The sequence below is a fragment of the Aotus nancymaae genome, unplaced genomic scaffold (assembly GCF_030222135.1).
Source record: "Aotus nancymaae isolate 86718 unplaced genomic scaffold, 86718_ANA_hifiasm-v0.15.2.pri h1tg000057l, whole genome shotgun sequence".
Lineage (NCBI taxonomy): Eukaryota > Metazoa > Chordata > Mammalia > Primates > Aotidae > Aotus > Aotus nancymaae.
In genome coordinates, this window is record NW_026988471.1 from 61,792,825 (window position 1) to 62,911,325 (window position 1,118,501).

Below are 1,118,501 nucleotides of genomic sequence, written 5' to 3' on the forward strand. Positions count from 1 at the left end.
GTTTAATTCTAATGTATAGAAATACAGCTGATTTGTGTGTGTGTTGATCTTGTGCCCTGTAACTTTGCAGAATTTGTTTATTAGTTCTAACAGGTTAAAAACATTTTTTTTTTTTTTTGTAGAGATGGGGGTCTCACTATGTTACCCAAGCTGATCTTGAACTCCTGGTTTCAAGTGATCCTCTCACCTTGGCCATCCAAATTGTTGGGATTACAGGCATGAGCCACCATGCCTGGGTTTTATGTGGATCCTTTAGGGTTTTTTTTTTATTTCTCTTTTTTTTTTTTTTTTTTTAAAGAGAGAGAGAGAATAGGAAGGAGAAAAAAGGAAGAGAAAGAGAGAGAGAGAATGGGGAGGAGGGAGAAGGAAAAGAAAGAGGGAGAGAGAATGGGAGTATTGCTTTCTTGCCCAGGCTAGAATGCAATTTAGTAATGGGTATTGAAAACCTCTTTTATACTGATAATTATACTTAATGATGTAATCAGGAAGGAGTAAGGGAAGAAGATAACAAACAAACAGCCAACCAATATTTAATTTAAACCTATGGAATGCTATGCGATTACTGAGGAGTGATTTACTTCCAATTATATAGTCACCTTTGGAATAGGTGTGAGGTGGTAATGTATGTTTTGTGTATTTGAAGTGGAGAGTACTATAAATATTTATTAAGTTTACTTGTTCCGGGTCTGAGTTCAAGTTCTGAATATCCTTGTTAATTTTCTATCTCGTTGATCTATAGAATCGTTAGCTCTTCTTGTTGCATTGATCCTTTTGCCATTATGTAATGTCATTCCTTGCCTCTTTTGATCTTTGTTGCTTTAAAGTCTACTTTATCAGAGGTGAGAATTGCATCTGCTGCTTTTTGTTTATTAGTTTATTTTTACTCTCTGTTCAATTGGTAAATCTTCCTCCTTCTCTCTGAGTCTTTATGTATTGTTTCATGTAAGATGGGCCCGGATGCAGCATACCGATGGGTTTTGGCTTTTTATCCAATTAAAATATATGTAAGTTTAATACCAGCATTTGATGCTAGCTGGCTGTTTTGCCCATTAGTTGATGTGAATTTTTTATTGTGTTAAAGTTCTTTGCTTTTTGATATATTTTTGGAAAGGCTGATATTGGTTGTTCCTTTATATGTATAGTGCTTCTTTCAGAAGCTCTTGTAAAGCAGGCCTAGTGGTGGTGAACTCTCTAAGTACTTGTTTGTTCGCAAAAGATTTAATTTTTCCTTCGCACATAAAGCTTAGTTTGGCTGGATAGGAAATTCTGGGTTGAAAGTTCTTTTCTTTAAGGATGTTAAATATTGGTCCCCACTCTTTTCTGGCTTGTAGGGTTTCTGCTGAGAGATCTGCTGTAAGTCTGATAGGTTTCCCTTTATGGGTAACCTGACCTTTCTCTCTGGCTGCCCTTAGTATTTTCTCCTTCATTTCAACCCTAATAAATCTGGCAATTATGTGCCTTGGGGTTGGTCTTCTTGAAGAATATCTTTGTGGTGTTCTCTGTATTACCTGGAGTTGAATATTACCCTGCCTTGCCAGGTTGGGAAAATTTTCCTGAATGATATCCTGAAGAGTATTTTCCAACTTGGATTCATTCTCTTCATCACATTCAGGTACACCTATCAAACGTAAATTAGGTCTTTTCACATAGTCCCATATTTCCTGGAGACTTTGCTCATTCCTTTTCATCCTTTTTTCTGCATTCTTGTCTTCTCGTTTCATTTCACTGAGCTGGTCCTCGACTTCTGATATCCTTCCTTCCGCTTGATCAATTCGACTGTTTAAACTTGTGCATGCTTCGCGAAGTTCTCGTGTTGTGTTTTTCAGCTCCATCAATTCACTTATATTCTTCTCTAAATTGTCCATTCTCATTAACATTTCGTTAAACCTTTTTTCAAGGTTCTTAGTTTCTTTGCATTGGGTTAGAATAAGTTCTTTTAATTCACAGAAGTTTCTTATCACCCACGTTTGGAAACCTGCTTCTGTTATTGGAATACCGGTGTAATCTATTAAGCCTTGTTCCGTTACTGATGAGGAATTGCAATCCCCTGTAGAGGGAGAGGCATTCTGATTTTGAGTATTCTCTACCTTTTTACGCTGGTTTCTTCCCTTCATTATATATTTGTCCGTCTGTCGTCTTTATAATTACCGACTTTCTAACTGGGTCTCTGACGTCCAACTTGTTGATTCCCTGCGCCGAAATCTGAGCAATCCACTGAGCCGGCCAAAACAGCGGTGTTAAGATTGATGGTGCTTTTCTGCCCGGGAATATCCGGACTCTGCACCAAGAACTGGCGTGCTAAGGCACCAGCAAAACCGCCACGCCGGCCACAAGAGTCGCCCTGGCGACCCGTGGAGCTCCTCCACTGGGAATCTCGTGGTCCGTGAGCAACTAATATTCGTCTGAAAGTGTGGCGTCCTCTCGTTCTTTGCGCTTTCACTGGGAGGTACGTGCCCGAGCTGCTAATCATCAGCCATCTTGGATCTCTCTATCGGGTTTTTTTCTACATAGAAGATGATATGGTTAGGCTTTATGTCTCCACCCAAATCTCATCTTGAATTGTAATCCTGTAATCTACACAATCCCCATGTGTCAAGGGAGAAACCAGGTGAAGGTAATTGAATCACAGGGGCAGTTTCCCCCATGCTGTTCCTAAGCTAGCCGGTGAGTTGTGACAAGATCTGATGATTTTATAAGGGGCTCTTTCCACTTCGCTAGGCACTTCTCCTTCCTGCCACCTTGTGAAGAAGGTGCCTTGATTCCCCTTTGCCTTCTGCCATGATTGTAAGTTTTCTAACACTTCCCAAGTCATGCTGAACTATGAGTCAATTAAACCTCTTTCCTCTACAGATTACTCAGTCTCAGGCAGTTCTTTGTAACAGTATGAAAACAGACTAATACAGAAGATCATTTCATCTGCAAACAGAAATAGTTTTACTTCCTCCTTTCCAATTTGAATAACTCTAATTTTCTTTTTCCTTCCTAATTGCTCTGGCTAGAAATTCCAGTACTTTTTAAAATAGAAGTGGCAAAAGTAGGCACCCCTAATTTGCTCCTGATCTTAAGGGAAATCAAGCCTATTTTTTTCTATAAAGTAAAAATATCCATCTGTGAAGAACAGTCTTTCATATTTGGGATACACTTCTCGTTAGCTTGGTTTGAATGAGGGAACACAGAGCTTATTAAGCACAAGAGGAAAAAGTATGGAATGGAAAGAGTGGTTTGAAGCTGATTGGTAGGTATGGGAGAACCTCACTAGGCCTGACAAAATGTTGAAACAGAGGTGGGGTCAGGGACATCCAAGACTCACCCCACCACTAGGAGGCAGTCCCTAGCTGTTTCAGGGCTAGTTTCTGAAAGTATGAACAGCACCCTATGAGTTATTAGCTCTTGTGTTTCCTCGTTCAAACCAAGCTTAATGAGAAGTGTATCCCAAATATGAAAGACTATTCTCCACAGATGGAAATTTTTACTTTATGAAAAAATAGGCTTGATTTCCCTTAAGATTAGGAACGAGTCAGAGGTGCCTGCTTTTGCCACTTCTATTCAAAAAGTCCTGGAATTTCTAGCCAGAGCAATTAGGGAGGAAAAAGAAAATTACAGTCATTCAAACTGAAAAGGAGGAAGTAAAACTATAATGAATGTTCATAGGGTATGACAGGTATTTCTGTAAATTAGGAATAAACATGGAGTAGAAAATAAGCATAGTTCATAATAATTTCCTTCATTGATATGGGGTCCATGTAATTTACATCCATATTTTAAGACTGAAAGAGGGTAATACTAATGATCCCTCCTGAAAAGCAGGTATAAACTGACTAATATTAATGATCCCTCCTGAAAAGCAGGTATAAACCGACTGTCACAGGCAGACTGGGACACAGGATATCCTATTTGTAAAGTTCGTCACATTCTTAGATGGCAACTGTAGTTACCATTTAATCTTGGGAATGTTTAGTCATGATGCCACATTAATTTCTGTTAAGAATTAACTACTAAAACAATCTAGAGGTGGGTTCATAAGGTTGAGACATTTAATATAAATAGCTTCAGTTCACACATGAACATAGAAAATAAAGGATAATTTGTGAAGAATGTACTGATCTCTGTTGCAGTTGCCTCTGCTATTGCATACAACTAAATTTATGCTCAAAGTTGTACTGCCCTTTAGGCAATTTCTTTGCCTGTTAGATTGAGTCAGAGTAATCCTATGGTAATGCAACTTTCAGTGATGATAGATGATGAATTTATAGCTCACTTTTGCTTACTGTTATTTTCTGAGAGTTTATAATAGTATCTATGAGCCATTTGACTCATATAACTGGATTTGTTTTCTGTAAGTAGTATGTCTTCCTTTTAGAATAGCCTCCTTCATGGATGTATGTGTTATATATATAAAGGGCTATAATCTTTTATATCAACCTAAAAGTTTAAGAATTTCTGTCATAACATATTGGTAAACAATCATAATTCTGTGGTCCATAACCTTTTTTAAATCTTAAAAAAAATTAATCTATTATGTTTTTAGCTTCCACAACCCACCTGGCAAGAGTGAAGCTTTTCGTTGTTTTATCATTTGAATGGAAAGTAATATTCATCTTCTTTGGATGCTTTGCTGGCTTTTCTTTTGGTTCCCTAACCTATGGGTGTTGCCCAAGGCCCTGTTTTCTACCTCTTTCCTTCCTGTGTTCATTCTCTTCGTGAGCTCGTTCATTCTGTTGAAAGATTCAGCTATGACTTCTATGTTGACTTTTAAAGCTGTCTGTTCAAACTGATCACCTCAATTTCATCAAATCTAAAGCTTAATTCATTTTCGAGTGTCAGATTCCTTTTCCCGACTACCTAAGTTCGTTTATAGCTGTCTTACTCTCCATAAGTGTGTCTGTCATATATATTACTATCAGTTTAATCCTAAGTAATTCATCTTTACTACTTTCTCTAGGAGTTTATAGGGGCTTCATTTTGTCCATTGCTTTAAGTTCAAGCTCCTATGTTTTCAAGGCTTTATCATCTAGTTCAGTCATTTCTCTCTCACTGGTCCCTCCCAGGATTTAATCTCACCCTTCCCCCAACCCCTTGGTTTTAGGCTGGTCTCCTCTTTGTAATGGTGAACACACCTTGCTGATGCTGTCCATTTAATTCTGGAATGCACAACTGAAGGTTTACCTTATCCTGAGCCTTACCTGACTACCCCAGGATCTCAAGACAATTGCATAATTATGAACATTTATTTCACAAATGTTTAGAAAGTGACTGACATTTAGTTCTTGCTTTTTCCTATTGCTTTGTTTCACCACTCTGTAAGTTCCATGAAGGCAGGCAGCCTATGTTATACCTCTCTGTGCTCCAATGTAATCAAATGATAGGCACATAAAAAAGGCTTGCTGATAAGTGATTTTATTTTAAACATATTGTATCTTCCAATACAGACCTTAACCATACCATTTTTATAGGTCAGTTTAATTTAATCATGTTTTTGGTCATTCATAAGTTGTTCTAATTCAAATCCTCACCTTTAGGGAACCAAAGCTTACAGAATAGTGGTTCTCAGTCTCGATGGAATGAACAACCCCCTTTTTAAAATTAATTACTTTGTAACAATCACTTTATTATCCTGAAAAAAATGTATGGACAATACGACCTATTTATATACCTAATATAAAACAAGAATGCCTGAAATCACACTAAGAAGCAATAAAGGAAAATTTTATAATAAAATATTAGATATTTCAATATATAAATGCTTAGGCATGACTGCACTGGAAGTCCCAATGAAGTAGTCAGATGCTGGTACACAGAATCACTGTGACATAAGTGATTGAGGTAAGTTGTATTGATGTTTAAAATATAATGAGTAGTGTTTCTTTCAGTAGTGTGATTTTCTGAAATGGTGAATAACACTTTAAATAAAGTTCCAAACTTTTCATTCCTGAAAAATTCAGCACATATCAATACTGTAAGAATATATTGTGTTTGTATGTAACATCGACAGTCTAGGTTCACATAATTATAAACATGTTTTTCCTTTCAATGATCGTCTATCAGGAGTTAAAAGTGATGAGACATTTCTTTTTTCTGTGTAACTATCCCACATCCTGCCCACTTACTTCCTGCTCACTAAATATAGTAGCAACTGATTATTGTGATTATAATAACCAAAAATCCCCCTGCCAGATTTCTTTTTCTTTCTTTCTTTTTTTTTTTTTTTTTTTTTTTTGAGACAGAGTCTCACTCTCTTGTCCAGGCTGGAGTGCAGTGGTGTGATCATGGCTCACTACAGCCTTGATCTCCCAGACCCAAGCGATCCTCCCACCTCAGCCTCCTAAATAGCTGGGACTACAGGTGCATGACACCATACCTGGCTAATTTTTGTATTTTTCACAGAGACAGGGTTTTGTCATGTTGCCCAGGCTGATCTCAAACTCCTGGGCTCAAGCGATTTGCCTGCCTCAGCCTCTCAAAGTGCTGGGATTACAGGTGTGAACAACCATGCCTGGCTCCCCACCAAATTTCTTTCTTTCTTTTTTTTTTTTGAAATTTTATTTGATAGAGATGGGGTTTCACCATGTTGTCCAGGCTGGTCTCGAACTCCTAGACTCATGTGATACACCCATCTTGACTTCCAAAAGTGCTGGGATTACAGGCATGAGCCACTGTGCCCAGCCATTGCCACCAAATTTTTAAGACAAAAAATACTATTTTCCATACAAAAAAAGTCCCTTTTCTTAGGGAATGCTGCCCCATTGAGAATACTATTTAAATGATTTTGATTTTCAAATGAAATGAGCACTTCTCAGACTGTGTTTTGTGATGAACTAGTTTTCGACATGTTGATGGATACCCATGGGGGAGGGATATTCTAAGGTCAAATTAAAATAGTTTTCTTTTTCTCTCAACTGCATGATTTTTCATAGCCTTTAATGTGTCAATGAATATTTTTCAGTTTACTAGAGGAAAATGCATTATTTTCCAAAATGATTTCATTGTGGAGTCCTTTGGAAATTGCTGAACTCAGTTGTTTAAAATATAACCCTTTTAGGCACATTAGATTCTGTGGTTTACACTTTGAAGATAAAGACAAAAATGTCTGTAATATATCCCATTTATAGCAGGATCTAGGCAGCCTTTGGTCACCTAGTGAACTTTTAGTTGCATGTGTCTTGCTATTTGTAAGTATGTCTATTCTTTTTTTTTTTTGAGATGAAGTCTCGCTCTGTCGCCAGGCTGGAGTACTGTGGTGAGATCTCAGCTCACTGCCACCTCCACCTCCCAGGTTTAAGTGATTCCCCTGCCTCAGCCCCCCGAATAGCTGCTACTAGAGGTGTGTGCCACCATGCCTGGCTAATTTTTTGTATTTTAGTAGAGACAGGGTTTCACCATGTTGGCCAGGATGGTCTGGATCTCCTGATCTCCTGACCTCATGATCTGCCCCCCTCAGCCTCCCAAGTGCTGGGGGATTACAGGCATGACCCACTGCACCCAGCCTAAGCATGTCTATTCTACCAGAACGTTATGGAATAATTCAATCCTGAGCTGTGAAATTTAGTAAACCTAGGAAAAGTTGTAAACAAATTATGGAAATTTATTACTGCACAATTACATTGTATATCAACCTAAAAGTGGCAGGAAGGTGGAGTGGCCAAAATAAGTAAACTCCAGGTCTTCTATGTTGATAATCCTGGTAAAATTTTTCTTCTGTTAATACTTCAAATAATTTTCATAATGGGATCATATGCAAATTAGAGGAAATATTTTTCATTTCAATGAAAAATATATGAATGCATCTCTAAAAAATACTAAAATGGATGTAGAAATAATTTAGATTCTTTGGAGAAATCTGAAGGAAAATTGTCAATCAAATAAAAACATCAATGAAACACACAAAAGAACACAAAATAAATCAATTAAATATGTGGAAACCATTATTTAAAAAAATTTTAGATTCAGGGGGTACATGTGCCAGTTTGTTATGTGGATATATTGAGTGCCGCTGAGGTTTGGGCTTCTAATGATTCCATTGCCCAAGTATTGAGCATAGTACCTGATAGGTAGTTTTTCAGCCCTTGTTCCCTTCCCTGCCTCCCGACTTTTGGAGTCCACCATGTCTATTGTTCCTGTCTTTGTGACCACATGTACCCAGTGTTTAGCTCAAGTAAGAACATGCTTTTTTGGCTTTTTTTCTGTGTTAATCCACTTAACATAATGGCTTCCAGGTGCATCCATGTTGCTGCAAAGGATGTGATTTCATTATTTTTAATGACTGCATAGTATTCCTTGGTATATGTGTAACACATTTTCTTTATCCAGTCCACCATTGATGGGCACCTGGGTTGATTCCGCATCTTTGCTATTTTGAATAGTGCTGCGATAAACACGTGAGTGCGGGTGTCCTCTTGGTAGAACGATCTGTTTTCCTTTGGGTATATGCCCACTAATAGTAATGGAATTGTTGGGTTGAATGGTAATTCTATTTTTAGATCTTTGATAAATCTCCAAACTGTTTTCCACAGGGGCTGAACTATCATTTGCATTCCTGTTGCAGTGTATAAGGATTACCTTTTCTTCTCAAACTCACCAGTATCTGTTTTGTTTTGTTTTTTTGGCATGGAGTCTTACTCTGTCACCAAGGCTGGAGTGCAGTGGTGAGATCTTGGCTCACTGCAACCTTCACTCATGATTTGGCTCTCTGTTTATTATTGGTGCATAGGAATGCTTGTGATTTTTGCAGATTGATTTCATATCCTGAGACTTTGCTGAAGTTGCTTATCAGCTTAAGGAGATTTTGGGTTGAGATGATGGGGTTTTTTAAATATACAATCATGTCATCTGCAAACAGAGACAATTTGACTTCCCTTTTCCTAATTGAGTAGGCTTTATTTCTTTCTCTTGCCTGATTGCTCCAGCCAGAACTTCTAATACTATGATGAATAGGAGTGTTGAGAGAGGGCATCCTTGTCTTGTGTTGGTTTTCAAAGGGTTCAAGCAATTCTTCTGCCTCAGCCTCCTGAGTAGGCGGGACTACAGGCACATGCCACCATGCCCGGATAAGTTTTGTATTTTTAGTAGAGAGGGTTTTCACCATGTTGGCCAGGATGGTCTTGATCTCCTGACCTTGTGATCCACCTGTCTCGGCCTCCCAAAGTGCTGGGATTATAGGTGTGAACCACCGCACCCAGCCTATCTGTTATTTTTTAATTTTTTAATAATAGCCATAATGACCAGTGTGAGGTGGTATCTCACTGTGGTTATGATTTGCATCTCTGTGATGATTACTGCTGTTGAACATTTTTCATGTTTGTTAGCTGCTTGTATGTTTTCTGTTGAGAAGTGTCTATGTCCTTTGTCCATTATTTTAGTTATAATTTTTATTCAATGTAAGCATAAATGGTTTCCAATTTTATTTTAACATTAAGAGAGCAAATCAGGTATCTTATAAAACTCAATCTTCTACTTTTTTTTTTATTATACTTTAAGTTCTGGGGTACATGTGCAGAGCATGCAGGTTTGTTACATAGGTATACATGTGCCATGGTGGTTTGCTGCAGCCATCAACCCGTCATCTATATTAGGTATTTCTCATAATGCTATCCTCCCCTAACCCCTGATCCCCATATAGGCCCTGGTGTATGATGTTCCCCTCCCTGGGTTCATGTGTTCTCAATTGTTCAACCCCCACTTATGAGTGAGAAAATGTGGTGTTTGGTTTTCTGTTCTTGTGTTAGTTTGCTGAGAATGATGGTTTTCAGCTTCATCCATGTCCCTGCAAAAGATATGAACTCATCATTTTCTATGACTGCATAGTATTCCATGGTGCATATGTGCCATATTTTCTTTATCCAGTCTATCACTGATGGGCATTTCGGTTGGTTCCAAGTCTTTTCTATTGTGAACAGTGCACAATGAACATACATGTGCATGTGTATTTATAATAGAATGATTTATAATCCTTTGGGTATATACCCAGTAATGGTATCACTGGATCAAATGCTATTTCTGTTTCTAGACCCTTGAGGAATCGCCACACTGTCTTCCACAATGGTTGAACTAATTTACACTCCCACCAACAGTGTAAAAGCATTCCTATTTCTCCACATCCTCTCCAGCATCATTGTTTCCTGACTTTTTAATGATCGCCATTCTAACTGACATGAGATGGTATCTCATTGTGGTTTTGATTTGCATTTCTCTAATGACCAGTGATGATGACCTTTTTTTCATGTTTGTTAGCTGCATAAATGTCTTCTTTTGAGAAGTGTCTGTTCATATCCTTTGCCCACTTTTTGATAGGGTTGTTTTTTTCTTGTACATTTGTTTAAGTTCTTTGTAGATTCTGGAAAATAGCTTTTTGTAAGATGGATAGAGTGCCAAAATGTTCTCCCATTCTGTGTTACCTGTTCACTCTGATGCTAGTTTCTTTTGCTGTGCAGAAGCTCTTTAGTTTAATTAGATCCCATTTGTCTATTTAGGCTTTTGTTGCCTGACTTTTGGACTTTCGGTGTCTTAGTCATGAAGTCTTTGCCCATGCCTATGTCCTGAATGGTATTGCCTAGGTTTTCTTCTAGGGTTTTTATGGTTTTAGGTCTTACATTTAAGTCTTTAATCCATCTTGAGTTAATTTTTTTTTTTTTTTTTTTTTTTTTTTTTGAGACAGAGTTTCGCTCTTGTTACCCAGGCTGGAGTGCAATGGCGCGATCTCGGCTCACCGCAACCTCCGTCTCCTGAGTTCAAGCAATTCTCCTGCCTCAGCCTCCCTAGTAGCTGGGACTACAGGCGTGCGCCACCATGCCCAGCTAATTTTTGTATTTTTTTTTAGTAGAGACGGGGTTTCACCATGTTGACCAGGATGGTCTTGATCTCTTTACCTCATGATCCACCCATCTCGGCCTCCCAAAGTGCTGGGATTATAGGTGTGAGCCACCGCGCCCGGCCTTGAGTTAATTTTTATATAAGGTGTAAGGAAGGGGTTCAGTTTCAGCTTTCTGTATATGACTAGCTAGTTTTCCCAATGCCATTTATTAAACAGGGAATCCTTTCCCCATTGCTTGTTTTCATCAGGTTTGTCAAAGATCAGATGGTTGTAGATGTGTGGTGTTTTTTTATAAGGCCTCTGTTCTGTTCCATTCTATATATCTATTTTGGTACCAGTACCATGCTGTTGTGGTTACTGCAGCCTTGTAGTATAGTTTGAAGTGAGGTAGCATGATGCCTCCAGCTTTGTTCTTTTTGCTTAGGATTGTGTTGGCTATATGGGCTCTTTTTTGGTTCTGTATGAAATTTAAAGTAGTTTTTTCTAATTCTATGAAGAAAGTCAGTGGTAGCTTGATGGGAGTAGCATTGAATCTATGAATTACTTTGGGCAGTATGGCCATTTTCATGATATAGATTCTTCCTATCCATGAGCATGGAATGTTTTTCCATTTGTTTGTGTCCTCTCTTATTTCCTTGAGCAGTGCTTTGTAGTTCTCCTTGAAGAGGTCCTTCCCATCCTTTCTAAGTTGTATTCCTAGGTATTTTATTCTCTTTGTAGCAATTGTGAATGGGAATTTGCTCATCATTTGGCTCTCTGTTTGTCTATTATTGGTGCATAGGAATGCTTGTGATTTTTCCACATTGATTTTGTATCTTGAGACTTTGCTGAAGTTGTTTATCAGCTTAAGGAGATTTTGGGTTGAGACGATGGAGTTTTCTAAATATACAATCATGTCATCTGCAAATAGAATTTGCATTCCTCTTTTCCTAATTGAATACCCTTTATTTCTTTCTCTAGTCTGATTGCCCTGGCCAGAACTTCCAAATCTATGTTGAATAGGAGTGGTGAGAGAGGGCATCCTTGTCTTGTGCTGGTTTTAAAAGGAAATGCTTCCAGTTTTTGCCTATGCAGTATTACATTGGCTGTGTGTTTGTTATAAATAGCTCTTATTATTTTGAGATATGTTCCAATACCTAGTTTATTGAGAGTTTTTAGCATGAGCCAATAAATAACTTAAAAAAGAGGAGAGAGATCCAAGATGGCTGGTCACTAGCAGCTCAGAATTGTAGCTCCCAGAGAAAGTGCACAGAACAAGAAGACGCCACACTTTTAGACGAATTTTTGTTACCCACAGACCGGAGGATTTCCAGCGGAAGAGCCCCACAGGTTGCCAGGGTGACTCTTGTGGCCGGTGTGGCGGTTTTGCCGGCGCCCCAGCGCAGCGGTTCTTGGTGCAGAGTAAATGGAACTGGGTCCCCTTTTTGTCGACGTTTGGAGCTCTGGGAAGGCAGAGTCGCCCATTTACCTGATTGAAGAAGGGACTCAGGAGGGAGGCCAGACCGGAGATTCCCGGGCAGAAAAGCACCATGAATCTTAATGCCGCTGTTTTGGCCGGCGCAGTGGGTTGCTCGGATTTCGGCACTGGGAATCAACAAGTTGGACGTCCACTCAGAGACCTAATTTGAAAGTAGGCAATTACAAAGATGACAGGTGGATGAACTCACAATGATGGGAAGAAACCAGCATAAAAAGGCTGAGAATACCCAAGATCAGAATGCCTCTCCTTCTACAGGGAATCACAGTTCCTCATCAACAAGAGAACAAGGCCTGATGGAGAATGAGTGTGTTCCATTAACAGATCTAGGCTTCAGAAAGTGGATAATAAGGAACTTTAGTGAGCTAAAAGTACATGTTCTAGCCCAATGTAAAGAAACTAAGAACCTTGAAAAAAGGTTTGACGAAATGCTAACGAGAATAGACAACTTGAGGAATATAAGTGAATTAATGAAACTGAAGAACACAATACGAGAACTTCCTGAAGTATGCACAGGTTTTAACAGTCGAATTGATCAAGCAGAAGAAAGGATATCAGAGGTCGAAGACCAACTGAATGAAATGAAACAAGAAGACAAGATTAGAGAGGAAAGAGTAAAAAGGAATGAGCAAAGTCTCCAAGAAATATGGAACTATGTGAAAAGACCTAATTTACGATTGATAGGTATACCTGAATGTCATGAAGAGAATGAATCCAAGTTGGAAAATATTCTTCAGGATATTACTCAGAAAAACTTTCCTAATCTAGTAAGGCAGGACAACACTCAACTCCAGCTAATCCAGAGAACTCCACAAAGTTATTCCTCAAGTAGAGCAACTCCAAGACACATAATTGCTGGATTCACTAGGGTTGAAATAAAGGAGAAAATTCTAAGGGCAGCTAGAGAGAAAGGTCACATTACCCATAAAGGGAAGCCTATCAGACTCACAGCAGACCTCTCACCGAAACCCTACAAACTAGAAGAGAGTGGGGGTCAATATTCAATATCCTCAAAGAAATGAATTTTCAACCCAGAATCTCATTTCCCACCAAACTAAGCTTCATAAGCGAAGGAAAAATAAAATTTTTTGCGAATAAGCAAGCACTGAGATTTCATCACCACCAGGCCTGCTTTACAAGAGCTTCTGAAAGAAGCACTACAAACAGAAAGGAACAACCAGTGTCAGTCATCCCAAAAACTTACCAAAACGTAGAGTATCTCTATAATGAAGAATCTACATCAACTAATAGGCAAAATAGCCAGCTAGCATTAAATGACAATATTGAATTCACAAATATTAATATTAATTCTAAATTCAAATGGATTAAATGCCTCAGTCAAAGACACAGACATGTAAATTGAATAAAAAGTTAAACCCACCAGTACACTATATCCAGATCTATTTCACAAGCAACGACATACAAAGACTCAAAACAAAGGGATGGAGGAAGATTCACCAATTAAATGGAGAGCAAAAAAAAAAAGCACAGCAGTTGTAACTTTCGTCTCTCACAAAATAGACTTTAATAGTAACAAAGACTAAAAGAAGCAAAGAAGGACATTACATAATGGTAAAAGGATCAATACAACAACATGAATTAATGATTATGGGCAATATTTAATTTTTAAAAATTGAACTATTTTTATTATTACTATTAAAAGTAAAAAGCATTTTGTAATTGAGGGTTCTCTACTTCTCTGTGCAATAGGAGATGACCAAATCAGTGATGCATGAGAAGGGTCAATTTTGTTGTACAAATGGCTGAAGAAGAGCTGGATATAACACTTTGTTCAGATCCAATGAACTGTGATTTTTATCTGAAAGGTTATAGCTTATTTTTCAAGCCTAAATTCTCTCTGTGCTATGGGGTTACTTCAGGCAGTCTCAATGTATGATCAAAGTCTAAGTGTTTAATCTGCTGTTATTATAGGCCCCTATAATTCATAAGTATGTTTTTAGATTGGGGAGGGGAGGAGGAAGCAAACATTTTGTATAACTATCATAGTTTGTACATTATTAAAATAAATTACAGTTAATTAAAATGTTCTAAATTAGAGAAATATCTTGTGTGTGAATTTTAATATATTATAAAACTATTAAATTTAATCTTCATTATTTTCTTAGCTTACCAGTTGTGAAAGTGAATAACAAATTGGCTGTTTTCTGTTAACTGAATTATAGTCCATGTTAAGGAACCTCTTCTGCTTAGAAACATTTGAAAGTTTTAAGTGCTGACTAGGAAATTTTAAAATGTTATATTATCTTAAAAAGATTTTCTTGACAGACAAATCAGCATCTCTGCCAGTTTTTGTATCATTATTTTTGGCAAGATAATTAGCTGTAATGCCAGAATTCAGATACATGGTAGCTGGAGTTATAGATGATCCAAAAATTTATTCTCAAACTGTGATTTATCGCTCAACCATAGGAAGTAGGGTGTGGATTACAAATAACTAGGTGTATACATGGTTTTAAAGCTACCCAAATAAAAATAAGTAGCCTAATAAAAGGATGAGAGCTTTTGAACTATAATCACTTTGATTATTTTAAGTTAGCAGAACATTCCAAGCCTTAGCACTCTGTCAAGATTTTGGCAGTACATAATGGTATATATACAGTACAGTAATGCTCAGCTTTTCTTGAGGGAAAAGGTATAACTTTGGACAGTTTCTGACATATGTATCTTTTACCCATGAGGGAGTAGTTGAAGTTACAGCCAAAAGGAGTTAATTGATAGAATAAGGTTTCTGAGGAGCTGGTTGGTAAGGCCAACTTAAATCGTTGTGCATAAGGATGCTGGTGAAGTGGGTGAGGAGGGACTAAAATTGTGTGCTTAGTCTGCTAAGCTTGTACCCTTGTGTAGAGATTGTGTACCTAGAGAAGGAGCCTTTCTCTTACAAAGTGTAACAGCATGAGCTCTGAGAGGCTCTGGTGGACAGAGATGACTTCCAGAGGCCAGAAGTGATTGATTCCTGTTCCATAATGACAGTAGGAGTGTAGAAAGATCTAAAGAGTCTACTTCAAATATTTGTTTAATATTTTATTCAGGGTAGGAAGATATTTGCTTTCTAGTAAAAAAATTGCATACCTCTATATGTTCATAATAAAAGATTTATTAACATGCACAGAACATAGCTTAATATTTTAATTTATATTTAAAAAAACTCGATTTCCTACCACTGAAAATTAGGTAGCATTATTTATTCATACTCATTAAGGAATGGGGTAAGGGCCTATACTTGATCTGACTCCTCTCTTCCCTTTTTGAAGTCATCACCAATAATTTATTTCCTTGTTCATTTCAGCCACAGAGAGGTCCTTGTTTCTGTTTTTGGTACTAGCCATTTCCTCTGTTTAGAATGTTCTGTTCTCTACTGCATCTTTGCATGGTTGTTTCCTTTTTATCCTTTAGGTCTGTTGTACCTCAATGTGGCTTTTCCTTACTTTTATTTTTTTAAGCAAAACAAAAGCACAGATTTATTGAAACAAAAGTACACTCTACAGGTTGGGAGTGGGCTCCAGCAAGCAACTCAAGAGCCCTGGTTACAGAATTTTCTGGGGTTTAAATATCCTCTAGCAGTTTCCCATTGGTTACTTGGTTATACCCTAAGTAAATGAAAATCTGGCCCACAGCCAGAATGATTGGTTGTAGGAGGGGACCAGTCAGAGATACTTTTCATTTTTCATCTGTGAGGCAGTGGAAAGGGTGGATTGCAAAGGGAATAGCTTCCTCTTCTTTTTTTTTTTTTCTTTGTAAACAATGAGGAACTATTGAAAGTGGATGCTTACTTTTAATCTCTATAGGCAACCTCTTCATCCCTAGTCTTTTCTATATGTCCTCCTATGTTTTTCTAAAAATAGTGTTTATTACTATATATCATCTTCATTTATATATTTAGTATCTGTTCCTCCTACAATGTAAATCCCCCAAGAGCAGGGACCTTGTTTGTCTTGTTTACCATTATATCCTTGGTTTCTCACAACTGTACCTGATATATAATTGGTACTCAATAATATTGTTGAATAAATTATTAAAGTTGAAAAGTCTTGTTCAAATTATATTTTCAGGTTACTTTTTAATGGTTTTTTGTTGACAACATGCTTCTCACTTTTATTTTGTTCTTTCATCAGTTTTCTTGTGCTGTTTTCTGAACCAGACAGCTTCCTGTGAGGCATATTAAAGATTTCAAATTTAAATTAAAAAAACAAATTACTTGCTCCTGGTAAATAGCACCATACAATGCATGGTTTAAGTTTTCTGCAGATTGTGACTATCAGTTTTTTTTTTTTTCTGAATGTGAACCAAAGATTTATTTCTTCATTTCTTGCATGTGAAGTACTCTTTGATGACATCCTTGGTCTGAGACTCCTTGCCAGAGTCCTTAACTACTACACAACTGCAACCAATCACTTTACCGGGCTTGCCCTCTTTGTCAGTTTTACAGAGGCCTACCCACTCCCCTAGTTTCTTGTTGTCATCAACCTTAATTAGGTTGATTTGGTGTTCAGCACAAAGGGCCTCCACCAACCTAACATACATAGGCTTATCACAGTTGGATGCAAGCACACAAAGATGGGCTTGGTGCTTGTCTAAGGCTTTGGCAGCTTCGTGAATTCCACGTGCTAGGCCATCGTGGATGAGGGCGCTCTTCAGCACCTCTTTTAAATCAGTATTAACATCCATTACACCTCTAGCAGCAATGCCTTCCTCGGCCATGGCTGTGGGTTACGGGTAAAGCCGAATCTTGAATGCACCCAAGCCTCCGCCTCCGCCTCCGCCTCCGCATGACTTGGTGGCAGGGAAAGAGCGACTATCACTTTTAAGTCCCTGTTAACCATCTGGATCAGGATTGGTGGCACTACCTTCAGCAGCACTATATAATCTATTAAGTAGATTCAGTCTGCAAAGATACTTGATGGAGATAGCTTGATGTTGGCAAAGGCATTAAAAAATTTTTTTTTGGCTGGGCGCAGTGGCTCATGCCTGTAATCCCATTGCTTTGGGAGACCAAGGAGGGTGGATCATGAGGCCAGGAGTTTGAGACCAGCCTGGCCAACATGGTGAAAACCGTCTCTACTAAAAATTAAAAAATCAGCTGGGCATGGTCGCGGGTGCCTATAATCCCAGCTACTCAGGAAGGTGAGGCAGGAGAATCACTTGAAACTGGGAGGTAGAGGTTGCAGTGAGCCAAGATCATGCCACTGCACTGCAGCCTGGGCTACAGAACGAGACTCTGTCTCAAAAAAAAAAATTTTTTTTTCCAAATGCTTTCAACTTTGAGGACTTAGGGACTGTTACACATGTGCCTGGTTATGAAGCAGTTGCATTAAATAGTCCTTTATTATCATTTTATTCCAATGGTGTTATAGTGCCTCTTGAAGACTGGTCTCAGGCTTCTGTTTGGTCAGTGAACCTTTTAATCCAGCTCTGAGAAATGGATGGGTATGGGTATATGTCACTTTAAGTGTGATAGCAAGAATTGGAGGAGTTCTTGACTGATGTCTTTTATTATCAGTGAATTAGGAGGCAAGGTCATTTGCTGAGACCAAGTAGAGAAATATCAGGATGGGAGGTGTGAGGAAAGTAAAGAAGAATGGGAGGAAACTGACTAGGGAAGTGAAGAAGGATTATTTGGTAGAGCTGAGAACCAAACTGAGATAGGTAACTATGCATTTTTAGTGGTACCAATCTTATGTTCATTTGTGTGAACAACTGGAATGGTAAATAACATAAACACTTCCTTGAATTCTTTAGTATATGTTTGGCGGTTGAAATAAAAAATAACACTGTCTAATGGGGTTTTCAATGTGTGTAGATATATAGTGAGATAACTAACACAAAGGAGAGGGCAAAATGACCTAACTGATGGCAATGTTTCTATACGCTCTAATTGTTAAAATTGTGATTCTAAGAAGACTGAGTAGTTTTTATTGTAATCCCTAAAGCTACCAGTAAAAAAGATATATAGTAATAACATAATAGATGAATTTAAATCAAATACTAAACAATATTCATTGTCAAAAAGGCAGGAAATGGGAAACAGGAAAATAGAGGAGACAAACATAAAACAATAAAATGGTAGCTCTAAATTCAAACATATCTATATCTACATATATACATAAGTGTTCTAAATATAAGAACTGAAAGACATTAATTGTTAGATTCTATAATAATAACAAAAAGACCTAACTATATTCTTTTTATACAAGAAGCCCACTTTAAATACAGTGATACAGACAGATTAAAAGAAAAGGATGGAAAAAGATATGCCGTGTAAATACTAATCAAAATATACTTGGATGATACCTCACTAAATAGATTTCAGAGCAAGGAAAATGAGTAGGGGCATTACATGCTGATTAAGGGGTCTATTTGCCAAGAAGACTTTATCAATTTAAAATATATGTGTGCCTAACAACAGAGCTTCGAAATACATGGAGCAAAAACTGGTAGAAAAGGAGAAATGGGAATATCCACTTGTAGGTAGAGACTTCAACATTCTTTCCCTATCCACTCCAATCACTATCCTAAGTGATAAGAGAGAGTCGGGTGCAGTGGCTCACACCTGTCATCCTAGCACTTTGGGAGGCCGAGGTGGGCAGATCACTTGAAGTCAGGAGTTCGAGACCAGCCTGGCCAACATGGTTAAACCCTGTTTCCACTAAAAATAAAAAATTAGCGAGGCATGGTGGCACTCACTGTAGTCCCAGCTACTCAGGTGGCTGAGGCAGAGGAATTGCTTGAACCCAGGAGGCAGAGGTTACAGTAAGCCAAGATCATGCCAGTGCACTCCAGCGTGGATGACACAGTGAGACTCTGCCTCAAAAAAGGAGAGAAAATCAATTAGAATAACACCATCAGTCAACTAGGTCTAATTGAATTTAAAGAACATATCACCCAACAGACCCAAATATATGCTCTTTTCAAATGCTCATGGAACATATACCATGATCAGGGGTCAGCAAATATTTTGTGTAAAGTGCCAGATAGTAAATATTTTACGCATTGTGAGCCATGTGGTCTCTGTCACAACTACTCAATTCTGTCATTGTAGTGCAAACTCAGCCTTAGGTAATTCATACATAAATGAGTGTGACTATGTTCTAATACACGTTTATGCATGGATGCTGAAATTTGAATTTCATGTAATTTTCACGTTACGAAATATTGTTTGATATTTTCAGCCATTTAAAATGTAAATATAATCTCTAGTTCATGGGCCATACAAAAATTGTTGGGGGCTGGATTTAGTACATAGTTTGTGCTCCCCTGACCAAGATAAATGATATTCTGGTTCATAAAACCTTAACACATTAAAAAAAAATTAAAATCATACAAAATCTATTCTCTGACAGTAATAGATTTAAGCTAGTAAAAATATCAAAAAAGATGTCTGAAAAGTCTGCAAATATTTAGAAAGTAAACAACCAAGTTCTAAATAACTTATGGGTCAAAGACGTCTTATGAGAAATTGATGTAGTCTGAATTAAATGAAAATACAACGTAACAGAATTAGTGGGATACAGAATACAGAGAAATTTATAGCACTAAAAATAGAGGGAAATTTAATATTTTTATTTCCATTTTTATTTTCGAGACAGAGTCTCACTCTATCTCCCAGGCTGGAGTGCAGTGGCACCATCTTGGCTCACTGCAACTTTCGCCTCCCATGTTCAAGCGATTCTTGTGCCTCAGCCTCCCGAGTACCTGGGACTACAGGCACATACCACCACAATGCCTGGCTAATTTTTGTATTTTAAGCAGAGATGAGGTTTCATCCTGTTGGCCAGGCTGGTCTTGAAACTCCTGACCTCAGGTGATCCACTCACCTTGATGTCCCAAAGTTCTGGGATTACAGTCATGAGCCCACTGTAAAAGGGAAATTTATAGCATTAAATGCTTATGTCAGAGGCATTTGAACCAGAGAAACTCCAACTTTAATAAGAGCTGGGTAGAATGAGGCTGAGATCTACTTGATTGCATTCCCAGGTGGTTAAGGCATTCTAACTTATAGGATAACATAGGAGGTTGGCACAAGATACAGGTCATAAAGACCTTGCTGATAAAACAAGTTTCAGTAAAGAAGTCGGCCAAAACCCACCAAAACCAAGATGGTTATGAGAATAACTTCTGGTCATCCTCACTGCTATACTTGCTCCAGCACCGTGACAGTTTACAGATGCCAGGGCAACGTCAGGAAGTTACCCTATATAAGTCTACAAAGAGAGGCATGAATAATCCACCCCTTGTTTAGCATATAATCAAGAAATAATCATAAAAATTGGCAACCAGCAACCCTCGGGCTGCTCTGTCTATGGAATAGCCATTCTGTTATTCCTTTACTTTCTTAATAAACTTGCTTTCACTTTGCTGTATGAATTCGCTCTGAATTCTTTCTTGCACCAGATCCAAGAACCCTCTCTTGGAGTCTGGTTCCAGATGCCTTTCCTGTAACACTTAGATTAGAAAACAACTCAACTCAATAAGCTTCTGTCTTTGGGTTTTCCATATAGACAGTTTTTTCATTTCATTATGCTATTGTATGATTTTCTAGCTGATTTGCTATTTCTTTTATCTTGCTCATTCTTTTTTTTTTTTTTTTTTATTGCATTTTAGGTTTTGGGGTACATATGAAAAACATGCAAAGTTGTTGCATAGGTGCATTCATGGCAGTGTGATTTGCTGCCTCCCTCCCCCTCACCCATATCTGGCATTTCTCCCCATGCTATCCCTCCCCAACTCCCCCCCCCCCGCTGTCCCCCCCACTCCCCCACAACAGACCCCCGTGTATAGTGCTCCCCTCCCTGTGTCCATGTGTTCTCCTTGTTCAACACCCTCCTATGAGTGAGAACATGTGGTGTTTGGTTTTGTGTTCTTGTGTCAGTTTGCTGAGAATGATGGTTTCCAGGTTCATCCATGTCCCTACAAAGGACGCGAACTCCTCATTTTTAATGGCTGCATAATATTCCATGGTGTATATGTGCCACATTTTTCCTGTCCAGTCTATCATCGATGGGCATTTGAGTTGGTTCCAGGTCTTTGCTATTGTAAACTGTGCTGCAATGAACATTCGTGTGCATGTGTCCTTATAGTAGAACGATTTATAATCCTTTGGATATATGCCCAGTAATGGGATTGCTGGGTCAAATGGAATTTCTATTTCTAGGTCCTTGAGGAATCGCCACACTGTTTTCCACAGTGGTTGAACTAATTTACACTCCCACCAACAGTGTAAAAGTGTTCCTATTTCTCCACATCCTCTCCAGCATCTATTTTCTCCAGATTTTTTAATGATCGCCATTCTAACTGGCGTGAGATGGTATCTCAATGTAGTTTTGATTTGCATTTCTCTAATGACCAGTGATGAGCATTTTTTCATATGTTTGTTGGCCTCTTGTATGTCTTCTTTTGTAAAGTATCTGTTCATATTCTTCGCCCATTTTTGAATGGGCTTGTTTGTTTTTTTCTTGTAAATCTTTTTTAGCTCGTTGTAAATTCTGGATATCAGCCCTTTGTCAGATGGGTAGGCTGCAAAAATTTTTTCCCATTCTGTTGGTTGCCGATTCACTCTATTGACTGTTTCTTTTGCCGTGCAGAAGCTGTGGAGTTTGATTAGGTCCCATTTGTCTATTTTGGCTTTTGTTGCCAATGCTTTTGGTGTTTTGGTCATAAAGTCCTTGCCTACGCCTATGTCCTGAATGGTTTTGCCTAGGTTTCCTTCTAGTGTTTTTATGGTATTAGGCCTTATGTTTAAGTCTTTAATCCATCTGGAGTCAATTTTAGAGAGCCCGCATAGCCAAGTCAATTCTAAGCAAAAAGAACAAAGCAGGAGGCATCACACTACCGGACTTCAAACTCTACTACAAGGCTACGGTAATCAAAACAGCATGGTACTGGTACCAAAACAGAGATATAGACCAATGCGTCGGAGGCGACACAACATATCTACAACCATCTGATCTTTGACAAACCTGATAAAAACAAGCAATGGGGAAAGGATTCCCTGTTCAATAAGTGGTGTTGGGAAAACTGGCTAACCATATGCAGAAAGCAGAAACTCGACCCCTTCCTGACACCTTACACTAAAATTATCTTGCTCATTCTTAAGGTCTGGGTCCCTACCCCAACTTTCTCTTTGCTCTACTGCAATATGGGTGAATTTTCCTAGAGTTCTCTGTGACTAGTTTTTCTTTTCTGAGCTACTGTTTGGTGTACTGTTTCTGTACTCCTAGAGTTGGGAGTGTGCGAGGAGTAGGGAGGGTAATTCAGCTGGGGTTTTGCAAGCTTTTCTAAAGGACATGGGTTTTGTTTCCTCTTTCAGGTTTTATTAAGTGTCCTTGAACAAGGTTCATTCTTCCTAACCAGGGGGTATCCTTTTCCTGTGCGGGATGTGCTCAGAGTTGACATGTTTTCCTCCAATATGTCATGTAACTCTAGTGCCTTTTCTTCCACTAGGGAAAAACATCCTACCCCATTTTACTTACTCATTTTCATCTCAATACTTACAGTTCATAACAATTCACATTCCTTTAATGTTCAGTTTTGCTAAATGCCTGTTTATTGTTGGGGATAGTTAGCTCTGCCTGTATTTTAAGTGATGTGCCTGAGAGTACCTCATCTCGTCACTAGAATCTAGCTTTTTTATTTAGAGTTTGTCTACTCTAAAAATATTTTCAGCTGTGCGTGGTGGGTCATGCCTGTAATCCCAACACTTTGGGAAGCCAAGATGGGTGGATCACTTGAGGTCAAGAGTTCGAGACCAGCCTGGACAACATGGTGAAACCCTATCTCTACTAAAAATACAAAAATTAGCTGGGCATGGTGGTGCATGCCTGTAGTCCCAGCTACTCCGGAGACTGAGGCAGGAGAATCACTTGAACCTGGGAGGTGGAGGTTGCAGTGAGCAGAGGTTGCACCGCTGAACTCCAGCCTGGGCTAGAGCAAGACTCTATCTCAAAAAAAAATAATAATAATTTTTTTTTTTCAGTTTCTTTTCCATGAGCTGCTTATTCATTTCCTCAGTCTGCTTTTTTCCAAATTGGGGTACCACTGAAAAACCTCATGATTTTTCTTTTTGATCCCAAAATAAGTAAATTTATTTGTAATGTGCAACAATAAAATATTTTACATATTTATGGGATCATATGAGTATTTTTACATATAATGATCAAGTCAGGGTATTTGAGGTATCCATCACCTTAGGTATTTATCATTTCTATGTGTTGGGAACATTTCACCTCCTCTCTTCTAGCTGCTTTGAAATATATAATATATTGTTGCTAATTGTAGTCACCCTACTCTGCTATTAAATACTGGAGCTTATTTTTTCTATCTAACTGTATCTTTGTACCCACTAACCAACCTCTATTTATGCCACTTTCCTACCCAATTCACACCACTCTCTGGTATCTATCATTCTATTCACTATCTCTGTGGGACCAATATTTTTAGCTCCTACATATGAGTGAGAACATGTGTTATCTGTCTTTGTGTGTCTGGTTTATTTCACTTTACATAATGGCTTCCAGTTCCATCTATGTTGTTGCAAATGACAGGAATTCATTCTTAGGGCTGACTAGTATTCCATTGTGTATATATACCACATTTTCTTTATTCATTTGTCTGTTGATAGACACTTAGGTTGGTTCCATATAATGGTGCTATAATAAATATGGCAGTGCAGGTATCCTTTTGATACACAACTTTATTTTCCTTGGATAAATATACATTAGTGGGATTGCTGGATCATAGGGTAGTTCTGTTTTTAGTTTTTTAAGAAATGTCCATGCTGTTTTTCATAGTGGTTTTACGAATTTACATTCCCACCAACAGTGTATAAGAATTCTCTTTTCTCAGCACTTTCACCAGCATCTGTTATTTTTTGTCTTTTTAATAACAACCATTCTAACTGGGGTAAGATGATATCTCACTGAAGTTCTCATTTGTATTTCCCTGATAATTAGTGATGTTAACCTTTTTTTTTTATAAATATGTTGGCCATTTATATGTCTTCTTCTGAGAAATGTCTATTCAGATCCTTTGCCCACTGTTTCAGGGGATATTTTTTTTCTGTTGAGTTGTTTGAATTTCTTGTATATTCTGGATATTAGTTTATTAAGTGAATAATTTGCAGATATTTTCTCCCATTCAACAGGTTGCCTCATTCTGTTGATTGTTTCCTTTACTGTGCAGGAAGGAGCTTTTTGGTTTAATATAGTCCCATTTGCCTATTTTCATTTTTATTATCTATGCTTTTGAGGCCTTAGGCATAAAATCTACCTACCAGTGTTCTTAAGTGTTTCCTCTATGTTTTCTTCCAGTAGTTTTATGGCTTGGGGTCTTATATTTAAGTCTGTAATTAATCCTGAGTTGATTTTTGTATATGTCGAGAGGGGTCCAATTTCATTCCTCTGTGTATAGATATCCAATTTTCCCAGCACCATTTATTCGTGATAGTATCTTTTCCTCAATATATGTTCTTGGTGCCTTCATTGAAAATTAGTTGGCTGTAAACATGCAGATTTATTTCTTGGTTCCCTATTTTGTTTCATTGGTCTGTATGTCTGATTTTATACTAATACCATGCTGTTTTGGTTACTATAGCCTTTTAATATGTTTTGAAGTCAGGCAGTATGATGCCTCTCACTTTGGTTGCTCAGGATTGCTTTGGCTATTCAGGCTCCTTTCTTGTTCCACATGAATTTTAGAATTTTTTTTTTTTAATTCTGTAAAAAAGACATTGATCCTATACTCCCAGCACTTTGGGAGGCTGAGGCAGGTGGATCACAAGGTCAAGAGATCGAGACCATCCTGGTCAACATGGTGAAACCCCGTCTCTACTAAAAATACAAAAAATTAGCTGGGCATGGTGGTGCGTGCCTGTAATCCCAGTTACTCAGGAGGCTGAGGCAGGAGAATTGCCTGAACCCAGGAGGGGAAGGTTGCAGTGAGCCAAGATTGTGCCATTGCACTCCAGCCTGGGTAACAAGAGCGAAAAGAGCGAAACTCCGTCTCCAAAAAAAAAAAGACATTGGTATTTTTATCTAGGAATTGCACTGAATCTGTAGATTGCTTTGGGCAGTTTAGTCATTTTAATGATATTAATTCTTCCAGTCCATGAGCATGAGATGTCTTTCCATTTGTTTGTGTGTGTACTCCTCAACTTATTTTAGTAATGTTTTGGTTTTTTTTCCTGGTATAGATATTTCATCTCCTTGGTTAGATGTATTACTAAGTTTTTTTTTTTTATAACTATTTTAAATAGGACTGCTTTCTTGATTTCTTTCTCAGCTAGCTGATTATTGGTATATAGACACTACTGATTTTTTGTATGCTAATTTTGCATACAATGAATTACTAAATTTATTAATCTAATCTAGGAAGTTATTGGTGGAATCTTTAGGTTTTTCTTTTTTCTTTCTTTCTCTCTTTTTTTTTTTTTTTTTTTTTTTGAGATGGAGTCTTGCTCTGTCGCCAGGTACCAGGCTGGAGTGCAGTGGTACAATCTCGGCTCACTGCAATCTCCACCTCCTAGGTTCAAGCAGTTTTCCTGCCTTAGTCTCTTGAGTAGCTGGGACTACAGGTGCGCACCACCATGCCCAGCTAATTTTTGTATTTTTTAGTAGAGAGGGAGTTTCACCATGTTGGCCAGGATGGTCTCGATCTCTTGACCTCATGATCCACCTGCCTCGGCTTCCCAAAGTGCTGGGATTACAGGCGTGAGCCAACATGCCTGGCGGCTTCTTTGGGTTTTTCTAAATATGGGTTCATATCAGCAAAGGGGGACAATTGGACTTCCTCTTTTCGAGTTTGGATGCCTTTTATTTCTTTCTCTTGCCTGATTGCCCTGGCTAGTACCTCCAGTACAACATTGAATAGAAGTGGTAGAAGTGGGCATCCTTGTCTTGTTCTAGATCTGAGAGAAAAGGCTTTTAGCTTTTTTCCCATTCAGTATGTTAGCTATGGGTTTGCTGTATTTGGCCTTTATTATTTTGAGGTATATTTCTTCTAGTCCTAGTTTGTTGAGAGTTTTTATCATGAAAACTCTCAACTTTTATCAAATGCTTTTTTTTTCTGTTGACTTTTATCAAATGCTTTTTTTTTCTGTCTATTGAGATTATCATATTTTTTTCTTCATTCTGTTCATGTCACATGTCACACTTATTGACATTTGCATATCTTGAACCATCTTTGCATCATTGGCATACATCCCACTTGGTCATGGTCTATTGCCTTTTTGCTGGGCTGCTGGATTCAGTTTGCTAGAATGTTGTTGAGGACTTTTATGTCTATGTACATCGGGAGATATTTGTCTGTCATTCCTTTTTTTATTGTGTCATTGTCTGGTTTTGGTATCAGGGAAATATTGACCTCATAGAATGAGTTAGGGAGAGCTTCCTCTTCATCAATTTTCTGGGATAGTTTCAGAAAGATAGGTATTAATTTTTCTTTCTATGTTATTTGAATTTGACTGTGAATGCATTCAGTCCTGGGCTTTTCTTTGGAGACTTTTTTAACTGTTTCAATCTTGCTACTCATTACTGGTCTACTCGAGTTTTTGTTTTTTATTGTTTGTTTTTTTGAGATGGAGTCTCACTCTGTTAACCAGGCTGGAGTATAGTGGCATAATCTCGGTTCACTATAACCTCTACCTCCCAGGTTCAAGCAATTCTCCTGCCTCAGCCTCCTGAGTTTCTGGGATTACAGGTATGCACCAACATGCATGCTAATTTTTTCATTTTTAGTAGAGATGAGGTTTTGCCATGTTAGCCAGGCTGGTCTTGAACCCCTGGCCTCAAATGATCTGCCCCTGTTGGCCTCCCAAAGTGTTGGGATTACAGGCATGAGCCACCACATCCAGACTACTCAGGTTTTCTATTTCTTCCTGATTCAGCCTTGGTAGCATGTATATTTCCAGCAGTCTATTCATTTCCTCTAGGTCTTTTAGTTTGTCAGTGTATAGTTGAATATAATAGTTTGTGATCTTTTGTATTTCTGTGGTATCAGTTGCACTGTTTGATTTTTCTGATTTTGTTTGAGTCTTCTCTTTTTTTTTCTTGGTTAGTCTAACTAGTAGTTTAGCAATTTTGTTCATCTTTTTGAAGAACCAACTTTTCATTTTGTTGATCCTTTGTATTGTTTTCTTAGTCTCTGTTTTGTTCGGTTCTACTCTGATATTTATTCCTTCTTTCTGCCAATTTGGGAATTGGTTTGTTCTTGATTTTCTAGTTCCTTTAGTTTTATTGTTAGGTTGTTGTTGTTGTTTTTTTTTTTTTTTTTTTTGAAATATTTCTACCTTTGATTTAGGTATTATAATAAAATTGCCTCTTTGCTGTAACCCAGTGGTTGTTTAGGAGCATGTTGTTTAATTTTCCACATATTTGTGTAGTTTCCAAAGTTCCTCTTGATATTGGTTTCTGGTTTTATTTTATTGTGGTCTGAGAAGGTACTTGATATGATTTAGCTTTTTTAAAAATGTTGACTTGTTTTGTGGCCTATGTGTCTTAGAGACTATTCCATGTGCTGATAAGGAGAATGTATATTCAGCAGTTGTTTGATAAAATGTTCTGTAAATGTCTTTAGGAACATTTGGTCTGATGTCCAATTTAAATTGAATGCTTCTTTGTTGATTTTCTGTCTACATGATCTGACTAATGCTGAAAATATGGTATTGAAGTTCCTTACTATTATTAGATTGGAGTCTGTCTCTTTAGATCTAGTAATATTGCTTTATGAATCTGTGCTGCAGTGTTGGGTGCACATATATCTAGAATTATTGTATCGTCTTGTGAGATTGATACATTTATTATTATATAATGACATTCTGTGTCTTCCAAAATTTTTTTGACTCAAAGTCTGTTTTCTTTGATATATGTATAGCTACTTCTACTTGCTTCTAGTTTCTGTGTATGTGGAATTTTTTTTTTTTCCATTCCTTTGCTTTGAGTCTTTATTTGGCTTTACAGGGGAAGTGCATTTCCTGTAGACAGCATATAGGTGGTTCCTGTTTCTTTATCCATTCAGCCAGTCTCTATCTTTTAAGTGGAGAATTTAATCTATTTACATTGAAGGGTATTACTGATATGTGAAGTTTTGTTATTTGTTCTTGTTAATCATTTTCTGGTGTTTTTTTTAATTCTTTGTTTTTTGTTTTATTTTTCTGTTATTACTTGTTGTTGTGGTTTGGTAGTTTTCTATAGTGATACATTTTGAGTTCTTTCTCTTTCTTGTTTGTATTTGGTTTACCAGTGAGTTTTATACCTTCACGTGTTTTCTTGATGGTAAATGTCATCCTTTCATTTCCTGGTTTAGGACTTCCTTGAGCATTTCTTATAGATCTGGTCCAGGGATGATGAATTCCCTTAATATTTGCTTGTCTGGGAAAGACCTTATTTCTTCATTTATGAAGGCTAATTTTGCTGGGTATAGTATCTTTGGTTGGCAGTTTTCTTTCATCTGGTTGAATACATCATTTCATTTTCCTCTGCGGTGTAAGGTTTCTGCTGAGAAATCCACTGTTAGTCTGATGAAGTTTCCTTTATAGGTATATAGACACTTGCCTCTTTCTGTTTTTAGAATCCTGTCTTTGTCTTTGATTTTAGACATTTTGATTATAGTGTGCTGTGGAGTAAAGCTTTTTGCATTTTATGTGTTGGGGGAGTCTCTGAACTTTCTGGATCTGCATGTCAGTCTCTTGCCAGACTTGGGAAGTTTTTATCTATTATTTTGTCAAATAGGTTTTCTAGGCCTTTCATTCTCTCTTTGCCCTTGGGGACACCAGTAACTCAAATATGGTTGCTTTATGTTTTTCCAGATGTCACAAAGACTTTGCTTATTCTTTTAAATCATTTTTTCTTTATTTTTTTCTCATTGGATTATTTCAAATGACCTATCTTCAAGTTCTGAGATTCTTTCTTCTTCTTGAACTAGTCTATTGTTGAAGCTTTTGAATGTATTTTGTATTTCAATTCTCCATTCCAGAATTTGTTTCATCCTTTTAAAAAATATCTATCTGGTAGATTTCTCATTTGTATCCTGAATTATTTTTCTAATTTCTTTGTATTGTTTTTCAGAATTTTCTTGTATCTCATTGAATCTCTCTAAATCAGCATTTTGAATTCATTGTCTAGGGTTTAATGAATGTGTTCTTATTTGGGATCTTTTGCAAGAAAATTATCATATTTCTTTGGGGTGTCATATTTCCTTGCTTTTTTGGTGATTCCTACGTCCTTTTATTGATATCTGTGCATCTGGTGTAACTGTTGATTCTTCCACTTTTTTGAATTTGCCTTTGTAGTGGAGGACTTTTTTCTGAAGATGTATCTATGATGTTGGTTGGGTAGGGCACTTTGGTGTTGATTTGGGTACATGCAGTAGTGTAGTTCCTGTATGATTTCTTTGGCTATAAACAGTGTTAGTGATATTTGTGACTTCCTTGTAGCTAGGTGCAGTTATTAGTGGAGGCTGTGCTGAAGTTGTGCTGGGCACTGGGATGCCAGGTAGGCCTGTCTTTGGGCTCCAGTGGTGGCAGTGGTAGGCTGAAGTTACTATCCTTGGGCCCAGGAGTGGTGTATACGGATTCTAGTGTTACTGATTCTAGGTACCTTGGTTCTTGGGCCTCCAGGTGATTTGCTTGGATGCTGGTACTGACAGTGGTAGGCCAGGCATGTGGGGATGTTCTTGGGCTCTTGGGCAGCAGGTGTGATGTTGGTGGTGGAAGTGGTGGGGCAAACCATTGGAACCCAGTTGGTTCAAGCTGCTGCTGGTGCTGGCTTCAATGGGTTGGGAAGACCAGTCCTCTGATCCACAGGTGGCACATGTGTTTGGGTGCTGGCTGTGGTGGTATTGACAGGCTGGGTCAGCCTGATCTCAGACCTCAGGAGGAGTGCTCAGATATCAACAGTGATGGACTGGGTTGGGCAATTTTCAGGCACCTGGACAACATGCTCATGTATTAGGGGGACACACTGGTCCAGCAGACTTGTTATCAGGCCCCTGGTAGTGTGTTTAGGCATTAGCTGTGATAGTAGGGGTGGAGTTGTCTCCAGGCCACTGGAAAAATGCTCAGGTAGGGACAGTGGGAGCTGTGCTGCAGTCCTGCCACTGGAGATGGTGGGGCCACTCTCGGTGGGAGCAGCAAAGGTAGCCAGTTCTGGAGTGTATGGTTTTCTTGCACTTCAGTCCTGCAATAGCCTGCAGCATCAGCAGTCATCAGATTTATCTTTGGGGCACATGAAAGTGCTCAGCCTCCCCTCTCCCTCCTTGACTTGGCAGTAGCAGCAGTAGCATCAGCTCCAGGGTAGGACACAATCTTTTGGGGACTAGGCTCTCAGAATGGTGCCTTGTGGTAGCTACTCAAGGCTTAGAGGCCTGTGGGTTACAATGTCAGCTCCCTCTCTGCAGCAATGCCTCTGCACATTCTTTAGGCAGCTCCCTGTGTGAGTCTCTAGGTCCATGAGTGTCAAGGGCTCTCCTTCAGCTAGGATAGTAAGAGTTTGGCAGGGATGTGGACCCTTGGGGTCTCTTACTTACCCTTTCTCTGTGTCACAGAGCTTCTTCTGGCTTCCAGTGCATCTTGGCCAAGGAGACTCCCTCATTTCTGTCTCTTTCCTTGCTTTTGGTGCTTCCTAGAACTTCTCTGTTGAATTCCAGTGTTTTCTCCTAGAGGATCTATTCTAAGTGTACATATCTATTTGATATGTTGGTTCCTTTCTACAGATGAGGTACATACTAGTAGGATCTAGTCAGTCATCTTGAATCACCTTGCCTCATGATTTTTCTGAAGCTGCTGCTTTTCTTAGAACCTCTTCTTTGGGGTAGAGATTATAGCCATCCCACACATTTCTTTAATTATTATTTTTTGAAGATTCATAGCATTTCGTTGTTTATCCTTTACTGTTTGGTTTCTTTGCCATTTAAAGTATTCTTAAATTGCTTTTGTTAGGCTTTGACAAAGAGAATCTGATCTGGTTTTACTCTGCCTTCCACCCAGCTCTCAGAAGACCTATAATTTGTATAGTTATAAAAATTAATAAAGATATTTCCTGTTTAGAAGGTAGAAGATATATCAAGAAACAGTTTACAAAAAAGAAATGAAATGATGAGGCATTATTTGAAAAATTGTTGAAAATATAAGAAGTGCAATGAAAATAACTTGTAAAATTCACAAAGGAAAATGAAACCAATATATTGAGGATTCAGTTTTAAAAATACCACATACAAACAGGTTTCCTGAGAATTTATAAAACTTTATGGAAAACAGTGTGGTCATGTATTTCACAATTCTTAAAAATACTTGTTTTCTTTCATGCAACATTCAGTGTTTCCCAAGAAAATAACCAGAAATATGTATATATAAACAACAAAAAGACATTAGTATTAATATAAACCTTAAACTGTAAACTGATTAAAATGTTGATCAACAGATAAATGTTTAAGTGTAATTAGAAAATGCTCATTACAAAAAGCAGGATAGTAAACTATACATTTTATGTGGCCCTAGTTTTATAAGAAAAATATATTTATAATAAAGGACAATGAAAGGAAGCACACATTTTAAATTTTATTATTTTAATAACTTTTATGCATTTTTTTCAAATACTCCATCATGAATACATATTCTTAAATTTAGAGGAAAAATAAAAATAATAAGATGAAGAGATATCTATTCTGTGATGGTCCCAGAGCTGGGAAGAGGGGCAGATGAAGAAAGGTTGGTTAATGGGTATAAAATAGTTAGATGGAAGGAGAAAGTGCCAGGGTTGTATAGCACAGTAGCATGATTATAGTTAACAATAATCCCATTGGGCCTTGTGTTTATGAGCGGGGTCTCTGAAGATATCCTTGTTGAAGATAGTTTTGTCCAAGGGGATATCACAGAGTAGTCTGTGGGCATGGGGTGATTGTAGTTATAAATTTGCACAAAGACTTGATCTTTGACCTCTTGGCAGTCTTCTTACCTATGGCAACTGCTTTGTGGCAGTTCCAGCCACCAGAGCATGGTTGTAGGGGTGACCTGAAGTGCCATCATCAGTTTTCTACACGGTGATGGCTTTGAGTCCAGAGGCATCAGGCCAGGACCAGCACCACTCTCCTAGATTTCACAAACTTGCCCATTTCGACATCAACCAAATAGGCCTATGGCAGAAAGGAAAAAAGGGCACTTTTGCTAACTGTATATTTCAAAAAAGTTAGAAAAGAAGATTTGAGATGTTCCCAACACAAATTATGTTTGAGGTGATATCCTGATTACCCTGATTTGATCATTGCACATTGTATGCATGTATAAAACTATCACATGTACTCCATAAATATGTATAATTATTTATCAATAAAGTTAAAGATATCTATTCAATATGAAAGAAATATAAAAAAATACAAATTTAAGAAATATTCATAAGAGGATAAAAAGAGTTTGAGGCCGGGCACGGTGGCTCACGCCTGTAATCCCAGCACTTTGGGAGGCCGAGGCGGGTGGATCACGAGGTCAAGAGATCGAGACCATCCCGGTCAATATGGTGAAACCCCGTTTCTACTAAAAAATACAAAAAATTAGCTGGGCACGGTGACGCGTGCCTGTAATCCCAGCTACTCAGGAGGCTGAGGCAGGAGAATTGCCTGAACCCAGGAGGCGGAGGTTGCGGTGAGCCGAGATCGCGCCATTGGACTCCAGCCTGGGTAACGAGCGAAACTCCGTCTCAAAAAAAAGAAAAAAAATAAGAGTTTGAAGTGATAAGATAGCAAAAATAGTAATATAATAATGTATGCTAAGAATAATCAGTATAAACCAATTAAAACCAGAAGGTAAAAGATTGAATAATAAAGTAACAAAATATTTAATACAAAAATAAAATGAATATTAATGAATGAATTTTAAAAATAAAACCACACTAAGCTGGAAGAAGCAGATAAGGTAGATACCCAGATTAAATCTACACATTAACATCCTGTAAGAATGAGAATAAAAAGAGTTTTTTGAGCTGAGGAAGTTTCATAGCTTTAGTGACTTTCTGCAGATTGCTGAGAGATATAAGACAATATCTATTTGATGGTGCCATTTTTCCCTGACTTCTCACACTTGAAAAAGCAGCAGTTCTTAGATATTTTTAAAGGAATTTAACGGATTTTGGGATTGGTTGTTTTTTCATTGTGATGTTTTTGGAAGTTCTAATTTGGTAAAACTCTGTGTATGAAATGTTTTGTGAGTCATTGTCATAATCAAGAAGTATTTGGTTGTAAAAGCAGAAAGCCATTCAAAAAGTCTCATGTAAAGTGTTAGAAGAGTTGACATCTTAAAAGGGCATTTCATGCCATTCAGTTGCCAGAAGCCTCATGGAAATAGTTCCCTGGAACCAGCTGATTTGTTGACATTCCTCTGCATTTTTGCTTCTCTTTTCTCATTTACTATAAACTGACTTCCCTGCTCATCTATTCACTTGTACATGGTCTCTCATCATGACCATCTCAGAATGATAGCCTCAGATCTAGAGTCTACATGACTTCTGACTCTCCTACCCATACTTAAGTGTTCATGTTCTAATTCCAAATCCCCAGGAGAGAGTATCTAGTTGCTTCAGTCATTTATTTTCTGGTAATAGGCTTGGGAGTGAAGGAACAGGGTCAGATAGCACAAAGGATCTGTTCCTTCCAGGGTTATGAACAGAGCAGATTCTCAAAGAAGACATTACTGGCATCTCTGATACATGTGGTGAATAATTCTAATTTTTATAAATAATGTGAATAATCACAGATAAAAGCAAAAGATTTTTTAAGTCTCAGTGTCTCCACTCTACTTGTGAATTGTGTAAGCACATCTTTCTTCTTTTGATAGTGGTAGCTTCATAGAGTGGTCACAAAATGAGAACATATTGATGTCTAGATAGAACTCTCCTAAGTAAATCTCTGGATTGAAGATTTCAGCATATTCTTACTTATTTGTGGAACCTAAAAATCAAATCAATTGAACTTATGGACACAGAGAGTAGTAGGATGGTTACCAGATGCTGGGAAGGCTAGTAGGAGGTTAGGGAGGAGGTGGGGATGGTTAATAGGTACCAAAAAAAAAAAAGAAAAAAGAAAGAATGAGTAAGACCTACTATTTGATAGCACAATCAGGTGACTATAGTCAATGATAACTTAAATGTATTTTTCAAATGACCTAAAGAATGTAATTTGATTATTTGTAACGCAAAGAATAAATGCTTGAGGGGATACATACCCCATTTCTATGAGGTGCTTATTTCACATTGCATGCCTGTATCAAAACATCTCATGTACCCTGTAAATATATACAGCTACTCTGTACTGTCAAAAATTTTAAAAGTTTAAAAAAATTAAAAAAATTTAATTCTATATAAAATGTTATCAAATGATGATTTTAATTCTGCCCCATAAAATTGAATTAAGTATTGTATTTCACCTTACAAAATAAGTCCATTCATGCTATGTAGACATTAAAACTAAATATTTTTATGAAAATTGCTCTTGTTCTATGTACATGTTTAATGTTACTTCCTGTATAATTTTAAAATCTGAAATTATTTTAGCATACAGAGTAATTAGATTATGATATACTGAAGGATTAAGCTTCACTGTCTTGTGTCAGATTAATCTCTCATACATAGATTGTCACTTGACCTGACAGAAATATGACTGCAATTCACCAAAAAAACTCAATGGATAAGTAACACATTTCATTATTTTATGTAGAAGAATGCATGCTTCTTGACTGGTTGTACAGTTACCAAATTAAGTAAACCTCATAATCGCACATTTTTCTCAGAGTTTCATAAGGATTCATGGAAAAGGTATCTTTGATAGCTTATGTGGTGAAATAGAACAATTAAATATAAATATTCTGTGATTCTTCCCACTTTATTGTGATTAAAGTGTGTTAAACTTGAGGATAATTTTGTATTTTTATATGAAATTTTTTGCATTATTTTAAATGTAAATTTTCTCATCAAACAAGTACAGATAAACTTTTGCATTTAAACAAAATAGTTAATACTATGAGAACATTTTTCCATTTGCTTATGTGTTTTTGAATGAAATAGGTAAAATTTTATGCATATAAATGAATGTTAAAAGGGAGTGTGAAAAATAAAGATAGCAGTAAGGATTATAGTTTGAAATTAATGTATATTTAATAATTAAATTAAATTAAAATAAACTAAGTCACTGTGTTTTTGTCCTAACAGGAGGTTGTATGAAATAATTTAAATGTATTATATTTAGGTAAATAGTTCAGTGATAGAGCAGATGTATTAACTTAAAAATATTAATTAAAAAGTTGAAAATAAATAGGTGGGCATAGTGGCTCATGCCTATAATCCCAGCACTTTGGGAGGCTGAGGCAGGAGGACAGTTTGAGTTTAGGAGTTTCTGGGGTAACATAGTGAGACCCTGTCTCTATAAAAAAATTAAAAATTAGCCAGGTATGGTGGCCACTTGGGAGAACTGTGTGAGCCTGGGAGGTGAGGCTGCAGTGAGCTGTGGTTGTCCCACTGCACTCCAGCCTGAGTGACAAAGCGAGACTCTGCCTCAAAAAAAAAAAAAAAGGTTGAGCACTTTGGGAGGCCGAGGTGGGCGGATCACCAGGTCAAGAGATCGAGACCACAAGATGGCCGGTTAGGAGGAGCTCAGGATTGCAGGTCCGAGTGAAAGTGCAGAGGGTGAGTGGACGCCACATTTCCAGACAGACTTTTACTGCCCACAGACCAGGAGATTCACAGGTGGAGGAGCCCCACAGGTAGTCAGCGCGGCTGTTTGGCCTGGTGCAGCGGTTCCCAGTGCAGAGTAAACGAGACTGTGTCCCCTCTTAGCCAGCAAGGGGAGATGAAAAGGGGAGCCAGGCCAGGAGATTCCCAGGCAAAAAAGCGCCACGAATCTCAGAGCTGCAGTTTCAGCCGGTGCCACGGCTCCTGGTGCAGAGTAAATGAGACTGTGTCCCCTCTTCGCCAGCAAGGGGAGCTGAAACAGGGAGCCAGGCTAGGAGATTCCTGGGCAAAAAAGCACCATGAATCTGAGAGCCGCAGTTTCACCCGGTGCAGTGGCTCCCAGTGCAGAGTAAACGAGACTGTGTCCCCTCTTAGCCAGCAAGGGGAGCTGAAGCAGGGAGCCAGGCCAGGAGATTCCCAGGCAAAAAAGCGCCACGAATCTCAGAGCTGCGGTTTCAGCCGGCGCAGTGGGTCACCACACGGGAAATCACACAGATCCCGGCGCCTATTCAACAGGCGACCAGGTCACCTGGTAGAGAGTCGACCGTTCAACTAAAAAACAAAAGGCTCTGAGGCAGGGATCACCCCACAAAAACAAAAACAAAAACAAAAAAACAGCAATTGGAAACGCTCTGGGTTGAGACTTTCATGGCAAGCACAACTGAACCCGGGATGGTACAGCTCTGTGGAGGAGGGGCGTCCACCATTACGGAGGCAGCCTGCAGTTGCCGAGGCAACCTGCCATCACCAAGGCAACCCGCCATTACAGAGAGAGTCCATCACTACAGAGGCGGGCCAACATAGCAGAAGCAGTTCTAACTACACCCATATAAACAGGACTGCAGGGAAGTTCACAAGGCAGCTGGGCGGAGCCCACAGCAGCTCAGCGAAGCCTCTGCAGGCTGAGAGTGACTAGGCTGCCTACTTGTGGGCAGGGAAAATGGCAGCAGCACAGCAGAAACTCATAAAGCCCTAACTCCCTGGGACAGAACACCTGGGGGAAAAAAAAGGGGGTGTATGAGTTCTGCTGCTGCAGACGTAAACTTACCAAAATCAGAAAGTAAACAAATACAAAGTCGACAGGTGGATAAATCCACAAAGATGAGAAGAAACCAGCACAAAAAGGATGAAAACACCCAAAACCAGAACACCTCTCCTCCTACAAGGGATCACAACTCCTCACCAGCAAGGGAACAAGACTGGATGGAGAATGAGTGTGATGAAATGACAGAATCAGCCTTCAGAAAGTGGATAATAAGAAACTTCCGTGAGCTAAAAGAACATGTTCTAACTCAATGCAATGAAACTAAGAACCTTGAAAAAAGACTTGATGAAATGCTAACGAGAATGGACAACTTAGAGAGGAATATGAGTGAATCGATGGAGCTGAAAAACACAACACGAGAACTTCGTGAAGCATGCACAAGTTTCAACAGCCGAATTGACCAAGCAGAAGAAAGGATATCAGAAGTCGAAGATCAACTCAATGAAATAAAATGAGAAGGCAAGATTAGAGAAAACAGGGTAAAAAGGAATGAACAGAGTCAACAAGAAATATGGGACTATGTGAAAAGACCTAATCTATGTTTGATAGGTGTACCTGACTATGACAAAGAGAATGCATCCAAGCTGGAAAATACTCTTCAGGATATTATCCAGGAAAACATCCCCAACCTAGTAAGGCAGGCCAATATTCAAGTCCAGGAAATACAGAGAACACCACAAAGATATTCCTCTAGAAGAGCAACCCCAAGACACATAATCGTCAGATTCACCAGGGTTGAAATGAAGGAGAAAATGCTACGGGCAGCCAGAGAGAAAGGTTGGGTTACCCACAAAGTGAAGCCCATCAGACTCACAGCAGATCTCTCAGCAGAAACCCTACAAGCCAGAAGAGAGTGGGGGCCGATATTCAACATCCTTAAAGACAAGAACTTTCAACCCAGAATTTCATATCCAGCCAAACTAAGCTTCATAAGTGAAGGAAAAATAAAATCCTTTGTGAACAAGCAAGTACTCAGAGATTTCATCACCACCAGGCATGCTTTACAAAAGAGCTCCTGAAAGAGGCACTACACATAGAAAAGAACAACCAGTACCAGCCACTCCAAAAACACACGAAATGGTAAAGAGCATCAACCCAATGAAGACTCTGCATCAACCAACGGGCAAAACAGCCAGCTAGCATCAAATTGGCAGTATCAAATTCACACATAACAATATTAACCCTAAACGTAAATGGACTAAATGCCCCAATCAAAAGACACAGACTGGCAAATTGGATAAAAAGCCAAAACCCATCGGTGTGCTGTATCCAGGAAACCCATCTCACATGCAAGGATACACAAAGGCTCAAAATAAAGGGATGGAGGAAGATTTACCAAGCAAATGGAGAGCAAAAAAAAGCAGGAGTTGCAATTCTCATCTCTGATAAAATAGGCTTTAAAGCAACAAAGATCAAAAGAGACAAAGAAGGACATTACATAATGGTAAAAGAATCAATGCAACAAGAAGAGCTAATGATCCTAAATATATAACCACCTAATACAGGAGCACCCAGATACATAAGGCAAGTTCTTAATGACTTACAAAGAGACTTAGACTCCCACACAATAATAGTGGGAGACTTCAACACACCATTGTCAATATTAGACAGATCAATGAGACAGAAAATTAACAAAGATATCCAGGACTTGAACTCAGACCTGGACCAAGCAAACCTAATAGACATTTACAGAACTCTCCACCCCAAATCCACAGAATATACATTCTTCTCAGCACCACATCACACCTACTCTAAAATTGACCACATAATTGGAAGTAAATCACTCCTCAGCAAATGCAAAAGAACGGAAAGCATTACAAACAGTCTCTCAGACCACAGTGCAATCAAGTTAGAACTCAGAATTCAGAAACCAACCCAGAACCACACAGCCTCATGGAAATTGAACAACTTTCTCCTGAATGTTGACTGGATAAACAATGAAATGAAGGCAGAAATAAAGATGCTCTTCGAAACCAACGAGAATGAAGACACCACATACCAGAATCTCTGGGACACATTTAAAGCAGTCTCTAGAGGAAAATAGATAGCAATAAGTGCCCACATGAGAAGAAAGGAGAGATCTAAAATTGACACCCTATCATCAAAATTGAAAGAGCTACAGGAGCAAGATCAAAAAAACTCAAAACCTAGCAGAAGACAAAAAATAACTAAGATCAAAGCAGAATTGAAGGAGATAGAGACACAAAAAAACCTTCAAAAAATCAATAAATCCAGGAGCTGGTTTTTTTAAAAGATCAACAAAATAGACAGACCACTAGCCAGATTAATAAAAAAGAAGCGAGAATAACCAAATAGATGCAATAAAAAATGATAAAGAGGATATCACCACAGATTCCACAGAAATTCAAACCATCATCAGAGATTATTACAAACAGCTCTATGCACATAAACTAGAAAACCGGGAAGAAATGGATAAATTCCTGGACAGTTGCCTCCTCCCAAGCCTAAACCAGGAAGAAGTCGAAGCCCTGAATAGACCAATAACAAGGTCTGAAGTCGAGGCAGCAATTAAGAGCCTACCACCCAAAAAAAGCCCAGGTCCAGATGGGTTCACAGCCGAATTCTACCAGACATACAAAGAGGAACTGGTACCACTCCTTCTGAAACTATTCCAAAAAATCCAAAGAGAGGGAATCCTTCCCAAATCATTTTATGAGACCAACATCATCCTGATACCAAAACCCGGCAGAGACTCAACAAGAAAAGAAAACTTCAGGCCAATATCCATGATGAACATAGATGCAAAAATCTTCAATAAAATATGGGCAAGCCGATTACAACAGCACATCAAAAAGCTTATCCACCATATCAAGTAGGATTCATCCTGGGGATGCAAGGCTGGTTCAATATCCACAAGTCTATAAATGTAATTCACCACATAAACAGAACCAAAGACAAAAACCACATGATTATCTCAATTGATGCAGAGAAGGCCTTCAACAAAATTCAATGGCCCTTTATGCTAAAAACCCTCAATAAACTAGGTATTGATGGAATGTATCTCAAAATAATTAAAGCTATTTATGACAAACCAACAGCCAATATCATACTGAATGGGCAAAAACTGGAAGCATTCCCTTTGAAATCTGGCACTAGACAAGGATGCCCTCTCTCACCATTCCTATTCAATATAGTACTGGAAGTTCTAGCCAGAGCAATCAGGCAAGAAAAAGAAATAAAGGGTATTCAATTAGGAAAGGAGGAAGTCAAATTGTCTCTATTTGCAGACGACATGATTGTATATCTAGAAGACCCCATTGTCTCAGCCCAAAATCTCCTGAAACTGATAAGCAACTTCAGCAAAGTCTCAGGATACAAAATCAATGTGCAAAAATCACAAGCATTCCTGTACACCAATAACAGACTTAAAGAGCCAAATCAAGAACGAACTGCCATTCACAATTGCTACAAAGAGAATCAAATACCTGGGAATACAACTAACAACGTAAAGGACCTCTTCAAGGAGAACTACAAACCACTGCTCAAGGAAATAAGAGAGGACACAAACAGATGGAGAAACATTCCATGTTCGTGGTTAGGAAGAATCAATATCGTGAAAATGGCCATGGTGCCCAAAGTAATTTACAGATTCAATGCTATCCCCATCAAGTTACCAATGACCTTCCTCACAGAACTGGAAAAAACCACCTTAAACTTCATATGGAACCAAAAGAGAGCCCGCATAGCCAAGTCAATCCTAAGCAAAAAGAACAAAGCGGGAGGCATCACACTACCGGACATCAAACTCTACTACAAGGCTACAGTAATCAAAACAGCATGGTACTGGTACCAAAACAGAGATATAGACCAATGGAACAGAACAGAGGCATCGGAGGCGACACAACATATCTACAACCACCTGATCTTTGACAAACCTGAAAAAAACAAGCAATGGGGAAAGGATTCCCTGTTCAATAAGTGGTGTTGGGCAAACTGGCTAGCCATATGCAGAAAGCAGAAACTGGACCCCTTCCTGACACCTTACACTAAAATTGACTCCAGATGGATTAAAGACTTAAACATAAGACGTAACACCATAAAAACACTAGAAGGAAACCTAAGCAAAACCATTCAGGACATAGGCGTAGGCAAGGACTTTATGACCAAAACACCAAAAGCATTGGCAACAAAAGCCAAAATAGACAAATGGGACCTGATCAAACTCCACAGCTTTTGCACGGCAAAAGAAACAGTCAATAGAGTGAATCGGCAACCAACACAATGGGAAAAAATCTTTGCAGCCTACCCGTCTGACAAAGGGCTGATATCCAGAATTTACAATGAACTAAAAAAGATTTACAAGAAAAAAACAAACAAGCCCATTCAAAAATGGGCAAAGGATATGAATAGATACTTTACAAAAGAAGACATACATGAGGCCAACAAGCATATGAAAAAATGCTCATCATCACTGGTCATTAGAGAAATGCAAATCAAAACTACATTGAGATACCATCTCACGCCAGTTAGAACCGCGATCATTAAAAAATCTGGAGACAACAGATGCTGGAGAGGATGTGGAGAAATAGGAACACTTTTACACTGTTGGTGGGAGTGTAAATTAGTTCAACCATTGTGGAAAACAGTGTGGCGATTCCTCAAGGACCTAGAAATAGAAATTCCATTTGACCCAGCAATCCCATTACTGGGTATATATCCAAAGGATTATAAATCGTTCTACTATAAGGACACATGCAAACGAATGTTCATTGCAGCACAGTTTACAATAGCAAAGACCTGGAACCAACCCAAATGCCCATCGATGATAGACTGGACAGGAAAAATGTGGCACATATACACCATGGAATATTATGCAGCCATCAAAAACGATGAGTTCACGTCATTTGTAGGGACATGGATGAACCTGGAAACCATCATTCTCAGCCACCTGACACAAGAACACAAAATCAAACATCGCATGTTCTCACTCATAGGTGGGTGTTGAACAATGAGAACACATGAACACAGGGAGGGGAGCAGTATACACTGGGGTCTGTTGAGGGGGAGTGGTGGGGACAGCAGGGGGTGGGGAGTTGGGGAGAGATAGCATGGGGAGAAATGCCACATATAGGTGAAGAGGAGGAATGCTGCAAATCACACTGCCACGTATGCACCTATGCAACAGTCTTGAATGTTTTTCACATGTACCCCAAAACCTAAAATGCAAAAAAAGTTAAAAATAAAAGTGTTAGTAAACTTTTACATAACACATGAACAATATTTGTATTATATAATTTATGTTAGAATAATTGTGAGAGAATGAAGCACTACTGCTTTTTTCGAAAAGTTTAGAATAAAAGTAGATTACTGAGCTAGATTGTTAAAATCTGGGTTTTTAAAATGAATTGTATCTTAAACCTCTTGACTTATTTTTTATAAGACCTATTTTTTATTGAATTATTATTTTTAAATTATACTTTAAGTTCTGGGGTACATGTGCAGATTGTGCAGGTTTGTTTCATAGATATACACATACCATAGTGGTTTGCTGCATCCATCCCTCCATCATTTACATTAGGTATTTCTCCTAATGTTATCCCTCCCCAGTTCCCCCCACCTGCTGCTATCTCTCCCCTATTTCCCCATCCCCTCAACAGGCCCCGGTGTGTGATGTTCCGCTCCCTGTGTCCATGTGTTTTCATTGTTCAGTACCCACTTATGAGTGAGAACATGTGGTGTTTGGTTTTCTGTTCTTGTGTCAGTGTGCTGAGAATGATGGTTTCCAGCTTTATCCATGTCCCTACAAAGGACATGAACTCATCCTTTTTTATGGCTGCATAGTATTCCATGGTGTATATGTGCCACATTTTCTTTATCCAGCCTATCATTGATGGGCATTTGTGTTGGTTCCAAGTCTTTGATATTGTAAACAGTGCCGCAGTGAACATACATGTGCATGTGTTTTTATAACAGAACAATTTGTAATTCTTTGGGTATATACCCAGTAATGGGATTGCTGGGTCAAATGATATTTCTATATTTAGATCCTTGAGGAATCACCACACTGTCTTCCACAATGGTTGAACTAATTTACACTCCCACCAACAGTGTAAAAGTGTTCCTATTTCTTCACATCCTCTCTGGCATCTGTTGTCTCTTGATTTTTTTCTTGAGATAGAGTTTCACTCTTGTTGCCCAGGCTGGAGTACAATGGTGTGATCTTGGCTCACTGCAATCTCTGATTCCCAGGTTCAAGTGATTCTGCTGCCTCAGCCTCCCAAGTAGCTGGGATTACAGGCATGCACCACCAGGCCTGGCTAACTTTGCATTTTTCACTAGAGACAGGGTTTCTCCCTGTTGGTCAGGCTGGTCTCGAACTCCCTACCTCAGGTGATCCACCCCCCTCAGTCTCCTAAAGTGGTGGGATTATAGTTGTGAGCCACTGCGCCCAGCCTTGTCTCCTGATGTTTTAATGATTGTCATTCTAACTGGTGTGAGATGGTGTCTCAGTGTGGTTTTGATTTGCATTTCTCTAATGACCAGTGATGAAGAGCTTTTTTCGTGTTTGTTGGCTGCATAAATGTCTTCTTTTGAGAAGTGTCTGTTCATATCCTTTGCCCACTTTTTGATGGGGTTGTTTTTTTCTTGCAAATTTGTTTAAATTCTTTGTAGATTCTGGTTATTTGCCCTTTGTCAGATAGATAGATTGCAATTTTTTTTCCCATTCTGTTGGTTGCTGGTTCACTCTAATGTATAAGACCTAATTTTTTTTTAGAGCAGTTTTAAGTTCACAACAAAGAGGAAGGTACGAGATTTCCCATCTATGTACTGTCACCACACATCCAATAACCTGCTGTCTGTCAACATTCCCCACCAGAATGGTATATTTGTTACAGATGATGACTCTCCATTGATACAACATCACCCGAAGTCCATAGCTTATATTAGGGTTCACTGTTGGTGTTGTACATTCTCTTGGTTTTGACACATGTATGATGACTTGTATCTACTTTATAGTATCATATAAAATAGTTTCACTGCCCTAAGGATCCTCTATGCTCCTCCTATTTATCCCTCCTTTTCCTTTAACCCCTGGACCTCGCTGGTCTTTTTACTGTCTTTATAGTTTTCCAGAATCCCCTTTTCCAGAATGTCATACTGATGGAATCGTACGTTATGTAACCATTTCAGATTGACTTCTTTCACTTGGTATTATGCATTTAAGGTTTCTTCATATCTTTACAAGACTTGATAGCTAATTTATTTTAGTGTTGAATAAAATTCCATTATTTGGATGTACCACAGTTTTTTCATTCACCTACTGAAGGGCATCTTGATTGCTTCGAAGTTTTGTTACTTATGAATTAAACTTTGATAAACATCCATGTGCAGATTTTTGTGTGGACATAAACTTTCCACTCTTTTGGATCAATACCAAGGAGCTCAATTGCTAAATCATATATATGGTAAAAGTATGTTTCATTTTGTTAAGAAACTACCAAACTTTTTTCCAAACTGGCTGTACCATTTTGTGTTCCCATGTGCAATGAATGATAGTTCTTGTTCCACCTCCTTGCCAGCATTTGGTGCTATCAGTGTTCTGGATTTTGGCCATTGTAATACGTGTGCATTGGTTATCTTTTTAATTTGCATTTCCCTCGTGACAGATGATGTGGAACATCTTTTCATGTACTTTTTTTTTTTTTTTTTTGCAGCTATATGTCTTCTTTGGTGAGGTGTCTGTTAAGGTCTTTGGTCCATTTTTTAATTGGGTTGTCTTCTTATTTTTGAGTTTTGGGAATTTTTTGTATGTTTTGGATAACAGCCCTTTATATGTCTTTCACAAATATTTTCTCCTAGTCTATGACTGTGTTTTCATTCTCTTGGCAGTGTCTTTTGTAGAGCAGAAATGTTTAATTTTAATGAAATCCAGTATATTGACTTTTTTCTTTTATAACTCATATCTTCAGTGTCACATCTAAAAAGTCATGACCAAATCTAAGGTCATCTAGATTTTCTCTTTATATTCTAGGAGTTTTATAGTTTTGTGTTTTACATTAAGGCTTGTGATACATTTTGAGTTAATTTTTGTGAAGGGTATAAAGTCTTCCTCTAGATTCATCTTTTGCATGTGGATGTCTATTGTTCTAACATCATTTATTAAAAAGGCTATTTTTTTTAAACAGTATATTGCCTTTGCTCCTTTGTCAAAGATTAGGTGATTATATTTAGTGGGTCTGTTTCTGTGCTCTCTATTCTATTCCATTGACCTATTTGTCCTTTACCAGTACCATACTGTCTTGATTATTATAGTGTTACAGTAAGTCTTTAAGGTGAGTAGTGTCAGTTCTCTAACTTTATGCTCCATAAATATTGTACTGGCTATTCTGAGTCTTTGGCCTCTCCCTATAAACATTAGAATCAGTTTGTTCTTATTTATGAAATAACTTGCTGGAATTTTGATTGCGACGGCATTGAATCTATAGATCAAGTTGGAAAGAAATTATATCTTGATAATATTAAATCATCTTGTCTATGAATATGGAATCTCTTGCAACTTATTTATAGTTTTTCTCATATAGATCTTGTAAATATTTTTTATAGATTGATACCTAAGTATTTCAATTTTTTAGGTGCTTATGTAAATGGTATTGTGTTTTTTATATCAAATTCCACTTACTTGTTCATTGCTGGTGTATAGAAAGTAATTGACCTTTGTATATTAGCTTTATATCCTGCAATCTTGCTGTAATTGCTTATTCCAGTTTTCTTGTGAATTCTTTTGGATTTTCTTCCATGATTTTTTTAAAAAAGCAAATTGGTAGTTATTTAACTAGGGTTACTAGCTAGTTGTAGATTATTAAATAAAGAACTATTCTTAACAAAATCTTGCTACTTCTGAAAGTCAACTTTCTTTGAGTTATTTTAGGAGATAGCAGATCTCAGTGAATTTCAGAGCCTTCAAAGTCATATTAAGGTAAAACTACATGTTACATACATATTTCTAAAAATTGTGGTAAATACACATATTATTTACCATCTTACCCATTTTAAGTGTACAGCTTAGTGGGCTATGTGTATTCACACTGCTGTGCAACCAACCTCCAGAACATTTTTTATCTTGCAAAACTGGAACTCTCTACCCATTAAGTAACAACTCACAATTTTCCTCTGCCCTCCCTGGCAACTACCATTCTACTTTTTGTTTTTATGAATTTGACTACTTTGGGTACCTCATATAGGTGAATCATATAATATTTGTCTTTTTGTGACTAATTTCACTTAGCATAATGTATTCAAAGTTCATGTATGTGTATCATGTGTCATAATTTACTTCCTTTTTTAGGCTCAATGTTCTATCGCGTGTGTGTACACACATATACACCACATTTTGTTTATGTACTGTCAGTGGACATTTAGGTTCTTTTTGCCTTTTGGCTATTGTGAATAACAATACTGTTATTAACATGGGTATACAAATATCTGTTTGAGTCACTGCTTTAAATTCTTTTGGGTATATACTAGAAGTGGAATTATTGGATCATATGATCATTGTATTTTCAATTTTTTTAGGAATCAACATACTGTTTTCGGTAGTAGCTGTGCCATTTTACCTTTCTACCAACAGTGTATAAGTGTCCTATGTCCTTGCTAACACTTGTTATTTTCTTTCATTCTTTTATAATGTAATAGTCATCCTAAGCCATGTAAAGTAGTATGTGGCTGTGGTTTTGATTTTCATTTCCACTAATGACTGCATTAGCAATGTTGAGCATTATTTCATGTGCTCATTGGTCATTTGTATATCTTCTTAGGAGAAATGTCTGTTCAAGTTCTTCACCCATTTAAAAATATTTTGCTATTTTTTGAGTGTTAGGAGTTATTTTTATAGTCTAGATAATAAGCCCTTGTCAGATATGATTTGCAAATGTTTTCTTCCATTTCATAGATTGCCTTTTCAATCTGCTAATAGTGTCCTTTGGTGCACAGAAGTTTTTGATTTGGAGTCCAGTTTATCTATTTTTACTTTTGTTGCTGGGCTTTGTGTCATATCCAGGAAATCATCACCAAATCAAATGTAATGAAGCTCTCCTTCTGTGTTCTTCTAAGAGTTTTATTTTTTTAGGTCTTATGTTTGCATCTTTGATCAATTTTGAGTTATTTTTGTATATGGCATAAGGTAGGGGTCCAACTTCATTCTTTTGCATGTGGGTATCCAGTTTTCCCAGCAGCATTTGTTGAAAAGACTGCCCTTTCCCTGACCATTGAATAGTCTTGGCACCCTTGCCAAAAATAATTTGACCATACACGCTAAAGTTTATTTCTTGGCTCTGTATTTATTCCATTGGTCTATATGTCTGTATTTATATACATATTTTTAAAGAATATAATTAGTTCTTTTCTTTTTTTCTTTTCTTTTCTTTTTGAGACAGAGTCTTGCTCTGTTGCCCAGGCTGGAGTGCAGTGGTGTGATTTTGGCTCACTGCAACCTCTGCCTCCCAGGTTCAAGCGATTCTCCTGCCTCAGTCTCCCGAATAGCTGGAACTACAGGTGTGCACCACCACACCTTACCACTTTTTGTATTTTTAGTAGAGATGGGGTTTCACCATGTTGGCCAGGCTGGTCTTGAACTCCTGACCTCAGGTGATCCGCCTGCCTCGGCCTCCCAAAGTACTGGGATTACAGGCGTGAGCCACCATGCCTCGTCAATCAGTATGTTTTAAAATAAAGTCTTGGGCCAGGTGCAGTGGCTCATGCCTGTAATCCCAGCACTTTGGAAGGCCAATGCAGGTGGATCATGAGGTCAGGAGATCGAGACCATCCTGGCTAACATGGTGAAACTCCATCTCTACTAAATACACAAAAAATTAGCTGGACTTGGTGGCACACACCTATAGTCCAGCTACTCGGGAGGGTGAGTCAGGAGAATCACTTGAACCCGAGAGGCAGAGGTTGCAGTGAACTGAGATCGCACCACTGCACTCCAGCCTGGGCTACAGAGCGAGACTCTGTCCCAATCAATCAATCAATCATCAATCAATCAATCTTAGTTGTAAATTTGATAGTCTTTACTAATGTAGAGATGGCAAAACTTTACCTCCATTTTCTTAGAGTCTTGACTGGGCCCAAGAATTAAACTGATATAAGATAAACAGGAGAAAAGCATACACATTTCTTGAATACAAGTTTTATGTGGCATGGGAGTCTTCATAAAGAAATGCAGAACTGAAAACGCTGTTAGAGTCAATTACTTGAATAGTGAATTGGACAAAGAATAGTAAGTTGGGAAAATGTGATAAACCAAAGGGGATTAGGCTAGGATAGTTAATTGTGTAGATAAGTAGCCAGGAAGATAAAGGTTAGTATAACTAGGTTTGTTTGTACGAATTCCTTTGGTCTCAACTTTTTGTCCTCTGTGGTGAGAATGTTGCATCTTTTATATAGGAATTTCATTTCTTGTCTTAAGAACTAGCATGAATGTCATAGTGATCTTTTTTTCACCTGCTGTTTTTCAAGTGCTGAATTAACTTAAATAGTTAATATGCCAGAATGGTATAATTTTTTCCATTAGTGAGTCCTGAGATTTTATTTTCCTTTCACAGTATACATAGAAAAATTTCTCTCCTACCCCATCCCCATCAGTCCTATTTCTCTGGCATCCTATAGGCAACCACTTCATAAGCAAATACAAATATATAAATTCTATTGTCTCTCCTTTTTTAAACTTTATCTTATGGTTACTTTCTACTGTCCTAATAAAGGCATATTTTTACTTTTTAGGTTCTATGCTTTAAAGAGTGGTATGGCTATATATACAACTTCTAAGTTGTTACCATATGTTGGAGCAAAATGTATTATTATTTTTACTAGTAATTTATATTTAACATGCATCATGATCCTAAAAACATCAAACTGTCTTTATAACATCCTCCAAACAAGAGAGAACAGCACTGCTGTTCTACACTGTGGCTCTTGCCCAGTCTAGAGTTATAAGAAATAGTTCTTTAGTTGCTGTGATGCCCTGGGTAGGTTTCATTCTTAAGTAATATACTTCGTCTATAGTAACTCCCTACAAATATGTGAACAGAAGATCTTGAAAACACATAGTGATGTTTGTTTGCCTTTGTTCTCTGAAGTTTTTACAGTTGTTGCTTGTTACTACTCCCATCAAGAACTGGAGCTGACTTGATGTCATTATCTAAGAAAAAAAAAATATATATATATGTATGTATTTTTGAGATGGAGTTTTGCTCTTGTTGCCCAGGCTGGAGTGCAATGGCATGATCTTGGCTCACCACAACCTCTGTCTCCTGGGTTCAAGTGATTCTCCTGCCTCAGCCTCCCGAGTAGCTGGGACTACAGGTGCATGCCACCATGCCCAGCTAATTTTTTTGTATTTTTAGTAGAAACAGGGTTTCACTATGTTGGCCAGGGTGGTCTCGATCTCTCAACCTCGTGATCTGCCCACCTGAGCCTCCCAAAATGCTGGGATTACAGGCGTGAGTCACTGCACCCAGCAGAAAAATAATTTTTAATTAAAGAGAAGTACCAGGAAATCTCATGTCACTGTAGACCTCCTTCTTTGAATACCATTTAGCACTCCATACTCTAGTCATCAGGCATAACGGTTGTGCATTGACGCCTCCATGTTAATGGACAGTAAGGATCAGAAGTTGGGCTCAAACACTCTGGCACTTAGCTTAAAGGTGTGTGTTGTGTTCTTGCAACAAATCCCACATATAAATACATATGCATATTGTCCCACAAACATCCCCAAGCAGAAACCAGGGTTGGGTATAGAATAATCCCAAGAAAATTTTGGTTGCTAGGTCTTCAATGAGTCTTTCTGAGGCTGGTATTTTGACACTACGTGCACCATTGTTTCTCAGCTGTTGTGTTGTGCTGTGTCAGTTGTTTCACCACATTATCACTAAAAACTTGGTCTCCCTAAAAACATTAACTTCTTAGGGCCTGTGTCTCAGTGGAAGCTTTTGGTCTTGACTTTAGCTTTTTGGAGGAGAGTCCCTTTCCCCTCTGTAGTGTTATTAGTGAATCAATCCTGAAGAGATAAAGCGTTATGGCCTCAGCCTCCCAAGAGGCTGTCACTGGAGAATGGTTTCACTGACCTCAGCCCTTGGACATTTCCACAGCACATTCTCCCCCTAACCACTCTGCTCCTGCCAAATGCCTACCTATCTCTTGTAATAGGAAGGCTGGGAACTCCACTCAAAAACCATACAAAAAACCAGTTTGTATATTTGGTTACCTCCCTAGCACTCACAGTCACTGTGTTTCTCTTTTCCAACAGCAGACAGTCACTCTCATGCAGTTTAAGTGATTTATTGATGTCTCAGCTAACCTTGCTATTGTTTCAGAACATTTCAGCCATCAAGGTTTTTTAAGAAGAGCATTCTGTACCAGAGGAGCCATGCTGCTTCCTTGTGTCTGCCAATGTGTCCTTAGCCAGCCTCATTCTTCTTCAGCTTTTCCACTTTGGCAACATAGATCCTCATGATGTCCATCTTAGACATTCCTTTGTTCACATTACATGCCTCCCACTTGGCCTTGGCTTTCACATCTGAGGCTGGAGGGCAGCAATGTTGCAATTGATTTGTGTGGGCTGTTTATAGAAGCTGTACACCAGCAGTTTTCTCCTGAGTGTACACAGGACCCTTCAGCTGCTTGAGGGCAGTGCAGGCCAGCTCAAAAACTCCACTTGGCACACTGTGGTGGGGGAGGCCAGTCTCCTCTGTCCTTTCTAGGTGAAATTGGTGCTAGAAGTGTCATTAGATTTCCTCATCGACAAGAGTGGGATGTTGATGATGTATCTTCCTCACTGAGTTTTGGGGAACTTTTCATTGAGAATACCTATGTACAGTGTCTAGTACAGGGCCATGCATGTTGTAGCTCTGATCAAACTCGCAGTAGAGAGTGGTATAATTTTAACTCTTCATAAACATTTCAAGATAGAAAGAAGAAAGTATAATACCAATTTTTGGATACATGGCCTTTTTAAAAAAATTACAAATTGAAAATCCAAATTTATTATGTTTTCAAGTTCATATCGGCCTAAACATTAATATTTATACTATGTTAAAATCCTTTTATTTCTCCTATAAATTACTTTTTATTTATCTTATTATACCTTAAGTAGTGGGGTAAATGTGCAGAATGTGAAGGTTACATAGGTTATGTATGTGCTTACATGGCCTTTTAATGAAGCAAAAACTTTTAGACATTAGCATTCCAAACAAAATTTGTTCTAGCAATAAGACACATGTGATAGCTAATATAAATTACTGTGAAAATTACTTCAGATCTGAGAAATCTGGAAAATAGTTGAAAAAGCTCATGGGTCTGTTCCTGAAAGGACACTGTGAACCTGTCAGTGCTAGGACAGATACTACCTAGCTGTTCCTCTACCACTCTTCTTTAGAGCTATGGTAGCTTCATAATCCTTTCAGGTTCTAGCAAAGCAGGAATATCAATTTACTGGAATGTTTAATAAACATTCTCAGATTGACAACATCTGGGAAATAACAGCATTTATAAATCATGGACATTATCAAAGATCATAATATATTCTTACTACTGTCTAAAGTTGGTTTTCTGTAGATATGAGTTAATTTTTCTAGAGATATGTGAAGTGGGGAAAATGGGCACTTTAAGAACTATGATTTGTTTAATTTTCACCCAGATAACCTGCAAACATTATTATTATTATACAGAACATAGCTGTATCAATATCTATATTTTATATTTAATATCACAGGAAAGGTATTTTGGGTTAATGACTATAAGAAAATCTGGAGAAAATTTTGCAATCTTGACAAAATCCTATTTTTTTATAACAATTTTTCTCTAAAAATTAGTTAAGTTTTGATTATCTGTGTGATAAAGAAGAATGGGAATAGTAAAATGAAAATTTGCTGGTAACTCTATATCTCTTTTTAGTTTGTCTTAAATGTTATACATTATTAAAATTTTTTCAGAACAATAACAAAATGAAAAACATGTAATTTGAGTTTCATCTTTTTTGGTCATATCCTCTGGTAGAGGTACAGATAAATGGGAAGTAGAAAAATCTGAAATATAAAAGCCTCCAATCTTATTAACTTTTAACTCTAAGGTTTAATTATATAATGTAATTGTATAGCAGTAAACAATGTTGATTATTATAGATGTCTATAATTGTGAAATATTGGTTATCTGCTAAAGAATGGGTGTCAGAACTGTGAAGGGTATGAGATTTTATCCTCTTTATTAGCAAACAAGTTACCACACTATAGTTTCATGGTTGCTGGTAGAAGACATGAGACTGCTGAGTCAGAGACAAATGATAGTAGCCAGGGTATTCGCATTTTTTCTTTTCTTTTTTTTTAATGGATTCTCTGAGCTCTATTCCTACAGAACAATGTTAAGAGGGCTAGATGTCACCTGCACACAGAGTGAGCAGTGTAAAGGAGAGGCATTATGAACTTAAAGAACTAAAATCTCATATGCCTGCCCCTTGCTCCAGAGGGAAACAGTATCTGTGTTCCCAGGGGCATTCAGGGCACACTACTCATAGCAGTAATTTGAGAGAACCATGGAGAACTATCTTCTAATAATGGGTCTGGACTGAAACATTTGCATAATAAATACTGTATTTATAATGTAAATTAATAATGTAAACAAGAGCAGAAGAGGATTTTTTTTTTTCTTTTCTTGAGACGGTCATTCTCTGTTGTCCAGGTTAGATGGTGTGATCATGGCTTACTGTAGCCTTGAACTCCTGGGCTCAAGTAGTTCTCCTGCCTCAGCTTCACAAGCATGTACCACCATGCCTGGCTAATTTTTCTAGAGACAGCGTTTCACTATGTTGCATAGGCTAGTCTTGAATTCCTGGGCTCAAGTGATCCTTCAGCCTTCGCCTCCTAAAGCACTGAGACTACAGGAATGAGCCACTATGCTTGCCTCCTACTGCCCCCTTTTTAAAGTACTTGGGAGAACAAAGTTAAAATATGCTATTTTTGTAGCACCTAATTAAAGTACAATTTAAGACACTTTCAAAATGTTTTCATTATTGAAAATAAGTAGACTAAAGACTTAGGATCATTTGCTGTTATGCTATATGTTTTTGAAATAATAAAACTTTATTTTGAAAACACTCAACTTAGAACTCTCTTAACTAATTCATATGATTCATACTGTCTCCTTGTTAAGAATCCACACAGGGAGATTTTAAGTCTGTATCAGGCCATGAAAAAAATGAAAAAGGCAGGTTTCTTTTGTTCTTATTCTTTACACCAGACCAAAGTGAATCATTCTGAGAGAACTACCATCTCTGATTTCCTGCAAATAAACAAATAAAAATAATTAAAATAATGTTTAAGCAGAGTGAAAAGTAACATTTGTATCTTTACTATTTTTAAGTATTTAAAAATAGTGAAACAAAATAAAATAGTTTAAAATGCACTGCCCATAGATACATAAGAGAACTGTATACTTATCTGACTTGATCATCAAAATTTTGATATGATATTCATAAAAATTAGTCAAGAAATAATAAGCATTAAAAGGCAAAGAAAGGACAGGATGTTAATTGAAATTTGTAAGCATCTGAAAGCTTTTCCAGTGAAAAATTGCAAACTGTGTGTCATTTGGATTCTACAGTGTGATTTTAAAGTACTGTGTGTTCTGAAAGGTATTATATGGCATATATTTCTTAACTTTGGTGTTTTACTGAGTATTTGATAGTGGCTTGAGGTAATGGTTTATAAAATAGAGAAGATTGTGGTTTTATAAGACTTTCATAACATTTTATGAAGCTGAAAAGAAGTATTAGCAAGAACTTCATCTATTTCCCATTTGTTGTTCTTTCTTTTGCACTCCCCCATCCGCCCCCATCCCTATCAGTTACAGAAAAACAGAAGATTTTATGGGCTTTTGAAGTTGGATGATGTGTGAAGATAAGACTAAAGATGAGTGATATTATGTGAAAAATAATACAGTGGGGACATTTTAAAAAATTTGAAGATAAACTTCTTACAGTTGAAATGGAAAAGTGAAAGGTAAAGAGTAGGGATAATAGCACTTAAACTATCATGTCATAATTGGAGACATTTTTCTCAAAGTATAGGTGAAAATAATTAAAAAAATGAATTTATTCTGTAAGTTATATCTTAAAAATTATTACTAAGAGAAGCCTTTCAGAAGTCTGTATTTATACTATTTTAAGTACTCACATCTCAAAGGAAACAGGTATGGGGCTAAAAATAAGGGCAACACATGTATGTATATATGTGCCTGTAGATCTTGATGTATACAAAATTGAAAAAAAAAAACCTGGAAAAACAGGTAGCAAGAAGAATGTGTAATTTAATAGTGCCTGGGGCTTGAGTGTGTGTGCTGGCAAGTTCCGGGGTTTTAGGTAGCTTTGAATTTAAAAAGAAAACTAAGCACTGTCATTTTTAAAACATAAGCTTCAACTCTTGGCTTATAAACTACCATACCAAAGTCTAGTTTGTATACCATGGGAATGGTCACTGAGAAAATGAGTTCGGTTTTGGCCTTGTTCATCAACTGGCAGAGATCCTAGGTAAATTATTTTATTTTCCTAATATCTAGATATACTTGTTGCTAGAAGGCTGATGGCATACCTAAGAAGAAGTATCATGTGGTTCAGCCTTATTGTTGATGTTATGCAGTGTCTGCTATCCATGATTTAATCCTCTTTGACTTTAGGAATTATATTTTAAAAAGTAAGAATCATAGAATTAACTTCTCAAGGATCTTCCAGGATTTAAAAAAACAAAACGAAAAATTTTCCTTTGGAGGATTTCCTTTAAAATCCATTGCATTTTAAAAAGACTTGAGGGTGGCCGGGCATGGTGGCTCACGTCTGTAATTCCAGCACTTTGGGAGGCTGAGGCAGATAGATCACCCGAGCTCGAGAGTTCGAGACCAGCCTGACCAAATGGAGAAACCCTATCTCTACTAAAAATACAAAAAAATTAGCCAGGTGTGGTGGCACATGCTTGAAATCCCAGCTACTTGGTAGGCTGAGGCAGGAAAATCACTTGAACCCGGGAGGCAGAGGTTGCAGTGAGCCGAGATAGTGCTATTGCACTCCAGCATGGGCAAGAAGACTAAAACTCTGTCTCAAAAAAAAAACAACAAAAGATTTCAGGGCATTTCCAAGGTTTCCATGCTAAATAACCTTGACTTATACTCTGTGTACCTTAGAGGGATATTTTGAAGATTTGTAAAATAATTTATATTCAATTTTTTAAACATTATTTGAAATAAAACATCATTAAATAAAATTTGGAAAACAGGAAAGTATGAAAATTTACCCATAGTCCTACCAAGCATATAAAACTATGGTTAACATGAATTAGTTTTCAGTCTTTTTCTCCACATATATATTTTATTTGTTTACTTTAAACGCAGCTTGAATTCTATTGTATATATAATTCTATATCTTTCCTTTTTCTTTCTTTTTTTGGCCTCACAACACTTCATAACTTTTCACTTTCTACGTAGTCTGTTTTTAATGGCTGAATTTTATTCCATTAAATACTATAGCTTTATTTAACCATTCCTTTTTTGGTTATACTTATATTGTTTCCAATTTCTTCTTTTTCATAAATAACCCTATGATAGCTATTCTTAGGCATGATTTTTTTTTTTTTCTGTTTGTAGGATTATTTCCTTGGTATAGAACTGTAGAAATAGAATTATTGGACGAAAAGCTTATGAAATTTTAAGCTTCTGGATAAACACTGTAGAATTGGTGGTTTTGCTTTGTTTGTTTCTTAGTATGGGAGGAGGTGATTTTGTTCAATAATAGGAAGTTATGGTTCCAAGGAAGACTGATCTTCATTTTTTTAAAATGTGTTGAAATTGTGCTGAGCCTTGACTCAATGAAGCTACATGTTAATTCTTGTAGTAATTTTACAACAACAAAAGGGTTTTCCCCAGTCCCTCACTGATTTCTACATATGGTTAAGTGTATTTTCGGAGCCACACCCTTTTGCTGTTACCTAATGTTGGGTGATATCAGGTTACTTTCCTTTAAATGTACACAGACTTTTGTAAGTAAATTCAGTAGACAAGTTAAGCTTTGCTTTGCTATAAACTGGATTTTGATCTGTTGCTCACTTAATACAGATTTTTGAATTTTAATAAGTGATCATCTCACAGTTTATTACGTTAGGTTTCGTCTGTGTTACTGATGGTCTCTTGTGAAGTTTCTGATTTGGTTTAATAATAATTACATGCCAGAAGTATAATATTTTAGGGATGGAAGAAACCTTAAAACTCCCTAATCTGAAATTCTTTTATTTTACATATTAACAAGCTGAGGCTCACATGGGTTGAGTGTTTTGTCCAAAGTCACTTAGTAGCAGAGTTGGGATTATAATTTAGTTCTTATTTCTCTATGAAGTGTTTTTTTTTCACTAGAGTTTTTTAATGTACTAACAAAACTAGTTCCACAGGATGCTTTATGATTAACTCCTCTCTCTCTCTCTCTTTTCCTATTATTTAAGGCTTTTGCTTATAAGCATGCTATAAGCAAGCACCGTATGTGGCAGGAAACACTTTGCTGAGTAAGTTGACCAGCTATTCAAGTTTCACTACTGAACACTGTGAAATTGAACTCTGCTTCTTGCATATTTGATATGATGTATAGGTTTCCTTTTCATCAACACTGCAGAGTTTGGTCCTTGACATTTTTTGTAGAAAATGCAGTCTCAAACTGACTATAGTCTAGTACTTGCCAAAGGTTAGCTTGAGGCTTTTGGTTCATATGAGAGACAAGTTGATAGATAAGCTAACTTTTTGACTTCTGTGTTAAGCAAACCATCAGAAAGGAATGTACTTAGAACTTGTCATTTCACCTTTCCACAGAAATGCCTTTAGTGAATTATGATTTAATATAATTCTTTCAGCTTACAAAGAAGAGTTATAAGAAACATCTATGTGACTAGAATCAATACTCTAAGACATGTTTAGTTTGTTTTTCAGTTAAAAAACATTTTTTTTTTTTGGTAGAGATTGGGTCTTGCTAGGTTGCCCACACTGGCCTAAAACTCCTGGGCTCAAGCAGTTTCCCCACCTCAGCCTCTAGAGGAGCTGAGACTATAGGCATGCACTACCGCACCCAGCTTGCTTTTCAGTTTTTTTTTTTTTTTTTTAAACAGTGTTTGCTCTGTTGCCCAGGCTGGAGTGCAGAGTGCAGTGGCACGATCTCAGCTCACTGCAGCCTCTGCCTCCCGGGTTCAAGCAGTTCTCCCTGCCTCAGCCTCCTGAGTAGCTGGGACTACAGGCACGTGCCACCACGCTTGGCTAATTTTTTTTGTATTTTTAGTAGAGATGGGGTTTCACCATGTTGCCCAGGCTGGTCTTGAGTTCTTGACTTCAGGTGATCCGCCTGCCTTGGCCTCCCAAAGTGCTGGTATTATAGGCATGAGCCACCACGCTGGGCCACTTTTCAGTTTTTTTTTTTTTACATAAATTTTTTGTTGTTGTTGAGACAAGATCTCACTCTGTCATCCAGGCTGGAGTGTAGTGGTACAATCAAGGCTCAGTGCAGCCTCGACCTCCCAGACTCAGGTGATACTCCCACCACAGCCTCCTGAGTAGCTGGGACTACAGGCATGCACCACCACGCCAGGCTAATTTTTGTATTTTTTTATAGAGACAGGATTTCACCATTTTGGCCAGGATGGTCTTGAACTCCTGGCCTCAAGTGATCCGCTTGCCTCTACCTCCCAAAGTGCTGGGATTATAGTTGTGAGCCACTGTACGTGGCCTGCACAAACATTCTTGAGTGTGAATACAAAGTGCTGAAAAAAGTTTCCATCCAGATAAATTTACTATTTGCATATGTTAAAAAATTAAGTCAATAATTATAATAACCATGTTTTAGAACAGAAGGGTTTCCCATTACCGAATTGGACAAAATAATCATATAGTATTACTAGATTAAACATAACTATTCTCATTTTACAGATGAGGAAACAGTTTTAGAGGTGTATAGCAGTGGGGAGGTAGTGGAACAAAACTCGACTGAGACAGTTGGTCTATAATACTGCATTCTTTCTATTATATCATGATGCTTCTCAAAGTAAACCTATTTCACTTTTTTGCCTTTGCCTTCCCAAATTCAGAGCTAAACTCAGTTTTAACTTGTATATAACAGCCTGATATTCAACCTTACTTACTCTGCACCTTTTTCTTTCTTGAAATAGGGTTGTGCTCTGTCGCCTAGGCTGGAGAACAGTGGCACAGTTACAGCTCATAGCATAATTATAGCTTGAATTCCTAGGCTTGAGTGATCTTGCTTCAGCTTCCCAAGTAGCTGGGACTACAGGCATGCACCACCACACCTGGACAATTTTTAAATTTTTTATTTTTGTAAAGACAGGATCTTGTTATGTTGCTCAACTACTGGGCTCAAGTGATCTTTTTGCCTTAGCCTCCCAAATCACTAGGATTACAGACATAAGTCACCATGCCTGGCCTGCAACTTTTTAATTGACTTTTGCTGTATATATAATTTATTTTAGATATGATATATAAAATACTATTATGAAATGCCCCAAGTCTTTCAGAAAGTAAGTAGATCATAAATACTGAGATAAGGTATGTTGATATATTTAAAATATTTTTAAAAAATCATTTTTTTAGAGGAAAGAATATGAGAACAATTTATCAACTATTCCATCTCAACCAATACTTGAAGATACTGTCATCCATCAAGTAAATTGATAAACTGATGATAGAAGTATTAGTGAACTCAAAAATTACTACTTTATCATTTTCAGAGGTTACACACTAGCGCTCTACTAATGTAATTGTCAACATGTAAATACTATGCATACACTCCCTATTCTATGTATATCACTCCTCTCTTTGGGTAATAGTAAAAACAGGAAGTGCAGCAGGTTACTATATGTACCATAATTCCATATTAAAAGAATCAGTTTCTGCCATTTCTAAATATAAGATTTCTGTGGCTGGGCTTGGTGGCTTACGACTGTAATCCCAGCAGTTTGGGAGGTCAAGGCGGGCAGATCACTTCAGGTCAGGAGTTCAAGACCAGCTTGGGCAACATGGTGAAACCCTGTCTCTATTAAAAATACAAAAATTAGCTAGGTGTGGTGGTGTGTAATCCCAGCTACTCTGGAGGCTAAGGCAGGAGAATCACTTGAATCTGGGAGGCAGAGGTTGTAGTGAGCTGAGATCGCACCTCTGCACTCTTGCCTGGGTGACAGAGTGAGACTTCATCTCAAAAAAAGAAAAATTAATAAATAAATATAAGTTTTTTTCAGACAGTATGCCAATGAGTAGTACAAACAAGACAATGTAGATATATAACTACATGATTTATTACCCTTGACTATGAGCAAAGTCAGTGGGAAGAAATAAGAGGTATGCCACATACCTAGAAACTCATTCAAACATGTAGCCCCAAGATAACCTCTAAATTTACCTATTAAAGCTTAAAGGAGAATTCAGTTCTTTCCTTCAGTTTTTATCATTAGCACAATTTTTTTCTAGAATGTTTCCAAGAGGTACCTAGACCACTAGTGGTTTCATTCCTTTCTTTTCTCTTTCCTTTATTTTTTATTTATTTATTTTTTTAAATTGCATTTTAGGTTTTGGGGTACATGTGAAGAACATGCAAGATTGTTGCATAGGTACACACATGGCAGTGTGATGTGCTGCCTTCCTCCCCATCACCTATATCTGGCATTTCTCCTCATGCTATCTCTCTCCAACTCCACACCCCCTGCTGTCCCTCCCCTATTTCCCCCCTACAGACCCCAGTGTGTGATGCTCCGCTCCCTGTGTCCATGTGTTCTCATTGTTCAACACCCGCCTATGAGTGAGAACATGCGGTGTTTGATTTTCTGTTGTTGTGTAAGTTTGCTGAGAATGATGGTTTCCAGGTTCATCCATGTCCCTACAAAGGACCCGAACTCATCGTTTTTGATGGCTGCATAATACTCCATGGTGTATATGTACCACATTTTCCCTGTCCAGTCTATCATCGATGGGCATTTCGGTTGGTTCCAGGTCTTTGCTATTGTAAACTGTGCTGCAATGAACATTCATGTGCATGTGTCCTTATAGTGGAAGGATTTATAATCCTTTGGATATATACCCAGTAATGGGATTGCTGGGTCAAATGGAATTTCTATTTCTAGGTCCTTGAGGAATCGCCACACTGTCTTCCACAATGGTTGAACTAATTTACACTCCCACCAACAGTGTAAAAGTGTTCCTATTTCTCCACATCCTCTCCAGCATCTGTTATCTGCAGATTTTTTAATGATCGCGGTTCTAACTGGCGTGAGATGGTATCTCAATGTAGTTTTGATTTGCATTTCTCTAATGACCAGTGATGATGAGCATTTTTTTTTTTTATCAAGGAAGGAAGGAGGGAGAGAGGGAGGGAAAGAGGAAGTGAGGGAGGAAGAGAAAAAGAGAAGAAAGAAAGAGAAAGGAGGAGAGAGAACAAGAGTCTTGCACTATTGCCCAGGCTGGAATGCAATCTAAAAATAGGTATTAAAAACCTCTTTTATGCTGATAATTGTGCTTAACAGCAAAGACAGGAAGGAGTAAGGGAAGAAAATAACAAACAGCCAACCAATATTTCATTTAAGTCTGTGAAATGCTATGCAAATGCTGAATAGTGATTTACTTCCAATTATGTGGTCACTTTCAAAATAGGTGTAATGTGATACTGAGAAAAATGTATGTTCTATGGACCTGGGGTGAAGAATTCTATAAATATTCACTGAGTTTACTTGTTCCAGGTCTGAGTTCAAATCATAGATGTCCCTGTTAATTTTCTATCTCACTGATCCGTCGAATATTAACAATGTGGTGTCAAAGTCTCCCGCTATTATTCTGCGGGAGTCTAAGTCTCTTTATAAGTCATTAAGAACTTGTCTTACGTATCTGGGTGTTCCTATATTGGGTGCATATATATTTGTGATCATTGACTCCTGTTGTTGCATTGATCCTTTTACCATTATGTAATGTCCTTTTTTGTTTCTTTTAGTCTTTGTCACTATTAAAGTCTATTTTGTCAGAGACGAAAGTTACAACTCCTGTTTTTTTTTTTTGTTCTCCATTTGATTGGTACGTCTTCCACCAACCCTTTGTTTTAAGTCTTAGTATGTCCTTGCTTATGAGATGGATCTGGATACAGCGTACCGATGGGTTTTGACTTTTTATTCAATTTGCCTGTCTGTGTCTTTGATTGGGGCATTTAATCCATTTAAATTTAGAATATTGATATTTGTGAGTTTAATATTGTCGTTTAATGCTAGCTGGCTATTTTTCCCATTAGTTAATATAGATTCTTCATTATGGAGATACTCTTTACCTTTTGGTAAGTTTTTGGGATGACTGATACTGGTAGTTCCTTTCTGTGTATAGTGCTTCTTTCAGAAGCTCCTGTAAAGCAGGCCTGGTGGTGATGAAATCTCTGAGTGCTTGCTTGTTCACGAAAATTTTATTTTTCCTTCATTTATGAAGCTTAGTTTGGCTGGATATGAGATTCTGGGTTGAAATTCTTCTCTTTGAGGATATTGAATATTGACCCCCACTCTCTTCTAGTTTGTAAAGTTTCTGCTGAGAGATCTGCTGTGAGTCTGATAGGCTTCCTTTTATGGGTAACTTGACCTTTCTCTCTAGCTGCCCTTAGAATTTTCTCCTTTATTTCAGCTCTGGTGAATCTAACGAGTATGTGTCTTGGGGTTGCTCTACTTGAGCAATATCTTTGTGGTATTCTCTGTATTACCTGGAGTTGAGTATTGTCCTGCCTTACTAGGTTAGGAAAGTTTTCCTGAATAATATCCTGAAGAATATTTTCCAGCTTGGATTCATTCTCTTCATGACATTCAGGTACACCTATCAAACGTAAATTAGGTCTTTTCACATAGTCTCATATTTCTTGGAGACTTTGCTCATTCCTTTTTACTCTTTCTTCTCTAATCTTGTCTTCTCATTTCATTTCATTAAGTTGGTCTTCGACCTCTGATATCCTTTCTTCTGCTTGATGAATTCGACTGTTAAAACCTGTGCATACTTTGCGGAGTTCACGTATTGTATTCTTCAGTTCCATTAATTCACTTATATTCCTCTCTAAATTGTCTATTCTCGTTAGGATTTTGTCAAAAAGATGATGAGCATTTTTCATATGTTTGTTGGCCTCATGTATGTCTTCTTTTGTAAAGTGTCATATCCTTCGCCCACTTTTGAATGGGCTTGTTTTTTTCTTGTAAATCTGTTTTAGTTCTTTGTAGATTCTGGATATCAGCCCTTTGTCAGATGGGTAGACTGCAAAAATTTTTTTCCATTCTGTTGGTTGTCGATTCACTCTAATGACTGTTTCTTTTGCTGTGCAGAAGCTGTGGAGTTTGATTAGGTCCCATTTGTCTATTTTGGCTTTTGTTGCCAATGCTTTTGGTGTTTTGGTCATGAAGTCCTTGCCTATACCAATGTCCTGAATGGTTTTGCCTAGATATTCTTCTAGGGCTTTTATGGTGTTAGGTCTTCTGTTTAAGTCTCCTTGATTTTTTATTGTGGTAAAATGTAAGGATTGGTGAAGTTTTTGGCCATTATATTTCAAATAAGTTCCCTACATTTTTCTTACTGTCTTCTCCTTCTGGGATCTTCATAATGCATATATTGTCCTGCTTGATAGTGTCTCGTAAGTCTCTTAAGCGCTGTTCACTTTTTTATTCTTTTTGCTCCTCAGACTTGATAATTTCAAACAAGTTATCTTTAAGCTTGTTTATTCTTTCTTCTGTCCAAGTCTGCTGTTGAATCCCTTTAGTGAATTTTTAAGTTTGACTATCCCAACGTGCCCATTGTATTTTTCATTTCCAGAATTTGTTTAGTTCTTTTAATAATTTCTATCTCTGTTGATATTCTCCTTTGTTCATACAGTTTACCTGATTTCCTTTAGGTCTCTGTCCATGTTGTTCTTTACTGTTTGAACATATTTAAAACAACCGTTTGAAAATCTTTTTCTAGTAAGTGTGATACCTGTATTTTTTCAGGGATAGTTTCTGCTAATTTGTTATCATTATTGAATGTTCCATGTTTCCCTGTTTCTTTTTATACATTGTGATTTTGGGGTTTTAAATTTACAATGAGTATGTTGGGGATTTGAAAAAAAAAAAGATCCAGCTACTTCTCCCATTCTCTGTAGACTGGCTCCTTGCTATGGAAGTCCTTTCCTAATTATCTTGGCCTTGCTTCTGAATTTTGAGATCACATCAAAGAGAAAGCTAAAGATCTTTAGGTCTTTACTGAGCATGCATCTTGCCTGGGCCTGTTTGTGGTTTTTTTGAATCTCTGTATAGATGATTGCTTTTAATTGTCTTAAATTTCCCAAGAGATCTTTGTGGGGTCTTAATGGTCTGTCATATGTCTCCACCTTATAATCTTTTGCCCCAGGCATCTGTAGGGTCAGTCTCTCTGTGGCTTTCCTGAGCCATGACTACTGCTTCTCCTCATCTGAGATTAAAGCCATGCTTGTCTCCCAGCTGAGATCTGAGTTAGGTGAATAAGGGATCAATTATTCAGGCAGCCTCCATACAAGTTAGAATGTTGCAAATAAGGTCAGCCTTGTTCTTTCTGGTTCAGGGGATGGTGATATGATTTGGCTCTGTGTCCCCACCCAAATCTCACCTTGAATTGTAATCCCCATGTGTCAAGGGTGGGACCAAGAGGTGATAATTGAATAATTGGGGCAGTATTCCCTATGCTGTTCTCATGATAGTGAGTTCTCACGAGATTTGAAGGTTTTATAAGCATCTGGCATTTCCCCTGCTGCCACTCACTCTGTCCTGCTGCCCTGTAAAGAAGGTGTCTGCTTCTCCTTTGCCTTTTGCCATGACTATAAGGTTCCTGAGGTCTCCCCAGCTATGCAGAACTGTGAGTTAACTAAGCTTCTTTCCTTTATAATAATTACCCAGTCTTGGATTGAATGTAGCCATTTCTTGATTGTTTACTTGGTTTCTGTAAACCTTTGACTGTTTGTTTTCCAGAGTTCCTGTAAAGTTATTTAGCCAGTGTACAGTTGTTTCTTTAATGTTTATTAAGGAGTATGAGGGCCTGAAGCTTCGTTTTTTTTTTTTTTTTTTTTTTTTTTTTTTTTTGAGATGGAGTCTTGCCCAGTTGCCAGGCTGGAGTGCAGTGGTGCAATCTCAGCTCACTGCAACCTCCACCTCCTGGGTTCAAGTGATTCTCCTGCCTCAGCCTCCTGAGTAGCTGGGACTATAGAAGCATACCACCACATCCAGCTAATTTTTCTTTTTTTGTATTTTTAGTAGAAATTGGGCTTTGCCATGTTGGCCAGGATGGTCTCGATCTCTTGACTTTGTAATCCACCTGCCTTGGCCTCCCAAAGTGTTGGAATTACAGGCGTGAGCCACCACGCCTGGCCATTCTTAGTCACCATTTTGCTGATATCATTCTTCCTAGGGGTTCTTTTCCTAATCATTGTTTACTTTGGTTGTATATGGTTTCCTTATTGCTTGGGAAGGGAACTTCATTGTCAATGCAACCCTGAATAATATATGCAGTGTGAGGACTTTAGTGAAATTCTAATCCCACCTGGTCTAATCCTTGTTATTTTGCTCATTTCACTTCTGTGGTCATAGAATGTAACTTCTCTGTAGTACCTCTCTTCCCCAGTTTTATTTTGTTTTTCTCCAAAATTCATATTTTATTTCTATGATTTAACTCTTAAATCCTTTCCTGCTACAATATAATGGATCACAATTATGATCAATAATACCTACTCAGCATGTTGAGAAATAAAAATTAAATTCTGGCTAAGTTTCACAGAATGCCAGAAAAGTACTTAGTAAATTTATATATATGCACACACGCGCATGCACACACACACGTATGTACATGTACACATATTGTTTTCATAGTATGCTGGGTTTTCAAAGGTTTTAGATACTTTACATATACTATGAGCACTGTGAACACTGGTAGTCTTAATGTGCAATTCTGAGAACGTTTTGTTCTTGGTATCAAATATGAAACTTGTGAAATTCACATATGCAGATTGCTTCATTCATTAGTGACCTCTGATAGCTTCTGATTATCAGTATTATGTCCATCTCTGAAGTATAGATTTAAAAAATTGTGAATTTCCTAATTTTTTCTTCATTGTGGCTGACTGTAGAGAAACTACTGTGTATCTCAGTGAAGGTCCATTTAAATGTGTTTTTCAAAGCTCAAGATTGGGAGGTGCTGTGGCTCACATCTGTAACCCCAGCTCTTTGGGAGGCCAAGACAGGTGGACTGCTTGAGCTCAGGAGTTTGAGACTAGCTTGGGCAACAAGGTGAAACCCCATCTCTATAAAAAATAAAAAATTTAGCCAGGCATGGTGGCACCAGCCTGTAGTATCAGCTACCTGGGAGGTTCAGGTGGGAGGATCACTTAAAGCCACAAGGTAGAAGTTGCAGTGATCTGAGATTATACCACTGCACTCCAGCCTAGGTGGCAGAGCCAGACCCTGTCTTGAATAAAACAAAAAGCTCTGGATAAAGTGTACAGAAATCTTAAAATGGACCACATCCATCAGAGAATAGTCTACAAAATTGCAGGGCATGTGATGCTTTTAAGATCTCTGTGAATGTGGTCTATGAACTTTAAGGAGGAATTAGCCAAGCACTGTCAGAACATTTTTTGTTTTCACAAAGGCTAATATAATTCTTCCTTAAATATTATTATTTCTTTTTAAATTTTGAGATGAAGTCTTGTTCTGTTGCCCAGACTGGAGTGCAGTGGCATGATCTTGGCTCACTGCCACCTCAATTCAAGTGATTCTTCTGAATCAGCCTCCTGAGTAGCTGGGATTACAGGCATGCACCACCATGCTCAGCTAATTTTTGTATTTTTAGTAGAGATGGGATTTCACCATGTTGGCCAGGCTGGTCTTGAGCTCCTGACCTCAGGTGATCTGCCCACCTTGGCCTCCCAAAGTGCTAGGATTAAGGGTGTGAGCCACTGTGCCTGGCCAAATGTTGTTATTTCAAGTTGATAAAATTCTCATAATTATGGCAACATAATTCTCTTTTTATGTTTTTCCACAAAATAAAATGTGAACAAGGAAATTAAGTTTTGTTTTGTTTTGGTTTTGAGACAGGGTCTCACTCTGTCACCCAGGTGGGAGTGCAGATGCGTGATCACTGTTCACTGCAGCCTCTAACTCCTTGGCTCAGGCAATCCTCCTGCCTCAGCCTTCTGGGTAGCTGGGACTATAAGCATGTGTACCATGTCTGGTTAATTTAAAAAAGTGTTTTTTTAGAGATGGGGTCCTGCTCTGTTGCCCAGGCTGGTTCAAACTCCTGTCCTTAAGTCATCCTTCCACCTTAGCCTCCCAAAGTGGTAGGAAAGTGCTACAGGCGTGAGCCACTGCACTGAACAAGGAAATTTGAGGGACATACTTTTTCTTGAAAAGTAAACAGGCAGTAATGTATACTATTAAAAATGTAGCCATTGTAATACCAAAGATTTAGTAAACTAATTCGAAGTGTCAGAGAACTTTATACTGGAATTACTATATGTATTTCTCAGAGGACTTTTACCCAAACAATTTTCTTAAAGTTTATAATCTGATGAAGCCTAAAGCTAGGTCATGGTTAAAATAAGTAGTGATTTAAAAATAATTTACTGTTTACTTTAACCATAAAATAACTATGGGTGTGAGCAGAATGTGAAATTTAAAGAAAATTGTTTGGGAAAAAAGTCCTGCAGGGATTGATAGGGGTGGGAGGGAGGAAGAGAAGGAGAGAATCTATTATAATATGGGTATAATAAAATAATATATATTACGTATTATATACAGGCACTTAATGGAACACTTAAGATTTGTGCATTTTATTTATGTGCATTTTACAGGGGAAGGGGAAGGAGTATAAACAAATATTCTTTAACTTTTCAGTTCAGGAATACATGTGTAGATTTGTTACATAGGTAAATTTGTGTTATGGGGACTTGGGGTTTGTTGTACATATTATTTCATCATCCAGGTATTAAGCGTAGTACCCATGAGTTATTTTTCCTGATCCCCTTCCTTCTCCCACCTCCCACCCTCCAGTAGGCTTCATGTTGTATTGTTTCCCTCTATGTGTTCATGCGTTCTCAACATTTAGCTACCACTTGTAAGTGAGAACATGCAGTATTTGGTTTTATGTTCCTGCATTAATTTGCTTAGGATAATGGCTTCCAGCTCCATCCATGTCCCTGCATGGGACATGATCTCGTTCTTTTTCATGACTGCATAGTATTACATGGTACCACATTTTCTTTATCCACTCTATCATTGATGGGCATTTAGGTTGTTGACTCCATGTCTTTGCTATTGTAAATAGTGCTGCAGTGAACATAAGCATATATGTGTCTTTATAATAGAATGATCTATATTCCTTTCAGTATATACTTAGTAATGGGATTGCTGGGTCAAATAGCATTTTTGTCTTTAGGACTTTGAGGAATCACCACAGTGTCTTCCACAATGGTTGAACCAATTTACACACCCACTAACAGTTTATAAGCATTTCTTTTTCTCCACAAACTTGCCAACATCTGTTACTTTTTGCCTTTTTAATAATAAGCATTCTGACTGGTGTGAAGTGTTACCTCATTGTGGTTTTGATTTGCATTTCTCTGATAATCAGTGATATTGAGCTTTTCATAATTGTTGGCTGCATGTATGATTCTCTTGAAAAGTGTCTGTCATGTCTGCTGCCCACTTTTAATGGTTATTTTTTTCTTCTTGTATATTTCTTTAAGTTCTTTATAGATGCTGGATATATGTCAGCTTCATAGTTTGCAAAATTTTTCTCCCATTCTGTAGGTTATCTGTATACTCTGTTGATAGTTTCTTTTGGTGTGCAGAAGCTTTTTAGTTTAATTAGATCCCATTTGTCAATTCTGCTTTTGTTGCAATTACTTTTGGTGTCTTCCTCATGAAGTCTGTGCCCATGCCTATGTCCTGAATGGTATTACCTAGGTTTTCTTCCAGGCTTTTTATAGTTTTGGGTTTTACATTTAAGTCTTTAATCCACCTTGAGTTAATTTTTGTGTATGATCTAAAGAAGGGGTCCAGTTTCAGTTTTCTGTATATAGCTATCTAGTTATCCCAGAACTATTTATTGAATAGAAAATCCTTTCTCCACTGCTTGTTGTTCTCAGGTTTTCTGAAGATCAGATAGTTGTAGGTGTTCAGTCTTATTTCTGCGTTCTCTATTCTGTCCTATTGGTCTGTGTGTCTGTTTTTGTACAGGTACCGTGCTGTTGTGGTTACTGCAGCCCTGTAGTCATGATGCCTCCAGCCTCCAGTTTTTTTTTTTTTTTCCTTAGGATTGCCTTGGCCATTTGGGCTCTTTTATGGGTCTGTATGAATTTATTTTTTTGGTTTACATAGTTTATTTAACACTCCTCTGTTTGGTGATTTAGATTACTTCCAACTTTTATTTGTAATAAAAATTGTACTGCAGTGAGCATCCTTATGATTAAATTTTTGTACCCATCTTTAATTATCTTTTTAGAATGAATTTCCAGAGGGTGAATTACAGTTCACATTTAACTCTTTCAATGCACAGTGTCAAGCTGTCCCGTAGAGAGGTTGTGCTGATGTCTGCATGCTCAGCAGTGTATACCAGTACCCATTTCCTTGCACCCTTGACAACACCAGATATTGCTATTTTATTTTTTATTTTAATGAATAATGAATGAATTTTTCCATAAGTTATTGGGGTACAGATGGTATTTGGTTACATGAGTAAGTTCTTTAGTGATGACTTGGGAGATTTTGGTGCATCCATCAAATGAGTATACACTGCACCGTATTTGTACTCTTTTATTCCTCACCTCCTCCATCTCTTCCCCTGCAAGTCACCAAAGTCCATTGTATCACTCTATGCCACTGTATCCTCATAGCTTAGCTCCCACATATTAGTGAGAACATACAATGTTTGGCTTTCCATTACCGAGTTACTTCACTTAGAATAATAATCTCTAATCTCATCTAGGTCACTGCAAAGGCAATTAATTCATTCCTTTTTATGGCTGCATTGTATTCCATTGTATATACATACCACAGTTTCTTTATCCACTTGTTGACTGATGGGCATTTGGGTTGGTTCCATGATTTTTCAATTGTGAATTGTGCATGTGCAAGTATCTTTTTTCAGTAAAGACTTCTTTTCCTCTGTGTAGACACCCAATAGTGGGACTGCAATAGTACCATTGCATCAAATGGTAGTTCTACTTTGAGTTCTTTAAGGACTCCCCACACTGTTTTCTATAATGGCTGTACTACTTTACATCCCCACCAGCAGTGTAGAAGTGTTCCCTTTCACCATATCCATGCTAGCATTTATGTTTTTTTGAATTTTTTACTGTGACCATTCGTGCAGGAGTAAGGTGGTATTGCACTGTGGTTTTGATTTGCATTTCCCTGATCATTAGTGATGCTGAGCATTTTTTCATATGTTTGTTGGCCATCTGTATATCTTCCTTTGAGAACTGTCCATTCATGTCCTTAGCTCACTTTTTGATGGGCTTGTTTTTTACTTACTGATTTGAGTTTGTTGTAGATTCTGGATATTAGTCCTTTGCTAGATGTACAGATTGTGAAGATTTTCTCCCACTCCGTGGGTTGTTTGTTTACTCTGCTGACTGTTGCTTTTGCCATGCAGAAGCTCTTTAGTTTAATTAGGTCCCAGCTATTTATCTTTGTTTTTATTGCATTTGCTTTTGGGTTCTTGGTCATGAAATCTTTGCCTAAGCCAAAGTCTGAAAGGGTTTTTCCAATGTTATTATCTTCTGGAATATTTGTAGTTTCAGGTCTTAGGTTTAAGTCCTTAATCCATCTTGAGTTAATTTTTATATAAGGTAAGAGATGAGGATCCAGTTTCATTCTCCTACATGTGGCTAGCCAATCATCCCAGCACCATTTGTGGAAGAGTGTCCTTTCCCCACTTCATGTTTTTGTTTGTTTTGTTGAAGATCAGTTGGCTGTAAATATTTGCATTTATTTCTGGGTTCTCTATACTGTTCCACTGGTCTGTGTGCCTATTTTTATATCAGTACCCACACTGTTTTGGTGACTATGGCCTTATAGTATAGTTTGAAATCAGGTAGTGTGATGCCGCCATATTTTTCTTTTTGCTTAGCCTTGCTTTGGCTATCTGGCTCTTTTTTGGTTCCATATGAATTTTAGAATTGTTTTTTCTAATTTTGTGAAGAATGATGGTGGTATTTTGATGATGATTGCATTGAATTTGTAGACTGCTTTTGGCAGTATGGTCATTTTCACAGTATTGATTCTACCCATTCATGAGCATCGAATGTGTTTCCATTTGTTTTTGTCAGCTGTGATTTCTTTCAGCAGTGTTTTATAGTTTTCCTTGTAGAGGTCTTTTGACTCCTTGGTTAGGTATATTCCTAAGTATTTTATTTTATTTTTTGCAGCTATTATAAAAAGTGTTGAGTTCTTGATCTGATTCTCTGCTTGGTTGCTGTTGGTGTATAGAAGAGCTACTGATTTGTATACATTAATCTTGTATCCAGAAACTTTGCCGAATTCTTAAATCAGTTCTAGGGGCTTTCTGGAGGAGTTCTTAGGGTTTTCAAGGTAAATGATCATATCATCAGCAAACAATGACAGTCTGAATTCCTCTTTACCAATCTGGATGGCCTTTCTTTCTTTCTTTCTTTGGATTGCTCTGGCTAGGACTTCTAGTACCGTGTTAAAGAGGAGTGGTGAGAGCAGGCATCCTTGTCTTGTGTTAGTTCTCAGAGGGAATGCTTTCTACTTTTTCCCATTCAGTATTATCTTGGCTGTGGGTTTGTCATAGACGGAGTTTCTTACATTAAGGTATGTCATTTGTATGCCGATTTTGCTGAGAATTTTAATCATAAAGGGAAGCTGGATTTTGTCAAATGCTTTTTTTGCATCTATTGAGATGATCATGTGGTTTTCACTTTTAATTCTGTTTATATGGTGTATCACATTTATTGACTTGCATATGTTAAACCATCCCTTTATCCCTCGTCTAAAATCCACCTCACCATGGTGGATTATCTTTTTTTATATGTTGTTGGATTCGGTTAGCTAGTATTTGGTTAAGGATTTTAACATCAATGTTCATTAAGGATATCAGTCTGTAGTTTTCTATTTTGGTTATGTCCTTTCCTGATTTTGGTATTAGGGTGATGCTGGCTTTATAAAATGTATTAGGGAGGGTTTCTTCTTTCTCTATCTTGTGGAATAATATCAAAAGTATCAGTACCAATTCATTTTTGAATGTCTGGTAGAATTCTGCTGTGAATCCATCTGGCCCTGGACTCTTTTTTTTTTTGTTGGTAATTTTTTAATTATCATTTCAATATCACTGCTTGTTATTGGTTTGTTCAGGGTATCTAATTTTCCTGATTTAAGCTAGGAGGGCTCTATCTTTCCAGGAATTTTTCCATCTCTTCTAGGTTTTCCAGTTTATGTGCGTAAAGGTGTTCATAGTAACCTTGAATGATCTTTTGTATTTCAGTGGTGTCAGTTGTAGTATCTCTTGTTTTGTTTCTTAGTGAGGTTATTTGGATTTTCTCTCTCCTGTTGGTTAATCTTGCTAATGGTCTATCAATTCTATTTATCTTTTCAAAGAACCAGCTTGTCAGTTTGTCTCATTTACCTTTTGTATTTTTTGTTTGTTTGTTTCAATTTCATTTAGTTGTGCTCTGATCTTGGCAATTTTGTTACTTCTGCTGAGTTTGGGTTTGGTTTGTTCTTGTTTCTGTAGTTCCTTGAGGTATGACCTTTGAATGTCAGATTGTGCCTTTTCAGTCTTTTTGATGTAGGCACATAAGGCTATGAACTTTCAACTTAGCACCACCTTTTCTGTATCTCAGAGGTTTTGACAGGTTGGTCATTATTGTCATTCAGTTTCAATAATTTTTTAATTTCCATCTCGATTTCATTTTTGACCCAGTGCTCATTCAGGAGCAGAGATATTTAATTTCCATGTATTTGCATGGTTCTGAAGGTTCGCTTTGGAGTTGATTTCTAGTTTTATTCCACTGTGGTCTGACAGAATGCTTGATATAACTTCAATTTTCTTAAATTTATTGAGGCTCGTTTATGGCCTATCATATGGTCTATCTTGGAGAAAGTTCCATGCACTGTTGAATAGAATGTGTATTCTGTGGTTGTTGGATGAAATGTTCTGTATTTATCTGTTAAGTCCATTTGTTCCAAGGTATAGTTTTAAGTCCATTGTTATTTTTGTTGATTTTCTGTCTTGATGACCTGTCTAGTGCTTTCAGTGGAGTAGTGTAGTCCCCTACTATTATGGTGTCACTGTCTACCTCATTTCTTAGGTCTATTAGTAATTGTTTTATAAATTTGGGAGCTGCAGTGTTTTATAAAACAATTACTAATTGTTTTACAAATTTGGGAGCTGCAGTGTTCTGTTTTGAGACAGAGTTTTGCTGTCACCCAGGCTGGAGTATAGTGGCACAATCTTGGCTCACTACAACCTCTGCCTCCTGGGTTCAAGCAAATCTCTTGCCTCAGCATCCCTGGGCAGCTAGAACTACAAGCTAATGCCATGACAGGTGTCTGTTTTTAGAATTGTGATTTTCCTGTTGGACAAAGTCTTTTACTGTTATATAATGTCCCTCTTTGTCTCTTTTAACTGCTGTTGCTTTAATATTTGTTTTGTCTGATACAAGAATAGCTACTCCTGGCCGGGCATGGTGGCTCACGCCTGTAATCCCAGCACTTTGGGAGGCCAAGGCAGGCAGATCACGAGGTCAAGAGATCGAGACCATCCTGGCCAACATGGTGAAATCCTGTCTCTACTTAAAAATACAAAAATTAGCTGGGTGTGGTGGTGCACGCCTGTAGTCCCAGCTACTTGGGAGGCTAAGGTAGGAGCATTGCTTGAACCCAAGAGGCAGAGGTTTCAGTGAGCCGAGATCGCACCACTGAACTCCAGCCTGGCACCTGGTGACAGAGGAGGACTCTGTCTCCAAAAAAAAAAAAAAAAGGAATAGCTACTCCTGCTAGCTTTTGGTGTTCATTTGCATGAAATGGCTTATTCTGCCCCTTTACTTTATGTGAGTCCTTATATGGTAGTTGAGTTTTCCAAAGGCAGCAGAGAGTTGGTTGGTGAGTACTTATGCATTCTGCATTCTGTATCTTCTTCTTCTTCTTTTTTTTTGTTAGACAGAGTTTTGCTCTTATTGCCCAGGCTGGAGTGCAGTGGCGTGATCTCAGCTTACTGCAACCTCCGCCTCCCAGGTTCAAGCGATTCTCCTGCCTCAGCCTCCTGCCTAGCTGGGATTAGAGGTGCCTGCTACCATATCCAGCTACTTTTTATATTTTGGTAGAGACCGTGTTTCACCATGTTGGTCAGGCTGGTCTTGAACTCCTAACCTCAGGTGATCCACCTGCCTCAGCCTCCCAAAGTGCTGGGATTATAGGCATGAGCCACTGCTCCCAGCTGGTTCTGTATCTTTTAAGTAGAGCATTTAGGCCATTTACATTCAATGTTAGTATTGAAATGTGAGGTACTATTGCATTCATTGTGCTTTTTGTTGCCTGTGTTCTTTGTTTTCTTTTTTTGATTCTGCTTTTTAATGTGTATTTTGGTTTTATAGGTCTTGTGTGATTTATGCTTTAAAGAGGTTCTGTTTTGATGTGTTTCCAGGATTTGTTTCAAGATTCAGAGCTCCTGTTAGCAGTTCTTGTAGTGGCGCCTTGGTAATAGCAAATTCTCTCAGCATTTGTATGTCTGAAAATGACTGAATCTTTCCTTCATATATGATGCTCAGTTTTGCTGGATACTAAATTCTTGGCTGATTATTGTTTTGTTTGAGGAGGCTGAAGATAAGGCCCCAATCTCTTCTGGCTTTTAGGGTTTCTGCTCAGAAATCTGCTGTTAATATAAAAGGTTTTCCTTTATAGGCTACCTGTTGCTTCTGTCTTTCAGGTCTTAAGCTTCTTTCTTTTCTCTTAACTTTGGATAACCTGATGACAGTGTGCCTAGGTGAAGATCTTTTTGCAGTGAATTTTTAAGGTGTTCTTTGTGCTTCTCGTATTTGGATGTCTAGGTCTTTAGCAAGGCTGGGGAAGTTTTCTTTGATTATTCCCCCAAATATGTTTTCCAAGCTTTTAGAATTCTCTTATTCCTCAGGAACACCAATTAGTCTTATGTTTGGTCATTTAACATAATCCCAGACTTTTTGAAGACTGTGTTCATATTTTCTTATTCTTTATTCTTTGTGCTTGTTGGATTGGGTTAGTTCAAAGACCTTGTCTTTGAGCCCTGAATCTCTTTCTTCTACTTTTTCGTTTCTATTGGTGAGACTTTCTAGAGCATTTCACATTCCGCCCCCCTTTTTTTTTTGTGAGATGGAGTCTTGACTTGTCGCCCTGGCTGGAGTGCAGTGGCATGATCTTAGCAAACTGCAACCTCTGCCTCCTGGGTTTCAGCGATTCTCCTGCCTCAGCCTCTGGAGTATGTGGGATTACAGCTGCGTCCCACCAAGCCTGGCTAATTTTTGTATTTTTAGTAGAGATGGGGCTTTGCCATGTTGGCCAGGCTGGTCTTGAACTCCTGACCTTGTGATCCAGCCACCTCAGCCTCTCAAAATGCTGTGATTACAGGCACGAGCCACCATGCCTAGCCAGCATTTCAAGTTTCCTGAATTTTTGGTTGCTTTTTAAGCTATCTATTTCTTTGAATATTTTTCCCTTCATTTCTTACATCATTTTTTGGATTTCCTTGCATCAAAATTGGGCTTTGCCTTTCTCTGATCCATCCCTGGTTAGCTTAATAACTAATCTCCTAAATTCTTTTTCAGGTAAATCAGGGATTTCTTCTCGGTTTGGATCCATTGCTGGGACTAGTATGCTGTTTTGGAGGTACTGAAGAGCCTTGTTTTGTCATATTTCCAGGGTTAGTTTTCTGGTTCCTTCTCATTTGTGTAGGTTCTGTCAAAGGGAAGGTCTAGGGCTGAAGGCTGCTGTTCAGATTATTTTGCCCCATAATATACTACTCTTCCCCCTTTTCCTATGGATGTGGCTTCTTGTGAACTGAACTGCAGTGATCATTGTTTCTTTTTTGGGTCTAGCCACCCAGCAAGTTTACCCAGCTCCAGGCTGGTACTGGGGGTTGTCTGCCCAGAGTCCTGTGATATGAACCATCTGTGGGTCTCTCAGCCATGGATACTAGTGCCTATTCCAATGGAGGTGGCAGGGGAGTGGGATGGACTCCATGAGGGTTCTTAACTTTAGTGGTTTAATGCTCTATTTTTGTGCTGGTTGGCCTTCTGCCAGGAGGTGCGCTTTCCAGAGAGCATCAGTTGTAGTAATATAGAGAGGGACTGATGGTGGGCAGGGCCCTGGCACTCCCAAGACTATATCCTGTTTGTCTTCTGCTACCGGAATAGATAGGGAAGAACCATCAGGTGGCGGTGGGGCTAGGCATGTCTGAGCTCAGACTCTCCTTGAGCAGGTCTTGCTGTGGCTGCTGTGGGGATGGGAGTAAGATACCCAGGTCACTGGAGTTGTGTACGTAGGAGGATTATGGCTGCCCTGCTGAGTCATGCAGGTTGTCAGGGAAGTGGGGGAAAGCTGGCAGTCACCGGCCTCAGCCAGCTCCCATGCAAACCGAAGGGCCGGTTTCACTCCCACCATGCCCCCACCCCCACAACAGCCCTGAGTCTGTCTCCAGGCAGAGGAAGTGATGGGCTTGAAAACTTGCCTCTCACATGCAAAAAAAAAGGGCCTGAATTTTAAAATAGTTTTTTTTTTCTAGTTCTGTGAAGAATCTCAGTGGTAGTTTAATAGGAATAGCATTGAATCTGTACATTGCTTTGGGTACTATGGCCATTTTAACAACATTGATTCTTCTTATTCATGAGCATCGAACGTTTTTCCATTTGTTTGTGTCATCTCTTCTCATTGTAGAGATCTTTCACTTCTTGGGTTAGCTGCATTCCTAGGTATTTTATTCTTTTTGTGACAATTGTTAATGGGATTGCATTCCTGATTTGGCTCTTGGCTTGGCTACTGTTGGTGTATAGGAGTGCTGGTGATTTTTATACATTGATTTTGTATCCTGAAACTTTGCTGAAGTTATCAGGTGAAGGAACTTCTTGGATGCGACTATGGGGTTCTCTAGATATAGGACCATGTTGTCTGCAAACAGGGATAGTTTGATTTCCTCTCTTCCTATTTGGATGCCCTTTCTTTCTTTCCCTTGCCTGATTGCTATGGCCATAACTTCCAATATCATGTTGAATAGGAATGGTGAGAGAGGGTATTCTTGTCTTGTGCTGGTTTTCTAGGGGAATGGTTCCAGCTTTTGCCTATTCAGTATGATGCTGGCTATGGGTTTGTCATATATGGCTCATATTATTTTGAGGTATGTTCCTTCAATACCTAGTTTGTTGAGAGTTTTTAACATGTTAATGATATGTATCCTAAAGTGGCTAAAGAGGTTGAAGTGTATTGGTAACTGCAACTTACTTTGAAATATATCAAAAATAAGATGTTTGATTACAATAAAAGTTGAAAAAAGAATAAGATGGATTTATAAAGGGACAGGTTAATGGACAGATACGGGATAATGCAATTAAGACAGTAATTGTCAAATCCAAATAGTGGGTAAATGGATGTTTACTGTACATTCTTAGAACTTTTCTGTATGTTTAAAACTTTTCACAATAAAATATTGAAAAAACTAGTGTTACTGAGAAGGTACCTAAGTCTACATAGGTCTAGTTTGGTTTAGTCAACATTTATTGGCACCTGTAGTGTTTGAAGTGATATAATAGGTATTAGGGATATAAAACAATGAAGCAACTCAGACTCTATGAGGTAGAGAGTGGCAGGAAGCAAAACTGGAAAGCACGGGTTAATGCAGAGGAGTCTTATATAACATGATAAGGAGCTTGGACTTTATCCTATGGGATTTTACTTAGGTAGATTACTTTAGCAGCATTGTGGAGGCTAGATCTGTGGAGGTAGTGGTGGTGGTAGTGAGTACAGACTAAAGACAAAGATAATGATTAGTACTCCAAATGAAGATGATTGATTAACCTAAATTACAATAGTTATAGGGCTAGATTCTAGAAATATTTAGGAGCAATAATCAATTGCATTTGATTGGTTGGATTAATTGAAAGTGAGTTATAGAGAATCAAGAATGACAAAGACCACTTATGAAGCAGCAAGTTTGGAGTCTGAGGGGAAAATGATGAGTTTGGTTTTAGACATCATCTGATGTTTTGGATATTATCTAGTCAAAGAGTTCTTTATTGATGCACTTGTGCCTATGGTATTTTATAAACATTCACTATAGAATTCCATGTCTGTTGTTAACAGTAAGATGCTGAGCAAAATGGATACAGATACTGCCTTTTAGAAAGTTACAGTCTAGTAGGCTGGGTGTGGTGGCTCATACCTGTAATCCCAGCACTTTGCAGGGCCAAGGTGGGCGGATCACTGAGCTCAGTAGTTTGAGACTAACCTGGGAAACATGGTGTAAACCTCACCTCTACTAAAAATGTGAAAATTAGCTGGGAGTAATGGCATGCACCTATACTCTCAGCTACTTGGGAGGCTGAGGCAGGAGAATTGCTTGAACCCAGAGGCAGCCTGGTGACACAGTGACACTGTCTCAAAAAAAAGTTATGGTTACAGCCTAGTCAAGGAGATAATTAAACCAGAGTTATAATAAAAAGTGATATTCATACCCATAGGAAAAGTACAATATGGTATAGAACTTCATGGAAGGGACAGTTATCTTAATCTGACAATGGCTTGTAGGTATTATCAGTTTGAAGCTTGGGAGGAAGCCTGTACTGGGATACCAATTAATGTCTTTCTACAGCTGATTCCTCAGAGTTGATAAAAATGTCCTAGCAACTCAGGAGGCTGAAGTGGGAGGACTGCTTGACCTTGGGAGGTCAAGGCTGGAATGAACTGTGATCATGCCACTGCACTCCAGTTTGGGTGAGTGAGACACTGTATCAAGAAAAAAAGTTGTTGTTATTACTTTATTTTTTTTGAGACAGAGTCTCCCTCTGTTGCCCAGGCTGGAATGCAGTGGCATAACCTTGGCCCACTGCAACCTCTCTGCCTCCCGGGTTCCAGCGATTCTTGTGTCTCAGTCTCCCGAGTAGCTGGGATTACAGGCATGTACCACCATGCTAGCATATATACACACACACACACACACACACACACACACACATATGCACATATATATACACACACATATATATGTGTATATATATGTATATATCTTAGTGTATATATACATGTATATGCTAGCATGGTGGTACATACACATATATATACACACACATATATATGTATATACATGTATATATATATGCTAGCATGTATTATACATATATAGATACATATATATGTATATATATGCTAGCATGGTGGTACACATACAAAGATAACTGTGTGTGTGTGTGTATATATATATATATATATATTTAATAGAGACAGGGTTTCACCATGTTGGCCAGGCAGCTCTTGAATTTCTGGCCTCAAGTCATCTGCCTGCCTCCCAAAGTGCTGGGATTACAGGTTTGAACTACCACTCCTGGTTGAGAAAAAAAAGTATTTTCTTTTCTAGCATATATAGATATACATGTATATATACATGTATATGCTAGCATGGTGGTACATATACATATATATATACACATGTATATACACACACTTATATATGTATGTATATACGTGTGTGTATATATATATGCTAGCATGGTGGTACATATACATAGTTATCTTAATATATATATATTTATTTATGTATATGTACCACCATGCTAGCATATATATATATACACACACACACATATATATACATATGTATGTGTATATATGTATATGCTAACATGGTGGTACATATACTAAGATAACTATGTGTATATATATTTAATATATATACATATATATTACACAGATACATATACACATATATATGCACCTATATGTATTATACACATACATGTATATATGCTAGCATGGTGGTACATATACAAAGATGACTATATATATATATATATATATATTTTTTTTTTTTAATAGAGACAGGGTTTTACCATGTTGGCCAGGCTGGTCTTGAATTTCTGGCCTCAAGTCATCTGCCTGCCTCCCAAAGTGCTGGGATTACAGGTGTGAACTACCACTCCTGGTTGAGAAAAAAAAGCATTTTCTTTTCTGTCCACTAAAGAAGTCTAAAAGCCAAGATTGTAAAACTCCAGAGAGAACAGAAGAAATGGAGAAATAGTAGATTCTTGGAATAAGACAGGGAATTTACAAGATGACTCTGGGACATCTCATGCCATAAAAATGAAGCTGCTGCCAAAGACAGTGTTAAATAGGGTTAAAAGGACACAAGACCTAACACACACACCCCCTCAATGAATTAAAAAGACATGTGAAAGGTAACTTTAATAAAAGGAGATTATTTGTATGAGATTGGAAGGAAGGACATCTTAAGCTATAAAAGCATATCATAAAGGAAAACTGGTTCATTCTTATCTTTAGTATACTCAAAAATTTCTTTCATTAACTGTAAAGACAGGAAAGAGATAAGCAACAACTTGGGAGTTATTTGTAACACTGATTGATAAAGGATTAGTTTATAAAATATGTAAAGACTACTACAAATCAGAAAAAGGCAAAGAACTCAATGGAAAAAATGAGTAAAACATAGGAATAGTCATTTCAAGGAAGAAGAAACAAGATGACAATAAACATATGAAAAGATGTTCAACCTCATTATTAATCAGGCAAATACAAATTAAAACCTCAGTGAGAAACCACTACACAGCTACTAGGGATGGCAAACAAACATTAAAAAATCTGAGTGTTTAAGTATTAGCAAGATGTAGAGAAATGGAAACTCATACTTGTTTAGTGGGAATATAAATTGGCAAAACTACTCTGGGAAATATTTGGAACTATTTATTAAAATTAAAGAGGTGTATTGCCTGTGACCAGAAATTTCACTCCTGAGTATATACCCCAGGAATATGTTGGAAGAATGTTCATAGTTGCCCTGTTTGTAATAGAAAAAGCTAGAATCAACATAGATGTCCATTAACAAAAGAATACATTGAGTAGTGGATGAATAAATTGTATTTGGTCAGTGAAATAATGTAGGTAGTGAAAATGAATATACCTACATCTACATGTCAGCATGGCTATATTCAAAAATAATAACATTTAGTGAAAACAAGTAACAAGAAGAATGCACTATGTTTCCATTTATATAAAATTCAGAAAGAAGTAAAACTAAACAAGTTGTTAAATGAGTTTGAGACCAACAATATAGCAAGACCTTTTCTCTACAAAAAGCCCCAAATTAGCTGGGCATGGTGGCATGCACCTATAGTTCTAGCTACTCAGAGGGCTGAGGTGGGATGATTGCTTATGTCCAGGAGTTTGAGGTTACAATGAGCTGTGTTCATGCCACTGCACTCCAGCCTGCATGACAGACTGAGACTTTCTCTTTAAAAAAAAAGATTTTTTTTTTTTTTTTTTTTTTTTGTTTCTGTCTCCTTCAGTTCTGCTTTGGTCTTAGTTATTTCTTGCCTTCTGCTAGTTTTTGAATTTGTTTGATCTTGCTCATCTAGTTCTTTTAATCATGATGTTAGGGTGTCGATTTTATATCTTTCCTCATTTCTCTGGTGGGCATTTAATGCTATAAATTCAAAAAATGAATAAATCTAGGAGCTGGTTTTTTAGGAAGATCAACAAAATAGACCGCTAGCCAGACTAAAAGAAGATTAAAATAGATGCAATAAAAAATGATAAAGGGGATATCACCACTGATCCTACAGACAGACAAACTACCATCAGTGATTACTACAAACACCTCTATGCAAATAAACCAGTAAATCTAAAAGAAATTCATAAATTCCTGGACACTTACACCCTTCCAAGACTAAACCAGGAAGAAGCTGAATTCCTGAATAGACCAATAACAAGGTCTGATATTGAGGTAGCAATTAATAGCCTATCAACCAAAAAAAGTCCAGGTCCACAGGGGTTCATAGCTGAATTCTAGCAGAGGTACAAGGAGGAACTGGTACCATTCCATCTGAAACTATTCCAAACAATACAAAAGAGGGAATCCTCCTTAACTCATTTTATGAGACCAACATCATCCTGATACAAACCTGCAGAGACACAACTAAAAAAATTTCAGGCCAATATCCATGATGAACATTGATGCAAACATCTTCAATAAAATACTGGCAAACAGAATCCAATAGCATATCAAAAAGCTTATTCATCATGACCAAGTCAGCTTCATCAATGGGATGCAAGCCTGGTTCAACATACAAAAATCTATAAAAATAATCCATCACATAAACAGAACCAAAGATAAAAATCACATGATTATCTCAATAGATGCAGAGAAGGTCTTTGACAAAATTTAACAGCCCTTTATGGTTAAAAACTCTCAATAAACTAGGTATTGATGGATCATATCTCAAAATAATAAGAGCTATTTATGACAGATCCATAGCCAGTATCATACTGAATGGGCAAAAACTGGAAGCATTCCCTTAGAAAACTCGTACAAGACAAGGATGCCCTCTCTCACCACTCCTATTCAACATAGTATTGGAAGTTCTGGCTGGGGTCATCAGGCAAAAGAAAGAAAGAAGGGGGGTATTTGAATAGGAAGAGAGGACGTCAAATTGTCCGTTTGCAGATGATATGATTGTATATTTAGAAAACGCCATTGTCTCAGCCAAAATCTCCTTAAGCTGATAAGCAACTTCAGCAAACTCTCAGGATACAAAATCAATGTGCAAAAATTGCAAGCATTCCTATACACGAATAATAGCCAAATCATAAGTGAACTCCCATTCACAATTGCTACAAAGAGAATAAAAGGTATACAACAAGGGATGTGAAGGACCTCTTGAAGAACTACAAACCACTGCTGTAGGAAGTAAGAGAGGACATAAACAGATGGAAAAACATTCCATGATCATGGTTAGGAAGAATCAATATTGTGAAAATGGCCATACTGCCCAAAGTAATTTATACATTCAATGCTGTCCCCATCAAGCTACCAATGACTTTCTTTACAGAATTGGAAAAAAAAAAAAAAAACCACCTTAAACTTCATATGGAACCAAAAAAGAGCTGCATGGCCAAGACAATCCTAAGCAAAAAAACAAAAAAAGCTGGAGGCATCAATCTGCCTGACTTCAAACTATATTACAAGGTTACTGTACTCAAAACAGCATGGTACTAGTATCAAAACATGGAACAGAACAGAGGCCTCAGAAAGAATGCCACACAACTATAACCATCTGATCTTTGACAAACCTGACAAAAACAAGCAATGGGGAAAGGATTCCTTGTTTAATAAATGGTGGTGGGAAAACTGGCTAGCCATATGCAGAATGCTGAAACTGGATCCCTTCCTTACACATTATACAAAAATTAACTCTAGACGGATTAAAGACTTAAACATAAGGTCTAACACCATAAACACTCTAGGAGAAAACCTAGGCAATACCATTTAGGACATAGGCATGCCAAAAGCAATGGCAACAAAAGCCAAAATATACAAATGGGATTGAGGGAATGTATTTTCTTCCCGGGTCCACAAGGTGGCACAGTTTCAAAGGCAAGAACTTCCCAGCACCATACCTCCATCCATGTCTCCATCTAGAGACTTAGAGGTCTTTAACTTCCGTGCACGCGGGAAAAAAATCAAAGATCAGTCACTCCAGGAGAAGTTTAAAGGAACTCCTTTCATAGACCAGCAAACTTAAATGGGGTGGGAATTTCTCCCAGGTTAAAAGTCCCCGTTCCCCACATTTGGATGGACTCCATATCTGGATCCCCTTCCACGACCTCGTGGAAGCCCTTTTTCATTCTCCTTTTTCTCTTTCTGCCTGAATAAATCACTTTCTATAAAACTCTTTGGGGTCTGATATTTACTTACGAGTGTACTGTGCCCGGCAGGGTCCTCTCTCACATTCTTGGGCAAGTGAGGGACCAAGAGCCTGGAAGAACACGTTGCAGTGGGGAGCTGAGCCTCCCCTGCACCCCAGAACCTGGTCAGAGCATTGGCAAGCCAGCCAGGAGGCAAGAAAGCAAGTCAGAGTGGTAAGTGAATAGTACCCCTCTCACTTGCAAACTGTCCTGTTGCCTTAAGGAAACACCAGGAGCAGCTGCGCCAAGCTGCAGGGGCAGGGCCCAGCAGGGCTTGGTCGCTGATCCAGGCCCCAGCCTGTCTTTAAGGGGTGCGGGCCAGCCAGAATTAAAGGTGCAGTTTTTTTATTCTTTCCAAACCGGCTTTCTCCCCTCTCTCTCTCTCACTCTCTCTGCTTGCTCTTTGCTCTGTCCCTCCGCTGTTTTCTCTGGGCCAAGTACCTGTAGGAGGTGGGGCAGGCAGACGCCATCTGCAGAAACCAGGTGGGATCAGTCGAGTGTCCAGGCTGTAAACTAAGCCTGCAGGGGGTGGAGCTGGTGAGCACTCTCCCCAGGCCATTTCCTCGCCAGCCTCACATCCCGGTCATAAACTGGGATCACGGGAACAGCAGCTTGGCCCAGGGGTGGGCCTAGGCTTTTAAAAGACACATTCGCTGGTGGTGCAGGCGGGAGCAAAACAGCGGGGAGGGAACAAGGTATGGCCCGGGCCTTTGTGGGACCAGGGAGTGCAGCAGCCTGGCACACAGCCTGGCAAGCCTCTCTGGCATCCCCGGTCACAGGCCAGCAGTGTAAAGAGGCTCCCAAACAGGGACGCACCTGGCTTTCAAACTCACAGGGTCAAGCAGTTATTTTTCTTTCAGGGTGTTGTAATGAGCCAGCGGCTGAAGCAAATATCAGCTGCTGGCTGGAAGGCCCACCCGGCTTTTGGGCCCACACCTGGGTTCAGATTTCAGGAAGGCTGGGCTTCCCCCTGGCTGCACTGCCGCAGGGTGCATTTTCATTCAGGGCTTAAGGAAGCTCTCCAGCCTTCTTTTGGAAAGAATGGCCTCTTAGCACAGTGGGTGTAGGGCTGGGAGCCACAGGGTTGCTGATTCAAATCTCTGGTGGAAACAGTCTTGAGTGGGGAAACCTTTTGGGGAATTCAGAAGCTGAAGGCTATAGGACTGTGTGTTTTGTGTATAATTTGTCTTGCTTAGGATTGGCTGTCTCTAAGGCAGAACGTCTCTATCTAGACCATAGTCAAAACGGTTCCTAGCATTTTTCCTATAATGGAAAATGGTGTCGGGGAGGAGGCCGAGGTCCTGAGGACATTGTTTCAGCCTCAGCCACATGGCCCTGCCTTCTTTGAATTGTGTGCTCTGTGGCCCCTCCCTAGAAGTTTAGCCTCCTAGGGCAGTTTTATAATCTGTCCTGTGTAAGTTGGACTTTTGCCAAGGAATATTAGTACCCATCTCCCTAGCCTCACTGGCCTTGTTCAGGGGCATGCTGGTATGAACCACCCATCCCAGCAATCCACATGTCTTTACGGTGGTCACTAAAGGCATGCTGACAATGAGTGTGAGTACCCATGGCAGTGGTATCGTGATTAAGCCTAGCACATGGGAGGCCCAAAGATGATCACACATCTTGGGCATACGGAATGTGAGGTACTGACTGGGGGACTCCCCAGATCCAGTGCCCTACCTGAGGGACACCTCAGACTGCACGACTGCAATTAATAACCAGGGATGTGGGCATCCCTTGTGTTCGATTTCAGATGGGTGCTACCCTTCCCAAAATAAAGTCCCCATTAAAATGTATCCTGGAGAACTGAGACTAACTTTTGACACAAGATTTTTGAAGCAGCAGCAGCTCATTTTTCTCTGACAAACAGCATGGCCAAAATACCCCTTGCCGAATGGAAAAACCTGGCCTCCTAAGGGAAGTATAGATTATGACACTATTCTACAATTAGACCTCTTTTGTAAAAGTGAGGATAAATGGTTTGAGGTCCACTATGTGCAACTTTTCTTTTCTCTAAGGAATAAGCCTCAGCTCTGTCAGGCCTGTTCCCCATACCCTACTCAGCCCTCCTCAGGACTGCCTCCACATTTGGGACTCCCTATAGCTACTACCTCCAGTGCCAACCAGGGCTCCCCAGCTCCTGCACCCTGACAGGAGCCAGGGAGGGCCGAGATGGCCAAGGCATTTCAGGCTACTAGGATGCCCAGACTCTGCCCTCTACAGGCAGTAGAAGAAGGATTTGGCCCGACCAAGGTGCATACCCCCTTCTCACCTTCTGACTTAAAGCAAATTAAGGTGGACTTATGAAAGTTTTCAAAATAACCCAAACAAGCACATAAATATTCTGCAGGGCCTGGGTCAGTCCTTTGAATTAGACTAGAAAGATACCATGCTATTGCTTAATCAAACTCTAGCAATGAGAGAGTCTTCTCTAGCAGAGGCTCAAGAGTTTGGGGACAGCTGGTACCTTAGTCAAGTACGTGACCTAATGATACCGGAGGAAAAGGGTAGATTTCCTACAGGTAAACAAGCAGTCCCTGGCACAGACCTTCATTGGGATCCCGATTCAGAACAGGGGGACTGGAGCCATGGGCATTTCTTGACCTGCATACACTTGGGGGATTAAGGTGAACTAGGAAGAAGTCCATGAACTATGCAGTGTTATCCAACACAACTCAGGGAAAGGAAGAAAACACAACAGCTTTCCTTGAGTGATTGTGGGAGGCCTTAGCAAAGTATACTGCCTTGTCACCAGACTCCATCGAGGGTCAGTTAATACTAAAGGAGAAGTTTATTACACAGTCAGCAGCAGATATTGGGAGGAAGCTCCAGAAGCTGGGCTTGGGACTAGAACAGGGTCTAGCATCATTACTGAACCTGGCAACCTTGGTGTTTTATAATAGAGACCAGGAAGAACAGGCTGAAAGGAACAGGAGAGACCAGAGGAAAGCTGCTGCCTTAGTCATGGCCCTCAGGCAAGCAGACCCAAGGGGCTCAAATGAGGGATAGCCATGGGTTAGCCACCAGTCTGGCAGAGCTTGTTACCAGTGTGGTTTGAAGGGACATTTTATAAGAAATTGTCCCCAGAGGAATGGACCACCTCCTCGTCCTTGCCCACTGTGCCAAGGAGATCACTGGAAAGCACACTGTCCCAGGAGACAAAGGTTCCCAGGGCCTAAGGTGTGTGATCAGATGACCCAACTGCAGGACTGAGGGTGCCTGGGGTAAGCGTCAGCTTATATCATCACTCTCAATGAGCCCCGGGTAAAGCTGACCATAGAGGGCCAGGAAATTAATCTCTTGGACACTGGCATGGCCTTCTCAGTATTACTCTTCTGTCCTGAACAGTCTGTAACTGTCTGAGGGGTCCTAGGACAAGCAGTCTCCTTTCTCTAAGCCCCTAGGAGATGCATTAGGGATAGCCCTTTCTTACTAATGATTTTGTATTAGATAAGGAAACAGATCTAATAAAAGATACAACCTCTTTGGCAAACAACCAACAGGCTCTTAAAACTTTACCTGAAGGACACCCTAGGGAAAAATGGAAAGAGTTGTTCTGCCCTGGAGACTTGGTGCTTGTTAAATCTCTCCCCACAGACTCTCCCTCTCTAGGCCTATCTTGGGAAGGACGATTTTCGGTTATTCTGTCTACCCCAACGGCAGTTCAGATGGTGAGAACTGACTCACAGATTCATCACACTCAGCTGAAGCCTTGGGCACCGCCTGAAGAAAGTCATAAACCCTCCACTCTGCAGCCTGAAGTTCCAGGAGACAACCCTTTGTACGCCTCTGAGTCATTAGAGGTTCTACATCTGCTCTTCTGACAAGATCCCCAGGAAAGTAACTACTCATGAGTCTAATTTGTATCCTGGCATTAACAGGACTTTAACTCTTAACTTTGATATCTCTCAAACTCCAATTATTCCTTTCATAAAGTGGGGGTGGGGTGGTCAAAATAATGGTTCTGGCATTAGAAAAGTTACTACCTTTATTCAGTTACTATAAGCTTCTCAGGAGTTAATTAATAACATAAAAAGGTTGCTAATTCTCTCTGTAAAGGCAGCTCACTCTGCAAAACAGCTTAACTCTTTGGCTATCATAGTTCTTCAAAGTAAGGGCTATAAATATGCTAACACAGAAAGGGAACCTGTCTCTTTCTAGGAAGAAATACTGCTACTTTGTAAACCAATTAAGTGTTGTTTTAGGCAAAATTAAAGAACTCAGGAATCAATCAAACACAGGGCTAAAAACCTTCAAGAAATAGTATCATGGAGCTTGTTTAACAACTGGCTGTCCTGGCTATATGGTCTCCTAGGCCTGTTTATAACCATTCCATAATTGTTCACCTCTGGGCTTTTCATCTTTAACCTTCTTGTCACATTCGTTTTTTCTAGAACCATAAGGTCATAAATAATCCTACAATTGGAACACCAGATGTCCTTCGCTCATGAGCTCTATCGTGGACCTCAGGATTGACCTGTACCCGTGAAAGACTCCTTTCTGGAGGAAACCTCAACTGCAGGGCCCCTTCTATGCCCCATTTCAGCAGGAAGTAGCTAAAGAGCAATCAATGGCCCCCGTGTCCCAACAGCAGTTGGGCTTTCCTGTTTAGAGTGGGGACCGAGGGAATGTATTCTCTTCTGGGTCCACAAGGGGCACAGTTTCATAAGGCAAGAACTTCCCAGTGCCATACCTCCACCCACGTCTCCATCCGGGGACTTAGAGGTCTTTAACTTTCACGTGTGTGGGGAAAAAAAAATCAAAGATCAGTCATTCCAGCGGAAGTTTAAAGGAACTCCTTTCATAGGCCAGGAAACTTAAATGGGGTGGGAATTTCTCCCAGGTTATAAGTCCCTATCCCCCACATCTGGGTGGACTTCATATCTGGATCCCCTTCCACAACCTCGTGGAAGCTCTTTTTCCTTCTCCTTTTTCTCTCTCTCTGCTTAAATAAATCACTTTCTGCAAAACTCTTTAGGGTCCGATATTTACTTACTAGTGCACTGTGCCCGGCGGGGTCCTTTCTCCCATTCTTTGGTGAGTGAGGGACCAAAAGCCTGGAAGAACACATCGTAGTGGGGAGCTGAGCCTCCCCCATGCCCTGGAACCCAGTCACAGGATCTAATTAAACTTAAAAGCTTCTGCACAGCAAAAGAAACTATCAATAGATTGAACTGGCAACCAACAGAATGGGAAAAAATTTTTGCAACCTACCCATCTGACAAAGGGCTAATATCCAGAATCTGTGGAGAACTTAAATTTACAAGAAAAAAAAAACCATCAAAAAGTGGGCAAAGAATAAGGACAGACACTTTATGCAGCCAACAAACACGAAATAAAGCTCATCATCACTGGTCATTAGAGAAATGCAAATCAAAACCACTTTGAGATACCACATCACACCAGGTAGAATGGTGATCATTAAAAACTCAGGAGACAACAGATGCTGAAGAGGATATGGAGAAATAGGAATGCTTTTACACTGTTGGTGGGAGTGTAAATTAGTTCAACCATTGTGGAAGACAGTGTGGCAATTCCTTAAGAATCCAGAAATAGAAATACCATTTGATCCAGCAATCCCATTGCTGGCTATATACCCAAAGGATTATAAATCATTCTCTTATAAAGACAAATGCACACGTATGTTTACTGCAGCACTGTTCACAATAGCAGAGACTTGGAACCAACCCAAATGTCCATTAATGATAGACTGGATAAAAAAATGTGGCACATGTGCACCATGGAATATGATGCAGCCATAAAATGGGATGAGTTCATGTCCTTTGTAGGGACATGGATGAAACTAGAAACCATCATTCTCAGCAAACTGACACAAGAGCAGAAAACCAAACACTGCATGTTCTCATAAGTGGATGTTGAACGATGAGAGCACAGGAACACAGGGAGGGGAACATCACAAACTGGGTCCTGGGGGTTGGGAGGCTAGGGGAGTTGTAGCAGGGGATGGGGGGGGATTGGGGAGGGATAGCATTAGGAGAATTAACCTAATGTAGATGATGGGGCAATGGATGCAGTAATCTACCACCATGGTATGTGTATACCTATGTAACAAACCTGTACAATCTGCACATGTACCCCAGAACTTAAAGTATAATAAATACATTTTAAAAAAATGGTATGGAACTAGCTTTATATGAGAAAACCATAAAGACAAGCAAGGGAATAGTTAAGACAAAATTCAAGACTAAGAGTAAATAGAAGAAGAATGTAATTGAGGAGGGGGACCCCGGGGACTTCAAAGGTACTGCTAATGTTAATGGTTTTCTCTCAATGGTGGGTTGAAGGTGATTTTCGTTTTTTTGGCTTTCCATATTGTCAGAAATGTAGAGAAACCCCTACACGACATCACCTTTTTGAAAGCCACACATCCATGTATGTGTGGCTTTCAGAGAGGTGATGTTGTGTAGGGGTTTCTCTAGAGTTGTGGTTATTAACTAGGAATGACTTTTTACTATCCTCCTCCCTGCAGGAGACATTTGGCAATGTCTGGAGAATTTTTTGGTTGTCATGACTGGGTGAGGAAACTACCAGCATTCAGTAGACAGAGGCCAGGGATTGCTGCTAAACATTCTACAACACACAGGATGGCCCAACAGCAAAGAATTATATGGCCGAAAATGTCAATAGCACCAAGGTTCAGAAACCCTGGTCTAAGAGCCAGACTGTTTGGGTTTGAATTCCAGTTTTATATGTTACAAGCTGTGAGACTATGGAAAATTACTTAATCTCTGTGTCTCAGTTTCATAGTTTATATGAGGCTAATAGTAGCATCTATTTCATGGGTTTGTTGTGAGAATTAACTGAATTAAAACATAAGGTACTGAGTCCAGAACCAGATAAATGAGTACTTGATAAATGCTAACAATATTTTACTATTATTTTTGTTGAATATATTCAATTGGTTGAGAAAAAAAGTTGAGAAAGAGCTGATCAAGAGAAATATGTTGAAAAATAGTTATTACAGCAATAGAAAATTATGCAAAGACATGCATATGCACAAACACTAAAATGTAGCATGTGGAAATTTCAAATGAGAAGAGCTTTGCAAGCAATAATTACAGCCTGTTATAATCCGTATTTTATCTGTACTTAATGGCAATTTCTAAACAAGAAGCCAGAGAACTGAACATAAAGTGTGTATTAGTTAGTGCTGATCTGAATTTAAGCTATATTAGTAACTGAACTCAAAGTCTTGTGACAGATTACATTACAAAAATCATTCTATACTTTAGTACACAAACTAGTCTTTCCCTTTTTCTCTATAAAAACCCTTCCAGAAAGATCCTTGGGAAGTCAGTTTCTTGATTAAATTTCATGTACACTTGTGTGTTCAAGTGGATGTGTCTGTAAAGTTTTGACAGGATGCTGTTATTTTTGTTTGTATGGTTATTTTGAGACAGAGTCTCACTCTGTTGCTTAGGGTGGGGTGCAGTGGTGTGATCTCAGCTCACTACAATCTCCAGCTTCTGGGCTCAAGTGATCTTTCTGTCTTAGTCTCCTGAGTAGCTGTGACTACAGGTGCACCTTTTTGTATTTTTAGTAGAGATGGGGTTTTGCCATGTTGCCCAGGCTGGTCTTGAACTCCTGGGCTTAATGCAATCCACCTGTCTTGGCTTCACAAACTGTTGGGTGTGAGCCACTGCACCTGGCCAGGATGTTATTTTTTTTAAACAACTATTCTAAAAATATAAGCTAGTTAAAATATGTACAATTTATGGTAAAGTTTCTTGAAGCTTTAGCGAATTTTTAAATTAAATTTTTAGGCATGTATAGTCAACTGTATTTTCAAGCAAATAAAGATTTTTATTTTTAATGCAGGTATGTCCAGAAAGAAGTAGATTGAATCAATGATATTGATCATTACTATCATTAGTATAGTTCCATATAGTTAGCAAAGTCCTACCACATTCATATTCACAAAAGAGCTTCATAAAAGTCCCATGGAGTGTGTGGAATTATCTCTATTTTAGAGATGAAGAAGTTGAGGCTCAGAGAGATGAAATGATTTGCCCAAAGTTACAAAGCTAGTAACTGTGGGACTACCATTCAGACTGAAGTCTCAAAATAAATCCTAGCCTTTCTGAAATTGGTATAATAGGGTATTGCTATTTCTTCTCAAAATGAACTGCGATGCGATGTCAGGGTCAGACACAGACAGAGGTTCAGAACTACTTGTCAGATGTGATATTTTATATGCATTAAGTATAAAAATTATATGTAAGTAATGAAATATATTGGATAATTTCATCATTATTATACAGCTTTTATTTTTAAATTTTTTATTTTGAATAATTTCAAACATATACCAAAGGGAGAATGACATGTAAACTGCTATATTACGCACTACCCAGCTTCATCAATTATCAACTCCTGGCTACTTTTGTTTTTCTTCTCTGACAGTCTTGCTCTGTTGCCCAGGCTGGAGTGCATAGCACAACCTTGGCTCACTGAAACTTCTGCCTCTGGGGTTCAAGCAATTCTCAGGCCTCAGTCTCCTGATTGCTGGGATTACAGACACAAACACCACATCTGGCTAATTTTTGTATTTTTAGCAGAGATGGGGTTTTGTCATGTTGGCCAGGCTGGTCTCAAACTCCTGACCTCAAGTGATCTGCCTGCCTCAGCCTCTCAAAGGGCTGGGATTACAGGTGTAAGTCTGGCCAACTCCTTGTTACTCTTAATTCACCTATATCCCTTCTACTTCCCCCTACTGAATCATTTTGAGTCAACTTCAGGATATGTAATTTCATTTGTACATATTATGCACAATTTTATTTTTAAATAATAATTACAACTTGGGAATACTGAAAAGCTGAATGGTTTTTTAGAAGCTATTAGTGTAGTTAATGTAGACCAATTAATGTAATGTAGTCCAGTTAATGTAGACCAACAGATAGCATTTCTTGAGTTCAAAATAATCACAAACATTATGCTTTTCTCTTAGAATTTAAATGTCTATTAATAAACAGAAAGTGTTTTACCTGTTCTCTGCAGTCTTCACCCAGTTCTCCTTCTAAAGTAAAAGATTACAACAGCTATCTTTAAAATCTAATAAAGGACTTTAATAAAAATTGTTTACAAAACTAAAAACAGAAATACTTAAAATACTAACAAATAAATTAAAATGCTGAAAACTCTAGAGAAATCAAAAACCAAACCTTAACATAGTATGAAAATACCCATTATTTTCATACATACATGTATGGCTAATACATGTACTGAAATCAAATTAGTAGCTATGCCTATATTGTTCCTTCTGTTCTTGAAGTGATGCCTTAAACTAGCAAGGCAAGTAAGTTTCATCTAAATGCCAATTCTGGTTGATTATTGGTGGTTACCCAGGGAACTGTGTTGAAGTTTTATGAGGCCATTTTCTTTTTTTTATTTTTTTATTTTTTGTCTCAACAGGAAAGAAAGCTGTAATTGATTAAGCGTTATACCTACTGACCTTTGCTCAGTGCATCAAAATGATGCTTTAAAAGGAGGCATCCTTATATAACTTTATATGCTGAGGAGAAAGAACTGTCATTACTGACACAATCTAATTTCTCATTATTGATGAATATTAACAAGCAGGCATTCATTCTCAAATATGAGAATTTACATATTCTCATTTTGAAACAAGGAATTTGGTATAATTTGTAGTGTTTATAAATTCCAAATATGTTTTTCATCCCTTATAGCACTTAGTGTGTACATACACCACACATTTGGTACTAGGCTTATATCATTTATTTCATTTATTTAGATTATCTTCCTAAGTAGATTATATGTTTACTGAAGTCTTTTGGTGGTATCTTATTCTTCCTTGTCCTAGCACCAGCTAATGCCTTGATGATGATTGTATTTCTGTAAATACACATGTTACTTGCCTGTCATTATCTCTAAGTTACTTGCTATTTGGGAGTATTTCTGTACAGTCTGGGATGTTTTCCTACTGAGAATTAGGTATTTTAAAACAATTAATGGCAAAAGAATTGCTTTAATTGTTCATTCACCTGCCTGTCCTGTATAAGAATCATTCTATTTATTTTTATTTCCTAGGTGAGGACAAGTGAAAAGGTGAAGTGACAGTATTTTAGATTAGAGTTACAACTATATAGGCTTTTGACTTCAGTTTAAGAAAACAAAAATAGTATTCACTGTATGCTTGGCACTATGTGATACTTCTGAAAAACTCATTTTCTTTCCTATCCACCTTTCTCAGATGCTGAAGTTGCTCTCATGTATTTCCTTCCCTAGACACTCCAGAAGAAAAATTCCATATAAAGACTGTTAACTCTACTTGCCTCTATTGTCTTTCTTTCTCTGTATTTCTGTTTCTTCAAAATTTTGCATTTCAGAGTCTCAAAGACAATATAGCTGAGTTAACCCATTCTCAGAGGGAAAGGTAAAAAAATGAGTTGCCCGAGTTAGATTCATTTTTAGGGGACAGTGAGAAGGGAACATAGAATACTCAAACGTTTGAGTATTCTATGTTGTCCCCTCACAGTTATCTATATATTATTTGTGTTTTCTATCTTTGCAATTTCTTCTGCATATTGAAAATTCACTTATCTTTGAAGGCCACCTGTTCAGCTGGACATCTTGGCTGGGAGTGACTGCTCTGTTACTTTGTCTTGCTTTCTTTTTTGGTATCACTTTTAGGGAGTATGTTACATGGATACTTTGTGTTACAGTATTTACTATACATAGTATATACTATAGTAAATACTAGCAGGATTGAGAGCTAATCAGAAATGCAGAGCCATAGGCTCCAGCCCAGATCTACTGAATCAGAACAAACTTTTTAACAAGATCCCCAAATTTATATTTACTTGTATGAACACTGAAATTGAGCCTTTTTAATAATCAGGCGACTTGGTATTTTATGTCAACCACAATCTGTTTTATAACATACCCACTAGAAATTCTCAGGAGTCTCTTATTTTTATTAATTAACTGAAAGTTCGTGCAAGCTGTAACATAGTTTTTCTGTTATACTTTGAATATTCGGGTGTCTTGAATGCCATTACCTTCTGCATTACAGGTATTAGTCATCAAAGATCCAGAACAGATGTCTTTTTCAAGTTCATTTCTTCTGTCCATTATTTGTCTGCAGTATATGGGATTTTTTAATTGGAAAAAGGATTAAAAAAGAAAATTTTAATGTTAGGTATAAGTTATAGATTTTTAAAGTATTAAAATATTTTCAATTTTCTGAGTTTTTAAAAAATGTAATTAAAAAATTTCTCTGGAAACTTTCAACAGTATGGTAACCATTTAAATACTATTATATTTAAAAATACAGAATGCCACTTTTAATTTTTCCACTATTAAATATTTTACAAGACATTTCAAAGAACAATTAAATTAAACTTTAACATACAAATAATGTATTTTACATATGAAGTTTTAAGAGAAACAATCATGGAAACCAAATGTGATGCTCTGAACTCATGATTATTACAAAATTAAAATGAATGATAAAGTTTTATAAACTTGTAAAAGTAATTCACTTTTGGTGTAGAAAATCCCCCCAAACATAGAAATGGAATAATATAAATATCCAGAGCTGTTCTCTGGATATTTAGCTCCTCTACTTATTATTATGCATCTTTTAAAAAATCAAACTGAGGTACTACTGTCTTGTGAAATTTTATATCATCATCTTTCACTTATATATTTTTTATTTTAAAATTTGTAGTTTAAATTATATGTTAAAATTGACTTTGTTAAGGTATAGCGTTTTATGAATTTTAACAGATGTTTAGATTCTTGTTATTACCATTATAAACAGAATATAGAACAGTTTCATCATGCCAAAAAAACCTCCCTTACATACTTTATAGTCACACCCCCTCAACCTATAAAACCTGACAACCACAGAAATTTTCTTCATAACTATAGATTTGACTTTAAGAATGTCATATAATTGGAATTATACCATATAAACTTTTGTTACTGGCTTCTGTGATTCAGTATAATGCCCTGATACTCATCCAAGTTGTTAAACATGTATCAATGGTTCACTGCTTTTTATTGCTGAGCAGTATTCCACTACAGATGTGTGTACCAGTTTATTCACCTGTTGAAGGGTATTTTTCTCAGTTTTTGAAAATTATGAATAAAACGGCTACAAGCATTCATGTACAGGTTTTTGTGTAGACATGTTTTCACTTCTCTAGTGTAAATACTTAAAGAGATTATTGAATGATATGGTAAATACATGTTTAACTTTATAAGAAACTGTGAAACTGTTTCCCAGAAGAGCTGTACCATTTTGTACTGCATCTCATGCAACAATGAATGAGAGTTGAGTTACTTTGCATCATCCTCACCAGCACTTGGAATTGTCAGTAAGTTATTTTAATTATAGACATTATAATAGGTATACAGAGGTATCTCATCATGGTTTTAATTTACCAAATAGCTAATGATATGAAATTTGTTTGTTTGCTATTCATATATCTCCTTATTGAAATGTGTGTCCAAGTCTTTTGACTACTGTAATTGGGCTATTTGTTTTTACACTGTTGAGCTTTGAGAGTTCTTTATATATTCTGGATACAACTCCTTTGTTGGATATGTGACTTGAAAATATTTGCTCCCATGTAGCTTGTCTTTTCAGGCTTCTAACAGTGCCTTTTGAGGAATAATAGTTGATGAAGTTATCAATTTTTAAAAAATGGATAGTACTTTTGGTGTCTAGTTGGAGAATTCTTTGTTAATCCCAGGTCACAAATATTTCCTCCTATGCTTTCTTCTAAAAGTTTGATAGTTTTACATTTTATAATTAGATCTATGATTTGTTTTTAGTTAACTTTTGAGAGTAATGTATGTGGTTTAGTTTGAGATTCTTTGTGTGTCTGTGTGTGCATAGATGTCCATTGTTCCAATACCATTTGTTGAAAAACTATCCTTTCTCCATTGAATTGCCTTTGTACTTTTGTCAAAATTCAGCTGGGCATATTTATATGGGTCTATTTCTGGGTTATATGTTCTGTTTCATTAATCTGTGTGTCATCCTTTTACTAATACCATAATTTCTTGAATAGTTATAGCTTTAGAGTTGGGGATGGCAAACCACAGTCCATAGGCCAAATCCAGTTTATACATATACAAATCCAGTAATAAAGATTTATTGGAACACATTCATTTTATATTATCTGTGGCTGCTTCCTTGCTATGATGACAGAGTAAAATAGTTGTGACAGAGACTATGTGGCCTGCAAAACCAAAAAGTATTTACTAAACGGCCCTTCACAGAAAATGTTTGTCAACCCCTGCTAAGATCATGTATGATTCTTCCAACATTATTTCCCTTTTTCAAAATGTTTTTTGTTATTCTAGTTTGTCTTTTTGTATAAATTTTAAATCAGCTTATTGATATCTTTTACAAAATCCTTCGGAGACTTTGATCAGAATTGTATTAAATCTTTAATCAGAAATCTTTAGATCAGTCAGGAGACAGCTGACATCTTTACTATATTGTGTCTTTAAACCATAAACATGTTACATCTCTATTCATTTTTTAAGGCAGAGTCTCACTCTGTTGCTCAGACTGGGGTGCAGTGTTAGGATCTTGGCTCACTGCAACCTCTACCCCCGCATTCAAGTGATTCTCCTACCTCAGCCTCCCAAGTAGCTGGGATTACAGGTGCCTGCCACGACGCTCAGCTAATTTTTTTATTGGTAGTAGAGACAGGGTTTTGCTATGTTTGCCAGGCTGGTCTCGAACTACTGACCTCAGGTGTTCACCTTGGCTTCCCAAAGTGCTAAGTTTCAGGTGTGAGCCACTGTGCCTGGCCTATTTATTTTAATCTTCTTTGATTTCTTTAAACAGTGTTTTATAGTTTTTAGCATACAGATGGAGTGTTTGGTTAGACTTATAACAGTATTTCATTTATTTTGGAGCTACTATAATTGAAAAAGCTTTTTTTTGGTTTTCAATTGTACATTACTAGTACGTAGAAATACAATTGATTTTTGTGTGTTGACCATATATCTTTTGACTTTGGTAAATGCACTTATTAGATGTAGGAACCATTTTATATGCAAAAAGGGATGGTTTCATTTCTTCTTTTCCAAGCTGTATTTTTTTCTTGCCTTATTACACTGTCTAAGACTTTTAGTAGAGTGTTCCATAAGAGTGGTATAAGTGGGCATCTTTACCATGTTTCCAATCTTAGGAGAAAAACATTCAGTTTTCCTCTATCAAGTAGGGTGATACCTGTAGTATTTCTTTTTTTCCTTCTTGGTAGAAACTCTCTATAGTTTGAGGAAGTTCCCTTCTACTTCTACTTTACTGAGTTTTTTTTTTTAATCATAAATGGGTATGGAATTTTGTCAGACATTTTTCTTCTAGTTGATCTGATGAGTTGACTTTTCTTACTTATACCGTTAAAATCATGGATTACATTAATTTTTGAATACTGAATAAGCTGTGCATTCCCAAGATAAATCCCACTTAATTCTGGCATATTATTATTTTTATACATTACTGAATTCTTAATCCCTGTTGAGGATTTTTGCTTCTATATTTATGAGAGATACTGGTCTATAGTTTTTTGTACTTTTTTTTTTTTTTCCTTTTTAAAAAAATTCCATGGGACTGCTTGTTATCTTTTATTGTACTGTCTTTGGGTAGTAGCCTCAGAAAATGAGCTGGGGTGTGCTGCATCATCTTACATTTTCTGAAAGAGATGTGCACAAATTACAGTATATTTTTCTCTCAATGAATTCACCAGTGAAACCATCAGGACCTGGAGATATCTTTCATAGAGTTTTAAATCTTTGTTTTAAACTACAAGTTTAATTCTTTTAATAGCCATAAGATTCAGGTGATCTCTTTCATTTTCAGTCAGTTTGGTACTTTGTGGTTTTCAAGGAATTATTCCATTCAAACTATGTTAAACTCATTTACATACAGTAGTTCATGACAATATTTATTATCTACTTAATGTCTGTAAGGTTTAAGATGATATGCTCTCTTTGATTCCTGATATCAATAACGTATGTCTTCTTTTTGTCTTTGTCTTTGAGTAGTTTTATCAATTTCGTTGATCGTTTCAAACAGACTTTTGACTTTTTATTATTTTTCTGCTTTCAACTTCAATGATACATGCTTTTTATTATTTCCTTTTTTCTGCTTCCTTTGAGTTTACTTTTCTTTTCTTTCTCTAGTCTCTTTAGATGGAAGCTTAGATTGTTGACTGAGGCATTTTTTTTTTTAATATAAGCATTTAATGGAATACAATTCTTATTTTAATCTGTGATTTTTTTCAGTTTATAATATTTTCTGATTTCCTTGAGACCACCTCTTTGACCTAGGGATTATTTAGAAGTGTGTTAATTTCTAAGTGTTTGGAGAATTTTCTGTATTTCTTTCTGTTATTTATTTCTAATCTATTCCTGTTATGGTCAGAGGACATACTTTGTGTATTCTTTTAGGTTTGTTTTATGACCAGGATCTGATCTGTCTTGGTGAATATTCATGTGTACTGCAAAAGGATGTGTGTTTTACTGTTGTTGGGTGGAATGATTTTCTGTCTACTAGTTTTTCTGTTGTTGAGAAAGGACTGATGCAGTCTCCAGCTGCAAATTTGGATTTGTCTGTTCACATTTTGATCTCTATCATTTTTTGCATAATTAGGTATAATGACATTCTCTTGTCAGATGTAAACACATTAGTATTGCTATACTTTCTTGATAAACTGACTCTTTCATCATCTTTTCCTTCATTCCTGGTGTCTTAAAGTTTCCCTCTGGTATCATTTCCCTTATGTCTCAAGAACTTCATTTGGTAACAAATCTTCTTTAATAACAAATCTACTGGAAACATTCACTTGGTTATCCTTCACCAAATTTGAAGTTTTCAGCTATTCTCTGTATATATGTTTTCAGCATTGCATTCTTTATCCTCTCCTTCTAGGACTCTGATGTTATGAATGTTAGACCTTTTCACATTGCCTCACAGGTCCCTTGGTTGATTTTTTTAAAAAAATATGTTTTCTTTGTTCATTGGATATTTTCAGTTGATCTGTCTTCAAGTTCACTGACTTTCCTTTGTTATCTCTATCCTGCTATTATCAAACTTAACGATGAGTTAAAACATTTTGGTGGGGAGAGGTGGTGCAGGGGAGGGCCAGGCACAGCGGCTGACACCTATAATCCCAGCACTTTGGCAGGCTGAGGTGGTTGAATCATCAGAGCCCAAGAGTCCAAGACCAGCCTGGGTAACATGGTAAAACCTTGTATCTACCAAAAAAAAAAAAAAAAAAGGCAAAAATTAGCAGGGCATCATGGCATACACCTGTAGTCCCAGCTGTTTGGGTGGCTGAGGCAGGAGAATCGATTGAGTTCAGGATGTCAAGGCTGTAGTGCGCTGTGATTGTGCCACTGCAATCTAGCCTGGGAGACAGAGTGAGATCTTGTCTCAAAAAAAATTTTTTTTGGTTAATTTACTTTTGAATTCTTTGTTTCTTCTTTATACTTTCTATTTCTTTTTGATACTGTGTTTGTTTGTTTGTTTTTTAAAGAGGAGGTCTCACTAGTTGCCTAGGCTATTGTCCACTCCTGGGCTTGAGTGATCTTCCTGCCTCAGTCTCCCAAATAGCTGGGACTACAGGTGCATGCTACCATGCCTGGCTTGTTTCAGGAATTTTAATGATTGTGGGAGCTCCTTAAAGTCTGTCAGATAATTCCAGCATTTGTCATCTCAGTGTTGTTGTCTTTTGATAATCTTTTCTCATATGAGTTGAGATTTTCCTGCTGCTTTATATATCAAGTAATTTTTGGTATCCTGGACATTTTGAATATTTTAAGACTTGATCTTGTTAAAATTCTGTGATGAATGTTGATTTTCTTTTAGTAAGCAATTATTATGTTTAGGTTTCAAGTTACAGTGTTCTACTGTGAGCTATGTTATGTATTAGTTTACTTTTCGAAGTCTCTGCAGGGCTCTTTGTCATGCTGTTTTGTGATATTTACAGTGATGTCACTGTGTGTACCATCCAGCAGCTAATATATAACCTGGGTGATGGTATATCTATCAGTTTAGATCTCAAAGTCTTTTTTATGCTGGTTAGAATCAGATCCACACATGCATACCTTGGGGTAAGTCCTGGAGTTTGTAAACAGTTCAATGGGGTTATTTTTACAAGCTATCATGTCTGTAATTTCCTTTGGTACTTTCTGAATCCAGTAAGCTGCATCTTTTTAGTTACTTTATGCTTCTGTGTACCTCCATGGTTGCACTTGACTCTAGCCCATAGTAGTGGAGAACTGAAGAAAAAGACACTAGTAAATGTGCCACAGGTTCAGAGGCACCGCAAGTTCTTGTCTTCTTCCTCATTTCTTCTGTACTATTTACTTTTCAGAGTCCCCAAACAGCTGCTCCAATGTATTCTACCTAGGATTTTTAGCTGCATTCAATGGGTAAGACAAGGAGGAATTTGCTTACTCCATCTTACCTGGAACCAGAGCCTGATAATCATGATTTTAAGTGGGTATATAGTATCTGTTATTTAGATATACTGTAATTTAGTCATTAATTCCCCATGTAGATTTTTAGGTCATTCACTTTTATAATAACAATGTGATTAACATTTTTATGTTTATATTACAAAAATGAAATTTAAAGTTATGGCATTTTTAGGCTTCTGTTATATGCTGCTAAAATTAGTTTCTGAAAGATTGATACTGATTTACAAATTTGACCATCACAAAGAATACTGACCACAAATGATTAAAACACATCAAATGATATTTAAAAATCCATATGAGCCTCCCCTCACCTACTATCCAAAATAGTGGTCACTGCTGGGGGTTACTGAGTTAATTTACTATTCTGAAAACTGATAGATCTAGGGAAGTTATCAACCATTTATTCTACCTTTTGGGGTAACTGAATAGTTGATAAGGAAACTTTTCTGTATAGAAGTACACAAACTTATAAATGCAGAAAGAATTACAAAATTATAAAATCATCATTTCACAACCCCTAATAAAATAATGTAGGCAGTGTTCATCAATGATTTCAAAAACAGGTGAAAGGTTGATGGGAACTTTATAAAGGAAAATTCCATTATTCAGTCTTTGTTTCACTAAAAGACATATACCTCATGTTGTGATGTAATAGGAAGCCCACAGCACCATCTACTATGCATTATTTGGGACACAAAGCAACAGTTTCCCCAAATTTGCTTATAGAACATAAGTAAGAAAGCAAAATAATAAAAATTTATAAATATAGGGGATGTGCAGATGACACATGTTTCCCTTGTTCCAGATGTGCAGTGTATCTCTGGGAAGAAGCATACAAAACTTGATATGCCTTGAACCATAGTTAATAGACATGATCTGTAAGGAATGTATTACATGATGGCATGAAAGTGTGTCAGGCCATACTTAAGGAATTTTCTGGGGCTCTGTCATATCTGCAGAAGGCAGTCCAGCACCCTTGTCTAGCACTGTTTTCAGCTGTGCATAAAACAGCAAAGATGGAATCATCCATTATTTATAATTGTTGCATGTATATATAAATGGCACCATATTCCTTATATTGCTTTTCACTTTCCATAATTGCCTCTCTGAAAGTTTTAATTTCTTAAGATTTTTGTCACTCGTTTTTGACACACCAAGGTACATGAACCTAGATTCAAATAATATGGCACAGAGATAATAAAGAGACCCAAAGAAATAGTGAAAAACAGTAAAAGCAGAGGAGAGATCTGAGATGGCCAAATGGGAAGAGCTCTGGAGTGCAGTTCCCAGACACAACGCAGAGAGTGACTGATCACCACATTTCCATATGAGTTTTTACTGCACATAGATGAGGATATTCCCGGGCCAAAAGCACCACAAGTTTCCAGCATGGCTATTTCAGCTGGTGCAACAGGTCTCCACACAAAAACTCACACAAATCTGGGCAGCCGTTTCAATTGGCGCCTGGAATGCCTGCGAGACAGAGCCAACCATTCAACTGAAAAAGAGGGAGCTGAAGCAGGGAGCCAGATGATCTGGCTCGACGGGTCCCATCCCCACAAAGACAAGCAATCTGAAACACTCTGGATTGAGACTTATGCAGCAAGTACAGCTGGACCCAGAACAGTCCAGTACGGTGAGGGGAAGGGCATCCGCCATTACCAAGGCAGTTCACCACTACAGAGGCAGGCCATCATTACCAAGACAGTCCACCACTACTGAGGCAGTACACCACTAGCGAGGCAGTTGGCCGTTACTGAGGAAATCGACCATTACTGAGGCAGTCTGCCACTACCAGGGCAGTCCGCCATTACTGAGGCAGATCGCCATTACCGAGGCATTTCTGACTATACCTCTGTAAACAAAACCTCAAGGAAGTTTATTCAGCAACTGAGCAGAGCCCACGACAGCTCAGCAATGGCTCTGCTAGCACACTCTGACTAGACTACCTCCTTACTGGGCAGGGCATCTCTGAAAAAAGGTAGCAGCATGTCAGGAACTTATAAATAAGCCCCACCTTCCCAGGACAGCGCACCTAGGAAAAGAGGTGGTTATGAGTTCCACTGCAGCATACTTAAATGTACCTGCCTAGCAGCTCTGAACTGAACAACGGAGCTCCCAGCAGAGCACCTGAGCTTCTATAAGGGACAGACTGTCTGCTCAAGCAGATCCTTGACCCCCATATATCCAAAGAGACCTCATAAAGGAGAGTTCAGGCTGACATCTGGCGGGTATCCTTCCGGGATGAAGATAACAGAAAAAGAAACCAGCAGCAACCCTTACTGTTCTGCAGCCTCTGTGGGTGAACCCCAGGCAAGCAGGGTCTGGAGTGAACCTCCAGCAGTACTGCAGCAGAGGGGCCTGTTAGAAGAAAAACTAAAAAACAGAAATAGCTTCAACATCAACAAAAAGGACATCCACTCAAAGACCCAATCAGAAATTTACCAACCAGAAAGACCAGAGGTAGATAAATCCATGAAGATGGGAAGAAACCAACGCAAAAAATATGAAAACACCAAAAACCCGAATGCCTCTCCTCCTCCAAGGGATCACAACTCCTCACCAGCAAGGGAACAAAGCTGGATGGAGAATGAGTCTGATGAATTGACAGAAACAGGCTTCAGAAAGTAAGTAATAACAAACTTCTCTGAGCTAAAAGAACATGTCCTAACCCAATGCAAAGAAACTAAGAACCTTGAAAAAAGGTATAAAAAATGCTAACGATGATAGACAGCTTAGACAGCAATATAAATGAACTGATGGAGCGCAAAAACACAACACAAGAACTTCGCAAAGCATACACAAGTTTCAATAGCCAAATCAACCAAGCAGAAGAAAGGATATCAAAGACTGAAGAGCAACTCAAGGAAATAAAATGAGAAGGCAAGATTAGAGAAAAAAGAGTGAAAAGAAATGAACAAAGCCTCCAAGAAATATGGGATTATGTAAAAAGACCTAATCTATGTTTGATAAGTGTACCTGAATGTGACGGAGAGAATGAATCCAAGCTGGAAAACATTCTTCAGGATATTATCCAGGAAAACTTCCTCAACCTAGCAAGGCAGGCCAATATTCAAGTCCAGGAAATACAGAGAGCACCACAAAGATACTCCTCAAGAAGAGCAACCCCAAGACACATAATCATCAGATTCATCAGGGTTGAAATGAAGGAAAAAAAGCTACAGGAAACCAGAGAGAAAGGTCAGCTTCCCACAAAGGGAAGACCATCACAGCAGATCTCTTGGCAGAAACCCTACATGCCAGAAGAGAGTGGGGGCCAATATTCAACATCCTTAAAGAAAAGAACTTTTAACCTAGAATTTCATATCCAGCCAAACTAAGCTTCATAAGTGAAGGATAAATAAAATCCTTTACAAACAAGCAATTGCTCAGACATTTCATCACCACTTGGCTTGCCTGTCAAGAGCTCCTGAAAGAAGCACTAAACATGGAAAGGAACAACCAGTACCAGCTGCTCCAAAAATGTACTAAATTACAGTAAAGAGCATCGACACAATGAAGAAACTGTGTCAACTAATGCGTAAAACAACCAGCTAGCATCAAAATGGCAGGATCAAATTCACACATAACAATATTAACCTTAAATGTGAATGGGCTAAATGCCCCAATCAAAAGACACAGACTGGCAAATTGGATAAAAAGTCGAGACCCATAGTTGTGCTGTATTCAAGAAACCCATCTCACATGCAAGGACACACATAGGCTCAAAATAAAGGGATGGAGGAAGATTTACCAAGCAGGAGTTGCAATCATAGTCTCTGATAAAATGTACTTTAAACCAACAAAGATCAAAAGAGACAAAGGCATTACGTAATGGTAAAAGGATCAATACAACAAGAAGAGCTAATGAACCAAAATATACATGCACCCAATACAGGAGCATCCAGATACATAAAGCAAGTTCTTAATGACCTACAAAGATACTTAGACTCTGACACAATACTAGTGGGAGACTGTAACACTCCACTGTCAATATTACATCAATGAGACAGAAAATTAACAAGGATATCCAGGACTTGAATGCAGATCTGGACCAAGCAGACCTAATAGACATCTACAGAACTCTCCACCCTAAATCCATAAAATATACATTCTACTCAGTACCACATCGCACCTACTCTAAAATTGAGCGCATAATTGGAGGTAAATCACTCCTCAGCAAATACAAAAGAATGGAAATCATAACAAACAGTCTCTCAGACCACAGTACAATCAAATTAGAACTCAGGATTAAGAAACTAACTCAGAACCGTACAACTTCATGGAAACTGAACACCTGGCTCCTGAAGGTCTACTGGATACACAATGAAATGAAGGCATCTTCATTTCTTCATTTCATCATTTAGAAGAAATGAAGATGTTCTTCAAAACCAATGAGAATGAAGACATAACATACCAGAATCTCTGGGACACATTTAAAGCAGTGTCTAGATGGAAATTTATAGCAATAAATGCCCACAAGAGAAGTGAGGAAAGATCTAACATCAATACCCTATCATCAAAATTGAAAGAGCTAGAGGAGTAAAAATCAAAAAAACTCAAAAGCTAGCAGAAGACAAGAAATAACTAAGATCAGAGCAGAACTGAAGGAGACTAAGACACAAAAAAACCCTTCAAAAAAAATCAATAAATCAAGGAGCTAGTTTTTTGAAAAGATCAACAAAATAGACTGCTAGCCAGATTAATAAAAAAGAAAAGAGAGAATTGAATAGATGCAACAAAAAATGATAATGGGGATATGAACACGAATTCCACAGAAATACAAACTACCATCAGAGATTACTACAGACAATTCTATGCACATAAGCCAGTAAACCTGGAAGAAATAAATAAATTCCTGGACACTTGCACCCTCCCAAGCTTAAACCAAGAGGTTGAAATCCTGAATAGACCAATAACAAGGGCTGATGTTGAGGCAGCAATAGCCTACCAACCAAAAAGCACCCAGGTCCAGATGGGTTCACAGCCGAATTCTATCAGACGTCCAAAGAGGAGGTGGTACCACTCTTTTTATATTGTTTGGTAAAAGAGGGAATCTTTCCCAAATCATTTTATGAGACCAACATTATCCTCATACCAAAACCCAGCAGAGACTCAACAAAAAAAAGAAAACATCAGGCCAATATCCATGATGAACATAGACACAAAAATCTTCAGTGAAATACTGGCAAACTGATTGCAACAGCACATCAAAAAGCTTATTCATCATGATCAAGTACGCTTCATCCTGGGATGCAAGGCTGGTTCAAAATATGCAAGTCTATAAATGTAATTCACCACATAAACAGAACCAAAGACAAAAACCACATGATCATCTCAATAGATGCAGAGAAGGCCTTCGAAAAAATTCAACAGCGCTTTATGCTAAAAGCTCTCAATAAACTAGGTATCAATGGAATGTATCTCAAAATAATAAAAGCTATTTATGACAACCCCACAGCCAATATCATACAGAACGTGCAAAAACTGGAAGCATTCCCTTTGAAATCTGGCACTAGACAAGGATGCCCTCTCACCATTCCTATTCAATATAGTATTGGAAGTTCTAGCCAGAGGATTCAGGCAAGAAAAAGAAATAAAGGGTATTCAATTAGGAAAGGAGAAAGTCAAATTATCTCTATATGCAGATAACCTGATTGTATATTTAGAAGACCCCATCGTCTCAGCCCAAAATCTCCTGAAACTGATAAGCAACTTCAGCAAAGTCTCAGGATACAAAATCAATGTGCAGAAATCACAAGCATTCCTATACACCAATAACAGACTTAAAGAGAGCCAAATCAATAATGAACTGCCATTCACAATTGCTACAAAGAGAATAAAATACCTAGGAATACAACTAACAAAGCATGTAAAGGACCTCTTCAAGGAGAACTACAAACCACTTCTCAAGGAAATAAGAGAGGACATAAACAGATGGAAAAACATTTCATGCTCATGGTTAGGAAGAATCAATATTGTGAAAATGGCCATACTGCCCAAAGTAATTTATAGATTCAATGCTATCCCCATCAAGCTACCAACAACCTTCTTCACAGATCTGGAAAAAACCACCTTAAACTTCATATGGAACGAAATGAGAGTCTGCATAGCCAAGTCAATTCTAAGCAAAAAGAACAAAGTGGGAGGCATCACACTACCTTACTTCAAAGTATACTATAAGGCTACAGTAATCAAAACAGCATGGTACTGGTACCAAAAGAGAGATATAGACCAATGGAACAGACCAGAGGTCTTGGAGGCAATGCTACACATCTACAAGCATCTGATCTTTGACAAACCTCACAAAAACAAGCAATGGGGAAAGGATTCCCTGTATAATAAATGGTGTTGGGAAAACTGGATAGCCATGTGCAGAAAGCAGAAACTAGACCCCTTCCCGACACCTTACACTAAAATTAACTCCAGGTGGATAAAAGACTTAAACATAAGACCTAACATCATAAAAACTCTAGAAGAAAACCTAGGCAAAACCATTCAGGACATAGGCATAGGCAAAGACTTCATGATTAAAGCACCAAAAGCTTGGCAATAAACAAATGGGATCTAATTAAATTCCAGAGCTTCTGCACAGCAAAAGAAACAATCATTAGAGTTAGCTGGCAACCAACAGAATGGGAAAAAATTTTTGCAATCTACCCATCTGACAAAGGGATAATGTCCAAATCTACAAAGAACTTAAACAGATTTACAACAACAAAACAAACCCATTCAAAAGTGGGTGAAGGATATGAACAGATACTTTTCAAAAGAAGATATACATGAGGCCAACAAATGTATGAAAAACTGCTCATCATCACTGGTCATTAGAGAAATGCAAATCAAAACCACATTGAGATATTATCTTACACCTGTTAGAATGGCGATCAGTAAGAAATCAGGAGACAACAGATGCTCGAGAGGATGTGGAGAAATAGGAACACTTTTACATTGTTGGTGGGAGTGTAAATTAGTTCAACCATTGTGGAAGACAGTGTGGTGATTCCTCAATGACCAAGACATAGAAATTCCATTTGACCCAGCAATCCCATTACTGGGTATATATCCAAAGGATTATAAATAATTCTATTATAAAGACACATGCACATGTATGTTCATCATGGCACTGTTTACAATAACAAAGACCTGGAACCTACCCAAATGCTCATCATTGATAGACTGGACAAGGAAAATGTGGCACATACACACCATGGAATACTAGGCAGCCATAAAAACCGATGAGTTCATGTCCTTTGTAGGGACATGGATGAATGTGGAAACCATCATTCTCAGCAAACTGACACAACAACAGAAAATCAAACACTGCATGCTCTCACTCATAGGCGGGTGTTGAACAATGAGAACACATGGACACAGGGAGGGGAGCATCACATACTGGGGTCAGTTGTGGGGGTAAGGGAGGGACAGCAGGGGTTGGTGAGGTGGGGGTGGGACAACATGAGGAGAAATGCCAGATATAAGTGATGGGGAGATGGAGGCAGCAAACCACGTTGCCATGTATGTACCTGTGCAACAATCCTACATGATCTGCACATGTAACCCAGAACCTAAAGTACAATTTAAAAAAAAAAAGAAAAACAGTAAAAACAGATAGATATTTCTGTCTGTTCTGCAATGGCAGTATTTCATGATCTTGAAACACACATTTCAGTATTTCACTGTTGAATAACAAAGTTACAGGAGCTCCATATCTGAGAATAAGTGCTTTCAGAAAGCAAAACAAAAAAAGCCCCTTACACGGAATCAATTAAAAATGGGGCTGAAAATCACAGTAAATGGTCACAGTATTATTTTATGAAAAAGTAAGAGGTAAAAACATATAGATAAGCTTATTTTATTTTGTATTAAAATATGTTGTAATTTCAACTGTGCATGAAATCTTTATTTTATTTTTAAATTTTTGATATGGAATCTTGCTCTGTTTCCCAGGCTGGACCGCAGTGGCATGATCTCAACTTACTGCGATCTCTACCTCCTGTGTTCAAGCAATTTTCCTGCCTCAGCCTCCTGAGTAGCTGGGACTACAGGTGTTTGCCACCAAACCCGGCTAATTTTTGCATTCTTTTTTTATTTATCTGTTTGAGACAGAGTCTCACTCTGTCACCCAGGCTGAAGTGCAGTGGCTCAATCTCTGCTCACTGCAACCTCCACCTCCCGGGTTCAAGTGATTCTCCTGCCACAGCCTCCCAAGTAGCTGGGATTATAGGCGCCTGCCACCATGCCCAGCTAATTCCTGTATTTTTAGTGGAGATGGGGTTTCACCATGTTGGCCAGGATGGCTTCGATCTCTTGACCTTGTAATCCACCCACCTTGGCCTCCCAAAGTGCTAGTATTACAGGTGTGGCCAATGTGTCTGGCATATTTTTATTCTTAGTAGAGACGGGGTTTTACCATTTTGGATAGACTGGTCTCGAACTCCTGATCTCAAGTGATCCACCTGCCTCAGCTCCCAAAATGCTGGGATTACTACTGTGCCAGTCATCTGTGCATATATTCTTAGAAGAACAAAGAGTCAGTCACTTTGATTTGCCAAGTGGTGAATGGTTTTACTTTTCCCGACCAAATTGTCTTACAGTATGATATGGCATCTTTATTTCACACCATACAAGATCAGAGAGAGGGCCATTTTGAGACGGAGTCTCACTCTCTCACCCAGGCTGAAGTGCAGTGGCTCAATCTCGGCTCACTGCAACCTCCGCCTCCCGGGTTCAAGCAATTCTCCTGCCACAGCCTCCCAAGTAGCTGGGATTACAGGTGCCTGAAAATAAAAAATATTCAAGGACTTAATCATTTTCCTGAGGGCTTCTATTAATACTCTGAGAAATTTATTTGCAGTTTTTAAAAATTATTCTTGTTGAATTTCTCTTTTTAGATTAACGAGTCTAAGTGCCTTTTCTTGATTTATCAATAATTCTTTTTTATTTGTATGTATTTTTTTTTTAAATTTTTTGTTGTACTTTAGATTCTGGGGTACATGTGAAGATCATGGAGGATTGTTGCATAGGTACATACATGGCAATGTGGTTTGCTGTCTCCATTCCCCTGTCACCTGTATCTGACATTTCTCCGTATGTTATCCCTCCCCAACCCCCGCTGTCCCTCCCCTATCTCCCCCTACAGACTCCAATGTGTGATGCTCCCCTCCCTGTGTCCATGTGTTCTCATTGTTCTACATCTGCCTATGAGTGAGAACGTCGTGCTTGACTTTCTGTTGTTTTGTCAGTTTGCTGAGAATGATGGTTTCCAGATTCATTCATGTCCCTACAAAGGACACGAACTCATCATTTTTTATGGCTGCCTAGTATTCCATGGTGTATATGTGCCACATTTTCCTTGTCCAGTCTATCATCGATGGGCATTTGGATAGGTTCCAGGTCTTTGTTATTGTAAACAGTGCTGTGATGAACATACATGTGCATGTGTCTTTATAATAGAATTATTTATAATCCTTTGGGTATATACCCAGTAATGGGATTGCTGGGTCAAATGGAATTTCTATTTCTGGGTCCTTCAGGAATTGTCACACTGTTTTCCACAATGTTTGAACTAGTTTACACTCCCATCAATGTGTAAAAGTGTTCCTATTTCTTCACATTCTCTCCAGCATCTGTTGTCTCCTGATTTTTTTAAATGATCGCCATTCTAACGGGTGTGAGATAGTAATCTCAATGTGGTTTTGATTTGCATTTCTCTAATGACCAGTGATGATGAGCAGTTTTTCATATGTTTGTTTGCTTCATATATGTCTTCTTTTGAAAAGTGTCTGTTCATATTCTTCACCCACTTTTGAATGGGTTCATTTTTATCCTTGTAAATCTGTTTTAGTTCTTTATCAATAGTTTTACATGAGCTCTGAACATTTCTCTAACATCTTTTTCATTTACTTCATGAAATTTTGTTTTTGCAAGATTTTCAGTTGTTTTGAAATGTGTTTGTATTGCTGTTTTGGGTGTTTAAATAGCTGACAATCAGTGAAAATACTGATAAACTAATATTTCATAGGTGGAGATAAATGCTAGTCTTCACTGGGGAGGGATATTTGAATGGGGAAAGGACTAAGTTTACAAGTACTTAACTTTTTATAAGGACTGTTTTTCTAAGTAAACTCATAACTAGAGGGTCTTAGATAATGAATATTTGGGTAATAAGGAACCCCTATTTTATCTTTGAATGCAACTTATGAAGTTTGAATGCTCTGAGCTTTGTGGGATGAAAGTACTGTGCAAATAGTAAATGTCACAAGAAGCCAACTAATAAAGGTTAAGTATTTCAAAATATGTAATACAGATAAGGCTTTATATATGAAATTATATCACATTTGACTTAGTTACTAAAAAGAAAATGAAGCATTATAAGTGAAAACACTTATTAAAGTACATAAATTTTGGTGCCTTCAATTTCCTAAGGTTTTGTTTGTCTAGTTCTGGTGCTGGAGAACTAACTAAAATTCCATAAAAGAGCTGTGAATCTATAAAGCAGCTCATTTCCTTCCAGCTTTTCTTGAGACATATTAAAGCCACAATAAGGGAGAAGATCCAAGATGGCTGGTTAGGAGCAACTCAGGATTGCAGCTCTCAGTGAAAGTGCAGAGGGTGAGTGGACGCCGCACTTCCAGATGGATTTTTACTGCCCACAGACCAGGAGATTCCCAGGCGGAGAAGTCCCACGGGTCACCAGCGCGGCTGTTTTGGCCGGCGCGGCTGTTTTGCCTGCGCCCCGGTGCAGCGGTTCCCAGTGCAGAATAAACGGGACTGTATCCCCACTTAGCCAGCAAGGGGAGCTGAAACAGGGAGCCAGGCCAGGAGATTCCTGGACAAAAAAGCGCCACAAATCTAAGAGCCGCAGTTTCAGCCGGCGAAGTGGGTCGCTGCACGGGAAATCACACAGATCCCGGCGCCTATTCAACAGGCGACCAGGACACCTGGGAGAGAGCCAACCTTTCAACTAAAAAACAAAAGGCTCTGAGGCAGGGAGCGAGGTGATCAGGCCTGGCTGGTCACACCCCCCCCCCCCCCCACAAAACAAAAACAAAAACAAAAAAACAGCAATTGGAAACGCTCTGGGTTGAGAGTTTCACAGCAAGCACAGCTGAACCCGGGATGGTCTAGCTCTGTGGGGGAGGGGCATCCGCCATTATCAAGGCACTCTACCACTACGGAGTCAGTCTGCCATTGCTAAGGCAGCCTGCTGTTGCTGAGGCAACCTGCCATTACAGAGAGTCTGTCATTACAGAGGTGGGACACTATTGCTGAGGCAGTTCTAACTACACCTATATAAATAGGACTGCAGGGAAGTTCACATGGCAGCTGGTCGGAGCCCACAGAAGATCAGCAAAGCATCTGCAGGCTGAGAGTGACTAGGCTGCCTCCTTGTGGGCAGGGCAGCCCTGAAGAAGAAGAAGAAGAAAAAAAAAAAGGCAGCAGCACAGCAGAAATTCATAAAGCCCTAACTCCATAGGACAGAACACCTGGGGAAAAAAAAAGGGGTTTATGAGTTCTGCTGCAGACTTAAACTTAACCTGCCCAGAAGCTCTGAATGAACAACAGAGCTCACAGCTCAGCACTTGAGCTACTATAATGGACAGACTGTTTCCTGAAGCAGCTCCCTGACCCCTGTATATCCAAAGAGTCATTTCATAAAGGAGAGCTCAGACTGACATTTGGCAGGTATCCTTCTGGGACAAAGCAGAAGAAGAAACTGGTAGCAACCTTTATTGTTCGGCAGCTGCTGCAAATGATCCCCAGGCAAGCAGGGCCTGGAGTGGACCTCCAGCAGTCCTACAGCAGAGGGGCCAGACAGTTAAAAGGAAAACTATCATCAACAAACAGGACTTCCACTCAGAGACCCAATCAGAAAGTCAACAACTACAAAGTCGACAGGTGGATAAATCCACAAAGATGGGAAGAAACGCAAAAAGGATGTAAACACCCGAAACCAGAACACCTCTCCTCCTACAAGGGATCACAACTCCTCACCAGCAAGGGAACAAGACTGGATGGAGAATGAGTGTGATGAAATGACAGAATCAGCCTTCAGAAAGTGGGTAATAAGAAACTTCTGTGAGCTAAAAGAACATGTTCTAACCCAATGCAAAGAAACTAAGAACCTTGAAAAAAGATTTGACGAAATGCTAACGAGAATGGACAACTTAGAGAGGAATATCAGTGAATTGATGGAGATGAAAAACACAACACGAGAACTTCACGAAGCATGCACAAGTTTCAACAGCCGAATTGACCAAGCAGAAGAAAGGATATCAGAGGTCGAAGATCAACACAATGAAATAAAATGAGAAGGCAAGATTAGAGAAAACAGGGTAAAAAGGAATGAACAAAGTCAACAAGAAATATGGGACTATGTGAAAAGACCTAATCTACGTTTGATAGGTATACCTGAATGTGACGAAGAGAAAGAATCCAAGCTGGAAAATACTCTTCAGGATATTATCCAGGAAAACTTCCCCAACCTAGTAAGGCAGGCCAATATTCAAGTCCAGGAAATACAGAGAACACCACAAAGATATTCCTCTAGAAGAGCAACCACAAGGCACATAATCGTCAGATTCACCAGGGTTGAAATGAAGGAGAAAATACTAAGGGCAGCCAGAGAGAAAGGTCGGGTTACCAACAAAGTGAAGCCCATCAGACTCACAGCAGATCTCTCAGCAGAAACCCTACAAGCCAGAAGAGAGTGGGGGCCGATATTCAACATCCTTAAAGAAAAGAACTTTCAACCTAGAATTTCATATCCAGCCAAACTAAGCTTCATAAGTGAAGGAAAAATAAAATCCTTTGTGAACAAGCAAGTACTCAGAGATTTCATCACCACCAGGCATGCTTTACAAGAGCTCCTGAAAGAGGCACTACACATAGAAAAGAACAACCAGTACTAGCCACTCCAAAAACACACCAAATGATAAAGAGCATCAACACAATGAAGAATCTGCATCAACCAATGGGCAAAACAGACAGCTAGCATCAAAATGGCAGGATCAAATTCACACATAACAATATTAACCCTAAACGTAAATGGACTAAATGCCCCAATCAAAAGACACAGACTGGCAAATTGGATAAAAAGTCAAAACCCATCAGTGTGCTGTATCCAGGAAACGCATCTCATATGCAAGGATACACAAAGGCTCAAAATAAAAGGATGGAGGAAGATTTACCAAGCAAATGGAGAGCAAAAAAAAAAAAAGGAGGAGTTGCAATTCTCATCTCTGATAAAATAGGCTTTAAAACAACAAAGATCAAAAGAGACAAAGAAGGACATTACATAATGGTAAAAGGATCAATGCAGCAAGAAGAGCTAACAATCCTAAATATATATGCACCTAATACAGGAGCACCCAGATACATAAGGCAAGTTCTTAATGACTTACAGAGACTTAGATTCCCACAGAATAATAGTGGGAGACTTTAACACACCATTGTCAATATTAGACAGATCAACGAGACAGAAAATGAACAAGGATATCCAGGACTTGAACTCAGACCTGGAACAAGCAAACCTAATAGACATTTACAGAACTCTCCACCCCAAATCCACAGAATATACATTCTTCTCAGCACCACATCACACCTACTCTAAAATTGACCACATAATTGGAAGTAAATCACTCCTTAGCAAATGCAAAAGAATGGAAACCATAGCAAACAGTCTCTCAGACCACAGTGCAATCAAGTTAGAACTCAGAATTCAGAAACCAACCCAGAACTGCACAGCTTCATGGATACTGAACAACTTTCCCTTGAATGTTGACTGGATAAACAATGAAAGAAAGGCAGAAATAAAGACGTTCTTCGAAACCAACGAGAATGAAGACACCACATACCAGAATCTCTGGGACGCATTTAAAGCAGTCTCTAGAGGAAAATATATAGCAATAAGTGCCCACATGAGAAGAAAGGAGAGATCTAAAATAGACACCCTATCATCAAAATTGAAAGAGCTAGAGGAGAAAGATCAAAAAAACTCAAAACCTTGCAGAAGACAAGAAACAATTAAGATCAGAGCAGAACTGAAAAAGATAGAGACATGAAAAACCCTTCAAAAAATCAATAAATCCAGGAGCTGGTTTTTTTAAAAGATCAACAAAATAGACCACTAGCCAGATTAATAAAAAAGAAAAGAGAGAATAACCAAATAGATGCAATAAAAAATGATGAAGGGGATATCACCACAGATGCCACAGAAATTCAAACCATCATCAGAGATTATTACAAACAACTCTATGCACAGAAACTAGAAAACCTGGAGGAAATGGATAAATTCCTGGAGAGATGCCTCCTCCCAAGCCTAAACCAGGACGAAGTCGAAACCCTGAATAGACCAATAACAAGGTCTGAAGTCGAGGTAGCAATTAAGAGCCTAGCGCCCAAAAAAAGCCCAGGTCCAGATGGGTTCACAGCCGAATTCTACCAGACATACAAAGAGGAACTGGTACCATTCCTTCTGAAACTATTCCAAATAATCCAAAGAGAGGGAATCCTTCCCAAATCATTTTATGAGACCAACATCATCCTGATACCAAAACCCGGCAGAGACTCAACAAGAAAAGAAAACTTCAGGCCAATATCCATGATGAACATAGATGCGAAAATCTTCAATAAAATACTGGCAAGCTGATTGCAACAGCACATCAAAAAGCTCATCCACCATGATCAAGTAGGATTCATCCCAGGGATGCAAGGATGGTTCAACATATGCAAACCTATAAATGTAATTCACCACATAAACAGAACCAAAGACAAAAACCACATGATTATCTCAATTGATGCAGAGAAGGCCTTCAACAAAATTCAACAGCCCTTTATGCTAAAAACTCTCAATAAACTAGGTATTCATGGAACGTATCTCAAAATAATAAAAGCTATTTATGACAAACCAACAGCCAATATCATACTGAATGGGCAAAAACTGGAAGCATTCCCTTTGAAATCTGGCACTAGAAAAGGATGCCCTCTCTCACCAGTCCTGTTCAATATAGTACTGGAAGTTCTAGCCAGAGAAATCAGGCAAGAAAAAGAAATAAAGGGTATTCAATTAGGAAAGGAGGAAGTCAAATTGTCTCTATTTGCAGATGACATGATTGTATATCTAGAAGACCCCATCATCTCAGCCCAAACTCTCCTGAAACTGATAAGCAACTTCAGCAAAGTCTCAGGATACAAAATCAATGTGCAGAAATCACAAGCATTCCTATACACCAATAACAGACTTAAAGGGAGCCAAATCAAGAACGAACTGCCATTCACAATTGCTACAAAGAGAATAAAATACCCAGGAATACAACTAACAAGGAACGTAAAGGACGTCCTTAAGGAGAACTACAAACCACTGCTCAACGAAATAAGAGAGGACACAAACAGATGGAGAAACATTCCATGTTCGTGGTTAGGAAGAATCAGTATCGTGAAAATGGCCATACTGCTGAAAGTAATTTACAGATTCAACGCTATCCCCATCAAGCTACCAATGACCTTCTTCACAGAACTGGAAAAAACCACCTTAAACTTCATATGGAACCAAAAGAGAGCCCACATAGCCAAGTCAATTCTAAGCAAAAAGAACAAAGCGGGAGGCATCACACTACCGGACATCAAACTATACTACAAGGCTACAGTAATCAAAACAACATGGTACTGGTACCAAAACAGAGATATAGACCAATGGAACAGAACAGAGGCCTCGGAGGCAACACAACATATATACAACCATCTGATCTTTGACAAATCTGACAAAAACGAGCAATGGGGAAAGGATTCCCTGTTTAATAAGTGGTGTTGGGAAAACTGGCTAGCCATATGCAGAAAGCAGAAACTGGACCCTTTCCTGACACCTTACACTAAAATTAACTCCAGATGGATTAAAGACTTAAACATAAGACCTAACACCATAAAAACCATAGAAGAAAACCTAGTCAAAACTATTCAGGACATAGGCGTAGGCAAGGACTTCATGACCAAAACACCAAAAGCATTGGCAACAAAAGCCAAAATAGACAAATGGGACCTAATCAAACTCCACAGCTTCTGCACGGCGAAAGAAACAGTCAGTAGAGTGAATCTGCAACCAACAGAATGGGAAAAAATCTTTGCAGCTTACCCATCTGACAAAGGGCTGATATCCAGAATTTACAACGAACTAAAACAGATTTACAAGAAAAAAACAAACAAGCCCATTCAAAAGTGGGCGAAGGATATGAACAGACACTTTACAAAAGAAGACATACATGAGGCCAACAAACATGAAAAAATGCTCATCATCACTGGTCATTAGAGAAATGCAAATCAAAACTACATTGAGATACCATCTCATGCCAGTTAGAATGGCAATCATTAAAAAATCTGGAGACAACAGATGCTGGAGAGGATGTGGAGAGATAGGAACACTTTTACACTGTTGGTGGGAGTGTAAATTAGTTCAACCATTGTGGAAGACAGTGTGGCGATTCCTCAAGGACCTAGAAATAGAAATTCCATTTGACCCAACAATCCCATTACTGGGTATATATCCAAAGGATCATAAATTGTTCTAGTATAACGACACATGCATACGAATGTTTATTGCAGCACAGTTTACAATAGCAAAGACCTGGAACCAACCCAAATGCCCATCGATGATAGACTGCACAGGAAAAATGTGGCACATATACACCATGGAATATTATGCAGCCATTAAAAACGATGAGTTCACGTCCTTTGTAGGGACATGGATGAACCTGGAAACCATCATTCTCAGCAAACTGACACAAGAACACAAAATCAAACATCGCATGTTCTCACTCATAGGCGGGTGTTGAACAATGAGAACACATGGACACAGGTAGGGGAGCACTATATACGGTGGGGAAATAGGGGAGGGACAGCAGGGGGTGGGGAGTTGGGGAGAGATAGCATGCGGAGAAATGCCACATATAGGTGAAGTGGAGTAAGGCAGCAAATCACACTGCCACGTATGCACCTATGCAACAATCTTGCATGTTCTTCACATGTACCCCAAAACCTAAAATGCAATAAAAAAAAAAGAAAAAAAAATAACTAAAAAAAAAAGCCACAATAAAATATACCTTTTCCTTCTCAATAAGCTTTAGTGGGGCAGAAAAAGAAACAAAGACAATAGGCCAGATTAGCTAGAGAAAAAGATGGAAATCTTTGTTCTTCAACTCCCATTGTCTTTCTCAAATTATCAGTTTTCTTAAACGTAGCTATAGAGTCAGTGAAAACTTGTAAACCTCTTTAGATTTCCAAATTGATGATACCCTTATTTTTATGTTTTATAAGAGCTTAAGATTGTTTATTTTCTCTAAAATTAGCCACATTTAATCATACCAAGGCTTAGAAAAGGATGGCTCTAGTGAGTTTCTAGATTCACAGGCAGCAAACATAAAACATCTGGTGGGCACAATTGAACTTACAGTTTTATCTAATGTACATTAAAGCTACCTTAAGAGCTCAACACACTGGAAATGCTTAGTATATTCTACATTTATTTCAGTTTAAGATACAGAAATGGACTTCCTAGACATATGGCATATGTTCTCCTCATATGCCAAGTTAACAAGAATTAAAAGACAGATGAATAAAGAAGGTCAACTTAGGCTGAGCCAAATTAGACAACAGAATAATTGTCAGATTTTCTGTTGGCAGGGATAGTTTGTTTTGAGCTAATCTTCATGAATTATAGGCTGTAAATTTTTTTTCCTCTGATAAGTCTACTGCCAGGCATTCTGTTGACATTTTTAAACACTGAAAATTTTCATCCATTATATTGTTTATAGGCATACACCAGGATTCTGAATAGATGAGTATTTTTGGTTTGTTCCACTAAACTGCTTAGATATGAATCAAATGAAATCATGTCAAAATTTAATAACTTTTAACAGTATCATATTTCTTTGGAGTTTCTTATGTATGAATTCAATACTGGTTTGTTATAATAGCAGGAAACCAACCAGTATTGTGGTTAATTTCTAGCTGTAACTATCAAAATAGATATACTTGCTGCAAATACAAGGTTTATTTGTTCTACAATAAATAACTTTAGACCTTGGAAAGAACAACCTAATATAAATGAGAAAATTGAGGCAACCAGAGAAGTTGACTTATTTGAAATATAAGAACTAGTTTAGGTCTGTACCTAATTAATTATTTTTAATTTAGTCCTAGGATCATTCACTTTGTTTATACACTGTATGACATGGTTTGGATCTGTGTCCCCATCCAATCAAATTTGACATGAGAATATGTCAAATTGTAATCTCTAGAGTTGGAGGTAGGACCTGGTGGGAGGTTACTGGACTGTGGGAGTGGTTTCTCATGAATGGCTTAGCACTGTCCCTTTGGTGCTGTTCTTATGATAGCAAGTGAGTTCTCATAAGAACTGGTGTTTGAAAGTGCATGACATCTCCCCCCAAGGCCCTCTATTCCTCCAGCTCTGACTATATGAAGTGCTGGCTCCCTGTTTGCCTTCTGCCATGACTATAAGTTTCCTGACGCCTCCTCAGAAGCCGGGCAGATGCTAGCATCATGCTTCCTGTACAGCCTGAAGAACAGTGAGCCAATTAAACCTCTTTTCTTTAGAAATTACCCAGTCTCAGGTATTTCTTTATAAGAATGTGAGGACAGACCAATACAATGTTTAAGTCTTAAATTTGTTACACACAAATGTGTATGTATAAAGATGTAATTTATAACAACACAAAGGAGCAAGAGGAGTGGAACAATACAGAAGCAAAGTTTTTATATACTACTGTTAAATTGATATTAAAACAAACAAAATTGATTTAAATTAAGAACCACAAAAGAAAAAGCCTCCAAAGAAATCACAAGGGTACTAAAATACCTACTTAACACAAGAGAAGGCAGTAAGTGTGGAATAGAGGTAATAAAAGGCTACAAGAAATGTAGAGAATGATAGCAAAATGACTGATGTAAATCCTGACTTACTGGTAATTACACTAATAATAAATGGATTAAACCCTTAAATTAAAAGGCAGAGATTGGAAGAATGAGTTTAAAAACAATCACTTTCGAATCCTTTTATATATGTGACAGTATATGAGACAAAGTGAGAAACTTTAAAAGAGAAATAAAAAAATACGTATTTTTTCTTATGTAAAGTAAGTATCCTTCAATTCCTGTTGTGTTTTCATCAGGAATGAGAGCTGAATTTTGTCACAGACTTTTTCAACATCTATATAAATAACTGTGTGATTTTTATCAGCCTTAGATCTATTAATGTGGTGTATGAAATTAATGGATTTGGTAACACTAAAAACAGCCTTGTATTTTCAGGGTGGATCCAGGTGTTGGATTTTGTTCACTAATATTTTACTTAATATTTTTACACTGATATCCATAAATGATATTGGCTTGTCATTTTTCTGTGGAAAAGTTATTTTCAATGCTTTGGAATAATTTATAGAGCATTGGGAATATCAGATCTTTGAAGGTTTGATAGAATTCTACTCAGTCATTTGGGCCTTTTGCTCTTTTACAGGGTAATTTCTTAATAACTTTGTCTATTCCTTTTATGAAAATTGGTATGCTTCAGATTTCTAAATTCAGTGGTGGACACTTTTGACAATCTGTATTTATCCAGTATATTATCTGTTGTTTTCTAGGTTTTCAAATTCATTTGCATAGAAATCTGTAAATTAGTCTCTTAAGATTAAAAAAAAAATCCTCTCCTGTTTAAATAGTTAAGTACTCCCTCCCTCCCTCTGCCATTTCTTATTTTGTATGTTTGTGTTTTCTTTCTCTTTTTTTGATCAAGTTGGTCTATTTTGTTCTTTCAAAAACATCTGGATTTGATTTATTAATTACATCTATAGTTTTTTTTTTTTTTGTCTTCTACCTGAGGTGTCAGTAATCTGTGGATTATTGACCAGTTGCCGGTTTTTGTGAGTTAAGTTTTTTGTTTGGTTTGTTTTTTGCTTTGGAAATTTCTTTTTTTTTTTAATTTTTAATTTTTGCCCAGGCTGGAGTGCAATGGTGCAGTCTAGGCTCAGTGCAACCTTCGCCTCTGGGTTCAAGCGATTCTCCTGCCTCAGCCTCCCGAGTAGCTAAGACTACAGGCATGTGCCACCACACTTGGCTAATTTTTGTGTTTTTAGTAGAGACGGGGTTTCACCATGCTGGCCAGGCTGGTCTCAAACCCCTGACCTTGTGATGTGCCTGCCTCGGCCTCCCAAAGTGCTGGGATTATAGGTGTGAGCCACTGCCACCCTGGCTAATTTTTAAGTTGTATGGATACATAGCAGGTGCATATATTTATGAGGTACATGAAATTTTTGAGACAGGGTCTTGCTTTGTAACCCAGGCTGGAGTGCAAGAGCTCAGTCAGCTCACTGCAACCTCTGCCTCCCAGATTTCAGTAATTCTCATGCCTCAGCCTACCTAAGTTGTGTGCCACCATGCCTGGCTGATTTTTTTGTATTTTTAGCAGAGAGAGGGTTTTGCCATATTTGCTGGGCTGGTCTTGAATTCCTGGCCTCAAGTGATCCACCTGCTTTAGCCTTCCTAAGTGCTGGGATTATAGGCCTGAGCCATGGTGCCTGGCTGTACATGAGGTATTTTGATATAGTTATACAATGTGTAATAAGCATATCCAGGTAAATGAGGTATCCATCACCTCAAGGATATATCATTTCCTTGTGTTACAAACATTCTAATTATACTCATTTTTATTAAAATATACAATAAATTACTGTCCACTGTAATCACCCCATTGTGCTATCAAATACTAGATCTCACTCATTCTATCTAACTGTATTTTTGTACCCATTAACCATCTCCCCCGCAACCATCAATTACCTTTCACAGCCTCTGGTAACCATTATTATACTTTCTATTTCTATGAGTTCAATTGTTTTAATTTTTAGCTCCCCACAAATGAGTGAGAACATGGGAAGTTTGTCATTCTATGCCTGGCTTATTTCACTTAACCTAATGTCCTCCAGTTCCATGTAAATAAAGTTTTATTGGACCATAGCCACATGCATTCATTTATGTACTGTCTATGACTGTTTTTGTGCTACAACAGAGTTGAATAGTTGCAGCAGAGAACATATGGTCCATAAGCCTAAAATATTTACTCTGAAACCATTTAGGAAAAAGTTTGCCAGTCCCTGATCTGCCTCATTAATTTCTGCTTTTATCTTTATTATTACTTTCCTCGTGCTTTATTTTGGTTTAGTTTCTTGGTTTTTGTTTTTGTTTTTGTTTTTTTAAAGCTTTTGAGTTAGAATTAGTTCCCTTATTTTTTTTTTCTGGTAAAACTGCTTAGTGGTATAAGTTTTCCTCTGATTATTATTTAAATACATCCCATAGGTTCTGATGTGTAGTGTTTTATTATAATTACTTCTTAGAGGTAATTAGAAGTAATTACAAGAAAGTATAATTACATTGATGTTGTATTTCTTCTTTCATCCAAAAGTTGTTTAATAAAAAGTTTTAAAATTTATATAAGGAAGGGCATGTAGGTTTTTGCTAAACATTGCTGGTTGTATTACATTGTGATTGAAGAGTATTTTTAATATTTAGTGAAATTTAATGATATCTTTTGGCAACTAATGTATGTTTTTTGTAAATATTCCACGAATTCTTAGGAAGAAAATGTATTATCTGTTATCAAGGAATAGAATTTGATGAATATTCATAATATCTACATTATTATGTTGTTTAGGTATTATTTCTTGTTACTTTTTGCTTACTTGATCTATCCTGTAGTAAGCATAGTGAGTTAGGCTGGGTGTGGTGTGGTTCACGCCTATAATCCCAGTACTTTGGGAGGCCAAGGCAGGTGGATCACTTGAGCCTAGAAATTCAAGACCAGCCTGGGCAACATGGCAAAACCCCATCTCTAGAAGAAAATATAAAAAATTAGCTGCGTGTGGTTGTCTCATACAAAAATTTGGCTGGGCACCGGTGGCTCATGCCTGTAATCCCAGCACTTTTGGAGGCAGAGGCAGGCGGATCACAAGGTCAGGAGATCAAGCCCATCCTGGCCAACATGGTGAAACCCTGTCTCTACTAAAAATACAAAAAAATTTAGCTGGGTGTGGTGGCGCATGCCTGTAATCCCAGCTACTCGGGAGGCTGAGGCAGGAAAATTGCTTGAACCAGGTAGTTGGAGACTACAGTGAGCCAAGATTGCACCACTACACTCCAGCCTGGGGACACAGTGAAACTCTGTCTCAAAAAAAAAAAAAAAAAAAAAAAATTAGCCCGGCATGGCAGCATGTGTCTGTAGTTGCAGTTGCTCGGGAGGCTGAGGTGGGAAAATCACCTGAGCCTGGGAGGTCCAGGCTGCAGTAAGCCATGACTGTACCCCTGCACTCCAGATTGGGTGACAGAGCGAGACCCTGCCCCCAAAATAAAAAAATAAAGAGGTAAGATTGCTAGGTAGCTGAAGATAATAGCAGTTGCCTATGTTCTATTTCCCAATACTTCTTTTATAAACAATATAGAACATTATAAAAGGAAAAATGAAACTATATGACAATCATGTTCTTAGCATGATTTGAAGACAGAAAATGTCCAAACTTCAAAATAATTGTAAATAAAATGGAAAAAATAAACACCAAATGCCAGTGCATGATCTCTCTAGCTCCTGATACTCTGGTACACTGGAGCATGGACTATAATAAGGAAGATGCTATAAAGTACCATGCAGTTTGAAGAGGCAGTTTTCAAGAAGAACAGCTTCTCAGGGGGGAAGTCAGAAAGAGAGGGGCACTTTTGGCATTTGGGTGTGAAGGAAGGAAGAAGCATAAGGAGGAAAATACCAGACAAGAGAAAGCCAAAAAATGAGAGGTCATAAAATCCCATCAAGAATTTGTGGGCTGGGCGAGGTGGCTCATACCTGTAATCCTGGCACTTTGGGAGGCCAAGGCAGGTGGATAACCTGAGGTCAGGAGTTCAAGACCAGCCTGGCCAACATGGTGAAACCCCATCTCTACTAAAAAAAAAAAAAAATATTTAGCCGGGCATGGTGGTGGGCACCTGTAATCCCAGCAGGAGAATTGCATGAACCCGGGAGCTGGAGGTTGTAGTGAGCTGAGGTCGAGCCATTGCCCTCCAGCCTGGGCAACAAGAGTGAAATTCTGTCTCAAAAAGGAAAAGAAAAAAAGATTGTGGAAAGCTTACTTAGCCCCTCTTTGTTTTTCTTATCTCCAGGATGTCTCTGTTGAATTTTTGGCTGGTTTGCCATTCTGTCACTTGCCCTAATCAAGTGAGCAGAACTTTGGCTTTCTCTGTTCATTTCTTATCAAGTTTGTCACTTTTACTGACAATTGTTTGCTACTTTTATTTGACAATGCTGCTAGGCAGAGTTTTTCCACCCTCAGCTCCAAATCAAGTCAGCTGTTGGTTTTCAAAGCCAGTCCTACCCTGGTAGAACTAGTTTGAGAATGGGCAGGATGGAAGCAGCTTCAGGCAAGAAAATAAGAGACTTCTACTTTATTACTAGAAGTTCAGCAATTTTGCATGAATAAATGCTTCTCAATTTGTTTGCCTTTGATTTCCAGAGCCCAGAAATGGTGGCTTTGTCTGGTTTTATATCTGTTTCTTGGGGAGAGGATTTGCTGACATCCAAATAAACACTTTCTTACTTGGAAATCATCCACCTCTTTATTTGCTGTTAGCCTGTATAGTTTGAGGAATTTTTCTTGAAGGTATTATAGGTGGGTATGTATAATTCATATATACGAATTTTTTAATATGGCCTCTTTACAATTACTGAAAATAGGATCCTCAAAAGCAGGAATGTTATCCATAAACCAGGGACCAAATCTGACCCACTGCCTATTTTTATAAATAAAGTTTTATTCTAACACAGACACTTTCATTCATTTATATATTGTCTGTGGCCACTTTTTCTTACTGTAACAGCAGGACTGAGTAGTTGCAAAAGAGTTTGTGTGGCCTGCAAAGCCTAAAATTTTTGCTGTCTGGCCCTTTACACAAAAAGCTTTCTGACCCTTGCTTGAGAGAATCATTATCATACTTAATATTATAATTATCACTGTAAATAACATTACTTTTGTCTAGTTTTTAAATTTCATATTTCTTCTTTATCTTCTCAGTAACCCCATGTAGCAAACTGGACAGATATTTAAACTATCATCTATCAGATTTCAAAAACCAGTGGTAAACTTATATTAAAGAAATATGATTATATAAATTATAATTCAAACTACATATTCTAAAAAATTAATATTTATTAAAGGTAATCTAACAATCCTACAATTAAACAACAGAATACAAACAGAATTCAATATGTCATAGTAATTTCATTTTGGCCTAAAATAACATTTATTGCAGCAATATTATTTTTATAGTCACTTTTGCCATTCATTATGCTTGCTCTGAATAACCAAACTACTGCAAAGTCTGATCCATGAGAAAATGCACACTTTTCTCCTTGACATTTTGAAATACTCTTGCTTTGCTATTAGTTCAAAATTGAACAGGTCTAAATACTTTATGAAGCGATTTCCTGAGTTCAACTTTTCTTACCTGTTAGAAGAGCCATTCAGTATTCTTTGTCGTATAGTATGTCTGTGGGATGAACCAGAGGGAGGGAGGTTATCTGGAAATGAGTCTTCCACTTGAGGTGCTAAAGACAGGCCAACAAAAGCTTCATTTAGCATATCCCCTCTGTCCAAGGGCTCCAGCAGTTCTGTTAAAAACAATTAATATATGAGTTAAATACTAAGTACAATTTCTGCTAACTCCCTCATTAGTAAGATTACAGAACAACTTTCACATATCCCAGTGGAACTTTTCTCTTTATTCTGTCAATTTGAAAATCTTGTTGTCCCAGTCTCCTATGACTTCCAACATTCTTATACTTACCTCAGCCAGAGGAGTTTGATAATAGAATCATGAATGTTTTCAAGCTCAGATTTAAAAAAATTCATTTATACCTTGCTTATATATAGTGTTTTTAACCAGCATATTATTAATTAAAAGTTTTTTTGTTTGTTTTTAGCCAATTACTGGAATATTTTATCTTGGATTGTTGCAAGAAGTGATTTTATTCTTTCACATATAGCAAACAATTTGAAAAGAAAAGAAAAATATTTTTCTCAATATTTGCTTTCAATTAGCATTTTAAATTTTATAGGAAGATATATACTCCCATATCTTAGAGCTATACAGAGGTGTATATAGAGAGACTGGCAATTTTGACAGGGCATTGTTCAAAAACATTGTTTGAAACATAATGAAGCTGTGAAAAATATATTTTTTGTAAGAAATATAAACCTTATTAAAAAACAAACAAACAAAAACCTCTTAGGACTACTGTGTTTGTGTATATAAAGATTTTTAACTTATGGAAAAACCATAATTTTTACCATCTTAAACATTTTAAAGCATACCATTCAACAGTGTTAAGTATATTCATATTGTTGTGAGGCAAAGCTCCAGAACTTTTTTGTCTTGCAAAACTGAAACTGCACCCATTGTACAATTCTGCATTTGCCCCTCTCCCACCTGATAACCAACATTTTATTTTCTGTTTATATGAATTTGATAACTTTAAATCTTGTATAAGTGCTATCATACAGTATTTGCGTTTTTGTTACTGGCTTATTTCACTTAGCATAAAGTCCTCAAGGTTTATCTGTGTTGTAGTATATGACAAGATTTCTTCCTTTTTAAGACTGAATAGTAAGCCATTTTATTTATATACCATGCTTTGTTTTTCCATTCTCTATCTATTGACATTTGGGTTGCTTCCACCTCCTGCCTATTGTGAATAATGCTGCTATGAACATGGATGTGCTAATATCTCTGAGACCCTGCTATCAGTGCTTTTGAACATATACTCAGAAGGGGGATTGCCATATCATACAGTAGATCTATTTTTAATTTTTGGAGGAAACATTATACTAATTCATTGTGGTTCACTGTCTTACAATCCTACCAACAATGCTCAAAGATTCTAATTTCTCCAAATCCTTGACAAAGCTTGTTATTTTCTGTTGTTTTTTTAAAACTAGTTTTCTTAATGGATGTGAAGTGCTACCTTATGGTTTTGATTTGCATTTCTCTAATAATAAGTGATACTGAGCTTATCATTTCATATGCTTGTTGGTCATTTGTATACCTTCATTGAAGAAATGTGGATTCAAGTCCCTTGTCCTTTTTTTCTTTGAGACAGAGTCTCATTCTGTTGCCCAGGCTGGAGTACAGTAGCACAATCATGGCTCAGTACAGCCTTGACCTGTTGGACTCAGGTGATCCTCCCACCTCAACCCTCTGAGTAGCTGGGACTACAGGTGTGTGCCATAATGAATGACTCATTTAGAAAAACATCATTGTATAGAGGTTGCCCAGGCTGGTCTTGAACTCCTGGGCTCAAGCAATCTTCCCATTTCCTGTGGTGGCTCTTGCCCGTAATACTGCTTCCCAAAGTGCTGGGATTACAGGCCTGAGCCATAGCACCCAGACCCCTTGCCCATTTTTAATTAGGTTGTTTTTGTTCTCAAGTTGTAGGAGCTCTGTATGTAGTCTAGATATTATCAGCTATATGATTTGCAAATATTTTCTCCGATTCCATAGCCTGTCTTTTCACTTTATTGGTACTTTAATATGTCCTTTAATGCAGAAAAGTTTTTAAGTTGGATTAAGCTCCATTTGTAGTCCCATTTGCCTATTTTGCTTTTGTTGCCTGTCCTTTTGGTGTCATACACAATAAATCATCATATCCAATTTCATGAAGCTTTTGTTTTCTTCTAGAAGTTTTATACATTTGTTTCTTATGTTTAGGTCTTTAATTCATTTTGAGTTAATTTTTGTTTATGGTGTAACATAAGGTCCAACTCGTTCTTTTGCATGGGGATATCCAGTTTCCCAGCAACGTTTGTTGCAGAGGTAGTTCTTTTTACATTGTGTAGTCTTGCCATCTGTCAAAAATTGTTTTACCATATAGTTAAGGGTTTATATCTGGGGTCTCAATTCTGTTCATTCCTGTTGGTCTTTATGTCTGCATTTGTGCTAGTACTAAATGTTTAGATTACTGTAGCCTTGTAATATGTTTGGAAATCAGAAAGTGTCACACCTATAACTTTTTCCTTTTTCAATATTGTTCTGGCCATTATTCAGCATCCCTTGAGATTTCATATGAACTTATAAATGGATTTTTCTATATTTCCAAAGATGCCATTGGGATTTTGATAGGGATTGCACCAAATTGGTAGATTACCTTGGGCAATATTGACATTTTAACAACATGAAGTCTTCCAATCCATGAACATGGGAGGTCTTACAATTTATTTGTGTCTCTAATATCTATCAGCAGTGTTTCTAGTTTTAAGTATGTTAGTCTTTTACCTCCTTGGTTAGGCTTATTCCAAATTATTTTATTCTTTTTGATGCTATTGTAAATGAAATTGTTTTCTTACCATCCTTTGCAGATTGCTCAATTAGTGTATAGAAATGCAATGGATTTTTGCATGTTAACTTGTATCTTGCAACTTTGCTGAATTCAATTATTCTGAAGTTTTAAAATGGGATCTTTAGGATTTTCTGCATAGGAGATTAAGTCAACTATAAGCAGAGACAATTTTACTTCCTTTCTGATTATGGTGCCTTTTATTTCACTTTCATAATTGATTTGACTAGGATATTCCAGTACTATGTTAAATAGAAGGGGTGAAAGCAGGCATCTTTGTCTTTTTCTTGATTTTAGAGGAAGGGCTTTCAGTTTTTCACCACTGAGATTGATGTTAGCTATGGTCTTTTCATGTACTGCCTTTATTATGTTGAGGTATTAATGGTATCCTTACATCCTAGTTTGAGCGTTTTTAGCATGAAACAACATCAAATTTTGTCAAATGCTTTTTTGTGTGTATCAGTTGAGATGATTATGTTCTCATCTTTCATTCTGTTAATGTGATTAGAATGATTTTCTTATGTCGAACCATCCTTAACAGCAATACATTTTACTCAATCATGGTATATGATCTTTTTACTGTGCCTAAGAATTTGGTTGTCTAGTGTTTTGTTAAGGACTTTTATACCAATATTTATCAAGAATGTTGGTCTGTAGTTTTCTTTGACTTCATCTGGCTTTGTTATTAGGGTAATGCTGGCCTTATATAATGAATTTGGGATTTTCCCTTCTTTTAATTTTTTTGGAAGAGTTTGAGGAGAATGGGTGTTAATTCTTCTTTAAATATTAGCTGGAATATTCTAAAGAAGGCATGAGGTCTTGGGTTTTTCTTTGTGTGGGATATTGGTTACTGATTCAATGTCTTCAATAGTTTTAAGTCTGTCCAGATTATCTAATTCTTCATTATCCAATCTTGGTTGGTTGTGTGTTTAAAAGATTTTGTCCATTTATATAATTTTTCCAGTTTGTTGGCATACAACTGTTTGTAGTATTCTTTTACAATCCTCTTTATTGTATGTGGTATTGGCTGTAATATCCCCTCTTTCACTTCTAATTTTCGTTATGTGAGTCTTCTCTCTTATAAATTACTATACCTAATAATTGGTCAGTTTTTTAGATATTTTGGAAACAACCACCTCTTAAGTTTTGCTGATTTTTTTTCTATTGCTTTTGTTTTCTTTATTTCATTGATCTCTGCTCTAAACTGTATGATTTTCTTTCTTCTGTTAACTTTGGGTTTAGTTTTTTCTTTTTTTTAATTTCTTAAGGTGCGAAGTTAGGTTGTTAATTTTTGATCTTTCTTCTTTTTTAATGTAAACACATAGCCATAAACTTCTCTGTTAGTACTGTGTTCACTGCATCTCACAAGTTTGGGCACTGATATGGCTTGGATGTCCCCTCCAAATTTCATGTTGAGATGTAACCCCTAGTGTTGGGGGTGGGACGTTGTATTAGACTGTTCTTGCATCACTATAAAGAAATACCAGACAACCTGAGCAACATGGTAAAACCCCATTTCCACAAAAAGTAAAAAAATTACCTAGGCATGGTAGCTCATGCCTGTAGTAAGAGTTACTCAGGAATTTGAGGCTGGAGAATCAATTGACTAGGGAAACAGAGACTGCAGTGAGCTGAGACTGCACCACTGCACTGGACGCTGGGTGACAGAGTGAGACCGAGAGAGAGAGAGAGAGAGAGAGAGAGAGAGAGAGAGAGAGAGAGAGAGAGAGAGAGAGAGAGAGAGAGAGAGAGAGAGAGAGAGAGAGAAATCAGAGACTTGGTAATTTATAAAGAAAAGAGGTTTAATTAGTTTATGGTTCTGTAGGCTGTACATGCATGGTGCTGGCATATGGTTCTGTAGGCTGTACATGCATGGTGCTGGCATCTGCTCAGCTTCTGGGGAGGACACAGGGAGCTTTTGCTCATGGCGGAAGGTAAAATTGAAGGTGACTGGATCTTGGGGGCAGATTTCTCATGAATGGTTTAGCACCATCCCCTTGGTGCTGTCTTTGGAATAGTAAGTTCTCATGCGAACTGGCTGTTTAAAAATGTGTGGCACCTCCTCCTTCTCATTCTCCTTCTCTAGCCTTCCTTTGCTCTTCTCATTTCACCTTCTGCCATGAGCAAAAGCTCCCTGAGGTCTCCTCAGAAGCTGAGAAGATGACAGCACTGTGCTTGTAGAACCTGCAGAATTGTGAACCAAGAAAACTTATTTTCTTTATAAATTACCCAGTCTCGAGTATTTTTTTATAGCAAAGAATGGCCTAACACGAGAACATTGTTTTCATTTTCATTTGTCTCAAGAGGTTTTCTAATTTCCCTTGTGATTTCTTCTCTGGACTGTTGTTTAAGAGTGTATTGCTTAATTTTCAGGTATTTGTGAGTTTTCCAGTTTTCCTTTTGTTGATGTCTAGTGCCATTTCACTTTAATCAGAGAAGATATTTTCTATGATTGCGGTCTTTTAAAATTTGTTAAGACTTGTTTTGTGGTCTTCACATGGTCTATTTTGGACAATGTTCCATGTGCACTTGAAAAGAATGTGTTTCTTGCAGTTGATGGGTGAGTGTTCTGTATACGTTCTGTTCTTTACAAAGACCTGGAGGTCATTATCTTAAGTGAAATAACTCAGAAAACAGAAGGTCAAATACTGTATTTTCTCATTTATAAGTAGGAGCTAAATACTGTGAACACATGGAAACAGAGTGTAGAATAATAGACATTGCAGTCTCAGAACAGTGGAAGTGTGTTGTTAAAGACTTCTGTTACTTTTTTTTTTTGGTTTGCATTTAAGGGGTATAGTCCTTGTAAGTACTCATAAATGCAGTTTTGTTATATGGATATACTGTGTAGTGCTAAAGTCTGGCCATTTAGTGTAGCCACCATCTGAATAGTGTACATAATATCCATTAATTTATTTGTCATCCTTTACCCACCTCCTACTCTACTGAATCTCCAGTGTCTATTATTCCATACTCTGTGTCCATGTGTACATATTATTTAGCTCTCACTTGTAAGTGATAACATGTGTTGTCTGACTTTCTGTTTCTGAGTTATTTCACTTAAGGTTATAGCCTCCAGTTCCATCTATGTTGCTGCAAAAGATGATTTTATTCTTTTCAATGGCTGAGTAGTATTTCATTGCACATATATACCACATTTTCTTTATCCAGTCCTTCACCGATGTACACGTAGGTGATTCCATATCTTTGCTATTGTGAATAGCACAGTAATAAACATATGAGTGCAGATATCCTTTTGAACTAATTATTTCTTTTCCTTTGGTAGATACCCAGTAGTAGGATTGCTGGCTCCAATAGCAGTTTTATTTTCAATTCTATGAGAAATCTCCATATGGTTTTTCATACAGGTTGTACTAATTTACATTCCCACTAACAATGCATAAGTATTCCATTTTTCTCTGCATTCTTCCAACATGTTATTTTTTAACAGTTTTAGTAATAGTTATTCTGACTCATGTGAAATATGTCATTATTTTCAATTTGCATTTCTCTGATGGTTAGTGATGTTAAACATTTTTTCATAAGCAGGTTAGCCATTTGTGTTTTCTTTTGAAAAAATATCAATGTTCTTTGCCCATTCAATAGTGTAGGAGGTGGGTAAAGGATAAAAAAAATTTATGTTCTTTGTTTTTGATGTTGTTAAGTTGTTTGAGTTCCTTGTATATTAGTTCCTTGCTGTAAGCAGTTTAAAGTTTTCACCCATTCTGCAGGTTGTCTGTTCTCTTATTTCTTTTGCTGTGCAGAAGTGCTTTAGTTTAATTAAGTCCCATTTGTCTATTTGTGTTTTTATTGCATTTGCTTTTGAGGTCTTTGTAAGGCTGGTCGCCTCACCGTGAGCTCAGACACACCCACACCCCTCCCCACCTAGAAACCACGTCACCACTCCACACCCACTTCTGCACTCAGCATGCAAATCTGCACTCGGCAGTGGTCTCTGCACTCAGCACCTAGCCAACCAATGAAGAACCCCACCAAAATTTAAAACAAGCCCTGCCAGAACCTGCCCAATAGCATTTTGCCCCATCCAGGTCCCACTCCCCCTGGGCGGCTCACTCACCGGAAATCCTACCTACCTGCCAATAGCAGCTGGCCCCGTACACGCCCTCCTTCCCCACAACCAATCAAAACACCTCCACTCCCTATAAAACCCCACGCCCAAAAGGAGTCAAGCGCGACTTCTCCAGCTCCTCCTGTTGGACCGCAGAACCTTGCCCAGGAGCCAATTAAATTTCTTCATTTCAATAACTGGCCTGAATTGCCTCATTCAAACCTCACTTGCTTCATTTAAACCTTACAGTCTTAGTCATAAATTGTTTGTTAAGGCCAATGTCCAGAGGAGTTTTCCTTAGGTTTTCCTCTAGTATTGTTATAGTTACATTTAAGCCTTTAAATGATCTTGAGTTGGTTTGTAGATGGTGAGAGAAGTCCAGTTTCATTCTTCTGCACTGGTAATCCAATTTTCCCAGCATCACTTAGTGTAAAGGATGTCCTTTCCTCAGGGTATGTTTTTGTTGACATTGTCAAAGATCAGTTGGCTGTAGGTATGTGGCTTTATTTCTGAGTTCTTTATTGTGTTACATTGATCTATGTGTCTATTTTTATACAAGTACCATGCTGTTTTGGTTACTATAGGCTTGTAGTATAATTTGAAGTCAGGTACTGTGATGCCTCCAGCTTTGTTCTTTTTGCTTACAATTGCTTTGAATATTCAAGCTCTTTTTCCATTCCATATGAATTTTGTGATTTTCAAATTCTGTGAAAAATTACATTTTAAAAATAGGAACTGCATTTAGTCTGTAAATTGCTTTGAATAGTACGGTTGTTTTAATGATACTGACTTTTCTGATCTGCAAACATGGAAAGTTTTTCCATTTGTTTGTGTCATGTAGGGTTTCTATAATCAATGTTTTGTGGTTTTCTTTGTAAAGATCTTTCTTACCCCCTTGTTTAAATATATTCCTAAGTATTTTACTTTTGCTATTGTACTTCTTGATTTGGTTCTCAATTTGTTTGTTGTTAATGTATAGAAATGCCACTGATTTTTGTATATTGATTTCATATTCTGAAACTTTACTGAATTTATTTATGAAATCTAGGACTCTTTAGGTTTTTCTAGGTATAAGATCATATGAGCAAACAGATAAGTTGAGTTCATCTTTTCCAAATTTGGATGCATTCTATTTCTTCTCTTGCCTGATTCCTCTGGCTTGGACTTCCAATATATTGAATAGAAGTGGTGAAAGTGGTCATCATTGTCTTGTTCCAGTTCTTAGGGAAACTGTTTGAAATTTTTCTTGTTTAGTATCATGTGTTCTGTGGGCTTATCATATATTGCTTTTATTATTTTGCAGTATGTTCCTTCTGTGCCTAGTTTGTTGTTTTTTTTAAATCACAAAAGGATCCTTAATTTTATCAAATGCTTTTTCTTCATCTATTGAGATGTTTATATAGTTTGTTTTTAATCCTCTTTATGTGATGAATCAAATTTACTTACTTGAGTATGTTGAACTATACTTGCATCTTTGGAATAAAATCACTTGATTGTGGTGTATCATGTTTTTGATGTGCTGTTGTATTGGGTTTGCTAGTACTTTGTTGCAGATTTTTGCATCTATATTCATCAGAGATTTTGGTCTATAGTTTTACTTTTTTGTTGTGTGCTAGTCTGGCTTTAGTATCTGCTTTGTACATTATTTGCATCTTTTTTTTTTTTCTCTATCTTTTTGTTTTGGCAGATTTCTGTCCTGTTGTAATTTGATTTCTTTCTCTTTCTCCTTTGTGTAATTGCTTTTATAAGACCTGTGAGTTTTATACTTTTGTGGATTTTTATGATGGCAAACATTGACCATTTCTTTCCATGTTTATAACTCCTTCGAATATTTGTATAGGGTTCGTCTAGTGGTGATAAATTCCCTCAGTGTTTGGGAAACACTGTATTTCTCCTTTATTTATGAAACTTATTTTAGCAGAATACAAAATTTGTGGTTGGCATTTTTTTTTTCCTTTAAGCACATTGAAAATAGAATCCCAGTCTCTTCTGGCTTATAAAGTTCCCACTGTACTATTAGTCTGCTGGAGTTTCCTTTATAGGTCACTAGATAATTTTCTCTTGCTGATTTTAGGATTTATTCCTTTATATTGATTTTAGACAATTTAATGACTATATGTTGTGGATAAAATCCATCTGGCAGTGTGTTCTCCTAGTATTAATTTCGCCTCGTGTATTTTCATGTCTAAATCTCTTATAAAACTAGGGAAATTTTCATCTATTATTTAATTAAATGATTTTCAAAATTTTGTTTTTTCTTCTCCCTCAGGAATACCAATGATTCATAAGTTTAGATTCTTTATATAATCCCATACTTCTCAATATGTTCATTCTATTTTATTCTTTTTTCTTTATCTTTGTCTAACTGGATTAATTCAAAGGACTTGTCTTCAAATTTTGAGATTCTGCCTTCTGCTTTATCTAGTGGGTTACTGACCCTTTCAGTTGTGTTTTATAATTCCTACAGTGAATTTTTCATTTCTAAAAGTTATGTTTGTTCATTTTTAGATAAGAAAAAATTGGTAAAGTTCTCTGTGATAAATTTCTCATTCATAACCAGAATTGATTTTCTGATTTCTCTCTATTGGTTTTCAGATTTCTTTTGGATCTCATTGAGCTTCCTTAAAATCAGTATTTTGAATTCTGTACCTGGCATTTCAGAAATTTCTTTTTGGTCAGGATCCATTACTAGAGAGTTAGTGTGATCCTCTGGGGATGTCTTAATCCCGTGACTTTTTGTGCTTCCAGTATTATGCAGATTTTTTTCTCATTTGGAAAAATGGTCACTTCTTATTTTTGAATTTACTTGTGTTTGGACAGAATTTTTTTTCCCCCTCTTGAGGATGTGACTGTAATGTATGTTGTACAGGGCTGTTTTGGCTTTGCTTCTGGGTGCATTCAGTGGCAACGACTATGTATGAATTCCTTGGTTATAAATTACCATCATGTGTTGGCTTTTTCAAATGCTGGTTGTAGTAGTGGTATACCAGGCAGGTGAGCAGGCTCATGGCACAAGGAACTTATCTCATTCCTAAGTGCTGTGGACTTGTGTTTCCAGATTTTGTCTTATATTGTGCAGGTTGACCTCCAGGCCAGTCAGTGGCACTTGCAGGTAAAAGCTGGCTGTGGTGGTAGTGGTAAAGTTCATGCTTGGTCTTTGTTTGCCAAGAGAAACTCTCCAGTGTCCCAGGCAATGGGCAAGGTTGTGGAATGCTCAGTGGTTTGGGTTTTATGCTCAGCCTCAGAGAGGGTATGAAGTTGGGCAGAGCTGGACCAGGGAAGCCTGCACTTGCGCTGCTCCCCTCCCCCACCTCCTAAACAGTGAATGCAAGCACTGTCTCCGAAAAGAGTTTGGAGAGCAGTCACCAAATGCCTGGAGATGTGCTTGGTAAAGGGTAGAAACACTGCTGATGCACCAAGTTCGTCACATGTGAAGATTGGGGCAGGCAAAGCTCCTACACCAGGTGAGCTGGTATGGGATCTGCCTCCCTCTCACTCCTCAGAACCAATGGAATTGAATTCCATCCTGGCTTGAGCTGGGGCACTCAGTAAAGTCACATGCAGATTGGCTTTCGATCGCAGTGCCATCCCTGTCTACAAATCTTGCTACCTGGGGAAAACCACGGCTGTCTAGCAAATCTCCTCCCTCTCTGGTTCCACAAAGGGGGAAAGCCCAATTTTAGCTCCCATGGCTTGAATGCACTACACAGTCACCACTCAGTTCTGGCTGTGGGGGCCCTTCCCCAACTCCAGTCCCAGCACTCCAATCTCAAGCCCAAGAATCTCTAATGCCTGTGGCTACTGCTGCTAGATTACTGAATCCTGACCAGTTTGGTGTGAGCCAGGATTAAGAAAGGCATCCTCCTGTTAGATCCCAGGTCTGGGAAAATGTCTGGAGTGCTTCCCAGTATTTTTCTTTCTCAGTCTCCTGGCTTCTTGCCATGTTAGCCACAGGGCTTAGAAGGGCCAAGGTAGTTTCCCAGGGCCTGGGTGGCATGGTTTCCCAGTGGAAAGGAGGATCATAGAGGCACACTCTTTGCTCCCCTACCACATCAGGGCCTTCACTCAGTTCTCAGCCAGATGCTGCTACTCAGGCTGCCCTCCCACTTTCTATTTTCCAGGATTTGAATTTCTGTGTTCCTTCTTGAATAAAAGATCATTATGTGACTCTCTCTCCACTATTTTTTTTTGCTTCAAAATAGGTGAAGCATGCTAGAAAAGCCTCTGATCTACCACCTTGGGAGAAAAAAAGAGAAGTCCTCTGTTTCTTTATTGACCTTATATCTGGTGGTCCTATCCATTATTGAAAGTGGGCTATTGAAATCTTTTACTATTATTGTGTTGATATGTATTTATCCCTTCAATTCTGTCAATGCTTGCTTCACATATTTAAGAGCTCTGATATTTGGTGCATAAATATTTATAATTGCGGTATCTTCCTGATGACTTGATTCCTTAATCATTATATAGTATCCTACTTAGTCTCTTATGACAGTTTTTGACTTAAAGTCTATTTTGCCTCATATTAATAAAGATATCCCTGCTCTCTTATGGTTATTGTCTGCATTGAGTATCTTTTTTCATCCTTCATGTTTAGCCCTTTCATGTTGTTAGATCTAAAGTGCCTGTATGCAGCATATCATTGGATCCTATTTTTATCCATTTAGCCAATATGCCTTTTGACTGAGGAGTTTAATTGCTTCTCTTTAAAGTAATTACTGATATGGAAGGATTTTCTACAGCCTTTTTGTTACCTATGTCCTGTATATCTTATAGCTTTTTGGATCCTCATTCTTCTCTTACTGTCTTTGTGTCTTATGGATATTCTGTAGTGACATTCTTTTGACTCCCTTCTCATTTCCTTTTGCGTGCATTGTATAGATATTTTCTTGGTGGTTACCACTGCAATTGTACAAAGTATCTTATTATTATTATAAGTTCTGGGGTACATGTGCAGAACATGCAGGTTTTTACATAGGTATACATGTGCCCTGGTGGTTTGCTGCATCCATCACCCCATCATCTACATTAGGTATCTTAAAGTTATAACAAATCTATTTTAGGGTAGTAACTTAATTTCAATTAGATACACAAACTCTCCTTTATAGCCAAACCCCCTTATGTTATTGTCATAAATTACCTATTGTGTATATTGTATACCAGATAACACAGATTTATAATTGTGTGTGTCTGTGATTTACTTTTAGACTCTATACAAAAATTAAAAGTGGATTTATGCACCAATATAAGACCTATATTTATTTAAATGTTTATCATTAGTGGAGAACTTTATAATTTCATATCACTATGTTGCTGCCTAGCATCCTTTGTCTAATTTGAAGGACTCTCTTTAGTATTTATGTCTAGTAATATTGACTAAACAGCTTTTGTTTATCAGAAAGGTCTTAATTTCTTTATTTCTGAAGGACAGTTTTGCTGGATGCAGTATTTTTAGTTGATTTTCTCTTTTAGTACTTTAATCATACCATTTCTTTTTAGCCTTCAAAATTTCTATTGAGAAAACTGCTGATAATCTTGGTTGGCTCACTCATACATGATGAGTTGTTTTTCTCTGGCTGCTTTCAAGATTCTGTTGACTTACAATAATCTGATTAAAACATGGCTTGGTATGGGTTTCTTCAGGTATATCATAGTTGCAGTTCATTTAGTTCTTGAGTTTGTATGTCCATTTCTTTTATCAGCCTTGGGAAGTTTGTAGCCACTGTTTGTTCAAATAAGCTCTTTGTCCCTTTCTCTTTCTCTCCTCCTTTTGAGAGACTCAATAATTTCAAATGTGCTAACTTCGAAAACAAGGATTCTTTTGCTTGCATAAGCCTGCTGTTGAATCCATCTAGTGAATTCTTTAGTTCACTTGTATTTTTCAGGTCCATAATTTGTTTTTTTGTTTGTTTGCTTCTTTTTTCAAGAGAAAGGGTCTTGCTATGTTGCCCAGGCTAGTATTGAACTCCTGGGCTCAAGCAGTCCTCCCTCCTCAGCCTCCCAAAGTGCTAGGATTAGAGGCTTGAGCCATCATGCCTGGCCTTATAACTTTTAAAGAATAGTTTCTCTTTGTTGATAGTCTTATTTTGTTCATGCATTGTTTTCCTGATTTCTGTGCAGTTCTGTGTTCTCTTGTAGGTCTTGATCATCTTTATGAGAGTTACTATAAATTCTTTTTTAAGAAGCTTATAGATCTGCATTTTTTTAAGGCAAATTTCTGGAGCTTAATTTTGTTCCTTTGGTCAGGCCATGGTACTGTTTCTTTGTATACCTTGTGGTCTTCTGTTGAGATTTGAGAATTTGAAGAAACAGCCACCTTTCTCAATCTTTATCAGCTACTTTTATTTGGGGGAAGACTGTGACCAGTCAGGCTGGCTAGAGGTTCTGAGACTACTCAGATTTTTCCTGGGGATGTGTTTTCCTTGGGGTTGTATGTTTGCTTTTAGTATATCTTGGTGCTTCTGACTGTCTTACTTTCCTGTGTCTTCATGGGAGCTTTTTCTGTTGTATTCCTCTGCCCTTAATCTCTTGCTTGCCCTCCTGGAGCCTGCCTGCAGAACTATAGAGTCTCCGCCGTCTTAACATGCTAAGGCATTCACCTGCTTTCAGTGACCTCTCATCTTGTATCCAAACTATGCCATTGCTATTCTCATCAGTTCCCTGAGCAAAGTAAGGCAGCCCACAAAGAAGTTAGCATGCTAGACTTAAGTTTCACTCTATTCTTTCTGTTCCAGGGGAGGGGCCCTGGAACTAGAATAATGTAATGAACTCTCTTACCCTCCCAGGCACCATCCATTCTCTTGTTTTTGCACTTGCCTGCATTCTGTAGTTCATTAACTAATTTCTAGATTTCTCACAAAGCTATTTTTTATGTATATATTATAGATAATTTGTCTCTACAGGAAAATGAGGACCTGGAGCTTCCTAATCTGCCATCTTGCTAATGTCCCTTCTGTATATTATTTCTGCAGTGTGTATATATAACCATATATATGTATAATATATATTATATATATACAGTTTCATATACATATATGAAAACTGTAGCAGGTAAGGACTAAATGCTTTTTCCTTGATAGACAAGATATTATTATATTTATTTTCACCTTGAGCCCTTTTCCCAATCCTTACTGTTACTGAATTTCTTCTCATATTCCACTAGAAAATACATATAGTATGGATTGTCTCCTGGCAACACTTTCTGTAATACATTTTGCTTGGATATGCTAGTACTATTTTAAGGATGAAAAGTGTAGTAGGTACTTCTATTATCATACTTAATTTCCATAATATCGTTACATGGATCAGCTATACTCTTTGCTATTCATTAAGATAAAATGAAAATGTATCTCTGCTACTAATGGAGTTCTCAGATGGTTTAATTTTCAAATGTGAAAATTAGGTTTGAATGTTTATTCTTTTTTTTTTTTTTTTGAGACGTAGTTTTGCTCTTTTTGCCCAGGCTGAAGCGCAATGGCATGATCTCAGCTCACCACAACCTCTGCCTCCTGGGTTCAAGTGATTCTCCTTCCCTGCCTCCCGAGTAGCTGGCATTACAGGGATGCACCACCACGCCTGGATAATTTTCTATTTTTAGTAGAGACGAGGTTTCTCCATGTTGGCCAGTCTGGTCTCGAACTCCTGACCTCTTAAAAGCAAACTTTTATTGAAGGTCTGTTCTGTGCAGATATCTTTAATGATTGGGGGATATAAAGATGAAGTGGACATAATCCCATCCTTAATGAGCTTACAGTGTGATAGCAGGGCAGGGAGAGCGGAGCAGAAAAAAATAAGCAACTAGTGACAACATAGAAGTAGAGAAGAGGCCAGGTGCTGTGGCTCATACCTGTAATTACAGCACTTTGGGAGGCTGAGGTGGGTGAATTGCTTGAGCCAAGGAGTTCAACACTAGCCTGGGCAACATGGTGAAACCTCATCACTAAAGAAAAAAAAATTAGGCATGATAGCACACACCTGTAGTCCCAGCTACCTGGGAAGCTGAGTGGGAGGAGCACCTGACCTGGGGAGGTTGAGGCTGCAGTGAACCGTGATCATGTCACTGCCCTCCAGCCTGGGTAACAGAGTGAGAGAACTTGTCTCAAAAACAAACAAAAAAAAAGTAGAAAATAAAAATTTTTGGAAGATACTAAAGGACTTATTTGGGTTCTTTTATTGGTAAATATGTTTAAATTGTGTTTACTTGAATATAAAATGAAAATAAGATCCCTAGTAGCAGCAATTTAATATGGTTATAACTTTGAGAAAAAACAACAGGAGTTAGAAAAAAAAATTAACTATTTTAAATCTGGTAGTCTTAGATTATAGCTATAATATGTGATTATATTTTTAAAATATAATATTGAGTGTACTCAATTCCAGGAAAGGTTCTAGATGTGACTAGTACTTTGGTACCACCTACTAAACAAAGCTTAATGTCTTAAACTAATAAACTACAAAAAGGCAGAAGTTTGGTGGGGTGGGGCATAGGATGGGGTAGGGAGTGGTTATAGCCTGAATGACCTATTACTTTATAATCACTTTTGTGTTCCATTTGTGGAGAGGTTAAGGGTTTGGTCTGAAAGACCCTGAATTGGGTAAGTTTGAATTCTTGCTAGGAAGCATGAGTTACCTAGAATTTTGCTTTGTCTTCCTAGAACACAGATTTTAAACTGGTAGTCCATGTGCCAAATTCAGTTTACAGATGTTTGACCTACAGTATTTAACAACTATTTTGAATTATTTACCAACACTTAAAATTGGGACATTTAGGTGAGCTTTCATTTTATTTTGTGCAATGGAAGCTACCCAAATTCATTTAAAAATTGGGAGATTTAGCATAAAAATCCAGTCTTCATGCTTTTTGAAAAGTCAGAAGATTTTGCAATATTTGGCCTCCATTTCCTAAGAGCCACAGTCTCCTTAATCATAATGGCTTCTGCCCCCTTTTGTGGGGCAGGGACACTCTACTTCATCCCAGTCCCCTTTAAACTCTGTTATTATTTCTATAACATCAAGGCTGAATATCTGTTCTACTTATCAGGCTTATACTTCTCAAGGCATCAAACTACAGATCACATGAGCCGCATGCAGCCCTACATCTGTTTTTTTATGGCCCACAATCTAAAAATGGTTTTTATATTTTCAAATGGTTGAAAAAATACAAGAAAGATATATTTCTAGATGTGAAAACTATATGAAATTCAAATTTCAGTGTACAAATAAAGTTTTATTGGCGCATAACCATGGTTTTTTTTTAAATATTGTCTACGGCTGCTTTTGTGCTATAGTGTTGGAGTTGAGTAGTTGAGATAGAGGCCATATGACTTGGGAAGCCTAAACTATTTACTATCTGGCCCTTTAAAAAATTTGCTGAGGCTTGATGTAGAACAAAAGGAAAAGCTCTCCTCACTCCCCTTTTTAATCTTTTTCCTTTTCTTGTCTCTTTCACTGTTTTTTTGCTATCCTATCTTAACATGCTCCTTTAGATCCAGGCTAGAATTACCTTATCAAATTCCATTTCACAGCAAGAATGAAAACAGTGAAAAACTCAGGAGACCAGGATTCTGATCTCTGTGTTTAACTAACTGTGATCTTAGACAAGTCATTTAATCTCTCTGAGCTTGTATTTCCTCATTTGTTCAACAAAAGTGCTAAATTAGATCATCTCTAAAATATTTCTTACTTTCAATTCCATGCAGTAGACAAAAAAGAAAGAAGAGATAAGCTGGGAGAATAAAAATGTAAAGGACAAAGACTAAAGAATGACTGGGAGACTCCTGGTTGCTAGGTAGGTAGGATAGAATAATAATTGCCACCTTTATTTAGTTAGCCCATTTACATAAATTATCTCTAATTTTCATAATGACCCTTTAAGGTAGGTATCATTACACCATTTATAGATACAGAAACTGAGGGTCAAAGGGGTTAATTGGCTTGCTCTAAACCAATATCTATTAAGTGACAAAAGAATCAAGGTTCATACCTGAAATGTCTGGCACAAAGCCAGTGCTCTTCCATTTCAACAAACTGCCACAGTCAAAAGAGGAGAAGTGAGCTAAGAGAACTTGCTGCTTTTATACATTTGTCTTCTGAAAAAAATTGCACTATTTCTCTGGTGATCTTATACATTATTCTTTAAACCTATCTATTCTTTTGTTGGCTTTGTGCCTTCAAAGGAGATATCCTTTCCAGTCTAAAATCTCCAAAGGATTTTCAAGGTAAAACACTTTTCAAGATGTTGAATCACATGGAAGAATGAAAATCTTTTATAATATTGTTTGTTAAACTGACAGCTCTACTTAACAGAAACCATTAAAATATTTACAAAGTAGCAGCTGCTCTTGTAAAAAAAAATACAGCTTTTTGGAGGCATAAAAATAAACAAGTTGATAAGTACAAGATAAACCATTTGATGACTTCTTTATGTACATTGCACAATATATGGAAAATTCTGATATTTACACAGCAATTATACTACAAAGTCTTTTAAGTTAAAAGGACACAGACTGAATAAGAACTGAACTGTTTACAAGAATTTTCCATACTGATCTTGGAAACAATTTAGGAAACCCGCAAACATAATCCCAGAAGTGTTAGATTTTAGGTTTTTTTTTTTTTTTTTTTTTTTTGCAAAAAAGCTTTGTTTTTAGAAGATAGTTATATATGAATGAATCTCTAATGAACTCAGTTGAGTTTTATATTAGCATTATCGCCAAGCTTCTTATATAAATAATTAGAAGTTGTGGGAAACAGATCAAGAGAGCAAACCAATATGTCAACAAAAATGTTTAAAAGTAAACTGAACATTTGCATTTTATGTCTTAGTCTGTTCATTTGACATTATTTATTTATTTAGAGACAGAGTCTTGCTCTGTTGTCCAGACTGGAGTGCAGTGGCACTATCACAGCTCGCTGCAACCTCTAACTGCTAGGCTCAAGCAATCCTTCCCAGCTCAGCCTCCTGAGTAGCTAGAAGTACCAGCATGAACCACCATACCTGGTTAATTTTTAAATTACTTTTGTAGAGATGGGGTTGAACTATGTTGCCCAGGCTAGTAATTTGACATTGTATATATAAGCTGAGTGATTATAAACATTAATTATTAAAAATCTGCATTGTTGGGTAAAATTTAGTAATTTTAACAAAATAGAGCAGTGATATGTAACTTTTACAACCTGAGGTTATTTATGAGGAGAAAAAATATATATAATGCATTTATATTATATATATATATACACACATATGAAAGTGGCTTTTGGCAAAATTTTGAGTTAATGGAAGAATGACATTGGTCATGATCCTGTGATAACATAAGCTTACTGATTTATTTAATAACTTCTACTTACTGGTAAGAGCATTAGATTGAAAAGAAAACCATCTGGTAGTGATTTCTAAATCTGTGATACACTAATAGCTTGAGAAAAACCACAACTTTCATTTTTAAATATGCATGTAAGTTATGGAATTATTACAAACCTATCAAATATTTTGATATTATTCTTTTTCTACCTTCAATTTCACTTAGCTCACACTTTGCTGTCCTTCCAAGTACAGTATTTTCCATGCTGTTCTTAAGGAAAATAGTATTTTGCCATTTTTTAGAACTAGAAAAAGGCAGGAGACTAAGATGATGATGGAGGAAGTTTAGGATGCTCAAAAAGTGTCAGCAGCTTATCAAAAGTAAGGAAGAGCAAGAAAAAATAGTGTTACCTTGACCCAAAAGGGTGGTAACAGGCAGTTTATCTTTAAGGGTAACTGCTATAAAGTCCCATACTTTTCGTCTCAGTTACTTCAAAGTGTTGATGTGATCTCTGTGGAAGTCATGCCTTCCTGTGTAAGAAATACCAGCATATATATTGTTGAGAGTTGTTTTCATCAGAAAAATAAGCAAAACAGGAAAAATATGCAATTAATGATAATGTATTATATTTATGTACAAAAGTTTGTCTTTAACATTGGGTTTTCCCTTCTGATCTTGAAGATCTTTGATACAAGTGGATGTGCCTATATGGAAATAAGTACTCATGCTTTGGGGACATGTAAATGTGTTCAGATTAAAGTATTTTATAAAAATTTCATTTTCTTTTTTTTTTTTTTTTAAATGTAATACTGTTTATTTAACTTCAAAAACATTTCAGCATTCTAAACATACAAAAAAAATAACAGAACGTTGCAAATCATGTTTAAGTACAGAAGGTTCTTGAACTTTCATTGATGCAGTGGCTCTTCACTTTGCTGACAATGAAGAGTTCTAGTTTGTTTAAAAACAGTTTAAAAACTACCGCACTTAAACAAAAATCAAAAATATCTCATGCCAGCTGACCCCATGTCCACAGCTAAGATGGTAGCAGAATGCTATGTCACTATATACAGAAACAAGACAACCTGAAGCTAAATGGATGCCCACTGCAGAGTCAACAGGTCCAGCCTCACAGTGCACGCCCTGAGCTACAGCCCCTCCAAAAGGCATCTTTCCCGCAGCCTCAACGCAAGGCAAGGAGCATCAAGAGTTTGTCTTGGTTGTTTTGTTATTTTTACAAACTATAGATATATACAGTTGATAACTCAGGATTTCTAGCCAATAACCATATAGTTAACACCACCTTACAAATAAAAAAAATGCCAGAAACATCTTTAAATGCCTTGTTACACCAACAGCAAAGTGCACAGAGTGAGGAGAACACGAGAGTGCCTTTTCATTTTAAAAATGTTTGGAAATATGTACAACTTTGATACAGTTTCAGGGTGCTCCAGACACCCATGGCCACTTCATGTAAACCACTGACAATCTCTAGAGCACTTTGAGAGACTACAATATGATCGTGATCAAATTTTGTAATTAAACCTAATGAGGGCAACAGACACTTCTCAAGTAAGAGATGTGTCAATTACGGCGCTCCCCTACTCTAAGTATTCACAAGGAGACAGATAAACAGTTTTTTTATTCGTCCTCCTCCTCCTCCTCCTCCTCCTCCTCCTCCTCTTCCTCCTCGTCTTCTTCATCTTCCTCTTCCACTTTTTTCCGGGCAACTTTAGCGGGACCCTTTGCACCATCGAACTTTCCTTTCGACTTGTAGTCAGCAACATCCTTCTCATATTTCTCCTTCAGCTTCGCCGCCTTAGTGATGTAAGGCTGCTTTTCGCTGTTATTTAAGTTATTCCACATCTCACCCAGCTTTTTTGCCACGTCTCCAATAGAGATGCCAGGGTTTGTGGATTTGATCTTGGGGCGGAATTCTGAGCAGAACAGGAAGAAGCCAGACGGTGGCCTTTTGGGGGCATTAGGATCCTTCTTCTTCTTGCCTCCCTTAGCTGGTCCATAATCCTTCATTTCCCGATCATAGCGCACTTTATCCGCCTTTGCCATTTCATCAAATTTAGATTTCTCTTTCCCGGACATTGTCTTCCACCTCTCAGAGCATTTCTTGGAAAATTCTGCAAAATTGACAGGGACCTCTGGATTTTTCTTCTTATGTTCTTCTCTGCACGTCTGCACAAAGAAGGCATAAGCAGACATCTTGCCCTTTGGTTTCTTAGGGTCACCTTTAGCCATCCTGACTGTATTGTTCGCTAGTCTGGGCAGCGCCAAAAATTTCATTTTCAATTATTATTACTATGTGTTGATTGATATATTGAGTTTTGGTGTCCACTGATAGACAATCTGGAAAAAGGGTGACTGTTCAATACTGCTTTTGACTTCTCCTATGACATAGACCCTTTTATGAAACAGGCACTGAAACTAAAGCAAACAGCGGAGGAAGGATTGGTACAATATAGAAACATTTTTAGTGAAATGAAAAAGCAAGAAATATAAACAGTAATGATGTATTTCCATAAAGTTACACCAAGAATGCCTACCTCTCTTGCCTCTCCTTTAACCACCTTCACGTATTCTGCCTCTGTCACCCCAAAACAGTAATACCCACCCCTCCTCTTCCTCCTCCTGAGCCTATTCAATATGAAGACAACACAGATGAAGACCTTTATGATGATTCACTTCCATTTAATGGTAAATATATTTTCCTTTCCTTGTGATTTTTGTAATAAAATTTTATTTTTTCTAGTTTACTTTATTGTAAGAAGGAAGTATATAATATAACATACAAAATATATGTTAATTGATTATGCTATTGGTAAGGCTTCCAATCAACAGTAGGGTACTAGTAGTTAAGTTCTGGGAAAGTCAAAAATTATACATGGATTTTTACTTCATGGGGGTGCCCCTAAATTCCCATCTTGTTCAAGGGTTAATTATACTTTTAAAAGGGCAATTTGGCAGTATTTATAAAAATAAAAATATTAATACTCTTTGGCCTAGAAAGCCTACCTATTGAAATATATCCTGTAAAAAAACATTAATAGAATGAGCATGAAGATAAGTATAAGGGTACTTATGCAAGCTCATGATTAAACATAGATAATTTTTTATGGACATTTCAGCATGTCTGAAACTAGACATTATTTAGCTCCCACTTATAAGTGAGAACATGTGATATTTGTCTTTCTGAGTCTGACTTGTTTCACTTAATATAATGGCCTCTAGTTCTATCCATGTTGCTGCAAGACCTCCTTTTCTACCACATCTTACTTAACTACCCAAAGAAAGTTCTCTGGCTCATTTAATTACATTGGGCCCATCTGGATAATACAGAATAATTTCTATGTAATCTTAGTTAAATCTGCAAAGTCCCTTTTGCCATGTAACACAGCATATTCACAGGTTCTAAGGATTAGAATGTGAACATCTCTCAGTGGGGGATATTTTGTCTACTACTCACTTTTAGGAAAGCTTCTCCCATTTACAGGTTATACCAGATTTCACCCATGTCTTCTTCTAGTATACTTATATGGTTTTGTTTGTTTACATTTAAATCCCTCATCCTTCTGGAATTTATTATGGTGTGAGGAGTGAATCCAATTTTATCATTAAAAAATCTAATACACTTACAGAAATTCCATTTATTAAAAAGCTGAAGTTCATCTTTTCTCCACTGATTTGAACTGCCTTTATCATACACTGAATTTCCATACGTATTTTCTGCTCATTTCCATTGGGATACAAATATACTCTGTAATTTTAATTAAAGAGTTTTTTCATATGTTTAAATGTCTGTGGGGCTAGGCTCCTATTACTATTCTTTTGCAGGATATTCCCACATTTATTTTTATTGTCTTTCCAAATGAATTTTAAAATTAACTTGTGGACCCCAGGGAAAAATAGTATTTTTTTTTTTTTTTTTGGCAGTAAAATTGATTGTATTGATATATGGTTCTTGACATTTTAACACATGCAGAGACTCATCTAACCACCACCCCAGGTCGGATGGTATTTTTATATGCATAATGTTAAATCTGTAAGTTAACTTAGGGAGGGGTAGTCCTCAGTGTTGGAGGAAGAGCCTGGTGGGAAGTGATTGGATCATGGAGGTCTACTTCCCCCTTGCTGTTCTAGTGAAAGTGAGTTCTCATGAGATCTGTTTGTTTAAAAGTGTGTGGTACCTTCACCTCCACTCTCTTCCTCCTGCTCTCCCTTCACCTTCTGCCATGACTATACATTTCCTGAGGCCTAGTATCTTTGTAAATTACCCAGTCTCAGGTAGTTCCTTACAGCAATATGAGAAAGGACTAATACAGAAAAGTGGCACTAGGAGAGGGACATTGCTATATAGGTACCAGAAAATGTGGAAGCAACTTTGGAACTGGTAATGGGCAGAGGTTGGAACAGTTTGGAGGACTCAGCAGAGGACAGGAAGATGAGGTAAAGTTTGAAACTTCTTAGAGACTGGTTAAATTGTTGAAGTCCAGGCTAAGGTGGTCTCAGATGGAGATGAGGAACTTACTGGGAACTGGAGTAAAGTCACTCTTGCTATGTTTTAGCAAGACTTGTCAGTGACTTGTCAGAGACTGACAGCATTGTGCTCCTGCTCTGGGGATCTGTGGAACTTTCAATTTGAGAGTCATGATTTAGGGTATATGGCAGAAGAATGTCTAACCAGGAAAGCATTCAAACGTTTGGCCCAGCTGCTTCTAACAATGTATGGCCACATGAGTGAGTAGAGATGATCTGAAACTGGAACTATATTTAAAAGGGAAGCAGAGTGTAAAAGTCTGGAAAATTTGCAGCCTGATCATGTGGTAGAAAATAAAAATCCACTTTCTGGGGAGGAATTCAAGCTGGCTGCAGAAATTTGCATAAGAGGAGCTGAATGTTAGTAAAGATAATAAGGAAAATGCCTCTTAGGGATTTCAGAGACCTTCTCAGCAGCCCCTCCATCACAGCCCTACAGGCCTAGGAGGGAAGAATAGTTTTGTGGGCCAGGCTTGGGGTCCTGCTGCTCTGTGCAGCCTCAAGACATGGTGCTCTGCATTATGGCTACTCCAACTCTAGCCATGGCTAAAATACGCCAAGGTACAGCTTGGGCCATTGCTTCAGAGAGTACAAGCCCTAAGCCTTGGTGGCTTCTATGTAGTGTTAAGCCTGCGGGTGCACAGAGTGTGAGAGTTGGGAGCCTCAGCCTAGATTTCAGAAGATGTATGGAAATACCTGGATGTCAAGGCAGAAGTCTGCTGCAGGGGCAGGACCCTCAAGGAGAACTTCTACTAGGGCAATGCAGAGGGGATCTGTGGGGTTGGAGCCCAAACACAGTCTCCATTGGGGCAGTGCCTAGTGAAGCTGTGAGAAGAGGACCACCATCCCCCAGACAGCAGAATGGTAGATCCACTAACAGCTTGCATCATGCACCTGGAAAAGCCACAGGCACTCAACAATAGCTCATGAAAGCAGCCATGGGAGGTAACCCATGCAGAGCCAAAGAGGCAGAGCTGTCCAAGGCCTTGTGAGCCCACTGCTTGCATCCTAATGCCCTAGATGTGAGACATAAAGTCAATGGAGATTATTTTGGAGTGTTAAGACCTAATGACTGAGGGGAGGGATCCAATATGGCCGAATAGGAATAGCTCTGGATTGCAGCTTCCAGCAAAAACACAGAGGGTGAGTAGTCACTGTATTTCCAAAGGAATTTTTATTGCCCACAGACCAGGAGATTCTCGGGTGGAAAAGCGCCACAAGTCTCCAGCGTGGCTGTTTCAACTGGTGTGGCAGGTCTCTGCACAAAAACTCACACAAATCCAGGCGCCATTTCAACAGGCTACTGGAACGCCTGGGAGATAGAGTTGCCCGTTCAACTGATAAAAAGGGGATGGAAACAGGGAGCCAGGCCAGGAGATTCCCGGGCGGAAAAACGCAAGTCTCCAGCGTGGCTGTTTCAGCCAGTGCAGTGGGTCTCTGCACAAAAACTCACACAAATATGGGCGCCTTTTCAACTGGCAACTGGAATGCCTGGGAGACAGAGTCTCCTGATCAACTGAAAAAAAGGGGACTGAAACAGGGAGCCAGGCCAGGAGATGCCCAGGTGAAAAAGTGCCACGAGTCTCCAGCGCAGCTGTTTCAGCTGGTGCAGCAGATCTCCACACAAAAACTCACACAAATCCGGGCACTGTTTCAACTGGTGACTGGAACGCCTGGGAGACAGAGTTGCCCGTTCAACTGAAAAAACAGGGGACTGAAACAGGGAGCCAGGTGATCTAGCTTGGCCGGTCCCAACCCAACAAAGACCAGCAATCTGAAATGCTCTGGATTGAGAATTTCACAGCAAGCACAGCTGAACCTGGGATGGTCCAGCTTTGTGGGGGAAGGATGACCGCCATTACCGAGGCAGCCCACCATTACTGAGGCAGCCCGCAATTACAGAGGCAGTCCACCATTACAGAGAGAGTCCGCCATTACGGAGGCACACTGCCATTACTGAGGCAGTTCTAACTACACCCCTATAAACAAAACTGCAAGGAAGTTCACACAGCAGCTGGGCAGAGCCCATGTCAGCTCAGCAATGCCTCTGCTGGCAGACTGTGACTAGAGTACCTCCTTGCTGAGCAGGGCATCCCTGAAAAAAGGCAGTGGCATGACAGAAACTAATAAATAAAGCCCTACCTTCCTGGGGCAGAGCAACAGAGCACCTGGGGAAAAAAAAGTCAGTTATGAGTTCTGCTGCAAGAGACTTAAAACGCACCTGCCCACCAGCTCTGAATGGAACAACGGAGCTCACAGCTCAGCACTTGAGCTCCTATAAAGGACAAACTGTCTCCTCAAGCAGCTCCCCAACCCCCATATCTCCAAAGAGTCACCTCATAAAGGAGAGATCAGACTGACATCTGGCACGTATCCTTCTGGGACAAAGATAGCAGAAGAAGAAACTGGCAGCAACCTTTACTGTTCTGCAGCTGCTGCAGGTTATCCCCAGGCAAGCAGGGTCTGGAGTGGACCTCCAGCAGTCCTACAGCAGAGGGGCCTGACTGTTAGAAGGAAAACTAAAAAAAAGAAAGAAATACTTTCATCATCAACAAAAAGGACGTCCACTCAGAGACCCCATCTGAAAGTCAACAACTACAAAGACGACAGGTAAATAAATCCACAAAGATGGGAAGAAACCAGTGCAAAAAGGATGAACACATGCAAAACCAGAATGCCTCTCCTCCTCCAAGGGATCACAACTCCTCACCAGCAAGGGAACAAGGCTGGATGGAGAATGAGTCTGATGAATTGACAGAAACAGGCTTTAGAAGGTGGGTAATAAGAAACTTCACTGAGCTAAAAGAACATGTTCTAACCCAATGCAAAGAAACTAAGAATGAGAACACATGGACACAGGGAGGGGAGCACTACACACTGGGGTCTGTTGGGGGGAAATAGGGGAGGGACAGAGGGGGGCGGGGAGTTGCGGAGAGATAGCATGGGGAGAAATGCCACATATAGGTGAAGGGGAGGAAGGCAACAAATCACACTGCCACATATGCACCTATGGAACAATCTTGCATGTTCTTCACATGTACCCCGAAACCTAAAATGCAATTTAAAAAATGTAAAAAAAAAAAAAAAAGAAACTAAGAACCTTGAAAAGGGTTTGATGAAATGCTAACAAGAACAAATGGCTTAGAGAGGAACAAAAATGAATTGATGGAGCTGAAAAACACAACACAAGAACTTCACGAAGCATACACAAGTTTCAATAGCTGAATTGACCAAGCAGAAGAAAGGATATCAGAGGTCGAAGATCAACTCAATGAAATAAAACGAGAAGTCAAGATTAGAGAAAAAAGAGTAAAAAGCAATGAACAAAGCCTCCAAGAAATATGGGATTATGTGAAAAGACCTAATCTACATTTGACAGGTGTACCTGAATGTGACAGAAAGAATGAATCCAAGCTGGAAAACACTCTTCAGGATATTATCCAGGAAAACTTCCCCAACATAGCAAGGCAGGCCAATATTCAAGTCCAGGAAATACAGAGAACACCACAAAGATACTCCTCATGAAGAGCAACCCCAAGGCACATAAACGTCAGATTCACCAGGGTTGAAATGAAGAAGAAAATGCTACGGGCAGCCAGAGAGAAAGGTTGGGTTAACCACAAAGGGAAGTCCATCAGACTCACAGTGGATCTCTCGGCAGAAACCCTACAAGCCAGAAGACAGTGGGGACCAATATTCAACATCCTTAAAGAAAAGAACTTTCAACCTAGAATTTCATATCCAGTCAAACTAAGTTTCATAAGCGAAGGAGAAATAAAATCCTTTATGAATAAGCAATTGCTGAGAGATTTCATCACCACCAGGCCTGCTTTACAAGAGCTCCTGAAAGAAGCACTAAACATAGAAAGGAACAACCAGTACCAGCCACTCCAAAAACATACCAAATGGTAAAGAGCATCAACACAATGAAGAAACTGCATTAACTAATGGGCAAAACAACCAGCTAGCATCAAAATGGCAGGATCAAATTCACACATAACAATATTAACCCTAAATGTAAAGGGCTAAATGCCCCAATCAAAAGACATGAACTGGCAAATTGGATAAAAAGTCAAAACCCATCAGTGTGCTGTATCCAGGAAACCCACCTCATATGCAAGGATACACATAGGCTCAAAATAAAGGGATAGAGGAAGATTTACCAAGCAAATGTAGAGCAAAAAAAAAGCAGGAGTTGCAATCATAGTCTCTGATAAAATAGACTTTAAACCAACAAAGATCAAAAGAAACAAAGAAGGACATTACATAATGGTAAAATGATAAATGCAACAAGAAGAGCTAACGATCCGAAATATATATGCATCCAACAGAGGAGCACCCAGATACATAAAGCAAGTTCTAATGACTTACAAAGAGACTTAGATTCCCACACAATAATAGTGGGACACTTTAACACTCCACTGTCAATGTTAGACAGGTCAATGAGACAGAAAATTAACAAGGATATCCAGGACTTGAACTCAGACCTGGACCAAGCAAACCTAATAGACATTTACAGAACTCTCCACCCCAAATCCACAGAATATACATTCTTCTCAGCACCACATCACACCTACTCTAAAACTGACCACATAATTGGAAGTAAATCACTCCTCAGCAAATGCAAAAGAACGGAAATCATAACAAGTAGTCTCTCAGACCACAGTGCCATCAAGTTAGAACTAAGAATTCAGAAACTAACTCAGAACCGCACAACTTCATGGAAACTGAATAACTAGCTCTTGAATGTTGACTGGATAAACAGTGAAATAAAGGCAGAAATAAAGATGTTACTCAAAACCAACAAGAACGAAGACACAACATACCAGAATCTCTGGGACACATTTAAAGTAGTGTCTAGAGGAACATATATGGCAATAAATGCCCACATGAGAAGCAAGGAAAGATCCAAAATCAACACCCTATCTTCAACATTGAAATAGCTAGAGGAGCAAGATCCAAAAAACTTAAAAGGTAGCAGAAGATAAGAAATAACTAAGATCAGAGGAAAACTGAAGGAGATAGAGACACAAAAAATCCTTCAAAAAATCAATAAATCCAGGAACTGGTTTTTTGAAAATGAAAAAAATAGATGACTAGCCACATTAATAAAAAAGAGAAGAGAATAATCAAATAGATGCAATAAAAAATGATAAAGGGGATATCATGACAGATTCCACAGAAATACAAACCACTATCAGAGATTACTACAAACAAGTCTATGCACATAAACCAGTAAACCTGGAAGAAATAGATAAATTACTGGACACTTGCATCCTCCCAAGTCTAAACCAGGAAGAAGTGGAAACCCTGAATAGACCAATAACGAGGTCTGAACTTGAGGCAGCAATTAATAGCCTACCAACTAAAAATGCCCAGGTCCAGATGGGTTCACAACCGAATTCTACCAGACATACAAAGAGGAGCTGGTACCACTTCTTCTGAAACTATTTGAAACAATCCAAAAAGAGAGAATCCTTCCCAAATCATTTTATGAGACCAACATCATCCTCATACCCAAACCTGGGAGAGACTCAACAAGAAAAGAAAACTTCAGGCCAATATCCATGATGAACATATATGCAAAAATCTTCAACAAAATACTTGCAAGCCGATTGCAACAGCACATCAAAAAGCTTATCCATCATGATCAAGTAGGCTTCATCCCGGGGATGCAAGGCTGGTTCAACATACACAAGTTTATTAATGTAATACACCACATAAACAGAACCAAAGACAAAATCCACATGATTATCTCAATAGATGCAGAGAAGGCCTTTGACAAAATTCAACAGACCTTTATGCTAAAATCTCTCAATAAACTAGGTATTGATGGAAGGTATTACAAAATAAAAGCTATTTATGACAAACCCATAGCCAATATCATACTGAATGGAGAAAAACTGGAAGCATTCCCTTTGAAATCTGGCACTAGACAAGGATGCCCTCTCTCATCACTCCTATTCAATATAGTATTGGAAGTTCTAGCCAGAGCAATCAGGCAAGAAAAAGAAATAAAGGGTATTCAATTAGGAAAGGAGGAAGTCAAACTCTCTATTTGCAAATGACATGACTGTATATTTAGAAGACCCCATTGTCTCAGCCCAAAATCTCCTGAAACTGATAAGCAACTTCAGCAAAGACTCAGGATACAAAATCAATGTGCAAAAATCACAAGCATTCCTATACACCAATAACAGACTTAAAGAGAGTCAAATCAATAATGAACTGCCATTCACAATTGCTACAAAGAGAATCAAATACCCAGGAATGCAACTAACAAGGAACGTAAAGGACGTCTTCAAGGAGAACTACAAACCAATGCTCAGTGAAATAGGAGAGGACACAAACAGATGGAGAAACATTCCATGCTCATGGTTAGGAAGAATCAATATTGTGAAAATGGCCATACTGGCCAATGTAATTTATAGATTCAACGCTATCACCATCAAGCTACCATTGACCTTCTTCACAGAACTGGAAAAAAACCACCTTAAACTTCATATGGAACCAAAAGAGAGCCCGCATAGCCAAGTCAATTCCAAGTAAAAAGAACAAAGCTGGAGACATCACACTACCTGACTTCAAACTATATTATAAGGCTGCATTAATCAAAACAGCATGGTAATGGTACCAAAACAGAGATATAGACCTATGGAGCAGAACAGAGGCCTTGGAGGCAACGCCACACATCTACCATCTGATCTTTGACAAACCTCAGAAAAACAAGCAATGGGGAAAGGATTTCCTGTTTTATAAATGGTGTTGGGAAAACTGGCTAGCCATGTGCAGAAAGCAGAAACTGGACCCCTTCCTGACACCTTACAATAAAATTAACTCCAGATGGATTAAAGACTTAAACCTAAAACCTAATACCATAAAAACCCTAGAAGAAAACCTAGGCAAAACCATTCAGGGCATAGGCATAGGCAAGGACTTCATGACAAAAACACCAAAAGCATTGGCAACAAAAGCCAAAATAGATAAATGGGACCTAATTAAACTCCAGAGCTTCTGCACAGCAAAGGAAACAATCATTAGAGTGAATCAGCAACCAACAGAATGGGAAAAAATTTTTGCAATCTACCTATCTCACAAACGGCTAATATCCAGAATCTACAAAGAACTGAAACAGATTTACAAGAAAAAAACATGCCCATTCAAAAGTGGGCAAAGGATATGAACAGACACTTTACAAAAGAAGACATATATGAGGACAACAAACATATGAAAAAATGCTTATCATCACTGGTCATTAGAGAAATGCAAATCAAAACTACATTGAGATACCATTTCACACTCCAGGGCCTGTTGGGGGATTGGGGGAGTGTAGGGGAGGGAAAAAAGGAGGTGGGGGGATTAGGGTGGGATAACATTAGGAGAAATACCTAATGTAGGTGATGGGGGGATGGATGCGGCAAACCACTATGGCATGTGTATACCTATGAAACAATCCTTCATGATCTGCACATGTACCCCAGAACTTAAAGTACAATTAAGAAAAAAAAAGAAGTTTCTACCTAGACCAATGCCCTGGAGCATTTCCCTAATATATTCTTGTATTAGTCTGAGGTTGTAGATTTAAATCGTTAGTCACTTTAATTTGATTTTTGTATATGGCAAGAGATATGGGTCTAGTTTCATTCTTCTGCATATGGATATCCAGTTTTCCCAGTACCATTTATTGAAGAGACTATCTTTTCTCCAGTGCATGTTCTTGTCACCTTTGTTGAAAATGAGTTCACTGGAATTATGTGGATTTGTTTCTGGTTAGCTATTTGTTCCATTGGTCTGGGTGTCTTTTATGCCAGCATCATGCTGTTTTGGTTACTATAGCTCTGTAGTATAATTTTAAGTCAGGTAATGTGATTCTTTTTGCTTAGGGTTGCTTTGGGTACTCTGCATGTTTTGTAGTTCTATGTAAATTTTAGGGTGTTTTTTTCTACTTCTGTGAAGAATGTCAGTGGTATTTTGATATGAATTGCTTTGAATATGTAGATTGTGTTGGGTAGTATGGACATTTTAACAATATTGATTCTTCCAGTCCACGAACATGGACTATCTTTCCATTTTATAGTGCTCTCTTCAATTTCTTTCATCAGTGTTTTATCATTTTCATTATACACATCTTTCACTTCTTTGGTTAATTCCTATGTATTTTATTTTATTTGTGGCTATTGTAAATCAGATTACTTTTTAAATTTCTTTTTTACATTGTTCACTGTTGGCATATAGAAATGCTACTGATTTTTGTAGGTTGATTCTGTAACCTGCAGCGTCACTGAATTTATCAGTTCTCATAGTTCTTTCATGTGGATTCTTTAAATTTTTCCAAGTATAAGATCACAGCATCTGCAAACAAGGACAGTTTGACTTCTTTCTTTCCAATCTGGATGCCCTTTATTTCTTTCTCTTGTCTGATTGCTCTTGCTAAGACTTCCAGTACCATGTTTTTTTTTTTTTTTTTCTTTTTCGCTTTTTTTTTTTTTTTTTTTTTTTTTTTTGCTTTTTTTTTTCTGTTTTTTTTTTTTTAATTTTTTCTTTCCCAGTACCATGTTGAATAACAGTGGTGAAAGCGGGCATCTTTGTTGTGTCTCTGTTCTTAGAGAAAATGCTTTCAGTTTTTTCTCATTAACTATGATACTAGCTGTGGGTCTGTCATATATGGCTTTTATGAAGCTGAGATTATTCCTTCTATATTATTTTTGAGGGTTTTTATCATGAAGGGATGTTGAATTTTATCAAATGCTTTTTTGCATCAAATGAAAATGATCATATGGTTTTTGTCTTTCATCCTGTTGCTGTGATGTATCACATTAATTTATCTTCATATTTTGAATCATCCTTTCATCTCAGGAATAAATCTCACTAGGTCTTGATGAATACTCTTTTTAATGTATTGTTGAACTTGGTTTACTATTATTTTGTTGAAGATTTTTGCATCAATATTCATCAGAGATATTGGCCTGTTATTTTCTTTCTTTCTGCCTTTAGAGTACTGTCTGTTCGTTCTCTACTGTGAGCATTACTGGAATTAGTAGCCAAGTTCCCCCTTTATCCTTCTTCTCTCCCAGTGTCAGATATAAAGTAATATACTTTTTATTTCTAGCCAGCATCTGTAAGGCAGTCCTTTATTTATTTTATTTTTTCTTTTTCTTGCAGACAGGGTCTCACTCTGTCATCTAGGCTAGAGTGCAGTAGCTCATGGCTCACTGCAGGCTTGACCTCCTGGATTCAAGAAGTCCTCCCACATTAGCCTCTTGAGAAGCTGGGAGTACAGGTGTGTGCCACCATGCCTGGCTAATTTTTGTACTTTTTATAGAGATGGAGTTTTGCCATGTTGCCCAGGCTGGGCTCAAGTGATCCTCCTGTCTCAGCATCCCACTTATTCTATTTTTATTCTACTCTTCTTATTCTCCCTACATTTTTAATAGTTATTTGGGTTGTGTAATTATCTCCCTTTAACTATCATATAGTTTTAAAAAAAATTTATGTACAAGCTAATAGTTTTTCATTGTGATAAAAAAACACATAAGAGAACTTACTATCTTAACCATTTTTAAGTGCATTATGTCAGTAGCGTTGAATATATTCACATTGATGGGCAATAAATTGCTTGAACTTTTTAATCTTGCAAAACTGAAACCCATTAAACACTAATTCTCCTCTTCCCTTCTCTTCAGCCCTTGACAACCACCACTTTGTTTCTGTAATTTTTGACCACTTTAGCTACTTCATATGAGTGGAATCATACAGTATTTACCCTTTTGTGACTGGCTTCAGCAGTTAGTTTTAAATGTAGATATATTTATTATGTTTATCACTATTCCTTATATAAATGTCTTAAGTCATGTTGGATGTTTGAATCTCATTATCTAATAGATTTCCTAGTAGTGGCTCATGGAAGTAATAGTGATACGGTTTGTCTCTGTGTCCTCACCCAAATCTCATGTCAAATTTTAATTCTCAATGTTTTAGAAAGGGCCTGATGGGAGGCAGCTGGATCAAGGTGGAGGATTTCCCCTATTGCTGTTCTTATTGACAGTGAGTTCTCACAATATCTGGTTGTCTGAAAGTCTGTAGCACCTCCTGCTTCACATTCTTTCTCCCTCTCCACCATGTGAAGAAGGTGCTTGCTTCCCCTTCACGCTTCCACCCTGATTGTAAGTTTCCTGAGGCCTCCCCAGCCACGCCTCCTGTACAGCCTGTGGAACTATGAGTCAATTAAACCTCTTTTCTTAATAAATTATCCAGTCTCTGGTAGTTCTTTATAGCAATGTGAGAATGGACCTAATGCAAATAGGTTGTTTTGGCTCACATTTTTCTTGAGTATCTTAAATGTATTTCCATATTGTGTTCTGGCATAAAGTGTTGCTGACAAAAAGTGATCATAATCCATTTTCATTCATTTATAAGAACTTGGTATTTTAGTCTGAATGCTCACAGGATTTCATTAGAATATGTCTTGATGTTGACCAACTTGGGCTGATGTTCCAGGTCATGATGTGCCCTTTCATTAGTACTACAAAGTTTTTTTTCTATTTCAGGAAATTTTTCTTAAGAGTTTTTCAGGATTCTGCTGTATTGCATTGGTTTTTCTTCTCTGGGAATTCTTACTTTATGTATGTTGGGTATTCTTTGCCTGTGATCTTTCTCTAGCACTTTTACTTGCGTCTTTTTTCTTATTTTTGATTTTTAAGTTTTTCAACCTTTAAATTCTCTAGTTATAAGTAATTGTGTTTACTTAGTCTTGTGATCTAAGTTAATGCTCATTTCTGAAATGATTTTTTCTTAGTTTCTTATTCTTTCTCTAAAAAATCTTCTTGAATCACCTCTTTCTGAGTTTGTTATCCTTTATTTACATTATTCTTTCCTAGCTTCTATCATTATATTTACTTAAGATTATTTTAGAATATTGGGGTCAATTCTCATCTATTTGTGGGCATGTCTTTCTAGAGTGCTTTCACTGTTGATAGGGAAATTATATTGTTTGTCAAATGCAGCTTTGTATGGGATGTGATTGCAACCCTTTGTTCTTGTTCATTTTTATGGAAAACTGGTTTTTCTGACTTTGAAGGGGGTGAGTGTTCCAAGAAAGCTTTCTTATCTGCATAGGTCTGGAGCTTCTGTATTTGTTGTGTTCATCATGTAGACAAAAATATGGTCTTCTATTTTACCTTTTTAATTTCTACATATTTTGTCCTTTGCCCTCATTGTGCTTGACACCAAGCACAATGGTGGACTCTATTCAGTTTGGACTCTATTCTCAACTGTTTCTCCTAAGTTTGGGGATTTATATATAAAGATTATTTTACTTTGTTAGTCTTAAGTATTTATAGGATCCAGAATCTCGACCATCCCAGCACATTGATACCTTCCCACAGTTTTCTTGTATCCACAAATTGGAATCTACAGAATCATCTCTAGTTTCTCCTGCTGTTCTGAGGATGACCTCACAAAATCTTCCAATTAGTACTTGAATTTTTCATCTGTCTGGACCATGAGAAGATCCCCTACCTTCTGTGTGCTTCTCCCATGAAGCTGTTGTTGTTATTTTTGTCTGTGTGAGGCTGTGCTTTCATGGTCTGTATTTATAATGAAAATAAAGATCAAGTGCGCTTTTGCCCTTCTGCTCCATAGGAGGTTTATGACCTCCCTGAACTTGCCATTAGACAAGTTCATTATTGTTTCACCTGCATTATTGTTTCACAGGTATACCACTCCAGCTTAACTCCCCATTTGGCTCTGGCCCTGGCTCTGGAGAGGGCTGTGCCTGGATGGTGTGACTGGGTGCTTACAGCCAGAAGTAACAGCCCATTAGAGCTCACTTCCTACTCTCCTCATACTGAGCCAGTAAAATAAACAAACAAACAGACAAACAGTAAGAGTAGTGATATTTCATAGGCAGCCCAAAAGGCTGCCTCCATCCCACTCCCTCACAAGGTTGCCTCTAATTATTTTATTTTGCTTTTTGTGATTCTAGAATTGAGTAACACTTGATTCCATAAAATATAATAGAATTAGTGTTCTCTCTCCCACTTATTGTACACCTTTCATGGCTGTTTCTGCCATACTCATTCCCTTGGCTGAGGTTTCACTGGATAGTAGGTAGGGACAGTGGGAATCTTGGTCATCCATTCATGCATGTCACTAATTAGATGACCAAGCATTTGGGTTCCTTAAGAAACTTATACTTGCGACTGCCTTTTACCTGAGCCTCATTGAATTTTTTCATGTTGACATTCAGATGACTGCACAGAAATCACATTGCCTCAACACCCACTGTGGACCTTCTAGACCTCATGAAGTTTTTAGTCGGTCCTGTAGCTGTTGGTGATTTATCCCTATCCACTTATGTTTTGGGATTATAAGAATATGTTGTCACTAAGGTTGGTTGCAGATGCTGTCCATGGATTTTGGGGTTCAGTATTGTAGTTGCTCTTTCTGTTATGAGAAGTTCCAGGGGATTAAAATACTTTAATTACAGCATCTTTTTGGAATCATCTAGCAGTACTGATTTTAGTAAAAACAGGAAATAACCCAAACACCCACTAATCGGGAACTGATTAAATTATAATATATTCATACAGTTGAATAATATAGCTGTAAAAAAGAGAAGGGGGTCAGTCTATATATACTGACATATAGCTTTTTAAAATATTTTGATAAATTTTAAAAAAGGCATTTTGCAAAACAGGAAGTAAAGAATGATTCTATTTTGTTAAAAATATGTGAAAGGGGATAAGCTAGAAAATGTGTAATATGTTAAGATTCCTTTTTCTGGTTGGTGGCATTATACAGATCTCTTATTTTCTAAATGTTTGAATTTTATGTAATGTGTATGTATTAACTTATCATTAGATAGAATAGTACATTTTGGAAACAATGGCTATGCTATAAAATTATGACAAAATTAATATACTTATAAAATTATAAATGGTATATATTTATGGAATATATATATACATAATTGCAAACCTAATGTGGACTGTTAGGTTTATAAAAGTTAACATTATTTGCCTCTGAAGGCAACATTATTTGACTGGGTGACTACAGAACAAGTTTGGCAGTAGACCCTTTCACTAGAGACCTTTGGAATTCTGAGCCATGTGTGTATTTATTATTCAAAAAATTAAATGTAATTTAACATTGAGAATTTTCACAGATTAAAACTTCTTTGGTGTAATTTAATTTACACAAATTAAAAATTTTTTAAATAGAAATGTGTGTAAATTAACTTTACACAAATTTAAAATTCATTTAAAATAGTTAATGTAGAAAATGGCCAAACTTAATTGTTTTTCTTAAACATTTATTAGCGTAGGAAATTTTTTAATGAAGTAAATGGAACAAAAGATTTTATACTGAAAACTGATGTTTTCCACTATTATAATGAGAATGGAGACTAAAGACACTGAATTGGGTTCACTTGAGAGTAATATTTTAAATGGCATTACTTCCAATAATTATTCTGGCAATTGGTAGGCTTCTGGAACCTACCAAATACTTTAAACAAAATTAAAAAATAATACCTTAGTGACATGTTTTTCCTCTGAAGCATAGGTACAATCTATAAAACAAGAATCAAAACAATCTGTTAGAACAGGGGTTACCAAACTATTCTCAGGCAAAATCTAGCCTGATGCCTGTTATTCTGTAACATGTGAGCCAAGAATGGTTTTTACCTTTTTACGGTTGGAAAAACATCAAAAGAATATTCTGAGACTTGTCAACATTATATAGAATTTATATTTATGAATTTATATTTATGCCCATAAATTTTTATTGAACTCAGCCTTGATTATTCATTTACATATCATGTATGGCTGCTTTTGCACTACAAGGGCAGAGTCAAATAGTTGTGACAGAAAGTGTATGGCCCACAAAACCTAAAATACTATATGGCCCTTTACAGAAAGAAAATTGCCAACCTCTGCTTAAAATATTTCATTTATCTGGAAAAGCTGGGTCCATTAGAATCATGAGTTTTAAATCTTTGCCCTTAATATTATTTAGCTTCTAACAGACTAATCAAAGAAATAATTGGTTTGATCCTCAATAAAGAAAATTTTTCATTTTCATTCATGATTTAGGTACATTCTTGAGACCAACAAATAAAGTATTTGAAATAGCTTTCTTTCTCCTGAACTAAAACCTTACCTCTCAGCTGTCATCTTAGAGTGAAAAGGAAGACTAACATATCATTTTGTGCTGGGCCACATAATTAATGGACCAGTGCACACATTGATGGGTTTAGATGAAAAGTGACTGAAATTTGAACTATTGGCTTTCTCTTTCTTGTTACTTCAAAACTAGTTTGGGCTTTAAACATCAACTTACAGGTGTTTATCTTTTCTTAGTTATCAGATAAATGGGCTTCCTGAGACATCACTTTGCAATTTGGTTCACCTCAAAAAGAAAAACCCAAGAATTCCACAATTGAACCCCTTGATAAAGACTAGAATACCAAATGTCCCTTAAGGTTGCCTCTGTGGAGATACCCTTCAGAAATGAAAAATTAGAAGTATCATTATTGAATACTAATTTACTGAGCAGTTACACAGAATGCTATTTACCTTAAAGTTTGAGTACTAATGAGAATTTAATTTGATAATTTATGGTAAAAGGATTAAAACCTTTAATACTTATCTAAAAGCTACACATTTGAATTACTACCTTATTGAAATTTAGACCACAAAAATTATTTTGTTCTAAGTGAAGGAGGGGATTATGGGGCATTTTTTAATTGAATGTATTATACTTTTCTGTACTGTATGAATTTTACAAATGAGTATATATTACTTTCATTAGGAATAGTTAGGATCGAGTTAACTTACATTCAGGAAGGAATATTAACACTTAATAAAAGTCAATAAACTGTAATATTTGTTTTCATGCCTTATTTCTGTTCAAAATTGTACAGTTGTAGGAAAAGTATGATGTGAACATATTGTTTGTTTATTTTAATATCTTAAAGTTAAACTGGGTATTTCTTATAAAATATAGCATACTTAAAAAAACAGATTGTTCTATAGTTCTTTTTAGATAGCAGAAATCTCCAATGAAGTTTGTTATTATTTGCAATTTTAATTCAGTATATATGGTTAAGAGTATGATTTAAAATACTGGCTTAAACCTGACACATAACAATAGAATGATTTTCTTTGTTCTCAAACTGAAATATGTGCTGAACTATAATGAAGGCCGAGTTAGCTAATTGTGGTGTTTAAATATACAATTTACATGTATGTATAGTGTCATAAATCTTTGCATTGCTCTTTACTATTAGGGTTTGTTATTTAGTATTTTCCAGATGGATGCTTTTATGAGCCAAAACATAGGAACATTTTCTGAATTCACCTCTGGGCATTAAGACAAAAGAAGTAGAGGTATTATAACCTGACTTGTTTGAAACATCACTATGCTACTCTGAATGACAGTTTACAATTTACAAGTAGGGTGTGGCTAATAAAGTCACTGAAGCAGACATAAGCATAGGTTTTCTCTCATACATACTTCTGGCCTGTCAGTCATGCTTCTCAAATGCTTTGTTGCACAGGCATGCCAATAAGTAAAACCACATTTTATCAGTTTTGTGCCCAAAGGCTTTTAAAAGGCCATGCAACCATATTAATGTTTGAAAACCCCAGATTAAACTTGAAGTCCTCAGAGACTTTTTTTCCATTTAAAAGAGTAGTCTTGTATTTTCTTAAAGTGATTGAAGTAAGAATGATAAAAATAATATTTTAACAAAATTGTTAAAACTTTGGTTACTTGTTTTATCTTGTTTCCAACATTTTCTATATAGTAATTTTTACACATCTAAAAAAATTCTAATATGAATGACTTAAAAATATATATCATTTTTAGTGACTGTATGCATATTAAGATAAAGTAATAACAGACCAGGCATGGTGGCTCACGCCTGTAATCCCAGCACTTTTGGAGGCCAAGAAGGGTGGATCACAAGGTCAGCAGTTCGAGACCAGACTGGCCAATATGGTGAAACCCATTCTCTACTAAAAATAAAACGTTTAGTGTGGCGTGGTGGTGGTGCCTATAGTCCCAGATACTGAGGAGGCTGAGGCAGAAGAATCGCTTGAACTCAGGAGGCAGAGGTTGCTGTGAGCCAAGATTGCGCCATTGCACTTGAGCCTGGGTGACAGAGCGAGACTCTGTCTCAAAACAAAGAAGAAAGAAAACAAAGACATAGTTAAAACAAAACAGACAACAAAAGCCTTTGGCTACACTGACTGCACCTCCTTCTGCTACCAGAAATATGTCATCCTTAGTAATTTTTTAACTTATCTATGTATTTTCTATCTATAGTCTATCTTATATGTAGTAATAAAACACAGAGTTTTAACTTAAAGGCATAGATTTGGGTAGCTGAAGAGTTTGAGTCAATAAAAGTTGCACATGTATTTTAGCATTTTCTAGTTTTATTAAACTGATTCCCATTATGAATTTCAGAGCTGGCCATGGAGTTGTTGAGAATTTTTTACCTTCTGGGATTAGAGAATAGGATGATAACTTAATGAAAGATGTAAGGATCAGCAGAAAAAGAGAAAAAAAGAAGAGGGGATAAATCTGACTGAACATGAACAACTCTAGGTTGAATATTAGGTGGTTGGTTGTATCTGTGACCCTGAATGGCTCTAGGAAATGTTTAGCTAAAATGGATAAAATGGATATGTTCTGGAGGAAAATGGTGTCTTCAACTTGGATTATGTCTTCTGATAATTACTGTTTATTGCTTGGTATATTAGAAGCTTTACTCTGAGCCTTTGTAGTCTTTTTTTTTTTGTCTGAAGTTCTTTCTAGCTGTTGATTGGCAAGAGTTTGTGAAACTACCCAGTGGTGCAGACTAAAAGCAGGTATGGGGATTAAAGTTACTATGCAGTGATGTGTAAATGAACATAGTACATTATTATATGCATATTTTTCTTTAAATTTAAAGTTCTAGGATACATGTGCAGGACGTGCAGCTTTGTCACACAGGTAAACATGTGCCATGGTGGTTTGCTGTACCTATCAACACATCACCTAGGGATTAAGCCCAGCATGCATTAGCTATATTTATCCTGATGGTCTCCCTTCCACTCCCCCTGACAGGCCCTAGTGTGTGTTGTTTCCCTCTCCGTGTCCATGTGTTCTCACTGTGCAGCTCCCACTTATAAGTGACAACATGCAGTATTTGGTTTTCTGTTCCTGCATTCGTTTGCTAAGGATAACGGCTTTCAGCTCCATCCCTGTCCCTGCAAAGGACATGATCTTGCTCCTTCTTATGGCTGCACAGTATTCCATGGTGTATATGTATCACATTTTCTTTATCCAGTCTATCATTGGTGGGCATTTGGGTTGATTCCATGTCTTTGCTATTGTGAATAGTATATGCATATTTTTCAATGATGAGATAAGAGAACCAGGAGTGTTGTCTGTATCATATGTAGCTGTAAAACTGTTTTCCCAGGATTCATGTAGGATTTGTTTTCTCTTCCCTTCATTTGAATGGTGAATAGAAGACTATGAATTTGTTCAACTAAAGCAGCTGTTTTGTAGTGCTTTCCACAATTGCGTATATAAACTGTGGGATAAGGGAATAGGCTATGGGGAAGGTAACGGTGGTAGAAAACTTTGATGAATGATATACTAATAGTACAGAGGAGCCAATAGGCCCAATGAAGGTAATAGAGCCATTTCGATGAGCACATCTACCACCATCAGCATTAAATGTCATCCTTGAGAAGACAGGTTTGTTATAACATCCATAGCAACAGCTGTGTAAAAGTATTTAGAAGACAGTTCAGATGTAGCAACTTCTTGGACATTCTGGGTCTTTGCTGGAGGTACATCTATCACAAAAGTAAAGCTTTGCTGGAGCTTTTTAAAAGATACATAGAACCAGGTGTATTGGTAGATAACTTCCCCTCCATTTCCTGGCCTGCATTCCTTATCTTCAGGGGCTTGACTCTAAAACATTCTTGATTAGGTCAGGCATTGCTATGTGTAGGTGTCCACTTGTTGTTATCTCCTAATTATCTCAGTTAATTAAAAGTGTGTGGAGAATTTATGACCAGGACTCAAGCAAAACCTTGTATTTTTCTGAGAAGGGTCATTAGGTAGGCCAATGACATTAGGAAAATAACCTGCAAATCCCAGGAACATTTAAATATCTTTGATGAGGGGTGAGGCTGTCCCACTCTGGGTTGGATCCTTTCCCTTAGTTGGAGAGAACACTGCTTAGGAGAGTCCCCACCGGGCTCTCAAAGATACAATTGTAGGGTTTGGTCCAGTGGTAGTACTCTTGCAGGCAATTCAGCTTTGCCTAGACAGAGACTTATATGCAGTTGAGGCTAAAGAGAGAAACCAAAGTTTCATCCATATATGTGATTACTCCTAATATTACAGATCAGCCTTTATAATGTGCCTATAGCATTTAATGGACTTAAGAACATCACCAGTTACTTTTAGTAAGACACTTTTAACAGTGTCTGGAAGGCTTCCCCACTTACAATTCTACTGTGTAAGTTCAGCTTCTTTAAGACTCCTACCATCAGACTTGTGAGGGTTTAGCATAACAAGATTCCCTCAACCCCCAACTTTTAAAAAACAAGATACTGGGGAAAATGGAAGCTCTCAAATACCATGGCCATAGATCAGGAATGTGGGAGCAAGGGCCTCTGGCTTACATAGTAAATACACTGTTTATCATGTCAAACATCAAGTCTTTGACTTGCAGTTCTGGTGACAATGTAATTCCTTTGTCTCCTGGTCTGAGAAGACCTACAAGAGGCAGTACATTTGGTCATAATTTTAGGAGTGGATAGAGCAGATGGCACATCTAGGTAGGTAGTTTGCAGATTATGCTTAAGGCAGTGCCTGGAGATGAAGCTTATAATCATTTAAGTCAGCACTACAACACAAGCTCTATCAGCTGCATTTGTAGCTATAACATCTACTGTGATTTTATGTACAGGTATAAAGAACTAATTCCTTATGTCCTTTAGTACAGAATTGTTACATGAATCTATTTTTAAAATTATAAATTATTTTCCATTTATTTCTTCTCTATAAAGTTAGGACATTGCATTGTTATTAATATGTGTATATTTACATGTGCTCATTATGAGTTTGATTGGAGAAAAGTAAAATTCTTCTATGAAATATTTGTTTTAAAAAGGGGGAAAAGGTCTAAGAGGGTTAAGAACAGCTGATATAAAACATAAGAAAAAATAGGAAAGTAATCTTAACAAAGCAATTATCTATAACCAGATAAGATAAAATGGGTATAATCTTTTAGTCCTTAATTAAACAAAACATGACTGTATCAGTACTAAATGAATATAAATATGTCTAAATGCAGGATGTCTTAAATTTTAAATAAGAAAGCTAGCAATTCCTAGTTGAGAGAAACAACTCACCTGCTATCGAAAATGCTCATGAATTCTATTCATACCTGAATGTTGGGTCAGTTTTGACTAAATTGGGCAATGCATTTGCAACTGTTCAGATAATTTCTAATAGACAGATGGCAATCACCAAAGACCCAGATTGTTCATTAACCTAATATTATCAGAGAACGGTTTACCACCCTCATATGTGAGAATCCCTAGATAGCATATTGTTTAGTTGTGAAAATCTGATTGGCACTCACAAGCAAGCTATTATAAAGACAATATTCATACAGTTACATAAAGGCTCCCCTGGAAAAGAGAAGCTGAATAGTAATAACTAGTCTGTGCTTTTTTTTTTATTTTGAAGCTGTAATTTATTTATTTATTATACTTTAAGTTCTGGGGTACATGTGCAGAACATGCAGGTTTGTTACAAAGATATACGTGCCATGGTGGTTTGCTGCATCCATCACCCCATCATCTAGATTAGGTATTTCTCCTAATGTCATCCCTCTCCAAATCCCCCACCCCCTGCTATCCTTCCTCTAGCCCCCCACCCCATGATAGGCCCCGGTGTGTGATGTTCCCCTCCCTGTGTCCATGTATACTCACTGTTCAACACCCACTTAGAAGTGAGAACATGCAGTATTTGGTGTTCTGTTCTTGTGTCAGTTTGCTGAGAATGATGGTTTCCAGCTTCATCCATGTCCCTGCAAAGGACATGAACCCATCCTTTTTTCATTGCTGCATAGTATTCCATGGTGTATATGTGCCACATTTTCTTTATCCAGTCTATCATTGATGGGCATTTGGGTTGGTTCCAAGTCTTTGCTATTGTGAACAGTGGCACAATAAACATATGTGCACACGTGCCTTTATAGTAGAATGATTTATAATCCTTTGGGTATACACCCAGTAATGGGATTGCTGGATCAAATGGTATTTCTATTTCTAGATCCTTAAGGAATTACCACATTGTCTTCCACAATGGTTGAACTAATTTACACTCCCATCAACAGTGTAAAAGCGTTCCTATGTCTCTACATCTTCTCCAGCATCTGTTGTCTCCTGATTTTTTAATGACCACATTCTATCTCACATGAGATGGTATCTCATTGTGGTTTTGATTTGCATTTCTCTAATGACCAGTGATGATGAGCTTTTTTTCATATGTTTGTTGGCTTCATAAATGTCTTCTTTTGAGAAGTGTCTGTTCAAATCCTTCATCCACGTTTTGATGTTTTTTTTTTTTTTTTTTTTTTGTGCTCTTCTATGGCATTTACAAGAGGCCTTATTCCAGCGTATTAAGTAGGCAAGGATTGAGTGAATTCTGTGAAACGTTCAGACTCACTACAATTATGGCATATGGTGGCAGGGCTATTACACGGCCAGGTAAATACCTAGCAGCAGTATGTTTCAGGAGATTGATCCTCTGCTTCTAAACTATTTAATCCATAAGGAATTGCTTTGTGTGTATACTATTAGGCAGGGTTTTAAAAACTTACATTTTAATCACAGGAATATCCAAATAACCTAGCACCATTTATTTAAATGATTATCCTTTTCTTCTACACTACAGTGTCACTTGTGTCATAAATCATGTGGCCATACTATATATGGGGTGTGTTTCTGGTTTATTCGCTTCTATTGTCTGTTTATCTCTTCTTGCATCAATCTTACTATTCAATTACTGTAGACTTGTAAAAGTTCTTGATTTCTAGCACTGTAAGTCTCCCAGCTTTGTTGTTCTTCATAATTGCCTTAGCTATTCTTGGTCCTTTGCATTTCCATTTTCATTTTATGATCAGTTGTTAGTTTACAGCACAAATACTGTTACAGGCCTAAAGAGACACCTTACCGAAGAAGATATACATATGGCAAAGAAGCATATGAAAAGATATGCCACATCATATGCCATTAAGGAAATGCAGTTTAAAATAACAAGTAGATATGACTACACAACTATCAGAATGACCAAAATCTAGCACACTCACAACATCAAATGCTGGTAGAACAAGGGGTTCTTATTCATTGATGGTGGCAGCGCAAAATGGTACGGTCACTTTGGAGGAAAATTTGGTGCTTTCTTACAAAACTAAACATACTATATGATCCAGTAATTGTACTTCTTGATATATACCCAAGGGAACTGAAAACTTACATCCACACAAAAACCTGCACACAGGTATTTATCATAGCTTTATTAATAACTGCCAGAACTCAGAAGCAACCAAGTTGTCCTTCAGTTGATGACTAGATAAACTATGGTACATTTAGATAATGGAATATTATTCAACACTAACAGTAAATGAGCTATCAAGTGATGAAAAGACATGAAGAAACCTTAAATGCATATCACCAAGTGAAAGAAGCCAATCTGAAAAGGCTACATGCTGTATAATTCCAACTATGTGACATTCTGGAAAAGACAAAACCATAGAAACAAAGCATCAGTGGTCACCAGGGACTAGGAAGGAGAGAGGGATGAACAGACAGAGCACAGAGGATTCTTAGGATAGTAAAACTATTCTATATGATATTATAATGGTGGATATATGTCACTGTAAGTTTATCTAAACCTACAGAATATGCAACACAAAGAGCAAACACTAATGTAAATTATTATTCTTGGGGATAATGATGTGTAAATATAGGCTCACCAATTGTAACAGATGTATCATTCTAGAAAGGGATGTTGATGTGGGGGAAGACTGTTATATGTGTGGGAGCTGGGGGTATAGAGGAAATCTCTGTATCTTCAGTTTAATTTTGCTGTGCACCTACAATGACTCTAAAAAATGAAGCCCATTAAAAATAATTTTTAAAAAGATACTCAAGAATGAAAAAATACTTTTTGGACTTTGGGCTTGTTTTGCAGTACATACATCTAACAAAAGATTTATATAAGGAATATATGAAGAACTCCTGGAAAGCCTAAGAATAGGGATGATAATTCAATAGAACAATAGGCAGAAGGCAAAAATCTTGAAAGGGCACTTCACAAAAGAGATATCTGAATTCCCAATAAACATATAAAAAGAAAGTCAACTTTATGAATCCCCAGAGAAATACAAATTAAGTAAAATGGTAGTGGTGGCTGGGGGCTGGGGATACCACGTGTTAGCAAGGATAGGGATGTAAGGGAATTCTCACGTATTGGTAGTGAGAACATATATTGCTACAGTTACACTGGAAAAATCCTAAGAAGTATCTACTAAAGCTGAATAAACACATGCCGTAAAACCTAACAATTCAAGTCCCAGATATTGTACCCAGAAGAAATGAGTACATACATTCACAAAGGACATGCAGAATAAGATTTATAATAGCCTCAAACTGGAAACAACCCAAATGTTTCTTAATAACAAAATGAATAAACAAATTGTGGTATACAGTGGAACAATATGGGTGGCCTTTCACAAACATAATATTAAGTGTAATAGGTCAGAGTCCCCACCTCCACCAATGCACAAAAAGACCCAAATAATCATTTCTGTATATTAATTACTACAGTATATATATTTATGAATGCAATTATTTCTAGATAAGGATGTGTGATTCTCTTCCAAAACCAGGTGATACTGATTTATAGTATTAGAAGGCAGGAAATTTAATCCTATGTAGTATAAGAAGATGAGACAAAGGAGCCTTTTGGAGTGCTGGTAAAATTTAGTTTTATGGTCTGGATGCCAATTATATGTGAGTGTTCACTTAGTCAAAATTCTTTGAGTTGAACACTTACAGTATGTATATTCACTCATTTTCCTGTGATAGAAACAAAATTTGGCTCTTTCAAAGCAAATCTTGTGATGAACTCATCTACCCATACTCTATGTTGAAATCCTATGCTTTGGAACAGGAGTTTTTGAAGACAGCTAAATATACTGCAGAAGCTGTAGAAAAATAAAGGTAGATGAGGAAAACATAATTTTATTACCAGAATGGTTTGGTCAACACTGGAATGTGTAAACTCTAACTAAGTAACTGTATCTGCTGGAAGGGACTCTAACCCAGAGACACCTAGCTGGAAAGGACTGTAACCCAAGAAACATGACTTCAGTTGCCATATATCCCGCCCCGCCCCCCGCACCACAGGCTTTTTTTTCTGAGTAAAAGACTTCCCTAAGCATTTGAACTAAATTCCTTGATAGGTAGGAAAAATAAGACTATATATTCTATACAACTTTAAAATACCATTTATTTAAATCATTTTAAGGTATTGTTTTCAAGATTTCTTAAAATTCCTGACCTGAGTCATCTTTGTGATGTGTTACACCCTGTCACATTAAGTTACCTTATGCTGAATAAACAGAAGAAAGGTTATAAAAACTTAGTATGCATACCACTTGACATGAAAATATTTGCCAGCTATTTCTTCTGCTTAAATGAATGCATCCCAAATATCTAGACTATATTAGCTTGGAAAAACTATATACTTTACAAAATAATGAAAGAGTCATCTCTCTACATTACTGTAGTACATACATTTATGAGTATACTTAATTCTAAATACTGGTAGAGTTTTACTAGAAATATTATGTTTCTCTTTCACATTTTGTCTTTTCATATGAATGTACATGTACAAACTTGTTTTACTTCTTTCTTGGAAGCAGTCTTATGCGGAACATAGTAACTATCTAGTACAAGTGGAATTTAGCCAGAAAATAAAGAAATAACTAACTGAAAGGTAAGAGAAAATTTGGCCAGGGAGTGTTTATGGAACTTAAGTAAACATACCATTTGTTATGAAAAAGCATTATTATGAACATCTAAATGACCTAGAATAGCTTCAAACACTTTTATTTTTGATTAATAAGGCAAAATAAAGTGAGGCTCTCATTAGGATATTCAGGTAAAATAGAAAAAATATTTCCTAAGGAAAAGGAATCACTCTATACACATAATTAACTGTCCCCATTAATGTAATGTAGCTATGATAAGCAATGTTTTATCCTCTATCTCATACTTTATTATAAATATAGCTTTAAAATGCCCACTGAATGAACAATTTCCTTTAGTTCTAGAGGAATTGTAGAAGTTTCCATTTCATAAATGAAGGAACTGCTTAGCTCAAGGTCTAAAGTAAAAACCTCTAGTTCCACATTAGTATTATAACCTGTCAGTATAATACCATGCAAATGTATTATAGAGACTGTATGATATAATGCTCAAAACTACTTTCCTGCACTGTGCTATGTAAGTGGTATAAGCACTTGCTTGTAGCATTGTTAATATAATATGGTAAACAAAGAGGACAAAGAAAACCTTTCTTGCTATCTTTTCCATGCCAAAATTAAGAACACACACACACAAGTAATCTGTAACATGCAACATTACGGTGGTAAGAAACATGTGAAATGGCAGTGGACTTAAAAAGGCAGAATCACAAAGTAATTTAGAGTATGAGATTTGTAATTAAATAGGCATGGTTTCAAAACTTGCCTCTGACAGTCTGAGTCTCTGTGTCGTCATTTGTAAATGGAAAAACTAATATTTAACTCTGTAGTTGTAAATATTAAATATGATAGTAATTACAGAGCTTAGCATTATGGTTTACAAATAGCATGTGCTAATAAATAGTTATTTTTAATGAAGATTTGTTCCTTTATTCTCTAACCTTGATAATATTCTGTATTTATTTCAAGATCAAAAGGTACATGTATTTTGCACTCTATTTACAAAGGAACAGAGTATAAATGTAACAGGGAACCAAAGAAACAAAAATGACAGGCATACATGTTTACATACCAAGTATACAAAAATTTGTTCAGAAGAGTCTTTAAATACTACTACTTTTAACATTTAATAGTCAAAATCAGTTGCTAAGATTTTATCATCTCAGAAAGAAGTTTTAGAAGCCTCAACATACATGACTCAAATTATGACTTTCTTAATGGAAAAAGTTTAATTTTATCATCTGAAAATCTCCAAGTTGCTGGAGGTCAGGTAAACCAGATCACTGCCAATTTTTAAAAGATTCAAAGGCTCTTAAATTAGAAAGTCACAACTGCTTAGCAAAATTATTTGAAGTATATATTCAACTTTCAGTAATATTAACATATGAAAAAAAATCCATACACCAAACTATCATCAGTAGCCAGCTGCTGGATCTTCTAAAATCAGGGACAAGGTATTCTTAAGAGTCCAGACTTTTTAAACCTTTACACTAGAATATTCCAGCATACAGACTTTATTTGACTTCATTTAACAAAAGAGAAGATCCTTTGAAATGTAGTGAAAGACAGGCTGGTGTATTTTTGCAATCTTTCCAAGTTTAGACACAGCTTTTTTGCTGATACCTTGGTCAACAGCTGCTGTGTTCATCAGTTTTTCTTTAGTTCACTGTCCTTACTGTGAAATGTGATGTCCAAACCTTGAAGTTACTGGACTAGAAAATGGGGAAGACTCTCAAGATCTATTTACATTCTCAAAAGAATCATCTTGAAATACAAATTTCTGCATAACTGCATGAGATAGTAAAGACACTGGGTCCCAATATGAATTTTGTCTTTTCCTCTTATGAATGGATTTACTGCCAGGTGACCATTCAATCACATTAAGCTTAACGTTTTTCATATCTTTTAGAACTTTCGATATGTTTGGAATATATTTCTCTTTCTTTTTTAATGATAATTATAATTGGTCTTACTAGCACCTGCGTGCTGTTTGTTCATTTCAGTAGCTGGATTATCTGAGTCACAAATACTATATCTGGTTATATGGGAGGAATATGGAGGCTGGAGAGAAGAAAACTGAAGAGAAATTGGTGGTGGAGGAGGAGGAGAAGGAAGCAAGGAGGAGAAGAAAGCGCTGAACTTGGAAACTGATCTGACTTAAAGTTGGAAGCTCATCTTAGAAACTCATCTGAGCAGCCCCCCAATGCTGGCATTTGTCTCAAACCAATGGGCCTGTCATCTAAGCCAAAGGAGCTAGAATTTGTACTGTTTTGAAGTTCCTGCATTTCCACAGTTGCAGCAATCTGACAGAAAAAAAAATTAGCTTATCTTCAAGCACAACTATTTTTTTTAATTGCTGCTTCACTTACAGGCAGATAATTTTTCACTGGTTTGTTATGTCTTAGAGCAGGTGACAGTGGATCTCAAATTACTTGCAAAAGATGGAAACATTCAATTTTGTTCTTTTATCTGTATATTATTTTAAAATTGGAGCTAGCTTGCTTCTTCATCATTTGCCACACAGAAAATATCAGCAAAAGATGGAACCATAAAGCCACAGAGCCTATACAGTTCAAGAATGGGACTAACTCAAAACTGAGTCCTCTACAAGGTTCTAATGAAAGCATTTTCCCAATAATGCAAATGATATCGATCCACATCCTTTATTTTCTCAAATCAGTAAAACTTGGTCTACAGGAATGCCGAAGTATTCCAGCATCTCTCTTAAGATGTTCAATATGAGAGACATCGATGAAGCAAATACAAAAGCCAATTCAAGAAAACTTGTAAGTTTTTTGGTAACTTCCTCTGAATATGAAGCTAAGCCTCCTGGCAACCACCAGCACATTAAGCACAGGGCATTATGAATCCCTGTCTTAGAATCCTCAATTGAAGAATTTTGGAATGGTTCTGGTCCAGGAGTGCTCAGATGTTGACCCAATGACCACCTGCCTTACAGGTGCATACCTCGACTTGCAGGCCACAGACATTAATGATGCCCTCACTTAGGGGTATGAGGTTAATCTGGTGCTCAGCCCTGGAGCCCCTTGCTCAACCAAAGTTAACTCTGCAGGAGGTGTAGCCACCTACTCCTGTGCCTAAACAACCTACCCAGTATTCCATTTATAGATTCAGCATTATAAAAGTTAACAACATATGCTTAGGGCAGAAAGGACCTATGTGTAACAATGTCTCTGCATCATAATTTTTATTCATGGGTAAAATAGATGTGAGGTGGCTATGACCATAACATGAAGTAATGTATGAACAGTATTCAACACATTCTCCAATATATAGTAAATACTAGATTAGGGTATCAGTATGTTAACTTTCAAGTCACTTAGCCTCAGTTTCATGAAAAAAAAAAAATGGATATAACAGCACCTGTTCCCATTTATCTTTTAGTGTTGTTGAGATAACAATATTAGATGAGCTGGGCACTGTGGCTTGTACCTGTAATCCCAGCTATTTGGGAAGATGAGGCAGGATGACTGCTTAAGCCCAGGAGTTCAAGTCTGCAGTGAGCTATGACCATGTCATTGCACTTCAGCCTGGGTGACAGAGCAAGGGTTCATCTCTTAAAAAAAATGATGCAGGTAATCCCTTTAAAGTTGTAATGCCTGTAAAATGGATGATATAATTCTGATGGCAGTTGAGAGGATAAATAACAGAATAATTGCATTTAAAAGTCTACTTTATATAATCAAGAAAGCTATGCCTAGCTTTTGCTAATTTTGTAGACAATACACAAGTGATAAACATTAAAGAAGAACCATTTTTCTCTGTTGATGTTAGTTTATTATGGTACTTAGAATCAGAATTTTTTTTTTTTTTTTTTTTTTGAGACGGAGTTTTGCTCTTGTTACCCAGGCTGGAGTGCAATGGCACGATCTCGGCTCACCGCAACCTCCGCCTCCTGGGTTCAGGCAATTCTCCTGCCTCAGCCTCCTGAGTAGCTGGGATTACAGGCACGCGCCACCGTGCCCAGCTAATTTTTTGTATTTTTAGTAGAGACAGGGTTTCACCACGTTGGCCAGGATGGTCTCGATCTCTTGACCTCGTGATCCACCCACCTTGGCCTCCCAAAGTGCTGGGATTACAGGCGTTAGCCACTGCGCCCAGCCCAGAATCAGAAAATTTAGTTAATATGAATATTTTGTCTTATTCAGGAATAAGATATTAACACAAGTTTATGTACATTGTAGTACTGATGGTTTTTTTTGAGAAGAAATGCCCTCTTTGGCCCTAGAATTCACATCTAACAGAAATGATATATTGTTACATCATCAGATTAATAACTATTTGTAAAGCCCTTCAAAGATGAAAAACACTCCATAAATGCTTAGCATTTATTACTACTAACATAAACATCATTAAGCTCTTCTTCATAATGCTGTGAAGACAGAAGAGAAATAACTAGAATTAGAGCAGAACTAAAAAAAGCTGACCAAAAATAATATAAAGGATAAATGAAAAGTTGGTTCTTCGAAAGGATAAATAGGATCAATACACCACTAGCTACATTCACAAAAAAAAAAAAAGGAGAAGATCCAAATAAGCACAAGCAGAAGTGACAAAGGAGACATTACAACAGATCCCACAGATACACCAAAGATCCTCAGAAACTAATACAAACAACTCAGTGTACACAAACTAGAAAATGTAGAGGAAATAGATAAATTCCTTGAAACACACAACCTCCCAAGATTGAACCAGAAAGAAGGTGAAACCCTGAACAGAATAGTAAACAAGTTATGAAACTGAATCATTAATAAAAAGGCTACCAATCAAAAATGCCCTGGCCCAGATGGATCTGCAGCTGAATTAAATCAGATGTACAAAGAAGAACTTGTACTCATCCTACTGAAACTATTCCAGAAACTGAGTAGAAGAGAACTCATTCTTAACTCATTCTATGAAGCCAGAACCATCCTGATACCAAAACCTGGCAAAGATACAATGAAAAAAGAAAACCACAGGCCAGTATCCCTAAAGAACATATATGCAAAAATCCTCAGTAAAATTCTAACACATCGAATCCAGCAGCAAATCAAAAAGTTAATTCACCATGATCAAGCAGGCTTTAATCCCGGGATGCAAGGTTGGTTCAACATATGCAAATCAATAAATGTGATTTACCACATAAACAAAAGTAAAAACAAAAACCATATGATCATTTCAATAGACATGGAAAAGCCTTTGATAAAAATCCAACATCCTTCTTGATAAAAACCCTCAATAAACTAGGCATAGAAAGAACAGACTTTAAAATAAAAAGAGTCATCTATGACAAACCCACAGCCAACATCATAGTGAATGGGCAAAAGCTGAAAGCATTCTTACTAAGAACAAGAACAAGGCTGGGAGTGGTGGCTCATGCGTGTAATCCCAGAGCTTTGGGAGGCCAAGGTGGGTGGATCATGAGGTCAGGAGTTCAAGACCAGCCTGGCCAGGATGGTGAAATCCCATCTCTACTAAAAATACAAAAATTAGCTGGGCACGGTGGTGGGCACTTGTAATCCAGCTACTTGGGAGGCTGAGGCAGGAGAATCCCTTGAACCCAGGAGGCGGAGGTTACAGTGAGCCAAGGTCGTACCACTGCACTCTAGCCTGGGTGACAGAGCAAGACTCTGTCTGACAAAAAAGAAAGAAAAAGAAAGAAAAGAAAGAAAGAAGAAAAAGAAAGCAAGAAAGCAAGAGGAAGGAGGGAAGGAAGGAGGGAGGGAGGGAAGGAGGGAGGGAGGGAGGGAAGAAAGGAAGGAGGGAGGGAAGGAGGGAAGGAGGGAGGGAGGGAAGGAAGGAAGGAAGTAAAAGGAAGGAAGAAAGGAAGAACAGGAACAAGACAAAGATACCAACACTCATCACTCCCATTCAAATTAGTACTGAAGTCCTAGCCAGAGAAATCAGGAGAAGAGAAAGAAATGAAAGGCATCCAAATAGGAAGTCAAATTATCTCTCTTTGCTGATTATATGATTCTATACCTAGAAATCCCTAAAAACTTCACAAAAACACTCCTCAACCTGATAAATGACTTCTGTAAGGTTTTGGATACAATATCAGTGTATAAAAATCAGTGCCATTTCTATATGCCAATAATGTTCAAGCTGATAGCCAAGTCAAGAACATAATCCCACTTACCATAGCCATATACAAAATAAGTACCCCTAGGAATACCCTAACCAAGAAAGTGACAGATCGCCACAAGACTACGAAACACTGCTTAAAGAAATCACAGATGACATAAACAAATGGAAAAACTTCCACATACATAGATTGGAAGAATTAATATTAAAATGTCCATACCACCGAAAGCAATCTACAGATTAAATGCTATTCCTATCAAGTTATCAAGGTCATTTTTCACAGAAAAAAAAAAACTATTCTAAAATTCATATGGAATTTTAAAAAAGCCTGAATAGCCATAGCAGTCCTAAGCAAAAAAGAATAAAGCTGGAGGCATCAGACTATCTGACTTCAAACTATACAACAAGATTGTAGTAACCAAAACAGTACAGTACTGGTACAAAAACAGATACACAGAATAGAGTGAGACAGAATAGAGAATGCTGAAATAAAGCTGTATGCTGCAACCAACTGATCTTCAAAAAAGTAACAAAAATAAGCCATGGGGAAAGGACTCCCTATACAATAAATGATGCTGGGAAAATAGGCTAGCCATATGCAGAAGAATGAAGCTGGACCCCTACCTCTTAACATACACAAAAATTAAATCAAGACGGATTAAAGACTTACATGTAAAACCTCAAAATATAAAAATCCTAGAACAAAACCTAAGAAATGCTTTTGTGGAAATCAACATAGGTAAAAAATTTATGACTTGATAAACGTCCTCAAAAGCAATTGCAATAGTAACACAAATGGAAAATTGGGACCTGCTTAAACTAAAGAGCTTCTGCACAGCAAAAGAAACTATCAACAGAATAAACAGACAACCTACAGAAAGGGAGAAAATATTTGCAAACTACACCTTCAACAAAGGACTAATATCCAGGATCTATAAGGCAGTTAAACAAGAAAAAAAGTGGGCAAAGGACATGAAAAGGCACTTCTCAAAAGAAAGCATACAAGTGACCAAACATTAAAAAAATGCTCAATATCATTAATCATCAGAGAAATGCAAATCAAAAGCACAATGAGATACCATCTCACACCATTCAGAATGGCTTTTGTTAAAAAATGAAAAAAACAAAAGATGTTGGAAAGGCTACAGAGAGAAGGGAATGTAAAAGTCGATGGGAATGTAAAAGTTAGTTCAGCCTCAGTAGAAAGCAGTTTGGAGATTTCTAAAAAAACTGAGTTGAACTACAATTCAATCCAGTAATCCCACTAATGCATTTATACCCAAAGGAAAATAAAATCATTCTACCAAAAAGATGTCTGCACTTGTAAGCTTATCGCAGCACTACTCACAAATACAAAGATATGGAAACAACCTTGGTGCCCATCAATGGTGAACTGGATGATGAAAATGTGGTACATATATACCATGGAATAGTATGTAGCCATAAAAAGAATGAAATCATGTCCTTTGAAGCAACATGGATGCAACTGGAGGCATTATCATAAGTGAAATAATGCATAAACAAAAAATGAAATATTGTATGTTCTCTTTTATAAAGTAGGAGCAGCTAAACTCTCGGTACCCACAGATGTAAAGATGGGAACAACAGGCACTGGTGGCTCCAAAAGGAGAGAGGGAAAGAGAGGGGCAAGGGTTGAAAAACTTGTTAGGGACTATGTTCACTTTCTGGGTGATATGGTCAATAGAAGTCAAAACCTCAGCATTATGCAATGTGCCCTGGTAACAAACCTGCACATGCATTCCCCTAATCTCAAATAAAAATTAAAAAAAAAATTTTTCTTAAACAAACAAAATGCAGCTACTGCTTCATGAGTTAACTGTTAAACAATATGACATGTTCAAAATGGTAGGTGGTATATCATGTGAATCTTTTTATGATTATAGCCATAATACAAATTTCTTTTGTTAAATGGCTATTAATAATAACTATTAGTACCTTATTCTTCAAAGGTTATTTTTGTCTCAGATAATTGAGGCTCTGAAAAATACAATAATTAAGTTTTGATTCTATAATTTAAGCTAGCACAGAATAAGGCCCAAGCTTCTGGGAAACTCCTGAATTATTGATGTTGTAAAGCTGCAATTTCCAATATGGAAACACTATTGCATTTGACTACTGAATCTTGAAACATGGCTCGTGTGACTGGGGAACTGCATTTAAAAATTTTATTTACTTTCAATTAAATTTAAGCACTGATACTCCATTTAGTAATTGTGAAATTTTAAAGAATGTGTGCAACAGCTTGGGTAACTGAAATTACTTCTTCGACTGTAAATTTTATGAAATATAAGTATAGATAACGTATTTCCAACGAAAATTTAATATCCGATTTGAGATGTACTCTAAGATGTAGTAGGTAATTTAAAATTTTGACTGTGGCTTGCATTATATTTCTATTGTACATCATTGCTACATAGGTTTAAAGACACATGATAAATCATATATGATATGGACTTTACTCCTTTTATCCTTCTACTTCAAACCTAGGAAGTTGGAAGAGTATATGTGAAAGTTGAAAATTTCAGTTCTTGTATTTGTAGAATAGAGGAGTAATAAGTCTTTCTTTGATGGGTGAAGATAGGCCTTCAGGAACTATGACTTGGCATTACCTCAGTTATGCACTGTTAAATTAACAACTAGCTCTCCACAAACCAAACCAAAACCCAAACCAAAAGCCAACCAATTAGTAGAGTTTGCCAATTTCCATGATATTTACCTACCTGGTAGGTAAATATTCCTACCAGGGACAATTTTGAACTGCCAACATGGTCACTAAACATGGAGTTGAGAAGAGATGCACATAATTGGTATTCCTGATGCCATGGAATCCAGCCTCAGTGTACCGCTGGAATACTTTGAGTTGCTGACATCTATATTTCTTGAATGATATGTGTGTAGGTATGTATGGGACATATGTACGTGGGGGCTGAAATAGATTAGCTTTAAATTAAATTCTGCCCTATAGCAAAAAGTATTATAGGATTATTATTTGTAGGAAAGTAGGACATTTTATTTTCTTTAAGCCTTTGGAACCTGACTATAAAATTTCTGATTCTTTCCAAATTCCCCTTGAAAATATAGATCTATGGTTATACGAAGCCATTTTGTAAATTGTAAAATGAATCAGGTGAAGACATTTAATTTTGATAAAACAAAATGCATGACTGTAACTTAGAAATTTAATAGGCCAACTATATAACAAAGATTTGTGAATAGTCATTTCCTAGGGACATAATAAGGGCATAGGAAGATTACCTTCAGAATCGATATAAATTCTGACATACTGAGAATTTTATACATGTAAAATATCTGTAAGATGTCCAAATTTAGCTCTAAAGTTCGATAATTTTATGAGTTTTGTTAGCTAATATATGTTAAATCATTCTGTTTATTTAGAAATTCTTGTTTCTATAATAGCTCCTCTCCTTGGGCACCTTAATGTTACGCTTTTTGCTACACTTTTAAATTTAGTATAACGTCTTTTAAAGGCAGTATCTAAGAGGATTTAATTTAAAAGTATCTTTTGAATAAAGCAATTTCCCCTCTAAGGAAATCCTTTAAGAGAATATTCAAGCTTATTATTTTAGTATGGGTTTGTTTGTACTATTAAATGGATATGAATAAATGATTTTTTCACAGAGTTATATATTGGCTAGAATTTTACAGTGCCTGAGTTTGGATTCTATTCTGTCATATCTAATCACATGCATAAAATTTTACTGTTGGAAAAGACAGATTCTTCTATGTCTTTACTTTATAATAGAGCAAACTGAGACTCCAAAAGGGGATTGTTTTAAGTGTTATTTGCCTAGTCTTCACTAGTTTAGCCAAGACTAGATCTCTCAGTATTCTTTGTTTTTTAGAGACAGGGTCTTGCTTTGTTGCCCAGGCTGGAGTGCAGTGGCATGATCACAATTCACTTTAACCTCAGGCTCTTGGCTCAAGTGATCCTCCTGCCTCAGCCTCCCAGGTAGCTAGGGCTACAGATGCGTGCCATCACCCTGAACTAGTTTTAAAATTTTTGGTAGAGTTGGGGTCTTGATATATTGCCCAAGCCGGTCTCAAACTCCTGGCCTCAAGCTATCCTCCCACCTTGGCCTCTCAAGTCATTTGAGTTACAGGCATGAACCACCATGACTGGCCCATCCTTAGTATTCTTAGTTTGTACCATATAACTGCATAAATCTACTTGTCCATCCACATTTTGGGATTATCAATAGAAGATATTTTTGTTATATTCCACACAAGCTACATTGGACACATATTCTGTTTATTCTTTAACTTCACAGTTTCATTAGTTCCCCTTAATGTTACATACCAATCCTTGAACAAAATTCTTTATTTTCTTATAGAAAATTTGAATGTGGGTTATTCTGCCCTGGATTGGCATAATTTGCTAGTCTAGTAAGTAAAGCAGAGAAACAGGTTTGAGACTTTCAACTCCTCTCTCAGGAAGAAAAACAGTAGGGCTAAAGCATAAACAGTTTAACATTTGCACCTTTCTTCACAGGAAAAGACCACTACCCTTTACTTATGACTTATGACTACTTATGACTAGGTAAGTTCTGAATAGTTGACTACTTGTTTTGGAATATAGTGATCTAGTATTTCAGAATTTAAAAATATGTTACATTTAAATCATGGAAAGTTTCCATCTGAAAATAACTAATTTAGAGAAAATCCATACTTATTCAATAACATCAATTCTTAATTACCATATGTCACATTCTGTGATTGACATTATATCACCACAAAGAAAGGAACAAAGGTTTGATAATCATAGCATACTTAATAAGTTTACTGAAAACCGTACATCTCTTAAGATATACAAGTAATACAGTCTTGTACAGACCTCTGCAGCCAAGCAAAGCAGTTAGTCTTTGATGTGCTCATAATTATGAAATATTTAGGATGTCTTTAGGCAAAGATGCCTACAGGTAGGAAGGTTTAGATCAAAACTGACATCATTACATAATAAAGGAGGAATGGTGAAGTGGAGCCAAAAGTAGATTGGCAGGAATATGCCTAAGTCAAACAATTAATATAATGCATCCTGTCATGCACAGTATAGGAAGTTAAAACCGTTGACCACAGTTTCAATTGTTTATAGAATTAAAAACTGCATTTGTAGCTTCATTTTAGAAGAATTTTGTTGATGTAATAAGATATTTAAAGAGCAAATCTTTACATTTGTCCATGTGTCACCTCTTAGATATAATTTTTATATATGTTTACAATGATTTTCAATTTTTGAAATATTTTTAGAGATAGAGTCTTGTTCTGTGGCCAAGGCTAGAGTGTAGTGGACTGATCATAGCTCCCTGTGACCTCAAACTCCTGGGCTCAAATGCTGTTCTCACCTCAGCTTCTGAAGTAGCTAGGGTTATAGGTGTTTGCCACCATCGCCAACTAAATTTTTAATTTTTTGTACAGGTCAGGTCTCACTGTGATATCTAGGCTGGTCTCAAACTCCTGGGCTCAAGCAAGCCTGCCTCAGCCTCTGCAAGTGCTGGGATTACATGTGTGAACCACTGCACCTAGGCTCATGACTTTAATGCCATTTTAGGAAGAACATGAAAAGTCAAACTTTTGACCAATTTTTAAAATGACTTGGTAATGTGGTGATGACATATACTTTGGTAACAAAAAGGAAGATAAATAATGACTCCAATCTTGTTAAATATATGCATAGAAGAAAGGGAATTAAATATACTAAAATAACTATTTTTATCAGTTATCTCCAGGTATATGAGTGATCTTTATCATCTTTGTTTTACATTCTTTATGTGACATTCTTTCAAGTTTTCCTTTAAGCATGAATAAGCTTTTATATCAGAATTTTAAAATACATTTTAAAAGGAGATGGCAACTTATAAACTTACAGCTTTTTTATAGCATAGTATCTGCAAGATCATATATGATAAATGTATTTGGAAATATAATGCATTTGGAAGGATTTCATAATATGCAAATTTGTAGACAGCCACATTAAGTACAGCTGGGATGTCTTTGAATAGGATTTCTTTTATATTTTTATTTCTCTGCATATGAGGATTATATAAAAGAGGTTGTTTCTCCCATGTTTTTCTTTTTCTAAATAATATTCTTCAAATAAAAAGTTAACCAGGCATGGTGTTGCATGCCTATAGTCCTAGCTACATGGGAAGCTGAGGCAGGAGGATCGCTTGTGTCTAGGAGTTTGAGGCTGCAGTGAGCTAAGATTGCATCACTGCATTCTAGCCATGGCAATAAATCGAGACACTGTCTCTAAAAAATAAATACTATTCTTCAAATCTCACTGTAACAGATGAACTGCTAGCTGTCCCCAAATAGCTTTTGCTTTTATAGTAACTAGTGTTTTGCTGGGTACATAATCACCCCACTAAAAATGCTTTCCAGACTTTCTTACGGTCAACGTAGCCTTATGAACAGGTTCTGTCCAATGGGATATGTACAGAAGTGACATGTAACAACTCCTGGGTTGTGGCCTGAACAAGAAAAGACTATGCGAGTCTTCTTTTTCCTTCTTCTGTAGGCTGGGATACAAATTTTCAATGATGTACATGGAGGCTTTACCCTAGAGATGACAAAGTAACAGAATAGATAAGGCCTGGTAATTTCATACCAGCATGCCTTACCAGTCCTGGAAGACATCCCAGGATTGTTATGAAAGAAGGAAAGAAAATTCTCTTCCTGAAGTTACTGGGTTTCATGATCTCTTGTTTTACAGCAGCTTAGACTATTCTACTTTATAACTGTATTTGTACTATAGACAGATGTCAATCTGACTTCTCAGGCTTATGCTGGAAATGAGACAATATAAAAATACAGTCTTATTTAAGGTAAAACTTTGTTGAATGGCCATCCCTACTACTTTACCCACACAAATGATTTATCAGATGTTATATTTATTGAAGAATACTAAAACAAGAATTAAATTATGCTATGACCAAGAGGAACCAATAAAAATCTATATTTTATGTGTGTTATATCTACCACTCAAGATGTTTATTACTAAAAATTATGTATTTTAATTTTTAAAAGGTACTATTAATAGCTAACTTTCATTATACTTTAATATTTGCCTGACACTGTTCAAAGCATGAATTAACCAAATTAATCTCATAATATTCCATAACATAGGTACTACCATTATCTCTTTTTAAAGATAAGGAAACTGAGCTACAGAGAAGGCAAGTTATTTGCCCTAGGTCTCACAACTGGTAGTATAAAACTAGTATTCAGACTCAAAAAGTATGGTATCATAGCCCATATTTAGAATTTTGTCATCATAGAGCATTTTTTAAAGCCCCCACCCCAGCCATTTTTATAAAGCTTCTTTAAAAGTTTATTTCTAACATTTAACACAGCATAGCTTACAAACTAGTCAGAGAATAAGTGATTAGAGGTTAGGAATACTTATAATCAAGTAGCTTAAAAAGTATCACACAATTAAGATCAACAAAATTTACACTGCCCTAATTTACATTATGAAAATAGTATTAACAGCAATTCCAGTTTTCCATTTATAGTATTTGTATCTTTTCCAAAATGATTTTACATCCGTAATCTCATTCTCTGCATATCCGTCTTACCATTTCTCATTTGTCATAGTACTAAGCAACATAACATAAATTTGCATATAGCACTAAAAAGCAAGCAATGGAGAAACATAAGGGAGAGAATGCTTTAAGTGTCTTACTGCTACTGTCAAATACTTATTAAGCTTAATTCTGTGTTTTATAGGAATAAAGTGTATATGTCATGTTATGTCATGTCATGTCAAAATTGATTACAACTTTTTCCCCCACTAAGCTGTTCGAAAGTTAGCATGTTTGACTGGTGTGCACCTTTATACAATTTATCCTGTATAAATGAACAGTACACTATAAATAAAACAAGGCTGGCTGAAGGAAGATAAACTAAAAAGCTAGAAATTCAAATATTATAAATTGATACTTTGTGTACATAATAGTATATGTAGTTTATTTCACATACTACATTTAAAAACAAATTACCTGAAAAATATTATAAATGGGCTTGTTGTTTATTGGTTATACATTATTAGGATTCCTTTCTCTATTTTCATTCTAATTTTTCCAATGCATAACAGTTAAAATTCTCTTCTTTGTGCATCATTTAGATTTCTCATGTTAATACATCACAGTGGTTTCCAGGTGCCCTGAATTAAAACTGACATTATGCTTTAATGCATTCTTACTGTTCACTACTAACCTCTCTACCTCTGCTGAACTCTTGTGTTATGGGCTGGATGTGTTTCCCTCACATTCAAATGTTGCTCTTAACTCCCAGTACCTTAGAATTTGACTGTATTTGAAGACAAGTCTTTAAAGAGTTAAATTAAAATTAGGTCATTATGGTGGGCCTTAATCTTATATGACTGGTGTCCTTATAAGAAGAAGAAGTTAGGAATGGTGTTGACAGCCCTTGAATTTCTGCTGGGTGCAGTTGTATGAATGAAGGTGTCATTTACTGAGACGGAAACATTAAAGACAGACTAAGTTTGAGGTCAGTTTAAGACATGATTGCTTTGAGATTTCAAGTGAAGATGTCAAGTAGGCAGTTGAATACACAGATACTAAGTTTTGGAGATATTAGCATGTATGTGGACATGGATAAAATTAACCAAGGAGAGAATATGGAGTATTAGTGAAAGGAATCCAAGGCCAATTTTGGGGGAACGTATAGAGGCCTGACAGAGAAAGACAAACTAATAAAGGAAACTGAGAAGGAATAGTTAGAAAAGTAGTTAGGAAGCAACTCATGAAAGAATGATGTCACAAAAATCAAGAGGACAACTTCAATATGGAGGGAGTAGTTAACAATATTTAACAACTGTTGAAAAGGTAGTGACATTTGAAGACTTAAAATTGCCTGCTGAATTTAATGCCATTGGAGGAGACTGGAGCCACTGTCACTTATGAAAACTGTTTTGGTGGAATAATTTGATAGCAGCCAAGTAGTAATGGATTGAGGAGTGAATGGAAAACAGACTTTAAGCCAGCAACCATCAAAAAGGTTCCCCAACACCTAGAGCTGTTCATTACTTCTAGTAACAGTACTAAGGTTGTACTCTTACTTATCAATGTTTATTTCTTTCCTTGGAAATTTCTTCCACTTACATCCTATTATTAAGTGCTGATTCCCTGTTGTCTTAGATTTTCAAATAATTATGTGAATACCTATCTTCTTATAATCTTGAATCGGTACACCTGAAAGCACACTAATTTCCTTTCTCCCAAAGGAGACATCGGGGATCTGCAATATGGAGACATATTTGATTCCTTCCTTTCCCTTATCTCTGAAGAAGATGCATGTGGGATTATTTGCTTAGTATCTTTTTTTTTTAAGAACTATCTTCGATGTCCAAATCATGGCATTATTATGGGGGCCATTTTCTTAGAGGCTTATGTGACCCAAGCTTCTTGCTATAGTTGATTGGTACAACCTGGTCAGAATGCCACCCTGGACTATAGTCCTTCTCTGGGATTTTGGAACTAGAACTGAGAAAGAGAATAATTTTTTCCTCTGCATACCTAAATTGTATGTAATATGTAAAGTTTGGGTTTTACAGGTAGACATGCTGCCTGACTTAAAAACTTAAAAAGAAAAAATATCTTTAGAGAGAGAAAATACTGAAGCAAATCCAAAAAGCTTTCAAGTTTCTTGTTCCAGATTTTTTTTTTTTAACTTTTTAGATTTCAGGGGTACATTTGTAGGTTTATTATAAAGGTATATTGCATGATGCTGAGGTTGGAGTACAATTGAACCTGTTGCCCAGTAGGCAGTTTTTCAACCTTTGCTCCTCTCTCATCTTCCCCATTCTTATATTTCCCAGTGTCTATTTTTCCTATCCGTATGTCCATGTGTACCCAACGTTTAGCTCCCACATTCAAGAGAGAACATGCAGTACTTGATTTTCTATTCCTTTCTATTCCTTGTTTTCTATTTGTTAATTTGCTTAGGATAATGGTTTCCAGCTGCACCCAAGTTGCTGCAAAGAATATGATTCATTCTTTTTTGTGACTGCATAGTATTCCATGGTGTATAAATACACCATATTATCTTTATGCAGTCCATCATTGGTGGGCACTTGTTTCCATGTCTTTGCAATTGTGAATGGTGCTGCAATAAACATACAAGTGTGGGTACCTTTTAAGTAGAACTGTTTATTTTCTTTTGGCTATATACCCAGTAATTGGATTGCTGAGTCAAATTATAGTTCAATTATTAGTTCTCTGAGAAACCTTCAAACTGCTTTCTTTAGTGCCTGAACTAATTTACATTCCCACCAGCAGTGTGTAAGTGCTCCCTTATCTCTGCAGCCCTGCCAACATTTCTTTTCTTTTTCTGACTTTTTAACAAAAGCCATTCTGGCTGGTATGAGAGAGTATCACATTGTGGTTTTGATTTGCATTTCTCTGATGGTTAGTGATGATGAGCATTTTTTTCATGTTTCTTAGGGACTTGTATGTCTTCTTTTGCAAAGTTTATATCCTTTTCCCACTTTTAATGAGGTTTTTTTTCCTTGTGATTTATTTAATTTTTTAATAGATTCTGGATATCAGGCCTTTGTTGTATGCATAGTATGTGAACATCTTCTCCCACTTTGTAGACTGTCTGTTTACTTCATTGATAGTTTCTATTGCTGTGCTGAAGCTCTTTCATGAAAGCAGAAAACAAAAAGAGCAGGAGTTGCTATTCTTAGATCAAATAAAACAGACTTTAAGCCAGCAACCATCAAGAAGGACAAAGAAGGGTATCATAATAATAAAGTGTTCAATTTATCAAGAAGAATCAACTATCCTAAATGTATATACACTCAACGTTGGAGCTCCCAAATTCATAAAACAAGTAATTCTAGATCTATAAAAAGACTAAGACAGCCATACAATAATAGTGGGGGACTTCAACACCACACTGACAGCATTAGACAGGTCATCAAGGCAGAAAAGTAACAAAGAACTTCCAGACTTCAACTTTACATTTGATCAATTAGACCTAATAAACATCTACAGAATGCTCCATGCAACAACTGCAGAATACACATTCTTCTCATCTGCACACAGAACATACTCTAGGATTTACCACATGCTTGGCCATAAAGCAAGTCTCAATAAATTAAAAAAAAAATAAAATCATACCAAACAACACTCTTAGACTACAGTGCAATAAAAATAGAAATCAGTATCAGAGGTATCTCAAACTACACAATTATATGGAAATTAAACAACTTACTTTTGAATGACTTTGGCATTAAGGCAGAAATCAAATAATTTCTTGATATTAATGAAAACAGAGACACAACTTACTGAAATCTCTGGGTGCAGTAAACACAATGTTAAGAGGAAAGTTTATAGCTAAACACCTACATCAAGAAGTTAGAGTTCAAATTAACATTCTAACATCACACATACAGGAACTAAAAAAAAAAAAAAAAAAAACCGAGACTAACCCCAGAGATAGCAGAAGAAAAGAAATAATATCAGAGCAAAACTGAACAAAATTGAGAGGCAAAAATCCATACAACAGATGAATGAAACCAAAAGTTGGTTCTTTGAAAGAATAAACAGGATTGGTAGACTGCTGGCTTAGCTAGATTAACAGTGAAAAAAAGAGAGATCCAAATATGTACAATCAGAAATGACAAAGATGACATTACAACTGATCCCACAAAAACATAAAAGATCCTTAGAGATTATGATGAACACTTCTATGCACACAAACTGGAAAATCTAGAGGAAACAGATAAAGTCCTGTCAACACACAACCTCCCAAGACTGAGCCAGGAAGAAATTAAAACCCTAAACAGAACAATAACAAATTCTGAAATCAAATAAGTAATTTTTAATGAGTCCAGCTATTTCTGTACAGCTACATTTCTACTCTTTGCTACTAATAGGTATCCCATGAGCCCAGTGACATATTCCCATTTTCACTTATTTTGAGATGGGTGTCTGTCAGTTATCCTTATTGACATAACTCACTGGCCAAGTACAATTTGCAACTTCTATCAGCGTGAAGTTGAGAGTTTAATCCATTACATTTAAAGTATAGGTTTAGCACCCCAATCCAAAAATCCAAAATCCGAAATGCTCCAAAACCTGAACTTTTTAAAGTGCCAATACTGATGGTATAAGTGGACATTCTACATTTGACCTTCTGTGATAGGTGGCAATAAAAATGCACACACACACACAATTTATTAAATGTTCCCAAAGGAAGAAAGAACTTCCCCCAACCCTCTCAGCTGTCATATCTTTTCCAGACACAGCTAGATGCCCTCACCCACAAAGATTAATAAAATGGCACATGTGCAAGCCAGGTGTGCCAATGTCAGGTTCCTCATGATGCCCTGCATGAGGCCAAGACCTGTGTGTATTACTCACTGTCGTTGTGTGTATTCTTTGCTCTTTGAAATGTCCAAACAGCCTATATCAAATAATTGTGTGGGTAACAGTGATAAGAAAGAGAGGAAGCATTTATTGCACAGAATGTCAAGCTTTTTGAGAAACAGGGCAGTGGTATAAGTGTAAAATATCTTATACAGCAGGAGAGTGTTGGAATGACCACCATAAATGACTTGTATAAACAGGAAGACAAACTGTGGTTTTATGCTAAAAGTGATGTACGTTAATGAAAAATAGAAAAACAATACATGCCATAAAGGTAAAAATGAAGATTCTGATTATGTATTGAAAGACTGGATCCAGAAGTATTGCAGTGAACACACGCCACTTAATGGTATACTGATGATGAAACAAGCAAAGATCATGATGAACTAAAAATTGAAGGGAACTGTGGATAGTCAGTAAGCTAGTTATAGGAATTTAAGGAAAGATATGGCATTAAATTTTTATTATTACTTTTAATTATGGGCACATAATAGTTCTATATATTTATGGGTATATGTGATGTTCGATACAGGCATAAAATGTGTAGTAAATCAGGATAACTGAGGTACCATCACACCTTAAGCACTTACTATTTTTTTGTGATAGAAACATTCCAGTTTTACTCTCTTAGTTGCTTTAAAAACTTGTGGTGATAAAGCATCTGCTGATTATAAAGTAGTGAACAAATTCACTGACAAGTTCACTAAGGTCATCGCAAATAAAAATCTGACATAATAATAGGTCTATAATATTGATGAACATCACTGTTTTTGGTGTTACTGCCCCAGATGAGACAGCCCCTGTATGAATTAAGGATACCAATGACAGAAGAACTCTGCTGAGATGTGTTAATGCAGCAGGCACGCATAATTATAAACTTGCTATGATAGGCAAAAGCTGGAATCCTTGCTATTTTCCAGGAGTGAATTTCTCACCAGTCTGTTATTATGTTAATAAAAAGGCATGGATCACCAGAGACATCTTTCCTGGTTGATTTCACAAATATTCTGTACCAGTGGCTTGTGCTCACTGCAGGGAAGCTGGTCTGGGTGATGACTGCAAGATTTTGTTATTCCTTGATAACTTCTGCTCATCTTATAGCTGACATTCTCATAAAAAATATTTATGCTATGTACCTTCCCCTAAGTGTGACTTCATTAATTCAGCCATGTGACCAGGATATCCTTAGATCAATGAAGAGTAAATATAAAAACACTTTCTTAAAGAGCATGCTATCAGCAGTGAGCAGAGGTATGGGTGCAGAAGGTTTTCAAAAGGATGTTTAGCATGAAGGATGCCATATATGCTGTTGCCAACACTTTGAACACATGACTAAAGACACAGTTGTGCATGCCTGGCACAATCTCTGGCCTGTGATTATGTTCACTGATGATGACAAACAAGGTGTAACGTTGTAGGATTCTGTACGTCAAGTGAGAGAAAAATGTTTGACCTCCATATATGTCCAACAAATATACCTTCAGAGTCCATCAGTAAGCTGGAAGAGGTAGATATCGAAGAGGTTTTTAATATCAATAATGAGCCTCCAGTTGTTCATTCATTGAACAATGGTGAGATAGCCAAAATGAGTAATCAAGGTGATTGTGGTAACAGTAATGAAACTGTTAACACTGCAGAAAAAGTGCCTGTGAGTGACATTGTGAAAATGTGTGATGGGCTTATTGAAAGACTAGAGCAGCATGCATTTGTAACAGAACAAGAAATCATGTCAGTTTATAAAACCAAAAAGAAATTTCTAAGACAAAAACTTTAGTTATGAGGCAGATAACTCTAAAGGAACCACTTTAAAAAGCCATCAAACAGAATTCCTTCTTATCCATAGAGGACTCACTTCCAAACTCTTTAATTGCTACTGATGTTTTTTCTCAGAAAAATAAAATGCCCTATGCAGTAATCTTTTACTCAAAACACAGCATCGTAGGCAGAGGCAGAAAACTTGTCGCTGTTTGACAGCCGATACAGGTATTCTGATGATTCTACTGTATTACTTAGTTATCCTGAACACATTAGTTTTTTACTGTATTAATGGTATGTTATATTTTTACTTTTAGGTACTTATGAATGGATAAGTGTAAGAAACTGACTGCTTATTGGTAGCATATAAATTTAGTCAGGAATGATGGTGATAACAAACAATCACAGATTGTCCACATTGGGTGGCTGAGACAGTGATACCTTTGCATTCTAATGGTTCAATGTAGACAGCTTTGTTGCATGCACAAAATTATCAAAAGTATTATATAAAATTGCCTTCAGGTTATGTGTATAAGGTGTATATGAAACCTAATTGAATTTTGGGTTTAGGCCTGGGTACCATCCTCAAGATACCTCTGTATGTACATGCAAATATTCCAAAATTGAAAAAACCCCACCAAACCAACCCAAATCCAAAACACTTATGGTCACAAGCATTTCAGACAGTGGACACTTAACTTGTAATTACTGACAGAGCAGGACTTATATTTTAGAGCTGTTTTAAAAAAAATACAGCCTTTTTGTTACTCATTTCCTCTATTGCTGCCTCCTTTTGTTTTTAGTTGTGACATGTCTTGATTCCCTTCTCATTTCCTTTTGTACATATTCTATAGTTATTTTCTTTGTGGTTATCATGGGAATTACATATAACATTCTAAAGTTACAACAATGTAATTTTAAATTGATATCAAGTTAAGTTCAATTGTATACAAAAACTCTTATACAGCATTGTCACTGTCCCCCTACTTTGTTATTGATGTCACAAATTACATCTTTATATACTGTGTACCTACTAAAGAGCTTTGTAATTATTTTTATGCCTTTGTGTTTTAATTCAGGTTGCTAATAAGTAGAGTTATAAACTAAATATACTGGTTTTTATATTTGACTGTCCAGTCTTGCTGGACATAAAATTCTTGGTTAATCGTTATTTTTCTTCTAGCACTTTAATTATACCTCTGGCCTCCCAAGCTTCTGCTGAGAAGTCAGATTCCCTTATTATTGAGAATCCCTTGTATATGTTGAGTTTCTTCTCTCTTGCAGCTTGCAGATTCTCTTTCAACAAGTCGATTATAATGTGTCCTTTGGGTTGATTCTACTTGAAGTTCATTGAACATCTTGGATTTGTGGATCCATGCATTTCCTCAAATTTGAGAGGGTTTTGTTCATTATTTCTTCATATAATCTTTCCGATCCTTTCTCTCTTCCCCTTCTGGGACTCCCGTAATGTATATATTGGTGTATTTGATGATGTCCCATAAATCTCATAGGTTTAGTTTACTTTTCTTAATTCTGCTTTGTCTTTAGAATTGAAATAATCTTTCTGATCCTATCTCTCTTCTACTACTTCTCTTCTCTCTTCTCCCATAATGTATATACTGGTATATTTGATGATGTCCCATAAATCTCATAGGTTTACTTCACTTTTCTTAATTCTTCTTGGTCCTTAGTATTGATAATTTCAAATACTGTATCATAAAGTTGGCCAATTTTCTTCTTCTGCTTACTCAAACCTGCAGTTGAACTTCTCTAGTAAATTTTTAAATCTAGTTATTGGACTTTTCAGTTGCTTCAGAATTTGTTTGGTTCCTTTTTATAATTTCTCTTTGTTGATATTCTCATTTTGTTCTTTTATTTTTTTGATATCCTTTAGCTCTTTGTATGGTCTCCTTTGGCTCTTTGAACATATTTAAGGCAGTTGTTTTAAAGACTGCCTAGTTAGTAAGATGTCTGTGCTTTCTCAGGGTTGGTTTCTACCAATTAATTTTGTTCCTTTGAATGGGCCATGTTTTCCTGTTTCTTTGTATGCCTTGTGGGGTGAGTGTGTGTGTGAAACTGGGCATTTGAAAAAGTCATCTCTCCCAGTCTTTGCAGGCTAGCTGTGTGCTGGGACAGTCCCACTAATTAGCGAGGTTTGCTCTAAACATAAGAATTGGCCTGAGGTAAAAGCTTATGGTCTTCTCAGGTCTTTTCTGAAATGTATGCTGACTGGGCCTGTGTGTGGCTTTCTCAATTCCCCTGTATACATGGTTGCTTTTGAATGCGTTAGTTTCTATAAGAAAATAGCCTGTTGCATGGCAACTGTGATGTCATCTTGAAGCAAAACTACCATGATAATGGATGTTTGACTCCTGCATACCAAGGTGTTCTATGGCAAGTTCTTTAGACAATGCCTGTAGCATAGTTAATACCTAATGAAGATGTTTTATCTAGCCTCTACAGTGGTCATGACTTTTGACAATATAACCCCTTATGAAGATGCTTATTTAATATTTCCAGTTTTGGCAAGAAAGTCTGAGACATTACCAGCTGCACATGTCTTTACCTCTGATTTTTTATGTAACTGTGGGGTAACAAGGACAAAGAGCTTCCTATTCTGAAATTTTGCTGAATGACACTCATAGAGTGTGGAACTGAAAGAAGGAAGAGGTTGAGGGGAGAGGAATTTTCTAGGTATGGTAGTCTTCCTTTATCCATGGGGTATATGTTCAAAGACCTCCAGTGGATGCTTGAAATAGCAGATATTACCGAATCGGATGGCTGTCAGTTGGAACACTTTTCTGTTTGTGTCTTTCATCTGCAAATTTAATGACTTTTCCATCATAACTAAGCACTTATCACACGCAACTTTTACAGTTTGAGGTGCAACAGCACAACTCGCAAATTTCTGTTTCCTTCTTCACAATTTCATGAACGGAAGATTCATATGTACCATAGATATTAGCAAGCTCAGCATATGATTTCTATCCTTATTAAGTTGAGAACTTTCACCTTTTTACTCAATGAGAGGACCATAAAGTGCATCTCTTTGGTATATTTGAATTGCCAGCATCACTACTCTTGTGCTTTGGAGTCATTATTAAGTAAAATACAGCTTGCTTAAATACAAGCACTGCTACACCATTACAGTCCATCTGATAATCAAGATGGCTGCTAAGTGACTTATGGGCAGGTAGCATATACAGTGTAGGTACACTGGACAAAGGCATTCACATCCTGGACAAGACAAAATAGAATCGTGTGAGATTTTGTCACACTACCTCATAGTACACATTTTAAAACTTATGAATTATTTATTTCTGGAATTTTCCATATACTATTTTTGGAATGTGGCTGACTGCAGGTAATTGAAACCACAGAAAGGAAATTAGCAGATAAGGGGGTACTACTATAGTAACAGTATACATGTCTGAATTCTTTACCTCTATGAATGATTATTATTTAAATAGCTAGAACCATCATGCTAAACCTGTTAGCAAGGATAAAGATTTACAGCTGTGCAATTAAGCTATAAGTTTCCCCTAGTGAATTCTAAAAACTTCAAGTTTTATGAATTTATACCTATTGCCTGGAATGAGGAGAAACATGAGGGTTGTATGGTCACAATTTTTGGAAATGTTAAGATAAACAAATAGTTAAGTTTGTAATTTCTGAGAATATTTAATGTACACCAGAAATTTTTAAAGAAATTAGTTTGTCTTAATATATCCTTCAAGTATTTAGCTATACATATTTTATTTTATTTTACTGAGTATTTTATGGCGCTACTGTATTAAGGAGTCAAATCTGGGGACTAAATCCATAGCAAATAGATTAGAATTGCTATAGAGCAGTGGCTCTCAATTTTTTACAATTTATGGAGCAATTCCACTGTCACCTCATTTCACTGCCTATACAAAAAAGATCTCTCCACAAGTTTATAGCACTAAAGGCCTACATCAAAAAGTTAGATCTCAAATTAACAACCTAACATCACACCTAGAGGAACTAGAAAAACAAGAATAAACCAAACCCAAAGATAGCAGAAGAAAATAACTAATATCAGAGCAGAAAAAAATGAACTTGAGATCCAAAATCCCACACAAAGAATGAACAAAACCAAAAGTCTATATACCTTGAAAGGATAAACAGAAATGACAGACAAGTTGGATAACAAAGGAAAAAGGATGATTAAATAAGCACCATCGGAAATGACAAAGGTAACACTATCAATGATTCCACAGATATACAAAAGATCCTCAGAAAATAATACAAACACCTCAGGTACATGAACTAGATAATGTAGAGCAAATAGATAAATTCCTGGAAGCACACAATCTCCCAAGACTGAGCCAGAAAGAAAGTGAAACCCTGAACAGAACAGTATCAACAAGTTATGAAATTGAATCAATAATAAAAAGGCTACCAATCAAAAAAGCACTGGCCCAGATGGATTCGCAGCTGAATTAAACCAGATGTTCAAAGAAGAACTTGTACTCATCCTACTGAAATTATTCCAGAAATCAGGTAGGAGGGAACTCCTTCATAACTCATTCTATGAAGCCAGAACCACCCTGATACCAAAACCTGGCAAAGACACAATGAAAAAAGAAAACCACAGGCCAATATGCCTGATGAATGAACATACATGCAAAAATCCTTAACAAAATACATTGAATCCAGCAGCAAATCAAAAAGTTAATTCACCATGATCAAGCAGGTTTTTATTCCTGGGATGAAAGGTTGGTTCAACATATGCAAATCAATAAGCATGATTCACCACCGGAACAGAATTAAAGACAAAAACCATATGATCATCTCAATAGACATGGAAAAAGCCTTTGATAAAATCTAACATCCTTCCTGATACAAAACCCTCAACCAACTAGGCATAGAAGGAACAGACCTCAAAATAATAAGAACCATCTATGACAAACCCACAGCCAACATCATACTGAATGGGCAAAAACTGGAAGCATTCCCCATAAGAACAAGAATAAGACAAAGATGCCTACACTCATCATTCCCGTTCAAAAAAGTACTGGAAGTCTTAGCCAAAAAAATCAGAAGAGAAAGAAATAAAAGGCATCCAAATAGGAAAAGAGGAAGTTGAATTATCTCTCTTTGCTGATGATATGATTCTGTACCTAAAAAACCCTACAGACTTCACCAGAAGACTCCTCGACCTGATAAATGACTTCTGTAAAGTTTCAGATACAAAATCAACATACAACATTGGTTTGAACCAATAACATTCAAGCCTAAAGCCAAGTCAAGAACATAATCCCACTTACAATAGCCACACACAAACAAAATAAAATACATAGGAATACACCTAACCATGGAAGTGAATGAACTATAAAATACTGCTGAAAGAAATCACAGATGACACAAACAAATGGAAAAACTTCCACATGCATGGACTGGAAGAATCAATATCATTAAAATGTCCATACTGCCCAAAGCAATCTACAGATTCAACTCTGTATCTATCAAACTACCAAGGTCAATTTTCATTCAAATGGCACAACAACTATTCTAAAATTCATATGGAACCAAAAAAGAGCCCAGATGGCCAAAGCAATCCTAAGCATAAAGAACAAAGTTGGAGGCATCACATTACTCAACTTCAAACTATACTACAAGTCTGCAGTAACCAAAACAGCATGGTACTGGTACAAAAACAGACACAGAGACCAATGTAACAAAATAAGAGAACTCTGAAATAAAGCCACACACCTACAAGCATCTGATCTTTGACAGTCAAGAAAAGAAGTTGGGAAAGGACACTCTATCCAATAAATGGTGCTGGAGTAGCTTGCTAGCCATATGTGGAAGAATGAAATTAGATCCCCACCTTTCACCATATACAAAAATTAACTTAAGATTGATTAAATAATTAAATGTATGATCTCATACCATATAGGAATCTTAGAAGAAAACCTAGGAAATATCCTTCTGGACACTGGCCTTGGTAAAAAATTTATGATTAAGTCTTGAAAAATAAATGCAACAATAACAAAATTTGAGAATTGGGGCCTAATTACACCAAAAAGCTTCTGCACAGCAAAAGGAACTATCAACAAAGTAAGCAGACAACCTACAGAATGGGAGAAAATATTTGCAAACTATGCTATGCATTCAACAAAGGACTAATAAGCAGAATCTAAGAAGAACTTAAAATCAACACGATAAAAACAAGCCCATTAAAAAGCATGCAAATGATGTGAACAGACATTTCTCAAAAGCAGGCATATAAGCGGCCAACAAACATGAAAAAATGCCCAATATAACTAATCAAAGAAAAGCAAATCGAAATCACAATGAGATACCATTTCATACCAGTCAGAGTGGCTTTTGTTAAAAAGTCAGAAAGTAACATATGTTTTGAGGTTGTGGAGAAAAGGGAATGCTTATACACTGCTGTTGGGAATGTAAATTAATTCAGCCACTGTGGAAAACAGTGGAGATTCCTCAAAAACTCAGAATTATCATTCAACCCATTGATCCTATTTCTAGGTATATACCCAAAGGAAAATAAATTGTTCTGCCAAAGAGACACATGCACTTGTATGTTCATCACATCACTACTCACAATAGCAAAGACATGGAATCAACCTAGGAACCCATCAATGATGGATTGAATAAAGAAAATGTAGTACTTATACACCACACAAAACTATACAGCCATAAAAAAGACTAAAATCACATCCTTTGCAGCAACATGGATATAGCTGGAAGCCAGTATTGTAAGTGAATTAACTCAGGAACAGAAAACCAAATACCACATATTCTCACATGTAAGTGGGAGTGAAGCATTAAGTACACATGGACATAAAGATAGGAATAATAAATGCTGAGAACCAACAGAAGGGAGAGGAGCAAGGGCTGAAAAGCTACTTGTTGGGTACTATTGCTTACTACCTGGGTGATGGAGATCATTCATACCCCAAATCTTAGCATTATGAAATATACCCATGTAACAAACCTGCACATATGCCCCCAAATCTAAAATAAAAGTTGAAATTATTTTAAAAGCTTCTAAAAAAATTCACCAATAGAGTAGTTTCTCCTTTAGAGCTAAGTTGAGGGAACAAATAAGGTAATGTTTATTACAGCACTTAACATAGGACACTACATTAGTATAAACTTTTAAAATTAAACTTTTAAAGATAATTATATAATATGCAGTTGTAAGAAATATTGGGAAATCCCATGTCTCTTTACTCAGTTCCATCCAATGATAATATTTTACTAAAATATAATACAATGTTCCAACCAAAATATTCACATTAAAACAGTGAAGATTAATGTAAAATTTTTAAGTTGTAAGAAGTGTTACATATGCCATATATAAATAACTGAATCATAAAGTACTATTACATGTTCAAATGTATGCTTTCTAGAATGTTTGACATTTAGGCATTAGGTCAAAATAATCTAGATATCAAAACTAGACAGAGATATTGAAATGAAACCATTTATAGATTGATCCCTCATGAACGTAAATGCCAAAATTTAAAAATAATAAATGAAATCCAGCAATATGTAAAAATATATCATCACAATTAAGAAGTATTTATTCTGGAATGCTAGGTTTGCCATTTGAAAATCAATGCAATTCACTATATTAATAGAACAAAGGTGAAAGATCATATGATAATCTTGACAGGCAAAGAAAAAGTATTGATAAAATTCAATACCTATTCATGATAGAAACTCTTAGCAAGCTAGTTATTGAAGGGAACTTTGTTAATATGAATAAAAGGTTTATTAAAAATCTGGAGAAAACTTTACACTAACTGGTGAATTACTGAAAGCTTTCCCTACACATCTAAGCTACACGGTAAAAAAGAAATAAAAAAAAGCTTTCCCTAAGAATCAAGAAATAGAAAATAATGCCTGTCACAACTTCTACTTATCGTTATACTAGAGGTTCTAGTCAGTGCAGTAATAAGGAAAGCGAAGTAAAAGGCCTAAGAACTAGAAAGGAAGGAATTAAAATGTCCTTATTTGCAGATATGGTTTGGATGTTTGTCCCCTCCAAATCTCTTATTGAAATGTAATCCTCCATGCTGGAGGTGGGGCCTGGTGGGATGCATTTGGGTCATGGAGGCAGATCCCTCTTAAATGCCTTGGTGCCCTCCCCATGGCAAGAAGTGAGTTCTTGCTCTGTGAGTTCACATGAGAGCTAGTTGTTTAAAGGAGGCTGGGTCCTCCTCCTCTCTCTCTTTCTCCCTCTCTTACCATGTGATCTGGCAGCTCCCCCTTTACCTTCTGTCATGATTTGAAGCTTCCTGAGGCCTCACCAGGTGCAGAAGCCAGCACCAAACTTCTCATATAGCCTGAAGAACCTTGAGCCAAAATAAACCGTTTTACTTTATAAATTGCTCAGTCTCAGGTATTCCTTTATAGCAATGCAAAGAGACTAACACATTTCCAGATGACATCATTGGGATGCAGAAAATTCAAAAGAATTTACAAACTGTTGGCATTAATAAGTGAATTTATCATTTTTTGCAGGATATAAGGTCAATATATACAATAGTCAATTATATATATACCAGAAATAAAACAGAAAATGAAATTTTAAAGTAAGATTGCTACATACAAAAGAGAAAAAGAAATACTTAAATCTAAAGGAAGATGTGGAAGACCACTACTGTGAAAACTACAAAACATTTTTCATAAGAAATAGAGAAGACCTAAATAAATGGAGAGATATATCATATTCATGGATTGGAAAACAATATTATAAAGAAATCAGTTCAGCCCAAATTTATCTATGGATTAAATGAGATTCTAACCAGAATTTCAGCCACTACTGTTTTTTTTGTTTTTTCTTGATTGAGTCAGGGTATAAGCCAATTTTGAGACTTATATGGAAAAACAGCCAAGTCTATCTTAGAGAACAAAGCTGGGTAATTTGCACTACCAGATAATAACATTTACAACCAGAGTTGCTTAAAGCAGTGAGATATTTGTGCAAATATAGACAAACAGACTAATAAAATAGAACATGGTCCAGAAACAGTGTATGCATTATACTGTCACATATACAAAATTACAATACCTTTTTCACCAGAAAGGCTAAAATGAAAAAGAGAGACAATATCAAGCATCAGTAAGGATGGCCAAAACTGGGACTCTTACATACTGCTGGTGAGAAGGGAAATTGTTAACAACTACTTTGGAAAACTGGAAGTGGCTACTGGAAGTAGCTAAGGCTACACATTTCCTATGTCACAGGAATTCTGCTTCTAAGAACAATCCAACAGATCTGTGTACCTATGTCCATTAAAAAACATACATAAGAATGTTCATAGCAACACTATTCACATTAGCTGCAAACTTGAAACAACCCAAATATCCGTCTAAAGTAGAATAAATTGTAGTACATTCATACATTGGAATATTGTTTTTCTGTTCTGTTTTTTTGAGACAGAGTCTTGCTCTGTTGCCAGGCGCCAGGTTAGAATGCAGTGGTGTGATCTCGGCTCACTGCAACATCCACCTCCCAGGTTCAAGCAATTCTCCTGCCTCAGCCTCCTCAGCCTCCTGAGCTAGCTGGGACTATAGGTGCACAACACCATGCCCAGCTAATTTTTGTATTTTAGTAGAGATGGGGTTTCACCATGTTGGCCAGGATGGTCTTGATCTCTTGACCTTGTCATCTGCCCACCTCAGCCTCCCAAAGTCCTGGGATTACAGGCATGAGCCACCGTGCCTGGCCTGGAATACTGTTATACAGCATTAAGAGTAGAAAAACTATATCTATATCCAACAATATGAAAGATGCTCAGATTGACAATGTTGAATAAAGGGAGCCAAATACAAAAGAATATAGGTATGAATCTATTTATTTTAAGTTTGATAAAAGGCAAAACTAGTCTATAATGTTACAATTCTGGAGAGCTGGGCTAAGATTATAGCATCTTAAAGTAGATACAGGAAGGCTTCTGGGGTCCTGGTAACATGCGTTTATTGGTTAGGATACTGTTAACAAGGATGTGTTCACTTTGTGAAATTCATTGAGTCACACAGTTATGTTTTGTGCACTTTTCTGTATGCATGTTGGACTTCAATAAAAAGTTTTAAAAATTACCAAATTGTTCAGATTATCATCATCCAGCTTTTCCTTTGGCAACTCTTGCTTTTAACTGTAGTGACAGCATTTATGTCTGATGCTTTTTTAGAGACTCTCCCATGTAAATGGAACTACTTACATACTCTTTCGCTGTCTTACATAATTTGGCTTCTTGCTTGCATCAAAGAACCACTTTGAAAGCCAAAAATTTAATAACTTTCAGCTTTGGGATAAGTTTAAGAGAATAGCTGAATTAAATAGAGGGAATTTGAGAGAAAATTAGCTTTCCCCAGCATGATGCAGACTACAAAAAGAACTAGGCAGAGACCATGATGAGGAAACCAGACATTCTTTCCTATTCCACTTAGAATTATGAGTGAGAATCACACAGGTTTCTGCAACAAAAGTAGAGTAGAACATTCATCTAATAGGGCAATCTCCTGAAAGTTACTGATGTTATTTAATAGTATCTTTGTCAAAACATAGTAATCTAGGTCAAAGGCTGAGGCCTGAGACAAGGCTGAGAAAAGGGAAGTCACAGGGTATCAGTGAAAACATATTTGCTGGAAATGATGCAGGGCTCAAAGTGGGTACGCTAAGCTTTCTGGCTAGGAATTATCCACTGACCATGGTAACCTCATAAGATAATACACAGGGAATGAGATGCATTTTGGTGAATCAAGGAGTTTCTTTGTTTTGCTGAAATTTTGTCATAATCTCTTCACATTCTCTTTCACTCTTACTAATTTGAAATAACTTTAAAATGCAAAGATGGCCTTCATTATATCTGATACCCTGGTAGAAAAGGCAGGGTACAGGACAACTAAGGAAAATTTCCAGACAACTGGCTATGACTTCTTACTGTGTTTTCCTAAATGGCTAGAGGGATAGGGATGGAGGATATTTGTATCCCCATTATATAACATCATCATTCCTATAAACATGGTATGCTTTCATCATTTAGTTATTAGTGACTTCTCATAACAAATGTAAGTTGTACTTACTTCACAGAGTTGTAGTGAAAATTAGTTGATATCTGTAACTTAGCATTCAATAAATATTAGTTGCTATTATTATTATTAGTAGACACAGTAATATCCCTCCCTAGCAAGTAACAAAATGTGGTGATAGGTCAGTTACAGTTATTCTTATCTAATATTGCATTAATAGCGAGTATTCCTTATCCATTAGAAATGGAGATATGAAACTGGTATAATCAATTTGGAACTCCTTCAGGATGGGGGAAGGAGAATGGAATTATCTTGCTAGTACCTGAGAGCCCTGGTATCCAGGTTTACAGCTACCCTGATGAAATGGTTTTGAATCATTCAGTACCACCTTGAAAATTGGATCTACATGGTGGTGTATGAGAGAAGCTGACAACTGGTCTCTTTGGATACAAACAGCATTACAAAAACAAAGCACAAGATCTATCAATGGAGAGGCTTGTAAAAAGTTTTTCAAGCACTTACAAAGTGGAAATATTATTAAAACTTCTTTGTTTCAGAGGAGTTTCACAGAAAAATGAATTCTAGTACAATCCTGAGGGTTCTTTGCCTAAATTAGGAATAATAAATAGGAAGAAAAGGAATTGGATTTCTAAGTATCAATATCGCCCAACTTAGTTGCATTAGATAAACTGAATTAAAAAAGATATTAGTGTTGATATTACGATTTTTTTAAACTTTCATTTTTTATATTATAAAGTTTAAATGAACTTTTAAATTCATTCTAAGGCTTCTGATCTGTCTTCTTTAGAATACTACAGTTTAAAATGATTCTAGCAGCTTCTAAACAAAAACAGATCACCCATCAAATCCGAAATCCCATATGAAATACTTTGCCTGATATAGGAGGGAATTCTTTTGAGAAATGACATGTCTATGTATAAACAAAGGATTACATAAATTTCTGTGTTGGTTAGTTTTAATAATAGTACTAATGATAATATTAAGCTCTTTCTCTGAAAATCTTATGAAAAGAACAATATCCTTTTGACTTTTTGATAAATGATGACTATTGTAATCACTGAATATAAATTTTCATATAAACACAATTCCAATTTGTGTATCGACATTGTACTGTTTGTCAAGTCTTAATTCTTCTTTTTATAAGGCACTGTCTTTACAAAGAAAGTAATTCAAATTAACCAACCATGTCCTCCAAATAGAAATGATACTAAGCACTGATTAAAATAAAAGCACTTAAAAATAGCATTAATTCTTACCCACTCCAGAGGTTATTGATTCTGCATCAATGTCACTAGCTCTTTTTCTTGCCACTTCAGCTAGTGCCAATTCACCTTTATCTAGTGCAAGATAATGAATATCCTGAGGAAATAAAGCAAAATAAAAAATTGATCCAAAATGAATCTTGCTCAAGTTACAAAGAAGATTTTGAAAGAAACTTATTGTTCAGATTACAAAATAGAAACAGTTTGTAAATATTCTTTTCTACATTTTAAGATTCTTAGTTTTCTAGTATAAGCAAATTTTTCTGAATTGGAGATCACAGCTATAACTAAAGGCAAATATTTAAATAAATTATTTTAAGCTGTGAGAGAAAATACAAGTTTTTAATAAAGTGTTTGACATACTCAGTTTTGTTAGGGAATAAAAATGTTAATTGTTATTTTTCTTTGGTAAGACAATATCTGAGAGTTCGTCTTCAAATTTTAATTGTACATCATGCTAAGTACAATACAAAGGATACTAAACAGATGTGTTACTGTGTCTGGCATATATTTGTTATAATATTATTAGCATTTTGAACTCACTTAAATAATTAGTATCTACTATGTGCTGGGCACTGATTTGGAGTATGGCCATCAATTATAATACTGTATCTCAAAAACCTATGTGCCCAGTGGGGAGACAGACCACTGTAAACCAATAGTTAATTACGTAAAAGTTTGATAGATTTTATAGCACATATTTGCAGAGTGCTGTGGAGCCAAAGAGGAACTGATATCTGATCGGAGTCTCCAAGGGTGAATAAGAAGAGTTACTCTAAGAGGGGTAAAATGGAGAAAAGGTGAGTGACAGTGAATGAATGACACCTGGTGCAGATATGCAGAGAAGCTTGAGAAAACACAACTCTCTCAGGCAATGGCAGATCTTTCGATATGGAAAGAGTGTTGGATGTGTGGGAGAAAGCAGTGAAAGGTAATACTGAACAAGTAAGTAGAGCCACTAAAAAGGATTTAGAACTCTTTTTGGTACACAGAACGATTGTTGGAATGAAAATTTTATTGAAATAAAAATGGGAAAAGAATATGAAAAACCAGTTTACAGTGAATAAATGTAAATGGCTTATAATCATTAAAAGATATGTGACCTTATGCAAATAAATGCAAGCTGAAAAATGTAATTTCAAATTGGAGAAATCTTTAAAAGTAAATAATAATTTCAGGTTGCAAAGTTTGGGGAAAACAGGCATGTAACATTTACTGGGAATATAATTGGTTAAGACTTTATAGTGCAAGGGTCAGTAAGCTATGGGTCAAATCTAGCCTGCTTCTTATATAGTCCTCTAGTTAAAAATGGTTTTTACTTTTTTAATGGTTGGAAGAACTGTGCTCAGTCACTGCTATTGAACTCTTGAGTGGCTTTGAAATTAGCTTTTGCTGCAGATTTGAAAAGGTTTCAGGCTAAAGTTACAAAGTAAAACAGTGCTTCTATGTGAAACTTATATGTGAAACATACTGTGAAAAAGTCATTTTATCGAGAACATTGTTTGAATTGCAAGTAATGTCAGGCTGCATTACATACTTCCTGCACTGTCAAAAGTTTTATGTATGTATGTGTGTGTGTGTGTGTGTGTGTGTGTGTGTGTGTGTGTGTGTATATATATATATATATATATGGCAATATCTCCATTCCTACAAAAATTCCCAGCAATATATTTTCTGATTTCAAACTACAGCAGTGTTTTTCAGACCTTGATGCAAGTGGAAAGGAAATTTACATATTCCAAAATCCATTTAACTGTGCAATTGAGGAACTTTAATTGGAAGTGATTTGCAATGTAATGACATGCTAAAAGGCATTCTAGCCTTTTAGCTAATAGAATTCTAAAACTGCCTGCCAGTCTGTGAATATACTCAATTAAAAGCATATACTCATGGATTGATATCAGTATTCGGCAATACTTATCTATGTGGAAAGACATTTTCAAAGGTGAAATATGTAAAATCTCATTGTAGATCAGCATTAACAGATGAACGTTAGGCTAAAGATTTTGATGATAGGAAACACCAGCTTTCAAACCCAACTAAGTGAAATATTACCTCCTCTGAAAAGGATTCCATTCTTCACATATGTAGAGCTGTATCACAAAATTTGTACTCTTTTAATTTCATCAATAAAGATTTATGAAAATTCATTTTCTATCTTGTTATACAAGTACCTACATAATAACTTCAGTTTTGCCTCTTGGCCCACAGAGCTCTAATATTTGCTAACTGGTCCTTTGTAGAAAAAGTTTGCTGGCCCTGTATTTTAACAATATTATCATAATTTAAAAGGTACTTTTGGTAAATCTTCCTAAGGAAATGATGGACAGTGTCCAAGATAGGTAATTAAAGCATTGTTTATAACAGTGAAAAATTGGAAACAACTTAAATGTACAATCAAAATAATCATGTGGTTTTTACTTTTTAATCCAAGAATAGCATGTTACTTTCATAATAGACCCTTACAGTCAGAGAATAATTTGATAAGTTGAATATATATACTTTTTTCAACTTATTTAAGATTTTTGCATTTTGTCTGTGACTTTACTTGGACTGCCCTTGACCGGCATAAAGATTACACTGGCCTTACAACGTGAGTTAAGTAGCTTTCCCTATTTTCTGTTCCTTGACAAAATTTGTATTTGATTCATTATTGAAAGCAAAGGACATGCAATACATTTGAGAAGCAAAGGACATGCAATACATTATTGAAAGTAAAGGATATGCAATACATTTGAGAAGACCATTCCTAAAGAACATAAATGACCATCTGATTAAAATACAGACATACACATGCTTATATCTAGGAAGACTACACATGTTTAAAGATTTCGATTTTGACCCAAAATATTCTGTAAAATTCAGTGGAGTTCTAATCAAAATCCCCTCAACTTGCTAAGTTGATCTTAAAATTAATATGTCAAAACAAATGGTCAAGAATATCTAAAACTTATTCTAGTTAATTTTGAAACTATAGAACACTGATATACAGCCACATAAACCAAAGAAAAGAAGCATACCCATATATAGATCATTCTGTTTGTGAGTTACCATTATAAGTACTTTATGTTTAGAAGTGCTGTAAGTGTGGGCTATAAGATCTGTGGTCAAAAATTATTTTTGGAACATTTTCTCCCTCTCATTTTCATATTCTTCCTTAATTCTCTAATTTCTCCCCTGTATTTTTAAAAATAGTTCTAGGGAATTGTGGTCATCTATTTGAAGACGGCAAATTAAAACATAAAAATAAAAGAGATTGTGTCTTTGTTGCTCAGGCTAGATTCAAACTCCTGGGCTCAAGTGAACCTTCTGCTTCAGCCTCTTGAGTAGGTGGGACTACAGGTGCTGACTAAAAGGGCAAACCTCAATAGTTCTTAAATTTATATTATGTCTCTACCATGAAAGTCTTAATTTCATATCTGTTTGGAAACATACTATGCAGTCCATTTATTTGCTGATTCACTTGTGGGCCTCCTCATGATTCATATATTTGAATGTGGACTTCGGCAAAATGGATTCAAGAGTATATCTCTATAATTCCATGCTCCTCAGTCTGACAGAGTTAATTAAGGTTTAGGATCTGGTGAAAGACATATCTAGTGTCTATATCACCTCTCAAGTGGCTATCTTCTGGCTTCATTTTAAAAATAATTTTTAATAGATTTAGCCTGGGAATTTAGTTTAAATGTTGAATTTACGCAATTTAGTGCTATGATATGAATGTCCCACCAAAACATGTGTTGAAACTTAATTGCCAATGTAATGGTATTGCACTGGGGCCCTGAAGAGAGGATTAGGTCATCAGAGCTCTGCCATGATGAATAAATTAATATTGTTATCACACGAGTGGGAAACCTATCAAAAGAATGGGTTTGTTGTAAAAGTGAGTTTGGCCCAATTTCCTTTCTCTGTTTCACGTGCTTACATCTGCCTTCCATCCTTCACCATGGAATCACCCTTATGAGATGCCAGCACCATGCTCTTGGGCTTTCCAGCCTCTAAAACTGTTAGCTGAATAAATCTGTTTTCTTTATAAATTACCCAGTCTGTGGTATGCTGCTGTAGCAGCAGAAAGTGGATTAAGATAACAAATGTCCGGGAAATGGTCACAGTCTAAACGAATCAAAAAAATAAAACCCACTTAGCTGTATATTTCATTTTTATGTCTTTTACCTGAGTAGGCTACCACATACAGGAATAATGAACATGCAGCAAAGCTGCTTTAGACTAACTAATGCTAAGGTACTGTTAAGTCTAAATATACTGAAGAAATTGCAAGCAAGTGGCTACCACCAGGGTAGTCATACTCATTGTAACATTAGATTTAATCAACAGATATTAGCTAATCAAAAATTATTCAGTAAATAACTGTGGGATGTTTACTATGTACCAGATACACAGATGAATTTTCCATGAAGCTAATGAAGGTTCATTACCTCTTAACTGTAGAAGTCCTTTCTGGAATCTAATTTTGTATCTGAAAATTTAAGTCCTTTTTCTTAAAATATATTCCTCAAATTATATCAGCTTCAGGCCCTATGAAACATGGATCTACCCCTGGCCAAATGCCTAGCTATCATGGTTCTAACAGTCATGGACTATGTTATTACATGGTTAGTTGTTTAGAATCATGTGTCTAGAAGACTCAAGTATATGTTGTGTACAAGAGACTCACTTCATCTCTGAGGACAAACTAAAAGTGAATGGATGGAAAAAGATACTACATTCAAATAGAAACGGAAAGATTGGAGATAGCTATACTTTTATCAGACAAGACACACTTTTAGTGAACAGCTATAAAAAGAGAAAAAGAAGATCATTTTATAGCAATAAAGGGTTCAGTTCATCAAGAAGTTATAACAATTTTAAATATATTTGCACTAAACATTGGGGCACATGAATATATGAAGCAAATATTAATAAATTTGAAAGGAGAGAGAGACTGCAGTACAATAATAGTAGTAGACTTCATTACCCCCACTTTCAACAATGGATCATCTAAACAGAAAAATCAATAAAGAGACATCAATTTAAACTACGATTTTTAAAAATGGACCTAACATATTTTATAGCATCAGCATCCAACAGAAACAGAAAATAAATTCTTTTCCAGTGTACATTTTTCAGAGCATATTATATGTTGGGCCACAAAACAAGTCTTAAATTTAGGAAGACTGAAATCATTTTGAGTATCTTTTCTGACCACAGTGGCATGAAACTACAAACAATAGGAACAATCTTGGGAAACTCACAAGTATGTAGAAATGAAGCATCTTTCTGAACAACCAGTTGGCCAAAGATGAAGTTTAAAAATACATTGTGACAAACAAAAATGGAAACACAACATACCAAAACTTATGAGATATAGCAAAAGTAGTCCTAAGACAGTGTTTAGTAAAAAATGCCTACTTCAGAAAAGAGTATCTCAAATAAATAATCTAACATTACACCTCAAGGAACTAGAAAAACAATAAGCCCAAACTTGGAAGAAAATAATAAAGAGAAAAAAGTCACAAAATAGATAGTAGAAAAATAATAGAAAAGGTCAAGAGAACTAAAAGTTGGTTTTTGAAAAGATAAAAAAAACTGACTAACCGTTAGGTAGACTAACAAAGAAAAAAGAGATATGATTCAAACAAAATCAGAAATGAAAGAGGAGACATTATAACTGCATACCACAGAAATACAAAGAATCAAAATATACTACTGTGAACAACTATATACCAACAACTTGGATAACCTAGAAGAAATGAATGAGCTCAAAGAAACATGCAATGGACTATGAACAAATCAGGAAAAAAAGAAATAGAAAATCTGAACAGACCAATAATGAATAAGGAGACAGAATAAATAATCAAAAGTCTCCCCAAAAAGAAAACCCCTGGATCTTATGGTTTCACTGCTGAATTATACCAAACACTGAAAGAAAAAGTAAAACCAATCCTTCTCAAAGCCTTATAAAAAATTGAAGAGGATAGAATACTTCCAAACTCACAATGAGGCATCACCCTGATACCAAAGTCAGACAAATAGACTACAATAAAAGAAAATTACAGGCCAATATCCCTGATGAACATGGATGAAAAAATCTTAAACAAAATACTACCAAACCAAATTCAATGGCACATTAAAAAAGATCATTCACCATGATGAAGTGGTATTTATCCCAGAAATGCAAGTATGGTTCAACATATATAAATCAGTAAGCGTGATACACTGTATTAACAAGATGAAGGACAAAAACTGCATGATAATCTCAATATCATAGATACAGAAAAGGCATCTGACAAAATTCAACATCTGATCATGATAAAAACTCAAAAATATAGAAGAATTATACCTGAACACAAAAAAGGCCATATATGATAAGCCCACAGCTAACATCATACTCATTTGTGAAAAGTTGAAACCTTTTTCTCTATGATCAGGAGTAAGACAAGGATACCTATTCACCACTTTTCTATTCAACACAACACTGGAAATCCTAGCCAGTGCAATTATACAAGGAAAAGGAGCCCAAAGTATCCTTACAGGAAAGGAAGATATGAATTTCTGTGTGCGGATGACACGATCTTATATACAGAAAAACAAAAATATTTTAGAACTGATAAATTTGCAGGTTGCAAAAGCAACATACAGTTGATTTTGCAGCTTACAAAATCAGTAAAGTTACAGGTTATAAAATCACCATATAAAAATCAGTATTCTTTCAATATACTAACAATGGATTATCCAAAAAAGGAATTCAGAAAACAATGTCTACTAGCATCAAAAAAGAAAATACATAGAAGCAAATTTAACGAAATAGATGAAAAGCCTAAACACTGAAAACTATACAACATAGATGAAAGAAATTAAAGAAGACACAAATAAATGGAAAGATACTGGCTGGGTGCACTGGCTAACACCTGTAATCTCAGTACTTTGGGAGGCTGAGGTGGGTAGATCACGAGGTCAGGAGTTCAAGAACAGCTTGGGCAACATGTGAAACCCTGTCTCTACTAAAAATACAAAAATTAGCTGGGTATGGTGGCAGGCAACTGTAATCCCAGCTACTCAGGAGGCTGAGGCAGGAGAATCACTTGAACCCAGGGTGGGGGGGACAGAGGTTGCAATGAGCTGAAACCGTGTCACTGCACTTTGGCTTGGGTGACAGAGTGAGATTCCTTCTCAAAAATAAATAAAAATAGAAAGATAACCCATATTCATGGATTAGTAGAAACAATATTGTTAAAATGTTCATACTACCCAAAGTAATTTACTAATTGAATACAATTTCTATCAAAATTCCAATGTCATTTTTTTTTTTTTAAGCAAAATAGAGAAAACAGTCCTAAAGTTAATATGGAACCAGATAATGTCCTAGAGAGCCAACAATCTTGGGCAAAAGAAACAACGCTGGAGGCAACACAATAACTTCAAAATATATTATAAAACTACTGAAAAAAAGCAGCATGGTACTGCCATAAAAACAGACACACTGAAGCCTGTAATCCCAGCACTTTGGGAGGCCGAGGCGGGTGGATCACGAGGTCAAGAGATCGAGACCATCCTGGTCGACATGGTGAAACCCCGTCTCTACTAATACAAAAAAATTAGCTGGGCACGGTGGCGCGTGCCTGTAATCCCAGCTACTCAGGAGGCTGAGGCAGGAGAATTGCCTGAACCCAGGAGGCGGAGGTTGCGGTGAGCCGAGATCGCGCCATTGCACTCCAGCCTGGGTATCAAGAGCGAAACTCCGTCTCAAAAAAAAAAAAAAACAGACACACTGAACAATGGTACAAGATAAAAGCCCAAATATAAATCCAAGTATTTGCGGTCAACTGATTTTCAACAAAGCAGCCAAGAGCATGCAAAGGGGAAACAACAATTTATTGTCCTTTCCAATTTACTTAATAAATGGTGTTGGGAATATTGGATATCCACGTGCAGAATAATAAAATTGGACCCTTACGTCAAACCATATATAAAAATAAACTAAAATTGGATAAAAGATAATATGTTAACCACAAGACCTGAAACTTTTGGAGGGAAAAGCTCCTCGACATTTGCCTGGGCAATGATTTCTTGGCTAGGACTCCAAAAACACAAGCAGCAAAAGCAAAAATAGAGAAATGAGACTGCAACGAATGAAACAGATTATGGACAGCAAAAGAAAGAAGTAACAGCGAAGAGTTAAACCATGTGTTAGGAGAAAACAATCATAAACCATACATCTGATAAGGGGCGAATACCCAAAATATATAAGGAATTAAAACAACTCAACAGTAAGAAAACTCAATCAAAAGCTAGTAAAAGTATCTGAGCAGACATTCCTCAAAATAAGAGAGATGGATGCCAACTGGATATATGAAAAATGATAAGCATCTCTAATCACCAAGGAAACGCAAATTAAAAACACAATGAGATATCACCTCATGCCTGTTAGAATAGCTAGTAATGTCAAAAAAAAAAAAAGTGTTGGTGAGGATATGAGGAGAAGGTAATCTGTGTATACCGCTGCTGGGAATGCAAATTAGTACTGCCATTTTGGAAAATAGTATGGAGGTTTCTTAAAAAACTAAAAATACCATATGATCTAGCAATCCTGCTTCTGGGTATATATCCAAAAAAACTGAAATTGATATGTCAAGCAGACATTGGTAGTCCCATACTTATTTTAAGATTTTTCACAATAGCCAAGTTATGGAAGCAACCTAAGTGTCCATCAATGGATGAATGGATAAAGACAATGTGGTACATCTACACAATCAGATATACAGTCTTTAAAAATAAGAAAATTTTTTCATTTGTGACAATATGGATAGAACTAGAGGACATTATGTTATGTGAAAGAGGCCAGGTACAGAAAGACAGATACTCTATGATCTCATTTGTTATATATGGAATTTTTAAAAAATTGATTTCATAGAAACAAGCTGATGACAGAGGCTGGAGGTGATGGTGGTGGGGAAAGGAAAGATGCTGATCAAAATATACAAAGTTTCAATTAGACTGTAGGAATAAGTTTAGTAATCTTTTACACTATATGATGATCACAGTTAATAAGACCACTCTGGCCTAGTCTTATTAACTTTTGAAATATACAATACATTGTATATTATACAGTATACAATGTATTGTATATTTCAAAATATTTGTTATTTTTTATTTCATTTTATAAGACAGGATCTCATTATGTCACCCAGGCTGGAGTACAGTGCCACGACCATGGCTCACTGCAACCTCGACCTCCAGGGCTCAGGTGATCCTCCCTTCTCAGCCTCCCAAGTAGTTGGGACTAGAAGCACATGACACTCCACCTGGCTAGCATTTTTTAAATTTTGTTTAAAATTTATTGCTAAGGTTGCTAAGGTTGGTTTCAAACTCCTGGGCTCAAGAAGTGCTGGGATTAAAGGCATAAGTCACTGGTCCTGGCCTTCAAAATAGTTTTAATGTTATGATCACAAAAAATAAATTGGTAAGGTAACAAGATGTTAATTAGCTCAAGGGAATCTTTCTGAAATGTGTACATAGATCAAAACATCACATTGTACCCCATAAATATACACACATCACTTTGTACCACATAAATGTACACAACTGTATCTGTCAATTAAAATTATAAAAGAATAATGAATCTTGGAAAGTCACAATAAAACATTGTAAGATGTACAGTCTTTTTTTTTTTTTGTTGGTCTCTTTTTGGAATTACTGTAAAAATTAAAATATCGTATCACAAGTCTAAATGGACAATATACATAATAGTTTTGAAAACTGTCATACTTAGAATTTTCAACTTTTACTTCAACCCAACCAGTGTTACTAAGTTGATAGATGGTTAACTTATAAAAGTGTAACTAACTTGGAATCAAGTATTCAGAAAAATACTCAGAAGAATGAATACCACTGAGTGTCATTCTCAATGACAATTTTATAATTTATCATTTGCCAATTTGACTTATATTAGCATCATCATTTAGCACTATTAAATGAATTGGCTTCCACTCAACAAAAGATGACAAACTGACAGTCTTTGGACATGATCCAGATTTCAAAATTTACACATATTCTGTCTATACATCTAAGATCTAAAATAAAAAACTTACTGCTCCTGGGACTTCGTTACCTTTCACAGAAGACTTTTGAATGTGCTACCAGATTGAATATGCAAGTTTATAGCAAAAAGTATTTAAAGCTAAAAAAATCTTGAATTGAGTTTCATCTTAAATCATACTTTGGATCAGTTATTGACAGATAATTATATGTAATGTAACATACTGATGTTGTTATAACCTTTTCTAATTTGTGTAATGTTCCTAGGATTGATAGGTTTCTATGAGATATGGAAGCACTAACAAAGACATTGGAACAGCTTATACATATTTACGATAACCGTGTTCTTGTCCTGTATGATGTTTTGATTAGTTCAAATCAACTGATAATTGAAAAATTTTATTCATATGCCACAGCTTTACAGGTTTAAACTTTGTTCAGAGTTGCCTTCAACACATTCAAATTCATGCTATTTCACCTAAACATAAATGTGTAAAATATTGATACAATCCTCTTTGTGTTTATTTTAAACTAACATTTCCCTGTGGATAAATCTAATCAATAAGCAGCTTTAAGAATTGGGGAAAAATATTGTTTCTAATACTGTGTTTATATTTTAGAATTATCATATTTTGTAGCTTTGTGGAGAATTAATGTAATTTTCAAAATAAGGAAGTATGTTAAATAACTTATCTCACAGTTACATTAATAGAAATAAAAATTTAGTAATCAATTCTTATTATCCATATAAATGTTCCACAGTCTTTCTTATATTAGGTAAGAACAATGAATCATCACTTTAAAAGAAAATATGTGGAAAGAATCTATATTTTATTTTACCAAATTAAGAATTTACTTGGCTTGTCATATATTGTCATATTAGAATAAGTTTGTAGGAATTACATGTTTTTGAAGGTTTTGTAGAACCCATGAATAAAACCAAGTGCTTCCTTTCAGGAGTTCTATTTTTGACCACTGTTTGAATTTTCTCTCTGAGGTTCCTAGACTATTTAATTATTTTTTATTTCTTATGTTGATTTTAGCCATTTATATTTTTCTGGAAATTATTCATGGTGGGGAGGAGGCTTGCAAGATGGCTAACTAGAGGCACCAGCACTCACCTCCTCCACAAAGAAGGACCAGAATATCAAGTAGATAATCACATGTTGAATACAGCATTTAAGAAAGAACACTAGAATTCAGAAAGAAGTGACAGGGAACTTCTGAGACACAGAAGGAGAGGGAAGAAAAGTTGCCAGCCAGCCACGATTGGCACAGAGCCAGGAAAAACTCGACAGTACAGAGAAAAGGTAAGTGAGAGGTCTATAGCAGTCTATTCTCCCATGATGGAGTCCTGCAGTCCTAGCTACAGGAGAGCATCTCAGTCCTTGTGGACCTTGAGACTACTATAGGGACTGCTTGCAGTCCATGCAGTGGCACTGTCTCACACAGGTTGTATGCACTGCATCCCACATCCTCCAAGACTCAAACAGTTGTAGCATGACATCACTTGAGAGCCCAGGCACAACAAATGATATCCTTCCCTGGGGCACAACAGCCCCCGAATGTCCACATCACTGGAGACCTGGTGACATTTCCCCCCACATCAGCCCAGAAGGCTGTAGTACTATGGCACCAGCTAGACTCAGTGGTATGCTGAGGTATACACCACTCTAGTTCACCTACTGTCCTGCACCTGGGAAATGGGCAGTGATGTGCACTAGGGAGGCTGCCTCTGAGATAAAGGAAGCCAGAGCCGAAGTGTGCTCACTGGAGCCTAAGAGCCAACTTCCTGGGTCCACCGTGACTGACAGCAGCCCTTTCTTGCTTCCAGCAGCAAAGCCAATGAGCACCTGCACGTACCTTTGAGGAGCCCAGGGACCAGCCAACCTAGGCACCATCCTAAGATCTAAGGACAGGCCCACCGTGCCCACTTTTGCCTGAGTGCACTGTCCAGAGCCCTGAGAATTGATCTGCTTGTCTGCCACAGCCTGCAGTTGAGTGAAATATTAAGGAGCTTCAGGAGAGGCCTATCTGGCCACCACTGTTAGTGCCCACATATACCACTGAGGGATCTGAGAATAGGTCTTCCCTGGTCATTGGCATCTGAGTACACTATCTGGGGTCCTGGGGATTGACCCATCCCATCACCGTCACTGGTGCCTACATGCACCATTCCGGTGGTGGGGAGGCAGGGGCTTGGAAACAGGCCTGCCCACCACACTGTCAGTGACTGTGTGTACCATAAAGAAACCTGAAGATAGGTCTACTTTGCCCACTGCTTCCACTGGCCAAGCACACCATTTGGAGATGTAGGGATCAATCCATCTGATCCACCAATACTTGCACATGCCTTTTGAGAGCATGACATTAGGCCCATCCAGCCTTCTGCCACAACTGCTGCCAACATTAACCTACATGTGCCACCTGGGAGACAGGGAGCAGCCTCGCACAGACTGCTACAATGACTGGTACCAGCATGTATTGCTTAGGGGCCTCTAGTTGTCCCAACACTGCTACTGTCACTGCTAACATCATACATGCTGCCCAAGAGCCCAAGGATCTACCCACCCACCCAACCACTGCCACTGCTGGTCCCTGAACAAGCAGCCTGGAGGTCCAAGGGTCAGCCTGCATGGACTTACCACTAGTACCTGCATATGTCACCTGGGGGTCCAAGAACTAGTGCATATCCAGCCCACTACCATCACCATTGCTGCCTGAGGACCCGCCCTCCTGACATTCCTATCCTCACCAAAGTCTCACTATAGCTTTCACTAACAACTACACCCCAAGCAACTGAGGAATTAACAGATGCCACTAATGCTGATGACAGCCAATGAAGTCATATGATGACTACATGAGTGTGCCCAACCAGAATCAAAGGCAAATCAACCTACCCAACCAACACTTGGTAGATACATCTTTAGGAAGATGTCTTACCCCATTAAAAGCCAACCTATAAAACTGGAAGAAGCAACTGTGACACCAGATAAGCAAATATCAATATAAAGACGTAAGAAACATGAAAAGGCAAGGAAACATGACACGACCAAAAGAACATAATAATTCTCCAGCAACAGATTTCAATGAAAAAGAAATCTGTAAAATGCCTGAAAAATGATTCAAAATAATAATAATATTAAATAAGCTAAGTGGGATACAGATAAAAATTTTAAAACAAACAATCAGAACAACAATTCATGATCTGAATGAGAAATTCGACAAAGACTCATCATTTAAAAAAAAAAAAACAAATTCTGAAACTGAAGAAATTAGTGAATGAAATAAAAAATACAACTGAAGGTTTAAACAACAGATTAGAACAAATACAAGAAATAATATAAGAACTGAAAGACAGGTTCTGACACCATATATCTACCAAATATTTGAATTTTCAGAGTTCCAGAAGGAGACAATATGGGCAAAGATATGGAAAACATACTTAACAAAAAAATAGCTGAATACTTCCCAAATTTTATGAGAGACATGGACATTCAGACACAAGAATATCAAAAGATTCCTAAATAGATATAATCCAAAAAGGTTTTCAGACCACATTATAGTCACTGTCAAGAGTCAAAGAAAGACAGAATTCTAAAAAGAGGAAGAGAAAAGTATAAAGTCACATGTAAGGAAATCTAACACCAACACTAACACTGGATTTTCTCTCTTTACAAGACAGGAGAGAATGGGATGATATATTCAAACTGCAGAAAGAAAAACATAAGACAAAAGTACTGTACCCAGAAAAGCTTTTTTTCAAATATGAAGGAAAAATAAAGAAATAAAGTGTTTCCCAGATAAGCAAAAACTAAAGGAATTCATCACCACTAGATTGGTTCTAAGAGAAATATTTAAGGAAGTCTTAGATCTGGAAGCAAAAGGATAGTATCTACTATATGAAAACACATGAAAGTATAAAACTCACTGGTAGAGCAGACACACAATAAGAAAGAGAAAGGAGTCAAATGTTACTACTAAAGAAACTCAACAAACTACAATGATAAACAGTAAGAGAGGAAGAAAAGAATAAAGGCCATAAAAAACAAAAATAAAACACTTAATGAAAAAACAGAAATAAGTCCTCATCTAACAATAATAACCTTGAATGTAAATGGATTAAATTTCCCATTTAAAAGATACAGACAGGCTTTTCAGGCAGGGCTTCCTCCCTGAGCTGAGCCAGTACCACCCCATAGGAAAACTGCAGTTCAGACGAGCCACATTCCAGACACCCAGGAGCCACACATGGCCAACGGCTGCCACACTGAAGTGCAGCTCTGATGTCAGTGCTACTTCCACAAAGATGGCCGAATAGGAACAGTTCTGGAGCACAGTTCCCAGTGAGAAGACACAGAAGGTGAGTGATCTCTGCATTTCCAACTGAAGAGAGCTTGGCTGACATGTGGTGCATACCCTTCTGGGACAAAGGTACCAGAGGAAAGATAAGGCAGCAATCCTCACTGCTCCGCAGCCCCCAATGGTGTTTCCCAGCCAAACAAGGTCTGGAGGGGACCTCCAACAGTCCTACAGCAGAGAGTCCTGATTGTTAGAAGAAAAACTAAAAAACAAAAGAAATAGCTTCAACATCAAAAAGAAAGGACGTCCACTCAGAGACCCCATCCGAAATCACCAACTTCAAAGATCAGACGTAGATAAATCCACGAAGATGGGAAGAAAACAGCACAAAAAGGATAAAATCATCAAAGAACAGAACAACACTCCTCCTCCAAATGATCACAACTCCTCACCAGCAAGGGAACAAAAGAGGATGGAGAATGAGTTTGATGAATTGATAGAAGCAGGCTTCAGAAGGTGAGTAATAACTAATTTCTCTGAATTAAAGGAACATGTTCTAATCCAATACAAAGAAATTGAAAACCTTGAAAAAAGGTTAGACAAAATGCTAACTAGAATAACCAGCTTAGAGAAGAACATAAATGACATGATGGAGCTGAAAAACACAGCATGAAAACTTTGTGAAGTATACACAAGTTTCAATAGCCAAATTGATCAAGCAGAAGAAAAGATATCAGAGATTGAAGATCAACTCAATGAAATAAACTGAGAAGGCAAGATTAGAGAAAAAAGAGTGAAAAGAAATGAATAAAGCCTCCATAAAATATGGTATTATGTGAAAAGACCTAATCTATGCTTGATTGGTGTACCTGAATGTGATGGGGAGAATGAATCAAAGCTGGAAAACACTCTTCAGGATACTATCCAGGAGAACTTTCCCAACCCAGGAAGACAGGCCAACATTCAAATCCAGGAAATAAAGGAACACCACAAAGATACTACTCAAGAAGAGCAACCCCAAGGCACATAATCATCAGATTCACCATGGTTGAAATGAAGGAAAAAATGCTAAGGGCAGCCAGAGAGAAAGATCGGGTCACTTACAAAAGGAAGCCCATCAGACCCACAGCAGATCTCTCAGCAGAAACCCTATAGGCTGGAACGGAGTGGGGGCCAATATTCAACATGCTTAAAGAAAAGAACTTTCAACCCAGAATTTAATATCCAACCAAACTAAGATTCATTAATGAAGGAGAAATCCTTTAGAGACAAGCAAATGCTGAGACATTTCACCACCACAAGACATGCATTACAAGAGCTCCTGAAGGAAGCACTAAACATGGAAAGGAACAACCAGTACCAGCCACTGCAAAACATACCAAATGGTAGAGACCAATGACACAATGAAGAAACTGTGTCAACTAATGGGCAAAACAACCAGCCACTAACAAAATGGCAGGATCAAATTCACACATAACAATAATAACGTTAAAAGTAAACAGCATAAATGCCACAATCAAAAGATTCAGACTGGGAAACTGGATAAAAAGTCAAGACCCATCAGTGTGCTGTATTCAGGAGACCAATCTCAAGTGCAAAGATACACATAGACTCAAAATAAAGGGAAGGAAGCATATTTACCAAGCAAATGGAGAGAAAAAAAAAAAGCTGGGGTTGCAATCCTAGTCTCTGATAAACTTTAAACCAACAAAGATCGAAAGAGACAAACAAGGGATTACATAGTGGTAAAAGGATCAATGCAACAAGAAGAGCTAACTATCCTAAATATATATGCATCCAATACAGGAGGAACTAGTTACATAAAGCAAGTTGGTAACAACCTACAAAGAGATTTAGACTCCTGCACAATAATAGTGGGGGACTTTAACACTCCACTGTCATTATTAGACAGATCAATGAGTCAAAAAATTAACAAGAATATCCAGGACTTGAACATAGATCTGGACCAAGCAGACCTAATAGACATCTACAGAACTTTCCTCCCCAAATCTGCAGAATATTCATTCTTCTTAGCACTACATCACACTTACACTAAAATTGACTACATAATTGGAAGTACATCACTCCTCAGCAAATGCAAAACAAGGAAAATTGTACCAGTCTTTCAGACCACAGTGCAATCAAATTACAACTCAGGATCAAGAAACTGAGCAAAACACACACAACTACATGGAAAGTGAACAACTTGCTCCTGAAGGACGACTGGATAAACAATGAAATGAAGGCAGAAATAGAGATGTTCTTTGAAACCAATGAGAACGAAGACAGAATGTACCAGAATCTCTGGACACATTTAAAGCAGTGCCTAGGAGAAATTTATAGCAATAAATGCCCACATGAGAAGCAAGGAAAGATCTAAAATCGACACCCTATCATCAAAATTAAAAGAGCTGGAGGAGTAAAATAAACTCAAAAGCTAGCAGAAGCCAAGAAATAACTAAGATCAGAGCAGAACTGAAGGAGTTAGAGACACAAAAACCCTTCAAGAAATCAATAAATCCAAGAGTTGTTTTTTTGAAAAGATCAACAAAATAGACAGACTGCTAGCCATAAAAAAGAAAAGAGAGAAGAATCAAATAGATGCAATAAAAAATGATAAAGGGCATATCACCACTGAATCCACAGAAATACAAATTACCATTAGAGATTACTATAAACAACTCTATGAACATAAACCAGTAAATCTGGAAGAGATGGATAAATTCTTGGACACTTGCACTCTCCCAAGACCAAACCAGGAAGAAGTTGAAACCCTGAATAGACCAATAAAAAGGGCTGAAGTTGAGGCAGCAATTAATGGCCTAACAAACAAAAAAATTCTAGGTCCAGACGGGTACACAGCTGAATTCTACCAGATGTACAAAGAAGAGCTGATACCATTCTGTCTGAAACTATTCCAAACAATACAAAATGAGAGAATCCTCCCTAACTCATTTTATGAGAGCAATATCATCCTGATACCAAAACCTGGCAAGAGATACAACTAAGAAAGAAAACTTCAGGCAAATATCCATGACGAATACTGATGCAAAAATAATCAATAAAATACGGGCAAACCGAATCCAACAGCACATCAGAAAGCCTATCCATCACGATCAAGTATGCTTCATCTCGGGGATGCAAGGCTGGTTCAACATACGCAAATCTATAAACGTAATCCATCAAATAAACAGAACCAAAGACAAAAAAACACACGATTTTCTCAATACATGCAGAGAAGGCTTTCAACAACTTTCAACAGCCCTTTATGCTAAAAACTCTCAATAAACTAGGTATCGATGGAATGTATCTCAAAATAATAAAAGGTATTTATGACAAACCGACAGCCAATATCATACTGAACGCACAAAAACGAAGCATGCCCTTTGAAAACCGGCACTAGACAAGGATGCCCTCTCTCACCACTCCTATTCAATACAGTATTGGAAGTTCTAGCCAGAGCAATCAGGCAAGAAAAAGAAATAAAGGTATTCAATTAGGAAAAGAGGAAGTCAAAGTGTCTCTATTTGCAGATGACATGATTGTATATTTAGAAGACCCTATCGTCTCAGCCAAAAATCTCCTGAAACTGATAAGCAACTTCAGCAAAGTCTCAGCATACAAATTCATTGTGCAGAAACCACAAGCCTTCCTATACACCAATAATAGACAGAGAGCCAAATCATGAGCGAACTCCCATTCACAACTGCTACTAAGAGAAAAAAATACCTAGGAATACAACTAACAAAGGATGTAAAGGACCTCTTCAAGGAGAACTACAAACCACTGCTCAAGGAAATAAGAAAGGACACAAACAGATGGAAAAACATTCCATGCTCATGGTTAGGAAGAATCAATATGGTGAAAATGGCCATACTGCCCAAAGTAATTTATAGATTCAACGCTATCCCCATCAAGCTACCAACAACCTTCTTCACAGATCTGGAAAAAAACACCTTAAACTTCATATGGAACCAAATGAGAGTCTGCATAGCCAAGTTAATTCTAAGCAAAAAGAACAAAGCTGGAGGCATCACACTACCTGGCTTCAAACTATACTACAAGGCTACAGTAATCAAAACAACATGGTACTGGTATCAAAACAGAGATACAGACCAATGAAACAGAACAGAGGCCTGGGAAGAAATGTCACACATCTGCAACCATCTGATCTTTGACAAACCTGACAAAAACAAGCAATGGGGAAAGGATTTACTGTTTAATAAATGGTGTTGGGAAAACTGGCTAGTCATGTGCAGAAAGCAGAAACTGGACCCCTTCCTGACACCTTACACTAAAATAAACTCCAGATGGATTAAAGATTTAAACATAATAACTATCACCATAAAAACCCTAGAAGAAAACCTAAGTAAAACCATTCATGACATAGGCACAAGCAAGGACTTCATGACTAAAACACCAAAAGCAATGGCAACAAAAGCCAAAATAGACAAATGGGATCTAATTAAACTTAAGAGTTTCTGCACAACAAAAGAAACAATCAACAGAATGAACTGGCAACCAACAGAATGGGAAAAATTTTTTGCAATCTACCCATCTGACAAAGGGCTAATATCCAGAATCTACAAAGAACTAAAGCACATTTAAAATTAAAAAACAACCCACTCAAAAGTGGGCAAATGATATGAACAAACACTTCTCAAAAGAAGACATTTATGAGACCAACAAACAAAATGCTCAACATCACTGGTCATTAGAGAAATAGAAATCAAAACCACATTGAGATACCATCTCACAGCAGTTAGAATAGCGATCATTAAAAAATCTGGAGATAACAGATGCTGGAGAGGATGTAGAGAAATAGGAAGACTTTTACACTGTTGGTGGGACTGTAAATTAGTTCAACCATTGTGGAAGACAGTGTGGCAATTCCTCAAGGACCTAGAAACAGAAATTCTATTTGACCCAGCAATCCCATACTGCGTATATACCCAAAGGATTATAAATCATTCTATTATGGAGATATGTGCACACGTATATTCACTGCAGCACTGTTTACAATAGCAAAATCTTGGAACCAACCCAAATGCCCATCGATGATACACTGGACAAAGAAAATGTGGCATATATATACCATGGAATACTATGCAGCCATAAAAACCAATGAGTTTGTGTCCTTTGTATGGACATGGATGAATCTGGAAACCATCATTCTCAGCAAACTGACATAAGAATAGAAAACCAAACACCACATGTTCTCACTTGTAGGTGGGTGTTGAACAATGAGAACACATAGGCACAGGGAGGGTAACCACACAATGTGGTCTGTTGGGGGTTAAGGCATAAGGGAGGTACAGCAGAGGGCAGGGAGGTTGGGGAGGGATAACACTGGGAGAAATGCCTGATGTAGGTGATGGGGGGATGGAGACAGCAAACCACCATGGTATGTGTGTACCTATGCAACAATCCTGCAAGACCTGCACATGTACCCCAGAACTTAAAGTACAATTAAAAAAAATACAGACAGCTTAAATGTACTAAAAAGACATGAACCAACTATATGCTTCCTTTAAGACACTCACTTCACTTGCAAAGGTACAATAAACAAAGTAAAGGGATAGAAAAAAAAATGTGCTGCACAAATGTAAACCAACAATGAGTCAGAACAACTATATTTATATCAGGTAAAATAGAATTTAAATACAAAACTAAAATGAAACAAGGAAGGTAATTATAAATGAAGAGATCAATTCAGCCAGAGGGTCTAGCAACTCTAAATATATATGCACCCAACACTGAAACACACAGACACACAGAGCAAATAGTATTAGATATAAATGGAGAGACGGTCTTAAACACAATACTAATTGAAGACTTCAACACTTCTCATTCTCAACATTGGACAGATCATCTAGATAGAAAATCAACAAAGAAACACTGGATTTAAACTACACTGTAGACCAAATGGACCTAACAGACATTTACAGAGCATTTTATTCAACAGTTACAAAATACATACTCTCTCATCAGCACAAGGAATATTCTCCAGGATTGACCATACATGTTAGGCCAGAAACAACTCTCAACAAATTAAAAAAAAAAAATCACATCAAGTATCTTCTCAGATGACAAAGGAAGAAAACTAGGAATGAATACCAAGAAGAACTATGGAAAATGTAAAAATACAGAGAAATTAAACAATATGCTCCTCAATGACCCCTGAGTCAAAGAAGAAATTAAGAAGGAAATTTAAAAAATGGAAACAAATGGAAATGGAAATACAGCATACTAAAACCAAAGGGATACAGCCAAAGCAGAGCTAAGAAGTACTTTTTTGTACATAAGAAAAGTATGATGATTTCAAATGAACAACTTAATAATGAATCTGAAGGAACTAGCAAAGCAACAAACAAAACCCTAAATTAGTAGAAAAAAAGAAATAATGAAGATAAGAGCAGAACTAAATAAGATAGAGACTAATAAATAACACGAGAAAACTGGTTCACCGAAAAGATAAAAATTTATACTTTTCTAGCTAGACTAACAAGAAAAAAGGAGAAAAACTGAAATTAAGATCACAAAGAATAAAGGAGACATTACAACTGATATCACAGCAACAGAAAGGATCATCTGAGACTTTAATGAACAACTATACATGAATAAATTGGAAAACCTACAGGAAATGTGTAAGTTCCTGGATATATGCAACCTACCAAGATTGTACCAGGAAGAAATAGAAAACCTGAAGAGAACATGGTTTTTCTTCATTAACAAGAGTTAATCAGTAATAGTCTCCCAATAAAGAAAAGCCAACTGCTTTATAATTGAATTCTACCAAATTTAGAAATGAATACCAATTCCTCTCAAACTGTTCCAGAAGATTGAAGAGCAAAAATTTTACTAACTCATTGTATGAGGCCAACATTACCTCAATACCCAAACCAGACAAGCATACAATGAAGACAAAAAACAAACAAACAAACAAACAAAAAACTATAGGCCAAAAACCTATGAGTGAATGAATATGCCTGATAAAAAGAGATGCAAAAATCCTCAACAAAATACTAACAAACTGAATCCAACAAGACATCAATAAGACAACACACCATGATCAAGTAGGATTTATCCCAGGGATGCAAGGATACTTCAACATATGCAAATTAATAAAAGAACAGAATGAAGGACAAGAACAATTTGATCATCAAATAGATGTAGAACAAACGTGATAAAATTCAACATCCTTTCCTGGTAAAAACTCTCAACAAGTTAGGCAAAAAAGCCATATATGAAAAATTGAAAGCTAGCATTATATGGAATAGGGAAAAGCTAAAAGTATTTCTTCTAAGAACTAGAACAAGAAAAGGATGTCCACTTTCACCACTCCTGATCAACACAGTACTGTAAGTCCCAGCCAGAACAATCAGGCAAGAGAAAGAAAGCTGGAGAAAACAAAGCCAAATTTGCAGATGTCATAATCTTATAGCTAGAAAATCATTAGAAATAATAAATGAACTCAGTACTAAGTTTCTTTATAAAATTAACATATAAAAATCAGTAATGTTTCTGTATCTCAATAACAAACTAGCTGAAATGGAAAAAGACATCCCATGCTTGTGGGTCATAAGATTTAATCTAATTAAAATGAACCAGGGACAACAGGGAAGATGGTGCATAGTAGGTAGGACTACTTGCAGCTCCTGCTCGGACAGACAAAACAATGTATAGAAAATCACATTGTGAACTTTTGCTCCAAGAACTACTGCCAGAACATACCAAGAAAGCTGAGAGAATTCACAGACTCTGAAGAGATGCGATCTCCACCGCAGTCCCCCTGAGACACTGAAAAACTGTGCGGGTATCTATGGCTGAAAGACCTGAAGACAAATCCCATCAAAGGACTCTGCAGACATTCCCCAGTACCAGCCCAGAGCCCAGTAGCTCCACTGGGTGGCTAAACTCAGAAAGGCAAAAACAAAAAAACAATCACTGAAGTTCTGCTCTCAGGAAACCCCACCCCTAGGTGGAAGGAGGAGAACACCACATCAAAGGAGCACCCCATGGGACAAAAGAATCTGAACAGCAGCCTTGGGTCCCAGATCTTCACTCTGACATGTCCACTCAAATGAGAAGAGACCAGAAAAACAATTCTGATAATATGTCAAAACAAGGTTTCACACAAGCTGACCAGCAATGGATCTAAACCAAGATTAAATCTCTGAATTGCCAGAAAAAGAATTTAGAAGGTTGGTTATTAAGCTAATCAAGGAAGCACCAGAGAAAGGTGAAGTCCATCTTAAAGAAATAAAAAACATGATACAGGATATGAAAGGAAAAATCTTCATTAAAATAGATAGCATAAATTAAAAAAAAATCACAACTTCTGGAAATCAAGGATACACTTAGAGAAATGCAAAATACACTGTAAAGTCTCAGCAATAGAATTGAACAAGCAGAAGAAAGAACTTCAGAGCTTGAGGACATGGCTTTTAAATTAACCCAATCCATCAAAGTCAAAGAAAAACGAATTTTAAAAAGTGAAGAAAGTCTGTAAGAATTTTGGGATTATGTTAACTGTCGAAACATAATAATAATTGGTGTACCCAAAGAAGAAGAGAAATCTAAAAGTCTGGAAAACATATTTGAGGGAATAATCAAGGAAAACTTCCCTGGCCTTGCTAGAGATCTAGACATGCAAGTACAAGAAGCGCAAAGAACATCTGGGAAATTCATTACAAAAAGATCACTGATTAGGCACATAATCATCAGATTATCTAAAGTCAAGATGAAGGAAAGAATCTTAAGAGCTGTATAGGCAATGGCATCAGGTAACCTATAGAGGAAAACCTATCAGAGTAACAGCAGATTTCTCAGCAGAAACCCCACAAGCTAAAAAGGATTGGAGTCTTATTTTTAGCGTCCTTAAACAAAGCAATTTTCAGCCAATAATTTTGTATCCAGAAAAACTATGCTTCAGAAATGAAGAAAAGATAGTCTTTTCCAGACAGACAAATGCTGAGAGAATTCATCACTACCAACCATGCCAGGTCTACAAGAACTGCTGAAAGGAGCTAAATCTTGAAACAAATCCTCAAAATGCACCAAATCGAACCTCCTTAAAGCATGAATCTCACAGGACCTACATAGCAATAACACAATGAAAAAAAACCCCACAAGGTATTCAGGGAACAAATAGCATGATGAATAGAATAGTACCTCACATCTCAATCCTAATGTTGAATGTAAATGGCCTAAATGCTTCACTTAAAAGATTGACAGAATGCATAAGAATTCACCAACCAAGTTTCTTTTGTCTTCAGGAAACTCACTTAACATATACAGGCTCCCAAAAATTTAAGGTAAAGGGGTGGGAAAAGATATTCCATGCAAGTGGACAACAAAAGGGAGCAGGAGTAGCTATTCTTGTATCAGACAAAAAACCAAAACTAAACAAAACAAAACTTTAAGGCAATAGCAGTTTAAAAGACAAAGAGAGACATCATATAATGATAAAAGGACTAGTCCAACAGGAAAATATCACAATCCTAAATACATACGCACCTAACAGTGGAGCTCCCAGATTTATAAAACAATTACTACTAGATCTAAGAAATGAGATACATGGCAACATAATAATAGTGGGGGACATTAATATTTCATGACAGTACTAAACAGTTCATCAAGACAGTCAACAAAGAAACAATGGACTTAAACTATACTCCAGAGCAAATGGACTTAACAAATATTTACAGAACATTCTACCCAACAACTGCAGAATATACATTCTATTCATCAGCACATGGAACATTCTCTCAGACAGCATATGACAGGCCACAAAACAAGTCTCAGTAAATTTAGGAAAAATCTAAAGTATATCAAGTACTTTCATATGACAGTAGAATAAAGTTGGAAATCAACTCCAAAAGGAATCCTCAAAACCAAGCAAATACATGGAAATTAAATAATCCACTCCTGTATCATTGTTGAGTCAACAATGAAATCAAGATGGAAATGTAAAAATTCTTTGAACTGAATGATAGTAACAAAACCTATCAAAATCTCTGGGATACAACAAAAGCAGTGCTAAGAGGAAAGTCCATAGCTTTAAATGCCTACATCAAAAAGTCTGAAAGAGCACAAAGAGACAATCTAAGCTCACACCTCATGGAACTGGACAAACAAGTACAATCCAAACTTAAATGCAGCAGAAGAAAATTAATACTGAAGATCAGAAACACAAACAATAAATGAAACAAAAACCTGGTTCTTTGAAAAAATAAATAAAACTGAAATACAAAGAATTATTCAAGGCTGCTATAAATACCTTTATGTGCATAAACTAGAAATACTAGAGGAGATGGATAAATTTCTAGAAATATACAACCCCCCTAGGTTAAACCAGGAAGATATATAAACTCTGAACAGACCAATAACAAGCAGTGAGATTGAAAATGGCAGTAAGACTGCCAACAACAACAAAAATCCAGGACCGGATGGATTTGCAGCTCAAATCTATCAGACGTTCAAAGAAGAATTGGTACCAATCCTACTGACACTATTCCAGAAGATAGCGAAAGAGGAAATCCTCCCTAAATCATTCTATGAAACCAGTATCACCATAACACCAAAACCAAGGAAGGACATAACAAAAAAAGAAAACTACAGACAAATATCCCTGATGAACATAGATGCAAAAATCCTCAATAAAATACTAGCTAACTGAATCCCACAGCATATCAAAAAGATAATGCACCACGGTCAAGTAGGTTTCATACCAGGGATGCAGGGATGGTTTAATATATACCATATAAACACAATTAAAAATCACGTGATCATCTCAATAGATGCTGAAAAAGCATTGACAAACTTTGGCATCCCATTATGATTAAACCTGCAGCAAAATGAGCATAGAAGGGACGTACCTTAATGTAATAAAAGCCATCTATGACAAACCCACAGTCAACATAATACTGAATGGGGAAAGGTTGAAAGCAATCCCCTTGAGAACTAGAACAAGACAAGGATGCTCACTTTTTCCACTTCTATTCAACATAGTACTGGAAGTCCTAGCCAGAGCACTCTGACAAGAGAAAGAAATCACGGGCATCCAAATTGGTAAAAAGGAAGTCAAACTGTTGCTGTTTGCTGATGTTGTGATCATATATCTAGAAACACTTAAAGACTCTCCAAAAAGCTCCTAGAACTTGTAAATGAATTCAGCAAGGTTTCAGAATACAAAATCAATGTACACAAATCAGTCGCTATGCTATACACCAACAGCAACCAAGCTGAGAATAAAATCAAGAACTCAACCCCTTTTATAATAGTTGCAAATAAAATAAAATACTCAGGAGTATATCTAACCAAGAGGTGAAAGACCTCAACAAGGAAAACTACGACATACTGCTGAAGGATATCATAGATGACACAAACAAATGAAAACACATCCTATGCTCATGGATAGGTAGAATCAATATTGTGAAAATGGCCATACTGCCAAAACCAATCTACAAATTCAACGTAATTCCCATCAAAATATCACTATCATTCTTCAAAGAACTAGAAAAAACAATCCTAGAATCCATATGGAACCAAGAGCAAGCCCTGTATTAGTTTGTTTGCATGTTGCTGATAAAGACATACCCGAAAGTGGGAATGAAAAGAAGTTTAATTGGACTTATAGTACCATATGGCTGGGGAGGCCTCAGAATCATAACGGGAGGTGAAAGGCACTTCTTACATGGCCTCAGCAAGACAGAAAAATGAAGAAGCAAAACTGTAAACCCCTGATAAACCCATGAGATCTTGTGAGACTTATTCACTATCATAAGAATAGCATGAGAAAGACTACCCCCATGACTAAATTACCTCCCCATGGGTCCTTCCCACAACATTTAGGAATTCTGGGAGATACAATTCAAGTTGAGAGTTGGGTAGGGACACAGCCAAACCACATTATCCTGATACTGGCCCCTCTAAATTTCATGTCCTCACATTTCAAAACCAATCATGCCTTTCCAACAGTCCCTCAAAGTCTTAACTCATTTCAGAATTAATCCAGAAGTCCACAGTCCAAAGTCTCATCTGAGACAAGGCAAGCCCCTTCCGCCTATGAGCTTGTAAAATCAAAAGCAAGCTAATTACTTCCTAGATACAATGGAGGTATAGGTATTGGGTAAATAGAACTGTTCTAAATGGGAGAAATTGGCCAAAACAAAGGGGTTATAGGGCCCATGGACGTCTGAAATCTAGTGGGACAGTCAAATTTTAAAGCTCAAAAATGATTTCCATTGACTCCAGGTCTCACATCCAGATCATGCTGATGCAAAAGGTAGGTTCCCATGGTCTTAGGCAGCTCTGCCCTTTTGGCTTTGCAACATATGACCTCCCTCCTGGTTGCTTTCTTGGCTGGTGTAGAGTGTCTGCAGATTTTCCAGGTGCATGATGAATGGTAGAACTGCCAGTGGCTCTACCATTTTGGGGTCTAGAGGATGGAGGCCATCTTCTCACAGCTCCACTAGGCAGTGCCCCAGAAGGAACTTTGTGTAGGGGCTCCAATCTCACATTTCCCTTCTGTACTGCCCTAGCAGAGGTTCTCCATGAGGGCCCCGCTCCTGCAGGAAACTTTTGCCTGGGCATTCAGGTGTTTCCATACATCTTCTGGAATCTAGGCAGAAGTTCCCAAATCTCATTTCTTGACTTCTGTGCACCCACAGGCTCAACACCATATGGAAACTGCCAAGGCTTGGGACTTCCACCCTGTGAAGCTACAGCCCAACCTCTACATTGGCCCCTTTCAGCCATGGCTGAGGTGGTTAAAACATAGGGCACAAAGTCCCTAGGCTGCACACAGCATGGGGACCCTGGGCTTGGCCCAGGAAATGACTTTTTGGGCCTCACCCATGAAACCACTATTTCCTCCTAGGCCTCTGGGCCTGTGATGGGCAGGGCTGCCATTAAGTCTCTGACATAGCCTGGAGACATTTTCCCCATGGTCTTGGGTATTAACATTAGGCTCCTTGCTACTTATGCAAATTTCTGCAGCCAGCTTGAATTCCTCCTCAAAAAAAAATGGGATTTTGTTTTCTACTGCATCATTAGGCTGCAAATTTTCTGAATTTTTATGTTCTGTTTCCCTTTTAAAATGAAATGCTTTTAACAGCACCCAAGTCACCTTCTGAATGCTTTCTGCTGAGAAATTTCTTTTGACAGACACTCTAAATCATCTCTCTCAAGTTCAAAGATCCACAAATCTCTAGGGCAGTGGCAAAATGCTGCCAGTTTCTTTGCTAAAACAAGAGTCACCTTTGCTCCAGTTCCTAACAAGTTATTGATGTTCATCTTAGACCACCTCAACCCGGACCTTATTGTTCTTTTTACTAACAGCATTGTTGTCAAAGTCATTCAAATCTCTAGGAGATTCCAACTCCCACATTTTCCTGTCTTTTTCTGAGCCCTGCAAATGGCTCTAACCTCTGCCTGTTACCCAGTTCCAAAGTCGCTTCCACATTTTCAGGTCTCTTTTCAGCAACACCCCAGTCTACTGGTACTAACTTACAGTATTCATTCATTTTCACACTGCTGATAAAGGCATACCTAAAACTCAGAACAAAAAGAGGTTTAATTGGACTTAGAGTTCCATATGGCTGGGGAGGTCTCAGAAGCATGGCAGGAGGCAAAAGGCACTTCCTTACATGGCAGTCACAAGAGAAAAATGAGAAAGAAGAAAAAGTGGAAACCCCTGATAAACCCATCAGATGTAGTGAGACTTATTCACTATCAAAATACTAGCATGGGAAAGACTGGCCCCCATGATTCAATTACCTCCCCCTGGATCCTACCCACAACGTGGGAATTCTAGGAGATACAATTCAAGTTGAGATTTGGGTGGGGACACACCAAACTATATCAAGCCCACACAGACAAAGTAAGACTAATTAAAAAGAACAAATCTGGAAGCATCACATTACCCAACTTCAAACCATACCCTAAGACCACAGTCATGAAAACAGCATGGTACAGGTATAAAACTAGGCACATAGACCAATGGAAGAGAATAGAGAACCTAGAAATAAAGACAAATACTTAGCCAACTGATCTTTGACAAAGCAAACAAAATCAAAATGGGGAAAGGACACCCTATTCAACAAATGATGCTGGGATAATTGGCAAGCCACATGTAAAAGAATGAAACTGAATCCTCATCTCTCATTTTATGCAAAAATCAACTCAAGATGGATCAAAGACTTAAATCTAAGACCTGAAACCATAAAAATTCTAGAAGATAACATCAGAGAAACCCTTCTAGACACTGGATTACATAAAGACTTCATGACCAAGAACCCAAAAGCAAATGCAACAAAAACAAAAATAAGTAGATGGGACTTAATTAAACTAAAAAAGTTTTTCTGTACTGCAAAAGAAATAATCAGCAGATTTAAGAGACAACCCACAGAGTAGGAGAAAATCTTCACAATCTATACATCTAACAAAGGACTAGTATCCAGAATCTACAAAGAATTCAAATCAGCAAAAAAAAAAAAAAACCAACAATCACATCAAAAAGTAGGCTAAGGACATGAATAGACAATTCTCAAAAGAAGATAAACAAATGGCCAACAAGCATATGGAAAAATGCTCAGCATCACTAATTATCAGGGCAATGCAACTCAAAACCACAATGTGATACTGCCTTACTACTGCAAGAATGGCGATAATAAAAAAATTTAAAAAGAATAGATTTTGGCGTGGATGTGGTGAAAAGGGAACACTTTTACACTGTTGGTGGGAATGTAAACAAGTACAATTTGCAATTGCAAAAATATGGAACCAGCCCAAATACCCATCAATCAATAGCAGATAAAGAAGATGTATATATATACACACATGCACACACACAGAGACACACACACACATACACACACTATGGAATACTACTCAGACATAAAAAGGAACTAAATAATGGCATTTGCAGCTACCTGGATGGAACTGGAGACTATTATTCTAAGTGAAGTAACTCAGGAATGGAAAATCAAATATCATATGTTCTCACTCACAAGAGAGAGCTAAGCTATGAGGATGCAATATTGTAAGAATGATACAATGGACTTTGGAGACTCAGAGAAAATGCTGGGGGCAGGGTGAAAGATAAAATACTTCATATTGGGTATAATGAACACTGCTTGGGTGATGGGTCACTAAAATCTCAGAAATCACCACTAAAGAACTTATTCATGTAATCAAACATAACCTATTTCCCAAAAACCTATTGAAATAAAAAATAAAATAAACCATACCACCCAAAGCAATCTACAGATTCACTGCAATCCCTATCAAAGTATCAATGATATTCTTTACAGAAATAGAAAAAATAATCTTAAAAGATTTATGAAACCACAAACAACTCTAACCAAAGCAATCTGAGCAAAAAGAACAAAGCTGGAGGTACTGTACTACCTAATTTCAAAATATAATATATAGTAACCCAAACAGCACGGACTGGTATAAAAACAGACACATATAACAATGGAACAGCATAGAGAACCCAGAAAGAAATCTACATATTTACAGCCAACTGACAGATAAAACATAGATTTAAATTGGATCTCTCTTGATGTAATTTTTTCGATGATGCTACTTTAGAGCCATATACATTTTTACATAATTATAAAATAAAAGTGAAAGACAGTTCTTAAAAATCAAAAACAAAATTAACTAAATGAACTTAGTAGTGGTCCCTCAGTATTAATAAGGGATTTGTCTTAGGACTCCCCGCAGGCCCAAAAATACCAAAATCCACAAATATTCATGTCCTTTATATAAAATGGCATGGGATTTCCACAGAACCTCCACACAAATTCCCAAACACTTTAAATCATCTCTTTATTACTTATAATACTATAATTCCTACACATCATTTCATTAATGTGGCTTCAACTTAGTGTTTGGCTTGGGAAAAATTGATGTTCTGCTTTTTGGAACTTTGTGCAATTTTTTTTTCCTAAATATTTTTGATCCATGGTTAGTGGAATCTATGGATGGGAACTATCAGATATGGTGGGCTGTGTATCAAATTGGTGGCATAATTTGATGAATAAAAAGATTTTAAGTCACTTTAAAATATAAATGTCTTTTATCCCTTGTGGGATGTATTTAAGAAGAAAAGAACTGCAAAGAAATCTTAAAATTTTTTTTTAAGAGGTCTTGCTATATTGCCCGGCCTGGCCTCAGAGGCTTGGGCTCAAGCAATCCACCTGCCTCAACCCCTTGAGTAGCTAGGATTACAGGTGAATGCTACCACACCCAGCTTCTGGAATGTTTTTATAATTTTACAAGTAGGATTAATGTTTGTATAATTATTCTAAAACCATTTTCTATAAACACTGTATAACAGATATTGATAAAGTACAGCCTGTGAGCCAAATACAGCCTATGAACAGTTTTTGTAAATAAAGATTTATTAGAACATAGCCATACTTATTTGTTTACATATTGCCTATGGCTGTTTCTAAGCTGCAGTGGCAAAGTTGAATAGTTGTGACAGAGACTATGTGGCCTGCAAAGCCTGAAGTATTTACTATCTGGCCTTTATGAAAAAAGTTTGCCAACCTCCGTTCTAGTTCTTTCTCCAATACAATAACACATAGAGGACAAGTGGGGCATCCCTAATCTGAAAATCCAAAATGCTTCAAAATCTGAAACATTTTGAGTGCTTTTGAATTAGGGATTGTGTTTCTTTGTCTCTAATTCCATATACCCAGCACTAAGGTTCTAAACAGTGCCAGGGCAGTGCTATATATTATGACCAACAAGCTAGTTGTGTTGTTTAGATTCAGTTTGTTCCTGCATCTTAGGAGAAACTTAGAGAACAATGAGGAATTCTACTGAGAAATGAAGGTGATACGAAGCTGAGAGGATTTATCAGTAAAGGTCAGTACAACAAAAATTACTAAACAAGGTTATTTAGTCAAAAAAGGAAACATATCAGATAAATACTTGGAATGATATAAAGGAATGAAGAGTACCAAAATGGTAAATACATGAGTACATTTAAAAGACTATCTTTTACATTAAAAATTAAGAGCAAAACCAGTTTCAATGTATTATGGCATGTATTATGTATAAAAGTGAAATGAATAACAATAGCACAGAAGACAGGAGGAATAAATATACTCTGTTTTCAAGTTCTTACACTATCGATGAAGTGGTATATTATTTGAAAGCAGATGGTTATAAGTTAAACATGCATACAGTAGTCCCTCTTATCAGTAGGGGATACCTAGTGAATGTCTGAAAGCCTGTATATACTGTGGATAATACCAAATCCTGTATATACCAAATCCTGTATATACTATGCATGGTTTTACTTTTCCTTCTTGACAATTTCATGGACAGAAAATGTTCTAACCATCTTTCTTAGCAACCTCAGCATATGATTTTTTAATCTTTCCTTATATTGAGAACTTACATGTTTTCATTTAAATGAAGCACTTTAAAACGGTTTCTCATTGGTATATCTGAATTGTCAGAATTACTACTTTTGTGCTTTGGACCATAATTTGGAAAACTAAAGGTTACTTGAATACAAGCACTGTAATAGTTTAACAGTTGATATAATAACCAAGACGGCTACTAAGTGACAAATGGGCAGGTAGCTGTATAAAGTATGAATATGCTAGACAAAGGGATGATACAAGATTTCATCATGCTACTCAAAATGGCACACAATTTAAAATGAATTGTTTACTTTTGGAATTTTCTCTTCCATTTAATATTGTCAGACTGCAGTTGACTGTGGGTAACTGAAACCATGGAAAGTGAAGCTGCGGGTAATAAAAGGGGACTACTGTATTGTAAGCCCTAGAACAAGCATTTGCACATAGATATACATACACATACAAATTTAAAAATAAAGTAGAGCTAATAAACCAAAATAGAAGGTAAATTGAAATACTAAAAAAAAAAAATTAATTAATTAAATAAAATTAAATCAAAAGAAGCACCAAAAAAGCCAAAAAGAGGAAAAGGGAAAGAACAGATATGACCAAAAAAAATGAGATAACAGGAAGTTTAAGTTGAAATACATAATCACATTTAAATGAAGATGGTCTAAAGAGTCCAAAAAGAAAACTCCAGAGATTATTGTACTAGATGAAGAAGCAGGAATCAATTACATTTTGTCTATAGGAGACCCACTTTAACTCTAAAGACAAAGACAGGTTAGAAATAATAGGATTAAAAAAGATGTATAATGCAAACACCAATTAAAAGAAAGCTGAAGTGTTTATATTAATAAAGGACCAGTAAACTTCAGAACAATAACTATTACTAGGAGAAAAAAGTCATTTCACAATTAAAAAACTCAGTGGCTTTAAAATATTTGATGCAAACTCTGAAAGAACTGAAAGTAAAAGTAGTGAAATCCACAATCATAGTAAGTAGGAAAAACTATTTAGATTTCACTACTTCTACTTTCAATTCTTTCAGAGTTTGCATCAAATGTATTTTGGTATGGTTGTAAATAGGAAAAATAGCTTTTTCTATTTACTAGTTCTAAAGTAAAGAGGATTTAAACACTCCTCTCTAAGTAGTTGAGAGAACAAACAGAAAGTCAGTGGGATATAAAGACAAACAACACTGGTAACCAAGTGACCTAATTGTCATTTAAAGAACAATACCCAGCAAGAGCAAAATATACATTCTTTTCAGTACACGTGGAACATTCAATAATAAAACAAGGTCATAAAACAGATCTCTCTCTCTCTCTCTCTTTCTCTGTCACCCAAGCTGGATGGCAGTGACAATCATCACTCACTGCAGCCTCAAACTCTTAGGCTCAAGCAGTCCTACCACCTCAGCCACCCAAGTTGCTAGCACTACAGGCACACGCCACCACACCCAGTTAATTTTTAAATTCTTTAAATTTAACATATATCTGGATATTTAAAAAATCCAATATTATGGTCACTTATTTTCAACAAGTGAATTTAATTCATTCACATTTATTATAATTAATGATGTTTAGACATTCTGGCTAGCTTATTTAATGGTTTCTTATCATACCTTTCTTTACTTTTGATTATTTCCTATTTGCTTTTTTATCAAGTTTTTTTTTATTGTTGTTGTGTTTTTTCCTATTTAACAGTTCTAGAGTTATACCATTTGTAGTAGCTGATTAAGGCTGTCATAACAAAATACCACAGAGTGGGTGGCCTAAACAACAGAAATCTATTTTCTCACAGTTCCAGAAGCAGGAAATCCATCATCAAACTGGCAGGTTTGATTTTTCACCAAACCTCTCTCTTTGGCTTGTAGATGGGCACCTTCTTGCTGTGCCCTCACATAGTCTTCCCTCTGTGCACATACATTCCTGGCGTCTATTGCTCGTAAGGACACCAGGCATATTGGATGAGGGGCCCATCCTTATGGCCTCATTTAACCTTAATCACCCCCTTTAGAGGTTCTATCCCCAAATATAGTCACATTGAAAGTCAGTGTTTCAACATATGAATTGAGGAAGGGCAGATATAATTCAGTCCATGACACCATCCATCCTTATTTATTTATTTGCTGAGTATCCTTAAATTTTCAACATACTCATATCAACTTATTTTTCTGAAAATACCTAGGGTTTAATCAGTATCCACTTGTTCTGACTTTTCTCCACTCACTCACCTTACTCTTCCTGTTGTAACTCCCTAATTATTCATCCTTGCTTGCCCAGGAACACTTTCCCATTCCTAGTATCCCTTTCCTCAGGGCATGAAGAACGTTTTGGTGCTCCTCCCAATTTTGGTAGCAGTCTTCTTTAGGCATTTTGGTTTCTGCTTTGTTTTTCCCTCTCATTCTGTTTTATAGTTTTCAATAGATTCCTCACAAACTCTGGTCCATCAGATATTCTTGCCTTGAATTCCAGTTATAAATTATTAAAACACACACACATACAGATGTACCTTCCATCATTTCCAGATATTTGGCATAGGAATGGATTTATGTGTACACTCAATCTAATATCTTAAAACAGAAGAAGTACATTTTGTTTAGTAGTTAAGTCTTCTGACTGGAGAGTTCCAACTGGGAGAATTTAAACTTGGAAGTCCAAGCTAGGTTTGAGTCAGCACAGGCAAAAACTAGTCTATAATCATAATATTTAAAATTGCAATTATAAGGTATGTAATAAATGGTAAGTCTTGTTTCAGAAGTTAGCAGGTATAAAACTCCTCTATGTAAAAACAGTGCCAAGGAAGCAATTCTATGTCAACTTGATCACCAAGCAAGTGCCTAGGAGTGGCAGATGTAAGCCATCCTACAAAAATCATGCCAATGAAAGACAAACTACCCAACAGTATCATGCCAAGGGAAGGCACAGATGGCTGGAGAGCAGCAGCTATAGGTCTTTTTATAGCATTATCAGATGGCACAGATGACATTCCAACTGGACCTGTGCCAATGGCCAAGGTAATTAGGGATGCCAACATGAGAATGTTCAGAAGGCATACTCATCCTCATGCCATCCAACATGAAGCCAGAGAAGCAATCTTGGGTGGCTTTTATGCCACAATGAGTAAAGTAAAATGAGTAGCTTTTATGACACAGTAATAATGAGTTTGGAGAGGTTACCTGAATTTTCAAAAGCAGAATAATGTGAAAGAATTAAAAGCAGTATTTCTGTGGCCAATAGACTTCCAAACCACACAGCATTTATTGAGAGAATGCATACAATGGTAGAGTCTAAATCTGTAAAAATAAGTGAAAATTTTTATTTTTTAAGTAATCTCAAAGATACAGAAAAGTTTCAAGTACACTACAGAGATCACTTTTTTCTGAACCATTTCAGAGTAAGTTGCCAACATATTCTTGAATAGTTTAGTGTTTATTTTCCACAAATTAGGACATTCTCTTACATAACCACAATTAAACCAATAAAATCATGAAATAACATTGATATCATTACTCAGACTTAATAACTTAAGTTTCACCAGTTGTTCGAATAATGTCCTTCATATCACAAAGATTCAGTTCTTGATGCATTTACTTGTAATGTTTCTTTAGTCTCCTATAATCCGGAACAGTCTTACTTTCTCTTATATGAACTTAACATTTTTGAAGAGTATAGGCTGGTTATGAGAATGTCCCTCAATTTAGGTTCATTTGATACTCCCCATGACTAGATTCAGGTTATACACTTTTTTTTTTTTTTTGCAAGAATGCCATGGAATGGATGCGGTGTTTTACTGCAATATATGAGGTGACAAATTATTTTTATTTCTTCCACTATTGATGATATAAATTTTGATTACTTGATTAACAGGGCATCTGCCAGCCTTCTCCACTGCAAAGTTATTCTTTTTCCCTTTGTAAATCATAGATATCTTGTGAAAAAATATTTTGAGGCTATGTAAATATCCTGTTTTTCATGAAACTTTTTCTCACCAGTTATAGCATCCATTATGGATTCTTGTCTTAGAAAATTATCACTATGAAGTTTGCCAAATTGTCATTTTCTAATTCTATCTTTACTTTTATATTTATTAGTTGGATTTATTTACTTATATCATTATAAAGTCATGGTGCCTTATCTTATGCTACATGGAATAATCATCCAACACATTTTGATATATTATGTTCTCATTTTAAAATTAAATTCCAAATATTTCCCATTTTCTCTTGTGACTACTTCTTAAGTCCATGATCTTTTTAGAGAAGTATTATTTACTTTCTGAGTATTTGGGAACTTTGTAAATATTTGGATATAACTGACTTGTAATTTAATTCCTTTGTTGTCATATTTCAATCTTTTAGAATTTATTGAGTTTTATTTCATGAACCAGGATATAAGTTTATATTTAGTGAATATGCCATGTAGATTTGAAAAGAATGTATATTCTGCAGTTGTTGGATATAGGTTCAAAAATGTCAGATCAAGTTGGTTCACATATTTTATATATTCATGATTTTTTGACATGTTCTATGAAGTATTATATTTATCTATTTCTTTTTTGGTTTGTCAGCTTTTGCTTTATGCATTTGAAGCTTAGTTATCTTCTTTAGGATTGTCATGTCTGCCTGACTGAACTTTTGTCATTATAATGTCTCTCTTATCTCTGGTGATATTTTCTTTGTTTTTGAAGTCATTTTGTCTTACATTTATTGTTTGCAGGATATATATTTTTCACATTTTTACTTTTAATTTATTTGTTTTACCATAATTAAAGTGTTTCCCTTATACACTGAACATAATTAGGTCTTGCTTTTTATCCAGTCTGACAATTGCTGACTTAAAAAAAATTCCTGTCTGCTTTTTGAGTATCCAGCCAGTTTGAACTTAATGTCATTATTTACTAATACATTTGGAGTTTAGTGTAACACCTTATTTGTTTTCTATTTGTTCCCCTATTCTTCTTACTGATTCAATATTTTTAAAGTATTTAAAAATTTCCTCTTTTGAGTTTTTAAAACAATATACTTATTTACATTTTTAGAAAATCCTCTAGGCACCATAATATGCAATTTGATTTTTCACAGTCTACCTAAAATTAATATTGTACCACTTCAGTTTAAAGGCATAAGTCTTACAACAATATAATTCAATTTACCCTCCCTTGTGATGTTGCCATTATTCATTTCATGTCTACATTTCATGTATACATAATAAACACAATGTATTGTTACTACTTTTGTTTTAAACAATTATCTTCTAAAGAAATTTTAAAATAAGGAAGAAAGATTTAATATTAGTCCATATGCTTATGATTTCCAGGACTCTTCATTCTTTTATGTAGAGCCAAGTTTTCATTTGGTATCATTTTTGTCCTAGCTGAAAAACTTTCTTCAGCTTCTCTGGTTGTGCTGCTGCTAATTTCAATTTAATTTTACTAATTTAAAAGTATCTTTATTTCACCCTCACTTAAGGATGATTTTCACTGGATGTAAGATTTCGTGTTGAGAATTTTAATTTTGTTCAGCATGTTGAAGATGCTGTTCCATTATCTTTTGGGATCACTGTTACTGATTTGAAGTCAGTCATAATTCATATTAGTTGTTGCTCCTTTTTGTTTCCTGGGTATTTTACAGATATAACTTTTTGTTTCCTGGGTATTTTAAAGATTTATCCCTCATCACTAGTTTTCAGTAATTTTTCTATGCTGTGCCAAGATATGGTGTCCCTAGGTATTGATTTCTTCTATTAGGATTTCACTGAGAGTTTTGGATCTGTAGGTCAATGTTTTCCACCAAGCTCTAATTACAGGTATTTTAGACTATCTGATTTTCTTCCATAAGTCACTGATACTGTGCTCATTTTTTGAAATATATTTGTTTTCCTTAGATTAGATACTTTCTAATGATCTGTCTTTAAGTTCACTGATCCTTTATTATGTCCAATCTCCTACTGAGTAAATGTTTCATTTCAGATTTTATATTTCTTACTTCTAGTATTTCTGTTTTGCTTTAAAAAAGTTTCTATGTTTCTCCTGAAAATCCCACTTTTCAATCTTTATGTTCATCATTTCCTTGAAAATCCTTGAGGATTTTTTATGACTTATTACCCAGAACACATTTAAAAGGAAGGCTAATATAATTTCTTATACGAATTTCTTATAGGAAAGACCCAATGACACCTGCCCAAAAGAGTCAATTACAGTTTTGTATGTGCTATACAGACTTAATTTTCATTGTCAAAGAGAAGGAAGAATAAGGCAAATAAATGTCTTCATAGTGATGGTGTTTCTGCATCTCTGATCTTTGGATTACAAATCTAGGGAAACAAAAAGCAAAGAGGAGGACCAGGTGTGGTGGCTCACACCTGTAATCCCAGCAGTTTGGCAGGCCAAGGCGGGTGGATCTCCTGAGGCCAGGAGTTTGAGATCAGCCTGGCTAACATGGTGAAATCCCATCCCTACTAAAAATACAAAGGTAGCTGGTGTGGTGGCTCATGCCTGTAATCCCAGTTACTGGTCAGGCAGAGGCAGGAGAATTGCTTTAACCCAGGAGGCAGAGGTTGCAGTGAACCAATATTGTGCCATTGCACTCCAGCCCAGGCAAAAGAATGAGATTCTGTCTCAAAAAAGAAAAAAAGAAAAAAGAAAAGAAAAACCAAAGAGGAAATGGAATGATCTAGTCAGCAATTTGAAAGTTGGCTCTTTTAGTTTCCATAATGAACTTATGAGAAGGTTTAAAAAGACCACAAAATAATTCTGTAATAGAATATCAGGTTGAGGGGTCATGGAGAAGGATTTCAACAGTATTATCATTTAATGCAGCTGGATTTTCTATCCTAACAGTTTTTTTAAAAATCTCAGAACAGAATTGTTCAATTTATTGTTTTTTGTAAATATAAGACATGTTGAATGTGGGATTTTATGTAATTGCCCAGTAAGGTTGCTTAAGTTTGGATGAGTCAGAATTCCAGTATTTCTCAGAACTGTGAACACTCTAGCATCTCCATTTAGCCCTTAGTCTCACAGCAGTGGCTTTTCGCTATGCCTTATCTACCTGTAGTCTAGCTCTCAATTAGGGACCCAAAGGGGACCACAATAAAGACTCTTGGGTCTCATCTCTTCACACAGATTCCCCCTTTCTGACATATCACAAATTTTAGATCCTTTACCAGCCCTGAATTCTGAACACTGATTTCTGGGAAGATGGCAAAGTAGGAAATACCAGGAATATGGAACCTAAAATAATAATTGCATTGGCAGAATCTCTATGGAGTCTATTGAGGCTTGCAACTTTTAGGGAAAGGCTTGGATGGTAAATTATAGTTAATGTGCATCAACTTCAGCTCTTAGCACAGTATCTGTTATCCATCCACCACCCCAGCTGTGTGGCGGGTAAGTGTGAAGACATTCCAGAGCAGCTGGCAGGCAGCTGGCTGGAAGGAGGGTGGGAAAAATATAGGGATTCTGTACTCTGAATGTGAATTGATGCTTTTGATTGCAGAGGTGCAGACAGGGAGGCTGGGCACCTCATCCCTCATTGCACCTCACCCCTTATTGCTACAAACCCCTCCTCCTTGCCTGAAGTGATTTGTAGGAGATTTGAAGAGCTGTACTCTTATTATTCCCTTCATTTTTCCTTTTTGCCCTTTTGGGAACCAAACATTAAAGACTAGGACACTCAAAAGCAACTGCATATATGGGGAAAATTACAAAGTTACCATGCATTCCAAGAGGAGGAAAAGTATACATTCGGACAAGGCCTTAGAAGACCTTAAGATTTACCTTAGTATAATCTTTTGCCCACAGTCAGCCTAAAACAATTGTAAAAACCCTAAAGCAATAATAAAAAAATAGCAAACCCTAGGGAAGGATGTGAATCTGATTCTTAGTTACCATGTTATTAGATTCCAATGTCCAGTTTTCAACAATAATTAAAAAATCATGAGGCATACAATGAAATGGGAAAGTATGGCCTATTCTGAGAGGAAAACATAAACAGAAAGTGTCCCTGATAAAGGACCTGATGGCAGACCTACTAGACAAAGACTGTAAAACAGTTATCTAAAATATGCTCAAAGAACTAAAGGAAGATGCAGGGAAAGTCAAAATTATGAGTGAATAAAATGGAAATATGAATAAAAAGATAGAAAGCCTAAAAGCAAACCAAAAAGAAATTCTGGAGCTGGAAAACAAAATAACAAGATGATTTCAAAGGCAGATTTGAGCTGACAGAAAAAGAATCAGGAACTTTGAAGACAGGACAATAAACATTATCAACCTAAGGAACAGAAAGAAAAAAGACTGAAGAAAAGTGAATAGAGCCTAAGGGACCTGAGGGATATTATCAAGCTGATCAACATATGCATTGTGGGAGTTCCAGAAGGAAAAGAAAGAGAAAGTGCTAGAGAAAATATTAAAAGAAATAATGGCTAAAAACTCCACAAATTTAATGAAAGATATGAATACAAACATCCAAGAAGCTCAAGGAACTCCAAGAAAGATGAACTGAAAAAAAAATGCATCTTGAGACACATTGAAACTAAACGTTCAAAAGACGAAGACAAAGGGAATGTTGAAAGCAGAAAAACAGAAGTGATTTTTCACATACAAGGGCCCTTAAGAAATATTATCAACAGATCTCTCATCAAAAGCTTTGGAGGTAAGAGAGCACTGGGCTGATAAAAGTCCAAAAGAGGCCAGGCATGGTGGCTGTTGCCTGTAATCCCTGCATTTTGAGAGGCTGAGGCAGGCAGATCACTTGGAGTTAGGATTTTGGAACCAGCCTGGTCAACATGGGAAAACTCCATCTCTACTAAAAATACAATAATAATAATAATAATTAGCTGGGGGTAGTGGCAGGCTGCTTGGGAGGCTCAAAAAAAAAAAAAATGCCCAGCGAAAAAAAATGTCAACAAAGAATCCCATATCTTGCAAAATTGTCCTTCAAAAGTGAAGAAAAAATTGAGAAATTCCCAGATAAACCTAAGCCAAGGGAGTTCATTACCACTAGTCCTTGCCAGCAAGAAATGTGCAATGGAGTCCTATAGGGTGAAATAAAAGGGCACTAGACAGTTAGCTACTCAAAGCAATATAAAGAAAAAAAAAATCTCAATAAAAGAAAATCTCAATACAAAGAAAAAAATCTTAATTTCAGGGATATTATAAAAGCTAGCATTATTGTAACAATGGTTCAAAATTACCCTTTTTGCTCTCTACACAAACTAAGATACTTTAGTATTACTGTAATTTTGGTTGTTCTACCACATTTTATATTTTACACAAGACAGATAAATTTTAAAAGAATTATTAGTTTATGTTATAAACAATGTGTAACAAAGTAGTTTTGTGACATTAAAACCCAAAAAAGGTGAAGAGAAAGATAAAAAAGAGGAGAGTTTTTGTGTGTTATTGAAAATTAAGCAGGTGTAAATCCAAATTATACCCTTATAACTTTAGGACAGTAAATGTAATCCCCATGATGACTGCAAAGAAAATAGCTATAGAATATATGCAAATGGAAGAAAAAAATATTTTACTACAAAAAATATCAACCAACCATGAAAAAGACAGTAATCCAGGAAATGAGGGACAATAAAAAGCTGTATGGTATAAAAAAATGAATGATGAAATAACAGAAGACCCTCTGCATTAGTAATTTTAATGCAAATGGATCAAACTTCCAATCAAAAGGTACATTAACAGGATAGAAACAACTGACTCTACTATATGCTGTCTATAAGAGATTTACTACAGATCCAAACATACTAATTAAAAATGAAAAGACAAAAAAGAAAGATATTCCATGCAAATAGTAACAAAAATAACAAGTTTGGTAATGCTAATAATCAGAAAAAAACAGGCTTTAAATATAAAAAGGTTATAAGAGATAAAAAAAGATTATATAAGCACAATCAGAAATGATAATGGTGAAACTGCAACTGATAATAAATACAAAATATCATCAGAGATTACTATAAACATATCTACACACACAAAGCAGAGGACCTTGAGGAAATACATTAATTGAATACATCATCCCAAGATTGAACCAGGAAGAAACAGAAATCCTGAACAGACCAATAATGAGTAAAGTAATTGAATCAGTAATAAAAAACCTTCCAAAAACAACAGCAACAACAGCAAAAAAGCCCAGGTCCAGATGAACTCATGGACTACTTTTACCAAATATATAAATGAGAGCTGGAACCAATCTTAGTAAAACTATTCCAAAAAAATCAAGGTGGAAGGATCTCTCCCTAATTCATTCTACAAAAGCAGTATCATCCTGACACCAAAATCATGCAAAGACACAACAAAAACCAAACTTATATACCAATGTTCCAAATAAATATAGATGTAAATATCCTCAACAATATTAGCAAACCAAATTCAACAGCATATTAAAAAGATAATTCATGATTAAGTGGGCTTTATTTCATGGATACGAGGATGTTTCAACATTCACAAATCAATTAATGTGATTCACCACATAAATAGAATTAAAAACAAAAACCTTATGATCATCTCAATAGACGCAGAAAAAGAATCTGATAAAATCCAGAATCCGTTCATGATGAAAACCCTGGACAAACTATGCATTTAGGGAACATACCTCAAAATAATAACAACCATCTATGACAAGCCCACAGCAGACATCATATTGAATGGAGAAAACCTGAAAGCATTCCTCCTAAAAACAGGAACAAGACAAGGATTTCCACTCTCAGCACTACTATTTAACGTAATACTGGAAGTCCTAGCTGGAGCAATCAGGCAAGAGAAAGAAATAAAGATAGCCAACTAGGAAAAAAGGAGTCAAACTATCTCTATTCACTGATTACATGATCTTCCACTGAGAAAATCCTAATGACTCCTCCAAGAGACTCCTAGATTTGAAAAATGACTTCAGTAAGTTACTGAATACAAAATCAACACACAAAAATCAGTGTCATTTCTATACACCAATAACATTCAAGCTGAGAATTAAATCAGGAACTCAATGCCATTTACAATAGCCATAAAAATTAAAATATCCAGTAATACATTTAAGCAAGGATGTGAAAGATCTCTATAAGGAGAACTAAAAATACTGATATAAGAAATCATAGATGATACCAAAAAAATGGGAAAACATTTCATGCTCATAGATTTGAAAAACCAATATTGTTAAAATGACTATACAGCCCAAAGCAATCTATGGACTCAATGCAATTCCTATCAAAGTATCAATGTCATTTAGAGGAAATGTATTCTCTTCCCAGGTCCACAAGGGGGTGTGGTTTCAAAGGCAAGAACTTCCCAGCACCATACCTCTACCCACTTCTCCATCCTGGAGCTTAGAGGGTTTTAACTTTTGCACACACAGGAAGATAGACTAGTCAGGTTAGCTTCCTTTGTCTAGAAAGCCCTCTAGAAGCTATGGGAGGACTGTGGGCCAAAACAACAAGTCAAAAGTTAGAAATCAAAGATCAATCACTCCAGCGGAAGTTTAAAGGAACTCATTTCATAGGACAGAAAACTTGAATGTGGCAGGAATCTCTCTCAGGTTAAAAGCACCCTTCTCCCACATCGGTGTGGACTCCATTTCTGGCTCCCCTTCCATGACCTCATGGGAGCTACTATTCTTTCTCCTTTTTCTCTCTCTCTGCCTACATAAATCACTTTCTGCAAAACTCTGGGGTCTGATATTTAATTAAACGAGCCCACCGCACTTGATGGGGTCCTCTCCCCCATTCTTGGGTGAGTGAGGAACCAAGAACCTGAAAGAACACATCTTATCAGGGAGCTGAGCCTCCCCAGCATCCTGAAACCTGGTCTGAATTTCACAAAATTAGAAAAACGAATCCTAAAGTTCATATGGAATCAGAAGAGAGCCCAAATAGCCAAAGCAATCCTAAGGAAAAAGAATGAAGCTGGAGGCATCACATTACCTAACTGCTGCTATTCTGGATCCCTACTGACTCCAATAAGGATGGTACCATGTCTGAGAGGCTGAAGAAGAGACCTGGAGTCAGCAAATGAGACATAGGATTTAGTGAGGAAACTTACATACAAGGACACTCCAGAGGTGGTGAGTTGGACATAAGAACTGTTACTGTTTATAAAAAGCATGTGGTTTATATAGCATTTTCACTTAGCAGTCTCCACTTGGCCAAAACAAAAGGCATTAATCCCCTGTATAGCCTGCATTCCAAGGGATGGGCTGGGGGTTTAGATGTCCTCCATAAATATGGAATACATCCTCAGGATGGCCACTCTCAGATTCCTTAGCTTAGGACTCCAAACACACATTCTTGTAAGAAAATAGGATCATTATCAGGGTATGCTTAAGTTACTGCTGTCAAGTGCATGTGCCATACGCTCCACTCCAACATACTATCGAATGGCCCTCACATTCTTATCATGCCATTTCTTCTGTAATTCTCCTAGGGTCAGGTATGTGGCGGAACATTTCAGACAAATGCCACAGCAGCAATACAAACTACAACAACAAAAAATAACTAATATAATAACAATCACACTGGATACAAAGTTCTACCAAGTCCGTGGGAGTTGATTTAACCATGTTTTTATAGGTGTGTAAGACAGCAATTCTATAGTGTTATTATAATATATACTATAGAATATAATGCAGGTGTTTAGGACCCACTTAGCCTGGTTACATTGTGAGAGTAATCAGGGACATATAAACAACATTCAGTTTTAACTAATGCATAGGTTCTACCCTGGGCAGCAGTTAAGATGTCCAGGGTCATGCCATTTTGCAAACTAATGTGTCTTATTTGGGTGGTCTCTTCAGTAAGAATAATCGCATGGCTGGTAGCATTAATGGCTGCAGCCATATGTTTAGCCTCAACTTTCAGCTCTATCTATATCTATTGTTGCCACTTGGGGAGCAGAAATGGCCAAAGGGTAAAACTGCCAGGATGCATGCTTCTGGAAGTACCTAGCTTTTACACTCTCCCAGTGAGGAGGAATGCATGGTATGTAAATGGGACACAATGCATACTGACAAGGATGCCACCAGGTGCATATAACAGTCCAATTAGAGGGTAAATAAGGCCAGCTGTGGGTGCCACCACCCATAACAATCCCCAAGGGGAGGGGTAGGCCCCCACCCCCCATGTGGACAGAGTTTTTCTGCCACCCCAGCCACATATCTTTGGTTACTTGAAGGGACTGGTTACACTGCTGTGGGGGTAACCATTTATGATAATTAATATTGTCAACTTGAGGTGTTGCCAGAAGAGATTAACATTTGAATCAGTGGACTGCAAGAGGAAGAACCACCTTGAGGGGTATGATCCAATTGGCTGCCAGCATGGCTAGAAAAACCAAGCAGAAGAAGGTGGAAGAAGGGGACTTGCTGAGTCTTCTTGCCTTTAACTTTCTCCTGTGCTGGGTGTTTTCTGCTCTCAAACATCAGACTCCAAGTTCGTCAGCTTTTGACTCTTGGACTTATATCACTGGTTTCCCAGGGACTCTCGGGCAGTCAGTCAAAGACCGGAGGCTAAACTATCATCCTCATTACTTTTGAGGTTTTGGGACTTGGACTGAGCCATTACTGGCTTCCTTGCCAGCCATCAGATAGAGGCAAAGGTCCTATGTAGTCTAGCTGTCACTGCTATACTTGGCTTCAGCCCTGACCTATCTGTTCAGTATTGTGTGGAAAAGGCCTGGGTATTTCTGTGCACAAGTAGGACACTGCTGACAGATAAGTACTATATCTTTGTATCACAGTGGTAGTCCTCAGTTTTCACTATGGCCCAAAAGGTATGTTGTCCCCAGTATCCTCTCTTTTTAGATAGCCAGTAAGCCACATCTTTTGTGGGCACTTCCTTGAGGAGGCGAATTGTAGTCTACCTTGTCTGTCTATCGATTTCCAGGTGGTATAGGTGCAATATGGGCATCCACATGGTAGACTGTTACATGCATACCCTAGATGCATGGATAACGCCATTCCAAATGTCAGCACCTGAAAGGGCACAGGCTGCTATTGTCCAATCCTGTGTTTTCCACTATAGTAGCCACATTGTAAGTCCCTTAAAGACAGCCCAGCTGTCAGTGCATAGAACTATTAGGTCTAGCTTATGAAGGAGGACCATCCAAGCTGCCCACAGCTCAGCCCACTGGCTACTATGTCCTTCATGTGTATCAAACTAGATACTATCAGTGGATGGCGGAGTGGCCACAACTGTCTAGGGTTAAGGACTGAATCATCATGAGCCATCTGTGTACCAGGCCTGGTGAGGAATTGGACCCTGTCACTCTTGTATAAACGAAGGGATTTGTGGAGGCTCAGCAGCCTCCACTGAAGACTGTCCTTCAGTTGTCACATAGGTGAGAGGTCCAAGTATCAAATGGAGGTCTGCAATTAATGTGTTCTTCTGTTGCAGGCAGGCCTGCCATTTGTCCTGTCTCTGTCTGGGCATTCCTAGGCTTGGTTTCTGGAAGGTACCCTTCAGCCAACCTGCTATGAGGTATGGGGTGCATACCAGTACCAAGACACTCTTTGTAATGTCCACCACTTGTAAGGAATAATATGAAGCACAGAGTTGTTGCTCTACAACATTACATTTAACTCAGCCTCCTTCCATAGTGATACAGGAGTTAAGATGAAATCACTTAGGCAGATAACTAGGGCATGGGAGTCCTCGGAAAGACTTTTCTGTTTAATAAAAAGTAGCCCCAAACCATTTTCTAACAAAGAGCAGCCTGCCAGCTGGAAGCTTGCATGGATGAATGCCGGCAGGAACTAAGGTCTAGACATTTTTAAGACAGCAGCTCCATCTTCCCTTCTCTGCCAGCCATGTGTGCTGTAACAAGCAGACAAAATGGCACTGATCAACTGAAAAGCCCATTTGCATAAGAAGATTAGGGTGAGACAAGCAGCCTTCCCTGCCTGCTATATAAACTTCATACAGGATTGAACCAATCTATGAGCCCTATGTAAATCAGACACCACCTCCTCAAACTGAACTATAAAACTTGGTGCATTCACCGCCAGCTGGCCGTTTCCTCTTGGAGACCCCTTCCTTTATGGAGAACGCTGTTTCTCTTTCTCTTCTACCTATTAAACTTCCACTCCTAAACTCCTCATGTGTGTCTGTGTCCAAAATTTTCTTGGCGCTGGCACATCACAATGAACCCCAGGGTATATAACTCAATGTGGCCACTTCATAATGGGGACCTTGTCTGGGAGATACCAAGGTATAACATTCACTGAAATGGCGAGTAGAGGAGTGAACTCCAACTCTATCCTCTCACCCTGAGGCTCTCAGCCTCCATTTTAGACCTTTCATGGAGGATTTAGCTGGCACATGGGGCTAGAAGTAGTCCTAGGGCAACTGAAGATTTCTGGCCAGGGCTACCCCCTGGTGTTATCCAAAGGCTTCTGGACTGACTCCAGCCTCTGACTGCCCTGATGGGGTGTCAGCAAGAGGATCTCCAACTTTCCTATCGTAATTTCCTCCTTTCCTGTTTGCAACCATTATATCTCTTATCCTCTCTGTGTATGAAATATGCAGTAAGTTTTACAATTTACAGAAGTAATCTTGTTTGGCAAGACCAGGGAATGTCTAGTAACTGGGGGATACAGCTCAAGGGAAAATGTCTTTGTGATTTTCTAGGAACTGAGGGTTTCCCCACACCACTACCACTGTGAATGTCTCTCTCTCAGCCTTTGGTCTAGAGGGCACTTGGCATTTCCAGGTCTCTCTCTGCCCTTGGTCTGGAAAGTACATGGCCTTTCCAGGCCTCTCTCTGCCCTTGATCTGGAGAGTATGCGGCATTTCCAGTTCTCTCTCTCCTTGGTCTGGAGAGCAGCACATGGCATTTCTAGGCCTCTCTGTCCTTGGCCTGGAGAGCACATGGCATTTCCAGGTCTCTCTCTGCCCTTGGTCTGGAGACAACATGGCATTTCCAGGTCGCTATCTGTCCTTGGACTAGAGAGCATGTGGCATTTCCAGGTTTCTCTCTGCCCTTAGTCTGGAGACCACATGGCATGTCAAGGTCACTCTGCCCTTGGTCTAGAGCGCACATGGTGTTTCAAGGTCGATAGTGCTACCTAGTGAAATGGAGATCCATAAGGAACATAGTTGGTCCTTCACTGAAATATTCTAACCTCCCAGTTCTCTTCCCTTTTCGCACCTCTGTACTAGAAACCAGGCTCTATGCTGCTTTTGTAAATGGGAAAATTCTGCCTTCAACAATTGAGGTAAAATATCCAAAGCCAAATGTTAGTCTTGATGCTGTCTCATCAGCAGGAAAAGGGCCACTAAATCCCTATATTCCTTTAAGGCACCTAATTCTGCTTTCAATTAGAGTGGTACTTAGTAAGGGGATTTTAAGTTCAGAAGTTAAAACTGGAACCATTCTCTACAGGTAATTGCTTCAGCACAGGCCATAATAACAGGATATAAAGTTCAATCCAGCATGCCCCCTCTGTTAAAGTGGCCTTGCCCAACTATTATGTAGTCTTTCTGGAGATCAATTTTTTGGGGAGCCAGGCAGGTCACACGAGTCTAGGAAGTCAAAGAGAAATCACAGGCAAAGAACTAGAGCCACGTGGGTGAGCGTGACTAATCCCAATCACTTAGCTCCTTCGGTTTAATGGCTGGGGGTCACTCCTTCAACCACAGGCAGCACTTTCTACAAGGTGTCCAGACCCAGGAACCAAAGAGGGAAAACAGCAGGGGGTACACCCCCATTGTCTTCCTCTCCACCCTGAGTCTCACCAAAAGAAAAAAGACTAAAGGAATACCTTTTTCTCCCTTTTCTTTTTAGATGGATACTATCTTAAGCCTGCACTACCTTGGAGTGCATTCTGAAGCACTGGGACTTCTTTCACCCTGAGACTTTAAAGAAAAAGTGGATAATTTTCTTTTGCACAAGGCATGGCCTTTTTACTAGACCTTTGCAAGCATTACAAAATCAACCTAGTGCTTTTAGTAATCACATTGGGAAGGCCCAAAGAGAATAATTCTCCAAAATTAGAGAAGCAACTTCCAGGGGAACCATCTAAGGATCCCCCTTACTTGGGGCCCTTCGAGTTCCCTTCTCATTACAGGACCTTAGGCAAATAAAGGGAGACTTAGATCAATTTTCAGATGACCCTGATAGGTATACAGAAGCTTTCCAAAATGTAACTCAGGTATTTGACCTCTCATAGAAGGATGTTATGCTGCTCCTAAGCCAAACCCTAAAGACATCTGAGAAGCAGGCAGCTCTACAAATAGCAGAGAATTTCAAAGATGAGCAATATGTCTCCTGTCGTAGGACAAAAGAGAAAAGAGAAGATAGTAAAGGGGAAGAAATAGGGGAAACACCATTCTCAGTAGGAAAAAGCAATACCTCTTGACAACCCTTATTGAAACTCCCAGGCTTTTCTATGGTGTTTTTCTTTCATGGTTTAAAATGGCTTCTATCTCTTTTATAATGTTCTTACAACCTGGGAAAAACTAATTTTCCAACCCTTAAAATGCCTGGCTTAGAGTTGAGCTAGGAGAAAGGAAACCCAGAAGCCTGACATGCCAACAATAGGGTAAAAATTTCTTGCAGTTGGATTTTTGGCTTCTCTCTTCTTGTGCAAACTTGTAAAAGGGATAATAAGGATCATTGCTAGTATTTTCTGTCAAGTTTTAATGGAAAAGGATTTGTGAGGTTGGTCTTAAGCTGTAGAAAATCTGGTGTGCTATGTGTGTCTTTCTATATGGTTATGCAAAAGAAAGGGTAACTTAGGTTAAGATACAGACCCAGGATCCTATAAGACTGCTGTTCAAGCCAGCCCAACAAAGTTGTCAGTAACAAACCTGGCTACAGGCCTCCATCTTGTTTCACGTCCTTGGGAACATTACCTGTAAACACACGGCAATACTTTGTTTTAGCCTTTGCCATTTTACAATGGTGGTTGTCTTCTTGTGATAAGCCAGTTCCTGGGAGGGCCACAAAATCAAATAAGCCAGTTTATCAATTTGAGTAGGGTCAAGGTATATACCCCAGACAGTACATAGTATAGCTGCTTCAATAGTTGGTACCAGAACTCTAAAGGCACATGTTTATGTTCATATGTTTCCAAAAGGCCCCACCCAAGCTGTTCAGGATAACTGGCAACCACCAATTCACAAGGCTATCTCTTTACTAGAACTTCCAAGACTTGCATTTATATCACTGCAATTATAGCTTGTTCAAGGCCACATCTTCCCTTGTGGACATGTTCCAGTGGTCCTCCTTCTTGACTAAGCCATCTAGGGGCCTAAAGAGTTGCACCAAATAGGGAAATAAAAGTACACCAATAACCTAGAAGGCCTAAGAAAGTTTGCAACTGCTCTGGTGTGTTAGGACATGAGCAGGCCTGTAGCTTATTCTATAATGGCAGACTGAATGAATTTAGTGTCACCCCACTAGATGACACCCAGGTATTTGATATGCCTGGACCCTGGTTGCTGCATTGACCCTCCATTTTCCTCTGTAGCTCCAGTGAGACAGAAAGGTAGGGGCTGTAGTTTCTAAGCTAAAAAATGACTCAGAAGTTAACATGATATCAACAATATAATGGAAAACACATACCCCACTGGGGTGGTCCACTGACTGAGGTTGAAGGCCCTTTGGCCACAACAGACAGTGGGGCTAAGTAAACATCCTGGGGGTAAGACAGTAAAGATAATTGTTCTCGGGCCGGGCGTGGTGGCTCACGCCTGTAATCCTAGCACTTTGGGAGGCTGAGACGGGTGGATCACGAGGTCAAGAGATCGAGACCATCCTGGTCAACATGGTGAAACCCTGCCTCTACTAAAAATACAAAAAATTAGCTGGGCATGGTGGTGCGTGCCTGTAATCCCAGCTACTCAGGAGGCTGAGGCAGAAGAATTGCCTGAACCCAGGAGGTGGAGGTTGCGGTGAGCCGAGATCGCGCCATTGCACTCCAGCGTGGGTAACAAGAGTTAAACTCCGTCTCAAAAAAAAAAAAAAAAAAAAAAAATCATTGTTCTCTTTTCCCAGAGGAATGCAAATTGGTCTTGATGCTCTGGGGCAATGGGGATGCTAAAGAAGGCCTTGGTAAACAACTCAGCAAGAGAAAAGGACAAACAATCCCATTAAAAGTGGCCAAAAGACATGAACAGATATTTCTCAAAAGAAGACATATAAGCAGCCAATAAACATGAAAAAATGCTCAACATCACTAATTATCAGATAAATGCAAACTAAAACCACACTGACATTTCATCTTACATGAGTCAGAAAGGTTAAAATTTAACAGTCAAAACAACAACAACAACAACAAACGACAAACAGATATTGGCAGCGATGTGGAGTAAGGGAGCCTTGTACACTGTTGGTGGGAATGTGAATTAGTACCACCTCTATAAAAACAGCACAGATGTTTTGCAAAGAACTAAAAACAGAACTATCATTCAACACAGCAATCCCACAACTGGGCATTTACCCAAAGGAAAATAAATTATTATACAAAAAAGACACTTTCACTCATGTGTTTACTGCAGTATTATTCACTACAGTAAAGTCATGGAATCAACCTAAGTATTCATCAATGGATGACTGTATAAAGAAAATGTGATATATATGGGTGTCTGGCAAGAAGGTTGAATAGAACAGCTCTGGTCTGTAGCTCCCAGCAATATCAATGCAACAGGGGGTGATTTCTGCATTTCCAGTGAAGTATCTGGCTTGTCTCACTGGGACTGGTTAGACAGTCGGTGCAGCCCACAGAAGGTGAGTCAAAGCAGGGTGGAAAATCGCCTAACCTGGGAAGTTTAAGGGATCTGCGAAGTCCCTCCCCTAGCTAAGGGAAGCCGTGAGGGACTGTGCTGTGAGGAACAGTGCATTCTGGTCCAGATACTATGCTTTTCCTATGGTTATCACAACCTGCAGAACAGGAGATTTCCTCAGGTGCCTACAACACCAGGGCCCTGGGTTTCAAGCACTAAACTAGGCAGCTATTTGGGCAGTCACCAAGTTAGCTGTAGGAGCTTTTTTCGTACCCTAATAGTACCTGGAATGCCAGCAAGACAGAACCGTTCACTTTCCTGGAAAGGTGGATGAAGCCAAGTGGTTTAGTTCAGCGGATCCCACCCCCATGGAGGCCAGCAAGCTAAGATCCACTGGCTTTAAATTCTTGCTGCCAGTACAGCAGTCTGAAGTCAACCTGGGACACTCAAGCCTGGTGGAGGGTGGGGTGTCTGCCATTACTGAGGCTTGAGTAGGCAGTTTTCCCCTCACAGTGTAAACAAAGCCACTGAAAAGTTCAAACTGGGAAAAGCCCACTGCAGCTCAGCAAAGCCACTGTAGTCAGACTACCTCTCTAGATTCCTCCTCTCTGGGTAGGGCATCTCTGAAAGAAAGGCAGCAGCCCAAGTCAGGGGCTTTCAGATAAAACTCCCATCTCCCTGGGACACAGCACTTGGGGTAAGGGGTGGCTGTGGGTACAGCTTCAGCAGACTTAAAGGTTCCTGCCTACTGGCTCTGAAGAGAGCAGTGGATCTCCCAGCACAGGCCTCAAGCTCTGCTAAGGCACAGACTGCCTCTTCCAGTGAGTCCCTGACCCCCATGCCTCCTGGCTGGGAGACACCTCCCAGCAGGAGTTGACAGACACCTCATACAGGAGAGCTCTGGCTGGCATATGGTGGGCACCCCTCTGGGACAAAACTTTCAGAAAGAACAGGAAGCAATCTTTGCTGTTCTTCAGCCTCTGCCGGTGATACCCAGGCAAACAGGGTCTGGAGTGGACCTCCAGCAAACTCCAGCACACCTGCAGTAGAAGGGCCTGACTGTTAGAAGGCAGGCATAGAAAGGCATAGCATCAACATCAACAAAAAGGACATCCACTCAGAGACCCCATCTGAAGGTCACTAGCATAAAAAAACAAAGGTAGATAAATTCACAAAGATGGGGAAAAACCAGCTCAAAAAGGCTGAAAATTTCAAAAACCAGAAACCCTCTTCTCCTCCAAAGGATCACAACTCCTTGCCAGCAAGGGAACAAAACTGGACAAAGAATGAATTTGATGAATTGACAGAAGCAGGCTTCAGAAGGTGGGCAATAACAAACTCCTCCGAGCTAAAGGAGTATGTTTTAACACAATGCAGGTAAGCGAAGAACCTTGAAAAAAGGCTAGGTGAACTGCTAACTAGAATAACCAGTTTAGAGAAGAACATAAATGACCTGATGGAGCTGAAAACCAGCACAGGAACTTTGTGAAGCATACATAAGTATCAATAGCTGAATTGATCAAGTGGAAGAATGTATATGAGAGACTGAAGATCAACTTAATGAAATAAAGTGTGAAGATAAGATCATAGAAAAAAGAGTGAAAAGGAACAAAGCCTCCAAGAAATATGGGACTATGTGAATAAACCAAACCTATATTTGATTAGCGTACCTGAAAGTGATGGAGAGAATGGAACCAAGTTGGAAAACACTCTTCAGAATATTATCCAGAAGAACTTCTCCAACTTAGAAAGATAGGCCAACATTCAAATTCATGAACTACAGAGAACACCACAAAGATACTCCCTGAGAAGAGCAACCCCAAGACACATAATCGTCAGATCCACAAAGGTTGAAAAGAAGGAAAAATGTTAAGAGCAGCCTGAGAGAAAGGTCGGGTTACCCACAAAGGGAAACCCATCAGATTAACAGTAGATCTCTCTGTGGAAATCCTACAAGTCAGAAGAGAGTGGGGGCCAATATAGAACATTTTTAAAGAAAATAATTTTCAACCCAGAATTTCTTATCTAGCAAAACTAAGCTTCATAAGTGAAGGAGAAATAAAATCCTTTACAGAGAAGCAAATGCTGAGAGATATGGTCACCAGGCCTGCCTTACAACAGTTCTTTAAAGAAGCAGTAAATATGAAAAGGAAAAACCCGTACTAGCCTCTGCAAAAACATACCAAATTATAAAGACCATTGACACTATGAATAAACTGCATCAACTAATGGGAAAAATAACCAACTAGCATATTAACAACAGGATCAAATACACACACGACAATATTAACCTTAAATGTCAACTAGCTAAAATCCCCAATTAAGACACAGACTGGCAAATTCAATAAAGAGTCAACATCCATTGCTGTGCTGTTTACAGGAGACCCATCTCATCTGCAAAGACAAGCAGAGGCTCAAAATAAAGGAATGGAAGAAGATATACAAAGCAAATGGAAAGCAAAAAAAGCAGCGATTGCAATCCTAGTCTTTGATCCAAAACAGACTTTAAACCAACAAAGATCAAAAAGACAAAGAAGGGCATTACATAATGGTAAAGGGATCAATGCAGCGAGAAGAGCTAAATATCCTAAATATATATGCACCCAATACAGAAACACCCAGATTCACAAAGCAAGTTCTTAGAAACCTACAAAGAGACTTAGACTCCCACCCAATAATAGTGAAAGACTTTAACACCCCACTGTCAATATTAGACAGATCAATGAGACAAAAAATTAACAAGGATATCCAGGATTTGAACTCGAGACCTCTGGACCAAGCAGACCTAATAGACATCTGCAGAACTCTCCACCCCAAATAAACAGAAACATTCTTCTCAGCACCACATCACACTTATTCTGATACTGACCACATAATTGGAAGTAAAACACTCCTCAGCAAATGCAAAAGAACAGAAATAATAAACAGTCACAGTGCAATCAAATTAGAAGTCGTGATTAAGAAACTCATTCAAAACCATACAACTACATGGAAACTGAACAACCTGCTCCTGAATGACTACTGGGTAAATAACAAAGTTGAGGTAGAAATAAGTAAGTTCTTTGAAACCAATGAGAACAAAAACACAATGTACCAGTATTTCTGGGACACAGCTAATGCAGTGTTTAGAGGGAAATTTATAGCACTAAATGCCCACAGGAGAAAATGGGAAAGATCTAAAATTGACACCCTAATATCAGAATTAAAAGAACTAGAGAAGCAAGAGCAAACAAATTCAAAACTAGCAGAAGACAAGAAATAACTAAGATCAGAGCCGAACTGAAGGAGACAGAGGCACAAAAAAACCCTTCAAAATCAATGAATCCAGGAGCTGGTTTTTGAAAAAATTAACAAAATAGACCACTAGCCAGACTAACAAAGAAGAAAAGACAGAAGAATCAAAACGATAAAGGGGCTATTACCACTGATCCCACAGAAATACTAACTACCATCAGAGAATAGTATAAACATCTCTATGCAAATAAACCAGAAAATCTACAAGACATGTATAAATTCCTGGACACATACATACTCTCAAGACCAAACCCAGAAGTTGAAAACCTGAATAGACCAATAACAAGTTCTCAAATTGAGGCAGTAAATAATAGCCTGCCAACCAAAAAAAAGCCCAGGAACACACGAATTCACAGCTGAATTCTACCAAAGATAGAAAGAAGAGCTGGTACCATTCCTTCTGAAATTATTCCAAACAATAGAAAAAGAGGGACTCCTCCCTAACTCATTTTATCAGGCCAGCATCATTTTGATACCAAAGCCTGGGAGAGACACAACAGACAAAGAAAATTTCAGGCCAATATCCCTGATGAACATGAATATGAAAATCCTCAAAAAAATACTGGCAAAGCAAATCCAGCGGCACATCAAAAGGCTTAGCCAGCCAAGTGCGGTGGCTCACGAGGTCAGGAGATCAAAACTATCCTGGCCAACCATGGTGAAACCCCATCTATACTAAAAATAAAAAAATTAGCTGAGCCTGGTGGTGTGCGCCTGTAGTCCCAGCTACTGGGGAGGCTGAGGCAGAGGAATCACTTGAATCCGGGAGGTGGAGATTGCAGTGAGCTGAGATCGTGTCACTGCACTCCAGCCTGTACACAGCAAGACCATCTCAAAAAAATAAAAAAATAAATAAAAATAGCTTAGCCATCACGATCAAGTCAGCTTCATCTCTGGGATGCAAGGCTGGTTCAATATATGCAAATCAATAAACATAATTTATCACATAAACAGAACCAGTGACAAAAACCACATGATTATCTCAATAGATGCAGAAAAGGCCTTTGATAAAATTCAATACCCTTCATTCTGAAAACGCTCAATAAACGAGGTATTAATGGAACGTATCTCAAAATAATAACAGCTCTTTATGACTAACCCACAGCCAATATCATACTGAATGGGCAAAAGCTGGAAGCATTCCCTTTGAAAAGCGGCACAAGGGGAGAAATGCCAGATATGGGTGAAGGGGAGGAAGGCAGCAAATCACACTGCCACATATGCACCTAAGCAACAACCTTGTATGTTTTTCACATGTACCCCAAAACCTAAAATGCAATTAAAAAAAAAAAAAAAAAAGAAAAAAAAAAAAATAAATGGAGGAGGTAAGATTCAAACCCAAAAAAAAAAAAAAAAAAAAAAAAGAAAAGCGGCACAAGACAAGGATGCCCTCTATAACCACTCCTATTGAGAATAGTATTGGAAGTTCTGACCAGGGCAATCAGGCAAGAGGAAGAAAGAAAGGGTATTTAAGTAGGAATAAAGGAAGTCAAATTGTCTCTGTTTGCACATGACATGATTGTATATTTAGAAAGCCTCATTGTCTCAGCCCAAAATCTCCTTAAGCTGATAAGCAACTTCAGCAAAGTCTCAGGATATAAAATTGATGGGCAAAAATCACAAGCATTCCTATACACCAATAATAAACAGACAGAGAGCAAACTATAAGTGAAATCCCATTCACCAATTGCTACAAAGGGAATAAATACCTAGGAATACAACTTACAAGGTATGTTAAGGCCCTCTTCAAGGAGAACTACAAACCACTGCTAAAGGAAATAAGAGAAGACACAAACAAATGGAAAAACATTCCATACTCACGGATACGAAGAATCAATATCATGAAAACGGCCATAGTGTCCAACATAATTTATATATTCACTGCTATCCCCATCAAGCTACCATTGACTTTCTTCACACAATTAGAAAAAACTACTTTAAATTTCATCTGGAACCAATAAAGAGCCCACATAGCCAAGACAATCCTAAGCAAAAAGAACAAAGCTGGAGGCATCACACTGCCTGACTTCAAACTATACTACAAGGCTACAGTAACTAGAACAGCATGGTACTGGTACCAAAACAGAGATATAGACCAATGGAACAGAAAAGAGGTCTCAGAAATAACACCACACATCTGCAGCCACCTGATCTCTGACAATCTTAACAAAAACAAGCAATGGGGAAAGGATTCCCTATTTAAGAAATGGTGTTGGGAAAACTGGCTAGCCATGTGCAGAAAACTTAAACTGGACCCCTTTCTTACAACTTATACAAAAATTAACATAAGATAGATTAAGGACTTAAATGTAAGGCCTAAAACCATAAAAACCCTAAAAGAAAACCTAGGCAATATAATTTCGGACATAGGCATGGGCAAAGACTTCATGACTAAAACACCAAAGGCAATGGCAACAAAAGCCAAAATTGACAAATGGGACCTACTTAAACTACAGAGCTTCTGGACAGCAAAAGAAACTACCATCAGAGTGAACAGGCAACCTAAAAAGTGGGAGAAAATTTTTGCAATCTATCCATCTGACAAATGGCTAATATCCAGACTCTACAAAGAACTTAAATTCACAAGGAAAAAATACCAAACCCATCAAAAAGTGGGCAAAGTATATGAACAGATACTTCTCAAAAGAACACATTTATGTGGCCAAGAAATGTGTGAAAAAAGCTCATCATCACTGTTCATTAGAGAAATGCAAATCAAAACCACAGTCAGAATGGTGATCATTAAAAAGTCAGGAAACAACAGATACTGGAGAGGATGTTGAGAAACAGGAATGCTTTTACACTGTTGGTGGGAGTGTAAATTAGTTCAACCACTGTGGAAGACAGTGTGGCGATTCCTCAAGAATCTAAATCTAGAAATACCTTTTGACCCAGCAATCCCATTAATAGGTATATACCCAAAGGATTATAAATTGTTCTATTATAAAGACTCATGCACATGTATGTTTATTGTTCACAATTCAAAGACTTGGAACCACCCCAAATGCCCATCAATGTTAGACTAGGTAAAGAAAACGTGACACATATATACCATGGAATACTATGCAGCCATAAAAAAGGATGACTTCATGTCCTTTGCAGGGACATGGATGAAGTTGGAAGCCATCATTCTCAGCAAACTAACACAGGAACAGAAAATGAAATACTGCATGTTCTCACTCAGAAGTGGGAGATAAACAATGAGAACACATGGACACAGGAATGGGAACATCATGCACAGGGAGCTTTTTAGGGGTGGGGAGCTAGGGGCGGTATAGCATTAGGAGAAATACCTAATGCAGATGACAGGTTGATTGTTGGAGCAAACCTCCCTGGCATGTGTATACCTATGTAACAAACCTGCATATTCTGCACATGTATCCCAGAACATAAAGTATAATTTTTAAAATGTAGTATATGCACACCATGAAATACTATTTGGCCATAAAAAAGAATGACATCATGTCCTTTGCAGCAATACGGATGGAGTTTGAGAACATTATGCTAAGTGAAGTAACTCAGGAAATCAACCACCACGTTTGCTCTTATAAATGTGAACAAAACATTGGGTACACATGGACATAAGAAGAGAAATAACAGATACTGCAGTCTCCAAAGGTGGTAGAGTTTTAAGGATTAAAAATTTATCTACTGTATACAATGTTTCGATGTATACCCATCCAAACAGTTGGATGATACCCATCATCCAAATCTTTACTATTTGGATAATGGGTACACCACAAGCCCAAACCCTACTATTATTGAGTGTATCCATGTAACAAACCTGCAAATGTACTTCTGAATGTAAAATTAAAAAAAATAAAAGATAGCATGTACTAATGCAAATTTCAATACAGCAAGAAAAATAACAAAAATTAACATTTAAGAAGAAGATCCAAGATGGCCAGTTAGGAGCAGCTTAGGATTGCAACTCCCAGTGAAAGCGCAGAGGGTGAGTGGACGCCGCATTTACAGACGGATTTTTATTGCCCACAGACCAGGAGATTCCCAGGTGGAGAAGCCCCCCCGCACGGGTCACCGGTGCAGCGATTCCCCATGCAGAGTAAACGGAACCGGGTCCCCTGTTAGCCAGAAAGAGGAGCTCCGGGAAGGCAGAGTTGCTCATTCATCTGATTAAAAAAAAAAGGGGGACTGAAACAGGGAGCCAGGCCAGTAGATTCCCAGGCAAAAAAGCACCACGAATCTCAGCGCTGCTGTTTCAGCCGGCGCAGTGGGTCGCTGCACGGGAAATCACACAGAACCCGGCGCCTTTTCAACAGGCGGCTGGAACATCAGGGAGAGAGTCGACCGTTCAACTAAAAAAAAAAAAAAAGGCTGTGAGGCAGGGAGCCAGGTGATCAGGCTTGGCTGGTCACACCCCCACAAAACAACAACAACAACAACAACAAAAACAGCAATTGGAAACGCTCTGGGTTGAGAGTCTCACAGCAAGCACAGCTGAACCTGGGATGGTACAGCTCTATGGGGGAGGGGAGTCCACCATTACCAAGGCACTCCACCACTACAGAGGCAGTCTGCCATTGCGGAGGCAGCCTGCCATTGCTGAGGCAACCCACCATTACAGAGAGAGTCCATCATTGCAGAGGCGGGCCACCATTGCTGAGGCAGTTCTAACTACACCCATATAAACAGGACTGCAGGGAAGTTCACACAGCAGCTGGGCGGAGTCCACAGCAGCTCAGCGAAACCTCTGCAAGCAGATAGTGACTAGGCTGCCACCTTGCTGGGCAGGGCAGCCCTGAAAAAAAAAAAGGCAGCAGCACAGCAGAAATTCATAAATAAAGCCCTAACACCCTGGGACAGAACACCTGGGGAAAAAAAGGGGTTTATGAGTGCTGCTGCAGCAGACTTAAATGTACCTGCCCAGCAGCTCTGAGTGAACAACAGAGCTCACAGCTCAGCACTTGAGTTCCTATAAAGGACAGACTGTCTCCTCAAGCAGCTCCCTGACCCCTATATATCCAAAGAGTCACCTCATAAAGGAGAGCTCAGACGGACATTTGGTGGGTATACTTCTGGGACAAAGCAGAAGAAGAAACTGGTAGCAACCCTTACTGTTCTGCAGCTGCTGCAGGTGATCCCCAGGCAAGCAGGGCCTGGAGTGGATCTCAGCAGTCCTACAGTAGAGCGGCCAGACTGTTAGAAGGAAAACTAAGAAACAGAAATAACTTCATCATCAACAAACAGGATGTCCACTCAGAGACCCAATCAGAAAGTCAGCAACTACAAAGAAGACAGGTGGATAAATACACAAAGATGGGAAGAAACCAGCGCAAAAAGGATGAAAACACCCAAAACCAGAACACCTCTCCTCCTACAAGGGATCACAACTCCTCACCAGCAAGGGAACAAGACTGGATAGAGAATGAGTGTGATGAAATGACAGAATCAGACTTCAGAAGGTGGGTAATAAGAAACTTCCATGAGCTAAAAGAACATGTTCTAACCCAATGTAAAGAAACTAAGAATCTTGAAAAAAGATTTGAGAAAATGCTAAAGAGAATGGACAACTTAGAGAGGAATATAAGTGAATTGATGGAGCTGAAAAACACAACACGAGAACTTCGCAAAGCATGCACACATTTCAACAGCCGAATTGACCAAGCAGAAGAAAGGATATCAGAGGTCAAAGATCAACTCAATGAAATAAAACGAGAAGGCAAGATTAGAGAAAACAGGGTAAAAAGGAATGAACAAAGGCAACTAGACATATGGGACTATGTCAAAAGACCTAATCTATGTTTGATAGGCATACCTGAATGTGACAAAGAGAAAGAATCCAAGCTGGAAAATACTCTTTAGGATATTATCCAGGAAAACTTCCCCAAACTAGCAAGGCAGGCCAATATTCAAGTCCAGGAAATACAGAGAACACCACAAAGATATTCCTCAAGAAGAGCAACCACAAGGGACATAATCGTCAGATTCACCAGGGTTGAAATGAAGGAGAAAATACTAAGGGCAGCCAGAGAGAAAGGTCGGGTTACACACAAAGGGAAGCCCATCAGACTCACAGCAGATCTCTCAGCAGAAACCCTAAAAGCCAGAAGAGAGTGGGGGCCGATATTCAACATCCTTAAAGAAAAGAACTTTCAACCCAGAATTTCATATCCAGCCAAACTAAGCTTCATAAGTGAAGGAAAAATAAAATCCTTTACAAACAAGCAAGAAATCAGAGATTTCATACCCACCAGGCCTCTTTTACAAGAGCTCCTGAAAGAGGCACTACACATAGAAAAGAACAACCAATACCAGCCACTCCAAAAACATACCAAATGGTAAACAGCATCAACACAATGAAGAATCTGTATCAACCAATGGGCAAAACAGCCAGCTAGCATCAAAATGGCAGTATCAAATTCACACATAACAATATTAACCCTAAATGTAAATGGACTAAATGCCCCAATCAAAAGACAAAGACTGGCAAATTGGATAAAAAGCCAAAACCCATCAGTGTGCTGTATCCAGGAAACTTATCTCACATGCAAGGATACACAAAGGCTCAAAATAAAGGGATGGAGGAAGATTTACCAAGCAAATGGAGAGCAAAAAAAAGCACGAGTTCCAATTCTCATCTCTCATAAAATAGACTTTAAAGCAACAAAGGTCAAAAGAGACAAAGAAGGACATTACATAATGGTAAAAGAATCAATGCAACAAGAAGAGCTAACGATCCTAAATATATATGCACCCAATACAGGAGTACCCAGATACATAAGGAAGTTCTTAATGACTTACAAAGAGAATTAGACTTCCATACAATAATAGTGGGAGACTATAACACACCATTGTCAATATTAGACAGATCAGACAGACAGAAAATTAACAAGGATATCCAGGACTTGAACTCACACCTGGAACAAGCAAGCCTAATAGACATATACAGAACTCTCCACCCCAAATCCATAGAATATACATTCTTCTCAGCACCACATCACACCTACTCTAAAATTGACCACATAATTGGAAGTAAATCACTCCTCAGCAAATGCAAAAGAACGGAAACCATAACCAACAGTCTCTCAGACCACAGTGCAATCAAGTTAGAACTCAGAATTCAGAAGCCAACCCAGAACCGCACAGCCTCATGGAAAATGAACAACTTTCTCCTGAATGTTGACTGCATAAACAATGAAATGAAGGCAGAAATAAAGATGTTGTTCGAAACCAATGAGAACGAAGACATCACATACCAGAATCTCCGGGACATATTTAAAGCAGTCTCTAGAGGAAAATATATAGCAATAAGTGCACACATGAGAAGAAAGGAGAGATCTAAAATTGACACCCTATTGTCAAAATTGAAAGAGCTAGAGGAGCAAGATAAAAAAAACTCAAAACCTTGCAGAAGACAAGAAATAACTAAGATCAAAGCAGAATTGAAGGAGATAGAGACACGAAAAACCCTACAAAAAATCAATAAATCCAGGAGCTGGTTTTTGAAAAGATCAACAAAATAGACAGACCACTAGCCAGATTAATAAAAAAGAAAAGAGAGAATAACCAAATAGATGCAATAAAAAATGATAAAGGGGATATCACCACAGATTCCACAGAAATTCAAACCATCATCAGAGATTATTACAAACAACTCTATGCACAGAAACTAGAAAACCTGGAGGAAATGGATAAATTCCTGGACAGTTGCCTCCTCCCAAGCCTAAACCAGGAAGAAGTCGAAACCCTGAATAGACCAATAACAAGGGCTGAAGTCGAGGCAGCAATTAAGAGCCTAGCACCCAAAAAAAGACCAGGTCCAGATGGGTTCACAGCCGAATTCTACCAGACATACAAAGAGGAACTGGTACCATTCCTACTGAAACTATTCCAAATAATCCAAAAAGAGGGAATCCTTCCCAAATCATTTTATGAGACCAACATCATCCTAATACCAAAACCCGGCAGAGACTCAACAAGAAAAGAAAAGTACAGGCCAATATCCATGATGAACATAGATGCAAAAATCTTCAATAGAATACTGGCAAGCCGATTGCAACAGCACATCAAAAAGCTTATCCACCATGATCAAGTAGGATTCATCCCGGGATGCTAGGCTGGTTCAATATACGCAAGTCTATAAATGTAATTCACCACATAAACAGAACCAAAAACAAAAATCATATGATTATCTCAATTGATGCAGAGAAGGCCTTCAACAAAATTCAACAGCCCTTTATGCTAAAAACTCTCAATAAACTAGGTATCGACGGGACGTATCTCAAAATAATAAAAGCTATTTATGACAAACCAACAGCCAATATCATATTGAATGGGCAAAAACTGGAAGCATTCCCTTTGAAATCTGGCACTAGACAAGGATGCCCTCTCTCACCACTCCTATTCAATATAGTACTGGAAGTCCTATCCAGAGCAATCAGGCAAGAAAAAGAAATAAAGGGTATTCAATTAGGAAAGGAGGAAGTCAAATTGTCTCTATTTGCAGACGACATGATTGTGTATCTAGAAGACCCCATCATCTGAGCCCAAAATCTCCTGAAACTGATAAGCAACTTCAGCAGTCTCAGGATACAAAATCAATGTGCAAAAATCACAAGCATTCCTATACACCAATAACAGACTTAAAGAGAACCAAATCAAGAACGAACTGCCATTCACAATTGCTACAAAGAGAATAAAATACCTAGGAATACAACTAACAAGGAACGTAAAGGACCTCTTCAAGGAGAACTACAAACCACTGCTCAATGAAATAAGAGAGGACATAAACGGAGAAACATTCCATGTTCATAGTTAGGAAGAATTAATATCGTGAAAATGGCCATACTGCCCAAAGTAATTTACAGATTCAACGCTATCCCCATCAAGCTACCAATGACCTTCCTCACACAACTGGAAAAAACCACCTTAAACTTCATATGGAACCAAAAGAGAGCCCGCATAGCCAAGTCAATTCTAAGCAAAAAGAACAAAGCGGGAGGCATCACACTACCGGACTTCAAACTCTACTACAAGGCTACAGTAATCAAAACAGCATGGTACTGGTACCAAAACAGAGATATAGACCAATGGAACAGAACAGAGGCGTCGGAGGCGACACAACATATCTACAACCACCCGATCTTTGACAAACCTGACAAAAACAAGCAATGGGGAAAGGATTCCCTGTTCAATAAGTGGTGTTGGGAAAACGGGCTAGCCATATGCAGAAAGCAGAAACTCGACCCCTTCCTGACACCTTACACTAAAATTGACTCCAGATGGATTAAAGACTTAAACATAAGACGTAACACCATAAAAACCCTAGAAGGAAACCTAGGCAAAACCATTCAGGACATAGGCATAGGCAAGGACTTTATGACCAAAATACCAAAAGCATTGGCAACAAAAGCCAAAATAGACAAATGGGACCTGATCAAACTCCACAGCTTCTGCACGGCAAAAGAAACAGTCAATAGAGTGAATCGGCAACCAACACAATGGGAAAAAATCTTTGCAGCCTACCCGTCTGACAAAGGGCTGATATCCAGAATTTACAACGAGCTAAAAAAGATTTACAAGAAAAAAACAAACAAGCCCATTCAAAAATGGGTGAAGGATATGAACAGATACTTTACAAAAGAAGACATACATGAGGCCATCAAACTTATGAAAAAATGCTCATCATCACTGGTCATTAGAGAAATGCAAATCAAAACTACATTGAGATACCATCTCACGCCAGTTAGAATGGCGATCATTAAAAAATCTGGAGACAACAGATGCTGGAGAGGATGTGGAGAAATAGGAACACTTTTACACTGTTGATGGGAGTGTAAACTAGTTCAGCCAATGTGGAAGACAGTGTGGCGATTCCTCAAGGACCTAGAAATAGAAATTCCATTTGACCCAGCAATCCCATTACTGGGCATATATCCAAAGGATTACAAATCGTTCTACTATAAGGACACATGCAAACGAATGTTCATTGCAGCACAGTTTACAATAGCAAAGACCTGGAACCAACCCAAATGCCCATCGATGATAGACTGGACAGGAAAAATGTGGCACATATACACCATGGAATATTATGCAGCCATCAAAAACGATGAGTTCGTGTCCTTTGTAGGGACATGGATGAACCTGGAAACCATCATTCTCGGCAAACTGACACAAGAACACAAAATCAAAACACCGTATGTTCTCACTCATAGGAGGGTGTTGAACAGTGAGAACACATGGACACAGGGAGGGGAGCACTATACACTGGGGTCTGTTGGGGGGAGTTGGGGGGACAGCGGGGGGTGGGGAGTCGGGGAGGGATAGCATGGGGAGAAATGCCAGATATAGGTGAAGGGGAGGAAGGCAGCCCATCATCACACTGCCATGTGTGTACCTATGCAACAATCTTGCATGTTTTTCACATGTACCCCAAAACCTAAAATGCAATAAAAAATATATATGTATATATATATACCTTAAAAAAAAAAAACCCAAAAACTAGAGAAATCTGAAATTAGTAAACTCAGAAATGAAAGTAGGAACATTATTACTAATTCTATAGAAATAAAAAGGATAAGATAGTACTATGAACAATTTTATGGCAACAAATTGGCTAACTAGGTGAAATAAACAAATTACTAGAAACACAAAGCCTACTAAAAATAAATCAGAAATAGACAATCTAAATAGACTGAGAAATAATAAGGAGATTGAATCAGTAATAACAAATTTCCTGCCAACGAAAAGCTCCACCCCTGATAGCTTCACTGCTGAATTATACCAAACACTTAAAGAGAAAATAATACCAATTCATAACTCATTCTATAAGGCCAGTATTACCCTACTACCAAAGTTGGACAATAACAATTAAAAAAAAATAAAACCATAGACCAATTTCCCTCATAAATATTAATGTACAAATCCTCAACAAAATACTAGCAAACTGAACTGAGCAGCATATTAGTAAAATTATATACCATGACCAAGTAAGATTTATTCTGGGAATGCATGAATGGTTCAACATATGAAAATTAATTAATGTGATATAACTTGAATAGAATGAAGGTAGAAAAACCCACATAATCATCTCAATTGAGGTAGAAAAAGCATTTGACAAAATTCAATATCCTTTCACGATAAAACCCTCAACAATCTAGGTTAGAAGAAAACTAACTCAACAATAAAATCTATATACAAAAAAAACCACCATTCATCAAACTGAGTTGTGAAATACTCAAAAGCTTTTCCTCTAAGAGGAGCAACAAGACAAACATGCCCACTTTTACCACATCTATTCAACATAGTACTGGAAGTTGGATTGGAGGATTTAATATTGTTAGGCTGTTAATCTTACCCAAAGTGACCAACAGACTCAATACAATTATATGAAAATTCCAATGTCTTTTATGCAGAAATAGAAAACCATCCTTAAAGATACATGGCTCCCAAGGGACCCCAGATATCCAAAATAATCTTGAAAAAGAAGAATGAAGTTGGAGGACCCATACTTCCTGATTTCAAAATTTAATATAAAACTACTGTACACTCTGGGCGGCCGAGGCGGGTGGATCACGAGGTCAAGAGATCCAGACCATCTTGGTTAACATGGTGAAACCCTGTCTCTACTAAAAATACAAAAATTAGCTGGGCATGGTGGCGCATGCCTGTAGTCCCAGCTACTTGGGAGGCTGTGGCAGGAGAATTGCTTGAACCCAGGAGGCGGAGGTTGCAATGAGCTGAGATCGCCCCATTGCACTCCAGCCTGGGTAACGAGCGAAACTCTGTCTCAAAAAAAAAAAGAAAAAAAAAACTGTAAACAAAACAATGTGGTGTGGCACAAAGACAGACATATAGACCACTGGAATAAAAAAGAAAGTACGCAAATAAACCCTCCCATATATGGTCACATGATTTTTGATAAAGGTATCAAGAAAAGCTTACCAATGCACTCTGCTACTACCTGCTTAAGATTGCCTGTCTCTGGATACCTTAGCCCAAAGTATTCTTTCACTCACAGAAAAAGAGACTGAATATTTTTCTGTGTATTTACTTGTCATCTTGTGACTTGCCTTATTCTTTTTTTTTTTTTTTTTTTTTTGAGACGGAGTTTCGCTCTTGTTACCTAGGCTGGAGCGCAATGTTGCGATCTCAGCTCACCGAAACCTCCGCCTCCTGGATTCAGGCAATTCTCCTGCCTCAGCCTCCTGAGTAGCTGGGATTACAGGCATGCGCCACATTGTCCAGCTAATTTTTTGTATTTTTAGTAGAGATGGGGTTTCACCATGTTGACCATGATGGTCTCGATCTCTTGACCTCGTGATCCACCTGCCTTGGTTTCCCAAAGTGCTGGGATTACAGGCATGAGCCACGGCGCCCGGCCCGTGACTTGCCTTATTCTTATTTTGTGATGTGCCTGATTGTAACTCTTGTTAGCTTTTTATTGGGGTGTTTTACTTCTTACTTCTTATTGGTTCTGTATATTAAGTACATTAACCCTTTGTATGGCATATGATGAGTGTTGAACCAACACGTTATTGAAACTTTGCCCCACTGATTTGAAATGCTACTTTTACTGTACAGTAAATTAATATATATGCATATGAATCTAGTTCTAGGCAATATACCACAGTGATTAGGAGTATGGACTCTGAAACTAGGCTGCCTTAATTCAATTCCAACCTCTCAGGAAGAGACTACTTGGTTGTAAACACCCAAATATCAATAATTACCTAAATTCCAGCATTGTTAATCTGACAAAAATAAAAATAATATAAAATGAAGTACCACCTAAATACTTGAAAAGTGAATAATATAAAATATATACCAGAAACTCTAGTTATTAAGTCATTACAATATGGTAGACACTTCATATATATTATTAATTTATTTGATACTTAAAACACACTAGGGATTTATGTATTATCATCACCACAGGTAATAAAATGAAAGCAAACATACTTAGGTAAATTACACAAAATTATGCAGCTAGTAACTGAGAGAGCTTGGAGTTTAATCAACAGGCCCTAAATATAAGAATATTACTATGAGGGTGCTGGACCTGAGGAAATGGGCCTGAAAGAACCCATCTCTTTGTTCAGTTTACACTTGTACCTAGTAGCCTTGTCTCTTTTCAGTTTATTTTCTACAGTGCAGCCTAAGTGATCATACTCTAAACAAGGAATCAGCTAACTGTGACTTGTCATCCAAGTTCAACCCAAACTAAGAATGGTTTTTGGAAAAGAAATCACAGGAACGGTTTTACGTGACACTTGAAAATTATATTCAAATTTCAATGTCTATATATGAAGTTTTATTGGAATACATCCAAACTTATTTGTGTATGTGTTGACTATGCCTGCTTTTGCTCTATAACGGCAGAGTTAAATAGAAGCAACAGAGCCCGTATAGCTTGTAAAAAGTCTAAAATATTTGCAACACTTAGCCAGACATGGCACATGCCTGTAATGTTAGCTCCTTTGGAGGCTAAGATAGGAGGATTGCTTGAGTCTAGGAGTTCAAGGTTATAGTAAGCTATGATCACACTACTGCATTCCAACCTAGGTGAAAAACTGAGACAAGAAAGAAAAGAAAGAGGAAGGAAGGGAGGGAGGGTGGGTGTGCGGGCAGGAAGGAAGGACGGAAGGGAGGGAGGGTGGGTGGGAGGGTGGGAAGGAAGGGAGGGTGGGAAGGAAGGGAGGGTGGGCGGGCGGGAAGGGAGGGAGGAAGGGAGGGCGGGTGGGTGGGCAGGAAGGGAGGGAGGGAGGGTGGGCAGGCGGGCAGGAAGGGAGGGAGGCAGGGTGGGAGGGCGGGGTGGGCAGGAAGGGAGGGAGGGAGGGCGGGCGGGCGGGCAGGAAGGGAGGGAGGGAGGGTGGGTGGGCGGGGAGCGAGGGAGGGCGGGCGGGAAGGGAGGGAGGGAGGGAGGGAGGGTGGGTGGGCGGGTGGGGAGGGAGGGAGGGAGGGTGGGTGGGCGGGTGGGAAGGGAGGGAGGGAGGGTGGGCGGGCGGGTGGGAAGGGAGGGAGGGAGGGTGGGCGGGCAGGGAGGGAGGGAGGGTGGGCGAGAAGGGAGGGAGGGTGGACGGGCAGGCGAGAAGGGAGGGAGGGTGGGTGGGTGGGAAGGGAGGGAGGGTGGGTGGGTGGGAGGGAAGGGAGGGAGGGAGGGTGGGTGGGTGGGAGGGAAGGGAGGGAGGGAAGGTGGGCGGGCAGGAAGGAAGGGAGGAAGGGAGGGAGGGTGGGCGGGCAGGGAGGGAGGGAGGGTGGGCGGGCAGGGAGGGAGGGAGGGTGGGCGGGCGGGCAGGCAGGGAGGGAGGGTGGGCGGGCGGGCAGGCAGGGAGGGAGGGTGGGCAGGAAGGAAGGGAGGGAGGGAGGGAGGGAGGGTGGGCAGGCGGGCAGGAATGGAGGGAGGGACGGTGGGCGGGCAGGCAGGCAGGAAGGGAGGGAGGGTGGGTGGGTGGGTGGGCAGGAAGGAAGGAAGGGAGGGAGGGTGGGCAGGCGGGCAGGAAGGAAGGAAAGGAGGGAGGGTGGGCAAGTGGGCAGGAAATAAGGAAGGAAGGAAGGGCAGGCAATAAGGAAGGAAGGAAGGAACAAAGGAAGGAAGGAAGGTAGGAAGGGAGGGAGGGAGGGAGGGAAAGGAAGGAAGGCCTGCCTAAAGTATTTGCTATCTGGACCTTTATAGGAAAAGTTTTCTAGCAAATATATTGATAATATCACTTTTCTGTTTAAAATGATTTAGAAAATTCCTATTGCCTTTGAGATAAATTCTAACTCCTTTATATGGAATGTAAGCCCCTTTAGTCTCTCTGCTTTGTAGCCCTATCAACTTTCTTGTCATGTTGTATGTCTTGTAACTTTTTACTACTGATAATATGCTAATGCAAAATGGACTATTTTCAGGTTAACGGATACAGTTTGTGTGATCCTATTGTGATTCATATGTTATCATTTTTAGTCATTTAGGAAAAGATAGCTCAGAGGCAGAAAATCATGTATAAGTAGGAATAATCTTGTTTATTTTACAAGCTTTTAATTTCAAAAAAAGGTAATATTTTCCAATCTGTAGTCTACAGAACTCTGGCTAGATGAAATTTAGATAGTAAGAATCAATCTATTAAAAGAATAAATCCTTTTAGACAATTTCTACATGGAACCTTAAATGTATACAGTAGATACATGAGCTTAAATAGAACTTTGAGGCTTTAATGCTCTCAATATTTTGAGCTTCTGTAAAGCAGACCTTTGGGCTATAAATAAAGCTATGTATAAAGAGTAACAATGCAGCATTCTAAATAGTGACTGTTTGCTTTTCAAATAAAAAGGATAGTAAAGCCATTTCTATACTTCCCTTATTTTAGATTTTCATCTTTTATGTGTAAAAATCCTTGTGGGTTACGGTTAGCCTATCAATAGAAAGGCTATTGGATGAAGGAGATTTTATACTGGACACTTTATACTGTTATTGGCTAAACTGAAAAGCTGAGACTAAAAGCTGAAAAAGGTTAAGATTTGAGAAAAGTTTAGAAGGTGCTTTTCATGATTATGTTTATAAATTAACAATTACAACATTAGACATTACAGAACATAATACCTTGAGAGACAAATTTTACCAGGCACCAAACATTTAAATATTTATCTCTTTAGATCTTCTCTTGGCTAGAAAAAGATTGAAACTATCGACATAAAAAATAAAGAAAATATGGAGAAAATCTAATTTTATTGGGGTAAGTGGCAAAGGTGAAAAGGTAGAGATAAGAAAAAAAGTTAATGGGGCTGGAAAATCTAAAAAGTGCAATTAATTTTCTGACACTGTGAGGTCTGCATATATAGATTTTGATGAAAATAATAAAATCTTCCCACAGTATAATATGCCTGCTCAATTAGATATCACAAAATGCAGATGATGAACAATAGAATGTTCACACTTTTGAAAGTAATTAGACTTTTTCATGATCCATAAAAGTATAATTAATTGAATGACGTATATTTAGAATTTAAATATCAAACTTAATCCAAAGATGACTGATCTAATGTGATGAATGCATAATATCTAAAAATCAAAGCTTAAACTACCAAATGTCTTCATTGTACACAAGATTCAAGAAAAGCACCTTCTAGAAGTATTTCTTGCTTTCAAGAAGCTTTTGCTCTATTGTTTCTGTGACAACAATGAAATTGCTGTCTAACAATATCTAAACCATCCCAGCTGAATTTAAACTACACAGTGTCTTCATTGTGCAAAAGATTCAGGTAAAAGCGACTTCTAGAAGTATTTCTTCTTTCAAGGAGCTTTTGCTCTATTGTTTCTGTGAAAACAATGAAGTTGCTGTCTAACAGAATATGATGGGAAAGTAGGAAAGGACTCTTAATTTGTTCATTTGATCTCAACGTGGCTCTGTGGTGCAAGACCTTTTAAAACAGAAACCTGAAACAGAGTACAAGGATTCATAAGAAACTGGTCAGTTTTACTGTTCTGTAGCTAATGGGAGGGCCAGAATGTACCTGATTTTGACCTCTTGGATACACTTTGTACTATGGTTACTTTAAAAATACATGTGAGAACATTCATACTTTGTTACTCTACACTGAAATCTAAGAGACAAACTAAGCACATTCAAGATTTGTGGGACATGTTTTGCCCTATGTCCTGGATTCTACAGCTTTACTTCAGAGACTGGATTAGAAAGACATTTAAGCTTATTAGATAGATAGGTGTCATCCCCTTGTATCAAGGTACATGAAGAGAAAAGTTCAAGAATTATAAATTCTTAGAAAACATAAAAGATCCATTGGATTCAGCAAGGAAAATGTCAACAAATCAAAAGATACTAGATGGCTATTGACCAGTTTCACGAAGGCAAACCTGCAAGTCAAGATGGAATAATGCTTTCCCACCATGTGTCTAAGACTGCAAATGACACTAATCCTTTTTAATGGTCACAAAAGATGACAACTTACTCAGCCTTAGAACTGAAGGCACAAAATCATCTCTGAAAATGACTCACCATAAACAGGTCACGAGCACCAATGTCAACAGCTAGGAGAAATGCCTTTTCAAATCTCTGGTACCTACAAGGCAGAAAAAAATGTTGTTCGTTGTTAACAAGAATATATAAAAGGAAAGAGCTGTTTACTTAACATATTTGTGTGATACTGTCATTGTCCTTCTGATTAGAAAAATATTTTCAAACAGAAGGGATTTGGCTTACTAGGATCTTCCATATGTGAAAAGTTGTTACATTTATGAGGGGCTGAGGTACAGAGCCTGTGGAGGCCTTACTTTGAAGAATAAACATAACCCCAAGTAGACACTGCTGACTATGATAGCTTAGAAAACATGTTGCCTCTTTAGTCCTTCTCAGCTACAGAAATCAAAAGGCAATTGTGTTTATTTTTGTGAATGAAGAGTGTCTTGTACTAGAAAGTTTATTGATTCATTATATATTCAGTGGAGGTCGGATATACTAAGGAAGAGGTCAGAGGATTAGCAAATTGTACAATTTGTCCATGCATTTACTGCAGTGTTGCATTTGTCCCCATTCCATTGTAACTTGTCTGGCAATACTAATTATCCAACTTCTTTTTTCATTTCTTTTTTAATACAGGGCCTCACTCTGTCACCCAGGCTGAAGTGCAGTGGTGCAATCATGGCTCACTGCAGCCTTGACCTCCTGGGCTCAGGTGATCCTCCTACCTCAGCCTCCCAAGTAACTGGGACTGCAGGCGTGCGCCAATATGCCCAGCTAATTTTTTGTATTTTTCATAGAGATGGGGTTTTTCCCACATTGCTCAGGCTGGTCTCAAACTCCGGGGCTCAAGCAAACCACCAACCTCAGCATCTCAAAAGCACTGAGATTACAGGCATGAGCCATTGTCATCCATCTTCTTAGGATCAAACTTAAAGGTAAATTCTCATCTTGTGTGTCCTTTTGGTCATATCTAATTCTATAAATGGCCCTTCCTTGAAACCCTCTCCTACCTTTGCTTGCCCTACTTTCCTTAATTTTTTGTTTTCCCTTCCTTAGATTGTGTTCTTCTCAGTCTCCTTTGTTGGTTCATTTTTCTCTGCCTCCCCATGAAATCAGTATTCTACGATCTTCTTTTATTTTACCCACTCTCTCCAATCTCCTCAATAACCTTATCACTCCCAGGGCATTGTTAATCAATTATCAGTGGCCTACAAATCTACATCTCTGGGATCCATATCTTCCCTGAGCTCCAAATTATTATTTCAAGGCACCTCAAAGCTAACATGTCTAACATGTTCACTGAAACATCAATTTGGCAATCATATAGGGGAAACTGAAATTGGAGAGAGTGAAATTAAGGAGGATAAGTTAGGATGTGCTCTTCTTTCTAGGTGAGAGGTAATGATAGACAGTAGACAGTAGATGGTAATGATGCAAAGTAAAATAAAAAAACTGGCAGCATGGTGAAACAGAAATAGCAAAAGGAGACTCCCAACTAGATTGTTTATAGAATATAGAACCTAGTTAAAGTACATTAAAGTACATCATAGGACTATGAAAGGAAAGTAAGTAAATAAAGGGTCGATATTCTCGATTAAAAAATAACCAATTAAGCAAAATCCCTTGATAGAATCACAGTGAGGACTCCTCAGCAGGCAACAAATAAGGGGGGAAAACAGGGCAGAACTACTTACAGGACCATCCCCTTAGGAGATGAGTCTGAACAAAACTCAAGTTAAAGGTGATAAGCTCAGACTGCTGATTAAGCCAAGTACAAGAGCTAAACCCAAGAATTCTGATGAAGCCAGGGGTAAAAGAGACCCAGGTTAGTAGTGCCCCTAACTTTCACAGAAACAAACAAATACATTCATGTCTGCATTAAAGCCCTTCTAATAGAGGCCCTCAACGATTAACATAAATTAAAATCAAACGATTATCAGTTCACAATCAATGATCATCAAAAACACAAGAAAATGAGGCACTACAACTAAAAATTAGAAAACTAACTAATTTAGATCTCCAAGGATTTCAGATAATTGAATTGCTAAAGTAGGCATATAAAATAATTAAATATAAATTATTTAAAGAAAGAAATGAGGGAGTCATGAAAATAAGCATGTAATATCATACAATAAAGAAAAATCAGAAAATAGAACTTTTAGAAATAAAAGAATTAATAACTGAAGTTAAATAATTAGACATCTTTTTTTTTTTTTTTTTTTTAAACTGGATCTTGCTCTGTTACCCAGGCTGGAGTGCAGTGGCTTGATTATAGCTCTCTATGGCCTCAACCTTTTAAGTACCTCAAGTCTCTTAGGAGACCTTGAATCTCCTAAATAGCTTTGACTGTATACAAGCATGTGCCACGTGCTGGGGTAACACTTTTTTTTTTTTTGTAGAAGTGAGGTCTCATTATGTTGCCCAGGCTGGATTCAAATCCAAGGGCTTGAGTGATCTTCCTGCCTCGGCCTCCCAAAGTGCTGGGACAATAGGTGTGAGTCCCACTGTGCTCAATTTGACAAATTTGAAGAAAGAATTGGTGAAGTAAAAGTGCATAAATTATGTATAAGTCAGGAACTACTTGGAATGTTACACAGAGAAAATAGAGATTAAAAATATAAAGAGAGGCTAAGCAAATTAGAGAATATGAAAAAGTCTAATATGACTACACAGGGAATTAAGTTAATGGATAAGAATTTCCAGACATGATAAATGATATGAGACAATCAGCACAAAAGAAACAATGTATATCAGGCAGGATAAATAAAAACGATTTAAAATATTCACATTTGTAATGGAAATGCAGAACTGAACAAAAAATGAAAATTAGGCCAGGCAAGGTGGCTCACGCCTGTAATCCTAGCACTTTGGGAGGCTGAGGTGGGTGGAGCACCTGAGGTCAGGAGTTTGAGATCAGCCTGGCCAACATGGTGAAACCCCATCTCTACTTAAAAAAAAAGAAAAATTAGCTGGGCGTGGTGGCAGGTGCCTGTAATCCCAGCTACTCAGGAAGCTGAGGCAGGAAAATCACTTGAACCTGGGAGACAGAGGTTTGAGTAAGCTGAGATCGTGCCACTGCACTCCAGCCTGGGCAAGAAGAGTGAAACCTGCTCTCACAAAAAAGAAAAAAAAAAAAGAAAGAAAATTTATATGGAACCAAAAAAAAGCCCAAATACCCAAAGAAATTCTAAGCAAAAAGAACAAAGTTGGAGGCATCAGATTATACACTTCAGATTCCTACAAAGTTACAGTAAACAAAACAGCATCGTAATGGTACAAAAACAGACACATAAACCAATGGAACAGATTAAAAAACTTAGTAAAAAAGCCAAATACTTGCAACCAACCTTCTGATCTTTGACAAGGTAGACAATAGCAGCAATGGGAAAAATGACTTCTTATTTAATAAATGGTGCTGGAATAACTGGATAGTCATATACAGATGACTTAACTAGGCCCCTTTCTTTCAATATATAAAAAAATCGATTCAAGATGAATTACAGACTGAAATGTAAATCCTTAGAAGAAAACCTAGGAAATATAATTATGGACATAGCCCTGGCAAAGATGTCATGACAAAGACTCCACAAGCAATTGCAAGAAAAACAAAAAATTGACGAATGGGAAGACCTAATTAAACTAAAGAGCTTCTGTGGCCAAGCGTGGTAGCTCATACCAGTAAACCCAGCACTTTGGGATGCCAAGGAGGGTGGATCCTGAGGTCAGGAGTTCAAGACCAGCCTGGCCAAGATGGTAATACTCCGTCTCTACTAAAAATACAAATACTAGCCAGGCATAGTCACGGGCCTCCTGTAATTCCAGCTATTCGGCAGGCTATGGCAGAGAATTGCTTGAACCCAGGAGGTGGAGGTTGCAGTGAGCCAAGATCACACCACTGCATTCTAGCCTGGGTGACACAGTGAGACTCTGTCTCAAAAAGAAAACAACAACAACAACAAAAAGCTTCTGCATAGCAAAAGAAACTATCAAGAAAGTAAATAGACAACCTACAGAATGGGAGAAATATTTATCAACTATGCATTTGACAAAGGTCTAATATCCAGAAACTATAAAGAAGTTAAACAAATTAACAGGCAAAAAACTTACAACCCCATTAAAAAATGGGCAAAGGATATGAACAGACACTTCTCAAAGTAAGACAAACACTCACCCAACAAGCATATGGGAAAATCACTGATCATTAGAGAAGTGTGAATCAAAACCACAATGAAATACCATCTCATTCCACTCAGAATGGCCATTATAAAAAAGTAAAAAAATAGCAGATGCTGGCAAGGGTGCAGAGAAAAAGGAACACATATACACTGCTGGTAGCAATGTAAATTAGTTCTGCCACTGTGGAATGCAGTTTGGAGATTTTTCAAAGAACTTAAAACAGAACTGTTATTCAACCCAGCAATCCCATTACTGTGTAAATACCCAAAGGAATATAAATTGTTCTACCGTAAAGATGTGATGTGTATGTTCATTACAACACTATTCACAATAGAAAAGACATAGCATCAACCTAGATGCCCATCAATGCTTGACAGGATAAAGAAAATGTGGTATATATACACCATGGAATACCGTGTAGTCATACCAAAGAAAGAGATCATGTCATTTGCAGCAACACTAATGGAGTTGCTGGCCACTATCCTAAAAGAATGAATGACATGCAATTTACCTTTGTAACAAACTGGCTGATGTACCCTTGAACCTAAAAGTGCAAGAAACAAAAATAACTTACACAAAAAATTTAAAAAAAGAAAAAGCTGCCAGAGAGAAGATATATCATCTACAAAGGAACTACAAATAGACTGACCCTAGACTTCTTATTGGCAAGGAAAGGAGGTAGAAAACAGTGAGAAACTATCTTCAAATTACGGAGCAAAAATAAGCATCACGTCTCTGAGCAGAGACTCCACCAATTTGTCGATTTTTGTTTCTGTTACAATTGCTTGGGAAGTCTTTGTAATGATGTCTTTGCCAAGGCCTATGTCCAGAACAATATTTCCTGGGTTTTCTTCCAAGTTTTTTTATACTTTTAGGTTTTACATTTAAGTCTATAATCCATCTTGAGTTCATTTTTGTATATGCTGAAAGGAAGGGGCCTAGTTTCAATCTTCTGTATATACAAAAATTCTAAACTTGGATGTATTTAACAGGTTCAAAAATATATAAAGCAAAACGTTAATGGAATTAAAACAAATGATCAGCCTACCATCACTGTGTGAGACTTCAAGAGTTATCTCTGAACTTTTGCTAGTCTAAGCAGTGAAAAAATTAGGAAAGAAATAGAGGTCTTAAACAACATAATTACAAAGCTATGTTTATTGGATACATAGAACTTAAATCAGAGAACCTTAAATCCTAAATCAGAGAATACACATTTTTCTCCAGCACAAAATTATATTATGAAGTAAATAAGCATGGGGGACTATAAAATTATATTATGAAGTAAAAAAGCATGTCCCAGTACATTCTAAAGATTATAATTAATCGATCCACAATGTAATAAAGTTTGACAAAAAAAATAAGCAATATATTCATATGTACTTAGGAATGAGAGTCATTAAGAAATCACAATAGAAATTTAAAAATACTTAAATATATACAAAAACACTTGAGCAAATGAGGCATTTGAAGGGAAATCTATAGCCTTAAGTGCTTATATTGAAAAGAAGTTTAAAAATTGATGAACTAAATATCCAACCTAATAATTTAGAAAAACAACAGTAGAATAATCTCAAGAAGGCACTGGAATAACATGTATGAAGTACTGAAAGGAAGATGAAACACACACAAAATTTTATATGCAGCAAAGAGTCTTTCACAAATGAAGGTGTAATAAACACATATTCAGGAATAAACTAAGAAAATTTATCACAAGTAGAACTTCACCATAAAAAAGACTAAAAGAAGCTCTTTAAATACCAGATGGAAATGCAGATCTTCAAGAAAGAATGAAAAGTAGGAGAAATGGTAAATACCTGGGCAAATACAAAGAACTCCATGACCTTTATTTCTTTAACATATACTTGTTGGTTGAAAGCCAGAATTATAATATTTTGTGAGGGTTATAACATGTAGGTAATGTCTATGGCAACTATGGCATACAGGATGTGGTAAGGTGGGTAAATGAACTGACTCAGCTCATTGCAAGATTTCTACATTTTACATGAAGTGGACTATGTGGAGATTTCTACATTTTAATTCTAAGTGGACTGTAGAACACTAAGGATATATAATGTAACTCCTACAGCTACCATCAAAAAAACAGTGCAAGTAGGTATGACTAGAAAAGCAAGTAGGTATGACTAAAAAAGCAACTAGATAAAAAAGTCTGAAAAATATTCAAATAATCCAAAGAAGAAAGGAAAGGAGTGAATAAATGAAAATTGTAATGTACAAACAGAAAACAAATAAAATGGTAGACTGAATTCCAACTACATTCGTAATTACATTAAATGTTAATGAACTGAACATTCCAATTAAAAGACAAAGACTGTCACAAGGCATAAAATAGCAAGAATCAAACATACGCTGTTGGTAAGAAGTCCACTGTAAAAATACAGATAGTTTGAAAGTACATAAACAGAAAAAAATATGAAAAGGCTAGAATGGCTATAATTATCAGATGTAATAGACTTTAAAAATAGTATTAAAGGAGGGACATTTCATAAGGATAAAAACATCAATTCATCAGGAAGACATATAACAATCCTGAGTGTGAATATCTTAAATATACAAAGCAAAAAAAGGTAACAGAATTAAAGAAGACAATTATATTAACAGTTGCTTTTAGCACTCCTCAATCAGCAAATGATATAAAGTTAAAAAAATAAAGTAACAGATGATCTCTATCTTCATAGAACAACATCAGTCTGAAGTACTGAAAGGAAGTGTGTCTCTATTATCAGTATGTATTGTATATACATAAACACACATATATATAAACAAAAATAAAAAATAGACGATCTCTATCTTCATAGAGCAGTATCAGTCTGAAGTACTAAAAGATGTGTGTCTCTATTATCAGAGTGTATATTGTATATATATATATACACACACACACACATATATATACTTTGATACAGTGTATGTGTAAACATATATACACACTCAGTGTGTGTGTATGTATATATCACCACCACATGAGAACTCCTTGTTACTTTGCTCATTTCTTCATTTTTGTCTCTTTGACCAGTCTTAGACTGAAAACGTTACATGCAAATTAACTACTAGTTTGCTTTTGTTTGTTTCTCCTTGTATCTCCTACAATTTCTGCTTTATGAAGATTCCTATCATTTTATTTGGTACACATACATAATTTCTATTATTATGAAAGGTAGTCCACAGCATTGTAGAATTACTCTCTTTGCTCGGTTTAATAATCTGTGGCATAATTCTGTCTTGTCATACACTATATAACAATCCCTGCTTAGTTTGTATTTTTTGCCATGGAGCAACTTTGTTTTTAAAAAATTGTTTTGATTTTGTATTTGTTTTGTATTTAGGAATGTTTACGTTTTTGTGAACTCAATAAGCATGTATAATTAATGTAATTTTCTTGGGCTCCTTTTTCTTATACTTCTATTGTCTACTTTTTACATACCACTTTACTGAGATATTGTGATAAGAACATTTAAGATGTAGCCTGTTAGCAAATTTTTAAGTATATAATACAGTATTTGTTAATGATAGGCATTATGCTGTATGTTAGATCTCTAGGTCTTACTCATCCTGCATATCTGAAACTTTGTGCTCTTTGACCAACACCCTGTTGCTCCCCCTACCACTGGTCCTGGCAATAACTATTCTACTCCATGCTTCTATGAGTCTGACTTTAGATTCCTCATATGAGTAGAATAAGTCATATTTGTCCTCTGTTCCTGGCTTATTTTACTCAGTAAAATGTCCTCCAGGTTCATCCATGTTGTAATTTCTTTTATAAGGCAAAATGATATTCTATTTATGTAAATATTTTTTTGCAAATAAATTGCTTTTATTGAGTATACTGCAATATAAGCAAATGATATGGATGGTATTAATAGAAATTTGTAAGTATTTGAATTCTATTTAATTCTGCTAAGAAGTAGAGGTTGACTTTTCATAATTTGCCTTGCAAATGAAGTTGGTACTATGAATTTTATTATTCTGGTTTTATATATCCATGTTTCTCTATTTTTTCATTATTACCCTTTCCTCAAAGGCCTTTTTATTTAAACAATTTTTAAATGTGAAATATCCAAATTTTTCAGTGCTGACTTAATTTTTTTATACCCTTTGCCCATCATCTCCCCTCTTCCAGAATGCCTCATTTCACCTACCTTTATGGTAACCACCATCCTAACCTGTAACACCATGAGTGCAACTTTTTTTAGACTATACATATAAGTGAGATCGTGCAGTCTTTTTTTTTTTTTTTTTTTTTTGAGAGACAGTCTCGCTCTGTCACCAGGCTGGAGGGCAGTGGTGTGATCTCAGCTCACTGCAACATCTGCCTCCTGGGATCAAGTGATTCGCCTGCCTCAGCCTCTTGAGTAGCTAGGGCTACAGGTGAGCACCATCACGCCCAGCTAATTTTTGTATTTTCAGTAGAGATGGGGTTTTATCATGTTGGACAGGATGGTCTTGATCTCATGATCCACCCACCTTGGCCTCCCAAGGTGCTGGGATTATACGTGTGAGCTACTGCACCCAGCCAATCATGCAATCTTTTTGTGTCTGGCTTATTAACTTAGCAAAATGTCCTCCAGTTTCATCCATATTGTTGTAAATAACAGGATTCCCTTTTTTTTTTTTTTTTTTTTTTGAGATGGAGTTTCGCTCTTGTTACCCAGGCTGGAGTGCAATGGCGCTATCTTGCCTCACTGCAACCTCCGCCTCCTGGGTTCAGGCAATTCTTCTGCCTCAGCCTCCTGAGTAGCTGGGATTACAGGCACACGCCACCATGCCCAGCTAATTTTTTGTATTTTTAGTAGAGACGGGGTTTCACCATGTTGACCAGGATGGTCTCGATCACTTGACCTCGTGATCCACCCGCCTCGGCCTCCCAAAGTGCTGAGATTAGAGGCATGAGCCACCGCGCCAGGCCGGATTTCCTTCTTTTTAAAGGCTGAATAATATTCCATTATATATTTATGTTGTTTCCGTATCGACTCAACATTTGAGGGAAAATTAGGTTGTTTCCATATTTTGACTGTTGGGAATAATGCTGCATGAGAGTATGGATGTCTCTTCAAGATAGTAATTTTATTTCCTTTAGACATATACCCAAAAGTAGGATTTCTGGACCATATGATAGTTTTATTTTTAATATTTTTAGAAACCTTTATACCGTTTTCCACAGGGACTATAGCAGCTAACATTCCCACCAAAAGTGGTATCCTTCTATCCACATTCTTGACAGCCACTTGTTACCTTTTCACTTTTTGGTTAGGAGGTATCGTAACACATGTAAAGTGTTATCTCTTTGTGCTTTGATTTTCATTTCCCTGATGATTAGTGATGTTCAGCATCTTTTCATATACCCATTGGACATTCCTGTATCTTCTTTGGAAAGATGTTTATTCAGGCCCCTTGCCCATTTTAAAATTTGGTTATTTGCTGTGGAGTTGTATGAATTCCTTCTATATTTCAGATATTGACCTCCTTCCCAGGTATATGGTTTTTAAATATTTTCTCTCATTTAGTTGATTGCCTTTCATTTTGCTAATTTTTTTTCTTTGCAGTACAGGAACATTTTAGTTTTATGTGGTTCCATTTCTTTTTTTCTTTTGTTGCCTATGATTCTTACATCAAATCTGAAAACTCATTGCCAAGACCAATAGCAAGGAATTTTCTCTCTTTGTTTTCTTCTACCAGTTTTAGCTTCAAGGTTTTATGTTTAAGTCTTTAATCCATTTTAAGTTAACTTTTCTGTATGGTGCAAAAGAAGCATCCCTTTTAGAACGGCTTTTGCTGCATCTAGTTACATTTTGGTATGTTGCATGTTTCATTATGTTTTGGTATATTGTGTGTTCCATCCTTAGGATGCATATGTTCACTGTTTCCCAGGGCTTTTTTTTTTTTTTTTTTTTTTTTTTTGAGACAGGGTCTTGCTCTATCACCCAGGTGGGAGTACAGTGGCACTGTCATGGCTCACTGCAGCCTCAACCTCCCAGGTTCAAGGATTTTCCCACCTCAGCCTTCCAAGTAGCTACGACTACAGGTGTGCACCACCATGCCCAGCTAGTTTTTGTATTTTTAGTACAGGCAGAGTTTCACCCTCTTGTCCAAGCTGATCTTGAGCTTTTGAGCCCAATAAATTCACCCGCCTTGGCCTACCAAAGTGCTGGGATTACAGGCGTAAGTCATCATGCCCAATTATTTTAAAGCCATTGGCCATATTTTTTTAAAGACAGATTTGACACCATGTAGAATAGCTTGAGAAAATCCAAAATCCTTGGCCCATCCCCTTTTTCCTTGTGCATTTTGTAGTCATTGCATCAGTGTTCTCTTGTTGGTAGGAAATCTGTTAACTTGATTATTTTTACCCTTTCAAAATGATTTAATGTTTTGGCCTGGAGACTGGGAGGATATATTATCTTTAAAGTTTGTTTTACTAAGATATTTCATGAAACAGTCTGACTGTTTGGGTTAATTTTCCAGGTACATTGTGAGTTCTTTCAATATTTACATTCAAATCATTTATTTCAGGACAGATATCTTGAATATTTTAAATCACCTCTTGAGACATAATTCATTTATAATAAAATTCACTCATTTTAAATAAATAGTGCAAGAGATTTAGATGAATGTATAGTTATGTAACAATAACTACAATCAAGATATATGTTTTTAAAATCATCTCAAAAACAGTTTCCATGTGCTATTTGCAGCAAATGCCCTCAGTTCACCCACCTTCAGGCTTTGGAAACAATTGATCCATCTGGTTTCTCTCACTATACTTTTGCTTTTTTTCCCTAGCATGTCATGTGTGATATCAAACAGAATACAGTCCAAATTGTATCAGGCTTTGCTTTTTTTCAAGAATATCATAAATGGAATAACAAAGAATGTATTGTTATCTTTCTTTTCATAAATCTTTGGAGATTCATCTATTTTGTTCAGGTATGTAGTTTTTTAAAAAAATTGAATAGCATTAATCAATAGTTTGTTTATACATTTCCCAATTGGTGGTCATTTGAGACATTCCCATTTGGGCCTGTTATGAATAATGGTGCTTTAAGTATTCATGTATAAGTTCTTGTATGGAGATGTGTTTTCAGTTCTCTTAGCAGGGGAGATACATATATATGTTTATTTATATTTATACATTCTAACCATTCTAATCGCATTCTAATAATTCTAATCATATAATCAGAATGGCTAGAATATATAAATATAAATATCTCCCCTTAAGAGAAATACATTTACATGTATGATTAGAATGGTTAGAATTGTTAGGTAATATGGTAAATATATATTTTTTTTTTATTGCATTTTAGGTTTTGGGGTACATGTGAAAAACATGAAAGGTTGTTGCATAGGTGCATACGTGGCAGTGTGATTTGCTGCCTTCCTCCCCTTCACATATATCTGGCATTTCTCCACATGCTATCCCTGCCCAACTCCCCACCCCCCCGCTGTCCCCCCCTCCCCGCCAACAGACCCCTGTGTATAGTGCTCCCCTCCCTGTGTCCATGTGTTCTCCTTGTTCAACACCCGCCTATGAGTGAGAACATGCGGTGTTTGATTTTGTGTTCTTGTGTCAGTTTGCTGAGAATGATGGTTTCCAGGTTCATCCATGTCCCTACAAAGGACGCGAACTCATCGTTTTTAATGGCTGCATAATATTCCATGGTGTATATGTGCCACATTTTTCCTGTCCAGTCTATCATCAATGGGCATTTGGGTTGGTTCCAGGTCTTTGCTATTGTAAACTGTGCTGCAATGAACATTCGTGTGCATGTGTCCTTATAGTAGAATGATTTATAATCCTTTGGATATATGCCCAGTAATGGGATTGCTGGGTCAAATGGAATTTCTATTTCTAGGTCCTTGAGGAATCGCCACACTGTTTTCCACAGTGGTTGAAATAATTTACACTCCCACCAACAGTGTAAAGGTGTTCCTATTTCTCCACATCCTCTCCAGCGTCTGTTTTCTCCAGATTTTTTAATGATTGCCATTCTAACTAGCGTGAGATGGTATCTCAATGTAGTTTTGATTTGCATTTCTCTAATGACCAGTGATGATGAGTATTTTTTCATATGTTTGTTGGTCTCATATATGTCTTCTTTTGTAATGTATCTGTTCATATCCTTCACCCATTTTTGAATGGGCTTGTTTGTTTTTTTCTTGTAAATCTTTTTTAGCTCGTTGTAAATTCTGGATATCAGCCCTTTGTCAGATGGGTAGGCTTCAAAAATTTTTTCCCATTCTGTTGGTTGTCGATTCACTCTATTGACTGTTTCTTTTGCCGTGCAGAAGCTGTGGAGTTTGATCAGGTCCCATTTGTCTATTTTGGCTTTTGTTGCCAATGCTTTTGGTGTTTTGGTCATAAAGTCCTTGCCTACGCCTATGTCCTGAATGGTTTTGCCTAGGTTTCCTTCTAGGGTTTTTATGGTGTTACGTCTTATGTTTAAGTCTTTAATCCATCTGGAGTCAATTTTAGTGTAAGGTGTCAGGAAGGGGTCGAGTTTCTGCTTTCTGCATATGGCTAGCCCGTTTTCCCAACACCACTTATTGAACAGGGAATCCTTTCCCCATTGCTTGTTTTTTTCAGGTTTGTCAAAGATCAGGTGGTTGTAGATATGTTGTGTCGCCTCTGATGCCTCTGTTCTGTTCCATTGGTCTATATCTCTGTTTTGGTACCAGTACCATGCTGTTTTGATTACTGTAGCCTTGTAGTAGAGTTTGATGTCCGGTAGTGTGATGCCTCCCGCTTTGTTCTTTTTGCTTAGAATTGACTTGGCTATGCGGGCTCTCTTTTGGTTCCATATGAAGTTTAAGGTGGTTTTTTCCAGTTGTGTGAGGAAGGTCATTGGTAGCTTGATGGGGATAGCGTTGAATCTGTAAATTACTTTGGGCAGTATGGCCATTTTCAAGATATTAATTCTTCCTAACCATGAACATGGAATGTTTCTCCATCTGTTTGTGTCCTCTCTTATTTCGGTGAAGCATTCCCTTTGAAATCTGGCACTAGACAAGGATGCCCTCTCTCACCACTCCTATTCGATATAGTACTGGAAGTTCTAGCCAGAGCAATCAGGCAAGAAAACGAAACAAAGGGTATTCAATTAGGAAAGGAGGAAGTCAAATTGTCTCTATTTGCAGATGACATGATTGTATATCTAGAAGACCCTATCACCTCAGCCCAAAATCTCCTGAAACTGATAAGCAACTTCAGCAAAGTCTCAGGATACAAAATCAATGTGCAAAAATCACAAGCATTCCTATACACCAATAACAGACTTAAAGAGAGCCAAATCAAGAACGAACTGCCATTCACAATTGCTACAAAGAGAATAAAATACCTAGGAATACAACTAACAAGGAACATAAAGGACCTCTTCAAGGAGAACTACAAATCACTGCTCAACGAAATAAGAGTGGTAAATGTATTTTTAACTTAAAAGGAACTGCTGGGCACACAGGGAATGCGCGGGAGCCTTCCTGCTGCCAGCCCTGAGCTGTCTGCCTCGCTGCGGTCCACCTGCCCTTCATCCCGGCCCCCGGCGCCCGCTGGAGGTCGCTGAGGAGTGAGACAATCTGCAATCTGCTGCCATGACCGACTCTCCTCTCAGAGAAGACTCTTCCTCAGTGGTGGCTGCAGAGAGATGAGCGGCGGCTCCTGGCCGCGGGACCAAGACGGATCCATTAATGAGATGAAGCGGTTGGAAGAAATGTCAAATATGTTTCAGAGCTCTGGAGTCCAGTGCCACCCTCCAGAACCAAAAGACCAAACAGAAGGGAATGAAGATTTGGATGACAAAGAGCAACCTTGGGAAATGGTGATGGATAAGAAACACTTTAAGCTGTGGCGGCGCCCAATTACAGGCAGCCACCTCTACCAGTACCGAGTTTTTGGAACCTACACAGATGTGACACCTCGGCAGTTCTTCAATGTTCAGCTAGACACAGTACAGAAAAAAGTGGGATGCCCTGGTGATCAATCTGGAGGTGATTGAGAGGGATGTGGTTAGTGGTTCTGAGGTTCTTCCCTGGGTAACCCGTTTTCCTTATCCAATGTACTTATGGGATTATGTTTATATTCGGTGGTATAGTGTGGATCAGGAAAACAACATGATGGTGTTGTTATCGCATGCTGTGGAGCATCCGAGTGTGCCAGAGTCTCCAGAATTTGTCAGAGTCAGATCATATGAATCCCAAATGGTTATCCGTCCACACAGGTCGTTTGATGAGAATGGCTTGACTACTTACTGACATACAGTGACAATCCCCAAACAGTGTTTCCTCGCTACTGTGTTAGTTGGATGGTTTCCAGTGGCATGCCAGATTTCCTGGAGAAGCTGCACATGGCCACTCTGAAAGCCAAGAATATGGAGATTAAAGTAAAGGACTACATCTCGGCTAAGCCTCTGGAAATGCGTAGTGAAGCCAAGGCCACCAGCCAGTCCTCTGAGCGAAAGAACGAAGGCAGTTGTGGCCCTGCTCGGATTGAGTATGCCTGACAGGCTTTGGGATAAGAAGGGACAGGCGCTTCTGGCCCTGTCTCAGTCGTTTATCACTGCTACAGAACGGGGACATGCCACATGTATTAGAAGGCATCTGCTGTAACTTCCAGTGTAAGAAGATAATTCAGTAACTGATGTCCTATTTTATTCAGAGCCCTGTTGCTCTTATCAGAAGAGAAGAAGGCTACATTTGTGGGAGTGTTGTCATATTCTCAGGCCAACTATTTTGAAATTCGGTATCTCACTGAGCGAATCTGGAACAAACCTCTCACCTCAGGCCAGAAGGGGATGACCTCTATTTGCTTCTCTGAGTAGTTTCCTCTGTTGACATTCCAAATCCCATCAATTGTGCAGCCCTTTGGATTTCCTTCAGTTCTACAGGTCCACCTGGAAAGTGTAGTTGGCCGGTTGAGTCTCTCAAATGAGGGGCTACTGGGAGTACTCTTGGTAACAATCTTGATGTCAATGGGTGTGAATGATACTTGGTTGTGTTAAGTGCCTTGTCTGCACCTTGCTTTTATCTCTAGGGACATGAAGTTGTTATTAATTTTTTTTTTAAGTAGAGTTGGAGTCTCCTTATGTCTTCCAGGCTGGTCTTGAACTCCTGCCTTGGACTCCCAAAGTGCTAGGATTACAGGTGTGAGCCACCATGCCTGGCCAGTGACATGAAATTTGTACCAAGAAATTTCCCCCCTCGCTTGCACAATACCACCGATTGATTCACCTTATCCAAAGCAGTTTCCTTTGAATCAGCCAGTTCTTCTATATTCATTGGATCATTTCCTCCTTCCTAACCTTCCCTATTTACCAAGAGCACTGGGAGACTAATCATTTTAGACAGTAGCTTTTTGATGCTCAAAACATCGCCTTTAAATTTAGTTTAAAGTTTTTTAAATTTTATGTCAAAATGAAGGAGTTGAGGAGTTGAGTGGGATTCTACCTTAGTCCCATTGTGTAGAAAGGATCACCATTTTGATGCAGACATTATTTTTCACATTTCAGGTTTGACTTGTTCTTTTCAGAAGGCTAAAGGTGGAGGAATGGGGGCTTGGCCACTCCCTCGGAGCTCTCAGATCTATAGGCAAGCTGTGTGAATGCATAGATGTAATCTTGCTGCAAATACTAATAGAGTGGAGATGTGGTTTATGTTACCAGCATGTTCCTCTGAAAAGTTTTTCTTACTCTTTTCAGAGCCAGAATAGGATAAATTCACAATCAGATGCTGTCAGTTACACCCAGCTGGTTTTGCTTACAGTCATGTTGCAGTTTGTCAGGAGAATAAGTAAGGATCAAGTTTTAAATCCTCCTCCGTGCCTTTCTTCTGGAGTCTTGGTGGCCAGAGGTTTTTTGTTTTTTGTTTTTTGGTTTTTTTTGGTCTGCTTGCTACTGTTTGTGGTGTTGAAAAGTGATTTAGCCAGGCACAGTGGTGTGTGCCTGTAGTCCCAGCTACTTGGGAGGCTGAGGTGGGAGGACTGCTTGAGCCGAGGAGTTCTGGGCTGTAGTGCGCTATGCCGATCGGGTGTCTGCACTAAGTTCGGCATCTGTATGGTGACCTCCTGGGAGTGGGGGACCACCAGGTTGCCTAAGGAGCGGTGAACCGGCCAAGGCCAGAAATGGAGCAAGTCAAAACTCCTGTGCTGATCAGTAGTGGGATTGCGCCTGTAACTATCCACTGCACTCCAGCCTGGGCAACATAGCAAGACCCCCATCTCTTAAAATAAAGAAAGAAAGAAAAGTGATTTAAACTTGAGACAAACTTAAACCCTTCCTTGACTTCCATATTGTTGCCTGTTCATTTTTGTGCCAAGGAAGTAGCTGCCCCAGTGTATGTCTTGCCTTCTCAGAGTCATTGTTGGAAGAGCAGAGAGATGCATTGAGCAGTCCCAGCTGTGTTTCATTCATTGCTTCTCTCTTCTCCCCAGGACCTGAAAGAAGCCAGGGAAGAGTCCCTGGGTTATGTCCAAACTTAGCACCTGTGATTGTTGGGGTGTGGATGGATGTGTGCATGAGACAGAGAGAATGTGTGTGTGTGTGTATGCATGTGCGCACACATGCACAGGTACAAAGGCGTTATGGTTGCTCCATGTTCTGACTGATGGAAATTTGATTCTGCACTTGGGGTCTACCTGTACAGTTACTCATGTCATTGTAATGATTTCACTACTAACTGTGACATTTTTATCAAATGTGTGAATAAATACATCAAGATTGATACAAAAAAAAAAAAAAGGAACTGCTGAACAATGCTCCAGTGTAGTTATAACATCTTATGTACCCAAGAGCAACATAGAAAATTTCTAATGTACCCACATCCTCCCTAGCACTTGGTATTATTTGTCTTTTAAATTTTATCCTTCTAATAGTTCCTGGCATAGTGGCTTCTCATTATATGTAAAACATACTTCTCTGACGACTAATGATGTTGAACATTGTACAACTGCTACCTAGACATCCATATTTTTTCTTTGGTAATGTGTCTCTTCAAATCCTCTGTCCATTTTTTATTGAGTTAGCTTACTGTTAAGTTGTAAGAATTCTTTATATATGCTGGTTACAATACTCTAATCAGATACTGTTTTATCGGACACATATACTGAGAATATTCTCAGTTTGCGGCTTTCCTTTTCATTTCTTAATGGTGTCCTTTGAAGAGCAGAAGCTTCCAATTTTGATGAAGATCTATTTTATTCTTTATTTTTTCCTTATTTGATTTTGTAGAGATGGGGTCTCACTCTGCTACCCAGACTGATCTGGAACTCCTGGCCTCACATAATCCTCGCACCTTAGCTTCCCAAAGCACTGAGATTACAGGTATAACCACACTCAACCTATTTTTTCCATGTTATATCTAAGAAATATTTATATCAAAATCATTATGTTTATCTTTAATCCACTTTTCCTGAAGATCTACAGTTTTACCTCTTATATTTAGGCTTCTGATGATCCATTTCAAGTATATTTTGTATTGGTGTGAGAACAGAAATATTTTCTTTTTTTTGGCCCACACAGATATCCAATTGTTTTAGCATCATTTATTGAAAACATTACTTGTTTGAGGACTAAGCTAAGGTCTTATTTTTTTAAATCTTGCCCAAATACCTAAGGGGCCTGGGGAGTCATGCCCTACAGACCATAAATTCACATCAGATGGGTTTTATGTAACCCCATATATCATGACTTACTTTCCAATCTGACTCTGGCATAACAAGGAAGATTGCCCTGCAGTCTCCTGTGGGAAAAATCCACATTCTGTAGAGAATCCCCTTTTCCCTTTGTTTCCCTTCCTTCCTTTTCAGATCCAGGAGATAATCAACTAAGAGCCAGGCACCCTTTTAAGTTCTCTAAGAAACATTTTATGACCTGCTGTTTCTGAAGTCTGCTATCTGGGAGATTCCTCTGCACAATAAAACTTGGTCTCCACAATCCTTTATCTTAACCTGAACATTTCCTTTCTATTGATCCTAGGTCTTCAGATAAACTCAACCAATTGTCAACCAGAAAATGTTTAAATTTACCTATAGCCTGGAAGACCCTGCTTTGAGTTGTCCCACCTTTCTGAACCAAACCAATGTATTTCTTTTCTTTTTTTTTTGAGACGGAGTTTCGCTCTTGTTACCCAGGCTGGAGTGCAATGGCGCGATCTGGGCTCACCACAACCTCCGCCTCCTGGGTTCAGGCAATTCTCCTGCCTCAGCATCCTGAGTAGCTGGGATTACAGGCACGCACCACCATGCCCAGGTAATTTTTTATATTTTTAGTAGAGACGGGGTTTCACCATGTTGACCAGGATGGTCTCAATCACTTGACCTCGTGATCCACCCGCCTCGGCCTCCCAAACCAATGTATTTCTTAAATGTATTTGATTAAGTCTCATGCCTTCCTAAAATATATAAAACCAAGCTGTACCCCAACCACCTTAGGCACATGTTCTCCAGACCTCCCGAGGGCTGTGTCATGGGCCATGTTCACTCATATTTGTCTCAGAATAAATCTCTTAAAATATTTTACATAATTTTACTTTTTGTCGACACATTCTGCATAGAATTATCCTGACAAAGTAGTAAAAACACACTTGTAATAAGTTTTGAAATCAGGAAGGATGAATATACAAACTCTGTTCTTTTTCAAGATTGTTAGGGGCATTTTGTAACTTCATGGGAATTCCCTATTTTTGAAAAAACAAAATCATTGGAATTCTGGGAGGGGTACCAATAAATCTGTAAATTACTTTGTTCACAATTGCCAGCTTAACAATACCAAGTCTTTTAATCCATGAACATGGGGTGTTTTTATATTTATTTAAGTCAATTTCTTTCAAGAATGTTTTATAGCTTTCAGTGTTTATGTCTTTCACCTTGTGAACCCCAAATATCTGAGACAGGTGTCAGTCAATTTAGAAAGTTTATTCTGCTAAAGTTGAGGATGCACACCTTTGACACAGCCTCAGAAAGTCCTGACAACATGTGCCTAAGGTGGTCAGAGCACAGTTTGGTTTCATACATTTTAGGGAGACATGAGACACCAATCAACATATGTAAGATGAACATTGGTTCAATCCAGAAAGGTGGGACAACTTGAAGCAAATGTGAGACAACTGGAAATGGGGAGGGGACATTCAGGTCACAGGTAGACAAGAGACAAATTGTTGCATTCTTTTGACCTTCTGATTAGCCTCTCCAAAGGAGGCAATCAGATATGTATTTATCTCAAGAGAGCAGAGGGGCAACTTTGAATACTGTTCCCAGCTTGATTTATTTCTTTTCACAACCTCCTTGGTTACACTTATTGCTAATGTGAAACAAAAAATAAATCTTGGGACCCAAACTCAAGAAGCCAAAGGGAAAAGTCAAGTGGAAACTGAGTCACATGAACCTGCCTCCAATTTTATTACTAAATAAGACAGCTACATATATTTTTAAAAGCTATAGACCTCCTTAACAATTTGACCACAGGGCCCCAAGATCTTTACCCCAAAACAGTTCTGTTGAATTTCACCCTGACAACGTAAACTGATAGCTTATCTTCACAGGTAAGGGAAAAAGGACAGAACTTAAAAGTCAGCCCTCTGCCCCTCAGACACAAATGCATATCTGATTGCTTCCTCTGCTCTATGTTTATCTCATGTTAAAATGCAGATTTAATGAGCTAGATGCCTAAGTAACTATTTCTCTACCCCTTTCACATGTACATGGGTGATCAAAGACTCAAAAGAATGCAACCCTTTGCCTCTTATCTACCCATGACCTTTTAAAATTTCTTCCTCTTTCACCAATACCTGCCCTTTTCCCTTTAAATACTGAAGTCCCTAGACCCTCTCTGTAAAAAGCAGGGATGATAATTTTTCCTGTGAATCTGTGTTCTTCCCTGGGCATCTCCTTAACTGTGGCAAATAAACCTCCTAAAATGATTGAGATTCTCCTTGGTCATTTGATTTACATTAGGTATTTTATTCTTTTGGATGTTATTGTAAATAGAATGAGCTTTTTTTTTTTTTTAAAGTCTCACTCTGTCACCCAGGCTGGAGTGCAGTGGCATGATCTCAGCTCACTGCAGCCTCTGCCTCCGGGGTTCAAGCGATCCTCCCACATCAGCCTCCCAAACAGCTGCGATTACAAGCACCCACCACCACACCTAGCCAGGATTTCTTAATTTTCTTTTTAAACTGTTCATTGATGGTGTTGAAAAATGCTACTGTTTTTGTGAGTTGATCTTGTATCCTGCAACCTTGCTGAATTCATTTATTCAGTCTAATAGTCAGAGGAGTGTGAACCAGAACAACTCCATCTTAAGTAGGAGCTGGCTAAAATGAGGCTGAAACCTACTGGGCTGCATCCCAGACAGTTAAGGCATTCTAAATCACAGGATGAGATAGGTCAACACAAAATACAGGTCAGAAAGACCTTGCTAATAAAACAGGTTGCAGTAAAGGAGCCAGACAAAATCCACCAAAACCAAAATGGCAACTGTTAGGCCTCCAAGTCCAGGCCTGGCCATTTTAGCCTTAGTGACCCACACATATACCTCTGGATGGTCTCCAGGAACCAGAAAGACTGAAGTGGCTACAAATAACCAGGCGGCCACAGTAAGAAGTAAAACAACTTGTTCCTGCCTCAACTAATTGCTGCAACCTGCATCCATTGTTCCTGTTCAGCCTTGCAAAAATCCACCCCTCAGCCACAGACACTGGGTTTCTCAGGATCCCCAACCCAGTAACTATGTAATCTACCACACCCTACCCTCTGACTGCAACCGATACTTCCCATTCTATGATCATGCCTGCTTGTAATAAATGACTCTTACCCTTGTGATCATACTCCCCACCCTTATGATCATGCCTATTTATAATAAATGATCCCTCCCTTGTGATCATGCATCCCATGATGCCCTTCCCCTCCCCAAAATAGATTACTGATCCCTACCCTTGTAGTCATGCATCTTGTGACATCCTCCCCTCCCCTCCCCAATATAGATTACCACCTTTAGCTGACCATTTGCCCCAACCTATATAACCAATCCCCTCTCCTACCCCCTTTACCTAATTCCTTTCTCAGACTTGGCCCACTTGCAACCAAGCACAAAATAAACGGCCTTGTTGCCCACACAAAGCCTGTCTGGTGGTCTCTTTACATGAGTGACCTGCGTGATAGCAATGAGAGTGACTTCTAGACGTCTGCAATGCTACACTTTCACCAGCACCATGACAGTTGATAAATGCCATGGCAACATCAGGAAGTTACCCTATATGGTCAAAAAAGAAGAGGCATGAATAATCTACCCCTTGTTTAGCATTTCGTCAAGAAATAACCATAAAAATGGACAACCAGTAGCACTCAGGGCTGCTCTGTCTCTGGAGTAGCCATTCTTTTATTCCTTTACTTTCTTAATAAACTTGCTTTTACTTTGCAACGCAGACTCACCCTGAAATCATTCTTGCGCAAAATCCAAGAACCTCTCTTGGGGTCTAGATCAGGACCCCTTTCCTGTAACATAATGGTTTTTATGTGGGCTCTCTGGAATTTTCAAAATAGAATCATGTCATTTGCAAATATAGTTTTTCTTGTCTTTTTCGAATTTAGGTGCCATTTCTTTCTTTTGTTTTACCTAATTGCTCTGACTAGGAATTCGAAAACAATATTGAACAGTAGTGGTGAAAGTAGACATCCTTATCTTGTTCCCAATCTTAGGCAGAAAGCACTCTGTCTTCTACCATTGAACATAAGGGTTTTCCACAAATGGCCTTTATCACGTTGAGGAAGTTCATCTCTATTCACAGTTTTCTGAGTTTTTAACATGAATGGGTACTGAATGTGGTCGCTTTCCCTGCATCAATTAAGATTATTGTATGGGTTTTGTCCTTGCTTCTACTCATGATTGACAGATTTTCTTACGTTGAAACACACTTATATTCCTGGGATAAATCAACCCATTAGGTTATTGATTTCAGATCTCTACTTTTTAAAATTTTTATTGAGGTAAAATATACATATAAAAGTTACCACCTTTACTATTTTTACATGTACAGTTCAGTGCTAATAAATACATTTATAATCTTTTTTTCCCCCTTTATCCTCCTCCTTACCCTTCCTGGCCTCTGGTAAACCACCAATCTACTCTCTATCTTCATGAGAGTCACTTGTTAAGATTCCACTTATGAGTGAGAACATGCAGTATTTGTCTTTCTGTGCTTGGCTTATTTCACTTAACATTAGGATCTCCAGTTCCATCTATATTGTGGCAAATGACATGATTTCGTTTTTTTTTTTGATGGCTGAATAATATTCCATTGCATATATATACCACATTTTCTTTATCCATTCATCCATTAATGGGTACCTAGGGTGGTTCCAATATTTTGGCTATTGTGAATAGTGCTGTAATAAACATGGGAGTGCAAAAATCTGTTGGATATAGTGATTTCATTTCTTTTGGATATATACACAGTAGTATATATTTAAAGCAACGTCTTAATCATATGGTAGTTCTGTTTTTAGTTTTTTGAGGAACCTCCATTTTGTTCTTCATAGTGGCTATGCTAATTACATTCTCACCAACATGAACTCCCCTTTCTCCATTCTTACCAGCATCTGTTATTGTCTGTCTTTTGGATACAAGTAAGTCATTTTAACTAGGATAAGATGATGGGACATTGTGGTTTTGATTTGCATTTCTCTGATTAGTGATGTTGAAGAGTTTTTCATATACATGCTGACCATTAATATTTCTGTTGAAAAATGTCTTCTTAGATCTTTTGCCCATTTTAAAAAACAGGATTTTTTTTTTGCTATTGGGTTGAGTGCCTTATATATTCTGATTATTAATCCCTTGTCGAATGAATAATTTGCAAATATTTTCTCCCATTCTGTGGATTGACACTTCACTTTTGTTGATTGTCTCTTTTGCTGTGCAGAAACTTTTTTGCTTGAGGTAACCTCATTTGTCTCTTTTTGATTTGGTTGCCTGTGCTTCTGAGGTCTTACACAAAAAGTTTTCCCAACGACCAGTATCCCAGAGCCTTTCCCTAATGATATCTTCTAGTAGTTTCATACATTCAGGTCTTAGGTTCAAGTATTTAATCCATTTTAATTTTTGTGTATGGTGAGAGATGGGGTCTACCTTCATTCTTCTTCAAAGAGTAATCCAGTCTTCCCAGCACCATTTATTGAAAAGACTGCCCTAGGGCCAGATGCAGTGACTCACGCCTGCAATATCAGCACTTCGGGAAGTCGAGGTGGGTGGATCATCTGAGGTCAGGAGTTCGAGACCAGCCTGACCAACATGATGAAACTCTGTCTCTATTAAAAATACAAAAATTAACCAAGCATGGTGGTGGGTGCCTGTAATTCCAGCTACTCAGGAGGCTGAGAGAGGAGAACCATTAGACGTTTGAACCCAGGAGGTAGAGGTTGCAGTGAGCCAAGATCTCACCATTGCACTGTGGCCTGGGTGATAACAGTGAAACTCCATCTCAAAAAAAAAAAAAGAGAAAAGAAAGGACTGTCCTTTCCCCATTGTATGTACTTGGTGTCTGTGTTGCAAATAACTTGTCTATAAAAGTGTGAATTTACATAAGGGTTCTCTATTCTGTTCCATTTTCTTATGCGTCTGTTTTTATATCAGTGCCATGCTATTTCAGTTACTACGGCTTTGTAGTAAATTTTGAAGTCAGGTAATGTAATACCTCCAGTTTTGTTCTTTTTGTTCATGATTGCTTTGGCTTTTCAGGGTCTTTTGCAGTTTCATATAAGTTTTATAACTTTTTTTCTATTTTTTAGAATGTCATTAGTATTTTGATAGGAATAACAATGAATCTATAAATTGCTTAGAACTGTCATTTTAACTATATTAATTCTTCCAGTTTACAAGCATGAAATACCAATTTTGTATGTGTGTTCTTTTCAATTTCTTTCATCAGAGTTTTATAGTTCTCCTTGTACAGATCTTTTACTTCTTTTGTTATACTGATTCCTAGGTACTTAATATTTTTGTAGCGATTATAAATGAGATTCCCTTCCTGATATCTTATTTTTTATAATTTTAAATTTTTATTTTTTGAGATAGAGTCTAACTCAGTTGCCCAGGCTAGAGGGTAGTGATGTAATCTCAGTTCATTTCAACCTCTGCCTCCCGGGTTCAAGCAATTCTTGTGCCCAAGCTTCCAGAGTAGCTGGGACAATAGGCACACACCACCACGCTGGGCTAATTTTTGCATTTTTAGTAGAGACGGGGTATCACCACATTGGCCAGGCTGGTCTTGAACTCCTGACCTCAAGTGATCCGCCCACCTCGGCCTCTCAAATTGCTTGGATAAAAGGCGTGAGCCACCGTGCATGGCCTAATTTATTTTTAGATTGTTTGCTGTTGGTATATATAAGTGCTGCTGATATTGTATGTTAATTTTATATCCTGCAACTTGACTGAATTCGTTTATCAGTTCTAACAGTTTTTTTGGTGGGGTCTTCAGGTTTTTCTACATATAGGATCATGTCATCTGAAAACAGGGCTAATTTGACTTCTCCTTTTCCAGTTTAGATACCCTTCATTTCTTTCTTTTTTTCTCTTTTTTTTTCTAATTACTGTCACCAAGAGTTTCCATATTATGTTGAATAAAAGTGGTGAAAAATGGGCATCCTTGTCTCGTCCAGTCCTTAGATGAAAGGTCTTCAATTTTTCCCCATTCAGTATACTAGCTGTGGGTTTGTCATAGATGGCCTTTATTATTTTGAGGTATGTTCCTTCTATACCCATTTCAATGAGAATTTTCAATCATAAAGGTATATTGCATTTTACCAAATGCTTTTTTGCCATCTGTTAAAATAATCATATGGTTTTTGTTCTGTTAATGTGATATACCATATTTAGGGTCAGTCACTGAATTTTTACTTAGCCCTTTTGGGGAACTCATGGTTCCATTTGTTGGTGTTTCTTATGGGTATACATCTATGTCTCTGCATTGAAGGATTATTCATTTCAGTTTTCTGTCTAGCTTCTTTTGTTTTTTATTGAATATATTTGCTTATCCTATCTTTACTGGTAGATCACTACCTCCTTTTTGGCTCTAGGTGGCTCTTTGAACTCAGGTTCTCCTCAGCTATAGTAAATGATCAGAGTTCTGCCTGTCCCAAATGGTGTGGTCCTAAGGGGATTATCCCAGCAGTATGAGAAGGCTGACTAGGAGCTCCGGTCCAAGGGACCTGTGAAACATACCTCCTAAAGTATGGTGCTGCTGAATAACCACTGTGATTTGGCATCTCCTTTGGCTAAGTTACAGAGCAGTTTCCAGGGTGGAGGAGAGTAGTCCTGCCTACCCACTCTGTCTCTGCCTCTCCTAAGGGATATTTCTTCATTCAAGCAGTCATGATGCGTCTTGTGGGTTAACACAAGGGCAAGTCTCCTTCCAGGGACCCCAAGATAGTGTGATTACTAGTTGACCACCTCAATCTCACATTTTTCCAGTATAGAAATTGTGAACTGAAGGGAAGATTTTCCATTCACTTGTTGCCAGGCAGAATGGGAACAGAGGGTATGATGGATGTGAAAGTCCAATTTTCCTACCAGCTGCTCAAAATTTTTTCACTTATCTGTGGCCCTGGGATCTGTCATCCTTATATTTGAGTTCTGGGTTGTTGCTGATAGAAATCTCAGTATTGTATATTTATTTCTGGTTTTCTGTGGGAGGGGGAGTTAAGACAGCTTGCTTTTACACTGCCATTTTAAAACTAGAAGTTCCTTCTTTTTAAAAATGTAGGCATTTATCACTATAAACATCCCTGTGAGCATGAATTTTGCTGTGCCCCGTAAGTGTCATTATGTTTTCAGTTTTAATTTCTGTCAAATTTGACAATGTGATTTGTTCCTGGAGCTCTTGTTTAAAAGTCTTTTGTTTAATTTCAAATATTTTTGAATTTTTCAGTTTTCCTTCATTAATTTTTAGGTTCATTCTACTTTTATAGAAAATGTTTTTGTATGATTTGTCTTTTTAAATTTTTAGACTAGTTTGTTTATTTTTTTTTAAGACAGAGTCTCACTCTGTTGTCCAGGCTGGAAGTGCAGTAGTGTGATCTTGGCTCACTGCAACCTCCACTTCCCGGGTTCAAGTGATTCTCCTGCCTTAGCCTCCTGAGTAGCTGGGACTACAGGCACGTGCTACCACATCCAGCTAATTTTTTATTTTTAGTAGAAATGGGGTTTCACCACGTTGGCCAGGCTGGTCTCGAACTCCTGACCTCAGGTGATCCACCTGTCTTGGCCTCCCACAGTGCTGGATTACAGGCATGAGCTACCATGTCCGGCCCCAGACTTGTTTTGTGACCTAACATATGATCTATCCTGCAGAATGCCCTCGAGAAAAATGTATATTCTGCTGTTGTGGGTGGGGGTAGTGTATTCTATATATGTATCTACTAGGTCTCATTAGTTTAGAGAATTGCTCAAACCCTCAATTTCTTTATTGATTTTTTCTCTAGATGTGATATCCATTATTGGGACAGGGCTACTGAAGTCTCCAACTATTAGCGTACAACTTCCTATTCCCTTCAATTCCATTAATGTTTGCTTCATATATCTTGGGTCTCTGGTCTTTGATGCACACATTTAAATATGTAATATCTTCTTGATGCATTTTCTCTTTTACCAATATATGGTATTCTTCTTTCCCTCATGGAATAATTTTTGTCCTAACATCTGTTTTATTTGTTATTAGTATAGCCACCCTAGCTCTCTTTTGGTTACCATTTACATAGAATATATTCTTTTCATCCTTTCACTTTGAACCTATTTGTGTCTTGGGATATAAAGTGAGTCTCTTCTAAAACACATATGGTTGGATCATGTTATTTTATCCAGTGGTCACCAATCTTTTTGACAATTTTTTTCATGGATGGGGTGGGGAGGGGGTGATCATTTTGGAATGTAACCATTCCACCTGAGATCATCAGGAATTAGATTCGCATAAGGAGCATGCAACCTAGATCCCTTACATGTGCAGTTCACAGTAGGTTCATGTTCTTATGAGTATCTAATGCTGCCAGTGATCTGAGAGGAGACAGAGCTCAGGTGGTAATACTTCATCACCCATTGCTCACTTCCTGCTGTGTGGCCTGGTTCCTAAAAGGCCATGGTACCAGTACATGACCCAGGGACCTAGGACCTCTGATTTAATTCATTGTTTCAATCTTTGTCTTTTAAGTATCAAATTTAATCTATTTACATTTAAAGTGATTACTGATAAGAAAGTACATCTACCTACCATTTGCTATGTTTTCCATAACTCGTATCTGTTTTGTTAAATAAATTCATGCAATACTGCCTTCTTTCACAAATTTATTTTAATCTTCATTTCATATTCTGTGTATCTTTTTAATTATTTTCCTAGTGGTTATCCTAAGGATTATAATTGATGTACTAAATTTGTAACAATCTAATTTGAATTTACACCAATGTGGCTTCAATAACATACAAATATTTTGCTTCTGTACAGCTCTATCTAACCTATATTATTGTCACAAATTACATGTATATATTGTATCTCCATTTACATAGGTTTTAATTATGTTTTATGTAACTTTTTTAAATCATGAAGAAACAAAAAGTTACAATCTAAAAATACAGTAGTATTGTCTTTTACATTTACCTATGTAGTTATCTTTACAGGTATTCTTTATTTCTTTGTATGGCTTTGAGTTACTGTTCAGTGTCTTTTCATTTCAGTCTCGAGAACTTCTTTTAGCATTTCTTACAACACAGGTCTACTAGCAAAAACTCCCTCATCTTTTATCTAGAAGTGTCTTAATCCTCCCTCATTTTTTAAGAGATACTTTTGCTGGATATAAAATTCTTGGTTTTTTTTTTCTCACTGCCTTCTGGGCTGAATGATTACTAATGAGAAAATTGTCTGTAAGTATCTTGATGATCCCTTCTAGATGGATTACTAATGAGAAAAGTATCTGTTAATATATTGAGGAACCTTTCTACATGGATTACTAATGAGAAAATTATCTGTTAATATATGGAAGATCCCTTCTATATGACACAAAACTTCTTACTTTGTTTCTTAAGATTCTCTCTTTATCATTTGGTTTTGATTACAATGTGTTTTGGTATTGATCTTTGAGTTGATTCTATGTGAATTTTATTGAGCTTTTTGCACGTGCAGATGCATGTCTTCAATCAAATTTGGGATTTTTCTACCATAATTAATTCTGACAGTCTTTCTTCTTTATCTAGGGCTCCCATAATGTATATGCTGCTATGCTGGATAGTACTCTACAGGTCTTTCAGGCTCTGTTCATTTTTCTTCAATTTTAAAATTTTTGTTCCTCAGAGTTGATAATTTCAATTGTCCTATTTTCACGTCCTATTTTAATGCTTCTTCTGCCAGGTCAAACTTGCTGATGAATACCATCTAGTGAATTTCTCATTTTGGTTCTTATATCCAGATTCAACTTTTCTATTTGATTCATTTTTATAATTTCCATCTCTTCATTGATATTCTCTATTTGTTGAAGCATCAATATCTTTCATGGGGTATTTTCAAAATCCTCTAATCCTGGTTTCCTTCAGTTCACTGTCCACAGTTTACTTTAACTTTTTAAGTTTAAAGGAAGGAAGTTGATTTAAAGCCTTTGTCTAGTAATTTCAGTGTCTCCACTTCCACAGGGATACTTTTTATTTATATAATTTTTTCATGTGAATGGGCCATACTTTCCTGCTTTTAAACTTTTGTTGACATTTTAAATATTTTAATGTTATAACTGGAAATCAGATTTTTTCCCTCTCCATGGTTTGCTATTGTTACTGCTGAGGACTGTAGTCATACATTTTATTAGTGACATTCCCAAACTAATCTTGCAAAGCCTATATTCCTTGTGGTCAGTGAAGTATGTTTCATTATCTCTGTCATTAGCTGGTAACCTAACAGAGATGCTTTTAAATCCTGAAGCACAACAACAAATGAAAAAAAATAAAAATTTTCTGAGAGCTAGGGCACTCCCTCACTGCTTACCCAGGCTGCCTGATATTCTACCTTACCCATCTTTTCTTACTTGTGCAGACCCCGAAAGACCTCCAGAGGTGTAAACCTAAGGTGCATCTCATCATTTCTGAGCCTGTGTCCAGCTCTGGTCACGTGTGTTGTACACATTTCACTGGTATACGCAAGAAGCCATTCATGGCTCCTATTCACCCAAATATCTTTCTCCTCATCCTTTTCTTTCCCAGGTTTTTTGGTCTGTCTGTTGCTTTCCCCATTTACCATCCCTAGACTGAGACAGCTAGGTATTTTCTCAGATATATAGGTATTACATGCCTTTACATGCTTTGGACAGACACTGCCAGAAATGCTATTCCAGCCTGAGAAAAGTGAAAAAACCAAGACTCTGTTATCAGTTTCTCTGGAAACCACCAGACTGATCAAAATACATTTTGAGAACAAGGTTTGTAATGACCCTCTGGTACCAACTAATCACACCAGAAATGCAGACCCTGTCCTCACGGCCACTATTCATACTGGAAAATGGGGGTGACAAACAAGTAAAAAAAATACCTCCATGCTTTCTAACCAAAATTTAACAGCTTCTATCTTCATTATGCACTCACCTGATTGTTCTGTTTTATTACATTCTTTATAATCTAATTTTCAAAAAATCGATTCTGTCAGTTTTTGCCTATTTAATAGTTGCTTCAGTGGAGGCATTAATTCTTTGAGCTTCTTATTCTGCTTGTTTCATGACATCACTCCTGCTTCTATTTGTAGACTCCAATGTGGCATCTATGACCATATACAACTCCAATTCCCTATTACATGGAAGATAATTCACTACAGCCCCAGCTGCTGCATTCTGAAGTTTATCATTGTATTTTCACATTAAGACTACACTTTGCATAAGCTGCTCCTAGGCAATGAGCAATTACACAGAAACAGTAATACTAAGACAGTCTGTTTCTAGGTGACAAAAATTGCTTCAGTTGGGCAACCTTGGCTTGACCACTCCCAGTGCCCTTTCTGAAGAACTGCTCTGCAGTACATGTGGGTGGCAGGGCACAGATAGGCAAGGCTCACAAGTCAGTGGAATTTGTTGATTACTATTAAGCTCTGTATGCTTTCAGAAAGGCTAATGAAAGACTGAGTGCTATTTACAGGTAGTGACTAAATGTGACAGAGAATCTCTAGTACCTCACAGAGGTTCTTATCTTCTTAATTTGAAGGGCGGACACAGTAGACAGGTAGAAGATATAACCGTTGATCAGAACTCTAGAGATTTTAAGATGCAACATCAAGGCAGATCTGCTTTGCTAAAGTCAGGGCCCTGCTTAATAACCCCTAGGATCCTAAAATATGAATGGATACATCTGAATAGCTTCCCTTGAGGATTCTGATACTGCAGAACTCTTTTTTTTTTTTTTTTTTTATTGCATTTTAGGTTTTGGGGTACATGTGAAGAACATGCAAGGTTGTTGCACAGGTGCACACCTGGCAGTATGATTTGCTGCCTCCCTCCCCTTCACCTATATCTGGCATTTCTCCCCATGCTATCCCTCCCCAACTCCCCACCCCCCCACTATCCCCCCTCCCCCCAACAGACCCCCGTGTATAGTGCTCCCCTCCCTGTGTCCATGTGTTCTCCTTGTTCAACACCCGCCTATGAGTGAGAACATGTGGTGTTTGATTTTGTGTTCTTGTGTCAGTTTGCTGAGAATGATGTTTTCCAGGTTCATCCATGTCCCTACGAAGGATGTGAACTCCTCCTTTTTAATGGCTGCATAATATTCCATGGTGTATATGTGCCACACTGGCTCTTGAATCTGAGCCAGCACTCTGCTGTACTAGAAGATGCTCAGAGACCTCTCCCCACAATGTAATATATACTCCCCACTCTGAGGAAGTGCCTATATCTTTATTCTGGCTGCCAAGCTGATAACTATGTTTAAATCTCAGCACCGGACTGGGGTGATCCAAGAGGGCTGAACAGACACAACTGCAGTGCACAACACCCAGAGAGAGAGACTCAGAAATCCAGAGACCTACTAGCTCCAACTGAGGTAGTAAGTGTGTTTCAACAGGTCTGGTCCGATGGGGAGCAAAGGCCACTCAGAGCAGACCGAGGCAGGGAGGGATGCTTGCTTCACCCAGACAGTGAATCTGACCAGTAAGTCAGAGGCTCCCCTCTGGCACTCTGGTCTAGACATGGTGCTTCTCCAAAAGCCTAAGCAATACACAGAACAGGGGATCTTTGCCAGTCAAGTGCTGGGAATTACAACTGCAGAGCTGAATAATAATTCAGGACAGTGTCTCAGATTGGTGCACAGACCTAAACAGACGCATAAGCCCAAAAGATGGCCGGGAGAGCCTGCAGACTGAGCTACCGCCCCCTCCTCCCACCTGCAGAGAGAGGGAACTGTAAGTGGGAGCAGCTGAGCAGGCTCCGACCCCATGACTGGAGGGAGAGGAAGCTGGAAGGGGGAGATGGCCCGGTGCAGCTGGGTGGGTCCCTCCCCTCCCCTACGAACCCCAGAGGGCTGAAGCTCTGACTCTAGCGGGTTGCACAACCAGTGCCACAATTTGAGCTGAATCCTGAATGATCCACCCTGTGGAGGAAGGGCACAACCCACCATTAGAGGGGTGGGACTGGGCTATATGTTGTAACAAAAAACACAGGAAGCCTACGTAGCAATGGGACGGCGTTCTTGACAATCCAGCAGTGCCTAGGTCAGCAAAAGAGGTGGGCCTAATCCCCGAGTATAAACAAAAAAGACACAGGAAGCTTCCCCAGTAACCTGAAGGAGTCCCTAGAAACTCAGTAGCACCTCCACAAGCAGACAAATGACCTCATCAAGCAGCTCCCTGACACCACAGCTAGGTAAATCCACAAAGATGGGAAAAAACCAGTGCAAAACAGATGAAACCATCAAAGACCAGAACACCTCTTCTCCTCAATGGGATCACAACTCCTCAACAACACAGGATCACAACATGACCAAGAAGTAATACAATGAATTGAGAGAAACAGGCTTCAGAAGGTGGATACTAACAAACTTTTCTGAGCTAAAGGAACACATTCTAACTCAATGCAAAGAAACTGAAAACCTTGAAAAAAGGTTAGATGAAATGCTAACTAAAATAACCAGCTTAGAGAAGAACATAAACAACCTGATGGAGTTGAAAAACACAGCATGAGAACTACGTGAAGCAAACACAAGTTTTAATAGCCAAATCAATCAAGCAGAAAAAGGATATCAGAGACTGAAGATCAAGTCAATGAAATAAAAAGAAAAGGCAAGACAAGAGAGAAAAGAGTGAAAAGAAATTAATAAAGCCTCCAAGAAATATGGGATTATGTGAAAAGACCTATCTACGTTTGATAGGTGTACCTGAATATCATGGGGAGAATGAATCCAAGCTGGAAAACACACTCCAAGATATTATCCAGGAGAACTTCCCAAGCCTAGGAAGACAGTCCGAATTTCAAATTCGAGAAATACAGAGAACTCCACAAAGACATTCCTCAAGAAGAGCAACCCCAAGGCACATAATCGTCAGATTCACCAGGGTTGAAATGAAGGAGAAAATGCTAAGGGCAGCCAGAGAGAAAGGTCAGGTTACTCACAGAGGGAAGTCAATCAGACTCACAGTGGATCTCTCAGCAGAAACCCTACAAGTCAGAAGAGAGTGGGGGGCCAATATTCAACATCCTTAAAGAAAAGAACTTTCAACCCACAATCTCATATCCAGCCAAACTAAGCTTCGTAAGTGAAAGAGAAATAAAATCCTTTATAGACAAGCAATTACTGAGAGATTTTGTCACCACCAGACCTGTCCTACAAGAGCTCCTGAAAGAAAAACTTTGCATAAAAAGAAACAAGTACCAGTCACTGCAAAAGCAAACCAGTTGGCAAAGACCAAAAATGCAATGAAGAAAATGAGTCAACTAATGAGAAAGAAAACCAGCCAATAAAAAAATGGCAGAATCAAATTCACACATAACAGTATTAACATTGAATGTAAACAGCTTAAACACCCCAATCAAAAGACATAGATTGGCAAACTGGATGAAAAGTCAAAACCCATCGGTCTGCTGTATCCAGGAAACACATCTCACATAAAAAGACACACACAGACTCAAAATAAAGGGATGGAAGAAGATTTACCAAGCAAATGGAGAACAAAAAAAACCATGGGTTGCAATGCTAGTCTCTGATAAAATGGACTTCAAACCAACAAAGATCAAAAGAGACAAAGAAGGACACTAAATAATGGTAAAAGGATCAATCCAACAAGAAGAGCTAACTTCCTAAATATATATGACCCCCAACACAGGAGCACCCAGATACATAAAGCAAGTTCGTAATGACCTAAAACGAGATTTAGACCACCATACAATAATAGCGGGAGACTTCCATATTCCACTGTCAATAACAGACCAACGAGACAGAAAGTTAACAAGGATATCCAGGACTTGAATGCAGAGCTGGACCAAGCAGATCTAATAGACATATACAGAATGCTCCACCCCAAATCCACAGAATATACATTTTTCTCAGCACCACATTGCACTTACTCTACAAGTGACCACATCATTGGAAGCAAATCACTCCTCAGCAAATGCAAAAGAACAGAAATCATAACAAACAGTCTATCAGACCGCAGCGCAATCAGACTAGAACTCAGGATTAAGAAACACACTCAAACCCGCACAACCACTTGGAAACTAAACAACCTGCTTCTGAGTGTCGACTGGATAAACAATGAAATGAAGGCAGAAATAAAGACGTTTTTCAAAACCAATCAGAATGAAGACACAATTTACCAGAATCTCTGGGACACTTTTTAAGCAGTGTCGAGAGGGAAACTTATAGCAATAAATACCCACATGAGAAACAAGGAAAGATCTAAAATTGACACCCTATCATCAAAATTGAAAGAGCTAGAGGAGCAAGATCAAAAAAATTTAAAAGCTAGCAAAAGACAAGAAATAACTAAGATCAGAGCAGAACTGAAGGAGACAGAGACACAAAAAAACTTTCAAAAAAATCAACAAATCCAGGAGCTGGTTTTTTGAAAATATCAACAAAATAGACGGCTAGCCAGATTAAGAAAAAAGAAAAGGGAGAAGAATCAAATAGATGCAATAAAAAACGATAAAGGGGATATCACCATTGATCCCACAGAAATACAAACTACCATCAGACATTACTACAAACAACTCTATGCACATAAACCAGTAAACCAGGAAGAAATGGTTAAATTCCTAGAAACCTGTACTCTACCAAGACTAAACCAGGAGGTTTTTGAAACCCTGAATAGACCAATAACAAGGGCTGAAGTAGAAGCAGCAGTCAATGGCCTACCAACCAAAAAAAGTCCAGGTCCAGACGGGTTCACAGCCGAATTCTACCAGACGTACAAAGAGGAGCTGGTTCCCTTCCTTCTGAAACTGTATCAAACAATACAAAAGGAGGGAATCGTCCCTAACTCATTTTATGAGACCAACATCATCCTGATACCAAAAACAGGCAGAGACTGAACTAAAAAAGAAAACTTCAGGCCAATATCCATGATGAACATCGACGCAAAAATCTTCAATAAAATACTGGCACACAGATTGCAACAGTACATCAAGAAGATAATCCGCCACGATCAAGTAGGCTTCATCCCGGGGATGCAAGGCTGGTTCAACACACGCAAATCCATAAATGTAATCCATCACATAAATGGAATCAAAGACAAAAACTACATGATTATCTCAATAGATGCAGAGAACACCTTTGACAAAATTCAACAGTCCTTCATGCTAAAAACTCTCAAAGAAGTAGGTATCAATGGAACCTATCATAAAATGATAAAAACTATATATAACAAACATACAGTCAATATCATATTGAAGGGGCAAAAGATGTAAGAATTCCCATTGAAATCAGGCACTAGACAATGATGCCCTCTCGCACAACTCCTATTCAATATAGTATTGGAAGTTCTAGCCAAAGCAATCAGGCAAGAAAAAAAAATAAAGGGAATTCAATTAGGAAAGGAGGAAGTTAAACTGTCTCTACTTCAGCTGACATGATTGTACCTTTAGAAGACCCCATTGTCTCAGCCCAAAATCTTCTCAAACTGATAAGAAACTTCAGCAAAGTCTCAGGATAAAAAAATCAATATGCAGAAAGCACAAGCATTCCTATGTGCAGAAATCACAAGCATTCCTATATACCAATAACAGACAAACAAAGAGCCAAATCAAGAGCAAACTCCCATTCACAATTGCTATAAAGAGAATAAAACACCTAGAAATACAGTTAACAAAGGATGTAAAGGAAATCTTCAAGGAGAACGACAAATGACTGCTCAACGAAATAACAGAGCACACAGTAGGAACAGATCCAAGATGGCCGATTAGGAGCCGCTCAGGATTGCAGCTCCCAGCGAAAGACCGGAAGGTGAGTGGACGCCGCATTTTCAGATGGATTTTTATTGCCCACACTGGGAGATTCCCAGGTGGAGGAGCCCCATGGGTCGCCAGGGTGGCTGTCCTGGCCAGTGCAGCTGTCTTCGTCAGTGCCCCGGTGCGGCTGTTTTGGCCGGCATTCTGGCGCGGCAGATCTCTGTACAAAATACATGGGTCTGGGCACCGTTTTAGCTGAAGATTGCAGCTCCGGGAAGACAGAGTCACCCATTCAACTGATAGAAAATGGGACCGAGAGGGACGAGCAATCCAAGATGGCCGGTTAGGAGGCACTCGGGATTGCAGCTCTGAGAGAAAGAGCAGAGGGTGAGTGGACGCCGCATTTCCAGATGGATTTTGACTGCCCACACACCAGGAGATTCACAGGCGGAGGAGCCCCACAGGTCGCCAGCATGGCTGGTTTGAACGGCGCAGCCGCTTGGCCTGTGCCCTGGGGCAGCGGCTCACTGTACAGAGTGAGAGAGACTGAGTCCCCTCTAAGCCAACAAGGGGAGCTGAAACGGGGAGCCAGGCCAGCGCCACGAATCTCAGAGCCGACGTAGTGGCTCCGGAGGCAGAGCAGATGAGACGGTGTCCCCTCTTAACCAGCAAGGGGAACTGACACAGGGAGTCAAGCCAGGAGATTCCCGGGCAAAAAAAGCGCCACTGCAAACACAACTAAACCTGGGACGGTCCAGCTCTGTGGAGGAGGGGTGTCCACCATTAAAGAGGCACTCTGCAGTTCCCAGGGCAATCTACCAAGGCAACCCGCCACTACAGAGACTCCGTCACTAAAGGGGCGGGCCAACATAGCGGAAGCAGTTCTAACTACACCCATATAAAAAGCACTGCAGGGAAGTTCACATGGAAGCTGGGCGGAGCCCACAGCAGCTCAGGGAAGCCTCTGCAGGCTGAGTGTGACTAGGCTGCCACCTTGTGGGCAAGGAAAACAGCAACCGCACAGCGGAAAATCATAAAGCCCTAACTCCCTGGATAGAACACCTGGGGGGAAGAAAAGGGGGTTTATGAGTTCTGCCGCTGCAGACTTAAAATTACCAAAATCAGAAAGACAAAAACTACAAAGTCAACAGGGGGATAAATCCACAAAGATGGGAAGAAACCAGTGCAAAAAGGATGAAAACACGCGAAACCAGAATACTTCTCCTCCTACAAGGGATCAGAACTCCTCACCAGCAAGGGAACAAGAATGGATGGAGAATCAGTGTGATGAAATGACAGAACCAGCTTTCAGAAAGTGGATAATAAGAAACTTCCGTGAGCTAAAAGAACATGTTCTAACCCAATGCAAAGAAACTAAGAACCTTGAAAAAAGACTTGATAAAATGCTAACGAGAATGGACAACTTAGAGAGGAATACGAGCGAATTCATGGAGCTGAAAAACACAACACGAGAACTTCGCGAAGCATGCACAAGTTTCAACAGCTGAATTGACCAAGCAGAAGAAAGGATATCAGAGGTCGAAGATCAACTCAATGAAATAAAACGAGAAGGCAAGATTAGAGAAAACAGGGTAAAAAGGAATGAACAAAGTCAACAAGAAATAAGGGACTATGTCAAAAGACCTAATCTACGTTTGATAGGGGTACCTGAATGTGACGAAGAGAATGCATCCAAGCTGGAAAATACTCTTCAAGATATTATCCCAGAAAATTTCCCCAACCTAGCAAGGCAGGCCAATATTCAAGTCCAGGAAATACAGAGAACACCACAAAGATATTCCTCAAGAAGAGCAACCCCAAGGCACATAATCGTCAGATTCACCAGGGTTGAAATGAAGGAGAAAATGCTAAGGACAGCCAGAGAGAAAGGTCGGGTTACCCACAAAGGGAAGCCCATCAGACTGACAGCAGATCTCTCAGCAAAAACCCTACCGGCTAGAAGAGAGTGGGGGCCGATATTCAACATCCTTAAGGAAAAGAACTTTCAACCCAGAATTTCATATCCAGCCAAACTAAGCTTCATAAGTGAAGGAAAAATAAAATCCTTTGTGAACAAGCAAGTACTCAGACATTTCATCACCACCAGACCAGCTTTACAAGAGCTCCAGAAGGAGGCACTACACATAGAAAAGAACAACCAGTACCAGCCACTCCAAAAACACATGAAATGGTAAAGAGCATCAACATAATGAAGAATCTGAATCAACCAAAGGGCAAAACAGCCAGCTAGCATCAAAATGACAGGATCAAATTCACACATAACAATATTAACCCTAAATGTAAACAGACTAAATGACCCAATCAAATTGAGACATATACCGGTAAATTGGATAAAAAGCCAAAACCCATCAGTGTGCTGTATCCAGGAAACCCATCTCACATGAAATGATACAGAAAGGCTCAAAATAAAGGGATGGAGGAAGATTTACCAAGCAAATGGAGAGCAAAAAAAAGCAGGGGTCACAATATTCATCTCGGACAAAATAGACTTTAAAGCAACAAAGATCAAAAGAAAAAAAGAAGGACATTACATAATGGTAAAAGGATCAATGCAGCAAGAAGAGCTAACGATTCTAAATATATATGCACCTAATACAGGAGCACCAAGATACATAAGGCAAGATCTTAATGACTTACAAAGAGAATTAGACCCCCACACAATAATAGTGGGAGACTTCAACACATCATTGTCAATATTAGACAGATGAACGAGACAGAAAATTAACAAGGATATCCAGGACTTCAACTCAGACCTGGACCAAGCAAACCTAATAGACATTAACAGAACTCTCCACCCCAAATCCACAGAATATACATTTTTCTCAGCACCACATCAAACCTACTCTATAATTGACCACATAATTGGAAGTAAATCACTCCTCAGCAAATGCAAAAGAACGGAAACTATAACAAACAGTCTCTCAGACCACAGTGCAATCAAGATAGAACTCAGAATTCAGAAACCAACCCAGAAACGCACAGCTTCATGGAAACAGAACAACTTTCTCCTGAATGTTGACTGGATAAACAATGAAATGAAGGCAGAAATAAAGATGTTCTTCGAAACCAATGAGAATGAAGACACCACATACCAGAATCTCTGGGATACATTTAAAGCAGACTCTAGAGGAAGATATATAGCAATAAGTGCCCACATGAGAAGAAAGGAGAGATCTAAAATTGACACCCTATTGTCAAACTTGAAAGAGCTAGAGGAGCAAGATCAAAAAAACTCAAAACCTTGCAGAAGACAAGAAATAACTAAGATCAGAGTACAACTGAAGGAGATAGAGACACGAAAAACCCTACAAAAAATCAATAAATCCAGGAGCTGGTTTTTTGAAAAGATCAACAAAATAGACAGACCACTAGCCAGATTAATAAAAAAGAAAAGAGAGAATAACCAAATAGATGCAATAAAAAATGATAAAGGGGATATCACCACAGATTCCACAGAAATTCAAACCATCATCAGAGATTATTACAAACAACTCTATGCACAGAAACTAGAAAACCTGGAGGAAATGGATAAATTCCTGGACAGTTGCCTCCTCCCAAGCCTAAACCAGGAAGAAGTCGAAACCCTGAATAGACCAATAACAAGGTCTGAAGTCGAGGCAGCAATTAAGAGCCTACCACCCAAAAAAAGCCCAGGTCCAGATGGGTTCACAGCCGAATTCTACCAGACATACAAAGAGGAACTGGTACCACTCCTTCTGAAACTATTCCAAAAAATCCAAAGAGAGGGAATCCTTCCCAAATCATTTTATGAGACCAATATCATCCTAATACCAAAACCCGGCAGAGACTCAACAAGAAAAGAAAAGTACAGGCCAATATCCATGATGAACATAGATGCAAAAATCTTCCATAAAATACTGGGAAGCCGATTTCAACAGCACATCAAAAAGCTTATCCACCATGATCAAGTAGGATTCATCCTGGGGATGCAAGGCTGGTTCAACATACGCAAGTCTATAAATGTAATTCACCACATAAACAGAACCAAAGACAAAAACCACATGATTATCTCAATTGATGCAGAGAAGGCCTTCAACAAAATTCAACAGCCCTTTATGCTAAAAACTCTCAATAAACTAGGTATTGACGGAAAATATCTCAAATTAGTAAAAGCTATTTATGGCAAACCAACAGCCAATATCATGCTGAACGGGCAAAAACTGGAAGCATTCCCTTTGAAATCTGGCACTAGACAAGGATGCCCTCTCTCACCACTCCTCTTCAATATAGTACTGGAAGTTCTAGCCAGAGCAATCAGGCAAGAAAAGGAAATAAAGGGTATTCGATTAGGAAAGGAGGAAGTCAAATTGTCTCTATTTGCAGACGACATGATTGTATATCTAGAAGACCCCATCGTCTCAGTCCAAAATCTCCTGAAACTGATAAGCAACTTCAGCAAAGTCTCAGGATACAAAATCAATGTGCAAAATTCACAAGCATTCCTATACACCAAAAACAGACTTAAAGAGAGCCAAATTAAGAACGAACTGCCATTCACAATTGCTACAAAGAGAATAAAATACCTAGGAATACAACTAAAAAGAAACGAAAAGGACCTCTTCAAGAACTACAAACCACTGCTCAACGAAATAAGAGAGGACACAAACAGATGGAGAAAGATTCCCTGTTCATGGTTAGGAAAAAATAATAGCGTGAAAATGGCCATACTGCCCAAAGTAATTACAGATTCAACGCTATCCCCATCAAGCTACCAATGACTTTCTTCACAGAACTGGAAAAAACCACCTTAAACTTCATATGGAACCAAAAGAGAGCCCACATAGCCAAGTCAATTCTAAGCAAAAAGAACAAAGTGGGAGGCATCACACTACTGGACATCAAACTATACTACAAGGCTACAGCAATCAAAACAGCATGGTACTGGTACCAAAACAGAGATACAGACCAATGGAACAGAACAGAGGCGTCGGAGGCAACACAACATAACCACAACCATCCTATCTTTGACAAACCTGATAAAAAGAAGCAATGGGGAAAGGATTCCCTGTTCAATAAGTGGTGTTGGGAAAACGGGCTAGCCATATGCAGAAAGCAGAAACTCGACCCCTTCCTGACACCTTACACTAAAATTGACTCCAGATGGATTAAAGACTTAAACATAAGACCTAACACCATAAAAACCCTAGAAGAAAACCTAGTCAAAACTATTCAGGACATAGGCGTAGGCAAGGACTTCATGACCAAAACACCAAAAGCATTGGCAACAAAAGCCAAAATAGACAAATGGGACCTAATCAAACTCCACAGCTTCTGCACGGCGAAAGAAACAGTCAGTAGAGTGAATCTGCAACCAACAGAATGGGAAAAAATCTTTGCAGCTTACACATCTGACAAAGGGCTGATATCCAGAATTTACAACGAACTAAATTAGATTTACAAGAAAAAGACAAACAAGCCCATTCAAAAATGGGCAAAGGATATGAACAGATACTTTACAGATACATGAGGCCAACAAGCATATGAAAAAATGCTCATCATCACTGGTCATTAGAGAAATGCAAATCAAAATTACATTCAGATTCCATCTCACGCCAGTTAGAATGGCGATCATTAAAAAATCTGGAGACAACAGATGCTGGAGAGAATGTGGAGAAACAGGAACACTTTTACACTGTTGGTGGGAGTGTAAACTAGTTCAGCCAATGTGGAAGACAGTGTGGCAATTCCTCAAGGACCTAGAAATAGAAATTTCATTTGACCCAGCAATCTCATTACTGGGTATATATCCAAAGGATTATAAATCGTTCTACTATAAGGACACATGCACACGAATGTTCATTGCAGCACAGTTTACAATAGCAAAGACCTGGAATCAACCCAAATGCCCATCGATGATAGACTGGACAGGAAAAATGTGGCACATATACACCATGGAATATTACGCAGCCATCAAAATTGACGAGTTCGCGTCCTTTGTAGGGACATGGATGAACCTGGAAACCATCATTCTCAGCAAACTGACACAAGAACACAAAATCAAACATCGCACGTTCTCACTTATAGACGGGTATTGAACAATGTGAACACATGGACACAGGGAGGGGAGCACTATACACTGAGGTCTGTTGGGGGGGATTGGGGGGTCAGTGGGGGGGGAGTTGGGGAGTGATAGTATGGGGAGAAATGCCAGATATACGTGAAGGGGAGTAAGGCAGCAAATCACACTGCCACGTATGCACCTATGCAACAACCTTGCATGTTCTTCACATGTACCCCAAAACCTAAAATGCAATAAAAGAAAAAAAAAAAGAAGAAGAAAAGGGGACCAAAACAGTGAGCCAGGCCAGGAGATTCCCAGGCAAAAAAGCACCACGAACCTCAGCGCGGCTCTTTCAGCCAGCGCAATGGGTCGCCGCACGGGAAGTCACACAGATCCCGGCACGTTTTCAACAGGCAACTCGAACACCTGGGAGACAGTCGACCGTTCAACTAAAAAAAAAAAAGGGCTCTGAGGCAGGGAGCCAGGTGATCAGGCTCAGATGGTCCCACCCCTACAAAAAACAGCAATCTGAAATGATCTGGATTGAGAGTTTCACAGCAAGCACAGCTAAACCCGGGACAGTCCAGCTCTGTGCGGGAGGGGCGTCCTCCATTACCGTGGCACTACACCACTACGGAGGTAGCCCGCTGTTGCCGAGGCAGCCTGCCATTACAGAGAGAGTCTACCATTACAAAGGTGGGCCGTGATTGCGAAGGCAGCTCTAACTACCTCTGTATAAATAGGACTGCAGAGAAGGTCACATGGCAGCTGGAAGGAGCCTATAGCAGCTCAGCAAAGCCTCTGCAGGCAGACCGTGATGAGGCTACCTCCTCGCTAGGCAGGACAGCCCTCAAAAAGGCAGCAGCACAACAGAAACTCATAAATAAAGCCCTAACTCCCCAGGAGAGAGCACCTGGGGAATAAAAAAAGGGCAGATTTATGAGTTCTGCTGCAGCAGACTTAAACTTACCCGCCCAGCAGCTCTGAATGAACAACGGAGCTCACAGCTCAGCACTTGAGCTCCTATAAAGGACAGACTGTCTCTGCAAGCAGCTCCCTGACCCCGGTATATCCAAAGAGTCACCTCATAAAGGAGAGCTCAGGCCGACATCAGGTGGGTATCCTTTAGAGACAAAGATAGCAGAAGAAGAAACTGGCAGCAACCCTTACTGTTCTGCAGCAACTGCAGGTGATCCCCAGGCAAGCAAGGCCTGGAGTGGACCTCAGCAGTCCTACAGCAGAGGGGCCTGATTGGTAGAAGAAAAATTATGAAACAGAAAATAACTTAATCATGAACAAACTGGACGTCCACTCAGAGACCCAATCTGAAAGTCAACTACTACAAAGACGACAGGTGGATAAATACACAAAGATGGGAAGAAACCAGTGCAAAAGTATGAAAACACCCGAAACCGGAACACCTCTCCTCCTACAAGGGATCACAACTCCTCACCAGCAAGGGAACAAGGATGGATGGAGAAAGAATTTGATGAAATGACAGAATCAGGCTTCAAAAGGTGGGTAATAAGAAACTTCCGTGAGCTAAAAGAACATGTTCTAACCCAATGCAAAGAAACTAAGAACCTTGAAAAAAGATTTGATGAAATGCTAACGAGAATGGACAACTTAGAGAGGAATATAAGTGAATTGATGGAGCTGAAAAACACAACACGAGAACGTCGCGAAGCATACACAAGTTTCAGCAGCCGAATTGACCAAGCAGAAGAAAGGATATCAGAGGTCGAAGATCAACTCAATGAAATAAAACGAGAAGGCAAGATTAGAGAAAACAGGGTAAAAAGGAATGAACAAAGTCAACAAGAAATATGGGACTATGTGAAAAGACCTAATCTACATTTGATAGGTGTACCTGAATGTGACGGAGAGAATGAATCCAAGCTGGGAAATACTCTTCAGGATATTCCAGAAAAATGTCCCCAACCTACCAAGGCAGGCCAATATTCAAGTCCAGGAAATACAGAGAACACCACAAAGATATTCCCCAAGAAGAGCAACCCCAAGGTACACAATCGTCAGATTCACCAGGGTTGAAATGAAGGAGAAAATGCTAAGGGCAGCCAGAGAGAAAGGTCGGGTTACACACAAAGGGAAGCCCATCAGACTCACAGCAGATCGCTCAGCAGAAACCCTACAAGCCAGAAGAGAGTGGGGGCCGATATTCAACATCCTTAAAGAAAAGAACTTTCAAACCAGAATTTCATATCCTGCCAAATTAAGCTTCATAAGTGAAGGAAAAATAAAATCCTTTACAAACAAGCAAGTACTGAGGGATTTCATCCCCACCAGGCCTGCTTTACAAGACCTCCTGAAAGAGGCACTACACATAGAAAAGAACAACCAGTACCAGCCACTCCAAAAACATACCAAATGGTAAAGAGCATCAACACAACGAAGAAGCTGCATCACCTAACGGGCAAAACAGCCAGCTAGCATGAAAATGGCAGGATCAAATTCACACATAACAATATTAACCCTAAACATAAATGGAATAAATGCCCCAATCATAAGACATGGACTGGCAAATTGGATAAAAAGCCAAAACCCAGCGGTGTGCTGTATCCAGGAAACCCATCTCATATGCAAGGATACACAAAGGCTCAAAATAAAGGGATGGAGGAAGATTTACCAAGCAAATGGAGAGCAAAAAAAAGCAGGAGTTGCAATTCTAATCTCAGATAAAATAGACTTTAAACCAACAAAGATCAAAGAGACAAAGAAGGACATTACATAATGGTAAAAGGATGAATGCAACAAGAAGAGCTAATGATCCTAAATATATATGCACCTAATACAGGAGCACCCAGATACATAAGGCAAGTTCTTAATGACTTACAGAGACTTAGATTCCCACAGAATAATAGTGGGAGACTTCAACACACCTTTGTCAATATTAGACAGATCAATGAGACAGAAAATTAACAAGGATATCCAGGACTTCAACTCAGACCTGGACCAAGCAAACCTAATAGACATTTACAGAACTCTCCACCCCAAATCCACAGAATATACATTTTTCTCAGCACCACACCACACCTACTTTAAAATTGACCACATAATTGGAAGTAAATCACTCCTCAGCAAATGCAAAAGAACGGAAACTATAACAAACAGTCTCTCAGACCACAGTGCAATCAAGTTAGAACTCAGAATTCAGAAACCAACCCAGAACTGCACAGCTTCATGGAAACTGAACAACTTTCTCTTGAATGTTGACTGGATAAACAATGAAATGAAGACAGAAATAAAGATGTTCTTCGAAACCAACAAGAACGAAGACACCACATACCAGAATCTCTGGGATGCATTTAAAGCAGTCTCTAGAGGAAAATATATAGCAGTAAGTGCCCACACGAGAAGAAAGGAGAGATCTAAAATTGACATCCTATCATCAAAATTGAAAGAACGAGAGGAGCAAGATCAAAAAAACTGAAAAGCTAGCAGAAGACAAGAAATAACTTAGATCACAGTAGAACTGAAGGAGATAGAGACACGAAAAACCCTTCAAATAATCAATAAATCCAGGAGCTGGTTTTTAGAAAAGATCAACAAAATAGACCACTAGCCAGATTAATAAAAAAGAAAAGAGAAAATAACCAAATACATGCAATTAAAAAATGATAACGGGGATATCACCACAGATTCCACAGAAATTCAAACCATCATCAGAGATTATTACAAACAACACTATGCACATAAACTAGAAAACCTGGAAGAAATGGATAAATTCTCGGACACTTGCCTCCTCCTAGCCTAAACCAGGAAGAAGTCGAAACCCTGAATAGACCAATAACAAGGTCTGAAGTCGAGGCTGCAATTAAGAACCTACTACCCAAAAACCCAGGTCCAGATGGGTTCACAGCAGAATTCTACCAGACATACAAGGAGGAGCTGGTCCCATTCCTTCTGAAACTATTCCAAATAATCCAAAAAGAGGGAATCCTTCCCAAATCATTTTATGAGATCAACATCATCCTAATACCAAAACCCGGCAGAGACTCAACAAAAAAAGAAAAGTACAGGCCAATATCCATGATGAACATAGATGCAAAAATCTTCAATAAAGTACTGGCAAGCCAATTGCAACAGCACATCAAAAAGCTTATCCACCATGATCAAGTACGATTCATCCCGGGGATGCAAGGCTGGTTCAACATACGCAAGTCTATAAATGTAATTCACCACATAAACAGAACCAAAGACAAAAACCACATGATTCTCTCAATTGATGCAGAGAAGGCCTTCAACAAAATTCAACAGCCCTTTATGCTAAAAACTCTCAATAAACTAGGTATCGACGGAAAGTATTTCAAAATACTAAAAGCTATTTATGACAAACCAACAACCAATATACTGAATGGGCAAAAACTGGAAGCATTCTCTTTGAAATCTGGCACTAGACAAGGATGCCCTCTCTCACCACTCCTCTTCAATATAGTACTGGAAGTTCTAGCCAGAGCAATCAGGCAAGAAAAAGAAATAAAGGGTATTCAATTAGGAAAGGAGGAAGTCAAATTGTCTCTATTTGCAGACGACATGATTGTATATCTAGAAGACCCCATCGTCTCAGCCCAAAATCTCCTGAAACTGATAAGCAACTTCAGCAAAGTCTCAGGATACAAAATCAATGTGCAAAATTCACAAGCATTCCTATACACCAATAACAGACTTGAAGAGAGCCACATCAAGAACGAACTGCCATTCACAATTGCTACAAAGAGAATAAAATACCTAGGAATACAACTAACAAGGAACGTAAAGGACCTCTTCAAGGAGAACTACAAACCACTGCTCAACGAAATAAGAGAGGACACAAACAGATGGAGAAACATTCCCTGTTCATGGTTAGGAAGAATCAATATCGTGAAAATGGCCATACTGCCCAAAGTAATTTACAGATTCAATGCTATCCCCATCAAGTTACCAATGACCTTCTTCACAGAACTGGAAAAAACCACCTTATATTTCATATGGAACCAAAAAAGAGCCTGCATTGCCAAGTCAATTCTAAGCAAAAAGAACAAAGCGGGAGGCATCACACTACCGGACATCAAACTCTACTACAAGGCTACAGTAATCAAAACAGCATGGTACTGGTACCAAAACAGAGATATAGACCAATGGAACAGAACAGAGGCATCAGAGGCGACACAACATATCTACAACCACCTGATCTTTGACAAACCTGAAAAAAACAAGCAATGGGGAAAGGATTCCCTGTTCAATAAGTGGTGTTGGGAAAACGGGCTAGCCATATGCAGAAAGCAGAAACTCGACCCCTTCCTGACACCTTACACTAAAATTAACTCCAGATGGATTAAAGAGTTAAACATAAGACCTAACACCGTAAAAACCATAGAAGAAAATCTAGGCAAAACCATTCAGGACATAGGCGTTGGCAAGGATTTTATGATCAAAACACCAAAAGCATTGGCAACAAAAGCCAAAATAGACAAATGGGACCTGATCAAACTCCACAGCTTCTGCATGGCGAAAGAAACAGTCAATAGAGTGAATCGGCAACCAACAGAATGGGAGAAAATTTTTGCAGCCTACCCATCTGACAAAGGGCTGATATGCAGAATTTACAACGAACTAAATCAGATTTACAAGAAAAAAACAAACAAGCCCATTCAAAAGTGGGCGAGGGATATGAACAGATACTTTACAAAAGAAGACATATATGAGGCCAACAAACATATGAAAACATGCTCATCATCACTGGTCATTAGAGAAATAAAAATCAAAACTACATTCAGATTGCATCTCACGCCAGTTAGAATGGCGATCATTAAAAAATTTGGAGACAACCGATGCTGGAGAGAATGTGGAGAAATAGGAACACTTTTACACTGTTGGTGGGAGTGTAAATTAGTTCAACTATTGTGGAAGACAGTGTGGCGATTCCTCAAGGACCTAGAAATAGAAATTCCATTTGACCTAGCAATCTCATTACTGGGTATATATCCAAAGGATTATAAATCATGCTACTATAAGGACACATGCACGCGAATGTTCATTGCAGCCCAGTTTACAATAGCAAAGACCTGGAATCAACCCAAATGCCCATCCATGATAGACTGGACAGGGAAAATGTGGTATATATACACCATGGAATATTATGCAGCCATCAAAAACGATGAGTTCCCATCCTTTGTAGGGACATGGATGAACCTGGAAACCATCATCCTCAGCAAACTGACACAAGAACACAAAATCAAACACCACATGTTCTCATTCATAAGTGAGTGTTGAACAATCAGAACACATGGACACAGGGAGGGGAGCACTATACACTGGGGTCTGTTGGGGAGAAATAGGGGAGGGACAGTGGGGGGTCGGTAGCTGGGGAGAGATAGCATGGGGAGAATGCCACATATAGGTGAAGGGGAGTAAGGCAGCAAATCACACTGCCACATATGCACCTATGCAACAATCTTGCATGTTCTTCACATGTACCCCAAAACCTGTAATGCAATAAAAAAAAAAAAGAGAGAAACAGAAAAGACTATTCCCTATGCTACTTTTGGATAAGCTATATAAAAAAAGATTCCAGTTTTCAAGGTTTTTAATTCACTCACTGAAAAGGAAAAGAATATCTAGAACAATAGTTATTACTATTGTATCTATAATATTAAAATGGACTAGAGTATTCTGGAATGTATGATTAAAAAAAAGAAGTACTTGGTTCTTTATTGCAAATTTTAACTGTTTTTGTCTGTATAGGGTATAAATTTCAAAAGTAAAAGAATTCAGATCTTAAATGCATAGAAGTGTAACTTTATTATTCTACGTCATAAAGTGCTAAAATTTATTTTCTAATTTTATTTTATTTAAAACCCATCCACAATTTCCCTCTATTCTAAGCTGTATCAAATTAACCACTAGACATGACCAGTTTGTAACTCTAGACTATTTCCTTCTATATGAATTCTTTTCAAAGATAAATTATTTCTGATTAAATTATAATATAGGAAAATTAAAGGTTTACTAGGATTTCTAATTAATCAATTAATAATGAATGGTAGTCAGAATCCTCTGGAGAAAAAAAAACCCAAGTTGGTTTCTTTTCTTTTTAGCCCCCATATAAAAAAAGGTATATAAACCTACAATAAAGTGACGTATGTGAAATTGAAGTCGTTTGGCTTAGGAAGAGTCTTATTTTCATAGTACCTACCTGTACCCCCTGGTTTCTTAAAGCACTGCCCATCTCTGCTGAATAAGAAAAAAGCAGGATTATTCCAATTTGATTGCAGGCTCTCCCAGATCACATTCAGGGAATAGGCTAGATCCCACCCCTTCTTTTCCAAAAGACTGAAATGGAAGAATTCATGGGGTATAGGATTTCTTCTCCTTAACACTGTATGCTTCTCTTTTGCACATACCCTCCTCTCTCTAACAGCTATATCTGAGCCAACCCATTGTCAGTCACTGGAAGTATGGGTTTAAGGCTTACACTGTGAGCTACTGTCCATTTGATCTGAGGTCTAAGCCCTTTCTTTGCAGAGCACAGTATAGTGTATGTTGAAAGAGGAAGCACTGTAACAGAATGGCTATAACTCTGCCTTCTTGTTCCATTTGGGCCCTAAATTATACTCCTGTTATGTGTAGAGATGATGTAAAACTTTGGATGTCTACTGGCAATTTGTAAGCATTTCTGTGGCAGAGCAAGGCAAAGTATAATCTTCTATGATGCTCTGTTTACCTAGTAAATGCAAATAGCCAGTTTATACACTTTTTAGACCTTTCCTCCCTCCCTTGCTTTCTAGCCTAAAAATTGGTTAAATAAAATATTTTTAAACAATGAAAATTGCTAAATTGTCTCTATTTAATTTTATTATTTTAAATTTCAACTTTTATTTTATTATTATTATTATTGTTTTTGAGACAGAGGTTCACTTTGTTGCCCAGGCTGGAGTGCAATGGGTTGATCTTGACTCACTGCAACCTCCAACACCTAGGTTCAAGTGATTCTTGTGCCTCAGCCTCCCAAGTAGCTGGGATTACAGCCAAGTGTCACCACACCTGGTTAATTTTTGTATTTTTAATACAGACGGGGTTTCACCATGTTGGCCAGGCTTGTCTTGAACTCCTGGCTTCAAGTGATCCATACGCCTTGGCCTCCCAAAGTGCTGGGATTCCAGGTGTGAGCCACTGCATTCAGCTCAATTTTTATTTTAGATAAAAGAGGCACATGAGCAGGTTTGCTACATGGGAACATTATGTGATGCTAAGGTTTGGGGTATGGATCCTGTCACCCATGTAGTGAACCTAATACCTGATACCCAGTTTTTCAACCAATCTAGTAGTCTACAGTGTCTATTGTTCCCCTATTTATGTCCATGTGTGCTCAATGTTTAGCTCTCATTTATAAATAAGAATATGTGACACTTGGGTTTTGATCCTGTGTTAATTCACTTAGGATTATGGCTGTCAGCTGCATCCACGTTGCTGCAAAGGACTTGATTTCTTTTTTTATGGATGCATAGCATTGCATAGTATATATGTACCACATTTTCTTTATCCAGTCCACCATTGATGGGCACATGAGTTGATACCATGTCATTGCTATTGTGAATAGTGCAGAGATGAACATAGGAGAGCATGTGTCTTTTTGGCAGAATGATTTTTATTCCTTTAGGTATATACCCAGTAATGGAATTGCTAGGTTGAAGGGTGACTCTATTTTCAGTTCTTTCAGAAGTTTCCAGATTGCTTTCCACAGTGGCTCGACTAGTTTACATTCCCACCAACAGTATATAAGCATAACCTTTTATCTGCAGCCTCACCAGCATCTGTTGTTTTCTGACTTTTTAATAATCGCCATTCTGATTGGTGTGAGATGGTATCATACTATAGTTCTGATTTGCATTTCTCTAATGATTAGTGATGCTGAGAATTTTTTCATGTTTGTTGGCTGCTTGTATGTCTTCTTTTGAGAAGTGTCTGTTCATGTTCTTTGGCCAGTTTTTAATGGGTTGTTTTTTCTTGTTAATTTGTCTAATTTTCTTATAGATTCTGGGTATTAGACCTCTGTTGGATGCATAGCCTGTGAATATCTTCTCCATTCTGTAGATTGTCTGTTTACTCTGTTGATAGTTTATTTTGCTGTGCAGAAGCTCTTTAGTTTAATCAGGACCCACTTGTCTACTTTTGTTTTTTGAAAAGTTGAAAATGTTTTTAAGAAGTGTTGAGTTTCAATACTTTCGTACACTTCCTATTTTTTACCTAAAAGGAAAGAATAATTTCCGCTCCCCAAAAATTTATGGGATTACAGTGATAAATTAATGTATGACAATAACTATGCTTCAGAAATCAATGTGAAACCATTTTTCAATGTTTAGTGTTGATACTCTTTGTTATAACTTAGTAGTATGACAAAACATAAAGTGATCGGATATTTAACTTAATCATGGGATATTCATTCAGGGAATCATAGGAGTTGTACTTGAAAAGATAACAGCTAGAAGCCTGAAAACAGTTCAATGTTCTTAATTCAATCTGGGTTCAAAAGCAAAGAGGAGAGGAACGTGGAGCCAGTGTCTCCTACAGTGAAAAGGCAGCTGTTGAGCATATGATCTTAGTGTCAGACACCTTCCCTGGCCTCCATTAAGGCTAGGAACATACATAAAGGAATGACACATTCTCCAGCTTGAAGGTGAACGCTCTGTGCCTTGGATGCTTGTATTCATTTTTCACAAATAAGGTGAATCTGACATAAATTTACTGACTCCTGCTATGTCCTATTGGTGTGTAATGATGATTGTGATAATAAAAAAACTGGTAAGGTAGCAGCCCTTTCTAATGAAAATCAGTAAAGTCCTTTTATAAAAAAATATGGTTGTGTACTTACATTGGGACTAATTAAGGAAACAACTTGACCCATGGGAGACAAAGAAAAGCAAGACAGCACGACGGCCCACCCAGGAGCAACACAGAACCAGGAGAACCTCCCACTCCAGGGAAGCAGTGAATGAATGTGTAACCCCAGGGAACCACGATTCTCCTACAGATCTTTGCAACCCTCGGGTCAAGAGATCTCTTTTTGAACCCGTTTCACCAGGGCCATCAGTCTGACAGAGCTACCTGGAGTCTCCATAGAACAGTTGCTCATGCATGCAAAGAGACCCTGGAACCTTAGATACTCGGGCTTTCTGGCAAAAGTAGCTGCACCTCCAGCAAAGTGGGAGGTTAGACATCCGTACATACCCCTAGGACAGAGGGTGAATCCAGGGGCCTGAGCAACAACGGTCTGCAGATCCTATTTCCACAGCATTTGACAAGATAAGACTCACTGGCTGGGAATTCTGGCCAGCCACTGGTAGCACCATTGCACCTCCCTGAGAAAGAGCTCCTGGTGGGAGGGGCAGGCCACAATCTTGGCTGTTAAGGTGCCTTAGCTACTTCAGTCTTCAGGTTTTAGAGTCTGAGCTGACCAGGGGCAGAAGGGATCACCAGCACAGCACAGCTGCTTTACAAAATGTGGCCAGGCTGCTTTTTAAAGCAGTTTTCCAATCCTGTTACGCCTCTGGGTAGGACCTCCCAACTGGGGTCTCTGTCCACCTCCTACATATGTCTTTGGGCTGGCAACAGACCCGTATATCCCTGAGATGAAGCTCCCAGAGGGAAAGGCAAGCTGCCATCTTTGTCGTTTCACAGTCCTCCCTGGTGATACCTCCATGTGCTGGAAAATCGAAAGTGACAAGGGACTGGAGCAGGCCCTCAGGATACTGCAGCAGCCCTATGGAAAAGTGGCCAGACTGTTTTGCGGGTGCCCATTCCCATATCTCCCCACTGGGCAGGTCCTCCAGGCCTGGGTCTCCAACCATCCTCTGCCAGAGTTATTGAGCCAGTAGCAACTCAGCAACTCCCTAAACAGAGCCTCCAGGGGCAAATGAAAGCCTCTCTGCCACTGCCTCTACAGTGGAACCACCCTTGCCACCCTCAAACTAACAAAGGGGCAAAGACCCTAAGTGCCTCATCCATACCGCTTAAAAGCTGCAGTTGACCCAAGAAGAGGAGGCCAGTCCGTCTCCCACGAATCCCACACATCCCCCACTGCTTTTCACCACACAAGGAACCCCTGGCTTGGGTCCACAGCACAGACTTTCCCTCCTGATTGCACTGAGTGATTGCTGACTTGCAGTTTTCTGGGGCGGAGCCTCCAGGAGACAAGCAAACAACACTTGGCCATAACCACTACTAAGGTCCCTTCCTCTGCTGCCTCCAAGTTGGGGAAGGAAGATAAACACTGAGATCTCTCTACAACTTAAGTGGGCACCCCAGGAGTGCCAAGTCACTATCTATAGCCAGCACTTAAGGGGGAGAAGAACCTACACATTCAGAGCATTGAGAGGGAAAATAGCTGCAACCATGAGGAAACATAGGGGAGTCACACTCATTGAGTAAGAGCATACCAACTGACCAATAAACCTAAGTCCCACCAGTTGGATCATACCCCAAAGCTTCAACACCAAATACACACTCTCTCTCTCTCTCACACACACACACCACACACACACACACACACACACACACACATATAAAACCTAACAGGTCTGCCAGAGCTGAATAACACAATACAAGAATTTCACAATGCAATCACAAGTATTAACAGAAGAATAAACCAAGCTTAGGAAAGAATCTCAGAACTTGAAGACCAGTTATCTGAAATGACAGTCAGACAAAAATTTAAAAAAAGAATAAAAAGGAATGAACAAAACCCTGGAGAAGTACGGGATTATGTAGAGGTCAAATATATTCTGACATCCCTGAAAGGGATGCGGAGAAAGCAAACAATGTGAAAAACATATTTCAGGATATCATGCATGAAAACTTCCCCATACTTGCTAGAGGGGAGTCATACTCAGGAAATACAGAGAACGCCTAGAGGATCCACAGAAAAACAACATCCACAAAACATAATCATCAGATTTTCCAAGGTCAAAATGAAGGAAAGAATGTCAAAGGCAGCTAAAGAGAAAGGGCAGATCATCTACAAAGCAAATCCCATCAAGCTAAGAGTAGAACTCTCAGCTAAAACCCTATAGGCCGTGAGAGATTGGACACCTATATTCAACGTTCTTAAAGAAAAAATCTTCAACCAAGAATTTCATATTGAGCCAAACTAAGCTTCCAAAGTGAAGGAGAAATAAAAATCTTTTCAGATAGGCAAATGTTGAGGTAGTTCATTACCACCAGATCTGCCTCACAAGAGATCTTCAAAGGAACATTAAATATAGAAAGGAAAGACTGTTACCAGCTAATACAAAAACACACTGAACACACAGACCAGTGTCACTATCAAGCAACCACACAAACAAGCCAACATAATTACCAGCTAACACAACAGTACAATGACAGGATCAAAACCACACATATCAGCCAGGCATGGTGGCTCATGCCTGTAATCCTAGCACTTTGGGAGGCTGAAGTGGGTGGATCGCTTGAGGTCAGGAGTTCAAGACCAGCCAGGCCAACCTGGTGAGACCCCGTTTCTACTAAAAGACAAAAATTAGCTGGGCCTGGTGGCAAGCGCCTGTAATCCCAGCTTCTTGGGAGGCTGAGTAAGGAGAATTGCTTGAACCGAGGAGGTGGAGGTAGCAGTGAGCTGAGATTGTGCCACTGCACTCCAGCCTGGGTGACAGAGTGAGACTCCATCTCAAAAAAACAAACAACCCCCCCACATATATCAATACTAACCTTGAATGTAATCAGGCTAAATGCTCCACTTAAAAGGCACAGTGTGGCAAGCTGGATAAAAAAGCAAGACCCTATGGTATGCTGTCTTCAAGAGACCCAACTCACAAGAAATAACACTCATAGGATCAAAATAAAGGGATGGAGGAAAATCTACCAAACATATAGAAAACAGAAAAGCAGGGTTACAATTCTAATTTCAGACAAAACAGATTTCAAACCAACAGTGATCAAAAAAGACAAATAAGGACATAACATAATGGCAAAGGGTTCAATTCCACAAGAAGACCTAACTATCCTAAATATATATACCCCCAACACAAGAGCTTTCAGATTCATAAAGCAAGTTCTTAGATACCTACAAAGAGAAAAACACTCCAACACAATAATAGTGGGACACTTTAACACTCCACTATCAGTATCAGACAGATCATCAAGGCAGAAAATTAGCAAACATATTCAGGACCTAAACTCAGCATTGGTCCAAATAGATGTGACAGACCTTTAAAGAACTCTCCACCCAAAAGCAACAGAATATACATTCTTCTCATTGCCATGTGGCACATATTCTAAAATCGATCACATAATTGGACATAATCCTCAAAAAATGTAAGAGAACTGAAAGCATACCAAACACACTCTTGGACCACAGCATAATAAAAATAGAGGTCAAGATTATGAATATTGCTCAAAACCATGCAATTACATGGAAATTAAAAAACATGCTCCTGAATGACTTTTGAATAAATAATGAAATTAAGGCAGAAATCCAGAAGTTCTTTGAAAATAATCAGAACAAAGATACAATATACCAGTATCTTGCATAGCTAAGGCAGTATTAAGAGGGAATTTCATAGCACTAAATGCCTACATTGAAAGGCAACACTAAGCAAACAGAACAAAGCTGGAGACATCATGTTATCCAACTTCAAAGTATACTACAGGGCTACAGCAACTAAAACAGCATGGTACTGGTACAAAAACAGGCACATAGACCAATGAAACAGAATAGAGAGCCCAGAAATAAGGCTGCACATCCGCAACTATCTGATCTTCAACAAAGGACAAATACACACAATAGGGAAAAGAGTCTCTATTCAATAAATGGTGTTGGGATAACTGGCTAGCCATATGCAGAAGATAGAAGCTAGAGGTCTTCTTTACACCATACAAAAATCAACTCAAGATGGATTGAAGACTTAAATGTAAAACTCAAAACTATAAAAACCCTGGAAGACAACCTAGGCAGTACCATTCTAGACATAGCAACGGGCAAAGATTTCATGACAAAGACACCAAAAGCAACTGCAACAAAAGCAAAAATTGGCAAGTAGGATCTAATTAAACTTAAGAGCTTCTGCACAGCAAAAGAAACCATCAACAGAGTAAAATCACAACCTACAGAATGGGAGAAACTATTTGCAAACTATGAATCTGACAAAGGTCTAATATCCAGCATCTATAAGGAATTTAAATTTACAAGAGAAAAACAACCCCATTAAAAAGTGAGCAAAGGACATGAACAGACACTCCTCAAAAGAAGACATACATGAGACCAAGAAGCATTTTTTTAAAAAAACTTAGTATCACTGATTAGAGAAATGCATATCAAAAGCACAATGAGATACTATCTTACACCAGTCAGAATGGCCATTATTAAAAAGTCAAAACATAACAGATGCTGGCAAAGTTGCATAGAAAAGAGAATGCTTATCCACTGTGGGTGGGAGTATAAGTTAGTTCAACCACTGCAGAAAGCAGTTTGGCAATTCTTCCAAGAGCTAAAAGCAGAACTACCATTTGACCCAGCAATCTTATTACTGGGTATATATCCAGAGGAATATAAATCATTCTACCATAAAGACATATGCATGCAAATGTTCACTGCAGCACTATGCACAGCAGCAAAGACATGGAATCAATCTAAATGCCCATCAGTGACAGACTGTATTAAAAAAAAATGTGGTACATATACACCATGGAATACTATGAAGGCATAAAAAAGAACAAGATCATGTCTTTTGCAGTGACATGGATGGAGTTGGAGGCTATTAGCAAACTAACATAGTAAAGAAAATCAAATACTTCATGTTCTCACCTATAAGTGGGAGCTAAATGATACAAACATATGAACTAGGGTCTGCTTGAAGGTGGAGGTAGGAAGAAGGAGAGGAGCAGAAAAGATAATTATTGGACACCAGGCTTAATACCTGGGTAATGAAATGATCTGTACAACAACCCTCATGACACGTGTTTATGTATGTAACAAACCTTCGCATGTATCCCTGTTACAGGTGTTAGCGACCAGGCTGGACTAAAATAAAAGTATTTTTAAAAAGAAAAAAAAATTATGGTTGTATTTGCCTTCACATAATATTTCAGTCCTGATACTTTTCAGTTACTTTTTTTTTTTTTTTTTTTTTTGAGAGGGAGTTCCGCTCTTGTTATCAAGGCTGGAGTGCAATGGCGCGATTTCGGCTCACCGCAACCTCCGCCTGCTGGGTTCAGGCAATTCTCCTGCCTCAGTCTCCCGAGTAGCTGGGACTACAGGCGTGCGCCACCATGCCCAGCTAATTTTTGTATTTTTAGTACAGATGGGGTTTCACCATGTTGACCAGGATGGTCTCGATCTCTTGACCTCGCGATCCACCCGTCTCCGCCTCCCAAAGTGCTGGGATTATAGGCGTGAGCCACCGCGCCCGGCCCCAGCTACTTTTTTAAAAGTTCCACTCAAAGCTTTTATTTATAGAACACCTTACAGATATAAAAATGTTTTCTAGTAATTGTCTTATTGGATATAACACTCCAGAAATACAAGAGATTCAGATGACTTGATTTCCCAATATACAGATAAATAGCCTGTCAAAGATCTCTTACTCTTTGGTAGAGATAGGATCTTGCTCTGTCACCCAAGTCCCAGTGCTGGTGCAGTCACAGCTCACTGCAGCCTAATACTGAAGCGACCCACCCACCTCAGCCTCCTGAGGAGCTGGTACTATAGGTGTGTACCATCACATCTGGTTAATTATTTAATTTTTTTTAGAGATAGGGTCTCACTTTCTTGTCTCAGTTGGTCTTGAACTAGTTGCTTCAAAGAATTCTCCTGCCTTGGCCTTCCAAAGTTCTGGGATTACAGGTGTGAGCCACCAGGCTGGCCTCCAATGCTCTTTTAACTCCACCACTAACCATCAGCATAGATGCAATTAAAGGGAAGTCAAATTATTTTTCACTATCACAAGTTATAACTCATTTTTTAAATCCCCAAAATTTCTATACAGACTACCCAGTCTCATTGCCCATGAGTACCATAAATACTCTCTAAAACACTTTCTAAAAATAATTCTTAGTCCCTGACAAAAGCCCTTGTTCCTAGGATGCTTGACATATTTCATTTTCTTCCCTGGAGTCACTCTACCTTATCCTCTTTCTTAATTCTATCTATACCTATCTCTTCTCCACTTCCTTGCACTCTCTCTTTCCTTCTCTTCCTTCCTCTTTTCACTTTCCCTCATTCCCTTCCCTTCTTTTTCCTTCTCCCTCCCTTTTATGTTCATATCTCAAAACTACTTTGCCAATATACGAATCTTACCATAATCTAATCACAATATTCTGGTTCCTACATCTACATTTAAACATCTATGATGTCATCAAATTGTCTTGCAATATTTCTCTCATGCTTAAGACATGCAACCTTGCATTTCCAAAGAAAAATCCATAAACTTTTCTAGAAGCATATGTTCATACAATTCAATTAGAAAATAGGCAATGGTCATGAAGAGATATTTCACTAGAAAGCATAAAGATAGAACACAAGTACATGAAAAGATGTTCAATATCATTAGCCATCAGGAAAATGCAAACGAAAACCCCAATAAAATATCACTACACATATTATAATAGCTAAAGTAAAAAATAATGGCAATGCTAGGAGAAACCAGATCTCTCACACATGGTGGGAATGCAACATGACACAGACATTCTGGAAAACAGTATGGCAGTTTCCTGTAGAACTAAACATACACGGCCTAGTACCAGACTTAGCAATCACCTTCTTAGGCATTTATTCCAGAGAAATGAAATCACATCCGTACAAAAACCTGTACATAAATGTTCATAGAAGATTTGTAATAGCCCCAAACTGGCAACAACCAAAATACACCCTTTGACAACTGAATTCCATGATTTTTAAAAATTGTACTTTATAAAATATAATTTCTTAGGAGAGTCAGACTAGCAGCTTTATATATATATATATATATATATGTTAAAAAGTAGTATCTATTAAAACATTTCTAAGAATATTTTTTCTTCCAAAAAGTACAAACTAAATCAAACTTTAGCTTTGAATTAGACTTTAGGCTGAATGGAAGTCTGTGTCTTGTTATAACCTCAGTTATAAAATGGTTATGCAGAGAAACTTAAGCACCAATATTGTACAGATAGTCTCAACTGGTACGTTTCTCTATCTGAGAAAAGCTAATCAACAGGACTGCTTTTGCTCCCTTCCACGAACCCTTGTTGGCCTTTATTTAATTCTCTAGATTCTTTCAGTTTTCCCAACATGAAAAAATTCTTAAACTGCTACCATACCTTACGGCAAACATAGTTTTAACAGAGATCTCTTAGACATCTGTATCCAGAGAGTAATCTCCATTATTCTTTCTTACCAAGGAAAACCTTTATATTTTACTAACCCCTCACTACTTAGCTGCGTCTCAGTAGTCAGTGTTTGTCTCTGAATAAAGGCACGTGGTGCATTCTCTGCAAATTGCTTTCAGCTAAAAACAGATGTTAATTTAAAACTATAGATAACATCCCATGGCACCTGTTGTTTCACACTTGTATTGCTCAAGCCCCAGTGTGCCAAATCACATCTTTTATTTCAGTAATTTTCTGCAGCTTTTCTTCCATTCCAGCTGTAGGTCTTTTACTGTGACGATCACTTGAATTTAACAGAAAAGCCATGTTTTACTGAGCAAAACTATCAGGATGACTACACAGAGTCACTGCAAGCAGCTCTAAGTCACGGCTCTGATTTAAGAATGAAATAAGTTCTAATGATAAATGTCAATTATCTGGATGCAGTGTCTGAATAATTTTAACTATGAGAACAGGAATTTAGGAAATTAGCTAAATGTATGTCCATCTTCCAGCTGTGCTGCAGATCTTAGTAAATGTTTTCATCACAAGACACGAGGGAGGAAAGGAGAAGGACCAGGTCAGAATTCACAGTGACCTTAATCACCTAGTACATGTCATCATAAAAGATTAAAGTTCTTTAAAAGCAACTGTAAGTGAGTCACTGAAAATAAAATTGATAAGATGGGAAGGGACTAGATGAGAATATTCCGAAACATTTACAGAATGGATCATACAAAGTAATCAAGACTAAACAGTATAATATTGTGGTCAAAGTCGCTGAGATAATACATGTATAAATTGGAATATTCTGATACTGATCACTGGCCACTAATCCTAAATTACAACAAGCATGGGGTTACAGACTCAATAGCTACAACAAAGTAGATTTTGAACTCTATTCTCCACTCTTAGCATAGTGCAAGGCATATAGCAAACAAATGTTTATTGAGTTAATGAATAATGTTTGTAAAAACTAAAGAAAAATTTATAGAAGATTATGAGAAAAGCAAAAATTAAGTGGGAACATGAAAATAAAGCCAATTAAATCTAGTAGTTCCCACTAAACTATGGACATGTGTCACCATTTAGGGTAGAAAACTCTATCTAGTTAATTTTATGTTGGTAGCACATGACCTGCTCCAAGCACTAGCCTGATTCTTTCATTTGTTTTTGTTGTTGTTGTTTTTCCACGTTTTTTTCCCCAAACAGGGCAAGTGAGAGGGTGAAATGAGAGAGCAGCAGTGAGGACAAGGCTGACAAAGGTTAACACTGTGCTTCTCAGAGGGAGAGGGGTGAGGCATCCAAGCTCCAAGATTCACAGTATCTCAGGGCATGGAAGCTTCACCTAAAAATTTTGGGTTGGGGAAGAAGGTTTTAAGCTTTTCCTTTATTTCCTACTTTTTAAGATTGATATATCATAGTTGCATCTATTTTGGAGGTAACATGTGATATTCTGACACCTGTGTACAATGTATAAGGATCAAATTAGAGTAACTGGGATATCCATCACCTTAAACATTTATCTTTTCTTTGTATTGGGAATGGTATACTTCTCTTCTAGCTATTAAGTATTTTGAAACATACAAGTTACTGTTGACTGTAATTTCCTTACTGTACTATTGAATAACATAACTTATTTTTTCCATCTATTTTTTGCAACCCAATTTTTTCCTCTTTAATGAGGTATTGTTACATGCATATCCTGGTAAAATCAGTAGAATTCCTTTTTTTTTTTTTTTGGTCAGAGGTGTGTGTGTGTGTGTGTGTGTGTGTGTGTGTGTGTAAAAAGGAAGGGGAGTGAGGGGAGGAGAGACGGGGTGGGTGAGAGAGAGAGAGAGAGAACCTGGAAATAGAAAGTAAAACAACATTCTGCTCAGAGTGACCAGAAAATTTGTTATTCTTATCTGGGTCTTTGGTGGTGTTCATTAATACTGTAGTTGCCAAGACTATAAATAATACCCAGTACTGCCAGGAGAACAAATTATGCTAATAATACTGGTTTGCTTAGCTCTGCTTGTCCCTGGTAGTCTGAGTGAGTCAGATGTATGAAATCTCTGAGGTGTTTCCATATATTTGAAAAATGAGCTGGCTCCTTGAGAAATTAGTTTATTTACTTTACATGAATACACAACTTTTTGCTTCTATAAATTAAATCAATTTTTTCTTTTTTTTTTTTTTTTTTTTTGAGACGGAGTTTCGCTCTTGTTACCCAGGCTGGAGCGCAATGGCGCGATCTCGGCTCACTGCAATCTCCGCCTCCTGGGTTCAGGCAATTCTCCTGCCTCAGCCTCCTGAGTAGCTGGGATTACAGGCACGCGCCACCGTGCCCAGCTAATTTTTTGTATTAGTAGAGACGGGGTTTCACCATGTTGACCAGGATGGTCTCGATCTCTTGACCTCGTGATCCACCCGCCTCGGCCTCCCAAAGTGCTGGGATTACAGGCTTGAGCCACCGCGCCCGGCCAATTTTTTCTTTTTTTAAGAGATGGGATCTTGTTCTGTCGCCCAGGCTGGAATGCAGTGATGCAATCATAGCTCACTGTAGCCTCAAACTCCTAGGCTCAACTGATCTTCCTACTTCGGCCTCCTAAATAGCTAGAACTACAGGTGTGAACCATCATATCCTGCTAAAAATCAGTTTTCTTAACAACTATGATAGAATGTTTTATTTACAAACTAGGTTACTCGTAGGCATACTTTCTGCTTCAGTTTCCTTATAACATAAAGTCCTTAAGATTATAGTTCAGGTACAATTTTAGTACTATTATTTATTTGTAACTAAAAAACTTAAAAATTTTGAAAATAAGAAAATACAAAAAACAACATAATTACCACTGTTCACACCTGGGTATGTATGCTTCCACTTATTTAGTGAGATGTTTTTTAATATGGACAAAATAATCACTCTTGTTTTTGTAAAATGTATCTGTGTTTATAAAGAATTCAAACAATATAAGAAGCACAAAGATGGAAATATGTATCACTTCCACATTGCAATACCCAAAAATTAACGTGGTTCACATTAGACATGCATCACCCTCCATATCGTGTATGAGTATATAACAAATAGATGGAGGGATATGAAGGGATTTTTCTATGTTAATAGGTTTATGTTATACATACTATTGTTAATAAAGAGTATCATAGTTGGGCACGGTGGCTCACACCTAGTAATATCAACACTTTGGAAGGCTGAGTCAGGCAGAATGCTTGAACCCAGGAGTTTGAGATGAGCCTGGGCGACATGGTGAATCCCCATCTCTGCAAAATGTTTGAAAATTAGCCAAGTGTGGTGGTGTGCACCTATAGTCCCAGCTACTTGGGAGGCTAAGGTAGAAGGATTGATTGAGCCTGGGATATTGAGGCTGTAATGAGTCATGAATAGGTCACTGCACTCTAAATTGAGCAACAGAAACCCTGTCTCTAAAAAAAAAAAAGAAAGAAAGACAATAAAGAATATTAATTTTACTTAAAAAAGAAAAGCAAAATTTTGTAGGAATTATTAACCTTCAAATACTTGTTTCCTGATCCTATCTTATTTTCTAAAAGTTCCAAGTTAGGAAATCATGAAGAATATTGTTCTTTTAACTACTTACATGACTTTTAAACAGTATTCATGGACTTTTTGTTTTGAAAGTGAAGACTGATATTTTCTCCATCTCTCTTTCCTCCAAATTCCAATTTTTATCATATAGTTGTATTTTTACATTAACCAAGATAATACCCAATTTTTGCCAGGCACTAGTCCCAGCTGCTCCGGAGGCTGAGTGAGGAGGATTGTTTGAGGCCAGGAGTTCAAGGCAGACATGCACTATGATCATGCCTGTGAATAGCAACTGCACTCCACTTCCAGCAACACAGCAAGTCCCTGTCGTAAAAACAAAATACTCAGTATCTTTTCTAATCATAGTATCTATGATTGTTTAGCATTAGTTACTCATAAGTGGATTGTTAACCACCATAATTCTTTTTTTCATTCAGATTCTCCATTTCTGAGAAGCCTTCTATTTACATTCATTGTTAAGCAGTTTTTTTTTCCACAAAGGATTCACATATGCTATTATTCTCTGAAGACTTACATGATTGAGAGTATTTGCCTGTTTCTTCTAAATGTGACAAAAATTTTAACTGGGTATAATATTCTTGGGTCACACTTCTAGATTCTTTTCTCATTTCAGAGACTTTTTATTGCCTTATGTATTTGAGTACATCTTCTAGTCCTATTAATGTTGAATCATCTGTCTTCTATATCAAATACATATTTCTAATTGCTTTAATCTCTTTGTCTTTCATGTGCATTCATACACACAAATACAATGTTTATTGCAGCATTGTTTATAGTAGCAAAACACTGGAAATTATTCATATCTATATATAGCAGGATGGTTGAATAAATTATGGTAGTCCATCCTAAATAATGTGTGATGTAGATCTATGTTCATTAACATAAATAGAAGGCCATAATATTTATTTCTTGAAAAAAAATCAAGTGTTACTTCTGTAATTAGAAAGCTATTTTTGCTTTAGAAAAAACATAGCTGAGTGTTCCAAAGAACTATAGTGGCTGGGCAGTCTATCAATCAGGAAAACTTGAATTAATGGGAGGGTGTTAGTTTTAAACAACTTTTATTTATAAAATCTACGAACCAAAAGACAAACACATGTCCTTGCATAGTAATAACCACATGTGATCAGAGTGTTCACTAAAGATTTCACAAAAGTAATGTCTTTTCTTCAACTACTTCAACACTGTTGAGGTCCATAAACAATGTGATCTTTGTGGAAAGCTAGTATTTGTTGCCTCCCTATAATTTAGACAGATGACCCTCAGTTTCCAGGTAGTGACAAAACTCAAATACCTTTTGCTATAAAATGTAATGACATAGAGAATAAGGACCAGAATCTACAGCAAGCTGAATATTTTATTATTTAAACATGCATATCTATGGGAAAGGAAAAGGAAGGGGGAGAATGCAAAACAAATGAGCTGTACTTATCCTTGTCTCCTCTAGGAGACAGATGATTGAGAGCACTTACTAGAAACAGAAAAAGATTACATCATCTGTCCATAGTTTTTTGAGTTGTTAAGTTTATTTTATTTCAATTTTTTTGGAGACAGTGTCTTGTTCTGTTGCCCAGACTGGAGTATAGTGAAGTGATCTCAGCTCACTGCAGCCTCCACCTCCCAGGTTGAAGTGATTCTCCTGCCTCAGCCTCCTGAGTAGCTGGGATTACAGATGCACACCACCATACCTGGCTAATTTAGTAGAGACAGGGTGTTTCACCATGTTGGTCAGGCTGGTCTTGAACTCCTGACCTCAGGTGATCCACTCACCTCAGCCTCTCAAAGTGCTGTGATTATAGGTGTGAGCCACCACACCTGGCCTATTTTATTTTTTTAATTTTAAAAAATGCACTCAAGCAATCCTTCTGCCTCAGCCTCCTGAGTAGCTGGAACTACAGGCATATACTCGGCAAGTTCTGTTAAGTTTAAATCTGTAATAAAAGTGTCAAGGATTATTAAGGTTGTGTCTACACTGTATTAAACACAAAGGAAATACAAATATATTTCACATCCAGTGACATATTCTGAAATATTTATTGATGTTCATATTTATGTGTTGTCTTTCCTTGAGCTAAGAGCTCTGCAGATGTTATAAATCTGCCTAATAAAGTCTTGATTATATTTTCTCTGCATGTTTCTTTTCAGGCTTCTATACAGAATTTATCATAGATTATAAATTTATAAAGTATTCATGAATGTAAACAGCCAAGAATCATCATACCTCTCTTAACAGCTGCAGTTTGTACATACTATGTATGCCCTTTGCTACATAGTAATAAAAAAAAAATCTTTGATTTTGACCATGTTTGTAAAGGCTGTCCTCATCCCACAGCTTTAACACAATTGTAGCTTTGTAATAGAAGTGACTGTAGTCATCCCTACTACATACTTATTTCTGCCAGGTGCTATAATCAAATGTCCTTAAAGGCCAATTACTTAATACAGTGAATGTAAACACTGTATCTCCTTTAATCCTCCTCACCAAACTAAAGAGAGCCAAGCTTGCTGACAAGAAGCATGATGAGGTCATCAGCAGGGGACAGTCGGCTTTGACGTCAACAACTGTCTTGATCAGGAGTATGGTGGGTCTGCAGATGCAGTTCACTCACTTATAAAAGTGGTTTTTTACCCAAGTCCTCACTCAATGAATAAAAGTACCAGAGAAGACAGTGAGGCGTTACAAGGGAGAGAAAATGAGAGTAACAAACAGTTCTGAACAGACAACTCAAGCAGAATTTGGGCAGAAAACACAATTTGTATGTCCCTAATGAAAAAAATAACTATTGTCTAGGGTAAAGAAAAGTCTTAATATTGATTCATTCAATGTCACACCTAATAAGCAAACTATCCCCACTCCCTTTTTTTTTTGCTTCCTGCAACAAATTTATTTTGTTCTATATATATATGTTGTCATTCATCATTACAATCCTACTGTTCTTTTTTTAAAAAAATTTATATTATACTTTAAGCTCTGAGATACATGTGCAGAATGTGTGGGTTTGTTACATGGGTATGCATGTGCCATGGTGGTTTGCTGCACCCATCAACCTGTCATCCACATTAGGTATTTCTCCTAATGCAATCCCTCCCTTAGGCTCTACTCCGCCACAGGTCCCGGTGTGTGATGTTCCCCTTCTTGTGTCCGTATGTTCTCATTGTTCAACTCCCACTTACGAGTGAGAACATACAGTGTTTTTCTGTTGCTGTGTTAGTTTGCTGGGAATGGTTTCCATGCAAAGGACATGAACTCATCCTGTTTTATGGCTGCATAGTATTCCATGGTGTATATGTGCCACATTTTCTTTATCCAGTCTATCATTGATGGGCATTTGGGTTGGTTCCACGTCTTTGCTACTGGGAACAGTGCTGCAATAAACATACATGTGCATGTGTCTTCATAACAGAATGATTTATAATCCTTTGGGTATATACCCAGTAATGGGATTGCTGGGTCAAACGGTATTTCTGGTTCCAGATCCTAGAGGAATAGCCACACTGTCTTCCACAATGGTTGAACTAATTTACAATCCCACCAACAGTGTAAAAGCATTCCTATTTCTCCACATGCTCTCCAGCATGTTGTTTCTTGACTTTTTAATGATCACCACTCTAACTGGCATGAGATGGTATCTCATTGTGGTTTTGGTTTGCATTTCTCTAATGACCAGTGATGATGAGCTTTTTTTCACATGTTTGTTGGCTGCATAAATGTCTTCTTTTGAGAAGTGTCTGTTCATATCCTTTGCCCACTTTTTGATGGAGTTGCTTGTTTTTTTCTTGTAAATTTGTTTAAGTTTTTTGTAGATTCTGGTTATTAGCCCTTTGTCAGATGGATAGATTGCAAAAATTTTCTCCCATTTGGTAGGTTACCTGTTCACTCCAATGATAGTTTCTTTTGCTGTGCAGAAGCTCTTTAATTTGATCTCATTTGTCAATTTTGGCTTTTGTTGCCATTGCTTTTGATGTTTTAGTCATGAAGTCTTTGCCCATGCCTATGTCCTGAATGGTATTGCCTAGGTTTTCTTCTAGAGTTTTTATAATTTTAGGTCTTACATTTAAGTCTTTAATCCATCTTGCATTAATTTTTGTATAAGGTGTAAGGAAGGGGTCCAGTTTCAGCTTTCTGCACATGGCTACCCAGTTTTCCCAACACCATTTCTTAAATAGGGAATCCTTTCCCCATTGCTTGTTTTTGTCAGGTTTGTCAAAGATCAGATGGTTATAGATGTGTGACATTATTTCTGAGGCCTCTGTTCTGTTCCCTTGGTCTATATATCTGTTTTGGCACCAGTATCATGCTATTTTGGTTACTGTAGCCTTGTAGTATAGTTTGAAGTCAGGTAGCGGGATGCTTCCAGCTTTGTTCTTTTAGTTTAGGATTGTCTGGGCCCTGCAGGCTCTTTTTTGGTTCCATATGAAATTTAAAGTATTTTTCTAATTGTGTGAAGAAAGTAAATGGTAGCTTGATGGGAATAGCTTGACTCTAAAAATTACTTTGGGCAGTATGGCCATTTTCACAATATTGATTCTTCCTAACCATGAGCATGAAATGTTTTTCCATCTGTTTATGTCCTCTCTTATTTCCTTGAGCAGTGATTTGTAGTTCTCCTTGAAGAGGTCTTTCACATCCCTTGTAAGTTGTATTCCTAGGTATTTTATTCTCTTTGTAACAATTGTGAATGGGAGTTCACTCATGATTTTGCTCTCTGTTTGTCTATTATTAGTGTCTTACCTCCATCTGTACAATGAATCCAGTCTATTTCTCTCACACCAGAAAAAAAGAGTTAAGATTCTCATAGCAATGCAAATGGAACAGAGTGGGTATTAGGGTAGCCTCTTACATAATCATGATATTTCCTTTTTAACACTGCAGTTTTTTACCTATTTTGATCTCTAGACAAAATATCATTCTTATGAATTTAGAACATGAACACCATAAGCAAAATGTTAAGATTTCTTTCACTGGTATTGCTATATATAGGAGGCAATGCTGTTAAAGGAAACCAGACTACCAGATGAAAAACAGCATGGATGGTTTGGACCACACCCCTCACTCACACACCCAATTAGCTATGAAAAGGGAGCTTTAAGAAACAAAAGCAAGGTATAAAATTTGTTCACGTAATGACCATCAAATTATTTGTACTTATATTCTGTCAATTTTGTTTGGTATCCTAATTTACTTACTGATCAGTATCACAACTTTTCTTCAAATTGCCAATATGGTAAAAGGAACCCTCATCCCTTGGCAGGAATCTAAAGAGCCCTTATATCCATGGTATTCCTTCCTAAATGGCCCTAACTGCACCCACATGAAAACCAGATTCTTCATCTATAAAATCACAGTTTTCTAGGTGCTTTCAGTTAAAAGACTTGATGTTTAGCTACTGTTCCCTTCTGTTTATTTCTTCTTTTGTCTTTTCATCCTTTCTCTAACCAAGAGTCTGTTTAGATGTGTGCAGACCACTCAAGGCTTAAACAACCTTTAAATCCAACTATCATATCAAAGAGTACACATCTCTTGGAATGCCGTCATAATGAATTGAACTTTTAGGATTTTTAAAAGATGTTAAAATTTCATGTATTCAATGATTACAACTAAGGAAAAGATGCATTTGGTGAAAAAGACTGAAAAAAAACAAGAACAACAGAAAAGAGTTCTGTGAATATAGCGATGGAACCTCACTTGCCAAAATCATCTGGGACTGTGGTTTATTTTATGGGAGAAACATTAATTACCAATTTCTTTCATGTGTATAAGACTATTTAATATTCTGTTTCTTTTTTAGTCAGTTTTGATTTTTATTTACCTAAGAAATTTTCAGTTTTCTCCATTTTTCAAGTTTGTTGTCATAAATTTTTTATTGTATTCCCTTTACTTTTTTCCGGTTTGACTAATCTTGTCAAAGGAGAAATGATTAGCTTTATTAACCCTATTTTATAATTTTGGTTTTTGTTACATTTATTTCTAGACATCTTTATTTCCTTCCTTCTTTCTTCAGATTTATTTTACTGATATTTTTCACAATTTTAAAAAATTTCACGGCCCATTGAGTCTTTCTTCTTTTCCAAGATAAACATTTTAAAGATATATATTTCCCTTCATAGCTCTGTCCCAGAACTTACTTCTGAATTCCTCACTCAAACTCAACATTTCCAAAACCAAGCTCCTGATCTTTTCCCATATACCTATTCTTTCTGGAGTCTTGTCAATCTTGTCAATAGCAATTCTATTTTGCCAATTGCTCAGGTCAAAATACTTGAAGTCATGCTTGACTTCTCTATTATATTCTTTGTCCAATCTGTCAGAAAATCCTGTTGTCAAAACCTTCAATAAGTTAAAAATCCACCACTTTATCTTCATTCCCTTTGCTACCAATCTATAATTGGCCACCATTGCTTACTCAATTACTGCAATAGAATCCCAACGGGTCTACTTTTCCTTGACCTTCTAAGGTCAATTCTCAACATAGGATCTGAGTTATCCATTCACTAGTTAGTTTCAAATCATCTACTGAGTTCCCCTATTATTCAAGAGAATATTCAGAATTCCTTACAATGGTCTACAAAGTCCTGTATAACCTGGCCACTTGCTACCACTCTGACCCATTCTTTTATTCCTCTCTTTCTCATTCACTGCTTTAACCAAACCACTGGGATTTAACTAAAATTTTCCCTTTTTATCAAGGCCTTCCCTGGCAATCTTTTTTGTTTTTTTTTTTTTTTGAAAGTATGATTATTTTGTATAACAAGCCTCCACTCCCCCAAAAAAGCCTTTGTAATAACAATTTGTATTTTCTAGGGTCAGAGCTAAGGCTAGGGTGAAATGAATGAGGGAGAACAACAGAATTTACCTCAGGTGTAAAATTTAAGAAATCTGGCAATCTTATTTAAAACTGCAGTCCACTCACCCATCACCCAATACTTCCTAGCCCTGTGCCTGCTGTTCTTTTTCATGGCACATATCATTACCTGACATATTATATATTTTACCCACTTATTTATTGTATTAAGCCATTCTTGCATTGCAATAAAGAAATACCTGATACTGGGTAATTATAAATAAAAGAGGTTTAACTGGCTCATGGTACTGCAGCCTGTACAGGAAGCATGGTGCCAGCATCTGCTCAGCTTCTGGTAAGGCCTCAGGAAGCTTTCACTTATGGCAGTAGGCAATCGGGGAGCTGGAATCTCACATGGCAAGAACAGAAGCAAGAGGATGGGGAGGCATTATGTTTAACCAACCAAATATGGTCATTTGGGTCATGAGGGTGGATCCCTTATGGCTTGGTGCTGTCCTTATGAACTCATTATCACAAGGGGCACCAAGTCATAAGGGATCCACCCTCATGATCCAAACACCTCCCACCAAGCCCCACCTCCAACAATGGGTATTACATTTCAACATGCGATTTAGGCAAGGACAAATATCCAAAGTAATTGCTTTTGGTTTGTTTGCTTGTTTTACCCTTTGCTGTATTCCTAGTACGTGGCTGGCATGTGCTGCTCAGTATTTAATTGTGGAGTAAATAAATATTACTCCCTGAAATTTTCATGAATTTTATGACCTAGAATACAGTCAATTTATATAAAGGTTTATTTATAAGAAAAAGTACAGTCTCCACTTGCTGGATATAGTACTCTAAACATGTCCATTAAGTCAAGATTTCAATTATACAGTATCGTTCAAATCTCCTATTTCCTGACACTTTCTTTGCTTAATCTATCAATGACTACATGAAGGGAGTTAAAATTCTGTAGCTATTGACAGTGGACTTTTGTTTTATGTACATTGAAGCTATGTTACACACATTTAGAATTGTTATATTTTCCTAGTGAATTGATTTTTCTGTCAATATTGATCTCTAGTAATCTCTACTAATGATTTTGCTTTAAAGACTATTTGTATGACATTACTACTATATTAGCCCTCTTCAGAGCATTTATCTGGTATAAATTTTTTTATGTTCTCTGACATTTAAACTTTCTTTGTTTTAGTTTAGTTTAGTTTTGCTTTAAATAACACAGGGTCTTGCTCTGTCACCCAAGCTGGAGTGCACTGGCAGGAACAAGATTCACTGCAGACTTGAACACCCAGGCTCAAGCCATCCTCCCATCTCAGCCTTCCATGTAGCTGGGACTACAGGCATGCACCACCACACAACTGGCTAATTTTTTTTTTCTTTTTTTTTTGGTAGAGACAGGGTCTCACTGTGTTGCTTATGCTGGTCTTAATCACCTGGGCTCAAGCGATTCTCCTGCTTTGGCCTCCCATAAGTGCTGGGATTACAGGTGTGAGCAACAGCACCCAGTCACCTTCTATGTTTTAGATGTCTTTAAAAAAAAAAATAATGAGGAAAAAAATCTGTTTTACATTAACCATGATTTTTTTTTATTCATTGCCAGTATCTCACTGTGTGTTTTCTAATTTCCATCTTTTTTCCCATGCTTTTTCCCCTGCATGCTGCACCTTCCTCTAATTCTTGCCATCTTTGGGGCTAAATTTTTTTCTTTATCCAATATTTTCTGTCTCCTTGCTTGAAAATTATATACTCTATTTCTTTCCTTTTAGTAATTACCCTAGAAATTCTGTATTTCACTTACTAAAATCTAGAATTAATAAATATCTTTATCTTCCTCTTGAAAAGTGTAAGGACCCTAGAATGTTTTAACTCTCTTCACTCCTCTTCTGACTTATATGTTGTTATTGTCCGAGATTTTAAAAAAAATTTTTAACCCCTTGAATTAGACATTAGTGTATATGCTTTATATGATGAATTTTTATTTAGGTTTCCGTAAGTCTACAATTGTTTTTTTGTCTACCATTCCTTTTTGAACCCCATGCCTTCCTTACTTCTACTTCTCTCAGATGCTGTCTCTTTCATCTGACACAACCTCCCATTCTGCATGAACCCTCAGTTATGTCTCCTATCTTCTGACTATACAACCTTTGTAAACCAAGTACCTATCTTACTGTGAACCAGAAGATGCCCTCCAGGAAAACGTTAAAGTTTGCTTACTCGTATGAAATCAAGCATCCTTGTCATTTCAACCTGTTTCCCTTATTTTACTGCCAGCTCAACCATGCTTTCAATAAATATTTGAATATGTTATCTAGCATTTTTGGATGATCTGACCAGGAAGTTTGTCTCTAAAGATCATTCTATCTTGTTGTCTTGAATGCTCTTAGATTAACGTTTTTAGTATTCATGTTCTTTGAAATGGTTTCATACAAATATTCTATTCACTACATACGCTCCATCAGTGAAAAGTATAAATGAAAAAGCCATGTATACATGGAATTGCTTAAGAACGGTTTTAGTCACAAAATGATTTTTGTTTTGCCTATCATATATATTTTACATAAGCTAAAAGCCATTTCCAAAAGACTGCCCCTTTTTTCTGAATTCTAACTGTAAATATTGACTCCAATATATTATCCCCAACATCTTATTATAAAAATTTCCCAACATACAACAAAGTTAAAAGAATATCTACTACATGTATTTTGACTTTATCATTTTACAATATTGCTTATCACATATCTACCTATCTCTATTTATCCATCAATTCATATTACTTTTTGCTATTACATTTCAAAGGAAAATGCAGACATCAATACATTTCTCCACTAATATTTCATAAACAAAAACTATTTCTAGGCAATAAATCTCACATTCTACAAATTTTGCTTAATATTTTTATAAGCATTTAAAAACCACAACTATCTGTGCCACAATCACGTAACACCATTTGAGTCAGAAAACAACAGTCTCACAGTTAGGAAGGGGGAAAAGTTAAAATAAAGAATTAACTCTTTATAATACATTATATTTCCATGCTGGTGATAAGCTTCATATGTGGCACATTGATTTGAAATGTCTGCCCTTTCGTTTCATCAATATTTAGGGGTTCCTATTATTGTTTCTATTTTTTAATGATGAAAAGCTCTCACTTTCCATCACTTCCCTGTTCAGTACCTGTGGAAGACTATTCAATTTCAGAGAGGCAGCTGACCAGTTATCTTTTAAATTTAGTTTAGGCAAAGTTGCGTTTACCTTCTGTAGGTAAATGTCTTCCAGTTTAATGATTTTATAAATTAGATTCTATTGTCTCTTTAAATTTTTATTACAAGAAACATTTGATTAGCTACCATATCAAGACTGTGTTCTGCTTTCTCTTCCTATCTTTAACATTAGAAGCATAATTTACATTTCTAGGGAGCATTTCTTTTGAAAACAGATCACTTTGCATATAAAAAGATGAGAGGTATGTTTTAAAGTTTAGATTTGTCTGAATTTGGAAAAAGTCTTTCAGGTAATTTTTTATACTTGCCAAAGACAAAAAAGACCAAAAAATGTAAAGCAATGTCTGTAGAATTCCTCTACTGTCAAGACAAAAACAAAATTGTCTAAAACAATTATTTTCATAATCTACATGGTACACTTGCCTATTATCACATATTCATAGTATGATCTTACCCTTCATTTGCTGGATTAAATTAAAATCAATGTAATATTTTACTCTTGATCAAAATAATCCAATCCAGATTCAGCCAATCTGAGAACCATATGAGTAATTCAGGCACACCCCTAATCTCTGTGGGGCTACTTTTCCTCATCTTTAATTTAAAATTCCCTATAATAGTCTTTACTGTTTTAGGGCTTATTCCATTAACTAGGAGTTTTTTATCAGATTAATAAAATAATGACTAGCTAAAGGACAGAATAATGTAATTCTAGCACTTCACAAATATGAAAAGGTATTTGGCCTATTTTTCTTCCCCTAAGCACGGGAACTTCTTGGCAGCACATTAAACAAAAGAATGGTTCCAATTTAAGCTATCTCATTTAATTTCTTCTAAACTTTTGTTTCTTTTTTCATAATACTGTATAGCCTACTATCAAAAGAAGAACTAATAAAATACTCATTATAATTGAAATAGTAGCAAAATATGCAAAAGAAGAAACATGAAAAAGCTAGTATACCCTAAGGGAAAACCTCCAGTTCCAGATGTGAACACATAGAAAAGCTATAGAATAATAATAATGATAATAGTAATAATGACCTTATCAAAGTATGTCCAAAAAGTAATTATTTGAGAAAAACCAATGAACAAAAAATTGCACATTAGTAGAATAAAGCATCCTAGAGCCCGCAGGATGGTTACAAATATGATGCTTATGCAAAAACTAAATCACTGCATAAAATCTCAGAGGTCAGAGACAGTGAGGACACAAAGAATATGCTTCCAAAACTTCTGCTTCATTCACTTTCATCTTTTTGGGCTCTTTAGGGAAGACGAGAATTTATTAATTTTCCCCAGAAACAGGGAAATAAATATTAGCAATGAGACCAAAGGACAATGCTCTAAGTCCAAATAAATGTGATATTAACCCCAGCACTTTTACTATATGTTCATTCATAGAAGACATTTCATTCACATGAAGAATCTTCGAATATGCTAATATCATTCAGATGAAAAGGCAAGATTCAATTATATATCAAAACCCTTGCAATATTTTAATGTTTCTCAGTTTCTAAAATTGCTGTTTTCCAAAGGCTTCGCTGCTTAGTAGACTTCAAAATGCCACTTTATATATAGAAATATAATTAGAGAACGTGAATATTTACACGACAATACAACTTCTCAAATCTTGACCAATCTGGTGTCCTCCTTCTTTTTGGGCAGATTTACCAAACAGTCTACTCTTAAGTGAATAAAAACTTCCAGTTAGTTTATAAGCTAGGATCTTAAAAATATATAGCCAATAATAGCCAAACGGTTTTAAAGAAAGAGTAAGGAACAGGGAATCAAAATCAGTTCAAGATCTGGCACCACCAATAACTTGTTATTTGATCTAAGCAAGCCACTTATCCATGCCTCAGTTTACTCATCTCTCAAATGATACTACTGCTTTAACAAGGGTTTCTGAGAAAGAAAGAAGAGAATACACATCAAAGGCCTTGAAAGAGTGAAAAGTGTTCTAACTGATTATATTATTAGTAAAATTGAAAGTGTAAAATCAACTCCTTGATGTAATCTTCCCTTTTGGTACAGAGTTGAAAATTCTGTTACTTTCCATTATATAACACATCATATACAAAAGTATATTATACATATATCTACACATATATACAAACATACACAGACATACATATGTATATGCATGTGTATATATACACATAGTTAAAAATAATTTTTAATATGCCCTGATATTTACCACTCATCTTAAGAAAGAGAACATTACTAATACCTTGGAGGCTATTATATGCTTATTTTATCATATTTCTTTTCATTAACTCCAGAGTGTTGTAAATTGTATGCTAATTACTCCCTTGCTTTTACTTATGGTATTGGCACATTTATATACATATCACTAAATTATCTATCCATGAATTCATATTCCTTCTTTCCATCTATTAATCCTGCTTTCTGAACTTTATATATATATATGCTATATATATTTTTCTTCAACTTCTGCAATATTTTTCTTAGAGAAATTTCTTGATATTATTTTTCACATAATTTCTAAGGTTAACAAAATTTATTATACCCATTTAAAACAAAAAATGAGGTACATTGAAGCTAGAAACTTGCCACATTATATGAGAAGACAATGGATAAGTTTTTCTATAATAATTCTGAAAGAAAAACAAACCAATGACTGTCTCAGAGCTTTACAGAACATTCATATCATTAGCTTCAATTAAAAAGAAAATATTTACTTACTGCTAGCAGCATAATTCAGTTAATATTTCTACATTGACTTTACACAGATGATATTTGTTCTTTCCTATTAAAGGGGAAGGTATATTAAAAAGTACTGATGATATAAAAGCCCCAAATAATATTTAAATATTTCCTTAAAATGAGAACAATAACAAATTAAGTAAGATCAAAAGAAGATGTATATTTCTTTGAAGAGATGGACTGTCAGGAAACATGTAGCTTTACTATGGAATATTTTAATTAAAGAGGATTGTCTCCTGAAATAAGTAACTAGTCTGACACTAATCAATCCAAACATATCATTCACCTGAGCAAATGGTGGAAGAATCTCCTTGAATATTTGCTGATTTGGTCTCTATATTCCAATATAGTGGTATCCAGAAGTGGTCTTGTTGGAGCATAGAAGGTTCCAAGGCTTGCCTCAAGCTGTGCTGTGGAATTCAAACATAGCAGCACTGAAACAAGTGAAACTCCTTCAATTACAACAAAATACTCATGTTTGCAGTCAGTCAGGTTTTGCAAACTTGGATGAAATGTGAGCTTGTTGCAGGAAAGATGAAATTAAAATATGACAGCTGGTACAAAAACAAACCTGTGTATAAACTTTCACTTGAGGCAAAGCTGACAATGACTCTGAGCAACAAAAAGCTGTCAAAACTGAAGAAATCCATAATGAACCACCCTCTCACCACAAATGGGTAATTAAAGCAGTGACTCATCAAAGTAACGCAGTTTGAACTAGTACTTCAAGTAAAATCAGCTCACAGTGTGCTAAACATTTACTCTCTTTGGCTAAAAGGAGAAAACTAACTTTTCCCAATTGGGAATTGAAATCAATATAGTAGAAATTTTTTTTTAAATACAAATAAACAGTCATATTGGAGTAGAAATATGTCTCTATTGCAACTTGAAGAGAACCATGAAAGTCCCTATATCTTCCCTAAGTCCTACCCTAAACAGCAAGATTCTTGGTTTTATCCAAGTGTGAAAACTAAGACCCCTAGGAAAGGAAGGAAGGACTGGAGAGTCAGGTTTTTATAAACTAGAGGGCTAAGATTGGGGAAAAGGGCACATTTTGCCTGTTTCACAGTTTTACCAAGACATGCTTATGGGACTAGGTTTTTTCCCAGAAATACCTGGAAGTTAAGTAATAACCATAATAGTGAGAGTAAGAGTATGTATGAGAACACTATAGTTCACAGTAAGACTCCTCTGATTTGTATGCTACTAGCACTGGGTTGAATAAACAATTCCTTATTCAACAAAACTAGTTTTAGGCATATTTGGGTTTCAAAGTATTAAATACCTCATCAGAGTAATTGCTATGGAATTGGCTAAGATGTAGGTAATTTCTTTTTTTAATCTCAAATCTAGACAGTAAAGTAAGATGAACTTTAGAGGTATTTTCTTTCAAAGCAGCAGTCAATTTAGATTAAAATTGAATACAGCAATGCTATTGTGAAAACAAGCCAGATTCTCTTGTCATTGCTTGTTTTCTTGACAGCATGTTTCGTATATCTGAAATGTTCGAACCTATATGGAATACTCATAACTCCCAGCACAGTTATAGATTCATTAGATATCCCAGCTTGATGTTTAAGGCAGAAATGAAGATCTCAAAGATAACTACAACATGGCTACAAATAAAATAGCTCACTGGGTTCCACTAATAAAAGGAAAACAAATTACCATATCAAATTTGTTAGATTCAGAATACATCTCAAGAGAGAAGAATTCTGAATGTTTTAGAAATCTGTTTTGCAGTTACTTGGAGGGAAATGCACATACCTATTTAAAATGTACATATTCTGATAACCCAACATCATGTAAACATTTTATTTTAATAGCCTAGTATCATACAAGCTTTTTATTTCCCTATCCCCCCAATATGGTTCCTTGAAAATATCCTTTATTAAAGCAAGAATCGGATAATGCCCATTTGTGTATTCCCTAATAATCTTTCCTATAACACAGTAATCTTACAAGACAAATTCACTAAGGTGGTAGCAATTTCTTGGTGTGCTCAGTCAATATTTTATCTTTTCCATATTTCTTCTTTAAGTGTAAATTTATGATCGCTTATATAGATTGTGTATAATATAAGCATTCTTTAGGGACTCTGCTTTTTAAAATTTTTTATTTTTATTTTTAAGTATGCACCCAGCCATTACAGTATATCAATACTAACAAATAATTAGTTAAGATAACTCTGCAAGCAGCAATATTATAGTAGTATCTTGTATCCTAAAATTATGAAGTTATATTCTTTTTATTTTTAACTAATACTCACTGAGTACCTAAGTATGGGCCATGCACTAGGCATTTTCTCATTGTAAAAATGCTGGAATTTTTTGGCCAGGTGCAGTGGCTGATGCCTGTAATTCCCGCACTTTGGGAGGCTGAGGCAGGTGGATCACCTGAGGCCAAATGTTCGAGACCAGTCTGGGCAACATAGTGAAACCTGTCTACTAAAAATACAAAAATTAGCCAAGCGTAGTGGTGCACATCTGTAATCCTGGCTACTCTGGAGGCTAAGGCATGAGAAACACTTGAACCCGGGAGGCAGACATTACAGTGAGCCGATGTTGTGCCACTGTACTCCAGCTTGAGCAACAGAGCAAGATTTGGTCTCTAAATAAATAAATAAATATATTCGAATTTCCTTGGTTAAATTTTGACTATCTCCAAAAAGCACACTCAATTAATATTAAATAAATATTTACTGTGGGCCATGTGTGACTTGGGCCAAGACTCATGATACAGCCTTCCTGGAAGAGCATGTTCTTACTAATTATTCTTCTCTAAAATTACTAAAATGAAGATCACCGACAGAATTCTATCAAAACAACTTATTTATTTTGGCAATGTAATAAAGTGGGATAAGAAAAATCTATAAAAATGCAAAGAAAATAGAAAAGAAAAGCTCTCCAAGTAAAGATCTTTTGACATATTTCCTGTTCTTCCTATCTTATAAATTACCTAGGGACAGTTTCTCATTGGCCATGATTTTCCACCATTAATGTCAATGCTTACCACAAAGATATGAAAGATGCAAATGTTAGACTGTTTAGGTGTATTATACATTAAGTAAATAAATAACTTATAAGAAAAATAAGACTAGATAATTGGCAAATATAAAGATTTCATTATTGTATGTGTCACAGCATTCCCCACTGCCCCTATCCCCTGACCTTTGTTTTTTTTTTTTTACTTCTTTTTTAAAATTAAACATCTTAGATCTCTATGGACAAAATTATTTATTGGGCAAAGGTAAGGAAATCCAAGCAGGCAGAAGAGAGAAGGGTGTCAGAACTATAAGTCAGAATAAGGAAAATAAGAAGGAGCAGCCCGGGCTGCAATTCAGATACACAAAAAAAGTAAGTGTTAAGGACTATTGTCTGGACAGAGGACTTGGGTGTGAGAAAAAAATACTGATGTCTGATGTGAGGGAGGAACAAAAGACCTTTGTTTGGTGCCCTTTGTCTAGCAGACCTCAGGGAGTACATAAAATTTTTGGTCAGTTTGAACTCTGAGCACGTTATATCCTTCAGCTTAAGACAGAATTGTACAATGACTACACTGTGAGTTCCAACATAAGCATAAACAGAAAAGCTGTTCTTTATGTTGACAAATACTACACAGTAAGTACCATATGGGAGCAGTCATTTGATATCTTATCCCTTGAGTTTTAGTAGAGCACTAACGTTTTTATCATTTAATATCCAATAACATAACTCAAAAACAACCTCAAAAAATAACTGATTTAATAAAATGTATTTCATGTATATACAAAATACATCTACAAAAAATATTTCAAGCCTGACCTTCTCTCTCTGGAGTGAGCTTTTGTTTAAGAAGATGGTTTACAATGGCGCTCATGCTGATAAAGCACTGGTGGCCCAGAGTGTCCCAGTTCATGCTGCTCAGGATGTTTATTGCCTCATATATCTCATCACAGTGAATGTACTGGAAAATGATGTCTACCAGGCCCAGCTTTCCTTGAGTGAAGACACCTGTCACAAAACATGGAAAACCAAGTGAATCTCTTAAAATAAAAGTAGGAAAACAAAAAGAGTTAACTTTTCCATGAAGTAAAAAACCTGCTTTGCTTGCATAAGTGCTAGAAATGTGGGAATGATCTCTTTCTCAACTAATATCTGCTATAAGATACACTGGTACAACACAAACGCATCTATTGATCCTGTAAAAAAATGAAAGAAAATTCACTTTTACTCTTATGAACATAAGCATAAAACAAAGGTTGGGGGTAGCAATCTTTTCTGGTTTTATAGACTTTTAAATATGGCTGACCTCATTTGAAATTAATAATTTCTGTCTATTAAATGACAATAAGTATTAGAGCTGTTAAACAAGGTGTTTTACTTGTTTTTTGTTTTGTTTTTTAATCTTTTCAAAATGGTAGGCTATAAAATTTTTTCTTCAATGTTTACTGATTTAAAGTCTAAAAAACTTCCTCTCAGTACAAATAATCACAAAAGAAAATGAGAAATGTGAAAATATTTTCTAAGCTACAAAGTATTATAAAATATTACTGTATTTCTTTTTATTACTATCATTATCATCATCATCATCATTTGACTGGAATAGTTACAGGCTTCAGGATTTTAAAAAATGTATTCGTTCATGAGAAAGATGCTAAAATTCTTCATACTAACTTCAAGTCACATGAAAATGAAAACTTGTGCTACTAACAGGACTCAACTTGATAGAGAATCTGGGGAATTGCCCTGACTATACTAAGCAATAAAACTTTACTTTTCCTTTTGTGTTGGTAGAATCAAAGAATGTGACTGTCCAAAAGCCTTCATGAGCCTGCAATCAAGCATTGGAAGTCCTCATAAATCAGCGTGGTTCCTTGGCAGTAGATATTAATGCACAGGAACTTTGCAAGAAACCAAAAATATCTGAAGTCTGTTGATTCTACCTATACTCTAAGTAATGCTTCTACTAGTAACAAGAGAAAGAACTCATATATTAAGAAAAGCTAACATATAATCATAATAAAATCACTGAAAGGTGATAAAGAGAAAATCTTAAAAGGCAACCACAGGAAAAAAAAGTACATTGGATGTACAGAAAAGCAAAGGCATGAATGACTATAGACTTTCCATCTAAAATTATGTAATCCAAAGAAAAATAACAAGACATTTTTAAACTACTGAGAGGTAAAAAGTAAATGAATCTAGAATTCTATACCTTTATAAATATGATTCAAAATTCATGAAGAAAGATTAAGAGTCCTTAAATGCACCTAATAACAGAGCTGTGAAATAATAAAGCAAAAACTGACAGAATTAAAAGGAGAAAAAGCTAAATCTCAAATTATAATTGGTGGCCAGGGGTGGTGGCTCATGCCAGTAATCCCAGTACTTTGGGAGGCCAAGGTGGGCAGATCACTTGTGAGCAGGTGTTCGAGACAGGCCTGGCAAACATGGCGTAACATCGTACACAAATTAGCCAGGAATGGTGGCAGGTGACTGTAATCGCAGCTACTGAGGAGGCTACAGCAGGAGAATCACTTGCATCTGGGAGGTAGAGGCTGCAGTAAGCCGAGATTGCACCACTGCACTACAGCCTAGGTGACAGAGTAAGACTCTGTTTCAATCAATTAATCAATCAATAAAATGATAATTGCAGATTTCAGCACTTTTACTAATCAAGAGAATATGTAAGCAAAAAAAAAAAATCATTAAGTAAAGGAAATACTTGAAAAACACTATCAATGAATGTGACCTAAGTGACAGTTATAAAACACCGCACCCAAACACAGTAAAACACACATTCTTTTTAAATGCACACATAACATTAACCAAGATAGAGCATATTCTGGGGTAATATAATAAAGCTAAATACATTTAAAAGTTTTAAAATCATAAGAGCATTTTCTCTGACCAAAACAAAATTAAATAGCAGTAACAGAAAAATTATCTGGAAAATCTCCAAATACTTAGAAGTTAAGCAACACTCTTCTAAATAACCTATGGGTCAAAGAAAAAAATGTCACAATGTATATTAGAAACTATTTTTAATTGAATTAAAGTAAGAGCAAATTAGACCCAAAGTAAATAGAAGGAAATAATAAAGACAAAAGGAGATAAAGAATACAGAAAAAACAATGAATTCAATAGTTTGTTCTTTGAAAAGATCAGTAAAACTGACAAACTTCTGTCTCAGTTGAGAAAAAAAGAGAGATGATACAATTACCAATATAAGAATGATCACTACAGAACTACGAACATTTAAAATCAGTGAATAATTCACTTTCATATGAATAAATATAACCTAAATGAAATGGATTCCTTGAAAGACCCAAACTCTCAAAGCTCACTCAAGAAGGAATAAACTTGAATGGCTCCATATTATTTAAATTTGAAGTCATTGTTCAAAAACCTTTACACACACACACACACACATGTGCATCAAGGCACACACATACATTTACATGACATGCATGTTAATATGTCTTCACTGGTGAATTCTCTCAAACACTAAGAGAAGAAATAATAAAGCCAGGAATAGGGGTGCACACCTATAGTCCCAGCTACACAGGAGGCTAAGGTGGGAAGAATGCTTGAGCCCAAGAGTTTTGAGTGCAACCTGGGCAACATAGCAAGACTGTGTCTCTTAAAAAAAAACTAAAAAACAGTAATACGTAAAAAAAAAAAAAAAAAAATTAACAAAAGAAGAAATAATATAAATCCAATACAACTCAGATTATAAGAGAGAATATTTCCCAACTCATTTCATGGGGTTAGAATTAAATTGACACCCAAAATGAAGATATTACAAGAAAAAGAAAAAGAAAACTACAGAACAATATTTCCCATAAACAAATACAAAAGCCCTTAACATAATATTAGCAACTCCAGCAATATGTTAGAAAGATAATATATCATGAACAAGCAAGATTTCTCCCACAAATGCAAGGTCGTTTAAACATCTGAAAGCCAATCAATATAATTTACCTTATGATGACAAAAAAAAAAAAGAGGAAAAAACTTATAATCATTTCAATTGCTGAAGAAAAAGCACTAGAAAAAAATTCAACATCCACTCAAGATAATATATCCCAGCAGACTAGGAAAGGAAAAGGACTTCTTCAATGTAATACCATCATACTTATAGTGAAATATTGAATGCTTTCCACCTAAGATTGGAAACAAAACAAAGATATCCTCTCTCACCATTTCTATTTAATATTGTACCAGATGTCCTAGCTGTAAGAAGTGAAGAGAATAAAATAAAAGGCATACAGTTTAGATAAGAGGATGTAAAACTTCTAAATCCAGTTGTCATGATCATCCATGTAGAAAATCCTAAGGATTCCAAGTTACTTCAGCTAAGATGAGTTTAACAGGATTGTAGGATGTATGGTCAATATTTTTTAAATTTATTTCTACATAATCCCAATGAACAATAAAATTGTAATGAAAAATATTTAAAATATAATCCAAAAACAATGCTTAGGGATAAATATAACACAGCATGTACAAGATCTTTACACTTAAAATTATAAAACTATGCAGAGAGAAACTAAAGAAAACCTAAATAATTGGAGAGAGATACTACTTTTATGGTTTGGAGACTCAATATTAAGAATCATTCCTCCCCAAAATGATCTATAGATCCAACACAATCTCAGTCAAAATCCCATCAGGTGTTTTTGTAGAAACAGACAAGCCAGTTTCAAACCTTACATAAAAATGGAAAGGATCTACAATAGTCAAAATAAAAGGAAAAAGGAGAATAAAGTTGGAGGACTAACAGTACCTGATTTCACTCCTTAATGTAAAGCCACAGAATTAAGTCAGAATAGTACTTGCTTAAGTATTGACATTTAATTTACTAAAAGACATCACAGTTATTGATAGGTCAAAGTAATTCAATGAGAGAAAGAATACTCTTTCTGACAATTGGTACTGAAACAATAAATATTCATATTAAAAATTAATCTCTACCCATCCCTCATACCATATGCAAAAAAATAACTTGAAAAAGACCATAAACCTAAATGTAAGAGCTACACCCACAAAACTTCTAGGAGGAAATCTTTGTGACCCTGGGTTAAACAGTTTTCTTAGGACAGGAAAAGATAAAGCCATAAAACAAAGAACATTATGAACTGAATTTCATTAAAATTAAAAACTTCTGCTACTTTATACACAATGGTAAGAAAATGAAAAGGTAAATTCCAGGCTAAAAAAAATATTCACAATATAAGTATCTTACAAAGGCCTTGTATTCAGAAAATACACATAAAAAACCTTTTACAACTCAAGTAAACAAAAAATCCAATTACATTTGGGCAAAATATTTGAAGACATACTTCATCAGACAAGATATACAATAAATAAGCACATGAAAAGATGCTCAATTCCAACAGTCACCCAGGAAATACAAATTAACACTACAACACACTCACTAGAATGGCTAAAATTAACATGACCATAAATTTCAAAGTGAGAACATGTAGCAACTAGAGTTCTCATAAATTGCTGATATGCTAAATGGCATAATCACTTTGGAAAACAGTTTTTTCTAAAGTTAAACACTTAGCATATGGCCTAGCCATTTTAAATTTGTAGGACTTTCTTAAGAGAAATGAAAATATATGTTCATACAAAGACTTGTAAAGTACACAGTATTTTTAATCTGTTAGCTAAAACCTGGAAACAAACCAAATGTCCATCAATATGTGAAAGGATTAAAAAAACTGTGGTAACAGAAATATGAAAAAAAAAAAACCCTCAGAGGATATTAGGAACACTTCTATGCACTCAAGCTAGAAAACCTAGAAGATATGAATGAATAAATTTCTGGAAACATACACCCTGTCAAGATTGAATTAGGAAGAAACTGAATCACTGAACAGACCAATAACAAGCTCTGAAATTGAATAAAAAGCCTACCACCAGAAAAAGCTTAGGAACAGAAAATTAATACCCAAATTCTACCAGGTGTATAAAGAAGAGCTGGTACCATTACTACTGAAGGTATTCCAAAAAAAATGAGGAGGAATGACTCCCTAACTCATGCTATCAGGCCAGTATCATCCTGATACCAAAATCTGGCAAAGAGACAACAAGAAAAGAAAAGTTCTGGCAAAATCCTTGATAAACATAGACGTAAAAATCCTCAACAAATACTAGCAAATGAAATCCAGCAGCACATCAAAAAGCAAATCTACCACAATTAAGTAGGTTTTATCCCTAGATGTAAGGTAAGGTAAACATACACAAATCATTAAAGGTGATTCATCACATAAACAGAACAAAAAACAAAAACCACATGATCTTCTCAATAGACACAGAAAAGGCTTTCAATAAAATACAATGTCCTTCCATGAAAAGAAAAAAAAAAAAACCTCAACAAACTAGGCATTGAAGGAATATACTTCAAAATAATAGAGACATCTTTGAAATATCCACAGCCAACACCATAATGAATGGGCAAAAGCTGGAAAACTCAAACAAGACAAGGATGCTCTCTCTCACCATTGCTATTCAATATAGAACCAGAAGTCCTAGCCAGAGCAATCAGGAAAGAGAAAGAAATTAAATACATCTGAATAGGAATCAGGAAGTCAAATGATCTCTTTTGGTAGAAGATATGATTCTATACCTGGAAAACCCCATAGTCTCTGCCCAAAAGCTTCTAGATCTGATAAACAATTTCAGCAAAGTTTCACCATATAAAAGTAATACAAAAATCAGTAATATTGGTCTCTATCTGTTTTGGTACCAGTACCACGCTGTTTTGATTACAGTAGCCTTATAGTATAGTTTGAAGTCAGGTAGCATGATGCCTCTCACTTTGTTCATTGTCGTTAGGATTGCCTTGGCTATGTGGGCTCTCTTTTGGTTCCACATGAAGTTTAAAGTGGTTTTTTCTAGTTCTGAGAAGAAGGTCAATGGTAGCTTGATAGGGATAGCACTGAATCTATAAATTACTTGGGCAATATGGCCATTTTCACGATACTGATTCTTCCTAACCATTATCATGGGATGTTTTTCCATCTGTTTGTGTCTTCTCTTATTTCCTTGAGCAGTGGTTTGTAATTCTCCTTGAAAAGGTCCTTTATATCCTTTATTAGTTATATTCCTAGGTATTTTATTCTCTTTGCAGCAATTGTGAATGGGAGTTCACTCATGATTTGGCTCTCTGTTTGTCTGTTATTGGTGTATAGGAATGCTTGTGATTTCTGCACATTGATTTTGTATCCGGAGACTTTCCTGAAGTTGCTTATCAGCTTAAGGACATTTTGGGCTAAGACAATGCAGTCTTCTAAATAGACAATCATGTCATCTGCAAATAGAGACAATTTGCCTTTCTCTTTTCTTAATTGAATACTCTTTTTATTTCTTTTTCTTGCCGGATTGCTCTGGCTAGAACTTCCAATACTATATTGAATAAGAATTGTGAGAGAGGGCATCCTTGTCTAGTGCCAGTTTTCAGAGGGAATGCTTCCAGTTTTTGCCCTTTTAGTATGATATTGGCCATGGGTTTGTCATAAATAGTTTTTATTATTTAGAGATACGTTCTATCAATACCTGGTTTATTGAGAGTTTTTGGCATAAGGGGTTGTTGAATTTTGTGGAAGGTCTTCTCTGCATCTATTGAGATGATCATGTGTTTTTAGTCTTTGGTTCTGTTTATGTGATGGATTATGTTTATAGATTTGTGTATGTTGAACCAGCCTTGCATCCCAGGATGAAGCCTACTTGATCATGATGGATAAGCTTTTTGATGTGCTGTTGTATTTATTTTGCCAGTATTTTACTGAAGATTTTTGCATCTATATTCATCCTGGATATTGGCCTGAAGTTTTCTCTTTTAGTTGATGCCAGGTTTTGGTATCAGGATGATGCTGGTCTCATAAAATGAGTTAGGGAGGATTCCCTCTTTTTGTATTGTTAGGAATAGTTTCAGAAGGAATGGTACCAGCTCCTCTTTGTATGTCTGGTACAATTTGGCTGTAAACCCATCTGGACCTGGACTTTTTTTGGTTGGTAGGCTATTAATTGCTGTCTCAACTTCAGATCTTGTTATTGGTCTATTCAGGAATTCAACTTCTTACTGCTTTAGTCTTGGGAGGGTGTAAGTGTCCATGAATTTAGCCATTTCTTCCAGATTTGCTGGTTTATGTGCATAGAGTTGTTTGCAGTAATCTCTGATGGTGGTATGTACTTCTGTGGCTTTGGTGGTAATACCCCCTTTATCATTTTTTATTGCATCTATTAGATTCTTCTCTCTTTTTTTTTTTTTTATTAGTCTGGCTAGTGGACTGTCTATTTTGGGGATTTTTTTTTTTTTTTTCAAAAAACCAGCTCTTGGTTTTATGGATTTTTTTTTTAAGAGTTTCTTATGTCTGTATCTCCTTCAGTTCTGCTCCGATCTTAATTTCTTGTCTTCTGCTAGCTTTCGAGTGTTTTTAATCTTGCTCCTCTAGTTCTTTCAATTTTGATGATAGGTTGTCGATTTTAGATCTCTCCTCGCTTCTCATGTGGGCATTGATTGGTATAAATTTCCCTCCAGACACTGCTTTAAATGTGTCCCAGAGATTCTGGTACATTATGTCTTCATTCTTATTGGCTTTGAAGAATATCTTCCTTTATTTCTGCCTTCATTTCATTGTTTATCCAGTCATCATTCAGGAGCGAGCTGTTCAGTTTCCATGTAGTTGTGTGGTTTTGATGAGTTTCTTAATCTTGAGGTCTAATTTGATTGCACTGTGGTCTGATACACTGGTACCAAAACAGGGATATAGACCAATGGAACAGAATAGAGGCCTTGGAAGAAACGTCACACATCTACAACCATCTGATCAAACCTGACAAAAACAAGCAATGGTTCAGAAAGGATTCCCTGTTAAATGGTGCTGAGGAAACTGGCTAACCATCTACAGAAAGCTGAAACCGGACCCCTTCCTTGTACCCTACACTAAAATTAACTCCAGATGGATTAAAGATCTAAACATAAAACCTAACACCATAAAAATCCTAGAAGAAAACCTAGGCAATACCATTCAGGACATAGGCATAGGCAAGACTTCATGACCAAAACACCAAAAGCAATGGCAACAAATCCAAAATAGGCAAATGGGATCTAATTAAACCTAAGAGTTTCTGCACAACAAAAGAAACAATCATCAGATTGAACCGGCAACCAACAGAATGGGAAAAAATTTTTTGCAATCTACCCATCTGACAACTGCCAAATATCCAGAATCTATATAGCATTAAAGCAGATCTACAAGAAAAAAAACAAATGCATTCAGAAGTGGGTGAAAGATATGAACAGACACTTTTCAAAAGAAGACATTTATGAGGCCAGCAAACATATAAAAAAATGTTCCTCATCACTGGTCATCAGAGAAATGCAAATCAAAACCACATTGAGATATCATCTCATGCCAGTTAGAATGGTGATCATTAAAAAGTCTGGAGACAGATGCTGGAGAGGATGCAGAGAAATAGGAACACTGTTAGACTCTTGGTAGGAGTGTAAATTATTTCAACCATTGTGGCAGACACTGTGGTGATTCCTCAAGGATCTAGAAATAGAAATTCTATTTGACCCAGCAATCCCATTACTGGGTATATACCCAAAGGATTATAAATTGTTCTATTATAAAGATACATGCACACTTATGTTCTTCGCGGCACTATTTACAATAGCAAAGACCTGGAACCAACCCAAATGCCCATTGGTGATAGACTAGACAAAGAAAATGTGGCACATATACACCATGTAATAGTATGCAGCCGTAAAAAACGATGAGTTCGTGTCCTTTGTAGGGACATGGATGAATCTGGAAACCATCATTCTCAGCAAAATGACACAAGAACAGAAAACCAAATACCAGATGTTCTCACTCATAGGTGGATGCTGAACAGTGAGAACACATGAGCACAGGGAGGGGAACATCACACACTGGGGTCTGTTGAGGGGGTTAAGGGAGGGACAGCAGAGGGGTGGGGAAGTTGGGGAGGGATAATATGGGGAGAAATGCCAGATAAAGGTTACAGGGGGATGCAGGCAGCAAACCACCTTGCCATGTATATACCTATGCAACAATCCTGCATGATCTGCGTATGTACCCCAGAACCTAAAGTACAATTTTAAAAATTATATTTAAAAAATCAGTAATATTTCGATGCACCAACAACATCCAAGCTGAGAGCCAAATAAGGAACACAGTCCCATTCACAATAGCCACAAAAGAATAAAACATCTGGGAATACAGCTAACCAGAGAGGTAAAAGATCTCTACAACAGGAATTACTGGTCAAAAAAATCAGAGACGAAACAAACAAATGGAAAAATGTTCCAAGCTCCTGGATAGATAGAATCAATATCATTAAAATGGCTATACTCCCCAAAGCAATTTACAGATCCAATGCTATTTCTATCAAACTATCAATGACATTCTTCATTAGAATTAGGGAAAAAAACTACTTTAAAATTCATATGGAACCAAAAAAGAAACTGAATAGCTACCACAATCCTAAACAAAAGGAACAAAGCTGGAAGCATCACATATCAGACTTAAAAGTATACTACAAGGCTACCATGACCAAAACAGCAAGGTGCTGGTATAAAAACAGACACAGAGGCCAATGAAACAGAAAGAGAGCCCAGAAATAATAGTACACACCTACAACCATCTGATATTTTACAAAGTCAACAAAAACAAATGGGGAAAGGATATTCAATATATTGTACCTGGATAACTGGCTAGCAATATACAGAAGATTGAAACTGGACCCCATCTTTACACCATATACAAAAAATCAATTCAACATGGATTAAAGACTTAAATGTAAAACCTAAAACTATGAAAACCCTGGAACGTAACCTAGGAAATACCATTTGGGCACAGGCCTTGGCAAAGATTTCATGACAAAGACGCCAAAAACAATTGCAATAAAACCAAAAATTGACAAATGAGGCCTAATTAAACTAAAGGGCTTCTGCACAGCAAATGAAACAATCAACAGAGTAAAGAGACAACCTACAGAATGGGAGAAGATATTTGCAAACTATGCATCTGACAAAGGTTTAATATCCAGAGTCTATAAGGAACTTAAACAAATGAATAAGCAAAACACACCAAAAAAAAACCCATTAAAAAGTGGGCAAAGAACACAGATCTTTCAAAAGAAGAAATACATGCAGCCTACAAGCATATGAAAAAAATGCTCAATATCACCAATTATCAAAGAAATGCAAATCAAAACCACTATGCAATATCATCTCATACCAGTCAGAATGACTATTATTAATAAGTTAAAAAAATAACAGATGCTGGTGAGGATGCAGAGAAAAAAGAACACTTATACACTGCTAGTGGGAATGTAAATTAGTTCAGATACTGTGGAAAGCAGTTTGGTGATGTCTCAAAGAACTTAAAACAGAATTGCCATTCAAACCAACAATCTCATTATTGGGTATATATATACTCAAAGAAATATAAACTGTTCTACTATAAAGACACATACGCACACATGTTCATCACAGCATTATTCATAATAGCAAAGACTTGGATGGAATCAAACCAAATACCCATCAACAGTAGACTGGATAAAGAAAATGTAGTACATATACACCATAGAATACCGTGTAGCCATAAAAAAGAATGAGATCATGTGCATTGCAGCAAGATGGATGCAGCCAGAGGCTGTTATCCTGAATGAAATAACACAGGAATAGAAAACCAAATACCACATTTCTCACTTATACGTGGGAGCTAAACATTGAGTATGTATAGACACTAAGAAGGGAACAACAGACAACAGGGCCTAGTTGAGGGTGGAGGATGGGAGGATGGTGAGGATCGAAAAACCGCCTATCAAATACTGTACTTATTACCCGGGTGATGAAATAATCTGTACACCAAATCCCCGAGACATGCAATTTACCTATAAAACAAACCTGCACATGTACCCCTAAACCTAAAATATACTGACATAATGAACTACTGCTCAGTAATGTAACGAAAAAATATAAAGATATACACACTAACCTCGAAGATTCTCACAGAGTAACACTGAGTGAAAGTACCAAGACACAAGAGTACCTACTATATGATCCCATTTCTATGGAATTCTAGAAAAGGAAAAACTATGTTTTTATTAAAAAAAATGTATCTTGGCCAGGCACAGTGGCTCACGCCTGTAATCCCCGCACTTTGGGAGGCCGAGGTGGGCGGATCACGAGGTCAAGAGATCGAGACCATCCTGACCAACATGGTGAAACCCCATCTCTACTAAAAACACAAAAATTAGCCGGGCATGGTGGCACGCGCCTGTGGTCCCAACTACTCGGGAGGCTGAAGCAGGAGAAACCCTTGAACCCAGGAGGCGGAGGTTGCAGTGAGCCGAGATTGCGCCACTACACTCCGGCCTGGCAACAAAGCAAGACTGTCTCAAAAAACCAAATGTTTCTTTATAGATTTAGGGATACAAGTACAGTTGTGTTACATGGATATACTGCATTGATGAAGTCTGGGCTTTTATTGTACCTATCACCCAAATAGTGAACATTGTACTCAATAGGCAGTATTTCATCCCTCACCCCCTCCCATCCTCCCATCTTTTGGACTCTCCAGTGTCTATTACGCCACTCTGTATGTCCATGCGTACCCACTGTTTAGCTCCCACCTATAAATGAGAATGTGAAGTTTTTGACTTTCTGTTTTCCAGATGATTTCACTAAGGATAATGACCTCTAGCTCCATCCATATTGCTGCAAAGGACATGAGCAAATAGAATCTATAATGATGGAAAGCAGATCAATGCTCATCACTTTGGGAGAGGTAGAAATTAACTGAAAGGGGCCTTGAAAGAATTTTTTGGGATGATGGAAATGTTCTATATTATGATGGTGGTAGTACCATTTGTCAAAACTCATTGACCTGTTTTTTTTTTTTTTTTTTTTTTTGAGAAGTTTCACTCTTGTTGCCCAGGCTGGAACAATTGTAAAATTTTGGCTCACTGTGAACTCTGCTTCCCAGGTTCAAACAATTTTCCTGTCTCAGCTTCCTGAGTAGCTTAAATTACAGGCACGTGCCACCACACCTGGGCAATTTTTAAAAACATTTTTAGTAGAGACGGGATTTCACCACATTGGTCAAGCTGGTCTTGAACTCCTAACTTCAGGTGATCCACCTCCCTCGGCCTCCCAAAGTGCTGGGATCACAGGCATGAGCGACTGCACCTGGCCTGAACTGTACATTTTAAATGAATTTATTTTATTTATGTAAGTTGTACCTCAATAAACTTGATTTAAAAATTCATCATCACTCTAGTTTGAGGAAAGTAGAATGTTGTCTAGAATAAAAGTTCATTTAAAATGATATGAGATCCAATTTTAAGATGACTAGGCATCTAATGAAGTGTTTAGCATTTCCAGCAATAAACTGCCTAATACTACTTGGGTAAAGTATAATGTTGAAATAACTCGTTGAAAATCACTCTTGAGGAAAATTGCTTTGTACAAAATTTCTAAGAGAAAATCATACTGTTCATTTTTTAGAAAGAGACATACACACACATTGCCCATGATTTTTAAAATTCTATGAGAGTGAGAATGTTAGCTTTTATTATCTCTTGTTTAATATTATCACTTGAACATTAAACCTTTTCCCAACTTTGCACCTCTATGAGGGCATTGTGGGGACACTCCAGGCAAATGGAATACTATAATCACCAACATGGAAGGCGTGAGTGTGACAGCACACACCATGGCTGGGAAGCTACACTAGTGCAACTCAGCTGGGGAGATAAAGCCCAAGAGGCAGAAAAGGGCTTATCAACCACTGAAGTATTTCTTTATTTTAACTTTTAGGTTTGGGGGTACATGTGAAGGTTTGCTACATAGGTAAACTCGTATCATGGGGGTTTGTACAGATTATTTCATCACCCAAGTATTAAGCCCAGTAACCAAAAGTTAACTTTTCTGCTTCTCTCCCTCCTCTCAAACTCTATCCTCAGGTAGACCCCAGTGTTTGCTGTTCATTTGTTTGCGTTCATGAGTTATCAGCATTTAGCTCTCACTTATAAGTAAGAACATACAGTATTTGATTTTCTGTTCCTGCATTTGTTTGCTAAGTATGATAGCCTCCAGCTCCATTGATGTTCCCACAAAAGACATGATGTATTTCAAGCTGGAGAATCCATGACCAAATCTGTACTATTAGAAGGATCACTAGGATAGCACTCAGGGGATTAACTGGGGAGTAGGATGAGAAGTCTGGAAGGCAGAAGAATACAGATACAGGGCCTCTGCTTGATCATGGTAAAACAGAGTAGGTCAGAGTAAAGCAATGACAGTGAGGCTGAACTGGATGAGATGTTATGAGTGTATATCAATAGGATATGGTCACTAATTGGATGCGGTATTAGAAGGGAGGGAGGATTCTAGAAAAACTTTTGACTTGGACGTTCCATCTGAGTAACTGTACCATTCACCAAAAAGAAGAATACAAGAGGAAAAGCAGGTCTGGAGAGAAAGAAGATGACTTCATGTCTGCACATAATGAGTCTGAGGCACACATGTACATCCAAGAGAATGTATTCAGCAAGCCAGGTGAATATGTGGATGTGGAGTCAGGAATGGTCTGGCTGGAGTCAGAGATCAGATAACAAAATTGAAAACAAAGTCTCAACTTGTACAAAGTGAGAGAAGGGCTAAAAACAGAACCCTCAATGGCCCTAACATTTTCATGAGTAGGCAGAAAAAGAGCATAAAAAAGTGACAGAAAGTTGCATTTGGGATCACAGAGGGCAAGTTTGATGAGGGTTCTGTGACAGTGGAAGTGGTCAGAAATGATCAAATGCTGAAAAGTCATCAAACAACATACGAGAAATGTATTATTAAGTAGGAAGTCACTGGTGACCTTTCCAAGAGCAGTTCTGAGAGACCATTGAAGATACAGCCAAAGCACAGTGTTCTGAGGAGTGAGAAACGAAGAAGCAGAGAAAATGCAATGTTCATTATTATTTCAGTAAGTTTGGCTATGAAAGAAAGGTGAACATGAGATTAATAACAGAGGGGAAATCATTTTAAGGAAGAGTTCTGTTAGTCTGTTTTTATGGTATGACTTGGGCCTGTTTATCTGCTCCTGTACCAAGATAGATGGGGCTGGGGAGGTTGACAAAATAAAGGTATCAAAGGGAATGTTACAGGATCCACAGAGGAAATAGTGGTGGCATCAGTCTTGCACAAAAGGAAAGACTCTTTTTTTACTAAACTGAGAGGGAAAGATTCATGTGCAAACTGATAAGTGGTTGGGTGGGTGGGTGGGTGGTAAAAAGCAGATAAATTTAATGAACTGACAATTAAAAGGTGAGATGCTCTGTTGGGAGGGATAAGGAACTGATTATGTGAGTTTAAGGAGAGCAGTGAAGGTTGGAAAAGGTACTAATGAGAATGGAAAAGCTTTAATATCCCAATAGTATAATTAGGGCTTCCACTTTTTAAAATTAACCTTAGTCTATGTATGAAGAAATATGCGATAGTGATTGTCACATAAAGAGATTCTGAATACATACTGCTTTCTATAAAACAGTATTTCCTGCCTTCCATGTAATGACACTTCTAATTACCTCCTAAGGAAGACATAATCTTTGAATTCTTCTAATAACAATAATGATGGACTTTTAATGCCCAACACATTTGTGAGATCCTTGTAAGGATTAAGAAATGGAAGCTCTAGCCTTGGAACAGCGTTCCTTCAACATTACACTAACTGACCTAATCTAACATCAAACTCCAAAAATCTTAGCATATTGGCATTAGGCACTGCCACGTTTACATATGAAAGCATTCTATTTTAAACTATGATCCATGATCTATCTTTACAATTTTAAATTGTAAGCTACACCTTTCATGTCAAATTTTCCAAAGGCTTGCATAACAAGCATCTGAAAAAAACCTCATAAATGCTCCCTAGTGGGGAAACTGCACATGTAACTACCTGTTTATGTATGCAGTAACTTGAATTATACATGAAAATTCCACATGGATGCCCAGAATCAGCACTGACAAATTCAAGAAGTATATTAATTTTTTTGGATGTATTTAGTAGCAGATCATAAGAAAAATCTGTTCTTTAAACTGGGTTTTCTTTAAAAAATCTGCTAGTTGGAATCTTCTATTTCAAGGAATCTACTCTTCCCAGGAAAAATAATTTGTAATAAATATTAATCTTATACATTCAAAATGAGAAACAAAACTTTAAAAATTCCTTGGAAATTACATATTTAGATCTCCTAAAGAGCATGTAAGACTGTACAATTTCCCTATCCTATAAAACTTAGAGTCATATTGAAAATAAAATTTAAATGATAAATGTCAGTTGCAAAAGTTATCACCTTTTCATTTGAATGCTTGACTTCTATTGGATAATTCTCTTCCAAGAGACCTTCTTGGGAAAAAGAGGTGACAGCCAACTCAATGCCTAATTGATTTAGGAACAGTGCCCAGGGAGACAGTCCAATTAAGTTTACAAGCTGGCAATTAGCAGGAAGCCCTCTAAATCCCTACATTGAGAGCCTGTTTACTTTAGTAAGAAGGCAAATGTGCTAGAGATAGGAAGAGAAAGCTGTGCTTTTTGCAAAGCTGCTGTGAGTAGGCCCACAAGGGAAAGCTGAAGAAAAGCTAGGTGTACATGGGCATAAAGCCTTCTGTTTGACAGGTAAATGGGTAATTTAGAGGGTGAAAGGAGAGATTGAGAGGGGTCTGGGGGAGAGACAGAGAGAGAAAGAGAGTGTGTGTGTGTGAGCATGAGTGCATGAGTGTGTGTGTTTTAACAGACATGTGAAACATCAAACATCCAGTTTAATTAGTGTTGTGTATGGAGACACACAACTGTTAAACATGTAGTTGGGCAAAGTATAACTGGATTATCTCATAATAACTGAGACTCCAAACATTTTTTTCTTGAATGTTAACATTATGAATAGATTTAGCTGCATTTTTATTATGTGAAAAGAACATAGGTCTCACACTGTATGCATTATATCTTGTAGGTTAATCAAGTCATGTTCACTAGATATTTCGTATACTCAACTTCAGAGACAAGCAGGTCCATAAAAAACAAAGTAAATTGAAAGCTATTTAACAAACACTACAATGCCTTTAAAAACCTAACTTTGTACCACAGAGTCAAATTCCATAAGGGGTTCTAAAATGTACCTACCTTTCTATGTTTTCAAGTAGCCATACTGTACATTAATTAAAATTTATTTTTTAAACCTAAGTGAGATTCTCTCAAGAATGTTAAATTGTAGAAATCTAATACCTAAAGTATATCATATATTTCAGGGTATAGAAAGTAATGCAAAGTTACAAACGGGAAGTGAATCATCATAATAAATTATATTTTAAAGTCTCTTAGTTGATACATAAAAATCAAATCAAAATGGAATAAAGACTTAAATGTAAAACCCAAAAGTATAGAAACACTGAAAGACAGCTAGGTAATACCATCCTGGACAATGGGCAAAAATTTTATGACAAGTATGCCAAAAGCAATCGCAACAAAAGCAAAAATTGACAAGTGAGATCTAATTAAACAAGAGCTTCTACACAGCAAAAGAAACTACAAAGAGAGTGAACAGACAACCTACAGAACAGGAGAAAATATTTGCAAACTGCATCTGAAAAAGGTCAATATCCAGCATCTATAAGGAACTTAGACAATTTACAAGAGAAAAACAAACAAACCCTTTAAAATGTGTGCAAAGCCAAAGTAATTTGTGGATTCAACGCTATTCTCATGAAACTACCATTGACATTCTTCACAGAATTAGAAATAATTACTTTAAATTTCACATGGAACCAAAAAGGAGCCTGGATAGCTAAGACAAACCTAAGCAAAAAGAACAAAGCTGGAGGCATCATGCTACCTGTATTCAAACTATACTACAAGGCTACAGTAACCAAAACAATATGATACTGGTACCAAATCAGATATATAGACCAATGGAACAGAACAGTGTCCTCAGAAATAACACCACACATCTATAACCATCTGATCTTCGACAAACCTGACAAAAACAAGCAATAGGAAAGAAGATTCCCTATTTAACAAATGGTGTTGGGAAAACTGGCTAGCCATATGTAGAAAACTGAAACTGGACCCCTTCCTTATACAAAAACTAACTCAGGATGGATTAAAGACTTAAACATAAAACCCAAAACCATAGAAATTGTAGAAGAAAACCTAGGTTATACCATTCAGGACACAGGTATGAGCAAAGACTTCATGAAAACACCAAAAGCAATTGCAACAAAAGACAAAATTGACAAATGGGATCTAATTAAACTAAAGAGCTTCTGCACAGCAAAAGAAACATATCAGAATCAACATGCAACCTACAGAATGGGAGAAAATTTCTGCAATCTATCCATCTGACAAAGGTATTATATCTAGAATCTACAAGGAACTGAAACAAATTAACAAGAAAAAAACAACTCCATCAAAAAGTGGGCAAATGATATAAGCAGATACTTCTCAAAAGAAGACATTTAAGTGGCCAACAAACATATGAAAAAAAGCTCATCATTACTGATCATTAGAGAAATGCAAATCAAAACTACAATGAGATACATCTCACACCAGCCACAATGGCAATTATTAAAAAGTCAAGAGGCTGGGTGTGGTGGCTCACACCTGTAATGCCAGCACTTCAGCAGGCCGAGGCAGGCAGATCACTTCAGGTCAGGAGTTCAAGACCAGCCTAGGCAACATGATGAAACCCTGTCTGTACTAAAAATACAACAATTAGCCAGGTGTGGTGGCGCATGCCTGTAATCACAGCTACTCAGGGGGGCCAAAGCAGGAGAAATTGCTTGAACCCAGGAGATGCAGGTTGCTGTGAGCTCAGATCACGCTACTGCACTCCAGCCTGGGCAACAGATTGAGACTCTGTCTCAAAAAAAAAAAAAAAAAGTCAAGAAACAGTAGATGCTAGTGAGGCTATGGAGAAATAGAACACTTTTACACCATTGATGGGAGTTTAAATTAGTTCAACCATTGTGGAAGACAGTGTGATGATTCCTCAAAGATCCAGAAGCAGAAATACCATTTTACCCAGCAATCCCATTACTGAATATATACCCAAAGGAATATAAATCATTCTACTATAATGACACATGCACACATATGTTTATTACAAAATTATTTATAATAGCAAAGACATGCAACCAACCCAAATGCCCATCAATCACAGACTGAATAAAAAAAATGTGGTACATATACACTATGGAATACTATGCAGCCATAAAAAAGAATGAGATCATGGCCTTTACCAGGCCATAGATGAAGCTGGAAGCCATCATCCTCAGCAAACTAACACAGGAATAGAAAACCAAACATCACATGTTCTCACTCATAAGTGAGAGCTGAACAATCACAATACATGGACGGGCACAGCGAGGGGAACAGCACACACTGGGGCCAATTGGGGATGGGGGAGTAAGGAGAGGAAGAGCATTAGGACAAACACCTAATGCATGCAGGGTTTAAAATCTAGATGACAGGTTGATAGGTACAGCAAACCACCATGGCACACATACACCTATGTAACAAACTTCTACATTCTGCTCATGTATCCCAGAATTTAAAGTAAAATAAAAATAAAAGTGGGCAAAGGACATGAACAGACACTCTTCAAAAGAAGACATACATGAGACCAAGAAGCATATGAAAAAAAGTTCAGTATCACTGATCATTAGAGAAATGCAAATCAAAACCAAAATGAGATATCATCACACACCAGTGTGAATGGCTATTACTAAAAAGTCAAAAAATACCAGATGCAGGCAAGGTTGTAGACAAAAGGGAACACTTATACACTGTGAGGGGGGAGTGTAAATTAGTTCAATCATTGTGGAAAGCAATATAGCAATTCCTCACAGAGCTAAAAGCAGAACTACCATTTGACCCAGGAATCCAATTACTGGGTACATACCCAGAGGAATATAAATCATTTTGCCATAAATATACACACACACAAACGTTTGCTGCAGCACCATTCACAATAGCAAAGACATGGAATCAACCTAAATGCCTATCAATTACAGATTGGATAAAGAAAATGTGGTACATATACACCGTGGATTATTATGCAGCCATTAAAAAAACAAGATCATATCTTTTGCAGGAACATGAATGGAGCTGCAGGCCATTATCTTTAGCAAACTAATGCAGAAACAGAAAACCAAATACCACATGTTCTCACTTAAAAGTGGGAGCTAAATGATAATAACTTATTAACACAAAGAAGAAAAAAAGCAGACATTGGGGTCTAGTTGAGGGAGGAGGATGAGAGGAGGGAGACGAACAGAAAAGATAACTATTGTGTACTGGGCTTAATACCAGTGTGATGAAATAATATGTACAGCAAACCCCCATGATACATGTGTACCTATATAACAAACTTTAATGTGTACCCACAAACCTAAATAAAAGTTAAAAGAAATAAAGTGTCTTGGTTGAAATGGGCTACATTAATATATAATTTTATACATATTAACTTATCAACATCTATAAAAATATCTATCCTTTTGAATATTTTTATCCAAAAGAGAAACTAAAACAAAGTTATACAAGTATCTTCAGCAAATTCTAACTAAATATCTGCTTTCTTTTATTTTAAAACATTTGTTTCACACAATTCCAGTCTGGGAATCAACAGACACCAATAATGTAAAATAATTTTTATAGAAAAATTATTCTATTCCTACAACACAGAATTTTTCAATGGAAAAAGTGAGTCCTTTTAAAATATTCACATATCTATTGCTTAAGGAATTATTTAGTAGTGCAGTTTATTTTAGAGAGTATGAAATGTAAAAGTTCAGGTTTTTGAAGCATCATGATTGACAATTAATGCAATTTACAAATTCTTCAATATCTAATGTTCCTTTGGCAGTTAGAAAATCATCCACAAAAGGAAACTATATGTATATTTAAAAGGTAAACATATTTATGGGATGACAAATAGAAAAATCTACTTTGTAAGAATAGTTTCATTGCCTTAATTATGTCACTATCATAAACACTTCACTTAGGATTTCCTTAACTTACCTAGTTTAAACAACAGCACACCCAAAGGTCCTCTTTCAAACCTGAGGAAGAGGAGATCATAGATATCACTACCTTCAGCCTTCCGAGAAACAAACTGAGGAGCTATCCATTGCATCTGAATAAGACTGCTGGAACCATCAAATAATTTATTGAATTGCAGAGTCTCCCTGGGTAAGCAGTCTTCAGCCAACAGCTGGATGTTAATAGGGGAGAGAGCCATATCAAAAATTTGCAACTCCCCTTGGTTGCTGCCAACTAGCAGAATGGCACCACTTGGGTGGCAGCTTATTAATGAAGGCAAAAGTTCAGTCTGTGCTAAGAAAGTCACTCTACGGTGAGTTTCATAAAGAATTAGTGAGGAATCTTCACAGCCCAGAATCAGTTTGTCTTCAGTAACATTCCTGCAACAACTGATGGCCTTTGATTTTAGTGGTATTCTGGTGACAGACACACACTGGATTTTATTCCGAACACATTCATAGATGCAGCTGTCAGCCATGGGCTCTTTGTCTACACTGATGGAGTGCTCCACTGTGAACACCTGATAAGGCTGTTTGGCTCCAAAGCAAACATCCAGTGGGTCCCATTCTGTGCGAACAGAACTCAGAACCTGTAAGAAATATATCAAGTACATTCAGACAGAGTTTGGTTTTTTTTCAACTTCACACCTACGCATGCATATTAATTCAGAAACCTATTAAATAACATCAATTACTATCTTAAACATCAGGAACATATAAGCATATGAAGTATATATAGCACATCTATCTCATATAGATCACATATACAAATACAGTGACAGAGTAAGATCCTATCTTTAAAAAAAAAGTATACATACAGCATAGCTGCAATAATTAAAATATAAGATTTTAATTTTAACAATTTGTTTTGGAAGGCTTGTAAATCCCTTTAAATATGTCCCACGATATATAAAAACTAAGAAAGTCAGCTTTTAGTAAAATAGTATGGTTAGCAGAATATCTTAAAAAGTCACAAAGAATGAATAAGAACTTACGAACACAAAGTTGGACTTTAAATGATTGATTTCCTTTGACCAGGCACCCTTCTACATTCTGAAGTTATTGGTAAGGTACTAATAAGAAATGCATTTCTAATTAGTAGGGCTGGGTAGGCAAAGGAAAAACTTTGAACCCTGTTAACAATCTTGTAGAAATATTTTACTATCAGAAAAGATATAAAGGAGTTCTAAGTAGACAAATGACCAAGAGAAAGAAATAATGTATTGTACCAGTTTAAAAATAATTAAGGAAGCAATTAATAGCCTACCAACCAAAAAAAGCCCAGGTCCAGATGAATTCACAGCTGAATTCTACCAGACATACAAAGAGGAGCTGGTACCACTCCTTCTGAAACTATACCAAACAATCCAAAAAGAGGGAATCCTTCCCAAATCGTTTTATGAGACCAACATCATCCTGATACCAAAACCAGGCAGAGACTCAACAAGAAAAGAAAACTTCAGGTCAATATCCATGATGAACATAGATACAGAAATCTTCCATAAAATACTGGCAAAGCAATTGCAACAGCACATCAAAAAGCTTATCCATCACGATCAAGTAGGCTTCATCCCACGGATGCAAGGCTGGTTCAACATACAAAAGTCTATAAATGTACTTCACCACATAAACAGAACCAAAGACAAAAACCATATGATTATCTCAATTGATGCAGAGAAGGCCTTTGACAAAAATCAGCAGCCCTTTATGCTAAAAAGCCTCAATAAACTAGGTATCGACAGAACTAATAAAAGCTATATACAACAAACCCACAGCCAATATCATACTGAATGGGCAAAAACTGGAAGCATTCCCTTTGAAATCTGGCACTAGACAAGGATGCCCTCTCTCACCACTCCTATTCAATTTAGTATTGGAAGTTCTAGCCAGAGGTATCAGGCAAGAAAAAGAAGTAAAGGGTATTCAATTAGGAGAAGAGGAAGTCAAACTGTCTCTATTTGCAGATGACACGATTGTATATTTAGAAGACCCCATCGTCTCAGCCCAAAATCTCCTGAAACTGATAAGCAACTTCAGCACAGTCTCAGGACACAAAATCAATGTGCAAAAATCACAGGCATTCCATTATACCAATAACAGACTTAAAGAAAGCCAAATCAAGAGTGAACTGCCATTCACAATTGCTATGAAGAGAATAAAATACCTAGGAATAAAACTAACAAAGAATGTAAACGACCTCTTCAAGGAGAATTACAAACCACTGCTCAACGAAATAAGAGAGGACACAAACAGATGGAAGAACATTCCATGCTCATGGTTAGGAAGAATCAATATTGTGAAAATGGTCATACTGCCCAAAGTAATTTATAGATTCACTGCTATCCCCATCAAGCTACCTATGACCCTCTTCACAGAACTGGAAAAAACCACCTTAAACTTCATATGGAACCAAATGAGAGCCCGCATAGCCAAGACAATCCTAAGCAAAAGAACAAAGCTGGAGGCATCACACTGCCTGACTTCAAACTATACTACAAGACTACAGTAATCAAAACAGCATGGTACTGGTACCAAAACAGAGACATAGGCCAATGGAATAGAACAGAGGCCTCAGAAACAACACCACACATCTACAACCATCTGATCTTTGATGAACATGACAAAAACAAGCAATGGGGAAAGGATTCCCTGTTTAATAAATGGTGTTGGGAAAACTGGATAGCCAGGTGCAGAAAGCAGAAACTGGATCCCTTCCTGACACCTTACACTAAAATTAACTCCAGATGGATTAAAGACTTAAACATAAGACCTAACACCATAAAAACCCTAGAAGAAAACCTAGGCAAAACCATTCAGGACATAGGCATAGCCAAGGACTTCATGACTAAAACACCAAAAGCATTGGCAACAAAAGCCAAAATAGACAAATGAGATCTAATTAAACTCCAAGGCTTTTGCATAGCAAAAGAAACACTCATTAGAATGAACTGGCAACCAACAGATGGAAAAAAATTTTTGCAATCTTCCCATCTGACAAAGGACTTATATCCAGAATTTACAAAGAACTAAAACAGATTTACAAGAAAAAAACAAACAAATTCAAAAGCCGGCAAAGGATATGAAGACACTTTTCAAAAGAAGACATATATGAGGCCAACAAACATATGAAAAAATGCTCGTCATCACTGGTCATTAGAAAAATGCAAATCAAAACTACACTGAGATACCATCTCACACCAGTTAGAATGGCGATCATTAAAAAATCTGGAGACAACAGATGCTGGAGAGGATGTGGAGAAATAGGAACACTTTTACACTGTTGGTGGGAGTGTAAATTAGTTCAACCATTGTGGAAGACAGTGTGGCAATTCCTCAAGGACCTAGAAATAGAAATTCCATTTGACCCAGCAATCCCATTACTGGGTATATAACCAAAGGATTATAAATCATTCTAATATAAAGACACATGCACATGTATGTTCATTGCAGCACTGTTTACAATAGCAAAAACTTGGAACCAACCCAAATGCCCATCGATGATAGACTGGTCAAAGAAAATGTGGTACATATACACCATGGAATACTATGCAGCCATAAAAAACTATGAGTTCGCGTCCTTTGTAGGGACATGGATGAACCTGGAAACCATCATTCTCAGCAAACTGACACAAGAACAGAAAATCAAACACCGCATGTGCTGGTGTTGAACAATGAGAACACATGGACACAGGGAGGGGAGCATCACACACTGAGGTCTTCTGCGGGGGGTACTAGGGGAGGGACAGTAGTGGGGTAGGGAGTTGGGGAGGGAAAACATGGGTAGAAATGCCAGATATAGGTGATGGGGATTGAGGCAGCAAACCACATTGCCATGTATGTACCTATGCAACAATCCTGCATGTTCTTCACATGTACCCCCAAACCTAACGTGCAATTATATAGATAGATAGATAGATAGATAGATAGATAGATAGGTAGATAATTATTAAGACCTAGTATATTTAGTCGGTCCTTGAACAACATGGGTTTGAACTATATGTGTTCACTTACAGGTGGATGTTTTTCAACCAAATGCAAATAGAAAATACAGTATTCCCAGTATGTGAACTCTGTGTAAGCAGAGGGCTAACTTTTCATATACTTGAGCTCTACAAAGCTAAGTATATGCAGATTTTGGTATAGTGTGTGTATGTGTGTGTGTCTGTGTATTCGCACGTGTGCGTGTGTGTGTGTGGGGGGGTGGTCCTGGAACCAATTCTCCACCTATATTGAGGGACAACTGCAATATGATTTGTCAATCCTGGTGGAGTAAAATTTTAAAAGCATCTCTGGTGTAGAAAGGCAAGGCTATCTACCAACATGGAACATAATGCAGAAGAACATAAAATAAAACAACAGGTCATTCACTTAATTCATATGTAAATGATGGGAGCCCAAGAACCAGGAGAGTGATATTAGAGAAGGTCAGACCCAGAAATATTAAATAACATATATCTACACATGTTAAAATTTTATGGAACTGTACATCCCCCAAATAGGTGCATGTAAAATCCGACGAAATCCATCTAAGGTCTGTACCCAAGTTAACAGTATAGTAATGAGGTCATTTTCCTGTACTTGACAGTAATGTAAGATGTCATTGGGGACACTGGGTGAAAAGTACAGAAAGAGCATTTACTGTACTATTTAGCAATTTCTTGTGAGTCAAACTATTTCAAGATTAAAAGTTATTTTTTTTTTAAATGCACACACATTTCTCCAGCTGTGTGGCAGAGTGGCTGGATTGGGAAGGGGTGGGAGTTAATGTGACTTAAAAAAAAAATCCATCCTACATATCATTACCAAATTAATCTTCCTAAACTAAATGCTTTTGCCTCTATAAAAAAAAAAATCCATCCTACATATCATTACCAAATTAATCTTCCTAAACTAAATGCTTTTGCCTCTATTCCCCAATTCACACCCTTCAATGGTTACCCACTGACTAATAAGTTTTTATTCCCTTTCCTGGAACATAAAATACCACAGGATCCGTATCCAACTCCTTCCCTCCCTCACACCCTTTTTGCTGCAGTCATTTTCTTTTTTGTCCAGTAAATATTTGAATACAAGCTATGTGCGAGGCACTGGTTCTGGGTGCTAGGGATACGATGGTGAGTAAAATCTTCTCAATCAGGTGCATACACTTGTAAGAGAGAAAAAAGTAATATATTTTCCTCCCATCACAAGGTTCATAGCTGACATCCCTATAACAAACGACAGATTAATAAGAGAAAAGCTTAACGAATTTATGTAATCAAAATTTTATGCAACACAGGTGCCTTCAGAAATGAAGACCCAAGGAACCAGGGAAAACTGTCTATTTTACGCTTAGGTTTGATGAAGAATGGATAGTCATGGAGAAGGATGAGTGCACAAAAAGCAGGTATAACCTAATGGTACTGAGGGGAACTTAGCAAGTCCTGCTTGTTCATATTTTTCTTTGTGTCTCTGTGTGTTCGTTCCTTTCCTGCATGTCTAGGGAAGACACTTGTCACATGAGAGTCTTATGATCTACTTTTAGGTAAGAGAATTCCTTTCATGGCTTCAAGGGGAGAAAGGCAGAAGAAGTCCAGAGAAAGAGAATGACAAACACACGGGGACCTTTCTGCTTCTGTGGTTTTCTTAATTTCTTTCAACTTTAAACATTCAGTATGCCCAAATGCCATATTTGGAGGTTGAACTTTCTACACTCCATCACACCCTAAGCAAAAACAAAGGCAATAATAATAAAAGCATATAGATATCCTAAATACGGTGAAGAAAAATAAAGCATAGTACAGGGAATAGGGAATGGCTGGAGTGGGGCAGGGGGTGTGATATAAGGAGATCAAGACAGATCTCTCTGATAAAGGTGACCTAAAAGAGGGGTGAGCCATGCAGTCACGTGGGAAAGGAGAGCTTCAAGCAGAGGAAACAAGCCCTGAGGTGGAGTCTCTATTGGCCAGATCAAGGAGACTAATACGGCTAGAGAAGGGGAAACAAGGAAGAAAGTCATGGTAAATGGGAACTGGGGCACGGAAAGGATACTGTGTGGTAGCCTGTAGACCAATAGGGACTTTGACTTTTTATCTAAATAAGATGAGAAGCCAAATGAGAAGCTGTAAGTTTTGAACAGAGGAAGGACATGATCTCTTTTGCAAATTTCAGTATTATCTCTTACACTCTCTGCTCTAGGACTCCTACTCCAAGTTCAAACAAAAACCAGCCACATATTTTCCCTGCTCTCTAACTTCATTCATGTCTTTTGTCTGAAATCCACAGTCTTCGTCTATACATTGTGTTTGTTCTACCAACCATACTTAACTAACCATACTTACATATATACTGGACGAAAAGTATCCTCGTTTTCTGGATTCCTTCTAGCTGGGTGGCACCTTTAAAAAAAATCTGTCTTGTATATTATATACTTTTTTGTACCTGTGTAGCAGCTAGCCAAAAGCTGTGCTGGATGGAAGTCTGTTAAACTATGAATTAAAAGAAAATTGTAATGCTGGTTGAAATATCATACTTCCAGAAAGCTAAAGATTTGCAAAGAAAGCCTTAGGGCAGATGATTGAGAGGCCAAGTGATGTTGAGTAGAGCCTGTACTCACAAAAGGGCAGCCTAAAAGGGGCCCAGACAGATGGTAGTCTTGGACTAGAACAAGTTACATTTATGATCCAGAAAAAACGGTCCCAGGCCTCTTTGTTTCCAAAGTTTGTGAGACACTCTCTAATAAGCTCTGTAGTTTCACCAAGAGAAAGGGTAAAAACATGGAGGTGGACAGGAGGCAGGTCTAGAGTGCAGCTCCGGAGAGAGCAGTATGCGGAGGCTTGCAATGTGAATTTTAGCTCCAGATATACTGCAAGAACAAATGAGCAGTCCCGAGAGGACCTGCAGACCTTCTGAAGGAAGCAGACTGCTCCTGCAGGACCCAGGAGACACCCCAAATACTGTGAGTGCCCCAACTGTGGAATGGGAAAGGAAGAGCCTCCTCTCCTAAACACATACACTCACTGGAGAACCTGAAGGTCTGTTTGCAGGAGAAATTTCTGACCTTAACTGGAGCTGAGTCAATTTAGAGGGCGGAGCGAAATACAGAGGTAGTAGAAGCAACAGAAAGGCCCTGAGAGCTCGCTGGGTCCCCTAACAGGCCATTCCTACCAGGCTCCACAGTGAGGAGGAGGAGCCAGAGGAAAGGGAGGTAAAACTCCACAGGGAGAAAGAACTCTCTAGCTGAACTCTGTGACAATTTGAATGGGGCAAGAAGCCTCCTGGACAGAACTTGGGGGAGGGTACAAATCCTGGATGCAAACTCCACAGGTGGGGAAGCCCTTTTCTTTCACAGCTAGGAGGCAGGTAGCCTAGGACAAGTTTTTAAGCCCAGCTTGCCTACCACCTGGAAACAGACTTGGGGCTGCTGTGGGGGCACAGTGGGAGTGAGACAGGCCCTTTGGCTTGTATGGGAGTTGGGTGAGGCCTGTCACTGCCAGCTTTACCCCACTTCCCTGACAACCTGCATGACTCAGCAGAAGCAGCCATAATCCTCCTAGGTACACAAATCTGGTAACCTGAGTATCTCACCCTCATTCCCCATAGCAGCCATAGCAATACCCGACAAAGGAGAGTCTAAGCTAAGACACGCCTATCTCTGACCTCACTTGATAGTCCTTCCCTACCCACTCTGGTAGTAGAAGACAAAGGGCATGTAATCTTATGAGATTTAGGGCCCTGTTCACCACCAGTCCCTCTCCATACTACCACAGCTGATACTCTCTGGAAAGCACCACCTCCTGACAGAAGGCCAACCAGCACAAAAATAGAGCATTAAACCACCAAAGCTAAGAACCCTCACAAAGTTCATGGCATCCCTACCACTTCCACCAGAACAGGCACTGGTACCCACAGCTGAGAGACCCACAGATGGTTCACTTCACAGGATTCTGTGCAGACAACCCCCAGTACCAGCCCAGAGCCAGGCAGACTTGCTGGGTGGCTAGACCCAGAAGAGAGAGAACAATCACTGCAGTTTGGCTCACAAGAAGCCACATCCATAGGAAAAGGGGGAGAATACTACATCAAGGGAACACCCCAAGGGACAAAAGAATGTGAACAACAGCCTTCAGCCTTCCCTCTGACAGAGCCTACCCAAATGAGAAGAAACCAGAAAACCAATTCTAGTAATATGATAAAACAAGGCTCTTTAATAACCCCCAAAACATCACATTAGTTCATCAGCAATGGATCCAAACCAAGAAGAAATCTCTGATTTGCCTGAAAAAGAACTCAGTAAGTGGCAGGTCTCCATGTGCAAGCCTGGACCCAGAAAGTCTGAAGTCCTGCCTACCTTGGCTGATCATCCCCCATGACCCCGTCTGCATTCGCCATTATCCCTAATTGCCCAGCAGAGCTTTCCAGGAGCCTCTCACCCCACCCTGCCATCTTAACTGTTCCTATGATAATGTGAATACTTCTCACCCCACTCTGCAATCTTAACTGTTCTTATGATAATTTGAATACTCATCACCCCACCCTGCCATCTTAACTGTTCTTATGATAATGTGAATACTCCTTACCCCACCCTACCACCTTAACTACTCTTCTGCCTTACCCCACCTGCCACTGTAACTGAACTTATGGTAAGGTATACTCCTTGCCCCTACCCCCAACCACGGTAACTGATCTCACTTTGTAACACCCCCACCCCTCAAAAAATTGCACCAGCCTATAAAACCAATTCTCACCCTTAGCCCTTGGCGTGTCCTTTCTCGGATTCAGCCCGCTTGCACCCAAGCAAGAAATAAAACAGCCTTGTCGCCCACACAAACCCTGTTTGGAAGATCTCTTTATTAAATACATTTAATATTCAGTGTGATTGGACGCGAATAACAGGAAGTTTGTTATTAAGCTAATCAAGGAGGAACCAGAGAATGGGCGAATCCCAATGCAAGGAAATTCAAAAACCGATAGAAGCGAAGGGAGAAATATTCAAGGAAATAGACAGCTTTAAGGAAAAAACAATCAAAAATTCAGGAAACATTGGTAACACTTTAGAAATGCAAAATGCTATGGAAAGGCTCAGGAACAGCATTGAACAAGTAGAAGAAAGAAAGTCAGAGCTTGAAGACAAGGTCTTTGAATTAACCCAATCCAACAAAGGCAAAGAAAAAAGAATAAAAACAATGTACAAAGACGCCAAGAAGCCTGGGATCATGTTAAATGACCAAACCTAAGAATAATTGGTGTTGCTAAGGAAGAAGAGAATTCGAAAAGCTTAGAAAACATAATTGGGGGAATAATCAAGGAAAACTTCCCTGGCCTTGCTAGAGACTGAGACGTCCAAATACAAGAAGCACAAAGAACACCTCAGAAATTCATCACAAAAAGATCATTGCCTAGGCACACTGTTACTAAGTTATCCAAATTTAAGATGAAGGAAAGAATCTTAAAAGCAGTGAGAGAGAAGCACCAGATAACCTAAAAAGGAAAACCTATCATATTAACAGCAGATTTCTCAGCAGAAACCCTACAAGCTAGAAGGGCCTGGGATCCTATCTTCGGCCTCCTGAAAACAATTATCAGCCAAGAATTTTGTATCCAGTGAAACTAAGCATCACATATGAAGGAAAGATAGTCTTTTTCAGACAAACAAATGCCAAGGCAATTTGCCACTACCAAGACACCACTATAAAAACTGCTAAAAGGAGCTCTAAATCTTGAAACAAATCCTAGAAACACATCAAAACAGAACCTCTTTAAAGCATAAATGACACAGGACTTACAAAACAAAAATACAAGTTATAAAGCAAAAACAATAAACAAAAAAAGTAAATAGGAAACAGAACAGTGAATGCAACAGTACCTCACATTTCAGTATTAACACTGAATGTAAATGGCCTAATGCTCCACTTAAAAGATACAGAAACACAGAATGGATAAGAACTCACCAATCACCTGCTGCCTTCAGGAGACTCACTTAACACATAAGGACTCACATAAACTTACAGTAAAGGGGTAGAAAAAGGTACTTCATGCAAATGAACACCAAAAGCGAGCAGAAATAGCTATTCTTGTATCAGACAAAACAAACTTTAAAGCAACAGTAGTTAAAAGAGACAAAGGGGGACATTATATAATGGTAAAAGGCCTTGTCCAACAGGAAAATATCACAATCTAAACATATATGCACCTAACACTGGAGCTCTCAAATTTACAAAACGATTACTAATAGACTTAAGAAATGAGATATGCAGCAATACAATAAGAGTGGGGGACTTCAATACTCCACTAACAACACTAGACAGGCCATCAAGACAGAAAGTCAACAAAGAAAAAAATAGATTTAAACTATACCTTGGAACAAATAGACTTAACAGATATATATAGAACATTTCATCCAACAACCGCAGAATACACTTTCTATTCAACAGCATATGGAAACTTCTCCAAAATAAACCATATGATAAGCCATAAAATGAGCCTCAATAAATTTAAGAAAATTGAAATAATATCAAACACTCTCTCAGACCACAGTGAAATAAAACTAAAATCAATTCCAAAAGGAACCTTCAAAACCTTGCAAATATATGGAAGTTAAATAACCTGCTCCTGAATGAGCATTAGGTCAAAAATGAAATCAAGATGGAAATTTAAAAATTCTTCAGACTTAACAACAATAATGACGCAGCCTACATAAACCTCTGGGATACAGCAAAGGCGGTGCTAAAAGGAAAGTTCATAACCCTAAACCCCTGCATCAAAAAGACTGAATGAGCACAAGCTGACATTCTAAGGTCAACCTCAAGGACTTATAGAAACAAGAACAACCCAAACCCAAACCCAAACCCAGCAGAGGAAGGCAAATAACCAAGATCAGAGCAGAACTAAATGAAATTGAAACAAACAAAAATACAAAAGATAAATGAACAAAAAGCTGGTTCTTTCAAAAGATAAATATGATTGATAGACCATTAGCAAGATTAACCAAGAAAAGAAGAGAGAAAATCAAAATAGCCTCAATATGAAAGAGGAGATATCACAACTGACATCACAGAAATACAAAAGATAATTCAAGGCTACTATAAACACCTTTAAACACATAAACCAGAAAGCCTAGAAGAGATGGAAAAATACAACTCTCCTAGCTTAAATCAGGAATAATTATATGCGCTAAACAGACCAATAACAAGCAGTGAGATTGAGATGGTAATTTAAAAATGACTAACAAAAAAAGTCCAGCATCAAATTCACAGCAGAACTCTAACAGACTTTCAAAGAAGATTTCGTATCAATCCTTTTGATACTATTCCACAAGATAGAGACAGGAGGAACCTTCCCTAATTCATTCTATGAAGCCAGCACCACTCTAATACCAAAACCAGGAAAGCACATAACTAAAAAAGAAAACTATAGACCAATATCCTTGATGAACAAAGATTCTCAAATCCTTTACAAAATACTAGCTAACTGAATCCAACAACATATCAAAAAGATACTCGGAAAAGGAAAAGAGAATCAAAGACAGAATTAAAATAAATAATAACTAACATTAGCACTAGGTCATTAAGAAAAATCACAGTAAGCAAAAATAAGTAACCCCTCCTAGCTTAGACCAACGAACTGCAGCTGCAAACTTATCCTACAGCCCACATTCCAGGCTAGTCACAAAAACTGTATTTAGAGAAAGTAGAGGCAAAGCAGACCTAGTACCACCTCCTCTCTTCTTAGATAAGAGTACCAGGGCATATCTTTAGGTTTGCAGCCTCCACATACTTCTGCAAATCCTGTTTTTCTGGTCTCCTTGGGTGCCCTGCTCAACCTTTCAACCCCCTAGCTCAGTTGCAAGGTTATAAAGTCAAATAACCAGGAAGCCCAAGATTGCTAAACTTGATTAACTATCTTTGTCTGATACCTGTTTCCTGCCTTGTTTTCCCACCTCAAATTATATAAAAGCAATCTGTTCTCTTTGTTCAGGGCTGGCGGCCATCATTACGGGCAGTGAGGCCACCATCAGCTGGAGCTCCAGTAAAAGATTCTCTTGTGTCTCTTGGTTTCTCTGTTCTTCTTGGCTCAAATTTCCACAACAAATACACCATGATCAAGTGGGTTTCATACCAAGGATGAAGGGATGGTTTCACATACCCAAGTCAATAAATGTGATATACCATATAAATAGAATTAAAAACAAAAATCACATGATCATCTCAACAGATGCAGAAAAAGCATTTGACAAAATCCAGATCCCTTTATGATTAAAACTATCAGCAAAACCGGCACACAAGGGACATACCTTAATGTAACAAATGCCATCTATGACAATCCCACAGCCAACACAATACTAAATGGGGAAAAGTTCAAAGCATTCCCTCTGAAAACCAGCAGAGACAAGAATGCCCACTCTCACCACTCCTGCTCAACACAGTATTGGAAGTGCTAGACACAGGAATCAGATAAGAGAAAGAAATAAAAAGCATACAAATTGGTAAAGAAGAATTCAAGCTGTGATTGTTTGCTGACAATATGATCGTTTACCTTGAAACTCTTCCAGAAAGCTCCTAGAACTGATAAAAGAATTCAGCAACGTTTCCACATACAAGATTAACGTACACAAATCAGTAGCTCTACACACTAACAGCATCCAAGTGGAGAATCAAATCAATAACTCAATCACTTTACAACTTCTGCAAAAAAGAAAATAAAATACTTAGGAATAAAGCTAACCAAGAAGTTGAAAGACCTCTACAAGGAAAACTATAAAACATTGCTGAAAGAAACCACAAATGACACAAATGGAAACACATCCCATGCTCATAGATGGGTACAATCAATATTGTGTAAATGACCATACTGCCAAAAGCAATCTACAAATTCATTGCAATCCCCATCAAAAGACTACTACCAGAGTGTAAATTAATTCAACCATTGTGGAAGACAGTGTGGTGATTCCTCAAGGACCTAGAAATAGAAATTCCATTTGACCCAGCAATCCCATTACTGGGCATATATCCAAAGGATTATAAATCGTTCTACTATAAGGACACATGCATACCAATGTTCATTGCAGCACTGTTTACAATAGGAAAGACCTGGGACCAACCCAAATGCCCATCGATGATAGACTGGACAGGGAAAATGTGTCACATATACACCATGGAATATTATGCAGCCACCAAAAACGATGAGTTCATGTCCTTTGTAGGGACATGGATGAACCTGGAAACCATCATTCTCAGCAAACTGACACAAGAACACAAAATCAAAAACCACATGTTCTCACTCATAGGTGGGTGTTGAAGAGTGAGAACACATTGACACAGGGAGGGGAGCACTACACACTGGGGTCTAGTGGGGGGAAATAGGGGAGGGACAACGGGGGGTGAGGAGTTAGGGAGAGATAGCAAGGGGAGAAATGCCAGATATAGGTGAAGGGGAGTAAGGCAGCAAATCACACTGCCATGTATGCACTTATGCAACAATCTTGCATGTTCTTCACATTTACCCCAAAACCTAAAATGCAATTAAAAAACAAATACTACCACCATTCTTCACAGATTTAGAAAAACAATTCTAAAATTCATATGGAACCAAAAAAGAGTCCGCATAGCCAAAGCAAGATTAAGCAAAAAGAACAAATCTGGAGGCAGCACATTACCTGATTTCAAAGCATATTATAAGGCTATAGTCATCAAAAAAAGCATGGTACTGGTATAAAAATAGGCATACAGGCCAAAGGAAAAAAATAGAGAATCGAGAAACCCAAATACTTACAGCCAACTGATCTTCGACAAAGCAAACAAAAACATTAAGTGGAGAAAGGACACCCTTTTCAACAAATTATGCTGATATAATTGGCTAGCCACATGTAGGAGAATGAAACTGGATATTCATCTCTCACCTTATACAAAAATCAACTTAAGGGAGAGATCCAAGATGGCCGATTAGGAGGAACTCGGGATTGCAGCTCCGAGAGAAAGCACAGAGGGTGAGTGGACGCGGCATTTCCAGACGGATTTTTACTGCCCACAGACCAGGAGATTCACAGGCACAAGAGCACTACAGGTTGCCAGTGCTGTTGGTTTGAGTGGCGCGGCCGCTAGGCCTGCGCCCTGAGGCAGGGAGCAGCGGCTCCTGCAGAGTGAGTGTGACCGAGTCCCCTGTAAGCCAGCAAGGGGAGCTGAAATAGGGAGTCAAGCCAGGAGATTCCCCGGGCAAAAACGCGCCACGAATCTCAGAGCTACCACTTCAGCTGACGCAACGGCTCACAGGGCAGTGGATGTTTACTGCCCACAGATCAGGAGATTCACAGGCGGAAGAGCCCCACGGGTCGCCAGCACCACTGGTTTGACTGGCGCAGCCACTCGGCCTGCGCCCAGAGGCAGGGGCAGTGGCTCCTCCTGCAGAGTGAGTGAGAACGAGTCCCCTGTAAGCCAGTAAGGGGAGCTGAAACAGGGAGTCAAGCCAGGAGATTCCTGGGCAAAGAAAGCGCCACAGGAAACACAACTGAACCCGGGTCAGTCTAGCTCTGTGGGGGAGGGGCGTCCTCCATTAGGACACACCCTGCAGTTCCCAGGGCAATTTGCCGTAACCAAGGCAACCCGCCACTACAGAGACTCCGTCACTACAGGGGCGGGCCAACATAGCGGAAGCAGTTCTAACTACACCCATATAAACAGGACTGCAGGGAAGTTCACAAGGAAGCTGGGCGGAGCCCACAGCAGCTCAGCGAAGCCTCTGCAGGCTGAGTGCGACTAGGCTGCCATCTTGTGAGCAGGGAAAGCAACAGCAAGACAGCGGAAAATCATAAAGCCCTAACTCGCTGGGACAGAACACCGGGAAGGAAGAAAAAAGGGGTTTATGAGTTCTGCTGCTGCAGACTTAAAATTACCAAAATCAGAAAGACAGCAACTACAAAGTCGATAGGCAGATAAATCCACAAAGATGGGAAGAAACCAGCACAAAAAGGAAGAAAACACCCAAAATCAGAACACTTCTCCTCCTACAAGGGAGCACAACTCCCCACCAGCAAGGGAACAAGACTGGTTGGAGAATGAGTGTGATGAAATGACAGAATCAGCTTTCAGAAAGTGGATAATAAGAAACTTTCATGAGCTAAAAGAACATGTTCTAACCCAATGCAATGAAACTAAGAACCTTGAAAAAAGACTTGATGAAATGCTAACGAGAATGGACAACTTAGAGAGGAATATGATTGAATTCATGGAGCTGAAAAACACAACATGAGAACTTCGCGAAGCATGCACAAGTCTCAACAGCCGAATTGACCAAGCAGAAGAAAGGATATCAGAGGTAGAAGATCAACTCAATGAAATAAAACGAGAAGGCAAGATTAGAGAAAACAGGGTAAAAAGGAATGAACAAAGTCAACAAGAAATATGGGACTATGTGAAAAGACCTAATCTACGTTTGATACGGGTACCTGAATGTGACGAAGAGAATGCATCCAAGCTGGAAAATACTCTCCAGGATATGATCCAGGAAAACTTCCCCAACTTAGGAAGGCAGGCCAATATTCAAGTCCAGGAAATACAGAGAACACCACAAAGATATTCCTCAACAAGAGCAACACTGAGGCACATAATCATCAGATTCACCAGGGTTGAAATGAAGGAGAAAATACTAAGGGCAGCCAGAGAGAAAGGTCGGGTTACCCACAAAGGGAAGCCCATCAGACTCACAGCAGATCACTCAGCAGAAACCCTACAGGCCAGAAGAGAGTGGGGGCCGATATTCAACATCCATAAAGAACTTTCAACCCAGAATTTCATATCCAGCCAAACTAGCTTCATAAGTGAAGGAAAAATAAAATCCTTTGTGAACAAGCAAGAACTCAGAGATTTCATCACCACCAGACCAGCTTTACAAGAGCTCGTGAAGGAGGCACTACACATAGAAAAGAACAACCAGAACCAGCCACTCCAAAAACACATGAAATGGTAAAGAGCATCAACACAATGAAGAATCTGCATCAACCAATGGGCAAAACAGCCAGCTAGCATCAAAATGACAGGATCAAATTCACACATAACAATATTAACCCTAAATGGAAACGGACTAAATGCCCCAATCAAAAGACAAAGACTGGCAAATTGGATAAAAAGCCAAAACCCATCGGTGCGCTGTATCCAGGAAACCCACCTCACATGCAAGGATTCACAAAGGCTCAAAATAAAGGGATGGAGGAAGATTTACCAAGCAAATGGAGAGCAAAAAAAAGGAGGAGTTGCAATTCTCATCTCTGATAAAATAGACTTTAAAGCAACAAAGATCAAAAGAAAAAAAGAAGGACATTACATAATGGTAAAGGGATCAATGCAACAACAAGAGCTAATGATTCTAAATATATATGCACCTAATACAGGAGCACCCAAATACATAAGCCAAGTTCTTAAAGAATTACAAAGAGACTTAGACTCTGACACAATAATAGTGGGAGACTTCAACACCCCATTGTCAATATTAGACAGATCAACGAGACAGAAAATTAACAAGGATATCCAGGACTTGAACTCGGACCTGGAACAAGCAAACCTAATAGACGTTTACAGAACTCTCCACCCGAAATCCACAGAATATACATTCTTCTCAGCACCACATCAAACCTACTCTATAATTGACCACAAAATTGGAAGTAAATCACTCCTCAGCAAATGCAAAAGAACAGAAACCATAACAAACAGTCTCTCAGACCACAGTGCAATCAAGTTAGAACTCATAATTCAGAAACCAACCCAGAACCACATAGCTTCATGGAAAATGAACAACTTTCTCCTGAATGTAGACTGGATAAACACTGAAATGAAGGCAGAAATAAAGATGTTCTTCGAAACCAACGAGAACGAAGACACCACATACCAGAATCTCTGGGACACATTTAAAGCAGACTCTAGAGGAAAATATATAGCAATAAGTGCACACATGAGAAGAAAGGAGAGATCTAAAATTGACACCCTATCGTCAAAATTGAAAGAGCTAGAGGAGCAAGATCAAAAAAACTCAAAACCTAGCAGAAGACAAGAAATAACTAAGATCAAAGCAGAATTGAAGGAGATAGAGACATGAAAAACCCTACAAAAAAATCAATAAATCCAGGAGCTGGTTTTTTGAAAAGATCAACAAAATAGACACACCACTAGCCAGACTAATAAAAAAGAAAAGAGAGAATAACCAAATAGATGCAATAAAAAATGACAAAGGGGATATCACCACAGATTCCACAGAAATTCAAACCATCATCAGAGATTATTACAAGCAACTCTATGCACATAAACTAGAAAACCGGGAAGAAATGGATAAACTCCTGGACAGTTGCCTCCTCCCAAGCCTAAACCAGGAAGAAGTCGAAACCCTGAATAGACCAATAACAAGGGCTGAAGTCAAGGCAGCAATTAAGAGCCTAGTACCCAAAAAAAGACCAGGTCCAGATGGGTTCACAGCCGAATTCTACCAGACATACAAAGAGGAACTGGTACCATTCCTACTGAAACTATTCCAAATAATCCAAAAAGAGGGAATCCTTCCCAAATCATTTTATGAGACCAACATCATCCTAATACCAAAACCCAGCAGAGACTCAACAAGAAAAGAAAAGTACAGGCCAATATCCATGATGAACATAGATGCAAAAATCTTCAATAAAATACTGGCAAGCCGATTGCAACAGCACATCAAAAAGCTTATCCACCATGATCAAGTAGGATTCATCCCGGGGATGCAAGGATGGTTCAATATACGCAAGTCTATAAATGTAATTCACCACATAAACAGAACCAAAGACAAAAACCACATGATTATCTCAATTGATGCAGAGAAGGCCTTCCACAAAATTCAACAGCCCTTTATGCTAAAAACTCTCAATAAACTAGGTATCGACGGACATATCTCAAAATAATAAAAGCTATTTATGACAAACCAACAGCCAATATCATATTGAATGGGCAAAAACTGGAAGCATTCCCTTTGAAATCAGGCACTAGACAAGGATGCCCTCTCTCACCACTCCTATTCAATATAGTACAGGAAGTTCTAGCCAGAGTAATCAGGCAAGAAAAAGAAATAAAGGGTATTCAATTAGGAAAGGAGGAAGCTAAATTGTCTCTATTTGCAGACGACATGATTGTATATCTAGAAGACCCCATCATCTCAGCCCAAACTCTCCTGAAACTGATAAGCAACTTCAGCAAAGTCTCAGGATACAAAATCAATGTGCAAAATTCACAAGCATTTCTATACAACAATATCAGACTTAAAGAGAGCCAAATCAAGAACGAACTGCCATTCACAATTGCTACAAAGAGAATAAAATATCTAGGAATACAGCTAACAAGGAACGTAAAGGACCTCTTCAAGGAGAACTACAAACCACTGCTCAAGGAAATAGGAGAGGACACAAACAGATGGAGAAACATTCCATGTTCATGGTTAGGAAGAATCAATATCATGAAAATGGCCATACTGCCCAAAGTAATTTACAGATTCAACGCTATCCCCATCAAGCTACCAATGACCTTCTTCACAGAACTGGAAAAAACCACCTTATATTTCATATGGAACCAAAAGAGAGCCTGCATTGCCAAGTCAATTCTAAGCAAAAAGAACAAAGCGGGAGGCATCACACTACTGGATATCAAACTATACTACAAGGCTACAGTAATCAAAACAGCATGGTACTGGTACCAAAACAGAGATATAGACCAACGGAACAGAACAGAGGCGTCGGAGGCGACACAACACATCTACCACCACCTGATCTTTGACAAACCCGACAAAAACAAGCAATGGGGAACGGAATCCCTGTTCAATAAGTGGTGTTGGGCAAACTGGCTAGCCATATGCAGAAAGCAGAAACTTGACCCCTTCCTGACACCTTACACTAAAATTGACTCCAGATGGATTAAAGACTTAAACATAAGACCTAACACCATAAAAACCCTAGAAGAAAACCTAGGCAAAACCATTCAAGACATAGGCGTAGGCAAGGACTTTATGACCAAAACACCAAAAGCATTGGCAACAAAAGCCAAAATAGACAAATGGGACCTGATCAAACTCCACAGCTTCTGCACGGCGAAAGAAACAGTCAATAGAGTGAATCAGCAACCAACAGAATGGGAAAAAATTTTTGCAGCCTACCCTTCTGACAAAGGGCTGATATCCAGAATTTACAATGAGCTAAAACAGATTTACAAGAAATAAACAAACAAGCCCATTCAAAAATGGGCAAAGGATATGAACAGGTACTTTACAAAAGAAGACATACCTGAGGCCAACAAGCATATGAAAAAATGCTCATCATCACTGGTCATTAGGGAAATGCAAATCAAAACCACATTGAGATACCATCTCATGCCAGTTAGAATGGCGATCATGAAAAAATCTGGAGACAACAGATGCTGGAGAGGATGTGGAGAAATAGGAACACTTTTACACTGTTGGTGAGAGTGTAAATTAGTTCAACCATTGTGGAAAACAGTGTGGCGATTCCTCAAGGACCTAAAAATAGAAATTCCATTTGACCCAGCAATCCCATTACTGGGTATATATCCAAAGGATTATAAATCGTTCTACTATAAGGACACATGCACATGAATGTTCATTGCAGCACAGTTTACAATAGCAAAAACCTGGAACCAACCCAAATGCCCATCGATGATAGACTGGACAGGAAAAATGTGGCACATATACACCATGGAATATTATGCAGCCATCAAAAATGATGAGTTCGCATCCTTTGTAGGGACACGGATGAACCTGGAAACCATCATTCTCAACAAACTGACACAAGAACACAAAATCAAACACCACATGTTCTCACTCATAGGTGGGTGCTGAACAATGAGAACACATGGACAGAGGGAGGGGAGCACTATACACTGGGGTCTGTTGAGGGGGAGTGGGGAGACAGAAGCGGGGTGGGGAGTTAGGGAGGGATAGCATGGGGAGAAATGCCAGATAAAGGTGAAGGGGAGGAAGGCAGCAAATCACACTTCCATGTATGCACCTATGCAACAACCTTGCATGATTTTCACATGTACCCCAAAACCTAAAATGCAATAAAAAAAAAAAAAAGAAATCAACTTAAGATGGATTAAGGACTTAAACCTAAGACCTGAACGTATAAAAATTCTAGAAGATAACACTGGAAGATAACATTGGAAAAACCCATCTAGACATTGGCTTAGACAAGGATTTCATGGCCAAGAACTCAAAGGAAAATGAAATAAAAACAAAAATAAATAGCTAGGACTTAATCAAACTAAAGAGCCTTTGCATGGCAACAGGAACAGCAGAGTTAACAGACAACCCATAGAGTGGGAGAAAATCTTCACAATCTATATATCTGACAAAGGACTAATATCCAGAAACTACAACAAACTCAAATCAGCAAGAAAAAAACAAACAATTCCAGAAAACAGTGGGCTAACGACATGAATAGACAGTTCTCAAAAGAAGATACACAAATGGCCACACAAATGGCCAATATACATATGAAAAAATGCTCAACATCACGAATGATCAGGGAAATGCAAATCAAAACCATCATAAAATACCACTTTACTGCTACAAGAATGGCCATAATCAAAAAATAAAAAAACAGATGTTGGTGTGGATGCAGTGATCAGGGAACACTTCTACAATGCTGGTGGGAATATAAACTAGTACAGCCACTACAGAAAACAGTGTGGATATATTCCTTAAGGAACTAAAAGTCAACCTACCATTTGATCCGGCAATCCTATTATTGGGTATCTACCCAGAAGAAAATAAGTCATTATATGAAAAAGTTACTTGCATACAGGTTTATAGCAACACAATTCACAATTGCAAAATCGTGGAACCAACCCAAATCCCCATCAGTCAACGAGGGGATAAAGAAACTGTGGTGTATTTATATACAATGGAATACTACACAGCCACAAAAAGGAATGAATTAACAACATTTGCAGTGACATGGATGAGATTGGAGACTCATTCTAAGTGAAGCAACTCAGGAATGGAAAACCAAACATCGTATGTTCTTACTGATATGCAGGAGCTAAGCTATAATGATGCAACAGCCTAAGAATGATGATACAAAGGACTTTGGATACTTGGGGGAAGAAGTGGAAAGGAGCGAGGGATAAAAGACTACAAATATGGTGCAGTGTACACTGCTCGGGTGATGCGTGCACCAAAATCTCACAAATCACTACTAAAGGACTTACTCATGTAACCAAATACGACCTTTACCCCCAATAACTTATGGAAAATTTTTAAAAAGGGGAGTAAGACCATGGACTATATGCAACCCCTTTCCCCAGCTGCCAATCCCAGATTACTCTTAAAAGCTAGTCAAGGCTAGAGGATCACTTGCTGTCTTCTCTACTAACTGTCCACATGATGATGGATGGTCAACACTCATTTCGGGATGGAAAATGTCTTGCACAGCATAATTAAAGATACCATAAAAATTTAAAGATTAAAAAAAAAAATACTTGAGGATAATCCCAGTGCTTTGTGAGGCCAAGACGGGAGGATTACTTGAGCCCAGGAGTTTGAGACCCACCTGGGCAACTTAGCAAGACCTCGTCCCTACAAAAAATTTTTAAAAATTAGCCAGGCATGGTGGCACGTGCCTATAATCCTAGCTACTCAGGAGGCTAAGGTGGGAGGATCACTTGAGCACAGGAGTCTGATGCTACACTGAGCTAGTATCATGCCACTGCACTCCAGGCTGGGTGACAGAGCAAGACTGTCTATAACAAACAAAACAAAGCAACATACTTGAATGTGCATAAGTTTTAGTAAAGAGTAACCTCATCAGTAATAGTGGTAATAAGCAAGAAAATAGGACACTGTGTGGCTTCTCATGCATTGTCTTAATATTTTCAATACCCCAAAGTTAGGTATTATAATCCACATTCTAAAGATAAAGAAAACGAAGGTCTGAGAGATGGTATAAATTGCACCTGGCACCAACTAATAAGTGACAGAGTTGCAGCTTGAATCCAGGTCTGGCTCTAAAAACCAAGATCTCTGCAAGACATGCTGCCTGTCAATCATAGGTAACTAATTAGTTTACATGACTGTATCAGCTTTTCCTTTATGCAATCAAGAGAGGAAATGAGAACCACAGGGCATTTGGGAACCTTAAGTGAGGTGGAGGGAGCCCCACAGAGGAGAGAAGAGTGAGACAAAGGTGAAGGGACTGAAGAAAGAAATTATGCAAATGACAGTAGAGCCTGTTAACTTTGGGGTGGAAAAGAAAGAAGGTGTGCTTTTTTTCAAGTAGCTAATAATATAGGTAACTTTGCTGTGAATGGGTGAAAAGTTTGGAAGGGGAAGTTTGTAATAAGCTGACTTCTCATAAAGATGTTTCATTATTTTATTGATTGATTGATTTGTACTAAAAATAAAAAGAATGCTTTGTAAATATAAGTGAAAAAAAGCCCTAAAATGAACTAAAGAAAAACTAAACTATCCGCTCAAAACAAAAATTATACAATTAGAAAACATTATTGCTAGTTTTGCATCTGTTTATATAGAAGATAAAAAGGAAAGGAAAACTAAGTTTCTCCTAAGCTGTTGCATGGAATCTTGTTTTGTTTTGACTCTGAGTCTCACTCTGTTGCCCAGGCTAGAGTGCAGTGGTGCGATCTCGGTTCACTGCAAACTCCACCTCCCAGGTGCAGACAATTCTCCTGCTTCAGTTTCCCAAGGGGATTACAGGTGCACATCACCACCTCAAGCTAATTTTTGTATTTTTAGTAGAGATGGGGTGTCACCACGTTGGCACACTGGTCTCGAACTCCTGACCTCAAGTGATCCACCCAGCTCGGCTTCCCAAAGTTCAGAGATTACAGGCGTGAGCCACCACACCTGGATGGAATCTTCTGAAAGTAGTATTACGTCAACAATAGACAGGGTCAAGTTTATATGACCCTTATAATGATACCACATTAGCATTAACACCCAAAATACTTTTATTTTTCTTTTCAGATGAAGTCTCACCCTGTCACCCTGGTTGGAGTGCAGTAGCGCAATCTCAGCTAACTGTAACCTTCGCTTCCTGGGTTCAAATAATTCTCCTGTGTCAGCCTCCTGAGTAGCCAGGATTACAGGCACCTGCCACCATGCCCAGCTAATTTTTGTATTTTTAGTAGAGACAGGGTTTCACCGTATTGGCCAGTCTGGTCTTGAACTGCTGACAACATGATCCACCTGCTTCGGCCTCCCAAAGTGCTAGGATTACAGGCGTGAGCCACTATGACCAGCCCAAAATACTTTTTTTTTCTTTTCGTTTTTATTTTTTATTGTACTTTGGGTTCTGGGGCACATGTGCAGATCATGCAGAGTTGTTGCACAGGTACATACATGGTAAGGTGGTTTGCTGCTTCCATTCCTAAATCATCTATATTTGGCATTTCTACCCATGTTATCCCTTCCCACCCTCCCCTACCCCCCCAACTGACCCCAGTGTGTGATGCTCCCCTCCCTGTGTCCACGTGTTCTGACTGTTCAACACTTGTCTATGAGTGAGAACATGCAGTGTTTGATATTCTGTTCTGTGTCAGTTTGCTGAGAATGATGGTTTCCAGGTTCATCTAATGCCCTACAAAGGACAAGAACTCAACGTTTTTTATGGCTGCATAGTATTACATGGTATATATGTGCCACATTTTCTTTGTCCAGTCTATCACTGATGAGCATTTGGGTTGGTTCCAGGTCTTTGCTATTGTAAACAGTGCCGCTATGAACATATGTGTGCATGTGTCTTTACAGCAGAACAATTTATAATCCTTTGGGTATATACCAAAGGATTGCTTTGAGTAATGGGATTGCTGGGCCAAATAGAATTTCTATTTCTAGGTCCTTGAGGAATCACCACACTGTCTTCCACAATGGTTGAACTAATTTACACTCCCACCAACAGTGTAAAAGTGTTCCTATTTCTCCAATCCTCTCCAGCATCTGTTGTCTCCCAATTTTTTAATGATCACCATTCTAACTAGCCCAAAATACTTTTATGTTTAAAGTATTTTAAATACTTGGGTTCACAATATAATTCCAAGTTGGGCCTGATCCTGTGTAATAGAGACAGACTACACTGTACAGTAAAAAAGGCAAATGACAGAGCCTGAGCCCTTATTTTGGTGATAGAGAGTGCTGGGATCTTGAGCAAGATCATATCTTAGAACTGCAGTTTTTCTCACAGCTCTGAAGAAAGCGGCGGCTCTCCCAGCACAGGGCTCAAGCTCTGTTAAGAGTCAGACAGCCTCCTCAACTGGGTCCCTGACCCCGATGTCTCCTGATTGGAAGACACCTCGTACAGTAGAGCTCCTGCTGGCATCTGGCGAGTATCCCTCTGGGACAAAGCTTCCAGAGGAAGGAAGAGGTAGCAATCTTTGCTGTTATGCAGCCCCCACTGGTGATACCCAAGCAAACAGGGTCTGGAGTAGACCTCCAGCAAACTCCAGAAGCCTGCGGCAGAGAGGACTGACTGACGGAAGGAAAACTAACAAACAAAAAGGAGTAGCATAACATCAACGAAAAGGACGTCCACTCAGAGACCCCATTCGAAGGCCACCAACATTAAAGACCAAAGGTAGATAAAGCCACAAAGATGGAGAGAAACCAGTGTAAAATGGCTGAAAATTCCAAAAACCAGAATGCCTCTTCTCCTCCAAAGGATCACAACTCCTCTCCAGCAAGGGAACAAAACTGGATGGAGAATGAATTAGACGAACTGACAGAAGTAGGTTTCAGAAGGTATGTAATAAAAACTCTGAGCTAAAGGAGCACGCTCTAATGCAATTCAAGGAAGCTAAGAACCTTGAAAAAAGGTTAGAGGAATTTCTAACTAGAATGACCAGTTTAGAGAAGAACATAAATGACCTGATGGAGCTGAAAAACACAGCACGAGAACTTCGTAAAGCATACACAAGTATCAATAACCAAATCGATCAAGTGGAAGAAAGGATATCAGAGACTGAAGATCAACTCATGAAATACAGTGAGAAGACAAGATAAGAGATAAAAGACTGAAAATAAAAGAAAAGGGCCTCCACGAAATATAAGACTATGTGAAAAGACCAAATGTACATTTGATTGGTATACCTGAAAGCAGTGGGGAGAAAGGAACCAAGTTGGAAAACATTCTTCAGGATATTATCCAGGAGAACTTCCCCAACCTAGGAAGATAGGCCAACATTCAAATTCAGGAAATACAAAGAAAACCACAAAGATACTCCTCAAGAAGAGCAACCCCAAGACACATAATCATCAGATTCACTAAGGTTAAAAATGAAGGAAAAAATGTTAAGGGCAGCCAGACAGAAAGACTGTGTTACCCACAAAGGGAAGCCCATCAGACTAACAGCAGATCTCTCTATAGAAACACTATAAGCCAAAAGAGAGCAGTGGCCAATGTTCAACATTTTTAAAGAAAACAATTTTCAACCCAGAATTTCATATGCAGCCAAACTAAGCTTCATAAGTGAAGGAGCAATAAAATCCTTCACAGACAAGCAAATGCTGAGAGACTTTGTCACCACCAGGTCTGCCTTACAAGAGCTCCTGATGGAAGCACTAAATATGGAAAGGAAAAACCAGTACCAGCAAGAAAACCCAAAATGTAAAGACATCTGTAGAGAGCCAGAGTAGCGCACCCACTCTGGGGGAATCAGCAGCAAGGCTACTGTGAACTTTGGATAAACTCCAGGGAAGTGAAACCATAACAGGAGAATGTGTATGACTCGGAGAAGAGCAGACAAACCTAGAGAAAGATAACCAGCTTTCACTGACCTTGCTGCAGGATAGTTGTTAGCTGAAGTATGTGAAGTGAAGTATGAGAATAATAACCACAGGCTGTTATAAGTAACTGTACCCTCCCTCTGCTATGTGCTTTGTCAACATATAAAATAAAGTACTCTGAGACAGGTCGGAGCCAGAGAAACTGACATCCTCATTTTCCCAGACCACCTGGCCCAGGTTTCTCTATGTTATGTCTTTGTGTTTTCCTTTATCCCCCACCGTTCCCTCTTAGGTCTATGAACCCTTGTGCAGCACGGGATGTAGCACGCACCAGAACCATTGACACTATGAAGAAATTGCATCAACCAACCGGCAAAATAACCAGCTAGCATCATAATAACAGGATCAAATTCACACATAACAATATTAACTTTAAATGTAAAGGAGCTAAATGCCCCAATTAAAAGAAACAGACTGGCAAACTAAATAAAAAGTCAAAATCCATCAGTGTGCTATATTCAGGAGACCCATCTCACGTGCAAAGATACACATAGACTCAAAATAAAGGGATGGAGGAAGATTTGCCAAGCAAATGAGAAGGAAAAAAAAAAAACAGGAGTTGCAGTCCTACTCTGATAAAACAGACTTTAAACTAACAAAGATCAAAAGAGACAAAGAAGGGCATTATATAATGATAAAAGGATAAATGCAACAAGAAGAGCTAATTATCCTAAATATATTAACCCAATACAGAAGCACACAGATTCATAAAGCAAGTTCTTAGAGACCTACAAAGATACTTAGACTCCCACGCAATGATAGTGGGAGACTTTAACACCTCACTGTCAAGAAAGATCAATGAGACCAAAAATTAACAAGGATATTCAGGACTAGAACTCACCTCTGGACCAAGCAGACTTAATAGACATCTACAGAACTCTCCACCCAAAATCAACAGAATATACATTCTTCTCAGTACCACACTGCATTTATTATAAAATTGACCACATAATTGGAAGTAAAACATTCCTCAGCAAATGCAAGAGAATAGAAGTTATAACAGTCTCTCAGACCACAGTGCAATCAAATTACAACTCAGGATTAACAAACTCACTCAAAACCACACAATTATATGGAAACTGAACAACCTGCTATGAATAACTACTGGGTAAATAATGAAATTAAGGCAGAAATAAAGAAGTTTTTTGAAACCACTAAGAACAAAGACACAATGTACCAGAATCTCTGGAACACATTTAAAGCAGTGTCTAGAGGGAAATTTATAACACTAAATGACCACAAGAGAAAGCAGAAAAGATCTAAAATAGACACCCTAACATCACAATTAAAACAACTAGAGAAGCAAGAGCAAACAAATTCAAAAGCTAGCAGCAGACAAGAAATAATTAAGATCAGAGCAGAACTGAAGGGGATAGAGACATGATAACCCTTCAAAAAAAAATTAATGAATCTAGGAGCTGATTTTTTGAGATCAACAAAATAGATAGACCACTAGCCAGACTAATAAAGAAGAAAAGAGAGAAGAATCAAATAGACACAATAAAAAATGCTACAGGATATATCACCACTGATCTCATGGAAAAACAAACTACCATCAGAGAATACTATAAACACCTCTACTCAAATAAACTAGAAAATCTAGAAGAAATCGATAAATTCCTGGACACATACACCCTCCCAAAACTAAACAAGGAAGAAGTTGAATCCCTGAATAAACCAATAACAAGTTCTGAAATTGAGGCAGTAATTAATAGCCTACCAACCAAAAAAAGTCCAGGACCAGATGGATTCACAGCCAAACTCTACCAGAGGTACAAAGAGGAATTGGTACCATTCCTTCTGAAGCTATTCTAAACAAGAGAAAAAGAGGGAATCATCCCTAACTCATTTTATGAGGTCAGCATCATTGTGATACCAAAATATGAGAGAGAAACAAAAAAAAGAAAAATTTCAGGTCAATATCCTTGATGAACATCATTGCAAAAATCCTCAATAAAATATTGGCAATCTGAATCCAGCAGCCAACCAAAAAGCGTATCCACCACAATCAAGTCGGCTTCATCCTTGGGATGTAAGGCTGGTTCAACATATGCAAATCAATAACTATAATCCATCACATAAACAGAACAAATGACAAAAACCACATGATTATCTCAATAGATGCAGAGAAGGCCTTCGACAACATTCAACATCTTGTCATGCAAAAACTCTCAATAAACTAGATACTGATGGAATGTATCTCAAAATACTAAGAGCTATTTATGACAAAATCACAGCCAATATCATACTAAATAGGCAAAAGCTGGAATCATCCCCTTTGAAAGCTGGCACAAGACAAGATGCCCTCTCTAATCACTCCTATTCAACATAGTATTAAAAGGTCTGGCCAGGGCAATCAGGCAAGAGAAAGAAATAAAGCGTATTCAGATAGGAAAAGAGGAAGTCAAATTGTCTGTTTGCAGATGATATGATTGTATATTTAGAAAACCCAATGGTCTCAGCCCAAAATCTCCTTAAGCTGACAAGCAACTTCAGCAAAGTCTCAGGATATAAAATCAATGTGCAAAAATCACAAGCATTCCTATACACCAATAATAGACAGAGAGCAGAAACATGAGTGAACTCACATTCACAATTGCTACACAGAGAATAAGATACCTAGGAATACAACTTATAAGGGATGTGAAGGACCTCTTCAAGGAGAACTATAAACCACTGCTCAAGGAAATAAGAGAGAAGACAAACAAATGGAAAACATCCCATGCTCATGAGTAAGAAGAATCAATATCATGAAAATGCCATACTGCCCAAAGTAATTTATAGATTCAATGCTATCCCCAGTAAGCTACCACTGACTTTCCTCACAAAATTAGAACTACTTTAAATTTCATATGGAACCAAAAAAGAGCCCACATAGCCAAGACAATCCTAAACAAAAAGAACAAAACTGGAGGCATCATGCCACCTGACTTCAAACTATACTACAACACTGCAGTAACCAAAACAGCATGATACTGCTGTTTTGGTACTATGTTAGTTTGCTGAAAATGATGGTTTCCAGCTTAATTCATGTCCCTGCAAAGGACATAAACTGATCTTGTCTTATGAAATCAAAACAAATATATAGACATATATAGACAGGACAAAACTCATCCTTTTTATATATCAAAACAAATATATAGACCAATGGGACAGAACAGAGGCCTGAGAAATAACACCACACATCTACAACCATCTGATCTTTGACAAACCTGACAAAAACAATAAATGGGGAAAGGATTCCCTATTTAATAAATGGTGTTGGGAAAACTGGCTAGCCATATGCAGAAAACTGAAACTGGACCCCTTCCGTACACCTTATACAAAAAATAACTCAAGATGGATTAAAAACTTAAATATAAGACCTAAAACTATGAAAAACTCTAAAATAAAATCTAGGCAATACCATTCAGGATATAGGCATGGGTAAAGACTTCATGACTAAAACACCAAAAACAATGGTAACAAAAGCAAAAATTGACAAATGGGATCAAATTAACTAAAGAGCTTCTGCACCACAAAAGAAACTATCACTGGAATGAACAGGTAACCTACCAAATGGGAGAAAATTTTTGCAATCTATCCAGCTGACAAAGGTCTAATGTCCAGAATCTACAAAGAACTTAAACAAATTTACAAAAAAAAAAAAAAAACCCCATCAAAAAGTTGAAGGGTATGAACAGACACTTCTCAAAAGAAGACATTTATGCAGCCAACAAATGAGATAGTATCTCATTGTGGTTTTGATTTGTGTTTCTCTAACGACTAGTGATGATGAAAAAAAACTCATCATCACTGGTCATTAGAGAAATGCAAATTAAAACCACAATGAAATACCATCTCATACCAGTTAGAATGGCAATCAGTAAAAAGTCAGAAAACAACAGATGCTGCAGAGGATGTGGAGAAATAGAAATGCTTTTAGATGGTTGGTGGGAGTGTACATCAGTTCAACCATTGTGGCAGACAGTGTGGCGATTCCAAAAGGATCTGGAACTAGAAACACCATTTGACCCAGCAATCCCATTACTGGGTATATACCCAAAGGATTATAAATCATTCTACTATAAAGACACATGCACATGTATATTTATTGTGGCACTATTCACAATAGCAAAGACTTGCAATCAACCCAAATGCCCATCAATGATAGACCAGATAAAGAAAATGTGGCGCATATACACCATGGACTACTCTTCAGCCATAAAATAGGATGAGTTCATGTCGTTTACAGGGACATGCATGAAGCTGGAAACCATCAGTCTCAGAAGACTAACACACGAACAGAAAACCAAACACCACATGTCTCACTCATAAGTGAGAGCTGAGCAAGAAGAATACGTGGACACAGGGAGGGGAACATCACACATTGGGGCCTGTCAGTGGTTGGGACTAAGAGAAGAATAGCATTAGGAAAAATGCCTAATGTAGATGACGGGTTGATAGGTGCAGCAACCACCATGACACATGTATAGCTATGTAACAAACCTGCATGTTCTGCACATGTACCCCAGAACTTAGAGTATAATAATAATAAAGAACTGCAATTTTCTCATCTGTAAAATAAGGATTTATTGATTTGTGTTCGGGATTGCTGCACAAATTAATAATGTAACTAAATGAAGGGGACAGAGTAACCCTCAATAAATAGTGGCTATTACCATTGTTTCTAAAGAGAAAGCCCTGGAATATTTGGCAAGAATACCAGAATGAAACAACAAAAAAAATGAAAAACACTGACACTAAATAAAATCCATATTTGGTTATTTAGAATTTATGGCTGATATTTATATAGCGCAAATTGTTTTAAACATAGTAAGGATGTAGCATGGAAATTAATACTAAACTCATTTAACTGATTTATGAAATTTAATTCTGTAGCTGGCATATGATAGTGGCTCAATAAACACTATTAATGGAATACATTTCAAAAAAGATACACATTTCATATTTAATTTCATAATTTTATTTTTACTCATAGTTAATGTGATTTTTAAAGATAACCTATAGCAGAATGAAACATTTCAGTTCTTATGTCTATGAAACAATGAAAATAATGTATATGAAAATAATAAATTTGTATAACATCATGATAAAGGTATCATGTACTATAATAAATGAGAAACAAGAATAAGTATATAGAAGACAATAAATCTGCACAGGGAAATGTTCATAAATAATTTGACTCAAACAGCATAGACCCTTAGTGCAAAAGTGTAAGTTGATCAAGAAGAGTGAAACGACACTAAATGTTATATTAATATTTTTAATTGAAAAGAAAAAGTAGATTGGAATTTCAATTAGAATTCTGAAGAGGACGGATCCAAGATGGCCGATTAGGAGCTGTTCAGGATTGAAGCTCCCAGTGAAAGCGCAGAGAGTGAGTGGACACCGCATTTCCAGACAGATTTTTATTACGCACAGACCAGGAGACTCCCAGGTGGAGAAGCCCCACAGGTCACCAGCGCAGCTGTTTTGGCTGGCGTGGCTATTCTCCGTAAAGTGACTAGGCTGCCTCCTCACTGGGCAGGGCAGCCCTGAGAAAAGGCAGCAGCACAACAGAAACTCATAAATAAAGCCCTAATTCCCCGGGACAGGGAGCTCACAGCTCAGCACTTGAGCTCCTTTAAAGGACAGACTGTCTCCTCAAGCAGCTCCCTGACCCCCATATATCCAAAGAGGCACCTCATAAAGGAGAGCTCACACTGACATCAGGCGGGTATCCTTCAGGGACAAAGATAGCAGAAGAAGAAACTGGTAGCAGCCATTACTGTTCTGCAGCCGCTACAGGTGATCCCCAGGCAAGGAGGGCCAGGAGTGGACCTCAGCAGTCCTACAGCAGAGGGGCCTGACTGGTAGAAGGAAAACTAAGAAACAGAAAGAAGTAACTTCATCATCAACAAACTGGACGTCCACTCATAGACCCAATCTGAAAGTCAACAACTACAAAGATGACAGGTGGATAAATACACAAGGATGGGAAGAAACCAGTGCAAAAGGATGAAAACACCCGAAACCAGAACACCTCTCCTCCTACAAGGGATCACAACTCCTCACCACCAAGGGAACAAGGCTGGATGGAGAAAGAGTGTGATGAATTGACAAAATCACACTTCAGAAGGTGGGTAATAAGAAACGTCTGTGAGCTAAAAGAACATGTTCTAACCAAATGCAAGGAAACAAAGAATCTTGAAAAAAGATTTGACAAAATGCTAATGAGAATAAACAACTTAGAGAGGAACATAAGTGAATTGATGGAGCTGAAAAACGCAACACGAGAACTTCGTGAAGCACACAGAAGTTTCAGCAGCCAAATTGATCAAGCAGAAGATGTAAGGGCGGTTGCCTCGCTAGGAGCTCGGACACACACCTCCTCCCTATCTGGGAGCTTGGACACGCCCACACCCCCTCTGTCTCTGGGAGCTGGGACGCGCCCACTCTGCTCACACAGCATAGCCCTCCCTTAAAGAACCCCGCCAAAATGCAAAAGAAGTCTTGTAAATCTACCCAATATCATTCGAGTCTTAGCTACCCAATAGCAGTCGAGTCTTGTAAATCCACTCCATAGCAGTCAAGTCTTGTAAATCTACCCAATAGCATTCAAACCCTGCCTACCTGCCAATAGCAAGCTTGCCTGATCCCTATAAAACCCCACGTCTGAGAGGAGTCCGTGCGACTTCTCCAGCCCCTCCCGTCAGACAGCAGAACCTCGCCCGGGAGCTGAATAAATTCGCATTGGATCTTCTTGTGCTGACCTCAGTATCTTCATTTTAAACTCGGCCAGAACCCAAGGACCCTTACAGAACAAAGGATATCAGAGGTCGAAGATGAACTCAATGAAATAAAACGAGAAGGTAAGATTAGAGAAAAAAGGATAAAAAGGAATGAACAAAGTCTCCAAGAAATATGGGACTATGTGAAAAGACCTAATCTACGTTTGATAGGGGTACCTGAATGTGACAGAGAGAATGAATCCAAGCTGGAAAACACTCTTCAGGATATTCCAGGAAAACTCCAACCTAGCAAGGCAGGCCAATATTCAAGTCCAGGAAATACAGAGAACACCACAAAGATATTCCTCAACAAGAGCAACCCCAAGGCACATAATCGTCAGATTCACCAGGGTTGAAATGAAGGAGAAAATGCTAAGGGCAGCCAGAGAGAAAGGTCGGGTTACCCACAAAGGGAAGCCCATCAGACTCGCAGCATATCTCTCAGCAAACACCCTACAAGCCAGAAGAGAGTGGGGGCCAATATTCAACATCCTTAAAGAAAAGAACTTTCAACCCAGAATTTCATATCCAGCCAAACTGAGCTTCATAAGTGAAGAAAAAATAAAATCCTTTACAAACAAGCAAGTACTCAGAGATTTCATCCCCACCAGGCCTGCTTTACAAGAGCTCCTGAAAGAGGCACTAAACATAGAAAGGAACAACTAGTACCAGCAACTCAAAAAATGTACCAAATGGTAAAGAGCATCAACACAATGAAGAAACTGCATCAACTAACGGGCAAAACAGACAGCTAGCATCAAAATGGCAGGATCAAATTCACACATAACAATATTAACCCTAAATGTAAATGGGCTAAATGCCCCAATCAAAAGACATGAACTGGCAAATTGGGTAAAAAGCCAAAACCCATCAGTGTGCTGTACCCAGGAAACCCATCTAACATGCAAGGATACACAAAGGCTCAAAATAAAGGGATGGAGGAAGATTTATCAAGCAAATGGAGAGCAAAAAAAAAGCAGGAGTTGCAATTCTCATCTCAGATAAAATAGACTTTAAACCAACAAAGATCAAAAGAGACAAAGAAGGACATTACAAAAAAAAAAAAAAAAAAAAAAAAAAAAAAGTGTGAATGTAACAACATACTGTGAATTCCATCTTGGTTCAAGCTGTTGTAAAAAAAAAAAAAGAAGGACATTACATAATGGTAAAAGGATCAATGCAACAAGAGCTAAAAATCCTAAATATATACGCACCCAATACAGGAGCACCCAGATACATAAAGCAAGTTCTTAATGACTTACAAAAAGACAGACTCCCACACAATAATAGTGGGAGACTTTAACACCCCATTGTCAATATTAGACAGATCAACCAGACAGAAAATTAACAAGGATATCCAGGATTTGAACTCAGACCTGGATCACACAAAGCTAATAGACATTTACAGAACTCTCCACCCCAAAATCCACAGAATATACATTCTTCTCAGTACCACATCACACCTATTCTAAAATTGACCACATAATTGGAAGTAAACCACCCCTCAGCAAATGCAAAAGAATGGAAATCATAACAAACAGTCTCTCAGACCACAGTTCAATCAAGTGAGAACTCAGAATTGAGAAACTAACTCAGAACCGCACAGTTTCATGGAAACTGAACAACCGGCTCTTGAATGTTGACTGGATAAAAAATGAAATGAAGGCAGAACTAAAGATGTTCTTTGAAACCAATGAGAACGAAGACACAACATACCAGAATCTCTGGGACACATTTAAAGCAGTGTCTAGAGGAAAATACATAGCAATAAATGCCCACATGAGAAGCAAGGAAAGATCTAAAATCAACACCCTATCTTCAAAATTCAAAGAGCTAGAGGAGCAAGACCAAAAAAACTCAAAACCTAGCAGAAGATAAGAAATAACTAAGATCCGAGCAGAACTGAAGGAGACAGAGATGCAAAAAACCCTTAAATCAATAAATCCTGGAGCTAGTTTTTCAAAAAGATCAACAAAACAGACAGACCACTAGCCAGATTAATAAAAAAGAAAAGAGAAAATAATCAAATAGATGAAATAAAAAATGATAAAGGGGATATCAACACATAGATTCCACAAATACAAACCATCATCAGAGATTATTACAAACATCTCTATGCACATAAGCTAGTAAACCTGGAAGAAATGGATAAATTCCTGGACACTTGCATCCTCCAAGTCTAAACCAGGAAGAAGCCGAAACCCTGAATAGACCAATAACAAGGTCTGAAGTTGAGGCAGCAATTAAGAGCCTACCACCCAAAAAATGCCCAGGTCCAGACAGACTCACAGCCGAATTCTACCGGAAATACAAAGAGGAGCTGGTACCACTTCTTCTGAAACTATTCCAAACAATCCCAAAAGAGGAAATCCTCCCCAAATCATTTAATGAGAACAACATCATCCTGATACCAAAACCTGGCAGAGACTCAGCAAGAAAAGAAAAATTCAGGCCAATAACCATGATGAACATAGATGCGAAAATCTTCAATAAAATACTGGCAAACCCACTGCAACAGCACATCAAAAAGCTTATCCACCATGATCACGTAAGCTTCATCCCAGGGATGCAAGGCTGGTTCAACATACGGAAGTCTATAAACATAATCCACCACATAAACAGAACCAAAGACAAAAACCACATGATTATTTCAGTTGATGCAGAGAAGGCCTTTGATGAAATTCAATAGCGCTTTATGCTAAAAACCTTCAATATGGAATTATATCAAAATAATAAAAGCTATTTACAACAAACCAATAGCCAATATCATACTGAATGGGCAGAAACTGGAAGCATTCCCTTTGAAATCTGGCACTAGACAAGGATGCCCTCTCTCACCACTCCTATTCAATATAGTATTGGAAGTTCTAGCCAGAGCAATCAGGCAAGAAAAAGAAATAAAGGTATTCAAATAGGAAAAGAGGAAGTCAAATTGTCTCTATGTGCAGATGACATGATTGTATATCTACAAGACCCCATCGTCTCAGCTCAATATCTCCTGAAACTGATAAGCAACTTCAGCAAAGACTCAGGATACAAAATCAATGTGCAAAAATCACAAGCATTCCTATACGCCAATAACAGACTTAAAGAGAGCCAAATCAAGAACGAACTGCCATTCACAATTGCTACAAAGAGAATAAAATACCTGGGAATACAACTAACAAAGGATGTAAAGGACATCTTCAAGGAGAACTACAAACCATTGCTCAACAAGATAAGACAGGACACAAACAGATGGAGAAACATTCCATGCTCATGGTTAGGAAGAATCAATATCGTGAAAATGGCCATACTGCCCAAAGTAATTTACAGATTCAACACTATCCCCATCATCAAGCTACCAATGACCTTCTTCACAGAACTGGAAAAAACCACCTTATACTTCATATGGAACCAAAAGAGAGCCGGCATAGCCAAGTCAATTCTAAGCAAAAAGAACAAAGCGAGAGGCATCACACTACCAGATTTCAAACTATACTACAAGGCTACAGTAATCAAAACAGAGTTTTGGTACCAAAACAGATATATAGACCAATGGAACAGAACAGAGGCCTCAGAGGCAATACCACACATGTACAACCATCTGATCTTTGACAAACCTGACAAAAACAAGCAATGGGGAAAGGATTCCCTGTTTAATAAATGGTGTTAGGAAAACTGGCTAGCCATGTGCAGAAAGCAGAAACTGGACCCATTGCTGACACCTTACACTAAAATTAACTCCAGATGGATTAAAGACTTAAACATAAGACCTAACACCATAAAAACCCTAGAAGAAAACCTAGGCAAAACCATTCAGGACATAGGTGTAGGCAAGTACTTCATAACCAAAACACCAAAAGCATTTGCAACAAAAGCCAAAATAGACAAATGGGACCTAATCAAACTCCACAGCTTCTGCACAGCAAAAGAAACAGTCATTAGAGTGAATCGGCAACCAACAGAATGCGAAAAAAATTTTTGCAATCTACCCATCTGACAAAGGGCTAATATCCAGAATCTACAAAGAACTAAAACAGATTCACAAGAAAAAAAAACAAGCTCATTCAAAAGTGGGCAAAGGACATGAACAGACACTTTACAAAAGAAGACATACATGAGGCCAACAAACATATGAAAAAATGCTCATCATCACTGGTCATTAGAGAAATGCAAATCAAAACTACATTGAGATACTATCTCACGTCAGTTCGAATGGCGATCATGAAAAAATCTGGAGACAACAGTTGCTGGAGAGGATGTGGAGAAAAAGAAACACTTTTACACTGTTGGTGGGAGTGTAATTTAGTTCAACCATTGTGGAAGACAGTGTGGCGATTCCTCAAGGACCTAGAAATAGAAATTCCATTTGACCCAGCAATCCCATTACTGGGTATATATCCAAAGGATTATAAATCGTTCTACTATAAGGACACATGCATACCAATGTTCATTGCAGCACTGTTCACAATAGCAAAGACCTGGAACCAACCCAAATGCCCATCAATGATAGACTGGACAGGGAAAATGTGGCACATATACACCATGGAATACTATGCAGCCATCAAAAACGATGAGTTCGTGTCCTTTGTAGGGACATGGATGAACCTGGAAACCATCATTCTCAGCAAACTGAAACAAGAACAGAAAATCCAACACCGCATGTTCTCACTCATAGGTGGGTGTTGAACAACGAAAACACATGGACATAGGGAGGGGAGCATCACACACTGGGATCTGTCAGGGGGAAATAGGGGAGGGACAGTGGGGGGTGGGGAGTTGGGGAGAGATAGCATGGGGAGAAATGCCAGATATAGGTGATGGGGAGGAAGGCAGCACATCACACTGCCACGTGTGTACCTATGCAACAATCTTGCATGTTCTTCACATGTACCCCAAAACCTAAAATGCAATTAAAAAAAAAGAATTTTGAAGACATTTTGTATTTAAAAAGTAGGAGTAACAGATAATCATCGATAAAAATGGGCTCAGATAAAATATGGCAATCATATGTAAGAGAAGAAAATTCAGTCATTTAGTTCTTCTAGGAAAATGCTAATGTTATAGACCAAGATGATGAAGTGCAAATACCTAGATTTAAGCGCTTTAAACTTCTTAGAGTATACTCTATTGACTAAAGAAATATATAAAGACAAAAAAATGTTAATATATTTTCTAGCCATCAGACCTTCTGTTAGCAGATCCTTGCAAATAGAAGGTGGAAACACCAAATATAATTATGTAATTATTGAAAATACCTAGAAAAAAATAGACTTTTAAAAATCCAAACTTGTCCATACTAAGACAACTCTTATCCTATTCAGCTGGTTTTTCTCCCAAAATCAGCTTAGGTTAAATTACTAGTCAAAAGATGATCAAGTCCAAGATATGATGCTAAGATAAAAGAACAAAGTATATGGTGTGTAATGAAGGGAGAAATGCTAAGTGACAATGCCCTGAAGAAAAGCACATGGAGACAGAAAAATCCAAAAAGATAGGATTGTGTTTGGTGACATTAGTGTAACCTATCAAGATTAATTTGAAATCTACTCCCAACTTCCGTGAGGCATGCTCATCATTATCATCAACAAACTTCATGATAAAAGAATCCCTCCGCTTACTGGGTTCTTGGTCATAATCCTGTCTTCAGGTCCTTCCTAGACTTGGTGAATTCTGAAATCTAGTAACTAAAGAGTCTTAACATATATGTCAGAGGTTTCAGGAACTGGTCACGAGAATTCAAAAGGAAATGCTTGTGATAAAAAACAGGATAAAAAGTTCTAACGAAGACATAGTGAAAAGGCAAACAATTAGAAGGGGGAAAACAGTACAGATAATTAAGGGATGAAGAAAATACTTTTGTGAGGTGAAAAGTCTGATAAAAGCCTTAAAATCTAAAGGAAAATATCTCTGTTTTAATTCTAAGGCAATACAGTGGTGCAAAGAAACACAGGCAACGTGTTAGCTAAATCACAGGCTATGCAGTGTTAAAAATGGCCAGTGAGGGACGACTGTTACACAAGAAATGGATGGCCAATGTCCAGTGTTTGGTTTTTCTTGTTTTTTTTTTGTTTGTTTGTTTGTTTTAAAGAAAACTGTGTGGTAAAGAAAAAAATGGTAAGAACTGAGTAATTCAAGCTAAGAAAGAGGAGAATAAAGTTCTAAAAGTCCTGGGATTTCCCAGTTTCAAAGATGAACAAGATAGTAGTTTATCCTTTAGTGTATCTTAAAGTGATTGTTTTAGTCAACTAGAAATCAGTCATACATTGTCTTATTTAAGGTTGAAACCTGCTGAAAAATGCATCACTGAAATGATTCACTTTCATTTTTAAAAAGCTACATCTGAAAAATGTAGACAGACTTGATCCAAATGCCATCAAAGGAGGAAGCAAACAAATAATCAGTCAACATGATTGATGCCAATCTCTGGAAGATACTTTAAAATCAGGAAAGCACAAAAAGCAGAAAAACAATCATAGAGATAGGCTTAAGATCCTCATGTTTCCTGTTTCAGGTATGGAATATATCTATACAGTCCTTTTAAAGTCACTCAATACAAAAATCAGGAAAAAAAAAATTACTTAATGAGTGGCCTTTTCTAGAACTGAAAATTTTCACCGGTAAGTGTCAGTAGGTAACCAGTATGTTTCATTTTCCTGTAGGTAAACATTTAATGTTGTGAATACTTTCTGCTATTACAATCATTTAAAAGATTATGCAGCAACCAAAAGTTCTTAGCTTATCAGTAGAATTTTTTCTGACATTTCTAATTCCTTCCTTACTTTGTGGAAATTTTAAGAAACAGAAGATAAAAGGTACACTTCATTTTTACTTTTTTTTTTTTTTTTTGAAACAGAAGATAAAAGGTACACTTTATTTCTACTTTCTTTTTTTACCATGAAGCATTCAAAATACACATAAAATTAGAATACTATGATAAATGTGAAAATCAGTTTCATGAAATACTACCCTTTTGCTTCATTTCTTTTAAAGAAATAAGTAGCACAGATAAAGTTAAGGCCTGCCAAATCCCATACCCTTGTCTCCCTCCTCAGATGCAACACTATTATGAATTTGTTATTTATTCTTATGCATACTACTACTTCATCATTAATCAAAAGCAATGCTGTAGAACACATAGCATTATTCTGAATGTTTTAAAATTTATGTAAATATATTTTGTCATACTGTAATTTCTTCTTGCACAACTTATTCTTTTCAGATTTCACATGATCACATAGCTCTAGGTCAGTCACTTAAACTGCTGTAGAGCATTCCACCCTCTGAATTCACCATGAAATATTTTCATTTTCCTGTTGGTAGATATTTATGTTGTTTCCAGTGTATTTTTACTATTACAATGATGCTATGAACACTATTATACATGCCTTCTTGTGCGCATGGGCCAGGTTTTCTTAAATAGTGTAGGATACTCACTTTCAATTATATTACCTATTGTTAAACTGCTATTAGAGTTTACTAATTTACTCTACAATAATAGTGAATGAGAGTTCTCTATTTCTCTACATCTTTTCTTATTCAACTTATCAATTAAAGACAAAATAGTAGCAATTGTTTTCAAATGGATACCGCTCTTATTTGTAACAGTTTTCAATGAAATCTGGTATTTGTATACAGGACAAATATATAAATGCTTACAAGCACAAAAAGAAAAGTTTAGAAAAACATACATATTTACTAGTAAGTATAAGCATTTCCTTATACATATTTTTGGGCATGTGAAAGTTATAAATTATGTTTATATTAATAAAATCCTCCAATCCACAGAACTACTTCCTATAACAGTAAACGCAATATATTAAAATTTTTATTTTATTAAAAACATAAGCAAATAGATCAATGGAACAGAATAGAAAGCCCAGAAATAGACCCACACAAATAAAATCAACTGATATTTGACAAAGTAGCAAAGGCAATTCAATCGAGAAAGGATAATCTTTTCAAGAAATAGTACTGGAACAACTGGACATCCACATGCAAAAATGCGAATCTAAACACAGGCCTTGAGCTTTCACAAAAAGTTGGTTCAAACTAAACCTGTTCATCATGACCATGAATACAGCATCCCTAATTATGGAGAGGTGTCAGAGGGAGTACCACAGATTTTTAATTTCTCTAAGTCCCCACATAAAACAGACAATTAAATGAAAGGGCAAAATCAAAAACCCACAGACAACTAGATGAAGATTAAAAGAAAGAGAACATTATATGTAGCGGTAGTATCAGCATGATTATCCTGAGACTGCTAAGTGTTTACTGTGGGGTAAAATAAACAAGAAATTATGGGATATTCTAATTAATCCCATGTCCCTACTAACTAAGATTTTTAATACAAAAAGAAGGAGATATAAATGTAATATAAAGAAGAGGTTAAATTAAAAACTCTGTAGTCCTGAATTTAAGTTATAAATATTGATATGGACTCACTATAAATATATATATATGTATAAAATCTCTCTTTCTACTGAAGAAACCTAGAAACAATAACCAACCCCAAAACTACAGCCTAATATCACTAGCACCCTGACTTGAGCTTAAAATATCATTTTCCATTAAAAAGGAAACCACAGTATCTTAGAGAAATGATTAATGCCAGATGTGGGGCAGAAAATGTACAAGATAAACAAGGAATATACCCAAGACTGCTGAGGCCAACAAAAAAGAACAGCCAACCTCAAGAGCCTCCTGCTGGCCTAAAATGGGACAATCTTAGCTTCCAAATGATAACAATTATAATTTAGGACCCCATCAAATCAAATATATTAAAATTCATGAATAATGCTATTTTAAAAACAAAAGCTAACAGAGCACCTTCAGAGAGTACTAAGAATCAATTCATTACCTCAAAAACTGGTAAATAGAAAATAATCAGACATTTGTCCTGTTTACCCTATATAAGTACAACCATTGGGAAACATATAGAAGTTGAGTGGAGGTGTCCCTTTATAAAAGTATCCTAAGTAATCAATGAAAACTAAATATTATATTTATTATAATATTATCATTTTGCAACTCTAATGAATTAATGGATCTAAGCATCGAACATCAAATAGCTGCTAACATCAAAAAAGAGAAAGAACTGAGAGAGAATCTGAAATTATGTGCCTCCTGACGAAAGACACATCGTCTCATATAGTCTTGCCAAAACTGACTACTAACTTGAGGAATTTTCAAATAACAGAGAAACATACTGAACCAAACATGAATATGCAAGCAACAAAATCCAGACTGTGGGACACTACAGTTTCAACAGACAAATTTTATAGAAAAAGAAAGGATGGATGGGGGACTTGCACATTAAAGTAGATTTAAGATACACATTAAAATGTCTTAAATGGCTAATGCTGAACCATGGTTTCTAGGGATGCGTACTTGGTGATAAAAGCTATATGGGTATACAAGAATGTGATAAAAAGTCATGATAGTGGTTACTTAGGGGGACAGGGAAGGGGTTAAGATCATCACAGAGCACATGGAGGTACTTCTGGGTGCCTGCATAGAAAAGTGATTTCTTCACTTGGGTGGTAGTTCCAGGAGTGTTTCCTTTTTAATAGCTTATTAAACTATGCAGTTATTTTCTATGGCTTTATGTGTGCTTTATTTTATAATAAAGCAGTTTCTTTAAAAACCAGCATCCCTAAAGAATAATATCTTTGTCACTGGTTGAAAGCTAACACAGTATCTGCATTTCTTGGGAAGAGAAGTTTCTTAAGTATTTTGGCTTTTCAGTTGGATGCATTTATAATGCTTTCTGAATGCCTATGTTGTAGTTGGTTACATCATTACTTTCCCATTAGTTACTGCTCCTGAAAATAGTTGGTTACGTTATTACTTTCCCATCAGTTACTGCTCCTGAAAATCACTAGAAAAACAGTTTTTTCTCCTTATGGGAAAATTATCTTCATGACGTTATGTTTCCCCAACAATATATTTTAAGGTTTAATAGCTCTGCTTATATGTTTTTGGTTAATTTTGTAAATAAATTCAAGGAACTGTTCTGAGTAAGAGATAATGAAATTACCGCCATACTCAGAAAGCATTATCAAGTCTATACATCTGAAATGTTAAAATACCTGCTTAGATACTAAAGTAAGGGCAGAATAAATTGACATCACATTATTGATATTGGTTCACATTACTGATAAACATTCGTTCAAACTAATGGTGTTTGTTGACGAATTATGTGACAAAGCAAATGAATAAAATACTAGTTCTTGGAGGATAATAACTTTCCAAAAGGAAATATTAAAAGTATGTGGAGATTAATGAGGGAGAAGATGGCCAACTAGACACAGCCAGGATGTACCTCTACCACTGAGAGACCAAAATATTGAGTAAGCCAAGGTACTTGGAACATCTTCAGACAAAAAACACTGAAATTCAATAGAGAGGGATGCAGACACGAAGCTGAAGATGGTGGAAGCTAGAAACCCTGCATGGGATTGCTGAGCACCAGGACTAGATCCTGGCCCTAAACAGCTCCTAAGGAAGGGGTGAGTGAAGTGATGGTAGGGGAACCCTCTCTCTCCGCTGTCCTCTGGGATCTCAGCTACAAGAGATCCCACAACCTCCATACATGTTTGAATTGGCAGGGGGATCTGTCCAGAGAATAGGCAGAGACAGAGCTTTGGCCAGCATGGAGCCCAGGGAGGTCTGCAGGGGGTTGGGGGGTGGTTGTAGGTGGGGCAGCTGCAGCAAAATGTGATCACAGATTCACCATCTTCCTCCAGATAGCTCTATCCCCAGTTGACCACTGAGCCAGGAGACAAGAGGACTGTCTTTCTCATAGGACTGGGGCATGACTGTTCTTCACACCAGCTTTGTCCAGCCCCTCCCAAGGCCCCTGCTTGGCCACTCCTCCAAGAGTGTGTACACAGCACAGCCTCCACTGCCCAGCATGAGTGCTTTGCCGGTGACCTTGGAGCATGCTGACTGCCCCAGCATAACCATGATCCAAACCAGGGGCAGAGAGCAAAGCTGCAGGTGCAGTCCCAATGCCCCAGGGTTACAGCACATAGCTCAGGGAGCCAAGTTGAGATCTGTGGCCAGCATGTAAGCAGGGGAAGAGCTTCCACTTTCAGAATACTCAGAAGAGTGAAACATGGGTACCTGCGGGCTCTTGTGGGCTGGTATGGAACTGGGGCATGCCTTCCTCCACAGGGTTATCTGGAAAGGGTATAGCCTGCCTGCCAGCTATAGCCCCTAACTAAGAAAGCCTGAGGCCTAGAACACCTAAGAAAGGTATTGTGGGAGGTGCCAGTGATCAGAGGGGGATTCCCCAAGACCAGGGGATGGATCTGGTGAGGGGGTTATCTCACCTCCTACACCACAGAGAGATGCTTCCAATGTGCTGAAATACAAGAGCCACGTGGCTAAGAACTTATTTGCCAGTCATTACTCTTAAGCGCCGTCTACTGGATTGCAGCCTAAATTACAACACCAAAAATAATTCTTCCGGTATACATAGCTTGTGAAACCCAGGGCAACAACTAGCCACAAATAAAGATCCTGTGCAGACATCTGGACCTGAAAGCATCCAGAAACAAAGCCTACTGACTGTACTCAACTTGTACCACAGTTAAAAACTCAAGGGAATAAATCATAAAAACAGAAAGCCCCATTCAACAACAGCAAATCCAAAGAGACAATACCAGCCTACTCACATGAGAAAGGATGGGTGCAAAATCTTTGTTGATTGAAAAAATTAAAGTGTCCCCTTACTTCCAAACAAATGCACTAGCTCCCTAGCAACGGTTCTTTACAAGACTGAAGTGACAGAAATGACACAGAATTCAGAATATGGGTGGCAATGAAGCTCATCAAGATTCAGCAGAAAGTTGAAACCCAATAGAAAGAACCCAGTGAATTCATTAAAATGATTCAAGGGTAGAAAGATGAAATAGTCATTTTTAGGAACAACCAAACCCAACTTCTGAAACTGAAAAATTCACTACAAGAACTTCAAAATACAGTTGGAAGCATTAACAACATAATGGACTAGGCTGGGAAAAGAATCTCAGAGTTCAAAGACCAGTTCTTCAAACCAACTCAGTAAGAAAAAACTTTTTAAAAAGAATTTTAAAAATGAATAAAACTTGTGCAAAATATGGGATTATGTAAAGAAACCAAACCTATGACTCACTAGCATTTCTGGGAGGGAAGAAAAGAGAGTAAGCAACTTGGAAAACATATTTGAGAATAGAGTTCAAGAAAACATTCCCAATCTTGCTAGAGAGATTGACATGCAAATTCAAGAAATATACAGAACTCATGCAAGACACTATAAAAGACAACCATTCCCAAGGCACATCCTCTTCAGACTGCCCAAAGTCAACATCAAAGAAAAAATCTTAAAGGGAGCTAGACAGAAGGGTCAGGTCACTTACAAAGGGAATCACATCAGGCTAGCAGCAGACCTCTCAGCAGAAACTTAAAAGGCAGAAGAAGTGGCCAGGCACAGTGGCTCCCACCTGCAATCCCAGCACTTTGGGAGGCCAAAGCAGACTGATCACTAGGTCAGGAGTTCAAGACCAGCCTGGCCAATATGGTGAAACCCCATCACTACTATAAAACACAAAAATTAGCTGGGTGTGGTAGGGCACACCTGTAGTCCCAGCTACTCAGGAGGCTGAGGCAGGAGAAGCTCTTGAACCCAGGAGGTGGAGGTTGCAGTGAGCTGAAATCATGCACTGTACCCCAGCCTGGGTGACAGAGTGAGACTCTGTCTCAAAAAAAAAAAAAAGCATCTTTAAAGAAAAGAAATTCCAACTAAGAATATCATATCTCGCCAAACTAAGTTTCATAAGTGAAGAAGAAAAATCTTTCTCAAACAAGTAATGCTAAGGGAATTTCTTATCAGTACATCAGCCTTACAAGAGGTCCTTAAGGGAGTGGTAAACATGGAAACAAAAGAACAATACCTGCTACCATAAAAACACAAGTAAGCACATAGCCCACAAATACTATAAAGCAACTACACAATCATATCTACAAAACAACCAGCTAGTAACACAATGACAGCATCAAAATCTCACATATCAATATTAACTTTGAATGTAAATGGTCCAGACATCCCACTTAAAAGGTATGGAGTTGCATTGAATAAAAAGACAAGATCCAAGTGTCTGTTGCCTTTAAGAGACTCAACTTACATTTAACAACACTCACACACTCAAACTAAACAGATGGAGAAAGATCTATCATGCAAACAGAAATCAAAAAAGAACAGGGGCCACTATTCTTACATCAGATAAAACAGACTTTAACAATAGTCCAGAAGGACAAAGAAGAGTATTACATAATAATAAAAGGGTTCAATTTAACAAGAAGATCTAACAATCCTAAATATATATGCACCCAACATTAGAGCACCTACATTCATAAAACAAGTTCTCCTTGACCTACATAAAAGACTTAGTCACACAATAATAGAGGGAGAATTTAACAACCCACTGACAGTAATTGACAGATCATCAAGGCAATGAAACTCTGGACTAATTGGACCCGATAGTCATATAAGAGAATACTCCACCCAACAACCACAGAATATACCTTCTTCTCATCTGCACAAAGGACACACTCTAAAACTGACAACCTCCTCAGCCATAAAGTAAGTCTCAATAAATATAAAAAAAAAATCAAAATTATATCAACTATATTCTTGGATCATCCATCAACAAAAATAGAAACCAATAGCAAAAGTTCTCTCAAAACCACAAAATTACATGGAAATTAAATAACTTACTCCTGAATAACTTCTGAATAAACAATGAAATTAAGGCAGAAATTTTAAAATTCTTGAAATTAATGAAAACAGAGACACAACATATAAAATCTCTGGGTGAAAAGAGTGTTAAGAGGAAAGTTTACAGCAGTAAATGCCTACATCAAGAAGTTAGAAAGCTCTGAAATTAACAATCTAACATTGCACTTAGAGGAAATAGGAAAAAAACAAATGAACCCCAAAGGTAGCAGTAGAAAAGAAAAAGTTAGTATCAGAGAACTGATAAAATTGAAACACAAAAATCCATACAAAAGATCAATGAAACCAAAAGTGGTTTTTTGACAGAATAAACAAGATTAACAGAGTGCTAGCTAGATTAACAAAGCAATAAAGAAAGAAGATCCAAATAAGCACAACCAGAAATGGCAAAGATGACATTACAACTGACCCCACAGGAATGCAAAAGATCCTTAGAGACTATTGTGAACACCTCTATGCATACAACATAGAAAACCTATAGAAAATAAGATACATTCTTGGAAACACAAAACCCCCCAAGACTGAACGAGGAAGAAAGGGAAAACCTGAACAGACCAATAATGAGTTCTGAAATTGAATCAGTAATAAAAATCCTACCAACCAAAAAAAGCCCTGGACCAGATGGATTACAGCCAAATTCCACCAGATGTAAAAAGAAGAACTGGTACCAATCCTACTGAAACTATTCCAAAAAAAAAATCGAGGAGGAGGGACTCCTCCCTAACTCATTCTACGAAGCCAGTATCATCCTGATACCAAAATCTGGCAGACACAACAAAAAAAGAAAACATCAGGCCAACATCCCTGATGAACATAGATGCAAAAATCCTCAACAAAACACAAGCACACCAAATCCAGCAGCACAACAAAAAGTTATTTCACCACAATCAAGTAGGTTTTATCCCTGGGATGCAAGGTTGGTTCAACATACACAAATCAATAAATGTGATTTATAACATAAACAGAACTAAAGACAAAAACCACATGATTATCTCAATAGATGCAGGAAAGGCTTTCAATAAAATCAAATATCCTTTCACAACCCCCAACAAACAAGGTACCGAAGGAACATACTTCAACATAATAAGACATCTATTTCAAATCCACAGGCCACATTATACTGAATGAGCAAAAGCTGGGAGCATTCTTCTCGAAAACTGGAACAAGACAAGGATGCCCACTCTCACCATTCCTATTCAATATAGTACTGGAAGTCCTAGTCAGGGTAATCACCAATAATGTCCAAGCTGAGAGCCAGATCAAGAATGCAATCTTGTTCACAACAGCCACAAAAAGAATAAAATGCCTAGGAAGACAGCTAACTAGAGAGTGAAAGATCTCTACAATAAGAACTATAAAACACTGTTGAAAGAAATCAGAGACAACACAAATAAATGGACAAACATTCCATGCTCAGAGATTGAAAGAATCCTTATTGTTAAAATGGCCATAATGCCCAAAGCAACCTAGATATGGAACAGCATAGAGAACCCAGAAAAAAAGTCACACACCTACAACCATCCTGATCTTCAACAAACCTAACAAAAATAAGTAATGGGGAAATACTCCCTATTCAATAAACAGTGTTAGGATACCTGGCTATTCACATGCAAAAGAATGAAACTGGTACCCCACCTATCACCATAAACAAAAATTAACTCAAGACGAATTAAAAACTTAAACCTAAGACCTCAAACTATAAATATCTTAGAAGGGAACCTAGGAAATACCCTTCTCAATATCAGTCTTGGTAAATAATTTATGTTAAAGACCTCAAACTCAAATGCAACAAAAACACAAATTGGTAAGTGGAGCCTAATTAAACTAAAGGTCTTCTACACAGCAAGAGAAACTATAAAGGGAGTAAACAGGCAACCTATAGAATGAGAGAAAATATTTGTGAACTTTGCATCCAACAAAGGTCTAATGTATAGGATTTATAAGGAACGTAAACAAATCAAGAAGCAAAAAACAAATAACCTCTACAGAAAGCAGGCAAAGGACATGAACTTCTCAAAAGAAGACATACACAAGTAGCCAACAAACGTTATGAAAGAATGCTCATAATCACTAATCATCAGAGAAATGCAAATCAAAACCAAAATGAGATATCATCACACACCAGTCAGAATGGCTTTTGTTAAAAATTCAAAAAATAACAGAAATTGGTGAGGCTACAGAGAAAAGGGGATACTTACATACTGTTGGTGGATATGTAAATTCGTCTTTTTACTGTGGAGTGCAGTTTGGAAATTTCTCAAAGAACTAAGAGTTGAACTACCATTTGACCTAGCCATCCCATTACGGCATATACACCAAAAAGAAAATAAATCATTCTACCAAAAGGACATGTGCACCTGTAAGTTCACTACAGTGCTATTCACAATAGCAAAAACATACAATCCACCCAGGTGCCCATCAAATGGTGTACTGGATAAAGAAAATGTGATACACACACACACACACACACACACACACACACACAATGAAATACTATGCAGCTATAAAAAAGAACAAAAGTATGTCCTTTGCAGCAACAGAGATACAGCTGGAGGCCATTGTACTAAGTGAATTAATGCAGGAACAGAAAAGTAAATACAACAGTTCTCACTTATAAGTGGGAGCTATACACTGGGTATACATGCACATAAAAAGGGGAACAATAGACAATGGGGACTAATAGTAGAGTGAGGACAGAGGAAGGAGGACAAGAACTGAAAAACTACCTATTGGGTACTATGCGCATTAGCTGGGTGATGGTTTTAATTGCACCCCAAACCACAGCATCATGCAATATACCTTTGTAACAAGCCTGCACAGGTACCTCCCAATTCTAAAATAAGTTGAAAAATAAAAGAAAAAGAGTATGTCGAAATTCAAATGAAAACAACTACCATGTTATATGTGATAATTTAAATATACTCCATTAAAATATATTAATATTTTTAAATGAATTTACTGATAAAAATTTTTTTTCTGTGCTATCTATTGTACATTTTTCAAAAACTTTTTTTCTTCGACTACATGATTCTCTCTGTTCTGTTCTTCTAATTAAGATATGGACTGTTGTTTACAGCTCTGTGTTGTGAAATTAGACTAGCAGTTTTCTAATATCCATAAAATAATTTAAAAATGTTTCTCCTCTGAAAGTCACATAATTCAGTCACAGAGAGCTTATTTCTATGTTTCCTTTGTTTTGTTGTTTCTAGCTGCTTCGTAAGCCAATTTTCTACTTAGAATCTACTGTTAAAACTCTCATTTGGTTCAGTATGTGGGCTTTATCCTTTCCATGGTCTGTTACGTAAAAAAAGATGGCTTTAAAAAAATTTTTTTTAAGTTTGCTGTATAGCAGTGGTTCTCAATTTGGATACACACAAGAATCACCTAGGGAACTCATAAAAAATACTGATACTCCCTCCCTTCCAGAGATTTGGATGTAACTGGTCTGGGTGGGCCCCTTTTAAAAGCTCTGTAAGTGATTTTAATACATTGTGAAGGCTAGGAACTACTGTTCTAAGATCCTTCCATTGTCCAAATAAAAGCTTATTATCTTTTCTGATTGAACCTAGATGATAAACGCTTTTTAAATATTCTATAGTTCAATAGATCCAATGAAGAAATTTCTTCTCTGCGAGGCTGCTACATTTTTAGTTTGAATTTTAGGGTTTAAGTGTATATTGTATCTTTATCCTGATGATTAGTCCAAGAAGCTCCTTGGCCGCTACTGAAAAAAAAAATTTTAAGGAATATATGCCTGATTACTACTTTAATAGACTGGTGCTTTTGGTTCATAATATTCTAAACATTTCTATACTTCGTATTTAAAGATTATGTCTCCACACACACACAAGGAAAACAATTAGTGTCATAGACATTTCTTCTGAAAGATTACACTTTTTGCCTAATAAATTTCACATAAAGTTCTAAAAAAGAAATCTTTACAAATTTTTCCAGCTAGAATAACTAAAAGGGCTAATTCCTAAAAGAAAAGCTCTTGACAAAAAAATGAATTATATATCTTAATAAGATCAAAAGGGAGGAAATTATACAATCAGTGGTGAATAAAGAATCACGTATAAATTTGGATACAACTTTATGAAAAAATATTCGAATGCATAAAATGAATAATTTTCTAGAAACACAAACTATAAAAATAAAAAAAAAAACCCTTTAAAAGTAAAATCAGTAATGAAAAATCTACCCTCCCTGAAAGACATCACACCCAGGAAATTTTAAAGGTAAGTTTTACCAAAATTTCAAATATCAATTCCTTTTGGTACTGTTTCAGAGAGGAGAAAAGGAAAAGGCTAGCCAAATCATTCCACAGAGCTAGTACAACTTTGATATCAACCCTAGAAAGGTCAATTTAAAAAGTAAAATTGTGGGCCATGCTCATATTTGAGCACATTGGGAAGCCTCTTCAATCTTCCCTACTTAACATCTCTTTAAGTAGAATTAATCACCATTTCCGTTGGCTCCCACTACAGCTTACACATACTCTACCCACAGCACTATTAACACTTTAATGCACTTGTACATTTTCATATTTGTCTCTTATTGGCAGACACTAAGATCCTTGCTGGCAAGGACAGTTTCTTATTCATATCCCCTGGTACGAAATACAGTGTTTACCCCCATGGTCATGCTCAATAGTTGCTAAATAACGGCTATTACAAGTAGAAACAGGATTAATGTGCACATGCAGAGGTAGGAAACAATGAGTCCGCAAGTAAATTCATTTAAATAAGACATGGTTTATGTAAGGAAACAACACTGGAAGGGTAAGCCAAGGCCAATCAGGGTGGGTTTTTTAGTGCTGAGGCTGAGTTTGGTTTTCGCATCTACGGAAGACTTTTGGGCAGGCAATGTCTAAATCAGATCTGTGCTTCAGGATCCATAGAAGCACTTTTTAGAGCTGTTAAAGACCTAGAGGTGACCTATCAGGATTAACTCTATCGTTTTAAAAGTAAGAATACTAAAGCCAGAGAGGGAAGGTTATCTACTCAAAGCCACAGAACACAGAATTAGCTAGAAGCAGGCAGAAGCTTAGAGGGAGTAAACTTGATCAAAGTCACATAGTTAGTATATGGGGCAACCAACAGGCAACCCCAAGTTTGTTCAACTATCTAGATGACACTAGGCAATGAGGTATGTAGACTACGTATATCCTTTTAGGACAGTCCTAATTTCATATAAGGACTCATTTCAAAGAAAAGTAATTTGTAAAATATATAATTAAAAGCTAATTTAATTATTTTTACTTTTATTATAAGACACACATTTAATTGAATTCTAATTAGTTTAATTACATTAAGTCATTTTAACAAAGTCTTTTACTCAATCGAACTTCTGAACCCAAGATCAATAAAATGGTGATCATGAACAGGAAGTGAGTAGGAAAAAAGCACTTCTTTAGTCTCACAAAAATCCACACCTACACTACAAGTGATTTTAGAATTAGAAAAGTTCCAGAAAAAGGAAACTAAAAAATCTAGAGGTAATTAAGAGGATTTTTGCAGAAGACATACATACATGTATATTACACATATATTACACATACAACTTTAGGATGCTCCAGTCTTAAAAGATAACCTGAAAGTTTATAAAACCAGGAGAGGTAGGTAGGGATAGAAAATACTTAAACTTATTCATCTTACATTGAATATTAATTCTGAGAAATAGAGGAAAATATAGGAACATACTATTTTACCTACATAAAAAGAGGGAGAGAGGGAGCTTTTTTTACAGTTATAATGAAAAAAAAACAGAGAATTTGGTACCCAAAGTACTAGTACAAACTGAAAATACCCATAGGTTCACATAAATGAATGAATGATCAAACCGTTATCATGAATTGATAGAGGATATAGTCCTCACCTCATAGACTAATCTATAGCTCTCCTTACATATCCTTGACCCAGCTATGGTCTGGCATGAAGGGCCTTACACAATATAAGCATTTGACTAATGTTTGTTAATTGACTGAAGTTTGAAGAGGGTAATTGGTAACAAAAGCTTTCACAGGCATGATATCATGAGTAAACAGTAATGATGGAACTAATAATGATAACATGTGTCATAATAGTGAACAGTGATTCAGGGTTTAATATATATTGATATTGCTCTAAATGCATGTATTAACTCATTCATCATCATTAACTCTATTTTTCAAGTAATAAAACAATAGCACATACAAGTTAGTAACTTGGTCAAGGAGAGGAAGCTACATAGTGGCAGAGCTAGCATTTGAACCTGGAAGCCTCACTCTAAATTACTACACTATTCTGACCAGCCCTGGAATTGTCTGGGTATCTTCTAGATGTGATACTTTTTAGGATCTCATTCCATATGTAATTTTCTTTTTTTAAATATTTGAAAAAATAAGTTATAGGTAAATAATTCACATTTCTTTCAAAATAGAAAAATCTAATAATCCTATTTTATTTACACTTTATTAAAATGTACATATTTGTTTTAGATTTACCTCTAGTCTTCCTTGAGCATAACCCAGGAGGAGTAGATTGGCTCTATCCTTCTCAGAAGAAATGGGGGCCCAAGGCCAAGCATCATCATTGACCAGTGGCCACCAGCAAACAACTCTATCATGAACACTGTTGATAGCTAGATGACGCTCTGTTGTCTTGTTTATTGGACCAGGTATTTCATAATAGAAAATCTAATGATTAAAAAAAAAGCATACATGAAACATTTCTTTTGAAAGATGCAAAATCCTCAAAGTATTACAAAAATGAAAGCATCTGGAAATGTAGATACATTCAAGTAAATATGCATGTTAAACATGTGCTTAAGAAGCTGTCAGAATTTACCAAATTCTTTTGACACATATATAAAAAAGACATATGTTCAAAATTCTCCCCATTTTTAGCAAAGGAAAGAAAAGAAGAAATGTGAGTTAGGAAAGAATTGAATGCAGCAATTCCAATCAGTACCAAAATGTACAGTCATGGTTACTTGACAGCATTGACCTACACATAGGATTTAAGACCAGCTGTATAAAATGACAAGTTCAGTACTGCTGACCAAGAATGTCTCACTACTATTTAAGACATAACATGTTAACAATGACTGACAACAATAAAAGGAAAAACAACTTGAGGCAAACATCTCTTTAAAGAATATATGAGATGTATACACATATATTCTGCATAAAAGGGATAAGCCACAGTATCATGCATAAAAGTTTATGCTGCTTCTGAGAATTATGCTTCTCTTTCTTAGGAAGGATTTGTAGAATTTATTATTCAAACTATGTTATTTTGGAACATGGTTATTTGAAAACATAAGCACGGCACCATCTGTGTGACACATGCCAAGGAAATATAGATTGCACCGTATTTCTGCTTAAGGAATTAATGGAAGGTTGATAGCTTGGAAGAAAAAAAAAACTATCTTGCCATTGCTGGTCAGCAATAATCGAACCACTTTCTGGGGATTAAGCGCATGGCTAAGCCTACTGGACCAGACACTAGCAAAGGGCAGGGGGTCTTCTTATCAGAGAAATGCTTCTGGAGCCAGTCTCACTACATGACAGATTGCTTTCATATTCCTGTCTGCAAGGCAACAAAGGATGGCAGTAATGCGATAATGCCAGAGTGCAATGGGTGTTAAGAACCCGTTGCATTTATGTATTGTATTTAGTAAATAATCAGGCTCATCCAAATTGTGATCTCACCACTCAACCAAGGCCATTAAAACCAAGGTTAATGCTTTAATAATCCTCTGCTATTTTTTTTTCAATATGGTCAAAAGGAACCCTTTTCTATTTGCATGGCCATAATATTATTGACCTCTTCATCCTCTGAATGCACATCAAAAGAAACTGAAATCAAAGTAATTACTAGTGTTGTTCTCTCATGGTAAACATTTAACTCCTTGCACTGTCCCTTCACTGTTAAATAAATTGAATTGGATTTTTCAAATGTAGATAGGAAAACTTGTTAAAGGTCAATAGTTTAAGGATGTTTACCCTGCAATTTTCTTTGCCAAAATTATGTCAATCTGAAAGAATTAAACTATGGTACAGCTGTAAAGAAAAGCAAAATTACAATACTCTATACCACTTCCTTGTTTTAAAATCCAAATGGGCAATGACAGACAACACAGATGTACTTTATGCTATTAAGTGCAATTTCTTATATTTAAGCTCTCAGTATCATTGTTTTAAGTCTTCTTATTTGAGAGAAATACCACAATGAAATTGCTAAGTACTTAAAAATACACATACATTATTTTGATGTCTGATGTGCCACATAAATGTTACCTATGAATTTCTAGATGAGTTTGAGTTACAATGAGTGACTGACATTTTCAGTTGTCACATAATGCAAATCACTTCTGTTAGGAAATTTCATGTTTCCCATGAGTTTAATATTACCAGTATTCTGTCATGATAACCAAAAGGAATAGTAAAATAAATGAATTTCTTAAAATATCCTTCCAATGGACAAATAGCAGATTTGACTAAGTATTAAAAATATATATATTAAATATTAAACCAGAAAATAAAACTCATGAGCTTTCCAAGGGGAAACAGATTACTTTTCTAATGTACAGAAATGACATGGATGTCCATGTTCCTATCTTCTCAAACCCAAAGGCATATTCAAATAAGCAAGTAAGTAATTCCTTCACTTAAGGCTTAAGGATCCAAATGCTAGATCTGTTTTCCGTATCTTCTCATAAAAAAAGATGATATCTTGATAGTTTCTCTCTGCTCTCAGGTAACTACTGCTCTTCAGTTGGGAAGATTTTGTCAAGCTATCATACCTAAGATGAAGAAACTAGTCATCCAAAATTTTATATATACTTACTTTAAATGGGTTAATGCACACTGGTACATTTTAAAGACCAATCAATTTTAGTAAATAAACAATATTTCAAGTAAATCTGGAGTTAGCCATTCTAGAACTAACATCCCTTTAAGAATGCTAATACCATTTCTGTTTTGGCTAACCAAGTATCATATATAAGTAGCACTGATTTCCTGTTTTAAAAAATCTGTATTAGAGTTTGACAGAAGTTTCACAAAGCTGGCAAACAAAACCAGATCATAGTTTATTACCACAATGAAAAACTCATTGAATATATTTTATTCCATGTTAAATTTAATTTTTATAAGAATAAATGTTTCTACTAAATAAAACTAAACCTTCCCACACTACTGCCACCTCACGGATAAGTAATAATCCCAAAGGGTAAAAGGTTAAGTTAAATACTACTTTGCCAAAGACACACACACGTTTCAAGCTACAGAGCTAGCTTCTCAAACTCTTTGCCCTTGCTATAGATGCTCTAGGTATGGCATAAGTGTGCATCTTTTTTAAGGAAGCTGTATATCAGCTGTGTTTCCAGTGAACAGTGAACTGTCTCAAATCCACATCACAGAGGTTGGATCAATCTTGCAAACACAAGTCATTGCTGAAAAGAGGCCTTGAACTGAAACAGCCTGGAAAATGTATTAGATATTCATCCTAGCAGAGAATATGCCTTCCCAGCAGTTAAAATGTAATGTGGCAAAACTTAAATTAAACACATCACTTAAAATAAAAATTCTGCCTTAACAGATGTAAAGCTCCTGATACAGTAAGGAAACAAATTACCTGGAGTTAGTGAAGAGAGAGATACTAACACATGAAGGAGTTTTTTTTTTTTTGCATTTTCTCCAGTTATACTTGGAGGGGGAGGGTTCTTCCCCCTACTTGTTTATTACAATTTTCTATTAACCTTTGAAAGTGCCTTCTTCTTTCTTTCTTTTCTTATGAAGTGGAAACCAGAGCAGCTATCCTACCCTAAAAAGATGGTATGGGGTCTTAGGGTAAAATGAGAATGTTATATATACTACCACTAGCAAGAAAACCATTTTCAAAAGTGTAACTTGCCTCTACTATCTGTCTTTGACGTCTATTAATACTATTTAAATTGCTCCAAACATGCCATTGTTAGACACACCCCCATAGCAAGAGTAAAAAAGAAAACGTAGGATGGCCACTGTTTGCAATTAATTAAGCTTAATCCTGTAACATTTCCAGTTTTTCTGAAATCCAGCAATGTTCAAGAATAATGAACAGAACACCAACTTATGTTGATACTCATATATACCTTAATAATTGATAAAAGGACTATATAAATAAAAATCTTTACCTTATAATCCAAGGCTGAGAGTTTTTCCAGTCTTTTGCTTACATCAGAAGAATCCATCTTCTTGGTAAACTGAATAAAACATAGCTTGTTTTGTGCCAGAAATGATAAGACGATAAAACTGTCTGTGAGAAGAGCTAAAAAACATAATTAGATAATATCAAGTTAGAATAAAATAATGAGTAGTTTAACATGGAAATATTATAAAAAGCTATTTTCAAACATACATACATACATATTAATTGAAATCACTAAAGTCTCCTGAATATCATTATAGCATTTTATAAAAATGCTAAAGATATTAGGAATAAACAACAATTATCAATCTAATCATGTATGATTTTTTTTTTTCCTGTGACTACTTCAATATACACTGATGTTTGGAGACAACCACCGAATGAGATGTATTTAGAATCAGGGCTATAAAGGTATTTTAAAAAACTATTTCACACCTGAATGTAGTGATGAAAACATTCTATTTTATTTGTGCTAAGATTTTAATCCTAATTACTTATCCATGAAGTGGCAGTAGTGTGGGAAGATTTAGTTTTATTTAGTAGAAACATTTATTCTTATAAAAAATAAATTTAACATGGAATAAAATATAGGATAGAAATAATCTGAGGATAAAGTGGATTTATTAGGGGATACTGATCAGTGTTCTCCACCAGTCTCTTTACTTAAAAACATTTTATCAATGAATCTTCTTTTAGGGGTATACAAGCTGGAGGAAATAAAGCATATCATACCCAATATGTACATATTTATGTACCCAATATTTAATCATACTCAATATTTAATCATGAAAATTAGCAATAATATTTCTACAGCTTTGTCACTAAAGTACACAGGTAGGTAGATAACTAATATTCATGGATTATATAAAAAGCCATTAATGTTATATAAAGTTATTGATAAAAACATATTACAGGAATCTGAGAAATGTTTTGCATTGTTCCTAGCATAAAGAAATTATTAAATGTTTCATATATTTTCCTTTACTTTCACACCCCGACCATGTAAATAGCGACCAACAGCAGATCTACACAATTACAAGAGAATCTGGAGAACTGCCAAGAAATCACACTGTTACCATATTCCCATGAGAATGTATTATTTTGGGTATAAAATAGGATAACTCAGAGACACGAATTGTGTTGGAAGTCTCCTTTTAATTCTCACTGAGGAGTATCAATATAACAAAATCATCACAGCCAGTATTTTATTTGCAGTACTAACCAAGGGGTCAATTATTAGACATATGAAAATGGAACCTCTTCCAAAGGGAAGCTTCCTCAGCACCTTAGTCCTGTAAGGAAGGGGAAATGGCATGCTTACAATCCTACCCCCAGCTTATTACTATCACTAATGTTGCTAATTATAGCCATCCTGCAGAGTTATTTTCTTCAAGATGATGTGATTGTGTCTTATTTATTCAGAGGTAGCTAGTAAGAACACACAGCAGACAGAAGATTTCTTTATTCTCACTTCTGTCCTTTCCACTAGGACATACTTTCTTTGATTACTAAATTTAAGATACTGACCATTTTCAATCTTTCATAATAATACAATGTTTCTCAACCTTTTTACCTTGAATAAAAGAATATAATCTTTAAAAATTCAGGAGTCAGCACAGTATAGTGAAAAGAAAATGTACTTTGCAGCTAGAACCTGTATTTAAATCTCAGCAAAATCACTTTCTAGCTATACGACTCTGGACGCGTTCCTTAGTAGCTCAGCTTCCATTTCCGTATACAATTGTTTTCTTGTATTAAATGAAATAGGTACGTTAGGAACCCAACATAGAGCCTTTTGGCTCAATAAGTGTCAGTATCCTTCCTATTCAATAACTGGCTTAACATCTTTTTCTTATGTGCTTTGTACCAATTATACACTGATTATGATGTCACTTAATAGGATCTGATTATCCAGTATATTTGGCATTGATATTTACTATTTAGAAAATACAGCCCAAAGTCTCTCAAAAGTTAGCATTCCTAAGACTTTAGTAACAAAGAATCTTCCTATGAGAGCCAAAATACCAACTGTTTACTGGTTACTGGGTTGATATATTTGTGTTATTTATTCAAAATTCATTTGGAAATGAAATATATATTTGAAGTACCAATTATAAAGAACTAATTTTGAAATAATGAAAACAAAACCCTATTTTGAAAAAATGTTCACTTCTTCTAAAGAAAAAGTGAAAAACAACTCAGAATATAAGCTTAACACTTGACAAGAAGAAAAAAACATTGACATTAAATATTAGTCAAAACCTGTATTGGTCCCAGGGGGTTTAAGTATGCTATTACAAGCAATTATTTGTTGTATTTGCAAGTCCCCAGTGGTAATAATTAGTCTACCTGTTGACACACTATTTCTCCTGCCCCACTGTTAATGTAGGCAACTGATTTGCACATGGGGGTAATTACCATCACTGATGGTGTCTGAAATGAGCTTCCCCACCAGGCTTCTGTCAATCACCACTTTCTCCAGCTGTGGCCCAGAAAGGCTTAGGGACACCAGCACACCTGAACCAAAGAGGAGCTAAAACCAGGTAAGGAGGGAAGAGAGGGAAGAAGACATGCTGTGACTGAGAATCTTTAAAAAACTTCTCTCCAAATGTACAACTTATACAGATATTTTACACATGCATCTACACTATAACATGATAGAGAATTTTCTTCACTGAAAAACAATTACTGACATTATGAGTAAAAAGAGACAGGTGGTTAAAGGATGCAATGCAATAAGTGCATTGATTAAAGCTACATGCAGAAACCTAATTTAGTCCGTGTTTATCAGAAGTCTAATCTAAATACTTAGAAAGCACCTATGCAGAAATAACTGCTTTGTTTTGGATTCGGAAAATGTACTGTATTCTATTGAGATATTTTGAAAGATTACTACTATATTATAAACTAAAACATTTCTTGAGGTTTGAATAGTCATTGCTGCACATTAAATATATAAGAGATGCCACTATTACCATATAAATAGCTAATGTTATGCATTTATTTGGAAGTTAAACACTACTTCTAAAAATAAAGATCTTATCAGTCTAAAATATTAAAATACATGTAAATCAAGGCAATTGAGTAAAATGCTAAATTTTTAAATCATAAACAAATAATACATATCAGAAACAATTTCACAAGGAGAGATAGAAGAATACAGTAAATCATCTAGGCTTTATCAATATCAGGGTTCACAAAATCACTCCACAAAAGATGACTGGATATCACCATTATAATTTTATACTGCTCCTTTCCATTTGTGGCAGCATAATTCATTCATCTCCAAATGTTTAAAACTTCTGAAAGGACTATGCATATGCGTATGCTTGTTATCTATGAGATTATGAAATAACAACATTGGAAGAAATTGTTTCACCTTCAAGGCAACAGACTCAAAGCTGATGAATCATGGAATAACATATGGTATAAGAAGAAAAAACCAATTGTCAGTAAACTAATCATCAACATGCTAGCCAAATTCAAAGGCAACTTTGATTTTAAACAAAACAGGGGAATCCCCCACCCACCTAGGCATCATGTCCCAGCTAGAGAGGATGCTTCTGTGTTGAGACATATTTGGACATGTGTCAAAGATAAGCAGCATGAGAGACCAGGGTAATATAAAGACAGACCACCATTCCTTACTGCCTAACAGATTCCAGGCACATGATTCAGAAAAGAAACTGAAGAGTCGCTTTGCATTTACTGTTAGAACTCTTGTCCTAGTCACCAGAAAGTTTAGCTTTACTTAACACATTATTCCATTTCATATTAATACCTCTAAAGGGGCAGAGAGTGGGAGGTACTTAATCATCTTTATGGGTTTTGGAGACTAGTAGGAGTCTCCAAATTTAAAATGTTTCACGAATTAATCTCTACTGAATTACATCTGGCCCTACCATACACCTTAATGGCAAATAGTGATATTTCCTTTTTGAAGAATCCCTCCATAGCAACACAGCATGTGGTCTTCACTCCTCAAATTCTCCCTTATCAGGCAATTTTAGGGACATCTTTCCTATGTACTTCTCCCCTTCCTCCTTTATTCAAAGCATCTCTAAAATCTATCATTTTCTATTTATTTTTCTCTACTAAAGCTTTACACCTATACTCTTAAGCACTTCTTCTCCTAACTACCCACTGACTATCAGCTCCTTATGGATATTTGTTTGGCCACATTTATCTTTGTAGTTCCAGGAATACAGTAGGTGCTCAACAAATGTTTGGAGAAACAATCATAACTAACTCGATGGTACATCAGATAATTCAGAGTTACAAAAAAACTCAGTCTAATTTTCCATTTCCACATGATGTGGATGTTCCTTCTGCAGCATCCCTTCAAGCATCTAGCCCATGCTTGAATAGTGCCAGTGATCAGGAGCTCACTGTTTCACAGAAAAGCTATTCTACCATGGGTCAGTTGTAATCAATTTAAAGATCCTTCATTAATTTTTTTAATTCACCAAAACCTGAATGTTGATTATACACCAAGCACTAAATTAAAGGGCTCAAAAAGAAATAAAATATAATTCTTAAAGTAGGTTAAATACAGGTTAATAAAAAGAGGTCGAGATCAAAGCAAATAACTCAAGTGCTGTTACCAGTTTACCATACCTATTATAGAAGTACATACTGGGTAGACTCAGAGAACTGAGAAGGAGGTGGTGACTCTTGAGACTAGGGCTAAGGACGCAACTGACTTCCTACAACTTCCACAGTACCCCAATTCTTCAATAGCACCCACCTCAAATATTCAAAGAAAATAACACAGTGGTTAAGGGCACAGACTCCGAAATCAGAATAAAATCAGTATTGGCCATACCTGTTACTAGCTGTGTGACACTTAGAGTGTAATTAAACCTCTCTGTACCTTCATTTCCTCATCTGAAAATAAACATGATAGTATATACTTCATAGGATGAGGACTAAATAACTTTTTACAAAAAACATTTAGAATAATGCCCTAATTGATTCAACCATTACTTGTATGATACTGTCCATAGTCTCCAAATCACTGCTCCTGCCTCCATGGATAGATCAGTTATCTAACCAATGTAGGCATGCTTTTGGTTCCATGACACTCATCCCTTTGAATCCTATATCTAATAATGAATATCCTCAATACATTGTTAACCAACTCTGAATAAGTTTGTCTTTTTAAAAACCTTGTAACCTAGAATGGGCTCAATGTTAGACACGGAACACTCAGGTGAGATATAACTAGTAAAAAATGTAATCTTTTGTTGCCTTTCCCATTTGCTGTGATTTCACAAGGATATTGTCTCCAAAATATTTGCAAGTTCCTTCAGAACTCTAGAGTTTAATTTTGCCAAGTCTCTAATTTCTCTTACCTTGTTTTCTGTTCTCACCACTGCTGTCACGAAATAATCCATGTATCTAAACAAAAACTGCTTTTTCTATGTATGAGCATTTGTTATAAAATTCTTTTTAAAACCCACTTTTATGGGATGAAGAAGGACAGTGCAGCCTGTGAGAGTAGGTAAATGAGGGAATAGCTGCCGGGAAAGACTCAGAGGGGTGAGGGTTATGGAGCCAAAAGCATGCATACACTGGTTAGATAACTAATCTATGCATGGAGGCAGGAGCACTGATTTGGAGACTATGGATCCTGCCAAGTGAGGTTAGGCATTCCTCCAGAATCTTCTACAAAGAATAGGTGCATCCACTTTTTCATAAATTCACTCATTTATCCCATATATATATATATATATATATATATATATATATATTTAGTATATCATATAAGTCAGGCACTGTTCCAGGTGCTGAGAAAGCAGTGAACAAAACAGACAATACCCTTACCCTCCCTGCCCTCATGGAGCCTGCATTCAAGTGTGGACGCAGATAATAAAACAAATAGTTTTAATATAATGTGCAACAGCAATAAGAACTATAGAGCAAATTTAGGAGGGTGCTACTTTAAGCAAGATGGCTAATAAAGAAATAAGCCTCTCTGAGGAAATAACATTTGAATATAGACCCAAATGAAGTAAAGGAACAAGCCACATAAATATCTGAAGAAAAGGAGCTCAAGGCAGAGAGAAGAGCAAATGCAAAAACTCTGAGGTGGGAATGTGCCTAGGCTGACTGAAGAAAATTAGGCCAGTGAGGCAGGAGGGGAGTGAGCGAAAGGGATATGCATAGTTTGAAGTCAGAGAAGCAGTCAAGGGCCAGGTTAGGTTAGACTTTATTGAAGAGAAGTCATTGAATTTTAAGCAGCACAGAACAATAATATAATTTATTTTTAAGTGGGGGGGGTCGGCCAGGTGTGGTGGCTCACGCCTGTAATCCCAGCACTTTGGTGGACTGAGGCAGGCGGATCACCTGAGCTCAAAAGTTCGAAACCAGCCTTGACCAACATGGTGAAACCTCGTCTCTAATAAAAACACAAAATTAGCTGGGCATCATGGCATCCACCTATAATCCCAGCTACTAGGGAGACTGACGCAGGAGAATCACTTGAACCCAGGAGGTGGAGGTTACAGTGAGCCAAGATCACGCCATTGCACTCCAGCCTGGGCAACAAGAGGAAAACTCCATCACAAAATATAAAAAAATAAAAAATAAAGTGGGGGGTCAGGGCAAGAGTGAAGCAAGGAGACCATCACCAGCCTATTGCAATGATTGAAGTGAGAGAAAATGATGGCTTGGACTAGAATGAGGAAATGATAAGTGGGCAGAGTTGAGATGTATTTTAAAAAGTATCTACTAGTGCTTGCTGAAAAATTGAATGTGGTATATGAGGGAAAGACTCAAACATTTTTGGCGTAACAGTTCACTTTGGGAATGCTACAGGAAAAGCAAATTTAGGTTATGAAGAATGAAGAGTTTAATTTTGACAAGTTAAAGTATTTATGGACATACCAGGGGAGAGATCCAGTATGTAATCAGAAATGAATCTGAACTTCTTGAGGGACTACAGATGTATATTTAGTAGTCATCAACAATAAATACAAAGGTAATATTTAAAGTTTTGGTACTGGACATGCTCTCCTTTAAAAAATGAGTGGAAAGACAGAAATCGATCTAAGGTCTGAGATCTGGGACATCCTAACCCAAAAGATCAGTTTAGCCCTCTTATTGAACCTACTAAGTTTAGATACTTGAAAGATCAGGTATGTCCATCATTTCATATCTCCAAATGACCTATGGACTAGAGACACCCCTGACACCAGATTTTAGAATAAGAAGGTATAAATCAATTAATAAGCTAATTAATGCATTTCTGTAAAGCAGCCTATGGGGAAGCATAAAGTTGTCAAGTACTGGTGCCAAAGATATTCCTGGATATTGTAAAGGAGATAACTAGAGTTAGAAAAATATAGTCAAGGAAAGAATATTCCAGCCCAGACAGAAAAGTGCTGTTCTCTGTCTGTTTCCCCAAAGTGGTCAGTCCTTAAGACCTCCAAAATGGAAAGGGTCTATGTAAGATTTGGTAGGACAAAAAGGAAAAAGAGCACCAAGATAGTGTCCTATTCCATTGCAAGGGGTTGGAGGGAGGCTTCTGGTAGCTCAGAAAATAAAAAAAGAACAGGCAAAGTGGTAAAGAGAGGCATGCCTGAAGCAGATCTGAACTGAAAAGACCCTCAGGATGAACCAATGAAAAGGCTAGTGGGATCTCCCAACACTTTCCCAATTTAAATGTTGTTTAAACATTGTGCAAGAGATAATTGAGGTAAATAGGAATGAAAACTCTTCTTTCTTTCTGACACCCCTCCAGAAATAAGTACCTTCCTTATTATTCCTACTCTGACCATGTCTATGTCGCTTTTCTCATTTTCTCCTTCTCATTTTCTTCAATAAGCTCATACTATAAAGGTAAGTTTTCTCTTTAACAAACTCAGAACTGATTTTTGCAGTATCCAGATGGCTCTTCAAATTGGCTTCTCTTAACCCTAAAGTCTATGGTGCTTAAATTGAGGATTAAATTGGAAGTGAAATGGTACTTTGAGGAGAATGAGAAAATTATATCAGATGACATCAGACATCATTAACTGAAACAAAACATAAATAACATCTGAGTTTTGTTCAGTAGGTAAAAAAAAAAGTGCCTCCTACATACATGTCAGGAGACAAAAGTGAATATAGTTAAAGATAAAAAATAATTAGTTGATTTACAATAGGAAATTTACTTAAGGAGAAAAAACAAAAGGACAAGAAATAAACACGTATTTTTCTGGATAGAAAAGTGAGGTTTCTCACTGGGGTACCACAGTGGGATTTCCCAAAAATTTGTATGGTGTCATTCAATATATGGAATACATATGTACCTAGAAATCTGCCTGCAAAGTCTATTACAATTTAATAAATCTCATTTTCTCACTTATTCTCATTATAAAACAAATGATGCCATATTTTAATCCCTAATGTAACTTTAAAATCCAGCTAACTATATTTGCATAAAAGTGATCATTCCCAGAAAGTATTTATAACCATGTCAAATTCACAAAATAAAATGAGGTTTGAAGATAGATTTTATATTTGTCAGTAGTTTTAAAGATCTAAAGAGTTAAAAGCAGTGGTGAGAAGAGAAAGGCAAATCAGATAATACTTTTTTTGTATAATATTTTATAATTATAGAAGACTTTTATATGCACCATAATGCATGTAAAATGCCAGTATAACTGATACAAAATAAGTATGTAAGTTTTGAAAACAATATTAATAAGGTTAATTTCATCCTCATACTAATTCCCAATCAGAAGGGTAAAGCAGTTAATCCAAGGTCTCATAATGAGTGGGAAAGTAGAGACCAAGACAGGTCTACTAATGACAAATCCTATATACTCTTTCTCCACTGTTGAGGAACTAATATGCTTAACTCTCACTTCTCAGTTGACTTCCATGCAAAATCCCATGTGATTTTCCTCTCTCCAGCTCTTTTCTTCACTCAAACAAGTCTCCCTCTAAACCAGTAGTCCTCAACGTCCAGGCCGCTGACCAGTATCCGTTTGTGGCCTGTTAGGAACCAGGCCACACAATAGGAGGTAAGTAGTGGGTGGGCAAGCATTGAGCTCCACCTCCTGTCAGATCAGCTGCAGCATTACATTCTCAAAGGAGGCAAACCCTATTGGGAACTATGCACCTGAGGGATCTAGGTTGTGTGCTCCTTATGAGAATCTAATGCCTGATGATCTGAGGTCTGTGGTAAAATTGTTTTCCATGAAACCAGTCCCTGGTGCTGCCAGGGGACCACTGCTCTAAACTGCTGCTCCCTGGTTCTCAAATGGGGATGACTTTGGCCAGCAGGAGACACGACATCTGGCAATATCTAGAGACACCGTGGTTGTCACCACCTTTATATATTAGCCATCTCCACAAGGCCTCACTTTGAAAGAATGCTTCTAAATGAGTTGCTGTGGAAGTAAACATGTTTTCCATGTCTCCATTAGGCAGATTTGGAACCTTCTCAAATTTTAATCAACCCTTTTCTCACATAAAGAAAGGGTAATGTGATAAGCTATCCTCTCTCATGAGTGACAGACAGGTCAGATATCTCAAATGGACTGGTGGGCAGTGCATAGTCCAGATCAGGAGTCCACAGGAAACCCACCCTGTGTGTTTCTAAGCATGTTCAGGGCTATCACTATAATGACTAATGCTGCTTTTCAAGATACAAAGTGCCCCACAGCAAGTAATTGAGCTACTTCAGCTAGAAAGAAATATCTTGTTAGAACGCCTCCTTGCTTTTGTTCTCAGTCTCTGCTCACAAATCAGCCTTCTTATCTATATGTCAGTCTCTTGAGTAACTCATCCATAAGGTGGTAATACCCCAAGGAAATGAGCAATGTCTATGATGCCAAATATATCTCACATAGTAAGTTAATAAATTGCCATTCCAGTTAATAAATCAGTCACTTCTGAATTTGGCTATTGTGAATGCTGTTAGTACAAGAAAATAAATGGAGATAACATAAAAGATAAGTTTAATTAATCAGAAAATTTTTTCCCAACTGTATGACACATTGTTGAAGGTGGTGGCTGGGTGGGGGGATTTTTAGAAGTTACAGACCTATACATGTTACTAGGAGAAAAACAAGAGTAGTATGGGTATATATACGCAAACAGAAATTGTAGAAACACAAGAAAATAGCAGAAAAAAATAAAACCAAAGCTGTTGATAGCAGGCATCTCACAGAGATAAAATTGGGAAACAGAGGGCACAAACGTTAATTTCTTGCTATATAGAATTTTTAAAAATTGATATTAGGGATGATTTCTTAAACCTTTTGTGTGTTATTCAGTATTTTTCTATGAAAATTTTCAAAAGTAAGAAATGCTTAAAATATCTGGCCACAAATATATTTCTTATTTTATGGTTTTGAAGAGATGCTAGAAATGTGTTTCTCAAAAGTCAGAATACTGAAAATGAACTGAATTGTTCCTCACTAAAAGAATCAAATAGGAAACTGAAATAAGTCCCTTGTCTCTGCTATTTAATTTACTAAAAAATTTTAAGACAATTTTGTTCTTATTAGATTGCCTTAATTACTCATTTATGTCCAATTTCCATATTTACTAAAAAGATTGCCACTAATAGTTGTAAAGTATGGTACATCTAAATTATGGATTACTATGTACCTATTAAAAATAAGGAGATAGATGTAGATCACTGACAGGCGTGTCATATATTGTTATGTAAAGGAAGTTACAGAAAAATATATACAGAGTGATTCCATTTATTTTTTTTAATGTGTGTATACATATACATACACAAATGAGTGTTTGAAGAGAGATATAAGCCAAATTGCTGAACACAGTTACTACTGGAGAAGGAAATGGGTCTGGGGTAGGAGAGCTTTTATTTTTTACTATATATCTATTTGTATACTATGCCATTTTATGATTGCCAGAAATTATTTTATTATTTTAAATTTAAAAACATTAAAAGAGGGAGTAAAGATCTCCACTAAATCTCCTCTCACTTCATTTGGTATGAGATTGCCATTTTTAAGCTCTCAACTTTACCTAACAAACTTCAAATTCACCATTAGATACTGCTCATTCTCTTTGTTCCACTTATCTCAGATCTACCACTTTTAATATACATCCTGTCCATTCTCTTTTACTAGGACCATACTCAACAGCTTCCCTTTACAACTTCCAGTTCTCCTCCATAATCCATACTAATGTAGTATAAATGAAAAAGACCATTTCTCAAAGCATAGTCCATGAAATAATAATCTTTGAAGATGTTTCAAGAAAGTAAGCTTGGTAACTTTTCATATCATAGGCTCCTCTCAAAGACTGACAACCATGTTTCCTGAGTTAATTTAAATATACATATACAACACACACATACACACACACACACAAACACCCTTAATATGCAATGAGATACGCTTCCTAATTTATCAGCATAGAGTATTATGGTGGGTTTAAGCACAGCAGAAATTTCTTAAGGTGAATATTGTTAAATTGTTACCATCATATTTTCTGTAGTTAGAAAAACAAAGCTCCCAAATCTTTGAGAATAAAAACAATCACGGAAAGAAAATGTGGTATATAAACTCAAGAATACTATTCAGCCTTAAAAAGAAATTCTGTCATTTGTGACAACATGGATGAACCTGTGAGACATTATGCTAAGGGAAATAAGCTAGGTACAGAAAGACATATACTGCATGATCTCACTTATCTGTGGAATCTAAGAGAGTCAAACTCATATCAGTAGAGAGTATGATGGTAGTTACCAGGCTTGGTAGAGGGGAAATGGGGCGATATTGGTCAAAAGGTACAAAGTTTTAGTTAGAAAGGAGAAATACATTTTAGAGATCTACTGTACAACATAGTGGCTAAAGTTAATAATAATGTGTTATATATTTCAAAACTGCTAAAAGATTAGATTTTAAATGTTCTCACCAGAAAAAAATGATATGTGAGATGACAGATGTGTTATCTACTTTGATTTAATCATTCCAATACGTATACATATAGCAAAACATCACATCGTATGCCATAAATATATGCAATTATTACTTATCATTGAAAAAACAAATAAAAGTGAAAAAAAATCTATCACAAAATATTTGCAGGAAGTTTTACAACTTCTCATCCCAAATATTTGATAACCTCCCTCCGGAAACTTTCAGTCAAGTCAGTGAGGTAGTTAGTAATTAGATGGTCACACAATAAATGTCCAACTGGAACTTCAATGAGTGTCAAGAAGTACATAGTAAAATGCAGTTCAATATGGCTGAGACATCAGACACCCACCCCTTCTAGAAAGAAGAACTAAAATTATGAATAGGTAATCACACCTTGAACAGAACATCTAGGAGAGAACACTAGAGTTCGACAGAAATGTCAGGGGAAATACCTGGGGTACATAAGAAAAACAAAACAAGTGGCCACCTCATCCAAGATTGATTGGGAGCCCCAAGGGCCTTGGTATTACCAGGAAAGAGTAAGTCACAGAAATTCAGCGGTCCATATCCCCAACACAGACTGCTGCAATATGAAACATGAGAGATCTCCTCTAACCACACAAACCCCAACACTAGCATGGATGTTGGGGACCCTGAGAGGGCACTACACTAGAGAGAAAACTTGTACTGGGTCATGCACCCTACCCCTGAGACTTAAGTGGTTGCAGCTGGGTACCACTGTGACAGCATAGCTGTCAGCAATACAGAATAGACTATAGCAATATAGCACTGGTTGGTCCCAAAGGTACTATGGGGTCTCCAGTACTTTAGCCTATAGAGAGTACTTTGGGAAACAATGGTGCAGTGCACCAAAAAGACAGCCCTGGGACAAAGGAAAACAAAGTGTATGCTTTCCAGAGCCTTAGAGCTCCCTGTCTTTGAGAAGTAACCCTGCCTGAAGCAGTAGCACAAACTCTAGCTCAGTCTCACAAGCAGAGAGTGAGATATTCTTCCACCAGGAGAGTGACCCCTGGGGTTGGGCTCACACATAGAGACCAGGACTCCTTCTTCTTTTCCACACACCACTGCAGGCATAGCCACTGCTGCTACCCTGGAGGCTAGGGCAAGTGAGCTGGAGGCCTGCCTGTCTGGGGCTGCAGTGGTGACTGAGGTCCCACCAGTGGCTGAGCTAACATGTGAAAGGCAGGGTCCTTCCCCCAGTGCTGAGCAGCACTGTGGTGCTGCTGCCTGTCTGGGTATGTGGATGGCAATCCTTCACTGCAGCCACAGCTTAACACCAATGTGCACCAATCAGGACAGAAAGAGTCATTCTAGAACTGCTACTGGCATCACCCACACAATGCCAGCCACCTAGGGAACTCATGAACCCACTCTCACACCTGGCCCACCACTGCCATGATTAACATTTGAACAAGCCACCTGAAGGTCCAATAACTGGCCTGCCTGGTACTGCTAACACCAGTGTCACTACACATAGCCCCAGGACCCAAGATCAGGCACATTCAGCCCACCACTACCACTTGTAGGCCCTGAAGTCTGGCCCAACTGGCACCCCGTCCCCAGGAAAACTTCAACGTAGCCTCCACAAATAACCACACCCTAAACCACTGAGGAAATCACAAATACTACTGATGCTGTTTACAGATGAAGAAATCATACAGAGACTACACTACTGAACACACTCAGAATCAAAGCCAAAAGACGCCATCCAACCAACAGAATTTATGTATTTTCAGGAAAAAGTCATCTCCTACAAAAACAAATGCAAAAAAACTGAAAGAAATGACTACTACACCAGATGTGCAGATATCAGTGTTAAGAGCACAGGAACTATGAAAAAAACAAGAAAATATAAAACCTCCAAGAAATAGCTAATTCCCCAGCACCAGATTCCAATCAAAAAGAATTCAAGAAATTCCAGAAAAAGATTTCAAAAGTATGATACTATATGATACTAAAGAAACTTAGTGAGATACAAGAGAATTCTGAAAAATAATACAAATAAATCAGAAAAAGAATTCAGGATATAAATGAGAAATTTACCAAAGAGAGAAATATCACAAAAAAGAACCAAAGAGAAATTCTGAAACTGAAGAATTCCTTCTATGAAATACAAAATACATTCAAAAGCATCAGTAATGAACTAGACCAAGCAGAAGAGACAATCTCAGAACTTGAAGACAGGACTTTTAAAACACCCCAGTCAGAAAAAAATAAAGAAAAGGGAATAAAAAAAGAATGAGCAAAGTCTCTGTGATATATAGGATACCATAAAGCAACCAAATATAGGAGTTAATGGTATTCCTCAGGGTGTGGAGATAATGAAAAAGTTCAAAAACTTACTTAAAATAATAGATGAAAACTTCCCAAGTCTAGCAAAAGATTTAGACATCCAGACACTAGAGATCCAGTGATCCCAATCAGATTCAATGCAAAAAAGTCTTCTCCACAGCACATTATAGGCAAACTGTCTAAAGTCAATAACAGAGAAAATTCTAAAAACAGTAATAGAAAATAATCTAGTCATAAAGGAGTGCCTATCAAACTAACAGCAAATTTCTCAGCAGAAACCTGACAGGCCAGAAGAGAATGAAAAAATATAGTCAAATTGCTGAAATAAAAACATAACCACCCAAAGATACTACATCCAACAAAATTACCCTTCACAAATGAGAAAGAAATATATTCCCAGATAAGCAAATGCTGATGGCATTCATTACTACTAGACCTGCCTTACAAGAAAGGCTGAGGGAAATCCTAAACCTGGAAGTGAAAGAATTATAATTCCCATAATCAAAACACATGAAAATATAAAACTGACTGGTAATAGAAATGCACAAATGAGAAAGAGAAAAGATTCAAATGGTACCACCATAGAAAAGCAGCAAGTCACAAAGACAGTCAATAAGGAAAAAACAAAGGAACAAAGAATATAAAAAAAAGAATTCAGGATACAAATGAGAAAAGCAAACAGACAGTCAATAAGGAAAAAACAAAGGAACAAAGAATATATAAAAACAATTCAGGATATAAATAAGAAAAGCAACCAGAAGACAATTAACAATATGACAGGAACAAAACCTCACATATCAGCAATAAACCTGAATGTAAACAGATTAGATTCTCCACTTAAAAAGATAAATACCGTTTCAATCAATTTTTTAAAAAGAGGATCCAACAATATTCTGCCTATAAAAAATGCACTATTACTTCTAAAGCTATATATATACTTAAAGTAGAGGGATGAAAAAAGATATTCCACGCAAATGGAAAACAAAACACACTAGGAATAGTTAAATTTATATCAGATAAAACATTAATTCAAGAACAGTTAAAATAAAAAATAAAAACAAAGAAAGTCATTATATAATGACAAAGGGATCAATCCAGCAAGAGGATATAACAATCCTAAATATATATGCAACCGACACTAGTGCACCATAAAGCAAATATTACAAGATCTAAAGAAAGAGACAGACTCCAACACAATAATAGTAGGAGACCTCAACACTCCACTCTCAGCATTAGCTAGATCATCCAGAAAGAAAACGAACAAAGAAACATTGGCCTTAAACCAGACTTTAGACCAAATGAACCTAACAGATATTTACAGAACATTTTGTCTAAAACCTGCAGAATACACATTCTTCTCATCAGTACATGGAATAATCTCCAGGATTAGCCATATGTTAGGCCACAAAAAAAATCTCAAAATTTTAAAAAGGGAAATCATATCACATATCTTCTCAGACAGTGAAATAAAACTAGGAATCATTACCAAGAGAAACGTTAAAAAGTATACAAATACATGGAAATTAAACAACATACTTCTCAACAACCATGGGACCAATAAAGAAATTAAGATGGAAATTGAAAAAACTATCAAAATAAATGCAAATTTAGGCCAGGCAAGGTGGCTCATGCCTGTAATCTCAGCACTTTGGGAGGTCAAGGCAGGCAAATCACTTGAGTTCAAAAATTCAAGACCTGCCTGACCAACATAGTGAAATCCTATCTCTATTAAAAATACAAAACTTAGCCAGGTGTGATGGTGCATGCTTGTAATCCCAGTTAATCGGGAGGCTAAGGTGGGAGGATCACCTGAACCCAGGAGGCAGTGGCTGCAGTGAGGTGATATCATGCCACTGCACTCCAGCCTGGGGAACAGAATACGTGAGATTCCATCTAAAATAATAAATAAATAAATAAATGCAAATGGAAACACAATATACCCAAACCTTTACTGTGTTTTTGGGACACAGCAAAAGCAGTGGCTAAGAGGGAAATTTACAACAATAAACCCCTACATCAAAAAAAAAATAAAAAATAAAGATTTCAAATAGTCTAATGATGCACCTCAAGGAACAAGAAAAGCAAGAACAAATCAAACCCCAAATTAGCAGAAATAAGAAACAAAGAGCAGAGCAAAACTAAACAAAATAGACTATAAAAAATTATAAAGGATTGGGGCCGGGCGCGGTGGCTCACACCTATAATCCCAGCACTTTGGGAGGCCGAGGCGGGTGGATCACGAGGTCAAGAGATCGAGACCATCCTGGTCAACATGGTGAAACCCCGTCTCTACAAAAAATACAAAAATTAGCTGGGCATGGTGGTGCGTGCCTGTAATCTCAGCTACTCAGGAGGCTAAGGCAGGAGAATTGCTTGAACCCAGGAGGCAGAGGTTGCGGTGAGCCGAGATCACGCCATTGCACTCCAGCCTGGGTAACAAGAGTGAAACTCCGTCTCAAAAAAAAAAAAAAAAAAAAAATTATAAAGGACCAACAAAATGAAAAGTTAGTTCTTCAGGCCAGACACGGTGGCTCACTTGTAATCCCAGCAGTTTGGGAGGCTGAGGCAGGCAAATCACTTGAGGCCAAAAGTTCAAGACCAGCCTGGGCAACATGGCAAAACCCCATCTCTACTATAAATACAAAAAGTAGCCAGATGTGGTGGCACATGCCTGTAATCACAGCTACTACTAGGGAGGCTGAAGCACAAGAATCACTTGAACCCAGGAGGCAGAGGTTGCAGTCAACTGAGGTTGTGCCACTGTACTCCAGCCTGGGTGACAGAGCAAGAGAGACAGAGGAGGGGATGGGAGGGGAGAGGTGGAAGGAAAATAATACAAATAAATCAGAAAAAGAATTCAGGATATAAATGAGAAATATACCAAAGAGAGAAGGAAGGGAAGGAAGGAAAAGAAGGGAAGGAAGGATAAGAAGGAAAGGAAAGAAGGGAGAAACAGAAAAGAGAGAGAGAAAGAAAAGTTGATTCTTCAAAAAGACAAACAAATGGATAAACTACTAGCTAGAATAACCAAGAACAAAAGAGAAGACCCAAATACACAAAATCATAAATGAAAAAGGAGACATTACAACTGACGCCACAGAAATACAAAAGATCATTAGGACTATTAGGTACAATTATATCCTAACTAACTAGAAAACTTAGAGGAAATAGATAAATTGTTGAATGCATGTAACCCAGCAAGACTGAATCAGGAAGAAATAGAAAATCTGAGCATACCAATAACAAGTAGTGAGACTGAATCACTATAAAAATTCTCCCTACAAAGAAAAATCAAGAATCAGATGGATTCCCTGCAGAATTCTACTACCACGTGTATAAAGAAGAACTAACCCTCTTCAAACTATTGAAGAGAAGTGAATTCTCCCTAACTCATTATATAAGTCCAGCGTTACCATGATACAAAAACCAGACAAGGATACAAAAAATAATAATAATAAAACTGCAGGCCAATATCCCTGAATAAAAATAGATGCAAAAAACGTCAACAAAATACTAGCAAACCAAATCCAACAGCACATCAAATGGTAACATATCATGATCAAAAAGAATGTATCCCAGGGGTGCAAGGATGGTTCAACACATGCACATAAAAAACATGATACATCACATCAACAGAATGAAAGACAAAAATTATACAAACATCTGAATAGATGCAGAAAAAGCATGTGATAAAATTCAACACTCCTTCATGATAGAAACTCTCAAAAAACTAGGCATAGAAAGACCATACCATCATATTGAATAAGAAAAGGTTGAAAGCTTTTAATCTAAAACTGGGATAAGACAAGCATGCCTACTTTCACCATTTCTAATCAACATAGTATTCTAAGTCCTAGCCAGAGCAGTCAGGCAAGGAAAAAAAAAAAAATCAAAGGAATCCAAATTGGAAAACAAAATTTCAAATTATCCCTCTTTGCAAATGACATGATTTTATAGCTAGAAAAAACAAAAGACTCCACCAGAAAACTCTTAGAACTAATAAGCAAATTCAGCAAAGTTGGAAAATACAAAATTAATGTATAAAAATCAGTAGTACACTGATCAGCATACATATACAAATCAGCATACAACAATAATGAACTAGCTGAGAAAGAATTCAAGGCAATCTCATTTACAATGACTACCAGAAAATAAAATACTTAGGAACAGATTTAACGAAGTTAGTGAAAGATCTCTACAAGAAAAACTATAAAACTTGATGAAAGAAATATAAGAGGATACAGCCAAATGAAAAGAAAATCCCATGCTCATGGATTAAAAGAATTAATATAGTTAAAATGATCATACTATCCAAAGAAATCTACAGATTCAATGCAATACCAATCAAAATACCAATGCCACTTTTCACAAAGATAGAAAGAAAAAAAATCCTCAAATTTGTATGGAACCAAAAAAGCACCCAAACAGCCAAAGCAATCCTGACCAAAAAGAACAAAGATAGAGGCATCACACTAACTGACTTCAAAACATATTACAAGGATACAGTAAACCAAAACAGCATGATACTGGTATAAAAACAGACACATAGATCAATGGAACAGACTAGAGACACAGAGATAAATCCACATATTTGCAGCCAACTGATCTTCTCCAAAGCCCTGAAGAACATACACTGGGGAAAGAACACCCTCTTCAATAAATGATAACCACTTATTCTTCTATATGTAGAAGAATGAAACTGAACCCTATTTCTCACAATATATAGAAGTCAACTCAAAATGGATTAAGTTTTATACCCAAAAGTGTAAAACTACTAGAAGTAGTAGTAGTTCTAGGGAAAACTCTTCAGGACACTGGTTTAGGCAAAGATTTTGTGGCTAAGACCTCAAAAGCACAGGCACAAAAACAAAAATAGAAAAATGAGAGTATATTAAATTTAAATGCTTCTGCACAGCAAAAGAAACAATCAACAGAGTTAAGAGACAACCTCTTGTATGGGATAAAATATTTGCAAATTACTCATCCAATAGGGGACTAATACCCAGCATATACAAGGAACTCAGACATCTCAACAGTAAAAAATAATTAATAAATAAATGAGCAAAGTACATGAATAGACATTTCTCAAAAGACATACATATAGAAAGCAGGTGTATCAAAAAGTGCTCATCACTAATCACCAGGGAAATGCAAATAAAACCACAATGTGATTTCATCTCACCCTTTAGAACTGCTATCATTTAAAAGACAAAAAATAACATGCTGGCAAGAATGCAAAGGGAACTCTTATATACTGTTGGTCAGAATGTAAATTAGTACAACCAATATGGAAAATAGTATGGAGATTTAGCAAAAAACAAAAGGAGGCCAGGTATGGTAGCCTGTAATCGCAGCACTTTGGGAGGCTGAGACGGGTGGATCACCAGAGGTCAGGAGTTCAAGTCCAGCCTAGGCAACATAGTGAAACCCTGTCTCTACTAAAAATACAAAAAAATAGCCAGAACTGGTGGCACAGGCCTACAGTCCCAGCTACTCAGGAGGCTGAGGCAACAGAATCACTTGAACTCAAGAAGTGGAGGTTGCAGTGAGGTGAGATTGCACCACTGTACTCCAGCCCGGGCAACAGAGCTAGACTGTCTCAAAAAAAAAAAAAAAAAAAAAAAAATTACCATACAGTCTAGAAATCCTACTACTGGCTATCTATCCAAAGGAAAAGAAATATATTTCTATCAAAGGGATATCTGAGACAGGTGTGGTGGCTCATGCCTGTAATCCCAGCACTTTGGGAGGCCGAGGTGGGTGGATCACAAGGTCAAGAGATTGAGACCATCCTGGCCAACATGGTGAAACCCCATCTCTACCAAAAAGACAAAAATTAGCCGAGCATGGTGGTGTGTGCCTGTAATCATTGCTACTCAAAAGGCTGAGGCGAAAGAATCGCTTGAATCTGGGAGGCAGAGGTTGCAGTAAGCCAAGAGTGCGCCACTGCACTCCAGCCTAGTGACAGAGCAAGACCCTGTCTCAAAAAAAAAAAGGGATATCTGCACTCACATGTTTATCAGGTGTTTATCACAGTACTATTCATAACAGTAAAGATACGGAATCAGTACAAGTGCCCATCAACAGATCAATGAATATAACCAGTGGAGAATATAATGTGGTGTATGTGACCAGTGGGATATTATTCAGCCATAAAAAACAATGAAATCATCCATTTTGCAGCAACATGGATGGAACTGGAGGTCAATATGCTAAATGAAATAAGCCAAGCACAGAAAGGCAGGTATTATGTGTTCTTACTCATATATGGGAGCTAAAAGCTTGAGCTCATGGACATAGAGAATAGAACAACAGATATCAAAGACTGGGAATTGGGGGTAGGGGGAGACACTTCGTATGGGTCCAAACATAAGAGTCAGATAGAAGAAATAAGTTATAATGTTTGATAGCAGACTAGGATGACTATACTTAGCAATGATACTATGTATATTTCAAAATAATTAGAAGAGAGAACTTGAAATAATACCAACACATAAAAATAATACCCACTCAAGGTAACATACACTCCAATTACTTGCACTTGATCATTACACATTCTTTACATGTAAACACTCACATATGTACCATAATTATGTACAGCATATATCAGTAAAAGAAAACAAAACAAAACAAAAAATACAAAAAAAAAACTCTCTTATAAGCAGAAAAAAAAAAGTATGTGATGTTCTAAAACCACAAAATAAAGGATAAAGCTTCTTTGGAAAGGCTTCCCAGAGGAAGAGACAACTGGTAGTCTGGGATCTAACGTTAAGAATGTGTTACTTTCATGAAAGAGGAAGCAAAGGGCATTTTAGGCAGAGCTAGGAACGGTTTGTGCAAAGGCGGGGTAGCAAGAGATAGTATGTAGAATATAAGGGATTGACAGAAGCCTGGTGATAGAGTTTGGATATTTGTCCTCACCAAAATCTCACCTTGAAATGTAACCCCCAGTGTTGGAGGTGGGGCCTGGTGGGAGGTATTTGGGTCATGGGGACAGATCCCTCATGGTTTGGTGTTATTCTGGCAATAGTGAGTGAGTGTTCACTAAATCTAGTTGTTAAGATGTGTAGCACCTCCCATCCCTACTCTCTCTTGCTCTGGCTCCCACCATGTGAAAATGCTGGCTTCACCCTTTCCCTTCTACCATGAATGAAAGCTCCTTGAGGCTTCACAAGAAGCCACGCAGATGCCAGCAACATGATCTTGTGCAGCCTGCACAACCATGAGCCAATTAAGCCTCTTTTCATTATAAATTATCCAGTCTCAGGTATTTCTTTATAGCAATGCAACAGCCTCGTATGGCTGGTGTAGCTTGGGCAATGAGATTAAAAAAGAGTACAGTAAGAGATGAAATTTAAAATACAGGCAGATTGGGACAAGTTCTACTGATGTTATAATTTTTAAAATTCAAATTACTGATTCAAGTTTTGGAATATATAATATATTCATGTAGCTCCAAAAGAACACAACAGCAGATTATAGCAAGGTGTACCATTAAAAGTCTTCTTCCCATCCCTGTATGCCCTTACCCATGTTTCTTCCTCTACCCCTGTTTTACTTAATCAGTTTCCAGTTTCCTACCTGTCCTCCAAAGTTGTAGAACAGTTTTAAGCAGAGGAGTAACATATTTATTTTTTTTTACTTTTATTATACAGTAAGTTCTGGAGTACGTGTACAGATAGTGCAGGATTGTTACAGAGGAATACCCATACTATGGTGGTTTGCTGCATCCATCCTCCCCGTCACCTACATTATGTATTTCTCCTAATGTTATCCCTCTCCAATCCCCCCACCGCCTGCTATCCCTCACCTAGCCCCAACCACCCCCCAACAGGCACCAGTGTGTGATGTGCCCCTCCCTGTGCCCATGTGTTCTCATTGTTCAACACCCACTTATGAGTGAGAACACGCAGTGTTTGGTTTTCCGTTCTTGCATCAGTTTGCTGAGAATGATAGCTTCCAGATTCATTCATGTCCCTGCAAAGGACATGAACTCATCCTTTTTTATGGCTGCATAGTATTCCATGGTGTATATGTGCCACATTTAACTTAACCAGTATATCACTGATGGGCATTTGGGTTGGTTCCAAGTCTTTGCTATTGTAAACAGTGCCGCAGTGAACATACATGTGTACGTGTCTTTATAATAGAAAGATTTATAATTCTTTGGATATATACTCATTAATGGGATTGCTGGGTCAAATGGAATTTCTATTTCTAGATCCTTGAGGAATCACCACACTGTCGTCCACAACAGTTGAACTAATTTACCCTCCCACCAACAGTGTAAAAGTGTTCCTATTTCTCCACATCATCTCCAGCATCTGTTGTCTCCAGATTTTTTAATGATCGCCATTCTAACTTTCACGAGATCGTATCTGAATGCATTTCTCTAATGACCAGTGATGATGAGCATTTTTTCATATGTTTATTGGCTGCATAAATGCCTTCTTTTGAAAAGTGTCTGTTCATATCCTTTGCCTACTTTTTGATGGGCTTTTTTCTTGTAAATTTCTTTAAGTTCTTTGTAGGTTCTGGATATCAGCCCTTTGTTAGATGGGTAGATTGCAAAAATTTTTTCCCATTCTGTTGGTTGCTGATTCACTCTAATGATTGTTTCTTTTGCTGTACAGAAGCTCTGGAGTTTAATTAGATCCCATTTGCCTATTTTGGCCTTTGTTGCCAATGCTTTTGGTGTTTTAGTCCTGAATGGTACTGCCTAGGTTTTCTTCTAGGGTTTTTATGATGTTAGGTCTTATGTTCAAATCTTTAATCCATCTGGAGTTAATTTTCGTATGAAGTATAATAAAGGAGTCCACTTTCTGCTGTCTGCACATGGCTAGCCAGTTTTCCCAACACCATTTATTAAACAGGGAATCCTTTCCCCATTGCTTGTTTTTCTCAGGTTTGTCAAAGATCAGATGGTTGTACATGTGTGGTATTGCCTCTGAGGCCTCTGTTCTGTTCCATTGGTCTATATCTTTGTTTTGGTACCAGTACCATACTGTTTTGGTTACTGTAGCCTTGTAGTATAGTTTTAAATCAGGTAGTGTGATGTCTCCAGCTTTGTTCTTTTTGCTTAGGAATGTCTTGGCCATGAGGACCCTTTTTTGGTTCCATATGAAGTTTAAGGTGTTTTTTTCCAATTCTGTGAAGAAGGTTAATGGTAGCTTGATGGGGACAGCACTGAATCTATAAATTACTTTGGGTAGTATGACTTTTCACAATATTGATTCTTCCTAACTATGAGCATGGAATGTTTTTCCATCTGTTTATGTCTTCTCTTATTTTCTTGAGCTGCAGCTTGTAGTTCTCCTTGAAGAGGTCCTTCACATCTCTTGTTAGTTGTATTCCTAGGTATTTTATTCTCTTTGTAGCAGTTGTGAATGGGAGTTCACTCATGATTTGGCTCTGTCTGTTATTGGTGTCTAGGAATGCTTGTGATTTTTGCACATTGATTTTGTATCCTGAGACTTTGCTGAAGTTGCTTATCATCTTAAGGAGATTTTGGACTGAGATGATGGGGTATCCTAAATATACAATCACGTGATCTGCAAATAAAGACAATCTGACTTCCTCTTTTCCTAACTGAATACGCTTTATTTCTTTTTCTTGCCTGATTGCTCTGGCTAGAAATTCCAATATTATGTTGAATAGGAGTGGTGAGAGTGGGCACCCATGTCTACTGCCATTTTCAAAGGGAATGCTCCCAATTTTTGCCCATTCAGTATAATATTGCCTGTGGGTTTGTCATAAATAGCTATTATTTTGAGATAGGTTCCACTGATACTCAGTTTATTGTGAGTTTTTAGCATAAAGGGCTGCTGAATTTTGTCGAAAGTCTTCTCTGCATCTATTGAAATAATCATTTAGTTTTTATATTTGGTTCTGTTTATGTGATGGATTATGTTTATAGATTTGCATATGTCAAACCAGTCTTTCATATCTGGGATGAAGCTAACTTGATCATGATGGATCAAGCTTTTTGGTTTGCTTTTTGATATGCTGTTGGATTCAGTCTGCCAGTATTTTTTGAAGATGTTTGCATCAATGTTCATCATGGATACTGGTCTGAAATTTTCTCTTTTAGTTGTGTCTCTGCTGGGTTTTGATATCAGGATGATGTTGGTCTCATAAAATGAGTTAGGGAGGATTCCCTCCTTTTGCATTGTTTGGAATAGTTTCAGAAGGAATGGTACCAGCTCATCTTTGCACCTCTGGTAGAATTCGGCTGTTAACCCGTCTGGTCCTGGACTTTTGTTGGTTGGTAGGCTATTAATTGCTTCCTCAACTTCAGACCTTGTTATTGGTTTATTCAGCAATTTAACTTCTTCCTCGTTTAGTCTTGGGAGGGTGTAAGTGTCCTGGAATTTATCCATTTTTTCTAGATTTATTGGTTTATGTGCACAGAAATTTTTGTAGTAATCTCTGATACTAGTTTGTATTTCTTTGGAATCGGCGGTGATATCCCCTTTATCATTTTTATTGCATTTACTCAATTCTTCTTTCTTTTCTTTTTTCTTAGTCTGGCTAGTGGTCTATTTTGTTGATCTTTTCAAAAATCCAGCTCCTAGATTCACTGCTTCATCAAGGCTCAATTCTGAACCATCTGCTCTCCATTCTGAACTTCTAGATTACCAAATATATGTCTATCTACAGCTTCAAAGTTTCCTCCTACAGTGCAAACCTCTTCCCTGTGCTCGATCCCTTTCTGCATATTTTTAGCTAGAACCACTTCACTTCTTCTCTCTCTAGGCTACTTCAAAACTTCCTAATCACTATGTCTATTCCCTGTGGGCCCCTACCAGTCTGCACTCCATATAGCAGTCAAAATGATTTTCTAAAAACAAATCTGTGATTTAACAGATTTGTAGAATTCCAGTTCAACAAATATGCAGAAAGGGATGGAGCACAGGGAAGAGGGCTGCACTCTAGGAGGAACCACTGAAGCTGTAGATATATATTTGATAATCCAGAAGTTCAGAATGGAGTACAGATGGTTCAGAATTGAGCCTTGAGGAATTCAAGGCTAGTATTCTGGTATCTCTATTCAAAATAAAGATACCAGTGGAACTATATTAGAGAAACCAGTGGAACAGAAAAGAGATACCAGGAACAAATCCTTAATAAATAATCAAATAATCTTCCACAAGGGTGCCAAGACTATTCCACAAAAAGAAAGAACAATCTTTTCAACAAATGATGCTGGGAAAATTAGATATTCATATGCAAAAGAATGAAGTTGAACCTTACCTTACATAATAAATAAAAATCTAACTTGCAAAAGAAGGCATGAGAGTCTGTACCGGGAGGAACGGTGCACTCTGGCCCAGATCCTGCACTTTTCCTACAGTCTTCACAACCAGCAGACCAGGAGATTCCCTCCAATGCCTACGCCACCAGGGCTCTGGGTTTCAAGAACAAAACTGGGCAGCCATTGGGGCAGACACTGAGCTAATGGAAAAAGTTTTGTTTTTTTTTTTTTCACATCCCAGGAGCACCTGGAACGCCAGCAAGACAAACCTATTCACTACCCTGGAAAGGGGGCTGAAGCCAGGGAGACAAATGGTCTAGCTTGACAGGTCCCATACCCAGAGAGTCCAGCAAGCTAAGATCCACAGTATTGAAATTCTTGCTGCCAGCACAGCAGTCTGAGGTCGACCTGGGACCTGGAGCTTGGTGCAGGGAGGGGTATTCACAATTGCTGAGGCTTGAGTAGGCAATTTTACATTCACAGTGTAAACAAAGCCGCTGGGAAGTTCAAACTGGGCAGAGCCCACTACAGCTCAGTAAGGCTGCTGTGGCCAGACTGCCTCTCTAGATTCCTCCTCTCTGGACAGGGCATTTCTGAAAAAAAGGCAGCAGCCCCAGTCAGGGACTTACAAATAAAACACCCATTTCCCTGGGTCAGAGCACCTAGGGGAAGAAGTGGCTGTGAGCACAGCTTCAGCAGACTTAAATATCCCTGCCTGACAGCTCTAAAGGAAGCAGCAGATCCTCAGACAGCCTTTGAGCTTTGATAAGGGACAGACTGCCTCCTCAAGTGGATCCCTGACCCCCGTGTAGCCTGACAAGGAGACACCTTCCAGTAGGGTCTGACAGACACCTCATATAGGAGAGCTCTAGCTGGTATCTGCCAGGTGACCCTCTGGGATAAAGCTCCCAGAGGAAGGAGCATGCAGCAATCTTTGCTGTTCTGCAGTCTCCACTGGTGATACCCAGGCAAACAGGGACTGGAGTGGACCTCCAGCAAACTCCAGCAGACCTGCAGCAGAGGAGCCTGTTAGAAGGAAAACTAACAAAGAGAAAGGAATAGTATCAACATCAACAAAAAGGACATCCACTCAGAGAAACCTCATGCGAAGGTCACCAACATCAAAGACAAAAGGTACATAAATCCACAAAGATGGGGAGACATCAGCGTAAAAAGGCTGAAAATTCCAAAAACTAGAATTCATCTTTTCCTCCAAAGAATCACAGCTCCCCATCAAGGGAACAAAACTGGATGAAAAATGAGTTAGACGAATTTACAGAAGTGGGCTTCAGAAGGTGGATAATAAGAAACTTCTCTGAGCTAAAGGAGCATGTTCTAACCCAATGCAAGGAAGCTAAGAACCTTGAAAAAAAGGTTAGAGGATTTTCCAACTAGAATAACCGGTTTAGAGAAGAACACAAATGATCTGATGGACCTGAAAAACACAGCACAAGAATTTCATGAAGTATACACAAGTATCAATAGCCGAATCGATCAAGCAGAAGAAAGGATATCAGAAATTGAAGAACAACTCGATGAAATAAAGCAAGAAGACAAGATTAGAAAAAAAGAGAGTGAAAAGAAACTCACAAACCTCCAAAAAATATGAGACTACCTGAAAAGACCAAATCTATGTTTCACTGGTGTACCTGAAAGTGATGGGGAGAATGGAACCAAGGTGAAAAACACTCTTCAGCATATTATCCACGAGAATTTCCCCAACCTAGGAAGACAGGCCAACATTCAAATTCAGGAAATACAGAGAATACCACAAAGATACTCCTTGAAGAGCAAACCCAACACACATAATCGTCAGATTCATCAAGGTTGAAATGAAGGAAAAAATGTTACATGCGGCCAGTGAGAAAGGTCATGTTACTCACAAAGGGAAGCCCATCAGACAAACAGCAGATCTCTCAGCAGAAACTCAACAAGCCAGAAGAGAGTGGGGCCCAGTATTCAACATTCTTGAAGAAAAGAATTTTCAACCCAATATTTCATATCCAGCCAAGCTAAGTTTCATAAGCAAAGAAGAAATAAAATCCTTCACAGACAAGCAAATGCTGAGAGATTTTGTCACCACCAGGCCTACCTTACAAGAGCTCCTGAAGGAACCACTACATATGGAAAGGAACAAAGTGTACCAGCCACTGCAAAATATCCCAAATTGTAAAGACCATCGACACTATGAAGAAACGGCATCAACCAACTGGCAAACTAACCAGTCAGCATCATAATGAAAGGATCAAATTCACACATAACAATATTAACCTTAAATGTAAATGGACTAAATGCCCCAATTAAAAGACACAGACTGCCAAACTGGATAAAGAGTCAAGAACCATCACTGTGCTGTATTCAGGAGACCCATCTCACATGCAAGGACACATATAGGTTCAAAATAAATAAAGTGAGGGAGAAATATGTATGAAGTAAATGGAAAGGAAAAAAATGCAAGTGTTACAACCCTACCCTCTGATAAAAGACACTTCAAAGCAACAAAGATCAAAAGAGACAAAGAAAGGTATTACATAATGGTAAAGGGATCAATGCAACAAGAAGAGCTAACTATCCTAAATATATATGCACTCAATACAGGAGTACCCAGATTCATAAAGCAAATTCTTAGAGACCTACAAAGAGACTTAGACTCCCACACAATAATAGTGGAAGAATTTAACACCTCACTGTCAATATTAGACACATCAACAAGACAGAAAATTAACAAGAATATTGAGGATTGAACTCAGCTCTGGACCAAGCAGATCTAACATACATCTACAAAACTCTCCACCTCAAATCAACATAATATACATTCTTCTCAGCACCACATCCAACTTATTCTAAAACTGACCACATAATTGGAAGTAAAACACTCCCCAGCAAATGCAAAAGAACATAAATTGTAACAAACAGTCTCTCAGACAACAGTGCAATCACATAAAAACTCAAAATTAAGAAACTCTCTCAAAACCGCACAACTACATAGAAACTGAACAACCTGCTCATGAATGAATACTGGGTAAATAATGACTTTAAGGCAGAAATAAGCAAGTTATTTGAAACCGATACAGAAGAAACACACAATGTGCCCAGACTCTGGGACACAGCTAAAGGAGTATTTAGAGGAAAACTTAAAGCACCATATGCCCACGGGAGAAAGAAGAAAAGATCTAAAATCAACACCCTAACATCACAATTAAAAGAACTAGAGAAGCAAGAGCAAACAGATTCCAAGGTGATAGAAGACAAGAAATAACTAAGATCAGAGCAGAACTGAAGGAGACAGGGACATGAAAAACTCTTCAAAAGAGTCAGTGAATCTAGGAGCTGTGTTTTTTGAAAAGATTAACAAAATAGACAGCTAAACAGACTAGTGAAGAAAAGAGAGAAGACTTAAACACATGCAATTAAAAATGATAATGGGGATATCACCGCCAATGCCACAGAAATGCAAACTACCATCAGAAAATACTATAAACATCTCTAAACAAATAAACTAGAAAATCTAGAAGACACTGATAAATTCCTGGACACATACACCCTCCCAAGACTAAACCAGGAAGAACTGAAATCCCTGAATAGACTAATAACAAGTTCTGAAATTGAGGCAATAATGGCCTACCAACCAAAAAAAGTCCAGGACCAGATGGATTCATAGCCAAAATCTACCAGAGGTAGAATGAGGAGCTGGTACTATTCCTTCTGAAATGATTCCAAACAACAGAAAAAGAGGGAAGCATCCCTAACTCATTTTATGAGGCCAGCATTATCCTGATACTAAAACCTGGCAGACACACAAGAAAAAAAAGAAAACTTCAGGCCAATATTCCTGATGAACACTGATGTGAGAAACCTCAATAAAATCCTGGCAAACGAATCCAGCAGCACATCAAAAAGCTTATCCACCACAATCAAGTCAGCTTAATCCCTGGGATGTAAGGCTGGTTCAACATACACAAATTAATGAATGTAATCCATCACATAAACAGAACCAATGACAAAAACCACTTAACGCAGAAAAGGCCTTTGATAAAATTCAACATGCTGTCATGCTAAAAACTCTCAATAAATCAGGTTTTGATGGAACATATTTCAGAATAATAAGAGCTATTTATGACAAACCCACAGCCAATATCATATTGAATGGGCAAAAGGTGGAAGCATTCTCTCTGAAAACTGGCACAAGACAGCATTCCCTCTGAAAACCAGCACAAGACAAGGATGCCCTCTCTCATCACTTCTATTCAACAGTGCATTGAAAGTTCTGTCCAAGGCAATCAAGCAACTGAAAGAAATAAAGGGTATTCAATTAGGAAGAGAGGAAGTCAAATTGTCTCTGTTTACAGATGACATGATTGTATATTTAAAACACCCCATTGTCTCAGCCCAAAATTTCAAGCTGATAAACAACTTCAGCAAACTCTCAGGATACAAAATCAATGTGCAAAAATCACAAGCATTCCTATACACCAATAAACAGAGAGCCAAATTATGAGTGAACTCCCATTCACAATTGCTACAAAGAGAATAAAATAACTACAAATACAACAAGGGACGTGAAGGACCTCTTCAGGGAGAACTACAAACCACTTCTCAAGGAAATAAGAGAGGACACAAACAGCTCTTGCCTACAGCCACATAACACAACTTGGCTCCTCATTCGCCTTCCGCCATGATTATGAGGCCTTCCCCTGCCGTGTGGAAATGACATTTAAATTCCTACTGCCGATATATAAGAAAGGAGATGGAAGCCAAGATGGCTGAATAGGAACAGCTCTGGAGTGCAGTTCCCAGCAAGAATGCAGAGGGTGAGTGATCACCATATTTCCAAAAGAGTTTTTACTGCCCAATGACCAGGTGATTCCCAGGCAGAAAAGCACCACAAGTTTCCAGCACAACTGTTTGAGCTGGCCCAGCAGGTCTCTGCACAAAAACTCATACAAATCTGGGTGGCCGTTTCAACTGGTGCCTGGAATGCCTGGGAGAGAGTCACCCACTCAACTGAAAAAGGGGGCTGAAAGTGGGAGCCAGGTCCCACCCCTACAAAGACCAGCAATCTGAAATGCTCTGGATTGAGAGTTTCACAGCAAGCAGAACTGGACCCGAGACGGTCCAGCTCTGCGGGGGGAAGGGCATGCGCCATTACCGAGGCAGTCCACCACTACCGAGGCAGTCTGCCATTACTGAGGCAGTGCGCCATTACTGAGGCAGTCCGCCATTACTGAGGCAGTGCGCCATTACACAGACAGTCCATGATTACCGAGGCAGACCACCATTACTGAGGCACTTCTAACTATACCTCTATAAACAAAACCGCAAGGAAGTTCACAGAGCAGCTGGGCAGAGCCATGGCAGGTCAGCAACACCTCTGCTGGCAGACTGTAACTAGGACAGGGCATCTCTGAAAAAAGGCAGCAGAACATCAGAACTTATAAATAAAGCCCCACCTTCCCAGGAGAGAGCACGTGGGGAAAAAAGGCAGCTATGAGTTTCGCTGCAGCAGACTTAAACATACCTAACCAGCAGCTCTGAATGGAAAAACGGAGCTCACAGTTCAGCACTTGAGCTCCTATAATGGACAGACTGTCTCCTAAAACAGCTCTCTGACCCCTGTATATACACAGAGACACCTCATAAAGGAGAGCTCAGGCTGACATCTGGCAGGTATCCTCCTGGGACAAAGATAACAGAAGAAGAAACTGAGAGCAACCTTTATTGTTCTGCAGCCAAAGCAGGTGATCCCCAGGCAAGCATGGTCTGGAGTGGACCTACAGCAAAGGGGTCTGACTGTGAAAAGGAAAAGTAAAAAACAGAAAGTAATAACTTCATCATCAACAAAAAGGACGTCCACTCAGAGAACCCATCTGAAAGTCACCAACTACAAAGACCCACAGGTAGATAAATCCATAAAGATGGGAAATAACCAGTGCAAAAAGGATGAAAACACCCAAAACCAGAACGCCTCTCCTCCTCCAAGGGATCACAACTCCTCTCCAGCAAGGAAACAAGGCTGGATGGAGAATGACTCTGATGAATTGACAGAAACAGGCTTCAGAAAGTGGGTAATAACAAACTTCTCTGAGCTAAAAGAACATATTTTAACCAAATGCAAAGAAACTAAGAACCTTGAAAAAAGGTATAAAGAAATGCTAACGATAATAAACAGCTTAGAGAGAAATACAAATGAACTGATGGAGTGCAAAAACACAACACAAGAACTTTGCGAAGCATACACAAGTTTCAATAGCCGAATTGACCAAGCAGAAGAAAGGATATCAGAGATTGAAGATCAACTGAAGAAAATAAAACAAGAAGGCAAGATTAAAGAAAACAGAGTGAAAAGAAATGAACAAAGTCTCCAAGAAATATGGGATTATGTGAAAAGACCTAATCTATGCTTGATTGGTGTACCTAAATGTGACAGAGAGAATGAATCCAAGCTGAAAAACACTCTTCAGGATATTATCCAGGAGAATTTCCCCAACCTAGCAAGGCAGGCCAACATTCAAATCCAGGAAATACAGAGAACACACAAAGATACTCCTAAAGAAGAGCAACCCCAAGGCATATGATCATCAGGTTCACCAGGGTTGAAATGAAGGAAAAAATGCTAAGGGCAGCCAGAGAGAAAGGTCAGGTTACCCACAAAGGGAAGCCCATCAGACTCACAGCAGATTTCTTGGCAGAAACCCTACAAGCCAGAAGAGAGTGGGGGCAATATTCAACATCCTTAAAGAAAAGAACTTTCGGCCGGGCGCGGTGGCTCAAGCCTGTAATCCCAGCACTTTGGGAGGCCGAGGCGGGTGGATCACGAGGTCAAGAGATCGAGACCATCCTGGTCAACATTGTGAAACCCCGTCTCTACTAATACAAAAAAATTAGCTGGGCATGGTGGCGCGTGCCTGTAATCCCAGCTACTCAGGAAGCTGAGGCAGGAGAATTGCCTGAACCCGGGAGGCGGAGGTTGCGGTGAGCCGAGATCGCGCCATTGCACTCCAGCCTGGGTAACAAGAGCGAAACTCCGACTCAAAAAAAAAAAAAAAAAAAAAAAAAAAAAAAAAAAAAGAACTTTCAACCTAGAATTTCATACCCAACCAAACTAAGCTTCATAAGCAAAAGAGAAATAAAATCCTTTATGAATAAGCAATTGCTCAGACATTGCATCACCACCAGGCCTGCCTTACAAAACCTCCTGAAACAAGCACTAAACATAGAAATGAACAACCAGTACCAGTCACTCCAAAAAAGGTACAAATGGTAAAGAGCATTGACACAATGAAGAAACTGCATCATCTAATGGGCAAAACAACCAGCTACCATCAAAACGGCAAGAACAAATTCACACATAACAATATTAACCTTAAATGTAAATGGGCTAAATGCCCCAATCAAAAGCCACACACTGGCAAATTGGATAAAAAGTCAAAACCCATCAGTGTGCTGCATTCAGGAACCCCACCTCATGTGCAAAGACACACAAAGGCTCAAAATAAAGGGATGGAGGAAGATTTACCAAGCAAATGGAGAGCAAAAAAAAGCAGGAGTTGCAATCCTAGACTTTAAACCAACAAAGATCAAAAGAGACAAAGAAGGGCATTACAAAATGGTAAAAGGATCAATGTAACAAGAAGAGCTAACAATCCTAAACATATACGCACACAATACAGGACTACACAGATACATAAAGCAAGTTCTTTTTTTTTTTTTTTTGGAAGAAAATCTCTTTATTCTAATTAACTCACAAAGAATAAAATCATAACAGCTATTTTAAGGAGGCCACACAAACATTTGACCAGCTCCAAATTCTACAGAGTAGGAACACCCCCTTCCATTTCAATTCTGAAGTAAGGAAGCTAGGAATGACAGGAGAGGTTTAACTGATGGCTACACTTTATACCTTCACTATTAATTAAATTTTTATATTAAGTTAACTTGGTTATGAGAGCTGGTTTTCCATTTCTCCAGTTTGAACTTCTTGATTAGGCCAATCAGTTTGCAAGTTGGCACTGTTTTAGCACCTCACTGAAACCCTCACAGAGCTTGATGTCACCCTGGTTCTGGGCACACTCCAAGAACTGTTTGATCTCATAGAAGAAAGGCTGCTGCTGCTGTGCCGGCTGGGTTCCCTGAGGCTCCTGGTAAGTGATGTCAGGCATCGCAGGCTCAGGATCACTTCCTCCACTGAAGCCCCCAGTAATGGCGTGGCCCAGTGTGTGCCCCACAGCAGAGCCCACAGCCACGCCAGCTGCAGTGATTGCCATCTGGGACAGCAGACCTGGCTGCCGGGGCACAGCAGCAGGACAGCCAACTGCAGAAGGGGGTGCCACTGCTGGTGGCTGAGCGGCTGGTGCTGGCCTGGGCACAGCTCTCATCTGAGGGGCCCAGCTGGCCAGAGGGGCCATGCGGGAGGTGCGGCTTCGGCTTCCATGCGGCATCCTGGCTACGGGGCTGCTCGGCCTTTAGACGTGCGACAACCCATAAAGCAAGTTCTTAATGACCTACAAAGAGACTTAGACTTCCACACAATAATAGTGGGAGACTTTAACACTCCACTGTCAGTATTACACAGATCAAAGAGACAGAAAATTAACAAGGATTTCCAGGACTTGTACTCAGATCTGGACCAAACAAACCTAATAGACAGCTACAGAACTCTCCACCCCAAATCCACAAAATATACATTCTTCTCAGCACCACATCGCACTTACACTAAATTGACCTCAAAATTGGAAGTAAATCACTCCTCAGCAAATGCAAAACAACGGAAATCATAACAGTCTCTCAGATCACAGTGCAATCAAATTCGAACTCAGGATTAAGAAACTAATTCAGAACCGCACAACTTCATGGAAACTGATCAACTGGCTCTTGAATGTTGACTGGATAAACAATGAAATGAAGGCAAAAATAAAGATGTTCTTCAAAACCAACAAGAACGAAGACACAACATACTAGATTCTCTGGGACACAATTAAAGCAGTGTCTAGAGGAAAATTTATAGCAATAAATGCCCTCATGAGAAGCAAGGAAAGATCAAAAATTGACACCCTATAGTCAAAACTGAAAGAGCTAGAGGAGCAAGATCAAAAAAGCTCAAAACCTAGCAGAAGACAAGAAATAACTATGATCAGAGCAGAACTGAAGGAGACAGAGACACAAAAAACCTTAAAAAAAAATCAATAAATCCAGGAGCTGGTTTTTTGAAAAGAGCAACAAAATAGACAGACCGCTAGCCAGATTAATAAAAGAGAGAAGCATCAAATGGATGCAACAAAAAATGATAAAGGGGATATCAACACCAATTCCACAGAAATACAAAATACCATCAGAGATTACCACAAACAACTCTATGCACATAAAATGGTAAATCTGGAAGAAATGGATAAATTCCTGGACACTTGCTCCCTCCCAAGCCTAAACCAGGAAGAAGTTGAAACCCTGAATAGACTAATAACAGGGCTGAAGTCGAAGCAGCAATTAATAGCCTAACAACCAAAAAAAAACCAGGTCCAGATGGGATTCACAGCCAAATTCTACCAGACATAAAAAGAGGAGCTGGTACCACTCCTTCTGAAACTCTTCCAAACAATCCAAAAAGAGGGAATCTTTCCCAAATCATTTTATGAGACCAACATAATCCTGACCAAAACCCGGCAGAGACTCAACGAGAAAAGAAAACTTCAGGCCAATATCCAGGATGAACATAGATGCAAAAATCTTCAATAAAATACTGGCAAACCAAGTGCAACAGCACATCAAAAAGGTTATCCACACAATCAAGTAGACTTCATCCCAGGGATGCAACACTGGTTCAAAATACACAAGTCTATAAACGTAATTCACCACATAAACAGAACCAAAGACAAAAACCACATGATTATCTCAATAGATGCAGAGACGGCCTTCAACAAAATTCAACAGCTCTTTGTGCTAAAAAATCTCAATAAACTAGGTATCAGTGGAACGTATCTCAAAATAATAAACTATTTACAAGAAACCTACAGCCAATATCATACTGAAGGTGCAAAAACTGGAAGCATTCCCTTTGAAATCAGGTACTAGACAAGGATGCCCTCTGTCACCACTCCTATTCAATATAGTACTGGAAGTTCTAGCCAGAGCTATCAGGCAAGAAAAAGAAATAAAGGGTATTCAATTAGGAAAGGAGGAAGTCAAATTGTCTCTATTTGCAGATGACATGATTGTATATTTAGAAGACCCTAACATCTCAGCCTAATGTCTCCTGAAACTGATAAGCAACTTCAGCAAAGTCTCAGGACACAAAATCAATGTGCAGAAATCACAAGCACTCCTACACACCAATAACAGACAGAGAGCCAAATCAAGAATGAACTGCCATTCACAATTGCTACAAAGAGAATCAAATACCTAGGAATACAACTAACAAAAGATGTAAAGGACCTCTTCAAGGAGAACTACAAATCACTGCTCAAGGAAATAAGAGAGGACACAAACAGATGGAAAAACACTCCATGATCATGGTTAGGAAGAATCAATATCATGAAAATGGTCATACTGCCCAAAGTAATTTATAGATTCAGTGCCATCCCCATCAAGCTACCTATGACCCTCTTCAAAGAACTGAAAAAAAAACACCTTAAACTTCATATGGAACCAAAAGAAAACACACATAGCCAAGTCAAGTCTAAGCAAAAAGAACAAAGCTGGAGGCATCACACTACCTGACTTCAAACTATACCACAAGGCTACACTAATCAAAACAGCATGGTACTGGTACCAAAACAAGAGATATGATCAATAGAACAGAACAGAGGCCTTGGAAGCATGCCACACATCTACAACCATCTGATTTTTGAAAAACCTGACAAAAACAAGCAATGGGGAAAGGATTCCCTGTTTAATAAATGGTGTTGGGAAAACTGGATAGCCACGTGCAGAAAGCAGAAACTGGACCCCTTCCTGACACCTTACACTAAAATTAACTCCACATGGATTAAAGATTTAAACATAAGACCTAACACCATAAAAACCCTAGAAGAAAACCTGGGCAAAACCATTCAGGACACAAGCACAGGCAATGATTTCATGACTAAAACACCGAAAGCATTGGTAACAAAAGCCAAAATAAACAAATGGGATCTAATTAAACTCTATAGCTTCTGCACAGCAAAAGAAACAATCATTAGAGTGGAACGATAACCAAGAGAATGGGAAAAAACTTTTGCAATCTACCCATCTGACAAAGGGCTAATATCCAGAATCTACAAAGAAATAAAACAGATTTACAAGAAAAAAACAAACACATTCAAAAGTGGGCAAAGGATATGAACAAACATTTTTCAAAAGAAGACATATATAAGGCCAGTAAACATATGAAAAAATGTTCATCATCACTGGTCATTAGAGAAATGCAAATCAAAACCACACTGAGATGCCATCTCACGCCAGTTAGAATGGTGACCATTAAAAAATCTGGAGACAACAGATGCTAGAGAGGATGTGGAGAAATAGGAACACTTTTACACCATTGGTGGGAGTGTAAATTAGTTCAACACTTGTGGAAGACAATGTGGTGATTTCTTAAGGACCTAGAAATAGAATTCCATTTGACCCAGCAATCCCATTACTGGGTATATACGCAAAGGATTATAAATCATTCTATTATAAAGACATATGCACACATATGTTCACTGTGGCACTGTTGACAATAACAAAGACCTGGAACCAACCCCAATGCCTATCGATGATAGACTGGACAAGGAAAATGTGGCACATATACACCATAGAATACTACGCAGCCATAAAAAATGATGTGTTCGTGTCCTTTCTAGGGATGTGAATGAATATGGAAACCATCATTCTCAGCAAACTGACACAAGAACAGAAAATCAAACCCCGCATGTTCTCACTCATAGGCAGGTGTAGAACAATGAGAACACATGGACACAGGGAGGGTAGCATCAGACACTGGGGTCTGTTAGCAGGGACTAGGGGAGGGACAGCAGGTGGTAGGGAGTTAGGGAGGGATAACATGGGGAGAAATGCCAGATATAGATGACGGGGGGATGGAAGCAGCAAACCACATTAGCATGTATGTACCCATGCAACAATCCTGCATGTTCTGCACATGTGCCCCAGAACCTAAAGTGCAATATATATGTGTGTGTGTGTATGTGTGTGTATATATATATACACACATGAATTAATGCAATATAAAATTTTTTTTAAAAAAAAGAGAGGACACAAACAAATGGAAAAATATTTCACACTCATGGACAGGGAGAATCAATATCGTGAAAATGGTCATACTGACCAAGGTAATTTATAAACTCAATGCTATTCCCATCAAGCTACTATTATCTTTATTCATAGAATCGGGGAAAAACCGACATTAAATTTCATATGGAACCAAAAAAGAGCCCATATAGCCAAGACAATCCTAAGCAAAGAGAACAATCCTGGAAGCATCACGCTACCTGACTTCAAATTACACTACAAGGCTACAGTAAGAAAAATGGTACTGGTACCAAAACAGACACATACACCAATGGAACAGAACAGAGACCACAAAAAAAACACCACACATCTACAACTAATTGATCTTTGACAAACCTGACAAAAACAAGCAATGAGGAAAGGATTCCCTACTTAATAAATGGTATTGCAAAAACTGCCTAGCCATATGCAGAAAGCTAAACTGTTTACCTTCCTTACACCTTATACACTTAAAGATGGACAATTTTATGTTTTTTATCACAATAAAAAAATTTTAAAGTTTTTACTAAAAAAAAAAACAAAACACTGATTGGGAAGGTCAAAATGACAGGTTAAATTTATTTATTTAAAAAGCAGGTACCTGTGCCAAACACTGTGCTAAGTATTTCATATGTGTTAACTTATTGAGTTCTCATAATAAACCTACAAGTTAGGTATTTTTTTCTTTGTTTGATAGCTAAATAAAAACTGGCACAGACAGGTGTAGCAACTTTCCAAAGTCACACAGCTGGGAAAGCCAAAATTTAACACCAAGAAAAATGGAGCAGTCTGTGCTTTCCACTATTATGCTGCACATTAGAGAAGTGACAATCACATTAGGTTCTGAAAAGGCCAGATGGAATGGGATCCAAAGTAAAGGCCCAGGTTCTTATTCTTTCTCAATTCACAGCACTGTTTGTGTCTCTGTAATTGTTTACAGTGCCCCTAGGCCAAAAGAATCAACAGTTCCATTTATTAAACAGATTAAAACAACTTAAGTATTTATGTCCTAATAATTTAATAGCCACTTAGAAATATAATACACAGAGATTCAAAGAAAAAGATTTTTATTTAATTCCTAAATAACTACAATTACTTATTAGTAAGTTGTGTGCACTAACAGAAGTCGGGCACCACAAAACTCAGATTTTGAAATCAAATTGGACATCCTCACCCTTATTCCTGTTCTATGCTAATTATTGTGTAGTAGTTGCTTTTTATTACAGCAAGCCCTGAAAACCCAGCTTCAAATAGCTATGACAACCAGAAAAGGAATGTAGCATAAACTAACACTGAAACTTTGAACTATATGGAGCTAACAGTTTGAGTCTTCGACAGAAGTCTCTGTATTTTCCTTGAGACTTTAAAAATATCCTGCAGCATGCCTGTAAATTCACTGTAGTACCCAGGGTGCCTCTGTGCATAGTTTGGGAACTTTAGGTCTAGGTGGAAGACCTGACTTCGGATAAAACAAGGGACTGTTCTATCATGACAGAAGGATGAACACAAAAATAAGACAATTTATGTGCTTAGTGGGGCCTCATAATTCAACCTAGGATTCTTCTAAGACCAATGGGACTACCAAAGGACAGGTACTTCTTCACTGTGGAGAGACACTGTGAACATTTTGTATACAATACTATTTTATGAGTAATTACAACTGCTTTTCATTTCACAGTCACTTGTTAAGTAGTTTATCTGCTAAGTTAATATTTTTATTTAAAAAAAACTTTATTTTTTAAAAAAACTTAGAGGCATATAAATCACAATTTGGCAAAAGTACTTAATGTGTTTGCTCTATTAGTTACATTGACATATATACAACATAATATTCTCAAATATCATGCTGGGTTTTCACACTTAACCTTAAAAGATTAGTTTATACATACATTTATATCACATTCCAAATTGTGCATTTAATACAAAGTTATAAATTTAAAATAAATCGCTTTTTAAGTTTCTGTAAAACTGATAAAACTTGACTGAAAAATCAGTATCAGTATTAAAATATAATGTATTAAAATTATTCTCATTAGCTACTATGGATGTACAACTTTAGCCTCCCTTTAAAAACTAGATAAATATTTGGTATATATTTTCAAAAGACATGAAAATCAACAACAGAGGAGTTCAATTATTCAGATTATGAACTCATGTAGCTTGATACATACTTACTATTAACTATAACTGAATAAATATGAGAGAAATTCATAGTCCTGAACTGGTTTCATTTATAGCAAAATACCTGGAAGTTTCCAAAACATTATTAGTCATGAATGCCAACAGTGGAGCCCGGAAATTAAGAGTTCCTTTAAAGAAATGTTTTAAAATGAAAAAAATTAATACAAACAAAAAAAGAACCATTTATGAAGAAAACAAGATGGAAATTTTGATTGATGATACAAAGATATATTATTAAAAAGAAGACCAAGTATTTCTTTGTGTCCTAACCATGTTACAAAGTAGGGTAAATATTTTACTGTATTTTTAAGCATAAACAATGTATCAGTCAATTATCATAGGTCATTGAGTTCTGGATTGAAGTAGCTAAGATATAATGTAAATTTTCTGTTTTTCTTGGAAAGAAATACAATTTTTGCCCAAGGCCTGGCAGTGGATCATTGTTAATTCCAGCACTTTGGGAGGCCAAAGCAAGCAGATCACCTGAGGTCAGGAGTTCAAGACCAGCCTGGCCAACAGAGTAAAACACAGTCTCTACTAAAAATACACAAATTAGCCAGGCGTGGTGGCACACACTTGTAATTCCAACTGCTCAGGAGGCTGAGGTAGGAGAATCGCTTGGAGGTGGAGGTTGCAGTGAGCCAAGATTGCACCCCAGCCTGGGTGACAGAGAGAAACTCCGCCTCCAAAAAAAAAAAAGGGGCGGGTGTAATGTATCACTAGTTCAGGAGTTCAGTATCAGCATGGCCAACATGGTGAAACTCCGTCTAACATAAAGACACATACATACATATAGTCATTGCAGCACAATTCACAATAGCAAAGACAAAGAATCAACATAGATGCCCATCAGCGTTAGATTGTATAAAGAAAATGTCGCACATATACACTATGGAATATTATGCCGCCATAAAAAAGAATGAGATCATGTTTTTTCTAGGAACATGGATGGCGCTGGAGGCCATTATCCTTAGCAAACTAATGCAGGAACAGAAAACCAAATATCATGTGTTCTCACTTGTAAGTGGGAGCTAAATGATGAGAACACATGGACACAAAGAGGGGAACAACAGACACTGGGGCCTACCTGAGGATGGAGTGTGGGAGGTGGGAGAGGAGCAAAAGACATTCACTAGTGGGTACTAGGCTTAATACCAGGATGACAAAATAATCTGTACAACAAACCCCCATGACACAAGTCCACCTATATAACCAACCTGCACATGTAGTCTTGAACCTAAAATAAAAGTTTTTTAAAAAAATACTTTCCAATTAGGCTTCTACCATCACCTTCCATTGAAACTGCTTTTATCCAGATCATGAACAACCTGCATGCTCCTCCATGCAGTGGTCAATCGCCAGCATCTTGTTACAGGTATCTTGGTATACAGTAACACTCTATTCTTGAAACTTGGTTTCCAGGACATCACACTCCCTTCATTGTGCTCTACTTCTCTAGCTACTCCACTCTGTCTCCTTTCTTCATCTCCCTTTTCTCCATCTCTCCAATCTTAAAATGTTTGTGGACTCCAGGGAGCTCTTCAGCCTCCTCTATTTCTCTGTCTATACTCACTCCTTTGATGATCTCCACCAGTCTCTGGACTTTTAATGCCACTTGTGTGGCTGCCTCTCAAATTTATACACCTGGCCCAAATCTTTCCCTGAATTACAAATTCCAATAATCAACAATTGATTGTACTTCTCCAATTGGCTATCTAATGGGCATTTCAAACACAGCATGTCCAAAATTGAACTTCTGATATTTCCGTCAAAAATGTCTCTCCTCAATCTTCCCCACACCAGTAAATGACAATTCCATTCTTCCAGTTCCTCAGAAATTTCCTCTATAGCCCACATTTGACTCATCAGCAAATTCTGATGCCTCAACACTCAAAATATACCCAGAATCTGGCCATTTTTCACCACTCCACTGCTATCATCCAATCAAAGCCATCATCATACCTTACCCTGGACTATGGCAACACCCTTCTATCTTCCTGCTTTCTCACTCTCTTCAATCTATTCCCATCAATAGCTACAGTGATCCAAGTAAAATATAAATTGAATCATATTTCTACACTCAAAATTCTTCAAGAGCTTCTCTTCTTATTTAGAGTAACAGCCAAGTGTTCTGGAAGGCCTAGAAGCCCCTATATAACTAGGGTCACATTTCCTTTCTGACCTCAATTCCTACTACTCTTCTTGTTCATTTCACCCCAGTTCTATCAACTCCCTGCTATTCTTCAAACATGCCAAGTATACTCCCATCTCAGGGCCTTTGTTTCTGCTGTTCCCTCTACCTGCAACGGTCTTCCCCAAATATCTTCCATGGCTTACTCCCTCACTTCCTTCATATCTTAATCTCAATCTGAGGACACTTCATTAAGGTCTTTCCTGGCCCCCAAATATGAGGCCCATCCTGCCCTACCATCCCCCAACACACTTTCTTTCTTGATTTTTTTTCTTTAGTAGTTTCACTCTCTTACATACTATATATATTCCTTATTAATCTTTTCTTGACTCTCTCCTCTTTTAGAACATAAGGCACATGAGAAGAGGGATATTGTTCACTTTTGTCCCTTCTATTCACTGCTATCCCCAGCACCTAGAACACTATCTGGCATATTGTTGGTACTAAATAAACACGCATTGAGTGAATAAATGGTCACATGCTTCCCCTGCCCTTTCTGGATCATATCTCAGATTCAGACTTTTAAAAGAAGGCTCATAGCAGAAGCTGAGAAGTTATAACACAATTCAGCCTGGTCCCTTTCATAAACTTTCTTGGAAGTTCCACCAGTGACCTCTGCTTAGCAAACCAAGAAGTGCTTCAATATGGCCAACTCCAGCGTGATGGGAAATGGGAAAGCTAAGAATTTTTAATTGGTCTTATTGCCACTCTGAACATCAAGGTCAGTTCATAAGGAAAAATGGATGATGGATAGGCAAAGGGTAGTGTTCTCAATATATGCTATTTCTTGATTTAGTCATTACTTATTGACTTCCAATTATCATAAATGAGGATTTCTTATATCTCTTATCTGTTATCATTAATTATCTTATATTAAATGATCTATCAGTTGCTTTCCATCTCTTCAACATCCTTCCTGGAACCTTCCATTCTCTGCCCCAATTTGGACTAGCTGCTCTCTGAGACGAACGCACAGCCATTTTAAAACTTTGCTTCATCTATTTCCTGTATGAAATTCACTGTTTCTTGATTCCTAAGAATCTTATTTATTCTGTGGCTTTAGGGCACCACATCTTTCAATAACTTTCTGAGAAAAGTTTTTGGCAGGTAAATTTTTTTGAGAGCTAAGTCTGAAAGTATTCGGCTTGAATGATAATTTAGAATTTTAGGTACAGAATTCTAGGCTAAAAACTCACTTTCTTTCAGAATTTTGAAGGCCTTATTGTATTCTAACGCCTCATGTCGCTGTTGAGAAGTCTGATATAATCCTGATTCTTAATCCTTTGCAGGTATCACACTGTTTTTTCTTTTCTTTTTTTAAAACTCTAGAAGTTTTTTGGATCTTCATTTTATCTTTGATTTCCTAAAATTAACAAAAATGCCTTTTCTAAAATTCACAAAATATGCCTATTAATCTTTTTTCAATCATTGGGTCCTTTCAAACTATAGACATGCAAACTCCAGTTCTGAGAAATTCTCTTTTATTATTTCTTTGATTCTTCCCTTCTGTTTTCTATTATCAGTTAGATATTAAATCTTCTGGCCTAATACTCTAATTTTTTTTCTCTCCTATCACCTTTGGTTCACTATTACGTCCCTTTGTCATTTTGTTCCACATTACAGGTATATTTCAACTTTATCTTTCAAATTTATTAATTTTTCTATTTATGCTGTCATGTTCTTAACTTGTTAGAATTCCTTTCCCTTTTTCCTGATTATTTCTTTTTTTTTTTTTTTGAGATGGAGTCTCTCTCTGTCTCCCAGGCTGGAGTGCAGTGGTACGATCTTGTCTCACTGCAACCTCCGCCTGCTGGGTTCAAATGATTCTCCTACCTCAGTCTCCCATGTAGCTGGGATTACAGGTGTGTGCCACCACACCTGGCTAATTTTTGTACTTTTAGTAGAGACGAGTTTGACCATGTTGGCCAGGCTGGTCTCCAACTCCTGAACTCAGATGAACTACCTGCCTCGGCCTCCCAAAGTCGTAGGATTACAGGTGTGAGCCACTGCGCCCAGAAGATTACTCCTTGTCAAAAACAGCATATCATTCTTCTCTTATTTCTCTGTGGATATTCATTTCAATTCTCTGACTTTAGTTCTGTTTACAGCATTGTCCCTGATTCTATTTTCTGAAGGCTTAGACTTACAGATCTCAGATTTACAGATGGAGAATTTCCTCAAAAGTATGGTGATCTCTGGCGCTCTGGTTATATTTAAAGGTGATTAGAAGGTTGGTTTACATGGGTAGGCTTGTTAACTTGGACCTCATTGTAAGGAGATTAGTTGGCACAGCTACCTTTTCAGACAGAACTGCCAAATATCAATATGTATACATTTTACTCTGGGAAGAATAATCTATTTTTCCAGAGAAGGATCCTCTAAGCAAGCAACATGGAGACATAGCTTAGCTGCTGGAGCAGGGAAGGAGTTGGGAAAAACCTCACTATTCTGGATACACACTTAGTTAATCACCTTATTTTCAGTCCAGCCACCTCATGTTTACTTTTTAATGTGCTTAGTGTTTTCAAGCCCAGAAACCCTGTGGGTTGGTGTCTTCCAAAAATTATCCTATCTCATTTTCTCTTTATACAAACTTTCAACAAATCCCCTTATTTTAAGTTCCATCTCTTAATGCACCTGGTCATTCCAGTACTTGTGCCTCTGTGGAGTTCTTCAGCACAAAGCTTTTACTCTCCATTGGTAACTTTTTGCTGCAACCACTCATATTTCAGGAAAGCCTGTGGTCTGCAAAGTAAGGTACCACATAGCCATCTGGTTTACAACTTATAAAAACTGTTATCTCCTATTATCACAGCCTTTTTATTCCCTTTGTCCTTATGACTTTATATATTTTTCCATTCCTTTACTAAAATTTAATGAAGTTATAAGAAGAAGTGAGAATAATCACACAGCTTTATTTATCCATGTTTAATGGGAAGACCTATGTGTGTTCCTTCCGTATCTCATTGTAATTGACAGTATTTTTGAGTATTTTTTCTATAATTATGTTTTGCTGAAAAACAGTATGATATTTAGTGACTAAGGGCATAAACTTTGAAGTCACTTTGAGTTTGAATCCTAGTATGACTTACTAGTTGTGTATTAATTTGTATTTCTGTTTTCTCATCTATTAAATGGACATACAGTAGTTATCTGATAGGGCTGTGAAGAGTAATGAGTTAATATTTGTTTATGAGAAATGAAAATGAGTTAATAGTTATAAATACTTAAAAATTGCCTGTCACATAGGAAATGCTACATAAATTTTAAGTAAAAAAAGTATATTCAGTTAATACAGAACTTAAATAAATACATACAGAATTGGAGAATATCCAGTTACAGATATCAGAAGTAACTAGAATTGTGACTTCCAGTGTATTTTTTAATAATTTCACACACATAAATACATATCCATGGCAAATTTAAAAATTTATGTCACATAAATAAAATCACAGTACATATAAAAGTTTCTGCACTAACTGGCAGACATAAGATAGTTCTCAATTTTAAACATTTACTTTACTTGGACATTTATGTGAATGTTTCTCTGTATACATATCTAACAATAGAAACACCCTGCAATTGGCAATTGTACACTCTGACCACTGATTTATGAAAATACTCATTTTCCCAATCAATACCTGAGGCTGAGGCTGTTAAATATTTGCTTATCTGCTGAGTGAAAAACATAGTATCTCACTACTATTTTAATTTGCACATTTTAATTGTTGGTGGGGAAAGCTCTCTTTAAAACCATCTGTAGCTGAGAGGGATGGGGGAACTGTGTGGAATAATAATAATAAGCAAATTCAACAATATCAGCAATAATCTAATTCATTAGTTCAGTGTTGGGTTCATGTGTTTATTTTATGACACATGAAAAAGAACATATGTAATGTATTAATGTAAGTTCAAATGTTATGTATTAAAATATTTAGGCCATATGTAGAGTATATGTACATCAAGTATGTAATCTTTTAAGCAAATACTTGTAAGTAAATGTCTGCACAGTAAAAGGATAAATATCAAATGCTGAATAGTGGGTAATACTAAGTGGCTGAATTTGATGATTTATGTCCCTTTGGGCTTTTCTATGTTTTCCAAATTTCTGCCTTAAACATGTCTGTTATTTTTATAATTTTAAAGAAAACCACTAAATACTTTTTTTTTTTTTTGAGACGGAGTCTCGCTCCACGGCAGGCTAGAGTGCAGTGGTAGGATCCTGGCTCACTGCAACTTCCGTTTTCCGGTTTCAAGCAATTCTCCTGCCTCAGCCTCCCAAGCAGCTGGGACTACAGGCACGCACCACCACACCTGGTTAAAATATTTTTGTATTTTTAGTAGAGATGGGGTTTCACCATGTTGGCCAGGATGGTCCCGATCTCTTGACCTCATGAACCGCCCACCTCGACCTCCCACAGTGCTGGGATTACAGGTATGAGGCACCTCGCCTGGCCTAAATACATTTTTTAAGTGAGAAAATATAAAGTGCTAACCTGCCATATGCTAGCTAAGTTTCACTAGCCACTAGACAGTACTATTCAGCTGTTTATCATAATAGTTAAACTAGCCTAACCCTGCAACAAAATAGTTTTACAGTACGTCAAAAGAGGTAATCAAATATACATCTATGGAGCAATCTTTTCAGACTACACTTCTAGCCCTTACTTTGTACTTATCTAAAGACAGTTTTTCTTTGATGGTACATTTCCCCTGACTAGGAATGTTGACCTTTCCCTTTCTACTAGCCTAAACTATGTCCTTCTTTGAAAGTCCAGCTTTGTCCAGTCTCCTTTATGAAATCTTAACCAACTACTTTAATCAACAACAATCTCTGAACTTAAGATACTATACATTAGATATTAAACTTTAGATAGTGTATCAACAAATATAACATTTAATATCAAATTATCCTTTAATTTTGTATATTAGTTTTGTTTCCCAAATATATTTCAAACTTCCATCTAATATTTTCAATAGTCTCTAACATAAAGATGGGTTACTTGTTGAGCCTCAACAAATGCCTGTTGATAGACAGCTAAATTATAACAATATTGAGACTTATAAGTAGTTAAATATTAAAAAAGGAATCAAAATATAAGTTAAGCCTTTTTCAGGCCCTCTGACTTCTAAACTCTCTAATTTAGGGAAATAAACTTCTCCACAGTTCCTCATTACTCTAATTGCTCTTTCTGTTTCTTCTGTTAGCTTAATTTTCCTCTCTTGTCCTCTGAGAAGATCCTTGGCTCTAGCTCTTCTCCCAAGATATTCACTTTCCCCTTCTTGAGGGCACCCTCTTGGATGGTTTTAATATCAACTCTTAGGCAATTTGGGAGGCTGTCTCTTCCCAAATTTTCAACTCCAACCTCTCACTCCAGTTCCATACTTCCAATAATATCATCATTTGATTATCTCTGGTCACTTCACATGTAACAGAGTCAAAACTAAATTTTTTACCTGTCATTCTAAATTTTCTGGCTTTCAAAACCCTCTGTACCTTACCCTCACTGTACTTATCATTTGAAATTATTTCAGTGCCTCTGATTCTCATGTGTTACCCTACATCCCACTACCAGGCTAATCCTTCTATAAGTCAAATTTTAATATGGTATGCCCCCAATATAAAAGTGTTTATAGCATTACAGGACAATGTGTCAATTCCTTAATATAACAATCAAAGTCCCTGACAAGGAAGTTCTAAGCTGCCTTTCTAGCCCTTTCATTCTTCAACATACTCCTAAATGGCCCACCTCCTCACTACTATGTAGACACCCTTTTAAGGCTCAGTTAATATAATTCCCTTTTTCTGGAATGCTTCCTTTCAGCTTAACCAAATTTTACCCAGTGTTTCATTCTAAGTAAAGTTATAAATTCTCCACAAAATTTTTCTTATTTTATGCTATGCTTTCTCTAAACTTCTACAATCTTTTCACTTAGTGTCATACAATTTAAAACTCATTAGTATTCTAGTGATTTCATGTGTCTGTTTTCCTTGACTCAGTTATGCTGTAGACCCAGCCCATGCCTTAAATTTCCTTAGTGACTTCCACAGTTCTTACCACAATGGTTGAAATCAATAAATACTGTGTGATGAGTTTCGTATGAATAATATGCTATTGTTAATAGTTGTAACTTGAAAACATGGTTTGTCTATTATTATTTTATGAAAAAAGCAAATTGAGTTTCACACAATTTCCCAAAAAGAAAAATCAAGTTCTACAATTAAAGGACTGGTGATCAAATAAGTTTCATAAGATCACAATTTACCTGTGATAGGCTTGGAAAATAATTTGTACTTTTACATAGCCTGTCAAATAATTTACTACCGACATTTAAAAAGGAAACTATCTTTGGTTGGCCTTTTAAGATTGTGCCTGAAAATGCAGAATTGTTATGGATAGAAACCATGGTACAGCTGATTATGTTATATACTTTTATAGTTAAATTTACATGCACAATTCAAATAATTTAATACAAAATGAACATATATGAAGTTATGTCTATGCTTAATGATAATACTGTTTTAAACTAATTACATAACAATCTAAAAACATGAACATGACTTAAGCCATAATACTTTACTAAACTAAAAAATTCCACCAGACTGATGAACAATTTAATAATATATTAATGTTAAAACTATTATTCTCTAGAACAGAGTTACAATGGTTTAAGAAATTCAAAGCAGGAAATTATTAAACACTTTAAGTGAAATGATTTTAGGAGACCAAAATAATAAAAATAAGAAATATACTGAATAGCTGATAAAACTAAAACTGTGTATCTCATATCTTTCAATGTATCCCAACTAGGAATAAGCACTGTCTGAAAAAAAAAATCAACTTTAAAAGACAATTTTTATCCTGAACATGTGTATAGGTAAATCTTGATTTGAAAACCATTCAGGGAGGTAGAAGGAAAATGATGTATAGGAGGCAGGACTAAACTAAAGCTCCCACTCAGAAAGACAGAGCAGCAGGTGGGGACTCACATCATGAACTTTTGCTCCAAGAACTACCACAGGAACATACCAGGAAAGCCAAAAGAATCCACAGACCCTTTGAAGGAAGCAGATTGCTCCTGCAGACCCTGGGAGACAGTCCCAAAACTGTAGTGCTTGAAGTCTGAAAGTGTTTCGGGGGATGATCATCTACCTCCAAACATACACCCTCACTGGGAAACCTGAAGGTCCCGATCACAGGAGGATGATCTGGCCTTACCTGGAACTGACACAATTTCAGAGAGACAAGTGAAACACAAGGGTAGAAGCAGCAGCAGGAAGAGTTCTGTGGGCTCTCAGTCCCCAGGGAAGCCATTTCTGACATTTATCTTACAAAGGTCCTTGGGAAGGGATCCCTGGGAAAAGACCACAGGGAGAAGGAAACTTCCAGCTGAACTTTATAACAATTTCAATCAAATGTGAATGTGAAGTTTGTTGAACAGAACTCAAGGGAGTGGGTGAATTGGGAGTGCAGACACAGCACAGAAGAGACAAAGAGTGACATTATAAAATGATAAAAAGACTTTGTCCAACAGGAAAATATCACAATCCTAAACATATATGCACTTAACACTGGAGCTCCCAAATTTATAAAATAATTACTATAAGACCTAAGAAATGAGATAGACGCTACACAATAATAGTGGGGGACTTCAATACTCCATTGTCAGCACTAGACAGGTCATCAAGACCAGGTCAACAAAGAAACAATGGATTTAAGCTATACCCGAGAAAAAAATGGATTTAACAGATATTTACAAAACAATCCACCCAACAATTGCAGAATATATATTCTACTCATCAGCATATGGAACTTTCTCCAAGACAGACCATAGGACAGGCCACAAAACAAGTCTCAGTAAATTTAAGAAAACTGAAATTGTATCAAGTACTCTCAGACCACAGTAGAACACAACTGAAAATAAACTCCAAAAGGAACCCTCAAAACCATGCAAATGCATGGAAATTAAATAATCTGCTACTGAATGATTGTTGGGTCAACAATGAAATCAAGATGGAAATTTAAAAATTCTTTGAACTGAACGATAATAGTGACACAGCCTATCAAAACTGCTGGGATACAGCAGAGATGATGCTAAGAGGAAAGTTCATAGCCTTAAATACGTACATCAAAAAGTCTGAAAGAGCACAGACAATCTAAGGTCACACCTTAAGGAACTAGAGAAACAAGAACAAACCAAACCCAAATCCAGCAGAAGAAAAGAAATAACAAAGATGAAAGCAGAACTAAATGAAATTGAAAGAAACATTAACAACAACAAAAATACAAAAGATAAATGAAACAAAAAGCTGGTTCTCTGAAAAGATAAACAAAATTGATAGACCATTAGCAAGATTAATCAAGAAAAGAAGAGAGATTATAAAAATAGGTTCAAAATGGGAGATATTATAACCAATACCACAGAAATACAAAAGATCATTCAAGGCTACTATGAATACCTTTAAGCCCATAAACTAGAAAACCTAGAGGAGATGGATAAATTCCTGGAAATAGATCAGTACTGCTCTGAACAGACCAGTAACAGGCAGAAATACTGAAGTGGTAATTTAAAAATTGCCAACAACAACAAAAAAAAAATCCAGGAACAGACAGATTCACAGCTGAATTCAATTAGACATTCAAAGAAGAATTAGTACCAGTCCTACTGACACTACTCCACAAGATAAAGAGAAAATCCTCCATAAATCATTCTATGAAGCCACTATCACCCTAATACCAAAACCAGGGAAGGACATAACAAAAAAAGAAAACTACAGACCAATATCCCTGATGAATAAAGATGCAAAAATCCTAGCTAACTATATCAAACAACATATCAAAAAGATAATCCACCATGATCAAGTGGGTTTCATACCAGGGATACAGGCATAATTTAACATACTCAAGTCAATAAATGTGATACACCACATAAACAGAATTAAAAACAAAAATCACATAATCATCTCAGTAAATGCAGAAAAAGCATCTGACAACCCTCAGCAAAACTGGCATAGAAAGGACATAACTTAATGTAATAAAAGCCATCTATGACAAACCCACAGCCAACATAATACTGAATGGGGAAAAGCTGAAAGCATTTCCCCTGAGAACTGAAACAAGACAAGGATGCTGACTCTCAACACTTCTATTCAACATAGTACTGGAAATCCCAGCCAGAGCAATTAGACAAGAGCAACAAATTAAGGGCATCCAAATGGGTAAAGAGGAAGTCAAACTGTCACTGTTTGCTGATGATACGATGACATACCTAGAAAACCCTAAAGACTTCTCTAAAAACCTCCTAGAACTGATAAATGAATTCAGCAAAGCTTCAGGATACACAATTAATGTACAAAGATCAGTAGCCTTGCTATACACCAACAGTGACCAAGCTGACAATAAAATCAAGAACTCAACCCCTTTTACAATAGCTGCAAAAGAAAAAAACTCAGAAATATACTGAATTAAGGAGGTGAAAGATCTCTACAAGGAAAACTACAATTACTGAAAGAAATCACAGATCACAAAAACAAATGGAAATACACCCCATGCACATGGATGGGTAGAATCAATATTGTGAAAATGGCCATACCGCCAAAAGCAATCTATAAAGTTAATGTAATTCCCATCAAATACCACTATCATTCTTCACTGCAAGAATGATGCCAAAGTAAGACTAAGCAAAAAGAACGAATCTGGGGGAATCACATTACCTGACTCCAAACTATAATACAAGGCCATAGTTACCAAAACAGCTATAGTGCTAGTATAAAAATAGGCACAGAACAGAGAACCCAGAAATAAACCCAAATACATACAGCCAATTGATCTTTGACAAAGCAAACAAAAACATAACAGTGGGGAAAGGACACCCTATTCAAATGGTGCTGGGATAATTGGCAAGTCACATGTAGAAGAATGAAACTGGATGCTCATCTATCACCTTACACAAAAATAAACTTAACATGTATTAAGGACTTAAATCCAAGACCTGAAACTTAAAATTTCTAGAAGATAACATTGGAAAAACCCTTCTAGACATTGGCTCAGGCAAGGATTTCATGACCAAAAACCCAAAAGCAAATGTAATAAAGATAAATAACTGGGACCTAATTAATCTAAAGAAGTTTTACACAGCAAAATGAACAGTCAGCAGAGTAAACAGACAACCCACAGAGTGGGAGAAAAAATCTTCACAATCTATACATCTGACAAAGGACTAATATCCAGAACCTACAATTAAACAAATCAATACGGAAAAAAAACAATCCCATCAAAAAGTGGGCTAAGGACATGAATGGACAGTTCTCAAAAGAAGATATACAAATGGCCAACAAACACTTGAAAACATGCTCAACATCACTAATGATCAGGGAAATGCAAATTAAAACCACAATGCGATATACCACCTTACTCCTGCAAGAATGGCCATAATCAAAAAATTTTTTTAAAAAAATAATAGATTTGGCAGGGATGTGGTGAAAGGAAACACGTTTACACTGCTGGTGGAAATGTAAACTAGTATAACCACTATTGATAACAGTATGGAGATTCCTTAAAGAACTAAAAGTAGAACTACCATTTGATCCAGCAATCCCACTACACAGTATCTACCCAGATGAAAAGAAGTCATTATACGAAAAAGATACTTGCCCATGCATGTTTACAACAGCACAATTCGCAATTGCAAATATATGGAACCAGCCCAAATTCCCATAAATCAATAAGTGGATAAAGAAACTGTGGTAAATGTATGCCATGGAATACTACTCAGCCATAAAAAGGAATGAAATAATGGCATTCACAGCAATTTAGATAGAATTGGAGACCATTATTCTAAGTGAAGTAATTAAGGAATGGAAAAACAGACACTGTATGTTCTCACTAATAAGTGGGAGTTTCCTATGAGGATGCAGAGGCATAAGAATGATACAACAGACTTTCGGGACTCAGAGGAAAGGGCAGGAGGGGAGTGAAGGAGAAAAGACTACAAATTGGATACAGTGAATACTGCTCTGGTAACGGGTGCACCAAAATCTCAGAAATCACCACTAAATAACTTATTCATTTAACCAAACACCACCTGTCGCCTAAAAAACCTATGGAAATAAAAAATTTAAAAATAAAAAAGCGGCCAGGCGCGGTGGCTCAAGCCTGTAATCCCAGCACTTTGGGAGGCCGAGGCGGGTGGATCACGAGGTCAAGAGATCGAGACCATCCTGGTCAACATGGTGAAACCCCGTCTCTACTAATACAAAAAATTAGCTGGGCATGGTGGCGCGTGCCTGTAATCCCAGCTACTCAGGAGGCTGAGGCAGGAGAATTGCCTGAACCCAGGAGGCGGAGATTGCGGTGAGCCGAGATCGCGCCATTGCACTCCAGCCTGGGTATCAAGAGCGAAACTCCGTCTCAAAAAAAATAAAATAAAAAAATAAAAAAGGAAGAAAAATAAGTAAAGATCCAGAAATATAAAATACTATCCTACTAAAAAAAAGAAAAGAAAAATCATTCTGAATTTATAGATGAGGGAATTCATTTTTAAATGATACAAGGTAAAGATCGTTGGACTGACAACATCAACTAAGCTTTGGTAATGATGAAAACCTATAAATCCTCATCGTTTGACACATAGAACAATCCAACCTCAGATTGCATCCTCTGAAATCTTTCATGTTGCCGTGGTTGTCTTGCTTACTTTTAAACAATTGGACTTTCCAAAGAAATAAGGATCCCTTAAAGAGAAGACTACTAAAATAAATTCATAAATCCTAAATTTACCATTTCTTGGGAGAAAATGATGTACATTAGCAGAGGAGTAGCCGTGTTCAAAGACTGAGAGTCCAAATGTATTAGCATGAAGATAATGATGAACATTTTCACTCCTTTTCTAAGAGCTATAGAGCATTATGTTGTGGTCAGCAGACGTGCTATCTTTGGAACCACCATACTGGATATGTGCACAAGAAGAGGTCGCTTGGGGAGCCTGTTGAGGTAGTTTACTTACTTTATAAGTAAGTAAAATTTAACAAAATTTAAGAAAAATTTAACAGAAAGGGTTAAGGGGATCTTTTCCTTAAGCTAAAAATGTAGCTTGGACATCAAATTTTAATTTATTGTGATATCAGAGATCTTTTGAAATAGAACATGCACAGATTTTTAGAAGAACTAGCTAACAATCTTATCTAGAAACTGAAAAAGTGAATGGACAATGTTAGGAGGTCTCTCAAAGACTTTAAATATGTGAAGACTGGCCTGGACCTGTGGGCAGGGTGGAGATGAAGTTACTTTGTTAAAATATATCACATCAAGAATGTGCTGGAAGTATAAGGTCTATTTTAGAAGTATCTTTATAATCATAGAAAGGAAGCACAGAATACAACAGAACAAAAAAAAAAAGATAAGTCCTACTAGAAGTGTTAAAAGCAGACTCATTGGTACACCAGCTTAATTAACCAATTAGATTACTGTAAATTAAAAAATTTTACATATATTTTATCATGAAAATTCCCTTTCTAAATTGAATTAATGTAATAGTAAGAGACATCCTTCTTCAGACATCCCCTCATCAGACACACACACAAAATTACTATTAAATTAAAATTCACTAAAGTCTATCTAAAAAGGATTGTCTATTGGGATATCCCACTGCATATTTTAAGATGCCAAACATGTTCAAATTTACCCTGTGTGATGGGTAAGGGTGGAAGCCATGAGACATGCCTCTTACTATAGGTGGCAGGCTTGACCTCCAGTCAAATAATTCTGAGCCTTTTCTTTGAGATGGAGTCTCACAGTGTCACCCCAGCTGGAGTGTAATGGCATGATCTCAGCTCACTGCAACCTCCATCTCCCGGGTTCACTAGATTCTCCTGCCTCAGCCTCCTGAGTAGCTTAGATTAAAGGTGCACATCAAGACACCAGGCTAATTATATATATATATGTGTATGTATGTATGTATGTATGTATGTATGTATGTATGTATTTATTTAGTAGAGACAGGTTTTCACTATGTTGGCCAGACTGGTCTCGAACTCCTGATCTTGTGATCTATCTGCCTCAGCCTCCCAAAGTGCTGGGATGACAGGCGTGATCCACCGTGCCCAGGCAATTCTGAGCCTATTTTTAACATGAGTACATGTAGTATTAAAAACTACAAATTTGAGTTGTACTAAGTTTGAAATTTTCTGGAGAGTATTTTGCATTCCAGTTTCAAAGTATGATTGAATTATAAAAATAAGCTATAATTTTCCATCCTTTTTAATAATATCCTAAGGCAAATATAAGTATTATGATTCTAAAAATGCTAACTCACCCTTGTAAATGAACTCTGAAAAATAAAAATGTGAGAGAGGATCCAAGATGGCCGCTTAGGAGGAAGTCGGGATTGCAGCTCCGAGAGAAGGCGCAGAGGGTGAGTGGACGCCGCATTTCCAGACGGATTTTTACTGCCCACAGACCAGGAGATTCACAGCAGGAGAAGCCCCACGGGTCGCCAGCACCGCTGGTTTGAGTGGTGTGGCCGCTCAGCCTACGCCCTGGGGCGGGGGGCAGTGGCTTCTTATGCAGAGCGAGAGAGACAGAGTTCCCTCTGAGCCAGCAAGGGGAGCTGAAGCAGGGAGCCAAGCCAGGAGACCCCAGGCAAGGGAGCGCCACGAATCTCAGAGCCGCTGCTTCGGCTGAGGCAGCGGCACACAGGGCAGCGGATTTTAACTGCCCACAGACCAGGAGATTCACAGGCGGAGAAGCTCCATGGGTTCCCAGCTCCGCTGGTTGGACCAGAGCAGCCGCTCGGCCTGCACCAGGGGCGGGAAGCAGCGGCTCCTTGAGCAAAGTGAACAAGACTGTGTCCCCTCTGGGCCAGCAAGGGGAGCTGTGGCAAGGAGGCAAGCCAAGAGATTACCGGGCAAAGAGGGCCCCTCTGGAAACACGGCTGAGCCCGGGACGGTCCAGCTCTGTGGGGGAGGGGCGTCCTCCATCGGGAAACACCCTGCAGTTCCCGGGGCAATTTCCCATAACCAAGACAACCTGCCACTACAGAGACTCCGTCACTACAGGGGCGGGCCAGCATAGCGGAAGCAGGTCTAACTACACCCACAGGACTGCAGGGAAGCTCACACGGACGCTGGGCGGAGCCCAAAACAGCTCAGCGAAGCCTCTGCAGACTGAGTGTGACTAGACTGCCACCTTGTGGGCAGGGAAAACGGTAGCAACACAGCTGAAAAGCATAAAGCGCTAACCCCCTGGGCCAGAACACCTGGGGAGAAGAAACGGGGGTTTATGAGTTCAGCTGCTGCAGACTTAAAATTACCAAAATCAGAAAGACGGCAACTACAAAGTCAATAGGCGAATAAATCCACAAAGATGGGAAGAAACCAGCACAAAAAGGATGAAAACACCCAAAACCAGAACACCTCTCCCCCTACAAGGCAGCATAACTCCTCACCAACACAGGAACAAGACTGGACGGAGAATGAGTGTGATGAAATGACAGAATCAGCTTTCAGAAAATGGATAATAAGAAACTTCTGTGAGCTAAAAGAACATGTTCTAACCCAATGCAAAGAAACTAAGAACCTTGAAAAAGACTTGATGAAATGCTAACAAGAATGGACAACTTACAGAGGAATATGAGTGAATTGATGGAGCTGAAAAACACAACACGAGAACTTTGTGAAGCATGCACAAGTTTCAACAGCAGAATTGACCAAGCAGAAGAAAGGATATCAGAAGTCGAAGATCAACTCAATGAAATAAAACGAGAAGGGAAGATTAGAGAAAACAAGGTAAAAAGGAATGAACAGAGTCAACAAGAAATATGGGACTACGTGAAAAGACCTAATCTACGTTTGATAGGTGTACCTGAATGTGACGAAGAGAATGCATCCAAGCTGGAAAATACTCTTCAGGATATTATCCAGGAAAACTTCCCCAACCAAGCAAGGCAGGCCAATATTCAAGTCCAGGAAATACAGAGACCACCACAAAGATATTCCTCTAGAAGAGCAACCCCAAGGCACATAATCGTCAGATTCACCAGGGTTGAAATGAAGGAGAAAATACTAAGGGCAGCCAGAGAGAAAGGTCGGGTTACCCACAAAAGGAAACCCATCAGACTCACAGCAGATCTCTCAGCAGAAACCCTACAGGCCAGAAGAGAGTGGGGGCCGATATTCAACATCCTTAAAGAAAAGAACTTTCAACCCAGAATTTCATATCCAGCCAAACTAAGCTTCATAAGTGAAGGAAAAATAAAATCCTTTGTGAACAAGCAAGTACTCACGGATTTCATCACCACCAGACCAGCTTTACAAGAGCTCCTGAAGGAGACACTGCACATAGAAAAAAACAACCAGTACCAGCCACTCCAAAAACGCACGAAATGGTAAAGAGCAGCAAAACAATGAAGAATCTGCATCAACCAATGGGCAAAACAGCCAGCTAGCATCAAAATGACAGGATCAAACTCACACATAACAATATTAACCCTAAATGTAAATGGACTAAATGCCCCAATCAAAAGACACAGACTGGCAAATTGGATAAAAAGCCAAAACCCATCAGTGTGCTGTATCCAGGAAACCCACCTCACATGCAAGGATACACAAAGGCTCAAAATAAAGGGATGGAGGAAGATTTACCAAGCAAATGGAGAGCAAAAAAAAGCAGGAGTTGCAATTCTCATCTCTGATAAAATAGACTTTAAAGCAACAAAGATCAAAAGAGACAAAGAAGGACATTACATAATGGTAAAAGGATCAATGCAACAAGAAGAGCTAACGATCCTAAATATATATGCACCTAATACAGGAGCACCCAGATACATAAGGCAAGTTCTTAAAGACTTGAAAAGAGACTTAGACTCCCACACATTAATAGTGGGAGACTTCAACACACCAGTGTCAATATTAGACAGATCAAGGAGACAGAAAATTAATAAGGATATCCAGGACTTGAACTCAGACCTGGACCAAGCAAACCTAATAGACATTTACAGAACTCTCCACCCGAAATCCACAGAATATACAGTCTTCTCAGCACCACATCAAACCTACTCTATAATTGACCACATAATTGGAAGTAAATCACTCCTCAGCAAATGCAAAAGAACGGAAAGCATTACAAACAGTCTCTCAGACCACAGTGCAATCAAGTTAGAACTCAGAATTCAGAAGCCAACCCAGAATCGCACAGCCTCATGGAAATTGAACAACTTTCTCCTGAATGTTGACTGGATAAACACTGAAATGAAGGCAGAAATAAAGATGTTCTTCGAAACCAACGAGAACGAAGACACCACATACCAAAATCTCTGGGACACATTTAAAGCAGTCTCTAGAGGAAAATATATAGCAATAAGTGCCCACATCAGAAGAAAGGAGAGAACTAAAATTGACACCCTATCATCAAAATTGAAAGAGCTAGAGGAGCAAGATCAAAAAAACTCAAAACCTAGCAGAAGACAAGAAATAACTAAGATCAAAGCAGAATTGAAGGAGATAGAGACACGAAAAACCCTACAAAAAAATCAATAAATCCAGGAGCTGGTTTTTTGAAAAGATCAACAAAATAGACAGACCACTAGCCAAACTAATAAAAAAGAAAAGAGAGAATAACCAAATAGATGCAGTAAAAAATGATAAAGGGGATATCACCACAGATGCCACAGAAATTCAAACCATCATCAGAGATTATTAAAACAACTCTATGCACATAAATTAGAAAACCTGGAAGAAATGGATAAATTCCTGGACAGTAGACTCCTCCCATGCCTAAACCAGGAAGAAGTCAAAACCCTGAATAGACCAATAACAAGGTCTGAAGTCGAGGCAGCAATTAAGAGCCTACCACCCAAAAAAAGCCCAGGCCCAGATGGGTTCACAGCCGAATTCTACCAGACATACAAAGAGGAACTGGTACCATTCCTACTGAAACTATTCCAAATAATCCAAAAAGAGGGAATCCTTCCCAAATCATTTTATGAGACCAACATCATCCTAATACCAAAACCCGGCAGAGACTCAACAAGAAAAGAAAACTTCAGGCCAATATCCATGATGAACATAGATGCAAAAATCTTCAATAAAATACTGGCAAGCCGATTACAACAACACATCAAAAAGCTTATCCACCATGATCAAGTAGGATTCATCCCGGGGATGCAAGGCTGGTTCAATATCCACAAGTCTATAAATGTAATTCACCACATAAACAGAACCAAAAACAAAAACCACATGATTATCTCAATTGATGCAGAGAAGGCCTACGACAAAATTCAACAGCCCTTTATGCTAAAAACTCTCAATAAACTAGGTATCGACGGAACGTATCTCAAAATAATAAAAGCTATTTATGACAAACCGACAGCCAATATCATACTGAATGGGCAAAAACTGGAAGCATTCCCTTTGAAATCTGGCACTAGACAAGGATGCCCTCTCTCACCATTCCTATTCAATATAGTACTGGAAGTTCTAGCCAGAGCAATCAGGCAAGAAAAAGAAATAAAGGGTATTCGATTAGAAAAGGAGGAAGTCAAATTGTCTCTATTTGCAGACGACATGATTGGATATCTAGAAGACCCTATCACCTCAGCCCAAAATCTCCTGAAACTGATAAGCAACTTCAGCAAAGTCTCAGGATACAAAATCAATGTGCAAAATTCACAAGCATTCCTATACACCAATAACAGACTTAAAGAGAGCCAAATCAAGAACGAACTGCCATTCACAATTGCTACAAAGAGAATAAAATACCTAGGAATACAACTAACAAGGAACGTAAAGGACCTCTTCAAGGAGAACTACAAATCACTGCTCAACGAAATAAGAGAGGATACAAACAGATGGAGAAACATTCCATGTTCATGGTTAGGAAGAATTAATATCGTGAAAATGGCCATACTGCCCAAAGTAATTTACAGATTCAACGCTATCCCCATCAAGCTACCAATGACCTTCCTCACAGAACTGGAAAAAACCACCTTAAACTTCATATGGAACCAAAAGAGAGCCCGCATAGCCAAGTCAATTCTAAGCAAAAAGAACAAAGCGAGAGGCATCACACTACTGGACATCAAACTCTACTACAAGGCTACAGTAATCAAAACAGCATGGTACTGGTACCAAAACAGAGATATAGACCAATGGAACAGAACAGAGGCATCGGAGGCGACACAACGTATCTACAACCACCTGATCTTTGACAAACCTGAAAAAAACAAGCAATGGGGAAAGGATTCCCTGTTCAATAAGTGGTGTTGGGAAAACTGGCTAGCCATATGCAGAAAGCAGAAACTCGACCCCTTCCTGACACCTTACACTAAAATTGACTCCAGATGGATTAAAGACTTAAACATAAGACCTAACACCATAAAAACACTAGAAAGAAACCTAGGCAAAACCATTCAGGACATAAGCGTAGGCAAGGACTTTATGACCAAAACACCAAAAGCATTGGCAACAAAAGCCAAAATAGACAAATGGGACCTAATCAAACTCCACAGCTTTTGCACGGCAAAAGAAACAGTCAATAGAGTGAATTGGCAACCAACACAATGGGAAAAAATCTTTGCAGCCTACCCGTCTGACAAATGGCTGATATCCAGAATTTACAATGAACTAAAAAAGATTTACAAGAAAAAAACAAACAAGCCCATTCAAAAGTGGGCGAAGGATATGAACAGATACTTTACAAAAGAAGACATACATGAGGCCAACAAACATATGAAAAAATGCTCATCATCACTGGTCATTAGAGAAATGCAAATCAAAACTACATTGAGATACCATCTCACGCCAGTTAGAATGGCGATCATTAAAAAATCTGGAGAAAACAGATGCTGGAGAGGATGTGGAGAAATAGGAACACTTTTACACTGTTGGTGGGAGTGTAAATTAGTTCAACCACTGTGGAAGACAGTGTGGCGATTCCTCAAGGACCTAGAAATAGAAATTCCATTTGACCCAGCAATCCCATTACTGGGCATATATCCAAAGGATTATAAATCGTTCTACTATAAGGACACATGCACACGAATGTTCATTGCAGCACAGTTTACAATAGCAAAGACCTGGAACGAGCCCAAATGCCCATCGATGACAGACTGGACAGGAAAAATGTGGCACATATACACCATGGAATATTATGCAGCCATTAAAAACGAGGAGTTCACATCCTTCGTAGGGACATGGATGAACCTGGAAAACATCATTCTCAGCAAACTGACACAAGAACACAAAATCAAACACCACATGTTCTCACTCATAGGCGGGTGTTGAACAAGGAGAACACATGGACACAGGGAGGGGAGCACTATACACGGGGGTCTGTTGTGGGGAGGGGGGATATCGGGGGGGTGGGGAGTTGGGGAGGGATAGCATGGGGAGAAATGCCAGATATAGGTGAAGGGGAGGGAGGCAGCAAATCATACTGCCACGTATGCATCTATGCAACAACCTTGCATGTTTTTCACATGTACCCCAAAACCTAAAATGCAATGAAAAAAAATAAATAAATAAAATAAAATAAAATAAAAATAGGCCGGGCGCGGTGGCGCAAGCCTGTAATCCCAGCACTTTGGGAGGCCGAGGCGGGTGGATCACAAGGTCAAGAGATCGAGACCATCCTGGTCAACATGGTGAAACCCCGTCTCTACTAATACAAAAAAAAAAAAAAAATTAGCTGGGCACGGTGGCGCGTGCCTGTAATCCCAGCTACTCAGGAGGCTGAGGCGGGAGAATTGCCTGAACCCAGGAGGCGGAGGTTGCGGTGAGCCGAGATCGCGCCATTGCACTCCAGCCTGGGTATCAAGAGCGAAACTCCGTCTCAAAAAAAAAAAAAAGAAAAAATAAAATAAAAATGTATGCCAGTTGAGAAGGTAACTAAATAGTTGCCTCCATGAGCAAAAGCAGACTAGACAAAAAATGAGGAAAAACTAGAACCCATTAAATGATAGTATGTATCGTATCCAAATGGTAGATTAAGATCTGTTTATAATTACTACAAATTTGATGTTGTAGCTTTATGAATAGAACCATGGGCCTAAACTACAAACAAGAATGATGACACAAAAGAAATCACTTTGTAAAAAAGAATTTAAATTAATATAGGAATATTTGATTCCATATATCAATTATAATTACTATTAGTACCAGTGCAACTTCAATTCCACAGATGACTAATAATTATGCTTTTTATCAAAAGTATACAAAATTTTTCTAGACATATAAAACTTTTTAGGCCTATCAGCAAAGCTAAAGCATTTGTTCATTATCTTGTAATCAGTGTACACTAATTATTATGTCCTGAATCTACGCATTTAATATATAGATCACTTTGTCTAGGCCTTTACACTACTACTGACCAATAGAACTGTCTGAGATGGAAATGGTTCTGTATCTGCACTGTCCAATATGATAACATATAGCTATTGAACGCTTCAATGTGGGTAGTACAACTGAAAAACTGAATGTTTTATTTCACTTGATTATTCAGTCACATATGACTAGTGGCTACCATAGTAAACAGCACAGCTTAGAGGGTTCAAAAAGTAAGACCAAATATCTTTTTATGGTAAATCTAACTGTATGCAGTCTGTGTGTTGATTTCCATAAGCAATGACATTCACAAATGCTTACAAAAGCAGATGTCAAAAAATCTTTTGCCCTGTGGTTTCATCTCCATTCAAAAATACTAGTAAATCAGGCTGGCAAGATGGCTGAATAGGAACAGCTCCAGTCTGCAGCTCCCAGTCATATCAACGCAGACAGTGGGTGATTTCTGCATTTCCAACTGGGGTACCCGGCTCATCTCACTGGGACTGGTTAGACAGTGGGTGCAGCCCATGGAAGGCAAGCCAAAGCAGGGTGGGGTGTTGCCTCACCCAAGGAAGTGGAAGGGGTTGAGGAACTCCCTCCCCCAGCCAAGGGAAGCCATGAGGGACTGTGCCGTAGGAAACGGTGCACTCCAGCCCAGATACTACGCTTTTTCCCACAGTCTTCGCAATGCACAGACCAGGAGATTCCCTCTGGTGCCTAAGCCACCAGGGCCTTGGGTTTCAAGCATAAAGCTGGGCAGCCGTTTGGACAGACACTGAGCTAGCTGCAGGAGTTTTTTTTTCCAGACCCCAATGGAGCCTGGAATGTTAGTGAGACAGAACTGTTCACTCCCCTGAAAAGGGGGCTGAAGCCAGGGAGCCAAGTGGTCCAGCTCAGCAGATCCCACTGCCACAGAGCCCAGCAAGCTAAGAACCACTGGCTTGAAATTCTCGCTGCCAGCACAGCCATCTGAAGTCGACCTGGGATGCTCAAGCTTGATGAGGGAGGGGTGACCATCATTACTAAGGCTTAAGTAAGTGATTTTCCCCTCACAATGTAAACAAGGCCACAGGGAAGTTCGAAGGGGGAAGAGCACACCATAGCTCTGCAAAGCCACTGTAGTCAGACTGCCTCTCTAGATTCTTCCTCTCTGGGAAGGGCATCTCTAAAAGAAAGTCAGCAGACCCAGTCAGGGGCGTATAGACAAAACTCCCATCTCTCTGTGACAGAGCACCTAACAGAAGGGTGGCTGTGAGCACAGCTTCAGCAGACTTAAACATTACTGCCTGAAGGCTTTGAAGAGAGCAGTGGATCTCCCAGCTCAAGGACTGAGCTCCGCTAAGAGACAGCCTGCATGCTCAAGTGGGTCCCTGATTCCCATGCCTCCTGACTGGGAGATACCTCCTAGCAGGGATCAACAGATACCTCATATAGGAGAGCCCTACTGGCATCTGGCAGGTACTCCATTGGAACAAAGTTTCCAAATGAAGGAACAGGTAGCAATCTTTGCTGTTCTGCAGCCTCCGCTGGTAATACCCAGACAAAAAAGGGTCTGGAGTGGACTTCCAACAAACTCCAGCAGACCTGCAGCAGAGAGGCCTGACTGCTAGAAGGAAAACTAACAAACACGAATAACATCAACATTAACAAAAAAGATGTCCACACAGAAACCCCATCCAAACATCAAACACCAAAGGTAGATAAATCCACAAAGATAAAGAAAAAAACAGCTAAAAGAAAGAGTGGAAATTCAGAAAAACCAGAATGGCTCTTCTCCGCCAAAGGATCACAACTCCTCACCAGCAATGGAACAAAACCAGACTGAGAATGAGTTTGATGAATTGACAGAAGTAAGCTTCAGAAGGTGGGTAATGACAAACTCCTCTGAGCTAAACGAGCATGTTCTAACCCAATGTAAGGAAGCTAAGAACCTGGGAAATAGGTTAGAATTGCTAACTAAAACAATCTGTTTGGAGAAAAACAAAAATTACCTGATGGAGCTGAGATAAACACAGCACAAGAAACTCGTGAAACACACACAAGTATCAATAGCCAAATCGAGCAAGCAGAAGAAAGGACATCAGAGACTGAAAATAAATGTAATGCAATAAAATGTGAAGACAACATTAGAGAAAAAAGAATAAAAAGAAACAAATAAAGCCTCCAAGAAATATACGACTATGTGAAAAGACCAACCTGCATTTGATTGGTGAATCTGAAAGTGACAGGGAGAATGGAAGCAAGTTGGAAAACACTCCTCAGCATATTATCCAGGAAAACTTCCCCAACCTAGCAAGGCAGGCCAACATTCAAATTCAGGAAATACAAAGAACACCACAGAGATACTTCTCGAGAAGGGCAACCCAGGACACATAGTTGTCAGACTCACCAAAGATGAAATGAAGGAAAAAATTTAAGGGCAGTCGGACAGAAAGATCAGGTTACTCACAAAGAGATCAGACTAACAGCAGATCTCTCAGCAGAAACCCTACAAGCCAGAAGGAATGGGGTCTAATATTTAACATTCTTAAAGAAAAGAATTTTCAACCCAATATTTCATATCCAGCCAAACTAAGCTTCATAAGCAAAGAAGAAATAAAATCCTTCACAGACAAGCAAATGCTGAGAGATTTTGTCACCACCAGGCCTACCTTACAAGAGCTCCTGAAGGAAGCACTACACATAGAAATGAACAATCAGTACCAGCCACTGGCAAAAACATCCCAAATTGTAAAGACCATCGACATTATGAAGAAACTGCACCAACCAACTGGCAAAATAACCAGCCAGCATCATAATGAAAGGATCAGATTCACACATAACAATATTAACCTTAAATGTAAATGGACTAAATGCCCCAATTAAAAGACACAGACTGCCAAACTGTATCAAGAGTCAAGACTCATCACTGTACTGTATTCAGGAGACCCATCTTACATGCAAGGACACACATAGGCTCAAAATAAAGGAATGAAGAAATATGTACCAAGCAAATGGAAAGGAAAAAAAAGCAGGTGTTACAATCCCACCCTCTGATAAAAGACACTTCAAAGCAACAAAGATCAAAAGAGACAAAGAAGGGCATTACATAATGGTAAAGGGATCAATGCAACAAGTAAAGCTAACTATCCTAAATATATATGCACCCAACACAGGAGCACCCAGATTCATAAAGCAGGTTCTTAAGAGACCTACAAAGAGACTTAGACTCTCACACAATAATAGTGGAAGAATTTAACACCCCATTGTCAATATTAGACACATCAACGAGACAGAAAATTAACAAGAATATTCAGGATTGAACTCAGCTCTGGACCAAGCAGACCTAACAGACATCTACAAAACTCTCCACCTCAAATCAACATAATATACATTCTTCTCATCACCACATCGAACTTATTCTAAAATTGACCACATAATTGGAAGTAAAACACCCCTCAGCAAATGCAAAAGAACATAAATCGTAACAAACACTCTCTCAGACCACAGTGCAATTAAAGAAGAACTCAAAATTAAGAAACTCTCTCAAAATTGCACAACTACATAGAAACTGAACAACCTGCTTATGAATGAATACTGGGTAAATAACAAGTTTAAGATAAGTTCTTTGAAACCAATGAGAACAAAGACAATGTACTAGATTCTTGGATACAGCTAAAGGAGCAGTTAGAGGGAAATTTACAACACTAAATGCCCACAGGAGAAAGCAGGAAAGATCTAAAATTGACATCCTAATATCACAATTAAAGAAAGTAGAGAAGCAATGCAAACAAATTCAAAAGCTAGAAGACAACAAGAAAAAATTAAGACCAGAGCAGAGCTCAATAAAATACTGGCCAAAAAAATCCAGCAGCACATCAAAAAGCTTATCTAACATGATCAAGTCAGCTTCATCCCTGGGATGCAAGGCTGGTTCAACATACACAAATCAGTAAATGTAATCCATCATATAAACAGAACCAATGACAAAAACCACATGATCATCTTAATAGGTGCAGAAAAGGCCTTTGATAAAATTCAACACCCCGCCATGCTAAAAATGCTCAATAAACTAGATACTGATTGAACATATCTCAAAATAGTAAGAGCTATTTATGACAAACCCACAGCCAAGATCATACTAACTGGGCAAAAGCTGGAAGCATTCCCCTTGAAACCTGGCACAAGACAAGGATGTCCTCTCTCACCACTCCTATTCAACATAGTATTGAAAGTTCTGGCCATGGTAATCAGGCAAGAGAAAGAAATAAAGGTATCCAATTAGGAAGAGAGAAAGTCAAACTGTCTGTTTGCAGATGACATGATTGTATATTTAGAAGACCCCACTGTCTCAGCTCAAAATCTCCTTAAGCTGATATGCAACTGCAGCAAACACTGAGGATACAAAATGTGCAAAAATCACATGTGCAAAAATCACAAGCATTCCTATACACCAATTATAGAGAAACAAAGAGCCAAATCATGAGTGAACTCCCATTCACAATTGCTACAAAGAGAATAAAATACCTAAGAATACAACTTACAAGGGATGTGAAGGACCTCTTTAAGGAAAACTACAAACCACTGCTCAAGGAAATAAGAGAAGACACAAATGAATGAAAAAACATATCCATACTCATGGATAGGAAGAATCAATATCATGATAATGGCCATACTACCCAAAGTAATTTGTAGATTCAGTGCTATCCCCAGCATGCTACCATTGACTTTCTCCACGGAATTAGAAAAAACTACCTTAAATTTCATATGGAACTAAAAAAGAGCCCACATAGCCAAGACAATCCTAAGCAAAAAGAACAAAGCTGGAGGTATCATGCTACCTGACTTCAAACTATACTACAAGGCTACAGTAACCAAAACAGCATGGTACTGGTACCAAAACAGATCTATAGACCAAGGGAACAGAACAGAGGCCTCAGAAAAACACCATACATCTACAACCATCTGATCTTTGGCAAACCTGACAAAAACAAGCAATGAAGAAATAAACAGTGTTGGGAAGACTGGCTAGCCATATGCAGAAAACTGAAACTGGACCCCTTCCTTACACCTTATACAAAAATTAACTCAAGATGGATTAAAGACTTAAACATAAGACCTAAAACCATAAAAGCCCTAGAAGAAAACCTAGACAATACCATTCAGGATATAGGCGTGAGAAAAGACTTCATGACTAAAACACCAAAAGCAATGGCAACAAAAGCCAAAATTGACAAATGGGACCTAATCAAACTAAAAAAGAAACTATCATTGGAATGAACAGGCAACCTACAAAATGCGAGAAAAATTTTGCAATCTATCCATCTGACAAAGGGCTAACATCCAAAATCTACAAAGAACTTAAAACAAACTTACAAAAAACAAACCACCACATCAAAAAGTGGGCAAAGGATATGTACAGACACTTCTCAAAAGAAGACATTTATGAGGCCAATAAACATACGAAAAAAGCTGAAAGCTCATCATCACTGGTCATTAGAGAAATGCAAACCAAAACCAAAATGAGATACCATCTCACACCAGTTAGAATGGTGATCATTAAAAAGTCAGGAAACAACAGATGCTGGAGAGGATGTGGAGAAACAGGAATGCTTTTACACTGTTGGTGGGAGTGTAAATTAGTTCAACCATTGTGGAAGACAGTGTGGTGATTCCTCAAGGATCTAGAACCAAAAATACCATTTGACCCAGCAATTCCATTACTGGGTATATACCCAAAGGATTATAAATCATTCTAGTATAAAGACACGTGCACACATATGTTTACTGCAGCACTGTTCACAATAGCAAAGACTTGGAACAAACCCAAATGACCATCAATGATAACTGGGTAAAGAAAATGTGGCACATATACACCATGGAATACTATGCAGCCATAAAAAAAGATGAGTTCATGTCTTTGCAGGGACACGGATGAAGCTGGAAACCATCATTCTCAGCAAACTAACACAAGAACAGAAAACCAACCACCACATGTTCTCACTCATAAATTGGAGTTGAACAATGAGAACACATGGACACAGGTAGGGGAACATCACACACCAAGGCCTATCAGGAGGTGGGGGGAGCTACAAGAGGGATAGCATTAGAAGAAATACCTAACGTCGATGGTTGATGGGTGCTGCAAACCACCATGGCACATGCATACCTATGTAACAAACCTGTACATTATGCACATGTATCCCAGATCTTAAAATAATACATATATATATATATAATTAAATCTATGCCAGCAAACATCTACTACAACATTGAGACGACTTCAAACAAAAATACAATATGAAAAGATTTTTATTAGTGTTTATCATGTCAGTACAACTATACAACTATACTGATTAATACTGATTAATGAGCCTGTTGTCCTATGTCAATCTATCTAATGTTAGCTCTAGAATGACTAGAATTCAAACTATGAAATATCCACTGCTAAAAAAAGTTTTTGTCCATTACCTATCATAACACAAGAATACCAATTACTACATAGTTTTCAGCTCCATTGGTTAAACACTGCAAAGGCTTGTCAAACCATTTTACCTGACAGACATATTTGTTCTTCCATTTGCTCAGCACACACTGACTGTTTTGCATCAGCTCCTGAAGTACAACAGAAAAAGAGAGAGTGCAGTTGGCTATACACATTGCCATTATCAGTTAAACTGCCTCTGACTTGCAAGCAAAAAAAGATCAACATGCCACACAAAGATGCAACTGTTTTGGAACTCATCACTGGACAAAAGCAAAGCTATCATCACCATGAGAGTTGATCCTTTATGAAAATTAAAGCTGTTGAAAGATGTTTTAAAAACAGATTTGTTTGTTGCCATTTTTGAAACTTTTTTGAAAGATACCTCCAACTCTTTGAGTGAGTCTCGGAGTTTTTCTGGGCGTCTGTTTTTGAGCGTCCAAGGATAATCTCGTGCTGGCAAATAAAACATGTACTACAGTTAGTTAAACAAGATTTTTTAAAAAGGAAATTCTTCTTAGCAGTGTGCCTTAGGAAGATTAAAATAAAACACCTCTATAATTGAGAGGAAGTAGGCTTCATTTCCATCATCAAATGACAGCCTTTTGAAAGGCTTTGTCATAGGAACAGGATTTTTACCACAAAACAATCTCCCTAATCATAATTTTACGATGACAACCAACAAGGCTTGGAGAATCCCTGGAAAAGTTTGCTAGGCTTGTGAATCTGGTAATTCATTGTAAATGATGTACTCTTTACCAAGAAAGTAACCTTTTCATGTAAATAATTAAATGTTCAATCCAAAAGAAATTCCAAATTCTCCAAGTAGCCTGTACTCAGACCTAAAAAAATTATGAGTAAATGAATATAATGAGCAAAGAAATAAAATGTAAAAATGAAAAAAAATTAAAAATAAAAATTTACATAAAAATATATGAAGTTAAGCATCAAAGCACCACATTTTAAAACTATGGAAAAATCTGAGGGAAATCCAAGTTTTAACAAATAAGGCCCTAATAGTGCTCTTTTTAATTACGAACAGCATTCTTTAAAGTATATACCATAATGATAAGACTTTGTTTTGTTTTAAATAAATTTAATTGAAAGATAAAATTATTTAGTAGAGTCATGTTAGCCTAAAATAAATTAAAAATAGTTCTGTTTAAAATAATTTTAAAATGTTAAACTCATATCTATTTCATCAGAAAAATGAATTCATCTTTGGATTCTCCTCTTTAATAATTCTAAATAACAGTTATAAGTATATTTGTGCATATGTATGTGTTGTATGTGCATATACATATATATAGTACACACAGATACTTAAATTTGAGAGTAGAATTGCTATACATTTTATTTCAGCAAATGAATTTGGTCTATAAACAATTTTGATGTGTAGAATATAAGTGCAAATTTTTAAATCTGTGTTGCAGCTACTAACACAGTATTTTTCAAAATTAAATACTGACGTTCAATCATTTCAAAAACAAGAAAACAAGTCAGGTGCGGTGGCTCACGCCTGTAATCCCAGCACTTTAGGAGGCGGAGGTGGGCAGATCACCTGAGGTCAGGAGTTCGAGACCAGCCTGATCAAAATAGAGAAACCCTGCCTCTACTAACAACACAAAATTAGCTGGGCATGGTGACACATGTCTGTAATCCCAGCTACTCGGGAAGCTGAGGCAGAAGAATCACTTGAACCTGGGAAGCAGAGGTTGCAGTGAGTCAAAATTGAGCCATTGCACTCCAGCCTGGGCAACAAGAGCGAACCTCCCTCTCAAAAAAAAAAACCACACAAAAGAACAAATGGGATTTTCAGCTCTACCTATAGTCTATAAAAATCTTAATGCATGTTTAATTTTATGTCATTAAAACCATATTACCTTGTAGCCATAATACACTTATATATATACTTATATACTGAAGATCAGAAAAGACTAGAGTGAATAAAATGCGAATACTGATATTACAAATATTATTTTCTTAAAAATGGGTAAGAAATGTTAACAATGTTGGCAAAGTATTAATAATTAAATGTTTAATTTAAGCTTGCTACAATTATCTTAAATATACTAAATAACATATAGTTCATTAAGAAAGTTTATGTTTACGTAAACATACATTTTGTAAAGGCCTGACAAATACAATTGTTAGTAATATGTTTATATTCCTAAACAATGGGAATTTGTAATTATAAGAAATTTGGAGGGAAAAATGTTTCCTATTTGTTCCAGATGAATATTTTATAATACTGAACTTTTCAGTTTTACAGTTCAAAAAAAATATAAAGTAGGCTTACACTCTGCCAGCTTCTGCTTTTCTTCTAAATTACCATGCTCTGTCGTGGATATTGTGGCAGAAGGGATAGAAAGAAAAAACAAAAGTAGAATTTATTTTTATTATAATGCCTTGTGTTTTAGTAAGTACACATATATTATTAACATTACATATATTACTGAAATTAATAAATTATGCTAAGGTTCTAAAAGGACAGTTGAAAAACATGCCATAATTTGGATGTTTTCATTTCATAGAGATATTTCCTATATTTGCAGTGAAAGGGCACAACAGGTGGACCAATATCCTGAGCTTCCACTCTCATCAGATAGGAAAGTGCAATGGAGCCCAGAACAGAAGCTGCTTCAGTCTGTCATCAGAACCGTGAAGTCAGCCTATTAACCACTAAGCTAAGCACACAGGATGCTCACACAGCCCACTTCAACAGAGACCAAAACAGGAAGTAACTCTAGCTAGAAAGACCTTTTGGCCCATCGTAAAACTTCAGGGATTAACAGGATTAATCAGATAAGGAAAATTGATCATTCACTCAGAAATGCCTATTTCAGATATTAGGTGAGGATCCAGGAGGCCAGCATCAGTAGGACCTATGCATTAACAATGCCCTCTACTGGGACACTGATAAATACATGTGAATAGACTGCCCTGTTATCAGTCTGATCAAGAGTAAAATGAAAATTTTCATGTCCTTCTACAGTATTTTCGCGATATTACTTTATTTTATATAGAGCAGATCAATATCAACCTCAGCATTTTTCTAAAGAACTGAAGGGACTTTTCTTAAAATTCTAGAATTTATCTAAAGCTCTTAAGAAGAGGGTTTTTAATGGTCAGTACTTCATGGTTTAGAATATTTAGTTAATAAAAATTAATTGCACAGAATAGGTACTTTACCTGGTGGATCTTTCTTGTCATAATACTGGTAGATCCCAATGTCTCTATCTATAGAAAGGAAGAAATAACATTAAATTGTGGTTTAAAAGTCCCAGAGAATAAAAAGCCAAGTCATACTATACTGGGGGAAGGGTAGGGAGAAAAGAAGAAATCAGTCTCCTTATGTTACTAGAAATAAAATGGCTCAAGAGCATCTGGAGATAAGTTCATATACTCTAGGGATATGCAGAAACTGGCAAGTTTATCAATCTAATGAGAAAAGATTTATACAAAACTAGAATGGCATGAGAAAAAGATTAGTAAAGAACTGAAATCAAGAAAGACCAAGTTTTCTATTTCACACTTCCTCTGATATTTTTCACAGGGCGCTACCAAAAGGAACTGCCACTAAGCAAGCCAAATGAAATCAGTGCGTGGAAGAAAATGCCCTGTTGGATTCTGAGCTGCAGTTTTCTTTTCTCCAATTTAGCTCAAGAGTTTAGTTCCTATCCTATGGCATTTGGGAGAAATCCGCAGAAGAGAAAGGGAAGATTAGAGGAAGCTTTGGATAAATTATTATCTGAAACTTGTTTAAACTGGGAAAACCCCTTCTAAACCTGTTAAAATTCGGACACTTTGCTGGGGCTACCTAAGAAGCAAAGCTAGGCTTCCCAGATGTCAGAATTCATTTAATCAAGAAAGTATTGCAATTTAAATATAAAAGAACAAAATAATTTTGTCCACTTTCTTCATATCTACGAATAATAAAGTATTTCTTTCATTGAAAGAACGTTTGTTTTCTTCCATGCAAAATAATTCTCAGTTACCAACTTAAGGATAAGGAGTATACAACTGTTTGTAAAGAGGTGAAAGCAGTACAGGCTGCCCCCTAGTGACTGACTGCCCTAAACTTTCTCAAACTGAATGATAAAACCAAAAAAAAAAGTATTACTGCTACAAATAACTTTTCCAATATGGTCTTTCAAAATAGTCAATTGTGTGTACTTGTTGAAGCTCTATTTTATTCATCATGCCATTAGTAGAGGCATACAATTTTAAAGAATGCAATTCATGTCTCTAGACTGAATACATCTAATAAGGATTGATTGGGAAAAATCATGAGTAGAACTTCTTGGATACTGATATTTTATTTGTTGTCCTGGGTGGTGATTTCATGGGTGTTTTCACATTCTGATAGTTCACAACATAATCTTATGATCTCTACACTTTTCAGTACATACACTATACTTCAGTAAAAAGGCTTTTTTAATCTATTGATAATTGATAATATATAATAAGATATTTAAAGTGTGATGAAAGAACGGGATATTTACATAATTTCAAGGTACTTCCCTATGAAATACTTAGTAATAACAAAGAAGAAATTAACTTTGCAGTGGAGAAGCCGAGCAGACACTATCTTAATCAGGTAATCATGAGTATCATCAGGAAAGGGACAAACTGAAATCATGTACCACCTGATAGGATGCATTGAGAATACAGCATCATTTGTGAGATATTTCCATCAAAAATGCATAACCTGAATCTAATTGTGAGGAAATTTCAATATAACCAAACTTAGGAACATCCTACACAAAAACTGGCCTAGTACCTTCAAAAATGTTAAGGTAATGAAACTTAAAAAAAGAAAAAGGATGAAGGATGACAAGAATGAAGGACACTAAAGAAACATGGTAACAATACAATGTATTACTCTTAACAAAATCCTTTCCCAAAAAAAAAAAACAAAGATGGGACAACTGGTGAACTGCTCCATTTAGACTGAAGTACATCATTGTTAATTTCCTGATATCAATGGCTATACAGTAATGCAGGACAAAATTCTTTTCATAGGACATATACATGAATATATTTCGAGGTGATAAAGCATCAGGCTACTACTTACTCTCAAATGGTCCAAGAAAAAAAGATTCTCTGTATTGACAATTTTTCTGAAAGTTTGTGATTATATCAAACATTTTAAAAATAAACATCAAGCATAATGAAAGCACATTAATAGGGTTACTAATCTAGTACAGATAGCAGGAAAAGCTTCTCTAAGTGACTTAATAAAGCTGAGTCCTGAAGAAGTAGGATTCATAAAAGGTTAAACAGAAGAATGTCCCAATAGAGACGCCCTGCAAAAATGCAATTGGGGTTAAAGACTATTTCCATGGGGCTACTGTGCACCACTGTGTGATTCTTCTCTAAAACCATTCACTGCCTCAGAATAGAAGAAACAGGGATGGAAAACTTTAGGACTGATGGAAGGGCAGGAAAGAAGTTTGCTGGGCATGAACAGAAGATAAGGGGTAAAAGGGGATCAAGATGGAACAGCTCAGACTTCCAACCATGGGGTCCAAGCTGGGTAGGAAGATAAGTTAAGAAGGCCCAATGGACTAGGAGAATATCAAGGGATTAAAAGATTAACGGTCTCAAAGAAGGATAAAACCTAGATATATGAGAATAAGGGAGTAAGATGAAAAATGGGCAATTATGATTAGAGAAGAAAATATTTCAATTAAAGATTTCCACCAGCAGTAAAATTTCTTTTTTCTATTTTCTGAGATTTCTTTTACACTTTTGAGTTTTGAATTTTTTTCTGTAACACATTTTTACGTTTCAAGAGATCTGTATAACTTCAAATGTTTTCTGAAGCTTCTGTTTTTGTTTCTTGTTTCATGGATTTAGTATGTCTTCTTAGGTATCTGTTGTACTTTTTTCCCCCTTCCTACATTATCTCTATTTCTTCAGAAATCCATTCGTCTATTCACTTTGTTTTCTTTCCTGTTGAAGATATTCCTCAAATATCTGGTGATCCTTAGTTCTCTGTATTTACAAGTAAGGCACTAAAAAGCTGACTGGAAGCCCTGTGTACACAAATAGAGCTTGCCAACTGGTGGGCTTCACTGATCGGCCAAGGACCAGAGTATTTCACCAAAGGACTCCCTCAAACATTTATGTATATAAGCCTTCTTTCTAGGGTCATGCAATTCTTCCAGAGAGGAGTATCTCAAGCTCCTTCTTTCTTGGAAAGTGTACAAATGGGTATGACATTCTCAGAACAAAGTGGGATTAAGAAGACCTTACCCATCAATATGTAGGCTTCCTTCCATTTCATGCCTGTTTTCAGTTCAGCATGTCTTCTTTCACTGGCCCTGTTGTTCCCAACTTTAGAGCCTCCTTAATTTAGTATTTCCACAGCATGAAAGGTATCTCACAACTTCTTTTGCAAACTTTCATCTCCCTTTATCATCAGTCTCATGACACATACCATCTTCTACAATATTTGACTCCTCAAATTTCTGTATCTTTCCAGCATTTTGAGTCATAAATTGGCTGTCATTGGAACTTTCCTCTGCAGGCAATTTATATTCAGGTTTTTCAGCTCTACTAATTCCTCTTTCCCTTCCATCTTCCAAAATTTGTCCAATTTCAGTTGTCCCCTCTCTCGGAAGGGTTTATGCCTTCCTTATTTTTATCCCTTTATTGCCATTTTACAAGACTTTTAACAGGAAGCAAATGAATGTTAAATCTACTTTGTTTAATTGAAATTTCAATCCTTATACATTTTAAAATAGATAAACTTGATGACAATACCAGTCATCCTTAATTCTAATTTGATATGGAAAAACGATATTTTGTAAGGTAAACCATTTTCTTTGTAATGATGCTTAAGAAATATAAATAATTTTGTCCTCCTAAATACAAGTGTTACTTTGTATAAAGATTTTTAAAAAGATATTTCCTATAAAATATATTATATCCTATGTTAATAAGTGTTACTAAAACACACATATAATCCTCCCCCCAAAAAAATGTGAACATGAAAATAATTGTACATCTTAGCTATGTTTGAAATGTTATTTTAAATCAAATAGAAATGCCTTTATCATTAGCTATCCTGTACATATTTATGAATATGTTATTATGAACAATCCCAGAAAAAAATTGAACATGTGTGTATCATAACAGGGATCAAACATTAAGCCAATAAAATTAATTTTCAAAAATAAAAACCTAACTCAAGCTGCAAACATTAAGTTAGTAAGAGTAATTAAAAGGAATTATTTCCCATTAACCAATTTTTCATTAAGAATAAAGAAAGAATGCAACTCCAGCTGGAGAATTCAGGCTCTAACCTTTGCTAATACTTATTTATAATGGTGTAACATATTTGAAAAATATTGAAATTAATCCAGAGCTCATTTACCCGCAATGTGTAAGGTATTCTTCAAAGACCACAGGTGCAGTTCAGTCAAGCAGAAAGACATCTGATGGCAGAAGGAATCTCTGTCCTGTTTAAAAAATAATTAAAAAGATGTGCCAATTAATTATCTTCTATTGTCAATAAAACCAAGATACCTTAGAAGTAGTAAAAAGAATCATTTGCCACAACTGTTATTTGAAATATGGTCCATTAGAATAAACATGCTCTAGTGTATCCTTGGTTAACCATCCAGAAATAAACTCTAGAAAAAGGAAAAATACACTTCTTTTCCTGGATTTAGTATGTCATCACATTGAGAAATGTGGTAAGAAGAATATATATAGTATTTAGGTTTTCAATAGCATATGTTTGGTTAAGACTCTGAGTATATTTAGAATTATTTAGTATTTAAGCGTTTTTTTAAGTTTTATTTTTAAGGAAAGGAAACATCTGTTAGGTAGTTATTAAGTACAAGCACATTTTGTGGGGCATTTTTGGTATGTAAAGCAAATATTTACAATATCTCACATATAAACAGGCTAATTAAAGTGGAATTTGCAAGGTAAATGGTATATAGTTACTATTATAAGAAATAAAATTATTTAAAAGTAAACTCTGAAACCACATTAGCATTCAGTTTAATTTGTTAATCTGCATGTCACAATGGATCCAGATTATTCTATTCTGTGGGGGTTTTTCTGAAAAAACAAGATAGTAATAATATACATCCTGTATGTCCTCTCATTTTAATGGCAAGGGCTAGGGATGGACACTATCTATACTTTTTTTTTTTAATCAAATACCACCTCATCGATTTAGACTGATTGGGAGAAGGCTAGTCTGCATTAGAAAAAAGGTCAACATTTTACAAATGTTTGAAAGGAATTTATATAATTTTCAAATGTTTCCCTGGAAATACATATAGTACTATACTGTATTTATGTTATACTACATATTAGAAGTACACACAATAATTTAAACTATGGACATTTTCTTTATAAAAATCACGAAAGAAATGTTCTTTAGAGTAAACTTCTGAATGATGAAGTTTGAAAAATATTTTAATACATGTTTTAATGGAGGAAAACTCATTCAGTTTCTTTAACATTAGGAGTGACTAAAAATATTTCCCATAGTATCCACATGGGTGATAATCCAAAATAATTTCAGACATAGTACAAACTGCCTTGGCCCTTCCTTCATCCTTACATATGACCTCAATGCACTTATAATCAAGGAACAGATGCATGTTCAACTAATGAGATACAGTATGCTAAGGATTGGAATGGCAGAGTGAAAAATGTGGCAGCACAGAAGAGGGCCCAATGCTGCTTTATCAGCTGGGCTATGAGAAAGCTCAGAGAAGTTGTGAAATGTTAGTGGGCCCTCAAAGAAGGATAGGATTTCACCAGTTGATGATGATGATGATGACGACGACAAGGAAGAGGAGGATGGAGAAAAAGAAGAGGAAGAAAACGATGGTGATAACAACAGATAACACATACTTATTCTAAACATTTTACATGTATTAACTCTCTTAATCCTCATAGCTATTCTTTGAGGTAGTATCATCAGTATTCCTATAATGAGGAAACTGAGGCACAGAGTGGTCACATAGCTAGCAGGTGGTGGAGGTAGGTTTTGGATCTACACAGACTAGTTCTAGAGTCTGTTTGCAATCACAGTACTCTATTGTACTGGGGTAGACAGAGTTGTGGGAGAGAGTATATACGGTTGTTTGAGTAAAAAGATGGCATGACCCAAGGTTGACAGTAGATTAAAATGCACAGTGGATAGTGACAGAAAAGTAAAGTTGGAAAAGGTAAGGAGGAAACAGGCTATAATAGTAAATTTGGAGTTGATCTGAATTTACTTTCTTCTTTATATTAAATGCCTTTAAAAGTAAGAGATGAAATAAGGAACCCCTCAATCCCCAGATCTGCCCTACTGTACCTAGATGCTGGCTTCCATTACATACAGGTATGGAATTCGAAAGCTAGTGGACTGCATTACTAAGAGAAAGACTGCAGTTCATTATCAGCAAGCAGTAGAAAAAAAGGGATATTAAACTAGTTACTAATTCTTCAGTTCAACTGAGTATTACCTTTCGGAGTTATCACTTTGGAAGTGACTCTAGTGAGCCTACTATTACCCAAAATGTTTCCAAAGCAGTGTTTTTTGGAATTGCTTTCATTAGTTTTATGAGGCTTATTTTACAATTGTCATCTTACAGTTAAGCTTTTTCTTAACTAAAATACTTACTATATTACAATAAGTAAACTGCAGCTTTCTCATTTGGAAATGTGAAGACTGGAATGTTTGTTTTAAAATATCAGTTAATGAATTACATATTTATTTTGCATCTATTTAGCTTAATGTGTGGATTCTAGAATCTGCCTGCCTGTTTTCTTATTCTAATTTCTCAGCTTAGTAGCTAACTTAAAACAAATTACCTAACTTCTCTATTTCTAAGATTCCCCCATCTATAAAATGGGTATAATAAAGTACCTACATCAGGACTGCTTTCAGGATACATTTACTCAATTATCTTAACACTGCGGTTGCTGCTTGCTGTTACCAGTGTATCTATCACTATATAAATTTCTATGGAAAAAAATAAAATAATAAATATGATCTCTGACTTTATTTGGTAATCTCACAGTATGAAATAAATAAGTACTAAGCACAATAGGTGGTTTATGAAGGAAAAACATTCAGATGTGGAGAAGTTACTACATAAGAGAAGGTATTCGAATTAGGACATGCAAATGGGTTAATATTTCACTGCTAGAAGAAAAGAAAAGATATGCTAAAGCAGGTACATACTTCCTCCAACGCTGAGCATCAAAAGTTACCAACTTCTAGACTATACTAGAAAAACAAAAATCATATTCCTCAATTTAGTTTTTATTCAGATACTAGTAATACTAATTTATAATTGCATAAGACAAGGCTGAAGTTTAGCTGTTTGTTGCTATATAAAAATGTCTTATCATGTAAATTAAATATAGATGAAATTTTACAGATGAAACCAAAAGACTGCACCTTTACTTACATATCAAAAGAAGACAACACTTGAAATTCTATATTTCAGTTTGAGTCAATTTTATAATAATTTGTCAAAACTTTCTCCTGATAACAGAAATGGAGACTGGAGTATAATTTTCATTATAATCTACACTGGCTATTTTTAAGAGGCGGAAAAACACCTTTTACTTGAAAAACTGATAGGTCCACTCCCCCACATCTTCACTAAGTTTGGAAGTCCTAAATTAATTTTTTAAAATTACACTGTTTCAAGGAGAATAAGTAAAATGAGCTCTGTGAAGAGCTTCAAAGCCAAGAGTCAAGCCATTAGTTCTCTGTGTCTGGACACAGGGGAAATTCTGAACATAGTGCAGTATAGAGTCTATGACCTGGACTTCTCTTCCAGCTCCGTACCCAATGATCCATTTCTAGGTCCAATGCTGGTGGGAGGACTGAGAAAAATGTACAAGATATTTCTCAAAATGCTCTGATTTACAAACAACACTGCTCTAGTTTCCCATTAAAAAGCAGAGAACAAAAGAAAAAGACATTCTCCTCCTACTTTATAAAGGACCCCTTTGTGGCCCCACAGGGAACCTATCATATAAGAATGGGGAACCAGGCCGGGTGGGTGGCTCACACCTATAATCCCAGCACTTCAGAAGGCAGAGGTGGATGGATCACTTGAGGCCAGGAGTTCGAGACCAGCCTGGCCAACATGGCAAAACCCTATCTCTACTAAAAATACAAAAATTAGCTGGGCATGGTGGCATGTGCCTGTAATCTCAGCTACTTGGGAGGCGGAGGCAGAGGTTGCAGTGAGTCAAGATCATGCCACTGTACTCCAACCTGGGCGACAGAGTAAGACTCCATTTCAAAAAAAAAAGGAGAAGTGGTGTGCAGCAGAAAATAAGCAGGAATGATAGAAGTGGTGGTATCCAGACAAAGCAGGATCTGTATCCAGCAAAAGCAGACATGCAGTCAAGGAGTGGCCTGCATCATCTATAGAAATAGCAGCAATAATTAGCAAGTAATGGGTACAGCAATGAGAAGAAAATGGCCAGTGTCCTTTAGTAGATGACTGAACTGGTTTATTAACAAAATGTCACAACTCTTGTGGATTAAGGAGGGGGCTTTGCAAGTGGTCATGCATTAGCACGGGGGGGGAAAGATAGTCAAATGTAGGTTATTCATCCTTCTTTTTTTTTCTTAACTTCAAATATTTGCCAGGAAGACCATGTAAAACTAAAGAAAATTAATGGAGTAAATAAAACAAGTTTGTAGAAATCTATAATAATAACTAGATGGGCAAGGTGGGAGAGGACCATATCAATATCCTTGTTAGTCTGAAAGCTTTATACGCCATGCAGGTTTTTTGAAAGACACAAGTTTTTTAAAGAACTCTAAACATCCTGAATCTCATTCAACTGTGCCACCAGTTAAAAAGAATGCTGGTAATTTCTTGGTTTGAAAAATCTGCCTGGAGGAAGTAGTCAAGAATGAGCTTGTATTATTCAAATATTGTATTTGTGCATAAATAGTTGTTTTGAAGGAGAGAAGAAAAGAATTTCAGAATGCTGGGTTCTGCATTTTCAGAACGGGGTATAGGCAGGGGCACCTATCAAAGTAAGCTAAGCAATGCTGCCCCACTCAGTGCCCTTGTACATTTCTCTGAGCAGTAAAACCCAATACACATGGCATAGAACTGTAATAAAAGTAGCTGTACAGGGAGAAATGAAAGAACAAATGAATAAAATATACAGCAAATTGTCCAACTATTAAATATTGAATGAGAAAAAGAATTATCCAAATGAAAAGAATGGCAGAATGCAAAACCTAAACAAAAAAGTCACCCGTAATGTAACTTTATTTATTTTTAACACCTTTTTAACTTTTACAGTTTTCTCTTTAATTATACAAGGTAGTTGATGACAGTCTCAGAAGACCATTTTGAATCCAAGCTTCCTACATGAGACAATAAACAGCACGATTTAAATTGAGCTTCACATAAATTTAGGATGACTGCTCTATTTATACAGAGGACAATCTATGATTGCCCACATTTTAAGGACAGAGATGTGAGAATCCTAGAAAGCCCTTTTTTACTTTCTCCTTACATCCTTAAAAAGTTTTTTCAGTGTTTAATACCTTCACTCTAATTTGGGTTACATTAGAGTAAATTAATATTTATTTGTTTTAAGAATAATTTTACCATATAGACTAAACTTTGAGAAAGTAACATGCAAAATAGAGATAGTTTCACTACTGTACTGTTGATAATCTCCTTTTGAAAAAATGTTTTAGAAGTAGAGATTACTTGCCACTGAATAAATCTGCAAAATACGTGTACTCTACCAGGGTAAAGTATGTAATTCCCTGGTTTCTGAAGTCAGCTATTTGGGCAGCCATGGGAAGGACAGGAAGCTTGAGGGCAAATAAAACCCAAATGTGAGGTTCTTCCTTTTATATCTGCCATCTGAGCCTCAGGTGGGGCTGCCACCAAAATGCAGATTTTCGTGAAAACCCTTACGGGGAAGACCATCACCCTCGAGGTTGAACCCTCGGATACGATAGACAATGTAAAGGCCAGATCCAGGATAAGGAAGGAATTCCTCCTGATCAGCAAAGACTGACTTTTGCTGGCAAGCAACTGGAAGATGGACGTACTTTGTCTGACTACAACATTCAGAAGGAGTCTACGCTTTATCTTGTGTTGAGACTTCGTGGTGGTGCTAAGAAAAGGAAGAAGAAGTCTTACACCACTCCCAAGAAGAATAAGCACAAGAGAAAGAAGGTTAAGCTGGCTGTCCTGAAATACTATAAGGTGGATGAGAATGGCAAAAATTAGTTGCCTTTGTCGAGAGTGCCCTTCTGATGAATGTGGTGCTGGAGTGTTTATGGCAAGCCACTTTGACAGACATTATTGTGGCAAATGTTGTCTGACTTACTGCTTCAACAAACCAGAAGACAAGTAACTGAGTTAATAAATGACATGAACGGAAAAAAAAAAAAAAAAAAAAAGCCCAAATGTGAAACATGACAGCAAAGAAAGAATTAAGAAATAGAAGACATTGCTGTAGTTATAACAAGGATAAATGCTGGCATGGCATCAATAAGATATTTTAAATGGCTGTGTATTAGCAGAAGACTGTGGATAGAACAAATGGCTCATTTGTACCTCACAGAGCATTATGAGATCTAAATATCAATTAAGTATCACAAACACTTTGAGCACTTTATGCATATGTTTACTGAGTCATGGATACACAGATTTATAGAATGGGCCTCTAATATCAAATATCATATAATCAGAGTAGCAGATAAATTAATCACAAAAACAATATGAAGTATGTGGTAAATGCTAATTTAGTAGCATAAACAAAGGGCTGGGGGGGTTGAAAGGGCACTTGAGGATTGTCAGATTTTGCTAGAGGGAGATAAAGGAGGGAACAATATCCAAAAGTGTAAATTAGAAAAATGCAAGGCTTATTTGAGGAATAATAAGCAATCTGTTTTGGTGCACAGGTAGAATACATAAATCTGGGCCATAATAAGGAAGTCTTTGCCAAGCTCAGGAATTTGGCCTTTATATTTGCTAGGTAGCTAATTAGGAATAATAAAGTTTCTGATCTCGGAAGGTATTTTTAAAAAGAATAATCAATAGATCAGAATTGTTGGAAGATTAACTGGTGGGTAGAATACTGGAGGAGTGAAGGAGGATTTGATATGAGTGAACTGTTAGAAAGGTTAAAACAGACAACACTAATATTCAGTAAGAAGGACCTGAATTGGTATGTAGCAGTTGGAATATAAAGAAAGAAAGGGATGTAAGCAATCTTTTGAAGAAAGAATCAGCAGCATATGGGCACTGATGATTTGTAAGAGACAGTGTGAGGGAGTGAGAGAGAAGAATCTGGAATGACCACCAATGGATGGGGATCTGGTTACTGCCCATATAGTGACCACTGCCTTGACCATACCTTTACTGAACAGGCATGCCTGCATCACCATGTACCCAGTAAATGGGTACCAGTGCATTCCATCCGCTCAGAATGACTGCCGCAACAACTCAACCCACACACCTCAATGTTCCTAGTTACAAACCTGGCTACTTGGTTTCCTGTTTTACTTCTGCCTTGCCCCTTAGTTTGTAGCTCTGGCTCTTCTTAAACTATGATTCAACTTCTTCATCCTGTCAAAGGACCCATGAATACTATTTTTCTTGGCCACACCTAGTTCGCAGGAACCCCTTACCCAGACTTGTTCCCATCTAGTTGACCGAGTTTCAAGGCCAGGACTTGGATTGAAACACACATAGAAAAAGGTTAGTCTAGAAGAAGAGAAAATTTTCCTAATGTTAGCAAGTCGAATTTTAGACTCAGTGGGACGTTAAGGTACAAGGAAATGCTCTGGTTAGATATGTCTAGTTGATAGCTAGAAATACAGAAGAGAGGCCTGAACTACATAAAAACGACTTTGGAATTTTCTAAATAGAGAATAGAGTTAAAGCCAATGAATAAGATCACAGAAGAAAAATAAAGTCAAGGATAGTCTGGTAATTCTCCAATAAAGAGTCAATTTAAAAGACAAAGATAATATATTGTTAAGAAAGCCTTGAGCCAGGCATAGTGGCTCACACCTATAATCCCAGCATTTTGGGAGGCTGAGTGGATCACCTGGGGTCAGGAGTTCAAAACCAGCCTGACCAACATGGTGAAAGCCCGTCTCTACTAAAAATAAAAAAATTAGCTGGGCATGGTGGTGGGTGCCTGTAATCCCAGCTCCTCAGGAGGCTGAGGCAGAAGAATTGCTTGAACCCGGGAGGCCAAGGTTGCAGTGAGCTGTGATGGCACCACTGCACTGCAGCCTGGGCAACAGAGCAAGACACCATCTCAAAAAAAAAAAAAAAAAAAGAAAGAAAGAAATTCTTGAAAGAGAAAAAAAGGGGTGGGTGTGTATGTCTGTGTGAAGTGGTTATACAGTGATCAAACTTGTTGGTTTTGAATTTTAATGTAGAGATGACCTCAATATGATTTAATGAGAAGTAATGTTTTATCAAGTACATAGAGATTAAGTCTGATAAAGGTGTGGTTCTACTGTTCTGAATGCTGGGTTCTAAGCCAAAAATGCCTTCATTCTAATCCCACTATGACAAACTTACTCCAAATCATTTAACCTCTGCCTCAATTTCCCCACCTGCAAAAATAGGGATAATGATATTGACCTACATTTGTAAGGGTGTTGTAAGGATTAACTAATGCTGAACAATGCTTTGAAGATTAAAAATGCTGAACATTATTAGTGAGTATTGCATAACTAATTGCCTGTAATACTAAAAATTTTATCCTTTAATTTTAGGCAAATAGCAGTTATCAAATAAATATTCTAGCTCTTTTAGTACATTTACCTTCTAATGTTATTACTAAATTTATTATTGAATATGTATCTAGATCTTTTTTACAAATGTTACGGCACATGAAGTTCTAAATCAGTTCGGAACCCTAGGACATTTTTTCAACCTAAATATTAAGTGTAAGTATTCAGGACATGTTTATTTGAAAATGAGCACTCACTACAAATATTCAATAAATGTCAGAGGTAATATTTTTAATTATAAAATTTCAGCTTTGACAAATAACACTAAGCAATTAAATAATAGAAGCAAAATGCAAAAGCACAAAGCATTATGTTAAAAACACTATCTAAGTCCCTATTTTTAAAAGAAGCTTTAGAACCTAAAAGTGCGCATAAAATGAAGAGAGAAAGCCAGGTTCAGTGGCTCACATCTATAATCTCAGGACTTTAGGAGGCTGAGGTGGAAGGATTGCTTTAAGCCAGGACTTCAAGATCAGCCTGGGCAACACAGTGAGACCCTGTCTCTACAAAAAAGAAACAAAAATTAGGCAGATGTGGTGGCACCTGCCTGTACTCCTAGCTACTCAGAAGGCTAAGAGAGGAGGAATTGCAGAGTGCAATGAGCTATGGTCCTGCCACTACATTCCAGCCTAGGTGACAGAGCAAGACCCTGTCTCAAAAAAACAAACAAACAAACAAACAAACCCTTTTAAATCCATTAGGCCCCTGCCTTTCCTTTTCTTTCCTTCCTCTTCCCTCTTCCCTCCTTTTCCCTTCCCCTTCCCCTCCCCCTTCTCTCTCTCTCCCTCCCTCCTCCCCCCTCCTCTTTCTTGATAGGGAGTTTCACTCTTGTCACCCAGGCTGGAGTGCAGTGGTGCAATCTCAGCTCAATACAACTTCTGCCTCCCAGATTCAAGCGATTCTCCTGCCTCAGCCCCCAAGTAGCTGGGATTAAAGGTGTGAGCCACCAAATCAGGTTAATTTTGTATTTTTAAGAGACAGGGAGAGAGATCCAAGATGGCTGGCTGATCACTAGCAGCTCAGGATTGTAGCTCCCAGAGAAAGCACACAGAACGAGAGGATGCCACACTTTCAGACAAATTTTTGTTACCCACGGACCGGAAGATTCCCAGCGGAGGAGCCCCACAGGTCACCAGGGTGACTCTTGTGGCCGGTGAGGTGGTTTTGCTGGTGCCCCGGCGTGGCAGTTCTTGGTACAGACTGAACGGGACTGGGTCCCCTTTTGGTCGATGTTTGGAGCTCCGGGAAGGCAGAGTCGCCCATTTACCTGATTGAAGAAGGGACTCAAGAGAGAAGCCAGACCGGAGATTCCCAGGCAGAAAAGCACCACGAATCTTAATGCCACTGTTTTGGCCAGAGCAGTGGGTTGCTCAGATTTCGGCGCTGGGAATCAACAAGTTGGACGTCCACTCAGAGACCTAATTTGAAAGTAGGCAATTACAAAGACGACAGGTGGATGAACTCACAATGATGGGAAGAAACAAGCATAAAAAGGCTGAGAATACCCAAGATCAGAATGCCTCTCCTTCTACAAGGGATCACAGTTCTTCATCAACAAGAGAACAAGGCCTGATGGAGAATGAGTGCGTTCCATTAACAGATTTAGGCTTCAGAAAGTGGATAATAAGGAACTTTAGTGAGCTAAAAGAACATGTTCTAGCCCAATGTAAAGAAACTAAGAACATTGAAAAAAGGTTTGACGAAATGCTAACGAGAATAGACAACTTAGAGAGGAATATAAGTGAATTAATGGAACTGAAGAACACAAAACGAGAACTCCGTGAAGTATGCACAGGTTTTAACAGTCGAATTGATCAAGCAGAAGAAAGGATATCAGAGGTCGAAGACCAACTTAATGAAATGAAATGAGAAGACAAGATTAGAGAAGAAAGTAAAAAGGAATGAGCAAAGTCTCCAAGAAATATGGCACTATGTGAAAAGACCTAATTTACGATTGATAGGTATACCTGAATGTCATGAAGAGAATGAATCCAAGTTGGAAAATATTCTCCAGGATATTATTCAGGAAAACTTTCCTAATCTAGTAAGGCAGGACAATACTCAACTCCAGCTAATCCAGAGAACACCACAAAGATATTCCTTGAGTAGAGCAACTCCAAGACACATAATTGCTAGATTCACTAGGGTTGAAATAAAAGAGAAAATTCTAAGGGCAGCCAGAGAGAAAGGTCACATTACCCATAAAGGGAAGCCTATTAGACTCACAGCAGACCTCTCACCAGAAACCCTACAAACTAGAAGAGAGTGGGGGTCAATATTCAATATCCTCAAAGAAAAGAATTTTCAACCCAGAATCTCATATCCCGCCAAACTCAGCTTCATAAGCGAAGGAAAAATAAAATTTTTTGCGAACAATCAAGCACTCAGATTTCATCACCACCAGGCCTGCTTTACAAGAGCTTCTAAAAGAAGCACTATACACAGAAGGGAACAACCAGCATCAGTCATCACAAAAACTTACCAAAACGTAAAGAGTATCTCTATAATGAAGCATCAACATCAACTAATGGGCAAAATAGTCAGCTAGCATTAAATGACAATACTGAACTCACAAACATTAATATTAATTCTAAATTTAAATGGATTAAATGTCCCAATCAAAGACACAGATAGGTAAATTGAATAAAAAGTCAAAACCCATCTGTACACTGTATCCAGATCTACTTCACAAGCAACAACATACAAAGACTCAAAACAAAGGGATGGAGGAAGATTCACCAATTAAATGGAAAGCAAAAAAAAAAAACAGGAGTTCTAACTTTCATCTCTCACAAAATAGACTTTAATAGTAACAAAGACTAAAAGAAACAAAGAAGGACATTACATAATGGTAAAAGGATCAATGCAACAACAGGAGTTAATGATTATAAATACATATGCACCCAATACAAGAGCACCCAGATACATAAGACAAGTTCTTAATGACTTATAAAGAGACCTGGACTCCCGCACAATAACAGTGGGAGATTTTGACACCACATTGTTAATATTCGATGGATCAACGACATAGAAAATTAATATGGACATCTATGATTTGAACTTAGACCTGGAATAAGTAAATTTAGTGAATATTTATAGAATTCTCCACCCCAGGTCCAAAGAACATATATTTTTCTCAGTATCATATTACACCTATTTTGAAAGTGACTACATAATTGGAAGTAAATCACTCTTCAGCATTTGCATAGCATTTCACAGACTTAAATGAAATATTGGTTGGCTGTTTGTTATTTTCTTCCCTTATTCCTTCCTGTCTCCATTGTTAAGCACAATTATTGGCATAAAAGAGGTTTTTAATACTTATTTTTAGATTGCATTCCAGCCCGGGCAATAGAGCAAGAATCCTGTTCTCTCTCCCCCTTTTTCTTTCTCTTTCTTTCTCTCATAAAAATAAAAAATAAAATAAAAAAAATAAGCCAAATAAGGTACACTTGTGATCTGCCACAGTATTCTGAGTAATGGAGAGGAGTTCTCTCACTATGAAACAGGTCAACTTAGATATGATCCAAAAAGGTTAGTTGCCAGGTGAACCAAAGTCTAACAGAGTCACATCTACAAGTCCATACCCTGGACCTCCAAATTAAACCTAGAGAGAAAAAAAAAAAAAAAACAGTAAAACTTTGCTAGAATGAAAGTTGGGGCTGAATCAATTTCGATTTGTAAAAAAAAAAAAAAAGAGCTAAAACTGGCCTGTTTGGGGATGTGTCTATCATTTCTCTCCCCTAATTTCCCAGAAGGTAAGATAAACTATTTAGCTTTGATTTGGTAACATGAAACTTTAGCAAGAGTCACTCCATTTGGTTTGGTCTATTTGGGCCTAGTACAGGAGCACAGTCCAAATCAATGGCCTCCTACAAATTCTATTTGACATAAATAATAACAGTTCTCCCCTCCTCATGGGCAACCATTTTCAATTTTTCTACCTGATTATTTTGAGAAAATATCTAAAAAAAAAAAAAACAGAGACAGGGTTTCACCATGTTGGGCAGTCTGGTCTCGAACTCCTGACCTCAAGTAATCGGCCTGCCTCAGCCTCCCAAAGTCCTGGGCTTACAGATGTGAGCCACAGTGCCGGGCTGATCTTTCATTTCTTCTCAGGTTTTAAAATTATAATAGTAACACATTCTTATTGTTCCTTAAAAAATGCAAACATACAGAAGTATTTTATGTAAAAATTAATGTGTTCTTCTCCCAGCTGCCCTCCTCACTCTGAAGGGAGCCACTGCACAGGGTGGCATGTGGCCTTCCAGACTTTCTCAATGTGCCTACAACATGTGCACACCCATACCGACTTGTTTGTTTTGTGTTTTTATAAGGATAAAATGTTATTATATATACAATTTTCTTTGTTCACTGAACACCACATCATGGGTACTCTGTTAGCACAAACAGATAGATCTACCTAATTTTTTAATAGCCACAATATGTTCCATTGAATAGTGACCATAATTGACTTATCCATTCTCTTAATAAACAATAATCTATTTCTAATTTTTGCCTTACAAATAATATAACCATGAAAATATACATTCACACTTTATATTTTGATAGGTACTGTCAAGTCAGTTTCCAAAATGATTGGTAAATTTACATTTCCACCCATAACATGACTGCACTTTTTCCTATATGCTCAACAGCATGCATTATCCAATTTTTAAGTTGTTGCTAACCTGGTAGGTGAAAATTTATCTTATAATGTTAAGTTTCATTTTTCCATTCATTAATAAGACCAAACATCTTTTCACAGATTTTTAAAACAATTTGTTCCCTCTATAAATTACCTGTTCCTGTATTTTGCCCATCTTTCTATTAAGTTCTTTATCCCTATGTGCGTATGAATGATATTAATCTATTGTTATCTACTTTGGGCATGTTTAGTCATTTAAAATTTTTGTCACTAACATTATATATGAAGAGAATAAGAGAATGTAGAATCCAAATTAAAAAAAAAAAAAACTGGGCATAACATAAAAAGCTCTTTAGACTCAATTAAAGTAGTGCTGTGCAAAGTGCCAAAGAGATTTAGACTCCAGCCAGACTGTGGTACTTCACAGCTGCTAACCACTGGTCATATGATGCTATTTCAACATGAAGCAAAAGGTGACAGATTTCTATGTTCGAAGAATATCTGTGCATCATTCTTACTAAAAGAGGTTAAAACAAATTCTATGCCTAGAAAGAAAAGTAGGAATCCCTTCACTTTCTTCAAATAAATTGTGGCAAAAATCTTTTAAAAATCTCCCGTTAAATTTGGCAAATATTTCTCTAGGGCACGTTCAAATGGTTTAATTCACTTAGTTAAATAGATCTTGTCAGTTTAACATTTTCCATATTATAAGCAGTTTTGACATTTAGACAATTTATCAATACCTTCTTCATTGTGGTCTGTTTCCTCTTCTTTCTACTCATTACATGCAACAAATTAAATTTCACTAATATTTAAAGATTGGTCCTGACCTTTGCATACTCATTTTCTAGGTTCCTATTAATACAAACATCTTGTTTGCTAATGCTCATTTTAAATATTTTGCTGCACACGATTTTCCATTATTCCAAAGAGACTTCTATCTAGTTGAAATGAATTTTTTCCATGACCTCAAAAAATAACTGCAACAGTTTATATCAGGCACTGGGGGGAACTATGCTTGCATAGGCAAATAGTAACAATAATCAATATCATCATCTCTTACCACCTCCACTCAACACAGATACCTACTTTTCTGATCTTAAAAAATATGATCTTAATTATTCTTTTGAGGGTATACCTCAGCCACAACAATGAAAGGACAAGGAAAATGGAAATGTTAGCAATGTAACAATGACAATTAATTCTAGACTAAAATTCTATAAATATAATTTTATGTTACACTTGGATAGAAAAAAAATGTAACTTTGAAGAGAAAATAAATTAAATTTCAGGAATAAGTTGTAAACAGCTAAAATAAAGGCAAGAGAACACTGAAATGCTCTTATCTAAACCAATGCTTAAATATCAAAATAACTTCTCAATTTAGGATTATTGTTTTGAAAGGCATATAAATCAAAGACTGTTATGAAGTGAGCAAGAATTAAGAAAAAAAAAGAAAAGAAAGAAATCCTTTCTTTCCAAATAGAAAAGGCAGTGGAAAATTTTGGAGTGGCCTGCAGCTATACCACCTCTACCTTGTCAGATTTCACTTGTCAACACTTTGATGACAGATTGCTACCCCCTCCTCTGAAAAACAAACTCTAGTAACTGCTGAAAGAAATGGCTTCTTATAAAAAGTGAAATATCTCATACAACTTGATAGTTGTATACTTTTAAATCTTTCTTTTCCAAAAAAGACCCAAAAAACTTTTTTCTATGGCTTCTAGAAAAACTTAGAAGCTAAAGAACCCTCCTAACATGGGGAAGAGAAAGGTGGGTAACATTTTAAAATACCTACTAAATGTACTTTATATTCACTATTTCATTTAATCCTCACAAAAGCCTTCTGCAATTATGTACTAAGGTGGTGTGTGTGTGTGTGTCATATTGTGTTCGAGTATGCATAAAAACATTTTTCTGGGCAGGGAATAACAGTTTCTTGAAAGAGTCCATGTGCCTCCTCTGGCACAAATCAACTCTGACAGACCCTAAACCCCTTAATTTACAAATATGGAAACTGAAATCTACGGGGGTAATTTGCACAGATTCAATCATCTTGTTAGAGGAACAATTAGGACTAAAATTTCTGTCCACAGATTATCTGTGCAGTGGTCTTTCAGCTCTATCTCCCTCTGCCTAAATGCTGTGCTAAATGGAGCCTTTTGACCCCTGAGACAAATGTCAGTTTAGACTTGTATAATTAATCCATGGAAAGGGTTATCTATGGAAACTATCTTCTGACCAACTTTTACTTCAATTTACTTTGCTTAGAAAGCTCTTGGAGAAAGTAAACTGAATGACTAAGGAGTATTTTAAATCAGTATAACAATACTTTATAAGTAAATTGATGTATATAAAATATCTGATTAAATTTGGTACTTATGCACTAAAGAATCTTCTCACTACTGCTTAGCAAACTTTACAGATGATATAAAAGCTCTGATACGAATTATTAACATTTATGGCTGACTGGTAAATAAATTAATGTCTTCCTGTTAAGTTATTGTGTTATATCACAGAAGCTTTATTTCTATTTTGATTACCCTTATGTGGTAGTGACACCCTTTAAGTTTTCAGCCCCTCAGTCTTTATGACAAGTTCTTAATGAAATGTAAATAAGCTCTAAATAGTCACAGTTTATAAGAGTCCTGCAGCAAAGTCTTTAATATTGTGATTGGATCTTCCTTCATAATCTTTCTTCCCTGATTAAGTGTTTTCAACTTCACTAATGATTTGTCACAGAGTTCTTACTTATATAAAATTTTTAGTATTTTGTTTCAATGGTTGAATAGAGAACCAAAGTAGATAACTGAGGAAAGAACAGCCTTTTCTTATTGAAATGAAAGCCTGTGAATAATCACCAAGGTCCTTTGAGAAGGGATCGATTTCACTGCAATATATTTAACACAAGCATACATCATCACAGCTTAAAATGTTAATTCCGTAATATAGTAGGAAATTATTACCTGATATTTAAAAATCAGTAGAATGAAATAATGAAGATTCTAGATTATGATCATGTTTTGCCCTAAAGCCCAAACAAGTTTCAGATTAATAAAAAATGTTTCCTATGCTTTTATTTTTTATTCTATATTAAGATATAGAAGAGTAAATGGAGTAACATAATTGAAAATTTGTAGCAAATGATAATTGTTCAATAAATGTGTTTCTCTTTCATGAATATTCAATATCCTTAAAATAATGAGTCTAATTTCAAAACTAACTAAACAAAAAAAGAAGTTTCACTGGATATCATTTTATCTTCTAATTATTTTTAGTATGGTTCAACCTACATTTACAAAGCATTTGCTAAGTGCAACCACTGAGCAGCACCATGCTAGGCATTCACAATATGACATTAAGAAAGCAAAGAACTTGTTCTTGAGGAGATCAAAACTTAGTGGGGAGTGTAGGGATGGAGAAGAAAAGTAACGAACAATTACATCAGAGTATGGCAAATAAAATAGAACCATGTCCAGGAATTTAGTACAAATAAGAGAGTTATAACTTCTAGCATCTAACACAATCTCAATCACAACAAAAATAGAACTCATATATTCCCATTTTCAAAACCTGAAACTTCTTTAAAGAAAATGAACAGCAAGCAAGTGATCCACACAAATTTACTAATTCTAAAGTTACTGTAATTCATACTTCGTGGTTTCTGAAATTTTACGTATCTTATAATCAATGTGTACATTTAATATGTGTTGCTGTTTATCATCAAACTTGCATCTAAATAAACAATACCTTACAAACAATGGTAAATTAGTAGCAAGGAAACACAGTATATGCCAATGTTTGATTTCCTTTGGCAGTAAGACCAGCTCCAAATGACTTGGCAACATATACAAAGTCCTACATAAAGGACCATCCCCAAAGATAGGGGATTGAGTACATATACTCATTTTCATTCCCTTACAAACTCTCGCGAAAATCATACAGCAGTTTAAGAAAAAAAAAAAAAAAACCTCAGAAGGCAAAAGAATTAGTGACAAGGTAACAACAAAATAGATGGCATCCAAATTTTGGAGGGTAACAAGCAGATGGGCAAAAGGTAATTGACAATAGATCTGAGAAAGCAGAAAGGAAGTACCAATGGCAGAGTGGATGAAGTGAAAAAGCACATGTACTGGAACCCTAGAAAAGCTCAGAAGCTGGAAGCACTAAGTACTTCTGAAGAAATAGCTGTGCTTAGAACTGAAAACAAAAGAACTGTTTGAAAGTCTATGGATACAATACTTAGAATTCTAGGTGCTCCTCCCTGCCAACACAGTTGGGCAATGATCTCTCCCTACCATAGAAGAAAAATGAAAATGGACTATTGAGAGATTATATCAGAGCAACATCTCAAGAAATAAAACATTACTGAGAGTGGGAAGGCTATGCTGAAAGAGGGAGAAAAGAACTCCTGGAAATAAAAATATGAGAGCCAAAACAAAAACAAACAAAAGAAGACTTGAAAGATACTTTTAAGGAACTCTTCCAGAAGAAAAACACACAAAGAAGGGAAGATGAGGTTGGGTGATCAGTCGAAGTGATTCTCAGTCATACATTAGACTAAGACAAATAACAGAGAAAATGGAAGGGAAGAAATTATGAAGAAATAATACAAGAAAATTTCCCAGAACTGATGTACATGAGTTTCTCTGTTGAAAGAAATCATTAAGTACCCAGTACAATGTATTACAAAAGAAATAATCCCTATGCATATTATTGTGAAATATCAAAACAGTGGAGATAAACAAAATACACTAAAAGTTTGCGGAGAAGGAAAAAAAAGATCACATAAAAAGGATCAGGGCATCAGACGTTCTGAATCACAACACTGGGAGTTATAGAAGAAAAAGGAGTTTTGCTTTCAATTTCTAAAGGAAATTATTTCCTACCTATAGTTTTATATCTAGCCAAATTTTCACTTGAGCATGAGGTTAGAAAAAGAGACATTCAAGGGGCAATGTCTCAAAAATTAACTATTGGCCGGGCGCGGTAGCTCAAGCCTGTAATCCCAGCACTTTGGGAGGCCGAGGTGGGTGGATCACGAGGTCAAGAGATCGAGACCATCCTGGTCAACATGGTGAAACCCCGTCTCTACTAATACAAAAAATTAGTTGGGCACGGTGGCGCGTGCCTGTAATCCCAGCTACTCAGGAGGCTGAGGCAGGAGAATTGCCTGAACCCAGGAGGCGGAGTTTGCGGTGAGCCGAGATCGCGCCATTGCGCTCCAGCCTGGGTATCAAGAGCGAAACTCCGTCTCAAAAAAAAAAAAAAAAAAAAAAAAAAAATTAACTATCATGCATTGTCATTAAGGAAGTTACTCACCAAAGGATGAAATAAACCCAAGAAGGAGGATGATATGGAATCCAGGAAGGGAACAAAACTGGACACAGAATTTGTTTGACAAACTGACAGAAGCAGGCTTCAGAAGGTGGGTACTAACAAACTCCTCCGAGCTAAAGGAGCATGTTCTAACCCAATGCAAGGAAGCTGAGAACCTTGATAAAAAGTGAGAGGAATTGCAAATTGGAATAGCCAGTTTAGAGAAGAACATAAAAGACTCGATGAAGCTGAAAACACAGCACAAGAACTTTGTTAAACATACACAAGTATCAACAGCTGAATCGATCAAGCAGAAGAAAGGATATGAGATCAAAGATCAACATAATGAAATAAAGTGTGAAGACAAGATTAGAGAAGAATGAAAAGAAACAAATAAAGCCTCCAAGGAATATGAGACTATGTGAAAAGACCAAACCTGATTGATTGCTGTACCTGAAAATAACAGGGAGATTGGAACCAAGTTAGAAAATACACTTCAGGATATTATCCAGGAGAACTTCCCCAACCTAGCAGGGCAGGCCAACATTCAAATTCAGGAAACACAGAGAACACCATAAAGATACTCCTCAAGAAGAGCAACCCCAAGACATATAATCATCAGATTCACCAAGGTTGAAATGAAGGGGAAAATGTTAAGGGCAGCCAGAAAAAAAGGTTGGGTTACCCACAAAGGAAAGCACATCAGACTAACAGTGGATATCTCTGAAGGAACCCTACAAGCCAGAAGAGAGTGGAGGCCAATATTCAACACTCTCAAAGAAAAGAATTTTCAACCCAATATTTCATATCTAGCCAAACTAAGTTTCATAAGTAAAGGAGAAAATAAAATCCTTTACAGAAAAGCAAATGCTGAGAGATTCTGTCACCACCAGGCCTGCCTTACAAGAGCTCCTGATGGAAGCACTAAATATGGAAAGGAAAAACCAGTACCAGCAACTGCAAAAACAAACCAAAATGTAAAGACTATCGACACTATGAAGAAACTGCAACAACTAATGGGCAAACTAACCAGCTAGCATCATAATGACGGGATCAAATTCACACAAAACAATATTAACCTTAAATGTAAACTGGATAAATGCCCGAATTAAAAGGCACAGACTGGCAAATTGGATAGTCAAGACGCATTTCTGTGGTGTATTCAGGAGACGCATCTCATGCGCAAAGACACACATGGGTTCAAAATAAAGGGATGAAGAAATATTTACCAAGCAAATGGGAAGCAAAAAAAAGTAGGGTTTGCAGTCCTAGTCTCTGGAAAAACAGATTTTAACCCAACAAAGATCAAAAAAGACAAAGAAGGGCATTACATAATGATAAAGGGATCAATGCAACAAGAAAAGCTAACTGTCCTAAATATATATCCACTCAATTCAGGAGCACCCAGATTCAAAAGAAAGTTCTTAGAGACCTACAAAGAGACTTAGACTCCCATAAAATAATAGTGGGAGACTGTAACACCCCACTGCCAATATGAGACAGATCAACGAGACAGAAAATAAACAAGGATATTCAGGACTTGACCTCACCTCTGGACCAAGCAGACCTAATAGACATCTACAAAACTCTCCACCTCAAATCACCAGAATACACATTCTTCTCAGCACCACATAGCACTTATTCTAAAATCGACCACATAATCAGAAGTAAAACATTCCTCAGCAAATGCAAAAGAATGGAAATCATAACAAACAATCTCTCAGTCCACAATGCAATCAAAATAGAACTCAGGATTAAGAAACTAACTCAAAACGATACAACTTCATGGAAACTGAACAACTGGCTCCTGAATGTCTACTGGATAAACAATGAAATGAAAGGAGAAATAAAGACGTTCTTCCAAAGCAACGAGAATAAGGACACAATGTACCAGAATCTCAGGGATACATTCAAAGCAGTGTCTAGAGGGAAATTTATATAAATGCCCACATGAGAAGTGAGGAAAGATCTAAAATCTACACCCTATCGTCAAAATTTAAAGAGCTAGAGAAACAAGATTTAAAAAAACTCAAAAGCTAGCAGAAGACAAGAAAAAACTAAGATCAGGGCAGAACTGAAGGAGATAGACACAAAAATCCTTCAAAATATCAATAAATACAGGAGCTGATTTTTTGAAAAGATCACAAAATAGACCACTAGCCAGATTAATACAAGAGAAAAGAGAAGAATCAAATAGATGCAATGAAAAATGATAAAGGGGATAACACCACCGATTCCACAGAAATACAAACTACCATCAGAGATTACTACAAACAACTCTATGCACATAAACCAGTAAATCTGGAAGAAATGGACAAATTCCTTGACACTTGCACCCACCCAAGACTAAACCAGGAAGAAGTTGAAACCATGAATAGACCAATAACAAGGGCTGAAGTTGAGGCAGCAATTAATAGCCTACCAAACAAAAAAACTCCAGGTCCAGATGGGTTCACAGCCAAATTCTACCAGATATACAAAGAGTAGCTGGTACTATTCCTTCTGAAACTTTTCCAAACAATACAAAAGGAGGGACTCCTCCCTAACTCATTTTATGAGACCAACATCATCCTGATACCAAAACCAGGCAGAGAATGAACAAAAAAAGAAAACTTCAGGCCAATCTCTATGATGAACATTGATACAAAAATCACAATAACATACTGGCAAGCCGATTACAATAGCACATCAAAAAGCTTATCCATCATGATCAAGTAGGATTCATCTCAGGGATGCAAGACTAGTTCAACATACACAAGTCTATAAATGTAATCCATCACATGAATAGAACCAAAAACAAAAACCACATGATTATCTCAATAGATGCAGAGAAGGCCTTCGACAAAATTCAACAGCTCTTTATGCTAAAAAATCTCAATAAACTGGGTATCAATGGAACGTATCTCAAAATAATAAAAGCTATTTACGACAAACCCACAGCCAATATCATGCTGAACGCGCAAAAACTGGAAGCATTCCCTTTGAAATCTGGCACTAGACAAGGATGCCCTCTCTCATCACTCCTATTCAATATATTATTGGAAGTTCTAGACAGAGCAATCAGGCAAGAAACAGAAATAAAGGGTATTCAAATAGGAAAGGAGGAAGTCAAATTGTCTCTATTTGCAGATGACTGTATATTTAGAAGACCCCATCGCCTCAGTCCAAAATCTCCTGAAACTGATAAGCAACTTCAGCAAAGTCTCAGGATACAAAATCAATGTGCAGAAATCACAAGCATTCCTATACACCAATAACAGACAAACAGAGAGCCAAATCAAGAGGGAACTGCCATTCACAATTGCTACAAAGAGAATAAAATACCTAGGAATACAACTAACAAGGAATGTAAAGGACCTCTTCAAGGAGAACTACAAACCACTGTTCAATGAAATAAGAGAGGACACAAACAGATGGAAAAACATTCCAGGCTCATGGTTAGGAAGAATCACTATCATGAAAATGGCCATACTGCCCAAAGTAATTTACAGATTCAGCACTCTCCCCATCAAGCTACCAATGACCTTCTTCACAGAACTGGGAAAAAACCACTTTAAACTTCATGTGGAACCAAATGAGAGCCTGCATAGCCAAGACAATCCTGAGCAAAAAGAACAAAGCTGGAGGCATCACGCTGCCTACCAACCAAGAAAAGCCCAGGACCAGATGGATTCACAGCCGAATTCTACTAGAGGTACAAATAGTAAGAGCTATTTATGACAAACCCACAGCCAATATCATACTGAATGAGCAAAAGCTAGATGCGTTCCCTTTGAAAACTGGCATAAAACAAGGATGTCGTCTCTCACAACTCCTAATCAACATGTATTGGAAGTTCTGGCCAGGGCAATCAGGCAAGAGAAAGAATAAAGGGTATTCAAATAGGAATAGAGGAAGTAAAATCATCTCTGTTAGCAGATGGTATGATTGTATATTTAGAAAACCCCATCATCTGGCCAGTACGGAGGCTCATGCCTGTAATCCCAGCACTTGAGAAGCCCAAGGAGGGCAGATCACAAGGTCAGGCATTCAAGACTAGCCTGCTAAGTATGATGAAACCCTGTCTTTACTAAAAATACAAAAAAAAAAAAAAAAATTAGCCGGGCATGGTGGCAGGCACATGTAGTCCCAGCTACTCGGGAGGCTGAGGCAGGAGAATTGCTTGAAGCCGGGAGGCAGAGGTTATAGTGAGCGAGATCACGCCATTGCACTCCAGCCTGGGTAAGAGAGCAAGACTCTGTCTCAAGAAAAAAAAAGAAAACACCATTGTCTCAGCTCAAAATCTCCTTAAGCTGATAAGCAACTTCAGCAAGTCTCAGGACACAAAATCAATGTGCAAAAAATCACAAGCATTCCTATACATCAATAATAGACAAACAGGGAACCAAATCATGAGCAAACTCCCACTTAACAATTGCTACAAAGAGAATAATATACCTAGGAATACAACTTACAAGGAATGTAAAGGACTTCTTCAAGGAGAACTACAAACCACTGCTCAAGGAAATAAGAGAGGACACAAACAAATGGAAAAACATTCCAGGCTCATGGATAGGAAGAATCAATAACATGAAAATACAAAACTGATGGGCTGCCCACAGTTAGCATTAATTATTTAGGAGTTACATGCTCTGTAGTCCCAAAGTAATTTATAGATTCAATGCTATTCCCATCAAGCTACCATTGACTTTCTTCACACAATTAAAAGAAAACTACTTTAAATTTCATGTAAAATCAAAAAAGAGCTCACATAGCCAAGATACTCCTAAGCAAAAAGAACAAAGCTGGAAGCATCACACTACCTGACTTCAAACTATACTACAAGGCTACAGTAACCAAAACAGCATGGTACTGGTACCAAAACAGATATATAGACCAATGGAACAGAACAGAGGCCACAGAAATAACCCCACAAATCTACAACCATCTGATCTTTGATAAATCCGACAAAAACAAGCAATGAGGAAAGGATTCCCTTTTAATAAATGGTTTTGGGAAAACTGGCTAGCCATATGCAGAAAACTGAAACTGGACCCCTTCCTTACACCTTATACAAAAATTAATGCAAGATGGATTAAAGACTTAAATGTAAGACCTGAAATTATAAAAACCCTAGAAGAAAACCTAGGCAATACCATTCAGGACATAGGCATGGGCAAAGACTTCATGACTAAAACATCAAAAGCAATGGCAACAAAAGCCAAAATTGACAAATGGGATCTTATTAAACTAAAGAGCTTTTGCACAGCTAAAGAAACTAGCATCAGAGTGAATGGGCAACCTACAGAATGGGAGAAAATTTTTGCAATCTATCCATCTGACAAAGGGCTAATATTCAGAAACTACAAAGAACTTAAACAAATTTATAGGAAAAAAAAAACCCATCCAAAAGTGGGTGAAAGATATGAACAAACACTTCTTCAAAGAAGATATTTATGCAGCCAACAAATATTTAAAAAAGCTCATCATCACTGGTCATTAGAGAAATGCAAATCAAAACCACAACAAGATACCATCTCATGTCAGTTAGAATGGTGATCATTAAAAAGTCAGGAAACAACAAATGGTAGAGAGGATGTGGAGAAATAGGAAAGCTTTTACACTGTTGGTGGGAATGTAAATTAGTTCAACCATTGTGGCAGACAGTGTGGCGATTCTTCCAGGATCTAGAACCAGAAATACCATTTGACCCAGCAAGCCCATTACTGAGTACATACCCAAAGGATTATAAATCATTCTACCATAAAGACATGTACACACGTATATTTATCGCGGCACTATTCACAACAGCAAATACTTGGAACCAACCCAAATGTCCATTCATGTTAGACTAGATAAAGAAAACGTGGCACACATACACCACAGGATACTATGCAGCCATAAATAAGAATGAGTTCATGTCCTTTGCAGGGACATGGATGAAGCTGGAAACCATCATTCTCAGCAAACTAACACAGGAACAGAAAACCAAACGCCGCATGTTCTCATTCATAAATGGGAGTTGAACAATGAGAACATATAGGCGTGGGGAGGGGAACATCTCACACTGTTGCCTGTCATCAGGTGGGGGCAAGGGGAGGGATAGCATTAGGAGAAATACCTAGTGTTGATGATGGATTGATGATTGCAGCAAACCACCATGGCACATGTATACCTATGTAACAAACCTGCACGTTCTGCACATGTAACCCAGAACTTAAAGTATGATTAAAAAATTAAAAAAGAAAGAATCCAGGAAATAAGGGATTCAACATAAGAACAAAGAAAAAAGATTTACAGAATAATGATGAAAGGAAATCCTACATCTGCATCTCAAGAGGAAGACAGCAAATTCAGGTTTAAGCAGGAAAGCAAAGAACTTTCAGAGAGGTAGTTTCAAGAAAAAATAAAATGTACAGAGTAATAGATGCCTGAAGCTTCTGAACTTACGTAAAGAAGACTTATACTTCTTGGGAAGTTGGGAATGAAGAAATAATAGGTCTATATTAAAAAGCACATTTAAAAAGTAAAAGCAATTATTTACTACAGAGAAAACAAAAAGTTGTACAAAAATATAATTATAGTATGCTACATGATCACATGAGCTTTGAATATTTACATCGTTAGAAAAACGTAAACATACAATATTGATTAACCAAAAATGGTGGTGTAATCATGTTGGAGGGGAAAAAGGAAATATGTATGGGAGAGGATGAGTGCTGAAGTAGGGGTTGTTGGGGCTCAGAGCACTAGACCCCAGAGTCTGGCACTCTGGCATGCTGAGCACTTTGAAGGAGATTTGAAGGCCTCTGAAGCAAAGTATCTCAGATGTTCTACTGCTCTCCTGTCTCCCTCTTTTCCCCAAAAAATGATTCACAGAAACCAGAATTCCTCTTCTCCAAGTGTCATAGACACTAGAACTCCTCTCCCTCAAAGCAAGCCACAAAACCTAGAAAGGTTACTCTCTCCTTTCTCTCTTGAAGACCCTCATTCCACAAGAGTCCTGCCCCATACCTCTGAGGAGGAAATGCTACACAGAGAGGCCAAGATGAATCTGAACAGACAAGGCTTGCTGGGTTTCCCCCATCAGTCTATTACCATTATTCCCCGCCGTGTCCAGTCACATTTCTACAAACTGTCCACTTCATTGAACCTAGGCATAAAAATAGATAGTTTTCCCTGGATCTTTGGGTCTTCATTTCTGAAGGCTCTTGTGTTACTCAAGACTTCTGTTAAATAAATTTACTATGCTTTTCTCTTGTTAACCTATCCTTTGTTAAAGGAGTGTTGGCTGTAACTCTTATGACAGGTGAGGAAAAGTATCACCCCTTGCATTTAAAGATGCTCAATAAAAGGTTTAAGACTGTTATAGAGAAATGGTCAATTCCTACAGAGTTAAATTCTCTTTTTTCAAAGTAAGAATAGATTAAAAATTAAAATTTTTTAAATGATGAAATAAGTACATGCACACTGTTTATAAACATGGAAGCAAATACCAGAAGAAATAACTAAAAAATTGAAATTGGTTGCCTCTGGAGAGAGCTGGGAAAGATGAATGCTGTTGCTAGTTATGAGCCTTATAAAACTCTTTGACTTTTTACACTATATACATGGGCTATTTTTTAAAGTGACCCACCTCCTACCAAGTTCACTCAGAACACATCTGCAGATGGGAATAGCAGCAAACACTGAGTAAATACCTCATCCTATGTGCTTTGCCCTCTCCTGTGCTAATACCTTTAATGTCTTGGTGAGCATCCTTTTTTCTTACTTCAAATTGATAGTCTGTTTAACTACACGGTTTGCACCATTGATACAGCTAATCATATTACCCTGACAGGCACTTTCAATGAAAGAATATTTTCTATTAGAAGTGCAACTAGCATTTTTTCCAGGATAATTCGGCACTTTGGTTTTGCAACACTCCGTGATGTCACCTGGTGTTTAAAAATAGGTATAAAACTTCTGGGCTGCCCACAGTTAGCATTTATTATTTAGCAGTTACATGCTCTGTAGAATGGCAAGCTAAGTTATAGCTCTTGATAGACGCTAATACAGATATAGAGTTCAGGAGTTTGATCTGGAATGAAAATATGGGTTTAGGAGTCAACCCTGCAATTGAAGCCACAGATGTGGAGAGTGAGAGTGGAAGCTAGAGGATTCTAAAGACAAAGAGAGGATTTATATTTTAAGACAGAATAGACATGAACTATCAATTATTCTTACCACTCGTGTATTTGCAAACTCTCTTCCCATATCCTCCTTTCAAGAGAAATTAGACAGGGCCAGGGCTGCAAATAACACAGCATCATAATTGGTTTTGGTGCCAATTCAGACTGCAGTTGTGTGTCTGTAAATTGTCACAGTTGATGCCAGCCAACGAGAAGGTGCCTAGGTATTCAAAGAAGGGTTTGCTATTTTTTCAACAGGTAATAAATATTGTATGTCAGTTATTTTCTAATGAAAATTAGATGTACATATTTTAACTATAAAATATTTTAATACATTTATACATCAAAAGCTTTATAGTAAGCTATACCAGAGGAATATTAATTTCTTCTGGTACAGCTTAATACATATGAGTGTGTGGAAGATGTGGCACAAGCACTGATAACCATACATTCTCTTTTGATGAACATTCCAATTTATACTTATGTAAAGTACCTAATTTACAAAATTGATATCTGAACATGATTTAGTTATTTCAAATATAAACTTTATGGTGTGACTTGCATGTTATCCAATATGCGGCACACTCACAAGTACTTTCCATTAAAGATGCTCAATAAAAGTTTTAATACTGTTACAGATAAATGGTCAATTCTTAAAATAAAAACTACATTTGTGTGAGGTGTTGTTAACCTCCTAGTTATAATTTAAATAACTGATTATGCTGGGAAAAGTGCATCTTGCCTTTAGAGATTACATTTATTTGTTTCTAAACATTGGCAAATTTGGAAAATCTCCAAAAGTTTTAATGTTACTCATTTTCTGCTTGATCAAGAAGAAACTTCTCTTCAGTTATTTATAGACTGCCTACTACATGCTGAGTGCTTTATGTGCACTTTCTCATTTAGATTTTATAATCACTGCTGGACACAGTGGCTCACGCCTATAATCCCAGCACTTTGGGAGGCCAAGGCAGGTGGATCACTTGAGACCAGGAGTTCAAGGCCAGCCTGGTCTACGTGATAAAACTTCATCTATACCAAAAATGCAAAAATTAGCTGGGCATGGTGGCACATGCCTGTAATCCCAGCTTCGAGAGGCTGAGGCAGGAGACTGGCTTGAACCCTGGAGGCAGAAGTTGCAGTGGACCAAGATCATGCTACTGCACTCCAGCCTGGGTGACAAAGCCAGACTCCATCTCAAAAAAAAAAAAAAAAGGTTTTATAATTGCCATATGAGGTAGTATTTCCTTACTTTATGAAGTAGAAAAGTGATTGAGCTATATTTTTAACACAAATCTGTCTAATTCCAAAGCCCATCATTTTGTCACTACATTCTTCCTTCAATGTAAGGTATTTAGAACAATTTTATTGATACATAATAGACACATTTTGGGGTACATGTGATATTTCAATATATTCATTAATGTGTAATAATGAAGTCAGGGCAAATGGAATACCCATCACCCTCAAAATTTATCTTTTCTTTGTGCTGAGGACACTCAAATTATTCTCTACTAGCTATTTTGTAATATACAATAGATTATTGTTTAGTCATACTACTGGTTTATTAAATATTAGTTTTATTTCTTCTACCTACTTTTATTTTTAAAGTTCTGACGGCTTTGCCTCAAAATGGAGCTGCTACAGCCCTCTGTGAGGCTCAGAGCCTTCATTCACAGATGCCTATCACTTCTGACCAGAGTAAGAGGGGTAGCCAGCCACTGTGTTGTGAAGGCACTCAAACAGCCTATGTGGAAGCCTATGCGAAGAGGAGCAGACGCCGGACTCTTGCCAGTGACCACCACGTCTTTGTCAGCCATGTGAATAAGCCACCTTGGATGGAAATCCACCAGCTCCAGGTAAGCCTTCAGATGACTGCAACCTCACAAGAAATCTTGAGCCACAATGGCCTACCTGGTCCATTCTCAAATATCTTACGCACAGAAACTGTGAGGATAATACTTGTTTTTTTTTCAAGTTCTGATATTTTTTTTAAATATGAGTAATGCATTTTAAATGTGAGCCACCTTCCCACTCTTAACACAAACTTTTTCCTTTCCCAGTAACATGGAGTACATGCTAACTACATACAAATGCTCACTCTTTTATTAAGGGGGATGGGGACAGGGAGATAAACAGGGAGGTAGGGAAGAAGGTGGGAGGAAGAAGATAAAGAGAAAAAAAGAAAAAGAAAAACCCTTTCAGTCCATCTCAATATCTGTCACCACTTCACCATCCTAATCTACTTTTTCATTTCTACTATTACCACTCTAGTTTATGCCCTCATCTTATCTTGCCTAGAGCACTTCAGTAGCCTTCTGACTAGACTTCCATTTTGACTTCTGAGTCCCTATAACCCATTTCCCATAAAAATAAAACACTATTTTTATATGTTCATATATTGTGTATAATATTTAAAAATATATTTTAAATATATGAATTAGATCGTTTTGTTTGTCTAAGCCCCTTCAAAAATTCTCATTGCCTATGTCTCAAAGTTCTTATACTGGCTTATATAACCATGTGAGATTGCCTCTATCTCTTCTACAATAATCTCTCTTTATTCCCCCAAGAAAGGCAGATTGGGGTGAAATTATAAAGAACCTAGGATAAAATGCAGTAAGTATAAAATTTATCCCATAGACTAACAGTTTTCAAACTTTTTTTTCTGGCGGAACACTTTTTCCTATAATAAAACATTATATATGACTACAATATATAAAACTTGTACACATAGAGACTGGTTGAAGCAAGGTCCAGGGCCCCATTCCAACCATTAACACAAATTGTTCCCTAAAGCCAGAGGTTAGATGCATGGAGTCATCCTTTATTTCTTAATTTCTAGTTGTATTGCATATATAGAATGTACCTTCTATGTCTCAACTTCCCTGTCACATTTTGTCACTTAGTTTTAAATCTGTAAATATTTCATTTTTATGTCATATTACTATTTTAGTCCGTAGCTAGATCTGCTACATTGTTTTGCTCTATCTCTATGTACACACAGAGAGAGAGAGCATTATTTTTGGTTTGTTTTTTCTTTGAGATGGAGTCTCACTCTGTCTTATCCAGGCTGGGATAAAGTGGTGCAATCTCAGCTCACTGCAGCCTCCACCTCCTGAGTTCAAGGGATTATCCTGTCTCAGCCTCCTGAGTAGCTGGGACTACAGGCGTAGAGACAGGGTTTTACTATGTTGGCCAAGCTGTTCTCAAACTCCGGACCTCAGGTGATTTACCCACCTCAGCCTCCCAAAGTGCTGGGATACAGGTATGAGCCACCACTATTTTTAATTTCAAAGACCCCTTTCTGATGTTCAGAGGGAAGGCATTGGGAGTGGACAGAAAGAAGACACAAATCCTGGGCTGAAGGGGAAGGAAGCTGGGAACACTGTACAGGGCTACCAACACCAGGACTTGTTCCTGGTTCCCAATGACTCCTGGAGATGGGGTGAGTTGAACAGGTGAGAAGCCATCTGCTCTCACCAGGGACCTCTGGAATTCTGGTAGCAGGAGGCCCCACCACCCCCACAGACACTTGAGCTGGCAGGGAGAGTGGGAGTGGTAGGGGCAGAACTAAAGCCAGTGGGGAGCCCACAGGGTTTGGTGTGGGGAGAATCTGTAGTGGAGCATAGTCACAGATGCCCATAACCCCAATGCTCACCAGGAACCCCTAGGAGATTTTAGCCTTAGGAAAACTGTCAGACCTGAACAGTGCAGGACAGTCTTGCCCATGAGACATGGCCAGTCCAATCTGAGCACCCCCTTCACCTGTCCTCTCCTAGGGCCCGAGCCTTACCATGCCTGCTTGCAGTGCAGCCTCAGATATCCAGCTAGGGTACCACATGGGGTCGCATCATAGCTCTTGCAGAGATGAACTGGATCTGACCATTAGAGCACCCCAGCAGAGCAGCCCGCACAAATGCACACCAACCTGCCCATGGCCACCTCCCACCACAGACTCTCTTTTGCCCATGGCCACCACCATATCACTTTGCTGGTGCATGTGCATATGGGCAAACCTCATCTCCCACTCACCGCCACTGCATGGTGCACATACACCCCACCGTACCACTGCTATGTGCACATCCTGCCACCCACCTCCGTGATGCTATTGGCCAACCTGAAGACACACCAGACCAGCGGCCCCAGCCCCCAAACTGCACCATCATTGCACCAGCATGTTCATGCACAAAGAGACCACCAGCGTTTTTTCCAATAGCACCCTGCCCCTATACCAACAGGACCGTTACTGTAAACCTACACACAGAGACCAGTAACCCTGCCCTCCACCCTGCAGAGCCACTGCAACCCGCATGAACATGGGCATGGAGAGCGCCAGCCCCACACCTGCCAGTGCCCCACCCCTATGCCAATACCACCACTGTTGCAAATGCCCACAGCAAGGCTGGCACTCCTGCACCTGCCAGTGCCCTGCCACAGCCTATGAGAGTATACTCTGCCATGTGGCAAATGCAAACAAGCATGGATCCCACTGCCACTGCCGAATGAAGAGCTTTGGCTGGCATCACCATTAGCCCCTCCTCAGTGCCTCCAGTACAAAACACCTCAGCCCCTCCAGCACAGAAGTTTCCTAACCTCAGGGGGTGAGAGAACAAAGCTGGGAGCCTGATACCAGCTTCCCAGAGTTAGAGCATGCAGCCCAGGAGTCAGGAGCTAAGTCTTGGGCCCCTAAAATTATCCAGACGTCAACTGAACCCATCTTAAACAAGACAAATCCCCAAGGACATTAAGGAGGATAAAAGAAAAAAAAACATCAAAAGAGCCACAAGTTCAAAGATTGAAAAAACATCAGCCCACAAAGATGAGAAAGAATCAGCACAAAAACTCTGGCAACTCAAAAAAAAATCAGTGTCTTCTTACCTCCAAATCACTGTACTAGTTCCCCAGCAATGGTTCTTAACCAAGCTGAACTGTCTAAAATGACAGATACAGAATTCAGAGTATGAATAGGAACAAAGATCACCTACACTCAGGAGAAAGTCAAAACCCAATCCAAGGAATATAAAGATTACAATAAAACAACACAGGAGCTGATGGGTGAAATGGCCATTGTAAGAAAGACCGAACTAATCTGCTAGAGCTGAAAAATACACTACAGGAATTCTATAATTAATTCACAAATATTAACACAAGAATCAACCAAGCCAAGGAAGGAATCTCAGAGCTTGAAGACTGGTTCTCCAAAATAACTCAGTCAGACAAAAATAAAGAAAAAAGTGATTAAAAAGAATGAACAAAACCTCCAAGAAATATGGGATTATGTAAAGAGACCAAATCTACAACTCACTGGCATCTCTGAAAGGGAGAAAGAGAAACCTAGCAACTTGGTAAACATATATCATCCATGAAAATTTCCCCAACCTGTCTAGAGTGGGCAACAATCAAATTCAAGAAATGCACTACACAAGAAGATCATCCCCAAGACAAGTAATAATCAGGTCCTCCAAGGTCAAAACGAAAGAAAAAAATGTTTAAGGCAGCTAGAGAGAAGGAGCAGGTCACCTAGAAAGGGAACCCATTCAGGCTAACTGCAGATCTGTCAGCAAAGGCCCTACAAGGCAGAAGAGATTGGATGCCTACATTAGGCATTTTTAAAGAAAAGAATTTTCAGCCAGGTGTGGTAGCTCATGCCTGTAATTCCAGCACTTTGGGAGGCCAAGGTGGGTGGATCGCTTTAGAACAGGGGTTTGAGACCAGCCTGGGCAACATGGCAAAATCCTATCTCTACAAAAAAACACAAAAATTAGATAGGTATGGTAGGATACACCTGTCCAGCTACTCAGAAGGCTGAGATGAGAGGATCACATGAGCCCAGGGAGGTCAAGGCTGCATGTGATCCTGCATGATTGTGCCACTGCACTACAGCCTGGGCAATAAAGTGAGATCCTATTTCAAAAAAAAAAAGAACTTTCAATCAAGAATTTTATATCCAGCCAAACTAAGTTTCATACTCAAAGGACAAATAAGACCCTTTTCAGACAAGCAAACACTAAGGGATTTTAAAATTTGTTACACCCAGACCTGCCTTACAAGAGATCCTGAAGGGAGTGCTAAATATGGAAAGGAAAGACTGTCACCAGCCACAACAAAACCACATTTAAGCACATAGACCAGTGATACTATTAGGCAACCACACAAACACATCTGCCTAATAATCAGCTAACAACATGACAGAATCAAATTTACACATATCTATACCAACCTTGAATGTAAACATGCTAAACGCCCTACTGAAAAGGTACAGTGTGGCAGGTTGGATAAAGAAGCAAAACCCAATGATATGCTGCTGTCTTCAAGAGACTCATCTCACATGCAATGAGACCCACAGGCTCAAAGTAAAGAGATGGAGAAAAAGCCACCAAGCAAATGGACAACTGAAGAAAGCAGGTGATTGCTATTCTAATTTCAGACAAAACAAACTTTAAACCAACAAAAATCAAAAAAGACAAAGAAGGGCATTACATAATCGTAAAAGGCTAAATACGCACCCCATACAGGAGCACCCAGATTCATAAAGCAAGTTCTTAGAGATCTACAAAGAGACTTAGATACTCACACAATAATTTTGGGATACTTTAACACCCCACTGACAGACAGATCATCAAGGCAGAAAACTAACAAAGATATTTAGAACCTGAACTCAACACTGGACCAAATGGACCTAATAGACATCTACAGAAGTCTCCACCCAAAACCAACAGAATATACACTCCTCTCATCTGCACATAGCACATACTCTGAAACTGACCACCCAACTGGGCATAAAACAATCCTCAGTAAATTCAAAAACACCAAAATTATAGCAACCACACTCTTGGGCCACAATGCAATAAAAACAGAAATTATTACTAAGAAGATCACTCAAAACCACACAATTACATGGAAATTAAACAACCTGTTCCTGAATGACTTCTTGGTAAACAGTGAAATTAAGGCAGAAACCAGGGAGTCTTTGAAACTAATGAGAACAAAGATACAACATACCAAAATCTTTGGGACACCGCCAAAGCAATTTTTTTTTATTATACTTTAAGTTTTGGGACACATGTGCAGAATGTGCAGGTTTGTTACTTACGTATACATGTGCCATGGTGGTTTGCTGCACCCATCAACCCATCATCTACATTAGGTATTTCTCCTAATGCTATCCCTCCCCTAGCCCCCCAACTCCCTGACAAGCCCCAGTATGTGATGTTCCCCTCCCTGTGTCCATGTGTTCTCACTGTTCAACTCCCACCTATGAGTGAGAACATGCTAAATGGGAAGTTTATGGAACTAAACACCCACATCAAAAAGTTTAAAAGATCTCAAATTAACAACTTAACATCACACCCAGAGGAACTAGAGAAACAAGAGCAAACAAACCCCAAAGCTAGCAGAAGACAAGAAATAACCAAAATCAGAGCTGAACTAAAGGAAACTCAGACACACACACACACACACACACACACACACACACACACGATCAATGAATCCAGGAGCTGGTTCCTTGAAAAAATTAATAAGATACATAGACCACTAGCTAGACTAATAAAGAAATAGAAAGAAGATCTAAATAAACACAATCATGAATGACAAAGGGGATGTTACCACTTGCCCCAAAGAAATACCAAAACCCTCAGAGACTATTATCAACACAGGTAGGAAGCCTACAAGAAATGAGTAAATTATTGGGAACATACAATCTCCCAAACCTGAACCAGGAAGAAACTGAATCCCTGAAAAGACCATTAGGAGAGAGAGAGATCCAAGATGGCTGACCACTAGCAGCTCGGGATTGTAGCTCCCAGTGAAAGTGCAGAGAACGAGAGGACGCCACACTTTCAGATGAATTTTTGTTGCTCACGGACCAGGAGATTCCCAGCAGAGGAGCCCCACGGGTCGCTACCGCGACTCTTGTGGCCGGCGCAGTTTTGCTGGCGCCTCAGCGCGGCAGTTCTTGGTGCAGAGTGAGCGGGACTGGTCCCCTTTTGGCCGATTCCCGGGCAGAAAAGCACCATCAATCTTAACACCGCTGTTTTGGCCGGCGCAGTGGATTGCTCAGATTTCAGCGCTGGGAATCAACAAGTTGGACGTCCACTCAGAAACCTAATTTGAAAGTCGGAAATCACAAAGCCAACAGGTGGATAAATTTACAATGATGGGAAGAAACCGGCATAAAAAGGCTGAGAATACCTAAAATCAGAATGCCTCTCTCTCTACAGGGGATCATAATTCCTCATCAGCAACAGAACAAGCCCTGATGGAGAACGAGCATGTTCCATTAACAGAAGTAGGCTTCAGAAGGTGGATGATAAGAAACTTCTATGAATTAAAAGAACTTGTTCTAACCCAATGCAAAGAAACTAAGAACTTTGAAAAAAGGTTTGACGAAATGCTAACGAGAATAGACAATTTGGAGAGGAATATAGGTGAATTAATGGAGCTGAAAAACACAACACGAGAACTTCGTGAAGTATGCACAAGTTTTAACAGTCGAATTGATCAAGCAGAAGAAAGAATATCAGAGTTCGAAGACCAACTTAACGAAATAAAACGAGAAGTCAAGATTAGAGAAAAAAGGAAAAAAAGGAATGAGCAAAGTCTCCAAGAAATATGGGACTATTTGAAAAGACCTAATCTACATTTGATAGGTGTACCTGAATGTGACGAAGAGAATGAATTCAAGTTGGAAAATACTCTTCAGGAGATTATTCAGGAAAACTTTCCCAACCTAGTAAGACAGGACAATATTCAACTCCAGGTAATACAGAGAACACCACAAAGATATTCCTCAAGAAGACCAACACCAAGGCACATAATCGTCAGATTCATTAGGGTTGAAATGAAGGAGAAAATACTAAGAGAAGCCAGAGAGAAAGGTCAGGTTACCCACAAAGGGAAGCCTATCAGACTTACAGCAGATCTCTCAGCAGAAACCCTACAAGCCAGAAGAGAGTGGGGGCCAATATTCAACATCCTTAAAGAAAAGAACTTTCAACCCAGAATTTCATATCCAGCCAAACTGAGCTTCAAAAGCGAAGGAAAAATAAAATCTTTTGCAAACAAGCAAGTACTTAGAGATTTCACCATCACCAGGCCTGCTTTGCAGAAGCTTCTGAAAGAAGCACTGTACATATAAAGGAGCAACCAATATCAGCCTTTCCAAAAATATATCCAGCTAGCATCAAATGGCAGTATTAAACTCATATATATTATTAACTGGATAAAAAGCCAAAACCCATCGGTACGCTGTATCCAGACCCATCTCACATGCAACGATACATAAAGACTCAAAACAAAGGGACAGAGGAAGATTTACCAACCAAACGGAGAGCAAACATAAATAAACAAATAAAAAGCAGGAGTTGCAATTCTCACCTCTGATAAAATAGACTTTAAAGCAACAAAGATCAAAAGAGGCAAAGAAGGACATTATATAATGGTAAAAGGATCAATGCAACAAGAAGAGCTAACGATCCTACATATACACACACCCAATACAGGAGCACCCAGATACATAAGACAAGTTCTTAATGACTTATAAAGAGACTTAGCCTCCCACACAATAATAGTGGGAGACTGTAATATCACATTGTCAATATTAGACTGATCAACGAGATAGAAAATTAACAAGGATATCCAGGACTTGAATTCAGACCCGGAACAAGTAAACTTAATAAATATTTATAGAACTCTCCACTTCAAATACACGAAACATACATTCTTATCAGTACCATATCACACCTATTCCAAAAGTGACCATATAATTAGAAGTAAATCACTCCTCAATAATTGCATAGCATTTCATATGTTTAAATGAAATATTGGTTGGCTGCTTGTTTGTTATTTTCTTCCCCTATTCCGTCCTGTCTCCACTGTTAAGCACAATTATTGGCATAAAAGAGGTTTTCAATTCCCATTTTTAGACTGCATTCTAGCCTGGGCGATAGAGCAATACTCCCGTTCTCTCTCCTTCTCCTTTTTCTTCCTCTTTTTCATTCTTTTTTTCTTTCTTTCTTTCCTTTTTTTTTCTTTACAAAAAAAAAAAAGAAAGAAAACTTATCTTAGAGGAAATTTACCAAACTAAAAGCAAATACACTTAACCTACATGATAGCATTTGCTGGTGAAGGTACCAAATGTTAAATTTTGGGCAGTTATTAGGAAGAACCTGAAAGGTGGCTGCTTGCTGCTTGACCACTAGGCTTCTTTTCATCAACCCTCTTTGAGGCTCCCAACTGAAAGGGATCTGTTTCTATAATAGTCCTCAGCATAAATGCCTTGCATCATAGTTAATTTTGTACACAGTTCCTTTATAAGATTAAAAGTTGTTTTCAGATATGAATGATGTCTTATGCAGCTTTATCTCCTAAAAAAAAAAAAAGACCATTAAGAATTTCCAAAATTGCGTAAGTGAAAAAAAAAGCCTATCTACCAGAAAAGACCCTAGACCAGACAGATTCACTGCTAAATTCCACTAGATGTACAAAGAAGGGATAGTACCATTCCTACTGAAATTTCTCCAAAAACTGAGAAGGGATTCTTCCTTAACTCATTCTATGAGGTCAGCATCATCCTGATACCAACACCTGGCAAAGACACACACAAAAAAGGAAACTTAGGCGAATATCCTTGATGAACATAGACACAAAAATCCTCAACAAAATACTAGCACACAAAATCAAGCAGCATATCATAAAGCTAATCCACCACAATCAAGTAGGCATTGTCCCTGGGATGCAAGGTTGGTTCAACATATGTAAATCACTAAATGTGATTCATCACATAAATAGTTAACAATGAAAAACACATGATGATCTCAATAGATGCAGAAAATGCTTTCCATAAAATTCAACATACCTTCATGCTAAAAACCCTTAACACAGTAGGCATCGAAAGAACATACCTCACAATAATAAGGGTCATTTATGACAAACCCACAGCCAGCATCATAGTGATTAGGCAAAAGCTGGAAGCATTCTCCTTAAAAGCAGAAGACAAGGATGCCCTCTCACCACTCCTGTTAAACATAGTAATGAAAGTCATAGCCAGAGAAATCAGACAAGAGAGAAATAAAATGCAACCAAATAGGAAGAGAGGAAGTCAAACTATTCCTGTTGGCATATGATACACCTAGAAAACTGCATGGCCTCTGCCCAAAAGCTCCTTGATCTGATAAACAACTTGGGCAAGTTTCAGGATACAAAAACAATGTACAAAAATCAGTAGCAGTCCCATATTCTAACAATATCCAACCTGAGAGACAAATCAAAAATACAATCCCATTCACAATAGCCACAAAAAGAATAAAATACCTAGGAATAAAGCTAACCAGAGAGGTGGAACATCTTCACAGTGAGAATTGCAAAACACTTCTCAAAGAAATCAGAGATGACACAAACAAATGAAAAAGTATTCCATGCTCATGGATAGGAAATATTGTTAAAATGGCCATACTGCCGATAAGCAATGTACAGATTCAGTGCTATTCCTACCAAACTACCAATGATTTTTTTTTTTTTTTTTTTTTTTACAGAACTAGGAAAAGCTATTCTAAAATTCATATGGAACCAAAAAAGAATAGCCAAGGAAATCCTAAGCAAACAGAACAAAACCAGAAGCACTGCACTACCTGAACTCCAACTATAATACAAGGCAACAATAACCAAAACAGCATGGTACTAGTACAAAAACAGAGAGACCAATGGAACAGAACAGAAAACCCAGAAATAAAGCCACACATCCACAACTCTTTGGTCTTTGACAAGGTCAACAAAAACAAGCAGTGGGGAAAGGACTCCCTAATGAATAAATGGTGTTGGGATAACTGGCTGGCCATGTGCAGAAGACTGAAACTTGGCCCCTTCCTTTCACCACATACAAAAATCAACTCAAGTTGGATTAAAGATTTAAATGTAAAACCTTAAACTATGAAAACCATGGAAGATAACCTAGGAAATACCATTCTGGACACAGGATTTTGCAAAGATTTCATGATGAAGATGCCAAAAGTAATGCAATAAAAGCAAAAGTTAACAAGTGGGATCTAATTCAACTAAAGAACTTCTGCACAGCAACATAAACTAACAACATAATACACAGACAACCTACACAATGGGAGATAATGATTTCTCAAAGACCTTAGAACAGAATTATCACTAAACCTAGCAATCCCATAACTGGGTATATGCCCAAAGGAATATAAGTTATTCTACCACAAAGACACTTGCATGCATATGTCCATCACAGTATTATTCACAATAGTAAAGACATAGAATCAACCTGAAAGCTTATCAGCAGTAGAGTGGATAAAGAAAATGTGGCATAGATACACAGTGGAATACTGCTCAGCCCTAAAAAAGAATAAGGTTTTGTCCTTTGCAGCAACATGGATGGAGTTGGAGGTCGTTATCCTAAGCAAACTAACACAGGAAAAGAAAACCAAATACCACATATTCTTGCTTATGAGTGGGAGCTAAACACTGAGTACATATGGACACAAAGAAGGGAACAACAGACCCAGGATCTACTTATGGGTAAAGGGTGGGAGGAGGGTGAGAACAGAAAAACTCTCTGTTGGGTATTATACTTATTTCCTGGGTGACAAAATAACCTGTACACCAAACCCCTGTGACATGCAATTTACCTATATAACAAACCTGCACATGTACTACTGAATCTAAAATAAAATTTTAAAAACTAAAAACTAAAAAAAAAAAAAAAAAGTCTCTCTTACTGCTTCTTTTGGATAGTGATCTGTTCTTATTTTATTAACCTATGGAATTATTAAAATATATTTTATGTACTCTTCTTTAAATTCAATGTTTCATCCAAACCTGTTGTCCATCTTGGCTCTTCTTTTTCCAGCTACTGGTTTTCATAAGTATCTGATGACCCTGGGCTATCATTCATAAATGAAGATCTAAGTTGATGAGTACATACAGTTACCTCCATCTGGTCTCTTTCCTAAAGAAAACGGCTGACTGCCATTATGTTAGTTGCCATGGCCACATTAAGCTGTGTGAGCCCAGGGAGGTAAGTTGAGGACACCCTAACTGGCAAAAAAAAAAAGAAGAGCTTTACACTGGTAAAGTACAGTGAAGTACTTTAATGTATTCTCCTCCTAGGCAGGGCTGCCTTTCCTTTTCATTTTTTCCTCCTATCTATGTCTGCAACATAGGGAAGTCCCAAGTTACTTCAGGTTCTGCTCTTTCCTCAGGCAGCAACAGCCACACCGGAAGCCTTTCCCAAGTGGCTTATCTGGGAAAGTAGAGCATTTGAATTTCAGGAAAGGGCAAATACTTCTGTTGCTTGCTGTTGCTACTCTGTGTGTGTGTGTGTGTGTGTGTGTGTGTGCGCGCGCGCGCGCGCACAAACATACATGTGCTCTCCCATGCATGTGCATATCTTGAGAAGAGAGGAGGAATTGGGGGGAAAAAAACATACCAGGCTTTCTATTTAAGGCACAGATCCCTACAACAAAGACTTCAAGTTTTTAAGGCTCTACTTTCATGCACGGTTGTTTTTTCTTATTTGTCATTTTGAGTACTTGGTTTCCAGCCTTCTGCTTCTGTCTCTGAGGAATTCCTCACAATTTTTGATGCCACTATTTCTTGTTGTCCAACACTATTATGTTTATCTTTTCACTCTCTTCTATTTTAAAATATTTGGAGAAAAAAGGAGAAGCAGTGGCAACTGCTTGAAAAGGAATTGTTTAAAGGGAAAAGGCCTAAAATATTTGTAAATTAAGAGGAAAGATACAGGGGAGTAAAAAAGGTTAAAGATATCAGAATAAAATTCAAACTTCTTGCCATGACCTACCTTTCCAAACTCATCTTTCACCATTTTCCCCCTTAGCTGATGATCCTTCAGAAACTTGTGCTTTCTATTCCTCAAAAAATATCAAGCTGATTCCTGCTTCAGGGCCTTTGTATTTGATGTTCTTTTATGTAGAAATGTCTTCCCTGCGGTTTTTACATGGCTGGCTGCTTCTCCTGAGTCTGATCTCCATGCAAATGTTATTTCTTCCTAAAAGTCTTCTCCAATAACCCCCATACTTCCATCCCAGTTTTTTGTCACATCATTCTATTTTGGTTTTAACATTATTGAGCTTATCCTAGTCTAGGATTATCTTGATTATTTCTTTGCTTACACATCTGAGTACCTGAACTAGAATGAATGCCACATAAATTTGCTCTATAATATTCCCCAATGTATCAAAGTATTCAATAAATATTCAATGAATGGAGATTAGGTAAGAGAACACACAGTCAATGAAACAAGGTTTCCACATCAACTTGTAGTGTCAGCCATGAAAAGAAATAATTTTTATTTTTTAGAGTATGAGTGAAATAAGGATAAAAATTATGTTTCAGGTGCTAGACAATAATTCTCTAGAGGTCTCTCACATTTCTGCAAGCAACATACTGCTTTGTTCTTGACTATTTGTTGAAAGATAGCAAGCAGCCTTAGAAAATCAAGCTAGTGTCTCTAATGGAGCAAAGGGCAGGTAGGCTTTATATTCAGTATGGAAAACTTGGGTTTCTTAAGCTTGGAGTTCCTTTCCTATAATGCAACCCACTATATGTACATGTGTCATCTGGCCCTCTTCATGTCACCCTAAGGGGATTAAGGTTCAGAGAGCCAGTGCAAAAATGTTGATACCTCAGCTACTCTGTTACCATGAGTAATAAACTGTCCTTCATCTCCGACCCAAGGTCATGTTTTCTAACAGGATCCATGCAACTGACAGGCAAACTTGTTAGTTTGAAAACAGGGTAAAATCTCAGATTGTTCATGCTTTTTTTTTTTTTTGAAATGGAATTTTGCTCTGTTGCCCAGCCTAGAGTGCCATGGCGTGAACTTGGCTCACTGTAACCTTTGCCTCCTGAGTTCAAATGATTCTTGTGCCTCAACCTCCCAAGTAGCTGGGACTACAGGCATGCACCACCACACCCAGCTAATTTTTTTGTATTTTTAATGGAGACGGGTTTCACCATGTTGGCCAGGCTGGTCTCAAACTCAGCCTCAAGCAATCCGCTCACCTTAACCTCTCATAATGCTGGAATTACGAGCGTGAGCCACCGAGCTCGGCCCACCATTTCTAAAGCTGAATTCACATTTTTTGCTTTCAGATTCCTTCCGTGGTTCCTGCCAATCACATTGAATGGAAGCACCAACCACCTAGTTATCTTTGCCAAAAACTTGTGCCACCTTTACTACTGTTTCTTCCACAAACCTCCACATCTAGTAAATCAACTCCATTGCTATTACTAGTTAAATATTTCACAAATTCATCTAGTTTTCTTCATCCCTCCTGCTACTATCACAGTTTATGCTGCTATTGCCTCTTAAGTTATAACTCAGAAAGTTCTCATTTTGTATCCCTACCTCTAATTTGGGTCTTCTCAATCCATTCTCCACATTGTTGCCAGGGCAATTTTTCCAAAAAAACAATTATGTCACTTCTCTGAAAAGCCTTAATGAATACTTATTGCACCAAGGATGAAATTCTGGTTCACGATGATACACAAGACCACGCATGAAATGATCTTACTCACAGTTCTAGCCTCACCTCTGAACACTAAAGTCTTAGGGTCCTATGAGTCATACCATGTTCCCTAGTCTTTTTACATATCGTTTCATCTGAAATTGCACTTACCTATCCCTACTTCCTTCTCACTTCCAACCCTTCACCTGACTTAATGATTATACATGCTAGGCCTCAGATTAGCCAAAACTTTCTCCAGGGAGCTTTCCCCAACATCAGGCTCCACAAGGATTCAATTAAATGGCCAAACCCAATTTCACCATAGGTACTTTCAGAGTACCTTGTGCTTTCCTCAATCATAACATCATCTTACACATTTAGATTTTAACTATTTGTCTGTCTCCTCCACAAAACTGTAAGCAACTTGAACCATAACAAGTAACTTACTATTTTATATACAGGTTCTTGAACATAGCCAATGTTCTATAAATATTTCTTGTCAGATGAATGAATCAATGAATGAATGAACGCCATCTCTGCCGAACAAGAACATACGTCCCCCATGGCAAAATCCGAATCGGATAAATTTGCAATCATCATATAATATGTTCTAAAAAACAAAGTTCTGACAGTTTTAAAAAAAATTTCGTAGGTCAAAATAAATCTTAAACTTCAAAGAACATGATGTACAATAGAAAAGTATATTCATAATGCCGAGAAAGGGATCTCAAGAGTAAACAAGTCAAATTCCTGCCTTTAAACAAATAAAAAATAATCCCTCAACTGTATATAATCAAGTATTTATAAATTACTATCAGCAATATTAAAAATAATAAGTAAAATTACACAATTAGATGTACAGAATCCCAAATAAGATATTAAAAACTGACTTACTATACATGAATTAATATGTTAGTGTATAAAAAAGAAGAAACACTGAGAAATGTGAATATCCCACAGAATTAGAATACTGAAATCTACTTGAGGTTAGAGCTTTCATAATTTCAAAATATTTGAAGCCATCACTTTATAATAAAAAATTTGCCTTTGACAAATTGTTTCATGCATTCTATGGGAGGGAAATTCATACAAGTACAGTTGCCCAGCTATAAAGATGATTTCCATATCCTAACAATTTTAGCATATCCTAACATAAATCTGCTTTAAATATATTGCATAACCCTGTGTATTTTCTTTACAGCTTAATATCAACCATCTAAATCACTAGTGTCAACACCTCCTTTAAAAACAGTCATTCACGTATCATTCAAGGAAAATATTTTTAAAGCATATATATTTTCAAACTGACAAGAATTCAGCAGTTATAAAGATTTATATTTTTCAAAGTAATAAAGTAGCAGAAAAGATAAAACTAGCCTGACAGAATTTCATTGTATAATAGCTCTGAGAGTCAGAATCCTATCAATAGAAATCAGTCACTTTTATTCTCTTCTGAAAAATCATGTAAGGTGACTTGCAAAATAACTCTGTGGTTAGTGAAAATATTTTCAAAACAATATAATACCAGTCATTAAAATTCACAGCTGGTGTCTATTTCTCAGACTTTTCTCAATTTTCTCCTTTGCAATTCTTGAACCCAAGTCTCCCAGACCTTTAACATATCATTAAAGAATGTTTAAATATTTGTTGCTAAAATATTTATAGGAAACATATTTTATCAAAAATAGTATTTGATGAAAAGTGAAACTTTCCCCAAATATACAATTAGATTAGTTTTTAAAAACTTGTATTTTCTAAAACAGTTAACCCATAATTTACATTTATGTGAAAAACTGCATTATCTCATCGCAATCTGGCTTTTTATATCTAAAGCCCCTTTTTCATTTGAAGTAAAAATTGCACAGATATTACAAGGTGAAAGCAGACAGAAATTATCTTGAATTGCCAATGCTTCTGTAACAAGTAGTTAGACTAAACTGACTGCACTGAATAAGGTCTATTTCACAAATGACAGTTTTTTTAAAAAAAAAAAAAAAGAAGAAGAAAATCAGCTTACGCCTGTGATCCCAGCACTTTGGGAAGCTAAGGCGGGTGGATCACTTGAGGCCAGGAGTTTGAAAACTGCCTGGCCATCGTAACCCTGTCTCTAGTAAAAATACAAAACTTAGCGAGGCATGGTGGCGCACGTCTGTGATCCCAGCTACTTGGGAAGCTGAGGCACGAGAAGTGTTTTAACTTGGGAGGAGAAAATTGCAGTGAGCTCAGATCGCACCACTGCATTCCAGTGTGTGTGATATAGCAAGACTCTGTCTCAAAAACATATATATAATTTTTAAAAACTCAGGTAAAACTTTATGTATCAAATTAATTTTTTAGTAGTATATTTCTTTCCAGTAGTTAAACTATTCTATTTTCTACAGATAATCAGAAAATGTGAACCAGTAATTTTATTAAGTATTGCCATTTATTTATAGATAGATGGATGAGTAAATAATAGTCATTTTTTGACTTATTCAGGACATGTTTTGCATTCTTTAGTATTTAATTTAATAATTTCACTATTCTCATTGGAATGTTAAATAAAAGTAGGATATTCTATTAAAAGGCTACGTTCCAAGAGCTATGTAATGAATAGTCTCTTGAGAATTAAATTTTAAAATCAATACTTTTATTAACTACAGAGAAACTTTTCTGTGTCACTATTTAAAGGTGACTTAAAGATGGTATGCCTAAGTATATTCAAGATAAAAACAAGTTTTCCATATTAGAAATAGTATTTAATTTACTAATTATTTTTATAAACAATAGACAATTATTTATTTGACCTCAATATTCTTTTAAAACATCAGAATATTTCTCTTTTACTTTTATTACTAGATTAAACTCCTATAAAGTCAGAGGATAAACAATTAGTACAAACACAATTATTTGAATGAATTAAGAGTTACAGAATTCTGAAAATTCATTACACAAAATGTTCGCCATCAGAGTAGATAATTACGTACACATTGTTCAAATAGAGAAGCCTGTTGGTATAAAGACCTCCTTTCACTGTGAGATAAGGAGAGTAACGAGAGCAGCTTGTTGACATAGAAGACCCCCCTTTTGGTTGTCTAAGGAACAGACTCTATGTTTACCAAAAAGCACTCTAAACTTTAAAACATAAGGAAATACTAATGATGGGCCAGAAAATATGAGATTGTTTTATAGCATATGTGCTTATAATCATGTCTCTGTATGTAACTGCTAATGTTAAATATGAAATGCAAAAAGTAGCAAACTAGAAATATGTTGTATATTTTCCTAATTAAAACATGATTAAATTCTATATTTCAGTTTTTAATTGGACTCATTTTGATTTAATGTTTTTTTGTTTTGTTTTATGAGACTCTTAGTCTGTTGCCCAGGCTGAAGTACAGTGATGCGATCTCGGTTCACTGCAGCCACAACCAATCGGACTCAAGTGATCCTCCCCACTCAGCCACCTAAGGAGCTGGGACTACAGGTGCACACCACCATACTTGGCTAATTTTTTTTGGTAGAGATGGGGTTTTGACATGTTTCACAGGTTGGTGTTTTGTTTGTTTGTTTGTTTTTGAGGCAGAGTCTCCCTCTGTGGCCAAGGCTGAAGTGCAGAAGCATGATCTTGGCTCACTACACACTTGCCTCCCAGGTTTATGTGACTCTCGTGCCTCGGTCTCTCAAGTAGCTGGCCTCTCACCTAGCTAATTTTTGTGTTTTCAGTAAAGATGGAGTTTGTCATGTTGGTCAGGCTAGTCTCAAACTCCTGGCCTCAAGTGATCTAACCACTTTGGCCTCCCAAAGTGCTGAGATTACAGGCATGAGCCACCATGCCCAGCCTAAAAAGCATTTTAACCCAAATGGGTTTCAGCATACTTTGTGGTTTTGCAAAACTGCATGTAAACAAATAATTTGTTACTATCAAGAGTTATAATGCAATAGTGTATAATAAAAATAAGTTACAATCATACACGGTTTTTCATTTCACATTATTCTTAATTGTGTAATGTTGAAAAAGTATATTTCAGATTACTCTCAAATACTGGTTTTTCAACCATAACATTCTTTGTTTTTTCAAAACCATTTATTGTTATAAAAGTAGAACAGCAAATATTAAAATATATAGCAAATGTTCCAATTTTGACCCTGTTTGTTATTAAACCAGCAAATGCTGGGTTTCTGCCCTTATTTTTCCCTTCTTTGATCAATAAATGCATTATTTAATGTTAAAGGTAAGGATATAAGAGTCATATAAGCCAGTGGCATACTGACTAGTTAGTAACGTCAAACTAATGAGACCACAGATCAACCTGCTTTTTTGACATCATTTCCAAATCTCTTTGAGCTAAATTTTCAGTCAGCATGTGAGAATTGGTCATAGCAATCCCATTATCTTAATGAGCATTCTATGTATAACTCTATGCACCAAACCTAAGGCCTTCACAGTTTATACATAGTTTATCTTTCAAATATCAAAATAATTTGCACGTGTATAAAAACTCCAAATTCTTTATAAAGCCTAAACATATTTACATAATGTATATATACACATATACATATTTACATATTAATTTGTACATACATACACACTCTCTATCAGTTCTCTACATAGCTAAGAGGTTGAGTTATAGTCATTAAAAGGATTACCCAAAATAAGTGACTGCATAGCAATATCTTGGACAGGGTTTGAATGAGCTATATATTTAACAGAGCGTGTCAAATGTGAGGACTCCCATTCTTGAGACTATATGTATTACCTAAATGAAACTATTTGAAGCCTGAATACTGCATTCAATAATACAGGCCTGGGAAGGAAGTATTTTTTTCTTCTTCCTGAAGTGAATTTGATGCTTCTGAAAGACTGACAGATTTGGAAGAGAAAGTATAGCTCTAAACTAAATTAAGTATTCACAGAACAAACACTGCAGCTGCAAGAGCAATTCAAACTTCCTATCACCAATGTTTCAATCCTTTTTTAAAAGAACGATTTCTGAGGTCAGAGGTTACTCCCATTTTCATGGCTATTCAGCCCCCTGGCTAATGTAGCTGCCATGGGTGCCATTAAATGGTGGCAATTGCGATAATGGATATATCTGCAAAGCAGCAAGTCACTTTATAAAGGCTGCCAACTACTATAAAAATAGTGATTTTTCAATTCCACAAATTATTTCTCTAACACTTTGTCTAAAACTGGCTTGCATTACTCAAATACTAAATATGTATTTTTAAAATAAAATATTAATTACATGTTTCATTCCAAAAGTTTCAAAGGAGACTTAAAATAAATTTTAATTGAAAATATATATCATCAAATAAGCCGTGAGCAATGGCCCAGCTGCCTGAACTTAGAGTAATCCCAAGCAGTCTCTGATGCATGTGTGTCCATGAGTCTGTGCACATATACATCTGTTTCACAAACAGAAGGAAAACAACTCTTCCCTTCAAACCTCCTCTGCTAATTACTAGTAAAAATGTAATTAGTCTGATATAAGGAAACTTGAACATATTTTGAAATAAATGTGTAATAATTTATTCATAGCAATGAAATATTACCTCAAAATAAAAATATCAAATATTCAAAAGAAAAATACTGAAGGTGGTAGTCTTGAAGAGAAGTAGTATAATATTATAGGGAAAACATTTCATAAAATGTAAATCTAGATTTCCAAAAATGATATACTTTTTGTATGGTTTTTTGTAAATGGAAAATATTTTAAAAGAAAATAATTTATATCCTATATTGTTTCACTACATTAGTGAAACATAAAAATCAGTTTTGTATGACTCTGTATCTGAGAGAGCATTATCCTATTCACAGAAAAATAATATATACAAATACACATATAGTTTGTGTAACTGTCAGTTATAATAGCCTGCTGAAGTACTTAAATTGATCCTGATTTTCCGTGATTACCACTGAATGCTTTGAAATGGTAAGACAGCCTATTTTGTACTTCAAAAATATTGAAAAATATTTAAATACAAATTTAACAGAAATATTATTCACAATATCATGGGAACACATAGATGACTTTTCTTTTTAATTCCCAAAAAGTATTTTATCTCAAACTGGAAAAAAAACTTAAAAGGAAAATGACACCTCTCAGAATTAAGACTCAAGGCTTTAAATTATTATCTATATAATTTTTTTTATCTCAACATATAAATGAAACAATAATTCTTTTTCATCTCAGAAACTGACTCTTCAATTTAATAATTTAATGACTTGAACTTACATAGGAATGCAAGGGTTTTTTAGTGAATAAAGGAAGACACATATGCCAAAAGGAAAGCTACTTTTCAAGTTTTAACTGATCAACAATTACTCGATGAGATATAATATTACAGAAAAGTACTCAAATCCTAGGGCATTTTAGAATAATTTGAAATAGTAGAAGGTAAACCTCTTTAATTGTAGTCAGAGAGCAAGTCAATATTTAAATTTTACAGAAAACCAAACTGGATCTTTTTTTTGTCATCATATTTTCTTTTATATGTTATGTACTTTATTTGTACGTTGAGGAGGGTGGTGTGGTTAGTTGAGCTTAAAATGCAATACAAACAATATACCAACAGCTTGAGACCTCTAGTGTAAATTACAAGACAGGTCCCCATTTAAATCCTGGACCAATTAATAGCAAAGCAAGATTCATTCATTCTATTTTAGTATTTTGAGAATTCTTGTTTCCAAAGAGTTTATTCAAACCATAATTTCATCCTGACACCTTTTTTCAAAAAATGCATACTTCATTATATGGTCCTTGCACAATTGCACCACCTAGTGTTTACTCAATAATTCCACAAATTTAATAAAGTTTTTCAGCATTTGAAACAAAACAAAATCCCATACCATCACCACCATGATATCGCCACACTACATCAATCATCTAAACTTTGTTATCTTTAACTTATAAAAGTTTAACATTTGTTTGACTTATAAAGGATTTATAAACTATTAAGTTTGGAATATACTAAAATTACAGATTTTAATTGTAATCTATTTAAAATATTCTAAATGTACACTGAAATACTCATTTCAAATGTGTTCAAACTGATTGTTATTTCAAAATGACTAACTTTTAAATATCTAGAATGTATTTCAATGTCAAAATTAACAGACAAAAATGAGAATGGTAGGTGGCCTCTTCACTGCCAAAAGCAATAATAGTGTATCTCCCCTTCCCTCTACTCCTCTGGCTTCCTGAGGAAAACAGAGTAATAGGCACAGTAGACTCTTTTTCCTGTTCTTCACCCAGAATCATATTTTAAAAGCTGTGTATATGGAAAGGTATGCTTCTATAGTTTCCTCAATAAACAGTTATTAGATTTTTAAAATTAATGTTCCTGTAACAGTGTTGAGCAATAACTTCTTTAAATGTACATCTGTGAATGATAAATTACCATATTATATTAAATTTAAAATATTAACCTGATGATTACAAGTCATTATTGCAATTCTACATGGTAATCAGGCATAAGTGATACACTACTCACATGAATTACTAGTGTCAACATTGACTTTACATAGTTAAAACTAAGAATTCATAAAGTAACCTGGAGGGAGAAAAAGAGAAACTCAGAACAGAACAGTACTCTAAGGCCTTTCCAAAGACTTTATGATCCATTATCTACACTTGGGAGAGCCAATCCTATTCCTTTTCTAGCAGCAGGGTGCCACGGCCATGGATTACAGAATTCCCTGGCGGGTAACTATACCAGTTCTCCAACTTGCCAACCTCCAGTGTTGAAAGCCAGGAGAGAGCCAAATACAATTTGGCTTAGAGTAGTAGTCCTAAGTGTTAAAGTGTGTGAGTAGAGTGTGCGTGTGTGTGTGTGTGTGTGTGTGAGAGAGAGAGAGAGAGAGGAGGGAGAGAAAGAAAAAGAAACAAAGAGAGATACATGAAAATGGAGGGCTTCCATCCAAATTGAAAACTAGTCCAGGCTCCCCATTTAAACTGCAAAGGTATGCAATCAAATCTTCTTTGGATAGTGTCTATAATCCTTTGTTCTACAGCATCAGGTTTATATTATGATGCATTTTCTTATCCACCTTGTGATAATCTACCTGAACATTTTATTTTTCACCTTCTCTCTAGTTGAGATATGATTTATATAATTTGTTTCTCTATAGGACATAAAAAAAATCCAAGTGATTTCCTTGGTGCCATGATGTCAAGTAGAGCTCAGATCCACATAGAAACATTCAAGTATTCATGGACGACAGTGTATTCTCTAGAGGCTGAAGGTACACAAGAATATGACACCTCCTTGGCAAAAAATGGAACAATGGTCTACAGTCTTGCTCTTCCAGCCCCTCTAGTTTCTTATGACAGGTTTCTATTACTCATCCTGAGAGCTGGGCTTTATAGTGATATAAGGAGCTCAGATTTTTTTTAAAAAGTATTGTGAAATGTGCCTGTGAATTGAAAGCTTTTCCTGACGTATATAAAACTTACTAAAAACTTTCCCTTTGCTAGACTGATGCAGGTTCTTGCTCCCATGATCCTAGAGGCCAACCATAACAATACGATCTCCTAAAATCTGACAGCCATGCTTCTCAGGATCCTACGTCTAACCCAGCTCACCAAGGAACCATACCTACAAAAACATTGTGGGATACTATATTCACTGAAGTAGAAGGATGAAAGCCATGCTTGGGAGAGCCTTAGCCTTAAATTAGCTCCTCTGATCGGCAAAATGGATAAAGAGGGGTGACATTCATTCCTGTTCCTTCTAACAAATAAAATGTAAGTGAAAAATGGTAAAAGGAGATATTTTATGTATGAAGTATGCGGATATAGATAACTCAGAACCTTTAATATGAACTCAGAGCAAAATAGTAATGTAGCTTTTAAATTCAAGAGGAAAGAAGACAGAGTCCAGCCCTGCCCAAAGTAGGGGATCTAATAGACAATCTACCTTTACCAACAAGTTTGAATTCTCAACATAAAAGAGAAAGAAAATAAACTCACCCAATCTTTCCTACCTCTAGAGAACTCAAACAAAAGTTGCCTAGGCACTGAAAGGAGGCCAGGGTACCTGAGAAAACGTAGACTGAAGCAAGCAAGCCATTGCATAGAGTTACAGTCCAAATTCTCTTGACTGGGGTGTTTAAAGCATTTTAAATCTTGATTTAGTCCAAAGTGGTCACAGTCTTGTAAGTGACCTCGAATGCACAGCAAAAGCAAATAAAGTTCCTCTTGGAAGAATAATTACATGATTGTTCCAGAACCCAAAGGCTTATTTAATTTTTCAAATTTAAAAAATGACATACTAAAACAAGATATCATGAAAAAGAACCAATAAAAACATTAGAAAGTAGAAACAACTCAAAAACTTAATATATTAGAATTATCAGGCATAGATAATAAACTAATTATATTTATATCTAATGACATAAAAAAGGTTAGAAATACTGCAGAGAATAGAAAACTCTAAAAAAAAGACAAAAGATTTCAGAGAAAGTAAATAAACTAGAAATGAAAAACATAATTCTTGAAATTAGAAACTCAATAGAAAGAATTAATTCCAGATTAGAGAGCTGGGAAACATGAAACAGTGAGCTAGTTTAAAAGACAGTTTAACAAATAATCCTATTAAAAAGTAGGCAAATGAAAAAACATATCTCAAAGGAGACATACAAATGACCAAGAAATATATTTAAAATTCTGAACAACACTAATCATCAATGAAATATAAATCAAAACCACAGAGACATCATCTTACCCAGTTAGAATGGCTATTATCAAAAAGACCAAAAAAACAACAGATGCTGGCGAGGATGTAGAGAAAAAGGAGAGTAGGCTCAACTATTAAACACTGTTGGAAGGAATGTAAATCAATACAGCCATTATGAAACACAGTATGGAGATTTCTCAAAAACTAAAAATAGAACTACCATAAGATCCAGCAATTCCACTACTGTGTATATATATGAAAGAAAGGAAATCAATATATCAAAGAGATATTTGCCTCCCCATTTTACTGCAGCACTATTCACAATAGCTGAAGTATGGAATAAACCCAAGTGCCCATCAATGAATAAATAAACAAACACATACACATACACACAAACACACTGAAATATTATTCAGCCATTATAAAGAATGACATTCTGTCATATGCAGCAACATTGATGGAAATGGAGGTCATCATGTTAAGTGAAGTAAGCCAAGTAGAGAAAGACAAATATCACATGCTCTCACTCATATGTGGAAGGTTTTTTTTAAAAAAAAAAACGTGGCTCTCATGAAGATAGAGAGTAGACTTGCGGGTACCAGAGGCTGGGAAGGTAGGGTGGGGGATGAAGAAGACCAGTTTATTAATAGATATGAATGGTGTTTGACAGATCAGTAGAATGACTGTACTTAACGGTAATCTATTATACATTTCAAAATAGCTAGAAGAGAATAATTCAAATATTTCTACCGTAAAGATAAATACTTAAGGTGACAGATATTCTAATTACCCTGATTTGATATATGAATGTATCAAAATTATCACATATACTCTGAAAATATGTACATCTATTATGTATCAATAAAAAATTATTAATTAAAAATGTAAAACATATAACTCAAAACAAAAATAAATACTAGGAGCAATCCCAAATTTTTTTTTAAAAGGCAAACATACGTATGTATTACATAATACTTACAAGAGACACATCTAAAATATAAGGATACACAAAGATTGAAAGAGGAAGGAAAAAATGATTTTTCATTAAAATACTAACAAAAATATACCTGGTGCAGTTATATTAATATCAAGCAAAAAAAGAATTTAAAAATTATATCTAAAGATAAAGAGTCAGTTTATAATGACAGAGGTTCAACTCACCATGAAAAAACAATTTATAATTAACATGCATCTGATAACACACCTTCAAAATATATAAAATAAAAACTAACAGAATTTAATCTACTCTTAGTTTCCTGAGTGAGAATCAGAAAAAAAAAAATCAGAATAAATAATAGATTTTAGAACACCATTAATAAATCTGTTGCAATGGGCACGTAGAGAACACTACACTCAAAAGCTACAGAATATATACTCTTTTAAAACTCAATTTGGACATAAAAAAATCAAATGGGCCATAATACCCTAAGTCTTGACAAATCTTAAGGTACTTTCTTTTCTTTTTTGTTTTTTTTTTTTTTGAGACGGAGTTTCGCTCTTGTTACCCAGGCTGGAGTGCAATGGCGCAATCTCGGCTCACCGCAACCTCCGCCTACTGGGTTCAGGCAATTCTCCTGCCTCAGCCTCCTGAGTAGCTGGGACTACAGGCACGCGCCACCATGCCCAGCTAATTTTTGTATTTTTAGTAGAGACAGGGTTTCACTTTGTTGACCAGGATGGTCTCGATCTCTTGACCTCGTGATCCAACAGCCTCGGCCTCCCAAAATGCTGGGATTATAGGCATGAGCCACCACACCCGGCCGGTACTTTCATCACAAAAAAGACATTTTCTTTCCTTTTTTTTTTTTTTTTTTTTTAAGAGACCAGGATCTCACCATGTTGCCCAGGCTTATCTCAAACTCCTGGCCTCAGAGATCCTCCAGCCTCAGCCTCCTGAATAACTAGGATTATAGACATGAGCCATCATACTCAGCAAAACACATTTTCTAACTAAATCAGCTGGAACTCAAGAAAAAAAGAATTAAAATAAATGTCCATATGTTAAGAATCAGGAAACACACTTCTAAACAACCATGGGTGAAAGAAAAATATCAACAGAAAAAGTGTTAAGTATGTACGTTAAAAACAGTGATGAAAATATCATTTGTTGTTCAGGCACAGTGGCTCACACCTGTAATCCCTGCATTTTGGGAGGCCAAGGCTGGTGGATCACCCGAGGTCAAGAGTTCAAGACCAGCCTGGTCAATATGGTGAAACCTGATCTTTACTAAAAATACAAAAATTAGCTAGGCATGGTGGCAGACGCCTGTAATGCCAGCTACTTGGGAGGATAAGGCAGGGAGAATCGCTTGAACCTGGGAGGCAGAGGTTGCAGTGAGCCAGGATCATGCCATTGCACTCCAGCCTGGGCGACAGAGTGAGACTTCTTCTCAAAAAAAAAAAAATATATATATATATATCATTTGTGCTAAGCATCTACCTAAAGAAATTAAAAATAAAAAGCTGCAAAGGAAATTCAAAGTAATTAAAAGGAAATAATAAAATTAGCAGAATTAATGAATTCAAAAACAAAAACACCATAGTCAAGAAAGTATTTTATACTTGAATGAAAACTAGAAAAAAAATTACCAGGTCATTAGCATAAAAGATATTTGAAAACTATTCTCATAAACAGGAATTAGGAAGACAGACATAAGAACACACCCACAGCAGTGGCTACTTCCACTCAAGGTTCTGATCTTGTTGTTTCAAATAGTAAGAAAGAGAGATCTGAAATTTAGTTTTTTATGCAGTAAAAATCTGCTCACTCCCTCTCTTTCCTATGCCATCTCCCACTGCTTTCCTCCACATCAGACCTTTTTGCAATACCCTCTGAACTCCCTCCCACTCTGTCTTAAACATCATCAAATGCATCAATCAATGCTTTCTCTCTTTCTTGTCTTCTATAAAACTTGGTTCTGCCATAATTATACTGCCTTCTTCTACGTCTTCATGTGCAGATTCTTTATCTCACACATTCTCAATAGTATTAACTATATTTAAGTGTCTCCCATCTTAAGAAACACACACACACACCCCTTCCTCTAATCCCAATTACCACCATTCTACTTGGTTTAAAAACCAACTCTTGAAAGAGTGTTTCTTCATATATTCAGAATCCCTGAACTATGGTTTCTATTTTCACCACCCAAAGAAACTGCTTTCGCTAAGATCACCAATGATCTCCTTGTTACTAAAGCTAATGGACCTTTCTCAAGCCTTATATCACTTGAGGTTTCTCCTATTATTTGACGCTGTTAACATCTCCCCTTTCTAGTAGTATTTTCTTCTCTTCGCTCCCCAAACTAGTTTATTTCCTATCTTTCCGACCATTCTTCTTAAGTACCATTTTTCTGCTCATGTCTAATATTCCTCAATATTCTGTCCTAGGTCCTCTTCTCACTCTATGTGCTATCCTTGGGTGATCATATCTGCTTTCACAGCTTCAATTTCCAGCTACAAAATTAAGTATCAAGCATACACACACACACACACACACACACACACACACACACACACACACGCCCATAGGAAGGTATGCTGTTTCCCTTTCACCTATCCCCAACTCCTGAAATAAGAATTCCTTCATATAATGTTACTTACCAAGGACCAAAATTAACTTCTCTTCATCAAGCAAACTTATCTGTTTTCCTGTCATTCCAGTTTTAATAAATAATACTATCATTCAATTGCTCACGGCAGAAACTTATATATAGGTCTTTTCTCATCCTTCTCCCTTGCCACTCACATCCAATCAACCACTATCCACTAAAGTCTACCTTATAAATGTCTTTCAAAATGATCTAAACCTCTTCTCTGAAATATCAGCATTTATTCTAAGATTTCAAAAACTAAGATCCTCAAATTCAACATTTCTTATGTACAATATAAACTTTGCTAATACATAAGAAAAATTAGCTTAGCTTTCATTTATAAATAAATACATTCATCCGTATACACACTACTATGTTCAAGTGTCTCATATTTTAAAAAAGGAAATAAAACAACAAAAATCTTTCCCTCTACTCTCAGCTACTTCCTTCTACTCTCAATTGAATGAATTCATTATTCATTCAAGATCTCTTAATAATCTTGTATATTCCAGCCACTGTGCTAAGAAGAGACAGGATCTCTACCCTAAAGACTTTGCTGCATACATTCACCCGTAATTTTTTAGAGATTTTTGGCATAGGAAAGATAAATCCAATAAATCTCACTCCTTCAAAAGAGGGCTCTGAGATGTCAGACATTAAGGGTGTCCGTAATACACTGCAAGTCAAGGGGCAACATGTGATTGCACAATAAAAATAGTCCTACCATGGCATTCCAGCCTGAGTGACAGAGTGAGACCTCGTCTCTAAAAAATAAATAAATTTTAAAACATAGTCATAGATAATGATAACAGTTAGGGGGAATTCATCCTTCTTCATGACTGGAACCTAAATCCCTGTGGGATCTACAGGCTTAAGCCATAGAACCAAACTTTCCAGGATAAACACATGAAATCAGGATCATTGGTTCAGCCCTACTGACAGCATCAGCAGGACTAGCACCTATGGACTCTCAAACCCTGTTTTGCCATTTTATATTTTCCTCTGAGAAATCTCTATAATTTAGAAATACCTGGTTCTAAAGGTTGTGATTTCATATTTTAGTTATCTTCCATTTCAGAACGGCCCTATTCAAATAAAGGCCCATCTGTACCTCAGCTAGTCAGCCTAAGCAATCAAGTGACCTACAAGCGGCACGCCTCTTTTCTACCTAAGAGGCAACTTAGTCACCATGCCTCCCACAAGTTCTAACAACTAGAGTGATTCTCCACTGCAGAGGTCAGGAAGGATGCAGATTCACCAAAGGAGCTTTGTTAAACTCTACTCTCCAAACTGCGGTACAAAATAGGCATTTACTCTCAGACCTACAAATTCTAAGAATGTCAAAATACAAAGATAAAAATCCAATGCAATTCACTGCAGCACTATGTATAACAGCAAAAGAACAGAAACAACCCAAATATCCATCAAGAGGGAAATGGCTGAATAAGCATAGTACATCTACACAATGTGGTTCTCTGCAGCTGTTAAAAAAAAAAAAAAAAAAAAAAAAAAATGGGAAATATCTCTATGCAGTCCTACGGCATGATCTTCAGAATACTAAGTGGTATGTGAAAAAAATCAGAGGATACAGTATCTCTTACAGTATCTAAGAAGGAGATACACACACACACTTTTTTTAAAGAAGGCTAAACTAAAAAGTAAAAATAATTTTTAAAAAATTACAGAAAGAGAGATGGAGGGAGAGACCAACGTGGAGTGGAAAGGAATGAAATCTAAGCTTCTCTCAACATCTTGTTTTATAGATTTGATTTGGGAACGATATAACAGTTTACAAATTTTTAAAATTTTGTGAAGTTAAATAAAAATAAGGAGGGAAAAGCCATTTTAAAAACCAAAAACAAAATTAAATTCAACCATACCAAGAACTGTTTCAAGTGACTTTAAATTACAGCAATTTTCTGTTCATCCCTAATGGAATATCCTATGGAGGAGAGGAGATTGTAAAGAGACAGAGAAATGCCAAGAAATTACTAGTTTGGGTAATCATATGCTAGTAATGATATTGATACTGTTATTTTAAAACTGTAGTTGCTTTAGTGTAATAAGTGTAAATATTTGTTATTTAGAAACAACATGTTCATCATAAGACATCAGATACAAAATGTAAAATCAAGGAAGTAAAAACCCTGCATTAAAAAACTCAAATCATAAATATTAGTAAAAATTCATATTTTCTGTTTTAAAAAAATACTGTTTTCCAGCTCAGACCACTATGAAGGCCTAGAAACAATGACCAAACCAATAATGCACAAGTTGTGGCCTAATTGTGGCCTCTACATATATTTCTCAAAGAACCAGGGCTCTGAAGAAATAGCTGATTCCAAGTCTGAAATAGGAAATGTACAAGATAAACCTCAAACACCTTGTTCTAGGACGATGTCAAAATGACTCAGGAGCCAACTTGAAGAGATTAACATAATCTTCTAAAACTGAACACTCATACACCATATGACCCAGCATTTCTACTTACAGGTAGGTATGTGTTCCCCAAAAACCTGCATATGCACAAGAAAAGAATGTATGTGTCTTCAGCATATCAAATATCTGGGCCAGGCACAGTGGTTCATGCCTATAATTCCAGTGTTTGAGAGGCTAAGACAGAAGGATCACTTGAGGTTAAGAGTTAAAAACCAACACAGGCAACAGAGCAAGACCCTATCTCTACAAAAATACAAAAAACAAAATTATAAAAAATAGAAAAAAAAAATCTATAGAAAAAAACCCAAATGAACAGAAGAGTAAATGACTAAACCATGGGGGCTATTCAAGCAGAGTACTATATAGCAGATAAGAAAATGAATCACATTAATGTGCAACAATATGGATGAACCTTAGCAATATAATATTACAAAGAAAAAATGTGGGTTATTGTCAGTCATTGCTTTTTTCCAAAAGTGTAAGTTTAATAGGAAAATTTTAATAGAAATGCCTATTAAATTTCCAAAAATAATTACTAGCTGAAAGAAAAAAGGAAGCTCTAACACTAAAAAATCTGTATATTTTTAAAATCCGCTAGTAGGCTGGGCACGGTGGCTCAGGCCTGTAATCCCAGTACTCTGGAAGGCCAAGGTGGGTGGATCACAAGGTCAGGAGTTCAAGACAAGCCTGGCCAACATGGTGGAACCCCATCTAACATAAAGACACATGCATGCATATATTCACTGCAGCATTATTGACAATAGCAAAGCTATGGAATTAAACTAGATGTCCATCAGTGGTAGACTGGATAAAGAAAATGTGGTACATATACACTACGGAATATTATGCAGCCATAAAAAAGAACGAGATCCTGTTCCTTCCAGGAACATGGATGGCGCTGGAGGCCATTATCAAGATCATCCTAACACAGTGAAACCCCATTTCTACTAAAAATATAAAAATTAGCAGGGAGTGGTGGCACGCATCTGTAGTCTTGGCTACTCAGGAGGCTGAGGCAGGGGAATCACTTGAACCCTGGAGATGGAGGATACAGTGAGCCAAAATAAGTCACTGCACCCCAGCCTAGGCAACAGAGACTCAATCTCAAAAACTTCGCTAGTAAAAAAATATGACTGTAATATAGTTTGGATGTGTGTCCCCTTCAAATCTCAAGTTGAAATGTAATCCCCAGTGTTGGAGATGGGGCCTGGCGGGAGGTGTTTGGATCATGGGGGCAGATCTCTCATGAATGGCTTGGTGTCCTCTTCATGATAGTGAGTTCTCACTCTCTGAGTTCAAGTGAGATCTGGTTAATTAAGAGTCTGGAACCTTCCCCTCTCACCATGTGATAAAATAACAATGACTCCTTTGCCTTCCACCATGACTGAAAGATTCCTGAGGCCTCAGGAGCAGGTGCCAGCATGTTTCCTGTACAGCTTGCAGAACCTGAGCCAAAATAACAACTGTTTTCTTTATAAATTACCCAGCCTCAGATACTTCTTTATATCAATGTAAATGGATTAATACAGACTCCTATAATGGCAAGAGCATGTTGGACACACTGATCTTAGATAACATTAAAGCAATTAAGACTCAAAATATGTTAAAAGCAAAATACTGGCATAATGCTTTTGTTCTCTAAAACCAAAGATTCACATGTGAATTATTTGTTAAATAAAAGGCACCCATTTTAGAAGGATGATATTTTTTATAATATGCTAGATTTCTCATTACCCTTTTTTAACCTATCCCAATCACAGTCTTTCCTACTTAAATCTTATCCTACTATAAACCTAAATGTGAATATTCTATTTTGCTTTCTTTTTCTTTTTTTTTTAAGAGATAGGGTCTCACTATGTTACCCAGTCTGGTCTCAAGTAATCTTCCTGCCTCAGCTTCCCAAAATGCTGGGGTTACAGGTGTGAGCCACCACACTTGGCCCTGCTTTCCTTAAAACAATATTTTATATTCTATATTCTATTTAAAATCCAAGTACTCTATTATAGTACCCCAAAAACTTTGTGATAAGTTATTTCACTAGTATCAATATTGAATCTCTATCTGGGCACTGTTAAATTGAGCAGAATGAATACTTACAAAAAATAAATTTTCTCTATCCTCTTTTATGTTGTTTATTCCAGTTATTCCCAGAGAAAAACATATATATCTATTCTATTGCATAAAAATTAATTTTAAATAGATTCCACAAAACAATAAAATGCCAATATTTAAAGGTTTATTCCCATATTAGGTAACAAGTGTTTAAAAGGCACCTGTATTTTAAAAAGTAATAAAAAGGTAATTCAATTTAAAAAATAAGACACTGTGGATGGGCGCGGTGGCTCACGCCTGTAATCCCAGCACTTTGGGAGGCCAAGGCGGGTGGATCACGAGGTCAAGAGATCGAGATCGTCCTGGTCAACAAGGTGAAACCCCGTCTCTACTAAAAATACAAAAATTAGCTGGGAATGGTGGCACGCACCTGTAGTCCCAGCTACTCGGGAGGCTGAGGCAGGAGAATTGCTTGAACCCAGGAGGCGGAGGTTGCAGCGAGCCGAGATCGCGCCATTGCACCCCAGCCTGGATAACAAGAGCAAAACTCTGTCTCAAAAAAAAAAATAAATAAGACACTGTTAGGAAGATTATAAGGTATAAACATAGTATCGCCTCTTTTCTTATTTTGGCTTTTAAATGCAGGAGGTACATGTGCAGGTTTGTTATACAGGTATTTGCGTGATGCTGGATATCTTTTTAGAGTTTACAAATCAGTTGAGAAGACAAAGAATACAGAAACAAACAACTAAACAAAAATACAGGAAATGTAACAGGAGATACGTGACTAAATGCCAAATAAAAGGCACTAACAAGAAAGCTATAAATTACTTAATACAGAGAAATCGCTATGGACCAAGAGTGATTAGAAACAACATCTTGGAAGAAATGGAACCTGTGTTTTCTCAGATGAGTAGCAAACATTTAGGAAATAACAGAGGTGAGACAGGATCCAAGATGGTGGAATAGGAACAGCTCTGGATTGCAGCTCCCAGCAAAAATGCAGAGAGTGAGTGATTACCTCATTTCCAAACTAATTTTTACTGCCCACAGACCACGAGCTTCCCAGGCAGAAAAGCTCCATAAGCCCCCATTGCAGCCAGTGTTTCAGCTGGTGCAGCGGGTCTCCACACAAAAACTCACACAAATCTGGGCGCCATTTCAAGTGGCAACTGGAACGCCTGCGAGACGGAGTCTCCCATTCAACTGAAAAAAAGGGGACTGAAACAGGGAGCCAGGCCAGGAGATTCCTGGGCGGAAAAGTGCCACAAGCCCACAGCACAGCTGTTTCAGCCAGCGCAGAGGGTCTCCGCACAAAATCTCACACAAATCCAGGCGTCATTTCAACTGGTGACTGGAATGCCTGGGAGACAGAGTCACCCAAGCAACTGAAAAAAAAAGGGGAGGACTGAAACAGGAAGCCAGGTGATCTGGCTCAGCCAGTTCCACTCCCACAAAGCCCAGCAATCTGAAATGCACTGGATTGAGAGTTTCAGAGCAAGCACAGCTAGAACTGAGACAGTCCACCACTGTGGAGGAAGGGCATCTGCCATTACTGAGGCAGACCACCATTACCAAGGCAGTCTGCCATTACCTAGGCAGTCTGCCATTACAGAGACAGTCCACCATTAGAGACACAGACTGCCATTACCGAGGCAGTTCTAACTATAACCCTATAAACAAAATTGCAAGGAGGTTCACACAGCAGCTGGGCAGAGCCCACGGCAGCTCAGCAACACCTCTGCTGGCAGACTGTGACTAGGCTACCTCCTTGCTGGGCAGGGCATCTCTGAAAAAAGGCAGCAGCATGACAGACACTTATAAATAAAGCCCCACCTTCCCGGGACAGAGCACCTGAGAAAAATAGGCGGTTATGAGTTCCACGGCAACACACTTAAACGTACCTGCCCAGCAGCTCTGAATGGAACAACAGAGCTCACAGCTCAGCACTTGAGCGCCTATAAAGGATAGACTGTCTCCCCAAGCAGCTCCCTGACTCTCGTATAGCCAAAGAGTCACCTCATAAAGGAGAGCTCAGGCTGACATCTGGCGGGTACCCTCTGGGACAAAGATAGCAGAAGAAGAAACTGGCAGCAACTCTTACAGTTCTGCAGCCACTACAGGTGATCCCCAGGCAAGCAGGGCCTAGAGTGAACCTCAGCAGTTCTACAGCAGAGGGGCCTGAATGTTAGAAGGAAAACTAAGAAACAGAAAGAAATAATTTCATCATCAACAAACTGGACATCCACTCAGAGACCCAATCTGAAAGTCACCAACTACAAATACCACAGAGAGGTAAATCCACAAAGATGGGAAGAAACCAGTGTAAAAAGGATGAAAGCACCCGAAACCAGAATGCCTCTCCTCCTCCAAGGGATCACAACTCCTCACCAGCAAGGGAAGAAGACTGGATGGAGAATGAGTCTGATGAACTGACAGGCTTCAAAAGATGGGTAATAAGAAACTTCTCTGAGCTAAAACAACATTTTCTAACCCAATGCAAAGAAACTAAGAACCTTGAGAAAAGGTTTGATGAAATGCTGATGAGAATGAACAGCTTAGAGAGCAATACAAATAAAATGATGGAACTGAAAAACACAACACGAGAGCTTCACGAAGCATACACAAGTTTCAATAGCCGAATTGGCCAAGCAGAAGAAAGGATATCAGAGATTGAAGATCAACTCAACGAAATAAAACGAGAAGACAAGATTGGACAAAAAAGTGAAAAGAAATGAACAAAACCTCCAAGAAATATGGGATTACGTGAAAAGACCTAATCTATGTTTGATAGGTGTACCTGAATGTGATGGACAGAATGAATCCAAGCTGAAAAATACTCTTCAGGATACTACCCAGGAAAACTTCCCCAACCAAGCAAGGCTGGCCAATATTCGAGTCCAGGAAATACAGAGAACACTACAAATATATTCCTCAAGAAGAGCAATCCCAAGGCACATAATCATCAGATTCACCAGAGTTGAAATGAAGGAAAAAATGCTAAGGGCAGCCAGAGAGAAAGGTCGGGTTACCCACAAAGGGAAGCCCATCTGACTCACAGAAAATCTCTCGACAGAAACCCTACAAGCCAGAAGAGAGTGGGGACCAATATTCAACATCCTTAAAGAAAAGAACTTTCAACCTAAAATTTCATATCCAGCCAAACTAAGTTCCATAAGTGAAAGAGAAATAAAATCCTTTACGAACAAGCAATTGCTCAGAGATAGCATAACTACTGGGCCTGCTTTACAAGAGCTCCTGAAAGAAGCACTAAATGCAGAAAGGAACAACCAGTACCAGCCACTCAAAAAACATACCAAATGGTAAAAAGCATCAACACAATGAAGAATCTGCATCAACTAATGGGCAAAACAGCCAGCTAGCATCAAAAGGGCAGGATCAAATTCACACATAACAATATTAACCCTAAATGTAAATGGGCTAAATGCCCGAATCAAAAGACACAAGACTGGCAAATTGGATAAACAGTCCAAACTCATCGGTGTGCTGTATCCAGGAAACCCATCTTACATGCAAGGATACAATAGGCTCAAAATAAAGGGATGAAGGAAGATTTACCAAGCAAATGGAGAGCAAAAAAAAGCAGGAGTTGCAATCCTAGTCTCTGATAAAACAGACTTTAAACCAACAAAGATCAAAAGAAAGAAAGAAGGACATTACATAATGGTAAAAGGATCAATGCAACAAGAAGAGCTAACGATCCTAAATACATACGCACCCTATACAAGAGGACCCAGATACATAAAGCAAGTTCATAATGACTTACAAAGAGATTTAGACTCCTACACAATAATACTGGTAGACTTTAACACTCCACTGTCAATATTACAAAGATCAACTAGACAGAAAATTAATAAGGATATCCAGAACTTGAACTCAGACCTGGACCAAGCAAATCTAATAGACATTTACAGAACTCTCCACCCCAAATCCACAGAATATATATTCTTCTCAGCACCACATCACACCTACTCTAAAACTGACCACATAATTGAAAGTAAATCACTGCTCAGCAAATGCAAAAGAACAGAAAACATAACAGTCTCTCAGACCACAGTGCAATCAGGTTAGAACTCAGAATTCAGAAACTAATTCAGAACCGCACAACTTCATGGAAACGGAACAACTGGATCTTGAATATTGACTGGATAAACAATGAAATGAAGGCAGAAATAAAGATGTTCTTCCAAACCAACAAGAACGACGATACAACATACCAGAATCTCCGGGACACATTTAGAGTAGTGTCTAGAGGAAAATATACAGCATTAAATGCCCACATGAGAAGCAAGGAAAGATCCAAAACCGACACCCTATCGTCAAAATTGAAAGAGCTAAAGGAGCAAGATCAAAAAAACTCAAAACCTAGCAGAAGATAAGAAATAACTAAGATGAGAGCAAAACTGAAGGAGACAGAGACACAAAAAACCCTTCAAAAAATCAATAAATCCAGGAGCTGGTTTTCTTAAAACATTGACAAAATAGACCACTAGCTAAATTAATAAAAAAGAAAAGAGAGAGCAAATAGATGCAATACAAAATGATAAAAGGGATATCACCAAAGATTCCACAGAAATACAAATCACCATCAGAGATTCCTACAAACAATTCTATGCATATAAACCACTAAACCTGGAAGAAATGGATAAATTCTTGGACACTTGCATCCTCCCAACTCTAAACTAGGAAGAAGTCGAAACCCTGAATAGACCAATAAAAAGGGCTGAAGTTGAGGCAGCAATTAATAACCTACCAACCAAAAAAAGCCCAGGTCCAGATGGGTTGACAGCCGAATTCTACCAGACATACAAAGAGGAGCTGGTACCACTCCTTCTGAAACTATTTCAAACAATCCAAAAAGAGGGAATCCTTCCCAAATCATTTAATGAGAACATCATCATCCTGATACCAAAACCTGGCAGAGACTCAACAAGAAAAGAAAACTTCAGGCCAATATACATGATGAACATAGATGCAAAAATCTTCAATAAAATACTGGCAAGCCGATTGCAGCAGCACATCAAAAACCTTATCCATCATGATCAAGTAGGCTTCATCCCGGGGATGCAAGGCTGGTTCAACATACGCAAGACTATAAATGTAATTCACCACATAAACAGAACCAAAGACAAAATCCACATGATTATCTCAATAGATGCAGAGAAGGCCTTCGACAAAATTCAACAGCCCTTTATGCTAAAAACACTCAATAAACTATGCATTGACGGAACCTATCTAAAAATATTAAAAGCTATTTATGACAAACCCACAGCCAATATCATACTGAATGGGCAGAAACTGGAAGCATTCCCTTTGAAATCTGGCACTAGACAAGGATGCCCTCTCACCACTCCTATTCAATATAGTATTGGAAGTTCTAGCTAGAGCAATCAGGCAAGAAAAAGGAATAAAGGGTATTCAATTAGGAAAGGAGGAAGTCAAACTTTCTCTATTTGCAAACGACATGATTGTATATTTAGAAGACCCCATTGTCTCAGCCCAAAATCTCCTGAAACTGATAAGCAACTTCAGCAAAGTCTCAGGATACAAAATCAATGTGCAAAAATCACAAGCATTCCTATACATCAATAACAGACAAACAGAGAGCCAAATCAAGAGTGAACTGCCATTCACAATTGCTACAAAGAGAATAAAATACCTAGGAATACAACTTAGAAAGAATGTAAAGGACCTCTTCAAGGAGAACTACAAACCACTGCTTAATGAAATAAGAGAGGACACTAACAGATGGAGAAATGTTCCATGCTCATGGTTAGGAAGAATCAATATCGTGAAAATGGCCATACTGCCCAAAGTAATTTATAGATTCAATGCGATCCCCATCAAGCTACCAACAACCTTCTTCACAGATCTGGAAAAAAACCACCTTATACCTCATATGGAACCAAATGAGAGTCTGCATAGCCAAGTCAATTCTAAGCAAAAAGAACAAAGCGGGAGGCATCACACTACCGGACTTCAAACTATACTACAAGGCTACAGGAATCAAAACAGCATGGTACTGGTACCAAAACAGAGATATAGACCAATGGAACAGAACACAGGCCTCAGAAACAACACCACACATGTACAACCATCTGATCCTTGACAAACCTCACAAAAACAAGCAATGGGGAAAGGATTCCTTGTTTAATAATGGTGTTGGGAAAACTGGCTAGTCATGTGCAGAGAGTAGAAACTGGACCCCTTTCTGACACCTTACACTAAAATTAACTCCAGATGGATTAAAGACTTAAACATAAGACCTAACACCATAAAAATCCTAGAAGAAAACCTAGGCAAAACCATTCAGGACATAGGCAGAGGCAAAGACTTCATGACTAAAACACCAAAAGCATTGGCAACAAAAGCCAAAATAGACAAATGGGACCTAATTAAACTCCAGAGCTTCTGCACAGCAAAAGAAACAATCATTAGAGTGAACTGGCAACCAACAGCATGGGAAAAAAATTATTGCAATCTACCCATCTGACAAAGGGCTAATATCCAGAATCTACAAAGAACTACAACAGATTTACAAGAAAAAAACAAACAAGCCCATTGAAAAGTGAACGAAGGATATGGACACTTTACAAAAGAAAATATATATGAGAAATATGATAAATGCAAATCAAAACTACATTGAGATACCATCTCACACCAGTTAGAATGGCGATCATTAACAAAACTAGAGACGACAGATGCTGGAGAGGATGCGGAGAAATAGGAACACTTCTACACTGTTAGTGGGAGTGTAAGTTAGTTCAACCATTGTGGAAGACAGTGTGGCGATTCTTCAAGGACCCAGAAACAGAAATTCCATTTGACCTGGCAATCTCATTACTGGGTATATATCCAAAGGATTATAAATCATTTTATTTTAAGGACACATGCACACGAATGTTCATTGTGGCACTGTTTACAATAGCAAAGACTTGGAACCAACCCAAATGCCCACTGATGATAGACTGCACAGGGAAAATGTGGCACATATACGCTATGGAATACTATGCAGCCATAAAAAACTGAGTTCGTGTCCTCTGTAGGGACATGGATGAATCTGGAAACCATCATTCTCAGCACAAATCAAACACCGCATGTTCTCACTCTTAGGTGGGTGTTGAACAATGAGAACACATCTACACAGGGAGGGGAGCATCACAAACTGAGGTCTGTGGGGGGAACTAGGGGAGGGACAGCAGGGACTGTGGAGTTGAGGAGGGATAACATGGGGAGAAATGCCAGATATAGGTGATGGGGCAGAAGGCAGCAAACCACATTGCCCTGTATGTACCTATGCAACAATCCTGCATGTTCTTCACATGTACCCCAAAACCTAAAACACAATAAATTTTTTAAAAATACTATTTAATGTGGAAAATATATCTCTCACATAAAAATTGCGATTTAAAGCAAAAAAAAAAATATGTTACCAGTTAACTATAGAAGGCCTTGCATCCCCAAACTAAGAATTATGAAATTAAGGCCAGGCGCGGTGGCTCACGCCTGTAATCCCAGCACTTTGGGAGGCTGAGGCGGGTGGATCACGAGGTCAAGAGATCAAGACCATCCTGGTCAACATAGTGAAACCCCGTCTCTACTAAATATACAAAACATTAGCTGGGCACAGTGGTGCATGCCTGTAATCCCAGCTACTCAGGAGGCTGAGGCAGGAGAATTGCCTGAACCCAGGAGGCGGAGGTTGCGGTGAGCCGAAATCGCGCCATTGCACTCCCGCCTGGGTAACAAGAGCGAAACTCCATCTCAAAAAAAAAAAAAAGAAACAAACAAAAAAAAAGAATTATGAAATTAAATTTAACCTCTCAGGGCCTGATGGCACTGAAAGAAAAGCATCCAACAGACTCACTGACACTTGGAGAAAGCAATAGTATTTTTTAAGTGTTTAGTTCTCCCCACACCATTGTAAGGGGAAGAGAGGAAGAATGGACATAAAAATAAGCTTGATTTAATTTTACAAACTTTTGCCAAGTAATAATAAAATTACAAATGAGTAAGGTGAACTCTTCAACTGTTAAATTCCATTTATGAAATACGATGCAACTTTTTCTTTTATTCTAAGAACTAATCATTTATTTCAAATTTGTGGAAAGTACTTCCCACCCATCACCGATCTTGGTACATACATGTCAGAGCCAGTTATTTTTGCAGCTTTGAAGTTGCTTCAAGATCCGTCATTTGGTTAGGTCAGGGGTTGAATTCCTGAGGTGTTTTGTGCTCCAGGATGCTATTTTTCCTCAATTCATCTCTATTTGGAAATCATTTATGCATTCTGGAGTGTAGTGTATTTTTTAAAATATTTAAAATATCAACAAGTCCCATGTTGACCTCGTCATATTCGAGACATAATTTTCCATTCTTCTATTTTGTGTAAATATTTAACCTCACCTTTATAGCAATCTGATGCTTTAAAAACAAAAAACTTTTTTCTTGGTAAGTAGAGCATTCAATGTGAATTGTGTCATAGGGATACACAGTTTTAGAAGAAAATAGGACTGTTTTTCTAGCTTTGCTGTGAAATAATTTCAAGTTAATGGAAGAGTTGCAAGAATAATTTTTTTTTTTTTTTTTTTTTTGAGGCGGAGTTTCGCTCTTGATACCCAGGCTGGAGTGCAATGGCGCGATCTCGGCTCACCGCAACCTCCGCCTCCTGGGTTCAGGCAATTCTCCTGCCTCAGCCTCCTGAGTAGCTGGGATTACAGGCACGCGTCACCGTGCCCAGCTAATTTTTTGTATTAGTAGAGACGGGGTTTCACCATGTTGACCAGGATGGTCTCGATCTCTTGACCTTGTGATCCACCCGCCTCGGCCTCCCAAAGTGCTGGGATTACAGGCTTGAGCCACCGCGCCTGGCCAAGAATAATTTTTTTAAAAACTTCTATGTACCCTTGACCCACAGTCCCCAATTAACATTTTACCTCATTAAATTTAACATTCTCTTATACAAAGAAACACATAAAAATTTCTTTCAAGCCATTTGAAATTAAGTTGCAGATACAATGTTCCACTACCCCCTTAGTATGTCAGTATGTATTTCCTAAAACCAAGGACACTCTCCCACATAACCACAGTATAACCATCAAAATCAATAAATTAATATCAACACAATTTAACCATTTAAACCAGAGACCAAATTCCAGTTTCACCCATTGTTCCAATAATGTTAGATCCAATTCAGGATCATGCTTTGCATTTCATTGTTATTTCTCTTTGGTTCCCTTCAATTTGGAACACTTCCTGCTGTCTCTCGATTCTCATTTCTGATGTATAAAGGCTGGTTACTTTATAGAAGGTTCTTCGCTTTGGATTTTTCTTATGTTTCCTTAGAATTAGAAGTGGCTTATGTATTTTTGGCAAGAATACTGCAAAACTGATACCATGCTCTTCTGGGTTCATTGTATCAGGAGGCACATAATGTCAACCTGTCCCATTATTGGGACTGGCAACTTATGTCACTTGGTTAATTGGTGTCTGCCATGATTTCCCTCAGTTAATAAGTATTTTGTACTTGATCACCTGAGGTTAGGAGTTTGAGACCAACCTGGCTAACATGAAACCCCATCTCTACTAAAAATACAAAAAATTAGCTGGGTGTGGTGGCAGATGCCTATAATTCTGGCTAGTTAGGAGGCTGAGGTAGGCGAATCACTTGAACCTGGGAGGCAGAGGTTGCAACGAACCGAGATCACACCATTGCACTCCAGCCTGGGCAACAAGAGTGAAACACCGTCTCAAAAAGAAAAATAAATTAAGTAATAAATATTTTGTGGGCAGGTATAATGAAATCATGGAAGTATCCTTGTTATCAAAATTTCACCTACTACCGAGAAGAACAAAAATGGTGAGTGAATCCTGAATCAACAACTGAGGTGTCCAGGTTCTCTCATTGGGATGACTAGGCGATTGGTGCGACCCATGGAGAGTGAGGAAAAGCAGGGTGATGTGACAGCCCACCTGGGAGCCATATGGGTAAAGGGAAGCTCCCACCCTCAGCCAAGGGAGGTAGTGAGAAATTGTGCTATCCTGCCCAAGAAACCATACTTTTTTCAAAGATCTGAGCAGCCCTCAGATTAGGAGAATCTCTCATGAGCTCATGCCAGCAAAACCTTAGTCCTAAGCACAGAGCTGTGCAAATTCTCCACGGCCACTTGGCTGGAGACTGCCTAAGACTACCAAGTTCCCAGGAGGAGGGGCGGAAGCCATCACTATAGCACCAGTCTGCTGTTTTTCCCCTGCCAGTGCCAAGGAGACTGGGCGGTTTGGACACAGAAGGAATTCCTCACAGCGTAGCATAGTGGCTGTGAAAGATTGTGGCCAGACTGCCTCTTTAAGCTAGACTGCCTCTTTAAGCCAGACCCTGACACATCCCTCCTCACCAGTTGGTGGGCCTCCCTGAGGGAGTTTCAGCAACTCTAGCTAGGGGTTTATGGACAGAACTCTGATCTCCCTGAGACTGTGTCCCTGTGAGGAGGGGCAGCCATAATCTCTGTAGATCAGCAGACTCAGTCTTTCGCCTGCTGGGTCTAGGGAATCCAGGTGGTCCAGGCCATGGCATTCCCCCCAGTGCAGCACACCCTCTCAGTCACGGGACAGCCAGAGTGCTTCGTTAAGTGGATCCTGGATCCCGTGCCTCCCAGCTGGGTAAGACCTTCCAACAGGGGTTGCGGGACACCTTATACACGAGCATTCCCACTGGCATCAGGTCAGCACCCCACTGGGACGGAGATACCAAAGGATGGAGCAGGCAGCCATCTTTGCTGTTCTGCAGCCTCCACTGGTGACACCTCCAGCGCAGGAGGGACCCAGGCAAATAGAGTCTGGAGTGGACCCCCAGCAAACCGCAGCAGCCCTACAGGAGAGGGGCTTGACTGTTAAAAGAAAAACAAACAGAAAGGAACAACAATAGCATCAACAAAATGTCCCCATCAAATCACTTACAAAGGACAGCAGCCTCAAAGATTTAGGCTAGACAAACTCATGAACATGAGAAACAATCAATGAAAAAATGCACAAAACTAAAAAACCAGAGTGTCTTGTCTCCAAATAACCCTCTCTAGCAAGGGCACAGAACTGGGTAGAAGCTGAGATGGATGAAATGACAGAAGTAAGCTTCAGAAGGTGTGTAATAACAAACTTGGCTGAGCTAAAGGAGCATGTTCTAACCCAATGCAAAGAAGCTAAGAACCATAATAAAACATCACAGGAGCTGTTAACAAGAATAACCAGTTTAGAGAGAAATGACCTGATGGAGCTGAAAAACGTACTGCAAGAACTTCATAAATCAACCACAAGTATTAACAGTCGAATAGTCCAAACGGAGGAAACAATTTCAGAGCTTGAAGACTATCTTACTGAAATAAGAAAGGCAGACAAGAATAGAGATAAAAGAATGAAAAGGAACAAACAAAACCTCTAAGAACCATGGGATTATGTAAAAAGACCAAACCTGCAATTGACTGGGGTACCTGAAAGAGATGGGGAGAATGAAACCAAGTTGGAAAACATACTTCAGGATATACTCCAGGAGAACTTGCCCAAACTAGCAAGACAGGCCAACATTCAAATTTAGCTTCTTTGCATTGGGTTAGAACATGATCCTTAGCTCAGAGAAGTTTGTTATTACCCACCTTCTGAAGCTTACTTCTGTCAATTCATCCATCTCAGCCTCCATCAGTTCTGTTCCCCTGCTGGAGAGGTGTTGAGATCATTTGGAAAAGAAGCAGCACTCTGGCTTTTTCAGTTTTCAGAACACCAGTCAGATACTCCATGAAAAGATCAATCCCAAGACACATATTCATCAGATTCTCCAAGGTTGAAATGAAGAAAAAATGTTAAGGACAGCCAGAGAGAAAGGCCAGATCACCTACAAAGGAAGCCCATCAGACTAACAGCAGACCTCTCAGCAGAAACCCTATAAGCCAGAAGAGAACAAGGGCCAATATTCAAGATTCTTAAAGAAAAGAATTCCCAACCCAGAATTTCATATACAGCCAAACTAAGCTTCATAAGCAAAGGAGAAATAAAAATTTCAGACAAACAAATTCTGAGGGAATTTATCACCACCAGGCCGAGCTCCTAAAGGAAGCACTAAATATGGAAAGGAGAAAACATTACCAGCTACTACAAAAACACACTGAAGTACAAAAACCACTGACACTATGAAGCAACTACAAGTCTGCAAAATAACTAGCTAGCATCACGATGACAGAATCAAATTCACATAGAATATTAAACTTAAAATATAAATGGGCTAAATGCTCCAATTAAAAGACACAGAATAACAAGCTAGATAAAGAATAAAGACCCACTGGTGTACTGTATTCAAGAGACCCATCTCAAGTGCAAAGACACACATAGGCTCAAAATAAAAGTGTTAATCATGGTCTGAATAAAGAGACCCCCTAAATGGGCTTTGTGTGAGCAATATGGATGTTTATTCATCCGGATGCAGGTTGGCTAAGTCCAAAAAGAGAGTCAGCAGAGGGCGGTGGGATAAGAATCAGTTTTATAGGTTTGGGGTAGGCAGTAGAAAGTCACAAAAGTTACAGTTCAGGGCAGTTTTTGTAAGCCGGGGGGGTGGAGGGGGATGTCACCAGGAGGGTATCACAAGGTCCAAGGTCCAGTGTCTCAAGTTTGGCTTATCAGTTAAGGGAGGAGTGGTTGAGGCAAGAACAATGGCAGAATGTTGCAAGCTCAGTTAATCAGGATGCAGGGTCCAGTGTCATAAGGTTGACTCAGACTTTCTGGCTCCAGAAGTCCATCTGGAAGTGTATGTGTGGGTCACAGGAGTCACCATGGTGTAGTCCATGGTGCAGCCAGTTCAGAGAATCTTGCATTCCTGTCTTTTTAAACTAAAAATATAAAGGAAAAAGTAAAAACTAGAAAAAGGAGGGCAGTGAAATTTTGGGGGTGGTAAAGAGGATGACAGGTGACCTTTCTCAGGGCTTCTTCAAGTGGGATTGGGGGTGGCATAAAAACCTAAAAATGGGAAAGAAGTTAGACTGCCAAGAGATTTGAAGGCAAAGGTTGATATTGTAGGGTTGTTAAGAGGAGCATTTGTCATACTGACTGGTTACAGCTTGGATACGATTTTGTAGGAATTGAGAGATTAGTCAGAAAAGGTAAGGGCCGAATAAGAGAAGGAGAAAAACGGGTTTAAGGGGGCCTGCTAATTGAAGGAGCCATGATGCCTAGTTAGAGAGCAGCCAGCGAGGTCCAGAATAATTATTTGCCTGATGAACGAGCTTTTGGGTCCTGTCTTTAAGTCCTCTGATGGAGTCATATTGGTTTAGATAAAAGCAGCATTCTTCATTTAAGAATAGGCAAAAAGGATGAAGAAAAATTTACCAAGCAAATGGAAAGCAAAAAAAAAAAAAGCAGGGGTTGCAATCCTAGTTGCTAACAAAATAGACTTTAAACCAACAAAGATCAAAAAAGACAAAGAAGGGCATTACATAATTGTAAAGGGTTGAATTCTACAAGAAGAACTAACTATCCTAAATATATATGCACCCAATACAGGAGCACCCAGATTCATAAAACAAGTTCTTAGAGACCTACAAAGAGACTTAAACTCTCACACAAAAATAATGGGAGACTTTGACACCCCACTGTCAATATTAGACAGAAAACAACAAGAAAATTCAGGACTTGAACTCATTTCTCCATCAGGTGGACCTGACAGTTACCTACAGAACACTCCACCCATAAACAAAGAATATACTTTCTTCTTGGTGCCATATGTCACTTACTCTAAAATTTATCACGTAACTGAAAATAAAACTCTCCACAGCAAATGCAAAAGAACTGAAATTATAAGTCTCTCAGACCACAGTGCAATCAAATTAGAAGTCAAGATTAAGAAACTCACTCAAAACCACACAACTACATGGAAATTGAACAACCTGCTCCTGAATGACTCCTTGGTAAAAAATGAAATTAAGACAGAAGTCAAGCAGTTCTTTGAAACCAATGGGAACAAAGAGAAAACAACAGAATATGGGGCACAGCTAAAGCAGTATTATAAAGGAAATTTATATACTAAATGCCCACATTAAAAAGCTAGAAAGATCTCAAATCAACACCATACCATCACAACTAAAAGAGTTAGAGAACAAGAAATAACCAACATCAGAACAGAACTGAAGGAGATAAGAGACATAAAAACCCTCTTCAAATAAATAAATAAATAAATCCAGGAGCTAGTTTTTTGAAAAAATAAAAATAAAATAGACTGCCAGCTAGACTAATAAAGAAGAGAGAATAATCAAATAGACGGAATAAAAAGTTATAAAGAGGATATCATCCTTGACCCCACAGAAATACAAACAACATCAGAGAATATTATAAACACCTGTACGCAAATAAACTAGAAAATCTAGAAGAAACTGATAAATTCCTGGACACATACACCCTCCCAAGACTGAACCAGGAAAAGGCTGAATCCCTAAATAGACCAATAAGAAGTTCTGAAATTGAAACAGCAATAAATGGCCTAGCAACCAAAAAAAGGCCAGGACCAGATGAATTTACAGCTGAATTCTACCAGAGGTACAAAGAGGAGCTAGTACCATTTCTTCTGAAACTATTCCAAACAACTGAAACAGAAGGACTCCTCCCTAACTCATGTTATGAGGCAAGCATCATCCTGATACCAAAACCTGGCAGATATAACAAAGAAAATTTCAGGCCAACATCCCTGATGAACATCAATGCAAAAATCCTCAATAACATACTGACAAACCGAATCTAGCAGCACATCAAAAAGCTTATCTACCATGATCAAGTCGGCTTCATTCCTGGGATGCAAGGCTGGTTCAACATATGCAAATCAATAAGCATAATTCATCACATAAACAGAACTAAAGACAAAAACCATATGATTATCTCAATAAATGCAGAAAAGGCCTTCGATAAAATTCAACATCGCTTCATGTCAAAAACTCTCAATAAACTGGGTATTGATGGAATCTAAAAATAACAAGAGCCATTTATGACAAACCCACAGCCAAAACCATACCGAATGGGCAAAAGCTGAAAGCATTCCCATTGAAAACCGGCATAAGATGAGTGTGCACTCTCTCACCACTCCTATTCAACATAGTATTGGAAGTTCTGGCCAGGACAATCAGGCAAGAGAAAGAAATAAAGAGTATTCGAACAGGAAGAGAGAAAGTCAAACTGTCTGTTTGCAGATGACATGATCCTATATCTAAAAAACACCATCACCTCAGCCCAGAAGTGTCTTAGGCTGATAAGCAACTTCTGCAAAGTCTCAGGATACAAAATAAATGTGCAAAAATCACAAGCATTCCTATACACCAACAACAGACAAGCAGAGAGCCAAATCATGAATGAACTCCCATTCACAATTGCTACAAAGGGAGTAAAATATATAGGAATATAGTTAACAACGGAAGTGAAGGACCTCTTCAAGGAGAACTACAAACTATTACTCAAGGAAATCAGAGAGGAAATAAATAAATAGAAAAACATTCCATGCTCACGGATAGGAAGAATCAATATTGTGAAAATGATCACACTGCCCAAAGTAATTTATAGATTTAATGTTATTCCCATTAAACTTCCACTGAAATTCTTTACAGAATTAGAAAAAACTACTTTAAAATTCATATGGGACCAGGCGTGGTGGCTCAGGGCCTGTAATCCCAGCACTTTGGGAGGCCGAGGCAGGTGGATCACCTGAGGTCAGAAATTTGAGACCAACCTGACCAACAGGCTGAAACCCTATCTCTTAAAAATACAAATAAATTAGCCGGGTGTGGTGGTGCATGTCTGTAATCCCAGCTACTTGGGAGACTGAGGCAGGAAAATTACTTGAACCCGGGAGATGAAGGTTGCAGTGAGCTCAGAGCACACCACTGCACTACAGTCAGGCAATAAAAGTGAAACTCTGTCTCAAAAATAAAACAAATTAAAATAAAATAAAGAAACTTCCTAGGTTCAAGCGATTCTCCTGCCTCAGCCTCCCGAGTAGCTGGGGTGACAGGCAGGCACCACCACGCCTGGTTAATTTTTATATTTTTAGTAGAGACAGGGTTTCACCATGTTGGCCAGGCTAGTCTCAAACTCCTGACTTCAGGTGATCTGCCTGCCTTGGCCTTCAAAAGTGCTGCAATTACAGATGTAAGCTTGAACCAGGGAGGGAGAGGTTGCAGTGAGCTGAGATGGTACCACTGCACTCCAGTCTGTGCAAAAAAGCGAGACTCCATCCCAAAAAATAATAGGTGGCTCACAACTGTAATTCTAGCACTTTGTGAGGCTAAGGCAGGTGAATCACGAGGTCAGGAGTTCAAGACCAGCCTGGCCAAAATAGTGAAACCCCATCTCTATTAAAAATACTAGCCAGGCGTGGTGGCAGGCTCCTATAATCCCAGCTACTAGGGAGGCTAAGGCAGGGAATTGCTTGAACCCAGGAGGTGGAGGTTGCAGTGAGCTGAGATCATGCCACTGCACTTCAATCTGGGTGACAGAGCAAGACTCCATCTCAAAAAAAAAAAAGCAGTTGCAACAAAAGCAAAAATTGACAAATGAGATCTAATTAAACTAAAGAGCTTCTGCACAGCAAAAGAAACTCATCAGAGTGAACACACAACGTACAGAATGGGAGAAAAATTTTGCAATCTATCCATCTGACAAATGTCTAAAATCCAGAATTTACAAGGAACTTAATTTACAAGAAAAAGAAACAACCCCATTAAGAAGTGTGCAAAGGACATGAACAGACATTTCTCAAAAGAAGACATTTATGCAGCCAACAAACATGTGAAAAAAAAGCTACACATCACTAATCATTGAGAAATGCAAATCAAAACCACAATGAGATACCATTTCACGCCAGTCAGAATGGCAGTTACTAAAAAGTCAAGAAACAAAAGATGCTGGTGAGGCTGTGGAAAAATAGGAATGCTTCTCCACTGTTGGTGGAAATGTACATTGGTTCAACCACTGTGAAAAACAGTGTGATGATTCCTCAAAGATCTAGAACCAGAAATACCACTTGACCTAGCAATCTCATTATTGGGCATATACCCAAAGGATTATAAATCATTCTATCATAAAGATACATGCAAACATATTTTCACTGCAGTACTATTCACAATAGCAAAACATGGAATTAATCCAAATGCCCATCAATGATAAACTAGGTAAAGAAAATGTGGCACATATACATCATGAAATACTATGCAGCCATAAAAAGGAACGAGATCATGTCCTTTCCAGGGACATGGATGGAGTCAGAAGCCATTCTCCTCAGCAAATTAACACAGGAACAGAAAACCAAACACCACATATTCTCACTTATAAGTGGGGGCTGAACAATGAGAACACATGGACACAGGGAGGGGAACAACACATACTGGGTGGGGCCTTTTGGGGGTGTGGCAGGACGGAGAGCAACAGGATAAACAGCTAATGCATTTAGGGCTTAATACCTAGGTGATGGGTTGATAGGTGCAACCATGGAACACGTTTGTAACAAAGGTGCACATCCTGTATATGTATCCTGGAACTTAAAACAAAATTTTTAAAATAATAAGATTTTTTAAAATAAAAAATTTTGGGCCGGGCGCGGTGGCTCACACCTGTAATCCCAGCACTTTGGGATGCCAAGACGGGCGGATCACGAGGTCAAGAGATCGAGACCATCCTGGTCAACATGGTGAAACCCCGTCTCTACTAAAAATACAAAAAATTAGCTGGGCACGGTGGTGCGTGCCTGTAATCCCAGCTACTCAGGAGGCTGAGGCAGGAGAATTGCCTGAACCCGGGAGGCGGAGGTTGCGGTAAGCCGAGATCGCGCCATTGCACTCCAGCCTGGGTAATAAGAGTGAAACTCCGTCTCAAAAAATAATAATAATAATAAAATAAAATAAAAATAAAAAATTTCCAAAAAAACTTTCACCAACCAGTTACAGAATCCACTGATGATTTTGCCCAAATAAATTATTACTATGAGAATTGCCAAAGATGATTTTCTAATTCCAACACTTTTCTACATTAGTTGGTACTGTACTCTAAGGCAGAGCTTTCCGTTTGACACTTTATTTATTTCATGCATGCACTTGTGAATTTCAACTTAACGAGTTAAATCTATCATTATTTACTCCAACATTCAAAATATCTCATATTTGGCCAGTGGAGTTCCGTTAAGCTTGTTCCTGTGTGCTTTTAACATGGTTTCATCATTCTTTAAACATTTCATTGTTTTCTGGCAGAGCAATCTATTTCTCTAAGAGGCCCTAAGCCCTTTTAGTGAAAAATGATAGTTAAAAATAGAGACGTGGACACTAATGTATTCACTCCTACTAGACTGTCATTGCTTCTAAGTCCTCTCAGGGATCAGAGGTTGGAAATATATGTAGGTATACACACAAATAGACACATATATAATACATACATACAGTCCACTGCTGGTAAAATGATTGAAAGGACTGCATTTCTAATTCTAGTCTTAAGATCACCCAGAGAACAAGGTTTTCATGCATATGCGACAGTTTTAACATAACTCCATCAAAAAAGTCTAATGTTAATAAAACAAGTGAGATACAGAAAAGCAAGCAAGATGATCTCTTCTACTACTAATCCACTAGTCTGAAAAAATGTCATCCAGAAAATGCCACATACGCAATGTGTAACAAGTATCATCTTGTTGAAAAACGGCATCATTTGGCCAGGTGTGGTGGCTCACACCTGTAATCCTAGTACTTTGGGAGGCCGAGGAGGGCGGATCACCTGAGGTCAGGAGTTCTGAGACCAGCCTGACCAAAATGCAGAAACCCCGTCTCTACTAAAAATACAAAATTAGCCGGGCGTGGTGGTGCATGCCTGTAATCCCAGCTATTTGGGAGGCTGAGGCAGGAGAATCGCTTGAAACCAGGAGGCGGAGGTTGCCATGAGCCAAGATTGCACCATTACACACTCCAGCCTAGGTGACAGAGCAAGACTCTGTCTCAAAAAGAAAAAAAAAAAAAATAGGCATCATTTAATGGAATAACCACCACAGTATGGAAATGAAAAAAATTACCAAAGCACTGCCAAGATTTATCACTGATTACGGGTTCTTCAAAAAGAAAAGTCAACAGGCACATAAAACTACATATAATTTCATATATATGAAATGTATAGCTGGGGCAAATCCATAGACACACAAAGTAGATTAGTAGTCATTCCCCATTTCTCCCTCCCTCCAGCCTCCCAGGGGTTGGAGGGAGGGAAAAATAGGGAATGACTATTAATGTATATAAGATTGCTTTTTGGGTTGATAAAAATGTTCTCAATTAGATAGTGGTTGCTATGGTTTCAATATATCCTTAAGATAGGTTCTTAGGAGGCAATTAAAGTTAAATGGGGTCATAAGAGTAGATCCCTAGTATAACAGGACTGTGGCCTTATAGAAAGAGAAAGAAAAAGAGCCCTCTAATACACTCCTGTCTCTCACATATGATGCCATCTGCCACACAGCAAGAAGGACTTCAAATGCAGCCCCTCGAAACTGGACTTCTCAGCCTCCAAAACTGTAAGAAATAAATTTCTTCACTTTAAAAATGACCCACTTACAGGTATTCCGTTATAGCAACAGAAAATGGGCTAAGACAGTGGTGATGGTAGCAAACTTTTGAGTATACTAAAAACCACTAAATTGTACACTTTAAAAGGGTGAATTTTAAGGTATGTGAATTATATCTCAATAAAAATGGAGGGCTGGTAATGCAAGACTCCCTAATGGCCCACCAAACATTAACTTTTGGAGATTCTCATGTTGCCAAACTTTGGTGGCTTCTCTGTACACCAAACGAAGCAATTCTGACAGACGACACTGTCACTTAGGTGGAAAAGTGCTTCATTATAAGGGTCAACTTGCCAAGAATATTTTTGGAAACTTCATTTTCTCATTTCGTTAGATGACAGTTGCCAAACTTAGCCTGGTTAACTTGTAGCATTTAAACATTTAGGTATGCTTCAGAATTTCACTGTTAGAATTCTGTAACCTGTGGTTTTGGAATATTCAATTCAGCAAAAGTGCAGTGCATGCTTTCGGGACTCTGCTAACATTGCATCAATTTCAGTCACAGTTTTTCTGCTTGTTGGCATCTCCCAGATCTAGGCTTGTTGTGAATTATAAGCCCAGTTTCCTTGAATTTCTCATCCAGTTGTTAATTCAATGTCTGTGGGGAGCCTCCTTCTTATAATAGGAAATGCATTTTCTTCTTTCTGTCATCATGAGCTTAAGTTCAACTAACCAGATAGCACAATAACTTTTTCTTCAATGTTTGCTGATCTTCAATCAACTGAAATGAAAAATCAATATTAAAATATTATTATTCAAAATTCACCAATGACTATAAAACAAATATAAACAATTAAACTTTCAAATAATGTTCTTTCTAAATCTATAGCACATATACTTGTGATGGTATTAAATCTTAAAACTGCACTTTTTTTAAAAAAAAGTGTCTAGACAGTGTCTACTGTCTAGAATCACGAAAGCAAAATGAGATTTATCCTAAAACATGAAGGTCATGAAAAGGCTGAACACAGAATGATTATCAAATCCCAGATTATTAGAATTAAAATTTTCAACCTTCAAAGCTTGCAAGATATTATTTTAAGACCAAAAAAAAAAAAAGAGTAATGTGTTACTTTTTAAAATAAAACTTAGGAATTTGTTATTAATACACAGACTGAAAATTCAATTTGCTTCAATAAGAGTTTGAATAAATGTATGGATGGCTATTGGTCAGAACTAACAGAATAAGCTGGAGATATAAACCTTGAAAATATACAGTTAAGTACGTATTTTAAACAACCTTAGAAAAATAAAGAAATATTTAAACTTACAGGATATGAATTATAGTACAATAAAACATCAAGGAGCCACTGGGAAAAATAAGGTGTGGGTGATTTGGCATTGTGCTTGTACTCAATTCACTGCTGAATCACTGTATCTTACCAATGCCTTGTTAAGTGTAAATTCTCAAGGAATTAATTAAAATATAAATAAATAAATTAAAAAATGAATTACTATATCGCTAATCTAAAAACCAAGCAAGAAATCAGTATACATAACCTAGAATTCCACATTAGTTGAGCCTCTACTTTTGAAAAAATACTGAATTCCATTATAAATTATATAACTAAAGAGAAAAGTTGTAAAACTGAGCATGCTGAATAAAAAAACCACAAACACAATTTCAAAGTTTGCAAAGGAGACTGTTTAGTCAAAACTCTTATGTTTGACACCTCCCTCTCTCTCATATATATGCAGGTACGTATATAACCATCGACCCAGTTCTGTCTATTCTATATCCTAAATATTTCCAAATGTCTAATTTTATCTCCACCACCACCATCTACTACCTCAACAATCTATTACAATCTCCTAAATCATCTATATTCAGTACCTTTTCTATGCTACAGATAGATCCTTTAAGACATAAAATAGATCCTTCTCCTCTCCATCTCAAATTCTTCCAGAATTCCCATCCATTTCCCTTTACTTGGTTTGGAAGGCCTTGAATGTACCACTCTGATCTGTTTTTACTCACAATACTTCTGTGAAAGTAAAGTATCCTGGGCCCTCAAAATTACTACAGAAAACTGAAGCTGGAAACTGTTTAGGGCAAACCTGCCTCTCATTCTATTCAAAATCACTCCTCTGCTCACTGAGATAAATGCATATCTAATTTGCCTCCTTTGGAAAGGCTAATCAGAAACTCAAAAGAATGTAACCATTTGTGAATCACCTATCTGTGACCAGGAAGCTCCCTTGGGGCTTCAAGTCTTTGCTTCCATTTGTCCTGCCTTTCCAGACCAAACCAATGTGCTTCTTACTTGTATTGCTGTTTCACGTCTCTCTAAAAGTATAAAGCCAAGTTGTGCAGCAACCACCTTGGGCGCATGTTGCCAGGACTTCCCGAGGTTGTGTCATGGGCATGTCCTCAACCTTAGCAAAATAAACTTTCTAAATTAACTGAGACCTGTCTCAGATTTTCTGGGTTCACACTTCTGACACCAACTGTGTGAAGGTTTTCCACACCAAGCAATTCTCCAACTCTCTGGACACCAACTGGATGTCTTACAATTCAATTCAATCCTGACAAGATCCAAAATTAGCAACAGACACTACAGGTTTAAGAGCTCAGTCCCACAAGACCATCCTCACTTCTGATGTTGGTTACAAGTCCCATGGTATTGCCGATACTTATGACTGACTAGCTATATATGCAAGGGTTCCCACGACCCCCTTCCCCTTCTCAGGTTCTGTAAATTGCTAGAATGGCTGACAGAACTCAGAAAGGAACCTTACTTACTGTTACTGGTTTATCATAAAGAATACAACTCAGCAACAGCCAAACACAAGATTTTGCACAGGGCAAATGGCAGCAGGGGTCAGGTGGAGTTGGGGTGGGGGGGTGGTGTGATTGTGGGGAAATGGTTAGGACAGGGCTTCCATGCCTTCTACTGACTTGCCACCCCCACCAGCACCTCAATGTGTTCACCAACCCAGAAGCTCTGAACCCTGTTATTCAGTGGTGTTAAAGGTTTCATTAATAGGCATGATTAATTAAATCTCTGGAAATTGCTGACTGAACTTAACCTCTAGCCCCTCTCCTCTCCCCTAGAGGTCAGGGAGTAGGGCTGAAAATTCAAATCGTGTACCTCCCTTGGTCTTTCTGGTTACCAGCCCCCATTCTGAAACTATCTAGACATCCCCAGCCACCAGTCATCTTAGCATACAGAAGACATTCTTATCAACTCCAGAGATTCCAAGAGTTTTAGAAGCTGTGTGCTAAAAACCAGGAACAAAGACCAAGTATATAATTTACTTCCCATTGTATTACACTCTCCAATTTCACTTCATGCAACTCCCACTTTGTTCACTAAGCTCTTGCCTCTCTGGCTTCTCTTGAGCCCCCAGCATACCAGGCTCTTTCCCACATGAGGAGCTGGGCACATGCTTACCTCTCTGTAAGAAGCACTCTTCCCCCTACTTAACAGCAGTTATAGCTTAAATATCAGTTGCTAAAAGAGACTTTCCCCAATCCTTCCCACCAAAGTAGACATCCCTTGTTTTTTTCCCTTCATAATCCATATTCTTTCTTTTCATAGCACTAATAAGTTTGAAATTCATTATTTGTTTATTTTTATCTGTCTTTATTCTCTACTAGACTCTGATGTTTCTTAAGGGCAGAAACCATGTCAATTTAGTTGACCATTGTTTGTCCAGTGCCTTGCACAATGCCAGGCATCTAGTACATGTTAAACTCACTGAATAAATAACTTTTTATAGAATTCGTTTTGATATAATTTGAATGAAAATTCTGATACATATGCTCTAGAATTTAGGATAGGGTTGAAGAGTACTGAATTTAAGTGTATAAATGGGTATCCCATAAAAATAATTTTTTCCACTTTCATTATGGTAGATTAAGAATAATAAGAGCTAACATTTACTGAATGTTTGCCATGTTTCAGGCACTTTATATGTATTAATTCAATGATCTTTACTACAGCCATATGAGGTTGTTTGCAGGTGAAAGCCCGGGGTCAGAGAGATTAATTAACTTGCCCTAGACTAAACAAACAGGAGAGAGTTGGGAATTTTGAACCCAAGCAATTTAGTTCAACTACTATGCCCTCTAGAATAAAAGGAAACAAATTTAAGTGTAATATAACTACTTTAGGTTAGAAAGAAGGAAGTCATCTCTGACTATAAACACTGAATAAATTCCTTAAAAAAAAAAAAAAATTTCTATAAAGAGCTCTAAAAATTCCATGACAGCTTCTCATTTGTAATAAGAGACATTTATAAAAGTGCGCATAGTACTGAAGAAGGAGACTCAAGCATCTAGGATCACCTCCCCCTTGACTTCCACACCGCATTTCAACAGAAGAAAAGGCTGTCCGACTGGCACTTCCTAAATCACCTTCCTATAGATAGCAGGCATGGTATGGGGGAATCTCTCTGGAAGACATTGTTTTTATTTAAACAAGATCAAACCCCCACCCCACTCCTCCATTGACCAAGACCCTTTCACATGCAATTTCTAAAACTGTAAACCCAAGACCCTTTCACATGTAAGTGTAATTTCTAAGGCTATAAACCCAAGACCCTTTCACATGTAATATCTAAAGTGTAAGCCTATATAAAGGCAGAGCCTCTCTTTGTTAAACGAGCTTGGCTATTAGACAAAGAATTGTCGCCTGGCTCCCTCTTCCTTCCTAGTTCGGTGTCCAAGAGGTCTGTTTCTCACAGAGGTCTGTTTTTAGCAGTAGTTCCTGCATCAGTACCAATGTTAGAGATAGTTAAAAACTGGAAACAAACAAAAGGTCATTAATATGGAAAATGGAGAATATAGTATAAGGTAGAAAACAACATAGAGGACTCTCAAAAACAATGTTTTGTTTCATTTTTGTTTTTTTTTTTTGGTGTGCTAAGGCCAAAAAGGGCGTTAGTCTCAAAAACAATGCTGAACAAAAACACAAGCTACAGAAAAATGCTAATTTCTATAAAATTCAAAAATGATCAAAATGAAACCTACTATTTAGAATATAAATGAAAAGTCTATGAAGAAAACCATAAGAATAATTAACTATAAAAACTTGATACAATGGTTATCTCTGGTGAGGAAAAAGAAGAATGCAATTGGGAACGGATGTGTCAATGGTTCCAAAAGCATTGTTAATGTTCTATTTCTTAAGCTGGAGAACAGGTACAAGTGTTAATTTTTTTTCCTTTGGCCTCATATATGTTATGTGTTCTTTCACATATATCTAGCTAAAGCTATACTATGTCACCAATGCAAAAAGAAAGATTAAGCAGAATAGGAATGCCCAAGGAAGCAATGTCACATCAAAAAAAAAAAAAAAGATGGAAGGGTCCAAAGATTATAAGCACGAGCCTACCTGATATTGAACACACCTGGCTTTATTCTTTCTCCAGCTTTAGTGCTGGGAGCCTGTACTCAATTTCCTGATTACAAACATTTGCTAACTCACCTGGGCAAGGGCTCAGTGAGTCAGAGCTAACACTGATATGCAGAAGCAAACAATCAGTTAACAGTGTGTTGATGACTACTTCCCCAATTCCCCACCTCCATGAAATGTGCCGTATCCTGGTAGATGGGGCTAACAAGTATATTTTCAGTTTACTTAGAAGCACTCAGAAAGGACTACGTGACTATAGCAGAGGAATAATGCCTAATGGGGAGTTTTAAAACACCTTCAGACTCTCTCATATGCTTTGAACCCTGAGTACCTACATATAGTTATAACCACAAAAGATAGCTCAAGGTTAGGGATGTGGCTGAATGACTGGCTGCCCACTCTTCAGTTAGTAGGGCCATTTTCACCACTTATTTCAATACTTACTCACTAAAACTACAGAATTAACTAGGTACTGAGACTAAGATTACAACTGTCATCCAAAACTCTCATTTTCAAATTTTGCTTTTTTCAAAAAACTTTTAAATGCATTAACTTGATGCAAATATTTATAAATGTAAAAGTACAAAAATACTGTGTAAACAATGTATTAGTTTTATACTCTGCAATAAAATGTTTAACTTGGAAAAAGTGTTCTTTACTATTTAAACAAAGGTCTGAAAACATGTATACCATGTATTCTCAAACTGGACAAAACGTGGAGAATTTGTATGAACTTAATGGATGTTTATGTCCTTACCCACCAAAATATAGCCTGACTTTCCTTTCCTCGCCTTAGCGTTCACCTCAACTTTTCCCTTAACTTTCCTACTCCAGGCTGTCAGCTCTTGTTTTCCAGTCAAATATATTAAAATAGAGGTTGTGAGAGCAAAGGAAGCAATAAATAAAAAAATTAAGTCAAGGGATGATGAATTTGGGATAGGAATTACCTGCCCCAGGGATTAACCAGGGAGATACATCTAGATAGATGATCTTTATCATGTTTACAGGGGACAAAGCAAAGTGTATATAGTGTATATGGGAAAAACAGAATGCCAAGTACACTAGAAATGGAAACTAAAGGTTTCTCATATTTCTTATTTTTGAAAAATTATCTCTTACTTTAGTCACATATTATATATTTCATTTGCAATATGTTAGTCATGAAGTCTAATTCAGTTTTCATTTTCTGAGGTGGTATAATACAGTAGCTTGGAGCATAAACTCTGAAGTCAGACACCCTATGTTCAAATCCTTGCTCTGCCACTTACGCTTTATGAAACTTTGGGTAAATCATTTAACATTACCATGTGCTGCTTTCCTCATGTGTAAAATAAATCAGTGTACTATATCTACATATACCACAAACTTCATAGAACAATGTTATAATTCTTAACCTTAGTCATATATGTTTTTTGTTTGTTGATTGGTTTTGTTTATTTTTTGTTTTTGAGATGGAGCTTCACTCTTGTTGCCCAGGCTGGAGTGCAATGGTGCAATCTCAGCTCACAGCAACCTCCGCCTCCCAGGTTCAAGCGATTCTCCTGCCTCAGCCTCCTGAGTAGCTGGGATTACAGGTGCCCACCACCACGCCCAGCTAATTTTTTGTATTTTTAATAGAGACAGGGTTTCACCATGTTGGCCAGACTGGTCTCAAACTCCTGACCTCTGGTGATCTGCCCACCTGGGCCTCGAAAAGTGCTGGCATTACAGGCATGAGCCACTGCACCTGGCCCGTCAAATTTTTTTTTTGATTGAGAGAAATAAATATATTTACCCATATACTTACCATTTCTGGAGTTCTCAATTCCTCAGAAGATCCAAGTTTTCATCTGGTATCATTTCCATTCAGCCTGAAGAACTTCCTTCAGCTAAATTTCTTGTAGTAAAGGTCTGCTGGCAACAAAATCTCACTTTTGTTTATTCAGTGTTATTCCCTCTTTCCAAGTATAAACTCCCTTTCAGTTTATTCCTGCTATGGTCACTCTCCGGTCCCTTCAGAGAGTTGTGGGTTTTCTGTATTTTATCCAGAATTTATCATGGATTAGTTCAATATGAGCTACTCCACCATTACTAGAAGTGGCTCATATTTTCAGATGCCAGAAAAGTTTTAAATATTCAAACATTATTCTTGGACATGTGACCATCAGGTGAAAGATGAACTACAATGCTTCAACATGATATATTCATAGTTACTGTTGTCATACCATAAATTAATTCATGAAGTCTATTTGGTTATAATTCAGCAACCTAATTATTTCAGCAATGTTTCTATTTTTCCCACATATAAAACATTTTACTCTCTCCCATGTAAACTTGATAATGATCATCTACCCAGAATCATAATCATGTACTTAGTTGTTTCTTCTACCAGTTTTATTTAATAAACAGAAACCAACTTCAGTAAACTTCAACAGAATATTATTGCAAAGAAATCAGATAAATCATAGAAGTAGTGGATGTATAGAAAATCAGGCTCCAGAGGAAATGAAAGGAGGCAAGGAATGGCAAATATCCTGTATCATGTATTCCAGTCCCATATCCCTTGGAACCCACTGAATACTTTTCCTCATTCCCTACCCCCATACCGCTAGATTCTCAACTATTCCACAGCTACTTCATCTAACTAATCTAACACCAATCATTCCCTTAAGAGTAAGCACCCTGGGCAGGACTATCTGATTGTCTCAGTCTAACTGCCAGGAGTAGCTAGGTAGAACCTTATCATGTGTAATATTTGCTCCAAATAAAAAGGACATCCAGCTATAAGTTATTTCTAATATGTTACTATTAATTATAAATTGGACCTGGCCAGGCAAGGTGGCTTACACCTATAATCCCAGCATTTTGGAAGGCTGAAGTGGACATATCACCTGAGGTCAGGAGTTTGACATCAGCCTGGCCAAGATGGTGAAACCCCACCTCTACTAAAAATACAAAAATTAGCTGGGCGTGGTGGCGGGCACCTATAATCCCAGTTACTCGGGTGGCTGAGGCAGGAGAATCACTTGAAGCTCGGAGGCAGAGGTTGCAGTGAGTAGAGACTGAATCATTGCACTCCAGCTTTGCAACAGACTAAGACTGTCTCAAAAAAAAAAAAAGTATAAATCACTGGCAAGAGGGTAAACAGAATAAAATCATACAATATGAGAAATTTGTAAAAATAACTTGTCATGCTTGCTTTCTCCTTGGTTCAGTGCTTCTGATTATTTTGGAGTTAAAAGTTACGTCCAACTTAAAATCTGATACACAAGCTCTCATTTTTAAAACACATAAAGCAAGAAATAATAACTTTAGTTAGAAAAGGATTCTTGTTCTTCAAAAGTTTTCATTGGCCAGGCGTGGTGGCTCACACCTATAATCCCAGGACTTTGGGAGGCCAAGGCAGGAGGACTGACTGAGGTCAAGAGTTTGAAAGCAGCCTGGGCAAAATAGCAAGACCCTGTCTACAAAAAAAATTTTTTGAATTAGCTGGTGGCATGTGCCTGTAGTCCTAGCTACTTGAGAGGCTGAGGCCAGGATCACTTGAGCCCAGGAGGTGGAGGCTGCAGTGAGCCATGATCATGCCACTGAACTTTAGCCTGGGCAACAGAGCAAGACCTGTCTCAAAAAAAAAAAAAAAAGGATTCATTGCTGGGTTCCTTTATATAACTGCCTCTCTCATTGCAACTGAAATAAGATTAGATTTAGAAAAACTCTATTTTCTTCTACTTTCTGAATCAGGACACAGGTTTTAACCAATCAATTTCTTCTTTTATAACAAGAATGTCATTTTATTCATTTATAGATTCATGCATTTTAAGGTGCCTACCCTCACAGAATTTCCATCTTAGGTAGACATAAATAAATTAAAAACATGGGTAGACATGAATCAATTACTCTACTGAAGCTACAAAAATCAAGCTAATATGAAGTACCAGGGGTACTAGTATTGAACAGTAAGAAAAGAATGTAAACGACTGAAATTCAGTGAGTGTTTTGGGTATCTTGTCCATTTGTCTGTCATTGACTAGGCTATGCTACAACTCTGTAGAGAGAAAAGTTGTAGAAAACTGATAATAATACAAATAATTCCTGTCCATAGAAATGCAAATTATGTCCTGTAGAATGCTCAGTGACTATTCATCAGTTTCGCCAGTTTTTGCATTCAACGTGTGGTATTTCAACTGGCAATAATATAATTATTAGGTTAAATAAAATCTTTGAGAAATAATCATTTTATATTTGTCTGAGAATCACGGTCACGTTCACTTTTTAACTTTTTCATTTAAAAACAGTCTGCTTGGTAGAGGTTAGAATAGAAAGATAAACATATGTATCATTCACAATCAATTCTTCTGTAATTCAACCTTGAAAAACATGGCAAAGGAGGGTTGCCTAGAGGACAACAGCTATAACTAAATAGACTTGGGATCAATACAATAATTATTTCTCTATATTACATAATGGAAATACTCTAGAAATGTACTGTTCTCTACTATAGATAGTATGTCTCTATATAAAACATACATATTACATATACCATATGTGTATAATATGTACATATATACATACATATACTGTGTAAACACAGTATAAATGGTATATATATAAATTGTATATACACTGTATACTAAAGATCTTATTTACTATACAGTATATATACACTGCATACTACTAAAAATATTTACTATACAGTATATATTCTGTATACTACTGAAGATATCTTATTTACTATACAGCATATATACTGTACACTACTAAGGATATCTTATTTACTATATATTTACACATATAAAGTATACAGCATTCAGTATATACAAATGTGTGTGCACGTATGTATATTAGACAGTATAGAAAATCACTGTGCCAATATTTAAACAGGAGATCATTTCTATTATTTAGAATAGGAATCTTGTAAATAACACGTATTTTAGACTAACTGTGGCATTTTAACTCTTTACCTAGTTTTATACTATTTTAATACAATGAGGAGCACAATTCATAATTTGACATAAAGAGTTTATTTCCTTTTTACAGGCACAGTTAAGTAATTTTATCTTTTCAATTAGACATAGTATAGAGACAGGGCAAACCAAAGTGTTTTTCCTACCCTCACACACCACTCAACACATTAATCACACCAGATGTATGTGCGTTTCTCTGTACACTCCAAGCAGTTCTCTAGCAGATAACAAATGAGTTGTCCTATAATTTAAGTCAATTCTGACACTCTGCCTGGAAACAGCATCAGATCCTCACAGGTAAGGACTCAGTCCCACAAGACTGTCCCCCAACCTCCACTTCTGACACCAATTACAAGCCCCATGTTGTGACCTGTGCTTCTGACCAACTGGCTATATATCAGGGTTCCCATGAACCCCTTTTTTGGTTCAATTAATTTGCTAGAGTGGCTCCCAGAACTCAGGGAAACTACTTACATTTATCCATTTATGACAAAGGTTATTACAAAGGATACAGATGAACAGACAGATGGAAGAGATGTATAAGGCAAGGCATGTGGGAAGGGGTATAGAGTGCCATGTCCTCTCTGGGCATGCTACTCTGCAGGCACCTCCAGCTGTTCAACTATCCAGAAGATCTCTGAACCCTGCCCCTTGGGGTTTTTATGAAGGTTCCTTTATGTAGCCATGACTGATTAAATCAAGAGCCATGAGGGATGTATCCAACCTTCAGGTTCTAGAGGTTGTGGGGTTCAGCTGAAAGAGTCAAACCTTGGCCAGGTGTGGTGGCTCACACCTGTAATCACAGCACTTTGGGAGGCTGAGGCGAGTTGGATGACGAGGTCAAGAGACCGAGACTATAATGGCTAACATGGTGAAACCCCATCTCTAATAAAAATACCAAAATTAGGTGGGCAAGGAGGCACACGCCTGTAGTCCCAGCTACTCAGGAGGCTGAGGCAGGAGAATTGCTTGAATCCAGGAGGCAGAGGTTGCAGTGAGCCGAGATCTCCGACAGGGCACTCCAGCCCAGCAACAGAGGGAAACTCCTACTCAAAATAAAAAAAGAAAGAAAGAGGGAGCCAACCCTCTAATCACAAAGTTGGTTCCTCTGGCAACCAGCGTCCCTGTCCTGAGGCTATCTAGGAGCCTTCCACTACCAGTCATCTCATCAGCACACAAAAAACACTTATCACTTTAGAGGTTCCAAGGATTTGGGTTGATGTGTGCTGGGAACCAGGGGCAGCCAAATATATGTTTCTTATTATATCATAAATGATACATATACAAATATCCATCATTAACAGGTTTCTCATAGGCAACAATAATAAAATCAGATTTTCATAGCCAGAAAAGACCATGTTCTTTTGAAATCTTCACTATAAGGTAGTTCCACAATGTAGTTTCAAACATTTTGAATGTAAATAATTTCAAATAACAGTAGCTAAAATGCTTTTTAAAAATCCCTTTGCAATCAAGTCGTTCTAGTGAATATGGTAACTTAACTCATTTTAAACACATATTTCAAATTTTTATATTTAATCCGACTTACAGTGTAATTTCCAAAGTGATATTTCCTGAAGCCAAAACCCAGACTTCACGTCTCTAAAGTAATCTTGCCTTACAGTAGTTTTAACTTCAGTAAGCCTATATCCTCTTCCCAAAGTAGTTCTGGCTGGCCTGGGCTTGTTGTAAATAGTTGGTTCAGTCAGACAGCTTTTTAACTGTCAACACCCTTAACAGTTCACACAATGTACATGGAAAGTATTGTACCTTAAATTAAAGATGTGTTTCCTCTAAATAAAGTTTATTGTTTGGGAGAGTCTGCTGAAAGGAAATGAGACAGCTTTATGTTCTCTAGAAAAGAAGTGAAAAGGCATCTCATCTCACTTTTCCCTTCCTTTATCCCATTTCAAGCACGACCCAGAAATTAAATATTTTATATAGACAGAAAAAGTAACATATCATTAAAGGATGCAAACCTGCAAAATCTAATAGTCAGTCATGTAAGCCTGTGAGATTGCCAAAAGCTGTTCTACATTTTTAATATCTGAAAATAATCAAATAATTTTATGTCAAATACAAATTTTCCAAGCTCCCCAGTATATCCCCTCTAAAATTTTAAACAAATATACTTGATATGAAAAACAGCATTTTCCAAATATCAAATATTATACTGAGTATTTGAACAGCAAACACAAACAGTCCTAATCCCAATCATAGACTATGTTGTGAAATGTTAATGTATTTAAATTTTTTAATTATACATGGAATTAACTTAAATACTGCACTTTAAACAATTAGTTATTAATATTTCATTCATATTAAATAACAAGAACACATGAACAAGTGATACCCAACACAGGAAATGTTCAAAGGTAAATTATACATTGTGGGAAGTCTAGTTTGGCTTCTACAAAATGTTAACTGCAAACACTCTACGCTAGCTCTTTTAAGGAAATACTAAATAATGATGCTGTAATAACAGAAAAGTTAAAAAAAATACACTGTTTTATATTTATATCTCTTAATCAGGCCAAATTAATAAGGCAGACTTAACAGTTATGGTTTCACAATAATTTTAGTGAATAATACAAGGTATCAAATTACTGGAAATCCTTGTTCCAGTTTTATACCAATTTTCGGCATTATCATTTAAAATAAATTTAAACAAATCTAACCATATTAGTATTCTGAAAATAACCCAAAAAGTAAACCACTTAGCTTATATTGCCTACAAGCAGAGCAGAGCTCTGAAGACTTTGTCTGTAGGATGAAAAACAGGATGCAAATCCATATTGCCAATTATATCTATAATAGCAACTTAGGAAAATTGCCCTTTCCACCAACTCTACTATAAGAGGAGCCACAGATATTCCATGTAAAGAAATATGTATTCTAAACATCATGATTCCTCTCCAACTGTGGCCACACCTGAGTGGACTGGGAATGGGCACCTGACATAGCCTGGTGTTGATAAGTAAAACACGAGAAATTTAGTAGGGGAAGCTCTGCCCAAACAGAAGCAGCAATGAACTCCCAGGCCAATCTACCTTTGTCTCTCTAAGGAACTATGGACACCCAGACAATTAAGAGCAAGAAGAAAAGCAGAAAGATTTTTAAAGTTAAGTTAGGTTATTGATGAAACACTGGAAGGACACATAACACAGAACCCATAACTTTTTGTGATTGTAGAATGGCCTATCAATTCTATTCTCCATGAGATTCAAGTATTCTTAATGAGACTCAAATAATGGCCTTATTTGTTCCTGTTTAGGAGAGGAGAGAACAGGACTGGAATCTCACAGTTTGGCCTCATTAAGAATAGTTTTGTCCTCTCCTAAATAGGAACAAATATGGACATTATTTGAGCCTCAATAAGAATAATTGAATCTCATGGAGAATAGAATTGATAGGCCATTCTAGAATCTCAAAAAGTTATGGGCTCTGTGTTACCTGTCCTTCTAGCTTCAGCAGTCCATCGACAGACAGACAAGATAGATAATGCTATAGTTTGGATGTCTCCACCAAATCTCATGTTAATAAAATGTGATGCTACTGTAATCATATTAAAAGGTGAGGACTTTATGAGGTGATTAGGTCATGAGGACTCTGTCCTCATAAACTGATTAACGTTGTTATCATGAGGATGGGTTAATTATTGTGGGAGTGGGCTCCTGATATGTTCGGCCCCCTTCCCCTCTCTGTCTCTCAAGCTTGCTTGCCATGTGATGCCCTCTGCCATGAGACGATCCTCATCGGAAGCCAATGCCACACTCTTAAACTTCCCAGCCTCCAGAACTAGAAGCCAAATAAACTTCTATCCTTTATAAATCACCCAGTCTATGGTATTTGTTACAGCAGCAGCAAACAAAGGCAAATAAGGAAAAACTCAAACTTACAGTAAAATGCCATTTATTAAGTGGTGAAAAAATGACACACTTTGAAAATCATTTTACAACCATAGTAATAATTGATTCAGGCAAAAATCATCAATGAGTGCTAAAACTATGAGTAAAAGTTTGGTGAGAAACAGGATATTAACGTAGTCTCAAAGTATCTACTTACTGATTATTAATTACAAGGGGGAATAAATGGTAATTTTATAGTAAAGAAATCTGGTGAAAATCTTAGCCAAATTATTAAAATCAACATCACAAATAATAAGACATACTGATTTAATGCCCTGATAAGGCCACAACATCACCTATGTAATCTTCCTCCCAAAAATGCAAACCTGAATTTAATCACAAAAAAATACCAAACAAACCCAAATTGAGAGACAGTCTCAAAAAAACTAGCCTGTATTCTTCAGAAATATCAAAAGAATTGAAAAAGACAAAGAGGGCCAATGAACTGTTCCCAATTACAGGAGATTAAAGAGATATGACATCTAAATTAAATGCACAATCCTGTATGAGGGGGAAAACATGGGGCATTACTGAGACAACTGGCAGAGTATCAACAGGAGAGTGTATTAGATAATTGTATACATCAATGTTAAGTTTCCTAACTGTATGGTGGTTAAGCAGAAGAATGTCCTTGTTCTTCGAAAATATTCACTGAAGAATACAGAAACATAAAAGGACACATTGTCTGCAACTTACTCTTGAATGATTCAGAAAAAAATGTATGGCAACGGGAGAGTGTGGTGGGAATGTGATAAAGCAAATGTGACAAGACGTTTAAAATGGTAAATCTAGCTGAGTAGGCCTTAGAAGTTCTTTTTACTATTCTTACAACTCTTCAGTAAATCTGAAATTATTTGAAAATAAAAGACTAAAAAAAAAAAGCTCAGCTTGTAAGAGAGAGCACTTCTCCTTACCAAAAAGTAGGAACTAAAAACCAAGTGGTAGGCATACGAAGCTGTGTTAGAGCTTAGTTCCATAAGACATACTTCCATATGTCTTTGTGTGAAAGAATGTACAGTGCAAGAAAGGAGAAACCAGGAGTAGCCCAGCAAACAATTTGAGTTGAGGAGAGAGAACTGAAAAACTTGAGAAGAGAAGGTAGTTAGTTCCCTGGAGAGGGAGAATCATACAGAGAGAACTCCAGAGAATTTCAGAGGGTTCCCCTTGAGAATTCAGCTGAGTACTGACAGCACATGCATATGATAAAACCATGAGGCTGGAGAAAGAGCATCCAGAAATGATTACAGATAACAGTGCTTGGCACTCATATCGGGCTGGGAATAGTGCCTGTTCTCACCAGCCTGACAGAAAAACTTTGTGATTCACAGTCAATGGGTAGAGTATACAGAAAAGTCTTGGCTCTGGAGCAAGAAATTATTAGCCCGAGTATCTGAGGACTACTCATATCCTAGTATTTAACAAATCTTAAAAGCAAGTTTTTAAAGAATCAAACTATTTTCAAATAATTCAACTGCATCACAGAATAAAGCTCAAAGTTATTTATAGAAAGATAAAATCATCTAAGCTGGGCATGGTGGCTCATGCCTGTAATCCTAGCACTTTGGGAGACTGAGACGGGCAGATTGCTTGAGTCCTGGAGTTTGAGACCAGCCTTGGCAACATGGCATAACCCTATCTCTGCAAAAAACTACAAAAAATTAGCCAGGCATGGTGGTGCACACCTGTAACCCCAGCTACTTGGGAGCTAAGGCTGGAGGATTGCTTGAGCCTGGGAGGATGAGGTGCATTGGCCACTTACTCCACCCTGGGCATCAGAGTAAAACCATATCTAAATTTTAAAAACTGATATTCACAATCTGACATTTAATTTAAAAAATTACCAGAATTTCAAAGAAGCATAAAAATATGGCCCATAATAGAAATAAAAATTAATTAAAATCAACCCAGGACTGGCAGACATATTATAATCAGTAGATAAGAATATTAAAACAATGATTATAATTGCTATATTCCATATGTTAAACAAACATAGTAGACATAAAAGATATTTTTTAAAAGACCCAAATCCAACTTCTACACATAAAAACAGTGTGTAAAATGGTCAGGTGCAGTGGCTCAAGCCTGTAATCCCAGCACTTTGGGAGGCAGAGGTGGGCAGATCACCTGAGGTCAGGAGTTCAAGACCAGGCTGACCAACATGGTGAAACTCCATGTTAAAAAAAAAAAAAAAAAAAGAAAGAAAATAAGATAGGATACATAAGAGTGGTCAGTGCCTACAGTCCCAGCTACCAGGGAGGCTGAGACAGGAGGATCATTCAAGCCCAGGAGTTCTAGACCAGCCTCAGCAACATAGTGACACCACATCTCAAAGAAGAAGAAGAAGAAAAAAGAGTGGTCAGAGATATGTGTGTATTTTTAATAAATAAATAAAACAAGACTATGTGCAGTGGCTCACGCCTATAATACCAGTACTTTGGGAGGCCAAGGCAGGAGTATCACTTGAGCCCAGGAATTTGAGGCTACAGTGATACGATCATACCACTGCACTCCAGCCTGGGAACCAGAGTGAGACCACCTCAAAATAAATAAATTAATGAATTAAATACCCACATACTAACACAGCTTAAAAAGAAGTAGATTACCAATATGTTGAAGACCCCAGTACCCCCTCTCTTACTCTCCTCCCCAAGCAACCACTATCCTGAATTCTGAATCATTCCTTTGCTCTTCATGGTTTTACCAGATGTGTATGAAATCGTGAATAACAGTATTTGTTATAAATTTTTAATTTTTATAAAAATTAAATCATAGTGTATATATTCTTATATGGTTTGCTTTTTTCAATCAACATTGTATTTTTGATACTCATACATGCTGGTGTGTAGCTATGTTCTATTCATTTTTAATATATTTTTACATTTTCTTATTGATGGCCACATGGGTAATTTCTAGAGTTGTACTCTTAGAAACAGTGCTTACGAACATCTTGTACATCTATCGAGTTAAATGGATATGTAAAGTAATGGAATTGCTACATCATGTTTCCAGACATAATGATCACTCTGTTATTAGCCTCATTTCATTAATGAAGGCTTAAAGACCAGGAAACTTGTTCAAGGTCACACAGGTAGGTAGTAAAGTTAAAACCAATGAATTCTACTTCTTCCACTTGAAAAAACGCAAGGTTAGGTAGCTCATACTTCTGGAAACATGTAATTATCAAACAGAATCCTGATGAATCATGTTTTATCTTGTTTTACCTAGAGTTAAAAGAGGAGGTGCCAGCAAATTATTCACTCAATTCTATCACTTGACCACTCACAGCAACTTGACTACATAATGATCACGATTAAGTTTTATTCTATTAAAATATCCTGTATTTCACCACTACTGAAAATTCTAGTCAAATGTTATAGTTTAAAATGTGCGCAAATTGTGTACATATAAAATTGTAAGACATAGTCATAAAGTGGTTCTCATTGTGACTACAATTTTAAATTAAATTACAAGTACTTTTATTTTTGCCATAACTAAATTTGGAATTACTATGTTTAAGATTCACTGAAGTGAATAGCTATTTTTTAAATTACTACATATTCATTTTAGAAATTTAAGAATACTTTCAAAAATGTCATGCATGTCATCTAAGCCAACCAAATAATTTCCAAGATACCTAGCATTATACTTAAATAGTAAAAAGGGTAAAAAGCCAAAGTTTTATTTTCAGCTAAGGTCAACTACTTTAGCTCTGCAGTCTTTCCTTTTAAAAAATATTTGTAATAAGGCCAGTTGTGGTGGCTCACACCTGTAAACCCAGCACTCTGGGAAGCCGAGGCAGGCAGATCACAAGTTCAGGAGTTCGAGACAAGCCTGGCCAATATGGTGAAACCCCATCTCTACTAAAAATACAAAAATTAGCTGGGAGTGGTGGCAAACGTCTGCAATCCCAGCTACTCCAGAGGCTGAGGCAGGGGAATTGCTCAAACCCAGGAGGTAGAGGTTGCAGTGAGCCAAGATCAGGCCACTGCACTCCAGCCTAGGTGACAGAACTAGACTCTGACTCCAAAAATAGTAATAATATATATATATATGTATATGTGTGTGTGTAATAATTTGGTCTCCGATTTATTTCACAAGTCTTAATCTTGCTTTTTAAATAATCCTATTTTCAATACACTCTATTATCTAACACGACTGTTTATTAATTACATGATCCTATGGTAAAGCACATATTTCTAAAAATGTAGCTACTTAAACCAACGGAAATGTAAAGGCATCTTTACATTACAGTACTCTCTAAATATTACACTGTTACTTTCAACAAAAAGGAACCAGATTATAACAAAATTGCTATAAAATAGCTTAAAAGCGTAATAGTACTTCATTAAAGAAAACATTAAAATGAATGTTTTAACTAGATCTATACCAATTTTATATATGCTACAGATAAAATTAATATGAAGTTAAATAGTTTACTTTTTTTTGAAGTTTCACTTACTTATTTTTAATTTATTTTATCATTATTATTATACTTTTTTTTTTTCTTTTTGAGACAGGTGAGGATCTCACCCTGTCACCGAGGCTGGGGTGCAGTGGTGCCAATGCAACCTCTCCTTCCTGGGCTCAAGCAACCCTCCCACCTCAGCCTCCTGAGTAGTTGGGACTACTACAGGTGCAAGCTACCATACTCAGCTAATTTTTAAAAAAATTTTTTGTAGCCGGGCGCGGTGGCTCACGCCTGTAATCCCAGCACATTGGGAGGCCGAGGCGGGTGGATCACGAGGTCAAGAGATCGAGACCATCCTGGTCAACATGGTGAAACCCCGTCTCTACTAAAAATACAAAAAATTAGCTGGGCATGGTGGCGCGTGCCTGTAATCCCAGCTGCTCAGGAGGCTGAGGCAGGAGAATTGCCTGAACCCAGGAGGCGGAGGTTGCGGTGAGTCGAGATCGTGCCATTGCACTCCCTCCCGCCTGGGTAACAAGAGCAAAACTCCGTCTCAAAAAAAAAAAAGAAAAAAATTTTTTGTAGAGACAAGGTCTCAGTATATTGCCAAGGCTGGTCTCCAACTCTTGGACTCAAGCGATCTTCTGCCCTCAGCCTCTCAAAGTGCTGAGATTACAGGTGTGAGCCACCATGCCTAGCTGAGGTTACATAATTTTATACTATAAAAAAGCGTAAGATCCTGTGAGTTCCAAAGCGCCTTGGGTATCAAGAACCAACATCCTATTTCACAGATTTGAAACTTAATGCTCCTTTAATATCTTTCCTGGATGTTGTTAGAATAGTATTTCAAACATTTTCTACAATTTGAATTAAATATTACCTTACTAAATAATGTGAGGCTGGGCAAAAAAAATTAAGTATATCTCCAAATATAGCATAACAGTTTAATGCTGTTTGTTGCCTTACCAAAAAATGAATGTCTGCAACACATTCACAAACCACCCGGAGATTCAAACTCACAATGAAATTGCAATGACATATTGTGCTACTTGACATTAGTTATAACCAAGACAGTTCAAAAGGAAGGAAGGGAACACAATCTTATTAGTGTAACTGGAAATGTGCTAACCAAACATCTTCTCTTGCAATGTATATTACCTGAGAAAGGTAACTTTTTTTTTTGGAGACAGTCTCGCTCTGTCGCCAGGCTGGAGTGCAAGGGCGCGATCTTGGCTCACTGCAACCTCTGCTCCCCCGGTTCAAGCGATTCTCCCGCCTCAGCCTCTAGAGTAGCTGGGACTACAGGCATGCACCACCACGCCCAACTAATTTTTGTATTTTTAGTAGAGACGAGGTTTCATCATGTTAGCCAGGATGGCCTCAAACTCCTGACCTCGTGATACAGTACCTCGGCCTCCCAAAGTGCTGGAATTACAGGCATGAGCCACCGCACCTGGCCTTATATTACGTGAGAAAGGTAATTTACAATCAGTGTAATACACACCTTAACCTGATTTACAAAGGCAACTAGCTATAAACAGAACAAGGCCCATGAGCTACCACACAGGTGATTTCAATTCTGTATATCTAGACTGGATGGGAATACGGAGGCTCACACGTTTGTGGCCTTCTTGGAGTATGGGAATGTCCTGTCCTGATATAGGACTGCAGTGAGAATTCTGGTCATAAAAACTCTCCCTTCTAAAATTCACTGTAAATCAAGGACAAAAATCATGAGATTTTTAAATACAATAACATGGAAAAATCTTTCTGTTAGCAACTAGTAGAAGAATTCGTTTAGGATAACGAGAGACATTTTTGGTAACAGCTCAGAGTAAAAAGTAAAACTCAGAGAACCTAGGCTTGAGAATAATGCACACCTACTAATTCAGAAGTAGACATATAAATTTGAGAGCTTTTTGCATTAAAAGTAGCATTTGAAGTGATGCAACTCATGAATTAGCTCACTGAAGGATTGAGTATAGACAGAATGCAGGCACCCCAATGTTAAGAGATCACGACAAAAAAAAAAGCTTTAAAAAAAAAACTCGGAAGGACTGAGAACCAGTGACAAAAGAGGAAAACCAGGAAAGTTTGTTGCCTGAGAGCCAAATGAATAAAGAGATACAAGGAGAGTCATTCAGGTATGATATTAATAAATGCTAAAATTAAAGCATTACATTTCGTTCCAAAAATAGTAAATCCTCCAAAACGGAGAAAAATGGAAAGATATTTTACTTGGCATTCATTTATCAGTAATAGAGGAAAAAACGGAAGTTATAACAATGTAATCTAATAGATATGTTTTAATCATTTTCATTACGTGTATGCTACTCCCAAGCATCGTATCTTCCTTTTAACATCCACATGAAACAAGCTTTTAAAGAGCACAGCAATTCTCTTGGGCAGCATTCATTTTAAAGAGAACCTCTTAAGTTGTTTTACCAGCTGAGACTGACTGACTAAACAACCAGTGTCTCCCATTCAGCTTCCAGTCTTTCCTCAGAAATGCCGTTCTGGCATAACTTTAAGACTCAAGATGGTTTAAAGCGCACCCTGTTTCTTCCAAAAAGAGAATGGGCAAAACTCAACATTCACGGAGGGCTTAAACAAAGTTATATCCGAATATTGCGAACTCCTACAAAGTAGATGCTCAATAAATATTTTTGATTTAACTCTGGAAAAGCTCAATTTTACAGGGGGGTTGGGGGTGCGCCTACTCCAGGGCACCACCCCCTCCAGAATAGTTGCATTCCCACACCCCTCATACTCGGCGCAGAGATGGGACCTACGAACATGCAGGCAGCCGCCCAGTTAATAAAAGCAATGCAGGACGGCGCACAACTGCATTCCTGACTCTAAGTTTAAAAGAAAAACCTCTTGCCCTAGGGCCAAGGCTCACCTGCCTCGAGACTGGGGAAGAAGCGCCGCTCCCGCTCGCTTCGGAGTAGGCGTCCCGCGAAAACCCTTGCCTCATTACCAGGGCAGAAGCTTCTACCCCGGGCAGAAGCTTCCTAAGCAAGAGTCCCTGCACCCGGGAGGGAGCGACACGCTTGCTCCGTCTCTAGGGTCTCCGGGCCGCCGCCGCCACAGTTCGCTCAGGTGCTACCCAGCGGCCTGAGTGTGCACGCGCTCCCGCCTCGTCGCTTAGCAACCTCAGAAGCTGTCGGGTAGTCGCAACTTAACTATTCCCCCTCCCCTCCAGAGTGTGAATTGTTTTTTAAAAGATTTTGTTTCCGGGTCGAGCGAGCTTTACGCAGCGGAAGGTCTCTTTACCTCCCACGTTTACCCTCAGGGGAGGATGAAGTCTCAGTCGCACGCCTGCGGGTGATGTCGCTAAGGTGTCGGTCTCTCCTCCCTAGAGTTACATACGCCGTCTCTCCCGCCAATTGCCAGGCGCCATCAGGCAGGCCTTTTTTCCATGAGCCCAAACCATCCGCGTGTCGTCGTCCTCCAATCAGAGCGGCTCATCCTCAGGGACTACTTTGCAATCGGCGAATTGCGCAGTGAGAGGAACGTGAGAACACCCTCTGGTCTCGGGAAGTGTAGTTCAATACTTGACGGAAACGCTTTGGCGATTGCGCCAGAACCAGGGCAGTGTAAACTACAATTCCCAGAGAGCGCCGCGTCGCGAGCGGAGCCTTTTTTCGCTAACACCGCTCGCCCTCTCCGAGTCAGTTCCGCGGTAGAGGTGACCTGACGCTCTGAGGCTCGTTTTGCAGGCGTTGAAATTGTCCTCGCAGTTTTCAGTCATGGTGAGTGTGGGCCCCGGGTGGCTGCCTATCTCCGGCACTCGCGCCCTTGTGTGGGGTTTCTTGCACTTTAGGGACTTTTGAGAGGCAGATCTGCAAGGCACTGTCCTTCGTGCCCTTTGGAAAGCTCGGACTCATCTTCTGGGGATTGTCGAAGTGACCCAATAATTGGGAAGGGATTGACGTCCACCTTGCGGGGCATGGGGAGGCCCTTAGGAGGACTCTGGAGAAGTATTCGTCCTTGGAGAGGCACGATCTTAATCCTGCTGCATGGCGAGAGAACAAAATACGACGCTTTAGCTATTTTCCGAACGACATTATGGGGTTTGTTTGATAAGGACGATAAGGTTTGCGATGGGAGGGAAAGGATGGGTCCTAACCTCTTTTTCTCCTCATTAGCCCACAGTGTTTATAAGGGCTTTTGTCACAGGGCCTTTGAAAGCAAAAATCTGGAAAGGTAGTATTTACCTGGTGCTCCAGATTACGATGTGCGTTTGGGGGAGGTGTTTCCGCCATATCTAATTTCACAAAATGTTATTTGGAACCCGTTCATTGATCTCCTTTTGCAATGCCAGGACATGCTGAAGTGACGGCATCACTAGCCAGATAACTACTGCATATATTCTTTATTGAACTGTATGTTATGAGTTCCAGAAGCACCTCTTTTAAATGTAACAGTATAACCATTTTGTCATGGAAGACCTGAATAACCTAGATCTCCATCTCTTGCCTCTGCTGAAAGAGAGGGGGAGGGGGAGGGTTGTTGAAGGAACTCTGACGTAGGAATAATTTGCGTACTGCTTGAAGGTGACATTTGTTATCAAACTCAGAGAAATCGCTTCATACTATAAACACAGTGGCTTTTATTTATAGTTGAGACTACTTTTTCTACTTTATCTCCAAAATACTAAAATGGCTGGAGAATGTGGAGAAATGTTCGAATGAATTGGAAATTTTCCAGAACCTGAAAAGACAGATTTTCAAGGCAAGGGCATTACTCTCTCTGCCTATATAACGGGGCCAGTGAAGACAGCTGCTAATTTCCAGTGGGTGTTAAACCTAGGTTTCCTAAATATTTTGTCACATAATTAGTCATTTAAATTACGGTTTCAGTGGTTTCTGTCCTAATAACCTTAGGTAAGCAGAGGTACTTATTATCTGAGAACCTTGGACTTCTTGCTTTTAGAACTAAATGGGATTTTTTAAAGGTCATTTTGACGAATCTCCCCACTTCAGATCTTTAAGTTGAGTTTATCGAGGCCCAGAGAGAATGTAATTTGCCCCAAGAGTCTCACACTCTTTCCATTTTTCTATATTGTGTCTTATACTTATCAAGTCTTTCTGAATATTTATTTTTATAGGCACCACTGCAGTGGGGTCTCGCAGCAGGGGAGAGACAGTGTACTCAACTCTCTGAAAATTTATTTTTACTAGCTGAGATTTTGGATGAAGTTACCAGCTCATACTGCATATACAAACTCAACTATGTTATCTACATGTAGATTTTTTATAGCTTTATTCCTTGCAGTTCAAAATATTGGAATTCTAGAATTCAAAGGAAATTTGGAGATTATTTTATCTACTCTTATAATGTAGTCTGTTGAGGTCAGATAATTTTCCCAAGGTCACAGAGAGATTTTGGGCTCCTGATTCTTAGCTGGTTTTCCCTAGCAAGGTCCCATCCCTAGAAGGTCACTGGGGTGCCAGATAGCAGAGAGACAGAACATAAAGAAGAATTTGTCTGGCAGTTTGCTGAAACTGACAGCAAACTCACACATGACTCAATTTTCTTGTCCCTTCAGGAGAGTGTATGAATGATCAGAGTTAGAAAAAAGCCTTTTTTGTAAGCTCATTCAAAGGGGAGGATTCTTTGCTTGTTGTCTATAGGGAGTGACAGCAAAATAAACTGTATGAAGGAATCTAAATGGTAGTGCTTATTTTTTGTGTTACAGAAATATATGTAATTTAGAAATATATATAAATTAGAAAGTGAAAAAGGAATATGTGGATCCATCTGTGGAGTAACAGAGACACTTAAATTCAATCTTTGTAGCTGAGAAGTTAGCACAGAGCCTGCATCTGCAGGAAGATCATTGGTGCCTTGCTAAGAGCAAAGACATTCCTTCTTTGGATCTTGGCAGACTGCCCAGATATCTGAGCAAAGAATAGTAACCTATGTTCACACTGTAACATTGTGAAAGTCAGCAGGACTCTCCCACCCTCCTGCTTTTCAGCTCCAATGTACCAGACCTGGACTTTTCTTTCTCTGTTTCATCTTCAAACATTCAGACACTAAGCCTCATACTACTGTTAATAAGATGGAATTACCTACCTGTGAAAGTAATTTCTCCAAAGACACAGAAGGAAACTGCTGAAGTGGAATTAACTCTTCATTAGGTGGCCACAATCCCATCACTAAGGGCTGTGATACTGTGAACACGTTTTTAAGTATCTACTAAAATTGACTGCATTATTCTAACCATACAAGTGACCTTATGGAAGGCTAAACTTTATAGATCATGATCTTCACTTTCTCCCACCCCGCTTTAACTCATCCTAGCTTGCTGTACATTGAAGTAGTATGTGTTTATACTTGTTACTCTAACCTTCCCTCATTCAACAAATACTTGTTGAACACCATATGGAAATGCAAATTCATATCAAAGGCAGACTGCTCTCAAGGGGGCTTCACAGCCTAATAGAGAGCAACAGACATGTAAATAGAAAACCACAAGCTATTAAAGTCTTTAGAGGAAAATTCTGTGATGAATTTTTGCTACTACTGTTCTTAGTGCTTTGTGTGTTAACCCTTTTAATCCTTAAAACTGCTCTGTTTGTTAGATAATTGCTATTATTGTCTCCATTTTACTATGGGGAAATAATACAGAGAGTTTAAGTAACTTGTCCTAGCGCATACAGTTAATGAGTTGTGGAACCAGGACTTGAACCCAGAAAGTCTGACTCCAGAGTCAATCTCTTTAACTACTACTCTCTACTGCCTCTCTAGCCCCCTGTTTTAGAGAATTGGCTTATCCTCTTGTTTTCTTCTTATGATTCACCAATGGATTCCTTGGCCTAAAATAGTACCGAGTACATGATAGGAATTTAGTGGTGTTTTGTTTAATGAATGAATTAAATGAGACAGCAGTTCATCAGTAGATTTATAAGGCATTATCATTAGTACTAGTGACATAAATAATTTTGTTAACTATAGTTGGAACTATTGTGGTCACTAAGTTTACAACCTTCTGAAAATGTATATATGAATAAAATACCTTTTGTCTTCATAGTATATATGAATAAATTTTTGTTTGTTTGAGACAGGATCTCGCTCTGTCACCAAGGCTGAAGTGCACTGATACAGTAATGGCTCACTGTAGCCTTCCAAGGTTCAAGTGATTCTCCTACCTCAGCCTCCCGAGTGCCTGGAACTATAGCATGTGCCACCACACCCAGCTAAATTGTTTATTAAGAGACAGGATCTCACTGTGTTACCCAGACTGGTCTCAAACTCCTGGGCTCAAGTGATCTACTGCCTCAGCCCCCCAGCAATGTGCTGGGACTGTAGGCGTGAGCCACTGCATTCAGCCTTAAATATCTTAAATGAATAAAATATCTTTTTAAAAAAAATTTTAAGCGTGTTACATATGTTTCCAAACAGTTCTTACACATTTCCATCTTTTTGGTAGTTTTACAGGACCCAGCTGTTCCTTCAAGTAAATATCGGAGTTATAACTATGTGCCAGGAGTTTTTCTAGGCAACTGAGATATAGCAGTAAATAAAATAGACAGTTCCTGTCCTTAAGGATCTTGCATTCTAAAGGGAAAGGGAGTAATAATAATAATAATAATTTCTTCCTCTATTCCATTTTCCTTACCTATTCTACTTGACTTTAAGGAAAGAAGGGAAATGACAGAATGAAAAACATATTTAGGCCACTAAAGATTTTTCTATAAATAGTAATGACTAATTAGAAAACAAATATTGTATAGTTGGCTATGATCATTTTTCTACACCAGTTAACACTTTTTTTTTTTTTTTAAAACTGAGTTCTTATTGCCCAGGCTGGAGTGCAACGGTGCAATCTTGGCTTACCGCAACCTCAGCCTCCCAGGTTCAAGCAATTTTCCTGCCTCAGCCTCCTGAATAGCTAGGATTACAGACATGTGCTGCGATGCCTGGCTAATTTTTGTATTTTTAGTAGAGACAGGATTTCTCTATGTTGGTCAGGCTGGTCTTGAACTCCTGACCTCAGGTGATCTGCCCACCTCGGCCTCCTAAAGTGCTGGAATTACAGGTGTGGGCCACTGCAACCAGCCTGACACTTCTTTTTTGAAACTTTTTTCCTTTGGCTTCTATGGGTACCAAATTGCTGAGTGCTGCCGACCTTCAGAGCTTATAGTTAGAAGCGTAAAAGAAGCCTTCCAGGCTATCCATTCTTGTTTCATCTCAGAGACATGATTCTCATCTGGAAGAGGGAATTTTAAATAAAAAGAAACCAAACAGTTCTAGGCTTAGTCACATCAATGGACCATTTCTCCATGCTGCTAGAGGTAAAGATGGCAGTGGAAAGACATTTACCCAGCATTGTCAGGGAAAGGAATGGTTCACCTTAATTGAATTTTTCTGTCTAACTAAACTTACCAATTAAGTTTCTAAACATTATTGTTCTTTTTAATAGAAATATTCCAGAGGTTTTCTCTTTGTTCAGTCCCCCCTCCCTCTGTCTATGTATGGGGGAGCTGTTTTCTTCTTCCTTCTATTTTACCTATTAAACTTTTGGCTCCTTAAAACCACACACAAAAAAAAAAAATTCTATTTTTTACATTCTCTTAGCTTAGTCTTTTTTTAATGATTCAGAGTCATCACCTTGAATATCAGTTATCTTTGTTTATATGTCTATATTTTGTTCAGGGTCTGTTGAAATCTCTCTTTGTATGTCTTCCCCCTCCTTGCTTTTAAAAATAATTGACCCTTGGAATCAGGTTGTCAGTTGTCTGTCACTACATGTTGCTGTTGTTATTTATTATTTAATACTAAAATATACCATAATCCAGATATTATCATTTTCTCCTTTTTGTTTCTCCCAAAATAAAAAATAAAGTCTTGTTTTTCCTCCTTCAGACAATAAAGTTGAAGCATGATTGTCTTAATTAAATGTTTTGGCTCAATGTAAATGGGAAGTTTTTTTGTTTTTTTTTTTGAGACAGAGTCTCACTCTGTCGCCAGCCTCCAGGCTGGAGTGCAATGGCACAATCTCAGCTCACTGCAACCTCCACCTCCCGGGTTCAAGCAATTCTCCTGCCTCAGCCTCCCTAGTAGCTGGGACTATAGGCATGCGACCACCACACCCAGCTAATTTTTGTATTTTTAGTAGAGTCGGGGTTTCATCATGTTGGCCAGGATGGTCTCGATCTCTTGACCTTGTGATCCACCCGCCTCGGCCTCCCAAAGTGCTGGGATTACAGGCTTGAGCCACTGCGCCCGGTGTAAATGGAAAGTTTTAGCCTCTTACTCCTCTTCTTGGTATGAAGATTCTATTGAACAGATGGGAGTGGGGGCTTTGCATAATAAGGATATATGCAGTTCTAGTGGCCACCAGGGTTTGGATCATCACATGCCGAGCACATCAACATTGTTGGGCCTATATTAGTGGTAAAATATCCTCAGAAAGGTGGGATAAGATTATGTAAGTAAATCCAAGATAACACTTTTAGCTCCCTACATAGTGAGAGTTAAATAACACCACGTAAATATGCAGCACATTCATTTTCTACTAAGCCAGATGCAAACAGACTTTAAAATTTTATATTCACTTTTAAAGTATGTGGATTTCTTACTATATATTTTTAAGGTACAGTAGTACTTAAAGATGTTAATGGGTCTTTTTCATTACAGTCTGAACCAATCAGAGTCCTTGTGACTGGAGCAGCTGGTCAGATTGCATATTCACTGCTGTACAGTATTGGAAATGGTTCTGTCTTTGGTAAAGACCAGGTAGGAACAGATGTCTATAAATCTTAAGTTATTAGAGTAAGAATATGGTTAATAAAATTCTGTATTCAGTTGTACACAAATTGTAAAACAATGAAGGAATAGATAATCCCAACAAATGTAATAAGCACATTGCTATAAGTGGAAGCTAGTAAGGTATTTATATGTATTGCTCCAGGCACTGAAAGCACTTTGCAAATGAGAACTCTTCCATATATTGTACTTAGTTGACTTGCTGTAACCAGCAGGTGTCAGTCAATGGGAGATAACACTAATGACAGTAACTTATAGTCATGTGGGAGAGAAAGTTGCTCAATAAGCACCTCCTTGTTCATAAATGGCCTTTAGAACCAAAATAGTCAGAATGGACCTGCTTCCCAATAGAAGCAGGTGCTCCCATTTCCAACAAGCCTGATTAATTTACGGTAAAATCCTTTTCTAAGGTATTTATTTATTCCATTTCTTGACCCGTGGATATTGAATTATTCTTTCATGTCAGATACTGTACTTAGCTTTGCATGAACTGAAATCAAACATACAGCTATTAACAATAAGAGCAAGCTGTGGTATGTCACTCAATTTGATGTTTTTTTCACATACTGTTAAAATTGAGTAGTGGTGATTCCTCTCACTGTGTCTGTTAGCAAACCGGTGCTGGTTTTATAGCATTCTTTTTTCTGAAAGGGCATAGTACTAGATACCTGACCTCCTAAAATAATCATCATGACTAATTATTGGGAATTATATGCATGTACATACCAAATAAAAACTGTGAAAAGACTGTCTTGTGTCTAAATGAAATAGCCTACACTAACAGATACTGTCCTTGATATTTGGTAGCCTATAATTCTTGTGCTGTTGGATATCACCCCCATGATGGGTGTCCTGGACGGTGTCCTAATGGAACTTCAAGACTGTGCCCTTCCCCTCCTGAAAGGTGAGTTAGGGATAGAGAAAGGATTTTATAATATCAGTGTCAGGTAAAGGACTATCCTTTTTCCCCAAATGTGTGTGTACATGATTTATTATGTCAGTTAAGTATAATATTGCATAAGGGTTATATACCTGACATTGTCTACACACATACATTATAGACAGTGTAGGAATTGTCTACATTGTGTTATGTAGTCTACCTAAATGGTAATAGTAGCATCCTGTAAGGGAAAACTTTCTCAGTTGTGCAGGATGTCCTTCTCTATATATTGTTCTGGAAGTTAGTTGGTTCCTCTTATATGGTCCCCATCACATCTACCAGTCATCAGGTTGAGACAGAGTGTAAAATTGTCCTTACCATATGCTGTATAGTTTGCAAAAAATTCAGAAGAGCTCAGATAAGGGCCTTTGCAAAGCATTGAACTATACCACAAATATAATAAGGAACCCTTAAATTTGATTGAAGTTTATTAAAATAATTCTAAATTAATTTGAATATTCTTCTTTAGCTATAGCTTCATCATAGTCTTTTTTTTTTTCGGTAGGGATTAATTAATGATACTCCCCTAGAAGTTTGCACTAAGCAAAACAATATATACCTCCCAAGAAAAACTTTCCTTAAAATTCTTCATCTGTTGAGTAAACATTTGCTAGAAGGAATACTCTGCCATCTAAGTCTTTTGGTTGCATAGTTCCATAGAAGAATACATGACTGCCCACACTATTCTGTTGGTTCCCTTTTCTCACCCACAGTTCTTTGCAAATCAGCTTTGCTGCTTTTTCCCATTTGTATTCCTTTGTCTGCTGAGTTCCCTGTGCTTTCTCTGAAGGGCCCAGATTGCAGTCAGTTTGTCCCCTGCCAGATGTGAATATGACAGGGAAGGGAAAGTTCAGCAAATAAGGACGTGTAACTGGGAAGAGGAAGATAATTTTTTTTTCCTCCAACTGGTGTTCCTGCCTATGCCCATTTTCAGATTTATGGCAGCCTTGACTATGATGCAACTATGATGGCCAATTTTCCAGTGAAATTGCTAAATGTTGATCAAAGCTTTTTTAATATAATCAACAAAGAAGTACGATGATATATGTTCTTTAGTCAAAAAGCAAGTGATGTGCGCTTACTGTACTAACACTGGAGCATAGTGGTTGAACTCTGGACCAACCTAGGCTGGAATTACAGCTCCATTATCTTTTGATGGTGGAGAGTTAATCTCTTTAAACCTCAGTGTCTCCATCTATAAAATGTGAAGATTAAATTTGATAATAATATAAGTATCTTAGTATTATCCCTGGCACAAAACTCCTTAATAAACATTTATGATTTTTAAATTTGTGATTGGTATCTTAGACCTTAAAGTAATTGCAATTTAAAGATTAGGTGAATTAGTTGCTCTTTTGTGTTATGTGGTAATTCGTGTGAATAATAAGTGTTGCTTCAAAAGTCATCGTTATACCTTGCATCATATATGATTATAAAAGATAAAAGCTATGGAATTTTTGAAATTTAAGGTAATTATTGAAATAGGAAAAGCAAAATGCATCTATTGACATTTCTGATGTTTTGATTGTTAAATTAATGTATTATCTTTCTTAGGCTCCTGAAACGTATATCAGTGTGATATGTAAACACTTGGAACAAGTAAAAGAATTAATGGGTAGATTCAATATGAAAAAGAAAACTTCAAACTTTGGTGTTTAAGTAGCTCTGCATATTTATTGCCATGTCCACAGATGTCATCGCAACAGATAAAGAAGAGGTTGCCTTCAAAGACCTGGATGTGGCCATTCTCGTAGGCTCCATGCCAAGAAGGGAGGGCATGGAGAGAAAAGATTTACTGAAAGCAAACGTGAAAATCTTCAAATCCCAGGGTGCAGCCTTGGATAAATACGCAAAGAAGTCAGTTAAGGTGACCAACACTGTATTTTATGGGATCTTTTCATTATTAGCATTTGAAACTTACACTTTTAGCATTTAAGTAAAACCAAAATTATTTGCCCTTTTTTCTAGTTCTGTACAATCATCAGTAAATACGGCTATAGAGTTTTGCTCATTAAGCTATCTCTTTCTGGGTTTTTTCTTACAGTGTGGAAATCTATATTCAGAGTACTCAAAAATATTTTTCCTGTTAGTATAATGTGAAAATTTAATATTAGTTCTTAAACCTATAAAGAAGGCATAGGACATTTTGATGCATTTTTGCTGTATGGGAATATTTATTCAGACATTTGGATTTGTGTGTGATTCTGAAAGGAGATAGCTAGCCATAAGATAAGTTTATTCTCAGGAGTTGAAGATGGTAGTTTCTGAATGCTCAGGTTTCTAAATATGTCTTAATATTACAATAAGCCTTTTTTATTTTTTTTTTTTTTAATTTTTATTTTTGAGATGGAGTCTTGCTCTGTCACCCAGGCTGGAGTGCAGTGGCGCAATCTTGGCTCACTGCAACCTCTGCCTCCCAGGTTCAAGCGATTCTCCTGTCCCAGCCTCCCGAGTAGCTGGGACTACAGGTGCATGCCACCATGCCCAGCTAATTTTTGAATTTTAGTAGATACGGGGTTTTACCATGTTGGCCAGACTGGTCTACAACTCCTGAACTAATGTGATCCACCTGCCTCGCCCTCCCAAAGTGCTGGGATTACAGGCATGAGCCACCACCGCCACCTCCAGCCAAACCTTTTATTAGCAAACTATTAATTAACTAGAACATAATTGTCATACAGCAAATAGGCTTGCTGGTTAAGGTTAAACTGATTTCTGTATACTTTACTATCTTGACTTTGAAAAAAAGTGAAAGAAAACGTTTTAAGATTTTTTAAGTTGCCCATTATAATGTTCTATCTATGACATTTCATAGATGTCTGCATTTTTGCTTTCTGTGGACTTAAATTTTAAGTAGTTCACTTGTTTTCTGTAATCACAGAAAATAATAAAAGTTGAATAGAAATCCTCAGGTCCCAATAAAAGATTACAATGTTGTTCAGACTGCTAAATTCCAAGCTTTTTGGAGGTATAGTATTGCTTGCATAGTAATTCCACCTCCGCAAAGCATCCTTGTCTGTGAGAAATATTCACCAGCACTGCAGTACTTAGAGACAATGAAGTATCTTGTCTGCAGCTTGTCAAAAGAGGTACCAAAAAAAAAAGACTAAAGATACGTGGGAGTCATATAATATTCTTGTAATTTTTCTATAAATATATTATTTCAAAAATTTTTATCATTTTATTGAAGATTTTATAATTTAAAATGCATTTTCCTATGCCAAATAGTGTTTCCCAAGCGTCCCCTATACAAAGGCTACCTGTTAGACATTTTCTGTCAAATTTTAACATAGCTTAGTTAGTAAGTATATAGTCTGTAACTTTTCTGTGCCTTCCATTCCTCATAGGTTATTGTTGTGGGTAATCCAGCCAATACCAACTGCCTGACTGCCTCCAAGTCAGCTCCATCCATCCCCAAGGAGAACTTCAGTTGCTTAACCCGTTTGGATCACAACCGAGCTAAAGCTCAAGTAAGAAAAATTCATAAGTCTTAAATCTTATGAATGTTCATCTTTAAAACATTTTTCTCTCACTTGTAAAATAACTGAATCTGAGTTTGTGCTTTTTTTCTTATTTTTGTTTAGTAGGAACCTATTACTTTTATTAAATTAAAAGTAAATTATCATTAATTTGTTACAGAATCTTTAAATGTATTCTTGTAAAGGACCAGAGGCTGGACTTCCTACTTGATTTTGTCTTTATTTCTATTGCTAACTATAATTAAATGCAGTTACTAATATTCTCTTGTTACAGTGGTTAAAAATTTGTTATACATGATGATATATAATTTAGTTTAATTTTTGTCAGATATATAGGAAATTATATAAACAAAGAACTTGAGCGTTGTGTGATTGTGTGGTTCTGCTTCTATTTTACCTGCAGCTAAATAATCAAATTCAGATTTTAATTTTTAATTTTATATTTAATTTAGTTTTTAATTTTATGTCTTTTTAATATTCTGTGTGTATCTGTAAAGTTTCCTACTTTCACTACTTAGGAGCTAAACTCTGTTGCTAATTTTCTTTATCTTTTGATCCATAGATAAATATGCTGAAGAACCAGTGACCGGGAATTAACAATAGCTTTTCAAAAAATTAGAAGCCAAGCCACTGATCTGAGCTAGTTTCCTAGGCTTTTTCAGATCTAACTGGTCCTGGTGCCATTGGAAGTCACGATAAAGTTCTAGTTTTGGACAAAACCTCTTTGCCCTAATGCTTTTCTGGCCATTCCTTCTTGGCTGTAGGTCATCACTGCTAGATAGGTCTATGAGTTCAGTGCTTTTTCTTCTAGAGAAGATAACTTTATTTAGTTTTAAAAAAAAGTTGTTAACCAGAAGATGCTGTGAGGTCTAAGTTGAAGCACTACTACCCTGAACTGAGAATTAATATTCCTTAGCTCTGGAACGCCTAGTGAAAGAGAAAAGAATATACATTTGTTAAGCATCTACTGTAAATTGAATGCTAGACATATAATTTTCCATTTAATTTTTATAGTAACCATATGAGGTATCTCATAGTGTCCCTACTTTAGGTAAGAAACCTGAGGCCCAAGGAAGTCAGGGAACCTGCTGAGTCATATAGCTCATAAATTATGGAGCCACCATGATTTGCCTGACTCCAAACCCTTATGTATGTTCTTACCTAATGTTATCAATTGCCCTTAGTCCACTTACTAGCTCTGTGATTTTGAGAAAGTGTATTCAATGTATAAAATGTAATAATAATTATATCGACCTCAGAGAGTTCTTATAAGGATTAAATAATATCCATTTTAAGCCCTCAGCAAGGTGTCTGCACATAGTAAAACTCAAGGAAGATTGGCTGCTATTATTATTAGTTGATTTTGTTTTTATTTCTAAGAGGCATACAGCCTAAACATTCCTAATTTAGGGGGTTGTTAGATAACAACCCTTAAATTTTTAGCTTAAAGTGCAAATATTCCCTGAGAGGCTTTAGGCGGTGAGCTGGGTCTGGTGGTAGCTGAGTAGGAATAGGAGTTTGTTTGAATGAATGGAGGTAGGAGGTTTGGGCATTGTGGGACAGTTGTAAAGGTAGAGATATTATATATGTTACAGTTGTAAACTCTGGATTGCCAAAAAAAGTGACTTATTTAGTTAGAAGAAAGAGGTAGCACAATGACACTGACAACCACTTTTTGCTGTTTCGCCTGAGGCTTTGCTGGAGACAGGCCTTGGAAAATTCTGCTTCCAAAGGTACTACTAAGAGATGCTTTGTCAGGGTCGGGCCTGGTTAGTACTTGATGGGAGACCGCCTGGGAATACCAAGTGCTGTAGGCTTAAAAAAAAAAAAAAAAAGAGAGAGAGATGCTTTGTCCTAGTGCCTGAAACAGTTTTCATTGCAGGGCTAAACTCTGAATGAGCAAAGTGGGAAGAAAGTGCTATCTCCTCAGACTTTAACCTTCACTTGGGACATGTTCTTTGTTATTCCCAGGCCCTTGGCTAGGCACTATTTCAGCATATCACTCTGGCATAGAGAGAGCTTTTAGGGAGTCTCTGAAGAACCACTTTCTTCCTCTAAAAGAAATTATTTGTCCAGTGAGAAAAATAACCCGAATATGAGTTTTTCTTACAGGAATGGTTGCTAGGTTTTTTGTCTTAGAATTCTGAGGCCTTAGCTACTTAGTGACTGTTTATCACCTGTAGAACTTTGCTGTGTATTTGCAAGCCAGCGCTGTTATTTATGTCTGCTGATATGATATTTATGTCTTATAATGATAAGGTTATTTGACAATGGTATCAGTTAGCTGGTATCACATGGAAGAAAATTCCTAGGGCTGGAGAATTAATCAAAAACTTTAACAGACCTATATGACAGACATGAGTGTCTAAGGGAGCAAAGAATTGTTATTCTGGTTACATATTAATTTAGACTAGCTGTGACATGAATCATATTAAGAAATTACATCTTCTGGGTGCAAAGTACCTGGCCTTTGCTGTCCTGACAGAACTGGACTAGCTAAAGAGATCACAGGAGCAAGAGGAGGAGGGCAACAAGAACAAAGGAAGGCAGAGGAGCCAAGGAGGACTGAGGGTGGAGAGGCCTAGAGGCATTTTGTCTTCACTGTACTTTGGAGCATTGAAGCTCACATTCAGAGGAGTTGTGGGCTCTGAGCTCCTGGTAATATATATCTTGAGTTAATTGTTCAAGGTATAAATTTTATCCTTTTTTAATACCAAACTAGCTAAATTTAAGTATAAATGTAAGTAAGAGCAATTTCTTCTGCAATTTCTTCCCCAGTTCTTTCAGGTCATGGCACGCGTAAAAAATGGTTGAACACCTTGCTACTCTACCATACCCTACAGGCTAAGCAGATCAATAGCTGGTTACCCCAGAAACCAACCATCAACTAATTTGTAGAGACTAATGCAAATATTGTAGATAATAGTCCTAATACTTGCAAAACTATATGAAGCAGGGATTAGGTTTGTCAAAAGTGATTTACAATATCACAAACAGAAATTTTTAAGTAAACTTTTTTAGACTAACAATTTTAGGATTTAAGAAAGCAGTCTCAACTAGCTTGAGAGTGAAAGTAAAGACAGTTTACTTCTTACTTAACAGAATAAATTAGTGTGAAGACCAGTCAAGATATTCCAGACATTTTAGGTAATGGCCTTTTTCTTTATCTTTATCCTTTTCGGTTGGTTGGTTGGAGTTTTTTTTACTTTTTATTTTGAAATAATTTTAGACTCCAAAGTCGCAAAAAAATAGTACAGAGAAGTCTTATGTACCCATCATCCATTGATGGCATCTTACATAACTACAGAATATTATCAAAACCAGGAAGTCGATAAATTACACACAATACTATTAACTAGACTTACTGAAGTTTTACCAGTTTTACATTCACTTATTTTTTCTGTGTCTTTATGAATGATTCTATGACATTTAAATACAAGTGTGGATTCCTATAACTGCCACCATAGTCAAGACACACAGTTTCTTCATCACTCACAAAATAACTGCTTCATACTCTCTCTTATAGTCACACCTCCCTCTTTCTTTGTCCCTGACATCATTTATCTGCACTCCACCTCTACAATTTTGTCATTTTGAGAATGTTACAATAATGAAATCATGCAATAAGGAACCTTTCAAGACTAGCTCTTTTTGCCTCAGTTCAATGCCTTTAAGATTCATCCAGGTTGTTGGTTGTTCCTTTTTGTTGTTTTTCCATGCATCTTTTATGTATTCTATTGTATATATAAGACAGTACAGTTTATTTAACCATTCTTTTATTTTTTTTTGAGAAGGACTCTAGCTCTGTCACCAGTCTGGAGTACAGTGGCACGGTCTCAGCTCATGGCAACCTCAGCCTCCCAGGTTCAAGCGATTCTCCTGCCTCAGCCTCACAAGTAGCTGGGATTACAGACAGGCACGCGCTGCCACACTCAGCTAATTTTTGTATTTTTAGTAGAGATAAGGTTTCACCATGTTGGCCAGGATGGTCTCAATCTCCTGACATCATGATCCGCCTACCTTGGCCTTCCAAAGTGCTGTGATTACATGCATGAGCCACTGTGCCCAGCATATTTAACCATTCTTGAAGGACATTTGAGTTATTTCCAGTTTGGAGCTGTTATTACCCTTGTTTTAAAAGTTTCCTTAAAATATCAAAGTGTATTCCCTTTATCACATGGTAAATATTGAAATGCTGCATTATGTGTGCTAAAGCTACAGATTCTGGCACAACTAATTTTCTCTCCCATTCTTACTGGGACACAAAGAAGAAAGAATTGCCCACAATGTCATCAAAACCGATCAGCTTCTTAAAATATTTTTCCACATTCCCTTCTGGTTCATCATAAATTCTGTTGTCGAATTAGGAACAAATTATACATACACCTGATCATAATTTCTTTTCTGTACATAAACTTATCAGACAAATAAGCAAGCTGATTTTGCTTTATTTAAATCTATCAAGACATAACTTTCTAACCTTTTTTGTGGCTACTTACACTACATGTGATTGCAAAGCATTGCAAGACCCTAAAGTGTTTTCTGGAGTTACAGCTAGAGATGGTTACATATATTATTTTAGTGTGTATATATGTGTGTACACACAAATACACACATATATTTACAGAGAAAACCTCTTTCCTTCAGTTTCATGATACATAAAATGAAAACAGTCATATCTTGGTAATTTGAGTCCCATCCAACTCTAAAATTTTATATTTAGGATTATTTGAAAATTAGTTTGTATATGCTATATAATAAAATTTTTACCTACATAGAAAGTGCCCAAATACCTGATTACTCAGAATCACTGAGAAGACATCTCCAAATAAACATTAACAATGAAACAAAAGATCACATTTACATATTCAAGAAATAGTAAATTGATTAATAAATAGTAACTTGATTAATGTTTTATATTCGATACACATACTGTACGAATACGTTAACGACAAACTATGAGATGCTTCCTACTTTTAAACATTCTACTCCATAAAGTTTCACGTCCACAGTTGTTACCACTGTTAAGCTGTTGTAGGAAACTGCCAAACAATAAATTTACATTTTTTACAAGTCAGTATAACTCTTGTGTTCTCTTGAAATTTCAGAAGCTTTTTACTTAAGGGCATTTGTCAAAACAGGTCCCAATTGTAAATAAAAAGCATTAGTCCAAGTAATGTATTTGTTTTCAATTTAACTAGATTGCTCTTAAACTTGGTGTGACTGCTAATGATGTAAAGAATGTCATTATCTGGGGAAATCATTCCTCGACTCAGTATCCAGATGTCAACCATGCCAAGGTGAAACTGCAAGGAAAGGAAGTTGGTGTTTATGAAGCTCTGAAAGATGACAACTGGCTCAAGGGAGAATTTGTCACAGTAAGAAAAATCTATGAGCCTTCTTAACAGCTGAGCATAAAATCTCTTGAGAGACACTTAGGACCGGAAACCTTCAAGGAGAGCAGGTCTTTCACAGTTGCTCTGATGACTGCATATTTTCGGGATCATAGTAAGCCAGTCATGATCCAGTCTGATCTGATGCAATCTGTAGCATAGCAGTTGAGATTTATACCAAGATCCATGTCTTTGCATGAAGTATGATAAACTTTGTATGGGGATATATAGTTTTCTTTTTCCAGAAGGATTGGTAAGGCTAGCATCGGGTGGTTGCATGATTTTGGAGGGGACACATTAAGCCCTGGACATAGCCTTTCACCCCAGGGTCTACTGGAATCAATGAAAATTTTGCTATCATGATCAAATAACACTGCTGCCTTTGCCTGCCCCCTTCCCAGACTGTGCAGCAGCGTGGCGCTGCTGTCATCAAGGCTCGAAAACTATCCAGTGCAATGTCTGCTGCAAAAGCCATCTGTGACCACGTCAGGGACATCTGGTTTGGAACCCCAGAGGTAAAGATTTAGTCATTTGCACAGGTCACTATTTTATTTTTGTTGCCTGATGCTATAATATAAAAAGAATATAGCCTTTGCTACAGTCAGGTTAGGTTCATTTCTCAGCTCAGCTGCCTACTAACTACCTAACCTTAGGAGTTTCTTAGCCTTGACCTTTCTGAGCTGTTTTGTCATCTTTTATATGACATTACTATTATACACAGGGTTGTGAGGGTTAAAGGAGATTAAATATGGAAAACAGCACAATGCCTGATACACAGTAGGGGTGAAATTTTTTCTTCTAGTCCACAGGTTCCTCATCTGCAAAATGAGGATTAGGTTTCCCTGGCCTACTTCACATACGATATGGAAGAATGGAATGAAATAATATCCATGAAAGTTATCTTGTGGAAGTACCTATTGCTGATGATAGTTCCTTACATAGTAATGATGTTATGAACATTGTAAGAAAGGGTCACCTGGTTTAATTTTATTGGTTCATGTGTCAGTTATGTGAACTAATCACCATGAGAATGTGAAACATTGTTATTTTCAGGGAGAGTTTGTGTCCATGGGTGTTATCTCTGATGGCAACTCCTATGGTGTTCCTGATGATCTGCTCTACTCATTCCCTGTTGTAATCAAGGTAAGGTATTTTGGAGTTATTTCCCTTCTTTGAGAAAGTAGTTATATGTTTAAGAATGGTATTACTGGCCAAACACGATGGCTCACCCCTGTAATCCCAACACTTTGGAAGGCCAAGGTGGCAAGATTTCTTGAGCCCAGGAGTTCAAGACCAGCCTGGGCAACATAGTGAGACCCCATCTCTACAAAAATAAAATAACCAGGCATGGTGGTGCACACCTGTGGTCCCAGCTTCTTGAAAGGCTAAGGTAGGAGGATCACTTGAGCTTAGGAGGTCAAGGCTGCAGTGAACCATGATAGTACCCCTGCACCACGCCCTCGGCAACAGAGTGGAACCCTGTCCCCCCCAAAAATAGAATGGTATAACTTCGTCTAGAAAATTGTTCCTTTACTAAAGTAGACATTTTTCTCAGCTTTAAAACAATATGTATTTCAGCTTCAGGTCATTAAAAGTTTTTGTGATTGAAATTAATCTGGAAAGGAAGATTCAACTCTTCTCACTAGACACAGTATGTTGTTATGCCTCTAGTATTAGAGACCTACAAATAATATATTTCTGAATGAAGCAAAGTCTTTCAGTGTTGTTGTTCTTTATTATAACTGTGCTAAAGTCAATCATTTTTAAAGTTATTTTTTTAATTTAGATTCAAGGGGTTTTAAATTCAAGTGTTGAGTTTTTATTAGAATTATCTATTAAGATCTGGATTCTGATTTACTTCTTTAGAATAAGACTTTAAAACAAATAAATATAAGTTCAAACTAGGTTGTTGCTTATTGGAAGATCAGTTCCTGTTTAAATCTCTTATTTGCATTATTTTCAAACAGAATAAGACCTGGAAGTTCGTTGAAGGTCTCCCTATTAATGATTTCTCACGTGAGAAGATGGATCTTACTGCAAAGGAACTGACAGAAGAAAAAGAAACTGCTTTTGAATTTCTTTCCTCTGCCTGACTAGACAATAATGTTACTAAATGCCTCAAAGCTGAAGAATCTAAATGTCGTCTTTGACTCAAGTACCAAATGATAATAATGCTAGACTTAAATTACTTGTGAAAAACAACACATTTTAAAAATTATGTGCTTCTTGGTACAGGTTTGTGAATGACAATTTATCATCATGCTGTTAGTGTGCATTCTAAATAAATATATATTCGAATGAAAGTGGCTCAGACACTGTTTCTAGCTAATATTTAGTGTCTATTCAGAAAACAAATTTGCAGCCAGGCACGGTGGCTCACACCTGTAATCCTAGCACTTTGGGAGGCTGAGGCAGGCAAATCACTTGAGGTCAGGAGTTCAAGACCAGCCTCGCAACATAGTGATACCACGTCTCTACTAAAAAATAATAGAGATGGGAGGCCGAGGCAGGAGAATAGCTTGTCCCGAGAGGCAGAAGTTACAGTGAGCCGAGATCATGCCACTGCACTCCAGGGTGAGCAACAAGTGAAACTCCTCAAAAAAAGAAAAGAAAACAAACTTGCTTGTTTCCCAGCTTGCCTAAGGAATTGTAATTTTTCATTTTAACCACGGGAAGGGAGTAAGGCTAGACAGATAAAGCATAAATCTTGTATTTAAATAGAATAGAGAAACCCACCTTGTGATAATGAATCAGTCTATTTCAGTATATATTTGTAAGCATTACCTACATTGGACAAATAACATTTTAAAAATCTCAAGGTTAATTCATGCTTTGTAGATAATTTGATTTTAAGGCTAGCTACTAATATTAAATAAATGGCAGATAGATAATATTGTTAACAGTGTTATGCCATTGGATGAAATTAGAACACTTTCATCATATAAAAAAATGGTAATAGGTTTTCCCTGGAGGTACTACTTTTTAGCAGATAAGGAATCTTATATTTCATAACCACTAAATGCCACAGAAGTTTATGCTAGTGTTAGCAGTTCTCAATCTAAGCTTATTACTAGAAAAATAGTGGGTTTTTTTAAATAGTCTTGTTTTTTCCCCAAACCTATGAGGACAGAAGGCATTTTCTACCTTTTCATCCTCATGCTTAACACACTTTCCACATGTAATAGACAATATCATATTAATAAATATCTCCAGGCGTAATGTAGTACTCTTCATGGATGCGCAAATATTTGTTGGTTGGATTTATTTAAAATTACTACTTTGGGAGACCAAGGCAGGAGGACTGCTTGAAGCCAGGAGTTCAAGGCTAGCCTGGGCAACAAAACAAGACCCCATCTTTACAAAAAAATTTTTTTTAATTAGCTGGGTGCAGTGGTAGATTCTTATAGTCCCAGCTACTCAGGAAGATAAGGCAAGAGGATCACCTAAGCATGGGAATTCAAGGCTGCAGTGAGCTAGGTTTGTGCCACTGCACTCCAGCCTGGGCAACAGAGCGAGACTGTCTACTTTTTAAAAAATTAAAAATTACCTAGGTCATTATCTTATATGATATAGAAAATAAGAAAGCAATTGAATAAAACTGCCTTTAGGGCTGCTATTAATCCGAAGCATAAAAACAATTTCATATAGAATGAATAAAGTTTTGTATAAAGTAAGTATAAATTGTATCAGTTGTCATTTTCTTTCAGTTCCAAACACACTCTTACATATTCTTGTGACATTAGGACTAGAACTTGGCAAGCCACATTTCTTTACCAGTTACTCCTTGTTAAAAATATACTAATAGGCCAGGCGCAGTGGCTCATGCCTGTAATCCCAGTACTTTGGGAGGCTAAGGCAGAGGGATCATTTGAGGTCAGGAGTTCGAGACTAGCCTGGCCAATGTGGTGAAACCCCATCTCTACTAAAAATAAAAAATTAGCCAGGCATGGTAGTACATGCCTGTAGTCCCAGCTACTTGGTAAGCTGAGGCAGGAGAATCGCTTGAACCTGGAAGGTTGCAGTGAGCCGAGATCACACCACTGCACTCCAGCCTGGGTGACAAAGCAAGACTCCATTTCAAAAAAAAAATATATATATATATATATATACACACACACACACACACATATATATGTATATACATGTATGTATATATATACACTCTTGTTACATTATATATATATACTAATAAAGGGTACTAGAGGGAGACTAGATGGCTGAAGAGAAAGAAAACATGCTCCTATTCCTTCCTGTTGGTTTCCTCTATAATTACCTTCTCTCCACTTACAGCCAGAAAAGAAGAAAACAAACTTTAGGAGAGCAATTAGTTGGAAGCATGAAAACTAATTTTATGTAGAATTTTAAAAATCTTATCTGGATGCAGTGACATGCTTGTAATCCCAACACTTTAGGAGGCTAAGGTGGGAGGATTGCAAACCTGCCTGGGCAACATAATGAGACCCTATCTCTACTAAAAATAAAAAACTAGCCAGGCATGGTGGTACACACCTGTAGTTCCAGCTATTCGGGAGGCCAAGGTGAGAGGGTTGCTTGGGCCCAGGAGGTCAAGATTGTAGTGAGCCATGATCATGCCACTGCCCTGCAGTCTGAGTGACAGAGCAAGACTGCGTTTTTTGTTTTTTTTTTTAAAAAAAGCCAGATGCAGTGGTTCACGCCTGTAATCCTAGCACTCTGGGAGGCTGAGGTGGGCGGATCACCTGAGGTTCGGAGTTTGAGACCAGCCTGACCAATATGGAGAAACCCTGTCTCTAAATAAATAAATAGATGTTACAGGAAGAAAGTATGTATATATAAAAGTTATTGGAGACATCTAGATTACTTGTAGAAACAAGTAATTTTTCACCAACTGTGCCTTTCAAGCATGGATTTTGCTTTGAATAGTCACATTGTGAAATTGGTTATCCTTTTATGCCATTTTTTTAATGCTCTGCACTTCTGTTACCTTCACCAAGAGAACAAAGAATTTTGTTGCCCCTTCTCTTAATGGACAGAATCCAGGCCCAGGAAATTGTGTCTTTAAGTAGCATGATAATATGTGAAAAGCCTACGCCTTTTCCTAAGTATTTTACTAGTACTTGAGGAAGAGATACATGGGTGCATTACACGGCAAAAGACATTACATCTTAAGCCAATAAAGTTAGATTAAGAAGCTTTCCAAATGAGGTACAATCTGTATAAACTTAAACCTTAAGGGAATATTGACCTCTACAGATCATGACCCTGGTACTGTTTCCTGAACAACAGAAGTGGATGGTCAATGCAGCATTATTTAATTCTTAAAAAGCATAAAGAAGGAAGGAGAAAAAACCCTGTAATTCCACTGCCAGTCAAATCATAAGTTAAATAAAATTATAGGCCTTCTTTTCCCGGTTCTTCCTGGAGTCAGGAAAAGCTGGGTTGAGAAAGTGAAAAAAAAAAAAAAAGTTACATATACATTAGAAAATCAATGAAATGGTGTTAAATGAAAACCAAGTTTTTGTTCATCCTTACAGGAAAAAAAAATACACATTTATTTTGAGCGTTAACAACAGCAACAAAAAAAGCAAAGGAATATATAGTAAAAAGAAATGCTCTTTGCTCACCTCACTCCTACCCATTTAAACCTCATTTTTGTCCCATGGCCTATAGCTCAGAAATATTCAATGCATAACCAAAGTAAGTATGTAAATCTATGTGTGTACATGAAACCATCCCCCTTTGTACATAAATTATAACACACTGTTCTGCACTCTGTGTTTTTTCTTTAGAAATGTATCTTAAAGCTATATAGATACTTAGGGTCAGGCACAGTGGTTCATGCCTATAATCCCAGCACTTTGGGGGGCCAAGGCGGGCAGATCACTTTGAGCTCAGGGGTTTGAGACCAACCTGAACAACATGGCAAGACCCCTTCTCTACCAAAAACAGAAACAAACAAACAAACAAAAAACAATTACCTGGATGTGGTGGCTCACAGCTGGGATTCGAGCTACTTGGGAGGCTTAGGTGGGAGGATTGCTTGAGCCCTGGAAGCAGAAGTTGCAGTGAGCTGAGCATGCCACTGCACTCCACCTTGAGTGACAGAGCAAGACCCTGTCTCAAAAAAACATAAAAGCTATATAGGGCCAGGCGCAGTGGCTCATGCCTGCAATCCCAGAACTTTGGGAGGCTGAGGTGGGTGGATTGTGAGGTCAAGAGATCAAGACCATCCTGGCCAACATGGTGAAAACCCATCTCTATTAAAAAAAATACAAAAATTAGCTGGGCATGGTGGCACGCGCCTATAGTCCCATCTACTCAGGAGGCTGAGGCAGGAGAATTGCTTGAACACAGGAAGCGGAGGTTGCAGTGTGCTGAGATTGGGCCACTGCACTCCAGTCTGGCACCTGGCAACAAAGCAAAGCAAGACGCTGTCTCAAAAAAAAAAAAAAAAAAAAAGGTGGCTCAAGCCTGTAATCCCAGCACTTTGGGAGGCCGAGGCGGGTGGATCACGAGGTCAAGAGATCGAGACCATCCTGGTCAACATGGTGAAACCCCGTTTCTACTAATACAAAAAATTAGCTGGGCATGGTGGCGCATGCCTGTAATCCCAGCTACTTAGGAGGCTGAGGCAGGAGAATTGACTGAACCCAGGAGGCGGAGGTTGCGGTGAGCCGAGATTGCGCCATTGCACTCCAGCCTGGGTAACGAGCGAAACTCCGTCTCAAAAAAAAAGCTATATAGATACCTGCATAGCCACCTCATTCATTTTAAAAGTTATGTAGTATTCCATTGAATGGATATAGCAAACTTCATTTAGCCAGTCTCCTATTGATGGACTTTTAGATTCTTTTCAATCTTTTACTACTATAAAGATGCTGGACTATTTCTGTAAGTTGGTTATTTCATACATGTGCAAGTGTATCTGTAGGATAAATTCCTAAAACACAGATTTTTTTTAAACACTGGTGAATCTAGTTTGTTACAAAAACAGCAGCCTTCTGGCTTTGATATTATATGTACATTCAATACCATTTTAACTGTCCTTTCTAAACGACCCCAACCTTTTTTTTTTTTTTTTAACAATACCTTGATTAAAACAGTCACAATATTTCTCAAGGAATGTTTTTAACAATACCTTGATTAAAACAGTCACAATATTTCTCAAGGAATGTTGACCAGGGGAAAAATCTATTAGAAGTACATTTTTGGTATGCAAGCTTAAGAATTTGACGATGAAAAACAAAAAGCAACAAAAATAGGTTCCTAGTTGTCTCTGTGAAATTGGTATGAGAACTCATCATCTTTGTGATTATCATGGCTTTAAACAAACCTCAAAACAAGAAACATATCTGTTTTGATTTCTGAATATTGGTGGGTACTTATATAACCTAAAATGGTTACTGACTCAGTAGAAATATATAGGCTTTCATTCAATTAGTGTCACCTAATTGGTATCATCCAGCACAATATAGTGAGAGTTCAATACACATTACTGAATAAATAGGTTCTTGTCAGTTTGCCCTGTAACTCTGCTGGGAATAGACTTGTATTCTAAATCAAACTCATAGCCTGACCCAGGTAGCACAATTGAGTAAAGTACTTTAAAGCTGAACAGACATCTCTAAATCCATCCAGTTTTCTCATGTCCTTACCACCACTGCCCTGGTTCAAGCCCTCATCATTTCTTCATAACAGACTTCTGCAATAACAATGGGAATGGGAGCTTCAGTTTGGAGTCTATGCCTCCCCCTCTCTCTCCTTAGTCCAATCCAGACTTGCACCAGAGTTACTTGTTAATGATGATATTTTACTTCACGTTTTTTGAAGAATAGACCAACTCATGGGCTTGGAAGTCAGACAAGCTTGGATTCCAGCCCTGACTCTTTTTAGGTGTCCTTAAACAACCTTTCTACATTTTGATTTCCTCAGATGCAAATACGGGGATATTAATAGTATCTTCTTTATAAGGTTTTGTGAGGATTATTTAAATGGAAAGCATATAGTAAGGGCTCAATTTACTTATTGGGTTTGTAGAGGATCAAAATACGCCACCCCAAAATATGCCACTTTAGCATAAGAAGTATTTTGAGCTGCAGTCATTTCAGATACGACAGATACAGAAGTAGCCTTCCCTGTGCCTCCCTTGTCTGACTAAAAGCAGAAACTTCTGAAAATGATGACTACCATAAATCCTCTCTCCTACGGAAGTTTCATGACCATGAAGAAGAGAAAATTGGCATTGAGATGGACATATGAAAACAAACCTTATTCCTTTAGTTTCCCACATACACTTACCTTTCTACAGTTTACCACCATTGAAAGCTTAAAACCTTTTCCTTTGTCTTGTCACAACTAAATGTTTTTTTTAAGATGCTATATAAACTCAAATTGTAACCATCACTTATAGTTACCCATCACTGAGTTTCTCCCACATGTATGTGTACTATATGTGTTAGTAAACTCTGTTTTTCTTTTTTCTTAGCATCATTTCAAAGTCTATAATAATGTGGCCTCAAGTGACACCTGCCAGCCCCATCTTTGACTATTATTCCCTGTACCTTTCATATCTTCCATGCTAGCCGTGTTAAAGTACTTGGACCATTAATCATGTGCATAGTTCCATCCCTTTGTTTGGGTACTCTCTTTGCTTAGACTGCTCTTCTCCGCTTCTCTAGAGTGCCTTACACATAGGTAGTCAATGTGTGCATATTGATTAAGAGGGGGAAAAATCCCAAGAACCTTTATCCTACTGTCTTAAGACTAGTTCTCCAGAAGTATACCCTAAAATGAGGTTTTTGAGGATTCAAGTGCATGTGATTTACTAAGGCAGTGCTCCCAGGAGAAATCTCTAAGAAGAGCAGGAGCAGGGAAAAGGAGGAAGCCAAGGAATGGTGCATTTAGCCAAGGATGGCTCCAGCCTGATGAAATCAGGGAACTTCTGTTCTGAGGCAAGGAGCCTGGGACTTTTATTTCATACTCTCAAATCCCCCAATCATGAGATGGGGGTGGAGAATGTAATTCCCAGCCATTGCCTGCTCTCCATGCTGCCAGCAAAGCAGGCTGTAGTAGTACAGGCACAGTCCTCTGAAAAGAAACCCAGATGCTAGCTATTAGAAGCAAAGGAAAGTTCAAGGGAATGGGAGCATGGGTGCTAAAAGGGATCTGGGCAGAAGCACCAACATTATTCACCATTTCCACTGTTGGAGTGCAGAAAACAATACCCCAAAGTATGATGCTTTGGCATGCTGACCGCTTCTGAATTAAAGGAACTTAGAAAGCCTTAGAACCTGTCTCAGAACCAAGGACTTTCTAGTCTTCTCCCATTTCTACCTCCACCCCTAAGCACAGGGAGAGGTTGTCTCTGGAAGTTTCCTTGTCTGACTGAGGAAAACTTCTTCCAAAAGAAGTGTAATTATATTAAGGCCCCCTCCCTCCCTAGGAATCTCATCAAATAACTAGGAAAGATTAACCACTGGAGAAAAGAAAAGACTAAACATCATCACCATGCCCAGTCAGACTTTTTATTCATTTTTTCTGAGAGCAGCTCCAAGAGATTACCTGGAAGACTTTATTTACATAATAAAGGAACCTTCCTTCACAGGGAAGTTCTGCCCCTCACTATCCCACCACCTCCCCCAGTGCTCAGAAGTTTTGTTCCAGGGCATCTGTTCTTTGGGCACATTCAATTTCCTGAAAATCATTTACTACCCCTCAAAATTGCCTATATCCCCCATTCCCTCTCCCCTGTGAAGAAGATATTTAAGCCTCAACCATCTGACCCTTCTTCGAGTTTCATATTTTGTATGGTTCCTGTGCACATTTACATGTTAATAAATTTATATGCCTCTCTCTCCTGTGAATCTCTCTGTTGTCACTGTCATTTTGGCAAACCTTCAGAAGGCAAATGCCAAACTTTCCCTCCACTCCTATGTCTACCCACTCAGTCTTTCTCCTAATGAAGCCTAGATGAACTCTATCATTTTATACTTACAGGGAGATAGCACTGTTAGGGTTCAAAACACAATAGCCTAAATTATGTTGTCTTTGGCATGCTGAGTACTTTGAAATGAAAAAGACTGGAAGAACCACAGAAGCAAAGTCTCTCTCTGACCTTCTCCCATCCTCTTGTCTCCCACCCCTTTTTCTCCTTCAAAGTAGGCCCAGAAACTAGTATTCCTCTTCCCCAAGGTGAGTCATAGCTACTAAAACTCCTGTCCCCAAAACAAGTCATAAAATGTAGAAAGACCACTTTCTGCCTTTTCACTTGAAGAATCTCATTCCAGAGGGATTCCGCCCCATCCCTTGGAGGATGAAATGCTTCACAGAGAGGCATTTCAAGAATCTGAATAGACAGGGCTTGCTGGATTTCTCCCCTCAGTTGATTACCATTAGATCATACTCTATAACCAATCACATTTCTACACAACTGTCTATTCTTCATTGAACCTAAGCATAAAAACAATTTTCCCTAGGTCTTGGGATTGTCATTCTGAAGCCTCCTGTAGCACATAAAACTTTGATGAAATAAGTTTTTTATGCTTTTCTCTTGTTAACCTGTTTTTGTTATAGTGAGAGAGGCAATAAAATGTAACTAGCTAGGTAGACAGGGCAAAGAGTTCTGAGCAGAATTTCCCTTCTAACAAAAAGCAGCCCAAGAAATCTCTTTTAACAACGACCAGCCTGGAAGATCAGGCTGCAAACATAGATAAGGAAGCACAAAGAGGGAGCTTCTTGGGTAATCAGCAAGCTTCACATACATGGGGTGGGTCCCAGTTAACACAGTGGGCCTTAGTGAGCACATTCCTTTCCTTTTTTGGACGTACTCATGGGGGGATGCCTGAAGCTATACCAATAGAAAGGAGTTCCTGGGACCAGGCTCATCCACCACGGGGGCTCCACCTCCCCTTTTTTAGCACATGTAGAGGAGGAAAGAAATAAGCAACAAGAAGTAGCTCAGACCAAGAAGCCGCCTGCATAATAAAGATGGGGGTGGGGAGTGCCAGAGATTTGCACTCTACACAGATGGCACAACTGGTTCTAACCTGTTTTTCACACCCTAGGTAAATAAGGTACCTCCTCCCCACTAACTTGTTTATAAAACCCTTGCATTTCCCTGCAGAATGGCAACCGTTTTGGGGGCCTCTCTCTGCAGCAGAGAGCTGTTCTCTTTCTTTTGCCTATTAAACTTCTGCTCTAACCTCATCCTTGGTGTGTTTGGATCCTTGATTTTCTTGGCCATGAGACCAAGAACTTCAGGTGCCACCCCAGGCAATAAGGCCATTTCAAGGGGGATGTCAGCCATTACCCTTAGGATTATATCTGGGTTCTGCACATGATTTACATCCGCATGATTTTCTATTCATGTTTCTTCTCTTACTCTGTGGCCCTGAGAATAAGCTTTCTCATTTCACCATAGAGCTAAACTCACGGCACCACTAACTTCTTATTCTGGCTGGAAGTTACCTTGGTAATAATAATCTCAGCCTTGAGCTGGGGCATTTCCAGAATAAAGTTGCTCAGAGTAATGCTCTCCTGTTCATTTATTTTTTCAACAGAGAGATCAGTCTGTACATGGCACTGTGCTACTTCCAGGTACATTGACTAATTCTATCTTTATGGAACATACTATAAATAACACACAGACATTACAATAAATTATTTGCAGGAAATAGTGCAATGTTAAGAAACTTACAGAGATGAGAATCTACTTAGATAGATTCTCTAAGTCTTTCTGAGGAGTTGATGTTTAAGCCCAAGATCTGAAGAATAAGAAGCGAGAGTGGGAGTTACTTCTTCACCTCACAAAGGGAATTATAAATAGAAAAGCCTTGAACCTGGAAAAAGCTCCTCCTGTTTTAGGAAAGAAAAGGTCTATTTAGGCCTAAAACAACCTAGGGGGAATTAAGGGAGGGAAGGTAAAGAGAGTCCAAATGGAATTGGAGAGGTAGGTAGGAGGCCAGGCCATGATAAGACCCTCACCTTAGCCTAATAGGCTAGATTTCTTTTTAACATGCGAAAGTAAGTCTAATGTGCACATTTGAGTTTTATATATCCTTTATAGCATATAATAAGAAATGTAAAACCAAAATAGAAATAATTTTAAAATTCTAGTGGCTTTGGTACTGCCAATAATGTTGATTAGTGGACAACTTTGCTTATGTGGAAAGAGACCATATTACTTTCCTACCTTCCTCCTATATTGGAATGCAAGTAAGTAGCATTACTTAAAAATGGCAACCCATGTGGAGAGGAAAACAATCATTATTTTTAAAAGTATATGCAAATAAGGATATTAGTGATCATGTGAAAAGGACTAAATAAAATTACAATCCATAGAGGGATTTTAAAGCTGGAAGAAACCTTTGAGATTATCCAGCAAAATACTTTGCTTTTTTTTTTCTTAATTGAAGTAATGACAAGGATTTTTAAGGTTTAAGAATTTCTTGTTTGTAAAAACAAAATGTCTTCCTCTAACATCCTCAAAAGTAAAAATGGAGCTGGAGTAAGTGGAAAAACAAATTTAGAAATGGATGCAAACCAAGAGCTTTTTGCCTTGTCTCTGATCTGGCAGCAGGTCTTCTGGGGCAGAACTGGGCACATGTATTCAGCACCTCAACAAAGGAGAAATTTGTAATAACTCTCAAGAAAGCCATTCAAGACACAGAATAAATTCTACATCTGTCATGCTCATGCAACCATAAGAGATAATTAACCATGTTTTAATGTATCTGTTGGAGTGATAATGCAGACCAGCAGACTTTCAATTCAGCTATGAAATTCAAAATAACATTTTTCAGAATTGTCTTGAACTTAGAGACAGGTTGCAAGTAAGATTAAAATGATTATATTGGTCTTTCTTTCCTTCTTTCTTTCTTTTTTTTGAGACAAAACTTCACTTTTGTTGCCCAGACTGAAGTGCAATTGCGCGATATCGGCTCACCATAACCTCTGCCTCCCAAGTTCAAGTGATTCTCCTGCCTCAGCCTCCCAAGTAGCTGGGAGTACAGGCATGCTCCACCACGCTGGGCTAATTTTTTGTATTTTTAGTAGAGACGGGGTTTCTCCATGTTGGTCAGGTTGGTCTCAAACTCCCGACCTCAGGTGACCTGCCGGCCTCGGCCTCCCAAAGTGCTGAGATTACAGGCATAAGCCACCATGCCCGACCATATTGTACTTTGAAATGAAATTATAACTTCATATCTTCCTTATTTCATATGTGTTTGGTAGGAAAAAAATGCTTTCTTACACCCTTCTAGGTTCTGTGGCTGGTCTAAGAATTAAACTGACATAGATTAGCAGGAGAAAAACAATTACATATGTACACGTAAGAGTCCCACAGAAATATGAGACTAAGCAGCCAGATGATTGAGATTTTCATATAATCTGGAGTTACAGAAAGGAATAGGGGTTTGGGGCTGCTCAGGGGTGGTGGAGGCAAACTGTAGGAAGGCTGGAAGAAAAAATGTATAGTGAATAAAGGTTGCCTGCCTTGTTATACAGGTAAGAATCTCTCAGGTGATAAAAGTTGTCTTCAGGAATGGCTGTCTTCCTGGAACAAATACCTTTACTAATGAAAATTTTCTTTATAAATGTAAATTTCCTTTACAAAAGGGGAAATTTAACTTTATGTCAGGCAGTTGAGATAAAGAGTTGGTTCTCGATTTTTTTTAGCTCAAAACAATCAGCATGCCAAAGCAACATATTTTGGAGTGGCATGTTCTGAACCCCTTCATATGCATATATGTACACATTTGTTTTCAACTTGTATCAGGAAAATACAAACAAATATCTTGAAACCACACTGTTTTTAGGCAAGACAACATAAAAATAAAAATAAAAAACGGTTTTTAAAAATTCTTCATCTGTACTGTTTGTTTTCTTATGCTTTTTGTTTCATTGATTAAAAAAATACATTTTGCATTTCAATTACTAAATCCTTGAGGATTAAGACATATTTAAATGAAAGAGGGGCTTATGTAAATATACCACCTTTGAGTCAGAAATGGGAACAATTTTCTTTTCTGCTCAAATATCAACGCCCTGTTGAGAAGAAGATTCCCCAAAATGCACAAGCAAGTACTTAGAATGAAAACTCAGCTAGCACAGAGTGGAATGGAGAACTAGGAAAGCTTTATCTGGAAGGCTTTATTTCCTGGAGGGAAACTGCATCTTTGAACTTAATAGCTTAAAATGAAGTACAATCAGCAACTAAGGTAGAAATGGACTTCATTGTGTTCCTTCAATACAGAGCGTACATTTGAGTGTGATCACCAATTTATTATTAAGAATTTAATTGCCCAGGTGTTAAGCATTTTTCTTTTTCTTTCCTGACTTCATTTACTGCAATTGTGAAATGATCAGTGATTATCTCCTATGACTGCCTCCTCAAGTGGGTCCCTGACCCCTATGCCTCCTAACTGGGAGACACCTCCCAGCAGAAGTTGACAGACACCTCATACTGGAGAACTCTGGCTGGCATCTTTGTCCCTCTGGAACAAAGCTTCCAGAGGAAGGAACAGGTAGCAATCTTTGCTGTTCTGCAGCCTCCACTGGTGATACCCAGGCAAACTGGGTCTGGAGTGGGACTTCCAGCAAACTCCAGCAGACCTGCAGCAGAGAGCCCTGACTGTTAGAAAACTAACAAACAGAAAGGAATAGCATCAGCATCAACAAAAAGGATGCCCACACAAAAACCCCATTCCAAGGTCACCAACATAAAGACCAAAGGTAGATAAATGTACAAAGATGAGGAAAAACCAGCACAAAAAGGCTGAAAATTCCCAAAACCAGAACTCCTCTTCTCTTCCAAAGGATCACAACTCCTCGACAGCAAGGGAAAAAAAACTTGACAGAGAATGAGTTTGGCAAATTGACAGAGTAGGTAGGTTTCAGAAGGTGTATCATAATAAACTCCTCCGAGCTGAAGGAGTATGTTCTAACCCAATGCAAGAAAGCTAACAACCTTGATAAGGCCAGGAGCAGTGGCTCACGCCTATAATCCCAGCACTTTGGGAGGCCGAGGTGGGTGGATCACGAGGTCAAGAGATTGAGACCATCCTGGCCAACATGGTGAAACCCTGTCTCTACTAAAAATACAAAAAAAATTAGCTGGGCGTGGTGGTGCATGCCTGTAGTGCCAGCTACTCGGGAGGCTGAGGCAGGAGAATTGCTTGAACCTGGGAGGCGGAGGTTGCAGTGAGCTGAGGTCACGCCACTGCACTCCAGCCTAGTGCCTGGTGATGGAGTGAGACTCTGTCTCAAAAAAAAAAAGAAAGAAAGAAAAAAAAAAGAACCTTGAAAAAAGTTTAGAGGAATTGCTAACTAGAATAACCAGTTTAGAGAAGAACATAAATGACCCGATGGAGCTAAAAACAAGCATGAGAACTTCGTGAAGCATATACACAAGTATCACTAGCCAAATTGATCAAGTGGAAGAAAGGATATCAGAGATTAAAGATCAACTCAATAAAATAAAGTGTGAAGACAAGATTAGAGAAAAAAGAATGAAAAGGAACAAATAAAGCATCCAAATATGGGACTATGTGAAAAGATCAAACCTATGTTTGCTTGATGTACCTGAAAGTGACAGGGAGAATGGAATCAAGTTGGAAAACACTCTTCAGAATATTATCCAGGAGAACTTCCCCAACCTTGCAAGAGAGGTCCAACATTCAAATTCAGGAACAGAGAACACCACAAAGATACTCCTCAAGAAGAGCAACCTTACGACACATAATCATCAGATTCACCAAGGTTGAAATGAAGGAGAAAATGTAAAGGGCAGCCAGACAGAAAGGTTGGGTTACCCACCAAGGGAAGCCCATCACACTAACAGTGGATCTCTCTGCAGAAACCCTACAAGCCAGAAGAGAGTGGGGGCCAATATTCAACATCCTTAAAGAAAAAAATTTTCAACCCAGAATTTCATATCCAGCCAAACTAAGCTTCATAAGTGAGAGAGAAACTCCTCTCTCTGTTTCTGTAAAGAAACTCCTTTACAGACAAGCAAATGCTGAGAGATTTTGTCACCACCACGCCTGCCTTATAAGAGCTGCTGAAGGAAGCCCTAAATACAGAAAGGAAAAACTGGTACCAGTCACTGCAAAAGCATCTTTAGGATGTAAAGACCATAGACACTATGAAGAAACTGCATCAACTAATGGGCAAAATAACCAGCTAGCATCATAATGACAGGATCAGAATCACACATAACAATATTCACCTTTAATGTAAATGGGCTAAATGCCCCAGTTAAAAGATGCAGACTAGCAAATTGGATAAACAGTCAAGACCCATCACTATGCTGTATTCAGGAGACCCATATCACATGCAAAGACACACAGAGGCTCAAAATAAAGGGATGGAGGAATACTTACCAAGAAAATGGAAACCAAAAAAAAGCAGGAGCTTCAATCCTGCTCTCCGATAAAACAGACTTTAAACCAACAAAGATCAAAAGAGACAAAGAATGGCATTACATAATGGTAAATGGCAACAGGAAGAGCTAACTATCCTAAATATATATGCACCCAATACACAAGCACACAGATTCATAATAAAGGAAATTCTTAGAGACCTACAAAGAGACTTCGACTCATGCACAATAACAGTGAGAGACTTTAACACCCTACTCTCAATATTGGACAGATCAACAAGACATAAAATTAACAAGGATATTCAGGACTTGAAATTATCTCTGGACCAAGCAGACCTAATAGACATCTATAGAACTCTCCACCTCGAATCAGCAGAGTATACATTTTTCTCAGCACCACATCACACTTATTCTAATATTGACCACATAATTGAAAGTAAAAGATGGCTCAGCAAACACAAAAGAACGGAAATCTTAAAAAAGTCTCTCACACCAGAGTGCAATCAAATTAGAACTCAGGATTAAGAAACTCACTCAAAACCACACAACTATATGGAAACTGAACAACCCGCTCCTCAATGACTACTGGGTAAATAACGAAATTAAGGCAGAAAAAAATAAGTTCTTTGAAACCAATAAAAACAAAGACACAACCTACCAGAATCTCTGGGACACAGTTAAAGCAGTATATAAGGGAAATTTACAGCACTAAATATCCACAGGAGAAAGTTGGAAAGATCTGAAATTAACACCCTAACATCACAATTAAAAGAACCAAAGAAGCAAGAGCAAACAAATTCAAAAGCTAGCAGAGGACAAGAATTAAGATCAGAGCAGAACTGAACAAGACAGAGACATAAAAACCCTTCAAAAAAAATCAATGAATCTAGGAGCTGGTTTTTTTGAAAAGATTAACAAAATAGATAGACTGCTAGCCAGACTAACAAAGAAGAAAGAACCAAATAGACACAATAAAAAATGATAAAAGGGATACCACCATTGATCCCACAGAAATACAAACTGCCATTGGTGAATATTATAAACACCTCTATGCAAATAAAGTAAAAAATCTAGAAGAAACGGATAAGTTCCTGGACACATACACCCTCCCAAGACTAAACCAGAAAGAAGTTAAATCTCTGAATAGACTAATAGTAAGGTCTGAAATCAAAGCAGTAATTAATAGCCTACCAACCAAGAAAGGCCCAGGACCAGACGGATTCGCAGCCGAATTCTACCAGAAGTGCAAAGAGGAACTGGTACCATTCCTTCTGAAACTATTCCAAACAATAGAAAAAGAGGGACTCCTCCCTAACTCATTTTATGAGGCCAGCATCATCCTGATACCAAAATCTGGCAGAGACACAACAAAAAAAGAAAATTTCAGGCCAATATCCCCAATGAACATCGATGCAAAAATCCTCAATAAAATACTGGCAAACCGAGTCCAGCAGCACATCAAAAAACTTATCCACCACAATCAAGTTGGCTTTTTCCCTGGGGTGCATTGCTGGTTCAACATATGCAAATCAATAAACGTAATCCATCACATAAACAGAACCAATGACAAAAACCACATGATTATCTCAATAGATGCAGAAAAGGCCTTCAAAAAAACTCAGCAGCCCTTGATGCTAACACTCTCAAAAAAACTAGGTATTGATAGAACATATCTCAAAATAATAGCTATTTATGACAAACCCACAGACAATATCATACTGAATGGACAAAAGCTGGAAGCATTCCCTTTGAAAACTGGCACAAGACAAGGATGCCCTCTTTCACCACTCCTATTCAACATAGTATTGGAAGTTCTGGCCAGGGCAATCAGGCAAGAGAAGGAAATCATCCAAACAGGAAGAGAGGAAGTCAAATTGTCTCTGTTTGCAGATGACACGATTGTATATTTAGAAGACCCCATTGTCTCAGCCCAAAATCTCCTTAAGCTGATAAGCAACTTCAGCAAAGTCTCAGGATACAAAATCAATATGCAAAAATCACAAGCATTCCTACACACCAATCATGAGTGAACTCTCATTCACAATTGAAAGCCAAATCATGAGTGAACTCCCATTCACAATTGCTACAAAGAGAATAAAATACCCAGGAATACAACTTACAAGGTATGTTAAGGACCTCTTCAAGGAGAACTACAAACCACTGCTAAGGATATAAGAGAGGACACAAACAAATAGAAAAACATTCCATCCTCATGGATAGGAAGAATCAATATTGTGAAAATGGCCACACTGCCCAAAGATATTCATAGATTTAATGTTATCCCCATCAAGCTACCATTGACTTTCTTCATAGAATTAGAAAAAACTGCTTTAAATTTAAATGGAACCAAAAAAGAGCCTGTATAGCCAAGACAATCCTCAGCAAAACAAACAAACAAACAACAACAACAACAACAACAAAAAACAAAGCATCACACTACCTGATTTCAAAGTATACCACAAGGCTACAGTAACCAAAACAGCATGATACTGGTACCAAAACAGATATATAGACCAAGGGAACAGAACAGAGGCCTCAAAAATAATGCCACACATCTACAACCATCTGATCTTTGACAAACCTGACAAAAACAAGCAATGGGGAACAGATTCCCTATTTAATAAATGGAGTTGGCAAAACTGGCTAGCCATTTGCAGAAAACTGAAACTGGATCCCTTCCTTACACCTTATACAAAAATTAACACAAGATGGATTAAAGACTTAAATGTAAGACCTAAAATCATAAAAACCCTAGAAGAAAACCTAGGCAATACAATTCAGGTCATAGGAATAGGCAAAGACTTTATGACTAAAACACCAAAAGCAATGACAACAAAAGCCAAAATTAAGTTTAATGGAACCTAATTAAACTTAAGAGCTTCTGTACAGCAAAAGAAACCAGCATCAGAGTGAACAGGCAACTTACAGAATGGGAGAAAATTTTTGCAATTTTGACAAAGGGCTAATATCCAGAATCTACAAAGAACTTAAACAAATTTACAAGAAAAAAACAAACAACCCCATCAAAAAGTGGGCAAAGGATATGAACAGACACTTCTCAAGAGAAGACATTTATGTGGCCAACAACCACATGAAAAAAAGCTCATCATCACTGGGCATTAGAGAAATGCAAATCAAAACCACAATGAGATACTATCTCACACCTGTTAGAATGTTGATCATTAAAAAGGCAAATAGCAACAGATGCTGGAAAGGATGTGGAGAAATTGGAATGCTTTTACACTGTTGGTGGGAGTGTAAATTAGTTCAACCATTGTGGAAGACAGTATGGCAGTTCCTCAACAATCTAGAACCAGAAATAGAGTTTGACCCAGCAATCCTATTACTGGGTATATACCCAAAGGATTATAAATTATTCTACTGTAAAGAAATATGCACATATATGTTTATTGCCACACTGTTCACAATAGCAAAGACTTGGAACCAACCCAAATGCCCATCAGTGATAGACTGGATCAAGAAAATGTGGCACATATACACCATGGAATACTATGCAGCCATAAAAAAGGATGGGTTCATGTCTTTGCAGGGACATGGATGAAACTGGAAACCATCATTCCCAGCAAAGTAACACAGGAACAGAAAACAAACACCACATGTTCTCATTCATAAATGGGAGTTGAACAATGAGAATACCTGGACACATACTGTGGCCTGTTGGACAGTGGGTAGCTAGGGGAGGGATAGCATTAGGAGAAATACCTAATGTAGATGACGGGTTGATGGGTGCAGCAAACCACCATAGCATGTGTATTTCTATGTAACGAATCTGCACATTCTGCACATGTATCCCAGAACTTAAAGTATAATAATAAAAAATGAGAAGCCCAAGAGAATAAAATATATAAATACAAAAAAAGAAAAAAACACACACAAAAAACAGGGATTAGTTAAATGATACATTTGGAGACTACTTCCATTAAAAAGTAATTTTTCTGCTTTAACCTTAGTAATCTCATTTTTTTTCAAAGGAAAAAGATTTACTATGAAGATTCACATAATGACAAGTAATAGAGATTTGTGAAATTTCTTTTTCTTCCTCTTTTTGTAGATGGTTTCACATTGCCCAGGATGGCTTCAAACTCCTGGGCTCAAGTGGTTTCTTCTATTTTAACTAACCTTACCATCTTTTCCCCAGTGCTTTTCTTTACTGGTCCCTCCTGTTTTCTGCTACATTGACAGATTATATTGATAGGTGTGCCCCTCCCCCGATAATATAAGTTTACTTTTAGACAAGCTAGGACAATATAAATTCTAAAAAGACTAGTCAACTGTAGTAGTAAGGTGGGGGTGGGAAGAACAAGAAATTCTATCTGTAACTGACTGTGAACAATTAATTGAAATAACTCCCTTCAGATGAGCCAATTTTTTTTTAACATATCCTTTAACTTTATTAACATCTAATTAATATCTAATATTCCTTGCTCTTCATCCCTAAGTATGCTGTTAACTGTCCATCCTTCTGGGTACAAGTGTATTTTCCAGTTTTACTTGTTGATTTTTGGATGTGTGCTGGGGAGGAGAGCAAATTGTGTTGTAGTCACCCTAGACTACTGAAGTATATTCTCTAGTAATTCTCTCAAAGTGGGCATATGAGAAACATAATCTCTAAATTCTTCAATATCAAGAAATACATTTGTTTTACCCCCAAAATCAAATGCCAGTTTGGCTGGATATAGAATTCCAGGATTAAAGCCTTTTTCCAGCAGAACTCTAAAGATATTGCTTCATTTACTTCTAGCATCCAGTGTGTCCAGTGATAAGTCTGCTGTCAATCTGATTCTTCTTCCTTGATAGGTTATTTCTCTTCTCTCTCTAGAAGTCCTTATTATTTTCTCTTTATCATTAGAATTTGAAAGTTTCACCAAGATGTGTCTAGGAGTCAGTCTCTTTTCATCAATCTTACTAGGTACTTGGCAAGCACTGACAATCTCAAGACTTGAACCTTTCTTTAGTTCTGCAAAGTTTTCATCAACTATTTCCTTAATTATGTCTGCTGCTCCATTCTCATTATTCTCCTTTTCTGGAAGTCCTATCAAACAAATGTTGGCGCTTCTGGATCTATCCTCTATCTCGCTTTGCCTTTCTTTTCTTTTTTTTTTTTCTTTATGAACTATCTGGTCATTTGCACTGTATCCTTAGAGAATTCTTCAATTTGATCTTCTAGACTGTCTATTCTTTCTTCAAGTAAGTCCATTCTGCTACTCAGATCACCTACTGAATTTTTAATTTCCAAGACACCTGGATGGGAACTTTTCAAATTTCCAATCTCCTCTTGTATCTCTCTGATGCTATTAATCACACTACTCAAGTTTTCTATTTCCTGTGTTAAGTCTGCTTCTTTGGATGCTCTTATGTTTCAGAGTTCTGTGTCTCTCTTCTTTTGTTTCCTTACAGAACACTGAACTCTGTTCCTCCTCCTCCTCCTCTAATCCTGAGGCCTCTTCTTCCTCTTCCTCCAGCTCTGAGGTCTCTTCTCCAACATCCTCCATCCCTGAGCCCTCTTCATCCAGCAACTCTAGCTCAGAAAACTCTTCCTCTTGTGTCTCTAAGTTGTTCATCCCCTCTGGCTTAGCAATTTTTACCTCTTTAATAAATAGAAAGTTCAAGCCATTACTGGTCATTTCTCCAGCTCTGTGTTTTGAGTCTAATAGGGTTTTATCCCCTTTTTCTTGAATTCTGTATCTTCCTCCTCAATTTATTTCTTCCTTTTGTAGAAGTACCTCTTTCAGTAATTCCTTCATAGAAGATTTTTGGCTGGCAAACTTTCTAAGGCTTTGCAGATCTGAAAATGTCTTTATTTCACCATCACATTTAAATGCTAATTTAACATCACATAGAAATTCAGGTTCAAAATCATGTTCTCTGAGAATGTTGAAGACATTACTCCATTGCTTGCTAATATCCAGTGTTGCTGATGAAAGGTCAGCTGCCAGGGTAAGTACCATTCCTTCATCCATCAACATTTTTTCTTCTCTGGAGGATTTTAAAATTTTCTCTTTATTGTTGAATTTCGGAATTTTCCTTTCCTCTCTCACTTCGAGAAATTCATCCTCTCCATTCTCCCTACTCTCCCCTTCTGTAAGTTCTAAATGGATGTGGCGACTTCTCTGTCTGTCATCTACATTGCATAAGGTTTCTTCCATACTTCCCATGACTGTGTAAGTTTGTGATTCATTCTGGGGTAATTTCTTACCTTCATTACTATTGTATTTGTTAGGATTGTCTAATTTACCACTTAGCTCATCTACTTCTTTTATTTTAAAGGTTAAATTTTCAGTATCATCAACTATTTTAGAGTTTTATCCTTCTATTTTTCCTACCTTCCCTGTTTTTTGTGATACTGAATTAATTATTTGTTGAAACTCTGTCCTGCCACTGGAGTTCTCTGAATTCCTTACCTCGAGTATTGTAGTTTTTGCTCCTAAAATTGCCTTTAGGTCATTTTTAAGAGTTTCCCTCATCTCCTCAAACATCTGGTCTTGAATTTCCATTAAGATCTTAAACTTATTCATAATAACTGCTGATACATCCATGCATTTTAAATCGATTATCGGAGCCATTTCCTCATCAGTTTCTATTAACTGCTTTCTTTCCATATAGGTGACATTCTCCTGTTTCTTTGCAAGTCTAGCAAATTTTGATTGTACACTAGACATTGTAGATACATACATCAGACATTGTGGGTGTGTTGTCAAGACTGGATTCTGTTTTTAATTCCTGAAGAATGATTTTTGTTCTTACAGGCCTGCTAGACTTCAGAAACTCAAAAATCTTAAGATACGTCAATCAAGTCTCAGCAGTTCTTCCACCTCTGTACCTTCGCGGGGAAGACAAGCTCTCTGCAGAGCAGGCCTTGGTGCCTGGCAAAAAAGGAATCTGCCTCATTCCTTGTCTTCAACCCTCGCAGTGAATCCATTCCTGAGCCCTTGAATTTGCCCGCTTCAAGCCCTCTCTGCAGCTCCAGCCCAGTCCATGCCCCACTGTCTCTCATGTGCATCACTGAAATCACCTCCAATTGCTCCCTGGCCTCTCTCACTACCGCTCTGCAATCCTTCTCCCCCTCCAATACCTTCAGTAATCTCATTTTGTTTTCTAAAATATTAATCTCAAATGCTATAATTTTTGTTCTCAGTTTTCCAGTAACAGGCAACAACCTTTAGCTGAAAAGACAAAGCTCTTGTATTCTTAACCTTCCCCAAAACTGTCATGATCTGGAGTCACAAAATTAAAGGAGTATTTAACTGACAATTTTTACATCCTAGTCAGTGACTAGATTAGAGAGACACAGAGATTGCAGAGACACAGAGATACTTTTTTTTTGGTATTTTAGAAATACTGAAAATCATATCTGTAATGATAGGGACAGCAGGCAGAGAAATTCTAGGCAGAAAGGGTGGGGTCCCTGGTGAAGCCCCACCCTCAAGCCTGGAACCGCGCCCAAAGTGAGAACATGCATTCCCTGTTTCCCACTCCAATGTTGCCTTTTCCAAAACCACCCATGGCCTGACCTGCCCCCCATCCTGTATGCATAAAAGCCCCAGGCTCCACTGGCAAAGAATAGAGAAGAGAAGAAAAGAAGCAGTTGAACATTGGAGAGAAGCAGCTTAACTTCAAAGGGACAGCTTGACAGCGGGACTTCGGAGTAGAGTCCCTCCAGAGACTGACAGACTTCAGGGGAAGAATACCTTCCTACTCCATTCCCTTCCAGCTGAGCACCACTTCCATCTGCAATAGAATCCTCTGCATTCACCATCCTCAATTCGTTTGTGGGACCTGATTTGTCCTGGACGCCGAACAAGAGCTTGGGTGCCATGGCTGCAGATGCTAAAGGCTGTCACACTGACCCTCTGCCCTCCTGGTGGAGAGCAACTGCCTCATGCAAAAAGGCAGAGGGCCTACTCAGCTTTTTAACACTTAAGCCGTCCTCAGAAGGCAAAGCTAAAAAAGTGCACTGTAACACACGCACTCTGGGGCTTTGGGGGTCATGAGTACACCCCCACTAGATCCTGCCGTCAGGACCACTGGCACCTGCTCACCTGCGTGCTCCCCCTCCTTCTAGGGGTTGAGAGTTGCAGGCTGAGTAAGTGAGGCACCTTTGTCAGGAGCCCTGCAAACAGGTCAGGGAAAATCTCCTATTTCAATAATGTTATCATATAGTCTATATACCAGCTTTCTGCTCTACAAAATATGATGATGGTAACTACTGTTTTTGTATTTTATAATGATAAAAGATACCGTATTTTTTTCTTCTCAATAGAAAAAATGCTATGTTCCATTTTTTAACTTTCAAAGCAAAATATCATAAAGATAATTACATTAACTCAGTGAGAGAGGATAATAATATACATATTGGTATCTTTTTATATAATAGCAAATATAATATAAACTATTTTGTTAATGAACACACCTTCTGACAATTCTATTTATGACTTTATAAACAGAAACCACAACAGAACTTATCTTAAAATAATCTATTGAAAAAGCATAAGTTTCAACTGAGGAAAAACTAAGACAGAGTGATCTTAAAATAGAGAGGTTTCGGTTTAAGATTCAAAACAGAAAATTTTGCAAGCTTCTGTTCTACGAGGAAATTCACAGCTGTGAGTTTAGATACCATCTGGTTTAGGAGGCCTCAGTTTTTCCATACAGAGGACTGGCTCCCAATTTGACATCTTGGTATGTGGCCTAAGGGAGTTGGTAGCAATGTCCTTTTCAGCAGCTGCTCAACTTTTTAATAGAAAATCACAGAGGTCTGAGAGAAGGGCACATCCTATGACAACTGGCTTAGCAACGAATTGACCTAATGGCTGCAAGGTGCCTCCTAAAGAACCCAGATCCAGGACCATCATACAGAAAACTTCAACTCGGAGCTGGAATGGGCTCCACGGTTACCACTTCTGGTGGTCCCACACTTGGACTCAGCAATGAGTTTCCAAAACAGCAACAACCCAACAAAACAAAAAGCTGCACAGGGCTTTAGTTTCTATAGAGTAGACATTCTTTTGTCTATCCTTTCCTCTAAGTATAACTAAAGAAATAACATGGTGGTGCATTCTCTGGATTTTCTTTTTGCCTTATATGTATCCCAGAAGCCAGGAAACTGGAAACACCAACAGGCACAGAAAAAGAAAAAAGCCCATTTTAATCCTGCTCTCTCTAGCCAAAGGAGCAGGAAAGCAGGCAGCTTTGTAAGAGGAAAAACTTCCAGGCGATAATTGCTCTACTCTACCACAGAAAAGATCTGTAACCCCACCCTACCTACATCAGCAAATGCCAAATGGGGAGCCCAAAGTTCCACTCAGGCCATGCTATAAAAAGGTATCCTAACCCCACCACTGGGGAAGTATCAGAGAAGGCTGAGTAGAATTATATGACTTTCATCCTACCGGGAAGTTTGAGGAACTTTATGGTATCAGTGGAGACTACATGTGAAGTCTGGACTTCCATCCTACTCAGTATTAATGAGGCACCCCTCTCCCACCTTCATGCTACGTGATGTCAGAGGACAGCCAGTGGACAGTAAGGACTTACATCAGCAATAAAAGGCCACCTCCCTCTTGGTGGCAATGGCAGCCATGTGGGAAGCAATAATGACACACTCCTATCCCTCTCAGTCTGGAAGTATCAGTGAAGGCTTAGTGGAGAGTTGGAAATTTCACTCCCACCCAGCATTAGCAAGTGGCCCTCAATTCCATGTGGGTATCAGTGGAAGCTGAATGAGGGACCTAACTGTCTACCCTCAGCTGGCAATAAAGGTGTGGTACCACCACCCTTCCAGCCAGAGCAGTGTCAGAGAAAGCCATCTAAAAGAAAAGATGTAACTAAGATCTGGAGTTTCATAATGTAATACTCAACATGTCCAGATTTCTGTTGAAAATTATTTGTCACACCATGAAGTAGAAAATTTCAAACTGAATGAAAATAGACAATGAATATATGCCAATACTGAGATGACAGAAATGTTAGGATTTAAATCTGACAAGGATTTAAAGGCAGCTATTATAAATGATTCAATAAGACATTATGAAATGCTTGAAACAAATGAAAAGAAAGTCTCAGCATAAGTGATATGCAATATCTACAGCAACCATGAAAAAATTATACCAAAAGATACACTCAAAAAAACTGTATTTAAATAAATAGAATTCACAAACATATTCAAGTAACCTACAAGAAGTAAAGAAAAAGAAAATGGAAACAAAACCCAGAGGAAACAAATAGAAAGAAAAAATGAAATGGCAAGCTGAAACCCTAATATATCAATAATTACTTTAAATGAAAATAGTCTAAAGGCATCAATTAAAAGACAGATTGACAGAAGGGATTAAAAAAGATGACTGAACTGCATACCGTCTACAAGAAACTTACTTCAAATATAATGATAGAGACAGGTTGAAAGTAAAAGAGTAAAAAAGATATCATGCAAATATTAATCAAAAAGAAAGCAAGTGTGTCTATATTAATATTGGATAAAGAGAAAAAAAACTACTAGGGACAGAGAGGACCTTTAACATAATGATAAAATGATCATTCCACCAGGAAGACATAGCAATCCTACATGTATATGCACCAGACAACAGAGATGCAAAACATGTGAAGCAAAAACTGATAGAAATAATGAGATAGACAAATACACAACTATAGTTGATGTCAACACCTCTTTCTCAACAATGGATAGAAGAATGAGACAGAAAGATCAACAGGCTATAGAAGAATTCAACAACATCAAACAACAGAACTAACTGACATTTGTAGAACATTCTACCCCCAAACAGCGGAGTATGCATTCTTTTCAAGTGTTCCTGAATATTTACCAAGATAGACCATATTCTAGGCAATAAAACAAACCTCAACAAATGTAAAAGAACTGAAATAATACAAAGTATGTTCTCTGATCACAATGAAACCAAATTAGAAATCAACAATGGAAAGACAATAGGAAAATCACTAAACACTTGGAAACTAAACAAATAATGAAAATATATCAAAAACTGTGGTCTTGGCACAGTGGCTCACACTTGTAATCCCAGCACTTTGGGAGGCTGAGGCTGATGGATTACCTGAGGTCAGGAGTTCAAAACCAGCCTGGCCAACATGGTGAAACCTCATCTCTACTAAAAATACAAAAAATTAGCTGGGTGTGGTGGTCCACACCTGTAATCCCAGCTACTAGGGAGGCTGAGGCAGGAGAATCACTTGAACCCAGGAAGCAGAGGTTGCAGTGAGTGAGATCACACCACTGCACTCCAGTCTGAGCAACAGAGCGAGACTCCATCTCAAAATAAATTTTAAAAACATTGTGAGATGTAGCTGAAGCCATGCTGAGAAAATAATTTGTATCACTAAATGCATACATTAGAAAAGAAGAGTTTGAAATTAATGATCTAAGTTTCACCTAAGGAAGCTAGAAAAAGAAGATAGAAAAAAGCAAGCAGAAGGGAAAAATAAACATAAAAGTGGAACCAATAAAATTGAAAATAGAAAAACAATAAAGAGAAGAGTGATGTCAGCAAGATGGAGGAGTAAGAGATAGCAGCTTTCCTCCTCTAACAAAAATAATAATTAAACAGCTATCAAAGAATAAAAGTAGCCCTGAGAGGAGTCAAATGTCCATTTAAAAACTACAGCAACACAGTGGAGCAAAAAAAGATAATAATCATACAGAAAAGATTGCTAGGGAGATTGGCTAATTACAGACTTCTGGAGGTGGCTAGGAGTAAAGATAAGGCATGAAGGCTACCTTTATCAGCCATGCAGCAGGTGCCATTGCAATCCCAAGTGGCCTGCTCAGTGGAAGACTCTGGCAACCTTTGCTGCTCAGGACCTCAATAACCCTGATGACAGTCACAGACTCTGTGCAACTTTCATGTGGAGAATCCTATAGTGCTCATTAGTGCCAACCCCAGCAGCCTGCTCTGCAGAGGACTGGCATATTTCATTACTGAGACAATCAACAATCATTGCTGCCACAGACTCCCCAGAGAGAGACACTGCTGAGCACCCCCACAAAAGGATAGGCTGTTGTGCATGTTGAGGATCCCTGCAATCCTTACTGATGATGACCTCGGCTGACAGAGCTGCAGAGATATTACACCACTGGGTCTTCTACAGAGCTGAAACCATCACCCCATCCTTCCAGTGCCCTTACACCAGCCCAGCACCACCTTGTTGAAGGTCTTTCCCCACAAAAACCAGAAAGGCTTGATCCATAAAATACACAAACATCAACATGAGAACAAAAAAACAGAAGAAACACCATCACTAAAGGAACACAAAAATTTTACAGTAACCAACCCCAAAGAAACGAAGATCTACAAATTGTTGGACAAAATACAAAATAATTGTTTAAAGGAAGTTCAGTGAGCTATAACAGAACACAGATAGACAATTCAATGCAATCAGGAAAACAATAATGAGAAAAATGAGAAGTTCAACAGAGAGATACAAATTATAAAAAAGAAACAGAAATACTGGAGCTGAAGAATATAATGAATAAAATGCAAAATGAAATAGAGAGCATCAACAGCAGACTTGAACAAGTGGAGGAGAAAAACTATAAACTCAAAGATAGGTCATTTGAAATTACCCAGTTAGAAAAGAAAACAAAAAAAAAAAGAGAAATTTTTAAAAGTAAAGAAAACATATGTGAATTATAGACACCAAAAAGCAGCTCAATATATACATTATGGGAGTTTCAGAAGGAGGAGAGAGAGAGAGCAAAGCAGACAGAAAGCTTATTGAAATAAATAATGTCTGTAAACTTTCCAAATCTGGTGATATGTATGGATATCCAGGCATATGAAGCTCATAAATCCCTATACTGATTCAATCCAAAGAGGACTTCACCAAAACATATTATAATAAAACTGTCAAAAATCAAAAAAGAGAAAATTTTGAAAATAGTAAGAGAAAAGAAACTCATCTCATACAAGGGAGTCTTCATAAGGCTACCAGCAGACTTCTCAGCAGAAAGCTTATAGGCCAGGAGAGAGTTAGAGATATTCAAAGTGCTGAAAGGAAAAAATCTGCCAACCAAAACACTTTACCCAGCAGAGCTGTCCTTAAGAAATGAAGGAGAAAGAAAGACATTCCCAGACAAACAAAAGCTGAGGGAGTTCATTACCAGTAGACCTTCCATATAAGAAATACTAAAGGGAATTATTCAAGCTAAAATGAAAGGACACAAATAGAAACATAAAAACATATGAAAGCATGAAACTCACTGGTAAAAGTAAGTATATAGTCAAATTCAGAATGTACTAATACTCTAATAGTATAAAGGTTAAAAGACAAAAGCATTAAAAATAAATGTAGATACAATAATGTTTTCTTGATACATAATATAAAAAGAAAAAATATAAATTATGACATCAAAAATGTAAAATGAAGGGCGAATAAAAGAGTAGAGTTTTTGTATGCAGTTGAAGTTTAGTTAATATCAACTTAAGACTGTTATAAAATTTTTATGGAAGCCTCATGATAACAACAAAGTACAAACCTATAGTAGATACACAAAAGATAAATAGAAAAAAATCAAAGCATACCACTATGGAAAACTATGAAACCACAAAGGAAGACAGGAAAGAAGGAAGAAAGGAACAAAGGAACTAAAAACAGCCAGAAAAGAATGAACAAGATGGTAATAGTAAGTCCTTACCTATAAACAACTATTTTCTTTTTTTTTTTTTTTTTTGAGACGGAGTTTCGCTCTTGATACCCAGGCTGGAGTGCAATGGCGCGATCTCGGCTCACCGCAACCTCCGCCTCCTGGGTTCAGGCAATTCTCCTGCCTCAGCCTCCTGAGTAGCTGGGATTACAGACACGCGCCACCGTGCCCAGCTAATTTTTTTTTTGTATTAGTAGAGACGGGGTTTCACCATGTTGACCAGATGGTCTCGATCTCTTGACCTCGTGATCCACCCGCCTCGGCCTCCCAAAGTGCTGGGATTACAGGCTTGAGCCACCGCGCCCGGCCTAAACAACTATTTTCAATTAAATAGGCTAAATTTAGCCAGGTGCAGTGGCTCACACCTGTAATCCCAGCACTTTGGGAGGCCAAGGTGAGTAGATCACTCGAGGTCAGGCCCGGCCAACATGGAGAAACCCCATCTCTACTATACATACAAAAATTAGACAAGTGTGGTCATGCAGGCCTGTAATCCCAGCTACTCAGCAGGCTGAGGCAGGTGAATCGCTTGAACCCAGGAGGTGGAGGCTACAGTGAGCCAAGATCACACCACTGCACTCCAGCCTGAGCAACAAAGCAAGATTCCATCTAAAGAAGAAAAAAAAAAAAAAAGGAGGGGGTTAAATCCCTCAATCAAAAAACAGACAGAGTGGCTGAATAGACAAAAACAAAAACAAAAAAGATACAATTACATGCTACCTACAAGAGACTTACTTCAGCTTTAAGAATACACATAGGCTGAAAGTGAAGGAATTGAAAAAGATAGTCCACGCAAATGGAAACCAGAAGAGAGCAGGGACAGCTATTCTTACATCAAACAAAATATAAGTCAAAACTTTAATGAGGAAAAAAAGGTAATTACATAATGATAAAGGGGTCGATTTATCAAGAGGATATAACAATTGTAAATATGCAACCAGTATTGGAACACACAAATATATTAAGCCAAAATTAAAGGCCTAATGAGAGAAATTGATAGCAATACAATAATAGCAGAAACTTTAACATCTCATTTTCAAAATGGATAGTCATCCAAGCAGAAAATCCACAATGAAATATTGTACTTGAACTACACTTTAGACCAAATGGACCTAACAGACATATCCAGAACATTCCATCCAATGGCAGAATACACATTCATCTCAAGCCCACATGGAACATTCTCCAAAACAGATAATATGTTAGGCTACAAAACAAGTCTTAACAAATTTAAGAAGTTGGAAAATTTACAAATATGTTCAAATTAAACAATACACTCCAGAAAAATCAATGGGTGAAAGAAGAAATCACAAGGGAAATCTAAAAATATCTTGAGACAAATTAAAATGGAAACACAACATACCAAAACTTATGGGACGTAACAAAATAAAAAACCTAAGGTTACACCTTAAGGAACTAAAAAAAGAATAAACTAAGTGCAAAATTATCAGAAGAAAGGAAATAATAAGAATCAGAGCAGAAATAAGTGAAATAGAGAGTAGAAAAGCAATAGAAAAGATCAATGAAACTAAGAGCTGGTTTCTTGAGAAGATAAAGAAAATTGACAAACATTTAGCTAAATTAAGTAAGAAAAACAGAGAAGACTTGAATAAAGAAAATTATAAACAAAAGAGGAGACGTTATAACTGCTACTCCATAAATACAAAGGACCATAAGAGACTACTATACATAATTATATATCAATAAATTGGATAACCTAGAAGAAATGTATAAATTTCTAGAAACATACAACCTACCAAGACTGAAAGATGAAGAAATAGAAAATCTGAATAGGCTTATAACCAATAAGAAGATTGAATCAATAACCAAAAATCTCCCAACAAAGAAAAGACCAGGAACAAATGGCTTTACTGGCAAATTCAAGCAAATGTTGAAAGAAGAATTAATGCCAATCTTTCTCAAACTCTTCCAGAAAATTTAAGAGGAGAGAACATTTCCAACCCCATTTTATGAAGCCAGCACTACCTTGATACCTGAACCAGATGAGGATACTGTAAGAAAAGAAAATTAGAAGTCAATATCCCTGAAGAACACAGATGCAAAAAACTCTCAACAAAATACTAGCAAACCAAATTCAATAGCACATTAAAAGAATCAAACACCATAATCAAGTGAGATGCAAGGATCGTTCAATAGAGACAAATCAATAAAGATGATACACCAGATTAACAGGATAAAGGATTAAAATTTTATGATCATCTTAATAGATGCAGAAAAAGCATTTAAAAAAATCAACATCTTTCATGATAAAAACCCTTAATAAATTAGGCATAGAAGTAATATATTTCAACATAATAAAGGCCATATATGACAAGCTCCCAGCTAACATTATATCAGTGGTGAAAAGCTAAAAGATTTTCCTCTAAGAAGTAGAACAAGACAGACAAGGATGCCCTCTCTTGCCTCTTCCTCTTTTTTATTTGAGACAGAGTTTCACTCTTGTTGCCCAGGAGTGCAATGGTGCAATCTTGGCTCACCACAACCTCTGTCTCCCAGGTTCAAGTGATTCTCCTGCCTCAGCCTCCTGAATAGCTGGGATTACAGGCATACACCATCACACCGGCTAACTTTGTATTTTTAGTAGAGATGGGGTTTCTCCATGTTGGTCAGGCTGATTTTTGAACTCCTGACCTCAAGTGATCCACCCACCTTGGCCTCCCAAAGTGCTAAGATTACAGGCATAAGCCACCATGCCTGGCCCTCTTGCCTCTTCTATTTGACATAGTACTAGAAGTCCTAGCCAGAGCAATTAGGGAAGAAAAAGAGATAAAAGGTATCTAAATTGGAAAGGAAGAAGTAAAACTGCTGTTTGCAGATGATATGGTCTTATATATAGAAAATCCTAAAGACTTCATAAAAAAATGGTTAGAAGTAATTAACAAATTAAACATCAGGACAGAAAATCAACATATTAAAATCAGTTGTATCAGTTTCTATGTATCAACAAGGAACTATCCAAAAAACAAATCAAGAAAACAATCCCATTTACAATAGCATCAACAAAATTAATGTACTTGGGAATAAATTTAACCATAGAGGTAAAAGGTCTGTATACCGAAAACTACAAAATGTTAATGATGAAATTGAAAACATAAACAAGTGGGAAGATATCCCATGTTCATGGATTGAAAGAATACTGTTAAAATGTCCATACTACCTAAAATGATCAATAGATTCAATACAACCTTTGTCAAAATTTTATTGCCATTTTTCACAGAAATAGTAAAAACAACACTAAAATTTGGATGGAACTACAAAAGACCCCAAACAGTCAAGAAATCTTGAGAAGAAAACAAAGCTGGTGGCATTACACTTGTTTTTTTTTTTGAGACAGATACTCACTCTGTCACCCAGGCTGAAGTGTAATGTGCAATGGTGCAGTCATGGCTCATTGCAGCCTCAGTCTCTGTGCTCAAGACACCCTATCTCAGCCTCCCAAGTGTCTGGGACTGCAGGTACATGCCACATACCTGGCTAATTTTTTTTCACTTATTGTAGAGACAAGGTCTCAATATGTTGTCCAGGCTGGCATCATACTTCTTAATTTCAAACTACATTACAAATAAATAGTAATAAAACAGTATGATACTGGCCTAAAAACAGACACAGAATATAGAGCCCAAAAATAAACCCACACATGTATAGTCAACCAGTTCTTTGACAAGGGCTTCAGGAATACACAATGGAGAAAGATGGTATCTTCAAAAAAACAGTGTTGGGAAACTAGATATCCACATGCAAGAAAATGAAACTATATACCCACTTTACATCACTTCCAAAAATTAACTCAAATTAGATTAAAGATTTAAGGGTAAGACCAAAAATTGTGAAACTCCTAGAAGAAAAAGAGAAAAGCTCCTTGACATTAGTCTTGGCAGTGATTTTTTTGGCTATGACACAAAAGGCACAGGAAAGGAAAGCAAAAATAAACAAGAGTGGCTACATCAGAAAAAAAAAAAAAGGCTTTTGCACAGCAAACTAAACAATCAACAAAATGAAAAGGCAACCTACAGAATGGGAGAAAATATATCTGCTATAAGGGACTAATATCTAAAATGTATAAAGGACTCATACAGCTCAATGACCAAACAAATAAAAAACAACAATAAAAACACAAATAATCTGGTTTCAAAATAGGTGAAAGACCTGAATGGATATTTTTTCAAAAGAAGATACACAAATGGCCAGCAGATACAGGAAAGGGTACTCAACATCACTAATCATCAGGGAAATCCAAATCAAAACCACAATGAGAGATCATCTCATACCTGTTAGGATGTCTCTAATAAAAAATACCAAAAGATGCCAACTGTTGGCAAAAATGTGGATACATGAAAACCCTCTCAAGCTTTTGGTGGGAATGTAAATTGGTATAGCTACTATGGAAAACAGTATGGAGGTCCCTTACAAATTTAAAAATAAAACCTCTGTATGATCCAAGAATCCCAAGTCTGGGTATATCTCTAAAGTCATGGAAATCAGTATCTTAAAGAGATATCTACACTTCCATGTTCATTGGATGGACGAACATTGGATTGAATTTTATCAATGGATTAAAAAATGTGCTATGTGTGTACAATGGAAATTATTGAGCCATAAAAAAGAAAATACTGCCATTGTGACAAGGATTAACCTGGAGGCCATTATGCTAAGTGAAATAAGCCAGGCAGGGAAAAATAAATACTATATGATATCACTTATATGTGAATCTTAATAAAAACATGTTGATCTCATAGAAACAGAGAGTAGAATGGTGGTTGCCATGGACTGGAGCTGTGGGAAATGAGGAGATGTTGGGCAAAGGGTACAAGCCTTCAGTAATAAGATGAATACAATTTGAGGTTCAAATGTACAGTGTGAGAATTATACTTAAAAATACTGTTCTGTATACCTGAAATTTGCTATGAGAGTACATCTTAAGCATTCTCTCTCTCACACACACACCAACACACACACACCCCCAAGGTGTTTATGTGAGGTGATGATTATTTTAATTCACTTGATTGTGGTAATCATTTCACAATGTATATATATATCAAATCATTATCTTGTACGCTTTAAGTATATACAATTTTATCAATTATACCTCAATAAAGCTTTAAAAAATGAAAAAATGGGCTAGGTGTAGTGACTCTCATTTGTAATCCCAACACTTTGGAAGGCAGAGGTAGGAGGATTGCTTGAGGCCATGATTACAAGACCATCTGGGCAAGTAAGACTTTGCCTCTATAAAATTTAAAAAATTGACTGGGTATGGTTGTACCCAGTAGTTCTAGCTACTCAGGAGACTGAGGAAGAAGGATCACTTGAGCCCAGGAGTTTGAGGTTGCAATGAGCCATGATTACACCACTGCACTCCAGCCTATGTGACAGAGGGAGCCTCTGTCTTGGAAAAAAAAAAAAAAAAAAAGAAAAAGGAAAAAAATCAATGAAACAAAGAACTGTTTCCTTAAAAACATCAATAATGTTGACAAACCTCTAGCATGGATGAAAAGAAAAACAGAGAGAAGATGCAAATTACCAATATCAAGAAGAAAACGGGGCTATCATTATAGAACCTGCATTTAGTAAAATAATAATAAGGGAATATTAAGAACAATTCTACATTCGGAAATTTGGCAACTTAGGTGAAATGAACCAATTTCTTAAAAAACGTAATTCATCCAATATGAAATGGAGAGTTTGAAACACTGTATAGCTACTAAGTAAACTGAATTCATAATTGAAAAGCTCCCTATATAGAAATCTTGAAGCCAAGAAGGTTTTATCAGATAATACTATCTTATGTTAAAAAGGATTTATACAAGTTCTACACAATCTCTTCCAGAAAGTAAAAGAAGAGGGAACACTTCTCAATTCAAAGTGGTATTACTCAATAGAAAAACTAGACAAAGATCAGCAAAAACAAAAAGAAAGCTATAGATCAGCATGAATATAGATGCAAAAATACTTTTAAAATATTAGCAAATAGAATTCAACCATATTTTAAAAGAAGTACATGCTGTGACCAAATGGAGTTTTTTCCAGAGATGCAAGGGTGGCTCTATTTGAATGTCAATTAATGTAATCTATAACCTTAACAGACTAAAGATGAAAAACCAATGAGCATATCAATTGGTGCAGATAAAGTACTTGATGAAATTCAACAATTAATCACAATAAAATGTCTCAAGAAAATAGGAATAAGGGGAAATTTCTTCAATTTTATAAAGAACAAATACTCAAATACCCTCAGTACCTCAGAATTTGACTATATTTGGAGATAGGGCTTTTAGGAGGTAATTAAGTTAAATGAAGTTGTTAGGATTGGCCCTAATCCAATTTGACTGGTGACCTTATAATTATTATTATCACTTTTTGACTGGTGACTTTATAAGCGAAGATTAGGTCACACAGAGAGATAGCAGGGGCAGGGAGGGAAGACTATATGAAGAAGCTGTAAGATGGTACCCATCTGTAAGCCAGAGAGAAGCCTGCCAAAGAGAGAAGAAACCAAATCTGCCAAACCTTTATCTTTGCCTGCTAGCCTCCAGAAATGTGATAAAGAAAATTTCTGTTGTGTGACTCACTAATTTTGTGACATTTTATTATGGAAGCCCTGGCAAATTAATACACTTTTTCTTTAAGATCAGGAAAAAGGGAGAAATGTTCTTTCCACTCTTATTCAACACTGGCCAGAACTAGAAGTTCTTGCATATTTTTGCAATAAGGCAAGAATAGGAAATAAAATGCATACAGATTGGGAAGGAAGAAATAAAACTCTTCTATCTGCAGATGACATGAATGTCTACATAGAAAATCTTAAGGAATCGGCCAAAAATATCCTAGAAATAGTATGTAATTTCAATAAGATTGCAGTATACAGGGTCAATATACAAAAATTAGTTGTCCCCATAAATATTTACAATTACTATGTAACTGTAATAATTAAAAATAAAGAAAAAATTGAAATTAGTTGTATTTATATGTACTAGCAATGACCATATAGACAGCACAATTAAAAATGCAATACCATGTATTATTCATTAAAAAATACTTAAATATAAATCCAACTTAAGTGTAAATGTAGCAAAACATATACAGAACTTGTATACTGAAAATTACACAATACTAATGGAAAAAAATCAAAGAAGATTTAAATAAATGGGCTGGACATGTGGCTCACGCTTGTAATTCCAGCACTTTGGAAGGCTGAAGCAGGTGGATCACTTGAGGTCAGGAGTTCCAGACCAGAATGGCCTACATGGTGAAACCCATCTCTACTAAAAATGCAAAAAAATATTAGCCAAGTGTGGTGCCATGCACCTGTAGTACCAGCTACTTGGGAGGCTGAGGCCAGAGAAAAGCTTGAATCTGGGAGGTGGAGGTTGCAATAAGCACCACTGCACTCCAGACTTGGTGACAGAGTGAGACTCCATTTCAAAAAAAAAATTTAAATAGAGAACTATACTATGTCATGGATTGGAAGATATGAACTAAATAAGATGTTAATGCTCCCCAAATAAGAAAACAGGTTTAACACAATTCTTATCAAAATCTGTGATGGTTAATATTGAATGTCAACCTGACTGGATTGAAGAATGCAAAGTATTGTTTTTGGGTGTATCTGTGAGGGTGTTGCCAAATGAGATTAACATTTGAGTTAGCGGAATGGGAAAGGCAGACCCACCCTCGATCTGAATGGGGGCCATCTAATCAGCACAGCCAAAATAAAAGCAGGCAGAAGAATGTGGGAAGACTAGACTGGCTTACTCTTCTGGACTTCATCTTTTTCCCATGCTGGATGCTTCCTGCCCTGGAACATCAAACTCCAAGTTCTTCAGTTTTGAGACTCGGATTGGCTTTCTTGCTCCTCCAGCTTGCAGATGGCCTATTTTGGGACCTCACCTTGTGACTGTGTGACTTGTGACTCCTTAATAAACTCCCCTTTGTATATACATCTTTCTCATTAGTTCTGTCCCTTTAGAGAACCCTGACTAATGCAGGCCAGGCATGGTGGCTCACGCCTATAATCCCAGCACTTTGGGAGGCCAAGGTGGGAGGATCACGAGGTCAGGAGATCGAGACCATCCTGGCCAACATGGTGAAATCCCGTCTCTGCTAAAAATGCAAAAATTAGCCAGGTGTGGTGGTGCGCACCTGTAGTCCCAGCTACTCAGGAGGCTGAGGCAGGAGAATTGCTTGAACACAGGAGCCTGAGGGTGAAAGTGAGCAGGGATTGTGCCACTGCAATCCAGCCTGGCGACAGAGTGAGAGTCTGTCTCAAAAAAAAAAAAAAAAAAAAAAGAGAGAGAGAGAGAGAACCATGACTAATACAAAATTCCAGCATGATATTCTGTAGATACAGACAAGATTATTTAAAAGTGTATAAAGAAAGTCAAAATAACTAGAATATAAGAATAAAGTGGGAGGAATTATTCTACATGATTTCAAAATATTATATAGCTATATTAATCAACTCTGAGTAGCATTGGAAGAGCATAAACACATATAAAAATGAAACAAAATAGAAAACTCAGAAATAAACCCACACACATACACTCAACTAATTTTTGACAAAATTTCAAAAACAATTCAGTGAAAGAAAGTCTTTTCAGCAATAGTGCTTAAGCAACTGGACAATCCAGAGGCAACAAAATGAACCTCAGACTAAATCTCATGCCCATATAAAAATTAACTCATAATATACCACAGAATTAAATGTAAGACATAAAACTCTAAAACTTTTAGAAAAAAATGGGACAAAAATCATCAGGATCTAGAGCTAAGCAAAGCATTATTTATTTATTTGTCTATTTTTTGAGATGGAGTCTCACTCTTGTCTCCCAGGTTAGAGTGCAGTAGCACAATCTCTGCTCACTGCAACCTCCACCTCTTGGGTTCAAGCAATTCTTCCACCTCAGCCTCCTGAATAGCAGGGACTACAAGTGCATGCCACCATGCCCAGCCAATTTTTGTATTTTTAGTAGAGACAAGGTGTCACCATGTTGGCCAAGCTGCTCTGACTCCTGACCTCAGATGATCCACCTGCCTCGACCTCCCAAAGTGCTAGGAATACAGGCATGAGCCACTGCTCCCAGCCAAGCAAAGCATCCTTAGACTTGACATTAAAAGCACAATCCATAAGATAAAAAAATTGATAAATTAGGCTTTATCAAATTTGAAATTTTTTCCATAAAAAAACTTTGTTAAGCGTATGAAGAGATAAGTTACACACTAGAAGAAAATATTTGCAAACTACATATCCAACCAAAGCCTAGTATCTAGAAATACATAAAGAACTCTCAAAACACAACAGCAAAAACCCAAAAATCCAATTAGAAAATGGGCAAAAGACACGAACAGACTTTAAACAAAAGAAGATGCCTTAGTTGATTTTCTGTTGCTATAACAGAATACCTGAGTTTGGTAATTTATACAGAATAGAAATTTCTTTCCTCCTCTTCCTCTTCCTCTTTCCTCTTCTTCTTCATTCTTTTTTCTTCTTTGTTCTTGACAGGGTTTTGCTATATTGCCCAGACTAGAGTGCAGTGGTGCAATCATAGCTCACTGCAGCCTTGAACTTCTGGGCTCAAGAAATCCTCCTGGCAGGGTGGGGTGACTCACACCTGTAATCCCAGCACTTTGGGAGGCTGAGGCAGGTGGATCACTCGAGGTCAGGAGTTCAAGACCAGCCTGGTCAGCATGGTGAAACCCCAATCTCTACTAAAAATACAAAAATTAGCCCAGCATGGTGGTGTGCGCCTGTAATCCCAGCTATTCAGGAGGCTGAGGCATGAGAATCACTTGAACCTAGGAGATGAAGGTTGCAGTGAGTCAAGATTACGCCACTGCACTCCAGCCTGGGTGACAGAGCGAGACTGTCTTAAAAAAAAAAAAAAATCCTCCTGCCTCAGCCTTTCAAATAGCTAAGATTACAAAAATGTGCCGTTATGCTTGGCTAATTAAAAAATAATTTTGTAGGGACAGGGTCTACTATGTTGAGTAGTCTGATCTCTTAAACTCCTGGCCTCAAGCAATTCTCCTGCCTCAGCCTCCCAAAGTGCTGGGATTACAGGTGTGAGCAACCTAACCTGGCCTAGAAGTTTATTTCTTATGGTTCTAGAGGCTGGGGAGTCTAAGATCAAGGTGAGAGGGGCACACTGAGAATAAAGCTGGCTTTTATAACAGGCCCACTCTTACACTAACTGACCTGCTACCATAATAATCCATTAATCCATGGCAAGTCCTCAATTCTTAATACTGTTACATTGGAGATTAAATTTCAACATGAGTTTCAGAGAACAAAAGTATTTAAATCATAGCAGAAGATACGCAGGTGTCAAGTAAGAACATATAAAGATATTTAACATCATTAGCCACTAGATAAATACAAATTAAGACCATGATGAGTTATTACTATAAACCTAACAAAATGGCTTAAATAAAAAATAGTGACAAAACCAGATGCTGGCACAAATGTGGAGAAACTAGGACACTCACACATTGCTGTTAGGAAAGTAAAATGGTACAGTCATTATGAAAAACATGGAAACAATATCAGTTTTTTCTTGAAAAACTAAACACGCAACTACCATTATCACCCTGAAGTTGCATTCTTGGGTGCTTATTCCAGAGAAATCAAGATTTAATGTTTATATAAAAACCTCCACATGAAAAATTAGCTGTTTGTAGCAGTGTGCCCCTGTAGTCCCTGCTATTCAGGTGGCAGTGGCAGGAGGATTGCTTAGGCCTGGCAGGTTGAGGCTGCAGTGAACTGTGATCACTTCACTGCACTCTAGTCTGGGCAAAAAAGTGAGACTCTCTGAAAAACACAAAACCAAACAAAACAAAACCCTGCAAATGAATGTTTATATAGCTTTGTTAATAATGGTACAAAACTTGGAAAAAATTAGATGTCCTTCACCAGATGAATAATTGGTTAAACATATTGTGGCATATCCATGCCATGGAATACTACTTGACAATAAAAAGGAATGAAATATATATATATTTTTAATTTTGTGGGTACATAGTAAATGTATATATTTATACGGAACATAAGATGTTTTCATACAGGAATGCAATGTGTAACAATCACATCATGGACAGTGGGATATCCAACCCCTCGAGCATTCATTCTTTGTGTAACAAACAATCCAATTATACTTTTTTAGTTATTTTTAAATGTATAATTAAATTATTATTGACTATAGTCACCCTGCTGTGCAATCAAATGCTACATTTTATTCATGCTTTCTAACTATTTTTGTACCCATTAACTATACCCATCTTCCTCCTAACCCCCCACTAACCTTCCCAGCCCGTAGTAACCATCTTTCTACTCTCTATCTCCATGAATTCAGTTGATTTGATTTTTAAATCCCACAAATAAATGAGAACATATGATGGTTGTCTCTCTGTGCCTGCCTTTTTTCACTCAATATAATGATCTTCAGTTCCATCCATGTTGTTCCAAATGACAGGATTTCATTCTTTTATGGCTAAATAGTACTCCATTGTGTATGTGTACCACATTTTATTTATCCATTCATCTGTCGAGGGACACTTAGAATGCTTCCGAATCTTGGCTATTGTGAACAGTGCTACAATAAACATGAGAGTGAAGATATCTCTTTCCTATCTTTTGTGTATATACCCAGCTCTATATTTAGATTTTTTTTTTTTGAGACGGAGTTTCGCTCTTGTCACCCAGGCTGGAGTGCAATGGCGCGATCTCGGCTCACCGCAACCTCCGTCTCCTCGGTTCAGGCAATTCTCCTGCCTCAGCCTCCTGAGTAGCTGGGATTACAGGCACATGCCACCATGCTCAGCTAATGTTTTGTATTTTTAGCAGAGATGGGGTTTCACCATGTTGACTAGGATGGTCTTGATCTCATGACCTCGTAATCCACCCTCCTCGGCCTCCCAAAGTGCTGGGATTACAGGTGTGAGCCACCGCGCCCGGCCTTCTATATTTAGATTTTTGAGGAACCTCTAAACTGCTCTCCATAGTGGTTGTACTAATTTCATTCTTACCAACAGTGTAGGAAGGTTCTACTTTCTCTACATCCTCGCCAGCATTTCTTATTGCCTGTCTTTTGGATATAAGCCATTTTAACTCGTGTGAGATGATGTCTCACTGCAGTTTTGATTTGCATTTTGCTGATGGTCAGTGATACTGGCCACTTTTTCATTTGCCTGTCTATTGTTTGTATGTCTTCTTTTGAGAAATGTCTATGCACATCTTTTGCCCGTTTTTTAGACTGGATTCTTAGATTTTTCCCTATAGAGTTCTTTGAGCTCCTTACATATTCTGGTTATTAAACCCTTGTCAGATGGGCAGCTTGCAGATATTTTCTCCCATTCTGCTAGTTGTCTCTTCACTTTGTTGATTGTTTCCACTGCTGTGCAAAGTCTTTTTAACTTAATGTGATCCCATTAGTCCATTTTTGCTTTGGTTCCCTCTGCTTGTGGGGTATTACTCAATAATTTTTGCCCAGACCAATGTCCTGGAGACTTTCCCCAATTTTTTTTAGTAGTTTCATAGTTTGAGATCTTAGATTTAAGTCTTTAATCCATTTTTATTTGATTTTTGCTTATGGTGAGATATAGGGGTCTAGTTTCTTTCTTCTGCATATGGATATCCTTTTTTCTTAGCACCATTTATTGAAGAGACTGTCTTTTTTTTCAGTATATGTTCTTGGCACCTTAATTGAAAATGAGTTCACTGTAGGTATGGGGATTTGTTTCTGGGCTCTCTATTCTGTTCCACTGGTTTATATGTCTGTTTTTATGCTAGTCCCATGCTGTTTTGTTTACTATAACTCTGTAGTATAATTTTTTTATCACCCTATCTTGATATAGTATAATTTCAAGTCAGGTAATGTAATTTCCCCAGTTTTGTTCGTTTTGCTTAGGACAGATTTGATTAGTCTGGGTCTTTTGTAGTTTTTATACATTTTAGGATTATTTTTTCTTTTTCTGTGAAGAATGCCATTGGTATTTTGATGAAGATTGCATTGAATCTGTAGATTGCTTTGGGTACTATGGACATTTAACAACACTGATTCTCCCAATCCATGAACATGAAATATCTTTCCTTTTTTTTTTTTTTATTTTTGGTGTTATCACTATTTTAGAGTTTTCATTATAGAGATCTTTCACTTCTTTGGATAATTCCTAGGTATTTTATTTTATTTGTGACTATTGTAAATAGGATTACTATTTTGATTTCTTTTTTCAGATTGTTTGCTCTTAACATACAGAAATGCTCCTGATATTTGTATCCTTAAACTTTACTGAGTTTATCGGTTCTAACAGTTTTTGTATGTGTGTGTCTGTTTGTGTGTGGAGTCTTTAGGATTTTTTCAAAATATAGGATCATATCATTTTCAAACAAGGATAATTTTACTTCTTCCTTTCCAATTTGGAGACCCTTCATTTCTTTCTCTTCTCTGATTGTTCTAACTAGGACTTCCAGTAATATGTTTAATAGCAGTGACAAAAGTGGGCATCCTTGTTGTGTTCCCGATCTTAGAGAAAAGACTTTCAATTTTCCCCCATTCAGTATGATAATAGCTGTGGGTCTGTTATATATGGCTTTTATTATGTTGATGTATGTTCCTTCTATATCCAATTTTTTGAGGTTTTTCTTTTATCATGAAGGGATGTTAGATACTAACAAATGCTTTTCTGGCATCAATTGAAATGATCATATGGTTTTCGTCTTTCATTATGATATATATGATGTATCATATTCATAGACTTGTGTGTGTTCAACTATCCTTGTAATCCTGGGGTAAATTCCATTTGGTCATGATGAATGATCTTTTTTTCATGCCATGTTATCTTTAATTAAGTACAAAAATCTTTCTAACATGTTACTAGAGACCATTTTACCCACTGCTCTGTTTGGGTGCCAGTCTCTCATCTCTCTCTTCATCAATGGTGAGGCAGATACCCTTTCCTCAGGGAAGAGAAATGCATGGTAGTCATCTTCACCAGCACTTTGAAGTGTTCTTCTTCCTCAAAGCATGGGTTGTTAAATATTTCACTCCATAAATGCATCTGTCTGGCAGGTTTCGGTCCAGGCAGAGAGAGGAGAAAAGCACACTCTGCTCATAGTTATCCATATGCAAATTGTCAGGGAGCACGTGGGGAGAAGCGGTCATTCCTCCGGTCTTCAGTTCTATCTGCTGAGCCTGTTCCTGGTAGTCAAGAAGGCCACAGCCCAGCTTGGTGAGGATGCTGCAGAAAAGGGGCACCTAGGGTCTCAGCTCCTCAGGGAGCGTGTTCAGACTGGAGAAGGCCAGAAATATACCACACCATTGGTGGGCTGGGTGCAATACCGAACAGGGATATCTCCAACTGTCAGGACCACTTCCAACTTCTTGATAGGTATGGTGGGCTCAATATCTGAAACTTTCAACACTGGCAGACAAGAGGCATTTTGAGGTTTGCTTTGTTGAGTCTGTAATTCTAAACCTTTCTTGTAGATCTGCTGCCTGTCTCTGGGGGACAAAGCCTCAACCTTCTGAGCTCTATGGCTTCTACCTGTGCTTGCTTCTCATGATCCTTGTCATCCGGCCTCATTGATAAAGTCCGCTTATGCTGATTATTCTTAAAATGCTGTTTTACTTTTTCTTGCAAAAATTTTGGATTTTTCTGCAGGCACTGTCTGAATTTAGCCAACTGATTTCCCACTTCAAGAACTCCACAGGGTTCCCATCATGGTTCCAGCAAGAAGCTATGTATGATGTCAGAGTCAATACAAAGCTGGTAGACTGATGTTTTGTCTGTATTTCAATTTTATGAAGTAAAGCTTCAATTTGATCATCTTCAAATCTTTTCTCAACTACTTCATCAGTTGTTTTGTCTATGAGTCATCCAATGGTCTCAATGTCTTTCTCCACAATCCCTTGGAGGTTGACTCTGAAGCAGGCCTCCCTTAAGTAGCCATTACACCCAACATCAGGAGAAAAGTCTGTGCCAAGGCCAGATTCAATCAAGGCTTTGTAAAAGAGAGTTGGGCCCAGAAATCAAGAGTGAAGACAGAAGACTTAGTGTGAATTCTTCAAATGTGTTGGTGATGTCTGGTAAGAGGAAGCTAATGCTGACGGTTGTTTGTTTAGTGGGATCTGTAGAAAATGAATATGGGCTACATGTTATCTGGAACTCCTTAGGCTTGTCCCAGGGTGTCTGAACTGGCACTATGGTGCTCGGTTCAATTTTCTGAAATTTGCTCAGTGCTTCCTCATGAATTTGTTTCTGATGCTGTTCTGACAGAAAATTACCATGCGTGAATAACCTAGCATAGCTTAAGTGATAGGGAGTGGCATGAAATTGCTTAAGTTGCTCCATGAAAGCTCTGGGATGCACAATGGATCGCCCCCAGAGACCACTGAGTAAGTGTGGTCTGGAAGAAGTCTGTTCTGAAGGTGCTGGGAGAATATCCACTCATTGTCTGTAAATGCTCCCTTCACCTCATTAAAGCAGACTCCTTTAAAGATCAAGGGCATCTGGGGTCGTTTGGACCTTCCTGCCAGAAACCCAGCTCTGGTAAACATGGAAAAAAGGTAGCATCCAAATACACCGAGAGGAGATTCTGAAAGTCCTTGGGATTTTGTGTGGAAAATGGATACAGAGTATAATCACTGTGAAGGGGTTTATGAAAGTGGATAGGGACCAGTTCAACATTTTGAAGAAAGGGTCTCTGCATGGATATTTCTGAGACCCACAAAGGATGGTATGCTCAAGAATGTGAGAAACACTGGTGCTGTCCACAGGAGTGGTGCAGAACTGCATGCTGAACAGATTATTTGTGTCTTCTCTGGCCAGGTTTAAATATCTGGTTCCTGTGTCATCATGGCTGAGGTTCACTGCAGTCAGAAACAGCTCAGGAACAGATGTCACCAGGTTTATGGTGAATCCGTGGATCTTGTCTCCTAGTTTATACTGTAGAGCCCTCTCACAAGCCTGGTTATTGTTCCATCACCACGCTTTGTGGTGTGCATGTCTGCTGCTCAGCTACCTCAACCACCCAGGCCCTGCTGCCTGCCACAGCGCCACATGGCATGTCTTCATTTCTTTTTATTGCTGAATTTTGTCAACATTCTTAAATGCCCATAACTGAATCCAAGACCCTAGAAATGGTTCACTCTGGTGAACATAGCAGAAAGAATGACTACCTTCTTCCTTAACTGGAACACCGTCAATTGCCATCAAAGATCAACTTAGCATTCTCAGTGGTCAGATTGCAAAATCATCTCATTTAGGCTCCAGTTAACTAAAAATCCCATGTTATTTTCACGTGGATTGCTGTTCAGCAATTGCTAGGACTCATAAGATATTTTGAACCCAAGTACAATATTTAACACAACATTTTTTTTCTTTTATAGCATGTAAAAATTGAGATATATACTTTATATAACATAGAATTCAACATTTTGTATGTCTATTTCAGTATATTGACTATGGTGAGCAGCTATCACCACTACATACTTCTAGAACATTTCCATCACCCCAGAAAGAAACCCCATACCTATTAGCAGTTAGTCCCTATTCTCCCCTTCCTCATCCCTTGGTAACTACTAAACTACTTTTTGTATCTATTTGTCTATTCTGCACATTTCATTAAATGAATCATACAAAATGTGGTCTTTGTGTCTGGTTTCTTTCACTTAGCATGTTTTCAAGGTTCATTTATGTGGTAACATGTAACAACTGCACTTCTTTTATGACTGAATAATATTTCATTGTACATATATACTACATTTTGTTTATCCATTCATTAGATACAGTGTTTGGCCAGAGAGGCTTAAACCAAATCTGACAAACAACATCTGACTGGGGTCAGGAATGAGAAGCAAAGGCAATAAGAGAAGAAGACCAGTTAATGTGTTACAGAGAGATCCCCTGAGACAGTGGTGTGTACAGCCAAAAATCTAGCAGAGGCTGTGGCTTCTTTCTGAATCTGGAATGAAATAATGGAATAATCAGTTTGGATGTTATGTCCAAGAACTTTGCTGAAGATGGAATGGCATGAAGTTTCCCAAGATTTGTTAAGTATAGTAGTTTTCACAGTTTAGCTTGAGTCAGTCACCTGGAGGGCTTGTCAAAACACAGATTGCTTGACCCCACTCCCTGAGTTTATGACTCAAACTCAGGACAGTGTTGGGGCCTTAGAATTGGTATTTCTAGCAAGTTCCCCAATGATGCTTATGCTGCTGGTCCAGGGACTACACATATTTTGAGAACTTCTGCCTTAATAAATGAATTTATCCCACTGAAAAGTATTTTGAAGAGAGGTGGTCCCCACTATCACTCCTTCAGGACTTTCCCTGCCCAGTGACTTTAGTACTGGAGTTTGCCATGGCTTCTTTACTTATCTTATATGATCCATATGTTCACCCTACTTAGGTTTCTTTTAGGGAGATAACTGGAATAAAGAATAAAGAATATGTTCTTAGTGTGATTCATGAAGCTGTGAGTAAAAACTGGAGGAAGTTAAGTGAAATGAAAAGGATCCTAAATTGATGCTCTTACTTCTTATAGTGATCCTTGGCCAATCTGAGGTTTCCTTGTGGTCCTTCTTGGTAACTATCAATTAGTTTTCTTAGCAACCGACCAGCTGGCATGGACTTCATGGTGTTGGAAGGTGAGAGAATAGAACAGGAGCCATCATTCACATGCAATGAGAGGTGCAATGCATTGCGGTTGGCAAAGTCTGTGGTAGAAACACATGATTACAATTGTAGCATTGTTAGTAGGATGTAAAACAACAAAAGTACTTTTTAAATACTTTTCCAGATACCTTGCCAAGAAGGCTGAAAGATGGAGTGTGAGGAACTGGCAGTAGCCCAGTGGACTTGGATATATAGGGCTTTGGAAATTTGTCTCCTTCAAATACAGAGACAAACTTGAGACCATTATCAAATAAAGACAACACCCTTAGAGGTGATAGAACAACAATATGGTTCCTACATTGCCTTCTGACCATGTGGAGCAGAGCCACCCTGTCAGCCTGGACTGCACATCCTCTGGAATGTTTAGAGGGGCAAATTCTATTTTTTAACAAAGCCACTGTACTTTTAAATTTCTTAGTTATAGCAGTTTAGTCTGTCCTTTAACAAGTATGGGTATATTATAAATATATACCATAAATATTTGGGGATACAAGACATGAAATTATAAAAATAAAGGTAGTGTACAGTTAAGTGCTAAGTCAGAGGAAGGGGAAATCACTTTGGTCTAGAGATGTCAGAAAAGGCTTCTGTTTCAATTAGGGTTTTCCAGAGAAACAAACTCTATTTTATATGTGTGTACAACACACACACGCACATGCACACGTGCACGCACACACACACACACACAGAGTCAGAGACTTATTTTAAGAAATAAGAAATTGGCTCATGCAATGTGCAATGTGGGGGCTGGCAAGTCTGAAATCCATAGTGTAGGCAGGCAGGCAGGCAGGCTGGAAACTCAGGAGGAGTTAATGTTGCAGGTTTGAGACAGAATTTCTTCTTGGGTAAACCTCAGTTTTTGCTCTTAAGGCCTTTAACTGATTTGATGAGGTCTACCAGCCTTATTCAGGGTAATCTTTACTTAAAGTCAACTGATCATAGATGTTAACCACAGCTACAAAATATCTTCACAGCAACATCTAGATCAGTGCTTGATCAAATAACTCAGTACTCTAGCCTAACTTGGTTGACATGTAAAATTACCCATCACAACTTCTCATAAAAAGTGGTATTTGAGCTTGACCTTGAAGAATGGATAAAATTTAAATAAGCACATGACTTACATCAGGCTGATTTTTGCATGCTTCTTATCTGGCCATGTGTTCCTGGAGCTATAATAACTTTCCTCAAGGATATAAACAGGCTAATTTAAGCCGTGGCTCCATATGGAGAAAGAGATAATTTAAACCCACAGTCTGGTTCAATCAGTGAGTTAAATACTGCATTTCTGAAGGGCCATTTGTTCATATAATGCAATATTGAATGGTGCAAGTGGCTCTGATGGTTCCACACATGGACACTGGCATGATGCATTTGCAGATTGCTTCTGTGAAGCTCTGGCAAGAACAGAACATTAGCCCAGCAGAAGTTCCCTGGTCACACACACAGGCACAGACACAATGTCCAGTTAACTTTGGAGGCTTGCACATGGCTTCCAGCAACTTAGATGGCACAAGTTCTGGGTGAAGGTGGGTCACAACACTTAAGCAATTTACAAATTTTTGTGAAATTCAAGTACTTGAACTTATTACTGAGAAACAGGAAAGCCCTCAGCTGAAGCAGATCTCAACTCAAGCAAAGGTGTGCTTTTATTTGAGAAGAGAAGGAAAAAAATTCATTTGCTTTAAATCAGGACTGTCACTGGGTCTACAAGTAGGCAACTGTGTGGAAGGATCCCACCAGATGGCTTCCTCGCCTGCCGCAAAGTCTCTACCATCTGCTGCAATTTATCAACACTGGAGCTTCATTTTCTTCTGCTAAGGTTTGATCACTTCTAAAATGTTATAGGCTTTCTGAGAAAAAGATTTGATAGAGAGAAAGAACAGAGACTGCAGGAACCTGAGGATAAAAGGATTCAGAAGTTAAATGCAGTTATCTCTGAAGATAAAATTTGCCAAATTTACTGCAAGTTAAACTACTCTTAGTACCTGGTTGGAAAACTTAAGTCCAACTCAGTGTGTGCTATTGATCTTGGTCCTATTTGTTCACAGCACAAATGTAGAGTATATGAATGGATATAATCCCTGATAAGAGAGTTTAAATGTAAGACTTTGGCCCTTAAGAGGTAACTACTAGAAGTCTGCATTCTTCCCCAACTGCCATTATAAAACCTAGATAACTAGATAAAAGAGAAACAACCATTCTCGGATATTGAATAATAGGCAGTGCAGCACTATGATGTTCAAGAGAAAGGAATAAAATAAGATGAATCCTACAATTGCTCTGGCCTTCTTCCTGTAAGCAATTTTCTGGCAGTGGCTCAGGAAGAGGGAACCCAAATAGAGCCTGGTGGTCTTACTGAGTGGAGACAGAGATCATAAATAGTGGACAGAAGGGAACTTTACAGTGAAAAGGGATCCAGATCTCTATATAGAGGTCCTTTTGAGACTTCGACTATCAATTTGAGCATGCAAAGGGTGAAACTTTATGAGCTAGAACAAAGTGCTGGGAAAGAGCAATTATTGGGACACTGTAAGCCAAGTAACTGTCAAAGCTTGCACAGGATTGGGACTGAATCAGGTTCCCACTAACCAGAGTGAAGAAACTTTGCTGAATACGTGGAGAATTCAGTAGCCAGTTCAGATAGGTCAAACTTTAATAGGGGACCTAAACCAGACCTAGAGTAAGGCTACTCCAGATAAACTCCCTGCCAGAAAACCTTAAAAGCAAGTCTGGAAAAGATTAAGATAACCTATAAATAACTTTCTGCTACAGTACAGATAATCTTTAAAGGAATACAATAATATCCAGTACTCAGCAATGTAAAATTTAAGTCCAACATCCAATAAAAATTACTGCCAGTTGTGGTGGCTCATGCCTGTAATTCCAGCACTTTGGGAAGCTGAAGTGGGAGGATCACTTGAAGTCAGGAGTTTGGGATCAGCCTAGCCTGACCAACATGGCAAAACCCTATTTCTACTAAAAATACAAAAATTAGCCAGGCATGATGGCGGGTGCCTGTAATCCCCGTTACTCAGGAGGGTGAGGCACAAGAATCACTTGAACCTGGGAGACAAAGGTTGCAGTGACCCGAGATCCTGCCACAGAACTCCAGCCTGGGCAACAGAACAAGACTCCATTTCAAAATAGTAATAATAATAATTACTAGACATAGGAAAGTGTGGCTCATAACCCAGAGAAAAATCAGTTGATAGAAACAGACCCAGAAATGACAGATGATGAAATTAATTAGACAAGAACTTTAAAAGACTTATCAGAAAAATATAAATAAGCTCAAAGATTTAAAAGAATATATGAACACAATAAAGAGATAAATTGAAGACATAGAAACCTTGGGGTAAAAAACAAAATAAATTTTTTAGATGAAAAATAAAATATCTGAAGTGAAAATTTTACTGGACAAAATTAAATAGCAGGCTAGATACTGAAAAAGAATAAACCATGGAGCTAAAGAGAATACAATACAAATAATCTAAAATGAGGCACAGAGAAAAAAAGATTGTAAGAGTATGGTACAAGCAGTGGCAGAATAGAGGCCCTTGGGGCGAAAATAGTTAAAACTGTTTCTCTCCACTTGAAAAATGACTGCAGGTCTTGATGGGCAAGGCATTTGTCACTAATTGGAAGATGAAAATGTGGAAATCAGGCTGAGATATCCACTGATCAGAGGATGCATTTTTTAATGTTCCTGAATATTTGGATGCCTTCTTCCTTCCTCAGTTTCTTGTCTATTCCTTTCAGAGAAAAAGCTTGATGTGAAAGTACAAACTTTCCACAATAAAGAACATGTTCTTTAGCCACATATGCACACTTGTCCCTTGGTATCTGTGGCAGATTGGCTCCAGGACCCCCCATGGATAGCAAAATCCATAGATGGTTGTGTCCCTTGCATAAAATGGTGTAATACTTACATATAACTGATGCGCATTCTCCTATATATTTTAAATCATCTCAGGATTGCCTATAATATCTAGTACAAGGTAAATGACTTGCAAATAGTTGTTATCTATATTGGTCTTAAATTTTGTATATTTTAATTCTTTTTATTTTCAAATATTTTTAAATCCATGGTTGGTTGAATCTGGGAATATGGAATCCACAGATATGGAGACTGATTGTACTTGGATTAGGCTCTGCCTTTGCTATTAGCTCCTCATGCCTGAACCCATGTACTTGGATTAGGCTCTGCCTTTGCTATTAGCTCCTCATGCCTGAACCCACTCATCTCCCACAGAATATTCAGCCCCATTCTGGTAAGGAGACCAAGCCAGAGGCAAGAGACTAGAGAATCACTTATAGACTTTCACCATCTCGGCTTAGAAATGGCACATGTCCTTTGTACTCATGTTTCATTGGCCAAAACCAGGCATGTGGGTCTGCCCAATTGCAAAGGGACCAGAAAATGTTAAGAAGCAAATGGGAGACACAAAGAAAGTGTGGCTCATAACCCAGAGAAAATGCAATTCATTACTCACACTTTCACACATTTTGGCTCATTACCAAATGGGAACTTGGTGAGCATTGCTCTCTCTTCATATTATCCCTTCCCTTTCTCCAGTCATCTGGTTTACTTTTCCAGAGGGAAGCCCATTACCAGTGTCTTCTGCCACAAAAATTCTATTATTACAAACACACATATACATGCTACATATGTGTATATATGTGTGTGTGTATATATATACACATATATGTAGATGTATATATACTTAAATAACACTTTGCTATACACTCTTCTACACTTTTTTCACTTAATCATATGTCTTAGAGATTTTTCCATCTCTGTACATGATAATTTTCTTATTTTTCATTTTTAAGAGGGGTTAATTTTTATATTTTGCTACATTCACATGATGCAAAAGAGAAACTACCTCTGTCCTCTATCTGTTCACACATCTCACTCTTAGGTGATCACTGTTATTAGCTTTTGTGCATCCTTCCAGAGGTTCTTGATGCACATAGAAGCAGAATCTAGATATGTCCTTGTTTACTACCTTTTTACACAAAAGGTATCATACTATATATGTTGTTCTAAACCTTTTTTAAAGTTTAACAATATATCTTGAGGATATTTCCCTATTAATACATGAAGAACTTTCTCATTCTTTTTTTTACAGTTGTATAGTATTCCATTGTATGTATGTATCATATCATTCCCCAGTTCCTTATGAACTGCAATGTGTAACCTTGTATATACATCAATTCACATGGTGCAAGTGACTCTGTAGGATGTATTCTCAGAAACAGTATTTTCTACCCTTTTATATAGATTAATCTAATGAAGGATAGGGGATTATTTTGTCGGGTCTGCTGAAAAGAACCTCTTTGCAAGCCCTGTGGGGAAGTGACTGGCATCACAGCTCCTATTTATCTGAACTTAGAATGTGGGTACCTGGTGCCTTTTGTTCTCAACTGTGAGTTCCAGTTGCCAGTTCTGGGAAAACAGGAAGATTCCAAGTAGCACTTTGACTATTGTGTGTCAGTATTCTAAGATCTCACTCCAACAACCTGTCTACTTCCCCAACTCCAGTGAAGAGTGAGGCCATACCCTGCTTGCCTCCTTGCCTCAGACCTGGAGCCCTACCATGGGTCAGGCTTGGTTGGCCCCAGATGCAGACTGGGTTGGTGGCTTGCAAGTCACAGAGATTCACAATTCTTGAGATTCATGGAGAATGGCTGGCATTAGCATCAGCAAGTGCCAAGGCCAAATACCTGGGCTACAAAAGGGTTGAGAGGGCCATGGAAGCTGACTGGAAGCCAGAAATAGGCCAAAGCCAAGGAGATACACAAACATTGGGATGTATTTCAAGAGCTAAGAGCAGTTATCAGAAATTACTCAGGAGCCATGTATAGAATGGAGATTGAGAAGACAAAGTCAAAATTAAAAGCCAACTTGAGCAACTAAAACAACAATGTCAAAAACAATGTCCTGAGTACCTACTATGTGCCAAGCACTATTCAATGTGCAATAAATGAAACAGACTGTGACTGTCCTCATGAACTTACATTCAGTGTAGGGACAGATAATAAAACAATGAACAAAGGCTATGAAGGTAGTAAAGTTCAATGAAGGAAAGTGAAGCAGAGTAAGGGGGCTGAGGAATGACACATGTCTGCTTTTAAAGAACATAGTCAGCAAAGGCTTCTACAAGAAGATGGCATTTGGTGAAATAAATGAAGTGGGGGAAACAACCGTGAGACTGTCTAGAGAAGGGAATTCCAAGTAAGTGCCAAAGACCTGAGGTTGAAGCATGCTTCACAAAGTAAAGGAAAAGGTGGAAGGCCAGGATGGCTGGAGTGGACTTAGTGACAGAGTGCTAAGAGCTGAAGCTGAGGAGGTTCGCAAGGGCCAGGTTGTGTGAGACTGTCAAGCCATGGTAAGGGCTACTTTATTTTAATTATGGCTGTGAATTATTGGGGAGGGTTTTGAGCAGAGATGAGATATGTTCTGAGTTATATTTTTAATCACTCTGGCTATTCTGTGGAGAAGAGACTGGGGTAGAGTAAAGAAGAAGTGGAAGCAGAAAGAATATTTAAAGGCAATTGCAATCATCTAGGCAAGAAAAGATGACAGACTAGAATGTAGGTGGTGATAAGTGGGAGGATTTGAGATACACTGGCATTTCCCACTTATTGTCATTAATTTGTTCCTGAAAACGTCCTGTGCAATACAATGAGTGTATTTCCCATTGTTTGTAAATAGAAAAAAGTTATGAAAGCATTGTGAGGCCAGGCCTGGTGGCTCATGCCTGTAATCCCAGCACTTTGGGAGGCCGAGGTAGGCGGATTGTCTGAGCTCAGGAGTTCACAACCAGCCTGGGCAATACGGTGAAACCCCTTCTCTACTAAAATACAAAAAAGTAGCCAGGCATGGTGGCATGCACCTGTATTCCCAGGTACTTGGGAGGCTGAGGCAGGAAAATTGCTTGAACTCAGGAGGTGGAGGTTGCAGTGAGCCGAGATTGGGCTCTGCACTCCAGCCTGGGTGACAGAGCAAGATTCTATCTCAAAAAAAAAAAAAAAAGTATTGTGAAAGTAGCTACTCTTAGAACTCACAGGCCCATCCTTACACCAGAGTCTCTCAGTCTGGTTTCCTGTCCAGCTGGCCTCTGATTGGTAGGTACCTGTCCACCCCTCACCACCTACAACACCCAGGCATCTATAGGTTCGTGGAGCACAAACCTTGCTTTATATCTGCTTAATTAAAAAGGTTCCATCAAAGTTGCCTTCCTAACTGGTCTACCCCTAAGACACATTCCAGTTTCCATTCTAGAAGATAAAGGACAATTTATGATTTTTTTAATGGTATTTTTTTTTTTAGTTTCAAAAAACTGAAGATATGGAAATCCCATTGTTCTCTATGGGTCTGAGTAGTGTTCTACAACTCCATTGCCCTAGTCTTGCTTCACATTATAACTTTGATTCTGATTTTTGGTTTCAAGAAAAATCCCAGTGTGTGTTTTAAAAGACTTAAATAGAGTTGCTTCATATAAACCCTGAAACAGTGCAAGGAAAGTACACAAGATCCAGATAATCTCTGCCCTGGATAACCTCTGTCTAATGTCAAAATGCATCCCTGGAAAAAGACAGAGTAAAATGGGTTCAGAAAGTCCTTTCTGGGATGTGTCAGCTGTTTTTCAGTCAGTTACTTTTCCTCTCCATTTCTGTGATGGGGTAATCAGACCTATGTACCAACTATGCAGAAAGGTCAGTAGCTAGTGAAAATAGCTATATAGGACAGACAGCAGAGAATGCCAAAGAGGAAACCACTCAAAAAAGCAGTGAGTGTGGTATTTCAATCAAACAAGATCCAACAATTTATGCTTATTCTTATTTATTATAAAATCAAAATATTATGGAAAATTTAAGAAATACATGTAATCTAGAAATTCCCAAAGTCAGAGTCTATCTTGGCCTTTAATGCTCAAATAACAATAGTTCGTACCCCCATCCTGTGTAATGGCAGGAAATCTCTGTGACTTATTGGGCTTCTGGATCCAAGTGTTTCTGGGAATCCCTGAGAAATGCTGACATGTTCCACAAGTATAAGCCACTTTTTGCTGATCATCTCAGCTGGCTGACAAGCTCTGGTTCACTGCTTTCTTTCCTCAGGTCTCTTCTCACTAACTTGACCTTGAATCCTAACTTAGAAATTGATCTAGGACTTTTGTCGCCTTTATTTAAAACAAAAGCAAAATAAAAAAGTAAACAAATCAACTCCAAAATATCTAAGATATAGCAGTCATCATATTGCTGGATATAAAAAGCTATATTCACCTTTGGAAACCAGAATTCTTGTTTTGTGAATAATACTTTAGTGGATCTTTGGCTGTGAAAAGTAGATCTAAAAAAAGATAGGGGTAAATATAGTGTACAGCATATTATTTAAAAGTTAAATTGTGGCCAGAAATGAGCTAAAAGAGTTAAGTGAGCTCCTCTGTCAGAACAAGACTAGGTCTAACCACGTTCAACTGAAAGTTTCAGGATGTCAGAAACAATTTATAATAATGCTAAAGAGAAAAACATTAAAACTAGATATCGTGAGCTGCACAGTAGTCCCCTAAATGACACATCCTAATCCCTGAAACTTGTGAATGTTACCTTATTTGGAAAAGAGGACTTTATAGATGTGATTTTAAGTTAAGGATCTCAAAAGGAGAAGCTTATCCTGGATTATCCATGTGGGCCCTAAATGCAATTGCATATATCCTTATAAAAGAGAGGGATATTATATCAAAAAAGCACAGGAGACAGACACACAAACAAGAGGAGGAGGCAATGTGACCATGAAGGCAGAGGTTAGAGTATTGCAGCCACAAACCAAAGGAAGCCTATACCCACTAGAAGCTGGAAGAGGCAAGCTACAGAGACTCCTCTAGAGCCTTGGGAGGGAGGACACCTTGATTTTGGACTTGTGGACTCCATTGTGAGAGAATGCATTTCTGTTGTTTTAAGTCACCTAGTTAGCGTGTGGCAATTTGTGAGAGTAGCCCTAGAGGAACTAATAAAGCAGATACAACAATTATTGGCCCATGAGCTTCCACAGAGTATCCTTTAATGGCCATCTCCATCCTTAGCCCCTGGTCTGTGGCAAGGTTGTAGGACCAGCTTGTTCTCTCATGGTCTAGGATCCCAACTTCTCTTTTACTCTGAAGAATAGAGTTACTTTTCATTTTAATAATCCAATCATTTAAATAATCTTTGCAAAGATGGAACTCTGGTCACAATTTGGCTTTTTTTTTTTTTTTTTGAGACAGAGTTTCACTTTTGTTATCCAGGCCGGAGTGCAATGGCGTGATCTCCACTCACTGCAATCTCCGCCTCCTGGGTTCAAGCAATTCTCCTGCCTCAGCCTCCCGAGTAGCTGGGACTACAGGCACGCGCCACCATGCCCAGCTAATTTTTGTATTTTTAGTAGAGACGGGGTTTCACCATGTTGACCGGAATGGTCTCGATCTCTTGACCTCATGATCCACCCGTATCGGCCTCCCAAAGTGCTAGGATTATAGGCATGAGCCACAGCGCCTGGCCTTGGCTTTTAAATAATATGCTGTATACTATATTTACCCTTATCTCTTTTTAGATTATTTTTTCACAGCCAAAGGTCCACTAAAATATTTCTCACAAAACCAAGAGTTCTGGTTTCCAAAGGTAAATATAGCCTTTTATCTTTGGCAATATAATGATAAGCTGTAGCTTAGATATTTTGGAGTTGATTTATTTACTTTTCTTTCTTGTTTCCTTAGTGAGTATTCAGTTAATGTCTGTCCTTCTTACCCTACTCATTAGACTGTACATTTTTTGAAGGCTGGGGCCACATCTATTTTTCATCACAATGTTCTTATCACCTAGTACAATGCATGGCAAAAAGTGGGACTTACTACATGCTTGTCAAAATAATGATAGAATGAACATACTTACTGGCTATAATTATTGATGCTTGAACAAGACAAAAGGTTATTCAAGTATTATTCATGACATGTATTGCTTGAATTATCTTTAATATGCACACAATTTCTGTTACAATGTTCTGTTGTCGATCTATGGAGATAAATAGCTATATGCTGACATTGTGTTTTGAAGTTACCTATGAAACAAACAAAATAGAAGGTGACATAATAATAGATGCTAAATACAATACAGAGCAAATGAATATTGCAGACAGTGGGTGCTGTGGGGAGAGCCATCACCAAGGCTCTCTTAATGATTCCTGTCCCTTGATTGATGAACAGGACCTTGATGAGTGGAAGTCAGTAAGGGGAGCTTCCAGGTGGCAAAAATCACCAGGACAAAGATGTGAAGGCAAAAGTGTATATGTTGTGCATAGGGATCTATAATAGAACAGCTGGCAAGAGAAAGTTGCTTCTAGGGAGAACTTGAAGACAAGGTATGAGGAGAAGCATAAAATCTTAAAATAATGGAATTGGAATGGATCGTGGTTGTCACATAATCTAATCTTTTCATGTTAAATATAGGGAAACTGAGGCACAAAGAGGTCAAATGACTTGTCCTATGTGCCCGAACAAGCCAGTACAGTGTAGAAAGTATTAGAGTACAAAAAGCACATACTAATTTAGTGTTAAATAGCTGGATTTGAAACATAGCTCTGCCACCTATCAGACTGACCTTAGGCAAACAGCTACCTCTCTGAATTTTGGTTTCCTCATCTGTAAAATGGTAATAATAGTTTATACCACTTGCAGGGTTTTTTGAGGATTAAACTAGATAGTGCTAGGTTTGCCACACAGTCTGTTTGTGTATATATGTATATGTATACATGCATACACACAAACAAATTCATATTTCTGACAGGAAACATAAGATCTCTGGATCAGAGAACATACTATTCATTATTCACACAGTATCTTAGCATTGGTTCCTCAAGCCCTGCAGAGCAACATGGTAAGAGCCTACCATGTTAAGCCCGTGATAAGAGCCAGGGTTGCAGCACAGGAGAGTCATGAGACTTGGAGCTTAGATAAGGGCTGCTGATGTATCTGCCCATCATCTCCTCCAGAGAGGGTGGGGAGGGAGAGAGAGAGGAAGAGAGAGTGCTTATCTTTGCTCTGGAAAGTAAGCAAATGTCTCCTGGAGAGAGGGGTAGGTGGGTCCAGGAAAGATAAGCCTCTAAATCTCTCCAGAGCAGTACTGTATCTCTAATTTCCTAGGCATGTTTGCCATTCAATCATTCTTTAACTGAGTTTGCCAGTGCTCTTTGTTCAGAAAGCCCAAACAGTGCAGAAATGTGAAAATATTCATGGAGAATTGCATCCCAGCAGTAGGTAGTCAATAAAGGTTATCTTCTTTCATGAGTCCAAAAACAGTGCTCTTTACTTTTAGACCTTTTCCCACAGATGCAACTGTTGTTGAGAGACCAAAGGCTCACCGGCCATGAGATACCTCAAAGTGAATAGCCCCCAACCATACTATGTCATACTTGCTTCCATTTGATCATTTCCTGGCTTACAATTCAATCTGCTGGCTGCTTTCTTGGGCTTCTGTCACACATACACTTTCCGTAGATTAGAGATTCTGGAGAGTAACCTGTATTTGGAGGGCTAACCATTTTAACTACTAATTGTTAGCTTCCCTGTACCCTGCCCCTTGCCCTCCCCTACTGTTGGCAGCTACAATGCAGGATGACGATTATTTTGGGAAATTTTATTATAAGGGAACTGGAGAACAAAGAGGCCAACTTCAAGATCTCTGGTTCACACTTGAAGCACACACTTGGAAATTTATAAAACCAGTTGTATAGTGTACTCCTTCTCTATCTTAGGACTAGATACAAATAACTGGAAGGAAACATCAGAGAGGAGAACAATCCTGAACGCTGGTATGGGTTGGCTCCCAGGCTGGCTCAGTCTGAGTAGGGAGAGAGGAAAAAGAGATGGAAACTCCTGTAAAGTGGCAATAGCAGATTACAAATGAGATATGATCAGCTGAACCCTGGCAACAGAAATGGAGAAAAGACAGAGGAGGATTTAAGATTTTGTAGGTGGGATTTATAAGACTTGGTGACTGAATACAGTTTGAGAAAGAGGGCAGAGTTCATGGTGAATTCAGTTTCTAAGCTGAGTGTTGTGTGACTAAAACATTTGGATGGAGGTTATAGATTAATTAGATGTTGTAATGTTGAGATTTTACTATTTAGATAAAAATATTTGATCATGCTATCATGGAACAACTAGAATGGGAATTTTTAAATAGATAATTGATATTGATTTCATGCATTCGTGGATTTTTTTCATGTTTTCAATAGAAACAGACTTCCTCTCAAGTTTGGGAAGTCAAGAGGGCATTTTCCCTCATATATCAACAAACACCCCACCTTTAACCCAGGCAGTACTGAAGGGCATTTGAGCATCTAGCAATTCCATTATATTGAGAAAACACAGTTTAATGAGGCTTAATATAATTAAATCATTACATTTGGTTATGCATATGTTTGTCTCAAGGTCATTTTTGAAACATGCAGATAGAGACCCCCAGATGGAATTCCAAGTGAGAAGTAGAGGCTGACGATCTCAGTTTGGGCATCATCAGTACAAAAGTGGTCATTAAAACCAAAGTTGTGACCATCAAAATTCTTAGTTTCAAACAACAGAAACCAACTCTGGTTAGTTTAAGTAGGAAAGTAATTTATTAGTGATAATGAGTAGCTAGAAAAATGTCCAGGAAAATAGAGAACCAAAATTAGAGACTATATGACAAGAAACAATTCTCAAATCACATTGCAGGGCTGGGCTCTGTCTCTGCAGCTGGTACCATTGACACTGCCAACATGTGGCATTGGTCACTACCATCTGCTGCAGCTTGCCCCTAGATACTGGAGGTGCTGATTCCATCCTTGGCAAAAGAGCTCCATGAGGGACTCCTTCTTTCTGCACTGGCTCCCAACTCAGTCTATTGTGGGTAGAACTGAAATGCTTGCATCCTAGCTGCAAGTGAGGCTGAAAACATGACTAGAATCTGGCCTCTATTATAGGAGGCAGAGGCTGTTAATGTAGGGAAGGGGGTGAAATGTGCAGTGTAGCCAAAAGGTATAACAAATGTCCACTACCAGAATCAAAGCTAAGATTACAAGAGAGAAAATGTGAAAATAAGAAGAAAATAATTATAACAAGTTTCTTGAGCACTTACATGTTCAGCACTTTATATACATATATAATAGTTTATTTCTCAGAATAACCCTCTCAAGTAGAAGTTATTGGTTTGCATGTAGGGAAACTGAATCAACAGAGTGATCAAACACATTGCCCAAGGTCACCCAACAAGGACATCTGACTCCAGAACTTATGCTCTTATCAGTACACCACACTGCCTCTGCATGGAGAGGATAAAGATGGCATTCTAGGAAACATACATTTAGGGAACAGATAGAAAAAATGAGATGGACCGAGAAAAAATAAATGATTGCAATTGGCTGGGCGTGGTGGCTCACGCCTGTAATCCCAGCACTTTGGGAGGCTGAGGCGGGTGGATCAAGAGATCGAGACCATCCTGGCCAACATGGTGAAACCCCATCTCTACTAAAAATACAAAAATTAGCCGGGCGTTTGGGATGCACCTGTAGTCCCAGCTACTCCGGAGGCTGAGGCAGAAGAATTGCTTGAACCTGGGAGGTGGAGGTTGCAGTGAGCCGAGACTGCACCACTGAGCTCCAGCCTGGCGACAGAGCAAGACTCTGTCTCAAAAAAAAAAAAAAAGAAAGAAATGATTGTAGAGCTGGATTAAATCCCTTAAGAGAGTGCTCAGAAGCCTAAGATAAGAGAATTTAAAGAAATGGTGGTTTTATTAGTCAGCTAGGGCTGCTGTAACAAAATATCACAACTTGGGTGGCTTAAACAACAGAAATTTATTGTCTCATGGTTTTCGAGGTTAGAAGTCCAAGATCAAAGTGTTAGTAGGGTTGGACTTTTCTGAGGGTTGTGAGGGAAGAATCTGTTCTAGGCTTCTTTCCTAGCATCTGGTGGTTTGCTGGCAATCTGGTGTTCCTTGGTTTGTAAATGCATCATTCCAATCCCTGCCTCCACACGGCATTCTCCTTGGGTCTCTTCACACAGTCTTTACTCTGTGTATGTCTGTCTCAAAATTTCCCCCTTTTACAAGGACAACAGTTATACTAAATTGCGGGTCCATCCTACTGTAGTATGACCTCATTGTAACTAATTACATTTATTATACAATGATCCTGCTTCCATATAAGATCACATGCTGAGATGTTAGGAGTCAGGACTTCAACATATGAATTTTGGGGAGCCCAATTCAACCCATAGCAGTGGTCAACTACATAAATGTGACAGAAAGGTCAAGAAGGATATTGGCTGCAAATAAACTATTGAATTTGACAAGTAGGAGGTGGCTGGGGATTTGACAAGAACAATTTCAATAGCATGGTGCTGGTACACATATATTATAGGAGTTGACATGGAGAAAGGGCTAAGGGGAGAACATGAGGGAATAAGCATAGACAATTCTCTATAGAAGTTTGATGTGTCAAGAAAGGTAGATTTTTCCCTACACAAGAGGGCAGATCCTTGCATAGTCTTTACGAAGATACTTGATGCTATAAACAGAAATTTTACGGTTTGCTGGTGTCATTGTGAATCCAAATCTTTAGGAATTGTGATTTAAAGTCAACAACTGATTTCGGGCAGACATCTGCACAACATGTGGTGGTGTTGCCATAGTGACTGTTACTCTGAGGAATTCAGGGTAGGATATTTACACTGAAGCTTCTGTGTTCCAAAGTGAAGACACAATTTTAGATACTAAGGACCTTTACATATATCCCTCCTGAATGTTAATGTTATTCAAATGAGTAATAGAACACTTCAGACATTTTTGCATTCCTTGAAAATGAAATGCCTTTCATTTCCTGAAAATGAAATATCTCCTCTGCCTGGAGATACTCTTCTGAAATACAAGAGCTCAAACAGAGCAAATTCAAATAAGTTTTTTGAGCCGTACAGCAGGAAGGAGTTAGGATTTAGAAGGCTGATTTCAGTGCCTGCTGTGTGTTTCCATTTCTCTTTGCTAGGGCCAGTTGCTGTATTTCAGAAACAGAGAAGCTCTGAAAGCAAAGATGTGTGACTGAGAACATGGAATTGGTTCCCCATGTACGTTTAAAACTCCAGTTTGAAAGAAATGCTTTATTCCTTTTCAAACTTCCCTACTGTTTTGGTGAATTCATTTCTCACATGATCCTGCAGAACTGAATTTTGTGCCACGGCCTTCAGGCTGGAAACAGTTTAGTTCTCTTTGCTAATGACTGATTATCCCAGAGTGTGACCACCTGGCTGCCAGAATCTTTTGAATATCCTGCTATGGGAAAGCTTGCTGAGTGCTGGGCATTTTTCACTTCCTTCTGTTTCTACCCTACCATTTTCATGTGCTTAACATGGGGAGTGTCCATGCTGAATGTGTCGGAACCTTACCATGAATCCTACCCAGTGTCAGTATGTTCACACCACACTCTCAATTCCACAGACATTCTTTGCTGGAGAATCAAGGAAATCAGCATTGGAAACTTGTCAAATTTCCCATCAATATAGCCCAACAGACCCACAAAAAGAGCAGCTTAGGTAGTCACAATGCAGATGCTTTTTGTTAAATGTTTTTGGGAAACTTTATTTCGTTTGATGAGATACTTGGTTAAATGGAACCATCTCCTGGAAACACCTATAAAAGTTTATTAAAGCATTTGGCCCCTATCTTGTTTGTAGTGATGATTTTAGGGGTGGCTATGTACATTAAAACTTAAATTGTATGTACTAAATAAGTGCAGTTTATGTTAAGTTTATGTCACCCTGAACAAACTTGTCTGTTATTTTTGTGTGTGGGCTCTCACTGACTATGGTCGTATTTCAGAATTTGGCAAGTGATGTTCACACACCCATTTATTCACCATAGGGTGAGGCTGGCATGGGCTTGTCCTCTACAGCAGAACAGGGATGGCAGAGATGCTGGAGACAGGTATGAACTTCACAGCAAACGCAAAGTCATTGTAAAAACCTGAGCAAATAATCCAGTGACTTCTGGATGGAACTCTGAAATGATGTTTTGCTAGCATTTTAACAGTAATAGCTAAGTGCTTGTGGGTTTGATTGTTTTGTTGTTTCCAGTTTTTGTTTGTTCAGTTTTTTTGGCCACTTTTCACAGTGGCGTTAGATTACGCACATTCAAATGCAGTTCAGAAGATTTCTATGTTTTTCTTCCTGTTATCATGTTTTCTTCTTCCCTTTCCTTCTCCTACTAGAGCTACATTAAACTCTAGAGACCCTCTGTGGGTCTCTTTTGCAGGGTATATTGGAGAATGCAGAGGAACAGGGAATATATGGGGATAGGGTCCCATGATAACCCAGGAAGAAGAGCTGCTGGCTTTAGCTAATATTTGCTGCGCCCTCTGGATTCTGGCTAGGGAAACCCAAATAGTCTTCATGTTATCCAGGTTTCCTTCCTTTAATATTCAAATAAAGTAACTCAAGCCCCATGCTCCAGTTTCTTCTCATATGTTTCTTAGGGCTGCCAGGGGATATTCACATACTCTGGACTCCTTCCTACTTCCCACTTTTCTCCATCTGATAAACACTTCTCCAGGATGCTGCGCCCTTTCTCCAGTTCTCTTTGTTCTAAAACTTGAATTCCCTAAGGCAATGAGAGCTAATCCAAGTCCAATACTAAATTGTGATAATTAACAAAAGCTTCTAAAGGGTTTTGGTAGGTAGAATGGCAACAGATAGGTGGTCACTAAACAACAGAACAGGACACAAAGTGAGATGTCAAATGTCTCTGTTTCTAGAGCCCACTGGCTACCCTCCTTTGTATGTTGGGTCCCCGGCCATCTCTCCCTGGCTGGGGTCATCACTCACTCTCTTCTGCATCCCATCTCCCACCACTCCCCAAGTCTCAAAACTGCAGCTTCAGTGTTCCCAGAAAAATGGAGAAGACAACACAAAAAGATTCTCTCCACCAAAATAAACCAATTATTTTACAATAACCAGCAGAAAAGTTTTAGCTCACATTGTTTTATATCTGTTTTTTCTGGATTAAGCTTTAGCATAACTAAAGAATCATTAGGAGTACCCCTAACCCAACCCCAAAAGAAAATCCAGATCTGTACTTTTAGTAAAACAGGGCACGGAAATCCCACAAATTGGGTGAGAATAGGATGATAGAAGATTTACCACCCACCCTACTCCCTGCCTCCACTTTCCAGGGTAAACTGAAGACTTTGATTCTTTCTTCTACTGTTTCTACATGTCTTTCTCTTTCTCTCCCCACCTCCTTTCTGTACCCTCTTGTTTCTCTCCTAGGTTTATACCTTTTCTTATTTTGTGGCAGATTCTAATAGGCAGGAATTAGATCTAAATCTGATTTTGGCATATCACCCATAAATTAGTGCTTGGTGTAATATTAGGGACACTAAATTGCTTTCTAGAATAACCCTCCTCTCCCAGGAGAGAAAGTACAGGCTTTGGGAACTGCTGCCAGCATGCTTTTGGCTAGACCCTGGTCAACAGCACCTAGTTCCACAGAACACTCCAAACTTCATATTGCTAGGTAATCTTCTGCTGAATGCTTAGGTCAGTAACACATCTGTTCTTTTCTAGTGTGAAGTAGATAACAATATCCCAAGATCCATACTCAGGCAAAATATTAGGGAGAAAGATTCATCATTAGCTTCTTTGAACTCTACCCATTTTCTTTAGAAATCCAGAAGATAAAACTATGAAATCTGGCAGGATATAAATAGCAGCTAAAGTCTGCAAAGTAAAAAGTCTAAGCATAACATGGATATGTGTTTAAATGCAATTTAAGCAACCTGAGTCTTCTACAATGTCTAATTTTTAATTTATTTTAATGTAATTTTGTTGTTTTTGAGATAAGAGTCTCTCTCTGTCACCCAGGCTGGAGTGCAGTGGCATAATTTTGACTCACTGCAACCTCCACCTCCAGGGTTCAAGCGATTCTCATGCCTCAGTCTCCCGAGTAGCTGGGATTACAGGTGCATGCCACCACACCTCGCTAATTTTTATATTTTTAGTACAGATGGGGTTTTGCCATGATGGCCAGGCTGGTCTTGAACTGTTGACCTCAGGTGATCCACCCACCTCAGCCTCCCAAAGTGCTGAGATTACAGGTGTGAGCCACTGTGCCCAGTCTAATTTTTTATTTAAAGAGTATATTCTCTTGTTAGATACATTTTAAAAGCTCTTCTCTTGTTACATGCATTTGCTCAAAACCCCATCGTTGTGCTTAAGCATTCTCGCTTTGTCAGGGCTGCTGACCTATACAAATCCAGGGAGCACCATTCACATCACAGTCTGTGAATAGCTACCCCAGGAGTTGTCGAGTGCACAGCTTGTAGGACAGTATATGGAGCTCCTGGTTTGAATCCTGGTCTGCTACTTATTAGCTGTATGAACTCAGGGAAACTTTTTATCTTCTATAAGCCTCATATTCTTTAACTGTAAAAAGGGGATGATAATAGTATCTACATCTTAGGATTGCTGTGAGGATTAAATGAGGTGGTTAAGAAAATGTAATAATTGTTAGGTATTATTGATAAAAATAACAAAGAAGCTTCTCATTTCTCTGATATCTCAGCCACAGAGAGCACAATCTGTAATGCTGATAAAATGGAACATTTGCATAGGGCAGGGAGGGTTTTTCAAAGGCTCTAATGTGATATAATTTTATGAATCTTGACTCCCAGAGAGTTCTTTCGAGGTCCCAGGATTTTAATTATCAGGTCTTCCCTCAGTTCTGCTGCAGCCCTGGCACTGCTGCATAGCCAGTGCTGTCTGGTATACTTTGGCTCTGGCCACATGACCCCTTTTCCTCTGTTCTTCCATCCAAGTGACTGCCCATGATGAAGAATTTATATGAATCTTGAACAGAGTTAGGACCTAAGTACACTGGGAAAGGTGGCTTCTGAATTTTTTTACTTCTTGCCCTTGAATGCCAGGTCTGGGACCATGAGGGAAAACTACAGAGAGAGCAAAACAGCAATGCAGCATGAAGATTATAGGAATGTGAGTGCCCAAGTGTGGGTGTGTATAGACGTGTAGTGGATATGGTATAAAAAATAGGGAAGACAGAAAATGAGATGGAGGAAAGCGGTGATGAGAGCAAACAGTTACTTGAGAACCTCTTCCCATCTGCCCTTTGTTAACTTACCTCAAGGTCTGGGGGACCTGGTCAGAAATGGCATCTGAGGTTATTAATCACACTCACCTTTGGACCAAGTTAACACTGTAAATAACAAGGGTAGCAATCTCTTATTACCTTGAGGTAGGTAGTGGGAGCACATCTAAGGCACAAGTGTGAAATGAAAGAGGAAAAAAGAAGTAGAAAAAAGAATAGTAGAGAAAAGGAAAGGGAAAAAGGAAGACTAAATAAACAGTTTGGCTTTTGGAGAACCAGTAACAGGCACATTTACCACTGCTACACATAAAGTTTTGTGCAGAGAAGGAAATGAAAGAGGGGAAGCCCACTGCACAGTTTGAACCTTTAATTCTGTCCCTACTCAGGGTCAGCTTTGTGATTTTTAAAGAGACTAAAGTAATTCCTAGAGTGCCCAGGAGGGTAATTGGGATCCTCTTTCTTCTGCTGGCATGATTCTCTCCTATCTCTATGACTGCCATGAGGGTGTGCCTACTAGACCTCCAGCTACATAGAGTGTAATTGATTAAAGGTCCAGCTCCTGATTCTGAAATCCATCATCACATTTGTTCCCAGGCCACGCTTTCCATAGACTGCTCCTAGCCAATGACAAAGTACAGCAAGGATACTAACAGTCCCATTTCTCAGAGGCATGGAAGTCTTCTAATGCTATTTTGGCTTAGGGACTCCCAAACAGCATAACTGAAGGTTTTTTAGACTCCAGCAATGTAGGATGCTTCTATGCAACCTACCTTCCCTCTCTCCTTCACCTAGCCTCAGACTTGCTTCATTAGCTGATGCTCACCCAGCCTTGTCTGGCTCCCTCCTCATTTTATTTCACAAGTGGTCCCCTAATATAATCTTTGCATTTTTTTTTTTGAGATGGAGTCTCACTATGTCACCCAGGCTCTGGAGTGCAGTGGCGTGATCTCGGCTCAATGCAACCTCCGCCTCCCAGGTTCAAGAGATTCTCGTGCCTCAGCCTCTCTAGTAGTTGGGATTACAGGTGCACGCCACCACGCCCTGCCAATGTTTGTATATTTAATCCCAAATTGGCACTTGCTTTTCAGACTAATATAATATCCAAATACTAGCAGAAACATGAAATCCTAGCTCTTAATGCTCATCATACACAATGCAAGGCCTTAAATCAGTGCTAAATCACTTTCCCCTGGAATACTGCCCTTGTTTCTGTTTGTCTCATGTCCCCAAAGCCTCAGGCCAGCCCTGCCCTGTTCCTGATCCCAACTATGGTTTCCAGGAACCAAACCCACATAAGAGTCCTAAAGCCACATTGGTCTGGGGAAAACAAATGTTTTCTCCTCATGGATAAAAAGAGCAATGTGATTGATTTTATATATTTCCTTTTTACTTTGGCTGCAACTTTAACAGTTTAAAACATTTTTTTGTGTGTTTTATTTAAAAAACTCCCTGCAAGATTACTATATAGATCTATGTCGAGTAATCAAAGGTTCCCATGGGTTTGTGGAAATTTTAACAAAGTGGTTCAAAGTTTAACAGGTAGAATGAAAAAGGAAGAAGAGTCAAAACATTCCTGAAAAAGAAAAGCTAGAGAGGGGTAAAGCTAGAGGACATTATGCTAAGTGAAATAAGCCAGTCACAGCAGGATAAATAATACTACATGATTCCACTTATATTAGGTATCTAAAATAGACTCATAAGAAGTAGATAGTAGAATGATAATTGCCAGGGTTTGTTCGGGGCAGTGGGAAATGGGGAGTTGCTGTTCAATATGTATAAAGTTTCAGTTATGCAAGATGAATAAGTTCTAGAGATCTGCTGTGCAATATCAAGCCTATAGTTGACAATACTGTATTCTATGTACCCACAGGAACTTATTAAGGGGTAGAGCTCATGTTAAGTATTCTTGACACCAAAAAAAAAAAAGCAATCAATGGTTTAAAATTTATACAACAGGTATGTTATAAATGAATTCAATTTTTGGTTCTCATTTTCTTTGATGATGAAAAATACTCAATCCTGTCTCATATTTTAGCTTAGTAAGTTTGGTTTAAAACGTAGTTCTTTGTAAGTAAATATCTGGTCCACCCTAAGATCTGAGAATACCTACCTTCTTGACAGGTATGTATGTGTGTGTGATCTAAGTTACCCTGGGGACATAGCAGATGTCCTGGCAAAGGGCAGCAGCCTCTTGTTTTTATGCCAGCCTACGTCTTACATGAGAGTATAATTGGTTCTCACCTGCCCTGGTCTTGGGGATCCTTTTGAGCTCCACTCCAAACTTCCTTTTGTTTTCTGGTTCTCTCATCACTTTTTTTTTAACCTCCACTGGGAGCTCAGGAATTTTCAGTGCTTTCTGGAACTACCCAAGATTGTGAGACTCTGCCAAAAGCCTCTTAGGCCCATCTGCCTACACTCCTCCTTTAGTAGGGCTCTTCTACCACCCAAGCAGCAAGTTTCTCAGAATCCTGGCTGAACTTATTCAACTCTAGGCTTCCCTGTGAGTTCTGCAGTCTCTTTGGCTGGGATTCCCTCAAAGCTCTCTGGGTGTTTCTATCATACTCTCTTCATCTGGGCTTTATTTAACTCAGGTGGGTGGGCATGTACGTAATGGAGCAGGTAAGGGGAATGGTTCTACAGTAAAAAGTCTATGCTTTATTTGGTTCCCTACAAAATATCCTCTAACTGCTGTTCAAGCTCTCTCATTTCCTTTTTTCGGAGGGTGGCAGGGGGTGGCAAGGGCAGAAAAATCTGTTATATGTTGTCATGCACTCCTTTCTACTCTGGTTTTACATAAATTATACTTAGTCCTCCAAATTTGGCATTTTCTATTCAAATCTAGTGTGGAAATAAAGAAAACATTTTCTTTTTTAACAAATACTAAGTTTTGCAAACAAAAATATTTTCAGCCTATTGTTTCAATCTGTTTAATAATTTGTTTGGTAATTCAGTTGCCATTTTTGTCTTAAAAGATAGCCATCTTCCTCTTGAAGACCAGACATATAAAATAATATCATTTATTTAAGTGTAATATAGTGATAAAATAAATGGAAACTATAATTTAATATCAAAGTATTGCCCAATACAACACAGACAAATTTATGGCTTAGTTATAGCAAATATTAAAACCTTATGATCAGATACTTTATGACCAATTCTTCTTTGTAGTTTACAGTTACCTTCCCTTTGGTCTATACATTTTCTCTAGGACTAATCTTTTACTTTTACTTAGTTAATATTTAGTAGAGTTCTACCTTTGGCAATAGCTGGCTAGGTTATTTTGGAGTAATCCTGGCATTGATAAGAATCACATAAAATGGACAAAATATAAAATAAACATCTGTTCAAAGACATCTGAAAGCCACTGAGATAGTGAGAATTTACAGGGCCAAGAATCCAAAAGAAGAAGGAAGTTTACAGAGGGGAGCTGGACATTTGGTCTCCGTTTCTTTCAAGGCAGTTGCTGATTCTGTAAGTGAAAGGTATGGCTGAGTGCACAAGAAGTTGAGCACAACTTTCAGCAATATTCTTGAACTAGGAAAAGCCCACAAAGGAGGAGCGACCCTGGAAAACACTTCAGTCTCTTGTTTGGGACTTTTAAAGGCTATGCTCTAAGAGTTACAGTGAACCAGAAACAGACCAGCCCTTATAGCAGTGGTTCTCAATCATGGATAAATATGAGAATTACCTACAAAGATTAAAAAACATATCAATGCCCCATAGTTAAAAAAAATCTCTACAAAATTATGCTGAGTGAAAAGAACCAAAATCAAAGGATACAGATTGCATGATTTCTTTTGTCTAACAGTCATGGAACAATTAAAGTGATGGAGAACAGATCAGTGGTTGCTAGGGCTTAAAAATGAAAGAGATAGGATGGGTGTGGCTATAAAGGAATAACACAGGGAGTGATAGTACAGTTGAGTATTTCATTTGTGGTGGGTTTTAGGGAGGCTACAGACGTGACAAAATTGCATAGAGCTACACACACACATACATATGTACACAAGTCCATGTATAACTGGTAAAAGCTGAATAAGCTCTATGGATTGTGCCAATGTTAGTTTTTTGGTTTTAACATTGTACTACAGTTAAGTGAAATGTTTGCATTTAGTGGGGTAAGCTTTAGGGAAGGGCTACATGAGTTTTTCAGTGCATTTCTTTGTAATAGTGATTCTGCTATTTCTTTGAATCCATAATTATTTCCAAAAAAATGTTTTTAAAAACTACCCCCCACACACAAAAAAAATCAATGCCTTATTCCAAATCAGTTGAGTCAGATCTCTGAAGTGGAGTCCAGGCACATGCATATTTTTAAAGTTTCCTGTGTAGTTCTAATGTGCATCCAGCATTGAGAAGCACTGACTTAGAGGGACTGAAGCCACTTTTAATAATTTCAATACTTGGATAGATTAAGATTATCACTAGGCTCATTCCCTCCAGAGCAAAAGTAAATTCTCTATGAAAGAAGATAACATCATTCAGGATCACAAATTATCTATATGTTTTTTCATACTCAGTATACATCAAGACAAGACTTCATCCAAAGCTAAGAATAAAAACAGATAATAGAGACAGATCTATAGAAGATTCAAATCCTGAAGTTATCAGCCAAATATTTAAAAATAACCATACTTAAAATAGCTATACAAACAAAAAAAAACCACAAAGAAAAAAATTTAAAGCAGAAAAAAATACAAAGAAAACCATGGCTATACATGTAACAATAAAAGTACTAAAAATCAAAGACAAAAAGTCTTAAAAGCAGCCATAGAATAAAAACTACAAAGGAATCGGCAATAAGCTTAAAGTTACAACTGAATTCATAACAGAAAAAGGAAAGCCAGAATAAATGCAGTGATATCTTCAAAATGCTGAAAGAAAATTACTACCGACCTAGAATTCTATGCCCAAAGATAGCCCTCAAAAATGAAGTGAAATAAAAGCATTTTCAGACTACTATAAATTGACAGAATTTGTCACAAAAGGAAATATGAAAGAGTGTTCTCCAGCAGAATAAAAACAATCTCAGATGAAACTTGGGAATGCAAGGATTGAAAAGCAATGGATAGGGTAAATACATGGGTAAATCTACATAAATATTGCCATATATATTTTATTAAATGTATTTTTAGTAGCTGCTCCAAAATATTTATGTAACCACACTTCAAAAAAGTATTTTCACAGAAGGCATATCATTTTCATAATCTTTCTATGATAGGAATGTGGGTTGCAAGTATTTGAAAATTAAATAAAGCTTTAAAATAGGGGTTCATTTTTCTAATATAACAAGAAATTAATGCAAATGCCCATCTATGGTATTTGCAGTTGCTGAATGTGATCAAGGACTAAGGATTTTTCCTTTTGCTCCATCATTCTTAGTTCGCTGGCTTTCAATCTTATGGTCAACAGATGGCTGTACAACCAGGCATCACATTCTCATTCTCACCCTAGGCAGGAAGAAAAGGGAAGAGCAAAAGGCTGCATCAGCTAGTTTGTTCTCCATTTAGGGGGGAAACAATACTTTCCCAAAACCACTTATCAAGCTTCTGTTCACATCCTCTTGGCTAGACTGTTTCACAGGGCACCTCCATTTGCAAAAGAGGTTGGAGAATTGATTAAGAATTGATTGATTTCTCTTTCCAGCCTCTAACGTACAGGAAGGCAAAAGGGAATGGGGCAGGAAATTAATTTGAAGTAAGCCAGCCTACAGTACCTGCGTGGGGGATAACCTTAACTAGTTGACTAAACAGTGACTCTATCCTTCTTTTAGTGCACCTTTTTGTACTGCAGAGACCAGAAGCTAAAAACTACTTTTCCCAACTAGGTTCCTGTGTGATTTAGCTTTTGCTAATCAGATGCTCTTGTGCAATATTTGGGACCTGGAAGTGATGGGATGAAAGCGATTCTGCTATTTCTTTTGATTCTTACTGCTGGCAGGCACAGTCAGGCAGAGAAGCCCTGGCTTTTTCTGTGCCAGCATTTCAGTGGCAAGTCGCTAGCTTCATGGGTAGTGATGTGCCTGATGTAGAGCATGCACATCTAAGAGATTCCGCATAGTTCTAGAGCTAGCAGTAATGGTGGTGGTGGCAGAAGCTACCTGATCCCTGGTACATGCTTCTGAAGCCAACAGTTCCAATGATGGTGGCAGAAATGACATCTCTGGTGGCTACTTCTGCAGGGTCATTCTGGAAGTTATTTTTGAAGACCTAGCCTGGAGCTTGCCGTTGCCTAAAATGTAGATTTCTAATTCCATGCATTAAATACCTTTACTTAAAATAGCTAGTTTCTGTTTATGTAGTTGACTCTGGCCTATATAATGTGCCTCAATTCATCTGTTTAGGTTCCTAATACCCCTACTCCATCTTTTCATCAAATATATACTTGGTTTAGAGGGAGTCATTCCTTCTCTCAGGTTAAGCTCAATTCTTGTAATCAGCTTGAGTGATTTTTATTCTTGTCAAGTTCCTATATGCCCCTCCACCCACCCGACGGAGTGATGGAATTAATCTGCCTTCTACATTCTTGGTGCACAATGTGTGAAGAAATAGAATGACTACACTATGAACATGACACACAGAGCTGTGAGTGGTCACGGCACTTGCAGAATCCTGCTGGGCAGGAGTGGTGAGTACTCTATGCTGGCAGTGGAGTCACTTCCTTGGTTGAGCCATCTGTCTGTCTGTTCTGGTTCTGCCCTATGGGAGAATCTTCTCATTATCCCCTATAGCCACATCTTATTAATATTTGGTTGGTGGAGAGCCTTCCATTCCTATACAGCTTTTATAAACCACCTGCTTTTGATGTGGATTCAGGAGCCTGAGGACTGCCTTAGGGCTGAGCAGTCAGTCACTGGCTGACAGCAAGCTAGGCCAGCATTTCTTTGCAGCTTCCCCAACCTCCTTAGCAGGTTTATAGTTAGTCGGATTCTTGTCAATCCCCAGATATGAGTAACCATAGTCAGAAGCTTATCTTTAAATAGACTTTAAGCCTGAAGTTTTTCTTTCTTTCCCTGCAGTCCTGTGTCCTCTGTTCTCTCTGTCCCTATGCTTCATGGCCACTGCATGGGGCACTTTGAATCAATAGCCCTCTGTGGAAAGACATCACCTTTAATCAATTTTTTCCCTAGGGACTGTCCTCTCTCTCTTCTCATTGCTAGAAAGCTTTTAAAAGAAAATGCTTGAGAAAGGCCTAAAGCCCTGGCTACAAGGTTCTAAACTGTGACATTTGCATGCAATTTAGAGTATAGGCAGCAGGCAGAGACCACTTCTCTCAGTAAGACTATGTTTTCATTCATCTTTTCTACACTGGCTACTTCCAGGTCAACTTCATCCCTTGACAGGGTCCAAATATCCCCATCAAAACTCATAGTGAGAGAGGGTGGATAAAGATGGTCAAATAGAAGCCTTCACTGATCGCCTCCTCCCAGAGAAACACCAGACTAAACAACGATCTATATAAAAAAGTACCTTCGTAAGAACCAAAAATCAGGTGAGCAATCACAGTACTGGTTTTGGCTTTACATAGCTGAAAGAGACACTGAAGAGGATAGGAAAGAGAGTCTTGAATAGCTACCCCCTCCCTCATCCAGCATCAGATGCATGGCATGGAGAATCTGTGTGCTTAGGCAAGAGACAGCACAGCTATTGTGGGACCTTGCATTGAACTCAGTGCTGCCCTGTCACAGTGGAAAGCAAAACCAATCTGAAGTCAGCCAACGCTCATTCACAGAGGGAGCATTTGGACTAGCCCTAGCCAGCAGGGAATCACCCATCCCAGTGGTCAAAATTTGAGTTTCCACAAGCCTTGCCATTGCAGGCTGAAGTCTCTGAGATCCTAAATAAACATGAAGGGCTGTCTAGGCCACAAGGACTGCAATTCCTAGGCAATTACTAGTGCTGTGCTGGGCTTGGAGCCAGTGGGATTTGGGGGGCATGTGACCTAGTAAGACACCAACTGGGGTGACTAAAAAAGTGCTTGCACCACCCTTTCCCAACCCCAGGCAGCCAATCTCACAGCAACAGAAGCAACTTCTTCTTTCTATTTGAGAAGAGGAGAGGGAATAGTACAGAGGACTTTGTCTTGAATTTTGGCTATCAGCTCAGCCACAGTATAGCACTCTGGGCAGAGCTCTGAGGCACCCATTCCTGGCTCTAGCTCCTGGACAACATATCTGGCCCTTACCTGGGCCAGATGGGAAACTGCTGCCTTGAAAGGAAGGACCCAGTCCTGGCAGGATTCATCACCTGCTGACCAAAGAACCCTTGGGCCCTGAAACCAGCAGTGATACCCTGGTAGTACAGCACGGGCCCTGGGTGAGACTGACATGTTCTGGCTTCAGGTAAGACTCATCACATTCCCAGCTGCATTAGCTATGGTGAGAGACTCCATCTGCTTGAGAAAAGCAGAAGGAAAACTGAGAGGGACTTTGTTTTGCACTTTAGCTACCAGCTCAGCCACAGGGGCATACAGCACCAAGAAGGCTCTTAGAGTCCTCAATTCCAGGAATTATCTCTTGGATGGCATTTCTGGATCTGCTGTAGACCAGGGGGGAGCCCACTGCTCTGAAGGGTGAGTCACAGGCCTGGCAGCATTCATCACAAGCTGACTAAAGAGCCCGTGGGCCTTAAGGAAATATTGGTGGTAATCTGGTACTACGCCCCTTGGGCCTATGGTGGTGGTAGTCATGGAGTGAGGCTCCTCTTCCTTTGGAAGGGGTTAGGAAGAGTGGGAAGGACTGCATCCTGTGGTTTGAGTATTATCAGCTCAGCTGCAAACAGTAGAATACCAGACAGACTTCTAAGGTTTTTGACTAGTTTCTGATGCCTATATGGTACCTATGGATTTCCCTGGGGCAACTCACCACCCTGAAGGGAAGGACACATGCCTGGCTGTTTTTACCATTTTCTGATTGTAGAGCCCTGAGGCCTTGAGTGAAATAGGCAGTAGTGAGGCAGTGGCTACAAGAGGGCCTTGGAAAAGATTCAGTTAAGAGGGAGACCCAGCCTTCTCAGATCAACTTCCCCTTTGACTATCATGCTGCATTTCAATAGAAGAAAAGGTTGACCGACTGGCGCCTCCAGTTTTACCTTCCAATAGGTGACAGGCTAGGCCTTGGGGAAACTCTCCAGAAGGCACTATTTTTACTTAAAACAAGATCAAGCCAGAAACCTTTTCACATGTGAGTCCTAAAACTGTAAACCGGAACCCTTTCATATGTGATTCCTGAAACTGTAAACCAAAATCTTTTCATGTGAGTCCTAAAACTATGAACCTAAGATTCTTCCATGTGTAACATCTAAAGTATAAGCCTATATAAAGGAAGAACCTCCCTTTGTTAGAGGAGCTGGGTTTTTGACAAACTACTGCCTGGTCTCCCAGCCGAATAAACTCCTCCCTCCTTTATTCGGTGTTCGAGAGATCTGTTTCCCGTGGCCGCTCCTGCTACATTTTTGGTGCATTGGCCGGGAAGCGAGTCTTGGATAGCTGATGGCAGGGGAAAAGTCTCTTAGGTGGTTTGCCTAGCCCTGTGGAGCATCCCTGCAGGGGGACTGCTGCTCGATGGGGTGACGCATCCTGAGAGCGCTCCTGGGCAGGTATTTGCCTGGTGGAAAAGCCTCGCCAGAGTGGAGCAGGGAGGCCCTGCAGTGTGGATCCACCCAGTGGCTGAACACCAAGGAGGAATGAGTATTTGGGGAAGTCTGGACAACTGGTAAGATTGAACCCGGGAAAGTAGCCCACCTCATTTTGGGTGGAAGCATGGCCTGATCACCCAAGGGTGCCAGATCAGCACTTTTGAAGGTAGCTCTCTCTGTAACTAAGCTTGGAAGCTTTTTGCTTATGGTTTTGAATTGGAAGGAGAGCGACTGGATGTGTGTCTGTGTGTGTAGATGTGTCCAACCAGACTCATCAGTTGTAAAAGGTATCGGGCCTCATGCGTCGAGCAATTTGTAAGAATTAGAGACAGCCACAGAAGGCTTGAGTGAAGAAGCCTCTGGGCGTTGTAAAAGGATTGAAGTGAATGTAAATCGGAGAGTGCTCCATGCTATGCTCCATGCTATGTCTTGCTAGGCTGAACGGGAACTGCTGTGAGTGAACTAACATGCTCCTAACTGTGGGAATTGTTTCTTTGAAGTGTTAATATGGGTCACTCCCATAGCCATTCCACCCCTTTAGAAAACATGCTGAAAAATTTCAAGAAGGGATTTAGTGGGAATTATAAAGTAACTATGACACCAGAGAAATTAAGGGTTTTATGTAGTGAAGATTGGCCAGCATTTAGGGTAGTTGGCCCCCAGAGGGGACCCTAGACAGGTCCCTTGTCTCCAAAGTAAGGCATGAGGTTATATATGGCGAGCTAGAATACCTCGATCAATTTCCATACATAGACTCGTGGTTGCAGTTAGTGTTAAACCCTCTGAAGTGGCTAAGAGAGCAGGCAGCAACTATTTTAGTAGCCAAGGGACAGACTGCTAGAAACCACCATCCCCCTCGCCACTGAGAAAAGTGGATTCCCAAGGTTTTGGTTGACCCAGTGGCAGAAGAGTTTTTGCCAATAATGCCTCCTCCTCCTCCTCCTCAAGGACTCCCTGCCTCTGGGCCAGAAGCCTCAGCATCCCCACCAGGGCTGCACACCCCTAAATCTTCCAGAGCAGACAAAAGGGAGTGTGGAAAAACTCCGACCATTGCTGCCCGCTTCCTGGAGGGAACTCCCTCTCTGGCAGCCCGTCTGTGACCCAAGGCCAGGGTGCAGATGCCTTTAAGAGAGCAGAAGTACATGGGAGTGGATGAGGATGGCCACATGGTAGAAAGGCATGTTTTCATGTACCTGTCGTTCACCTTAGCTGATCTTATCAATTGGAAAAATAACAACTCGTCTTATACCGAGAAACCCCAAGCTCTCGTTGATCTACTGCAAACTATTATTCAGACTCATAACCCCATTTGGGCTGATTGCCATCAGCTGCTTATGCATCTTTTTAACACAGACTTTCTTGTACTTAATGAATTGCCCCTACCCCTCATCTCCAGCAAAACTTGTTGTGTAAATCAAGGGCCACTATCCCATTCAACAAAGAAGACTCCCTGCAGCTAAAACTGCCTCCTTCGGGGGTTATCCAGGCTCTCATTGTCCCTTGCGAAGGAGGGTGGAGACTTCCTAGCCAGAAGCAGAGGACTGATATTATCGCCCAGGCCAGTGTAGGGTTTTCGTGGCTTTGCACCCAACTTAGACACGCAGTTGGGATTATTCCCAGTAGCGGATAGTTGGTTCACTGAATTGGACTTAAAGAATACCTCCTTAGCATTGGACTAGCTTTTGAGGGTCAAAAACTATTTGTACTTCTATGGAAGAAACTGAGAAGGAGGTGTAACCACTCAATACACCTGGACCCAGCTTCCCAGGGGCTCAGAAACTCTCTCATCATCACTGGGGAGGCATCAGCCTGTGACCACCCCCTAGAAGCTTCTTGCTCGCATGCTGCCCCCCCATGCTGATAACCTGCTATTGGGACACCCCATGGCAGTCGGGTGCGCAAACAAATACCTTACTTTGGCACCTGGAGGACTGTGGGTATAAAGTGTCTAAAAGGAAAGCCCAGATTTGCCAAAAACCAAATGCAATATCTGAGGCTCACCATCTGGAAGGGGGAACGCAGCCTAAAAGCAGAAAGGAAGCAAGCCATTTGCAATGCAACAGAACCTGAGACCAAAAAGCAGGTGAGAGAGCTCCTGGGAACGGTGGGTTTTGTAAATTGTGGATTTCCAAACTTTGCAGTACTGGCCAAACCCTTACACAAAGTGACAAAGGGGGGAGGGGAGAAGACAAGACACCCTTTAAATGGGGCAGAAGCTAAAAGCGAAAATTCTGTTAGCCCTGGCTTTGGGGCTAGCCGATTTAACACAGCCTTTTCATACTGTCAGAAAGAAGAAGAAAAAAAAAAGAAGAAAAATGGCAATCAAAGATTATAGCCTCAACTCTGGGAAGAATTTAAATATCAAAGCACCCCACACAGCAGTGACTAATGAATACCAAAAAACCTCATGTAAACCTGCCAAATACCAGGGCCTGCTATGTGCAGCGGTTGCACAAGCCGTACATGAGACCATTCGTTTAGGTCAAGAGTCACTTGAAAAGATGCTGGGCCGGTACTTTTACATCTTACATTTATCAGTCTTAACTAAAACTGTGGCACAGTGATGCATTCATTACATGTCGGCAACATAAAGTGAGGTAGGGTCCCAACTATTCTCCCTGGCATTCAAGCTTATGGAGCAGCTCCATTTAAAGATCTCCAGGTAGACTTTACTGAAATGTCCAAGTGTGGGGGACTTAAGTATTTGTTGGTCCTGGTGTGCACATACTCTGGGTGGGACTAAAAGTGCCCATGAAGTAATCCGTGTGCTGCTTCCAGATCTTATCCCTAGGTTTGGACTGCCACTGCGCATCGGATCAGACAACAGACCAGCATTTGTGGCTGATTTAGTCCAGAAAACAGCAACAGCCTTAGGTATCACCTGGAAACTGCACGCTGCCTACCAACCTCAGAGTTCCGGAAAAGTGGAAAAAATGAACCAGATCATCAAAAACAGCTTAGGGAAAGTGTGTCAGGAAACAAGATTAAAGTGGGTGCAGGCACTTCCCTTGGTGTTATTCAAAATTAGATGCACTCCCTCTAGGAAGACAGGATATTCCCCTATGAAGTCTTATATCATAGGCCCCCTTTCCTACTCTGGGCACTCCTAGAAACTCCTCCGGAGTGTGGAGAGATTGAGTTAGGATGCTAGTTATCAGCTCTAGGGAGAATCGCTTAGGATACTGCAACCTAAATAAATAACAAATGTCCTGTAAGCCTTTTTCTCCCCAGTTCACCCTTTCTCACTAGGTAATCACATGTGGATAAAGGACGGGAGTACAGCCCCTCTAAAGCCACAATGGAAAGGACCTCAGACCTGATCCTGACCACTCCCACAGCTGTGAAGGTAAAGGGAATCCCAGCCTGAATCCACCACAGCCATGTAAGAAACCAGCAACAGCTGAGACTTGGACCAAGGCAAGGACTGCAGAATCACCTTAAAAGGGACAAGAAGCCTTGCTCCAGCCACATCCTGGAGGCTGGCTGGTCCACGCATGGCCGAAGCATGAGGAAATTCATCGTGGGACTTAGTTCTTCTTAATATTTGGACTTGTACAGTAGGAACATTAACTAATTTTAAAGAATGCCCTCAGTATGTACACCAGGTAGGGCGTTAAAGTTACTGCCATTCTTTTGTCCTACAGTTCTTATAAATGTACAGGGGCACAGAAGGGAACCTGTTTATATAATGTTACTCAATATAAGGTATGTAATCCATGAGATGGACAGATAGCTGTGTCATAGGCATCATTAAGCCCTCTTTCTTCCTATTATCTGTTAAGACAGGTGGGCTGTTAATGTATTCAGTCTACTCCGCTAGAGAGAAAAAGAAACCTAAACATAGGAGAATGGACAGATAATGAGTGGCCACCGGAGAGAACTATTAAGTATTACGGGCCGGCCACATGGGCAGAAGATGGCTCATGGGGATACCAGACCCCTATTTACATGCTCAACCAGATTATCCGGTTGCAGGCTGTTTTGAAAATACTAACGAAATAGGCAAAGCTCTGTCCCTTTTAGCCCAACAATAACAACAACAACAAAAAAAACTCAAATGAGAAACGTGATTTATCAGAATCGGCTGGCCCTAGATTATTTGCTAGCAGCCAAAGGAGGAGTCTGTGGAAAATTCAATCTAGCCAACTGCTGTCTGCACACAGATGACCAGGGGCAAACAGTGAAGGATATTGTATAAGACATGACCAAACTGGCACATGTGCCTGTACAGGTGTGGCATGGATTTAACCCTGAGTCCTTATTTGGAGGTTGGTTCTTATCCTTGGGAGGATTCAAAACCCTCATCATAAGTGTTATAATAACAACAGGTGTTTGTTTGCTGCTCCCTTGTCTACTCCCCCATTCCTTCAGATGATTAGGGGATTCATAACTGCTGTAGTTAGCCAAAAAATGACATCACAAGTATATTATATGAAACTTTATCAGTCAGTTTCTTCAGAAAATCTGGAAAGTGAGAATGAAGGTGAGACCTCTCACTAATTATAAAGTGGTGAGGGTCTCAAAGGTGGGGGTGAAGAGGGAGACCCAGGCTTCTCAGATCAACTTCCCCTTTGACTATCATGCTGCATTTCAATAGAAGAAAAGGTTGACCGACTGGCGCCTCCAGTTTTACCTTCCTATAGGTGACAGGCTAGGCCTTGGGGAAACTCTCCAGAAGGCACTATTTTTACTTAAAACAAGATCAAGCCAGAAACCTTTTCACATGTGAGTCCTAAAACTGTAAACCGGAACCCTTTCATATGTGATTCCTGAAACTGTAAACCAAAACCTTTCACATGTGAGTCCTAAAACTGTAAACCGGAACCCTTTCATATGTGATTCCTGAAACTGTAAACCAAAACCTTTTCACATGTGAGTCCTAAAATTATGAACCTAAGATTCTTCCGTGTGTAACATCTAAAGTATAAGCCTATATAAAGGCAGAACCTTCCTTTGTTAGAGGACCTGGGTTTTTGACAAATTACTGCCTGGTCTCCCAGCCAAATAAACTCCTCCCTCCTTTATTCGGTGTTTGAGAGATCCGTTTCCAGACCACTCCTGCTACATCAGTACTGTGCTGGCTTCTAAACTGACCCAGCACAGTCCCAGCAGTTGTGGCCACAGTGGTGCTTGTCACTGCACCCACAGTTCCAGGTGGCTTACCACAGAGAGAGACCCTCCCTTTGGGAGAAAGTAAGAGAAGAGAACAAGAGTCCCTGCCTAGTAATCCAGATAATTATTCCAGATCTTATCCAAGACCACAAAGGTGATATTTCTACAAGTCTATAAGAACCACAGTGTTACTGGGTCTGGGGTGTCCCCTAATACAGATAGAACATAGATCACAACATTCAAATCCTTTCAAATACATGGAAAGCCTTCCCAAGAAAGACAGGTATAAACAAGCCCAGACTGCGAAGACTAAACAAATACCTAACTCTTCAAACATATGCTGACAAACATCCACAAGCATCAGGATCATCCAGGAAAATATGACCTCACCAAATGAACTAAATAAGGTACCAGGGACCAATCCTGGAGAAACAGGGATACGCAACTTTTCAGACAGAGTATTCAAAATAGCTATTTCAGGGAAACTCAAAGAAATTTAAGATAACACAGAGAAAGAATTCAGAATTCTATCAGGTAAATTTAACAAAGATATTGAAAGAGTTAAACAAATTATGGAGCTAAAAAATGCAATAGGCATACTGAAGAATGCATCAGAATCTTTTAATAGCAGAATTGATCAGGAAGAAGAAAGAATTAGTGAGCTTGAAGACAGGTTATTTGAAAACACACAATCAGAGGAGACAAAAGAAAAAAGAATAAAAAACAATGAAGCATGCCTACAGGATCTTGTAAATAGTCTCAAAAGGACAAATCTAAGAGTTATTAGCCTTAAAGAGGAGACAGAGAAAGAGATAGGGGTAGAAAGTTTATTCAAAGGGATAATAACAGAGAACTTCCTAAATCTAGAGAAAGATACAAATATCCAAACACAAGAAGCTTACAGAACACCAACCTCAAGGCATTTAATAATCAAACTCCCAAAGATCGAAGATAAAGAAGGGATCCCAAAAGCAGCAAGAGAAAAGAAACAAATAACATACAGAATATTATAACACTGTAATTGCGTTGGGTATATTACTCATGTTATGAGTAGAATGGCTAAAAGATGAACCAACCAAAAACAGTAAGTATAACAACTTTTCAAGACATAGATGGTGCACTAAGATATAAATAGAAACAACAAAAGTTAAAAAGCAGAGAAATGAAGTTAAAGCTATAGCTTTTATTAGTTTTCTCTTTGCTTTTTTAAATGCAATTAGTGTAAAATAATGAGTTATAAGAGAGTATTTGTAAGCCTCATGGTAACCTCAAATAAAAAAACACATAACTGATATACAAGAAATAGAAAGCAAGATACTAAATAATACCACCACAGAAAATCACCTTCACTAAAAGGAAAACAGGAAGGAAGGGAAAAAGAATGAGAAGGCCACAAAACAACCAGAAAACAAATAACAAAGTGGCAGAAGTCCTTATTTATCAGTAATATCATTGAATGTAAATAGACTATACTCTCCAATAAAAAGACATAGAGTGGCTTAATGGCTAAAAAAGCAAAACCCATTAATCTATTGCCTACAAGAAACACATTTCATCTACAAAGACACACATAGATTGAAAATAAAGGGATAGAAAAAGATATTTCATGCCAATGGAAACCAAAAGAGAGCAGGAATAGCTATACTTACCTCAGACAAAATAGATTTTAAGACAAAAGCTGTAAGAAGAGACAAGGTCGTTATATAATGATAAAAGGGTTAATTCAGCAAGAGGATAAAACAACTGTAAATCTATATGACCATGATGGAATGAAACTAAAAATCAGTAATAATAGGAATTTTGGAACTATGCAACCACATGGAAATTAAACAACGTGCTCCTGAATAATCACGGAGTCAATGAACACTGTGGAGCACCCAGACATATAAAGCAAATATTAGTAGAACTAAAGAGAGAGATAAACTCTAATACAATAGTAGCTAGAGACTTCAACGCACCACTTTCAGCATTGGACAGATCTTCCAAACAGAAAATTAACAAAGAAATAATGAATTTAATATACACTATGGACCAAAGGAACCCAGTAGATATAGAACATTTCATCCAACAGCTGCAGAATACATATTCTTCTCCCCAGCACATGGATCATTTTCAAGAATAGGCTATGTGTTAGGTCACAAAACAAGTCTTAAAACATTCAAAAACTTGAAATAGTAAGAAGTATTTTCTCTGACCATAATGGAATGAAACTAAAAATCAGTAATAATAGGAATTTTGGAAACTATACAACCATATGAAAATTAAGTAATGTGCTCCTGAATAACCAGTAAGTCAATGAAAAAATTAAGAGGAAATCTTAAAAATGTCTTAAAACAAGTGATAACTGAAATACAAAATACCAAAACCAATGGGATACAGCAAAAGCCATATTAAGAGTGAACTTTAGAGCTGTAAGTGCCTACATCAAAAAAGAAGAAAAACTTCAAATAACCTAATGATGCATCATAAAGAACTAGAAAAGAAAGAACAAAACAAACTCAAAATTAGTAGAAGAAAATAAATAATACAGATCAAGGCAGTAGAAATAAATAAAATGAAGAAAACAATACAAATGAGTAATGGAAGAAAAAGCTGTTTTTTAAAAAAGATAAAATTGACACACCTTTAGGCAGACTAAGAAAAAAAAGAAAGAAGAACCAAATAAATAAAATCAGAGATGAAAAAAGAGACATTACAACTGATAGAGCAGAAATTCAAAGAATTATTATTGGCTACTGTGAGCAACTTTTATCAATAAATTAGAAAGTGTAGGAGAAATGGACAAATTCCTAGACACATACAATCTACCAACATTGAACCATGAAGAATTACAAACCTGAACAGACCAGTAACAAGTAAAAAGATCGAAGCTATAGTAAAAGTCTCCCAGCAAAGAAAAGTCCAGGACCCAATGGCTTCACTGCTGAATTCTACCAAACATTTAAAGAGGAACTAATACCAATTCTATTCAAACTGTTCCATAAAATAGAGGTGGAGGGAATACTTCCAAATGCATTCTATGAAGCCAGCAAAATCCTGATACCCAAAACCAGAAAATACACATCAGAAAAAGAAAACTACAGGCCAATATCTCTGAAGAATATTGGCCAATATCTCTGATGGATATTAATGCAAAAATCCTCAAGAAAATACTAGCAAGCCAAATTCAACAACACTTTGAAAAGATCATTCATCATGACCAGGTGGGATTTATCCCAGGGATGCAAGAATGGTTCAATGTATGCAAATAAATAAATATGATAGCCTGTAATCCCAGCACTTTGGGAGGCCAGGGCGGGTGGATCAGGAGGTCAAGAGATTGAGACCATCCTGGTTAACATGGTGAAACCCCGTCTCTACAAAAAATACAAAAAATTAACTGGGCATGGTGGCGTGTGCCTGTAATCCCAGCTACTAAGGAGGCTCAGGCAGAAGAATTGCCTGAACCCAGGAGGCGGAGGTTGCGGTGAGCCGAGATCGCGCCATTGCACTCCAGCCTGGGTAACAAGAGCAAAACTCCGTCTCAAAAATAAATAAATAAATAAATAATAAACAAATGTGATACATATTACATCAAGAGAATGAAGGACAAAAACCATATGATCATTTCAACTGACACTGAAAAAGCATTTAATGCAATTCAACATATCCTCATGATAAAAACCCTAAAAAAAAACTGGGTATAGAAGAAACATACCTCAACACAACAAAAGCCATAAATGACAGAACCATAGCTAGTATCATAATGAAGGGGTAAAACTGAAAATCATTTCTTTAAGATCTGGAACAGTACAAGGATGCCCACTTTCATCACTGTTACTGAACATATTACTGGAAGTCCTCACTAGAGCAATCAGACAAGAGAAAGAAAGGGCATCCAAACTAGAAAGGAAGAAGTCAAATTATCCTTGTTTGCAGATGATATAATCTTATATTTGGAAAAACTTTAAAACTCCACCAGAAAACTATTAGAACTGATAAATGAATTCAGTAAAGTTTCATACAAAATCAATACACAAAAATCAGTGGCATTTCAATCTGCTAACAGCAAATAATCTGAAAAAGAAATCAAGAGAGTAATCTTATTTATAATAGCTATAAATAAAATACCTACAAATTTACTTAACCAAAGGATGGAAAGATCTCTGCAATGAACACTATAAAACACTGATTCTAGAAATTGAAGAGGACATTAACAAATGGAAAGATAGCCCATGTTCATGGGTTACAAAAATCAGCATTGTTAAAATGTCCTACTATTCAAAGCATTTTGCAGATTTGATGCAATCCATCAAAATACCAATTACATCCTTCAGAGAAAAGAAAAAACATCCTAAAATTAAGTGGAACCACAAAGGACCCAGAATAGCCAAATCTATACTGAGCAAAAAGGACAAAACTGAAGGAATCACATTATACTACAGTACTATAGTAACCAAAACAGCATGGTACTGGCATAAAACCAAACACATAGACTAAAGGCACAGAATACAGAACCCAGAAATAAATTCATACATCTTACATAAACTCATTTTTGGCAAAGTTGCCAAGGATATACAGTCTCTTGAGGAAGGGACAGTCTTTTCAATAAATAGTGCTGAAAAAACTGTATATCCATATTCAGAAGAATGAAACCAGATCTGTATCTCTTGCCATATTGAAAATCCAAATAAAAATGGATTAAAGACTTAAATCGGGGTGTCCAATCTTTTGGCTTTCCTTGGCCACATCGGAAGAATAATTGTCTTGGACCACACATAAAATATACTAACACTAATGATAGCTGATGAGCTAAAAAAAAAAATCACAAAAAAACCTCATAATTTTTAAATAAAGTTTACAAATTTTTGTTAGGCCACATTCAAAGCCATCTTGGGCTGCATGCAGCCCATGGGCCATGGGTTACACAAGCTTGACTTAAATATAAGACCTCAAATTACAAAACTACTAAAGGAAAACATTGAGGAAATTCTTCAAGACATTGGAGTGGGCAAAGATTTCTAGAATAATATTCTGCAAGCACAGCCAACCAAAGCAAAGATGAACAAATGGGATCACAACAAGTTAAAAAGCTTTCTGCCTAGCAATGGAAACAATCAACAAAATGAAGAGACAACGAGCAGAATGGGAGAAAATAATTGCAAGCTGCCCATCTGACAAGGGATTAATAACCAGAATATGTAAGGAACTCAAACAACTCTATAGGAAAGAACCTCCCATCAAAGAAAACGGGCAAAAGATGTGCATAGACATTTCTCAAAAGACATACAAACAACAAACAGGCATATAAAAAGGTGCTTAATATCACTGATCACCAGCAAAATGCAAATCAAAACTACAATGTGATGTCATCTCACCCCAGTTACAATGGCTTTTATTCCAAAGACAGGCAATAAGAAATCCTGATGAGAATGTGGAGAAAAAAGGACCCTCGTGTGTTGTTGGTGGGAATGTAAATTAGTACAACACTATGGAGAACAGTTTGAAGGCAACAAACAAAAAATAAAGCTATGATACAGCAATCTTACTGCTAGGTATATACCTAAATGAAAGGAAATCACAATATCAAAGATATATCTGCACTCCTATGTTTATTGCAGCACTGTTCACAATAGCCAAGATTTTGGAAGCATCACAAGGGTCCATCAACAGATGAACAGATAAAGAAAATGTGGTACTTACATACAATGGAGTACTATTCAGCCATAAAAAGGATGAGATCCTGTCATTTGCAACAACATGGATGGAAATGGAGGTCATTATGGCTTAAGCCAGGCACAGAAACACAAACATCACATGTTCTCATTTATTTGTGGGAGCTAAAAGATAGAAAGTAGAAGGACAGTTACAAGAGGCTAGGAAGGGTTATTGGGGGGTTGAGGGGAGTGGGGATGATTAATGGGTGCAAAAAATAGAAAGAATGAATAAGAACTAATTTTAAAATAACTGAAAGAGTGTAATTGGATTGTTTGTAACACAAAGGATAAATGCTTGAGGTGATGGATACCCTCATTACCCTGATAGGATTATTATGCATTGCATGCCTGTATCAAAATATCTCTCATACTCCATAAATATATATACCTACTATGTACTCAGGAAAATTAAAAATTAAAAAAAACTCATGTTGAAATTTGATTGCCAATATAATGATGTTGTGAGTGGGTCCTTTAAAAGGTGATCAGGTCATGAGGGTTCTGTCCTCATGAATGGATTAATGCTATTATTGTAGGAGTGGATTAGCTATCTCAGGAATTGGGCTCTCCTTTTTCTGTCTGTCTCATGAGCTCTTCCTGCCCTCTCTCTCTTGCCCTCTTTCACCATATGATGCCTTCTGCCATGGGATGAATGCCATGTTCTTGAAGTTCCCAGCCTCCAGAACTGTAAGCCAAATCCACTTCTGTTCTTTATAAATTATCCAGTCTGTGGTATTCTGTTTTAGCAGAAAATGGACTAAGACATCTCTCATACAGGACTTTGTGGAAAGTGGTAAATCACCGTTACTAGGGTATGTGTTGGGATGGGGAAGGGGAATATAATTTTAATAGATCAATTTGTTTTTAAAAAAATGATCCAGAGTGCTGATCAACTAGAGTTCAGAGTTCTGAACAACTAGTTTATTCTTCTCTATCAATTTTTATTCAAAGAGAAGAAGAATTCACAAATTTAGATAATCTGGTCAAATCCTCTACCTTCAGAAAAGAAACTAGGCATCAGAATCAGTGGAGAAAACAGCATCATTGATTCTGATGCCAGTTTCTTACTTTTAAAGTAAGCCTGACCCAACATTTTCTCATCATCCTTTCTTATTTCTTCAGATATAAGATTTCTGAAGTAGAAATAAATTTTATTCTTATTTATACAGAGTTAATAATTTAGCTGCTCAATATCATATAAAATGAAGACCTCCAGAAACTTCCAGGCTCCATTCAATCTTCCTTGCCAAGGGGTCAACTTGATGTTATTAGCACAGTGTACTGCACAGAAGCAATAATAAAAGCTATAAAACATCATTGCAAAGTGACTAGCACAGACTTCAAAGAGGAGCTAAGACAGATGTGAGCAATATCCTATACTGTATGTACTTATCACCTTTGCATTCAGATGGTGGTGGATACCCCTGAATGAGTGTTTAAAGAGGTCAAGAATGAGGGCACGAGGAGAAATCAGGCAGCTCTGGCTAAGTGGAACCATATACAAAGGACAGTCATGAGGTGAACCATCTGTCCTTTCCAGTCTATTCTATCCTGTTCAAAGCACTTCTAACAGGTTATTTTAATTAATCTGTAAAACAATTTCCTGTGAAGTAGATTGAAGAGAAATTATTGCAAAACCTTATTTAAAACTGTTAAATTCAGCTGGAAAGGCTAATTATCATTATTATCATACTTTCACAAATGAGGAAACTGAGACACAATGAAGTTAAGTGATTTATGTAGAGCCAGATATTTAATCCCTATTTAACTCCTGACTCTGCGCTTTTTTTTTCACACAATTTTAATAAGTCCCACTTGAGAACATCTGGCCTTCTGAAGTTCAGCAGTAACGTCAAACACTTCAAGTGGACCAGGAGCTGTGACCCATGCCTGTAATTCCAGCATTTTGGGAGGCTGAAACAGACAGATTCCTTAAGCCAGGAGTTTGAGACCAGCCTGGGCAACATGGTAAGATCTCCTCTCTACAAAAAATACAATAACTAGGCAGGCTTGGTGGGGGCATGCCTATAGAAGGCTGATGTGGGTGGATCATTTGAGCCCAGGAGGCAGAGACTGCAGTGAACCATGACTGTGCCACTTCACTCCAGCCTGGGTGACAGAGTGAGACCCTGTCTCCAAAAACAAAACAAACAAAAACCTGCAAGAAACTTTAAGAAGATTGCTCTGAGGTAATGATTATGAATATGTGTAAAGTTTACCTGTAATGATTCCATTGCATAGTTGTTAAAAGCAAAAGATTGGAATTAACATAAATATCTACCAAAGATGACACATTAAATTACGTAGGGGAATGTCATGGTGATAGAGAAAAAAACACATAATACAAGAAAAGTAGGGTATGGAGATGGAATACAAATGTATATCAGTGGGGAAAAATCAATGTACATACATAACCTTAAAACATATTTATCTAGCTCTGTTATAAGCAACAATAACATCAATGATAGCATTTTTGCTCTCAACTAAATCTCATGTGGGCATCCTTAACATCCAGCTTTTAGTCTCTAATACTATTTTCCATTAAAGTGAACCAGGAAATTTGGAGGACAGTTGACTCCATAATTTGAGGGCAGGAAAAAATTATGTTGGATCTGAAACATCAGGATGATTGGATACAATACAAGGATAGAAGTGCTTAGAGGACAGAAGGCACTATATAAGGGGGCTTCTCCTGAACAGGTTATGAACATTCGTGTATCAGAAAAGAAGTAGGCTGGGCGCGGTGGCTCACGCCTGTAATCCCAGCACTTTGGGAGGCTGAGGCGGGCAGATCACTAGAGGTCAGGAGTTGGAGACCAGCCTGGGCAACATGGTGAAATCCCACCTCCACTAAAAACACAAAAATTAGCCAGGTATAGTGGTGGGCGCTTGTAATCCCAGCTACTCGGGAGGCTGAGGCATGAGAATCACTTGAACTCGGCAGGGGGTGGTTTGTGGCGCAGAGAGGTTCCAGTGAGCCGAGATCACACCACTGCACTCTAGCCTGGGCAACAAGAGCGAAACTCCATCTCAAAAAAAGAAAAAGTAGTAATAACAATAATAATGGGTAATTGAAACAAGCTGAGACTATAAAAGGCTGTGAGTTTATACCGATGCTGAAGGAGAAATGCTAATTATAAGTGATAAAAATGTAATTGCCATAAAAAAGGAGAATCAAAAGCTTTGGTTTACTTTATTAACTTTAATAAGTAGAAAGGTATGATCTATACAAGATTTTAAAAAAATTATATACTACGAAGTGTGTGTGTTTCTATTCTACTAGCAGGAAGAAGTTTACAAATATTTATTGAATGAATGAAACAAATATCCAAAATACAGGACCTACTCAAGTTCCATAAATAATTACTTTCTCCATTATACTATTACAAGTTACTCTCAATATTTATTCTTGGAAGTACATTTACTTCAGGTTTTGTTTGGGCCACAGATTCTTAGCTCTACTCTTACTAGGAGTGGCTGATTTTGTCAGAGCCTGACATTACAGAGAAAAACTTTAATGTTAAGTGTATAAAACATACCATTGACCAGCAGATGGCTCTACAGAGCAACAACAAAAACATCACGGCATGATTTAAAGCTGATATATGTGTATATCATTATCGCGGGAAATCTTTTTTACATTCTCTGTGTGTGTGTGTGTGTGTGTGCGCGCGCGTGTGTGTGTGTGTGTGTATGCATGTGTATGAGAGAAACTGGAATGGTATAAATGAAAACATTTAACTTGTTAAATTAACTTAAGCAAGCTAAATGTTTTGATAAAATTTTAGGAGAAAATAGTTTTCAAGAAGTTCATTATGAAGTTGTTACTGCCAACTTCTACTTCAAAATTTACCCATATACGTGTGAAAGTAGTTCAACACAGATGTCAAGAGCAAATTGTCTGAAATTAATTGCTGCTTTTAAGTGTCATCTTCTAAACAGTGTAAACCAAGATCAAGAATATTCAGCAATTATTATTTATTCAGATCTAAAAGGAATGTGATGTTTAGAAAAATAACTGTACTAAAATCTCTTTTAGATAGGCCTTAAATGATTTTTGAAATGTAAAAAGTACAAATTAAGTAATAAAGAATATAAGCTTCATTCTGAAAAATGTCTCTAGGAATAAATATATACGTAATGGCTTAAATCTCAAACAGATATACTGATTTCCCTTGACATTCTTATGCATTATGTGTTATTTTATAAACACAGTTCCAGGGATAATAAAATATAGCATTGTTCTTTCTAGATTTTAATTGAAATGCATTCTGTCTCATTCAGTCATTCAACTAACATTCATTGAACACTGGCTATGTGCTAAGCAAACTGTTTTAGGCACTTAACATGTATAAATTCATTTAATTCTCAACTTTATGAGGTAGATACCATTATTACCCCATTCTACAGGTAGAAAACTGAGACATGAGATTAAATAACTAGTTCAAAGTCCAAGAGGTGACAAGTGGCAAATGCAAACCCTGGTGGTTTAGCTCCAATTTCAGTGGTCTTCCATGCATTCACTCATCAGAAAAGATTAATTGGAGTACACATAGATGTCATACAAAAATGTATGTATGCACAATCCCTACCTCAAGGAGACTATAATCTAGTTAATGAAGACAATAATAAACTTTACATTGATAGGATGTTTTATAGTTCATAAAAGTATGTTCAGATACCCATGAATATTAAGTAACTCTTGAAAACAGTGCAGAAGATGGTATAAACTATTATGCATAATAAAATACCATATTAGTGGTACAGACAGTAATTTAATAATATAACCAAGCAAAAGAAAAGATGACTATAGACTAGAGTAGGCAGATATAATTTAATGGAGGTGGTAGGACTTGAATGGAGATAGGCCTGAATAGTGGGGAAAATTTGAGGGGACAGGGAGGAAGTAGGAAAGGTACTATTTTGGCAGCCCCAGGAGGAGAAAGATTAGAAACCAGTAAGACCTGATCAGAACAGACACCCCAAGGCGGGTTGTGGAAAATAAGGTTGGACAATTAGGTGGGAGGAGATTTTGAAGACCTTTGAATGTTAGGAATGCTAGAGACTACAAGGGCAAGTAATTGATAAGTCATTGCTAACAACCCAGCATGTTCCTGGGAGTTCATTTAGCTGTTAAAGTGATTACTGAATTTGCTGGAGAACATTAGAGTTGAAAATACTATTAGAGTTGTTAAGGATTCTGTAATTGTATACATCATTTATTAATAGACCATTCAGTAATGCTTATGGAGTGTTCTGAAAATTCCAGAGCTACTTGATTTATGTATTTCTGCTAATGCTATTTCATGAAAATTAATGTTGTTTTTCTACCTTATTTATGATGCTTTCATTCTAATTTGTCTTAGTATATTTTAAAATTCTTCTCTGCACATATTAAACCTTTATCATTCTTCCCTCCTCTTCTCTACTGTATTTTAACAGTAAGATTTATGAACACAGGGGATAAAGTTTAAAAAAAAGTTATCTTCATGAGAGATAATCAGTTAATTTAATCAATTGTGTCTAAGATAATGAGGAAAAGTACTGTCTGAAGTCATTTAGAATAGATCAACGATTGTGAAGTGACTCAATCAAAAATATACTTTTTAGTTGACAATATTGCAGAAAACTACTAACTTGAAAAGACTAGGATGGTTAGCATTTAAATGGTTAGGATTCCACATGTAGGTTGTTGAGAGGCACCTTATAATCTTTCTTTGATGTTGATGCAACTTCTCTCTTTTCCCCTTCCTCCTCTCCTCAAGTATTGTAGGGCATGTACTTATTGTTTAGATGAAAAAAAATAATTATTGAGTATTTTACTCTGAATAAAGTGGGTGACGCTCTTGGTGACAAAGTCACAACTTAGGAGCCTTTTCAAGCAGGAAATAATTTTATTTTATTACCATCCATCAATATATACTGAAAATGTGTCAAAGCACAAAATCTTGGGGACTCAATTCCATGTACTGATAGAGCCTAGTTGTACTAAATAATTTGTACCAGAATTTCTTCATCTTTAAGAGTAGGAAGCATAAAAAAGAAAATGAAATGGAATTCTGACTTTGGTTCATATCTACAAATTGTTTAAGAAATACAATTGAAATGTAGCAGGTATGTATAAGTTAACATTGTTGGAGAGGAAACTGTGGCCTTTCTGAGATCAATTACAAATAGATTCTTCACATTTACCGGATGAAACCTAAAGATAAGAAAAGGCAGGACAAACACTGATTAGACTAAGAAGGGTTTAACTTCCATCTGGTAAAAGGTCGCAGGCCAAGTTCTGAAAGACAGTGAAATAGAGAGGAAATAGTTCGGTCAAAAATAAGAAACACAACCATTGTGGAAGACAGTGTGGCGATTCCTCAAGGACCTAGACATAGAAATTCCATTTGACCCAGCAATCCCATTACTGGGTATATATCCAAAGGATTATAAATCGTTCTACTATAAGGACACATGCACACGAATGTTCATTGCAGCACTGTTTACAATAGCAAAGACCTGGAACCAACCCAAATGCCCATCAATGATAGACTGGACAGGGAAAATGTGACACATATACACCATTGAATATTACGCAGCCATCAAAAATGATGAGTTCGTGTCCTTTGTAGGGACATGGATGAAACTGGAAACCATCATTCTCAGCAAACTGACACAAGAATAGAAAATCAAACACCACATGTTCTCACTCATAGGTGGGTGTTGAACAATGAGAACACATGGACACAGGGAGGGAAGCATCACACACTGGGGTCTGTTGGGGGGAAACAGGTGAGGGACAGCACAGGGTGGGGAGTTGGGGAGAGATAGCATGGGGAGAAATGCCAGATATAGGTGATGGGGAGGAAGGCAGCACATCACACTGCCATGTGTGTACCTATGCAACAATCTTGCATATTCTTCACATGTACCCCAAAACCTAAAATGCAATTAAAAAAAATAAGAAACAGAAACACAGACAAATACAGGAACAATATTTTCAGAAACACTGACCAACACAGTTGTGAATTCAAACTTAATAAATGAAAGTGTGAAGTATTTGGCATTATCTTATTTCTTTTATTTATCTTATTTCCCTTATTTTCATTGATACGAATGTGAGAATGAGAAACGTAGGAACAACAGAAGAGAAATATGAAATGAATGAGGAATGGATAAAACAGAAAATTAGGACACTTATTTTCTCATTTTTCTGCCTCCTATACTTTATTTACAGATTTCAGTATTCTCTTCCAAGACTATATATCTTTCATATATATTATCCAATAGATACCCTTTTTTCACTTTGTTATATTGATGATGAGACATATTTAGAAGATTTAAGATCAGAGTTGTTAGATCAAATCCTGCCATGCAGAACGACCAGTTAACTTTGAATTTCAGATAAGCAATGAATACTTTTTTAGCATAAACATGTCCCATATATCGCATGGGACATAGTTAAACTAAAAAATATTCATCGTTTACCTGAAATTCAAATTTAAGTGCCTGCTTGTATTTTTATTTGCTAAATCTGGCAGCCTTACTAGGAAAGAGCCACTAGTCTTAAGAGAGGTGGATTTCCTTGGGCTCTTTATTTTAATGCATTTACTCTGGTTTATCAATATCTCCTATTTAAAAATTTTTAACTGAAAAAAGTATACTTATCATGCGTGTATAGTTCATTGAACTTGCACAAATTGAACACACCCATATAACCAGCACCCAGGTCAACACCCAAAATGTTACCCACCCCCTAGAAGCCTCCCTTGTACCCTCTTCCACCCACTAAGGGTAAGTATTATCTCGACTTCTAAAAGTATAGGCCAGTTTTGCTTATTTCAATCTATTCTTATTTAGTATCAGTGGCCTCATCCTTGTATTCTAAAAGAATATCCACTCACTCGATAGAAATAAAGACCCTCTGGCACCAGGTTAAATGACCAGTTGCCTGGAGATGGTTGAGATTGGGGGACAGCTCTCCCACTTCCACGTATTAAGGGAATTCTCTAGGCAGTGGTATTTATCTAGAACCCCACAGTGAGTAGTAGGTGGGTAGAACGTTCCAGTAAACCTAAGAGATAATAAAGGCAGAAATCTAGAAGTTGTGGGTCTTTCATGATGTGGTCAGGTTATGAATTTTGGCTAGGAGGGGCTGAGAACCAAGCAGGTAGTTTGGTCAATGACACCTGAGAGACTGTAAGAACCAGGCATTTGACACATTCCCCCATGCACATCTTCCATGGAGGTGATCTAATGAGTTGCTAATCCCCCAGCAAGGTTTTCTCTTGGCAGTGTTTGTCGCAATGGCAGAGCTTTGCTGTGTAAAGATGTTCTGTGAAGCCATGAATTTTCTCTATCATTCCCTCAATTTGTAGGCAGATAACTGTTTCCATTCTACCAGAATGCATCATAACCACTCCCATAACTAAGGACAGGCCATCAGAAACCAGAAAGGGCCCCTTCCCCTTCTCTCCAGTAGTATTGAGTGGGAGGGACACAGGAATAGAGCTCCAAAAGAAAGCAGAGCAGGACCTTCATCTCCACCAGCATGGAAAGGGGGCTCTAGGGACCTACTACAGTTCACCTTGTACCCACCAATGCTTCCTTGGAGCAGAGCCCACAGGGCTGAGTCACCCATGGAGCAATTGGGTAATTGGGTGAAGAACCAGAGTATATGACATGGCTGGTCAAGGATCCTCCTCTGACCAGAATCTTAGGTTAGGAATCCTGGTGATTCAATACCAAAGAAGTAGAACACTTTAACTATTCAACAATGGGACTTTGACTAAATACACTATGCTACAACCAAACAATGTAATTCTATTCAGTGTTAAAATAATGTTGTAGAAGAAAATGTAGTAGTACTTATAGTAGCCGTAGCTAGCCCCATAAAGCCCACACTACTGGCCAGCACTGTTCTAAGTGCTTGGCAAATGCTGACTCACTTAAATATTCACAACATGTTGTGAAGTAGGAACAATTATTATCCCCATTTTACAGATGAATAATTTGCAGAAACTATTGCAGTTAAAGGACATGCCCAAGGGTCACACAATAAGTGACAGAGCCAAGATTCAAATTCAGATAGGCTAGCTCCAGAGTCCAGGCTATGAACTATTACATAATGACAAATGAAATGTTAATCATTTATAATTACAGGTGAAAAGCAGGCTAAAAAACAGTTTGAAAGTGCGATTCCAATTCTGTATCAAACACTTAAAAATCATGATTATACACCCACACGAAAATTGTTGTGTTGCATGCCATGCTGTTAACAGTCTTATTTCCTTTTAAATAATTTTCTATAATGTCTGTATTTTATATAATAAACCTCTATGATTTCTTCTTTTGAAACAGAGTCTCACGCCATCAGCCAGGCTGGAATGCAGTGGTGTGATCTTGGTTCATTGCAGCCTAGACTCACTGGGCTGAGGTGATTCTCCACCCTCAGCCTCCCGAGTAGCTGGGACTACAGGTGTGTGCACCATGCCAGGCTAATTTTTATATTTTTTGTAGAAATGAGGTTTTGCCATGTCGCCCAGGCTGGTCTCGAACTCCTGAGTTCAAAAGTGATCCTCCTGCCTTGACCTCCCAAAGTGCTGGGACTACAGGCGTGAGCCACCATGCCCAGCCTGTTACTTTTTCTTTTTTTTAGCTGGAGTCTCTGTCACCTGTCACCCAGGCTGGAGTGCAGTGGCATGATCTTGCCTCACTGCAACCTCCGCTTCTTGCGTTCAAGCGATTTTCATGCCTCAGCCTCCTGAGTAGCTGGGATTACAGACATGTGCCACCATGCCTGGCTAATTTTTGTATTTTTAGTAGATACATGGCTTCACCATGCTGGCCAGGCTGGTCTCAAACTCCTGACATCAAGTAACCTGCCACCTCAGCCTCCCAAAATGCTTGACTTTTTTTTTTTGAGACGAAGTCTTGCTCTGTCTTGCCAGGCTGGAGTGCCATGGCGCAATTTCGGCTCAATGCAACTCTGCCTCTCGGGTTCAAGTGATTCTCCTGCCTCAGCCTCCTAAGTAGCTGGCACTACAGGTGACTGCCACCACACCCAGCTAATTTTTGTATTTTTAGTAGAGACAGGGTTTCACCATGTTGGCCAGGATGGTCTCAATTTCTTGATCTCGTGATCCACTCACCTTGGCCTCCCAAAGTGCTGGGATTACAGGCGTGAGCCGCCGTGCCTGGCACTGCTTGACTTTTTTAATAAGAAAAAAATTCTAAGACAAAACGACTTCTTTTGGTGAAATTAGTTCAACAATTGTGACCTTTATGCAAGGCCTTCTGGTGTGAAGATATGGAGAGAAGTCACATCCTATAGAAAGCTTTCAAAGGACATCCCCAGATCATATCATGCCAATCAATTTGCCTCAGAGGAAAACAAGCTTCTAACTCATTAATGCATAAACTCAGTGCCTGGGAGGCAAGCTATGTTGAGCACCAAGCAGATGTTAGAATGTTGAAGCTGGCAGAGACCTGGAGCCTCTAGAATCTAATCCCTCTGTTGGCAGAGACTGAGGCTGGAGGGGATACCTATGGAAATTCAAGTCAGGTAACAGGGATGCCCTTACAGAAAATGGCATTTTCCCCTAGGAAGCAGAACTAAGCAGGAAATTTCACAAGTCATTTAAAATTTAGTCACAGAATATCCTGGCTAGCAAGAGAGCACCTGAGATGATTTTTATCTTCTCGTGGACTCCAGAAGGTTGCTGAGAGAAAAAGGGAGGAGGGAATAAAGTACTGTGAATGTATTGCAGTAAATATTTATGCCTGGGAGAGTTCAAAATTAGTCATGGAGAAGAATCCTGTTGCAGATAATGACATGGACATGTAGCCCTCTTTTCCCAGACTACACCCTCTGACAGGACAGGGTTATGCTCAGTATCTCCCTGGAAAATGACCCAGAGTTCCTGGACTTCCAGCCCAGTCTGGATTTCCTGAGGGAAGCTATTACTTAGTCAGGCCCCACCCTTCTAAGACATCATAGTGACTCATCTGAGCAAAGTGGAAAGGGCTGGCAATTTCCAAGCAACATGGTTTCCCAGAGCTTGACCTTTCCAACAGCTACTTCCACAAACAGGGCCAATTAGCAAGTTCTGCTGATGGAGAAACACTCTCAGCAGCTCCCCTTCCCAGCTGATTAGCAGCCACTGTCTTTCACCCATCCATGGCTGTACATCTCTCTCTGGCTCACTGATAATGTACTACCTCTAGAGGGCAGTTTGAAGCAGGATTCTCACTGAGTTCTGGAATGGTAGTACATCACAGATTTTAAAGAAATTGTTCAAAATGTCCTCGTGAAACAAACTCATGTTCTTTCTTAGAACGTCACAATTTTAGCTGTCCACTCAATAAATTTGCAGAACCAAAAATGGATGCAAGTACTTAAACTAAAAAGAACTATGTGATAACAGATGCTACACTTACAAAGAAGGGACTGAGAGAATTCAGAGGGATGGTTGTTCCCACTAAGGTGATGGCTAAAGCATTCTTTGAGGTGGTGGCCTTTGAGCTGGACCTTACTAAAGATGGGCTGATTTTTACAGGGAGATATGTTAAGAGAGGCAGAGGAAGAAGGATACTCAGACAGAGGGAGATGTCTAAACAAAAGTTTGGAGATATGAAAGAACGAGTCAAGACATAGCTCACTGATAATGTACTATGTGTATAGATAAGGTATAAAGTGAGAAGTCTTGTTTTCTAGCATAGAGGTATCTTGTAGCCAAGGCAAACTGGGAAAAGAACCATTGAATCTAAGACACCATGATTGCCATCAACTGTAATATGCACTCTAATTTCAGAGACATTTCAAAGGTCTTTTTAAAAAAATGTGTCTTAGAATTGACAAAACACAGTTAACTGTGATCATATTATACAAGGTCTCAAAAAACAGCTAAGAGGGTAGATCATAAGAAATGAGGAGCTCCTGAAGGTTTTTGAGCAGGGGTGTGATGTTACATTTTATGAAGATTGCTCATTGCTGTGGGTAAGTAGGAGGTAGAATATGCAGTGGGTTGGGCACTGTGGCTCACTCTTGTAACTCTAGCACTATGAGAGGCCGAGCCAGATGGATCAGTTGAGCCCAGGAGCTTGAAACCAGCATGGGCAACATGACCAAACCCCATACAAAAAATACAAAAATTAGTCAGGCATGGTGGTGCACACTTGTAGTCCTAGCTATTTGAGAGGCTGAAGTAGGAGGATCACCTGAGCCTGGGGAGGTCAAGGCTGCAGTGAGCCATGATAGTGCCACTGCACAGCAGCCTGGGTAACAGAATGAGACCCTGTCTCCAAAAAAAAGAATATGCTGTACTAGAGCTACTTAATTAGTACAGGCTCCAGCGAACTAGAGGAGTGGTAGTAGGAATGGGAAGGGTCAGACACAAGACTATTCCAAGGGAAAATCCAGTGAGTCAACTGCACAGACCTGGTGAGTGAGAGAGGAGTCAAAGATGAATTACAGATGGATAATGAGGATGAATGTCGTATGCCTGTCATTGTAATTTATGTTTCCTACTCATTATGCTTTCTTGTTGCACATTTTTTCCTTTGCTGATTTTTTTTCTAAATAGTAGAATTTTGCTATTCTTTTTCTTCCACATACAGTATTTAAAAGTTTTGATACCCAGCATGGTACTGACATAAAAACAGACACACAGACCAATGGAATAGAATAGAGAACGCTGATATAAATCCATGTATTTACAGCCAACTCATTTCAACACAGACACCAAGCACATACAATGTGGAAAGAACAGTCTCTTCAATAAACAGTGCTGAAAAAACTGGATAACCATAGGCAGAAGATTGAAACTAGACCCCTATCTCTCACTATATGCAAAAATCAAATAAAATGGATTGATAACTTAAATTTAAGACTTGAAACTATGAAACTACTAGAAGAAAACAATAGGGAAATGCTCCAGGACATTGGTCCCGGCAAAGATTTTTTGGTGTAAGACCTCAAAATCACAGGCAACCAAAGCAAAAGACAAATGAGATTACATCAACCTTCTGCACACGAAAGGAGGCAACCAGGTGAAGAGACACTCTACAGAATAGAAGAAAATATTTGCAAACTACTTATCTGACACAGAATTAATAACCAGGATATATAAAGAGCTCAAACAACTCAATAGCAAAACAACAAGTAATCCAATTTAAAAATGTGCAAAAGATCTAAATAGACATTTCTCAAAAGAAGACATATAAATGACCAATAAGAATGTGAAAAAACTGCTCAACATCGCTAGTCATCAGAGAAATGCAAATCAAAATCACAATGAGGTATCTCATCCTAATTAAAATCGGCTTTTGTCAAAAAGACAGGCAATAACATGACAAGGATGTGAAGAAAGGAGAACGTTTATACACTGTCGGTGGGAATGTAAATTAGTACAACCACTATGGAAAACTGTATAGAAGTTCCTCAAAAAACTATAAATAGAGCTATCATATGATTCAGCAATTTTTCTACTTGTATATATCCAAAAGAAACAAAACCAACCATATCAAAGAGACTTCCGCACTTCCATGTTTATTGTACCACTATTCATAATAGCCAAAATATGGAACCAACCTAAATGTCCATTAATGGATGAATGGGTTAAAAAAAAGTGTTGTATATACACAACAGGACACTATTCTGCCATAAGAAAGAATGAAATCCTGTCATATGCAGCATCATGGATGGAACTGGAGGTCATTATATTACATGAAACAAGCCAAGCACAGAATCAAATATCACATGTTCTCACTCACATGTGGGAGCTTAAAAAGTGACTATCAAGAAGATAGAGAATACATTGGTGGTTACCACAGGCACCAGAAAGAGTGGGGTGAGGGGATGAAGGGAAGTTGATTAATGGGTACAAATATACAATTTGATAGAAGAAATAAAATCTAGTGTTTAATAGATCAGTAGAATGACCATAGTTTACAATAATCTACTGTATATTTCTAAATCATTAGAAGAGAATAATTCAAATATTTCTAGCATAAAGAAAAGACAAATATCTAAGGTGATAGATTTTCTAATTATGCTGATTTGATCTTTACAAATTATATGTACCCAGAAAATAAGCATATCTACTATATATCAATAAAAAGTAGAATTTAAAACAGTTTCAATTCCCATCTTTACAGTGCTGATGGTTGCCCTGACATTTTTAAGCTTACATTTTTATATCAACATCAAAAATTAATAGCTACCCTTTTTAAAAAAAAAATTTTATTTTTTTTGAGATGGAGTCTCGCTCTATCGCCAGGCTGGAGGCAGTGGCACAATGCTGGCTCACTGTAACTTCCATTTTCTGGTTTCAAGCAATTCTTGTGCCTCAGCCTCCCGAGTAGCTGGGACTGTAGGCATGCACCACCACTCCCGGCTAATTTTTTTTTTTTTTTCTTTAGCAGAGATGGGGTTTCACCATGTTGGCCAGGATGGTCTTGATCTCTTGACCTCGTGATCCGCCCTCCTTGGCCTCCCAAAGTGCTGGGATTACAGGTGTGAGCCACTGCCCCCGGCCAATAGCTACCCATTCTTAAACAGAATGGAAAATCTGGCCACGTGCTCACGCCTGTAATCCCAGCACTTTGGGAGGCCAAAGGGGGAACAGATCATTTGAGGTCAGGATCAGCCTGGACAAGACAGTGAAACCCTGTCTCTACTAAAAATACAAAAAAGAAAAAAAAAATTAGCTATAATCCCAGATACTAGGTAGGCTGAGGCTGGAGAATCACTTGAACCCTGGAGGCGAAGGTTGCAGTGAGTTGAGATCGTGCCACTGCACTCCAGCCTGGGTGACAGAGCAAAACTCTGTCTCAAAAAAAAGGAAAAAGGAAAATTAAGCTGCTTTTCCCTCCTCCATCCTTACACTCAGTCCCATCCCCTTCAGGCTTTGGTGCTAATACCACATTTGACTTTTTATTTGGGGGCTAGATTCATGCACATTTCATATCTAGTCATGGGTGGTATTGGATTATGCTATGCAAAATATTCCCAATAAATAGAATCAATTTCAAGACACCAATAATACATTAAAACTTATGGAAACTTCTATCCCAAGGCCTGCTATGAATTTAAGTCTATGGTCTATGTGGTGCTAATTCCTAATAATTTCTACCTGCCTCTAAATTGTTTCAATTTTCAACACTGCTATGGTTTATTATTTCCTTAAATTTTATTTTAACTTTTATTGTTCTGAAAGTTCCATGATTTAATTAGCATATTTTTCATTCTTATCTTGGGATGTATGCTTCTGGAATAATGTATGCAGTTTTAGTTGCTGAACCTTATGGAAATTATTGAAGATATTCAGGAGCAGAGAGGTACAGTAAAATGTTTGACGATGAAGGGCTACTGCTGAGTAGGGAACAAAAAAAATGATTAGAGCTCTGGAGTTTGGGAAAGCAATAATTTAGAGGCCACATGTCTAAAGCTTTTAAAATCTACGGGCACAAACAAGGTGAATCTAATTGTAGAATCCTTACACTAACATTAGAAGATTTCTTGCAACTTTTAAGAAATAAATTGAGAAAAAATCGTTGAGTTTCACAATAGGCAATTTCATTACATACCTTCTTTTGCCCCTCCAGATCTACTTTTTGTCCTTTTCTACCCTGCTCTGGCCTTAGGAGGCTGATCTACATTGACCACATCCACAAACACCTTTGCCTTCTGGCTTAGTGATGGGCTTAATGAGTGGGGTGGGGATGAGCAGCACTGTGGCAGGAGAGTGGAAAATGGAGGAAAGTGAGGTTGGGGTACTTATTCCCCAGTTTCCTCTCCACCAGGGTGCCCAGGGTTGGCTGAGTCTATCTGCTGAAAGCTAGCACTTGTGTCTCACAGTTCTCTCCATACACTTTGTGAGTTCTGGTAAACACATCTCTTTCCCATTTCAGACTGATGAGCAGTGATAGCCCCTCATTGTTGCAAACTCCAGATACTATATGTTATTGCTGATTTTTGCAAACCCTGCTCAGGCTTTGTAAATAGTGGCTTGACTACTCTCAGTTGCCTACCTGGAGTATGTCTTCTGTTTCCAGACCCATGCTGAACCCCGACTAATGTACTAATGGACCAAGAGATCTCTGTAACTAAGAAATAATAAAGGTAGAAAATACAAATGTTTAAAAAGCAGGCCTGGTGTGTTGGCTCATGCCTGTAATCCCCGTACTTTGGGAGGCCGAGGCAGGCAAATCATGAAGTCAGGAGTTCGAGACCAGCCTGACCAACATGGTGAAACCCCATCTCTACTAAAACTACAAAAATCAGCTGGATGTGGTGGCATGCACCTGTAATCCCAGCTACTCAGGAGGCTGAGGCAGGAGAATCACTTAAAACTGGGAGGCGGAGGTTGCAGTGAGCTAAGATAGCTCCACTGCACTCTAGCCTGGGTGATAGAACGAGACTCCATCTTAAAAAAAAAAAAGTGACCATGGATAAAAGACACTAACCCTCACTTTGGGAAATAGGTGAATATTAGACCATTTTGAGATTGTATTGTTGGGGCCAAGGAGCACCTGTTGGACTAAATGGTTGGCTGAAAGTAGGCTTTTTCTTTTGAGAGAATCAATGTTGTCACTGTCAGTCATCCTTGGAAGTAGATAATCCCCATGTGAGAAATAAACTAAAACTATGGGCTGGCTGTAGAAGGAGAGACTTCCACCTGTCTCTGAATTAGGGATCTATTTGATCCTGGACTTTGAGTTATGAAAAGGCAGGCTCATGCTGGGAGTAAGCTGTGCCCAGGGAAGCTGCAACATCAAGCTTCTATTTTTGTCAGAGTGGCAACAGGGACAATAGCAGTTCAGAGAAGGAAACGACCAGTATTTTTTGATAAGAAACTCCAGGTAAGGAACCCCTAGGCCCAAAAGGTATTACATCTTCCTCCTAGCCCCACAAAAAAGCAGGAGGCATTATCAGGATGTTTCCTTTGGACCAAAGGAAAAAGTTTATCTTTCCTGAGGCTGAAGTCAGGGTAACAGTGGGCATCATTGGGTAGATATGAGAATGTGATAGCAGAGCTCTCCTGAAGGTCAAAACAGTGAGTTGAAAAGGTGAGAGGGGAAGCATGGGAGAGCTCTGTTTTGGAGCAAATATAAGATAGTACCAGTAAAGTTTCACATGTAGTTGAAACCACTTTGAGAGAGGTGAATTTCCAGCAAATGGGTTCATAGGAGAGAATACTGTGATATTTTTGGTATGAAATGGAAGGATACTTTCCATTGTAGTCATAGACTGGGAATCTGGGAATAAATGGGTTACAGAAATAGCTTCTAGGCCAAGCACAGTGGCTCACACCTATAATCCCAGAACTTTGGGAGGGTGAGGTTGGAGGATCGCTTGAACCCAGGAGTTGAAGATCAGCCTGGACAACACAGTGAGACCTCATCATTCTAAAAACCAAAACAAAACAAAATTAGTTGGATGTGGTAGTGTGCAACTGTCCTAGCTTCTTAGGAGGCTAAAATGGGAAGATCCCTTGAGCCCAGAAGGTCGAGGCTGCAGTAAGCTATCATGGTGCCATTGTGCTCCAGCCTGGGTGACAAAGCAAGGCATATTTCTTAAAACAAACAAACAAACAAAACAGAAATAGCTTCTAAGGGGTTAGGTAAACCCTATGTGTGGTAAATTGATAGTACTTTCCTGATGGAAGCTGAAACACATTTCTGAGCTTTTGGATTGATACTGGAGAAACTCCACAAACTTTCTTGCTACTGCTGCTGGGATCAGAATGCAGGATTGGGTGAGTACGGCAACATTTAAGGATTTTTTTTATTGAGGTTGTGCAATTCATTCTCCCTGTATTAAAGAGGAATAGTTCTTGGGGCTTTCACAAGGATGATGTGATGATGTGATGCTCTGATTTCTATTTTGGTGTAATGGGACTTAGACTCTCATTAGAGGCCTAACCAAGTCTCATTAGTCATATGAGCCTTGCACGTTTACCAAAAACTTGTTCTCTGCTCTGGTGACAAAAGGAAGGGTCCAGTGTGCCAGCTAAAAGGATATTGCCTGACAATCTCCAGAATATAATGTGGAATTTGGGCTCAGCTTATGTGGGCAGTGAACCCAGGTATCATCCAAAAATACTGCTGAGTTTCTAATTTGCATCAGATGCATTTTCCAAAATTTTTGGAAAATATGGAAAGTAACAATATATTTGGTGTTTTGTAATAGCTGAAGAAGATAAATTACTGAAAGAGGAATATCAACTCCCAAACCAAGAATAATTTCTCCTGTCCTTGGAAAATGTTAATCAAACTTTAGATATCTAACTAGCCTAGTATCTTAAAGTGGTAACTTGGGATAAGGAGAGATTGAGACTTAAGGTTTTAATGTGAATTATTCTATGAACTACATCTTTCTGAATATGTTTGAAGCCTGCAGTGTCAGGGTTTCTCCTGTCTGCCACAACCAATTATATAAGTGAGTTCAAAAATTCCACTTCAGGGACATTTTGTTTTCCCACAGGCATAATCATTATTTTCAGGAATTTGTCAGCCCTCCTCAAGGAGAAGTCTTTTTCTGTGTGAAGACACTGAGACCCCCTGTAGTGTGTTCTCCTTAATCTGTTTCTAAGTCATCTGATTCAGGATATGTGTGCCTAGCGCCAAGTTGCTCTGCCTCCCTGTCCTCTTCTGACCTTTCTACTTAAACCTGATGTCATTTCTCCAAGAGCATCTGACTCAGGCAGCATAATGTCAGGGATCAGGGCTGAACTATTATAGACACAGTGGATTAGCAGCCAAGGAGCAGTTCCTCTGACTTGGGCTAGCCAGGGTTCTCTGAGGATTCATTCTCTGGCAACCCTACCACTCAGACTGTAACAGCTTTGTAATTTTGAGGAGTAATTCTGAATTACAATGTGACAGGATCCACGATGGATGAGCTCATTTTCTGGGTGCACTATGTGAGTACATTATCTTAATTACACTGACTTGAACGAAATCTCCAAGAAAGAGTGGGGTCTTTGTTTCTAATGTTTCCATCTTGACCCTGTTACAGTTTTAATTCCATCACACACCTCCATTCTATACACACCCCTTTGGGTTCTTTCATTCTTCAGAAAATCCTCCTCAGGTTCCAAGGGCTGTATCTCTCTTATCAAGACAAGCTCGTTTTATGACCCGCACAGCTTTATCAAGCATAGAGGGACAGGTATAGTGAATTGTCTCCTACAGCCTTTCATTGGCACTATAGGATGGGTATGAATTGTGTATCATTCAGGGCTCCACTACATCTTTAATAGCAATGTCATAAAAGGCAATGCCTATGGGAACATTCTGAAAACTGAACATAAGGCATGAATTTTTTAAAGTCGTCTATTTCTACAATAGGCAAATTAGATTAATCTTCATACCAATTTACCCATAACAGAGTAGCAGCTTCTGGAAAAATAGGCAGATGTCTTTCTACATCATAATTAAATGGTAATTAATTTACTAACATTAGTCAAACACTCAAAGGGTAGATCCTTATGCTGACAAGAAGAAAGGGGCACAAACCTGACTTCTGCCAACCTTAGACTGTTTTTCGGGTTTTCTTCAGAGTATATATAACTCATCAGAATTGGTTTCTTCATTTAAAACAATTCTCATCATTAGGTTTGAGGTTAATTATAGTAGGAACATAGCCAAAGGGCAATTGATTTGTGCTGACTGAAGCATCTCAGAGAAACAACATGGCAAAACTTAACTGGACTCTGGGGCTAATGTGAGATTCCTTCCCTTTATATTTATAGATTTTGTGGTTATTGTTGTTGTTCCGAGTATATTTTGGTTCTGTCTGTCCAGGAGCAGGGGTCAGTCAGCTAAAATATCTTTGCTGCCAACAACTATGTATCCTTTTATTCTTTTTTTTTTTTTTTGAGATGGAGTTTCGCTCTTGCCCAGGCTGAAGTGCACTGGTGTGATCTCGGCTCACAATAACCTCTGCTTCCCAGGTTCAAGCGATTGTCCTGCCTCAGCCTCCTGAGTAGCTGGGATTACAGGTGCCTGCTGCCACGCCTGGCTAATTTTTTTCCTTTTTTTTTTTTTGAGATGGAGTCTTGCTCTTTTGCCCAGGCTGGAGTGCAATGTTGCAATCTTAGCTCACTGAAACCTCTGTCTCCCGGGTTCAAGCAATTCTCTGCCTCAGTCTCCTGAGTAGCTGGGATTACAGGCAACTGCCACCACACCTGGCTAATTTTTGTATTTTTAGTAGAGACAGGGTCTCACCATCTTGGTCAGGCTGGTCTTGAACTCCGGACCTCATGATCCACCTACCTCAGCCTCCCAAAGTGCTGGGATTACAGGCGTGAGCCACCGTGCCCAGCCTTTTTTCTTTTGAGACTGGCTCTGTTGCCCAGGCTAGAGTACAGTGGTGCGATCTCAGCTCACTGCAACCTCCACCTCCTGGTTTAAGCGATTCTCCTGCCTCAGTCTCCCAAGTAGCTGGAATTACAGGCACCTGCCACCACATCTAGCTAATTTTTGTATTTTTAGTAGAGACGGGGTTTCGCTGTGTTGGCCAGGCTGGTCTTGAACTCCTGACCTTGTGATGCACCTGCCTCGGCCTCCCAAAGTGCTGGGATTACAAGCCTGAGCCACTGTGCCCGGCCAATGCCCAGCTAATTTTTAAAATATTTTTAGTAGAGACAGGGTTTCACCATCTTGGCCAGCTGGCCAGGCTAGTCTTAAACTCCTGACCTCAGGTGATCTGCCTGCCTTGGCCTCCCAAAGTGCTGGAATTACAGGCGTGAGCCACTGTGCCTGGCCTTCCTTTTATTCTTCAGAAAATCCTCCTCTGGTTTAGAGGACTGTCTCCCTTGTAAGACAAGTTCATGGGTTTTCTTTTTCAAAAATAAATATAGAAAAATAGTTTGGCAGTTCCTAAGAAGGTAAAACATAAAATTACCATACAACCCAGCAATTCCAGTCCTAAGAATTGAAAACAGATATTCGAATAAATAATAGTACACCCATGTTCATAGCAGCCAATTCACAACAGTCAAAGATAGAAACAACACAGATGTCCATCAATAGATGAATGGATAAACTAATTATAGTATATGCATACAATAGGATATTATTCAATCATTAGAAAAGAATGCTATGACATAGATGAACCTTGAAAATGTTATGCGAGGTGGAAAGAAGCCAGACACAAAGGTAACATATGGGATGATGCCATTTATGTGAAATATCCAGAATGGGTAAATTCATAGAGATAGAAAGCAGATAGATGGTTTCCAGGGCCTTGTGGTAAGTGGATATGGATTTTCTTTATAGAGTGATAAAATATTTTGGAATTTGATATAGATAGTGGTTGCAAAATATTGTGAATATACTAAATGCCACTGAGTTTTTCACTTTAAAATGGTCAATTTTATGTTATGCAAATTTCACCTCAATGAAACAATTTGAAAATAAATGCAAAACAGCACTTTGGTCAATTCTCTGCATTAAGTATGATGCAACTCAGAATACCCTTCAGCCTTAGGCAAGAGGACGATAAGACATAGGTAGAGAAACAACTGTTTGTACCAATTCCTGACAATAAGTTATTTAGCTACCTACAACATGCCAGATTCATAAAGAGAAGGCTGACAGTTCAGCAAGGAAAGAAATGATACCCAGTCCTCATATTTGTTGACAGTCATTTCAAAATAGAAGAGCCATTCATTTCTCTGACAGCTACAGAGCTTGGGATTAAATTTTTTCATGCTTCACAAAAAAAAAAATGTACTTTCAATAGAAAATTGATATACTTGTTTTTATGAAAAGAATCTTGCAACTAGTGATCTGCAGAAGAAAAATAACCTATTTCTGCTCATATATTCCACAGCATTTAAATTTTTAATACAAAGATAAAGTCAAGAATTCTCTACTTGTCAGCGTCAGGAGGTGTCAGGATTGCTATTCATCATAAAATTAGAGAGGCAAGAACAGTAATTAAGGTTTTGGGACATAGACTCAGTGACGGCTAGGGAAATAAAGGAAGAAAAGAATGGTATAGGAATTTAGTATTTGAGGGATTTATGTGGGGTGGAGGTTGGTGATCATTTGTTCTTCCTTCCCAGAGGAAAGAAAGAGAAAATGTGCTTAACTGCAGAGGGGTTTCTATTTGGCATTAAGGTGTTCTTTCTGAAATAATTAAAAGACATCAAAATAAGATACTAAAGGAGAGTATAATGTTTTTTCAGGAGACGTTTTTAACACTCAGGTTAGTAAGTGTTTCTCTGGGAAATTGGTGGACTTGATGAGCTCTGAAGGGACAGTTCACTTCTCTGACTCTGGGAAAGCTTATCAGATCAGGACAGAAAGGACAACTTTCTTTCTAATATCTTTTTTTTTTGAAATTTCAAAATATTTATTGAACAAAAGAATAAACGTAAGCCCCAAAGAAAATATGACAAATTTTATACGTAAAATGTAATTTTCCCCTAATTAATGTAATTGCTTTCTGTTTGTGGTTTACAAAATGACTGATGTTTCCCTTCTATCCCTTTGTACCTATGTGTATCTAGCAGAAATGTTCTTAGCTCTGGCTACAGGCACACAGAAACTTGCTATCGATGATTATGTTCAAATGTTTATTTCCTTTCCCCAGAATAAACTGGGGGACTGGCACTGTCTGGATTGATCACAGGACAGATACTCAGGAAGCTCTGATCATCTTGAGTTTCATGTTTATGATAAAAAAATGGACACAGAGGCTCGATAACAGGAATGTCGTTGAATGTGTAGATCTGGCACCCATCACTAACATTATAAAAGGAAATGGACCTCATACCTACATCCAGGTAAATCCCCACTCTGTGCAACTGGGGAATCACCCAGAGAAAAGTCAAAGGCATAGTGCTGGCAGCAAAGATCTGTCCTTTTCTGGAACCCACAGTCCAGAAGCCGAGTTCTGAAGAAAGTACAAGGTCCTCTTTCTAATATCTTAATAGACCTCTCTGCCTGTATCTAACATAATTAATTCCTTCATGATAACTTTCTTATTGTCCTAACCTTAGTGAGGACAAGGATCAAAGTCCATTATTGCAGTAAGCTCCTCCCTACCCCAGATAAGTTTTTCATTCTCTGGGTAAAAGAAGCTTAGTTCTTAACTTTTTTCTCACAAATCTATTTGATCATATTTGTGGCATTTTAATCATTATTTTAAACCTCCTTATGTCCTCAGAAGTAATCTCTATAATGGGGGAGCCCAACTTTTGAAAAGAAGTGTAAGTGCTATTTAAATAAATATGCAAAAATAACAGAATGCATGAGTTGTCCACCCATTTCTTTTCTAGTTGCTATTGTTTTATATAGGGTCACATAAAAACCCTTGTTTAGAAGAGGTTGGGGTGTGCAGTGTGGGACCAAGGGGAGGGCAGGGAGCAAGGAGGAGATGGTATTGATGCACTGCCCCCTAAGGACTTTATTGGAAAATAAAAACTGGCCCTGGAGCCAGGAATTCCTCAAATTAAATATTAAAGATGCACCTAGTCAGAACTCTTGTGCTACATTTATATTTTATTAATTCAAGGCCAAAGGATTGAGAGAAGCAAAGTAACAACAAATGGTTTACTTATTGTTACACAGCCAGTCAGCAGCAGAACTTTAAGTTAGGAGTACTTTATTACGAATTCAGTGCTACATATACTGAACTAGGTTGCCCACATTTGGAAGCCCAGTTAATATAAAATAAATACATTGTGAAGTATCTCCTTTCAACCTTATCCATTTCATTGGTATGAGGCTGGAGAGGCAGTGGTGGGTCCCATTCCTGAGGCAGCTCTCTTCCCTCCTTCTATCTCCACCATATCCCGGAGTTCACCTGCCATGGCATTATTCACTGTTGTCACCTGGCTCTTGGGAATGAAGAATGCATCTTTTTGTATTCTCGTTGTTCAGTATGCCAGTGCTTCCTCTATGAATTTGAAAGACATTGGCTGATCTGATGTGTAAGAAGCAGGCCAGAATTAAGACCTTCAGCAGCAACATGGCAAGATGGTGGTGCGCCAAATCACTATGAACATGAAAAATGATGGCATGAGAGGCACCAAGATTGGTACATGAAACATTAGTTCTTGATCCTGATGATAATATCTGTTTCTTAGAGCCATGGTATACCTGAATGCCAGAGAACTGCTGCCCAAAACTAAGGGTGGAAAAGAATTAAGGGTGGCAAAAATTTGTCAGATGAGCATTTAAGAGAATACATTTGGAACAAACTCAGGACAGGTTGTCCCAGGCTCTGGCCATGCAGTCTTCTAAGGAAGAATGATTCATGGCATACTTGTCAGTGAGAGTTTGCTCTGAAACACCTGACTAGTGACCACACATTAAGCTGACTGCTTAACTGTACAAGATTTTGTCCAGTATCCTCTTAGAGCAGGGCAAAGCCAAGAATCCTTGGCCCGGTGTTGATGCTTACAGTGGGGTGTTGCTCCAGTACTATGGTATGATGGAGATGAATTACTACACAGTCCTATTTGGGGTGTCACAGGCAGTGGGTATACTGGCACAGCTCATCTGCAGCCAAGCCTGAGGCTTCCCACTAGAGAGGTCCAAGTCCATGAGCACAGATGGCCTGATGAAGTTTGTGAATTCTAAGGATAAAACTGAAGACTGCGGGGGAAACTGACTACCAGAAAGTAAGAAAGCTTAAAAAGACAGTGTACTTTTTATTTCAGAAGTCCATTGAGGACTTAAGATTAAGTTGTATCTGAGGCACTGAAAATACATTTGAGGTTAAAGAATATATAAACCATTAAACGATGAATAGCGACCCCATATATTTCTCACATTTTCTTTCTCCAATCACCCATTGATGGCCAATACTTAGGTTGATTCCATATCTTATTGTAAATATTGCTGCAATAAACATAAGTGCAAATATCATTTTATATAATGATTTCTTTTCTTTTGGGTAGTTACCCAGTAGTGAGATTGCTGTTTCAAATGGTAGCTCTATTTTTAGTTCTTTGAGAAATCTCCACACTGTTTTCCATAGAGATTTTACTAATTTATGTGCTTACCAACAATGTATAAGTGTTCCCTTTTCTCCACATCCTCACCAACATCTTTTGTTTTTTAACTTTTTATTAATAGCCATTCTGACTGGTGTAAAATGATATCTCATAGTGGTGTTAATTTGCATTTCTCTGATGATTAGTGATATTGAGTATTTTTTCATGCTTGTTGGCCACTTGTATGTGTTCTCTTGAGAAATGTCTGTTCATGTCCTGTGTCCACTTTTTAACGGGGTTGGTTTTTTCCTTGTGGAGTTGTTTGAGTTCCTTGTAGATTCTAGATATTAGTCATTTGTTGAATGCATTCTTTGCAAATATTTTCTCCCATTCTGTAGGTTGTCTCGTTACTCTATTGATCATTTTTTTTTTTTTTTGGCTATGTAGAAGTTTGTGAACTTTCTAAAAGACATATACTTCAAAAAAATAAAGAAAGGTTCAAAAACAAAAGGTGAAAAAAAAAACCAACTATGCTAGGTAAATACAAACCAAAAGAAGACTGGTTTATCCATTACTATTAAACAAAATAATATTTTTTAAAAAAACAATTACTATATAAAAAGAGAAATCCACCAAGGAAATACATTAATTATAATTGTATGGGTACTTGCCAATATGGCCTTGAAATTTACAAACAAAAATGGACAGACTTAAAAAAAGATATGGAAAATTTAGTCAGAGTCTTGACAAGAAAACTGTTGTCATGCTTAAGAGATTTAACTGAAGCTAATGTAATAAATGGACTTTTTACAGAGGTGTATACAAGGTTGAAGGAACAAGAGGTAATATGATGGTCCAAAGAACTAGCAACAGGGGCATGATATTACTCCCTCAAGCATGACAGTACAAGAGGTGGAGACAGTATTACTGGAGCCAGAGAGAGCTGGGAATGTGGAGGAGGGGCTGCAGAATGGGTTACAGCCATAGAGGATGGCAGCCAGAACCCTGGGTGGAATTTGGGACAGCGAGCGATAGGAGTGAGAGGTTAAATCCCCTGACCTCTTTTTCAGTCTGCTCTCTGATTTGATGGTGCCAAACCCACCAACAAAACCTAACGGAAAATCAGAGGGCAAAAGAGGCGAGTAGAGAAAGGGCAATAATGAATCTGATGTACAAACAGAGAGTAACTGGCACAACAATCATAGTAAGAAATTTTAATGTCACTTTATCAAAAACTGATAGACAAAGTGACCAAAAATTAGTCAGATATAGACTATTTGTTCAATACAATGAACAAGTTTGATTTAATAGATGTGTGAGGGGTGGGCTGTGTGTACAGAGGAGAGACAACTTGTTCCCCAGAATGTATTTTCCCATACATTCTTTCTGAGCATATGTGTAATGAAATATTTATAGAAGTTTACCATATACTAGGTTTTAAGACAATCAAAAGCAGAAATTAGCCTTAATTAGCCTTAGAAATTAGCCTTTCTGAGTGAAAAAAACAAGATATGGAATGTTACCTATATTATATGAGTGTTTGCATAGCAATCATCTATATCTACTTATATATACATAGAAAATATCTGGATATCAAAGACACTATGAATGGTTGCCTCTGGGGTAGATGGGTAATTTACCTTTTTCTTCTTTTTGGTATTCTGAATCTTTTATAATATTTATATCATTATAAAAGAACAAAAAATTCCGAGAAAACAACAAATAAAGCCCTAGTTTAAAAAATGCTTAAGAGAATTGAGATATACTATCCACAATTTTAAAAAATCCATTCTCAAGGCAGACTCCTTAGCTAGTTTTGTAGCATGATTAAGAGCTGCCATGGCTTACCTGGTGTTCTGCCAAATTTCCACTTACCCTCCCATTGATTTTTTTTCCTACTTAGAAAATAACATCATAAGTCTAATGTGTCTCTTTCCATTGACCCCTAGGTTGAGGTGATATCTGAAAAAATAAAAGTTGAACTTTTGAACACAAACAACATTCTGTGATCTCTAAATATCCATACCATCTTGTTCTTTGGGAATTCCTGATAGAGATGGCAGACACTCATACAGCAGTTAAACAGAAACAATACAGAGGAAAAATAAAATCATCAGAACAGGCCGAGCATGGTGGCTCATGCCTATAATGCTAGCACTTTGAAAGGCTGAGGTGGGCAGATCATGAGGTCAAGAGATCGAGACCATCCTGGCCAACATGGTGAAATCCCGTCTCTACTAAAATTACAAAAAATTAGCTGGGCATAGTGGCGCACACCTGTAGTCCCAGCTACTTGGGAGGCTAAGGCAGGAGAATCACTTGAACCCAGGAGACGGAGGTTGCAGTGAGCCGAGATCGCACTACTATACTCCAGCCTGAGTGACAGAGCGAGACTCCGTCTCAAACAAACAAACAATCAGAACAATAAACTAAATATTAACACAGCCCACTGAAATGAATGTCAAGAATGGAACATCTAAATTACCTTACACATTTTTAAGCCAAATTTCCCCAGTCAGAAACAGCTAGCAGATGTCTGAGTATGCTGCCATACCTGACAGATAGTCATTAGCCTGGAGCCTGAAATGTCAATAGCAAAGTAATATCTCAACTGACATTTCAAGTGTTAATAGGGACATTTGAACAGAAAACCCTGAAGCAAACAACAGTTCTTTAAAAGGCTTCCTTATACAGTGCAGAACCTACACTGACAATCTTTGTTTTTACGATTCAAATACTGATTTAGATAAGAATCAAGAAGAGTTGGCACAATGCATAAATGGAGTTACCACTCAATTGCTTGATTTATTTGTTTGCAAAATTTGTTTGCCCACTTCAGAGGGGTGTCATCAGGGAAGGTGCCCTGGCTGTTGGATACACCAGCAAATGGAAGTCATTCTTGACAACTTCCTGTCTCCCATAACCAACCAGGCAGAAATTCTTGTCAATTCTATCTCCTGTATTGTCTCTGGAACTTGTCTATATTATGCCCCAAGCCTGATGCCCCGACTGCTGCACAGACGACCATATTTCCCACTTGGACCACTGTAATAGCCTCCTCCTCCCTGTACCCTTCTTACCAGTCAGAGTGTTTTTTAAAAAATATAAATAAATTTTTAAAATCTCATAACCAGTAACTTTCTCATTCTCCTGGCTCCATCCATAATGGCCTTTCAATTTTTTGATCTCGACACACTTTTTCCTATTTCCGGGCCTTCCCACAAGCCATTCCCTCTGCTTAGGATGCTCCCTTTTTCTCGCTCTCATATTTGGCTAATTCTTGCTTACTCTTCAGATTTCAAAGTATATGTCACTTCTTCACAGCCACCATCCAGTGTCTCTCTTACTTTTCCCTGGTTAATAGATTCTGCTATTATAAGCTCTTTTAGAATCTTATACTTTCTTTGTAGAAATTATCATAATGCCATCTAAAGAATTCTCCCAGAACAGAATCTCCATGTTGGAGCTCATCAGTGGCTCCCTAAACCCTCACATGATGCTTTGCACATAGTTGGCATTCTATAGATAGTTGCTGAATTACAGACAAGTGAATATTTATTAATGCCAGTTTGGACAGTACTCAAGTTTACCTTTCCCCCAACAACTTAAACTGCTGATTGACACCTCTGGTCCCACCCAGTGCTGGTTTGCAGCACCACTGAGATATTAGCATACCTCCAACAAAGTTGAGGAACATGGACTATAAATCCTTATACAATGACATTCTTATTTTTAAAATTTGGCAAAGTTCAAAAAAAAAGGAGATGAAAAATTGCCCATAACCTCAATATCCAGGATATTGTCCATTTTAAACCTCTGGTAAATTTGTGTAGTATTACACATGTGAACAACTCTTGAAAAATCTTTACAGAGGGGCAACTCATCTTCAACTCTGGCTCTGGGCCTGGAAGAACTACTTTCATACCCATTTCAACAGATTTGCTACCTAAGTTTCAATTTGAAATTTCTTCATCTTTAACTAACAACCTACACATCAAGCACATAGCTATGTCCTGCCCAATTTGAGCAGTTTCTATGAGAGATAATTTATAAACCAAAAAATACAGAATGCTGAGTAATAAAGGAAAATACCTGAAGGATGCAAATTTAGTTTGATGTACATACATAGTCGTTAATTGCTATACTACAATTCTTACCTACCTTTAACAACAGAACAAAAATGTGCTAAAAGTACCACATTTCATCTATGTTCTTTCAATTAAACTAATAGACTTAAAAATTATCTACAGGCCCCTTTTTTTTTCATCTTCTACACTACTGAAGGTCAAAAAATGCAATCTTCGAAAGAACTTCATCAATACTTACACTGTTGATCACATTTTCTGAGGAATCTACTTGCCAATTCTGCTTCTATGGATTTTGCTAGTCATTGACCCTGACTAAATAGTCATATCTTTTAAAAAAAATCACAATTTCTCTCTGACAGATTTAGCTTCAAAATATCACTAACAAAACAACATCAACACTTATGGGAGCATCAGAGACAAATATAAAAATCTAGGATATAAGACCTGGGTATCTGCAAAGAGTTAAAAGACAAGTATGGGGCATCATAAAACGAAATTTAAGAGTGGGTCAAAACTTTTAACAGCGGCATGAGGAAACCCAATGGAAAAGTGAGCAACAAAGTTTAAAACTCTACTAGCAAGCAATTTTAGAAAGCTCTGAAACTGTAACACTATCCTCTCTTGTTTATATAACTCAATGAGAGGTTTGTCACTGAACTGTTACCCTGAAAAGCCCACCTCCACCCCAGTATATGTGGGCATGTGAACAACTCTTGAAAAATCTGTTTGTACAGAGGGGTTACTCATATTTGTTTCCTGGACTCTGGCTCTGAGCCTGTAAGAACTGCTTTCATATCCATTCTCCTCCGGGATTTTAAAAATGATAACCTATGACATCTTTTTACTTGGCAAGTAAACGATTTCTACCTTGAAAGCAGGTGTTTTTTTTTCTTTCCAACTTTATTTCAGGTTCAGAGGGGACACGTACAGGTTTGTCACCTCAGGAAATTGTGTGTCACAAGGGTTTGGTATAAATTATCTCATTACCTAGGTAATGAGCATAGTACCCAATAGGTAGTTTTTTTTTTTAATCTTCAGCCTCCTCCCACCCTTCCACTCTCAGGTAAGTCTCCATGTCTATTGTTCCCTTAGTGTCCATGTGTACTCAATGTAGCTCCCACTTATAAGTGTGAACATGTGGTATTTGGTTTTCTGTTTCTGCATTAATTTGCTTAGGATAATGGCCTATGGTTATATCCATGTTGCTAAAAAGGACATGATTTCATTCTTTTTTATGGCTGCATAGTATTCCACGGTGTGCATGTACCATATTTTATTTATCTAGTCCACCATTGATAGGTATTTAGGTTGATTCCATGTCTTTGCTATTGTGAATAGTACTGTAATGAATATATACATGCATGTGTCTTTATGGTAGAATGATTTATATTCCTTTGGGTATATACCTAGTATTGGGACTGCTGAGTCAAATGGTAGCTCTATTTTAAGTTCTTTGAGAAATCTCCAAATTGCTTTCCACAGTGGCTGAACTAATTTACATTCCCACCAACAGTGCATAGGTGTTAACTTTTCTCCACAACCTTGTCAGCATCTGTTTTTTTTGACTTTTCAATAATAACCATTCTGACTGGTATGAGATGGTATCTCATTGTGGTTTTGATTTGAATTTCTCTGATGATTGGTGATGTTGAGCATTTTCTCATATGCTTGTTGACCGTGTGTATGTCTTCTTTTGAGAAATGTCCATTCATGTCTTTTGCTAATTTTTAATGAGTTTTTTTTTTTTGCTTGTTAATTTGTTTACATTCCTCATAGATTCTGGATATTAGACCTCTGCTGGATGCATAGTTTGCAAATATTTTCTCTCATTCTGTAAACTGTCTGCTTACTCTGTTGATAGTTTCTCTTGCTGTGCAGAAACTCTTGAGTTTAATTAAATCCCACTTGTCAATTTTTCTTTTTGTTGCAATTGCTTTTGGAGTCTTCATCATGAAATCTTTGCCAAGGTATATGTCCAGAATAGTATTAATATTTCCTAGGTTTTCTTCTAGAGTTCTTATAGTTTTAGGTTTTACATTTAAGTCTTTAATACATCTTGAGTTGATTTTTGTATATGATGAAAGGAAGTGGTCCACTTTCAATCTTCTGCATATGGCTAACCAGTTATGCCAGCACCATTTATTGAATAGGAAGTCCTTTCCCCATTGCTTGTTTTTGTTGACCTTGTTGAAGATCAGACAGTTTCATGTGTGTGGCTTTATTTCTAGGTTCTCTAACCTGTTTTATTGGTCTATATGACTGTTTTTGTACCAATAACATGCTGTTTGGGTTACTGTAGCCCTGCAGTGTAGTTTGAAGTTGGATAGTGTAATGCTTCTGGCTTTGTTCTTTTTGCTTAGGGTTGCTTTTGGCTATTCTTTTTTTCATTCTATATGAATTTTAGAAAAGTTTTTCCTACTTCTGTAAAAAATGTCATCAGTAGTTTGATAGGAATAGCATTGCATCTGTAAATTGCTTTGGGCAGTGTGGCCATTTTAACACCATTGATTCTTCCTATCCATGAGAATGGAATGCTCTTCCATTTCCTTTTGTTGCTCTAATTTCTTTCAGCAGTGTTTTGTAATTCTCATTGTAGAGATCTTTAATCTCCCTGGTTAGCTATATGTATTCCTAGGCATTTTATTCCTTTTGTGTGGCTATGGTGAATGGGATTGAGTTCTTGATTTGGCTCTCAGCTTGAATGTTATTGATGTATAGGAATACTACTGATTTTTTGTATATTTATTTTATGTCCTAAAACTTTGCTGAAGTTGTTTTTCAGATCTAGGAGACTTTGGGCAGAAACCATGGCATTTTCTAGGTATAGAAGCATACTGTCTGCAAAGAGATAGTCTTTCTCTTTTCCTATTTGAATGTCTTTTATTGCTTTCTCTTGCCTGATTGCTCTGGCTAACACTTCCAGTACTATGTTGAATAGGAGTGGTGAGAATGGGCATTCTTGTTTTGTTTTGGTTCTCAAGGAGAATGTTTTCAGCTTTTGCCTATTCAGTATGTTGTAGGCTGTGGGTATGACATAGATTGTTCTTATTATTTGGAGGTATATTCCTTTGATGCCTAGTTTGTTGAGGGTTTTTAACATAAAGGAATGTTGAATTTTATTGAAAGCCTTTTCTGAGTCTATTGAGATAATCATGTAGTTTTTGCTTTTAGTTGTGTTCATGTAATCAATCACATTTAGCGATTTGCATGTGTTGAAACAACCTTGCATCCCAGGAATAAAGCCTACTTGATCATAGTGGATTAGCATTTTGATGTACTCCTGGATTCAGTTTGCTAGTATTTTGTTGAGGATTTTTGCATCTATGTTCATCAGGGATATTGGCCTGAAGTTTTCTTTTTTTTTGTTATGTCTCTGCCAGGCTTTGGTATCAGCATGATGTTGGCCTCATAGAATGAGTGAGAGAGGAGTTTCTCGTCCTCTATTTTTTGGAATAGTTTCAGTAGTATTTGTACCAACTCTTCGTTATATGTCTGGTAGAATTCAGCTGTGAATCTGTCTCATCCATGGCTTTTTCTGGTTGGTAGGATTTCATTACTGATTCAATTTCAGAACTTATTGTTGGTCTGTTCAGGGTTTCAATTTCTTCCTGGTTCAGTCTTGAGAAGTTGTATATTTCCAGGAAATTATGCATTTCTTCTGGGTTTTCTAGTTTGTGTGTGTACAGGTGCTCATGATAGTCTGTGGTGGTTACTTGTATTTAGGTGGGGTTGGTGGCAATGTCCCCTTTGTCATTGCTGATTTTGCTTATTTGGATTTTCTCTTTTTTCCTTTATTAATCTAGCTAGCAGTCTATCCATCTTATGTTTTGAAAGCAAGCAATTTAAAGAAGCTAAAGCTAAAAGATCTTTCCCCTCAGTGCTACAAATTTCAGAAAATAATGTAGACATTGTATTGTTTAGCAACATGTCATAATGAAATACTACGTCCAGGAGAATATCTAGAGACAAAATTAATGTATCTTGTAACATCTAACTATGCACAGAGATATAAGTAGCATAAAAAGGGAATAGAAAGAAAAAAGAAGTTAGATGAAGATTGTTTCATAAAAGCAGCAGCATTATATTTTTTGGAAACTAGCAGGAAAAGATGCTCCTGACCTACTAAGTGTATGTGAACAAGAAAATGGTCTTTCAGAAACTGGACCCACACCTGAAGCTGTGTGTGTCCTATTGAAAGGAGCTTACCTGGCCAAACACCAGGGCCTGGACGAGGGTGAGAGAAGTGAGGAGCTGGGCTCACACTTTGACTAGGTACTCATTCTCAGCGCTGACTTTGCACTTGTATGGTCCTGAGAGTGAAGGGGCCTCCTTAAATTCTGAGCCCTAGGCTGGCTGGCTTCTTAATCACCTCACCCTTCTCATGTCAAAATGCTCTTTGACAAATGTGATACTTTTTAAAAGTAATGCCATATATTAAATTTTATTTACATCTTACAATAACCCTAGGAAGTAAATATATAATTATCCTCATTGTACAGATAAGGAGACTGAGGCTCAAGGTTAAGTGAGTTGCCCACTTATCCCACTGCAAGTTGAATAGCATGACTTGAAAGTGAGCCTTGTGACTTTAGCACTGGCATCCTTCCACTCAGTGCTCCATTCTTATGCCATCACAGACTGCTTCTGTCTAAATTCCACAGGGATTTCTTCCAGCAGGCATCAAGGAAATTTTCAATATACAATCTCATGAACATGAACCGAAAATATTTGGGAAGTTAAAATAAACTCATTTTACATCTAACTATTCATCTAATCTCTATTTAGGACCAGCACTAAGAGTTACATATTTCTTACAAAAAGAATCCTTGATTCATATTTTCTAAGAACATACACTGACATACTTTTAATGGCTTTTGACCAAGAGTTAATTATATCCCTCAAAGGGGCCACTCCATGTTATCCACATTCGTGATATTATCTTCAGTATGAAGGTCCAAGTAAATATCAATCAATCATAGTGCCATATGTCACTAAATACAACTATTCTTGAAAAAAATATTTTCTACATAAAACACTGACTTGGAGATAATATGTTTCAATATTTTTAACCCAGTGTTGTCACAAAAGGACATATAGGATTCTGATTATACATTAATTATTTTATTGAAATTATGTTAATAGATACTATATTAAATCTGATCTACAAATTTTTTAACCTAAAATCATTTCATAATACACCACAAAAAATGATAAAATATATATTTTATTTCCTAAGAAGTGGAGTTGTTCTGTGGAAAGGAGTTTTGAAGTAAAAATAAATAAATAACTGAGAAGGTGGTGGTGGGGGTTGCAGATTCAGCTTGTATTTTTCAGGAAATAAATAGCCCCAGTTAGGAGAAGTAGCCTGTTGAAGGTCATCCAGTTAGTGGCAGGGCCGGGACCCACATCTCCTAATCCCTAATTCAAAGCTTTTCCTCTGAACCCTGGGGCCTCTTGATAGCACATCAGGTGATTTCACTTTCACGCCAAAAAACAAACCAAAAAAACCCAGAAATATTGCACAACTCAATTTTCTATTTTCTTATTAACATGTGGAATAACTTTCATCTATAGTTTAAGGCTATCCTCTCCCCCAGACTAAAGAGATACAGCAGTTTTAACCAAATTTCTGTATACTAGCTTGTTTCCTATGCTATTTTGTGTAGTGAAAAAAAAATACAGTCAAAAATAAGGATCACAAAGAGGAAGTAGGTTGTTTGTTTTTCCTGTTCCATGCTCCAGTATTTTTTTTATAATGTTAAAATTTATCAAATATAGTCCATGCTCATTTTTCTATTTGTGCTTCCTTGACGGGCATGAATTTATGCATAGTTAGGATGGGAGAAAGCCACTCCCCAGGCAGGGGCATAAGTAGCTCCGTGTTTGTTGTAAGGAAGGCAAAGAGTAGTTTCAGACACTAGGAGACAAGTAGAAAAAGAGTAAGTGTGAACATGAACAGTTATACACAGCCATGTGTGTAATTCCAAGGGACATTTCCATGCATTATCTCATTCAATCTTCACAAGGACTTTAGTAGGTAGGTATTATTGTTATTCTTATTTTTTCTACATGAGGAATTTGACTTGCGAAGTGACCAACCCAAGATCATGCAGTTAGTATGTGACAGTACCAGGATCTGAACTGAGGCTGTCTGATGCCAAAAACCCACAGGGAGGAAAATTTTCTACTTTCTGTTTCTGGAGGTTGATTTGCTACTCCCCCCCATCAAAATAGAAAGGAATGCAAATGGTCAGGACTTTATCAAATACAAATAATCTTTTAATGACTGAAGCTCTCTAGTAATATTTTCTCCTTTATGACATCCCCAGGAGACACATGACCACTGTGGTAAGGCAAAGTTCAATTCAAGAGCAAGAAAAGGTACTGAGAAAAGAAAGAACGGGCACTAATAGTAGAGTATTGCTATAAGAGTGAAAAGATGCCAGGCATGGCAGCTCATGCCTGTAATTCCAGCACTTTGGGAGGCCGAGGTAGGCAGATTACTTGAGGTCAAGAGTTCGAGACAAGTCTGACCAACATGGTGAAACCCTGTCTCTACTAAAAACACAAAAATTGGTGGGTGCCTATAATCCCAGCTACTCGGGAGGCTGAGGCAGGAGAATCACTTGAACCCAGGAGGCGTGGGTTGCAGTGAGCCAAGGTCACACCACTGCACTCCAGCCTGGGCGACAGAGCGAAACTCCATCTCAAAAAAAACAAACAAAAAAAAGAATGAAAAGATAATGATTTACTAGTAAGAATTACAGCCAAAAAATAAACTGTGATTAAATGTTGATGTCCTCACTGCTGAGTTCCAATCTTTAGAAAGTTGGCTGGACTCACCTTTTGCTATGATTTTCAATGATACATGGGAGAAAGGTAAAATATCCAAGTACATGAAAAAATAAAAATAAAAAATACAAGCACTATTTTAAAAGACAAGAATGAGACTGTTTAAAAAATTTTTTTTGTATTATTAACTCATAGCATTGTAGTTTTAAAAATTGAGGTAAAATTTCACATAACATTAATTAATCTATTAACCATAATGTACAATTCAGTGGCACTTAGTATATATTCACTATGTTGTGCAACTTATCACTTCTAACTAGTTCTATTTTCATCACCCCATAAGGCAATCCTGTACCCATAATAATGCAGTTTGCAGAAATACTATTAGGAAGGTTGGCAAAATGGAGGAAAATAAGACACTAAAGCTCCAGTGGTATGGCAGTAAGTGAGAAGTAGCTAACTGATTAACATAAAAAATAAATATTTAAAAAATCTTATTTAACAAATTTTTGCGGGAACATTCTAATGTATAATGTACTGTGCGGAATGTTGGATACTGTGGTTGGAGAGAAGATAGGGAAGGTAGCAAATATGAATGCAATCTGATTTTAGTCTTCAAAAAAGCTTGTAATCTCAAGATGAATTCAGATATGTCATCAATGGTACAAGGTAAGCAAGAGAAAAGGGACTAGATAGAGAAAGGATAAGATACAAAGGGAGGTGGTAAGAAGTATATTTGTTCTGTTTAGATTAAGCAAAGTCTAGTGCTTGGGCCAATGATGATTTTCTCTTTAAGACTATGAAGAGCAGATAAATGCCTGACAAACTGCTAAAATCAAGGCAAATGTTACATGGGCACATGAAATGAATCCTCACTCCTTAGGAATAAATGAGGAAAGATGGGAGATAGTTAAGGCTCCATGTGACTATCGGTCTTTTTGTTGTTATGGTGTGCAGACACTCTTACAAGAAAGTACAGGCCAAATCCAAGACACAGATGGGGGAAAATGAAAGGAGGATGCTATGCAATTATAGCTTTCAAGGCATCATTTGAGCATTTAAGACATATAAAGAATGAGCAACATGAGCTGCTATGGATGCCAATAAAATAAAAATGAGACATAAAGAGGAATGCCATAGCATTGAAGCTATAAAGACTAGGCTTATGCCCCAAGATGTAAGAAAATGCAACTGCTGGAGACAAAGCTTCAAATGTCCAAGATGAAATGGCAAATCATGCCAAAGAAAGGTAATTTGTAAATGTAGAAGAAGGGTATCTTTCCATAAGACAAAATGAAGATCATCAATGGAATGTAAATATTGAGGACCTAAAAAGTATAACAGGAAATTATCAAAGTACTCTTAAAGGAGATATATACTTATTAAAGAATAAATAATAAACTTGAGTACTGTATTAAAATAATATATAGGAGTCTACAGGAAATAAAGGAATATGTATAAACAGTTTGTCATAAATATAAAACAGAAATATCATATAAAATGTTTTATTTATTTAAGAAATGATGGTTCTACAATAAAGATATTCAGGATAGGGGCAGCAAATACCATTGCATGAGATATGACATTAGTTTTGGAGTCATTCAGCCAAGATTCAGGTAAAGAAAGAAGTGAATTACAGTTTTGAAGAAAAAGCTTATTGGTCTTATTCGGGGGGAGAACGATGAAGAATAAATCACTAACTTGAAAATAAAGTCTCAGAAGGCAGAAACATGAAGAACTGCAGATACATAAAAAGTCAGGAGAATTAGACATATATGGATAGTACTGGAGAACTGGGCAAAATGTATTAGAAGAAAGAGAAGAGTGAGAGTGCTGCCAACACGCTGGCGGAGAAGCTGAGGTCAACATCAGATTTGAAATGTTTAAAGTGGATACAAAATTATTTCAGCAATGCAGACAATTAAGTGTGTTGTTGTGGGCGATGATGCTGTTGGTAAAGCATGTCTCCTGATATCCTATACAACAAACAAATTTCCATCAGAATATGAACCTACTGTTTTTGACAACTATGCAGTCACAGTTATAAATGGTGGAGTTATAAATCATATACTCTTGGACTTTTTGATACTGCAGGTCAAGAGGATTATGAGCGATTACAATCGCTGAGTTATCCACAAACAGATGTATTTCTACTCTGTTTTTGAGTGGTCTCTCCATCTTCATTTGAAAATGTAAAAGAAAAGTGGGTGCCTGAGATAACTCACCACTGTCCAAAGACTTCTTTCTTGCTTGTTGGGACCTAAATTGATCTCAGAGATGACCACTCTACTATTGAGAAGCTTGCCAAGAACAAACAGAAGGCTATCACTCCAGAGACTGCTGAAAAACTGGCCGGTGACCTGAAGGCTGTCAAGTAGGTGGAGTGTTCTGCACATACACATAGAGGCCTAAAGAATGTATTTGACAAGCAATATTGGCTGCCCTGGAGCCTCCAGAACTGAGGAAGAGCCACAGGTGTGTGCTGCTATGAACATCTCTCCAGAGCCCTTTCTGCACAGCTGGTGTCAGCGTCATACTAAAAGCAATCTTTAAATCAAAATAAGATTAAAAATTAAAATTCATTTTTGCAGTAATGACAAATGCCCTGCACCTACCGCATACACTCGTGTGAGACAAGGCCCATAGGTAAGGCCCCCCCTTCCCCCTCCCAATACTATTTAATTTTGAATAATTGTGAATTGTCAGAAAAATTATTAGCACTAGTTTTTGATTTGTGGTTTCAGAAAAAAAAATTTTTTTTTGGTTAAAATCAAGGCATGCTTGTAGATGACTCTGTAACAAACTAATTGGAATTGTTGAAGCTGCTCCCTGGTTCTACTCTAGAGCATAATCTGGGACATCTTAGTGTTTTTTTTTTCCTCCTCTTTTTTTTGGGAGGAGTGTGTGTGGGGTTTGCTTTTTAATCTTGTTTTTTTAAATTCATTAACCAGTAGATAAACCTTAAGAGGAGGAGGACGATTGATTCCACATTCCACTTCCTAGATCTAGTTTAGAAAATATGTTCCTCATTTAGTGCTTTTAGGAAGCAACATAGTAAATGCCTCATTTAATAACATACTCCTTTTTGAAAGTTGACTTTTCTCTCCACCCTTGAGAAGATCCAGTATTTGATGAAACTCATGAAAGTGGGTGGAGCCTGTCTTGCCGCTCTTCTTTCCTAGGACGCACTATATGTGACTGTGACTTACAAGGACATTTGTTTGGCATTTGCTGATTTTTTGGGGGGAAGTTAATTTCTAACTTCTTTCACTGATAAACGAAGAAAAGTATTGCACCTTTGAAATACACCAAATGAGTTTGTAATTAAAAAACATTTTTTTCCCTGTCAAAAAAAAAAAAAAAAACAGAAGAACAAGAAAGAGGAGAGCGAAACAAAAGTGTCAGCAAAGACAGTCAAGAGAAATCCATTACGTTTATAAGAAATAAAACGTTTCTGTTTTGGTAGAGGAACAACTATAAACGAGTATAAAATATAAGTATGTCTGGAAAGAAAACATTTGAGAACAAAATGAGTTAGTGGGAGTGAAAGTTCTTTAAAAATTACAAGCTAATATACAAATAAATTATTTTATCTCACTGAGGCATAGCAGTGGTGGGCTCTCACACAGCCAAGCCAAGGATGGCAGAAGCATTTAGCTGGTCCTGCTCAGTTACCATTAAACACAGTAACCAGCAAGGGTAATTGTGTTGAAGACTGGGATCACCAATGACTGTCATCTCTGTACTCTTCAGTGCTGGCTGGACAAAAGCCTCTGGAAAATCTTCTTCTTGTGCAGAATCTTCAATTTGTATTTTTAAAAATTGGGATATAATTCACATACCATAATATTGACCCCTTTAAAGTGTGCAATTCAGTGGTTCTTAGTATATTCACAAAGTTGTGCAACCATGACGACTATCTCATGCTAAACATTTTCATCATCACAAAAAAAAAACCCTCTGTACCCGTAAGTAGCCACTCATTTCTCTCTCTTCCCAGCCTCTAGCAACCAAGAATCTACTTTGTCTCTATGAATGTGCTTGTTCTAGAAATATCATATGAATAGAATCATACAATATGTAACCTTTTGTGTTTGGCTTCTTTCACTTAGTGTTTTTAATGTTCATCCATGTTGTAGCAGGTATGAGTACTCGGTTCATTTTATGGCAAAACAATATTCCATTGTGTAGATATACCACATTTTGTTATCCATTCACCAGTTCATGGACATTTTCTGTTGTTTTTTATTTCCTTTAATTTTTTTCTAGTGTGCAGATATTTGGAAATTATTTTTACATTCAGTTAGATATATTTCAAGTATGTGATGTGAGGTTCTTAAAATTAATTTTAAGATAGAGAATTTGTATAAAAATTAGGAAACATCACAAAAAGTCTAGAAATGAATAAATGGATTTATGTGTGTATTTACATATATAATCACTTTATTGTATATAGGTACATAATGTATATACAATGACCCTTATCTTGTTACCAGTTATCTAAATCTAACTTTCCCGATTTAGGTACACACGTTCCATCGAATGGCTGCTCTTTGCCAAAAAATAAATAAATTAATTAAAAGGCCATGACTTTTCTCAATGCCCCACATGAAACAATACCTCAAGTAAATCTTCACTTCACTGGATTAAAACTTGTATGGTCCATCTACAGAGTTAATGTTGATCTTTCTCACAGAGTTGCATCAGCTTTAACAAACATTTGAACATCACGGTATGCAAACAAATGTTAACCTAAACCACTGTTGAAAGCTGACCACAGCAAAATGCATGAAAGAAGGGAGCTGGATATAAATTACTTGCTAAACCTACAGTTTAAGTTATTGCACCTTTTAAATCTTTTTTTCTTAATTTTCCTCACTGAAACCAAACATAGGCTGAGAAATGTGTTGCAGAAGAATAGATAGTCGGAGATAGATAGATAGATAGATAGATAGATAGATAGATAGATAGACAGACAGATAGACAGATAGATGAAGAAATTTACCACTCACAATATGTCCTGTGAGTGGTTCTAATTTAGTTGAAGGAGTTTGGGTAAGTTCAGATTTCCATAGTAACTCTGATATCATTTATTCATTAAACAAACATTTGTGGAAGAACTACTTACTATGTGCCATGTGCCTTGAGGGCTACAAATATAGAACAATATTCCTTCTGATCTCATGAAAATGCATATCTAGTGAGGAAAATAAGACCTGAACACAAATATCTATAATACAGAGGGGAAATGAAAGCTCCCACGATAGAGACGCAGATAAATTGTCACAGGAGTTCAGAAAAATGGTAAGTCTCTTGCAGTTAAGAGAGACCAAGAAAACCTGGGCAGGCAGAGAAGGTGATATCAGAACTATGCCCTTAAACTTTAAGGAGAGATAAAATCTGAACAGGTAGAAACAGGGAGCAAGAACCAGCGGGACAAAGGCATAAAATCAGAGCATTTCTGGGCATGTAAAGGAAGAGTAGAAAGCTTGGAAGGCTGTGGTACAAGGAGCAATGGGCCACAGGATGGGAAGTGGGGTTGGGTCAGACAGCTCAAGGCCTTGGATGCCATGAGAAGGAGTTCATATTTTATACTGTAGTCAACAGAAAGCTATTAAGGTCTTTAAGCAGGAAAGTAATAGGAGAAAAGCTGTATGTGGAAAAGATTAATTTGATAATCCAAGTATAAAATCATGTAAAAAGGGTCAGAGGAAGAGGCCCAAGGTGGGAAAACCAGTTAGGAGTCTATTGCAATGGTCTGAGAGAGAGAAATGGTCAGACTAGGGGCATGGAAGAAAGAAATATTATGAAATCAGAATCAAATAAATGTTTCATATTCTTGTTGTTAACGTGTTCCAGAAAGCTAAATTCGATTAAGTTAACACAAAAACAAGCTTTGATTGACTAGTGAGAGTATCAGGCACTGGTACCCAAAGACACACAGAAAATAACCCTAGCTCTCTGTTTAAAAAGAAATGTATAATACCAATAGTTTTCGAGAGTCCTTTCCAGTTAAATTTTTCTTTTTCAAATACTTAATCCATCACTAAGATTACCCAGGGAGCGTTCTCATAATCCAGAAGTTAAGGAATACAGAATTCTAGACACCAAACTGTAGGCCAATTTGCCCCACCTCCGATTTTACTGACAGTGAAACTGAGCCCCATAGAGGAACTGACTTGTCCAGGAAAACATTGCTGGTTAGAATGCAAATCTCCTGATCTCTGACCTTCATCTCATTACTGCATACTCTGCTGTGGATATTCTATGTTGGCTAGAAATGAGGTATCAAAATAAAGTGACTCTTTTAGTTCACATGGGCTTAAAAAATTGGTTTTGAATAGATGGCAAACAAAAAAATATGACTCTTATCAGAAAATTGGAAATCGGCAGGGTCTTGCTGTCTAGATGAAATACTAATGTACCACACGCCTTACTTATCAGGTATCATAAAACACTGGATTAAATGCAATGCAGCAACCACTTGACTCTGTGGAAAACTCTGATTACTTAGGGGAATTCCTTAGGTCTTACAGGGAACTTGTGGTCTCCAAAATATAATACCAAACATTTTTTATTGAGAACACCAAATATGTTTTTAATAGAATCCAATTTAGGATTTCAGGAAGTAACTGAAAATCTGCAGCCTATAGGCACTGCAGAAATGAAGGAAAAGGGCATCAATCTCTCAAAATTCTGGCAGGAAAGGAGTGGCTATTTCCAAAGTTCTTTTTCCTTTGCAATCAGCTCCTTGCTGGTGCCAAAGAACAGCTCATCAGCAATGTTGTTTGATTTTATAGGGATATTTTGAAGGAGAAAAAAAAAATTAGGAATGAATGCTGTGATTTTTTTTAAACCTCATATCCTAAAGCCTATAATAATTTTGCTGCTTTTTATTTTTAAAAAACAAAATCAAATGTTTGAGATTTGATTTTGAGTCCACTGTATTCACTGCAGGCATATTACATCAATCTTATTACAAGATGCAGCATGTAATTTCTTTAAATGTTGCCAAAGCCAAAAAAAAAAAAAAAAAAAGCCATAGATTACCTTATAGACTCAAATTTAAGAAGTCCTTAAAAAAAGAAAACAAAAAATGTTCTTCTATATGTAGCTCATAAAACAGTTAAAAAAAAAAAAAAACCACAGCTATAAACTCACATTTCTCTACCTCTCCTGGAGGGCTCTCATCCTCCAAAAATGCACAGGGATGTCTCATATGTGCTCCCAGAACAGGTCTCTTGGCTGCTATGTGGTTCACAATTCTCTTTGCCTGAAACAAGAAGCTGCTACCAATCCTTCAAGCCATGTCCCACTGCCCACTAAAGGCACTACCACCACTGTTACAGTTGCTGATGTGTGCAAGCAGGTCTCCAAGGCTCAAAGTTCAATTTCAAGGGCATCAAAGATGTTGATAAGTCCTGGAGCCAAGGCTGCTGCCCTGGCACCAATATTCATGCCACAAACAAGCTGCACTCTCCATGTTCTAAGAAAATTAGCAAAACCCAACTCCTTTAGTTTTCTACTAGGTCTTATATTACAGCCACTCTAGGGTAACAGAACTCAGGGAAAGATGAGGTAGGTGTTCAACAGCTATTTGTTGAAAAAATAAATTAGTCCTCCTGGCTGGGCTAGAAGCAACCTGAGTGGCAGACATCATGTATACTCAGATGTGTTCAACACCATCTGCTGTCCTAATACAACCTCTGTACTTTGGTTTGTCCTTCTACTGGGATGAGTTCTTTCCTGGAGGCTACTTGAGTTGTCTTATAAGTAAAATTCCAGAAGGCCCATCCCACTAGATACCAGGCATGTCCAGATATGCCTGAATTCTGGGAAGGATAAAACTTAGGCCCAACCTTTACCACATACTATCTTTCTTCATCTTAAAAAAGGAAAATACAGAACTGACATCATTACATAAATAATTCAAGTTTTTGTTTTTCATTTGAATTTCATTAGGAGTTACAAATTGGCAGCCTATAAGCTGAATCTGGCCAGATGATTTTTTTAAACACACATGATTAAAAAAATTTTTATTTGAATTAGTATACATCTAGATCAGTGGTTCTCATACTTGAGTGTGCCTCAGAATCAAGCTTGTTACAACTCAGGGGCTTGTTAAAACTTAGACTGCTGGGCCCCACCCTCAGCATTTCTAATTTCATAGCTCTGGGTTGGGGGCCAGGTAATTTGAATGTCTACCTAGTTCATAATATATCTAATCTGGAGACAAACTCAGAGCCATTGCTTAGGTGTTCTGTAGTTTCCCCACACCCGCCACCAGTCCCCATTGCATTTCATCTGACCCGTTTTATTTGTTTCTATTACTACCTGCCTGGCCTGTGAGTCTTGAAAGGTCTATGAGTCTCAATATTTCAGGTGAAATCCCTTTTACAGCCTGACTCATGGAGGTGACTGTATTAATATTATCTGCTTTATTTCACTTGTAATATGTGGTTTATCTATAGCCTCACAACAGAATGTTCAGCAAATGGTGTTTCTATTACTCAGTTTCTTATTTTTTATCAGGGATACTATTGATATTTGCTTGTTCTGGAGACCAACCCTACTCCTTCTGTACACATAGAATCTGCTTGATATCAGCTCAGTCCACAAGTGGAAAATGAGAAAGGCCAGAATGCTTATGACAAATGAGAAATCAATTTCATTTTTTGTCTATGCTTGATGATGTCACTTTTAGAAATAAATGGTGATTTTTCAAGTATATCTGTATTTGAAATTTTAATCTATACCTTGGTCAAAGACCAAACATTGCCTGAAAATCAAACGCTGATTATATTCATAGCTATAGGCATAGTAATACATGAAGATAATTTAAACTTGACATAAAGGATAAATATTTATGATTTTATTTTTTTATTTTTTAACTTTTTATTGAAGTATAACAGATAAAAAGAATAGTACACACATCATAAATGTATAGATCATATAGAGCAAGAAAGAGACTATTACCAGCCTCCCAAATCCCAATCACAATCATTTCAAATATTAACTCTCAAGGTTACCACTATGCTGACTTTTAACATCATAGATTAGTTTTTCCTATTTTTTAAATTTGTACAAATGAACTTATACAATATGTACTCCATGTGTCTGGCTTTGTTTGATCAACATTATGTTTATCAACATTGTTTTTTAAACTTTTATTTTAAGTTTGGAGGTACATGTGAAGGTTTGTTATATAAACATGTGTTGCAGGGGTTGCTGTACATATTATCACCCCAGTATTAAGCCCAATACTCAACAGCTATCTTTTCTGCTCCTCTCCTTCTTCCCACATTCCCCACTCAAGTAGGCCCCAGTGTCTGTTGTTTCCTTCTTTGCACCGATAAATTCTTATCATTTAGCTCCCACTTATAAGTGAGAACAAGTACTATTTGGTTTTCTGTTCCTGCGTTAGTTTCCTAAGGATAACAGCCTCCAGCTCCATCCATGTTTCCACAAAAGACATGATCTCATTCTTTTTTATGGCTGCATAGTATTCCATGGTGTATATGTGCCACATTCTCTTTATCCAATCTGTCACTGATGGGCATTTAGGTTGATTCCATGTCTTTGCTATTGTGAATAGTGCTGCAATGAACATTTAGGTGCATGTGTCTTCATGGTAGAATTATTTATATTTCTCTGGGTCTGTACTCAGTAATGGGATTGCTGGGTTGAATGGTAGTTCTGCTTTTAGCTCTTTGAGGAATCAGCACACTGCTTTTGTGAAAAGCAGCAATCTAACTTTTCTGGAAGGCAGTGTGGTGATTCCTCAAAGAGGAATGATTGAACTAATTTACACTCCTACCAACAGTATATGTATTCCCTTTTCTCCACAACCTTGCCAGCATCTGTTATTTTTTAACTTTTATTAATAATGGCCATTCTGACTAGTGTGAAAATGGTATCTCACTGTGGTTTTTATTTGCATTTCTCTAATGATCAGTGATATTAAGCTTTTTTTCATATGCTTGTTGGCCGCATGTGTGTCTTCTTTAGAGAAGTATCTATTCATGTCCTTTGCCCATTATTTAATGGGGTTGTTTTTCTCTTGTAAATTTGATATTGTTAATAAACATTAACATCATTAATGAACATTATGTTCATTAACGTTGTTATATATAATCATAGTTTGTTTACTCTCATTGCTGTATAGCATTCCATTGTGTGATTATACTACAATTTAGCCATTCTACTCTTGATAAGCATTTGAATTATTTACATTGGGAGGACTAGAAAAAGTACTGCTACAAACATTCTCATATATGTCTTTTGCTGCACATATATGTGTATTTCTATTAAGTATATACCTAGGGGTAGAACTGCTGAGTCATAGGATATACATATATTCAGCTGTAGGAGATACTGCCCAAAAGTTTTCCAAACTGGTTGTGCTTATCTATACTCCCATTAGAAGTGTATCAAAGTTCCAATTTCTCCACATTGTTTCCAACACTTCAAATTTCACTTATTACTCTAAAGAGAGATCTGGCTGGATTTAAGTTATCAGTGTCTTTATCTAATTTTCAGACATCTTAAGCTCACTGCACAACTTCTATCACTTTCAAGCAATCGGCATACATCTTTCTTTAATAAATGATTGGGCTTCATAACCAATTTGTAAATAGATACCTTAGTTAGTGAATTTACTGTCTAAGTGAATATTCCTCCTGCCATGTATGATCTGTTTTTAAGCCACGAAGTATATTCTGAATGGGAAGACATGATCATTCTCTGTGCTTGCAGCTGTAATCTAAATGTGTAACCAACATTGCTTTTGCATTTGGTAACAGGCAGGTGTTATTTGTAGCAACTCTTCCTGCAGGTGACGCTCTGCTTCAAACCACAATTTCCATAATACAGTAAGAAGTTTAAGACCTCACTTTAGTCTTACTGTACAACAAGGTAATTTATCCATTTGTTGCTTCTAGTTTCTATGGCCCAAAGCCATGCCAAACACATGAGTAGTTAAATGTTTTTTGGTATAGAAAAAAATTCTTTCTCCTGTCCATGAGTGATATATAATTGCTTTACTTCTGGTCCCTTCCGCTCATACGTTCTTGGCACATCTATTTTGTGAAATTCTGTCCTGATGAGTATTAACCAAAATTGTAGTACATGGAAAGCTACTGCTAAGAAACTTTATATTCTTAATGAGAGATCTGGGAAGTCAGATGTTTCAGGATAGTGTCTGTCTTTAGAGAAGAAAGCTGGAATTTTCTGGCCAAAGGCTGACTATAATGATCAGTAACAAGTTTCTGATATTGTGCAGTGTCTCTTACTTTGCTGTAAACTGATCCTTCAGAAATGTTGAGCCAAAGCATTTAATAAAGACATTATTTTGTGGCACCATTTAGCACTAGGTAGGGAATCAGTCTCAGGCCCCTGGGACCTTCTTTTATTTATTTATTTTTTCAGGCTTATTTATCTGCTGTACACCCTGAGTTAAGGCACCTGCACAGAGCTAGGTTTCTTCTGGGTGTCTCTGGTAGCCAGCTGTTAAAAATAAATGTTTTATTTAATTGTTTAATTGAGCGGGAAATAGCTTAAGTAGAGTTGGTCTCTTGTATTTCACTATGTTTAATGTTTATTTATTTTCTTTGCTTGCCTACTTTGAATGATTTCTGGCTTTGATACACTGCATCTTACATTTTTTTGGTTCACCTGCATAATTACAGTATTTGCATTTTTTTTTCAAATTTAATGGCTTAACAATGTAACTTCATTCCTCATTTGCCACTTTTAATCAGTAACTGGGTAAGTGAAAAATCAGTGTTGTGGATTATTTTGTTGTCTGTTTTGATGCCTATCTCTTGACATAAACCCAGAGAAATTTCTTGATTGTATATCCAGGAATATTAGTCTTCTCTATCTCTAATTGTTCATCTTATTACAGTACATATGTTTTTGTCATAGCCTGTTGTTCTTTCCATAAAAATATAAAATGGAAAGAAAGAAATAGGAAGAGGAGAAAGGGAAGAAAGAGAGGAAGGAAGGGAGAAAGAAAGTTTCTGTTTCAATGTCTATATTCTAACTCATAATTTTAGTGGTCCTCTGAATTAAAGTGGCATGTAACTTTTGGATGATACTCACCCAGCATTATAGGGAGATCTAGTGTTTTTTAAAATAGGTCTGGCCTTCCTACTTTATTACAGAAAGGTCCCAAGGATCATTTTGGGATGGTCATCAGAATTTATGGTGCCCTGCCTGATTCATATCCTCTCACTAATGAGGTAGGTTGCATTAAGAGCCTCAAATGGCTATGAGGGTTCTTTTTTTCCTATAAATTCTAATGAGATTATCTGTAGATTATCAACAAGAAACTTGAGAGCAGTGATAACTAACTAAAACAAAAGATGACATAAACACATTGACATAAACTAAAACAAAAGATGACATAAACACGTTGGTGGATTGTTTATTGTAATGTTGCACATAATGCCACAGGACCATGACCTTGTAGAATGTCTGGGTAATGTGCCAAGCAGCACCAGGGAAACTCTATACCCATTCCTTGCCTCAGTAACACAGAGCCCAATGTTATCAGTTGCATCTCATTACTAGCCTGTAAAGAATTTAAGGGTGCTATAATTGAAAATGAACTGAAAATGTAATAAGAAAGGCCAGCAGGACACATGATGCAGGTAAATGGAAAGAAGGGAACTAACATTTCTTGACCTGCTATTTTATGCTAAATAGGATGTTTACATCTTTTTAATCCCCAAACAACCCTGTGAAATTGATATTGTTTGTATTTTCATGTTACAGATGAGTAAACAGGCTTGGAGGGGTTGCTGCTGTAAGTGGTGAGCTGGAATTTGAATCCAGATCTGTCCCATTCCAGCGCTCTTTTTCCTGAGCTGTTCTTCCTACCTGCAAATTCTTATTCCAACAAAATTTCAAACTATCTTCTAAATGAGCTCTTTGGTAAGGTGGCATGTGCAGCCTGCTACGTGGCTTCCCTACCTAATCATTCTTCAGAGCGTCAGACTCAACTATTTCAGTAAGGTCATCAGTGTTAGAGTCACACTTAACACTAAATGTGTTTACTGTAACCAAGGATTTGGTTACTGCCTGTCCTTGCCACCTGACGCTGCCAGAGAAAATGGAAGAACAGCTGCTGGAAAGATTTCCTAATTCCTTTGAATGGTTTGTGACATTATCTAAACTTTAGATTCCAAAAGGATTTGTTGATACTACAGTTTTTTAAAAAATACATCAACATATACCTGGAAATAAGATAATTCGTTTTTTAGAAAATTATTTTGTTGGTATTATGTAGACTTCTCAAATAATGTATATGAAATTTAATCCCAAGTTATGAATACTTGCATGGCAGTCCACAGCATTAAGAGATGGCATTCTATTTGAAAGGCCATGTGCACAGTTGAGCAACTTGATATCAAGTGATCTTATTGGGGAGATTGCATTGTAGACCTTGTGATACTAAAAGCTTTTATAAAAAAATATCATGAGCTGCTTAAAAGTAACAACTGATTGTGATATATTTATTATAATTTTAATAACAAGGAAAATTAAGTTTAAAAATTTATTCACTGCTTATCACTCTTTGTGACTTGAAGATCTCTCAACAAAACACTTGAGTAGAAATCACGTAACTTAATGTACAAAACAGAAGGCAGTACTAATTAAAATGTAATAAACCCCTTAATGGCAGGGACAACTTATACACATTATGTTCTAAAAAAAAAAAATACTGATTTCTCTAATCCGTAATCATAATATATTCCAGATGAATGAAGGGTGCGGGTGTGGAGCGATAGTAGAGAGAAGGAGTTATTTCTCATTTTGTTTTATAACTGGAGAAACTGAAATACAGAAGTGATCTGTTGAGGTCATAGTGTTCTTGGATGCACAACACACTTTTAGCTACACTGCACTTTCTCTTGAGCAGAACACTCATACTTTATAGATTCAGCTTAAGGAAATGGTGCCTTCTTCTTTGTTTCCAATATGCTTTCATCTGAAAGCTGCAACAGCCATGCAGCCCTCTCCTCTTGCTCCCTAACACCTTCTTTTATGCTGGTCTTTGGTTCAGAATGGCACAGCATTCCTCTTTTTTGTCTTTAGTAAATGAGATAAGATTCTGAGAAGGGAGCCGCCTTAATGTTGCTGCCATCAAAGGAACTGGATGCCAGTTAACTGATAAGCTTCTTCCATTGTTACACTGTCCACACTTCTCTCAACGTAGAAATCAAACAAATTAGTCAGAACAAGGACACAGAACTCAGACTCTGGAAAATAGCCTCTCTCTTATACTGTAGCAAATCACTAAGTTACAATTGCTTTAAACACAAATAAAAAAAGAAACAAAGAAAAGAAAAGCAGCTTACATCCTAAAGGGAAATTAATTTACAATCCCATTTTTCTAATTATAGTCCTTTCAGTTCTTTTTTCCCCTTTGAGAAGTCTTCTGTATGAGCCTGCCTTTTGGCTCCACAGTCTGCACAACCCAGAGAAAACCCTCTGATTATAGAAACTTCCATGTGGTGAGATTCTAGGTCCCCCTTTCCCCTACCCACCCCACCTCCTACACAAATAGTTTCACCATCTGTCTATAATGCTGCCTGAAATTCCATCATTAAATATATTCCTTCAGATTAAATATATACCCCTTATTTTAATAATAATAATCACATCATTGAACATGCATATAAGCCTAACACAACTATTTACATTACTTTAAATGTCTCTGATATTTTCAGTGCTTCTGCAGATCTTTTAAATCATACAAACAACATGTGAATTTACGTTTAGTCTGGTTGTTCATTTGATGTTAATATATCCATATACCAACACAAGGTATATATTTATAATGTTATTTTTGTAAGTAATGTAGACTGCTTTGAGAATTTATAAAGAGCAAGGAATTTGAATGTTTTAAGTTTGCCTTTATAAATATTTCTGCCTTAAACATTATTTTACACATTGGTTTTTTATACTCTTTAAAAATTATTTCTTAAATAACCTTAAATTTCCCAAAGTAGAAACCGAGTCAAAGAATGGCAATATTTTAATATCTCATTTCATATTTCTAATATGGTTAAAACTATTCCACTGAATGATTGTATCAACTGGCAATGCTACCAGCAACAAATGAGTACCAGTTTCTTTACACTGTTGGTTGATTACTATGATTGTTAAATTTAAAAACATATGTATAGCATTTACATGCATAGCTAGAACTCATAGCTGTTGGTTTTATATATTTTTAATTAGATAAGGTAATGATTTTTCAACTGTTGTTTTATTATAGATCTTTTATCTGGAAGGTCCAGAGTTTGGGCATTGTCTTATAGCTCTGCATTATGGTTGAAATCATATGCGCATGTGCGCGCGCACACACACACACACACACACACACACACACACACACACTTGTACTCCATCTTATTTGCTCCCTTTCTCTGGAGAATCTTGACTAATACAGGGGCTATTATTAACAATGTTTCCATGAATGTTCTGTATGTCTCCTGATGAGTACAGGGAATTATTGGAGTTACTAGGGTAAAACGAATACCTCTTTTCTTTATGAAGTGCTGTCAAACTGTTTTTGTGTCCATTTACATTCCCGCCAGCACAGCTGAGTTCCCATTAAGACTAACGCTCATCAACACATGGCCTTGGCTATTTCTAAATTTTTGTCAATCTGATAGATCGCATTTACATTTTCTTAATTACTAATGAGGCTGAGCATGTTTTCATATGTTTATAGGCTATTTGAGTTTCTTCTTTTGTGAAAGGTCTGGTCAAGTGTCTTGTGCATTTATCTACTATTTTGTCAGTTCCCACTGATTTGTAGCAGCTCTTATATACTCTAGATTTTAAATCTTAACATATACTACAAATATTTTTTCCTAATTTGTAACTTGTCTTTGCACTTTTTTATGTTATCTTTTGATGATCTGAAACTTACCTAAATTTTTAAATTTTAATTTAGTTTAAATTTGCAAACTTTTCACCTGTTTGTCTTTTTGTACTTTGTTCAAGAAATCCTTCTGTACTCTGTTGCCATGAGGATATTTTCCTATATTATCTTTTAAAGACTTTGGTTTTGCCTCTTACTTTCAGATCTTTGATTCTCCCAGAATTTTATTTTGTTTATAGTGTGAGGTAGAGACTCAATATACTTTTTTCCCAGACAGATATCTTTATCCAGTACCATTTATTGAAAAATTCATCATTTTTCTGTTTTCTGATATCTGCAATACCAATTCTGTCATATATCTAGTATCTATATATGCCAGTGTGTATTTCTGGGCTCTAATTCTGTTCCATGGATCTATTTGTCTATCCAGTGCTAATACTATACTATCTTAAGAACTGTAGCTTTATTAGTGTCTTGGAAGCTGATAGGCAAACCCCCCAAACTCACTCATCCTCTTCAAGAGTGTTTTGGCTACTTTTGATCCTTTGTTCTTCCATATACATTTTAGAATATGATGGTCATGTTTGACTTTTTAAACAAAATATTTCAGAGATTTGATTAAGATTTCACTGATTCTGTACATCAAATTGGGGGCAACAGATATCTTTATAATAAAGGATCTTCTGGTTCTACTGTTTCTTAAAAGTTTTGTCTATTTTGTTAGATTAATAGAGGTATTTTCCATTAAAAATACATGTGGATGGAATTAATATATATACAGAGAGAGAGACAGGGAGAGAGAGAGAAAAAGAAAGAGAAAGAGTATGTGTATTATTTGTTAACTGTAGCGGCAATATAGAAATGAAATAGAGTTTTCTGTTGAGTTGGTATCTGGCAATTTTTGTTAAATTTACATTCCTTTAAAAAATTTATTGGTAGTTCATTTTGAATTTTTTTTACATATTAACAGTATTAATTGAAAGCAATGATAGTATTATCATTGCTTTCAATTCTTATTCTTTTTATATGTTTTCTTGATTTTCTTCAGTGACTAGTATATACAGTGTAATGTTAAATAGAAATGGGAATCCTTGTTTTGTTCCTAATCTTAGATACAATTATTTGAATAAGTAACCACAAGATATAATATTTTCTTTAGTTTTATTTATTTTTAAATTAGACTGAGGAAGCTCCTTCTATTCCTAGTTAACTAGATGTTTTTATTATAAATGAATGTTACATTTTATCAAACACCTTTTCTGCATTCATTGAGATGATCATATAAATTTCTCCTTTAACATGTTAATGTGAATAACATTAACTAATTTTTTAGTATAAACCAATCCCAAATTATTAGGATAAACCAAATTTGATCAGAATATATTATCTCATACCCATTGCTGGGTATGTTTTTGGTAATATTTTATTACTGGCATATACTTTAAAGCTTATCCTTTATTTCTTTAAATATAGTAAACATTTTAATTTATAGCTGGTATGTGAAATACATAAAGACATATTCCTTGTAGCTCTTGCTTCTGCTGTTTATCGCTCATGGTGCTTTTTGTTCACTTGTATATTTTGTTGTTTTTTCTTGTGAGTTGTTTATTTTACTTAGAGTTTCATTTCTTTGAAGTCTTTCATTGAAGCTTGAGAAGCTTTCTTTGAAGCTTGAGATGATGGTGGGATGTTATAGATTAAATCTGCATTTGTTTCTAACCAGCCATATGAAAGCACTACAAGTCTGGGATACTCTAATTTAAATTCTTAACTTGCGGTTTTTGGTAACACAGTTTCTGTGAATTTGTGCTACAAATTTGTGTGAGGACCATCTTGTGATTCCAAATTTTCAGCAGCTATTTTTACCTCTTGTACTCTTTGCTAAAGGTCAAGGATATTTTCTTTTTAGACCTCAGGGACAGGAAAGAGATGGGTTTATTTCCAGGTAATGCTTACTGACTGTTTAGAACTTTGATGCCTCAGCTCTTTTGAAGTAGGGGATGAGCTATTAAATTTCTACCTTTTGAAAGCCCTTGTCTTTGTTTCCCGCTCTGTGGGCTCTGTAGATTCAGGATAACCAAGGCTCAAATTTACACAAGTTAGCAAATAGACTCAGAAAGAAAACTGGCTAAAATTCTACACTTACTTCTCTAAGTTCCCTTCCTCTTTTAGTCCCTGATCTGAGACTTCCTTACTTTCTTGTGCAGATAGTCCCCAACTTACAATGATTTGCTTATAATTTTTTGACTTTATAGTGGTGCAAAGGTGACGTGCATTCAGTAGAAACCATTTGAATACCCACACAACCATTCTGTTTTCCATATTCAGTACATTAGTTAATAAATTACATAAAATATTCAATAATTTATTATAAAATAGGCTTTGTCTTAGATGATTTTGCCCAACTGTAGGCTAATGTAGTTGTTTTAGCAGCTACCTGTTTAAGGTAGGCTAGGGTAAGCCATGATGTTTGGTAGGTTAGATGTATTAAATGCATTTTTGACTTACATATTTTCAACTTGCAATGGGTGTATCAGGAAATAACCCCATTATAAGAAGCATCTGTAGTTTATTGATGCTTTTAAGATTTCTTGAACACATAATCTAGAATTGTTTTCTTAAAGAAGGACAAACTAGGTGCCTAGTCTTCCATATTATGTGAAATTACTATATTAAATGTTTGTATCCCTTATCCTGTAGTCTCTCTGGTACCTTATTTTTGCTATTATTGTTTATAAATATGCTCTTCCGATGCAAATATCCTTGGAAGAAACAACACCTTAACTGTAAACATACTGGTTTGAAACAGTTTTTGAGATGTATTCCTCTGACAATTGTGACTAGAGCTCTGAAACACTGGGAAAATATATATATTTGTGATAAAAATAGATAAGAGAAGAGAAGTGATTTTGAAGAATGAAATATTATTGAAGAAAAATAGACTTGAATGGTATATTATCTCTGGGCAACATGTGATTGGGAGACATAGGGAGGCATCAGAATGGATGAAAGATATACTTAAAACCCCCAAAGATAGGAAGGAACTAAAATAAATTTCTCTTGCCTCACAATTTTGCCTAGGTTTAGTTATGTAAGCATAATTAGAATAACTTACAACAGAATTACTGTGAAATTAAAAACTCTAACTCAGAAGGCAAGTTTATCTAAACTCAAGGTTCATTTCAAATATTTTGGTTTATTTTACACATAATCTTGGTAAAAATAAATGAGAAAACATACACTTTAAGAAAAAAAAAACTGAATACAGAGATAGTTTTACTTCTTCCTTCCAATCTTTATTTTTCCAACTGCCATCTGTTTTTTGTCTTATTGCAATGGCTAGGACCTTCATTATACTGTTGAGTACAAGTTGTAAGGGTGGGCCTTGTTAAACCAATCTTACATTTTTGTGATATACCCTTCTTTGTCACTGTATATTATTACTGTTATATATTGCTGAAATCAATGCATTAATTTTTCAAATATTTTTATGTCTATGTTCATGGAAAGTATTGGTAGGCTAATTTTTTTTAATATAATTTCTTTGTTAGGTTTTAGGATCAGAATTTTGGTGGCCTCACAAACAAGTAGGAAAGTGTTCCCTCCTGTTTTTTATAAGAGTTTGTGTAAGATTGGTGTTATTTCTTCAGTGAATCTTTGATAGAATTCGTCAGTGAAACCATCTGAATCTAGACTTACACTGTGGAATTTTTAAGACATTAAATTTAATTTAAAAAATGGATATGGGACTATTAACATTTTTGTTAAATCTCATTGATTTTGGTAAATTGGATTTTTCAAAGAACTTATCCATATTATTTAAGTTGTCATATTTTTAGTATAAAATTTTAATAATGGTATCTTATCATCCTTTTCAAGCCTATAGAATTTATAGTGATAACCTATCTTTTTATTTCTGATACTGGTGATTTATGTTCTATCCTCTTTTTTAAAGACACATTTATTCAGTGTCATGATCAGACTGTTACATTTAGCAATCAACAGCATGGATGCAAAAAACAAATCTACATTAAAACCCTCCATTGGAATGCTGTACACTTTCCACAGAAGAAAAACCAAAATAACCTGTTATTACAATTAGTCACAAATATAGTCCTCGAGTTTTTTGCCTATATACATGAGTATTTATCTAAAACATGTCTTCTTTGTAGCAGCTGGGCCCTACCACCAATGTGCTTGGTTGACTTCACAAATCTATTGTAGCCTGTAGCTTCCATGTCCCTTCTCTGTCTCTCTTCCTCTGCTAAGCTTTGTTTCCCGGTAGTAACTGAAATTTTCTACCCCTCCCATAGCTACTGCTGCTACTGAAATTGCCAAAGCCACTTTAGTTTTGTGGTTTGGCCAAGTATTGGCCTCCAACACCATAGGGGCCAGTGCTTCTGCTTCCAAAGTTTCCTCCCTTCGTGGGTCCAAAATTTGAAGATTAATTGTTGTAATTGCCAAAATTATTGTTGCTGGAAGGAAGATGGTGGGATAACCTGCTTATCTGGTGCAGAAAGAAAGAGCTTATGGAATGCCATACTCTGTGCTCAAGGGAGGAATGCCACTTGCAAGCACAAGAATGCGACCAGACTTGCTGGCTCCTATCTGTGACCCCTCTAGCTTGTTTAATGAATAAATTTAAAATAGAATTTGTTCTATATGCCTCAAAAGAAATGCCAAACCGCCCTAGCTCACCAGCCTGACCACCATTCCCTTATCTCCCCCAACACCCTTACCACATTCTTGCTTTGTGTTGTGTACCAATAAATGTTATGGGTCTCCAGAGCTTGGGGCCTTCACAGCCTCCATACTCGCGTTGGCCCCCTGGTCCCTGACACATTGTAGCTTCCACCACCTTCAAAATTGCTTCCATCACCAAATCCAGTATAGCCATCCCTACTGCCACCATATCCACCACCACCACAGCTGCCACCATGACCACTGAAGTTTCCTCCACAACCAAAATTGTCATTTCCACCAAAACACCTCCATAACCACCACCAAAGTTCCCAGAACCACTTCAATCTCTTTGGCTGGGTGAAGCACTAGCCATCTCGTTTTGGGGTTTTCCTAACTTCACAGTTGTGGCCATTCACAGGATGGTATTTCTGAATGACAATTTTATCCATGGAGTCATGGTCATCAAAGGTTACAATGGCAAAGCTCCTTTTCTTACCACTGCCTCAATCAGTCATGACTTCAGACACTTCAATTTTTCCATACTGTTCAAAATAATCTCTCAGGTGATGTTCTTCAGTGTCTTCAGTAATGCCAGCAACAAATACCTTTTTCACAGTTGAGTGGGCATTTGGTCTTTGAGAACGCTCTCTTGAGACAGCCCTCTTTTGTTCCACAACTCTCCCATTAACCTTGTGGAGCCTTGCATTCATGGCTACAGCCACCTCCTCCACAGTGGCATAGATGACAAACCCAAAGACCCTGGAGCACTTGATGTTGGGATCTCTCATGACCACATAGTCTGTGAGCATTCCCCATTGCTCAGAATGGCTCCTCAGTGTCTTATCAGTTATATCAAAGCTCAACCCTCCAGTGAAGAGCTGCTGCAGCTCTTTAGGAGACTCATTTAGGCATGACGGCAGCAATGGGAAGAGAGATTTCAGTGACTCTTTCTTGATGGTGACCACAGGCAGAAAGAAGTAAGCTAACGAATGTATTCTTATGTTATATTCTTAATCCATTTTAGGATTTATCAATTTTGTTGATAACGTCAGATAGCCAACTTTTGGATTTCTTTCTTTCTTTGATTTTATTTTGAGACAAAGTCTCACTTCGTCACCCATGCTGGAGTGCAGTGCTGCGATCTCTGCTCACTGCAACCTCTGCTTCCTAAGTTCAAGTGATTCTCCTGTCTTAGCCTCCTGAGTAGCTGCGATTATAGGTGCCTACCACCAGCCCAGCTAATTTTTGTATTTTTTTTAGTAGAGGTGGGGTTTCACCACGTTGGCCAGGCTGGTCTCAAACTCCTGATCTCAAGTGATCCACCCACCTTGGCCTTCCAAAGTTCTAGGGTTACAAGCATGAATCACTACACCCGGCCAACTTTTGGATTTCTTAATATTTTTTATTGTTTTTCTGTTTTTAAGTCTTTTTCAAAGTTTTGGACTGAATATATATTCTTCCTATTGTGCATAAAATATATCAGTACTGTGTTAGTCCATTCTTGTACTGCTATAAATAAATACCTGAGACTAGATAATTTACAAAGAAAAGAGGTTCAATTGGCTCATGGTTCCAAAGGCTGTACAGGAAGCATAGCAGCTTCTAGGGAGGCATCAGGAAATTTACAATCATGGCAGAAGGCAAAGGGGAAACCAGCACTTCACATGGCCATAGCAGGAGGAACAGTGAGAGTGGGGAGGTGCTACACACGTTTAAACAAGCCGATCTTGCAGTATCTCACTCTCACTATGACAACACCAAGGGAGATGGTGTTAAATAAACCATGAGAAACCACCTCCATGATCCAATCACCTCCCATGAGACCCCACCTCCAACATTAGAAATTACAATTCGACATGAGATTTGAGTAGGGACAAAGATCCAAACCATGTAAGTAATGTAAGTACCTGAGAAGAGGATCTTACCTCTCATGTTCAGTTTTATGGAAGTAGGTAGACTTAGATAAAATTCTCTGGAAGCAGAATCTGAGACAGGGATTTGGGTACATGTGGTTTATTGAGGGACTCCTTGGAAAAAACCTGTAAGTGAGGGAGAGCAGCAGGATAGAGAAGAGAAAAGAGCTGCCAAGCAAGGATCTAGTCTTAGGTAAAGTCTAGTCCTGGCCCAATCCACAGAAAGGAGGGCTCTGAAATATAAACAGTACAACAGAGGTATCTCTGGTGGCAAGAGCTGGACTTTCATGCCATCATGTCAGTTGGACACTGTTGTGGGTCATCTATCGAGAGAGCATAACTTCCCTAGTGAGTTGGTTCCCATCAGTTAATGGCAATTAGGGCTAGCTATAAGCTACTACCAGCCACCACTCCCAGGACCTTGGGGATAGGAGCTTTAACTAAGAAAACTGGATCTTGGGCAGGGCACCATAGTATCAACCACAACTCTGCTAGTAAACATATCGAGTCCTAGGCAAATAAAATAGAATTTGCAGGTGGGGGAAGTATTTTGAATATTTAATATAAAGCCTTGTAGCCAATACAATATTTTTATAGTGTTTGAAGAACTAATCCAATAATAATCCTTGTTCAGGGAAATAATACCCTCACAGATGAATAAGACTTGATGTAAGGAAAAAATAGAATACTAAGTGGGTATATTTGTTAGGGTTGACTATACTGTTATAAATTTGAGACCCCAAACATGTAATGGCTCTAAAGTTTATTTCTCTCTCAACAGTCCAGGTTGATGTGAGGAATGGAGAAACTAGAGGGAAGGGCCCTACTTTACACAATCATTCAGGCATCTGAGCTGACTGCAGCTCTGTAATCTTCAAGACATGATTTCTCATGAATATTGCCATCCAGCTGACTGGGTATGTTAATTATCTGCTGCTGCATAACAAACTTAGCAGCTTAAAATAACAATTAATATTTATTATCTCATTGTTATTGTGGGTCAGAAATTTGGAAGTGGCTTAGCTGAATGGTTCTGGTTCAAGGTCATTCATGAGTTTGCCATCAGATGTGTATTGTGGGTACAGTCATAAGAAGGCTTGACTAGGCCTGAAGCATCTGCTTCCAATGTGGCTTGCTTATTCTTGGTTTTAGGCAGCTGGCTTCGGTTTCTGGCCACTCAGACCTCTTTATAAAGGTTGTTGGAATGCCCTCATGACATAGTAGCTGACTTTCCTCAGAAAAGTAATCTAAGAGAATAGGAAAGCCTCAATGTCTTTTATGACCTTGACTTGGAAATCACATTCCATCATTTCTACACTATCTTGTTTGTTACACAGGTCTGCTATATTCAGTGGAGGAGGGCATTACACAGGGACATAAATACCATGAGCCAAGAATCATTGAGAGCCATCTTGGAGGTGGGCTATCATCTTAGAGGAGCAAGTGTGGGAGGTTTTTAAGGACAAATCCTATTTGCATTCCACTGGAGTACACTTACTCACATGGCTACATCTAATAGCAGGAGAAGCAAGGACATGTAGTATAGTTGGGTAACCATATGTCTTTTATTACAGTGGAAGGCGGAGGGAAGTATTTAAATGCACATCTGGCAGCTCTGCTACAATTGGGAAAATGAAACAGGAAGAAAAAATCTTTAAGAGATGAATAACTAAAACAACAACAACAAAAGTTGATATTAGTGAGCAAATTTCTTTGTGTACCCAAACCTACATAATGCTTAAATTTTTTTTTCTGATTTCATAAAATTGTTCTTGTCTGTAGACTCGCACAGGCAAAGGCTCTTAAATTCCGATAGATTGTTTTTAAAAATCCAACATCTTAGTTATGGCTTTAACAAATGTTTTCAATTTATTTTGAGTAATTGACTTTTTGAAAATAGTGCAAAAAATACTAATGTTCATTAGTGAAATCCAAGACACATATACAACAGGGAAAATATAATTTGTCTACACACTCGCTGACTGGAAAACTAGTAACTAAGGTACAAAATATTCTACCCCTTCTTTGAGAATCTCCCTTGCGGAAATGTTTCCTATGCACTGACTTAAGTCAGAGACCAAATAATTCTCATTGAAAATATTAAAACAGTAAAATCTCAAACAGAAGATTAAGTATTGAACCAAAAGATTTTTCAATTAGTTTTGCTTAATGAGGAAGAGATAATCTCAGTTGTAACAAAAGCCTCAGGTGAAAAATATTTTTCTTCCTAATTTGTCCCAAACATTCTGTTTTGGCTTTGAGTCATATTCTGCATCAATGAACTGGAATTTAGAATGTTACTGATTTTTCCTAAACATTTAACAACTCAGAACTACCTTTTCCCACATTTCCACTGAGGATAGTATATATTCATTCTTTTTAAAGTAAGTTTGCTTGACTATATTTGATTGGAATGACAGAAGTAGCACATTGTAAAAAATTCTGTATCCTCTGAATTGCTGCATGCAACATTGTTATTATAACAACTTAAGAAGGCCGTAGCCTCATTTCAGAGTCTATCAGTTCTTTATAATGGAGGAATGTATAAATCAGATGGCAAAATTCTTGTCAATTACTATGACCCCTCTGTGACATCTTGATTCATGACAAAAACCAAATATACATTACATATTTTTCTATAGAATTTAATAATGTTTACTCCCAAAACAAAGAGCAGCTGTGTGGGAGTAGAATGTACACAGGATATCAAGTTGGGAATCTGGACTTTATCATTTTTAGCTTTATCATATCATTTGTTATATGGGCAAGCCTTATCATTTCTTATATGGGCAAGTCATCTAGTCTATTTGAGTTCCAGTTTCCTCATATAAAAATGAATGCTAATAACTTTCTAAGACTTTGTATGGATTAAAGAAGAGAATACATGCAAAAGCACTTAGCCAACATTTATATGGTACATAAAGGTTTTGTTTATTGGTCCTTTAATCCTGTTCATCTAAAAACAGAATTTCGTAGATGAGAAAAATTTAGAGAAGTCAAGTAACCTGCTTAGGATCATATATCCAAGAAATTTTCTAGTTCACTTATCACTACACTGTGCTCACATCAAAGTCTCTTGTAGGTGACATATGAACCAATTAATTGCAAGAGGACGTGTATGGAACCTAACTGGTTGGTTATACGTGTGTAGTGGGAATTGGGGGTACTACAATGTGGAGTATTTTAGCACCCCTAGGAAAAGCTTAGTCCAAATTGGTTATATATGAGAAATTTGCTCAGTCCTGAAAGAAGGCGTATTTCCCAATGTTCCCTTTAGATTCAGCCAACAAGGAAAATGAAAAAGGACAAAACTTTCAGAAGGCAGATCCAGGGGCTACAGAGGCCAATGAGAAAAAGGAACTTCTCAAAATCAGAATTAATCAGGTAACATTCCTCAAACACAGGTAGGGGGCCCCTCAAAAGTTGTTCCCAACAAGATTTCCAAATTCTGTAGACATGTATTTGTGTGTGTTCTCCATTTTCCCCAAGAAGAATATTACAATTATCTTGTTCCTGTATCAGCCATTATGTATCAGGTGAGAGAAGGCAGAACAGAAAATCTGTTTTTTTAATTTCATGGTAGGATCTAGAGAAGCAGATCATGATTAGAACCTACCATACCGCCTTTCTGCTGTGGATGCTGCCGAAGAAGCATCGTTAAAGTCTCTCTTCTCCCTGCAATCATGTCTAAGTCAGAGTCTCCTAAAGAGCCGGAACAGCTGAGGAAGCTCTTCATTGGAGGGTTGAGCTTTGAAACAACCGATGAGAGCCTGAGCAGCCATTTTAAGCAATGGGGAACGCTCACAGACTGTGTGGTAATGAGAGATCCAAACACCAAGCGATCCAGGGGCTTTGGGTTTGTCACGTATGCAACTGTGGAGAAGGTGGATGCAGCCATGAATGCAAGGCCACACAAAGTGGATGGAAGAGTTGTGGAACCAAAGAGAGCTGTCTCAAGAGAAGATTCTCAAAGACCAGGTGCCCACCTAATTGTGAAAAAAAAATTCATTGGTGGCATTAAAGAAGACACTGAAGAACATCACCTAAGAGATTATTTTGAACAGTATGGAAAAATTGAAGTGATTGAAATCATGACTGACAGAGGCAGTGGCAAGAAAAGGGGCTTTGCCTTTGTAATCTTTGACGACCATGACTCTGTGGATAAGATTGTCTTTCAGAAATACCATACTGTGAATGGCCACAACTGTGAAGTTAGGAAAGCCCTGTCAAAGCAAGAGATGGCTAGTGCTTCATCCAGCCAAAGAGTTCGAAGTGGTTCTGGAAACTTTGGTGGGGGTCGTGGAGGTGGTTTCGGTGGGAATGACAACTTTGGTCATGGAGGAAACTTCAGTGATCGTGGTGGCTTTGGTGGCAGCCGTGGTGGTGGTGGATATGGTGGCAGTGGGGATGGCTATAATGGATTTGGTAATGATGGAGGCAATTTTGGAGGTGGTGGAAGCTACAATGATTTTGGCAGTTACAACAATCAGTCTTCAAATTTTGGACCCATGAAGGGAGGAAACTTTGGAGGCAGAAGCTCTGGTCCCTATGGTGGTGGTGGCCAATACTTTGCCAAACCACAAAACCAAGGCGGCTATGGCAGTTCCAGTAGCAGCAATAGCTATGGCAGTGGCAGAAGATTTTAATTAGGAAACAAAGCTTAGCAGGAGAGGAGAGCCAGAGAAGTGACAGGGAAGCTACAGGTTACAACAGATTTGTGAACTCAGCCAAGCACAGTGGTGGCAGGGCCTAGCTGCTACAAAGAAGACATGATTTAGACAAATACTCAAGTGTATGGGCAAAAAACTCGAGGACTGTATTTGTGACTAATTGTATAACAGGTTATTTTAGTTTCTGTTCTGTGGAAAGTGTAAAGCATTCCAATAAAGGGTTTTAATGTAGATTTTTTTCTTTTTCTTTTTCTTTTTTTTTTTGCACCCATGCTGTTGATTGCTAAATGTAATAGTCTGATCATGACGCTGAATAAATGTCTTTTTTTTTAATGTGCTGTGTAAAGTTAGTCTACTCTGAAGCCATCTTGGTAAATTTTCCCAACAGTGTGAAGTTAGAATTCCTTCAGGGTGATGCCAGGTTCTATTTGGAATTTATATACAACCTGCTTGGGTGAAGAAGCCATTGTCTTCAGAAACCTTGGTGTAGTTGAACTAATAGTTACTGTTGTGACCTGAAGTTCACGATTAAAAGGGATTACCCAAGCAAAATCATGGAATTATTGGTTATAAAGATGATTATTGGCACATCCTATGCAATATATCTAAATTGAATAATGGTACCAGATAAAATTATAGATGGGAATGAAGTTTGTGTATCATCCATTATCATGTGTAATCAATAAATGATTTAATTCTCTTGAAAAAAAAAAAAAAAGAACCTACCATAACTCACCCAGATGTCACAGATTATGAACTTCATGCTATGCTTGCATAGGACTTTGGGGTTTTCTCCCTTAGGGAGTGGGTGGGTATATTTAGCATCTCAGAAACAGAGCAAATCAAACATTTGGTGACCAAAAGGCATGTAGCTATTAGAGCTGTTCTAAATATTCTAGTTCTTCTTTCAGGGATATGATGGGACTGTACTTTCCTGCCCCTTGAAGTTAGACATAAACAGGTAATTTTCTTTGGCCAATGAAATATGAGTGGAAATATGGGTCAATTTCGGGCAACATTCATTTATTCACATGGTTTTCTTCTCTCCTACTGTGGTGATCACAGAAACACATGTATAGATGGGATCTCTTTCAGCCTGGGTCCTTGAGTCACTAAAATGAACAGAGACCTCCTTGCTGAGGTGGGTTCTGCATGTAGAATGAGCAATAAATAAATATTTTTTATGATTAAGCCTCTGTGATATGAAAATTGTTTGTTACTACAGTAAAAGGCAGTAGACTTTTATTAATACAAGCACACATTTTATTAATTCATCATTTCCTTCACAAAGACAAGTAGGATCAATGTCAATCAACTTGAGATAAACTGTTGTTGATTTTTGTTGTTGTTGTTTAACTAACCTAATACATTGTATTTCTCAGTACTAGGTGAAACTGTTGGCCGAAAATTTGATAAACTCAACTATCTCACCTCTAATGATCTAAGCTTGGCTATTTTATTACAGAGAGGCAATTACTGGGTGAATTTCCTCAGATTAGATGACAGTGTATGTTTGTATATGTGTGTGTGTGTGTGTGTGTGTGTGTGTGTATTATATTCTGATTACTTTTTTAAAAATCTCTTTTTACTTTTTAAAATGAGTTATGTTTATTTGTGCTTTTGTTTTAAAAAGAACACCATAGCTTCTCAAATAGGGATAAAATCAATTAACAAGAGATTAAAGGAACTATGAGAGGAGGAGGCTCTTTTCTTCTTGTAGAATGTGACTTAAAGCAGAACTCAGCAGCCCAGCACCATTGAATTGGCAAGAGTTTTCATAAAGCAGTCAAGGGTTGGTTCAGCAGAAGAGGTGCTTCGAGGAGGCCTAAGTAACTCCTCTGTGGCAGCAAAGAAGAGTGAAAAACAGAGGAGAGGAAAACACTGAAATTATGAGGGCCTCAATGAAAGTTCACCCCATCCTTTATCAAAAAAAAGATGACTGCCTAGCTTTTAATTTCTGGGTTTCAGGGTAACCAGGAGAGGTTCTAGAATCTTTTTTTGTTTTGTTTTGTTTTTTGCGTTTTGAGACAGGGTCTGGCTCTGTCACTCAGGCTGAAGTGCAGTGGCACGATCTTGGTTCACTACAGCCTCGACCTCCTGGGCTCAAGCGATCTTCCCACCTCAGCCTCTCAAGTAGCCAGAACTACAGGCACATGCCACCACGCCCGGCTAATTTTTGTATCTTTTCATAGAGACAGAGTTTCACCATGTTGCCCAAGCCGGTCTCAAACTCCTGGGCTCAAGTGATCTGCTCTCCTCAGCCTCCCAAAGTTCTGGGATTACAGGCATGAGCCACTGTGCACAGCCCAGTTCTGGAATCATTAAAAAAAAAAAACCCTCCAGATTCTTAAAGTGGACCCAGGAGTAAATAGAAGGCATGCTGGGAAGGCAGGGGTGGAGTTACCATGAAGCTTATAAGCCATAAGCTTTAGGAACCCTCACTTGCACAAGCCCTTTCTAAAGTCCTGTGAAGGGACATAGCAATTTTGCATTTGTAATTTTTTTAAAGGAGTACCCCCTAAATTATATGAGCTTCAGGTCTATGCAATCTATATCTGCCTCTGTATGGAGGCGGTAAACTGGCATTGAAAGCCTTTACACAGTTTCAGGTACTGGGAGTCAGGTAGAGGACACTCCATATTAGGAAATTAATCCTTCCCTGGGGAAAGGGAGCTTCAGCACAGGACCAGCTACACAATTGCCGGGCTTGGTACAAAACAAAAATGTGGGGCTGTGGGGCTCTTTGTTCAGGAAGCAGGAAACATGTATTGTCAAAGGAACTAACATATAAATCTTTTTCCCTTCTTCCACTTTCTTTCTGTCAATCTGTCGTGGTATTTTAAATTTGCCATTTAATGTTATGTTCCTACAGGCTTGGTGTGAATGGAGATCTTCTCATGCAGCCAGGGGGCCCTGCCCCAACACCATACACCAACTACTGGGTTCCCCCTCCCACCAACCACTAAACCAATGCTTTGCCCACAGTCAGGGTGAGAAATTTAGGTCAAGCATTTCTTCTTCTTCTATTCAATTTGAATATAAAATATTAAGAACTTTAAGATGGTGACAACAGAATATTAAACCCCAAGTACAAAACCCCCTTCTGAGCATGAGGCCTTATGAGACTGCATCCAGGAAGGTAGCCTTGCTTGACAGCTTAATATGCCAGCCAGAGTTGATGTTGATATCTATTGCTACATATCAATTCCTATAACTCTGTTCCAGGAAGGCTTGATTGCATCTATAACAGAGTACTTAAAGATCAACATGAAATCTGTTGAATATTCCCCTTCCTGCCTCTAACAACTTCTAGAACTTCTAGGAAAATTAGATTTCTAATTTTCAGATTCCATAACTCCTCATTTTGGCAATTAAAACTCATTATAATTAAAGACTTTAATTTCATCCTCAACTTAAATCTCATTTCCCCTTCTCCTAGGGCAGAACAGACCTGGGACCCTGATTATTAGATAATCTGTTTCTTCGACATCTTTCCTTTTTACCTTTTCCAAAGCGGAACTCTCCAGCATCAGGTAGGAGAAGGGCAAAGGACTAGGACAAGGATCTCTTCCACACTTGGTGGGCTGTCATTTCTCTCTGGCTAACACTGTGGGTCTAAGGATGCCCTTTGTTTGACAGTCCCCAAATTATGCCTTCCTTGTGGGGCACATGTATGAGTTCTTCAGAGGTAAGGCCTGCCTACTGCAAGAAGGTCCAATGCAGAAGATGCTACCCCAGCTCCATCTCTTCCACAGCCACCACCCATCCACTCAGTGGTACATTCCATATTCTGTTATTACTGGGTTTACTACTGGGCTCTCCTGCTCCTCCCCTGCTCACTTGGCTTGCAGTGGAAGGTGAAGGCTCCCTCTTCTCCCTCAAGGGAGAATGAACCATGTTATGGCTTGAATGTTCCCCCTCCCCAAAGTTCAAGTGTTTCACACTTAATCCTAAATATAACAGTATTGAGACGTGGGACCTTTAAGAGGTGATTAGGTAATGAGGGCTCTGCCTTCATGAATGGATTAATGCTGCTATCTCAGAGTAGGTTTCTGATAAAAGGATGAATTTGGTTCCCTTCCTCTCTTGCTCTCTCACACTCTCTTGCCCTTCTGCCTCCTGCCATGGGATGACACAGCAAGAAGGACCTTGCAAGATGCCAGTACTTTGATATTGGACTGACACAAAGAAAGTACTAAAAAATATTTGTTGATGGGCCAGGCACGATGGCTCATGCCTGTGATCTCAGCATTTTGGGTGGCCGGGGCAGGTGGATCACCTGAGGCCAGGAGTTTGAGCCAGGCTGGCCAACATAGTAAAACCCTGTCTCTACTAAAAATACAAAAAATTAGCTGGGCGTGGTGGCACACACCTGCAATGCCAGATACTTGGGAGGCTGAGGCATGAGAATTGCTTGAACTTGAAAGGCAGAGGTTGCAGTGAGCTGAGATTATGCCACTGAATTCCAGCCTGGGCAACAGACAAGACTGTCTCAAAAAAAAAAAAATTGTTGATGGAATAAATGAATTCATTTGCTGTAAGAATATTACTCATAAAATTCATCCAAAATGCACATGTTGTTAATTTAGTATGACTAAAATTTCATGAAAGCAAAATTCTTCTCATATATTTTGAAATGTAGCACAAGAAAAGTGTTCTGATTAATGAAATTATGTAGAAAAATATACCTAAAAAGGATATATTCAGAGATTAGTCAGGAGTTATTTTCATTTTCTTCCATTATGGCTATTTCTTTGTGCCAAAAAATTGCTGTTAGACGTTGTTCTTAAAAATAGAATCTTTAAGTGGTAGATTAAATCCAGCTGGCTTCAAACGGCACAGGGTGGTGGTGTTGGGGGGAGGGTCACAGATGGCCAGATCTCTAAGGAATTCTCTGACCTCAGTGATGACTAAAATTCCTGGATTTTTCTTGTGAGAGGAATTCTACAATTGATAATTATTGTTCCTTGATAATTACTGTTATTACCTTTTATTGAGGTAAAAGTCACATAAGATAAAATTAATTATTTTGAAGTGTGCAATTCAGTGGCTTTGAATACATTCACAATGTTGTACAACTATCACCTCTCTCTAGTCTCAAAACATTTTCATCACCCCAAAAGAAAACCTCATAGCCATTAAGCAGTCACCCTGAGAAGTATTTAATCTCTGGCTCCACGTAATAAGCACCAATCCTATCACCTCTATAATAGAAAAATAACAGGAAAAGTATTTTCCTCTAAAAAGTATAAAAATTTTAACTTTAATAATAGGGTTTGAAAGACCAGTGAAGGGCTGGCCTGTGATCCTTCAAGTGATACCCTGGTGACCTCTGATGCTGAACATGTGAGCATGGTCTGCCCTCAAGAGGGGCAACAGGTATACCTCTGCATAGGTCTCGGAGAAACTACGTGGAATGATCCTGGAAGACCAAGATGTCAACTGAGTTTCTAACTGTATTTAAGGTTTTCAGACCTATGTGATTTTTGAATTGTCAAACACCAGGCAAAGAGCAGATATGGTAAGTAGTTAAAAAACACAGATTAAATATAAATGGATTGAAATGTGAAAAAAGCCACGAACACTACACACTGACAGGTTCTAGGAAATGCCTCTTCACAACCTTGACTTTCTTGATGAGGAATGTGTGCTGGCTTATGTGGAGTGTTCTGCCAGTAAGCAAACCAGCCACAGGAAGGGCAGAGAGTAATCCTCCACTGTTGTAAGGTTGTGGGGTATGAAATGAACTAGAGTCTTGAGGGCTTGGTAAATGGATTAGGCAGTGTCTTGTTAACCCTCTAGCTAGATGCACTAGGCCTTTTGTGTGGCCAGGTCACATGCCTCTGGCTTCTATGCAACATTGTCCCAAAGAAATGGATTCAATCCTTTCCAGAAACTGCAGAATTATTCTAGATCAAGTCTTAGACCAGGAACTACAGCTAAGGCATGAGGTGCTGACAGGGTTAGTGTACTGCCTGGTTAACAATTTTGGCTCAATTCAGGTGCACACGTGTTTGTTCATATGCGTGGGAAACTCCTTATGACATTAACTTTTCGGTTGTAGGAAGGGTACAGGCATCCTTGTGCTTTACCTAGGAGAAACGTTTCACCAGGAATAAGCTGCGTGAGGAGCCACAGATCTCTCAGACACATCAGGGCCAGGCTTCCTATCAGATATTTGGGCAGAACTACTATGAGTAGGGATAGCACCTCCAACCATCCATAGCTCCAGGGAGCCTCAAAAGTTGTCCATCTTGTTTAGAGCAGTAGCCTAGCACCAACCACAGGTGCATTTTAGGAAATCAAGAAATATCATTGTAATGGATAAGTGGAGGCAGAACACAGAGCAGGCAGTTCTGCTAGAGCAGTTCCCAGCTATCCCAAAAGATTTGCATTCTTTGCTCACAGAGATGTAAAAAGCCAGCAGCTAAATCAGTGAGTCTCATCCCTGCCTGTATATATGTATTACATACATATACAGTTTTATTTAAGATACGTTTTAAAAGCATATTTTAAAGGTCCATGATCAATTTTGAGTTGATTTTATTTACGGTAGAAGATATGGACCAAAGTTCATTTCTTTGCATATAAATGTCCCATTTTCTACTAACTTTTGTTGAAAACAACTATGCGCCTTTTCACAAGATGGCGCCGAAAGCGAAGAAGGAAGCTCCTGCCCCTCCTAAAGCCGAAGCCAAAGCGAAGGCTTTAAAGGCCAAGAAGGCAGTGTTGAAAGGTGTCCACAGCCACAAAAAAAAGATCCGCACGTCACCCACCTTCTGGCGGCCCAAGACACTGTGACTCCGGAGGCAGCCCAAATATTCTCGGAAGAGCGCCCCCAGGGGAAACAAACTTGACCACTATGCTATCATCAAGTTTCCGCTGACCACTGAGTCTGCCATGAAGAAGACAGAAGACAACAACACACTTGTGTTCATTGTGGATGTTAAAGCCAACAAGCACCAGATCAAACAGGCTGTGAAGAAGCTCTATGACACTGATGTGGCCAAGGTCAACACCCTGATTCGGCCTGATGGAGAGAAGGCATATGTTCAACTGGCTCCTGATTACGATGCTTTGGATGTTGCCAACAAAATTGGGATCATCTAAACTGAGTCCAGCTGGCTAATTCTAAATATATGTATATCTTTTCACCAAAAAAAAAAAAAAAAAAGAAAGAAGAAAACAACTATGCTTATTTCCTAAATTGACTTTGTACTTTTGTTAAAAATCAATGGATCATACATGTGTAGGCCTATTTCTGAAGTCTCTATTTTATACCATTGAACTATTTGACTATTTCTATGCCACTATCTTTAAGTCTTTAAATCAGAAAGTATAAGTGTTCTACTTTTGTTCCTTTTTTTTTTTCCAAATTATTTTGGCTAGCCTAGGTTCTCTGCATTTTCATGAGTTTTAGAGTCAACCTGTCAACTTTAAAAAAATCTGCTGAAATTTTGATAGAGGTCACATTGAATCTGTAGATGAATTTGGGGATAATTGATGTTTTAAAAATATCAAGTCTTCAATCACTTGGATATTGGATACTCCATACCAACTAAATCAGAATCTCTGGGGATGGGACAAGCCATCATATTTTCTAAGAAATTCCCCAGGTACTTTTAATGTGCAGCCAGAGTTGTGAACATTCAGTTCTGGCATCTGTCTTGCAGTGGGACTCTGCATGCTTAATGTTCCCAAAGGGAATGAACTATATTGAATAACATAAAGAATAACTGAAGGAAATAGTGACACTGAGCTTAGAAAAAACCTTTAAGGAGACATGGACTTGAAAGGCTATCATATAGAAGAGGAATTAGATTCTTGCTAACCCAACAGACAGAAACTTCAGGGAATCAGACATCATCTTAGCTCAAGGAGGTACTTTCAACAGTCAATGATGTCCTCAGAAACAATGGGCTTTCTAGGAAGGAAGATCTCTTTGGTCCTAGAGACTAGTGGGATTCATTCACTAAACATTCACCAGCTCCCTACCATGTACTGATAAGAAAGTTGCAGAGGCTTTTCAATTTCAGAAGAGTTCTTGGCAAAACTACTCCGAGTTTGATAACTACTCTGAGTTCCTGATTTCATAAAATACTTCTTGAAAATTTTTCATGAAATTCTCATAAAATGGCTACTTTGTACTGTTGGGGCACAACTGTAGGCTTTGTTATAATTCATAGCTCAAGGTTGATGGGGAAAAAAATGAATACATTGCCAGTGGGTTATTAATTCTGTGTGAGGGATAAGAACACACAGGGACATACGGCATTATGTAGGAGACAGAACAGAAATAGTAATAATGGGACAATCTCACTGAGAAAAGGCTCAGAATCATGAAAATTCTGTGGGAAGGAAATTCCAGTAACATAAAAATATGTGAGGTAAATCTATTGCACTGATCACATGAGAAGGGTAATGTAAAGTGTGGTTTATATGGAGTTAAAGTAGCAGCTAAAACATTTGACAGATTTAGAAATATAATTAGTTTTTTTAAGGGCACATGGAACCTTGACCAAAATGGACCATATTCTGGTCCATAGAAGAGATTGGCCTGTGTTTCTTTCTTATATTGGCCTTGTGAGGTTTTGGTACCAACTTATGTGATCTCATTAAACAAGTTGTCTATTAGACCTTTATATATAGAATCTATAAGGAATAATACAACAAGCGAGAACTACTCTAAGTTTGGTAACTACTCTGAGTTTCTGATTCCATGAAATACTTCTTTAAAATTTTTCATGAAACTTTCATGAAATGGCTACATTGTAGGGTCACAATTGTAGGTTTACTATAATTCATATTTCAAGGTTGATAAGGAAAAGATGACTACATTGCTGGTAACTAATTCTGTGTGAGGGATACACAGAATTATGCTAGTTTTCTCTAAGTTTCTCTTAGTTTTTCTCTAAGTTCAGAGCCACTATTTCCTTCAGTCATTCCTTGCATTATTCAACATGGCTCATTCCCTTTGGGAGCATTAAGCAGGTAGAGGCCCCCAAGACAAATGCCACGTGTGAATCTGAACACATTTTAAGTGATTGAAATTATACAAAGCATGTGCTCAAAATACAGTGGAATTAAGCTAGAAATCAATAATAAAGGATAATTTAAAAATTGCTAAGTCATTGGAAATTACATATATACTTATAGATAGCCTGTGGTTCTAAGAAGAAAGCTTCAACAAATACTGAAAACTTTTTAAACTGAAAGTAATATTTTAGTCTACCACCATACCACTCTGAACATGTCCAATCTCATCTGAAAATAATATTTTGTTTCATATTAGGAAAATGCAACATATTCAAACTGGAGTGCAACTTAACTTGTGCTCAAAGGAACATCTGTATCCTTAAATGAATATATTCAAAAAGAAGGGTGAAAATCATTTGAAGAAGTCATGAAAAGAGTACCAAATTAAACCTAAGAGAAGTGTTAAAGTGAAGCATATGAAAGTATCTGTATTCAACTGTTTTTTTAACCTACAAAAACACCAATTTCATTTTGTTAAATTTAATAGAAGGAAAGAAATAATAAATCACAGAACTTAACAAGCTATAATGAAATTAAAAAACAAAGTTATAGTGGTGAGAATCAAAACCAAAAGTTGCTTCTTTATGAAGACTAATACAGTGGTTCTCAAAGTGTGGTCTGAGGACTTTTGGATATCTCTGAGGTCCTTTCAAGAAGTCCACAGGGTCAAAATTATTTTTATAACAAGAATAATATGTTCATTTTCATCCTTATTCTCTCACAAGTATGCAACAGAGTTTTCCAGTGGCTGCATGACAGGGAATATTGCAACATATTGACAGCAAAAATAGGTAAGAGACAGACTCCAACTGTTTTCTATTAAGCCTGATGTTAAAAGAGATTTAAAATGTAAAGCATTGTCACTCTTCTCAATTTCTTTTCATTAGAGATAAACATTTTATCTCTATTATCTTTATTATGTTAAAAATCACATAAAATATGTTATGCTAAGGTATAATGAGTTTCAAGTAAATTTAAAAAACAAGTATTTAAAAATTTTCACTTTTTAAACCTGTAACATAAATATTGATCAAAATATCTCTAGGGTCCTCAATAATTTTCAAAAGTGTAGAGAGCCCTGAGAATTGCTGAGCTAATAAAATTGATTTACCAGTGGTGATAGTGATCAAGAAAAAAACAGAAATAAAGGCATGAATCTCTAACATCTAGAATAAAAAGGAGATATCACTATATATTCTATGGACATTAAAAAGATAATAAGATATTATAAACACCTTTATGTTAATTGATTTGAAATTTTAATAAATTGATAAATTCCTAACAATATAAAACTTACTCAAGCAGACATACAAAAAAATAGAAAATACAAATAGTTTTATATCTATTTAAACATTTAATCTATAATTTAAAACCTTTCTCCAGCATACACAAAACCTCTAGGCCCAGATGACTTTGCCAGTGAATTCTACTAAACAATTAAAGAATAAATAACACTAGTCCTACACAAACTCTTCAAGAGAATAGACTAAAAGTGGAAACTTGCCAATTTGTTTTTTTCTTAATTTCAACTTTTATTTCAGATTCAGGGAGTACATGTGCAGGTCTGGGTTAACGGTTACATTGCATGATACTAAGGTTTGGGGAACAATTGATCCTGTCACCCAGGTAGTGAGCGTAATTCCTGATAGGCAGTTTTTCTTTGTGCCTCATTCTCTCTGCCTTCTTTTGGAGCCTCTGATGTCTATTGTTTCGGTCTTTGTGTCCTTGTATACCCAATGTTTAGCTCCCATTTAGAAGTGAGAACATGTATTTACTTTTCTTTTCCTGAATTAATTCACTTAGGATAATGGCTTCCAGTTACATCCATGTTGCTGCACAGGACTTACTTTTGGTATTTTTAATGGCTGTATAGTATTCCATGGTGTATATGTACCAAATTTTCTTTATCCAGTCCGCTGTTGATGGGTACCTGACTTGATTCCATATCTTTGCTATGGTGAACAGTGCTGCAATGAAGAGTGAATGTGTCTTTTTTGTAGAATGATTTATTTTTCTGTGGGGATATAATCAGTAATGAGATTGTTGGGTCGAATGGTAATTCTGTTATAAGTTCTTTAAGAAATCTCCACACTACTTACCACAGTGGCTGAGCTAATTTACATTACCATCAATAGTGTATAAGCATTCCCTTTTCTCTGCAGCATCTGCCTTTTTGACTTTCTAAAATAGCCATTCTCACTGATGTGAGATGACATGTCATTGTGGTTTTGATTTGCACTTCTCTGATAAGTGATGTTGAGCATTTTTTCATGTTTTTTGGCCACTTGTATATCTTCTTTTGAGAAGTGTTTGTTTATTCCCTTTGCTTACTTTTTAATTGGGTTGTTTTTTGCTTGTTGAATTATTCCTTACAGATTCTGTGTATAAAGGTCTAATAAACAACTTGTTTAATGAGACCACATAACCTGGTACCAAAACCTCACAAGGCCAATACAAGAAAGAAACATAGGTCAATCTCTTCTATGACAGATACAAAAATCCTAAACAAAAGATTAGCAAACTTAATTCAATAATGCATAATAGAATAATATACTACAACCAAATTGAGTTTATTCCAGGACTACGGTATTGCTTTAATATTTGAAAATCAATCAATGTAATTCATGATATTAATAGAATAAAAGATATCAATTATATGCTCAATTCAGTAGATGCAGAAAAGGCATCAACAATAAAAAAGTTCAGGCTGGTCATGGTGGTTCACGCCTGTAATCCCAGCACTTTGCCAGGCTGAGGCAAGCCGATCATGAGGTCAGGAGATGGAGACCATCCTGGCTAACATGGGGAAACCCTATCTCTATTTAAAATACAAAAAATTAACCGGGTGTGGTGGTGCGTGCCTGTAGTCCCAGCTACTTGGAATGCTGAGGCAGGAGAATCGCTTGAACCTAGGAGGCAGAGGTTGCAATGAGCTGAAATCACGCCACTGCACTCCAACTTAGGTAACAAAGTGAGACTCTGTCTCAAAAAACAAAAGTTCAACAATTACTCATGATATAAAATAAAACAGCAACCTCATGACAAATGAGGTATAAAAGCAAATTTCATTAACCTGATAAAGAGTAGTTACAAAATACCTACTAAGGAAATGTCTTATTACTTTGAAAGTTTTCCTCCTGATACTGGGATCAAGTCAAGGATACCTACTGTCACCATTGTCATTCACTATTTTTCTGAATGGCCTAGCCACTACAATAAGTCAAGAAAAACATAAAATAGGTGTAAGTATTAGAATGAAAGAAAAATGATAAAACTGTTATTACTCACAGATGATATGATCATATAAGTATAAAATCCAAAAGAATCTTTAAAGAAACCATTAGCATTGCATTTCTTTACATAATTTCACTCCTATATATATGTTCAATAAAAAGGTACACATGTATGCCAAAAGACATTTACAGCAGATTATTTATAATAGCCAAATGCCCACAACAGTATAATGGAAAAATAAATTGAGATATACTTATGCAATGGTATACTTTATAGCAACAAAAAGAACAAACCAATAATAGATGCAAGAATCTCATAAGTATTATGTTAAATGAAAAAGCCAGACACAAGAAGTAAATGTTGTGTGATAACATTTATATGACATCAGAAACAGGCAAAACTCATTTATGAGATTAGAAGTCAGAAGACCAATTACCATTTAGAAAGCAGGGAGGGTGACTGTGAAAAACACAAGGGAGGATTTCTGACGTGCCAGTAGTGCCTTATTTCTTCATTTAAGTGAACAGTACATGGATATATCCATTGTGTAAAAATTTATTAAGCTGAGTGTTTATGAATTCTGTACTTTTCTGTATATATTATACTTCAACAAAATAATTCATAAAGATACTTGTACAAGATACTAAGGAAGAAATCTTTTTTACTTGTACATGCAAATGAATGGCTGTTGAATAAGAAGTCTTTGAGAAATAACAGGTTCAATGCAAAAATATTTTTGAGATAAATCAAACTTTGCCAAAAGAGCGATACAATTTAATGAATGCAATTCAGTTTAACATTATTCTGAAAGAGAGTAAAATTTTTAAATCTCATCATTTTGTTTTAGTGTTGGAAACTCTGATAAAAAGAGTATTGGCTGACTCTAGGCATAATGCCTATGGGTTAGCCTTGCTCCACAGGAAGCAGCAAAAAATAAGATTTAAAAAAAATATGAGTATTAGGAAATAATGGTATGGAGAGTTAAATATATAGTAAGTCACTGTATCTTCTAGGGATTATATAAAATATTTTAGAAGTCTTGGACAAATTGAACCTCTGATTAAAAGATTTCCTACTCTAATAAAAATATGCCATGGCTAAATGAAAGTAAATCAGGCATAATTTTAAATGAGATCAGTAAAGTCTAGGAAATGGTAGGTCAGAAATTACACAGTGCAAAACAATTATGGAAATATCTTTCCAGGGCCATAAAATCCAATAACAAAAGTTTATGACACAAAAATATTCAAAATCAGACTGAGAATCAATGGAATCAGGTCAGCATTATGGGGCAAATGTAAAATGAAGGAATAGCTGCAGACAGAACCTTTTTTCTTTCATCTTTACTGAAAAATATTTTAGAAAATATCTTATATCTGAAAACCCTATGATCAATTTTCTCACTTCAGTTCTCTTCTGTTCCCTCTCTACAAAATCTCCCCAGGAAATCTCAACTCTTCCCAAGATTTTGACCCACCACCTATGTATGTATATTTGTTCCCAAATCTTTATATCCAGCCACCTCTCTTTTTCTGAGCTTCAGAGATTTATTTTTAATGTTCTACTGCTATTTTCACTTGAATAACTCAAAGATATAACCTCCAAATGTCAAAAGTCATTTGACTCATGATCATTTCTGGCATTCTTCTTCCATTGTTCTAAATTGCAGTGAGTTGGCCAACAGTGCTAGTTGGCCAGTCTAGAATAATCTTAAGAGTCATTTTCAATTTCTTCTTTAACTTCTTCAAATCATTCTTGAATCCTCACCTCTCAGTTTCCACAACGATCTTAGAGCAGGCCCCCTATTTTCATTTTCCTAGACTATTTTAATAGTTCCCATCTCCCTAACTTCTCTGCCCCTTTCAATATGTTCTTCACACTGCTACCAAACTCATCTTTCAAAATATAAGTCATATCAATCTCATGCTTTAGGACCTCTAATGGTTCTTGTCCCTAACTATGAGATTTCCTTGACATCCTGGCAGAGTGCAGACGTAGAATGACTCTGTTAGGCAACAGCCTTTGCAAAGAGATGCTAATCCCCATTTCAACTATCTCCCTTAATATGTAAAATATATATTCAACAAGCAGCATAGAAAAGCAGGAGACATAATCTTGGGCTCAATCTCACAGACCCCAGCCGATATTTTCAAAAACTTGTTTAAGAGAAAATGTGGATCATTGCCTGAAATGAAGATTATTTACCCTTTCTTATAGTCCAGATAGTCTTAAGTACACTCTTGCATCAATTTAGATCAACAGAGAGCCACATACCTATTCTTTATTGTATTGGCTCTCTGAAAGAATGGTTTTTATTGAATTGCACCTAATTGTAATGAGGTCGGCCCATACTGAACATTGTTATAACAAACTGCCATTTGAAACTTACTTTTGCTGTTGACAACACTGCTCCTCCCTCTTTAAGAGGTTCTTTGGGAGAAATTTATATGTAGTCTGAGTACTAGTATGTCTCCTAAGCAGTTGGCTTGTTTGTGTCTTATACACATTGAATTGTTGGAAAGGTTGAAGGCAAATTTGTGTCCTGCTCAGAGTCCAGGTATACATCATTAAAGTATGCATCTTTAGCTTCGTTAGTAGCTTCAGTCCCACTTTGCTCTTATTTCTTCTGTTTACTTTCAAATTATGCTATCTTGGATCCTTATAAACTATCTTAGAGTCTTTCTGGAATAAGGTGAAATAAAAGGAGATAACTAAATAAATACACAAACATTCAAATAAATAAATACAAAATCCTACTACTTTCTATTGTTTTATGCATTATTCTCAACAGTAGCTGATATTGAAATCATCTTTGAAGTTTTATAAATACACAGATGCCCAGGCTTATTTCAAGACTTACTGAATGAAGATCTTAAAGGGACTAGGCCCAGGCATTAGTATTAAAAAATAAAAACAGGCTAGGTACAGTGGCTCACACCTGTAATCCCAGCACTTTGGGAGGCTGAGATGGGAGAACTGCTTGAACCCAAGAGTTTGAGGCTGCAGTGAGCTATGATTGCACCACTGCACTCTAGCCTGGGCAACAGAGTGAGACTCTGCCGATAAATAAATATATACATACATACAGACATACCTACACAAGTTGCTCCACAAATGAAACAACTGATAAACTGAATTTCAAAAAAAAGAAAAGAACTTTTGAAATATCTGCTAAGAAAATGAAAAAATAAGCCATAGACAGGAAGAAAATATTTGAAATCACACCTCAGATAAAGAAATTGTATCCAGAATACATGAAGAACTATTGAAACTCAACAATAAGAACACAAACAACCCAGTATAAAACATGAAAAGATATGAACTGCCATTTCACTGAAGAAGTTATAAAGATAGGCTGAGTGCAGTGGCTTATGTCTATAATCCCAGAACTTTGGGAGGCTGAGGCAGGCAGGTTGTTTGAGCCCAGGAGTTTGAGACCAGCCTTGGCAACATGGTGAAACCCCGTATCTACAAAAAATTATCTGAGTGTGGTGGCGCATGCCTATAGTCCCAGCTACCTGGAAGGCTGAGGTAAGAGGATCACCTAAGCTGTAGTATTTTGTAACTACTCTTTATCAGGTTAATGATCACCTGAGCCTGGGAGGTCACAGCTAGAGCGAGCCGTGATTATGCCACTGCACTTCAGCCTGAGCAACAGAGTGAGGCCCTGTTTCAAAAAAAAAAAAAAGAGATAAAAATATAGAAAACAAGCACATGAAAGATGTTCAACATCAGTAGTTGTTAGGTAATGCAAATTAAAACCACAGTGCCATGGAATACTATTTAGCCATAATAAAATGAAATCCTGTTATTTATGATAATATGGATGAATCTGAAGAACATTATGTTAAGTGAAATAAGGCAGACCCAGAAAGACAAATACCACGTAATCTCACTCATACATAAAATCTAAAAAGTTGATCTCATAGAAGCAGTGAACAGAAGAGAATGGGAAAGGGTTGGTCAATGAGTACAAAGTTACAGATAGAAAGACTGAATAAGTTCTAGTGTCCTATTGCACAGTAGGATGACTACAGTTAACAATATGGTATTGTATATTTCAAAATAGCTAGAAGTGAGGATTTTGAATGTTCCCACCACAAAGAAATGTCAAATGTTTGAGGTGATGAATATCCTAAGTACCCTGACTTGACCATTATACAATGTATACATGTATTGAAACATCATACTGTACTCCATAAATATGCATATTATGTGTTAAAACTTTTTAAAAACCATAATGCAAATTAAAAGCATACCTACTAGAAAGTCTAAAATTCAAAAACTGAACATGCCAACAATTGGTGAGGATGTGGAACAGCTGGAGCTCTCAGCAGCTGGTAGGAGTGTAAAATGTCACAGCCATTTTGGAAGACAGTTTGGCAGTTTCTTAAAAAGTTAAACATACAGCTACCATATTGAAAGCATACATCCAAAGACTTGTAGTTGAATGTCCACAGCAGCTCTATTTGTAATAGCCCAAAACTGGAAACAACCCAAATGTTCATCAGTAGATGAAAGAATAAACAAAATGTGGTATACCCATACAAGGAAATATCACTTATCAATAAAAGGAATAAACTATTGATATATGCAACAGTATGAATGAATATCAAGATAATTATGCTGATTGAAAGAAGCCAGACAAAAAAGAATATATATGAGCCCATTTATATAAAATTCTAATGAATACAAACTGATCTATAGTGACAAAAGGAAGATCAGTGGTTTCCTGAAGATGAGGGGAGCAAAAAGAATGAAAAGGAAGAATCACAAAGGAATATAAGGAAACTTTTAGGGGTGACGGAAATGTTTATTATTTTGACTGGGGTGATAATTTTATGGGCATATATGTGTGTCCAACATCAAATTATGCACTTGAAATATGCACAGTTCATTGTATGCAATTATACCTCAATAAAGCTGTTTTTAAAAACTGTATAGATGATTCTGATAAGGAGGTAAGATTGAAAGCCATTGGTCTTTGGGATAAAAACTGAACTCCTAGTATGCCCTCAATGCCTTTTACAATATTTCTATAATTTCCTTCAACTCTACCTGACCCATTCTGTGCTACGGGCACACAGAGCTGCTTACACTGTCTGAGTATACTTTTTCCTTCATGTCTCTCCATCTTTAGACATGGTATTTTCTCTGCCTGGAGGTCATCTCTCTCTTGTCCACTTGTAGAACTTCTGCCCATCCCACAAGAGCCAACTAAAATGTCTCTACCTCTGGGATGGCCTCCTTACTTCCTACTAAAAGTTCTTGTCTTATGGTGCTCCTGTTATGCTTGGCATAAACACTATTTTCGAACTTACAACACACTGATTCTATGTTAGTTTTATATATTAAACTCTACCACTGGCCAGGGCAGCACTTTTCAGCTTTTAAAAAAACCTGTACTCTCTTTTGATTAACATAAGTATCTTAACCCTTAGTCACACTGTTGATTCTGAGAATCTCAGCATCTTCTTCATAATATTACCAGTCTCAAATTTTTGTTCAAGCTCTACTTTCTGTCATTTGTGCTATAAAATAACATATTTTTGTTTTCCAAATAAAATATAATTTATCATTGAATATACTTTTTTCAAGATATATGTATTTCTCCCTCCCTTCTGCTGCCTAGGAGATTTTGGCATACATCTTTCTCTCTCCCAACTGAGAAACACCTCACTAAAGAAGGGGAACGTATCTTTTCCTTCTTTGAATCCCAATGTTGGACACACAGTAAACTCTCAATGAAGGTTTGTAAAATCTAATTGAATTGCAACTATATTTTGAGGAGGACAGACTCAATAGGAAAATAATAGTAAATTCACAAGAAGGTTCAAAACTAAGTCACAAAATACTTTTAGATAAATCACTGGGATAAGCAGGCATTCTCTCAAGAATTTGAAAGACCTGGCAGGAACTGTGAAAATACTGGAACTGTTTCATAAAATGTGTAACCTATTGCATAAATGACTACTTTATGGTAGGATGAATTGCTATGGCCTCCAACCATAAGACTTACTTTCAGCAGAGACTCCAGGAACAACAGTTGTTGGAATCTCACTTTCATTCCCACAGTAAAAGGTAGGATGTTAGAGTACTTGGGGGTAATTATATTAAGTTGGGAAGAGCCAAAATAAAATTTGAGAGAAATAAGACATTTGCTTGTCCTGGCTTATTCTGATTCCATTTGAGCCTCAGAGGCAACACAATGCTTCTATGGTTGAGCAAGGCTGTTCAACCCTGTTTGGTGGGGAGGGGTGCCCACACCTCCCTCCTGAGGATAAATCATCATTTATCTCCAGGTATGTATATCCTTGGGGCAAAGAAGAGGGTTCGATGTTGATTAACCACCTTGTGCAGAATACATAGTAGATGCTTTCCATTCTTGAGTGCAAAGAGAAGATGAAGTTTCACCAAAGTTTTTCAAATCACTTTCTCAGATGGGCTGAAAATACTGCTGAGAAGAACCTTAAACCCCACTCAGCCTCAATTTCTAATCCACTGTGTGAGCAAAGGATTTTAAAGCTTAATCTAGTTTTGTGATACATAATATCTAAATGTCTGAATTATCCTTTCGTTTCTTTTTGCAAAACTAGTTCTTAGAGTCAAGATACCATCCTCATCCTCATCTTTGACATATTTCTTAATAATTCATCAAATAGTTGGGGTTCTTGGTATGCAAAGGTGAATAGCACCATAGTTCTTGCTCTCAGTTGTTTACAATCTTTCCCCTGCCTACCTACAAACCCCCCACAACTGTGTTGTAAGCTCCAAACAATCTAGGAATGTTGTCTTTTATTTTTATTTCCAGCTCTGTACACTGCACTCACATTTTCAGCTATGTACAGCTGTTTGTTTCTATCTTGCAGAAGTCACAAATGTATGGTGCCAAAAAGTGATTGGCAGTCGATGATCCTTCAAGTCCTGGACCAAAGGAGGCTTGGTTCAACACATTTTAGTTTAATGAATCCATATTACATGTATCACTGTACCTTGAGAGAAACTACCAGCCACCAAAAGAAGCTAGTGGAAAGGGTTCTCGTGTGGGTCTTTGAGGACTGTGGCTGCCAGAATACAATCTGGAAGAAAGAGATAGAAGGATTATTCTGCTCTTCACCAGAAGGATACCCTGTTAATGAACCAAGCTGAACATTATTATCCTCAATTACAGAGAAGTAGATATTTTTCATGTTACATATTTTTCCTTCTAAGCCCATAACTCCCAAGGACATACTTGGCCTAATCAGAAGAAGGAGCTGAAGTGTAAGAAATGAAAGGCAAAGTCAAGAGGAGAATCACAGTGTTTTAATCAGTCTACACGGTCTGATTCAAGACACCTGCTGCTTTGTTTAACAACAGCAGTCGTCTGAGGAAAACACATCTTTCTTTGTTTCCTAGCACTGATGGATAATATATGCACAGCTTGGAGAACAACATTTATTATGGTAACTAACTTCAGGCAGAATGAAAACAGTAAAGAAAATAAATAGGTAGTTAGATTCCAGTGTAATGAAGCCCTTTTAGACTCTTTAAAATAAAACCCAAAATAAAACAAAACAAAAACCAAACAACATGTGAGACCTGAAAACCAGGCAAAGTAGTTGTTTTGTATTCCTCCTTCACCAAATCAAACCACTTCAGAAATGGATGGAATGTCGACATAGTCAGAATTGAGCCAACAATAGAAAATTGAAGAACCGGGTCTGTTACAGAATTGGTTTGAGAAAGGGCATTGCTCTTTGAGCCATTCAGCTTAATTAGTGCTATTCCCCACCCCTGTAATTTTACTTCAAATTTGCACCACTGGTGGGCACCATAAAATCTCACTGTTTATTTCCTATAGTATTTCCATACTCAATCCCAGTCCAAATGCCAGGACTTAGGCTGGCTGCAAAATACCATGTAGGTATTTGCTGAGCATGGGCATTCCATTACTGGTATATATCTGCCATCACATTTGCCTGTCCATATAGCATATGTCACATGTGCCAAATATGTGTACCAGAAATGCTGAATAGGACATATATTTGTAGGGTGACTTGGGAAGAGAAAGAGAAGGAAGGGATAGAGCGCCTACTCTCCTGTTGTTTTCATTCATTTCCGAGAAGTATTCCAGTGGTAGTTTGCCATTTTATTCATTCATTCAGCATCACTTATTGAGTGCTTACTCTAGGCACTGTACAGTCACTATGCTTGGTTCTAGGAAAACAAAGGTAAATAAGACATATTTTCTGTTCTCAAGAAATATAGCCTACTTGGGAAGCAGATAGTCATGTAAACAATAGAAATGAAATGATCTGCGGGACATGAACAACCAACAGTAGAAGCAGGTATAAGATACAAGAGATGAAAAGAGAAGGGAGCAATCGCTTTGCCTGGGGGAACCAGGAAAGCTTCCTGGAAGCAGCAGCATGTCCCCAAAATGAATTATTACAGCCATAGTTCCAGTAAGTGAAGTTGTCACTTGCTCAGATCTTGTTAAAGAGCCCAGGACCCAAGAGCTCTCCCTCACCCAGTCACAGCTCTCTGGGCCAAAGGTGGGCACCTAATCTGAGCAGTCAGTTCACAGGTAACCTATATGCGTGTGTATATATAAGGAGAACTTAGAGCAATTACATTCCCTCAGGACTGGGAAATGCGGAGAGAATTGGGTAGTTAGCCCAGAAAGCCTTTCCTTCCCCTCTTTTCAGTGTTAATTCATCTTCAAACTGCAGCTAAGTGTCACTTTCTTATTAAGAAGTCTGGCTTGCATATACAAAAGAATGAAACTAGACCTGTATCTCTCACCATATTAAAAAAATCAACTCAAGATGGATTAAAGACTTAAACATAAGACGTGAAACTAAAAAACTACTAGAAGAAAACCTAGGGAAAACTCTTCTGGACATTTGAATGGGCAAAGAATTCATGACTAAGACTTCAAAAGAACAAGCAACAAAACCAAAAATAGACAAATGGAACTTCATTAAACTGAAAAGCTTCTACATAGCCAAAGAAATAATCAACAGAGTGAACATACAACCTATAGAATGGGAGAAAAGATTTGCAAACTATGTATTCAACAGGGGACTAATATTCAGAATCTAGAAGCAGTCAGTCCATAGTCAACGTGTGTGTGTGTGTGTGTGTGTGTGTGTGTGTAATATATAAAAGGATAACCTGGAGCCATCACATTCCCTTAGGACTAGAAAATGTAGAGAGAATTGGGTAGTTAGTCCAGAAAGCCCTTTCTTCCCCTTTCCAGTGTTAATTCATCCTCAAACTCTAGTTAAAGTGTCACTTCCTTATTAAGAAGTAGCAAAGGAAATGCTTATACACTCTCAGTGAAAATGTAAATTAGTATAACCTCTACGGAAAACATGGGATTTCTCAAACAGCTAAAGATAGAACTACCATGTGATCCAGAAATCCCATTCCTGAGTATCTACCCAAAGAAAAAGAAATAATTATATCAAAAAGATACCTGGCCAGGCACAGTAGCTCATGCATGTAAACTCAGTGCTTTGGGAGGCTAGGCAGGAAAATCACTTGAGGCCAGGAGTTCAGGACCAGCCTGGACAATATGGCAAGACTCTGTCTCTACATTAAAAAAAAAAAATTAAAAATTTAAAAGGAAATTAGCCAGGTGTCATGGTACACATTGTAGATCTAGCTACTTGGGAGTCTAAGGTGGAAAGATTACTTGAGCCCAGGAATTCAAGTCTGCAGTGAGACATGAGTGCACCACGGCAACACTGTTGTCCAGTCTGGGCAACAGAGGAAGACTCTGTCTCTAAAAGAAATTTTTAAAATAAATATTCTTTTAAAAGATAGCTGTAGTCATATGTTTATTACAGCACTATTTGCAACAGCAAAGATATGGAATCAACCAAAGTGTTCATCAGCAGATGACTGGATAAAGAAAGTATAGTATATATACACAATGGAATACTATTCAGCCATAAAAAAGAATGAAATAATGTCTTTTGCAGCTATATGGATAGAACTGGAGGCCATTATCTTAAGTGAAACAACTCAGAAACAGACAAATACCACATGCTCTCACTTATAAGTCTGAGCTAAATAAGAGTGGGCAGGTTTGGGGCTGGATGATGGGAAATTACTTAATGAGTACAATGACCATTATTCAAGTGATGGAGACACGAGAAGTCTAGACTTCACCACTATGCAATATATCTATGTAACAAAATTGCACTTGTACCCCTTAAATTTATATAAATTAAAAGGAAAAAAAGAAGTCTGCTTGATTTCCCTGACTTAGCCAAATCCCAGTACCAAATCTCCAGCACCATTTCACATTTGCAGTGTTGCTTTTGTTTGCACAATGTTTATTCATTGGATTAGCACCTAATTCCTCTATACATCACTAACTCCACGAGGGCAATGAGCGGGTCTCTTCCCTCATCACTGTTTAACTAGCATCTGGTACTGTACTTGAGACACATGGTCAATAAATATTTGTTGTGTGAATGAACAAAAGTGTATCAATGAGGGCAAGCAGGAAAAAGTCAAGGAAGGGTGGGCCATCACCCACAGTGCTCTGAGCAGCCACGGTCAGCAACAAGGTCCCAGGAAAGGACCTCTGAAGCAGTTAGAAGGGCATTCAAAGGAAGACAGAAGGGGTCCCAAAGACAAGTTTTAGCCCAAGGCTAAAATAATGATGTCTTAGGTCAGTCAGCCTATGAAATTCCTTTTGGAAATAATGAAACATGCCTGCACTTAATAGCAGAATTTGGGCATAAGAGAATTTGGGTCTAAAAAAGCCTTTATTCTTTCTATAATGTTAATAATATAGTTTAAAAATATAAGTCACCAACATGTGAAAGATAACTCTTCAAAGATGATTTTAAAATTCTGAACTTTTGAAAAAATATCTCTAGCTGGTGTGTGTGTATATGTGTGTGTGAACACAAAACTTCTAGAGGGAAATTCTGACAAAGATATTGCTGTGATAAGGAAACACAGTAAAGAAACAAGTCAAAATTTAGGCCCAATTACTCAACACAACTTTAGCAATCTGAGACATTTTAAGATGATTATATTTTTATAAATTTAAAATCATAACTTATGTATACAATTATATTGTATTACTTGAATTCAAATCTCAGTATTGAAACTGTATGAGGAACCAATGTTATGTTTGGGACACACTGAGCAAACCTGGGTGTAAATCCTAATGCTTTAGGTGGGTTTCATCTCTGAAAACTTTAGTTTCTTAATATGGACCATGAAAATAATCATGCCATTTCATAAAGCTGTGAAGATTAAATGAGACAATATATACAGAGCTTGGCTGCAGTTACCATGTAAGAGTTCAATAAATGACAATTACTGTTAAATAAATGAAACTATCTCCTTCAAACATTTAAAAATATTTCTTAAAAGTCTATTTCTTCACTGGTTTTGCTCTTTAATTACACTGAGTTGGTTTTTTTCCTCACCCATATAAAGAATATTTAAACATATTCTTATTCTTCCTAGTCAAGGCTAGTGAAAATATGTTCCATAGGCACAGAGAAGAGAAAATGTCTTTTTGTGTTCCCACGTTCTTTTCACACCAGAGGAGTTACTCCTCCTTCCTCCCTTCTCCCTCTTTGCTTCTTTTGTACACACCTGGGCTGGCTATTAAGCATGAGTTCACATTTACTGCTTTTCCCTCTCTCCAATGTAGAAAGCTGAACTAATTCATTATTGAAGAAGAGTAGTGTCATTTTTTTTTTAGTCACTACTTTGAAAGGATACTACATTGGCATTTATAAATTAAGAATCCATAAATATTACATTATATACATTTACTTTTCTGCTTTAATATTTATAAAGTTCTCATGTAACACTATGGCAGATAATTTTTTCCCCAGAGTGCCATATTTTAGGAAAGGTTTATTATATTTCTCTGTGTGCGTCTCCTTATTATATTCTATATTCTATTGTTGTTGGTTAGCTGAAAATCAGGCATCATATAAATACATGCACTCTTTGACATAACTGAAGCAAAACAACCACTACAATTATATTCATTTTCTGTCCCCAAATCAGAGCCTTTAAATTAGGTCATCTGGAGAAACCTGATTTGTTTAACATCTAGTTTTTACATGATTCTGCAGCAAGACAAAGATATTTTTTAAAGGACTATATTAAGACAGAATTATCATAGTAACAACTGATACATTTTTATTATGAAAAAGAGAGTACACATTTGGTAGCATGGCTTCTTGTATTACAAACAAGATTAACCACACTGACCTAGCTTAGCTAAACTTTTATTTATGTGTTTTCCACAGATAAATTCCTTATTCAAAATATTTAGGCTTTCCTTTTGTTTTTTCTTTTTTTTTCTTTTTTCCTGATCCCAGGCTAGAGTGCAGTGGTGCAATCACAGCTCACTGCAACCTATGCTTCCTAGCCTCAAGTAATCCTCTGGCTCAAGCAATCCTCTTAACCTCAGCCTCCACCACATCTGGCTAATTTTTAAATTCTTTTGTAGGGACAAGTTCTCACTATATTACCCAGGCTGGTCTCAAACTCCTGGGTTCAAGCAATCCTCCTGTCTCAGCCTCCCAAAGTGCTGGGTTTACAGGTGTGAGCCACCACACTTGGCTTCATTTTATTTCTTTATGTGATATTCAATTAAGCAGAAAATAAAACATTTGAATTTTTTAAAAGTCCCATTATGGAATGTCTTTAGGAAAATGGCTCTATGCAGTTTTGAAGAGAGCATCTAAGTAACCATTTTAGCCCAAAGCTACAGGAGTCCTGGAGAAATTTTAACGCCTAGGATTTGTTCATGATACTGCCAGTGCCATATTTGTGTTGAACATGGCCTCTCACTAAATTCTGATCTATATCCTTACCTCCATGAAAATGGTGACCTTTAAGTGTCAGCCTCTCACTTTCTTTTCAATATTTGTGAGAAGCAAGTGTCACTTAGACACTTACATGGCCACATCTGAGACACTAAATTGTGTTTCATCAAGTAATACAGATGTACATAAAGCATGATCAGCAGAAACAGATTGCAAAAAATCCAAATTGCATGCACTGATATAACAGCTACAGAATGAAAAAGAATGATTCATACTCTCAAGAGATAAAATCATACAAATGTGAGCACATAGAAAAAATTCACAAAATTAAGGTTATATGAAAAACAAACAAAAGGAATTTTATGTTTTGTTATTTGATGTATTCCAAGTGCCCCAAATATTTCTGGCACACAACAGGCATGCAATAAATATATGTCAAGTGAATGAATGATTGAGACAATATCAATGAGGAAAGGGTACTATTTCTAGTGGATTCTTACACTCCTTGATCATGATTATTCTAACCCTCTCCTATGAGTAAATCTGCCTTGACATTAAAAACAATTACGTAAACTAGGATATCCTTGGATCCTAAGAAAATAAACACAGAATAGCTAAATTTTAAATGGAGAAAGAAATTATGGTATTCATGATCTTACAGAATGAGGTATTAGGAACTGAAGGGAAGAATCTAGAAGGACAAAGTGCTGGAGATGGGTCCCTGTGGGGAAGTGTGCCTTCAGGAAAGAAGAGACAGCCATCCAAGACAAATGTTTCTTCTTTGTAATTTTGCCAGGGTCCTACACCACAAGCAAAGTGTGCTTAAGCAAGTAGAGTAGAAAAGTAGACTGAGAAGTATCTTTACTTACACCTATTGGTAAAACTATTGGACAAAAAGATGAAATATGCAGTTTTGGGGGAGGGTTTGTTTTTATCTTAGAGCAAAGTAATTTTGACTCAAAAAAATTCGAGGGCCCCATTAATTAAGGGCACTGAAACTATGAAGAATCAAATGTGACTTATTTTCACTGGTTGTTCCAGAACAGATTACATTAAAAAGATATATTTAAAACATACATCACAGAGCAGCATTGTCTAAAATTATATGTAAATTTGAGCACTGACCATAATCCACTTTCTATCAATTAAAATTATAGTAAATATAAATAGTTACTGAACTATGGAACCAAAATACTACATTAATTTGACTGGTAAAATTGAGTCCAGGCCGGGCATGGTGGTTCATGCCTGTAATCCCAGCACTTTGGGAGGCCGAGGCAGGCAGATCACCTGAGTTCAGGAGTTCGAGACCAGCCTGACCAACATGGTGAAACCCCATCTCTACTAAAAATACAAAAAGTAGCCGGGTGTGGTGGCACAGCCTGTAATCCCAGCTACGTGGGAGGCTGAGGCAGGAGAATGGCTTGAATCCAGAAGGTGGAGGTTGCGGTGAACTGAGCTCACATGCCACTATATTCCAGCCTAGGTGACAGAGCAAGACTCTGTCTCAAAAAAATAACATAAATAAAATAAAATAAAAATTGAGTCCAATATCATATCATCTCTTTTCATTTTAATCTTGTAAAGAACTCATGATATCTAGCACATCTGTAGTTGTATGTTGTAACATTTTGTAGCTAGAATGACCATACAGCCCTTCAAGACACATGTACAAACAAGTAGTATAATTTTCCAGACCATGATGTTTCAATATAGGCAGGTACCATAAAAAAACAAACGAGCAAAATGTCATTGGTGGGTATGACTTGCAGGGCATTAGTTAATGCAATTTTCCAATTGGGAGTCTACTCAACAGATATAATGAAAAACAGAATTTTTCTTAGTAAAACTTACAACTTCATATTTTTATACTTGAGAGAAACATATGGTTCAATACTTACAGACTTAGCAGTTGTGGGAGGCCTGTGAAAACTGTATGTAGCTACAACTTGGAGCACATCTTTAGGACTTTTCCCAGAACTCTTTTATGGACTTTTTCTTTTTCTAATGCTAAATACAGATTTAGTTCTATTTTACTTACTTGTATCATTCATTATAATCAACATGAATATTATCTAAAGGACATTTTTATTTTTACCAAGAGAAACAAACTGCCAAAGTTTCTTGTGCCACTGATTTAAAAAAAGAAAGAAATCAAAGAAAAAAAATTGCCTTAATTTTTTTGCACCAATTCTGCAAATGGTTTTCAAAAACTATGATGAGGTGCACATAAATTCTATCTGCCTTGGCTACCCTCACATTTTCAAATCCCTTTTCTTTCTTTACCTATCCACTGATATCACCTGCTGCTGCTGGCATTGCCAGACTTCGGTATCACACACATCCATCTGTAGAGTATGCCTATAATTCTGACCATTCAGACTCTAAACATAGATCCTCACTATGCTGCTCAGGTTGGTCTTGAATTCCTGGGCTCAAGCAATTCTCCCACCTCAGCCTCCTGTGTAGCTGGATTAACATTCTCATTCTTACAATCATTTTTATTTCTATTAAAAAATTCACATAATTATTGTTATATGAAAAGATCGTTAAAGAATATGCAGACAAAAATCTGGAAAAAATATAACAGAGATATACCAGATAATGTTAATTAAAATATTATTAAATTTTTCTGGATTTTGTAATTTTTAGTGGTATTCGTCAGCTTTTGAAAACTTAAATTTGTCACAATTTTTTTTCCTCTATTCACTTTCATACCAATTTTGGTCTGCAATTAAGTATTTTTCTTTCTTAGCAAGGGCCCCCAGATTACATAATCTTCAGGCCACACAAAATCTGGATCTGCCTTTGCCCAGTGCCTGGCTTAGAGCCTGGCACATTAGGTGTCTGTTCAAAGGATTACTCTGTTTCTTTTAACCCAAGGGTAGTGACTTGATACTCAGTTTAGTGGAGGTAGAGTCAGCCTGTGCTGAGAGTTCTTTAGCATATCCAGCCTCCAGACTGGACCAGTTTAGGGAGTGTGGTAGTACTACACCTGCCAGCAGAAATCCTGAACTCAGCTAGTGGAAAGCAATGACAGCGGAGGCAGAGAAAATGAGGCTGGAGACTGTCATGTTGTTTTACAGTCAAGAAACAGTATTTTTCCTTATGCTTTCATTTTTGAAGGGTTCTGAAATTAATGAAAAGAAACTTTCTGTCTCCAAAGAGTATGCAAATTAATTTTCATGTGCTTGGAAATTTATTCTTTTGAGTTATGTTTCTCATTTGAAGAAATGGTTACTCTCCCTTCCCTTTACACTTCATAATGTGAAACATATGTGAGTAGGATTACATTAAGTCCCAAGATATCAGTGTTTGGAAGTGACTGAAGTCTTTAGAGTTCCAAGTTAAAATACTTTACTTGAATTAGCATGTGAATTGTGAATTGTGATACTGTTATTCTATTTGTGTCTGTAGTATTTCCACCGTAAAATAATGTTTAATCTCAAAATTTCTAGATTGCTTCATCAAGTGCTAGAAGTTTAGGAAGTTCCCTTAACTAAAGATAAAGTCTAGATATAGGGCTGGGTTAACTGCTTCATGATGGAGTTTCTTCTGAGGCACCAGCACCTAGAACTAGAGCCACCCATCAGACCAGGTGGGATCACTCAGAGCTTGATGGGCGAGATGGGGTAGGCAGTCCTCACTCAAGGTGCTGGGGGAAATTATAGGGCGGCATGATACCTAAAGAATATAACAATCGATAAATTCACACAGTTGATGCTATGGGTTCTGATACTCAGAGTGGGGTGCCCCAAATGGGAGAAAATATGAAATCGAGAGGAAAGCATTCCAAAAGTTTAAATAACAGAGTCAGCACCAGCCACAGAGAAGGCAGAAACTCTGTTAACTAAACTGAAGCAGGAGCAGGTGCACAAGTGGGTCTTGGAGGATAAGACAGAGACTTGTCATCAGAACTTGAACAGGTAGTCAGAGTTGGCTTGGCAACATGGGTGACTTCATGCTGAATCCCATAGAATTGGGCTACAGCCCTTAAATCTCTTCTGTTCAAGTTGTGGATTAGACAGTAGGATAAGCTCAGCTCACAGTTAGGACCATGAAACCTTTGCTGAGGGAAGAAGGGAACTGTAGAAACTTGGAGCCAAGCAAGAACTAACTGATGATGAAGTAAAGGAAAATCCTATCTCTGTACAGGAGTTTTCAAACAAAACATCAAAAAAGAACACATAAATAAAACTTTATGACATAAGGAAAATAACTTGGATCTTCTATGCTACTTCTAAGAAAAAAAGATCTCTTAGTAAGGGGAAATATTTTTAGTAGGAGAAAGAAATAACCAGATTTTTTAAACATATATTATTTAGTTTTCATTTACATATAATATGGCAAGAAAGTAAATGTCAATATAGAATGTAATTAAGGACTCTTTTCTAAAAATTCAGGAAAGATTAAGCTAGGATGAAGAAAGCTGCTTTCTCTTTCTAATACTGATTTAGCAACTGTTTGACATAAATTCCTCACCTAGGAAGATGCTCAGCACATTTTTTTCTCTTGACTCACTGCCTAACTCACCAGGGAGATAGGCTGTTACCAATTCTGGATGTCACTGGGATCTATCATTTATCCCCACATGTCATTGCTGAATTTCTTGGTCCAGGTTAGGGAATACACTAGAGGATCCAATATATTGTAAGTGGAATTTAGAATTAGCCTTGTTGTCATAGACTTGGTGTTTGACAAGCTCAGGATGACCACATATTAGTCCCTAATGCTGCCATGTTGGCTAAGTTTCTATCACTGTGCTCCAACCTCAGTTCCTTACTTAGTATTCCAATTCTTTATGGGATGGAGACTTATACCAAGACCCAGTCTTCCTAGTTGAGCATCTGATGCACTGTTAGCTCTGGATCTTGTCTCCTAAAAGACTGAATCCTGTTTCTTATACCCACAGCTTCTACCTACCATTCTTCTCAGAAGGTAAATGATAACCCTATAGCCATGGAAATGGTGCCTGCTTATCTTAGAGCATTGCTTACTGCTTAAATAGTTGCCTAGAATAACACTGAGATTAGCACCATCCCATCCTGGGACACTGAATAGAGCCCACTGAATATTGATCCTGGAGGCCATCAGGCCAGAATCCCCAGTCCCTTTTATCACCTAGGGTATCAGGGAAGATCTCCATAATGTGTTGCATGGAGGATAAAAGCAAAGATTTAGAAACTAACAGACTTATGGTTGATCCTAGCTCTGTCACTTAATTTTAGATAAATTACTGAACTTCTCTAGACCTATTATCTCATCTGTAAAAATAAGGATAGTGAATGCTATTCACATAACAACTATTAAAATTATATGAGACAAATAATATAAAGCATCTACTATTGTGCCTGTATGTAAAAGCTGCTTAACAAATCATTGCTTTGTAGTTATTAGCAAATGTAAGAAAAAAACTATATGCATTCATCTAACAATGAATGAATAGTTCATTAGTTGCCTATTGAGATCTGGAGGTACAATGGCAATGACATGAAAAAGAATCAGTAAATAGACATCTTCGAACAGTATGCTGTGGATAGTACAATGACATGCAAGTTAGTCCATTTTCACACTGCAATAAAGAACTGCCCAAGACTGGGTAATTTATAAAGAAAAGAGGTTTAATTGACTCACAGTTCCACATGGCTGAGGAGGCCTCAGGAAACTTACAGTCATGGCAGAAAGGGAAGCAGACATGTCTTACATGGTGGCAGGCGAGAGAGAGCATGTGAAGGAGAAACTGTCAAACACTTAAAAAACCAACAGCATGGGGGAAACTGCCTCCATGATCCAATCACTTCCCACCAGATCCCTCTCTCAACACAAGGGGATTATGGGGATTACAATTGGAGATCAGATATGGGTGGGGACACAGCGAAACCATATCAACATGTCAGCCCTGGGTGATATGGATATACATATGAGAGGTGTCTAAAGAAGGAGAGACAATCCTGGAAGAGTATCCTAAAGAAAAGAGCTGATTAGGAGAAAAGAGGGATGAAAGGTGCTCCTGACAAAGCATGAAAGAGCTTCACACATTTGGGAAATTGCAAGTAGTTTATTAATGTGGCTGGAATACAGACAGAGGGCAGGGAGGTGAGTCATAGCAGGAAATAGAAATTAAGTAGGGGTTTCTCATCATGGTCCTTGTGGCTGGACAAAGGAATGTAGAATCAGACCTGAGGGCTGTGAGTGGCAGGTGATGGATTTTAAGCAGAGGGGCAAGATGAACAGATTTGTGTTTTAGAAAAAAATCACTCCAAAGCCTTCATGAATAACATCATAGATTCAAATAACACTGAAACAAAAAGGCAGAACTACCATGGTAGAAGCCTATAAGTGTTTGACAGTTCCTCCTTCCTGTGCTACTCAAGAGGTATGCTCTCCTTTTCTTAATTTTGAAATGTAAATGTCATCACAGAACAATTTCAAAGATAATAGGATAATGAAAATAAAACATTTTTAGAATAAAAAGTCTTTCATTTTAAGCTTCTTGATTTCTTTTTTTGAGACTGGGTCTCACTATATTGCCCAGACCAGAAGACGGTGTCTATTTGCAGGCACATTTATAGTATACCATTGCCACAAACTCCTAGGCTCAAGTGATCCTCCTGCCTCAGCCTCCTGAGTAGCTGGGACCACAGACTGAAGTTCTCGATTCCTTTTAAGAACAAAACTATACATCTTCCAACATGATTGAAATGAGGCTGGGCCTGGTGGCTCATACCTGTAATCCCAAACCTTTGGGAAGCTGAGGTGGGAGGACTGCTGAGGTCAGGAATTCAAGACCTCCCCAGCCTGAGCAAAATAGCAAGATTGCATCTCTATTAAAATTTTTTTTTTTTTAATTACCCAGGCATGGAGGCTCATATCTGTAATCTCAGCACTCTGGGAGGCCCAGGTGGGAAGACTGCTTGAGCCCAGGAGTTCAAGGATATAGTGAGCTATGACTGCACAATTGCACCTAAGCCTGGGTGACAGAGCAAGACTCTGTCTCAAAAAAAAGTAAAAATAATAAAATAATAAAATGAAATATCAGGATCCCTACATGTGTTCCCAAATCTATGATCTTAATAGCGTACAAGCATCCCCAATAGTCACAGGTCTGACTGAAAATGACTATAAATGGAAATTAATGTGAAATGTTTATTCTTTCAGTGACCAGGGTAAACCTATGCCTACACTGAATTTTCTATAAATAATATTGACAATTTATATTCAGAAATTTAAATTAAGAAATCTCAATTTTATAAAATACTTAGCACTTGCATGTATGTGTATATGTACATATATATATACACACACATATATATATACATATGTATATCACATTGCCATTTTTAGAATGTTGGCAGTAAATTTTTTTTTCCTTTTTTTATTGCATTTTAGGTTTTGGGGTACATGTGAAGAACATGCAAGACTGTTGCACAGGTGCACACGTGGCAGTGTGATTTGTTGCCTTCCTCTCCTTCACCTATATGTGGCATTTCTCCCCATGGTATCTCTCCCCAACTCCCCACCCCCCACTGTCCCTCCCCTATGTCCCCCCAACAACCCCAGTGTGTAGTGCTCCCCTCCCTGTGTTATCATTGTTCAACACCCGCCTATGAGTGAGAACATGCAGTGTTTGATTTTGTGTTCTTGTGTCAGTTTGCTGAAAATGATGGTTTCCAGGTTCATCCATGTCCCTACAAAGGATGGGAACTCATCATTTTTGATGGCTGCATAATATTCCATGGTGTATATGTGCCACATTTTCCCTGTCCAGTCTATCACTGATGGGCATTTGGGTTGGCTGCAGGTCTTTGCTATTGTAAACAGTGCTGCAATGAACATTCGTGTGCATGTGTCCTTATACTAGAACGATTTATAATCCTTTGGATATATACCCAGTAATGGGATTGCTGGGTCAAATGGAATTTCTATTTCTAGGTCCTTGACGAATCGCCACACTGTCTTCCACAATGGTTGAACTAGCTTACACTCCCACCAACAGTGTAAAAGTGTTCCTATTTCTCCACATCCTCTCCAGCATCTGTTGTCTCCAGATTTTTTAATGATTGCCATTCTAACTGGAGTGAGATGGTATCTCAATGTAGTTTTTATTTGCACTTCTCTAATGACCAGTGATGATGAGCCTTTTTTCACGTTTCTTGGCCTCATGTATGTCTTCTTTTGTAAAGTATCTGTTCATCTCCTTTGCCCACTTTTGAATGGGCTTGTTTTTTTCTTGTAAATCTGTTTTAGCTCTTTGTAAAGTCTGGATATCAGCCCTTTGTCAGATGGGTAAACTTCAAACATTTTTTCCCATTCTGTTGGTTGCCGATTCACTCTGATGACTGTTTCTTTTGCCATGCAGAAGCTGTGGAGTTTGATTAGGTCCCATTTGTCTATTTTGGCTTTTGTTGCCAATGCTTTTGGTGTTTTGGTCATGAAGTCCTTGCCTACGCCTATGTCCTGAATGCCTGAATGGTTTTGCCCAGATTTTCTTCTAGGGTTTTTAATGGTGTTTGGTCTTATGTTTAAGTCTTTAATCCATCTGGAGTCAATTTTAGTGTAAGGTGTCAGGAAGGGGTCCAGTTTCTGCTTTCTGCATATGGCTAGCCAGTTTTCCCAACACCACTTATTAAACAGGGAATCTTTTCCCCATTGCTTGTTTTTGTCAGGTTTGTCAAAGATCGGATGGTTGTAGATATGCTGTGTTGCCTCCAAGGCCTCTGTTCTGTTCCATTGGTGTATATCTCTGTTTTGGTACCAGTACCATGCTGTTTTGATTACTGTAGCCTTGTAGTATAGTTTGATATCCGGTAGTGTAATGCCTCCCACTTTGTTCTTTTTGCTTAGAATTGACGTGGCTATGCGGGCTCTCTTTTGGTTCCATATGAAGTTTAAGGTGGTTTTTTCCAGTTCTGTGAAGAAGGTCATTGGTAGCTTGATGGGGATAGCGTTGAATCTGTAAATTACTTTGGGCAGTATGGCCATTTTCACGATATTGATTCTTCCTAACCATGAACATGGAATGTCTCTCCATCTGTTTATGTCCTCTCTTATTTTGTTGAGCAATGGTTTGTAGTTCTCCTTGAAGAGGTCCTTTATGTTCCCTGTTAGTTGTATTCCTAGGTATTTGATTCTCTTTGTAGCAATTGTGAATGGCAGTTCATTCTTGATTTGGCTCTCTTTAAGTCTGTTATTGGTGTATAGGAATGCTTGTGATTTTTGCACATTGATTTTGTATCCTGAGACTTTGCTGAAGTTGCTTATCAGTTTCAGGAGATTTTGGGCTGAGACGATGGGGTCTTCTAAATATACAGTCATGTCGTCTGCAAATAGAGACAATTTGACTTCCTCCTTTCCTATTTGAATACCCTTTATTTCTTTTTCTTGCCTGATTGCTCTGGCTAGAACTTCCAGTACTATATTGAATAGGAGTGGTGAGAGAGGGCATCCTTGTCTAGTGCCAGATTTCAAAGGGAATGCTTCCAGTTTTTGCCCATTCAGTATGATATTGGCTGTTGGTTTGTCGTAAATAGCTTTTATTATTTTGAGATACGTTCCATCAATACCTAGTTTATTGATGGTTTTTAGCATAAAGCGCTGTTGAATTTTGTTGAAGGCCTTCTCTGCATCAATTGAGAGAATCATGTGGTTTTTGTCTTTGGTTCTGTTTATGTGGTGAATTACATTTATAGACTTGCATATGTTGAACCAGCCTTGCATCCCTGGGATGAATCCTACTTGATCATGGTGGATAAGCTTTTTGATGTGCTGTTGCAATCAGCTTGCCAGTATTTTATTGAAGATTTCTGCATCTATGTTAATCATGGATATTAGCCTGTAGTTTTCTTTTCTTGTTTCTCTGCCAGGTTTTGGTATCAGGATGATGTTGGTCTCATAAAATGATTTGGGAAGGATTCCCTCTTTTTGGATTATTTGGAACAGTTTCAGAAGGAATGGTACCAGCTCCTCTTTGGATGTCTGGTAGAATTCGGCTGTGAACCCATCTGGACCTGGGCTTTTTTTTGGGTGGTAGGCTCTTAATTGCTGCCTCAACTTCAGACCTTGTTATTGGTCTATTCAGGGTTTTGACTTCTTCCTGGTTTAGGCTTGGAAGGAGGCAAGTGTCCAGGAATTTATCCATTTCTTCCAGGTTTTCTAGTTTCTGTGCATAGAGTTGTTTGTAATAATCTCTGATGATGGTTTGAATTTCTGTGGAATCTGTGGTGATATCCCCTTTATCGTTTTTTATTGCATCTATTTGGTTATTCTCTCTTTTCTTTTTTATTAATCTGGCTAGTGGTATGCCTATTTTGTTGATCTTTTAGAAAAACCAGCTCCTGGGTTTATTGATTTTTTGAAGTTTTTTTTTGTGTCTCTATCTCCTTCAGTTCTGCTCTGATCTTAGTTATTTCTTGTCTTCTGTTAGCTTTTGAGTTTTTTTTGATCTTCCTCCTCTAGTTCTTTCAATTTTGATGATAGGGTGTCAGTTTTAGATCTCTCCTTGCTTCTCATGTGGGCACTTATTGCTATATATTTTCCTCTAGAAACTGCTTTAAATGTGTCCCAGAGATTCTGGTATGTGGTGTCTTTGTTCTCGTTGGTTTCGAAGAACATCTTTATTTCTGCCTTCATTTCATTGTTTATTCAGTCAACATTCAAGAGAAAGTTATTCAGTTTCCATGAAGCTGTGTGGTTCTGGGTTGGTTTCTGAATTCTGAGTTCTAACTTGATTGCACTGTGGTCTGAGAGACTGTTTGTTATGGTTGCCGTTCTTTTGCATTTGCTGAGGAGTGATTTACTTCCAATTATTGGTCAATTTTAGAGTAGGTATGATGTGGTGCTGAGAAGAATGCATATTCTGTGGATTTAGGGTGGAGAGTTCTGTAAATGTCTATTAGGTTTGCTTGTTCCAGGTCTGAGTTCAAGTCCTGGATAGCCTTATTAATTTTCTGTCTCGTTGATCTGTCTAATATTGACAATGGGGTGTTAAAGTCTCCCACTATTATTGTGTGGGAGTCTAAGTCTCTTTGTAAGTCATTAAGAACTTGCCTTATGTATCTGGGTGCTCCTGTATTAGGTGCATATATATTTAGGATCGTTAGCTCTTCTTGTTGCATTGATCCTTTTACCATTATGTAATGTCCTTCTTTGTCTCTTTTGATCTTTGTTGCTTTAAAGTCTATTTTATCAGAGATGAGAATTGCAACTCCTGCTTTTGTTTGCTCTCCATTTGCTTGGTAAATCTTCCTCCATCCCTTTATTTTGAGCCTTTGTGTATCCTTGCATGTGAGATGAGTTTCCTGGATACAGCACACCAATGGCTTTTGGCTTTTTATCCAATTTGCCAGTCTGTGTCTTCTGATTGGGGCATTTAGTCCATTTACATTTAGAGTTAATATTGTTATGTGTGAATTTGATACTGCCATTTTGATGCTAGCTGGCTGTTTTGCCTGTTAGTTGATGCAGATTCTTCATTGTGTTGCTGCTCTTTACCATTTGGTATGTTTTTGGAGTGGCTGGTACTGGTTGTTCTTTTCTATGTGTAGTGTCTCTTTCAGGAGCTCTTGTAAAGCAGGCCTGGTGGTGATGAAATCTTTGAGTACTTGCTTGTTCGCAAAGGATTTTATTTTTCCTTCACTTATGAAGCTTAGTTTGGCTGGATATGAAATTCTGGGTTGAAAGTTCTTTTCTTTAAGGGTGTTGAATATTGGTCCCCCACTCTTTTCTGGCTTGTAGGGTTTCTGCTGAGAGATCTGCTGTGAGTCTGATGGGCTTCCCTTTGTGGGTAACCTGACCTTTCTCTCTGGCTGCCCTTAGCATTTTTTCCTTCATTTCAACCCTGGTGAATCTGATGATTATGTGCCTTGGCGTTGCTCTTCTTGAGGAATATCTTTGTGATGTTCTCTGTATTTCCTGGACTTGAATATTGGCCTGCCTTGCTAGGTTGGGGAAGTTTTCCTGGATAATATCCTGAAGAGTATTTTCCAGCTTGGATTCATTCTCTTTGTCACATTCAGGTACACCTATCAAATGTAGATTAGGTCTTTTCACATAGTCCCATATTTCTTGTTGACTTTGTTCATTCCTTTTTACCCTGTTTTCTCTAATCTTGCCTTCTCGTTTTATTTCATTGAGTTGATCTTTGACCTCTGATATCCTTTCTTCTGCTTGGTCAATTTGGCTGTTGAAACTTGTGCATGCTTCGCGAAGTTCTCGTGTTGTGTTTTTCAGCTCCATCAATTCACTTATATTCCTCTCTTAGTTGTCCATTCTCGTTAGCATTTCGTCAAATCTTTTTTGAAGGTTCTTAGTTTCTTTGCATTGGGTTAGAACATGTTCTTTTAGCTCATGGAAGTTTTTTATTACCCACCTTTTGAAGCCTGATTCTGTCATTTCATCACACTCATTCTCCATCCAGTCTTGTTCCCTTGCTGGTGAGGAGCTGTGATCCCTTGTAGGAGGAGAGGTGTTCTGGTTTCGGGTGTTTTCATCCTTTTTGCACTGGTTTCTTCCCATCTTTTGGATTTATCCACCTGTCGTCTTTGTAGTTGCTGACTTTCTGATTGGGTCTCTAAATGGACATCCTGTTTGTTGATGATGAAGTTATTTCTGTTTCTTATTTTTCCTTCTAACAGTCTGGCCCCTCTGCTGTAGGACTGCTGAGATCCACTTCAGGCCCTGCTTGCCTGGGGATCACCTGCAGCAGCTGTAGAACAGTAAAGGTTGCTACCAGTTTCTTCTTCTGCTTTGTCCCAGAAGGACACCTGCCAAATATCATTCAGAGCTCTCCTTTATGAGGTGACTCTTTGGATATACGGGGGTCAGGGAGCTGCTTGAGGAGATAGTCTGTCCTTTATAGTAGCTCAAATGCTGAGTTGTGAGTTCTGTTGTTCATTCAGAGCTGCTGGGCAGGTATGTTTAAGTCTGCTACAGCAGAACTCATAAACCCCTTTTTTTTCCCAGGTGTTCTGTCCCGGGGAGTTAGGGCTTTATTTATGAGTTTCCGCTGCGCTGCTGCCCTTTTTTTTTTTTTTTTTCAGGGCTGCCCTGCCCAGCAAGGAGGCAGCCTAGTCACTGTCTGCCTGCAGAGGCTTTGCTGAGTTGCTGTGGGCTCCGCCCAGCTGCCGTGTGAATTTCCCTGCAGTCCTGTTTATATGGGTGTAGTCAGAACTGCCTCGGCAATGGTGGCCCACCTCTGTAATGACAGACTCTCTCTGTAATGGCGGGTTGCCTCAGCACCGGCAGGCTGCCTGGCAATGGCAGACTTCCTCCGTAGTGGTGGAGTGCCTCGGTAATGGCGGACGCCCCTCCCCCACAGAGCTGGACCATCCCGGGTTCAGCTGTACTTGCTGTAAAACTCTCAACACTGAGCGTTTCCAATTGCTGTTTTTTGTTTTTGTTTTTGTTTTTGTTTTTGTGGGGGTGGGACCAGCCGGGCCTGATCACCTGGCTCCCTGCCTCAGTGCCTTTTGTTTTTTAGTTGAACAGTCAGCTCTCTCCCAGGTGTTCTGGATCTGTGTGATTTCCCATGTGGACCCACTGCGCTGGCTGAAACAGCGGTTCTGAGATTCGTGGTGCTTTTTTGCCCGGGAATCTTCTGGCCTGGCTCCCTGTTTCAGTACTCCCTTTTCTTTTCTTTTTTTTTTTAATCAGATGAATGAGCGACTCTGCCTTCCCGGAGCTTCCCGGAGCTCCCTGAAGCTCCCCTTGCTGGCTAAGAAGGGATCCAGTCCCGTTTACTCTGCACTTAGAACCGCTGCGCTGGGGCACCGGCAAAACAGCCGCACTGGTGACCCGTGGGGCTCCTCCACCTGGGAATCTCCTGGTCTGTGGGCAATAAAAATCCATCTGGAAATGTAGCGTCCACTCACCCTCTGTGCTTTCACTGGGAGCTGCAATCCTGAGCTGCTCCTAACCGGCCACCTTGGATCCTCCCTCAGCAGTAAATTTAATTTTTAAGAAGTGATTATAAAAGAACTTAAGGAAACTGAATTATAATTAAAGACAACTGTTGAATCATACATACAGATAAAATATTAGGTGAAAGATGTTAGATACTGGTTGTCGAAACCTCTATTTTTCATGTGGTCAAGCTGGCCATGTCATCCAAAAAAAGGCATATTCCAGCCAAAGCCCCACTCTGAATTGCTCTCTTTCATGTCTGTACTTTGCCATTTCTCCTCATTCCTTAATATTGGCTTCTACTAGTGCAGTAGACACTGAGGTCATCTCTTCAACATCTATTCCACCTCTCTCACATTGTGCAGTTGCCACATGGTTTAAGGAACAGATCCCAGCAACTGAGACAGTCTCAGATAAGTCTGATTCAATCAAGAAAATCCTGTTTGCCTGTAACTGGTCTAGAAACCCATGCTTAAATCAAGTAGCACATGGCATTCCCTTAGAAAAAGACTGACTGACTTAGGAACAGGTATGTGACAGTATCTAGGCCAATGAGACAGCAAAAAGATTGCTAAGGAAAAAGTTTCCTCACTTTTAGGAGTCATAAGAAAAGATGACATTTTCCCCCTGCTGGCATGAACAAAGCATATAGCTCTATTTGTTACTATTATCCTATGACCACAAGGAAACCACCTTAGGATAAACCTGATATTATCTTGGGTTCTTCATGACCTTGTTGAACTGCATCTCAGCCAAACCTGAGGCCTACTCTACTTCTAGACTTCCAGTTGTGTACATTTCCTTACTGCTTAAGCTACCACTTTCAGTTGGGTTTTCTGTTACTTGCAGCTGAAAGCATTCTAAGTGATGCAATTTCCTACCACTTTTGAATACCATTTTTGCTTCCAATCAGGTGCACCATTTGGCTTTCTTAGCTCTAATCATCAGCACTCTTCTATCGAGGCATTTATAGTAAACACTGTTTATTATCTACCCAATATTTGTTTATAGCTTCTTCCACTAGACATTATCATGTAGGACAGGTTATATGAACCTTATGTAGCCAAGAGAGAAGCTAGCCTGAGGAGAAAGTCAATATGCTGAAACTGACAACACAGAAAAGTAGAAAAAGCTCTGACTCATTTAATTGCTGGAATACTCTACTTTCAGCCTTCTTACCTGGTTAACAAAAATTCTCATTGTTTAAGACAATTTGAGTTAGGGCATTCTGTTGTTTGTATTTGAAAATAACCTAAATGATAAAAAAATTTGCTACCAGAATGTGGAATTCTGCAAATAACAATCCCAAAATTGTGGAGTTGCATGAGTGGACCAGCAATGAGGATCCCGCTATTTCAGGCTGAGAAGATGGTCACTCTTGTTCTGTGGTTGAATAACATTTCATTGAACTATCACTTTGTACCTGAGACATAGCCTTCTAAGACTTTAGTATTAGGGAAAATGGTAAAAATAAGAGTGTTGAGCCAGATGCAGCGGTGCACACCTATAATCCCAGCTACTTGAGAGGCTGAGCCAGGAAAATCACATGAGCAAAGGAGTTTGAGACCAATCTGGGCAACATAGTGAGACCTTGTCTCAAAAAAAGAAGAGAGAGAGAGAAAGAAAGAAAGAAAGGAAACATTAGTGTATATGGCTATTTCTTAGGGCTTTTACTAAAAACCCATAATAAAGAAGGAAGGAGGGTCAAGAATCCTTTGCCTCCCAAAGTGCTGGGATTAGAGGCATGATCCACTGTGCCTGGCTGGGCATTTTTTTAGATAGTATGTGTGGCAATATATATGGCAGGGCAGTATGTGTGGCATGAAACTTTACTAAACATATATGATACTATTGGTCATCTACTACACATCCATTTCCCCTTATCCTTTATTGAAATAATCTTAGTTTTGTCCAGGTACCCACTCCCTTCTATGTGTCCATGTGCATCAGAAGAGATTGGTCTCTCCAAAAAGGTAAATCCTGACTGGTCTAGACCAATCATGATTCTCTCATTCCCCTTGCTAGTAATTGTTTTAGACATAGTTGTGCTGAGCAATGAGACATGAGAAGTCTGCTAGAAGACTTCTGGTAAAGGTTTCCCTACTTTTTAAAAAAGACACAAGATAATTATAGCTTCTTTCTGTGTGCTGTAATTTATTATACCAAGTTGTGATACATGGAGCTGCTGCAGCTATCTGGTAACTGTGAGGACAGCCTTATACTAAGTACAAAGTTGACATGCTAAGGAGAGGAAAACAATGGAAAGAAACAGTGTCCTTCAGTCTTGGAGCAGGAGGAGGTAGAGCAAGATGGTTAAATGGAAGCCTCCACCAATTGTTCTCTCTGCAAGCACACCAGATTGAACAACTATCCACATAAAAAGGCATCTTCATAAGAACCAAAAATCAGGTGAGGAATGAGAGTACCTGGCTTTAACTTCATATCACTGAAAGAGGCACTGAAGAATGTAAGACAGTCTTAAATTCCTGGTGCTACCCCTCCCCCATCCCCTGGCAGTGGCCATATAGCACAAAGGGATAATCTGTGTGCTTGGGAGAGGGAGGCCACAGTGACTGTGAAACATTGCACTGGAACTTAGTGCTGCTTTATCATGGTGGAAAGTAATATGGGGAAGAACTCAGCCAGCCCACAAAGGGAGCATTTAGTTCAGCCCTAGCCAGAGGACCATTACCCAACGGAATTCTCACTACCACAGGCTAAAGTGCTCTGGGATCCTAAATAAACCTGAAAGGCAGTCTAGGCCACAAGGACTGCAATTCCTGGGTAAATCCTGGTGCTGTGCTGGGCTTGGAGCCAGTGGACTTGAGGGGCACAAGATCTAGTAAGACACCAGCTAGAGTGTCCAAGGGAGTCTTTGCACCACCCCTCTCCCAGCCCCAGGAAGCACAGCTTGCAGCTCCAGGAAAGACTCCTTCCTTCTGCCTCAGAAAAGGAAAGGGAAAATTAAAGAGGACTTTATCCTGCAACTTGGATATCAGCTTAGCCACAGAAGGATAGAGCACTAGGCAGAGTCCTGAGGCTCCCTTCTAGGCCCTAGCTCCTGGACATGCACTGGGCCAGAAGAGAACATGCTGCCTTGAAGGGAAGAAACCAGACTTCCCAGGATTCATCACCTGTTGATTAAACAGACCTTAGGCCCTGAATAATCAGCAGGTGTAGCTAGGTAGTACTTGCCGTGGGCCTTGGGTGAGACGCAGAGCTGTGCCAGCTTCAGGTGTAACCCAGAATATTCCTAGCTGCAATGGCTATGAGGAGGATTCTTTCTGCTTGAGAAAGGGAGAGAGAGGAGTAAAGAGGTCATTTTCTTGCAGTCTATGTATCAGCTCAGCCACAGTGGGACAGAGGACCAAGTGGCTCTTGGGGTTCCTGCTTCTAGACTGTGGCTTCTGGATGGCATTTCTGGACATACCCTAGGCCAGAGGGAGCACACTACCCTGGAGGAAGAGTCCCAAGCCTGGCAGCATTTACCACAAACTGACTGAAGAGCTATTGGGCCTTGAATGAACATTGACAATAGCCAGGGAGTATGTGCCATGGGCTTGCAGCAGTGGTGGCCATGAGGAGAGACTCCTCTGGTTGTGGAATGCGGAGGCAGGTCCCAGATGACATCTCTGGACCTGCCTGGGACTGAGGGGAAATTGCCACTCTGAAGAGAAGAACATGAGCCTAGCTAGCTCGCTTCACCATCTTCTGATTGTAGAGCCCCATAGCCTTGAGTGAACATAGGTTGTAGCCAGTCAGTGATTACTGCAGGCTTTGGGTGAAGCCTAGTGCTGTGTTGGCTTCAGATCTGGTGGTGACCACAGGGATGTTTATGTCATCCCTCTCCCAGCTCCAGGCAGCTTAGCAGAGAGAGAGAGAGAGAGAGAGAGAGAGAGAGAAAGAGACAGAGAGAGAGAGATTGATTCTGTTTGTTTTTAATCAAGTAAGGGAAGAGAACAAGAGTCTCTGCCTATCCAGAAAATTATTTCAGATCTTATCCAAGATGATCAACGTAGTACCTCTACAAATCTGCAAGAACCACAGCATTACAGGACTTGGGGTGCCCCCTAAAGCAGATACAGCTTAGATCACAACACCTAAATCCTTTCAAATATCTGGAAAGGCTTCCCAAGAATGATGGACACAAACAAGCCCACACTGAAAAATACTACAGTGAACACCTAACTTGTGAATACCCAGATATCAACAAATATCCACAAGGATCAAGACCTTCCAGGAAAGCATGATCTCAACAAATGAACTAAATGAGTCACCAAGGACCAATCCTGGAGAAAAAGAGATATGTAACCTTTTAGACAAAGAATTCAAAATAGCTGTTTTGAGGAAACTCAAAGAAATTCGAGATAACGCAGCAAAGTAATTCAGAATCCTATCAGATAAATTTAACAAAGAGATTGAAATAATTAGGAAGAATCAAGCAGAAATTCTGGAGCTGAAAAGTGCAACTGACATACTGAAGAATGCATCAGAGTCTCTTAATAGCAGAATTGATGAAGCAGAAGAAAGAATTAGTGAGCTTCAAGACAGGACATTTGAAAATACATATTGAGGGTCAGGCATGGTGGCCTCACACCTATAATCCCAGCGCTCTGGGAGGCCAAGGCAGGCAGATCACTTGAGGTCAGTTGTTCAAGACCAGCCTGGCCAACATGGTGAAACCCTATCTCTACTAAAAATACAAAAATTAGCCAGGTGTGGTGATGCACATCTGTAGTACCAGCTACTCAGGAAGCTGAGGCAGAAGAATCGATTGAACCCGGTAGCCAGAGGTTTCAGTGAGCTGAGACTGTGCCACTGTACTCAGTCTCAAAAAAAGAAATGTTGTCAAAAAAGACTTCATCTCAAAAAAAGAAAAAAAAAGAGAAAATACGTATTCAAAGGAGATAAAAGAATAAAGCACACCTAGAAAATCTAGAAAATAAGCTCAAAAGAGCAAGTCTAAGAGTTACTGGCCTTAAAGGAGAAATACAGAGAGAGATAGGGATAGAAAATTTATTCAAAGGAAGAATAACAGAGACTATCCCAAACCTAGAGAAAGATATCAATATCAAGTACAAGAAGGTTATAGAACACCAAACAGATTTAACCCAAAGAAGACTAGCTTAAGGCATTTAATAGTCAAACTCCCAAAGGTCAGGGGCAAAGAAAGGAACCTAAAAACATCAAGAGAAAAGAAACAAATAATATACAATGGAGCTCCAATATGTCTGGCAGCAGACTTTTCAGTGGAAACCTTACAGGCCAGGAGAGAGTGGCATGACATATTTAAAGTGCCAAAGGAAAACAAAACAAAAAACTTTACCCTAGAATAATATACCTGGTGAAAATATCCTTCAGAGATGAAGAAGAAATAGACTTTCCCAGACCAACAAAAGCTGAGGGATTTCATCAATACAAGACCCGTCCTAGAAGAAATGTTAAACTTCAATTAGAAAGAAAACAGTGCTAATGAGTAATAAGAAATAATCTGAAGATACAAAACTCACTGGTAATTAAGTCACACACAAAAACTCAGAATACTGTAACACTGTAACTGTGGTGTGTAAACTACTCTTAAGTAGAAAGACTAAACAGTGAACCAATCAAAAATAACTACAACAACTTTTCAAGACATAGTACAATAAAATATAAAAGGAAACAACAAAATATTAAAAAGCAGGGAGAAGAAGTTAAGGCATAGAGTCTTCATTAGTTTTCTTTTTGCTTGTTTGTTGGTTTGCTTATGCAAACAGTGTTATCAGCTTAAAATAATGAGTTATAAGATAGTATTTTCAGGCCTTATGGTAACCTTAAGCCTAAACACATATAATAGATATATAAAAAATAAAAAGTAAGAAACTAAATCATATCACAAGAGAAAACCATCTTTACTAAGAGGGAGACAGAAAGAAAAGAAAAAAGTAAGAGAAGACCACAAAGCAACCAGAAAATAAATAAAAAATGGTAGGAATAAGTCCTTACTTATTAATAATAACACTGAATGTAAATGGACTAAACTCTCTAATCAAAAAACAGAGAGTTGCTGAATGGATTAAAACGCAAGACCCAATGATTTGTTGCCTACAAGAAATACACTTCACCTAAAATGACACACATAGCCTGAAAATAAAGGAATGGAGAAATATATTCCATGCCAATTAAAAGAAATAGGCTGAGCGCAATGGCTCACACCAGTAATCCCAGCACTTTGGGAGGCTGAAACAGGTGGATCACAAGGTCAGGAGATCAAGCCTATCCTGGCCAACATGGTGAAACCCCGTCTCTACTAAAAATATAAAAATTAGCTGAACATGGTGGCGGGTATCTGTAATCCCAGCTACCCATGAGTCTGAGGCAGGAGAATCACTTGAACCTGAGAGGCAGAGGTTGCAGTGAGCTGAGATTGCACCAAGATTGCGCCATTGCACTCTAGCCTGGGTGAACAAAGCGAGACTCTGTCTCAAGAAAAAAGATCAGGAGTAGCTATACTTATGTCAAACAAAATAGATTTCAAGAATTACTTATTTTGAATTTTGGTAGGTTATGAGTGTTCCTACATCTAAGATTTATTCATGATCTGACATACTTTAAAAATGACCAAATGGCAGTTCCCACCCCGATGGAGCCCAGCAAGCTAAGATCCACTGGCTTGAAATTCTCGCTGCCAGCTAAGCAGTCTAAGCTCGACCTGGGATGATTGAACTTGGTTCGGGGAAGGACATCCTCCATTGCTGAGGCTTGAGTAGTTGGTTGTACCCTAACAGTGTAACAAAGCCACCAGGAAGTTTGAACTGGGCAGAGTCAACTGAAGCTCAGCAAGGCCACTGAGGCCAGACTGCATCTCCTCTCTGGGCAGGGCATCTCTGAAGAAAAGGCAGCAGCCCCAGTCAGGGACTTATAGATAAAACCTCCATCTCCCTGGGACAGAGCACTGGGGGAAGGGGCAGTTGTGGGCACAGCTTCAGCAGACTTAAGCTCTGAAGAGAGCAACTGATTTCCCAGCCCAGCGTTTGAGCTCTGATAAGGACCAGACTGCCTCCTCAAGTGGGCCCCTGACCCCCATGTATCCTGACTAGGAGATACCTCCCAATAGGAGCTGATAGACACCTCATACAGGAGAGGTCTGGCTAGAATCTGGAAAGTACCCCTCTGGGACAAAGCTTCCAGAGGAAGGAACAGGCAGCAATCTTTGCTGTTCTGCAGCCTCCACTGGTGATACCCAGACAAACAGGGTTGGGAGTGGACTTCCAGCAAACTCTAGCAGACCTACAGCAGAGAGGCCTGACTATTAGAAGGAAAACTAACAAACAGAAAGGAAGAGCATTAACATCAACAAAAAGACACCCACACAAAAACACCATCAGAAGGACACCAACTTCAAAGAACAATGGTAGATAAATCCCAGAAGATAGGGAAAAACCAGCACAAAAAGGCTGAAAATTTCAAAAACCAGAACATCTTGTCTCCTCCAAAGGATCACAACTCCTCATCAGCAAGGGAACAAAACCTGATGGAGAATGAGTTTGACAAATTGACAGAAGTAGGCTTCAGAAGGTGGATAATAACAAACTCCTCCGAGCTAAAGGAACATGTTCTAACCTAATGCAATGAAGCTAAGAATCTTGAAAAAAGGTTAGAGGAATTGATAACTAGAATAACTAGTTCAGAGAAGAACATAAATGACCTGCTGGAGCTGAAAAACACAGCACAAGAACTTTGTGAAGCATACACAAGTATCAATAGCCGAATCAATCAAGCAGAAGAAAGGATATCAAAGACTGAAGATCAACTCAATGAAATAAAGCGAGAAGAAAAGATTAAAGAAAAAAGAGTGAAAAGAAATGAACAAAGCCTCCAAGAAATAAGGGACTATGTGAAAAGACCAAATCTACATTTGATTGGTGTACCTGAAAGTAAAGGGGAGAATGGAACCAAGTTGGAAAACACTCTCAGGATATTATCCAGGAGAACCTCCCTAACCTAGCAAGGCAGGCCAACATTCAAATACAGGAAATACAGAGAACAACACAAGGATACTCTTCAAGAAAAGCAACCCCAAGACACACAATCTCCAGATTCACCAAGGTTTAAATGAAGGAAAAAATGTTAAGGGCAGCCAGACAAAAAGATTGGGTTACCCACAACGGGAAGCCCATCAGACTAACAGCAGATCTCTCAGCAGAAAACCTACAAGCCAGAAGAGTGGGGACTAATAGTCAACATTCTTAAAAAAATTTTCAACCCAGAATTTCATGTCCAGCCAAACGAAGCTTCATCAGTGAAGGAGAAATAAAATCCTTTACAGACAAGCAAATGCTGAGAGATTTTGTCACCACCAGGCCTGCCATACAAGAGCTCCTGAAGGAAGCACTAAACATGGAAAGGAGCAACCAGTACCAGCCACTGCAAAAACATACCAAATTGTAAAGACCATCAATACTATGAAGAAACTGCATCAACTAATGGGCAAAATAACCAGCTACCATCATAATGACAGGATCAAATCACACATAACAACCTTAAACGTATTAACCTTAAATGTAAATGGGCTAAATGTCCCAATTAAAAGACAAAGACTGGCAAATTGGATAAAGAGTTAACACCCAGCAGTGTGCTGTATTCAGGAGACCCATCTCTCATGCAAAGACACACATCGGCTCAAAATAAAGGGATGGAGGAAGATTTACCAAGCAAATGGAAAGCAAAAAAAAGCAGGGGTTGCAATCCTAGTCTTCGATAAAACAGACTTTAAAACAACAAAGATCAAGAGACAAAGAAGGGCATTACATAATGGTAAACGGATCAAAGCAACAAGAAGAGCTAAATATCCTAAATATATATGCACCCAATATAGGAGCACCAAGATTCATAAAGCAAGTTCTCAGAAACCTACTAAGAGACTTAGATGCCCACACAATAATAGTGGGAGACTTTAACACCCCACTCTCAATATTAGACATATTAACGAGAGAGAAAACTAGCAAGGATATCCAGGACTTGAACTCAGCCCTGGACCAAGTGGACCTAATAGACATCTGCAGAACTCTCCACCCCAAATCAACAGAATATACATCCTTCTCAGCACCACATCACACTTATTCTTTAGCAATTTCTGTGTGTCAAGCATTGATGAGCATCTTAACTGGGTGGTTGGTTCTAGCTCAGGATCTCACATAACTTTGCAGTCAATCTGTCATCTGGGGCAGAAAACATATAATGGCTTGCCTGGGATTAAGAAATGCATTTCCAAGATGGCTCACTCAAAGAACTCAGTTCATCATCATGTAAGCCCCTCCGTAGTGCTCCTTTAGTGTCTCATGACATGGTAGCTAGCTTCCCCCAAAGCAAATGATGCAAGAGAAGGAGCAAAGAGGAAGTCACAGTATCTTTTAGGATCTAGTCTTAGAAGTTACACATTGTCACTTACGCCATATTCTATCTGTAAGTAACAAGTCATGCAGCCCATGAAGTCAAGCAGAGGAAAGCAAGTCCATAAATTCAAGTCAAGAGGAAGGTCAGTAAGCACCCATCTCTTCAAGAAGGTGTATCAAAGAATTTGTGGACACATCTTAACCACAACAAATAGCAAGGAACATGCATGTTGCCTCTCCTGTATTGTTTTGAATACCTCAGCTTTAACCTCAAACTTGCATATTCTAACATCATCATTAAAGGCAGGCTAGGCATGGTGGCTCATGCCTGTAGTCCCAGCACTTTGGAAGGCCAAAGTGGGCAAATCACTTGAGTCCGGGAGTTTGAGACCAGCCTGGGCAACATTATGATACCCTGTCTCTTTAAAAAAAAAAAAAAAGATTTATTATTCTCAGCATGCCCTATGGGAAGGAGGTTGCACTCACCAGGCTCAAGTAGCTTACCAAAATATTTCGTTTAACCCATATATATTAAATACCATTTATATAATTTTCTCTATATAACAACATTTCCAGTGATATTTCAGTCTCATGATAAGGTTTACAGATGTCACAAGGTATAGTACTGTCCTAAATAACTACCTTGCTGGATTTTTCCTAGCTGTGACTGAAGACAAAAAAATTGTGAAGAATATTGCACTAAATTTCTTAGAGGAACATTTTGTACAGATGATGATTTTTTTAAATTGCACAGTATTCACAACATCCCACCTAAGACTTTTGCTCCATTGTACCTAGTCCAGCAAACGTATTAGGAAATTGTCTATGTTATTGTTAGTCTATATAGTACAGCTTAAAAAAAAGACACATGGAGATGTATTATGTTTCTTCCACCTAAAAGAGAAACAGCAAGAGTTCTGAAGAATTCTAATTCTTAGATTTCTTTAGTACATTTTAAACCAATTATTGGAAGTAACTTGGGACATTACACAGATAGCTTGTGGCATTACTCAAACTCTACCCATCTGAAATACTGCATCTGTTCAAGGAGTGAACCCTTTTTACATTGTAATAACACAAAAAGTTCAAGGTTTTCATTTTGTAGTTAGCTCCTTTATAGCATTTCTAGAGACCCTGACATTTCAAAGGCCCAAACCTTCAAAGCTATATATGGAGTAACACAGACACCTCAAACAGATGATCAGAGGAACACATGCCTGCCCATCAGCATTTGTTTTCAATCTATAGGTATTTATCATGAATAATCATTAAGCTGTTATGAAACTGACTATTGAGAGTCAGTCTGTCTGCCTTTATCCCTAAAGGCAGACAATGCTGTTAAGTATGACCTGTGTATTTTAAACATACAAGAAAAAATCAGTTTTAATACTGAAAAAAGTGGTTATTAGATTTGCATTTCTCTAATGACTAGTGATGATGAGCTTTTTTTCATGTTTGTTGGCTGCATAAATGTCTTCTTTTGAGAAGTGTCCATATTTTTCACTCACTTTTTCATGGGGTTGTTTGTTTTTTTCTTATAAATGTGTTTAAGTTGTTTGTAGATTCTGGATATTAGCCCTTTGTCAGATGGATAGATTGCAAAATATTTCTACTGTTCTATAGGTTGCTTGTTCACTCTGATGCTAGTTTCCTTTGCTGTACAGAAGCTCTTTAGTATAATTAGATCCCATTTGTCAATTTTGGCCTTTGTTGCCATTGGTTTTGCTGTTTTAGTCATGAAGTCTTTGCCCATGCATATGTCCTGAATGGTATTGCCTCAGTTTTCTTCTAGGGTTTTTATGGTTCTAGGTCTTATGTTGAAGTCTTTAATCTATCTTGAGTTAATTTTTTTGTAAGATGTAAGGAAGGGATCCAGTTTCAGCTTTCTGCATATGGCTAGCCAGTTTTCCCAACATCATTTATTAAATAGGGAATCCTTTCCCCATTGCTTGTTTTTGTCAAGTTTGTCAAAGATCACATGGTTGTAAATGTGTGGTGTTATTTCTGAGGCCTCTGTTCTGTTCCATTGGTCTGCGTATCTGTTTTGGTATCAGTACCATGCTGTTTTTGTTACTGTAGACTTGTAGTATAGTTTGGAGTCAGGTAGTGTGATGCCTCCAGCTTTGTTCTTTTTGCTTAGGAATGCCTTGGCTATACGAGCTCTTTTTTGGTTCCATATGAAATTTAGTTTTTTCCAGTTCTGTGAAGAAAGTCGATGGTAGCTTGATAGGGTAGCATTGAATCTATAAATTACTTTGGGCAGTATAGCCATTTTCATGATATTAATTCTTCCTATCCATGAGGATGGAATGTTTTACCATTTGTTTGTGTCCTCTCTTATTTCCTTGAGCAGCAACTTGTAGTTCTCCTTGAAGAAGTCCTTCATATCCCTTGTAAGTTTTATTCCCAGATATTTTATTCTCTTTGTAGCAATTGTGAATGGAAGTTCACTCATGATTTGGCTCTCTGTTTGTCTGTTATTATTGGTATATAGTAATGTTGTGATTTTTGCCCATTGATTTTGTATCCTGAGACATTGCTGAAGTTGCTTATCAGCTTAAGGAGATTTTGGGCTGAGACAAAGGTGTTTTCTAAATATATAATCATGTCATCTGCAAACAAAGACAATTTGACTTTCTCTTTTTCTAATTGGATACCCTTTATTTCTTTCTCTTGCCTGATTGACCTGGCCAGAACTTCCAATACTATGTTGAGTAGAAGTGGTGAGAGAGGGCATCCTTGTCTTGTGCCGGTTTTCAAAGGGAATGCTTCCAGCTTTTGCCCATTCAGTATGATATTGGCTGAGAGTTTGTCATAAATAGCTCTTACTATTTTGAGATACATTCCATCAATACCTAGTTTATTGAGTTTTTAGCATGACGGGCTGCTAAGTTTTTTCAAAGGCCTTTTCTGCATCCATTGAGATAATCATGTGGTTTTTGTCATTGGTTCTGTTTATGTGATGAATTACATTTATTGATTTGTGTATGTTGAACCAGCCTTGCATCCCGGGTATGAAGCTGACTTGATCTTGGTGGATAACCTTTTGATGTGCTGCCGGATTTGGTTTGCCAGTATTTTATTGAGGATTTTCGTATTGATGTTAATCAGGGATATTGGCCTGAAATTTCCTTTTTTTATTGGGTCTCTGTCAGGTTTTGGTCTCAGGATGATGCTGGCCTCATAAAATGAGTTAGGGAGGATTCTCTCTTTTCCTATTATTTAGAATAGTTTCAGAAGGATGGTATCAGCTCCTCTTTGTGCCTCTGGTAGAATTCAGCTGTGAATTCGTCTGGTCCTGGGCTTTTTTTGGTTGATAGGCTGTTAATTACTGTCTCGATTTCAGACCTTGCTATTAATCTATTCAAAGATTCAACTTCTCCCTGGTTTAGTCTTGGGAGGGTGTATGTTGTGTCTAGGAATTTATCTGTTTATTCTAGATTTTCTAGATTAGTTGCATAGAGGTGTTTATATTATCCTCCGATGGTAGTTTGTATTTCTGTGGAATCAGTGGCGATATCCCCTTTATCATTTTTTATTGTGTATATTTGATTCTTCTCTCTTTCTTTCTTTATTAGTCTGGCTAGCAGTCTATCTATTTTGTTTATATTTTCAAAAAACCAGCTCCGGGATTCATTGATTTTTTTTTTTTGAAGGGTTTTTCATGTCTCCATCTCCTTCAGTTCTGCTCTGATATTAGTTATTTCTGAACATGGAATTTAAGAACTGGAAGGAAACTTAGTGGCTCCAACTAGGAAGTTGGAGGTCAAAATGTCACTTTTATTATTGATAAAACTGTTTGTAGAACGAGGTTAGTGCTGAGTGCTAAATGAGCCAGCTAATGTTTCCTAACATACTTTGCCCTATCCCACTTGAACTCTATCCCCAAATCAGACCCCTAACAGAAATGGAAACTGACTCAGTTTAGTCCAGAACTGAACGTTTATGCGTGTAAGATCTTTTTTGATAGATTCGCTCCACCCAATTATGCTCTGTAGATTAATGGCTGTCAGCCATCAACCAAGTGGAATAAGAGGTCAGAGTGCTACTACTCTAGGGAAGTCCCACCACATGAAAATGGAAACAGTAGGGAGAAGTACACCACCTCCCAACATTAGGAGGGGCAATACCATAGGAATTCTGATGAATAAAATCCTCCACTTAATTTCAAAATAATTTGAGAGCAGTATAACAGGAATGTACCACAAATTACTAATTCAGAATTTAATATGATTTGAATGTTTGTCCCCTCCAAATCTCATGTTAAAATGGAATCACCGGCTGGGTGCGGTGGCTCACACCTGTAATCCCAGCATTTTGAAAGAATGAGGTAGGCAGATTACTTGAGTCCAGGCATTTGAGACCAGCCTGGGCAACATGGCAAAACCTCATCTGTATAAGAAGTACAAAAATGCTTACCAGGCATGGTAGCAAGCATCTCTGTAATCCCAGGGCAGCCTGAGGTGAGAGAATCGCTTGTGCCCAGAAGGCGTAGGTTGCATGATTCAAGATCACACTACTGCACTCCAGCCTGGGTGACAGAGTGAGACCCTGTCTCAAAAAAAAAAAAAGAAAAGAAAAGAAAAAAAAGAAAAAGAAAAAGTAAAGGAAAAGAAATCTAACCCTTGTTGTTGGAGCAGGGGCCTACAGGACAGTGTTGGACCATAAGAGTGGATCCCTCATGAACTGCTTAGCGCCATTCTTGAAGTAATGAGTGAGTTCCAGCTCTGAGTTCACATGAGATCTGGTTGTTTAAAAGAGTGTGATACCTTCCCTGTCTCTCTCTGTTGCTCCCACTTTTCTCATGTGATGTGCCTGCTCCCTTTTTGCCTTCCACCATGATTTGAAGCTTCTGGCCCTCACCAGAATTAGATACTAGTACCATGCTTCTTGTACATCCTGCAGAACCACGAGCCAGTCACACCTCTTTTCTTCATAAATTACCCAGTCACACCTCTTTTCTTCATAAGTTACTCAGGTATTTCTTTATGGCAATGCAAATGGATTAACATAAAACTCTATTCTTAATAATATATAAAACACTTGTACTAATCTGTCACAAACATATTAGCAGAAAAAGTTAATAAATTTAAAACCACTATAAGTATGTTTTCCCCCTCAAAGTCTTATCACAACGATTTGTCTCACTTCTCAAATTGTGAGTAATTTTAGCAATAAACCTATCTTGAAGGAAGGAATACTAAATATAAGACTGCTCTATATGAAAGAACTTGAAGATTAAAACTAAGATGAGTTTGGATTGCAATTTAATTCAAATTATAGTATTTTTAAAACCAAAAATTAAATCTGAGAAAGTGACATTATACTAGGTTGATGAAGTTTACAAATATCTTACGGAAGCCATCTGTCAGAAAACAATCAAACCAACAAAGGTAATAACAGATTCATATGATACTCAGTGTACCTACTGAATTATTACAAAGAGTGACTATATAAAATCTGGAGAAATGAAGCTCTTATCACTGAACATTAAGACCTTTAATTCACTCAGGGCTCATCATTTCAAGAAAATAAGTGAGGCCACAAGGCTTTAAGTTTATATGTTGTGGTGTATAATAGAAATGCTATTTAGGACAGGAATTTGCTGAAATTAAACTGGTAGGAGGCTGAAAATTATTTAAGTTGCTCAAATTATAAAACATAGAGAACATTTTATCTGAGGTTCCTTAAAATTAATTCTTTAATGAGAATATTCTTCCCTTAAATGAAATTTTTCATTGTATACCTTATTTAGACTATAGTGAGACTCCAAACTACTCTACAACATTTGGCTAATCTATTTAGTCAAGACAAAAAGTAATTTAAAAAATAAGCAATATACAAATAGCACCTAAAGACCTGGTGAACTGCAAACAGAAACTGGTTTTATACTTCACTGGGCATCCTAATTAGAGGTTCTATGCTGCTTCGTTCTGCCCTCTTCTGTTTTCCTCTGGATGATCTTGTCTACTTCCATGACTTTAAATACCATCTTATATGTTAATTACTTTCAGATATACACTCCAGCTATCACCTCTGTCCTGCTGTGTTGAACCTATATTTATCTTTGTGATAGGACAACCTCTTCAAGAGGTTTATAGTTTTGTAAAAAGATACAGGTATATAAACAAGTTTATAGAAGTGTTACAGATATTAATATCAGTTCAAACCAGGTGCTGTGAGTTGACAAAATAAGAAGACAGGAAAAGCTTCCTAGAGGAAATATTACAGTAAATGTCTAGAGGAGGGAGTGACAGAAAGGGAGGAAGACAGCTGGCACTGGAGGGATAAAGAACAGTGAGAGTCACATTTCTGAACCATGAAGCAAGCTATAAAATAATTCCCTAAAATTTGGGCAAGTACAAATTTTATAGTACAAGGTAGGGGTGACCAGAAACAAGGCAAGTACCAACTCAGGGAAGGTCTCACATGTCATACTTGGGAATTCAAATTTATTCCATATTTTTATACCTATTATGTAGCAATAGGGAAGCAAACATTAAAGGGCTTTTTAAGCAAAGGAGAAACAGGATCAAATCTGGATATAACATGGGGAAAAGCTTTTCTATTTTAATCCCTACTGCTTTCTAAACAGTATGGACTAAATTTGTTCTGCTGAGCCCTAAAGCAATTTGGCTGTACATGTTTGGGAGTGGATGCCTAGAAAAGCTGGACTGCTGTCCTTTCCAGAGGGAGAAGGAATTTCCTAGGACAACTGTAGGAAAATGGGATAAAGTGAGAAAAATCAACAAAATTGCCAAAGGTAGAGGGCCCCTGTATCTTCTATAAAATACTAACTTAAAAACACTTTGAGTGGTTCTTTTTTTGATTTGTTTGTTGACAGAAACCAGGCTTCACTTCAAGATCAAGTCCCGAGATTGTATTCATGAAATGGACATCAAGGACAGAGAAGACTGTGAAAATGTTGTAACAAACATCTCACATAAGGTGGCTCCCCATGATCTTTGTCTCTTGGTGTTCACATCTCTGGTATTCATACCTCTCTGAGTGTGGACAGGACCTGTAACTTTTTTATAGCTAATAAAATACGGAAAAGATAATGGGATGTCACTCCCATGATTACACTGCTTGGTCCTGCTCACAGACTCACTCTAGAGACCTTCCTCACTGGTCTGATGCAGTAAGCAGCCAAGTTGGAAAAGGTCATGTGTAAGTAGCCTCTAGGAACTATAGGTGGCCTCCAGGTGCTAAGGGCAGCCTCCAGCCAATAGACAGAAAGAAGCTGGGGCTCTCAGCTTTACCAACGCAAGAAAATGAAGTTTGCCAACAATCTGTGTGAATTTGGAAGCAGATTCTTTCTCAGTCAAGTCACCAGATGAGAATAGAATCCTGTCCACACTTTTTTTTTTCTTCAAATTTTATTTTAGAGTCAGGGAGTACACATGACTCATAAGATACCACGTATCTCTTACCTGGGTATATTGCTTCATGCTGAGGTTTAGGGTATGAAAGACCCTGTCACCCGAGTACTGAGCATAGTACCCAATAGGCAGCTTTTCATCCCTGGACCACCACTTTCCCTCCCCCTTTTAGAGTCCCCAGTGTCTATTGTTTTCATCTTTGTGTTCATGTGTATTCAATGTTTAGCTCTCACTTATAAGTGAGAACATGCTGTATTTGGTTTTCTTTTTGTTTTTGAGACAGGGTCTCACTCTGTCACCCAGGCTGGAGTGCAGTGACATAATCAAGGCTCACTGCAGCCTCAACCTCCCTGGGCTCAGGTGATCCTCCCACCTCAGTGTCCTGAGTAGCTGGAACTACAGGCATGCCCAGCTAATTGTATTTTTTTGAAGAGACTGAGTTTCATCATGTTGCCCAAGCTGATCTCAAACTCCTGGGCTCAAATGATCCTCCTGCCTCAGCATCCCAAAGTGAAGGATGCCTGGCCAGTATTTGGTTTTCTGATCCTGCGTTAATTTGCTTGGGATAATGGCCTCCAGCTCCATCCATGTTGCTGCAAAGGACATGGTTTTATTTTTGTATGGCACCATTCTATAGTATATATGTACCACATTTTCTTTACCCAGCCATCCATTGATGGGCATCTAGATTGATTCCATGTCTTTGCTATTATGAATAGTGCTGTGATGAACAGAACAGGTAGTGCATGTGTCTTTTTGGTAGAATGATCTGTTTTCTTTTGAATATATACCCATTGATTGCTGGGTCATATGGTAGTTCTGTTTTAAGTTATTTGAGAAATTGCTAGACTGCTTTCCACAGTGGCTAAACATTCCGAATTTACATTCCCACCAACAGTGTGTAAGCATTCCCTTTTCTCCTCAGCCTCACCAACATCTGTTGTTTTTTTCAAGTTTTTACTAATAGTCATTCTGCCTGTCCACACTTTGACTGCAGCCTTGTGAAACCTTAAGCAAAGAACCCAGCTAAACTGTGCCTGTAACTCCTGACCCACAGAAACTGTGGATCAATAAATGTATGATGTTTTAAATCACTCTAAATTTGTGGTAATTTGTTACATGGCAATAGAAAACTAATACAAATAGTTTCTCCCTCTGCAGTACCCCATCCCTCAAGTTTACAGATATTCCATAATCTATGTACCCCATCTAACTTCTGGGTTATGTAAGTTTTAGAAAAAAATCACTTTATTTTATTTTTTTTTAGACAGGGTCTCACTCTGGTACCTAGGCTAGAGTATAGTGGTACAGTCTCAGCTCACTGCAGCCTTGACTTGCTGGGCTCAAGTGATTCTCCCACATCAGCCTCCCAAGTAGCTGGGACTACAGGCACACAACACCACACTTGGCTAACTTGAAAAATTTTTTTTGTAGATATGAGGTCTCAGTATGTTGCCCAGGTTGGTCTTGAACTCCTGGGCTCAAGTGATCCTCCCACTTTAGGCTCCCAAAGTGCTGGGATTACAGGCATAAGCAACCATGCCCAGCCAAAAATCACTTGGCAATTTGAGAGTTGGATTCAAGGAGTGTGGGACTACAGGTAGGAAATAATGGCAATAGCCCAGGTGAGAAATGGTGAAGGCCTAAAGCAAAAAAATAGCAGTGCCATTTACCAAGTTATGAAATAAAGGAGAAGCACAAGTTTTAGGAGAAGTATTAATATTCTGAGTCTATTTTGGCCATGATAATTTGAACTGTCTGTAGGTCCTCCCAGTGAAGATGTCTACTAAGCTTCAGTACTAACTTTGCAAGATGCTAATTCTGATCTGGAAGAACTCACATTTTCCTGGTCATGACCTGACAGTAAACTGCCCTTTCAGTCCTCATCATGTGTTCTACACTTCATGGAGCTACTTAGTGCTCCACTAACAGGACATGCCTACACACAAGTCCATGTCTTTGCTCATGCTGTTCGCTTTGAATGAAATGCAATTCCCCCTCACCAAATTTATAAAAATCCTACTTACCTTTTAAAAATGTCAATATGCTCTGTTAGAATGTGGGCTCTCTTGAAGGCAGGGTGCTTTGTTTTGTCCACAGATGTCTCAAAAATCTAGAACAGTGTCTGAAACATAATAGGTACTCAATAAATATTTATTGAATGAATGGATAAATATATAAAGCCTTTCCTAATTCTCTCTCTCATCTCAGAATAAATCCTAATGTATTCCATATCATGGATACTAAATGTTTGCTGATAAGTAGTAGTATAATAAGGACCTCTTCTGTTTCTGAACAAATGAGGAAAAGAAAATATAAATTTGATAGGAAAGATAATGAAGTGGTGGATGTATACCTGAACATTTGCTCTGTTTAAGAGTATGGATCACTTAACATATAGTTACCAAACACCTAGTATGTGCAATATGTGATTGGTTACCCAAAAGTCATTCCCAACCCCTTCTTCCTTGCCTCCCTCTAATTACAGAGGTGAAAGTAAGCAATTATTTTCCCAGCCTCCTTTATAGCTAGAGATAGTCATGTGACACATTCTGGTCAATGAAATGCAAGGGGAAATCTATTTGATGGATGATTTGAAACAGATATGTTTTTCGTAGTTAAAAAAAAAAAAGCAGAAAGCTCTGTCCAGTCATATCTCCTGCCTCCTATGTTTGAAAATTTTGGTGCCTGGAGCTTTTGCATCCATCCATCTTGTGACTAGGAAGAGAAAGCAAAGAAAATCACAGAGATACCAATCCAGAGCCCTCACATTAAGTCGCTAAACCAATGCCAGAAAGCACCTATCTCTTGTTAGACAAATTCTTCTTGCTTAAGATCTATTAGTCTGTTATTCTGTTACTTACAGTCGAAAATATTCCTGAACTAGTGGAAGGTATCTTAGAAATCCTGGCTAATAATATTATCTGGTAAATAATACCAAACATAAAATGACTTTAAAATGCCTATTTGATTTTAAATTGTGTTTCTGAAAACAGCACTATGTATCTTTAAACATATTTATCATAAGTTACACTATCTAGCATGTGGCTTTGTTGTTATAATCTTCGCTGTCTTTTCTGTTACACCTCATCCTGTGGATATTGTGTCAAAAATGAAGAAATTATGGTTTCAATAGGATGTATTTGTCAATTCTGATTTCAGAGGTAGAACTATTAAAACCAAAAGGGAGAATAAAAGGAACAGAATAAAGTAAAATGGATTAGGATTATTTGAAACTTCCAAATTTATTTACCCAAAAGTTTCAAAGTAATTGTATTCTAAATAATGAAGCTGTATCTATACTTTTCTAAAACAGTTAAATAAGATTTTCAATTTACAGATATTGCAAAAGACTGGAGTGGTAATGACAAAGCACATTACATAATTATGTGCCCATTAAAAAAACCTCCAGACCATTTACAGGACCATGTTTTAAAGCTGTCTAAAAAGTATAATGAGAATGCTATGCTTTTCTCTGTTAGATTTGCCAAGTGTCAACAGGGCCTGAGAAGTGTTTTAAATTGCTTTTATAAATGAGTAGTGAAGCCAATCACCAGTTCCTAGAATTTTGAGCAAAGGAAACAAATATTGAATAAGAAACCACTAGCATAATAAATAATAACCATAGAGACTTTCTAGTGGATTAAAAAAAGGAATCATTCATTAAAGCTATTTCTAAAAATTTCATTAGCTAGAATTGTTCCACATTAGTGGAATTACTTTACTATGAAATAAGATACTCTTTTCCTTATTTTTTATTCACAGGTACTATTCAATCAGGAACCACTTGTAAGATTAAGAAAGCACTGAGCTGGGCCTAGAGTTGGGGGTTACACAGATAAATGAGACCAAGTTCCTGCTGTCTAAGAAGCTTTCATTGCAAAGTGACATTCAGATACATACATTTAAATACATTCGAAAAGCCTCTAAACCAGATACCAGTAGTAGTCAGGGCTGTCAGAATCTAAGGGTGGGAGGGCAGCCAAGATGAATGGCTATTTGGTTGTTTATTAAGGAGCTGCATTTAAATTCCACAACAGTGGAAGGTCAGTATTAGTCATTCCCATATGAGATAAATGTATCAAATTTAGCCTAGGTGTTAGTTGCAAGTACTAATAAAGTAACATAACAAAACAAAAGACATAATGGAGTCAAACTGTCTTTTTTGTTTTGTTCTGTTTTGTTTCTTTGTTTGCTTTTTTTTTTTTACTTTAATCAGGTACTCCTGATATTTTAAGGAGTTAAAGGCACTGCCTCTTGGAATTTGTTCATTTCTTGATAGTATCTTGAGAAACAAAAATGAAGACAGTAGAATTCCAGGTCATATCTCTTGGCATTATTATGTTTTCAGTTGTACCAAATATCTAAGTCAGATGTATACAGGTTGAGCCATTCTAACAGAAATTCCTGCCAAAATTAAAAATATTATGGGTAGTTATTGCTAAAAAGAAAATTAATCATGTTTTATATTAAGATAATTAAAACTGGAATTCAAAAACTATGAGGCTGAAAACAAATCTACAAAAAGCCTTGTATGATATGACTCATAGCAGCTTTATGCATAATAACAACAAAAAAGAAATACTTCAGATGTATATTATTAGGTGACTTGGCAAATTGTGATTATTATATTAGGTTAAATAGTGACCGTCTAAAAGATTCCACCCAGAACCTGTGAATGTGTCCTTATTTAGGAAAAGGATTTTTGCAGATGTAATTAAGGATCTTAAGATGGGATCATCCCTAGTTAGGGTGGGGACAAAATCCAATGACACTGTCTATATAAGAGATAGAAGATAAGAAAGACACAGAGACACAAGAAAGAAGGGCATATGAAAACAGAGACAGATAATCCCAGCATTTTGGGAGGCCAAGGCAGGTGGATCACGAGGTCAAGAGATCGAGACCATCCTGGTCAACATGGTGAAACCCCGTCTCTACTAAAATACAAAAAATTAGCTGGGCATGGTGGCGCATGCCTGTAATCCCAGCTACTTGGGAGGCTGAGGCAGGAGAACTGCCTGAACCCAGGAGGCGGAGGCTGCGGTGAGCCGAGATCGCGCCATTGTACTCCAGCCTGGGTAACAAGAGCGAAACTCCATCTCAAAAAAAAAAAAAAAAGAAAACAGAGACAGAGATTGGAGTTATGCTGTCACAAACTAAGGAACATCTGGAGCCACCAGAAGCTGGAAGAAGCAAGAAAGGATTATCCCCTAGAAACTTCAGAGGGAGCACAGTCCTGCCAACACCCTAATTTTGGGCTTCTGGCCTCCAGAGCTATGAGAGAACAAACTTTTTTTATTTTAAGCCAGTATGTTTGTAGTCATTTGTTAAAGCAGCCCTAGGAAACTAATCTAGAAGTATTCATAAAACTGTGGTACATTCATATAATGGAATGCTACTCAGTAATAAAAGGAATGAACTACTGAAACCTTAACAACATGGATGATTCTCACAGATAAGTTGAGTGAAAGAAGCCATACACTCAGACATGCACTGTGTAATTTTATTTATATGAAGTTCAAGAGCAGGCAAAATTATTCTATGAGAATAGAAATCAGAACAGTGTTAACCTCTGGGGGCAGGGGTGGGGACTGATGGGGAAGGAGCATGAAGGCACTTTCTGGGGCAATGGAAATAATCTATATCTTGATTAGGATGGTGGGGTTACACAGGTGAATAGTTTGTCAAAAACTCATCAGACACTGCACTCAAGAGCTGCTACATTTTATTGAGTGTAAATTAGTTCATAATTTTTAAAAACTAAGGAATGAACCAAAACAACAAACAGCAATGAGGACTGAAACTATACACTAAGGCAGAGAGGTTGGCAAACTACAGTTCATAAGTCAAATCTTGCCTACCACCAACAAAATTTTATTGGAACAAAACCAGACCCAATCATTTACATACTGTCTATGGCTGCTTTCACCCTACAAAAGTAGAGTTCAGTAGCTGTGACAGAGACCACATAGTCTGCAAAGCTGAAAATATTTGTTATCTGTCCCTTTACAAAAAAAAGTTTGCCAACCTCTCTACTAAAGCTATAGTCTGTAAGATGACACCAAGAATGAGGGGAAAAAAATTATAATCTGTAACTACATCTATAACTATAGATGCCTCCTCTTGCTCTAACATTCTGTGATTCTCATTATATTTAATGGTATGAATCAGAGATGTCTGTTAAGACACTTGAAATGTCTTTACCCTAGGGCACTTAGGTGAGATTTTGTGCTAAATCTTATGAATCTTAGTTATTCCATTTTTTTCTTTCACTTGCCATTTTTAGCATAATTAATAGTTCACTACTGTATTATCAAAAGTCATCACATTTTATTCATAAATGCATTAACTTATATGGCCTCATCTGTGAGATATGCTAGGCACGTAACAGTTCATTACAGAGTAATGAAAGAGAATTGGCAACCAACAGGGTCAGGGCTGACAGAACTCAACTAGCAGCCTAAGCAATCCCAAGGGACTATGCAGAGCATAATAAGGGCCTAGCACACTTGGTTGGATTCTGGCAGACATAATTATCAAAAGGGTCTAAGCTGATGGTCTAGGGACTCTGGTGTAGGAGTAACTAACTTAGAAAGTCAAAGCTATCAGCCAGAAAAGGCTTTCCATTGCCTTTAGAATAAAAACCACAGTCCTTAAAATGGTCACTCATGCCTTGAATAATGTGGTCACTGTCTACCACCAGCCTTTCTTCTTCCTCTCTTTTTACAACAACTTTTAACAGGAGGCACATGATCAGCGTTGACCTTCAGAAAAATTACTCTGCCAGCAGTCAGAGAGAGCCTGGAGATGAGGAGAACAGTTAGGGATCACTGGGATAATTTAACTAATAAGAAATCATATACTGAATGCTTGAAATAGGAGGGTGACAGTGGGAATGAAGAAATGGATTCCAGGATAAAGAAAATGTTTATGACCTACTCAGTGAAACACTATATAGCAATAAAAATGATCTATGGCTATATACAACACAGAAGCATTCACAAACATTATGTCGAGCAAAAGAAGCAGGATACAAAAGAATATAAACCGTATGATTCCTTTCATATAAAGTTCAAAACAGGGAAACAAAACCCACTGAATTATGTTGTTTGAGAATCCTTATAGAGATGATTTAATAAGAAAAAGTGATGAAACAATTATCACAAGGGTCAAATTAATGGTTACTTCCAGGAGAAAGAGAAAGGCATATAAGAGCTGCTGGGGGCTGCAATGTTCTATTTTGCCTTAAGTGGTGGTGATTATATGGGTGCTGGCTGTGTAACAACAACAAATATAAATATATAAAAATATAAATGTCTCTTGATATATTTACTATATATAGATATAAACATATAGGGTCCAACCCTAGAGGGTCCAGTGAGTCCCTCCCTGCTGGTGTGGAGATGAGAAACTGAAATAAAGACACGAGACATAGAGAAAAGAGAGTTTGGGCCCAGAGGTCCACTGCTACCCAAAGCTCAGAGACCAGCAGTGGCCCCGAGTGCCTGGACACTCTGACTTTTATTGAGGACAAAGTAGGGGGAAGGGCAGGTAGGATGAGGTAATGGTGGTCAGTGATAGGGTCAGGTAAATCACGTCTCTTGGAGACAGGGGACCCAAAACTTTGAAAAAGCTGAGGCGAGGAGAAAACCTAAGGTGTCAGCACTTTTTTCATACTTGCCAGGAAATAACAAGGTCACTAAGATTTATGTTACTATTACTAATTCTTATCTTCTAAGGAAAAGAGGAACCAGATGCAGCAGAACCTGAAAGTAGACATGGAACATGACCGCTGAAGCACAGCACCAAGTAGAGACAATTAAGTCCCCGGATGTCTGTGGGTTTCTCTGACAGAGAGAAAAGCTCTTTTTCTACCAAAAGAGCTTGGAGAAGCCGAGTTTTCTCCTTATTCCCCCAAGGAAAGAAACGTCTTGGCCATCTTGGACGTCTCCTTCCCTAGCTGACTAAACAGTGGGTGCTTTCACAGCGCTGACACTGTCGTGCAGCCAAGGCATCCTCCAGCAGCCCTTATGCGGATGTGACAGAGGACTTAGAGCATCTTGCCTTAGGGTCACGTCTTTTCCAATGCCACTTCAGACCAATACTTCTTACCTGAGACTTATTAGTAAGATTAAAGATTATATGATTATGTATGTGTATATATTTATGATTACATATGAATAGCTATGTGATTATTTATGATTATATATAGGAATAACTGTAACTATATCTCTAATTCTTTTCTAATTCTATGTTTATATGAGAATATGCTGAGGCTTCAGTCCCTTGCCTCAGCTCTTGCGGGGTTCCCCCCTACATATACAGATACACATATATATATGATATACACACACATAGATATATGCACTCTTATGTATGCTTTCTCCGTATATCACAGTTTAAATCAAAGGTTTTAAAAAGATTCTACAGAAACAGCTGAGGTACACTTAATTATGACTTAATTAGGATATGGAGGGCAAAGCAGAGGACTTGGAGTCAGACAGCTCTGGGTTCAAATATTATTTATTAGTGATGTGACCTTGAACAAGTTATTTAACCTCTCTAAGCCTCAATTTTTATCAGGGTGGCTAATAGGGCTGTTATTAGAATTAAAATGTTGATCTGTGATTATTTTTCTGTGACCTTTTCTGATTGATCAGCTGAGAGATCTCCCTCAATTTACTAAAGTTATTAATGCATTGTAATTTCCTGTGCTTTACTAATGGCTGTGAGTTCCTCAGCACCTTTACAACTCAGGTGACAGGTTTCTCTAACGTTCATTAACCAGCAAGTGGTGGATATTAAGCTTTCTGCTCTGCAAAACCAGTTGTTCTCAAACATGAGTGTTTATCGCAATCTCCTGGAGGACTTGTATTAAAATACAGCTTGCTGGGCCCCACTTCCAGAGTTTCTAATTCATAGACCTGAAGTAAGACATGAGAATTTGAATTTATTTAACAAGTTCTAACAAGTTCCTGGGTAATACTGTTGCTTCTGGTCCAGGCACAATATTTCTAGAACCTCTACTCAGCCCAATGTCAGAAAACTTGGTAAACTGGGTCCCCTTCACTTAAAGGAGAGAGAAAGGAGCTTCTTTGCTCTTAGGCTCTCCAAGTACAAAGAAGAGAGACACAGTTTTCACAGACAGTTGGAAAGAGAGTGACTCCATCTACCTCTGCAGGCCCCCTTTTCCTCTTAGACAGGGGTCAGCCTTCCTGAGCTACCGACTTCATTATGTCCCCCACTTACCCTCTCCTATGAGAACTCACAGATGTCCTCAGAAGCATGGTTTACTTCCAAGGGACTCTGGCGGTTCCTTTAAGTCCCTGAGTTGCTCCAGTAAGGAATTGTGTGGGGAGAGAGATCAGGAACGTGTGTTCATTTTCTTCCCAAAAAATTCTGTGAGAATTAGAGGAGATTCTGGGACATGAAGAGTACTTAATAAATGTTAGCTGTCATTGTTATGACTTCAACTTGTTTGAAGTGGATGTTTGCAAAGATGGTTGCATTACAACAGAAACAGAATACATGAAATGAACATGTTTGTCAGGAAAATGAATAGTTTAGTTAGGAATATTTATAAATTTTATACTTATTTTCATATTTATAAATTTTTATATCATGGCTCTAAGGTTAAACTTGAGGAATTTTATAAAACAGACTTGACTAGTAATTTGAGATACGGAGAAGACAACAGAAAGTCTGTAGAGCTTCTTTTGGGAAATAGCGATGCAACCCATTTTGAGACCTAACTAGCTAGAGGGTAACACAAATGCTAGCAGCTGGCTGGCTCAGAGACTTGTTTTTAAGAGCAGGCAGTAAACACATGCTAAGCTTGTGATGTGCTTTGGCAGAAAGTCTTGACAAACCTATCTCATTCTTTAAACACATGGTTCCAAAGTTGCTAAGCAAAGTTCAGTCTGAACCTTGACTTTGCCTCACTAGAAGCAGGGGCTGGTATATTTTGCAATGTCTCATTAAATATTTCAGCATTTTGCTCTCTGCAAAAAACATGTGTTCTTTTCAGGCAACAGTTGGTGTTTTTGGGGGACAATCTTAATATTTGCATCTAAGTTATCCATTCCAATATTATTTCTAGGCTTTATACACTTTCAAATTACCCTTAGGCATTTACATAAGTTCTAGGAATTACACAAACCTTAAAGTAAAAACGACGACAACAACAACAACAAAAAAACATATAAATTTAACTTAAATTTATTAAAAACTATAGTCTATATACTTATTTATAAAACTTTAGCAACCATTTTGTGGTTTGTATTTTAAAGTCAAATTATGAGTCTATAGCTTTAGAAAATCTACATAGTCCAAATTCTTAGAAGTGAAAATGCATTATAAATTTATTCCAAATGATTCAGTTATTCAGTTACATTTAATTCAACATTTATGTATTGTGTGACTGGTAGGTACTGGAGACACAGACATGAATAAATGATGATGTCATTGTCTTTGAGGAATTCACGGTCCTTCTGACCATATGTTTAACTATGTGTTCCATGTCTCTCTCACCCACTAGTCTATGATTTGTCTAGACCCTAGGGGAGGAGATGACTGACTCTGCCAAGCAGTCTGAATTTGGAGGTGCCATTGAGGAGGTGAACTGTGGGTTGGCTCTTGAAGGACACTAAGATTTGGGGTAAGGAGGTAGGGAGAGAAGGACAGGACAATCTAAATGGAAATAACAGAATAAGTGCAAAAGCAATGACATGGAAAATAATTGTTAAGATGTACAAGTATCTCTGCATGGTTACAGCTCCTGTGTTCCTTTAAGAGTAGTACAAATGAGGATGGTAGAGTTAGATAAGACCAGATGGTGAATGACTCTTATTTCTGTTTTAAGGAGTTTTGCTTTTATCTGTAGGTGGCTGGGAGATGTGGAAGCTTTGCAAGCAGCAGAGTGACAAGATCAGATCTGTGTTATGACAAGTTCAGTGTCAACAGTACAGAGACTAGATCATGGTGAACTACCTCAGACAAAAAGTCTAGTTAAGATGTGGTCGTAACAGGCTGTCTATTGCTGTTTCCAATGTTTGACTCAATATTAGTCTCAAATTCTATTTTAAAATTATTATGTAAAATGAAAACAGTGAAAATGAGCTAAAACTAGAGACCCTACTCAAAGGCTTAAAGTTCAAAACAGAGGATATTGAAGGATTTCAGAAAAAAAATACACACACAAATGCACGCTTAGAGCATGAAGTTAAGTAGTAAGGTTAGGTTTTTAACACCTTTTCGGTCACTCAACTAATTAACATAAGACTAAAATCTGAACTACCTTTGTGTGAGGGAAGAGGGATTATAATTGCTGAGATGTACTGTGAAACAATTCAGTATTTTATTAAAGAAAGTAGAAAAGAGATGGGTTTGTGAATCAATCAATCTGAACTTCAAAGAGAAAATATGGGGAATAATATTAACAGTTACATATAAAAGATGTCAATTTACATAGCACACAAAAGTGGTTAAGATAATAATTTTATACTATAAACAGTCATAGGAAATGCTAACAAAGCATTGGCCAATATGCTACTTATTTATTATGACATAATTAAAAGAAATTAGAGTTTGTATAATTTTTATATTAAAATTCACTTTGAGATTTATTTTAAAACTTTCAAAGTATCAGTTTGCACACACTAAATTTGGATTTTACTTTATTATATTAATGACATATAAGTCACAGATTCAAAAAATCAAATAGTTATTAAAAGTATCTCTTATTTTTTACAGAGATTACAAAAGAATGAGTGATAGAGAAACTTATTCAGTCAGCTGGGCGCAGTGGCTCACACCTGTAATCCCAGTACTTTGGGAGGCCAAGGTAGGACAACTGTTTGTGGCCAGGAGTTTGTGACCAGCCTGGCAACATAGCAAGACCCTGTCTCTAAAAGAAATTTTTTAAATTAGCTCTGTGTGGTGGTACACAGTGGTAGTGTTAGCTACTCAGGAGGCTGAAGTGGGAGGATTGCTTGAGCCAACTGCATTTCAGTTTGGGCAACAAAGTGAGACCCTGTCTCTAAAAAAATAATTATATATACATATCTACATGTATTCATTTATTTGATCAGATCTGCTTCTGTTATCATTAACCTATCTTGGAGTCTGTAAAAACAAAAAATACCCAATGACAAATTTAATTAAATCTAACCAAATCCCAAATCTCACTTAAAATGTATTGCTTTTATTTTTTTTCCTCTTTCATTTTGTAAAATTTCAAACCTACTTTACTGTTTGTAAATTATACCTCAATTTAAAAAATTTCACTAAGGAAAGTGTAACAAAAATTTCAACCTAAAAAACAAAAACTTTGGCCGGACACAGCGGCTCATGCCTGTAATCCCAGCACTTTGGGAGGCTGAGGTAGGCAGATCATGAGGTCAGGACAATATGGTGAAACCCCATCTCTACTGAAAATACAAAAATTAGTCAGGCATGGTGGCAGGCACCTTTATTCCCAGCTACTCGGGAGGCTGAGACAGAAGAATTGCTTGAACCCGGGAGATAGAGGTTGCAGTGAGCCAAGATGGTGCCACTGCACTCCATCCTGGGTGAAAGAGCAAGACTCTGTCTCAAAACAAAACAAAACAAAACAAAAAACTTTTTCAACCTACATCAAAGATGAACACTAGAATCACTAGAGCAACATTTTGTTGTTTGTTTTTTCTCTCTCTCTCTTTTTCCAGAACCAACTGAAATTAAGTTGCAAACATCATAGACATCATCACACTTTCTCCCTAAATACACCAGTAACCTTTAAGGGATATTTTGATAACCAAATTTTGTTATATTCAATTGACCCTTTCAAAAGCCACCATGAAACAAACAGATAAATGTGAACTGTAGAATGGATCCGTTGAAATAAAGACTTCATTATATTTGATCAAAAATGCTGAAAAAGTCCAACAAAATAATGGGAAATGGGCTGGGCATGGTGGCATATGCCTGGTAATCTCAGCACTTTGGGAGGCTGAGGCAGGAGGGTTGCTTGAGCCCAGGGGTTTGAGACCAGCCTGAGCAACATAATGAGACCCCCACTGATACTGTTTGGCTCTGTGTTCCTGCCTAAATCTCATCTTGAATTGTAATCCCATAATCCTCACATGTCAAGGGAGGGAACTGGTGAGAGGCGACTGGATTAGTTCCCCCATGCTGTTCTCATGATAGTGAGCTTTCATGAGATCTGATATTTTTATCAGTGTTTGATAGTTTCTCCATCACATCTCCTCTCTCTCCTGCCACCATGTAAGACATGCCTGCTTCCTCTTCCACCATGAATTTAAGTTTACTGAGGACTCCCCGGCCATGTGGAACTGTGAATCAATTAAACTTCTTTTCTTTATAAATTACCCAGTCTCAGGCAGTTCTTTACAGTGTTATAAAAATGGATTAATGTACCCATCTCTACAAAAAAAAACAAACAACACTTTTATCCAGGCATGGTGGCCCATACCAATGGTCCCAGCTACTTGGGAAACTGAGGTGGGAGAACTGCTTGCACCTGGGAGGTCTGGGATGCCATAAGCCATGATCACACCACTGCACTCTAGCCTGGGCAACACAGCAATCATGTATTTAAAAAAAAAAAAAAAAAAAAAAAAAAGCAGGAAAACAAAGAGTTATTCAATAAAATGCCAGGATAATTAGCCATTTTTAAAAATAAAGAATCAGTCAAATCTTTATCTTATACTGTATGCCAAATTAAAATAGATTATAAATTATAGGTTAAAAAATCTTACCATTAAAAGAGAAAACAACAGTTTGGTCATTCATGTATTTGTTTTTGTATTTATAGTTTTCTTCAATTGATATAAATGTTTTTGTACAATATAAATGAGAATTAAATAGATGAGAAAAAGAGAGTAAAGGAAAAAATAAGTGAATAAATAATCTTTGGTTAGGTAAAGCTTTTAGTCTTAGACACAATGGTGGACTAATAAAGGAAAATACATATTTTATAATATAACAGTTAATAATTGACATTTTCACATAAATAAAAATGTAAAAGGTGAAAGCAAATTGGGGAAATATTTGTGAAAGATATTATAATGCAAAAAGCTCATATAAACCCTTAAGAAATCTTTAGGATCTTAATAAATGTGTGGCCAAGATAAATTTTTTAAATTACAAAAGAAAGAGTGAATGACTTAGAAATATTTGGAAAAAGTTCAGTCTCATTAATAAAGAAATGCCGATGAATAGAGTTTTTTTATTTTTTGCCTACTAGCAAAGTTTTTCCTTGTTTTTTTTTTTTGGCTTTGCTTTATTTTTTTAATACATATCCTCAGAGTCAGGAGTCAAAAGTACTGTGAAAAGGCCACTCTACCTTGCTAGTGGGTGATACTTGGCAATACATATTAAAAGGCTCTTATGTTCTAACTCAGCAAAATTACCAATATTCATTACGGTGACATCTTGCTGAGTGGAAATAATGTTTTATGTAGGCTTTTTGTTGTTGCTATTGTTCAAGGATTAGGAGGCCTATGTGAGGTTTAGAGTTAGAACCCATGGGACCTGGGAAGCACCTCAAACCAAAAGAGTTCTAGGGATCAGTTGCTCTCTCTTATCTTTCTCTGATGGCATCTCCAATTCTCTCTGCAAGTCTGTCCCACTCTATTCTCTCTGCTAACTACATTCTTCTGCTTGTACATGGTTTCAGATTTTACACATCCAGTGCAGATTAGCAAGGGGTTCTGTTCATCATCACCCAGGAATTGACACTGATGGTGACTCCATCTCAAAAGTGTACTGTAATCATGTGGCAGGGGAAATGAAACAGAGAATTGTTCACTAGCACTTGCTCTTAAAATGTCTGCCCTACACGATATGTATTATTGCTGCTCACATTTTACTAGCCAAAGCAAGGCACATGGCTACAACTAACTCCAAAGACGACAAGGAAGAGCAATCTTACCAAATATCCAGGAGGAGAATTGGAATATCTGTGAACAGTCCTTATGATTTCCTCATCTACATCTTTGTGTGCGCACTTAAACTTCTTGTAAATGTGGATTACATGGAAAGTTACAGTCCTGCATTATCTTTTTTTTAAAAAAAGAACATCAGCAAATCCTTCCTGACACAAAATTATAAAATGAACAAAAAGTCAAAACATATATGTATCTTGCTCAATTCAATGCCATTAAAAGTTCAGATGCATCAGTTTGCCAAATTCTCTGTTGAGGAAAAACAGTCACATATGTGCCAAAAATAACACACTAAGTATGGTGTCTTACTTGTTATAACAGGATACAGAATACTGAATCCTATTATAGGTGTTTTAAGCAGTCCTTGTTTGTAACTTCTAGTTCTTTTTTCTCTAACTTTTATATTTATGATAATTAATTCCACTAATAGACACACTAGTGGTGTAACTTTGAAATACAACTTTTAAAAAGTCTACTACTTCTTTCTCAGGCTTCTAAGTTAGTTTAATTGAAAAGTATCCTGAAATAACCATTTGCAGATATTTACCTTACTCTTGCACAACCAAAACAGAGAAGTAAATTAAATGCTAATGCAGATAAGAGTGGAACTGTCATCTATACACCTGATTTTAAATATTTTGCATGTTTACCAAAATATTTAAGAGCATCCCTCTTCTATTCTTTAAAAAATAAATGCTATACAGTTAAACTTAAAAAATAAATCCATACTAACAAATGTATCATTTTTCTAACTTTGAAGTTCTAATTTTGAAGTTCTCTGTAAGATTTAATTTTGAAAAATTATCCAAAGCTAAAATTAACTTTGAGAACTACTTTTGTAGAACATTTTCTTTGTCACAAATCCGTTTGGTATTTATTTGACTTGTAGGTCTCCCATCTTTTGAAAAATCTTCCAAAAATGCAAATGTAATCTCTTGTATCTCCAGACTTTCAGACTTCCTTGAATCTCTCTTCCTTGTAGCTCATCCTAGCAAGACTCCCTAGTAAACAAAAGGTGCAAATTTTGAAAGCAGCTTATACTGTATATTTGTAAAAATTCCTTCAATAAACCCAAAAAATGAGACAAGAGCTTATTTTCTATTATATAATACCCTGTCACCCTTGTTACTTGGCTAACAAAATTAAGGCCTCCTTCTGACCCTATGTCATTGCATTCTTCTCAATCCTTCATTTTTGTTTTATTAAACAAAATACGCTCAATATTTGTTTTCTTTTTTCTTTTCTCTGTTTTTCTTAGAATTCTCAAAATATGTAATATTACTATGATTCAAATATTTCAATTAAACCAGTGCACAGGTTTAATGGTCTCCTATACATGTTGATTGCACACTGGCCTTTTTAGTCAAAGCCATCTTTATAGCCAGCAACATTTTAAAAAGTTCACTGATCATGGATTCTACAATAATTTAAGCAAATGAGCTGAGTCTACCATCTCTAACATGATCATTTCATTTGCATGAGACAGTACAACTTAATGGCCTAAACAAATAAAAATTATTGGCTTGCACAATTTAAAAGTCCATGGATAGCCTGTAGAGGTGGGTCTCAGTTAAAGGGTTTAAACCTTGAAATCAAAACTCAGTTTCTCTTCATTCTCCACTATGCTGGCTTCATTTTCAGCATATGGAATTTCTAACAAGAGGGATCTTATATGTCTAGGTAACGTCACTAGGCAGCAAGATGAGGAATCTCTAGGTCAGAGAGCTCTGAAGGGCAGCAGCAGTTTGTGGTCTTTTATAGTCACAGAGTTTGTCTTATCTATGGCTAGAAGATGTTGGATGTAGTTTCCTGGGGGTATGCCAAGCAGGTATGATCTAATGGCTAAAATATGCTTGTTTGAGCTATATTTAAAGCAACTAGACATATAAGAATTTGAGTTTGGCACTGACAGGCTTTGATTTATTGGTCCTAGCCTGCTGTAAAGAAGTAAATATGGGGCTAATACACAGGGGCCATCTTTAACCCATTTATGAAACAATTGAGAAATCTCTTTTCTCCCTGGATGTTTTTAAGATCTCTTCTTTATCTTTATTTAGCTGTGAATTTACCTATTTTTTTTTTCATTCTTCTTGCCATTATGTCTCCTCAATTTCCCAAGAATGCTCCCAACTCAAAGTCTTTGAATGTCCTAGAACTGCAGCTTGAAAAGTATTTCTTCCAGATATATTTTTGGCTTGCTTTTCCAACTGGCTCAAGCCTCTACTCCAGTTATTTCCTGAGAGAGGCCTTCCCTGAACCCAAGTTCAAACTTTCTATCCCTTACCCTGCTTTTTAAATAGAACTTAGTACTACTTGACATTATATGAAGTATTTGTTCATCATTCTCCTTCCCCCAAGAATATATATCCACAAGGGGAGAGACTGTTTTACTCATTGCTGTAAACTTAATGCCCAGAATGGTGCCTAATGACCTCTCCTCTATGCTTCATTTTCTCCTTTTCAGGCAGATGAGGTTTTCTGTGTAACTATGCAGATGGCCCAAATATTTTCACTGTCAGATGTAACACTACTACATACAATCAATAAAGTTGTATTCAAGATCATCCTTAGCGTTGGTTTTCTTTGTGACAATGATATTTAGGACTTTTTATTTCTTTTGCTTTGTCTTCTTCCTACTCAATCCATTGCCTGGATTCTAATGTTTTAAACTCTTGCCCCTGCCCCAGCCTTTCCTCTTGTGAGCCTTAAGTAATCTTTAAAAATTATTAAGTTTAACTTTTTATTTTTTGCTAAGCAATGATAAGATTGCCTGTCATTTTTTTAACTCAAGAAAATTGACAAATATTTGCTTTGGTTAGAAAATATGTATACTATTTTGTGTTACAGAAGCTTATAAATGAGTATTTTTTATGTATTAAAAACAGAAACATTTAAAATTATTATGATAAAATACACACATGAGTTTAAAAATTCAAACATTACAGATTAGCAGAAAAATAAAAGATAAAAATGCAGCCAAACAACTGCCTTATAACTCAGTTCTACTTCCTACAGTACTTTGTTGACCAAAACCCAAGTAGGAAATACATTTTACAGGTACACAGAAAGCTGAAAAAATGTTTTATACATTTTACTTGACTTTACTAGTACAATGCAACCTGATATTTCTTTTTTCTTCTTGTCTCCTAATGTAGGTTGTAACTACTAAATTGATTTCATTCCCACAGCTTGAAAACACTGCCCAAAAGGTACCAACATTGAACTGTTTTTAGCACTTCTGATAGTTATTCCATAATTTAAAATAATACAAATATACTGCACTGCCACTTTTTTGGTTCAACTCCTGGCTTTTTAAATAAATTGACTCTACACTTTGAGAATGAACAATGAGAATTTAGTTGAGTTACAGTACTCTCCATTTTTCTTCCCCTAGTCTTCTCTTTGCAATTTTTGAAATTAAATTATATTACATTCTATCTGCTACTTCATTCATTTAAAGAATACTTAAATCTTAATATGTATTAAACCTATTTCTTGATGTGCTTACTTTAGAAAATGTCTCTTGAGTCTTCCATTGTGTAAGATTAAAGAATTTTATCCTTTCACTTCCTTCCATTTCTCAAATACCCTGGGCTACATCAGTACTTTTACATTGTTGATATTTGTATTATTTGCTCTGTTAGAATAATTCTCTTATGCATTTTGTCTTTTATTTTGAAAATTAAAGATTTTTTCAGTATTGCAATTTTGTAAATCTTATTCACTGCAGAATCAAGTGGTATGAATGGACTTGTGGAAAGGGAAATGTAAATCGTGTTATTAAATTTATACTTATTGAAGGAGAATGATCTAGGCATCAATGTCAAATGGATTTTCTTTTCTTATATGTCCATTCATTACTCATAATAATGATACATTTTAGTTCATTTCATCTTTGAGCCATGGCTTATACAATTTTTTGCCTTCACTAAATATTTTAATTGCATTTCTTCTGTCTTGGTGATGAGAAGCATCATCAGCCTATCATAAAGATGATTACGATTTTTAATAATGCTATTTCATAAAGTAAATTTACTTTTTTCTTAAAGTCATTCTCTGAAATCTTCTAGCTTCCTGTCCTATTATTTTTAATTATCTTGATGGCCTAAATATTTGTGGTCTTGAAATATCTTTTTATTACAAACCTACATCAGATCTTTACTGGGACCTCATTACTGGGATCTCATGTTTTCTCATCAGTTCTCTTCTTACTTTGCTAGAACATTTTCTTAAGCAATTTTTTCCCTTTGAAATGAATAGGAAGTCAAAAAAAGGTGAGAAAGTCTTTAATTTATCCTCATCCCTAAATGTTTTGTTTGTCTATAAAATTCTAGGTTCAGAATAATTTTATCTGGGAATTATAATGATATTGCTGTTTGAATAAGCTAATAATAGTCATCTAGTAATCAATGTTGCTAAATGACAACATTCAGTCTCCTTTCATCTTCCTATCATTCTACTGCTCTTATAAGGCAACTGATAAGTTTGTTTGGCTGACTCTCTTTCTCTCCACAGTTAACTGAACTCTCATAACTGGCCATATCTGATACTCTCCTTTCTGGGTTCCAAATCACACATTATCCTGATTTTCTTAAATAATTGGCTATTCTTTCTTATTCTGTCTCATTGTTTTCCTTTTTCTATGTGACCTCTAAATGATGGAGTTTATACCCACTTTTCTATTCTGTGTCTTCTCCCTATATGTTCTCATCTATTCTTACAGTTTAAAAACTATATGCTGACAATTCCTAAATTTATATCAGTAGGCTAGATTTTTTTTCTGAGCTTCAGATTCACATCTTTAAATATCTTCTTGACCTCTGTCTTGTCTGTCTCCTAGGCATTTGAAACTTAAAATGATAAAAATGGATCTCCATCTCTAAATCTGGATCTCCTTCACCCTTTACCACTCAAAAAATGTCCCTATGGTTAACTGTCCCCCTTTAACTCTTCCCTTTCATTCCCACCTCATAATTCCTCCCTCCTCATCTAAGCCATCAGTAATTCCGGTTATTTCCACTTTCAAAATATATCTCTAAACTCTTAAAAATGTAAATCAGATCATGTCAGTTCTGTTTAAAATGATTAGAGTGCTTTCCACTGCATTTCAGATAAATTTAAAAATATACAGCCAGCTCTCCAAGTCTGATTTCTTCCCACCTCTCCAAATTCATTTCTTGCTTCTTGCCACTCTGCACTTATTCGTTTCCTCACTCAAGTCTCCTCTTTCCTAGAATATATAATGCTCTGTCTCAGAGCCTCGATTCTTGCCTTTCTATCTGGCATACTTGCTCCACAGGTGTTTATATGGTTGATCTTTTTCCCACTTGAGACATAAAGAATATCTTTGCAACATACACACTGCTACCACTTCTTTTAACGAGTGATACTAACCTTTTATATTGATGCTGAATGTATTTAACATAATTTAAATTCCCATATCAGTGGCATTTGAATGGTATCCTCATTTTTACTATTAAAATACTGCATGGAATATTTGTGTATATACAGTAAATATTCAGATCAATATATTTAAATCATGTGTAAAAATATTTTTTAACATAAAAATCAGTCTTTTTCCATTTAAAGACTCTTCAGAACTGTAGAGGAAAAGCAGATCTCTAAGTTTGGGGGCATTGATTTGACAAGGATAGTGATAAAAGGAGATCTCTTCCTTAGAAGGATTTGGAGAATACAGTTTAGAGGAGAAAAATGTGTGGGCTGAAAAACATAGTCCCATTGTGGAAAGATGAAGAGCAGTTCTGAGGCTGAGCAAAGAGAAAATGAGCGTGGTTTGAATTATCTTTGATACTACAATTACAGTGTATCAATTAACTTTTACTATGTATCAATACACTGCACTGGATACACTTCTCTAGGTGATTCTTCTACTAGTCTTACCTGGGTCACTCATGTGGCCAGTTTGACTCATTAGGCAGTTTAATGAGCGCTGGATAGCCTGAGATGGGCTACAACGCATCTGGCAGCCTAGTTTGTCTGTATTGTTTGAACGTATCTGGCAGCCTGTTTGTCTGGACTGTTTGGTCCAGGGGCGCCTCAACTAGAAAAACTCATCTCTACTTCATGCAGCTTATCATTTTCTAGCAAGTTATAATGGCCTTCCTCAGTCTCAGGTCAGTATTCCAAGGCATGAGGTTGAAAGCTGAAAAGCTTAAGGCCAAGACTTGAAAGTCACGTAACATTACTTCTTCTTTTTTTAAAATTAAAGTAATCTTTATTTTTTTAAGATGGGGTTTCACCATATTGATCAGGCTGGTCTTGAACTCCGGACCTCAGGTGATCCGCCCGCTTTGGCCTCCAAAGTGCTTGGATTACAGGTGTGAGCCACCACACCCAGCCAACATTACTTCTTCTGTATTCTATTGGTCAAAGAAAATTACCAGGCCAACACAGATTCAAGGAGTGGGGCAGGCAGGGGGGAAATTCTGCCTCCTAATGGGAGGAGTGACAAAGTCACACTGCAAAAGAGCAAGGGGCACAGGGATAGGAAGAATTGTGGCCATCTCTGCAAACAATCTATTACCGCACAACTTGATTAGAAGTGATCACTTTTGTGTTATAAAAGTACATTTAGAAGTTGATTATTTGCTATACAAAACATGTTTCTGATAGAAATAATGGGAAAACTCTAATATACATCTACACAGTACTCTACAATTTTTAAAGTCATTCATAAATATCTCATTTGATAATTCATTGAACAAATTTCTTTTGGGTGCCTATTATGTGTCAAGCACTATGATATGCTCTGGGGATACAAGATCAATATGGTCCTTGCTTTCAAAGAGATTCATTTCCCTATGGAGGGGAAATAAATATTCAATAAGTAATAATAGTAAATCAAATAATAACAATAACTTGAGATTAATGTTATGACAGGGCAATACAGGGAATTATTATTAGTTGAACTTATACTCTGTGCTAACAGAGTCAGATGATCTTTATAATAACTCAGCCAAGCATGGTGGCTCACACCTGTCCCAGCACTTCGGGAGGCCAACATGGTAGGATCACTTGAGGTTAGGAGTTCAAGACCAGCCTGGCCAACATGGTAAAACCCCATCTCTACTAAAAATATAAAAATTAGCCCAGCATGGTGGTGGGCAGCTATAATCCCAGCTACTCAGGAGGCTGAGGCAGGAGAATTGCTTGAGCACAGGAGGTGGAGGCTGCAGTGAGCTGAGATTGTGCCATTGCACTCCAGCCTGGGTGACAGAGCGAGACTCCATCTCAAACAAACAAAAAAAACCCTCTGCATTATATTATGTAATAATTCTGTCTCTGTCTGGCGAGACGGGCTATTAGTTGTTATTCTCATCTTTAAGTGAGGAAATTAAGGTTCATAAGGTTATCCAAGTAATTTATCCAAGGTTACTCAGGTTCTAAGTGGCAAAATTTGAAATAAAAAAACAGACCTATTTTCTAAACTCTGCTTCTTCCAATGTATTCCTGTGCTTTCCTAGACACCGATATCTGAAAACAGAAAAAACATCAATAAATTAAAACCAACCAACTAACCCTTATGTGATGGTACATATTTTGTGGAGATTCTTTTGAAGAGACTTCAGTGTTTACAGTTTCAGAGATTGACCATGTAATATATAGCACACCTAATCTAGAATATCATCTGTAATGTTAAGGAATTTTGCTTACTTCCTAACTTTCTCTAGACCTGGAATCTAGACTGTTATCATTTGGGTTCACTGGGTTGAGAAAAAGCCATTTAAAAAATAATATAAGAAGAGGTTCTTTAACATGACTATCTAAAGACAGCAAAAAGGATTTTAGATGAGAATGACTAAACTGAATTTCCACTATAGAATGAACTATATAGTATGGCCAGTTTACTAAGCAATGGATTTAATCAGAAATATATACACCTTGCTTGGCCTCAAATTCTTTTTAGAATAAGAAAGAATATAAATTATAAATATATGAACATGTATAAGTGTATGTCAATATACATATATATAAATAAACACAAAAAAATTTCAAATAATTATCAATGTGGTTTTAGTACTGTTTTGTTCCTTCTCACTAGGAAACTGGTAAAACCTTCAGGCTAACATGGCTTAAGGAAAAGTCTATCCGTATTCTTTCTTCTTTCATTGTCCTATTATTCCATTTGTGACTTTATGTGGTCTCCAACCCATGCTGGTCTGTGTTAGAAAGTCTTACATATCAAACAGCTGAAAGTCTCTCAGTCTGTCTGTGATGCTCCAAATCCAGACAGTAGTCTTCAATAAATTTATTTCTATTACTCAAATAGTCTGTTTTTAATTTGTTGCTGTACATATCCATGCAAAGCTAGAACTTCAGTAAGTTGCTGACCTCTAACATTTTCTCTGCAAACTCTTGTTGTAAGTTACTAATAAATTGAGAATGACCTCCGTCTTACTCTCAGTACTGCTTTCTGGTCCAAATTCTCTCTCTCTCTGTTTTTTTTTTTTTTTTTTTGATATGCTGCTCAGGTGAGAGAGAGAATATAGACTAGAATTTTCTAATTATATGTTTTGAATGACTTAAAGCTGTGAAGCATGATACTGATCCTTTATGGCCTGGGGCATGCAAGTTGGGGGCCCCTGGCCTGGCTGTCTCCAACTGCTAGCAGCATTTACCAGAGTTTCCTGGAAGGTGGCCAAGAGGAGCAGAGTCTCTACAGGTAGAGTGGATGATGAAAAATATTTAATAATTCCACAGGCCTCTTATCCAAGGTGAACAGCAGTATGCTCAGCAGCTGGTTCCTGAAGTAGGTGTCCAGATAATGGAATACCTACCTCTTTGGCTGGGCTCAGCACATTGCTGACAACATGGAGCTCCTGGATGGTGCAGCTCTGATGGCTCTGAAACTCTGATTTCATAGACATCAGATACTTTTTGTTAGCAGCTGAAGCGCCCTTTTTGTGGCATCCAAAGTAGTTTTGGTCCGACTGTTCCAACAATGCATGCATGTTTTACAAATTGAAGTTTCATCATTTTTTTAAAGTAGTTTCTAGAGAAAAGTTCAATTGAATTAAAAATTCCACCTGCCTTATCACACCAAATTTAATCATTTTGATTGCCAATAAAAAAGAATGAGCTGTTGGACTCAGTATAATTTCAACCTTATATATTTTTAAATAATTACAAAGAAAAAAAGATTTGTAGAACTTTTTATCAACCTATTTTGCTACATTCTCATAACGATGACTACTAGTTTCCTACAGCTGCTGTAACAAATCACCACAAACTGGGTGACTTACACAACATACAGTATATTCCTTCTCTTCTAAATCCCGAAGTGGGTTTCTATGGGTGAAAATCAGTGTCAGCAGGGCTGCACTACCTTTGCAGGCTCTAGGGAAGAATCCATTGCCTTGCCTTTTCCAGCTTCTGGAGGCTGTCTTCATTCTTTGGCCCAACGCCTCTCATAACATCATCTTTTCTCCTTCTTCTTCTCCTAGCACATTGCTTTCTTTCTCTGTCTTTAAACCTCTCTCTGCCTACATTTTACAAAGACTTTCTAGATTTGTATCAATAACACTTTTGTTACATTTACAGCCCAATCAGATAATCCAAAATAAACTCTCCATCTGAAAATTCTTAACCACATTTGCAAAATCCCTGGTACCACATAGGGTAACACTCACAGGTTCCAGGGGTTAGGACCCAGATATCTTTGGGAGCCATTATTTAGTCTACCACAGTGACTATCAAGAATTTGAAGAGATTATCACCTGGAAGTCTTGATCAAAAACTATATGTAACTATTCAAGCTTAAAACTTGATTTGAAAAAGTTATGTTCATGTAGGCAAGTTCAAATTTCTCATTTAGATATTTGAAAAGCTTTTATTTCAGTTTTATATAAATTCTATATTTAATATTTCAACTATTACTTCACATTCATTTTAATTTTCATAATTTTATATACATTTTAACACTATTAATTCTTCACCAAGAACAAATAGATGTTCATAAATTCCCTCTAGGCACCCCAAGATACCATACAAATATTTTCATTTTCTCTCTGTATGATGAGGAAAAGGTTGGGAAATTTAGCTCTACAAGGTTTAGGAAACTGATACAATGGAGAAAAAAAGGGCTGGGGGTGTAAGTGAGCTCAGTCCATATCTATCCTAACAAGAAGTCAAAAACATAATGCCTAAAATCCAGAAACCAAACAAATAACAATTCTATAGCATTAATAAATGTGGAGGTAACTATGAAAAGAAAAATGGTTGCCTCTGAGGTGCCACATTGAAGTAAAGAGAAATAGGGTAGTACTGCTATTCATTACTGGCATTTTGGTACTATCTGGATTTTTTTTTTTTAAGCTATGTATCCTTACTGAAATTTAAAAAAAAATTGCAGGGCTGGGCGCGGTGGCTCAAGCCTGTAATCCCAGCGCTTTGGGAGGCCGAGGCGGGTGGATCACGAGGTCAAGAGATCGAGACCATCCTGGTCAACATGGTGAAACCCCGTCTCTACTAAAAATACAAAAAATTAGCTGGGCATAGTGGCGCGTGCCTGTAATCCCAGCTACTCAGGAGGCTGAGGCAGAATTGCCTGAACCCAGGAGGTGGAGGTTGCAGTGAGCTGAGATGGTGCCATTGCACTCCAGCCTGGGTAACAAGAGCGAAACTCTGTCTCAAAAAAAAAAAAAAATTTAAAATAGCACCAGAGAACAGGCACAGTGGCTCACGCTTGTAATCCCAGCACTTTGGGAGGCTGAGGTGGGCAGATCACCTGAGGTCAGGACTTTGAGACCAGCCTGGCCAACATGGTGAAACTCTGTCTCTATGAAAAAAATACAGAAATTAGCCAGGTGACGTGGCAGGCACCTGTAGTTCCAGCTACTTGAGAGGCTGAGGCAGGATAATTGCTTGAACCTGGGAGGTGGAGGTTGCAGTAAGCTGAGACTACACCACTTCAGTCCAACCTGGATGACTCCAACTCAAAAAATAAATAAATAAATAAATAAAATATAAAAAATAAAATAAAATTGCATCAGAACTTAACATTAATATTCCATAATTTTTCCTGTAGTTTTTTCTCTAAGTATGACATTCCTCCTTTTAATTTTAGAGAGAAAAAAAAGTTACTTTTTATTATCTAATCATATTATCCATTTAATGACATAGAATTATTCAATTATTTAACCCTCACCAAAAGTGCAGTCTTAAGAACCTTCTATTTATTTATTTATTTGTTTGTTTTCAAGACAAAGTCTCACTCTTGTACCCCAGGCTGGAGTGCAGTGGCGTGATGCCAGTTCACTGCAACCTCTGCCTCCTGGGTTCAAGTGATTCTCGTGCCTCAGTCTCTGGAGTAGCTAGGATTACAGATGCCCGCCACCACACTTGGCTAATTTTTGTATTTTAGTAGAGACGAGGTTTCACCATGTTAGCCAGGCTGGTCTCAAACTCCTGACCTTAGTTGATCCACCTACCTTGGGCTCCTAAAGTGCTGGGATTACAGGCGTGAGTCACTGTGCCCGGCCGAGAATCTTCTCTTTAATATTTAGTTAGGGTGGTGGGTGTGAAATGCTTAAAATACACTCCCTGAGACTAAGTTAGGAAACAGAAGTTCTTTATCCTTTCCTTCCCAGTGGTGGCACTGGCAGGAAATTTAATAAACTAGACCAGAGGAAGAGATGTTTGGAAAACCATCAAAAGTCGTTTGATGGAATGCACAACAGGGAATCTTTAATATAGTTGAAAGAGGGAGAAAAAATAGAATTAAACTGAATGCTTTTCTCTTTCACAGCTCTTCTCTATGAGGATTTCAAAGTCAATAAGTAATCTCATCATCTATACATATATCACTACAGTAAATCAAAGTAATATTTATTTTATCTATGAGTTTGGTAAAAGATGATTTATTTCTTAATAGTTTTTTTAATCTTTTCAAATTATAATCGCATAACAATCTATACTTGTTAAAAACCCTGAGAGAATATAGGGTGCTTCTTTATGTTTATTTCTGGGCCTATTCACTAAAGAGAATGGCTCTACCGCCCCTATAATCAAAGGGGCAGGCGTGATTTGGAGATACAGTTTCCCATATGACAGCAATACAACAACTCCATGGGTATCACCATTTCTCACCAACACTCTCCTCTGGGGAACATGCAGAACAGACTAAACAGAAAACAAAATAGTAAGGACCTGCCTCCTTCAACTTTCAAAGGAGAATCTAGAGGGGAATTATTGATAAACATAAACAAGATAATGCATACTGTGATTAAACTGCATTCTTGGGACCCTAATGACTTTTAAACTCACTTAGAAGATTGGCTTATGAACCATTAATTAACTATCCACAAGGTGAACTAACTTCATTTTTTAAAGCATCTTGGTTATTTGAAATAATTGCTACTGTTCTGATGTAAAAGTTATGTGACCCTCAATATAACTTAAAAATTATACTGTGAACAAAAGAAAGGATATGTTATAATTTAAATTCATAACTTGTTTCAGCAAACTTCCTGATTCATTAACAACAGGGTGTTGGCAACAGGAAAGAATGAAGTCTTTCTCTTCCTCAAGTATTTGGAAACTCCATGCATTTTTAGACAACTCATTCATTAGTAGTCCATCTCATAGATATAATTTGATGTTTTTTTCCAGTTAACTCTGTTCGGTTACCTTTTTACTCAAGTGAAATGCCCTATTATTAGATGTAGTCAGTAACTGGCAATTGCTGACTGAGTAACAGTAGCCCCTTTTTCCTCTCTCATGTGGGTGGCCTAGGATTTAGATGGGTACAGGTGGGAGCCAATATTGAGTATGGGCAACAGTCCATTGGATAATTGTTGCCTGGACTCTTGGCTAAACACTTTGGGCATGACACAGAAATTTTTATGTCTATGACATGTTTGCTCAAACTGTACTGCTTTATTTCCTTGAATGTAGAGGATAGGGTAGGATAGGCAAGAAAAAATTAAAGACCACACACATTGATGATCTGTATACTTATTTCATACTTTAACAATTCCAAAACCACTCCTTATTAGATAATGCTCATGGGTAGTTAGCAACTTACTGTAAAGTCATCAGGGCATTGGCTGCTATTATTTTTATACTTTGGCCCAGATTCACCTCCAAAGTGGAAATAACTAAACTTAAAAAACTTTATCTCTAAATATAAACAACCTATCTTTTTTATGGCTCTCTAAGAGTAGAGAGTAGGGCTGGGCCTGTGGCTTATGCCTGTAATCCAGCACTATTGGAGGCTGAGATGGGTGGATCACCTGAGGTCAGGAGTTCGAGAGCAGCCTGGCCAACATGGCGAAACCCTGTCTCTACTACAAATACAAAAATTAGCTGGGCATGGTGGTGGGCACCTGTAACCCCAGCTACTAGGCTGAGGCAGAAGAATCACCTAAACTCAGGAGGCAGAGGCTGCAATGAGCCAAGATTGTGCCACTGCACTCCAGCCTGGGTGACAGAGCAAAACTCCATCTCAAAAGAAAAGAAAAGTAGAGAGTAGACTACAACACTGTGAGTTAAAATGATTTAGTGGCACTAAACTAGTCATTCAATATATACTTATGGAATGTTCGCTATGTACTAGACACTGTGCCAAGCACTAAATCTAAAAAGGCACCAAAAAAGATGCTTAGAAATAAGGCAGCAGACACGGTTTCCTTGTTATTGATAGGAAGTACCTGTCTAAAGCAAAGGAAAAAGATATGGTGAGGTTATATATCCTAGGATATGGGACTGGGTAAACTAAACTGAGTTTCCTTAAATTTCTATGGGAAAGTAGAAAGAGGAAGAAATTATAGGCAGAATTTATATCATCCTTGGATGGTCGCATGTGACACTGGACAAAAACTGGCTGCCAGCCTTCTTTTTAATTCATAGTCCATTTCACTCCAGCTCCTTAACCCTGCACACACTCTTACTGGCCTCCATCTTCCTTGTTTGGAACCCCCACCCCAAGTTTCTGCAAAGATATAATCCATAAATCTATCAATGTTACAGATTTCTAATGATACAGGTATCAACATCGTGCACCTTGAAGGGATATTCCAGAGTAGTATCTTATGAAAAAAAGGGTTAAAGATACACACTTGCCCAGAGAAAGCAATTTTTCAGTGACTGAAATATACGAAGTGAAACAGGTAACTGCTTTCTAAGCATGACTTTCTCTACGGCCATCAAGAATTATACCTCTTTTTCCTATCTCCACATGATTTGTCAAGTGAGGTTGTTTATAGTGGCTCTGAGAGAGTGGGGAAGCTCTTTTACAAAGTGTTTGTGGGTTCAAAATTTAAATTTATACAGATGTATAAAGAAATTTCATTTTATAAGGTACCGTTTGGAAATATTTAGAAATTTGGCCTCTAGAGCGCCACTCCTCTAAGAACTAGTGACTGAGTAGTTACAGATGTAACCACTGAAGATGGGTAGTTACTTTTTGGAGAGTTCTTGAGGCAGCAAAGGTACAACCACCTTTGGTACTATATCTGAATATTCAATCACTCATAAATCAAGATGCCATTCTTAGGTATTAACAAATGCTCTTGCTGCAGTTAAAACCCATTTGCTCTTTAATCTTCTGTGAAGGCAGAAAATACAGTAACTGATCATCCTTTCTTATAATAAACCTGTATAACTAAAAACTCTTCATTATCCTTTATCTTTTGCAGGGTAAGTAACCCTATATGGCCCAAATCTTTTGGTGGTATTTTATTTTGGTACTAACGCTCATTGGTAAGGACTGCTTATTCAGTGCTAGAACAATTTCTGTACTGTACAAAAAGGATGTAGAGATCTTGTAAATATCTTCAATCTCCAAATGCTGTTATTAAACTATAGACATCTGAATTTTAGACACATCTTTGGTTTTGTTTGGGGAAAATTCGTTTTATGGCCGAGAAGTTTCCAAGTATAATAATTTTGGATTTCCTGTAAGAAATACAGTACCAATGGTTGCCATTCTCTAGTATAACAAATTTTCACTAGCCTTTTCTGTGTTGTTTGTTCTAATAACATTTCCATATGAAAATGTGGAACCAAAAATTAAAGTTCCTTTGTTTAGAGAATGAGTCATTAAAAAATTCTCACTTTACCTTGGTTGATTAGTGTTGCCCAAAGCCTCAAACTCTTCTGTAATTACTGTACTTGTTTACTGGAGGCACATAAGAGAAGACGCTGGCAATTCTTTGGTCCTGGTGCAGGCTATTTAGAGTCTTAAAGTGGAAATGTAAAGTCTGAAACGCACCCGCTGCCAGGCACACTGAGTCTTAGGTACAGGTGGGGTTGGTGATACCAGGTGTGATTTGACAGGCCGTGGGCTGGCCCTGTAATAGTCTCCAGGCTAGTGTCAAGTTCCGTGTATCCTCTTCCCTCGAGGACTTCAAGACTCTACCAAAAGAAAAGCATCTCTTGAGGAGTAACAAGCCAGTTTCACGTAGATCAGAAAAGTAAACGCCTATCACAGCAGAAATCTCTACAGGATTAGGAACTGGGTCAAGGGGGATGGTGGTGGTTCCGGTGAGGTAGCCTTCACTTGTCACTTTCTTCAATGCCTAAACCCTTCTTTTGTTAGTTGACCCCACACAGGCCACTGCCTACTCCCTAACGCATCCTCACCCTGAGGTGAGGTGGAGAGCTAGCGTCCTCTAAGCGTCTGGGTTCCCTCAGGACAGCTGCGGTGGGGAGCTCCGCCATCCGCAAAACTTTCTTCAGTCCGTAATCAGCGGGAGCATTTTTACTGACTGGAAAAATAACCAGTAGTGCTCAGGTGCTCTCCCTTACTGGGACATACCAGTGAGGCTTCCCTGGTCCGGCGCCCACCGCAGGCGCTACTCCCACGCGCGGGATTCCCGCGTACTGCTCAGAGCCCACCTCCGACGGGCTCCCACTTGCCGCAACGCTCCGCCCTTGCCACCTTCGCACGTCTCATTGGCCAGACCGTGCGTCCGCCTCGGCTCCTGACTGGCGGCTGCGCCTGTCGGTCGGTGCGGCAGGGACATTTCCGCATGAGGGAGCTTCTCCGAATGGAGGGGGAGGGGAGGTGTTTAAGAGAAAGTAGGGGCTTTGAGTGTCGGGAGCCGGCTAACGGGTGGACAGAGAGGGTTAGCATCTGCTAGCGAGGGGCTCAAGGCGTGCATGTGTGAGGGAAGAGGGAGAGCGAGAGAAGGGCGCCTCAGAGGTGACTTTTTCTCAGCCTGCGAACCTTCTTCCTGGGGCGCCATAAACGCCCCCAATTTCCCAGCTGCTAAAGGAAGAGGAAGGTGGGTCTCGCTGGCTGCTGAGGAGGGGCGGGGTTGGGCTTCCGGCGACCCCCTGGATGGGTGTGTTTCCCCCTCTCGTGCGCCCGCTGTGTGGTCCCGGAGGCGGAATTTGGGATTCTGAGCAGCGCAGGGCAGGCGCGGCGAGAATATGTGTGGGAAGGGTCGGGGCCCTCCCTTGGGACCGCCGGGCCGGTGCACGAGTCTACCCCTCACTGGTGACCCCTTAGTGTCCGCTGCGGGGGAGGGGCAGCATAGCCTTTGCCCCTTCCCCAGAAGAAGCCGCGGCCGGGTTTCGCTGCTCGCAGCGGGAAGGCGGGGAGCTGAGGCCCAGACCGGTCGGCCCGCTGGAGCTTGGAATTGGTAGCGCCTCCTAGTCCCAGAATATTTATGGCTGGTGAAAATGGTTGCACTGCCCCCGCTTGCCGGCCTCGCCCGCCTCCCCAACCCCTGCTTGAGTGGGAGCCGCTGTTGACCGGGGTTTTCAGGGGAAGCGGCTGGGGGCTGGACGGCGGCGCCGGGGAGGGGGCAGCGAGGGGTGCGGCCTCCCAGTGCCTCCTGCAGTCCAGCCTCGGAGGGCGTGGGGACTGGGGGCGGTGAAATAGCCGCTGTAGGTCCGCCTCTTTCATTGATGAAATTTAAGTTCGTGTGGTTTTTACCTTTTCCGGGAGTCTCCAGCTGGCCCTCATTTGTGTCAGGAGCGCTTGTCGCCAAGAGTTCCTAAGCTGATTCAGTCTCACCAAGTTTCCGTGTTTTGGAATTGGGGAAGGTTTCTCTAGGTGTTATTTTTTTTCTTTCTTTTTCTTCTTTTTTCTTTTTTGAGCCAGTTTTAATCGCTTTGAATAAATACTCCCTTAAGTAGTTAAATATAGGAGGAGAAAATACGTCGGTTGTTAAAGCAGGAGAGGAAGAGAGACCTGCCCTATAGCGTGACTCCTATAGAAATTTTTTAAAAAGCCGGAGTATTTTACTAAATCCCTAAAATGTCGAGATTTGTACAAGGTAAGAAATGCTGCTTCTTGTATCCCCCGAGTTGCTTTAGCCGAATTTGAGTACTGACAGTGGAGGTTGGGGGGTGGTTTGGAAGTGGAAATACTCATTTGAGATAACATTTGCGAAACCTTTTCGTTGAATTGTCATCTGAGCTGTCTTGAGCTGCTGGGTTGGCGTTCCAGACGCGTGTATATGTTCCTTTTAGCCTTCTGGGTTTAGTTTTGCCTCCCTGAAATCAGGTTAGTAGTACTGTCGCTGTCCTGAATAGTGGCTGTTAAGTGATAAAACAGGATTTTGGCTACTGATTAATCCTTGTTCTCTTTTCCTGGTCTGTGTCAAGGTACCTGTGTGTGCACGCGGACGGGAAGGGCTGGGGAAGCGGGAGGACTGGGAAAGGCAGGTGGGTTTTGCCGGGACTGTTGGGGAGGCTTTAGCGTTCTCAGTTTATACTTCGTTTGTGTGTACGTGGTTTGCGTCTCAGATTGACTTATTGCGAAACCGGGAGTGGCCCAAAGAAGCTGGAGGTCATTTCAGCTGAAGAAATGACTTTGCTGCATTGCTGTGTTTATTTTTTTCCTTTTTTGAACTATGAAAAGATGATTAAGGTTACTTTAAAATTTGAAAACTGCCCTCTAAATTCCACATGTGTGTTAAAAAAGGGTTAGGGAATGCCTCAGCAGAGTTTAGCAGTAGCCGTGTGTATATGAATGCATGTGTGTACGGTGCACTCATTGAAATTGGTGCTGCCTTAAACCTCTGACATCAGTTTGTAGCATGAGACTTGCCTTCTGGTATGCAAGTAAACTCTTGTAGACTCCAGTGTGTGAAAGCTTCAGCCATCTTGAACACACAGCTAGTAAAGTTCACACTTAATGTGCTTTCTAATAAATGTAGGTGTACTTTTGGAAAAAAAAAAAAAAAGTTGTGTCAGTAATGGCCATCATTTGACCCTGGGAATAAAGATGCCCTACTGAGTTCTACATTATTTTATTAACTCTTCTTTACATTTTGTGTAGTAGATTAAAGGAAGAGGATTAAATTGCCTGTGTTATTATCAAAACCTAGGCTTGCCTTTAGCACTCAGCTCAGAAATGCCACTTGTTATTAGACTTCCAAATTCATGTTATACCTTATATGTGGTAAGAGATGCTCCTTATGTTCTGGTTGAGTAAATGTCTTCTTCAGGAATAGAAAGCCAGAACTGTTAGAAACGTACTGGTTTTGTAATAACAATATTCAATTACCACGAAGATGATATTTTGCAAGAAGGTGCTAGGTAAAAGTGGACAAGTCACTTCTCTTTTAAAGTTAGAAATTTTGTTAGTTAAACCCAAGGTGTTCTATGTATTTATGCTTTAGAGTAGCTTGCAGAATTGGCAAACATTGACTGATTTCAAAGCCTTTGCTGTAAGGCTAACTGTCCGCAGGAGATTCAAAATCAGGTGGTAAGAATTGCTATGTATGTTTGTCATTTCTTTATTATCCACTTTTTTTTAAAAGCCCTTTATATTTTGGACTAGATTTGCAGAAAAGTTGGACATTTGTCAAAACTAAGAAATTAACATAGGTACATTACTGTTAACCAAAGACTTTGGTCAGATTACCATTCCCATGATTCAATCCAAGATAACAGATTGCATTTAGTTGCCACACACTTTTTTTCTTTCTTTTTGTTTCTTTTTTCTTTTCTTTCTCTTTTTTTCTTTTAGGAGTCAAGGTCATACTGTGTTGTCCACTCTGGAGTACAGTGGGTATTCACAGGAGCAATCATAGTGAACTACAGCCTCAAACCCCTGGGCTCAAGCTATCCTCCTGGCTCAGCCTCCTGAGAAGCTGGGACTATAGGCATATACCATAGCTTGTAGTTGCCATACATTTTTACTTTAAATGGTAGTTTTCCTTTTAAGATGGGCAGTTTTGCACAAAAATATGACACACCCTCAAGATTTTTTCCCATGACTGTTCCCAGTGTTTATCATTGTTTAAATTTTTGTCTTTGGTTCTGTTTATGTGGTGAATTACGTTTATAGACTACCGTATGTTGAACCAGCCTTGCATCCCTGGGATGAAGCCTACTTGATCATGATGGATAAGCTTTTTGATGTGCTGTTGCAGTCGGTTTGCCAGTATTTTATTGAAGATTTTTGCATCTATGTTCATCATGGATATTGGCCTGAAGTTTTCTTTTCTTGCTGAGTCTCTGCCGGGTTTTTGTATCGGGATGATGTTGGTCTCATAAAATGATTTGGGAAGGATTCCCTCTTTTTGGATTGTTTGGAATAGTTTCAGAAGGAATGGTACCAGCTCCTACTTGTATGTCTGGTAGAATTTGACTGTGTATCATTGTTTAAATTTTTTACAGTGTGAGCCTGCTATATGTTTAACTCTGCTGCTGTAATTATAAATGATAAACCTAGTTGACAAATGACACAGCTGTCTCTATAGAAGAGCTTTCAAGTATAAGGGTTGGAATTTTTTATTTTAATTTTTTTTTTAAGCAAATCAAAGTCTTTGATCTTTGCTGCAGAAAATACTGATATTTCCAATCACTGGTACTTAGTAGTTTATGCTCCTTCATAGGGGAAAGAGTGAACAGATGTTAGGTTTCTAACTTTGTTTTTTATAAGTTGTCTCATTAAGCTTTATAAAAGTCCTGAGATGTAGATTTTTAACATGCCCTTACAGGTGAGGAAAATTAAGTTTCTTGTCCAACATTCACAGCTAGTATGAAGCACTGAATTTTTTTTTTTGGCAGGGTCTCACTTTGTTGCCCAGGCTGGAGTGCAGTGGTGCAATCACAGCTCACTGCAGCCTTGATCACTTGTGCTTAAGTGTTTTTCCCACCTCAACCCCCTGAGTAGGTGGGACTACAGGCACACACCACCATGCCTGGCTACTTTTTAAATTTTTTGAAGAGACGGGCTCTCCCTATGTTTCTCAGGCTGGTCTCAAACTCCTGGCCTTAAGCAATCCTCTATCCTCAGCCTCCCAAAGTGCTGGGATTATAGGTGTGAGCACTGAAATTCATATATATATATGTCTAAAACCTTTGTTCTTTCTGACATCTTTTGTTTCTTCTAACATTAACAACTGTGGAAATGGCCTGTTTCTCCAGCTAGACTGTCAGTTCCCATTGGGCAAAGATAATATTATAGCCTTGGGAAAAATACAGTGTTCTGTAAGTGGTGGATATTCTTAAGTGAATTTGTCATGGAAGAAAAATAAGAAGCCCACAGCTTAGCACTTTCCATATACTATTTAGTAGGTTATCCTATATTTTTGGTTGTAGTTTCTACAATACCTCTTATGTTACATAAATGTTGAGAAAGATGAAAGGCTGCAGACTTAGATTTGAATACTGTCAGTAGCAGGTGACCTTAGAGAGATAACTTTCGAACCTCAGTTTCTTCTTACATAAACATTGGGTAGTAATGCTTATGCCTCAGAGTTATTGGAAAGCTGAAATGAGATAACTATGTGGATACGCTAGGCACATATTAGGTGGCCAGTAAATTTTACTTTGCTTTCTTGAAATGATGGTGGCCTTTCAGATAGTGTTGCCACCAGAAATATAACCACATGTCATCAACAGAAATAAACAGAAGCAAGGCAAGTATGACAGTTCTTTATTTTCCTATTCCAGGTTTCATGTTCAGGCCTAGGTGTTACTATGTTTTAAAAAAAAAAATGTGCAGGGGTGGGAGGGTGGGGCAGGGTAAAGTTTGGACAATGTGGAGTGAATACAAGTTGGTGACAGTTTTGAGTGCAGTCAACAAAAATTTTTTTGAGCTCTTGGAATGTATAATGTACTGTATTAGGATTTCTGGCATATCCCTTATGGTAGGCACTGAAGTTCGGCAGATCTGGGCATTACAAACACCTGTGTGTTATGTACACCTGTTTTTGAACGTCATAGAACAGGGGGTTATTATACATTGCTTGAATCTCCTCCTCCAAATGTAGGCATTGTCTTTTACAGGAAAGCTGGGTATCTCCATCCTCAAGCACTTTGACTATAAGCTATTAGGTGGAAATGTTCAATTAACAGGCAAGAGAGTTCTCAGTATATATTTCTTAGCCAAAAAAGGTTTATCTTTCTTTGGTCACCTCTCCAAGTCTCCGTTCCTCAGGCACTTAAGATTCCTCCTCTTAGGAAGACCTTTCTTTACTGGATTTGCAACATAATTCCTAGCTAGTATATTCTGCCCTTGGGTTACCTTCTGTCTGTGATATTTCTTCTGCTTCTGGTTTTCCCTGCCCCAGGGATTGTTCCAGGGCCCCCAATTATTCTTAATGAATGTGAGTACTGTCTGTTCCCTAGCTGAGTGAGAAAGGGGGCTCCCTGTCATAGTTGAAGGTACCAGGGGTGGGGGTTATCAGCAGCTGTGGGTTTTTGCCAGGTTTGTTAGTGGGTACTGTTTGGAATTTTGCTTTTAAAAAGTTCTGAGAATTATAGGGTAATCACTCTAAATGTTTTGAAACTTAATAAATAATGAAGAGACTAATGTTGTCTAGCCAGCTAAGGCCATAATGGATGCTAATGCTGTAATATTAGAAGCACTGTTTTAAAAGAATGGTTTTAAATATGCCATTATCTATCTAAATTATATAAAAATGTCCCTAATGTTCTTAAAATGAAGTATATACTTATATTTTAGGGATGTAAGTACCTCTGTGTCACTTAAAAAATGCTCGAAGCCTGTCAGCTTTCCCATTTGTTAAAATTCTTTTTTGTAACTTTTTTGGTGACTCCTATTTGGTAGATGGCAGCTAGCCAGGGAAGATTACTGAGCTAATTATAACTGGAGGGGTCTCGGAGGAATACAGAGATGAGAAGCATTCTGGGGCCTGGTTCTTTTCAAATCCTAAAACCAAATTTAGCCTGTTGCTGATCACTTAGATGATGAGGATGCTTTTAGCATGGGGATAGTGGCATGGATTTGTGTGAGGACTGGAGGCATGAAAATAACAACTAGGGCACACCCTAATGTTTTAAAGATCTGATTAAGATTTATTATGTTGCTTGAAGAAAAGACTTTAGTTAAATTCAGTCACAGTTATAAATGTAAAACAATTCTAAAGAAATTTAAAGTGAAGGGTTGAGCTGATGAAAAGTGTTGACTGTTTTCCAACATGGACCTTGTAATCTCTGTGGTTAAATTGTCCTTGTTGTTACTAACCAGCCCTTCTTCTAATAAGATGGATGATTTTCATTTGTGAAATCTACTGAGGAAAAAAAAAATGATAAGGAACATTAGAGAAATAAGAAATATTAACTGGTACACTTTTTGGGAGTGCCATTTCAGTATTCTGAATAAACTGAAAATAACCTTAAAAGGAAATTACTCTAAGGTGTTATTTTAGTCCGTAGATATTTTCTTATAATATCGCTTCATGGAGACTATTCCCTTTGTGTGTATGTATTATTTTTCCCTTCGTAGATGAATTGTAGCAAGTTTAATTAAAATAAAGGGATACTTAGATTGTGTGAGGAGCATCAGTTGGCCTAATAATGAAAGTGTTTTAAATAAAAGAACAAGATACTGTAGTTTCCCAGTTCCCACCAAGCTTTTTGCAGAAGTATAGGCATTTATGAGTTCCCAGAAAGCTAGACGTATTAATTACTGAAAAGTTAACGTAAACAGATACTTGAAAGTCAAACTGGATTATCTGTGAAAATGAAGAAGAGTGTGTTTACTTTCTATAATGCCGTTCATCCTGATATCCAGCATTTATACTGTTGGAGAAAATTCCAGCAATATAGAATAAATTAGTAGGGGAAGTTCTTTGAGGGCTTGGGTTTTAATGGGTGAGAAAATATGATTCACTTACTATCTTTTTGGTTGGATAGGATCTCTTTAGAAGACAGTTTTCCTAAAGACTGTTGCCTTTTTGATATAGCCTACAATTTCTTTTCTAAATATCGTGTTTTAAACATGGAATAATAGTGTTTGAATTGTGACCATCTTGGTCTTTGTAATTGAATGGATTGTCCCAGGCACAATGACTATTAATTGAAACCATAATTCTTAGATATTTAAAATTCTACTACCAGGGATGTATCTTTCTATTAATAACTTAATACATTCTTTGAAAGTTGGCTTTGTGAAGCTATCAAAGAAAATTAAACTTTTTGTGTTTTTTGATTGGGTATCTTATGTGTGAGAAAAGAGGTAATACTTACTCCATTTGAAAGCCGTTTCCCAGTTTTCTTGATTGGTGATGCAGGCATCTCCTTTAATTTGTTGCACAGTAATTGTCTAGGACTCAAATTCTGCCTCTGCCAACAGTTCCATTGTTTATTTTTCTCAGTCATTGCCAAATGAAATTGTTTGTGTCCCCAATCCATTTTGACAATTAAGGATTATTTTTGAGAAACATGGAGAAATTGGCTATGTTGTCTTAATGTACATAAATCATAAAATGTTTCATCTCCCTAAACATTTCTAGATATTTCTGTTAGTTTTTTCCATGTAAATCAAGAGAATTCTGTTTCTTTGTGATTTCACCTGTGTCCTTAAAAAAAAAAAGTCACTCATTATCTTCGTGGAGCAGAAATTAGTTGTATTTTTGCTTAGTCTCCTTTTTACTTGCTAGTCAACCAAAAAATACTATTTTAGGAGACCCTCTCTTTTACAATAGCTCCTCTTGCTCCTTGGCTACAATGACAGTGTGATTGGAGTTTGTATTTTCTTCTAGTTGCTGCTCTGGCAGAGGCTGATGTGATATTTCATTTGTGTTGTATGCCTGCCTAGAATTTTAAAACTTCCAAAGAGTACAGTAAAAGAACAACATAGTTATATCCACTGTTTTGGGTTCATTTGTGCCAACGGTAAAATGCTTAGCCTTGGTAATAAAATATTTGTGATTGGAGTTTGTATTTTCTTCTAGTTGCTGCTCTGGCAGAGGCTGATGTGATATTTCATTTGTGTTGTATGCCTGCCTAGAATTTTAAAACTTCCAAAGAGTACAGTAAAAGAACAACATACTTACATCCACTGTTTTGGGTTCATTTGTGCCAATGGTAAAATGCTTAGCCTTGGTAATAAAATATTTATGGAATGCATAAAAGAGTTCTTTGATTTTTTTTTTCATTGCTTAGAAAACAATGTGTAAGGAAAGGTTGAAAAGCATGAGATCCAGTAAGAAAGTATTATTCTAATTTGTAGTTTTAACTTCATATAATAGACATAGTTGAGCTGCTGGTTTTCATTCAGATTTGGTGACAAACACCATGTAAATGTACTGTAACTGAGAAAGGAGAGACCTTCCTCCAGAAGAAGGAGATACAGGGCACCAGGCAACAGGGTTTGAATTCCAGCTTGGCATTGCCACTGTGTCCTTAGGCAAGTCAGCATCCCTGGGCCCCTGTTTCTTTATCTCCAAAATAAGGAATTGGACTCAATGACCTTAAAGCCCTTCTAAGCATAAATGTTTATCTAAATGCACACATGTCAAGTTACAGGGCAGGACTACCAGATCATTTTTTGGTTCTTCATTGTGATTTTATGTTATGCCTCTTGTGATGACTTTCTTGTCATCCATTAAACATAAAATGAAGTATTATTTAACAAATCTCTTTTGAATGTTCTGTTTTCCATAAGTAGTGTTTTCTTTTTCCTTTGAGATTTTAAGAACTACTGTATTGTATAAGAGTAGGGTTAATCTTAATTGTTAATGAAAAGTCTGGTTTATATATAAACTGTAGCAGTTTTTTTTAAAGTAAAGTAATGCATGATTAGTAAAAAATTAGCGAGCTGCTCTGCATATTTGTTGCTGTAACAGTTCTTGAAAGCCTGATAGCCTTTTATTTTTGTTATCAAAAAGCATTTATTAAGCAGTCATATGAATATAAAGCTGAGTCATCTAAAAATATATATCAGTGTAATCATATTATAGTTGGCAGTCTAAAATAGTAACTTTAGTACAAAAAGATGATATAAAATCATGTAACATACAACTTAATTGAATTTACTTTTCTTAATATATCATTGAATGACACCTAAATTAAGCTACATATAAACCTATAAATTGCCCAATTTTGTTTAATCTCTAAAGTTTGTGAAAACATTACATTGGTATTTATATTGGTTAGTAAAATTGAAAAGAAATTTAGTAGTCATTTGTCTGGACTATCTACCTGTTTGAAACTTCCTTGACTATATCCCTGATACTTGACTAATAAATCAGCCTCTTCTTGAGAAGCCTTAGGGACTGGGGCTTTAAGTACTTATGACGGTCTGTACTTACCTTAACTCTGCCTTTCTGTGACCAGACATCATGGCTCTTGTACACTTAAACTTTGGTCTTATTAGGCACTACCTACACTAGACTAGACTTTGCCTTCTCTATACCCAGAGCATAGCTGGATCATAATAGGCTCTTATTCACTTAATAAATGTTATGTATCTACTATATCTCAGGCTCTGTGTTTGGCAGCGGGGATACATCTGTGAACATTACAGACATATACTTTCACAGAGTTTATAGTCTGGTGGATAAGATAAACATTGAATAATTTTTTTAAAGTATGATATTATAAAGGAGAGGTACAAGGATCTAGCATATGAGCATGTAATAGGTAACTTTACTTAGTTTAGAAAGATTTCTAGGAGGATAATTTCAGGTAATATTTAAACTGAACTCTTAAAAAATGAATAGGAGCTATTCAAACTATGATTTTATGGGAACTTAAGTCCTGATCTACCGTTGAGTTGCATACCATTATTAGTCACCTATACTGTGCAAGGTGCTAAGGCAGGTTTTGGGAAAGCAAAGTTACATGACATAATTTGTTTTTTTTTCCCCTCAAGAGAATATGTTCTAGGATTGCAGACAGACATTTAACTAAAGAATTGGGGTTTTGAGGGGTGTTTGATATAATACAGAGACAGGAATGATTAAAACCCCTATGTGAGTTGTAGTAAAAGAAAGGCCTCTTTGAATGTTCAAGAGCCACTACTTAGAACACTAGGAAAACCACCATCAAAATGACAGAAGCCACTCAAGTAAAATAGTTTGAGTCTTTGGGGATTGAGGGATCAGGGCAGTTTCCCAGAGGTTGGAATGATTCTCATTATTTTGGAATTCACACTGGGCTATTCTTATTTTTTTATTTTTTTCTCTTTTCTGCCTCCCGTTTTCTAAAAGTGTTGAGTGGTATTTTAAGTGCATGTTTTAAAACAATCTTATAGTAAGGATGCTTTTAACTTCATGGAGCAGAAAAATATCACTTCATTTAGCTTAAAACGAGGGCCTTTTTATCACATAAATCCTTAAGTAGGATATGCAGGGTTGGTTAATTCAGTACAAAAGCTTATCAGACCTTCCTTCTGCTGTACTATTTTTGGTATATTTGCCTCATTCTTGGGTATCATGGCAGAAGAAATGTGGGGTGATGGGTGGCTACAAACTCATTATGTGAGTAGAAAAGCTACTGTGTTTTCATGTATATCTCTTCTTTCAGTGAGGGACAACCTTTCTCCAAAGTGCTTTGATAAATTATACCCTTATGGCTCACTGGCCAGAATAATATTTTGTTTTATGCTTCAACCAATCACTAGAAAGGCTTTGGACCAATCTGGGCCTGGTGCCATCTCTGAAACACAGGACATTGGGGCAGGGAGTTGGTTACAGAATAACACTGGAGTGACAAGAAGGATGGAGAACATGGCTGCTACAAATTTGTTAAGATAAATGGAGTGTAATCTCCCAGAGCTACTCAAAGCCATACTGGCAATGTTTGCTGATTAGATATGCATATCCTCCCCACCCCAAACCCACTGAGTCAGAATCTCTCTGGGAGCTTACACAGGAATCTGTGTTTTAACCAGCCTCCAAGTGATCTGTATGTACATTTAAGTTTTAGAAGCGCTGTTCTACATGTCCCAAATGGAGTAGGAAACTGCAGCCTTTAGGCAATCTGCTTTTGTACTTTCATTAGCTTTGGCTATGCAAAAAGATGCTTTAGCTTGGCTTTTGAGACAGGCTTGTTTAAGGAATTTGTATTTATTTCAGTAGGCAATGAGAATTTCATCAAACAAGGAAGAGAAGTGATATGATGGAGGTTGCAGCTTAAGGAGATCAATCTATTCTGCTTGGTACCATTAGGTTAGAGTGATGGGCAGACTAGTTAGAAAGCTGTTGTCATAAATAGGAGAGTAAAAATGCTAGGAAAACTAAGGTAGCAGTAATGGAAGTGAAAAACAGTGAATGAAATTATGGCAATCATTTAAGAAGTTTTGATAATTGGCTTGTCCAATGTGAGGGAAAAGATGGGAAGCGTCAACTGTGACTGTGAGGTTTAAACCTTAGTTTCTACAAAAATGTTAATGCCATGGGGAACAGGGAGGGCAAGAACAGTAATTTAGTTTAGATGATGAGTCTTGTTTTGGACATGTTAAGTTTGAGGTACCCAGCTGAGTATCCAGGTGTCCAGAGTCTTTAAGGCAGTAAAGAATGTGATCGTGGAGTTCAGGATAAACATTTAGGATGAGAGGCACATGTTTGAGTGATCAGTAAGGAGACTGGCAAGAGAATTGAGGAGAAAAAATGGTCTGGGGACAGAATTTTAGGAATCTTAGGGAGTAGGAGAGGAAAGGAAGGAGCCAGTTAGGGAAAGCAAGGTGTAGTCACAGAGGTAAGAAAAGATAAAATTGAGTATTGGAACCCAAAAAGAGCTTTTCCAGGAGGAATATTCACAAATAATTGAGTTTAAAGGACTGCAGTGTGCCCAGAAGAACCTGGTTAGCTTGAATTGGTCATAAATCTAGCTGGCATAGTTTATATTTCTAGTTGCCACTAAATTCTTGTTTTATGGTTATTTGGCTCATAAGTCATTTGCTGATGTAAGATTAAAGGGGCTCTCCAGTTCTTCGACTTTGAGTATCTCTCATTGTGAGTTTTCCAGGAAGGTTGGGACTGATCAGACAGAAGTGGCCTGGGGATGGCTTTTCAACTTCTTTGTTGCTCTTGGTGTTTTCCCTGTGGTTTTTCTATGACCTGTGTATTATGAAACTAGCTTGTGTACTTAATTTTGTTTGTGTCAGTATCAGGGTGTTAGGGAAGAGTATTATGTATACCTGTTACTGCTGAAATATATGAAATGAGATACATAAATTAGGAAACAAAAACATTCACTTGTCAGATTGACTGTCTGTCTCTCTCTTTTTTGGCTCCAGCTGGATAAAAAAGCCTATGATGTTGAAATTTAGTTCTTATGAACAGGAAGAATTAGGAAATTGGAGGAAAGGAAGAACTTGTGAAAAAAAATTATTGCCTATTCTGTCCGAAATTGACTTAAAGTGTGATGAAGTCAACCAAGACAATTCTAGTAAATCCAGTTTTATGTGGTGAGGAGTTACCCTGTCTGTTGATTGAACGTAAGAAGAGGTTCTGATAGAAATGCTTTTGGAGGAGAGTGTTAAAGAGAGCCAGGCCAGGAAGAAAAAAACATTAACAGGGTATTTCTGCCTCACCATAGTGGAATGGGACTAAAAAAATGGCTTTGCTTCTGGGCTCCAACATTGGCCTGCTCTGTGACCTTGCATAAGTCATTTAACTATTTTCAACCTGTTTCCTCATCTGTAAAATGATGAGAGTAGATTAAATGCTCCCTCCCATCTATAAAAATGTTTATGACTAAGGTAATGAAATGTTTGACTCCCAACTCACTGTGTGTCTAAAGTCATGGGGGATCAATTTTATATTGCTTGGAAATAAGGACAAAACATTTTATGAGGTTAGAAATCTTGCATTATTCAGAGGATTTAGTTGACCTTCCTTTAGAAATACAGCTGTCATTGTCAGAAGTGTAACCTGAGAATGTTAAATCCAAGAAAGCTTCTGACGTCTGTACTACTTTTCGTACCAGGAATTTCAAATCTTACTTAAAAAATTCAGGATGGATGAGGAAGTCACTACTAAGGGAAATGGTTTCCTGCTTTGTGCCTCCTGGTTTGTACCCAGATGCATAGCTTACTCTTATTGTCTAAGCGCTCTTCCTTATTCTTTATTCTTGAATATTTTTTATTCCTTAAAAGCCCTTCCTGATTCTTTAATAAAAACAGAGCTTTTAGAGGGGTAGAAGAGGTGACAGGCTTGTCATGATGTTCTTTTGTTTAAGCCGATGATATTTGTAAAGAGGGTGGAAGAATACAAATTACTTTTCATGCACATTGGTGCTGTATCAAACAAAAGGAAGAAATAAAGGTTAGAGACATTTCTCAACTCAAGTTTGAATCTGTGTCTGGGATTTTTTTGAATCTGCCTGTGAAACTTACACCTGCTACAGTTGACACAGAGCACATACAGTATTAAATGTGAGTCTTTCAGCCAGCCTTTCTTAGCTTGGCTTGATAGGGAGGATAGTGACTTGGGTTCTGTGTGTTTTGACCTTAAATCATGTAAATTTATAAGTTATTCTGTAGAGGGAATAACTCTAAAATGTTTTGTTTTCAAATGGTTTTAATTTAGACAAATCTCAAACAGCTACTTTAGTTACTTCTAAATTTTGTAGTTACATTTAGTTTTACCTCATTTTGGCATTTTTTCCAGTGCGTAACTTAAATGTTTCCATCATGTTTTTTTAGGAATGTGACTGTGAATACTGGGTTTCAGAATCTAACTTCAGCAACAAAGTAGCAAATCTGTAGATGTCTTTGAGTCTAACAAAAGAACTTATTTTAAAAATTATTGTATAGTTACTTCTTGATTTATTTTAATTGATCAGAATGAGACAATTTAGGGCATGGTGGCTCATGCCTGTAATCCCAGCACTTTGAGAAGCCAAAGTGGGCAGGTTGTTTTAGCCCAGGAGTTTGAGACCAGCCTGGACAACATATGGGGAAACCCATCTTTGCAAAAAAAAAAGAAAAAAAAAATTAGCCCCATCTGTAGTCCCAACTCCTTGGGAGGCTGAGGTGGGCTTGAGCCTGGGATGGGGAGGTTGCAGTGAGCTGTGATCAAGCCACTGCACTCCGACCTGGGCGACAGAGCAAGACCTTGTCTCAAAAATAAAAAAAAACAATCAAACAATTCATATGTTCTTTAATATAGAGTTTTTTCTTCCTCTATATTTAATATATTTTTCTTTCAAATTATTTTCCAAACATTGAATGAGAATTGGCTTAAAGACTGGAGAAAGAGGCATCCCAGGTACACATGAGGTGTCAGGATAGGATACTTAACCAGGGACAAATTTTAAAACACATCTAAATCTGTCAAGGGATGTGCATGTATGGATGATGTCATGTTAACTCTAGTTTGAACTGTTCTGCAGTAACTTTTAATTACCTGTAATAGTTTATGCAGATGTGCTCATCCATTGTCATGGGTTTTTACAAATTATAATCAAATTGTTACTAGCCAAAACTTGTCTTTAGGTTGTTTATGGAACACACATGGTATATGGTGCTTCTTGACAGAGGGTTGCTTTGGTTCCCAGGCTAGATAGAATACAGTGGTGTGATCGTAGTTCACTGCAGCCTAAAATTCCTGAGCTCAAACGATCCTGTCATCTCAGCCTCCCTAGTTGCTAGGAGTACAGGTGTGTGCCACTACGATCTGCTAATTTTTGTATTTTTTGTCGAGACTGGGTCTTGCTGTATTGCCCAGGCTGGTTTTGAACACCTGACCTCAAGTGAGCTGCCCCCCTCAGCCTCCCAAAGTGCTGGGATTACAGGTGTGGACCACCCAAGCCCTGCCCACTTTGATAGTATTACTGGAGAATACTAAGTTAGTTATGTTAGGGTTTATAACTGTAAAAAGAGTTTGGTTGGAAAAAGGCTATTTTGAATTAAATTTCAGCAAATTTCCTTGGATTTTTTTTGCTTCGATTTAGATGTGATGGAACATATATATGAAAAGATTTTTGAAGAGCTATGTTAAATATCCCATTTGTTAACATTTTTAGTTATTTGCAGGACGTAGAGGCTATCTATGTTAAATAAATTACCCCAAGAGTTATGTAGTTTACTATTTTCTGTTCTCAAAAGTATCTTTAAAATAATGATTATGTTGGCTTTAATTCTGTCTGTATAAATGTCTTCTTCTCCTGTCCAAATAATAAGTGAAATAATTTATAGTATGTTGAGTGGATAAGGGGAAAGAATTTTTAGCCTTATTGAAATGTGAGTCTGCTAAATTAACAGGCATTTGTAAGAATAACTAGTTATCAAACAAAATATTTGAATATAAACTTTAAAAATAGATTTTAAAAATAAGGTTGAATCTAATACTGAGGCTAGAAGGGAGGGTGGACCATAATCCGCTTGTCCCTGTTTTATGAGAAGTAAATAAGACAATTACTTTCTAGATAAAGTGTAAAACAGCCTGTGTTGGTATTTTTCTCCCAAGGCGTTTGGGCTTGGGGTGTTTCTTTTTCTGTAATTTTTTTTTTTCCTTTTCTTTTGAGATGGGATCTGGTTCTGTCACCCAGACTGGAGTGCAGTGGTGCTATCTCAGCTCACTACAGCCTCTACCTCCTCAGTTCAAGGGATCCTCCTGCTTCAGCCTTCCAAGTAGCTGGGAATACACATAAGCACCACCACACCTGGCTAATTTTTGTATTTTTTTGTAGAGATGAGGTTTTGCCATGTTGTCTAAGCCGGTCTCAAACTCCTGGGCTCCAGGGTCCACCCCACTTGGCCTCCTGCAGTGCTGGGATTACAGGCATGAGCCATGATGCCTAGCCTTTTTCTGTCATTTTCTATTTTTGTTTGTATTCATCTAAGAGGCATTTCTGTCACCTTTAGTCAGATCCATCTGTCACAGAGGTGCCCAGCTATGCCAAAAGCACTAAAAGTCTAGTCTGACACATGTTAACAGTATGGAGTCTTGGCTGAAATTGGGAACCACCAGAAGAGGGCAGGCAGCTCTATGCCCTTGTGCTTTTAAAGTGAAAACGTTGATGCAGGAAAGTAGAGGCACCTTGGAATTGCCAGTACCCCTAAAGGGATTCTTGTTTAGTGGAGAATATGAAACTAGTCCTAACTAGTTGACACTGCTGAATTCCTGCCAGAGGACAAGGAGACCATGGGATTGAGCCCTTTTCATTTGCCGAATACCAGAACTAGATCAGTGATAGCTTACCAGCTGTTTGAATGGCTTTCTGGAGTTTTCAGTTGGTGGTTTTTTATTTTTATTTTAAGATCTTAGCAAAGCAATGTCTCAAGATGGCGCTTCTCAGTTCCAAGAAGTCATTCGGCAAGAGCTAGAATTATCTGTGAAGAAGGAACTAGAAAAAATACTCACCACAGCATCATCACATGAGTTTGAGGTAAGGTCTCTACAGTGGTTTTTTTTGCTTCATCTGTCTTCATGCTGAGTTGCTACCAATGATAATGATCATCATCCAGCCTCAAACACAAGATGTAAGATAACATCAAAAACAAATAATTAGAATTGCTTAACAATTAAAGGCTTTTAACGTTTGTCCTTCATAAATCCGTCATCTTTTTTTCATTTAAGCCTAGGAAGTTTTCAAAGTCATTAAAAGAATCAGAAACAAATTATACTATACTTTATTTGTTCGGTGTTTTGATATCATTGGGTAGAAAAATGGATAACCGTATTCAGTTGGAATTGAGAGAAGTTAGTGTTTTGAGGCAAGCTGTGTTTTATTTCTTTTTTGTTCTTTTAGTGAAGATTAATTTTCATTTAGAAGTAGAGAAAGATATTGGTAAGTAAGTATAGTGGCCAGGTACAGTGGCTCATACCTATAATCCCAGCACTTTGGGAGACTGAGGCAGGAAGATTGCTTGAGCTCACACCATGCATGGTGATGTGTGCCTGTGGTCCAGCTACTGGGGAGGCTGAGGTGGGAGGGTTGGCGTAAGCCTGGGAGGTGGAGGTTGCAGTGAGCCAAGATTGCACCATTACACTCTAAACAAACAAACAAACTGTGTGTGTGTGTGTGTGTGTGTGTGTGTGTGTATTTTTTTTTTTGGCCAGTTGGAATTCCCATTAAACAAATGGGGTTTTGTTGTTGTTGAGACAGGGTGTCACTCTGTCACCCAGGCTGGAGTGCAGTGGCACAGTCTCCGCTCACTGCAGCCTCAACTTCCTGGGCTCTAGCGATCCTCCCACCTTGGCCCCCGAGTAGGTGAGACTACAGGCACATGCCACTATACCTGGCTAATTTTTGTAATTTTCTGTAGACACCAGGTTTTGCCATGTTTCCCAGGCTGGTCTCAAACTCCTAAGCTCAAGTGATCAGCGGGCCTGAGCCTCCCAAAGTGCTGGGATTACAGGCGTGCACCAACCATCTCCAGCCTCTATTAGCTTTTAAGGTGTAAAAAAGTCTCTTCTCTCCTCCTTGTCCTAATGGTATAAGAATTTCATTTAAAGATATTTTAAATGTATAACTCGTATCTGTCTTTATGTTTTTATTAAATATTAAGCATTCTTCAGGTTGTAATAATGACTTCTGTTTTCACAGCACACTAAAAAAGACCTGGATGGATTTCGGAAGCTATTTCATCGATTTTTGCAAGAAAAGGGGCCTTCTGTGGATTGGGGAAAAATTCAGAGACCTCCAGAAGATTCGGTAAATTTTAGATAAAATGTAGGAAAATTTAGGGTAATTGTGGACATTGGTTTAACTTAGGAGGGTTGGGAACATGTAACAATCATCATATGAGACAAGACAGGAGTTGCTTTGAATTCTCTGACCTCTCATGCTGAAACTGTGGAGACAGCCTTTGATTCCTTTCCCTTCTTTTGGACCTCTCAGATAACAGTCTAATCTCCCTGTAGCAGTACTCAGTATCCCTGGATATGAAACGACTCTTTTGCAAAGTATCTAGTATACCGTAAGAGCTTCATTTACCTTGTTTCTTCTTTCTCTCTCCCAAATGATTTGATTTCTCATTGTCCATAGGGTCATCAATGCTTAGCCAGATCTTAAAGCTCTCTTCTTGCTTTCAACCCATCTTTATAGCCTTATTTTCCACCTGCCTTATGTGAACCGGCCTAGCATTATCTTTATACACATTATATTCCCTTGCTTCTGGACTTCTGCATATGCTTTTTCTCAGAATGCCAGGGTCTATTCTGTCAAAATCTCAGTCATTCTTGGAGGCTCAATTCAATGCCCGTACGTCTGTCATAGGCCTCTAGCAGAAAGCTGCGCTGTGGTGGAGGTATGGAGTAGTATAGAGGTTCAAATCCTAGCTCTGCTGCTAATGAGCTTTGTGTAAAATGATAATACCAAGTACTTTATATACTTCACATGGTTGTTTTGAAGCTTTATTAATTTATGTGGAAATATGTTAAACCTTGAAGCATTTTGCAAATGTTAGGGGTTTTTTGTACCATCACGTGGCACTTAGCCAGCCTAATTAGTTGTAAGTGTTTGTACGTGTGTTGTCTTTCATACTAGATCCAGAAGCCAGGAGTTTGTGTGTCCTGAGCAAATACTTGTTGAATAGATGATCCAAACGAAGTGATTGTCTAAGAATTTTGTTAACACATTGGCTTTCTTCCCTGTCCTTTCAGCGCCTTGGACCCCTGCTGCTTTTGGCACATTTCACTGCAGGTAGAAAAGACTTGATAGAGTGGAATAATTATATGTAGATAATTTTTTAATCTGTCTGTAATCTTACAGAATCTAATATTGGTTTAAAAACTGGGCTGTTTACAGCAGGGGTATGGCAAACTATTGCTTGAAGGCCACCTGTGTTTATAAAGTGTTTTTGAAATATTGCTTCCCTCATTAATTTATATACTGCCTATCCTAGCTTAAGCTAATGGAATCCCTCTTATTTTTTGCTAATGAGAAAATTCTATATATATAGTACCTAGTTGGAAGTACTTTTATTTGCATATGTGAAAAATGTCTTTAAGTTCTTAAACTTAAAAAAATTTTAAATTACATTCACACTATAAATAAGCTAAAAAAGAAAATAAGCTAAAAAATAAAAATCTCACCTAACTATTCACTTTGAGGAGTCTCTTATTTGTGATGTTAAAGCTAAAATTCTTCTTGCCTGTAATGCTTAACAATTACAATATGCATTTTTTTTTTTAGGATCTGATATTTTGGTCTTTGATTTCCTTGGCCCTAGTGAGTGAATTGTGATTTATTTTTCTACTTTTAAGTAGTAGATTTAATAGTATTTTCTCCCAAGAAAGAGTTAGAAGAGGATTCTTCTGGATAGGTATGTTGCTTAAGAAAATAAGTAGGTATAAATTCAGTCAGATTTGTAAAAATGTTTGGGAGCAGCCTAAAATGATAATAAATTTAGGCACTATTTATTTCCCCACCTTGAAACACTTACAACTTTTGCTTAGGAATTATCCTAATTTAAGTAACCCAGCTTAGATAATTTGTGATGGACTGGGGTATAAAAGTATAGTTTCTTTTTTTTTTTTTTGGAGACAAAGTGTCACTCTGTCACCCAAGCTGGAGTACAATAGCATGATCAAGGCTCATTGCAGCCTCTATTTCCCTGGGTTTGTGATCCTCCCACCTCAGCCTCCTGGGTAGCTGGGACCACAGGCATGCACCAACATGTCTGGCTAATTTTTGTATTTTTTTTTTTTTTGTAGAGATTGGGTTTCACCATGTTGCCCAGGCTGGTCTCAAGCAATCTGCCTGCCTTGGCCTCCCAAAATGCTGGGATTACAGACATGAACCACTGTGCCTGACAGTGGTTTTGGTCTTAATTCTTGCTTGCAGACCTGGGAATTTTTTGTTCTGTACTATAAAAACTTTTTGGAGATAGAGCCTACTTGAAGGAAGGCACACAGATTTATTATGCTCTTTCTATCTATCTATAGCTATCTATCTATCTATATCTATATATGTATGTATTTTTTTTTTTGAGATGGAGTATTGCTCTGTTGCCCAGTGGAGTGCAGTGGCACGATCTCAGCTCACTGCAACCTCCACTGCCCTTGTTCAAGCGACTCCCTTGCCTCAGCCTCCTGAGTAGCTGGGACTACGTGCGTGCCACCATGCCTTGCTAATTTTTTTGTATTTTCGTAGAGATGGAGTTTCGTTGGTCAAGATGGTCTCAATCTCCTGACCTGGTGATCCGCCTGCCTCAGCCTCCCAAAGTGCTGAGATTACAGGCATAAGCCACTGTGCCTGGCTGTGTTTGGTATATTTTAAGGTTCAATATTCAGTTTTTTTTCAGAGGAGAAATCTTTCTTTTGTACTTTGAGAGATCATGATGTATAGTAGGGATTCTTGAAGTAGGGATTAGAGGGTGGAGAAGGAAGGAGCAGAGGAATCAGAATCAGCTTGGGATTTTTTTTTCAGTTCAGTACTACCCTACCCCATTCCCAAGAAAGTTCTGAGAAATTCTTTCAGGAGGCTATGCCCATGTAGTGAACCATAGTTACTGATAGTAATACAGAATTGATATAGGACAAAAGAATAGAAATATAAAATAAATTCTAGATGTAATATGATTTTATGCAGTCTTTTTCTGTTTATAAAAGTGTAAGTCTTCATTAAAAGTTTCTTTATTTTGAAGCCTAAGTTTTAAGCTTCTTCAAAAAGTGTATTTGCAATCCCATATTCCCTTAATTTTGAAAATTTTGGAATGCAGAGGCAAAAAATAAGTTTGCTCTTCAACTATGTCATGAGTTTCTTGAGGGCACAAATGTGTTTTTATATATAGTATACATGTTAGCAGCTTTTGCAGATAGTTCTGAGAATACAAATCATGGGTTTGTTCACCTTGGTTCTCCTGGACGCCTCCTTCTGGCCTCCTCTTCCCACTCTCCTCTTTCCCAAAGGTTTCCTTTCTCAGGTCTAAGAGATTATATAGAGATCAATTTTCCTTTCAAAATGTAATTTTTAAAAGTGAACATAGGTCTTTTTTTTTAAAGGGAGATGATATTTTATCTTCCTAGGTAAAAAGAAATTACTGTGGAAGAACAGCCGTTTAAAGTGACATTTCTCATTCAGCCTTATATCAAAGATGTGCACATAAACATTGTCGTACCAGTGTGTCTATGTTTTTGTACATGGGTTGACAATTACCAGAGTCAGCCACCTGGTTTGTAAGTAAAGTTTTATTGGAACACAACCACATATTTATTTTCGTACTGTCTCTAACTGCTGTTTTGCAATAATGACAGAATTGAATAGTTGGAGTGGAGACAGTGTGGCCTGTAAAACTTAAAATATTTATTATCTAGCCTATTTACTGACCCCATTTTAGTGTATGTATTCTCAGAACATATTTAGTAGCTTTCTTTATTTCTTTAGCCCTCAGAAAACAGACCTCATTTGCCTTTGTCAATTCAGATGATCACTTTTAATTTTTATCTTTATTTTTTATTTTCTTTTAGAAATGAGCTCTTGTTCTGTCATTCAGGCTAGAATGCAGTGGCTCAGTCATAGCTCACTACATTCTCGAACTCCTGGGCTCAAGGGGGCCTCCTTCCTCAGCCTTCTGAGTAGCCAGGACTACAGGCACGTTCCACCAGGCTCGGCTAATTTTTTTTTTTTGGCCAAGCTTACATGTTGGGAATGGAGAGGGACGAGAAGTAGATCAGAGTTGTGAGAAAGTATGGGGCCTGTTCTAGAAGGTATTAGACAGGTTCTCTTGAGCCCTAACCTAAAATCTGTTAGTCACATGGCTGGCACTGACTTCTGGTGATGATGTATTCTCATTTCTATACAAAGTATTTTCTAAAGACGGCTTTTTCACCAGCATGGGCAACATAGTGAGACCTAGCCTCTACAAAATTTTTTTTTTAATTAGCTGTGCCTCAGTCCCAGCTACTTGGAAGGCTGAGGTAGGAAGATCACTTGAGCACAGAAGTTTGAGGCTACACTAAGCTATGATCCCGCCACTGGACTCCAGCATGGGCAACAGAGTGAAATCCGGTCTCAAAAAAAAAAAAAAAAACCCGAAAAAAAAAAAAAAGACTTTTTCATTTCCATATTCAATAGGATCAAAAGGGCGAAGGTATGTTTGTGAATGGGGAGGAGTTACATAGGGTCATAGGGTAGAGAAATGGCATGAAGAGAACATCAGTGTTGTATTTAGCTCCAGTGGGTTTTTTATCTGGTTGCATAAAATTGCTTAGAGTTTTTTTTTACTTTTAGTCTATGAATACAAAAACATTAAAATGTATGTTTGTTTAAATTATAAGGAATTCTGAGCAAGTTATAGTTTATGTGTGCAGAGTACAATACATAGCAATTTTTTTTCCTGAAGATGAACCATAGTACACTGTGCATTTAAGTTTGCACATTAAAAAAAAAAAAAAAACTTGAAGCATTCTGGCCAAGCATCTGACATGGTATGCCATAGGATGATTTGCTTTGAGCATGTGAGGATTTCCCAGCTGCAGCTAACCAAATGGTAATGCCATTAGAGACTTGTTTTGTCTGTATGTAGAGATACACACACACATGAGATCAAAAAGTATCCCACAAAACGGAATTAGTGGCATTTAAAGAAATGGCTCTGAGAACATGGCTGAATACCAAAGAGTCTCATCATTTCTTTGACATAAAATTTTAAAATGGTCATATACAGAAATACTAATCTAATCAAACATATTAATACTAATTTAGTAAATATCGCCAAAGCTTCAACTTTTGATTTCATAATGAATTGAACAGTTTTTGAATTTCCTTCGAGATTACCTTCCTTCACATTCCTTTGTGTACAGGACTTTCAGGAATAGGGACCTGATAAAGGAACTGACAACGAGCCCATGATTCTTAATTCCATTCTAGTTACACATCTGTAATTCACTTTAGAAATAGAAATAGTAATAGTAATAGTACATGGAACTTTAATGGCAGTTACATATTTGATTTGAGAGACTCCAGGTATTATTATTGGACCAGGGTCTCTAACTACTGCCTTTGTGTCCAAAGTAGAGAACAGTCCAGTCCAACAGAGTTGAATCCATTAGGAAAATCAAGAGTATAGGTATAAGTGGTAATACTACTATTTGAACATTGGCAGTCCCTTCAATTCCAATTCCCACCCCACAAAGAGTCTTTTTGGACCTCAGCTCATGTGTCACAGGGCTAGTGATAACTGATAAAGATAATTTTGGTATTGTACTCCCTAAGTGTATCTTGTATCTTGGAATGAAAAAATATATATACATTTTTGGAGATAGTGTCTACCTCTATTCCCCAAGCTGTAGTGCAGCAGTGGCATGATTATACTCACTGTGGCCTCAAACTCCTGGGCTCAAGCAACCCTCCTGCCGCAGCCTCCTGAGTAGCTGGAACTATAGGCATGTGTCATTATGGCCGGCTAACTGTAAAAAACTTTTTGTAGAGAACTGGGTCTTGCTGTGTTGTCCAGACGGGTCTCAAACTCCTGGCCTCCCCAAAGTGCTGAGAGCACAGGCATGAGCGACTATCCCAGGCCCCATTATATTTATTTAATATAAATATTGGGGGAATCTTTATGTAAAATGGGATGGGTGGCCCATGTCTATTCCTTATCTTTTCTGCCCTAACATCTCTTACTTGGGGGATTTTCTACTAATTCATTTTCTTTGTTCTAGATCAGACTTAAACAGCTGACACTTCACTTATCACATTGTATAGCTAAGATGAAATTAGAATGTTTATGCCAGGCATCTCAACTTGGGTGTTCTTTATAGGAATTGCAGTCCCTTTATAGATTTCTTAAAATTACAGGTGAAACTATGTGTAACTGTACATTTTTTTAGAGTAGATTACCTGACTTTGATTAGGTTTTCAAAGGGGGTTCATGACCTGTAAAGGTTATAGGAACTACTGTCTTAGGATCTCATTCAAGACACATTTATCAGGTACCTTCTCTCTGTGAAGCACTATGCTGGTGCTAAGAGATCAAAATAAGTCTTGATCTCTTTTCAGAATTTTGGCCCCATGTTTGTGGAGGAAATGGGTCCAGAAACAGCTAACTACAGAACAATTAGATGTCTGTAGGGTGCTGTAGAAGCATCTTACTGGCCTGAGGCTCAAGAAAGACTTTCTGGCATTAGGGTAGACTCCCGGGGTAACCTTGAGGCAAGATTTCCCCAAGGGTGGCAGGATGATCAAAGAGAAAACTTCGAAAGTCGTTGGTGTCTAATGGACTTAATAGCATGTAGTTGTTCTCTGGTGGTGGAGCATATGGTGGATGGGTCTGCTGCTCTATGTCTGGAGCTGGAAGAAAGGCCCTGAGAGCCAGATGCTGAGTCTCTTTGCCTGCCACTGAGGCTGCCCCTGTTCCAGGCTGAGATCCTCCCTCTTCTCTTGGTGGGTTGCACTGGGGAGATATCAGAAACTTCAATTTCCATTTAAGGGAGAGAAGATTGGAACAAAATTTTAAAGCCATGCTTCATTATATAACTCAAAGAGTTGGTTTCAATTTTTCAACATTATAAAACGTCAACCCAATTAGTTAGTTAGAAGATGCTTCTTGTTTTTGTTTGTCATTATGTCATTGCGATAAACAAACCTCATAAGGTTAATCAGAATTTTAGCTGTTAATAGCTTTAGGGTTCCTCCCCTCCCCCTGCTTAGTGTACATTTTTGTGAGTGCTCATAGTCATGTAACTGCCACCACAATCAATATACAACTTTTCCATCATCTCTAACAGTTTTCTTGTGCCCGTTTGAAATGGACTTCTTTATAGGTTTTCCCTTAAACACACAAGCTAAGGATATCTTGCCTTTTTCTTCATTTATACATCCAAAAAAGAGGTCAGCCTGGCCTCCTCTCTCAGTTTTATGTCATCTTGCCTTTCTCTAGCCTTTTGTCTAATACACCTATATAAGCCTTTTAATCTTTTTATAGAACTTTGTTTTTAGAGCCTCTGGTCTTTTCCCCCTTCCCACCTTCATTTTTATCTGGGCTGTTACAACAATGTGAATTACATAATTAAACTACCAGTATAGGCCAGTTGCAGTGACTCATGCCTGTAATTGTAGCACTTTATGGGAGGCCGAGGCAGGTGGATCTACTGAGGTCAGGAGTTTGAGACTAGCCTGGCTAACATGGTGAAACCTCAAATTAGCCAAGTGTGGTGGCAGGCGTCTATAAACCCAGCTACTTGGGAAGCTGAGACAGGAGAACCTCTTGAACCTGGGGGTTGGAGGTTGTAGTGAGCCGAGGTTGCGTCACTTCACTCCAGCCTGGGTGAAAGAGCAAAACTCTGTCTCAAAACACACACACACACACACACACACACAAAACAAAAAACAAAAAAGACTACCAGTGTACTTTACACAGCTTTACTCATAGGCTACTCAGTACCTCAGAGTTTAAGGCTAGTATACAGCATAAGCAGGATGATGTAAGAGGCTGTGGTTTTATTTTTTAGGCATTTAAGATTATTAGTTATTTTGAAACTTCTCTTGCCCACAGGTAGTCTAACAAGAAGGGAGATACAACATGATTTTAGTAAAGAGCTAGTCCTTTACTAAGGACTTTACTGGAACAGGTTGTGACCTAAGCAAGTTGGTGTTTGGACCTCCCATTTCTGTTAGCATTCCTTTCCAGCTCCCTGAGTCATCTACCTTTGTCCTTTTTAATTCATACTAAAGTAGAATGTTCTTTGAAAACTATCTCCTTAGCTGGTAAGGATATGGATCAGATGCCCCCACATGATTAACTAATTTTATGACTTCAGCTGACTTCTACAAAAAGTTGATGAATATACATACCTGTTTGTGTTTGAATTTTTTAAACCATCTGTATATCACTTTTACCTTTTATACTTCAAAAATACTCAGAAGTCTTTGAACTTCTTATAATTTTTATAAAAATTCTAGATTACAGTAAGGTTTAGGGAGCAGTTGGTATATTCTCTTCATAGGTACCGTCTCCTTCGTAGGATCATTGCCATCTATAACCACAGGGTTTTACTTATTTCTTGTTTTTGTCATCTGGGTTTTCTGCCAATTCTTTTATTGTCATTTCTTCTCTAGTTTTCCAGGTTTAAAGTGCACAATTGGGAGCATTATAATTTTACATCTCTTTAGCATTTTGGAAATTGCTACAGTTTTTAATGAAAGGACAGTAGTTACAGGAGTTTGAGAGGCAAATATATCAAGAGTAAGAAATAAAATGTTGTAAGTAATGTAAGTAGGTTAACACATGAGCATTGAATAAGTGAGAAGCAACTTACAATATGTTTTAAAATCAACTTTTAATTTTAGAATAGTTTGATTTACAAAAAAGTTGCAAAGATACACTATTTTTAACTAGACACATTACAAAGCTATCCAAGCTAATCTGTTATCTGTATCTCATTTTTAAACTTACTGTTGAATCAAAAGAAGCACAAGGTAATTACTACGAGTACTGATGGACTTTTTCTTTCAAGGTCAAAAGTAAAAATATATAAAAGATAGCTGAGAAGAAACATGGATGTGCCAGGAGAATACCTATGACTAGACTAAATATGGAAAGAAGTAGAATTAGGCCATTAAATACAGATTTCTATTTATAGATACGCTTGTTTAAGACAGGTGTCTTCATTGTATATACTCCTAATGCCAACAGCAGATTGGAAAATATTCTCTTATTTCAAAAGAACATGAAACACCATTTCAAAGGAGTTGTTTTGTTTTTTAATGAAATGAAGCTTTAAGCATTTTTCATTTTTAAAAAATTTTTAAAAGCTATGTATGCAAAGCTCTATATATGCAAATTATTCTGTAGTTAATGATTATTGCTGCCAATAGTTGGGTTCTCATATGTCAGGCATTGTGCTGAATCCTTTATGTTTGTGATTTCATTTTATATTCACAACAGACCTGAAAGATAGGTACTATTATTATAGTCATTTTACAAAAGAGGAAACTCAAGTTCAGAGTAAGTTGCCTTAATGAAGGGGCCCTGATGAACCAGGTAGTAGACTCCAAGACCTGGTTCTTTGGTATCCTGTAGTAACAATAAGGAGCACATCCCTATCTTTATCTCTAGTGCACAGAATGTGGCATACTTTATGTGCCTGTAAACAACAGTAGTAATAACAGTAGCAACAAACATTTATTCAGCACTAATGTGCTAAGCATTGTTCTTAACTCTTCTACATGTATTATCTTACATGATACTCAGATAACTCTAAAACCTCGCTATTATCCTTTTTTCGTAATGGAAGACCCAGAGGAGGCTGAGAGGGATTGAGTTATTCATACATGTTTCCTTAGCTAATCAGGCAGAATTTAGGCCCATGTCTACCTGAGTCCACATTCGTAATCACTCTGATGTACTGTAGAACACTCATCAGTTGCTACCATGTTTAAAAGAAACTTGAAAGTCTTTAAAGTATGGCCTTTCCTTCACTTCTTGATCTTTCCTTGAGTAGAGCTATTGAGTAGGCTCCATTCCTTCCTTTAGAGCCTAAAATACCCTCACTTCTCTTTCAAGTTCTTCCCACGATACAATTAACAAATATTTGTTGAATAGCTACTGTGTGATAGGCACTGGGCACTGAGATACAAGTGAACAAGATAGTCAAGGGCCTAATCCTCATAGAGCTCTATTCTAGTGGGAAAGATAAAACATAAATTCATTAGTAAATGAAATAATTTAGAAGACTAGAATTTCCCATCACTACTCTTCTGGCCCAGGCTTATCCCCAACAATCACATCTCCCTGTCTGAAGTCCTTTTTTCTGGTTTATCTGTAGTCACTATGTGAGGCTATTGAAGTCTCCTTTATTCATTACATTTATTCTACAAACCTATGAAATACTTACTGTTTTATTTTGATTATTGGGAATGCAAAAATAAAGACAGTCATTCCCCTTAAAGAACTTACAACTTTGTACAATACAATGTTTCCCAAATTTTCCGGTGTTACTTACATAGAACTTCAGTGGGTAAATGTAAGAGGCCGGTTAGTTGGGAAGGAGAAGGAGGCTATTGCTGCCTCCAGCCCTGCCCAGCTGTCTAGAGGGCTGAAGGAATCAGTAACATAGGCATGCAATAGCAAGCCAGATCTGAAGTTTTGGTTTAGTGAGGAGATGTTTGCACAAAAATAAGTTTATTGTGCAATGGGATAATATCTGTGAATGTGGTTCAGGAAATATTTCTCTAACTGGCTTCTACCTAGAGAGAATAACTGGTGTTCTCCGTTCTCAGAATGCTTGGGTCTATTTTTATTTAAAGAAACAGGGTCTCATTCTGTTGCCCAGGCTGAAGTGCAGTGCTGTGACCATAGCTCATTGTTACCTTGAACTTGTGGGCTCAAGGGATCCTCCTGCCTTGGCCTCTTGAGTAGCTGGGACTACAGGCATGTGTCAGCATGCCCACCTAATTTTCAAATTTTTTGTGAAGACAAGGTCTCACTATGTTACCCAGCTTGGTAACTCATGGGCTCAAGCGATTCTCCTGCCTAGGTCTCCCAAAGCCCTGGGATTATAGGTGTGAGTAACCTCACCTGGCCTTGGGTCTACTTTTTATTATGCATATGTTCTCTCACCAAAGTGAGTGGCTTGCTCACCCAAGTCAACTGTGCTTCTTCCTAAATGTGTTCATGCTAGTTATCTTGGTTATAATGACATAATATAATTAAATTTGATATAAACTAGTGAAATGGTTTAAAAAAGCTCTTTCTATGAAAGCTGAGTTGAATGCTTTGGGAAACTTGGATAAAGATGACTAGCAAAAAAAAAATGTTGAATAGATGTGACAACTATGAAAGACTGGAAAAATTGCATAAATCTAGAATGATTCTTCTGTATGCAAATTGTTTTATAAATGTCTAAACTCTTTGTCCACTTGAAAGAAACTGAAAATCACAGAATGTATATTATTGGTGTAGTTTATATAAGATGACACATAGCATGTCAACAGATTCATATTGTAACTAAGGAAAAGACCTTGGTGAACAAATTTAGGCTTATTTGTAAAAAGTTAAAATAGTTAATGTATCTAAGACTTTTTCATGATTCTACGTTTGTACTTATTTTTAAAATTAACTATTTGTTCAGATGTTTTAAGTAATTAAATAAGTGGATTTCTGGTATATGTGCTCGTATAGCAGGAGGAGCAGCTGGTGAGTTGGTGAATTCCTAATCAAGTTAAGGATAAGAGGTAATATTAGAGCTGAGACTTGAAGTATGAGTAAGAGTTTGCCCAAAAAATCAGGAGTGGATATTCCAGGCTTAAGAGAATGTGGTATGCAAAGGCTCACAGGCATGAGGGAGCAGAAGGTGCTCTAAGAACTATAGTTATGGTCCAGGTACAGTGGCTAATTCCTGTAATCCCAGCACTTTGGGAGGCCGAGGCGGGAGGATCACCTGAGGTCAGGAGTTTGAGATCAGCCTGGCCAACATGGTGAAACCCCATCTCTACTAAAAATACAAAAGATTATCCAGGAATGGTGGCGGGTACCTATAATCCCAGCTACTTGGGAGGCAGAGGTAGAGAATTGCTTGAACCCAGGAGGCAAAGGTTGCAGTGAGCCGATATCCTGCCACTGCACTCCAGCCTGGGAGACAGTGAGACTCTGTCTCACGAACAAAAAAGAAAGAACTATAGTTTTTATAGTACTACTGGAGAATAAGAATGCAAATGGGTGGGAAATTAGGGTAGGCAAGATAAGTAGGGGCCATGCCGCAAACTCATTATCAATTGGGGGATCATTTTGGCTGAAATAAGGTGCTGGAAAACTCAGGGGATGGAAGGTCCTGTGCCTTATAGCAGGCTAGGTGGAATGTATTTTTTAGGAGGCAAGTAGGGAGTAGCTGTGCTTTAAATTCCTTAAACTGAAACCCCAAATTACAAAAGAAATACAGGTTTCTCATGGTTCTTGATCACTGTTATAGAAATGGCTACTTTCAAATTTCCCTGGTGTTTTTTTTTTTTAAACACCTTTTCTCAGAGACAGCTGACTTTATAGTTTAATTTCTGTATATTTATGATGTTTATTGTATGAATTTTTATAGTTTTAAAATCCCTAATTTTATGATAGAGAGCTGTAATATTCTTAACCAAGTACACAGTCAACAGGTATCTGAGAAATTACCTCAAGCTCTATGTAAATCATGAACATACCCTACTATTACAAAGACCACCTACATATACATTTTGAATTAATTCTGCCTGCAGTGTATTTAACACTTTTTTTTTCCAGTTTGGCAGTAATAGCAGTGAGATAAAAAAACAGGCTTAAGAGATTTGTCCTCATACTTCTTTTTGTTTTTTGAGACGGAGTCTCCCTCTTGTTGCACAGGCTGGAGTGTAATGATCTCAGATCACTGCAACCTCCACCTCCCAGGTTCAAGCAAGTCTCCTGCCTCAGCCTTCCGAGTAGCTGGGATTATAGGCACGCACCATCATGCCTGGCCAAGTTTTGTATTTTTAGTGGAGACGGAGTTTCTCCATGTTGGTCAGGTTGGTCTCGAACTCTCAACCTCAGGTCATCCGCCTGCCTCGGCCTCCCAAAGTGCTGGGATTACAGGCGTGAGCCACCGCACCCAGCCTAGACTCACTATTTCTTAGCCATGTAACATTGGGCAAGTTATTTAACTGCTTTAAGTCTTGGTTTCCTTACTCATAAAAAGTAGACATAATAAAAGAACCTATCTTACAGGATTTTAGTGAGGATTGTTGACAATATTTATTAAAGCATTTACTATGTGCCAGGCATTCTGGCAAAGGCTCAACCATAGCAAAGGTTACTATCGTTACACATTCAAGAAATATTTATGAAGTACCTCCTATATGTCAGGTATTATATTGTGCACAGTAAAAACAATGAAATTAAGATTTAGATTGTGCTTTTTAAAATTCTGTAACTTTCATATTTATTCTTTGCCTTTGGTTTTAAATATATATTTATGTGTTTGATATCAGTGTACTTAATTTGATATGTATTTCATTTATGATTCATGAATAATTTAATATTTTATGTTTTTAGCAAAATATTCTATCAAGTAGAAGAACCATAATTTACATTCTTATAATTTTCTTTATCAAATGTGTTGTTAGTCTGCAGTTTTCATCGTGTTGAATAAACTCATCTATCCTAACATTTTTGTTATTGCAAAGATACAATTTAGCTAATTGTTTAACCTTCAGGATTTCAGGAGGCCTCTACTCTGTCAGTCAGTGAGAATAAATAGCATTATGAACATGATTAGGTGAATATTTTGTTGGTTGAGTTTTACTGAAGGATATCTGGATCCACATACTGAAAGCCGTAGGTTTTATGTAGAATTACCTTTCACCAGCAACTCCAACCATGTTTATAGATTTTATGTCTACTAAACTCAGGATAAATGTAAGAGGTAGGCCTTGTCTTAGAGGACTGTTATAGCTATCAAAATAACTAGGTACCCATTTTCATACTGTATGGAGGTGGAGGTGTCATTGGTATGTGTTCATTATGTGGTGTTTAGTGGGCTGAGGAGGCTTTGCACAGTGTCCTTTGCATTAAGTTATCAAAGTTTAGGCGAAATTATAGGAAGGATGGTTGACAACCATCATAGGATCAGTTCTTTGATCATCTGTCATTAAGCATGGCAAAACCTTGGAAATGAAATGTCTTTTCTTAATTTTTTGATGGTGGAAAATAAGCCAATGAATTCAGTTAATCACTTAAAGGAAATATGTTAGTTGACTGTAGTGTGAGGGTTGGGGGTTTGTACAAGTGTATCAGTGTATGTTACTTCTGGGGATTCTCTTATAGTTGGATAGTTTGGTTCTGGTTTTCTGCTATTATAAAAACCATGTAATACATGTTAAAACTTTGCATTTCTGAATTTTCTAAGAATAAATGTTCAGAAATGGTGTTTTCTTCAGAGGGAGAACTTTTTAAAGTTTTCGTTACGTATTTCTAGTTGCTTTCCAAAAAGAGTATATCAGACTGGGTGCAGTGGCTCATATTTATGATCCCAGCACTTTGGGAGGCCAAGGTGGGTGAATCACCTGAGGTCAGGAGTTCAAGCCTAGCCAACGTGACAAAACTCCGTCTCTACCAAAAATACAAAAATTAGCTGGACGTTGTGGCACGCTCCTGTAATCCCAGCTACTCAGGAGGCTGAGGCAGGAGAATTGCTTGAATCCGGGAGGCAGAGGTTGCAATGAGCTGAGATTGTACCATTGCACTCCAGCCTGGGTGACAAGAGTGAAACCCCGACTCAAAAAAAAAAAAAAAAGATTATATCAGTTTGCACTCCAATTCCTATTTGTTGGTCCAACAGCTATTTTTTGAGCACCAACTGTATGTATATTAGTAGAGAACCATAATGATAAAACCCTCCACTCATCTAGTTTCTAGTTTACAATCTAGTAAAGAAATGGACAATAAAAAATATGTAATGCAGTTTCAAGTAGTGATAAGTGAAATGAAGAAAAAGAAAGATAAATGAACAGAGAATGAAGGGGTACAGGTAATATTTTCGATAGGCTGGGTAGAAAAGGCCTCTCTAAGATGATATTTGAATAGAGACCTACAGTCTGTTTTATTGACAGTCTCATTGTATTTATTAAAGCATTTAATATTATCACTTTAAAACATATTTGCTAGTTGAGATAAAAATATTTTTTAATTTCTAAATTTTTCTTTAGATAGATTTTTATTTATTAGTAGGTTGATCTTTTTTCCATTGGCCATTGTATTAACTGCTGTTTGAAATATTTAATAGGGCACTAATCTTTTATTTGTAGTAATTGGCTATTGGATTTTGAATTGCTATGATGCTTTAATATAACAAAAAGGCGCACTATTCAAGTCTGACTTCCTAGAAAGGACAGTGCAGAATTTAGACTGAAAATAAGTGACTTTCATGATTCTGGCTCCCAGTAATATATAGTTTTTGCTTAGAATTTTACTAAGGCTGACTTTAGTAACTGAAGTAGCAGATGATATTGAAGGATATTGAGCATGAATGATTGGGTTAGCGTAGTTGTTCTGAGGACAGTGCTGGTGCCAAGATTTCTAACTAGCTCTTTGAAAAGACCTGTTTACTTACATGTAAAAATGTTACAAATTTTTGCCTTTGGACTGTGAGGACTAGGAATAGGTCAACTGATTCCATCCACCACTGGAAAAATTGCCTTCGTGTTTTCCTTTCCATAGGTTAGTAACATTTACTTTAGAATAATTAAAATTAATTTTTAAAAACCTGAAAGATATGGGAGTTAATAGCTGGGAAAATAAAAATATGTACTTAATTTGATAGTTTGCTTTGCTTATAATTTGTAAGTGGTAGAAGACAAAAAACTTTCTTAGGAAATTTACTTTTCCAGGCTTGTAATATGTGATTATTCATTCTATTTGTTTATTACCGAGGGATTGCTTTATAATTCCTGTACTAATTTTATGACCTATAAAGTTATTTCTTATGCGAAACAAAGTTTTCTATTTAGATTTTCTTTCATCAAACTTCTATGTAACATCTGTTGATCCAATATTTTGTTTTTTTGAATTAAAGTAATGGATGGTTGTAATCTGGTTTCTAATCAGTGATCAAACCACTTTTGTTTCAAACTAAGGATTTAAAAGTAGGACAAGAAATAATTTTCAGAGAACAGATTTCATTAATAGCTGTTTGTTTCATTCATTTATTCACTTATTCACAAATGTTTGAGTGCTGCCAACACTGGGGAGCTAACCCCTTAGTTAAAGGTGATGAATATGGTGGGGAGTATCAGGTGGCATTTACTGCCCTTGTGGAGTTTACAGTCATATAACAGAGCCAGAGCACTTAACAGGCAATTTGGAGACTGTAAGAATTGCTGTGATAGAAGGTGGTAGTGCCTGAATCCAGGAGCTGCACCAGATTCACTACTAGGGCTGAGGGTCACAGATGGCTTCTAAAGAAAGTGATAATTTTGCCATGTGGTCCTCGAACTCCTTGATGGGCCATACGTGTGTGACTGCACACACACATTTACAAAAAAGACTTTTTTAAAAAAATAAATTTTAAATTGTGAAATACGTATAACATAAAATTTGCTATCTTCATATTTTTAAAATTTATTTTTCAGTATTGTTAAGTATATTTGTATTATTTTGCAACCAATCTTCAGAAATTTTTCATCTTGTTAAACTGAGACTCTGTAGCAAGCACCATTCTGCTTTCTGTCTCTGAATTCGATTACTTTAGATGACTCACAAGTGGACAAAAGCCTTTTTAAATCTCAAGTTTTCTTTCTGTTCTTTTGAAAATTGCCTGATTTCTGTTACCCATTACATATTATTGGTTTTGCTTTCCTGGACAAATTTGAGAAAATACAAAAGCCTAGGATGTTTACATAGCAGTGTTCTTGCCAGTGGAAGCATGAAGCCAACATATAGCCTTAGATCCTCTTTTCTCTGGCCTTCCTGAGGAATCTTAGGCAGTATGGTGCTGTTTTAGGAGAAGCAGCATGGTTTGAAAAGAGAGAAATATTATTAAAACTTGGGTTTTTCTCAAAAGACTTTCTTAAACCAGAGGTTGGCAAACTTTTTTTGTAAGGGGCAGATAGTAAATATTTTAGGCTTTATAGGCCATACCATCTGGTGATGATTATTCAGTTCACCCATGGTAGCTTGAAAATAGCCATAGACTATATGTAAACTAGTGAGTATGGCTATGTTCCAAGAAAACTTTATGCAAACAAGTGGTAGCTCTCACAGACCGTGGTTTATTGACTTCTGTCCTAATATCCTCAGGCTACACATGACTGGAGAGAAACTTTGGCTGAAGCCCATGTCTGGGAGATCATTCAGCAGTTCGTGACTTAAAACCTAGAAATTCAGAACTATATTTCATCAAATTTGGGCCATTGATTATAAGGTACACCTTTTATGTACCACTAATAAAGAAGAGAAGCCAACCAATTAATTGTAAGAACCTATTGGTTGTATGTGCATCCTGCTTTCAGAAATGTTAAAATGTTGAGTAGGGGTGAGGGGGTGTGTCTGAATCATAGTAGTAATAATACCAGCCAACAATTGAGTACTTACTATGGGGCCAGGCACTTTGCTGAGCACTTTTATATGCATTATCTCATTTATCTTCATAACAAATTAATGAAGTAAATGAAAAAGGCTTAGAGCAGTTAAATAATTTGCCGTAATAAGTGATAGAGTCTAAGAATAAAACCCAGGTAGCCTGGTATTAATGCTGTGTTTTTCTCAGTTACTATACTGTACTGCCTCATTCAGTTTCAAAGGAAGCTTTTTGTCAAATGATATCATTCATTCTGGAATTGATGTAGTTTATTGAATCGGGTCATGGAGGAAACAGCAACTACATAATTTCCCTTTAGCATGTCCTTGTAATTGCAGACATTTCTAAGTGCAGCCAGCTATTACATGCTGGTGCACTCAAAAAAAAAGAATTATTTATGAACCTCTTCTGAAAATGTTTTTTAAGTGATAACATGTCTAAGCCAAACAAAACTTAATGCTGGTTGAGGTGTTGGTGCTCTGTACACCAGTAGAGTGTCTGTGATGCCAACCAGCACTTCTGGTCCTGCTGCAGAGGAGGAGAGTGAGCTCCACATATTACTATAATTCACCCTCTTCTGCATCTGTGAGCCCTACATCAAGGATGGTGCAATCCTGCATGAATGATACAGACTTCTGCAAAGATGACCTTATTGTCTTTAAAAGATTCAGGACACACATGAACCATTCAGCTATCAGAGTCTTAGAGAATTCTGGTGTTTATAGCACAGGCCGCATATACTGACAGAACAAAAGTTGTGGGAGCTTGCTTTTGAGCGCCTTAGGGTTTTCAGCACTTGTGACCATCAAAAAGGAAAGTCAAAATAGAATGGCAATTAAAGGTGGCATGCAAGTAATCATCTCAGACCACAACACAGCATCAACTTCTTATTCAAGCCAAACAGAAGCCTTCTCATTGAAACTTAGTTTGGAGGAGCTAAAGTTTAATTTTTACTCTATTTGCACATTAATTTTCACTGGGAAATAAATGACTTCTCTTACTAAGATTAATTTTATATTCTGTGAATGAAATTTCCAATGTATAGTGAAGTAAATTGTAAGCAAACATTTTGTTTTTTGGGGGGTAGTGAACTTGTCTGAAAGAGGGTCCATTAATTTTTTATCTTCACAAGTACCTGATGGCTCATAAAGCTTGTGAATCACTGGTCTTAGCTGAGATGTGGAGGAGAAAGAGACAGTAGTTGGTGAAGAGAAGTTGTGTGAGGGGAAAAAGTGCAAGGCCTTACAAAGCAAGAGATGTGGTATGTTAGAATACCCAATGCTCTATGTTCCTGGAGCAGCATGTTAGGGAGAGTAAGAGAAGAATGAGTGGAAAGTAAAAAAGGTCAAATCATTAAGGATTTTGCAAATTCTATCTTCCAGTTAGGATTAGATACAGCTACATAGAATAGAGAAACCCAAAATAACACAGTAGATCTGGAGAGAGGCAATCCAGAGTTAGTAAGGCAATTGGGTGGTCATCAGAAACTTGGGCTTCTCTGTCTTGCTACTCTGCCATTCTTAGAGTATCTCCTCTTGGTCTAGATGACCACCAGAATGAACACTAGTCATCATGCCTCTAGTCCAAACAGCAGGAAGAAGGAAGATGGCACAGTCCCTGCCCTTTCACAGAGACTTCCTGGAAATCTTTTAATTCACTTCTAGTTAATTATATTGACCAGAACTTTGGCCCAAATAGCTGTAAATGAGACTGGAAATGTAGTCTTTTATTCTGGATGGCAGTGTGCCCAGCTGAAAGTCAGGGTTCTAAAGTAAAAGGGGAAAAAATGTTTGGGTAGGCAGCTAATAATCTCTGCCATGCCATGCCAGTGTTTTATTTTGTGAATGATGCAATAAGGAGGGAAACATGCTCAAATTTATTTTTTAAAAGATCGCCAACTGAGAGTTGGAGGGTGGGTTGGAAAGAGGTAAGGGACCATAGAGACCACTGTAGTAACAGGTCATGAGACTGACAGACTTGGTTATTGATCACATATGAGCAGGCTTCTGTCTTAGCAGACAGAAGTATGTCATAGTGCCATGGAGAAAGGAGTAATTGAAGCTGATTGCATAGAAAAGGAGGTCTACTTAGATTGAGATTTTCAAGGGGCAGGCAGAAAGAGGAAGAAAATAGAGTATGGTGTTTCATAAGTCAAGGGGAATAGAGCACTTCAAAGTTTAGGGAGTAGTCTGTTGTGTCAGATGTATCTGAGAGCACAGGTAAGACATACTGTGTTATTGATAGGATTTAGCATTTTAGCAAAGTGGGAGGTATTTGGGTCATGGGGACAGATTCCTCATGAATGGTTTGGTGCTGTCCTTGTGGTAATGAATGGGTTCTTGCTCCATTAGTTATAGCGAGATCTGATTGTTTAAAAGAAAAGAAAAGCCTGGCACCTTCCTCCCTTTTCTCTTGCTTCCCATGTGATCTCTACTTACCAGCTCCCTTCTGACTTCTGCTATGAGTGGAAGATTCTGGAGGCGCTCACTAGAAGCAGATGCTGACACCACGCTTCTTTCTTGTACAGCTTGCAGAACCGTGCACCAAATAAACCTCTTTTCTTTATAAACTGCCCAACCTCAGGGATTCCTTTATAGCAGCACAACTGGACAAAGACATTACTCTAGGTATGACTTTTCTGTTATTAAGTAAATTTGTAGGATCTTTCAAATGATCTAGATTTTGGTTATTACCTTTAGAAATGTGAAATAGACAATACATGAAAGTGACTAGCACAGAAATTGACACACAAACCCTGTGCAGTAAGGGTTTAGTGAATTAGCCAGTGTTCTTGGAACACTTTCTGTACATATGGAGTGGCATTCCTAATGTTTACACAGCTTATTTTCCTACAGGCAAACTTGCTTTTGTTGAAAAAAAGTCTTTCAGATTGCAATAATCATACCCTTGTAAAGCATAACAGGGCAGGTACTGTTAGCTTGCTTTGGGTGTTTGGCAGTGTCTCCAGGAATAGCACAAATATGCTACCAAGAACTGGGTTATCCTGTTACTAATGGGAACAGTGTGTCTATGACTGTGTGATGAATTTGGCTTTTTTTCTAACTGGAAACTAAGTTGTGAACAAACTTGGCAAGATACTGATCATGGTAGCTACTTTTAAAAAGATCTTTTTAAACATGTCTTTCTACTTTCTGCAGCAAAAGGGCTGAATGTTGTTTAGAGCATGTTCTTTAGTAGATTGCCAATTACTTTCACTTATTCCCCAGAGGATATTAGCTATTTGACCCATTCTTTTCCACCAGTGAGAAGAGAACATGAGTGGCCTGGCCTCCTCTGGATCTTTTGCCAGGAGCCTCATGGGGTTTACCCCACCTCACCTGAGGAGTTTTTCCTCCTGTCTGTTTAGTTGCAGTAGAAGTCTTAGAACACTGAATTTTATTCATGTTTGGGGAAAGAGAGAAACAAGGTGATTAGGATTGAAAGCACAAAGATCGCACTAGTGACTGACTAAAGTGATTCAGTCAGAGTAACGTCGAGGCTGTATCTAGCAATGTGTGAAACTCTGTGTTGTCTCTGAACACTAGCCATCTTTGCTTGAGTAAATGTCTTTGTGCTTTCTTCTCGGGGAGCTAAGTAGGGAAAGTGGAAGGCAGGCCTGAAACTGTTTCTCTGACTAGGTGTGTCCAGTATGACTTCAGCTGCAGCTGTTGCTAAGCAGCTTTCTAACACATATCCCGTTGGCTTGTTGAACTAAACCAAGCTCTGTGGGACTGCTTGTTTACGTGCCTGGTAGAGGGTGTGGACAGTGTCACCGAGAGAGCACCTCTGCTGATATAGGGTGATTTATGTAACGGAAAGCTGTGTTTCCCACCAAATGTAACATGTAATAAGCTTTAGAAAAAAAGTGTCCTGGCTTCCGGGAATCAAATGACTAATACCTTTGTACACACCTGTGTGTCTGCTGAGGGGTGGTGGTGGTAGGGGCTGGGTTTGTCAGGAAAAATCAGTGAAAGACCTCCCCTGGAGGCTTCCAACAGTAACGTTATCTTGACCACTTTAAACATTTCTCCCGTCTTCATACCTTGTTACTTCTTCCTTTCCTTTCCACAGTTATTCTGAGAGTCCTCTGTGGTTAACAAAATTCCTCAGCAGGACCTACATTTAATTACCTGCTTTTAAGGGTTAGATATAGCAAGACAAGAAGGTATTACTGAAAGCATCACATAAAGAACCATGGTTCCTTGACATCTGTGGGGCGACTCTCTGCCCCCACAACTAGCATGCAAGGTTGTAAATATGAGATCACAGAGAAATCTGGCACTTACTTGAGTGGTAAGTCAGTCTTTGTATTGTGAGTTGCCAGGGTTTGTTCCCAAAGTCTTTATTAACTTGGTTTTTGAATTCTTAATGTTGTCCATGGATCAGCTCATTTTATTTTACACCAAATATTTGAAGAGTATTCAGAATTACATTTTAAATTCAAACTGAGTTTCTTAAGATGCCAACCTTGGGGAGATTTGAGTTAAAACTAGAAGCATATTTAGTATACATTTTGGCTGAAGGCCAAATGGCCTAGCGTTAAAATCAATATGAGGCTGAGAATCTATATCACCATCATAGAATAAGTTTTTGGGATAACAAAAAAAATTGCAGTTGTTACAGTTCTATTTAGAAATTTAGTAACCAGGCTTTAAAATATTGATACTACAGTTCAGGAACAGTAACTCCTCAGCATGGTTATCTGGTAGATTGCTTTTGTGGCCATCATAATGCACATCTATAATGGTAAATGCACTTACTTTGGTCAACCGAGGTTGTTGAAGAAGCAAGATATTTTCCAACTATTTTTGCTAGTATTGGATGTGCTGATTATGATGTAGCTGCCATGCTGTCAAGTTTTCCTTCCTTTCTCATAGTAACTGACTGAAGTCAACCTCTGTCCTCTCAGTATGCTGAGCTTGTAAATTTCATTAATCTATGGCAATGATACCATTTCTTTAAAGTTTACCTCACGAACTGAAGTTTTGTATGTGTTGACAGATAATTTTGAATACCTTCTCATTTATATTACCTTATTTTGTGTGTTTTTTAAAAAATATTTCAGCATACCCTTGATCCTTCACACAATCGCTTGAAATAGATTTTGGATCTGGAAATTTGCTGATGGAGTAATGGCTGTCATGACAAGTGTGTCTCTGAATATCAGTTTTCACTGCATAAACATAAATTTTTATATCTTCTCTAGAGCAGAATGAGTGGAAGATCTTCACAGCTTTATCTTGTAAGAAGTCTTTGCATGCTTAGGACACATGAGTTGGTTACTTCTTAGCAGGTTCTGGCAATTGAACTGTTGTTAGTAAGTCCTGCTATGTTGGTTTTGTTGGTTTTAATTTTGGGACTATCTTTTTGTACAAGCAGCCTATATAAAATGTAATAATTGCCATTCCATCTTGTGTGAACATCTTGTATAAGCAAATGTTCTCTGATGGCTTGTCTTTGAAGCAGAATGATGAGAGTGGCCCACCATCTCTCAGCTTATAGCCAGTAGGTGAAAAGTGTGAGTGAAACACTGAATGTTGGTGATTCCTAAATCATTCTCTCATGCTGTTTGTCATTGATAATTGCCATAACACTTTTATCTTTACTATTTTTCATTCTGTAAATATTTCTTCAATCAGATATCATGTTTTTAGCATTGTTCAGTTGATCGTTGTGTTTTCACACTTAAGAAAGGCTTTGACTATGTCTCCATGACTAAATACAGGAAAGAAAAGCAGCACATTTAATTTGAGTAACTAAAATTTATAATAAAGCTTTCCAGTAACATGTTTCTATAAGGAACTTTGTACCTAGGACTCAGAACTTGGGGGCATATATTAAGGATCCTTTGTTTTTTTCTACTTAAAAAGGTTGGCAGTCTATATAAGTCATTTTTATGTGCTTTTCATATATTTGTGTAGCCTCTCAGGCTCAAGCAATCCTCTCACCTTGACCTCCCAAGTACCTGGGACTACAGGCCTGCACCACCACGCTTGGGTAATTTTAACATTTTTTATAGAGACAAAGTCTCAGTATATTGCCCAAGCTGTTCTCAAACTCTTGGGCTTAAGCAATCCTCTTGCTTCAGACTCCCAAAGTGCTGGAATTACAGATGTGAGCCTCTGTGCCCAGCCAAAACTTTCTGTTATTTATGGTGTGTGGATCAAAGCTGATTTAGCATGAATACATGTGATTTGGAATTTCTTTTTTTCCTGGTGAAATTTTAAGGCAGCAAGTTGACATTCGGTTTTTAATTCATTTTCACAGGTGGTAAACAAAAGTTCCTATAGGGCCAGGTACACTGACTTAACCTGTAATCCCAGCACTTGGGGAGGCCAAGGCGGGCAGATCACGAGGTCAGGAATTTAAGACCAGCCTGACCAATATGGTGAAACCCTGTCTCTACTAAAAATAAAAAAAAAAATTAACCGGATGTGGTAGCATGTGCCTGTAGTCCCAGCTACTCGGGAGGCTGAGGCAAGAGAATTGCTTGAACCTGGGAGGCGGAAGGTACAATAAGCCGAGATCACGCCACAGCACTCAGCCTGGGCAACAGAGCGAGACTCTGTCTCAAAAAAAGAAAAAAACTTCCTGTTAGCACTTTTTCTTGAAGACTCATGTCCTAAATCAAATTAAATAGCTAAAAATTAAACATGATTTATAAAGCTCACTTTGTTTAATGCTATGAATGTTAGTATACCAAACATTTCTGTAAAGACTAGAATTAAGATGTAATCTAATTTAGACTTCTCTGCCTGGCATTATTATTTAAATTTGTATAAATATTTGTTCCCTCAAAAAGGGAATATTTTCCTAAAGATCTCTATCTAATGTACTGAGTTTTATGTTTATTGTCATTCTGTTTTCCAACTTATTGAACTATTTGAAAATATTGTTATATGTAAAATTAACAGCTTTCAGAATCATTGTAGCATTTTTACTTCTATAATAAGCATTTATACTTTGATAAAATATTGATGTTATATGAAAATTTTCACTCCAAATTACATCTAGATAATGTTTACCTCTATTTGAAATAGAATGTTCAAATATCAACAACAAACCCAATGATATGTCTTGTTCGAATTCCTGATATTGTAATGACAAGATGGATCATACTTTATAGTATGATTTAATTTATTTAAAAGTTTTGGACAAAATGGAGTAAAATATTGTTAAACACATAGGTGGTAAACTATAGAATAAAAGTCCAGATGATGGTTACCCTTAAAGGTAGAAGAGGAGTATGATTAGGGACAGATACATGGCAGTGTTCCTTTTTAAAAAATGTTATTCTTTCAACTGTATACGTATATTTTATAAACTTTTATGTATCTGATGTCACAATTAAAAAATCTAAGTAAAATTGGAAGACAGGCCTGTCCTACCATGTGTAGGAAAATTGCTTCTATGTACTCTTTTTTTTTTTAAGTATAGTGAAAACATAAATAGGTAAGACTATCTCTGAATTAACAATTTACCTAAAATGAATGCATAAACTAGGAATTTTTGGTGATTTTCAGCTGATTTTCATATCCTTGTGAGACCTCTGTAAATATTAGGTTCTTGCTAGCAAGTGAAAAATAACTGCTAAATGGAGATTCTCTTGGCTTTTATAAAAGAATAGAAAATAATTGGTTTGGTCCTGTTTCCTGACTCTTTTGAGTAAACATAATGTGCCCAAGAAATTCTTCTAAACTAATAGACTACTTACAGCCATTGTATCACAGTGACTTTTCCTTTTCCTTTTCCTTTTCTTGTTTCTTTTCCTTTTCCTTTCCTCCTCTCTCCTCCCCTCCTCCCCTCCTCTCCTCTCCCCTCCCTTCTTCTCCCCTCCCCTTCTCCTCCTCTCTTCCCCTTCTCCCCCCTCCCCTCCTCTTCTCTTTTTTTTACAGGGTCTCATTCTGTGGAGTACAGTGGCATGATTACAACTTACTTTAGCCTTGACCACCTGGGCTCAGGTGATCTCCCACCTCAGTCTCTTGGGTAGCTGGGACTACAAGCATGTGCCACCATACCTGGCTAATTTTTTGTATTTTTTGTAGGGACAGGGTTTCACCATGTTTCCCAGACTGGTCTTGGACCCCTAGGCTCAAGCGATCCACCTGCCTTGGCCTCCCAGATTACTGGGATTAGAGGTGCTACCACATCCAGCCTATTTCTTTTACTGACCGGTTGCTTTCAGTTGCTGGGCTAGAAAAGATTATAAGCTACTCTGTTATATCAGGGTGACAAAGGTTCTATTCTGTCATCTCTTATTTTTCTAACAGTGTGGCACTTAAATTGGAACTTTTTCTCTCCTAAGCAATATTACCAGTTTTTTTGAAATGCTGAACAAATGATGGTCATGGCAATAGAGTCAAATCAAAACCTCCTTCAAGGATTGTCAACTCTGCAGAGTGCTTTATGTGTGTGTGTGTGTGTTGGGGGGCCAAATTGTTATCAGCCCTGCATTGTCCTCACCTGGACCATGTGCTGCACGGGGAGTGATCAGTGTGGTCTGCATTCTTTACAGCCTCTCTCCTTTTGTCATTTCACATCCCACTATTGAGGTAGCACCCCTTGGAGTGGCCACAGGCCTGTCCCCTCCTCTTAGCTTTTCTGTAACCAGCACTTACTTTGGTTCATGAATATAAATGGCTTTAGAAGGCTACTTAGCAGCACTTACCAGGAAGATTGACAATCTGACCACATGAGGAAATAATTGAGAATTAGTGATGATTGGAGCAATAACAAATAGAGAGCCTTGGAGAAGAGTGCTTCATGTTCCTCTGTATTTACACCAAATGAGAAAGTATATTTATCTGCACTTGGCAGTTAACATAGTATATTGCAGGGTAGAAGAAATAAGAGCCACAGACTAGTTTTTATGTGAAAAGCTGTTAATAAGAATTTTGTCATCAGGAGGCTACATATGACATATGTATATATGTTTGTCTGACCAAGCATAAAAAAATTTTTGCCTCCATAGGCTTAGATCACTGGAGTGTGAGCCTGTCAAGTTCTTTCCCAGTCATACCTACCCATCTCTCGCTTCCTCTCTCTCTCTCTCTCTCACACACACACACACAGTCTCTCTCTCTCTCTCACATACACACACACACATTTCTACAATAGCAGAGCAAGTAACAGCTAACCTCCACAAAGCACTTATGGGGTAATTTTGTTTTTTTCAGTCCATTATGTTTTAGCTCTCCTATACCATGATGTAACTGAAGAGTCAATTTGAGGACATATTCCACTAAAGCAAAATAACAGCAAACATGTCATGTAAATGGATAGAAAATACATTGTGAACTTTGTGAATGGTTTCCTTCTTACTATAAGTTGTTTAGACTTGCTTGTTGCGCCTCTGCTTTGAAGAAAATAATTTGGGCCCCCGCTGTAAGTTGTGTCAATGTTTTTTTCCTATAAGGGAGAAATTATAGATTAAGGCCCTCTGCTCACAGAAATAGATGAGGATGCTAGGGAGGAGATTGAGTTGGGATTTTCTTCAGCCCTACTTCTTGCCCTTTCCCTCCCTTCCAGGGCATTTTTAGAACAGTGACAACACTTACTTTTCCAGTATTGGCTTTTATATGGTGATATCTGAAAGTTAAAGTCTTGAGGAAGGAATTCTGTCTTTGTGCCTACCTAGAAGTTTGGCAAAAAGTCTATGCTACCTTCCTCTAAAGAGCAAACTTATGATTGAATAGAGGAGAATGGCAAGGAACAATGTGTTTTGGTATTTGCCTCCTGTGGTAGAAGGAATAATGTGTAATTTTATATATAGTTGTCCAGAATTGAAGTAGAGCCATAGTGTACCAGAAGTATTTAGACTTGAGTTTTATGTATCTCATTTGCTATGTTGATGCAAATTAGGAATTCTGAGTGTTTGTTTGAAGATGGATCCAAGAGATCTGGATGTTCTTACCAGCCAGCCAGTATATGGGGGCTACAACTTTTTCCCCCTTCTTGTATTCCATTATAAATGATCCACTGAACTACTGTTTCCAAGGGAAGTTGCCTGTTAAGTATTTGATTTTGAACCAGAAATGTCTATGACATTAAAGAAAAGTTGATTAAAACTTTCCACAGAGAAACCAAAACTTTATGGAAGCATGGAAACAACCCCAGGATTGATATGCTTTAACTTCCCATAAAGCTCTTTGAATTACTCCTATGATGTTATTTTTCTTTCAGATTCAACCCTATGAAAAGATAAAGGCCAGGGGCTTGCCTGATAATATATCTTCTGTGCTGAACAAACTAGTGGTGGTCAAACTCAATGGTGGTTTGGGAACCAGTATGGGCTGCAAAGGCCCTAAAAGTCTTATTGGTGTGAGGAATGAGAATACCTTTCTGGATCTGACTGTTCAGCAAATTGAAGTGAGTAACATTTAGCCTTTCTCATGAGATACTAAAATAGTTTTTAGTTTTTAAGTTATAAATGTTATATTATAAAAGGTAGCAGATGGAATTTCATCTAACCAAAGAGCTTGCTATCTTTATTAGTCTCTTTATTGGTGGAAAAAAGGTTGATGTTCCTCCAACCCAAATGCCCATCAGGGATAGACTAGATAAAGAAAATGTGGCACATACACACTGTGGAATACTATGCAGCCATAAAAAGGATGAGTTCATGTCCTTTGCAGGGACATGGATGAAGTTGGAAACCATTATTTTCAGCAAACTAACACAGGAACAGAAAACCAAACACCATATGTTCTTACTCATAAGTGGGAGTTGAACAATGAGAACACATGGATGCAGGGAGGAGAACATCACACACTGGGGGCCTGTCAGGCGGTCAGGGGCTAGGGAAGGGATAGCATTAGGAGAAATACCTAATGTAGACGATGGGTTGATGGGTGCAGCAAACTACCATGGCACGTGTTTACCTATGTAACAAACCTGCACAATCTGCACATGTATCTCAGAACTTAAAGTATAATTAAAAAAAAAAAAGTTTAGTGTTCCTAAGGGCAAATCCTTAAGGTTATGTAAAGGCTTTTTAGCATTTGTGGTTGTTTAAATGTTGAAATCTTTGGGTCTGTTGAGATTCTCTTTTGATCTCCCTGCCCCTCTATCCACTTTCTTTCTAGTGGCAGCCTTCATCAAGGCTGGGATGATCTCGCTTTATTAACCCCTTTTGGGAAGGTGGAGAGGATACTGTGTATTTGGCTGCATGCCATGGATGCTAAGAACTGTTTTTGGCTTCTTTGCTATGACAAAGTCATTAATCATACAGCACAGGCTCTTCTGGGGCAGTGACCTTATCTTTTCCATCTCCTTATCCCTATTGCCTAGAATGGTGCTGGCAACTACAATCCTAATTCTAGTTGTAGTAGTGGTTAACATTTATTTATTCAGCACTTATTGACCACCAAGTATTATTCTGAACTCTTTGTATGGATTTACTCATTTGTTCCTCTCAACAACTGTGTGAGGTAAGTACCGTTATCCCATTTTACCAATGAGGAAACCAAAGCACAAGGAGGTTGGTTGATTACTTGCCCAAGGTTCCAAAGCTGGTTAGTAAGTGCAGAACTAAAATTTTATCATAGGCAGTCTGACTTCTAAGACCCTGTTTTCTTCACACTTTCTGTTGCCTCTTAGCTCTTCTGAGATTGAAAAGATCTCAGTTGGGGTGTGATTCAGAATTTTTGACCAATAATCTTGAGAGTAGGGAGCCATGTCTTTGTCACATTTGTACTTTCATCCCTACAGAGTTGTTAACGTAGAGTAAATGCTTAATCAGCACTTGCCTACCCAGTAAGGCCACAGAGCACTGTGGCTATACACAAGCTCCAGACTTAAACTGCCTGGGGTGGGGAGGTGGGGGTCCTGCCTCTGCCATTGCCAGACCCACCACCTATCTGGGTTTTAGTTTAGTCATCCATGAAATGCAGATAGTAGTTTCTGTCTCAGAGGGTGGTGATTTAATGAGCAAGTACATGGTGAATTGCTTAGCAAAATGTCTGACTCATGCTGAGCAGTTTTATGTCAAATCTGTATATTTGGCTACATACAGATGATGTTTTAGACATTTGTGATTTAACTATTAAGAATTAATTTTGCATTTTTGAGCAAAAGAAAAGTAAGTCTGGGTAATCTAATTGTCATCTTCCTCCCTAGCATTTGAATAAAACCTACAATACAGATGTTCCTCTTGTTTTAATGAACTCTTTTAACACGGATGAAGATACCAAAAAAATACTACAGAAGTACAATCACTGTCGTGTGAAAATCTACACTTTTAATCAAAGCAGGTACAATGAGTAAAAATTTGATTCTGGGTGTCCTCCTGGGAAAGGACTGATCTTGTTTATAACAGAACAGTCTCAAGATGTGCAGGCACTAAATATTGATGGTCACAAGTGGTTGATGCCCTTAAAAGCTAAGCATTTGTTGATAATGTGATTGTTATAATCATTCTTGTTTTCTAACTTCCAGTTCTTAAAACGTAATCTGCTTGAGAGTCTGTTCCATGTCCAGAATATTTGGGGATAGCTTAAGCCTTTGCTTTCTGAGGGCATATTTGGTCTCCAAGTGGGTCTGTGAAAATCTTTTTACATTCCTATATTATTGATAACCTTCTTTCCTATGGAAAGGAATTTCTTCAACATCCTAATGGGCTTGGGGTAATTTAATAAATTCTAGAGAAAATCTTTGAGGAATAGTGAGTAAAAAGGAAATTCAGATGATGAATTGTGACTAAAGGCCAGGAAATTGGAGAAATAAGGCTTCCATTTAAGGGATGGACATCAGTCCACATGAACTTGTACAGAAGGGACATTTCTAGGCTGGGTGTGATGGCACATGCCTGTAATTCCAACACTTTGGAAGGCCTAGAGAGGACTGCTTGAGCCCAGGAGTTTGGAATCAGCCTGGGCAACATAATGAGACCTTGTCTCTACAAAAAAAAATTTTTTAAATTAGTTGAGCATTGGTGGTATGCACTTGTAGCCCCAGCTACTTGGGATGCTGAGGTGGGAGGATCACTTGAACCCAAGAGGTCGAAACTATAGTGAGACATGTTTGTGCTACTGCACTCCAGCCTAGGCAACAGAGCAAGACCCTATCTCAAAAATAAAATAAAATAATAATAAAAAAGGGACATTTCTAAAGTTGTACCATTAGTTTGGTTGTTTTTAAGATCTATTTCCCATGATTACCTTTTTTTTTTCTTTACACCACAGATGTTTTGCCTTTATTTTCTGGTCTTCAGTCTGTTGCAGTGCTAGCTCCTGTTTTCCTCTTGCTCCATCACCAGCTTTACCTGTGTTTTCACTAGTGGTGGGAAGCAGACATCTTAGAATGCTAACCTGGTGCTTATTTTCTGGGAAGAAAAGAGATCCACCCCTGAATATATCCATTTGTAAGAATGGGCAGTTTTTCTCAGATAGGTTTTCAGGGAAAAGAACAATCCCACAACCAAGTAAGTTTGAGAAAATTTACTTGATATATCCTTCCTCTTGGAGACCCATAAAACATTAATATCTTTAAAATATGATGGGTCCTCTCATCTGTATGACCACAGAGACTTGTTTTTGCAGCAGCTATCACCATCTAGAAAACAGATTTCGGACAACACAGATACTGAGAGATTTTCTTAGATGGATTCACTTATAATTAACTTATTGATAGACTCTGAAGTGAAATTTTATTTAACTTTAATGCATTATTTTATTTAAAGGTCTGAAATGCTCTACAGGGTCAATATTGAAAACAAACTTTTTTTTTTTTAAGGTACCCGAGGATTAATAAGGAATCTTTACTTCCTGTAGCAAAGGACGTGTCTTACTCAGGGGAAAATACAGAAGCTTGGTACCCTCCAGGTCATGGTGATATTTACGCCAGTTTCTACAACTCTGGTTTGCTTGATACCTTTATAGGAGAAGGCAAAGAGTATATTTTTGTGTCTAACATAGATAATCTGGGTGCCACAGTGGATCTGTATATTCTTAATCATCTAATGAACCCACCCAATGGAAAACGCTGTGAATTTGTCATGGAAGTCACAAATAAAACACGTGCAGATGTAAAGGTAAATACTGAGAGGAAGCAGTTTAGGGCTTCATGTTTTCACATTTCATAAGTTACAAAGTTAAAACCTTTTTTATTTGAAAGTTTCTATTTTAAACAACACATTTAACCACTTGGTGTCATAAGAAAGGGTGAGACGATATTATGGGGAATACTTTCAGTTCTGTTTGACATAATAGTATATATCATAAATCCAGAACAAATACTATCAAAATCATCTTTATTTTTTTGGATAAGCTTCATCAGTAATTTTAACTAAAATAATTTCATATGTATTTATGGCAAAAATCTGAAATGTGAAACTTTTCAATAAAGTTGTCCAAACCTTTAATATTCTTCTAGTTGGGCATTTCAATGTTATTTCATTGTCCCTTTTATGAAAATTTACTCTTTCTACATAATGTATTTATATATTTTTTATGTTATCACTATCTTTGTACTTACAAAAAAATGCACTTGGGACAGATGTGGAGGCACTCACTATTTTCTGCCTTTCTAGGGCGGGACACTCACTCAATATGAAGGCAAACTGAGACTGGTGGAAATTGCTCAAGTGCCAAAAGCACATGTTGATGAGTTCAAGTCTGTATCAAAGTTCAAAATATTTAACACAAACAACCTATGGATTTCTCTTGCAGCAGTTAAAAGACTGCAGGAACAGAATGCCATTGACATGGAAATCATTGTGAATGCAAAAGTAAGCCAAGATTGTTGCCCATTAAGCTTCCTGGTTCCTAAGGTCATAGTAGGCTACACATAGACCCCACTGCCCACTCCCTCTGCCCCATCTATTCCATTGGTCACTCCCTTTTGCCTTTTCAGACTCTCAAGTTCCTAGCCCTGTCTTCCAGAATCTGCTGTCACCCCTCTAGTGTGCCAAGTTATGGTGCCCCTTATTTGACCTTGCATTGTGGTAGTGGCAAAAACACTGGCCTTCAAAATAGAGAACCTACTTTTTGGTTGTTGCTCTGACACTCATAGGTCATTTGGCCATCAGTACTTTGCATGAGTTTTCTGAACCTATGGTTGTTTCTCATAAAATGGAAGTGATATTACTGAACAGAAGAGTTTTAAGACTATAAGATTTTGACATATGATAGATGTTTGATAAATGTCAGTTCTCAGAATTCTTTTTCTGGCCAGGTGCGGTGGCTCATACCTGTAATCCCAGCACTTTGGGAGGCCAAGGCCAGCAGATCACTTGAGGCCAGGAGTTTAAGACCAGCCTGGCCAACATAGTGAAACCCCATCTCTACTAAAAATACAAAAAATTAGCTGGGCATGATGGTACATGCCTGTAATCCCAGCTACTTGAGAAGCTGAGGCATAAGAATTGCTTGAACCCAGGAGGCAGAGGCTGCAGTGAGCCGAGATCGTGCCACTGCACTCCAGCCTGGGTGATAGAGCAAGACTCCATCTCAAAAAAAAAAAAAAAAAGAAAAAAGAAAAAATGTTTCCCATCAATGGATCTCTGAAATCACTTCCCAAATATTAACCTACAAGGAACTAATTTGTAGGTGCTTAAAACCTCTGTTCTCTACTCCCCCTCCCCTAATTTCTTACAGACTTTGGATGGAGGCCTGAATGTCATTCAGTTAGAAACTGCAGTAGGGGCTGCCATCAAAAGTTTTGAGAATTCGCTAGGTATTAATGTGCCAAGGAGCCGTTTTCTTCCTGTCAAAACCACATCAGATCTCTTGCTGGTGATGTCAAACCTCTATAGCCTTAATGCAGGATCTCTGACAATGAGTGAAAAGCGGGAATTTCCTACAGTGCCCTTGGTTAAATTAGGCAGTTCTTTTACAAAGGTATGTAACTATAAAGATATGTAAGTTCATATTTCTTAAATGTGTAATTATAAAGATATGATATACATGTGAATTGGAGACTAATTACCATCTCTACTGCTGAACTGTTGTATTCCTCTGTCTTTGATACCTTTTAAAGGGAATTTACCATAGAAGATAAAGATTTACCTCACATTTGAAACATGATTGCCATGGGGAGTAGAAAATAATCTTTAAATTTCAGGGCATTTTATCATATGTCTCTTCCAAGACTAATAATGTTTTCATGAGTGGGAAAAGGTTAATTCTGGCTTAAATACTTATTGAGCCCCTACCATGTGCTGGGCAGTGTGTTCTAGGTGCTAGGGATTTAGCAGCAAACAAAACAGACTCATCTTTGTCTTCATGGAATTGACATTCTTGTGGGGAAAGGATGATAAGTAAATGTATGGTATGCCAAGTGGTGGAAAATGCTATGGAGAAACATTAAAGCATGGATGGAGAATAGGGAATGCCTCAGGTGGGGAGGGGATTGTGTGATTTTACATTGAGTGGCCACAGGCAGCCTCATTGAGAAGTTGATTGGGTCTGACAAATGGGTATCTACTGCAAAAAGTGTTGTAGGCAGGTGGAATAGCAAGTACAGTAAGTCCTCACTGTCATCACTATGTTCTTGGAAACGGCCACATTAAGCAAAACAATGTATAACAATTTTACCATAGGCTAATTGATATAAACAGGAGTTCAGTTCCTACAGTTTATTTCTGGTCACAAAAATATCACCAAATTTTAAAATAAATACCAAAACACTTCTAATATTAAACATTGAAATAAATGTGAGCTGTGCATACATTAATAAGAACAAGATAATTCTTGACTCACTTATTCCAGTTCAAGGTCATGGGTTGACCAGAGCTTATCCCGGCAGCTCAGGGCCCAAGGCTGGAGGCAACCCTGGACAGGCCACCATCCCATCTCAGGGCACAGTCACACACATCCACACTCATACTGGGACCATGTAGATATGCCAATTCACCTAACATGCACGTCTTTGGGATGTAGAAGAAACCAGAATAGCTGGAGAAAGCCCACACATATGTGGGGAGAACGTGCAAACTCCACACAGACAGTAGCCCTGGCTGGGAATCTTTTTTCCCCCTCATTAACATTATAACAAAATAACATTGAACAAAACAGCACTATCGGTGGACCTGCTGTAAAACTCCACCCTAGCCTAAGTGAAATCCAAAAAATTTAATCACATGATTACTGAAATGTGACACTGAGCCTTTGTGGTTGGCCTGTGGGGTCCTGCTCTGCCATCCAACTCTATTTTAGTCCTGGGTATAGTTTGGTGCCACCTGCTGTGGATGTGTAGAATGCAGATGAGGAATTAGGTGGAAAACTATGAATGCATGTATCCTCAAAGTCAAATGAAGAAAATATTTCAAGAAAGTGGGAATTATTTGTCAAATGCTGCTGCTGCTGATTCAAGTAAGATGAGAACTTACTATTAGATTTATCAGTATGGAGGTTAGGGAGCCTCACAGGCAAGGATTTAAGAGAATGAAAAAGGAGGAATTGGAGATACGAATGCAGAAATCTCACTCAAGAGTTTTGCCTTAAAGAAAAACAGATAAATGGGGCTATAGGTGAAAAGCAATATAGGATTTGAGGTTTTTTTTTTTTTAAATGGGAGGATGTTTATACATTAATGGAAATTAATGCACAGGAGGGAAAAGCACTGAAGAGGGAGAATTGCCAAAACAATACTTGATGGGCCTTAAGAAGGGATCTGATGCACAATTCCAGTACTAGGAAGGCAGAGGAATGGGCAATGGGGGCAAGGTGGTGGTGGTGGATAGCAACCAGTGGAAGTTTTCTGATTGCTCCTACTTCCCCAGCAAAATAGGTAATGGGGTCACATAGGACAATCTCTAATGCTTGCAAATCTAAGGAAATAAAAAGACAGTGATAATTTATAATAGTTTGTACTGTTTCTCTTCCTAAAATGTGCTCTGATTTTTCAGAATCCCACCTCTATCCCCTAAAGCCCAGTTCCAGTCTAGCCTGCTTCAAATGCATGATCTCTTTTTTTCAGTTGAATTCAAATTGTGTAAACTACTCATCTGGCTCTTGGCATGTTGGTTATCTTTTTTTTTTTAAGCCTGATCTGCTCAACTATATTGTACATTGCTTGGTATAGAAACGATGTTCGTAGCTCCTGTCTCTCCGGCACAGCGTCTAGCATATGAGTGCTTAATAAATAGGTGCTTCCCATAGAGGACCTAAGCTTGGCCATAAAATGTTTTTACACTTCAGTTAAACTTTCTTGTTAATGTTTTTCCTTTCTGTGAACCCATTTCAGACAATTTTTATGTTTCTACTTTTCTGTAAGGTTCAAGATTATCTAAGAAGATTTGAAAGTATACCAGATATGCTTGAATTGGATCACCTCACAGTTTCAGGAGATGTGACATTTGGAAAGAATGTTTCATTAAAGGTATGTTGTTACAATGAAAATTGTATTTCTTACAGCTTTACAAAATAAGTCTAATTTTCTAGTCATAAATTTACATTTACTTTAAGGAATATTTGGTTAGTCTTAATTACAGTAGTATTTAAGCTGGCATTATTTAACTGAAATGAGAATCTTTAAAATCGGATCACTATTAGCGTTAGCTTCTTAAAGATGATTATTTGAATAAAAATAGAAAAAAAACCTCATTTGTACTAAATATACTCTATTAAAGGAATGTTATCACTGTAAGAATATTCATTTACATTACTGTAGTACTTGGGTACTGAGTATCATTCCAGCCTCGTGTAAGAAATAGGAGGCAAATGGGGGTATGTAAGTATTAAATCTCACAACTAAAGATACAATAGCTTTTTCCAAATCATATAATTTTTAAAAAATCTCCTAGATTTCATGTACTCTTCTCTGCTTACTTAAATGAAGATCCTGAAAAAACAAATACATATATTGAATTTTATTGCTGAGACAGACTGCCTAAAGACTTAAGACATGAAAAATCTTATCAGTAAACTGTTATAAAAACAACAACAAAACAACAGCAAAAGCCCTATGTGTAAATACAAACCAAGCACCTTTTAATTTCTTTATGAAGGTTGGCTAATGCTGGTGGCCTTGCAAGTAGGCCTTCAAAAGGGGGCGCTGCTCATTGCTGTGGTACTGGGTCCACTTCACACTCTGAGTACCACCTCTGACAAGGAGGCAGAGAACCTAGAACTACTACCAGGATTGTTACAGAAGGACACATTACAATGTTCCTTAACTGTTGTTTTTCATGTTTAATATTGTTTATAAATACAGTTACTCCACTGTACAAAGAGTTCTACATAAACTTGATCATTGTAAGATTATCAAATTGCATTTCAGTTGCAGTTGCAAGTACACTCTTGTATTTTGTTTTCCCCGTCACTTAGGGAACTGTTATCATTATTGCAAATCATGGTGACAGAATTGACATCCCACCTGGAGCAGTATTAGAGAACAAGATTGTATCTGGAAACCTTCGCATCTTGGACCACTGAAATGAAAAATACTGTGGACACTAATAATGGGCTAATTTCTTACAATGAAATGTTCTCTAGGATTCTAAAATAGGCAGGTACTTTGCTATGTTACTGTACCCTGCAGTGTTGATTTTTAGAGTTTTCTGCAATATGCTTTTTAGTCTAAGAAAAGCACAGATGGAGCAATACTTTCCTTCTTTGAAGAGGATCCCAAAAGTTAGTTCATCTTAAAGTGCAATATTGTTTAATCTTAAAACTGGGGCAACTCTTGAAGATCTTTTAACAGAAGCCTCAATGATGGTCACTTTGATGCTTGTGATTTCAAAAATAAAGCAGTGAAGCAATACTTGTGTACACTTGTACTTTATAATGCTAACAACTATGAAATAATGGTGAAATAAAATGGTTTATTCTCGCTAAACAACTGCTATATAAGTTGGAAGATTTGCTCTTGGAATATTTAAGTACTCACTGGCTAGTTACCTAGAGAGTCATTTTTGGCATTTCTAAGAATATTAATCATACCATTCTTCTTTCCATAGTAATTAAACTGAAGGTATTTAGTACCTTTCATCTAGTTCTAAAGCTGGGATGCCTGCCATGCTTTCCACAGACTCTCCATTTATTGAAACAAAATAGCATTTATTTTCCCAGCTGACAGGGGTGGGCAAAGGGAAGGCATTTCTTTCACATCCTTGTACTCTTCTCTTCTATAGTGAGGTAGGGAGTATAGCTTCATAAAAAGTTCCCTTTCCCTGAAGCTTCATTTCTTGAAGCTTGTTTATTATCACTGAAAAATGATCATTAATAATCTTTCCTGATTGATTGGAAAATCTGCTGGTAGTTCAATTTATGCCTTTTCTTTAAATTCATCCATACTTGTTTTCTCAGGCTGCTTTTTTAACTTAAAAGTTCACTATATACCATTTTTTTAAAAAGTTACCTTTTAAAGTCTGGTAATTTTTTACAGCTTTATTTTAGACAGTTTAAGAACCAATGACATACCTCTGTAATGATAAAGGAAAGAAAACAGGCTTTCCTTTTAAGAAACTGAAGAGCACAAAATAAGACTGTTTCATTGTACATAATCACCACAGGATATTAGGCACTCTGACAGAATTAGGCAAGATTCTTGGTGTGAGGTGAGGCACAGGCACTTTCATTTGTAGAGTGCTGCTGATTCTAATTTTGAAGGTAGGTGTTATAAAAGTCTTGTCACCTTATTTCTGGCCCCAACACAGCAGGCTATATTTTAAAAGAAGTTCTGTTTCTCCCTGGTCTTCGTTTGTACACACATCCAAAGTAACCTAAAAACAAGGATTCAAGGGGGGCCATACTTCATATGTTAGCTAAATGTTAAAATGAGAACTCAAAAGTAGGCAGATTATATGAATACATATTCTTACCTCTGCTAGAAATAAAAAGAAAAAAAAAAAAACCCCAACCCTTCATAGATACTTTTATAAAAATACAGATATTAAACTGTAGCCTTTTATATACCATTTCTCAAAAGTATTTAAATTAGTTGCATAAATAGATGCTAGTATCTTATTCTTTTAAGTATTACTTGTAATCAGTCTTTCAGGTATTTAGACAGCTCTGGAAGGCTTTACCCAGTTGACATACGGTGGTAGTAGAAATATTCATATGCAACACACAAAGCCTGAAACTTGACATTGGTCACTAAAACAAAAATTGAGTTCCTAAATCCAAGCAATCAAAAGATGTTTATTTGTTATAGAAAGATCTGTAAAAAAATAATTTTTCAAACAGCTTTACTTTCATAGAGAAAACTTTCTACAGAGGTTGACTAAGATTTTAAATTGTACCATCATTAAATAAGGTGGGACACCATATGAATTTCATTGCACTGGAAGAAATGCAGAGCATTTTTTAATATAAAGTATACAGAGCATTCTAGTCAACTACAGCTGTGTTACAGCTATGTGTTCTTTTGGATTTGGTCCAAAGAAACCTGAGTCTGTTTCCAGAGAGAATGAAAAATGTCATAGACACCTGATCAGTTACTCCTCACTGTAGGATGCACAAGAATGACATTCCTTGTAGATCCCACTGAATCCACTTTCCCAACACTGATACTTTCCTTTTTCCCTTCCCCCACCCCAGTTCACTTTGGGTTTCAGATTCAATTCTCAAATCACAGGCATCCAGATTTTCTTCATAACAAACACATCCCATGGTCAGATGAACTACCCAGTTTTCCAGTATTATATCACCTCTTCTGTTCCCAAATTTCAGCCATATTTAGGTCCAAATCTTTAAGGCCTTTTAAGGCTTGAAGATTTCCAGTGTAAAAAGCTACATCTGCTGTGACCAACCTAAATGGAGAGAAAATTATTTTTAAATCTCAAACTCTATTCAGATAATTAAGGTAACAGTGCTCACTGAGTCAGAGTTCTATCCTAGCTGCTACAGTATCATCTAAAATTCAGATTTCCTAGTGTCCAAATGTCAACTATTTCTCCTAGCAGGATTCCTGCTATCAATAAGAAGGTCATTTAATGCTGTATTTCAATAATAAATATTTAGAAAATGAATAAACCAATGCATGTTGGAGTCGGTTTCATTATAATTTCAGCCCAAGAAAATCAGATTTATCTTAAAACAGCATGAATTAAAATACAGAGAAAACAACAGGTAAAACTAAAATGTTTTTGATTGGTTAGTGCTAGAGTATAGGTGTGTTGACTAAAATAGTAACTCAAGGGAAACACAGGCCAGGTTTGTTAAGTGCCATCTAAGGCATTAGATACAGGCTAGTATTCATGTATATAAGGGCTACTAGATGTTTCTTTAAAAACCAAAGAGAAACAGGAAAGAACATGAATAAGTCACAGATAAAAACACCTGAATAAACAATAAACTATGAAAAAATGGTAAACCTCAGGAAAATGCAAATCAAAACAAGGTACTATTATTCCCCATCAGACTGGCAACAACTAAGAAAGCTAGCAGCAAATGTTGGCAAGATGTGGGATCAGAAATTGTCACAAACTACTCCACTAATGTGGGAGCATTAACTTGGTACGGCCACTGTCAATACCTAGCAATATGAAAATGTGTATTAACTCCAGTTCACCTATAGGTATATGCCCTGAAGGCATGGTCACACCATTAGACATATATGAGGATCTTCAGTATGGCATGGTTGTAATGGAAAAAAAGTAATGACTTAGCAATTTATCACTAGGGGAGATGTTTAATTTACATATGGTTGATTCATGGCGAGGAGCAGTGGCTCATGCCTGTAATCCCAGCACTTGGGGAGGCTGAGGCAGGAGGATCACCTGAGCTCAGGAATTTGAGACCATCCTGAGCAACAGAGCAAGATCTTATGTCTACAAAACAAAATTTAAAAACTAGCTGGGTGTGGTGGCACATGCTGGTAGTCCCAGCTACTGGGGAATCTGTGGTGGGAGGACTGCTTGAGCCACTGAGGTTGAGACTGCAGTGAGCCATGATCACACCACTGCCCTCCAGCCTGGGTGACCAGGAGACCCTGTCTCAAAAAAAAAAGTTGTTTGATGTGATGGGATATTACACAGCAGTCAAAAATAGACTACTTCCATATATCAACAAAGATAAATCAGTAAAAATGCCTAGTACAAAGCAAGAAAGCAAGCTGCATATATGCAATATACCATTTAAGTAAATTTACACAACAGTACTACATATTTTTCATAAACCTAGGTATAATAAATAGACTAAAAGAATATAGACTAAATTCACTGGAAATGTTGCCTAAAGACTGGGAGAAAAAGGGAATGGGACTGCAGATGGGAGATGGGGTGCAAAGGTGTACTTCAGCTTCATTTGGAATGTAGTTTTTTGAATACCATTTTAAAAATAAACATTTTTTTTTTTTTTTTTTTTTTTGAGATGGAGTTTCGCTCATTACCCAGGCTGGAGTGCAATGGCGCGATCTCGGCTCACCACAACCTCCACCCCCTGGGTTCAGGCAATTCTCCTGCCTCAGCCTCCTGAGTAGCTGAGATTACAGGCACGCACCACCATGCCCAGCTAATTTTTTGTATTTTTAGTAGAGACGGGGTTTCACCATGTTGACCAGGATGGTCTCGATCTCTTGACCTCGTGATCCACCCGCCTCGGCCTCCCAAAGTGCTGGGATTACAGGCGTGAGCCACTGCACCCAGCTAAATAAATATTTTTTTCAAGTGAAAATGACAAATGTTGATCAATTCTGGGTAGTAGAAATATAAATAGTTTATTATTCTCTGTATGTCTCTTAAAAATATCTTAAAATAGAGGGAAAAAATCGCATTAAAAAGTATAGGGCAGGGCTGGGCAGGGCACAGTGGCTCACACCTGTAATCCCAGCACTTTAGGAGGCCGAGGTGGGCAGATCACCTGAGGTCAGGAGTTTGAGACCAGCCTGGCCAACATGGTGAAACCCTGTCTCTACTAAAAATACAAAGATTAGCCAGACATGGTGGCATGTGCCTGTAATCCCAGCTACTCGGAGGCTGAGGCAAAAGAATCCCTTGAAGCTGGGAGGTGGAGGCTGCAGTGAGCCAAGATCACACCGCTGTACTCCAGACTGGGCGACAGAGCCATACTACATCTCGGGGGGAAAAAAAAAGTACAGGGCTGGGAGAGGGAGAAATAAGAGGCAGTAGTGAAAACGTCTGGAGTAGTGAAAATGTTTGGAACTAGATACAGGTGGTGGTTACGCATCATTGTGAAGACACTAAATGCCACTGAATTATTCACTTTGAAATGGTTAATTTTATGTTACGTGAATTTCACCTCAAAAAAAGTCAAAAGAAAAGCTACATTTTTAGAGCAATTTCAGAAACAAAAATTCCTTTTAAGCAGGCAGTTTATGTCCTTGGCTAAAGAGCAGAGGTTAATCTTCAGGCATCTTACAAACACATGAATTGACTTACAAAGGATGAGTTTCTGTTAGTATATGATAGTGAGGATCTCCAAGGTCAGACTGACCCCCAAATAGCTATATTAAGAAAGAAAACAATAGCTAACAAGTTAGCTTGGATGCTTCACAACTACTGGTCTGCAAAAAGCCAACTAACCAACCCAGATTTAGTTATGGGAATAAAAGTAAAAGGGTATGAGGGGGGTAGGCCTTAAAAATATTATTAGCTTTTATTGAACAGCCTCTTTACAGTACAGTATACATCTTTATCAAGAGTCACTAAGTTTCTAATAGCTATCATCTCTTCAGGAGCAGAACATTCAATAGCGGGTCCCTTATGTATGTACCATTTGTATCATCTGACATCAAGTGAGAGATATACACAGTGTCACCCACATGATGTTCTTGCTGAAAATATCTGACTATGTACGTATAATGCTATTAAATTCATGTTGATTTTCTTAGGTGGTGTTCAGGTATCATGATTGTGTAAAAATGTCCTTGTTTCTAGAGACACATGTCAAAATATTTAGGGGTTAAATTTATGATGACTGCAGCCTACTCTTTTGGATGTTTGGCAAAAGGGAGGTATGGGGTAGGAGGGAAAAGGAGCGAGAGTGGCAGGAAGAATGTGGCAAAATTTTAATAGTTGATAAATCTAGGTAAGAGGTATTCAGTGTTCATCATTGTCCTTTAACTGTTCCATGGCTTTGAAATTTTTGAAAGCTAATAATTCTTTAAAAAGAAAAAGAAGAATCAGGTAATAAGAGACAGTATCATTCTTGCATGAAACTCTTAAATTCAGCCCAACAGATTCAGCAGAATGAAGCTTTCACATAGCCTTTTGCAAAATCGATTCACTGTACTTTTTAAATGGCAGGGCCAACTTCTGATCCCAACATACATTTTTTCATTTTCCATTTGTTCTTATAAGTTTGAAATTTAAGCCTGAAATTCCTTTAACAGGGAATAAAATTTTATTCCTAAAAACTCTAACACACTAAGGAACTGATATTAAGATGTAACTAAATGATCGGTACTTAAAATTTTGTAAAATATCTTCCCCATATCTTTATCTATATTAGTCTTCATAAAAATCCTGTTAAGGAAATTTTTATCATCATCCCTATTTTCAAATCTAAAAAACCTAAGCTGAGGGAAAGTAAGTGATCTGGCCAAAGTTATACAGCTAGTAAGTGACAGAACTAGAACTTAACCCAAGTTTTCAGATTCTAAATCCTACATTTTCTCTTTTATGTACTATGCTATTTTAACAGTAATATATACAATTTTATCAATAGCTTACAATAAAATATATACATATACTTACTTTTCATAACCCTGTGAAGGAATTAAGACAGACTTCATCCTTGTTATTTATAAATCTGGCACAGAGGTTAAGTGACATTCATATGGTTACACAGCTACTAAGTAGAACTTTGAATCCTGTTTAAATAGGGTACTGGGTATCTAAGGAAGTACTACTAACTCATACTGCCTCAAAACACATATATAAGGTCGAGTAAGTAATTGTCCACGTATAAACCACTTTTAGATAGGTAGATAGAAACAGGTATCATTTCTACAGGGGAAAAAAAAACCCACAAAAGCTTGCTGATTTTACAACTTTGGTCTCCAGTATGATTATAGCAGAAAAGGATGGCATAAAGAATCAAAACTGATCATTAAAACAATTTGATATGGGAGTATATGGTAAAAATGTTAAAAGAAAAAAAACATACCCATTTTGAGGTCCTCCATCATTTATCACATTTAAGTGAGATAATTGCTTTTTCAAGTGGAGTTTATAGCTTGCATTAATTCTTAAAAATAACATCTGAAAAAGAAATAGAGCTAAGTTTCTTTAAGTTTTACTGAAATAGAAGATGTAAGTATCTGAGTTATCAATATTATTTAGAGAAAGTATTTTTAAAAACCAAAATCTTTGCTTTGGCATATACTTTTAAAATGCTCCTCTGAAAGTATTCTATTGCTATTTCACTACATTTTTTTCTCCTTAATTGGATAAAACTTTTTACCCTTCTTAGCAGTACTCCTTTTTGGAAAAGTTTCTGTAAGGTAAGTGGGATCAACTGTGACAGGTACAAAGAATAAAAAGCAATGGGGAATTTTGTAATATGTTAAGTAGGAACTTAATAGGGGAAAAATGTCACAATGATAGAGGCAAAGATACCTTCATACTTCTTATCCAGTAAAATCAAAGTATTTTATTGTTTTTGCATGCAGAGTTTTCATGCAATAACTCAATATTTCTTTGGGAAATACCTAACCTAAAATTATATACAATGAATTTATGAAATGATTTTGTGATATAACATTTTCTGTGGGAAAAATATATATAATACTCTATGGATGTTTTGTGGAATTACTAGTATTCAAGTGGCAACAGTGACATAAAATAACATTTGCCCAGCTTTGACAAGGGTACCCTTTAAATTACACTGCATATAAAAACACATTAAGTACCTGTATGCCCAGCTCTCTGACCTGGCTAAGTCTTGCTCTAGAATTAGAACTCAGATGGTAAATCCAGAAGGTCAGAATGTCAGAGGTGGAGGATTTTACATGTGAAATGGAAAAGATGGCTTAGCTAAGAAGAAATTAGAAGGAAAAAGGAGACAACCCTAGTGTGTACACCACACTTTATGGCTCCCTTTCAGTCCTCAATGAGTCCCAAAGGAGTTACATGACATTTATTCATGAGTTTGGTATGACTTATAAAAACCTAGAGAAGCATGAAGAAAATGGTAATAGCTAGTATAGGATAGAAGTCTGAGGAGGCATAGGAAAGGAGACCAGCAGGAACAAGAGTAGGCAAGAGATACTAAGAAAGCCACCCTCTGCTCCCAAATACCATTTCCCCACACTCAACCAAGTAAGAGAGACAAACTGAAATAAACTTGTCTGAATAGCAAAAATCTCAGTGAAAGTTAAATTCATTAGTCATAAAGCAATTAGATTTTAATATTATAATATTATGGTATAATATTAAACTCTACAAATTAGGCATACCTATTATGGAGGAAATAAGCTAAGATTGATGTAAAAAAAAAAAAAAAAAAAAAAAAGAAAAGACTGGTTTAAAAAAAGGGAATACTGGAAACTTCAAAGGTCCAGGAGAGGGAAACAGGGGTGTAGGGGGTAGGATTGTTACTGAAGAATGAAGAGAAGTCTGTGATAATACTGTTGTAGGGGAATACAGTAGAGATAGAAGGGTGGGTACTTCATAGCTGAGAGGTGCCAAAGACTCCTCCACCCTGCATTTTGCTCTTTATCCTGGTTTGTCTTTACTACATATCACTTATGCTGATCTAACAATAAAGCAGACTGATTAATTACACGTGTTAATCTTATCAACTCTATCACTAATTCTTTCCATATCCAATTTGAATTACAATCACAGTAACATATTTTGCTACTCATTGATAAAGGCCAACTCTAATTTTCCAAAGAACAGTGTAATAGATGATGTAAGTAGAATCTGGGACTACTGATAACAGACAAATAGAAAACCTACTTTTTAGAATTATCATATATAGTAAAGCTATAGCTCTGGTCTGTCACTGCAAGGAGCACTCTGAAATTAGAAATTTTTATCCATGTTTTATATTATATTGTTAATATAACAACGTAAAAAAATGATAACCATATTGGAACATGAACAGCTTAACTATGCCAAAAGCATGTCAAAACACGCCAATTCTGCACAGATATTGTATGTTATATATACATGAGTAGTTTTAGGAATTACTTATACCCACCTGTGTTTGTTCTTCTGGAAGGAGATCAAATATAGCTTCATGCATTTTTGTCATTTGCTTACAAATATTCCTGAAACAGGCAGAAGGAACAGGAGCCTTCACCTCATACTGGTAGGAAAAAATAATGAGAATTATGTTCATGTCCTCTGAATTGCATATTGTCTCCACCATTCCCAGAGACATACACAGATTTACTGTCCCTCCACATATCCAATTCTGGTATAGTACTGTAGCTTCCACTTTTCAAATGTGATCTGTGCTACTCATACAAATCTTGAGAACATTTCATTCAATACCTTAATCCATTTGGAAGAAGCTAAACTAGCTTAGTGGCTAAGAACACAGGCTGCTTCCAATTTTAAAACAGACTGCTGGGTTCAGATCCCAGCTCCTCCAATTCTAAGCTTTGTGATGTTGGGCAAGTTACTTAATTTCTCTATCTCAAAGGGCTGCTGTGATGATTAAAAAAAGAGTACTCATAAAAACACAAAACAGTGCTCGATACAAAATACTCAAAAAAATGTTAGCTAGTAATCTGGCTCGATATACAATGTAGCCCCTCCAAATAAACAGATTATGTTTTAAACATGAATTTAAAAATTAGCCAGGGTGTGATGGCAGGTGCCTGTAATCCCAGCTATTCAGGAGGCTGAGACAGGAGAATCACTTGAACCTGGGAGGCAGAGGTTGCAGTGAGCTGAGATATTGTGCCACTGCACTGCAGCCTGGGTGACAAGAGTGAAACTGTCTCAAAAAAAAAAGAATGTGTCAACATGATCATACCTGAGATCAAAAGAAAAATCTCACAAAATTAAAATATTCTTTTTATTTTGTAGGTGGGTCAATATAGCAATCATATTTTGCCCTAACACTAAAGTAAAGGAAGACTTTTTCAGCAAAGTTCTATGCTGAAAATTTAAACAGGTAAATTTGTTTTACCATTCCTACAAATGAAACAATATGGTAGTATGACTTTAAAAACCATCTTTTGGCTTAGAATTCACACAGCTGAAATTATATACCATTTTATTTATGAGACAAATTTGGGCTAAATATATTTTAAATGTACTAATGTTATATTAGTATATTTCATTAAAATGTACTAATATACACTAGTTTATTAAAATGAGACAAGTGCCAATAAAATGCTGTAAAAGAACCATGTACAGATTACCATGTGACTGAATTAAGTAAGCAAAGTTGTGACACCCGAGGGCTTTTCTCTCTTCACCCTAGAAATATATCAAACATTCTCTTATCTTTTTATCTTTTTTATTAATAACAGCTTTGAGATATAATTCACTTACCATAAAATTCATTATTTTAGAATACAAAATTCAGTGGGTTTTAGTAAATTCATAGTTATACAACTATTACCGCTAATTTATAAACATTTTCATTACCTCCAAAAGAAATTCCAAACCCAAAAGTTGTACTTCTGCACTCTCCCTTTTTCCCAGCCCCTAGCAACCACCAGTCTACTTTCTGTCTCTGTGAATTTGCTTATTCTGCACATTTCATATAAATGGAATCATACAATATGTGGCTTGTAACTGGCTGCTTTCCCTAAACATAATGCTTTTGTTTATGAATGAGTCGGTACTTCATTTCTTTTTTCTTTTTATTTATTTAGTCGTTTGTTAGTTATTTTTAGAGATAGTATCTCACTCTGTCACCTAGGCTAATGTGCAGTGGTATGATCATAGCCCACTGTAACCTGGAACTCCTGGGCTCAAGCAATCTTTCCACTTTAGCCTTCTGAGTAGCTAGGACTACAGGCACGCACTACCACACCCAGCTTAAGCACTTCAATTCTTTTTATGGCTAAATCACATTTAGTTTGTGGACATACCACATTTTGTTTATCCTTTCATCAACTGATGGACATCTGGGTTGATCCCACTTTTTGATTATTATGAATAATGCTGTTAGGAACATTCATGTACAGGTTTTTGTGTGGACAAATGTTTTCAATACACTTGGGTATATACCTAGTAGAAGACTTACTGGATCATATGGTAACTCCATGTTTAATCTTTTGAGGAAATGCCAAACTGTTTTCCAAAGTAGCTGCACCATTTTATAATATCACTAGCAATGTATGCAGGTTTTAATTTATTCTCCACATCCTCATCAACACTTGCTATGTTTTTTTAATTTTAGCCATCCTAATAAGTATAAAGTATTATTTATGGTAACATCCTCTTAACCACCCCCTGTACTGGGTTGAATAGTGTCCCCTCAAAACTCATGTCCACCTGGTACCTTATGAGGTCATAATGGATTAGAGTGGGACCTAAATCCACTGACTGGTGTCTTTATACAAGAAAGAAATTCAGACACAGAGACACACACAGAGTCAAGGCAACCATGTGAAGACAAGGCAGAGATACCAGCACAAGGCAACTACAAGCCAAGGAATGCCAAGGACTGACAACAACCACCTGAAGTGGGAAAGAAGCAGGGAAGAATTCTTCCCAGGAGCCTTCAGAGGGAGCAGAGCCTGGTCCACACCTTCATTTCAGACTTCTAGGCTCCAGATTGGGAAAAGAACAAACTTCTACGATTTTAAGTCACCCAATTTGTGGTAATTTATTATAGCAGCCCTAAAAACCTAAGATATTCCCCCAAACCTTCCTTCACCTCTGCTTTTCCTAAAGGTACTATTCTTTCCATATTACCTTTACTGTCACCTAAATTCCAGATTGTACTTCTTTACTCTCAATTTATAAAATTTGGTTGCTGACACCATCTAACTACCTTCCTCTACTAACTATAACACTCTTCTGAAAGTGTGTATATATGTACGTGTGTGCGTGTGTGTGCGTGTTTGTGAGTATGTATGTATTCTTGAATGAATGCATCAGATTCACTACTACTTGGAGTGTACAAAGATGAATCAATGACAGTCCCTTTGGAGAGATAACTATCTAAGAGCTGATTGGTGTTCCAAAAAGTGGACAAGGAATGCTATAGGAACTCAAGTGAAGAACATTTGCACAATGATGTCTAATGGCTTCCCGAGCTGCACACCTGAGCTGTTCAGTCTTCAAAGGGAAAAAAACAGGTGAAAGTATTCCAAATAGAGGACATACCATATCATCTCAAATCTGTTTTATATACTATCTGATTAATACTTCTCAAGTACAATTCCAGTCATATGATTCATTCATTAAAAAACTTTGGGTTCTACTTTTATTTAAAATTTAGAAAGCTGCAAATAGAACATTGCTACTACCTTAACAATATAAAAAAACTGAGATAATCTATAAAATCACAATTTTTCTTGAATCCATCAAAGGACAGAGATCAGGGGAACCAAGGGAACTAATTCTGAAGACTGAGAAGGCCATCTGAGGAGAGATGATACACAGAAACTGTCCACTTTTGGCAGAGCATAAAAAGAAGAGGTAACCACAAGAGAGGAAAGTAAGAAGAAAATAACTAACATTTTAACAAATTCCTAAAGGCCAAACATGGGCTAAAATATATTTAGGATAATTTAAAACCCTAGCCACAAGGGGAATTTGCACTCATGTAGAAGAACTTTATTCCACAGCCTCCAGGAGGTACTCGGAAGAAACAGGAGGATCAAAGGGAGAAGACCATATAGATCCACTCTCAGCACAGTTTTCAAGAGGCGATTAGCTGCCACAAGGGAATAGAAACAAATGTCATCCGTTTCCCCCAAACCCTATTCTCACACAAAGCAAAAGGCCTGTCACTGAGAAGGGGCAGCAAACTCTAACCACTGGGGTCACTGTGTGAAGGCAGGAACAAAATATGCCTGTTCCTGGGCTGGGCACAGTGGCTCACGCCTGTAATACCAGCACTTTGGGAGGCCAAGGCAGGTGGAACACCTGGGGTCAGGAATTTGAGACCAGCCTGGCCAACATGGTGAAACACCATCTCTACTAAAAATACAAAAATAGCTGGGCATGGTGGTGCATACCTCTAATCCTAGCTACTCAGGAGGCTGAGGCAAGAGAATTGCTTGAACCCAGGAGGCAGAAGTTGTAGTAAGCTGAGATCATTGCACTCCGGCCAGGGTGACAAAAGTGAAACTCCTCAAAATGAAACAAAAAAAGTGCCTGCTCCTGAAGGAAGGGAAAAAAGCACCTGAAGTCCAAGATCTTGCACCAGTCGAAGCAGAGGTTGCCAGCAGAAGTATGGGTTCCACATTTAGGGCCCAGGTATACAGGCTCTACCTAAGATGGAGACCACACAAGAAGAACAAATATTTCCCCTATTACCCTTAAGAGTCCAGCACTGAGGCTCTGTAGTGCAGGTGTAGGTATACAGAGATGACTGAAACATGATGGTGAAACAAACGCTGAGAGAAAACCTTTAACAACACCTCAGGCCCTACATTAAACATAAGGTAATAGCAGCCTGCTACTGAAGGAGTTGGAAGCCTCGGGTGTACTAAGGATAACAATAGCAACAACGAAACAGAAACCTAGCTTGGTTATTGAATAATTAGATTCAATTCGTAACAAAAAACAGCCTGACAGAAGAGGCATGTCCATTTCCACGCTTAAACACTATCGACCTCACAGTCTCTACTATTCTTCTACATACAAGGTTCAGCAAAATTACAAAATACACAAAAAAGTAAATAATATCCCACTGTCAAGAAATAAAGCAACCAACAGAAACAGACTCAGAGATAATCCAGATGTTGAAATGATCAGAGGGAGAAAGAAAAATAACTGATTAGGTCAGGTGCAGCAGCTCACGCCTATAATCCCAGCACTTTGGGAGGCTGAAGTGGGTGGATCACCTGAGGTCAGGAGTTCAGACCAGCCTGGCGAACATGGCAAAACCCCGTCTCTACTAAATATACAAAAATTAGCTAGGTGTGTTGGCGCATGCTGATGATCCCTCCTACTCCAGAGGCTGAGATACAAGAATCGCTTAAACCCAGGAGGCGGAGGTCGCAGTGAGCTGAGATCACCCCACTGCACTCCAGCCTGGATGAAAGAGCGAGACTCTGTCTCAAAAATAAAACAAAAAATAAAGTAAAATAAAAAATAAAATAACTGATTAACATGTTAAAGGATCTAATGGAACAAAAATCTCAAAACAGAAAATGAAACTATAAAAAAGGAAACACACAACAGGACCAAGAAGCGCAGAAGAAATTCAAGCATGATCAAAAACACACAAAACTTAGATACATCATAGTCAAACTGCTGAAAATTAAAGACGGTATTTTGAAAGCAAGTAGAGTGAAAAGAGACCTTACAAAGTAATGTCTCAGGAACGAAGAATGACAACAGACTTCTTGTTGAAAACTGTGCAAGCCAGAAGACAAGTGACCTGAATTCTAAATCTAGCATAAAATCTTTGAAAAATGAAGACGAAATACAGGCTTTTTCAAACAAAAACTGAGGCAATTCATTGCTGGAAGGTATATATACAAGAAATAGTAACTGAATGTTTTCAGGCAGAAGAGTATGGTATCGGATGGATGCAAGCAAAGTAACAAAGAGCTCCAAAAATTTACCCTCATTTTTCGTAAAAATGAGGATAAATATGTAAGGCATTGTTTTCCTCATTTTTATCACCTTAAAAGATAACTGATAGTCTAAAGCAAAAATAGTGGCAAGGTATCATTGATTTTATAAAATATGTAGAAGTAAAATGCACGACAACAATGGCACACAATAGGAGAGGGAGACAACAGGTATCCTGCCATAAAGTTCTTATACAATCAGGGAAGTAATGTAATCGTATTATTTAAAGGTAGACTTAAAGATGTATGTTATAATCCGTAGAGCGGCCACTAGAAACAAACACAGAAACATAGTACACCAATTTTAAAGATTAAACAAAATGAAACTATAAAAAACCATTTAATCCTACTTCTGGGCAAGATGGTCAAATAGGAACAGCTCTGGTCTGCAGCTCCCAGTGAGATCAACTCAGAAGGCAGGTGATTTCTGTATTTCCAACTAAGGTACCTAGCTGATCTTACTGGGACTGGTTAGACAGTGGGTACAGCTCACGAAGGGCAAGCAGAAGCAGGGTGGGGCGTTGCCTCACCAGGGAAGAGCAAGCGGTCAGGGAATACCCTCTGCTAGCCAAGGAGAGCCAGGAGGAGTTGTGCTGTAAAAAATGGTGCATTCCGACCCAGATATTACACGCTTCCCAGGGCCTTCACCACCCACAGACCAGGAGACTCCCTCTATTGCCTACCCACCAGGGCCCTGGGTTTCAAGCACAAAACTGGGCAGCTGTTTGGGCAGACACCAAGCTAGCTACAGGAGTTTTTTTGTTCATACCCCAGTGGGACCAGGAACTCGAGACTTTTCACTCCCCTGAAAAGGGGTCTGAAGCCAGGAAGCTAAGTGGTCTAGCTCAGTGGATCCCACCCCCACTGAGCCCAGCAAGCTAAGATCCACTGGCTTGACATTCTCGTTGCCAGCACAGTAGTCTGAAGTTGATTTGGAACACTAAAGCTTGGTAGGGGGAGGGGCGTCCACTATTACTGAGGCTTGAGTAGGCTGTTTTCCCCTCACATTGTAAACAAAGCTGCCGGAAGGTTCAAAATGGACAGCACCCACTGCAGCTCAGCAAAGCTGCTATAGCCAGACTACCTCTCTAGATTCCTCCTCTCTGGGCAGGGCATCTATAAAAGAAAGGCAGCAGCCTCAGTTAGGGGCTTATAGATAAAACTCCCATCTCCCTGGGACAGAGTACCTCGGGGAAGGGGCGGCTATGAGCCCAGCTTTAGCATACTTAAATATTCCTGCCTGCTGGCTCTGAAGAGAGCAGTAGATCTCCCAGCACAGTGCTCGAGTTCTGCTAAGGGACAGACTGCCTCCTCAAGTGGGTCACTGACCCCTGTGCCTCCTGAATGGGAGACACCTCCAAGCAGGGGTTGACAGACACCTCATACAGGAGAGCTCTGACTGGCATATGGCAGGTGCCCCTCTGGGACAAAGCTTCCAGAGGAAGGAAAAGGCAGCAATCTTTGCTGTTCTGCAGCCTCTGCTGGTGATACAGGCAAACAGCATCTGGAGTGGACATCCAGCAAACCCTAGCAGACCTGCAGCAGAGGGGCCTGACTGTTACAAGGAAAACTAACAAGCAGAAAATTATAGCATCAGCATCAACTAAAAGGATGTCAACACAGAAACTCCATCTGAAGCTCACCAACATCAAAGACCAAAGGTAGATAAATCCATGAAGATGGGAAAAACCAGCACAAAAAGATTGAAAATTCCAAAAACCAGAACACCTCTTCTCCTCCAAAGGAACATAACTCCTCCCTAGCAAGGAAATAAAACTGGACAGAGGATGAGTTTGATGAATTGACAGAAGTAGGCTTCAGAAGGTGGATAATAACAAACTCCTCCAAGCTAAAGGAGCATGTTCTAAATCAATGTAGGGAAGCTAAGAACCTTGAAAAAAGGTTAGAGGAATTGCTAACTAGAATAACCGGTTTAGAGAACATAAATGACCCAATGGAGCTGAAAAACACAGCACAAGAACTTCATCAGGCATACACAAGTATCAACAGCTGAATTGATCAAGGGTAAGAAAGGATATCAGTGACTGAAGACCAACTTACTGAAATAAAGCATGAAGACAGGGTTAGAGAAAAAAGAATGAAAAGAATCAGAGCCTCCAAGAAATACGGAACTATGTGAAAAGTCGATGTTTTGATTGGTGTACCTGAAAGTGACAGGGAGGTGGAACCAAGTTGGAAAACACTCTCAGGATATTATCCAGGAGAACTTCCCCAACCTAGCAAGATAGGCCAACATTAAAATCGAGGATATACAGAGAACTCCACAGAGATACTCCTTGAGAAGAGCGACCCCAAGACACAATCTCCAGATTCACCAAGGTTGAAATAAGGAAAAAATGTTAAGGGCAGCCAGACAAAAAGGTGGGTTACCCACAAAGGGAAGGCCATCAGACTAACAGCGGATCTCTATGCAGAAACCTACAAGCCAGAAGAGAGTGGGGGCCAATATTCAATATTCTTAAAGAATTTTCAACCCAGAATTTCATATCCAGCCAAACTAAGCTTCAAAAGTGAAGGAGAAATAAAATCCTTTACAGAAAAGCAAGTACTGAGAGATTTCATCACCACCAGGCCTATCTTACAAGAGCTCCTGAAGGAAGTACTAAACATGGAAAGAAATAACTGGTACCAGCGACTGCAAAAACATACCAAATTATAAAGACCATCGACACTATGATGAAACTGCATCAACTAATGGGCAAAATAACCAGCTAGCATCATAATGTCAGGGTCAAATTCACATATAACAATATTAACCTTAAATGTAAATGAGTTAATGCCCCAATCAAAAGACACAGACTGGCAAATTGGATAAAGAGTCAAGACCCATCGCTGTGCTGTATTCAGGAGACCCAACTCATGTGCAAAGGCATACATCGGCTCAAAATAAAGGGATGGAGGAAGATTTACCAAGCAAATGAAAAGCAGCTGCAATCCTGGTATCTGATAAAACAAACCTGAAACCAACAAAGATCAAAAAAGACAAAGAAGAGCATTACATAATGGTAAAGGGATCAATGCAACAAGAAGAGTTAACTATCCTAAATATATTTGCACCCAATGCAGGAGCACATAGATTCATAAAGCAAGTTCTTAGAGACCTACTAAGAGACTTAGACTTCCCCACAATAATAGTGGGAGACTTTAACAGACCACTGTCAATATTAGATCAACGAGACAGAAAATTAACAAGGATATTCAGGACTTGAACTCACCTCTGGACCAAGCAGACCTAATAGACATCTACAGAACTCACCACCCCAAATTGACAGAATATAAATTCTTCTCAGCACCATATTGCACTTATTCTAAAACTGACCACATAATTGGAAGTAAAACATTCCTCAGCAAAGGCAAAAGAATGGAAATCATAACAAACAGTCTCTCAGATCACAGTGTAATCAAATTAGAACTCAGGATTAAGAAAGTCACTCAAAACCACACAACTACATGGAAATTGAGCAATCTGCTCCTGAATGACTACTGGGTAAATAACAAAATGAAGGTAGAAATAAGTTCTTTGAGACAAATGAGAACAAAGACACAATCTACCAGAATCTCTGGGACACAGTTAAAGCAGTGTCTAGAGGGAAATTTATAACACTAAATGCCCACAAAAGAAAGTAGAAAAGATCTAAAATTGACACCGTGACATCACAATTAAAAGAGCTGGAGAAGCAAGAGCAAACAAATCCAAAAGCTAGCAGATGACAAGAAATAACTAATATCAGAGCAGAACTGAAGGAGACTGAGGCACAAAAGATCCTTCAAAAAAAATCAATGAATTCAGGAGCTAGTTTTTCGAAAAGATCAACAAAATAGATAGACTGCTAGCCAGACTAATAAAGAAGGAAAGAGAGAAGATCAAATAGACGCAATAAAAAATGATAAAGGGAATATCAACCACTGATCCCACAGAAATACAAACTATCATCAGAGAATACTATAAACACCTCTATAAAATAAACTAGAAAATATAGAAGAAAAGAATTTCTGGACACAAACACCCTTCCAACACTAAACAAGAAAGAAGTTGAATACCTGAATAGACCAATAACAAGTTCTGAAATTGAGGCAGCAATTAATAGCCTACTAACCAAAAAAGGCTCAGGAACAGATGGATTCACAGCCAATTTTACCAGAGGTACAAAGAGGAGCTGGTACCATTCCTTCTGAAACTATTCCAAACAATAGGAAAAGAGGGACTCATTCCTAACTCATTGTATAAAGCCAGCACCATCCTGAGACCAAAACCTGGCAGAGACGCAACAAAATAAGAAAATTTCAGGCCAATATCCCTGATGAACATCAATGCGAAAATCATCAATAAAATACTAGCAAACCAAATCTAGCAGCACATCAAAAAGTTTATTCACCACAATCAAGCCTGGGATGCAAGGCTGCTTCAACATATGGAAATCAGTAAATGTAATGTATCACATAAACAGAAGCAATGAGAAAAAAACCACAATTATCTCAATAGATGCAGAAAAGGCCATTGACAAAATTCAACAACTCTTAATGCTAAAAACTCTCAAGAAACTAGGTATTGATGGAACATACCTCAAAATAGTAAGAGCTATTTATGACAAACCCACAGCCAGTATCATACTGAATGGGCAAAAGCTGGAAGCATTCCCTTTGAAAACTGGCACAAGACAAGGATGCCCTCTCTCACCACTCCTATCCAACATAGTATTGGAAGTTCTGGCCAGGGCAATCAGGCAAGAGAAAGAAATAAAGGGTATTCAAAGAGAGAGAGAGAGAAAGTCAAATTGTCGTTCAGATGACATGATTGTATATGTAGAAAAACCCATCGTCTCAGCCGAAAATCTTTTTAAGCTGAGAAGCAACTTCAGCAAAGTCTCAGAATATAAAATCAATGGGCAAAAATCACAAGCATTCCTATACACCAGGAACAGACAAACAGAGAGCCAAATCATGAATGAACTCCCATTCACAATTGCTACAAAGAGAATAACATACCTAGGAATAAAACTTACAAGGGATATTAAGGACCTCTTCAAGGAAAACTACAAACCACTGCTCACAGAAATAAGAGAGGACACAAACAAATGGAAAAACATTCCATGCTCAAGGATAGGAAGAATTAATATCATGAAAATGACCATACTGCCCAAAGTAATTTACAGATTCAATGCTATCCCCATCAAGCTACCATTGACTTTCTTCACACAATTAGAAAAACCTACTTTAAATTTCTTATTTAATCAAAAAGGAGCCCATATAGTCAAGGCAATCCTAAGCAAAAAGAACAAAGCTGGAGGCATCACGCTACCTGACTTCAAACTATACTACAAGGGTACAGTAACCAAAACACCATGGTACTGGTATCAAAACAGATACACAGACCACTGGAACAGAACAGAGGCCTAAGAAGTAACACCACACATCTGCAACCAACTGATCTTTGACAAACCTGACAAAAACAAGCAATGGGGAAAGGATTTCCTATTTAATAAATAATGTTGGGAAAACTGGCTAGCCATATGCAGAAAACTGAAACTGGAACCCTTCCTTACATCTTATACAAAAATTAACTCAAGATGGATTAAAGACTTAAACGTAAGACCCAAAACCATAAAAACCCTAGAAGAAAACTGAGGCAATACCATTCAGGACATAGGCATGGGCAAAGACTTCACAATGAAAACACCAAAAGCAATGGCAAAAAAAGCCAAAATTGACAGATGGAACCTAATTAAACTAAAGAGCTTCTGCATAGCAAAAGAAACTATCATCAGAGTGAACAGGCAACCTATAGAATGGGAGAAAATTTTTGCAATCTACCCATCTGACAAAGGGCTAATATCCAGGATCTATAAAGAACTTAAATTTACAAGAGAAAAACAACTCCATCAAAAAGTGGGTGAAGAATATGAACAGACACTTTTTGAAGACATTTATGCAGCCAACAAACATGAAGAAAAGCTCATTACTGATCATTAGAGAAATGCAAACCAAAACCACAATGAGATACCATCTCACGCTAGTTAGAATGGCAGTCATTAAAAACTCAAGAAACAGATGCTTGAGAGGATGTGGAGAAATAGAAATGCTTTTACACTGTTGGTGAGAGTGTAAATTAGTTCAGCCATTTTGGAAGACAGTGTGGTGATTCCTCAAGGATCTAGAACCAGAAATACCACATGACTCAGCAATTCCATTACTGGGTATACACCCAAAAGATTATAAATCATTCTACTATAAAGACTCATGCACACGTATGTTTACGCAGCACTGTTCACAATAGCAAAGACTTGGAACCAACCCAAATGCCCATCAATAACAGACTGGATAAAGAAAATGTGGCACATATACACCATGGAATTCTATGCAGCCATAAAAAAGGATGGGTTCATGTCCTTTGCAGGGACATGAATGAAGCTGGAAATCATCATTCTCAGCAAACTAACATAGGAACAGAAAAGCAAACACCACATATTCTCACTCATAAGTGGGAGTTGAACAATAAGAACACATGGACACAGGGAAGGGAACATCACACACCGGGGTCTGTCAGGGGTTGGGGGGCTAGGGGAGTGATAGTATTAAGAGAAATACCTAATGTAGACGACGGGTTGATGGATGCAGTAAACCATCATAGAACATGTATACCTATGTAACAAACCTGCACATTCTGCACATGTATCCCAGAACTTAAAATATATATTTTAAAAAGGGAAAAAAATTAATCTGAAAAAAGAAGGGAAAATTTGTCAAAGAAGGAACAAACAAGATAACATGGCATATTTAAATTCAACTATATAAAAATATTTAATTTAAATGGTTTAATAGGTCTATAAAAGACAGCAATTGTCAGATTAAGAGAAAAAAAGCAAGATCCAGCTTCATTCTGGGTATAAGAAACTAACTTTAAATATTAAAGCATAGATATGTTAAAAGCAAAAGATAGTAAGAGAAACACCATAAAAACACTATTCAAAAAATTGGAGTGGTTACATTTGTACTACATAATGTACACTTCAAAAAAGGGAATATAACCAGGCATAAAACGGGTATCACAGGCTTTGTGCGGTGGCTCGTGCCTCTAATTCCAGCACTTTTCTCCAAGGTGGGCCGATCACTTGAGGTCAGGAGTTCGAGACCAGCCTGGCTAACAGAGTGAAACCCCATCTCTACTAAAAATACAAAAATTAGCAAGTTGTAGTGGTGGGCATCTGTAATCCCAGCTACTCAGGAGGTTGAGGCAGGACAAACACTTGAAATCAGGAGACGAAGTTTGCAATAAGCTAAGATCACGCCACTGCATTCCAGCATGAGAACAGAGCAAGACTCTGCCTCAAAAAAAAAAAAAAAAAAAAAAAAGAGGGGGCACTATCACATAATAATAATCCTAAATGTGCATATATCCAGCAATAGAACTTCAAGATACGTATAACAAAAACTCACAAAGATCTGAACAGAAAAATAGACAAATTTACAATTATAGTAAAAAACTTCAATGCTCATCTCTTAGTAACTGATAGAACAAGTAGACACCAAATCAGTAAGGACAGAAAAGACCTAAATAACCCTACCAACCAACACCGCCTAGTTGATATACAGAGAACACTCCACCCAACAAGAGCAAAATATACCTTCTTTTCATGAGCATGTGGAACATTAGCCAAGATATTCTTTGGCCACATTCTAGGCCACAAAAGAAATCCTAGACATAAAATAACTGGAGTCATACAAAATCTGTTTGCTGACCAAAACAGAATTAGACTTGAGATCAAAACAAAGATTGCTGGAAAATCCTAATACATTTAGAAATTAAATAACAGACTTCCAAATAACCTAAGGCCAAAGAAGAATCACAAGAGCAATTATAAAATATTTTGAATGAAGTAAAAATAAAAACACAAAGTATCAAAATTTGCAGGACACAACAAAAGCAGTATACAAAGGGAAATAGTATCAAATGCTTATATTCAAAAAAGAAAAGAAAAGCAAGGTCTCAAATCAAAAATCTGGGCTTTTACCATGAGAAATCAGAAAACAGCTAATTAAATCCAAAGCAAGTTACAAGAAAAATAATATAGACAAATATAGGAAAATATCAAAATAATACAGAGAGGTGTAGGAAAATATCAAAATAAAAGATCAAAATGTGTGATAAACTTCTAGCCAGAAAGAGGGAGGTGAGGAAGACTTGATAAATTAACATCATTACCAATATAATCAAAGAAAGAGCAGGTAATACTACAGATCCTCACTGATATTCAACGAATAAAGGAATATTATATACAAGTTGATGCTTCCAAATTAATAACAGACGAAAGGGGTAAATCCATTTAATGAAACAAACTTCCAAAGTGTACTCAAGAAGAATTAGATTACCCACATAGTCCTATACGTATTTTTTTTTTAATGAACTTACAGTTAAAAACCTGCCTGTAAAGTAAGAACAAAGACCAAATGGCTTTACTGGTAAATTCTCCCTAAAACTTGGGGAAAAAATAACACCAATTCCCCACAAATTCTTCCAGGAAATACAAGAGGAAGAATATTTTCCAACTCATTTTATGAGTCCAGTAAATAAGCACTTCAAAACAAAACAAAAAATCCTATAGACTAATGTCCTTCATAATACACATACACACACACACACACACACACACACACACACTTTGTATGAAAGCAAAGTTGGCTCAACATTAAAAAATCAATTAAGGCAATTCACCTTGACAATCCTAAAGGCAATCTTAAAATATTTAGAAATTAAGAAGTTAATTAATTTCTTCAGACTAAGAAAGGCAGATCATATGATCGTCTCAATAGATGCACAAAAAAGTATCTGACAAAATCCAACATCTGTTTGTCATACAAACCTCTCAGCAAACTGGAAACATAAAGAAACTTCCTTAACTGGATAAAGACCCCTATAAAAACCTATAGCTAACATCATACTTAATGGTTAAAGACTGAACATTTTGTCCCAAGATTGGAGAAACCAAGCATATCTGCTTTTACCAATTTTATTTAACATTGTTCTGAAGGTCCTAGCCAATGCCATTAAGCAAGGAAAAGAAATAAAAGACATACAGACTGAAAACGATGCAAGATTCTATTTGCAGACAACATGACTGTGTATGTATAAAAATCCCAAAGAATCTACAAAATTGGGATTATAGCTAATACGTGCGTTTAGCAAGAATGCAGGACAAAAAGTTAATATAGAAAAATCTATGATGTTTTAACATACTAGCACTGAATAACTGGAAACTTAAATCTTATAAAAATATCATTTACAATAGCATCAAAAATCAACAAATACTTAGGAGTAAATCTAGTAAAATATGTGCAATAGTTGTTTACTGAAAACTACAAAATTCTGATGAAAGAAATTAAAGATGTAACGAGTAAAGAGATAGGCCCAGTGGTGTGTAGTAGACATTTAATGGGCTTGCTGGGAGAAAAGCACTCATTTGTAGTATTTGTTGATTTCTGTGGTGTAAATATTCACACCATGGGCAAAGTTACCAGTGTGCTGTTACTGAATGTAGTATTGGGAAGAGATACACAACACAGGTTCTGGCTAGCAGGTGCAATCTTGCTCTGGTACAAAGCTGCATATACTCTGTTTGTGGATCAGAAGACTCAATAATGTCAGTTCTCCCCCAAGTGATCTATATATTCAATGCAATTTTGATCAAAATCTGAGCAGCCTTTTGGTAGTATTTGATAAGCTGATTTAAAAACTTACAAGAAAAAGCTAAGGATCTAGAATAGCCAAAACAATTTTGAAAAAGAACAGTATTAGAGGACTCACATTACCTTCTTTCAAGATTTACAATAATGCTGGAGTAGCTAAGACAGTGTGGTACTGGAACAGAATACAGTCTCAAAAGAAAACCAAATGAAAACAGTTGATTGATTTTTTAAAAAAGTGAATGGAGAAATGATAGTCTTTTAAATAAAAGGTGCTGGAATTATGAAAAATGAACACTGATTTATACTTCAGATTATATATAAATATCAACTAGAAATTAATCATAAACTTAAATATAAAACCTAAAACAGTAACATTCTAGAAAAATAATTGGAGAATATCTTGGTAACTTGGGTTATACAAAGATTTCTTGGCCAGGCGTGATGGCTCATGCCTGTAATCCTAGCACTTTAGGAGGCCAAGGCAGGTGGATTACCTGAGGTCAGGAGTTTGAGACCAGCCTGACCAACATGGAGAAACCCCATCTCTACTAAAAATACAAAATTAGCTGGGTGTGGTGGTGCATGCCTATAATCTCCTGCCTTCAGCTACTCGGGAGGCTGAGGCAGGAGAATCTCTTGAACCTGGGAGGCGGAGGTTGCAGTGAGCAGAGATCACACCATTGCACTCCAGCTTGGGCAAAAAGAGCAAACTCTTGTCTTAAAAAAATATATATTTCTTAGGATGGAACATAAGCAGCATGAACAATAAAAGAAAAAACTAAACTGAATTTCATCAAAATCAAAAATTGCTCTAATGACACTGCTAATGAAAAGCCAAGCTACAAACTGGGAGAAAATACTTAGAAACCACACACCTGACTTGTATCGAAGATATATAAGGAACTCATATAAGAAGATGAACAACCCAATATTTTTAAATAAGCAATAAATCTGAACACTTTACCATAGAAAAGATATGAATGGCAAACAAGCACACTAAAAGATGCTTAACACATGTCATTATGTAACTTCAAACCACTATAAGATATCACTCCAAACACGCCTACAAGAGGACTAACGTTAAAAAAGAAAGCGATGGTGAAGAGCACCTGGAACTCTTATACATGGCAATTAAAAAGGTAAAAAGATGCACTTTAGAAAATTTTGAAAAATTTTTGCAGTTTTTTAAAAGTTTTATATTTCCATAATCCACAATTGCCAATCTTAGTCCAAGGTATTTATACTAAAGAAATGTAAACACATACCTACACAAAGACTGTACATGTATGCTTATAACAGATTTCTTTATAACAGCCAAAAACTAGAGAAAACTCAAATGTCTATCAATTGGTGAATGGATAAAGAAATAGTGGTGAATCCATACAATGAATACTACTCTGTAATAAAACAAAACAAACCACTGATAAATGCTATAACATCTATGAACACCAAAAACATTATGCTAAATGAAGTGTGGCAGAATAGACTAGATTCTGTATAATTCTACTTAGAGGATATTCTGGAAAAGGCAAAACTATATAGACAAACATCAGATCAGTAGCTTTCGGAGGCTTAGTATGGGGAATGAATTGACTAAGAAAGTGCCCAAGATAATGTTTACCAATGATGTTCTATAACTTGCAGTAGTTCTACTACCTGTATTTGTTAAACCATACACTTAGAAAGGCTGAATTTTACGGAGTGTAAATTATACCTCAATAAACCTGATATAAATTGCTTAGCTTTCTACTGGTAGTCACAGCTCTCTACTGTCTTTCCACCAGATCTCCCACTCATGTTTGCCCCCTCTGATGCATTAGCCAAATGGAACTATTACCTTTACTATTAATAACAACAACAGCAGAAGCATTGCAGTCAGTATTTACTAGAATTTGCTATAGTCAGATACATGATAAAAGGAAAGCAATTCACATATATTATCTCATTAATTCAACCTTATGACGTAAGCTCCACTATTATCCTCATTTAGAGACAGAAACTGAGGCTTAAGGAGAATAGTAATTTGCCTAAGGTCCTTCAATAGCTAATATGTGACAAACATGGGCTTTGAACTTAGGTCTACCTGACTCCAAAACCCTGACAATGAATCGTCTTAAGATTTGTACCAACATGTTTGTTTATGCTGTTATCTCAGATATCTCTTCACCTCAATTTCATTTGCTCTCATCTTATCTATCCTTAAAAGTAAAATTTATATGCATGCCTCATCAATAAGGCTTTCCCAGATCTTCCTCACCAGCTGACAACCATCTCTTCCAAAGCAAAAAAAGCTCCAGCACTAAATTAGTTCCTTATTTATAACACTTTACATATATCCTATATCCTGTCATAGTCATTGATCTACTTCCCCAACTAAATATTTTGCTATTGGAAGACAAAATCAAAACCTTATTCAACCTTGTGGATCCCTGATACCTAACAAAACTGTTTATATTAATACATAACTTACAGAATGAATGAATAAATGAATGATGGTTGGAACATTAGCTGTTAGTACAATTAGATATTGTTTCATTCTACCTATGCAAAGGTACCCTTACTTATTAGCTTCTTTTTTTTGAAACAGAATTTCCCTCTTGCTGCCCAGGCTGGAGTGCAATGGCGCCATCTTGGCTCACTGCAACCTCCACCTCCTGGGTTCAAGTGATTCTCCTGCCTCAGCCTCCCGAGCAGCTGGGATTACAGGCACCCACCACCAACCTGGGTAATTTTTTTTTGTATTTTTGGTAGAGACGGGGTTTCAACACGTTGGCCAGGCTGGTCTTGAACTCCTGACTTCAAGTGATCTACTTGCCTCGGCCTTCCAAAGTGTTAGGACTACAGGCGTGAGCCACTGTGCCCAGCCACTTATTAGCTTCTTAAAATTAACCCATATATTACTGTGCCATCCTTCTTTCCTAAAATTACATTTTCAAATAAGAACATGAAAGGTTAAGAACTGAAAGGCAAACTGAAACCAAACACTGTCTGCTATTTTGATATGAATTAAAAACAGGGTCAAGCTCCTGAGTAACACATGAAAGCAAATAGAACAGGAGTGGCAAAGAGAGACTTGGAGACTTCTCAACATAGAAAGAATGTAATATTCCAGAGTAATAGGAAAAGTCATCAATGGAGAAGACAATAGAGAGAACATTATGTTATAAAAGCCTGGCCATATTCTTCAACAGGTCAATGCTATATATTTTTTTTTAAATGAGGAGGGGGGTGTTCTAGTTTATAAGACTTAAGAGACATAATAAACAAATGCAACCTAGAAGCCTTTGTCCAAACAAACTATTATAAAAAGACATTTTGAGATAATCAATAAGTTTCAAATAGGAGAATAAATATTAGATGATTTTGAAGAATTGTTAGCTTTGTTAAGTATGATAATAGTGTGGTTATGTAAAAATGTTCTTAGCTTTTAAAAATGCATACTTTAGTATTTAGGGATAAAATACCATAATGCCTCAAATTTATGAAATATTTTAGCAAGAAAGACAAATTGTTAATAACAAATATAGGTGATGCATACATAGGAAGCTCATTAAACAATTCTCTTTTTTCTTTACAGAAAAAAAAAGAGTAAGTTGTCATAGGAAAAAGTCTAGTCACTGTGGTCATTCTTATTCAAAAACTCTGTGGATGACCAAAGTGACAGATTAAAATCAGAGTTTTAAGAGTATTAGCACATTTTCGGTTTTGCTTCATTATATTCCACAGTCTATTAATAGTTCCACTATTTTTTTTCTTTTTTACAGACAGGTTCTTGCTGTGTCACTCAGACTGAAGTTCAGTGGGGTGATCACAGCTCACTGAAGGCTGGAACTCCTGGACTTAAGCCTAGTTCTACTATTTAACACATGCTTTACTCTCCACTGTTAGCTGTTTACAGTCTTCTACCTTGTTAGGTGGTAAACTTCTTGAGAGCATACACAATATTTTTGGTACACAGAAGAATGCTGTGTATCAAAAAGGAAACTGGTAAGAACAGAACTGCTTTTGAATTTAGCTTGTACTTGGCACTCATGAAGAAAATAAAGCATCTCTAAACAGTAATTTTTCTCCCTCCAGTACTAGAAACTAATTTAATAGGCATAACATGGTATAGATATGTTTGTACATAACTATGAATTCCTTAAGCTTCTTGAAACTGAAGCATAAACATCTGTATTATCAACTACACCAGAGGCTCTCAAACTGCAGTCTGTTCTGGGAGTCAGCGACCCTTTCAAGGAATCTGGAAAGTAAAAGCCACTTTCAGAATGATATTAATAATAAGATGTTATTCGTCTATTTTACTCTCATTCTCTCATGATTGAATAGTGGGGATTTTTAGATGACTTGTGGTGATATCATTATTCTGAAGGCTAATAGAATATATATTGGGGTAGTCTTGTGTAAGTGAATGGGGACAACTTTATCTTATCCTTTTGATTCTTATGTACCTGCTGCCCCTGTCATTTTGGAATCTGAAGGATGCAAGTAGGATAAAAAGCAAATCAAAGTTCCTTGCTATTAAGGTAACTCCACGTATGATCTTGGACAGAAAGTATACACTGAATAAACTTTCAGACTTTCAAGTTACGCAATTTTGGCTTTCCCCCTAAGACATGAATTGAAGAAGTTAGGGAAAGGAAACAGTGAAAGATAGGGCAAGAGTGATTGGGGCTGACTAAATGACATTTTCCTGAAGATACTTTCCCAGTATAATTGCAAATTCTTTGGGGAACACTGCTTCATTTGATGACATATTGGGAGTGAAAAACAAAGACATGAATGTTGAAATAGATTAACATAGAAATACTTCTGCATGGGTTTTCTGCCACCCTTAGAATCATCTCTCCTACTCCTGCCAGACCCTTAGAATAAGAATATCAACTATTTTGGAAATCTGAAAATTTTGTTGTTTTTTAAACCCTGAAAAAATTGATTTGTTAGATAACTGCAGGTTAGACCACAATGGATGGTCTTGGCCATAGCACATGGTCACATTCTCCTGAAAAAAAATTTTTAATTTTACTAAATGGTAAATATCTTATGAAAGTTTAGATTATCTTATCACTCCTTATAAGGGACTCCTTATAAAATAGAAATTCATAATGTCTTTGAACAAAGTCTAGCAATTTCTAAAGATCATTACCTTAGATAACAGCTTGTCAAATAAGCTGTCCATTATCGCTACAAGCTTAGCTGATATTTCAGCTATGTGATCATGGTAGTCCTGCAATGAGAAATGATATTGTATTTTAAAGTCCCTGGGAAACATTTTAAAAATACTTAACAATTAAGGATATAAACTTATGAAGCTCCAACAGAAAATGTATAAAAAAGTACCTTAGTGATATGATCAAAATGCCTAAGCATGCTATATTGCTTAGGTGGTAGTCGAGCTTCAAAATGAGCCCGGATCACAGGAATGTAGTGCACAATTAACTGCAAACATCGTGAAGAAAGAGCTGAAGATCCAGGGAGTGGATATGTAATGGAGAAATTTAAAAAAAGGTATTAGTTGATTTTAATTACAAATCAAATCAAGTAAAAACATCGATTACTTTATAAAGATCCAGTTTATTTCGGCCGGGCGCGGTGGCTCAAGCCTGTAATCCCAGCACTTTGGGAGGCCGAGGCGGGTGGATCACGAGGTCAAGAGATCGAGACCATCCTGGTCAATATGGTGAAACCCCGTCTCTACTAATACAAAAAATTAGCTGGGCACGGTGGCGCGTGCCTGTAATCCCAGCTACTCAGGAGGCTGAGGCAGGAGAATTGCCTGAACCCAGGAGGCGGAGGTTGCGGTGAGCCGAGATCGCGCCATTGCACTCCAGCCTGGGTATCAAGAGCGAAACTCCGTCTCAAAAAAAAAAAAAAAGATCCAGTTTATTTCATAAACGAAGAGCACTATGGAAGAAAGCAACATATTTCATTTGTTTAATAATTTCATAAGGAACAGTGTAATGAACGTGCTGCTTTCACAATGAACTCAAGTTGTGAGTATTATCAGTATCACAATGACAAGACAACTGATTCTCTTCAGACATTCGGATACCTTTCACCTCTAAATACTTTATACACATTATATCTTAATATTTTCTAGAGTGGTATAACTTCTGAGTAACTTATACTTGGAGGGGAAATGCATCATAACCTTTTACCCACGGTTAGTTTTTTCAGTGATGAGTATACATAAAAGAGTAAGTAGCATTTATTTTTAGAGTAATGCCACTTTGGTTAGACCCATAAAAACATCAGGTATAATAAACACAGGATGAATACAGTGACATAATTGTTAACACTTCAGCAAGTGAATTAAATGCAAGAATCCATACCCAAATTTTTTGTAGTTATTGTTTTTAGTCCAACAACTTGCAGTGCACCAGCTCCGAGAACTAACTGGCAAGTTCTTGAATTGAAGTACTAACAAAAGAGGAGAAAAAAACCCAAAATTTATTAAAAACTATTCTTTATATGCTGGCAATGTGCTAACTGTTCTAAAAATACATTCCCCTTTCCTCTCAACGGCCAAATGAATTTTCTAGTAGAAGCAATTAGTATCTAATGAAAAAGAAATGAGAGAGGGATTCTAAATGATAGTATTTACTGATACAAAAAAAGTTGAAAAATTCTAAAAACTAGTTCTCAGAAATTAATCTTTAGTTTGCATTTACAAAAAAATTCTGTTTCAGTCATTCTTATCGGGAAGTCCTATTTTCAAAAGTTATAAAAATCTTTCTTGGCTAAAACATGACAGCTCAAGTTCAGAACAGAATTAATTAACAGATTAGAGGTTTGAAAAAAATAATAAAGCCTTTCCTCTGTACTGGTAGTTTAAAATATCTCAATATAAAATGGCTGAATAAAATAATCACATTTTCATTTTATATCAGTGGTTCTGAAAGAATGATGCAAGAAAAATCTCTAACCTTAGTGAGATGAATTTTGTAAAGTTCAGTGAATTCCTTCCATGCACATTTGAAACCAGTCCAGGTTTTTGACCTAAGTGGCCTCAGTCATGTTCAGCACCTAACGAACAAATCATCTCCTGTCTCCAATGTCATTAACAACTCTGGGTGAATGAGGATCACTAACTGTGGAGTACAAAGGAAGCAGGCAACCTGTTTCCAGTAACATGTTGTGATTCAACCACAATCAAATGTTACAAAACTAATGTCTTAAAGATAACTTGAGCTTGAAATGTCTTTGAGTTAAAAGATTAGTCACAAAAATTAATTCTTCGAACAATTTTTCCACAATGGGGTGGTCATACACACCTTCAATAAATCTGACAGACGAGTAAGCATGTCAGTAGTAACAGATGGGATATTATCCACACACTGGCAATATTCAAGGATAATTCTTATTAACAGCAATACGGTTCTGTAAGAAAATAAAAATGACCCAGTAGGAAATCAAAACAAGAAAAATCAAACAGATTTGGCATACAAAAATTAAAATTACTTAATAGTACAAAGGATCTCTGAGAATATAATAATCTTGGTAACTGTTAAAGTATGTGTTTTGCCTACTAGTACAGCAGGTTCTGGACTAACACAAGACAAGAGAGGTGTCTAGAATGCAAAATTTAAAGAGGCACTTACTCTGTATGATTGCAGGATCAGCTTACACCACACTGAGAATGAGTGGCTCCTTAAATTTTGCAGGACAAGCATAACACTCTGTATGGCATTCTTATTAAGGGAATCACTTCAGTAAGACAGGTATCGCACTCCTTAGCCAATTCAGAAACACTGACAAAAAATCTATCTGGTGTTTCTGATTACCAACGTGATAGGTCCTCCATCATAACTATTGAATTGATGAAGAAAACCTAGTCAAGATTTTCTTAGTGAGACAGAAAAAAAAAAAACTATAATGACTTCTAAGAAAAACATATCTCCTAAGAATTTTATAGGTAGGTCACAAAAGGTTTTCCAAAGATAATAAAGTTATCAGCTCCATAGTAGGACAAGTCACATGTTGAAAAGACACACTACTGGGAGGTTAAATAAGATTGAAATTGAGGAGAAAAGAGTCATTCATCATAGAATATCTAAGTTCAATGAGATGCTTAGAAATGAGATCTATATAAAATAAGGATGAAAAGCTTGAAGGATATCAGGAACTAATGATTCAAGAAAGATAGTGTCTAGCCTTTATAATAGCTTGTCAGACCATACTGGTCTCTATGTTTATTCCTCCTAGATTCTGCCTAACTGGGCAGGAGTCCATTGCTTATCTTTTGTAATAGTCTCTCATAAGTTATAATAGTTCTCCTTTAGCCAGAGAGTTTAATTTTTTGGCAACAGATTCTTTGCCTAAACAGGCAGAAGGCAAGACAGCCAGAGGGGACCATTTCCATCAAGTACATGATGAGCAACCAGATAACCAGTAGTTAAGGAGGGAAATCGCAATTAGATTGAAGGGATGGGATTACAGGAAGGCTGAAGAAAGCTTTTCCTACCAGAAACAGGGAAGGACTCCAGAAGAGAAAGGAATGAAAGCTTTAGTTTAGAATGTGTGGACTTCAAGTATTTGAATACAGACTCAGAAAAAGCATTAATTCTATAAATACTTGTTGAGTGCTTATTATGATACCAAGAAAAATAAAAATGGCAAGATCTGATCTCCACCTTTGAGGAATTCAGAGTCAAACTAGAAAACATATACATAAATAAATAATTCTATTATACTGTGGTAAGTGCCATGATTGAATGATATAGAAGTACATTCTTCCTGGAGGGGTGGCCATTTCAAAAAACACTTACACAGTGACAAGAACTAAAGAAGAAAAGTGAAAAAGAATGCTTGTCTAGATATCAGGAGATAGACCTACGTCACTTTAACCACCTAATCTTCTAAGCTTCAATTCTCATAGTGTAGAAAGGAAATAATCCCCGATACCTCTATTTTACAGTGTAGTTGTAAAGATCAAATGAGATGACATATATATGAAAATACTTAAGCTGTGAAGTACTGTTAAAGAATATGAAGACATATTTTAATTACCAATTTAATAAAAGACATATAGTACTAGACAAAAAATATTGGAATCTGTATGCTTCTTAGTTAACTTGAATTTGAGATACTTTTATTGGTAAAAGACCTAGTGACTCAAATGATGCCAGTGAAAATAACTACCAACAACTATTAACTTATTAGGTGCCAGACCTGCGCTAAATGCTTTACATAAATTATTTAGGTTTCACAATAATTCTATGTATAGTACTATTTTCCACATTGTGTGGGTTCCAGAGTCCACAACTTAAACTACTATGCTATACTACACTCTAAGAAAGCAACGGAAGAAAAGACAGAAAGAGCCTGGGATAATAATAATAATAATATCATGGATCCACTACAATCACTCTTGGGCCATCTAGATTGTCTGTTACATGAGAAAAATCAAGCCTTTTGTGTTAAGTCAGTGTAGTCCTTAATAATGTATGCTACAGAACACAGAAGATAAAGAAATCCATAAAGCTTCCTTTAAGGATTTAAAATTGTTAATCCAAATTTAGCACTGTTAAAATTGTTAATCCAAAATTTCCAATTCACTTCAAAGGAGAACCAGAAGACTTGTGTTTTAAATAGTTAATTCAACTACTAAAGAAAAATGTGTCACTCACCCAACAACTGCATACTGTTGTCCCTCGACAATAAGAACTTCAGCTGGTTTCCTTTCTTCTGTGGCTAGAGAGTAAAGCAAATAAACAAGAGAGACAAGAGTACCAGATGAAATAAAATAATGGAGAAAAAGCTGAAGAAGACAGTCCCTTTTTAGGGCCTACAACTATCTCATTTCTGAAAATAAACATCTACTTCCTGGGAAACTATGACACACAGTAAATAAAGTATGCTGGAAGTTGGAAAGATTTGGATTTGAGTACCAGTCCTACCAATTACCAGATACATGACTTTCGGCCAATTATTTAACCTCTTTGTATCACTATCTGTATCTATTAAATGTGAACAACAAAATCTTTCAGGGTTATTGTTAATGGTAGAAATACTTATTACAAACTGCCTATCCCTTAGGGCTGGCACAAGGTAAATGAGCAGCAAGCAGTTTTTAAAAAAGTTATTTGTTTGGAAAGGCAGAACTAACATTTAAATTGGCTGTCTTTGCTATTATCATTATAGAATACAAGTTAATTTCTAAATTTGATGGAGAGACTATACAATTTTTAATACTTCAATCCAGAAGTTATTTTTATTTTCAGCATGTGATATTTCTTATCATTATAAAACAAAATTCAGCATATTGAAGTGAAAAGAATAGTGAAATTGATTTTATCCTGGATAAGCCAAATTAATTAGATTACAATGAACAACTAACTCAGTATGCTTCCCTAAGCTTCAAGTCCCTTTGGGATTTGTTTATGTATATGAATATCTGAGAGCTATATATATTCCAATCACAATTTACTACGTATGTCAGAATATATATTTTTTGAGGGTAAGGACTGTGTCTTCATCACTTCTCTATATTGCAGAGAAGCGGCATAGCACAGTAGAAAAGAGAAATGGCCCTAAAGTCAGTCTGCCTGGATTTGAATACCAGCTCTACCACTTCCTAGCTATGTAAACTTAGGAAAGTTGCTTAACCTCTTCATGCCTTAGTTTCTAAATTTGTAAAATAGCAATACTAATGTCTAGCTCATGGACCTGTAAATGAGATAACACATGTAAAATACTTAGAACAAAACAGTGTAAGTAAACACTCAATTAATATCAGCTGCTAGTCATTAACCTTCATTTCCCCAATGCCTAGCTGTGTGGCTAGTCACCCAACTAATATATCATGGATAAATGGATAACAATTCTTAACTTGAAAAGAACTAGTAAAATGTTAATGGACTTCTAATAGCATACCCCTATGCTATTCAGAGAAGAAAAAAAAAAAGACTGAGACAGAAGCAAGGAATGTTAAGAGAAACCTCCTACTATCAGTATCCACCAAAGAAGTGAAAATAAATAGTTCATTTTTCAAACAAAATACATGAATTAATTCAATTATTCCACATTCAGGATTTTAATTCAAAAATCATTGTTTGCTTAACAGTAGAATCAAAAGACTATGGGCTGTTCAGGGACAGAAAACATGTCCTAGACATCTAGCACAGCACCTCACATAGAGGGAAGTCAATTAAATATAGCTTGAAAGACTAGATGAGTGATAAGTCTTATAATTTTAAAGTAGTGATTTAGAATGGTCAGAGTGTTTTATTTTTCCTTCAGCTCTTGCTACTTAAGTGCTTTAGTTTTGCCAATATCATACAACCAATTAGAAAACTCTACCTACCACCCAGTACTGTTACCTATTAAAAACTGTCATATAACAAAAATTTACTTAATTCTTTGAATTCTTCTCTCTGCCTCATATCAACTAATCTATTTTATACTTTTCCTTAGCCCTTTTCCCCTTGTCATAGCAGCAATAGTAGTAGCCTGTCTCTTAAACTCTGGATTCTGTTCCAGGCACCTTGCCCCATAAATCACCCTCTCTCTAACTTCTTTTATCTCTAGCTACTTCTTCATCACTCACTTTTCCTTCACAGCCAAATCTGTGGGAGGCTGAGGTGTGCAGATCACGAGGTCAGGAGTTCGAGACCTGCTTGACCAACATGGTGAAATACTGTCTCTACTAAAAATACAAAAATTAGCCAGGCATGGTGGCACATGCCTGTAATCCCAGCTACTCAGGAAGCTGAGGCAAGAGAAAAGCTTCAACCTGGGAGGCAGAGGTTGCAGTGAGCAGAGATCACACCATTGCACTCCAGCCTGAGTGACAGAGCAAGACTCCGTCTCAAAAAAAAAAAAAAAAAAATTGGTGTAGAAATTTAAAACCTTGATTAAATGCATAAAATTTGAAATAATGCAATACCTCTTCTATTACAAATACTCAAGAATTTCATAATTGTAAATCTGATATTGCAGGATGGACTATAAATAAATTTACATTTTTATCACATAACTCCATTTGAACTAGTAGACAAAAATATCTCCCAGCCACCCCTTTCACATGAAAACTCAACTGGTATTTGATACCAGTGACAACTCTCTTATCATTTTATTTCTATGTTCTAGATTTCTCCCTACCTCTCTGGTTCTTCCTTTTTTGTTTCCTTCATGGTTTTATGTTTGTGTTTTCTCTATCATGTAACTACATTATTGTGATTGCTTATATTTTTTGGTTCTGTTCATTAGACTTAGACTCTTTAAAGCAGAATTATAACTGCTATCTCTGTCTCAATTCTGTCTCAATATAGGACACAAAATAGAAGCTAACTAGTGCTTACTTAATACATGTATGTAAACAATATGGTACAGTATCTAACAACATAGCTATGAAATTATATAAAGCTGGTTTCAAATCCCAACTCATCATTTGTGTAAAAATTACTTAACTCTTCTGAGCCTCAAGCCTCCTCACTGTTACACAAAGTAATGATAGTACCGACATCACAGATTGTTGTGAGAATGAATTGGAGTAATGCATGTAAAAAACATGGTCCAGTGTCTGGCATATGGTTACAACACCCAATAAAAATTTGAAATCATTATTATAAATTACCACAGTTTTTCTGTCAAGTATTTACTAAGTTGGGAATATTGGTTCTAATTTTTCAACAGGCATTGTCAATTAAAGAAATATTAAGCATTGATACAAAATAAATACTATAAAATTGAAAGAGAATGTGTGAATGAATACACATACCTCCAGATTTTTTTTCAGGTAAAGCAATTTTCCCATCTGAAATAGAATCAACAAGATCCTGAAATTCTGCAGGAACATCAGCTTGCTTCCAGCGCTCATTGTCTAAGAGGAGGCTAGTCCACAGTAAAAAGAAAAGAAGGTAAACTTTAGAATCTCAATACTATCTTCCCTGGTTTAAAAGAAAAGGAAGAAAAGCTGAGTGAGCACATTAAGACTCAAAAAGTGCTGAACATTTCAATAAACTGGAATCATTCATAAACAGGACCAATACTTTCAGAAAATATTTCTCTTTTTATATCTCAGCCCAAAAAAAAAAAAAAAAGAATTATGAAACAATTAACTTTGAGTGGGGGAAAAAAGTCAACTTACTGAGGATCTTCCTGATAAGTACTGTAATAGAAGTAAACATTCTAACTCCACTTTGAAAAGGAAAAAGTGTGATTTTAATTCCACAATCTGCCTTTAATTAAAAAAAATATTTATCAGGCATTTTCACTGCCCAGTTGAGTTTCCTCTTTAAAATATAACAGCGTTTCACAAAATAAAATAAAAAAACAAAAGAACAGAATGAGCATGGTGATGATACCTGAGCTTAGTTTTTCTCTCTTCATGAAACCTATTTACAAACTTATTAGCTTGGCTCTGAAGTGCTCCAAGTAATGACATGCTTTTTCTTCCACAGATCTGTTCGGTGTCTAAAATGAATGTTTCCATTAATCTAGAAAGTGTTATGAATTCCATGGAATTTAGCTTCTCAAGAAAACCATCCTAAATTTTAATACAAAAATCATGAAGGTTAGTGTAACAGCAAATATAAATGACTTATGAAATCAAGTTAATTTAACAAATATATTTTATAATACATATTATTTTTCATTTTAATAAAATTTCCCAACACTTCAGACCCAGAAATTGAGCATTAAATGCTTAAGAGGTCGAAATTTGATTCTGATCCCTTTATAACTAATGGAGTAGTTCAAGTGAATTTAGGTCATACTACAGAATTTTCACAACGTTGGAGTTTTATTATAAACTTGTTTAGCTACATAGATTTAGGTATACATATATACACATACATATATAGGTAAAACAACATTAATTTCAAATTAGTTATTAACATAATTTCAAAATAAGTCATTTAATCATTTATTTGAAAGTAATGCTTTAGTAATTCTTGTTTCTTTTATTTAGATTATTTTATATCTCAACATCTCCCTAACAGACCACATCAGTAACACTGACTTTATTAAATGTTAAAAATATAATATACATTATGGGGTACATAGGAGGCAAAGACATAATTCCAGATCTTCAAAATTATTACATATAAAATATAAAATATGTAAAGTTTTATGAAAATAACATACCTTTGCTCTTGACATGAGAAATTTGACAGCTCGATCATGGCATATATCTGAGGCACTATATAATAATTCCTGGATATTATTTGCCAGCTTTCCTAGCTCTGAGTCAGTTAATCTCATGTCTTCACTGACACTGAAAATGAGAAAATTTAGTAAGGGAAAGTTGTAAACAATGTATTCTCCATAGGTGGCACATCAATAAAAAGGACATAAAAGCTGTAAAATTAACATCTGAAGAAAAAATTATATGATGTACCAAGTATCTTATAGTTTTTATAGTGAAACATTACTTAAACATGCTCAGATAATACAATTATATCTCTCTATATATTTTTATATATATATATTATTGCATTTTAGATTCTGAGGTACAGGTAAAGAACATGTAGGATTGTTGCATAGGTACACACATAGCAATGTGATTTGCTACCTCAATCCCCATCATCTATATCTGGCATTTCTCCCCATGTTATCCCTCCCCAACTCCCTACCCCCCACTGTCCCTCCCTAGACCCCCCCACAGACCTCAGTGTGTGATGCTCCCCTCCCTGTGTCCATGTGTTCTTATTGTTCAATACCCGCCTTTAAGTGAGAACATGAGGTGTTTGATTTTCTGTTATTGTGTCAGTTTGCTGAGAATGATGGTTTCCAGGTTCATCCATGTCCCTACAAAGGACACGAACTCATCGTTTTTGATGGCTGCATAATATTCCATGGTGCATATATGCCACATTTTCCCTGTCCAGTCTATCATCGATGGGCATTTGGGTTGGTTCCAAGTCTTTGCTATTGTAAAATGTGCTGCAATGAACATTCGTGTGCATGTGTCCTTATAGTAGAATGATTTATAATCCTTTGGATATATATCCAGTAATGGGATTGCTGGGTCAAATGGAATTCCTATTTCTAGGTCCTTGAGGAATCGCCACACTGTCTTCCACAATGGTTGAACTAATTTACACTCCCACCAACAGTGTAAAAGTGTTCCTATTTCTCCACATCCTCTCCAGCATCTGTTGTCTCCAGATTTTTTAATGATCGCCATTCTAACTGGCGTGAGATGGTATCTCAATGTAGTTTTGATTTGCATTTCTCTAATGACCGGTGATGACGAGCATTTTTTCATATGTTTGTTGGCCTCATATATGTCTTCTTTTGAAAAGTATATGTTCATATCCTTTGCCCACTTTTGAATGGGTTTTTTTCTTGTACATCTGTTTTAGTTCTTTGCAGATTTTGGATATAAGTCCTTTGTCAAATGGGTAGACTGCAAAAATTTTTTCCCATTCTGTTGATTGCCGGTTCACTCTAATGACTGTTTCTTTTGCTGTGCAGAAGCTCTGGAGTTTAATTAGATCCCATTTGTCTATTTTGGCTTTTGGTGTTTTAGTCATGAAGTCCTTGCCTATGCCTATGTCCTGAATGGTTTTGCCTAGGTTTTCTTCTAAGGTTTTTATGGTGTTAGGTCTTATGTTTAAGTCTTTAATCCATCTGGAGTTAATTTTAGTGTAAGGTTGGTCAGGAAGGGGTCCAGTTTCTGCTTTCTGCACATGGCTAGCCAGTTTTCCCAACACCATTTATTAAAAAGGGAATCCTTTCCCCATTGCTTGTTTTTGTCAGGTTTGTCAAAGATCAGATGGTTGTAGATGTGTGGCATTGCCTCTGAGGCCTCTGTTCTGTTCCATTGGTCTATATCTCTGTTTTGGTACCAGTACCATGCTATTATGATTACTGTAGCCTTGTAGTATAGCTTGAAGTCAGGTAGTCTGATGCCTCCAGCTTTGTTCTTTTTGCTCAGAATTGACTTGGCTATGCAGGCTCTCTTTTGGTTCCATATGAAATTTAAGGTGGTTTTTTCCAGTTCTGTGAAGAAGGTAATTGGTAGTTTGACGGGGATAGTGTTGAATCTATAAATTACTTTGGGCAGTATGACCATTTTCACCATATTGATTCTTCCTAACCATGAGCATGTAATCTTTTTCCATCTGTTTGTGTCTTCTCTTATTTCATTGAGCAGTGGTTTGTAGTTCTCCTTGAAGAGGTCCTTTACGTTCCTTGTTAGTTGTATTCCTAGGTATTTGATTCTCTTTGTAGCAATTGTGAATGGCAGTTCGTTCTTGATTTGGCTCTCTTTAAGTCTGTTACTGGTGTATAGGAATGCTTGTGATTTTTGCACATTGATTTTGTATCCTGAGACTTTGCTGAAGTTGCTTATCAGTTTAAGGAGATTTTGGGCTGAGACGATAGCGTCTTCTAAATATATGATCATGTCGTCTGCTCTATTATTGTTTGTTTTGAGACAGGGTCTCGCTCTGTCACCCAGGCTAGAGTACAGTGGCACATTCAGAGCTCACTGAAACTTCAAACTCCTAGCCTCAAGTGATTCCCCTACCTCAGCCCCCCAAGTAGCTAGGACTATATGCATGCACCACCACACCTGGCTAATCATTTTTGAAAATTTTTTGTAGAGACAAAGTCTCGCTACAGTGCCCAGGCTGGTCTCAAATCCCTGGCCTCAAGCAATCCTCCTACCTTGGCATCCCAAAGTGCTAGGATTACAAGCGTGAGCCACTGTGCCCAGCCACAAATGTACTTTTATCATAACCTTAAAAAACAAGAATTTTCATTCTCCACTGTAGTATTTTTAACACTTAGTTCAGATTCTGATTGGAAATTCTGCAGAAACTATAGCAAAATAAAATTTTTAGATTAGGTACAAGGTGGTAGCTATGTCAGGGGACAGTTGTTGCAAAGGCACCTAAGATGATACAGTGGAAGCAAGAAGACGGAAGGAATGTTACTTCATGACAAACAGGCTCTCTTTTTACTTATAATTATGAATGAGTATAAGTATTCAGTTCAACTGAACTAATATTTACTAAGCATTTACTGTGCTTAAGTGCCAGGCACTAGAGGGAATATAACACGTTGATGCTTTTAAGGAATCTAAACTCAAACAGGAGTATATATAAGACATAACGTACTTTTTTTCAATTTTGAGGAGAATTGTAAAACTTCCTGTTTTTAAACATTTTCCCCAGGGGCATATATAAAGACCACTTGATTCCTTGCCATCAGTTCAATTTAGTGTTGTTACCATAAGCCAAGGTAAGTACCTTAACATCATTTTTCTCCCTTTCAGTTGAATTAAAATACTTTTCAAAGATACTACAAAGAGGTTCTGGTGTATATTATTTTGAGGCAAATGATTATTCTAATTGGTTAATGTATTAATGAAAGTTGTTACCTGCTATCCTTCAAAATCATAATGTCACTAAATTTGTTTACTAATGCTTCAAAATAAGAGAGGTATTAATATTCTTAAAGTACTCTCAGAAGCATTACCTTGTTTGAGCCTCACACTGTGAGGTAGGTAGATAAATAACTACTTATGGAGGAGAACACTGAATCTTAGAAAGCTGAAGTGACCTACTCAAGGTTACAAGATTGAGAGAGTAGAACTAGAACCCAGAATTAGTCTATTTCTAATCGAGTAAGCTTCCTCTGCTCCAACATTTATTTCTACGTAACAGTCTAGTGGTATTTCAAAACAAATACCTGAAAAATTCCTGCTTAAATTTCAAAGTCAACTTTACTATTGAAATAAATTTTTAATTCCTGAAAGGTTATTTACAAATTCCCCTCATGTAACAGAATAATTAAGGAATTTGAAACTCCTGGCAATACACTACCAATTCACAAAAACATAAACAGAAAATAGCAAATAAAAACAACTCACATCCTTAAAAAAACAGAGTGAATTAATCCAAAAAGCCACAGTTATTTTTTAAAAATAATTTCATTCATTGTAATTCTGCTTTTAAAAAGATTTTTTATTTTTTAACTTCAATTAGATCTCTTAACTTTCACATCGATAGGAAAAATGGAAACAAGCTCCAACATAATCCAGCAATTCTACTTCTGGGTATATATGTAAAATAATTGAAAGTAAGATCTTCAGGATTTATATGTACACTCAAAGTTCATAACAGCACTATTCGAAATAGTCAAGATGTAGAAGCAACAGAAGTGTCCACTGATGGATGAACAGATAAACAAAATGTGATATATACATACAAGACATATACATGTATCACATATATGTATATATCACACACATATATGTATATATCACATACATGTGGATGAGATATTCATCAGTCTTAAAAAGAAAGGAAATTTTGATACATGCTACATCATGGATGAAACTTGAAGACATTATGCTTTGCAACTCTTTCTAATCTTTTCCATTGTTTTTCTTTTCCCAATTCCTGCCTAGTATCTCCTATTTTGTGCCCATATTTGCCCTGCAATAAACTTACAAAATTGCACGTTATTTTGAAGAAAATAGGGAAAATCTACTACTAACAAAGTTAAAACATCATATATATTTTTATATGTTCTATATAGGTGATTCAATTATATACTGCAAAAACACTTAATACAAGATAGTCAGAGCCCTTGTATGAAAGAACTAGTTAGACTCACACATATAAATATACTCAATTAATTAACTGCCCCTTTAGGTTGGGTAGTTCCCAGACATATATGTGTCTACTGAACATAGAATCCTCTACGGAACCTATGCTTCATGCTCTAGGAGGATGTGATTGGGGAAAGCCTGAGAATGTTCAGTGTATAAAGTGAGCCACAATGGAGGTAGGATGGGAAGGATAAAAACTGTGAGACTGCATCTGGTTTAATAGGATCTCAAATGGTGTAGCATAAAGCTAACCATCTTTCAGTATCTCTCTTTTGCCACAATGATAGCTCTAACTGGGCAAAGAGTCAACAAGCTAAAGACTTATTTCTCAAGCCTCCCTTATAGCTAGATACAGTCATGTAACTATGCTGACCACTAGGATATGAATGGAAGTAATAAGTACGAATTCTGGATTCTGCTTGTTTTTAAAAAGAAAGAATAAAATATAAACAAATCTATGCGAAGGTAACAGAAAACACATCTAAAATGTATATGGATTTGTAAAAGACCAAGAAGAGTTAAGGCAATCCTAAAGAAGAAAAAGTAGGAGAAATTACTCTCCCAGATATTAGTATGAATTTAAAAGCTACAGTTGCTGGGCATGGTGATTATGCCCAGCACTCTTGAAGGCTGAGACAGGAGAATCACTTGAGGCCAGGAGTTTGAGACCAGTCTGGGCAACACAGCAAGAAGCTGTATCTACAAAAAAAAATTATTTAAGAAAAAAAAGCTATAATAGCTACAATAACTAAGACAATCTTACTTAATGGTACTGGTGTAAAGACAGAAAAATGAACAAAATAGAGTCCAGAAACAGATACACATATATCTGAATATTTGATTTATGGCAAGACTGACATTATAGAGCAGTAGGAAAGACAGCTTTTTCAACAAATGGTGCAATGTCAAAAACATATCCATATGAGAAAAAAAATATTAACCCTTATACTATACCTAAAAATCAATGCTAGATGGACTGTAGGTCTTAATGTGAAAAAGACAGAAACAAAGTTTCTAGAAAGTAACAAGAAAATATCTTCAAATCCTTAAAGTGGGGAAAGATTTCTTAAATAGGACACAAAGGAAGCATAAATCATAAAGGAAAGTAATGAATCATAGAATTATATTAAAATTAAGAACTTCTGTTCACCAAAAACCCCAATAAGAGAGAGAAAAGTCAACACATAGAGTGGGAAGAGACAGCTGCAATATGGACAACTGGCAAAACGCTTGTACTGACCTAACATAAAGAACCTTCATAAATCAGGACAGGCGTGGTGGTTCACACCTGTAATTCCAGCACTTTGGGAGGCCGAGGTGGGCAGATCACGAGGTCTGGAGTTCGAGACCAGCCTGGCCAATATGGTGAAACCCTGTCTCTACTAAAAATATACAAAAATTAGCTGGGCATGGTGGCATGTGCCTGTAATCCCAGCTACTCAGGAGGCTGAGGCAGAAGAATTGCTTCAACCTGGGAGCCGGAGGTTGCAGTGAGCCGAGATCGCGCCACTGCACTCCAGCCTGAGCAACAAAAGCAAGACTCCGCCTCAGGAAAAAAGAAACATAAATCAATAAGAAATAATATAAACCAATAGAAAAGTGGATAAAGGCCTTGAATAGGTATTTCATAGAAGAGAATATCCCAGCAGCCAATAAAAGTATGAAAAGGTGCTCTCCTATCAGTCAAGGAAATAAAATTACTACACTTGTGACATACCCAACAGAATGGCTAACATGTAAAAGACTAACAATATCAAAAGTGAAGGAAGATGTGGAGTGACACAAACTGTTCCACACTTCTGAGGGGAGTGTAAATGAGTACAACCACTTTAAGAAATTGTTTGGCATTAGCTAAATTGACCATTCACATACTTTATTTGTTCCCAGGTATAAATTCAACAGAAATGCTTATAACATGTGCACCAAAGCTATCTACAATGTTCATGGCAATCCAAAAGGAAAATAACCCAAATCTTATCAAAAGTAAAATGTATACATATATTGTAGTATATTGTAAAATGGATTATTTGTATAAAAAATTTACTGCTATGTGCAACAACCTTGGATAGATAAGGGAAATGTAATGCTGAATGAAAGAAATCAGAGACAAAAGAGTAAATATATGATTCCATTTGCACAAAGTTTAAAAACTGGAAAAACTAATTGTTTTAATGGTTTCCTGTGGGAGGGAATAGTGTAGTATTACAGTGGCAAGAAGGGCTTCTGAAGAGCTAGTAAAGTTATATTTTTTGAGGTGGGTGACAATTACACCAACACAATCACTTTGTGTTAGTTGAGCTGAGCACTGTATAAATGGTGCATTTTCCCATATGTGCATTATGCTCCAAGAGGATTATAAAAGGGCTGAGGAGAGGAAGATGAATACATATGATACTTGAAGCTGGAAGGTGAGGCTTAGTTCTTCCCAAATTACATGGCTATTGTTAAAATGTTTAAAAAACAAAACAAAGGAAGGTATCAGCCCTTTGTCCTCTCCTTTCTGCTGCTAGGGATGAAAATGAAATCTAAAATCTGGAACAGCCACCTTAGACACAGGTGAAAATTACACACTGAGAAAGGTAGAGCTGTCTTCTCAGCTGAAGATCTCCTACCTCTGAAATGTTACATGAAGAAACAAAATGTTATATTGTTTAAGCTACAGAGTTTATACATCTCTTTTTATAGCAGTTTTAGATTACACCCTAACTAGTAAATGTAAAAATATTAGCCTGAATACAGAAAAAACTTTTTTTATTAATATACAGCTCAGGGTTTTGTTTCTTTCTACTGAAGAACAGTGTTACAGCTGGCTTTATGCTGTAACTGTAACCTTTATAAGCTCCAGGACCTTAAGCTGACTTACATAAAGATAACTGAGTTGATTTATGTAAAGAAAATAAAAGTATAGTTATTCTTAACAATAACTAAATCCAAACTATATTCTTGGACCAGAAAGATTTTATGGGTTCCATTTTTTTGATAAATGAGATTATTGGATCAATTGGTAAACTTTGTTTAAATGGGATCTGTGGATTAGATGGTAATATTAATAATTTATCATATCAATTTTTTTGTATTTAATCAGTATATTAAGGTTATATAGGAATGTTCTTGTATTTAGGAAATATACACCAGGTACCTAGGGATAATAATGCATCATGTCTGTAACCAACTGTCAAAGGATTCAGAAAAGATAATAACATAAGAGATAAAGAAAGAGACGAAAGGAGACAGAAAGAGAAAAAGGGAGGGAGGGAGACAGAGGGTAATGTGGTAAACTATTAATACCTGGGGAATCTGGATGAAGGCTATCTGAGAGTTTTTTTTACTTCTATTCTGGCAACGTTTCTGTAAATTTGAAATTATTTCAAAATAAGAAGTTTTTAAAAATAAGGTTTAAGAAAAGATGTGATCCATTTGGAAATTCATGTCTTTGAAAAACCAAAAGTTATAAATTAAACAGATTTTCACAACATATAAATTACAAAGGTGACACAGAAGAAAGAAAAAACCAAAGCAATAGCTGACCTGGGTTCCAGTAAATGTTCTGCCACTAGTCACTTTAAGTAACTCATTGAAGCTCTCTTTTTTTGAAGGCATCAATTACCTTATCACTGAAATGAGGGCATTTAATAAAATGGTCTTTAAAGTTCTTTTCCAGTCTTAAAACTCTACAATTCTCAGTTACTTCCAATGCTCACTTCCTTACTTCTCATATATTTTTTTAAAAAGATATGTTTCATAAAACATATTTTTGTTAAATTCTAAAATTAACATGGTTTTTCAATAAACTGAATAATCAATCTAACTGAAGCCATTAATAATATGACTCAAAATCTTGTCAATTTGGCAGTAGCCACTATACTCACAGAATATCCACACCTCCTGGAATAGCAGATGATGCTGTCTGCTCTTTGCTGGATGAAGAATCAGTAGTACATTCTGGTTCGGATACAGAATCACTGCTGCAGGGCTCACTATTTGGAGATGCATTTCTTTGAGAGGTAGTGTCAACTGCTACAGGTGTTAGCTCACCCTCACTGAATGCATCACTTATAAACATGCCTTCATGGATTAAATAAGCCACCTCTGTGTCCAGTGAATTATCTTTTGCGGCATTCTTCTGTTGTGAAATCTCTTCCAATTCTCTAGTCCTTTGGTTTTTGTCAAGAACTGAGAGAACAACACTGTGAATGATATTTAACGTTGCCTACAAGAAAATAGGACATACTTTTAAGGAACGTAAAATATCTGTTACCTGAAGTTCCCAAAAGAGAATACTGTACATGTAATTTTGTACATCTACAATCATAAATGAGTCAGTCATGTATATCAGAATTTATAACGATCTTTTTTATTACATAGGAAAAGTGACATGAAAAACTGCCCAGGAGACATGGGTTCACTAAAGCTTAGAAATAAAGTTCTGATATTTTAACTAATTTTTAAAATGGAAATCTCCCTAAAATATGTTGCATATTTCTCTGACCTCCTAAAAATGTTACACTAAACATAAAATAACTTGCCCATCAGAGAATCATATACATTGATATGCCTGCCTAAAAGAAAAGGAATCCCTATCACTCACCATGCCTAGCCCCTACTTATCTCTCCTTTTCTCATCTATTCTCTCACTTATTCACTACTCTCCAGACATTCTAGTGTCCTTCCTATTCTTCCTTCCTTCCAGGATTGTTCCCACCTCAATGCCTTTGCTGTTTCCTTTGTCCAGAATGCTTTTCACCTTGATCTTTACACATATTTCTTTCTCATCACTGAGGTTCTGGCACCAGTGGTCACTTTCTCAAAGAGGCCTTCCCTGACTCTCCTCTCGGCAACTCTATCCCATTATCCAGTTTTTGTAAAAAACAAAAAAATAAATTTAAAAAAACAACATTTATAATTATCTAAAATTATCTTTGTTTATTCTAGGCCTCCTTCTACTAGAATGTTAGCTCCATTCCATGACACTATAATCCTAATGCCTAGAACAGTGCCTGGCAAATAGGAGGTACTCAATAAATACTGAAAGCTAGGTGAATGAAGAGTAAATTTATGTAAACTAATGTCTTTATGGACAGTTAAGAATAAAAGACTACTTGTCTATTTTAACATTCACAGTTACAGTCTTACAATTTGTTTCTCCCTTTCTCAAAACCTTTATTTGTATTTTGGAATCTACATGCTTCTAGGGAAGCAGACTCCAACTTCAGGTCAAGTGCCTGGAACCACCACGATCTGAGCTTAATGACTAGGAAGGTACATATAAGAGAGAATTGCAAAGAAATAAAGCCAAGCCTTGATGACATCAACAATCTCTCTATGAAGCACCTAAAGGCTGATCTACCTCTGGGTATTTTTTTAGTTATATGAACTAATAAATCCCCTTAACTATTTGAGACACTCTGAGTTGTGTTTCCTGTTATTTGGAACTGAAACCATTTTAAATGAGACAATAGCCCATACAATATACAGAAGATACAGCCTTCGAGAGCTTTAGGACCAAAGTTCTACTATGAATACTGCATTTTTTTTCTTTCTTCTTGCTTACTAACTGCTCCTCTATTGTCAGAAACTTGCTACTCTGCTACTGCTGCTTTAATCCTCACTCCTGTCCAATCTTTGATATACTTACTTCCCTCATCTTTTTTTTTGCCTTTCTTTTTCCTTACCTCTTCTGTCTTGCCAATTTTAACTTTTTAAAATAAAAAGATCATGATGATAGACCTATCTAACATCTATTCTACATCACTTTTTCCATGGTACAATAGCCATGTAATTTGAGTAGAAAGAAGCCCACCTTCCAGCTTCAAGTGTCAGTCCTAAATAGCCCACTCAGTGTACTCCCAACCTCCTTGCTCATGATTAGCTTACAGTTGAGAAGAAAATACAGACTTAAACTAATAATCAGTGCACAGCATTTTTCCTGACCACAGTGACTGGGTATGTGACCTAAACTGGTTCAATCAATTAAAGCCAAGGATTTTCATTTGATGACTTAAGAAGAATAACTCCAGGTGAAAAACTGTAAATTTGGCTCAATCAATAAAGAAGTTTCATTTGCTGACTGAAGAAGTAAAACTCTAAGTAAAAAACAGAAAACTTCTAGGTGGTATAGAATTGTGGCAAATGTGGCAGACCTAGAACTGATGAAGCTGAGAGGAAAGAGAAAGGCAAAGCTGTATTGGAAACAGAGAAACTAAGCTGGAGAACCAAGACAAAACCATACATGAAGCCCTTCCTAGTCTCGGACTTGTTTTTCAATATCAGAGCCAATACATTCCTTGCACTGTTTAAACTAGTTTGAATACTTCATTCCTTTTAATAACATCTTAGCTTATACAGTTATTAAAATTTTCCATAGAAAGTATATCAGCTATTCTCTTAGGGATTCTTCTTTGCTGTTTTCACCGTATCTACACTTTTGAAGATTTAATTATTTTTTCCAAGTCAAAAGCCATTCTTGCTTAGGAATGCCAGAAGACTGGTATCCAAAAAATAAGATTTTAAAATATATAATAGGTTCAACAGTAGATACATGGTTTACTTTCTGAACTATCATTAACACAGTCTGTAGACAAGTCCATGTTTCAAAAACACCAGGACAGCTAAACCAAATATAATTTTCCAATCTTGAGAATGGAGTGAATGAAATATCTGGTAACTATAGTGATAGCCATAATGACAACTGATATTGTCATTCTGAAATGAAAGACTAGGTTTATTTGTCCATACAGCAAAATGAAATTTATAAGCTAAGAAGTCCTTGAAAAGAAGGTAAGCTGCATTTAAAAGCTGTTTTCTGTTTTACCTATAAAAATCAGCCTAATCCATAGGGTGCAAACAACAAACAAGAATTTAATAAAAAGTCAAAATACAGTTAATAGTAAAGAATGAATTATGGAAGTCTTATAATCCTAATTTCAAAACTTACAAGACTACAGTAATCATAACAGTGTGGTATTGGCATAAAGAGTGACATATAGAACACAGAGAGCCCAGAAATGAACTCTCACATATATAATAAAATGTTTTTTGACAAGGGTGGCAAAACCATTCAATGCAGAAAGGGCAGTCTTTTTAACAAATGGTACTGGGAAAACTGAATATCCACAGGCTAAAGAATGAACGTAGACCTTAGCTTACGTATAAAAACTAAAGTTGATTAAAGGCCTAAATATAAGATCTAAAAATATAAAACACTTAGAAGAAAATACAGGGAAAAAGCTTCATGACCCTGGATTTGGCACTGATTTCTTCGATACGAAATGAAAAACACAGGCAACAACAACAAAAAACAATACGTAAATTGTACTACATCAACATAGAAAAACTTCTATGCATCAAAAGACACCATTAACAGAGTAAAAAGGCAACCTACGAAATGAGAGAAAATATTTGCAAATCACATATTTGATAAAGGATTAATATCCAGAATATGTAAAGAACTTCTACAATTCAACAACAAAAAACCAAACCACCCCATTAAATAATAGGCATACATTTTTTCCAAAAAGGCATAAAAATGCCGAATAAGCATATAAAAAGATGCTCAACAACACTCATCATTAGAAAAATGTAAATTAAACCTACAGGGAAATACCACCTCATACCCATTAGGATGGCTACTCTCACAAAATCCAGAAAATAACAAGTGTTGGAAAGGATGTAGAAAAATTGGAACCCTTGTGCACTATTGGTGGAAATGTAAAATGGTACAGCTGCTATGGAGAACATTGTGAAGGTTCCTCAAAAAATTACAAATAGAATTAACATATGATCCATAAGTTCCACTTCTGGGATTGACAAAAATAAGAACTGAAAGGGGGCCTCAGAGAGGCATTTGCATAGGCATGCTCATGGCAGTATTATTCTCAATAGCCAAAAGAAGAAAGAAACACAAAGTGTCCATTGACAAATGAATGGATAAACAAAATGTAGTGTATACACATATAATGGAATATTATTCATATTACTCAACCTTATAAAAGAAGAATATCCTAACATGCTACAATGCAGATGGCACCTTGAGGACATTAAGCTACATTAAATAAGTCAGTCACAAAAGAATAAATATTGTATGATTTCACTTATGTGAAATACCTAGAATAGTCAAACTCATAGAGACAGAAAGTAGAAAGAAAGTAGAATGGTGGTTGCCAGGGGATGAGGGAAAGAGGGAACATGTATGTGGTGTAGATGGGGTTTTGCTAGGTTGCCAAGGCTGGTGTGTGTGTGTGTGTGTGTGTGTGTGTGTGTGGTGTAGACAGGGTCTTGCTAGGTTGCCAAGGCTGGTGTGTGTGTGTGGTGTAGACAGGGTCTTGCTAGGTTGCCAAGGCTGGCGTGTGTGTGGTGTAGACAGGGTCTTGCTAGGTTGCCAAGGCTGCTGTGTGTGTGTGTGTGTGTGTGTGTGTGTGTGTGTGTGTGTGGTGTAGACAGGGTCTTGCGTGAGCTACTATGACGTAGACAGGGTCTTGCTAGGTTGCCAAGGCTGGGTGTGTGTGTGTGTGGTGTAGACAGGGTCTTGCTAGGTTGCCAAGGCTGGTCTCAAACTCCTGGCCTCAAATGATCCTCCCGCCTCAGCCTCTCAAGGTGTTGGGATTATAGGTGTGAGCTACTATATCTGGCCTATATTTGGTTTTTGTCCCTATTTCCTGGCATACAGCTCCTAAAAGCCTTGGAATCTCGAGTGGTAAAAACGTTTTCGTATGCTAAAGAGATGAACAGTAGCCCAGGGCTCCTACACAGCCTGAGGATGAAGGCTGGTCACCTGAAAGACTAAGGCAGGATTAGAAGGTTGGGACTTTCAGCCCCAGCTTGGCCAGAGTTATTATTATTATTATTATTTTTGAAATGGAGTTTCGCTCTTGTTGTCCAGGCAGGAGTACAATAGTGTGATCTCGGCTCACTGCAACCTCTGCCTCCTGGATTCAAGCAATTCTCCTGCCTCAGCCTCCTGAGTAGCTGGAATTATAGGCATGCGCCACCATGCCTAGCTAATTTTTGTATTATTAGTAGAGATGGGGTTTCACCATGATACCAGGGTGGTCTCAAACTCCTGACCTCAGATGATCTACCTGTCTCGGCCTCCCAAAGTGCTGGGATTACAGGCATAAGCCACCATGCCCAGCCCAGAGTTATTTAATAGGTACAGAGTTTCAGTTTCACAAGATAAAAGGAGTTCTGTGGATAGATATTGGTAATGGCAGCACAACAGTGCAAATGAACTTAATGCCACTGAACTATATACTTAAAAACAGTTAAGATAAATTTTATATGTTTATTTTTACCATGACCAAAAATAAATAAAAAAATATACACTAAAAAAAATACAATTAACAGCAATAGATCCTCAAGTTGTTAACAATTACTCAAATACAAAATGTATAAATCCCAATCTTTTATTATTTATCCATTCAAAATAAAAATACTATTGTAAATTCTGGATGAAATTTTATGCTTTAGTTTCTTTTATAAAGTATAATACTAAATCACAGCACTTTGGAAGGCCAAAGTGGGGGCATCACAAGGTCAGGAGATTGAGACCATCCTGGCCAACACGGTGAAACCCCGGCTCTACTAAAAATACAAAAATTAGCTGGGTGAGGTAGCAGATGCCTGTAATCCCAGCTACTCTAAAGGCTGACGGAGGAGAGTTGCTTGAACCCAGAAGGTGGAGACTGCAGTGAACTGAGACTGTGCCACTGCACTCCAGCACTCCAGCCTGGCCACAAAGCAAGACTCCGTCTCCCCCCGCCCCACAAAAAAGTATAATACTAAAGTGACATATAGGATATCCTTTGTCTTAAAGAAATAAATGCAAGCATGTAGGAAAGTAAATTATTAACCCTGGTAAATCAAATAAATTCAAACAGTCTATTCCTGTAATGTGGTAAATGCTATTAAAAAAACAAAACAATTTTTTTCTGATTATAAAATACTTCTCTTTGTAGAAAATTTAGGGAAAATAGCAAAGAATAAAAATGTTACATGACATATAATCTGACCAGCTAAAGAAAACCACAAAAAAAGCCAAGCTTTCTCCTTGTTCTAGGAAGATAAAAAGATTTTAAAAAAAATTTTTTGACATAGCTGAGATCATACTATATAAGTACATCTCTATCTTGCTTTTGCTTTTTTTTTTTTCTTGAGACAGAGTCTCATTCTGTCACTAGGCTGGAGTGCAGGGGTGCATTCTCGGCTCACTGCAACCTCCGCCTCCTGGGTTTAAGTGATTCTCCTGCCTCAGCCTCCTGAGCAGCTGGGACTACAGGTACATGCCACCATACTCAGCTAATTTTTGTATTTTTAGTAGAGACAGGGTTTCATCATGTTGGCCAGGATGGTCTCAATCTCTTGACCTCGTGATCCACCCATCTCAGCCTCCCAAAGTGCTGGGATTACAGGCATGAGCCACCAGGCCCAGCCCTGTATCTTGCATTTTTAACTGAATATCACAATGTATGTATTTTCTCCTACCAATAAAAATCCTTGGCTGTATATAATATTCCATGGTAAAGAATGTATCAAGCGTAATTTATTTTACCATTTCTCTATTGTTAGGCATCTGAGTTCTTTCCAACTTTTAGTTATTTTTAAATTCTTCAGTAAAAATGAACAGCTTGTAATTAACATTATTTTTCAGTGAAATAATACTTGGTAGACTCACAAACTTCTTTCACAGAAAAAAGTACCATATTTCATATATCATCTGCAAAGATGTTGTACATGAGTACTAATTTAAGTGGTCCAAATGTGAAAATGGGAAATTACAAGTATAATCAATCAGTTTCCATATGTACATATATAAAATAACTCTACTTATAGTTTAACTGACATAGAGCCTTAAAGTGGAATAACTACAGTAAATCCTCACTTAATATGGATGATAGGTTCTGGGAGAGTGTAACTTTAAGTGAAACAATGTACAGCAGGTTCTCAAATAACACCATTTCCTTCCATGTTATTTAAAAAAAATTGAAGGAAATATTTTACTATAATGATGAATGAAAAAATGGCTTTGGTGTGAGTTGTTTCACTTAAAGTCACAGTTTCCAAGAACCTATCCATGACACTGAGGACTTACTTGTACTTTAAAAAATTACTGGCAGAAAGTTGGTCTATTCTACATTATGCAATGTAAGAGTTCTATATATCTAGACATGCAATAATTGAAGTGTGTGATGATGAGGTCATGGTCAGAATATAACTGAAAACATGGCCTAATTATTGAACATCTATAGACATGAGTTTGTGTCTATCACTATTAATAGGTAGGATCAACATTTTAGAAGCAGTCTAAATTAAGCACAGTAAATCACATGCTATAAAACTTTTGTGAACCTGGTTGGAGAGCTTACACATGTAACTTAGCATTGCTCCAATGTGAATCAAGAAAAATTCATGTCATACACAGGTACCAAAGTCCCCTGCACTATTTAACATGGTACTCAGGAGATGCTGGGGATGTTAACTAGCATATAAAACACAATGTTAACACTTGATAACTCCAAGAGTATCTAATTTCACAAATGGCCCCTTTTAACTGTTACACATGGTAATTCCTAATGACTGTATTCTTTTTCATTTTTTTTCTTGAGACGGAGTCTTTTTCTGTCACCCAGGCTGAAGTGCAATGGTGCAATCTCGGCTCACTGCAACCTCTGCCTCCTAGGCTCAAGCAATTCTCCTGCCTCAGCCTCCTGAGTAGCTGGGATTACAGGCATGAGCCACCACATCTGGCTAATTTTTGTATTTTTGGTAGAAACGGGGTTTCACCCTGTTAGTCAGACTGGTCTTGAACTCCTGACCTTGTGATCCGCCCGCCTCGGCCTCCCAAAGTGCTGGGATTACAGGCATGAGCCATTGCACCCAGCCCATTTTTTGAGACAGGGTCTTGCTCTGTTGGCCAGGGTAGAGTGCAGTGCCACAATCACACCTCACTGCAGCCTTGGGGTTAGGTGATCATCCCACCTCGGCCACCCAGGTAGCTGGGACTACAGGTGGCACCACTATGCTTGGCTAATTTAAAAAAAATTTTTTTGTAGAGATGAGGTCTCCTTATGTTGCCCAAGCTGTTCTCAAACTTCTGAGCTCAAGTGATCCTCTTGCCTTGATTTCCCAAAGTTATAGGATTACAGCTGTAAGCCACTGGGCCTGGCCTGTGTTCTTAAAACAAAGCTATTACATGTTGGTGATTTAAATCAATATATATTAGAGTCTGACATCTTCTGTAAAATGCTATGTGACCTGTTCTTTTTGTTTTACTAAGTGGCTTAAAATTAAGTGGCTTGACCAAAGAGACAAAATGATTAAATGTTATACATGATGCTTGATTGCATTCCTGCCCAAAAAATGAAATAAAAATCTAAATAAAGAATATTAGTGGCCAGGTGCAGTGGCTCATACCTATAATCTCAGCACTTTGGGAGGCCGAGGGGAGTGGATCACTTGAGGTCAGGAGTTCGAGACCAGCCTTGCCAACATGGTGAAATCCTATCTCTACTAAAAATACAAAAATTAGTGGGGAGTGGTGGCGGGTGCCTGCAATCCCAGCTACTTGGGAGGCTGAGGCAGGAGAATCACTTGAACCCAGGAGGCGGAGGTTGCGGTGAGCCAAGATTATGCCACTGCACTCCAGCCTGGGTGACAGCAAGACTCCATCTCAAAAAGGAAAAAAAAAGAAAGAAAATTAGCAAGATAATTTGAATATGAACAACACATTTAAAAACACTATTATATCAACATTGAATTTATAGCAAAATTGGTGGTTTGGGGTGGATTTTGGAGTGTTTAATAATATTGTACCTCTAGATAACCTAGAAGGAAAACAAAAAAATCACCAGAGGAAATATTACTGTATAATATTTAATGTCAAGTAAGCATATTTCTTAATGTTATTAAATTATAAATTATTAAAATCGTCAAACTTTGAGATACTTAAATTATTTAAAACCAAGCCTCTTTAGAAAAATTACAAAAACAAAAAAACTGTGTTTTATTCTAGTTTGATTCTTTATTTACACATTATATATCTAGAAAGCTGACTTAATTTTAGGGATATTTTGGACAAACTAATATATAAGCTTACCTTAACTCTCTGTAGGAAAATTGTAAACTTAGAGAAAATATCCTTGAGCAGCTCAAACCACTGGGGAAAATTCAACATTCTCATCTGATCTGCAAGCCTAGAAAAAAAATAATTCAAACAAAAATAATGATTGTCTCTGGGCCAATATAACATCTACAAACTGGAAGAAATGAGACTAAATACTATCTAGTGATAAAAGGCAATTTTATCTAGATACCTAACTAAAATGTTGAAGAGGTCAATTACTAAAGAGCTATAACTTACTTAAATATTTTTAAGACTGGTAAGTTAACTATATCATGTATCAATTTCATATCAACAAGCTTTGTGACCGCTGAATGAATAAACCATAGAGAAATAAATGTGAAGATATACTCTGGAATAAAAATGGAAACATAACATCTCTCCCCAAAATTTAATAATCTGCTTTTCTAACTTCAACTTTAAAAGTATCATATGAGAGGTAATATGGCATGGTAATTAAGAGCACTGGAGCCACAATGCCTTGGTTTAAAATACCAACAGCTTATTGGAATTGCTAGCTCTGTGGCTCTGGCAAGTGACTTAACTCCTCCATGCTCCAATTTTCTCATCTTACATGAGGAAAGTGATAGAACCTACTATATGTTGCAAATATTAGATGAGTTAATAAAAAGTACTTAGAACAATGACTCACACATTTTTAAAAGTACCAAGTAAGCAGCAGCCAATATTAATATTGATAGTTGACACAAATTAACTTCAAAGTGAAAAAAAGTAATACAAAACATAATTCATTCCCTAAATATATTTTACAGTACCAAAATGACCTATTACTCTAAATTTTTAATAAATGCAGCTTCAGCAAAGAGTTTATTCTAAAAAAATACTACAACACTTGATATACGGGAAGTTCTCTACTTATATTGAGAAAGTTTCCTAGGGAAGAAGAAAATTAAAAAGTGACTGACTCTCCACATCCATTGGGGTTCTAACAGTGTCCCAATGACTTATTTTTTTCCAACCATTAACAATTCTCTCATTATTATAGTTGCTTTGACTAATTCTGAAATTGAGTTTTCCCTAGGTAATAGTGTGGAAATTAATACTCCATAATCTCTGTTCTGTCAGTTTGGCCCAGGAAAGCTTCACAGTAGTACATATTGCTATTCATATCTAAGCCAGTTAAAAACATTTAAATATCCATATGAACAAGAAATTCAGTCACAAAATATTTATCACGATCACTTAAAAGAACAGAATATGAATTTCTTTTCTTTTGTCTTTTTTTTTTGTTTTTGAAACAGGATCTTCTACACTGCCCAGGCTGGAATGCAGTGGCACAATCACAGACAGCTCACTGAAGCCTGGACCTCTCAGGCTCAAACCATCTTCCTACCTTAGCCTGCTGAGTAGCTGGGACTGCAGACATGTGCCACCATGCCCAACTTATTTTTTAATGTTTATTTGAGTTTGAGATGGGGGTCTCACTTTATTGCCCAGGGTGGTCTTGAACTCTTGGGCTCAAGTGATTCTCTCACCTCAGCCTCCCAAAGGGCTGGGATTACGGACATCAATCAATGTGCCTGGCCAAGACAAGGAATTTATAGGGTGAAAATAAAAAAATACAAACATGGGCAATTCAAAATCATAAACTCAAATTTCTCAAAGCCAATTAGAAGCTGAATTACATAGCAATTTAAATGTAATACTTGCTATGCCCCTGTAATGAATTATCTTCAATCTCACCTCTCCATATCTATGTTCTGTCCCTCTCCATCCTGCTCTCCGCTCTGGGAGGCTAATCTGTGGGCTTGGCCAATGAGGAGCCCTTATGGAGACTGGAAGGAGTAAAGGTAACTACTCCTCTAGCTCTCTCCTCAAGGGTTGCCCCAGTGTGACTGCTTCCCTCTACTCAATGTTATAGCTTTTTTTCAACTACCTTTCTTCTCAGTTCTGTTAACTGCTGTCTTCCCTTGTCCCTTAAAAGTTCTGTACTGCCGCTTCTGATTTTCCTATACCCTGCTCACACCTTAGTAAATAATTCCTTTACTAAATCTACCTCAAACTATTCTAATTTGCATGTATCATCTTTTACCTGACTGATAACCACCAATCTATGTATTTATACTTACTTCACAACAACATCTGTGTCTATTTCTTCTATTTGTGAAACTTTATTAATCACACACTGCAAAATTTAGGAAAAAACAAAAACAATTTGATTAACTGTCTTTCGAATGCTAAGTATTCCATGTTCTATTTGTACATTAAAAAGACCCTTACTTAAACAGACACTTCTCAAAAGAAGACAAACATGCAGCCAACATCCCTGATCATTAGAGAAATGCAAAATCAAAACCACAACGAGATAACATCTTACAACAGTCAGAATGGCTACTATTAAAACATCAAAAATAACAGATGCTGGCAAGGTTGTAGAGAAAAGGGAACATTTATACACTGTTGGTGAGAGTGTAAATTAGTTCAACCATTGTGGTAGACAATGTGGAGATTCCTCAAAGACCTAAAGATAGAAATACCATTCAATCCAGCAATCCTATTACTGGTTACATACCCAGAGGAATACAAATTGTTCTATTATTAAAGACACATGCATATGTATGTTTATTGTGGCACTGTTCACAATAGCAAATACATGGAATCAACCTAAATGCCCATCAATGATAGACTGTATAAAGAAAATATGGCACATGTACACCATGGAATAGTATGCAGCCATAAAAAAGAATGTGATCATGGCCTTTGCAGGGACATGGATGGAGCTGGAGGTCATTATCCTTAGCCAACTAAAGCAGAAAGTGAAAACCAAATACTGCGTGTTCTCACTTATAAGTGGGAGTTAAATGATGAGAACATACAGACACATAGAGGGGAACAACACACAGTGGAGCCTATTGGAGGGTGAAGGGTGGGAGGAGGGAAAGGATCTGAAAAATAACTAATGGGTACGAGGCTTAATACCTGGGTGAGCATATAATCTATACCAAAAAAACCCATGATACACATTTACTTATGTAACAAACCTGTACATGTGCCCCTGAACTTAAAATAAAATAATTTAAAGGCTCTTAATGACTACAATAATTATTTTACCAGATTTTTATCTTTTATGTATCTCTGAAGGTGTCTGAAAAATGGCAGCATTACAATTAGTCAATTAAATAATCATTTCAGAGTATGTTTGAATTGTAATAATTAAAATCACCTACTATTCAAAACTGTTCAAAATCATACAGAAGAAAAACAGAACTAAAATACTTACAAACAAGATGTAAGCCCCATGTTAAAATCACAAAAGAAATTCATATTGGAAGTTAAATTTCCTTGTAATATACACAACAGTTTAAAATTAAAAAAAATAAATAAATGCTTAGACTTGAAGTCTGGGAACGGAAACATACCAGTTTTTAGAAATTGTGTAAAATATATATACAGAAAATTGTACAAATTGTGTTTACAGTTCAATACTTTTGTACAAATGGAGTACATCTGTGTAATCAGAACTCAGCTCATGAAACTGAACACTGCTAATACCCAGAGCTCCTCCCCTATTCTCCTCCCAAAATACACTACTGTCCTGATTTTTAAACCATAGAATAATTTTGTCTGCATTTGTTTTTACATAAGTGGAATCATACAATGTATACTTTTCTGTGTCTGCTTTCTTTGGCTCCACATTATGTCTATAATATTATATCTATAACATTCATTTATGTTATTCTGTGTAATTTATTCATTCTCATTAATGTATAGTATTCCATTGTATAAATACACCACAATTCTACTTATCCTTTCTACGAGTGATGGAATTTGGGTTGTTTCCAGTTTTTAAAATTACAAATAGTACTGTCACGAGCATTCTCCTGCCGTGTTTTGGTGAACTTATATACGTATTTCTGTTTGGTATATACCTAGGAATAGAAATGCTGGGTCACAACATGTATGCATATTTGGCATTACTTTATATTGCCAACAATTTTTCAAAGTAGTTGTACCAATTTAAATATACAGTGTTTTAATCAGTGCTTGAAAGAAGGGATGATTATAATTTTTTTGCTTATTTAAATTTTAAACTTATTTTATTTAAACTTTAAAAACTCATATATGCACATTCAATCTAATGCAAATGATCAACTAAGCCTAACAGATAAATTTCAAATTATATTATCTTTTTCATATATATTTTAAAAAACTGAAGTTCAGTGGATAAGATTTACCTGAGTAAAAAAAGTCAAAACAAAGATCAGGGAATACTGAAAAACACATGGATTTTAATTTATAATTTCTTAGAGATTCAGCTAAAAAGGAAATGAACATTTGTCTACTGCTGGTGGGAGTATAAATTGGCAAAATATTTTAAAACAAATTAAATTCTATATATCAAATAACTTAAAAATACTTTTCACTCTCTGACCAGTACTTCTACTTCTAGGAATCAGTCTAAGAACCAACAGTCTAAAGTATGAAAAACATACAAAATAACTTTATACCACAGATGTCTGTCACAGTGCTATTTATTGTATCAAATTATAAAACAACCTAAACATTCAACACAGAGGAAAAGTTAAGTAGATTTAACATAATGTTAATGGGACCTTACACATCATTAAAAATGATGTTCCTAAAAGCATATATAATAATATGAGAAAATGCTTATGATTCTAACTGAAATATATGTATAAAATCATATATACATAATGACAGCATAAGAAAATCAGTAACAACTACACAGAAATATTCCTACAGTGATAATCTTTTGGCTGATAGGGCTATACTTTTCTTTCTTCTATTTTTCTATATTTTTAATTTTTAAATAAATGAACCATATTACTATTACACTATATATATTATTACTAGGATAACATAAAATACACTTCACAAAGGTTCCAGACCAAAATATATCAAATAAAAATGCACAATTACCTGTTTAATGATATTCTTTGCTGTAATAATCATTTTTTCACCATAGATTTCTAAAAAATTAAGTTTTCTTTGTTTTAAGAGTCCAAATACAAGAGATACTAGTCTTTCCTGTTAAAATAAAGTAAGAACATGTAACTTGATATTTTAAATATGAAGTAATTTTACTTAGAGGTAGAAATATTCAGCATCAAGAATTCTGTTTGATCCTCAGATCTCTATCCTGCACACAATATTTTCTAGAAGCCTGAATACCTGTCCCATAGCAATCTTATCATAAAATTTTTGGAGTCAGTATTCTAAAACACTGGTAGGGATAAATCCTAACCCACCAGAGTGAACCAATGAAGCTGGTTTTGGGGCAAAACTACACAAGGATATTTTTTGTTCTAGTTTCAACAAGTAGAAAATATCTTTCTCACACCCTGATGACCAATGAATACTCCATGGGCCCTGTGGTTTTTTTGGTTTTTGCTTTTTTGTTTGTTTTGAGACAGGGTCCCAGTCTGTTGCCCAGGCTGGAGTGTAGTGGCATGATTACAGCTCACTGCAGCACTGATCTCCTAGACTCAAGTGATCCTCACACCTCAGCCTCCTGAGTAGCTGGGACTACAGGCATGCACCACCACACCTGGCTAATTTTGAAATCTGTTTTGTAGACTCACTGTGTTGCCCAGGCCGGTCTCAAAATTCCTGTGCTCAAATGATCCTCTAGCTTCAGCCTCCTACAGTGCTGGGATTACAGGCCTGAGCCACCGTGCTTGGCCCCTGTGCTTTTTAATTCATGGTCTAGAAGACTGAAATAATGACCTGGACTCTCAGTGGGAAGTCAACTGCTAATATGTATGAAAGTTTCTTTACTTAGACAGTTGTCAGGGTTTCTGTGATTCTTTACTAGTTGTTGGCAGTGATTAACACTGAAAAGTTATCAGCTAAGTGATGCTTGGATATATTTGTATATGCATATAAAAAAAAACATGTTCATAATAGGTACTCAGTAATTTGAATAACAGATAATTACCATATTATAATGACCACCACTTTGGTTTTGTTTTCAGACAGGATCTTGCTGTGTCATGATCATGGCTCAATGCAGCCTCAAATTCCTGGGCTCAAGTGATCTTCTCGCCTTAGCCACCTAAGTAGCTGGGACTACAGGTGTGCATGTACCACCACACCCAGCTAATTTTTTATTTTTTGTACAGATGGAATCTCCCTATGTTGCCCAAGCTGGTCTTAAACTCCTGGGCTCAAGCGATCTTCCCACCTCAGCCTCTCAAACTGCTAGGATACAGGCATGAGCCATTGCACCCAACTATGATCACTTTTTATAAAAGACAAGCTCCAGCATACACACACAGAATATAAATTAATTCATCCTATATCTGTACTTTTAACCTGTTCTGAAACTCATTTTAACTATAATTTCTAATTAAGCTATAAAATTATTTTATTCTCTAATTCCATAGGATTGTGAACAATTATGGTACTTGCTAAAGTCACACAGCTAGTGAAGGACTTCATAGGTCTGATAGCCCTTGAAATTTAAGATAATCTTGCTTCTTATAAGCTGAGAAAAATGTGTTCTAAACCAAGACTGTTAAGTAATGACATCAACTTCATTCCACAGTTAAAACACATACCTCTTCTAAAACTTGACAGTCATCTTCCAGTGGTCTATTTAAATCACTGTGAGAGTAAGTAGAAAATTCTGCAATCATCATTTTATCTATCAGTTTTTCTAATTCACAAAGCTGTGATCCCAAATGCCTAAAAAGGAAGAGAAAAATGCTATATATAGTCATAAAAATTACAAATTTACTCCACAATCAAGGGATCTAGTAGGCAAAACTTTTCCAGCTGACAGTACCTATGCAATAATGTGATGTTTTCAAAATTGAAATCCTTTAACTTACCAAAATAACTACAAACATTCCATTTCATCTTCTAAATTCCATTTTTCTCTTTACAGTTGACCGTTGAACAACATGGAGTTTAGAGGCACCAACCACCACTGCAGTCAAAAATCTGTGTATAACTTTTGACTACCCAAAAACTTAACTACTAATAGCTTACTGTTGACCAGAAGTCTTACCAGTAACATAAACAATCAATTAACACATTTTTTATATTATGTGTACCATATACGATATTCTTAGAATAAAGTAAGCTAGAGAAAATATGTTATTAAGAAAATTATAAGGAAAAGAAAATATATTTACTATTGATTAAGTGGAAGTGAATCATGATAAAGGTCATCTTCACGTTAAGCAGGCTGAGGAGGAGGAGGAAGAGGAGGAGTTAGTTTTGCTACCTTAAGGGTGCCAGAGGAGCTGAAAGTGTAGGCAGAACAGGCAGGCATATTCAGTAAAACTTTACAGAAATGCATTGTAATTTCTGACTTTGCTTTTTCATTTCTCTAAAAATGTTTGTTTTCTATATGGTAACAATCTTCCTTCCACCATTTGCTTTAGTTTCAGCGCCCATATCACAGAAGGGTCCATGTCATAAAAGAAGTCAAAAGCAGTCTTGAATAATGGGAATCTGCTGCCAGACTGTTTAATGTCACCTTGTTTTCTGGCACTGCTGCTTCTACATCTTTTTCCTCATTGTCTGGCATTGGTTTGAGAACACTCATCTCCGTCAAGTCATCTTCTGGTAATTCCTCTGGCGTGGTATCTATTAGCTGTTGAATTTCTCCAAGATCCTTATCTTGAAACACTTCATTCCTCACCTTTTTGTTTGTAACATCCACCATCTCTTTCATGATTTCCTTGATTGGCTCACAGCATCTGCACACAGTATTCTCTAGCAGAAATTTATTGTTTCAGGCTTTATGGTCTTCACAACTTTTTCTTTAACAATGATGGCACCTTCAATGGTGTGATCCTTCCAGACTTCCATGATGTTCTATTGGGGTTCTCTTCCATAGCACTGATAATCATTTCCATAGAGTAGTACATGGAATAAGCTGTAAAGGTACTTACGACTCTCTGATCTAGAAGCTAGATTACTGATGTTATGTTTGGGGAAAGGAGACCATTTTGACACCTCTGGGGTTGAATTCAAGGGGTTCCAGGTGGACAGGGGCATTGTCCAACACCAAAAGAACTTTAAAAGGCAGTCTCTTATTGGCAAGGTACTTCCTAACTTCAGAGACAAAGCATCAATGGCACCAATCCAGAAAAAGGGTTCTCATCCAGGTTTTTTGTTGTACAACCAAAAGACTGGCAGCTGTTATTTATATTTTCCCTTTGAAGCTTGTGGGTTAGCAGCTTTGTAGATAAGGGCAGTCCTGATCAGAAACCTGACTTCATTTGCACAAAACAGTAAGAGATAATCTATCCTTTTCTGCCTTAAATTCTGGTGCTCACTTCTCTTCCTTACATAATAAATGTTCTTTGTGGCTTTTCCCCTGCCAGATTAGGACACTTTTGTCTGCAGTAAAACCTTTCGGGTAGATATTCTTTCTCTTCCATTATTTTCTAAATGGCATCAAGAAACTCATCTGCTGCCTATCAGCAGAAGCTGCTTCTCCTGATATCATGATTTTTTTTAAGCCAAACCTCTTTCTAAAATTATCAAACCATCCTTCGCTGGCATTAAGTTCTCCAGCTTTAGATCCTTCACTTTCCTTTTGCTTTAAATTCTCATTTGATATCTTAGCTTTTCCTCAAATTACATTGGAGTCTATTGTTATGCCTTTCTCATAGTAAGCCTACACCTACAGAAAATCAGTATTTTCAATACTAGATTAAAAAGGTACTTGCAAAAAGAACAAGACTTTTATTTGTGAAGTCATATAAAACAACAAATTCTGTTGTAGCTCAAGTGAGGACTTCACAAATTTCCTTTTTTTTTTTTTTTAAACAATGGTCCTTACACTGAATTCGTTTATCCTGAAAAGGTGGGCAACCACAACTGGAGACCTCAATCTACTACACACATCAAGGAATTAAAATTTTTATTGTAAATGTCCTAACTATTCTCTGCTTCTAGGAAGTACTTCCAGCATCACCAGTGAACTTAGTATGGGTCCCATGGTGTTATTTAAGGTTTTAAATATGTATTAAAAACAATAAAAATATGCAAAAACTGTAAGAGATCACTTTTTACTGTGATACTCAATTTACTAGAGTGAGAAACTGCTCAAATGTAGATGATTAGCATCACTTCAGCTCACCATAGTAGCAACAGGAGGTGGGGATGAAATTATTACAGTGGTATAATATGTACCATAGTTAGTTTTTTGCAGTTATGATTTAATACTGCATGAATGGGGTCATGTACAGTTCTGTGTTTGTATAAGCTTTAATAAATTTTAACTTTTTAAATAGAGTTGTGTGTATTTCACGGTAGTAAATGATAAAATAGACTAGTACCGATATATGTTTTATGCATTCATGGCATATGTAATTTTTAATTTTTTTGATATTTCTAGGCTATGTCATTTGTAAGTTTTTTCAAACTTTCACAAATATCCAAAAACTTTTCTAATATATTTACTGAAAAAAAACTATGTATAAATGGACCCATGAGTCCAAACCCATGTTGTTCAAGGTCAAAGGTATATCTTTAACTTCCAAACAGTTAAATGGGTTCTAGAAAACCTGGTTACTGGGTAAATTTATGATTGTTAATTCAACAGCCCTTTATGCTAAAAACCCTCAATAAACTAGGTATTGATGGAACATATCTCAAAATAATAAAAGCTATTTACGACAAACCAACAGCCAATATCATACTCAATGGTCAAAAGCTGGAAGCATTCCCTTTGAAATCTGGCACTAGACAAGGATGCCCTCTCTCACCACTCCTATTCAATATAGTACTGGAAGTTCTAGCCAGAGCAATCAGGCAAGAAAAAGAAATAAAGGGTATTCAAATAGGAAAGGAGGAAGTCAAATTGTCTCTATTTGCAAATGACATGATTGTATATCTAGAAAACCCCATCGTCTCAGCCCAAAATCTCCTGAAACTGATAAGTAACTTCAGCAAAGTCTCAGGATACAAAATCAATGTGCAAAAATCACAAGCATTCCTATACACCAATAACAGACTTAAAGAGAGCCAAATCAAGAACGAACTGCCATTCACAATTGCTACAAAGAGAATCAAATACCTAGGAATACAACTAACAAGGAACGTAAAGGACCTCTTCAAGGAGAACTACAAACCACTGCTCAACGAAATAAGAGAGGACACAAACAGATGGAGAAACATTCCATGTTCATGGTTAGGAAGAATCAATATTGTGAAAATGGCCATACTGCCCAAAGTAATTTACAGATTCAATGCTATCCCCATCAAGCTACCAATGACCTTCTTCACAGAACTAGAAAAAAACACCTTAAACTTCATATGGAACCAAAAGAGAGCCTGCATAGCCAAGTCAATTCTAAGCAAAAAGAACAAAGCAGGAGGCATCACACTACCGGACTTCAAACTATACTACAAGGCTACAGTAATCAAAACAGCATGGTACTGGTACCAAAACAGAGATATAGACCAATGGAACAGAACAGAGGCCTCAGAGGCAACACAACATATCTACAACCATCTGATCTTTGATAAACCTGACAAAAACAAGCAATGGGGAAAGGATTCCCTTTTTAATAAATGGTGTTGGGAAAACTGGCTAGCCATGTGCAGAAAGCAGAAAATGGACCCCTTCCTGACACCTTACACTAAAATTAACTCCAGATGGATTAAAGACTTAAACATAAGACCTAACACCATAAAAACCCTAGAAGAAAATCTAGGCAAAACCATTCAGGACATAGGCGTAGGCAAGGACTTCATGACCAAAACACCAAAAGCATTGGCAACAAAAGCCAAAATAGACAAATGGGACCTAATCAAACTCCACAGCTTCTGCACGGCAAAAGAAACAGTCATTAGAGTGAATCGGCAACCAACAGAATGGGAAAAAATTTTTGCAGTTTACCCATCTGACAAAGGGCTGATATCCAGAATTTACAACGAACTAAAGCAGATTTACAAGAAAAAAACAAACAAGCCCATTCAAAAGTGGGCGAAGGATATGAACAGCCACTTTACAAAAGAAGACATACATAAGGCCAACAAACATGAAAAAAGGCTCATCATCACTGGTCATTAGAGAAATGCAAATCAAAACTACATTGAGATACCATCTCACTCCAGTTAGAATGGTGATCATTAAAAAATCTGGAGACAACAGATGCTAGAGAGGATGTGGAGAAATAGGAACACTTTTACACTGTTGGTGGGAATGTAAATTAGTTCAACCATTGTGGAAGACAGTGTGGCGATTCCTCAAGGACCTAGACATAGAAATTCCATTTGACCCAGCAATCCCATTACTGGGTATATATCCAAAGGATTATAAATCGTTCTACTATAAGGACACATGCACATGAATGTTCATTGCAGCACATTTTACAATAGCAAAGACCTGGAACCAACCCAAATGCCCATCAATGATAGACTGGACAGGGAAAATGTGGCACATATACACCATGGAATATTATGCAGCCATCAAAAACGATGAGTTCGTGTCCTTTGTAGGGACATGGATGAACCTGGAAACCATCATTCTCAGCAAACTGACACAAGAATAGAAAATCAAACACCGCATGTTCTCACTCACAGGCAGGTGTTGAATAATGAGAACACATGGACACAGGGAGGGGAGCACTACACACTAGGGTCTGTTGGGGAGAAATACGGGAGGGGACAGCGGAGGGTGGGCAGTAGGAGAGAGATATCATGGGGAGAAATGCCAGATAAAGGTGAAGGGGAGGAAGGCAGCAAATCACACTGTCACGTGTGTACCTATGCAACAATCTTCCATGTTCTTCACATGTACCCCAAAACCTAAAATACAATAAATACATATATATAAAATATAAATAAATAAATAAATAAATATAGCCAGGAGAGTCAAATGCATTCTGGCAATTATTAAATGCTTTATCATACTGTATGTGCTAAATGTAAATACTTGCAGAATTTAAAAAACATCTATTCATGTTATAAATAAAGTGCTTTCATTATTTAAAAAAAAAAAATTATGATTGTTTTCCACAGACAAAATACTGACACTCTAAGTCCTTTCCTTATTAACCATTTGCTGAGTATTAATGGTGGTAGCTCCCTAGTCATTCATTTATTCAACAAATATTTGTGCCTACCCTGTGCTAGGCCCTGTTCTGGGTGCAAATAAATATCTGAAGGATTATACGTACAGAGGAATTCAATTCAGTCTTTCTCATAGAGTTACCGTGCAACATCCCTCAGGTCATTAAACCGAAATTCATTGAAACCCAAGACTGAAAAATGTAAGGATGAAGTACTTTCATATACAAAGGGATTTTTACCATGCATTCAAATTGCTGTATAAAAGCAATGAGCTGAAGAAACCTAGATAATCTAGTTGGTCCAAAGAATTTCAAAACTTAAGTGAAATAGTCCAATGGAAAATATGTTTCTATCTCAGGGGAAAAAAATTTTTTTTTAAACTCTGTTGGGGCAGTTTTAAAACATTTAAATTTAATATTACAATAAAAATTTTAAAACATATAAAATATATCTATACTACATTTACTTGAAAAAGAAATCCTTAATATTGGCAACTGTATTTACTAAGAAAGATGAGATATAACACAATTTTTAAAAAATTAGTAAAAACCATCTGACCTTTTGGGTAGATACATTATTCTTGTCTTATAAACAACACATGGTAAGTAGGAGTGGTGATAATTATGAAACAAATCTGATAAGTGAAATAAGTTTGCATCTTACAACATGAAAATTGTATTTCTTATAGTTAATAGACTAAAAGGGTCCTCACAAATGGCATCAATATCTTACAGTAGACTAATTTAGAATATATCCACTAGCACAAACTAAAACATTGTCACAAGAGGAATTTGGCAATACCTAGCAAAATTACAAAGGAATTTTGACCTAGGAATCTCATTTCTTAGAATCTGTCTTAAAGATGCATGAGCAAAAATACCAAAGAACATACATTAATTGCCCTACTACTGGTAATGGTAAAGGAACAGCAACAACCCAAATGCTGACCAATGGGGAACTGGTTGAATAAATCATAATGCATTTATTTTAAATAGGTATTACACACTTTAAAAAGAATTGATAAATACCTATACATACTGCTATAGAGAAGTTGTTTTTTTTTTCATTATTTCCCCTCCAGAAGCCTTTCTAATCACACACACAACCCTACAAAATCTTTTTTTTTTTTTTTTTGAGACAGTCTGTTGCCCAGGCTGGAGTACAGAGGCATGATCTCAGCTCACTGCAACCTCCACCTCCCAGGTTCAAGCAATTCTTGTGCCTCAGCCTCCTGAGTAGCTAGGAATACAGATATGCGCCACCACGCCCAGATAATTTCTGTATTTTTAGTAAAGACAGGGTTTCACCATGTTGGCCAAGCTGGTTTTGAGCTCCTGACTTCAAGTGATCCACCTGCCTTGGCCTCCCAAAGTTCTGGAATTATAGGCCTGAGCCACCACAACCAGCCACCCCTATGAAATTTTAATGCCACAGATATATTATATGCCTGTTTATGTACTATGGCCCTTTGGAGGGTCACAATCCATTGTTATATTTAAGACTTTTTTTTTTACCCTTTAAGAACCAATGTTTGCCCTCTTGAGGTAGTATCTCCCCTTGAGAATGCATGCTGTAGAGCACTATACAATACCCAGAGTATACTGTAAGGTGAAAACAGCAAGGTGAAGAACAATATGTACAGTGGGCTAATGCTTATCTAAGATGAGAGACAGATAATGGATGGACAGATATAAACTACAACTTTTAAATGGTGATTTATGGTGGGGGTTGTGGGGAAGAAAAAATGGGGTCATACTGATAACTTCCAATTTAAATTCATGACTATATGGTTTTTACTTCTTCAATCTCCTTTTAATTAGGCTGAAAATTGTGGTTCCTAATGACACCAACATAATTCTTATTTATCCCACAACATACACATATTGTTCTCAGAACAATATTATTACTACAAATATAGGAATTTTATTCCTCTTCTTTTCCTTAAGACATACCCCACATGAGATATCCCACAACATACACAGATTGTTCTCAGAACAATATTATTACTTCAAACAATACTGGACTTTTTTCCTCTTCTTTTCCTGAAAATATATGCCATATGAGATGAATAAATTACTGTTTTAAAGTCACTTGAAGAAAATTATTTCCCAGTTCTGTCCACTACAAAGGCCTAAAAATAATGACCAATCCAGTAGCAAGAACACTCCTACTACCCAGATGGATTTTTAAATATCATTTCCTACTAAAAGAAACTAGGGCTTGTTAGGCAAATGGCAGATTACAAGTCTGGGGTAGGAAATATATAATACGAACATCCTACCATAATACAAAGTAAGAAAACCATCAACAACTACTTAGGAAATCATGTCAAAAGGACTCAAAAATGAACTTCAGGAGGTTCCTACAAATAATAGGTCAAGTTAAACACTGATAAAAATTAAAAAACAAAGAACTTAAAATACTTTGCATGTAAATCCATGTATTTATTATATTTTTTAAAATTCATCAGTTATCTTTGGAGGATGCTAGGTTTCCAATTCATTATTTTGAAAACAGCTAAATAAAAAGAATCTAGCATTTATCCTGTCTAATCTCATAAGAATTGTCCTTCAAAGGGTGATCAGATAATTGTTATAATGGAATGCCATTAGCTTCAGCAATAGTTTTAGTTAAATTAGTATATAAACGATATATACTGTTTCAATGATTACTACTTTTATTGGTAATAGATAGCAAAATTTCATTTCAGGAGTAATGGTTAAAAATATTTATGTCCTAATAATTAAAATTGCCCAATTTTACAATAATTTAGGCAGTAAAATCATTCAAAATTTTTAAAATTTACAAATTCAACAAATATACAAAAGGATCATTATAATAATTATGAATTATGCAATGAGTCAAAATTATCTTTCAAGTTCTGAAGAGAGAAAATCAAACTTTGAAACTTATACAGATACATCATACCCCCAATCCTTAGTAGAAACCTCTTTGAATAGAGACAGGAAGATCCGTTAGTTGAAAATTTTGTTTTAAAAATAACAAATTTATATAGGAAGATGCCACCACTTTAACTACAACTGATGAAAAAGTTTAGTACTCAACAGTAATTATAAACCAGGCTTCTCAATTACAGAACACATTAGAATCTCCCAGAGAGCTTTCAAAAAAATACAGATGCTCAAGCTTTACACTTTAGAAAGTCTGACTTAATTGGTTTGGGTGGGGTTTGGCATACTTTTTTAAAAGCTCTTCTAGAAATTTTATTATGCAGCCAGGATTAAGAATCACAGTCATATAGACTATAAATGGGAAATTAGGGACAATGATTATAGGAAGGAAAAAAGAAAAAAAAGGACTGGAATTAAAGTGTCAAGATACATTTGGTAATATACTGAATACACAGATTTCACAAATATGTATTAAGATGTGTACAACATAGCTCTTGTCCAAGACATTTAAATTCAAAGCCCAATAGAAAGATTTAAAGTAAAAACACAAACAATCATAAAACATGGTAGAAAGCTGTAAAATTTCATTAGAGAATATAAACAAGGTGGTATGGGAGCTCAGAAGTCACCAAAAAAATTTACACAAAAAATATTTCAAAGTCAAAAAATACAGAAAGAATGAGAAAAAAGAAGACATACATAAGCATTATTTGCTACTAACAACTAGAAAAAAACTGTGATGTTAGGTTAATAGTACACAGAAAAATGGTACCCAAATAAAACTAGTAAAATTCTTTTTTGAAAATAGAGATTTGCATTTGTGGTAATTTAATCACTGAAAAATTTTCATATGAAGGTTCCCTTTAAAAGCAATAGAACCAGCCTGGGCAACAAAGCAAGACCTCAGCACTACACAAAAATTTAAAAATTAGCCTGGCATGGCAACACAGACCTATAGTCCTAGCTACTCAGGAGGCAGGAGCAGGAGGATCACTTGAGACCAGGAGTTCAAGGCTACAGTTGAGCTATGATTACATCATTGCACTCCAGCGTGGGTGACAAAGCAAGACTATACGTATTATACATATACATATTTAATATATTCACATATATTAAATATTTATATATGTTTATATATATATACATTTAAGAGCATTTTTAAAAAGCGATAGAAAGAACATTATAGCCAAAAGCAAAACTTGGACTATGATCTATAAAATGGAAAGATTATTTTTTTTTTATTGCAATGGAAAGATTATTAACGAATTAATTCAAAAGAGTCCTTTGCTTGTCCTACTGAAAGATTTCTTATTTCAAGTAAGACCCTATGCTTAGTATATGGCCCACAAAATGACTAAAATTTGGACTCTGATATAAAAAAGACAAAAGAGTGTGAAATTCAAGTAGAATATTTCTTATTTCCTAATGGGAAAGTATAATTATTTTAATAAACTAAGGAGAACGGCTTATAACCTGATGGTTTGTTACCATAAGAGACCTCTAATACATATTTTTCTTGCTAAAAATCAATCTATAAAGCATCTAAAACTAATTCTTATGCCTCTTAATGTTAATGGCCTTAAAAATATCTGTGAAGTTATACAAGTTATAAACAGTTATAAACATATTGGAAATGACATTTGATAGGAAACTTTACAGAAATGTTTTACATAAAGAAATAACATTCTTTACACATATGTGATTCTAAAACAATAGAAAGATATTGAGCAAAATGTAGAAAATCAGAACATCTGAAAGCCTTTTTAAAAATAATATACATTTTTGGCCAAGCACGGTGGCTCATGTCTGTAATCTCAGCACTCTGGGGGGCCAAGGAAAACAGATGCCTTGAGTTCAAGAGTTCAAGACCATCCTGGGCAACATGGCAAGACCCCGTCTCTACTAAAAGTAAACATTAGGCCAGGTGCGGTGGCTCATGCTTGTAATCCCAGCACTCTGGGAGGCCGAAACGGGCAGATCAAGAGGTCAGGAGTTCAAGACCAGCTTGGCCAACACAGCAAAACTCCATCTCCACTAAAAATACAAATATTAGCTGGGGCTGGTAGTGGGCACCTGTAATTCCAGCAACTCAGGAGGCTGAGGCAGGAGAATCGCTTGAACCTGGGAGGTGGAGGTTGAAGTGAGCCAAGATCGTGCCACTGCACTCCAGCCTCGGTAACAGAGCTAGCCTCTCTCTCAAAAAAAATAAAAATAAAAATAATTTTTAAAAAGTAAAAATTAGCCGGGCATGGTGGTGCATGTTTTTAGTTCCATCTACTCAGGAGGCTGAGGTGAGAGGATGGCTGGAGCTAGTGGTGGGGGGCAGGGAGCCTAGCAGGGGATGAGAGATGGAGCAGAGGTTGCAGTGAACAGAGATCACACTACTGCACTCTAGCTTGGGCAATGGAGCAAGACCCTGTCTCAAAAATAAGGAAAAAATAAAAAAACACATTTTTAAATGATGAATATTTTATACTTTGAGTTAAGGTACAAACAAAAAAGTAAGGTTGAAAACAAAGGTAAGCTCTTCCTTGGGCTCAGAATAAATGTAAGATTATAAAATTTTTATTCTGTAACCCAATAAATCATAAACAATTGAGAATAAATAAATATCCAATCTGCTTCTTAAAATTACTTTTCATGATTATTGACCATAAATTTATGAGTCAAAGAAAACAAAAATTAAATAAACTGCATGAACTTTGAGGTAACAATTAGAACAGTTTGAGAATTTGTGTTTGCCAAGCAGGCATTCAATCTTTGATTCTATTTCATACAAAATATCTAAAACCTAAGGTATTTTCAAAATAATAACAGGAGAAACTGGGTCTTTTCATCACTATGTGGATTTCTTTTGCAGTTTGAAAAACAACCTGCAAATCAGAAATGAATTTTAATAATTATTCAATTTTAAATCTATTAGAGACTTTTAACACAAACTTAATTTTAAATATACTCTCCACCTTGACCTACCATTATGAAACAAAGCTATTTCAACATTTTCAAAATGTTATTTTTAATGTTGTGACTGGATTTGCATTTATCTCATGTGCTAGAAATTTTAATTTTGCTTCTCCATCCAAATGTCTCTGTAAATATCATTCCTTATGATTTTTATTTTGCTAATACTAAAATATCACAATAATATTATTAAACAGGTGATCAATCTGGAAGAAAAATATCCATTTAACTTTGAATACATTCACACTTTCAACACTACAGGCTAAAATTTATCCTTTAAAAATTTCTAACATTATTTCTAATGCCTTACTTAAGGGACATACCGGAAACTATGAATGCCCTGAAGTTCCTGCTGTAGAACCTCTTGTGTTGTTGCTATTAAGTCCAATGCTCCAACAAATTCAGAAGTAGATAATAACACCTGTACTGTAGGCTGAGTCTGGTGTACAGTGGCCATTAACTTCAGCTTATTGTACACTTTAACACAATTATTTCTGGTAAGTGCCAGTCTTAAAATGTGGAGTGATCCTTCACACATTACTTTATCAATCTGTGCAATTTTATCTCGAAGCATTTTTACAGCCTGGGAAGTTTTCTTGAGGTAGTCCTGCAACTCGTGTTGAGAGGTCATTGCATGAAAAAATGCTTCTGAACGTAGAGAAATCTGGTGAGCAATGTTTACTTCCACAATATCCAGATAATGGCTCAGCTTAAAAGGGAAGGAAAAAAAATGAAGTATTACAAGCATACCTTCCTTGATAATCCAAATACTTTATGAAAATGATAAAAAGATTTCTACATATACTTTAAATTCCATTGTGTGAATTGTTTGATTGTGAGATCCTTGAAATTGGGCACAACAAAATGGAAGGAAGATAAAAGGTACAGCTCAAAGATATAATGTATGACAAAAGAGTACAAAGTGATTTACTTTCCTCCTCTGTTCCTGTCATTACCACCTTACAAACACCAACTGCTTTCTAAAAGATAAGAGTACCCCAGACACCTCAAATTACAATTCTAGGTTCAGATGTTCTAAGATCTGAGAGTGAAAGAGAATGATCTCCTTAGCCCCCAACAATATCACACATTGTTTATCTGACTAAATGGATGATTATAATTTCCATTTATTGACCTCCTCCTATGGATTAGGCACAGGTATTTTATACACATCTAATTTTTCTAATTTTAACAATCTTGAAATATAGATATTATCAGCATTTTACAGATGAGGAAACAGAGACTTGAATAAAGTCTCTCTGACTCAAAAACTGAAGCTGTTTCTACTATTCCATTCTGCCTCAAAATGCTGAATAATCCAAGACAGATTGATGGTTCAGTCACAAATTAAAAATAAAGTTTGGATTTTTTCAGCCTCCTTATTTTACATTTAAAAACTGATTCTTTTATCAAGTTGTAAAATTCAGTTTATTTTCAATGTATTTTCCTCTTAAAAGTTCAACAAATGCCTTTAACAATTAGCTGATGTATATTTTACTAGCAGCACTACCAAGATGAATTTTTATGGTAATATATATTTAAAATGCTTTCTACATTTCAAATATAGACTTCTAAAACCTGATTTGATTTGACTTTTCTTCCTTTCTAACTGCATATACCTTTTTTGACTGTATTAACTTTCCATTCTTCACCCACTTTTTTACTTTGAGATTTTTTTAACTCACAGCTCAGACTTCAGGCATTATCTCTGAATGTCTTAGGATAATTCATAGTTTCAAAGGGTTAATGGACTTTCAACATTTAGGTCTCATAAGATTAGAAGAGATTATTTGGTCATCAAATCTGTTTCCTTAAGGAAACAGAGTATCATTTATATCTTCAATAATGCTTCTTCAATAATCTTATAATATGTAAATAGGTTACAAACAAGAAATTTTTGCACAGTTTAAATCTTGAGTTTATGTCTTTTTGCTCTTTCATCTCCAATATGGCTGTTAATTTATTCACTAAAAAAGCAAAATGGGCACAAATATACTAGAGTAGACTGCAAGGTAACATGTACTCAATTCTCAGAATAGTAAATGGAGAATAGATAACTTTAGGACAGTGCTACCCAGAATGTGATTTATATGCTGCTGACAATCTGTGGACTGTTTAACAGAACAATAATAAAATAAAGAATTTTGCTAGAAAGTAAATCAACTACATCATTAAGCACACTGGCTTTTTTCAGACTTTCTTAATGAAGTAATCAGTGCACTGATTCGCATTCCAGTACAAACTCCTTATTTTACTGCAAGCCAGCACTTTGTATAGCACAGCAGAATACAAATTAATTTAATTCTAGTTATAGCATTCTTGCTCTTTAAAGCGAATATGATAAACCAGCTGTTGTCCATCATAAATGGAGTTTGAAAGTGCTCTCTTGGAATCCTGTCTTCTATTCCTATTCTAAGAACAGGGCAGAATGAAAAGGAGTCAGAATGTAAATATAGCTAATCTGATTCTGCAATTTACAAATAAAAATTCCTTTACTTTAGTAACTTTAAACATTGAGTGTTTCATTTGAGTTAAAAAGATTTTTCTAATTTTCAATAATCCATTGATTTACTCTTTTCAAGGTATAACATTTTTATAGTTTATTTCCTATTAAAATGATATGTAGGAAATAATTTTTAAATTATCTATATTAAAAGTATCTGTAGGGCCAGGCACGGTGGCTCACACCTGTAATCCCAGCACTTTGAGAGGCCAAGGCGGACAGATCACAAGGTCAGGAGTTTGAGACCAGCTGGGCTAATATGGTGAAACCCCGTCTCTACTAAAAACACAAAAATTAGCTGGGCTTGGTGGCAAGCACCTGTAATCCCAGCTACTCGAAAGGCTAAGGCAGGAGAATGGCTTGAACCCAGGAAGTAAAGGTTGCCCTTGAATCTGAAAAGTAGAGGATGCAATGAGCCAAGATCGCGCCACTGCACTCCAGCCTGGGCGACAGAGTGAGACTCCATCTCAAAAAAAAAAAAAAAAAAGTATCTGTATAGATTGATGAGACTTTTACTGGCTTTTGCTGTTTTTCTGTTTTTAAGGTATTATTCTATCAGGGGATATACTTAGAATATGAAAGTCTGTGTCTTGAGCAAGCCTGTGTCTCTAACCTCATGGTTTTCGTCAGATTTATAAATTTGTTCTTACACATGGAAAAAAACCTTTTTATAGGTGAAAATGTTGCCAAAGGAAAAAGTCAGCTCATTTTGATTTTCAGTTGTGAGAAAAGGAATACTCATGACTCTTTCCCCACATTTCTTCCTCTCTCCTCCCCAAGCTAGTCTTTTCTTCAGTTTCTGACGAGGACTGGACCTAATTTATTGATGTCTTCCTGAGACAAGCTTTCAGATTGCCAGGGGATATCACTAAAGTAAAACAAAACCACCACTGCTCATTTTAAGAATCATCAGTTTTAGAAGAGCTCTAAACTGAATGCTAAGAAAGAACAGATCAAATGTCTTTAGAAGATTTATAAGTAAATTTTATCTAAAACTCTGAATATTAAATGACTTTCAAGGTGTTGACTTCTAGACTACAGAACACTGTAAAATGTAAAGAACTGCTGGCTAATAACATGTAAAAGACTAGGCTTTGCAAAGCTACAAAAACAATAAAAATACTGTATTTCTTTAACTAAGTTATTTTGGTTTCAAAATAATTCTTATTATGTGAAAATGAAGAAAAACAGTACCTTGGAAAAAATTGGTTTTATGTGCTTTAAATCATTCTTATAAAATTAGCCAATATGTAAATAAAACATCTGGGTTATATGCAAAGCAATTTATTGTGTAGGCTAATACATCCTTTCAATTAAAATTCCATCAACTACCCTTTCAGGTAAGAAGCACTCAAATAGTTTTTCCTTGTTCATCTGCACAGCTTGTGTTCCATTGAACCAAAATGCTGTTAGTTTATTAGTCAAGATTGGGAGGCTTACAGTTATCAGTAACAACAAAAATGGATTTAAATGTAGAACTTACTAAATAACTGAATCTGAACCCATGCAAACAGTACCATTTAACTAGAATAGTTTCCTACATGGAAAAATTCAAAGAGAAATTACCTTTTCTTGAAGCAACTTTGAGGAAGCTGCATCACGATTTCCTTTACCACCAGCAGTATTAAAATGAGACCATGGTAAAACTGAATTAAAAGTTAAGGAATCATCCAAGGCAAAATCTGGTTTCATAAAAATCTATTAAAAAATGCATTTCCTTCAATTAGATAAGTATTTGCTTTATATCCAATACCTCTTCTAATATCATGATCATTAAACAAAATTAACATGTATCTTGAGTATGAAAAGCAAAAGCAAGTGAAAACAGCTGAGTTATTTACACAAATAACTGTAAGAAAAATGTAAATAACATCTCACCAACTTTAAAATACTCATAAAAGATAGGGAATATTTTTTGCCTTTATCAATGGAGATGGTCATTCCATTAATACACGATCAAACCCACTAATGCAGTCCTACCAGGTACATATCAGAGGCAGATATAATACTTATTCTAAAATTTCCACAGTATTTCCCACTGACAGTTTTTTAAATGCCAAATATCAATTTCTCTAACTTACATTTCTATTTTCTCCTGCTCATAATTGTTTTGAAATTAGTTTAAGCATACAATAAATATTAAAACCAAAACAAATTCAACTTTATGAATAGACTACTTTTCCCTCACATATCACAACCTCACATATCACTACCTGTTATATTTCATAAATATCCCTTGAATCCCTGCTTTCCTGTATCTCCACAGCATTCACTAGTTCAGCTATTCAATATCTCTGGTTTACAGTAAATGACTATTTACTGATACCCTTCCCTAATCTATCACCTATACTGCTGTTGGAGATACTCCTCTAAAATGTCAAGTGTAACTGTATTAACTTCCCTGTTTAAAACTCTCAATGGATTCCCATGACCCACACACCTAACTATTTAGAATGGCATCCAAAACCCTTCATTGTTTTTCTGGACCTACTTACCTCTTTGTATCTTGTCACTCCTACTATTTACCCATCACACTCTAGCAATATTCAAATCTCTTCCATACTCTTAAAGTATGTAAATACTTAAAAATGTACTTTTGGCCTAAAATGCCTTTTCTCGTACATCGTCCTGAAGAACATGACCCAATCAAAAGGGCAAATGTGTCCTTGTGCATGAATGACTCCCATCTCTGAACACGAATATATCATGAATACTTATTTACCTCATACTTCATAGAAATTATTTATTTAGTATGCAAATCTCCCCTGGAGACCATATGTTCCTACAGGGTTAGATTTATAGCTTATTTTTATATCTCTAGCACCTAGCATAGGGACTAAAACATGGTTTAATCAATTTATGTATTTATTTATATACTATATTTTATGTATTATTTTACCTATATACAAAAATTAGAATGAATATGGTAGAAAAAATCTAACTAGAGACATGAGTAAATTTTCTAATCCCTGCTTTGGTATTATAACTAAAAGTATTGATTAATTCAATAAATATTTACTGTTTCTGATGCTAGGCACTGAGGGAGAAACAAAGATAATTCATTACAGAGATCCTAATCTCATGGATCTTCAATTCAAGGAATGTGATAAAATATGTATATAAAATATTAAAAGGAGACCGGGCATGGTGGCTCATGCCTGTATTCCCAGCACTTCAGTAGGCCAGGTGGGCGGATTACTTGAGGTCAGGAGTTTGAGGCCAGGCTAGCCTAGCCAACATGGTGAAACCCTGTCTCTACCAAAAATACAAAAATTAGCTGGGTGTAGTAGCAGGCACCTGTAATCCCAGCTACTCAGGAGGCTGAGGTAAGAGAATCGTTTGAACCTGGGAGGCAGAAGTTGCAGTGAGCCAAGATCGTGTCACTGCACTCCAGCCTGAGTGACGGAGACTCTGTCTCAAAAAAAAAAGAAAAATTATAAGAAGAGGGACAAATGCTTAAAGGGGTAGCAGAGGGATGAAGGAAGAGTCCCTGATAAAATGTTATGGAAATTTGGCAAAGGGGCCAATTATATTCTGTTGGGAAGAACAGGAAAGTACTCATGTAAAGTTGCCATTTTAAGCAAAAGATTGTAGAGAATTAGATATGGGAAGATGAAGAAAAAGTCTTCCAGGATCAAGAAACAGTGCAAATAAAGCACAGAGCCATCAAAAAAAAGTTTGGCTAAAGTAAAGAATGTGGAAAGATTACATGAAAGTGAACAATGAGCCTTAAATGATAAAGTTTGAATTTTACTTTGTTGGGACCAAATAAATGATATAAATAATATTCTTCTCCCTTTTTGGTGTCTTTCATCTTCTTTCTTACCCTAAAGAACAACTGTCATAGACCTATTTGAGAACCTGAAGAAGGTAATTGACACTCTTCCCAGGAAAAAAATGCATCTATTACACATCTTGACAACATTTTTCATACAAAGTAAGTATCTCTTAATAATTTAAAGAGTTAGAATGATCAGCAAAAATTTTTATAATGGAAAGACTCAGAAATATTTGTAGGTTTCAGTGATGAGAAAGAGACTGATGATGCATAAGAGAAACACTGTAAATACATGTCATTTTGTCAATTAAAAAGAGTTTTCAATTAAAAAAAAAAAAAAAGGCCAGGCACGGTATTTCACGCCTATAATCCCAGCACTTTGGGAGGCTGAGGCAGGCAGATCACTTGAGGTCAGGAGTTCGAGACGAGCCTGGCCAACGTGGTGAAACCCCATCTCTACTAAAAATACAAAAAAATTAATAAATAAAAGCTGGCCGTGGTGGCACACACCTGTAATCCCAGCTACTCGGGAGGCTGAGGTGGAAGAATCACTGGAACCCAAGAGACAGAGGTTACAGTGAGCTGAGATCGTACCACTGCACTCTAGCCTGGGAGATGGAAGAAGACTCCGTCTCAAAATAAATAAATAAATAAATAAATAAATAAATAAAGAGAGAAAGAAGAAAAATGATGCAACACAGCCCCAGAAGAGACAAAGTAGCCAGTGTCAAAAAAAGAAAGAAAAAAAGGCCAAATGAAAGCTCTTTGTAAGGCAAAATTAAAGATCAAATATTAAAAGGTAATATTCTCACGTTTAAGCTTTGTTACCTTAGGTACTTGCTCCAGATCTGTCCTGGATTTATCTATTAAAAAAAGAAGGGAAAATATTATTTTTAAAACCTGTTTTCATTTTACCTCCATAAAATACGTTTTGACAGATTCAGTATTGTTTTGGGTCACATGCAAATAACTACTAAAGTTTATTCCTTCAACAAGTATCTATCAAGCACCTATCCTATGCCTAGTAGTAGGTAAAGCACTGAATGAAACAATGTTTCAAGTAACTGTAATCAATTATATGGCAGCAATAAAACAGCTAAATGCATCTCAAATCTTTTTTAACTGGACATACAAAGCTTTATACTATCTCAGTGGTCCCCAATCCCTGGGCTATGGACAGGTAGTAATCCACAGCCTGTTAGGAACCAGGAGGTGAGCAGTGGGCACATGCAAAGCTTCATCTGTATTTACAGCCACTCTCCATGGCTCATATGACCGTCTGAGCTCCACCTTCTGTCAGATCAGTGGAGGCATTAGATTCTCATAGGAGTACAAACCCTAATGTGAACTGCACATGAGAGAGATCTAGGTTGTGCACTCTTATGAGAATCTAATGTGGGCCAGGTGCAGTGGCTCACACTTGAAATCCCAGCACTTTCTGAGGCTGAGGTGGGTGAATCATGAGGTCAGGAGATCGAGACCATCCTGTTCAACATGGTGAAACCCGGTCTCTACTAAAATACAAAAAAATTAGTCAGATTGCCTGAAGTCAGGAGTTCAAGACCAGCCTGGTCAACACATCGACATCCTGTCTCTACTAAAAATACAAAAATTAGCTGGGCATGGTGGTGTATGCCTGTAGTCCCAGCTACTCAGGAGGTTGAGGCAGGAGATTCGCTTGAACCCAGGAGGTGGAGGTTGCAGTGAGCCAAGATTGCGCCACTGCACTCCAGTCTGTGATAGAGCAAGACTCTGTCTCAAAAAAAAAAAAAAAAAAAAAAAAAAAAGAATCTGATAATTTAATGCCTCATGATCTGTCATTGTCTTCCATCTCCCCCAGATGGGACCATCTAGTTCCAGGAAAACAAGCTCAGGGCTCCCACTGACTCCACATTATGGTGAGTTGTAGAACTATTTCATTATATATCACAATGTAATAATAGTAGAAATAAAGTACACAATAAAGGTAACGCACTTGAATCATCCCAGAACTATCTCCCCCCACGCCTTGGTCTGTGGAAAAACTGCTTTCCACGAAACCAGTCCCTGGTGCCAAAGATTGAGGACCACTGTGCTATCTTTTTAAGTTTTGGTAAGACTAAATATGGCATGCTATGTTAATTTTTAAAAATGAATTATATTCTAAAGTAGGAACACCGTTTTTACTGTTTAAAATATCTATCACTCCATCCAGAATTTCTTATGATCAAAGGTTGCTTTTTTATACCATATTAATTTTCTTCTCAGACATCTTAGTTTATATCACATACACACATCTTCAAATGAAGCTACTTTCATCCTTGCCAATCCAAACTCAGATAAGATACCCTTCCCCTGTTCAAAACCAATCTTCCTGCACTTGGACTCCATTCCCTCCTGCCTCTTCTGTGAGCTTGCTTAATCAATTTACTCTGCCTATCTCTGTGTCTTCACCCTCTTCCCTTATACTAGCTCTCTTATCTCTGTATATAAACATGCTCAGTTCTTTCCCACTAAAAATATATATTTACATATATATGTATATACATGTATGTATACGTGTGTATGTATGTGTGTGTGTGTGTGTGTGTGTGTGTGTATGTAGAGAGAGAGAGAGAAATTGATCTATTTATCTATTTATATATAGAAAGAAAAAGATAAAACCCAGGGCCAGGGCCAAGTTGAGGCAAGGGCGGGATCTCAGATGCAAAAGCACTCATTTTCAGGGATAGTCAAATGCCTCTCTTACCTCATCTAGTCCTGGCCATGAAAAGATATACTTCCACTTTGTTCCCTATAGTCAACAATCTCAAATTGGCTAGGCGTGGTGGCTCACGCCTGTAATCCCAGCACTTTGGGAGGCTGAGGCCGGTGGATCATGAAGTCAGGAGTTCAAGACCAGCATGGCCAAGAGAGTGAAATCTCGTCTCTACTAAAAATACAAAAATTAGCCAGGTGTGGTGGTGGGCACCTGTAATCCCAGCTACTTGGGAGGCTGAGGCAGAGAATTACTTGAACCCGGGAAGCGGAGGTTGCAGTGAGCCTAGATCACGCCATTGCACTCCTGCCTGGGCAACAGAGTGAGACTCTGTCTCAAAAAAAAAAAAATAATAATCATCTCAAATCTTCTAGTGACATAATACCGTTAGTCTACATTTGTTTCTCTTATAATCACTCCTTAATATATAGTATTGAAGTTTCTGGCACTGCCATTCCAGTCTAAATGCTCTCCCCTAAAACCTCCTAATTGCCAAAACAAAGGAGACTTCTCAGTGTACAAATGGATCTAACCCTGAAGTATTCTGACATTATAGACCAACTAACTGTTCTTACTTTTCTGAAACCCTCACTACCTTTAACTTCTAAGGTTCGATTCTCTCCTGGTTGACTTTCCTATCTCTCTGACCACTTTTTGTCTCCTTCATAGGTTATCTCATTTTCTGCGTGCCCGTTAAATGTGACAGCTTAATAGTGTTTCATCATCAGTCATTTTTCTTATCATTATTAACATCTTCCCTGGGCGACCTCATCCAATGTCCTTGGATTCAACTACCATGCTATTGTCTAGCATACCTGTCTATGATGATGTCTACCATACCTACATCTTCAGCCTAAATCTTCAACCTGAACTCCAGGTTGCCAACCAGACATGTCCTTCACTGCAAATCTGCAACTAAACTTGCCTCCATCTTCCTCAAAATTCCTCCTCCTATATTGCCTCTCTCATTGAATTGTACTGTCACCTACCCAGTTGTCCAAGCAAAAAGACTGGGAATTGTCCTTGAATCATCTTGCTCCATTACCAACAACCAACTGGCTACCAAAACCTGTGTCTCAATCTCTGAGTTATTTCTTAAAGGCCTAACTTCCTCTTCATCTCCATTATAACTGTTATTGGAATTATATAATTTCTCATTTGTATTACCACAGTAGCCTCCAACTATCTCTTTGCCTCTAGCCTTATCATCATCTCATAATTCACTATCCACAACTGTTTTCACATAAATGTATAATCATAAATCTGATCATCCCTAGTTAAAAATATTATGTAGCTTTATAGTGTCTTCAGAAAAAGTAAAATTCCTTACCATAGCATATAAGGTTCTTCATGATCTGACCCCTGCCTATGCTTCAGTCTCATCTCTTGCTTCTAGTAGAACCAACATATTAAATTCTTACAGTTCCTTGACCATTCTGTTCTCTCTTTATTCTGTGGCTTTGTATAAACTATTCTCTTTTCTTAGAATTCCTTCTCCCACATAAATGTTTCAAACTAACAACTTTAAAACACATGTAATCACTGTCAATTCTAGGAATGCTTCTAAAACTAAGTTAGGCATGTTATACAACTTTACCACACTGAACTTACTCTTTAATATACAGTGATACAATTACTGGTTTATTTCTTTAACCTTCTTCAGGAGAACATCAGTTCGTTGAGGATCAAAGCTATTTTTCACTCATCTATAGATTTACTTTATGGTCTCACTGAGTTACTCTTCTCAGACACATAGGCTCAAGCAATCCTCCCACTTCAGTCTCCCAAGTAGCTGGGACTATAGGCACATGCCATCATGTCCAGCTTACACATCTATTTTTAAGCAACAAGGAACATACCAAGTACAAAGTTATTCAATCAATATTTGTTGAACTGAAGGGTTATACTACTGTCAGATCTATTTTTTTCTTAAAAGTTTTTAGAAAATATTATAGTCATAGATTACAAAACTTACTAGAAATAAAAATTACAGACATAGGAAATAAGGTCTCAAAATAAAGATTTTGTTCACTAATATTTATGCTATGCTTTATTATCTATAAATAACACATATTCATACCATGAGTATGTAAAAGAGTCCTTTCAAAGGTATCTTTAGGAGGACAAATATTCTTGCATCTCTCATGAATCTTCTCTCTCTAATAAAAAGACAACGTGATCAATGCATGTGTAAACATGAGTATTCAAAGCATCAAAATGTTTTGCAACCGAGTATCAGAATATGCCATATTAGTCTTACAACTTTTATTTTTTTCCTTTGATCTTTTGTGTTTTTTTTAAAAAAATTATTATTATACTTTAAGTTCTGGGATACATGTGCACAACCTGCATGTTTGTTACACAGGTATACACGGTGTCATGGTGGTTTGCTGCACCCATTAACCCATCATCTACATTAGGTATTTCTCCTAATGCTGTCCCTCCATTGGCCTCCCACCTCCAAACAGACCCCGGTGTGTGATGTTTCCCTCCCTGTGTCCATGTGTTTTCATTGTTTAACTCCCACTTACATGTGAGAACATGCGGTGTTTGGTTTTCTGTTCCTGTGTTACTTTGCAGAGAATGATAGTTTCTAGCTTCATCCATGCCCTGCAAAGGACATGAACTCATCCCTTTTTATGGCTACATAGCATTCCATGGTGTATATGTGTCACATTTTCTTTATCCCGTCTGTTATTGATGGGCATTTGGGTTGGTTCCAAGTCTTTGCTATTGAGAACAGTGCCACATTAAATATATGTGTGCATATGTCCTTATAGTGGAATGATTTATAATCCTTTGGGTGTATGCCCAGTAATGGGCTTGCTGAGTCAAATGGTATTTCTGGTTCTAGATCCTTGAGGAATCACACACTGTCTTCCACCATGGTTGAACTAATTTACACTCCCACCAACAGTGTAAAAGCATTCCTATTTCTCCACATCCTCTCTAGCATCTGTTGTTTCCTGACTTCTTAATGATCACCATTCTAACTGGTATGAGATGATATCTCAATGTGGTTTTGATATGGATACGCTGATAAGCAACTTCAAGAAAGTCTCAGGATACAAAATAAATGTGCAAAAATCACAAGATTCCTATACACTAATAACAGACAGACAGCCAATCATGAGTGAACTCCCATTCACAACTGCTACAAAGAGAATAAAATACCTAGGAATACAGCTAACAAGGGACGTGAAGGATCTTTTCAAGGAGAACTACAAACCACTGCTCAAGGAAATAAGAGAGGACACAAATAAATGGAAAAATATTCCATGCTCATGGATAGGATCAAGATTGTGAAAATGGCCATACTGCCCAAAGTAATTTACAGATTCAACGCTATCCCCATCAAGCTACCACTAACTTTCCTCACAGAATTGGAAAAAACTACTTTAAATTTCATATAGAACCACAAAAAGAGCCTGCATAGCCAAGACAATCCAATGCAAAAAGAACAAAACTGGAAGCATCATGCTTCCTGACTGCAAACTATATACTACAAGGCTACGTTAACAAAAAGATCATGGTACTGATACCAAAACAGATATACAGACCAGTAGAACAGAACAGAGACCTCAGAAATAACACCACACATCTACAACCATCTGATCTTTGACAAACCCGACAAAAACAAGCAATGGGGAAATGATTCCCTATTTAATAAATGGTGTTGGGAAAACTGGTTAGGCATATGCAGAAAACTGAAACTGGATCCCTTCCTTAAACCTCCTACAAAAATTAACTCAAGATGGATTAAAGACTTAAACAAAAGACCCAGAACCATAAAAACCCTAGAAGAAAACCTAGGCAATACCATTCAGGACACAGGCATGGCCAAGACTTCATGACTAAAACACCAAAAGCAATGGCAACAAAAGCCAAAGTTGACAAATGGGATCTAATTAAACTAAAGAGTTTCTGCACAGCAAAAGAAACTATCATTAGAGTAAGCAAGCAACCTACAGAATGGGAGAAAATTTCTGCAATCTATCCATCTGACAAAGGGCTAATATCTAGGATCTACAAAGAACTTAAACAAATTTACAAGAAAAAAACAACCCCATCAAAAAGTGGGTGAAGGATATGAACAGACACTTCTAAAAAAAAAAAGACATTTATGCAGCCAACAAACATATGAGAAAAAGCTCATCATCGCTGGTCATTAGTCCTATAACTTTTAATATGAAATAATTAGCCTTCTGAACTTAAATATAAGTAACAAGTATGTTTAATAAACCAAATACCTCTATGAGATCTATGAACATCTATATACCTATATTCATTCCATCTAATTATTCTAAAAGCTCCAGATTTGGAGTAAAGTGGGAAAGCAAATGAAAAACATTTATATAACAAAACAATTAGGAGAATAATTTAAATCAAGGAAGAAAATTTTAAAACCTATATATCTAAGATAGAAAGACAGAAATTAGGCCAGGTGCAGTGGCTCACGCCTGTAATCCCAACCCTTTGGAAGGCCGAGACAGATGGATCACCTGAGATCAGGAGTTTGAGACCATCCTGGCCAACACGATGAAATCCCATCTCTACTAAAAATACAAAAATTAGCCAGACATAGTGGCACACGTCTGTAATCCCGGCTACTCAGGAAGCTGAATCACAAGAATCACTTGAACCTGGGAGATGGAGGCTGTGGTGAGCCAAGATCATCGCCATCTCAAAAAAAAAAAAAAAAAAAAAAAAAAATAGAAATTAGTCATTGACATGTTCTGTGTCAAAAAAAAAAAAAAACTCACTCTGATTTAGATGACCACTAACAACATTATTATCTTTTCAGAGATATCACTGAAAGGATAACTGGGAAAGCGAAGTGTGATAACAAGAAAAGCAGCAGGCCAGCAGTGTCGAGTTCTGGTAGCAATTCTGTTAGTTACTATAGGACTGTTTTCCAAAGTGGCCATACCACTTTGCATTCCCACCAGTAATAAATAACAGTTCCTGTTGTTCTACATCCTTGTCAACATTTGGAGTTGTCAGTGTTTTAGATTTTTGCTATTCTAATAGATACGTAGTAGCATCTCATTTTTATTAGGAATTTCCTAATGACATTTGATATTGAGCATCTTTTTATATGCTTATTTGCCATCTGCATTATCTTCTTTGGTGAGGCATTTGTTCAGATCTTTTGCTCATATTTTTTAAGGTAAAATATATAACATAAAATTTATCATTTAAAATTATTTGCTATGTTGACCATCTTTTCATGTGCTAATTGCACATTTCTGTATCTTTTTTGGGAAAAGTACTACTCAAGTCCTTTGCTCATTTTTTAATTCAGCTGCTTGTTTTGTTATTTAATTTTAACTCCTTTATTTTTGGTACCAGTCCCTTTTTGTTTTTTGAGACAGGGTCTTATTCTGTTGCCCAGGCTGAAATTGATCATTGCACCTTCAAATTACAGGGCTCAAGCAATCCTCCTGTCTCAGCCTCCAGAGCAGCTAGGACTACAGGTGCATGTCACCATGCCTGGCTAATTTTTCTAATTTTTTCTTGTAGAGATGGGTTCTCACTATGTTGCCCAGGCTGGTCCTGATCTCCTGGTCTCAAGTGATTCTCCCACTTCCACCTCCCAAAGTGCTGAGATTGCAAGGCATAAGCCACCATGCCTGCCGTCAATCCTTTATCAGAGATGTGTTTTGTAAATGTTTTCTCCCAGTCTTTGGGTTGCCTTTTCATTCTCTTAACAGTGTCTTTCAAAGAGTAGAACTTTTTAATTTTAATGAAGTTCAACTTTTGAATTTTTTCTTTCATAAATTGTACTTTTGCTTCATATCTAAAAAGTCATTACCAAACCCAAGGTTACCTACATTTTCTCCTACATTATCATCTAGAAGTTTCATAGTTTTGCATATTACATTAAGGTCTATCATCAACTTTGAGCTAATTTCCATGAACAGTGCAAAGTAGTCTGTGCCTATATTCTTTCTCTTCGGTATGTGGATGTCTAGTTGTTTCAGTACCATTTGTTCAAACAACTATCCTTTCTCTATTGAATTATCTTTGCCCCTTTGTTAAAAATCAGTTGATTGTATTTGTGTGGGTCTATTTCTGGGTTCTCTTTTCCACTGATCCATATGTCTATTCTTTCACCAATATAACATTGTCTTGATTACTGTAGCTTTATAGTAAAACTTAAAATTGGGTGGTGTCAGTCCTCCAGCTTTGTTCCTCTCCTTTAATACTGTGTTAGCTATTCTGGGTCTTTTTCTATATAAGCTTTAGAGTCAGTTTTCAATATCCACGAAAACAACTACTGGGATTTTAATCAGGATTATGTTGACTCTATTGATTGAGTTGGGAAAAAGACACCTTGACAATATTGAGTCTTCCTATCCACATATATGAAATATCTCTCCATTTATTTAGACATTTAATTTCTTTCATCAGAGTCTCTTGTGGTTTTCCTCAGTTAGATCTTATATATATTTAGATTTATACATAAAGGCTTCATTTTCTTTGATGCTACTGCAAATGGCATTGGATTCTTAATTTCAAATTCCAATTGTTCACTGCTGGTACATAAGAAGGTAATTAACTTTTATATATTAACCTTACATCTTACAACCTTACTATAGTCACTTGTTAGTTCCAGGAATTTCTTTTTTGATTCTTTGGGATTTTCCACAGACAATCATTTCATCTAAAAACACAGTTTTATTTCTTCTTAATTTTTAAATATTTTATTTCCTTTTCTTGTCTTATTACATTAGTTAGGGCTTCCAAGACAATGTTAAAAGAAATGGTGAGAGGGAACACCCTTACCTTGATCCTGTTCTTAGGGGGAAACATCTAGTTTCCCACCATTGGCTATAGAGTTTTGTTGATTTTTTTTTTTTAATATATAGAGAGAGTCTTACTCTGTTGCCCAGTCTGGAGTGCAGTGGCATGATCTTGGTTCACTGCAACCTCCGTCTCCTGGGTCCAAGCAATTCTCGTGCCTCAGCCTCCCAAGTAGCTGAAATCGCCATTGCAAAATTATAACTGAGACAGTGAAAGAGATCTGACCTAATCAATTTCATCTTTCTTCTAACCTCCAAGCTGTTCTTGTGAACTAACCTTGGGGGGAACTTAGTTTATAGTTTAAAACAAAGATGGTAACAGTCCTTTCCCAAAACAAACCACCTTCTTGCCTGGGGGCTAGACTGCCTTTGTAGGACTAACAAATTAGCCACAAGATTAGAAATTACCGGTAAGGAGTCATGCAGCTGGAGGCTACAAGATCCTTACCCTTCCTAAACTGCTCCTAAGATCAACACTTGAGATATTTTGCAGCTCCTATATTTCATGGATCAGCTGGTACCACCCAGATCAATAAACTGGCTCATTTGATCTTGTGGGCCCCACCCAGGAACTGACTCAGCAGAAGAAGATAACTTGGACTCCCTATGATATCATCACTGACCTGACCAATCAGCACTGCCAGCTCACTGGATCCCCCTCACCCATCAAGTTGTCCTCAAAAACTCTGATCATCGAATGCTCAGGGAGACTGATTTGAGTAATAATAAAACTCTGGTCTCCCACACAGACAGCTCTGCATGGGTCACTCATTCTCTACTGCAATTCCTGTGTCTCAATAAATTGGCTGTCTAGACAGCAGGCAAGGTGAATCCACTGGTAGTTACATAGCTGGGATTACAGGCATGTGCCACCATGCCCAGCTAAATTTTGTGTTTTTAATAGAGATAAATTTCATCACGTTGGCCAGGCTGGTCTCAAGTCCTGGCCTCAAATATCCTCCCAAAGTGCTGGGATTACAGGTGTAAGCCGATGTACATGGTCCATTCTTTATCAAGTTAAAGAAATTCCTTACTATTCTTTGTTTGCTGAGAGTTCTCTTTTTAAAATAATGAATGGCCAACACAGGTAGACTGCTTGAGTTTAGGAGTTTGAGACCAGCCTAGACAACATGGCAAAACCCTGTCACTAAGAAACATACAAAAATTAGCCAGGTGTGGTGCACTCGCCTGTAGTCCCAGCTACTTGGGGAATGCTGAGAAAGAAGGATTGCTTGAGCCAGGAGGTTGAGGCTGGAGTGAGCTGTGTTCATACCACTGCACTCCAGCCTAGGCAACAGAGCGAGAACCTGTCTTTAAAAAAAAAAAAAAATAGTGGTCTAAAGTTTTCCTTCCTTATAATGTCTTTGTCTGATTTTAGTATTAGCTTCATCATGGCCTCACTGAATCTGTTAGAAACTATGTCCTTAGCTTCTATTTCCTGAAATATACTGTAAGTAATTGGTATAATTTCTTACTGAAACATATGGTAGAATTCACCAGGGAAACCATCTGGGCCTGGTGATTTCTGTTTTGAGAAGTATGATTGATTCAATTTATTTAATACATATAGGCCTATTCAGAATATCAATTCCTTGTTGTATAAGCTTTGGTAAATTGTGTCTTTCAAAAAAAATTGGTCCATTTCACCTAGGATATTAAATTTGTGGGCACAGAATTGTTCACAACACTATTCTCTTATTATCTTTTTAATGTCTGTGGGATCAATAGAAAGAGCATCTCTTTCATTTTTGATATTAGTAGCTTATATCTTCTTTTTTCTTAATCTAGTTAAATGTTCATCAATTTTATTGATCTCAAAGCACTAGCTCTGAGAACCAGCTTTTGTTGATTTTCTCTACTAATTTGCTATTGTCAATTTCCCTGATTTCTGCTGTAATTTTTATTACTGCTTTTCTTTTGCTTACTTTGGATTAAATTTGTTCTTTTAATACTTTCCTAAGGTAGAAGCTTAGATAAATAATTTTAAATTTTCTTCTTCTCTAATATAAGCATTCAATGAACCCCTGAGTGCTTATTTAAGCAAGACTTCCTTAAAGCCTTGGCTTTCCATACATCCCACAAATTTTTATAAGTTTGTATCAGTATTTCTTTCAGCTCACTGATTTCTTCCCCTGCCACTTCAAGTCTATTGAAGAACTCATCAAAAGCATTCTTCATTTGTTATACTACCTTTAATTTGTAGCATTTCCTTTTGATTCTTTCTTAAAGTTTCTATCTCTCTGCTTAAGTCTGTTCTTGCATGTTATCCATGTTTTCCACTACAGCCCTTAGTATATTAAACAGTTGAGTTCCCAGTTTGATCATTCCAACATCAGAACGCTATCTGAGTCTGATTCTGATACTTGATTTGTCTCTTTAAACTGTGTTTTCTGTCTGGTACGCACAGTAATGTTTTGCTGAAAGCCAGATATGATATACCAAAGTTAAAAAGAACTGAGGTGAACAGGCCTTTAGTATGAAGTTTTGTTTATCTGGCTAAGAATTAGGCTTTATTTACCGATTGCTATAGCTATAGGTGTCAGAGGCTAAAATTTCCACTGCTGTACTTGTTTTTCATCTTTCCTGCTATCTTCAGGTTTCCCTACAGACTTCTTAAATAAGGTCTGAGACATGCAGTCCTTTCAACTGTATTCTCATTATTCAAGCACTCCACTGATGTGGTGGTAATGTGTAAAGGGAAGGAAAGCATTCTATGATCTTATGATTAGGTTTCAACTTAGTGAGCCTGTGCCCCTGGGCTGTGACCTTCACAGGTGCTTCTCAGTTGTTGATTTTCAGTTTGCTCAGATTTGTTGTTGTGAGAACAGGAGAGACAACTTCCAAGCTCCTTACATGACAGATCAGAAGTATGTTTAACTTTTTAAGAAACTGCTAAACTGTTTTCAAAAGCGGTTGTAGCACTTTAAGTTCCCACCAACAGTATGAGGGTTCCAGTTACTTCATGAGGGCTGGCAGTAGGGTGAAGCAAGCAAGCATATGGTACAATGTTTAAGGAAGTACCCACTCTCAGATTCTAGTGCCTCTCACATTTTGTTCATCTGCCTCACCTCATCCTAGAACCAGCCCTGTCTTCCACATCTTTACCAAAATTTGAAAGAATGTGCATAGATTTGGAATTATTTTTTCTACAAACATTTGGTAGAATTTGCCAGTGAAGTCATGTGGACCTGAGCTTCCTTTGTGGAAAGGTATTTAACTAAACACCAATGTAATAAATATAAAGTGATTTCAGATTTTCTATTCTTTTTTGTTTGTTTGTTTTTTGAGATGAGTCATGCTGTCACCCGGGCTGGAGTGCAGGGGCGCAATCTCGGCTCACTGCAACCTCCACCTCCCAGGTTCAAGTGATTGTCCTGCCTCAGCCTCCCAAGTAGCTGGGATTACAAGTACACAATACCATGACTGGCTAATTTTTTATTTTTAGTAGAGACAGGGTTACACCATGTTGGCCAGGCTGGTCTTGAACTCCTGACCTCAGGTGATCCACCCACCATAGCCTCCTGAAGTGCTGGGATTACCACTGCACCCAGCCATTTTTCCAGCTTCTTAAGGTATAAGCTGAGGTCACTGATTTGAAATCATTCTTCTTTTAATAACAAATGCATTTAGTGCTACAAACTTCTCCCTAAGTACTAACTGAGCATCACCCCACAAATTCTGGTATATTGTGTTTTCATTTCCATTCAGTTCAAACTACTTCCTGACTTTTCTTTCTTCATTGATTCACATTTTATTTAGAAGCATAAAGTTCTGGTTTCCAAATATCTGTGGATTTTCCACCAACCTTTCCATTATTAATTTCTGTTTTAATTATACTGTTGTCAGAGGACATACTGTGTATGAGGTGAACTCTTCTAAATGTATTAACATTTGTTTTCAAACCTAGAACATAGTCTATGTCCATAAATGTTTCATGAACACATGAAAAGAATGTATATTCTGCTATGTTATATGGAGTGCTCTTTCAAGTCAGGCCGGGTTGGTTAATGGTTCAAGTCTATTATAATCTTGCTGATATTCTGCCTGTCCTATCATTTATTGAAAGAGTATTGAAATCTCCATAATTATGAATACTTACTTTGCCATAAAATTCTCAGCTTCTGCTTCACATATTTTGAAGCATGTTATTAGGGGCAAAAATGTTTAAAACTGTTATGTCTTCTTGATTAACTGACCACTGATTAGTTGATTAACTGATCATTAAAAATAATGTTCTTTATATATACTAATAGTTTTTTCTCTGAAATCTACTTTGTTAATAATATAGCCATTTCTGTTTTCTTTTGATGAGTGTTAAGCATGATATATATATTTTCATCCTTTTAAATGTTTTTTGTCTTTCTCTTTTCTCTTCAAGGTATGTTTCTTATACACAGCATATACTTGGGTCATTAGATCTCATAATCTCTGCCTTTTAATTGGGGTGCTTAAACCATTTAGATTTAGTGTAATTACTGATATGATTAGGCTTAAGATTATCATCTTGAAATTTATTTTATGTCCTATCCATTCTTTGTTTCTTTTTGTTCTTTTTATGCCTTTGTATGTATTAAGAATTTTTAAAATTCCATTTCTCTCTTCCATTGTTATTAGCTGTAATTCTCTGTTTTACCATTTTAGTGGTTGCTTTAGGGTTTATTGTTAAACCCCTTGCTAGAAACATAAGCTTTGTAAGGGAGGGAATTGATGTCAGTTTTGTTCTCTGCTGTAGCCTCATGTTTAGAAGAGTACCTGACACATGGAAGGCAATCAATAAATATTCGATCAGTACATGAATAGAAAAGCCAAGTTATAGGTTACAAAGGCATATTAATGTTCATCCACTTAAGAATTACTTAGGTCTGAGCTTTGAAAACAGTTTTTGTGTTCTGTTTTCAGTGATCAGATCTAAGTGATTGTTAATATGGCAATACATACATACAAAGGCAAATATACAGGTTCTGTATAAAAATATTTGATAGTAATAAAAATGAACCAGATGCTATATAGTATTAATGTCAACAGTACAGCCATATGTCAAAAAGTGCAAAGTAATCAAGTGAAATAAAACCAGCTAAATTCAAATTAAGCTTGCTAATGAAAAAAGTATAAAAAAGAATGGTTATAAAAATATAAATATCCTTTGTACTACTTTAATCATTTTAATTATATTGATAGCAACCACTTACTAATAATCTAAAAATGAATTGATAGAGCATCTAAAACTCTGCACTATACTCAGTTCTTGCTCTCAGACTGTGTTTAAAGTAATATATTGAGTTATAATTATGTCTAGAGATAATATGGCTATCTGCTAGAGCTAGGGTGCTCTATAGAATTGTATGCAGTGAATCAGACACAGAAACAATAATATTCTGCCGATTTCTCAAACCTCACAAATCATCTGGACTTTATAGGCCTAATTGAATCATTTTCTCCTTGCAAACAGGGTAGGTTTCATGTTGAATCTTAGCATTATTTGGAAAGTGTAATTCTCAAAAATCTCTACTGTAAGAAAGAGAAATGTATTAAAATATATTTAAGCAAAGAATTAAATGCAACCCAGGACAGTACAATTTGTATGAACAAAAAGAAAACTATAGGTTCATCAAACATTACTGGTCAAAAGTATGTAATAAAGCATACTAAAAATATTTCTATTACTTTTCACCTGACTGTAACTAGCCAAGATTAGATATTACCTGAGAGATTTCTTGTTGATATACTGTAAAATGTTCCTTGCTGATCTGTGGGAGGTAGAATGAAGGTATGACTTCAGTGTCCACAAAGTCCAATCCCCATGTTTTTGTGAAGAAGTCAGATTCTCTTTTTGCTAATCTAGGATCATTTAGTGCTGCTGGGAGATTTACTTTGGAATGATATACAGTCCATCTATGTTGATCTGTAACTAGAGATGGGGCAACATATAAACTATGTGAATCACCTGCAAAAAGTAAACAAGAGAACTCTGTAAATGCCGTAAAGTTGATTCTATGTTTTAAAGTACATACTAGAAAACTAAAAATGCATAGATTCTGTCTTATACAACCAATTAATCTTTCATGGTAAATGATTTAATAAAAATCAATCTGATTGAATAATCTTTAGCTGCCAGCATCAATTAGTAAGGATTTGAAAAACATTCACAAGATAAAAGATATGCAAAACTTGAGAGTTATAGTTGCAGGGTGGAGTGAATGGTAAAGAAAGTCTTTCATGAATTCTTTTTCTTAATGTACAATTACTCTATCTTTTTCTTTCAACATCAGAACTCTGATACCTTCTATTATATATTTTCTATCCTTTAATACCCGCTGTTTTTTAGAGGTAGGCCTTTTTTCTATTATATCATGGCAGGCTGTCCTGGATAAAATATTCTTTGGTGACATAAATGATGCTGTGGCATTAACCATACAAGAGGGAAAAATATATAGTCTATTCTCATTATTTGTAGTATTTTTGTTCTATAAAGTTACTGTGAATGTTGAATTAGCAAATATTAAACCATTGCTTGCAGGAAAACTACAGAGTTAAGTTCCTATGAGCCTTTGGTCACAATAGTTTCATCAACTGATCAATACATAACCTTGTTTTGTGTGTTTAAAAACACCTTATTCAGTATACATCATTGTTTCATTAACACTGAACTTATGGCTAACAGCACTACAATTCATGTCTGAACGAAGCTTACACAACACATGTATTTTCTCCATAAGAGATATCATAGCCTTTTTGCACTTAGGAACTCCAGATAGCATTTTAGCACTACGCTTAGGGGCCATTTTAAACAGCAAAATCACCAACAAAAAGCTCAAAACATGTGGCACCAACTAAAAATAGGCCACAAAAAGAACATTAGTTTATAGTTTGAGAGCTGAAAAAAGAAGGCAGAGCTTTGCCTAGTTCAACTTTATCTGGGAATGTGCCTGTCAGGTATCTCAAAATTTTTACTGCTCTGCACATGTCTGCAAATTACCACAAAAGTGCCACAAGTTGTGATTTGGGGATTATGAATAAATTTTAAGGAGTCAGGAGAATTTGCAAATACATAATATGAAAATGATGAAGGCTGAGTGTACCATGTTTTAACTAAGCAGCTTTCAAACAGTACCTTCATTTTCAACACATTTTTAGTTTATGTAAGTAGTGCATGAAATACATGGAAAGAACTACATTGCAAGTTCCCAATCATTTCCAATTTTTTTTTTTTTTTTGAGACAGAGTCTCAGTCTATCACCTAGGCTGGAGTGCACTGCAAACTCCACTTCCCAGGTTCAAGCAATTCTCCTGCCTCAGCCTCCCAAGCAGCTGGGATTACAGGCGCTCACCACTGCAACCAGCTAAACATCATAAAATTTACTCTTCTAAGGTAAGTACATAAAACCTGACTACTCATTTAAAGATAATACAAATCATCGGTAAAAATCCTCAAAGAAAAAAAAAAAAACATTACCTGTGGGTTCCTTGGGACACACATCTGGCAGTGATGGCACAGGTTGAATGTGTTTTGACGGATCTACCTCTTTTTTAAAGAAAACATCACTGCTGCTTCCTTGAGGCACTGGTGAAGAACTGTGGCTTGAAGCCATTGCATAAAATCACCACTCAACTGAAAACGAGTAAGAAATAATAATTAAGATACTTACTGCAAATCAAACTCCATCTCTAAGTATTACACATGTCACAAACTTTCTTTCAAAAATAGAAGAATTTTTCAAAATCTCTCAAAGTAGGCAATTTATTTGCCTTTAATTGTGAACACTGATCACAATATTTAGTTTGCTAACAGTTATTTGTCCTCGTTTTTTTAAAAAGTGAAACGTCCTTAATCTTTTATTCAAAGTACATAAAATACCAAGGTTGTACCAAACATATATTAAAGATTAAAAACACCTATTCATTCAACAAGTATACGGTAGTTATGCATTACAGGTAAGTGCACGTACTTTTGAAGTATGACTGCTTAGGTCCATATCCTATGTTTACTCACTAGTGGTGAGGAAATTTACTTAACCTTTATGTGCCTTTCCTCATCAGTAAAATGGAAATGAAAAGAGATCCTATCTCATAAACATCCTGTTAAAAATTACGGGAATGGATATGCATAAAGCATTTAAAATAATGTCTGCCTCAAAGTTAGCATTCAGAGAGGTTAATGTCACTGTAATTATTACTATGATGTGACTGGTACACAGTAATATAATGATTAAAAAATCATTATTAATTAAATTCTTTAAAAAGGAAGTGTCATTGTTCAAAAAGCTTGCAATTGTATTAAGTAATTAAAACATATGTAAGCAAAACACAAGTTAACCTATGTCAACATTTTAAAGTAAGCGCTTGAAGAGTTTGTGGGGCAAGACAACATTATATAGGCTACAGTGTCAGGGAAGACTTCATAAATGAAATAATATTGAAACTAGATACTAAAGAACATGTATTATTTTATTATTGAAATGTTTAGAGAACACTTAGATCTGGCAAATAGATAAAAGAGTAGGAAATGAGGAGCAGAGGCTGGACACAGTGGCTCATGTCTGTAATCTCAGCACTTCAGGAGGCCAAAGCAGGTCGATTGCTTAAGTCCTGGAGTTCGAGAGCAGTCTGAATAACATGGTGAAACCTCGTATCTACAAAAATTACAAAAATTAGCTGAGCGTGGTGGTGCATGCCTGTAGTCCAGTTACTCAGAAGGCTGAGGTGGGAAGATCACTTGAGTCCAGGTGGCAGAGGTTGCAGTGAGCCAAGATTACTCCACTACACTCCAGCCTGGGCAACAGGGTGAGACCCTGTCTCAAACAAACAAATAATAAATAAAAAATAAAGAACAGAAATACAAGGCAAGAATCCGTGACAAATAGTTTGTCTGTTCTAACTTGCCTCTGTTAGATAGAAAACTAAAAATATGTACCTGACTCAGTACTTTCAATGCAAAGGAAACATAAACATACCATTCACTGAAATCAGAAGAAACAAGTTGCTTTAAAAATGCACAAAGATAAACAAGTTCTTCAAGGTGCTTAAACAGAAAGCCTGGATAACATAAACAAAAGTTAATCAACAGTGAATAATCAATCTTAAGACTAAGGAACTGACTATAGAGGAAACTGGACTAAAGTGAAATGTTTACACTAGGAAGTAGTGACAAATTTACACACACACACATACACACACATATAGTATGACAAAATTGTAGTTGGTTCTGTAATCAATAAGGAGACATCAGAGGTTTGGTGGCAAAAGAGTACTGTGATGAAAATGGTATTTGGGAAAATTAGAGTCTTCGAAAGGCCTCTTACATTCACATCTACACACATTAAGTGTATGGTTGTTTCTGTATAAAAGCTTAAACATATTTAAGAGAGATACACATATTTATCTAAAGGATAATAAACACTGTAACACAGAAACACTGTACTGACAATGCTACATTTAAGATCGATGTTAACTTTCTCATTAACCAAATGAAATGGCTAAAATAAACATCTTTTTAAAATTAATTTATTTTTAATTTTTGTGGGTGCACAGCAGGTATTTATTCTTTGTGTTTAGTTCCTATATTCTATATATTACTATATTCTTTTAGTTATTTTTAAATGTACAATTAAATCATTGTTTACTCTAGTCATCCTGTTATGCTAACAAATACTAGGTCTTATTCATTCTATTTTTCTGTACCTATTAACCACTATGACTTCTTCTCCAAGGCCCCTTTCCCTACACTTACCCTTCCAGGTGTCTGGTAACAATCCTTCTACTTTCCATTATTTTCATTTTTAGCTCCCACAAATAAGGGAGAACGTGCGAAGTTTCCCATTCTGTGCTCAGCTTATTTCACTTAACATAGTGACCTCCAGTTTCATCCATCTGTTGCAAATGACAAGATCTCATCCTTTTCTATTGCTGAATAGTTCTCTATTGTGTATATGTAGTAGCACATTTTCTTTATTCATTCATCTGTTGATGAACACTTCAGCTGTTTCCAAATTGTGGCTATTGTGAACACTGCTGCAATAAACATGGGAGTGCAAATATCTCTTCAATATACTGATTTCCTTTATTTATTGTATATTCTTAGGAGTATGTTTGCTGGATCATACAGCTCCATTTTTAGTTTTTCGAGGAAACTTCAAACTATTCTCCATGGTGGTTGTACTAATTTACGTTCCTACTAACTGTATATGAAGGTTCCCTTTTCTCCGTATCTTTGCAAGCACTTCTTAATGCCTGTCTTTTGGATAAATGCCATTTTAACCGGGGTGAGATATCTCAATGTACTTCAGATTTGCACTTCTCTGATAAATGATATTGAGCACCTTTTCATACACCCATTTGCCATTTGCATGTCTTCTTTCGCGTAATGTCTATTCAGATATCTTGCCATCTTTTAATCAACGTATTGGATTTTTATCTATAAGGCTGTTTGAGCTCCTTATGTATTCTTGGTATTAATGCCTTGTCAGATGGGTACCTTGCAAATATTCTCCTCCCATTCTATAGGCTGTCTCTTCACTTTGTTGTTTCCTTTGCTGTGCAGAAGCTTTGTAACTTGATGTGATTCCATTTGTTTATTTTTGCTTTGGTTGTCTGTGCTTGTGGGGTTCATTCAAGAAATCCTTGCCTACTCCAATGACCTGCACGGTTTCCCCAAGGCTTTCAGTCATTTCATAGTTTGACATCTTAGATTTAAGTCTTGCACCTATTTTGATTTTTTGTATATGGCGAGATAGGGGTCCAGTTTCATTGTTCTACCTGTGGATATCTAGTTTTCCCAGCACCATTTATTGAAGAGACTGTCCTTTCCCCCAACACTGTCCTTTGTTAAAAATGAGATCACTGTAGATAAATGGATTTTTTTTTTTTTTTTTTTTTTTTTTTTTTTGAGACAGCCCTGCTCTGTTGCCCATGCTGGAGGACAGCGGCATGATCTCAGTTCACTGCAACCTCCGCCTCCCAGGTTCAAGCAATTCTCCTGCCTCAGCCTTCCAAGTACCTGAGATTTACAGGTGCATGCCACCACACCCAGCTAATTTTTTATATTTTTGCCAGAGATGGGGTTTCATCATGTTGGCCAAGCTGGTCTCAAACTCCTGACCTTGTGATCTGCCTGCCTCAGCCTCCCAAAATGCTGGGATTACAGGTGAGCCACCGCACCCGGCCAGATGAATGGATTTATTTCTGGGTTCTCTACTCAGTTCCACTATTCTATGTGTATGATTATATGCCAATACATTGTATAATCTGAAATCACATAATGTGGTTCTTCCAATTTTCTTCTTCTGTCATAGGATAGCTTTGGCTATTCTGAGTCTTTTGTGGGTCTATATAAATTTCAAGATTGTTTTTTCTATTACTCTGAAGAATGTCATTGGTATTTTGATAGGGAGTACATTGAATCTGTAGATTGCTTTGGTTAGTATGGACATTTTAACAATATTGATTCTTCCAACCCATGAACATAGAATATCTTTCCTTGTGTGTGTTTGTCTTCTTAAATTTCTTGCATCAACATGTTATAGCTTTCATTGTAGATATTTTTCACTTCTTTGGTTAATGCTTAGGTATTTTATTTCTAGCTATTGTAAATGGGGTTATTGATTTTTCACATTGTTCAGTGTTGGCATATGGAAATGCTACTGATTTTTGTATGCTAATTTTGTATCCTGAAACTTCACTGAATTTATTACTTCTAATCATTTTTTGATGATTTCTTTAGGTTTATGAAAACATAAGATTATATCATCTATAAACAAAGATAATTTTACTTCTTCCTTTCCAATTTGGATGCTTTCTTTCTTTCTCCTGTCTGACTGCTCCAGCTAGGACTTCCAGTACTATGTTGAATAACTGTGGTAAAAGTGGGCATCCTTGCTGTGTTCCAAATCTCAGAAGAAGGGCTTTCAGTTTTTCCTCATTCATTGTGATAATAGCTATGGGTGTGTAATATATGGTTTTTACTGTTTTGAGGAATGTTCCTTCTATACCCAGTTTTTTTTTTTTTTTGAGAGTTTTTATTATGAAGGGATGTTTAATTTTAAGACATGCTTTTTCAGTATCAATTGTGGTTGTTTTTGTCCTTCATTCTCTTAATATAATGTAGCACATTTGCATATGTTGAACCATCTGCATTCCTGAAATAAATCCCACTTGGTCATGATGAATAATATTTTTAGGCCAGGCGCCATGGCTCACATCTGTAATCCCAGCACTTTGGGAGGTCAAGGTGGGCGGATCACAAGGTCAGGAATTCAAGACCACCCCGGCCAACATAGTGAAACCCCATCTCTACTAAAAATACAAAAAATTAGCTGAGTGTGGTGGCCGATGCCAGTAATCCCAGCTACTCCGGAGGCTGAGGCAGAAGAATCACTTGAACGCAGGAGGTGGAGGTTGCAGTGAGTTGAGATCATGCCATTGCACTCCAGCCACAGCAACAGTGCAAGACTCCATCTCAAAGACTCTCATGCGTCTTTCTCTGGTTCTGGTATCAGGGTAATACTGCCTTCATAGAATGAGTCTGAAAGTATTCCCTCCTCCTATTTTTCAGACTAGTTTGAGTAGGATTTGTATTAACCCTCATTAAATGTTTGGTAGAATTGAGCAGTGAAGCCGTCAGGTTCTGGGCTTTTTACTGGGAGACTTTTCATCACAGCTTTTAACTTATTACTTGTTATTGGCCTGTTCACACCCAGGATTTCTTCATGGTTAAGTCTTGGAAGATTTATGTATATAGAAATCTATCCATTTCTTCTAGATTTTGCAATTTATTGGCATGCAGTTGCTTACAGAAGCCACTAATAATTCTTTGAATTTTGTGGTATTGGTTTTAATGTTTCCTTTTTCATCTCTGATCTTTTGGGGTCTTCTGTTTTCTTAATCTGGCAAAAGATTTGTCAGGGTTTTGGGTTTTTTTAATCTTTTCAAAAACCCAACATTTTGTTTTGTTGATCTTTTATTCACTTCACTTTTATTCTTTTTTATCTTTTCAAAAACCCAATATTTTGTTTTGTTGATCTTTTATTCACTTCACTTTTATTCTTTTCTTCACTTCAATTTCATTTCTCTCTGCTCTGAGCTTTCTATCTTTTTTTCCACTAATTTTTGGTTTGGCTTGCTCTTGCTTTTCCATTTCTTTAAAATAAATCATTAGGTTTTTATTTAAGTTTTTCTTCTTTTTTGATGTAGGCACTTATAGCTATAAACTTTCCTCTTAGTTCTGTTTTCACTGTATCCCCATAGATTTTGATATGTCGTGTTTCCGTTATTTAAAAATTTTTTCAATTTCTTTATTTCTTCATTGACTCACTGGTCATTCAGGAGCATATTGTGTAATTTCCGTGTGTTTGTATAGTTTCCAAAATTCCTCTTATTACTGATTTCTGGTTTTATTCCATTGTGGTCAGAGAAGATGCTTGATATTATTTCATTTTTTTTCTTTCTTTCCAATGTTTTGTTAGCTCTAATAATATTTGCTTTATATATCTGAGTGCTTCAATGTTAGGTGCATATATATTTACAACTATTAAATCCCCTTGCTGAATTGACTCATTTATCATTATATAATGACCTTTACTCTCTCTTCTTATACTTTGTATCTTGAAATCTATTTTGTCTGATATAACTACTCCTTAGTATCTTTGTCCATCCTTTATTTTCAGTCTACATGTGTCTTTATGGGTGAAGTGTGTTTCTTGTCAACAACAGATCATTGGGTCCTGTTTTTCTATCCATTCAGCCATTATATGTCTTACGATTAGAGAGTTGAGTCAACTTATATGATGTCACTATTGGTAAGTAAGGACTCCTGCCATTTTAGGTGTTTTCTGGTTGTTTCGTGGTCTTCTCTTCCTTCCTGTCTTCCTCTTACTAAAGGAGATGTTTTTCTGGTGGTATGACTTAATTTCTTGGTTTTTAAATTTTTTGTGTATCTGTTGCATGTTTTTGATTTGAAGTTACCATGAGCCTTGCAAATACCATCTTATAACCCATTGCTCTATGTGGATAACAATTAACACTGCTTGCACCAACAAACAGGCAAAAATAAAAAATAAAAAACTACACTTTAACTATGTTCCTCCACTTTATAGCTTTTTGTTTCTACTTATTGTTTTTACTGTCCTTATGGTGTCTTGAAAAATTTTAGTTATAATTTTTGATTGGTCCATCTTTTAGTTTCTCTACTTAAGACTAGTTTACACACCACAGTTAACATAGTATAAAATTCTATGTTTTTCTGTGTACTTAATATTGCCAGTTAGTTTTGCATCTTCAGATGGTATCTTTTTTGCTCATAACCTGTTTTCCTTTCTTATTGAAGTACATACCCTTTAGCATTTTTTTTTTCCAAGACAGAGTAACTCTCTCATCCAGGCTGAAGTGCAGTGGTACCATTTTGGCTCACTGCACCCTCCACCTCCCAGGTTCAAGCAATTCTCCTGCCTTAGCCTCCTGAGTAACTGGGATTACAGGCATGCACTATTATGCTCAGCTAATTTTTATGTTTTTAGTAGAGACGAGGTTTCATCATGTTGGCCAGGCTAGTCTTCAACTCCTGATCTCAGATGATCCATCCACCTCAGTCTCTCAAAGTGCTAATTACAGGTGTGAGCCACCGCACCTGGCCAGGCCTTTAGCATTTCTTGTAGGACAGGTCTGGAGCTGATGAAATGCCTCAGCTTTTGTTTGTCTGGGAAAGTCTTTATTTCTCCTTCATGTTTGAAGGATATTTTCATTGGATGTACTATTCTAGGGTAAAAGGTTTTATTCCTTCAGCATTTGAAACAGGTCATGCCACTCTCTCTTGGCCTGTAAGGTTTCTACTGAAAAGTCTGCTCCCATATTGAAGCTCCATTGTATGTTATTTCTTTTTAATTATTTTTTGAGACAGAGTCTTGCCCTGTCACCTAGGCTGGAGTGCAACAGCACAATCTGAGCTCACTTGCAACCTCCACCTCCCCAGTTCAAGCAATTTCTCCCACCTCAGCCTCCCTAGTAGCTGGGATTACAGGGGCATACCACCTGAGTAATTTTTTAGATCTTTAGTAGAGTTGGGGTTTTGCCATGTTGGTCAGGCTGGTCTCGAACTCCTTACCTCATGATCTACCCGCCTTGGCCTCCCAAAGTGCTGGGATTACAGGCATGAGTCACCATGCCTGGCTGATCAACTGCTTTTAAGCCATTCTGATGCATTCTTCAGCACGTTGATTGCATTTTTCAACTCCAGAATATCTGTTTAATTTTTTTCATTTCAGTCTGTTAAATTTATCTGATAGGATTCTAAATTCCTTCTCTGTGTTATCTCAACACAGCTATTTTGATTTATCTGTCTGAAAGGTCACATATCTCTGTTTCTCCAGGATTAGTCCCTGGTGCCTTATTTAGTTCATTTGGAGAGGTCATGTTTTCCTGGATGGTGTAGATGTTCTTCCATGTCTGGACATTGAAGAGTTAGGTATTTATTGTAGTCTTTACTGTCTGGGCTTATTTGTTCCTGTCCTTCCAAGGAAGGTTTTCCAAATATTCTAATGGACTTGGGTGTTGTGATTTAAGCTGTATCTGCTTTAGGGGGTACCCCAAGCCCGGTAATGCTGTGGTTCTTGCACACTTGTAGAGTTACCACCTTGGTAGTCTTGAATAAAATCTGGAAGAATTCTCTGGATTACCAGGCTGAGATTCTTGTTCTCTTCCCTTACTTTCTTCCAAACAAACATAGTCTCTCTCTTTATGCTGAGCTGTCTGGGGCTTGCAGCAGGGTGACACAAGCACCCCTTTGGTCACCAACACTGGCACTGCACTGGGTCAGACTTTAAGCCAGCACAGCACTGAGTCTCACCCAAGACCCACTATAACCACTACCTGGCTACCGCTTATGTCTGCTCAAGGATCTAGGGCTTACCATCAGCAGGTGGCAAAGCCAGCCCAGCTTCTGTCCTTCCTTTCAGGACAGCAAGTTCCCCTGGTCCTCAGGTAAGTCCAGAGATTCTCTCCAGGAGCTAGGGATCAGTCAAAAACCTTAGAAGTCTACCTGGTGTTCTATTATACAGCAGCTCAGCTGGCCCTCAAATCACTAGACACAGTCATTCCCACTTCTCTCCCCACTTTCCACAGGCAGACGAGCCTTACTCTGTGACCACAACCACCAAAGGCCCATAGGAAGTACTACCAGGCTACTGTCAATGTTCACTTAAGGTCTAAGGCCTCTTCAGTTAGTGTGTGGTGAATGCTGCCAGGCCTGGGGGTCACCCTTCAGCAAGCTCCCCTCTGGCCCAGGGCAGGTCTGGAAATGCTGTCCAAGAGCCAAGGCCTGGAATCAGGGACCCCAAGAGCCCGTCTGGTGTTTGAACCCACTCTGGCCAAGCTGACACTAAGATACAAAAGTTCCCTTGATTTTTCCCTCTGCTTTTCTCAAACACCATCTCTCACTGTAGCCACTACAGCTGGGAATGTGCTAGGTCTCACCTGAAGCCAACATGTCTGAGTCTCAGCCAAGGCCCATGGCATGCTACCCAGGTATCACTGCTAGTTATTCAGGGCCCAAGGGCTCTTCAGTTAGCACATGATGGATCCTGCTATGACTGGATCCCTCTCTTCAAGGCAACAGCTTCCCTTCTAGCCCAGGTGTCTAGAAATGCTACCCAGGAGCTAGGGCTTGGAATGGGGCCTCATGACTCTGACCAGTACACTATCCTACTGTGGTTGAGCTGGTATCCAAGATGCAAGACAAAAGTCCTTTTTACTCTTTCCTCTCCTCTCCCGAAACAGAAGGAAGGGGACTCTTTTGGAGCTGCGAGCTGAGCTGCCTGGGCTTGGAGGAGGGGTAGCACAAGCACTCCCTTAGGTGTTCCGGTTGATGTCTTAATAAGTCACGCTCCCCAAATTCTACTGGCTCCAAGCCCAGCTCAGCACTAGGACTTGCAGTCCTTGTGGCCTACACTGCCTTTTAAGTTTATTTAGGACCCTGGCACACTTCAGCCCACAGTGGCAAGGCTTGTCAGAATTCAAGTTCCAACCTTTGAGATGGGCAATTCCCCTCTGGCTAGGGCTGGTTTGAATGCTCTCTCCATGTGTGGGCGTCAGTTGAGTTCAGCCTGGTTTTGCTTTTTGCTGTTACAGTGCATTCGATGAGAAGTCTCACAATTGCTGCGCTCCTCCTATCCCGAGTGTATAAATTTTTCCACACCACACAGTCGCTACAGGAGGGACAGGGGAGAGGTGGTGTCAGCAATTCAAGGCTGTCTTTCCTATCCTGTTCAGTGCTTCTTTGGTCAATATGAAGTTAAAACTAGGTTCTGTGAGTGCTCACCTGATTTTTGTTTCTTATATAAGTGCTTTTTTGTGTGTAAATTGTTGTTAAATTTGGTATTCCTGTTGAGGGGGACATTCAGTGGATCCTTCTATTCCTCCATCTTGCTCTATACCCCCAGTTCTAAAATAAACACATTTTGACACAAAGTGTTAAGCCACAGATATGTGAAAAATGTATTTATGTGAAACATCCATTGCTTAATGTCAGATAAATTAGATATTCATTCTGACAATACTATGCTGGTACCTTGATTTATTCTATTTGCCATATTGCTTTTACAGAAAAAAAAGAAATCCTAAGTGCCATTTTAGAAACATAGAAATATGTAGGGAGATGGCAGAAAAATATTTCTAGATTCTTTTAAATTATTTCTGTATCTGGAGAGAAAAACACATGGTTTACTCTTTAAATATTCTGAATTGGAAAACATATACACATTCTCTGTTTTTCCCTACACCATTCTTAATTCTCATGACAAGAGGGAAAATCTCTAGTAAATGGCAATTACATAAAACTAGGGGACTGCCTATAAAGGTGAGTCCAAATTTCCAACCATTTGACTCTTCATTGCCTTCACCATCCACAGCTTATTATTAAGAAGACCTTCCTACAGTAAGAGCCAAACTTTGTACTGATTATCACATAATTATAAAAGTGCAATCACTGGTAAGAAAACATGAATTTATTCATAAGACATAGATGTACAAACAAATACAACAAATGTACATGACATCTGAATCAACAAATTTCAGCAAAGAAATAATCTTTCATTAAAAGGCTAAAGAACAGAAATAATGAAACATCTTAATAAGGTTTCAGGATAAGCAATGTATACTTTGTCTACTCAAAAAAATTAGTTAGAAAAAACAAACAGGCCAACAAAATACACAGAATACAGGAAAATGGAAAGCTCTAAGCACTAAACACAGGAAACTACTTATTTCTGGTAGTTCAATGTAACTACCATCTAGAAACAAGCCTGGCATTTTAATAATTGTCACCTGTAATGAGAATTTATAAATAGCTCTACCTTTTTTTAAATGGTAATCTCCTTGCAATTGTATCAATACTATGTTTGAATATTATTTTCTCTTGAATCTTTCTTTGGTTTCTCACACTTAGTTACTTTATGTATTTCAATTTTTGCATCAATCATACTGAGATTTTGGTTTTCATACAGGTCTTTCCTTTCAGACTTTGAATTTCTTGATGTTTCTCTTTTCCTATGTGAAACAGGAAAAGAGAAACATCAAGAAATTCAAAGTCTGAAAGGGAACTTTGCTTACCATGGTTCCTGTCACACATATAATAAAAATTTTATAGATGAATGAAATGGATGGAATGTAGAACATATCAGAAGAGAGAGACAACACAGACAGACAGCTGCCAATAATACTTAAGTAATAACAGAATGGACCTGGGCTAATAAGGAAAGGAAGAAACAATCATCCATTCAAAAAAAAAAAAAAAAAAAAAAAAAAGGATTTTCAAGGATGAGTAAATAGAGATTTGATTTTCTTTCTTATAGCTCAAAACATCTTTTTATGTTTAGTTAAAAACTTCTTTTGAAAGGCACTAGAAACATTGCCTTCCCCAACCCCAACCACCAGCCAGAACCCCAATGAACACAGACCTCTGTTTCTGTGTCCAGACCTCTGTTTCTAAATACCATTTCCAACTAAAAGAAACCAAGACTCTTTGAAGAAATATGTAACTCCAGACCTGGAATACAGAAAAAACAAATCTACCCTGAGCACTCTGTGTCAGAAAGCAAGATACACTCAAGGACCAGTATAGCCTATTAAGAGGACAAAGAACCAAATTAAAAGAGGGTTCCCAGAGAAGATCCAAGATGACTTAGGAGCAGCTCAGGACTGCAGCTCCGAGTGAAAGCACAGAGGGTGAGTGGACGCCGCACTTCCAGATGGACTTTTATTGCCCACAGACCAGGAGATTCCCAAGCGGAGGAGCCCCACAGGTCACCAGCGCGGCTGTTTTGACTGGCGCGGCTGTTTTGCCGGCACCCCAACAGGGCGTGGCAGTTCTCCGTACAAAATACTCTGGTCTGGGTGCCATTTTAGATGGCCAGAGGAGCTCCGGAAAGGCACAGTCACCCATTCAGCTGATTTAAAAAGGGGACTGAAAAAGGGAGTCAGGCCAGGAGATTCCCAGGCAAAAAAGTGCCACGAGTCTCAGCGTCGCTGTTTCAGCTGGTGTAATGGGTCGCCACACAGGAAATCACACAGATCCCGGAGCCTTTTCAACAGGCAATTGTAACACCTGGGAGAGAGTCAACCATTCAACTAAAAAAAAAAAAAAAAACAAAAGGCTCTGAGGCAGGGAACCAGGTGGTCAGGCACGGCTGGTCCCACCCCCCTCCACACACAAAAAAAACAGCAATTGGAAGCGCTCTGGGTTTAGAGTCTCACAGCAAACAGAGCTGAACCCGGGACGGTCCAGCTCTGTAGGGGAGGTGCATCCGCCATTACCGAGGCACTCCACCACCATGGAGGTAGTCCGCCATTGCTGAGGCAGCCTGCTGTTGCCGAGGCAAACCGCCATTACAGAGAGTCCACCATTACAGAGGCAGGCCACCATTGCCAAGGCAGTTCTAACTACACCCATATAAACAGGACTGCAGGGAAGTTCACACGGCAGCTGGGCAGAGCCCACAGCAGCTCAGTAAAGCCTCTGCAGGCAGACGGTGACTAGGCTGCCTCCTTGCTGGGCAGGGCAGCCCTGAAAAAAAGGCAGCACCATGGAAACTAATAAATAAAGCCCTAACTCCCTGGGAAAGAACACCTGGGAAAAAAAAGGGGTTTATGAGTTCTGCTGTAGCAGACTTAAACGTACCTGCCCAGCATCTCTGAATGAACAACAGAGCTCACAGCTCAGCACTCGAGCTCCTATAAAGGACAGACTGTCTCCTCAAGCAGCTCCCTGACCCCTATATATCCAAAGAGTCACCTCATAAAGGAGAGATCAGACTGACATCTGGCAAGTACCCTTCTGCAACAAAGAAAGCAGAAGAAGAAACTGGTAGCAACCCTTACTGTTCTGCAGCTGCTGCAGGTGATCCCCAGGCAAGCAGGGCCTGGAGTGGACCTCAGCAGTCCTACAGCAGAGGGCCAGACTGTTAGAAGGAAAACTAAGAAACAGAAATAACTTCATCGTCAACAAACTGGACTCAGAGATCCAATCTGAAAGCCAGCAACTACAAAGACCACAGGTGGATAAATCCACAAAGATGGGAAGAAAACAGCGCAAAAAGGATGAAAACACCCAAAACCAGAACGCCTCTCCTCCTACAAGGGATCACAACTCCTCACCAGCAAGGGAACAAGGCTGGATGGAGAATGAATGTGATGAAATGACAGAATCAGGCTTCAGAAGGTGGGTAATAAAAAACTTCCGTGAGCTAAAAGAACATGTTTTAATCCAATGCAAAGAAACTAAGAACCTTGAAAAAAGATGTGATGAAATGCTAATGAGAATGGACAATTTAGAGAGGAATGTAAGTGAATTGATGGAGCTGAAAAACACAACATGAGAACTTCACGAAGCATGCACAAGTTTCACCAGCCAAACTGACCAAGCAGAAGAAAGGATATCAGAGGTCGAAGATCAACTCAATGAAATAAAATGAGAAGGCAAGATTAGAGAAAAAAGGGTAAAAAGGAATGAACAAAGTCTCCAAGAAATATGGGACTACGTGAAAAGACCTAATCTACGTTTGATAGGTGTACCTGAATGTGACGAGAACGAATCCAAGCTGGAAAATACTCTTCAGGATATTATCCAGGAAAATTTCCCCAACCTAGCAAGGCAGGCCAATATTCAAGTCCAGGAAATACAGAGAACACCACAAAGATATTCCTCAAGAAGAGCAACGCCAAGGCACATAATCGTCAGATTCACCAGAGTTGAAATGAAGGAGAAAATGCTAAGGGCAGCCAGAGAGAAAGGTTGGGTTACCCACAAAGGGAAGCCCATCAGACTCACAGCAGCTCTCTCAGCAGAAACCCTACAAGCCAGAAGAGAGTGGGGACCAATATTCAACACCCTTAAAGAAAAGAACTTTCAACCCAGAATTTCATATCCAGCCAAACTAAGCTTCATAAGTGAAGGAAAAATAAAATTCTTTACAAACAAGCAAGTACTGAAAGATTTCATCACCACCAGACCTGCTTTACAAGAGCTCCTGAAAGAGGCACTACACATAGAAAAGAACAACCAGTACCAGCCACTCCAAAAACATACCAAATGGTAAAGAGCAGCAACACAATGAAGAAGCTGCATCAACTAACAGGCAAAACAGCCAGCTAGCATCAAAATGGCAGTATCAAATTCACACATAACAATATTAACCCTAAATGTAAATGGACTAAATGCCCCAATCAGAAGACACAGACTGGCAAATTGGATAAAAAGCCAAAAGCCATCGGTGTGCTGTATCCAGGAAACCCATCTCACATGCAAGGATACACAAAGGCTCAAAATAAAGGGATGGAGGAAGATTTACCAAGCAAATGGAGAGCAAAAAAAAGCAGGAGTTGCAATTCTCATCTCTGACAAAATAGACTTTAAAGCAACAAAGATCAAAAGAGACAAAGAAGGACATTACATAATGGTAAAAGGATCAATACAACAAGAAGAGCTAACAATCCTAATTATATATGCACCCAATTCAGGAGCACCCAGATACATAAGGCAAGTTCTTAATGACTTACAAAGAGACTTAGACTCCCACACAATAATAGTGGGAGACTTGAACACAGCATTGTCAATATTAGACAGATCAACCAGACAGAAAATTAACAACGACATCCAGGACTTGAACTCAGACCTGGAACAAGCAAACCTAATAGACATTTACAGAACTCTCCTCCCTAAATCCATAGAATATACAATCTTCTCAGCACCACATCACACCTACTCTAAAATTGACCACATAATTGGAAGTAAATCACTCCTCAGCAAATGCAAAAGAACAGAAATCATAATAAACAGTCTCTCAGACCACAGGGCAATCAAGTTAGAACTCAGAATTCAGAAACTAACTCAGAACTGCACAGCTTCATGGAAATTGAACAATTGGCTCTTGAATGTTGACTGGATAAACAATGAAATGCAGGCAGAAATAAAGATGTTCTTCAAAACCAATGAGAATGAAGATACAACATACCAGAATCTCTGGGACACATTTAAAGCAGTTTCTAGAGGAAAATATATAGCAATAAGTGCCCACATGAGAAGAAAGGAGAGATCTAAAATTGACACCCTATCGTCAAAATTGAAAGAGCTAAAGGAGCAAGATCAAAAAAACTCAAAACCTAGCAGAAGACAAGAAATGACTAAAATCAGAGCGGAACTGAAGGAGACAGAGACACAAAAAACCCCTTCAAAAAAATCAATAAATCCAGGAGCTGGTTTTTCGAAAAGATCAAGAAAATAGACCACTAGCCAGATTAATAAAAAAGAAAAGAGAGAATAACCAAATAGATGCAATAAAAAATGATAAAGGGGATATCACCACAGATTCCACAGAAATTCAAACCATCATCAAAGATTATTACAAACAACTCTATGCACATAAACTAGGAAACCTGGAAGAAATGGATAAATTCCTGGACACTTGCCTCCTCCCAAGCCTAAACCAGGAAGAAGTCGAAACCCTGAATAGACCAATAACAAGGTCTGAAGTTGAGGCAGCAATTAAGAGCCTACCACCCAAAAAAAGCCCAGGTCCAGATGGGTTCACAGCCGAATTCTACCAGACATCCAAAGAGGAGCTGGTACCATTCCTTCTGAAACTATTCCGAATAATCCAAAAAGAAGGAATCCTTCCCAAATCATTTTATGAGACCAACATCATCCTGATACCAAAACCAAGCAGAGACTCAACAAGAAAAGAAAATTACAGGCCAATAGCCATGATGAACATAGATGCAAAAATCTTCAATAAAATACTGGCAAGCTGATTGCAACAGCACATCAAAAAGCTTATTCACCATGATCAAGTAGGATTCATCCCAGGACGCAAGGCTGGTTCAACATACGCAAGTGTATAAACGTAATTCACCACATAAACGGAACCAAAGACAAAAACCACGTGATTATCTCAATTGATGCAGAGAAGGCCTTTAACAAAATTCAACAGCCCTTTATGCTAAAAACCCTCAATAAACTAGGTATTGATGGAATGTATCTCAAAATAATAAAAGCTATTTACGACAAACCAACAGCCAATATCATACTCAATGGGCAAAACCTGGAAGCATTCACTTTGAAATCTGGCACTAGACAAGGATGCCCTCTCTCACCATTCCTATTCAATATAGTACTGGAAGTTCTAGCCAGAGCAATCAGGCAAGAAAAAGAAATAAAGGGTATTCAAATAGGAAAGGAGGAAGTCAAATTGTCTCTATTTGCAAATGACATGATTGTATATCTAGAAGACCCCATCATCTCAGCCCAAAATCTCCTGAAACTGATAAGCAACTTCAGCAAAGTCTCAGGATACAAAATCAATGTGCAAAAATCACAAGCATTCCTATACACCAATAACAGACTTAAAGAGAGCCAAATCAAGAATTAACTGCCATTCACAATTGCTACAAAGAGAATCAAATACCTACGAATACAACTAACAAGGAACGTAAAGGACCTCTTCAAGGAGAACTACAAACTATTGCTCAATGAAATAAGAGAGGACATAAACAGATGGAGAAACATTCCATGTTCATGGTTAGGAAGAATCAATATCATGAAAATGGCCATACTGCCCAAAGTAATTTACAGATTCAACGCTATCCCCATCAAGCTACCAATGACCTTCTTCACAGAACTAGAAAAAAAACACCTTAAACTTCATATGGAACCAAAAGAGAGCCCGCATAGCCAAGTCTATTCTAAGTAAAAAGAACAAAGCCGGGGGGCATCACACTACCAGACTTCAAACTATACTACAAGGCTACAGTAATCAAAACAGCATGGTACTGGTATCAGAACAGAGATATAAACCAATGGAACAGAACAGAGGCCTCGGAGGCAACACAACACATCTACAATCTACAACCATCTGATTTTTGATAAACCTGACAAAAACAAGCAACGGGGAAAGGATTCCCTTTTTAATAAATGGTGTTGGGAAAACTGGCTAGCCATGTGCAGAAAGCAAAAACTGGACCCCTTCCTGACATCTTAAACTAAAATTAACTCCAGATGGATTAAAGACTTAAACATAAGACCTAACATCATAAAAACCCTAGAAGAAAATCTAGGCAAAACCATTCAGGACATAGGCGTAGGCAAGGACTTCATGACCAAAACACCTAAAGCATTGGCAACAAAAGCCAAAATAGATAAATGGGACCTAATCAAACTCCACAGCTTCTGCACGGCAAAAGAAACAGTCATTAGAGTGAATCGGCAACCAACAGAATGGGAAAAAATTTTTGCAGGTTACCCATCTGACGAAGGGCTGATATCCAGAATTTACAAAGAACTAAAACAGATCTACAAGAAAAAAACAAACAAGCCCATTCAAAAGTGGACGAAGGATATGAACAGACACTTTACAAAAGAAGACATACATGAGGCCAACAAACATGAAAAAATGCTCATCATCACTGGCCAATAGAGAAATGCAAATCAAAACTACATTGAGATACCATCTCACTCCAGTTAGAATGGTGATCATTAAAAAATCTGGAGACAACAGATGCTGGAGAGGATGTGGAGAAATAGAAACACTTTTACACTGTTGGTGGGAATGTAAATTAGTTCAACCATTGTGGAAGACAGTGTGGCGATTCGTCAAAGACCTAGAAATAGAAATTCCATTTGACCCAGCAGTCCCATTATTGGGTATATATCCAAAGGATTATAAATCGTTCTACTATAAGGACACATGCACACGAATGTTCATTGCAGCGCAGTTTACAATAGCAAAGACCTGGAACCAACCCAAATGCCCATCGATGATAGACTGGACAGGGATAATGTGGCACATATACACCATGGAATATTATGCAGCCATCAAAAACGATGAGTTCATGTCCTTTGTAGGGACATGGATGAACCTGGAAACCATCATTCTCAGCAAACTGACACAATAACAGAAAATCAAACACCGCATGTTATCACTCATAGGTGGGTGTTGAACAATGAGAACACACGGACACAGGGAGGGGAGCACTACACACTGGGGTCTGTTGGGGGGAAATAGGGCTGGGATAGCTGGGGTTGGGGAGGTGGGGAGAGATAGCATGGGGAGAAATGCCAGATATTAGGTGAAGGGGAGTAAGGCAGCAAATCACACTGCCACATGTTTACCTATGCAACAGTTTTGCATGTTCTTCACATGTACCCCAAAACCTAAAATACAATTTAAAAAAAAAAAAAAGAGGGTTCCCATTGGCCACATTTGGGACAATTTGAGCATATTTTTTAAAAAGTAATAGAGTATAACATCTGGAATAAGTAAAAAATGGATTCATAGAGATATTTAAGAGGCAAAAAAAGTGATAAGGAAAGGGGGTGGGGAAAGAAAATCTCTACTGAAGAATGCCAGTAATAAATATAGAAGGAATGACCAAATTAGAAAATCACCAATTTGCAACCCCCAATGTAAAAGCTAATTCAGGCAAAAATCACCAATGTGTGCCAAAGTTATTAGGTGAAAAGTTAAGAAAAGAAAATTCTCACAGTGCCTAAATATTACCTCATAGATTATTTAATAATACAAAGGGGAAAATGTATCTTCAAAATGGAGACCTGGCTGTCACCACCTTAAGTCATCAAACTTAACATTACTGATAATAGCAGGACAACCTGATATTATGTGATTCATGAAATGACAAAATAGAAAATAAACATCATTATCTATGAAATATTCTCTCCAAAAATATTTAATCCAACCCAATCAAATCTCTAGACCAGGAGTTAAGCTCTATTGTCCTGTGAATTTCTTTGACAATGTGGTAAAGTTTATGGATGCCTTCTTAGAATAATGTTTATAAATGCATAAAACAGACAAGACTACAATGGACAATTATACTGAAATACAGCTACTATAATAATTGTTTAAACTACAGCATAGTAATATTATTTCTTCTTGAGACAGGGTCTCAATCTGTCACCCAGGCTGGAGTGCAGTGGCAGAATCACAGCTCACTGTAATTTCAACTCCCTGGATGCAAGCGATCCTCCCACTTCAGCCTTCTGAGTAGCTGGACCACACATGCATGCTACCATACATGGCTAATTTTTGTATTTTTGTAGAGATGAGATCTCACTATGTTGTCCAGGCTGATCCTGAACTCTTGGGTTCAAGCAGTCCTCCCACATCAGCCTCCCAAAGTGCTAGAATTATAGGCATGAGCTACCATGCCCAGTCTATTATGGCTTGTTAATTAATATGAATCTAGTAACTACCTTAATTTATAGGCAATAAATGAGCATCAATGGTATCTTAAGATATCTGCAGCAGTTGAATGTGATATGAGAATACCTGAGATTTCTATTGGTGACAAAGCTATAGGTACTGTAATTGTACTGTTTACACTGTATCCATGAAGTGTTTCTTATTCATAATTAAAGAAAATGCTAAAATCCAGTTAGGGCAGAGTTTCTCAACCTTGACACTACTGACATTTTGAATGGGATAATTCTATTATCAAAGACTCTCTTGTACCCACCCAGCTGTGACAATCAAAAATGTCTCCAGACATTGCTAAATGTCCAAGAGTTGGGGAAGGAGAAGGCAAACCCACCCCAGCTGAGAACCACTGAGTTAGACATAAGTTAAAATAAAGATGTAATTTCCCCATCTAAAGTTTACAGATTCCCTGAATTCTACAGACCCTACAGAGTCTGTAACTCAAGGTTCAGTGCCCTTGCTCTAGACCTACCTTTGAGTTTACAGGAAACAGAAGGATATCAGAGAGTAACGTTTAAACCACTATATATGAGGAAACAATGAGACAAATTAAGAGTGTGAGATAATCTATTAAGAAATTGGCTTGGATACTTACTTAGTCATTTTAAAAAGATGGGAAACTATCCTAGATTAAAATAAATAAATAATGTGATTATTTACCTGCTTGTTTCCTATCTCTCCCACTATACTGTAAATTTATATTTGTTTCATTCACATTCCTATAACACACCCAATAGAGAGTCTAAGCATTCAATAAACTGCATGACTGTTCAATGAATGAATGAATGAGCAATGAATGACTATCACAGAAAGTGGGTAAAAACACATAAGCCACTAACACAGACAGTATCTCAAAACATTCATATACATTTTAAATAATCTAAAAATATAAACCCAAAATATATTTTGTTTGTATAACATTACTTGACTTTCTGAAATTTGATTCTAGATCTCTTCCTTGTAACACAATACTGGCCATACAATGAGTTAGATCTCTGTAATGTATTAGTTGTGTGACAACTGTCTTACCTTCCTAAGTCTCAGTTTCCTCATTTGTTAAATGGAACAGCAGCAGTATCTTCCTCATAGCAATATTGGAAGATTTAAATGAAACAACTTATGTAATTTCATGGCATAATACTTGGTACATAGTAGACATTCAGTAAATAATTGCAACAACTATTATTATGAATACCTTTTTTTTTTTTTGAGACGGAGTCTTGTTCTGTTGCCCAGGCTGGAGTGCAGAGATGCAATCTCAGCTCACTGCAACCTCTACCTCCCATGTTCAAGTGATTCTCCTGCCTCAGCCTCCTGACATCTTACTTTTTAAATGGTTGGTAAACATGAACATTTTGACTGTGCCATACAAAGTTTTAAAATAAATGCAAACTTTAGGACCCTTAGCCTCCTCTTTTGGCATCTTTTTCTTTGCTTGAGCATTCCTAATCCTGGAGAGACAGATGGTGGGTAGGGGGAAGTAGAGGGGAGAGAGGAAGCAACAAACTAATCCAATATGAGCAGACATAATTTACTTTCAGAAAAGTCAGCAAAGCATAGAAAAGTGATCCTCATTGCCATCCCACTAAAGGGGGTAAAAAGAACATTGGAAAGAGATAATGAAGCTAGAAAACATGGTGGCCTAGAACAAAAGCAACTCTGATGAAGAAAACTGTGCCTGTGGGAGAGAAGAGAGATGAGGAGGTGGTACAGGAGTGACTGGAAATGCTGCTTGGGAAAACATCTGAGTATAGGTCAAAGTTAAGTCCATGGGAGAGAGTAGATGAGATAAAAATTAGAATTTCTGAGTTGGACAAGACTTTAAAAGAATACCTGGCTCAACTTTCTACTTCAATATAAATCCTTTCTACAAGAGGTCTTTCTGCCTCTACTTGAAAACCTCAATAATGAAGAATTAACTACTTTAAAAGCAGAGTACTACTGTAAAACAACAAAATTTCTTTGGAGAATAAAAATTCTTGTTGTTAACAGAATCCTGCCTTCTTGAATTTTCCATTACTACTTCTAGTTCAATTACATTACAGGAATGAATTAGTAGATAACTACAGATAGTCACAGGAAAGTGATACTACAAGTGGAGAAAGTGCCGAAGAAGAAAAGAGCTAATGAAAGCTCTGAGCAAGGGGTAGGGCAAATCTATTTAGAGGAAAAAACAAAGGCAATCAGAAATACCATCTTTACAGAGGGAAGACGTGTCAGGGAGTAAAGTGTGAACAGTAAGTAGCATCAACGTGCTGCAAAGAGGTCAAGGAGATTACTAACTTTAGGAAGTATACTAGATTAGAACAGTTTCAGGACAATGGTTAGGGAAGAAGCTATCCCACTGAGGTTAAGAGGTAAGTGATAAAGTAATAAAGGCAACAATATCAAGATCTATTTGGTGGTAAAAGAAGAAAATGAAAAAGATCAAGAGTTGAGCAAGAATCTTTTAGCCTATGGGTGACCTGAGCATATTTGTATGCAAACAGCAAGAAGCCAACTGAAGGATGAGATTAAAGAGGAACAAGAGGCTGGGCACAGTGGCTCACCATTTAGCTAGTTAACTGAGAAGAGGGAATTTGAATTCAGATTTTCTGATTCTAAATTCCATATCTCTGTCTCTGCACTAATAAAAAAATTTTAAATTATTTCACTACTCCTTCCCACCCATTTCAGGCACCCAGTGCTTTCCTTTTCTATCTTTATCTCCTTATCAGATCAATGACTGAACCAATAACACTTACTCTCATAACTATTACTTATGTTCAACAGAAATAATTAACATCTAATTATGACAGTTTTATAAGACCAGGACTATTCCAAAAGGAAAAAGATACTATACATTTTCTTTTTTTTGTTTGTTTTTTGTTTTTTTGAGACAGAGTCTCACTCTGTTGCCCAGGCCGGAGTACAGTGGCACGATCTCGGCTCACTGCAACCTCCACCTTCTGGGTTCAATCGATTCTCCAACCTCAGCCTCCCAGGTAACTAGGACTACAAGCACCTGTCACCTCGGCTGGGTAATTTTTGTATTTTCAGTAGAGACAGGGTTTCACCATGTTGGTCAGGCTGGTCTCAAACATCAAACTCCTGACCTCAGGTGATCCACCCGCCTCGGCCTCTCAAAGTGCTGGGATTACAGGCGTGAGCCACTGTGCCCGGCCCCATATAATTGCCTTATAAATGAACTTTACAAAAAAATAAATCTATTTGAGAAAACATGGATAAAGGGAATTCCTTTTTACAAATGGAGCTGGACAGAGCTTTTCTGACATAATTTTGATACAATTTTGGGCTTAAAAAATTTTTTTTATTGAGTCAGAGTCTTGCTCTGTCACCAGGCTGGAGTGCAGTGGCGCCATTTCAGCTCACTGCAATATCCGCCTCCCGGGTTCAAGTGATTCTCGTGCTTCTGCCTCCCAAGTAGCTGGGACTACAGGCGCCCGCCACCATGCCCAGCTAATTTTCTGTATTTTAGTAGAGACAGGTTTCACCATGTTGGTCAGGATGGTCTGGATCTCCTGACCTCATGATCCACCCACCTCAGCCTCCCAAAGTGCTGGGATACAGGTGTGAACTACTGCTCCCAACAGACTTAATTTTTTTAAAAATCCATACTTGACTGCTATTTTTAAAAGCAAACAAAAAATCGCAAATTTCATTTTCCCGAATTTAGAAGTACTGATAACATGCAAGAAAAACTTAAACAGCCATACTGTAATATCCTACCAAAGATCAGTTTGATAGAACTCAGGAGTTTATGTTACCATTATAAAAACTCTGCCCCCTTCTTTCTCCACCACCTTTCTTGTTCCTCTTTAATCTCATCCTTCAGTTGATTTCTTGCTGTTTGTCTATAAAATACCTCAAATATCTCATATTCTAAGTACTTCCCACAACATTTTTGGAATTTAAGAGTCAATTTCTGGTAAATGGTACAGTAAGTTTTTCATACAACCTATACACAAATAGCAATATACTTCTATACTATTTAAGATTTATCATTTGACAAAATCTAGTTTAATCATAATTTGTAAAGACTTTAAAATTTTTAAAATGCATATCACATACATTATTGCTCACAAAAATCTCAGTATCGAAGGTATAATTCAAACAAACTCTCAAGAAATATTAACATTGGGGCTGTCATATAAATAAGCACTTTTTTTTTTTTTTTTTTTTGAGACAGAGTTTCACTCTTGTTGGCCAGGCTGGAGTGCAATGGCACAATCTTGGTTCACCGCAGCCTCCATCTCCCAGGTTCAAGTGATTCTCCTGCCTTAGCATCCCAAGTAGCTGGGATTACAGGCATGCACCACCACACCTGGCTAATTTTGTATTTTTAATAGAGACAGGGTTTCTCCATGTTGGTCAGGCTGGTCTCAAACTCCTGATCTCAGGTGATCCACCCGCGTCCGCCTCCCAAAGTGCTGGGATTACAGGTGTGAGCCACCGTGCCCAGCATAAATAAATACTTCTATAGTCCTCTTGAGCATTAAAGGAGTACTGAAGAGGCCAAAGGAACCCAGAAAATAAGAACAAAGTTGTAGTAATCTAATTTGCTTTTTCCTTACATCCTCATATGACATTTACGAGAGACCCTGTGCTTTGCAGGAAACTGAATTCATGCAGCTTCCTGAAGTCACTTACTTACTTTTTATTTAGTGACAAGGAACACTAAGAGATAATATTGACTAGAAGGATAAAAATTATAACAATTTGTAATATTACATTTAAATATTTTTAAATGGCTTATAAAACAAATGCTATTTCATGTGACATCCTTAGCAGGAATAAAAATCATAAATATCTTCATAAATACACAATTTTTAAGTCTAGATATTATTCCAAATAAAAGCAGTGTCTTTTTTTCCCCAGCACTCATAGAGAATTATAACATTATAGCAGCCATTAAAATTGATTAAGGGTCACAGGCCTGGAATATGAATAAACTATACTAAGATAAAATATGTCTCTAGCATGTAAAAATTCCAACAACAACATAAGATAGCTTGGATGTTTTCCTACTCCCATTGATATGACTGTATTACTAGTGAAATTTTGGCCAGTCAAAATGAACCATATTAGATACTGGTATTGACTTCTTGGTGTCCCAACCAAATATTAGCAAGTAAATCTTAAAATCACTTATTCAAAGGTATTGAAGAATAAATATGTCTCAAATATATAAACTATTAGACACTTATTAAGTAACAATATGATGCTTTCAAGGAATTTTCATTTTAGGGAAAATAAAGCAAAGAGCTAAGAAACATCTGCGATAAGTCAGTAAACAGTTCAAGAATAAAAATATTAAATGTTAGTTCAAGGGAAAAGTAAATAACTACAGGATTCATGATTACTATAACCTAAAACAATAAACTAGTAAATTTTAATTAATCACTGTTTGACATTACCTTTACATCCCTCCCCACTGGTTGGGTCTCTTAGCTCTGTTCTACTTTACTAGCTTCACTGCTTACTACATCCCCATTATTTCGTCTCCCTTGCATCTCTCCTCCCTCATTCATCTTCAGTACAATCTGTCTTTGCTTTTCTCCTGGTTGCAGAACACTGCCAGAGAAAACCATAAAATATGCTGACAACAAATTTATGAATTCCAATCTCAGATGAGCCTCTGATGCTGCTCAGCAATCGTTTCACTTATTTATCTTGAAACACTTCTCTCCATCCCCTACAATTTGTGTTACACTTTCATCCCTCTCGAGTCCCCTAGCCTATTTCCAACAACCCTGGGCTAAAAAGTAACCGCTTAAAAAAAAAAAGTCCTCAGATGTAATTTTTCCCTCCATATTCAAATGTACCTAATTCTCATCTAGACACTATTCTTAACTTTCTGAAATAGAGTATAGATGTCTACTTTTTTCCAGAGTTAATCCCCCAACAGCTGCTCTTGATCTTACCTCTTCCTACTTCATCTGGGACCTTGTTCTATTAGTTATTCCCCGATTCTATCTTTAATCTTCATCGGTCCATCAAAAACAAAAACAAAAAAGTTTGAGCATCAAATGAAGGTCCTTTCTCTCCTCCCTACCTCCTCCAGTTACTACTTCTCACCTCCCCTTCATTGGCAAACCTCTATTCTCTTTTTGGTCCACCTCCTTAGCTGTATTCCATCTTCACCACTTACTTGGCTCCAGAAAAGGTTAGAAATGACCTGATTGCTACACTGAGTGGCCTATATTCAGAATTTATCTAACCTGACCTCAATGCCCTGAAAAAGTCAATGAAGATAACAAAAGTAGAAGGAATGAAAAAGAAAAGTCACCATTTGTAATCCTCCAACATAATGACTGATTCAAGCAAGGATCATTAATGGATACCAAAATCACTGGTTAAAAGGTTGCCAGGGAATAGGATATTTACATGGCCATTAAGTATCCTCTATAAATTATTTATTAAATAGTAGAGCCATCTGTCAGTCCCACCTTTACCAAGTAATCAAGCTTGCATTACCAATAGAGTGACAGTCTGAAATCATGTGCCTTGTGATCTAATACAGCAGTAGGAATACACGTCATCTGTGTGGTGGTCTCACCAGAAATGTCTGACTAGAATCTAATCATTAGGAACAGACCAATTCAGAATGTAGAACATACTCCAGGACTCATGGTCTCTACTTCTCAATGGACAAACCTAAAGAAGAGATAAAGGCAGTAGGACTAGTCCAGATTGGGGGAAACTTACAAAGAGACATTCAATGCATTAACCTTGAATGAATCCTGCATTTGAGGGAGGAAACAGCTACAAAGATTTTTGGAACAACTGGGAAGATTTAAGTATAGAGTATACGTCAAATATTAAGTAAATGTGATATATATAACATATATATAATATCTATCAATACCACCACATGCTTACTCTGAATATTATCTACAACTATTCTACCCTCAAACTACCCCAGAAAAATTTTACTGAATAGCTGGGCCTTTGACTACCTCCAGCCTTATTTTTATATGATTGTGAAAGAAAGGTGACTAGTTAACAAAATTGTAAAAAATTACATTTTGCCCATTGATTTCATGCTATTAATTCAACTCTAAATGCTACAGCATAACTATGGACTACTGGACATATAGAAAAATCAAAATGACTTTTTTGCATAAAAAGATGAAAAATAATTTTAAAAGAAATCTGGAAGGAAATGAGATTTTACAAATGGTGAGCAGGCTTAAAACCCCTATTTCTTCAGTTAAATCCTCACATCTGAAGAACAATTACCACTGGTAGAAAAATCCTTCAAATACACAGGAAGACAGGCATAGTAAATGAAGACAAAAGGAATTCCCAAAAAGGTAATTAATCCAAATAACTGTAGCATACTCTTAAAAAGACTGAAATTTTTTGTATAAGTCACTACCAAACAATTTAACTCTGAAATAAAATATGTATTTTCAAGTCTTCTCAAATAGCATATTTGAAAACAAGGTAATCTTTTCTCAATAACTTAATTTCACCATTATAATAATCCATTATTTTACTGTGCTATACTAGTGATACTCTCAGGTGCTATACAAGGAAGTCAGTTTGCCCCTATATTAAGGAGTTTCAGATTATAGTGATATACTAGTTATTGTACCAGTTTGTTATCAATATTTGTATTTAGTGCTTCTCTCCTCGCTAGAAAGGCTGTCAGCCATCACTATTCTCTACCTTATTATGTATATTCATTTCTAATTTGATTCTTCTGAAGCGAGTAACTCTTCTACAGTATGTTATAGTTGACATAGCATCTTAATACTTACTACATCATTTAGTAACTCTTACAATAGCCTTGTAATACATGGATTATCACTATCCCTATTTTACAGATGAGAAAACTGAGGCTCAGAAAGAATGAGTAACTTGACTAACTTATCCATAAGGTACAGATGATAAATAGCAAAAGTGATCTAAACTGTCAAATTACCTTCTTTCATCAACACATTAAGCTTGTTAAAAACATTAAATAGGCTGGGCGCAGTGGCTCACACCTGTAATCCCAGCACTTTGGGAGGCCAAGATGGGCAGGTCATGAGGTCAGGAGAGCGAGACCATCCTGGCCAACACAGTGAAATCCTGTCTCTACTAAAGTTACAAAAATTAGCCTGGCTGGCGACAGAGCAACCATCTAAAAAAAAAATAAATACAAAACTAAAAAAAAAGCACCATTAAATAATAGTCAAAAGTGGAGTTCATAGGGAAAAAAAGATTATAAGCTTTGAATTTTTCTGGAATTTTTCTGGATTATAAGCTTTGAATTTTTATGTACAATGTATATATGTACATTGTACATTGTATGTACATACGTAAGTAAATTAATTAAGTAAAACACTTAGCTTATTTCTCCTTTCCTGGCAGTTGAAGCTACCAGGAAGAAAAAAAAATCACTTCTGGATAAAGAAGATATGAATATATTCTATTTACAATTTCAAAAACCTATGCAACAATAACAATTTAAAACATAATAGTAGTTCAAATTTGCAGCAAATTAAGTCTATTTTTAGGAAAAAAAGGGTTTCTTTTTTCAGATTTGAAGACAACCTAAACATACGAAAGAATATCTGCATTATGTCATAAATAGATTTTAATTTTCCCTCAATTCGCCCCCTTGCAAAGCAAGAGTTAGTTGCTGGAGGACCTAAGATGTTAATCTAATTCACCAAACAGTGCCTACTGAGACTATTTTCCCCCTGGTAGGAATCAAAAACACTAGGCCCTGATCAGAAATCATGCAACCCCTAGGTTTACAGTGGTACCATGGACATTTTGAACCAGATAATTATTTCTTGCAGAGGTGGATGCAATATGTCCTGTGCATTGTAGGGTATTTAACAATACCAATAGCATCTCCTTCACCTATGACAACCAAAAATGTCTCTAGACACTGCCAAATTTCCCTTGGAGGTCAAAATCGACCTTACAGAGCCATTGTTTTAGATGTTAGGGCACTGGATCTTTGAAAAAGGAAACCTCCAACTGGCCCTGTTAATTATAATTTTTTAAAATTTGGATTTAAAAAAATTAGACATTAACAGTACAAGAAGATACCTAAATAATGTATTTGCAATCCTTCTTTAGCTTAAAGCATTTTTAGAGGATTTTATAACATGGGTTTCATCAATGTGGCTAGATATAGTCACCCACTTTTCCCCAAAGTTGGGGAAATGTCCAGTTCTTTCTCAGCTCGGCTAGCAAAATGTCAAATACATACATATACACAAGAATCTAAAGATTCTAACTTCCAAAGCCCCATTTCTTGCTTTACACGGCCACCCTGTGGTTCTTGAGCCATGCATCCTTGAGATTCAAGCTTCTAAATCTCCAGATTTCCTCATCTGGTTGCTGCCAACTAATAGTGAGATAAGCAGGAAGTAAACTGATGACCTTTAAGATCTTTTCCAACCCTGATATTCTAATTTTCAATGACAAAAATGCCTTCCAACTTTTACTTATTGACTCCGAGCTGACCAAACCACCTCTTGAGATTACTGAAGCCATTTATACTTTTACTTTCTCTAACTTTACGATGAATACAACTGAAAAGTGTATCAGTTACTTACAACATCGCTTTTAATATTGGTGATCAGTTGCTTATTCCCTAGCTCAAATAAAAAATTTTAACATGTATACTGATTTTAAAGAAAAAACTTTTCAAGAACCTATGAGCCAATAGCATTTATATGAAAGGCCCGCATTAGCCCAATATTGAAACAGAAAGTAGACTAGTGGTTGCTTAAAGCTGGGTGTGGGGAGAAGAGAATGGCGGGTAACAGTTAATGGACACAAGGTCTTCTGAGAGAATGATGAAAATGTTCTAGAATTAGATTATGGTGATGGTTGCACAATTATGTAAATAAATAAACTAAAAACCACTGAGTTGTACAATTTTTTTTTTTTTTTTTGAGACAGTCTCGCTCTTCACCCAGGCTGCAGTGCAGTGGTACCATTTCGGCTCACCGCAACCTCCATCTCCCAGGTGTAAGTGATTCTCCAGCCTCACCCTCCCCAGTAGCTGGGATGACAGGCACCCACCACCACACTCAGCTAATTTTTGTATTTTTAGTAGGAATAGGGTTTCACCACGTTGGCCAAGCTGGTCTCGGACTCTTGACCTCAGGTGATCTGCTGTCTAGGCTTCCCGAAGTACTGGGATTACCGGTGGGAGCCACCGCACCCAGACAAGTTGTACACCTTAAATAGGTGTACTTTATGGTATGTTAATTTTACCTCAATAAAGCAAGTTTTTAAAAAGCTAAGAGAAGGAAAAAGGAATTTTAATTAACTTTTGTTGATTAAAAAAAAAAAAAAAAGAATGTGGGCCGGGCTCGGTGGCTCACACCTGTAATCCCAGCCCTTTGGGAAGCCGAGGTGGGAAGATCACGAGATCAGGAGTTTGAGACCAGCCTGACCAACATGGTAAAACCCTGTCTCTACTAAAAATACAAAAATTAGCCGGGCATGGTGGCACACGCCTGTAATCCCAGTTACTCGGGAAGCTGAGGCAGGAGAATCGCTCGAGATCGCCCCACTCAGCCTGTGTGACAGAGTGGGACACTGTCTCAAAAAAAAAAAAAAAAGTGAAGAACACATTCTGCAAAGTTTGCCGTTTCATGGGCTATATAGGATTTGATTTTAATTCTGACAAAATTATCTTACCCAGAAATAAATTTTAACTTTCCAGAAAATATAAGCATATGTAAAAGTAATCACCTTTTCCTAAACTTTTAGTATTAAATTCTAATTTCAAATGATTCAGCAACAGTTCAGAAAGCCAAATGCTATAGTAACAGTACGTCTACAAGAACAAAATATATGAATATCAACAATAAAACAGTCTTTACGGTTTTGTTGTGATGCATTATTTAAAAAACCCATTAAAACATTTTTCATTTATCTTAAAAGTAATCCTCAGACTGCCTCTTAGATTGGTAGTGTAATAATTCTTAAGCTAACAGAACATAATTTAAAAATAGCCAAATTACAAAATTGCAAACATCTACTCTCCCAAACAACTCTCATTTACACATAATGATCATTTGTACCCAAACCTATCATGAGCAACGATGAGCGCTACGAACTAACATCCATTCCTAGGAAATCCGATTCTGACTGCACTACAAATACAGTCAAACAAACAAATCCCATCATTCCCTCTGTTCCATCATTTAAATGCTTAGAAATCATTTAGGCTCTGAAGATACTTTTTCCAATTAGAACTCACCTTCGAATTTATAAAAGTGAATATACATAAAAATCTCCAGTTTAGGTTATCGCAGTAACATTTCTCAGTATACTACAAGTAATTTATCATGGTATTACTTACTTAAAGGCATTTACTATTAAGACTGCCCTTGATTTGACAAATCAGAAATATAGCCAATTAAAAACAAAAACAGTCCAAACAATTTAATTCTTCGAAAGTAAGAGCCTCAATAAAAAACAAAAAATAAAGCTGGTCAAAAGAGAATTAAAAAAAAATTTTTTTTGCAACCCAAGTCAGTTAAAATGCTGAAAATACCACCTTGAACTCGACACATGAATAGACCAAATGGCTAATTATAATTGGCAAGCCAAAGTTCCTAAGTCAACGACCGGAGAGCAGAGGTGGCAGGGAGGGCCTGCCCTCCCTTTCTATCTATGCAGAGATGGAAGGAGGCAGAACTGAAAATTAATTATTGAACAAATTATTTCAAGCTACATTGTCGAAATGCAAAACACTGAGTAACTCTTTGGTTACTCTTCCCCGGAGTGAAAAACAAATGTTTAAACAATTCCAGTAGAATCCAATAGGACTAAGGGCCTGGCTGGAAAAAGAAAAGGAAAGTTTGGGGGCAGCGTCTGAGGGGGTGATGGAAGTTCCAGAGCCCGGATCCCGGAAAGAGACGAGAGTGGCTAGAGCGGCGTATGCGATCGCCAACAGCAGGCAGGGAACAGAGCTGCCAGCCCTGATCCCCGAGGGAGAGTGAAAAGGGAAAAAAGGAGGTGGCGGAGAGGAGAATGGAAGCTTCAGCGCCGGTCAGTTGCGACCGAAACTCTGTCCGCTTCGATCTGGAGAGGAGAGCGAGGGGGTGGGGTTTCAGTCCCTCTCTCAGCAGTAGGTCGGGGTGAGAATAGGCCGCGACGCGCGGGGGTCCGCGGGGCACACCTACCTGCGGGTCCCGGGCAGCCGCCCTGAGCGAGGCCTAGTGCATCGCCGCCGCCTCCAGCCCTCCACGTCGCACCGAGGCTGCCGCTCCACGGCCGACGCCTCCCTGCGCCTGGCCGGGCCCGGGCCCGAGCCCGGCTTCCCGCCCCCGCCCCGCGCCGGCTGGCCAGTCGACCCTGGGAGCACAGGGCCGCTCTCTTGAGCCCAGCTCCGCTCGGGGGTGAGAGGCGGCAGCGGCGGCTCCCTCACGTCTCTCCCGGGTGTCCTGTCAGCCAGCAGTTTCCCCCGGGTCCGCAGCGCCGCCTCCGCCGCTGCTGCCACCGCCTCTCCCACATCCCCGGCCTCCAGGGGAGCCGCCGCCGCCGCGCCACGACCACTGCCTCTAGCGCCTCTGCTCCCGGCTCCACTGCTTTCCCTTACCCCGCCGGCCTGGCCGGCTCGGCCTGGTCGGGTGCGGGGAGACAGCGCCGGAGGCCGCCGCAGCCCCCAGCCCACAATCCACTGCGCGGCTCCGCCGGGGCGGGAGGGCCGCGGCCCGAGCCGGGGGGAGCGCCTGCCGCCTGGGGAAAGGGGCTTCGGCGCGGGCTGGCCTGCCGGTCGCAAGCGCAGCCGGAGTTCTCCCGGGGCGGGGAATGCACCGCGTGGCTCCCCTGTGTCTCCTCTAATAGTCCTACACTCAGACAGAAATCCACGCTGAATTCCACTTTCCCCACCACCCTTCCCCACTTCCCCCGACTGCCAGTTTTTAGGAACACGCAGATGCCTCCTGCCGCCTTCCGCGGGACCGGGACGCGACCCCTCCAGCGTAGCCCTCATCAGCCCCAAGACCAACTGACTCGAAACGTCCCTAAATCACCCGGGACCTATTAAAGCAAATACTTCCACGAGATTCCGCCTCTCCCCAACCCACTCGAAGTAAATGCTTTTCAGCCGGTCCCAAATAATTGCCCTTCCAAAGGTTAAAGGTCACCCCAGCCCAACTACCCAATTCTCTTCACTGGGGCCTTTTCCCCCACCCTGTCCTCCTCCAAGCCTTCCCCAAGTTCCAGGCCTTCCTCCCAGGCACTGAAATCAGTTATTCCTGTTACTTGAGTGAGATACTGGAAATGTGTATGATAATTAATACTTTCTAATTCTAATTTCAGCCTGGTTTCAGAGGACTTGCAACCTTAAACCAATAAAATACAATCCACAAGAAAGGGACGGTCTTAGTATATAAATATACATATATATAGTTTTAATATATAAATATATATTTATTTTTTATATAAATATACACACATATATATATTTTTTTTCTTCGAGGAGGTGGGGGAGAGGTGGAATCTCGTGGAAGTATTTGCTTTAATAGGTCCCGGGTGATTTAGGGACGTTTTTGAATCTTTTGGTCTTCAGGGTGGCGAGGACTATGCTGGAAGGGTCGCATCCCAGTCCCTGGGAAGGCGGCAGGAAGCATTTTTTCCTTTTTAGGAAAAAAAAAAAGTCCTCAATCATTTGAGTGCTTGTGGCTTAATTTTGGGAAGATTTTATTCAATTTTGAAATTCTTGCCTAAAAATAAATTTCAAGCATTTATAAGACATAGTATGTTTTAACAAATCAAAAGTGAAAATGTTAACTCTTACAGTTGGGGGTTGGAAAAAAAGTTGATGCAAGTTTCACTTCTAAGAAGTCACTTTGTAAACTGCAAACATAACTTTTATGAAATAATATTTTACTCATCAAAGAGCTGAAGTTGGGGGAAGAGGACAAAAAGTAAGGAAATATCAAAAATAGTTGAGAGGGCCGGGCGCGGTGGCTCAAGCCTGTAATCCCAGCACTTTGGGAGGCCGAGGCGGGTGGATCACGAGGTCAAGAGATCGAGACCATCCTGGTCAACATGGTGAAACCCCGTCTCTACTACTACAAAAAATTAGCTGGGCACGGTGGCGCGTGCCTGTAATCCCAGCTACTCAGGAGGCTGAGGCAGGAGAATTGCCTGAACCCAGGAGGCGGAGATTGCGGTGAGCCGAGATCGCGCCATTGCGCTCCAGCCTGGGTATCAAGAGCGAAACTCCGTCTCAAAAAAAAAAAAAAAAAAAAAAAAAAAAAAAAAAAAAATAGTTGAGAGAAAAGTCTTAGATTTTATTTCTCTAAATTCAATCCTCTACAATTATGTAATAAATAAGATGAGAAAATCATTCCTCAATATAAAATAAATTTAACTATAAAATAATGAAGTTCTCTTAAATCACTGATTGCTTGTAACACCAAATGAGTTTACATAGAAGCAGAGTAGAATGGTGGTTACCAAAGGGTGATAAGAAAGGGGAAATACGGGCCAAAGGGTAGAGTCTCAGTTAGGAGGAATAAATTTTAGTGATCTATTGCGCAGCATGATGACCATAGTTAATAACAATGTATTTAATATTTCAGAATAGTGGCCGAGTGCGGTGGCTCACACCTGTAATCCCAGCACTTTGGGAGGCCGAGGCGGGTGGATCATCTGAGTTCTGGAGTTCGAAACCAGCCTGACCAACATGGAGAAACCCCGTCTCCACTAAAAATACAAAATTAGCTGGATGCGGTGCATGCCTGTAGTCCTAGCTACTCGGGAGGCTGAGGCAGGAGAATCGCTTGAACCTGGGAGGCGGAGGTTGCGGTGAGCCGAGATAGCGCCATTGTTCCAGCCTGGGCAGCAAGAGCAACACTCTGTCTCAAAAAAAAAAAAAAAAGAATAGCTAAAAGAGTACTTTTTGTTTGTTTGTTTGGGACAGAGTCTCACTCTGTCACCCAGGCTGGAGTGTAGTGGCACAATCTCGGCTCACAGCAACCTCTGCTTCCCAGGTTCAAGCCATTCTCCTGCTTCCGCCTCCGGAGCAGCTGTGACTACAGGGTTGCACCACCACGCCCAGCTAATTTTTGTATTTTTAGTAGAGATGAGGTTTCACCATGTTGGCCAGGCTGGTCTTGAACTCCTGACCTCGTGATCCACCCTCCTCTGCCTCCCAAAGTGCTGGGATTAGAGGCGTGAGTCACCACGCCTGGCCAAGAGTACATTTTAAATGTTCTCACCATAAAAATATAAGCTGGGTACAGTGGCCCACACTTGTAGTCTGAGCTGAAGTGAAAGGATCCCTTGAGACTAGCAGTTTGAGTCCAGCCTGGACAACATAGCCAAAAACCATCTCTTAAAAAAAGAAGGGCCGGGCAAGGTGGCTCCTGCCTGTACCCCCAGCACTTTGGGAGGCCAAGGCAGGTGGATCACCTGAGGTCAGGAGTTTGAGACCGCCTGGACAACATGGTGAAACCCTGTCTCTACTAAAAATACAAAACTTAGCTGGGCATGGTGGCACACACCTATAGTCCCAGCTGCTCCGGAGGCTGAGGCAGGAGAATCACTTGAACCAGGAAGGTGAGGGTTGCAGTGAGCTGAGATCGAGCCTCTGCACTCTGTGGCTTGGTGACAGAGAGACTCTGTCTCAAAAAAAAAAAAAAGAAAAGAAAGAGTAGGTGAGGTGAAGGATATGTTAGTTAGCTTGATTTAGTTACTCCACAGTGTGTACAGATATCAAAACATCACATTAGATCCTATAAATATATGTAATTTTTGTCAATTTAAAAATTTTTCAATTAAAAAAGATGTGTTTATACTGTGAAAATATTAAGAAAAATATTAACCAAGTTTTATCTAAAGCCAGAAAGGAAAATAATTTTTCTTTATGTCTAGAATCAGTTCATAGATTATATTAAGAACTGGATTTAGCAAGTTCCTATATTTTGACCTGCCTCAGGAAGTCAAAAACAGTTCAAAAACTTCCTTAAACCTGGCTGGTTTGGCCTTTAGAAAAGTATTTGTGTTTATACCCCACCTTGTTCCAGAAAAGATTCCAAGCTGGCACTTGGATTAAATGATAGCCATCAGGTGTCTCTCAGACACTAGAACAAGACAGTCTGGTTTGCTTCCTCATTATCCATCTGTTGATAACATACCATAAGAAGAAAATACACATTGAGTATTGTGCTTAGTTATTTCAGGGACCCAGCTCAATGTTTACTTTTACTTTCCCATAGAACAATTCATAGTCTTAAATCTAAACAGAAAAGTAAATGCTGATGATCAAGTTTGCAAAAATTTTTCAGAGTATAAATTGGGCAAGCAAGTTCATTTAAAGCTAGATAAATTTCAAATTAATTAGTATGTTCACTTGCTGTCACTTGAATAATTTCAGTATGAGAACTAAAAGCCAAATCACAAATAAATAGGTATAGATATATTATTAGTGTTCATTTGCAGAAAGCACAGATGATAGAAAATTAAGAAATTAATAAAAAATTAATAAATTGATAGAAGTTAAAATTCCATTATTTCCCTCTAAAAAAGTAATCAAGAAGAAAATATTTAGCTACCATGTCACTAACACTGTAGTTGGCATATTTATTATAGCTGTTCATCAAGGTTATATATTCTAATTAGAGGGAAAATGGCAAATTTTCTATGCCATAACACCTATAAAAGGCCTATGCTTATGTTTACTATGTATTCTGTGCATATTTGTGTGTGTGGTAGTACTGAGGTTAACTTATCTATTCGATTCATCACTGAATACTGCCTTTCTTTTTTTTTTTTTTTTTTGAGAGGGAGTCTCACCCTGTTGCCCTGGCAGGAGTGCAATGGCACAGTCTCGGCTCACTGCAACCTCCACCTCCTGGGTTCAAACGATTCTCCTGCCTCAGCCTCCCAAGTAGCTGGGATCACAGGTGCCTGCCACCACGCCCAACTACTTTTTGTATTTTTAGTAGAGATGGGGTTTCACCATGTTGGCCAGGCTGGTCTCGAACTCCTGACCTCATGATCTGCCTGTCTTGGCCTCCCAAAGTGCTGGGATTACAGGCATGAACCACCACGCCCAGCCGGAACACTGCCTTTCTCATGATTTATTTGATAGAAACTATACATTCACATGCCAATATAAATACAGAAGGGAAAGTGGGCACTGATAGAACAAGTAGAAAAACCATTTTGCAATTTAGTAAGATAGAAACACTAGCTTCTTTTTTCTGTGATAGCAAACCTTGAATCTATCAAATGGAAACCCATCTAAGTTCTTAACCTACCCTACAGCTAAATATGTATAATTATATTCTGTGTTTAGTATATATAGGTTATCTTTAATAAGCAAAATTTATATGCACTCATGAACTGCAGGTGTCAAGCTGATAATTGTTTCATTAGGATTTGGGTTTTGTATCCAATGTCCTGAATTATTTTATGCGTCATATTTGAGCTATTTTTAAATGCTATAAATATATGTTAATATATAATTATATGTCTTTTATAATTTAATTTGTTTTATAATTTTTATATAATGTATAGTATATAAAAATATAAATGATAATTTATAACAATATTACTCTAAACTGAAACTGTGTTTTGATATTTCTTCATAGGTAATAGAGGAAATTAATAAAAAATTAAGAAATTGATAGAAGTTAAAATTCTTTTATTTCCCTCAAAAAAAAAGTAATCAGGAAGAAAATATTTAACTACCATGTCACAAAGCTGCAATCAAACCATCCATCAGTCTCTATTCTCATCTGAAAGCTTGACTGAGGAAGAATTGCTTCTAATGTCCTTCATGTTGTTGGCAGCATTCATTTTCTTGCATTTACAGACTGAGAGCCCTGGCTCCTTGCTGGCTCAACCTTGCCCTCAGATTTTACAGGCAACCTGCAGTTCCTCATCCTGTAGGTTTTGCTAACACAGCTGCTTACTTCATCAGCCAGTGAGGAGTATCTTTAAAGTGTCTAAAGTGAATCTACTAGCCAAATGGAGTGATAGCCTAGCATATTTTCTATAGTCTGTGGTTTACAAGGAGGTCACAAGTTTCACTCACCCTCAAGCACAGGGGATTACACAAAGTGTGAACGATCATCGTTGCCTGTGATGGTAGCAATCATGGAGGGTTACCCTCAAGCCTGTAATTAATACCACATGTATTGGAGTTTGGCCAACCTTGGGCCTTAAACTTTAGCTATGTGACTTTATTCTCAGTCTCTAACTCATAGTTTGTTCATCTACAAAGAAGGACAATAATCTCTTTACACTTTATTTTTCTCCCTTGTAAAATGAGACTAAGAATAGACTTGTAAGGATTAAATGAGCATTTTAACACAGTAACTGATAACATGAAATACTCAATAAACACTTGTTAGTTTTCTTTCTTTGTTCCCCATCTTTCTCTCATCTCTTTTTATTTTGATCTTGATCTGTTAGAAGTCCCAGTTGGCACTTCTACCCTTTCAACTGCTACGTCTTCATCCTGGGTCCAGAGTTCATGTACATGTGTGTGTGCACCTGTATCTAGGGTCATTCGAAACCAACTAGTATCAACGCCTTAGAAAACAGAATGGATAGTATTGCAAATGTTATCTCCAACTTGAGCTTGGAAAAATTAATAACATGATAAATGAATAACATTAGGAAGATCATTATTAGACATAGAGGCTTTGAGAGTTTAGAGAACTTTGCTGGGGTGGGCTTCAGTTCTCCCTCTGAATGATGTTCAATAGGTACAAGTACGAAAAGACATGTTCTTGCATAATAGTGTTCATGGGCTCTGAGTTTGTATTCCAGCTTTGCCATGTTCTAAGTAACCTTGGATATATTATTTAAGCTATTTCAAGCTCAGTTCATTATGGGGATGATAGTATCATACTTCGTAGATGTGCTGTGAGGATTACATTTAGACTGCACAGTCAGCCCTCCATATCTGCAGATTCCACATCCATAGATTCAACCAATTTTGTATTGAATATATATATATTTAAAAATAATTTAAAAACCAATGAGGCAATACAGTATAACAACTATTTACATGGCATTTACATTGCATTAGGTATAATAAGTAATCTAGAGATGACTTAAAGTATCTTGGTTGGGCACAGTAGCTCACACCTGTAATCCCAGCACTTTGGGAGACTGAGGCGGGTGAATCACAGGGTCAGGAGATCAAGACAGTCCTGACCAACATGGTGAAAACCCAACTCTACTAAAAATACAAAAATTAGCTGAGCATGGTGGTGTGCGCCTGTAATACCAGCTACTCAGGAGGGTGAGGCACGAGAATCGTTTGAACCCGAGAGACAGAGGTTGCAATGAGCCAAGATCGCGACACTGCACTCTAGCCTGGAGATGGAGTAAGACTCCATCTCCAAAAAAATAGTATCTGGGAGGATGTGTGTAGGTTATATGCAAGTACTTCGCCATATAATATAAAAGACTTGCTCAAATCCCTTATTTTGATAACTGCAGGGGAGAGGTGGTCCTTGAACAAATCGTCCTCAGACACCGAGGGATGATTGTATTTAAATAGCATAATTTAATGCTTAGTTCATAGTTGTTACTTTAAAATGTCACCTCTCATAATTATTTATTATAATCTTCACTATCTCATTATTATTAGGAAAACTATATTAATGAAACCCACAAAACAGGAAGGGGCAAGAATTGACTATAAATGAGGTGATTGAGGTGAGACATAAGAAGCCACAAGATCTCAAAAGTCCTTTTAAGCCAATGGGATGCAAGTAAGATCAGGTTAAGAAGGTATAAAAATTGGTAAGTCAAAACCAGGTTTGGTGGCTCATGCCTGTAATCCCAGCACTTTGGGAGACCAGGGTGGGAGGATCACGTGAGCCCAGGTGTTTGAGACCAGCCTGGGCAATCAGTGAGACCTCATCTCTTAAAAGAATTTTTAAAAATCATATATATAGCTGGGCGTGGTGGCTCAAGCCTGTAATCCCAGCACTTTGGGAGGCCGAGGTGGGAGGATCATGAGGTCAAGAGTTCAAGACTAGCCTGGCCAACAGAGTGAAGCCCCATCTCTACTAAAACTACAAAAATATAATTAGCCGGACATGGTGTCGCATGCCTGTAGTTCCAGCTACTTGGGAGGCTGAGACAGGAGAATCACTTGAACCTGGGAGGTGGAAGTTGCAGTGAGCCAAGATCACACCACTGCACGCCACCTTGGACAACATAGTGAGATGTCGTCTCAAAAAAAAAAATTGTGTATATATATATATATATATATATATATATACACAGAGAGTAAGAACATTGGCAGGTCAGAAACTGGACAAATAGGATCTAGGGGCCAAGATAAAACTATGAATTCTCAACCAAACTGAAAAACGCAACCCAAGACGCAACAAAAGAGCACATGAAACAAATAATTCCTACTTCAAACATGAAGCCTTTTATATGCTTCCTGCTGGAGCAGGAGTCAACCACACAGCATATCTGGTACGTGTCTGTGCCATGCCTGGTACAAGCTAAGAGTTCAATAAATATTTTGAATGGAAAACACAGGAGTCGTGTTCCTATAGGAAAATAGTGAATACATTGCTGAGTAGACCAGAGGAGCATGGCAATCACAGATATGGGCATATCTTGACAAATGTAAGACTATTTTCAAATTGGACCATTTCCCTAGAAAAGTAGTTTTATATATCATTTTGTTAGTCCTGCTATCATTTTTTTTAAGATGGAGTCTCACTCTTTCGCCAGGCTGGAGTGCAGTGGCACAATCTCAGCTCACTGCAACCTCCGCCTCCTGGGTTCAAGGGATTCTCCTACCTCAGCCTCCCTAGTAGCTGGGACTACATGCATATGCCACCACGCCCAGCTAATTTTTGTATTTTTAGTAGAGACAGGGTTTCACCATATTGGCCAGGATGGTCTCAATCTCTTGACCTCGTGATCTGCCTGCCTCGGTCTCCCAAAGTGCTGAGAAGACAGGCATGAGCCACCATGCCCGGCCATGCTATCATATTTTTGCTTTATGTTGCTTTATACAACATTTGGTTATTTATTCTGCGGAGAATTTGTCTAATGAACTAAATTGTAAGTATTTCCAGGGCAGGGTTTTCTGTTGTTGTTGCAGCATACTTCTAAAAAATTTTCCTACAGAATCTGGAACAGTATACTACATAGCAGACTTTCAGTAGATGCTTGTTGAATTAAAAAATAATTGGCTGGACGTGGTGGCTCACACCTGTAATCTCAGCACTCTGAGAGGCCAAGGTGGGCGGATCACCTAAGGTCAGGAGTTTGAGACCAGGCTAACCAATATGGCGAAACCCCATCTCTACTAAAAGTACAAACATTAGCCAGGCATGGTGGCAGGCACCTGTAATCCCAGTTATTAAGGAGAATTGCTTGAACCCAGGGGGCAGAGGTTGCAGTGAGCCAAGATGGTGCCACTCTTCTCCAACCTGGGTGACAAGAGCAATACTCCATCTCAAAATAATAATAATAATAATTATTATTATTATTATGAATTGCTCCTCCTTAGTAAATGATATTTGGCATAATGAATATTGATAATGTATGAAACTAATGGGTGACCTTGAAATCGTTCTTGACTTTCATGTACTACATGTAATTTGTCAGCAAATCCTATTCATTCTATCTTTGATATATATCTAGACTAAAGATTTCTCACCATTCACACTGCATCCAGTCTGATCTAAGCCATCTTGCCTACAGGGCCCCTGACTGTGGCTGTTGGACTGTAATAAACTGCTCATTACAGAAGGCACAATTCATACAGACAGCAGGGTGAATGATGCTTCTTGGAGTTATCCAGTGCAATGATCCTACTTGCCTGGATTGTTGCAAAAGTCTCCTAGCCCATCTCCCCATTTCTGCCTTCTCCCCACTGGACCCACCAGTCTATTGTCAAAACAATAGTCAGCTTGATCCTGTTACAACCTAAGTCAGATCATGTCATTCCTTCAGAAGCTCCCATCTCATTCAGAGGAAAGGTAAAGTCCTTGCAAGGCCCTAGATGATCTAATGCCACTGTTACCTCTCTGACTTTATCTGTTCCTGCTCCCCCTATTTCTCACATTGGGCTCATTACCATTCCTAGGACACGCCAGACGTGGCCCTGCCCCAGAGCATTTGCACTTACTCCTCTCTCTGCCTGGAATTTCCCCAGATATCCACATAGCTAACTCCCTTACTTCCTTCAGGTCTTCATTCAAATGTCACCTTCTCAGTGAGACATTTCTTGACACCCATATTTCTCATTACAACACTATGCTTTAATTGCTTTTCCACTTTATCTTTTTAGCCTTTATTATTATGTAACCCTCCATATGTTTCACTTGTTTATTGTTTATCTGTCCCTGACATGAATGCAAGCTCTTTGAGGGCAAGGAATTTTTTTGTTAAGTAGAAAAGTTCCTCTTTAAAGTTTCCTTTCTTGTTAAAGAATAAATCATAAATGTGCTAATAACTCCTTGTTAAGCCCTGTCCTATGTAGCTGTTAAACATGCCATGCTTTACGGGCAAGTAATACATTCCATGTCCTTGTACTTTAACCAAGATATGTGTGCTGGACGTGCTCACAGGCATGTCCCAGCTCTCCATTGCTTTTATCTGTTTAGAAAAGTTTTAAGTTGTTAGCCAATCAGGTTTTAGTTTACATTTTGAGATCTGGCTCCAACCAAAGGAGATCACACCAGCAGTAAGAACAACCCCAAATGCCTAAGCAATGAATATGTCCGTTTTCCTTTGTTCATTGTACTCTCGTGGCAAGAAGGCTATTGAGAGTACCCTTCCCACAATCCAGGAAGTAAAAATTGCATTGCTAAAAGATCCTTTGTCTCAGTGCTAATTTTTCTTTGTGGCACTGAGCAACTGTTTCCAACACCACCCAACACCTGGAACAGTGCCTGTTCAAAGTAAGAGGTCAATAAAAACTTGAAATAATGAATGAATGATTAAAAACAAACTAGCTCCTATAAGTATACACCATTTTCTTTCATACACTAAGCAGAATAAATAACCAGTTAATCTAATGTCTTGAAAACAACTTGCCATTCATATGTTATAGGGCTCAAGATTTTTGTAAGCCACTATTAATTTATTATATTTACATTTAGAGTATTTTAAGTAACAACGATTTGAAGAATTTTTTTAAATATGCAATTCTGTAATGAAGTAGAACTATAAGGATAGGACAGTCAAACATTTATTAGGAAAAAAAATTTTTTTTGAGACAAAGTCTCACTCTGTCACCCAGGCTGGAGTGCAGTGGCGATATCTCAGCTCACTGCAACCTTTGCCTTCTGAGTTCAAGCAATTCTCCTGCCTTGGCCTTCTGAGCAACTGAGACCACAGGTGCGCAACACCATGCCCTGCTCGTTTTTTTGTATTTTTAATGGAGATGGGGTTTCACCATGTTGGGCAGGCTGGTCTCAAACTCCTGACCTCAGGTGATCCGCCCACCTCTGCCCCCTAAAGTGCTGGGATTACAGACATGAGCCACCGCACCCTTCCCCACCGACCCCGGCCAGGAAAAAAATTTCTCATTTAAAACTTCTCTAGGAAAAGGAGAAAATTTCTTTAAAACTTCTCAAGAAAAATCATGGGCAATTTAGAGGCCATACATTGTCAGAAAAACAGAAGCCAGGGCTGGCCTCTCAAAGGATTTTCTCAGGAACCATCTTGTACATCAACTGGATATGTGAAACACCAGCCGTTGCTCAGGAAGACTTACCCCACTATATAATATTTTTAAATGGAAAAAACAAAATCAAGCAGCGAGGAAAACTTTTACAAGCCAAATAGAGACAAAACAACCCTGAGCATCATAAAACTAGGAAAATTTAACAACATAATCCAAAGTAAGAAATTAATATAACAATTGATTGCAATTATGTAATGGATATTCCTAGACACCAAAATGCATTATAAAGGTCATTTAATTTTCATGCCACTGTCTGGTCATTTTGGTTCCCATTAAACCAGGCAGTAAAACATCTGTGTTTTCTACCCTTACTCTGTTTACTGCTATGAATTCCTGAGCTCTAATAAAAACAAGCTCTCAGTCAGAATCTGGTTTCAATTTAGAAGTCTTACTTCCAAAAATCTAACTTTATATTTAGAATAGCATTTTTCCCTTCCATGCTTTTATTTATTAGCTTTTAAGCCAATATATAAAATAGAAATAATAAACTCAAAAGAAAGAAAACATCATTGAAATCAGACTTTTAGAACAGTAGATGCTTCTTATTTGACAGATGAGGGCTGAGACAGATCATGTTTTAGTGGTGGCAGCTGATTTCCAATCAGAAACCAGGTTTAAGGACTTTAAGTCTAGTGATCTTTGTCTCAACTATACTCAGGGAATGCTGTAGCAAGAAATAGCTGAAAAAGTAAGAATTATGTTAAGTGGAATTACTTATTACTTGAATGTTTTAAAAAATGTGATTCTTGTCTCACTGCCCCCAAAGGAAAAGTTAGAACTTTCAGTAAAATATGAAGTTTTTCATTACTTGTAAGAAAAAAAATCTCATAGGGAAGTTTTCTTGGTAACAGATGTTTAATAACTTAGGAAATAATCAATATACATTATTATTTTAACTACTCTTTACCAGTTCTTAAGTCCAAAGATAGATCTTCATGTTTGGTTGCAAGAATCCAGTATTTTAGAAAATGTATAGCCTATTTTTGTGTATTCTTCCTTCATAAATATGCAAAAGCCTATTTCTATTCTAAGTTTGTCCCAACTTTACTTTGCAGATCAGTATGTATAGCAAAAGAAATGGTAAAATGAGCATAAAGGACACATTTACAAAGCATATGTATTTCTGTGTCTATTACAAATTGAAAGACTACTGACAGTTTTTCCCTCCACAGATCGCCACAACAAGCATATATCAAATCAATGAGCAAACAAAAACCTGGTGTAAATGGCTTTGTCTTTATGATTACACTGGCTCACTCATGCATGCCAGTAGAGTGCCGCTTTGATTCCAGGTGGTCAGCATATCTCTCTGGTTATTAGCGGCATCCAAGAAGGAAATTGCTGATTTTTTACTGCCTGCCTGAGCTACCTATATTTTGCTCCAGTATATTGGAGGCTGTCTTAGTTATTCACTACTTGCCCCCAGAATGAGGTTAAATTTTGTCGAAATTATGATTCCTCTCAATGGTGGAACCGATATTTTGACTTTCATTCTCAATATTTTATTGTAATGAAGAAGTAGGAAAAATATTTCTACACAAGTACTTCTTAACCCCCAGCACATATCCTCATTCTCAAATAAACATCCAGATATCCATTCACACTCAATAGATATTTATCAAGGGCGTTCTGGGTCCTATATGCTAGCAGTAAGCAAGACTGGTTCAGTTCATACTCTCATAGAACTTACAATCTGTAGTGAGAAGAGAAACATTGAACAATTATAGGAATTGTTCCACAACAGGATATATATCACGAGAAGGCAGAAGTTAGGAGATCTTGTCAAAGTGAGTATAATTTAACACAGAGAATCTTTGCCTAAGGAAGCAACATTTAAACTGAAAAATGAATAGGAGTTGGCCAGGGAAGGGAAGTAGTGGTTGCGAAGAGGAAAACAGCCAGCAGAAAGAGGCTCTGAGGCATGAAGAACTAGTAAGCGAGTAGAGGAAACAAAGGGCTAATGTGGCTAGCATTAAATGAGACAACTGGGCCAAAGCCAGAGCATACAAAAAGGTGTAGGTCTTGATGGAGTTTGAGCTTTGTTATAAATTATAATAGGGCTTTGGGCAATGAGATGACATAACCACGTTTTTAAAAGATCAGTTTGACCGTCGTGGAAAGTGAATTAATGGAGATGACCAAGAGAAGGTGTGGCACCCGCAGTTAGAAGGCTATCCAAGGGGTCCAGGTGTCAGGCTAAAGTGGTAGTCATGGTAGTGGTGGTAAAGACTAAGAGCAGTTAGATAGATGTCTTCGTTGGCTCGGGCTGTCATAACAAAATACCATAGACTGGTTGGCTTAAACACTAGAAATTTATTTTTCACAGTTCCAGAGGCTGAGATCAGGGTGCCAGCATGGTCAGGTTTCTGGTGAGGGCTCTTTTCCTGGCTTGCAGATGGCTCTCTTCCAGCTATGTCCTCACATAGAGAGAGAGAGAGAACTTCAGTCTCCTCCTCTTCTTATAAAGACACTAATCCCTTCAGGGGAGCCCCACCATCATGAACCTTTCTAAACCTAATTACCTCCCAAATTTTTATCTCCAAATACCATTACATTGAGGGTTAGGGCTTCAACATATGAATTTGGGTGGGAGAACACAAACATTCAGTCTATAACAACAAATCGAAGAGGTACCCTGGAGACAGAATTGACAGTACTGGGTGATTGGTTGGACAAAGAAACTAAGAAATGGGTAGGTATTAAAGATGATTCTTAGGTTCCTGACACAAGCAGCTGGAAGGATGGTGCAGCCATTTATTGAGGTATGGAACATTAAGGAGGAAAAAATTTGGCACCATAAGATCAGTAATGGACATGTCCAATTTGCAATGTCTAGATAATAGCTACCTGGAAATGTTAAGGAGGCAGTTAGATATATGGGTGTTGAACTAAGAAAAGAGATCTGAATGAAGGTACAAATTCAGAAGTTGCCAACGTGTAATTGAGTTAATAATGGAAAGGGTGGAGATGTATGCAATTCCTGAGGGATGCTAAAGAAAGATGAGAAAAGAAGAGAAGAGGACCTAAGACTGGCCACAGATCCATACAACAAGCCTATATAGGCTGGGCACTGTGGCTCATGCCTGTAATCCCAACACTTTGGGAAGCCAGGGCGGGTGGATCACCTAAGGTCAGAAGTTCGAGACCATCCTGGCCAACATGGGGAAACCCTGTCTTTACTGAAAATACAAAAATTAGCCGAGCGTGGTGGCAAGCACCTGTAATCCCAGCCACTCATGAGGCTTAGGTGGGAGAAACACTTGAACCTGGGAGATAGAGGTTGCAGTGAACTGAGATCATGCCACTGTACTCTGGCCTGGGCAACAGGATAGACTCCATCTCAAAAAAAAAAAAAAAAGCGTATATCAAATCAATGAGCAAACAGAAAGTTGGGATGAATAGCTTTGTCTTCCTGATTAACCCAGGCTCAGTAATGCATGTTGGTAGTGCTGCTTAGATTCCAAGTAGTCAGCGTATCCTTCTGATTAAGGGACTAGATAGTTCCTGAGATAAGGAAAAGCAAGCAGAGGAGACTGGAAAGAAGAGCCAGAGAAATAAGAGGAAACCTGGAAACTGTGGAGTGTCAGAAGACAAAGGAAGTAAAATTTTTTGAAGGTAAGAGTGGTCAACTATGACAAATAAGATATGTGCTCGCCATTAGATAAGGCAGCATGAAAGTCATTGCTGATCCTAACAAGACAAGTTTGATAGGGGTAGAATTGTAAACAGATTGATGAGTTGAGGGCTGTTATGTGGAGAAAAGCAAAGCATGAGTACACTCTTTCTAGAATATTAGTTGTTTATAAAAAAAAAACAGGAGGGGAGGATATATGGAATGTTAGGTGGAAGGGGATATGAAGTCTATGGAGGATTTTATTTATTATTTATTTATTGAGACAGGATCTCACGCTGTCACCCAGGCTCGAGTGCAGTGGTGCGATCATAGCTCACTGCAGCCTCAACCTTCTCGGCTCAAGTGGTCCTCCCACCTCAGCCTCCCGAGTAGATGGGACCACAGGCACGTGCCACCACGCCTGGTTAATTTTAAAATATTTTTTGTAGAGACAAGATCTCCCTATGTTGCCCAGACTGGTCTCAAACTCCTGGGCTCAAGTGATCCTCCCACCTTGGCCTCTTAAAGTACTGGGATTGCAGGAGTAAGCCTCTGCATCCAGCCAGGGTTTTCTTAATATGGTAGACATTGAACATGTTTGGATTATGAGAAGTACTCTTTTAAAAAATAAATAAATCCACTGAACATAATAATTTCCCCCATATATTTGTTGCTCATGTCATTCCATGCGTCATGAGATCAAATGTTATTTTAAACTTTTGATTCAACTTGTTAAAAACATCTGGCATAAGCAAAAAACAACACAAAAAGGGAGAACAATTTATTCCTTCCTGTCATTAAAAAGTCCAAGGTTAGGGATGACTTAAGACATAGTGGGATCTGGAGGCCTTAAATGATCAAGCAGGAACCAATCTTTCCCCATTTCTCAGCTTTGCTGTCATTTATTTAAAAATATTTGTTGAAAAGCTACTGTGTCCTATGTTCCATTTTAGTCACTAGAGATGCAATGGTACAAAAAACAAGCAAGTCCACTATCAACTGCTTCTTTTCAGCATTGTACTGGAGGGTCTAGTCAGTGCAATAAGGCAAGAAAAAGACATTTTTCACAATATTAGAATTGAGAAGAAGTAAAACTTATATTTAGATAATATGAATGCATATTTTAAAAATCCAATGAATCCATAAGTATATTACTAGAATTAATGAGTTGCTGGAAACAAGGTGTGGTGGGTAGAATTCTAAGTTGTGCCCAAAGATGCTAGTCCTCTAGATGTACAATCCATGTAAACACCTCCCCTTAAGTGTGGTGGACATGTGAATATGATGAGATTTCACTCCCATGATTAGGTTATGCTATATGGCAGAGGTGAAGGAATTTTGCACATGTAATTAAGATTCTCAGTCAGTTGAACTTGAATTAGTTGAAAGGGAGATTATCATGGTGGCCCTTATGTAATTAGGTGAGCCCTTTTAGAAGAGACTCTAGATGTCAGAAACATTAGAAGTCAGAGATTTTTAATGCAAGAGAGATGCTCTCCTGTTGACCTTCAAGAGGTGAAATGCCATGTTTTGGAAAAGACAACATGGCAGGAAATTGTAATGGCCTCTAGAAGCTAAGCATGGCTGCTGGATGACAGCCAGTATGAAAAGAGGAAGCTCAGCTCTACACTACAAGGAACTGAGTTGTGCCAATAACCTGTGTATTTGGTAGAGGATCCTGAGCCTCAGATGAGATATTAGCCCTGGCTGATAACTTGATTTCAGCCTACTCCTACTGAGCCCCTAAGCAGATCTCTGACACAGCCAATCTGTATGTAGACTACTGACTCATAGAAACTGCGAGGTAATAAATGTGTGTTTTTTAAGAGGCACAATTTGTAACAATTTGTTTTGCAGCCATTGAGAACTAATAGATAAGATCAATATACGAAAAAATCAATTATTTTTCTATATGCCAGTCACAAACAGAAAAAAACATTTTTAAACTTTAAGTTAATATTTATAGTTGCATCAAATATCACATACCTAGGAACAAATGTAATGAAAGACTGCAAGACTCCATTGTAAAGAATACTATAAAATTAAGAGAAATTAAAGTTAACCTAAATAAATACAAATATATGCCATGTTCATGGATTGGAAATTTTAATGTTGTAAGTATATCAGTCTTCCCAAATTAATTTTCAGATCCAATGCAATCCCAATGAAAATCTCAACAGGTTTATTTGTGGAAAACAGCAACCTGACTCTAAAATGTATATGGAAATGCAAAGAACCAAGAATGGCCAAAACACTGTTAAGAAGATGAACAAGATGGGAGGACTTACTCTACTGGTTATCAAGGTTTATTATAAAACTATAATATAATATGTATTAGTATAGTGAAGTACTATTAGTATTAGTATAGATAGACTCATCAGAGAGAATAGATAGTCCAGAAACAAACCCTTGCATACATAGACACTTGATTTATGAAAAATGTTACACTGCAGAGCATTAAGGAATGGTGTCTTCACATTAATAGGGCTGAGGCCGGTGCAGTGGCTTACTCCTGTAATCCCAGCACTTTGGGAGGCTGAGGCAGGTGGATAACCTGAGGTTGGGAGTTCAAGACCAGCCTGACCAACATGGAGAAACCCTGTCTCTACTAAAAATACATATTAGCTGGGCGTGGTGACACATACCTGTAATCCCAGCTACTCTGGAGGCTGAGGCAGGAGAATCATTTGAACCTGAGAGGCAGAGGCTGCGGTGAGCTGAGATTGTGCCATTGCACTCCAGCCCGGAGTTGCAAACCCCAGTTTGCAAACAAAACAAACAAACAAACAAAACAAATTAATAGGGCTGGGTCTATTGGAGAGCCATATTAAAAACAAAAACTTGATTCCTACTTTATGTCCCACACAATAAATTAGTTCCATGTGGATTGGAGATCCAGATGTTAAAGGGAAAAGAATTAAGCTTACAGAAGATAATATTGAAGAATATTTTACTCTAGAACACAAAAAGAACCATCATAAGGGAAATGATGGGTAAATTTGAGCACATTAAAATTAGGAACATTTGTTTGTCCAATGGCAGCATTAAGAGAACAAAAGGGCAAGCCACTAAGTGGGAGAAGGTATTTGCAACACCTGTAACTAAAAAGGGCTTATATTCAGGATATTTTAAAATATAAAAATTTTTAAAATCTCCTGCAAATCAAAAAAGAAAAAAATGAGTAACTCAATAGAAAAGTAGTCTAGACACTTGAATAGGTACTCCACAAAAAAGGATATACGGATGGCCAATAAACATATGAAAGGATATTCAGCCTCATTTGTAATTAGGAAAGTGTAATATGATATACTGTACATTTGTGTTTAAAGACTTGTAGCAGCAAATGTTGCCTAGGATATTCAATAACAGGTACACGCTAGGGTAGAAGAGTAAGTTGATACAATCACTTTGGAAGATAATTTGACAGTATCTTCTAAAGTGGAACATTCATATACTACATGATCCAGCAATCTATTCTCAGGAGTATATTCAATAGAAATGAAAGTATATATGTACCAAAGACATTTACAATAATGTTGAGTGACAGAAGCCAGACACAGAAGAATACATAGTATATATTTCATTCATCTATATAACTTTAAAAACTGTCAAACTATGATGTTATTAGTTAGGAGGAGAGAAGGTATAGTGATTGAGAGAAGCACGAGGGGGTAATGTTCTGTTTCTTCATCTAGGTGGTAGACAAATGGGTGTATTCATTTTGATAATAATTTTTGACCCAAACATTTGTTTTGTGTATTTTTTTCTATATGTGGATGATGTGTCAATAAAAAAAATTAAAAAAAAAAAGCCAAGCTTCCTGCCCCCATGGACTTTACATTCTATTGTGAGGATCCCTGCTCTCCTCCCTGTTGGCTGGCTTCAATCTAAGCCTGCAAGTGGTGGCAAGGGTGGAAATATGGTGACCAGCATCTCCTAGTCTACAACTTCCCACATTCAAACAAGCAGAAGTCAAGGCATACTTATCTTAGGAGCTCAGCAAAAGTCCCCCATTGCCTCTGACTGGCTCTTACTGGATCATGCCTTCGTCTCTGTTCCAATCACCATAGCCAATGTGAGACTCTAATTGGCCAAACCTGAATCACAGCCAACTCATAAAGCCAGAGTCAAATGGAGTCAGCTTCACCAGAACGCAAATAATAAAAATAGGGAAAGATTCAAACAAAACAAAACTGTGGCCCTGTTTCAAAAGAGGAAATAAATGTGGGTTGAAAACCCAACAAATGTCTGTAACAGATCTCCTGCAAGTGAGAACCCAGATTTCCTACTTTGTGTTAGGCCAACTTCCCTTTAATTCTTTCATTTTATCACATGTCTCAGGGATTTGGCTTTTCCGCTGCTATCATGATTGCAAGTGGACTCTTTTCTTCTTGCTTTTGGTCACCTGAGAAATAGGGTACTCTCTCCTACTCCATCTCTATTTTTCTGAGTTTGAAATAAGACAAAAACAATCAACCAGACAGATGAAAGTGAATAACAATAACAACCAAAATTTATTTAGAGTTTAATATTCAAAAAAATTTTGAGACAAAGTTTCCCTTTTGTTGCCCAAGCTGGAGTTCAATGGTGCAATCTCGACTCCTGGTTCAAGCGATTCTCCTGCCTCAGCCTCTGGAGTAGCTGGGATTACAGGCATGCACCACCAGACCTGGCTTTTTTTTTTTTTTTTTTTTTTTTTAATTTTTAGTAGAAACGGGGTTTCACCACGTTAGCCAGACTGATAAACTCCTGACCTCAGGTGATTTGCCCACCTCGGCCTCCCAAAGTGCTGGGATTACGGGTGTAAGCCACCACACCGTGCCCATAGAGTTTTAAATGTTTGTTTCTGCTAGAAACTGCAATCCCAACATAAGGGCTAATAAAAATAATCAGACCTTGGAAAGTAAGTTCTATTTCTATCCATCTTCAAAGGATCCTTTGAGATGCCTCAGGGAATACCTGCTCTGGTCAGTTTTCTTTACCACCCCATCCCTAATCTGAGTTCTTTTTTTTTTTTTTTTTTTTTGAGACAGAGTTTCGCTCTTGTTACCCAGGCTGGAGTGCAATGGCGCGATCTCGGCTCACCACAATTTCCGCCTCCTGGGTTCAGGCAATTCTCCTGCCTCAGCCTCCTGAGTAGCTGGGATTACAGGCACGCGCCACCATGCCCAGCTAATTTTTTGTATTTTTAGTAGAGACGGGGTTTCACCATGTTGACCAGGATGGTCTCGATCTGTTGACCTCGTGATCCACCCGCCTTGGCCTCCCAAAGTGCTGGGATTACAGGCGTGAGCCACCACGCCCGGCCCTGATGTGAATTATTGAACACCTCTACCCCTATGTTCACTCATACTATATTGTAGTTTTCTGTTTACTTACCTGCCTTAAGTGTTGGCTCATGTGTTCCTTGAAGGAAGGGTTTCTGCCTTTATCTCTGTGTCACCAGTACAAAGCTCAATGTCTGGGACATACACAGTGAAGGGCCAATAAATATTTTCAGAATGAGTTAGAGTTTCATATCCCAGTTACACCTAAACCTGATAGCAGCCCCGAGAGATAGAGGTGATCAACCTGAGGCTTAGAGAGGTAAGGTAGGTGGCTTGCTCAAGATCATAAATAGTAAGTGGAATCAGGATTGGAGCTCAAATATATCCGATTACAAAGCCTGTGCCCTTGACCAGTGCTTTGGTCAAAAATGTTCATTTATTTGGAATAAGGCTCAAAATCTAGCTGGCAGTTTTCCCTGATTGAATCCTACATGCCTTTCTAAGCCTTTTTGTCATTTTTCTCCTTCACTCATCTTTCCTCACAGCCCCTGAACAGACTTGGGCTTTCCTGCCTCTTTGTTTTCACTGGACTCTTTCAACTCTGCCTACTAAAATCTTACACCTTTGTCAAAGATCAGCTCAGACATCATCTCTTTTACAAAATGTTCCTTTATCACATACCCAGAAGTGACATCATCCTCCTTTGAATTGTCATATTATTTCCTGAAGTACGAACATGGCATGTATGACATACTAGCTGTGCTCAAACTATTAGTTTCCATATTAAACTACTAGACCATGCCTTATCCTCTTTATGGCCCTTAGTATAGTGATTTGCACATAGTAGACTTTTTGAAAATTTGCTGAATAAATTAATGGTGGTAGCGGTGACTTTTTGGTATGCCAACTATTTTCCCCACTGTCTAGGGCTTAGGACTGTGCAAATCATTGTTCAATCTGCCCTCCTTCTTCGTACCTTATAGGCTGTGATATAGTTTGGCTGTGTCCCCACCTAAATCTCATCTTGAATTGTAGTTTCCATAATCCCCACATGTCGTGGGAGGAACCCAGTAGGAAGCAATTGAATCATGGGGGCAGTTTCCCCGATGCTATTCTCGTGATAGTGAGTAAGTTCTCACGAGATCTGACAATTTTATAAGAGGCTTCCCCCCTCCACTTGGCTCTCATTCTTCTCTTTCCGGCTGTCCTGTGAAGAAGGACGTGTTTGCTTCCCCTTCCACCATGACTGTAAGTTTTCTGAGGCCTCCGCAGCCCTGTGGAACTGTGAGTCAATTAAAATTCTTTCCTTTATAAATGACCGAGTCTCGGTCACTTTTTCAGAGCAGCCTGAGAACGAACTGATATAGGCTGTATTCTCTCTTGATAGCCAAAGGGGTTTTATATATTCATAACTACCAAATATCAACTTGGCAAATTAAGTATAGATGGGCTTTTGATAGCTGTTAACAATGGGTTTTCACAAATAGGTGGGAGACATGGCTTTGTGAATAAGGTTTGTTCTGTTTTAATTGAGAAGGAATAGTGACTGGGAGAAGAAAAAGAAGGGAATATATTCCAGGTGTTTCTAGGACTGAGGTAATTTGGTCTGCTAATAGTAAAACCCCAAGTTTATCAGAACCCAGTTAGCTGGCATTAATTGGCATCTCAATTACACACACACACACATAAAGCAGACAGAGAAAAAGGGGGAGAGAGAGAAAAGAGACAGAAGAGAGAAGGGGGAAGGATCTGCCCTTAGTAGAGACAAATGATAACAGCAACAAAATAATATCAAAACAGTATCTAGCAGCATAGGTTCTGCTCTTAATTACAGCATCATTTTCAGAAACAAAGCAACTCAAAATTCTGAATCATGTGACAAGATTGAAATATAAAAGGGCTTAACCAGAAAATTCATTTAACCAGCACATGTCATTTCCCACAAATTATGTTTAAGCAGTGTTATATATCATATCTCTATAGTCTTATGTCACAAGATTATAGTTATATATCATCACTATATCATATATCACTATAGTTATATATCATATCACTATAATCTCATGATATAGAAATCACATAGAAGTTGTGGGTAGGTATGAATGTATGATCTTCAAAAAACAATTTTCCAAAGTTATTTAAGAGTTGCATTATATTATAGCAATGAAACTAACTAGAAGCATAAGGGTATTTTTAAAGAGACTCGAATCTTCAATATGCAGCTGGAGCAGCAGATCCTGGTGTGACTTGTTTTCTGCTAAATTGCAGGCTTCTTCAATGATCAGGTTTCAAATTTCACTGCAGCAACTGATTCAAAGTGATTATTTAGCCTGCAAAAGAGAAAAGAGTATAAAGGCACATGGTTGAAGTACTGAAAATTGCAATTACAGAGGGTACATGAAAATTGATCTGTTCCTCCTTTTTGTCTGGTTGAATAATACAGGAACAAGAGAATTTAAAATACATTTTAATATTAATGAGAATACCAGAGATGTATGATGTTATGTGGCATTTTTAAGGGGATATTATTCACAATGGCAAAGGAAGCATAGGTGAAAAGAGTAACATAAGATACTTATATATTTACTGAAGAATCACACATTTTAACATTTAATGACAGTTAACAAAATCACATTTCAGGTGATTAGACCCCAAGAACTTTTGGGCTGACACTGAGGATTCTGCTGAAAGAACACAATGGCTATTACAATAAGTAAGGTTGGAAGCACATTAACATGGTGGGCAAAGTAGTCCATGTGTCAAATAGTGTTCACATAATGATGATAAGGATAATAGCTAGTGTGTTTGCAGCTACTTCCCCATTATTTGCTAGAAAAATTCTCAGAGTTTTATTTTGTTTTGTTTTTTCCTTGAATTGCCTTCCCTGGGCACCTTCCAGCTCCCACAAGCACAATTCCGCATATTCAAATTTGTCCTCTTCTTCAAATACCCTTTTAAAAATGCAGTTTAGTCCAAACAGCAATCTCTGACCTCACTACTAAGAAAGAGTAATCTTCTACTCTGAATCCCTCCTCCATACCTCTCATGCAGCACTAGTCATTTCCTGCTTTGTAATGTGGCTATGTGTTATTGTGGTTAGTTTCCCCTACTAGATCTTTAGCATGTGATTCATGATTTATCTCTGTATTCTCTGCATTGTCATAAGCTTTCATATAATAAGCAACTAACAAATACTATAAATAATTATAAATATGTGTTTAATGAATGGAATAGTAGGAATGGAGTCGTATTAATTTCACTTTGTTCTATCAGATTCTCTTTGGCCAATGTCTCATCTTTTCCAAGGATAAAGATGCAGTTCTTATGACTTCATGGGCTCAGCATTGCCAGTGTTTAGACAGTGTACAATAGATATGTGCCAGAATCTTTATGTGAGTTGATTTTATAAATTTCATTATATTTTAATGCCAGAGGGGTCTTGCTATTTAGAGGAACTATACATAGGATCCTATACCATTCTTCTGAAATATTTAGCTCCTAATTTGAGAGTTTTGTAAGTTGTAATTTTAATTCACAGTGTTTTTGTCTTTGTCTTTGTGAGTTTTTTTTTTTTTTTTTTTTGAGATGGTCTGTCGCCCCAGGCTGAGTGCAATGGCATGATCTCCACTCACTCCCAGGTTCAAGCAATTCTCCTTGCCTCAGCCTCCCAAGTAGCTGGAACTACAAGCATGCGCCACGACGCCCAGCTAATTTTTTTGTATTTTTTAGTAGACAAGGAATTTCGCCATGTTGGCCAGGCTGGTCTTGAATGCCTGACCTCAGGTGATCCGCCGGCCTCGGCCTCCCAAAGTGCTTGGGATTACAGGCATGAGCCACCACAACCGGCCCCAAAAATTTCTTTACAGTAAAAGTCACTCATTTTTGTTTGTTCGTTTGTTTTTGAGATGGAGTCTCGCTCTGTTGCCCAGACTAGAGAGCAATGGTGTAATCTCAGCTCACTGCCACCTGCACCTCCCGGGTTAAAGTGATTCTTCTGCCTCAGCCTCCTGAGTAGCTGGGATTACAGGTGTGCGCCACCATGTCCGGCTAATTTTTGTATTTTTCATAGAGACAGGATTTTGCCATATTGGTCAGCCTGGTCTCAAACTCCTGACCTCGTGATCAGCCCGCCTTGGCCTTCCAAAGTGCTAGGATTACATGAGTGAGCCACTGCACCTGGCCAAAGTCACTCATTTTAATGCATGGCACCATATGTTGTGACAAATGCATAGAGTCATATAATCAAGAAACAGAAAGTGCCATCACTCAAAAAATTCTCTCATACTGTCTTTTTGTTAGCTTGTTCCCTTGCCCTGACCCCTGGCAACCGCCCATCTATCCTATGTCCCTATAGTTTTGTCTTTTCCCGAATGTTATTTAAATGGAATTAGAAAGAATACAGCCTTTTGAGTCTGGCTTCTTTCACTTAACATAATGCATTTGAGATTTATTTATATTATTGTAATATGTATCAATAGTTCATTTCTTTTCGTTGTCTAGTAGTATTCCATAGTATGGAGGTATTCATATTATGGAATATCAAAGGAATATCCTACCATTGAAGGATGTTTGGGTTGTTTCCAAGTTCTGGCAATTATGAGTAAATCTGCTGTAAATTTTCATGTACAGATTTTGTATGAACATATACTTTCATTTTTCTTTGGTAAATATCTAGGAGTAGGATTATTTGGCCATGTGGTATGTGTTTAACTTCATGAAAATTGCCAACTGCCTTCCAAAGTGGCTGCACCATTTTGCATTCCCATCAATAACATATGAAAATTGCTCTATACCTTTACCAGCACTTGGTAGTATATGTGTTGTTTTTAAAAAGTTGTTCTAATGAGTATATAATAGCATCTCACTGTGGTTTTAATTTGTATTTCTCCAATTACAAAAGGTGTTGTGCATCTTTTCATGTACTTATTTTGCTGTCTGTATATCTTTGATGAAATATCTGTTGAAATCTTTTGTCCATTTAAAAAATTGAGTCTTTGGTTTTTATGGTTTGATTTTATTTAAATACTTTTTTCAATCAAATAGTTAATTTTGTAGAAAAATTAGAAAGTTCAGATAAGAAAAAAAGAGATTTAAATAACACACAAATCCACAACTTAACAGATAACTAGTTTAACATTTTGGTATCTGTACCTTCCGACTATTTGTTAATGCAGATGTACATGTTACAGCCATCTAACCTGAAATTCCTTGGCTGCATCAGCCTAAATGTTCTGGCTGAATAGTAGACCATCAGACTCATTTCTACACCTTGCTCACAAAATGCAACTTAAGATGGGAGAATTTAGTTTCTTCTATGGAGAAACTAAGTTGCCTTACTTTCTCATACTGACATTTGGTAGTCGGCCAATAAAAAGACTGGTGTACCAACCCCCGATCACTATAAGTGAAACCCACCATTTGACCTGTTCTCTTGACTCCAGCAAGGCCTTCTAATATATCTTTTTAGTTTATTTCTGTCATGTGAACACACACACAAAAAGAACAAAAACCCAAGAATCACCAGATAATTGGGGAAAGTTCACAACATCAAAGATAATGAACAAACCAAAAAGGAACTCAGAGGAAACCAAGATGATGCAGGGTACACAAGAAAATTATTTTTAGGCTGGGCGTGGTGGCTCACGCCTGTAATCCCAGCACTTTGGGAGGCCGAGGCGGGTGGATCATGAGGTCAACAGATGGAGACCATCCTGGTCAACATGGTGAAACCCCGTCTCTACTAAAAATACAAAAAATTAGCTGGGCATGGTGGTGCGTGCCTGTAATCCCAGCTACTCAGGAGGCTGAGGCAGGAGAATTGCCTGAACCCAGGAGGCGGAGGTTGTGGTGAGCCGAGATCGCGCCATTGCACTCCAGCCTGGGTAACAAGAGCGAAACTCTGTCTCAAAAAAAAAAAAAAGAAAATTATTTTTAAAAAGCATTTGGGAATTAAAAATACAGTCACTGAATTTAAAAGCACAAAAGAAGAGCAGGAGAACATTGATGACACCTCCCAGAAAGTCAAACAAGGAGACAGAGATGGAACATTGGAGAAAAAAAGGTAAGAGACATAAAGAATCAACCAGAAATTCTATTGTTTAGCCAGTAGGAGGTCCAGAGAGTATTGAACAAAAACGAAGAAGAAAAAAACTATAGCATTGGGAATAAACATAATAAAAGCTTCCAAAGAGAAGAAAAAGGATCAGATCAAAAGAAAGGAGAAACAATAACTTTACACTTCTCAACATTGTCACTGAATTATGGAAAACAAAAGAGCATTATCTTCAATATTCTAAAGTGAAATTAGGTTTAGCTAAGAGTTTTAGATCTAACCAAACCACCAGTAAAGTATGAGGATAGAATAAAGACATTTTGGCCAGGTGTGGTGGCTCATGCCTGTAATCCCAGCACGTTGGGAGGCCAAGGCAGATGAATGGCTTGAGCTCAGCAGCTTGAGACCAGCCTGGGTAACATGGCAAAACCGTGTCTCTACAAATACAAAAAAAAATTAGCTAGGCATGGTGGTGTGCACCTGAAGTCCCAGCTACACTGGAAACTGAGGTGGGAGGATCACCTGAGCCCAGGAGGTGGACGCTGCAGTGAACCATAATTGTGCCACTGCGCTCCAGTCTGGGCAACAGTGTAAGACCCTGTCTCAAAAAAAGACATTTCCAGAGATTCAAGGACTCAAAAATTTACCTATATGTACCTTTTCTCAGGAAATGTCTATTTCAGGAATATTGGAGAGTAAACCAAGAAAGAAAAATTATTCTAGGTAATGAGAGCGCTAACACAGGATAGTGAGGGGAAGTCCTATAACAACCATGCCCCAAGTCTATGGAGCAGTCAGTTCTGATTAGATCAGGACTTCAGAGGGATATAAAAGGAAAGCCTTGAGAGAAAATGGAACTGCTAGGTTGTTGGACAGTTTTATGTTTGGAGATTTGGAAAAAAAATAGTGCTAGCCCTATGATATTTAGAAATCTTTACATAATCATAATTAGGTAAATACTTATTACCAAATTAATCAAAACACTTTTCCCCTGTGATGTTTTTACCAAAAAGTCCTGCCTTATGACATTTAAAGATTATGATAAAGCTATAGTGAGAGGATGTGGGGAAGGGAAGTGGAGATTGAGTAAGAGAGAGTGAAATCCTCAACTACTTTAACAGGATGTTTGTAGACAGTCTTAAGTCGATAAATCAAGAAAAGCCTGAACGAGCAAATTATTTAAACACAGAAGTAAGTAGTAGACAAAACGGCTAAAACATTCTTGAAAGTGGCAGATTGGAGAGCAGTATGGGTAAGAAATGGAGCAGAGGTACACTGTTTTCCCATCTAAATCTTTTGGAATAATTTTTTAAATACCATGTGCAAGCCAGACATGATGGTGCATGCCTGTTTTCCCAGCTACTGAGGAGGCTAGGGCTAGTGGGGAGGGTTGCTTAAGCCCAGGAGTTTGAAGCTAGTCTGGGCAACATAGCCAGGCCCTCTCTCTACAAACAACAACAAAAAAAACCAGAACAAAAAACCTAACCATGTGCATGTATTACTTTGATTAAAATATTATTTTTAACATATTTGCACATACTTTTCAGATAGAGTTAAAATTCTAACTCTATCTAAAAGACCTAACTTTTTAAAAAGTTTTTGCTATGTACTGTAAAATTGTCTTCCAAAAGTTATAATCACTTACACTCCCACCAGTGGTATATGACAGTACCCATTTCTCTGCATCTTTGCTAATCTAGGTTATTTTTAAAAATCTTGGCCAGTTGGCCAGGCAAAAAAAAAAGTCTCTTACCACTATTTGAAGTGTGTTTTCTTTATGAGTAGGTCCTACTTGTAGCTAAGGCTAAGTGGCATTCTGTTTCCTTCCTTTTGAATTCCTGGATTAATACTTGTTGAAATTACAAATCTTCTACATAAACATATGTATTAACATCTAGATTCTGGACCTAGAGGGAATTAAAAAATTGTCTTTATTGTGAAGAAACATAAAACACAGGACAGCCCAAAATGAATTATTTAACTGCTTGCCTGAACAAGTGTGTTGACTTCCTTATTTCTATTAATGCCCCTAGTAATGTTTGACCCTTTCTTCCATATTCAGTCAGCGAATTAATTAAATTAGACTTAACTTAGACTTTCATATCTGTTGTTTCCATTGTTACTCTTACCACTCAAATGTTGCTATTGCTTTTAGGAGAATTTCAATAGATATTTCCAAATTACTCTTCTAAGGGATTTTACATGAACTTATATTTCCACCAATACTGTAGAAGAATATGTCTTCAAACTGTCAACAACAGTTGGTAGTAACAAACTTTTTATAATTGTCAATCTAATAGGTGAAAAATGGATGGCACTTCATTGTTATTTTGATTTGTATTGCTTATGTATGTAGATAGAACATATTTCTGCCTAAATCTCAATAAGTAGCATTAGCTCATATGGGGCCTAGCAATGCCAACATTTCACTTTGTAGCCTTTACAATGGAAGGCAGGGAGAAAGGAAGCTGGAATGGATGCCAAAGCCATCAACATTTTTTTGATTTATGACTTTTGGGTTTAATGTCCTCCTCTACACTAAGACTGAAATTGCACCTGCATTTTTTTTTTTGTAGCTTTTTATTATAAAAACATTCTTCAAATACACAAAAGTAGAATAGAATAGTGAACTTTCATGTAACTATTATACAGCTTAAATTATTAGCAGTCTATATATATGTAGAGAGAGTTTCATCTATCCCATGCCTAATTATGTTTCTGAAGTTTTCTAAGAAAATCTCAAGTATCATACCATTTCACTCATTAATACTTTAATATATTTCTCTAACAGGCAAGGACATTTCATTGACTTGTAATATATACATTAAAGTATATGTCTCAGCTAGATGCATGTAATCCTAGCGCTTTGGGAGGCCTAGGTGGGAGGATCCCTTGAGTTCCAGGAGTTTGAGGCTACAGAGAGCCATGACTGCACCACTGCACTCCAGCCTGGTTAAGAGTAAGACCCTGTCTAAAAATATACATATTGCTCAAATAATTTTCACAAAACCACAACCCACATTAGGAAATAGAATATTACCAACACTCTAGAAGCCCCCTTTTCATCTTCTCTAAGTCACTACTCAAAGTTAACCACTATCTTGACTTCTATCAGCTTGAATCAGTTTTTCCTATTTTTGAACTTTATATACATAGAATTGCATTACAAACTTTACATATATAAATGGTATCACATTGTTTGGTGTTTGGCTCACTTTACTAAACATTATGTTTGTCAAATTTATCCATGCTGTCCTGTGTAGTAGTAGTTTGTTCATACATATCACATTTACTATAGTATGTAGATTATTTACATGCTATGAAGACTCTCTAGAGTATTTCGTTGTGTGGATATACCATAAATTTTAACTATACTGTTGATGGGTATTTGAGCTGTTTTCCATTTTTGGCTATTGAAAATAGTGCTGCTGTGATCATTCTTATACAAGTCTTTTGCTGCACTTATGTCTGCATTTCTGTCATGGGAATTGCACCACCAGATCATGGGTATGCCTATATTCAGTGTTAGTAGATTCTTTCAGTTTTCTAAAATGATTATAGCAAATTACATTCCCACTAACAATGTATGTGAGTTAACAATTGTCCCACATCATTATCAACACTTGGCATTGTCAGCTGAGAAATGGCTTCCAAGGAGATCCTCATGTAGAAAATGTAATAGGGGTTGCTCTTGGGATTAACACCTGTGGAAGAGATAGGGCAGAGGCAAAATTAGACAGAGGCAGAAGTTGGGCTGTGATGCAGTTTAAACTAATGCTTCAGCTGACCCCATAGAAAACCCCTTTTTTTTGTTGTTGTTTTGTTTGTTTTGTTTTGTTTTTTGAGACAGGGTCTCACTCTGTCATCTAGGCTGGAGTGCAGTGGTGGAATCACTTCCCCAGAGCCCATGCTCTTAAGACCTTTAATAGCCTGCACTCTGTCACAATGGTACACTGTTTATTTATTATTATTACTATTTTTTGAGAGTGAGTCTTGCTGTATCACCCAGGCTGAAGTGCAGTGGCATGATCTTGGCTCACTGCAACCTTGTCCTCCTGGGTTCAAGCAATTCTCCTGCTTCAGCCTCCTGAGTAGCTGAGATTACAGGCACCCGCTACCATGCCTGGCTAATTTTTGTGTTTAATAGAGATGAGGTTTCACTATGTTGCCAGACTAGTCTCGAACTGCTAACCTCAAATGATTCGCCTACCTTGGCCTCCCAAAGCACTGGGATTACAGGTGTGAGCCACCACACCCGGCCATGGTACACTGTTTGTATCTAACATATTAGCACTAGATGCTGCTGATGAAAGCTGGCTGAAGTCAACCAGCTGAGTCATTTTGACTCCACTCCTGGTTGTTTAGTGCCTCTTCGGTGGTAGTTGGTGCTTGCTGGTAGGCATTACCATGTGATCTTCATGCCCACTTTGTGCCTATTCCCATATAGCCCTCCTTCCCCAGAACTTCTTGTTCCTGACCTGCCAAGCTTTCCTCTTCCAGGCCCTGAGCAGCTTGGTTTTAGAAATCAGATAATCCATTATTTGCTAGAATGGTTTAAATAAAATTTATATTTGAAAGAAGAAATGGGTCTGAGTTGCTGTGAGACACTAACAAAGCTTGTATTAAAACTCTCCATAATATATTTGACTTTTTAAAAAGCCGGCCTATACTACAGAGAACGTTTTCAAAAGAAACAGCCAAATTAAAATTATAGAAGATTTTTTTGCTATCTTTAGATTCATGTTTTAATATTCACACTGAACTATCTTTTCAGCTAAAGCCCTTAGACAACTGGCAATAGCAATTTTCACTGTCTAGGACATGGTTTCTCCAACTTGATGTGCATGAGAAACACCTGGAGCTCTTTGTTGAACTGCAGATTAAGATTCATTAGCTCTGGGCTGAAGTCCAAGATTGTGCATTTCTGTTAGGTTGGTGCAAAAGTAATTGTGGTTTTTGCCATCAAAAGTAATGGCAAAAACTGCAATTTTGCACCAACCTCATAACAAGCTCCCAGGTGATGCTAATGTAGCTGGTCTGTGTACTGCACTTTGAATGGCCAAGTTCTGTGACTTCTTGACCTTCCCAGCAAAGTGAAATTCACCTTATAACAAATTCTAACCTGCTTTGGTCCTTTGGGCTAAAACCAATCCAGACGTTAAGATGTTCAAATTGGGGTCGTTAACTGATTGCATTACATGTTCTGCCCTGCAAATTAGAATGAGGACTAAATGAAAAATTAAACTATAGTCAAGTATAGATTTTAAAAACAGTTGAAAATGTGACCCACAGTCTCCATATTCATTCAAACTCTCTATGTCCTTTGATTTAAGCAGTATTCTTGTCATACCTTAACCTCTTCTTAATGAATAGATTTAAAAAGATGTATCGATGGAAATGTGTTAAACAACTTATATATTGACATAGCAAATAAGTAGAGTTATTTTAGAAAGCTATTTAGTAATCTGTATCAAGATGTTGTTTTTCATACCAGAATTGTTTTAATGTTTGTTTTACCCCACATTCTCATTCTTCATAATTTATTATACAAAATTATAATATTTGCTGAGCATTGCCACATGCTCTTCACTGTAATGGATTGTAGATTAACTTGCAGTAAGGAGAAAAGCACTTTCCACAAAGATATTTATTTCAGTATGAACTAAAATGAAAAATATAGGAAACAATCTTCAACAACTGAGTAAATTTTTATATAACAACTCAAAGGAATAGTTCAAAACATTAAAAATGTATAAATTATAAAATTGTGTGTTAAATGAATGCAAATAAAAAAACTGTAGAAGGAAAAATGAAAAGTTAAAGAGGTGGAATTTTAAATAATGCTGAGAAATGCTGAATGTATGATTGCTGAGAAATGCTGGGCGTATGATAAAATATATTGTTTGCTGAGAACGATGGCAAGGAAAACCTGGCCCCTCCGCGCCCATAAGTGGAAAACTGCTTGGGGCATTCTAAAATGGAAAAACAGTGTATGTATATCATATACCAGTTAAAACAATTATTTAAGCACAGGATATGACCCTGCCCCCGTGGCTCCCTCATGGAGAATACTTTCTAGTTTGTCCTTGATCAGTGGTAAGCAGGCACCAGCTGCCTACCTAGTTTATCTTTTTTCAGTGAGAAAACACAGAACACCTGTTTGTTAATAATAACCACCTGTTTTGATAGAGTAAAGGTGTGCGTCAGAGTCTGCTTGAGGCCCTCAGTGCGGGAGGCTGTTGGCCCCAGATAGTCCCACTTTGCTGTTCTATCTGCTTCTTAATGCCTTCAGCGTCGCCTGAGTGGGGGTTTCTATGGCCGAGCTGGTCTTGGTAAAATAAAATGTTACCTTAAAAGTTATTTGAAAAACTACACACACACACACACACACACACACACACACATGTGTAGAAGGATCAGATAATACAAGATTTGATTTCATTTCTTTGGCTGTTGAGGCAACTTTTAAAAAGCCTTCTCTTACACCAACAAAAATATTCTTGTCCTTTTCTGCTTTCATAAGCTGCCTCTTCCTGTCTGTGAATGCAGGTAGGAGATTTTGAAGTGGCAATCTGGGGCTTTCCTATGGTTTACAGTGAAAACAATAACTCAGTTTCTTTAAGAGGCTGGCAAATATTTTGCAGATATTTTACAATCGTATCAGCCATGACGATGCCATAGATTCTATAAGGCTAAAAGCCAGGCAGCAAGGTATTTGTCTTTCAGCTATTTTTGCTTAGAAGTTATTAGTGTTTGGTCTTAATTTTCTTATATTGTAAACTTTTTGGATACTGACTATTTAGTTGTAAATATCAGGTTGTTTATATTTGAGTTTATTCAACATTGGAATCCCTAAGGAATTCTTGAAGTTTGGTAAATTCCGAGATACAAAGGCACGATTCAGGGAGAGGGGTTTAGAGTGGTGAGTACCCTTTGCAGGAGGATGATGGTAAGCAAAACCTACTCTTAAAAGTTGTGTGTGGGAGTTGACCACAGTAGCTGATGGGTGGCGAATGGTCTCAGGTTGGGAGTAGAGAGTGGAGAAGGAAAGGGGGCTCTGGGGCATAAAATGATGGGCTGTATACTAGCACCTCATTCTTGCTTTTACAGGGGAGGAAAAGACTTTTCCTCTACCCTCCTAGGTTTAAAATTTGAGTCTATGAAACAAACTGACAATACACAGAAGAACAGGAGAAAGGGTATACAAATTTGTTGCATGCATGGGGCATCACAAGAGAAAAAAACTGAATACCCAAAAAAGTGGTTAGGTTTGGGAGCTTATATTGTCTTTGTAGGGGAAAGAGGAAGAGGGATATGGACAACTTAAGGGGGAGTAAATAATTTGGGAGAAAGAATGAGCCCTTAGGGAGATGGATAGTTTGTAGCAAACTACTACATTCTATTACAGATGAAATAGAAGTGCTGCCCTTCTAGTCTTCTGTCCTATCGTAACAATCAATCTTCCCTGGTTGATTAACCTCCCAGGGAGGGGATTAATGACAACAGAGTGCCTTTTGGAGGATCTGTCTTTAGGCAGGTAAGGAAGAGTTCAGAGAAAGCCTTTCCCTGCATTTGCTGTTTTTCAAGTGTCTTCAGCTTAAAATAATCAGTATACCAAAGTGGCGTATTTTGGGGAAGCATGTTCCAAATGCCTTTGCTTTTATTTTTCTGAGTTTTGGAAACATTCTTCCTTTTCTTGGGCACACTGTCCTCACCAAGAAGACAGAACAAACAATTCAAGCTTTTATGCAATGAGATAGACATTGTGACTGTGCTAGGCTTGCCCCCATTTTGGGCATCCTGCAAAAATCCCAAGGAGAAACTTGGGATTTTTTTTTTTTTTAATGGAGTTCTGCTCTTGTTGCCCAGGCTGGAGGGCAATGAAGGCACGATCTTATCTCACTGCAACCTCTGTCTCCCAAGTTCAAGCAATTCTCCTGCCTCAGCTTCCCAAGTAGCGGGGACTACAGGCATGCATCATCATGCCTAGAAATTTTTGTATTTTTAGTAGAGATGAGGGTTTCTCCATGTTGGTCAGGTTGGTGTTGAACTCCTGACCTCAAGTGATCCACCTGCCTGGCCTCCCAAAGTGCTGGGATTACAGGTGTGAGCCACCGTGTCCAGCCAGGAAATCAGGAACAAGGCTCAGGAATGCTGCCTGAAAATGATCAGTTGTGGGTTCTTTTGTTTTTTGGTTTTTTTTTTTTTTTTTTTTTGAGACAGAGTCTTGCTCTGTCACCAGGCTAGAGTATAGTGGTGCAATCTCGGTTCACCACAACCTCCATCTCCTGGGTTCAAGCGATCCTCAGCCTCCCGAGTAGCTGGGAACCACAGGTGCACACCACCACACCCGACTAATTTTTGTATTTTAAGTAGAGACGGGGTTGCACCATGTTGGCCAGGATGGTCTTGATCTCCTAATGTTGTGATCCGTCTGCCTCGGCCTCCCAGAATGCTGGGATTACAGGCGTGAGCCACTGCACCTGGCCAAAAATTATCAGTTTTTATTCTCCTCAAATCCTTTCACTTGTCTAAGTCTTGCTAGGGGCATGGAGAATACATAAAGATACACAGAACTAGAAGGATGGGGTAAGTAATAAGCCTGTCATGGGAGATTTCCTGAAGGTTGCTATGAATTAGCTAATTTGTGAAACACTGTGGCTAACTACTGAAGAGAGGTTGCTCTTATAATCAGAGTTATGGCTATGCCAATTCCTTGTGGGACCATTCATATGGATGAGTTTGGCTCTCTTGTTCTACATCAGTGCCTCCTGGTTTGCCCTCCTCTTTACACTCTTGACACACAGAGGTGAAGGCGGGTGGGGTTGTGCTTTCATTAATTTTGTATGGGAGGAAGTGGTTGTTTAGTGACCTTGGAAAAGCCCAATGCTGATGTTTTACAGCAGATGGCAGCCTTTCCCTGGGAGAGAAGAGAGAGCTAATCTGATTTAATGCAAAATTGTTTTGGGTTTTATTGCTTTTGCTTGCTAGAAGTGTCAAGTGACCATCTGACCCTGAAGTTGAAATTGGCTTTATCACAGACGGAAGAGAAGGAGAGACCCTAAACCCTGGAAAGGGAGTATAAACTCACTTCTAGGGCTCAATCCCACAGCTGCTGCCTCTGAGGAATTCAGTGGCTAGCCTCAGAGAGTCTGGTTGAGTTCAGACACCACATGGCATCTCTGAGCAAGGACCCACAGGGAGACACGGAACTACCCCAAAGGCAGAATTGGAGCAGATCAAGAATTATCCTGCTGTATTTGTGAAGGAGGGTATTTGATAGTAGAAGTACCCCCTTTCCATTCCAGATGTGTAAAGCAGCCTTTTAAACTAACCTACCAAATGATTTTCTTAAGGTTATTAAGTTATTTGCATTCAAATTTGCAAAGTGCTTAATAGAAGAAAAGGCAGACTTGGTGGAAAAGCTTGATGCTGGAAATATATTCCATTTGTTTCTGATTTCTTTTTTGTCCTTTTTTTTTTTTTTTTTGAGACAAGGTCTTACTCTGTCACCCAAGCTGGAGTGCAATAGTGCAATCTTGGCTCATTGCAACCTCTGCCTCCTGGGTTCAAGCATTCTTATGCCTCTGCCTCCCTAGTAACCGGGACCACAGGCGCCCACCACCATGCCCGTAATGGTTTTTTGTATTTTTATTAGAGATGAGGTTTCACCATGTTGGTCAGGCTGGTCTTGAACTCCTGATCTTAAGTGATCTGCCCGCCTCGGCCTCCCAAAGTGCTGGGATTACAGGTATGAGCCACTGTGCCAGGCCTATTTCTGATTTCTTAATGGTAGGATTGTATGTATCATTTATCAACAAAGTGCTATGTAGAAAACATTATTCAAAACTTAGTAGAATTGAGGAGACATTGACAAAAGTCCCTATTGATGAATCTCCTTTGTGCCTAAAGGAAATAGGGGTGATTAGACAGGGATAGGAACACTCAGAAATCAAGGGACTCGCTGGCACTATTGAAATTTGTTAAAATTGAAACTAAAAATTCAGTTCCTAAGCTGCACTAGCCACATTTCCAGAGCTCAGTAGCCACATGTGACTAGTGGCTACCATATTGGACAGCGCAGATAACCGACCATTTTTATCATCACACAAACTTCTACCGGATAGCACTGCACTAGAAGAAAAAACCAGGGTGTGTGGCCAAGTGAAAATGTGAGTAGTTAAGAACAGACGAATCGGGTGTGGTGGCTCATGCCAGTAATCCCACCATTTTGGGAGGCCAAGGCTGGTGGATCACCTGAGGTTGGGAGTTCGAGACCAGCCTGACTAACATGGAGAAACACTGTCTCTACTAAAAAAAAAAAATACAAAATTAGCTGGGTATGGTGGCACATGCCTGTAATCCCAGCTACTCAGAAGGCTGAGGAAGGAGAATCGCTTGAACCTAGGAGATGGAGGTTATGGTGAGCCAAGATGGTACCATTGTACTCCAGCCTGGGCAACAAGAGCGAAACTGTGTATTAAAAAAAAAAGGCCGGGCACCATGGCTCACGCCTGTAATCCCAGCACTTTGGGAGGCCGAGGCGTCTGGATCACGAGGTCAAGAGATCGAGACCATCCTGGTCAACATAGTGAAACCCCATCTCTACTAAAATACAAAAATTAGCTGGGCATGATGGCACATGCCTGTAGTCCCAGCTACTCGGGAGGGTGAGGCAGGAGAATTGATAGAACCCAGGAGGCAGAGGTTGCAGTGAGCTGAGATTGTGCCACTGTGCTTCAGCCTGGCACCTGCTGACAGAGCAAGACTCTGTCTCAAAAAAAAAAAAAAAAAAGAACAAACCCTCTCTGTGATACTAATTACTGAAATACTAATTCCTAAGTGTGGCAGGAGTTTTAAATAGAGTATCTCATATAATCTTCATATTAATCCACAACCACAATAATGCTGCTGACATTTGTTCAAACCTTTTTAGAATTGCAGGCCAGGCACTAAAACTTCTGTTATAATCACTGTTGGGGCTCAGAAAACAATACCCTAAAACAAAGGCCTCAGAAAGCAACCTCCGAAACCAAAGTTTTTCTTTGATCATCTCATGCCCTCCTCTCAATCCATTCTCCACCGAGGCCAGTCACAGAAACTAGAATCCCTCTTCTCCGAGGTGGGTCATAGATACCAGAACCCCTTTCCCCAAAGCTAGTCATAAAGCCTACAATTTTACTCTCACTTTCCCTCAACCTTTTGTGTAAAAACTGGCCATGAAGAAATTATCTGACCTACCTTATTTGACTGTAGGACATAAGATCCTGGTTCCAGAGAGGGTCCTGTGCCACACCCAGAAGGAAGGAATGCATGCTCAGAGAGACCAAGAGGAATCTAGACAGACAGGCCTTGCTGGGTTTCCCCACGCAGGCCATTAGCTTTAGATCTTACCCTTTTTGTCCAGTCTTATTCCTACACTGCTGGACATACTTTATTGAACCTAAGTATAAAAATGACAATTTCCTTTGTGCATTTGGGTCTTCATTCTGAAGGTTCCTGTGTAGTCCTGTTAAATAAAATTGAATGTCTTTTCTCCAATTAATCTGCCTTTTTTGAGTTGGTTTTTCAGTAAACCTTCAGAAGGCCAAAGGGAAAGCTCTCCCTTGGCTCCTACATAACTTGCTGGTCTTTGCAAGAACCCAGTCAGGTCAGTACTATTATTATTCCTATTTAACAAATGAGGAAACTGTAGTAGAGAGGGACTTCATTAACTTATCCAAGATTTCCTGGCTTGTAAGGAATAACTGGGACCGAAACCCACATCTTTCTGGGTTGTAATAATTAGAGAGAAGGCAAGCAAGGAAAATGCCTAGTGCTCTCTGTATGTGAGTCAAATTTGCTTTTAAGCCACTTTCCCCTAGACAGGCCCACCTCTTAGATTTTCTGTCACAGAATTGTCTTTCTGGCTGAAGAAGAAGGCATGATGCCAACTCTGAGAGAGTAACAATGACCCCCTGTTATGATGTGAGCCACTTCCTTCCCCCAGAGCAGAGTCTGCTGCTGCACAAGGGAAGTTGGTTTCTCAGAAGCTCACCTTTGTAGAAGCAAGTCTGTTTGGGTGAAATTTTTGAAGTAAAATATTCTTGTTTAAGATGAAAATGAAGACTAGAAGTATATATGGGAGATGCTGTTTTCTCTAGGTGGTGAGATTAAGAAAAACTATTTTTTCTGTAACTTTTCTACATGAATATGTCTAAAAATTTTTAAAAAAATCAAAGCCAGATATTGCATGGGAAAAATTGTGCATTGGCTTTTGTTAATAGACTTTTGATAAGATAATAACTACTTTAGTACTAATAGCCAATAAAAATACTTTGGTTGAGTGCTAAATACTTTAAACAATAGCAGGGGAAGTGTGAAATTTAATTATAAGGTTATAAAGGTCACTAAACAATGTCCAGGTACTCAGTGCTTCTCTATAGATGGGGGCACAATTGTTTTGTGTTCATGGCCCTGTCTTTCTTCTTTCCTTCCTTCCTTCCTTCCTTCCTGCCTTCCTGCCTTCCTTCCTTCCTGCCTTCCTGCCTGCCTGCCTTCCTTCCTTCCTTCCTTCCTTTCTTTCTTTCTTTCTTTCTTTCTTTCTCTTTTTTTGAAATGGAGTCTCACTCTTGTTGCCCAGGCAGCAGTGCAATGGCACAATCTCAGATCACTGCAACCTTTGCCTCCTGGGTTCTAGCAATTCTTCTGCCTCAGCCTCCTGAGTAGCTGGGATTATAGGCATGCACCACCATACCTGGCTAATTTGGTATTTTCAGTAGAGACAGGGTTTCTCCATGTTGGTCAGGCTGGTCTGGAACTACCGACTTCATGTGACCTTGGCCTCCCAAAGTGCTGTGATTACGGGCATGAGCCACTGCACCCTGCCATGGCCCAGTCTTAAGTCACACAGTTCAAGGTGAGGTACAGGCTGGTAGATAAAAAACAGGGAAAGTCTGTGAATCCCAGTATTACTTTTATCATCAATTAGCAACGAACGGTCTCTGAAAACTAATAAACTTGGCATGGGGAAAGAGAGAGGTGATCTTTTCAAGCTACAGTACATGTTTGTTCTTCCCAGGTGAGACTCATTAAGTAGAAGCCATGTTACTGAGAATTTGCAAATGTAAACAGTATGGAAGCAGAAGAAAAGAGGCTGAGAACTGGTCGGTGCTTGCTGAGGTTCTTTTTTCCTACAAAATTCTAAGATTTTGTGATACTTTTGAAAAGTTATGTATTCTTAAGTGTCGATACACTTTAAAGCTAGTTTTCTTTAGTTAAATTAATGTGCTGCTAAAGGGTGTCTTAGAATTTAGTTAAATCTGTAGGTGAGTCTACTATAAAATGCTAGTCAAATGAAATGGTAGTGAAAAACATTTTCAAATACCTAAGTATTCAGAGCGAGTACGGTTTATAGGATCACTCACTTTAATGGCCAAATAAAGGAATTTTAAGTACAAAAGATAACTCAGAGAAAGAATCAAGTGATAATAACACAGCACCAAGGAATCAAGAAGATATACCCCACCTTCCTCACTTCCCCATCTCTCAGGCTTCCATTTAAAACCAATCCCTGCTTACCTTGGAATATAATTTAAGTGAGATGGCTATAGTATTAAAGCTAAGGAGAACGAAAAACATGTAAATTCCCGGCAGTTATCTGTCTAGGCAGACACTTGGAGACAAGAAAGAACGAACTGAAAAAGGGCAACAGACTCATGCCACAGGTGGTGCATGCAGCTGCGAGGACTTGGGTCAGCCAAGCCCTTCTCAGAAACACAGAGAAATACTCAGCCTTGTTCACTCTCATTCCCTGCAAGTGGACGGACCTGGCAGCCTTAAAAAGGAAGAATTCTGGAATCAAACCAGGCTCTTTTGTGTTTCCTGTTTGGCTGAAAGCAATTTGAACAAAATCCTAAAATCAACTCACTTAAAAAATGTTATGTATATATACATGTACATATATACATTTTATATTGGCTGATTATGCCAAATACTCTGCCTTGACCAATTGCATTGTCTTTGCAGATGACTTGGAGCTACCTGTTTGTTATCTATTTTCTGCACTTCACTGTTAGATAACTTTTCTTTTTGTTTGTTGGAAATAACCATGCTAGGGTTATTGATCTGACACTGCAATATGTTTATTCTTGGTCTTACACTGCACTTCTAGTTTCATAAATAATGCTGTATTTAGGCTTTTGTTTATATAATTCAGTTTACAAGGGTATCCTTCACTCTGTTTTATTTCTACCCTCTAGCTTCTCATGGATGTGTGCTTTGCTCAAGTGTCCCCAGAGACCTGGAAGAACCAGCTAGAGGGATGATCCTTGAGTTGCTGGTTGCAAAGATATTTACATGGATTATCTCAAACATCAGACATTGCATCTCATTTGCAATGGGATGAAAAAGCTTCAAGAAAGGAAGATAGGATTTAGAGCTTTCATTTTTTCTTCTTTTGGACTTTAAGTGCAAAGATTTGAGTTAATCACCCTCATCAGATCACTGTATGTGATCATCCGTGACAGGCCTTTTCTTGTTTTATTTTACTTCATTGTTTTCCTCCTTGATTGCCAGCATTGGCAGTGACTCTGATGTATTTAGATATGAGTGTATCCCCCAGTTGTTTTTTCTATAATGCTGTTTTATGAATATATGTGTTAAATCTATAATGTTCAATGGCTCTCATTCTGTTTCTTGCTTTCTGATGCAATGCTGTTTTTAAGCTCTATTCATGTTCCATGTTTCTGTGTGCACATTTAGTGCATTTCTTCTAACTGCTGCATAAGATTCCATATTCTGTTTCATGATTATGTCATGATCATCTGATGCTCTTAACGTATCTGTGGGCCTAGTGATGGACCCACAGACTGCCCTGAACTTCTTTGTACCACAAACAGCCCTGAACTTCTTTGTACCACAAACAGCCCTGCAATAGACATCTTTGTATGTATTTCTTCATGAGCCTGTGTGGATAGGGATTCCTGGATTGTAGTTTGTCTATAAGCATGCACGTGCACGCATGCACACACACAGAGATACTGCCACAGTGCTCTCTAGGATACCTATGTCTGTGTACAGTCCTGGAAGCAGCACATTAGAGTGTTTGTTTCCCACACCTTTGCCAAGATTGCCAAGATTTCCCAACTTTCTAATTTTTATAAATTTATTGGGTGTAAGGTGGTATCTCAAATAGTTTTAATTTCCATTCTTCTGTTTACTAGTGACACTGAACTTCTCTTCAATCCTTCTTAGGCATTTGGGTTTCCACTTCTGAGAATTGGCTATTCACCCTTTTTGTCAATGTCTCTCTTGGGTACTTTATCTGGTTTATAAGAGTTCCTTATACAGTCATCCACCCTTATCCAAGGCTTTGCTTTCTGAGTTTTGTTACCCACTGCCTTTAGTCCAAAAATATTAAATGCAAAATTCCAGAAATAATTCATAAGTTTTAAATTGCATGCTGTTCTGACTAGTGTGATGAAATCTTGTGGTTTCTTGTGCCATCCTGCCCAACGCCCGTATCATTCCTTTGTCCAGCATGTATGCACATGCTACCCACCCCTTAGTCACTTAGTAACCCTCCTAGTTTGCAGAATGACTTGTGGTATCTCAATGCTTGTGTTCAAATCACTCTTATTTTATTTAATAATGGCCACAAAGTGCAAGAGTAATAATGCTATCATACTATTACAATTGTTCTGTTGTATGATTATTATTGTGAATCTCTTACTGTGTTTAATTTATAAATTAAACTTTATCAGAGCTATGTATGTAAAAGGAAAAAACATAGTATATATAAGGTTTGGTGCTAGCCACAGTTTCAGGCATACAGTTGGTGAGGTTTGGAATGTATCCCCTGCAGATAAGGACTATCGTATATGCTGGATTTGAATTCCTTGTTGGTTCGAAATATCTTCCAAATGTTTTCTTTCTGTCTACCCTCTGTGTAAATTTGTTTATGATGGTCTTCACTGAACAGAAATCCTTTATTTTAGTGCAGTCAGAATTTCATATCTTGTGCTTTTTGGGTCTGATTTACAAAGTTCTTTCCCATCCCAAAGTCTCAAATATATATCATATATTCTTCTATTAGCTTTATAGCTGTATAACAGGTCATAAGGTACTCAAAAATATATGATGGTTATTATTGGGTACACCTAACATTGTGTAACACAGTACTGGCCATATTGCAGGAACTTAACAAATAAATTATATTTCTTATTTTATTTTATTTTACTTTAGGTTCTGGGGTATATGTGCAGGTCACGCAGGGTTGTTGCATAGGTGCATACTATATCCGGCATTTCTCCCCATGTTATCCCTCCCCACCCTTTCCACCCCCAACTGCCCCCAGTGTGTGATGCTCCTCTCCCTGAGTCCATGTGTTCTCATTGTTCAACACCTGCCTATGAGTGAGAACATGTGGTGTTTGGTTTTCCGTTCTTGTGTCAGTTTGCTGAGAATGATGGTTTCCAGATTCATCCAAGTCCCTACAAAGGACACAAACTCATCGTTTTTTATGGCTGCATGGTATTCCATGGTGTATATGTGCCACATTTTCTTTGTCCAGTCTATCTACAACTATCTGATCTTTGACAAACCTGGCAAAAATAAGCAATGGGGAAAGAACTCCATGTTTAATAAATGGTGTTGGGAAAACTGGCTAGCAATGTGCAGAAAGCAGAAGCTGGACCGTTTCCTGTCACCTTACACTAAAATGAACTCCAGGTGGATTAAAGATTTAAACATAAAACCTAACACCATAAAAACAATAGAAGAAAACAGGCAAAACCATCCAGGCATAGGCAAGGACTGCATGACTAAAACACCAAAAGCAATGGCAACAAAAGCCAAGATAGACAAATTATATTTCTATCTCTAGCCCTGTTTCTCTGGTAAGTGGACTGAATGACCTCTGCTATAGACTGTTTCGTGGCTGAAGAAGGTAGAGAGCTCTTTCTTCTCTGGGCCTTACTAAGCCAGCAGCTTGCTATCTCCATGCTATCACCCTAGTACAAACCACTATCACCTCATGCCTAGACTTTTTTTTTTTTTTTTTTTTTAAAACGGAGTCTTACTCTGTCACCCAGGCTGGAGTGCAATGGCGTGGTCTCAGCTCACTGCAACCTGTGCCTCCCAGGTTCAAGTGATACTCCTGCCTCAGCCTCCCAAGTAGCTGGGACTACAGGCATGTGCCACCACACCCGGCTAATTTTTGTATTTTTAGTAGAGACGGGGTTTCACTATGTTGACCAGGCTGGCCTTGAACTCCTGATCTTGTGATTTACCTGCCTCGGCCTCCCAAAGTGTTGGGATTACAGGTGTGAGTCACCATGCCTGGCCGCCTGGACTTTTATAGTAAGCTCCTAACTGGCTTCCTGGCTTGTACTTTCAGCTTTTTCCTATTCATTCGCAGCCCTGTTAACAGAGTGGTAGAGCTTAGATTAGTGCTGGCACATAGTAAGCGCCCAATAAATGTTAGTTATGATGATGATGATGATTATTATATTATGGAACTTGATGTTTATAAGCATTTAATAAAATAGTTATAAATGAAAAATGTGTTTGGTATCTATATAGAATGCATTGTACTAGTCAAAGGCTAGTACAGACTAACAACCTATCTTTGGCCATTTATCATCTGTCGTAGTCCCAATGTCATCATTCCAAACATATATTCCCATGGTGCAAGATGTAAGTAGCTGGGGATGTAAGTAGCTGGTCATTGAGCTCTACAGGCTATAGAAAATGTCCTAGAATTTTAAAAACTTAAGCCTTTGATTTTAGCATATTTTCAATTATTATTTCCCTTTTTTTCATAAAAGTCAAGTGCACTGTATCAGTCAAGGTTCAGCCAGAAGACAACTACACAGTAAGTTGAATAGGAAAAATTTAAAGTACATTAACTAGAAATGGGATTAACTACTAAGGGGTAAAGAGAGCGCTAAAGAATACAAGAATGGTGGATATGGAGAACAGCTGCTACTTTCTAAACCAGAGTTTCTCAACCTATAAAAAGAAATTTGTCTCTCTAAGGAGATATTTTTAGATATTTTTTGCCCCCTATCACCACCTGGCTGCCCACCCCCATGAAACTTTAATTCTATAGGTACACTGTATATCTGTGTGTGTACTGTGGCCCTTTGAAGGAATAAGCTAAGATTATTTCACACACTCTCCCCCATCAAGAACCAATTTTCACCCCCACTGGGAATGCATGCCCCAGGGCTAATGCTGAGTACCCAAAGAAGGAACAAATTTGGAAGAGCCCCCTCTTCAAGGCTGACTTCAGTGGAATCACTTAACTCGGATGTAGCTATCACCTCCTGGATAGTAAAGAAGTACACTGAGGTTCTGCAATTCAGTGTCAGGAAGCAAGAAACCACCTTTCAGGTTGTCTGTGAGTCCTTGGGCAGTTGAGCACCTCTGGGATTCCTGCACCCACTGGCTGCCAAGTACTCCAAGAGAAGAAAAATCACATGGGAACAAAGAAGAGAGAAGTACTTTCCTCCTGCAGTGGCCCCCCCAGCCCTGCACTGACAAAGCTTAACATCCTGCCAGCTGTAAAGGAGAAATGTTTCCGGGGCCCAGCTCCAGCATCACAGAGCAGAGCAGTGCAGGGTAGATTAGGAGCTGAGAGGAAAGAAGTTGATGCATCAGAAGAAATTCTTTTAGATGAAGTGTTCTAATTAATTTCTGTCTTGCTGAAGCTTTATGATACCAAGGTTTTACCACACTATGGAGGGTGCAGTGCACATTAAAACACCAAGGAATTTGTAAAAATGCAGGGCGTATGGTCAGTAAAGCATTATTATATGTTGTCATTTATGTGTGAAGTTTATGCCTTTGACTCACTGTCAGTGGGATTTACACTGGAGTTTTTTCTTGAGAATGAAAATGAGTGTCAGATTTGTCTATATTCTCCCTCCAAACAATTCAGCCAGAGAATATGCTGACTAGCTGATACTAGTCTTATCTCTTTGACAGTAACATGTCTCAACATAATTGAATGGACATTTTGATTTACCAGAAGCTCTGTTTGTGAGGTTGACAAGTACACCGATTCATTAGAACCTGATTATTCTTGAGTGAAAAGATGAAATTGTATTTCTGAATCATAGAACTGAGGTCTGAACCTCAAAGGAGAGGTATAAGTCACTGTAACAAAGAAGACTGGCCTGGCCAGTGAGACTTCCTCAACTACCAGATACCACACCACCTAAGGGTAACGTCTGCTGCCAAGTGATACAGCAAAGATAGCTCATAGATGCCTTAGACCTTGTTTGAAATTTGTGACAGCGCTAACTTCTTGTGTAAGCCCACAGTGGCATGTCCTATAGATGCCTCAATTTATGCTTCTAGCTTGGATTTTGGTGTGAAGTGGCTTGCTGAGATGGAGTATGTGAATTAAGCTCTCTCGGATTCAGTTTCATTGCTTGTAAAGTGAGAAACTTGGAAAACATTATGTTGAATAAGCACAATTCTCTGACATAAAAAAGCAACTTTAGGTTGGGCACAGTTGCTCACACCTGTAACTCTAGCACTTTGGGAGGCCAAGGCAGGTGGATCACTTGAGCCTAGGAGTTCGAGACTAGCCTGGGCAACATGGTGAAAGCTCATCTTTACAAAAAATTGCAAAACTTAGCTAGTGTGGTGGTGCATGCCTGTAGTCTCATTAACTCAGGAGGCTGAGGTGGGAGAATCACTTGAGCCCAGAGGTCGAGGCTGCAATGAGCCAAGATCATGCCACTGCACTCCAGCCTGGGTAACAGAGTGAAACTCTGTTTCAATTTTTTAAAAAAGCAACTTTATTTTTGTCCCTATTGTTCCTTTACATATATAAAGCCTATCCATCTATCTAGCTAGACATCTACATATCTATTTATCTACAGTTATGTTCTAGTATGAAAATTCTGGCAAGCCCTTAAATATTCTGGCTTATAATGATCAGTATCACTATAGACTATCACTTTCAGTTACAAACACAGTCTTGATGCAGAGATTAGAATGTCCAATATAAGATATTAATCAACACTCCAAATCTGATTTTAAGGATACATCCTTTTCACTCTTGCAGCCCAAGACTGCTTCACTCTGAAAGCTTGCAGTGGGAAAGGAAGAGATGTGGATGTCTCTTTTTCAGCGCTTCTTACGGAGTGAATGGGACTGTCCTTATGCTACTCCAGATTCCTCTCCACCCTTTTCTACCTCCCTCTCTGCCCGAACCATGTGAATATGCTCCATTTCCCTTTGGCTTCCAGTTTGGTTTGGCCAGTGGGGAGCTCTAGCAGAAAAGGGAGAAGTGCAAAATCAAAGTTTTTATTCCCTTGGCTTTTTCCTAGAGAGGTTGACTCTGGCTGTGTGTGTCCCTTGAGTAAAGGTCACCGCTCCTCTCCTCCAAATGACACTCCCTTTCCAGGTTCTGATTGTCATTCCCTTAGGGCCTAAGGGTATAAGTAATTCTGAGGTTTTAACCCCTGGTTTCTAGACTAGCCTTATATTTCCATTACACCCCAACAACTCTCCTGTAAATAGTTCCTTTGAAAATAAACTCTCTTTGGCTGGGCGCAGTGGCTCATGCCTGTAATACCAGCACTTTGGGAGGCTGAGGAGTGCAGATCACAAGGTCAGGAGATGGAGACCATCCTGGCTAATACAGTGAAACCCTGTCTCTGCTAAAAATGCAAAAAATTAGCCAGGTGTGGTGGCACACACCTGTAGTCCCAGCTACTCGGGAAACTGAAGCAGGAGAATCACTTGAACCTGGGAGGCGGAGGTTGCAGTGAGCCTAGATCATGCCACTGCACTCTAGCCTGGGTGACAGGGCGAGACTCCGTCTCAAAAAAAGAAAAAAGAAAAGCAGTGCTCCTCAAATTATCCTAATTCAAGTTTGTTATCTATTGCCTGTTGGGACCCTCACTAGAAAAAAATGCATCAAAATTTATATTGCAGAGCAACATTTGAACTTTAAAAAATCAGTTTTCTTTGGTTAACTCACATTGTGAAATTCATAAGATAATTTGCTCCACAATATCCTTATCCAAAGGCTCAACAACTACTGTGCTGTACTGGGTCCATTCGAAAGGTTCAGCAAAGTCAGAGTTGGTACATCTAGCCTCCCCTGATGCATCTCTTTCTTAATCTTTCAGGATTCACAAGGAGGAACATGGATCTAAATGGTTTCAGTGTCTTCATGAATTGGTCTAATATGTTGCCAGGAATAGACACATTTTAAAAAAGGACTCCGGCATAAAAAGAGATCTAATGGTAGAAATTGTGGACAGACACTATGACACCAGGGATGGGGAAGCATGTTTAATCTTGTTTATTCTGATCAAGATGAGGCTTTACTTTTCTGAACCTTTATTCAAAACATGTAACTCAGAGCAGGTTTTTTTTTTTTTTTTTTTTTTTGAGACAGGGCCTCATTCTCTTACCCAGGATGGAATGCAGTGATGCGATGATCATAGTTCACATAGCTCCTCCCACCTCAGCCTCCCAGATAGCTGGGACTACAAGTGTGCACCACCACACCTAGCTAATTTTTTGTAGAGATGGGGTTTTGCCATGTTGCCCAGGCTAGTCTTGAGCTCCTGGGCTTAAGCAATCTTGTGTCTTCACCTCCCAAAGTGCTGGGATTACAGGCATGAGACACCATGCCCAGCACCCAGGGCAGAATTTTAAAGTCCTTGCTTCAGTGTTTGTGCAGTTGTTCAGGACTTTGCAGTGTATCAGTTATTCAAAATTTTTAAGCACCTATAAACGAGAGCTTAGTTTTCAGTCTCAAAAGTCCAAGAAATACTTAAAGATTGTTGGTGGTTATTTTATAGCATGCCTAAAAAATCCTTCACTTTGCCTCTCTTTTTACAACTTGCCTCTGATCAGCCCTGCCTTCTCAGCCATACTTCAAATGAAAGAAATCAGATAAACAACTTTCAGCAATCAGGGGACCCTAAAATAGCAGGTGATCTGCAGCAGGTTAAGCACATACCAACACACATGCAAATCAGTCAGATTTTGTCCCTGGCAAATAAGGCTAACAATTTATATTTTGACTGACTTGATTATTTGAAAAAACTGCTTTTCTGTGACATAAATATAGATGTTCTGTCCTGTTGCCTAGTGTCTCATGAGAAAGCCACATTAATCTTATGATTTCCTGATATAGAAATTAATATTCCCTAGCAAAGAAATAAAATGGTATCCACTGGTGCTGTGGAGTTAAACACTGTCTTCCCTCCTTCCCTCCCTTGGTTTCAGTCCACAAATATTTACTGAGTGTTTATGATGTGCCAGGCAACTGTTTGATATCAGAAAAAGACAAGTCCCTGTTTAAGGCGGTTGCATTCTAAGGGAGGGGGAATATGCAATAAACATGTAAACCAATAAATAAGTAATACAATTTCAGGAACTAAGGACTATGAAGAAAATAAAATGGGGTAACATGGTAGATGGACCTGGGGTGTGGTGTGGCCGCTTGGTGACATCTGAGTTGAGACTTGAAGGCTAGGAGGGAGGCGGCAGTGTGAGAATCTGGGGATGAGCTCTGCTAGCAAAGAAATAGTAAGTGCAAAGGATGTGGGTTAGAAGTGAGCCTTGTATACTGTGTACTTGAGGGCAACAAGATGGGCAGTGTGGCTAGAGGAGAGTAGTTAGAGGGGAGGCTTGGAAGGAGATGAGGCTGAATGCGAGCCAGGATGAAAGAAGCAGAGCCGGATCACAGAGTGATGACAAGCTGGGGGAGGATTTAAAGCAGGGAAGCTGGGAAGTGGTGTGATCTTGTTTGTATTTAATCTGGTTACTTTGTGGAGAATGGATTGTAGGAGGTCAAACGTAGAAATGGGGAGATCTGGGAGGATCTGGGAGGAGATATGGTAGAAGTCCAGGTGATAGACGCTGGCATCTTGGCCTAGGGTTTCAGCAACAGGCCACTACCAGCTCATGCAGTGCGTTTGTGAAAATTAGAAAGAGGTCCCTCTTTGCCATTAGATTGCCTGAATTGCAGATGGATTAAACGTGGGGTGTGAAGAAAAGAGAGGAATGCAGAAGGACTCAAGTTTACACCTCAATAATTGGGTGGAGAGTGATGGAATCGGTAGTTCAGTTTTGATCATGTTCACTTGGAGGACCGTGAAGTTTTCCCATGCAGCGGGTGCACCCGTTACAATGTGAAAACTCAGTAGCAATTGCCACACTGACGTTGGTTTCCTTTCAGCTGGCTCTGGAAACCTTACGCTGATGTAATGGAGATAACCTTTGTGAGATGTTAAATCAGTGTATTTGCCTTCCCAGTGAGTCCTTGTCTCCATGGCTTCCCCTGCCCTTGAGTCAATGGCATGCATTGAGTCACAGGGAGAAAAAACCCAGCCAAGATTAGATAAGTCATCCCTTAGCTTAGAATTTCAAAACAGGATTAATTCAAAGCAAGACAATAGTTTGAAATCAAGTGCTTTTGAGTGGCAAAAGCCAGACTTTGTTGAAAAAAAAAAAATGTATTTGTATATACTAATGAGGCAGAACTTGGAAGAGTGCCCCTGAACAGATCATAGATAGAGCTGAGAAGAATGCAGGATATGATGTCAGAGCCATTTTCCCATGACTGGAAAGGAAGATAAAAGCAGCAGGCAGGAAGATGGGACATTCAGAGAGTATGAGCGCAGGGTTGCCCCAGAGGAGTAAAGGGAGCACTAAAGCAGAAGAGGTGCGTACTCTGCTTTCTGTTTGGAACCGGGGCAACTACAGAGAAGTAGAAATGCTATGATTAAGCACAATAGGCTTCAGATAGTGATTTCTTTTCCTTGAGGCAATGCATGGTCTTTAGGAGATCCAGTGGCAGAACCACAAAGGCTAACCAGATAAACGGGCTGGAAGAGGCCTGGCCCCTGGGCCAAGAAGGTGTGAGGCTTATGGTCCTTGCCACTGGAAGCCATGGCAGGGGCCATGACTGTCAGTAGAGGAAATGGTTCTAGGCCCAAAAGCCGGAGATAATTTCTTCATCAAGGGAGGCCAGGAGAGCCTGGAGGATGGCAGACAGACTTCCTCTGCCAGTTTTTCAGGACCCGAATGACATCTTAAAGAGAAGTAGGAGAGAGAACCATTGGATCAGGAAGAAACCTTGAAAGGCTGAGTGATATTCCAAAAGAGACTGTTTTAAACCTAAAGAGACTGAGTTACCTTTTTTTTTCTTTATTTTTTTAATTATACTTTTAAGTTCTGGGGTACATGTGCAGAATGTGCAGGTTTGTTACATAGTTATACACGTGCCATGGTGGTTTGCTGCATCCATCCCCCGTCATCTACATTAGGTATTTCTCCTAATTTTATCTCTCCCTAATCCCCCCACCCACTGCTATCCCTCCCCTACTCCCCGCAACCCCTGACAGGCCCTGGTGTGTGGTGTTCCCCTCCCTGCGTCCATGTGTTCTCACTGTTCAACACCCACCTATGAGTGAGAACATGCGGTGTTTGATTTTCTGTTCTTGTCAGTTTGCTGAGAATGATGGTTTCCAGATTCATCCATGTCCCTACAAAGGACACTAACTCATCGTTTTTTATGACTGCATAGCATTCCATGGTGTATATGTGCCACATTTTCCTTGTCCAGTCTATCATTGATGGCCATTTGGGTTGGTTCCAGGTGTTTGCTTTTGTAAACGATGCCACAGTGAACATACGTGCGCATGCATCTTTATAATAGAATGATTTATAATCCTTTGGATCTGAGTTACCTTTAATTGGCAAGATCAAGTTTTTCCCACCTACATCAGGAATGGGGGCCTTCCAGAAAGAAATCATTATCGACAATGAAGTTACTTTTTTTTGTAAATCTGATTTTCAGTGGGTACATTTAAACCCTGCTATGTTAGGAAGGTCTGTTACCAAATAAAGAGAACTCAGCTTGAGGTACCTCTGCCTCTAAAGGAGAGAGGGGGTGGAAGCAGAGGGAGGGGAAAGATTGAGTCTGTCAACAGTGGTTACCTCCAGGGAAGGTAACTGGGGGACAGAGAAGGAAGAAAAAGCTATTTCTCATGGAACGTTTTCTGTACCATTTGCATTTTTTCAACATGCATGCATTAATTATTCAAAAGTAAATTAAAATAGGAAAAATAAGCTTCTGAAATGAGAAAAATGCAACGCACAGAATGTAATATTCAGTACTTGGCAATTAACCTTAAACAGTTTTCATCTTACCAGAATCTTTGAGCAACTTCTCCTCAGTGTACCTTGTGGTTATTCCCTTCATTTGTGTAGCTGTTGGGTTTGTAAGCTGCCTGTCTTGACTCTCCAGTGAGCCCATGACCCATTTGTGCGTGGTACTCCAAACACAGTACCACTGAAAACAGGGGAAAACAATCCCTCTGACCCATTTGGCCTTGCCTTCCATCCCAGATTGCTATATGGGAAGGATAAATAAGGGTTTTTTTGTTCTCATCCTGGTTATTTCCACCCCGTTGGCGTCGCATAGCAACGAGGAAGCAGTGGAAAGAAGTTAGGTACTGGAATCAACCTCGCTAGGGCTTACCTCTGCCAGCTACTAGCTTTAGGTACTTGGGTGGATCTCAAGTTTCTTCTATACATTGGAGTAATACAAATCTCATTGAGTTATCATGGCACAATGCTAGAACTCTTCTGATTACCCCCAACCCCCAGTCTAAGAGACCAGACTAATTTTTGTAAAATCTTGCATCCAGCCAAACTCAGCATACCTATTGTTCCTGTATTCATCAGTTTCTATCCAAGACATAAGCTTCTTCATTCATCTGTTGTATCCTTTACTCTCATTTATATCCTTCCCTGTATTTCACTCCCTTGACTCAACCACCCTCTGCTTCCCTCTTTTGTTAAGTATATGTTTTCATTCGCAGGCTACAGGAAACTCAAGTATAACTGGTTTAAACATTAAGGGGATTTATTGACTCAAGTAACTGAAAATTCTGCAGTAGCAAAGGCCTTGAGTTAGCTGCCAGGTAGACATACAAGGGCCTTGTTTCTTCTGTCTCTCCACTCTACCACCCTCAACGTCAGCTTCATTAGGGAATTGGCCCCCCTAGTGGTCATACAGGCTGGAGGTCAGCAGCAACTGAGCCTGCATACTTCTGCATTATATCCAGAGGGACTAAGGAGTGAGTCTTTAACCATCAAACAAAAATCCTGACTTTTCATTAATTAGAATAATCTGAATCAATCTTGGTGCCTAGGGGAATGCCATGTGTTAATTTGCTTAGCTCTGAACTAACTTACCCATTTTTGAGCCAATTACGGTAACAAGAGAGTTGAGATTATGATTAGTGGGTACATTTAAACCCTGCTACATTAGGAAGGTCTGTATTGTTACCAAATAAAGAGAACTCAGCTTGAGGTACCTCTGCCTCTAATGGAGAGAGGGGGTGGAAGGAGAGGGAGGGGAAAGATTGAGTCTGTCAACAGTAGTTAATTTAGATCAGAGGTTTTCGACTGGGAGCAGCACTGCCTCCTTCAAAGTGTTTGGAAATGTTGCTATGACTGGGAGTGCCACTGGCCTTTACTGGAGGTGGAATGGGGGAGGGGGAGACCAGGAGCCTCAGAGTTCTTGGAATGCACAGGACAGTCCTGTGGAACGAAAAATTGGCCTGCCCAAAATGCCAATAGTACCCCTATGAAGAAACACTGACTTAAACCATCAGGGCACATGTCTGAAACTGGAGGTTGTTTTCCCTTGGTACATAAGCCATACTGGGTCAGGATGGACACCTAAACAAAAATGACTAGACTACTCAGCCTCCTTCCTAATCTTTGATTTCTCTTCTGTCTTAACTTAGATTCCTACTCAGGCTATGATGTATTTATTATTTTTAACTAACTTCTTGACAATGTCATTTACTTTCTAGCCCTATTCTGTTGTACCTACCCAGTAAATCCTATGGTGGCATAGACTTGAGAAAGAAGATACTTTTATTTTATTTTTTTATTTTTTGAGACAGAGTCTCGCTCTGTCGCCCAGGCTGGAGTACAGTGGCATGATCTTGGCTCACTGCAACCTCCACCTCCTGGGTTCAAGTGATCCTCTTGCCTCAGCCTCCTGAGTAGCTGGGACTACAGGCGCACGCCATCATGCCTGGCTAATTTTTTGTATTTTTAGTGGAGATGGGGTTTCACAGTCTTAGCCAGGATGGTCTCAATCACCTGACCCTGTGATCAGCCCACCTAGGTCTCCCAAAGTGATAGGATTACAGGCATGAGCCACCATGTCCAGCCCAAAGACACTTTAATACTTTTAAAAATCAAAGCTATAAAATCTTTTTTAAAATCTAATTTTTTTTTTAAGACAGCGTCCTTCTCTGTCACCCAGGCTAAAGTGCAGTGGTGTGATATCAGCTCACTGCAACCTTCACCTCATGGGCTCAAGCAATTCCCCCACCTTGGCCTCCCAAAGTACTGGGACTACAGATGTGAGCCACCCACACCTGGCCCTTTGTCTGTATTTTATGTATACCTGTGCATGTGTATGTGTTTGTATATTGTCTACATGATAGCAAATGCACTTATAAATAAATGAGCACTCATAAATTAATAAGCCCAAATAAATGCTTTCCAAAGTTCACATTGATTTGAGTAACTCTTCTGGTAAAGAAGGCTAGTTTAATATTGTTGGCTTAATAAAAACAACTATATTGGCTGGGCACAGTGGTTCACATCTGTAATCCCAGCACTTTGGGAGGCCGAGGCCAGCAGATCATGAGGTAAAAAGATTGAGACCAACCTGACCAACATGGTGAAACCTTGTCTCTACTAAAAATACAAAAATTAGCCGGGCGTGGTGGCGTGTGCCTGTAGTCCCAGCTACTTGGGAGGCTGAAGCAGGAGAATTGTTTGAACTTGGGAGGCAGAGTTTGCAGTGAGCCGAGATCATGCCACTGCATTCCAACCTGGTGACAGAGTGAGATTCCATCTTAAAAAACCCCCGCAAAAACAAAAAACAACTATGTCTTCTGAGTTAACAAAATATATATGTATTTAACTTTTAGATTCTTGCCCAACCATAAAAATGGTGAATAGAAAATTTAACTTGGGATGATGGATAGATTTGTTCAGTGTCTTGTAAAATTTTTTAAAAAATTATTGTTAAAAGTAAATAAATAAAATAGATGTAAATGAGGCTGAACTTTATAAATGAACTTTTAATAATTATTATGTTTTATAAAATGTTTACTTAAAAGGGTTTGCAAATCTTTTTGGGCTATAGTCCAAGAATTTTGCTAAACTAAATGATAGCTATTCATTGCAGATGATAATTTAAATCATCTGCCAATAAGATATAATGCTAAGACATTAATTACTAATCATGAGTTTAAGCTTATATGCTTTTAACTTACTTCAGAGAAACAAAAGATATTTAGATATACTAGTAAAAATGTTCTGTTCCACATTAAAAAATTGTTCCATTAGAAAGCCTATGATTCTGTATTATTGAATGTGTATTCATAAATTGTTGGTATCTGACAGTTAAAAATTGTTTGCTTTTTAGATTTTCACTATAAATTAAGGTTACGAAGAGTTAAAATTCTGACTAATATTTGGTAACTAAAACTAAAGAAGGAAAACAATTCTACATATAGAATATAGCAGAAAATTAAGATGTGTTTTTAATACAGAAGGTTATAAGAAACACATGAGGAAATCATTTTTGTTAAGGAAAAGTGATTTTGCCTACTTAAGAGGTTACTTATATGTTGTACTAAACTGGAGGAATAAAAGAAGGAAAGAATGAGATAGATAAACTGAATAGATATAGAAAATTTGGAAAAGAAAGAGAATGAAAAAGTTATAAGAGGTCGTAAAAGGCTTATGGAGCTATATTACCTTGTATGGTTAAAGCTGATTGAGATTGGATGGATCTGTTTTCAAGGTTGATTGGTTTGTTTTGGTGACAGGGTCTCACTCTGTTGCCTAGGCTGGAGTGCAGTGGTGTGATCACGGCTCACTGTAGCCTCAGTCTCACTGGGTTCAGGTAATCCTGTCACCAAAGCCTCCTGAGTAGCTGGGACTCCAGGCATATACCAGCACAACCAGCTAATTTTCCATATTTTGCAGAGATAGGGTTTCACCATGTTTCCCAGGCTGGTCTCAAACTGCTGGGCTGAAATGATCCACCCACCTCAGCCTCCCAAAGTGAGAGGATTGGGTGGGGCTGGGTGAGGGGCAGGCACTGTGCCCAGCTTGTTTAAAAGATTTTATTAATATTAGCTTTAACTTTAATACAGTGATGTAAAGGTATAATTTAGTTTTCTCTTTTATATTAGATTTAACATAGTATTAATAACAGATGGTAAAAGTTTTTCTGTTTGCCTTTGAGTTAACTGCAAAAAAAAAAGGAATTGGAAAGAGGGAGAAAGACAAATTCTGTTTGTCTCATGCTGTCTTTAGTAGGTCTTTTGATTATTTGGAAAACTGAGTCTCCTTTTCTATCAAAGAATAGAGGTGGTTGCTTTTTGAGATCTTTGAATTATCACTTTGGCTAAATGAATGACTTGTACAGTGACCTGTGATCCTATTTTTGATCAAGCGTTTTAAACTTTTCTTAATTTGATATAAACTATTTTAAACCTTTGGTATTTGACATACTTCCCAAAATCAAAGTTCAAATTCTAAGTTAAGTATTTTTGGCTTCCAACTAACTTTTGGGCATTGAACAAAGGACGCTTGGAAGTTCAAGAGAAACATATTAAGCTTATTTGGTATGTTAAAATCATATGAGAAGCATTGTCAAATAAGAAATAGTGTTTAATTTTCTTTGAATTCTATTTATATAAATGTATTGTTAGTAAGTGTTCCAAAATTGTATGAAATTTCAAAAAAAATCTGATATGTCTTGGTATATGTTGTCAGTCATAATTCTGAATATCATGTTAAATTGTTGTATTCCACAGAAATAACCAAATTTCTTACCAATTTTGACTTTAACTGTGGCAATTTTCAGTCTTGTCCTTCACAGGCAGTTATTGGTTTACTTTGATTCTTCTCAAAAGCATTTTACAATCAACAACGAATTTGCTTCTTCTTTAAAGAAATTAATGGATAGGACCATGACAAGTACTCTTAAATACAGGTTTCTGATAATTTGGAAATCATACTATTGGACTAAGTAAAAACTTCCAGAACTCTAATATAACACTAACAAATTCATGAAGATCGCTAGCCCAACATTAAGCAGAACAAGACTTAATTTCATGGGACTGAATTGATGGAGTAGTGAAATAATTTTTATGTCTTTTTGTTTAAAACACTGCTGATTATGTCTGGACGTGATGGCTCACGCCTGTAATCCCAGCACTTTGGAAGGCCAAGTTGGGTGGATCACTTGAGGTCAGGAGTTTGAGACCAGCCTGACCAACACAGTAAAACCCTGTCTCTACTAAAAATATAAAAATTAGCTGGGCATGGTGGCGGGCACCTGTAATCCCAGCTACTCAGGAGGGTGAGGCAGGAGAATTGTTTGGACCTGGGAGGCAGAGGTTGCAGTGAGCTGAGATCATGCCACTGTACTCTAGACTGGGCAACAATGAAACTCCATCTAAAAAAAAAAAAGGTTAATTATTTTAATATTTTGTTTTCCAGAGTTAAGATACAGTCAAAATATAATAGCTTTCTAGTTATTTATGGCTAACAGCAATTGGGTAAAGTACTGTTTTTTCTTTTTGAGACAGAGTCCCTCTCTGTCACCCAGGCTGGAGTGCAGTGGGGTGATCTCAGCTCACTGAAACCTCTGCCTTGCAGATTCAAGTGATCCTCCTGCTTCAGCCTCCTGAATAGCTGGGATTAGCCTGCCACAGTGATTGGCTAATTTTTGTATTTTTAGTAGAGATGGAGTTTCATCATGTTGGCCAGGCTGGTCTCAAACTCCTGACCTCAGGTGATCTTCCTGCTTCGGTCTCCTAAAGTGCTGGGATTACAGGCATGAGCCACTGTGCCTGACTGACACTGGTAATGTTACGAAGGCATTGACTGGAATGATTTTTTTTTTTGATATTACCAGTCTTTGAGGGATTGAAATTGACTTTAGAAAGCCAATAGACTTAGAAAAAGACTGACCTGGTACCTTGTCTACACAATTTTCTAACAAGGTTTCTGACTGTGTGGTAAGTAAAGAATTTCACCTTCTGACAGGCCCAGGAACTTCAAGATATTTTGAGACCTTGAGGAGAGAGGAACTCCTAATTTGTACAGGTATTACAGGCATAGTCTGATGTTGAATTCTTGGCTTGGCTTCATAGCCTCAAGAGGCTTTTAAAAGTCTAATCTGAAATTCTTTATGAAAATGTTCCAGCAAAGCCAATTTAAAAGGAGACTATATGGCCAATCAGTATTCTTGCTGCATTTTATGTAAATAATCAAGCAAAGTATAGTAAGACTAAAACTTATTTTACAAGTAAATTGGTCCTACTATGATTTATCTTTGATAAAATGGGGGAACTGGAGAGAGAAAATTTGTATTTTAACAGTATGCCTACAGTTAAGAGTTTAGCCCTGCCCATTGTTTTTGACTTTTTATCGTTTGCCTAAAATTTGGATTGAATTTGGAATTGTTTTCTGGCTACATCAAGACTCTAAAAAAAACTCCTGGATTAAATGTTCTTCTTGATGTTTTTAGTTGGCTCCCTAATAGAACAGGTTCTTTTTGTTGTTGTTGTTCTGGCATACAAATTCTCTTTTTGATTATAGTTCTTCTTTGCATATTTCTAGTATTCAAATTATTAATGCTATATATCTCTCATTGTTTTACTTCTAAGAAAATTAAAATCATGGTATTCCAAAGACTAAAGATGATTCAACAAGTGATAATAGCTATATAAATAAATGATTCGACTGCGATCTCTTGCCACTCTGTGATCCCATTCCAGTTCCGATCTTGGGTGCTCTAGATTTATTCCCTAAAGTGTGTCCTCCTTACCTCTGATGTAAGACAGGGCTACACGGGAATGAGTCTTCCCAGTGATGAGGAACACTTTGACACTCAGACTTTGATCATCAGTGCTTTCAAGAAGCAAGATTTTTGATCAAAAGGGGGAAATGAGAAAGACAATAAACTTAATCTGAGGAATACAAGCCTCCGTTAAATGAGCAGGACCAGAGAGGCATTTAAATATAATGACAGTCACATCCCATCTCCCCCTTCCACTGTGCCCTTGAGCTTAGTAAACATTTTGTAGTTGCCTGCTGTATGGACTCTAAATGGAATGTTTCCAGCAATAGCTATAAATTAATCTAGTAATGCCATATGCTGGACACCATAACTCATACCCTATTGTACAACAACGTATAACCAATCACATATCAATGTTATTTCTGTAAACCTATGAGAATTCCTGACCAAAAACTTTTGTAACTTCCCCTCTCTCAGGAGGTCTCCCCCCTCAGGAGAGGGAGCAGTTACAAAAGTTTTTGGTCAGGAATTCTCATTGGTTTGCAGAAATAAATTCAATTAAATAATCCTTTTTTCTTTAATACCTTGAGCCTCTCCTTTTTCTCTGGAGTACTTCCTAGTGTTTCCCAGGCTGCAGTCCTTAACCTTGGGCCAAACAAACTCTCAGCCTATATTAATTTTGCCTCAGTTTCTTTCTTTAGGTTGACAGACTCTTAGTATTGTTAAATGTACACTCCAAATGAAGAGACTCTCTAAACAGGCTTTGTGTGAGCAACATGGCTGTTTATTCACCTGGGTTCGAGTGGGCTGAGTTCGAAAAGAGAGTCAGCGGAGGGCAGTGGTATAGGAGTTGATTTTATAGGTTTGGGGTAGGCAGTGGAAAGTTACAGAAGTTATAGTTCAGGGCAGTTTTTGCAAGCTGGGAGGGGGTCATAGGGTCGAGTCACGAGGTTGGCCAAGGTCGGTTACAAAGTCCAACTGCCTTATCAGTTGAGGTGGAATAAGGAACAATAGAAGAATGTTTCAAGTTAATCAACCCCTCAAGTGCCACAGGGGTTGATCATTCTTTCCCTTTTTGTGGTTTTCCAGTTACTTCAGACTTTCTGGTTCCAGGAACTCATCTGGAGTATACGTGCAGGTCACAGAGGTTACCATGGTGTAGTCTGTGGTACAGTCAGCCTAAAAAGCCTTACACAGGTGATCTGCCTGCCTCAGCCTCCCAAAGTGCTGGGATTATAGGCGTGAGCCACTGCACCTGGCCAGTTGACAGACTTAGTATCTCCCAGGGGCTCCCCTTCTCTTGACCTTGAAAAATAGGACCTCAAAAATTTAACTGGGCACATGGCCATCCATGATAAAGACTATATTTATCAGCTTCCCTTGTGGCTAGATGTCATGGCTAGATGCCATGGGACTAAGCTATGGTCAGTGGATTTAAGTAGAAGTGGCAATATGTAACCACCTGATGGGTTCTTCTTGCTCACTGCCCAGACAGAGCCAATTATAAGAGAGGGGAACTGCAATAGAGAAAGAGTTTAATTTACACAGAGCTGGCTGAACAGACCAGAGTTTTATTATTACTCAAATCAGCCTCCCTGAAAATTTCAAGGCTAGGGTTTTTCAAGGACACTTCGGAGGGCTGGGGAATGGGTGCTGCTGATTAGTTGGTGATGCAATCATAGGAATGTGGAAAATAGTTCGCTTTTGGGTGAGGCCACAAGGCTGCTTGATGGGTCTGGGTGGAGCCACTGTGGTCAGAAATACATACCTGAAAAGACATCTCAAAAGACCAATCTTAGGTTCTACAATAGTGATGTTATCTGCAGGAGTAATTGAGGAAGTTGTAAATCTTGTGACCTCCAGAATGATGGCTGGTAATTGTTTACATAGACACCTTAGCAGAATTCTTGCTCCTCTTATCCTCCTAACCTGGTGGCCTTTTATTAGCTGTACAAAAACAGTTTAGATTTGGGGAGGGGCTATTATCATTTAAACTGTAAACTAAATGTCTTCCAAAGTTAGGTTGGCTCAAGCCCAGGAATGATTAAGGACAGTTTGGAGATTAAAGGAAAGATGGAGATTGGTTAGATCAGATCTCTTTTACTGTCATAATTTTCTCACTGTTATAATTTTTGCAAAGGTGGTTTCATTATCATCTTTATTTCAAAGTTAAACTGTAACTAACCAAAGTTAGATAGGTCCATGCCCAGGAATGAACAAGGGCAGCTTGGAGGTTAAAAGCAAGATGGAGTTGGGTTAGGTCACATCTCTTTCACTGTCATAATTTTCTCACTGATATAATTTTTGCAAAGGCGGTTTCATATATGCCCCTCTTCTGATACTTCCTCCTGCTGGCTGAATGTAAACATAATGAATGGAGCTAGAGAATTGTATTGAACCACGACGTGGAAGCCAAATGCCAAGGATGCCAAAGCAAAGAGCTAGAAAGAATCTGGATCCCTGACATCACAGGACTCCATTCTAGCCTTACACATCTACTTTTTACGTAATAGAGCAATTAACCTCTTTCCTGTTTAAGCAACTCTTACTTGGGCTTTTCCGTCATTTGTAGCCAAACACAACTAATATGATAATATCGGGCATATCTAACTGTCTCACACCTCAATATGGGGGTTCTAAATGCTGATGGTCAAATCACATGACTAAGTAGATCAGTTCCAATATCAGGTATGTTCACCACCAGGCCCTCAGTGCTGCCCAGCAGTCTCTCCAATTCTCTCTGGTAGCCATTTCAAGCGTCCTTCATGCTCCTCAAACTTTTCACTCCTCCTTGTCCCACTTCTCAGCAGTTGACCTCTGCTTATTTCAGAGGGAACATATAAGAAACCATTAGATAAAAACTTCCCCCTTCAACTGCTCACCTCCAAGATCACTGCATCCACACCCATTTATTTCCTTTCCTCCAGTTACAGTGAAATTAGCTAGCCTAAGGCTAATTCCTCCCTGGTGCAATGGATCCTATCTCTTCCATCCTACTCAGAGACTACCCTGTATCCATTATCTTCCTTACCTGCTCCACTGGCTCCTTCTTTTGAGCTTTCAAACACCCTCAAGTAGCTCTCATCTGCAAAACAAAGAAAAACATCCCTCTCCTTCAACCTCACCTCCTGTTCCACTTTCTCTCTGCTCTTCTTCTACCTCTATTTCTTTTTTTTCCCCTTCTCTCTTTCTTTTCACCCTCTCCTTCACCTTTTTTTCATGACCATAGTCAAATTACTCAATTTTTCTGGGTCCACTTCTTCATCCTTAAGCATCTTCTCAAAACCTCTGAAGTATGGCTTCAGCTTCCACCACTCCATGAAAATGTTGTCAAGGTCGCCAACTTTCCCTGTAGCTAAATCTATTGGGCATTTCTCAGTCCTCAACTTACTTTGCTCCTCAGTAATGTGACATCGCAAACCATCTCTCCTTAAATAATTATTGTCTCTTGGCTTCTGTGCCATTGTTCTCTTCTGGGTTTCTATCTCTTTTTCTTTCTGATGACTCTTACCCTTGGTCTTTGTTATGGGTTTCTTTTCTTCCATCCTACCCCTTAAATGTTAATCTCAGTCTGTCTAAGTCATGGCTTCCTAGGAGATCTCACTTGTAGGATCTCAGGGTGATGATCCCTAAATCCATATCTGCTAAACTGATTGTTCTTTTTTGCTTGTTCCAAACTAATTGATTGGAAGTCAACTGTAGTGTAAGGCAAAATTGTTAAACATGCACTCTGAGTGAAGAGACCCCCTAAACAGGCTTTGTGTGAGCAACAAGGCTGTTTATTCACCTAGATGCGAGTGGGCTGAGTCTGAAAAGAGAGTCAGTGGAGGGCAATGGGATAGGAGTTGGTTTTATAGGTTTGGGGTAGGCAGTGGAAAGTTACAGAAGTTACAGTTTAGAGGGGCTTTTGCAAGCTGGGAGAGGGTCCTAGGGTCTGGAGTCATGAGGTTGACTAAGGTCGGTTACAAAGTCCAATTGCCTTATCAGTTGAGGTGGGAATAAGGAACAATAGAAGAATGTCTCAATTTAATTAGGTGCCACAGGGGTTGATCATTCTTCCCCTTTTTGTGGTCTTCCAGTTACTTGAGACTTTCTAGTTCCAGGAACTCATCCGGAGTGTCCGTACAGGTCACAGAAGTTACCATGGTGTCCATGGCACCATCAGTTAGCCTAAAAGACCTTACAGAAATCACTTTTGAGGGTTTCAGGTTCATACATCCAACTGTCAACAGAAAAGCATCATGGATATCTCATAGTGATCTCAAACTACATTCATCCTTCTCCCCTTCCTTATATACCTGTTCTTCAGTTATTATAATACAGTGAATATACTGAAACATCGTCCTTGGTCTGGTGTAAATACCTGACATTCCTCGTTTCACACCAAGGAAGTGAAGTACATAGACACACAAGAAGTAGGTTTAGGAGCAGAGGTTTAAGAAGCAAAAGAAAGAGGAAGGAGAATAGCTCTCTCTGTGAGAGAGAGGGGCACTCGAGGGGGTCTTCCAGCACACAGTGGAGTGCACAGGGTTTTATAGACAGGCTTAAGGAGGCTGTGTCTGATTTACAGGGTCTAAAGATTGGTCGGGCCAGGTGTGACGTCTATATGGCACTTGAGGAAGCTGACCACCCCACCATAATCCTCTTATTATGCAAATAAGGTTTCTACTCAGTTGGCGCCATGTCGTCTGCTCTTTACTGTAAATGTGATCAGCAAGAAAAAGGGAAGATGGAGCCGCCATGTCGAACATGCCAACCCACAGGTAGACTTTTCCTATTGGCACAGCCATTGGCATTCACCTATGCAAATTTCTAGCTTGCTTTTGTATGTCAGCAGCTTGATTTTACAGGCTGCTTTCTGTTAAAATGATTTGGGGGCTGCTTTTCATTAAAAGGAAAACCTTATTGAGGATTTTCTTACCCTCACTATCTGCCTAAATAATTCTTTTTAACTTCTCTATCAAAACTACCATCCATCTAATTGCCCAAGCCAGTCATGGCTCCACTTTCTTCTAATCAGTCATAAAGCCCTGTCAAGTTTACTTTTATTTATGTTATATATGTTTCAGATCCGTTTATCTCTGTCTATTCCTACTGCTACTTCCTTTATTGCAGTTCCCTATCATCTCTCACTTGGGCTATTCTACAACTTTCTGTCTCTCTGCCTCCAGTCTTCCACACCCATTCTCCACAGTACAGCCACAGTGATCTTTCAAACATGGAGATTTATTTATTTATTCATTTGAGACAGAGTTTTGATCTTGTCACCCAGGCTGGAGTGCAGTGGCACGATCTCGGCTCACTGCAACCTCTGCCTCCTAGGTTCAAGCAATTCTCCTGCCTCAGACTCCTGAGTAGCTGGGATTACAGGTGCCCACCACCATGCCCGGATAATTTTTGTATTTTTAATAGAGACAAGGTTTCACCATGTTAGCCAGGCTGATCTTGAACTCCTGACCTCAGGTGATCCACCCACCTTGGCCTCCCAAAGTGCTGGGATTACAGGCATGAGCCACCGTGCCTGGCCTGAAACATGGAGATTTAATCACGCCATTATCTGATTCCTTATAGCCCTAGGATAAAGCTCAACATCTTGACTTGGCTTACAAAAGCACTGTTGTTGTGGCGCCTGCCTGTGTCTTCAGCCTCTTTTCTTGCAACTCCCCTCCTTTTACTCTCCATTTAGCCACGCTCAATTCCACATTCTCAAGTATGCACTACTTGCTATCGGTGCCGAGTCACTGCACAAACCAAGCCCTTCCTTCTGCTGGAAATCCTCTTCCCACTGTCCCCACCTGCCACCTTGCCCCCATCCTTAGCTATCTCCCTTTTCCTTCAAGTCCCTGCTTCCTATCATTTCCTTCTACAGCATCTTCTCTGATTTCCAGAATCTGGTTCAGCACCCCTTCTATGTGCGCCCAAAGGTCTTCTTCCTCTTTAGTTGAGACGGGGTTTCACCATGTTGGCCAGGCTGGTCTTGAACTCCTGACCTGAGGTGATCTACCCGTCTCGGCCTCCCAAAGTGCTGGGATTATAGGCATGAGCCACCATGCCCAGCCAGCTGTTTTGATTTTTAGCTCCCACAAATAAGTGAGAACATGCAAAGTTTGTCTTTCTGTGCCTGGCTTATTTCATTTAACATAATGACCTCCAGTTCCATCCATGTTGTTGCACATGAAGGGAGCTCATTCTTTTTTTATGGCAGGTTAGTACTCCATTGTGTATGGGTACCACATTTTCTTTATCCATTAATCTGCTGGTGGACACTTAGGTTGTTTCCAAATCTTGGATATTGTGAACAGTGCTGCAATAAACATGGGAGTGCAGATATCCCTTCAATATACTCATTTCCTTTCTTTTGGATACTCAGCGGTGGGATTACTGGATAGTCTGGTTGTTCTATTTTTAGTTTTTTGAGGAACTTCCAAATTGTTCTCCAAAGAGCTTTCCTTCTGTTATAGCACTTACACCATATTGTAATTGCTTATTTACCTTCTGTAAGACTTGCAGCATTGGAAGGGTAGGGACCATGTCTATTTTATTCATCTTTGTATTTCCAGAGCCTCTCAGCTCAACATATATTTATTGAATAAATGAACCCAAAGTAGGTAGTTTTTAATACGTGCTTCACTTTCCTAGTGGATAAACATGTCTGCCTAGTCAGGCAATTAAGAGATATTCAGTGTAACAATCACTCGTATGGTGAGTGAAAAGAAAGAATTCCCCTTTAGACATCTTTAATGTTTTTTAAAAAATCACTAATTTTAACAGAGCACTTTAAATTGTGATGCTCAAGCAGAGAAAAAAGATCAAATTAAAATCAGCTCTTGCTTTCCAATTTAAGGTGAGGTTTCCCCAGGTATGCTACAGGACAAGGAGAGAGAAAAAGGCTTATCACAACTGTTAGTCCAGACTCTTCCCACTCTCCTTCTCCACTCAAGAGTGAAGTTCCTCTTTTATCCAGTGATCTCAAGGTTGCTAGAAAATTAAAAATAGTTCTTCATCACATGAAGGATGAAGGCTCCAGTTTTAATCTGCTCAAGTATTCAATGAATATTTAACTGCAGGCTTACTATATGCAAGACATCTTATTTTTCATAGTCTCCTCAGGTTTTATGAAGGGCCAAACTTTTGTCTCCTGTAAGTATTTTATTCTCTGGGAGAGACCTCCCTTTAAGAGAGGGAGACCCTTACTCTATTGCCAAAGCTGTCCTGTCCTTTAAGAAGCAAAATAACATCTGATAGTTTTGCTTCCAATCATTCAATCATCCAGGTACAAATCATACTACTAATTTAAGATACCAAAAAAGGGTTTTGGTAATGGCTAATGGAAAGGTGTCATGAGTCAGCATATAAATTCCAATACAAATACCAAGGGAAAAAAAAAGAATTTTGGTATCTTAAATTATAATTTTGCTCTGAGCTGTTTTTCTAGTCATATTGATTATAATGTATTGTATTATTCACACTCTTTTATCCATTCATTCCAGTAAATATTAGCCCCAATATATGTTTGCAAGATTGCTGGTCATAGGATAGCTTTTCTTCAGAAGAAAATAATTGGTCTACAAAGGGGATAAAATTTTAGATTTATTCACAAAACAACTACCTCAAACTCCACTTCAAAAAGAACTGATGATCTGGCATTCCATTAAAAACACAGCCTTATCTACTTGGCACCCATATTAGTTTGTTTAGATACAACACCAGAAAACAAAAAGCAAATGCTGGCATTTCAGAAATGCTGTGTTAGCTGGAAATAACCAGGCAAACAGAAGCACATAAAGAAGAACCTTAAGAGTCAATGTGTTTTTTCCAGTTAGGAAAATAGTGTCACTACATAAGATTCCCTTTTGTTTAATTATACCTAGTTATTGAAATAAAGCCTTTTATTACCTTTCCACATAAAGGAAAACTTTAAAGAAACAAAGCAATAAAATAGATTTTTTGGAAATATTTTCACTCAATGAGGTTTGAGCTTCTTGTATACAAACACTCTCTAGTGGATGCTGGGTCCTGTGGTTACAGATGTGTTTACAAATCAGTCCAAGGATATCTGGAAATCCAGGTTAATTAGTAGTCCAAAATGTCAGTCATAATAAACAACAACAATGACAAAGGTCAAATTGATGTAATATTCTCAGAGTAAAAATGTGTTATTTCTCCTTATGTCAATTATTTTACTCATGTTCTTCCCGTTTTGTGGGAAATTTCATTGATAAGCAGGCTTAACCCATCATAATGAATGAATGAATGAAAAGGTGAAGATCAACTTTCTAATTCCCATTATGATAAAACATTTTTGGAGATCAAAAAGATGTTTGAACTAGTGTCACAGATCAGCATAGAATTACATTCCAATACAAGCTAATAGGAACAAATTCCTTGGAATTTGTTGTTAGAGAATTTGTTATGTTGGGTCATTGCTCTGTACTCTGCTCTCCAAACTATAACCTTTTCAAAAGTGTTTCAGCTACAGATAATTTGGATTATCCTTTCCTTTAGCCATTGAATGACTAAAAAGTTCCTTAGACTGAAGGTAACTTTAGAATTTATTTGAGATGCTCCAGCTGGGTGCAGTGGTTCACACCTGTAATCCTAGCACTATTGGAGGCCAATGAGGGTGGATTACCTGATGTCAGGAGTTCGAGACCAGCCTACCAACATGGAGAAACTCCGTCTCTACTAAAAATACAAAAATAGCCAGGCGAAGTGACACATGCCTATAATCCCAGCTACTTGGGAGGCTGAGGCAGGAGAATCACTTGAACCTGGGAGGTGGAGGTTGGTGAGCCGAGATCACACCACTGTACTCTAGCCTGTGCAACAAGAGCAAAACTCCATCTAAAAAAAAAAAGAAGTTCTAATTTTGTTTTATTTCAAAGAGCTTACTGAACTCCCGAAATAAAGAGACTGTAAATTTGTTAGTCTGAGACCATCTGCTGTTACAAGTCTAATTCCATACATCGGGCCAGCACTAAAGACCCAAGGAACTAAAATAAGGTAGAAGGAGTATTAATTCATTGATGCCAAAGGGTTGAATTACTTTGTTCCCATGGAATAGCGGGTAATGAGATTCATGACCACAGAGCCAAGGATTTAAAAGTATGTTACAAAATAAAAGGAAATGCTGGCTTCAGTACAACTGAATCCTCTCCGAAGGGCAAACTGCGTATCTTGATATTTTCTAACTCCCCTCACTCAGTCTCTCGTTTATTTACAATGAATAACTGCCCATTGTTACCTACTTTGATAAAGAAACATTTAAGGACTGGTATCTGAGGCCAGACTGGATTAAGGCTTGGACTCATGCCTTGTCTGAAAAATTCCTTTTATTTGTGAAATTCCACCCAGACAGCATTTTCAATGGTCCTTTTGTATTTAAAGAGGAATTAAAACACTTTGGTAAATAAATATGGCTATATTTGAAGTCAGTAGCAATAATAGCAATAATGAAACCATAAAAGCAGCTGCAAACAAACTCTTGATTGTTAAGTCTCAAACTTTAAAAATCCTATAGCATATACCAAAGCAGAAAAATGTTCGTTTAATGCTTCTCTGCAAAAGGTTACATCCCAAGAGTCATATCTTTGACTTTCATTTCATCCTGACAAGTATCACTTCATAGTTATATTAGATCTGCAACAAGATACCAACTTTGCATAGCATACTTGATTCAGGGATTCCTGCCACAGTTGAGTTCTTTAATTAAATCAATGAAAAATAGAATCAACATTTGCATTCACACAGTATGACTAATACAGAAATGACACTAAGAAACATGTTAGAATTCACACACTCAAGTGAACACTGTTTCTTTCAATCTAGTTACCTTGAGAAGCTATACTTATTCCAAAATTTGGAGTGTTTCTTTGGTGGGTGTGTTTATAAGAGAGAAAAAGAGAGAAAGAGATGGGGGTGGGGAGAGAGACCAATCTCCAAAAACTGCTTGTTCTTTCTTCCCCAACCCCTATGCAAAACAACTTATGGAAGACCCACAGTGGGGGATCCCTCCCACTACTGCTCTGCAGCTGCCACCTGAGCCCATCCTACTTTGGGAGTTCCTAGCTGTAGATATCATACAGCCTCTGTGAATCTTTCATTCTCTTGTCCCTGTACACCTAGTCCAATTCAACTCCTGCCCATCACGATTCCAGATTTAGACAACTTTTTTTTTGTTTTCAGATGGAGTTGTGCTCTGTCATCAAGGCTGAAGTGCAGTGATGTGATCTCGGCTCACCGCAACCTCCACCTTCCTGGTTCAAGTGATTCTTCTGCCTCAGCCTCCCAAGTAGCTGGAATTACAGGTGCCTGACACCTGTAATCACCCAGCTAATTTTTGTATTTTTTAAAGTAGAGACGGGGTTTTGCCATGTTGGCCAGGCTCGTCTCGAACTCCTGACCTCAGGTTATCCACCAGTTTCGGCCTCCCAAAGTGTTGGGATTACAGGCGTGAACCACGGCACCTGGCCCCAGATTTAGACGTTATGGTCACTTATGGTTCAGGTTACTATTGTTCAACTATATTGTGAATTGAGAAAGATTTTATGAATTGCTTGATAGTATAGTAATTTTAACATTTTAATGACACATTACCATCTCCATTTCAAATTCACTAATTTCCCAAAGGTCATTTGACAAAGAAGCCAATTGTAAGTGAACAGTATCCGAATGCACTGCATTCCTGCAGAGGTACGGTATGCAAAATAACTGTCCTAACTCCATAACAAATAGAAGAGTAAAATAAGAGCCTGTCATTGAATGAGCACTCATATATTAGCTGAATGACTTATAGTGATTTATACAGACTACCAAAGGACTACTGGACAACTCTCGATTCTTTTTCCCTGTTTTTGTCTTTCATTTCCAAACTAGGCAGCCTTTTAATTAAATGAAATCTGAAGCAGATTATTCCTTATGTTTGGGAATCATTGTTTACATGACAAGAGTTGACAGTTTTACTCTGCAGATACTTATAATTTAAAAACAAAAGCTTAAAATGCAATATTCTTACCTCTGCTTCAACAGACAAAACATGGAAATATAACTGAGTCTTGGTGACTCAAGTTTATGCTAATCAAAAGTATGAGGATAGACACAGGGGGAAGAAGTTCTTATACCAGATCTGCCAATCAGTAATTAGTTTATCTAGGCCTTCATTTACTCATCTGTAACTTGATGTCCAAGATCCTCTCTAGTTTATATCATTATTAATAGTTACACAGTAATATGACAGAATACAACTTCAGGAAATCTTAATTTTTCCTTTCAGTATTGGCTGCCTATTGTGCCTTTCCTCATCAAAATAGGTCCTTAAAGATTTCAATGTTTGGACAATGACATTTCTTCTCCTTTTTCTAGGGTAATCCTTTTGTTCTTTTCTGGCACCATCAATTTTCTTCTTGTTGCCTTCCCAACTTTCCAATTAGTGCCACTTTTTGCCTTTTCCCTTCCTATTTTTCAGCCAAGGAAAGCATATTTTCTGATCAAATAAATAGCTTGTATGTAACCTTTATTCTTCTATTTTTGTTAATGCTTCTACTCAGTATTAAGTAGCTTAAAGGTCTGGAGTTCTATTTTTTCCAATCATCCAAGAAATAGTTTTTGAGCATCTATCATGTGCCAGAAATCATACTTCTTTACCAACGCCCAAAAGAATTCCTTCAATGTGTTCCATCATTAAAATGGGGAAGCAGCAAAATGTGGCAATTATGTACACACAAATTGGGTGAGACTTCCAAAGTTCAAATTCTGAGTCCCCCAGTTACAAGCCACGTGAATCTTGGGCAAGTTACATTGCTATGGGTAACGTTTGAGTGGCTTCCATTGTAAAATGGATATAACAGTTCTTTCCTCACAGGGATGTTTTGATTTTTAAAATAATATCAGTAATCTTCCTAGTAGGGTGCATTTAGAATAGTGCTTTACACATAGCAAAAATGCACCTTAGCTATGAGGAACACTTGTATGCTGTGGCTTAATATTCACACACATAGCTTAGTTGACAATTTAATGTCAACCTAAAGAACCCAGCGTTACTGTTGCATCATCTAACACAATGCATGGACATGATATTTTATGGTGATTAATAGGCCTGTATTTGATAATTATCAATCAAAAACAGTAATTTGATCTTATTACTGTTTTTTGGTTGATAATTATCAAATACAGGCCCATTTCCTTCAGGGTAACTGGGCATTAAAATCTGGACTTACAGATTTAAGAATTCTGTTTTCCATAAGCACTCAAGTATTTTTTTCAACAACTTTAAAAACAAAGCACAACTTGTGCTCTGCCACTGCCAAAAAGGATTTGAAGCAGCAAAATATTTAGATTCTAGAAAACTGAAGACTTTTTTTTTTTTTCCAAAGGCAAGAGCCAAGGAAAAAGGTGAATATGGCAAGGAGGAAGAAACTTTATTAGAATGCTTTGGCTAAGTGAGCAATTACAGTTGAAAACAAAACTTCATTTCCTCAGAGGGAAGACAAAGCAAAGAGAGAAATAGGAGAGGTGTCCCAACTCTCTATTTCAATGAAAGGAAATTCACCATTAATCAGGAGGGATACTTTTTTGTTTGTTTCTAAGCTAGCATGGGGTACATAGAGAAATCGTAATGGTTGAGGACTTCAATAGTTAAAAGTGGAGACATCTGTCCTTTGGCAAATGTCTTGTCTAACAGGTGCCTCAGCCTAATATTCAGGACTGAGTTCCTGATTTCTCCACCAGGGCACCTCATCCCCTAAACAGTTCTTCCTACAATCTCTACTTCAACAAATGGCAATTCCATCCTTCTAGTTGCTGAGGCTGATTGAGTGGAGTTATCCTTGATCCCTTTTCTGTCTTTCAAACCCTGTAGCTGATCTGCTAGCAATTGCTGTCAGGTCTGCCTTTAAAACACATTCAGAATCTGATCTCTTTTCAAAACACCTCCACTGCCACCACCTAATCCAAACCACCATTTGTCTCCAGGATTACTGCAACGTTCTCCCTGATCCCACCTTGAGTGTATTCAGATCTTATTAAAATATGCCACATCAAGTCACTCACCTGCTCAAAACCCTCCAATGTTTCAATCTCATTCAGCATAAAAGCCATAAATCCCAGGGAGCCCTCCATAATCTATTTTCATCCCTATCTCCCACTTAAATTCTGTCATTTTACTTCTTTGGCCTTACCTGCTACTCTTCCTTGATTCACACCACTTGGCATCACATGCCTCTTTTCTATTATAGAAATATCCCAGACATGCTTCTATTTCAGGGCCCTTGCAATGGCCTTGTAGGGCTCTCTGCCTAAATGCCCCTGGAAGCGGCCACCCCCTTCTTTCAGCTCTTTTAGAACTCTATTCAAATGCCACCTTTCCAGTGGGGCTTTCCCTGGCCTTCCTGTTTGATATTGTAAACACTACCCCTCCTGCCCCAGCACATGATTTTGTAACTCTTCTTTCAACTTTATTTGCCCCCTCAGCACAGTTTACTATTTATCATATTGTACATATATATTATTACTTTTTCTTGCTCATTTCTATCTTATCCACTAGATTACAAGCACCATGAAGGCAGGTATCTTTTTTTTTTTTTCCTGTTATATCACCCAGTTTAGGACAGGGCTTGGTGCACACTGGGTTTACAAAAATCTGTTTTATGAATGAGTAGAGGCTGGGCACAGTGGCTCACGCCTGTAAGTCCAGCACTTTAGGAGGCCAAGGTGGGCGGATCACTTGAGTCCAGGATTTTGAGACCAGCCTGGCCAACATGGCAAAACCCTGTCTCTACTAAAAATACAAAAATTAGCCAGGTGTGGCGAAAGGCACCTGTAATCCCAGCTACTTGGGAGGCTGAGGCAGGAAGAATTTCTTGAAGCCAGGAGGCAAAGGTTGATTGGTTGGTGTGAGCCAAGATCACACCACTGCATTCCAGCCTGGGCGACAGAGCAAGACTCTGCCTAAAAAAGATAAAATTTGAGGACAAAACATTAAAGAATACTTATATAAGAGTAATTCTGAAAGTGGGGGTGACAGAGACAGAATAATAGAATTCAGCAATGTAGAGTTTTGCTGTTCTGATTTGCTCCAGGATCGATGCTTAGAGAATAAAGAGAATGGAACATAGGTTTAACTGTAAAGTGGAGTAGCACAGCAGGATGTGGTGGATCACACTTGTAATCCTAGCACTTTGGGAGGCTAAATGCGGGAGGATTGCTTTAAGTAAAGTAGAGTTTGAGACCAGCCTGGGAAACCTTGTGAGACATGTCTATTGAAAATGAAAAAGATTAGCTGGGAATAGTGGCATGTATCTGTAGTCCCAGCTACTCAGGAGGTAGAGGTAGAAGAATTTCTTGAGCCTGGTAGGTTGAGGCTGTGGTGAACTGTATGCTACCACTGCACTCCAGCCTGGGCAGGCAACAGAGCAAGACCCTCTCTTTTTTTTTTCTTTTTTTAAACAGAGGCTCGCTCTGTTGCCCAGCTGGAGTGCAGTGACACAATCTCTGATCACTGCAACCTCTGCCTCCTAGGTTCAAGAGATTCT

At 37.8% G+C, this 1,118,501-nt stretch overlaps 8 protein-coding genes, 1 long non-coding RNA gene and 5 pseudogenes across 30 annotated transcripts; 7 read left to right on the plus strand and 7 right to left on the minus strand.

Moving 5' to 3' along the window:
* Positions 1-16,604: 16,604 nt before the first annotated feature.
* Positions 16,605-17,003, minus strand: LOC105734361 (small ribosomal subunit protein eS12-like). Its single transcript, XM_064364289.1, has one exon. It carries the CDS (start codon positions 17,001-17,003, stop codon positions 16,605-16,607), a length of 399 nt encoding a protein of 132 aa, XP_064220359.1.
* A 33,348-nt stretch (positions 17,004-50,351) lies between these two features.
* WDPCP (WD repeat containing planar cell polarity effector) lies at positions 50,352-834,136 on the minus strand. 11 transcript variants are annotated; one of them, XM_064364171.1, is made up of 18 exons: positions 834,057-834,136; positions 508,374-508,458; positions 504,182-504,229; positions 503,289-503,327; positions 501,375-501,445; positions 501,061-501,120; positions 434,558-434,672; positions 432,126-432,259; positions 428,449-428,640; positions 375,616-376,225; positions 355,322-355,510; positions 351,805-351,928; positions 276,275-276,338; positions 204,557-204,659; positions 125,093-125,255; positions 94,093-94,172; positions 92,059-92,090; positions 50,352-53,345 (listed from the first exon to the last, which is right to left on the minus strand). In XM_064364171.1, the coding sequence occupies exons 2-18, from the start codon at positions 508,432-508,434 to the stop codon at positions 53,295-53,297; spliced, it is 2,136 nt and encodes a 711-aa protein (XP_064220241.1). In that variant the 5' UTR covers positions 508,435-508,458; positions 834,057-834,136; the 3' UTR covers positions 50,352-53,294. The 11 variants fall into 11 exon arrangements, with proteins under 11 accessions (XP_064220241.1, XP_064220240.1, XP_012332552.1 ...); XM_064364170.1 differs by lacking the exon at positions 834,057-834,136 and adding an exon at positions 673,561-673,618; XM_012477129.3 differs by lacking the exon at positions 834,057-834,136 and adding an exon at positions 609,277-610,072.
* Positions 144,020-145,944, minus strand: LOC135269729 (high mobility group protein B3-like). The gene has a single exon (XM_064364290.1). The coding sequence runs from the start codon at positions 145,641-145,643 to the stop codon at positions 144,987-144,989; it is 657 nt and encodes a 218-aa protein (XP_064220360.1). The 5' UTR covers positions 145,644-145,944; the 3' UTR covers positions 144,020-144,986.
* LOC105734356 (stAR-related lipid transfer protein 7, mitochondrial-like) lies at positions 290,108-291,118 on the plus strand (annotated as a pseudogene).
* On the minus strand, positions 465,381-466,112 carry LOC110568714 (coiled-coil-helix-coiled-coil-helix domain-containing protein 2-like). The gene has a single exon (XM_064364291.1). The coding sequence runs from the start codon at positions 466,033-466,035 to the stop codon at positions 465,589-465,591; it is 447 nt and encodes a 148-aa protein (XP_064220361.1). The 5' UTR covers positions 466,036-466,112; the 3' UTR covers positions 465,381-465,588.
* Positions 538,744-539,422, minus strand: LOC135269708 (uncharacterized; annotated as a pseudogene).
* On the plus strand, positions 610,027-628,269 carry MDH1 (malate dehydrogenase 1). Of its 2 annotated transcripts, XM_021672877.2 has the most exons (9): positions 610,027-610,129; positions 616,026-616,124; positions 616,962-617,058; positions 618,786-618,961; positions 620,442-620,564; positions 625,775-625,951; positions 626,368-626,481; positions 627,020-627,109; positions 627,934-628,269. In XM_021672877.2, the coding sequence occupies exons 1-9, from the start codon at positions 610,127-610,129 to the stop codon at positions 628,057-628,059; spliced, it is 1,005 nt and encodes a 334-aa protein (XP_021528552.1). In that variant the 5' UTR covers positions 610,027-610,126; the 3' UTR covers positions 628,060-628,269. The 2 variants fall into 2 exon arrangements, with proteins under 2 accessions (XP_021528552.1, XP_021528553.1); XM_021672878.2 differs by lacking the exons at positions 616,026-616,124; positions 616,962-617,058 and having other exon boundaries at positions 610,055-610,129.
* On the plus strand, positions 620,572-625,650 carry LOC135269695 (uncharacterized). Its single transcript, XR_010337946.1, has 2 exons — positions 620,572-622,306; positions 624,368-625,650. It is a non-coding gene; the product is annotated as an uncharacterized LOC135269695 (long non-coding RNA).
* Positions 667,012-673,562, minus strand: LOC105734353 (presequence protease, mitochondrial-like; annotated as a pseudogene).
* Positions 751,049-751,628, plus strand: LOC105734358 (cell division control protein 42 homolog; annotated as a pseudogene).
* Positions 775,302-776,820, plus strand: LOC105734355 (heterogeneous nuclear ribonucleoprotein A1-like). Its single transcript, XM_064364178.1, has one exon. It carries the CDS (start codon positions 775,315-775,317, stop codon positions 776,275-776,277), a length of 963 nt encoding a protein of 320 aa, XP_064220248.1. The 5' UTR covers positions 775,302-775,314; the 3' UTR covers positions 776,278-776,820.
* Positions 782,943-783,449, plus strand: LOC105734359 (large ribosomal subunit protein uL23-like; annotated as a pseudogene).
* A 28,833-nt stretch (positions 834,137-862,969) lies between the features above and the next one.
* Positions 862,970-917,773, plus strand: UGP2 (UDP-glucose pyrophosphorylase 2). 3 transcript variants are annotated; one of them, XM_012477128.2, is made up of 10 exons: positions 862,970-863,224; positions 879,364-879,491; positions 880,653-880,760; positions 908,255-908,440; positions 910,190-910,323; positions 911,804-912,101; positions 912,600-912,797; positions 913,666-913,908; positions 916,286-916,390; positions 917,338-917,773. In XM_012477128.2, exons 2-10 carry the CDS (start codon positions 879,378-879,380, stop codon positions 917,443-917,445), a joined length of 1,494 nt encoding a protein of 497 aa, XP_012332551.1. In that variant the 5' UTR covers positions 862,970-863,224; positions 879,364-879,377; the 3' UTR covers positions 917,446-917,773. The 3 variants fall into 3 exon arrangements, with proteins under 3 accessions (XP_012332551.1, XP_064220252.1, XP_012332550.1); XM_012477127.2 differs by lacking the exon at positions 862,970-863,224 and adding an exon at positions 863,867-864,223; XM_064364182.1 differs by lacking the exons at positions 879,364-879,491; positions 880,653-880,760.
* On the minus strand, positions 917,546-1,046,139 carry VPS54 (VPS54 subunit of GARP complex). 9 transcript variants are annotated; one of them, XM_064364179.1, is made up of 24 exons: positions 1,024,047-1,025,265; positions 1,015,696-1,023,933; positions 1,014,198-1,014,353; positions 1,012,447-1,012,688; positions 1,002,019-1,002,097; positions 998,030-998,064; positions 994,990-995,121; positions 991,244-991,629; positions 979,569-979,695; positions 977,929-978,036; positions 975,117-975,172; positions 973,003-973,099; positions 963,782-964,122; positions 955,433-955,562; positions 954,652-954,833; positions 954,066-954,178; positions 950,974-951,037; positions 948,619-948,724; positions 947,677-947,764; positions 946,685-946,806; positions 946,491-946,571; positions 926,125-926,232; positions 924,085-924,179; positions 917,546-919,766 (listed from the first exon to the last, which is right to left on the minus strand). In XM_064364179.1, the coding sequence occupies exons 3-24, from the start codon at positions 1,014,331-1,014,333 to the stop codon at positions 919,661-919,663; spliced, it is 2,934 nt and encodes a 977-aa protein (XP_064220249.1). In that variant the 5' UTR covers positions 1,014,334-1,014,353; positions 1,015,696-1,023,933; positions 1,024,047-1,025,265; the 3' UTR covers positions 917,546-919,660. The 9 variants fall into 9 exon arrangements, 8 of the variants coding, with proteins under 8 accessions (XP_064220249.1, XP_012332549.1, XP_012332546.1 ...); XM_012477126.2 differs by lacking the exons at positions 1,015,696-1,023,933; positions 1,024,047-1,025,265 and adding an exon at positions 1,045,644-1,046,139 and having other exon boundaries at positions 1,012,447-1,012,652; XM_012477123.2 differs by lacking the exons at positions 1,015,696-1,023,933; positions 1,024,047-1,025,265 and adding an exon at positions 1,045,644-1,046,139.
* Positions 1,046,140-1,118,501: the final 72,362 nt, after the last annotated feature.

What these genes read in the sequence shown, in the direction of transcription:
- LOC105734361 (XM_064364289.1), bottom strand. Translation starts at nt 17,003, where the DNA reads ATGGCCGAGGAAGGCATTGCTGCTAGAGGTGTAATGGATGTTAATACT.
- LOC135269729 (XM_064364290.1), bottom strand. Translation starts at nt 145,643, where the DNA reads ATGAAATTTTTGGCGCTGCCCAGACTAGCGAACAATACAGTCAGGATG.
- LOC110568714 (XM_064364291.1), bottom strand. Translation starts at nt 466,035, where the DNA reads ATGCCGCATGGAAGCCGAAGCCGCACCTCCCGCATGGCCCCTCTGGCC.
- WDPCP (XM_012477129.3), bottom strand. Translation starts at nt 609,351, where the DNA reads ATGAGGCAAGGGTTTTCGCGGGACGCCTACTCCGAAGCGAGCGGGAGC. An exon ending in TGTGCTGTTGTTTAAACTAG is followed by an intron (nt 355,511 to 375,615) that starts GTAAGTTAAGGA and finishes GTTTTGTGACAG; the next exon opens with GTGTCTTCACTCAAGGAAAG. An exon ending in TAATACCTGTAATGCAGAAG is followed by an intron (nt 92,091 to 94,092) that starts GTAATGGCATTC and finishes CTTTTACTTTAG; the next exon opens with AAGGAGAACTGGGTGAAGAC.
- MDH1 (XM_021672877.2), top strand. An exon ending in CTGTCTTTGGTAAAGACCAG is followed by an intron (nt 616,125 to 616,961) that starts GTAGGAACAGAT and finishes GATATTTGGTAG; the next exon opens with CCTATAATTCTTGTGCTGTT. An exon ending in ACAACCGAGCTAAAGCTCAA is followed by an intron (nt 620,565 to 625,774) that starts GTAAGAAAAATT and finishes CAATTTAACTAG; the next exon opens with ATTGCTCTTAAACTTGGTGT.
- LOC105734355 (XM_064364178.1), top strand. Translation starts at nt 775,315, where the DNA reads ATGTCTAAGTCAGAGTCTCCTAAAGAGCCGGAACAGCTGAGGAAGCTC.
- UGP2 (XM_012477127.2), top strand. An exon ending in AAACACGTGCAGATGTAAAG is followed by an intron (nt 912,102 to 912,599) that starts GTAAATACTGAG and finishes CTGCCTTTCTAG; the next exon opens with GGCGGGACACTCACTCAATA. An exon ending in GAAAGAATGTTTCATTAAAG is followed by an intron (nt 916,391 to 917,337) that starts GTATGTTGTTAC and finishes CCCGTCACTTAG; the next exon opens with GGAACTGTTATCATTATTGC.
- VPS54 (XM_012477123.2), bottom strand. Translation starts at nt 1,014,333, where the DNA reads ATGGCTTCAAGCCACAGTTCTTCACCAGTGCCTCAAGGAAGCAGCAGT. An exon ending in CCAGGAGGTGTGGATATTCT is followed by an intron (nt 955,563 to 963,781) that starts GTGAGTATAGTG and finishes TCTCATTTTCAG; the next exon opens with TGTCAGTGAAGACATGAGAT. An exon ending in TTCTCATGTCAAGAGCAAAG is followed by an intron (nt 954,834 to 955,432) that starts GTATGTTATTTT and finishes ATTAAAATTTAG; the next exon opens with GATGGTTTTCTTGAGAAGCT.